Source organism: Gnatocerus cornutus, chromosome 2 (assembly GCF_029298725.1).
Source record: "Gnatocerus cornutus isolate USDA-ARS CGAHR chromosome 2, icGnaCorn1.1, whole genome shotgun sequence".
Taxonomy (NCBI): Eukaryota; Metazoa; Arthropoda; class Insecta; order Coleoptera; family Tenebrionidae; genus Gnatocerus; species Gnatocerus cornutus.
Window position 1 is genome coordinate 12,672,409 of NC_142234.1, and position 1,138,919 is coordinate 13,811,327.

Sequence of the window (1,138,919 nt, forward strand, 5' to 3'; positions counted from 1 at the left end):
CATTAAAAACTCCTAGACGAGCCCTGAAAAAGAATCTAGTATAAATAAAATGACACTTGCTTGCTGGCCGGGGCGTTGAATCCTCGCACTCTTGAAGACGGCCCTGGAAGTCGATGTCCTGTCCTCCACCTCGACGACGGCTGCTTTCTGCAACATTCAGAACATTAAAAACTCCTAGACGAGCTCTGAAAAGGAATCTAGTATAAATAAAATGACACTTGCTTGCTGGCCGGGGCGTTGAATCCTCGCACTCTTGAAGACGGTCCTGGAAGTCGATGTCCTGTCCTCCACCTCGACGACGGCTGCTCTCTGCAACATTCAGAACATTAAAAACTCCTAGACGAGACCTGAAAAGGAATCTAGTATAAATAAAATGACACTTGCTTGCTGGCCGAGGCGTTGAATCTTCGCAATCTTGAAGACGGCCCTGGAAGTCGATGTCCTGTCCTCCACCTCGACGACGGCTGCTCTCTGCAACATTCAGAACATTAAAAACTCCTAGACGAGCCCTGAAAAGGAATCTAGTATAAATAAAATGACACTTGCTTGCTGGCCGAGGCGTTGAATCTTCGCAATCTTGAAGACGGCCCTGGAAGTCGATGTCCTGTCCTCCACCTCGACGACGGCTGCTCTCTGCAACATTCAGAACATTAAAAACTCCTAGACGAGCCCTGAAAAAGGAATCTAGTATAAATAAAATGACACTTGCTTGCTGGCCGGGGCGTTGAATCCTCGCACTCTTGAAGACGGCCCTGGAAGTCGAAGTCGTGTCCTCCACCTCGATGACGGCTGTTCCCTGTAACATTCAGAACATTAAAAACTCCTAGACGAGCCCTGAAAAGGAATCTAGTATAAATAAAATGACACTTGCTTGCTGGCCGGGGCGTTGAATCCTCGCACTCTTGAAGACGGTCCTGGAAGTCGATGTCCTGTCCTCCACCTCGACGACGGCTGCTCTCTGCAACATTCAGAACATTAAAAACTCCTAGACGAGACCTGAAAAGGAATCTAGTATAAATAAAATGACACTTGCTTGCTGGCCGGGGCGTTGAATCCTCTCACTCTTGAAGACGGTCCTGGAAGTCAAAGTCTTGTCCTCCACCTCGATGACGGCTGTTCCCTGTAACATTCAGAACATTAAAAACTCCTAGACGAGCCCTGAAAAAGAATCTAGTATAAATAAAATGACACTTGCTTGCTGGCCGGGGCGTTGAATCCTCGCACTCTTGAAGACGGCCCTGGAAGTCGATGTCCTGTCCTCCACTTCGACGACGGCTGCTCTCTGCAACATTCAGAACATTAAAAACTCCTAGACGAGCCCTGAAAAGGAATCTAGTATAAATAAAGTGACACTTGCTTGCTGGCCGGGGCGTTGAATCCTCGCACTCTTGAAGACGGTCCTGGAAGTCGATGTCCTGTCCTCCACCTCGACGACGGCTGCTCTCTGCAACATTCAGAACATTAAAAACTAGACGAGACCTGAAAAGGAATCTAGTATAAATAAAATGACACTTGCTTGCTGGCCGAGGCGTTGAATCTTCGCAATCTTGAAGACGGCCCTGGAAGTCGATGTCCTGTCCTCCACCTCGACGACGGCTGCTCTCTGCAACATTCAGAACATTAAAAACTCCTAGACGAGCCCTGAAAAGGAATCTAGTATAAATAAAATGACACTTGCTTGCTGGCCGAGGCGTTGAATCTTCGCAATCTTGAAGACGGCCCTGGAAGTCGATGTCCTGTCCTCCACCTCGACTACGGCTGCTCTCTGCAACATTCAGAACATTAAAAACTCCTAGACGAGCCCTGAAAAAGGAATCTAGTATAAATAAAATGACACTTGCTTGCTGGCCGGGGCGTTGAATCCTCGCACTCTTGAAGACGGCCCTGGAAGTCGAAGTCGTGTCCTCCACCTCGATGACGGCTGTTTCCTGTAACATTCAGAACATTAAAAACTCCTAGACGAGCCCTGAAAAGGAATCTAGTATAAATAAAATGACACTTGCTTGCTGGCCGGGGCGTTGAATCCTCGCACTCTTGAAGACGGCCCTGGAAGTCGAAGTCGTGTCCTCTACCTCGATGACGGCTGTTCCCTGTAACATTCAGAACATTAAAAACTCCTAGACGAGCCCTGAAAAGGAATCTAGTATAAATAAAATGACACTTGCTTGCTGGCCGGGGCGTTGAATCCTCGCACTCTTGAAGACGGTCCTGGAAGTCGATGTCCTGTCCTCCACCTCGACGACGGCTGCTCTCTGCAACATTCAGAACATTAAAAACTCCTAGACGAGACCTGAAAAGGAATCTAGTATAAATAAAATGACACTTGCTTGCTGGCCGGGGCGTTGAATCCTCTCACTCTTGAAGACTGTCCTGGAAGTCAAAGTCTTGTCCTCCACCTCGATGACGGCTGTTCCCTGTAACATTCAGAACATTAAAAACTCCTAGACGAGCCCTGAAAAAGAATCTAGTATAAATAAAATGACACTTGCTTGCTGGCCGGGGCGTTGAATCCTCGCACTCGTGAAGACGGCCCTGGAAGTCGATGTCCTGTCCTCCACTTCGACGACGGCTGCTCTCTGCAACATTCAGAACATTAAAAACTCCTAGACGAGCCCTGAAAAGGAATCTAGTATAAATAAAGTGACACTTGCTTGCTGGCCGGGGCGTTGAATCCTCGCACTCTTGAAGACGGTCCTGGAAGCCGATGTCCTGTCCACCACCTCGATGACGGCTGCTCTCTGTAACATTCAGAACATTAAAAACTCCTAGGCGAGCCCTGAAAAAAAATCTAGTATAAATAAAATGACACTTGCTTGCTGGCCGAGGCGTTGAATCTTCGCAATCTTGAAGATGGACTTGGAAGTTGAACTCCTGTAGAATTCTAAAATCTGAAACATATTACGTTATACATATTTGTGTTAGTTTCGTATTAACAATTTTCCAGAATGTTAGTTCCCAACAGTTAAATCTGGTTAAAAGATTCCAATTACAAAATATTATTTGCGCACCTATTACATTTTGTTAGTTCCAAACTTATTTTATAACTTATTCTAAATCTTATTTTATAACTTTTTTGCTAAACTTACGTGCTAACCTACTTGCTAACTTAACTAACTATACTAGGTACAGGCGAGCTCTGAAATTAAGAAATTAATTAAAACTAGGAAAAAACACGGATGAAAGTGGAACTGAAATTTCCTTGAAGTTGTTGTCATCCTCACCAGAACACATCTAAAACAAACAGAAATTAATCAAATGAGTCAAAAAGTGAGTTCATACAGTTCTAAATGAAGTTGACCGCTAGCACCAACGTCGTTCCTTGAAATCCTGTCATCCTCATCGAACTCTACTACAATCTAAAACATTTAAAACATTAAAAACCTCTTTGCAAGTCCCTGAAACAAAAAGAAATGAGTTAAAATAAACAAGAAGTTTGTTGAGGACGATGGAGTTGAGTGCTAGCACCCACGAATATGTTCCTTGAAGTCCTCCACTTTGAAGTCTGCTACAATCTAAAACTTAAAACACATTAAAAACTTCCTAACAATTCCTGAATGAAAGAGAAATGAATTAGAGCGTTGCGACGTTGAGTGCTAGCACCACTGAAGAAATCCAGGCCTGTTCCATCCACTTCGAAGTCTGCTTAAAAGAAATTAGAATCCAACGCTTCCTTGCCATCCCTCCATTGTTGCATTTTCGCTCCATCCATCCAGTTCCCGAAAGTAATCTGAAATAAACAAATAAATAAACAAATTGAAATCAAACTTCTCAAATAAGCCGCGCATTGAATAACATTTAAACACAGTTAACTTTAAACAAAAGCGAAATTGTTACAACTAATAAACTAACGCGAAATGTGTCTAAACCGCAACGTCCTTAAATAAACCATTACTAATACTCACCCTGCAACAGTTCAATTCCAAAGACGCTTTATTCCTCACAAGCACGTCTGTCTTCGACAAGAACCACTGCACAACTGCCCTTCCAATTAATTAAATAGGTGCGATTACGTGATTACCAAAAACTCTTTTACGTCATTCCGAAAAAATTAATTGATGCAGACAAAGGCCTGGACACATGATCAAGTAATTAAATGGGATTACATGATTACCTAACCGTTTTTCTTATTGTGCAAAAAAATGTTCGCTAACAAAGGCCCGACTGCACTCCCAAAATCATGAAATTTAAAAGGGAATAAACCGAATGTTTTGTAGAAATTACTGTAGATATCCACTTTTAAACAAAAGCAATATTGTTTAAATTATTAAACGAAAAGTTCGGAGAAACTAAGACGAAATGGAAATGTCTAAATTAAAACGGTTCTAAGTAAATTATCTGTTACTAATACCCTGCCACTATTCAATTTCAAAAGCGCGAAATTAAAAAGAAATAAACCCGACATTTCCTGTAAATTACTGTAAATATCCACTAGAGAAGTTAAGTTAAAGCTATATCAACTAAGCTGCACATCGAATTACGCTTAAGCACGTCTTATTTTAAACAAGAAGTAGACTTTTAAAACTTATGAATGAAAAGTTTCGCGAAATATTTCTGCCCTGCGTGGTTCTCAAATAAACTCATTTAGCACCTACGAGTACCTTTCAATTCAAATCCTAAAACGGCACAATTTCACTTTACATGCACAAACACATCCGACTCCTCCAAGTCGCACCGCTCAACTAATTAAACAAAGTGATAAAGTCATTACGAAACCTCGGAAAAAACTGCCCTTCGCGTTTATTCGTCGGTGAATTAAGACCGCCACATTGTTGTCATTATTTTTGCGCGAAAATTCAAATAAATGTGCGAAATCCTAGTTCTCGAAGAAATTTCGACTAATGTGAGACGACGAATCGAAATTCGACTGTAACTTGCATAATAGACAGCTGTATTGTTGGTTACCTGCTTTACATGCAATTTTTGTGAAGGTAAATATTTGGCCGACTTTAAACGAAAAGTTTTTTTATTATTCTATAATATCTTAATTTATAATTTATTTATACTATGCGTCATTTAGCAAACTCAATATTCTAAAAGTGTTTTGTCGTTCCAAGTTTTTTTTTATATGCAACGAGTAATACAATACTTTACAGTGAGTTATCTAAAGATCTAAAGTATTATCTGTCAAGTTTTCCGACTATTTTTGGTGGTTTATTACAACTTAGGGCCGCTTTTACAAACCAGGTATAAATTGAGAATAGCATTATTCCTTAGATAAACCCTGGAAATGCGTTTTACAATCAGTGGTTAGTTCGTAGAATAGATAAACTTGAGTATAACCATGGGTATTTCTTATTCGGTCGACCGGCGATGGGATAGTGAGTTATTCCTGGTAAAAGTGGGAATTGTATGCGTGTTTACCTGTCATAATTAACATATTTCACTTCAAAAATTTTTGCAAAGTGCTTCAGACAAGTGGTAAGTTCAAAAAAAGCTCTATAATTTTGCATCAAAATTGGCGGCGGCTAAAAAATTATGATTTGCATGAGAAATTTTTAATTTTTTTTGCAACTTTTGTGTTTTCTGATATAAACTTATCCAAAAAATGTAATGGAGAATGTATAAAGAAACCAAAAATAATATCAAGTTAAAAAAATTAAATATACAAAAATTATTAGAAAAATTAAGATACAAATACTAAGATTTCGAGGAACTTTATCTAAAGCAAATGAAGATAAACTCCAAATAGAGAATGTAAACGAATTTAAAAAAGAACGTCGTTGAAGTTAGCGTCATTTTATCGGATTCATTTTCATAAATTAAACGCCGCAGTACTTCGCCTCAAATGACGCATGATTGCCGGTCGCACTTTTCACATGCGAATTTCCACCGATCGTCGTCTTTTTTTCACACAATTTTTGACCAAATGACACCGTAATGACCTTCTGCCCCATCTTCAATCAAAATTCTCCTTCTACATGAGAACAAAGTGGTAAAACTCAACCCTTAACCTAACTAGAAAATTATTATTCATTTCAACCTTCAATAGTAATGTAGCTTCATAAATATGACATCGAAAAATTACAAATAAATCACTTAGTAATCCCCCATATCGCATATACGCCCACCACCCGTCAGAGGGTGGCAATCTCAACCCCTCAAACACCACCTTCGACTATTTTGAAAAATCCGCAATGTAGCCCTATGAATTTGAACTCGAAAAATTACAAATAAATCACTTAGTAATCTCCCATATCGCATATACGCCCACCACCCGTCAGAGGGTGGCAATCTCAACCCCTCAAACACCACCTCCCACTATTTCGAAAAATCCGCAATGTAGCCCTATGAATTTGAACTCGAAAAATTACAAATAAATCACTTAGTAATCTCCCATATCGCATATACGCCCACCACCCGTCAGAGGGTGGCAATCTCAACCCCTCAAACAGCACCTCCGACTATTTTGAAAAATCCGCAATGTAGCCCTATGAATTTGAACTCTAAAAATTACAAATAAATCACTTAGTAATCTCCCATATTGCATATACGCCCACCACCCGTCAGAGGGTGGCAATCTCAACCCCTCAAACAGCACCTCCGACTATTTTGAAAAATCCGCAATGTAGCCCTATGAATTTGAACTCGAAAAATTACAAATAAATCACTTAGTAATCTCCCATATTGCATATACGCCCACCACCCGTCAGAGGGTGGCAATCTCAACCCCTCAAACACCACCTCCGACTATTTTGAAAAATCCGCAATGTAGCCCTATGAATTTGAACTCGAAAAATTACAAATAAATCACTTAGTAATCTCCCATATCGCATATACGCCCACCACCCGTCAGAGGGTGGCAATCTCAACCCCTCAAACAGCACCTCCGACTATTTTGAAAAATCCGCAATGTAGCCCTATGAATTTGAACTCGAAAAATTACAAATAAATCACTTAGTAATCTCCCATATTGCATATACGCCCACCACCCGTCAGAGGGTGGCAATCTCAACCCCTCAAACACCACCTCCGACTATTTTGAAAAATCCGCAATGTAGCCCTATGAATTTGAACTCGAAAAATTACAAATAAATCACTTAGTAATCTCCCATATCGCATATACGCCCACCACCCGTCAGAGGGTGGCAATCTCAACCCCTCAAACAGCACCTCCGACTATTTTGAAAAATCCGCAATGTAGCCCTATGAATTTGAACTCGAAAAATTACAAATAAATCACTTAGTAATCTCCCATATTGCATATACGCCCACCACCCGTCAGAGGGTGGCAATCTCAACCCCTCAAACAGCACCTCCGACTATTTTGAAAAATCCGCAATGTAGCCCTATGAATTTGAACTCGAAAAATTACAAATAAATCACTTAGTAATCTCCCATATTGCATATACGCCCACCACCCGTCAGAGGGTGGCAATCTCAACCCCTCAAACACCACCTCCGACTATTTTGAAAAATCCGCAATGTAGCCCTATGAATTTGAACTCGAAAAATTACAAATAAATCACTTAGTAATCTCCCATATCGCATATACGCCCACCACCCGTCAGAGGGTGGCAATCTCAACCCCTCAAACACCACCTCCCACTATTTTGAAAAATCCGCAATGTAGCCCTATGAATTTGAACTCGAAAAATTACAAATAAATCACTTAGTAATCTCCCATATCGCATATACTCCCACCACCCGTCAGAGGGTGGCAATCTCAACCCCTCAAACACCACCTCCGACTATTTTGAAAAATCCGCAATGTTGCCTTTTGAATTTGACATGAAAAAATTACAAATAAATCACTTAGTAATCTCCCATATCGCTTATACTCCCACCACCCGTCAGAGGGTGGCAATCTCAACCCCTAAGACACGACCTCCGTCTATTTTGAAAAATCCGCAATGTAGCCCTATGAATTTGAACTCGAAAAATCACGAATAAATCACTTAGTAATCCCCCATATTGCGTATTCTCCTACTACTTTTGAGAGGGTGGCAATCATAACCCTCTTTCTACAGTATCCGGCATTTTTCGAAACACCTCAATGTAGCCCGTTCAAAATAATATAAAAAAATGTATAAATAAATCGTCTGTTGATTTACATAAGGATTGCCCCCACCGTCAAAGGGTAGAAAACCAGCACCCTTTATGTATTCACGTTCTGTAAATGTAAAAAATTTAAAATATAGCATAACGTCATTAGTATCAAGAAAATTAAAAAAATTTACTGAATAATGTTTTATTTCAAAAATAGCTTTACTAACTCTCAAAGAGTATCGTTTTATTTAAACAAAATAGCCAGTTTTTTTATCTGGCAACCCAGAATACAGCTTCTCTTTTTTAGATTTGCAGACTTTACAGGGGATACATTTTACAAATGAGGAGCAGACTTTCAATATGCAGTTTGTCCTTAATTGCATATTTTTAGAAATTAATAAAATCTGCAGCTCCTTTAAGAAATAACTTGCATTTTTAAACATGTTGCAATAAAATAAGGAAAATTATGTACTATTTGCACACAAATTTCACGACTAGAATAGAAGAGAATTTCGCAAAAAAACAAAATGGCGCCAATATCTCAATTTGTGAAAAAATGGATAAACTGCACTTTGAAAGTCTGCTCCTCAAATAGGATCTGAAGAAACGTTATTTCATTTGAAAACATCGTAGACAAAATGGCGGGCCGACTGATTATGTAGCCAAGTGCATTTCATATTGTAAATCAAATAGAGCTAGGTAAATTAAATTAAATTAAAGGAAACTGAATGGTTCCGTCACGAAACTAAACATTACAATTTGATGCCTAATAGGTGCTAAATGACAAAATGTGCAAGAGGTTACAAAATGTTACAAATCGAAATTGCAAATTCTAAGTAAAATTATCTATACGCATGTACCTATTCCTTAAAATATCAATTATTATCCTGTGTAGGGTAGACACCACCCAGGGTTTTCCATTACAGTTCACCAAACGATCTAGTGCGGTTGTGGCTTTGACTTTTTAAACCGTTTACAGCAATTTTACCGCAAACCTTCATAAACATAATCGTCCTCAAGTGGTTGGGTCTTATCTGCATTGAAATAAACCGGTAGGATAGACGTATTTTGAAGAATTCGATTGTTTCGATTTGTAAGACTGACCAGCTGGGTAAAAATGTGTATTCCGGTTCAGATCTAACCACCAGAGAATGTTTATGTTTATGGGGGTTTGCGGTAAAGTAGCTGTAAACGATTTAAAAAGTCAAAGCCATAACAGCACTAAATCGTTGCGTGAACTGTACCTCCGTGTCGACGCAGCTCCGAGCCTTGACAAAATCACGTACGTCTGATAAGCAAACGATTAATGATAACAATCACATACATAAATTCCTTGCTGGTGACGTGTCAACGAAAAGGATGGTCAAAACAAAACAACCAACTTAGCGAATTTTTTACTGTTATTAGTCTAATTAGATAATTAGGTGGGTACTCAAAACAGAGTGTCTCAGAACTGGCGAAGATGAGTTAACAACAGATCCTGGCTAAATTTGCTATAAACAAATTAATTAATGAATATAAAATTAAACAATCAAATACGTTCTTTTTGTGACAAAAACGATGTTGCTAAGTATCTAACAATGTAAGGTATATTTGAATATTGATTCATAAAATATTTGTGATTGGTTGGCGTTACATTGCTCTAATGTAAAATCTAAGGAGCTATTTCAATTTCATTTGCTTAATGCAATAATTAGGCAGAACCTGAGGTTATCGAGTCGTTCAGAAATTCTGAGACACCTTCATAGTATATGCATTGATTTTCTCAAAATTATTTGTATTTATTTACCTTATAAATAAAAAGTAAATTTAGTTAAAATAAAAATCCAAAGTCCATGCAAAATTGAAATTTCAAATGTGTTACGAAAACCTGTTGCAGCTATTTTTTAAAGAGACAGCGGAAGAGGACATAACAGATAGCTATTTCCTTTAAATAACAAAAAAGTCAAGCAAACCTGCTTGGTAATCTATAATCTATAAAACCTCTATTTTTGTATCTAAAGTTTGAAGAAACTCTAAGGAAAATTTAATGAAAACCTCGAGACATTTTGCGTAAGATTAAACGGCAAAAACGGGCAGTTTTAATTTTCAGATAAAATATCGATTTTAACGTATTCTCGTAAAAAATCCCATGTTCAGTAATTACTTAAAAAAAATTCTGGTGCATAGTCAAGAACACAATGGCCGTAAATTCAATAAAAAAAATTAGAATGCAACCTACAATTTTAGAACGTGCATTCTGGGTTGCCAGACTAAAAAGTATTATTTTGTTTAAACAATTACACCTTTGACCTTTACCCTCTAACAGTTGGAGGGTGTAAACCGGATATAAGAAATTAGCGATGTCATCGGACTAAATAAAAGTTTTTTGAAAAAAGTTGAAAGTTGTGGAAAGGGGTTGAGATTGCCACCCTCTGACGGGTGGTGGGCGTATATGCGATATGGAAGATTACTAAGTAATTTATTTGTAATTTTTCGAGTTCAAATTCATAGGGCTACATTGCGGATTTTTCGAAATAGTCGGAGGTCGTGTTTGAGGGGTTGAGATTGCCACCCTCTGACGGGTGGTGGGAGTATAAGCGATATGGGAGATTACTAAGTGATTTATTTGTAATTTTTCCATGTCAAATTCAAAAGGCTACATTGCGGATTTTTCAAAATAATCGGAGGTGGTGTTTGAGGGGTTGAGATTGCCACCCTCTGACGGGTGGTGGGCGTATATGCGATATGGGGGATTACTAAGTGATTTATTTGTAATTTTTCGAGTTTAAATTCAAAGGGCTACATTGCGGATTTTTCGAAATAGTGGGAGGTGGTGTTTGAGGGGTTGAGATTGCCACCCTCTGACGGGTGGTGGGCGTATATGCGATATGGGAGATTACTAAGTGATTTATTTGTAATTTTTCGAGTTCAAATTCATAGGGCTACATTGCGGATTTTTCAAAATAGTCGAAGGTGGTGTTTGAGGGGTTGAGATTGCCACCCTCTGACGGGTGGTGGGCGTATATGCGATATGGGGGATTACTAAGTGATTTATTTGTAATTTTTCGATGTCATATTTATGAAGCTACATTACTATTGAAGGTTGAAATGAATAATAATTTTCTAGTTAGGTTAAGGGTTGAGTTTTACCACTTTGTTCTCATGTAGAAGGAGAATTTTGATTGAAGATGGGGCAGAAGGTCATTACGGTGTCATTTGGTCAAAAATTGTGTGAAAAAAAGACGACGATCGGTGGAAATTCGCATGTGAAAAGTGCGACCGGCAATCATGCGTCATTTGAGGCGAAGTACTGCGGCGTTTAATTTATGAAAATGAATCCGATAAAATGACGCTAACTTCAACGACGTAAAAAAGATGGATGATCTAGTAAGTTTTGTACAAATGTGTAAAATATGTACGATTTGCAATTGCAAACGAAAAAATTTAATCATACTTAAATTTAAAGAATAATAAAATAAATAAATTTAGTGAAGTGGAAGTTAGAAAACTTGTTGAATTCTAAATAATCTTGGATTGATAAATAATATCTGAAAAGTTCTAAAAAAGGAGGAAACTAAGAATATATTTATAGCCATAAATAGGTTAACATTATAAATAAACCTGAATAAAGATATGTTAACAATATTTTTTCTATATTTTTTTATACTTTTTTAATTTGACATAACAAAAAAATTATACTCGTACGTGATACGAAGTTTTTGAGACAAAGGTGTTGTTTAGTACTTTGCTTAGATTTCAAAACTTTCAAAAAAGGCACTCAAAATTAATTTCGATTTATCGAACAGTGTAATTAATTACATCTAATTGATTCACTGAAGCTACAAAAGTCTGCTACTAGATATTAGGATCATGGTTCCAGTCGCATCACATGAATACAATTAGTTGTCGAACGAATTCTATTTTGAATTAATCTTAACAAATTTCCAAATGTACTTAAACGGAACCTTCAAATTTTTTATCATTTTCGATAACTAGTTTTTCTTATAAATACATACGTAAAATCAATCTACAAACCGTTTAGGGCCTTGTACTTATGAAAGTTGTTCGACAATTTCCTCATCATCATCCGAATCAAATATTGGTACATCATTTATCAACATTTTGGGATTTTAATAATTGCAAACCACAACGTAAACCGTCTTTGTCCCGTTCATTTGACAAACAAAATTAAATAAAACTTGGGGAATTTTGTTTCCAGTGTTACCAATTTCGCTTATCTCCGGTATAACTAACCTAGACCGAAAAAGTACTTGTAAAATTGGTCATCATTTATACCAGGAATAACCGGCGGTATAAAATTATGCCTAGGATAACTACCCCGAGCTTATACAGGGTTTATACCTGATTTGTAAAAGCGGCCCTTAAAGGCAAAACATTACACTTGAGAATTGCGGGTTGCCTAAAAATTTGAATTCACTATTTCCAATATGGCTGGTAAGAAGGAACATCATGGCGGGTACTTTGCACCATCTAGGTTATTTAGTTAAAGCATAGGTTAAAGTCAATGCAGGGTTGTCAGTCAACTAGGGTTATTTTGTTATTTTAAATTTCGCGCGTATAGTACACTTTTTATTGCGTAGATTTAGTGACTTTTCTGTCATTCAAACTCTCACTGTATGGACTATACGCAGAATTTACCGCAGATTCCAAATCTGGAATTTAAATTCAGATCCGACAACAACTATATAACTGAGGTATGGCCGATCAAAGTCTCGGAAAGTTGATTTTCATTTTTTCTCATTTTTCCTAATTTGTCCGATTGATCTCAAATTTGGACAGTAGATAGATCTCGAGCTTCTTTTTCGATTTAGGAATTTGACCAAAATCATTGGTGCGGGAGAAGGTGGTTGATATTATAAAATGTAATTTTTTTTAATAAACAAAAAATTTTTAAAAATTATATTTTTCTAAACAAAAAAATTGAAGCACAATTTTTAACGGGGTGCGGAGACCTATTTTCATGTTCAAAGGGGTGCGGCTTACTTGAAAGGTTAAAAAAAAACAATGATTTATGGCAACAAACTTTTGACGTGCATTTGAAATCCAAGACATTGCGCATGCGGAGCGTTTTTCATCGGGTTTCTGAGTCCGGCGATTTTCGAGCACTTAAACGGGCCCTCCACGTAGAGTTTTTTGTGAGTTCTGGACTGTACAATCCTTCGCTCCACGCTAAATGCGTACGTAAAGGGACGAAAAAGACCACGCGCCTTCGCATCCGGTCTTAAGTCCTGGAGTTCAAACTGAGTTGAATTCCCGGCGCGCCGCGCCGCCGAATGATTCCGAATCTGCAACGTGTAGTTTCCAATCGCGCCTCGTTCCATTTGTAAAAAAGGAAAAACATATGTCATTCGTATGCTTAAAAGAAAGATAGCCAATCATGCTTTGCGCCTCAATTATTATTAATGGTGAACACTGAGCAGTATTACCTTATTTTGCATCTATATTTTGTTTTTTTCTTATTGAAAAGGTAAAAAGTTAGTTATTTAACAAGAACTTTCCTAAAAGAGTCTAAAAAATTACTTAAATTGCACGCAGTGATAATACTGCTTATAAAAAATGTGGGCATCGAGAAATTTCAAGAAGCAATATTATATTTGAAATAATTTTTGTGAAGTACCTATCTATGTTTTTTCTTTTTGTAACAAGATTGCACATTATTCACTACTGATGAGTCTATCTTGTTATGATTATATCGACAAATTTGCGCGAAACTTCAAGAACGCAACTGTACGTGTAGTTTGGAGACTTGCTTCGCGCCTGGAATGACGGTTTTGGACTTAACTCCAGGAGCGAAGATCGGAACTGCACGTGAAGCGGGGCTTTTATGAACGCTTAAAGTCGAGTGACAGAAAGCATTGCGCATCTTTATGAACGCTTTTGTGTCATATTCATATTTTACACAAACTTTACACTGAGTGATTTTTATGAACGCTTTTGTGTCATATTCCAGTGAGGGGACATATACAGGGTCCGGCAACACTTGTGTCCACCCCTAAAATCGTCTTTAATTTTAAAGATAAAATTTTGAAAATTTGCATACGCTTATAGTTGACAAGGCTCTAGAAGCTGACACAAAAATTTGTTTTTATATCACGGATTCTTTGGCGTCGCGACGCCTAAAAAGTTTAATTTTTAGCGATTTTTGGCTTTTTGCGGTAATATTAGCGAATTCAATTTTTTTTCAACATAACTGTAATACAAATATTTGAGTTTTTATTTTAAATCTACTTCAAATGGTGTTTAAAATTTGCGAAAAAAACGCTGTTTTATCAAGTTAGTTTTCAACATTTTGACGGTGCAGTGACAAACTACGTTTACACCAAAATTTCACAAGTCACTTCATTCACTCATATGAAGGTGAATTTTGATTAGCTCGGGTATGTTGCACGTTCTGGACACTAGAAATCGTTAATTAACATCGACAAAGCGACAATTTCGCCAAGTAAGACTTTTGTTACCTTCTAAAACGAACCAAAGAATAGATGTCTTTTGTGACACAAGATGTTGACAGATGGGTGTAAACGTAGTTCCCAATTTTGCCGTAATAAAATTGAAAACTAACTTGATAAAACAGCATTTTTTCCTCAAATTTTGAATACAATTTACATTAAATCTAAAATGTCAACTGAGATATTTTTAACACATTTATATTGAAAAAAAAATTAAATTAGAGGTTCATTTCATAAAACTTCACAATTAGCTAAAAAATACACTTTTAAGGCGTCGCGACGCCTAAACTATAAGTGATAAAAAATAAATTTTTGCGTCGGCTTCTAGAGCTTTGTCAACTATGAGTGTATGCAAATTTTCAAAATTTTATCTTTAAAATTAAAAACGATTTTGGGGGTGGACACAAGTGTTGCCGGACCCTGTATAACTAGAGAAAGAAAACCTAGTGGAAGGGGTAAAAATTTTGAAATGGGCATGGAGCCATATTGGAAATAGTAAAATAGCAACAATACTGCAGTAGTGACATACTGGTTGCCTAAGACTGGTAAAAAAAAAATTTTGATAGGAATGAATTTTACTCAAAAACATTCCCAGTACATTCAAAATTTGTAATGGAATATTTGTCAACGTTTATATGTGTTAGTTATATATAAAATTAAATTAGAATAATTAGGAAATTAGAGCACATGTACCGCAATGTTGACATATATTTCTGGTTGCATAAATGCAAATGTAAGACAATGTAAAACTATTTCCAATATGGAGCCCATGTGAAAACAATATGGCAGGGATTTTTCTGTCTCTAGTTATATATGTCACCTCACTGGTCATATTCATATTTTACACAAACTTTACACAGAGTGACTTTTATGAACGCAGCCCAATGTATGAATTGGAATCTACTCTTATTATTCCCGTCTTTACACTCATTGGCCAATTTAAAAATGACATTGTCTCGCGGGAAAACTCAAGTCCCTATACGCATGTGCTGCCAAACCAACGCATCACGTCCGCCATTTGCAAAAATAGCGCGTGCTTTCTGCGTGTCTAAAAAGTGTAGTGCAGTTTTGTTGTGGAGTGCAAAAAACGGAAACAGATATGAGTTCAACGTTGGACCCCGCTAAATTAAAAGTGGTGGAACTTCGGGCCGAACTTTCCAAACGTGGTTTAGATTCGAAGGGAAATAAACCGGCGTTGGTTAAACGTTTGAAGGAAGCTTTGGAGGAAGAACTTGCACAGGGTTAGTTCTTAGCAGTGTTTTACACGATTTCTAAAGAATACGTGTAGGTTTACGATCTGAAATGAGCAGTGTGTGCTGAAGATTGACCATAACACTTGCTAGTGTGGTTAATGGGATTGCCACATTTGTTTATGTACAGTTCAATTATCTCTCGTTATGTGATGCTAACACTGATATTCTTTAACAAAAACAACATTGATAAACGCCGTAGTGAGCTAAATTAAGTTTGAAAATTATCGGAAACTTGGTAATATTTGGCGGGAAATTTAATTCTGTTTTTCTGGTAGAGTTGCCTGACACTTCTATCGCTGATACTTCGACGGAAGATGTAGACACATCACAAAATCTCGATCAATCCAACACGGAGGAAACTAAAGTACCTGACAAAGAAGTGGAGATACCCATTGAACAGTGTTCACTTCCCAAGAAAGATCCTATCATTCCAGATACCCCTGTTGCACCAAAAGATGAATGTAAAATGGATGTAAGTAGCATGGTAACTAACTTATTATGAGATTTATACATATCTTTTCTAGACTGAAGAACCGCCAGTGGAATCAGAAATGAAAAAAACAGAAACTGAGGAGCCAGAACCACAGCCACAGGAGCAACAAGAATCCCTTCCACAAGAGGCGGAAGTTAGACAAGATGAAATTAATTCCAACGTAGAAGAAAATAAAGAAAATGGTGAACAGGTAAATGAGAACCTAATGATCATCATGTAGTTACTATGTTACCAAAGGATAAATCCAATTCCCGGAAATCCCGATGGAGTTCTGAAGCTGAAGACGTGGAAACCCCTCAGCAGGATGAAAACAATCAAGCAGAGTCCACTGAAACTCCTAAATCAGATAAAGATGCAGAGCCAAAGGGTGAAAAAAGGAGAAGAAGTAGTCCATCACCTGATAGATCTCAACGTCGGCGAAGTAAGTCCCCGATAAAGGAAGATGAACCAACCATAGATCAGGAGAAAGTTCAACTCAGTTGGTGTAAGTAAAAATTATGTAGTTACATGAAATGTAATTTTGACACAGTGTAGATTGCATGAAATTTTGTTTTCATAGCACCTTTTGTAGTTTTCTTTACACATTTTTCTTGTTTATCAAAATATGAAAATTGGACTTTTCAAACCAAATCATTTGACAAACATTTGCATGGTTCCCATTTATTACATCAAATTTCAAGATTCTGTAGCACTTTCTTAGGTAATTGCAATTGTACCTAAAATGTAGTTAATAAAGTGTAAATTCTTCCAAACGTTTTTTTTATTTTACTTCTCCTGTTTCTACTTGTGATAAACATGTGATAATCCATTATGTAATGCGAAATAGTCCAAGTATTTGTTTCATTGCAGATGATTCTGACCTTCATCTACAAGTTGATAAAGAATCATTCTTATCAGCAAAACCCTATCATGACGGTGCTTTTGGTTTTGCATGGGCTGGAGTTAGAGCTACACATGGAATTAATTCTGGAAAGGTATTTCAAGTTGATTTAAAATCAAAAACAAACTTGGCAGAACGCAGTTTTTAATTTGCCTAACAATTGTAGGTGTGTTTTGAAGTTAAGATCACTGAAGAGTTAAAATGGGAAGATTTTTCAAAATACTATGATAAACATCGACGGGAGCCACATAAGTCGGTATCAAAACATAAAAGCGAAGAGGAAAAAAAGAAAGACGAGTCTGAGCCCAAAGAGAAGGAAGAAGGAGATAAAGTTGAAGATGATCAACAAGAAAACGGTGACAAATCAGAAAGAACATCTGAAAATGACACCGAACCGAAAGATGAAATTGAAAGCGAAACTACAGAAGAAACTAAACAAAGTGAATCTTCAGCAGAGGATCCTAAACCAGACACAGAAGTTGGTGAACCAATGGAGCAAGACAGTCAAGACCAAACTGAAAAAGAACAAGAGGAGCAAATACCAACTCATCTGTTTCGTGTTGGTTGGTCACTGCTTGACACTGGTCTTCAACTGGGAGAACATAAATACTCTTACGGCTATGAATCTTCTGGAAGATTCGTCGTCAACAAAGAATTTCAAAATTATGGTATACAATTTGGTGTAGGAGACGTTATTGCTAGTTTTTTGGTAAAGCGGTTGATAAATTTGTGAAACATTTCATTTTATTCGCCATTTTTTAGAACATTGACGAAAACGAAGTTACGATTTCATATTCTGTAAATGGAGAATCCCAATCAGAAGCAGTTTCCGTTCCATTGACTGAACTTCCTGATAATTTTGTACTGTTTCCTCACGTCCTTTCACGAAATTATGCCTTTGAATTGAACTTAGGAAGTAAAGAAGAGTCGTGGTTTGCTCTATCTCCGCCTTTTGAAGAATACAAGTTTTTGGATAAGGTAGAAAATAAAGTTGCAGGGCCAGTACGCCCAGAAACTAGAAATGAATGCGAGGTAATTATTTATTTACAAAGCAAAACCTATTCATTTATATTATGCTCGTTAGGTCATATTAATGTGTGGACTCCCAGCTTCTGGAAAGACTCATTGGGTTAAAGAATATATTCAGTCCAATCCTGAGAAAAAATACACCGTTTTAGGAAACACTCATTTGTTGGAAAAAATGACGGTAAGTGGCATCGCTAAAATAATTAGTTATTAGATTAGAATACTAAAAAACTCAATCCAAAAACCTAATCATTATGCAATGATGCAACGAAACGAAGATGAAAATTCCAGAATATTTTTAATTAGATTTTTCTAGATCTGATCATATAGTTTTACTTTTTTAATTACATTGCATGATAAACGTTCGTCATTAACTTCTAAATGTAATTTATTAATGTTGAATTTTGTTTTCGATAATCTTTATTATTTTTTCTCTAGATTTCCGGAGATGATCTCAAAAACAAATTTAAAGGAAGTTGGAATATCTTGCTGGAGAAGTTGCAAAAGTGTATCAATAAGTTGGTTGATATTGCTGCTATGCGTCGGAGGAATTACATCATTGATCAGGTAAATTAAATTAAAAAATCATTTGTATGTTAGGTATTATTTATTATTATTTTGACGAAATCACCAACTATTTTAATTGGACTGGTTTGTGGTTTCTATCATTAGTAATCTTAGATCTCGTCTGTTCTGCTATATTTCGTCAATTTAACGTAAGTACACCAAAGGTCTAAGGCAATTCGCAAGGGTAAGTATTTGAAATTGTATAGACGTTGGCAGTTTGACCAGCTCTTTAAGAAAGGTAATAAAAAATAAACTGTTCTGAAGAAGGTTGGTACTACTTTAATTTGGACTTCACAAATCATTATCCGTTTATATGAAACCGAGCTGAACATAGATTTTTTTTCTGAGAATTCATTTAAAGAGTTCATATTTTATCTACCACCATTTGTGGTACATCATCAGCTGGAAAGGTATGTACTAGTCAGTAAGCGTTTGAAGAGACAATGATTGTTTAAATTACAGAGCAATAATGCCACATATATTAAGAGGAATATTTTCAAGCTGCCAAAGCCTTTTGACGGCATGTTATTTTACACCGAACTTAAAGGATGATATAGTTAGCAGCCAGTTAGTGTAATTTCACACTCAGGCCACTTGTCAGGAGTTTTTGGCCTGCTTGGCCTCATAAAGTTACTTAACATTACAATATTGAGAACGTTACTATAATATTGAGCGTTGTGGCAGCCTAACGTGTACCCATCAGCCCAGCGCCGCAAATTGCGGCCATTTGAGGGCTTCAAGAGGCGTGCTGTCGTTGTTGTAGTAGGAGATGAAGAGCAAGCTAAACGGCAATCTTTGCAAGAGGCTCAGGACGGTAAAGACGTTCCCGATAGCACCGTGCTTGATATGAAAGGTATATCTATTGATACGTAACTAAAATTGTTTTATCATTTGTGTACCCCTTTCTGCACATTGAGTCATCTTTTTTTTAAGTTTATTTGAGAATGAAACAATTTTGATCGAATTAGCGTGAAGTAATTAGTCTGATGTTTGAGGCTTGGATTTGTTGTATTGATATGACTTTATGTTTACACTTTTTAAAAGCACACTTTCAGGTTTTATTATTTGTAAAGTTACTTTTTTCGTTAGTAAAGGCAACAGTTCCCCCAAAGTTTGCATTTAATCGTTTATTGTTCTATAGTTTATCATTTTGTTTATTTTCACTACTTTCGTAAAGGAAAAGAAAATCCAGCTACGTCTGTATCACGGGATGGATGTATACGCGCTTTTTGACGCTTTTAAATACTCTCGGTCTGACTCACTTCTAGGATAATTAAATTACAATATTAAGTAGAGTTGATCGATTAAAAAACACGAAAGAAAATATGTATGAAGAAGTGTTTGATTGCTGAATACCCAACACACAAGAAAGAAAACGAGGAGAATATCCGCTTTTTTCAACGACTATCCTTCGTTTTAAGGACATTTACTAAATTATACTAACAATTTATTTGAAATAGCTAGTTCAATGTATTGTACAAAATGTTTTAAAACATCAGACTAATGTTGTTACAGATTTAATAGATTAAAAAATCGATGACTATTCACTAATAAGAACACAGCTTTTCGTGTCATTTACATTACTTCATGTTTTAGCAAACATGAGCTTGCCACAGAAGGGTGATTGGATCGACGAAGTAGTCTTTGCTGGTGTTGACGAAGAAGAAGCCAAAGCTTTGGTTCAAAAATACAATAGTCAAGCGCGTGAGACTATAGGAATACAGAGACGATTCGGCCATAGAGATGACCGACACAGGTGGCAAAATAGACGTAAGTGGGTAAAGAGTGATGGAAATTTAATGCATAAGGCTGCTTTTCAGGTAATGATTATCGTGGTAGTAATTATCGTGACCGCAATTATCATAATCGTTATGATAGAGGTCCACCCAGACAAAATTGGCATCCTCAGCGTCCAGGTGGTTGGAACAGGGACAGGCGGGATCATAGAGGACCTCCAATGGGAGGATCCAGAGATTGGCGTAACAGAGGAGGTAAATTAAAAAAATTCTTATTATGTACTTGGAATATTTTTTGGTTAAAATTGAGATTTTAAAGTGCAGACTTTTATGTCTACTTTTACAGTTCATTGTTATTTAACAAGCCTGCAACAAAATTATATTTAGTCACCATTTTACTTCGTGAAGTTTATTGTTGGTTTTATGTTGAATGTTATTCAATTATTTCTCAGAGTTATTGTATTAGTTAGTGGCGTAACATTTTTGTATCTAAAACTTTTAAATAACTAAATTATGCGTCTTCTTCAGGCAATGTCCGAGACCGAGGAAACAGAGATTCTCACGGTCAAGGAAATAACTACAACCGCAACCGAAATCAGCCAGGTCGAGGCCCAAGTGGCAACTGGCCCTCGAATTGGAGTCAGAACCAAGGGAGTTGGGGTGGTGGTCAACCTTGGGGAGGACAAGGATCTTGGAATCAAGGAAGCTGGGGAGGAAATCAAAACCAAAATCAGAACCAGTGGAAATACGGCGGTGGTAGTCAGGGTTACAGCGGCTATTCCAACTGGAACTACTATGGACAGTACGCCCAAAATTGGGGCTCCCCGGTAAGTTTTCTCATTTTTTTTTTATAACGGCATGTTTAGAGTTAAATTAATAAGTGCGTTGTCCTATTAGTCGGTAACTAAACATAAATTTATAGCAGGGACAAACACATTCGGCTAGTAGTGGTACAACGGGACCAAATCAGTATGGTCAGTACTCTCAACAAGATTGGGCGCAATATGCACAACAATATGCGCAGCAAGGGCAAACTACCACCACACCAACTCAGTCCACTCCTCAAAAGTAAACGTAACCATAAGAATTAGTATTTTTGCAATTAGTACCTTTCAACTTTAATTCAGGTTTTAGATTTAATAGTTGACACAAGTAATAGTTGTACAAAATTGTACGTTTTGTTTTTTTTTTATCCGACATCTTTTGATCTATTGTAAGTATTTATTTTTATATTTATAAAAAAGAAATGATGGTACATGTCTTGCTTTAATCGACGTTTATAACGTGCAATTTTTAAGTTGTAATAATTTTGGCATATGAAAACTGATCATATTTATCATTTATTTTTATAGTTCTTATATTTCTGCGTACAGAGATCATTATTATTATTTAATAGCATGTGTAAATAAAAAAAATATGTTCAAAACATAGGATTTTATTTGATGATTTATATTCAAATTTGTATAAAAAGGGATAAAAACTAATTATCTGAACTGTAACCAGAAGGTTTAAAAACTAAAACTAATTTATATTAGACGTTATTTTCATATCGTGAAAGGGTAAATAAAAGTGGAGTTTTGTTGTATAATGTTCAGATAATTTTTTTTCATGTTTTAGCGGAATATTAGAGTAAGTACTCTTTGGAGAGGTAATTTTATCCACTTCAGACTAATTTTGTATATAAATTTTAAAGTACAAGTATGGGTTTCTCTTACAGTGTCTGTTGTAAGTATTACTTATTTTCATTATTTAGTTATAACGTAGAATGTAATGTTGTGTGACATGAATTCTGTATAATTATCGCAGTTTTAGTATTTGAACAGTGAAAGAGATCTCTACACAAAAATACTATGCCAGGAAGGCTATACAGATTAATTTTTTTAAATAAGAAGAGACTTGAATGTAACATAAAATATATATTACATGCACTCATGTATTATATATTCATGTAGATTATAAAATAAATATATGATTTTGTACAATGGTGCGGTTATTTCAATCATAAATCCTTGCAATAAATCACAACTTGGAGCAATAAAACAGAGAATCAACGTTAACTAATTTATTGGCAATCATTGTATAATATAATAATATTGAGTAATAGGAAAATAAAAACGTAAAAAAATTATCAAATTCCAATTAAACTTACAAGCAGTAAGTTCGTAATACCTTAAGGTAAAGCGGCACTTGTGGTCTATTAAGTATCTTGTAAGCATTTGAGAATTTTCAATCTATTTTTGACCTGCTTGTAGCTTGTAGAAATCGTAATACAAACCCTTTTTATCGAGTAACTCATTATGTTTACCCATTTCAACTACAACTCCTTCATTTAGAACGCAAATTAGATCTGCGTCTTGAATTGTAGTCAATCTGTGTGCTATTGTGATACACGTCCTGTTCTTTTTAGCATTATCTAATGCTTCTTGAACTACCTGAAAATTCATAAAATGTATCGTCAGAAACTTGATCACTTCCACGTTACCTTTTCACTCTCGTTATCCAAAGCAGAAGTAGCTTCATCCAAAAGAAGAATTCGTGGATTCCTGATTAAAGCGCGTGCTATAGCAACTCTTTGTTTCTGGCCACCGGATAATTGAGTACCTTTATTTCCAAGATTTGTTTCGTAGCTCTAAAATCTCCAATAAGAACGTTGACTGTGTAATATAAAACTAACCAGAGGCAACGATGTTATAAAATTGTGGATATTAGCTGCTTTGGCTGCATCAACTATTTCGGGCATACTGACATGTCGATCGTTTGCTCCATAGGAAATATTTTCAGCAATTGTTCTGTTGAAAAGATTGGGCTCTTGGGATACGATCCCTAAGTGGGAGCGCAGATTACCCAAATCCATCAATTTTACGTCTTCTTTGTCCAGAGTTACGTCTCCAGAAATTGGGTCATAGAAGCGTTCCAATAATTGGATGATGGTAGACTTGCCACAACCACTTGACCCAACCAGTGCTACAGTTTTTCCTTGGAAAATATTCAGGTTTATACCTTTGAGGACTGACACTGTTTGTCGAGTTGGGTACGAAAAGTACACATCTGAGTAGTCGATATTTCCTTTTACCTAAAAAATTAATTAATTTTGGTTAACGGCTGATTAGTGAACATACATTTTCAACGATTGAGGGTTGATCATTATTCCTAACCGCAGGAACTCTCTTTAACAACGCAAATATTCGATCAGCGGCGTTTAGCCCTTTCTGTAAATTTGGCGAAAATGAAAATGCATTGCCTATTGACCAAGATCCGGCTATAACAGTTTCAGAAACCCTATAATAATATTTGTATAGATGGAAAAAAAATCGATTTGAAATTTTACTTGAAAACGACTCCGTAATCAAGACCTTCGGAAGTCATTAAATAAGCCCCATAGGCCATCCCTGCAGCGTAAGCGAAAAGCATTATACTTCTCGCTATGCCCAAGACAATAGCTCTGAAGTGCATTTGTTTTTTAACATTATTCACGTATGGTGTTAAAGCTGTTACATAATTCTCGTAGAAAACTTGTTCACATCCCAAAGAAGCAATCGTTCGAACGTTTCCGATAGCCTCGACTGCAATCTACAAGACATGTTTTATTTAAATGAACAAAAATAGAATCACTTACCTTAGCTGAGTTTTCTAGGAACTTTTGATTAACTTGAGTATCACCCTGAGTAAACTTTTGCTCGAAGAATACAGACAGTAAGATGAGTGGCGAAAACGAAATAAGGATCAGAGCTAGTCTCCACTCGAAATACAAAGCCATTGTGTTTGCTATAATAAAAGTTGCCAAGGAGTTGAGGACTGTGCCGATTCTAATTCCACCCGCCTAGAATGAGAAATTAGTTTAAGAGCTCCATGGAATTCCATAGAATTAATTTACCCCTTGAACACTCGCCGCTTCTCCTGATAATTTTGCGCAAAGCGCTCCAACACCATTTTCTTTTCGATCAAACCATGCCATTTCTTGAGATAACATTGCCCTGAACATCCTTGCACGTATTCGCAAAGTCAATTTTTCTCCAGCGATGGCGAAGGAATACATCTAAAAATTTAAAGGGAAAAAATAAGTCAATTGATTTAGAAAAAAATTAGAAAGAAGTAAAGTCGATTGATATAAATTTACGATTTGACAATGGACAACTCCAATATTTAACCTGTAATACTGTCACTAAAGCAATAAATTAATACTATATGTTAAATATTTGCACTTCAATTAACAATAGACAGCGATTCATTGCGTTTATTTAAGATTATAGTCGTCATTTAACTTCACGGAATTTTTTTACCAACCTGCATGAAAGTTCCCACTGCACAGACAATTCCAATGATAATAAAAAACAAAGACAATTGATTGCTCTCTTGGCGCACGTACCAATCTCTAGGATCGGCAAGAACCTGTAATAAAAAAGCGAATAATAAATACCCACAATTAAAAAAAAACATACGCCGATTATGTCACCAAAAACTAAACCATAGACCGGAAGAGCAGCCCCAGTGATAACAGACGTAATGCAGCCTATTAAAATATAGAACCATTCGGGTTTGTTGACTTTTAAAATCGAAATCAAAGAGCTTCCTGTCTTAGTCACCTCAGTCTCAGCTACCTGAAAATAAAATTGTATTCTGCGATGGTAACTTCAACATTAAACTTTTACAATGCCTTCTTCTTCTGTTTCCACAAGACTTTCTTTAGACAGCTGTACTGCTAATTTGCTGACGCCATTCACTGCTGCTTCTTCCTCTAGACCAGAATTATTATATTTTTCATATCAGTTTGCATTTTTACCTGTTGTAGTAACGTCTTCAGTTTCACTCAACCCCTGCGATATCACCAAGTTATAATAATTTCCTTTCTTCTCCATGAGCTCCGAGTGATTCCCTTCTTCAAGAACTGTCCCTTCGGAAACTACAATAATTCGGTTGGCTTTTCGAATGGTCGATAATCTGTGAGCCACGATAATTGTTGTACACTCTCCGCTAATCTAAAATTGTACGCATGCAAGACATTTTTTTTTCAAAACTAAAAGTACTAACAGCATCCAACGCTGCTTGAACTTCAGCCTCGCTGGTGGTATCCAAAGCGGACGTCGCTTCATCAAGTAAAAGTATCTTCGGTTGTCGAATTAACGCACGGGCAATGGCAATTCTTTGTTTTTGACCCCCTGACAGTTGTGCCCCTCTTTCTCCAACAATGGTATTGTAACCCCGTGGTAACGTCTGGATGAAATTATGAGCGTTGGCTTTTTTGGCTGCTTTTTCAATGTCCTCCTGAGTGGCAGACGTGTTTCCGTAACTTATATTTTCGGCAATTGTAGCTGCAAATAACGCCGGTTCTTGTCCGACGACTCCGATTTGGTTCCTTAACCACGTTAAATTTAAATTTTTGATGTCATTATCGTCAATGGTAACCTAAGATATGACCATAGAGTACGATAAGTTTAATAAAAACGCACTCACTGTGCCAGAAATGGCGTCGTAAAATCTTTGGATTAATTGAACACAAGTTGATTTTCCGCATCCAGAAGTTCCGACTAGGGCAACTGTCTGACCTGCTTTTATTTCAAGGCTGAAGTTCTGAAGGATCTAAACACATATTTGGATTATTTGTTTCTTAATATTCTTAATGTACCTTAACTTCCGGACGTGATGGATAATGGAACTGTACATTTTTAAAACTAATATCACCTCGCATGCTCTTTGGTTTAATTCCCATATTTTTAGACAGATTGATTTGTGGTTCAGTGTCCAAAATCTCGAAGACTTTAGCAGCAGCTCCGCACGCTGTTCCAAAAATTTCAAAATACGGAGCGCCAATCCCAAAATTCCAGGACGCAATTAGAGTACAAAAGAATACCTTGAAAAAACTAAATGCATTGTGTTCATTTTATTACTAGGTGAAACATACAGACACCATGTTAGCAGGAGTGTAAACTCTTTCTTCGGGAGGCAAATGCTTCTCATTCAAAATTAAACCAACACCGTACCAAAATGACAGGGCGTATGATGCGAAGACAAAGAACCACATTAGTCCGTTAGAAATTGCCGAAAATAAATTCTTCCGAATGTTATTGTTTTTGGCAGTTTTGAGATGCGTTTCGTATCGAGAAAATTCTGTTTCCTGTCCATCAAAAGCTACCACCGTTCGGACGCTACTTAGTACTTCTTCTGCAATAGCACCTGCAGATGCGTAGGCTTCGAGTTCTTGTTTTGAAAATTTCGTTGACAACTACGGCGTCATTGCATTGTGTTGTTTTTTTTCATTTTGGAAAGACTTACCCATGTTATTAACATTGTTAAACCGAATGAAACCGGAAGTGAAACCAGACAAACTAAAGCTAATTCCCAGCCGAGTATTAGAGCCATGACTATTCCACTTACAAAGATCGATTCGAAAAATAAAAAGATTCCCACTTTTTCGCCTATTCCTTCTTCAAATTTAGATAAATTACTAGATAATGTGAAGAAGTTAGCAAGAGAAATGTTAAAAAGTGGTACTTACTCGGTGAAGGTTGTGGCGAAGTCTCCTGTTTTATTTAGATCATACCAAGAGATGTCCATGTTTAGAGTCTTCTTCAAAATCAATTTTCGAATGTGAAAAATCTACATTTGTTTACGATAAAGAAAATGATTTCAAAAGATTTGTTAATACCTGATTTAAGGCACTGTAGCTGAATAATACTCCCGCCAAATAAGTCGTTACAATTAGAACAATCGAGCAAACACTGGCGTAAACGGCAAAATGTCGGATACCTTCATCCAAAAGTTCTTCTGCATTTATTGTTGTGTTGTTCTTCATTACGTTTTCTGCATAATCTACGACAACTCCTGTGACATCTCCAAAAAGGATCATAACGTATGGTTGTACACAACCACATATTATTGCACAGATAGTTCCCACAGCTATGCATAATTTATCTTTTAAAGACGCGTATCGAAACTAAAAATAAAAGAACAAAATTCTAAGTAACTGTGTACGGACCAAACTTCTTATCCGGCTCTGATAAAGCGCCTATTTGATCTTATCAAATCTTATTTGAGCTTGTCACTATTAATTAATAATAATAGGGCTAAATAGGCGGAGCAAAACAATAATGGGAAAGAGTGAGGGTAATTTTACGATCGGGTTAGTTGTTTGGGTGCGTTTTTTGTTATAAAAACTACTGTGATAAAGACAATGCGAGGCAATGAAGTAGGAGTAATAACTCCCTTCTGTGTTTTAATCCGATTTCAATCGTATTCTCCATTTTGGTCTGAAGAAAGAGTGGATCTTGAATTTTTTTTTGGCATTTTTGTCCAAAAAGTTGTCAATTTTTGTTATTCAAGCATTAAAGCTTGCTAGACTTATGTATATTCTTTAATCTTTGGTTCCCCCAAAAAATTCCTCTCTTTTGCTTTGGATTTAAAATTCACTTACCAGCTGAAAGTAGGATATCCTTTTCTCGTTACTTTCTGGTTTAGCTTTTTCGATTTTCACCTTTTTGGAGTTAAATTTTCTAAAAAAAGTTACAGAAATTAAAAACTGTAGAACTCAAAATGTAGTTATTTATTACTCCTTAGATACCTCATTCTGAAAATTGTTACAAAGGCAAACTTTTCTCTTTCATAAAAATGATACGAAAGGAAATGAACAGCGGGATCTACCACAAAAGTGTCTTCTGTTCAGACAGAAGAATTTAGGGGAGATAAGATAAGAAGGAACTTTTGACAATTTTACGTATTTTTCAGGGCTACCTAGTTCGAAAATTCATTGTTTTTGGTACAGTTTGTTGATTTTAAAAGTAAAAATAATAAGGTGATAAAGAGATAAATATGTTTAATTGAACACGTGCTTGACATTGAAGATTGAAAAAATGTACCAAGTACTCATAAAACTAGTCAAAAAAAACTAGATCACAATGGAAGATGAATAATAATAATAATTACTCACTTGGGCCATTTTTTTAAAACCATATTCCGTATATTAATGTTTTAGAGTATTTTAGAAAATTTTACTACAGGATGTATTATTGAAGTTACACTATTTGTTACCCTTTTTGGTTTGTTAGATGGCACTTATCAAACGATACAGGTAATACTATATGACATCTACGTGAACAATTCTCTTATAGTTATAAAAATATGATGGGATTATACATTTAGTGCCTATCACAAATAAAATAAAGATAACAAACTCTGTATCACGTGAATGGACATTCACAATTCATACCTACAGGATGGTTTAGAAATAGGTTCCGAAAAAAATATCCAATAAACATTACATAAAAAAAAGATTTGGCCATTTTATTTTAAAAACCCAGAACTCCGGTTAAATACCATTTAAATTTAAATTTCTTAGCTAGCGAATGTTTGGGGACACCTGTATATTCATATTCGCTTTATGCATTATGTTTGTTATAATCTAACAGATGTACAGGGTATAAGATTGCAGAGGAAAATATAGAATCGACATTTAAATAAACTTTTTTTGTATTTTCTAAGCAAATGTGTAATCAATGGTTTGTTTATTCCTTCCAATAATTTTACTATATTATAAATATTTTTTTGTATTTATCAGTGTTGAATTGATTTACATGATTTGTAAGAAAACAAATGGACCAATCATTTTATTGTATTACGGAATGACTCGACTTATTTTTTAAGTCATGATTACAATGATTTGTAAAAGATTACAGCTTTACAAGTAATTTATTTTATGATCGTGATTAAACATTTTATTTTGCAAGTCATGATGACTATTACAATAGAAAGCTATTTGTGCAGCAAGTGTCGAAAACAAAATATATAGGTGTCCGGGCGATGTTATAAACAACAGGAAAAATGTTAAAAAAAAGATGTTTTTTATTTTTCAAGATATGATGGATTGAAAAGTAAAAATGTAATTATTTTTATGCAATAATTTTATATTCCAATGTAAAAAATTGAAAGAATCTTGTATAAAATCTCTGAAAAGTAAAATTTTGGAATTAACAAAATCGATCAGCGATCGTTTACATGAAACCATAGTTACATTATTCTTTACTAACAGCAACAATATAACTACAACGTAACCATGGCTTTGAATACTAGAAATACAAATTATTGAGTGCACAGTTCAGCAATGTTGCCTATTTTCCTTTTTGTTTGTTATTATTTTGGTTCTACTGCGAATATAGTGTGCAATTTTTCTAGAGATTTCCCAGGTACTCTCTTTTAAAGTAACGCATGCGCAACTTTCCGGACACCTGTATTTCTGCCCGGTTTAAAATAAAAACAATTGTAGAAAATTTTAGTGTGAATCCGACTCTACCTAAAACAAACATACTTTAGACTCTAAACGGAGCTTTAGGTCTAACAAAAAAATACAATATTTATTATAACAAGCTTATCATTATCACATTCCCTTATTTGGTAATCAATTTTGACGCTTAAACGCGATATTGTATCTTGATCTAAACTTAAATTAAATATTTATTTATTAAATAAGAATAGTGAATTTTACATAAAACGAATTAAACTGGTTAACGCGTTAAATTACTATACATGGCAGAATGCATCTACCCCACGATAATAGGTTTTAGCACTTACTTGTTTAAAGGTACTGTTTCATATGGATCCAACACGGTTTCATGTATTTCCTTACTTTTTGCCATGGCGAAACCAAGATTGGAAGAAGAACGTTTTTGGTCCGAGTTAAATCAGTTGGGTACCAATCTGTGGACACAACATCCATTCTACTAAGCATATTGTATATCCAGCAATTCGTTAAATTGAAGCAGTTCAATAATGAACCTTGACATTAAATAAATTGGTATGTGTAAATTTATTGTTGGAAAATAATGGATCTATTTAATACAATTTAATTTTCTTTAATAAACGCAGAATTTATGTGGGTATTTCACCTTGTACAAATTTCATTAAAATGGTCGATGATTAGTAGAAACTGGTAAAGGAAAATGTTTTCTTTTGGGGGGTATAGAATGAATCATTATTTGTACTGAGCAATGGACCTTAACCATGGTTATAAGGATATCCGTAAAATATAGGTAATCTAAAGAGGATTTACTACCAGACTTTTATTGATCGCGATTACATTTTAAATGTGTTTTTATAACATGATGATAACATATTCTGTCTGTAAAATGTTATTTGAGTATCAATTTCATGGCCTGGTTGTATTGTAATTATCATTCCCAATCTTCATTACCAAGTTTAAAAAGTTTCCTTATTTCATATCATTTCATTTCTTTAACCACTATCAAAAGTTATGCAACCGCATTAATGCAAGTTCGTCATTCACAAGGAATTATTGACAACTTGGTGACGTCTTCATATGATGTCAACTATAAAAATTACGAGCATTTAATTGATTTGCGGTTCTATGATTGCTATTCCCAAGATTGTCAAAACAAATAAGTAGATGGAAAAGCGTACGATAATAATTCAGTTTCAATATTTATATTTGAATTTTATTTTTCTCCTAAACTTCGGGGAAAAAATGATTTCAAAAGAAAATTCAAAACTTTTGCTAAACCAAACTGCTCGGTGATGTCAACAGGGTGCCCGGTTGTTCGGAATTCAAATTATGGAATGTCCATTGTAGTAGAAAAATTAGCTTTGAAGAGGCAGATTTTACCACCTGCGTTTAAGCAATGAGTGAATACATGTCATTAGTTTTCTCAGAATAATTCTTGCCAACTTTCCCTAATTATTATTGTTACACATTCTATATTTCGTCGGCTTAATAAGTTGTTAAGTTGCAAAGTCTATTTTTGGATAAAATGCGTTTTTAGTTTTGAAAAAAGGCAAACAAAAAGGTTTATCGTTGGATTCTTTTATGTGTTATTAAAATAAAAATAAAAATTCAAAATTAAAAACATTCTATTTCCAGTCCCCCAGTTGTTAAATCTAAGATTTAACGACAAATATGTGAAAAATAAAGATTTCTCGACATTGGTTAAAAAAATTCAAAATGGACTTAACGACTTAAGCCGACGATTCTTTTTAAAAATATAAGATCTGAATCGCGAGCAAGTGGAGCAAAAAGTGGTCTAGATTCACATACAATTAAGATGAGGCAATTTTACTTTAGAAAATCCCACTTTTCCAGTAGGAACGTTTTTTCACTTTTTCCAAAATTTGTCGACTATTTTTGTATTTAGAAAGTAAAATGAAACAAAAAACTTCAATATGTTCTCTCTCCTGATTGTGAAATAACTAACATCCATCAACAATTAAATACAATGCGTATCTAATTTTTTAACGTTGCAGTCAAATTGACCTACTGAACTAGTAAACTGCTGATGTGCTGATACATATTCTATTTAGTTACATAATTCAAAAGAAATTTATTTATATATCTATGCCGTTTGGTAAAATTGACCTATTCGATTTAGCGAGAATTACTGCCCAAACGTAGAAATAGCATTTAACAAAGTCGCCCACATTTATCGAGACGCAAACCAAGGATGATTGGATTTGGTGATAAAAACAACGGATGGTTTCGTGAATTATTTCAAGCATACTCAATAGGAGTACATGTTTACGTCTATAGGGCCAAAAGAGTGATAGATTAAGATTACGCCCGCAGAAGTACAGTAACCAATTTTTAAAGAGATCGTCAGTTATTTACTCATGTGGTTACACAAAAAGGCCAATGTGGCATATTTCACATTATTGCAACACTCAAAATCCATCTCTTCAGACAATAAAAAAAACTCTAAACAACTAAAATAACAATTATTTTTAAGGTTTAGATTCATCAAACTTACGCGAAATATCCAATCGCATTAAAAACACAAATTTTAATTTTAATTTTAAAGAAATCACGTTACACTCAAGTTCAATAGTTATTTATGCACGTGGTCTTTTGGTTATGACTGAGTTCCGTGCGTGCCATGTGACGTCTTATGTTAAATAATCAACCGGTATGCAAAAAATATGGGAATAACACTCATCACAAAGAAATATTGAACTCGCAGCCCAGCATACCATATATGGCAAGGATCAACATTGCGAAAACTGCGACTATATTTAGAATGTAATTTGACAAAAAATCGTCATTTCAATTACTCATTCTCAACAGGTAAATTCATGTCGTACGGTATGTATAGAGATTCGATCATGTGTTTTATAATTTATTGTAGATAATTGTAAGATTCGATTTTACGGCGTCATTGTTTTAAAAGTTCCTTGGTAATTTAAAACTGAGTGAAATAACATTCCGCTCATTATCAGTCGTTATTATTGTTATTATTGTATCAATCAGAATGAGAAACAAAAATAAATGATTAATTTTTTTTTAGTTGAGAAATGGATTTTTTACCTGATCACAGCTATTTTGCAGTCTTAAAAGGTAACTCAGAAGATTTACGGAAATACGTTCCATGCCACTGGGTCGCTTCCGCTGACAAGTTTTCCGCGGTGTGCTCAACATAATCTAAGTTTAATGACTATGATTTATTCTCGTTTTATGATAAATGAAACAAAAACTTAAGTGAAAAATGTTTGCCGATTTATTAGCTATTTATACATACAAAAGAGCAGGCTAATTAGATTTGCTAAGCATTTTAATTAGAGTCGTTCATAGAGATACATGTAACCTAAGTCTTTCGGTGGATTTTCAGATAATGAGACTTTATTGTCGTTGAATATAATCCACTGACCCTCCTTCAGTATGTGAACCACGTAATGACCGACCATTGTCGAAGTACCCATGTGGGATATAAATGCAACGAGTTTATATTCTGAAACAACAAAAGTTATTTTTCTCCGCATTGTCGAGTTGAAATGACTTACTACTATCCCCGTCTCTAAATTCCGGTGGTGGCGGAGAAGTAACATTATCCAATTCCTCTTGATGGGAAAATATCCAATCCATGGCTCTTTCAACGTTATTATCAGTAGCCTTCAAAGCCTTAATTCCTTGACTTTGAGTAAAACCCATACTGACAATCGTTGCGAGCGCTTCAGCATTTGGTGTAAATTGAGAGCTTTCTGTACCAGGAGGTACAAACGGATCAGCAAAATCTGAGTCTGTAATATGTTCCATAATCCAAGCAGTAGCTGTTTCTACTCCTGAATTGTGGGTGAAGAACACTGCTCTCTTACATGCCTCTGGTGGGAAGCCTACAAGAGCATACATAACAAATTATAAAATAAGTTTTGCAAGACAACAGACCCATATCAGCCAACTGTGACAACACAGCTTCATCCATAACTGGAGCTGGAGGTTGAACTTTAGGTTCTGGCAACAGCTCTTCATCAGCCTGTGGTCCACTGCCACGTAAAGAAGACAGATCTAATATATCAGGCATTTCTATCGACACGTCCAGCTTGATAGGCACCCAGTCTTCTCTGAGCATGAACTTTTTCAACTGAATGCAGAGATAATCTGGAAATGTTGATAGTCTTGTGGTTCTAAAATTGCGTTTTGGTACACTGATTAGAAGAGGGCAACGACTCACTTTCGAGCTGTAACATTTGCATTGACAGCTGAACTGTAGAAATTGTTGATTACTTCAGACTGTGCAAACAACTCTAAACATGAAAGAAAGTTGATTTTTGGCCTCACAACAGTGCTAGGGAGTAATTTTTTTCCGCTTTTTTCTGCTTCGAGTTTTTTGGCTTCATATGCAGCCACCTGAAATTCAATTAAAACATGTACATCTAATTTCGACAGTAGTAAAAAAGGACCTCATCTTTGTTGATGGCGGCGTCCATCGGGATAATAAGAGGCAGTAAAAGATCAGATCTCGTCAAATATTTCACTTTCTTGCTTGCGCTGCACTGGAACTTTTCCTCCACTTTAAACTTGAAACAGTCACCTGGATTGCCTTTATTCTTAGTGTTTCGTTCCAACAGAGTGAGGAAGTGGAGGAAAAATTCTTGGGCGTCTTGTTGTTTCTTTGTTGAAAACTCGGGGTGGCCGCGACCAACTAAAGCTTTAAACATCAAGGGACAAATTCCAGGAGGGTCTGCATCCACAGGAGCTCCGGCAGGTGGAGGGACCGAATATTTCCCTGAAAGTAGACCAACACCCAACTTGGCCCTTAAAAAATGGTTTTACTCCACATGACAAAAACTTGAGTAAAATTACATTTGTGTATTGAAATCATCGCACGGATCGCCAACTGTCTGGTTGAAAAAGTTTTCGGCTTCATGGTAGTACCGTTGTATAAAGTCTGGAATGGAAAAGATCATCTGCATAACACTGTTCAGGTAACAAGAGTTGCCCATGTTTGTCATTCCTGTGTATCCTGGACCGTAAATGGGTTTTAACTTCCCATCGCTTTCTTGCAACGCGGACCATTCGTTGGACTTTTGGTTCAACTCCAATTCTAATTCCACCATGGACTTTTCGGTTTTTTCCATGTTTGCAATGTTGATTCCTATAAATATCAGTATGATGGTTGTCACGTGTTGTATTACGATTACCCCAGTGCGATAAATGCTGGACCAAGTTAGGGTCTTCAACCATGTCGTCTTCCTTGTAACTGAAGACATCGCCTTTTCCCTCTTTAGTGATAGTACCCAACTTGACGGCCAAGGGATAGCCAGTGGTGTTATAGTGTTCAATAGCGTGGTTGTTCCCTCCACTGCCATCATAAAATTTTCTTCCACAGAGAACAGTACCATCAGTTAAGTTGAGCCAGAGATTATCAGATTTGTCGCATTTTGCGCACTGCCACCCAGAGGGCGGGATTTTTTTTCCGGTGTCCAGTTGAGTTAAATTATTGGCATACTGGGAGACCATGCGGGTTTCACCGTCCCAAGTTCCAGTTAAAGCCTCCATTTCAACCAATTTACTAGCTGAAGGGGCTTCTAAAACTGCTTCAACGGAGGTTTTGACCTTAACAAAAAATATTGTTTTTTATTAGTTATTATTCAGTTTTTGTAGAAAAGACATAAAAATAGTAATTACCAAAGTTACACCATAAAAAATACTATCTATGGTGATTTAATCTTACTCACTTCTTGAGGTAGGTCTGGATTTGGCCACGGAAACGTTGTAAAACTCGGTAAGACAACAACATTATAGAAGTATTCAAACTCATATTTCTTTCCCATGTCAGGATCAAATCCTCCATCTACCCCAATTGCTAATCTGGTAATTTTCTTCTCAGGACCATCTCCTTGCACTGGGGACGGCACCTTGAAAAATAACATAACAATAACCAGAAAAAACACTAAAGATTGATTACCTCATGTCGAGTTCTTCTGATATGCAAATACACAGCTTCTGAAGTTTTACGAAAATGCTTTTCAACAAAATCTCGACCCAATCCCAAGAAGCTTTTTAAACTGACATACAAGCCAGTTTCCGTTTCCTAAAAAGGTAGTAAAATAAATTCTGCTTGGTAATTTTCATAACCTAAAATTTGCAATAAATATCGTGCGGGCGTCTTACCGGGTTATCGAACGAATAAACACATTCGTCTTTGTAAACTTTGTTGCTCGCAGTTGGAACTCTAATACTTTGTAGATGCGGTTTTAGTAAATCCATTTTATTTGCGGTATTTTAACCTAACACTTGTACTAAAATTACTACTTGAATTTGATTGAAAGCTTTTTGGGAGCGAGCAAATTAGCGGCTGTCAATAAACTTCAAACGAACGTGGCGCCATCTATCCAGCTTTTGAAAAAGCATAAAGAATATATTTTTTTTAAATTACCTGAATAATGACTAAAAAAGGTTTGTTTTAGGCAATATTGTAAAAAAATGAAATATATATTGGTCCTAAAACGTAAAAATAATTAAAAAATAATAATTCATGATGTGTTATTGTAAAGTTGGTTGCCTACATTTTTGTGCGTAAAAATTAACGGAAGCATTTAAAAAACTTTCGATAATAATGAATTGTTAACAAACATAATTTGAATTTGGCCCTTGGAAACTAGAAAATAGCCATTAACACATACGCATTTAAAAAATATATATATTTCATTACTTTTTGTTACAACAGATTGAGATTCAACTCCTACACGCACACTTTTTAAGCACCAACATTTGTGAGTTGTTTTATGGAAAAAACTTAAAAATGTATGTACCTGCCTCATTAAAAAAATACGCCTACCCTTTGCAAATTGTGTTAATAGACTATTATACTGTTCGAACAGGCGGTTTCCCATTGTATAAAAACATTGGCCCACCATAATTTAATAAAGTGCTATCTAACCACACTGAAATTTTATTTCTTCACACATAATAAATCAATTCTTTGGAATTTTATGAAACATGAAATTTCAAATTTTAACACAATAAAATTAATACTACACTTTTAACTTAAAACATGACGATCCAAAATTTGTTTAACTGATAGTTAGTTGTTAAAGCTTGACTTCTTAATGCAAAATTAATAATTCGATAATGACCTATAAGTTCGTGTGTTTAATTAACTTTATTTCACTTCTATTGATTGCCCTACATCCTGTATTTTTGCAAAATCTTACATATTAAAAACAAATTAAATGATTAGTTTTTATGTTTTAACATATAGTGTGTTTAATATGGTTTCTAGGCATAATTTTGAAAAAATAAATAAAAAATACCAACGTTAAAAAAAACCTTTTTAAGTTGTCAAAAATGGTGGATGCGCCAGGTAAAAAGACTAAAAGTTAAAGCATGGAGTCTTAGCAACTTTTACAATAAAAAATCTACCGAAGTATAAAATAATGACCGGAAATCAAGCTAATGTTATGCAATAATACAAAACTCAATTCAGATTTGCTGAATAGAAAACGATATATTTATAGTCCACTGTTCAAGTTCTAAAAATGAACACACCGTATACCGGATGGAACAGCTTGTTAACGATGCAAAAGAGGAACTAAACAAGGAATTCAATCGTGTTTACAAATCAGCAACGCAAACAAACGGAGCAGAACCTCAACAGCTTAACGACAACTAAAGTAAAATCGCCTTCGGAAAAATAATCCAAAGTGAAATATTTAGAGTAGATATAGAAAAACAAAAGAATAGGCACAGAGATAAAGAACTGCTTTAAACAATTTGCTCTCGCTAATGGAACTTGTAAATGTAAAAATGCAACGTGGAAAAAATACAATGGACAACCTACGATGCAGTGCAGGTGTGTTTTTACCCGAAAGAATTAGAAATTATGACGTCAAGCAAAGAACCAACGTACATGAAATGATTTCCAAAGAAGTGAACGAAGATCACTAAAACATTTTAGATATTTTATTTAATTAGATACTAGGTACAGATGAAGGAGGAGGGATTATTCCAAAAGAGAAGACCGTCGACAAAGCATTAAAAGCAATGATGAAAGGACTTTTTTGGGTGATTTAGATTCTTTCTACATTTTTTTACATTTTCAAATTTGGCATTACAACATTTTTTTTTATATTTTCGATTCCTTATTTGCATTTATTAAATTAATTAATAGTTCCAACAATATGTTTACCTTCTTGTCCCGATTTTTTATTATTGTTTCCTAAATGATAGTTTTCAAAATAATTTTAGTAAATGTGGTAGGCTAGAATTATTTTAATGAAATGCTAATGGTTGCTTTGATCCAATTTCTAATTCCCTTTGAATTTTGCAGAGCGTACTAACATTTCAATTAATATTCATTATGTTGCCTGTGTATTTAATTTAATTTTAGGATGCATTTAGATTTTTATTTTTTTTTTAATGACTTACTTTTTTATATTATTCTATCTGCCAATCATTAATTTGTTCATGAATGAAAACAAAAAGCATTTTATAAAACAGAATAAACAATGGATTTTTTAACGCTTGAAAGTATAAAAATATTTACAAAATGTGGCACAACAATAATTTCCTCAATGTTTTAATAACACGACAGATTTTTTAGATAAGGTAATAGGAAGTACTATTTAATCCAAGAGTGATGTATAGATCGCGAACCTAATCAAGTACCATCCATTATCACTTTTGTGGGTCGTTGGAAATTATAGATCCTTTATTACGTATTATGTATTATTTTTAAGCGTGAAATGGAATTATTGTTTAAAAACTGTTAAATACTATCATACGTTTTTTCATATGGTTTTACATAGATTTTAGTTAGTAGTGGTAATGACAATTTCCGTAGTAAATTACGGAAACGCAAATATAATGATAATCAGATGAATAAAATAGACATCACCATTAACGTTATATTGTCATATCCATATAACAATCGGTGAAAGTTCTTTTTTTTTAGTTCTGAATTTGGTTTAAATGTGTGATGGCTCCGATGATCGTAACTCTAATTGCTACTCCTCTTCTTTTACTTATTTTAGGTAAGTTTTTAATATTAATCCCAACGTTATGTTAATATTAGATAAAAAATAACAATTTTTACTAAATTTCATTAATTTTGTATTCCTTAATTCAGCTGCCACACGTGGAACATTTAATAAAGAAGAATTCCTAGCACTCATCAGAGATAATTATACGAAATCACCTAATTCAGATGATATTCACTTTATACTGTTTACCAGGTATTTAAAAATTGCAATAAATCAAAGCACTTCAAAATGTTTCCAGTGTCTTGTAGGTATGCAATCATCCATCATAATCTATGATTTAGATTTTCAATTAAAAGTTTTGGTAAATAATTCATCTTAAGTGTTTTATGGGTGATCGATATATTTAATATTTGACTATAATAATCCTGAAATAACAAATTATATAGATCATCCGATACTATCGATATAACTTTAGTTTTAAAATATTCACAACTCATCGCCTATTCTCAAAAGTTTACTGTAATAATGGCTAATTAGAAAATCTTTTCCATAAATGAATTTTATTTTTCAGGAATAATCCGCCATATACTTTGAAACTGAAGGACAAGAGCAACTTTAAAAATTCTGGCTTCAATAAAAGTCATCCCACAAAAATTATAATCCATGGCTTCCAAAGCAACATAAACGAAGATGTATTTGTTATCAATAAAAATGGTTCTCTTTCTTTCCAAAAGTTTGAAAATCAGAATGTTTTTCAACTAAATGTTACAGCTTACTTGTCTACTGGAAACTACAATGTGATAGGAGTGGACTGGTCAGTTTTATGCGAATTCGAATATTTATCTGCAATCAGTGGAGCTAGAAAAGCGGGTAATGTTTTAGCTAAATTTCTAAATTGGTTGTCCAATGTTGGTGTGAATATGGATCAAGTGCATTTAGTGGGTCACAGTTTGGGTGCACATGTTGCTGGAATTGCCGGGAGTCAGGTCAAAAATGGGAAAGTTGGTAGGATTACAGGTATGAAGGCAGAAAACGTATAAAAATATTTTGTACACCAATAGATTTAAACTGATATTTTTGCAAATACTTTTGTTGGTGTATATCACAACTCGGTGGAAAATAGGCATAATATAAATATTTTGAAACGTCCTCGAGCAAAAACCCGTCGTTTTTTGCTTTACCGCGAGCCAAGTTTTTTGCATCTCAATTAGGCTGGTTATTTAAGTTTAAAAATATTTCGCCTTTTGAAGAGATTTGATTAGTAAGGAACGCAAACTTTAATTATAATCTACGGTTTTGTCGGAAACCGGCATCAACTCTTTTCCAAGTAAACTGGATAATCGATAAAATAATTTCCCATTTCTTTATTAAATAACTTTGTTCGGGATTAGATTCCGGGGGCAGGAAATGTATGGTTTTATGCCGCGAAATGTTTTCCCCTTATTTGTGTGGAGGTTGCATGTCATCACTGGTGGAACATAAAAGATTTTAGTGTTTGGCTAGCTGCTGTGTAAAAATCAATATTCTATTGGGACCCTGATTTAGAAGATTAGTTTCGAATCCGATGGGATCGTGACTATCATAAAAAAGGACTAAATATTTTCTATTTCACTTTTTGTCCAGTTGAATCCTCGAAGGAGCGATGCACCTCCTGAAGCTTGAAAAAACTTTTCCTTGTAACCTTTTCCAGTGATTATAGGCTTGGATCCGGCTGGCCCTGGTTTCAAAGAATCTGATCCCAATTTGAAACTCGACTCAAATGACGCGAAAATCGTCGATGTTATTCATACGTATATGAAGGTATTAAGCATAGCGCAACCTGTTGGACATGTTGATTTTTATCCAAACGGAGGAAGGTGGCAACCGGGTTGCCCCGACGTTTATGATTTTTGTAAGTTATGATCTTGTTAATCCACCTGAGATTGAGTGGTTAAACTATTTCAGTATTTTAGGGCATGTTAGTGAGAGTTTATTGTGCAATCATGCTAGAGCTTATTATTTTTTTGCGGAGACGATATTGAATAAACAGGCCTTTCGAAGTAAGCGGTGTAATTCTGTAGAGGACGCTTTATACAATCGTTGCTCTCAATTAACAGATGTTTACATGGGACAACCTGAAACTTACAAGTAATAAAAATTCTAATAGATAATAAGTGCTTGATTGGTATTATTTTAGGTTTGGATTATATTACGTTCCCACCCGAGATCATCCACCGTATAGTTTGCCTGGAGCTTAAACGACAAAGGTTGTTGTAAATTCGATTTTTCATCTTAAGGTGCAATATAAAGTTATGTTTAACGAATGTTTAGAGAATATTATTAGAAGAAAGAAATAAATGAAAGGAGGCTCAAATTTTGAAATTTGAAAAATTAATCCTTCTTTAAGAACTCAAACATCTGTCAGTTATAAAAGCTCTGTGCTTACTTTTGGTATGGATTCTTGTAAAGGTCACTGGAAGTGTGCCACGACCGATTTATACAGTTCAATTTTGAAAAGGACATTTGATCGAATCAATGAAGCTGAAGCCAATAAAATGCTCATAAACTCCATTTATAAAACACAATTGTTTATTGATTATAGCTTTCCTGAAAAATATTCTGAATTTTACACCCTCTGACAAAAGATCAATAAGATACAATACACATTCTTGTCTTTTTTAATTGGAAACTAATTTACACTTATTAAATCTTCTTCTATATTTAACAATACATTTATCTGGATTGTCAAGATTCAAGTCACATATACGAAAGACAACTAAAACTAACAATACGAATATAAAAGCTACAAACTACTGAAGAAAGAACCAACAAATGAATTGGGAAGTTGAATGAGATAAGCTTTATTTTGCGTACTTTTTTGTTCTCGTGAAAGCGAAAGTTAACTCCATTTCCGAGTGTTTACTTTTAGATCAACTTAATTATGGTTGCTACAGAAATTATACCGGAAGAGTAAAAAATGTAGAACGTTAATCACTTTTTAACAGGTTTCGAAAGTTAGACCCTGTTATAAAGCGTACTAAACCGTGACTTTGAATCAATAATTTTGACTATTTTTTTTCACAAAATAACGCATCTCTGCCAACAGTTTAAAGTGATAATAAAAAAAAGAACAGATGTAAAAACATAAACAGTCTCTTCATAAATCTAGTCCCTAAGTTTCTAAAGGTTTATTAGTGATATAAATTCCGACCGCATAATGCTAAACAGTTACATCAAACTTGTGAGACATTGAATATGCATATTAAAAATTATTTTCACGTAGCAGCTCGTTTAGAAAACTAATTTGGAGCTATTTACAATGTGAAACTTCCCTAGTTTTAGTTGGTTCTCGCAGCTTTAGTAAAAGAAAATAATGCAAGATCCAATTAGAACTAAACGAAATTTAGTGTTAAAATATAAAGAGGTGTATTTTATTAACTTACTTGTTTCCTTGATTAGGTTATTCATCGATTTTAATGCAACTGTTAAAATTATGCAAAAGAATTCTAAGCTAAATAAAAAAGATGAAAAAAGGATACGCAAAACGATTGTACTAAAATGGTATATATTTCATGAAGTTATTTGGATTATATATACACCACTTACCTATATAACCGACATAAAGTTATTAATATGGAAGAATTAGTTCAGTTAGTGTACAGAAACAATGACGTTCTGCCCTTGGTGTTCAAATTGAAGACAACTAAAATTAAAACGTCGCAAAAAGTTTCAATATTGCTTTCAGAAAATGCTTTATTTCCTCCAGCTTTTGGAAATTAAGTATGCTTCTCTGCGTCTGCGTGTTAGATTCTTATCGCACCACACATTGATTAAAATATTTGCTATCATAACCAATTTCAAGAGGAAGTAACTAACTAACTCATAGGCAAGTAGAACAGAAATCAATACTGGTCGATCAATACATTTGTTCTTAATTGGGCATCAGTCATTGTTTTACGTACAATAAAGAAATGTTTTTCTAATTTAAGATATGATACAAGAATTTCTTTTTCCATGACGATCTCTAATTTGTTGGAGATGTTGAAGCTGGACGGCTGAAGGAATCATTGCTGCCTGTGAAGGTGTCGACGATGGAGGACCAGACTGTGGCGGCAAAGATTGCCGTCTACGCCGTTGTAACGCGGGACTAAGATTGTACTTGATTTTAGCTTGTGTTAAGAGCTCTTTGAAAACTTTAGTTATGTTTATGTTTTCTTTTGCCGAAGCTTCGACGAAGCCGTTTTCCCAATCTACGGTGACTACAGACTCTGTTGTCGCAGTGTCTACCTAAATAAAGTCACAGAAATATAGCAAAAACGTTCCAAAGAAAAACAAAACGATAATGCAACTGAGGAAAAATCATTTCGATAACGAAAAAAAAAACAAGCAGTTTGTAAAGCCCAACATTGTTTTGTACCTCTCTATTTCCAGCCAGATCGATTTTGTTTCCGACAACTACAATAGGCACATTTGACGTAGCCTTAGTTTCGTGTATTTGATCTCTTAAGGCCCTGGCTTCTTCAAAAGTCGAAGTGTCAGTCACATCATATACTAGTATAAATGCGTCTGCTGATGAAATTGACAATGCCCTCATGGCAGGAAACTCGTACGATCCAGCTGTATCTAAGATGTCTAATGTTAGATGGACTCCAGTAACATTGAAATCTCCATGATGCATTTCTTCCACTGTGCGTTTGTATTTTGAAGAGAACGTTCCGTATAAGAACTGTGTTATAATGGAAGACTTCCCAACTTTAGCTGAACCCATTACTACTATCTTGTGACGAACGCTGTTGGCTGCACCTAGATTATCTTCTTTTTCCAGGGCTTCCGCATCTTCGCTTTTTTGTGACCTGAGAACCCTAGACAATATTTTAAAACAGTCATGAAAGAGTTTACAGTGCGTTGTCTTTCACTTCACATAATCCACATTTTCAAACGAACGTGTAGCTTTGTTACAAATGTTTGCAGCCTTTAAACTGTAATTTAGAATTAAACTTAATGCCTCAGAAATAGTGATTGTTACACGATTCTCAAACAAAGCACTTGATTACTCTCACGCTCTGACAAATAAAAGCTACAATGAGGATTAAAATGAGAATTTCGTAATTAAAGGATGCGAAATTATAGTTGCGAAGATATAGAATCTAATTAGGTAAATCACGACATTCACAAAAAAATCCTATAATTCCGTATTTTTATCCGCGGATATGCTTCGACGTTCAAAACCGCTGGAAATATTGCATTTAAACTTTGTGTACATGCAGCAGTTATGCGATCAGATATAAAATTATATATGGAAAGTTGTTATCGTAGAATCTTCCACACCAAAATGTAAACAGAATTTCCCAACTGCATCTCTGTTCAGACGAGACGTAAACCTGTTTATATTGTAATAAATAAGCACTAATAATTTTTTACACCCAATTTTGCGGTTTGAGTATTTGTTTATGATTTATTATAGATAATATACAGCGGTAGACTTGTTTTTGTGTGTTTTTGGGATACTAAACCAAGAGAGAGAATTAATCGCCTTAAATTTTTATGGAAATCGGATGGAATTGAACTGAACGTTTGATTTAAAAGGTTTCCATAAAAATAGAAAATCAAATAACCTCAATAGTTTCTACTTTAAACAATTTTATACTTGTAACGAATAAAATTGGCGATTCCATCTTTAAATCAATCAGTTTTTTCGGTTCAGAAAGTAATTTTCGTGACCAACATGTAATCACAGAAATACACAACACTTAAATTAGAAATGGCCGAAATCCACGCGGTTGTAAATACTTAAACCGATAATATTTAGAAAATAAAACTGAAAATGTTTATGCCAGACAGCACAGCGTGCCTGGATCTGCTACCAATAATCCATCTACTAAAATCACAATAGTAGTGAATTTTAAAATTATTAATTCACCATAAAATATATCGAGAGAAACGCAAATTCCGTTACATGGCATTAAATTTGATTGTATCATCTAAAAACGTGCGGTTCGTTGTAATTAATTTCAGCCTATTCATTCACTCCGAAACGTCCAACAATTCGTTAAAAATTAATGTTTTGTTCATCAAAACGTGTTCCATGTAGCGTAAACGCGAATATGTCCATCACAAGTGGACTGAAAACCCTTGTGTCTGTGAATGTGATATTGTTGCGAAAAGTGCACGAAAAATGCAATTGCCTTTTTAGGTTTGTCCACTTTTTTCACCTTCTCATTTAATTTATTTTCAATACGTACCATGCGTATGACAAAAATTTATAGTGCCATAGCTAAGAACTACCTTGTGTGATAAAATTTAAATGAAAAACTGCTAAACATTTTCCTGCAAAATTTATTGTTCATGATTTTGGTTATTTCTGTTGAAAGGCTGAAAATGAATGAGCACTTTTTATAAGAACCTTCAGATAAACACCGATACTTTTTTCCCAGTTTAATTTCGTTCGTCCCTCATTAATCCGGGGCTTCGAAAGTGACACGGAATTAGGTTTTTGCTTCAACAAAATGCGAAACTGCGGTTTTACATTTCTTCGACATTCCATTCTGTTTTCGTCAGCTTTTCTCAAAGAAAACTATCACAGATTGCCCCAGTTCTAAACTAGGAGTATTATTTATCTAGTCATATCTTTTCTTTCCAAATTGTTAAGTTGTTTTAAATTAAGCTGCAGACCGCATTTATCTTTATGTAGAAAAAATCATTACAACGGGCTATTTACTTTGTTTTTATAATTCAGAATTCATTTGTATTGTTTTCAGTTACTTACCTCCAATTAGGACTTGCATGGTTCGCACAATAAAAGCTATTATTATTACAATAACTTTTATGTGCCGTGCGATCAATATTGTTTTGAGAAAGTTGGGAAAACTGAACTTGAATTATTCTGCTTTTAAGTTAGCGGAAAATACGTATCAGATGTCACTGTTGTCTGACACTTGTTAGATTTGAAGTTTCATATTTCAGATTTCAGTGTGTTCGATGATGTAACGTTTTAGTCTCCTCGTCAATATTTTGTACAATTTAGATTAATATCAAGATTTGATTGTTAATTTATTCTAGCAATTGAACTAGAATTTATCCTTAAAATAAAAATGAAACTTACATGTTTACAAACTAGCAACTTTTTCATATAATTAGACACAGACGAAACAACTGCGTCGTTTTTCGCTTAAAATAAATTGTTTTGCTGCAATGCAGCATTACAACCATAAACAGTATGTGCTAATGTAAAATTTTCGTCTTACCTATTATTATGCAAGCGCTTGTCTGGTTCCGGTTCTTCTTTTAAAAACGAAGGTTGCAAGCTAAATCGCCTGCGAAATTGATGTCTTCCCTTCATCAAATTCTTTGGATTTGACTTCAGTCGTTAAACTGAAAAGCAAACATAGTGATGTAAGAATTCACATTTTAAGCCGAAAATAAATTCAGACTTAATTTTTCAGGTTTCCTCCAGATTCCTTAAATTTATGCAGCCAGGTAATAAAATTTGAACAGAACGAAGACAATAAAAACCATCGCAGATAAACGCTAAACACGGTGCTCGGCTGTCGGAATATCATAAAGACGCTTCTATCATTTTTCCTCTATGGTTTATGTAAGGAAATTTGAATTTAAATTATTCCACAATTAAGACTGTAAAATGACACGTATAAATCTAAAGAATGAATAAACATTTTGTTTCAAAACTGAACAAACAGAATCCTTGTGTACGTGATATAATTAATTAAAAGCGGAATCTGCAAGTTCACTATTATTTTAACGGTGGAGATAAAATGAGCGCCCCAATAGGAATTAAATTTCCTAAATTGTATTTGATAATAATAATTGGAAAATAATAATACACAAGTTGGTTGTACTGGGTATTGTTTTAAACCTACCTTTAACGAACCGTTCGTATTTCAATTAGCTTAAGGTGTTTTTGATAAAACGAGCTAACCGCACGTACATATGTGTTTTTAAACTTTTTTTTCCGGGATTATGCGGTTTATCTGCTGAAAATAGAGATTGCGCTTCTTCTGAAAAATGAGATTGAATAAGTAACGACTTTTCATTAAAATATACACCATAACTCTCTAATTGATTGTTTTTGAGCACTGATTAGGTAAGGCAGCGTTGTGTAAAATTGAAAAAAGTCAAAAGCTGGATGGCGACCGAAAACAAAACGGAAATCGATGCACGGGAAAAGTTCCACTCCACCGGAAATGAACAGGGAAAGATTGGATAGATCAAAACTAGGAGCAGTGGTCGTTTTTAGATGGTGTCTGGTAATTAAACGGATTAATCACAAGTACGAAAGACAGAAAGTGTAAGGATTAAACGAGGATTTTGCTCGCAGTGTCAAGATAATGCACCAGGTCAAGTTGTGTCTTTGTCAAGAGGATTTTCGCCGTGTTCAAGAACTCTTCATATTTAACGCAGTATCATCTGTTTCCGCGTATAAAATTCTAGAAGATTTTGGGGGAACAAAGTTCCCAAGTTCTGGATTTACACTGACAAATTTCCAGCCAAGTTTTAATTCCCTAAATCCTCACATATCGCTTGGACTTAAGCCCCTGGACTATTTACAAAGTTCACACTTTAGAACTACCACACCTGAAAAACAAAGCAAAATCTTTCAATTTCTGTTTTTAACTTGTACCTACTTTAATTTTTTAGTTTCAGATCCATTTCTCTTTGCTCTTGAATTTTTCGCTTTCCAGAGAGATTGAAGTGGGTTTATGAATATTATTAAAATCCTAATCTCAAGAGAATGCTTTCATTGTAGTACGAGATTTACATAATAAAACACGAATACATTAATCAAATTATACTTTAGTTTCTTAAAAAAGCAGTTCATCAGAAGGATACGGAAGCTTTCCTTGTTATTCATTACCACAAGGTTTGAATAGAAAGAAAAAAAACAAGAATTTTAAAGGAGATGAGTTTGATTTTAAATAGTGCTGCGACTGAATTGTTGTAATAACGAATTTAATTATTGTACTTCACATCCGTTCAGTAGTATAGCCGTAAGTCCCCAATAAAAGAAAATAAAAGCACTTTTCTTTAGAGTGGTTTCAGTAGAGTTGGTAGGAGGTTATTATACCATTATCCCAAATGACCCGTACACGTTTACATTGAACGTACAAGATACATGCAGCTTTTATGCTAAAGCTCTTTCAAGCTGTATCAACTTAACCGTATTTTCTTGTAAGATTTTTTTTGGAGAGATTAATAAGACTGGGCCGCTTTAGTTCAATTTTAATAAAAAGCAAATAAGGAAATAAACGTGCTTTTCTGGTCGTAGTAAAGACCGTTTTCTGAATTGTCTGAATTCTGAAATGGAGAAGGTTGAATACATTATTCTAAATGATGAAAAGTAATAAGACCAACGTTAGTTTTAATTAACTTCCAGATTTCGCCTACATTAGGTTTTAAGGGATAAAAATCATTTTATACAAAAATGTAATCAAATTTCATTTGGATTCGATTTCTCGGACGCGGAAAGGTACGTCAGCACCTGCTTTACATTGTAAATGTAGAAATCGTTCATGTAGACAAAAAAACACTGCCTACACCCAGCAATATGAGCCCGAAGGAATGGCATGAACACCTGGTAACGATCAAAGGGCCAAACAAACCAGAAAAATTGATAATTGGAATATTAAACATACTTTGAGCATATTTTTCCACCAGTTTATGTTACACTCATGTAAAAGCATACCTTTACATAAATCAGAATCTCATTACATGTCGGTTTTATTTTGTGATTGAAAAGCTGCAACCCTTTCAGAGTGCTATTAACTAAATCCCAAACATTAAACAATCAACGTCCACCTACATTCGCAATGGGGATAGTTAATCAATTTCTAAATATAATTCCTTTTAACAAAACCATCCCACATAATTTTGATACAAAGAGTAAATAAACAAGTACAGTATACTTACCACCCGAACATTTTATATTAAACTGGTGTAAATAACTGACAAAATTTAAATTAATATACCAATGTTTACGGTGATATAAAGTTTAATCTAGTTACGTACTACCTACAGGAGTTTTTCAATTAGTTGTTCTGTGCTGAATTGATAAGCTAGAATTATAAGCATTAAGCAAATAATAAATAAGCTCAGCGCGAACAGATAAGTAAATACAGCTTTACTCGCATCTAATGTAGACGCCAAAGCACCATAATTGAAATCGTCGTTTTGTCTTCGAAATAGCTTGGTGTTCAAGATTAGACTAACAATTCCAAATATTGAAGTAAATAGATTTATTTTATTTACTTTACGCAACTAAAAATCAAAATGTGCAATTAATTAATATCCTCGCGATAACGCAACTGATTTTAGTAAAATTCGCGTTCATTAAAAGCAGTGTGTCGAATTCTAAACCTATTTAACAAGATTTAACAACTGGCATCCAGTGTTGAGGCGAGGCTTACAGTTTCGTCATAACTTCAATCAAGAAAGTTGGATGTCTTGTTTGAAGTGGGATACAAATAAATTACCCATATACCTTGCTGTTCCTAAAAGACGCGACATAAATCAATAGAATTATTGAAAGGTACATTTTCTAAGGGGAAATATCGCTTCCGTGTTTCTTTTGCGTGAAAATAGATATTTTCAAACAATAGAATATCGCCTATTCGTGACATGTAAAAACAGGTGTTTCTTTATTAGAATGTCATATTATGTACTCATTTTTAATGTAAAAAAAGACAACTTTATCGAGCTTTGAATGTTTGCATTTTATGAATTACATATTTTAAAGTGATGTATTACCAATAAAACTATTACAATTGCCGGTGTCAACTTGACACCAAATTTTAGCTGGCTCTACTGTGGTGATATAAGCTTAAGATTTTCACTTTAGTCCGTGTCTGGATTAGAGCAATCCATTATTTAGAAGACAACAAAATTATTGCGCATTATTAGTGACCGCTTTCGATAAACCCAATAAATAATGTGTTTGTCAGTCTTGTTTAACGCTTGTCATTTAATTTGTGTTAATTTATAATAATATTATCAACAACAATAGGCAGTTAATTTACATTTATTTAAATGGTAAATTTAATATGTCCAACTTACACTTTAATTAACATTTTCCCATTTTGTAGTTAACCGATTTTGAAACAATAATAATATTAATAATAATAATAATAATAATAATAACGCTAATCAACAAATTTTGGGAAAAAATATGCTGGTGAAGTGGAAAGTCATTTTTAAAGTGGAACGGGCTCTCGGTTTTGCTCCATCAAGTTCGAATTCAATTATATTCTCGAAAAAATGTTGTTCTAGAGCACAAACGTTTATCTTATTCAATTTTTTTTAAAAATTTGCAAAATTTCTGAAATGCTCGACAGCGTTTGAAAAAAAAATTTAACAAGTTTTGCAAGAAACTATAAAACTCATAAGTAGGTTTATCAGGACTTTCCATGATGCCCAAAAAAAATCGTTTTTAAGGATTTTCATATGCAATTTTCCATATAACTCAAGAATATTCACGTTTTTCATTGTATTGCATAAATAAATTGCTGAACGTTTAAAATCAGACCCTTTTAAAATACATCGGAATAAAATTGTTCATCCAACTCTGTTTTTTTGAATACAATTTAGCAGTTTTTAACTCGATACAATTCCCAGGACACTGCTAAAAACACTAAAACTGTCAGTTACAAAGTTATAACTCTCCGAGTTTATAGCGAAATCTTGAAACGGAAAATTGTCTGCTGGTACAATATGCGTCTCAAATCATTGGTTAAAGCGCAGTAACTTTAACTCAAATGTGCAGTGTAATTATTCATAAAACCCGATTTAATATTTCTAAACACGTTCCAAACATGCTGCCTTAAGCTTAGGGTGTTTCGCTTGTCGCTTGAAATCGTCTCTTTTAACATAAAGGCGCAATAGACCGATTCTATATACAACTAAAAATACAATTGGTAATACCACGTACACAAGAGTTTTCTTTTTGATTTCTTTCACACTGAATAATAGTAATATGCGAATAAATTTTACTTTAAATAAAATATACAATTTCGTCTTTAATTTCAGCTCGATTTTGTACCTAACGCATTTGTCACCATACTGATAACCGATATGATATGGTATCTTTTAATTCTTCGAAATGCGTAACTATCGCAGCGAACAATGTTCGAAATGTAGAATATCAGTAAAAACGACCAAGTCTGATTACCTCTCTTTTCCATGTTACTATTACTGTAAAGTGATACAAGTTTTTTTGTTTTTGTTTTAGTTACAATCGAAAGATAAGTAAATATTAACAACTTCGTAGACATATTGTTGCAAATACCGCTAATATAAAGTGAAAATCATTTTATAAAAATAATTCGCTTTTTAAAAATATCAAAAACTTACCTTCAAGTCAATGAGTGAAAAAAAGATTTGATACGAAATGTAAAAAGTAACTCATTAACTGCTCTAAAGCGCACTGGAACCAACAGGTTGGTAGCAAATCTTTGACTGTTCCCGGAGCGGCTCCGGACGGGCTCCAGGCCCGCGTCTGCGCTTACACCAGTAATCAACATGTGCTAAAAGACAAGATCATTGAACCAAGCATACATTGGTAATTTATGTGGAATCGTTGAAATCATGAAAATTAGCAACTATGCAAATTATACTTACCACAGAGGGCGTTAGTGAAATTACACATTACGTGATTCTGAATTAATATTTACCCACTAGCAAGGGTTAGCCAGTTAATATTTGTAGGGTAAGTTTAGGTGTAGGTACCTACATTGAAATACTCCGGGAACATGTAGTGGTGAAAGAGAGATGCGCTTTATGCTAATTTTTAGATTTGATATCGATTTTTAGAATTGGTGCCGGACTTTAACACACTTTTGTTTGATGAAAAGAGTTACCACGCCAAACTTAATTATTCAAGCGTTAAAACTCCTAGAACTGCGAGGTTGAATAAAAAGTGTTGTTTCAGGTAAAAGCTAAACATTTTCATTTAAGAAGTAAATGTACAAGTTCTAATAGATAATTTCTAAAATTGATCTCTTCTGCTAAATTTGATGATTTTGAAAGGTTGATACAGTAATGAAAAATTTAGAATCAAACTGTTTTTCACCAGTCTCGAGCAGAAATTTGTCTCTTCTACTCTATAATTATTTTGTGTAGATAACCAAGTCTTATACTGTGACAGCTACCAATCATATAAAAAACTCTAAACTTGGTTGCGTTTGCTTTATAATTTTGTAATTTGGGTGGTTAACAAGCAGTCAAAAGTTGTAATATCTCGGAATTTTATTGTCTTAGCCTACAATGTTACCAGACATTTAATGTAGAATATTAAAACATTTTAGTTCATCCTAAAAATAAATATTTCTTTGCCTCTTTTGTTCTAGACTTTTGAGATTTGGCACACTGAAAAAACAACTCTAAAATTATTCTGAATTTCATTTTCTTTGCGTGAAAGCTACATGATCTATAGGTCAGATCAAAAATCTTGACTCGGTCAAAAACAGGAAAGTAAAAATAAAACCGAAACACTTCGATTCTATTTCAACATTTTGTCATGAACATTGAAGTTTGATTTTAATAGATAACAATTCTCTGAAAGTCGATAAAACAGACTTTTATTGGAGGTACAAGACGATAAAGAAATGTTTTATCGGCAATAGAAGCAGTTGTAAGTGAATTAGAACATTCCCAAATCAATAGTTTTTTTTGCTTCCTTATCATCATCGGTGTCATTTTACCCGAGTGAGACGTTCAATATAAATAAATCCAATTATAACATTTTAATTGACAATATGGGAACAACTTGATATTGTTAAAGAGATCTAACTTTTAAGTACCGATTTTCTTAATTAAAAGACACTTTTGTATACTCGAAATTACGATAGTAAGATGTCCTGAAACAACTTTTCAAATTTCCTCTCGTAAAAATCGAGTTGGTCTAAAGTTAATCATTGAGCAGTGAACCTAGAAATTGTTAATCCCTCGAGAGTCTGCTCGTGGTCGAGCCAGACCATCGCGTCGGATTAATACTGATTAGAAGCGGTGGTCCATCGTTTAATCCAGCACCCACCTAAATAATTACACGGAGCAGGTCCAAATTAAACACCATTACATACTTAATGTATATTTGTGTATAAACTATTATCATGTCGATAATGTTTACTGTTTAAGTTTGATGTTTAAATTAGTAAACAGGTCTTGAATCACTACGGAATACGTGATGTATTTGCTGTAGTTAATTCGTTTCGTTGGACCAATATTTAGATTTTCGCAAGACCAGTCTAGTTTAGGTTATATTCAGAGAACCTATAAAATATCCACATTGAAACGATTATTACTGCATTAAGCTTAAATCCGAGAACAGAAATAAATAGTGTAAGAAAACGATTGATTCGGAGCTGTCTTTTTCCAATAGTAGCTAAATAAATGGCCCGTCGGATAAAACCCAGTCAAGAATAAAACTAAATAACCTGATTTGTATTGATTTATTATTTAGAATTTCCTAACATGCGAATAGGGCTGTGGTAAGTCTGAAGTATCCATGGGCTTGTAGAGCAAAGCAAAGACAAAGGGTACAATAGAATTCTATGTAGGCTTATTTCACACCGGATTTATTTATTAATAAAACATACTCCTAACATTTTATATTTAAATATCCTTTTTCATGAATGATATACATTTTATTGTAACTACTTTCAAATAGTATTTATTTATTTTTAAGCAGAACTCGTTCAATAATGTACTACGTCGTTAAAGTAAATATTTTTTCAGATTTGAAAGCGTCTCCTTTAGGAATTCTTATCTTAATTATTCATTCAAGTTATTTACGTAATCGATCTTCTGCCCACTACTTTTCTCTACTTCATGTTCTCGATTAGCTTTAAGGCAAAACCACGCGCTTTCAGTAAAAAGCGACGAAAACTGTTTTAATATTCAATCAACATGTTTTGTTATTAATATTGATTTTTCAAAAATACTTGGAATAAAGACGTAAACTGATATGTTAAAAAAAACTCTTCTGCCTGGCTGGATTTTTGCTATTTTAGTAATATCGATATATTTTCTCAATTCGTGGGATGCTTGCATATTAGTATCTTGCTTCGGAATTTTAATATGGGTAAACGACGTTAAATTCCACCAAAACCAGGGAAAGACGTAGTTCCGTTCAATTTCATTTTCGAAAATTGTTTTTCCGATAGATATAAACTGTTTTAAAAGCGTTGAAAACGAAAGGAATGAATTCGACAAACTGATGCCAACATGAATTTTAGTTAGGATTCTGTTACAGATACAGTCTTCTCGAAGACTGAAAATTCCCTTGTTTTGAATATTGTAAATGAGTCTAAAAATAAAAAAAAACGCAAACTGAAAACAAGCCTAGAAAAACTCTTAAAATCTTCATCTACCAAGGACGACGATTACGATTCGATTCTGAAAACTGCCTTGTCCCGGATTGGACTGGGTCCTTCAGGAAATCAGTAAGGAGGAGCACAGTAAATCAGTAGCCATAGAGGAAAACTCATCTCTCGTTGTACTATTTGGATAAAGCTCATTTTATGGACGCTAAACAACGTGATAATTTCTTTATTGCCACACAGACGAGCGTAGATGTTCGATCTCTATTAATGGAAATCTAAAATGAATGTATCATTTCCACTTCATTTCATCCGAAAGTTAATTTTAATTTTAAATTTACGACCTGCTCCACTATTCATCGTTCAATCCTTTGTTCTTTTAAAAGGATGCAAGAGTGCAGCTTTACACAAAAGCTTTGCGTACTTTCATCATATGCTACGTGCGCCAATCGTATAATTTATTTATGATCAACGATGAAAAAAACATAATTTGCTGAAATGTTTACATTATAGTGTAATAATTTATAAAATTAATGGTTGAAAACGGTAAATATTGAAATTAATTACTTTATTAATAACGTCAGACTTTGAGTTAACCGACTGCAAATATTTTCAAATCGATAAATTTAGTCAGACATAAATTGTATTTTCCGGAGTTCCTCGGATTACGTAAATCTGGATTTAGTTTGTAATAAATGAAAGCATATCGGCAAATAATGGGACAGTTTATGTTGTTTGAGATAGTCGTACCCTATAAAACTGAGAATATAGCAATCAACATATAAACTGAAATGAATCATCATTATTTGAAGAAGCAACTTCCACAATTGGATTACAAATAGAAACTAGGTTTAGAGTAGTTTCATAAAAAAAAGTGTAACACCGTTTTAATATAACAATATAATAGAAAATATTACAGACATACATACATACGTTCTAATATCTTCACACGATATTAAAATTTCTTTATTTCTTTCATTACGCAATGGAATAAGACCTACAGAAGGACCGAGTATCACTTGACGTAGACGGTTTGTCCGACATTGTAGTGTTGCTGGGAGAAATAGGATTTTCAATTACACCTCCACTGTTTTCTGAAATGTCTTCGTTCTCTAAATTTTCCTGGAAAAAGTCATAGCATAAGACAGAAGCCAATCAAAACAATTCATTTAGATAATAAAATTCTAATTTCATCATGTCAAAGCAGGTCAGAAGTTGTTTATTTATAAAGTCAGACTCGTGTTCGACATGTTATTTATTTGTCTACCACGTAAAATAACAATGGATTAATAAATCGACATAGTCGTAGCTAATAAAAATAATGTTAAAGTTGTGTTCATAGGTTGCTTAAATAAATATTGAGGTTTGAAAATTTATGAGGCCAAGTTCTAGACAAGCACCACTTCATTAATATAACGAGTTCATTATCCTGTGGGTTAGCTTACACAATATGTACCGAAAATTGATAATAAGCGTACCTATAATTAGTGGCACGGTTTAATTGGCAATTGAAAGTTTAACATAACAGTCTTTGTCAAAGTGAAATAATTACGATCTTTTGATAAAATGATTTCACGAGTTTTCTATTCAATTTAATTTCCTTCACTGCTCCTAATTAAGTTTCAAAAGACAGATTCTAGGCGCCTCCCAGCAATATTTTTCTAAATTTATTATTCATTTACCGTCCCACTTCTTAACTAGGGAGAAAATTTAAGTTTTAAATTTTATTTATTATTCAACTTACGTTAGAAGCCTTGCCACGGGCTCTAGAAGCGTATAAAATCCACAGAACATAAAGAAACATAATAAGTGCTGGTAAAAAAAATGCAGCATATTCTGGAGTCCCTCGAGCTAGTGCTTGATATAGACCAAACAGAGAGACGAAAATTGCTATCACAGTTGCTACATATCTTCCCGTCCTGCGACGCTCTTCCTGTAATTATAGATCTGTTAATGTTACTTTTAATGATCTGGAAATTCTGCATTTCTAATATGAAGGTAAGCAGTTCCATTAGGTGCAAAATGTGTTGCTATATGTTAGGAAAATGTGCCTTCCGGAAGCGTCCGTCGTCGGATAGCGATAAATCACTGTTAAGTAGTTAAAGTGATGGTTTAAATTACTCGGAACTAGAACGGTTAGCTTTGAGATATTGCTCAAAAGATAGATAGACCTGTGGAGAACGGTTTAGTCAAAATAATCCGAAAAAAAATTATAAAGAGAATTAATAATTGTACAAGTGGTGTAATCTAAACAAAGATTTTTGATGTCGAATTAAAAAAACATAAAAATTAATAAATCAAAATTGGCCCGTAAGTCAATAATAGTAATATTTCCAAGTTTCATGTCCATAGCCTTAAAGCTACTAGATTTTCAGGTTTAAATAAACAAATTGAAAACATTTGGGATCGTCCATAATCAAGTCAAAGTTTCAAAACTACTAAAACAAAAGGTTTTAGTATAAAATTTGTATTTTATTGTCTGAAAAATAGTTACTTTTCGTTCTTGCTTCTGCCAATCCACCGATAAACAATCATTTTGTTTTCCATTAGCCACACATCGAACATTAAAAATCAAACCCAAAAAAATGTATTGAAAAGCTAGCATGTTCAACAGAGGTTTCAATGCAACCTATTGTGGCCATTAGATGTAATTGATCTTGTTCCTCGCTTGTTTTTTGCGCAATTTCTTTACCTCGGCGACAATGTTGGAGTCTTTCCTGAGTGCAATCTCTTTCGTATTGTATTCTTGATGGAGTTCGACTTCAGTACGGCGCATTTTTCAAATACTCACCCTCGTTTTCACTACTTTCACAATGTATTAAAATTTAGAGCGAATAACAAACAAAAAATTCTGATTCAGTTGAATTCTCTTGGAAACTTAAAGAGAAACTGAACGCGGAAAAGAGTGTGTGTGAATATAATTTCGATATTCGGCGGAAGACATTCGAATTAATAAAAAAGTGATTACCCGGCGTATAGCCCCAGAGATAACACTTTTTGTTTGGATAATAAACTTCTCGTTTTGATGAACTCATTCTCGGGAACAAAAGCAAATAATATTTGTTCATATAGGAAATAAGTAAAGTTTTTGAACTGCTATCCATTTTTGGCTTGCACCTAAAGTGGAAATCTCGATGCGTATTTTACTTCGCCGTTTAGTATTTCTCATTTGATCATAAAAATAATCATAACAACGAAGAAAAAGCGTAAAATTTGTTCCCCATTACTCATCATTTTAAACTATCAGATTTTTATTACACACGATTCGTTCAACGTTGCTTCAAGTTGGTTTAAAAAATATTGACGATTTGGACTCATTAATAGACCGTGTAATTATAAATTTGTGTTGTATTTACAGCTTACCGCCTTTAACGATTGTTTGCGAAATATTCGGTCAAAGGCCTTGCAGGCAGATCTTATTTGCACTCCGTTTAAACAGACAGTGGCGCATCAAAATTACACATCTTCATCATTTGTTTATTTGCCTAATTTGCCAAACTAAAAGCAAATTCCTATTCGCTGAGTTGCTGGGGAGTGATTCTTTCGGAGAAATTGCAGGCAATTATGTGCGAAGTAACGACAAGAAAAAAATCAGATCAATTGAAAGAAATTGAAAGAAATTCTCTCCGTCAATTTTGATGTCGCTTATTTTAGACTACTAGCACAACCAGCTAACTTCATAACTAGACAACAAACAGTTTATGAAAAGCTTGCCAAAAAATTAGCAGATTCTTGCAGGATATTAATTTTTCCTTTGATCTCACCTCAGAAGTCTGTTTTACAGATCGTCTATTAGGAACTTGCTTAGCAAGTGTATATTTACTTTCCCAGTTTGTGTATTAAATAAAAAAAATTAATAATCTAGATCCTGTTTCAGATATACGAATTTCTATAAAATTATATACCCTAACTTTTGCCTAGGTCATCCATCAATGAACATTCAGAAGCTCCCTGCAATAATATAGTTATTGTCGTTTAGAAGCGTAGATACTAAGATGGAAACCATTTATCCAATTTATGTGTTATTGTTATTGGCAGGTTTAACCAGAAGCCAGTGTTAAAAAGCTGTTTATCCGCAAAAACGCATAAGCGGGTAAATATTTCCCAAAGCACAACTCAAAAAAAAATAATAAAATTACCCTTAGCGATTCCTCCGAAACCGGTTCTTCTCCATTAAAGCTTCCCTTGATTTCAATCACTGTTACCATTTTGTTGTCTTTCACTGCACTCGCATTTTTGTAGACTAATGAATGAGAACCGTGCACACATGAAAGGCTACGGGTAAATTAAGAAGCGGCTGATCTTGAACGTAGAGCACGTCATGAAGCATGATAAACACCTAATCAGTGAACCATTCGGTCGGTAGAATTTTTCTTTAAGTTGTAATAAGATAGACATATAAAATGAATAAAATTGTCTAGTTTTCAAAGAGAGTCACTCGTTTGTACATTTTGTCAGAAACGTGCGTTTTTAATATCTCCGAGGATTAAAGTAGCAATGAACTGGGGCAAGTCAAGCTGACTTTAACCGCTTTTGTGTTTTGACGTTTGACGCGATTTTATTTACGAGTTTATAATAAAAGTCGTTCCATAAATATTCCATTTTAAAAATACCGCTTTGCATAAACAAGGAATAAGATGAGCCTCGCGAAAATTATTTATAACAAAATACTTAAAACTGTTTGAATTTAATTGTTGCAAGGAAATTAACTGAATAATCAGGACTTTTTGATAACGCAAATAGTGTCAATGAAAAGGACGAGAAAGATCCGAATGAGATTCAAAGCGAACATCGCAAGACGTCTAGCCAGAAATCGTTTGCATTTCATAGTCGGTTTACAATTAATTAATTACTATAAAAAGATGAATAAGTAAAATATGTTGTCTGTCTTTATGAACTTGGTTTGATTCAATGATCTAAGCAGTGGTAGGGTGGTTTAAAATTGTACTAGAGTGCACTATTAAATTAAATATATTCAGCACAATTGAATTGGATTGTTGCTTTATGCGAGATGTAATTTAGATTGCATAAATACTTGAGTTATGCGGTTTGGTAAATGAAATAGTTATTTGTCTATTAAGACCGCAAAAATGCACATTGCCGATTGAGAGAGACAAAGAAAAAAATATTTGTTGCCATGTTTGATTCTTTTCTCTGAACATAATTGCAAATGATCCAAATGTGCATAAACATACTCACATAGTAAATTTGTGTATCTCTTATCTATGATTTCCATATTTTTAAAATTAAAAACTCCAAGCCTAGAAATTTAATTTACCAATATGTATTATTAAATTGTAGCATTTAGCCACAGGATTTTTTATGAATGAGTATTCAGAATTCTCGTCCTTCAAATTATGTAAATAGTTTTTATTAATAGTACTAAAAATATAACACACCCCCACCAGTAACTAGATCAAATTGTTGCTGAAAGATTAATTCGACTTTATAACGTTAACTTCCTTAATAACGACCATAAATTACGTACCTGAATAAAAGAAGCTAAACAAGACCGCCAGTTTAAATATTTTTATTTCATTTTAGTAAATAAGCATTTATATTTATGTCTTCAAAGACTTGTTTCCGAGAGAAACGATATTGAAATTTTTACTTGGCTAAAAATCGGATAACACAAACAGAAACTGTGTGGGCTTCGAACTATCAAGGGGACGAATGCCGTCTGAGAGTCTGAATGCAATTTGCAAGAGATAAACTCGTGTTTGGACAAATAAAAATGCGTTGCATATCATCAACAATATATTTTATTACACAACAATGGAATACTGTCTTAGACGGACACGTTTTTGTCAGAAATTTGTTTTTGTAAAAACAAAATTTCCTTCCTAAGCGTGGAAAGACAATCTTGAATATCACAAAAAGGTTTATTTTGATTTTCCTCAAGTAACCTTTCAATGTAGCCGTCATCATTTTTCACAGGGCTAGGAAAATTGGATAAGATAATGGAATTATCAGACATTTTCCTTTCTTTAAGTACTTTATCCATACATTCTTTAAAATTCTGAAAAAGAACCGTAAATTTCAGGATTACGCACTCTACCTACGCTTACCTTGTTCTGAGTCACTTGGGTTTTTAAAGCGATTTTCAAATCATTGCACAACCTTTGTAAGAAAAACTTTTCGTTTTTCATTGCGGAAATCTCAGCTTTAAATACGTGGAGCTGATTCTTTAAATCCGATATCAAATTTTGCAGGTTTGTTTCTTTCTGTTGCCATCTGACAACACTATTTTCTTTGCGTGACTGCAACTGGCCCACCTCTTCAGATTTTCGTTGAAGGGACAAGTTCAGATGCTGCAACCAATCTATTATTATTAACACTGTTAAATTAACGAGCGTTACGTTTAATTGTTGATCGAATTGAACATTTTTTTCGTTAAGATGATCAACTTTATTGGTCAACTGATGATTTTCGCTCTGAAGTTTTTTACAGTTATTTTCCACGACGACCAATTCTTGTTTTAACTGTTTGGCACTCGATTTTTCTTCAGTTAATTGTTTTTCGTAATCGTCTAATTTGGCACTCAACTGCTTATTTCGCTGTAACAGAGAGTCGTATAAAGTCATGGTTTCCCTGTGTTCAGCTTTTTTGGAAGAAATTTCTTGAAACATTTGTTCGTTCTGCAATAAAATTACTTCAGAGATCAATAAAACGTAATCTTGATTACCTCTTTTTGTAAAGTTGAGATCAATTGATTTTTTAAGTTCAAATCAGCGATTCTAGCAGCGTTATTATTTTCAGACTTCTTTAAAGTTTGTTGTAATTCTTTGTTGGCAATTTTCAGTCGATCGAAATCGTTGCACTGTCGACAGGAGTCTATTGCAGATAAACTCTTTTCAAGTTTCGAAACGGACAATCTTAACTTTTCATTGATACGAGAGAGATTATCATTTTGACTTTGAAGCTCCGCCAGTTCGGTGTTCTTTAAATCTAACTGCAGTTTTAACGTGTTGGTTTTATTAGATGAACTATTATGCAATTCTTGCAGATAAGTATTGTGTTTCTCTGCAACTTTCCTTCCTTTCATATGTTCCTTGACTTTTCGGAGCAAAGTTCGATAGTTTCTTTCATATCTGGAAAGAAAATGGGAACCAAACATAACAACCGTAAGTATTCTCCCGGTTTGATAAAAAAGTAAGAAAGAAGTTTTTATAAATAAGTGCCCTGTTTGCTTAAGTGAGAGAGAACAGTTTATAGTGTTAAGTCGGGGGATTATTTCAGGAAACAAATGCTTTTTGTAAACAAGGTGTACGACGCTATTAATAATACCTACTGTTCAAAAAACGAATTAGTCACCTCCACCAAGCATGAAAGATGAATTTAATTAAAACTTACCGTTTTTGTTTATCTTTCTCTTCCTGTGTTTTCACTTGTAGTAGCGTTTGTAAACGCTGAATTTCCTCACCTGAGCTGCAATCTCTCTCGTAGTTTAATGTCTTCAGCAATTTTGAGTTTTCCTCATTTCCGGCTTCCAACTCTTTACATCTTTGAGCCAACTTCGCAATTCTGCCTATGACATTTCCTTTAAGTACACTTGTCTTTTTCTTATGATCGATATTAATTTTTTTAGCCGCATTTTCCCTTTCAATACGTGATTGAATTTTCTTAAGCAACACTTCTATGTAATACTTCTTATTAACATTGGTTACGAAGTCGGAATTTACGTCGTTTTCATCGATTTTACACAACTTACAAAGATAATTTAAAACATCGAAGACCTCCACCGTGTTCTCCGAAAAGCGTTGGTTTTTTTCATTTAAAATTAAATTTTCAGTTTGTAACGACGTCAATTTCATTTGAATCTCATCAAAACGAGTTCGGAGCTTTTGTATTTCGACATTCTGCGTGTCTATGGTTTCCAGCTGCGTAAAATTTAAAACTTTCATATCGTTTTCAATGCTCTCTAAATCAATAATTTTTTGTTTCAGCTTTTCAATTTCCACAGCACGGTGTTCTATAATTTGTTGCAATTCGACGGCTTGTTGACTACTGTTCAAACACGATTGCTGCTTATCATATTGCAACTGAAGGACTTCTTTTCGTTTCGCGAATATTTCTTGTTTTAACTGCACATGTTTCGTGGAGAAAGCTTTAAATTGTTCTCTTATTGTATTGACTGAATCTTCAAACTTTTTATTATCCTCAGTTTTTAAGCTGAGTTCAGTTTCTAGTTTTGCACATTTTTGTTTTAGGTCCAACAATTCAGAGGCTTGCTCTTTTTGCTTACTGGTCTCGAACGAAATTTGTTGTTTCAAGTTGTTTATGTTGCTTTGTAGGTTCTTAATAAAATTGTCTTTGTCTTTTAAACAATTCTGTAACGAAATATACTTCTTCAACATTTCGTGTTTCTCTTTTGAAACGTTTTCTAAGAATTTCTGTTGATGCTCAAAATCGGCTTTGATATTAACAACGTCATTTGTTAAATCGTTTACCATGGATTCGTAGTGTTTAGTCAGGCTGCTAATTTCAGAAGTAAAATTAGAATTATTACTGTGTCGGCTCGGACTGTTTGTGACTTGTTTATCCAAAAATTCAAGTTGTTTTAGCATGTTTTCCTTTTCTTTTAAAGCAGTTAAACGTATTTCATCGCAAGCGCATTTCACGGTGTTTAGCTCTAACTTTAATTGTTCAAGTTTTTCATCTTGTAACAAAATAATTTTTTCACTTTCCAATGTTTTTTCGTATATGGTATTCTTTTCGTGTTGAACCTCCCGCAGTTCAGATTTGTACCAATTTTCGGACTTTCTTGCATGTTCCAATTCGTTTGAAATCAAATCTAATGAATGAGTTAATTTAACGTTAGCTTGAGACATTTCGTGGATTTGCATGTGTTGCTCGGAAATCTTTTTCTTGAGTTCATCAATACTGTGAATTTTCGCTGCCAAATCCAGTTGGAATGCGTTAAACTCCGCTTTAAAGCTTTTATATTCATTTTCAATCTCACTCTTCTGCAACTCACACTTATGTATTTTATTTGATAATAAATAATTTTGGTTCGCAGACTCTTGGTTCGACTTTTCCAATCGGAAAAGTTTCTCTTCCAAAAGCACCGTGTGTGGACTCTCATCTTTTCTGTGGCAAATACTGATAAGTCTTTGAATCTGTTGATTCGCTGCCGACAAGTTTTCATTTAGCTGCGTGTTTTGTTTTAATAAACTATCGATTTTTTCGCTGTAGAAAACATCTTTCTTTTTCTCCAAATTAATAATATCGTTTTTGTACTTATCATTTTGTTTCAGCGAGTTTTTTAGTTCAAGATTTAATTTTTCGATTTGATTTTCATACCATTGCAAGACGTTTGGTTTGGTGGCACTACGTATCTTGTGGTTTTGTAAGTGAGCACCACCCTCAGAACTTACAAGGTGTTTTAAATTGCGGAATTCATTTTGGTATTCGCTTAAGCTTGAGAAAGTCGACACGTCGGAAGAAAAACCTTCTGAATTTCGAGAAGATTCTGAGCAATCTGACAATGTTTCTACATTATCCATAAGGTCTCAATTGGGGCCTAAAAAAGAATGTGTAGAGGTAGGAATTAATTGTGTGAATGCAGCGAGAAAAAATGAATCATCTTCTAATTAAATTCCACTCAAATAATTTAATATTAGTTATATTGATGTATTAATGTTGGTCTTATGTAAATATGTTCACCTTGAAATGATATGACATCATGTGGTAATGTTAATACTCAAATTTCAAAAAATACGAAAAATGCTTGCGTATCTAAGGTATAATCGATATGAAATGCGCGAAATTAACGAGTTTTACAATTCATCCTTTAGGGCATATTTTTACAGGCACATCATGCAAGTTTTTTCTCATGAATATTTAAATTTTAATCGGATTTTAAAACTGAAATGATATTCCAATGAACTGTGGTAACTTTACTCTTCAGTAAAGAGTTTTCAGACTGTAATTATTACTGTGTAGTGTCACTTTTCAGGCAGAAATAAGACTAATGTTATTAATGTATCTGCTGTAACTGAAGGTTAATGTTGTATAAATTAAACTTACACTGGAATTGCTTTCTAAAGAACACTAGGAATGCATGCAACTTCAAAAAAAGCTCTTGGGATGGTCAATGTCATGCTCTTATTTCAGCAGATATCCTACAAAAATATTTGTTTAAAAGTGATGTAAATCTTGTAATTTTATTAGATGATTTTATTACTTTCCTTGGACAATTAGCTTTCATTATGATAATGTTATCTAAAGTATATACACTCTTTTATGGGAAAATTAAGGGAAAAAAAAGTAATACCTGAATGTCATGCACGTGCAGTTTGCTGGTGTCACTAGTACGACATTGAGTTGTATTAATTGTTAAAAAGTAGCACACAAATATCAGTAATGTTAAATTTAAGACATAATTTCGTAATTTCTACTTCTGCGAGCTGTCACTTCACAAATGTCAATACTAGCACGTGGCACGTCACAGCGATGCGTCATGCATTTGTCACGCACCTTTCACAAGGCGATTTCTATTGGTAATGAACGGAATGTGTGGTATAACACAAACACGTATTGGAGATGAATTTGGTATACATAGCTCCATTAATTTATTGCGAACGGTACAGCAGGTGTGGTTTTACCATATTTCTACAGGTAACAAGCCAACATGGTAATGTTTCAGGAATGTTAGATAAAGTTGCGATTTTCACCATCGTTTTTCTCGCATTTTTGTTGCTAAGAATTCGGTCTTACATATCCCGAATTCAAAAATTAAATTTATTCAATTTACAATGAGAATCTGTTTCAGTGAATATTTATTTCAGAATTTTCAGTGCTCTGTATCATTTACTATCGCGGAAACAAAATTTCGAACATCAAATTGATTGATGTTTAAAAATTGTAAACTGTCCTTTGTCTTTATAACCTTAAAGTTTATAAAAGACTCAGCAAGTGTCAGAAATTTACTTTGTATGTCAGTCACAATGACAATAAAGCTTGATTTACATTGCCATGTCAAAAAGTGATGTTCGAAATTTTGATTCCGCGATAGTACTACTTCATCTAAGCTCCGTATTCCGTGTAACTCCGGAACTACGACAGGTAGAAAAATGCGGTTTTCACCATTCGGTTTTACTTATTAAGTTCTTGCTACTCATTTTCCGTACAGTTTCAGGTATAATAATTTGTTTAAAATTTTTTTATTGAATACATTTCAGACTGTTAATTTTGGTATAAAACCATTGCTTGCAACGGTTGCACTCAATAAAACGTACCTACTCTTTGACGTTTGACGGTTTGACACTGACAGTTACATAACCTCAATTATTGTTGTTTTGGTTGTCACCCGGTACTTTATGCTCGCAATTAAACATTTTTCTTTGTTATTTTAACAAAAACTGAATTACGTGAAGTAAAATAAGCAACTGTTCTTTTAAATTTAGTAACATTTTAAATATTCTGTGTGCATTACAATGGAACCTACTGAAGATAATATTGACGACTTTTTTAAAAAAATCGACAGCAAATATTCGTCAAGTACAGTTGAACCAGAAGACGATTTTCAAGAGCAATTGTATATACTATCACAGGTAACAATATCATTTTAGGACTACACGAACTGAAAAAAAATATTTTAGGAATTTGAGACTTTAGGACTTCCCTTAGTGGATTTGGACTTGCCTGTTACGAAATTGTTAGAGTCTATTGTGAATAACACATTTTCATTGATTCACAATCATAGGATGACTTTATCACAAATTACAGATATGAATATTTCTCATCACTCAAAGGATATAAAAGCAGATGATCTACAGGTTTGTTACTACTAAAATATTTCTTTATTAATGCGTATTTTTAAATTAAACCAAACTCTTCAAATTTATGTTAGAACATAAATTAAAAATAAACTGAAAATGAAATAAATATTTTTACGTTGCTAGAAAGGCATTAAATATAATCTAATTATGTTCACAATAGAAAATTAATTGTATGTAAAAGTGACCATGAAAAGCACCAAACCCTTAATGCAAAACCAAACCCAAACATGACGTATTGAACAATTCATCTGGAACAATTTCTCTGCATGAATAATTTGCTCCACATGTATTACGTTGATTTCAGAAAAATATTTCAAACCTAAAAGTGAAACTCAAAGTAGCGGAGGAGCGAAATATACAGTTTGAAAGAAATATCTACAAATTAACTAGCGAAAACGAACAATTCCAAAAAAGAATATCCATGCACAAGCAAGAAACGGAAAAATTAAAACAGTTTTTTAAATCTAAACAAAACCAGCTAGTTCATCAAATTAATAATTTAAAGCAGGAAAATCATCATTTAAAGGAATTTTGTGGTAAAGATCTTGGTGAGAATTTTGATAAATTGAGTGTGCTAGTATTGATTTATAACATTTTCAGATAAATATTTTAGTAAAGAAGAAAAATTTCTAAACATATTAAAATCGTACAAACATAAAGAAGAAATTTATAAAGAAGCATTACAAAAACTCGAAGACAATAACGCCGAAATAATGAACGAAATTCTAAATTTGAAAACTGAATTAGCTTTAGCGTACTTAAAGGAATAAAGAAATGTATTTTTGTAAGTCATCTACAGAATTTATCAATTTCCACGACACTCGCTGGGCGATACGCAGGGTCCTGATTCTTCCTTTCGTATGTAGCCAGATTTACAGTAACATCCTGGAACACATTGCAATGCGCAATTCCCGAATTGTCTGTTTTGACAAGTAGCAACACAAGGAGAACCGCATGTGTATTCTTCATTAGACCCCGGGCATTGGGAAGCTGTAAGTTAAATCGTCAATCTAAAACAAATGGAAAATTTCCAATAGCGTACTTACTTGAATAACAGTAAATTGTTGTGAAAGAGCACATTATGAAACAAAGAACGATAAGAAGTTTCATGTTGAAGCGATTTGTGTTGACTGATGCAGATTTTTTTGCGTTCAAAGTTTTTATAATATGCCAAAAAACCGTTTGCATAATGTCTTTGTTAAAAGTGAGTTATATATCCTGGCGTAATGAGCACAATTAGGTAATTACGGCAGATACTCCAATCAGTTCAAGATTGGCCCTGGAAGCATTTGCACCATTATCGAATTTTCGGCAAAGGTAAGCTTTATTAATATTGCTAAACTCGAAAAGTTAATAAAAGGGGTTACAATATCTTCGGCTAACAAGTCGCAACCTGAAAACTATAAGTGTTTTTTTGATAATTTTGTTTTACGATTTTTTTTAACATTTTCTATAAGTATAAAGAAGGAGAAAGTTAATACTTTAACAAGCAGAAATGATGATAATAGATAATGTCATTCTTTTAAATAAATACTTAATAAATTATACAGATATCAATGATAACGCTACTTAAAACCTTATAGTCAGAAAATGTCAGTCAGTTAGATTCTTATAGGCTCAGTTCGCGAAGTAGTTATGCTTGTCGATAGAAAGTTTCTGGAAAATAGTTGGAACGTAGAGTTTCGAGCACTGAATTTCTGGCGTTGATGTCAATTATGGCGGTCCGTTTAGCCTGTCAAACCTCTTGCCATCCTAATAAAGGGCATGTGCAGGCATAACTGTTTCAAAGTAATTTTAAAGGACAGTCATAATGACAATAAACGTTCAATTTTCCCGAACTTCCGTGGTGCTTGCAGTTGTACACAATTTAAATTTTAAATTTATTGTTTTTTTTAATAATACCTTAAATCGATTTTTTTTTAATTTTGGGGCCGTCTCTCGCAGCATAGATATACTAGAAAGGCTTTCACTAATAAATAATAATTCAAGTCCGAGACAGACCTACCTACGTCCGTACAGCGAAACAAAAAGCTCGCGTGTAGGGCGTGTACAAAAAAAAACGGTCCTATTTATGCCCAGAAGTGAAAACAACCCTCATTTACAGGGATTCTACTTTTGTGCTTGTATTAGGAATTTTACAGGAGGAAGAATAACTGCGCTTTGAATTTACTTCCTTCATTATCATGAAATAATCCCAATTAAGAAATTTTCGCAAATGTGGTACTTCAAGATTTTATTAAGGTCTCTGGAAACACCTTTTTTATGAATTAATAAGTACTGAAATAATTTGTTATTCATAATACATATTATCTTATATGAAATAAAAGATTTATATATTTTGCATACAATTTATTACTTCACTTCAGCTGACATACTATGTATAGTTATTATAATTAAGAAAATCAATCAGTATCTCGGGCATTCATTTTCTGGTACGCATTTATTTGTATCTTCATCTCGCAAATAACCAGAGGCACAATAACAATCTGAGACACAGTCTGGTGCACAGTTTGCGAAGTGTTTGCGTTGACAAGTAACAACACAAGGAGAGCTACATTTGTATTCTTCGTTAGGTCCAGAACACGTGGGGGCTAAAATTGAATTGTTATTAACTATTCATTAGTATTAAATAAATAACTTACTCGAGTAGCAGTGAATCGATGCAATGGCGCAAAGGACGAAAAAAATGGTCACTAGGAATTTCATGGTGGTAGACTTACGTGAAACCGCTGCTTTAATTTCATTTTACTTGTTCAACCGTTTATATACAAAATTATTTTGCATAATATCTTTGTTTAAAACAAATATGTATGCCGTGTATAATTATAATTAGGTATGCCATAAGCTCATAAGAGATACTGAAATCATTACTTAATTACTTTATTTATTATCTATACATATGCAAGACTAGCTTGATAAACATTATTCTTTACTTTTGTATAAGCCCAATTTCTTGCAGCACTCTATTCATGAGGAATTGAATTAATGCTAAAATTTTCTCAAATTTTTTTTTAAATTTTAATGGCCGTTAATTCGCAATTTCTTACATGGAATTGCAAATAAAAATTTAAATAGGCAGTCATTTAGATAGCCAAACGAAAAAGTGAAATAACGGAAGTCCTCATATTAAATGGAAATTGTACCAATCTTGACCTGTCAAATAAATTATATTGCTGATTAAGTGTTAATTACTTCATTTAAAAATGTCGAAAATTTTAAAAATACATTAAGGATATTCAATTGAGTCCTACACTTCATATTGATTTTATTTCCACTCGATGCTTGTACTGAAGTTTTCGAAAACAACAAGCAACTAGAGAAAGTTTGGCTTCAAAATTTGTAATGAAGAGATCGAGAATTTTTCTAACGATGTAAACGGTGGTGTCGGTGAAGACAATAAAGCACACATAATAATGAAATATACATATATTAATTTTTTCATCTATCACAACCTACAATAAATTAAATAATAGATGGAATTGCAAGGATCCTGAAACTTACAAATGTCTTGGGTTTCTTATTTAATTTTTTGTCACAAAAGTTTGCATTCAGGAAAAGAAAAAGGTTCTTGCTTTTTATACACGTGTGTTGTAAAACTCATTCTGCTTGTATTTTACAACACAGAGTATATTGCTTAAATAAAATCTAAGTTACTTACAGTCCTTTACGAATTATATAATGGCAATTTAATGTATGTATGCCACTTCCGATGAGAATTTCGTGGCTATTTTTCACTTAAAAAAGTACTTAGAGCATTACAATATTAATACTTTTCTTATGATTTTACATTTATACAATTTATGGCATTTAGCCGTTGAAAATAAATAAAACAATCCTGTATTAGTTATTGTAAGATAAACACTTTCAAATAATACAATTTTTTTTCTTACCGAAAGTGATAAAATGTTGAATTTTGTTGTTTGTAATAAAAAACAATCCATTTAACAGTTCATCACGCCTTAATTTTCTCTCACAAGTTGAAATATATCGAATAAAAAATTTAGTCGTTTTAGACACGATAAAAATATAACAATAAAAATTCATTAGATTTACATTTCCGATGATAATTTTAGTTTCCAACAGTCCCTATACCAGAAACTTCAATGAAGATTTAATGAACATCTTGCGTGTTAGAATGAGCAAGTTTAAGAAAGTCGGAAAAATTCGAAATGCGTTGGGAATATTTTACTAATTTTCATTGGTGTTTGGAACCGTAATTTATATATTTGGTTTAGTTTATATTTAATTATTAACATATTTAATTTCTAAGAGTAGATATTTAATTAAATTCATCGCGGAGACGGATTGTTTATACCGTGCAATGCAAGACATTTCGAGCAATACGATTTTTTTTGAGTGATGTAGATTTTTTCTGCTTTCAGAGAATAGCTTACTTATAAAATCGTCAAAATTTTTCACCTAAAAAATGCACGATTTCCAGTTAAAGATAGCCATAATTTATTTTTTAAATTTGGAAATTCACTGATATTTTTGTCCACATAATTTCCAATATGCTAAAGTATTTTACACTTGTATGTACCTATAGCATTATAAGTCATAGCCGTATAATCCAGCTTTTCAGGAAAAGCTAAATTACGCCAAGTGGGTTCGACATACAGACATTTTTCTAGCATAACTGTCCGTAGAAACAAGCAAATTTTCATTTAAAAGCTGCGTTTTAAAACGCATGGAAGCACAAATTCATCAGTTTTTAATCTTGCTTTTAAATTTTGTGTCACTGCGAAAACATTTTATAAATAAAATGTTACCTGAGCTTGAAACAAGATTATTGCAAAAAATGTATCGTAATATTATAAATATAAAATAGTTTTTAAGTTATCCTAAATTGCTTCTACCGGAAATGTAATTATTTTTAGTGATTGACTTATGTCTACGGACGTGTTTACAAACCATACTAATTTCCAAGATTTTGCGATTGATATAGTACCTAAATTATTTTAGTTAATACGGGTAATTATTTCACAAAATATAGTTTCTTTAAATATATTTATATCTATTTTTTACAATATCTTATTATTTACACAACATTTATAACAATGAACAAGCAGGTTTAAATATATATCTTATTTAAATTACCTAATTATCAGTTACCTACACATTTTACACTTTTTTGAACCGCTTAACATCACATCGTGATAAGTCATACATTACAATAAAATTTCTAAGTATTAACAAAACAATTTTTTGAACTAAGTAAACGAATACATTTTACTTGTTCATTGTATGTAACAGTATCTGAAAGCAATGGTACAAAAAATACTTTGTTTAATCAACAGCCGACAACAACACTTTCAATCATAGCATAATTTCATGTGTTAAAAGGTAGAAAAATATAAACAATGGCAAGATCTAAAAGTGTTATTAATTTATAATACTACATGTATACGTTGAAGCTCAATAGGAGCTACTTATCCGGAACTATGGTTTCCAATAGTTGAAAGCGTAGGTTTTGGCAACTGATAGCGTCGAGAACTTAAAGATCTTTCCAATGGTGTTACCTCTGAAGCTATCGGGTATGATGTTGCTCTTTTAGCTGAACGGCTGCGAAATAAATTTCGTCATTACTACTAATCCCAATAAAATTTTTACAGCTAGGCTAAAATAATCAGAATTTTGCTCGAAGGCGTTGCTGCATTGTTGAGACTGTTGTGGGAGGGAAACAGACATTTAACATTTCGTTTAGTTTACTGAAAACAATCGCACCAAAACTTTTTACGGTAAAAGTGATGGAAATAAAAAAACTACTCTTTGATTGCTCTTTGATTGTTTATATGGAATAGAACTCATTTTATGCATGTATCTGACTCATTTTATGCATGTATCTGACCGTTCGTTCCATTAATCATAACAAGTTCCTAAAGCCAACATACAATCCATTAAAAGCTCCCAGAGTCAGCCAGTGCGATTTATCTCACAACTAAATATTATAGAGAGTAGAAAAACTCGTAAATTAATATTTAGTTGCTAAATATTGTAGATTTCATAAGTAACTAAAAACACAACAGATATGTAAAAAGAAACTGAGAAACGATAATAAGAAAAAAAGATTAAAGACTTTTTAAACTAATATTTACAACTGTATGAAGTCTACAATGTTTTGCGTAAGCACGTTTAAGGCCATTTTATGAAACCATAATTTAAGTGTAATAAATTAATTAGTAGATATTTTATATAATAAGTTAGGCACTTACAGGTAAATGATTATTATATGGTTAAAATTTATTTATCTTTGAATTATTTAAAATGTTTTTATTGGTTAGATTTCTGGTGCGAAATATCTACTGGTGAGTGCAAGTTATGAAAATAATTACCATATCCTAAGTAACTATCGTCAATGTTAGACATGACTAATGTAAACTTTGCGCTTCAGAAAGCCACTGTTGCGCGCAGGAGATGAGATGCCCGTGTCGTGGCTGAAACAGTGACACCACTACATGCATATTAAACTACCCTCTACCATTCGATTAATAGAAGAAGAGCGTAATCCAATAATACAGGCAAAATATTCATCACAATTCATAAACTTACCTTCTCCTTCTCGAAAAGCTTTGACCTGGTAAACCGAAATATCCCCGCGGTAAAACCATTCGGGCATTTCCTTGAGCAGGTCTGGATCCACCGTGAGCCATCAACATTGTAAGATGAGCAGCGTAACCATCTATTAGGATTGTTGCTTGAGCATGTTGTTTCTTTGATGCTTTTCCCACAATAAATATTTGTTTTGGTTTAAGTCCAACTGAGGTATATACACTTATATCTTTGCTACTGCCGTATGCAGAATGAATTATTACTCCATGATTCTACAAAAAAAAACGGTGAATAAGAAACAAATAAGAATGCCAACCCTTTTACTTGTATTAAGTTATTTAGATACGCCGCTTTATGTCCCAAAGGATCTGTGGAAAGGCCATCCGCAAATGACACAAGTCCGTGAGGGAAATTATGTTGTGACAGCCAGGAAACAACTCTTCGGTGTTGCATATCAGGTCTTCCTGTTATGTACACGATCAGGTAACCGAGTTCTTGCCAGTGTCTTAAAAAAATCGTAAAGAAACGAAACGTCAGAGTACCGCAATGTTTACCTGACTACGTCAACGGCACCAGCTCTGACTTTGGGGTCTCTTCCAGTGACTGACATACTGGCGGTAAAGGAACCGTCGATACTAAACACTATACATTCTGTCTTTGGAGGAACTACAGCCATGAAAAAGTCGACCGACGTGTGGTCGCCTCGGACAACCATCTAAAATATAAAATACTCTCATTTTACAAATCTAAGAGTTATGTATTTACACCCTAATATGTTGTTAATGTTTTCAACCACATTTCCCTATTATTGCAGGTCTGTATTTTTAGAAGTGTAATTAAACGTTTCAATGAAGAATGCAAATTTCGCAGAAATGTGTGCATTTAATAAATTTTGTTACATCTTTGAAATGAAATTTGCAGTGAGTGTTCCAGAATTAGAGAAAAGAAAACGTTCTAAATTTCAATTGGCGTTACCTTGATCGGGTAGAGCCCATACCCGAGTGATTTTTCATCCGGAATTGCATGTACTACTCTTCCCGTTTTATCAGTGACTTCAGTAGCGATTTGTACCCATTCCCCAAGAGAAACTTCTTTCATAACATGAATATCCACTTTTTCTCCAGTTAAAGCAACCATATCTAATGGTCCATACATAAATCGCGCTGTTAGAACTTGTGGCGCCCCTTCTCTCACAATTATATCGTTTGCTCGATGGTTGGCGGTGACATTCTACAATTCATGTTGTTACCCTTCAAGAATATAAAGAACAAAAAAACTTACTTTGACTTTAACTGAAGTTCTCTTCTTTATCCACTTTTCTCTAGGTTGTCCCGGCTTGAAACATAATTCTCGGTCTTCAACGCCTGATAAAGGCGCCGCTTCTATTCCACCAACTTGGCGGAGGATGAAAGCAATCACATCGCAGCTTTCCCAATAACTTGCATGGAAGAGATGTGGTAATGCGTTGGTTGGGAAATTCGATAGTCCTTCTGGGCAATATAACGCGTAGTCCATTCTTTTTCCGCCCCACCATTTTTGTTGTACTGGAGACAATAATTATAACGTTAAGTTAAAAGCATTATAGTTTACTTACAAGCATTAACAGCTTGAAGAGGAATATTATCAATCAACCCAGAAACAGTACTTTGTATCGAAACTTCAGATAAACGTCTGTGTTGAGTATCGCTGAACATCTGCGGGTTAGTTTGAAGAATTTCAACTAAAAGAATGCAAGAAAATGTTATTGTTTTTCAAAAGACGAAGCTGTCTACAAGAAGTAGATATGGGAGTCAATAAGGCGACTTACGTAAATGATAAGGTTGACCATTCCCCAACGGATATTTCGCATACCTAGCTACATTAACTGGTGGCAGTATTGAAAATCTTGCAGACAAAAGTGGTTCTAAACGCGCCGCGACTGGGTCTGTAGGATGGAACAAATTGTAAACTTGAAGACAACTTGGACGGGTTATAACACCTAAAAGTTGTCACATTGCAACACAGTTCAATCATAACAATGAAAACTAACTTGACTTTTCGTCGGTGGCCGCAACTTTTCTATACGCTAGAACTAACGCTAAAGGACTACCAAACATAAAGAAATCGGTGGTGTCGAATTCAAATTTCACTTGATTAGACTGTTCACTTGTTGAAGATGATCTTCTTCGAGGAGACGGTGCCGTCAAATAACCTGTTTCGTTAATTTGCACTTCATCTGAAAGAACGTGCTCGAGGAGTTGGAGTGGTGTTTAAATTCTCACCTCTATGGTAGTTGTCGTTATCTAATATACTGTTTTCACTACCGTGTCTCGATTGATACTTGATAGATCTAGATAGAGCGTCGTACGCTACAATAGATCCGATCGAATCAGCGACGATGGATACTTGTCCGGTGAAGCCTTGGCCCTCTTCTGACCTAAGAAATTCTGGAAAAAACTAATTTTTCCTTCGTGCTTACATGAAGGATCCTACCTTGATAAGTTGCATTTACTGCAGTGATTGTCCGTGATACTGTTTCTTGATAGTCAGACGTCGACGTTGCTAAAATTGGAATAGCACCAATAGGAATAGAATCATGTGTTATCTGAGGTACATCAATACACGAAGGCGACACATCAAAACTATATGGGCTAAGACTGAAAAAACGTCATTAATAACAACTACAGTGTTCGCTGTGACGTACCTAGACAAAATTGCAAGGCTTTCTGTACAAATAGAAGAGCAAGATACCAATCTTATTGCAATGTGACCTAAGAGCGAGGGATAATGTTGGCGCATTACAGATTCAAATGCTCCACGTAGTGTAGTAACATCGGATTTCTTTGCGGTTACATCAATATTCGCGTCTAAAACACTTCCAGCATGAAGCACCAGCAACAAAACTGTTGTGTTGCATGGAAGATGTGCAGGTGATGCACTTGGGGATTCCGGACACGAAGCGTCGAGAGAATTTACCTTTCCTCTTTGCATTAATTTACGGTTGCTTCGTTCGCTAGCCACTCGTTGCAGGAATGTTGGAGAAAATATACTGTCATCTGTTTAAAAGCGGATTTTAAGAAATCAATCGAAAAATTGAATAAAAAGTTTACCGTTTCTGTCAACGACGACTGTGGGTGAGGTAGTATCTGCATCTTCTTCTGTTAAAAGGTCTAAAGAACTCCACTTAGCCAAGGATGAAGAATCTGAAAGATGTGTTTTAAAATAGTGGTGGGACAATCCAATTAGTTACCTTCACAGTCGAAAAACTCTTCATCTGAGCCTGACTCTGACTCTCTTCCTAAACTTTCTATTCTCCAATTTGCAACTTGTAAATCGAAGCTCTTTATGGAAGATGAGCTTGGCGAATGTAATCCTCTCTGCTGTTGCCATTTCTCTTCGCGCCTTCAATAAGAAATCACAAACTGTTGAAGCTATAAAAAATGCACATACTTATGGGGTCCTAGTAATTCATCGTCGGGTGAAAGATCAGGATCTGAGCTAATGGCCGTCTGGATTGAAGGAATGTTTATGTTTTTTGTCATTAAAGGGCTATCTTCTGAAACTTCTATACTTCCAAGCGTCGCAGCTAGAGTCTTTTCTGGGTCTTCTTTGGTAGTGCTGTTATTCAAATTGTCGTCTTCATCTGAAAGAATTTTCTTTCTACATTTACTGCTTGTTGCGAAATGAGTTGGTTACATTCTTGTGGTCTAGTTCAGGGACATTCTATATTTAAGATTAACTGCGCGAAATGACGGACTATTTATCCATAAATTCCAATTTAATATCACTATGTTAATATACACTCCTTTATAAGAAAACTCAGTAAATAAAAGAGTCATTGAAGTCTGTATAATATCCACAAACTCAAACAATCAAGCATGTATAAATATTTTGGAGTATTGCTAATTTTAGAAGTGCCAAGGTTCTTCCTTGAGAATGTTTAAAGTTCGCGGCTCGACAATAAAATGAATTTAAGATGTAAAGTGTTACCTATTTCTTCATCATTCTGTCCCATTTTCCTTTTCAGCGCGAGTTGAGTTTGTCTTTCTATTTCTCGTATGTCTTCCATGGTTAAACCGTGCCATTCATCCTGCCATGCCCACGCTTGTCTATGAGCTCGGAGCATCGTTTTTCGAAGCGCTAGAAACAATGCTGTAGCTAATACAAAGAGCGGAAGATTATTACCTGTGTCATGTATAAATTTTTCTATTTTCGCTTGCATCCCCCAATACCTAAATTCCACTTTACATAACTTATAAGCGCACATGAGCGATTTCCCATTTGGTAACGGTTGAGGTTTTCCTTGAACCTCTTTCCAGTACTCGTCCAACCAATTTTCGGACAATGGTCCTCTACCTGACTTTTCCGATTGATAAAAAGATGGATCTTCATTTTTCATGTAATCAGCACCATACAATTGATCCTTAACAACGTCTATCACATCCACAATTCTATTCCTGAGATCACTACCCGTTAAATTAAACACATTTTCTTGATGACCATTGTCATCGTAGTAATAAGTTTCAATTTCTAAAGAAAATTTTTCAACGAAAGGACAAGTGTATCTAGTTTTGGTGTAGGGATAAGCGTTCCAGGCCTCTTCTTCAACCATCAGAGCAGTTTTTGGAAGAATGCCTTTCAGCCATCCTAAGAAAGTTTTTTTTAAGTTAGAGGTGGTAGTAGGAGTGGTACTTGCCTGGTAAATGACTTCCTACATGATAAATTTTGTGTGTATATTGTCCTTGTCCGCCAGGCCCATCTTTGTAAGGTTCGTTGACTAAAATTTCAACGCCACTTCCAGCCCCGCTGCTTTCTTCCCGACTCTTTTTCTAATTAAAAAAATAGTACCATGTAATATTCATGTATGCAAGAATGTAATTATGGCAACATGATTTGATATCATCTAGGATCTATTACTAAATAATGTACTCTTGTAGATTATAGTAATTTACATACATTTGGATGTCACGTGAATTACGAAGGGTGTGTAAATTATGTATATAAGTTTGTTATTCTACGAATTAGTCCTCAGGAAATTTGTCGGCGCAGTACTAATTAAACGCGGTAAAGAATTAGTTATTGTCAACATCCGCTGCTTTGGAAAAGAAGTAATCTTTTGAGTAGAGAGGAATCCCCAAAATCGGCAAACTCCTAAAGAACGTAAAAACCTTCATAAATGAAGGAGGGAAGGAATCAAATGCATAAACTTTTCTGTCCATATTCGTAAAAAAGACTGTAAAACAAGAGTGAATTACGTGTATAATGTTGACTACAAACATGAAAGGAAAATCGAAAAATCCTTATTTTTATGTTGAGGATATTCAGAATTCCATTATTCAAAGACAAAAGTCGAGAAGTATAAATTCAGAATGATCCAAAGGAACGAAGAAGGAAATTTCAAAGAACTTAAAAATCCGGTGCCTATATATCAAGAAACTGTCTGTGGATGAATTTACGTGACGAGTCTCCAACATAACTCTGTTTGTGCAATGATTTTCAGATTTGAGGTGTTTACAGAAAGTTATTGAAGTTATTCCAGATCACCGATGATACTGGTGAGTTTAATAGATTATTGAATTGGTGAAAAAAATGTCGTATTTACCAATCCCGTACATAGTTTGTTATATATTATTATTACCACTTGTTTTTTTAAGAGCAGCAACCATAATAGTTTATTCACTTAAGTACACTGTTTGGCAATTGGAACATACATCATCAATCCATCAAAAAATTTATGTGAATCCGCTGCCAAAATTTTAGAGTTAAAACTAAATCTAATTTTATGATGACTATAATCACAACTGTGAATTGACTAGAAAAAAATACTTACTGCAATCATATAAAGCTGGGCAATTCGATATTCCTCCACCGTAAGCGGCAAAGGAATACGATATTCCTTGATGAGCATGGCTGACGAGGACACTCGTCCACCTTAGACCTTTGGTAACCAGTTCCAAAATATCAGCATTATTGTTGCTGGAAAAGTAAAAAAAATCGAGTGAAATTATTTGGATTTGCGTTCATTGTTCACGTGAATTTAAATTCGTTTCATGTGCGATCTGATTCTGAAGTGTACAATACATGCACGCACTTTAAAGGCTTTATTAATAAACACAACTTTTCTAACACGAGGGAATAAAACCGTAGTGTGGTCGTGTCCAATTAATTTTACTTGTTATATCGCTGTTGGCACTGCATTAAACAATGCTAAACTTTTAGTCGCAATAGTATACTATTTTATAGATACGAAAATCAAACTATACGACCTGTATGCTACTTTAATCGAAAGATCGTTATTTCGTCTAATAAATTCTTAATAATCAAAGTTGGTTCTAGTACACCTATTAAACAAACCGGTCTAATTTGATGCACGTTTCTTTCGACGTCGAGTAGGAAAAAAGGATCACGTCAATAACTGGAATGCAAGTGCACATTACACATTTCATGAAGGCTTCGATTTCAAATTTGTTACCATGCTACCGTGTGAATAGTTACTGTCAATATTCAATAGTATCCCGAATGTAAGGTATTTCGTACATAGGGGTTATATTCGAAGAGAATTTCCCGTAAAATGTCATGCTTTTTCATTTAGAATGATGTGTTAAGATGAAAGAATGAACGAAAGATGTCTGTGAAACAGCAAAGTAGCCGTGCAAATACCCTAATATTAGCATTAGTGCTTGAATATTCAGTAGTTTTATATCCTAAGTTCATGCCAGATACGCGAATACTTTTACGAGTGCGAAGTGCACGAATAAAAATTTTCAAAGATGGCATGCATGGAGGACTATTTTTCGAAGAAAATTCCACGCAAATACTTTTGGATGAATTACAATCAAATATTCAACAAACGCGCTTCCATTGCAGCGAGTAATTCATAACTTATTGTATAACTTAAATCAATAAATGTATTTTAATAATAATCAATAGTCGAATGTTTTACAAATATTAAAAAAATATTCATTCTATGCACGTGCATCGAATATTCAATATTTCTCCGTTGCTAGGTTATTCTGTCAAATGCGTTAATATGATTGGTTGAAATTTTCTGAGGAAAATAGTCACTCATATTCCTGTTTAAATAATGTAATCCATAATAGTATATTAAAACACCGAGTTTCATAAGGCAATTTTTTAGGCACGAATCCAAGTTTATAAAACGAGCGGCAAAGCCGCGAGTTTTATAATGGATGAGTGCCTAAATGGCCTTATGAACGAGGTTTTTATATTATTTTTCCTAATTTGTTCTTGTAACAGAGCTATTTTCGCTATTTTCCAATTCGTTTTCAGTGCTAGAATATCCATTTCGATACGGAATGTTAGAATAGCTTTGTTTCCATAGCAACTTGGGAATATTTAAGATTCAAATTAGGAAAAATAATGTAATGACACTAATGACACACTTCCATGATAACAACGCAGGCATGGCTTTCTAAATGCTAATAAATTTGTCTGTTGTAAAAGCTCTAATGGGCTTTGGATAAAATCTTGTATTATATTCGACTACAATGGCATTTTGCTTTTTTGCGTAAACAAAATTTGCCATTATACTCTGATATAATAAAAATTGTTGGTCAGTGTTGCCCAGATCACAAAAGTTATAAAGAGTCAAATAGAAAGGAATAGTATTGCCGTTTTTTTGTAATATTTAAAATGCAAATCCAACCACGGTGATTTCAGGTACATTGATATTGATAAAAAGCGCAGCAGATCAACCACTGCTAATACTGAGCTTGTGATATGCTTGCATGATCAGTTTTAAAAATAACATCTATAATAAAGTCCAATTTAAAAAAAAATTAGCATAGTATTGAACTATTTATGTTTCATGTGTAAGCCACTCGCAAGTTGGAATTCCACTTTAAGCATAATTTCGTGGATGAAAACTTATTGAATATCTAATTTAAGAAGGGTCGTTAAGTTGCGTTTGTAAACTTTGTTGAGGACATGATTATTCTGCCCAAGGCGTACAATGCAAAATGAGGTAAACTTTACGTACGTAACTACAGAGATGTTATTTATAACGAATTGCAATAAATTGGTTGTACTTTTATTACCTCTTTTTCAATTAGTTGGTTCATTTCCTTTTAAATTTGACGATTATTTTTATTGGTGTTAAAATTTTATTTTTTGTGCTATTTTTGCTCTTCTCCAGGGTTGGTCCAATGCCCACTACTAAATTTTCAGTAATTTTTGCCGAGGAGAAACATCAAAGTATAACACGTAACACTGCACAAGCATACTGACAATAAATGTCACAACGGTAGGTACCTAAAAATATCTTTTAGATAAATATGTTTGTTTAATTTATGAACAAAATGCAGAACCTTCCGTGACCTAAAAAGGTCGACACATCATTGTGGTGATGATTTTTACACCTATTACATAATTAAAGTGTACCTAAGTATATCTACTAAAGGTTACTTAGTTTAATTTAGGTTTTGAACATAATTTAACAAAAATACATTTAGAACACGGAGAAACGTATAAGAAAGTCGCAATTATGATAATTAATAAAACTTGTATTTGTTTCGATTTGTACGCGTTCAATAATAATGTCAGTTCCAATTATTGAACCACGTAGAGGAAAAAGGACTTGTAGGAAGTCTTACTAACGTTATTTGATAATCCCATTTAGAAATTATCACGGATTATAGTGATTGTATTATAGTGTTTTTCTCTGTTTGGGTTGTTTTCGGTGCGTACAACCGTTCGTTTATTTATGTATTAATCAATTAATTACATTCGAGCTGAAAGAGCGAAGATATTGTCCATTTCTTCACATATTTACACCACACATAAATGTATATACAGGTGTTCCGAAATTCCCGCAAAAAATGGCATTACCAGAATACCAGAGATTTTTACGTTTATGAACTTTAGTCATGGTAATCACTCACAAAATACAACGAACAATTTTGATACATTGGTCAATAATATGTTGCCAAATCGAAATCAAAAGAAAATTCATAAAAATAATTCAGTGTAAAAACCAGAAATGAAAGAAAATATAGATTTATATAAATGCCATTCGTCATTTTTTTCTAGTTTAATGTACAAATTTCTTAAATAAATCAGTTCAATGTTACCAACTCTAAGACGCTTTAACTTTTTAAAGACAAAAACTAACTTTTTTAGTTGAAATTATTGTTCATATTAATGAGTTCTATCTTGCTGTAGGAACACCTGTATAAACGTTCATGTTAGATCAGATTTTAAATGATTTTATTATATCAGTGCAGTGTGAAGAAAGATACACAAATGAGTGTCTAAAACTGTCGGAAGTTTAAACATTAATCAGAAATAAAATTCACTAATATTTATTTAATCAAACCGTGCCTTGGGCCAATAAAACTGGGCAAACATTAAATATTTATTATTATCTGTGGTTCATAGTTTCTTAGGTATCGTACGTAAATAAGTCACTTTACAAACATAAAAAGGCGAATTTTCAATATTTTAGTCTCAAAATTGTGACGAAAGAAACAGCAATGAATAGAAAATCCAAATTTGTTCTAATATTTTTATTATTCAATGAAATGCTGATCATCTAGAAATGAAAAAAATCAAGACACAATACATAAACGAATGAACTTTCGTCGTTTCGAAACCTAAATTCAATGCAATGACTACAAAAATTAATTGTTTCAAAAATGAAAATTAAATAGCCAGATCCATTCTAAAACCTAGATTTCTATTTTTACTTGTAGGTAAAAATTTCGATCTAGAAATTTAACATGAAGTTATATTGTTTTGAAAAAAAAATGTGGAAAAATAAAATATGTCTAAAGAGATGAATTAAATCTTTAAAAAGGTCATTTTTTTTATTTTAAGACTCGAAAACTGGAAATTTTGTTTAATATCGTAGAATCTCATATATGAGAATCCAAAAATCGAAAATTCCGGGCCAAAGATGATAAAATCTGCATCTGCATTGAAAAATACAGAATTGAGAAAAATGAATGTTTTAGAACCTACAATTTAAAATTTGAAAAACTATAGTAGAAACTATAGGGCCCAATGATAAAATTTATGAAGAATTTTTAACCACAGGTTAAGAAGTTATTCTCACTTCTTAAATTGCAGAAACGTGTTTGTAAACAATAGGATACTCCACATAAAAACTGTATGATTATAAAAAATTACACTCAAGACAGAGCTAATCATGCTAGAACAACAACAATACTAGATTTTCAGCATCCTAATAAACAAATCGTGAAGCAGAAACATAAAACTAAAAGTAGGTGTGTACCTGGGGGAAAACAGACAATGACGAACTATACTGTTCAGATTTATAACAAGATAAAAAACTTATCCACTTTGAGTTTCTTCCATTAGCTTTTAAATACCGTGCACATCTTTACACACCTTCAGATACTTGAAAAGAATCTTCTACACTTAAACACATCGTTCGTCACTAATTCGTATTAACAAGTTTAAATCATGTCTCACTTATACTTAAACGGTTTAAGGAAAAATCCAAGATTGTTTTTAAATCCATTTTACCGCCGATACGGAAAACGAGCACCAACTGTTTTCGCAATAAGGTTTAGAGTAAGGTGCGAATATGCGGGTGTACCCGATCTAGGCGTCGAGACGAAACCTTATTGATCGACGAGCACTGGGTCTGGAGCCTACTAAAGCGATGGAGAAATAATCTACAATGATCACCAAAGAAAACATTAATTTTTATTGTGTACAGAAACTGCGGTCAATTAATTTTGTGCAAATATTTATGAATTTCTTAATAAGCATTTCATCAAAAGTGGTATCACGAACGGTCAACATGAAACCAATTACTTATTTTCATGGCGTGGGAGAGTCTCCTTTAATTAATTTTCAGGAAATTATTTGAAGTGGTTTTAAATTATTGAAGACAAGAATGAATTTTCAATACATACTTCCGGTCGATATTAATTCTAAATATTATCACGACTAAAGCAATGAGAAGATAAAATTGAATTTATCAAAATTCAATATTTTAATTGGTACATGACAATACGAGTAAGCAGGAAGAATATCGTTCGCCCGGTTGTAGCTGGGTAAATGTCAAAGGTTACTTTTCCTATTGCGCACCGGCGCCGCGACGTCCTTTCTTTTTTCCAATAACTAATACTAAATCCCGATCGGTTAGGAGGTTTATGAGAAATATTACCATACTTTACATCACAACATTCATTACATTCTGTGGGGCAAACAAAACCATTACGATTTTGATTGGCTCATAACTAAAAATTCTTAATTGAATTGTGATTTAGTCATCCAGAGGGTTTATTGGTCGTCAAATTCACGGAAACACGAGAGAGTTGAAATTTTAACTTTTAATGTTGCCTTTGTACAAAAAAAATGCCGCAAAAAAGTACAAAGTTGAAAGGTTGGGCTTTGATCATTCGGAAAAAAGTTTCGCTATGACATTAGCAAAAAACTTGATACATGCTATTTGTGGTCCAAAATTTGAACGCACCATCAAAGTAACACTAACTTTTACTCCACTTTCATAATAGTCACAAATGTTTATGGGGGTAGCAAATAAATAATGTCTCTTTTTATTCTTTAGCTAACCCGAAAGGCTTTAACAGCAGGGCTTGTCCGTTTATCGCCACAAAACCCTCTTTAGACACAATTAAATCCTGAAGACCAACAAGTACAATAATTATTCTATTTATTAATTGTTATTTGGTTATTCGTTTACGTTTTAATTCTAAACATGTTGAAGTGCTTGTATTGTGTACAAACGATACGAAATTTTATAAAAGTGGATTTCAACTTCGTATGACTTTTTACTATCCTACCCCGTTACACGTTTTCATAAATTTAATTCGAAAATATAGTGAAGTTAGGAAACAGTGTTAAGAATAACTTTTTCCCACAAGCAGCCATCGTTCTTAGAACTTTGTTGACTTTTTATAGTTTTGACTGAATCCACATTTTATCAGTGGATATTGAAAAAAGGTTTCAAGAAGAACGGAAGGAATTATGAACAGTTCCCGCCTTTGGCATTGCGGCGCAAATAGTCGCTTGTCAAAATGGTGCGGAAAATAATTATTTCCAGCACGCTTGTGGTTGCGGAAAATCCAATACATGTAATAAATATTTACTTTATCAAATCAAACACAAAAGGTGTGGGAATAAACTGAGTAGAAAATGAATCAACTTTAAAGCTTCGTTTTACGTTAACAAAGAAAAGGTACATCAAAAAGAAAAACAAAAATTGTGGAGTGATTTTTATTTCATTTTGGAACATGACAGGAGCGATAAAACACTGAAAAACAAAAATAACAAAACAAAATTGGTCGTATACCCAAAAACTAAATAATAAAGTATTAAATTTATATTGCTGTCTCGAATAAATTAACCGTTCCGATTAATAAAGAGATAAGAAAACTCACTGTTATTAACAAATCAAATGATAAGAGGTCCTCAACTTCCTTAGGGTCGATTATAAATACACAGACATAATAATAGATGACTGAATAATATACATCAGACGTAAAATTTGGTCTAACAAAATGAGATGTTTGTCCAATACTAAATGAAATCTACAAAATGTGTTGCGCCAATCTAATTAAAAAAAACTGTATTTATCAGTGACAAAGAAAATATACTTGTCATTTTATTATTAGTTTCCAGAATCTAGGCAAAGATAAACAATCAGAACATCATGTGAACGAAATTAAAAAAAAGAGTAAAACATTATTATGATTTCACAGAATCACTCACCCTTTTTAATCAAGTGTATTTATTCATCATAAGTGAAAATTACTTAATTTACTCACTTCATTTCATTTTTAATACAAATTTTATCTTATAAAACTCTTCTTCTGTGAGAGTTTCCACTAACAACAACCGCCATAAATAAAAGTTTGCTCTGAATTACATCGCGTTTATAAATAAAAGCTTTATTAAAAACACAAACACATTAAAACTTGCCTTTAGTGATTGATCGAACCGAAGTTTGTCACATCTATACAACTCTGCTTGTCAAATATGACAGGTAGAAGCAGACAGATGACAGAAGTGCGCCGGTAGCAGTGGTACCACAACAGTTTCTACAAGCTCTCGACGCCTTCATTGGGTTTTGTATGCTTTCTGGGGATTTTAGTGCTCTCATATTGGCGATCAATAATTTGCACTTGGGTGTTGTATTTGATTATTTTTATGGTGTTATTTGTATCAGTTTCGAGACCAAAACTTCTACAAAAAATGTGAATTTTTGTCTTAAGTACATACTCTAACAGGAAAAAAGTGATATGTTTGTGAATAATATTTAGAAATAAATATTTTTTATATAAATCTCCCGTAAAAATATGGAAGTATGTGCATTAAAAAGGTATCAGTTCTGTGTGTATTTTTATGTTTCATAACTGCAAAAGGTTTGTTCTTAATAATTGTCAGTGAAACTTGGGTAATCACGAATTTGCAGGTTTAAAAATTAAAGAGTTTGGCGTGGATCTTGGACGTAATTTAACACTGCCATGTCCTATACATAATACCAAAGATGTTATGTGGGTTAAAGAAAAAACTGAGGGACACCAACGATCTCAAATGAAAATTTTAGATAATGGTTCTTTACTGATTCCATCTGTTGCAAGAAAAGATGCAGGAACATATTCCTGCTCAAAAGCAAATGCAGTGGATGATGAAAAAGCACAAATGAAAGTTTCAGTTAGAAGTAAGTTGTTCTTTGCAACAACAGTTTTTACATAGTAATATTTCAGCACCTCCACCAGCTTTAGAAAATGTGACTGTGCGGCCAAGTTCTATTATTGCTTTAATATTATGGGAAGTAAATGGTACTGGTGGATATCCAATAATAAATTTTACTGCTCAATACCGATTAGCTGGTTCTAATGGTGACTGGTTGCCTATTTCGCCAAATCATATCACACCAAATTCAGTGAGTTTTTATTTATCCAAGATTTCTGCCAGCAAAATGAATCTATTTTTAATTAGCTTATTCTCATGTTTATGCATATAATGGAATTGGGTTTTGTGGGAAAGTATTGACTACTTTTTGTACTTTAATTGCAATTATGTTTGCTCGATGACGAAATAATATTGTTTTACTTAATTAATTATTTATTGTTTATATCGTCCACGTGGTGATTAAACTATTTAATTGATTTATCGATTTAATTATTACTTACAAAAAACAGCCACAGTCGTGGAACACCTTGAAAACGTCTCACTCAAATTTTTTGCTCACATTAAATTGGAGTTTAGAGCGCCAAGGATGTTATGAAATGTTCTAGAATATTTTAAGCTGATATTTCTTTCAATCATGAGCTTTCTAAGAGAGATCTTATGAATATATTTACAAATATATTGCTTTCATACATTTTCATTTGTGTTTATAATTATTCTTAATCTACTGACACGGCTTGGGCCCTCTCGACAATAAATGACCGCACGAACTGTCTTTAATATAAGAATCGTGTGAAGAGAAATTTTTTAACCGAGTAGGATTTTCTGTTACGAGAATCATTAAATTTCTATACATTTTCAGAGGCAAATCGACGTGTATAAATTACAACCCAACACTAGCTATGAATTTAGAATTTGGGCAACCAACAAGCTAGGTAGGGGAGAAATAACTGAAGTAATAGGTACAACATCACATGAATACCGAGAAGAAGGTAGGATTCTGCACTTTATTATTGATGTGGCTGCCTTGCACTGTAGTTAAAATAGTATAATGGACCACTTTTGCAGTAACGACAGTCGCTTTTGCGTTTTATTAAATTAATGCCTTTATTGCTTTGTAATAAAGTGGTCAATTGTAACCACCCCTTGTAGCAAAAGATGTTTTTTAATTCAGAATTGGCTCGACGTATGTTAGCTGGCGCCGACAAGTTCGACACAAGAGTCTGGGCGGTGGCTGTGGGCATAGTCATGGGAACTCTCATATTACTCGGATTGGGAACATGTTTCTTATTATACCAAGAATGTCGCCTTCCTAGTGGTAAGTTTGGTGATTCTACTGTAGTTTTATTGTAAGTACGATGCTACTTTAACCGTTCATAGTTCCAGAAGAACAAGAGATTATAGAACTAGTTCCAAATATTATACTGAATCCTGGATTTGAAGGCAACATACAAACCGAGCAAATGCCTGCTGATGAAAATTCTAACAATGAAACGCCTTTGCGTTTGAACAATAATACAGTAGTTCAGCCTAGAAACGTATAGTTTTTATTAGTTTTCGCTTTTACATAGGAGACACAATAGTGTTTGATAATTTCTCCAATCATCTCGAATGCTTGTGTTCAAGGGCAGTTTTTGCCCAGATTGTGATTTATATTTAGAAATGTTAAGTTTAATGATTTTGCATTAGTTGCGTTGCAATTTATTATGGTTGTTTTGTTACTTTTTTCTAGTCATTCTTATTTCTAGCGAGGTTACTTTTTTTCTAGTCACTGTGCATCATATCAAAATATGATAAATAATTTAGTCAAACGCATAAACACACAAAATTACAAAAATTTAATGGCTTCCAGAGATAGATAAATTTTAACAGTAGGTAGGACCGGAGGACGCCCCATTTAACAAATCTGCAACATATTTTTATAAAGCGACGATTTTACTCAAAACTTGGCTTTTTTACTAACAAGTGTCGAGAAAATTAGGTTTTGGACTTTGTTGTCACCTTTGACCTTCGTCATTGAGGTCGATCACAGTAATGTTGTGTTTACCACCAAAGGAATTTCAAATTAATGAAACTTTTACGCAAAAATAGAAATATGTTGCTGTGGTAGTTTTAGAACGCTTACTCTTGCGAGATTCTTTTTTACACTCAGAGTTGTGAAATTAGTTCCACGTGCAAGGTGACAAGCGCTTTGTACACACAAAAAGTTACTTGAAGAGGTTGGTTATAGAATTATTTTTGTGCCTAATAGTATTGGCGAATGATTATCATATCAGCTCAAATATTAATGCTCGCTTGGTTAACGCAATAATTGTTTCTATTGATTTTTTTACATAAAAACCTCTATGTTGTGAAAATGTATCAGTGCCTATGATAGTTTGATAATACTTAATGTAATAGCTTTGAGCACATTTTTGTGACAAAAAGTGTAATAATCACAGACTGATATTTAATTTTCTATTAAAATGATAACAAGTCGCATAAAACGGTATAAACGTTAAATAAACGTAGACTAGCTTCTGGGCTAGCAATTTTATTACTCGGAAAGTCTGTTGGAAGCTGAATGGCATAACTTTTGTTTTCGTTCTATTAGAACTGACAACTATTTGACATCACTAGATGGACTGTTTTACTCACAAAGTCTGTAAATTATCCCATAAGAACTATCTTAATTCTCACATTAACAATCATTAAATATATCCATATCAACTCAACAAATGGAACAAAATAAATATGTACGTACATAATGCAGTGAAACAGCCATTACTGAATTATTGCAGATTTCGGTCAGTGTTCTTTTACAATTTAATTTATGTAAATACAAATCTTAACGTTTTATATGCCATCAGTTTCGCTATAGCAGGCTATAAATATTTTAGTGATAAAATTTGTAATTTTCCACTAAAGTTGGAAAAGTTTGTTATGGAACATAATATTAAAATTTAAAATATTTGTACGTACAGATATGACATTTATTTATCATGGCAATATTATACAGAGTGGTCTATCGTGTCTTTCCGACAAAATAGATAGTTATCAGGATTCGACTCATATCTAACTAGTTTAGAGCTGAAACCAAAACTCTGGAAGACATGACGTAGACCATCTGTATTTGTTCATACTCATGCGATGGATGTAATCATATTTATACATTGTGCTTTTTATACAAATAACATTTTACTTGTAACTGTGTATGTCTTTGTATTGTCATTCATATCTACATAAAAATTAAATTGATGTATAAATTTAATTTTTATACTAATAACCAGTGATATCTATTGAGCTTTTGTGGAAATGTAATTTTTGTTGTTAAGCCTCACCATAAATTGCTTCCTTAGGTTATTTATAGTACACTTTTGTATCATTGTGTCGTGATCATAATTTTAAAGATTGGCTTGATCTTCCGCGTTATTTTTGTTTGTTTACCAAATTGTTATAATCATTGAGTTATCTTTCATTGTAGTTTAACACCATCACACCATACCGGTTGGTACATACCACAATCTGAAGTTACAAGATGTTCATTCATAAGATAACATTGCAGTTATAAAATATCTATAGTTTGGCTTGTTTTGAAATACACCATCTGACCAGCTTAGACACCAAATACACGCCGTATAAATAGAAGCTGAAGTTCTAGTCTGTTGCTAGTTTTTCCTTAAAGTTTTGTTATTTCTACATTGTTCCTTTCAAATATATTCAAATGTATGTATACAAAAGAAGTGCTTAATTCTAATAGAATATAAATGTGAACACTTTTGTATTAAATTTTTACATAGAATTTTAATAACGGTTGTGACCATTACCTGACAATTAGATTCTCTTAGAATTAGGCTAAAATGATATTATAATCATAGATTGTTAATTTATTCAACAACCTTAAAACATTCATATGTAATATTTTTGTAACATCTGAAATACATACATACATTTTTAATTAATGTTCCTTTATCTATGATAGTAATTAGAAGATAAGTTTGCTTACCATATGTAAATATTATTATGCTATTTAGTGTAATAAAACATTTATTGAAAGATTTTATTGTTTTTTTTTTGTTGAATTTTTTTGGGTAATTGCAGCATTTGATGCAAACTAGTTTGTGTATAACTGGTTGCCTGACTAATATATTTATTGAAGTGAAAATTAAAAAAAAAGTTATTGCGACGACTGAACTTACTTTACATCAACCATTGATAAACCAAATATAAAATAACAAAAAATGGCGCCAAAGCAGTGCTTGGTAGATTCAAATCCCGATTATTTAGATAAACTGATAAGATAAAATTATTCATTGCAATGTAATAATGCTTCATACTTTCTAGGAATACTCAGGTGAAGTTATGTAGAAAATTTCCGGAACTGTGAAACAACGAAAATCGATAATTTGGATTGTGCAACTTTGGTGGGGATGCGAGAGACGTGGCTTGCTGGCCGTGGTGTGGTGTGATAAATTCTAAAGGGCGCTCATGCGTTCTACGCTTGTTTTTGGTTTTGGTGTCACTTGAACTCATTAAACATTTTCATTCACGATTGTGATACGATGTAAAGAACATTATCAATACAAACCAAAATAACTATAGGAAGTCAGTCTAACATTGTGATGTGGGTGAATGAATTCGTGATATTTTCCTGTGCTTAATAAAAATAACTTTGTTTATCGTGTTGGATTTTAATTTATAACAATATGCCTGAAAGTAAACTGCAAAACGGCCGAACGAAGGCAATTCGTGTGTGGTGTGATGGATGGTAAGACGTCAAATATTTGTTGTTAAACTTAACCTAAAAATCATGAACTGTCATCCGCGGAGAAAAAAAGATGATTTCGGGTTGAAAAAATGGGAAAAGACGCATTTAAAGCACAGAGGAGGATTTCTAACTTTGACTTTAAGATGAGGCAATAGATTTTGATGCATGACAATGTTGAAAATGTCCTCGTTTTTATTGGTGTTGTTGAGCGGTTTTTTCCATTTTTCTCATATTTTTCCATTACAAATCTATTATAAACAATTTATTAATCGTAATTGCCAACAATTTCATTTTCTGAACTTCCAATCTAGTTAGTAATAAAAAAAAGAGGAGCGCGTGTCTAATACAGTATACAGTAGAAGTGGGTTATAACGATAGCTATCGAAGGGACGTATCGCTAAAATCGAGTTGACTTTTTATTTTTTATCTAAGAATGTATTTAGTAAAACGCGAGTTAAAACTTGTATTGTAATTTTTCTTTGATGACTCACATAAACAGCAAGTGCAAAATTGGGTGTTGCGATGTTCTCATTGAAATAAAAAAGTAATGAAAAAACTGAATTGTTTATACTATAAATCTTAATTCATAATTCTGCTGTCATTTTTTTAATATGCTCCACTTTTCTTAATCACAAATACATTACAATGTTCTCACAGATAAAAATTTTCAGAAACGATTTTACAATTTTACTTTATTGGATCGTTCTACTTCAAAACAATATATTAGTATCGCAAGTTTACTTAAGATTAATGGATTTCGAAAAATAAAATTGCATAAATAGTCACTTTGTGTATGTAGCAAAATACAAAAAATCGTCGGCTTAAGTTGCATTTTGGATTCTTTTTTACGTAGGTCGGGAAATTTTTGTTTTTACATAATTATTTGTCGTCAATTCTGGGACTTAAAAATTTCGGAAATAAAAATAAAATGATTCTTAATTGTGAAATACTAACACATAAAGGGAACCCAACGATATATGTACCTTTTGTTTTCTTATTTATAAAAGTAAAACGCATTTTGTTTTGAACAGTATTTTCTTATTAAGGCTTTATATCTAGAAATAATATGTAAATATACGTGGCTTCGTGTTTGAGCATAAAACATCGTTAAAGGTAATAGGTTTGTCATGTTTGTCGGGGCAGAAAAACGTGTTATAAAAAGTTTTTTTTAATTATTATTTTTAAGCGTAATTCAACTATTTATATCAATTTTTATACTAGTTATGCAAGATGCTGTTTATCTATTTTTTTTAAGTCAGGTTTTATTTATTGACAAAAACAACGCGTAAATTGTTCAGTTTGCCCTTATCAGTTCTGTGGCTAGTAAATATCAATTTTAATTTACGCATACTACAGATAAGATTCTTTCTGTTTTAATAGTCCTATCTTCAATTAAGTTAGGAGGAATGCCTCCCATTTTATGCGTCTCAGTTTACTGTCTACTTTTATAGGGTATCTTTACCATAATGGAAAATTTCATCAAACTTAATAATTGCGTAAGTCATTCTGATTACGTGTACACCTACATATTTTTAAGATAATTGATTTGGTATTGTAAGATAGTAAATGCTTCAAATTAGCTCATAAAATGAAATCAAATTATCAGTTGAATTGCTGAATTGTATACATATGACCGTGACTTTTAAAGAATCCTCAATTTTTAACATAGTAAATTATAGATTATCCGACCTTATAAACTTCAACCTTGTGGAAATATCAATATTTGAGGGAACGATAACTATACCAACTTTTACTTAAAAGAAAAACAAAAATTATTATCGATATTTTCATACTGCTGACTGATGATAAATTTGATATTGCAGATGTGGCGTTTATACCTTATCATTAAAAGGAAGCAATTTTTAATTGAAGTTTAATGATAATAATTGACCTAAAACCCGACATTGTTGCATTTTACTGATTGGATTTAACACTAATTTTTGCTTTTAAAGTCTTAAATAAATTGAGGATGCTGTGGTTTAAAAGCTTTTAAAGGATTTTTTAAGTCAATAAATTTGATGGGATTTGTAATGCACGTGCCATATTTTATTGGATTAATGGGTATAGATTTCATTTGATAAAATCAATGTTTCAACAACAACTAACCTCATCTGACTTTACCTTAGAAAGACACTGATGGGATCATTTAGATGGTCATTTTTATTAGATTTTCTTGCTTACCTTCACATCTATTCGTATCTTTATAGTTAATTATACAATTAAATATTTCAATGATTTATTCGACCTTCATAGTAGATTCATGTTCATTCTTAAAATAGAAGAAGATGTAGGTAGCTCTTCAAATTGTAATTATAAATTATTGTTATTGAAGTTATAAAATATTGGAATGTTACTTCTATTTGTAAATCAAAAACTCGTTTTTCAGTTATGATATGGTCCATTTCGGTCACGCCAACTCTCTCAGACAAGCCAAAGCCTTGGGAGATTACCTCATAGTTGGCGTACACACCGATGAAGAAATAACCAAACATAAAGGCCCCCCTGTATTCAACCAAGAAGAACGCTACAAGATGGTCAGAGGAATAAAATGGGTCGATGAAGTCGTGGAAGGAGCCCCTTATGTCACCACTTTGGACACTTTAAACAAAAACGAGTGCGATTTCTGTTGTCACGGAGATGACATCACTATGACTGCCGATGGGGTGGACACCTATCATCTTGTGAAGAGCGCTGGAAGATATAGGTAAGACCTTTTAACATGAAACAAGACTCCATTTGATTTTTTTTATTTATAGAGAAGTACAACGCACTGCTGGAGTTTCAACAACTGATCTCGTTGGCCGCATGCTATTGCTGACCCGAAATCATTTCCGCCAAGGAGAGCGTGAATACGAAGTAGAAAAAGAACATTCTTCAACCATGGGCCAGGATTCGTTAGCGCGATCTCCGTGGACCGGCTGCTCGCAATTCTTACCCACCACTCAAAAGATAATTCAGTTTTCTGATGGAAAATTACCGAAACCGAGTGATAGAGTCATTTATGTAGCAGGAGCGTTTGATTTGTTCCATGTGGGACATCTGGATTTTCTGGAAAAAGCCAGAATGCACGGTGATTATGTAATAGTGGGACTACATACAGATCCTGTTGTAAATCGTTACAAGGGGTCTAATTACCCCATTATGAATTTACATGAACGTGTTTTAAGTGTATTGGCGTGTAAATACGTTTCTGAGGTTGTGATTGGGGCGCCTTACACAGTCACCAAAGATTTAATGGATCATTTTAATGTAGATATTGTTATACATGGGACCACACCTGTTATGAACGATGTGGATGGAAGAGATCCATTTGAATATCCGAAACACATCAAAAAATTCAAAACTGTTGATTCAGGAAATGATATGACAACGGAGAAAATCGTTGAGAGGATCATTAAAAACAGATTAGAGTTTGAAAGAAGGAATAAAAAGAAAGAAGAGAAGGAACTTGAATTGATAAAGTTTTTAGAGAAGGATAAGGTAACGGGTGATGTTATAAATAGTAATTGTTGAAATTGTTGTTTTTTGTAGTTCATCACAAGCGTGGAAAAAATAATCAAGGGAGAACAAGGTAACAAAAAATTGTTGAAGAAGAGTAAGTTATAAGTTGTTTTGTATTGGTCCCACTTGGTTATTTTTTTCCAACCGTACAAATATTATAGAGTTTAGGTTTTATATCACTCTTGCTTACCTAGTCAGTGTCGTACCAAATATTTTTATTTTATCATGCTTTGGGCATTAGCGGAGCGCATTTGTAAAATCCACCGATTAGTTTTAGATTTTTTATGTTTGAATACTAATAGTGATAACAGGACGAAAATTGAAATGGCCCGTAATTAATTTTATCGAATGGTGATAAAAACGGCGAACAAACTATCTGTTAAATAACTAAATATTATTAAAAACTTAATTTTTATTGAACTTTGTCTGAGTTTTCTAAGGTTATCTTATTTAAATGTTACAGTTTTTAATGTCTGAATGGAATAATACTCAGAAACTTCGGAATATTGAAGTTGAATATAAAATTAGTTACAAAATCGCTGACCTATAAAAATTCTGAATAAGTTATATTTAGAACGATATATTTTAATGCGTATTTTTTATTGCAAGACAAATAAATGATACTCATTAGATTTTATGTCCAAAGACGAAGAACCAATAAACTTAATTATTAAGGAACCCCTAAATACTTATGGCCAGTAATATATTTTTTAATCGTTTAATCGTCGCTCACATTTATTATTATACATGTATTCGACGATTACAATTTTTTTATTATGTAATAATAATCGATTTATAACGCAGTAAAATTTAAATCAAATATTTAATGGAATATTGATTGATATAAGATAATATTATAAACCGTCGACTACAGGAAATTATATAAATTATAAGCATTTTTTTAGTTTTAACAATGTTCATAACATTTCAAGCTGTTCTTAGGTATTCTATAGAATATATCTTATAAGCAGTCCCGTAGCGCATTATTTTATAAAATATTGTTTTTTATCTTCTCAATATTTTGAAAATTGTATTTACAGTGTCAGTAGGTGTTATTATTGTAAGCTAGTTTTTCGCTTAAGCACTATTTTGCAATTCTATTTGATATTGCGCTTGCTAAAATAATTTATGCTAAATAACCAAATACTGTAAATGTGTATATCAGAAATTGGTTTTACATGCAGACATATCTTTTGGCTGAATTAGTTGTATGTATTATATTTCACATGTTGTGTAAAATATATGTGTTTTATTGGCAATACAATAATTCTAATCAATTGGAATTGAGTGATAATATATTTGTATAAAGCTTTAAATGTTACTGCGTAATGTGTCTTCAAACTCAATTGTTTGGCGAATTGCTGTGAATCTTTCATAATATGCTTAGGTATGTAGGGAATTATTTATTCTGTTGTAAATTCAATTATAATCTATATAAACTATTGTTCTGAACAACGCTTTTTATTATAAAATTCTGAGATATTCTCGGAAAAAGTAGCTTATGTATGTAGATCAGAATGTTGGCGGGGTTGGACACCACACATTCCAAGAAAATAAACTAATAAAGGCTGAAGTGAAGATGGTGATAATAATATTTCAACTATTTTGATTTAGGCCCCTGTGTTTTATTTTGCGTAGTGCGCTTTAAATATAACCATGTTATATGTACTAAGAGTATAATTTATTATCGAAAAAATCGTGTACAAATTAACTAAATCATACAGTCTGAATTATCAAAGTTCATTACCATTATCCCATTTGTGCTTTATCTAATTAATTCTTATGAGAGATTTATGCTAGTGTCATCTTTAATCAATAATGACCTTCTAATTTAAAGGTTTTTTAAACAACATTTAAGAAAATTTCTTCAACTGAAAGCGTTGCACGAAGCAATTTTATTAAATGTAGCATTAAAATTTAATTAACTGTTAATTACCATTACCCCCGACGATTTTGTGCTATAAAGCATGAAATGATATTATATTTTCATGTTTAGCAACAGATATCTAGTTGTATGATATAAATTTGCTTTACAAATTCTATTAATAATCTGATAATTTATTATTATTATTAGCTACTCGAGTACTTATCTAGTCCAGTATGAAATAGTTTTCATAATGATCTGTCTATTGCATAGGTAAATTTTTATTTAGTCTAAGTTGAATTACCTATCTAAAAATGCACAAGAAAACTAATAACATTAATAAGTTTATAAATAATTACCACTCCCAATAGTTAATACATATTTCAGGTAATGAATGTTGATAATTTTCTTGTATTCATTAAAACTTAATTATATTGTAACAAAAAGTATTACTTCTATTTAGCTTATAAATCAAAATATAATTTAATTGTGCAATAAAAAAAATCTATATAGCATTCAGTAAATACGTAAATATAACTAAATAACAAATAAAATAAATAAATAAATAAATAAATAAATATTTAAATATGTTTAATGAAATCAGAGGTAGATTATCATAAAACGAAATGATAAAATTAATGAGAGATGAGTCACATCATTTTATGTTTTTGCTTTTTTAAAAACAAAAAATAATCCAATCATGTTGATGTAATTTTCTGAAAAAAATAAGATCAAGAAGATAAAATGAGTTACAGATGTCAGTCTTCTAATATACTTAATTGATTGTTTGATTTTAATTCGAGTATTTAGTGGCTGTGATCGGATACATAGGAAAGATGAAAGATAGGAACTTACTTTCTACATTTTTGGTACACAAAAAAGTATGTACAAGCACTAAATTTCTTAAAAATTTATTGTGTTGTTGCTCTTCCCGTATATCCAGATTCCGAATAATGCCTACTTTCCCGTACTAATTGATCAATATTTTTACTAGTATTAGCTGTACCTAAAAGAGCCGCATGTAATCGCGACGCCAACCAACACATAATAAAAGCAGACAAAAACAACAAACATCCTAAAATTGCAGCTACTACTAAAAATGTACTACATGAGCTTTCCATAGCAGCGGTACGATGATAGAATTCTCCTGGCATTAACACTGTGTACTCTAAATTCTCTTTAATTTTTGTATACTGCGTCGTGTTATTATACTTCAGAGATGCAGATGGTGTTTCGGAAGCTTCAACAATTTCTATTGATTCGACGTCACGACGCTTTCTTCCATGTCCTGATGGTTCAAACAAGTCTAAGCAGAAATCAGGTTGACAATCCGCAGCATCCATACAGGCTTTAATTTGAGAATGGATCCATAAAGTAGAGCGTTCTTTCATGGTGCTGAGCAGGAAAGCTTCGAAGTCTAAAAAAACTTCATTGTGTCGTTCACGGTATCGGGCTGGTTGATGAGGAATTATAGATGCAAAATCGCGGTTTCGACATCTGAAAAATCATTACCTTACTCTATCAAACTTTTTTGCAATTTCACTGCTTTCACTATGTTAATTTAAAAAAAATCATATCACGAAATTAGTATTTATGTTTTAATAAATAATAAAGATATACGAACCCATCTTTAACAAGTGCGACACTACCAATCGTATGCGGGTCATCAGGGTCAGGGCTGACAGTGACCTCCATTAACTTGACATACTTCCAGGCAGATTCTGGACTAATGCGGGCTCTGAGTTGCAATTTTGTCCCAATAGGCACCGCTTGATCAACTGGGAGTTCGTTGCTGCTCATGTTGCTAATTCTGGCAGCTGGAGCTTCTTTGTAAAGAGCGACTTCATATTCTAAACGACCGGGAGTTTCTTCGACGACTCCTGATACTCTTGCTCCATGAGGGCTTAAAAAAACTTTTAATAGGGTGTTATCTCTTACTGTCATGATTTTTTGTTTCCTTAGAGTCGTGTTCGACCTTCTCTTCTAAGCAGGATTTGTATTAACAATTTTTTAGAATGAGAACGTAGATTTTGCTGTAGATATACTAGTTCAATGGAAACAAGTTAACAAGTATCAAGTTTAAATTCCTTTTGAACACAGATCTCAAGCAAATGTACCTACAGACCTAAATACTTGACGCATTTTATTATTAAGTAAATTCAATTATCTATTTATTTATGCTCGAGTCAGTTTCAAACACAGAACTAGTAAATTATTGAAAAAATGAAATTCAATCAAAAGTAAAAATTAAACCGGTTTATGCGTTCAGTAACAGTTTTATGGTTCTGTGAATATAAGTAAATGGATAATTTACCTGATACGTTTTAGATCTATCAATCTAAATATAGTCTAGAATTTAAGAATTTGTCAAAAATATTTTAAGGTTTGAAATTTTGGAATCTAAGGAAATTAAAAAAATTAAGTAACCTAACTTTTTTTTTCATTTTAAAGCTTTTAACTTTTTTAGTTAACTACGTGATATAAATTGGCAAAAAAAATTTTCTCGATTAACCTCTCTTCAAAGCATTTTCTTAATTGTCAAGTGAACATTTAACGTTCAAGAACTAAAAATTAGATATGACTTCAAACATTCTTCAAAAATCGATTTATTTATTACTGTAACAATTTTTGGTCCATTGAATAAATAGGTTTCTTTATTTACATTCTTTTATTATAGCCGAATATTGTTTGGGGATTTAGACGGATCAACTTGAAATTTAACAAACAATAAAAAAACTCAATCATCTTTTCATAATTCTTAAGAATTTAACCACATTTACAATTTTTTATTAGAAGTATTATTAAATGTAAACAGTTCTTTTGTGAACGTCAATTTATAACCACGAGTTTGATCAAAAAAGTAATAGGAATAAACTAGAATTTAAACCATGAAGAACGAACCGGGACTGCGGTGTCATTTTTTATAAAGAATATCCATTCATAAAACGGATTATTTTAGGTATTTTATTTTACTTTTGATATATTTGACATGTGCATTCTCAAGCATAGTCTTGTTATTTAAAATCTTCTTTGCCGAACAATAAACTTTCGTTTCACATCACCGAAAAAGATAACAATAACAAAATTGCTCAGCTATACTTACAAACTACCAGCAAAACCAGCTGCCTTGTTTTCAATAACTGTCGGTTCCGGTGGTTTGCACATAATGATCAATTCTTGATCTGACTGCATTACTACTCCAGGAAACTGCGGAAACCATACCCTCACATGAACGAATCCCTGTTTAAGTCACATTTTAAAAAAGTGGAATTTAATTGGTTGATTCGAACTTACATTACGTTTTAAAACTCCACATCTACTAAAATCCGTAATTTTTAAATTGTACTTTAATCCAGTCGGATCTGATGGATCCGGTTTGATTTGGCACAGATGGTCTTTTTCCGGGTCAACTCCTCGGTCGTCCGCAAATAGAGGATTTCCTTTGAACCCATCAGGTTTCCGTAATTTTGCTAGTATTGAATCTCGACTACCTATGCTATTTCCATTCGCAAATGTGCATTGGATTTCTGTCACTGTAGTGTACAAACAGAGAAATAAAAAAAAAATTATTAAGATCAATAGACATTTTTCTATTCATACCTTCATAATCCTGGGATGATATGTAGGCCTGAAACAAATTGAAAAATTATATTTATTTTAAGAATAATAAAATATTGTCTAGATACATATTAAAAGGGGGTATACCTAATATTTTTACGATGTCACAATTATTTAAATTTGTTTTTATATCGCACAGGTATTTTTTTCCTTAATTTCGTTGCAAAGTTTTCTGCAAACATTTTTTCTTCTATGTGCTCTTGATTGGTCATATTATTGTAAATATTATAAACTAAACTTTGAGCAACACACAAATTTCAGATTTTGACAAAGAATTTTTAATGCGAGCGTTCTGGGCCATTGTATTTTCATTTTTAGGACAAATAAAAAAAATATTCAAATTTAATTTCTGGTACACTATCGCATCATTTTATAGACATCTTGGTATAAAAAAGTTAAAGTGTTGTGTAATTTATGTACAGGTGTGTTCTTTCAAAAACGAACAACTGCCTAGCTTATTTATATTCTGAATTTAATGAACCAAAAAGTGGTAGAAATAATTGGACAATTATATTAGTAAATTGAATCTAATTTGCTTTTTTACGTTTACATCGCTTTCTTAGATATTACAAAAAAAGAAGAAAGTAATAAAATACCATAATATTTAACATAAACTGTAATAATAAATAGAAGTACAATTTTATTATTTAGTTTTTTTAGGTATTGCTTGGATTAAATTGATTAAATTTTTCAGAAATGTAGCCACAAATACAAATAAATAATAATCTGCATATTTAGGTAAATGCTAAATTTATACATAGTAAGAGAATAAAATGTTTGATATTCTAAAAGATAAATTTGTAGGAGTAATAATTTGTAATTTAAATATTAAAATCTTCATAGAAAGTTTTTTACAATGCATATCCGATTATTTTTATAATCATTATAATTATGTAGCTTTTACTGATTAGAATTATGCTGGTATTACAAATTCCAAAGCTTTAATCTTATGTACACACACAATTTTTTTGATTAGCACGTATATCCCTTTATTTGAAATAATTTAGCACCATTCTTCTCGGAAAACAAACTTTAGATACGTTTTTAGTATTAATTTTAAGTCTGCTTGCGATATTTTTTCTTTCCTTTGCTATAAATTACTTTTTCTCTGTTTTACACTTAATACTGCATTTCCCATTAGATTCTAGGGTTAACGGAGCGAAATACCTTGTTTACATCTTAATTGGGGCTCTCTAATGCAGAATGAGAGTAAAACATTTAAATAACTTTTTCTTGAGAATTGCAATTTATGTCAAAGCTCAGTTGTGGCCACTACATTGCGACGGTCATCTGCGATATGTAAGAAAACCGTCCAAACTTTTAAATTAAAAAAATTAAAACCATTGTGATGGTTATGGTGGGTAACCACACAGTTAAACTAAAAATTCTTTATAAGTGTCATATAAGCATAGAATATAACCATAGAAAATGGATTATACAAGAAGAACATTTTAACACCCATAAAAATTTCATTGCGACTGAAGCGATTTTGCTCTTCAATAACTAACATACTTATTTCGTTCGTTTCTTTAGAGAGCTTTTAAAACCTGGCATTCCTTTATAAGCAATAAAAAACTAAATAAGTTAATTCTATGTCAACGCGTGCTTTCTCACAGAACAAACGATATTAACCTCTTGATGGTCATTTGTTCGAAGTAGGATTTAGTTTATTCGTTTTAAAATGAGTATGATCCTGATTTTTAGTGTGTTTGTAAACATCTCCTCATTTATTGACATAGATAAAAATTTCTGAAATCATTTTGTATGAACTAAAATAAACTTTGAATGCATCCAATTGAAATCAGTTTATTTTTTCATTTTACGCTTTAATTGTAACAGTAGATATAAGTTTACTGTTAACAGGTTACTGATCCTGATCAATAAAAACTGAATTACTGGACGAGCAGATTTACAACCATTATTGTAAATTATGGATATTTCTTGCTCTTTAAACACGTACATGTACATCTGTTATAGGGATCACGAAGTCTATGAAGTTACGTTAATTTAAAATCATTACTCTTTATTCCATACAATCTAATAAGAAATATTCCTTGAAAATAATTTGCGATAAAAGTGAATATATGAATAAGTTACTTCCGTGCTGAGCGGTTAATAGATTAAAATGAAAGTATTCTTCATCTAAGGAATTACTGGCGGTGTAGCCAATTTGTGAACAATATTAATAATATTAATAATAGGCAAACAGATGCAAACTTTACAAAGAGGATATGAAATTAAGACTGAAGTTGTAACTATAATGTTTTAATTATAATTTTACAAAAGGATATCTGCTTTATGAGGTCGACTCAATGCAGCTTTTTTCGTTATATCTAAAAATTACTTTCTCCAAAATCTGTTGATTTAAGTCATTTTGTTGTATTATTACTATAAGGGAGCTAATATTCATAATAATAATTATTAAAGTACACATGATTAAAAAATTATCACTTGTTCTCCTTTAAAACAATGTTAACTGTATGATACATTACAACTTATAATAAGGCCATAATATGCATTAGCATTTAAATATAATTGAAATAATTTCCTCAGCGAGAAAAACGGTGAAAACTGTGCTTTGATTCTATTTCCACAAATCACTTCTGTTCTAGAGAACGTAAGCAGGTATTTTAACGAAGAAAAGATTGTTTCTATTAATTTATTAGGTACTTATAGAATTCGAAATTTTCATTGGATTTGTTTTATCAGTGGTTCTAAAAAGTTTTTGTAAATAACATATTTTAATTTTTTAAATTAAAACGTTCAAAAATTGTAGTCGTAGTTTAAATACACCAATGTTCACTTTCACGAACAACTTTTAAAACGACAAATAAAAATATGGGCTAGATAGAGCAACAATTCAAAAATGATAAAAAAAGTGACGATTGATGTAAATCGCTTGGCATCTATTTGTCTAAGAATTTTACATCAATTTACGAAAACATTGTATTTATTAGAAAGTTCTCTCAAGCGTTGAACATCGTCAACTAGCCGTTTAATAAATCTGCCTTTAAAAGGACATCTCGGATTGTTTTTTCCTTTAAAACAGTAGAAAACACTTTTACATTCCACATTTTTATAACAACCACTATCTAAATAGGATTCTATAATATTTTAATTAGAAAATACCCAATATTTGACTACGACTCTTATTATGTACAGCGGAAAAAAAACAATACGTAATTATTGGCAATAACTTACAATTTGAATTAAAAGCACAATGAAATAAAAAATCCTTGTCGGAAAAACTCTTTCAGTCAATAGCATTTTTTCACTACACTAGTGTCAACACCCACCAAATGAACAATGAACAATCAACACATAAATTTAAATGTTGCGCTTTTATTAGTTGCGTGTCGAAGATTGATATTGCTTTTAATCGCTTTAAGAAGTAAAGCCGCGATGCTGAATATATTAACCGGCAACCTGTTGAAAGACATGCAATAACTGAGACGAACAGTAGTTCTGCGTGTTTGCTGCAGGTCTGTTCCGCCCCGCTACGCTACAAGAACCAAGTCTTCAGTACTGTTACGTACTCTACCGTACAGTTCGTCCGTTTGTTCGTGAAGGTCCAGTTACGCCCTCTTCGTCAAAACTTTTTCTTTGTCAGAATTTTTGGGCAATGTCAACTAAAACTAGCTAAAGCAAAAGCAAATGAAAAATGTGAAAAAATTATTTAGGAGAAACAGCGGTCATGAGTCTTCAGAATTGTTGGGTACTTTAAATGATGACAATAATCATTGCATAGGCCCATTTTTTTTAACTCTGATAATAATGTGAAACAATCATTTTATAATTGCACTCTTATTTTTGTTATAAAGCTCTTTGCACGGGTTAGATAAGGATAAGTTCAAGGAAATTCTTCGCTAAAATTTTTAATTTCACATTGTTTTATTAAAACAAAATTGTCTATTGTTACGACAAATAATTAGGTAGGTAAATCTGTTAAGACTAATACATAGTTCTAAAATTACAACTAAAGACTGCTTCCACCTAGTGCTTCAGTTAAATTGTGAGAATTACAAAACCGCTATGAAGTGCAAAAATTGTTTTGGGTTATTATGTCACTTGTTGCACAGACAAAACATTTTAAATTTGGTTGTTTTTGTAGTTGGAAAATTGAAGAAACAGTAGCAGCAAAACTAAATTTGGAGTATAAATGAAATTTCATCTAATCTTCTATTCAAGTTAATTTAATTGTTTTTTAACTTTAACTGTCTCCTTTAGTTTTGTCTTTATTCTAGTTCATTTATGCAATGTTTTTTAGGAACGAAATTAGTGAAATTAGGTTTTTCTGTTTTTATAAAATATCGAAAATTATTGCTTAAGGACTTTTAAAAGTGCATATTTAACAAGAAACTATTACAAACATTACACAGAAGGAATGTCTAGTCTAAATTAACATAATACTTTGTACGTAAAATGGACATGGTCCAAGAATCTGTATTCTGTTATTTTAACAAACTCCGTCCTTGTTGGTACTAATGTTGTAATTATGCATAATACCTACTGATGATAAAAGTACAGTTTTGCTACATCTTTCTTCGGGTTACTAGAACTTGCTGATGACTCAAGCTGCAAATGCAGTTTTTACGTCTGGTATTTCGTACCAAATCGACGTTATTAGTACTATCATTAGAAAGACATGAGAAATCGTCATAGTGTTCTAATTTCCTGGTTTTTAGGTGAAACATTTAAAAGGAATAGTTATTATCTGGCATCGAGGAATATAGTTCCCCTTAAGCAAAGAAAATGTTAGATCTAAAATCCTGATTTTGTAGAATAAACAGTCTCCGGATTTTTAACTCTACTTTACCATTCACTTCGAATTTTAGAACCTATTTCTATCTTTTTCCCTTTCTCTCAACAAACAAAAACGTGACCGCTTTATTTTTTATTACATAAATGGCAGAGCTAACAATGTGGAGATTGTCTGCACATCGTTGATGACATAATAAGCGTTAGCATAAGTAAATAAGATCTTAGATACCGTTCAGAAACGTACTTAGAACCTACATCAGAAGCACGAGCATTAAAAAAAGGAAAGGACTCGTTAAAGTCCATTTTAATTGCGGTGAATATGCACTACCCAATTAATTTACGTTCTAAATTAAGCCCGTATTTACGTGATTTTCTTACGACGATAAAGACTTTACTAATTATTTTTACAGTTACCTTATTAAATATAAAATATTTGTGTAGATGGCAAGATTTAAATTTACACAAATTGCGAAAATGATGTCGTTTAGGATGTACTCAAGGTAAGTTGTAATTTCTGATCTGATTTACTTCAATGGTTTTGTGTTCGATGCACTGTTTCTAACAGGTCTATTACTGATATAGGTGTACGAGTTTTGCCGTTAGCCGCAATTTTATAAGTACACAGCCATCAAAGTTTTACTGGCTCCATTAAACGGAGAAAATTGATTCAGTTACGATAATCAGCACAAAAAATGTTTAAAAAAAATGTGCAAAATAGTTACGACATGATTTCACTGCCAATTGATTTGCAGCGCACTTACAGGTTTACGGGGCGAGTCGGCACATCAATGGCAATAAATTTACATTGTCAATCCGAATCTCTCAGTCTCAAAAACTTTTAATCATTTCAATTTTTTATTCGATCATCTACTTATTTAATTACAGTTTCTGAGAAAATCTAATATAGGCTGAACCTGGAATTAAAATTAATTCAGAATTATATTTTAATGTCTATTTAAAGTCATTCCCTCTGATTAATTCAAATACCGATAGATCCATTCCCCATGTATCTATCTTATAAGGAGAGTTATAACTTGGATAAAATAATTACATAAAAGTTTACTGGATACATCAGAAGTCTTAATGATTTCCATTTTGGGGCAGAAATTTATTACGTACCTAGAAGAGGCTTATCGCGAAATTTAATTCCAGTAATATATGTTCGCTCTAGGACGGGGCGTCTTTTTCATAACTGTATAATAATTATTCATTACAGCAAGTCAAGTGACCGATTACTTTATTGCAATAATCATTAAAACAGAAAACAACACGAGCTGTTAGTGACCTAATCTTGAAGTAAATAAAGCGGAAAGTCAGGATATCAATGCACCAAACCAACATATTAGCGCATGATACCACACTTCTTTACTAATTGCATCCGCCCTGTCAATATCTCAAAAAACTAATGCTTATCTTATGTTAAGGATGTATTTGCATATTATTTTCACTAAACTAACCCACTTCCTTAATGCGGAAATATCCTAGATTGCAACAGCTCATTATGCAGTTCCCTCCTGATCTACAAAAGATGTCATACATAATCTTTCGATTTATTTTAGGTAGAAACATGGTGCATTCGAAAGACATTAACTGTACTTTTAAAACAATGACACATAATGTTCGATAAGAGAACTACGAAAAACAATGCAAATTTGGAAGGTATAAGTCGGAAAATTTACCAAGCATAAAATGACTTCCAAGCGGCCTACATGTCCATGTATTATTGAGAATACTTGAAATTAACTGTACACGGCGCCCAATTTTGTGACGGTAGCGTTAAATTAGTTAGAAAAAGACAAAAATGTCTGTTCCAATAACTGCCAAACTGTCGCAAGTGTTTCTTCATTATTCTTATTCAGAAAATTTTAAAATTAAACTAACGATTTGTACATAAAGTGGAACATATATTTATGGTCATTCTTAGAGATTTCTTTGTTTGTACTTTTATGTGATCATATCAGTTTGTCAGGAGTTGTAGGCAACAGTACTCTGCATGTACCATTTCAAATCTGACCCAGTTTTAGAACAAATAAATAAATTTACTGTACCTACGATTTTGTGGTTTTATTATTATTTTTTTTTTTATAGTCTTATCGCTTGTTAAGATAACCACCTTTTCTCATGATGACGGTATGGAACAAAGTAATGGTTAACAGTTATAAATTTTATTGATCATGAGATTCAGGCTACATAACAAATAAATATTTTCATATATCACTAAATATGATTTATAGGCACAGATAAAACAATATTCTATTTTAAATTGAAGAGCATCGTCTTGTATCATATTTTATTTCTAAAATAAAACATCGAGAGTGCTTTGGGCTCATCAATAAATTATTGACCGCTATTTAATTACATTATCTTAATGCTGATGGTTCAACTCAATGTTGGTTTTTACTGTTACAGTTAATAAATGACTGCTCATATCTAATAAAGTACTGAGATCTTTACGGTCAATATTTTATAACGGCCGATTGAAAGATTGGATACAGTTAAATTTTCTCGTTTAGGTTTTGATATAGTACTTCGATTAATCGCAATTTAAAATGCATGTTAAGATCAGATACCTTGCTCATTCATGAAAGCTTACTTTTTATTGAAAAAAACGTGTACCTAGCCGTAAATTTCAGATTAAAAATACGAACAAATTTAGAAATTGGACCAATTGCAAGAATTAACTACTTTCTTAAAAACAAAGATTTTATTATGTACAGTTATAAAAATAATTAAGTACCTCAAATGCAACGCAAATTGTTGTGCTACCTTGTCATTTCTTCTACGGTATAATTTTACTTCCGCTTCCTATGCAAAAACCCTTCCTTCCAGGATGTAACCATTTTTAACGAAATTTCCTTACATTTAGTTTGATTTTAAAAAACATGAATAATACATTTTAAATTGGATTTTTTTGCGCCTCTTTGCAAGACATGCGCGTTGCGCCACTTTACCTCCTTTTGATTGGCTACAGGTGTCGGTTGTCAAAACTCGACAAACGTCAATTTATTGACAGTAATCATATGTTTTAGAAAAACAATTATTTTCACAATGGTTTACATTCATTTTCCAGCAAATTTCACTGAAGAGGAGCTTATGCTCCAAGCAAAATACCAAAAACTCAAGAAAAAGGTCTGAGGTTAACTTAACTTTGATTCCAATTAACCTCTTTTTGTAGAAAAAAGCTCTACAAGCTTTGAAAGCCCCCAAGCCAGAACCTGAAAAACCCATAACTCCGAAACGACCGGCAGAAGCTCGCGATGCCAGAGAAGTCGCTAAAAAACTCATTAAATCAGGGGCAATACCAGCAATTTCTAAACAACAAAAGCAACCTGAGCAAGGCTTTAAACGTCCGCGCGGTTTGGAGAGAAAATTGATTTCTGATAAAATTGTTAGTGGATATCAACCGTTTTCGGCTGTACAGATGGACGATGGGCCTGATAATCCCGAGAATAAACCACCGCGAATTAAGAATTTGTATGACACGTTTGCTAATGCTCGCGACAGGGAAGAGCGGGGGCTTACGGAGAAACAGCGGGAAAAACCGGATAAGCCGCGACAGGGCAACACTATTTATGTCTCAGGGTATAAAATTACAGAGGAGTTTCTAAAGAAACACTTTTCCACTATTGGAAATATTGTGAATATTTCAATGGAAATTGAAAAGAAGTAATTTGTTTTTCTTTGGACAATTTCATGTAGTATACTATATTTTGTTGTAGTCGAGGATTTGTTACGTTTGATAAGGTCGAAGCTGCAGAACGAGCAATCGCTGAAGTAATGATTCTTAAAATTCAAATTATTTTTTCATGCAATTTTGTAGATGGATGGCAGCATGGTGTCAGGTATTCAGTTAAAGGTGACACTAGCAAGACGGCAGCCCCAAATTGAGCCAATAAATGATGCCTCATCATCAGCCGCTTGGGCAACATTAGGTTTCTTCTATGATAAAACTAAACTTCTAATTGCTCTAATTCTCTGTTTTAGCTTCAAGTCACTCACAGAAAGGAAATCACCGAGATAAGAGAAATCTCGTCTCGTACGAGGATATGTTTGATTAAGATTACAAGAGTAAGGTAATAATTTATTAAGAAACGACGTGTAACATTATGTAATGTTAACATCCAGTGTGAACAGAAGAATACGATTAAATTTTCAACTGGTCGGCTATAAATAATTTATTTACATAACGTCTAAATTAACATTAACAAAAACTTACATTAGTAGATTCACTTAAAAATCGATAAAAAAGAAGAAATTACATGTCTCGCGGCGGATTAAAGAATTCCCAGTGGTGATGATGAACAGTCTTTCCGTCACCAAATCCTAGTAAAATTAGTCCGGCGATTAAAACTAACAAAATAACAATCGTAACATGTAAATCTTGTTGCCCGTCTGCGTTCCTTAATACGTTATTTGTGATATAAGCTATCAGTCTTTTAATAGAGCTATTTGCAGCTGACCCACAGGCTTGTATCAGTTGACCAGTAAGTTGGGGAATTGTGGGTTCGGGAGATCTAAACCGGCGTCTAGTAGGTGGTGGTGCTGGGCTTTCATCGGAACTCGACCTTGATGGTGGTTTTTGATGCCGCCTTCGTCGTGGGGCCATGGGAATGTCACCTTCGTTGTCTACGTACTGTTGCGCCCTAAGGGCGTAAAAACTAGCAGGGGGCTGCGAGGGAATATAGTCCACTGGAGGCTGAGGTGGTCGAGGGGGCGGTTCATCATCTATTTCTGGTTCTTGGATCCGCTGTAGCTCTAATGGAACGTCCCGAGACTCTTCTCTTATATCCACGCTTATTTCTTCTGTTTGTGGCGGAAGATCGTCTTCGATGACTTCTTCAGGTTCTATCGTACTCTCTGTTACTTGTTCTTCAGTTTTTGGTTTGTCGGCGTGTCGTGGTGGCCTTAAAGGGACAGGTTCTGGTTCTTCTTCTTCTTCTTCTTCTTCTTCTTCTTCTTCTTCTTCGTCTTCAGGGACACTTAAAATTCGCTCAAGTTCTAGAGTCTTGATAGAAGAGTCTGTTCGCACGGGTGGTTCCGGGGGTTCTGCTCTTTCTTGAATTTCTTCAGTTTCAGAAACATTAAGTGAATCAATTCGAGTACTTTCTATGTCCACACTTTCGGGTTCTTCTATTAAAGCACCTACTGGAGGAGGTGAAGATTCTTGATATTCTTCAACTTTTCTGGGGGGTCTTTGAGGGGGAAGCATTTCAACCATTACTTGTTCAATCGGAGTTTTTTTTTGTCCTGCTTCTTCGCGTTTTTCTTCCGTAGAAGCTTCAGCAGCAGGTTTTGGAGCAATTGGTCCACTACTCTGTTGTTCTTGTGCAACAGATTGCAACCTTTCGAACAGCTGCTGAACAATTCCTGGCGGTAATTCTATTTCACCTACTTTCAAAGCTCCTGATTTCGAACTGATTTCGGTCGTTTGAATATTACCGCTGTCAATTTCAGAGACAATTATTCTGCTTGCTAACAGTTCATTCACACTTAACCGATCTACATCTAAGTCAGTAACTTGGAGTTTGTGCGCTTTCAACACTTCAACTTCAGTATTCGCGTCTGGTTGAACTAACACAGGGCGTTCAATAATCCGCTCAATCACCGAAGGTTGTGGGCTTACTGTCCGACCAGCTTGTGGCTCAGGAACCTTGAGTTTTAGGAATTCTTCAGGAACTTCTGAAGTTTCATCTTCGTAATCTTTAGATATTGGAATATTGCGTTGTTTAGGTTTCTCTATTCGACTAAAGTCGGAATCCGGTAGTATTCTAGCACCATCGAGAGGTTGCACGACCAAAGTACCATGCGTTATTGTCTCTTCTTCGTACGAATAACTGGTAGGAGTGATTAGACGTCTCTCGACGGTAACAGGTTCTGTTTGTTGCAACGATACAGGTTCTGTGGGTGTTATGACAACATCGGTTTCTTCATGTATTGGTCCTTCACACTCAAAATCGTCTGGAAGCGGCTCGGTTTGAGTCGACACTTCAGCTTCTTCTAAGTACTCAACTTTTTCATCAAAATCTTCTTGGGAAGCAGTGACTATATTTTCTTGTGAAGTTATTTCGTGAAGAGTTCGCGTTTTCCTAGGAGGACGTGGAGGTGCAGGCAAAGGACGGTCACGCATTTTCTGAATGACCTCCCCTGAGTGTAGATCACGGTTAGGTTCATCATCTATTTCAATATATTGAGTAATATCAATATTCTCTTTTTCTTCATCAGTCATATTTATCGGTTTTCTTCTTGGTGGTCTACATGGTCCCAAAGTACTGTAATTCCGGATGGGTCTTACCGGAACTTCATCATTCAACGAACGTGGCACGGTGAAAAACTTTTGATCCGAAGACGCCGATTGCAGCGATCGTTTACGACGAGGAGGTGTACGTGGAGGTGGAAGTGGAGGGTCACGCCGCTGGTTCTTGTCGATTACGGCATAACCCATCGCATCGCGAAAGTCTTGAACACAAAGTTCTTCCACACAGGGCTCTTCGAAAGTTTGGGAATCGGCGTAAGATCGTGTTCGGGAGCGCGATCTTGTTCTGACCGGACGAATGGGAACTTCTTCGACTTCTGTGATGAAGTCGTCATGGGATTTGGAGCTAGAGCGTGAAAGGGTCCTCGGTGGTTTCAGTGGAGGAACTTCTGGAGTAGGGATTATGTATTCGTGTTCTGATTTATAAATTTCAGTCTGCGAACAAAGTGGCAATTAAATCTTACCTTTGAAACAAGGAGGTACTTACTTCTTCGATCTGTCGATCGGGATCCACATCACCTAAAATGGAGTCGTGTTCGGAGTAATTCAGACTCCTTATACTTCTGTGTCTACGAGGAGGAGCTGAAGGTTTGAACTCTTTGGATTCGACTTTGAAATCTTCCTCCTTAAAAACCTCTTCTTCGCTGTCGTATTTGATCTCATGTTCATCGTAAGGATCAACTAAAGTTATTTCCGGCTGTTCTTTTCCTTGCATTTGTTCATTTTCGTACAGTTGATCAGCACTTTGTGTAACTCCAACGTTAATATTTGCAGATTCTACTGCAATTGTTTCTTGGTACGGAATTACATTATTTAAATCTTGTTGTTGTTTTTTGTTCCGTTTGCTTCGACGTCGTGGTCTAGAAGGAGGTATTTCGTTGTCGAGCTCTGAATCTTGATCAAACGAAATTTGCTCGTGCGAAACATGAGGAGTTTTCTTCCGTTTTGGCTTCTTCGCTGATTTGCGTTTAGACTGATTAGTCTCTGGAAGCGACTGATTAGACGCTCTAACATCATAGGAATAATCAGGAGGCGCTCTTTGCAAATCGGCTAAAGCGTTGGTGGGTGACTTGAAAGCTTCTCGTATTTCGGAGCTGAGATACATTCCAACTTCAATGTTATCTTGGGAAATACCCTTCTGGCGCAAGAAGAATTCATCGGAATCTATTTCTTCGAGGACTCCACGTCGGTGGATTCCTAAAGAGCTTTCCGAAGAATGGATATCTTTACTCGTGTTGGTATCAAAGCTTTCGTGTGGAGCCGGGCCTTCTTCAGGGGAATCTAAATCCGTCACTTGTCGGTTTCTGCCATTTTCTGACAGTTCTGATGTCGGATGGAAGCTTCCATGGTTCCATCGACTGTTAAAGCTGTGGCTGAAAGGCGACGCAGCGTGTATTTCTTGGTTTTCTTTTTCGTAAGCGTCATCAATATCGATATCTTGGTCGTATCGTATATGAGACGCTATTTGTCGTTCAGCCGAATCTTCCCTTTCTGCATCGTCGATTGAATCTTCTGCATGCAGAGGAATTCGTATGCTGTCACGACCACCCCATCTATCATCTTCTACTTTGTTTCGTTTTGTCCTAGGAACAGTCGCGAATTCTGGAACTTCCCGTTCACTTTTTGAACTGAAAGATCCCAAGTCGTCTTTTTGCTTCTTTTTGAACAATCTAGGGTAAGTTCTAAAATCGAAATAATTTTTCTTGGAACCGCCTGCATTCGATTCCGTCGATAATTGTCGTTGCTTCAGAGACCGTTTCAGTGGACTTTTGCGTGGCAAACTGAACGATGGTAAAGTTATTTTAGTAGTGTCTGGCATTTTCGGTAAATTAATTTTAGGTTTCTCAAATTTAAAGTTCGGTTTTTTAAATGTAGGTTTGGAAGGCAGTTTGATACTAGGCTTTTTCATTTCGTGTAGTTTTGTTTTGAACTTATCTGTTTGAGTTTTTATGGCTTGTTGTAGTTTGTTTGGACCTTCGGATTTTCGAGACTGAGATTCTGAAGTGTTAGTAGTTGTGACTGTGTGAACGGTACTTCGTGCTTTGGACGGCGTTTCAGCGGATTTTTTAAAGAATTTATCTTCGATTTCGGCTTGCATGTTATGAACTGTAAATGACTCTTCTGGGCTAGTTTCGATTTCAGCACCTAACATTCGACGTTCTAAAGACGTGGTGCTGCTAGCCTGACTTGTCGGTTTTTGCTGAAGTGTCCGATCTGCGCCGATTGTGTGGACCGTTGGCGGTGCAGGACTTATGTTGTCGGGTGGTGGGTTCACAGGCTCGTATTCGTGATCACTGTGGAAAAGAATGCTTTTTAGCAAAAAATAGTGAAATTTGGTCATGCAGTAGGGGATCAACCGTGCTAGGGACGATAAAATTCAATTAGTTTTATAGAAATTATTGAGTTCTGAATTACGGTTATTGAACACATAATTAGAGAAACCTTAAATGGGTGTGTTTATATCTTTCTCTAAGTTTAGGTCACTGCCCAACATGCATTTTTTCACAGATATTTGATACCTAAAGTTTGGGTCCATAAGTGCATAGTTTCAACAAAATCATGTAGGTATTAATAACTCGAACGAACAAATTTACCGAAAAAAAATTAAATTGAAAATTGAAAATGAATAATCATTTGTTTATCTTCATGAAGTGTTAAATCTCCGAAGGATGTAGTATCTTTATTGAAAAGAAAAAGGTCTCAATAAGTGTAGGCTACATACCACCATTTAAAAATATACCTTTGATGACGCGTATGACATGCATTTTCTAGTTTTACATAAACTATAATATGTGCATCTTTACCACTTTTTGTTAAAAAAAATAGCCTAATACACTAATAAGTTACAATAAGTTTAATAGTTTTTGTGAAATATTTTATGATTTTTATAACAATTCAACTGCTGACTTGCAGCATTGTAAATACGTAACATTTTTTCGTCCTCACGTTAGACAATACTGTTTCGTCATATCCATGAGATAATTGCCATTTTCATTACTTAATTAGTGTCGTTAAATCCCCTCGATCTGCCGAGAACATGAAAAAAAGATGTTCCTCAAAAATAGAATGTCAGCTTTGTGTCGTCGCTATTAATAGTCGTCAAGTCTGGGCTCTGTTGTCTCCCGCGCTCCTTCGAAATGGTACGTACCCAAATTTCGTGACCATGTTGCTAATTCGACTGCTGGGCCGTGTGCCCATCGGATTGACCCTGTCTGGTAGTAGCGAATCAGATTGGAAATACTGACAGGCGCACCTCACATCCAACGACATCACCGAGGAGCCCGTGGACGAATCCCTTGAGACATGTGTTTTCCTGGGAGCCCTTCGTCGCCCTTCAGACACCGACCTGAGCTGGCCTTCCTTCAGCGAGCCCGTCGACGTCCTGCGACGCTTCTTGTTACCGACGTAGGTCGGCATCGCCGGTTCGACCGGTTGCATTTCGGTTGTAATTAGGTGTTAACCGATTGATAATCACATTTTGGTCGGTTTCGAGCGACCCGCTCGGATATCTGCGGTCCACTGTTTAATTTTAGTGTGCAGCCTTTGGTTACGATGTCCACCGATTCGGTACCGACTATCGTCTTTACTATTTTTACGCTCGGCTAAAGCACTCCATATTTTCATGGTCTTTATGCTTGCTTTCGGTTTTATGTGGGTATGTGCGTATCTTTGGGCTTGGGGATGTGCCAAATGAGCAAAAACGACGCTGACTCCGGCGGTAAACCGAGTTTATTTTCGATTAATTATCGCGAATCAGAGAGAGTATTTCCGGGGTGAAGATGTTATACAGAAATGTTTAAAATTACGATTAAAGCGGGACTGGGAGGTATGTTAATGGATTTGAGCTAATTTCGTTGAGATGAGGCGCATTTTCTCATGATTTATTCAGAAAAGACTTGGCGCTCAGAAGAAAATAAATTTTGCATAAAATATACCGTATTGTTTTAAGCAGAGTGTATAATTAAAATTCACTGGAAAATATACTAGCAATGTAAAACCTTCTGCGAAAAATTGTTTACACTTTTTCTCGGGCAGTCTTTTCAAATTCATTATCAGATTATCAATTAGAATCGTCTTTTTATCCTTTAACATATCAAGACAAACAGAAAAAGAAAACGACAAGAATTCAGATTTGTAGTAAAAAAAATCTGTCATAATTACCTAAGCACCTGCTCTCTTTTAGTTTTTGTCTAAACGATAATGAAGAAAACCTTGTTAGTCATATTTCACTTTTATTACACATTATTTTTGTCTGTAATTGCGCTTGACTCATTGTTGTTTTTAAAACCGACGAAGATCTACTAAACACCCAAACCAGTTAAAGTTACAAAAAGAAAACTAGGCACTATTTACATTAAAAAAAATATAAAGTATAACGTAAAAATAAACAACAAAAATAACCCAAGCCTAAATCGTTATTTTTAGAAAAAAAGGTTCATTAAAACTTTTCTACATTTTATGTCTGTTGTAATTTTTCAACAATAGGTAATCATTATTAAAAATGTATTGTAGATATTAACCTGCTCGGCACTATAACCTATCGTACTTTATTTTCATTAAGCAGTTGACCTCTTTCATTTTAATTGTAGTTTACGTGGCATTTTAATGAATTTAACCCATTTTAGTTTATTAAGTTATAAAGTTGTTTTTAACTGCGAGATTGTCCGGTGTTTGGCCCATTTTATCAAAATTTAGAATTTTCTGGGATCTAAAGATCTACTTGTTCAGATGAAATAAATAAATAACTCATTCATTTCCGGCTATTTATACTCTAGTTGCTGTCTAGTGTGTTATCTGCAAGACTGCAGGTTCTTTATTGTTAGTATCATACGATTTTTTTTCGGCAATGAATATAAAATATTTTATTGCACGTGATCGATCAAAATAATCAAACTGATTTTGAGGTAATGTATCTTACCTTAATTTTGACCATCGGTTATAATCCTCTTCGAGGGAGGTGGTTTTTATTATTTTTTGTTCGTCTAAATAACTCTTCTCTTCATCAACTGACATGGACTGGCTGTTCCCCATTACAGCTAATTTGCTTTTGTGCTCGTCGTCATCTTTATTCTTTTCAGCCGCTTTGTCATCTGAAGGCGCCTGTACATCTTCGTAATCTCCGTCTTTCGAATCGTCTCTTGACCGTCTCTTGAACGAAACTTTTTTCTTCAAAAGAGGAGATCCATCCGTTTTTAAACTCGACTTTAAATCTTGTGTCAGTTCGACAACTTCTTTCGCTTTAATGTTCTGCTCTTGTTTTGCCATCGCTGATTCAGTCAGCTTCAAACCATCTTCTTCGTCCACTACCATTTTCTCAACTTTTTCGTCCTTGACTTCTGTTTTTGTTTCGTCTTTATCTTCTGGCTTTTTATCACCTTGCTTCTGTTTCTTAGTTTTGCCTTTTGTCTTTTTAGGTATTTCTTCAGATTCTGGTTTCTTGGGCTCTTCTGGTTTTGCTGGATTTTCATCACGTTTGGATTTTTCCGTTTCTTCTGATTTTGGTTGAGAAGTATCTGAGCCTTCTTCTTCCGCTACTGGAAGTAGTTTTTTCTGAGATTTTGGTGACGCTGAGTCTACAGCGTCTTTAGCAATTTGCTTCATTTCGTCAACGCGGGATGCAAAGAATTGTTGGTTGTCAGACGAGGGAGTTTCCGGGACAGTTGGATGATCTAAGAATTCATCGTCTGAAGGTGGTGTCAAAAAAATAAATTGTACACCTTCGGCTTTTGGGCTTTCAGGACTATCTACTGAACCTTCTGGTTCTGCAGGACTTGTTTCTGGTTCCGGGAGTTTTGCTTCTTCTTTTTTAGCTTCAAATTCCAGATGTGAGAACTCATCTGTTTCTCCCTCCGGAGGTTTCAAAGGGATATGGATATACTTAGGTTCATTTTTTGAGGACCCACGCTTTTGTGCTTCCGTTTTAATCTCTTTTGGTGCAGCTTCCTCATCTTTTTTAGGTTCGATCTTTTTTGAATCTGTTTTAGAAAAAGAAAATTTCGGTAATTTAAACATTTCCTTAGCTTCTTTTAGCTTCTTCATAATCCCTAATTTAGATAAACTTATCCTGCTGTAACTACTATCTGCTGATAATTTCCTTTTTCTTTCCGGTTCTGCAGATTTGGCTCGCTCTTTTCGACTTTCTTGTCTGGTAGGTGTTTGTCTAGCAGAAGATGGTCGACTCGTTTCTCCATCTCCGGGCATTATTATAATCATACTTCTAGTTTCACTCTTTTCATCATCGTCTTGTTCAATAATCAAATAATCATTACCTCCTTGAAGCCCATTTTTAGTCGCATGGTCAAGGTCGATGGTCTCAGATTTGAGAATTTCAAAAGCGACAATGTCGTTAGGGTCTCCACTAAACCGTCTTTGATCATCAAACGCTTCCGAAATTTGAATTGTAGGAGCTTCTAAAATTTCCGAAATTTGAATCTCGGGAGCTTCAATTGCTGGAACTTCAGGAACAGGAAGTGGTGGTTCTGGTTCCGTCTTAGGTTCTTCAGGTTTTTTCTCCCCGAATTCTAGATACGAGAATTCATCCGTTTCACCTTCAGGAGGTTTTAACGGAATTCGAATATATTCCGGTACTGCGTTCGGATCAAGTTGAAACTGTGATGTGGGCCGTTTTTCTTTTTCCGGCTTCTTTTCTGATCCTTTTTTGTTTTTTGAATCCGATTTTAGTGGATTTGATAACACAGATAGATTTGGTAAACTAGGCAAATTTAATTTAGGAACTTTGATTTTATCTTTCGCGTCTTTTAGTTTTTTAAGTATTGCTAATTTTGATAAACTTTTTCTACTGTAACTGCTGTCAATTGATAATTTCCTTTTACGTTTTGGTTCTTCTGATTTCGCACGTTCTTGATGTCCGTTCTCCACTTCAACTTTTTTCGCTTCGGATGTTTCCGCTGGTTCTAGCGTCGGTTCCTCTTTGTCTAAATACTGACTGATATTGTCCGAACTTTCTGCAGATTCTATATTTACGGTTTCTGCATCACCTATATCTTCTATCGTTACGGAAGTCCCTGGTGCTTCTTTGGAATGGTTTTCTGAATCACTTGGTACTTCCGTAATTACGATATACCCTGAAGGTTCCGGAGTTAAGCTTTGTCGTTCTTCAGCTCCGTTGCTAACTTCTTTAATTTCGAGTTTGTCGGTGTCTTTTGGAGTCGACAGTTTTTTGATTTTCTTCTTTGTTTCCATTGTGAAAGATTTTGGATCAATTTTGTCGTTATATGGTTCTTTGTATAAATAGGTCCAGGGGTAACCACCTTTTAGCCGCGCTCTTCGGATGTCTTCCCACTTATATGTCTTTATTGGTACCCGTGGAACTCTCTTTCCTAGAATCGGAAAAGTCTTTTGAAAATAACATTGTTAAGGTTACTGAACAGTTAGTTTGTGTCAATTGTTGTGTATTTTAGGTTCATTTTAATTTAACGGATTTACTTAAAACTGATATTTTGTGTTTGTACGAACCTAAATCGTAATAACAGGTGTGTGGAGCAGATGGTGAAGCCACAAAAGTTTATAGGTGATATATTTAGTCTGGAAGATTTTGCTATTAAAAGCATTAATAATGATGATGAAACTTTATCACTTGGGTACAGTTTCTTTTCACTGTCCATTGAAATTTAAATAGACAAACCAAAGGTCAGCTTTTCTTTGAGCGAAAATAGTATGCTTACCGGTTATAGTACATCTATTAATAACAGGTTGTAAAATTATATAATTGGCGAAAGATTAATGTAAAACGTCTGAGTCGTCAATTGAAAATTTAATTCACAAAAAATTGTAATTGTAATTGAAATTCAATTATTATCAGAATCAAAAGTGTGTTAAGATAAATTCGAGCGTCTAACCTTTGGAGGTTTTTATATATTAGCTCCGCCAAAATTTTGTTTTAAGTTGAAGTTTCCGTTCTAATAAATTTTCCAGGATGTGGGACACTATATTTTAAGCTTTTCGAAACGTCGAGTTATTAATGGGATTTTTTTCAGACATTCCCGAGTGATTGTGTTTCTAGTAAAACACACTTTATGCAGATATTTTTAAGTTTTTGATTGAATCAGACCTATAAAACAATAGTGTTGCAACCTAAGTAGAATAGCTCTGCGGCTATTTTCGACAATCTTAAAACTTTTGCCACAGTTTCATGCGAAGGCCATGCAGTGTCTTATGTTGGAGCTAGTTATTTATATAATTCACTTTTTCTCTTGAGATTTTGTGCAATATAAACAATTAGCACGTGTGAAAGATGTGTGTAAATGGTAAAAATAAGTATTGGAAATAAGAGATGAATTTGCTCGTTGTTGATGTGGTGCATAGTGCCAAAAATCTGTTGGCGCGCCAAAATAAGCTGTGCTGAGTGTATACATGAAATCACAATTTTAGCCAGCTTTAGTAACAAGAAATGTCATATGCCGCCAAAACTGACATTTATTTAACTTACTGTGGCGCTTCTCTTTCTTATGTCGTTCCATTACTCCATGCAGCACCGCATTGATGATAAAAGTTTTCCATCTTTCGAAAGTGGGTACGCTTCACTACTGCGGTTTTTAATCAAAAGCTGCTCTTTTCCTACAATTTCGAACGTTATGCACACGCGTGAAACGGTTCTGAAATGCTCTTCAGTCTTGGTCTGGCCTGCAACTGAGACAGGTTCGAACGAGGACTATTTCTGGAGGGTCTATTTTTGAAAACTGACGTGCTTTTGCAAATTACGCTCTCTTGAAATTCTCTTTGGATCAACTGATTGTTCGCGACATGTTGTTGGTGTTAGCAGTTGTAAATAAATAACATGCTTACGTCTTTCGTAGACACTAACTTAGATACAATTTCTTTTATCTATTATTTTGAGGTTGCGTAACTGCTTTTTAAGGAAGATTGAAGATGGTTTATTACGCTCATGTGCGCAAGCAAAAATCAATATAAATGTGTGCACATATTCCAGGTTCGATTGTATAAACAAATAATTTTGAGTTCAAATAGCATGAATGTATGTTTAATTTGTTCTGGTAAATACGAAATTGAATACCAGACATACATTTAAAAATACGAATATGGTTTTTAGGAGTCATGTGAAAATACTTAATTTGGTTGTCGATTTGGTCATGACATAAACGTTTTTGGGTTTTCTTTAACTATTTAAGAGCTAGAAAGCTTTATTTAAAAGCAATCATCAAAATGGTAACATTTCCTAACACCCTGTGTAAAAATTTAAACATTTTAACACTCAAAAACGCCATAAAACACAAAATAAAAATTCTAATTGTTGAAATCTACAAAAGTCGACACTTTAAAATTTAAGACTTGAAATTCTACAAATCTAAAAGATTTGCAGTTTTTTTCATAGGGGCTTATCATCACATTTTTCAGCATTATGTACGAATATAAGTATGAATCTCAGTATGGACATAAAAAATTCAGAATTTGAGAAACAGAGAATTCAGAAATTGTAAACGCTTTTAGTTTCTTTTTTGCACCGCTCTGTATATTTAGTGTTTCACAAGATTCTTGTTTAACATGTTGCTAATAAGTATCTAGCAAATTCCTTAATTTACTACTGTCAAATTGAAGACCTTTTAACATTATTTAAAACCCAAACTGTTCTTACAATCACTAATCAATATTATAATATTGTTAAATTCTGGGAACTTTATACATACAGGATGTCTCAGAACTCACGCCCCAGAGAGAAAGGTCTTATGAGGGCAACAAATTTTGAACCAAAATTTCGAAACTAAAATTTTTTAGCTCAAAAAACGGTAGCCAATTCCGAAGCTAAACAAAATTTGAAAATCGGTAACCATGGACACATACTATCATCCATAGATTATAGGTAAACTGAAGAAGTGGGAACTAATTTTATATGTGATGAGTTTTTCTCAAATATTTTGGCAAAAACTGACTTTACAGAACTTCTATAGTTCATTGGAAAGTTTATTCAATTACTCTCCAATGATGTTCAATGTATTACAAATATTCATGATTTTGCAAGTTCTTAAGATAAAAAAAAACAAAATATCTTTGAGTCTTAACCTGATAATGCAAACAGGTTTTGAATTCAGAACCAGAAATGACTTCTCAAGTAGGTACTTTTTTTTCAAAATGTGTAAAAAAATGTTGTTACTAAAGAGCTGACCTCGTTTCATTACCTAAAAGAAAAAGGTAAATCATTTTCCTAGGTACGTTTTTGTAATTTTATGTAATCCGAATTCACTCAATGTTTTCAGTCGATTCTTGTTGCTTGTTGGGTAAAGACACTTTATTTCGTTTTGTAGAAATAAATAAATATATGGTGAAAAATACTTTTTTAAATTAAGTTTTCTGTTAAACTATAAGAAAATTAAAGTGAATGTGAATGTGAAAAGTTAATTTTTTATTTTAAAATTTGTGTACGAGAGATTTTCTTATGTAAAGTTCTTGAACGAGAACTGAAAAGATTTTGTGGTGAGTTTTTATTGTGTTTAAAGTATAATTATCTATAATTAATCTTTTTCGAAATACTCCTAATAATTTGAGTGTGTAGGATGGGCCATTCCGATCCTGCCTATTTAGTTATTTTCACGCTAGTAGGTTGCTTTTTGCAACTCTACAGTGTCATCTGTCAAATTTGACGTTTCTAGCTGATTCATAAATAATACAAATCTATTTTAGTTGTGTGTAAATATAGATAAAGTATGATGATATGAACGTCTGTGTCATCGCTTGTAGATATTTTACCAGTGAAAATGGCACAGGTATTAACCAACCTTAACTATTTTCAACTAATTTAACCCAATTTTAGCAAACCGCAAAACGTGAAGTCCCTCCAGCTTTAAAAAAAGTATTACAGTGTGATGCTGAAATTACAAAGCATTTTGTGTTATGGGTGAATCAGTTTTTACCGTTAAGATCACTTCGAATACATTACAAAGCTTTAGAAGTGAGAATTTTCCATTGTTTTTCTTGCAAATTAATTCTTTGTTTATGTAGATAACGTGCCATGGAATACCGTGGTTTGCATTTTGGATTGCATTTACGTGGTTATTCAATAACCCATCACTTATTCAATTACAAGTCAACATGCTAATTGGTATGATACTGAAGAAATTTTATGACTAACCTAAAATCCCATCTTTTAGGTTTGTTGGTGGATATTATTTTCATTGCTATTGCAAAGGCGTATTTCCGTCGTCGTAGACCTATAGCAAATACTGATGACGCCTTAGGACAGATAGGACCAGATGTCTTTAGCTTTCCTTCAGGTCATGCTAGTCGATCAGTCTTTGTAGCATATTTTTTTATTAATCTTTATCCAGTACCTATTTACTGTGTCCCACCATTATTAGCGTGGAGCACTTCAATTTGCTTGAGTAGAATTCTAATGAACCGCCACTACATCTTGGATGTTTTGGGTGGTGTAGTCTTTGGCCTCATAGTAGCTTGGCTTGTTAGCTTTATTTGGTTGGATCAAAGCGCAGCAGTTTATTTAATGTCATTTTTATCCGATGATAAAATCGATGGTGGTGATTACCATGTGTGATACTAATTAGAAATAAAATTTCATCTCAGTTAACATTTTTATTTTTACATTGAATTACATAAAATAGCAATAAACTGGTCATCAATTTCAGTTTCAGCGGATTAAAAAGTTCTCAATAAATATATTCTGAAAGACGAGGCTGCAATAAAAAAAATTTGAAAGTTTCTTGTTTCATTGAATAAGCTTATAATTTTACGTAATTTGATGCTTTTTCCTGGTACTGTTGCCTGCTCTAGTACTTTCAACGTGCTCGATTTTGGTGGGCTAAGTCAATACTAAATTAAAACTATTCGCTGCTCAGTTGCGTATGAAGTGCAAGAAACCATATTAATACGAAAGTACTCATCTTAGCGGTCTTAAACGGAATGTTCTTGTTTATGGTAACATAGTTATGTTGCACTACTTGGCAACGCATTGAATTAACTAAATTACGGCTACCATTGTCTATAAATTAAATAACATGCCCATAACAATACATCTACGTTATGTGCTATAAATTTTTAATAAATAAATAATTACAAATAAGTACAGATACATGATATAAAAAGCAAGGTACACGTCATACAACTGTCTTAATTTAAGCTGCCAAAGTTTCACAATGTCTCATGAACTACATTACCACAACTTGTTATGGTAAAACTTCAAATCAAAGAATCCTTGTTCTGTTAAATGACTTGGTGTTCGTTTCCCAGGAGTTTTACTGTCTGGTTCTGGAGTTGGTATTTTGTCAGTTGGCTGTTCTAAAATTGCCTCATTTACTGAGATCGACAATTTTTCTATCAATTCTTCTTCAATTTCTGTTTCGTTAGGAAGTACCTCACTTTCTACATCATTTTTATCTTCTGTTTGTTCTTCACTTAGCTGTATAGAAAGAGATCGAGGACGTTCCAATTTTGGCGAAGTGTTGACTTTTTCTTCTTTTATCTGGGTTTCACTGGAATATTGCAATTACTTTCTACAATTTTATTTTACTGGGAGGCTATTTGTGCCCTGTGGGAAGGGAAGAAAAAACAAAATCAATAAAAGAAAATAAAACTGCAAATAAAGGATTAATCAGTGAAAATAAACAAAATTAAGCACTAAAAACCATCTGTGTTAACAACAAAATTAAAAAATAATTAATGGGTCAGTGCGTATAAGTTGAATAACTTACCTAAGCATAAAGAGAAACAGTGCGTGAATTTAGAGACGTTTAGGACGGGAAGGAATGGTTACGGGATTACCGACTAACACTAATCATGTGTGACGATATAACTTCCTTTAATCTGTTTTATATGATCACAATTAAGCGTTAAATCTGTGTTTTTATTCTTACGGCTCGGGAACTTGAGAAGGATATCCGTATGCAATAGTGGCAAGTTCTTCAGCTCCTGTTACGCTAACAGAAGAAAAAGACTTGTTACACATTCTGTAAAAGACTCGCTTACCCCTGCATATTCTGAATCTGTTGCTTTTCATTTTGTTGATTTATTTTCGTAGTTGCTCCTTGGGGATAATTTTGAGACACATTTTGTTTTGAGAGATGTTGCGACACGTGCTGAGGTAAATCTCCAGCAGCATGTTGAGATACATTCTGATTATAATGGGGAAGTAATCCAGGATTTGGTTGATTTGTTGACGCCACGTTAGATGCTGATATCTTTTGAGCTGAGATATGTGGCGATACAATGGGTATATGTGGGTCTACCGTCGTACTCTGTTGCGAGTTTACTAAACTTTGGGTGTTATGAGTCGGATTTTGGTAAGAGACAGGATGCTGCAAATTTTGCGGCACAGCTACATTGTGATCTACTGGCAAATTGTAAGCAACTGGCGGTTGTAACGTTTGGTGCATGTGTGTTGGGGTATGATTCAAATTTTCTGTGGACTTTTGCATGGTTGCTTGTATTGGCTCGTTATACTGGTAATTGAAATTTTGTACGCTTGGTTGTAATGGCTGCGGATAATTCCGATTATCGGAGGGTGTATAAGAGAGTTGGGCGGGAACTGCCATTTGTAAAGGTGTTTCTTGGGTAGCCCTTACTACCGTCTGTGAAGGTATTTGATGATCTCCAACATTCGCCGTATTTTGTACAATAGGGGTATCTTGTGGTCTCATATTTTGAGGTCCTTGAGGTTGCATTTGCCCAGCAGACATCTGCATAGGTTGCGTGTTCTGATAATATTGGGGAATTTGAGGTTCTTGATATGATTGCGGGTATTGCGGCGTGTAGTTTTGCGGTTGTCTCATAATATAATTTGGAGTAGGGTGCGCCATGGTTTGATTTGTATTTTCAGGATTGTACAAATTTTGCGAAGGCTGTTGAAAAGCGTTGGTCATTGGTTGTTGATTTACCGTTCCAACAGTGTTCATAACATAATTTGAGGCAACATTTGGTTCTGTAGAGTTCAAATTTTGCGTCATGGTTTGATTTATGTTGTCTGGATTGTAGAGATTTTGCGGAGGTTGTTGATAGGTACTAGATTTTGGTTGCAGATTTGTAGTTCCAGCAGCATTCATAAAATGATTTGGAGGAATATTTGTACTTCCAAGGTTGGCATTTTGGATTATGCCTTTATTGTATTGATTTTGCGTAGGTTGTTGATTTGTAGTTCCAACAATTTGATTAGACGCACTACTTTGTATATTAGGCTCTGGTTGAACGTAACCATACATTTCACGTTGATTTGGTTGTTGGAAGTAGGCACTTATTTCCTCCATAGTGTAGTGTGGTTGATTAGGCTTGACATCTAGTCCGTCTAACTTTTTTTTCAGTCGATTTGGCATGTTAGGAGTACTATGGGTAAGGCTTACAGGACTGATAACGGGATGTTGGATTAAATCTATTTGGAGGAAATTATACTCACCCATGATTTGAAGCCACCTGATAAGTAGTCTCAGGAAGTGATCTTGTACACTCAACACTACGTACTTTACATGCAATAACAGACTAACTAATACGAAACTTACCCTGTGGGTTCAGTATTTGATGGTATTGTAGATGTTTGGTTGTGTATTATCTGTAATTATAGTTATAAGCATTAGGTCAAAGATTTGGGGAAATTAGAAAGTTATTTGTTATACCTGCCCCATGCTGCAATGAGGTCTTGGAGCCCCGTACCGCCCTAAAGGTGAAGCGTAATTCGTTGATTGTAAACCGTTAGCCGATTGCTTTCTTCCAGGGGTGTTACTGCTAAAATTAAGTGTTAGTACGCAAGAGAAAGAATTGTTACATGAGCGGTTTATTTCATTTAGTATTATTATAATTAATTTGAATCACTAACCTATGATCGACTTCAACTGCACCGTTTCTTTCCGGTGTACTGGGAAAGAAACCGTCGAATACTACATAGTTGTTCATTTGTTTCACAGGACTGTTCAACGAATAATGTTTGTTCAAGAATCCTAAAAACTTTTCGCTAGGTCTGTCTATTGCCATTTTTACAGGTTCAATAGTCTCCTCCTGGAAAAAGAAGAATGTTAATTGCTGCAAATAAAGATTTGAAAGGCACGTATAAATGAGGGTACGATATGCATATTACCGACATTTCTGTATCTAAACTATTGCTGATTATAGTACTGCAGGTTTACAGCCCACGTTTCACTCATAAAAATGTGACCACACCTCATTTTTGAAATTAACCGTTGCAATGTGTAAAGGGAATCTTAATCCTTGTACCAGTTGAAGTGAAGAACAGAACGTTTTTAGGTCACAGGATAGCAGATAAACTAATTTACATACGGTGTAAAACCCGAATGAATTTATATGTAATATTTACCCGTATCACGCAATTCAACCCTATCGTGTATTCAATCTCATCGAAAACAAAAGTACCCTTGACATGAACGAGCAGGTCATATTTCATGTTCGATATGTGGAAAAAGGGTGGTACTGTTCTGTCTACGATATTAGCATTGCATGTCGTTTAAAACATTTCGATTTGCAATTCTTTATTAGATTGTTTGCATGAGATTAATATCACTGACGAGTTTCGCATCGATTCATATCGATATTTGCGATATTTTTATTTTCGTTCAGCTTTTTGATCGTTTTAGAAACAATGATGTCCATAAAAAATTGAAAATTTCGGCCTTGGTGCTACTATTATTGACATAGCCCAATAGTATGGAATAAAGGGGTGGCTTGTACGAATTGATTGGTGGGTTATTAAGAATATTAAGATGGGGTATCGATTATTCAACATCCTAATAACGTCCTAACCTACTTATTTTTCATATTAGGGGATAGGCAAAGCAGGTTGGCCGAATTTTACACGAGAAACGATACTTTGATGAGATACTTTTAAACTTTTTTCTATGATGGTTCGTAGACACGAAGATTGCATATTTTAACAGAAAAAATATGGTGCCGTAAGTATGAAGTTTTAGGAGTTTTCATGCCAACATGGAAACATAATTGAATCATGTTTACGAGCACAATAATTAAGAACAGTGACTGCATGACGTTTATTTATAAAATATAACTAGACTGTGTCGTTATCCCGTTATTCCAAGTGGGTGTCTTCCTCTTTCTAAAAAAATTAATACCTACTGAATAATTTACGGAGAAAATTAATTCTAAAAAAGCTAACATTTTCGCTCTAAGAAATAAGGAATGAATTAATTTAACTGGTAATTCGACATTGGCTGGAAAAACTCCATATTTGGAAAGCTACCAAACTGGAAAAAATCGGCCCACCAGAACAAACTCCATGATAAAAAAACAACGCCTTCACATATTCTGGATCAATGTCACGAACATATTAGCAGTCTCTTTGACTAGATCAGGACCGACCTCCACTTTGGCCGGGGTCAATAATACGCCAATACAGATTTAAACAAACACCTACTATCGACATATCTCACCTGCAGCATATGCTCGAATAATCGTTTTCCCAGGCCCATGCGTTGGCGAGATTCATGGACATAGAAGTCTAATACACATGGAGGTGATACTTTGAAATGTTGACCATTTCTGTCGAACACGTACAATCCCTTCTTTCCTGTTTTCAACATTCCTGTGACAGCTCCTCGGCCACTAAAAAAAGATAATACGTAGGTGGATAATCATAACAATATGATTAAATCGATAAGTATGGATATATTTAAATGTACAATACGTAGAAGTGAAGTTTGCTTGACTATTCATGGTAATTACACCCTGAATGTGATCACAGTTGCATCGAGGATTCAGTAATTTTTGCAATAAGTGGGTAGTTTTACGACGCCAAATCTTACAATAATTTCATCATTAATAAAAGTAGGTTATTAATTGACATCCCACGTAATTTCACGTGAATTTTCATTATTGTGCACGTCGACCAGTGTAAACTAATGGTCTTCCCAAGAATTTTTTAGTTTGAAGGTGTTCTATTCCACTACGGGAGTGGTGGTGCGTACAGCCGGAGTCTGGGTGGAAAATCAATAACTGTACACATTTTATGATGCACTAAAGCTCGATTGGCTTAATAAAACCACTTTCGTCTAAATTGTAACAAATTTGAACAAATTCTTATAATAATAAATTATAAAAAATATATTCAAAAGGACACAGGTTTTTATTGGCATTTTTGGAAATCTACCCATGACGCACTAGTATTGCTATAGTTACCAATGGAAAATTTAAAATGCAATCAATGGTTTTTCGATTTAATGAACGCAAACTTCGTAAGTACTGCATCTATAAACTGAACACTCGTTAATTCATTGAGTATCAACCTGTTGATAAATTTCTACTGCATGTTTTTACACTTGCTGCGAAGTTGCTTCTGACATTGCAATTTATTATTAAAGCAAATAATAATGTCGACCTGTTTGTGAACATTATGGGAATGATTGAAAAAAAAAATGGAATCACCTAGACCTTGGACTCGTTCAAAACTAATATCATCTTGAATTGATTTTTCATTTGTATCGTTTTAAGCGCTCGTATTTATCACCAGTGTTTTAATAATTGAACGCCGTCTTGAAGGCAAAATGATCCATATTGGATGTCAGGACGTCAACTTTTTTAAGTGCTGTCGTGCAGAATAGTTTGTTTCAGATGATGCATGTCTGATTTCAAAAAGAACAAAAAAGCAAAAGTACGAGTTCGCTATTTCATTGCGTGTTGATAATATTCTGAGTACTTGGATGGGGACGTAGTAAATGTTACATTCAAAGTAATTCACACAACTCATACAAACCAAAACTTTTAGTTTGTGATAAACACCTAGAAACTATTTAAAATTACATCAACTTTTTCAATCACCGTAATGTTGATTGTCATGCGAAAGTTGGATTTTACAATGATTTTAAGTGGTGTACCTATATAATCAAAAAGGTGCAATTAAACTCGTTGTTGGAAAATTAGGTTAATTGATTCTTGCACTAACAAATCATCTTACTGCTTTGTTTCCTTTCATTGCCTTTCAATTGTATATAACACGGTTTTCATCTTATCATCGTTAAGCCGCCGCCGATTCATTTAACACCCAGCACGTGTATTTACGGCAACATAAAAAAAAACTCACATCCTGAAGCCATATGGATTGCGTCGATGTTAGAATGGGGCATAATTGTTATCTTCACTGAAAACGCATTCTCTAATTCTTTACCCATTAATTAAGAAACGCGAGAAACGATTACGAAGTTAACTGTTCGAGTGAATTTATGTCGAAATAGCGTACCATGTAATCAGGGGAAATACATAATTATATTCGTTACATAAGCAGGAATTTCTTGAGATATCGTGTTATTAATCCCATAGACTTGACTCAAAATAATACAAAAGTGGACAATTTTATTTATACTAATTTTACATCCATTCTTGTTGAGAAACCGTAAAATAGCCCCCCGTTTGTGTAATGGTACACTTAAAACAAATACTTAATTTTTTATTACGGTAACTGTGTCGAGGTATAGGTACATACCTATTTAATAATGACTGAGAGACCCGAAAATTTTACTCCTGCAGGAATTTAAATTTGCAGGTTTATTTTTGTTCGCGACTAATTAAAAGTTCTCGAAGCCTTGCTAACTTGAGCTTTGAAGATAATGGAAGTTCCACCGCAAGTAATTTACCTTTGTTCAATCACCTAGGTATTTGTATATGTATAGTTAAATTTAGTCCACAAATTAAAATAACTATTAAGGGTGGAAAACTGAAATAAAATTGTGCGTAAATACTAAACTTCACCAATGGTATTCACACTGAAAAATTTACATTAATTGTAACTTCAGGGGTAGTTTTGCGTGTAACTCAACACTTATCACGTTCATCGGCTTCTCGCTAACGCAAGGGTCATTTTAATGACTTTTTTCATGAAGTTACTTTTTCGTCGCGACGAATATTCATTAAAGTAGCGTTTCGCTATCATTATTTATTTCAACAATTATTTATTTATTTATTCATTCAAGTTTTTGGCAAAAATACCAAGTACTTTCTAGTTTAGGGTTATTGTTATTGCAAACTTGTCTCGCGAGTTTGTCACATAAAACAGATGAGTTATAATTGGTATTCTCATTCCAAGGATTATTCACCATGTGACATTTCTAGATTAATATCATTCACAAAATTGATGATGAAAGTAAATATAGAAATCGCAATGTCACATCTCTGCATTGAACTGCCTAAGCAGATACATGACGCATTAAAACAAAATAAATTACTTTAATTGCAGAGTTGGAAGAAGTCAAGAGAAAACAGTTAGGAGTATAAATTACTTGATAAGTTCTTTGAAGATAAATCATTTATTGTGAATAGTATTTATATGAAAAAAGACTTCTTAACCTTAATTATATTGGACACTTTTAAATTTGTATCTTAACTCCTACGATTAAATGTGCTTAATGTGTGCTACTGGATATCGTGAAGAGTCTCTAGGAATTAAAGTTTTACTCACTTGGCAGCATTTTGATCGATAAGAAGATACACATTATGTTCAGAATTCCTCAATCGTTCCGCAGTGGTTATTGGTTTTGTGAGCCCTTGAGCCGCTGCTGAAGATTCCCCCATTGCATTCACAACTTCTGAAACTTTTCCCACGACGTCCCTGCAAAAAATAATTAATATAATATAATTCGTTCAGTTCAACTTTTTTGTACGCTTAAACTTCCACTTTTAGGTGGAAGTGCGACAAATATGCAAATAAAATTTTCAATTAATTTGAATATCAACAATTAACTTTACAATTACAAGTTTTTTTGCATGTGTAGGTTGATAAAGTATGGTGAACTGTAATGGACCTCAGCAAATTAGCCTTGACCTTCTGAATCTGAAGTAATATCACGACAGTTTTAAATAAAGTTGTTTCGTTGCTAAATTCAAGATTCAGGATATTTAACTAGAATTTCCGTTCTGGAATTGTGTAACTCTAATTATTTTCCACCCACTTTAGACAATTTAATTCTTGTATTTCTTGCAGTTGTCATGATGTTTTTTAATACATGATAGCTCTGTTTTTTACATATTTGTCTCAAATTGCAGCGGAACTAATTATAGTTGAATTCTTCTTACGTCTACACCTAAGCTAATGATGTCATGTAAATATTATTTTTAGTTACACACAGGATCTGACTTTGTTTGTTTGAGTAAGTTTACAAGTACAATCTAAAATTTATTTAAAAAAATTTTTGGTCGTCTATCCTGGAACTCAAATCAGAAATTAAATGCACTATTTACAGGATAAATTGAAAACTTGCTTCTTCTTCATCTACATTATAGCTCAATGAAAATTGGAACATCATGTTGAAAGGCATTTATTTATGCACGATTCGTTATATGACACAAGTCAACGTTATCTGTTAAAAGACATCTCTACATCTTTAGAGTTAGATTAAAATAACATCGGCAGGTATCAAGCGGTACAGCATAACAAAACTACCACTGAGGTCATCGATTGTGAGCTTTTGCGTGATACCACTGAATGGTTCTTAAAATTTTGGGCAACTGAAATATGTATTTTACAACTCTAATTAATGTTCTATTACTTTTTTCCTTGTATATGCAATTTTATTATTCACTTTCGTGTTAACACAACACGTCTGGAAACTAAAACATTCATATTTTATGTAGCAACCAAAGTTCCAAAAGTGCAATTTGCATTCCAGATAAGGTTAATAATATTAGAAAAAATACAGCTTTACGACACGTTGCATATTAGTCTCCAACTGATTACTAATTAATGAGTCACATAAGCAATCTTTACATAGATAACTGCTTCATTTATAAAAATTATGGCTTTTTGGCAAGTTTCACACTTTTAAATTAAAGATTTAGGTTGAAATAAGTAGCGATTTATTTTAACAAGCGCCAGTGAAATTAAGATTAAATGATGTCAAGATAACCATTATGCTTTTGATGACTCACACCAGTAATAAGTTTTTTTGAGTTGATGACATCCAGACACGATAATATTTCGATTACTTTTAAATAACAGATTAGGTTATCCATAAAAAATGTCCGTTTAATCACGGTAATTAATTTTATAACGGTACGAACATGAATATCAAAAAGATCATCCAAAAATGCTGAGTTAAAGCAATTAAAATAATAATAAATTCACATTCACCGGCAAAAGTGAACATCTGCATAAAGTGGAAATTCTTTGTGAGTTGGAAGCAAACTCAGGCCAGTGGTTTATAAAATCTACAAATTAAAACTGAAAAAAATCCGTAAATATTTCCAAATTTGGGCGTAAAGTGGTATGAAAAATCTGTGCCATGCATGCTATACGTAGTTTGGCATTTTTTATCCTACCTCAGGTGTGGTAACAATTTTCGTCACGAAGAGTCGATTTTAACGTCTTTCAAGTCGAATCAATTGATCCAAAACACGACTGTATTTGCTTTTTGCATAACAGCAACATCAATTTCTCCTGCATTTCGAAGTAACAACAAGTAATGCGTAACTGTTGTGGTTACCTCCTGATTACTTTAGTAAATCCGTCGAAACGGTTCTTTAATTTATACTTCTAATTTTCTATTTAGTAATGCCTTTCAACATCACATCAGGTGAATATTTTTAGCTCAGTTTTGTTTTATTAAAATGCTTGATTAGTACTCACTTATTGTTTAAAGATTTAAATTGTTGTAGACCTTCTAACCCGAATAAACTGATGTTCATCAACTTTCTTCATTACGAGCAACTGTCGTTTTTATTGTTCTACATGTGGGAAAATGTTCTTCTGAAATGAGTACGAACTTCCACTCATACACGGTAATTAAATTGCGTTTTAGCCATGAAACTAGAAGAATAGAATTATTATGTTAATGCGAAAATGTTAGATGCTTGTGTAGCTAGTTATTAATTAGATCTTTGTTTAAGGAATGACAAAAATGTTTTGGCGGTTTAGCTCAAACAAGAAACTTAATTAGGTATCTTTTGGATGTTTTGGGTATACGCCTTAAAATGCGAAATTCCGAAAATTCTCCCTTGTTTTCACATTTCATTGATAAAGTTTCAATTATTTGGACTTCAAAAATCTTTCTTTGTAATTTTGTAAAAGTGGAATCCTAGGATTCAAGCAAAAGATTCAGTAAATGGTTCTTTTTTGCTTTAATTTTATTGATGTTATCCTGCACCTTTTAATATTAGACACTTGGTTTAAATAAAATTTACAAGTTACAAAACTTATTCAAAGATTTCTTGAGAAATATTCGTGGAAAATGGAAAATCGAAAATCGTTGGTAGACCCCGGACTCGACTACAAGACGATTGCCGGAGAATGAGTCATCCGGACGTTACGTAGTGAACGTAATTGTAATAAGAAATACAGCGTGTTCGATGTGTCTCCAGCTATCTCACAGCTCTATATTCGACTTTCTAATAGTAATAAAATAACAATGATAATTTGATAATATTCCTCGTTTATATCTGTCGACAAAGGAATGCCAAATTTGTTTTTGCTTTGAAACAGTTAGTTTTCAGTCCTTTTTTGCACGAACACTGCAGTGCTTCCTTGCTGTATCGATGTTGTCAGAAAGATAAACTTTTTGGAAAGACGCGAGTTTTAAAGTTATAAAAGGACAGGCGTATTTTACCCTTCTTTTCCTCATGACAAACAACACTTTTCTGAAAATCTCACGTGTTGATCTAAATGTTGGCAGGGGTGGTACTATGCATTTTCGCCTGTCATTCTTTTTTTTCACTCGCTCATTGAATGAACTTTTTACTCTATTTGTTTCAACAAGGATGTAATTAAAAAAGCACAAATTCCTTCTAATTACCATAAATTAATTCAAAATTTACGAGAGTGAAATGTTAATTTCTTTTATAATGTTATGCACATTCATGCATGCAAGCGCAGGAGACCCTGTACTTTTATTCAGGACTAACCTACCCTACTATTCAAGACTATATGATGTTAACCCTGACACAATGAAAGCCTCAATTGATAGAATTTCGCTCAATGACTCGCACTAGTTGGGCAACATTAATTCCCGTAAGAAGTGATCTCAAGATCGTCGCGTAATGAGCAAATGAGTCACTCACCAAAACGCTCTTCTGTCTCCGGTGAATCCGGGCGGCAGTAAATTGCTTCCAATTTTGACAACGGGTTGTCGAAAAATCTCGTTTACTGAAAATCTGAATTCCATTTTTTCCTATTTGTGTAATCACTGATCTGTAGCACTTCGCGTGAGAGAACTTTCAAGGCCGTTACTTGCGTTGTATTTAAATAATTCAAAATGAGCACATCACCATTTAATAAAAGGAATCGATAGTTTAATCGGATTTTGATTAAAATTAACACAACAAATTCGAAGGATATTTTGACAGAAAACAGAAAATCTTTTATTTTTCGCTCGACCGCCTACTACGTTCTAACACCGACGGCGACAGCGCGCTCTCTGCTCGGCGATCAGTGATCCGCTCGTCTAGGTTGTTTCATAAAGGAAGTGTGAGCAACGGAGTGTGCGACCATGGGCGTAGTCAGAGGGCAGGACAGGCTTAGATTTTTGACCGATAGTGGCTATACATAAATCTACTTTTGCACGCTTTTCACGACTTAAATGCACAATTAATGGCAAGGGCGTTGGCAGGAAGGTGTATAATCTACAAAGGCGCAAAGACTCACTGTAGAGAATGGAAACTGCAACTGAATTGACTCAAAAAATCAGAAATTTTTTGATATTCTAGCTTCTTTACATTTTTTGTTTTTATTTTATCAGATTTTAAATTCTCAAGACATAGTTAACATAATAAAAAATAATGTTTGTATCGGATGTAGTTTTGCTAATTTTTGAAATTTGCAAAATTTAGGTCTTCTAGATTTTGAACAGTTTTACAAAGTTATATTTAGGTAAGTGCTTCTTATAATATAATTGAATATCAAATTGTGGTTTTAGTACAATATTGGTCAATTTTAAAAAGCTGTTACTGTTCCGCCTATTGATCTAATTCTTAAACGGCATGCGGGAACAAAAGTTATTCAAAAATTTAAGTTAAAAACACTACTGTTATTTTTTATTATGAATTTATTTGTGTAACTATTGATAGTATTTTTATTTTGAAATATCAAACGAGTTTTGGTACTTGTATTAGTGCTTTATTTGGTTAATGAAAATTTAAATCACTTCATCTTGATATGACCACAAATGAAGATCGTATTTATCAATATGGAAATAAAATAGTTGGGTTCTTAGCTAGCTTTTTAGTTCTTAGCATTTCAATACATTTTTAAAGGTAACAGGAAACATGAACGAGTTTGTTTGCTGAGAGGTTTGCCTAGACATGGACACTCACAATCAGACATGTTAATAGAAAATTAAATTTGCCCTTATTATCTTATTCATTGAAAATTCATCGTCATAATGATCAATTTGCATGCTTGAAAAGTAAATCAATTTCCATGAAAATTGGAAGTCGGGAAACAGGCGTTTCACAAGCTGATATAGGAATAAATGCATGCATATTATGTACAGTTTAGGATTTGCATACATGCAATACTGGAATTGCAGAAACTGTAGAAATTTTAAAATCATCCATGACGACCGCGCTTCTAGAACTGATTTTACATGCATTTTGTATAATTTTAATACTAGCTCATCATTTAAAATATTACTCTTAGTATTCATTTTCAATCTGTGTTTTGTTTTATTAAACGTATCAGTTTTGAGTAGAAATGAGAGTAAAAGATGACGAATAATAAATGTATCATCTATGTCATTTATAGTTAACTTAAAAGAAAAAAAAGTGACTCATATTGCGCAGAAATAATTATTTTTGTGCAATTGTCGTCAGTAGGTGCATATGATCTCATAATTATTGCCAACACGCACAAAAGAGGTTTGTTACGACACTGGTTGTACTTTATCGATTGTTTTCATTGGTGGAAATTTAGCGCGTATGCGCAGATCATTTAAACTTATGACCAGAGTTAATTTAAGATAATACAACACATGAAATATTTTCAACTAGTCATTATTTTAAAACACTTTATCTTGTACCTTATGTACATGCAATTGTAAGAACTAAATTATATTTATATAACTTTTGTGTTTAAGAACATTTAAATGACGGAAATATACTTGAAGTTAATTACATTAATTTAAATAGTTGAGTTTATTATTGTTGTGACGTAAATCATCTGAACATAAAAAACTAAACTTAATTTATTTTTGCACAATATCATTGTTTAATCAATTTTAACCATATAGAAGGAAACTAGAGTAGCAATATTAGAAATCTAAAATTTTAAACTTTTAATAATTTATACTGACATCTTCTATAGAATAGCTAAACTACATGGTCGATGGAAGAACATTGGTATTGATCTCTTCCTAAACGCTACTTTCAGTGTATAATATACTTAACAGATGTCGCAAGAGTAAGTATTTCGAATAAATGTTTTCTAAAAAATCAAGTATATAGATAAACAATTTACATTAGTAACTTTATTGACAATAAATGATCCTACAATCAATTTATAGGTAGAATAATAATAGTATTGGGTGTATGTATTTATATTTTATAAAATTTTGCGGTGAAAACAAAAATTTATCAAAAGGTGTACGTAGCCACTTTGATTTCACGAATGGTCGACCGATTTTGTAACCGGGCCAGTTATAAATTTATATTGTAATAGGGCTAGATTTTCTTTAGACTTTTAGAGGAGATAACGAAACCAGAGTTTACAGATTATTGCTTCGAAAATTTCAAGAAAAAATTTCCAATTATGTAATGTCATTTGAAATTTGTTTTTTGCATAAAGATTTTTGAAAGAGGTAAACGTCCCCTGCTATAATTTTCATTATAAGTTCATTAATTTTATTTAAATGTAATGGAAATGATTAGTGATGTTAATATTTAACAATAAGTGATGGCTGAATTAATATGTTTAATTTCATGGTTTAGTAAATTCATTAATTATAATTTTGTTGAAGGGAACGAGTAAAATATTTCAGGTGTAACAGTTAATAACATTTCATGAAACATAAAAGTGGCAATTCGATTGCTAGGTATGAAATATAATTAATAAATGCGAACATAAATTTTTTACAAACTATTTATTTGCACTTTTATGTATATTGAATAATTAAAGCATTGTTTCAAATAGAAGCCAACTTTTGGAATTTTTATGAATAGTGTGTTGTTAATTTTTTGTGAAATTTTATGAAATTTTATATATTCATGATCATGTTTTTCTGTGTTCTGCAACTAATATTGATTCATCCACATTAACGTCAATGTGGGACGTGTTTCATTAAGTCCAGATGAAACGTCTCTATTAGGTTGTGTGTATGTAAAGAAATTTTCCGTGTTTATATTTTATCTTGTTTTCTTTCCACCACATGTCCTCATACATGTTTAATATATCGGCATGAAATTGCACGCGTTCCGGGCAATTTCGGGCCGGACGAAGTGGTCAGTCAGCCAGCAGTTCTCTCTCCGGCACTGCAATATTTCCGGCCTGGCCATAAACAAGGGAGCCTTTATACCCGCCGTTAATTTAACGATACCACTTCAAATTATTGTTATTATATTTTACGAGTCTACTCCACAATATTACATAAATATACTTGGACTTCATGCACACAAGTTATTGGACCACAAAACTGATGAGCGTCTACCTTTAAATTTTTTAAATGGTGAGCCATATTTTTAAACGAAAAAATTCTAGACCAACATAAATTATCTATTTTTATTGATTGATAAGGAGTTTAATGGTTTTATTAAGAAATAAATTATATTAATTGCATTTTAAGATTGATTTATTATCAATACATTTGAAGTCTGAAAATTGTATAATTAAATCGTCCAGTTCTATTGTTAGTTTTTTGAAATCGTTGGCCCATCTTTGTTTTTTTTTATGAGGCTTGATTTAGTGCACGCCTACTACTACGTATTACTCTATTTTTCTCTCCCTTACAAAGTACACTTTTTTTGAAGGTGGGCTGCTAGACTGTGCAAAATTTATTAAAATTGGTATTTCTAATGGATACCATGGAAGCTAGACAAAGTATCAAGAGACTGACGCCGGAAATGGATTTTTTAGGAGCAAATTAACCCGAATTCCTGTCATCCAACAGAGGCAAAAAATAAAATAGAGAACAAATTAAAGATTCTCGGAAGCCAGCACCTATTTGCCAATAGCTCTTTTATTAAAAATCAATGCATTTTCTTTTATTTAGTTTATTAGCAACAGGAGCGCCGTTACTTGTAATCAATATTCTGCACAGAAACAGTTTTATTCTAGCTTAAAAAAGGTACAAAGAATTTTACATTCTGTTTTCAGACAGGTATGGGATGGAGAAGAATAAGGCGATGGCAGTGTAGCAGCAGTTTCCGGAGCAGTTTGTTGTTTATCTCCGGCACGTCCTAGCGAGACATAAAGCCGGTCCGGAATTAAAGAAAGGAATGGCCACACTTGTCCCACGAGTCTATAAACATGGCCACATAAATTTGATGCTCTGTACCGGCCGTCCTCCTGAATATTGATGTTACTAGCGCGCTATATCACTCGCCAACCGCTTTCTATACATCGAAAAAAAGGATCTTAAAGAAAAAAAAAACGTTTGGGTGATAGATTCTTACCTAAGTAGGATAAATGGAGAGTGACAGAAGGGGTGTTGAAGGCTATGAAAACTGCTATTCTACCAACATAAAATAATTGGAACTCGAAAGAGAAATAGTACAGGCACAAATCCGAGTGTATGCAATTTTTTTAAAACCTTCGGTTTTAAAATTTAACAAAATAATATATTAAAAGATGCCCTTCATTCATTTCTGTAGTGTTGTCCGAAATAGGAGTGCTCCTAATGGATGATTTGAAATGCAGATGTATGGTCAGCAACTCTAGTAAGATGTGTACAGATGGTCCTGCCTGCATGATTTGTACGACCACTAACGGACAGCCTTCTCCCTAAGGTTCATGTTATTCCTCATTCCTGCAAAACTGGAGTCCTGTAACACAGAAAACGTCTCGCTCGGTCAGTTTCGGCTTTACCCACGATTAACATGCACCTCATAAATTATATCAAGTAAAATTAACGAGGCAGCAGGGAGTTACTGCGCTATTTAAATTAATTATGGGTGTTCTGACACCTTCTACTGAATAGAATTTATTATAATTATAATTAAAATAATAACCAAAAATTATTGCTGTTAGGTGTAATTACCTGCAAGATTAGAAATATGGGGTAAACTGGGAGTTACACAAATCAATCGATACATATCAAATTTTTAATGAAAGTGTTATTATTGATGTTCATTGCAGGCTGTTGTAAAGACATAAATGCGATTGGAAGCTTATTAACCAATTAAATCATTAAAGAGCATGAAGTTTGATTTCCAATATTAAGTCTGATTATGTTATTTCCGTGGGTTCGTTGAAATCATAACGGACAAGACATTTTTTTAATTATAAGACTAGTGTCAGAGGTTACAGGAAATGATGATAAAATGCCACGCTCATGGATCACCTGTATATCGCGAATAAAAAATTAAAAGCTCTGAACAGATTTAGCGCACGGCTAGACTAGGTGACCTTGTTGCCTCGACTAGGTCACACACTTTTCATTCCATCATCATCAGGACATGGTGATCTGGTTATTTTTGTTTTAACTGTTGGTAAACCGTGAATAAGTTAAATCACTAAAGATTGGCCGAACTGGGCATTGATAGGTATGAGAAATGCGATTTTCAAATGTTGTCATAACTTGTTTACCATATGAATAGAAAAATATCAAAAATGTTCGTTTTTGTTTGTAGTAAACTGCGATAATAGAGCGGTAAGCGCTGTGTAAAGAACGAGAAAAATTTTAAAGGAGCGAACGGTGTAATTTCAGTTTTTACTTATTTGAAAATTCTTTGTGAATATGATAAACTGATCAGAGAACGGTGTAAAGAAACATAAGTATTTTGATTGTACTCCGTTTAAATTAGGTCACTTGAAAATGTCAATAATTCAATTTATTGAATAATTTAGATCGCATCGCAGAGAAAGGGAAGTTTAATTACTTACGTATAAATTATGAGAAAGATGAGTTTTTTGACAAATTCATTCATTTGGATCACTTGTTTGTGATAATAATTAAGAAACAAAGAGCGCTGTTTCTTCGTTATAATAAATGTGAATGTTCCGTAGGGATCAATTGGAGCTAATTTCAATACGTACCAGCGTAAAAGCTCAATAACACATTGGCATATGTGTCGGAAGCCAGCATTTATTAAATATGTTATGTTATCAGCTAAGTTATTAATAACGTGGCGCTTACCGCACATGGAAATGTGCTCACCGTGTGATGGACAAGCTCATAACCATGACATAGGAGAGTAATTTACAATGGTAATCAGTTGACTGGACGATGATTAAGTGTATGAATAGCAGATTTGCTGCGAAATTGCTTATTTGCATTCCGCGTTTCGCACGGAGGGTAGATAATTTTCGAGACCCACCCCAATGCATCCTCTTTACATAGTTATATGCGGTGCATATTTTAATACGCACGAACTTTACGTAAACGTAAAAGCTGCAGCAAATTAAAGCAATTTAGCCAACTTTGACGAAAGATGGGGTGGGTGGTAGCGTATGCTTCATATGCATTATGGTGCATCCTATTGTGGGAACACTACAAAGCAAAGCTCACTGAGCTTCTGCTGGATTATTCCGGCTCAGATCATTGTGTTGGCATTAAACACTCATGATGCCGGTTATTGATAAAATGGAAAGCGGGGTGCACAGCCCTAGTCTCCTTATTACATTAAATAGCTTGTAGCTGCTTAATAATTTATACTGGAATTAATAGGACAATTTCGATTGCTATCGTGCTAAGGACAAGACGAGTACGCGGTTAATTTCAAGATATACTAAGCGGAAACGTTCTGAATCAATGCGTTCATTTGGTATCTCTGTACCATGACAGCGATTTTTTTTTCAAAATTATTCTCTTTGACAGTGATTATACAGGGTCCGGCAACACTTGTGTCCACCCCCAAAATCGTCATTAATTTTAAAGATAAAATTTTGAAAATTTGCATACGCTTACAGTTGACAAAGCTCTAGAAGCTGACGCAAAAATTTGTTTTTCATCACCGATAGTTTTGGCGTCGCGACGCCTTAAAAATGTAATTTTTAGGTAATTGTGAGGGTTTGTGATATAAACCTCTAATTTAATTTTTTTTCAATATAAATATGTTACAAATATCTCAGTTGTTATTTTAGATTCAATGCAAATTGTCTTCAAAATTTGAGAAAAAAATGCTGTTTTATCAAGTTAGTTTCCAATTTCATTACGTCAAAATTGGGAACTACGTTTACACCCATCTGTCAACATCTTGTGTCACAAATGACATCTATCCTTTGGCTCGCTTTAGATTGTAACAAAAGTTTTAGTTGGTGAAATTGTCGCTTTGTCGATGTTAATTAACGATTTCTGGTGTCCATAAAGTGCGCCATGCCCGTGTTAATCAAAATTAACCTTTATAAGAGTGAATGAAGTGACTTGTGAAATTTTGGTGTAAACGTTGTTTGCCGCTGCGCTGTCATAATTTTGAAAACTAACTTGATAAAACAGCGTTTATTTCGCAAATTTTAAACACAATTTGCATTAGATTTAAAATAAAAACTCAGATATTTGTATCACAGTTATGTTGAAAAAAAATTGAATTTGCGAATATTTTCGCAAAAACTCAAAAATCGCTAAAAATTAAACTTCTTAGGCGTCGCGACGCCAACCAAACCGTGATAACAAACAAATTTTTGCGTCAGCTTCAAGAGCTTTGTCAACTATGAGCGTATGCAAATTTTCAAAATTGTAACTTTAAAATTAAAGATGATTTTGAGGGTGGACACAAGTGTTGCCGGACCCTGTATAGAAGTAAAACTATCAATGTTTATGTTTTGTTTAAACCAAGTTGAACTTCAACTTACTTAATGTTCTTTCTGTGCCTGTTGATTTGGTACATTAAATAAAAAATACCGTATATTTATCGATTTTTTTATTTATCGCAGCAGTAAGATACGAAAAACGAGACAAGTCATTTTTTTGAAAAATTGGTTACTCTAGCAGTTTTTTAAAATTCCGAAACACCAATTCAATAACCTTGTCATTGCCAAAAGATTATATCAGTTTTTCAAAACAGTGCAGGGTGTTTGCATGACAGCTACTTCCGGTTTAAGTGCCACTCATCGGAAGTTCAATTTACCGCCACAAGTTGATTGACCATTTTAAACCCATTACCCTCTTGATAAAAATTCAGATTTAAATGGTCACTTTTTTTCTGTTTGTTTTTTACTAGCCAACTTGTAAAAGTAGAATAAAATTCACAACATAATAATTAAGTAATATCCATTCACAAAACATAAAAATCAAGTTACCTTTGATTTCTGTAAAATCAGAGTGTACTTTTCAATAATCATTTCATGGGACTGTACTTTGAAGTTTGTTGTCAATGTCAGTTCAGTTTGTTTAATTTTAGTTTACCTTAGAGAACTTCTTAGTGTCTTGTTGGAACTTTCCAATGCAGAAATTATTTATTTCTTACGGTTTCTTGCAGAGTAAGTCAAAATTAAAGATTTTATTTTGAAATTTTGGCATTATAATTGTCAAATTTCCATTTGGTTACCAATCTCACCAACTGTTCCGTTTAGGGTTATTTTTTATCGCCAACCATAGTAACTTTTATGTTTTGTGAATGGATATTACCTATCTATTTCTACGATTTTTTTTTCAGATTTTTATTATTAGATTAATTAATGCTTTACTTATTCGATATACAGCCATAGAATTAAAAATTATTAATATCGTTAAAAAAATGGATTACAGTCGAAGGCAAGAAATATCAGTCTAATAAAGCAGCCTTTACATACCTATAGCCTTCTATTGTCTTAATTGTTACAAAATCCCAACTAAATATCTCTCAAAATGACACGAAAGCTGCTTTAGCAGGCAACCGAAAAATATCTTCAAGAATTTTTGCTCTTAATTGTAGTAATAGTATTTTGGTTGATAAAACATGTTTTTGTATATTTTCACAGATCCTCGAGTTTATTCTTAAACCGATTTGAAGTTCTTTCCGAACAAATTGTGAAGAATCTCTCTAAGTGAAGAGGGGAAAAGCTATACCCATATATTTAAAAACGAAGTCATAAAATGGTCATAAAACGAATGTGTTTGAAATATGAGGGAAGCTTCGTAACGCACTTTTTGACGGTTCACCAAATGTGCTGGTGCATGATCATAGGATGTGTTACAGGTTCACCCCTTGTAAGTGCAGAAGACTTGTTTCCCTGGAGGAAGGGGCGCGACCCCGCGGGGCTCCATTGATGCTCATTTTTGGCAGCTGTAATCGTTTTTGGATCACTGTTATTCCTATTCATAGCCCCGTAGCTTTGTTATATTAGATTACGGTCTTATTCCGTGAGATTGGGCTCAAGTGCGGCGTTATGCGGAGATTTGATTTTTTCTTGGTTTATGTCGGAATGTAAAATACCCTGAAGTATTACAGAAGCATCGAAATCGAGGATTGACTTCCCTTAATGCCAATTAGAAGCAGTGGTAAAGTAAACAAAGAAAATCGATTTTTTCAATAAAGGAAGGTAAAAGCGACTTTCGGCGGTGATTCGGCTGTAAGAAGCATCCAGTGGCACATGGAGGATCTTGGCAGTCCTGTTGATTTCCCAAGAGTTCCAGCCACAATACCGTTCTTCCTCCAGAACTATTTGCAGTTTGGCGAGAATGACGCGCCCCGTCAATTCCAACTTTATCGACGACGTTGTAATATCTACCTCCAAATGAGATTTTTCAATAGCTTCCAATTTACACTTTAAGTGTTACGGCTCGTTTTCTTCCACCTTTCTACGTATTTATTACACAGTTCGTTTTTTCTGTCTTCGGGACCAAAATAAAACTACCCGGAAACCTTATTTCTGTCTTTTTTTCTTATCAAGGAATTTTCTGTTCCATTTGCACGCAACTCCTCCTGGAATTATAACACTGCTCGATTGGAAGTTTTCTGAAATAACCAAAAAGACATAATCAACAAAAATGTATTTTGGAGCTTGCATAAAGTTCGCCTTCCAATTAATTCTAATTCTATGCCAGATCAAATTGCAGATGTGCAGATTTTAGTTTTCAAAGTTTGCTTTTCTAAGAGAAACTGACTAGGTTTATTTGTTTCTCAAAAAAGTTTGTGCTCAATTTAACATGCAGTTTTAATGATAAAGTTGTTTTCAGTTTTATACAGAATTAGACTCAATTTGAGTTACGTTTCCTATTTGTGATAGCATAGATAATCAAGTTTTTCCACCCACGTGTGCTGGCTCTGTTTTATTTTAGATCAAAACTTTCAAAATAGAAGAAGAAACAATTATTCAATTTATTTTCTTACAAAAAAATTAGAATCATTTTTTTTCTCCGTTGTAATTTTTGGACTGAATGTGTGTGTTTAAGTAATGAAAATAAGTTAAGATATAAAAATAACAGAACACTGATAAAGCTCTTCCACATAAATGCTAAACCGATGAGGCTTTATCCAAGGCACGATGTTTTAAATAAAATGTTGAATATAAAATGAGCATTGGGTGGAGCGTAAAACTTCAGTGCATTTTCTGTGTCCATTGCCTTCATGAGAACTGTTATTTATTTTTTGTCAATGGCGCTCCGTGAGTTTGAAATACTCGGTGGGAAGGGCAGCATCTAATTATTGTCTTTTTTTTGCATTTGGACAATCCATAATTGCAGAGTCAGATGTGGAACAATCCTATTTATTGAATAATTTAGTGTGCAACCGTATCTACCTATTTATTAAATCTACAAGCTGTAATTTTTGTATGTAAGAAAAATTAAAAATGTTTCATGCTTCGTACTGCAAAGAAAACTAAATTATAAAGAGATGGCATGTTAGAATGACAGTAAATACACAAATTAACTTCATGTAGTTTTCAATTCTTAATAAATCTGAATGTTTTGAAAAGGTAGCGTTTGAAAGAAACCTGATACAACGACCGCACGAATTCAGTTTCCTTTGATATCATGCAAACAATCGGTTGTCGTTACAAAGGCAATTGATTGAAGTCAGGAATGTCAGAAAAATTACCTGGTGGGACGCAAACAACACGATTACCTTCTTACGTGTTGGTAAAGTATTGTCAAGTACAGCTGTTGTGGGTGTCTCCATTTATAGCTTTCAAATACTGGTTTCAGTATTTTTCAATGCATTTTATGTATACGGAAAATTGTAATTTTAATCCTCAAGAATGAGAACTTGAATTTCTTGCATGTGTGTAATTTTCCTCGCCGCCTGGTGAAGCGTATTTCTCCAATTCCTTTTCGTTTACGGCAACATTTACTGCTTCCCTGAAGTGTCCGCGGTGGCCGAGCTTATTTCTAAGAATAAGGAAAATGCAGCGCTTGCGTACGTATTGCAAGGCTTTTTGAGGGGCCAGCAGCAGGAGGATCAGCAGAAAGTGGTGAGCAAGGGCTGCCTGCAAATTCGCGCCAATCTGTGCGGAGAGTGGCGCGATTGTAGTTACGTCATTGTTAGAACCCGCCCCATCTATTATTCATGGCGTTGGGCTAGGGGAACGGCGGCGGGATCGAGAGGGAATCGCGGGGGCGGCTCGCTTTGCTGCCTGCCACCAACACAGCCTTGGGCTGATGGCCGATTCCTACTATACGACTCGGTTTGTGTATGTACTCGCAAATATCGATCTAACTCGATTCTAATTAATATGAACAATCATTCTCTGTGTTCAAACACACAAAATTAGATTCTCGGACCAAATCAGGTAATTTTGGCGGTTTAATTTATATCCATTGGCAAAAAATAGCGGTTAATTAGTTCAATACGTGAATATTTTGTGTACGGCTAAATTGAACACACGCCGGTTTCGGTGCTCTGATGGCATTAATCGCCTCATTCCGCCTGTTTTTCTATAATTTTGCGGAAAATTTGCGGCACCCTGAAAATAAGATATATCATTTCTATACCTTCAATATTCACAGTAATTTTTATAATTTGTAGCTATTTATGTCAGAAGGATATTAAGTAATTCATAATGAACGAGGACGTTACTTGTTAACGTCCGAGTTTTTTATGAATTACTTAATATCCGTAGTAAATACAAAGCTTTATCGAAAGCAATGCTGCCACTCAACAGTTCTGCAAATTTTCAATTTTTGACGAAAGTTTTAAACGCGATGAAACAGCCATGAAACGACAAGTAAAGCATTTCTCAAGATGTTTTATGTTAAAATTAATATAAATAAATGGAGATTTTCAGATTTTGGTCTTCGGATCTGCTTTTATTGTCCCAAATACTGTGGATTGATGGCAACTATGCTATTAAGAAACGGTAACTATGCTATTATGAAACAGTGACTATGTTATTATGAATCTATAATATTCATGTTTCGATAAATATACTTATCAACATTTTTTATGTGGTTTTATGTGTTTATTTTGAGAACTGCATAGGATACAATGTGCTGATCCAACAAAGTTTTGCTGAGAACGCACGATTAGTAGAATATACGTAAAATAACTCATCTTTCATGTTTTTCCACCTACAAGACATTTTCAACCATTCTCAAAAAAAATCTTTATTTAGATAAATGGAGTTGTTTCAGCTAATGTTTACAAAAAATTTGCAGCTTCAACCATTTTTGTATTAAATCTAAATAGTGAATCTCGTCGAAGTCTTATAAAGATACTTATGGAAAAGTGATTTAGTGGTCCCTTCATTACTTTTTTCAGAGTGACAAGTGTCGCTAAATAAGCAAAAGTTTGAAATTGTTGTCGGTTCCTCTGCTTTTCTGGGGGTGGGAAGGTGCCGGTGGAGCGAAACATTCGGTAACAAGTTCCATTCTGCGGTGCGTTGGGGGAATACCCGGGCCGTTATTACCAGCTCCGCATAATCTATAGAGCCTGTCGGAAGGGTTGTGCAGCTCTGCGTTATGATTGCCACTGTTAATATTTAATCGAGTAATTAATGCAAGAAATTACCTATTATGTGTATGATTCGAGTTCCTCTAATAATTGTGAAATATGAGCTCCGGCTCTGTGCCGAGAAATCCCGCCCTGTGTTAACTTCCTGCACCCTTTGCCGGTTATTCATTGGAACTTGTATTCATACATAATGATTTCATTTAATATCCTTTCGCGAAATTGCTTCAAACGAATCGCTCGACTTAATTAAAATCACAATTTGTATAAACACTGGAATGTTGGCGGACTCCCTTCCGCTGAGTTACCGACACTTTCATAGTCCTGCCTCTTTTATTAATCATATTCTGTAAACTAGATTTACGTGTTGTTTCATATTCAATTCTTAACCTTTTAACTGTGATAATAACGTGTGAGACCGGAAATTTATTTCTCATAAGCAGGCACTTTACCTTGTTGCATTATTTTTACGCATTACAACCGCATATTGAGACAAACCATCTTTTTTTTAAACATCTTACAATTCTTAAGTTATGTTTAGTTATAAAATTTTGCTTTGAGTTAATGTAAAATTTATTATTTTGTATTATGAGAAAAAGAAAATTTATCACACCTGAAGTTGGAAAGGCGATGACACAAGACAATCATGCGTCCATTTACAGTTAATCGGATAGCTGAAGTTTGAGACCAAAGCTTGGTTTTATCCGAGGTATTCCCACAGGAGTAGCTCTGCATTACATGGTGATGGAAGGTCCAAATGCAACGTGAGCAATTCGTAGAAAGAGAAATATAGTTGTCTGAGCAACGTAATGTAATATTGGTGGCTTTCATAAACGAGTTTGGTTTTATTAATGGAATTTGTTTTTTAGTTAAATAAATATTTAATTTTTTTGGGTTTACCAAAACGTTTTGATTTTAAAATAATATCAGCAGACCGAGTTACATAAAACAGATTTTTTTAAACTTTCTCAATTTTGGCGGAATGTCAAATAAAAACTGTCATATTTGTCATATTGTCGCAGCATCAGCAAAAAACTTGATTTTGTTATTTGCAGTGTATATTAGCAGGTATTTTATTATAACGTTACGTTACCTAACGTTACGTTACCTAACGTTATAATAAAATACCTGCTAATGTAAACGCATTTTTTTGCCGAGGAGGGCGCTGCTGTTCGGGCGCTTTTGACATTGTTGACAAATTGAATTTTGGGGTTAGTAATATTTTTGACCTTTGAAAGCTACAAAAAACATAAACGTAGAACAAAGTAACGATCATAAACAGAGCACACAACGAAAACTAGAAAAAGCAACAAACAACGTGTAATAATTTGAAAATTCAAACTTAAAATTTGAAATGTCAAAATCAATGTTGGTAATAAACCCAATATGGTAAAATGTTCCCAAAAGTGCCCGAGCAGCGGCGCTTTCCAAAGCATATGCGGAGAAACAGTGGAACTACACGAATGCACAGGTCGTAAATATACAGCAGGTCGTGATTTTGTCATTAGTAAAAAATTTGACAGTTGTTTGTGGAGCCATCTATTAAACAAAATTGTCATGTATTCACTAAAGGTGTTTTAAATCCTGCTAATTTCTAAAATTGCTTTTTTGTAAAGCGGTAAAATCTCTGCAGGAAAAACGACATACAGTTTATTACTGCCAAAGGGTTAATTGTGCAATTTGTGTGACGTTGTGAAGGTCAATTACTTTCGAAAATAAATAAGGTAAAATTGCAGCCAACATTATTAAAAGCACGAAATTCTGACATTTGAATTCATTTTCGATTGTTTGATTTGAGCAGCTATCCTACTAATCTATTTTCCAACTGCTAAAATTTTCTTGAATAAATGAATGACGTTTTATATTAAAACCAAAGGTAAAAAATAACTATAGCATATCCGGTGAGAGATTGGGATATTTCGACAGTTGACATATAGGTTGGCAGCAAATTATGCTACAAAATACACTAAAAACACTAAATTCCTACGCGAAATGGGTTGACAGGGTTGTCAGTAACTGGGGTTACTTTGTTATTTTAAATTTCGCGCGTATGGAACACTTTTTATTGCGTAGATTTAGTGACTTTTCTGTCATTCAAACTCTCACTGTACGAACTATAGTAATATTGTCGGCGGAACAATTTTGTGTTCAAGACGTCTGGAAAATGCTTTAAAATGTTTAAAAATTTAACTAAACAAATATAAACACTTTTTTAAGTTCAAAAATAACATTTTCTAGTTTAGTGAAACAAATACCTAACTACATATTGTGATTAGAATAAAATTGATGCTTGTTAGAAATTATTAACATGTTTTTTATAATCTGGTTTTAGATGTGCTTATTTTAAAATATATTTAGATGATTTTCATGGTAATTCGTTTTGAAATTTTGAATCCTTTAATTTTAAGCAATTTTATTACTAAAAATGGTTTTCAGTGGAGACGTGGGTCTTTTATTTAATTGACAGGTTTTTTGTATTCCCTGGGAATGTTTTGTCTTGTTTTTTATTTACCTAGCTCACTTTTGGTTTTATTTTAACAGACGTAGAGTTTACAGGGATTAATGGCGAACACAAACATGTTTATTTCGAGTGAAGCTTCTCAGTTTCATTAAAATACCTACTAACAGTTTATTTTAGCTTGAGTCATCTGTAAAGATAAAAAACTTTATTTTAAATTGGAAAATATTGGAATCAAACCGTTTAAAAATTGGAAAGAAATTGGTTTGATACTACAAAGATTTAAAAAATGCAAAAAATGTAATCAATTTAAAGCAAGTGTGTAAAGAAACAAAATTATAAAATAAATAAGAATGTTTAAAGAATCGGATGCAAAAGATTTATGATGCAAAAGATTTATGATGCAAATTGATTTTATCATATTAAGAAGAAAAAAAAATTCAGAAGATCACTTTGGAACGCGAAAATTACGTGTAATATTATTTTATGACATGTTTCAATTAAATATTATAGTGTGAGACATGACACCATTTTTGTTTTAATTTTTTAATGAATTTAGTTTAATTATAACATATAAAAACAAAGAACGTCTGTATTAGAACCTATTTAAATGATTATGTAAATCTACGTGGGAGTTATTACCACACCACAATAACTAAATATATGAAAACAAATTAATTTTTAATTCCCCTAAGTTTTCATTGTTATGATTATTTTATTTAGAGCGTATTGTGGGGATACATATAGAAATATGAGCAATTTGTTTTATTTATATCCAAACATATAGTGCTTGCAATTATGTTACACGTACCTAACTGTGAAAATTTATAATTCTTTTGGAGCAAATGTGTTGCATAGTTATGTGGCCAATTAACAAGAAAATTGCAGAGCGCTTTTAACGAAGGGGGTCGGAAGATTGTAATTTTGGTGTATAACGCAAGATAATGCTGATGACATAACCGTAGGATGATAACGTTGGCCAACTTCCTAATACCATCAACGATGATAGCCCCCGCTAATAGCTTGAAAATATAAGCGAGCTTCGGACATAATTAAAACTTATAGAAAACATAAAAAAAGTTTTGTAGCAAAAATAACGATATTTTTATATCATTACTAAAGTTTCCAACTACGCACTTTATTGATATTAGGTCTTTTATTTACAAAAGCCATGCATTAATTTGTAAACGGAACAAAGCCATCACAGGTTTTACATAAGTATAAAAGAGCTTTTGCACTAAACTCTATGGGTTAAAGGAAATGAAAGCATCGTCAGAAACGGTGTTTGTTGTGTTTTCACCGCAGCTTTATCCAATATTGGAGTGAACGTCCGAGGCGGTCTAGAACAGCAGTGGCAACACGCATGTAAATACATCAACGCGAGCTTTAAGCTTTGTGTAAGCCCCATCCAAACACTCGAGAGCAAAGCTCATAAGCCGACCGGCTTAGCTGGCCGAAAGCTAATCATAATCATACTGTAATTAGTGTTACGCTCTTCCATCAGCAGACTTTGTTACAAAAATCTTTGCATCCAGCTCAGTTAATACATCTATTGCAAATTTACACGATTGCATCCAATAATGAAAAAAAGTTAATTCGCTTCTATAACCACAAGTTCAGTTAAATATCGTAACATTTATCGTTATTAATATTTGTAATAGATTTTCTTGGAAGTTAAAGTTCTTGTTCTCCGAAAAGAAGCGAGTAGGTTGTATAGTGCACGCAATCCTTATCCAATCAAGAATTGTAGTAAATGTGAAGTCATATTTGTATTTCTTTTTTCAAATAAAACTGCTGTTCAAAAATATAAATACTTCCTGCTGTTTAGTTAGTTCTAGCGTGTATGTAAACATGTAGCAGGAAATTTTTGTAGTTTGAATAAAATGTTTATCTGAAAAATCTACTTATGATAAAATAAAAACGGAGAGCTTTGCTATATGACATCTGTTTGTAGTATTGTCTATGAAAAGTTTGGCCGTAAAATGGAAAAAAAATGCGATGGTAGTAAAATTTTAAGTAAAGTGAGTTATGATCAGACGCCACATGCAGATTAAAACGAAAATAACTTTTTTTAGGCCACCGTCTTTTTTTAACGTTTTTGGAGACATTTAAACAGGCCGAAAATGTTAAGATTGATCCATTCATCGCGATCAAGACATTCATCATAAGCGACAAAGTCTAAAAAAAGATCAATTGCCTATAAAAACTTTTTTGGCGGCATACAATTTTGTTTTTTTATTATTTTGAAAACCGTTACCAATTTGTCATTTTTGTTATCATAACTGTATTAAGCAAACTCAGATTAACTATAAATTATGCAAATTACTAATGGCACAAAAAATATTTTGGATTTGTTGCCCAGTGTTGTTTAATGTAAAATTCTGTGTGTCAAAATTAATATTTTATATTTGCCTGATTTTTCAATAACAAAAACCTTTAATTTATTTTATGAATTATGGTTTAAAAGTATTCTTAAAGATAAATTTGGAATTCAGCTTTTATTTAATCATGTAAGAACACTGTACGAATTTTTAGGTTTATTTCATCTTTTCTAACATCCTTAATTCATTGCCTTCCGATTAGATTTATATAAATGAGTTAACCTGGGGCATCTTTTTATGGATTTAAAAAATCGAATATCTAAAGATTTCCAAGAAATCTAAGAATAATGTGCAGAAATGAAACGATATTGGATATTGAATATATAAGAGATCTGAAAAAATGCTCCAGAAGAGACATGTGAAAAGTGTTACTAATTGTGAAGAATTTTACGAATTTGAAGGTACATATTTGGTAAAAATAATTATGAAAAACAATTATTTACGAATCAAAAAGTATCTAAAATATCAAAAATCTAGAGAATACAATAAATTTAATGCAGGTATTAAAAATAAACCTTAAAAATACGTCTAAACGTGTGTTGGATTATAATTTTTGTATTATTTTGATTGTTTACATTCTTTTCAATTATTTTTATAATTTTTTATTTTGAATTTTGACTCTCTTTGGCTTCTTTTTTCTAGATTTTTTGGTTTTTGTTATTTTTTTACTTTATAGACTCACACTGTTTTTAGATTTTTCTTGATTTAGACGCATTTCACTTTCGACTCCCTTTTGATTTTTTTTATATTTTTTATTTTTTGTTCTTACTGTAACTTTGGGAACAGATACTAGAATATTGATTAATTGGACGAGCCAAATTCATTAATTATAATAAAAAAAGAATAATCGAAAATAATAATCACACCTTCATACATAATATTGATTTTCAATGTGCAGAAAATCTAAGGGTAGAAAATCAAAATGTGTTTGATCATATTTTCCTAGACTTTATCAATTTTCATTTATTTTTTGCTTTTTAGTTATTATACTATGGTGGACACAGAATCTTGGATAGTACTTTCCTGTCATTTCAAAAAGTCTCAATGTAATCCTAGCTTTATTGTCATTATGATTGACGTTAATACAAAAGTCAAACAAATTGTGAAAACGTATTTCTGCGATATGCCACCAATAACAATTGATGTGCCGCCACAAGGAAACCAGAATTGGTTTTGCGCTACAACACTTGGGTATGGGCGAAGAGTCGAGTGGTTTTATTATTGCGAAAATCATGAAAAAATTGAACCAAAAAATTAAAGTTTGGTTATTAATAAACGTCCTCCGTAAAGGCCGGTTTAGAAACTTTGACAACCAAATGACAATTTTGTCCAAGATTCAGTGTCCACCATTGTATGAGTTTATTTTATCTCTTTGACTAGACTTCTAAATTAATATCAAATGTCAAAGCAAAAGTGCACTTGTCGAATTATTCATTTCAATTACATTTTCGGACGATTTCATTTAAATTTCAATAGCTACATAGAAAAATCGTTCATTAATAGGTCTCAATAATGAAGGATTTTAGACCAAAAATCATACTTTAATGACTCTCATTAAACGTCGACGAAAAAGTTAATTGTTTATAGTGTTAATTTTATGTGGGTACTTTATGTATACTGTAGTTTCCAGGCACATAAGCATATTAAAATAAAATGTTATAATTAAAACCGTATTAAATGTTTCATAGTTATACACATCACAAATTGACCTACATAAATGTTGCATACAATCGATACTCCGATAGAAAATACTACCTATTTAAAACAAAGTTCATAAAACTCCTAGACATACATACGTAAAATGTCATCAGCAATCCATCATCACAATACCCAAAGATGAACTTGATATTTTTAAATCTTAGTTCTTCGATTAGACCGTCGGCGTCAACCGGTGTCGCTTAATAGTCAACGGTAAAAGGTGGTTGACGTTTGGTGACGGGTATGAAGGCTCGACAAGGGGGCGGGACGGCCTGTAAGTGATCGGTCCAGAGGTGAACTCCGGAGTTAACCGGCGCGTTTAGGTGCTCATGCAGTATGCAAGCGTCTGTATAATTCAGGTGTTCGACCCCGCGTCAGCACACTTGACTGGCACACAAATCTTCCTTCAAACTGACTCGATCTACTCCTTCTCTCGTCCTGATAACAAATACACTCCTAGAATTCTACCCACGAGCCTGAAGGTTTCACCTCAATTACACGACTTGCATTATATGTGAAAATAAAGCCGAATATTCAAGGCGCTGTTTGCTATTCAAGCAAGCGCCGCTTTCCAGGTTTTGTTCAAAAGTTGCGATTTGCAAAAATTTCTAAAATTTTGTTTGGAAGAATAGTTTGGATAAGTGTGTTGGTCTAGAGAGATGAGGATAAAATTGTAAAGTCACAATAACACATCGATTTAATTGAGTTGTTTATCTATTTTAACCGTTGGATCGTTTACCTATATAAGTTAGGTACAGCTATAAAATTTTAGTTTCGCTATTTTCATAGCTAAACAAAAATAACTTGTCTCTCTGATTGTCATGTTTCATTGCACTATTGTGTCATTTATTATCTACAACTACAGCTTTAAAATGAGCCATTAAGTTCAAAGTTCATCTTTACCTACTCTCTGAAAGCTCATTGAATCTGAAAAAACAGTTTTCAGAAGTTTTATTACCTTCAAAATCTATTTTGGTTTTCGAATGTTCAAAGCATTTTCATCAATTCGAGCTTTGTTTTCCTTTTATTTTAGACTCAGCTTCCATTATCGCCCCTTGGAAAATCTTAAAATTTCTCCTCAAACGGAAGTAAACTACTTTCAAATAATTACCCGAGTGATTGGCGGGCCATGTTTTATCTTATTCCCGACGGAACGCGCTGATGTCCCGCCAACTGTCAGGATGAACCCATGCCACACTCTTACTCTCCAATAAAACTTCTAACTTTCTCTTGTTTTAACGAGAAGTGAGTGCTTCGTCAGTAAAACGAATAAAAGAAATGTAAAATTATATTTAAGCTTGTTTTATTATTCATTTATATCGACTTATTGTCAACACCGTGTTTAAATGAACGTTTCTATAAGAAACTTCCACTATTCTTAAAATTGATTTAAAATATAGCATTGATTAAAAATTAATTTCACGTTAGGTGTCATAGTTTGAATCTTTATTTATTTATTTTAAGGATAATGGCTGAGTTTACGCACTGATCCTGTATTAGCTTGGCAATTATCTCAATAAATTACTTAAACTGTTATGTGTATCAAACGAAATGTCAAGTGTGATTATTAATAATACGGTAGGAATTTCCTAATGGATAAGTTCTGTTTGTATCTGAAGCACATGTAAAGCGATGGTCCTTATAATTAATTAACAAATATACAAGAATATCCGTGTAAAGTGGTAAAGCATTCTGTGTTTAATGCAAGGAAGAGAATAAGCGGCAGCTAGTGCTAGAAAATTATTTAGTTACTGTCAATATGGGTGGTGAAGCATTTATGTGGTCAGTGTTTTCTTCTCGGTCAGACAAACGTGCCAATTTAGCTTTCTTGAATGCAAAAAAATGCGTATTTTTGAAGAACCTACAAAAATGGTGGATGCGCGCTTTTTAAATTGGTGTGTGTGTTCAGTACAGGCTATTTTACTTGACATTGCAAAAAGCCTTCAACTCCACATTAGAAATCCCTGCATTAGAATATTTCATATTTCTACGAGTAGTGGTCAGCTTTTTGGATCACGTTAGTTTCTTTATATGGAACTAATGGACAGGCCATTACCGTTGCTGGGATAAACCAGCTTAGATCCTTTTTCTTTCCATTAGGTATGTATATGTACGTACACTTAATTTTTAAATTTACCAAGTCAGGTTGTGCAAGGGTGAGAAAAATAAACGGAGTCCAATTAAATTTCATGAAAACCCTCTTAAAAAAACTTAATCAAATTTGAACGCGCTCAACCGACAATTCATAAAGTCATATTTCTTTTCTCATTTTAAATTCATGGCGGCGAACAACTTAACTAGTAAATTAAGAAATTAACGTATTCCCACTTGCATGGTTTATTGTGGCTTTATTTATTCAAGACGCAGTCCTGTCGGGAATCATGCATTCTATATTACCGGCAGTTCGTGAAATGTCATGTCCCGTCTTTTCATCCGCTCTCATTCTTGATTTGCTTTGAAATTTATTTCAGTTTTCTAAATTTTAGTATCCATAAAAACTCCGGGGGGCTCATTTTGCCATTACGCCACCAAATACTAAAATTTTTGTCTGAATATGTATCGTATGATCAAAAAAAGTCATCCTTAGTTGGATTTGAAATTTTAAGTCATGTCTTTAGTTGAAGAAACAGTCTATTGTTACTGTCAAATAATTTGACATTGTCGGACTGAGAATTTTGTGAACATTTTAATAAAAGATTTTCACAAGGCTGTCATGTTTGAATCGTATTGCAAAAGGTTCTCTTATGAAAAATTAATCACCACACATATTCTTGCTTTCTACATTTGTATTGTAAGACAGTTTCCATGTAATAACTTCAAAATTGACAGCTGTCAAAGTGAGAATTAAGAACACGCGTTGTAATTCCAAAGGTAACTGAGGATGAGTTTTTATTTGATCGCTCAATCTATTTATGTCGAAAACAATAACTTTTCAAACAAAAATAAGCAGATAAAGAGTACAAATAATATAAAATAGTGAAGTATCTTAAGAGGGCAATAAATATCAGAAAAAAATTCAATAAACCCTCCCCTTTATCATAACCCTATCGCATTAACCTAGGGAAATACATTATGCCGAAGTAAATCCTTTGCACATGTGACGCGGAATCGAAGAGTGAGTGGATGGATGTGTATAAAGCGTCAGCCCCCTAGTCTCTCTGTGTACAGTATCATGTGTATAGAGTGCGGGGTTCATTGAAAACAGATTAACAGAAACGAAGGGGCGGGTGGTGGTAATTTGATAATGCACCGGGGTTCCTCTGAGTCCGGACCTGTCCCGCGGGACAAGCCTGTGCCCTTTGATTTACACTAATTTTAAACATAACATCTGATCTAACTCCATTAAAAATTAATCTGCAAATAGTGTTCGAGTGACGACAAGTGCCGGCACGAATTATTTCTACAGTTAATGTGAATTAAGCTGGGGACTAAAGCTGGTACTAAAAAATTTCTTTCTGTCTGGTGTTATTAAATAAATTATTTTCAATATTCTGAAACTAAATATAAAAAATCTTTTATGAGCGAGATTTAACTATGGTTAGTTTAGGTCTTTTCCGCAACTTTTGGACTCATTTTTGTCATTAATTCCAAGCCGCATTATACTGCGACACCGACAAAGCCCTAGAGCTTAAAGCTCATTATGCGAGATAATGCTATGCCATGACAGTCACGTTGTAAGCATTCAAGTAGGAAGAGTGTTGAACTAGCGCAATGCATTAGTGTTTACATGTTTATACGATTGTAATCGGAGGGCCAGCAAGGGTTGCATTCCCGATTAGAGGGGACGATTTTACAGCCAATCGCCCCTTAACTGTCCTTGATTTAAAATTTAAATTTATCCTTGCTTAAATGGGAAATTTTCAAACAATAAAATTTTTTATATAAGTCAAACTTTAAACATAAAACACTAAAGTAGCATACTTTTTCTGGAACTGTTGATCTTAAATATAAAGTTAGAACGTGTTAAGAGAGGGTTGACTTGCTGTATTGCGTCCCTGAGGGCATTTTGTCGCCTCTGCCATACATAATGCAAAGTCTTACTAGTTAATTATTACACAGCCAAGCCTTCTGGAGCAAAACTAAATCTTAACTAAGAAAATTATAAGAACCCGTTCTTTCTGGACAATTGCGCCAAGTGTCGTTTTACGTCTGATTGGATTATTTACGGTCGAAATAGCAGGAGATTTGTTGAAACGGAAATTCCCCCTTTTGTCGTCGACAAAAAATACGATACGGTTATAGCAGCTACCAATTAAACGTTAATTAGACAAAGCCTCGTAAAATGTCTTCGGCGAAAAATTAAAACTATAAAACCAGCTTTGATGACCCCACGTTGGCTTTAATAATAACTTTTGTAAGATTGCACTTGCAGAAAGTTGTAATTAATTTTAGATAGAAGTAAAAAGTTTTATAATATCCTCGTAATCTATGAGATATTTTGTATACAAGATCCATAATTGCTTCTGACACTGTGCATGTTGGAAAAGTATTAACTCCGCCGATTATCTGTTAATCTCTAGAGGAACTGTAGACATAAACGCGAGCGGTTTAAAACAGAAGGAAGTAGTTTACGTTTAATCCTAAGTTGTAATCCGTACTAAACTGCCGCTGTGATCTAAGATTAAACAACGCTGATTAATTTCAGCCTTATTTAGGTGCTACGACTTTGTTCGAGTCGGTTTATGTTTTAAATAATTTATTACGAAGCCACATTGTTTCATTTTACATGATGTCTCAATATTTAGTAAGCTCTTTTAAAAGAAATTATTAAAATAATAACCCTGTTATAATTCTTTAGATTCTTTAATCTTTTGAATGAATTCTTCTGATTTTCTGGAATATCTAAATTTATTTGTCAAATTCATTTTAGGATATTCAGGATATTTCAAAATCTTGTTTATTGTATTTAGACTCTGGAGAGTTTTTATATTCTTTAAATATGCTGCATCATTTCTTTCAGATTATTTAAATATTTATCAATTTTTTCTAAGTTTTTAAACGTGTTGTTTTTTAGATTTTCGGTCTACAGACATTGAATTCTTCCATAATTTTGAGTTTTTAGATTCTTTGAATAATCTTAATCATTTGTAAATAGCTAGAAGGGTTTTGAAATTCCACAAAATCATCGAATTAGTTTGAAAATACCACGAGTTGCGGAGCAACGAGTGCTATTTTCTAAGAGCAACATAAATTGAGTTTGCTAATAAAAGTCTAAATTATCACAGAATATTCATCTTACGAATTGTATTTTGCACGACTATTTCATGCATGCAGTAGTAATAATAATAATTTCGTCAGCGGAATTATTAGCAAAAAGGACTCATTTTTAAACGTCAAAAAATTAATTTGCTTATGTAACCATGGTTGACAACACCAGTACGGTGCTAAGGCTTGCCGCGATAATACCATGGTAGATCTCAAATCTGATTGGATGTTAACTTATAAGCGTGGAATAGTCAAACCAACATAAATTTCGTTTAGCTAATAAATCGTCTAAATTATCACGAATATTCGAATTACTATTGAAAATCGTTATAACATGTTTACAACAAATTTAAAACTTATTTGAATTAATTTTGGCGCATCCACCATTTTTCAATTTTTTTTATACAGGTGTTTTGGAAGTACACTACCAAAAATTAAACACGGTCTTTACCAGTCTTAAGGAATCAAATTTACTATTTTTTATTTTTTTTCTAACGATACAAAAATACACCTTTTACCACTTACTTGGATGGAACATCACTGATGAAAATATCCACCTAAAACAGAATACCAAACTAAACTGGAAATTTTGACCAAATATTCAATTAAATTTATCTCGGAAACGAAAAGATTTTTACATAGAGCGACGCTAAACAAACCGTGTTAAAACAAATTTCAGCTTCAACTTCTAGAGCTTTGTCAACTATTAGCGTATGCAAATTTTCAAAATTGTATCTTTAAAATTAAACTCGATATTGGAGGTGGACACAAGTGTTGCCGGATCCTGTACAAGAAAAAAGACTAACTTTATTTAAAAGATTTTAGCCAATATTAAAATTTTTATATTGGAAGTACAACACGCGGTCGATTATTTAGTAAATCTGCCTTCATTTGTTTAGACTGTTTAAAAAAATGGAAAACGGTTTTTTGCTTAGAAGGTGCAACAGCTATACTTTTTTTGTCTCAATTCTAAAAACTCTTTTGAACATGAAAACTTTAAAAACGATTTTTTTCGATAAAAAAAAATGTTTCTTACAATTATTTATTTGCTTCGAAATTTAAAAGAAAACTGACCCAATTTATATTTTTTTTTCTATAAATTAACAGTAATTATTTATGGGCTATAGGCTTGGCGCATCCACCATTTTTATACCTAAAACTTGTCGGGAATGAATTCCAGTAAATTTCGTAACAAATTATTCTAGATTGTAGTTAGTTACTTAATTGTTTATTTATTGTAATTTCCCGAAAATGTGCTCCTGAATCTGTTGTACACCAAAAATAAAAAATATGTGAATATTTAACAAGGGTTTACAAAGGTTAAGTTACACTAACAGACATTTCACATTATATCAGCTTCGTTGAGCTAATTTTCATTACAACTTAACGGAAGACAGTTTAGCGATAAGGTATATTTCGAAAGTAGTAAATATTTGATTTGCGAAGCACATTCTAACAGGCTGCTAGGGACGAATGATGGACTAAATGAGTAGACACGGACCTGAAATGGTTTTTCGATGCTCCTATGTGATTTGTTTGGACTCCATGACAGTGACAGCTCGGCTGTCATTCTAGCGGACTGCAACTCACACCAACTTTTTTATTTCTCTTTTTTAAACCCCGGAAAGCTATCGCAAACTCTCTGAATTTTAAAATGTTTAAACGACATCAAAATAATCGATAGCGTTGGAATAAGCAATTCGACAACGACTAATTATTACAAAGTTGGAACGAACCACTTCTATTAATACTTCGTTTTGTCTTATTTACCAGATAAAATCAATTTTACAATTCTTCAACCATCATTCTAGAACACAGGTCATTAGTATCATAAATTTAATGTTGAACGATCAAGAAAAAATTAAAAAGCGATATTGTAAAAATTGTATATTAGTCAATAACTGTATCTTGCTTGATCAAAGGAATAGACTGTTGCATTAAGCATATTTACTTTAAATGCAAGTTATTAAGTGGGTTTTAATATTTAAATTTTCGTTTAACTTCTGAGTCGATTAATTTATTATAAAAAAAGTTGTCCCCTTAATGGTTTCACACGGTACTTTCTTCAAACATGCTGAAACTTATTTATAGCAGCAGAATTAATAAGACCAGTTTTTAAATTCAATATAAATTATTGTAATTAAAAATTCATCGACATAAAAAGGGTGAAACTCGGGATATAAACAATGTCTCGATGCTGAAAATGACAACATTGATTGAATATTTAATTTAGTTTTTAGTTGGGTACGTAAATTTTATACATTAGATTTACACGCATACGTAATGTTTCATATTTTTGGAATATACGCAGTTAATGATTTAATTTATTTCAACACTTGAACTTTCACACGTGGTTTTCTTATATCTAATATTAACATTCTTAAAAATAGATTTCATCATAAAGACTATTATAAAATGCATTAACATTTATAGGACTCTGTACGGATGTTTAATTCAACTGCATCTAATGAATATATCAATAGAAAATTTAGGACAAGTCTGTAAATAAAATTATTATAGGAATCAGTCAATCTAATTTTAATTGTCCGATGAGCCTGCATCAAGCTAAACTCAATTTGTCCAATTCTAATTTAAGAGTCTAGTTTTTTGCAGTCTGGTTTTCTAAATGTGTCAATAAAAAATACTTGAAAAACAAGCTTTAAAACTAAAAAGAGAAATTTTATCTCTCTAGCCAACAAGGTAAAAATGACAGCTGTGGTAATTCGGATAAATTTGTACTCCAGCTGTTGTTCTTTTCAAAACCACTGCAAACCATAAATTTGCAACTAAATATAAGTTTTATCGTAATTACACTAATTCTGTCATTGTATAGCAAATAACTGTTTGACCGTATGTGGACACAGTTGGTTACAACAAACTCCGAAAAAAAATAAAGTAGTGAAACTATAATGCCAATGATGTAAAATTATAGAACAATTTCTTTTCCGCTATTTCAGTCTGTTTCGTTCATTTTCCGATTCAAGTCAAGCAGGTAGCGCATAAAGTGGTTTTTTTTGGAGCGTAAAATTCAAGTCCATCACAAAGAGCTTCTCGCATGTCGACCGAGGCTGTCCTGAATGGCACAGAACCCCAGGAATGTAAAGATAAGTGCCCCTTTTAAAAGTATTCATGCGTACGATATACATATGGTTGTATAAACATTGGCGGTAGCAGTCGTCCGTCGGCCGCCTTCGAGCGCCAGGAGAAGCTATTGTGGAGAACAGTCTCTCCGGGCCGTCTGTCACATTGAAAGCGATACGTAGGGGATTCCCTTTTATATAGACAAATTATATACAAATATGAACTGCTGATTAGAATGCCTTTTATTCGAAAAGGGGTCGAACAGAAGCTGCTTTGTGCTCGCTGTATCAACTACTGAGGATATTTTTTTCTTTAAACTTTTGTTGTATATTCATCAAAAATCGTGCTGTTTGTTAAATGTGACTTTGTATGGCTATTATAAAATTTTGTTGGGATATTTCGAATGAACGACTGTATGGAACGAATATTGTACTTTTAGAAAGAATGATAGCACTAGGAATGGGCATACTTCATTTGGTTGTCTAGAATAAGTACTGCGGTGCTATTCACTAACATTTCGGAAATTATTTCCGATCGGAAAGTCTAAACTGTCTTATAAATTAGCATTTTTCGGAAATATTCAAAACTTACTAACATTCTGACGACATTTTATGACGAGTGAAAATATTTTCGAATTTCGGAAATGTCTTACAGAACAATCTTTTTCGGACTTGTTTGAGTTTCCGATCGGAAATAATTTCTGAAACGCTAGTGAATAGCACCGCTGAAAAGCTTTCCTCTCAATTCACTTCTTAAACCATTTCAAACCTTTACCATCAGTCGAATAAAAAAATATAAAATGATCCAAAACATGCTCCACCCTTCGTCATGAAAATATGATAAATAATAAAAAACTGTAATAAGAGTTTATAAATATCAAACTGCTGCCATAGTCACGAAGATTTTATTAGTCTGACAGCTATCTGTGCACTACTTAAGATAATTTTTTGCCACAAGAAATTTTGATGCTTGCTGATAGACGATCTCCTAGAGACCACTTGTGACGTTTGACGGACAGAACAGAGCAGAACATTGCATGGCAGGCCGTAGCCGTAGCTGCATTTATTATGCATTTGCAGGTCCCGGACTCAATCACGGTTAGGTCCGTTGACGGATGCCCCCGATAGACTGTGAGTTCACTACCCAGAAGCCAAAAATAGACATAACCTTTACACTTACGAGGTAACTAAAGAGATAATATAATAAATAAATAATAACTATAATAATGTAAATAAAAAAAATTAGAGCAGTTATAAAAGTATACCTCTATTTCCCAGCGTCCGAGTATCAATACAACGCTTAGCTATTATTGATAAATACCAAAGGTATAATTCACGGTTTTCGGTTGTAGGTAAGCAACATAAGTTTATAATTAATTCAAAAGCATTTGTTCCTTCGATGCTTGGTGCAATACCTCGTGTAGTAATAATTACATATCATGTTTGTCTTTTCATTAGAATTTATTCGTGCGTTGCGTTATGCAAATGGAGTTGTAATAACACGTATTAAGACACGCTAATTATGTATCAGGATCTTTATTTTTATGCCGCAGGAATGGGACGGCAGCATTTGAATTTTCCACATAATTATTAACTCCTAAACACAGCTGTCAAAACTACAAGTGTTTATTTCACATAAGCTCTTGACAAAATAATTACTGTGGATTTTCCGGTTTAATGTGGTTAGCATTTTCGTGCGTATGTTGTAGAGGTAAAGCCTGTCATATCGGCATAAGTTGGTATAGGGGGTTTGATATATGGCGTGTTTGCTTAAGGGGGGGACACCTGCGCTTCCGGACAGGAAGTAGTGCCCGGAAACTCTAGCACTCCAGTTTACCGGAGGAAGCAGCCTAGTATCACGAGAGACTTATGGCAAATGTATCGATCTGATTCTTTAACATACAGATTAATACCTGGATGAATATTTTAACACAAAACTAAACACCCACCTGTTATCGATTGGAGAAAAAATAATTTCTCTATGGACTCCTCGATGTATTTAATTATTAATTCCAACGACTTTAGTAAGAAATGATGAACTTTTCTACAAGTAAAATTAGAGAGATACGAGTCGAGGGGTGGTATTTGGGCTATAATGGACTGCGAACCACTGTCACGCACACACCTGACTTCACTCACGCTCATATTGGCCGACTTGGTGTGTCAAGTGCATAATTTTGTGCAGCCACCCTTGCAATATTCCCTACTATTCAACCCCTAATGCTACAGTTAACCCAATTTATCCGGGCCACGAAAATATTTTGTTGGGATGCGAACTTAGAAACTGCAAAAATGTGTACACATGATTTTTGATATTCTGAATTATTTATCATTTATAAACTACGTAGTAATTATTATTTGAGAATAGAGAGGTAAATCTATGAATAATTTATGTATTTATATGAAACATGAGTAAGAATTGCGTGGAAGAAATTCAATCAAATAATTGCTACTAATGCGATCTTTATCTGATTCATAAATGAATTAAATTTCAATATAAATCTTATATTCTGGAAGAATTAATTTTTCCAATGTCGACTGTTTACACTTTTTTGAGCTACTTGTTTCATACAAATCCATGAGTATGCACTTCAATAGTAAAAATATCTTTATTATGGTCTGAAACCTTTTTTTTATCCGTCAGCTATGGTGTTTTAGATTTACATAATTGACAGAATGGCATGGGAAACTGGCAAAATATTTATACTCAGTTGAAACACGGTTTAAACCTGATTTTTTGATTAATGTGTGGGCTGGAACTATAAATAATTAGTTTATTTGACCCTTTTTTCCCCGTGTGATCGGATAAATTTCCAAATGTTTGTAAATTCATAATGAAGTATTTTACAAATTATTTATATCCCACTTTTAAGCAGTAAAAGCAATAAATTGGTATGTAGACAATAAATTATGTGTTATATTTTAAATGATTTTTAACCATAAAGCATGTATTTTAAATTTTGTTGGGTAATTTTTAACAATATACTAACTATGCAATGCATTATTTTTCACCCAATTTTAACAGGTAAAATGCACTTTCTGTCATTGTTTCGTAACTAACAAACTAAAATTTCCCTCAGTAGTGAAGTAATTATTAGTTTCTTCTAGTTACAAAACAATGACAGAAAGTCATTAATGTGTCAAAATTTGACAATTGTTTTTTAATATTATGTTTTAGCGACATTAGAAAAAAAGATGTAATCTGAAAATTATTTACTTGTGGACTCTATTAACTCATTTGTTTTTGGCTCATGAGTAAACAGTCCACCCGTAATTCAAATTCAACTTTTAACTTCCCTCACACATTTAGTAATTTACTATTCTACCTAGTGGTTAAACTTACTTGAATAGAACGAAAGAAAATAACGAAAGGAGAGCTAAAATGTTTGGACTTTTTTCTCATGTTGTATGTTATGTTAATACTCCTACTTTTAACCTAAAAAAATTATTATACTTTTTTAATCTGTTTTAGATAGTTATAATTTAAACGCTAGGTTTTTCCGATCGTCGAAACTTCCAGCACTAATTCGCGTAACTCAATTTTTCTCTATTTGAGTGAGTTTTAGTCAAGACTTTTGTTGCATTTGTGACTAAAATCTTTACAGTTCGTTTAAATAAAAAAAACTTAATTTTTTTAAACTTTTCCAGTTTGCCTTTATATCATTTTTCTGTCTTTCAGTTAAAATTCGAGCACAGTTGCGCAGATAATTAATCACTCACCTTAGTATAATTCCGGATATTTGTTATCTTACTAGAATTGACTGAAATCTAGTTTAATTGATTCAATTAATAAAAAAGTTGCTAGTGTAACACCAAGATTTATTGACTGTACTGTTATTACATGACTCAACTATAGAAAGTTTTTACAATAGGACCAATAAAAAAGTACAACTTTTACCATTTTCAGGCCTATATTTATACAATCGAGTAAAATAAAATTATATAGGAAGCGGTTATTCACAGTATCATTTAAAAATTGTTCAGTTGTCTCGAAACCTTTGAATTTAATTTTATACTATCATATATATTTAAAAAGTTTCTAACACTCTTTGGAATGGACTATATTTACAAATGTCTTTTCATTATGTACAAAATGCAATTAAACAGTCGTACTTACATATAAATATTCAGAATAAAAAAAAGTGGGGACATCAAATCAAACAGTATTGTAGTATTATTGCTCCTAGTCAAAACAAAATTACTGATTAATAATTTATACATAAATACGACTCAAAGTGAATGATTTTTACTTTTCATTGATATGTAATAGGTATTTTGTTGTAAATTGTGATATGTTCTTTTACCCTGTAATAAGGATTCTTAAGTTCATCTGTAGGGTGAGCGTGGATATCATAATGTCTATATTATTGCTTACATTGGAACAAAGTCTATTAAATTTAACTTAACAAAAGTATTTACACAGCGTTAAATATACATAATATTGCCTAAAATATATTGCACTTAAATAATTCGTACGCGAACAAATTATATCACTTCAGACCAAAATACTGATAAAATTTCTTTTTAATACTGTCATGTGCTATCATGGTCCATTGAACTATACAATGACTATATTCTGCGAACTGACTAGAATATTTACAGTTTACAATGACTTAGTTCTAGAGCCTAGAGGATAGTGACGTGAATTATTAACTTTGTATAAAAATTGTACTATGAAGTATGTTACAGCGGCGCCTTTATTAGGAAACAGCGTCATGGATGTATTATATTGTCATGATCCTACATCGGATTTGTTCTATCGTCTTGTTTGAAAGTTTCTCTTGATTGTAATGGATCGAAGAAATGGTGTGAACAAGAGGAGATACGGTTAAATTTCGTTTCGTTTATTTATACATATTTGAAGCTGTTCCTTAACCAAAAGCCCATAAAGGTACGAAGTGTTCTTCTAATATGTACAGTGCTTTGAGCATATTTGCTAGAATATTGCCGAGAGAACACAAGCAGGGATTCCAGCAATTTCTCTTGTCCGCAACTCAGCCGTTAATGAATGTTCACTAATTCACAGGAAACCCGAAATTAACATCCGGTCAGTGTTGCGCCGCGAACTTCATCCTCTTCTGTTTCTGACGCTGATTACAAAACCAAACCCTCACAACGTTCTTCTTCAAATCTAATTTCTCCGCTATCGCCGCGATTTTCTCTCCCGAAGGCCTCGGCTGTACAGCGAAGTACGCCTCTAGACTCCTCTTCTCCGGTGCTGCTATCGACGTTCTTTTGCGTTTTTTCTCTCCCGCTGGGAGAACACTAGGTGCATCCGGATCTCTCCTTTTGTTCTTAGCTTGCGCTTCCGCTTCTTCCAACCACGCTTGCAGAATCGGCTTTAAAGCTATCATATTGTTGTGTGACAACGTCAACGACTCGAAGCGACATATCGTCGACTGCGAAAGCGCTCCTACTCCTGGGAGCTTCAAGTTGGCTAGCGCTTTTCCTACGTCGGCTTGAGTAACTCCCAGTTTAATCCGTCGTTGTTTGAATCGTTCAGCAAAAGCTTCCAATTCACGAGGATCCGTGTCGGCGTCGGGATGTAGGCCAGCGACCGCCGCGGCCGCCGCTGCTGCCGCCATCGCGGGGTGGTGGGCGCCGGGATGACCTCCGTGATGACCTGGATGGTGACCGGGAGCGCTGTGGCCCGATAAGGGACCGCCGTGATGATGGTGGTTCATTACATGATTCATGCCGTATGAGTGCATGTGGGTAGATGTTTCGGACATGGGTGTTAGGGTCGTCATCGACGACGTTGATATAGGATCTAACATTTCCAGGCCGTCCATGTGACCCATCTGAAAAAAAAAGGACGCGGTTAGTGAAACCTGTCACAGTACAACATTTTCAAAGTTCAAATGTTGCGCGTTTAGATTTCTTTGATTAACATTTCAGATTAGACTTTACGTTGTCAATGATTATATTACCTAATCCAATTTTGTTTGACACGAAGGTTATCAGTGAGTAGAAAAATGATAGTTGCAGTACATTTTAGTTAATAGACGTGGCAGATCGACGCAGAATTACGACGTCCAATAGCTATGCGTCGTTCCAATAGCAATCAGCACGCACCTCATCAAACATGTATGCTCGTCATTCGTGATCACTTCCATGATGTGATTGATTATCAGTGGACAGAATCGCTCTCAGACACATAGAAATAAATACATTAGACACCCAACATAATCGATGCTGATAGCTCGTTTTTTTGGTGGGCACAAAGTTACATGTGTCTACATTCATTTAAAAATTGTTTACGTTATATTACATTCGTTTCTATACTATTGTAACGATTTTTAGTTGATTTCATCCACATTTCCAGGGAAATTCACAAGCTTCAACATGTCCAATTTAATGATAGTTTGCAGATGCGTTGTGAGAATTTCAAGTTGGTGACCCATAGTTGCAATAGTATGACTGGCGAAATCAATTCGGTAATTCTGAGTGCACAATAATAATTTAGATCTTTCAAAGAATGTCATTTGCACTTTTCGCCTCTGGTTGCCTCATGACTGTCAATTTTTCGATGAAAATCGATAATAAAGCGCATCATGGGTGCCCATAAAAACGCAAGTCGTATAAAGATGAACTTTTGCGTCGTACGTCTTAAAAATATTGTAAAGGTCGACAGTAAAAGTCACTTTATTACATTTAACGCCCAACATAACAATAGATAAGCGCGTTTGGTGACCATCCATCCTCTGTAGTACAGAATTCCAATGATTCAACGGGTCCCAGCAGTCCCATATTTCATCATTAGGCCTCACATTGGTGTAAAGTGGTCATTTGACGTGTAGAACACGGTCGGGGGGTTGCGCTGCCCCCATCCGGAGTCGCCTACACAGCACCCCCGGGAAATGTTTTGTGCGGCCTGGGGCCGCACTTGTCGTATGTTTGCCAACTACACGGCCGTCGTTTGTCAAAATGTTATACACTAGCATTTGTTTTTCAAGTATTTGTTTTGTTTTGTTTAGCCTACCATTGTTTCTTTGTTTTAGACTTTTGGGAAAGATAATGGGTTTAGATTAGAAAGTTTATTTGAACGTTTTTTTTGTTTGTCTTACACAAAGTAAGCGCAGGGAACAGACCTATCTGATTAGACGATGTTTTGATCCGCACGATATTGATTGGTAAAGTTGGACGCAATTTCTTAACAAAGACTTACTAACAATTTAGCTGTGAATGAACAGATAGGGATTAAATTATATTTTATTTTACGCAGGCTTCATCGGGAGCGAAATTTTTAAATACACTTATCACGTTTTGAAGCGAGTTAACGACGTCCTCTGATCCCGTTTTACGAGCGCCCCGTACATTTACTACAGAGGGTAAAAATGATCCGTATAATCCACAACTAATGTCTCGTAAATATGGATATACCCGCCCCAAATGTTAATACAGACTCAGATAACTTTTTGCTATAATCCCGAAAAATTCATGATCTAATTTAGCACACCTCTGAGAATTGGACTGATATAGGCCCACATATGTCGGTTGATACTTTCGCCCTTTAATGGGTCAGATGCAGTATAAATAAAAAAATGTTACAGGAAACTTCACGCATAAAATCATAACGTCCTCTGTAAAAAGGGGGATTTAAAAATGTAATCATCATTTTTGGAATTGAATTTTGCCCTGGTATTATTGTGTGGACGAAAGCCACATGAAAGGGTTCAGCCAAACTTCTGTTAAACAATGACATTGTTATAGTATTATTTTTGTAAAAAACCAACACGTAAAATGATAAATATGACACAAAAAGTAAAGCAAACAAGATATATAAAATTCTGAACACTGTGTCGTTTTTATTGCATGCACACATGAAATTATGGGCAATCATGACGCAGAGGAATATGACTATAAAATATTGTAGTAAACATGACAATTTCGTTTTGTTTATCGTTATTTATTTTGCCGGGGTACAATACAATACATGGAATTTAATGGCAACGCGGATGAATTTTTTGACGCATTGCATATCTATTCTGCCTTTTAAACTTTTTTATATCAAATTAGAATAGAACGTATAAAATAAATTTATTTTATGTTTGAACACTGGAAATGTATGATTGCATCTCTGCCTTTAAAATTTTGTTTGTTTTAAATGACGTGTTAAACCATTTTTTGTTTTTCATTAAAAATTGCGTCATTTAAAAATCGTGCATTCGGTACAAGTCGTGCCAGCTAAGTATTAAATATTCAAGTTTGTATAGCAAAACTATTGTGTCCACTCGTAAATTTCAAATTTAAAAATCTGCATTGTAGAAGGGTTTATAAGAGTCTACAACAAAACGGTAAAAAAAATTGCAGTGATTAAAAATAAAAACTCAAAATGTTACAGGTTTTTGCCATCACTATTTTATTTAAAATCTGGGAAAGGACAATTAAAAATCCTAATTAAAACTTTCCATTCATGAATTCGTTCTCACGTTTTATTTACTAACGTTGCAATTCCTGAGCGATTAAAGTTTCATTACAGTCAATGTACGTAAATTATTGCCGACATAAATCATAAATTGAAAGTTTTTTTTTTTTTAAATTGTGTACTCAAATGAGCATCCTAATAATTAGCCCGTGCAACAAGTAGTTTGTAATTATTATTTTATACACGTGGATTAGAGTTCCTGTTAAATAATAATTTTGTTTTAGATTTGTAAACTAGTTGAAGCATAATAAAATAAAGACTTGGAAAAGGAGATGAATAATTTTTGACCTAATGTAGGTCCTAAATTTTTCTTGATTTCTCTCTTACTTTTGTGCGTATCTAAAATTATTTAAATGAGCTATATTATGATGGTTTCTGAATAAATAAATTAATGTTGTACGAATGACCTGTTTTTGTAAGTATACGTTTAAAGCCAGACAATAGTTGCCATCAATGCCAAGATATTTCAAAGGGGGTGTGTTTGTTTCTTACCAAAAGGACGACATGAATAATTAAATAAAAGAATGTTCAAAGAAATAATTTAGTATTGTTCGATTTCGTGTATTAACCTATAAATTAAACGACAAAAAATGCGACCTTTCTTGTGACTTGTCACGACGCTAATCTTATAATTGTAAAATGAAGAAAAATGTAATGTACCTGATGAGGCCTACTAACCGGCGGCGGCGCCCCCATACTATGATGGTACATCATGTCATGTTTGAGTTGGGGAAGTCCCCCAGGTCCCCCCGTACTTTGATGTTTGATATCAACAGCAGCGAGAGCTTCGGCACGGCTTATCAGTCCATCGTTGAGTCCGGAAAATAAGTCCCCCTGAAAAAGCAAATTATCGTAATCATCGTGTGGTTAGAACAGGCCTAAAGCACAACAAAACACAAAAATACCACACGCATAAGACACAACAGGCAATCGTGGTGTAAATATTGAATTAGGCCAGCGCTCAGCTACGTAAACCCGACTCAAGCCAGACTACTTCAAAATTTATGCGTCGGAATTATGATAAAATGATATGGTAAATTATTTATGATTTTTTCACTAACTTTTGCACCGGTTAAGGAATTACGCCCGCTTTATAAATAAAGGACTTAAGTGATACGTCTGCTCTTTAACACATTAAAAATTTATACACGTCGTTTTCAAAAGCTATGCGCTATGTTTGATTTATTTAGCGTAATTCTCACCTGTTGATGCGACACGGTTCTATAGACTCATAAGATCTTTTATAAAATAAAGAAGAATTGTTCAGGATAACAGTCTTTCAAAAGCTTCTTTATTTCCACGTAATTTGTAAATTAAATCAATGCAATCAATACCGGAGCACAATAATTCGAACTGGACTGTGGGAATATCAAATCTCTCAAGATTTTGTAATTTACACTACAATTATTATTGTATTGTGTTTCGGCCGATAAAAACAAACTTTTCACACGAATAAAACTGGTAATTAAAGTCACATAAAGTGGCAAGAAAGACTTTTTCTTCTGCTTCAAAAATTTTGTTCTATGTATTTCTTTGCTTCTTCTTGTCGTTCTTAATTATTTAAGAAGCAAATTCTAAATTTGTAGATTTTTAAGCAGTCTTAGGTTCTCAGATTTTCACTTTGCCATAAATTCAGGTTTTTCAGATTTCAAAATAAGATTTCCTTTTTATCGATTGTCAATTGTTAGATTTATTGTATTATAATCCATAATCCATCTAAAGATGAAAGAACTTAAGAATCTGAAAAGGATACTTTTAATTAATTGACTGAAGGCTTGAAAAATTATAGACAGGACAGTCTTAAGACCATTCATTAGGAATAATTCAACCTTACCGTAAATTAAATTAAAAAATTAAAAAATTAGGGGATTATTAAAATTTAGTTAAAAAGTATTAAATGCTCGAATGCTTCAAAATCAAAGAATTTTAGAAGTAAAAAAAAAGACAATCTGTAAGCTCAAAATCTAGGAAATTGTATTAAGGATTTGAAAGTCTGAAAGAACACTAGGAGAATTTCAGGGTCTAATGACAATGAGAATCTGACACCCCAAAAATTCCTAGTAATGTCAGTATTATTGATTGAGTAAAGACCGCTTTACTATCCCAACCTTCTGTAGCTTTTTATTTTGTTTTTTTCTCAACTTTTCACATTTCAAATGTCAGTAGATATTTTAGTAAACCCCGCTAATGTTTTGACACGGCAACACTAACTGTTTGGCAACACGTGACTTATAACCTGACAACATAAGTGAAATTTTACGTTTTATTTTCAGCAAAAGTGACATGCTTTCTGACGGAGCATGCATATAAAAGCCACGACTCTGGATCTGAAACTGACTATCAAGTTTTCATGTAGCTCCGGAGTTTTATTTCTGTAAATCTATTGCGCCGAAGTTTACTGTCGGTAAAATACAATGCTTTGCTTTGCTAAAGTGGTTTAACATAAAACAGTCTTCTACGGTAGTTAACTGTTTTATTGCGAGTGATAATTAATTAGGTAACTTCCTTGATTTTGGTGGGTAATAATTTTCGGGAACCGTTATTGCTTGTGTGTTAACTTTATTGAGTTCAGGGCAGAAGTTCTCTCCTTACCGTAATTGCCAAAGTTCGTCGTGATGAGATAAAAATGACTCTTCGTACAAATATTTGCCTTGAATTATTTTAATGCGGTTGCTTATAGCCAGTCTATAAGCAACCGCATAAAACAACCTGATGTAAATTACACTTCGTCGATATAATGAATTCGGTATAATTTCGATTATCGCGCATAATGATTGAGCGCTGTTAGCAACTCGTTCCATCAAGAGCCATTAGAGCGCAGACTGTTATTAGAGCAATAAGTATAATCCAAGAAGGGATTCCTATGTGGAAAGTTGTCTGTGAAGCAACCGTACTCTTCGCATTACCGTCAAATATAAAGCTTAAAATTTAGAAATTCGCTTGAGCCCGTGGGGTGGAAGGGAGTCGCGGAAGTATAAAAACAGCAGAGGGCTGCGTAAGTTAGTTCTTACAACTCATTTATAATTCAAGCCGGCCCCACTTGTTAGAGAACGGCTCGCGAGTTCCCCTCTACGAGTTTTCCTTCTCGTTTCCGGTACAATACTGCCACATCCGGCCAAGTTTTATTAAGTGACGGGTTATGGCTTGCTAATTGATTCCAGATTTATACACTGGTTCTTCGGAAATTATACCTTTCCGGAAAATATTACATGTATTGGTAGAAATGACGTGTAATGATCAATTAACAACAACCTATGGAAATAGAGCAATCATAATTATTGGAACAAGAGTAGATTTTCTCTAATATCCAATTATTTAATACGCGTTTGAAATGTAGAAAAATTTTCTCAGAATCATTTGGAGGCGACACAGAAAGAGATATCATAGAGTTGACAGGCTGTATATACGATTATCTGATTAGAATAATTTGTACTAGGAGCGGAGATAAATGGGGAGTGTACAACCTAACCTCTAAATGGGTTGAGACCTATGATAAATCTTCTGCAGCTACCCCAACGTGCAGAAATGAAATTACAATGATTATCACTTGTCTTTCTTGCTATAACTCTTCATTTATTTTTACCTGGCTTCATACCGTTATTCTTAGTTAAACCTGGGAAAACATCAGTGTTAAAATTGTTGACAAAACATTTATAAACTGCTAATTAAATTTTCAATTATCACTCTTGTTGAGTCAGATTTTCGGCTTCTAAGGCTGTTACATCCACTGCGTTCTGTTCTTTTATTGATTTATGTCTTATACATTTTGTACCTATCATTGATGATAGATTGCTTATGCTTTTAACAATAAATAAATAAATAAATATACTGGGAATACATACAAAACTTACATTGTGTCTCGGCGACCACGAGTTGCACATAATGGAGGCATCTTCTAATATCCGACTCTGAAACAAAAATATAAAAGTAGAATCACTATACTGTGTCATTAATCTCTTGTGAATATGGCATGTAAAAGTTTCCCCGCACCCTAACCCCAACAACGCACCAGAAATTACAAGCACGTGCCGAAAACACTCCTGTAATCACTTGATTCAAATTATTAAATTACAACCTTGTTCAACTCAATCAACTGAGCAGCGAGAGCTCTGTAAATGGGTAAAAACTATATTTCTTAAATTCTTGTATCTTCCAATTTAAAGAGATGGAACTTACTCATAGAGCAATTTACGTTTTTAAGACTAAAATCCTACAGACTGTTTATTTCTCTTTAGATCAATGATCAAGACAAGAAGAGATGATGTCAAGCAAAACAACGTGAGAAACATATTAATGATTCATGTCCTCAATTAAAACATAAGGGGTTGCGATAAAATGTAACTAGCAAAGGCTACTACGTTACTTAACAATTCTCTTTAAACTTGCCTTCAAGACAGTGCTAATTGTTATGAAATTGCGAAAATTATGCAGAAAGGCATTGAAAATCTTCACTTGATGTTAAATTTGTTGAAATGAAACGAGAGAATTCTTGTTACAACTTAACTCCATTAGTTTCGAAGGAATAACGAATTGACTTTCTTTTCAATTAATGATGCTCGTTTGAAGTGAGAAAGAGTTTTAGTGTTTTTTAAACTGGTCGCTTTGAATTTAGAATAAGTTTTAATAGAATTCTTAAACTAATGATACTTTTAATGCTTGGGGACGTATAATATTAATCTGTCTGTTTAAATGGCAGCTACACGTGGCTGCTATGTTGATGTAAGGTATGAATATAATATTAGTATCAACAATGTACACATATTTTTGACTAGTTAGTTTAATTCCTTTTACATGAATTTAGCTGCAGCTATTCCTGCTTATTCCAGAGAAAATTTTCGGAATAAGCAGTAAAAAGAGTCGTAATAGTCTTACAGAGTACATATGTATTAATTTTTAGTGTTTATTTATCACATTTTTTTGTTGTTTTATTTTATCTGTTAAATTCAAAATAGAATAAAAAATTGAATACATCTCTAAAACAAGTCGGTTTCACAATCTACTAGTCAATAAAATAAAGAAAAGAGCTATTTAATTTTTCTTTTCTAGACATGATGGATTCGAATTCAGGTCAAATGTATACTTATTTGTTTGTTTAACCATAATTTCTTGAAAACTAATGTGGGCATAATAAGAAAGGAATCTTATTTGTTTACTATTTCCGTGTACAATATGAGGGTATAGCTTTTTTCCTTAGAAAATGTTCTGCATTCACTCAGTTACCACTGATGATTTCATGATATTAAAGTCACCTTTACATTTATTAATATTCGTTTATTTCAATGTTTAAGGATTAGGTAATAACTCCGTAAAAATATCAAATAGTTATTTTTTTTATGAATAACTTAGAAAATCTTGTTGGTAAAGGAATCTATAATGCATAAAATTTAATTTGCTACTGTGAGCTTCTCCGAAAGAATACCCATCATTTTCGTGCCAAGGTCATTGTTTAAACTTGTCGTTTTCCTTTATTTTTCACAAATAGACTACCAAATGGAGTTTTGCTATAGAAACAGTTACACGGGGTTTGTTCAAAATTAACATTTCGTTTGGTAAACTATGCTATGCTGAATTAAGAGTTTGGACTATTTTAAATTCAGAGTATTACAAAAATTTTCAGTCCTAAATATCTTCTTTTTGAGGACATAAATTAAAAAAACATCTAAATTTGCACAAAAGTTACTTACGTTTTGTTGTAAATGAATCAAAAAGGAAAAAAATTACAAAGACCTCTTTTCTATAGGTTTTACCCTGATTTTGTACAATGGTCGGTACGAATTTTTTTTAAGAATTAGTGCGCTCAGCAAGGAGTGCGGAATTATGCATCAGAATCATCGTCAAAGTTAATTTTGTGTCTGGTTGGAATTCTGATCAAAACGTCAAATTATTGAAGTTTCTTGATTGTCACAACTCATCTGTTAAGACATTTTATTATTTATGATTGTGAATAAAATCGTATACAACTCTCGGTGGAAGTTCCATTCCTGTCTCTCGAGAAATAGTTTACCTCGGCTATCGCCTCGGTAAACAATATTTCTCTCGAGAAGAATGGAGGACTTCCCACCTCGGGCTGTAATCTACTATTGATTTGACTTCTGTCAAACTTTTTCTTAAAGGATTTACAAAGCTTCATACGACGAAAATAGGGTAATTCTTCAATTTTGCTGCACAGTTTTCTAAACCTTTGCCTGTATTGTATATTTGCAGTGAGTCTATTTCGCAGATTCTATTTTTTTTTTATGAAATTTTATAGGCATTTGATGCTTTACTATAATAAAATAAAAAGTACCGTGTAGAACGAGGTAATCAACGCTGTCAATTAGTTGCACTTGTAAATTTATTATGTGATAATTAAGAATTCAATAAAACCAGTAATTACATAATATGTTTCAACGTATTATTACGCCAATCAGATTTAAAAATAAACACTTTCGAAGAGATGGTGAGCGATCGTATCATGTTTCCATTGAGTAAGTTTCGTATTTGTGGTGATAATTTTAAAGTTCTTCAAACAAACATATTTTTAATTAAGTAATTGTTTTTTACGGGCCGTTTTTAAAGAAGACAGAAAAAACACAAAATTTATACTGAAAATTGAATGTGCGCTCGTGAAGGCATTTGTACCTAATTGTTTTTTTTATCTCTTAAATAATCACTTTCCACAGTTTTTAAATATTGTTTATATCTTGCAATGTCGTTTAAAAAAAATTATATGTCTGTGAATTTAAATTTAAGACTATAGCCAGTTTGCGGTTCAGAAGCAATTGTCTTAAATTTTACTAGGATTAACACTATTTTTAAAAATTATTAAATATCTCGTTACCGCATCTTTGAATTCACATTTTATAGCATTTTAGTGCTTTTGGCGATAAAAGGAATATAACAGGTTGAGTTTGCTACTTATTTTCAATTTTGATTTTTTAAAAAGGTAGTTTTTTGGCGTCACACTTTTAGTACTATATTGAAACTAATTTACCTCAATTTGAAGCGTTTTGTTTCCTCTACAAGTACAAAAAAATAATTTTTATATGTAGCTTTATAATTAATAGCAATTTTGGGCCGGGACACTAGTGTTGGCGGACCCTGTACAATGGATCAAAAACCGCTATCTTGCTACTTAAAATCGAAAGCTTCTTTAAATTATGACAGCAAAAATATTAATTTATTTGTGCAAAAAAGGTTTTATATACTATTTTTATTTTATTCTTACGTCAAAAATGTACAGAGTATTATATTAAACAAATCCTAAATGTGTACAAATAATCAAACACAATTACCTAGAACCAATATAATAATTTTGAGGTTACCGAATGTTTATTGTGTGTCCAATTATTTATTATTGTTATGCTTAAAGCACTGTGATGACGTATTGACATAAAGTCATAAATTATTTATGAACTATATTTAAAACATACATCAAGCTCATTGTCTATAGAAAAGACGATTTTTATGAAATTAAATATAGTTGGAAGAAAGTAGCAACCCTAACTTATCGTCTTTCGTTTTTATCTTCTTTGTATTGTGAATCTAATAGTTAAAGAGAAAGAATAGAAAAAAAAACTTTCTGCGTTCAAATACAGACGAAAAGCACTAAGCTGGACTTTGGAGTATTGTTCAAACTAAAACAATAATCACAAACGTTTGCTGTTAGTTGTACTTTGCTAAATAATTCAATTTGTTCTAGTATTCTATGTTTGGCATTGTTGCAACAAAAGTTTTTATTTTTTGAAGACATTTTCCACAATCATAATCTGTAGAACTTGAGTTTTCCGCATTATAGGTATGACAAAAGGAAATTCGTTTGTGGATAATTTTCAGCAATGCTGCATCCAGAAATTCGACATCCGATTGCGATCACATATCCCTAATGCAAATACGGCAAAATCGGTGCACGGAACAATTTTATGAAACGGTATTCACAAAAAGGAACTCCAAACAGGCAATTTATAACAGCGTCGATATTCACCTGTTCCCGTGGACAAAAAAGCTTCAATCTGTATAAACATCTATATTGTACAGCACACGCGGCAGTGGGGGTTACGAGCTTTCACGGTAGTAGGGGTAAAATGGCGGCCGGAGTGGGTGAGGAAGTGACGTAGCGATCGATAAAGCTTGCTAGATGATTGGCTTGAGGCACGAAAGGGGCGGGACGAGCTTTTATGGCACAGTTTTACTATCTGTGATTTCAGTTGAATATCTTGATCTAAATTTTTATGAAATCCGTTTGTTATTGTTGCGCGCTTCTTGATGATATATGATACCAATTGGGCGCAGACGCTATTGGAAATATTTCAAATTGAAGTTCTTCGACACGGAAAGAGTTACATTGTTGTTGGATGATTTATACACAATAATTATTATAATATACTGGATATTGATAAAATTATTATGTGCTTGTAAGCGGTCTAATTTATTGGAATAATTGAGTAAAATCATTATTCATCGTAGATTTTTATTATGTCTACAAAATTTAGAAACAATAAATACATTGGTTGATTTGTGTAATTAAATAAAAGTTACATTAATTTTCTAGTGAATCTACAAACTAGAAAACTTAACTTTTTTTTTCTTTTTTTTTTAATTTTTGGATCAGTGTTAAAAATAGTTCTGAACATCTGTTTACAGAGCATTTTTGATTAATGTAAATTGCAATACGTTAAGTTTTTGCGTATAAACTAAATATTATGTATTAAATAGCCTTATAAATGGGAATTTGCCCGGCGCATCCACCATTTTTACCAAAAATTAAAATAAAACCGGAATATTTTTAGAACCATATTTAAAGGAAACAAGACGAAATCTTTCATAATTTTCATTGTTAAAACAATTTGTTTTCTGTAGCAATGTACAATATTGAGATTTTAAATTTATTTAGAAACAAGCCGTTGTGAAAATTGAAAAAACTTGCGATTTGATTTAAATTTTTTGTTCCGGATCAATTTTAGTTTAATTCTGGGCAGCTATACATTTGTGTATTTGATTTTGGTACATAGCATTCTACACAAATAAAATAAAAGAATTTGCAATCCAAATGGAAATGGATGAGTAAGTGCATTTTACTTTCTAGCGATAAAAATTCAGAGTCTATTTTCAGATATTTTATAAGTAATTTTCAGGTAAATGTGATAAATTCATTCTGAAAATACACTCAAAATAAAGTATGAAAGTAAGTATAACTTACTTTTGCATGGAAGTCTGAAGAAAAAACCTTCAAGTCCGTCACAAGGTTGTCTTGCTGGAATTTGGAAAAAATAAATTTTTAAATGATTTCTGTGAGATTAAATGCTTGTGTCGAGTTTTTTTAAAGGTCTGACATAAATAATTCATTTTTTGATGTGCTGCCTTTATTGATAATGGCATGATACATTTACATTTTTAGTTGAAGGTTTATAACAACTGGTCAACAGATTTCCACCTGATAAAAATACAAATTATTTATTTGTTTTCTACATTAACATTATTTTTAGGATATTCATAAAAGTTCACAATTTAGAATTTTTAAACTCGGGTGATTTTACTGTTCCTCTATAATCTTATGTATAAGATACCCATTGAAAAATCTAAATGGTGAGATCATCAAGAAAACATAAAAGTTACTAAGAGTTGGCAAAACAAACACCCGGAACATGACAGTTGGCGAAGGTGGTAACTAAATGGGCAGGTCATAATTTAAAAAAATAACTTTTAAGACAAACTATCATTCTATCATTTTTTTAATTTAATTTGTAAAACACCTTTACCATCTGGTGTCAAATTACATACAAAATTGTTTGATACAAAATATCTAACATTTGAAGATTTTATCAGGTCAATGCTTTTATCTAAATAAAAAAGAAACCAGTGAAAATATAATCATTGTTTTGTGCATAGTATGTATATAGAATTGTGTTCACTAATCATTGGTTCCCAAAACTGCAAAATATGAACGAATATTTGTAATATAATATAAAATTGTTGAGATTGGTATTTGAGATAATTAACAAATATTTACCTAGTGGACCTAATGTTAATAATAATTTTCCATTTCATATGTTTCGGGCATTGTTTTAAAAATATAATTTGATTTGATTTTTAGTAATTATTTGGCAATTTTTAAAGAGGTACTTTTATTTTCCTATTTACACTTTTACTGTGATTTTTCAAAAACCAAATAAAACTTTTGGGAATTTAGATATTACAAGAGCAATATTTTTTCTCATACTTAAATTGCTAAATATATTTGGTTACATTATATTAACCTTGGGCAGCCAACATTTTATATAATTATGTTTTCGGGGATTTGTTCAGATGTTTTTATAAATTTACATTGCGTTAAAGTTAATTCCATGCTCTAATTTACACGCATGAACAGGGAATATAAAACACGACTAAATTTTTCAGTGCATTTTTTCACCGTGTTCCACGAATTTTCCATTCATTAACAGATAAAACATTTATTATTTAAGCAGGAAAACTATAACATTGGACATACAGATATTGCAAAAAAATTTGCACTGATTGACAGGCGTAAACACGCGTTTTAATTCTAATTAAAGTCTAATCAATAAGTTATTATTTGTTATACAAGGGGAGAGATTTAGGTTTGGTTACCTGCTAACACTATTATAGTACAGGTGGTTCTATTAAACATATGGGGTGACTGTTTTGGGGATGATATAAATCTGGATAGTGGTGATGCAACCATATGTCAGGTTATGTTATGCCTGAACGATCTCATTATTCACCCTCTTCTATTTCATTCATTAGCGCTCTTTGTATGTTTTAAACACGTTTCCGGATACATTTGCCCTGTTGTTGCCCAATGAAATATTCATCAATTGTTTTGAAGAATTTTATTTATTTATGTCCGTACAAATGAACACATTAAGTGGTACTCGATTTTAAAAATCACATTACTTTGAAAGTGTGTTGTAAAGTAATTGTGTGATTTTTATAGTGGTTTGATTTTTTGCATTTTTTAATTGATTTATTAGACCTAATAGCATGGAAATAAAATCACGTACGTAATAAAGATGGGTAATTTTAAAAAAGTGAACAAATCGGAGAATTCATTACAATCATGAATAATGCACCATAACAAAACTCCGTGTCAACGAAGAACAGGGGAGCGAATGCGCGCGATCCGCTCAATAAAAATAAGGTTATGTAATAATTCGCGTGATGTAATGTCTAGATGGCGACACGCACGCTAATGAAATATCAGGTAATTAGCTCTAATACAATAATGGCCATATGTTAATAATCCGGTCGGTGGTGTAGCGCTACGGTCGACCGCGACATGCCGCCGATGACACGATACTCTTTTTATTCGCTACCACTGGAACGAACTCACCATGAATCTTTTATGTACACACCAGAGATTTTTATAGAACGCTTTGAATTACTGTGTTGACATGAACTATTTATATTTTTCATACATTTTATATATTCATCGTGCAATGAATGCAATGCTTATTTAAGAGACCATTTCATTATTTAATTTTGGAACCGCCCAAATTCTTTTTTTATTTGACACTGCTTTTGTTTTGTATTCGTGATTAAAATGCGTGAAGTATTTACCGTATCTCATGATTAAATTAGAGATAAAATATAATATTATAGATACACGAACAAGTGCAGCGATTGTTGAAATAAGATACTGTACAGTACGTATAGGCATTTTTATGCTACACGGACATTACATTACAAAAATATTAGTGTGTGCTTGAAACTGCTTATCTGGACATTATCTGCATCACTCCAATATTTTAGGTAATGAGAACAAAATTTCCAGTAACAATTTAATCAGTCAATTTAGCGAAAGTTCTAATGCTGCTTTCATAGTCCGTAACGTATCTTATTAGCCTCCATTTGGGTAACTACAAATGATTTTACTTAATGTGGAGGCAAACCACATGCTTAACCCCTTAAACTCATCTCAAGAGGGAGATATTTCTTCCGCTTTTATGACTACAAGTTTGCAAATACGAAAAAAACGAAATGACATTTACCAATTGCTTTTAATAATATTAAATAAACTATAAGTAAATAAAAACATTTAAAATGTTTATGCGGAATTGTTGCAACGGCTACTAACCACAAGTTGGAAATTAAATAGAAAAAAATGGTTCTAGCGTTGAAATGTCGATCCAAAAAGAGAAAATAGTATCTACTTCTATTAGATAGCTTATCCAATATTATTAAAACATTTAGATACGTGATAAAAAAAGTTAGAACAAAAAAGAAAACTTTAGGACCTAATTTAATTAATCAGAAAACTTAAATGTTGGATTGTAAAACTATTGCCAGAGGTGAAAAATACTGCTAATCATTTTAAAGTCTAATAACTGAGTCGATATAAAAAGTCGATATAAAAACCTTCCAAAGTTTACCAGAAACGTGTTACAACGTAAATTAATTTAGTATTTGATCTAAAAATTCAACTTTATTTGACTTGGATTTTAGTATTCGATTAAAAAGCTTTATTAAACATTTTTTCTATTTGTTTATTACTTAATTGAAACAGGTTTTTTTCTTTTATTATTTTAATCTTTTAACAGTAGGTAAATTACGCATATTAGATTTTAAAAACAATGAATTTGGTTGAAACTAAACGAATTTTAAAATTCTGATAAATTACAAAAATAGTGGCTGCGCCGGGTTAATTAAAAATGTGTACTAATAATTTGTACTTTAAATTACAGTTTAACGTTTGTTTTTAATCTATTAATTTTTTTAACATTAAAACAGGATATTTTAAAACATGCACTGATTAAAACTAGAAATTTGTAAAGTGCACTTAAACTTGTTGATACGTATAATTTAAACGTAAATTTTAAAATAATTACTGTAAGTAAAGTAGGTAAAGGGTGTTGTTGAAAAAGCAATCAAGTTAACGTTGATTTCTTGACAACAAAGTCTATATAACTTAATCTTACATTTTCTGTATAGTAATGAAATTAACGATTTTATCAATATAATTTATAGTTTAATGCGTAAAAAAGGGTGCAGTGCAACCAATATGGTCTTACATAAACCTGAATAAACAACACAACGACACATTTACGTGAAAAATTCGTGTTTGTCGGTCAAATGTCAGATGCGATAGTCTAAGCTAATAATAGACATGCATTTATTACAACGTTTTCTTCTCTCAGAATAACAACACTAACTTGATATACCTAACCAAATTTATCGTTAATTTGTAACAGGTTTGTAAAATGAAAAGCAAAGTAAAACTGCAGGAAAAATAAACTAAAGCAGTCTCACTGCAATATTCCGTTTTACTGAAATATTTTATGAAACTGGTAGCCCACATATTTTGAAATTAAACTTTGACCTTATGAAAAATGAGCATAATACGTACCCATTCTACCTTCCTGTTTCTACAGTGAACAAATTATAGCAGCCTACATTTAATTTTTATTGAACTGTGTGTTGAATAAAAACGATGTCATCAATAAATAATAAGGTTACACGTACACCCGCAACTTGCAATAGATAGTCCGCTCTCACTATATTTTATGTCAGGATATGTCATACACCAGGAAGAAACTATAAAGTTGTGACAAAAGAGACCATTACTTTATACCTATAAAAATGTTTAGTATAAATGTTTGTATAATTAAACAATTAGGTACTTTTAAGAACAAAGCGATCTGAGTAAATAGAAGTGCTTAATAAAAATTTAAGAGAAGGAAGTATCTATACAGGGTACTGAAATTTTTTTGAACTGGTAATAAGTTTAAAAAAAATGCGATTTTGTCATGTGATAAACTTTTTCGACCATTTCAGTAACATTCTGTATGCAAAGCTATCTCAATGTGGGTGTTTATTTTTTTTGGAATTTCAATGAGAAAATGCATCAATAGATAAAATAAAATATTCTCGATATAATGGATATACATACGTACATTTATGATTGTTAAATTGGTACAGACGTGGGCGCATTATACAATTTCAAGTGCATCACTCGTCAGCCACAAACGTGCTATTATCTAATTGTTAAAGCTTCTTTAAAAATGTATGTACAACACAATTACCGACGACCATCCATTGAATAAAACATGCATGCATAAACTGTAAAACGACAATGACTTATTCATATATTTTTAAACTTGTGCATAAACGTCATGTATTACAAGTTAAAAGCAAAAATAATATTTTATTAACACATGTTCATGTCCACCAGAATATCAATATTATTCGGATAAGACTTCGAACTTCACGAATTCCAACCGTGTCTATATCTACAGAAATAACGACAAGGGAACAAAACTGAAAACTCAAAGTCCAGAGAACTGTTATTATAGGACTAGTACCGGAGGGTAATAATGTTTGAACGGTTGGTATAATGACACCTCCTCGAACAACTCGTCCTATATCGATTATCAATTACTCATATTTCAGTCGCGGTCTTCGCTTCACCCTACCGTACCTCTCTCTTTCCCACGAATTTACTTGATTGATATTTGCGTTATTTGTCATCAGAAAAATATTGTTGTATCATTTCCCTGCACCTCTGCGTCATTTATTTTAATTAATCGGTTATTTGCACATTCATGTTATTGCACGGGTACAAAAATGCAATTACGGAGTTATCATAACAAATTCTGATATAAATCTAGACAGAATAACAAGAATAAGGTTTTCCTAATGCAGTTATACAACGTCAACGTTTTTTCAGTTGTCAAATAGTTATCAAATTTTGTCAATTTTACCTCGTCTTATATACAAAATAGCTGTCAAAGCTATCTATGTCAATGTTTATTTTATTGCGTTTTTTTTGCTGATATCGGAAATAGTAATTTGGATCACAAGGCCTGAAAATGCTCTTTTGGAAAAAGAACGGCGGTTTTGGCTTAAAGTCCTTAAAACGTATTTATATCAATATTTTGTAGCCTGTAGGTCAAACAAAATTTGGGATTTTTTTTTATTTGCTTTCAGTTTTTAAACTAAATATTTGTCAAAAAGTCTAACAAAATGTACACCAAATGTTATTTCCTTTGTAGGTGGTTCTTTATTGGAAATTTCAATTCTAGTTGGCTAAATACTTTTCTAGTTGTAATTTTTTAATGTTACAATATTTGATCAAGAAGATAAATCAAAAATGTGTATCAATAATAGTCGCAAGCTTTGAAGTCGAGTTTGAAATGTTATTTTCCAATTAAAGGAGATAAATAAAGATAAATTCCAATGCAATCAAATTTTTTTTACAATTTTAAATAATAAATTCAGAGCAGTTTATAAATAAATAGTGTATTAGATATATGGTTTCCCAGAACTTTCGATAGACTCGTTAATCACATAATCGGTCTTTCATTGAGAGAACGAATTTGCAAAAAAATGTAAACTCATTAAATTTTAAATTAGACCCATTTAAAGTTAACTAACCATAAATGTCACAACATAAAATTTACCACTCAAAATCACAATTCTTGCGACAAAAATTATATTGCTAAGTTAACAACAATATCTTTTTGAAAATAATGAAAAAAAAACATTTTATAAATACATTTTTTCGCAAATTCACTCTTAAAACGCAAGACACAATATAATCTAGTGCAACTTGATGCAACAGATTCTACCAACATTCACCATAATCAAAAAGAATAACAATCATATAAACCGAAATGTTCGCTTCGCAAATACACTAATATTAGTCTACCAAAATAACTACATGGGAGAAAATAATTATCATCCGTTAACAATATATTAATAATAGGTTGGTAATACCGGAGCAGCGTGGGAAAAGCCACAAGTGCTGCCACCTGATTATACGTCACTTAAACCCTCATGGCCTACTGCTATTAGATCCGTTCTACTCACGCTATTGTTTTATTTTATTATCTCTACCGTACTCAAGTTGCATGGAAATTCTTCTCAAATTTTAAGTAAGTTGCAGCTAAGTTTTGCTGAAAATACTTAAAACAAGTAAATAGAAGTAAAAGTACTTTGTGGGTATTTTTATCAAAGTCTTTGAAAGTGTATCGATCTAAGAATATTTAATACTTTAAGTTTTTGTAACTATATTCTTAATAAATGATGAGGATAATTCAAATTTATAATGTATGTAGTATTTGATCGTGTTTACGTTATGTGGTTAATTATCTTACCTACTTATTACTTAAATCCTAAAACTGATGGTCTTATGTCAATAAGGTATAAAAAATTCTACAATTTGAAATCAACCGGGTTTAGTTGCATGTAATTATTAATTAAATTACACACTTAAACGTTTCATTACGCCGTTCTATGAATATATCTTTAATTTCATAATTCTCCCTTAAAAACCGTCATTAGCTTAGTTCGCGTGGTAATTATCAAATCGATGTGAAATTTCTTGTCAGAGAAATAGGCGTATATATTAATATTTAACTTAATTACGAAAAAAATAATTAACAGTCATTAAGAGAGAAAACATCGAAAGTTTGTAATAATTGGATCAAGTCGTAAGTTATGATTAAGCCTGCCTCACAAAGTTTAGACAGAGCTTTTAATAAAACTTCGATTTTAAATTAGTATCACATTTCATAAAAGTTGGTAATTACAAAGCGAAAAAATTTAGTCTCAGTCAAAACGATTCAATTTTTAAACTTTAATAAACTTAAATTTGTCAGTATAAAAATAAATTCCCGTCTATAAATTCCGTAATGACCAGTGTCTGACGTCGAGTAGCCATAAATTCATTTAACAACTTTAGTGGGCTCTTGCTAGCCACAATTTATTGATCCTTGGGGATTCTCTCGTGAATTTACTAGTACCGGTGAATTCTATCTGAGTAGTTACTTCAACTATCGCTCCCTAAACATGAGCAATAACGCCAAGTTCGAAGCTTTCGTGCTTTTTCATTTTTATGGAATGAAAACGAAAAAATCGTATTTCAAATTGGTCAGCTTCATTAATTTAGCATTTAAAATCCCTTGGTTATGGAAACACAATAAACTTGAGCTTTTGGCGCGAAAGCTCTGCCGGAAGCTGTGCTAACTAGATCTGGTAAGTAATGCATGAGTGTACGATCGCAGCGCTCAGATGGCCCATCAATGATGCATCGCCTACCGCGATGTTGACAAACATGGTTCTCTTCACATTGTCACAAACTTCTTACGACTAGCTAAATCTTCAGATATCCACCCGAAACAATAAAATCGTTTTACTGTTCAATTTCCACGGATTGTAGCGAAATTAAATTTTCTTATTCTGTCGGTGTGAATCGACGTGCACACAAAACAACACTGGAAGAGTGGACTCCAGTTGTCTGGAGGAAAAAAATTGAAAAACAGCAAATTTATTTCGATACCATAGAACCTCTATATAATTACCGACTTTGAATTAAATTTAGTATGTCTTCAAAGGTAAATGTCAAATGTCATAGTTACAAAATTAGCTGTCTTTTAAAAGTTTATAATCGCTAGATTAAATCACAATGGTATCCAATAATAAGCAGAATAATTGAGCGATGGGTAACGACCAGTTCAGAATTCATCAATATTAAAGCAAATTTTTATACCCAGTCCCTCTATCATTTACGGCATTTCGAAGCCACTCTTAGACTCATAATTATAGAAAAACGCCGCTTTGAATAATTAACAGCTCAGATCAATCACCGACGTTGCAAAACAGCGAATAACCGTTGCGGCAATACGTCAGTTCTTTCTTTCAGGACGCTGTGGAGTTCAATAATAAAAATAAACTGAAGTGCGTTCGATCCCCAGCAAACGATTCCAAGTTTATTGAGTCGATCTGCGGTTTGAAAGCTTGCCACTTGTGCTGCAAAAGCTCCGTTTCTATGTTGTGCCGTCAGACGTTATTGCCTCATAGCACGACAAAGTAAAAACTCACGTTAACGATAGGAGCGATACTCAACGGTTAGATGTCTTTGTTTCGAAGCCAATAACATTAAAATAGTGCGATTAGTTCAACGATATTTGATGTTCAATAAAACTTAAACTGTGCATTAATAAATGAAAATGTTTGGGAGCTTTAGAATTAAAGATAAAAGCGTTTTTAACGGTGAGACACTTCTTACAATGCTAAATGAGATAGAGGGGTAATTCTCCGTAATAAATTAAGGACGTAATCCCAATAAACAGTGAAGATAACAGGCTCATCGGAATAATTCCCCATGTTTACGATCTCTTCTTCTTTAACTTATTATGCCCCACTAAGTGCGTGCTCACTCCCGTTCCCTATTCCTTGCAATAGAGGGGCATTATTTCAAATGGAATTAAATTGTAAATTTCAACTTTTTAAGTGCTTTCAAGTATTTTATTGTTCTTTAGGTGGTAATAAATTAACAAGTTTTTGCATCACTTGGGTCAAATTACTTTACTATTTTCTCCATCAGCTCCAGCCAGTTTGCATCGATCGCTCCATGTTACTAAATTTTAAAATTATAGATCTTACTTAAATAATAAGAATGGTGTCGCTAAAATACTTGGACAAACTTAACAGATGTTCAAGCTCCATGTGTTTAAGTTGATCGATTTTGTTCCTATCCTGTAATTATTGTACTGCTAAGGTTGGAAATATGTTAAAAATAGAAATATGTATCGCATGTATAAAATAACACGTGTTTACTCCTACCCAGAAAAAATGCAGCTCAAACTTAAACGTCATGCCTGTACCATCTAAATTTAAAGAAAATTGTTTAATTACTGTATTTTATATTACGAAATTAACGTTCAAACATTGCTCAATATTGTTTCTGTATAAGTTCACATATTTTAGAGTAGATTCCCTTTATAAGGTAAAATCAAAAATTTCATTTTGCCTCGTGATAAACGAGGCTATTGGGTTTGAACAAAAGTGCTACTGATGTACGATTTTTTCGTTTCATAGGAAGTTTAATAATAGTGTCAAAGTGGCATTTTGTAAATCTGTCTCTAAATTTGACAAATCGACCGAGTATGGTAAAGTCTTTACTGGACTAGTCGGAGAAATAGAATTTTTCTACGCATAGATTAGCAAGGAAATGTTGTTGAATGTAATTAAAAGAAAATTATTGAAGATAATTATAAACTCCGCTTATTTATTAATCAGGTAAAAAATAAATAAAACTCATCGATTTCTTAGTGATCTAAATATTCCGTCGTTTTATTTTGTACTTTTATTCCTTTAATTGTTGTTAACATTATACATGAACGTAGTAATTGTTAGGCAAACAAACAAAAATTTAAATAAAACCAGATTTTAAATTTGAAGCAATCGAATTCTTCTTGTTCAGAATGAACAATAAAAAAATTGGTTAAACTAAAATCAAAGCAAAATTTTATTTTTAATTTATTATTTTCTACTGTAGATACACACTTTTCTGTAAAGTCGTATATTTAATACATGTGTGTTCTCTAACACTTTAATTATTTATTAATTCACATTTGGATTCAAGAAAAAAATAGTTGTTACCTACTTAACATACTTTTTGGAAATGTTGAGTTATTTGCCATGAATAATTGAAAGTGGATCGTAAAAACTAATAATACTTTAAATATATCTGTTGAAAAGTGTTTCTTGACTTTATGTTTTGAATAAAATATTTAGTGTCAACAACTCTACACTTAAAAAATGTACGCCTTGTAATTACTTATGAATAATTTGTAACAATACCATCTGTCCCATTCAGTTGTGGGATGTAACAAGAATTTCTTTCACAAAAACACTAAATCTATTTATAAATCACGAAATTTTGGACAGAAGAAATAGAAAAAAGAGTAATAATAGAGTAAATATTAGCAGAGTCCAGTACGATTCTTTTTGTGTTGAAGATCTGAGATGTTTTCTTAGTCAGAATAAAAGGTAACGAAATGGAAAGTTGTTTTGTTGTTCATAACGCTATTTACACGATTTTGGTATCCTACTTAACACACACTTTGCTTATACATTCATATAAACAGTCGTGTCAATAGAGTTAATAATAAATGATGTAAACTTACCGACGGATTCGGCATACACCGGCGCGCCATAGGCTCCGGACTCCGGTAAGTGGGCGAATACCTTCCCGCGAAACAGGCTCCGGTCGAAGTGATGGGCCCGTGAAGTCCCGTGGGTCCTTTGGACCCCATCATTTTGTCAGGCGAATACATCACAGTCAAATTGCTTACCGAAATCTACAGATCATAATAACAACAGAAAAGACGAGAAAAACTAACAGTCCTTGAGCATTTCGCACCCGGAATCAAACTCGTGTGAAGATAACATGGTTTTAACTCCGGAAAATCGCGATTTGGTGACACATTTACAACCTCAATCCTTGTGTCTGACGTGCATAAGAAGACAACAGACAATCGACGCCATTGTGGCAGTGTTGCAAAATTTTTTGGCTATAAGCACTATTCGGACCGGATTTATTCACCCCAGAGCTCTAAGGGTTGACTGAAAGCAAACTGGCGTCTGCCATTGGAGTCCTGACGGCGCTTTGGGGGATGAAGTGGGTGCGCATGTGCGTCGTCCCGACGCCCGCCCCTACTTCTATATCTGAGGCCGCATTCGCCTCTAACAAATTAGTGGCATTTTGATGGGATATGGATTTTTCGAATTGTAATCAAAAGGGGTCATAAACGCTTTTTGATGAGGAACAACGGAGGTTTAAATTGCTGCTTCCATCCATGCGCTGCCCTCAATCACTGCTATAAAACCTCCAACGAGATGCGTGCTTTAAAAATGCGTCGTGGTTCAACTGCAGGTATTGTTCCACATAAATCAATTTTGTTACGTAAAACCATGTTGCGAAATAAGCATTAATCAAAACAAAAACCAACAAGGGTGACAACTGGATAAAAGCCATAAATATTTAACACGCGCATTAATAGGACGGAAGGTCACCCCAATCATCGAACGTGCAGAATATTACGGGGATTTGAGGGGTTAAGTGTATAGGTGATTTAACAGGAAAAATTATTCAAAACTGTGGGCTTTGGAAAAAACGTACAGTTTGATTATTATGTGAAATGACAACCAACAAAAGTGCACCAAACTGTAAAAACCAACGCATTTTTTTTAGTTTTATATTCGCGAATGGGATTACCCTAAAAGTGAAAACCATTTCCTTGATTTATTAGCTGTTTTGTTAACAAAAAGATTTATAAAATATCAGATCATTAACTAATTTAAAAAACATCGATTTGAATTAAATAGGAATTTCATTACTTCCCACTCTGTCTCATATACTAATTATGATATGTTGCCGAATAAATGCATATATATCAAATATTTGAAGCTTGTCATTGAATATTGAGCGGTATACAATTCTAAATTTGTTTCAAATTTTTTGTTTAGCAACGAATTTTTCAATCATTTGAATTCTCCCGATTTTTAGTTTAAGATTTTCTTTTAATTTTCTAGATTTACATCCCACTCTGTTTCACACAATTGTGACATTTATTCATCAGGACAATTCACCTCCTTTTTAAATCTCAAATTTAAATATTTGCGCTGCTTTTCAATTTTGCCCAAAAAGTTTTTTTTTATTACTGGCTTGAGAACACTATATCGTTTGCTTCCAAACTGTGAAATTAAATTATTCTACTACAAGTAGATAAAAAAGCGTATTTCAGGTTACCCATATTAAGGTAAATATTTAGTGGGGATAAAAACAAACAGATCTCGGGAAATAATAACGTTCGGGCCACAAAAGTGTCTCTTCTCCCTTCGTTTATAATTACTTTTAATTATAATAAACAAGCCCACACACAATTTAGAAAAAACAATTTCCCCAAATATTTTATAAAACAGTAAAAAACAAACATGTTAACTGTTATTATTATTACCGACCAAACATTGACAATTTCAAAATTAAACATGTCTATTATCACCTGTTTTTTAATTTAATGGATGCCTAGACAGCAAAATGTACTTTTTCCACATTCTAGTAAAACAATTTTTGGCGTTAAATAATCAAATACCTATGCGTTGTTCGTGAAAATGTAAAGGTAAAATTTTTAAGGTCTACATTACGTTAGGTCGTTTAAATTGCAAAAGGTACACTCTCATTAATGAAATTTTGATTACGTTTCCGGTTCGAAAATTATCATTGTGTTATTACAAAATCATGCGTCAATAATTTGCTGTGAACACGTTATGGTACATGTGAAACTAAATCTTTTAATTGGTGAATAGATCTCATGAATATAGTGGGCATAAAAAATTGCCTGTTTAATGATTATGTTCATTGTTGGCGCAAATTGAATCACTAAAGACCCGTTTGGTAATTAGTGAGGTTCAAATATAAATCATTGGTATATCAACTTTATTCCTGCACCATGTGTTAATACCCATAGAATGTTTCATTATAATTGTGAATTTTTTTATCTATTAAGTTCAGAATGTTGTTCATCCGTTTAGGGAAAATATCTTGGCTTATTGAAGTTTTTAGAGATGGAATTGTCATCAATATGGCAAGTATCAGGAACAGAGGCCAAATCCAAAGGATCGATCGGATCACCTAACAACTTATGTTATTAAGGACCTATAAAAAAATATTTACCTGAATCAACCAGGATAAGACCATCCAAGCTCCCAAACAACACAAACTGATAAAAAACACAGTTTGCATTTCTTCGTTGGAACTCGCTAATTGCTCCAAAAAAGTTGCAATGGAATCTTTCATAGTGGTAAGTTTTTGTATGTTTTAAAGAGAAGGATACACTGACAATTTACTGAAATGTTGCCAAAATTTCTGACACATCATCTTGACAACATAAGAAACAAAAAATTGTGGAAAAGTACTAAATAGGTATTTATAATAATGTAGGAGTAATAAATTACGGTCGATTAATATTAGTTGAGAAAAATTTAGTTGATTTCTAGCGAAATTTTTGCAGTGTCAAAATCTCAATCACTTTTGATTTATGGATTATTCAGTAAAATTACTTGAACGATTATATGGGATAACCACGTTATAAGTAAATATTTAAACCTTTTATAATGCGCTTAAATCGCATTTCCAAATAAACTATGCTATGCGGCTAATGAATTTATTAAATTCTTCATTGTCTCTAAATGGTATTTTCGAGTCACAGAGATTTTTCGTCTCTGACTTATTCGAGACACTAATTGATTGGCTTACGGGAATATGCTTTCAAGTTAGAAGCTATTGAGAAATAATTAGGAGGTCATTAATTAAAATTGTTGGAACATGCATTGTATTTTTTCAGATTACTCCAAATGACTGTAAAATTGAAAGTACTTGGTATTGAATTCTTTTGTGATGTTCCTATTTTCAAAAAAAATAGTAATCTACAAATAAAACAATAAAATCGACGTTATTACAGGGCTTATTTATCCTAAACTAAACTAAAGGTAATAAATCCGAATTTAATTTTTATGTATCGCTACTCAAAAAAAACTGAGGACAAATTTGAACAGCGTTTAAATGTGAAATCTAGTAATTTATGCTGCGCAAATTGGCGTTTGGGGACGTTTGCTGAATAAGGTTATGTTATGTATCTTCTAATTGTTCCAATGTCTCTGTATTTGTGGCAACACCTAATTCTTGAGCAATAACTCGGATGGTAACTCCATCTCTTAATTGTTGAGCAATCATTTCTTTTTGAATTACTGTTAACGAAGGCATTTTGACTTTCAGAACTTGGATTGTGACTTTTGACACTTTTTCTTAATTTGACATTGTCATTTTAAATGTCTGTAGCCTGATTTACATTAACAAAATTTTGCTTGGCTCAGTTTTAATTTAATTTTTATGTGGTAGTATAACGTTTATTTTTCGGATTTTTGTTTTCTTGGAACTTTTGTTTTTTTTGTGTTTTGAATTTTCAGTGTCTAGATTTAGATCTAATGGACTTTTGATCAATCTTTCAATTTATTTTTCCATAGATTCTGCTGATTATTCTATAGAATTTTAAACTACTGCAATTTTTTTCATTTTTATTTCTTATTTTTAATATTTTGTTTGACTATCTAAATTTTAAATTTTATATCATTTCTAGAAACTAGTTTTGATATTTTTTCTTTCATAAATTTTATGAATTCTAGTAATACTTGAATTGTATTGTATTCAAAATTAGTCGATATATTTTAAACATATTTAGTTATGTAACTCTGGATTATTTAAAATATTTGGATTGTTTGAAATGTACATTTTTCTTTAAATTTTTTAGAATTTTTAGCCCTTTAGAATACTAGAACATTTAGATTACGTATGTAGATTTTTTGATTCTTTATTTTAGATTTCTCTAAATGTATTTTGGACTGGTCAGGTATCTCATATTAGTGGTTTTTTGAAATTAAAAATTTTTTGATATTTTGAACCGCTTAGATTATTTAGATGTTGTACAAACACTTTTTTTAAATTGCGTTTTTTTTTTGATTTTTAGATGCAATTATTCACTTTTTTGCATTTCTTAAATATTCTTATAAATTGTTGAATAAATTATCCTATAGGTCTTTTCAATATTTATCCTTATATCCATAATTTTTCAATTTTTTCAATACATAGGTACTCTGGGTTATTGTTGACTTTGTTTCATTTTTAGTTTATTTGAAAATTTTTCAATTTGTATTTTTTTTTTCTAATTTTTCAATTCATTTCCTACAAGCATTCAATTTTTGAGACCTTGTAGATGTTTAGAATGTTCAAGATGTTTGTAAAACTTTGGAATTTTAAATTTTTTTGAATTTCTGAAAGAATGTAATTATCACTGTTATAATTTTGAAACCGCGCATTCTTTTAATCCAATACAAACTAGAGCCGAATTACATAAATGGTGTAAAACGTTGATTCAGGATATGTCAGTTTTGCTCCATCCGCGTTCAAAATGATAACTTAATTGGTAACAGAAGCGTGTATGTACTTTCCAAATCAATTATCCTATACAAATTATATAACAAAAAGCACAAAACCCGCAGGCATGAAGCACACGAGACCTGGAGGGCGCCATCTACTTGCGTGAGAGGGCGCGTGTTCGCCACGCGCAACCCTCCACATGATCACATGTATCTAATTGCATTTGATATAATCACGTGATAAAATTAATGCGGTACTTGAATGTCACGTGTCACACTATACATACAGACCCATCACTCTCCAAGTAACATCCTTGTCTTTACCTGAAATTTGAATCCATTAAACTATGACACTGACAACTATTATCACAATACTCTGCAGAATTAAACGATTGTTTGGTTTATTTTAGTTTTTGCCAAAGTGGTTTTCTATGTAAAATCACAGTTGAATTTCTACTTGCATGACTTGCACCTGAAAACAATTTAATTACGATATGTTTCGATTGCTGACGTCATTTCCTATCAAAATGAAAAAGGGGTGATTCGGTAGATGGTAGAAAAAATTCATGAAATCAATTACTGCAACCAAGGGCTTCATTTGATTTAGAAAATTTTATTTATGCAGCGAAAATGATTGCAGTAAGGGAATGACACGCCATTTTCACATCATTTTAAGTTTTTTAAACGGTTTACATCGTTCGAATTTATATTAACCGCTAGCACAATTTATTTATTACTTCTACTTCGTTTACTGCTAGTTTTATGTCATGACGTGTTCACCGGAAACGGTAAATAAATGTCTCCCACAAAGCTATTAAGGTACGTTAAGACCCTCAAAAGAAATCATCGAGTAGATGAGAACCCTTGTTAAAGTTAGTTTTAGCGGACAAATGACTTCTATTACTGATTGAGCAAACAGGGGGAAAATATGAAGACACTTTTATGGGAAATACATTGATTTTGGGCTGTTACAACTATTTTCCAAAATACAATTAAATTAATAGCTTCAAACAAACATACCTACATACACTTAAGTAGATATGTTCTTTTATATGTATTTGTACAAAGTACCTATCTTCAGCAATTTTTTCCAAATTTTGACATCTATTTCTCCATTTAGTTTGCTTCTTTTACCCCAAACGGAGAAGATAGACATCGCAAACCTTCCTAACTTATGTATGGCGGTCTAGAGAACAATGTGGAAATTCGGCAATTCAGATCGGAGGTGTACGTCGAAAAGTGACGTGGGGCTAGCGTCGGGTGTCGACGGAAGCGACGTCGAGGTGGCGATGATGAGTGGTGTGCAAGTCCCCGGTGGTTTTATAATCAATCCGGCGGCCAGGTGTCAAGTCCTCGTTTACAGAAGCTAAGGTCTTGAATAAAAGAAGAGGCGCTTGCCGTGTTAAAAGCCACGCGGCTCAATTATTAACCTCCTGCTTGACCCGACCTGCAACATCTACTCAAATATTTAATTGTTCCGCCACTCACCAACCTGTGATTTGTTATGTCAAACGGTTATTTACTTTCCAACTAACTTTTATAGAGGATTAACCATTTACTTTGACCTTTTTATAATAGACAAAGAGACTTAAAGGAACTAAAGGTGCGACTTGGACCAATTTTGTTATCAGGAAATGATATTCTTGGATTGAAAATAGATGAACTGTGTGGGCGATATGCTTTCAAAACAAAAGGAATTCCAACCTCTATTTATTCTAGTCTGTTTTAAAAACGAATTTACCAAATTGCTTTGTAAAATATAAATCAGATTTTTTCGTTGTTTTTGTTGTTTTCTTTACGAATTTTTTGTTATTTTGACGCTGGGACAACATTAAACTAAAACTAAAAATTTATTTTATTTGCGTTATCTCTAGCTTCCATGATTTGCCACTGCGACATTTTTCGCTTTGCATCAGAGCTATTTTTCAAGAATAACTAAAACTTCAGAACTTGCATAGTGGGCAAATTGTCAAAATTAATTTGATTTGTTTGAAAACGTGAATAATAATAATCAAAATAAAACCATGTTTACCTTGTGAATTTTATAAATGCGAAAAACAAATGGCAAAATTTTAGTTACTATATGTATAATAGCAAATTTTTAGGCATTATTTTGATTCACCATAGGTACATTTTAAAAATTTTCTTTACTTAACCTCTGAAAGTCGTATAATACTTGAATATTTTGACAATTCAGATTTCTAAAATTTCTCTTTTGTAAATCGATCATTCTCTGCAGAATGAACGACGTATAGACACAGTTTGATTTTCTATTCTAACAATAAGGATAAGTTTAGGTTACCTATATAATAGGTATATTTCGTTGCTTTGTAATCGATAAGGGACAATACTCGTAATTGATCTGAGATTGAACTAATAGTCCTTTAATTGGTAATTCTCCGAGTATGCTATTATAAACTTGTAATAAAGGCATGAGTAATTAATGGCTAAATACTGGAACCACATTATCCATTAGAACCTGGATTTATACTAACGTAACTAATCAAACTTCGATGAAGATTTATTATAGATCTTTAACTATAATCATTTTAACTTAATTAGTGGTACAAAATTACTATTGTATACTAAGCTAAATCAGTTACCAATTTATTATTCACGTTAATGGTATTCTAAAGGTTGCGAATCCTTTTGTATAAAATCAACTTTATAAAATCCTTAAATGTAGGTAGGTATGTAAAAATTTTATGGGTTTTTTATATACATATTTTGATTCGACGAATATCGATGCTCCAATTCTTCGGAATTACGACAAACGAAAAAATGTAATTTTTGAAAAAAAATTGGTTTGATTCAAACGATGGAAAAAATCGAATTTTTAGTTTTTTGACCGCACCTCGTTAATTACTTGAGCAACCAATCTAACATTAAGCCAGATAATAGATTTCGAACTGCTCTTTAAACTCCTTAAATATCACTCCTAAGACACTGAAAATATATTTCGGTCAATATCTAATTTATTTATGAAATAAACTTGAGATATTAATATTCATTGGAGCAGAATTTTACGCAGAATCTAAAACTGTGCTAATTTTTCTGTGTGCCTACAAATAACTGAATTAGAAGCGATTAATATTTTGTGTGGTCGCCAAACGGTGAAAATTTTTAACCCCCGGAAATTCCATTCCTCCAGAATTACGACATATAGAAGGATGTGGTTTATGTCACCACTTTTCTCGCACTTTTGTTGCTAAGAATGCGGCCTTACATATAGTCGCTGCTAAAACATAGGGACGTATCTAATTTTTTTCATAAAAACATTTCTTGATTAAATTGGATTACCGAAAAATTGCGCTTGCATTGAATTCATATATTTCATTTTAATTCGTATTATCACATCATGAGATTTCGCCATACTTTCATCGATTTTTGGTGGCAACATTTTAAAGTTAGTAAAAATCTCTTAAAGTGTTCTCTTCAAAAATATGAAAAAATGATATAACGTCCCTATGTTTTAACAGCGACGATATCTTGAATTCGAAAATTCAATTTTACTTAAATATTGAAAAATCTTACTTCAATTTATATTACATACTTTTTTAGAATAGTCAAATTCTACAATGGTCAAACAAAATTTATGGTTTTTAAAGATTTAGGATTTATCTTTCGAACAAAATCTTTCGTCGCAGGTAGCTTGTATGAAAACTACGACAACCGCTCTATAATATACAATTAATTAGTCAAATAAGTAAATTCGAAAGGTTGTGAATCTTGTTGTAAAGAATTCAATTAAAAAAATAGTTTGTAAATATGTATTACTGCGCATAATAGCCAAATACAACATAATACGGCTAGTATTGTTTAACAGAATCAATAGAGCAAGAGCAACTTTATCATTGTGAATACGCAGAAACTATTACCAATTAAACAGCATTGTTGTTAAAATTTTAAGTTCTCTTCATAGAGTGGCCGGTGTTTTAGCAAAATTTTTAGACCCAGCCGGGAAATTAAACTAATCAAACAGTATTTTAAATTCAGGAAAATTTAAAACCGCCAGATCAAAAAAACACGGAAACAAACAGTATTAAAATTAACGGGCATACTAAACTTTTTTTAATGGTTTTTTTAATAAGGCAGCCGGATAGCGTATCGATGTAGCCTGAGGAGGCCACGCGAGAGAGAATTGGCTCTGATTAAGACTGCGCCCCCTGAGGCACTATTTGTCATTAGCTCAGTTAGCTCACTGTTTCTGTTTGCTAATCGCAGATGTAGCTGATTTAAACCTTACTGATACGTGTTTGATTTAGGCATGTAATGTAGCTCATGATACAGGACCTCTATTTCGAGAACTTTCCACAACACGTAATTCATACTTTTAAAGATCAACAAAGCGGAATTACGGGACAGTATGTCTTCGACTTGGATGCTGCACGGGAAGTTTCACACTGAAATATTACGAGATTGGAAGTTGGGGGCAATGTTTGGTTTTGATGTTGGTTTTACAAATAGGTAAATGTTATAAAGGGATCCGGAGCAGCCCTCTTCGAAACCAATCGGCATTTCTTGACAAACAAAATAAAGTTCGAAATAATTACTTCTTGCCAGAATTTTTCTTTCGGGATAAGTTTTCACTTTTACCTCTGGATGTAAATACACAATCAGAAGTGTTTCTTAAGTATTATCATAATATGTCGATCCATTTGAAATTTTGAATAGTTAAAGGATTCCCCGGACGTTTCATATAAAAATCGTCCAATAGAGGCGAACTTTAGTCGCGTTATGTGGAAAGTGCGTCTGTAGGGAGCTTGTAGCAAAGTCGCGCGACTCCCCAAAGTGCCACAGGATCAAAGGGAGCTCCCCGTATATTTATTTTATTGTCATGTACACATACACTTGTGTTAAGATTGCCGAACACTGTCTCCGTGTAAAACAGCCCGTATAGGGGAGATCCTTCCTCACTATAAAAATAATAACTTACTGCCACTTTACTGGGAAAATTTTATGCAGTCCTCAAACACTCTTTCAAAGCAAGGACGCACTTTAACATAATATTTATACGAAAAAAAAACTTTTATTATACATTTGGAAATGTTAGTTTTATTAAGTAGTAAACCAAAAGAATTAGTACCTCTCTGAATTACAAAGGTACCTACGTAATGCATAATAAATTTGTATTCAAACAATCGGATCAACTAGATAAAATAGAATTTTCGTCGTTTCTGACAAATTACAATTTTTTGTTCCACAATTTGAAATAATATGTGGATGCTTCAAATTCTCTTCGATGTAACTTGTGAACTTTTCGAACACCCTAAACTTTCTAATTAAATTCCTGAAATCCATCCAATTATTTAACAAAAATTGTAATTTTCTTGAACCGTATTCTTTAGACATTTTGGAACACTTTGATCTTAAATTCTTTTGTCAATAATCTGATATTGTTAATTGCTAATTTCCCAGCAATCTGTTTTAAGAGATTTCCATGTTTGTTTCCGGCTTGAAATTAAATCGTGTATGTAGCGGTCTTGACGATTTTCCGGGCTTTTATAACGCAAGCAATCGGAGGCGTCTCGGAGCACTGGGCCGGAAGATGGCGTTCTCCTCGAGATTGCCCGGCTTCTGTCAACCTAAATGTGGATTTATTCGGTCTGTATTAGATTACACATACCCCGAGTTGCTACAGCGAGCCAATAAATAAACAGGATCTTCAATTAGGATTTTTTCCAGGAGAAATACCGGAGGAGAAAATGCCGAAAACATGTAGGAACGTATTGGATTCGTAACGCAGCGAAAATATAAAATGTAGAAATGGTTTTCAACTTTCAAAGCACACGAATTCCTGCGTTTCTAACGTTGGTTGCTCTTCAATTTTTAATCAACACAATTTTGTTGTAATTCAGTTAAGAGTGTTAAATCGAGGCATTATCATGTGTTTTTTAATGAAAGGACGTGCATGATTAATGATGAATCTGAAAAACAAGCAAATTTAAGGACAATACCGTGAAATAAATGACTCGTAGTGACTAGTTTGCATGTTTAACTCTAATCAGACAGATCGATGATTCGATTCTAAGGATGACGTGCTGTACGTCGCTTGTTAAACCATTTCTAAAACATGACAACTTTTATGGATTTATTGTTAAGATTCAGATTTCGTGTATAGATTTTCCTGTTGAACGATAATACACATAAATAAAATTATCGTTATTTAAATAGTTTGAATATCAGGTAAACACACGTCCTTCTTGGTGAATGATTTTCTTTCAAACTTTTTTTTCAAGAATCAATTTTTGTTATTAAATTTTTTTTCGTTGTAAATAAATTTCCTGGGAATGTGCCAAATTCCACAAACTCTCTACTGTTAATTTTTTGTGATAAGAGAAATTTTTATAATATTAAACAAATTTTTCAAATGTGGATGCATAAAGGTTAACAATAAAAAACAATTTATTTTTTGTAGCGACAATTCAGTCATTTCAAACTTTTGTTTAGCTTTGAGCACAAAATATGTTCCAATGTTTGTTTATTTGATTATTATTGAATATAATATTAGTATTTCTAAATTTGAAAATTTATTGCCGGATAATGTTCTATGAAATGAAATGACAGGTTTTTGTACCTAAATTTTGATTTAATTAAACTTGTGACGCCTAAATCTACTTTAATGCATTCGCCTGTAGCAAATCAGACGTCAATTTGTTAATTTTAAATTGAAAGGAATAATTAATGGTTAGCAAAACGAAGCTTGGTCTATTTTGTTGATAAGTAATTCATATGAAAATTATCAACAATTTAACCAATAATACGTCAATTAAATATGCAGCAACCGGCATAATTAATTCCTTTTAAGCCTCATTCATAGTAATTTGCTAATACACCCTCACAAACTATCTGACGATAATCTATCGAAAATTTAATTAGGTAATACAAGGATTGGTAAATAATTGTTTTTTCAAATCATAACTGTATCAAGAAATTACTTGGTCGAGAATAATAATCTAATGCATATAATTGTATCTCAAAATTGTTTTCATGTAATCTTATCCATTATTAAGTGTTTTATTTATTAAAACTCTGATAAATCCATACGCCCATGAAATGAATTCATACTAAATTAAATTCATTATGAAAATTGTGCAGACACTTCCTTTTAACACGTTTACAGGATAACTTTGCGGTATCTCCTTTATTTTTAGTCCACTGTACTCTAATGATACAAAAATACAATTTAAGTAGACATCTTTTATAAGTTGCCCGCGAAATTACTTAATTAGATTAGATCGTATGAGAAGTAAAGTGTTACAAGTAGTAATGCTGCATAAATTTGTAGCGGCACATAATTATATTAGGTGGATATCCTTTTGGGAAATAGGGATAAGTGACAGGATAATGCAGCGTTCGCCGTAGGGCACTGTGGGCCACGTGACAACAAGCCGCCGTCTAATTGCCTAAATCTGTGACGTCACTAATTGTTTCACAATTTCAATTAGTGATATTTGGACTGAAATTCCTGCGAGACCTGCCCGCCGTCTAGTCTTTGAATGTTTGTAGAATCCAACAGAAGATTTTTCTATAGTGCGAGGGACTGGGTTCTTAATTAATATAGTGCTATTTTCTTGAAAAAAAAAATTATAGAACAGACTAGATTTTTTTAGAAATTATCAATTTTAAAATAAATCAATCATGGGAATTAATTTTATAATAACTAATAGTTACTAAGTTACTAACTTTGCCATGCTTATTAAGTGTGAAATATTATAAAATTATCAATCAAAACGCATTATTTTTTAGAACAAATCAAAGAAGTGAAGAAGAAAAATCTGCAATTTTCTCAAGCATAACACTTAAATCTACAAAAATACAAATGTAAAAAAATATCAGCAGAGGGGAGCAGCCAAAAATGTTTAACAAAATTTAGAAAAATTTAAGAAAACGTAAGAAGATCCTAAAAGTGTGAATCCAGCGGAGATAACGATGTCTGAGAAGAACACAAATGAATTTAAGAGCTTTGAAGGTTGAATCAAGAAACTTAAAAGTATCCACATTTTGACGCAATTTAAAGGAAGATAGAGAGTAATTCTAAAACAATTGATTAAACAGAATATCTCAAAGATGATAAATAAATTATAAAATATTTATTTATTGTTTTGTTTCCGTTTTCTTTCTGGTCATTATTGCCATGTAAATAGTATCTCTTTTTTATGGTTAGTTTGATGTTTTCATTTGTTTTTTATAAATACAGGGTGTTCAAAAAATAGCGGACAAACTGATAAGAACGTCAAACTCTAAGACGCAGTGAATTGGAAATGCTGTTTAAAATTTTTATTTGAAGCTTTGTTACGGGAGCAAAATAACTTTAAATATTGCAAAAAACGGCAACAGTGTTCAATTCTTTCGGTAATTATTAGGAGTATAATTTTGAGACCAGAGCAACACTTTGGTAGTTACAATTATTAATAAATAAAATGTAATTGGTTACTATGGTTTGTAATTAATTTTGATGACACCTGACCAGTAAAAGTCACAAAGTAGATCAAGAACCATTTGTTCTCTTCTTGGTGTGCGAATAGTCCTGGGTCCTTCATGATCCTGATAAATTTGGTTCCAATCGGCCCGTCTCACGTACCTGTTGATAAACTCGTTGAAAAGTATTCTTGGAGGGAATTTGCCGGTTAGGAAATTCACAAGCGTACTCCTTTACTGCTTCTCGACTGTTTCCTTCACGTGTCGGTATATTCAGCAAAATTATACATCATTAGAGACATAAACTCCTCTAGATTGTGACACCTAAAAAATGTTTGACTTTTCTAAAAAAATGGTCATTATCAGGCACTAGGCAACAATTAATTACTGAATTCTTGAAGTGAAATGTTGCCAGATTAATTTTGCGCTTTTGAGCTTAATTTTAAAAGTGCAAAATAACGTTTTGCATCAACATTTAAGGCATTTAAAGACTGTAAGTATGTAAATGTCACCCAAAACATGAACACTAGTAGAATTTTGTAAACCTTGAGTTCATTATAAGGAAAAATTTGTGCTATAATTAGCGCCCCTTTAAGTGGCTGTAGATTTCCAACGAAGCACTCAATAATTGAAAAAAAATAATTTAGCTACTAGTTATTATCTGGAGATTCACGTAGTGAATAGTTGGTTCGCCATTTTTTGAACAGCCTGTATCTAGAAAATATAGAACATGAACAAATTTCTAATCGAGAAAAAGAGTTAAAGCAAGAAGAAAGAAGAAAAAAATAGATGTGTGCAATAGAAGAAAGAAGAAATAAAAAAAATCACATTTTTCGGGAACATTATTTCCCTTATTTCTTTATAACTAACATTATTCTCCTAATTTACCTAATAAAGCAGTAAAAAATCTTGTAGTAAATTCGCATTAAAAAGAAATAAATGAGTTTTAGGAGCAGGTATTTTCAACGACAAAAATTACAGGACTAGACCACAAAAAATAATGACTGTGTACTATGCTATCGATAAATCCTCAAAACCTGGTAGTTTGATTAGAGTTTAATGTTATTGTCGTCATTAATAAAATATTCAAAAACTTGTAATAATAAATCTACAACGCACTGAACTGTAAAATGATACCTACTTTCCCTGAAAAGTTCGTTTCAGCATTCCTGTTAAAAAAGTTCTTGTTTATTTAGAAAAATTAAACAAATTGATTTCTCTAGAGAATTGATTGTGCGTCTGCGAGACTAAACCAGCAGAATTCGCTACATACAAAGCCAGGGTAAATGTTTTGTTAATTATCTGGTTCCCCCTTTTTAGGTTGTGGTTCTTCTGCATCAAGCTTAATCACGTCATCAGTCTTGACTGTTTGCGGTGAGCGATCCGCTCAAAAGTATTATTATGTGTTGTTTGTACAAATTAGGATAGAAGTAAGTCTATTAGACGGTACGAGCTAACTAAGCCATCTATCTCTAGTAAAGGCGACAGTTAACAAATTGTCCGCTATGAACATTGTACCGAACCGCTTACTTACACTTCCCAACGCCAGATCTTATTACTCTAAGAGCACGTCTTATTAACAAGATTGATTTCGGTCATTTTGCCCCTAATTTGCCAGAGTTTGTTGTGCCACTCTTAATTACGTGCCAATTACCATCTATCAAGCTCGCCTTTAAAAAAGGAACAAAAATAGAAGTGTCAGTTTCATTTCAACAAAAAGCTCGGTCGGTGCAAAAAAACAATAACTACCAAATCATTCTACCGCTTTCGTTTTGCTCTTTTTTTATTAATTTAAACAATAGAGCGAGCTATTTTAGATATTTTACGACGAAATTTACTTTTGTTTTAGCGAATATTTATTACTCATTGCAAGATTTGTTCTATGTCTTTTATCATACAACATGCAAAGGATAAAATCTCTCTGTAAATAAGAAAAGACTCGAATAAACACACAACGTTGGATTGGAAGACAATTCTCTTCAGGAAGCCTAGCGAAAGTGTTCTACATATAAAAACTTTGTGAAACAGACAGTGTGATTTGATTTTGCTCTATATCTACCTCCTTGACATAACAAATGTTGAAAACAAATCTGTTGTAAGAGTATCCGTAAATATGGCAAATATAAGTTGAAAGAATCGGAAGTAATCCTGAATCGAGTGGAGTTAAATTATTCAGATAGTCGCATCGGTGTGCTATACCCCCGGAGGGGCGGTATTCTATACATATTACATGCATCTTTTGACTAGGTATAAACCGCCCCTTGACTCTTAACTAGTCTAATAGTCTACCCTACACTTGCTTTAACTTTAATTGTATGGCATTGCAGCTTAAATTAAAAATGTCCCTTCGATTGATTAAAGAATTCTCATTAATTCTGCATGAGGTCAAAGAAGCAAATTAGACGACCATCATTGAAGTCAGGCGAGCTCGAGTTTTTCTACAGAACGCCTACCAAACCGACAATAAAGTTGACTCAATAACAAAAAATAGCAAATAAATAGACAAAGATATTAATAATAATACTTTCTTGAACTTTTCACAGTATTTATAATACCCATTATCGGTAAAAAGTCACATTGTAGGCCTCACTAGATAAATGTCAATTGTGTCAATTTTTGTGCCGTTGTGGAGGGCAATGATCCTTGAAAATAATATAAGTAAACTGATTAAGTGAAGTTACAGCAAACTTTACAGAAGCACGAAATTTTGACAATAATTAACTATTAATTTTATTATTGGTGCACAAAATTGTGTGTTTAAACGCTTACAAAATGCTTTAGAAATGCTGAAAAATTGAAATATTCGCTCTCCGGGCTTGGACTTAACTTGCATTTCCAAAAGAACATTTTCCACCTTAGTCAAACAAATAACTATTGTTCATTCCTTGGTTTTATATACCTATGTATAACCCATTTGTAGTGATGTAAAAATATAGACCATTGGTAAAATCGAATATGTATAAGCGAAGGCAAAATGGCTTTGGATTTTTAGCTGCGTTGATACACCTTGCTGTCTGCCGAGTTTGACATGTCCTAAATGTCATAAGAACCTTCTAGTAAAAGCAAATAATAAAAAACGTTTGGTAGCAATTTTCCCGTTTTTAAAAATGGTGGATGCGCCGGGATTATTTTTAATTTTTGTCTTTTTGCATAAATAACTGGAAGAATTTTTGTCAACTTAGTATGATAGTAAAATATAAAAAATCAGTTTGAATCTTTGAACTTGGCGTGTAATTGCTGTCCAACTGGTGAAAAAAAGTAAATTTTTCATCGGAAGGTGGAACCGGGAATGAAGGAAGTTTAAAACGGAAAACTTAATTTCGTAGTACAAGGGAAACCCCTTAGAGGTTGTACAGTTCAGGTGGCGCTTCTCACGGAGCGAAACGTTGCCTATTACAGTCCTCCACCTGATAATAAGGCAATAAATCTAGAGAACGTATCGGGTGTAATAAACTCGGTGCGAGTGGGCCAGGCGAGGCAACATTAGAAAATGAAAATAGAATTGCCGGCAATATCAAACCGAAAACAATTACATATCAATTCTGCGCTCTCTTCGGGCCAATAAAAGAATGGAGCGATTCTTTCGCCGCAAGGAGCTATAAAAAACCGTGAATATATTTTGTGTAATTGCGCACCATAAGTCGACTTTATTATTCTTAGTTCGAGAAGTTGGCGCGATGGCGCTGGCGTGTTAGTGCCCCCTTGGGGGCTTGTGCACGTGAGCTTCCCGAACTGCATGTTTCATCCCGCTTCGTGCCCCACAATACAACAGAATGATTTTCCAGCCTCTCCGCAGACGTGTACTCGTCGCCCGTTGTTCTTTTATACATGAACAACTTTAGTTTACTTTAGACTGGCAACAGACGACGGCGACCTGTGAATGTTTAACTAGGTGCGGATCCAAATCGAATGCAAATTCGTTCATTTCGACGCCCTTTCTTCGCTTGAACAAATTATTTTGGCAACACTTTATTAATTAGAGAAAAGGTCTTTGCGGTCCTTCGTGTCCACAGGAAATTCGTGCTGGATACTTACTCAGATGTTTGTTGCTCTCACAATTTTTCTTTGGCTTATTAAGCCACTAGCTGGATCCGGAACATTCTTTCGTGCGATATCATAAAACACCCTTCTTTATGGTCAGTGCTCAAGCTAGCATACAATAGCTGCTCGCCTACGCCTATAGCAAGCAAATTGCTGCGTTGGATGTATGAGAAACATACCACTGAAAAAGATTACTTTATTGGTATTGTTGCCTTAACACAACAGTTATGAACACTTTACGTGCCAAGTATTCAAATTATTCAATCAAAAATCGGTAAGAAATTTTTACTTATTGATAAATTCATCTTTGAAATATGTGGAAAATAATACATCCAGTTGTAATAACGGAATCCGTCAATACAGTTCTGTGTAAGTAGGGTTTTCATAACGTCTCACGCACCCAATACAACAGCATACATTTTTTAGAATTCCGAGAAGGTTTTATTGATTGGGCAAAAAACTAGAACAATTTATTGGAGATTTCGTTGTGAAAAATCCTTCTAATGTTACAAAATTCCAATCAAATATTTTTCAACAGTTCGTAACGATAGAAGATGAACCGACCGCACTCAAAAAATGGTGGTCAAAACTAACAGAGGACTACCAGAAATCTATAGCTGAGACGTTGGTTAGTTTTTTGATTAATTCGTAAAGTTGTGCTTCTGCGTTTGAACGTCAATTTCTTTCATAAATATTTAATGAAATTCCTTTTCTCCAAGAGATACGAAACACATATTACAATCATTAAAGCTAAAAAATTATGAACGCCACTGGTTCCGTATGGTGCAATTCTATGTCTCCCTCGGGAGGAATTCAAAGTCGTGTTTAAAATTGCGCAATTCTCGTATTTTCTTTATTTCACTTACGACTTGTTATGCCCAGGACCCGCTTACGACGTATAGGTGGAGTAATGTTCAAAGTGGAGAGCACACCAGCTCGATATTATGAATTTTTTGTGACCAGTGAAGAAGTGACACAATTTCCATGATTGGACTACCAAAGGCCATTTATTTAAATAAAATATAACACGGCAATACTTATCTAGTTCAACTCCCCGCCATTTCTTCTTTGTTTATGCGACTAAAGAAACCGACAAAAAATGTAGAAGAAAACAAAAATCAAAGAGCAAATTTAATTAGATGCAAGTGAAGTTTCAAACGTGAAGACAAACGAGCCAGAATGTGCGCTGCGTTAAAAATTTCCGCCTCTAATTTTCTTAAGGAAGGAAACAGTTTAAGGGGAATTTATTTTGTGACAAATTCGGTATAGCGTCTTATGTAAATCGACTTTGAATGGGTGATAAATGTTGTACGGTGTAGTAACGGCTGATAGCGTCTGATATACGACTTTCCAATATGAGTTATGGCCCTCTCGCGGCCGCGGCGACGACTTGCCAAAGATCGCCATCAAATATGCACGGCTATGTATATGTATGCTCCCGGCAGAGTAGAGCCTGTCCACACCCCGCAGGACTGCGGTGGAACGATCGCAACAGGAATGTCAAAACAGCCCTTAAATAACTCGCAACTGGGCCTATGTGTCGGCATACGAACACATGTGACAAGAATCGAAATTCCCTTTCAAACGAGTATAAAAATTAAAATTATATGACACTTCAATCTTTGCAAATCATTGCAGAAGAATGAAAGTGAAGAGGAAATACCTGGACCGACAAAATCAGTGGAAGTAAAAAATGTTCATCTCAAATACAAACCGATAAAAATTTCATAGTAAGCTTCACTGATTCTTACGTTTAAACTTCTTCGATTGTTGCTTTCTGAGGAAATAAAAACTGATGGTCCAATTAAATGTTCTTATTTTGACGATGATAGTGAATATTGGATTCTTTATTAAAACTTATTACCTTTACTTCTTAGTCAAAATTACAGTAAATCGCCTGTAATTTTATTTTAACTTTATTTTAAAACACAATGTATGAAAGGGCCAGTGGAGCTTTTTGCACGAAAAGCTTTTAGTCCTGCTTTACCCTACCTCCTCCACAGAGTACAGGCACATGAAAAAGTAGCGAAAGAGATGTACGTAATAATTTTAAAGTATTTTTTCTCTCTATTTTTTTAATTACTATCAACAACACAGCAAAAAAGTTTCATCCATTTCTACCACTGTTGCTGGCGTTTGAACTTGCATTTGAATCTAAAGTGATAAATTAAAAAGAATAAATTTATTTGATAGGTTTTTATTAGATTTACAAAAACATTATTGTGTTTATCAATAATTTTATTGAAAAATAAGCCACAACTTTTAATAAAGAACCAAAAACGTTTAATCAAATATTTAGATTCGTTCAAGAAATTGGATTTTCTATTTGAATTTGAATCACTTTTAAAACGTTGCATTCCGTAAATTTATTCATCTTTACGATTCTGCAATAAAATATGTACTTACTTCAATATTTTCCAAACTTCCTAAATTAAGTATTTTTTCAAATTTTAGAGTTTTTAAGGTTTTTGCAATTTTTTTGGTTTCTTCATTTTCAGCAACTTTTAATATCTTTTCACATTTTATTCCAATTGATTAAATGATTATTTTGATTCTTTAGATCTTTAGATTCGTTGAAGTCTTCTGGTAGTTGACATGTTTTTAATATTTAAAGTAAATAAATTGCATCTTTTAAAATTTTGATTATTCGATTTCATTCAAATTTCAAAAATTTTAAATCTTCTTGGGACTTTTTAAATCGCTGCGAAATAATGTGATGCCCTAAATATGTACTCATTTTTACGAAGTTTAAATTTATTCTTTCAAGTCTTAAATATTTACAGAGTGTTTTTGAAATACACTACCGAACAAAACACGGTAATTGGTGAAGAGAAGTAGAATCAATTGACAAATAATGCTGTACGTAAAAGTCTTTTCGTTTTCGAGATAAAATTAATCGATTATTTGGTCAAAATTTCCAGTTTGCTACTGGATTAAAGATTATAATCTTGATTGTTTAGCAACACTCCAAGGTTTGTTGAATTAGGTGGATATTTTCATCAGTGTGTTTCAAGGAAGTGATAAAAGGTGTTTTTTAAACATTAGAAAAAAAATTAAAAAATCCATTCCTTAAGGATGCCAAAGACAGTGTTTAATTTTTGGTAGTGATTTCAAAAACACCCAGTAAGTATTTCATGTAAATATATTTTATATCAAACCTTAGTGAGGTCCAAAGGTTGATCCTGGCCTGAAATTTGGGACTGTACCCAAAAACTGTGTCGAGGAATGTACTTGATAGGGATATTTTTAAACACCAAAAGTTGCCGACATGCATGGCAGCATTTTGACAGGAACGTCAAAATTTGTAAACATTGATGAAACATTTACATTTCGCGTTGGAATAACATTAAAAACTGTTGAATTCTTCCGAAAATATGAGGTTATTGCATTAAAAATTGGGAAAGTGATTTCTTTGTTTGTTATTAACAGTGAAGTAATGGAATCTCGTCGACTAGCAGTTTACTATTGTGTTTTTGAAACACGAATGTTTAATCACCTAATTAAAGGTTTAAAGAGGACAAAAGAAGAGATGCAAGTGAAACTAGAATGAAATCTTAACCGAAATCTTGGCTTACTGGTCCACAAAGAAGTAGTAAATTCAAAATTTGATAAATTAGCTCTAACCTTAACCACTCTAGTTGGAAACTGTCTGATTTTACTTCATGAATGTTTGCAACTATACTGCATTTGCTTAAATTCAGCACACATTATTAACTTTATGACCAAATGCCCTACTTTTGTCAAACTCTAATAAAGGAAACTTCAAACTCTAGCATTGTTAAATTTTTTGCAATGAATTGTTGTCAAAGGCAAACACCACTTTTCTTGTAGTTTATAAATAATAAGCATAAAGCATTAGATATCAATTTTATCTCTAAACTGAGCTACAAATCAGTTTTTGTTCCAAAAGTTTCTTCACACACGTTACTCTTACTGCATTGATGTGCAAAATGATATAATGAAATCTTGAAATCATTAATCTGATATAATCTTGCTCCAAAAAGCCTATGGATGAGTTTAGGGCGTATCTCTTCGTATTAGATGTAACCTATCATTGCGAAGTCTTCAATGACAGCTTACGCACCGGTCCAGTGTAAAAAAGGACCGGTATCTCTTTTTTAGTGTTTTGCCAACTACTTTCAATTTACAGTGCAGTTTTTAAGAGCCAGCGAAGTTCATAAATTTAAGTTTGTAGGTTAGTGTAAACAAATCCATTTTGACATATTGACGTTTGACACGATATCCCCCCCTCTTCTTCAAAACACCCCAATTAGTACCAACTTTAATGAATTTTACTAACACAATACAATACACTGGTCATTCATGTATACTAGTTAACACTAAAATGGGGGCCACACTATCAATTGGTATGACAAATAGGTATCTTTTATATCTTTTATATTAAAGTTTTTCCTGTTAAGTTGAATATGTATTCGCTTCAATATTCATTTTCCTAATTAAAAACAAATTAAATGGTTTTTAATTTACTATAAACTGATGATTTTAAAATTTTTCTAAATGTCTTAGTTTCTTTTGGGCGATACTCAACTTTCTTATTTTAAATTGGAACCCATATTTTTTTTTTCATAATTTGGAAGATATTAATTTTGTTGATTCAGAAATGTGTAATATGTTCTACTTTTAACCAAAAATATTTTTAAAAAAATTATCAAAATTGGAAAAAAAATGCAATAAAAATTAATAAAATCTAGGTGCATGGTGTCAAATAAAAGAATGCCGTTATTGTAATGTCAAAAAGCAGCAAATAACAGAAAAGATCGGCATTTTTTTTTTAAATTATTAATAACAAAAGACAATAATAATTACAAATCAGAAAAAACAACTACCTAATTTAATTAAAATACTGTTGAAACGCCATCCCGTTTTTTTTATTGCACAATTGACACCTACGAGAAATGCATTGTGCATTGTAAGGTGTAGCCCCATCTTGTTGAAAGAAAACTAGTTCTTTCTGTTATTTACTGCTTTTTGACATTACAATAACGATATTGTGTTATTTGACACCACGCACCTAGATTTTATTAACTTTTATTGCCTAAATTTTTTTATTTTTGATATATTTTTTTTAAATATTTTTTGTAAAAGTAGAACATATTACACATTTCTGAATCAAGAAAATTAATGTCTTCTAAATTATGAAAAAAAAATATGGGTGTCAATTTAAAATAAGAAAGTTGAATATCGCCCAAAAGAAACTAAGACATTTAGAAAAAAATTAAAATCATCAGTTTATAGTAAATTAAAAACCGTTTAATTTGTTTTTTAAATTTTTGAAATCGGTTCATAAATAAAAGTTCTACAACGCCTGCCGTTTTAAAAAAATCACCCTGTATATGGTTAATAAAAAATTCGCATGCCTGTATGTGGATAAAGCTAAAAAAAATATCGAGTTAAAGTAAATTAATTTCAGAGAATTGAAAAATCACAAATAAATTTTAATTCGCATATTCTGGTAAACATTTTTTTGTAAAACTTAGATGCATCTTTCAATTAATAATAATTTATTTATCTTTCATTCAATAGACCATCTGCATTTCCTGTTACTTAGGGCAGTTGTGAGTAGGTACAAATTACATATTAACCGGAAAACGTAATTTCTATAATTAGGTACTTGAAATAATTACCACTACTAACAAAGTTAATTATACAGAAAACTGTTTATCGTTTTATTATTACCTGACCAATAGTAAACACATCCAATGCATGCATACTTATTCCATGATATAAACATAAACTGCCAAATTAGCACTAATCAAGAAATTATGTATTTCGCAATTACAAAATCTTTTCGGAATTTTTGCTGCAAAAGTCAAACGTTAATTCTCCACTCTTCTGCTAAAATATTTCAAATATTATGTAACTAGTAATTAGCATTAAGAATTCAGAATAAATCGCAATTAAAAAAAAACGGGATTTGTTGGATATAAGAGATATTGACAAAATTGTGTCCACATTAAACGTAAACTGTGAAGTCATGTCTGTTCTAAACGGGTATAACAAAAAAATAAGGTAAGAAACAGAATTTTTTATCAAGTGGCCAAAAAACAAAAGCTTTGTACTCGCCATCTATCCGTAACTCCCACGAACTACTGTACTTTTTAAAGCAGGTAACTTTGAATAAAAAGCTTCAAGAAATAATTAGACACACTCTCAATAGAGGGCCATAGTAGTCTTGGACTCAAATTTCCACTCAGAAAGTAGATATCTGACAAAAACAGTTCAATCAAATTAAATGAAGCAATAAATCGTAAAAAACCTGATTCCAACAACCCAAGGTAAGTCATTTATTTAGGAATTTATTTTTTGTTGGCTCAGGGAACCCTAACCTCAAAAACTGACCAAGAGGTGATGACATTTGTGAAAATTTTTTGCCAATGACATTGTGAGTTTGACAGTTCAAATGTTCACACTTCTTGCTCAAAATGAACGCCGAAAATTTATGTACAAACTAATTACGCATACCAGTGATGTGTGTAGTGTTAATATCAATTAGTGATGTAACCACGTGTGATTTCTAACTGCAATAATCACCGCAAAAATGCATCTGACTCAGTGCCTAGACGATTCGAATAGTCAGTCCTTACTATGGAAGCAGGTTCTTTCGGCAGTTTTCTACGGACTTGCTTCCTTTATGATAACTGTGATCAACAAAACCGTGCTCACAACTTACGAGTTCCCTTCATTCCAAGTTCTGGGTCTTGGGCAAATGGTTGCAACAATTCTTGTTTTATTCTTGGGGAAAAAGCTAAAAATTGTGAACTTCCCAAGTTTCGAATTGAACACTTTCGGGAAGATATTTCCGTTACCTTTGATTTATATAGGTAACATGTTGTTTGGACTTGGAGGAACTAAAGAACTTAGTCTCCCAATGTTCACAGCTTTAAGAAGATTTTCAATCTTAATGACAATGATCCTTGAATTGTATATCTTAGGTGTTAAACCTAGTTTTAGTGTCCAGTTTAGTGTATATACCATGATAATAGGAGCAATTGTAGCTGCAAGTAATGATATTGCATTTAATTTGCAAGGATACATATTTGTCTTATTGAATGACTTCTTCACTGCAACAAATGGTGTGTATATGAAGAAGAAATTAGACTCCAAAGAATTAGGAAAATATGGACTGATGTTCTATAATTCGTTATTTATGATAATACCTGCACTTTTCTTCGCCTTCTACACCGGTGATTTGGAAACTGCATACAATTACAAATACTGGGATGACGCAGTCTTCCTTACCCAGTTCCTTGTCTCTTGTGTTATGGGTTTTGTATTGTCCTACAGTGTAGTACTGTGTACCTTCTATAACTCAGCTTTAACCACCACCATCATTGGTTGTTTAAAGAACATTTGTGTGACTTACCTGGGGATGGTCATCGGCGGCGATTACATCTTTTCCTGGGTTAATTTTATCGGTATTAATGTTAGTGTGTTTGGAAGCTTAATTTATACGTATGTCACTTTTAAACGAAAAGACTCCAGTCCTGCTTATGTGCCACTTGCCACAGAGAAATCCTCTAAATTGGACAATGTTGTATAGTACAAGATTTGTTAATGTAAAAACTACTTTAATTACAGGGTTAAGATTCATCTATATTAGATACGTGATCACTGAACAGTAGACTCTTAAAGCCAGTGTATATTTATTTATCGCCATATACATCTGAAGGGTGAGCAACCAGTTTTTTCTTTCGTCGCTCAAATCAAAGGAAATTGCTTGCTTCACTTGTACGTTTTGCGAGCCTCACCTTATCTAAAACCTTTTGCTCTCCTATTGTTTAGTATTGTTATTGTAGTATAGCTTACCATACTCATATGAACTAAATTACTGAGTTATAATCAATACTTTCTATTTTTAATTAAAAATGCATTGCGAATTCCACATGGTTCCATATCACATTTTTGTTGGGATTAACAGCAAAGCTTACCAGAATTATCCACGTGTTTGTTACCTACACTTTTTAATAGTGCCATTGAATAAAATCCTGTACTGATTAAATTATGTTTGTATAATATTAATTAATTCAACAGTTTATCTTAATTTTTTAACATTGTTAGACTTTTATTACTACCAAAGCCTCACGAGAACATCTTCACCAAAATTGTGCATACCAAACAAAAATTTCTTTGCAATATCAATAATCCTGTGATTTTAATATTAAAAGTGTATATAATTTACTCTTTGTTTTATTGTACCAAGAAACTCCTGTTTTTCAGATGTTGAAAATTCAGCAATACCGAAAACTGATACCGAATGTTGCCCACATGAGTACAACTCATGACACATTCGAAGCTGACTTCCGAAGGAATCATATTCAAATTAACAATTTCCAAAGAGGGCTTCTGAGCATCGGTTCTGCATTGACGTCAATAATGGATCCATATAGAGCCGATATGATTGCTTGTTTAGGAGAGACCGCAGGTGATGTAGTTACACGAGAATCGAGTGTATTAACTTCATACAATTAAAGGCACAGCGGCAATCACGCATATGATGAAGAAAATGGAAAGTTCTAGTGAAGGCGCGGAAATACTACGACTTAGACCGAGAATTAACTCGAAAACTGTTGATTTAGAGAAACTTAAAACTTTTCCAGAGGGTACTCTTGGAAGGACGTATATTAAGTTTTTAGAAGATAATGTAAGAAATTACGTGTGTTAATCATAATGATGTAAAGTCATTGTATTACAGAAGGTAACGCCAGATTCACGAATGGCTGTTCAATTTATTGATGACGTAAATGCGGCCTATGTATTACAGAGGTATAGAGAAGCTCATGATTTATTTCACGCGATTTTAGGAATGCCGACAAATATGTTGGGTAAGCGAAATTACTAAATTTGCTAATTATTTATGCTTAGATCATCACCGATTAATCAAGGCTATATTAGCTTCTACTTTATTTGTATTTGAGACGGATGTAATTAGTGAAGGTCGCACAAAAACTGACGTTCTAAAGTTAGTCAAAACCCATAAACCTATAATTCTACATTTAACGGTTCTGGCGTCGTTACAATTATCGATATGTTTTGTATTTTTTAATACGTTTTATCATACTCAAGGCTATTTTTTTATTTTGCATAACAACTCTAGCAATTTTTTTCCGAATAAACAAAGCAATTAAATATATTCATTGTAAGCTCGTTGTTTTGTTTAGGGGAAGTTACAGTTAAATGGGTCGAAGCCATTCAAACGAAGCTTCCCATGTGTATCGGCGCAGCAATATTTGGTCCGGTTAGATTAAAACCCAAGTGAGTTATTACTTGAAAAATTGCTTCGTTATAAATTCGTGTTTTTCTAGGCATCGAGAACTATACAAGAAGTATTACTTGCCGTGGGCTATCCATACAGCGCACACCAGCAATTTCCTATTGAATACATTTTTTGAAAAACGGTGGGAGCAGCCTCTGTCGGAACTGCACAAAGAACTTAATATTAAACCGTTCGTTGTTCAAAAACTAAGGGACAAAAAATATCACTGTAAGAACTGATTTGTATTTAGGAAAATAATTATTTCATTAAGACTGATTGGTTTTTCTTCAATTTCAGAATGTGTAGTAAATACAGAAAAATTATAATAAGAAGTGTTTTTGCACAAATTGTAATCATTAAGTCAATGTTGGTTTAAAATCCAGTTATCGCAGATAAATATTTTTATTTTAATTGTGTTTACTTTTGGTGTGCGCATGCGAATCCGACTTAAGTTGCTCCCTACCCCAAATTTGACAGCTTGCCATGTTGTCATTCTAGTTAACCTAATATTATGAACTGTGATTTGAAAAATAAAATTTGACACTGGTATTATGTCTTTTTCTGGTTTTAGTGAAGATGATATTCGGAAAGTATCAAAAGGACAAGATGTGCCCAAACAAAAAGGTAATAATTCCGTCACTTAGAACGTAATAATTAATTTATTTTAACTTAGGTACCAATAAAACTACCATAAAGAAAGCAACACTTAAACAAAGCAATAATGTAAATAGCTCAAAATCTAAAACTCTAATCAATAATAACAGCACTAATCGTATATCAGTTCAGGAAGTCCCAGAAACTGCCAAACTAAGTAATTGTGATAATACCAAAAAAAATACTAATGAGGTCAATAATACTCCCACGCAGGCTATTGTAACTAACACTGAAGAAAAGAAATGCGAATCTGTTAAAGAAAAAAAATTCAAAGATCTAGATGAGTTTGAAGCCAGACAGAAGCTAATTGAGGAACAAAACAGAAAACGTAAAGAGCTTCTGGCAAAAGCCCTAGCAGATAGAACCAAGCAAACACAAGAAGAAGCACAAAGGTTGAGCGAAATCCAAGAAGAGTTCAAAAAACTTGATGCAATTTTGTCTACTGATGTCAAAGTCTTGAGGAAGCAAATTGAAGTTGCCAGTATTGAATACACAGAGTGTCAGTAAGTATAGTTTCTTTACGAGGGATGTTGTGTAACATACTTTTTCCAGGAAGAAGTACAATAAGATAGAGAAAGAATTCCTTGAGGCAAAGCTTCTCTTGCATCGGAAACAAGAAAAGAAGGAGATGCTAACTGAACATCTTTGTACTATAATTGAAAAAAATGAAGAGAGGAAAGCGGAAAAATTGAATGAACTATTACAGAAGTTGCAGCTATCGCCCACAGAAATCGGTGTAAATAAAGTAGGTATCACTGAGCCAATTCAAGAAAATATTGAAAACACAAATTCGGCTTGAAATTCAATGGCATTTTCCTTATAATTGTATTTTAACTCCCTGTTCGCATTATGTAATCTATATTTTTTTAATATTGTTAGTATTGTCAATATAATTTTTTTTTATTTGGTGGTTTGACATTGAAATCCCATCAACGTTTATTATTATTTTTTATTAAAAAACTAATCATTGGTACAAAGGTATGATCTATTTACATAAAACATCCATGTGGAAAATTTAACTATCTCTGTTAAACATTATAAATACAATAAATATAACTACTATATACAAGTTTAAAAACGAACTTAAAGTTTACAAAATATGGCAGTAAAAAGCATGAGATAATAAATTATATGTACATATTATTAAAGGTGTGCGCTTAAAAATTTACAAATTGAGTTACATAACACTACAAATCTAACAATTTAAATGAACTAGTCTTTTCTTTGGTTCATACTGGCAAATTTAAAAAAGAATTACGCTCTTGTTGAAATTCTAAAATTTCAGTCTTTGAATAAAAACAGCTCCCAACGTGAACTAAATACAATTACTCGATTAACATGGCATATATAGTGGTTAACATTGTAATTCACGATAGAAGGATTTAAATATGAAAACACCATAATTTAACAAGTCTCTCTCGGTTTCACTTTCATCTCACTTTGTGAAACTGCAATCCATTCATTTCTTGAACTGTCAAACCAAGTTAAGCCTAAATTATATCTTCCATTCAAATTAGCGTGTTGACAGTGAGAAAACCACCAACCACCCTCGTAGTTGCTCGCACAGTGCGTGTTGGAAATGTCTCTATCGTTGTCGACTGTGGAGAATTCCATGTGATTTTGGTAATCCAAAGCATCACTTGCATTCCCGCTGTAATTATTTACTACAAGTTTGAAACCCATGCTGTAATCTCCCACGCTGAATTCGTCGTAATTCGCTTGCCAATATTTTCCATAAATGTCCTTCATATTGATTTGTAATTTGGTGCAATTTTTCTTCGTTAAGTAATGCAAATTCCTATTTCCTAACCAATGTTCACCAGTCGCTGACCCAAAGCCGTTGGAATACTCGTTCCAATTACGATTAAAGTTGACAGAACCATCGTATCTTTTCTGGATAGTAGTCCACCCATCTTTGCAATAGGCGAGAATTGGTTCACCATCCCCTGGAGAGATTAAATAAATACCGCTGGGACCTGAGACTGCACCACAGTCATGGGGCAACTTATTGACGATGCTTTTGTACTCGTTCTCAAACGATTTCAGTTCTTGCACCAGATGAATTGTGGATTTTGTTGCATTCGTATCGAGTGTGGCTGACTCAGTCTGGAACAATTACACATATTGTAGAAAACAGTCGCGTCTAGACATGTATAAATAGAAGCTGACAGAATGCACAAGTGCGATATGCAATTAAATATTTCCCAAAGATGTATGTTTTGAATAAAAGCGCTGTCTCTGATAGCGCTTCAATGATAGTTCACAATTCTCGTGTCTCACATGCACATATGGAGAAGAGCCGTATGTTTAACAATACACAAAGGATAGAGTTTAATTGAAATTTTAATGAAATGTCAACTAAAATGGAATGATAAAACATTCAAAGTGAGATCTTCGGTTAATAAAGGCTGGATAAAATAAAAGCAATACCATTTTAAACCACCTTTAATGGCTCTTCCCGACACTAACCTTTGCCTGAAACAAGCTTATATTGGCTGGAATCATACCCCGCCAGCATTTTAGAAGAAAAATTACGATTTTTAATTCAACTTTTATTATTACTATACAGTTACCTTCTTGGAGTACCGCATTTTATTGCACCAACTTTTTTGTCCCCAATTTCAATGAAACTTTTATAAATTTCTCGACTTTTATAAATTTCCTATAAATAGTTTCCAATGGCATGCTTTGTTCTCGAATATACAAAGTGTCGTTATTTATTTGTACCCACTTCTTTATCATATTTTTTGCAGCCACTCATTTAGTGGAGCTTCTATAAATTCTTGAAAAACAAAACTTCTAAAAACGTCAATTGTAGACAAAAAATTGAAAAAAGTTGATCTTAACTTGAGAGCCATGAAGTTTCCAACTAATCCTAGCAAAAATAATTTTTAACTCGCAAAATAAACTAGAAACTTTAATACTCGGGATTTGCGTTCTGAGCAAAACTATTTGCAGGAAATTTATAAAGTGGTAGGTCCAAAAAGATAATAAAGTTGCGTTAAGATTAAAGAAAAACAATTTTTACGTGACCCACTTTTTCACTGGGAAAACTCTTGCAGCAGTGGTTTTCTCGCTTAAACGTTTTGCTAATAATAATAACGTTTTCAACTTATAAATTTATGATTATGGAAATCGCTTTTGGCAAAAAGCCTTCAAAGGTTTCTTTTTCTAAATAGAAATGTAGAAATTAAAAATGTCGGATTTAAATATTTGAGATATTCAGTTTATAAACGCTCTTTTAAAGTAAATCAGATGTTTTTTTGTCATAAAATATTATTCGTGGCTCGTTAAAAAAACGGGGTAAATAACACGTCATTATGTTCTGAACTGTCGTATCTGCAGTTTGAATTTTATTGGTCTTACTTTCCTCAATGACAAACGAAAGTGTTTATTAAAAATACATGAGAAGGATATTTATTTATCGGTTGATGTCTGACTCTGTAACTGTTTGTTTGATATAAATTTAATATGAAGTGGAAAACCGAAGTTTACGTGTATAAGTATTTTAGAGGAAACACTATGAATTATGAGGTTGAAAGTTGTGGAAATGCGAGTTTCATTGCTTTCCTGAAACTTGATAAACTAAACACTCACCTTAAGAATATGGTCATGTAACTTCGATGTTTGCATGCTAGCCGATTTGGTTAAAGTGTCAACTTGTTCCTCAACTTTTTTCAAGCGCGATCTATCCGTGTCAGTTTTATCTTGCAAATTGGAGACACTAACCCCAATGGCTTTCACCGATTTTCTGGTATTTGTTTGATCTTCTCTTAACAAAGATATTTGCGACACGGCATCAGCAATTTGAATTTCCAATTTGGAGATCTCCTTGCGGAACTCCGGAAAACTCACATCCACTTTATTCTCTATACTTTCGACGTTCTCCAAGAGCTCTAACATCGACATGTGTAATTTATCAAAATTAGACATTTGCTTGGTCAAATTGGCGATGGACTCAGTGTTGGACTGTTGTTGACGGGCGAAATCATCTCTTCCTATTTCTCTAACTTTCTCCATTCTGATATAATCCTGAATCTCATTGCCGTTGATTCTGTCATAAATCTGATCGGACGTGCCGACTTCTTTGTTTTGTACATATTTCTGGAGTAATTCCAATTCTTCTTCGACTTTCAAGAATCGAGTTTTGATTCGCTCGTTCTCGCGATGGAGCACTTTTGATGTTTTCTCTAAATCGACGATGTGTTTCTTCAGGACTCTTTGATGTCGTGAAGGGTGGGCGAGCGGTTGCTCAGAGGACAAGTCCATTGTCGATTTCTTTTCATTCAGAATTTGCCAGTTGTGATTCCACTCTAGTTGGGCGGCTTTCAACTGCAACAATAGAAATGTATCATAAAGACGCATTCCAGACCACACTCAAATCTTAAGCTAAATCTTGACAAATAGTTGGGCTCGATATTTCAAATTCCTCCGAGAGGGTCTCCTACTGCACATTAAAAGTTTTACTTATTGCAGTTTGCAGTTCCTACCAGCGAATTATAATTAGATTATCTAGATAATTTTACTACTAATGGCTTTGACTCAACAATTGTTAATTTTAAGTTTCCTTCCTGGGAACGAACAAACTGTAACGTGCAAAAATGTAGTGACATAAGTTACTGCTAATCTAATCTAATTCTACTTAAATCCAAGTCGGTTTTTGTTTCTCACGCAATTAAAAACAATGTTTTATAACAAAATCCATCATGTCACTTGAATTGATGAAGTTAAAAACCCGAATTAACACATTTTTGGTTCAAAATTTATGGGACTCATAATAGGGTTCTGCATTATCCCAAAAGATAAACAGTGTTCATGTTAAAGCAGCCTCAACTAAGTCACGCTTAATGAATTTAATGATAATTAATTAAAATCCATCTTAATTTTGAATTTGACCTAAATATAAATCCGGGGACTGGTGGCAACGTTAATTGGCTCATGTGAATCTGGTAGAGGAAATGGTGATCAAATGGACTAAAGCAGCGAAACAAACCACAAGGGAACGTTGGCAAAATAGAATCAATAGTCAAATGTTATTCGTGGGTAACTAAGCACCGTCGCGAAAACATGATCATTTGTATTTGTATTGTTATTTTATGTTTTATTCATGTTTGGTTTTAATTCGTTATTAAAGCTATAAGTGTTGTAGAGTTTAGTATAGGGAATTTTGTTTGGAACAGATGGATTTAATTATATTGAGGTCAATTTTCCATAAATTTATAAAACTAACCACAAAATGGACCAAAATACTAAGATTATGTATGCTTAATAACTTGTTCTCTTCTAATTAAAATCCACGCTAACAAAACAGACTGAGGGAATAAAAATATAAACAGCTGCAAACAAAGAGTGTTCAGCAACACGCGAAAACTCCTCTTTGTTTAAACTTTAAAGAATTTTTAATTCAACACAATTACAAGAGAGCCTTCGCTGAACAAAATAGAGCATTTCTCCGGAATTTCGTTCGGTTTGTTAACTCTGAAAAGATCAATAAACATCTTATTTGTGTGTACGTAGACATTTGAGGTGGTTATGTTAATTCCAGCATAGCCTGTATGAATATTTCATGGTGGAGAAAGGCGACAGTAGTCGTTTTCAGCGGATTATCCCGTGGCTAGTGGCAGGTGTTTTTTGGACGCGCTCCAGCGTGTGTCCGATATTCAACATGTTTCACCTGCCATTTCTGGCCAATGACGACCAGCAGACTAAAATACCGACCCACCAACCGGGTCACTTCATTGTTATTATGTCTTATATCAAATGAACTTTACATTCCGCCGCCGAAATTGCTTCGATTTTTTCTGAAGAAACGAGTCTGAGGTGACGCAATTTATAACTCGAAGCGACTGAGACTGTCGCCTTCTGTTTCAAAGTAAATAAAGTGTATTTGAGAGCTTTGCCAATTTAAATTTACGTGCTTTGCGAACATCGCTAAATACGAAGCGCGGTCAAAGAAAATGCAAATACCATAAGTGTTATGTAAGCTAAACGGTTCCTCTCAAAGGAAGCGGTGATTTCCTATCTTACTCGATAACGCAAACGAGTTTCGGATTCAAATACGTTGTATTACCACGGGACGCTATATTTTTCATTTTGCATAACTCACGAAATTGTTTTTTTTAATTATAAATTAACCGGAGGAGACGTACAGTTATGCATGATTTAAGAATTTTTCAGACGAGTAAAATTGTTCAGATAATTCGAATCGCAAAACGTACGGGACTTTGGCTAATAAACTGTATGATTTTGTCACATTCCGAAATGCCCGCGCTGCAGATAAGAAGACCTGAATTTAATGCTTAAAAGTGGACGTTTTAATCGACAGTTTAACATGTTTTCACGACGATCGCGGCTCATTGAAAAGAAGCAACGTTTTTTCTTTTCGTTTAATTTGCAAATATTTTCGTTCCGAGCAAAATTAAGATGACATAAATAAGTTGTTTAAGCAGGCTCACCGATTAATGTGTTTGTTATTTCTCTTTATAAGTTTGCAACTGTGTTTTTTCTTCGTGATTTGATTGGATATCCATCGACGAGCATCAAATATTAACAAATTCACAAATTAATAATGATCACGATTCCCCAGGAAATAACTTTTGAGTATTAATATAACTTTTGAATTTTTAATATTCTTTTTTAAACAATGAAGGGGTGACGAGCTGTTGGAGTTGAATGCTGAAATTGCCTCAAACGTAATTATATCTTATAAATTATTTTTATAGGTAATTGTTTAAAGTTTGCAGCATAAAAACTCGAACTTTCTGGGTAGAATTTATTCTTGGATCCGTTTCTTTCACAATTACTTTAATGACAAAATCAATTCTGGGTGTTCAGATTTCAACTTTTGCATTAATTGTTAATTTTAGGGCCAATAGTAGCCAGAAACCACATGAAATTATCGGTTTAATTAAATTGGTACGCATTATTCTATGGCGCAGCGGCTTTTAATATTTGAAATAATTATTACATTTTGTATAACATTGTTGATGTGTATGAAGTGAATTATGTAATTTTCATTGTGTGAGAAGTGTTTAGATGAGTTATATCGAGTGTATTAAGTAGACAAAACAGAGCTGTTTAATTAATAATAATAAACGGCTCAAGACTCATTTGAATGTAAGTCGAGGATAAACCAACCATCTTCACTGACACGTTGACAGTACGTGTTACCTAGATTAGCCTCAACAAAAAAAGTCTTCTCGCTCGTAATTTAAGACAAACAAAAATCACGATTTTATTACGCATTCGAGCACTGGCAATAATCGTTTCTTCTGATGGCAACAACTCCACCACCGTATTGACGGCACCTGTTGGAATTTCGAATCGCACAGTGTTAAGTAGAAGTAACGGCCCAAATGGTTCTTCCCCGATCTTATTTTTACGATGACACCCCATAATCGCCCTATAATCCCGAATTCTCAGCACTTCATACTAAAACGAGCGCATTTAATCATTTTCATGTGTCTTCAACAGCTTCGAGTTTTCCGAACAAGTTTTTGAGACGAAAACCACCCGCATGGACCAATAAAACAAATCGTTCCAAGGCGTAAGAGGACACTTTTATTATAGGATCGTTACTTCTTTTTTTAGCAACGATTTTTTGTGGCAATCTCGATTTAGTTGCGTCATTATGGGCCTTCATGAGGGCAGACGTGTTCAACAAGGGTTAAATTGCTAAATTTTAATAAGTTTTCGGTTGGATTTTAAAGTATAATTTCTCCACACCACGTTTATGTGTACTTTCACCGAGTACGCATCTGTTCTGATTACATCACACTGCCCTGGAGCGCAGGGCCTGATCTGGAGGGACACAAAGTTAATTATAAGATTAAGCTTGAAAGAAAGTTAGGCTACCGAAAAGAAGCAGAGGGAGTCAAGGTTCCCTCATCATGGACAATAAAAAAAATTGTGGACGGTATTTATATTTGAAAATTGCGGCACGAAAACCTCACACAGCCTCAAAGATGAGAATTTAGTGAACTGGCTTAATTGTCGGCTTTTGGGACTCATTTGGAGTTAAAAAGAATTGGGGCGTTAATGACTGTTATGCGGATTGTTGAGTTAATTTTGTCAGAGTCCGGAGAGCGAACTTGGCCAAAAAACCTGTGAAATTAATTATCCAGTCCCTTTATCGATCTCCAAGTTATTTGTATCATCTAGCTTGGTAGTTATGGTTGTAATAGAACCAAACGTTCAAGGAAAGAGAACTTATAGATCAAGAGCTAACCAGAGACCAATTATAGCAATTAGCATTCAACTGGATTTCTGTTTGTGAACTAAGTAAAATAGGAATATTAATCAAAATCACTGTACAATGGGACTACTCTCTTTGATTTGTAGGTTGTCAGTGTATAGAAACAGAATTTGGTGCTGTGTAAATTAGCGGGTTAAAAAAACATAAGTCGAATAACAATTTGATCATTATTTTTGTGTATTCAGCACAAGCCAATAAATATTTAATGTGCTCTTTGTCGTATTTTACCTTAAACCAAATCACACAAATTAGTTCCCATCCAGGCTGCGGTTTCGAATATAAATTTTTAAACAGCACCAATTAAAACAGAAAGCATAAGCTTTGTAGTGCAGAATACTGGTCTGATTCAAAGTTAAAATGTTAGAGCGTCTGTCAGAAACGAACAACGTAAATTTTTAAAATGTACGATACAAATTACTTTTATGAAAGTCCATAAATCCTAATACCATCCAGCGACACCCCTATGAGGATAATTTGTGGAGTGTGAAACAATACGGTTTTTTTACATAGTGAGTTTTTCATCCGTTGACAAATCTATTTTAGGTTGCTTAAGAGAAATCGGAGGAAATTTTCGTCGAGTCTTCAAGCCCGAGACGTGTCATTATAGCATCCGGAAAACATCTCACCTTTCAAGAATTTCACCCTCTATTGAAAAAGGTAGACAACACGTAGTAAGCTTTTGTCCTAACATACATATTTGATGCCTTTTATGTTACGCATTATCCTTGTTCTTCGCTTCGGCACTGGTTGAAAACATGCACTTATGTCGGAGATTCGTATAAAAACCTCAGGTAAAATTTCTGGAAATTTTTAGAAGCACTTCAGCGGGCTTTTATGGTTAAAAATTAAATCAAAATAAAGCTCGCGTAATCAAATAGCGCATAAAAGAAAGAGCCGAATATCGTAATTTAAATTTAACAACTTTTTTATGTATTTTGCATTTCGCTTACAATTACCATAAAATATTTATGAACGAGAAACCGCGCTTTTTCAATAACTCTACATAAATATACTTGTGACTGTTATTTGAGGCATGACCTTTGGCACTTCTTTTCCCCTGTATTCAGAGGTAATAGCCCCCAATTCTAAGAATCCACGATTCAAAGCAGTGATCAAATTAAATCGAACCGGGGGTAATTTGTTTCGTTTCTCACAGGAACCATTCTCCGGTCCCAAACTCATGGGAAAATCGTATGGAATGTACGCAAGGACACTGATCTAGTATGTTTCACACGTTTCGTACTGCAACAAAGTCTGATAAAAATATATAACTCGATAAATTAGGGCTTTGATGCTACCTCGGCTTAGCCAAAAAGGATGTGCTTTAATTTGCGCCCCTCTGTATTCTTTGTTTCATTTCCTACGACAGTTGGATTACTGCAGTGATATAAAACCAGCACTGGATGGCCTGGCGAATCAGCTCGATAGGCGAAAAAATATGGGTGCTTGCTTTTCAACGCTTTAATCTCATGGTATGTGCTTTGTTCGTTGTAACTTAAAAAGGAAGGATATGCTTCGTTACACCAAATTTTACATCTTTTCGATCCACGCACTCAACCAAGTATTATTTCAACGAAATTCATTTCGGGATTAGCATAAATTCGTTGTTCGGTATAGTAATAATACCTTATAAAAACACGCGTTCACGGAAACACATATTTAAGTCAAAAAAGTGTATTTACTTAAGATAAGTATCAGAACATAGTCATAATTAATGAAAATTCTGTTCGCACGTTACAACCCTTTTATCTCTAACTCCTCGTGATGCAGAGAAAACAAATAGACTACGCGTATAAATAATCTAGAAAGTTATATTAAACCGTGACCTTTTCATCGCAATTTTAATGTTGTTCTCATGTTTTAGTTGATTCCACCTTCAATTAAACAAGTTGTCCGCACCTGCCCCTATTTCCCCAAACTGGTGATTACGATTAAGCGCGCTTGTTCAAGAATACAACTCTTCAGAAGGATGCATTGAGTTTTACAGTTTTATCCACCGTTGCACTGATGAATGGGAGTATTTTATCACTGGCTGCAACTTTCATGAACGTCTATTCAAAATTGTAAACAGGAATGCGGTCTCTTTAGACCTGCCAAATTAATTCAAAATGGTATCGCATTCATCGCTCGCTGCCAGGAAAGTCTGTAAAAGAACTCTCTCGGACAACATTTGGGTACGTATAAGAGAAGTACAGCCCCTCTCTTTTTTAATAAATCCCTCACGAGTTGTATTTAAAGTGGAAAGAGGTCATGGCTGCCGATACGATCTTTGACTTGTTCGAATTCAACTTTTACAATGTCATGCAATTATGCAGTCGGTTTTGAATGAAACGGGAATTCAATAAACGTGTTGTCAGTAAAAGGGTTTTATCAGATTTTTATGGCAGGTCGGCAGTCGAAATAACGCAATAATGTTGACTCTAGCGAGAGGTTTTTCGAGGCGAAAATAAAACTCTGTTGTGATTGTCGTGCTTTACACAAGATATCGATTGTATTCAACTTTTCAAAAAAGAAATGCTATCGTTGCGTTGTCATGAAAAATGACACACGCACGATCAACGCGAACTCAAATTAACGACACAATCAATTAATTAATATTTAAACAAATATTTCTCTTGTTTTGTCAACAAAAATTGGAAGAGAACGTGAAATTGGCGCTTATTTAACATAACGAAGCTACAAATAACACAACAGAATTACATGTTTTGCTGCTAATTATATGCGGTGGAAAACATGTCCAGGAAGTTTTATTCAATTTGTTTTAGAGTTGTAAATTTTTCGTATTAAATTCGATTGCACTAATTGAACAAAGAACTAAAAAAAGTAATTGCTTAATGAGAAAGAACGTAGCAATCTTGCTGCAGTTGTCTAAATGAGATTCAAAGGCTGTTAGTTTTTAATTGTTTTTCACCGTTTGAAAATCACTTCGCCGAAAGGGTCTTATTTTAAAACTCCAGAGACAGCAAATGTATTTGTAGCTATTTGAATTTCAATCACATGGTTCTTCGCACTTTTCGCGAATGTTGCAAGTTAAAACTTCACGTATTTCAAGCGCCATCCGCATTTGTAGTAGACGTTGAAAGTTTATGAGGTGCTTTTATAGGTAATAGAATTATATGCTCTTAGAAAATGAATTGATTTTCATTTTGCGATGGGTTATCGAGTTTTTCATTAGGCGTTATTATGCTAAGAAATCAATAACGTGCGTAAAGTGTTGAGCCCACCTGTTTTGCGTGACTTTAACCAAATCACTAAACAGGTTATCCAATACATCTGCTTGAAGACTTTCGGAATTTCTCCACCATTTACGGTTTTACCACAATTGAGTGTCGAAACATCCAGCACTATTAACACAAATTACGAACGGATCGTATTGATCAGTGCGGTACATTTTCCATGGTCTACAAAGGCACTGCCATGAGAAATCATTCGCACCAATTCTACTTCATTTTAGAGATAATAAGTGATTAGCTTTAAAGCGTTTAATTTAAACTCGATTTGTATATTAAAACGGATAAATATTTATTTTTCATCCTAAATAAATTTTAATATCATAACATGAATAATTGTCTTGTTCCCCCTTTGTGGCTGTATAAATTCCACACCCACAGTGATGAGGTGAATATTACAAGCAGTCACTCTGCATAAAATTGAACAATAAGCTGGCTAAATCCCACCCTGCAGGTCTCATTTTCATTAGGTTCAATGGGTTGTCGTTTCAGTCGGCGTAGTTCTAATAAAGCAAGGTGTTGCACGTACGCTTAACATGCAAGGGTTTTGTTGGTAATGGCTTGGAATCGTTTTTTCGGCGAAAAACTTCATTAAAAATATTACACTCCCCAAGTTTAATTATATTAAGGCCTTCACAAAGTTTTTCGAAATTAATGTCACATTTTTATAAGTAATAAATTGCCTCATAAGAGTTTTAATGTGTTTTTAAGTGATTTTCTTTTATATTATTTTCTAAGGGACGATAACCACGAGAATATGATGAATGAAGTATACAGCGTGGACTCTAAAAAACAAGGTAATATTCCCATTGTTGATCGTGAACTTTTGTGGCACGAAGTCAATGGATTTTTTAATTAAACGAGGTTTTATTTTATTGCCAATAGTTTGAAGATTCCAATAAAACTCCACGAACGTAAAAAGTTTTCGCACTGGACTCGTGTCCAGCCTGAAAAACAAGATTACATTAAGATAACTAATTGCTTAAGCTTACAGCACTACTGAACTATAAATAAATAATTTCTTATTTAAGTAACGGCAGATGCACGACTAGTTTTTTCTGAAAAATCGTCATCCGATGCGGGTAATATTTCAAGGGTATTTTTCCCGAGTTTAATTAGCTGGTGCGGGTAGTTGCCTGCTCCTTGCACCTGTGAAACAGCTTGTATCAAAAACGTTTTAATTCGTAAACCGCATACACGGCAATTTATAGTTTCCCGTGTGTAGGCATTAAAGATGTTATCGAAGTGAATTCGTCACGGGCGCATTAACATAAAAATTCCATGCAAATACCAGATTATAATTGAGTTTTCCTCCAAAAAACGTCGCGTAGCTTGACGGATCTCACGTACGGAAATCTCTCTTCAAAATCAAGCGGATGTGTTTATGCACGACCTAATAGCCGCTGTGTATCTTGAAGTGAACTCTTCATGCGAATATCTTCGTACAATTGAAACGCGTGGACTTCTTTGTAAGTAAGGATCATTTATCGCTTCTTTTCAGCAAACACGAAAACGTTAAAATTTATTCGGAACATGGTGTAACATATGTACAAATATGGGGCGCTTCAGCTGCCTTTATTTCAGTTTCATGCCGAAAATTCTACAGCGTCTCGAGTCTGTTTTAAAAGCCATAAATTATTTACGGTGGTGTTACGACATTAACTTGTAAAACTCTTATGAATATTTGAGTGGTTTTACAATTATTAATTATAAATAACGAAAATTCACACTTGATTACACCGGTCGAGGTTTCGAAAAAAGTTCACCTTCAGCTGCAGCTGCCGTTTCTTGCACCTAATTATATTTTCTGTTTTATAGCCACAGCTGAATCAATTTGATTATAATATTCAATTCTGATTCACGATATGTTGAGTTTATTACTGCACCACTCAGCTTGCAACATCAAGAATTGAATTGAGATCAATTGGTACTTCGGCCGATCTTTCTTCTGAAACTGCTTATTCTATTAACATTTCCGCATCAAATAACCGTTAGGGAATTAGGTGTATCGTTATTGATATAGATATCAGCACATCAGATTAACGAAGCGTTAGAACTGTTTTACCTGTTGAATGAAATATTACTCTCCTTGAAATGTGATGGAATATCTTATGAAAAATCGTTCTTTGCCTTTTTGTAGATCCTTTTGCTATTTTGCGGGCTGTTTGTGAACCTAGTGTGGACAGGATTTATCAAAGCTTCCGAGCCATTTCTTTGATCTTAACCCGTCGTAACAGTTCACGAACTAGTAGACATGGGCCTAACATAGATGGAAACTTCAGTCTTTCATCATTTCAGCCAAGCTCGTTCAAAAGATAAAACTGCGAGTTTTACTAGAATGTCGGTGAAGCTAGATTATGTGCAGCAAAAGAAGACACAAGTATTAAATAGATCGATGCAAGGTTGGATGTAATGGGAACATTTTGCGGGTGCCCGGATAGTATAAATTTTAAATTTTCGATTGACAGCTATCGCGAATTTTACTTTAATTTCTTAAATTTCTAAACTCGAATAACGAAAGTGGTTGTATAAAAAATCTGTATTTGAAAATAAGTAAAGTCTAAGAAAAAATAAAACTAAGCAGAATATAAAATGCAATTCTGCGCCCTTATGAGTATAAGGTACCGCTAAAAAATGTAAATTTAGGTATAATTTGTATAATAGAATTGTTCAGCTCGTCTGTTTCCATTCTTGTTTCTTCTCCATCTCGTTAATCAAGTCAAGCTCCTTTTTCTCCTTCTTTTCGTTTCTTTTCATGTATTCTAATTTCTTTTTAACGATTCGCTCGATAATTTTTTCGGTCGTGACATCACTGCCTGAATTAATCTCCACAAATTTATTCACTTCTTTAGGGTATTTATAAGGATCTGGTAAAAGTGTGTTGTCTTTCGGATGAGAACATCCACCTGCCACAACGTCTATTTTAAAACAGTTCATTAAGTCTTCAGTTACATCAAACGGCGCATCGATCACCACCTCTGAGACATATTTACACGCCAATAAACTCAATAAGCGCTCCTGTAGCGTCATAATCGGATAATTATTCCCTTTATATTGACTGATCACTTGGTCCGAATAAAGCCCCACGATGAGATAATCCCCTTTCTTCCTCGCCCTTTCCAAAAACTGTAGATGCCCTACGTGGAACAAATCGAAAGCTCCAACCGCATACACCACCACATCTCCCGCCTTTGGCGGCTTTCCCTCGGAGAATTCAATGATTTTTCCAGTAGTAAGGAGGAACTTGTTGGAGCCGGTCCAGGGGGACTTTACCAAGTCCTTCCGATTCCTTTTTTCCGCCATTGCCAGGATTCTGTCAACCAAACCGGTGGTCGATATTCCAGGGGTCCTTTGCACTTCTCGATATCTCTCTGCAACTTTGATGTGGTGGTAAGTGTCTACGCCATCGTCTGTTACGGTAATATCATCCCCGTGGCAGCAAAAATCACAGCCGTAGTCATCAAGAGTAGACAGTTCTGTGATGTAGGGAGATCCTGCGACCACTTCGTCCACCCAACGAATTGCCGAAATTAACTTACAACGTTCCTCGAAAGTGAAGACTGGAGTTCCTTTATGTTTTGAGATTTCTTCGTCGCTGTGGACTCCGACAATGAGGTAGTCGCCCAGAGCTTTCGCTTGGCGCAAAGAGTTTGCGTGACCGAAGTGAACGAGATCGTAGCAGCCGTCACACCAAACCTTAACGAAGGGTTTAGCGCCATTTTGAATTTCAGTTTTATAGAGCATGATGACGGGTTTGAAAAATTTTTATTTTGACACTGCAGCCAACTTCATTTTTCGCATGCAGGAAACAGGGACAAAGAATACAAGTTTTAGAAATCTGTCTCTACTATGTTAAAATTTGAGTGTGTATAGAAAAACTGATGTTGGATTAAACGGCGGATTCACAAACCCCTTAAGGCACGCTCTGTAGCCCTTGTAAACTTTCCCTGCAATTTTACCTCGACGTTAATGAAAGTTTCGGATTGCATAATTATTGCCCGCAAAAAATGCACGTTACAATTGTGTAATATCATGTTAATAATTATGGTATCAGGCAGGAACTTCCGTAATTATTTTTTAATCGCTGTAAAATCTGCATTCCTGTAAAATGTAAGATTTGAAGGCAGAAAATTGCACGGTTCAAATCTGATTGCTACAAATTAAGATGAGGGTGAGGGTAAAGTTTATATATTATGTCGTCAGTTCTGAATTATACCGACATTAATATCTGGAACATAAGAATTCCATTAACTGGGATGGAAGTCAAGAAAAATTGACATTGGAGCGACCCGTGGATCGGTTTTCTTGTCGCCTGATCCTCCACCGTCCACTTAATTGCTTCAATTCCGAAATTGTTCAACATAATTTTAAGTCAACAATGGAAGCTCTGCTTATTAATTCGGTCCGTTATTATAGGCCTCGGAAGTAACCCACCCCATTCCTTTGTCCATATCAGATTTCATTAAAAAATTAATTGGAATTTTTTATTCACTAGTTAATTGGAGTAACATCTCAAACATCCGACAATTACATGTTTGGAGCGCATAAATTTGGCATTTTTTCTTTTTGGCTTTTTCGCCCGATGCACATTCCAACAAGTATCCGTTTTATTATTATTTTCCAATTCAATTTGCGGAACAAATTTTTTCCTTCCGGCCCTATAATTTGCAGTGTTCAGTTTGAACAAACGCCTCCTCGGCACGCAATTTTTATTTTGCACAAACAACTACTCCGATTACATAACATCTGGCGCAATAAAATTCTTCATTAAACTTTCTTCTTTTTGGCCTTATTGTAAGTTAGTGAAATTTAACGAGGTGGATTACGCTTCGGAATCCGAACTGACCTAATAAGAGTTTGCCATCTATCACGAAATTTCCGATTTTAAATTTATTAAAGCGGACGCTCGCTGCAAGACGTTACCTTCAACTTTTAATCCGCAAACTTTTCAGCTCGGATTAAAAAAAACTAAAGGATTTTTCATTTTTTGTATTGAAATATGCTTTCATTAAATCTCCCAATTTATTGGGATGAGAAAAGTTCGCCGAAATAAACCTAAAAAATATGATTAAATTAGAATTTCGGTTTACAGCAATTCCATACGTCACGGGTGTGACAAAATGACAACATTTTATTAATTTATTTTTGACCAAGAGCATTTTCAAGCAAAAGTATACTGTCATCAGATAGGTTACAGTGCTCCAAATTATCTAAATAAAATTTGTTAAGTTATGACTGTAGATCATAGAGAAATAAATTAATTTGTAGCGTCACGGGTGTGACCCGTACAAATTAAACTTGTTGTTTTTAATAACATTTTTCTATATTTCTGCGAATCACAAAACTCTGATTCCTTCTCCTTTAGTACACAAATATGTGAATTATAGGGGGACATTTTAAGCCTCTTTGCAATTAGAATAATCAATTCAATTGTGCACTGTATATTTTACAAAACTGTCACGGGTGTGACATACATTTGTAACGGGCGTGACAAAGCAAAACTTGTTAAATAAGCGTTGCAAAAAAACGAAAATAATGTAGCAGAAAGACTAATTTTATTAATGCTTGTAACATTTTGAACAAAGTAAGTCATATTTTACACAGACGAAGGCGCCCACAGCCACCAGTTTCGGTTTCACAAATCGGTCGAGTCTACTTATATCCGCTAGACATACCTACATCCACCCTAAACTAACTTCTTTATTTGGACAAAATATGAGATATTGTTGGATATTTGGTATTGATTGCTTGAATATTTTTACTTAGTTGATAATAAAATAAATAAATAAAAATATTTTGACTTTAAATTCACCAGTATACAAAATATTGATATTATTAATTGATTTTTTGCTTTCAAGAAGAAATCCTTTGCAGAATTGTTGATTGCCTTTCTGTGAACGATACGTTTATTTGTGCCTCCCATACCATCTAGTTTCTTTAACATGTGAGCATTTTAATAGGAGTTGTTAAAACCAACTGTGCGTACATGTTTAAGCCTTAAATCATCAAATTTGGAAAGTCCGATCACACCCGTGACATTTATTTTCAGTATTTCTCTAATATATCTTTTAACTTTAATTAGTGCAAAAACTGCATTATCAATTTGTTACTTTGTATACAAATTATCAATTTTTAACTCCACAGATTTCAACCAGTTTTGCCAACTTTTGTTAAAATATTGTCACGGGTGTGACAAATTTTCTTAACAAAGTTTTAATTCAAAAACAAATTATGAAATTACTTTTTTATGTATTCAGTATCTGATGTGTTAAGTAAATAGTTCAAACTGATTTGTCCACTAATTTTAAATTCTTGGAATTTATATTTTGAGTGAAAAAAAATAAGTGAAGTTAAGCGAAAAGTTTAATTAAAATAGATGAACGAAAGTGTAGTTAAAAGAAGGTGGTTATTTAAAGTATCAAGAAGCAAACAATTCAACCATTCATGGTTTTGGTTAATTTAAGATTTATATATTCGATTTTTAACAAAATTACGTTTCTGCAAGATGTTTTAGTTTTTAATGTGTCAGGTTCAGTTCGTGTGGAACTGCTGTTTATCAAGAGTGACATTGAGAGGCTCATCTACTTATCAAAAAACTTTAATTTCTCTTTATCTTTAATCTCTGATTAAAAATTCTGTTTGAACATTAATCGGATCAATTTAATCTGCGAAGCGATATTTTGCAATTAATTATACAGTTAGGAACACATTTATTTCTGGTAGTTTTGGATTGTTCTAAGAAGTTTGTTCTTGAGCTTATAAACTTTGATTTCTCGAATTTATTGGTGCTTGATCAAAGGGAGTGGAATGTTCTAAAAGTTAGGCTTTTGATACCAAGTAATCTTGGTAATAACACCACATACTATAAAATTCTATAGAGCAACATAAGATGTTATTTGCATGTATTAAAAACTTTTCTTATTATCTATTATAATGTTGCATTTTTCACTTCAAAAGATTTTTACAGTCAAGTTTAGACTTCTTCGAAAGTTGACTTCAGTGATTTTATAAATATTTCTGATCAATATTGTTGCAGTAGTGAAAATCACATTTAGAACTTTTGTACATTTCCGGCGAAAATCCCGACAATACACTTTAATTTTGGGCAACAATATTTTGCTTTCTTTTGAAGCAACGAAATCGATAAAATGATCAACACTAAAAAAGAGAATTGTTTCGAAATTACAGACCATAATTCGCTTATGTTGGTAATATGTTATCAATTGTCAAATAATATGAAACTGAACAAATCATTACGTTAATGAACACTAGAAGGACTTCAAATAACAAAAATGCTGCCATGCAAAGGAGGGAGTTAAACTAATGAATAATAAATGAAATTTCGTCTGTAAATGTATTACTAAGGTATTGATTGTTAAAGTTGTAACGAGCTGTGGCTGGAGGCTATTTGGGTCTTTGTACATCTTTAGCCTGAACTGAATAACGCTAATAAACTTACACAATCCTTGTTGTGTAGTTTATGTTACAAGCTAACAAGTTACAAGAGGCTGAAACAACAACGCGCCAAAACTTGGATTTAACCACAAACAAGCTCATTGTTAGTTTGCTCCTTCGAAGCGTAAAATTGTAAAAACTCACCTGATTTTTGGTTTTTCCACACATGACTGCAGTGGCCCTGGAGTGATCCTTCAGCGATCCTAATTCCTCACGAATTGCCAGGAGATCCGCTTCGTATTTGACATTCTTCTTCCGAGCTAGCTCCAGCTCCTTGTTAAGATTGGAGACGTCGCTTTTTAATAAACTAAGCTCGGTGTCAACTTGTTCGTGATTTTGTAGGATCACGGTGGAATTTACAGTGTTCTGAACTTCAGACAGCTCAGTTTTTAATTCCGCTACCGCATTGGACAGCCATTTCACAGTCAAGTGATCGTTTTTTTCTTGCCTAGTGTGAGGCTCCTGATGCTGAAAACTTCCAGACCGAATTTGCTCCATTTCGAGCCTGAAAAAGAGGAAAGCGGTCAACATACAAATACCATGCACAAATAGAGCCGGCTCAAACAAATGACACTTGAGCTTTTTTATTCGAAGCGCCGCTAGCGATCGGCTCGTTTGAATTTTGATGGAAATTCTCCAGAGAAGTCGGTATTTTTCAATGTAATTAAGAATATTATCCAGTGTGCAGATATTGACAGGATTAGGCTTTGAATCGATGTCAAAATAAATTACTTTCGGCTTCAAAGCTCTGAGTACTTGAAATTCTACACGAGCGACGTTCCAAAATTCCAATTAGTGCGGTTTTGGTGTTGTGTCAGTTTTGTGCGTGGATTCTTTGGAAAATGAATAACCTTCAAGGAAAACAGGTTAAACTGATAAGTCTGTTGGGGGTCTTTAATGGAATGTATCTTGTTTGGAAACCGTACGTAACCACCTTTAGAAGAGCTCACCTCAGAAAATCCACCGGTCTTAATTAAAGGAAGATGGTCCATCAAGATTAGATCTGTACCAGTCATTCAACCAGAAAACTCCACAACAAGTGAGACAACACCAAAACTGTAATGTTCTTTTAAACAGTTTTGTAATAAAATTAATATTCTACGAAAGTTCCTGGATTGTGTAAAGTTTTATACTAAACTCATCTTTACGTATGAAGTCTTGGCGGCATGAAAGGAAGTTGGGACAAAGCTATTATCAAAATTTTGGCAAAATAAATGAACGTGTGCACAGTATCCATATTTCACTTAAAACAAACTCAAAATGAAACAATGAATTTGGTACCAAGTTGACTGAGAATAATTCCAAGAGCCGTAATAATAAATACCTACGCCGAAGTAAAATCAAATTAACGTTAAATCAGCCAGAGTGCGTTTCCCCATTTAACTATTCCCAGCATAAACACGCTGAATAAACTACGTCTACATAACGAGTAAATATAGACCAAGTTTCGGGGGTGTTCCTGATCCGTTTTAAAATCTGCTGCTTAATTCAGTTAATCTTACGATAATTGATACTTAATCTTCAAGATGGGAAATAATTTCATGCTCAAACAAATCCAATGAAATCTGTTCAGTAAAGATGAAATGTAATACAAATCTGAAGTGGAACAGTTTATAAAACCACTGCATCTGACGCAAAATGTCGATGTCTATTATTGTCTTCTTAGACACTTAGCTTGTTCCGCTTTGGTATGAAGAAGATGTTATTATAAAAGCATTTTCCGGGTGAAAAACTCCGTCTAGTGTTGTGCTTTTTTGGGGTCGTTTTCAGCAGTTTCATAAACTAAATGTAAAGCTTAGAGCTTCTTATTGATCTTTCTAGTTCATAACGAAAATTGTATCTACACTGTAATAAAGCATTCCACCGTACTCTTAAAACGTAGTAAATAACTAAATCGTCATGAGCAGACGTTTCGGGGTTTTCTGTTTCAATTGAATTTAAGATAAATCGTGAATTTATTGTCTTTGAACTTAAGGCTACAACAATTTAATCTGTGCGATGTCTGCTCTCAAAGGTATTCGTGTTTTTCCTGGATAAACACTTATTTATTACCTACCGAAAAGATGTAATGGAAAATAAACACAATTTTTATTACTCTCTGAGAAAACACAGAATCAAGGGGCGACTGGTAACACTTCTACAACACGCCGATAAAACACAATTTTTGTTTCTAATAGAATAAATGTTTGCAGATACAAACTGTATCATTGCACATTCATTAATATTTCAAATAAACAAAAAAATCAGGCTTTCAAATTTGTTGATAGAACTTTAAATCGCTTGTAAACAAACAACATGCAAAAACATTAATCACTTCTCTAAATTGAATTGAAACGGGTTTAATGAGCTGTACATACGTTTAATAAAAGAGGAAGATTTGTTACGCGTACCCAGTTTCCAATCAGACCATACTTAAAATTTGCAAAATTATATTCGTTCATCACAAAGTAATTTATTAATTTCAAGCATTTCAATCTGACAATGAGTAAACGCGGGTTCTACCTATTTATCCAGTGTCAACCATTGTTGTTGGTCAAAATTTAATGTGATTGGTTGGTAGCATTAATAAAGCGCAAAAAATGCTTGACTGAAATTCCCCAGAACCGTGAAAAACTGGCTTGCGATAAATCTTTCAACATTTAGTGTACCGACAAACAAAAAGGCTTCCAAACTTTTTAGAATAAAATCTATTTTTCTGATAGGTATCACACGATCGAATAAAAACGGTGTCGAGGCGGCCTTTGGGATTTTACGGGGGTTGGCAGTCGTGTTTTCTATTCAGTTTGACATAAGAATCGTCACTTCGACATAAGAGGCAAAGGTTCTAACAGATTTCAGCCTAATGTTAATTCCACTTTTTTTAATCTCGGACACAGGAGAGAACAAAAAAACAATAAAATAAAGTATAAATGAATTGTGCATTTACACAAATTGAAAAATAAAAACTCTAAATAAATATGCCTTGATAATCCAGGTGTAATAATAACTAAACATTTTATTCTGAATTTTAAAATTTATTTTCGCATTTTTTATTTGAGTTGAAAATATTGATTATTACAGTTTGCAAAATGTATTATCATCGGATCCGCCCAAAAGAGAAACAATGACCTGATTGTCTGCCGAATTATTAACCGGCCATGAGATTGGAAAATGAAAGGAACAAATTGATTTTGCCACGAAATTTTTAATGAAAATTAAAGTGCAACCACATCAATGGCAGTGATGCGAAATCCGGAAACTTCCATTTCCTTAATGGAGAAAGCAAAAAATTTTCAGTTTCGCATTGAGATTTTGTAGCAGCTAACATTTTACAATTTTAAAGAAATTTACTTCAAATTTTCATCATCATTTTGAATTGATGTGGTTACGTTTCTGAAAGTCATATATGTAATATTGGCATTTATTAGTATACCTATTTTAAAAGGAAATATATTGGTATAAAACAGAACAAATGGTATGCCATTATAATGCTGTGCTACACCGCGCTGATGAAATATTATATCTGCGAGGCGGAAAAAGGACAATTCCAAAGTATTGTTTGAAACAGGGTCGAAATAAAACGTTCAGATATGGTTAAAAGTATCTGAATAAGAAAAAAGATGTAAAAGGAGAATGGCAACATCAATCAGTTGGATGTTTTATTTGGAAGAAAAATTGTAATTTTAGCAAAAACTCCGTCAAGTTTATTCAGCCTCACCTTTCGCGAGATATGACTTATGACCCTGGCTGCAAATTGCCGGAGAAAATCTGCACCCCGTTGATATTCGATAATGGAAACTATTTGTGTTTACCAAAATAACATTCTTTACACGCATACCGCCAAACGCCCTCATTTAGATTTAAATTATGAGATTAATTTTATTTTATTAAAAGCACGTAATAGGCAGTAAACACGCAAGTTGCATAATAAAAACTAGAAATTACTGTCACGTTCAAGGAATTTTGCAGAGTCGGTGTTTAGAACCCAAAACTTGGCCGCACCGTAAAACATTGCGAAACTTTCCCAAATTCAATTTGCCAAGTCCTCCCCAAGTAAATTGGTGGAGGCGCCCGAACATCTGACAATTTTTCGTCAACTGGTGAGCTCCGAAATCGTGTCCAGATTTTACCTGAGCTTTTGGATCTCGTCGCGGACGTCAGCGAGTTCCGGACTTGAGAGGACCTTCCTCCGCATGTCATCTTCGATGCTCGCCAGATCCTCTCTTCGTCTATCAAGAAGAGTAGTCACTTGTTTGCTGAGCACGCGCAACTGTTCTTCCAGGGCACTAGGTTCACCACATGCCGAGCACACGCCGAGTACCACCAACGCTACCGTCACCCACAACCGCATCTTGATGTCGTTTGGGCAGAATACGAACTGAAGCTCAAAAAGATACGAAAACGGTTTTATAGGAGTCTCCGAACAAGGGCGCAAGCGCTCAGACCGCCAGGTGTTACTCGATTGTTGCTCGTTTTCAGTAGAAGTATGCTTTTGATACATGGAGCTTTTTTTTTTATTTTAGTTACCTACCTGTGGAGTACGGAGGGTGGCCGCAAGGAGCTCGATATTGAGATCCACTTTTCACCTGCTTGGCAGATGGTGCAATGCAGTCGCCCATTAGACAACAACAACCGTTTTTATCGCATTTCAAATTCTTCACTCCAGTAGAAATATTTAATGGAGTTGATGACAAGTTTAACAAAAATCTGTCCGAGTGATTAGCTGAATAACATAAAAGTTTCAATATTGTTTGGCGAACAATTAATTTTATTTTTCAGTGAATTGGGGAGTCATTAACTGAATAATTTATTGAAACACGACTAGAGCATTAGATCATGAAAATATGGCTACCTCAAAATATCAGCATTGATATCCACTGGACTGCCAACTCAATTTTTTATAAATTTATTAAAAATGTGATTTGCAACTTCACACTACTATGAAGTAGATTACAACATTACATTACATCCAACATATAATTCTAGATCAGATTACAGCGAGGGTCGATAAGGTAATTAGCCCCAAGCCAATTCATATGCTATGAGAGCATTCAAAAAAACGATAGACCAAAATGCGCTTGACATCTATTAAAAAATTGTGCGTTAAATTTGAATTAGATTCTCAATCAATCAACTTATGGGGAGAACCCCAAAATGTAGCGTATTGGTTTTAGTGATACAAAACATCTACTCCTATGAAATAAAAAAATTAGCTATTTTACGAAAACGATTGAAAAAAGACTGCGGAAAAATTAGAAGATATGAAAATTAAATTATGTGCTAGAGGATAATGATATCCCCGCATTTTTTATAAAATTTTGATTGTATTGTTTAGAAAATAATACCTATAATACAATACTGTTTTTTTCATAATTTAATCAAATTTTATGGATATTTTAATTGAAAATAAATATAAACTGCTGCATTTTGTCAACATTTTTGTTGTAATTAATTATTATTTGCAGTTAGAAAACCATTAAAATAAACTATTGTAATTGGAACTTGCATGTTCCACGTAACAGGAATATCTATTCCGCAATTACCTATTTACAATTATATTTACAATACTAACGGAAAATAACATTTTCAACTCGAATTACTTTAGGTACTGGTTTATTTTATTAATTACCGGATAAACATAATCATTTAGTTTGGTTTTTATGTAAAGGGGAAAGCAAAATATTTAGGCTTTAACGTTCTAGGAAAACAAGTCAGAAAGTCACTCCTAAGAAGATGTTTATTGAAATCAATTAATATCGAATGAACCACTTAAAGTAAAATCGAAAGTACAAAATAATGGTTTAAAGAAATCCTTCTAACGCAATATTTCGTAAAGCTATTTTAAAATCAGATTTTACATTTCTACTACGTCAGAATTTTCAGATGGGGTAATATCTAAAAGTCGAGATGATCCGGAACCTGAAATTAGAATCCGGAGAAATTTTAGAATTAGAGGATAGGGAAAACGTGAGAATACGTAAAATCACAAATGTAAGATATTCCTTCCCATTTTGAAGAATAATATGAGTTTGATATTGATTTTAACAGCAATTTTGTCGTTTCAATATTTATTATACCGTAGTTCAAAAGACGAAATAATAAACTTGCTGCTTGCAATTCCACCTAATTACTTCTAGCTGCACTCAGTTACAAAAAACGATCATACAAAATATTGTTGTTTGAGGTTGTTAAAAGTTCGTTCAAACAACCCCCGGGCAGCCTGCCACAAAAAAAAAATTATACCAGAAATAAAAGTGGTGAGTGAGATTTCGTTTAAGATGTTATGAGAACTGCAGCTGACATCAACTTGTTATTAGCAAAATATGAAAATCAATATGTATAGCTAAATTAAAGAAGCCATGAAAATTATTTGGCGTATTGTCCACGTGAAGTCTGACATGAAATTTGTTTTGAATTAAAATTGTATTTTATTGTTTAGCTTGGTATAGTTATTTATACTATATAAATATTAAATATACCTCCTGAAGCCACGATTAATGACATTTGATAATGAGTTGGACAGTTTCAGTAAAATAGAAATAACGAATCTACAAAATATTGGAAATTTCCGTAATCGTGATTTTATAATATATTTACATTTCAATACGTGTTTTATCTCGCGCTCTGGCTTATTACATAAAGCATATTTCACCAACGGCTATCGATATGATTTATTTTATTTCGACATTGGAATATCTCTACAAAGGTTCCATGCTCGACTATTTGCATATAAATGTTATTTTTATATCTTTGAAAAATAACAAAAAAGACAAAATTACAGAAAAAAAGAATCAAGACACAAGTTTCGGTTATTGTTTATCAGCTTACCTTATCTCTTTAATAAAGGCTTAACGCTGCGAAGAACTAACTTTGACTTAAACAGCTTATGAAATTCAAATTACTTCAGACTTATGGCCCAATTACAAACTTGAGAAAATCTTATCTAAATGCATCAAAACTTGCGTTTGATGCATTAGCACCAAATTTAAAGCGGTGTGATTGCTAAGTAATGCATACCATTATATAAAATTATTCTCATATGAAATTCTTCACGATAATTTAGTTTTAAATTTCATTAAAATAGCAGAAGGAAATTTTCATATAACAAACAAATTCTTTTAACTTTTCTTATTTAGATTGTATGAGTTGAAATTTAGATGAAGCGGGTGGAACTTTAGTGGAAGTGTATTTAAGCCATCAGGTTACACCCCATTTGCGCTGTCATTGTCGCTTGAATTTTGAACCACAACATGAATGTGGATCTACATAAATACTGGAGAAGAAAATTATTTTATAAGCAGGTGCAAATATCTGTATCTGCTCCTACCAACAAAGTCAAGAAATTGATAAGCTGACTCCACTATTAATTACATTACACTATATTTAGAATTATTTTAGTAGCATGAGATTATTTCAATTATCAGGTAATAAGCTCTGTCTGCAGTCTGTAAACCGTAGACTGAAGCTGAACTGCAGATGCAACTATCATTATAAAGCATGACGGAGTCTCTTTCTTCATAACATATTAGGTTCTGTAGCATCCCCCGTGTTAATTAGTGCATGAATTATCCAATTTTATTCACCCCATACACAAATCAGTTTTTATGTTTCGGTTAGTAAAAAAAATCATGAGTTGGCTTGAAAAGGGTCATGAAATTTTTATGTGTGGACACATCATTCGGTTTATTCTGGGTAAATTAAAATTGACACTGCGATCAACGTAGAAAATAAAATTTTGATGCAGGCCGTCAGTTAATTTCATCATTGGAGAAATAAACAACTAAAATTATAGGCAATGTCAATCCAAATATACTTCTACTGTTTTACACAACTGACACACATATTTGTATGGCATTTTGCTAAATGTTCTTTTTTTAATAAAACTTTTCCCTTCAATTATTTTTTTTTTATTTTATATGAATTTGTTGAAATTTCCAAATGAAACAAATCATTTCAAAAGCCAATTACACAAAAAAATAAACTAGTTGAGCTTGGTTGGTCGACTCATCCGTCCTATGGTTATAATTTTCACGGCATAAATTCATGTTTTTATTGCTGCAGACTTATAATTATTTACCTATCAGCAGGATGTAGAAAGGGTTGTTATTGTTACGCTGAAAATGTACAATAGGAACATTGCGTGACAAAATTTCAGACATCAAATTTGTGTTGTTTTATTATGGCTTTGTGTGCACATAAACTATGTTGGTATCATTTGTACGTGCATTATGATTGAACCTAGTCAGTTCGCTTCAAAAAATACATTAGTGCCATTAGCGCCAGTTCATAGAATTTGCAGGAACCTTGAAAGAAGCCCAATCTAGTTATGATGTCGTTCCTATACTTAATTATAGTTTCACTAGAACACTCTTTGGAACCGAATGCTGCCACATGGTAACAAATTATTTCCATTAAATACTGGTATCTTTGCTTTTAGGGGAAGACGCCCTAATCAATATTTTTCATTATAAAAGACCGACACCACCGGAAGCAAAGTGTAAATACGGAACTGGGGAAAACTCAATACTAAATATAGTATTACAGTTGACGAAGTGTAATACAAGTTAATTATACGAGTAATAATGAGTTTAACAACCCAGATTACCCATATAATCGATAATTCAAAATTAAATGGCATATCATTATTTAATTATTTATAGGTAATGGCTATACATTTTAAGCACTTAAATTTTTAATAAAGTAAGCACTTTTAAATCGGAATATGATTATATTTGGTTGTTTTTCTAATCAATGATTGTCGACATATTTTTCGAAAGTTGGATTTTTTTTTTGGAATCACATTAAGAAATATTTTTTAAATTTATTAGTTCACTCACTTTTAAAATTATCGCATCACTATCGAAATCAAAAATTAATTAATGCTGTTACAGGTATCAAAAGGGAAAAAAAGAAAATTTAAAGACATTTTAATTCAAACAATTAGTGTCAAGTTTTTTCATCCTCTAGAGAGCAGTGATGGCACGATTGCTTAGGTTTTGTAAGGTCAAAAATCGGTCTTCTTTGCAATACCCGAGACAGTGTTTTTATAAATATCCATTCTGTTTAATTTAGCCATAAATTTTTTGTTTCAACAATAACTAACTAGCACAGGAATTGAAAGTAACCCCAAGATTAATACCAGAACCATTTTTTTTCGTTTTAAAAACTAACAGGAGTAATCGGTTGCTCGCAAAGTTATCCTAAAAGATCCTAAGACAATTTCTTTACAATTTCTGTTGAATTTTAATAGAAAGCTGAAACTATTAAAATGATAACTACAAATAATTGTTAGGTGATGCGAGAATTTTGGAGACCTAACTTGGACATGTATATAAAAAAATTCTTGACACTTGCCAATTAAATTATAATTATCCTAAAATGCCTGCAACTTTAGTTCTTATCATAGAAACTTGATTCAAAACATTTTAATTACCAACAGTCACTGTCGGCGTAGCTGAAGCCGTCTGCTTTCCCACATTTTCCAAGTGGAAATCAAAACATCAGACGGTCTACAAGTAATCCCAGTAGATAAATACGACAGAGATTTTGCAGAACAACCGAACGAGAACTTTTCAGAAATTCTCGAGTGGATAAACGTAAATACTTCGATATTGAAGGGAAAACAAGAAGAAAGATGTACATGATAACTATCTAACAATGCAAACAATGGAGAAGTGTACTGAAATGTGGAAAGTAGTAAATAAATAAACGACATGAAAGAAATCGTGTGCCAAAATATAAAAAATAATTTCAACGAACCCTGTACTCCTGTATTTAACCGAAAACTTATTTATCTTGCTTTCTATGTGCGAAGTGAATTTTCTCTACCGAAAGGAATAAATTAAATATACACTCTACTGGTACAGAATAAAAGCAGTAGCAACTTCATTCTGTAAAAACTAAAAATAAATAATACCACTATTAAGTAAATTAGAAAGCCCTGGATCGTTCTTTCCTTTTATTTACCTAAAAAGTCAGTGCTTCACTTTACTGTACTTGCCGGCAAATTCCATTTTTCGTAATTAAACTCTTGCACCTACTTGTCGACTTATTTTAATGTGGTTTTGTGAGTTGAAAGAGTCGTTAATTCTCATGTTGCGGGAAACTCTTGAGGTATGTTTCATGGCGCGTTGAAAACATAACTTCCTAACTTTCAAATGAGTTATCAGCAATTCCCAGCCGTTTATGGAGTTTTTTAAAATAGGAACAAAAAATCGATTTTCATTAGCTGTGAGTAAACTAATTAAATTTGCCCATGTAGTATTCGTAAACTTTAAAATTTGCTCTATAACTTTTCTTTGTGCATTCTGTATTAACATTAATAGAATTTGAAATTTAAATCGAAAATGTCTGTCTGAATCGATTTAAAATTATGAAAAAGTTTCGACAACGTGTACAACATTGAAACTTTGCACGTATAAAATTGCTTTCTAAATTATGCACCGAAATTAGATATCTCTCGCAAATTGGTACAGACGTAACGTACAATATATGGAGTAAAATATATTTCACTTCAAAGAACAATAGGGCTGTTTCCACAGACATGTAATTTATTTTATTGTTTCAACTATTTTTTAGCTCTAATACAAAAAACGGTTTGCATTACTTTACTCGTTACCAATCTGTTCATATTTTTTACCCAGAATTATGCTTACATAACTTCTTATAACATAGGTGTACATCTGCCGTATTTTTTGTAATCCGACTTTTTACATGGTTATTTCAGTTTACAAAGCTTGTTTAGAGAAATATTCAACCTCCAGATTATAATTTATATTGTGTATCTCTCCATTCTCCGTTTAAATGTGGATACTCCATTATCTTTTAACTTGTTTAGTTAGAAAGTTCATTACAAAGAAACCTGTGGAACTTTTAAAACACACGGTCCATTTACCCTTTGTGCTCTCTGAACATTTTATCGAGCAGGTGGTTGCATCCACTGTCTAAAAATGAAGGTCTATGCTAGCGGAAATACGTCCGCCCTTATTCCAACTTCCGGACTATTCGTTCGTACGTTTCCTGCGTTACTCGCCTATGACCACGACAAAATTGTACTACACAATACTGCAATATCTTATTTAAATTTATGCGTCGTATCACATGTTTGCAACGATGCAACACCGTGAAAAAGTGTTTTCACCTATTTTTAAAATGCAACAATTTTATTGCGGTGTGCCAAATGTCGCTTGACTTTTAATGTTTACCGCTCTACATGACCATTTTTCATTCTATTTCTATGTAAACATGTTGCTTGTGATATAATTATGTAAATCCGCTCGGATACGTTGTAAATCTGTCAGATTTTTATTACATGTATTGTATGTAAAATTAAATCATATGGGTAAGTGTAGCCGATTTTTATCTGCAAATTGCGTAGTTTTCATTCCATCTTTAATAATTATCTCGTAAATGTCTTAATTTAATGGGCTTCAACTTTTTTTTTCCTGTTCGCATAATTCTGGTCTGTATAAGCTTCGCAAAATAAATTCTTTGTTTTGCTTCTAATTTTAGCTTTCCGATTTTTTTAAATACGTAAACGAGACAAAGCTATTATTCTGTTTCTGTGGTTATGGAGCACAGATTACAGTTCCGTTAATTTTAATCTTTTGATGTTTTTGAATTTCAAAGCTTGTCTCGTTATCTATGTCAGAGATAAAAAGAAGTCTTTAGTTTCTTTATAATCAATATTTTCAATTAGGAGGATTTTATATTAGCTTCCTGGTTTCTCTCATCATATTATCATATGTTGAATTCCATGGTGTGGCTAAAATTTGGGCTCAACGAGATGAGCTAAAAAATTCCATTTCGATTTTTCAAAATCCTTCAACAATCCTCTTAAAACTGGCCACTGATTCTAACATGCTCGCAACGCATGCCTTATCTAACCTGCTATTAAAATCTGCGGCCCAAAAATGTCACTCAAATTTTCTAGTCGCGATAAATCGATTATTATTCTCAAGGGAAAAATCTACGCTAAAAGAGAATGGCATTGCTTTGTAAAAAAATGGAACTTCTAGTGTTTTAACAAAACTTGTCCACATCTGTCGCTTTAAAAACTGAAAAGAAAAACGATAATTGATTCAATAAATACTTGGAAAAGGTAAAGTAGGGATAAGTTTATAATTTCTGTCTTTAGTACACCTGTTTGAACAGAAAACAGAAAGCTGACATGTTTTTAAAATAACGAGAACTTGAAAAACGCAATTATCCAAGACTCCACTTTTTATTTTTCAGTTTTCGGCATCGTTTAAAAATGTAAACAAACCCAATTATTTAACTTTTTCGGCTCTTCATTTAAAAGTCATATTTCAATAACAAAATTAGAATTTTCAGTGGGTTTTTACTGCGTCCTTGGCAATGAACAGTTGTTGTGCATCGTTGCGCATGTAGACTGTTGTATAATGTGGACACGGTAACGCTTACACAAAACGCATTTTTTAACGCAGCTTGTTATCACTCTTACCATCAATTTAAAGCAATGCAAATTAGACAGACTCATCTACCCTACCTTTATATGACTTTACATTTTCCTCTGTTATTGTTATTGCTCCCTATATTCCAGCAAATGTACACTCGTAAACATTAAAAACTGATATAACCATAAAATATTTGCAATATCTCTGGGCTAAAACATCGAATGTCATTATAACAAAGCGCCCAATCCTATTACTACAAGAACTATTAATTTGACAGTTGCAAAACGGAGCGTGCAGGTGTATGGCAGGTGCGTGCCTTCATTAAAAAATTCAACGTTTTTTTGGTTGCTCTGCGGTCCTCGAACTTCCGGAATGTTGCTAATAAATGTTAAATTTTAATATCTACTTCAGCTGCACAAAAAAGCAAATCCATTAATCGGGTGATAATGAACACAACTCCTCACTCACATCTTGTACGATAAGTATCAATTACTTATAAGTTGAGCTTAACATGTAGAAAAGAAACTATTGTACGAAAATACGAATTTTCATTTGCATAGATCATAGATTTCACTTGCTATTCATGACCTATGAAAATTCTAAGATGAATGAACGATTACTAATAACGAGCAAAATAATTACAGTTAGAAGGAAGCTTTCCATTAAAAAAATTTGCACACTATGGACAACACATTTTCGCAGTTCCAAATTTTGGTCAAGATTTCCCATCGCTCCTACTTGTAGGTAGATACAGTAGGTACATGTAAGAATTAATAAATTGGTGTGAAACAAGATATTTCAAATTTATTAGCATCTTTGAAACGGCAGTTCTCTTAACTCGTTTGTAATCTCATTTTTCACGGTCTGTTTGAATAATATACGCATTATTTTCTTATTGTTTTCGGAAAATTGAACAGCGAATTTTTGAAATGAAATTCGAACAATAGTGCAAAATGTACCGTTCCCTGCGGTCCTAGATGCAAAACTTTGGAATGGGTTTATGGACATGTTTACAGTTAGAAAATTTAAATACAAATACATTTTTGTTTGTTTTCAAATTTTATCGATTCCACGCTAGAACAGTTATGTGCATTTTAAAGTTATTTCTACTCCAAATCCCACAAAACGTAACTAAATTGTTGTTTTAAACATAACATGGGGGAAATGATAATATAGTTCACAAGTTTGTAAAACTAAACTAACTACATGTCTATTGTTTTCCTCGTGTGTTAAATACTGCTTTTCAACTCTAGTTACACAATCCAACACGAGTGTTCTAATCAAATAATTGCTAGAATGGCCCTGATTAATGTAACACGTTAAAACTCTAAATGATGGCAACTGATGTAAAAACGCACATAAAAACTTTGATTTTTTAATTAGTCGAATCTTTCATCTTAACACACTTGTAGTCAAAAATCCGATAAGAATCTTACTCACAAAGATCCGTTATTCCGTAATAATGACGAAAAGTAATTTGCATGAAACCAGCAGGACGAGTCAAAATTGACGCACCGAAACGACTTTCTTCATTTAAACGCGAATATGGAAAAATACAATACAAAAAATCAAGCTGGAATTCAATTTGAATCCTGGATTTTCATTGCGTTTGTTGGACAGAATAAAACCAGTTTGATGAACAGCTGAAATTAACAAATTCTGTGAGTTCCTTCAGAGGTGAATTTTATAAAACTTACCTAGCAAGATAAACAGTAAATGAATCATTTAATGTCGGTCGTTTTTGTCTGCTTAATTAGTTAATTGTGTTTTTATTAATTTTGCTTGGAATTAAAAATTCTTAGGTGCCCTAAGAATGTTGTAATGAACAGGAGTGTGCATTTACATTTTTACCCCAAGGAAATTTCTTCCCTTCGAAGAACACGCGCTATTAACATAATGATCACTGTAGACGTTAAACGGTTTCAGTTACCATAAACATTCTTTAAAAAGGAAATCATTACCTTGAGTAATACACTTAATGCACATATACAATCACTTTTGTTACCCCTTTTAAATACAAAACGCAAAATCACACTAAGAAATCCATTAAAATAATTGACGGTAGGAAAATCGTTACTTAAATTTAGAAACTTTTATGAAAATTAATGCGGGCTAACCTTTAAATTATAATTTATAAACTGAAGTATGTAATTACGAGCTCCAATTTTTGAAAATCGAAAATTAAATTGAGGATTCTCTCTGGGGTCTCCCTCCCAGTTTATTGAATTTGACAGTTCGCTTGCAGGAAGAGTTTGGGGACTTTGGGGATTTTTATAAATCAAACAGAATAATAAATTATTCAACTATATAAAAGCGATGACTTTACAGTGAAGCACCTGACCATCGATCTCTACCATGCAAAAGCTCCATCGGTTTTATTAACCCGCATTTGTGTTATCTTCCTCCACTAATAAAACCAATATCATTTAATTGATCAGGCGCTTAGAGGTTTCCCTGTGGGCTCCGCTTCATCATTAACATGATGCACACGTGCGGCAGCTGCTTTACGTCCATGAACACCTTTCCTCAGGTAACACCGGCCTCATCTCCCGGTATTCGAATTTCAGATTGTTAGGAAAGAGAAGGGAACAATTTTCTGTGTATTGGGTCAAAACATGGCAGACGCACGGCAGCGGTCACTTCTTCCAAATGGATAATTTGGAAAGATGTTGAGCATCTGCTTTGTTCCTGCATTAAAAATGAGAACTGACAGAACATCGTTGATGCCACGATTTGTGGTTTTCGTGGTCACTAGGCGGTTGTCGTGTTCAAAAAACGGAACTGTTTTGTCAATGTTAATAAGTGTCTACTTGCTTGACCTCTCAAGGCTGCAAGCAGGCGGTAATTATGTGGAACTTATGTAACATAAAGATGGCAACAAAAAATGAAACTGTCACGTTCACTAAAGTTAACCAGCACAGTGATTTTACCCAGATTCTTATATTTGGAGTTATTTTCACGGTACCACTTATTTCAATTAAATGTAATAATTACAAGCTTTTTCGAAATTTTTGCATGCAATTTTACCTTGGAGAAAGTCAGGACGTCAAAAATATTCACGTTTAGTTCTTTGAATTGGTGAGGTAAAAGCAGCTGTTGATTGCATCCTGTCATAAATAAAGATCAGGGATACAGGTGTTCTCTATAACCTACAATATTATAAAAAAAATCCCACTTCAGAACAAACAAGTATGTTTTTCAAATTGACTGTTTTGATCTATGAATTGAGAGAGTAGATATACTTGTATCTTCAATTTTTTTTTTATTGCCTGAACAGTTTCGACACATTCACGGAGCTTTTTTTGGTCGTTCTGTAGAAAATCTTTGAACGTGGCGTGAGTCAGTTAGTCTGATTTTCGGTGAATCTTGAAAGTTATTTGCAAATTAAAATTAGGGATTACAGTATTTAGTTGATTCTACGTCCGCTTTCTACAGGACGCTTCCAAAGTCTGATTTTTTGAATGAAGTTGATCCTCATCGATTTCTAGTCTCGATTTTCCCCAATAATGCTTATCGCGAACGTCCGTTGCGCGCTCATTCCCAATTTTGTTATATCCCTTGAATGTGTTTGCCCCAACGGTAGACTTGTTGGACTAACAGGCATCCATTCCGAAATGGATTATGCAGTCGCACATAAATTGTATCTGATAAAATATTTGCAGCCACTAAAAACTTGACTTGGTTACAAGACTGTTGAAATGTAGTTGGCACATGAAAGATAGCTGAGCGACACAGAAGTCCCATTCATCCTTATTAAAAAACCAATTGCCGTTAATATTTGAACCACCGCACCCTCGTAAAATATTGTCGAGAAACCTTCAAAATAGGAACATTAATCGAACACTGGCAGAGTACGTAGATTAGAAGTTTATTCTATTTGCTAATTAATTTTAACAACTACACAGGCTGACTAGGATATCCAAAACTAATAACTTTAGAATAAACTCTGAACTATGTAGGTTGTGTAGGAATGTTATGAATTCAGTCAAATTGATTTTAACCTCAGCTCTATTTCCAGATAAATGCATTAGTACATATGCATAATCGCATATGTATCGTTATAATTTGTTAATTAAGTTAAACTCTAATGGAGGTGGTGGCAGCAAAATATAGTCACGGTAATCAAGTAATTATAAACGACCAAATGATAAAAATTAAAAAAGGAAAAAACCGCACTTTGTGAAATATCAATATCCAGAGCAGTTATTCTTGAAGTGAAATCGCTACAATTTACTAATTTAAATTCTACTTTGACATTTGAAAATTGTCATGAAGTCGTGAAAATCATGTCAATTCTGACATCTTTTCATATAGTTTAACCACAAACTGCCATAAAGACACACAAAGCTACCGATAAATTTCAAAATTGAAAGACCGCTTTGACGCCGACCATTAGATAAATAGCATCAGAGAGAAACTGATATCAAAAATATAATCTTTATTTTGCAATTTAGACTTTATCTCGCTACGAGGACAAAAGTCAATAGAAAAACTGCAGTGTTAGGTATAATTCCTCAAGTTATGATCTCTAAATGTGCATGCCAAAATACTTTGTTATTTTAAGAGTGATTTATTCCAAATAACTCAATATTAATGCCAATATTTATTCATTCGAACAAACAAAATTACAGCTGGAAATAAATAAATAAATAAATACTTTTTATTCCTCTCTTGTGAATTTTTAACTTCCGACCAGTTTTAAAGCCACAGCGTTGTTTACAGTGGTGTGACATGCTCGTATTGGAAGCACATCAGCAGTACGAACAGGTCATTAACTAAAGATTAACAAATTGTAAATAAAACAAATTTTCACAAAGTTGCCGTCCAAAAATTAGCCATCTGGACTGTGAAAAATCATTCTAAACATTGATTGAAAAATTCTGTGTCTGCCAAAACCGATACTACAAACTTATCCCTATTAGGTTTTCCCATTCTAGTTCATGTATTTTTAAAAATAAATCAAAGCCCACCAGACAGCAAAAACAACGAAAACCCAAATTCGAAGCAACATTTTAAAAGCATCAGGCAAGTGGCACGCGTCAGACTCTCTTAGCTTACCGCTGTTGCAGTTTATCGTCAGATCCCTTCGTTCTGCTTTCCAGCTGTCATAGTTACAGCTGAACACAATGTGGAAACGAAATTAGTAAACCCTCAGGTAAAATTGCTCCCAAATTCACGATATTCTATTAAATCCCCATCAAGAATCATCCAAGCCACCAAAATATGTTCTAACTCAATTTCAGAGGATATATTTAACACCTCGGGGGTCCGTAGCATATCTGCTGTTGGCAAAAATTAAAATTACTTTTATTAAGGGTCGTTTTACAAGCAAAAAGTCACGGAGCATGTTTACGACGTGGACATTTTCAAATAAAGGGCGATGATTAAATTTATTAAGCTCAATCGTTGGTGAATCTCTAACCTGAGTTTCCACTTAACTTGATACATTTCGCTGGATTTATGTTAGAGGTTATTACAAAGCCCCAGCTATCACGAGGGTTGGAACTAATTATGTCAACCACTTTGCGGAAGAATAGATTCTAATGATAATGTGTAATTCCACGCAATTATTAACTCGATCAACAATGTGATGCATATTTCATTTGTTGCTCGCTAAGTTTCCTTATTCTCGGAAAAGTAGTTTGTCACTTTCCTCAAGGATCCAATTATGAATTTTCCGCATTGCCAGGCATTTCTCGATAACTGCCCTCTGGTGATATTTTTCAATTTTAAAGGGGAGAATTTGCGTTACACGCTACACGTTCAATTCCACATCCCCATTCAGACGCGAAAGAACGGCAGCCTTCCAACGAAACCTAGTAAACCATTATAATAATCTTATTATATCACGCTTGACATGCTCTATAATGGCTGTGTCTGGTTTTCAGGTACAACAAATTTCGTTCGAGGCGAAACTGCCTTATTTCTAACGAATGTCGCGTAAATTTCTCATCCTGACAGTTATAGATCTAGATATTTCACGGAAAGAAACTTATTCCGGACTTGGATGGTTAATTTTATTGTTGCCCTTATACCTGCAGGTAAATTCATTCAATATACTTTCTACCCCCTCAACGAAAATTAAAATACCCATCTGTTGACCAAATGTTGAATGTGTTACGAGGTGGAAAGCGATAATGTGAGCTATTCGCTTACCATAAGGTTAGTAAAATTTCCAACACGCGCCCCCGTCTGAAATATGACCAGTCATGGTAAAAAATTAGTGCGAATAGTATTTGCATGTTATGTTTATTATTATTGATTAAAATCGTCAATAAAAATACTTCTCGTACATGTTAGTGCCAACGAAATTCAAGATTTCTGACATCAATAAAATCAGTAATAACTTGCAATGCCTAGTCTAATTGGGTTGTGATCACAATTAATGAGAAAAACTTGTCTAGTCGATGGCCATTTATACTGCCTTCTAAATATTTCGTTGGGTAATATTCTGCAATAAAAATTAATTAGTAGAACCTGATGGAAGCGGGGCATCAGGTAGGAGGAATTATTTTATGGTAAATAAACATTTTTTCAGTAGGCGTGGTAGGCACTAAAACTAAAAAAATCACTAAATTTTTGAAGGCTGCATTCCAGAAACGGGACTAAAACACGAAATTGAAAGTGAAATGAAAACAGATATTTCAAAGTAATAAATCAGGTTATATCATTTCCTAAAACAATGTACAATATTAATGTTTTTAGACAAGCTAAATTAAACCTTAATTCAGATTAAATATTTAATATTGTGTTAAAGTGACATGTATGTATTATTATACATTGTATATAACTGCTTTGCCGCCAATTTGATGTCAGCAATCCTCAAATTAGCTGCGAGATTAACTTAATTTCCATTAAATTATTGTGTAAATCAATCCTAAATCAGTTCAAATTGATCTAAATACCAATATTTAAGGACCTGATAATTTTAGTTAACTTATGCATTGATTTTATAGCTATTGATCACCAAAGAGCGGCATTCAAGGAAGGTCAAAAAAATCTATTCCTGAAAAAAAATTGAGAACAAGCTTACAAAAAGCTTCCATAAAAGTAGCTAAAGTGCTAAAGTAATTTTTATTGTACAAAATACCCTGTAATCCATTTCCTTCCAAATTTTTGTATGTATGTATCTAAATATACCTGGATACCCTCCGAAAAGTTTCACGACAAACTCCATCAATTATATCTATTCATCATTTACCGCATTTAGCTTTGTCTTGTTTGCAAAAAGAAATTCCAAATGTTAGAAATGCTAAAAAGGAAAATTATCTGCATACCATCTTCGTGAAAAACTTTAACCTTCAAGTCATCAAGCATGTGTACGCATTTAAATTTCATTGACCCGGGACGATGTCGTCGGAGACTTTTTAATTAAATCAAATACTAGAATTATAAACAGACGGAATAAATTGAAAATGTTGGTTCATATTTCCCCCAAACTAAAAATCTAAACCACTTTTCCACACCTATAAAGCTGCCGCAAATGATTGCTTTCAACTCTGACCGTTAAATTGAAATTTTCTGGTAAATCGTTTCTATTTAAAATTTTTAATTTCGACTTTCCGGTTGGAATATGACATTCTTTCTATGTGATTGTTATTAAACCCATACTTATGGGAACGTGTTTCGCAACTAAAAATCGTACATAAATTCAAAATAGGTACATGAATATTCATAGTATAACGTGCTTGGTTCAAATTACTGTATTTACGATTGCTCGATATACCGGCGCTGGATTTAAATTTCTTTTTAATTCTGAGACAAACTGATAAACTGTTGACCTATTTAACTGCTTGATAACAAATTAGTTATACATATTCGTTGAAATACATCAAACAGAAATTTATTCAAGTAGAGACATAATTTTTATATCCCAGATTTTACATTTGTGGAACAGTGTATAGCTGTAAAGTTCGTTTCATTACGAAAACTGGAACTACCAATTATTGTACAAATTTTTATTTGTGCGTACATAAATCAAAGCTTTTTCGTTTATTTGCTTCTCGTTGCTCTAACTCAAAAACTAACAATAAACGTGTGAGGCTGCTCCAGTAACAAAAAGAATTAGATAAGGTTGGGGTAAGTGACAGAATCTTATAATAAATGTGCTAAATGTTGTGTAAACCACAACGATGGAGTGGCTACATTGAAAATTTAAGTAAACTGCTGCTTGAATTTTAAAGTAGATTTTTCTTACTACAAAAGAACTAGCAGATAATCTTGTGCATTCGTTACGGTGACAAAAAGACTGGAATTTCAGCGGAAATTCTTCAGAAAAAAATCACTATTGTGTCGAAAATGTTAAGATTTAAGACCTATCATCAAACAAATGCTGTTCGGAATCTCAATATTTGCGGCACGTATGGACGTATTAATTGTTGGAAATTATCTTTTCTGTGGTGAACTGAATATAAAATATTGATTGAACTCCCTCAGAGATAACCACCAAACTAAATTAATATTGATTCCTAGTCAGTACTCGAGCTGATATTAAAAGAAAATGAGGAATATAATGCAAGATGTAATGATACTACATAATACTACCTAGTATTTAAATGTAATTTTTCCATTACTACGTGACATGCAATCGTAACTTGAATGAAAATTAAATTGACCTGTCTGGGTACAGCTTTTTTACTGAATTTTTTGCATGAGCTGTTTTTATTTAATGACACGAAATTTCTTGCATTATTACGACTTCAATATTTTTTTTATTTTTAATTACTAGTATTTGAAATTGTCGAATAGAAAAAATTATAGTGAAATGAGGTACCACCTAATTTCACAATCGGGAGATTTTAAAATAATTTATTAAAAATGTTAATTTAAAAAAATAAAAAAAAACTGCACCAATTTAAATGGTTATGGCAGAAAATTGCGCACTTGTACGTTGTGTTGCATAAGCACGCACAACTCTTCTGTCATTCTGCGTCAGTTGCGTCAGTGTCGCCTTGGTAACTGTGTACAAACTTATTTTAAACGTCATTGTTCTGAATCTAAAACTACTCATTTTCTTCTTTTGGTTTGTTTTATAACCGAATTATCTAATTATGAAAGTGTAGAAACCAAAACGTACCTTCCAAAATGCGTACAATACCAAAATGGGCCGACAAAGTTCAAGACAATGATAAAAAAGGACAAACGTAAGTGCAAATTTCTCACGTTTTCCATTATTTGTCGGCAATATGATTTTATAACCCATTTGCAGTATTTACGACTTATGTTTCAACCCAGAAGGTACCCAATTGATTGTGGCAAGTGGTAATCATGTTTTAGTTTATGATACATGTGATGGTAGCTTGATTCAAACTTTAAAAGGCCATAAAGACAAAGTTCATTGTGTTTCATACGCGAAAAATGGTCTTAAGTTTGCAAGTGGAAGTGCAGACAAAACAGTAATTATCTGGTCCAGTAAACTGGAAGGACTATTAAAGTATAGTCACAGTGATTCAGTCCAATGTCTTTTATTCAATCCATTATCACACCAATTGGCTTCTTGTGCCTTAACAGATTTTGCGTTCTGGAGCTCAGAACAGAAAGCAGTTCAAAAGCATAAAACCAATGTGAAAATTAATGCTTGCTCTTGGACTAATGATGGGCAATACTTAGCCTTGGGCCTAAACAATGGAATTATATCAATAAGAAACAAACTAGGAGAGGAAAAAGGGAGAATTGAACGTCCTCAGAATCCTGCGATTTGGGCTCTCTCTTGGAGCACTTATAAAGATGACCAAACAGACATGCTCTGCGTCACTGACTGGAATAAAACATTATCATTTTATACGTTGGGAGGTAAACTAGTAGGAAAGGAAAGAAACATCGGATTTGAACCTCTAAAAGTGTCTTACTTCCCAAAAGGAGAATACATTTTAATTAGTGGAGTAAACAAAGCATGTATCATGTATACTAGAGATGGTATTAAACTTGATATGATAGGAGACCAACAGAACGCCTGGGTCTGGTGTTGTGCAGCCCATCCAAATGGTAATTTTGTTGTAAGTTGAAAAAAAAGCACTTGATACACATTTTCAATGACGTGTTTTGTAGGTAATGGGGTGCCAAGATGGAACTATTGCTTACTATCAATTAATTTTTAACACCGTTCATGGATTGTACAAAGAAAGATACGCATTTAGAGAGAACATGACAGATGTTATTATCCAACATCTTATCACGGAGCAGAAAGTTCGCATTAAGTGCAGGGATCTGATTAAGAAAATTGCGATTTTCAAACATAGATTAGCTGTAAGTCATTTTACCAATTTATAGAGCTGTCCCAAACTGTGATTTAAACGCTAAAATTACATTGAAATTTAGTTGGTATTTCATTTATGTATTGCTCTTGGCCCTTTATTTGGCTTCGTGCCAACAAACTCTAAACTGAGCGAGCGCTTCAAGCGTATTCCAGTGTCCAAATTTATTTCATTGCAATTGAAAAACCACCAAGCCCCTGCATAAAATGATTCACGAATTCACAACTGCATTGTGCATTGCATTGCAGTCAAGTACACTTTCGGATTCGCGATAAAAAATCTCATTTTTACTCAATTACATGAAGTTACGATATTTAGGTGCAACTACCAGAAAGAGTGATTATCTACGAGCTCTACTCTAACGACGCCAACGACATGCACTACAGAGCCAAAGAAAAAATCACCCAAAAATTGGATTGCAGTCTTTTGGTAGTGTGTAGTGAGCATTTGGTTGTATGTCAAGAAAAAAAACTACAAAGCATGTTCTTCTCCGGTCAAAATGAGAGAGAATGGAACTTCGACAGCCCCATTCGCTACATTAAAATCATAGGAGGACCTCCTGGTAAAGAAGGCTTAATTTTAGGCCTGAAGAATGGACAAGTGCGTAATAAAATTAACTTTCATCCGAATTCTCACATTGTTTTTAAAGGTCTGGGAAGTTCATCTCGATAACATTCACCCATTACTTAAGGTCACAGTAAATGACGGTATTCGATGTCTGGATTTGAGTCAAAAGAAGGAAAGACTGGCCGTTGTTGACGAGACTGGACTATTACAAGTTTTTCATACAAAAAACGGCGATTTGTATTACCAAGAGCCTAGCACTAACAGCGTCGCTTTTAACAACTTATATGAAGACATGATTGCTTTTAGTGGGAATGGTTCGTTGGCTATCAAAGTGCTCGATTTCCCGGCTCATCGTCAAAAAATGACGGGATTTGTCGTGGGTTTATCGGGCGCAAAAGTTTTTTGTTTAAACGGATCAGCTATGGTGACACTGGAGTTGCCGTTAAGTGCTCCAATGTACCAATATATTGACAAGAAAATGTTCCGTGAAGCTTACAAAGTTGCATGTTTAGGTTCGTCCCCAATGAGAATTTATATTAGTTTAAAGGCTTTTTCAAGGTGTAACTGATGGAGACTGGGAAGAACTTGGTCACGCAGCATTAGAAGTCCTAGAATTTGAAATAGCTCGCTTGGCGTTTATTAAACTACAAGACTTTTCATACTTGGAGCTCATTCAAGATTTACAAGTACGAGCAATTTCTTGTGTAATTTGTCTAATTTTTTATTGTAGGAACAAGAAAAGAAGGGTGGAACAAATCGAGAAGCTATGATTGGCGATATTTATGCCCACAGGGGACGGTTGAAGGAGGCAGCGAGATTGTACCAAAAAGCTGGTCAAGAACATAAAGCTCTCACCATGTACACCGACCTGCGAATGTTTGATTTGGCACAAGTGTGTTAAAAATAGCATGAAATACCCGTAATTTTATTGGTGTTTTTCTTTAGGAGTATTTAGGCTCCAGTGACAACAATGATTTAATCCGCCAGAAAGCCGATTGGGCGAAAAATATAAATGAACACAAAGCGGCCGCAGAAATGTACCTTTCAGTTGGCGACACTCAAGCAGCTATAGACATTTACGGAGAGAAGGGCTGGGCTGATCAGTAATTATTCTCATTCTTTGAAATTTAGTTCTAATTTATATTTCGTTAGATTGATTGAGTTGGGCAGAAGACTCGAAAAAACCGACAGATCTGCTTTATTGTCAGTCGCAGAACATTTAAAATCATTGAATCAAGCATCATTTGCTGCGGAAATCTACCGTAGACTGGGCGATTCAGCTGCTGTCTTGCAATTACACGTGGAAGCCAAAGAATGGACGCAGGCATTCACGTTGGTTCAAACTCAGCCTCAGTATAAAGCTTTAGTGTATGTTCCGTACGCTCACTGGCTGGCCGAAAATGACAAGTTCGTCCAAGCCCAGAAAGGTGGGTTTTAAAGATTTTTAGAAAAGTGTTAATTGTAACTTTTGCAGCGTTTTATAAGGCTGGAAAACCGGAAGAGGCGTTCAAAGTCCTACAACAGCTTATAGACAATGCGATAACTGAATGTAGGTTTCAAGACGCTGGGTATTATCACTGGATTGTGTCAAGGCAATTCCTAGATCTGGCTAAGGAAAAGTAACTCTAATAATTGAGTTTGAGTTTTCATGTCCTTGTTAATTTTCAGCTTGGACAATAAGAACGAGTTTTTGGAAAATTGCGAAATAAACGAACGTTTAGCGGGTGTTTACTACGCTTTTCAGGCAGTTCACAGATACTTGGAGGAACCATTCACATCTTACATGCCTGAAGCCCTTTTTAACATCGCGCGATTTCTAATGAGTGAAACCAGTAACAGCCACCGTCCCAAAGGAGTTTCATTATTGTATCCTTTTTACTGTCTTGAAATCGGAATATCAACGAACTCGTTTTTTCCTTAAGCTTGAATCCAGTGCGATTTTATATTCTTTATCAAAACAGGCCCGAAAACTAGGCGCAAATAAATTCGCCAAACAAATTTTTGATAGAATCCAGACTCTCCGTATCCCGCAGAAATTCCAAGAACAAGTTGAAATTGCAAGCATAGCAGCGAAAGCTCGCCCCTATAGTGACCCTGAAGAACTCCTTCCTATGTGTTATCGTTGCTCCACTTACAATCCCTTGGCCAGTGTCAGCAATCGATGCGTGAATTGTGGTCAAAAATTTGTATATTCGTACGTGAGTTTTGGTAAGTTTTTCGGGTGATTAGTACGTTTTTATTTCACTGTGATTTTAAGAAATACTGCCACTGGTGGAATTCGTTTTATCTGAAGACATAACAGATGTAGAAGCCGTCAGACTAATTGAAACGCCACCTAATGATACGTCGAAAGGAGAGAATTGGAGGACAGAAGTGTCTGATAGTCATCAGACATTACAACTAGATGTTGACGATGAGGAAAAGGATCCGTTCGCCGCCAGATTAGCTTGCTTTGAGGTTTTTTATTATCAAATTAGCATTGTGTAACTTCGAGATTTATTCATTCTCGCAGCTCTATAAAATTCAGGGCACGTCGGCTAATCCAGACTAAAAACACCGCCATAAATAGACTGTCTAGCTATCCCAAATTTGAGATTGTTTTTGTCAAATCAATTTTTTAATACCCCATAATTAAACGAGGCGTATCGTAAAAATTCATGATGCTGTTGAAAAAAATGACTTTTTTGTCAATTTCATAACTAGTTTTTATCCAATGCCATAAATGTTCGTTAACCGTTTTTTACTTTAGGCCGGCGATGGCGACGGGAGTTTTGCACCTGTAATTGTAAACAGAAAAACTTTGTTGTCCATGGACAGTACCTCTGTACTAATTTGTAAATGGAATCCACCCTTGAGGTATCAATTCTTTAAAAACCTCTTGCCGGAACTTCAAATTACAATGTGTTACTCATGTTTTAAGGTAATTAAGGCGTTCTGGCTAATCTAACATTAAATAACGTGTTTTCAGGCATTCCACGTTGATGATTTTGAATTACAGCTGTTACAAAAAGGTTACTGCCCATTTTGCCGAGCACCACCGGAAAATTCTTTAACTAGTGATTCGTCTGACGATTTGTTAATCTGAAGCTATAGTCCGTCCGAAATTAATAATAAAGTTTATTTCTTCAAATTGTTCTGTGATTTCAAACCTGGGGATTTAAATTTGAATTTCCCGCTGTTACAGAGGTCGCTAGTGTAGCAAGCGTTTCCGATTTCAAACGTCAAGTCCGCCATTTCTCTCTTTTCCGAAGTTTGTTAATCGAAGGTTAGTGCTGTTGCGAATTATTTTTGATCAAATAAAGCAATATTCAAATCTAGTTTAACGAATTAATTGTATTTAGTGCGAAATTAAGTAGCACGTTGTTTTAATAATGAAAACTTGAGTACTTGATTGGTCAAATTGGTTCGAATGGAAACACGTGGATTTCCGACATTTGTGCCTGTAATTTTCCTAATTTTGATAGTAATTTTGTTTTTGTTTTAGAATTAGCAATGTCGGCCCATTTGGTCTGGAGCATCATTCGCAACAACAACGCGTTTCTTGCCAAGAAGCGCAATATTAACAAGCCTTTCAGTACTGTAAGTACGTATTGTTTAAGGTTTTTAGTTTAAAGAGATATTTATGATGATTTTTACCACCAAGATCTCCGAAAGTTATGACGATAACTTCTGCAAAACTGAGGATTTTTAAATGAAACTATTTTTTTTGTGTTTTGAAGTAGATTTGAACTCAAATTGCATTTCAGGAACCCAACAATTTGACCAACTTGAGTTCATACAGATACAATGGTTTAGTTCACAAGAAAACTGTTGGCATTGTGGATGCACCTGACAAGAAAGGCTTCACTGTTGTGTACAAAAAAGCCAACAAACAGAATAAACCAAGGCAAGGAACTGTCAAGAGAACCATGAAATCTGGACCCAGAAGATCCTTAGCTAAGTTGGAGAGGCTCCTTAAAGCTAACAAATACCGCACGGATTTGACTAAAGTGAGTGTGGTAATCAAAAAGTAAAAATGAAGCTAATATGAATTTTTCAGGCTGCCCTTCGCAGAGCCAGTGCTGTCCTCAGGTCACAGAAACCTTTACCTGCTAAAAAACAGAAGGCAAAGAAACAAGAATAATTATAAATTCTTTAAATAAACGATCTTTATTATATTAAAGTGTTTAATTTACATACCCTTCAGCTGAAGCATTAGGTTTCTAACCTCAAACTAGCTCGGTAATTTATTAGTAAGAAATGGCGACATCTAAGCACTTGGCGTCTTCAGAGTTTGTTAAAAACATCCATGAAAAGTTACGACAAGACTCTAAAGTTCTAGGGCCTGATCAAGCCTGGAAAAATCATTGTGAAGATGCAGAAAGTTTAAAGAAATATGCGACAGCAATGCACGATCTCGCCGCAAATCACTGGGAAAACAACTACAAATCAACAAAAGCCACCTCAAGAGTTGAATGGGTCCATGACTTTTGCCAATTCTACTTCTCAAGCGAGCTTTTGAGGCAGAGGCAACGTGAAATAGAAATTGCTAGTAAAATAAACTTAGAAGTTCCCACACATGAAGAGACAAAGAAAACTTTGTATAAACTTCTAGATGTAGGAAGTTGTTACAACCCATTTAAAAAGTATCCCAGTTTTGAGGTCCTCCCTATAGATATTGCGCCCGCGACCAGTGATGTTTATAAATGTGATTTTTTAAATGTAAAGATCCACTCTTGTGATTTAGTAGTGAATACTAACACAGAAATCTGTGAGTTACCACTAGACTCTTTTGATGTGGTTGTTTTTAGTTTGTTGTTGGAGTACTTCCCTGATCCAACTCAAAGACTCTTGTGTTGTTCCAAAGCATACAATTTATTGACTCCTGAGGGAATTCTTGTGATTATCACTCCTGATTCAAAGCATGTGGGGGCGAATGCAAAAATCATGAAGTCTTGGCGTTTCATTCTAGCCAAAATTGGACTTTCTCGGATTAAGTATGAGAAATTAGCACACTTACATTGTATGGTTTTTCGGAAAAGCCTCAAACTGAAAATTGCACAAAGATGGGCACTGTTGCAAAACGAGGAACAGTTCTATCACGATTTCGTAATTCCTCAGGATTTCAAGAAAAAAATCGACGTCCTTTTTGAAAAAGAAGCTACTGGTTGTAACGCGACTTTATTTAATGAACTTCCAAGCTCTGTTTAATAAAAAATCGTGTTTTTTTTATTTAGCGTTTGATTTGAAATGCGCGCTTGGCGTCAAACTGGCTTACAATTAAGGGTAAACTAAAAATTCCCCAGGTTGAACGATAAAAGTGACAGTTGCAGGAAAAGGAGTGTTGATGGTTGTGTTGGGTTTGACATCACAAACTCTTTTATGGTTGTGTTTTCCGAATGATGAGAGAATAAATGAGTGATTCATAACTTAAGTGCTTTTAATTGCTTTAAATAATTAAATTATTTTATTTAACACAAAATGTCACTGAGTGCAAGTGCGGAGAATCTAACAATTGAAGCACAGGTGTGTTGTTTTCCTTTTAAATTTGAAATTGTTATTGAGAAATCTGCATTCTTGGAATTGTCTAGTCACTTAACAAATAATTGCTTCATTTTGTAACTAATTTCACGCTTTATTATGTTTTTAAGGATTATGATGGTTCCAGTAATATGTGCTTGGAACTCGCCTTGGAAGGTGAACGTCTCTGCAAGGCAGGAGATTGTAGAGCTGGAGTAGCGTTTTTTCAAGCTGCTATCCAAGCTGGAACAGACGATTTACGAACTTTAAGTGCCATTTATAGTCAGTTGGGAAACGCATATTTTTATCTTGGAGATTATGGGAAAGCTATGCAATATCACAAACATGACCTAACTTTAGCAAGGTACTGATATTTGTAAGTGTAACGGAAACAGTTGATAATATCATTTCTTTAGAACAATGGGTGATAAATTGGGTGAAGCTAAATCATCAGGAAACCTGGGTAATACTCTTAAGGTAATGGGTAGATTTGACGAAGCTGTAGTGTGCTGTAAACGGCATCTAGAGCTTTCGAGAGAGTTAGGCGATAGATTAAGTGAAGGGCGAGCTTTATACAATTTAGGAAATGTGTTTCATGCTAAGGGGAAACACATTGGACGGGTGGGACATAAGGACCCAGGGGACTTTTCTGATGATGTGAAAGGTTGCCTCCAAGAAGCCGTCAGTTATTATGAGTAAGTTATGCAACTTTAAATAATTTCTTATCTAATTAAAGATTTTTAAATATTAGTCAGAAGATGTAAATTATTTTTGATTGTTCCCATAAAAAAGAAGAATAATTTCAACTTATTCTTGCATGTGCATTTGTGATTATTTCAGACGTAAAGCAATGAAGTCAGAATTTTAATGCATTTGCTCGATAGCTAGACACATCTTTATTAACAAGCACGTGTCTTATAACCACCGCATAGAATTTATTACTAATCTGTTATTAATTTAAACAGTTATGAAATAATATGTGCATTTCTATGCACACGTCTTTGACAAGTATTTCTAAATCTCCCTAATAAATTACTTTTCATGACTCAGTTTGTTTACAGGGAAAATTTAACTTTGATGAAAGAGTTAGGCGATGTTGCAGCACAAGGAAGAGCGTGTGGTAATTTGGGTAATACATTTTATTTGTTGGGAGATTTTGCTCAAGCCATACACTACCATGAAGAAAGACTGTCTATAGCAAGACAGTTTGGGGACAAAGCTGCAGAGAGGAGAGCCCACAGTAACTTAGGAAACTCACATATTTTTATGGGGCAGTTTGAAGAAGCGGCTCATCATTACAAGTAAGCCAATTTATAAAAACATACAAAAAAGTAATATAGTATTAGCATTACGTTTCCGTAAGTTTGAAAGAAATGGCATGAAAATTAAATTATTTCTTTATTTGGTTATTCCTTTTATTCAGCAAGAAATGAGAAAACTTCGGATCTACTTTTAGTTTGTTATTAAATTAAGTTCTATAGCAATATTAGTTTTGTCTTTATATTACTATCCACTGATGGATTCCTGAATTTGTATTTTTGTCACGTCTCCACAATTCACATTTCAGACGAACATTGGCTCTCGCGCAAGAACTGGGTGATCATGCGGTGGAAGCTCAAGCCTGTTATAGTTTGGGCAATACTTATACTTTATTACGGGATTACGAAACTGCCATAGAATATCATTTACGACATCTTTTGATTGCGCAAAACCTCGTCGATCGCATAGGTGAAGCTAGAGCTTGTTGGTCATTAGGAAACGCACATGCATCTCTGGGCAATCACGAAAAAGCTCTACAATTTGCGAAGAAGCACTTGGAAATCAGCAAAGAGGTATAACTTATTTTCAAACTAAACTAACACGTTCCGTCGGTGTTAATTTCTTTATTTATGGTTTATGCCGTTATGTTTGAACGGAATAGTAATCACTAATTTATTTGCACAACACTAAGTATTGTTTAAGGCAGTATTTAGTTGCGTAAGACGTTGTTGTGTTGTTTTAGCTAGGGGATCCAATGGGAGAAGCGACTGCGAAGATGAACGTGGCAGATTTAAGAAAAATTTTGAATCTGCCAGAAAGTCCAGAATCGTTATGTGACACATCATCTTCCAAAAGTACCTCACCTAAAGAACCACAAATTAACGATGTGACTCACCAAAGGATACACAGGGTGAGACGAGAAAGCATGGAACAGCTTAGTCTTATTAAGGTAGCGGCTTTTTTTGTTTTTATTTTTAAAACTGGCGTTGAAACGAACGTAAGTTTATTTTCTTTTGTCTATGTTTGCTTGCCTTTAAGCTGTAATTGTGTGTTTTGATTGGCATTTTTTGCTGTGATAATAAGCTTCCATTATGTGAAATGTATGCACTAACGTATCTTCTGTGTTTTTGTGTGTTTAATTTAAAAAAAAACCAAGACCTTCGGTGAAAGTAAACAGTAAAATTATGCGGGCACCAATTTGCGCTGTTTGGTGGCACGATTAATTCAATCTTGAAAAGGTGCACATGAATAGTAATTTTGATTGTTTTGACTTGAGAACGACGTCATCGAGAAATTCATATTTGTTTATTGTTATTATAATCCCACGTCAGGCCCTTCAATATTGATACGATTAGGGTTATCAATTTATAAACAAAAACCACTAAACCCTGTAAATATAAACATTTTTTCCCTTTTTTTTTACCAGGAAATTTCCATTTGAATTGTCTAACTGAATTCCTAAATATCTCGTGGCATCAAGGACGCATGTGGGTACACATTTTCAAACGAAAAAATTATTGGGTACAGTTCCTATTGACATGGTCTATCTTTATTTATAATGTACACAATTGTTGTCAGACATGTTTTCGTGCCACAAAGTTAATCGGAGGTTCCCTCGTTTGTTTACATTCGGATTAGTACTAATTATTGTAAATATGTACCATAATTTTAAAATACATTCAGTATAATAAAAAATACAGTTCAATATTTTTTCAATTTGGACAACTGCCAGCCTAAAGCTTGTAAATATAGCAATAAGATAAACGAATACAAAAATTGCACTCAAGAAGAACCAAACAGTGATTTTTACAACGCTTCTTAGTAATCAAGTTATACACATTGCGGCAAGAATTACAAACTTAAACATTTGACGTCAAGGCAAGGTACTGGACAAAATTATCTGTACATATTTTTATTCACTTGTTTCGAGTACATCCACGAGTTGGTTGTATCGCTCAGTGCAAGTAAGTTTGAATTTATTTCTTTAGTTGACTCCTGACGGTAAACAAAGACCTGGCCTTACCCTTCCTCCAATGAAAGCACCGTCGCCGACCAAAAATGAAGATGACGATTCTTTCTTCGACTTGTTGTCTCGATTCCAATCCAAACGTATGGATGACCAACGCTGTTCTCTGACTGTTGATAATAAGGAAAATACGAACGTAGTTAATATTCCGCGCAACGAAGGTAATTATTGTGAATTTGTTTTCTGGTGTTTATGGTAATTACTTGAAGGTCCCGATGATCTTATAGACATGATCGCGGGGATGCAAAGCAAAAGAATGGACGAACAAAGAGTGGCTCTCCCTCATCTTCCAGGGTTGCAATCGTCGTCTCTTCAGAGACTGGCGGAGTCTAGAAATAATAGTGTACCGGATGATAATTTTCTCGATCAGTTGGTTAGGTGTCAGAGTTCTAGATTGGAGGATCAAAGGTCGCCTTTACCAGTACCGGCTGTGGATGTAGAAGCTGACCCACCACCAGCGAATGCCAAAAAAAGTGGAGCTACTGTACCAGATGAAGATTTCTTTTCGTTGATCATGAGATTCCAGTCTGGGAGAATGGATGATCAAAGAGCTGCAGTGCCCCGCGTCGAACATAGGTAAAACGAATTAAATCTGTCTTGAATTTGCTCAGTTAATTGTTACAGAATGGCCAATGGGAACGTACCTCATGCAACTAATGGTATTAATAATAATTTCAAAAGCAATTCTTCTGGAAAGAAGAAGAAGTAAATTTACACTAGGTGAAAGAAAAACATTAAAAACCCCATATCTCAATATTTTATTTGTATTGACTGCCATTGGAGCATGTACCCATGTAATATAGAAGAAAGCCTAAAACAAATTATACATATACATATTCTTTTATATACTTTAAATTTTTTATATATTTTTATATTATTGAATAATTGATGTATTTAATCATTACTTTTAATTACTTTTGCATGTCATCTGTATGAGAAATACGAATATTATAAATGACTGAAATTACTCGAATGAACGAATATTTTTATTTCTTATGCACGTAACAAGTAACTTTTTATTCGCATGGCTTAACTTAATCCATGTTTGTATTGTTTTATTCTTTTGTATTGACTACAGTGAAAATGAAGTCGCGCTGCAGAAGGAAACCAGATTCTTGTTTATGTAAATTTTGGTATTCCCTCTTTGTAAAAAAGGTTTCCATCTGCTCAGCAGCTTTTGCATGTTATTGGATGTGGCAAATTTGGATGTCTAAAGAATTAAATATCAGTATTATACCGACTTTTCTACCTGATATCTAATTTTTTATTGAAGGAAGCATTTGATATGTTTGAAGAATGCTCTCTATTTTTATAAAAAAAAAATGTGATTACTTCACAGTAACATTTCTCCATCGGCAAAATGACTAAATATTGTAAAGGAGCTTTGTTACTATGATTCTATTGTAATGCAAATTTATATCAACCCATGAATTATCACTGTTATCTGAAATTTGTTGCCACATTGTACTTTTGATTTTTGTAGAACAGACGAGGTTTCTAATTTAGACCATCGCACTGTACATTAACATAGTGGTTAATATTTCTGCTGAGTACAGTGCAAAATTTTCATAGAATAGCACATGAGATCATAAAATTGTGCACATAGCTACTAGCAAAATTGTGAAGAAACCTTAAATAGTTGTTGCAAAACATGTAATTATTTTAAAAGTTAGCTTATTTATAAATTTAGAACAAGTATATTTGTAGAAGATAGTTTAAAACCAAATGGGTTAATGGAGTGCCAAATTTCTAACCATGAGCAATATTGTGGCAACAGATTTTTCTATGCATGTTTACATATAGAATGGTCCTATTTGAAAAATTTTAAAGAAAATATTCTGTCCATATGGATGCTTTATGCCGTACACATTGTTACTAATGTGAGAACAAATTAGACAAATGTTTGCCAAAGATGTTTATTCAAATATCCACATGTTTAATAATAGACTGTTGAATTTCTTCCCTCTTTTTATGAAAGATTTATATGACATTCATGTGTTAATGATATGCTGAAATGTATTGTTATTTATATGGTACAAAAGTAGGAGAATAAATTTTATTAACTGTAAGTTATTTTTTTACAATCTTCCTCCTTTAAGGATTTGTTTGTACCATAAGTAACTAGTTATGCCACTTAAACTATACCACGTAAAAATATAAGACAAGTGTTCATTGCGTAAAGAAATTCTAGTCTGGCCTCCTATGGGGCCTCCTTTTACATCAAAATCATTTGTTGCTTCCAACAAGACAGGTACGGCGCCCGTTACCATTGCCATCTGATGTAAATCCCTGAAATTAAAAAAATGTCTACTTCTAATTTTAAAATCTCAACACACCTGTAAAACCATTGGTTACTTTGTTGTTGATTTTTGGGTGTAAAGTTGGGCCTACTTTCATGTAAGCGCACTACTCCAATAACATCAACAACACCTTTTTGTTGACCTTGTTGTCTACTTGAGGGATTCTTACACTTTGCAGGAACCCATCCGCGATTTATTAAAATTGTTTCACTAAAATTCAAGTTGAATTTAAGCAGAATTTATAAAAAGCAATCTATACTTTCTGTTTGCTAGTTTAAAAGGAGTGATCACTAAATAGCCTTGATTTTGTTTTGACGATGTCGACATCAGTTGACTTTTGGTGGCTGAATCTCCTTTTAAAATTAAAGTTCTAGGTCCCAAATATAATTCCTTTTCATGTAAAAACTCGCCACGGACGTGAACAGGTCTATATTCTAAACTTTCCAACTGATCTAAACTATAAAAATGTAGTCCATGAGTAAATAAAGCGAATTAATGAAACAAACTTTTCTGGCAGCATAACTGGGTCAGCTTGTGTGAGATCTCTTAGCTTAGCTATTAGATCTTCTTTCCATTTTTTTCTCTGGACTTGCCAGGTCCCTAAACCAAAAGTAGATGCTGGCACGATCTAAAATTCCCAACGTTAGTTAACAAATACGGGAAATTAGGTCTTTATGACCAACAAGAACCATCCAAAAGAACCTATCTTTTTTGAGGTGTTCTGGGTTTGATTCACAAAAATCTTTGACTTCACATCTTTTGAATAGTTAAGTTTACTGAAATAAAGTTTAGAATAATTTGAAAACCGTTTACTACCAGAGTTAAAGCACTTTGAAATATTGGGTGAAAACATTTTAGAGGTTAGGTTGTACAATATTTTGATTTACGACAATAACATTTAGCAAACAGTAAATGTGAAAAAACCCTAGGTGGTGAATTAATATTCATTAAATAAGTTTAACCGCATTAAATGTAAAATAATGTTTGTGAGCAAACGCTATTCTCTCTCCTCATTTATTAAATGAATATACTTGTTTTTTTAAACCCAGTTTTTATAAATTACTTGTTGATTTGAAATGTAACAATGACAGATACACAAACAAAAAAAACCTAAAATCACTAGAATCATCACAAGTCAAGATAACCTAAAACTTGGTGGCGGTAAACTAAAAGTTGTGGAAGTGTATTATTATAATGGAACGGCATTCTAAAGTCTCTTAAACTATTGCTTTATTTTATCGGCATATTTACAATGGACAACAAAAGTGATAAACTCGCGCTGGACTGGGACTTCGAAAATCCCCCGTCTCCAGTTCTTTCCAATAAATCAACTCGCAAATATCTACTAAACAGAAAAAAGGAACGAAAGAGTCGTGTCAAACTCACCGAGAGATTTTCTGAAGAGCATAATTCAACAAGATCTTTCCTTTCAAATTCAAGTAATAATGAAAACTTGCTGTTAACTCCTAACAGTGATGAGCATGTTGTGGAGGAAAAACTTGAAGTTGGAAGTTTTATCACCAAAGCTGTTGACTATAAAAAGTCTGAATCTTCAACTACTTGGTCTGCATATAAAAGCAATGATTTGGAAGTTTATGAAGTAGGTTTTAAAACAGCAGGAGGCAGAAATGTTTGTTCTGTTCTTTCCAAAAATAAGCTTCAACAATCAAAGAAATTATTTCTTGATATTTTACATGCTGGTGAAACTAGTGAAGTCACTAGCAGATCTAACAAATATTCATTTCTGAGTAAGAAAAAGTCCAGAAATGACCAAAAGGCAGAAAAAGAGAATGTCATGCAAAATATTGCTGAAGATGTGAATAATTTTTGGGACCACGGTGCTTGTAAATTATTGAAACCTCTTGAATGTAATGGGTTAGATAACACAGTTGAGGATAATCAAGACCTTTTGTCCACACAAGAAACAAATCAACTGTTTTCTAACTTTACACTTTTTGAAGATCAAGAAGAAAATTTTGCAGGCTTCACTATAAGTGAAAAAGAACACAGTAGAAAAATTCATATGGAATTAGAGTCAGTCATTTCACAGTTGGTCCAAAATATTGAAAAGGACAAACTTCGTGCTAAATCTCACGTACATTTCAAGAAAGGGGAACATTTTGTTGGTTTCCATAAAGGCTTTGTCAAAGGAGCGCTAAAACCACATCAATCTGCTTGTAAGGAATTACCAACAGTTGAGCCAAATCCTTTACAAAACATAGAAATGAAGACTGAAGACAACCAAGAATTGGACTTTTTATCTTCTGAACAACTCAATGAGTTGTTTAAAATAGTGGAAAACGATGAACCTGACGAAACTATTATCGCCACAGACTTCAAAAGATTTACTGTAGATATGATTCTGGAGAGTACTAATTATTTTAACAAGTTTGTAGGCACCATTTCCAATTGTAAGAAAACAGAAGAACCCAAAATAAAATATCCTGCAGTTGGTTTCACAAGCGCTACAGGAAAAAAATGTAAGATTTCAAATTCCGCATTAGCCCAAATACAAAAGACTTTTAAAGATTTTGATTTTGGACCAATAACAAATCAGTCAATTGAAAGTTTTTCTGTAGCTGCAGATAAAAATGTTCCAACGAAATCGTCAAATCTGAAGAATAAAGGACACAATTTTTTACGTCGTACTTCTCTTGGAAATTCTTCTGAAAATACTCAATTAAGGACTACAGTCATCAATAAAAAATCCAATAGTTCTATAAGCAATTATCAAGAAAATCTACCTTCTACAAGTGGTGTAGGTTTCATGACAGCCACTGGAAATAAATATCAAATCTCAAATGCAGCCTTGGCTAAAGTACAGCAGACTTTTAAAGATTTCGAGTTGGACGGATCGTCGACTGAACATTTTCCTGTAATATTTTCTGCCACAACTTCAACAAATTTGCCGCAAAAGACGGTTGCTAATTCATCAAATTGTGATAAAAGTGCTCTGCAAGGAAATCAATCTTTTGGAAGTGGTGCAGGCTTTACCACCGCTGCTGGAAATAAATTTTGCGTTTCGGATTCCACCTTGGCTAGAGTACAACAAACATTTAAAGATTTTGATTTCCAACCCTTTTCAAATGAAGCTGTGGGCCTAAATAAGAATAGATCAATGCTAGGAAGTGAAGTTTCCTGTCACAATTATACCGGAAGCACAATCTCAACTACAACAACCGGAAGCACAACAGTAAAGGATGTTTATAACGTACCAAATTCTGCTGTGAACACTGCTCAAGAAGGTCGATCTATTGGTTTTTCAACTGCTACCGGAAATAAATTTCGCTTTTCCGACTCCGTTTTAACTGGAGTCCAAGAAACTTTTAAAGATATAGATTTTGCATCAATGATGAAATCTGGTGATGAATCTTCATGTGGGAGTTTTTCTAAAGCGAAAAAGAAATGTGCAGCAAGAGACAGGCCTTCTTTGCCACAAAGTGTTAGTGCAGATTCTTTGGATCATTCGTCGGTATTTTCTGACTCAAGCACTCTTCAAGCCGATGTTTCATTGCTATTAAATAAAAATAATAGATCTCACACAACCAAGAGATTAGGCATTTCATCGAGAAAACAAATATCAATTTCTAAAGATAAAATTGAAAGAGCGATGAAAATTTTTAACGACGAGAAATTGCCGGTGATGTCACCCTTAAAAACTAACGTTTCCGGCGTGTATAATTCCACACCTCAAAAAAACACATCTTTTGTTCCAATTGACTCTGACATAACACCAATAAAAACTGTGAATAGAACAGAAGTGGAAAATTGTTCACGCAAAGACATTTTTTCTGATGGCAGATTTAAAATGCATGGATGTACAAAAGGAACTCTCGATTCTTGGAATGCAGCTTTAGGAAACGAGAGAAGAATGTTAGAAATGAGGATACAAATAATTGCTGAGAAGCAGAAAGGTTTAGCACTGCAAAAACATTTATTAGAAGCTAGTTCGCAGGACCGACACATGTACGTTAAATCTTTTTTTTTATGCTTGTAATTATCTTTTTTTTTATCAGACGACGTAATGGAATTTTGTACAACAAAAAACATGCCAGCAATAGAGTTTCTTTGCAACATTTCGTAAAAATAGATTCCTCAACGAAGGGATCAAATATTCTTCCTCAAAATGCGTTTAACGTGCATTTTGATTATACAGAGTAAGTTTTGTGTAAAAAGTTATCACACATTTAAAGTTTCAATTATAGTCAAAACTTATCGTCAGTAGCCACTTTGGATGGTGCTTGCGTCATCCCTAACATTCACAACGAAATTGGTTTATCAGAAATAGAAATAGCATTCAAGGTAATGCCAGGAGTGGATGCAAAATTGCTCCCCAATGGTTGGATTCGAAATCACTTCAAATGGATTGTGTGGAAATTGGCGAGTTACGAAAGTTTTTCTTTGAACATGAAAACCTGTCTAACTCTCGAGAACGTTATTCAACAATTGAAATACAGGTGAGTGATTCAAAACTGAAAAAAAAATTATTTGTTGCATTTAGATACGATCGCGAAATTGATAAGGCCGAACGCTCAACGCTTAGAAAAATTTTTGAGTTAGACGACGCACCCCAAAAACGAATGGTTCTTTGTGTTTCACAAATATTCAACGTACGTTTTTGATTTAAAGTAGTATTACGTATTTACGGAATTGTTTTCAGTTGAAAAACGGACAGCGCGAAATTGAATTAACGGATGGTTGGTACAGTATTCGTACATCGATAGATGATGTTCTTTCCCAACAGATTACAAAACTAAAAATTCAGGTTGGTACTAAGCTGATGATCTGTGGAGCAGAGCTCCTTAACTGTGAAGGATGTCATCCGCTTGAGGTATTTTTACGATCCTAGAAGCGACATTTCAATTGAGAATTTTTTTAGTGCTCTGATACAGTTCGTCTAAAAATCAACGCTAATTCAACGAGAAGAACCAGATGGTACGTCAAGCTTGGATACCAGAGATCTGTAGAACCATTTCCAATAAAACTGTGCACCACATTGGCAACCGGTGGATTAATTGGGTGTGTGAAGATACTCATCGCAAGAGTATATCCCGTCAAATATTTAGAACGACAGAATAAATTAACTAGTACGTTTTGCGCCTTGTATTCTTTTTAATATCGCTTTGCTTGCTAGTTTGGAGAAACAGAAAAGCAGAAGAACTCTATGCGCAAGAGTGGGATAATAAGATCCGACAAGACATGTGCAAAATTCGAGATTCAGTAACCAGAAGTTACCAAAAACAGTTACAACAAAAGAAGATGAACAAGAACATTAGCGTCAATAATAACGAAATATCTAAAATAAATTGTCCAGAGACGCTGTTTGAATTATATCAAAACAGCAAGGATCCTGAAAGATTCCAAGTAAGTTTTTTAATTTTTAAATTAGTTGCAAGAAACTATCGTTATGTTTAAGGAATTATTGTCTTGTGCTCAAAAATCTTCGATAATCGAGTACCAGCAGCGTTTATCGTTTTTGCAACAACAAGAGTTATCCCGGAAAATAAATGACAGTATTGGTGGCTTACAAATGAATAAACGAGACGTAACGTCAGTTCTACAGCTGCGGATAATTGATATTTTAGATGAAAATCGGAAAGACTACATTTTTCAAATATGGAGGCCGTCTGACACGCATTTCGAAATGATTAAAGAATCTTTAGTTTTTTATGTCTACAATGTTGTTCCCAAGTAAGGACAATAATATGTACTGTTGAAAGGTTTACTGATTTTTTACTTTTAGAAATAATGGCAATTTTGCCACCGTGAATCGCACAAAATTTCAAGTCGAGCAAAAGGAGTTTCCAGAAGCAACCAAATATAAAAGAAAGTTGCTTCGAATTTCTGATATTAAATCTAATTTATCACAGCCCAGTTTCCACGAATTTGATACAGTGGGAATTGTAGTCGCACTCAAACTCGACAGTTTTATGCAGAACTTATGGCTAGCTGATCCGTCGGGACGGTATTTCAATCAAAACTGTGTAATTAATCAATTTTTGTAATGCTATTGTAGCTTGTTGTTTGTGAAGATTTTTGAAGCTCCAAAGAATTGTTTGTTGTTGGACAACCTAACGATAGGACGACCAGTCGCTGTTTCCAATCTCCTGTATAGCCAGTCTCAAACGAATTTTGGAGAAGCCATAGCAAATCATTTGACAATTATTTCAAGTTATCCACAACTAAAACATCTAAAGGACGGAATTAATCAGTTAAACAATGAGTTACCAAAGGTGCGTTTCATTCAATTTTGTTTTATCTAAGTTAGTATTTTGCAGAATCTTCAGGAATTTTTAAACGAATGCGAAGGAAGAATTTCGTACTATATTGATAAACTTAACATTTTAAGGGACCAGCGAAAGTCCACGTCTATCGTTCAGTCTAACTCGTTAATATCTTCTGATATATTTGATGAAAGTTCAGATGTTTTGTTTTCCATGATTGATATCGATAAGTTTACGTAATTTTTTTTGTCGTTTAAAAAGTTATTAAATCTGTTGTTGTTTATTGTATAGGTATAAAATAGTTTAATGTTTTTGGTTATTATGTTATTTCGTATACACCGTGGTCCACGAGTGATAATGAGCCTGACCGAATTCAAACTGCAACCCAAAATACATAGCATTCGTTGCCAAATGTATATTTACAACAAGACAGCTGTCAGCGTTTCGACAAATCCTTTCACTCAAGACAGTTTCTAATCGCATGTGGAATGGCATCTCCTCCGACGAAACGTTAAGCAGGAAAAAGCAATGCTAAAACTTAGCAGTCTTCATAAATTAAAGGCATAATAGCCTGAGTAGATTGTTCTGAAAAATTTGTCAACTTTCAAATATCTACGACAGCTAGTGTATGAAAATGTATGTTGGGTTGCAGTTTGAGTTTGGTCAGGCTCATTATCACTCGTGGACCACGGTGTATACCTATAATGCATTCACGATCTTTTTAGACCGCGGCAAGCCATGGAAATCTAGTAACTTGGTTGGTAGTCAACCTTTGTGAGCCAAAGTTTCCTGAAAATGATTGACATTTGTTCTGTCGATTGGAGTTGTCACCTTTTTTTGGTTATGAATTGTGTCTGAAACCTTTCCTCTGTTGCCAGTTTGAACCGAACATTCAGAACTTGATAATTTTATTAAATTTTTATCTAAAATTTTGAAATTATTTTTCAACAAATGCAATATTAATCATAATGGAAGACATTACTGCTGCTAGTACATTCCATTGGCAAGAAGTTTACCATTCTCAAGAAGCACTTCTGCCAGGTCTTGATTCTAGTCATAAAACCTTAAAAAAGTTTATTTGATCGAATTAGCATTTGAGCCAGGGTTTTATGTTATGGAATCTCACACTAAAAGCAAACTTTGGCGAATTTCGTTAACTAAAAAGTGCAGCAATTTAGAATTTGAATTGTTTTTGTTTACATAAAGTCTTGTGATCGTTCACTTCTCTGTGTTTGTAACTCATAGACTTAATAATTTTGAAAAGTGTTGTTTTCTCGGCATAAAATTCTAATTGTTGCCGCTTATCAGCCAAAACTTTTCATCTTTGGTGTCCAGAACATTGGAAACGGTTGCACGCCGCATCTAAAAATATTTTGAAAACAAACGTCTATGGGACCTTGTACCTTACAAAGAATATATTTGTAACACCTCAGATCGTTTGTTCCCGTCTTAAATCAAGGCGATCTTTTTGAAACTGCAAATAGCACATTTTTTGTTCGAAAACGAAATCACTTTAGGCATTTTATTGCAATAGTTTGAAGATAATGCCTTTAAACTGTTACTTTCACGATTAAAAGGAAACACACGATTTTTCCGGTATCAGAAAAGTGGCAAACTTGCATGCATGAAAGACACATGTCAGATGTGACAGTGAAAAAACTACCTCTGTCAGTCATTGTAGCCAACAAAAAGAAAAAAAAACATGGCCTACTCTGGTCTAAAAAGATCGTGAATGCATTATACTGAAAGAAACGTTTTTTATCAGATTATGTTAGAGCTCTATTTTGTTAAATGGACGTATTGTTGGTTGCCTACATGGTGAGATTGAAGTGCGTATAAGTTGAACGTCACAACCGTCAGTCTGACGTGCAAAAGTGAGTGATGTAATATTTAGGTTAGAATTGGCAAATCATCTCTAATTTATTTTTAATTTCTCAATTTCAGCTAATTATTGTTATAACATAACCACAATGATTATGTAGTTTTTCTAAAACTTTGTTTTACATCAAATTACATGATTATGTAATAATAATACTATAATCTTTGAGATTAGATAAATCAGTTCAAGGTACAAATCTTCCAAATATCAGTCATCAGTCGCCTTCAAGTATTAGACCCAACTTCTCAGTTAGTAAAATGGCAGAAAGCCCGCGAGTATTGTCAGTCCAAAGTCATGTAGTCTCAGGCTATGTTGGAAATAAAAGTGCTACATTTCCTCTGCAATTACTAGGTTTTGAGGTGGACACCATCAACTCAGTGCAGTTTACTAATCATACTGGATATAAGAAAGTTGCAGGCCAAGTTTTAACAGAAAAGGATTTGAATGACTTGGCTGTGGGTTTGCAAGAAAATAACTTGGACTGCTATTCTCATCTTCTCACAGGATATATTGGATCACAATCATTCCTAAACAGGGTGTGTTCACTAGTAAAGCATTTAAAGAGTGTTAATCCTAATCTCATTTATGTGTGTGACCCAGTGATGGGTGACAATGGTAAAATGTATGTACCTGAAGATCTCTTACCAGTTTATAAGAATTCAATATTGCCACTAGCGGATATTATTACTCCTAATCAGTTTGAGGTAGAACTGATAACTGATAGAAAAATAAATAATGTTGATGATGCATGGAAAGCTATTGATGTTCTTCACCAAAAGGGATGTTCAATAGTTGTAGTCTCATCAACAGAACTAGGCACAGAACACAGTCTGTTGGCTTTAGCAAGTAAGAAAGTTGGTGGAACTACTGAAAAAGTGACAATAAAAATTCCAAAGTTGCCTGCCAGCTTTACAGGAACTGGAGATTTATTTGCTGCTTTATTCCTGGCCTGGATGTACAAAACCAACAATCAACTTAAGACTTCTCTTGAGCGAACAGTTTCAACTTTACAAGCTGTTTTGAAACGTACTTTTTCCGAAAGCAAAGGAGAAGTAACACCAAAAGCTATGGAACTGAAACTGATCCAAAGCAAAAGTGATATTGAAGATCCCAATATTGTAGTTGCAGCAGAGAGTGTATTTTAACCAAAGAATGTAGCTAAGAGTGATATTTACACCAGAGCATTGTATTATCGAAGTCTTCCATGTAGATTTGGCTGTTGGTGCTTCTGTTGTTCAGATTAAAAATTTTTATCATATAATTTGTTAAAAAGTAAAATATTTTAATATAAATGTAAAGAGCAGTGTTTTTATTTAATAAATATAAAGGTCTGATTAAAGTTGCTATTGCTTTTTATTGATTTTAATTAAATTTATAAATACAACATCGAAAAATTGAAGTTGCTGCGTCCCGAATTATGTATTCAACAAAGCTTGGAACATACAGGCCCTGTGGCGCAACGGATAACGCGTCTGACTACGGATCAGAAGATTCCAGGTTCGAATCCTGGCAGGGTCGCAATGTTTTTTTCCCATGTGTGCTTTTCAAAAATTGGAAGCTGGTTTTTATTTTTATGCTTTTTTGAAGATAATGAAATACACAACAACCTCGAATACCTGTGTTTCGAAACCTGCCTGTACAGATAGTCGAATTGTTAGAAAAAAATAAGTTTCAGGCAAAAAAATTATTTATTTTTCAATTAAAAATATTAACAAAATTTATAAACATATTAACAATATTTCAACATACTGAAAGAAATTTCAACAAACAACTCCTTTAGACATAATATGGATTATATGCATAATAAAGAATTAATTAAATTGTATTTTTGTCCCAAAATTTATTCTCTCACTTGATTTTACAATTTTATTACTTATGAATTTATTTCAAGTATTTTTGTTTCTGCGAACACAACTATTCATTAAAAACACAAATTTAAACTCGTAATTTTATTTTTTCTTTCTGCACTGATTTAAATGTTACCAAACTATTTCTTATGAGGAAACAAAAATACTTGTGTACAGTGTTTTAATGTACGGATTAAGTTTGTTCTGTATGTTGAAGAAGAATTTAGGGTTTTGGGTAATAAAAGCAAATTGTCTTTCTTATCTTGATATATTTAACAATAAAAGGGTTTAATGTTAATAGTTAAATTGTAAAAGGATGTGCAACCACTGATTAAGAGTCACTTACCTTGCAGAAATGTTCAAAGCATTCATCAGAACGATCTGGATCCAGAGTTGCCAGGAGCACGAGAGAACATCTTTTTTTACGAAAAGATTGTGAAATGACGCAACGGTACGAATTTCCTTGTCGTCACCAAATTTCATTAAGATTTTACTTATTAGTGGATCAAGATTTATTTTTTATATTTGGCACCCAAAACTTCAAACATTCAAATATTATATGTACGTTGAGTTGTCTTTTGGTGTTTGAAAGAGAACGAAACAAATTTATTTAAACAATGAGTTTCTGTTTTTATCAGAAAGAAAAGAATGGAAGCTAATGGTAGACACGAACATTTAAAAACATTCCAAAAGTTTCTGGTTACCGACCAGAAAACTTGAAAAACTGGAAGAAATTCAAAATTCAAGAATTTCTACCTTAAAAGGCTTTATTAAAGGATTTCGAATATGGAGGTTTTTTTAATAATGTAATCTTTTGCGAATGACAATAGGAAACTGTCATCTACTGATGATTGTGCTTGAATTTTCTGTATTACCTAAACTATTTATTTATCTATCAACTGATGATTCACTGGGAATTCTTTTTTATTTAACTATTGAGATAGACTATCATTGTTAAATGTTAACAAAACTTATGTAGTTTACCTAAATAAGTAAGTAGATAAGTTTATTGGTTTCTACTCTAAATTTTTACATTCTGATCGATTCATCTTCGTCATTTCTAGCTTTTAGAAATATTTTTAATTATTTATTATTTTATTACATATTTGAAATTTGTGGTATTCATATATTAATATGTATTAAATCACCCCGATAAATCTTAACGATATTATTAAAATAAATCTATTATTGTAACAAACACTTTCAAAGACCACATTGATTTTGCTTAAATAAAGTTGAATATTAAAAATTAGTTCAATTTCCCTTTCTCAAGTATTTGCTTTTTAAGACTGTATGATCGTGTCACCACCTCTCATTATTGGGGTATAAAAGCCAAAACTTGAGGAGTTTCTAAGGTGTCTCGATTGCATTTCCGGCCATTCCTGGCGCATCCACCAACTGGATTGGGTAAACCGACAATCGATCGTTGTTCAAGAACCAATGAGGATTTCACTTCAGGTAACCAAGCAACACTCTAATACCTCACAATTAAGCCAATCTAAGTCATAACGTAAAGTATACTTCATTATCGAACATCGATGTAATCAAAATTAGCTTGGCGGAAGAGCGGTCGCAACGGTTGCCGACTTTACATTAAAATGGATTTGAAGGCTTTTCGTTTCTTGATTTATACTTACCTGATTTGGCGCTCTTTGAAAATACTTTAAGGGCTGTCTGTTGATCGAAAAGTGAACGCAGCAATATGTAATTTTAGACCAGTTTCCTCGGCTTATTATGCAAAATAGATCGTTCAAGTGAAACTCTTTTAGTTTACAGCAGACGCAACAAAAAACTTCGATAAAAACTCCGTTCAAGATTGAAACGTGTTATAAAACGCTCCTAATGATGTAAAATTTAGATAAAAGTGTTCGTCACGCCCTATCTTGTGTCGTTTATAAGTTACGCTGTCATGCGTGTAGGGGAGTGTGACTGAAAGCATCACTTTTAGAATGAATAAAGACTTATTATTATCGATAAAAATTACACATTACCGAAAAAGAAAAATAAACGTGAGATTTCTGCAACGTTTGCGATTGATTTCGCGTAGTTCTTCCAATCCATTAAACCGTTTTTGCGTCAGTAACGGCGAACCTCTGCATATATCCCTCATTTCTAGACCCCTCGGCGTCTTCAGTAGCTGCTTTGTAACTTTCAGCATGCATACAAGGTTCAGGAACTGAAGCTAGCAGCTATGTACGGCTGAAATCGTGCGGAAAACGTATGCCCTACGACCGACACGCGCCATATAATGACGTAATGATGTAGTGATACATGGACGTCACCCTCACTTAAACTTTGATTCAAGCTTAAATAGCTCGATTTTATATTTTTATTGATTTATGCTGGGGCTATACAAACGTAAAAATTTACAAATATTGTACTGTCAAGAGAGACTTTACAATTTGAAGTCGGTTGGTAGCCCTGATTTGTTACTGTCAGTCTGAATTTTACTTCAACATTCACAAAAAATTTTTTTTTTGCCTGTTTTGTAAAGTTTTTCCGAAGTAAAAGCATATAGACTTTTACATGACAAGTCCGGAAAGTGTCAAATTTCGCACCAGTTTGAATAAAAGAAAGACTTTTTTTGACCAGTTTACACCCTCGACAATAGTTAATTTTTTATGCCAAATGTCATTCTTCTACGACTCAACTTTAATTGCTTGAATTGTTTTGCACACTATTTATTGAACATGCTGCAGGTAATAAATAATAATAATGCGGCTGTGGGTTTTAGGCTATATTTTGTATAATAAATACATAACATTTATACACTTTTTTAAGATTGCGGCAGCCATTCTGTGGCTCCTTAACAAAATGGCTTTTTACACTTTTGACATTTAGGTATATGACTAGTACATCTACGATATTTTTGAACATGTTGTCCCTCTAATTTCTATGTTTTCTATGTCAAGCCTTACAACAGATAGGTACTTATCGACTAGGTGTTACAATATACAGAACTATGTACAATTATGAAAATAACATTATGATTACACTTTAAAGAGTGGTTGTTAAATAATTTAAAAATAAATAGGTTTCCATAAAATGAGAGGAACATAAGAGCTTCATCATCTATGAAAATTACAATTTGAGTATCTAACACGTTTAATTTTTATAGAAGATGATAAGGGAATTATTGAAAACATCTTATCACAGTCGCCGCTGTCGCGGTTTGTGTCTTTCTTTACACATTTTCAAATTTACTAAATATATACATTAAAACATTGCACTGTAATTACACAACTATCAAGTTATACCTTAGAGGTAACAATAATCTCTTGGAATGCGACTAGAAACGTCTTCAAAATAAAAAAAAGTTTCGTTTCGTCGGAAATTAAACTGTTTATACCAGTCTTCTACATTTTATCTATTGGCAAATTATAGACTCAACCAAAATTGATTATTTCCAACAAATTATAGTTTGGAATACTGTTTTGGGTCTCATCTCCCGAGTTAAAAGCTCACAAATTTGGACTCACTTTCTAAATTGTTGATGCAGTTACATGGGTAGTTTTCTGGTCCAGTCAGTCCCAGGTGATGAGCTTGTAGCAGGTCATGCATAATGGGGATACGAACCGAGTGGCGGAGCCCCTAGATGCGGCCCTGCATGGTGGCTAATTGAGTGTGTGCTGGCTGCGATGTTCGAGTACAGGTTCGCACTTGGATTGCTCCAGTAGGAACCGGGAGACGGAAAAATTGATCCTGAAACAAATTATTATTCAAAATATTTTTTCAATCATCTCATATTTTTCTGAAGCTTTTAGTTCTAAGGATGCATCGAATTAAAATAGACTTAGAGACTTTCGACGCGGCCTATATATTTCCAATTTCAACCATCTCTATTGGTTTGGTTTCTCCTCTGTTTTGCTTCAAATTACATTACAGACAAATGCGAAATAAATCTCTGCATAGTAGGTCGTAGCAACGCCCCTGCCGATAAAATTAACCGCAAACTAATAATTCAGAAATGTTCCATTAGACGTGGCGATTTTCTGTAGCTCGCATATGCAGTAGTGGGCATCGTAGCAGTTTGTTAACAATATCCTTATTTGGGAGGGTCGGTTAAATGACGGGTAATGTGCTCTCTTAGAGGGGCGAGACAATGCACAATCAAGGCATTACGTCATTAAGGGGATGCAAGTGTTATTTCCACTGCATGACTGCGTGTTAACCAAAGGATTTCATCGACAAAGCCTCAAGGCATATGAAGGAAATTTTGATAATTTTAAATTCAAAATTCCTGCTTTTAGAGCATTGCAATTCTGGCAATTTACATCGAAGCTTGAGAGCAACGCAAATATACAGTGAGATGCGTTTGTCACTTGCCATCCGCAACAACTTAGCATACCATTTAGGCTTCTGTAAATAAACGTGCAGACCCCGTAAAAGGGAGGGTTCGTTCTAATTTGTATATGAATGCGTTTGTCTCTGTATCAGGGCAAGAAGGTCGATTAGGATAGCGCGACAGTGGATTAAGTGAAACACCCCATAAATTATGGCAAATTGCTTATCCATGATGACAACACAAATGAATTGCATTAAGGCAATCGTAAATTCACTGTTCCGTGATATGTGGGTGTGGATCATTGCTGCACTCATGAATACCCATAAACAAAACACATTAACAATAAAGACTAGTAGGGCTCTATTTTATTGTTAGTCTTGTTGCCAGAGATTGTGGTTTAAAACCATAATATTCGAGGCTGAAAAATTGCATTATAAGACAAGACTAACCTGCTGAACTTGGCACGACGGCATGTGGACTCATAAAGCTTCCTAACTTGGCGCTGTGATGATAGGAACTCATGAAAAGCTCGCTTTGATACTTGTAACTACTAGGATCACTCGTTGCAGGTTGTGTGGCAGCTGCCAATCCTTGGAAGTCAAATTTGTAGGCATATCTCTTACCGTGGACTTTCGTCATGATGTTCTTGTCGTAGTAATATCTGCAAAGAAAAAAAATCGTTCTATTCTCCGTCTAATTAGATAAAAAATTCTATTGTTAAAAGAACTGATTCATAACACAAAACGAAGGGTCAAAAAGGAAGGCCGGTAACTGGAGTGGGCGAAGATGTAATTGCGAAATCAATAAGAACGGCGTCGGCGGAATCCGGAGGATGTGGCAGTCTCCGGTGTTCTCCGGGTCCGGAACTGGCCAGACTACACCGGACACGCTAATATGCTGGCCCACATGCCGGACAATTTATACATAGCTGCACGTAATGGAGACACAACACTTGGCGAGCGTTGTTAAAAAGTTCCAAACAAAACTCTGAAACCATCAATAAAGCTCTTTTCCCATTGTGTTTACTTCCAATGATAATTTTTCATTACGTTAGCACCAAAAATAGTTTTCCATTACACGAACAATTCCGTGCGAGAAATTGCAAAAAAATTGCCCTGTAAATGCATTAGCCAATATCAGCCGCTAATTGCTACAAATGAACAGAGCAATGGGATTAGTGCACCCCGCTCGAGATTCCAAGCCCGCCAAACTAACGACCTCCGTGTCTTCCAAACACTCATACAAAATGGTAGTCGTTTTGCTGAGGGTTATATTTGATGATTTGATGGGGCGACTGTAATATAACAAATGCCATTTGCTCCCGAATTGATCTGAAATAGAAGTTTTTATTCGGTCAAATGTCGAAGATTGCGCCACTAAATCGGGCTGGGTCGAACAGGTTGGCTTGTCTGGCCGCTCCCGTAATATTTCATTTCCATTTATAGATTTGTATGAAATAATGGCATTACGAAGAGATAAAATAAAACGGGGAAAAAAGGATGCAATGGTGCCCAGAAATTTCAGCTCTGTTGGGAATGTTAATTCGTTAATTTAAAAGTCAACATTACCTTAAAGCTCTAGATAATTTGTCGTAGTTCATGTTTGGCTTAGATTTTCTCTCGCCCCATCTTCGTGCAACTTCATCTGGATCTGTCAGCTTAAATTCACCATTCGTTCCTTCCCATGTTATGCAAGCAGCGTTTGAGGAATCACTCAATAATTCTAAAAGGAATTGCCACAACTGAATTTGACCAGAACCTGAAAATGTAAAAAAAAGGACTTTAGTTATGATTTTACGCTAATAAGTGATGTATGTAGCATGCTGAAGTGACATAAACAGTAATTCATACATCTAACTGCTTATAACTAACTGTCTACTTCTAAGTACTGGTAATGCATATAACTAAACCGTAACCGCCAACAAGCGCCCGCGGTAGATCTAGATAAAACAATTAATCGCAAACAATCTCAGATATTTAGCAATTTAAATGCATACGATTCCAGTTGTACGTATGTTAATGTTGGGTCGACATGTGCCCGAGTTTCCTTCCAAGTCCAGGTGTGGTAGCAGTAGGTGGCTAAATCACTGATGCCGGCACAACATGCGTTTATTTCCTTCCGCCGTCACCAAATTTACAAGTTAAATTACATTTGAAATGCTAATATGGCAACCTGACAATGACACGATTGCTGAATTATGCGAACGCCATATTAATGTTATTATCATTGCTAACACTGACTAAATTTAATTATTATACGTCACATCTAATTGACCGTGACGACGAGTGATTCCTGTGTTGATTACGCTCATATAAATTATGGCCTTTCCTACCATGGAAATTATATACAGAGGGTAGAAATTAAAATCGCATTACTTTCATTATCGACATTAACGCCAAGATTTATGCACTTATACAGTGTTTAAAAACGTTCACATTACATTGTAACGCGTCAATGAAAATCGTATTAGAGCCGGCCAAATGCTTGTAGGTTTCTTATGACGGGTATTCTTGTTAAAGTCGTTTTTATCTACTTTATAAAAATTGCAGTCACAGTTCGTATGCATAATACATGTTTTGTTCTACATGTGCATAAAGCGATAAGTGGTTTCAATGTGATCATTTATAAAAAAATTAATTCTATTCTGATCTTTCGAAAATATTTCAGAGGTCATGACAAAACACCAAGTTATGTTGTAGCTAATTCCCCAATTTAACTCCAAGCTAGTCCCCAGCTAATTTTCCCACGTAATCGTCGCTTTTTTATCAGCTTATTATAATCTTTTCGGGCTCTGTATCGCCCAGAAAAATCTAAATTTTCATTAGCGATTTCCTCCGCGTCGAAACGCGAACTTAATGACGTCTGTAAAACCAGATACTCGCGCTCGTGAAGTCGAAATAAAAAATTACAAAAAATAATTTACGACAAGTTTACCAGTTCAAACAAAATTAATGCAAGCGACACCCTGTTCAAAAGTGGGTGTGTTCGTCAGATTTACAGTTAGAAAAAGCGTTCTAAATGTTGCTTAATGCACGTTTAATGATACCCTTCTGAACCCATTTACCTTTTGTTTCACATGGGGTGGCGCACCCCGCGTGTCGCGACTTCACCGTAACCTGCAAGGCGACACGCGCGCCTACACGTGGCGGACTTGATTTGCCGGTGTACAGTAATTACCCTCCGACATTTGTTTGATTTGATTTTGGTTCAACATGCGATTATTACGTTTCGTATTTTATTATAAAATCGGTCGAAGTTAATGAGATTTTTTGATCGGTCATTATGACAAGTTCTTTTAATATACGTTTGGCGTTTCCAAACCGATAAAATGGTTTTCCGCTGTTTTCAGATACGTTTATTGCTTCATTCTTTCATTAGAAATAAATCACAGTAATACCATACGTATAAATTTTTTCGTTTTCAATTAAGTTAAACTAGAACAAGGCAACTTTTTTTGAGTTGGTTGTAATGGAACTCACCTGAACTCGCTAGACGACTGCTTGTAGGGCCAAACATTTGATATGGATCTGAAAAAAAAAAATTTTATTAATTTTTTTAATGCAACATATTTTTTACTGTTTCGTTTGTACTTTACTTGAGGACATATATGAACCATAAATAATATTAAATTTTTTTAATGAAGCGATAAACTGCTTTTGAGTGTAATTTGTATAAATAAACATGAACATATAACAGCTATAAATCCGAGTTTTGAAATTACTGCCGTTTTCTTGTAATACATTCAAAATTATAAAAGTTTGAGTAGAAGAGTGCATTGCGTGTATATAAACGAGAAAATTGCTTTCTAAGAAATACAAATCAAGCGCTTTAAATGAATGCAATATAACTTAGGTTACGACAGAAAATTCGTGTTCAGGAAGAGCATAATGTTTTTTATTTTTGTCCCAATATTATAATTCATTGTTCGAGAAATTGCCATCATAAATAATTTCACGCGAAGCACATGTCTTTAAGATATAGGAGCCTAATAACTGTTAGGACCATTAGTGCTTGAACAATATTTTTTGTTTTGAAGACATCGCATGTTGTAAAAAATTATCGCATGAAAGAAAGCTATAAGTGTAAACCTTGAACTGTTGATGCTTCTAGATAATTCAAAACTGTTGTAACTTGTTAATTTTTAATTTTCTTTTGTGTTCCAAACAAGATGCGATGATAAGAACCACATTTCCCGATTGAAATTGATAAAAAACAAAGAGGATTGCCTTTTAAGACCAAACAGTTTGAAATTTAATAGTCTTTTTCAGCAACCGCGTTTATAAAAAGACCTAATTGTCTCAGAGGTTCGGACTTAATTGTTTTATCGATCGAGCAATTTGCTCGGTTATTCTCTTCTTTACTGTTAATTTTATAAATGGGGGAATATTTTATTTTGTGCTTAATGATAAAATCTTCTCTGATGGAAACGTAGGCGTTAGATTACACACAGAGATATTGTTGATGAAGTGGGAATGATCCGCACGAGTGGTGCTGAGGCGCCACACCATGACAGCTATCGAACCCCCAGAATGAGGGAGCGTCGTCATATGGGGTGGGAAAGAGCACAAAAGCCAAGACGTCAAACATATTGCATTACATTGCTGTTATTTAAGGTTCAACCAGAAGCCGTGTCGCATATCAATTCTGGTTTCAAGGATTGCAAAATTTCGTTTTTACTCTATTAAAGCACTATAATTTTGGGGTAGCCAAGAGGGAAAGTCGTGACTTTGTTCAAAGTTCCGTACGTTCAATTCTCCCTTCTTTTATAGTCAGATATGTCTGATAACGAGCAAGAAGTCGCCTGCGTCAGACAGTCCAGGGCGGCGTGCACACCACCACAACTTTGGTCATGCAAGATTTGACCTCGATAACCATGATCCACAAATTAAATCAATTTCTTGCTAGTTTTTATGGCTATTTTAGAAATCAGCTTTTACATCAAAATAACGCGGAGAAACATAATTTTGATCCAACTAATGCCGTACTAAATAAGACCTAAAGTACAATCTTCAAAAGAGACAAAAAATTACTGAATAGATGAGTAACATCACTAATATACAGGCTAAACTTAACCTGCTTCTAGCCGCATCGTTGTCTTTCATTGAATTCAACTAATGTTCTTGATCCGATCTTTTTAATTAAAAAGATGTTTCCAATTCAGAGAAGAGCACTTGAGTTCGTCGGAAGAGTGTATAAAAGGGAGTTTTGTGGGCTCGTACAGTTCTCAGATATTTCATTAAAGTTAGATTCACTCATATTTTGTTAGCTTGAAATAAAGAATTGAATTGAACGGATTTAAAATCTCCGTTGTTAAAAATCGCCTCAAGTTTATACGTGTCACTAGCCCACTACCCTAACGGAAAACCTCTTTTAGTCGATAAACACACTGAAATCCTCACATATGACTGAGCCGAATTGGCTTCTTTATTTGCTCGCACATCCTGCAGTGTTTGTATAGGACTACTTGTCGTAATGCACGACTTTACTGTGTCAACATTACGAATTTAACATTGATTTGCGAAACTGCTCCCTTACTTACAACACTGACCTTAAAAGTTATCTTCTTAGCTGTGCCACGAATCACTTTTATTCTTAAAGGAACTTGAATAACTCCTACGTTTGAAAACATCAAATTATAGTTCTTTTATCAGTTCTTGGGGAAATTCTTAGCCCGAGGTAATGTTTAGGGAGAGAAATCCCCAGCGACCAATAAGTTGCCGATCAAAGCCAGATTCAATAATTACCTGATTATGTCCCTGTGCTGATTCAATGATTGTCACATTACCCCAAACATTGCTCCCTTGTGTTTGTTACTGGTCATTATTGCAGAACACAGGACTGCAATCAACTTTTCATTTGATCACCGAGGTGCCCTATTATTGCATTTCGCTATTGATTTGCGATGCTCGTTCTGTTTTCAGTGGAGTTGCAGCAGGGAGTTGTATTCTCTCAATGAAATAATAATTTTATTTTGAAGTGACGACTCATTTGCGCATCCACCATTTCAAAAATTTTTATTTTTGTCAATTAGTTTGTCAAACAATGGGAACATTTATTGGTTTCTATGTTCTGATAGATCTAGTCTATAAGAAAAATCTAGCATTTTATAAAATTTAAGCGTTTTTCAAAAAATACAAATTTTATTTCAAATGGCAATAGGTTTCTTGCATAAATTTGTATTTTTTTAGTTCTGTTGATACATATTAGAAAAATATTTCGTTTCTGTGTTCAGATAATTTAAAAAACAGCTTATATTTTTCAAAATTTTGAGATTTATTTAAAGTTAAAAATTTTATTTCAAACCAGCGACATTTTTCTCCATATTTTAGGAAAAATATTCGTTTCTATATTTAAATAGATACTGTATAGTGTATAGTGTATAAGAAAATTGAAAAGGTTAATTTGATAAGGTGAAACATTTCGTTGATCAAGAATTTATATTTTTCTTAATTATGTAGATATTAGAAAAATGTTTGATTTCTGCGTTCAGATGAAGTAAACCTTTAAGATAACGCTCACACATTTATTATTGTATTTAATAGTCGGAAAATTTGTTTTAAAATGACGATACATTGCGCATCCACCATTTTTAAATTAATTTCAAAATTTTTTATTTTACTGAGTTTGCCAGATTTTAAGAAAATTTTGTCGTTTCTGTGTGTAGATAAATCTAGTCTACAAGAAAATTCTAGTATTTTACAAAATTTAGGCGTTTTTCAAAAGTTTTCAAATTTTATTTGAAGCACCGACACATTTTACGGATACACCAATTCTAAAAATCTTTATTTTGCTTAGTTCTAGAAAAATTGTAGAAATTTGTCGTTTCCATGTTCAGATAAATCGGTTCTTCAAAAAACGGCTCACATTTTGCAAAAGCTTTCATATTTTTCAAGAGTTAGTAGAAATTTTATTTTGAAATATCGACACATTTGCGCATTCATCGTTTCATTGATTTCAAAATTTTGTATTTTTTGTCTGATCAGATAAACAGAAACTATAAGAAAACGTTCGAATTTTACAAGATTTAGCATTATTTAAAAAGTTGGAAATTTTAGTTTGACGGAGCTAAGTATTCGTTCGTTTAAGAATTTGTATTTCTCTCAATTATGTGGATATTAGAAAAAGTCTTGGTTTCTGTGTGCAAATAAAATAAATCTATAAGATAATGCTTACACTTAGTAAAATTTTTGTTGTTATCAACAATTGGAAATTTTATTTTAAAAAGTTCATACATTTTGCGCATCCACAATTTTTAAATAATTTTCAAAAATTTTAATTTTTTTAAACTTGACACATTGAGAAAATTTTGTCAAATCTATGTTCAGGTAGATCTAGTCTATAAGAAGATCAAGCATTTCAAAAAAATTAACATTTTCAAAAGTCACAATTTTTATTTAAAGTGGCACATTTCGTATATTTATTCGAAAATTTATATTTTTCTCAGTTCAGTACATAATGCAAAGTCCTTTGTTTTTGTGTTCAGATATAGCAAATCTATAAGAAAATATTAAAAGTTGATTTAGACTCATTAAAAGTTAGATATTTTATTTTGAAGCGTGTGCATTTCCATGTACTTATTTATTTTTTATCAATTTCAAAAATTTGTATTATTCTCAATTCTAAAAATTTCGTTCCTGTACTTTGTATAGTTTAAATATTAAAACAAATAAGTTTCAAGACAGTATGGCAACTATAGCAAATAAGAATATTTTAGAAATAAAAAGTTTTAATTTCGAAAATGTTAATCCACCTTACCAGGTTGCCTAAGGTGTCCATGTGGATCTAAGGACGCTTTAGTCATACCAGTTAACGTGTTGGATCCATAACCTGAAACAAAGCAGATAGTTATCTTAACATGATGTGCGTATTCTGAAACAACACTGAAATCCTATACACGCTCGACTAGCTTTTGTTTCCACGGCTCACTTCAACCGTGTTTGGAGGCCATTCGCGTGGAAACCGACAAGAGAATCCTTTCCGCAGGGTGGCAGCCACTCTCTTACCCTCAGCTTATTTTAACCTACTGTAGTTTCTCGAATACAAATATTTCAGTAAGACAGTTTCTGCTGAAATTACATGCTACATTACTGCTGCTAGAATAATAACTTTCGCTTTCTACGCCCGGAGTAGCCTAGAAGCGGCGTCTGAGAAAAATGGCAAATTTAAGCCAAACAATGTTACTTGATAGTAAAAACGTCAACAAGTACAAAGTGACAATGAAGACATCAAAGGGAAATCAGATGCGCTTGGGGTGGTGGTGCCTTTGATCGTTGAAGCTACAGTCGCTTCCTGTCAAATTTGTGTGGATGAAAACAATTGGATTGCGTGTGAAAACATAGTAAACTCTCAAAGTACCAAGGCTTCATGTAAATCTGTGAAATACCGTTAGTTTTATTATTTGCCGTTGCGTACAGTTGAGAGGATAAAGTTCTGAACAGCTCAAAAAGCCGTCTATTGATAAGGGGGAGCTCATAGCATAATACCGAGTTAAAATTATCTTAATGTAATGATTGACACTTTCATTCACCATTGCAAATGAAAGCGAGAAATCGATGTTTCGTTTAATGGAATTCTAGTGTTATCTCATCCTTTTATACATCGAGCAGTAAACTCTGTTGTTGACCAAACGTCCATAAGACCACGCAGATATTGTACAACATGCCGCGGAGGTATGCAGTTGTTATCAATTATTCTTCTGAAGTCTGATTGGGTTCCCGGAACAGGAAAGAGTCCTTCCTTCCCGGACTCCCGGAGCGAATGTCCTTTTCCGATTCCCTGTCCTATCTCCAGCACGCTTCAATGACTTCTCTTATTTTCCTTTTAAATCTATTGCTATTAGCTTTTGTCGTTTCGAACGATTCTTTGACACTTCTGTTCCAAATTTCGGTCAGCCGACTAACGACTTAAGATAATGAAAATCAGCTCTTAGTTTTCCTTTGTATTTTTGATTAAACACGATCTTTTTATACTTCTTGTTAATAAGAGGTCTTTCTGTGACAGCAAATTATCTAGGATCAAAAGCAAACTTTAATATAATAGCTATCGTATGCAATATGGGAACGAAATTCTTGCCCCGAGCGTTTAGTTTGCTATCCAAACTTAATAATGGCAGTCAAAGCCCTGATTGCTGCAAGCCAGCAGAAGTGTCACGGCCGGGTGCTCGAGATCAGAGGTTCCGTGTGAATTTTGACAACCCCAGGCTACTGTCACTGACGATTGCCACCTCAAAGAATGTTTGGTTGAAAATGTTGTGGTATAGCGTCATATCACAAACCTCGTTACTTCCGGTTCAACACTCAAAAGCTGTTCATTTATGCGTAGACCACAAACAACTAAAGGAAGGGCGTTATTAACACGGACGTGTTTGCTTGCGAAGGAGAATAAAGTTCCAAGCTATTAAATTGTATTATAAACTATGGGAAATTTTTTGATTTAACAAAGTGATTTTTGTATCAATTAGATGAAAAAGAACTGTATTAAATAATGTAGCTATGAAATTTTCGGTTCATTATAAATGTGGGTTTAGATTTTTTAACTGACATTTGGAATTAACCTCAATCAGTAAGCAAAGTTTTCTGAGACGAAAACTGTTCTAGTTGTGGTTTGGAATCTGAAAATTAAAAACTTAGACACAAAACCGTAACTGAAAAGTGGTTGGCGTAAGTAATATTATAAATAATTTTCAAGATAGTTCACTCGTGATGCTAAAAACATTTATAAACACCTTGTATATGTATAGGATGGTCTTTATAAAATCTATTAATTATTATTTGACACATCAAGACCATTTTTAAATTTAAATTCGGCTTTGATATTAGTCGTTCTGTCGTTCAGCAGAGCGAAATGACTACCAAGAACTGTCACATATGTAAAAATTGGCACCAAATTGTAGGAGCATTAGCAATAAAGTGCTTTTTGTTATTTTTAATGTAGATTGGCAGATATTTTATTTATAACTTGTTTTTTATCATTATATTTTGCCATTAGTAAAAAAACTTGACATTTGTTTGTAAAGTCATCTATTAATTAAAATTGACATCCATCCACTACAACAATCTAACTTATTCCCTTAAAATTTCAATTGCCTTCGTAGGTATTTAACTGCTTATTTACCTTTTGTTTGTTATTATTATCATCAAACTAATCTTAATGCGTATTATGCTGTAATAAATTTATTGCTGCTTGCTGTTAGCAGAGAATTAAGTTATCTCACCGACTTGTAAACGGATTTAGATAAAATATCCTAAACCTTGCAGAGGATACCTATTAACAATTGGCTTTTTCTTGTCTCATTTAATTAGGAATCGAAGCAAAAATTGGGAAAATGCAAAATTAGCTGTTATTGTATTTTTGATCAAAGTTTTACTTTTTTAAAGCAAAATTTTGGTCTAAAAGGAATATTTGGCCCATGGGGGGATCGAACCCGCGACCTTCGCGTTATTAGCACGACGCTCTAACCAGCTGAGCTAATGGGCCACTTGTTCATCTTTATAATCAAAATATTTTTTTGTAAAAATATTAGTTAAATTAATAAAGATAAAATAGTATAAAATATTTTTTGTTCTGAATGCGAATCGAAAGTACTATTTTGAAGACAAAAATGGGAGAAAAAGCATAGTTTATTTATTGAACGTGTCAAGTTTTTATCTTTATATTTCGAAAAGTAATGGTGCTGGTCATTTTTAAGTCAGACACTGCAATTTTCGGAAAAAAATCATAACTTGACAACGCCACGATCAAAAATTTGAAAGTTGATTGCTTTGAATAGTTACTAAATAACTCATCAAAATCCTCTACTAAAATTGTAGGTTGCATTTAAAGAAAAAAAGTTCAATGCGGCCCTGCAAAAATGGTGCACTTCTGACAACTAAAATTAATTTTAAGATAAATTAGTTATTTATCAAAGGGAAGAACTACGCAAACTTGACTCACCCTTTATATTTACTTTGCCAGACATTGCAAATTAGAGACGGAGACACCAAAAATGCAAAAATAAATTCGTAAATTGCGTTCGTTTGGGAAATATTTTTGTCGCAATTTGACAGCGCCCTTCTAAATTGCAGAAAATCAGTCTTTAATCTCATTAAATTGAAAGTTATTAACGTTTTTATTTTATTAATTGAAGCTTTCAGAAAAATATAATACATACATGTCTCCTTACTAAAATGTCAATCTCGGAGCCTTAAAGGACTCGCTGCTTCGTTTCTCAAAAAGCTCTTCGAGAGTAATAAAACATTTTCGTGAATTTAAATTAAATTAATAATTTATTAAAGTAAAACATCACGTTCTTATTTATACTAGGTATAATAAAATTAACAATAAAATTATTGAAATATCATGTGGAGCTAATATTCTGTTTAACAATTAATTTTAGTTCCATTATTTGTGAAATATTGTTATTTTTTGTCTTCCAAAACTTCAAAACCGGTCCTGTTCTTATCAATGTGACCGAGGAGTTATCAGGCCCATTAGCTCAGTTGGTTAGAGCGTCGTGCTAATAACGCGAAGGTCGCGGGTTCGATCCCCTCATGGGCCAACTTTTTTAACAAAAACATTGTTAAATTTAATCATGATCATAAACTAATAAAACAGAACATTACGCAACAAATAATTGCATTTTGTGTTAACAAGTTTATATTGATAAGAGGCCCATTAGCTCAGTTGGTTAGAGCGTCGTGCTAATAACGCGAAGGTCGCGGGTTCGATCCCCCCATGGGCCATTGCTTTTTACGAAAATAATTAATAAAAATTAAAATGTTATTAATATACAGGGTGTTTTTGAAATTTAAAAAAAAAAGTATGAAGTATAAAAAAAAACAAATTTTTAATCAAAAACTGACAAAGTAAAATTTACCCCAACCCGCAAACTTTCACACCACTGGCAAAAAATGCACCTGGAATGACTTGCTGCATAAGCAACCATCAACTTGATTTTCTTAACTTTTAAATCAGTGGCGCACAACCAACTAATTTATTGAAATTTTTGTGTAATTTTATCTCCAAAGCAAAAAGACTTTTAATAAAACTGTTTTCTTCTAATAGGCTCAACTTGTGACATGAAATTACCACACTCTTTTTGTACATGCATTTCAAAAACACCCTGTATTTTAATCGTGATATAGAATTGGCGCCCGTCCACAGCTTTATTTTTTAAATAAATTGTTAAATAATCTCTTATTTTCTTAGTCTAGTAATTTATAAAGTTATAAAATCGCTGAAATACTACTTACTAATTAACAAAATTCATATATTTATTCTTACAATTGTTACAAATCACAGTGCGTGCATATTTTGCATCAAATAAACACTCGCGTGACAAAATGTCAAACCCCCCTTTAATAATTTGTTTGCACAACAAATTTCTTTTAACAGCCGACCAATGCAATAACAGATGTTAATTTTGATTTGTGGAAAAGCCGAAATAATTTTTTTATGACTAAACTTTTGATCGATTTAATCGATAGACATTCGAATTTTGGTTATAAAATGTTACGTTGGTTGTTTCATAGCCGTCGGAAGTCACTTGGTGGAGGGTTATATTAAGTGAACGGCAGGAAACCACCCGCGCCTCTCGCTTTCCCGGCTCCGGTGGCGAATTTCCTGCCATGAGCTTCACGCTCTCGAGTTGAGCGCAAGAACGGGAACCCACGAAATACCTACAGATCCGAAATCAACAAATTTATGAGATTTTATTTTAGCTAGCGAGGAAATTTGTATTAGCCGATTTGTCGTTTTCGGTTATCTGGTTTATGTCGAGGATTTTCCGTCATTTATTTTTACATTTTTCCGTCGCGGGAATTTTCTATTTCCCGTTCGACGCTCTTCATTATTACCGGTGTATAATGGAATTTCTTTTTGCACGAAATTTTTGGTTTCCCCTAAACGCATAATTAAATGACGTGGGAGGGGGAGAGAAATGTACAAAATCGATCGAATTGCTGGATTTGTTGCATTGCTTTTTGATTTCATTACCAAAGCCATAATTTATCATTAAATGCCAAATTTGGTCCACCGAATTCTAATTTCCACACGCCAATAATTAGAGCCCGAAAAGGCTTTCCACAAAAATAATCCTTGTGTGATATTCTGCGTTAGTTGTTATTCGGAAACTTGTTAATTAGCACAAAAAATACGGGCTTGCATTGACCCATCCCGCAGCAATAAGCCAAAAAAAAAAGATTTTTAGAAAGAAGTCAATTTTTTTTTGTAGATGAAACTGGAAGAATTCTTGAAATGTGAAAAAATCAAGTTCTTTACAAGGAAGATTAACAAAATATACATACAGAAAATGAAGATGAAAATGAACAAAAGCAAAAATGCAAGAAGAAGAAAATTTACCCAACATGGGCTACAAACAAGACAACAAATATGGGTAATACCTAGATGGAGGACATAGCAAAAGTACATCAAAGCACGAAATAGAGTAAATATAAAACAAAAAAAGAAAAAAGAACTGTAGAAAATGAGGGCGGATTTAGAAATTGGAAAATCAATACAAAATATGAACGCCAGCTGGACACTTTTGTAACCTTCATAGATTTAGTAAGATAATAAGACTAATAAGAAAAAAGCTTTGTAAGACGCTTAAAAAACTGGAAGTGAGTTGAAAATTAAAGAACTTGACAAAGAACGAGCGGAGGAGGTCGAGTAAAAAGGAACGATCAAGTTCGTGGTACATACAAACGACTGAGATCCATTATTACCTGTGCTATTTAATTTAGCACGAGAAGGTGTCAGACGAAAAGCGACATTGAACAATACATCAGAAATTGGCCTTACTGATGATAGTAATTCCAACAAGAACCAAATAGAATTTAATGGAAAAGCTGCACGAACAGTGAGACTGAGTATAAATAAAATAAAAGAAAATGCATGCAGAGCATTGAAGAGGTGGAGCAATTTATGAATTATTGCTAAGAGAAAAAAAGTACTCAAAAATGAGGTCTGAAGATAAAAATGTATCAAAAAATATATCAAGAGATAAAACATACTTATTTGCAACTATAAAAAAATATATAGGTACAATATAAAAAAAAGTTAGGTATGGAATTTGGAAAGGAACTGTTTGAATTATTTGCAAAGTACTGAAAGATACAGGAAAACAAGAATGGGAATGCAAGTCAAAGGAGGGAAACTCAAAACTTAGTAAAATGAGGAAGTGGTAAAAGACAAGGAATGAGGCATTTGTAAGAAAAGAATTTTGACTTTTGTAGTGTAATTCGTTTCTTGTCTTTCGTCATCTGAAAAGGATATTTACGCATAAAATAAGTGTAGGTTGGTTACACGTTTTGACATTAACATTTTGTCTTTTTGCAGCACAATTTACAACGTTAAAATTCCACCGATTGTACCCAATTCAAGACTGAATTTCCCTTTGCTTCACACATTTAAAAACTAACCAATTACTACAGATATCAGTTATGTAAATTATAAATTTTGAAAACTTTTACTAACTTTCATTTAATTTTGTCAAACTGTATGGCTCTTTAAATTTTGTTAAAAATTGTAAAAATGCAGCTTTAAAATTGTACTAAAAACACTTTTCTCAAAAAAATTTGTTAAATTTACATAAAATGATAATATAAAAGGGGTACGATACCTTGTGATTGTGATGTTGCATGAGAGCTCCATGATCCTTTATAAGACGTATCTGTAAAAGAAATCAAAATAAAATACCCCAAATATTTTTTTGTAAACAAAGTAATAAATTGATATATAAAAGGACTTAACAATTTGACAAGTTGAAATTACCAGCGAATAACATGGAGAAGTTACTAAAAGTAGAGCTTCTACTCAAATAATCTGCCGTCGGCTTTATATCCAACATCGCAAGTAATACTCAAAACACAACCAGACTAAATGGGAACGTTACATATTTTGTAAAAAATAATTAATCACACAACACAGGATTTGTCGTCACCGTTTGTTGATAGACAAATCATCAACTACAAATAACTGTCACCACTGGTTAGTTTTTTCGATTATTGCCACTGCCAAAAGCAATTTATACGACGTTTACTGTAATCTGTCAAGTTGCCCGAATATGAAGCACATTTATGATCAACTGTGAACTTTTTCACTGTATTTTCACGCCGAGCTTTTGAATAGGTGGAGCTAGGGGTTGAATGGCGGCCAATCAGAAGAACCAGATACGAATGGCTTGTTGCGTCATAAATAAATCCCTCCTTCCCTTGTGAACTGATTTAGAGGGGATGAATCTCTTCCTGACAATACGTTATGTTTTATTGTCTCCTGTATATCTGTTAAAGTTTTAGATTACCATTTTTTATAAATTAAGTAAATACAAGTACGGTGAAGTTAAAAAACTTCTCATAGTTAGATTTTGAAATTTTTCTTTGTGTAAATTGAAATTTTGCAAATTTTTAATACTTTAGTTAAATGTTCTCCTATAAATTAACCAGAAGAATTAGGTACTATATTTTAATAAGAATTGTCAATATTGATTAGTTTATAATTGAACGAAAGACAAAATATGACAGATAATGTATTTACATTACATAACTCATAAAAATATCATCAGAAAGAAGCAAGGCAAAATTTTTCACTGCTTCGATGAACAGACTGTTATAATTTTTCCAAGTTCTTCGGATTTTAGAGATTCTCGATTGTAGTTAAAATAAAATAATTTAAACATTTTAGTTACAACCTATAGTCCTACAGGTAGGTTATTCTGATTATATTTGAAGCTCGAAAATGTTCCAAAGTTCTTTAAAAAATAGTAAACATGTGGGAATACGTAAGCTATTTGGAAAAGTCAAAAATTTTCAGCTCACACTTAGGATTTACTTAACTGTCGCCAAAATGTATGCAAATAAAGGTCCTTGTTCTATCTATCGAGGCCAAGCATTGTCTTTGTCATTTTCTCTGCCTATAGATTAAGCTTATAATTGAAGAGAATCCAACTTGGAATACCAACAGAGAAATTATCTTATCTAAACAACAATTCTTTTCCTGAAATTATTGCGAAGTGAAAGCTTTGTTCTCATTTATCAAACACAATACATTATAAAACCAACTGCTTCTCCGGCGAGTGCTTTTGGAAACAATGAGAAACTTCAATAATTCCGACGGCGGGCGAGGTGCGGTGTAAAGGTAATTTGGCGAAAGCTTGTCTTGTCGGGCGATAAGTCACACTGTTAGTACCAAAAGCTCTGCAGCGGTGGCGCTGCTTTCCGGAAGTGTAGCCATAGCAACCCGGCAGCCACATCGATTGCCGCCGCCGGCTGCCGTTCCGTGCTAACAGAAATTATGTGCCGAGAATCACTGTAAGGCGATACTATCGCACACTCACTATTTTGCTTTTTCTAAATTAATACATTACGTTTTTTATGCATTATTCGGTTTTTTGTTTCCTCCAAATTATTTTACGATTAGACGCACCCTCGCTGGCTACATCGTCACGCTTATCAAGAATTGTTAATTAAAATTCAAATTTGTCAGCTATTGTACCAAGCTTTCTCAAAGGAAGGAGAATGACATGTTGCTTGTCCCGGAAAAAAGATCAGCAGGATATGACCGTATGCTCATAGGCAACATTTTTCGAATTATGTAAATCTGTTGTTTACGAACATGATGAAAATCAAGAGAATAGGACTCATGTTATAAAGGAGAATTTTTCCTAGTTCCCAGTTCCAAATTAAAGAACTTGCTATTTTACTTGTTTTTTAGTTCCGTTTGGAGCCGCTTCTAGGTAACAAAATGTAAATCTGACGGGAGGATGGATCCCATTTTCTCATTTTTCTGGCCTTTACAAAGTACCGAGGTGTGGTTCTGGTTCTCTTTTTTATAGAAACTCGGCTAAGGGACCGTCATTCTCAGTTGTCAAAATTTTAGTATGTAATAAAAACGCAACTACTAAGAGGTGAAAACATTGAAAAAAAAGACACTCTGCGATCCTAAAAAGACAAAATCCGAAATCTGAGAAATATGTTTTTAGATTTTCTAGTCGCTCTGACAGTCTAGAAAGACGCTGTGAAATTCCAGAAAGAATTTCTGAGATTTTATAAGGCTTTCGGGCGAATCACTGGTTTAATTTTTCACCTACATTAAAAAATAACAAAATTAGAAGCGACTGAAATTTTGAGTTGTCGCCGAGAGCCAAAATTTTGAAGATACGGAAATATAAGCGCTTTATATCTCGTCAGTTAATTTATAGGGTACCCATTTACGCAAAAATTTCATGCAGATTCTAAGTATGGGCTCAAAATAGTATAGTAGATAGTTTATTTTTATTATGGAAATTTTCAATGCTCAATATTTCCGAAACTAGGACTGATAGAAAGATGCGGTTTTGGCCACTGTATTTGTTACTTAGAATCCGTTCTCTCATATCTAAAATTTCAATATTTTCTCAAAAAAATTTCTGACTCAAACGATGAAAAACATTTAATTTTTTTTAACTATTTGAGCTACCGATCTAGAATTTGGCGTGATGGTAGACTTTGAACTCCTCTTTTGAATGCTATACAACTTAAAGACAAAAAAAAAGACAAAACTCGTTTTAGAATCAAAAAAGTCACCACACAAACACGTCCTGAAAATTTGCTTTGGTCAATATCTAGTTTATCTGTAAAGCAAATGTATGTTATTGGGCTTATTTTACGCAAAATTGCACGCTGAATTTAAAACGGATCTAATTTTTCGCGTACGTTAAAAAATAACTAAATTAGGAGGGATTGAAATTTTGAGTTGTCGCCAGAGGGCTGAAATTTGCATGGAATAGTTCGGAAACTTGGACATATAGAGAATTATTTACTAAAAAACAAATTTTGACTGAAACTATGTAAATCTACGAGGATAAATTGAAAAGTCTCCGGCCTTACTCAGATAGTGAACAAATTTGCCAGATGTTTTTATGGCGTTGTTTTGTTTCAACATTTATCTGTCTGGCTGTGGATTAACAAAAATTTCTATCAAATAATAACTGTTTGACAGGCTGTCAAAGTTGCTAAAGTTTTGCAAGTTGCAACAATGGAACCAGTTGAAATTCGAGCGGTTATTAAATATTTTCATATTAAGGGTTTATGCCCGAAAGAAATTAAAACTGAGCTTGATGGTACATTACGTGAATCTTCTCCTTCGTACTCCACGGTTAAAACTTGGGTTGCGGACTTCAAACGACCAAAAGACCAAAAACAGCCACTACGACAGAAATTGTTGAAAAAGTCCATAAAGTTGTATTGAATGCCCGGCGATTGAAGTTGATAGAGATAGCGGATACTGTGGGTATTTCATCAGAGCGGATATATTATATCCTAACCGAGGTTTTGGAGATGAGAAAATTATCCGCGCGATGGGTGCCGCGACTGCTCACACTGGAGCAAAAGCTGACGCGCAAAACTGTTTCAGAAGAGTGTTTGGACTTGTTTAAACGCAATAGAGTGGATTTTTTGCGACGATTTGTCACAATGGATGAGACATGGATTCACCACTATACACCAGCAACGAAGCAGCAATCGAAACAATGGACTGCTAAAGGAGAATCTGCTCCGAAACAGGCCAAAACAGTTCCATCGGCTGGAAAAGTTTTAGCTTCAGTTTTTTGGGATGCCAAAAGCATTCTCTTAGTGGATTATCTTGAAAAAGGTAAAACAATAAACGGAGCATACTACTTAACCCTACTTGATAAGCTAAAAGAGCAAATTCAGGAAAAACGACCCGGATTAGCAAAGAAAAAAATTTTGTTTTACCAGGATAATGCTCCCTGCCACAAATCAGTTATCGTCATGGCAAAAATCAATGAGTTGCGGTTTGAACTGGTACCCCATGCTCCCTATTCGCCTGATTTCGCCCCCTTGGACTTTAGTTTGTTTCCAAACTTAAAAAAAATTCATGCTGGAAAGAAATACGAGTCCAATGAAGATGTGATTGCTGCCACAAACGAATATTTTGACCAGTTGGACAAAAAAGCTTATAGTGATGGAATAAAAGCACTTGAACATAGGTGGACCAAGTGCATTGAACTTGACGGAGATTACATTGAAAAATAAAATTATTGTTTACGCGATATTCTTTTGTTTTTTTGACTAGGCCGGAAAATTTTCAATTTACCCTCGTATTTCGGTCGATACCTTACTATAAAGTCGCTCTAACATTTTTGAAAAACGCTATGAAATGCCGGACAAATCCCTTGGTAACATCATTTCAAATTTTAACTTGGCGGGCTTCAAACATTTTTTTTCTAAACCTCGATTTTTTGTGGACACTGTGTTTTTTTTGCAATATTTTTTGGTCATATTTTTACAACTTTTGTCTCATTTTTGCGCTTTATATTGCAGAGTTTTTTTTCTCAAATTCAAAATTTTAATTTTCTCTTGTCCATGTTCTCATAAGTCCCACAAAAAAAACAGAATAAATTTGAACTTATTGTGACTAAACAGAATTGTAATTGTAGACGTATCCAAAAATATGTAACACTATCCAATCGCGGCATTATCTCGATACCCAAAGTCAATTATGCCCCAGCGATATCGTCCCATAACGACGTTCAACGAGACCACCCTCTCTGATGGTTCATGATACTGCATGTAGCACGCACACACGGCAGACGCCTGTCCGATGTTCACTTCTATTGTTGAAGACAATAGGGTTTGTTTAGGATGACGATTGACATACGCTGACAATTTAACTACAATGACAATCGCGAGCGGTGTGAAGTGAACTGGTGAAGTATGTCATTTCGACTACCTTTGTTGTCCTGTGGGAACGCTCAGCATGTGTTTAACAAAACGTTTATTTTGATTTTGGAGGTGGGATCTCAGCGGCGGTGTAATTGAGTGTGTTCACCGACACTTATTGTCACCTAATTTATATATCTTTTTATTGTTGTGTGGGGAGACGTTTGCACCGCAATAAGTAAACAAGAATGTGTTGAACAGGCCGACTAAAATCTTCACACAATTATATTCAAACTAAAAGTTGAGTTATTTATTGATTTTTTTGGTTTAACAATTCAAAATTATGAACAAAGCAGGCGGTTTAAGGTATGAACAATGCTGCCAACGCATTTTTTAATTTTGAGGTTTCGTTATTTATTTCATATACTCGGGGGTTGCATGACCAGATGCTCTAAATACTGTAAGATTAATATTAGCACATTCGTGTAGGGTCTGAAATACGACTGTCTTGATTAAAAATTATGAAAAATATTATTTACAACCTTTTGCGTATAATCAATGTTAGAAAAGAAATAGAAACCTCAGGAACAACTGTAATTCACTAGTATTTATCATTGTAAAAACTTGAAATTAAATTAAGAATTACGTTCTACACGCTTCATCGCTGATTAACTGGTTCACTTAATTCGAAATTCGCATCATGTAAAAACGCAAAATGGATTTCCAAGCAGTAATGGTAATATTAATGGCAATCTACCTCGGGACCCAGTTATTTCCTGAACTAGTGAAGTTCCACGGCATAACGAAGAGTTTTTGAGAGATAGTACATTAGATAATCCGGGCGGCGTTGGAGCTGACGGGCGCAGAGAGTGTTATCCGGGTTTAATTTAAAATTAATATAGCACAGGCGGCGACTGCCGGAAATGAGCTTTAGGAGGTGTGGGTGGGATACGAAGCAGCTCTTCTCAACTTTACAGGGACAAACTTATTAATCCTCCGTCGTTGCAACCGCCCCAACATTTGCAAATTAATCACCTAAACTACTGCAGAATTCCGACAAGAGGGTGCAACGGTGCACTAAACATATTTAACCATAAATGTTACACTAACAAAAGAGACTTGCATTGTAATTTAATTTGCGTTACAATATTACAACATTTTTTCATTGCCTTGAACATTAAAAGCTTTTGTCACCAATAGTGCTTAAAAAAGCTCGCAGTGTAAACCGCGGTACAGAACGATAATAGTTGAGAGTTTGATAGAATAGCATAATACGTAACAAATAAAATAAATTCTATGTGAAGTGGTCGGACCCGGTGTAGTCGGAAGCGGGCTGCCGGCGGATACCGCTGTCTCCGGGACACTTCCTCCCCGGGGCGGCCAATTTCACCCGGAGCGAGCGCTTTCCGCACACTCCGGATTCACTCCGGAGTCGACAGCTCTCTCGCTGTTCGTTGAGTAAGCCAACACGTCGCTATTTTCTCTATTCATTTTTGTTCGTTCCAGCATTTTCAGGGCACTACATTATTCATCGATTTTTTAAACAAAGATTTTTTTTAGGAATAAATTATCCTCTGTCGTGTTACAGACTGAAATAAAGTAGCTAAAGCTTTCACAAAGATTTATATAGTAAAAAATGGGAACTTGAAATAAAATAACATTTTTAAAAATACTTTATTAATAATAATTTGTCGACGCCGTGCCGTTTGCAAATATGTGATACAGATCTCCCTGCCTCTCCACAACTCCTTAACGTTTCTCCATTTTAAAGTTGCAAGTTTTAACTCCGAACCATAAATCTGCGTCTAAAATTGCTACTATTACATCGCTACATCTTCAGTGTATAGCAGACACAGGCGTGTCATTTATGTGTGGCAAAGGCAGAAAAGAGAGCAATTCCTCTTACAAGCATCGTTTAAAAAGCCTTTGAATAAAAAGAAGCCGTTTTGAACGCTGACGCTGGTAATGAGGCGCGGGAGTGAGGTGTAAATAGCTCCAATCAACGTCTATTCATTAGTCACTTGCATTAAGTGATGGTTGTAGCGGCTCGAGTGTGAAGCGACTGACAATTGTGGGCGAAGTTTCAGCCATTTACAGCTTTGAATTTTAGCTTTTAACTGCATAAGCTATTGTGCATTTGCTAATAGTTGTTCGATTGTCGATTGGTGAAATTTATAAGTTATTATTAACGGGTAGATAATGAGCATGCATAACTTAATCCAAAATGGGAAGTCATGTACATTTATCAGCAGTTTGCTGCTTTGAACTTTTATTTTAAACTGCAAACTTCCTTTAACGGTCCGACCGAATTAAATATTAATTTATTTTCAGCACAAAAAATTGGGGAGATATGCAAAATACCGTCGATTTTCAATGTTGTGAACTTTGTAAACGTAGAGGGTAGCTGCACAACGGGGTGCAAGTGGCCACGCGACTAGGGTCACTCAATCGAAGCACGGCACTGTACCATATCCATTAATATATCACGCTTATTTCGCTTCAACAATTTTGAATACTTTCCGACGGTAGGTTCATAGTATTTATGCATAAACATGTATCAATTTATTATGACACCATTGATAAAAATGATAACTTTCATAATGATATGTTTGTATGTTCTCATGATACACGCAGGAGGTTAATAGTTACACCGCAGACCGTGTGAAATTTTTGGCAAGATAAATATTCAGAACACGACGCGCCTTATTTGTTACTCAAATATTTTTGGAGGAGTTTAAACCAAAATTTCGTGAGATATTTAGGTGATCACACTTTCTCCATTTGTATGGCCCGCTTTGTCGTATTTAGGTTTTGGAATAATCGGTAATTGGGAAACAAAGATGTGAACCTCTTTTCTTTGTGGATAAAGAGAGTAAAATTACAGTAAATTTTAAGGCAAGTTTTTGTTTTGATGTCTTATACCTTTTTAAAAAGCTTTAAATTTTGAATCACATTTTTGATTTTATGCCCATTCTAATAACTCTCAATTAGATTTTCGGGTTTAAGTTGTATTTAATTTAATTCAAATATGACGATTTTGCATTTTTTTTTAAATTGCCTTTCACTGACGACGTATTTTCAAAATCCTTTAGATGGATTGAAATAGGAATATTTTTCGGTTTGATTAGATGTTATGGATTCTCCAAATTCACCAAATTCTTAGAATCCTAGTTTTGAGTCTGTTGGAACTCTAGAATGTTTTCTTTTTTAATTTTTTGGATTATATGAGTTTGTTAGATTGTTCGATTTTTTTAAATTTTCGCATTCTTTAATTTTTGTGAAGAAGTAATTTTTTATATTATGTATTATTACATTTGTTACATACTTTGTTTTACTTATTGGTTAATTGTGACATGTTCTACAGCAAAAATTGTCGAATATGTTCATTATTGTATTTAGATAATATGTATCTAGTTTTTAGGAGCATGGAGTTAGATTCGTCTTAGTTTCTTTATCAAGCAAAGAAAATTGATGGATCAAATTTTGGTGTTGACAAAAATTATCAAAAATACAATTTATTCCCCGAAACCAAATTTTGTCAAAAAATGCTGACGCGCGTTTCTTATTATAAACAATAAACAATATGATCTTATGTAACATATCTATTTTATTTTATTTTATTTTAAAATTGTGGATTATGGAATAAATTTACTTATTACATTATTTGTTTTACATTTTTTGGTTTTTTAGTTTTATAATGCTCCAAACTTCTTTAACGTTTCTGCTTTTGGTAATAAAAAACATAAAAAAATAAATGTTACAAAATAAATTAAACGTCAAAGAAGAAGTTTTTCGCTGAGAATTTAAAAAAATTATACTGTAGAAAAAATGTACTAATTTTTAGTATTATTTCTCCATTTTAGGAGTGCATAAAAAATATAATAGGTAAATATAGCTAGATGTAGATAAGTGTAGATTGAAAGAAAATTATTCTCAAATAAGTCAAAACCTCAAATTGATTATCTCATTGAAATATAATTATGTAATAGATCCACAAAGACTTTAGAATAATTTGTTTTTTCTCTCTTCAATATATTTTGTTTAATGTATTTTTTGTTGAAATTTTGACAATGTTAAAAAATATTGAACTGATTTTAATTTAATGACAAAAAATTAAAAGTTTTAAAACTACTTGGCTAATATTTCTAGCAAAAATGAAAACAAAGGTTTTCCACCTTCACCATTGTGCAAAGCTGAACTTTCCGAATTTCGCATCACTCGATAAATCTACCGCTCCCTCTCGGGCACTGACCGAACTAACGCGATACAAACTTGAGCGCTTCCTCGTGGCGACTTCTAAAACCAGCGAACAAAAGCTCAGAATTCTGGCTAACTTCCTACCATCCTGCAGCTTTAAAAGCTCCCCAGTGTATCACTACACTTGAGAAAACCGTCGTGACATCTATAGGATGGTAAAGTATCGATTTCCCAAGTTTACGAGTCTTTGTGCTTGGAATAAAGAATAAACATAAATCGGCCTCCGTAAAAGTTTTTATGAGTCTTACAGTTGTTGATTTCTGATATTGTCCTTTTTTCTTGAATAACGAAAGATTCGACAAAATAATGCAACAAACAAGGAAAGGCATTACCGACTTGGAAATCCGGCGCTCCGGAAACGACGGGGACGTGTGGCTCTACCATTTCAGACCGGAAATGCTGAATATTATTCATAGTTAACCGAATCTATTGCGATGTAAGATTGCAGACACACCCTTTCTTAACGGCGACTGCCTAATTAGTTGATGCGGAGTCATTTTACTTGATTAAAAAGGATTATACACTTACCACATTTTGTTCTACTGAGTGTTTCGGAAATACTGTTGTATGTTTTTGGTGATGACAAGTGGCTGTGGGAAGATTTTTCCGAACGTTCTATTCCTGCAAATAAAAATAGTATTCTCAAAAAGTGGCGCTTTTTCAATTTAAACATAACCGAAAATTTTTAATAACTGGTTCTAGCTAATAAGAGTTGTCAGTTAGTTATGGTACAATAAAACATAATTTACATCTGGACGTATCTGTAATCGCTATCACCCCGTATTTATGGGAGTTGAAATGTAGATATTCAGTTGGCAACCCTCGCTTCGGTTGATTAATAGACTACAATCCACCCATTTAGTAGTTCGTAAGTTTTGTAGTAGGGTTGAATAATCTGATAACGACTTTATATTACTCTTACTAACGACAATACTGGCTCTTGATGTTACTGAGACTAGTGCGCTAGATACGTTCAGTTAGCTACAATTTTTGGAGGGAATACAATTTCAGTCTAAAATTCACATTGTTGTAGAGTTAAAGGATAAAATTATTATTATTTATTAATGGAAATAAAGTGTTTATAAAAACAGCAGAGAGCAACCCCTCGCTAAGTGAACATGGTAGATCAGTTTCAATCAATCAAGTTAATGTTGAAAGAATCAATTAGTGAAGCGTTTTATGAATATTAATTGTTAATCGATGAAGAAGATCTTAGATTGGCATGGATAGATTACAGCATGTAAGTACAAATTTATGTTGACAGGATCCCCCCGAGGCCAAAGCATATGTTTCGAGCCATTTAACGAATTAGGGCATGATCCGCACATCATTATAAACTATATATCCCAAGTTAGGGGTGGTCGTCGTTCCCACGGGTGACTTCAAGCCGCTGCGTGCCAACAACCACTAAGCAAACAAACGACCCTGTACAATACAATTAACGATTATTGTGGAATAAAAGTGAACAGCGGTGACTCTATGCAATCCATTCAATTCTTGAACATCCTATCTGATCCTAAGTGCAATTTTTCCAACAATTTGAAAAAGTCAAGCAAATCAATATAGGTTATGTGATCCGAGCGGGCGTTGTTCAAATTGATAGTGACGTGCTTCCGGAGGCTAATTGACGTGTGCGAAGTGATTGATGTCCCGCTTCCTACCGCCATGTTGAATCAGAGAGCTTAATTGTACTCTCCGTTATCGCGGCCAACTCTGATTGTTTTCACATCAACCTCTCGAACGTAGCGTACATCAAGCATTCGCTATGATCTATGGCAGGCCTTTGTTTCGCTCCGGTATACGAGGCCTTGCTTATCGTACCTTGCCAAACCCGCAATCCCACAAAAGGCAAAAATGGAAAAAATATATCACAGATCGATTGATTAAAAGCTTTGATAACGAAAAAAAAACGTACAATGGATACACCCACGCAGTAACAGCTTTTTGCTGATTTTTGGTTCTATTTGTTGCACAATTTTGCGGATAAAAGAGGCTATTAATTTTAAAAATGCATTTAACTACATAACATTAATTCTAAGGGCTGAAGACAAAATCTGTAAAAATCCCACAAATTAATTTTTTCTTATCTAATTCAAAATAACATTAAGTAGTTCTTTGAAAGATTCAAATATAAGAATGATAACATTTAAAAAAAAATAATAAAAACACTTTTATTAGCCACATAATAAAACGTTTGGTATTTTCAACTCTAAACAATAAAATTTAACAACATTTCTAGCTTTCACAAGGACATTTATAGTTAAAATTTTCAACATTTTTAAAAACCAGTAATTATTTTATCGCTATAGTTAGTAGAGCAGTGATACATATTTGGAAAGATTACTGTTTCTGAAGTATTCATTTCAAAATTATAAACTATTTTTAAAAATTGGCTGAAAACATAACAGAAAACTTCAGTAAGTTACACTAAAATAATGAAATTAAAGGGCCGCGGTTTACAGAATATGGTTAAGTGACTTATGATTTTTTCTCCGCCAATAAAATGTCAGCAATCGTTAAATTGGTTGCAATATTAACTTTGTTTTAATTAAATTATTGTTTAAACCGGTTCTGTAGATTTATCAACAAGTCTCCTCTCTTAATTTGGCCATTATTTTGAGAAACTTGTATGTTGAAATTAATTTAAACTATAGTTGAAATCGTCATCGAATTTAGATTTATTTTTGACAAAATACTTATTATCGATGTGCTACTGTGATTTTGTCATATCTCAATAGAAAAATAAAGTCAATCGCCGCACCTGTACTCTGCTAAATTACAAAACTCAATAAATCAAAATAAAGAATGTTTAAATATCAGTACCGACTTATTAATTTTAAGGCCAAATCAAAATAAAAAATGTTCAAAACTCAGTAGGACTTAGGTACTAATTTTACGGCCGAATTCTATTCAAAAATTCTACCAGAATAAAATACTAAGCGAATAATCCGAAATTTGAATAGATTAAAGCTAATTTTCTTGTTAATCACTTCCAAAATCGTCTTTAATTTTGAAAATAAAAATCTCAAAATTTGCATACGCTTATAGTAGCTGAAGCTTTAAAATCTGAAGCAAAAAGTTGTTTTTTATCATCGATAGTTTGACCTCATCACGTCAAAGAAGTGTAACTTTCTAATTTTTTTTTATGAAACACTTGCTATTTAAAATTTCCCCAACATGTTAAAAATGTACCAGTTTTTATTTTAAATTTTATGTAAAATGTCTTTAATTTAAATAAAAAACGCTGTTCTAGAAACACTTAAAAACCGCTAAAAATCATACTTTTAAGGCGACGCAACGTCTAACAATCGGTGTTAAAAACCAAATTTTTATATCAGATTATAGAAATTGATCAACCATAAATGTATGCAAATTTGCAAATTATTACCTTAAAAATTAATGATGATTTCAGAATTTTTATTAATTAAAAATGGTGGATGCGCCGGGTAGATAAGAACATTTCTTATTTCTGTTTATGTGTAGGTACTAGGTTATGATGAGAAACTATTATTCAATTCCTCTTTTAAGTTGATTCCGTTGCCTACTGACTAATGAATGAAAAACAGATTTTTATACACATTTCGAAGAATTCAGTAAACAGTTTGCTTTGAGTTAATAAAGAAGGCAAATTTTTATTTAACTTGTTTTAAATAATACTTCAAAATGAATAAAGGTAAAACTTCTACTTGATAAAATAGCAAATTAACGAAAAAACTAGTAAATTCAATCTACCTATCTAAAATTTTGTACCATTTTGTACTTGTTTTTTAAATTAAATATTTGTGTCTCAAATCCAAAGTTAATTTTTAGTAAATCTCTAACAATAATGTCGGGATTGAATAATAAACTCAGTTGATAAAGATAAATTTTTTTTAGTCAATCGAATCCCATCGTTTGATGCCAAAAAATCAAAATTTTAGATCTTCTTGTTTAACTAAACTTGTAACAATAAATATTTTAAACTTAGATTGTCGTTATTTGAAATAGATTTCGGTGAAATTGAATACACATTTCTTAAAATTCTATTGATTATTACCATCGAGATACTCTGCAAGGCTCTCCTGCATTTGCCTACATCGACGCCAACGTCAGCAATAAATAATATGTGATACGACACATCACTTAGACTTCATGGGGGTGTCTTTTCGTCTTCTTTATCGACACTCCGGCCGCCGCTTATCGCACCACCTACCGTCAAGAGAATGACTCGCAGAATTTACCCACTCCCTTGACGCCTTTCTCGCCCCTGTTATTTATTTTGACCGAAAGTTAAAATGCCATAATAAGCACAAATGGAAAGCACAACATTTAAAAATTAACCGTTTGTCATTTTGAATTATCATTATCACAGTTCCTTGTTGCCGGAAGTAGGAAACTGAGCATCAAGAAAATATCTGACACAATCTGCAAGAATTTTTCTTCGCTTTTATCTCGGTGAACCTGAGTAATTTTTTCTTTTTAGTACCACACAGTACACGGAATTGAGAATCTGCCAGTTATTTTTATGGATTTTTTGTCTGGGATCTTGTCATAGATAATTGATTTGAACTTATAAATGATAGTGCGGATATAAATATCAAGTATCGCTCGGTCTGCAGGGGGTTACGATGATGCTTTGCTTTTGGGGGGTTGTATATTGTGTCCGCCACGCCCTGGTGGTTAGCGGGTGCTACTAATTGATATATTGGCTTCGCTTACGCGTGCACTATATTCACAAGTCGTTTTTAGTGCACTATGCGTGAGAAATATGTTTTTTCATTATGCACTGTCATGAAATAACGCCTTTCATATTTTGTGTATTATTACAAAAATTAATGAAAATTTATTAAAACAAATGCATATTTTCGGACCACGGTGTATGTCAAAAATGATGAGATATGTTTCAGTTTTGTTGTCGGATAAATTGAATTGGATGCTATTGATTTGATAAAAAATGTTTTTTAACTCATTTAAACTGAATGAATATTTATTAGAAATCACGGCAAAAATTTAATTTGGAAATTTATATGGAATTTAAATTTATGTGAATAGTACAAACAATGCAGCCAACAGAAGAATTAATGAATTACAACAAATTTCATCTTACGAACTAACAACTATACTTAAATTATAACGAAAATAATATAATATTTGTATACGAGCACAAAAACTTTGTTTACACACTTCTCATTATTTTTGGGGCCAGCGCTTCCGCCAAATATCTTGCAGAACTTCCGTTCCCGCCATCTTGGTCTTTGGCCAAATAAATCATTAATTTTAAAAGTGTGCACACTTTTATATTCCTCCCGAAGAACTTTACAATGTCTCCGTTTCTTTTATGTGGTGCTTTTTTGTTTCCTTTGAATTTATAATTTGGAGGGTCCCTTTATTTTCTTTTATGTATTGTTCTATCCCACTGTTTCTGAAGTAGATAAGTTTTTATGTTTCAGCTCACCCATTTTATTGCTTTATTTATTACATATTAAGGCCGGTCAATTTATTTAATTGAATTTTGCGGAGTAGTTTGTTGATATTATAACAAAATCATTCAAATGTATGCACAGCAATGAAATGGCTTTCAATGAGTTGTACGTAAGTGTAAAGAAGGAAGAACGCACGCGACCAATACGGTTCAAGCTGGGGTTGCTATGGATACCGATCAGTTTCATGCTAGTATACCATCTTATCGTTTCAGGACATTTTCAGGTTTTAGGATATTATCATGTAAATGCTGCAGTTTGTAGCATACGAATTAGTGGATCGGTCGATTTCATGTTTTATAAAACTTTTTAGATTCATGTAGGAATCTCACCTTTGTAAAATTATTATTTTGAGGCACTTTTAGAAGCAATGGAATTATTTAATTTATTACAATAAAATATATTTGTTGCTAATAATGTTGTTGTTTCTCCTACAGATATGTATACCTAAAAATTCTACACCAAATTTCCAAAACTTCTGCTGTTTCTGCAAACTTTATTTTTTCTATTTTCCAATTTTAGAAATTTTGGTATTCAAAAAATGAATTTATAAACTTATTTCAAAAAAATAATACTTTTACATACATGGTGTTTTTGATATACACTATAAAAAAAACTCGGTAAGTAATTGGGGAAGACAAGTAGAATCAGTTGACAAAAATTGCTGTAGGTATATAAATCTTTTTGTTTTCAAGGTAAAATTAATCGAATATGTGGTCAAAATTTCCAGTTTGCCACTAGATTAAACATTAGAGTTTTGATTGCTTAGCAATAAGTTTATTAATCTAAGTGGATATTTTCATTATTAATGTTCCAAATAAGTGGTAAAAGGTGTTTTTTTATCGTTAGAAAAAATTTAAAAAATAGTCAATTTGATTGCTTAAGGTTGCCAAAGACCGTGTTTAATTTTTTGTAGTGTATTTCAAAAACCCTGTAGGTATTTATTTTTGAAATTTTCAGACTCAAAAAAATGAAAAAATATTCAAAGAATTTTTTGTGATGCTGGTTTGTATAAATTACTGATAAATTAAATATATCATAAAAATATAATTTAGAAATCAACAAAACTTGTAGATTTTTCCATTTTTGGGTGTGCAGAAAATAAATTATGGAAATATTTTAAAATCTTTAGATATTGTGAAAATTGAATCTTAAATACCTCTAATAAATATTTACTTATTCTTTTGTTATGAATATTTGGGTGGTATAAACATAATTTACTCAATAAAAAAATAACCGAACAACAGGATGCAGCAGGAATAAACTCCCAGAAATGTTAAAATGTTAAAATGTTAAAATAAAAATATTGAACCAATCATAAAAAATTAATAAAGTATTTGTCACTTTAAATTGGTTACATTACAGTGCACAAAATACAACTTACCTTGACCTAATCTTTTGCTGTCGTTATCGCTACTTTCGCGTGTTCTGCCATTATCCTGCAAATTTTCTTGAGATCTCCCCGTAGTAGAAACCCCACTATACAAATCACTGAAGGCGCTTCCCGTTCCTAAAAAGCCACTCCTGTCCTAAAAGAATCATGATTATATATTCCTGAAAGAAAATTAACGTAATCAACATACCTGCAAGGCAGCTTTGGCCTTTTCGACACTTTGTTTAAGTTGTTCAAATGTGCTTGGATTGCAAAATCTGTAAGCAGGCCAATCAGCAGCTGTCCCGAATTCTTCAGTCTTTATGCCTAGTGGGCACGTACTTCCTGAGCTTCGTTTTAATTCTATAGCTCCCTGATAAGAGCAAGAGCTTTCGTACATTTTGCGACGAAGAGGGCACTTTTTTCTGAAATTAAAACCACGATGTAACACGCCTGCAACTTTTTCTTCGCAATAATTAAATTCTTATTAACCTACTTTGAATTTCGTGCACAGTGTTAATTTTTAGTTAATGTACGGATTTAAATTATATTTTTAAGGTTTTTTTCGCGGCACATAACGGAACTATCTGCATCGACACGCAATCGCAGCATGCATCCCTTCAATTTAATATTAATTTAGGTCTTGGAAATAATAAGAAAATGCAATTGTATACTTTTAGCATTCATTTTCATTAATAAAACGCAATTTCTTACCTCATTGCTAGACTTGTGATGTAACCTACTCGAGAAGAAATCAGTTTCTTTGGTATTTTTTCGAAAACTATGTCACTGGTGGAACGGTAACAACTGTACTCGCACGGAAACTGAATATTTATAAGTTATTATTTAAATTTAATAAGTAAATGGTAATCACCGACTTCTTGATCTGTTATCAGTGGTTTTATCAGTAAATTTAAGTCGAGCCACGCGAGTTTGTCGCGGCCAACACGATTGTTCGTTTCCGTTTCAATTAGGCAACAGGAAGAGCTCCCTCATCTCATTATGCAGTGTTTTACAAAATTTATTTTTAGACATCCAAAACATTAGAACAATGTTTATTTAATTGTTAATAATAGGCTGACCACTGCAGTTTTATTTCAGAAAATGTGTTGTTTTAGGTAAACGCCTGTTCCAAAGAACGAGCTTTTTTCATATAATAAGCATATCACTCCCAGGATATACATATTTTGACAAATATCTAAAAAATAACCGCAAGTATAAATATTAGTTCAATAATTATTAAATTTTTTAGTGTTTCGTTTATTACAAAGAAACTTACTCAATAATTTTTGCATCAGATTTTAATAAAAAATATTTATTTTTAAATTAAATACTTAAGTACGAAGTTTAAAATGTCGTTATTAAGTATAAGATGATCTCTAGTTTTCTATTTGTTTTTGAATCTTAAAATTTGTTTATAAATTTGTTTAGCTTGAGCACTAAATGAAAAAAAAGATTTCATTTGTTATATACCAATAACTCCATCATTCAGTTCAAAATTAAAAAAAATATTCCATTTGTTTTCATTTATTTTTCATTACTACTCTTCACTTGCTAGTTCTATTCTCGGCTTCAAACCATTATTCTGGTCAGACTTCTAGCAACTATAATAAATAATCTTTTTTTGATATGCGCATATCAATATTGTTACAGTAAGATAGAGGCGACGGAGTTTGTGGTTTATCCATAATGTCCGGCCCCATAGACTATATTTCAACTTTTTATCAGTTCCGGACGGCGACAAAGCCGTTGTCATCATAAACTACCGTCGGCACCTTTACGTACTGGTATAACATTCTTATCTGTACCTTACAAAATCGTCTACTGCTTTTATTACTGCAGTCATTTTAGACAATGTCCAAAACATGGAAGCGTAACGAAAACTTGCTAAATGAATATCTTCAGCGTTTAGAGAGTTCAAGCTAGTTAATTTAGGTAAAGAAGATTAAATTTGCATAGAATAGAACAACTGTAATTTTAGAAATAATATAATCGCTTTGACTACAAAAAGAAATTTGCTGATGTTTTAAAAAACTGATTTCTTCTACACTTGTACTTCACAATACTACTTTTGAACCATGCGTAAAATAGAAAAAACTATATTCATTGTGGAATGTATCAGCTGATTGGAAACGAGTTTGCGTTGTGGTGTTAAATTATTTGGTAAGAGTCGATGGAATCAGCTTGAGTAGCACGGCATCAATTGGTACAAATGTACCAATAATTCGTTTGAATACTCATGTTATTCTTGCTTCTCATTGTTCTTTAAGAGAACAATGAAATATTGACAACAATGCGCGTTTAACAACCTCAAACTGTTTATTATATCATGAATTCTTTCCCAGTAAAGCTTTTGGCATAGTGCCAAAAGATGGCAGTACATAAATATTTGAATAGTAAGAAACAAAACTATGTATTTACCACCCACGACGACATGCAAACGTCAGCATTTCCACTAAACTTACCTTGTAAATGTAAAAGATTTAACACATAAACAGTTAAAAATTCAATGGACATGAAACACGCAAATCGAGAAAAAATTGCCATAAACCGCGACTATCCAGTTCACTCGCAATCTTAAAGAGAATATGTACAGACACCGCAAGAATACGTAAACAACCCCTCAAACACTGACCGGTTAATTATCGCGTCGTTACCGCTACCAGTTGCAAATGGCAGGGATCAGTCAATGATAGATCAGGAAGACAGTGTTGACAGGAAGTGTAGTGCAGCTCCTGCGGAACACGAAGCGCCGGCAGGAATGGCAGGAAGCAATATCGCAAGTGGCGGTTCCTCTAAGGGGCGGGGCGGTTCCTACCCCCTCCAAAGGCACCACCTCTACAGGGAGATGCTCATCATTTTACCACCATGCACAATTATTTGACAGGAATCCTAGTCGGCCAAGGCTCCAGCAGAATCTCGTAAAAATGATAAAGAAACTTTTGTGAGGGCAAGCGTCCTGTTATCGATACTTTCTTCAAAACAAATTTGTTGCTTTAAGTTCCGAAGGAAAGGGTGAAGTTTAGGTCAGCGGTGTGTTTGTTTTAACGGGATCTGTTTGGATTCCTGTCGTGGATGAGCTTGAGATGTTTAATTAGTGATGTGATTAGAAGTCTTGACTAACCTGATTGGCTGATACGGGTAGCGCATGCGATAGGCGGAGTTAATGTCATCCTGCTGAAAGCTTGAAGCGCTGTATCGGAACTGAAACCACGAGATAGCTTTCCGTAAACTTCAGAGATCATCAACATTAAGCTTAATTAAGGAAAGAATTTTAATTGTTGCATTAAAATGATTGACAGGGCGATTGATTTTATCTAAAAAAAACAACTTATTTTTTAGCAGTATCCAGGTATTTTATTTCTTAATTTGCAATAATTGTTCCCAAAGTTCCAAATTCAGAATTTAATTTTTTCAGAAAAAAATTAAGATTGGGACGGGCGCATAATTTTTTTTTATTTTTTTTTATTTAAGTATTAAATTTAACAAATTTGAAAATGGTCTAGATAATACACTATACACATATAGGTACTAGAAAATTAAGATTTCCTCTGGAAAACTGAAAAAATGACAAATAAAAGAAAAATTTTCACAACCTAAACTTTGGTAGAATGTGGTTACCTACCCAAAAAAATAAAACCTGGAAGTACAATTCGAATAAGCAAAAATATATAGAATTAAAAAAAATTAAAATAAATGTGAAAATGTACGAGTAATGCCTAAAAATATTGAAAATTTAAGAATTGGTAAGTAGAAACATATTGAAAATGACACTAAAACAACTTTGAATCGAGATTTTTGTGAATCACAGTAAAAAACTGTGATCTGATAAAATGAAAAATTGACTGAAAAATAAATAAAAATTAGAATTAGAGTGATGCGAATCTGATTATATTCAAACGAAACTTTCAAACTGCAAAACGTATAGAATATGGCAATCTCAAAAATCTGAAAACATCAATAATAATTATTGATGTGAAATTAAAAAAAAAAGATAAATTAGAATGTTTTAGAAATTTTTTTCGATTCAGAAAAATACAAATTGGAAATATACAAGTTTTATTGAAAAAGTAATTTTAGTGTAAAACAGAAGCGAACAAACTCTCCTGAATTAATCTGCTGGTCTTACCGGCGCATCCACCATTTTTCAACGCATTTCCGCAGCTTGATTTTATTAAATTAAATGAAGTGTTACAAGGTTAAATTTGGTAAATATTCACCATGTCATCATCCGAGATCCATACGCAGATAGAAATAAGTAATTATCAAAGTGAGGGGAGACGACAAATCGCCATGTGAAATTGCCAGGTACATCCTCAAACCGCCACAGTTGTTATCTAAAGTTCAGGAAAGCATGAGCGATGTGATCCAACATTTAAGAACATAATGACGTCATCAACTTTGATCGAGAACCGTGCATATCGCTATTCAGAATCCTTGATAATTACGAACGTTCTTCTCGTCAAATAACCGTCCAAATTCGATGGCTGAATGGGATAATTTGACGTGCATGGGTAATTTAACTGTGTTCTATAATCTTTTGTTTAACATCGTGTTCATTACTTATTTTTCTCTTATCTTAAAAATTACAACTTGTAAGTATTTTGCTGGTGTCTGTCCAGCGAAGGGCACGGGGTACGTCACGCTCCGGAAATGACGTAAGAGCCGAGGGCCAGATTCAGGAGCTTTGCACGCGATGCATTAATATTAAGTGTCTGATGCCACGTTCACTTAACGCTACTTGATTATTTATTAGTGTGGGTATATTAATGACTAACAAGAATTAAAAACAATGATTGTAATTAATGACTTTTCTTTGATAGCCAATTAGCTTTTGTGACACCTAAATAAATCTAAACGCCCGGCAAGTTTATTCTGTTTTTGTCTAACTTCTTAATTCAACGACCGACGCTTTTATAAATGTAATTATATATCTACTATGACAGTCAATTTCATTTAGAATTAAAAAGCTCACCTACTTTTAAAAAATAAAGTGCCTGTAATGAATTTGCATCATATCTTCATGAACAAAATTGGTTTGCTCTACTCAGCAGTACTCAGGACATATAATTCGATTAGTCATCCCACTTCTGCTGGGATGTAACTGGTGATACACTCGCAGCCAATTAAGGCGTAACACTCTTTATAGAACGTCTATGTCAGCACCATTAAATCGGTGCGGTGGTGCTTATTCTTCGACAATGAATACTGATGGCAGGGGTGTGCCGCGATTAGGAATGCTATATTTTGATAGCTTCGAAGCGAATCGTAACGCGTGTACGACTCTGATGTTGGGGTTGTCATTCTGTGATCCTTTTTGTAGTTTATTTTATTGTTATTTTTAGTTCCCAAGACTGAATAGCTTCGTTTTCGTTATCTATTTGCAGTGACTTTATGTTTTCTCATTCACATAAGCTGCAAGTTAATGTGCGAGAGGCGGTATTAGCATTTTGATCGTAATTTACAAAGCCGTTATCTTCAATCAAAATGATAAATGTTAACTAATTGGGTGTTAGGGCAGGTGTTAACTAGTTACATAATGCTGAATATAGTCGGACATAAAACACTCGTACAGATGTTTTTCGCACCCGCGTTTTATAACACACTCGGTTTTAAAAGCGGCAACCGTTTGAAACACAATTTACATGCTTTGTTGAACGCCTCAACGCCACGTTATTCATTCATAGTGTAAGGTAAATTTTCTTGATTGAAGTTCGGCACGCACTTTTAGAATATATCATAATATGTTCATATTATCTGCGCAATGACTTTGATGTATTTGTTAATATTTTAATAGCTACATTCGTTCACACTAATTGAGGAAAATGCATTAATTGACGAACAAAAATTTATTATTGACAGTCTAATTCCGTTATTACGGAAGTCATCAAGCGAAGCTTTTCCGAGAATATCAATCATTTTAACTTCTTCTCTAATTCTGTAATATTTTTTTAATTACTATGGGTACAACAATGAGCCTACCGACCATTAGATGTTTAAATTCATATTAATATGTCTTTTAAAACAAACCATCTAAATATATTTGATTTGATAACCAATATTGTTTATTCAGAAAAAGCCGAGACTTTAAAAACCATTTAAAAGGATTAACAAAAAAGGATTTGCTATTATGCTATCAGATCAATTAAAACAGCAATATTTGAACGTAATCATTAATAATTCATACGTTATCATCACAATAAATCTTTATGGGTATCGTTATGTGTAGTCGTTATGTATGCACATATTTAGCACTAAACTCTAATAAAAGATGCATGATCCCATTATATTGCAATCAAATACGATATCGATTTTATTTTTGACAACAATCTTTAACCAGTTTATCCTATTTCAAAGGATATTTCACTATTCCTATAAATTTGGTAGAATACTTTACAGATTTACTAGAATTATGTAGGTTAACCTTCTGTCGATTTCTCCATTATTTTTGAAACAAACTTGCGATATTGAGGCTCATTTTACACAAAATTTCACGCAGAATAAAAAATAAAATTTCGGATAATGAATTTTCAGTTTCGAAATTTTTAAAGCTCAGTATTTTCGAAACTACGACAGAGAAATTTTTAAATTTTTGGTTTTTTGACCGCCACTCGTCAACTATTTGACCTACCGAGCTGAGCTGGCCAAATGGCCAGTTGATAAACCTCGAGCTGCTTTTTCGATTCTATACCTCAAAGTTATTTAACGTCAACTTTGTCCCGAAAAAGCCTTTAAAAATTTTTCCCAAAAAGACCTATTGAAAACCGTTTTTGGTGAATGTTTGTCTGTAAAGCAAACTTTGTTACTTTTATTGGTGCCCATTTAATGTAGAATCTCACGTTGAATCCAAAACTACCCCCATTTTTTCCGTACTTCAAGAAATAACTGAGTTATGGCCGATTAAACTTTTGGGTAGTCGCGAGAGGGCCAAATTTTTGGAGGATTGAAATTATTGTTACTTTATATCTAGGAAACTTTCATAGGTTTTTTTCATATTTTAATGGTAAGAATTTGTTTATAGACTTTCCGGAAGTCAAAATTTTGTTTTTTTTTTCAAAAAAAATTGCATGTCTAAAACTACATTATGTAAGTCTTTTTCAATTGATTTCTACCTTATTTTTGAAGCAAACTTGCATAATTGGACCTCATTTTGCACAGAATTTAATTTCTCGTTTTTTTTCCAAATTCGCGCTTAAAATCCCTGAACGACAACAAATAACTGAAAAATGAAATTGGAAATTCGATTTTGCGCCTTCGTTTTACAAAGGACAAATGTTTCCACAGTATACAGAAATATGTATGATTGTGCAATCAACTCAGATTTTAATGGAGAATTTCCCATTAAAAGGAAGTGCTGAAGACCTGTATAAAACTTAAAATAACAAAATAAAATAGAAGTAGATAAAACTTTTGATAGGAGATTCGTAATTGGAGGACACAGAATGAAACGCAAGATTTTAAAACTTTTTATGGAAGCTACTTAAAAATTTGTTCTCATTTAAAAATAATTCTGTAAACTGGCGTTGAATAAATTGGAAGTATTGCATTTTTAATATCTATAATTTTTTTGACGTTATTACTGTGTTAATTAGACATTACTAAACCTAGAAATTCTAGTCTCTCATCACATTATATTCGCTAGTGATCTCATTTATAAATGGTCCACATTTGCATAAGAAACACTATCCGCCATTTTCCAGCAGCTCGCAGGAGCAGTTAAACTACGCATTCTCCCCATAGGTTGACGAGGAGCTGGTATTTGAATCCTGCCTGCATGGCGCTCGTTTCCGGCAGAGAATGCACAATGCAACTTCCGGACCGATGACAATTGACTGACGCTCCACGCACTGGTAGCTGGCACTATAACTCCTGCGACGAGATTTGGGCCGCTTTGCCGTACATCATACACCAACAATGCAGAGTCTCGCTTTCCGCAGGAGCACTCCAACGCAGCCTCCACCTCCCCTTCCAACAAATATACGATCATTGTGGGGGCTAAACTCTAGCTGATCTGATTTAGATTATATTCTGTTTGGCAATGAGCTTTACTTTCAAATCGGTGTGTATAGCAGCTATACACCGTATCCTAACTGAATGTAGATAGCACGTCACAAAGGGGATGATAACAAAGCTGACGCAAAAATATTCTTTCTGGGTAAATTGTTTATTGACTGAAGGCTCCAAGAAACTGACATCAAATGAAATAATTTATTTATATCTGGAAGATATTCTAAGGCTAGCTCTAGTGATATGTGCCGAAATTCGGCATTTTAAAGGAATGGTGCTGAGGGTTTATAAGGTTTTCAAAGTTTGAAAGTGGTTCCAACTTTGTTTTTTAATTATTAAAATTTTATTAAATCAAAGCAACAAGAAATAAGCAGTGGAAAACCTGATTGTACAATACAAAATTGAAATTCAGATTCTTCTTCGAAGTTCCATTTATCACCATTCGGAATTGTTAGAAAACAAACTCTAACACTAACTATAAAAACTAATTAAACTCGACCTACTGCAATAAAAATGTTAATTATTCATTCGTTCGTTTGCATGCCTGAAAACAGTAGAAAAATACAAATCTGTTATCTTCAGACATTAAAAACTCATTTATAGTCCAATCCCCCATTTAAAGATTGAAAGCACGCATTCAGACAAAAGCTCTGCAACTTCTTGTTGGTGAGAAGTGGCCGCACTCGACTAATTGAAACAGAATTTAACTATAAAAAAACTGCGATTATGAACAGAACAAAAAATGTCTCCTAATTAGCCGCGTGGCTGCTAAGGGTGCAAATGGTATTTTTAATTAAGAGGGATCTCAACACCAGTGATTATTCTGATAGGAGATGTAAAATATTTTTAATACACCCTCTACATAATGGTTCCCATTTATTGCAGTTGACACGGTGGTAATTAAAACAGATCATAAATAAGTGTGGAACTTACATGTCTTAAAATCGTAAAAAATATGTATTTCAGAATTCCTTCCAACATGCAAGAATGACTCTTCAGATTTTTGTATTGTTTAAGCAGTAGATAACTCTCATTTACATCTCTTGCAGAAACAGAACCTTAGCAGTATATCACAGTTCTATTTCCATTTTTCGGAACACACACGATTGGGGATATGGTATTTCGAATAAATTACGTTGGCAGAATGATTTGTGTGCATATCGTAGTCATGTCTTAAGTAAAAGAACATGTTGATTCATTGTTTCCCGTGTAGGGCAAGTTGTACAGTTACCGCCATGGAACTGACCGGACATGTAAAAGCTCTGTTTAGTGTTACCCTGTCGCATATATTTGTTATAGGAAATTACTTTAGTAAATACCACTACTCTGCTCTTTGATATTAAATCCTGGGAAACTGATATATTGAAAACTGACAGTTCCTAAACATAAATCATTGTTATTATTTATTACAAATGTAAAGACTCTATTTAAGTTTTATGCATAATTCTTATGAAACAAAGAAAAATATTTAAATATACTTACGAGGAAAATTAGATTTCAAACATTTATAGTAAATAAATAATTTTTTTTGGTGGTCACAATTTTATCCATAAATTTACAAACCGCTAGAAAATTGCTAAATCTTTATCTGATAGATAACGTTGCCAGAATGCATTATGCATTAACGGTATATAATGTCAAAAATCTTATCGGAGGATAAAAAAAGTTTTCAAAATTTTAATCTCGTGATATGATCAGAACTGGTGATTTATCAGTTTTTCTTTACTTAGATGACTAGTAATACAGATTCATGTCATTCATTGCTATATAACCCACCCTCTCAATAGTCAAATTATCCTACAAAAAAATAGACACAGTAGAACCTCGATTATCCCGGTGCGAATTATTCGTGCAGGGTGTTCGTTCGATTATCCGTGGCTCGATTATCCGTGCATTACAACAAACACACAAATCAAAGACCAATTACTTCGTACTTTTGCTTCCAATGTTAGAAAACTAAAAATTTGGAATTTCACGAGTAACGGTTAGTGTAGTTAAATGAGTTTTAAGTGCAGAGAGCAAAAACAAAATTATGAGTTTAAATTTTTGTCTTTAGTGTTCGCAAACATTAACAAAAACGCGTGAAATAATTTTTTTTGCAATGAAAACCTTCATAATTAAGGAAACTGAAAACTCAAGTGGTAGAGAAAATTTTGGGAACAAAAAAAAATTAAAAAATATCAGATTTTTTGTACTACAAAAAAGTTACTTCTATGTAATACGTCTGAAATTAATTGTGTCAATTTCTTTTGATATTTAAAATTGTTATTGTTAAGATGGTGATAAATTTTGTTAAAGTTTAACGTGTCAAATAATTTTGTTGCCTTAAACGTATATTTATTTAACAATTTCCGGTCCCGAGAAGCACGGATAATCAAGGTTGTACTGTACATTTCAATTAAGACTTCATTGCTGTATGTAAACAAAATTTACACACTTTAAAAAAAAATCCTAAATGGAAGACATTTACCTATACCTATCTATATCTTAGTTTATATGCACATAGACTTCTTTGATGTTTATAGCTTTTCAAATATCTTGAGCTTGAACTTTCTAAGGATGTAATTTTTATTTTTTTAATATAAATTTTAAGAAAGCCAAAACTGAAAACGTAAGATCTAAAAAATTACTTCGATATTGGGAATACAATTTCTAAATAGTTTCTGTCTAAACTACTAAACTAAATGATTTTAAACTATGTATAAAATCTGAGATTGTTTCAAAGCCTTGAAAAAACACCAATCAAATAGTTTTTTTGGAAAACTAATAGCTATTTATGGTATAAATGAATAAAGACGATTTTCATTCGCGCAAACATAGTCTAGCGCACGAGGTGAAGCCGAGCGCAATAATGTTTTTGAGTGGATAAAATTTGATAACAAATTCGATATTGCAACTGCTCGTTCTGAACATCTTGAGAGATGCTTTCTTTGGTTATTTATCATTCCAAACACACTTTCAGACTCTATAAAATCAGCAAATTGCAGAATTTGCGTGAGGTCTCGCGTATTTTACAAACAAGCCATTCAAAGGAACGAATAGACGTATACCAAATTTTAATTTTTTATTTCTTTATTTGCGTTGTCAATAGCAATAACTTCAGTGTTGCTGTAAACATTTTATTTATCTGTTTGAATATAATAATGAAATATATTTATTATATGCACGTAATATAAAATAAGAATTTTATTATTAGGAATTGGAAAAATTAAATTTTATCTAAAATTGGAAAATACTCCTACTTTTTACTACCATATCAAATCAGATAACGAAAACATAAAATACTTATGAAAATTTAGGTTTTTAATGCAAAGAATTCTATTAAAAAAGTACATTTATTGAACTAAACTGCGATATGATATTTTAAATTTTACTCTAAAATTTTTATTAAACCATTTAAAATTTTCTCATTTATTTAGGTCAATCTTATAATTTAATTTAAGTAAACAATCTGTCGTTTCTAGATTGTTAATACTGCCAATTTAATATACATAGTCTTGTTTTCTTTCAGGAATTTTTTGTTTTTTCTTAAAAATGTATGTAAGTAATTTTTTTTTATTTGGTTAATGTTTATTAGTGTAATCAAAAAACATGTCAAACGTAATAATTTTCTCTAATTATCTTATGAGATTAAATTTCCAGCGAATCTAAAACAAAATGGTGGAGATTTTTGAACCCACCTGAAAATTATTCTTTATCAAATATTGTAATTTAATACAATACGTCTCATTGACAGTTTTAACCAAAAAGAAAAATTTGTGTTTAAAAAATAATGTTTAAAATTATAGCTGCGAAACCCATTACGTCTTTTACATTTCCATTTAATTAATTTTATGAAAATAATCAGTGCAACATGGTCGATAAAGAAAATAAAAAAGAAAACTTTTTCCCACTGACAGAAGTTTACAGATGTGGTTTACACACAATCTAAGGGTTCAAAAAGCGCACCCCCTCATATAATTCGCTGCGTTCCTATTGATTTTAATGCGACGCTCACGCATCAAAAGGAAACCTCAACAGATGGCACTTTACTGGAAACAACTACAATTATTTCTTTTTTTAGTAATAAAAAATAAATTTAACGAAACAGTACTGCCACTTTAGTTTTATTGAACACGAGACAAACATAATTGAAAATTAAGCTCAAATCGAAATATCCTTCACACTTAAAATTTGCCGTCTCGGCGCTAGCGTCGAGCATGATGTCTGCTGTTCGATTTTTCGACGACGACCGTCGTTCTTTCCCATTACTCAAGAATCCAGTAAAATCCCAAAACATGGTACTCTGAAACAAAGAAATCATGGTCGGCATGGCGAATATGGATGAACACGAACGAAAAATTGTAATGGAATTTTGTCATCTTTTGGAAAAATCAAAACAACTGTTCAATGGGTTACGGTGAGTGTTAATGATGTTATTTAAGGGGCAAGAAGGCAATGTGGTTTTCAGAGATCTTCCACAATACGGTCATAAACAATGGCAAGCTTATTTTGGAAGGACGTTCGACATCTATACAAAATTATGGAAATTTCAACAGCAGCACCGTCAAATTTTAGATACAAAATATGGACTAAAACGCTGGCAAATTGGAGAGATTGCATCTAAAATTGGACAACTTTACTACCATTACTAGTACGTAGTAGTGAAGTAAAAATATTTGGTAACTCGGTCATTTTAGTTTGAGGACCAGCGAGACAAATTACTTAAACGAGGCGTACTCCTTCTATGCCGCTATTAGAGGACGTGCTTACTATTCTAGAGCTGCAAAAGAAGACAGGTAATTAATGCCGTTTTCTAAATTGAATCTAATCATATTTTATTTAAGATCCGAGCTCATGGTCAAGAAACTAAGATATTATGCACGTTTTATCGTTGTTTGCCTTTTATTGCGTCGAATGAAATTAGTAAGAGAACTAATAGCAGAATTAGATCGGCATATTGCAGATTACACAAGTACGTACGAACCTGACGACCAGATAGAATGGAGTCTTGTTCTCGATGAAATCAAAGGATTTATTACATCAGATTCTTTAGTTACGGTTCTCCATGCCGATACAAATCCCATCGTTTTATCTCACAGGTATCTCTTCCTTCTTAGATTATCAAAAAAAAAACAATAATCTTTCAGGTTAAGCCCACTTACGACACCTCCTGTAGAAAAATCGCAATACATGAATTTAACTCTGCAAGAGATTTTGATAGTTGGTAGTGCTTCTGAACAAGTCAAGTTTTCCGAATTAACGATGGACATGTTCCGAATGATTCAAACCCTCGAAAGAGAACCTCAGGAAGATTACAATCATATTTACGATGCTTCTCCAGCACCAGGACGTGTTCCTTACGGTGTACCTGGGCAAAAAGGGTATTAATAAGTGAGAAATTCTTCTTTATTCTAGGAATGTGTTTCAGTTACATTGAAAATGGTGAAAGACCACTGCGGCGCGAAAATCCTCACAAATATCTTTTGTACAAACCAACGTTGAGTCAAGTTCTCGTCTTCTTGGCCAGTGGTTTTAAAGAACTGCCTGCAAATGGGGCGCTGTTACTCTATCTGTCGTCGGATGGATGTTTCTCCACCACCAAACATCCTGAAGACAGTAAGTTTTCTTTCTGTTCACCAGAGTGTCGTAATTTATTGCTTGGAACGACGATGGTGCGGTTTATTTTGAAACATAAATAGTTAAGTATATTAAAATTGGTTTTCTTCTTTTAGTGGGTTATGACCTTGGCGGAGTGCTCACAAGCAGCAAACGGGATGGAGAGCACAAAAAACAGAAAGAAGCTCACTGCCTTTACCCTGGTGACTTATATCCCTTCACCAGGAGACCGTTATTCGTCGTGGTTGATTCTGATAATAGTTTCGTTTTCCAACACATTCCTCGATATTTCGGTCAACCTCTAGTTACGTTAATGTCACCTCAAGACACTCCACCAGCATTCCAAGGTACAGTCGTCGATGAATCGTTTCATAAGATTACCGAGTGTTTTGCAGACCAACAGCACAACGGTTCCTTGTTTACGCTTTTCCTTCATTCTCCACTGACAGCTTTCTGTTACTGTTGCAATTTAACGAGTATACCCATTCATCACTGGGAGCGGTGTCAAAGCTTTGTAGATCGGTTTGTTACCGAAGCGTCGCGTCTTTTTACACGCTCGAGAGTCGGTGAGTATGATGAAGGTATGTTGGTTTTAGTAATGTGCTCTGTTTTTTATTTTTGTAGCACTTAGAGTAGGTTTTAGATATTCGTGTAAAACTTTTAGATAATAAGTGACTGATGGAAAAAAGTGTGTCTTGTAGATTCCTCTTACCTGCAATTTTTCGGAGACGACTTCCTACGCCTGCTGCTGCTTCGTTACGTTTTCTGCGACGTAGTGTTGCACCTCCATAGGGCATTCAGAGGTCGGCAATATCGCCCTAGATGCCAGCCACCACTGCCAGAAGCTGAACTCCTGGAGCACCCTTCCTTACAACATTTGGTGCTGGATCTGGCGGCGCATCTCGAAGTGCGCACCCATTTCATGGAGAACCATGAAATTGACTGATCCAGGGCTTCCTCCTCATGGCCATGTGTGGGGTTTAGTGACATCTGGAGAGCGTCTTCGAGGCAGACCCATGAGGATGGACTCGGCGTTTCTCGGAGAAAAGCTCCTATTCAATTTTTACTGCTGATCGCCTTTGCTGCTGTGTTTATGATTACAAACGCGCATTTTTTGTGGAATATTATGGAAGCTTTAAGATTTTTTTGGACTTTTTATATAGTTCGCGATGGATTTTTGAAATGTAAAATTTGCCCAGTATTAACACATCAAGTAGTTATTCGAAAATCAGGAAAGCATAAATCCATCACCAACGTGACGAACACGTTTTTGTGTCTCACTTCGTCGTGGTTGAAATTATCGTATTTTTGGACACCTTTTATGGACTTAGGTAAATTAAGTACGGTGATATTAATATAGCTCAAATTAGAGCACAGCGTCTTTCAATATCCGTTCACTAGTCGAGCAATCGTTACTTATCTCGACGTTGGACCTTCAAACTACTACGTTTTAACATTGCCACTTTCCTCAACATCCTTGTATTATAATAATATTATTCCTCTTATTAAATCCGTGACCAACAGTGATTGATACGCCTTTCGTGCCGTGTACGATACGCATTAACTTATTAAAAAAATTTTGAATGCATGACTTAGAAAATTAGATAAAGCTACAAACAATTCATAACCAATACTTTCTCACTTATTATTACTAAAACAAAATACCGCCAACATCAACCAAAGTCGTTACCACTTTAAAGTCTCAATATGATGTACATTTTAGCTCTGTCCAGTTGGTGGTATATTGTAAACAAAAATTCGATATCATCAAAACGGAAAAGCTAATTTTTCATCTTAAACCTTAAACTGTCCAATTTAAAATAACTTATTTATTATAAAAGGAGAAAAAAATATCTCACCTCGTGCATTTGAATAGATACAAATTACCACCTAATCATCAACTTCGAACAATCTTTCTTTCTTCTTTTATTACTTTTGAAATATTAATGTAAGTGTAGTGATAACGGAGTTTCAACACAAAATATGTACCTACTTTATAGTTTAAAGATTGGCTTTTCTGCATAAGTTAAGAAATGTTACGTATTGTGGCTACCGGAAATTATTTAATGTGATCTTAATTGGTACGAACCACATTAAAACTCCGATAATTTGTTGAATAACTAAATTTTTCTCACAACATCTGTTTATGTATGTACATACCTAGTACTGGTTACCTATTTACTAAAAATATATCATATTATGCAATTTGCTTGAAATGTAAAATTATAAAAATTTATTAGGAAAGTTAGAAATTTTACACTTGCATGGTATTTAGAACGCAACAAACTTCAACGTTACAAGATAATTTCCAATTATTTTCTTTCTTAAACAAGAATAGAAAAATTGTAATGTCCTTATCATATCTAGAAACCATGCAAGTTATAAACAAATTTTATTTACAACAGCACAAAACATTGTGCAAATGTTCATATGATCGATTCACAGTTAAAAAGTGAATTTGTATTTAAAACTACTACTAGATAGTTTTGCTAATCCATATCATAATTAATATTGTTTTACTATGAAAATTTCACACAGTAATTAGAAGCTAAAAGCTTAATACCATGTAGGAATATTCTTTAATTTTTTTTTATTTATTTAAATTCGTCTTTTTTCCTTTAACTTGTGCCATTTTTCATGTTACATGTTAAATTTAATTATTGTAGAAACTAATTCAATCGTTATTAACAGTGTTATGGAAATTCCTTCCCATGTCCATCCAATGTGACTGCATACAATGAATCATGGCACAATTTCTGTTTGATGTGTTTAGTTTTCCCTAATTTTAGACTATAAATAAATGTCGACTTGTGTTTTGTGTTGCATTATTTTTGTGACAAGTTAACTGATACAACTTGTAATACATTATAAATACGCATTATCGATTCAATTACAATATTACAAGTTTCACGAATGCTGTTGTCTTTATTTTTTTTAATTAAATAAAATTTATTCGCTCAAAGAAAATCATTCCGTTTTGGGAAAATTGGGTCTTCGCTATTTGAAAAAATAGCTAAAATGAGAGACTGAGATTCAGAGATAATTTTATAAGCTCCCTTCGATTACTCCAAACTCTTTGGATCTGATATTTTTTCTTGTGATTTTCGGGGATTGCCTGGGATTTTCTAGGATTTTCTATTCGGTTTCCTCCAGGATTTTATGAAATTTTATGTTTGTGTATATTTTTTGGATGGTCTGATATTTTCCACGATCCTATTACGTCCTCCACGGTTAATTAGATTGTTGCAAAACATATTTTCCAGAATTCACATATGCGATTTTTTTAAATACTAGGATTCTTTCAATAATTCCTTCAATTTCTTACAAAAATTTTGAATTAATTGGGTCTCTCTTCTTTAATTTTTCTATGAAATTCTGCAATTCTTTAAAGTCTAGATTTTCTGAGAATTTGTGGTATTCTCTAAAATTTTACGGAATTCTTTAATATATTCTGAAAATCTCCACAATGCCATAGCATTCTCTAGGGACTTTTCGGGAGTTGTCCAATTCGCATATTCTATTGATTGCCCTAGATTCTTTGGACTTTAGACATTTTTCGGTTCTTGGGATTTTTGGAGTTTTTGATCCTTTAGATCTTATAAATAACTTAGAATCTTTGTAGGAGTAATTTTTCAAAATTCTAACTTTTCTATTTACGGATATGTATTTTGTCAATTTTTAAACTACCTACATACTTGTTAATGTATTTTAAATTTCTTAATTGCTTTGAAATCTTTCTATTTGTTCTGGATTTGTCACCATTTTCCAAATCAAATAATGCTGTTAAAAGTAAGCCTAAATTTAACAGAATTAGAGCTAAATCTCCCTAGTTTTAAAATTAAAAGACAAATTCCAATTTACCGCCCTACTGATTATTTTGTTTATTTTCTCTAATGTCCAAACCTGATTCACACATTTGTAAACAGTCCGTGCTACAAAATAAAATGGACCGTATCTCCCACATCTTTCTCACTGTGAGTTGGTCTTATCCAATAATGTACATTTTATATTATTTGAAATATAAAAATCTGAATCTGCTACAGAATAAAAGATGATGCCGCCATAAACTAGTGTTAAAACAAACAACAGATTGAAGTAATAATAAAAAAATGTTTTAAATAACACCTAGAAATATGTGCAAATATGGATTTATCCAGTCTCTGGAATCAACTCCTGTTAAATACCACGACAGTTTGTTTGAACCCGAATTCTTTAATTGATGGGATCCAATTAATTACTCCTTACGTCACATCGGGTGATACTAATTCATCAGTGAGTTCACAAAGCAGCACACCCTTTCCAGAAAATGAGAATGAAATAGACGACGATAATATAGAGACAAATGATGAAGGTATTCAGAGTGAAGATAACCAAGAAATTAATTACGAAAAAAAAGAAAAAAATCCGGAGAAAAAGTCGATTCAAAGAATAAGGTTAGAAATTGGTAATTTGTTGTCGAATTTATTATACTATGACTAAGTGTTTAGATACTCGAAAGAAGAATATAGATGTACTCAATGTCCATACACTTGCACAACGGAAAAAGCGTTTTTACATCATCTAAGATGGTGCGAATGCCAAGACACCACCACAGCCGACAAACATTTGCTATCCTGTCCTATTTGCGGAAAAGATAGACGAAGTGAAGAAACTCTTTCCCTTCATATGACGAAACATAAACAAGATAAATATTTTTGTTGTGATATATGTAAATTTAAAACACTTCAACTCAAAAAGGTGGAGATAATCTGAAGTAAATGATATATTATTTCATATTTTCGTTCCAGCTTATACAACACAGGAGGATGCATACAGGCGAAAAGCCGCATTTATGTCCATTCTGCAGCTACAGGTCTTCGAGGAGAGATAATCTTAGATCACACGTTAGAAGAGTCCATAAAAAACAAGACTTACCATGTGATACCTTTACCCCTAGGAGTATGGTATTATCGCCAAGAAAATTAAATTGAATTGGTTTTTATTTTTTTTGGGGTAGTTTTATAAAGTAAACGTTTCAATAACAGTGTATATATTCCAAATGTATCTGATTCTAAATAAAAGAATGTTGTATCCTTTCCTTAATCTTCAAGAAATTCAAAAAATTAACAAATATTTTTAGTTTTATAGATAATTAATTTCTATCCTGGCGCATCCACCATTTTTCAAAACTATATAAATGCTGTTATTTGTGTCTGTACAGATAGAAAGTAGCGATTTTCGCCACGGTTTTGTCGCATTTTATTTGCTAAGAATTTCATGCATTTTTTCGAATTCCAAAAAACAGAAATAATTTCTGACTAAAAGTGTATACAGGGTCCGCCAACACTAGTGTCCCGCCCCAAAATTGCTATTAATTATAAAGCTATAAAATTTTTCTTTTTCTACGTGAAGAGGAAACGGATCGCTATAAACTGATGTGAACAGTTTTACTCTTGTGTTATCCACATGTGAAATGAACGCAAAAAATTACGTTTTTTAAAAATTTAAATGGAGAAAATGGTGAAAACTCAACTCGTCAAAAGGACGAAAATGATATTAAAATGTGAATTAAAATATCTGGTACCGAGATATAAATAATTCTTAAAATCTTGGTATTCATTTATGGCAGAATTTCATGCAAAATCGAAAACTGTGCTAATTGTTCAGTAAGTCAACGAATAACTGATTTATGACCAATTGAATTTCGGGTTATCGCCACAGACCCAAAATTTTAAAGGTCCGGAAATATCGGTGCTCCAGATTCCGGAAACTACGACTGATAGAGTTGCGGTTTTTGCCATAGTTTTTCTCGCATTTCATTTGCTAGGAATCCATCAACAAATAACTGAATTAGGGGCGACTGAAATTTTGAGGCTCCGAAATTGTCGGTGCTCCGTATCTCCGGAATTACGACAGATTATTAAAGATGCATTTTAGATGTTAATAATCCGATCTTACTTATTAAGTCATTGGTACTCATTCATATTGACGCAAAAATTCACGCATGAATACTTTTTTTTACTTTATTGAACGGATTTTATAGTTAATTTAGCTAAATATAATATTTGTTTATAATTTATTAAGTTAATTTATTTATATAATTTGTATTTACTTGCAAAATGGACTTGAAACACAATATAAAAGTACACTCGAATGCTTTTCTCATACTGATTGTGTGATGAGAAAAATGAGATTTGTTTTACCTCCCATGTCCGATCAGCTGATCGCAGCGCTCGCTGGTGACAGAAACGTGACATGTAACATGTGACCTGTTAAAAGTCATTTGACATTCCGTTCTATCGATGACAGAAGTGACAATCGTGACAAACATTCTAACCAAAAACGTAATTTAACAAGTCCAAATCTAATCGTTAAATTTAAAAAGTTGTGTAATAATCGGTGACGACGTAATCCATGCAGTTAGTCAATGATCCTAACCAAATTTGCCTAATGCAGAAAGCAGTGTGGATTTTAAATCACGCTAGTGCTAATTTTAATATGTTGATGTCTATGATTACACCAACATAAGCGCCACAGGTCTTTATAAACATTTTTAAACATACTAGCATGTAGTAAATAATAACCAACAAAGTTTTTGTAAATATACTTCCAAAACATAATGGGTGTCTGCTGGTGTAAACAAAAGCATGAAGAGCAGGAAACCTATGTTCCTCAACAACATCATCCTAACAATCACAGCATTAATACAACAGTACAACCTGTGTCACCAGTGGCTCCTCAGTATTCTTTTCGATTGACTGACCCACTTCTTGTTGATAAGCTTGTACTACAAACCTTGGGTGTCATAGCTACTTTAGTAGATAAGTAAGTTACTTAATATTCAGTTGCATGAACATGTTAATGTGATTTTTTAGTGAACAGGAGCCGCCTGCATCCATGCTATTGCTTCACAACATAGCAGATAAAGAGGAAGGATTTATTCAAGTTGTTAACTCGATGATTAAAGTGGTACCTTTGTCTGATCCACTTGGACCGTCGATTATAACTTTACTGCTGGATGACTGTCCCTTACCTTCGAAAGAATCAGTTTTTAAAGTAGTAGATATGGTTAACCTATCAAGAGAGTCAGCAATTTCTGGGAGGCTAAATCCTTCAAGGGAGAGAAACATTTGTGTTGTTTTAGGCTGCATAGCTGAGACTTTGGATGGTCCAAGAAACTTAAAAATTCTTAACGATCCAATGTTAGATTATTTGTTAACTAATTTGGTGAGTATGTTGTATGAAAATTTCTATAATCGCATAAAAATGCACTTTTTTGTTTATAAATGAATCATTCTGCAGCATTGTATTCATTTTTATTTACATTTAGTTACGAAATAATGGTTAATCACCTGAATCACATTATGATTCATGTTAGGTTTTTTTATTATGTCAGTGTTTTATACTATTCAATTTAATTTTAAACTTTAATGATAATTTTGGTTTTATGTTTACCTGCTCTTGCAGATGGTCAGGAAATTTTCTCCTTACATTAGAGAAGACGAAAAAAATTTAGGTCTTAAGTTTCAAAAGTATGTAATAATGAAAATAAAATGCATTTTCTCATTTGCAGGAGCCTGAAACAGACCCCAACGTTGTGCTGTTTTCGCTAATAGCACTAGAAAAGTTTGCCCAATCTAGTCAGAATAAATCTACCATATTGAAACGATTGCAACAAATAAATCCATGCCCAATTGGTGAACTAGAGAAATGGCGTTACAAAACGCATTACATTAAGAGACAAGTCGGTTTTTGTGCTCAATGGGTCTTGGATAACTTATGTATGCTCTCTAATATCAGTTTTTTCTATACCATTGTTGCGTTTTTTTACAGTTGTAATGAACAATAGAGAATATTCCTATTTATCAGTCAATATGGAGAATATAAAAGCCATGTTAAACACCAGTGATGTAAGCGAATATCTTAAAATATCGCCAGATGGTTTAGAAGCTAGATGTGATGCCTATTCTTTTGAAAGTGTCAGGTGTACTGCACAAGCTGATTCTGGTGTTTGGTACTATGAAGTTCTCATTATCACTCCAGGAGTTATGCAAATTGGGTGGGCTACAAAAAACAGCAATTTTTTAAATCATGTCAGTTTTCCCGTTTTTGTTTTGATTTTGAAATAATCGAGAAATTAATTGTAGGAAGGCTACGGTATCGGAGACGACAGATATTCTTTAGCATACGACGGCTGCAGGAAACTAATCTGGTATAACGCAAAATCTGAACCACAAGAGCTCCCTGCTTGGCAGTCTGGAGATATTTTAGGCTGTTTTTTAGACTTGAATACACCACAAATCATATTTTCTGTAAACGGTATGAGATTACCACCATGTACTCATGTGTTCACCATGGCTCAGTAAGTTGGAACCAAAATGGTTTTGTCAAAATTTTACGAGTTTTTTTCAGATCCGGTTTTTTTGCTGCAGCTAGTTTTATGTCATTCCAACAGTGTAGGTTTAATTTTGGTGCTGAACCTTTTAAATACGCCCCTACGAGTCATTTTTCTACTTTTAATGAACATGGAACTTTAAAACCAGAAGAAAAAGTTGTGAGGCCACGACACATCTTTTTGCGCGAATTAAGACAAGAGAACATCCACGAGGACAGTTGTACTCTTTGTTACGATCAGAGAGCTTCTGTGCGGCTCATACCTTGCCAGCATTCGTAAGTATCATCAAGTGAGAATTATCCAAAATAACTTTTTTTGTAGTGGTTTTTGTCCATCCTGTGCCAGTCAGTTAGTGGAATGCCCAATGTGCCGAGCACCATTTGAATTAGTTTTAGAAGAAAATCCTTGACGAAATATTTTGATTAGGGTACATAAGAAATTACATAGTTACGTTAAGCGCGTAAACATATTTTTGTACAAATTTGTTGAGTTTTAAAAGACACGGGTTCATTTTTGTTTAGTTCTAACTTGCATAATTTTATGGAAGGTTGTATTAATTTAAAGCTGTATTTATTATGTTGATTCCAAACTTATGGTTTACGCAAATTGTAATATTTTTATAGACTCCTGCAATCTTGTCAGTTAATTTAATGTATAGATTTTTCAAGTTTGACAATACAAAATGTGTACGTTTGCTGAGAAAATTTTAAAAGATGTATTTTATCATAAATGAATAATTTTAATTTAAAAATATGTATATAACCATGTTATTAATTTTAAAATTTAAATTCATAGAAAGTCTACGTATATATTTTAACGTTATAATAAAAAAAAAACTGCTTAAAGATCTCAGCGACGCAATGACGAAAGTAGTGGCCGCTAGCTAGCTGTATGATTAAACTTTTTGACCATAATTTTACTTTAAAAGTTATTCTAGCTAGGCCAGTGTGCTCTTGTCATTAGGTAACTATTTCTTAAACCTTTTAGATGGAAACAACTAAATGCATAAAGTTTCAGTCGTAAAGGTGTTCAGGTCAGGAAAAATAATAGAATCCGAAATATGAATGAAAACGTCCTAAAATAAAGGTTACTGCTTTAAAATTTAAATTGCTTGTTTATTTTTGACAAATATACTATAGAAAAATTATGAAATTATCAAATCCATGTTCTACTTGAAGTTTTTACAATAAAAAAGTTTTTTTTTAGATAAATTTAGGTTTAGTCGTTTCTTGTTTCTCCACAACTTTGAAAACGCTACAAAAATGATTAATAAAACTATTAATTATTTCGGAATAATTTGTATTATCAACATGTCTGCTTTATTGAGGGTTTTGAGTTTTATAACTTTTATTGTGTTTATCATTAAAAAAATTCTGTGAACTATGCAACACAAAATACACTTATGTCAAAGTGGTAACTCACCTTTGATCTTCGTTCTCATAATTTTATGATAAAAAATTATGGAAAGAACCAAAAAAATTATAAATTTTTTCCTGAGTACACTTATTTATTATTTATTACTTTTTAAATTTGTTTAAAATTTGTTATGTTTACTGTTAAAATATTAATAAAAATATTTTGCAAATATTTGTTCAATCTGAAACAAAATCATGTCATGATTTCATTTGCATAAACTTTAATAAGAAGTTACGTTTGGTTTTGAATTAGGTTTTTATATTATTTAAAAATGAATGTTTGTAAGGCGGTAACGTTTTTCAAATTGCGCGCCTTTGGTGGAGTAACGGGAATTAAATATTTTTATGTTGGTATGAGAATTAAAATAAGTTTTTTGTACACAGCACACATTTGAGCCATGATGAAGAAAATAAGCATTAGAAAAGCAGAATTTTGAGTGAATTACGAATTAAATTACACATTTATCAAAGTGAATAAGTCAAGCTAAGTATTTGAATGTGATTTATTGCTACAAGTGTTGACGTATGTCGTTGTATTAATGAAAATTTTAAATCACGTGCCTTTGCAAATGCTATGTTTTGATGCTGGTTCAAAATGGCGGGTGAGTTAACATAATGAAATATTTTGTTGGTGCTGATATGTCGCTTCTTCTACAGACATTTCTTTAATCCAAGATGTGTGCATGGACGATTGTGATGAAGGTATGTAAATTTTACACTGTTTCCTCTTTGGATAAATCGACAAGTTCATGCGCCACTTTACATAGGTTAAAATGCGTACTTTCCTTAATCACTGCAGAATAACCTGTAATTTCAATGGAATAACTTATACTTGCTATATTCATTCACTACTTTTCTTTCACAACGAATAACTATTTAGGTCAGTTTCAAATAAAGTTGTGTTGTTATTTTTAAAAAATACCCCGAGAAACGTTCCTATGTGCATGCCAAGTATTTACTATTTATGCGATTTAACATTTGTTAATCAATTTCAAACTGTTTTTGTCATGATGTGAGCAAAGTATCTTTAAAATTTAGTTAGCATCTTTTAGTTAATATGTCGGAACAGATAAAGAGGGTGTCGACCGTCATTTCCGGTGATACATATACCCTCTCCACCATACTCTTCCCACTCATTCAAAATGATTTGTGTTCCTGTGACTGGTTCACTTCTATTAGTGAGTGTTTCTACGATTGTTTAGCAGCTTTTTTTTAACAGTAACGCTAGGTCTTTTTGTCTGGCACCTAAAACCGTAGACACTACGTAATTCGGAACCAATTTAGATTAATTGTTGTCCCTACTATCAGTTTTTGATAATGGCACTCGCGAAAACAACGTATTTTCCAAGAAAATGTCAGTGTTTTTGTATGTACTAATAAAAAATATGATAACCACATCGTTCATTTTTATTCAAAGTGATTATACACAAGTCTACAGTAAGTATAACATGAGACTGTTGTATACTACACAGCAGATGAGGAAACAATGATTTAAATTCTACATTCTTTAGGCGTGACTAATGCCTGGTATCTTATGCGAATCAACGTGGTGGAGGCCTTTAAAATCTCGCATTGTGTCAACGCGGAAATGTACACATAAAAAGTTTCCAACGGTCAGATGAAAAGCAAAGCAGCCGTAAAAAATTCAGTAAGCAACATATCGAATCACGACCATTTTCATTGTAAAAATCAGATCGTGCTGACGCAGTTATTTTCCTAGGTGCAATATCAAAGAAAACGAATTCTTCACATCTTAATATAGGCAAACAGTGAATTCATGTGTGAGTCACAGGTCGTTACACGATGAAAATTACCACAGGAAATTCTGTTTTGTATGCATAATACTGCTTTTCGCAGGTTGAAGTTCGCGTGATTTTGATAGCCCTTGTGGCAATACGTTTAGAGGAATACTAAATCGCTGACTTGATTTTGCACGAGATTTTGCAGGAATAATCTTCATTGTCGAAGCAACAAAACTACAAACTTTTTGTCGAAAATATCCATAACAATGCGTGTAAGTGCAATTTCATGGCGTCTCGCATTTCGTTTAACATCTACAAATTGACCAATCCTTTGATCTAATCTAGTCTTTTGATTGTAAAATAACGAAATGCTGTAGGAAGGAAACAACTTCAAAAATTCGTCTCTTGATCATGACTAAATGATTCCACCTCAGGGATTGTCGTTTATTTACGAAACATCCTGTGTAATTCACAAATAGTCATTTTCATATATTTTTTCTGTTTTAAATTTTTGTGTTTTTTTGACAATTTTGACAGAAATTTTCTTCTTTCTAATTATACATGTAGGAATAGTAATAATAATGAAAATGAGACATTTTTACAGGATTTTTGTAAAATCGATTTATAACTTTGTATGTATTATTAAATTGTCTGCTTATCTTTTTGCATATAATGCATATTGTTCGTAGTTCATTTAATCAAGTTAAAAAAATTACAAAATACATAATAAAAAATTACTTCATCAGAGTACAGATATCTGATAAAAAAATAGACACACAAAAAGTGTAATAGAAACTGTCTGAACAATAACCTGACAGTAGTTCAATACAAAAGTTTTCTGAATAGTATGGATACAGGCGAAAACGATAACTACGTATCAAAGTGAAATAAAAAATGCGTCAATATTTAAGATTTACCGAAACACGAAGACAATTCCCAGTTCAGTAAGTTGTATTCCGTAAATTTTGTGGACACGCTGACAAAAATTAGAGATAACTGAGTTAAATGTTGTGCAAAAGGTAAAGTTTTTTTAAAATTTCTTGTTGTTCAGATGTTTAAGTCATTCTCATCTAGTTAGTTTTGCTTTTTTTTGCAAAATCAGAAGTATGTTATTGACTTTACTATTAGGTATGTCAAAATGACGTAAACAGAACTGTTTACGTTTTTTGATTTGAGATCGTTTATTTTCATTACTCTTTAAAAAGTCACTATTTTCATAATTCAGCAAGTTTCATCCTTGAGAAAAAACTGAGACTAGGTTTCTCTCAGTTCTTATAATTTTATGACTTCCAATTATATGTACTCCGAAAAACAAAATGCAAATGCTAAATTTACGTAAAACAAACTGAGCACACTATTCGACATCTTTATAAATATTTATTTTAACTTTTTAAAAACATAATATGTAATATTAATAATACCTTTTTCGTTCGTACAATGAAACAGCAGCCATTCGTTTCTTAAAAATCAATCTACTTTGTGACGTCTTTTATCCATTTCCTCCTTTTCAATCCAGAGAACTCAAATTAAAAACTGGTGTTTAAAGAATAGATTTTTTTTCTAGGGGATGTTTCGTAACAGCTGTATGGAGGTGTACGAATTAATAGCTCAAAGTGTCACTGATTTACAAGAAACTTTATCATCAAATTTAAGTTTGTGTCGGATAGCTGTCATTTTGTCTTTGATATTCGAGTTTTTAGCTATAAAACTAAAGTGGTTCTATCGTTGAAAATAATCGCCAGTAGTATGGCGAGTCTACCAAACCGCGAATTGTTATGTTGGGTCATAAAAACCGCCCCGAACTTAACCCATTGTTATAGACAGACAAGATAGTCTGGTTACCCGTATACAAAAGAAATCTCAACACTTGATAACCCCTATGATGGTTTAAATAGGTAACAGAAGAGTGATAATTAATATCCAGCGTTCACGCTTGTTCACATTTATTTGCAAATTCTTTTATTAAGTTGTTGCAATGTTTGTTATTTCACCTGATCTTCTTTCATTGTTATTATAATACAAGTGATTGAATAAATAATGTTAACTGTTTTACTTACAGCTCCAATAAAAGTATACAAATTTATATTTTAATAAAACAACAAAAATACATGTGTAACATACGGTATAGAGTGTAGATGGCAAATTTAGAGCTCCACTAACTTCTGATACGAATTTAAAGCGCAAAACTGAATCGTCACAATTTTTCTATTCGTATTAATTGCTGACACATAATACACAATAACATTCTTTTGTTGTGTTTTTGTATAAAAAGCAATTAGATAACCTAAAAATACGCTTAGTTAAGCTGGAACATACAAAACACTGCGTTTACTAGTTCAGGTATTTTTGTTGATATTTATTTGTTTTCTTCTTTATAAAGTACGTCCAACAATTCTCATAAACGTTCTGTGCTACAAACACATTTCAAGTTTTATTGACGCAAAAAATATTGAAGGAACTTTAATCGGCAGAATGTCTTGAAAATTATGCATCATGCACCGTAACGTCCGTAGTAACATTGCACTTGCATCGCTGAAATTCAAATTAAATTCGGCTCGTCAGCACTCTTATCGTATTTAAAAATCTAGTCCAGTAACGCTAAAACTTGTATTTTTTAATTATTACTCATGATGGGACTAAAATTCAGGTGCTTATTTAAGAAAAAAATGACAAAACATTTCTTGTTCACCGCTTCTACATCGGTCTTACTTTTGTTATAAAATATTGAAGTTCTATAATACATATATAGAAATATAAGTTGTTATTAAGTTTTTTTCTTCAACAACATTTAAAAGACATCTAGTAGGTAGGTATGTATGTATTCCTAGTACACAATAGAAAAAAAACTTCTCTTCTTACGACAAGAACAGCTATTGGTTAACTTTAAATTGCTCTAATTTAAAATCTAATAAGTTACGATTTTTTTCCGACAAATTAACTCACAATTTATGGATAACGAGTTCTTTGCGAACATTCTGTATTAACTTATTATTTTTACGTGACATCTAAGCAAATTATCTCTAATATTATAATTTTTTTAATTTAATATTTCTTAATAGATCTATTCCCTATGGGAGATTTAAAATCACGAAGAGTATGAAATAATCAAAGCCACTGAATTCAAAGTAATTATTTGACGAAATTTGTTCTCAAATCAATTATGTAAAGTGGTAATAAAATTTTCTATTTAGGAAAGCCATTCGTTAATTAAATCTTACCAAATGCCGCTAGTGGTAATTTAGTTGTATTGTGAACACACTAGGAATGACATTTTAAAGCTTTCCTGAAAGTCGAAATTTATAAGAAACTTTCACAATTAAAAATTCATGCTATTAACATGATAAGTTTTTGACTAATCTATCTACGCATCACTTAAATAAACAACGTAACTATTCCTTACTGGAGAAAGTTATTTACCATATTTTTGTAAAATATAGTTAGTTATCTTTAGGTTTTACTAATTAAAGTGTTTGTTAAAACCGCGCATTTTTTTTTGTGGTTTCGTCTCTTTTTTAGGGTTTTTGATTTTCACTCTTTCAACGAATTGTTTCTTCACTTCTGTATTACAACATGTTTGAATTAGGTTGGCTACAAACTACGCATTTATGTTGGCATGCATGATTTTTACATTGAATGGTTCTGTTAGTTTGAACCTAAAAAATGATTAGACAAATTGTATGACAAATATTTTAAAGATTGTAAACCGCTCAGGAATACCAACCCCCTGAATTTGCTTCATTTGCGATGGATTCGTTAGTATAAATTTACCTGTAGAATTAAATTAGAAGTCAACAAAAATTCTATCATGGTAGGATGTCTGCTCGTTTTCAACTTTGCGATGTTGTACTGCTAATGCGACATAAATACAGACCATTTTAAAGAATGCTCAATTGCTAAATAAATATTTATTCTGTTACTAACAATTGCAGAATTACAGTTTTCTGCAAAACAAGAATTATCCGGTGAAACGTTTTTATATAAATAGTAGGTAAGTAGATTTATGCGAAATCGGTGAATACATTTATCTCCCTCAAGATGTTGCAGCTGGAAAAAATAAGGGATGAAAAAACTTATAGGTCTCAATTAAATCGAAAATTAAAAAGTCAATATTAAATTCGAGCAATGTCATGCGTTTTTATCAAAAGCACGCAACAAACATTTTAGTACATTTTATTCGGAAATAAAAAAAAAAGTGAAAAAATTTGAACCTTTGTGGTTCTGCGTAATAAACGAGATCCCTTTTGTTCAATATTGTATGACACTTTTTTGTGTATTTGGATTTTTTTAATGGTGCCAATTTTCGAAAAACTTCCATATTTTTCTCAGCGAAAATCCCCAAAATCGAATTTTGCCAATTCTTGTCAAACCGCAATACGGCCGCCATTTTTATTCGCCAACGTGGTTGAGTTTTGCCGTATATGTTATGCAAATGTTTGAAAGTAAAACACGCAACAAGGCGGGGGCAAAAGTGAAAAGGGCATGGTGCACAAACAGGACAATATGTAAAATACATTCCTCCTTAGAGTGCGGCTTTTCCATGTTGGTGGATTTTGAAGTGTTCACCACGCCCGTACGCACGCTCATATTGATCGGATCAATTGCTGAACCGATCGGTGGCGCCTCCGCGACGTTCGGTGACGCACTGAAGCAGCCGTCTCCACCCGAGTGATCTCCGTAAAACTCTTTCCTTGGTGGGTGATGTCCTGACGGCCGGCAACTTTGACAGTATACGTCTGTTTTTTCGTGTGCGATTTCGATAATGAAACGGGCTCGATATGCGGTTACCGGTTTGTTTAACGATGAATGTGTGCGCGTGGTGCGTAATAATTTGGATTTTATACGCCATCATCGTGATCTTCACGTGGAAAATATGTATAGAACCTATCAGGTCCGCACCCTCTTTTTTGTTAATAATTTGATTTACGTGATGATGATCGATGTTCTCTTTATAGTTGATTTCATGCATTAGCGACAAATTACGGACTAGTTCGCGTTTTATTAAACTTCAGTTTGTAGTGCGTAGTTTTTCAACTCACATTTTTGGAACACACTAAGATTTTATCGATTTACAAGCAGAAATGTTATTTTTTATCGGCTTTCTTGATATACCTAAAGATATATATCACATTATTGTTTGGGAAACAATTGCTATGAAAAATTTAGTATAGATATTTTCAAAATTCTTTATTGAATTGGAAAACATTATGAACACATTAGTTTGTTATAATGTTTAAAAAATCACTCTAGGCGATCACAAGATGTTTAGTAACTGGGGAACGGCCTTAATACCAAATAGCAAAAGAACTGTCAAAGGTACACTTAAGCAAAAGGTGGCGCTGAAGAACTGTCATTAGATTCATATTTATTTATTGCTAACACTTCATTTTTAATCATTAAAACCGCTTACTGACGTTTAACAAAAAAGCGATAAAAATCAAAAGTTTTCACAGATGTTACATAAAGGCCAACACCACTATTCTCTGTTTTTTTCTGCAATAGTAACTTTGCGTCTTTACCTTCTTCAGATCTTTTATGAGTATTTTAAAACTTCTATCTTTAGACACTTTAATGGTTTTTAAAGTGCATATTTAGTTTTGATTTAAATGCAAAAATTATTATAGCTCTAGAACGCATAACTATTAAATTTATTGACGAATAAATTAGGACGTTAAGTATGTTACACAAAATAAAGCTCTTTACTTTGTGACCATAAATAGGTACCAATATGTACTTTCATTTGGATTTTTAACTGAAACATTTATTTTAAAAAGTCGTCATTATAACATTTTAGGAGTGCGGTCTAGTAGTATTGATTGCTGGACATGATAAATGCTATTCTAAATAAATGTTTAATGAAGTTACGAGGTTTGAAGAATATTTATTAGAATAATGCTAAGATTATCGCTAAAAATGTAACACCCATACAAGACGATTACATCGTGGGTGCCTGTGAAAGTCAAAGATTTATGGTTGTACAGTGATTTAGTAATAATAACGAATATCATAACTATGACCAATCCCATAAATTACTTAAAATTGGACGTTTTACCACAACAAGTAACATGTCTAAAAAAATCGGTTCAATTGACTGATTGTGACAGTTCATTACCAATAATGTAAAAATGGGACGCTTCATTTATTATTATTACCTACATATGAGCCAAAAAACCAATGTGATGATTAACAATAAGACTAACCGAACAAGAAAGTGAAAGTACTACAAATTTCTTATCTGAATACATACTTTTAAGCATAGCGTTATGTATAAAAAAATGAATTTTCTTCATTCTTTTCTTATCGCTGTTCTTTTATTACGTTTCATTTAATACAATCTATGAAATGCATTAGTTACATTCTGCAAATTTCACTGAATTGTTTTGTCTAGGTGTATTCGAACAAGGAGATTGTTCTTCCGGCAGTCCTACAGATGACGACGTTTTACCTCCATTGTCCCGAGTTCAACAGTACGCCCAATCGGGAAACATCTACGATCGGTAAGTCTTCTTATCTTCTATTAGAAACATTAAATATCAAATTGACATATTGAAATCACGTGATGGCAAATTACTGAGTTGTTACTCAGGACTTTGACAAGAGATTTGGCACATCATTGTAATCTATGTATGCGAAGTTGGCGTTAAATTAGAATTGCCGGCGCCAGGAATAATCGGGACATCTTGAATTCGGATCGTCTGGAAATATACGTACTCTCTCTATGAAACTTTTCACTTATCACTTCGTTTTTCTGATCTTGTCACATGCTTAAGTTTGTTGGTACCACACTATAGAAGTAACAATTTTTAAAACTCGAATTCAACGGGACATGTACAAGAAAGAAAACGTCACATAGCACTAGTTGTACAAGAGATTTCACTGGAAGGATCAGCTTTGTGAGCACTAGACAAATAGGCCTGCTATCGCGTTACATCAAACTCAAATTAATGTTTATGTAGTCGTCGTGTTAGGAGTTAGTTCATCCGAAAAATGTCGCTTCGTTCAACCGAAGAACCTCCGAGCAACAATTAGTTGTTTCCGAGGACAATAAAACCTGTCGCTTCTTCCCCAACAAATCTATACATTCGGGTTTTGCATTTGTGCGTATGTAGTGTCCATGGGATTTATTTTCGAGCAGGGGATGGCAGCAGGACAACGACCTTTACCCCTTGACCTGAGCAGTGCACCCCATCGTCCGACTAGGTCAACCCCTTCTACTTCAAAGTGCGATGACCGCGCGTCGATTGCTGCTGCTGTCCGAGATTTCTCTCTAAATATACCCTCCCATCGAACCGAAATAGTTCATCCTCACATTCGCACCATCGTCTAGGTTATGCAATGCTCGCCGTCTGGACCATTATAGAGATGAGGTGTTTTCATCCTGCGAAAAACGAGGCCAGCGACATATTTTCATTACTATGAGCTGTTCGTAAAAGCAGCTTCGTTTTCATTGATTTCAACTAAATAGAACAATAGAACTACGTATCTTACCTTTTTTTCAACGCAGCATTTGAACGGTTATAAGCAGTTCTTTGGATTAAGTCATTAGGATCAATCAAAAGAATATTTGCAACTCCGGGAGAAGCAGTTACACTAATTGGAGTTACTTATTGATGATCACGCTCTCTTGTTCTTGTAATGCAATTTTCTATATTGATTTAAAGAGCTTCGGATTGAAATTAAAGATGGCATCTAATGTAGCTTGAAATATTGGTTTGAGTCCAGACGGGACCTTAGGATGTAGACGTGCACATCTGCTGCGAGCAGGTGTGGTGGAACCTCAACCCCGTCTAACAGCTTGCACGCGATGCAGTTTTACCACAGCAGTCTTTTCACCCTTCCTATCTTCTTCAGTTTGCACCCTTCCGGTTTTGTCACACATAAAAAGGGAGGTTCATTTTAACGTTTTTTATATGCGACAAGACCTTCACAGGTCTCTGCCGGACTTCTAAGTAATTACTACTAGTAGAGGCTTGAAAATAATGGCTTCAAGGGTTTAATAGACGGTTAAGGGGGATCCTTTTTGGACGAAACGCAAGAAGAATTGCTAATTAATTGATATGCATTCAACTAAAATTCAAGGTGTTTTTTTAGTTTTGTCAGTATTACCCTTCTTAAGTTTCTTTCTTGTATTGTCTAACTTGCTCTTTCTTCTTCTTTCGACAAGATGATGTTCTATCACACAGCTTATAACTTAAGTGACTTGACGAAGGAAGGTGTTAGATGGTCATCATTTTACTGGCACATAACACAAGCAAAAGATTAGATATAAGAGAGGGTCTCATCAGCAGCTGCTGACTCGTGCCATCCAGCAGCTGGCGCGCATCTGGCGCCCCCGCGCGGCCTTCCTGCATTCAACCAAGGTTGATGCATAACTTTCGATGAAGATAGCCATAGTCCATAACAATTGCACTTTTTTGTTGTCTGCAATGTTATGCTTCTACTCGAATTCATTAGAAAAAGGAACATTTCCAGAACTTTGCGATCAAAAAATGGTGCAATCTTCTTTAGTTAACTTTTTTAAACATATATTTTAAAAACACAGCTTCGCCAGGTGGTCTGTGTAATCATGACTGTGCTTCCGGTCACGTGCCTTGCTCCTTCATTTGTTTCCATTATGTCTAAGTTATCGATAATTACTGCATGGCACATGTTAGGAACTCGGTATAATTAAAGCGCTTTGCTTGTTAATACATATATTTTTTGTTTATTAGTGTATTTTGTTTTTTGTCACAGTTTCAGACATGCTAGCGCATTATTATTCACCTGTATGCAAGTACGTTTGAACTGCAAATTATGTGCTACTTGTTTTTATTATGAGCACCAGTAGCTGAAAGACCATGGTCACAAAATTTCAGAGGTCTTTTTTTTTTAATTCTGAAAATTTGAGTATAGTCTTGATTACTATCATAACGACACATTTTTTTCAAATTATCAGATTTGAAGGACTAGCATGGTATGAAACTTCATCAAAGATGCCTGTGCTAAAAATTACGTCGGAACAAATCAAGGGTGCTTCTACACTTTTTAAAAAGCGAATGAATTTCACATACGAACTTTTGTGGCCATGACTGTAGATTTTTGTACAACCCTAATGATACATACTTCAAATTAAATGAAGTCTATTTTACTAAAATAATAACATGAAGAAATAACAAAAAAGCTCGTCTTTTTGCTAAAATTTGTAAACATAAAGTAATAAAGTGTGCTATACGACTTAAACATGTGTAGGTGCACGCTAACTTTTCGCAATATAACGCCTTCTTCAGTAACTGCTGATCCGTTTAATGAACTTGTAAAAAAATTGCAAAAAGAAAAGGCTGGATTTTGATCAGTGTCTTGTGGCGGCACGAACGACAGCTGTCTTTGATTTCATGTAGGCAGGTGGTACCTTTCCTGGTTATATGCAGTTCTTTTATTTAATTCAAATCATTGCTTAGTTGGGCAGGTGTGGCATACGTATGTATGCCTGTCGAGAAATTTTCGTTCTTGGTACGTGCCCCTTCCTTTGGTGAATAATGCCATATCCTTAGCACGCGCAGATGCTGCACATTTTAACACCAAAAATAAACCATCCCCGACCGATTTATTTCGTCAAGATGTGCAAGCTGCAGAAATGTTACCATTTGTTTTATATGTCGGAAGGTAAACGATTTTATGAATAGGGTAAAATCTGTTGGTGGGTAGGTCATGCATTTTGTTGATTTATGGATATTGGGGGATAGATAGGCACTAGCGATACGTGTGCATAAATACGTGTTTTGGCGATTTTTTTCGAAAAATTTGTTGTACCTACGACAGAAATAAAAATACAATCAAGGGTGGAGGGCAAGCTGTTTTTTCTCAAATAACACCCATAATCTTATGAAGTCGTGTGTGAATGTGTCGTGAATCTTTTTCTTTTTTTCCCTTATTTATTCTCAACTAGGTGACAGTACTGCGTTAAATATAACTTTAAATGTTCGCAGGGGGGCTCAGTCATAACAAAATTATAAATAGAAAGGCGCTCCCTCCTACGCAAACTTTGCGTCTGTATCTGTCTAGAGACTTCATTGTCGTAAATATTCTGGTCTTTTATTGTAATTTTCAAACTTGATCTAAATGTTTGAAGTAGAAACAATCGTATTATCCTATCTAAAAATACGTTCAAAAGATTGCTATTCTGGTCTTTTATTGTAATTTTCAAACTTGATCTAAATGTTTGAAGTAGAAACAATCCTATTATGCTATCTAAAAATACGTTCAAAAAATTGCTCAGTATTTAACAAGATCCCTAAGAAAATATCTCATCGATTTCTGAATTGGAATATTATATTTCAATATATGGATTTTTGCTAAATTCGGTTTTCAGAAAATTGGCGTAGAGTAGGTTTTGGAGTTGTAGCACAAATACTCTGCCTTGAATTAAACTAGTGGTTCTTATGGCATGGATCTTGTATTTTCTGAAAATATTCCATAGAAAGGATATACTTCTGAAGATTGTCTTCTAATATAACATAATATGCTCATGTGCTTGTGTAAAAGCCAATTTCTGAAGCGGCTACACAAATGTCTGTTGTTGTACCTACACAAGGGTTTCTAAGTAAAAATATACATAAATCAACACATGCTTCTGAAGCTATAATCGGCAAAAGCTCTGCACGCGACTGCATAACGTGGACATATTCTTAACACCTGTCAATTTGAACAAAGAAAGACAATTACGACGAGAAATATTTTTATAGAAGGAAATTACACAATTTGATTTGTAGTTATGCAACCACTGATAGCTAACAAATAAGAAGACGTTAGATTCAGTGGCTTGTAACTTGTGTTGTGATGTGGTGCATTCGCATCCGGTGACGGTCAATGGCTGGGGATATTCACCGTTCAGCAACTTGGAAATGGTGGAGTTTCGTGTTCCACACCTGAAACTAAATACTACCCCTCATGTATATTGTATTGCATTTGAATCTCGACAATAAAAAAATTAATCGTTCATTGTTGATTTATTATTCAATTAGCTGCTGAAAAAAAGTAAAAATAATAAACCACTTTCAGTCACTGAAGATCGTATGTATCACAACAGTGGAGCGTCAACCCAACTCGAACCGTACACGGTCATGTATGATATTGCGCCCCTAGTTAGGAGCGCAGTAATTTCGTTCCATCTTTTTCTTTTGATGATACAAGGCAACAAACAACACCACACGATGAGACTACCACAATGGCGGGAAAAGCGATAGTATTTGTAGTAACTGCGCAGTAGTCTGCGATGAAGGCGTTGCGGGTGTTGTGCGGTGCGGGGTTCAAGAATGCGGCCGCTGAGGCCATGCCGAGCCGATACCGCGGCAATGACCAAGGAGTGTCTGCCGCTGCAGCGGGATATGCATACATGTATGCAGTCCGGTCCTTCCAGGAATTCTTACCTCCTCCTGCCTTGTGCAGCTTTGGCGTCCTAAGCGGTCTGTTGCACCAGCATCGCTACAACCAGATAATTTTCTCGGCGACTCTGTTCTTCAACAACAATCTACACGTCCAACGTGATGTGGCACTTGTTTATGTTGAAAGGGCTACTTTAAGAGGTCTTCGGCCACTATGTTGACATTTTACAATTAATTAGGGATTAAAAGGAGGGAATAATTCACTTTAGTTTCGATATTATTTCCAGTACGGTTTTTTTTTGTAATTAGTCTTATGCGCTTGCTTTTTAAGTAAGTACTTGTATGGTTGTTTCACAGTTTTTTGTCTTTGCAAATTAGTTCTGATTTATTTGCGCAATAATTGTACTTCAGTCTGGCATTTATCCTCGTTTTTCTTTTTTTTTTCACAGATTTGCAAATAAATAACAGACCTCTTCAAGTTTCCACGCTATACTAGATAATTGTGGCAATCTCTGGTACAGAACTAAAAAGTTTTAAGGAACATTCTTAAATCTTTTTCCTCTTTGTCCTCTTTGAAAATTGCCAATATGGATCCCCAAAATGTTACAAAATCGGCAAAAGCTTCTGCCGAAATGCCTTCCTTGAATCAAATACTCTTTAGTTGCCAGAAACAATGTTGCATTGTACTGTTTTTCTGGTCATGGGTGAACTTATTCTATTTTAAGAAAATTTTGGATGCACCACAACTTGTTTTTCTCCTTTCATAACTTTTTCCCACAGAGTTGTAGCATTGTGATGTTATTTCCTTGATTCTGTTGTTTTGCTACACATCCACTTTGAATTTAAAAATGAAAAAATGTTTGACAAATTTTATTTTTAAAATTTCTGTCTTTGTTTTGAGAAGACATTTAACTACTACGATAGAAATATTCTCGATTTAATACAGAAATGTTGTGAATTACTTTGTAGTATAATGATTTTATGAATATATTTCGACATCATGTATTTATATTTTCTCTTAAGACTCTTGACAACCTTTACTTTTAAAATCAACTCCTAGTTTTGGAAATTAGCACGTTTTCTCGTATTTGTTCACATTCTTCATCCCACATCGTTCGGGAAATTGGGTATTTATCTTCCACTAGTTTATACTTTGTACCCCTTGGTTTCGAACTCAACAGCTTTGTATACAAGGATATGTTTCTTCAGGTTCCCTATTTCGCAGTTCTCTTTAAATTTTCATTAAAAGTCTCTTTTAGACTGTAAAGCAATTTAGGCACGACTGTACTTATTATTAATTTGCCATTACTTCAACTAACATAAAAAACATTTGCTGTCTACTTTTCTTGGCCCTTCGACATAACGACCTTTAACTGAGTAATCACTAATCAGTTTCACATATGGGTTACGATAAAATAGTTATAAATGAGTTTAACAATATAATAACCAAATGCGTAGGTGGATAGAAATATTTGATTGATTTGCGACTTAGAATGAACGTCCTATTATTAAATTATTTTCGCTATAAATTTGAAACGATTTTCTCTTTTAATTATAAACAAACAATACAGTTATCGTGTTTCTCTTCAAGATTTGCATAACTGGAAACTATTTATTATTATTAAATATTTGAATAGTTTAAATCTTATCGTTGAATTTAATTAATTTCACAAATTTAGTTATTTTTACAGCAAAGAAATTCTTTATACTAATGCCGCTGCCTGTTTTTTGCCAGCTTGTTTGTCTCTCATTGTTTTTTATGTGCGCAAAAACAGGATGATTGAACAAAAATCTGAAAAACTAAATTTGTAAGAATGTCGAACATTTGCTCATTTCAGTGTAAAGAACAAACTGTTTTGACAAAAAAAGTCGCCAATAATGTTCTACCTTGGGGTTCAAATTTCTGAGTCTTCTAATTTCCGAATTTTTCAAGGAACACATTTTAATTCGCATTTGTACCAAACGTGTTTATCACAATATTAGCATTATATTAATGTAGTATTGTCAGATCATTATAGAGACACACTTCAGAACAATCATCGCGTAGGTGTACGAAAGGCATAAATGAATTTGATTCATGAACAGCATTATGAATGAAATTATCCAAAGGAATTCAACATTAACATTTGCATAGTTTACACACGTTAAACAGTTTTTTAACACTGCTAAACGTTCAATGAATTATTCTTATCGGAAACGAACAAAAAGTCCATCCTAATTGTAACAATATATCGATCACTCACAAATTACGCATCACTTTCAAGTCGCAGTCCAATAGTTCGACCAGTGCGCCATGTCAAAACAATTTAAAAGAAAATCGTAGGCGTTGCTTCTTGCCTATAGTTCGATTTCGTCTCATCAAAGACAGGATTCTATAGTCGGAAAAGGATAGCGGCCGACCGCGTCGGACAAATGGAATTCGTAAGCTGCAGGCCGACACACAAATCATCAGGTTGTGTGGTGTGATGCTTTCCCACGGTGTTCGCCCCACGCCGTGGCGTACCCCTCGTCCCGTTTATCCCGACTTCAGCGAAAACGACAACAACCGGAGGCGCTAACATCGACAATAGTCTGATGGCTTCTTGTGAAAAGAACCAGCAGTGTTGCTTTACTTGGTGGAATCAAGCGCCAGCTTGCTAATATCGTACACTCGTATATACATTATGTATGTGTACCAGTGTTCTCTTATAAATTGTAGTCGTTGCCAAAATTAAAAAAAAACACCAACCGGATTTGTCAATTTACATGGGAAGTTAAAAAAAAACAAGGTTATGGTTTTCAAAGTTTTTTCTGTCAACAGAAGCAGGAATTTCATGAGTGTCAATACATATAAGAATTGAGGTCCGTTTTGATCGTCAACCCAAATTTTTTTTTTTGCGACTTTTTACACTGACGCTTATGTATTTTTTTATAATCCTGACTTGACGAATAACAATTTCAGTATTGTAAACGCACAAAATTAATTTAATGTACGTGAAAAGATTCAGGTACTTTTAGTTTATTCCAATCGAAATCAACAGGTGGTGGTTGTTGGTTTATGGAACGACTAAATATGGTTGTTTATGGTACGTACTACCACTGAAAAAATTAAGTAAACCCTCTTATTTACTTGCTACTTTTTTATACCATTTGCCAACAATGGTAACTCAAATTTCATTACCTACTCTCATTTGCAGGGTTAGTGATAATAGCAATTGAAAGTACCAAACCAAAATTTAGATAGTCTGAAGTTTTTCAAAATTAACAAAATAAAACAAGCAAAACAATTCGCAACTGGACACATAAGAGCGAAGAGGTCCACCATTTTGTAAAATCTCTTGTCCGGTTTGTAGTCCATCTGTAGGTATAGATATTTTCAAGATTTTTTAAACTTGGTGGCCATAAATACCAATAATTCCTTTTAAATTAAAAAAAAATCGTAAACTTATGCATTGGGGTCCATTTGTTGTCATCGTCGAGTTAGAATGGGTCCATCAGTTCAATAACCACGCACTAAGTGTAACATTCCATCGGTATTTCCTTGAACCAGCGTCCTTGTGGTCGGTGCATTCGCGGGGTCGCCGGACATTCCTTCCACTGAGGAATGCCCCTCGGGCCTCTCGATGGACACAAACATTCTCCCCGCTCCCCTCACCCTTTTGAACTGTTTTCAAGCTCGCGTTCTCCGCCATACTACCCGGTCAGGATTTTGCACACATGTAAACTCGAGCAGTTCTTCTGCATTAATGTTTTGTATGAAGATGACTTTTTGCTACTTCTACGAGGGCGACAGATTTTCAAAAACTTCTTGGCATACGGTTAAAAATATTCGGTGGTGGAATTTAATTTAATTTTTCGATTTGTTGTGTCCAGATTACTAGCCGAATTTTCGTCAGATCGATTTTGTCATCTTATACGAGGATTGTTTACTGGCGCGATGACACACGTAGATAGAAGAATAAAATGACGGGATTTATGAATGAACATTGTATTCAAAATGTTATCAAGGTTAAAAGTGATAGGAAGTTACAAGTAAACGTTATGTGGTGACGAAATGAGATTGTGTTTTCATAACAATATTTTTTTATCGAGGGCGTAGTATGCTGATATTGACACTTGTTTACTTAAAAATACCTATTTTGAAGCTATATCGCAACTTGTTATTTTCACTTGTGATATTATAATACAAATACGAGATGTCTGTGAGGTTTATATTTATTCTTTTTTTTTCAAAACGATTTCAATAATTATTAACCTCACGTCATGGAGAAACTTTTCGTTTAGTTGTTATTTACTTGTTCTGAAAACAACGAAGATCTTGTTGTAAGGAAGCTAATAATATGCGGTAAACTCGTTCGGTGAAGGTACATTCTTCGGCTCCTAATCACAGGGCGGTAACCATCCGATTGTAATGGAGGCCCGTTCTGATTTCAACATACTTTTCACGTCTCACGTCGTCAGCTTCGATATGCGGGGTGGGGAATCCATAACGAGCTTATTTTGTGTAAAGTTGCTAGATAAGTGGGAGCACAATCATTTATTCTGTCGGACTCATGAATGAGGTAGTAAAGGAATAGCGCGATTTTTATTGAATGAACGTTGTGTAACATCAGTTTATCTGACAGGCCACCACATATCGGTGTTGAGTTCACTTTGTAGGAGACCTGATAGAGGTGTTGCACTTGCAGTGAAAATTTCTTAATCCTGCTTTTAATATTTTGGGTTTGTTCCTGAAGAATAACATTGATTGAGCCATTAAAAAACGGCTCGTGGTCTAAAGGATATTCCTAGTAATATCAATTAGATTAATTAACGGGTCCCCTGTCACCAGCGAATGAACACCAAGAGCGGTAATGGCGAGTGCATCGGTGGCATTGACCCAGGGGCCGCCCAAGTTGAATGCGTTCAGAGCTCTCTGTTATATAACGGGGTTCTTATTGTACACAAGCGACGCCGTACGCCAGAAGGCGGCGCTACAGACCTTGAACCCCCTTGACTCCTTATCGATTTCCACCTAAATCTTTATCATGTCTGTGTGAAGAACCACTCTCAAATGCCTTCTATTAGCTTTAAGGTGAACCAAGCGTCTACGAGGCAATCCCGTTTGGAAACTGGTGGAGGATATTTCATGTAGTTTTCGGTTCTAATGATTACTTATTTTTTTTTAAATGTGGTTTTCGAAAAACTTTTTTTCTTGAACTTATTAGGTATAAATCTTTTAAATTGGAACCCTGTTCAGAATCTAGTGTGTTGAACGCTATTTTTCCCGCGCAGAGCCTCCATAATAGAGCAACAGAACGGATACCTCTAATTATTTCAGTGTGCAACCCTCATTCTGAAAATCCGTTGACCACTAGGAAATACCTGTGTGTACATTGACCATTAAAATTATAGTGCTTCCTTTATAAAATTCGGTTTGTTTATACATCGTGGTAATGACTATGATTCGAAGATACACTTCCATTCAATTTCTCGTGTGTCAATGTTTTGTATTTTCACCGGAATGACGCCTTATTTAGATACCTATTGAGCCAATATCGAAAAGATAACTTCAAACATCTCGTGAACCTCGTCGTCTGTGGAATGTGCCAGCTTTAACCTGCCGATGTTTAGACCTCTTTTCTTGGAATTGACCGCTCAGGTTGCGTCCACAAGTCGTGTTTTCAGAACTTCTATGGAAAATGATTATGTTGGATGCCCACACACCAATTTTCCCAAGTCCGTAAAGTACAGTGACGTAATTGTGTGGCGCCTTTTGACGTCACGTAACGCACCGCGCAGTCATTGATCGGAACTACCATGAAAGCTGCTTTTAGATTATTTCAGTAAAACCAGCTATTATTCATTATCGATGATCAATTCGAATACCCGCAACCAGCTGGTAATTCATGGAAAAAAATTAAGAATGAATTTCACAAGCGGATGCAATTTGATGAATGTGGGTATGAATGAATGTGCATCTTTTTGTAATCTTGATTGCTTGCGAGTTATTGTGATAATAGTAACGTATGTTTAGTACATTTAAATCGTAGCCTTTGGATTCCGAGTATACAACTTCCGGACGGGCGAGTCCAAAATAAATGCCGGGGTGGCACTGGCCCCTTCCACAACAAGACTACTGCGCCATCTCACCAAGTCCCGCCGTTTCCTTCAGTCGATTCGAATGTTTGGGTAGGGAGTGTGGTTTCGCGTTGTTTACACTTTTGAAAATAATTTTGGCGAGTTTTTTGAAATTGTTTTCAAAATGAAAGTTGAGTTTTTATCGTTTATTGGGAATTGCGAAGCAAATTGGTTTGATAACGAAATAAAAACAAAGTGGATTCGGGATCAGTGCAAAGTGTTGAAACAGGATGTGGTGTCTGAAACCCTGGCAAACACGTGTACACGACACATGATTCTGACAGGATGCTACAGCGGCACAGGAAACTATTTGTTATGCTCGTTCGAGGTAAGATGTTCGTGTAACAACAATGATCTTCAACTTGAACCGATTAAAACGTGGGCATTCGAGGAATCCGAGAGCCATTTTCTCCGAATGGGGGACATTCAGACGATCTAGTTGCTTGTCCGCCAGTGGGCAAAGGAATTCGCCAACGTGCAACCAACGTGTTCGTGGATGGCACAGATGTGGTCGCGGTTGTGTGTATAGTCTTCCGTGTTGTAATTGGAATGCGCGCGATCCGTTATAACGCAAACAAAACAAACCTTTCCGCTCTCTTCGTACCCGCGACCAGCGACGAACCGTTTAATTGCGCATAACTGGCATATTTGTGCGACGATGTCGTTGCTTTTCCCCTGAGAAGAAACCGACCATCTACGTACGAAGATCGCATCCTGTGCGTAATCGAAACCGCAACCGACGCACATTGTCATGATTTCATGATGTTGCAATAATTAGGCGGCGATGACGGCGCGCACAACCTACTATGATGACGCACCACTCGCAGTTCTTCATTCATAAAAGTCAGCCGCGGCGACCCGTTGCACTCCCGCGCACTCAATGCATTTTTACTATTCGGAATTTGAGGACGTCGTAGTTGCGTCGATTTTGCTTCTCACGCACCGAAAGGTCGTCCATGTTGATTTCTGCGTACCGTGACGACCTCGATTCCGTGGCCGGCCTTGGTGTACCGTACGTCTCTTCCGTCTTGTATCTCATTCACAGACAAGTGCGATTGTAATTATTACGACACATCAACTGTCAAGCTTATTTGATGATGACATTGTTCTATTAATAATGACCAAACTTTATGATTCACGCCGGGACAATTTCGGCCTAAGTAATAGATGACGTGTCAACTATGCCATCGCACATTCTTCCGGAACTCATCGACAATTTTGATGTTATTATTTCAGTCTGCATAAAAAGGAACGTAAAATGGACTAACTAGTTCGCACGACTAGTGAAGTCGCGGGTCAACGAACTGGGGAATTTCAAGAATTTTACCGAGATTCTCATGGATAAAGACGTCTTTTTTCCTCCAAATTTTAATATTTCGGATTTGATTCGTTTTCTTTCAACATTTTCGACATAATTAAGTTACCACTATTGATTATAAAATTATTATCGACTATCAACTCATTTCCTTGAAAAGCGTTTGTTGACTACAAAATATTTAATAATAATTTTATCTTTAACTTAATTTTGTTTTTTTCGTAACAATAAACCCAAAAAGAACCCTAAACATTTTTAAATTACGTTAAACACCTCGACTTTAGTATTGCTAAAAGTAGCATTTTTGCAGAACGAAATTATCAAAGTATTCCAAGTTATCATATATCGATTACTAGCTCATTTCTGCGAAAAACCTACGATAGTTCTAATAGTAATTCATCCAATCAATACTTTTTATTTGTGTAGAATAAAATGCCTGAAATCTGAAATTTAATAATTTAATAAAAAGTTTTACGATGTTAAAATGTCAGTTTTTAAATTAACAATTGATATTTGAATCGAGAAACATAATATAAAACTACGGCCATTATTTAAAAAAAAAAAAACGTTTTTATTCACTTTTTACCGAGAAAGGTTTTCATCTTCAACCCTTTTAACATAAATTTTGGATGAAATTATTTACTTTATTACCCAATTGTTGCTTTTTGTTAATTGCCCTAAATTAAAATTTTAGGACTAGTTTCATAATCATCGTAGAAGTTGGTTTTACCTAATAGCTATTTATTTGAGAAGGATATTAAGTAATTTGTAATAAACGACGACGTTCCTTGTTAACGTCCGAGTTTTTTATGAATTACTTAATATCCGTAGTAAATTCAAAGCTTTATCAAAACGTGTTCGAAGGTGGCAATGCTACCACTCAACAGTTCTGCAAATTTCCAATTTTTGACGGAAGTTTTGAACGCGATGAAACAGCAAGATATTTTATGTTACAATTAATACAAATAAATTGAGATCTTCACCTTTTGGTCATCGAAATTACTTTAATTTTCGTAAATACATTGAATATTATGCATTGATGGCAACTATCTTGATGTTCATGTTTCGATAGAGTTCTTTTATTAGTTAGATTACTCAACGTGTACTGTATCTTTTCCTAAATAATAGTTAACAGTCTTTATGTCTTTTTACCTCTTTTCACTGCCGCCGCCACAATTTATTTTTTTTCTCAGAATTCGAGACATTTATATGTATTTTCTCAGTAGATATTAGTTTCATATTGATGTCAAAGAGGTAGTAAGGGGAAAACAGAAAGATAATGTTTTGTTTTTTTTTTGTTTGTGGAAAAATTCGAATAATTATATGGCAGTTTTAATTACATAATGTTCTTTTTAACTGGTAAAGAGAATATTTCTGATGATTTTGACTCAGAATATTTGTTTATCTAAAATGAATGCTCTAATACATCTATCAGAATGAATCAAAGCTCTTACATGTCACTTACGTACTGTTGATGGTACCCTACGTGTGCTAAAGAACGAAGAAATCTTAAAGCCACCTCAAGCACTCCTATAAAATCAGATTATTATAGATTGTTCAATCACACAACATGGGTAGAATACAGAAGTAGTGAATGCGATCTATTATAATGTGCTTGTCTGCCTGTCAGTTCAAAGGATATGGCGGTCGAAACAACATTATATGACACAGTTATAGCGTATGTTTGTGTGCTCCACTTCTTGGAAAAAGAACCACCAAGAATTCTTAATACCCATATGTATTCGTCGGCTTGTTTGACAGTAATTTGCGGTTTCCACAAAGGAAAAGGGTTTCCAAAATGAACGAGATTGTGTGATAAAATTTGCTTTAAAATCAATAAAACGTCAAATTAATTTGAAAATAGAACTCCAATCCGTTCATTCTAAACCAGTGTCAGACTTTCTGACTTGTTTGGCTGAAGGGTTTTAAACGGCGTAATTTAGTTTGTGGTATTTTACTACTGAGCGAACGGGAGGTTGTTGACTGGTCGTGTTGTGATTCTGTCTGAGGCCTGCATTCTTTCAGCAGGTCATACCATCATGTCTCATGCTTTAGTGGTAAACCGCTCCGCTTATGCTTTTACAATGTTGTTACTTTCATGTTTCTGTGTGGGATAAGTATTTGTTGAGTATTTTGACACTTTGCAGCTGCTGTTTGTTGCGTGCTCTAAAATTGTCATTTATTTCAACAGATAAGTATCCATTGTTTCACGTTTGTTTATATTCGGAACACGTGAAGATTTTTTATCATTATCTAATAATAGATTGTCAAGAAACTAAATGAAACTTTCGTATCAATAAATAGATCTTGGGATCATCGCAGTGTTAAAAAGTAAAAAAAAAAACAAAACAAGAAATTGCCATTTTCGTTCTTTCTTTAATGTTTTTCAAAAATCTAATTTGAAAGTTTTTCGTAACGCGAATTTTTACGTTATTTCTGGTAAACTGTGCTAATACAGTTGCAGGCTTGGTTTAAAAGACTCTTAGCTGCAAATTAAAAGTGCATTCTTTATTTTGGGAAGAAGTTGAGTGCTGATTTTTAATAACAAAATATTATATAATATAATTTACTAAAGGAATGTTTGCTATTCTATTGCATTTATAGGACAATGTAATTTTCTAGTGATATCATTCTTAATTCACTTCACATTGGTATGTAGCATTGTCATACCTTAATAAGTTATTCTATCTAATTTTAAATTTGCATTCGTAGTGTATGGGTGACGCTAACTTATAGCATTCAAGACAATGTTAACTGTTTTTGTTTTTATACTGTTAAATTGCAAATCGTTTCTATGTTGAATCACCGGTCATTGGCAGTTACGTTGGTTTATTTCATGTGACATGGCCGCCATTTAACCTTCCATTTTTCGGAAATTGATGTGATAAATGGTGCACCTGGCGAAACGGTTTGTGCGTTTCTATTGGTTGAATGTCGCTTAACTGACCGTCACACATACATAGGAGAGCAAACCAAATTCTATCCAACCCCTCAATGTAATTGAATGATGACGACGCCTCAACATGCCCTCCAGCACTGCAATAATTGCAGTCTAGGTTCTTCATTTGCCAGTTTTCGATGATGCTGTTTTTCCGGATGGAAATTTAATAGGAAGTCAAAACTGATTTGCCCCCTACGAATTGCTTTGTAAGCCTAATTGAGCATTAACTACGTTGTCTTATAGATTGTTTCATTAAATATTCACTTATAAAAGCATTTTTGGTAAGGGTCATGTCCATGTTCGAAAGTATTCTAAATTGCTGTTTACACATTTCAAAATATTTAGGGTTTGTCAATATTGTAATCGTATGTTTGGCACGACGTTAAAACCCTAGGGACCCATCACTCTTGTGGTCGTAGACGTTTAAATTTCTGTTCCTTGTAGTTTGGTTTCAATGCAAGGCTTGTTCTTAGTCCAAAAATATTGGCTGTGAGTAAATTTTTATTACTCTGCTAATTTTCTATTAAACAGATTAAGGGCCGGTTTACAGAAGCTATGTTAAATCTTTAATTTCCATACTTTTTCTGCCAATCAAATGTCAGCAGTCGCCAAATTAGTTGCGAGATCAACTTAATTTCAGTTAAATTATTGTGTAAACCGGCTCTAAGTTATTTATGCTATAAGTGGCTTATTTTAGATATTCTGTACCTACAAAAGGTATAATATGTAGTTGATACTTACCAATACCTCGACTAGGTAATATCTAATACATACATACATACTAATAACTCACGTACCTATGCTGGTTTATCCAATATGTTGGGATTTTCACGTAAAACAGTAATTTAAAAAGAAATTTTGTCACATGTTTGGCATGGGGGTTCATAAAACATCAGATTTGTTATAATAACCCTCGATCCTAAGGGTAACATGTGGTAATTTGCGTTATAACATAACCAACGATGTCAAAGGCAAAGAAGGTTGCGGTTGTCTACCAAATCAGACGCCACTGTCAACTGTTATAATAAAAAAACTGATTCCTACAGTTTGTATTATTTCCCACGTGATTACAAATAATTGTGCAAAATTAGAGGACTTGCATCAGTGAGAAGTAGCCAGTCTTATTTCTTGTGTATTTTAGTTTGCAGCAAATAATTATGTTATCGCTTGAAAGAATTTAAATAATGAGTCGAAGAAAATACTTGAAATATAAATTCAACAGACTTTGGGTGCAATTTTTTAAACCAAAGAAGATTATTACGTTTGAGAAAAATTTCTCACAGAAAATTTTGTAACCACTTTTATATTTTCTCTTCTAAACATTCCCTTTAACGAACATTGTTCAGCAATATTGCACTTTTTCTCGTGAAGATTACTAGTATTGTACAACCTGTTGCTTCCTGCTGCTTTGTAAAATTATTATATTTCATAACATGATAAAATATTGTTTTCTGACTATACTTTAGTTGTTATACTCGTATTTACTTTTGAATATTAATTCATATTTATTATGGGTACTTTTTTATTGTAGATAGTTGTACAAAATAACATTAAATTTAATATCCAAAAACTCTTACGCTCGATTTATAGAAGCTAAATTAAATCTGGGATTTTAGTTCGCTGTTAAAATGACATGTGATTGGTTCCAACAATCAAATGTCAGCGATCTCAGTTTAAATCGCAATCAAGTTTGTCTATGAACTGCCCTCCAGTGTTCACTGTTTGCTATTTATGGGTCCATTTTTATATTTGTCTCAATACATAATAATGATGTGCCATAGATCAATCTGTCAAAAAAGACGATAATCAAGTCATTATAGCTCTCCCTTGACGATGTTATTAAGTTTTTAATTATTGCTAAATTACAATTTCTTACGTTGAAATAAAAGTATTTTTGACGTTTTAAAAGTTATGTCAAATAAAGCAAAAAAGGTTTGTTGGTTTAATAATAATTAATAAAAAACTTTAATTATGATAGTAGAGGAATATCTATCCAAAAAAGACTTTTCCAGTTTATTGGCGGTTCGGCTTGGAACGATGTTCTTTTTTTATGATTGACAAACACTGCAAAGTTGCAATTTTTAGGTTGAACATTTTAACCTAAACACTTTTTGACTATTTTGACCGAGTTTTTATTCGCACTCCATTTATGATATAATTTTGCATACCTATTGGTATTTATTTACAGAAAAATATTGATTTGTATCTGGAAAGCCTAAGAAATAGTTTAGATAATGTTCTTCCTGAAGTTAATTTGAAACTATTTATTACGTATGTTTCTTTTTTTTTTCTTGCACTGGCTTTATTGCACGAATCGATTTTACCTTTTTGTCCGACGAGGAACTGACGTCATTTCGTATATAGATTGCGATTCTGTTTGGCGTAATGGCGTAATTGAATAAATAGTACGGAAATGAAAATAAACACTCTGAATTTATTCCTCTTAGGTACTCATTTTGCAACCTTACTTTCGAATATCTTGAAACACAGAGACGGAATTTCGCCGATGACTATTGGTATATACTTTATTGCAGAAAATGGCGGGCGCACGTTTGCACATTTCTGTCTGACCCATTGATAATAAAATTTGTTAAAATCCAACCCACAATTTTTATTTTTTATTAAGTATTTGTTTTTTGTCTTCAAAAGAATGCACGGTTGAATAAAGCATTTTGGATAAATGCCACTAGAGTTTCAATATCCTTGCAATAACCTTTATACCTTAATTGTTAAATGGGTTCCCAATATAAATGAAAACAATTAATTGCCAACACTTAGCCGCCGTAAACACTATTGCAAACTTCTATAAAATCTAGATTCAACACCAGAAGGTTAAGCATTATTGGTTTCCTTAGTTCTACTCAGTTAGGTAACTTGTAGGCTGTAATAAAGAGCATATTTCCAGAGATTCCAAATTATCACTGACTCGGAAAACTACCTTGCCCTATCTCTTACCCTTTTCTTATGAAAGTTTTGTTAATAAGTTCTTACCTAATAATTTGATTTATATCTATGATTGTCTTGTGCGAAAAAACTGCAATTTTCTCAACTAGTTTTCTTATCAATACATAGCATTCTTATTTATTTACATCTGTCTAAAACTGAAATTGCAGGTAGATTTAATTATTTGATTAACAGACATATTAAAACTGTAGATATTGTGCTAAAATTATAAGACTTTAACAAGGCAAAATATCAAAATTACTTCCTACATGGCTAGCAATAAAAGAACTAGAAAATAGAAGTTTTAACTTTAATTAACTGAATTTGAATTAAGTTAAACTAAAGGAAGGCTCACAAACTACATGTCATACCTATTAGGTATCTTCTCTATCTTTGTTAAATATTGCTTAATAACTGTGTATATTGGATCTTCAAATTCTTATGTCTATCATAGATTTCTTTCTTTTAATCATTATTTACACAAAATTGTCAGTTTTACAACACGAAAGTACATAATCAAGAAACTGTTTCTTCGAAGCTGTGTGAAGAAGGTTTTTTTTTTTTTTCGCTTTATACTATCTTGCGTTGAAATTGATGAGTTGATTGATGAATTTTTTAAATTATTACGATTTTGACGTAAGGTATTTCTTACAAGATTAGTAATATAATTACAAAACTTCTAATGGTTTTATGCACCAAATTGTTTGAAGATTGAAGATTTCTCAGTGGATATCAAGTTATTTCTTAAAGTTTTAATAATATATTAATCATTTCTTATCAAAATGAAATCAGTTTAAAACTTGAACATTTGACAGGGTTATTATGTAAGTTAACAGTCAATTAAATAAAAAATTAACATAGATATGGCGGCTAGATTTCCACTTTCTATCGTAAAATTAAGTTGCATACAAAAATTTCCTCGAGTGCCTAATTAAAAATTTGTGACATGCGCTTAACAGTTTTCCAAAATCATTTAGGAAACGATATAGGTACGTGAAAAACAATAGCTGGTGACATAAACACATTCTTGACCAGATTTTAGCTAATTAGGTACTTTTTCTATTATGTCGGCCCTACTATCGCATTTATAAAATTTCTATTATTACCCTCAAATTTTAAAGTGGACTAAATGAAAGTGTCCAATATAAACGTCTGTCATTCAAATTAAAGTTTTCCTGCAAAAGGTCAGTGGAAGAAGAAACTGGGTTGGATATTCGGCTTATCTGTTCTGACTGTGCTCTTAAGTTACGACTTCAAAGACGCCGTTCGTGTCACCAACATAGTTCATGAAAAAAGACAAAAAACAGTTTTTAGTTTTTAACATTGGTTCTAGAGCTCTACCAATCTTGGAAAAACTGTTTTTAACGTTATGCAGTTTTTCGAGAAAATAATATGGAAAGGACGAAAAGGAGACGAGCATTTCAAAGTTGATACTCCGACAAACACAATAATGTAGTAGCTAGCTGAAAATGATACTTGGACCATCGGTGAACGTAAAAAATACAAACACAATTTGCAACTAGAACTGATTTTGAAACTGAAATTGAACACATGCGAGTTGAGGTTTAGTCAAAAATATGTTGGTTTTAGGTATGCTTAAAGGAAAATCGTTTCTTGCTATGCCGCGAGGACTGTCTCAATAAAATTTATATGATTTTCCCATTTATCTATTTATGGTTTGATATAGGCACCCTTAAAGAAAGTTATCTTCTTCTACACCTATTTTGCAAAATCAAAAGCCAGCTATAGGATCTAATTATAAAACCTTTGTCGGGCTAAAATAAAATATGTGAAACGATCATAAATTGCATTTTTTGACAAAAATGTAACTATAGAGGAAACCGATACAATGGTACTTTTTGACCTGAAACGCAATCTAGAATGCTTCCGACATACAGGTAGCGAAGATTTTCAAAAGTTTGAACAAAGGTGTAGCTATTGTTACTGTTCCCCTATTCATTTTTATTGGCGTCAACGTCTTTGGTACCAAATGCCTTTTCGGGGTTAGAAAGCCATACATATCGAAGTGTTTATTGATTTTTTCTACTATAGGTAGGCTTATAAATATTTTACGGTGACAGCTTTACGCTTCCAAAAAGCGTTTAAACTCTCTACATCATATAAGAAATACGTGGATTAAAAACTTTAATAGCTAATTGAAAGAGTACGTGAGCTGTCATCAAACAAATGTTTATTGATTATTTAAAATTAGCGATTTTTTTTGTAGTAATTTTTTTGAATTTTAAAAAGCATGTTGGTAAACTATCTGCATTGCATTCGTAATTCTTGTCAAATCAATTTTGTTACATTTTACAATCAAGATCGACTCAAAACGTATTAAAATGATTTTTCCCACCCCACACACGAATTTCCACTAATTTGGTGTTGGTAAATTTTGCGACGTAGATTGTTTTATCCTCAGGTCCACGGTCGGCCATCTTAGGCTGTTTCCGCGGGGCGGAGACTTTGCGACCAATAGAGACGAACACCGCGAACTCGACTTCGCCGATCACCGGTTTGTCGAATATCGCAATTACGTATCAACATTAAACGTGCATGAGTCGACGTTATTGGACATCGTACGTGGAAGGCAACTCATGATTCAAGTTTTTTCCAACAGATAAAAAAATTATAGAGATTGATTTTTCTGCTAATGACGTCACATATTTTCACATTATTTGCTATAATATAAAAGAAACCCGACATTGACAAATCATACTTGGCGCTTTAAGGCGACTATGCGCGCGCATACGCACGCTCTCTGAATTGATGCATGCCTAATGATTTCCCGCCAATTCTTTCTGCGTCGTGCCCGAACGTACGTACACAGAAATGCGTAACATGCCACGTGGTTTGAATTATTTACCATTTATAAAATATTTTCGTCGTTTCATCTTGATGAGACTGATTGCAACAATATTGGTAGATTATTTTACAAATTATAATTATTACAATCTAACTTACACATCGTTTTTCTTTGTTTCAGTCAAATGGTTGCCCGAATAGTGCAAGAATTATTCAAAACTGCCCCAGTGGATACGTTGGCAGAAGAAATTCCAAACATTATGACTATTGTCAAAAATCTTGGGGAAAAAGATGGTAAGTTCACTTCTATCCAAACTTTCTTACAAATATTAGCCTATACTTTTAAGTGACGTGATGTATATTAATTTTCCATCGTGTAGTCTGGTAGCGGGTAGTCATGAAAATTCCAGAGAAGATGCGTCATTTTTTTTTCTCTGAGCGAACACTTAATGCTTACCTATACATATAATAGGTACGTTCTAAATTTTCTGATTCTAAAATGCTTCCAGTGATTCATTCGCAAAGTATAAAATATTATTCATTACAAATTTTTATGAGTAAAACTTCCAAGAAGCGAGCGAAAAAATTGACTGTACTTCTATAGTTCGTTTTTCTTATCTATATGTAGTTCTATTTGTCATGTTTTTTCTTTCTTTTATGATTAATAATTTAAGAAAGATGTATTGTTTATGACAGCAAATTTGACATTGCCAAACATTCGAATAACAGTTGATAATGTAGTATTTTGTCTACTATTTTTAAATTGTGTTTAAATTCAACTTACCCTCTATTCTGCAGCGAATCAGCAGCATTACCTTATAATTAAACTTCATATTTTCTATATTCGCATCTACTAAAGTACCAATCGAATCGCAATGTACGTAGTAATCAATTAATTCCCATCATTCAACAGGTGATGCATATGGATATGTGGTTATTCAAGTTCCAGTTGTTGTACCAAATATACCGGTATTTCATAACATGCATAATCAACCTATAAATATACACATTTAGTTAAGTGAAGCAAGAGAAATTGATAATTTTAAAATATCGCCAACGTGTCAATAATAATACATCATCAGTTTAATGTAACTGTTTGTAACTTTTTTGAGTCAATTAAAGTAATGACAGGTGTTCAAAAACAATGTAGCGAAATAGCTTGAGAAATTCAAGTTTTATCAGAATTTGTTATGTTATTTATTATTTAAGTATTGGGTTGCTGTTTCCTAATAAATATGAAAATGTTTACAGCATTTAATATTTTATTATCATGACCAGAATCATTGACAATCTACGCGTTTTGCTAAGACATTCTAGAACACGATTTTTTAGACCTGTCGAATTTGTTTACGTTTCTTTGATTACTGTTATTATAATAACTATTAAAAACTTTGGATTGATATAATTTTTACACCACTTTTTGTCATTTTTATATTAAATGTACACTTACTTGATTCTGAAAAACTAGGATAGAGATACTATTTCGGACAGTAAAATTTGATTTTGCGAAATTTGATCATTTTTCTCTTATCTTACTCTAACGTAAATTGTACTGACAATTGGACATTATTAATGATGCACATACCTTCGCAAGTCATAAAATTGTTTAAATTTAAACGTCATGATTATAATATTCAGTGTACACTTAAAGAATGCTTTCATGTTTCTTGTATAAGAGATAAAAGAATATGTAAGTTTATGATAGCTAATTCCTTTGCTTTATGGCTCGCTGGAACTGATGGATGTGTCTTTATAAGACATTAATGATTAAGTAATATTATTGTAAAATTCTGCTTGACATTAACTACCCACACTGTAATTATGAAAACAAAAAAATAAGATTTAATAATCTGGATTGTTAGCTGAAATTGGAAATTCTTTAATTTTTACAGTTTTATTTTAAAGTTAATATCGCGTGATTCTCTAAATTTTCATTTTCTGTTGGTGTTGAAAAATAAATCATATTGTATCACCTGCCCACAGTTTCAAATCTAAGAAGTATTTGACTCATATCTACTTATTCCTATTTTTAAATGGTTTAACAGCGCTTATTTTAATAAAAGTCAGTTTGAAATTATCGAATCATAATAAGTTAAGTCTCATTCAATTAAGTTTTGTTGAAAAATCCATGTTAATTCAGCAAATTATTGTCGACAAAAAATAGAAGTTAAAAACGTGTATAAGCATTAGGGACATTTTCAAATATCTACATACGTAGGTACTTTGGCAGTAATTATAAAATGTAGTACTGCTGGTTAGTAGACCATGCAATCCGATAAAAGGAATTTGTCAGTATCAAACATCTTATACGTTCTGCTTCAGCTAGAATTATACCTTCCTAATTGATCTTTTCATGCAGTTTTGTACTATCGGCTTTAATTACACTCTTGACAATTTGTCATTTGCACCGTGACATCAATAAGACGTCTTCTGTTTATGAAGATACTTTTCAACCATTAACTACAAACAAAAATATTTCTTATAACTCATATATCACTCGTTTCCACCATTTTCGGATTTTTTATGAAGTGCGGACATCCCTTGGCATCTCATACTAGACGCACATCGTCAGATCATTCCGTCCATCTATTTCTGGTGACAAGACTGAGCAAACTTTTTTGAGCAGCTTCCGGTGGTGGCTGCAGGAAGTGGCGCACGTGGATGACCCCCCGCGATTAGACGACTCTCACATTATTTATACCACGGAGAGTAAAAATAGCGCAGACACCCCATCACTAAGGTATGCGGTCGCGTCTGATACTAATTTTGTTCGACGCCCCGTTTACCCCCAGCAAACACATAAATGCCGACACTGGGGCAGGTTTATACGCCGATTTTATGTCGCATGCTCTGTTAAACTTTACTTTAAATTGGTAGGGTTTTATTCCTCACCTTTGATGAAATAGGTTACCTAGCAAATACAATGCACAGGTTTTTGATTGATCGCTGCTTTCGGTTATTAAATTCCATGCATAAGCGTGTAATTGGTGTTGGAGGTATCTGTCATGGTGTGGACAATTGAACGATCGTCCTAATTTTGAGTTTAATATAAAAAAAAAGTGAATGCGTCATACTGGATAAAAATCGCAATAATATTTTAGACGGTTTTGTAAAGTTTGGACTTTGAAATCTGTTTGGCAGTTCTGCGATTTATCTCTTAGCGTTTCTTTGAAGTTTCATATTATCCGATATGCAGAATGTCATTGTTGACATAATCTTAAATGTTAAACTTGATAGGACAACAAAGATACTATCAACTTCGTTATATTCCAAAGCTTGTTTTGACTTCATTTTTTTAAGAATAGACATGAAGGTAGAAAATAATTTAAACTCATTTGTAACAATGTTATTGATTTAAAGGCAATAATTTATTTTAAATCGTCGAAATTTCTAAAATATTAAAGTGGTATTGATCTACTAATTTTAACTTATTTTTATTACATTATTTTAGGGTAAAAAACGATAAACATTTCCCATTTCTTATTTGTTGTTGCTTCTTCAAGGCTATCGGGATTGTCTTTGCCTCTGATGTACGACAGCGAATATTATGAATAATAATACAAGGTATGTTTTTAACTCGATAAAGTAAATATACGTTATGAAAATTCTGAGTCTATGGACTTCTGGACACGCCTGTCAAGAGTATTCTTCATTAAAAAAACACTCGTAGATAATACAGAAACGCCGTAAAAGGTTTAATACAAAATAAAATAACATTCTCCATCGCTTCAAAGACTTGAACCAAGAAAATGTTCTCAAGTTCAAGATAAATTAAGAAGTAGATATTTTTATCTGCAACTATTGGAACATCTTGAATTGCGATAATGTACTCAATTGATATGATTTCATCTCAAGTATTTTTTTATGATTATAGAAAATCGATCGCTTACTTTTTTGTGACTTGCATTTAACACAAATATGAAATTTGTTGCTTTGTGTAGCATTTCAATTTGTTACGAAATTGTTGCATTATGTCTGCGTTTTTTATGACGTCCGTACCTTCACATTCACATTTTTTGTCTGTCAATCTTTAAAGCCAGTTGCCTAAGAAATGCGCCACTGATTGACATAACAGATGGCACGCACCAAAAGTTAATCCACTTTGATGAATACACATTTAGAAGCAGTATGGACTAATAGAGGAGCAAACAGTATCAATAAATACGCAAAAAGTTGTAATTTCGTATAAAAATTGGCAGCTTGAACTGTTCGATAGAGTTAACTAGATAATTTATTTTAATATTATGCTTCATATTAAAGTGGGTACAAAACTTTCTCGACAGTTCGTTTCAATTTTACAGTTTTGTTATGTTTCCTTTAAATTTCCATTCGGAGTAGGTGGACTACGTAGGTGTTTTGCTTACTTCGTCTTACGTTCTTTATTTTGTACTAAATTCTAAAATGAAGCACTTTTTATGACAATAATCACGGCTTATTGAAGATTGAGAGAATGTAATAAACATTGAAATGACATCTAAATAGCTACACATTTCAGTACCAACTGTATGACATTTTATTTCACGATCGACTGTGAAAGGGAATTTAAATCATCATGTGAGCAGGACGGAATGCGAAAAATGTACTGCATTTCTCAGAATCAGAAGAGAAATAACTTAAAATATTAATGCGTACTAACAAAATTACACTATTAGCAACTCGTGACGAACTTGATAACCTTAAGCATAATGCTCTTAGGTTAATCTAATTTGAAATGTTTTATAATTGATGCTGTTTCAACGACAAAAATTAATTCCAGGCGGTTAGAAAAAGAAGCCTCATTCTCAGACGTTTGGAATTCATGTTCATAATTAAAAACATTCTTTTGTTTAATAATAAATTAATATTGACGTCAATTAATCACAAATTGCAAAAGTATGCTAGAAGTTTGATTTGACTATGTTTGATCTCAAAATCGATCAATACAAAGCGAGTTTTCAATGTAAACGCTCGTATTTTTGGCACTTTTAGAGTAGTAGTTTGTAGTCGTTTAATTTGATTCATTGAATCAACACTGGAATGCATTTTTCATCAAATTCATTGACAAAATTTAAAGTACGTAGTAATGAATGAATCTCGTGCGACTATACAAAACCTAATCTGATAAGAGTGAACATTGCTTACAGTTCATTTACATCAAGTTTTTATTTATTTATTTTGTAATATTTTATTTCATAATCAGTGGTCTTTCGTGAATACGTAGTAATTGTAATTTAAATATTTTCCGGATGCTTGTATGTACTTCATGATGATACCTACAAGTGGCTCGGAGGGATTTATACGTTTTACTTAAAACATTTAAATGTATGTTTAAGAATAAAATATGCATAACCTTGACGTTAAATAGCTAAGTTATTAGTATTACGGTTTAACATAAAAGCAGCAATGATGTTTTTTTGTTGGAAATAAGTGGGTATAGTGGTGAGTTTTTTGTTAAAAGCATCAATGCGAGTTTATTTTGTCGTAGTTGAACAGTCGCCTAAAACAATGAAAAGGAGGAATTGGTGGGCTATGTGTCAAGATGCGTCGTTAAATCTTCAACGCGACCGGAAGCGTGTGAGGCGTAGGTGTGGTGTGGAAGCAGTAAGAACGGGAGTCGCTTCCCTATTGATCGTCTATTTTGCTCTGCGGGGGTTGTATATCACCCTGAACTTGACACCATATCGGAGCGGGCCAAGCATCTCTTTCAATTCCGATTGTTCATTTCCCGTTATCGCCACCAGATGGCAACGCGGCCGGGATTTTTGAAATGAAGGAAACGATCGGACGATGTCCAAAAATGTCGATTGATCGAACGGCGATAATGCAACACTCCGAATGGTGAAAGACGTAGCGTCAAACTGCCGTAGAACGGCCCAGACATAGGGCGGTGCTGCGCGAAGTTGAATGAAACATCACGTCGGCGAGTACTACGACGAGCGTTCAACGATCTCTTCTCGGCGGCGTACCCGCCGCGACCGCAGCGCCACCGAGTGCCACAAACGCGCAATCAAAACGAGTTCGTCGGCATGGCACTGAGAACGCTTGGTTTTTGCTCTTGTTGTTTCGACGCGAAAAATGTGGAAAAAAAGTGGCGATTTTTGTCAACGAGTGCGTCGAAAGACTCTTTTGCCTCCGAGGTAAGTGTTGGTAGCGAAATTAACGTCCAATGCGTGTTTTTCGCGCTGAATTTCGATGCGCGTTTCCGGTTAACCTGTAAGAAATTTAGGCGCAAATCAAAATGGTGGTAACCGCGTGCTTACACTTTTGCCGCTTTTTTTTTCATCGGATACAAGCGATTCGCTGCACTTTTCTAACCTCAACTGCAAACAAAACTGGAATATTTTGTTGTTTTTACTTTTTTTTCGACCACAACTCATCAGATTTGTTTTTCTTGCAGAGGCCATGGTCAGAGCAGATCTATTGGAGCAAATACCACACATTGCATCGCAAGCCCTGAAATATTCCGACCGCGTGGATTCACTTAAAACTGTTGTCAGTGAATATCTGTTACCATTAGTGGTGCGAAATTTGGGATGCTCAGATAATGTCGTTGACAGAGCTGCCCATTCAACTCTTATCCACCTGCTGGAGCAAGGACTCATAACTAAACCACAAACTGAAATTCAAGTCTGTCCTGCCATCCTTGCACTCTCAAATGAAGAGCAGAATGCTGACATCAACACGGGGGCTATCATAGTAAGTGTCTACACGTTCTCTATAAATATTTATTAAAATAATCCAATCAGAAGCATTGCAGTAGCTTCTTGAAAGACATGGGTAGTGAGATGTTTTATAATTTTGTCTCACTACCTTGTCTTTCATGTAGAAACTGTACAATTTCAACAGGTTACCATTACATTCTTGCCTCTTCTTATCAGAGTTGGCGGTTTTAGATCATAATAACTATCACAGCCAGCTTTGATGAGCAGGGTTGGGAGTGTTTTCATCATATGAAAAGAAGATTCTTCACCAATAGAGGATGCCTGGGTCGTCAATTTGGTTGTGAACTCTTATATTCAATAGATATCACAGCCACTTTGATGAGCTCAGTTGTCTTTACATCATCAAGAATGGCTATAGTCGGTGCCCTATCAGTCAATTTGGTTGTGAAACCTTATTTTTATTTTGGTATCACAGCCATTTTGACGAGTTTGGTTGACGACCTGTTCTTCAGTGTCTTCAAGTTGTTTCGATTTCGATTTTTTATGTGTTGTGTCGCTCATCAACTGGATGTGAAATGGATTTGTAGCTCATATCACAGCCAGCTTTGATGAGCGCTACAACATCTAATATACACCGTTTTTGCTTTACAGTTCTGTTTTAGGTTATGTGAGAATTATCTGATTTTTTAGCAGTGTATGCTTTCGCTCATCAGGTGGATGTGAAATGTTATTATGCACCATATCACAGCCAGCTTTGATGAGCGCAAGAGTACACTCTGACCTTCAATTTCTCATGTAAGTAGCATTAAATAAACTTTTAAATACATCAAGTTGCTGGATCTGGAATACATACTTTTGTTTTTTTCATTGCAGTTGATGAGTAAAATGGCTCCACTACTGGGACGAGATGTTACAGAAAGAGTGTTTTTGAAACGATTTTCAGAACTGTGCACCAGCAACATGTTTTATACAAGAAAGATGTGCGCCACAAACATTGGCGTCTTCTGCGCAGTCGTAGGCAAAGAACAGTTTGAAAAAATTTTGGTAAGTAATACTTTTGAGTATACTCTTCAACTTTGCGCCACCTACTTGAAATCTGTCACCTACTTTCCTTGAGTCAAAAATTGATGATACAGTCAAGAGCAAAAAATATTGAACGATCTCAACGTAGTCGCCAATCAAAACGATAGTAAAGCTTGATTTCAATGAATTTTTAGGAATGACAAAAATGTGTTAATTTTTTTTTTGTTTGGAAGTAAATTAGATCATTAGTAGTTGGCGATCAAATTGGAAACAACACAACTTGCTATGTAATGGTTTAAGTATGCAGTTTCTAGCAAAACGTGGGACAACAGTACAGATTTGACTGGAAAGAATGTTGATTGGTTAAGTACGAGGTTCAGTAGAGAATCATAATACTTGAAATTCTAATGAATAAAGAATGAGTCAAAAATGTTTGAATGAAAACACTAATTTTGACTCATCGTTGGTTTATAATTTTTATTGGACGTCTCATTTTTACACATTACCGCCATAAATGATGAATCTAGACGACGGTCTTCTGATCTTGCATGAAGTGTAACTTACGTCTTCTGATCTTTAAATATTAAAATATTTAAAGCTTTGTTTTAATTGATGCCTCATTTATTACTGTTTATAATATTTCAGTTACCATGTTACATTTCCCTATGCCAAGACGAAATATGGGGTGTCAGAAAAGCTTGTGCCGAAGTTATAATGTTTATTTCTACTGTGTGCTCATCAGATATCCGTCGAGCCACGTTAGCACCAACTTTCGCTAAACTACTTCAAGATGATTGCAGATGGGTTCAAATGTCTGCGTTTCAAACGTTAGGACCTTTTATATCCACCTTTGCCGATCCACCCATTACAAACACGGCCTACAATAGTCAACGCGAATTGGTTTTTGTAAATAAAGAAGGAAACGAGTTTTTGTAAGTAGAAGTTCGTCAAAGTTGCTTAGAAAATCACAATAAAACATTAGTTCTTGGACTAATGATTTTATGCGATTTTTTTCCGAGTGACTGGAATTAAATGGAGAATTACAAGTTTTTTTTTTTTTTTCAGAATACATCCGCCCCCGTCAACACCAGAGGTTAAATTTAAATACCTTCCCAGACAGTCGTCACCGATGACCTCTGGTTTGGTCAAAAATGAAATTGGAGTTGGCGATTGGTCCGAATTGGATGATGAACCAAAATCAAAATTAGAGATAGATCTAGAAGGAATTACCACTGAACTAGACTCTCAACAAGTAGATGCAAGCTTTGATTTGAGCAACATTGTCGGGCAAAGCGATGAGGATATAAAGGAAATTGTAGAAACTGTTAAAAATGCAGTACTCAGCTATAGAAACGTAGAACAAGAACACGGTGTGATAGGAGATAACCTAAAACATAACTTAAGCAATGCAAATGTGATAAGTAATATTAAAAATGCAACTTGTGATAACTTAGATAGTGCTATTACTGAATTAGATGCCGAATTTACGAATTTGACACTGACCAGTGTGAGTGAACCTAGTACGTCAAAATACGATCCTACAACAGTGGAAACAGAATCAATTGAAAACACTCAGGCGTTTGAGTTGAAGAACCAAGATAAAGAAAACACCGAAAATATTCAGGTAAATTTGAATAGTGAGAGTGGCAAAGAAGACGATAACTTAGACTTCTACAATTCATACAATTACTGGTATATATGCCCTGATATGGCTTTAGATCTCAGTATTTTTGAGGAAGGGCACATAGACCCAGGTAAAGAGGATAACAACAATGTGGGGGTGAGTACTGCGCACAGCTTTACTAATACTTCTGTGTCATCATAAATTGCATGGCTTTGTACTTTTTTTTTGTACTCACTAATGTTTCATGCCACATTATCTATAAGATACCTACATTTTATGTAAGTATATTTTTTTTCTTTTATTTAAAACCCCACTTCGATGGAATTTATGATGATACTGATACGGTTTTTTCCATTCGTGATGAGATAGACGACGGTCTTCTGATGAATATTTGAAGTTAAATACGTCTAACTGATTCATTAATTTGAATTAATGCTGTAACGTCTTAGCTTCTTGTGTACTAATTTGCTTTTTGCAATTTTAGGCCACTATTGAAGATTCGCTTACAAATATTTCCTTAGCTGAAGGCTTACCTGATTGCAGCAAAAATGAACTCCCAAACAATTTTGGTAAGTTTTTTCTCATACTAAAAAACTAAACGCGCGAGTTGTCTATTCAAGTCACGCGGGATGGTTTCTAGTTGATTTTTTTTTTATAAATTTATAAATGATTATAACATACAAAACGAAAAAAAACATGAAGATACATTTGTATTAAGGCAGACTATGATTTTACTTCTGAAAACGAAGTTTGTATGAAAGGTTTTTATGTTTCTAAAAAATGCGTATGATTTCAGACTTGAGCCCCTTTGCAGCGCTAGAAGCAATTCCTACAGAACCAGAGCAAAATATTGTTCCTCAAGTTCTCATAAACCACTTCCGTCTGATGACAGATTCAGCGTTCTCTATCAACATAGACAACGAAATGTCTTATCACTGTGCATATTCACTGCCTGCAGTAGCATTAACTCTAGAAAATAAGAACTGGCCTCTTTTAAAGCAAACCATCGAACGTTTAGCTATCGACATGCAATATAAAGTGAGAAGAACCCTAGCGAGTAGTCTGCATGAGTTGGCGTTCATATTGGGTCAGGATATAGCAACGGAACATTTAACACCAATTTTTGAAGGGTTTATTAAAGACCTCGATGAAGTCCGTATAGGAATATTGAAACATTTGGCCTATTTTTTAAAGATAATCAAACCTGCCAAGCGACTTTCGTATTTACCTAGGTTACAAGAATTTCTAAAGACCGAAAATGAATGGAATTGGCGTTTTAGACACGAGTTGGGGCAGCAACTACTGTCTATTGTAACTCTTTTTAAACCAGCTGACTCTGCCAAACATATAGGATTAATAGCAGAAAGTTTATTGCATGACGTGTCAGCTGTGCGTCAAGTAGCAATATCATTGGTGAGTAATCGTGCTTTTACTATAATATCGTCTGTAACAAATGTTTCTTTAGATAACGGAATTATTGCGACATATATCATCCAAGCCAGGTCTGAATTCTTTATACCTAGTGAGATTAGTGGAAAAATTTGCTCATTCAAAAAAATGGAAGAGACGGCAAACTTTTGCCTTGTTGTGTAATCGATTGCTAGCGTCCAAAGCATTGCCACCAGAACAGTTCGCAACTGAAATTATGCCTCATTTATTAGATTTGAGTTGGGATCCTGTTGCCAATGTTAGATTGGTAGTTGCCAAGACTATGGCCCAACACATTATTCCTAATGGTAAACTTCTACTATTAATGAAAGTTGTAATTTTTCATGATTACTTTTGTTTTAGAATACTTCGCTGACCCTAGTAACCAACATTTTGATAGCTTAGGAACTGTTATTCGAAGGCTGCAAGCAGATAAAGATCGAGATGTTCGTCAGTACGCAGGAATTAGTGATAATTTTAATGAACCAGCGTCACCTCCACCTAGTTTAGATTATAATAACATTATCTAAATAAATCGTAATTCAGGATATTTTTTATTGGGTTCTTTATGAGTTTTATTTTGTTGCAGTTTTAATTATACATTTTTGTGAGCATATACAATTGTAAGTAATTTTCATCTGTAAGTTGTAATATATGTAAAAAAATAAACAAAACTTAATTTCACCCTATAGAGTTTTTATTTATTAATTTAATTTTCTGAATTATTTTTTGATTGTACCAATCCGAAAAATTAAAATTCTCGTCAAATCAAATGTGCTCACGTGAAATGACGTAGGATGACGCCTGCGTAAAATTTGAGGTTATGTTAGTTGTCTTCTGCGCGTTTATTCGCAACACGTACTCCGTTAATTTATAGATAAACAATGAGAAAGATTGGGGCTGTAGTGTTTTTGATACTATGCTTTGTAAGTTTTTTGATTTATCTAACAAACTAATCTGAAGCTTGAAACTTTCTAGCAAAACTGTCTCACGGAGTTTACCACCGACGATTGTTGGGCTTTAGGATTTAATAAAGCGAACTTACTGTGTTCTTCATGTGATCAACTTAGTAAATTTAACTTGGACGTAATAAAGTATGTATTGGGAATCAAAATAAGCTGATAATTTGAGCGTAAAATTTCAGAGAGCACTGCAAAGAATGTTGTCATCAGGATGAAGCATCTAACACTGAAAAGAAATACGCACGAGCAGTTTTAGAAGTCTGCACTTGTAAGTTTGGAGCGTATCCTCAGATTCAGGCGTTTATTAAAAGCCATCGACCTTTACAATTCCCAAATCTTCAAATTAAATATGTAAGAGGTTTGGATCCCATTATCAGGTTATATGATAAGGATGGGACATTACAAGAGACTGTGGCGATAGAAAAGTGGAATACTGATTCTGTAGAAGAATTTTTAAATACTCATTTGATGTCCCAAGATAATGATTATTTGAGGACCAACATGGTTTGATTATGTGTAAAAATTAAACAAAATAAAATTTTTACTTTCTATTGCTATTCTATTGCTCTGAATTATTTACTAATGAGACAGTGTCATCTTGAATTTTTACATTGTCTAATTTTTTTAGTTTTTTATTGTATTTTTTGATTGTCTTCTCTGTGCATTCTGCATTTCCAGTCTCCTTTAAGTAGGCATTTAAAACCTTCTTCTGTAACTTCTTGCATGAGATGCTACCTTTTGAACTCAAAATATTCAAAATTGTTCCTTTGAAGCTAAATTTCTCTATTTCAGCATCCCCTCCTGTGTCTTGTTTTCTTAGTAAATTATTTTCACCGCTTTCATTCTTTGCGATTTTCTTCTTTTTCTTTGGGGGCTCGTCTTCAGTAATGGGAGACTCATGTTTTGTTCCATTTTGCTTGACCTCTCCAGGTTGTTTCTCGCTGCTTTTGATTGATTCTTTATATTTCTCAATTAAATTCCAGGCTTCTTCAATGTCACTAAAACTAACCCTACCTCCAGTGGAATTTTTTATGAAATTCTAGAACACGAAATTATAGCAATACATTTGTGTGTACTTAAAAAACTTACAATGAATTTCGCTTTTTTCCTGGGCACATTGGTGTAGGTTGAAATGATGTTAAAAAGGTGTTTTATTGAGGGCTTTAAATTCTGAGCGTTCTGGACGATTGTCCTAATCATATCGGTCCATGATTCTTGTTTCAAGTCTCCTTTTTTTACTATCCCCCCAGGAATGGAACCCTTTGCTGAATATCTTTCTTCCTCTGTAACACACTTTGTGTGGATTGTGTATTCTTCATTTCTAAAACAGGGAAACATCATGACTTTAATTGATGCCAACGATAAAAAACTCACTTAAAATCCTTAAAACAATCAACACAAGTCAGAGATTTCGGCCGTCTGCATTGGAAACTGTAGTGCTTTTCAACACGTGGTTTTTGTAAACTTTCCCCACAATGATTACAAGTAAACACAACCATTTTTACTGTGGTCCCTTTATCAGTGTTTCTTATGCACAAGAAGTAACTTTACTTAACACGAAAAGAAAGCCCAACAAGATTTTTCTGTTTCCACTTTTTTGGAATTTCGGTATGTAAATAGAGACTTTTCATTTGTTACTACCCTGTTGCTAGTTCCTTTTGTTAAAAAACCCTAAATTAATAGTGAATTTCACATTTTTAATTTGGTACGTCCTCTGGATGACATGTGTGGTTTGACATTTGACGTTTTATCCCCACTTCACGTCAAGTTCTTTATCATCGAGTTATTCTAGCTACTCCTACGTAAACACATTTTTGATATGTTTAAGTTAATTTAGTTTAAAATGACTTATTTAAAATCTTGGGAAGAATTTGAAAAGGCTGCTGAAAAACTGTACCTTCAAGCGCCTTCGAGGGCACGGTATACGATGAAGTATGTGCATTCAAAAAATGTGTTAATTTTGAAAATGACTGACGATGTAGTGGTAAGAAAGTGATTTCTTTGCTTCTTTTTTCTGTAGCTTGTTTTTCAGTGTTTACAATTTAAAACTGAAATAGCCCAAGACGTAAGAAAAATAGACAAATTTATTAACAATTTATTACGACATATGGCTTCAAAGGAGCACTAACATAACCTCATTGTTGTAAACATATGCTGATTTTTCTCCAGAAAGTACTAAAGGTAATGCGTTTGTCATTTAAACTTTTTTTTATTTTTGTTACAATGATACAATTCACACTATGTTAAAGTCTCTTTTCACATTAATAAAAACTGAGTTAATTCCATGGATTATTATTTCAGTAACAAGAAGTGTTTATATAAAATTGTGATCAATAGCTAGCATAAGCACAGTACAATTTATTTATAAATAAAATCTGCCAGTTTACATGTTATAATGTACAAATAAATATAAATAATTTACACAATTATGTTACATCAAAACAAGAATTTAACAGTAATATATAATATAACCAATTGTCAATAACATATTCACAAGCTCACAATAATCAGTAGACTATGGGTCAAAATGTATAGGTTGGGAATAAATCTACAGGCTAATGTTGCTATATGAAACTATTTAGAAATATGTTATACTTTTAGAGTTAAATATCATTTCTCCTTAAAATTAGCTAGTGGACACCTGCCAGACAATCAAATGGCTTTTTTCGCCTTTGGAGTCACCCTGAGCTGCTTCTAAATCACTGGTTTCTGTATTGATAACACTGTCTTCCATTTCATCACCTATTAAAATCGTTTATATTTACACTGTTCGAAACAAATGAAGAACAGCAAGAGGAAAAGAACAGTTATCACATACCCAACAGGATTCCCAGGAATATCAGGCAAAACTTGCCAAACTAGAAGATGTGAGGCCCCATCTCTTGGTTCATTATCGTCCTCTGCAAATTTTGTTTGGTCAAATAATTTCTCTAAAGAAATTATTGAAACTTATATACATTGGTTAGTATTTACTTATGTTAATTCTAGTAAGCTGCCACCCACATTTTACACATAATATTCCTAGGAATCCGATTTACATAGATAGCTTAACTACTCCCTTGCTGTGTGCATAATTAATACAACTCACCGATTCTAAAATCAATATAGCCCTCTCCACCTGACATTACCAACATAGCTGACGGTTGTTTTGGTGGTAACCCAATCGTTGGAGCCGAACTCGATAACGCTTCTGAAGGAGTCGATGCAGCGCTCATACCTTCAAAAACTCATTCAGTTTGTTCAAAACAATTACCAAGCGTTACCTCCATTCCCTGGTACGGCAACGAAGAACTTGACGTTGTCTCGGTGGCCATGAAAACTGAGTTGAGCATGAGCCATAGTACAGTACGGGATGAAGCTTCCTGGAACGGGAGCTACACGAACTCCTGCTCCGGGCAAACTATTTGATCCACGGGGGACAATACTGCCGGTACATCCTCCACTTTCGCTTAATGGAACGGAAATTATGACGCCGTTACTTGTCCCAATCCAGAGTCTATTTGACGAGATTAACAGGCAAGTTATCCGTACGAAAGAAAAGCCCAATTTTCCGGTGCCTAGAGGAAATAGAGAACGTTAGCTAGCTTAATTTGTTATTACGACGATATAAAATTGTGACTTTTTCACTGAAAAAACTAAAACCTTGTGGCGTTGATAAAGCAGAATCGATTTTAACTAGCACATGGCAAAATAAAGTGTAAATATAAATTGTGGCAGCTCCATAAAAACTTACCGAGCATTTTGCTAACATATGGCTCAATATCGACATCCTGCAAGTGTTGGTACGTGTGAGCATGGTACAGTCTTAACGTCGAATCTAAGCGAATGGACACCCAAACGCCTTCACCCAACCATGCTATCTGCCTGACCTTAAAAAAAAGGAATTAAATGAACCTCCCTTCTGATGGGTTACTTACTGGGCTCTCGCGCCTTGGATGAGCTTCTAAAGAGTGTATAACTTTCAATTGTTTGGGCTCCAGTACATGTATTTTGTTTCTATAGCCGCACCATACTTTATCTCCTACCACAGCCAAACATCTTACTGACTGATGCGGCAAACCTACTTGAACTAAAGTGTAGTTAGAAAGATCCCATTCGCCTTCGTCATTTCTCGCGAAAATTGCCAAAGTTCCACACGCTAGGGCGCAAACTACTCGTCCATTAATATGCCTAAAGAGTGTCCTTCATGATCTGTACAATTATTCTAAGAGTAACTTACACTATACTTATTACAGCGTCTTTCAATTTAACAGAGTGCAAGCATTGGTTCCAGTTGGCAACGGAAGAATGTACATAAACCATACCGTTATCGGCTCCTAACCACATGGTAGCCAACACACTTGACATTACTTCTTGGTTGCTATTTGTGTTTTCTGTTTGTGGTTGAGTATTGTCTGTTTCTTCTGGATCAGCACCGGTTTCAGCATTTCCTTCAGCGGATGTATCAGAAGAAGCTTCCTTATTCTCGTGTTTTTGCTCTGATACGTTATCATCACTGGCGATTCTCGTATATTTGTCTTTTTTGTTAACAACTGAACGGTCATTCTCAATAAAAGTAATTTTACCAATCTAAAAAAGAATCGAATTTTTTACAGCTATAAAAGTACAACCTTACCAAAGCAGCTTCTTCCAATTCCTCGTGATTCTTATCACTTTGCTTAGTTTCCCACAGCTGTGGAGCGGTGACGGTTTCGTTTTCGTTATTTTCGACATTATCACTGTCTTTCACATTTTCACTAACAGTAATTTTGGTATAAGTCTTATTATAATCGTTTGGACTAGCACCGGGAACACTCGCTATGCAGAGCACATGATTTGCACATACCCCAAAGCTATTAATTATCTCGGCTGGATTGTTAGCATCGATCACAGTGACAATACTGGCGGCGTGAGTATAAGTGCAAATCCAAACCATCGACGACAATCGCGTCTCCAACAGAGCACCCTCTCTACTTGCGTTTAGTTCTTCATCTAAGCTTTCTACTTCAGTGCTGTGAATTGCCTCGAGTTTGGGCTCTTCTGAGTAGAACACGCTGCCTCCGACCTGCAATCATAGACACTCCTGTGCACAAGAAGACAATACAATTTCTACTTACCATTAATCCTCCGTCTTTTGTGTACCCTCCCATCAAGTTAACACCAGCAGCGCACCATATCTTCATCCCAGGAGTGGTTTCCGCAAGAGGTCTACAGTAAACTGGCACAGGAACGGGGACACCACTGTTGCTCTGGGAGCCTTTAGTTCCAGGTCCCACCTTTCCGGGTAAACTCCATCCGTAAGCTTGCAATCGACCATCTTCCTTTCTCACGTGAGCCCTCACCTGACGGTACTGTTCCCTCCTTTCAACAGCCCTCCTCATTGCTAATTTTTCAGAACCTACGATATTTTGTGACACAGTAACATCAATTCATTTGTAAGTTGTACTTACTATTTGTAACTACTGTCAATACACGTTATTATATACACTTGCACTACAACGGTATTTCTACGAATGCAGAGGAAATGAAAGAAATTAATTTTGCGGAAAATAAGAACACCGAAAATAAAACACTAAACAAAATTATTAAAATGTATTTAAAACGAACGCATTAACAAAATAACAATGGATCCCGGTAACATGAATTGGATTAAGACTAGATTAGTTATCAAACTTTGGATTATCAGAACGCAGTCCAGTAACAGTCCACTTAACAAATTATGTTAACAATCAAAATTAACATGCATTCACTAATTTGAACTTAAAAATTGATCGTTATTGAAAAACAACTCAGAAAATTAAAATTAATTCAGTTTCTACCTAGGCAGGAGAATACTGTCAGTGGCCCGCAAGATAAAACGTTTGGAAGATATTCTGTCACATGAGACTGTTAATATGAATAAAAAATTAGTAATCAATTCATCAAAAATAACTCTTTCGGCAATTTTAGAAAATAAGAATATCCAATCACCAACAACATTCTCCCAAAGGTGCATACCTTAGAAAATTAAAAAAAAAAACGAAATGTTTAGGATTTTTTGTAGTATATACAAACTGTGGATACACTCCAGATTCCATGCAAGAGGAAATTCAAGAAAACCAAAGACATAGCAGAGAAAATAGAAAATTTTCATGTATCTACCAAGCCAAACTCAGCTCGCATAAATACTTCTACATTCTAGCACGTAATATCACAGATAAATTGACAGCAGGTACAAATAGAGTGTAAAAAAAGATCACAATTCCGTACCCATTTCGGTTTCGACGAAATCATGGCCAGGTCTGGGTAAAGCTCTCACCCCTGGAGCAATTTGATTCGTCGACGTTTGATAACGTAAATGAGCTCCTACTAATGTCCGCTGTGGCCTTTCAGATCCGCTAAAGAGATTACTAAAAAATCTCCATATACTCTGTTTACTTTTCTTATCGAAAGCTGTATCATTTTTTGAAGCCCGTATCATCTCAGTCCAACGGACAGCTTCTTGTAATTCCATAAAGCGCTCCTTTGTGAAAATAATTAGAATGATGTCAATAAAAGTAAAAGTAAACTTACTTTATACTGGTTGCGCTCCATAAGGACTCGGGCCATTTCCACCCTAGTAAATCGTTTTCGTTGGGCCATTGGGACATCTGACTCGTCGTCTGCTCCTTCTTGTTTGGCTTCGTTCGCTTCTTTTACTTTTTTGAGTTCCTCTTCCAAGTCACTGATTCGATCTCGTAATTTCGTACGCGATAAGTTCAACGACAATATTTCCTCTCTTAGCATTTCTATTTCGCCCGTGAGCTCGTCAACTTTTACTATGAGATCATCTTTCACGACATTTAGAGCGTTTCTGCGGGATCAATGATTCATCCCTGGGGATTTAAGGGTAAATTATACTTACTTTGTGGCTAGCAACTCGTTGTTTTCCATAATTAAATTCTCCACTTCTTTTCCCATACCTGTAATTTTGCATGTGATGTAACTGAGATACAGCGAATATCATTAGTAATTTGCAGTTAACACAAAACTTTGCTCATGCATAAGGCAGTCTGAATTTAAATACAGTGGAGACTCAAACAACGAAATTAATAACTAAATTTCAAATTTGAAACCTGAAATGTCTAACTAGATAGGACTCTAACAACCCAACCCTCCTTCGGTCTCTACTATAATTATATGTATAAGAAAAAGCTTACCGTAGAAATTATCGTTGACTGTCCATTGTAAGTTAATGAAACAAAAAAGAGAAGTTAGTACATGGAATGCATTTGTTATTAGTCGTGATTTCAAAGCGTTTTCAGTGCAATTTGGAAACATTTAAGATGTAATACCAACAGAAACAAAAGTTTACAGGCTAAAATATTCACCTGAAGAAGCATATTCTCCTGGATGAACCCAGCCACCCGTTATATCACCTTCCTCGTCTCCATCCACGTCCTGTAAAAATATTATAAATCATACCAGATTTTTAAATTGGAATTAAAGTAATACATTTTAAGAGTTACAACTTATTAGCTTGACTTGACACACAAAAGCCTAATTATTAATTCTCAAGTAGAAGATTTTGTTTTATCCAGGGTTCGCTTTATTGATCATATCAAATTGAAAAGTAACGTAATTTTGTTCTAGAAGCGTCAACGGTACTACGTGATTTCTAATTTTTAGTCGTCGAGATATGAAAGATGCAGTTTGCACAAATATTGCTCAAACAATAGATTCGTTATGTTATTGCATTACAAAGAAACTGCTTATTCAGACACGTCGCTAGTTTTTTCTCTACAAGGTATGAATTCTTATACAGGGATATTGTTTAAAAAATTATAGTTGTCTTTCACGTCATTGTCAAATACAATTCTGGCTTAAAAGTGGTTTAAGACTAGAATAAATTATATTTCCTTTTTTCATAATTTCAATATCTAAGACGGAAAAGAAATAAAAATTTTCTAACGATTAAAAAGGACGCTCATTATTTATTTGGTCTTCTTTTTAGTATAATTTTTATAAGCGTTATTGCTGTGCAACGCCAAGAGCAAACAAAACATGAGATCATAGCTGTACAAATATGTAACTTGTGCTTGCATAAACACAAAACCACACTCCAAAATGAAGGTTGCAAATATTTATAAAAAATAAAAACAATAATTAAAAACAAAACGTATGAATAATTGTTAGCGTTTCTTGTTTCGTTAATGTGCTTTTATAACTGCTCGAAAATGTGTAATAAGAATAGGGATTGTTCGTTAGTTCAGTCCAGAATAAAATATATCTATTCTAAGAACTATTATGAGTAAAATGTTGAAATAGTGACTCTTTTTCTGTGATAAATGTTTTATGACCGAAACGTAATACTTCATAGCATTGGTCATAGAAATATCCAATACCCTGCATGTGTATCTGCGATTAGACCTTATCTTTTATGTATACGTGATATAGATGCGACTCTAGTTTTAATTCATTTTCGTTGAAATGGAGATTAGCATGATCAGAAACTCTTGAACTACCATAGGACGTCCATGGATTGAATTTATCTTCATGCTATGACCCCTGAACTGTAGCATATTTAAATTCCTTTAACTGATTACAAATAAGTATCATCAAATTATCACACCCAAAAACAAATTTAAAATTTTACATATTAAACTTTGACTGTAATTTCTAGTCCATGCAACTTTTATAAGCACAAACCTGAAAACTGAGCTCTTGATACAGTGTGTTCCCACTCCTTTGCTCCTTTTTTGTATGCAATCTCCCACTGTTGTTATTAATAGGTTGTGGACCAGGTGGACTCACAGGTGATGTAATGACACTCTTATTCTCCAAATTCAAAGAATCGGTTTCTTGGCCTCTTTCAACAAAGTTAAGACCTTTCTTGGTACCCATATTATCCAATTCACTATGTAGACTATAAAATTCACAGCAACCATAAAATATTTCAATAAAAGAAAACCATTCACCTTGGAGAAGAATGGGTGCTACTAATTGGCGAAGATGGAACGCTATCAACAACTTCCGCATTCTCTAAAGAAGTGAACCCAAAAGAAATGGGTCCAGAGCTTCGGCCCACGTTAATTCTATTTGAATTTAATCTCCCAACTTCTGCTCTTTCATTAGCGAGTTGTTGACCTGATAAAAGGAGTTTGGTGCGTTCCATGTAGTCCATGTGAGTTTTAAACAACTCAGTATATCTTTCATGGAGTTTTGCATACTCCTTTTTGAGCTCCCCTTCCCTTTCTTCCAAACGTCCAGCATGTTCCAATGAATTTTTATGTTTGAGTTCAAGCATTCTTACTATGCTTTCAAGAGCTTCAAGACGTGCAGCAAGTTCTTTTCTCTCACCTAAAGTGTGACTATTACATCTGGAAATGGGAAAGTAATAGTTTACCTTCAGCTGCATCTTCAAATTCAAGTAACTTCTGTTCTGAAGTTTTTCTTGCGCCTTTCTCTCGCTCATATTGGGTGACCAACTGTTCATTATCTTCACGCAGCAATTCTAGTTCCACATCATGTTCCTAGGTACCCCCAAATAAAAACTCTATTGTTACATAATGTGGTAAATACCTGATTTTGTTGGTATGCAGCATCTAAACATTCGAGTACGTTTACAAGTAATGGCATTAAAGTTTTAACAACATCTTCATCATATCGAGCAATCATCCTTTCAAACTCTTGGTAAATACTTCCAGCCAAAGACTGAACTTTTTCAGACATCACCACATGAGAATCCTCGTGAGTACCATAAATGGTCTCGGAGCCGAGACCTCCACCTGAGTCTTCTAATTCCATGTTTATCACCTCTGACAACCTACTTTTCAAAACAATCAGGAGTTGCACATATTAACATTGCAGATTGAAAACATCGTTGATTAAATGTATGAAAACGTAGTAAACATTTTACAGACACTAATTATTTCGGGTTTATTTGGAAAACTTGTATTTAATTTTGTTACACCCACTATTTTACGACTAAATATTCAGGAAATGTTATCCAGGAACGACGTCTGCTGTCATTTTTGCTTTGTTGCCAAATCACATTTTGCGCAGTAGCGTGAACGGCGAATAACACAAAATTCCCTAGATTATTCAAAATGAGGTCGAAGGAATCTTTATTAATTGATTAATTGCTAGTAATTGATTTTGTTGTTGTTATCTTATCATCCAATAAAGGATTTCAATTAAATAAGTTATTTAGGAATACTATGAAATTTTTATTTCTTACGAGTTCTGAGTTTTTTTTAATGAATTAACCATAATGGCCTTTTTTATCAACAACAAAATAGAAAATACTAAAAGGACTCAAGGCTACAAGAGTCCCATAACTGAATAAGTATAAATTACAAAATTAATTTAAATCATCATTTTACTCATAAATTATATAATCGAATGCTTGCTGTATTATTGTAATTTTTGGCTTCTATTCTAAAATGAAGAAACGATTCGTATCTACATAATTGTATGAAAAAATATTATGAAACTGAAATTTTTATTTTTACTATCATTTAAAAAGGTATAACTAATTAGCAACTGGAGGCAGATAAAAAACACCCTTAATTGAGCTTACTATTTATTGAAAATAATTGCACTTATTAAATAAGGCCATATTTATATAAACTTATTTACAAGACATGGTTTATAAATTATACATGGACATATTGACTTTTAACCTATTAGGCATATAAAGAGTGTTAAAAAATTCAGGCAAGTCAAAAACACGTATTGTCTTTAAAAATGTAAACCTAGCGTGTAGATAAATAATTTTCAAATCAATGCCCTCTCTAAATTTTCATTTAGTTAAACACCCTTAATATAGTGAATATGTATACAGTCTGATGAACACAGTGTTTTCCCTGACATTCATTGCAATACCATATAAAATAAATCACAAAACAAAAAAAATGCACATTTTCTATCAGTTGGCGACAGCCGCGGCCCGTTTAATATGCTTGCGGAATCTTTTACTCTTCTCCCGCTCTGCAGTTAAGCAATTAGTTCCTTTATCTTTCTTCCAATGGCCTTTGAGTTTTTTGAACCAATTTGCTTTCTTTTCTTTCTTGTTATCAGAAAAAGACTCTAAGTTATCCGCACTTGTACTAGGATTAATGGGAGGCGGTTCATATATGGCATCTAAACTCTTGAGATCTCCTACACTGCTAAACTTTACATTGTGATGGAGTGGTCTTAAACTGCATGAATTCTTATTCTCATGCACGGTGGACTGCAAAGTTTGTCCATTGTCAGATTTCGATCTAAAAAAAACATTAATTACTGAAAAAGACAACAAATTAGGAGATAATACCTTGCAACTTTAATTTTTTCAGGATCTGGAACTATGATGGAGTCTCTTAGTCTGTCCCAAAAATTAAAAAGCGAATGCCGTTTGTAATTTAACGTAAAGAGATACTTCAAATTGTCAGGTTGTTTGGTAAGGTCCTTATATTCAATGGGAATAATTTTCCTTTTATTCTCTGAAATGAGGGGTCTAAATTTTGTCTTATTCGTCCTGTATAATATTACCTATGCCATAAGCTTGGGCAAATTTTACAAAGTAATCATTGACTGGGCTTTTAAAAAAGGCATCTGATAAGATTACAATAACGCGGTTGCAACGTTCTGTGATTAATGTGATAATCTTATCCATTTCAAGTCCACCTCCAACCAAATCGCGGTCCTTCACACAGAACCTCATGTTGTAAGTTTTTTCCATATTTTCCAAAACTTGACTGGCAAAATCAATATCATCATGGTCAAATAGTAAAAATGCGTCGTAATTTTCCAAAGCGCGTCCCTCACTAATTCTGACAACATCATCCCTTGTAATAATGTATTTATCAGCTTCTAAAGAAATTGGTCTTCTTTCAATTTCTTGGGGGTTAGCAATGTGTATCCTAATGTCTTCATCTATAAAAAAAAATCTGTAGAAAAAAGTTATTAGTATTAGTATTCTTTGATATACCAATTAATTCAACCACATCATCTACAACATCAAATCGATCCATTTCTTCTAAAAATGACAGAAATTGTTGGATAGTACTGTTTTGAGGGTCATTTTCATACCACAAGTTGAGCACTTTATTTGTTGGATCATTTGCCTGATCAAGACTAGCTTCGTATTTTGAATCAATTTTACAAAGTCCAGCTAGACCTAGCCAGTACCTAGAACAGTCATTATAGTTTTTGTCTTGAAGTGTTCAATAGTACTCACCTTTGGACACCATTTGGAGCAGGGAAGTACATTTTTGGATTCAACAGGTCGGAAATCAAAGCCCTTGTTTTGCTTCTGAGCACTCTAACTGATACATTTCTATTTTCAAGCTCCATGTTCACAAATAACTAATATTATTTATGACACAACCTTCATAATGCAGCAATACTTCCAACTATATTTGATTACAGGGTCATGTTTTTAACGATTTATTATACACGGCGCATTATAAATTAGTAATATTATTTATTTGGAGAAGGTAAACTGACATGTAAATTGATTGACACTTGTTTGATGTTTGACAGATTTTTGACGTAATTGACATAACGAAATGACGCAGTGACGTTAAATTTAGCAAATTTCCAAATTTCATTCAAGTCCAGTCTCAAATTACATACTTCGGTGTAAAAAATAATTGGTTATTCCCACGTTAACGCAATTTTAATATCTTCTTCCGTTCCATTCAATTTCTTTATTAATTACTTCCATGGTCACGTGTAAGGTCACTAGATCAAATTGTCTGTTTTATAAGGTACCGCTGTTAGTTTTCAGTGCGCAATGCAAGAGAGACAGACATAGTCCATAAATCAATGGGTTAGAACGAGACGCAAGATTCTAGGGAATTGTCATAAAATTGTTGACGTAAAATTTGTCATTGACAAAATTTAAGGTTATCTTAAATTTATTTGTTTAAAATACACTTAAATAAACCGTGGGTACAAAAAGAAAATAGGTTCCAACATTATAACAGACTATGTGAATACGTAAGAGGTGAGCGAACCGACATTAGAACCGATTCCATTTTAGCACGTTAAGGAGGTGCAACACTCAGAAACGGTCTCGGACTTCAAGCACTGTCTTTTCTAATCTCCAACGATTCGACTTGTATGCAGTAACGCCCTAATTAGAATATGCTATTAGTACTTACTATATTGTAGCTTCTCCCGACGATGTAGTAGCAATGATGAGATGTTAAAGTAACTGAGAGAAAGCATTGCACAAATGGAAGTAACAAATACATGAGCAGAAAATGAAGTACATGAGATATTTTAAAGGGGCTATTAAGAAGAAGAATTTACAAGTTTGAAGAAGTAGACATGTTTAAGATCTTGAATGAGTTTATGCAAAACAACTGCAACAAAATGAATATCAAGAACAAATATTAAGGTTATGTTAAAATTATTTACTTAAATCACCCTGAAATACAAAATTACATCTATTTTTAACACTACAGGAGACCATTAAACTATAGAACCAGTTTTGCATATCTTATGTATATTTCATGTCCCATTGCATTTTCCCATTCATTATGAGGAAGTAGCAGCGGCTTCAAACCAACCATCTTCTGCCGCTGATGTTGAAAGCGATGGTGTGTCTTCCTCATGAGACTGTGTATCTGCACTGTTCAAGTGATGTGTCTTGTCCACCTGCTAGTTTATGAGGCCCCGCTGTTACATTAAGGATAGCAGTCAGTTGGTCCTACAACACATTTTGAGAACGTTTACCGTTGATGCCGATATACTTACACTTTACAATATCATTGCTTGTGTTTTAGGCATTTGAAATAATATTTCTGTCCATAACGCAGGTTTTGTGATGTACCACATGTGAGTGGTCTTCCTTCATTTTCTTGCCCATAGATTTGATTTTCAACTCATATTAACAATACGATGAACGAGTTATTCGCCTGAATGCAAGAAGTTCATGTTGGTATTGGGGCTATTGAAACACAAAAGCGATTCAAGACAAATTGGGAGAACATTATTTAAATTTAGTTCACGGAATTCGTAAACTAACAGGTACAAAATTCCATAACCTTATAAGAAGTACTCAAGGGTTCATATACAAAAACCAACTTTACTATTCCCCCAATACGTACTGCTTAACCAATGTCACAATGATTGTCGGCTGCGATAGGGCTTCCATCTACCTTCTATTTGGAGTTTTCTGAAATTAGTGGAAAGTCGTCGTACATAAAACGTCAAATAGTATTTACTTACGGCGGAGGAAACGAATACACCATAACGATTCGTGTTGAGAAATCGCACATTCAAACCATTTTATTACAAACGATATTTGACAAGAATTGACAGTTCATAAAGCAATGTGTCCACACAAACAACACAAAATTAGGTGCGCATGTAGAGATAGACAGAAGATATCGTTGTCTTTCTTTTTTGTCACTAACAGCGGTACCTTATAAAACAGAAACTTTGATCTAGTGACCTTAGTCACGTGAGAGTTCACTCAAATCACGTGATATACTCAAAGAAGATGGCGCTGTGATCGAGCGGGTTTTTAAATTAAACCAAAACAAATTACTATTATATCTACTTTATTTGTCCACAAATAAATTTTAAAAGCACAAATTCTTTTTCTATTATTCACGACCACAAGACTTAATAATTTTGGTATCCACCCCTAAAACCTCGTCCACCTTGGAACCCTCCTCTTCCTCTGAACGGTCCTCCTCCTCGTGGCCCCCCAAATCCACCACGATACCCCCCATTAAAACCACCTCGGTTAAAATTTCCTCTGAATCCACCGCCTCTGTTAAATCCACCCCTGGAAAATTTCGGTGGTGGTCCACTATACCCCAAAGAGTGACCTCTAGGTGGGCGTCGGCCTTCCGGAATTTGAGGTAGCGCGCGTTCGATTTGGTAACTACCAGCGTGTAGTTTACATAATTCCTTAATGGTGGCCACAAACTACAAGAAAAGTTAAGCGACGGAAATCAAAATGTAAGAAATACCTTTAAGTCAACTGGACTCATTTCTAAGATGTCTTCAGGTTCTTGAGAAGCCCGGATTACCAAACTTTCCAGTGCCGGTCGCAATGCGACGATCTGAGCGGCGATTAGGGGATCCATTTTTAAGTTTATCCAGTTATCAAGTCTCACAACACCATCCACCTGAATTAAAACAGTTAACACTTATAATTATAAATCAGCGGTGTATACCCAGTCAATTTTCCTCGAACCAAACAGCAACAGATGAATGGGAGTAACCATGCTCATCTGCTTGCAGGATACTGCTCTGGTGCGAATTTTCTCTCCAAAAACAAAGAATGGATACGGGAAAGTTTGCGCGATGTTACTACAATTGACGGAAGTTTTATGAATCAATGCCGCTTTACTTTCCGTCGTCAAAACTTTTCTCTTTTCTTTATGGTAACAAACATTTGGATAAAGACCGTAGCACATCAAGGCCATCACCACGTCCATCTTTGGATCAGGCCCGATAGTCTCCATTGGAACCGGTGCTAGAGTTTCTTCAGGGAATCCGACAGAGGTCAAAATTTGTTGCAACTGATGTTTCGCTTCCCAAGTAACCCGCATTGTCGGCATACTGATGCCTTTGTACTCACAGAACCTCTGCTCAGCTTCTTCCCCGCCTTCGCGGGCATGATCCCATAACTAAGAATAATGTTAACCACCATCAGTACTATTTTTATTAGAACTCACCTCAAACGCTGTTAGCATAGCGACATGATCAGAGTATCTGTCGCCAGCAAGAGCCTTCTGATGGTAGCTTAGTCGTCTTTGACCCATTGCCAGCGCGAAAATTTCGGGAAACGTAGACGAATTAGCTGCCATGGTGGCCAACGGTCCACCACACATAAATATGCAGCCTAAAACCATCATTTTTCCTAGTCTCGGCTCAATCGGTAATTTCGCTATTATGCGTCCAAGAGGAGTTAACTCATCGTTGGCGTCCAAACACTTCATTTCTCTTAGTAAAACCTATTAAAAGTCGTGAAAGTGATAATCAAGAAATATAAATCGGAGACATACTTCTGCTTCAATCACAGCATCCAGCGGAGGAGGCTCAATTGCTTTACTTAAAAAGTGTCCAATTGAGCCCAATTTCAGTAACTTTATGCTTAACGCAAGTTCATGTAGAGGCGTCCTGAACATTTCCGGCGTCATGTGCTCATCCAACTTTTCAAATCTTGCTTTCGAGCACAAATGGAAACAAAATCCTGGTCGAACACGACCGGCGCGGCCTTTTCGCTGCTCCAAGTTGGTTCGTGAGGCCCAAGTTGTCGCGTAACTAGTCATATTATTATGAGACGTAAAGAGTTTAATCTTGGCTTTGCAACTGTCGATTACAAACACCACATCGTTGATGGTAATAGAAGTTTCAGCAATATTTGTAGCCAAAATAACTTTAGTTACGTGTGGAGGGACAGGCTCAAACACTCTTCTCTGATCTTCTCTTGGAATCTGCGAGTGTAGAGGTAAAATCGTGTATCCGGGCCCACCAAAAACCGGATGTTGTTGTAAATGACGCATCATTGCAAAAATTAGATTCCAACCAGGAAGAAAAATAAGAACCGCCCCGGCAATTTCTTGAGATTTAACATATCTCAGTAATGCTTCAATCAGCTCGAAACTCACTTCCTTCTCGCTCATTCTCGCCATGACATTTTTTGTCTGATTGCTGAATTTCGTATCAATGACTTTGTTGAGATTTTCGTCTGCATCTTCTGTTCCAAGAGACTCATCGTCATCGCCACCAGATTTGCGTTTCCGTGTGTCTGGAGGTGGCATGAATTTCGTGAGTTCCACACAATCCTCTAAGAAATACTGCTGAACTGGATAGGTACGACCTGAGACTTCCACCACAGGGCAGTTATTGAAGTATTTAGAAAATAAACTTGTATCTATAGTGGCTGACATCAAAATTACGCGTAAATCTGGATAGGTGTGGATCATGTCCCTTAATACAACCTTTAAAATGTTAAAACTTAAAACGAGTTGCAATTTAGAACGATCTTACCATTATAAAGTCACTGTTGACGTCTCTTTCGTGAATTTCGTCAACGATTACATGACTGACACCTCTTAGACCGTTTTCTAATTTTTTCAAAAGGACTCCAACAGTACAAAACATGATAGAACCGTAGGGTCTGGGAAGGACAGACTCGAAACGGACTGAGTATCCCACTGATTGTCCCAGTTGCTCGCAGCGTTCATTTGCCACTCTTTCGGATACAGAAACCGCGGAGATCCTTCGAGGTTGTGTAATGCAGATATTGCACCAAGCGCCCTGACCCGACATTATGTAATCTTCTAAAATGTATTGACATACTTGCGTAGTTTTACCTGAAAAGAATTTAAAGATTCTACCTCAATCAACCCCAAATAAAAACGATTGTGTATAATGACAAAAAATTCTGATAAGACCACTCACCACAGCCAGTGTTGCCCTTGATTATAATAACGGGATTATCGTTGATCGCTTGCATAATCTGCCCTTTCATGGAATAAACCGGCAACTCCCGCCTATCTTTTAGCCTCATTTGCAATTGTTCATTATGATTCAAGTCTTCTTTATTATCCGCCAGCAACTGCTCACTAAGACCGTCTAAATGGGCGTTAGCCAACGGCCCTTCATCAATATTACATCCAGTCCAAGGATTCCAGTTTTGCTGAGGTGGTGACCATGGAACAACACCAGCAGCTGTAGGTTTTGCAGCTTGAAAATCATCAAGCACATGGTTACTCAGAAGAGAAAACGGTTGCCCATCACCATCTGGTTTAACTTCAGTGGGAGTTATATTCAAGTTTTGCAAACAATCTTTAATCTGTTCTTGTAACTGAGGTGAAATGTTAACTTCAAAAGGTGGCATGTCATTGCCACTTTTATCTTTCTTTAAAGTACCAGAAAAAGCTTCAATTACACCAAGATGAAACAACTGGCGTACTACTGAAAGCGCACAACTTTTACTAGCAGATTGTTTGTTAGAACCAGAGTCACGACCTGTGATGGTTCTACCGAGTTGCTTCACGTAAAAACTGAGTTCTGCCACAAAAGTCCTAAAATAGCAATGTAAAAACAGGTGCGCCTTCGAGAAAATGTATACTTACTTACATGTGTAAGTACAACATAATACTTTTTATCTGCTATGAGCAGCCTTCCTGTACAAAAACAGAACCAAGAACAGTAAAATAAGTATTTTATAAACAATTGACGAGCACTATTTAAGAACCCTCTGTATCATATAACAGAAGAGGCTTAAATCAATCCAGATCTTGTAGAACACAGTAAATGAATTAAATGTCTTGTTAAATGGACTAGAAGCAACAAGACAAATAATTCTGATGTAAATTGGATGGTTCTAAATTAATTTGAAAGATTCCAATGTAACTCAATAAATACACAAATGAAAGTTTTTTTTTCACAACAGTAGCAGTCTTTTTTTACTACGACTGATAATATAACACATTGTATATATTGTAAGTGTTAATATGTTTCTATAAAAACAAAAATACATTTTAAATAACTGAAAGTGTAATACCAGTAATACCAACAATATTTTGACTGCATAAAAATATGAACAATTTTACTAAACCCCATTGGAATCTTACATCATCACTTTTCTGAACTTGGTTCTGCTATTGTCACACAACTTGCATTCATCCAACCATCTATAAAAGGTTTCTAATAAACAAACCTGGAATGATCTGGCCCAACTTGATTGTATTTATAATCAGCATGAATTTTATTAGTTTGCATAAACTGATGAAGTTTAGATTTAGCATTTTCCACAGTCCAATTTCCATGTATCTGTGCATTCACATCAAGATCTTCAGCATCTTCTAAACTTTTTTGTTCTTGAGCTCTGTTCATGTAATGCCAATCAGGTTCATCAGCCTTGCTTCCAAGAGGGCGATAAGCTTCACCAAACGATGATGGGCCCATGCCTTGTTGAAATACAGAAGGAGTAGGACCACTGTTTCCAACATTGTTGTCACCACCTATTAGTTTCCAACAATAAAACAGGAATAGTACAAAATAAAAGTTTACCTCCTGTGGCAGGCATAATTTCCAGTTCAGGGACATCTTGTGGGTTTACAATACCTTCTCTTACAAGATAATTGGCAAAGTCTCTTGCTGCATTACTTTGAGCATCTTTCTTATTTGTAGAGTTTCCAGCACCCACATAAGTGTAGCCTTCAACTCTTACTTCACAGAGAAATCTTTGCCTATGCTTAGGACCTAGAAATTACAATTAGTGGTATGTGCAGTGATATTTCAGTAGAATCTTACCTGTTGGCCGTACCTCAAACTGAGGTTGTTCCTTTTTGTTTCTTTGGCAAAATTGATGGAGAAATGACTTTACATCAGCCATTGTTGTATAAACTTAAAAAATAATGCAGGTGCTTATTAAATTCGATAATAATTAGATTATCAGCAGGTAAGCTACAATTGGAGACCCGTGCTTAAGCTCGTTCAGCCAAAATCGCGAATTATATTTGAATAAAACTGAACTCACTTACAATAAACATGAAAAATTACTCACATTCAAGCAGAAGTAATGGATTTACTTTTGTTTTGATTAGAAAACCATCACACAACAAACCACAAAACAAACTGACATCTAACTTTGCCGATCTGCGCAGTGGTACAAACCGCAGAGACTAGGTTTTTGGGCGGTTCCACCAATCAGAGACACAGCAGCATACAAATTTTGATTTATACGGTTTGTACATCTTGGAGCGAATATTGGCGGGTATTTTATAAAGAATTTAAAACCCAAGAAGTTTGGTTTTATCAGATATTATTTTTATTTATTTGGCTGGGTACAAAAAATCAAACAATTTATACAACAGAGCAATTTATATGTAGGAGTAAAAACATGATAAGAATTAACATATTTCTAAAAATGTATGCTGTGTTGCCTATTATTGTTTTTGGCATTGATGAGGTAATAATAATTTGTAAAAAAGAAAGATAACTAAGGTTTATCTCACTAGAATATTAAGTTTTTTTAATAAGTACTTCAAATTACACTCGGTATATTTTATTTTTGTTTCTGTTTTTTTGAAATTTTTAAGATTGAAACTTTCATATTTACGAAAATTATTTTCTACGTTTCAAGGTCTACTTTTATTACATAATATTTTACAAATAATAAATATAATTTTTTTCGCATGCACACAAGTTTTTCAAAATCGTAATTGCTAATAATCATTGCTCAAAATTGTAATTTTATAAGCATGTTGCAAATGAACAAGTTTATTAATATGTATTTTATGTAACTGTATCATGCGAAAATATTAGATTTTTAATCTAGAATTAATTATTAATAATTTGAATTAAAATTACTTTAATACTACAAATGTATACTAGCAAAATTGCTTGTTAAATATTTGATGATTTCATTACTGTCTATAAAACAAAATACTTTGTCACTTACTTACAATACTTTACTTTAATCTTGATTGTTAATTTGCATAAGTAGGTACTATTTTAATTAAATTCGATTGTGTAATTTGAAGGTAGAATACTGGAATCACAAGACAAAAAGTCATGGTGACCATGAACTATCTTATATAATACTTACCACACTGGTTAATGCACTATACCGTTTTGCCTTCTTACTCAACTATGAAACAAAACTAAGGTCATCTACTTTTCAAAATTTTCAAAAATTTAGTTCCTTGTTTTTTGTCTGTTAATTTAGTGTTCCTTGTTCAAGCTCAGTGAAAAAAAACATACAAAACATTTTTTATTTCTATTGTTCCACCTACGCAATTTTGAAACTTTTAGTATGGATAGATTACTTATTTACTTATTACGTAATGCACACAACCGTTATAAAACCGTTTGTTCGGTTCAGTTGCTTTACTATTCAAAAGTAATTGTGCATAAATTAAAAATTGAAATGTCACATGTTACACGTGCTTAAAATTCAAATGTTATTAATATAGCTGTTTATTAAATTGGAGAAAAGGTGCAGAAAAATACGCAGTAAAGCAACCTTGTATATTGGAAACCGTTAAAAATTGTATAAAAAATGAATAAGTTAATACAATACAAGTATACTAACTTGATTAAGAAGAAAATAATTTATTACACCACCCATATTAAGCTACATATTAAAATTTATGTAATATTAGTCATAATTATTTAACTGTTTATAAATCATGTTCTTATTGATTGTCAATTTTCTATTATGTATTTGATAAAGTTTCATAAGTTGTCTCAGTAATAACTTCAATAGAGTTACAATTGAATTCAGATCATTAAGGTATTTAGAGGAAATAAAAAATTGGAATGATTACTAGGAATTTCCACAAATTGATCAGTACGATTTTCCACTTTTTTGCTCGTTTCTCAGAATTGTTCAAATTATTAAAAGTTTCTAGGAAGATGGCTTTTTAAAACTGTATACATCTGAACAGAAAATCCAAACAAAACAATTTGAATTTGAAGAATTGAAAAGAGTTCTAGGGAGAGATACAAAGAATCGAAAAATTAAACAGTTCAAGGAAAAATATCACAATAATTGAAGAGCGGACTTTTATGCACGAAAATTTGCTAAAAAATGCGCATACATATGCATGTGAAGTGAACAAAATATGTACATTTTTGGAATATTTCATTACTACGGGATCATGTAATAATGGATGGTCGTATCTTATCAGAAACGTGTCGATTACACAGCTCTACAAAAAAAAATGAATCTTTATACGAAATATTTTTAATCGTAAACTTAGATGAGTTCCTTCTGAGATTTTTTTCCCTGGTAAAGAAAAATATCCTTCTACACCAAATGTTTTTCGTGAATAGATTTCAAGAAATTACTGTTAAAGTTTCATACAATTGTTTACAATGGAAAGAAGAATGCACAGAAAATGTTCAAAATATGTAGCGACAACCCGATTTTTTCTAAAAAATCAAACATGCACCAGCATTTGTCACAGAATCCGCTTTTTAACAATAATTTATTATCAAATATTCTGAAAGTCTAAAAAGTATTCAAAAAAAGTAGGATCACTTGTTGTTTAAGAAACATGCAAAATTGAAGATATGAAAATTATAAAAAACATTTGCTTTATTATTAAGAATAAGATTGTTAATATTAAATTAGTTGCGATAATTGAGGTAATTATTTCAAGAAATAGTTTATTAAAATATCCATAAGACTGTAAGAATTCACAAACTCAATGCCGAAAGAATCTGAAGAATCAAGAAGAAAGAATAATAAGGTAGATGAAGGAATGCAATGTTTTAGAAAAATTAGAAATTTTACAAAATCTCAAATTATGCACTGGTAAAAAAAAACAATTTACATTTGTAAGTTGAAGCTAAACCAATTTTTATGTAACTTTATGTTGGATGGTGAGTAATGATATTGTCACAAAGTTTAGCCCACAGATTCAGCAAATGGTTCCAACTCGTTGCATTTGGGTTGTCATCACGGGAACAGACCGTCAGTACTATCCCAACAGGGTAGATGAAGCCTGGGGCTCAACAAAAGTCAAATACAAAGTGTTTAGTACCATTAGCTGCTACATGCGGTGGAAGTTCATAAGTAGTATTTTAATGGCTCTAAAGACTTCAGTACCGCTGAGGCATCACTAATGTGATTTTTTCATTACCGTTCGATTAACAGTACACGTGACCTTAACATATACCAGGTGTATCGTGATAAGAATGAGCGCACCATTCGTCATAAGCGAGTTCTACGAACGCAAGTAATCAGTCAGCGGTTGGCGTGAGTTTGGTCGCGTTCAAGTGGCGCAGCTTCAAGCTCAGCTTCAGTTCGCCGATAGCCTCGGAGAAGAGAAGGCGCGCGAGTTTCCAACATCAGCACTGTACATGTGCTTTACGTATGACGCCCGTTTTACATAATCAATTTTTAAAGTCGATCTGTTTATTGTTGACCGTTCCGTTACGTAACACTCAACTTGAACGCAATTAAAATAACGTTTATGTAACCACCATTTTGTCGTGCAGTAATAATTTTGTGAATTATAAATAATCAAGGCTGTTGAATAAACAAGTGAATCACATATTTTCCCAGTTAACGGACCCAAAAAGTATTTTGCGGGAATATTTTGAACGAGGTGTAGAAGTGCGCAAGTGACCCGCAAAAATCGATAGCTCTTACAGTCAAATTGAATGTTACACGTGGTTACATGACTAGTCAGTGAAAACAATGCAACATTACGGTGCCAGTGATGTAAGGAATTACTCGATACATCGCGAAAGGCACGTGGACCACATCCTGAAGAAATACCCAGAATTGTTGGTGTCTTTGAACCGCGATATGACGAAGCTTAAGTGTGAACGCAGGATTTTAAGAAGAGACGTCGAAAGGAACAGGAAACAAAAGAGGGTTAAAAAAATTCCCAACATGCGTATAAAACAGTTTGAAAGTGCTCTTTTTGATGCGATGAATGACAGTAGGAAAGTGACGTTATTTAGTTGCCCCATTTGCAGGAATGTGTTGAAAGGACCTGTTACTGTCGAATGTGGACATACCTTTTGCAAGGATTGTTTAGATTCCACCAATAGTGCCACTTGTGTTATATGTGCTACTGACATCAGCAATCCAAAATGCATCAATGTTTTGGTGCAGGATCTCGTCGAAAAGTGGCGAGAAAGGAACAAAACTTCTGCAGGTATTTAATATTTATCTAAACATGTCGTGTTGTCAAAACAGTTCAGAAAATCAGTTACGAAACATTTAAAGATTTCTTCGTAATGTCCATTATCAGCGAACGATCTGTTGACTTGCGTAATTAAAAGTTTATGTTCACTTACACGGGGTATTATTACGTGATTTGGTACTGATAATTATGAAGAACAATGATGTAACATTAACATATTGCAGCTAAATTTAACAGAGCATAGTGCGGATATTACGACCAAGTTTGTAAGTGTTAAATGAGTTTGACCTAAATTGGAAGTAATGCTTGAATTCGATTTAACGTCACTTTTATATACTATTTCTATTGTTACTTTAATCCTTACTTTTACCGTCAGGTGAAGTTACATATTCATTTAAACCAACTGCCGATCTGTTATTCTTGGCAGATGTTATGTTAAAAAATAGGTCCAATTTTAATAAGTTGTCGAAATTTCGAATTCGGCCCAGAAAATTGTAATTATTTTAAGTAAAAAAATAGGGTAATTACATAACTGCTTCCACTTGTAATTAAAGTTAATATATTAGTAGCTACTTGGCGAAGGGTTCGACATAAAGATATTTTTACTCACGAAAATAAAGCCATGTCCCGTCAAATGAGAAAAGATTAGACTTATTTCCTGGTAAAAGAGTAAACATCACAAGAAGGAATTTAGCCTTGACCGTTGTATTGAAATATCTACCAGCTTAACGTTGAAATCTTTTTTTTAATAAAAATTTTGTATAAAATTGCGTGGATAATCAAATTTGTTCCTTCTAACAAGATATCGACAGATTAAAAAAGTATAAAAAGGGAACATTGATTTTAAGAAATTATAGTTTGACTCTCAAAAAATTGATTTCTGAATATGAAAGATCCAATAAAGGTCATTTTGATGCTTGCAAAGCAGTTTTTGAATGCGGTCAATGCTCTCATTACGATAATAGCTTGGTCAATAACGCCTTATCATGCTAGAATTCAAATAGATTCTGGGAATCCTACACTGTTCTTACTTTTTATGATTTATGAAGCACAAAAATGATATCTAATTGTTTGAAGAAAGAAAAATTAGAAGGAAATTAATACACATGTCAAAATTCATCATAATCCTGATTCTTTTCAGGATTGATTTGTTTGTTTGTCGTCGCTTTTCATGGTTGAAGAGTTTAACATTCTTAATTTTGTTGTTTAATTTTGTGTTCTTCTTTGTAAATTAAAAATACAACCCGTTCTACCTCCCAGAGCGGCGTTTCATATTCAAAGTCTTCTTTCGACCCAATTTCAGGTAGATCTTTATGTTGATCCAAGAAGACTATAAAAAAGTTAAATGTGCTTGCCCATGTGACGATAACAATTAAAAATGTATAAATCAAAACCATTAAATTTGCTGTCTTTGATTCAGTTCTAACAATAGAAAATTTACTTTTGATGTCATTATTAGTTAAATATAGCTGGTTTACACGCTGTTTGAGGAAATTGCGGAAATAAATTTAAATAAATTATTGTTTTAATCGTATATTTATTCTGCTTATGAATTCAGGTTTATGATGCAGTGGTTAATTATAAATTTTATGTAGTTATGCAAGACATATTGCTGAAAATAATATCATGTCTGGTTGAGAGCTTTTTATTATTAATGAGAATTTCTTGTATCAGGTGCAATTTTTGGAGTAGGCATTGTGTACTAATTACAGATAATCAAAGAATGCTTGTAAGCTTGTAAAAGAACTTCCGAATGTCAATCTGCGGTTCAAAAAAGGAAGTTATAAATATTAATTTTAGTTCCTGTTTTAAGGAAATTTTTTATCGTAAATTGATCAAAATATCGAATTTTCCATGCAACAATATTAAGTGATTGTTTATACACAGATACGCCAATAATATAAACTACGTGACAAACATAATATTTATATTGTTTAGCGTGTCTAACTTGTTTGTTATGTAATAGTTTGGAACAAAATTCACAATTCCATTCGAATATTTAATAATGGTAGATATGTAATATTTATAATTAGTGACGCACTATATTACAATTTATTGATTTGGCCTTAGAATTACCCATTCGGTTTACCTATTTGTAGCGTTATGTAACAAACTTCGTCTCACTAAAAATTATACCATCAAAACAGAGTGACCGAATAATTGAATACTCCTTTGTTCTGCGGTTAACAAAAATTGGCTTCTTTACATAAAAACTGGTTACATAATTTGTCAAACTTGGACTTGCTTTACTTGGCAAAAGTTTACTTTTAGTACGCACCTTGATTGGATTATGATCTTGCCTATTTTTATTACCTTGTGATGTAACGAGCGTTAAAACCGTGGATTTACACTTTACAATCGAACTGTTTGTCAATACATTAACAACTATTTAGGTAACTATGTGGATCCGAAACTTGCATATATGCAGATTTCATTATCTTACGTAAATTATGTTCTCATAACGTAATCTGCATCAATTAAAAATCCGCAATGCTATATCATGGTACGACAAAATTGCAAAATTGAGTTTGATATTCTTTAAAAATTACTGTTTCATAAACGTGTTGGCTAATAAGACTAGTAGTTAAGATAGAGCACGCTTTCATTAGAACAAGATTAGGTACTGGAATTTTTGTGCATGCAGGCATGGTGTAACATTTACATTCTTGAGTAAAACAGATTTATAGGTAAATTAGACTCTATGCGTATTTTTTCTCTTATTGTTGTGCCAGAAATTGCCATTGCTAATCACCACGTCTTTCAATGCAAATATTTTCATCACACTCCCACTGTTTGGAACAATGAATTTTGGCTTACCTACACATCAGAGTTTTTTGCTCGTGCATAATTATCGTGTTATTCTTGGAAAAATGGATAAATGGCTTCTTGTGAAGTACATTCATGTGGTAAACATACTTGAAGAAAAACAATAACAAATCTCTAAAAATGTAAAATTAGGTTTGTTATAAGATAAGATCTTCGTGTTAACGGAGAAGCATTGCTTCTGATTTATTTTTAATTCATTTTTTGAAGTGACAAACGTACAGAGGCAGGGGTAACTCCTCAAAAAATGTTTTTTCTATTTCTTTTAATTTTAAAATTTTTGACGATAAGTTACGCAAAAAGAATTATTGAGCAGCAAATTACTAGAACGAAAGTTTGTATCTTCTTGAGGATTACAACAACAAACTAAACATTTTGGTACCTACATAAAAATTTATACTGTCATCATTACATCGCTTTGTTTCATAAATGAGGAGCTTGGTGATTAGCTAGATTTTTGCCTTTTGTGGCGATTACTTTTTATAAAATACCAAGGGAAAATTATTGCGTAATTGGCATCCGATTAGTTGGAATTAGAAAATTCCATACCTTCTATTGGTACTTACAGACAGTATGTAGTTGTATTCTGAGTGTATGCCAAATACCAGAATATTTTTACGAGTGCACTCTTATTTGTATTTACGAGTGCATTCGTAGAAGACTATTTCCCATTAAATTTAATTGCTTTATTTAGGTAGAATGGACTATTAAAATAAAGGAATAAACTAAAGACGTCTATTAGGCTTTGAACAGGAGCAGAAATATTTGTCATTCCTCTGTTCGTAAATTATTCAAAATGTGTATTGCACTGGGAGACATTGTTGAATAGAAATGATTAAACATGCAAATTTCATTGATTTTGTAGGAGACCATCAATCTAACATTAAAATGGTTTTTAACCCCAAAGGGCAAAATACTGTTCTTTGGTACGGTAAACAGTTTAATTCGATTAGTCCAGTTTCTACTAGTTCGTATACATTTTTTTCACTTGGGTCAACTTGTGAGACAGTCCATTTGGAATTTTGGCCTGTCTGCGATTTAGTTGAGACAGTTCTACTTAATCTAACCTTGTCCCATTTCCTCCAAAGTGGTTTTCTAGGTTCTAGTCTGATTTATTTCACTTATCTGGATTTAAATCTGTGTAAAGATCTGATTTAGTATTAGGGGTCCATCGAATCCTACCTGGTCCTACATGGCTTTTCTAATCTAATTCTATAGTTCAAATTAATCTACTTAGTCACATTCACATTTTGTATTAGTCCTTGTTGTTTACCTTTAATTATGAAAATAACTATAATAAATAGAATTATTTATAAATTATTCTGTACCTACCTAAATTAATACAATTTGATTTATTTATTCAGAACACGTTTGTCGTTGACATAAATAATAAATAAAAATGGTCCCACTACAGCAACGAAACTTGTTGTCAACTAAATTTTTTATAAAAGTAAAAACATCTAAATTGTATGAGCGAAATATTTTACGGGCGGAACTCGCTCCATATGGACTGTAATTTTGAAAAACAATTGACGTTTCGATAATTGGTCGTGTATTGTACCAAATTGAAAAATTGTCGAACAAAAGACACAAATTTTAGAAATTTTTAGTTTGAATAGAAAACAAAAATTGCGATAAAATTTCTGGAAGTTACTGTTTTTGAGTCGTGTATTAAATTTACCAAAATGCAAAATTGTATAGCGAAAGACACAAATTTTAGAAAATTCAATCATTTTCAACGTCTTGCAGTCAAATTAATAGTAGATAACTTAGTAATTTTTGCGTGTATTTGTCATCAATTAATTAATTTATTGATTGTAGGAAAATGTTGTTTTTGTCCCAAAGAATTCAATGAATATTTGTTTTTTAAATGTAAATGTTAATTCTATTTCCAGCTTGCTTCCTGTAGACTTGCAGTCTCATTGCACTTTACTTCATTTGAGTTATTATGATGATTATGATGAATCATAATTTTTGAATGATATAGATATAATGAGACACTTGAAATCTATCTAGACAAACACATGACAAAACAGAATCCACCATGATGATACCCACTCGGGCCCCCTTTGTGCCATCATAAAAAACAACTACCTAAATTAGTCAATAACGAAAATATTTTTATCACGCGTTTATGTAAGCGAATTACAATGATAGCCATCAAAGTTCCAATAAACCTTGAAAAAAAACTAACTTCACGGTCGTAATTATTCAGGTGTGGAGGAATACGAGAACTATTTTAGTTGTATAGTTTAATGACTGTTCTTGCTTGTTACAAGCCAACTGGTCATGCTGTAACGATCTCGCAATAAGTTAGTTACAATAATTTGTCATCGTTCACATACATCGGTGGGTTCATTGTTTTATTACCATCTGCGGTGCTTGATCATGCATAGATGATCTTAAATGGAAAATAGGATTTTGTAATTGGCACCCACTTACTAATTAGGTAATTACTCAGCAATTTACATAATTCAATTAGGGAGACTTGGTTAACAAAAATAATACACGCGAGAATTTTTACTCTTTAGACAGACAAAAAACAGTCAATAGATTCCTGATTGCGTGAAGAATGAAACCAAAGTTTGTGCAATACAGTTAAGTTACGTGAGTATTTTTTTCTGCCTTCAAGTGTATGGATATAGTATATCAGAACTAGCAATTTTGATTTTTTTTCTCTTGAAAAGTGTGGAAATACTTGCTAAGATAGAGAGTAATATTGTGTAAAGATTGCCATATTTGACATTTACAATGTGAGCTGGTTCCAGTAGTACGAAATTATTTTGATAAAACGCAAGGTCTAGTTGAATGTTAACATGGTTTTGACGATAGAATCGCACATCTAGGGAGATAATGATGGTCGAAGATCAAAGTTCTCTTCCCATAAATTTTATCGTCAATAATATCCGAGAATGTAAACATTAACTAAAATTCCTGAAACCATAAGAAAAAACAAATACAGACTTAAAAGTCTCGAAAGTAGGCCAGGGCGAAGACTTACTTCATCTTTAACACCAACGATAACAGAAAATGGTTGCAATAAGTGACAAAATTTCCAGCATTTAACAATCTAAAATAACATTTTTTAAGTTACGTATGTACCGGGGCCACTTGACTTCCTTCAAACAATGGTTTATAAAAAGTGTCCATGATATTTGCAGAATGTGGTAATCGTTGTTAAAAAGGTTGCTCGCTCTTACTTCACTCTGTACCTGAATTAAAAGCGAGCGAAATTTATTGGGAGCGTGTCTTCATTACACAACAGGAGGTGTGCTTAATAGATTGAGATGATCAACGAAGTTTGCAGATCGCGAGTAAAGTGTCTTTGATTATTTCGTAAGACCATGCGGTAATACAACCGAATCTCTGTAGGTTGCAGGAGGGAGTCGGTCACGGCAGGAGTGTTGCTAACTTCTTTGCACTGCGGAGTGGCTGGATTATGTAATTCCAGGCTACAATAGACTGTTATGCCATCCGATTACTGTACATGATTACGTTAAGAAATGCAGGGTGTTATTAAATTACGAGGGTTTTGTAATAGGTCTGATTATGTATTTATTTAAATTGTATCGACAATTAAAGTGTCAATTCGTAGTGTCTTGAGGTAAAGTTGTAACGATGATGGGGAGAACAAAGCCTATTGTTCCTCATTCCTCACTGTTTATTTTTAAATTTCAAATCTAAAACGATATGATAACGAGTTGATAACACCTTAACAAAATGCGGAAGGCACAAAATGTAAACAAATAAAAGTGATAAAACAGCTTACATAAATTAAAGTGGTTACCGAAAAATGTTGGACATTCTTTTCATGTAAATGTGGTTCTAGCAAAGTAATTAATAACGTTTAGCACGCCAACATAAAAGACATAAATAAAATACCGTAGAAATGATGAAATGAACATATTACAAAAGCAATGAAATTAATGATACTGGTTTGATAATAGGCATTGTCTAGCAAAAGATACGCGTTTGCTTTTCACTGCAAAGACATTTATTTATCACGACTTGGGAGTCTCAATGCATATTACTCTATTACAAAGAGATTGCACAAGACGTTCCGTTTAACCAGTAGTCGCAGTGTTCTCGTTTTAATTCATCGAACTGTCTATATTTGAGAATGACTGCTTGCAAATCATTGCCATTCCAGTTGAAATTATAACTTGCTATAAATACGTCTTATAAATCTTATAATAGATTGTGACATTGCATACTATTGTGTATGTTTGTGTGACGTCTTTTCTGTTATTGAGTGAGCAACATTGATAATAAAAAAATAATAATGCGAGATAAAGAGTCTTTGTTGTCTTTTCAACGAACAACTTTAGTTCTGTGCTTTAGTAAATGGATAAGTATTGGAGATCGCCAAGACAATTCTTTCGTTTTGAACGTGGCTTCTTCTGATTTTTTTTACAATAGTCGAAATTATACGGTTTGCTCGGTTCGTTTAATTTTGTTAATAGTATGAAGGCAGTATTTCCATGCTTAGTTATAAAACGTTAATTTGTCGTGACGGCGACGACAGTTTGATTTATGCGAAGAACTTTTGGCTAACCATGCAGAAGATGAAATCGCTCATAAACGACAAACAATACTCTTTCCGACATAAATTATTAATAATAGAAATTTATGGTCATGGGAAAGAGGAAGGCAAATGCAATTTCATCTTTGGAAAGGCTAAATAGTGACCAAAAATATTTTTTCTTAAATCTATTGGAATGTTGTGGCAATGAAATTAAAGCGGTCATTATTTTTGACATGCGTTATTAACTGTGGCAAATCACAAAAGTATTGAGAAGACGAAACAAATTTAATTAGAAAAATTTTTAAGACGAACCAGTATTTTTTATAAAACCATACGTAATATAACTAGTTTCAACGCCGTAACCATAAAAATTGCTGAAGATACTCCATTTTGCATTTGTAGTTTTCGTTGTTGGTTGTAAATTTTAGGAGGTTCCAACTTCACTGTTATTTATCAACTATGCTAAACTCAACATTCTAAGACAAGCACAGGAGATAAATTCTAGAATTGATCGTCCATAAGTCCAATCTGTTGAATTTTATTAAGACACAATAAAATTTCTCATAAATTTATTCATCCAGAAGGACAGTACATGTGAACACACTCGCAAGTTCATGGCACAGTTACCGATAAAAACCTTTTAGGGTCTCCAACCGTCGGTTGAAATCTAAGATTAACTCTTCTCCCCAACTGATCATCAACGTCGAGAAATGTATTCCAGTCGAAAAGAAAATACATTCCTGTGCGGGTGTTCACAGTGACTGTTTCGATGGGTGCGTCAGAATTTCCTCCGAAAGATTCTAACAAGGCTTCAACTGTGGTCGAGTTCTCCAAACTCCCCACATTTTCTTTTATTCCACTGCTTCCGTTATTGGAGTTTGTTTCTTGTTGATTAATGTTTTCGGGCATTATCATGGAAACTTTTATTGGCATTTGCTCTTGAGCAATGGGATGGCAAAGATTCAAGTTGGAAAAGATAGATACGAGAATGATGCTTCGGAAGACAGTCATTTTAGTAAAAGGAAGAACACATTCACCCACTGTTTGTTTTGTATTATTTAGATTAAGACTAAAGTCCACATTGTACAAAGGTCTTATAAGGTAGACTACAATTAAATTTAAATTAGAAAGTACTTGCCGGTGAAATTTGGCGAAGAATAGTTAACTTAGTCATTGTTAATGGAAGTTTTGCACTATGATCTGCATGTCTGCGTGATTATTCTGTTTCCGTTAAATAAATCATATTTAGGTACTCTGCATGTGGAATAATTATTTTCACACTTGTCTTAATTAATTATCATATGGTATATATTTAATGTAATCAAATACAATTCAGGTTTTAAGTTCTATTATTGACATTAAATAATAATTAAAATTTGCATAATGACCGCTATAGTTACGTTAACAGTTTCAGTCTATTATTGATTATTGTGCTCTTTTTTGTTCTCAAATTTTCTTATTGTGTATGTTGACTTTAAAATAGAATGAATACTCCAAAATCTATGATTTAGTACAACTTACTCTTTTTTTTTAATAAGTACCTCACCAACAGCAAATAAACACACCGAGAGTAGTATACACACTTTGCATTTAAATTTCAATGTTCACAGTAATATCAGCAAAATATTACCTCTTCGCTTGTATCAGTAAAATGTAGCAATAAATCTTACCTTATCTGCAGCAAATGAAATTGGTTTTCCTTCTTGGTACATTTTGCATTCGCACGGCATAATGATTCTCATTTGTATGTTGGACAACTTTGATGTAAACTCTAAATCAGAGAAGAGTGAACATGATTTGTTGCAAGCAGGAAATAAAGTTGATTTACAATACAATAAATGTTAATGGTGTATTCCAGTGAGCAGCTCAAACCACTTGTATTTCACATATCTTTGTAGCAGAAGTTGTTATGCAGAATATAAACTACACCCATTACTTGTTATATTTACATGTTACAACCGTAAAATTACTGGTATTTTGAATTTACCACTCTCAGAGTTTGTGGTCGGTCTAATTAATCTAGATAATTCAATTCAATCAAAAGGACGAGAACGTGTTTCACAGATAAATGTAGTTTTTTTGTCGTAAAGAACTTTTCGTTAATGTTAGGAGAATTTTCTTTGGGGTAAATGTAGTTCTTGCATAATAAATTAATAATAATTAATACCTAGCTTTAAAGTGCCAAAGTTAACAAAACGCGATTGGAAAAATAAATAGCGAAAACAGTTATTATTATTTAAACAGCAATCCGTCGGCTGTTGACCGGTCAAGAGGTCCGGGATCAAATTCCGGCAAAATTTTGACGATCGCAAGAGTTTGAGCGAGTTTTTTCGAAATAAAAATGAAGCTTGGCATTTTGAACTGTGTCAAAATCTGTTCCACATTGAGAAACGGTTTTAATTACCACCAATCTCGTGACGTAACGAATACGTTTTTGTTTGTATTCGAAATTTCGCGGGGAACAAAAGATAATTTTCATGCCAATTTTATGCACTACCATCATAATCAACTCATTAAAAGTCAACACAGGACGTACGTTCTTGGTTGTCTCGTGTTATTAGAAACTTACATAACAAAGCGAATTTTCTTGAATTAGATTTAATTAATTCCCCGCTTTTTCGCTATTTCGATTTAGTATTAATTATTGTTATTTGGAAATTAAGGCCGGCTCGTATGTCCATTCTGCAACTGATTGCAAATTGAACTGATCTGTCGAGTATTTGTTCATTCTCAACAATATTATATTATGAAACGAGTACAAGGACTAAATTGAAAGTATAATTTTACAGTTTCATGTAAGATATTACTGATGTTATTTCATATTTATGTAATCGGTAGCTGAAATACGTTAACGTAATAACTTGGTCGTTATTTGGTCGATAACGAAGTTAAAAATTAGTTATCCTTCTAAAAATAGTTGTATTATCTCCTACAGCGATAATCACAGCTAGCGTTGACCCTCAAGAGAAGATAATACTCTTTTACTATGAATTTACATTTACGTAATCATTAAGATATTCATATTTTATATTTACTGAATATTAGGGTCAACAGCCTATCGTAGTGCTTTGGCGGATGTGGGAATTAAAGCGAATATTTCACGATCAGCTTCATGAGTCCAATGACTCATTCCAGCCCAAAATAAAATTAAGATTCCAAATTCCGAGGCCCGAGAAAAAATTACAATTTTGAACTTACTCTCAGTCACCTATCGATTATGCTAATCCAGTAACGTCCAACTTGCTCAGTTCTATGTAGGAGGATTACGTAACACAATTTTCAAGACGTGGAGATTAGCGGTAAAACGAACCGTCGTGGCAAGTTTTTTCAGTTTATGCAGATATGTCTTTAAATAGAATTAAATCAAATTAATGATACACTAATTAAGTGCAATTCTTTTGTATATCAATGATGTGGTGGGGTTAGAATAGATAACTTTGTGACGCCATGTCAATAGCTTCATTAATGTAAAATGGCAATGTCAGTTGAGATAAATGCAATAATGGATGCTCTTTGCCAGGGAACAAAATATCTTCGTATTTAAATTTTTTTCCAGTCAAAGCTTGCAACAAAATCCTAACCCACGCTAGAAATGTTACAATTTAATGAACATTCAAATAGTTTTAATGAGATTATGTCATCTGATCGTAACCTAAGTGGATCCGGTGTCAAAAGAGAATGACTGGTAATTAACTAATTAGAACTTGACAAATAAACCTGATATGGAAAATGTGTGTTTCTATTGGTTTCAAGATCAGACAAAGTAATCATACCAATTATAATTGTCTTAGAACGATTGTGGTTGCGTAAATTTTAACGTTTGTATAATAATAACTTGGTTGAGACAACAAAATTGAGAACAAGCACGTAAAATGTGTCATGTAACAGCAAACCTTGGAGGTATTAAACTCGCCTCACGTCCGATAGTATTATGCAAATCGGTGTCTATGCGGGTAAAAAAGTGCAATTAAGTACAGGCGGTAGTCTTGAAAAATTATAGAGGGGAATGATAATTTTCCGAAACGATGGAAGAAATCTCAAGGAAAAGTTCTACAAATAAGTGAAGTAGAGAAAATAATTGTAGTTTTAAAACTAAATCGATCATATACTAATTGTAACATTTTATGGTGATGGCGATAGTGATGGTGAATCCTTGAAGCTTTCTGCAGCGGACTCCAATTGTAACATAACCAAGTTAAACTGGAGCTAATATTAATCGTACAAATAGAAAACATGGCCCCCAACTACAAATTGAACTTGGTCTAAAATTAGAAAACGACAATGCAACAAGTGATACTATAGTAGGTGAATGGAGGCGAATTCAAACAGTAATTGTAGAAGCGGTAGATCTTTGACATCTATGTACTTCTTTTATGTACTTCTTTTTATTCTTCTTCTATGTACTTCTCTTTCTGTAGGACGAAGATTCAGAACTAATCAGATGTGCATACATTTATGTGCCTAGAAGAAGTGAAGGCATTTTGCAGAAGGATCGATTTACTGGAGGTGGTCCTAAAAGACCTCATATTGTTCAATTTTTAAATCCGTCTGGTCCATCAACTCTGTACATAATTTAACTGGAAACGTAAACTTTCAGATCAATGTTCCCGATTCCAGAAATAGTTGTGGAATTATCAATACGATGTTTTCATCTAAATTATCTTCAGATAACTTTTTGGTAAAGTAGGTGCTAAGAACACCAACCACAAGTGGTATGTTTTATTAAACCACTACAGCTAATTGTGTAAAGTAACAAGTTGTAACAGCCCAAATGAACTAAATATTTACTCTTTATAACTGAAAACAAACAGGTTGAAACCGCAAAATTTGAAATTCAAAACACGAGGGCTTAATTGTGGTCATCATCTAAGTACCTCGTTAAGTTGGTTTTTATTTACTTTAAATTAACTGTTGAATTTGTCTTACAAATACTCGTCAGCATGAGGCAAATTGTTAGTAATAAAATTTGTACTCTAAAAATGATAGAGTAATGGATGTTCCAACAGGGCAGATCAGATAAAATTATGCGAAACCAAGCTCGGTTTGTTGATTTCAGCACGGGAATTTCTAAATTAGCATTTTAAACTGTGGTAAGAAATCGTCGTACATTCTTAACAAAAACCTGCTTTTAAATTGAAGAAATTGCGGCAAATATTTATTTATAAAGAAATATTTGGTTTACCAACCGACGAAATTAGAACTCAATAAATTATTCATCAGTTTGTCAATCGTAATAATAATTAAGTTTCCTGGGAAAATACAACTTCTAAAAATATTTGTTTTCGTTTGAACATTTCGTGTAGTTCTATTTTTTCCGAAGCAATATTTGTTTACTATTCATCTAGCATCGATTTCTTTTGATGAAGAAAACTGTTTCTCTGTGTCGAAAATTTCGTTCTTGCAAAATCACAATCACTTCGAACCATCTTTGGTCAAACAAACCTTGCATTGTTTTCACTGAAAAAGAGAAACAGCCGATCAATAGCGCCAAAACAATACAAAACATGTCAGCAAGTGTCTTTTTCAAAATGACAGAGACGTGTGTAATTTGTGCCCGAATGAACAAGCGCATAATTTTTTGTGCCCGAATGAACAAGCGCATAATTTTTAATTTATGAAAGTGGCGTGTTAAAGTTTTAATATTATATAACTCGGTGCAATATTCTAATGTTATGCTAATTTAAGTGATTATTTATAGACATGAAAAGCAAAAACAATAAACATGTCTGCGCTGCTGCAAAAATCCACGTAGTTTTTTTCATTCGCGTCCCGTTCAAGTTACATAAGAGCATTAAATTTCAAATCTCGGGGACGCTCTTGACCTACCGAGCTTCCTATTTTTTAAATTTGTGGTCAAGTCTACGACAGTATTCTTAAACAACGTGTCTACAAATCCTTGGCAGAGACAAAACAACATACACATGGATTCAGAATTAATTCCAAATGACCAGACTAATGTCGAAAACAATGAAAGAATTTAAATTGCTGGTATTTTTATAGTGAAAAATATCCATAACGTGGACAAGTCACATTACCTTATCGTGTTATCTTGTATCACCTTTGCTGCTATTCAACGGCACAGAACGAGTTCTCATAACCGGTGATGTTTTTACATTTTGCGCATTTAATTTGTTAACCGATAAAAAGTTCGATGTGCTCCTAGCAAACGTGGACACTAATTTTAGTCTTTGGCCACGTGCTGAGATTGTTTACATGAATACTTTTGTTAGGGCACTACACTGGAAGTGCGATTATTTTTAGATATGGAAACAAAGGTGATAATAATGTTGACATTTATTAATCTGAATGAAAAGTTCCCAAGTTTCGTCAAATCTACCTATACCGTAAATAATATTCTTATCTCATATAACGCGACGCGTGGGACTGTTAAGTAACTAAACTGTTATGTAACAGTCGTGCTTGTTAATGAGGGGTATTTTTATTTGATATGGATTATATTGTATTTTCGTTATTTGTCTTAAAGGGTATTGGAAATTAGGTGTAATTAATGATAATGATCTTTTATTACTGGCCTAATTCGTCGAATGGTAATAAAGATTATTCCATAATAAAATGCGCCAAGATTATAAAATTTGATTAACTTGATTCAAGGAGAACACTTTGGCGGCTTTATTTTTTAAACCTTCAAAACATGTGTCGGTACGTGTTTCGTAGGTGGATGGTTCCTTCGGATTTGATGCTTAATGCAAACTGTTGCAAAACAAGCAACTGCATGTGTAACACTTCTGTAACTTGATTGAGAAATTAATTGGGGACAAGTGCGATTTTACCTCTCCTAATTTTGACTCGTCCGATCGAACACGTTTTTGGGTCTGATATGTAAATTCGGGAGGAAATTACGTCTTTTTATAGAAATCCCTACGGGAATTGGGTTTCCTTCTTTTATGCTAAATTTATTTATAACTAATTTTGGCGAAAATTTTGCGGTTAACTAGTTCGTTTGTTGTGAAGCAGTTTTCATGTCGATATTCAATCCCGTCTTCCATTTTTCATGCTCGTAACCACGAATATGGAGCCAATCATAAACACAACAACCCAAATTAATCCTAAAAAGTCGTTAAGGCATCCTCAACAATCAATAAAGTCTTCGAGACGTCTGGGAATGCTGAGATCATGTGGGAATGACCTCCCCGGCATTGACTGCATCGCCGATTGCAAAGAAAACCAACTGATTAACCGCAACAGTAGAGAAACCAAAATGCATTCATTGTTCTTGCGTTTTTCGATATATTTAGATAATAAGCTGACCTATCCAAAGTGTGTACGTCAACAATTTATAAATAAGTTATCACTTTTCGAAGCAGTGGTATCGAACTACGTAAAACACAGCGGAGGTAATTTTTGTTAAGTAAATACTTGTACAATTATTGATTACCAGAGAAGTGTTACATAATTTAGTTAGAACAGCGATCAATGACTTGCTCTTTTAGAAAAATAATTAAATGTTCTTGTTAAGTGGCGTGTGAAGTGAAGAGAAAATTAGCATTCCTACTGTTAAAAATAATTCACACTTATTACTCAAGTGCGATTTTTGAAGCACCGACCAAAGAATTAAAAAATCGTTATTAAATCACACAAATGATGACATTCATGCATTTTTTAAGACGTAAACACAACTTAAAAGTGTATGTGGGATTTTTTGGCAATTTTAGTTCTTGGCGATTACTAAATTATCGTTTTTTTATAACTGAATTTTAATTTATTTTATTCATTGCGCAGATAGTCTTGAAGCTAAATGTAGAAAATGATCTAGAATGTACAAAATTACATAAACTGCAGGAGAAAAAGTTCAGTAAAAGAATGAGTAAAGAAGCACACACTTCCTCTTGTTCTTACTCTCCACTTCACCCGTGTCTTAACAAATCACTGTTTTTTGTAAATGAAGGAGCAAGTCACTGGTCACCGTTCTTATTGAATTATATAACCGATTTAGTAATCGATAATCTTAATGTGAATTCGCTCAATAAAAGGAACAAGCAATGCAGTTCCGATTCTTCAGCAACGGCTAATCAGCAAGCTGTTTTTATGTTGGTATTCTTTGCAGTCGGCGGTGCAGTCAATGCCAGGAGGTCATTCCCACATGATCTCGGCATTCCCAGACGTCTTGATGACTTAAAGTGTCTTTATTGATTTAATAGTTGCACTTTCGCGGAGTCTTCTTTCTGTCTCTACCGTAACATTTAAAACTTATTTTTTGGTTTATTACAGAATGCTCAATACCAAACACTGCAAACATCCTGGGTATTCAACCTCGCTATCACCTGCGATCCGGATTTGCAGGGCTACAACTCGAAGAAGAAGTGTGTAATGTAAGAATAGAGCTTTAGTCATTGTTGTTTATTTGACACGGAGTTTTTCAGGTCGTCGCTTCCTCTAAAGCAGACGATGGCAACAAATTTTTGGCAAGAACAACAATCAACAGACTGTTCACGAAAATGGATATGTCTAGCAGAAAATTTAACAGCACTGTTAAAAGTGTTTTCAAGGAGGTCGAAACCATCCAAGAGAAGGCCATCAAGTGTTGTTGGGAGAATATAACAGCGACTGACCTAGAGTGCATTCTTTGCAGTCGTTGTATTTTTGACCCAATAACAACAGCCTGCGGTCACACTTTTTGTAAAGGCTGTCTGACCAGGGTTCTAGACCATGGTCTTTCGTGTCCTTTATGCATGGCGCCTTTGAGCGTTAAAGACTATTCTCGAGGGTCCAGTGTTATTTTAGATGAAGCCATTAGACTCCTTCTTCCCAAAGAATATGATGAACGCCTATATATTAATATTAAAGAAGCGCAAATGTTGAATAGGAACTCAGATGTAAATAGTTGCGGTTTTGTTTCTTTGGTGGCATTAAACTCTTTCTTTTAGATACCAGTCTTTATATGCACGAATGCCTTTCCTGGAGTTGCATGCCCATTATTTGTTTATGAACCAAGATACCGACTCTTGGTTAGGAGATGTTTACTATCGCCATCAAGACGATTTGCCATGGCAGCTAAGGAAGGGAATGGAGAAAAATTCGTTTCCTACGGTACATTGTTGGAGGTTAAAGACGCGGTTTCGTTGGAAGATGGGAGCTTTATTCTCACAACTGTCGGAATCAGAAGGTTTAAAGTCATAGGCCGAGGCGAGCAGGTAATAACCAAACTTACAACCACATTTAACTAACTCAGATTACCCAGGACGGATACGATACTGCCAAAATCCAAGTGATTAGGGACACCGCTAGTAGCTCCGATAACCTACTAGAACTTTTAACTCTACACCAGAAGGTCTACAACAAAGCGTCAAAGTGGATAATGTCTTTAACGCCGAAAGTTCTTGCCGAAGTGGAGAGATTAATTGGTCAGATGCCAAGTGTTGAAAGAAATTGGATTAGTTTGCCAGATGGGCCCTCGTGGACGTGGTGGTTGATGCCAATTTTGCCCTTAAGTTCGCAACTACAGGTAACTAACTTATCTTCGTAACGTGCTTTGTATAACATTGCGTTATTTCAGGTTGGATTTCTGAGTACTACAAGTCTCGAAAAACGACTACGTGCAATAGATAAGATGTTGGAGAGGATGGAAATCCGCATGAAAGCCTTGGAACGAAATACGATGGCTTGTTGCGATTCGGAGGATTCAAGTGAATCATGTAGTGATTCAGAAAGAACATTCGAAATACCTTTAAATAACTAAAATATTGTTCATCCTCTATTTCATACTTTTTATTAGCACCGTTTATAATGCCATTCTCACTCAAAAAGATCATTCTCAGAACATTAAATAAGTTTAAAGTGTTGTGGTGTGCAGAATACGCTTAAATTACCTTCAAGTATACAGTTTAAAGTAATTTTTCAAATGATTCCTTTCTAATTACAATCCAACTCTTGCTGTTGTAATACAATAGTACCTGAGTGGGCTTCATTAATTGTGCGTCGTTCTGCTGTAAAAATTACAAACGTCTCAACTTATGATAAAAATTTGTGATCTACCAGGGAAGTCATTCAACATTCATAGTAAAAATATTGATAAAGATTCCCTATTTTACCTAATGTACAATCATTTTTATGTAGGAAATTTTTTGAATATTTACTGTAGATGTTAGTACTTTCTGATACCTACAAAAATGATAACTATTAGTTAAACAGGTTCTTCAATGTTCTGAAATATGACATTTGTGATATGTTTTTCATGTAAACGACCAAAAATTATTTATTTTTATATAATTGATTTTGTAATTTTTTATTGATTTTTCTGGTAATCTTTTCTTTTCACTAACCTTTAAGAAGAATTATTTTTTATTTCTTTACATAATGTAAGTAAGTTACGACTTGAGTTAATTTAAACTCGTGGCTAATTTATTATAGTAATTAAAGTTCTTGTTACTTTTTAAATCTCATTGATAATATTTATTTAATAATGTAAACTTAAGTGTTACAGATGTAAGCTTACTATAAAGAGTAAACCAATGAATTTTTGATATATTTATTTGTCATTGTGATATTATAATAATTATTTATTATACTACTTTCCTACTGTACCACAGTCATGAATTGTAATTGAAAATGAATAAATCCATTTCAAATTGGATGCAGAAATTTTATTTCCAAGGTGAAGTTGACTCCTGATTTTAAATTCGAAATTGGTTTTATTTCATCTGACCTGGATTCAGAAATATTTTGTAAAACTCAGAATTAAATGGATTTATAATTTTAATGTGTGTACACAACCTATTCTAGGTAGAATGAAAAGATACGACTATAATATCTTGGCTTGTTGCTGGGATCTTTCACACAGTCCAAAACTGTGCTAGTTTTTCCTGTACATTTACAAATAACGGAATTAAAACCTTAAGTTTCAAATTGTTTTTGTTCAATAATTACGACAGATAAGCAGGAAGATGCGATTTTCGCTATCGTTTTTCTGACCAAAATTTACAGTTAAAATTTGCTTTTGTTGTCTTACAATTAGTTTAAAGAAATTGTAACAATTATTGGAGATAATTTGGCAATATTGTAACAATAATTATTACGTTCATCAAATCAAAAAACAACAATCAGGCAAAACTTTAGTCATTGTAACCACTCGCACTAGACAGCATATAAATTGATACATTGGACAATATGTTGTTAAATGGAAATCAATCCACAATTTATAAAAATACTTCACCCTAAAAACGAGAAAAGAAAGAAAATGTAATTACAAAATTTCTTAACGGGTTATTAATGTGTAATTCAACATAATTTGTTCCTAGTTTTGTCTAAATAAATTAGTTTAAAGTTGCTTACTTTAAAGCGCTCCAATTTTTTAAAGAAGACAGAAATGAACTTTTTTTAAAGAAATTGTTGAAATTAAAGAGTTCTATCTTGCTATATGTTTTTTGCGGCAATTTTGGAACACCTGTATATTTCGGTCGATATCTGTTGCTAAGAATACAGTTATTTTTGGGCATCACTGTACCTAGTTTTGATTTGTTCATAGAATTAAAAAATAAATGACTTTCAAAATGTTCAGAATAGTGTGATGTGTTTCAATTAACTAGATTAATAACAATTATCGCCACATTTTCAAGATTTAAATAGTTATTCTGATAATTATTCTCGGAGAATTTATGGTTTCTACAAAGATAAAATAATGTTAATTTGTTATTTTGGGAAACTGAAAGAGGTGTTTTTCGATCGGAAAATGTCACTGAAACATCAGAAATGTTAGTTGTCTTGCAATTTGAAACGCTGTGGCTGGTAATTTGTAACATTAGTCTCCTCCACGAGGTGTAATTTCTAAATTACTTACTGCATAAAATATTTGTCTCTACATAAAACTCTGCTGTCAATTAGCTAAGTCTCGTAGTAAAAATGTAACACCTTGAGCGGTTCTTAATAATTCCTACAGTTTGATGTATTTTATTCGGAATACCTGTATTTGTTTATAATTATAAGTAGTTAGGTACAATTTTTCCTTCAAATAGGCATCAAGAACAAAAACTGTCAGTTCAATAGAAATAATATAAGTATGTATTTGAATTTTCACTGTATTGACTTTCAATGTATTTTTTATTGCAAGGGGTACCACCCACCTTTACGAGAGGGTAGAATCCGGAATACCAGAGGTGAGGTCAAAAGACAAGTACAATTTTTGAGCAGAAGCAAAATAACAACCATTTTCTTGACTAATGTACGTGCAGTCTACCATCGAACAGTGTTTCATTATTTTATTGTCCGGAAAAGAAAAGTTTGTTCTGTGTGATCACAATAAATAACACTACTTACTATCTTCAATATGTGTGGAGATTATTCTATATCCTGCAGTTTTTTTGCCGATTCTTTTCGGAAAGTCATGCTGTATCTCTTAAACTGTTATTACGTCATTGCCTTTCTATGCAATAAATAAAATGAATTACGAAAAAAAAGTTTACTAAACTCAAAAATAATGTTTCAGCTAAAATGTCTTGATCAGTCAAACATTTAATAAAACCTGTGTACATTTTGACATTAGTAAATTTGATTATTTATAAGTATGTAAATTCTCTTGAGGGTTATAAGTTTGACCAGAATAAAATACAGTAGAACTTTTCCTATCCGACCTTTTTGGGGAACGGGACTAAAGGCGGAAAACCTGATAATCAGATAATAATGAGTCACCATATTGGAACATTCTGTGCAACTATGTGATGTTGGTTATATACTTGTTCATAGAGAAAAGAAGCAACTTTTGCTGTATATACCAGTATATACCGTGAAAAGATTCACGAGTTGGGTTAACTATTTTAAATGTTAGTCTTTTATTTAATGAAGCAATGCAGTTTACTAAACAAAAACTTTTAAACCGTATATTTAAATGATTTAAAAACATGCAAACAAGATATAAACTAAATAAAATTCGATTTTTTACCACTGGAATCGCCCGACGATTGCAAAATTGCCTGAAAATTGGTCCAGCTATTTGTTATAAATCAATCTATTACGGATTTATATTAATAAATCATAGTTATATGTAATAGAATATGTAATTGTATTTTAAACTGGAAACTTGAAAAAACGCTGTTGACTTTATGACTAAGTAAAAAAATAATTAATTTCGTTAATACACACATACATTAATTAAACCAGATTTACATTCAAAAAGAGTATTGAATCTTAATTAGGTTTGAATTTAGGAACGAGAATATGTTCTAAATATGTATGTACGGCTTTTGCACAACCAGATTATTAGTAATTCTTATTATTGAGTGGGTGGATGATATTAATTAGATTTTCGGTTAAACTTGAAACGTCGAACATCGAAAATAAAATCTAGAACCAAAATTTCTAGAACATCTGAAAAATATGTTATCGAGTTATTCTAGTCGATTTTAGATTGACATTAAAAAGTTAATATTAACAATTCACACTCATAACTATGACGTAACTCCAGGAAGGGTAGCAACCACGAATATGATATAAGAGGGTGAAACTACAACAGTGAACTTAAAAGCAACAAGAGGAATGGGGTGAACTGATTGGCTGTATTTCTATTACGACATGATTGATTATGAACTGATAATTCTCTGACGCTTGCGCCTTCACGATTAAAACGCGTTTCGACTTCAGAGTTGCATGTTATCTAGTATCGTCCTAATAAAATCGCACGCTAATTAACCGGAAACGCGCTTTTCGAATTTTTTGTCGCGTTTTCGGTCACCCTAAAGTAATTTAATTAGTGGTAACTGAAAGAATGTGTTTTTGAAAAATCATGTGTGCTTGTAACTATGTGTTAACCGAAGAATTTTTGTGTGTGAATTACAAAAAAATTAAATATGTGTCAGATTGTGTTAATTCTCTACATGTGTTGGAAACATAAATTAAAATTGGATTATAATCGATAACATGTCCAGCATAAAGAAAAGCTCAACGAGACGTTCGGAGTAAGTATTTACAGAAGTGAGCGATTTTCACCTTGTTGCTTCAGCGGACCGACTGTACTTTCAGGTCCTAAATTTTCCTCTCGTTTCGTTTCCATTCGTAACTTCTCTGGACGCTTGTTCCACGAGTTAATGTCATTTTATGCAATGCCTTTGACATTGCCAATGGCACATTTTTATTGAAAAAATTAATCAATATCTAAATGAATATCTGGATAGTAGTCCTTCAGAAATCTGAAAAATTACGATTATGTATGTAGGTTTAAAAATACTTTAAGTATGCAATTAATAAATTGTCTATGCTAAGGCTAGTCAGGTACTTTCATTTTCATCCGAAGGATTATAGTCATTTTATTGTACGGATCTGACAAAATGTCTAATTACTAAATGAATTATTCCAACTGTTAACGACTGTAATTTTCTGTTATAATTACTCAAATTATAATCTTTTAATAGCAATTTTTTTTTAATTTTACTATTATTAATGACAAATGGAAAATTCATATTGTAATACAGTTAAACAGATTGTATTTCTTGTAGTTAAATAAGTTATATATGTTAAAACTTTACATAGTGTTTTTTTTTGCTTAGCATTTGTAATTATAGTAATTAGGGAATTTGGTGCAAATAAGCAATTTCTAAAAAACACAGCACATCGTACACAAATAATCACAAATAAAATTCTCAAAATAAACATTTCTGATATTATCTAGTCTCATTCATTTAGGACACAACAAAATTTAGGCAGTAAAAAAACCGAAACTTTTGCAAAGCATAGAAGTTTTATTTTATATTAAAAATTTTTATAATAATAATAACTACGCTAAAAAATAAAGAAAATCGTGCTTTAGTGTTATAATTTCTTTTTAAAAGCTATAATATTTCGAACTGAAATTATCTAAAGCTTCCTAACGTTTAAAATATAAAAAAAAATTCTCCAGAAGAAAAATATTTGAAATTACTAAAAGGAGAGTTATTAAAAACACTTTTTTTAATTTTTAATTATTATTAATCAAAAACCTTTTATATAAACCAGCTAATTAATATTATAAATTAGTATATTAAAACACCGAGTTTCATAAGGCAAATTTTAAGGCACAAATTCAAGTTTATAAAACAAGCGGCTAAACTGCGAGCTTTTTAATGGACGAGTGCCTTAATGGCCTTATGACAGAGTTATTTTCGATATTTCCGCATTCGTTTTCAGTGGGAAATTTTATACGACTTCCACTTTCAAATATTTATTATCATTGGCATCAACTGAAAGAGTTCCTTAACAAAGAATGTTAAATAAAATCCAAATAATTAACATAACACTAAAAAAAATTGAAAATATTTTTTGCTAAATTTTCGAGGGTTTATAGTTTTGAATTTTTGTGAAAAAACAAAATTTTAAAATATGTAATTCCAAATAAGGCTATGTCATTTTCTAGTACTCTCCTCAAAAATGACAAAAAACCAAAAGTAGGCTTTTTTTTTAGATCAAATACCTACTCGGAAAAATCTTTCAAATATCCTTGTTTTAATGATCCAAAAAGAAAAAAATGACATCTCCATCCATCGAGCCAGCAGTTTTAATATTTCTTAAGTCTAAACAAATCAGTTAACATTCTTTTGCAACACTCTTTAAAAACCAATAAAAATGGTAATCATTACATTAGATACTCACTACACTTCCTCCTTCATTTTAATAATTCGACATTTTTCTCAGTTTGATTTTCCTAATAATAACGGAACTTTATAGAAAGTTGTCGTGATGTCAATGACAGTGGAGGTAGTGTAACATTTTTGCGCAGAAATGTTAGATATTTCAAGGTTAAACGTACTGATTTAACGGTAGTAACACTTTTATATTATGCACAATAATTAAGGTGTGGTTACTTTGTTATTATTCAGTAAATTACGTAATTATAGTGGTATTATTATACATTACGTCAAGATAATCACTTTCTTTGCAAATAATTGCATCAATGAAATCAATTGTAGTCGCTTCAAAATCAATGAATTAAGAAACAAATTACAACAATGGTAACTAAAGTAGTAGAAGAGTAAAATATTAAAGTCAATAATAGATATTTATAAAGGCCTCAACATTTGAATTTTTTCTTTTTAGTGATACTATGGACGATGATTCCGACGATAAGGATTCAAAACGGTAGTTTGACACCCCCACATTCCAACATTCATAATTGTTTTAATTCCACAGGAAATCTCGAAATTTAAGTGAAAAAAAACGAAGGGACCAATTTAATATGTTAATTAATGAATTAAGTTCAATGGTTGCGACCGGCAGCAGAAAGATGGACAAGTCAACAGTTTTAAAATCAACAATTTCTTTTTTAAAAAATCATAATGGTAAGATAATAAGTAATAAATAAAATATCAAACAAGCAAACTGTGCTCTTGTTCTTGTGTAGTAAAATCGACACCTTCGTGGTAAATTACGATCATTATCTCGTTACTTTCAGAAATAACAGTAAGATCTCGTGTCAATGAAATTCAAGAAGACTGGAAACCAACTTTTCTCACGAACGAAGAATTTACTCATTTAGTATTAGAAGCCGTTGATGGCTTTATTATGATATTTTCTGCGTCCGGACAAATCTATTACGCTTCTGAAAGTATTACCTCGCTTTTGGGACATTTACCGGTATTTTGCATATAGTTTTGGGCAATCCAAACACTATTTAAATTTCAGAATGAAGTTCTCAACACGACAATATATGAAATGGCAAGTGAAGATGAGCAGAGTTATCTTTACAATATTCTAATCACTCCGTCCGAGGAACAGGGTCAAGTCTCATTTTCCTGTCATCTGAAGCGAGGAGATTCAGACTTAAAACAGAGTCCTTCTTCTTTCGAGTTGGTTAATTTTATAGGATATTTTAGTAAGTCGGGAATTTATGTATAAGTTCACGTGAATATGAATTATGTAATGCACGTGATCGTGACTTAACATAACGAGCAAGGCTACAAGTTACAAGAAACTTGGTTTACTTATATGGAAATGGTAAATAACTGTAATTATAACTTTTTTAATTTCCAGGATCTGATGAAGATATGGTGCAAAGTGAAAATCGGTATAGTGGATACTCAGGAGAAGCAGACACAAGGTTTGCGCTAAAATCTTTTTTTGTGTCAAATCATTTTTAAATTTTCAGATTAGTGTTTGTTGGAACTGGCAAAATTGAAATGCCTCGCCTAATTAAAGAAATGCCATTAGTCGATTGTAGTAAAAGCGAATTTACCTCAAGACACAGTTTAGAATGGAAGTTTTTATTTCTAGACCACAGAGCTCCCCCTATTATAGGTTACTTGCCATTTGAGCTCTTAGGTACTTCAGGATACGATTATTATCACATTGACGATTTAGACGAAATAATATCTGGTCATAAAGCGTTAATGCAAAAAGGAGAAGGGACCTCTTGTTTCTACAGATTTCTTACTAAAGGACAGCAATGGATTTGGTTACAGACCAGATATTATATAACGTACCATCAATGGAACTCAAAACCCGAATTTATCGTTTGTACCAACAGAGTTGTAAGGTATTTAAATCAAATTTGAAACAACAGTTAAGCGTTTTAATCGAGTTTCTTCAGTTACATAGATGTTAAGCAAAATCGTAAAGATGATGGTCAAGTCATTATTTCTGGTCCATCGCCAGTTTTGGGTAATGGAGGATCTTCAGCTAATTGGTCTACGAGTAACAACAATAAAAGCTTAATCCGTCCTGGAACTGCATCTGAGTGTACTTCTATTTCGGCAGATTCGCAAACGTCGAGGCAATCTGCAATGACACAGTATTCGATGGTACGTAAAACAGGAAAATAATAATATCTTTATTTACTTAGATACGTTAGATTGGAAAAAAAATAGACATTTAAAAGTCCTTGTTATGGGGTAATAAAATAAATACCTACTTATAAAAAAATATAAAAAAGTAAATAGACATTTAAAAGTCCTTGTTATGGGATAATAAAATAGATACTTCTAAAGTCCTGGTTAAACGGTAATTCACTTGTTCGAGAAAGTAAAATGGCAGATTTAACATAATACTTTATAAACTGGAACGTACGCACATTCAAGGTTGAGGGTGGTGTGAAGGCAAGACATTAGAATAATATCTTAACGTTTATCTTCAAACACATTCTGTTATTTATTGCGGTAATAATTTCTTTGTTTCAATGCACATATGATTGTTTATTGTTTTTTAAATAGGCATAAGAAAAACTTTCTGGTTCTAAACCATGAGAAAATTTTTTTTTTTAATAAAGTGATTTAACTTGATTTTTTCAGAAATCAAAGTCCAGCTACGTTAAACTAACGCCTCAGATAATCCAACCCCAGCAGCCCCAGCCGCAGATCCAGCCTATTCAACCAACGTATTCGCAACCTGCACCACAAGCTCAACAATTTTTAGAACCACCGCAGTATGTAACTGCCATTCCCATGCAACCAATGGTCTCAGGATTTTCCCCGACTGGTGTGTTATCTCCTATACAAGTAAATCTTTAATTTATTAACAACAGACAAATGCAAGTATTGTATTTCAGACTTTGGATAATGTCCTTTTGGCACCAAGTCAAACACAGATTCAGTTAGATCTGCAGCGAAAGCATGCAGAACTTCAAGCCATTATAGGTCAACAGCAAGCTGAACTTAGAAGAGTGTCAGAGCAACTTTTGATGGCTAGATTAGGAATTTTACCGCAAGATCAAAACGTTCAAAATGTACGTAGCAAAAAAGGTAAAACTGTTTAACGTTTTTATTGTAGTGTACTTCACAAGTACCAATGTCTTACCAAGCTACGAGTTCTGGCGCTGTTAGTAGCACTACTACAACAGGAATTCAATCGAGTACTGTAGGTACTCCATCACTGATAGTACCTGTAAGCATATCTTTATCGTTACCTCAGCATCAGCCAAATATGTTGTACACTCTGTCGGATATAAGTGGGCAAACGAAATAAGATCTTTCAGTGAAGATTCATGATTTACTTATACCAAAGACATGTTTTGTGTCGAGTAAAGGACAGTTCGCTCAATTTGTGAAACCCTACCTTCATATGAAACCCTATCATGTACAATAAAAAGAACTGAAGAGTTTGTTTAACGCACAGGTTCATTTAACTTTTTATTAAATAGCAACAGATCAAATTTTAAATTTATTATACATGCATTTTAGAAAACTTTGGAATTGAATGGGCAAAAGTTATATAATATTTCAAAGAAATTGGATATGGAAATATTGTTGTGTTGTCTTAATATCAAATTAATACAAAACTGTTGATCTTGTAATTGTATCGTCTAATGACTGATGAAAACATGTTTGTAATTTTGTTAAAATAGGTACGATGTTACATCGGTCTAATATTGTAATATAATAGATTGTACATTTTATTTTTTAAGAGATTTTTGTAAATACATACAAATAGATTTTTTAAATGTGATATAAGCTCATATATTGTTGTGAATTAAATCAATGTAAAGTTATGTATATGATATTTATTTATGTATCTAACGTTTTTTAAAATAAAATGTAAATAAACATTAAATGTTGAAGTAAAGCTATTTGAGGTTGTCTAATTTACAAATTCGGATTTCTTGCAGTCTTAAGCAAAGTATGATTTAACTTAAGTAGTCCTATAACTTATATAAATTACTTAAAGTAGATATGTACAATGATGACAGAAGAGTTAAATTATAACTTCTTCAGAGAGTCTACAAGAATAGCTATTTCACTGCTGATATTGGTAACCAAACTTTGAATCTGTGGCTTTGTATCCAGGACTTGTATACTTTGGGTGTATGGATTATACCTGACACCAAACGCCCTTGGAATCGTAGCGGCATATTTACTACAACAAAAGAGTCAGATTAAATTATCAACTTTTTGAATTACGTACATCATTTTTTCTTTGGCATCTTCAAAACTCTCGGCGACATAATAAACAGGCTGATACTCAGTAATAGGATATTTCTGCACCGCTGTTTTCGGAGGATCGAAAGGCCTAATTTCGGCTTTATTCTCCAAAGCATATTGCAGTTCACCATAAGACGATAAAAGTCCAGCTCCATAAGCTTTGACCTCATTTCCTTCACGACACAGACCGTACTCCACCGTAAACCAAAAGCACTGCAACGTTTTTTTTAGTTTAGAGAAAATTAAGTTTTAAACGTACTGTTGCTAGTTTTTCGATATAGTCGTCTGGTGCACCCAAAGAAGCCAATCCAATTTCTTGTGAAAATTGTGCAAAAGCCGGATCGGCAAACAGAGGAGCATGACCCAAAAGTTCGTGGCACACATCCGGTTCCGGTGTGTAAAAAGGTTTACTCGGATGCCGGATGTATTGTGTGGAATGGAAGACTCTGAAGGCCAAACCGGCTAAGAAATCTCTGGATGAAAGAAGGCCAGCCACCGGTCGTAACGTAAAACCGGTGCAGTCTGAAAAATATTTACCAATTTTTGTTATTCTAATTGCGAAAAACACGTTGGTTACAAGGTCGTGACAAATTACCTTTTAAGAAGTTGGAGACATCTTCAAGTTGCGGAATGTTGTCTTTTCTGTACCCGCAATTTTGAATGAGAAGAGGAAAAACGTGGTTATGCTCTTTGCAAGCATGTGTCGGATATAAAGTAGTCAACTGAGTAAAAACTTTCCCCCAAGTTTCTACTTCCTCCTCGGTATATTCAACATGAGGGAGCTTTTCGCCATGCTTATAATTGTAGGCAATATCCGCAAAATATTTCCGACGAGCACGGTAAATCGGATCAGTGAATCCTGGATGGTCCGAATCAAGTTCTGCCCCATACGAAAGAATTTGATTGGCAAATCGATCTAAATCGCGGATACGTCCTGGGAACCAGGGAACGCTGTCTTTATTATCCTTGTAGTCTCTCGAAATGATGTTAAAATATTCGCTTTTTTCTTTGATTTCGACAATAGCAGCATGGAGATCACCAGAAGGTGCACATTCCACCATAAACTCGTAGTTATTAAGATTTCGAGTAGATGGACGAGATTCTATATGTAGAAGGTTGACTCGATGTTGTCCAAAGATGTTGAGGCACTTTGCTAAAGCACCTACTTCTTCGGCGAGGGGGGCAAAAACGATGCATGTGCTTTTGGCGGAATCTCGGCCGATTTTGATGTAGTTGCCTCCTGGCATTAACTTGGGCTGTAGGAAGAAACGACTTTTTATTACAGAATGAATTAGAACTAAATTACTTACATCAACAAGCATTTTGCAAATTTGTTAGTTAAATCAGTACACTCTCACTCAAAGATCAAACTGATTAAATATTAAACAAGTCAGTTATTTGTTTTATACAATCCTTGCAGATTTTTTTCTTGATAATTACGGAGTAATTTTCTTTCTTAATTGTAATTTCTATCGAAACTTGCATCAGACGGAAATTCTAAGTAACAACAAATTTCCAGACTATTTCAGAAGTTTAATTTTATTCGGAAATAATAAATCAGTTATATTTAGAAATATAATTTCGTTTAATAATGTTGACTAAAAAAAAAACTTGTTAGTAAAAATAAAAAGAAAAATAACAAAAGATTGGGAACAAGAAGAGGTTTCTGCCGTGTTATTTGCCTGAAGCAAGGTTAGAAAACATTCCTGCAAAGGCAACAGCCGATTCATGAATCGTTGCGTGCTAATCTTGAATTGTAAAAATTAATTAGTTTTCATTTGTAGCTGTTAATTACTAAGTACGTAGTATTCTCAGACAAAATTACAATTGATTAATAATTACAAGTAAAATTACGTTCAAATAATTATTAATTGCATTAACAATGAAATTATTACAGGAAACAGAAATTACTTTAGTTTATTTTCACGATTATGCAAACTTTAGGCATTGACCGCTTGAAAAAAATTATGCAGATTGTGCAAGTGAATGTACCACGGAAATCAACTAAAAATACATATTACTTCCATATTATATTTTATAAATTATAATCTGTTTCATATGATAAAATATGATATTGCCTTATCTATTACCAAAAAAAGAAGAGACAAAAGTTCAGTTAAATTTCATCATTTTAATTTTTATGTAAGTTGTAAACAGATAATAAGATAATACACAATTGTTGTTTCAAGTTTTAAGAACAAAAATGCGATGTTATTTATTTAAGAATAATTTATATTTAAACAAAAATGCGTTATACCTGTGGCAAGGAAATTACCTTTTGAGCCAATTAGCAGTTTTAACTTTCACAAGTTCGTGTATAAGTTCAATCGTAATTATTAAAAATAAAATTTTATCGAATTCAGTACTAAAAGTTAAAAAAAGAGCACTTACAACATTCGGAGGACTCCCCTGGGGCACATCATTTGAACTCTTGCTTCGTCCCATAGATATGTCAGTGGGTTGCGAGATCATTTTGTAAATCTTAAAATTTTCGGTACGAAAGTGATTGCTTTGAAGTTGTTAACAGACTGAGCAACTGCTTGAAAACAAGAACTATTTAACAACTACTGACTTGTTCCAGTAAGTGACCCTTAGGCTGCTTATCAGTGTATCTCTGAAGTTTGCTGTTTTGGAATCTTATGAAATATTTTCAAAATTCACGTAATTCTTTCTGATTTCCACAGAGTTTCATCATCAATCATCAGAAGAACAACTTCAAAACAACGATAATAATTATTATGTTTGTAAACTTTTATTTTTATGTAGAAATTGTTATATTATAATAGGAGATAATTATTACTTTACAATACTAATTGTGGGTTATTTGGGTTTTTGTTATGTTTTAATTCGCAGCTAATGCTTGGTGATATAACTTGAAGAAAAGGTATTGATTTTGTATTATTTTCAGTTGACATTTAACAAAAATAATTATATTCACTATAATCGTCTTTATTGGATTAATAGATAGATACCTCTGTTGTTTTATTAGTTAAAGAAATCCTTTCAAATCACTTTATCTTTGACCAAGCTCTTTTCTCCTTGCTTTTTAAAAATTGCACAAACAAGTTGTTATTTTCAATAAAACCGAGCAAAAAATTGCAAGACCTTTTCATTAAAAGTTCCTTGACGTTTTATTTATTACTGAAATGTTTTCAATATTTTAAGAATGAATGTTAATTTTGCAATAGTATTAAACTTGACCCGTGAAATTTTCTGGATTATACGGATAATAAACTGATAAAGATTACTAATTATTGCCGACAGAGACTCATGGTAAAACTGCAAATCATTCTGATTCTGAATTATTCTGTGTAGACTTGTATGTTAATTTAATAATTAATTAGAGTTTTTATTAATAAAATTTAATTTCGTAATATGGATATTTTGTTTTGATTCTGCGATATCACCTAGTGATGAATGTTCTTAATTAATGTTCAGTTTAATTGCTAAAATACACTTGTATTGAGGCAAGCAGACTCATCATTTTTTATTTTTTTAGTAAAGTCGACGCAAAAGCTTCTGAACGCGACAAGATTATCGCATCGATTAAAAGGGGGTCAAATTAATATCTTTAACACAATTTTACTTAAATTTGACAAAATGACGATTTTTTTCTGCTCTTAAACACGAATCAAATTTGTCGAAAAGAAAAGTCACTTTTATGTAAAAGTAAAGAATATGAGTAAAACAAATTAATAGTAATAATTATGATTACTTATTATTGTTCAGTAATCTAATTTTCTAAAAGTAATAATTGTTATGACATGGCGTTCTGAATTAGATTTTAAAATTGATATCTACATTTATATTTAGATGTCTAGAAGAGCGCATTTAACAAAAAATCGTTCATTTCCAGGCATGATTCATTTTCCTGCAGATATTTCATTTTCATCCTGAACATAATTTAATTACTTTTCCGCTGTGTGAGCATCTCTTCTGATAATAATGTGCTTTTCGCTCAGTTTACATTACAAGCATTCAGTTGACGAATTCACTTTGCATTACATGCATGAATAAATATCGAAGATCAGTTGTTATTTGAGTTAAGAGTCATGTACTTACAAATTGTATGTCTAATTTTTTTTTGTTTAAATGGTAAGTTTTGTTACAAAGCCATATATGTATTAAGTATAGCTAATATTTAAAATAATTGTTTTTAGATTTATCTGAAATGTGCTAAAAAATAGTTATAAAAACTTTACTCTTTTATTATTAAAAATTTTAAAATTACTACAATTAATTGCTAAAACAATTTGAAGAACAATTTGACTAGGTATAATAATACTCATAACATTTTATAATAAAGCACAGCTGCGTTCGCCTCAGTTACTTAACATTTGACATCAGTGATTAAACTGGTAGTTTTATATTGTATTTTTAGTATTCAGTTCGGATATTACGCATTTATTAAATTACAAGTTCAACGGCACTATTGCTTATATGTGCTAAAATTTTTATAAAAGTACGTTTTTTTTTTAGATATAGTAACAGCGAAAAACATAACGGAATTACAAAACTATGATTTTAAAGATAAACGAGTGATTCGACCGATATCGGCGGACAAAATGTTTGAAAATGAGGTGAATCATTTATTTATGCAACCAATTAACAAAAATTCCACATCTTTAACTTCTTTAAAAAACAAACGAAGAAACAGAAAGAAAAAACGAAGGAAAATTAAAACGGAGACAGTGGAGCACAGAAATAACTCTAGTGTGCTGGTTGACTCATCACCATCAATGGAAAGTAAAAAGAAAATCTATAAAAAAAGAAAGAGAAAGCATCAGAGCCACACTCTAAAAACGAATAAAACTGAAATGGTTGAGAGACTTAACAACTACAGTTTAATTCACGACCCAAAATCAAATTTGAAAATTTTAAATTCGCTCAATTCGACGATGTCCAAAAAGCGAAAACGATGTAGTGTTAACAATGGTGGTTGCGCCCAAATTTGTAAACTAAAAGGTAAAAAGAAATGCGCTTGTTTGAAAGGGTATGTTTTAACCAAGAATCGCAAAAAATGTGTCGGTAAGTAAAAAATCAAAGTTCTATGCTGATAACACAAATAATTTTCAGATTTGAACGAATGCCGAGTAAGAAATGGAGAATGCCAAGATCTCTGTCGCAACACTTTAGGTTCATATTTTTGTAATTGTCATTCGGGTTTTCGTCTTACTGACGATTTAAAGTCATGCCAAGATGTTAATGAGTGTCATCTTCGCAATGGCCACGGACCTTGTCAAGACACTTGTATAAACACACATGGATCTTACACTTGTGCTTGTTCCAATTTGAACGGGAGCAGATTAAGTATGGACAAACACTCTTGTGAAGATATTGATGAATGTAAAGAACTAAATCCTGGTTGTTCACATCTGTGTATAAATACAAGACATGGGGCTTATTGTAATTGTCCTGAAGGGATGGAACTGATGTCTGACTATAAAACGTGTCAAGGTATAACTGACTGAATTGGCTCGTACATACATTTCACAATTACTTTTAGATGTGGATGAATGCGAAGATACTTTAGTTAAATTGTTATGTCAGCGTGGATGCATTAATACTATCGGATCATACTACTGTGAAGAAGATTTTCAAAATGATTTTAGTTTGAAGAAGGTTCTTGCCTGTCCACCTTTGGATCTTCCACAACACGGATTTATAACGTGTCAACGAAACAACTCTTTTGAATCGTACACTAAAAATGGACGAAGAGTCATCAAAAATAGTCCTGGAACTAAATGTCTTCTTGAATGCCCTGTCGGATTCAGGCTATTGGGGGAAGGTCGATTTATTTGTGACATTAATGGAAAATGGATTACTAAGAAAAAGGGCACTTGCATCAGTAAGAAGAAACTGTTGGTTTTTAATTCAAAACTAATATTTTGAGTGTTTTAGTATCTCCATACCCAAAACTTCAATGTCCTCCTGATCAGTTACTATTTCTTAAGGAAAATCAGTTGAAGATTTTGGTTCAGTTTCCTGCACCTCGAACTAATATTAGATGGAAGATTGTAGAGTCTTATCCAACATGGGCTAAGGACTTAAAAGGTGAATTAGGAAAAGGTCATCATAATATTCAGTTTTCCGTAACCGATCCAGCCTCTAAACTGTCTTCTACTTGCTTTTTTAAGATTATAGTAAAGAAATAAAAATTGTATTGCTGCTCGCTTTACTTATTGTTACTTAAACAACTTTTTTCTTTGACATAATCGAAAAAGCAATCCTTCGCTGTCTTCCAGAAGCTTCTGCGGTGTCCCAATTTCAGCAATACCTCCATTATCCAAAACAAGGACTTTGTCACAATTCTGAATAGACTCCATCGTATGACTTATTGTTATTAGAGTAGACGAAGCAAAATTTTTATGAATCGCGTCCTGGATAAATCTTACATTTTCGGAATCTAAATCGGCGGTGGCTTCATCCAAAAGCACAATTTTGTTTTTGCAAGCCATGGCTCTCGCCACACAAAAAAGCTGTTTTTGCCCAGCACTATACGATGAACCTTTATCGATTACTTCTTCATCCAGATTCGTTACAACACTTCTTAAGTTGGTCGAATCAATGATTTTCCAGAGCTCTTCGTCGCTGCATTGTCTCTTTGCATCAATGTTGTCTCTGACACTTCCGGTGAAGATAATAGAGTCTTGAGGAATCACGGTAATGTTAGATCTCAGTTGATTTAAAGAAATAGTCATAATATCTACTCCATCAATGTAAATTTTTCCTTTTGTGTCGTAAAGTCTGCCCAAAGCCGAGAAAATTGACGATTTTCCGGCTCCAGTTCGACCAACGATCGCTAGTTTTTCTTTAGCTCGAACCAAAAAAGTCAAGTTTTTTAAAACGGGCTTGGTAGAGCACGGATATGTTAGAAAAACATTTTTAAAGCTTACTTCTCCATGACTAGGCCAATTTTGTCTTTCTATGCCTTGCTCGCTTTCAAGCGATGTGTCAGAGTACTCTAAAACTCTTTCAACAGATGTCATATAGTTTTCCAGTTCTGCCCATCGAAAAATCCCAAACTTGATATTCATTATCAAAAGGGAAACTTGAGACAACACGAAACCAATAGTACCTGGCGTCGTACATCCATCGTCAAAAATTAGAAATTTAATGAGGATCCCTGCTGTAAATAACACCGACAACAGCTCCAAAACAAATGTAAAAGCAAAAGTGCAAGTCTGAAAAGTATAAGACACGGAAATGAAATGATCCATGTGTTGGTCAAATTCAGAAATCAAAATGTTTTGCATGTTTGCAGCTCTGATGGTGGATATTCCATCAAGCGTTGAATTGATGTAACCAATGACTGGGCTTCTTGCTAAAGAACAAATTAGTTACATTGTTATTTGAAAGTTAAAAATCTCACTGGCGACACTTAATTGTTGCAAACTCCTTGAGGTTTTAAGATAAAACCACCGGGACAACATTAAGAAGATGACGATGACCACTGCAAGAATTAGAAAGATTCTGTTGACCATTGTTAGTAAAATTAATGTAGCAAGAATTTGCATGATTTCCTAAAATTTTAATATGAGAAATTGTTGTAATTAGTGTTAGCATACCGTGATAAACACAAGAGAAGACAATGGAATAAGTTCATCAATAACCGTGAAGTCTTTAGAAAACCTATTTACAATGCTTCCAATAAAATTCCTGTTAAAAAATCCCATAGAAGCGTCTAAAATATTTAACACTTTTTTATGAAGTTGTATAGATGCTTTGGTTGTAAAAAGGAATGACAAGACACCTCGGACGAGCAGTAGAACAACTAAAAGAGAGATGACGACAGTATATTTGAAGATTGTATTATCTCTTTTTTCTGCACTTTCGTTTAATTGCATTGTCTCATTCAAATAGATTTTAGATATTTGTTGCTCCAAGTCAACCCTTAAAAAATGTATTAAAACCCGTAGGCTTTACCGTAATTATTACCAGTTACGAAGAATCGTGTCATTGAAAGTCTTTGCGGTTTGGGAGGCAATAAGCGCCAATATCAACAAAAAAAGAGATATAAATCCACCACCGGATTTAATGTATCTTATATAGGTTATTCCTGTAACTTTTCCGGGTTTAATGTATTCATTGTAAATTTTTCTCTGGGGAAGTTTGTTGATTAATTTCGTTCTTTCATTGATATTGTCGTCTAGGAGGTTTTTATCATTTGAGTTGGTTTTTATAGTTTGATTCCAGATTTTATTTGACGGTAAGACGGATGGTTCTTCTACAAAGTAAAGAGGAAAATAAAAGCAATGTTAAATGTAACATACCAAAGAAACAATTAGAAGTGTAATACTATAATAATTCTATTTGCTTATTTTTAATTTTATTGCTATCTAAGATATAACTCTTTGTTTTATCGTTCAAAGCTACAAGAATTTAAATATTTATCACCAACCTTTTGTGAGATTTTTAACATGACCATTTTCTAAGTTCACAACTTTGTCTGCATACCCAAAATCTGCTTTGTTTCGACTGACTAAAATCACTAACTTCTTTCCTAAAAACTTGCAAATGCATTCCTCCAAGACAGTTGACCTGACAATGGCATCCAAAGAAGTTAAACAATCATCAAACAGATAAACGTCGCAATTTTTGTACACCGCTCTAGCCAAATTTATCCTAATACGTTGGCCTTTACTCAGATTTAAACCTCCATTCTCGACAATGGTAAAGTCGCCATTTTCAAATGTTTCAAAATCGTAATTTAGGGCACATACTCTTAAAACCTCGAGATATAGGTCTTTATTATATTTCTCTCCAAATAAAATGTTTTGTCGTATAGTGGAAGGAAACAACCATGGATCTTGTGATGCGTAAGAAATCGTTCGTTCTATTTCCAGATCGCCCAGAATATGCTTCAGAAGAGTGGTTTTACCAGAACTCGTTGGCCCTGTTATTATTACCAATGACTCGTTTTCCAATTCGAGGTTTAGAGTACCAAAAATGTTGTGGTTTTTTAAAGCGATTTCGATAATAGTATTTGGTGTTTTCAAAATTCTTTCAGGTACTTCTGGCAAATTAAACAGCTTATCCATTCGTTTTATACAAGCAAATAATTTTCCGAAAGAGTTTAATGCTATTGGAAAGCGCATAGTAACATTTTCTCGGATCAGTCGAAATGAAGTTACCATGAAAAAAACCATCTGAGCCGTGATTCTATTTCCTAATTTTGTGTAAGTTAGCAATAGAACGTATTGTGCTATGTACACACTCAAAAGACTCAGACTTATGATTAACGAATGAATAACTAATATGAAATATATCGGCCAAATTTCTTTCCTACGACAAAAATTAAGTACTACTCTCAAAGTTACGCATCTGTTATTAATTACTTTCGTGCCGCTGTTATTTTTTCTTTGAACAGTTTTTCCCAAGTCTAAAATTTTATAATTTTGATAGCAGCTACTGCTTCGTGCACTATTCTGTATCGTTTTTCCGTTCGCTCACACATTTTTTTTTCAAAAAAGCCAGTTTTAACAGCAGCATAAACTAAAATTGGTATCTTAAAACTCCTCTAAGTTATAACTGATTTTTACCTTGGAACGGAAGAGCAGCCCACACGACACCGATACCTGCTAAGGCCGGAGTTCCTATTTTTCTATACAACAAAATACAACCAAAACTTGTCGTTATAACACTGCTCCAAACATCATTACCATACATGAGAAAATTTTCAAAACTTTGAATATCTTTAGTGATCACCGTGACGATTTTTCCTACTTCAACATTGTCGATCTTTGTGTAATCAATTTTCAATATTTTTCTATAAATGAAAGAGAATAAAGCACCACGCATTCGAATTCCCAGTGATGCTATCCACAATTTGTTGTTGTTATCATAAATTGCGTTTATTAGTTTCACCAAAATTAGAGCTCCGGCAAAGAGATAAACATCTGATTTTGAAATTTCCGTTTGGTTTGGTACGAAGTAAGAGACAATTTTTGAGATGGCGTACGGCTGAAACAATCTGAAGAAAACGTGTTTTAACTGTAAATACTAAATATTTATGAACATACAGCAGAAAGGTGTTAACGAGAAATTTTGCAATGCCTAGGATGAGATAGTAAACACCATAAGAGTTCCACAGTAATCGTAAAACTGATCGATTTTTGTTTAGTTTAAACCGATTCCATTGCTTTATCAAATGCTTGAAAAGAATCTTGCATTGATACTTTAACGGGATTTCGTACAAATCATCATCTTTAACGCCGGTTGTCCATCCATGTTTAAACAACGGTAAAGTATATCTAAAACAATATCTATAAATTAAGGAATGTCTCCAAATAAGGTTTGAGCAAATACAAAAACAGCAAGGATGCAAGCACTGTAGATTTTTCTACAGGATGATCTTTACGTTTTTTCTTTTCTTCGTAGTTCATTTCGCTGCAGTAATTTTCACAACGTAGTTATTTAGCTTTTAAATGTAAAAATAAGGCCAGTATCGCATAAAAAACCGACAAGTAATTACTATTGATACGACAAAAGTTTTCGTGCCACAAACGATCGTTTAGAATTGATAAGAAAAAATGACGTTTTACATTTTTAATACTTCGCAAAACTTATAAATGTTGAATATTTTGTATTTGTCAACTCGATTTAACTGTTACGATAAATTAAGGCTGTTCTACCCCTCAACTAAAATTCGTGTTTTGAAAAATATGCAACCCAACATACTAACCATTTGACACATGCCAATCATCCATAAGGGTGAAAATCGTCTGTAAAATTAGCATATTTTCTACCGCAGTACAGCAATAAACCAGGCAGATAAGTTTGCCTTGGTTCAGAGTTTGTTTCATAGATTTTTCTTATTTCGAAATACGATGTCCCTCGAAATTAATTTAATGTATTGAAAAAATTATCATTAATGATAATAAATTAAAAAGAATAAAATAAAGATGTTTTCCCATCTTGTTATTTCTTTTGCTTCAATGTTTACGCTGTTATTAATAAAATCCATTGCAACAAATTTAAAAATCTGGCGCATGTGTGTTTTGAGCACTTCGAAATAAAACAAAATATTTCAGGTAAACTATTTCGGAAAACAAAATTAGTTTTAAAATCTGTGTAAATGTGCTTTGACAGGTAGAGAAATTAGAGTGAGGTTTGCGAAGAAACCATAGTCATTACCAGTTTTCAGGTAGAATCTTAAAAGCAAGAAAGCTAATCCATCGTTCTAGAAGAATTCTAAGTATTATATTAAATTGTCTTTAAAATGTGATTAACCGACACTTCACATGACAGAATCAAAAGAAACAAACCCAACTGAGGGTGAGTTTTTATTTGATCGCTCGATACATACAGGTGTCCGGAAAGTAGCGCACCACTGTGATACTGTATCATAATGCCATAGATCACCGGAAAAATGTTAAAAAAATCATGTCTCCAATTTTTCGAGTTTTGATGGATTAAAGAGGAAAAGTTGAATGCCAAAATTAACGATTTCTGTGCAGAAATTTTACGTTCAAAAGAATTTTTTACCTAAAGGACATTTTACGCAAAGGCATGGTGCAAAAAAAAAACAAAAAAACTTGTTAAAAATGCCAGAAAACTGTTTATAAGATTTTGTAATCAACAATCTCTATCAGTGTGGCATCGTTCACTTGAAACCATAGTTACATTACTCGTTCATGAACCGACCTGACTAACGCCAACAATACAACACCGACGTTCCTATGGCTTTGAATAAAGTTTTGCAGATAGAAATTGGTTTTTATGGCAGCGAAATAAAAATTATCTAGTCATTACCACAGCCCTCCGAGAGCTGACCGTACCCACAATAAATCATATTGTTCCGATATTCCACAGGGCCGGGATTGTTTACACGCTGAGAGGACTACCTGCGAGCTACGTTGTTATAGTAAGGGTTGGTGCTATCATTCAACAGATAAAAGTGAAACGGCAAAAATTTGTCACAATAAATTCTGCTACAGATTAATGACGACAATATTTAATATTTCTAAATGCATTATCAGATCATTAAGAACCAATAATAAATATAAGTAGGTAGTCTAAAGTAGCTACAGATCACATATCCAAAGATCAGACTGTATGAATGATCCAAAATTACAAAAAGTTACGTAGGTGAATTTTAAAATTTTGCGTTAATATTACGCTTTACTACACAATACGGACCTGGGCAAGACCAGCAGCATATTATTTATGACAGGGTAATATTTGCGGTATTGCTCCATTGTTGGCATACTTAACTGCGGCACAATGGGACCCTACCATAAAAACCAATTTCTATCTGCAAAACTTTACTAGAAATTTATATTATTGGGGGAACAGTTCAGCAATGTTTTCTTTTTCCTAATTTTCTTTTAGTCCTCCTGCAAAAATAGTCTGCACTTTTTTAAAAAAAATGTTGGTACTCTGCTGACCACCCAATTACCTCCTTTCAAGATGGTGTGCCACTTTACGGACACCTGTACATATACAGCCGCGGACAAAAAATCTTAGACGTCAATGTCATTTAATTGTCACATGGTGTAAAACCCCACTTAAAATATGCCACCTTACTTTTTTGTTCTGTCAATTTTGAGTTATAATTTTTTAATTTCAAAATTTTCAGTGTTTTCAATATTGCAAGGAACTGATTGTAGATCATACCGCTCTGTACCAAAGATAATATTCTAATTTTATTCGTTTCAGTCTTGATAATTCTTAATTGTCAACTTGTCAATACTTTGATGTTTTAAACGTCAGTAATGGCAATGACAATAAAGCACAGACTACACTCAAATTTTTGAAACGTCAGAAAAGTGACGTTTAAGATTTTGTGTCCGCGGGTGTATGTGTTGTTATTTATTTTTTTGTTTATTTATTTATTTTTTATTTTCATCGCTTTGGAAAATATGAGATTAATTCGCAACAAACTAACAAACAATAAAAATCTTGGGTCAAAAAAAATACTTAGCCTTACTACCACTATTTTTGCATCTCGAAAATTGAAATGTATCTTATATTCGAGTTGGAATTTATAGTCGATAAATCAATAAAGATCAAGTCTAACAGATGGAAAAAGCATAGCGATTACTGAATTACTTATTAGGTACATATTTTTGAAATCCAAAGGATAGACTTTGAGATCCAAAAGATAATTCAAAATTTGACGTCTCAAAACAAGAGTGCATCTCAATTATACGAAAGATAAGGTTTTTTTAACTCAGAAGTTGTTATTTTAAAAGTATTAAATATTTGTAAACACTGATTGCAAATAACATTAGCAAACCAGAATTTTACTTCTTAGAAATGTGTCAATCTGAAGGGGTAAACTAGGTAATTTAAAAAAAAAAGTGGGGTATTATAATTCTTCTTATTATAATTCATTTTCTTTATTTTTTTAATTGAGTGTAATTTAATTGATAATTACAATTTTCGTTCGTTGGTAATTGGGCCAGCTTTATGCCTGGCAAGTAAATTTAGTAATAATAGTCTTGATAAGAATGAGATTAAAATGTTAAGGGATTCATGAGCTTTAGCTCTCGGTAGTGAGTAGGTTTATATATCTGGTTGGGGTTCCAATGGTCAATCCCGACTCGGTCGAGCCGTAGTCGTCGAACCGTCATTAGGATTAGAGACCCCTGCTGTGAGGGGTTGTAAATCATTTGTATTTTGAAGTGTTGGTTGCCGACTTTTAGAAAATTGGGGACCATTTTTACATTACATTATATTTTTTTCTAAAAAAACTATTCATAATTGAAAAAAATCAAGGAGTTTCCCGGGTGTAGAATACAATTCTCTATTTATCAAGTCGTAGTTCAAGCAAAAATTCCTAAAACTGTGCCCGTAAAACGACATGGCGTTTTTTCAGTTTTTATTTTTTTTAAATAAATCTATTAAGAATTTTTGAAAATCACAGAGTTTCCCGTGTACATTTCGATATTGTCTACACGTAGAAAAAAAATGAAAACTCCAACTCTTAATTTGTGGCCCCAAAAAGTAATGGCGTTTTGCGCTATTTCCTATGCACTTCGGCCGGGGTAGGACATAGCCTTAAGGCTGTTCTACCCCTCAACTAAAATTCGTGTTTTGAAAAATATGCAACCCAACATACTAACCATTTGACACATGCCAATCATCCATAAGGGTGAAAATCGTCTGTAAAATTAGCATATTTTCTACCGCAGTAAAGCAATAAACCAGGCAGATAAGTTTGCCTTGGTTCAGAGTTTGTTTCATAGATTTTTCTTATTTCGAAATACGATGTCCCTCGAAATTAATTTAATGTATTGGAAAATTATCATTAATGATAATAAATTGAAATGAATAAAATAAAGATGTTTTCCCATCTTGTTATTTCTTTTGCTTCAATGTTTACGCTGTTATTAATAAAATCCATTGCAACAAATTTAAAAATCTGGCGCATGTGTGTTTTGAGCACTTTCAAATAAAACAAAATATTTCAGGTAAACTATTTTGGAAAACAAAATTAGTTTTAAAATCTGTGTAAATGTGCTTTGACAGATAGAGAAATTAGAGTGGGGTTTGCGAAGAAAGCATAGTCATTACCAGTTTTCAGGTAGAGTCCTAAAAGCAAGAAAGCTAATCCATCGTTCTAGAAGAATTCCAAGTATTATATTAAATTGTCTTTAAAATGTGATTAACCGACACTTCACATGACAGAATCAAAAAAAACAAACCCAACTGAGGGTGAGTTTTTATTTGATCTCTCGATCCATACAGGTGTCCGGAAAGTCGCGCACCACTGTAATACTGTATCATAATGCCATAGATCACCGGAAAAATGTTAAAAAAAATCATGTCTTCAATTTTTCGAGTTTTGATGGAGTAAAGAGGAAAAGTTTAATGCCAAAATTAACGATTTCTGTGCAGTAATTTTAGGTACCTAAAGGACATTTTACGCAAAGGCATGGTGCAAAAAAAAATTGAAAAAATCTTGTTAGAAATGCCAGAAAACTGTTTATAAAATTTTGTAATCAACAATCTCTATCAGTGTGACATTGTTCACATGAAACCATAATTTCATTACTCGTTCATGAACCGACCTGACTAACGCCAACAATACAACACCGACGTTACTATGGCTTTGAATACTAGAAATTTAAATTATTGGGGGAACAGTTCAGCAATGTTGCCATTTTCCTAATTTTCGTTTAGTCCTCCTGCAAAAATAGAGAGTGCACTTTTTTTTAAATTTTTTAGTATTCTGGCGGACCACCCAATTACCTCCTTTCAAGATGGTGTGCTACTTCCCGGACACCTGTACATTATACAGTCGCGGACAAAAAATCTTAGACGTCAATGTCATTTAATTGTCGCATGGTGTAAAACCCCACTTAAAACTTTGTACATCAATTTTGAGTTATAATTTTTTAATTTCAAAATTTTCAGGGTTTTCAATATTGCAAGGAACTGACTGTAGATCATACCGCTCTGTACTAAAGATAATATTCTAATTTTATTCGTTTCAGTCTTGATAATTCTTAATTGTCAACTTGTCAATACTTTGATGTTTTAAATGGCAATGACAGTAAAGCACAGATTACACTCAAATTTTTGAAACGTCAGAAAAATGACGTCTAAGATTTTGTGTCCGCGGCTGTATGTGTTGTTATTTATTTTTTATTTTCATCGCTTTGGAAAATATGAGATTAATTCGCAACAAACTAACAAACAATAAAAATCTTGGGTAAAAAAATACTTAGCCTTACTACCTTACTATTTTTGCATCTCGAAAATTGCATTGTATTTTATGTTCGAGTTCAAATTTATAGTCGATAAATCAATAAAGATCAAGTCTAACATTTGGAAAAAGCATAGCGATTACTGAATTACTTGTTAGGTACATATTTTTGAAATCCAAAGGATAGATTTTGAGATCCAATAGTTAATTCAAAATTTGACGTCTCAAAACAAAAGTGCATCTCAATTATACGAAAGATAAGGTCTTTTCTTTTAAAAATTTTTATTTTAAAAGTATTAAATATTTGTAAACACTGATTGCAAATAACATTAGCAAGCCAGAATTTTACTTCTTAGAAATGTGTCAATCCGAAGGGGTATACTTTTCCAAGTTGAGACTCGTTTTTATGAGGGTACGTCTTTGTGAAAAAGTTAAATGGCTCTACAATGCAGACCATAAATTGTGGTTGCAACTCATCACTAGGGTTCGACCAGGACCGCACCGGACACAACAGTGCTTTTGGTGCCAACTCTGTTCGTAATAGTAAACCATACATACCTATCATAAGCCAATTCGATCAAAACTTTTTTTCTCATGATTTAAATGCTGTTGATGTGTCTAATGATAATTTGATAAAAGTTTGCTAATTAGCGTAATGATGCTGTACATTGGATAAGGATAAAATTAGTTTTAAATTAGATTAAACTGTTTAATCATCGCTCTGATAATGGTAGGATTGCTATCAAAACAGGCGTCAACATTTTTTGCGAAATTTGGTGTTTGGAAATATGTAAATTGTATTTTTGATAAAACAATTTTTGTCAACACCAAGATTTGATCCAACAATTTTCTGTATCTGAAACTATACTATTACAAGAGTTAGTTTATCTCAATTTCTGTAGCCAAGCACAAGAGCAACATTTGGTGAAAAATTTGGAAAAAAAGATCTTGTACAGATGATAATTGAATGACGTCTGCCAGGTACAAAAGTTTGCTTAAACTCTATTCAAATAGTTTTAGAAAAACTGTCTCCTCTCGTCTTGTTGGAAAATTTAGAGATAATTCCATAATACCCTCAATCCGTTGGTAAATCCTAATAAGGGCAGGTTTTAAGGGTTAATCAGGTAGTCTTAAGCAGTAAGGTGTTCAGTTGCGTTCTGTTTGTTTGTTTGTTTTTCTGGTTGTGATTTTACTAAAACAGTCTTTTTCAAGACTCCTTTAACACCCTTTCAAGTTTGGTTGAGTAAGTAATTATGTTCTAATATATATTCGTTACTCAATCATTTTGTTTTAACAGATTTCAAAGAATCTTTCATCAGATGCTAAAGAAATCATTATTATGATTCCGATTAATTGTTTGTTTTGTTTTTTTTTTTCATATACAAATTATACCAATCAGGGATTTATTTTATTTACTAAATTTTAAAATGAAAGGAGAAAAGAAAAAAAAAATTGCGGCCCGGTCCTGGTTTGAGACCTCTCGGACTACCTAAGAACTAATTTATGACAGGGTTTTTTACAACCTCGAAACCACTGCTAATGTTTGCGGTAATCGTTATTGCAGGGCCATAATAACGAGTCTCAACTTGGAAAAGTATAAACTAGGTTATTTAAAAAAAGAGGGGTATTATAATTCATTTTCTTTATTATTAATTGCGTGTAATTTAATTGATAATTACAATTTTCGTTCGTTGGTAATTGGGCCAACTTTATGCCTGGCAAGAAAATTTAGTAATAATATTCTTGATAAGAATGAGATTAAAATGTTATGGTATTCATGAGCTTTAGCTCTCGGTAGTGAGTAGGTATCTGGTTGGGGTTCCAATGGTCAATCCCGACTCGGTCGAGCCGTAGTCGTCGAACCGTCATTAGGATTAGAGACCCCTGCTGTGAGGGGTTGTAAATCATTTGTATTTTGAAGTGTTGGTTGCCGACTTTTAGAAAATTGGGAATCATTTTTACATTACATTTTATTTTTTTCTAAAAAAACTATTCATAATTGAAAAAAATCAAGGAGTTTCCCGGGTGTAGAATACAATTCTCTATCTATCAAGTCGTAGTTCAAGCAAAAATTCCTAAAACTGTGCCCGTAAAACGACATGGCGTTTTTTCAGTTTTTATTTTTTTTAAATAAATCTATTAAGAATTTTTGAAAATCGCAGAGTTTCCCGTGTACATTTCGATATTGTCTACACGTACAAAAAAAATCAAAACTCCAACTCTTAATTTGTGGCCGTAAAAAGTAATGGCGTTTTGCGCTATTTCCTATGCACTTCGGCCGGGGTAGGACAGAGCCTTAAGGGTCTACGCTACGCATATACCCGTATATGGCTTACGATTTTTCGTTTTTGAAGCGCATTTTGGACTTTGAAAAATCGCTCGACCTCTGTATGTATGCGTCTCAGGTAGAGCTATGGAGGTGACATCTTCGAATTTTGAAAAAGTGAAAAATTTGACTTTAATTAATTAAAAACTGAAATTCCCATTTTTCGTTTTTAAGGAATATGAAGCAACCTACGAAGTTAAAAAAAATACCAACATGTGGAGAATTAAAACCTCTATGGAGGTGACATTTTTGTTTTTGTCATTATGCTATAATTTTGAAGTTATTAATAAAAAAACAAATCAAAAATAGGCAACCAACAGTACAACTAACGCAAATTATCTTATGCAAATCTCATGATTTACGACCGCTCACTAGGGGGTCACTGACGTTCCGCCCAATTGTAATAAACTGCTATCGGGTAAAAGCAGGTAAAGACCCAACTGGTCGCTCTCGGCAACAAATATCGAAGGTACTTGTAGCTAGTGTATTGAGAAATAATATTTTATTATCTCTGATACAGGGTCCGGCAACATTTGTGGTCACCCCCAAAATTGTCTTAGAGATAAAATTTTAAAAATTTACATACTCTAATGGATAATCGAAGAAGCTCTAGAAGATGACGCAAAAACTTGTTCTTTATCACCGATAGTTTTGGCGTCGCGACGCCTTAAAAGTGTAATTTTTATCTATTTGTGAGGGTTTTTGGAACCATTCAATATATATATATATATTTTAATATAAATGTGTTAAAAATATTTAAGTAATTAAGGCAGTAAACCTTCATATTAATCCTGACATTGTAAATAATTCTTTAGCGATGGTAGGGAGCAAAGGTATCTTCAACTGCGACAACGCAATTTTACGCCACTGATTTAAAATCGGGCCCTAAGTTCTTATTTTTCAATGTAAATAATTAACTATTTCTATTTAGTGTCCAAAAGGTGCAACAATCAACGTTAATCAAAATTGAAGTGACTTGTAAAAAATTGATGTAGTTTGCCACTGTCCGTCATAGTTTTAAAAACTAACTTGTTAAAACAGCAAATTATGCTCAGTTACATTAAATTTAAGATGAAGCTGGTCACAGTTATGTTAAAAAAACAATTCGCGAGTATTTACGCAAAAACTCAAACATCGCTAAAAATTACTCTTCTAACGCATCGCAAATTTTTGCTTTAGATTGTTAAGCTTGATAAAGCGAATGCAAAATTGCAAATATTTATTTTTGAAACTAAAAACGATTTTGAGGGTGATTATTACTGTTGCCGGACTCGGTATAATTCACTGTTTTTCACACAAAATTTTGTTATTTACGCATTAATTTTACATTTCGTATTTTCCAGTTTGAAATTAGAAGACCTTTTTTCCGCAATTATAAAATGTGTATTATTGGGAACATTTTCTATTTCAAAAACTTTATCCGATAATTCTGACTTAAAACCGCTACTTACATTTTTACTTTCGGAACTATTCCTAATATTTTTCATCACCGTTTTTTAATAAAATTGTTGGCTCAAATCTTGGTGTTGATAAAAATTATCAAAAACACAATTTATTCCCAAACACCAAATTTTGTCAAAAACTGCTGACGTGCAAGTTTGATAAAAGCAACTGACCAACTTTAATCGACAAAACTCTAGAAATTTAAAAAAGTAGGTACATTGATTTACAAGTCGAGCACAGTCAAAAACACAAGTATCCAAAGATTGAAAGAATTTAAATATTTTTTCAAGATATTTATTTATAGGTTTTCCGAAATACATTTTTAATTGCTTTTAAAATTCGTATAATTAAACTACTAAGATGGCCCCTTGAGAACACAGCTACTTTTTAAGAAAAACACCCCGATTTTCAAGGGTTAACAGAAAAGCAGAAAAATCGTGAAAAGACTCCCGTTTTTAAGGTATATTTTAAAATTAACATTTTTTAAAGAATTTGTCCGGTTTTTCCAACTCTTTTTTAAAAAAGTCAAAATTTTAAGAAGTATATCCTGTTTTATCAAACGTGAATACGGTTTCGTACAAACAAATTTCCCTTTTAAAAACATTTAAAATTAGGAATTTTACCTTGTTTTCAAAGATTTTACTCTGTTTTGAATTTTGTACTAGTAGGCCCCCTCAGAACACAACACATTTTTAATGCTTTTAGCCTGGTTTTCAAACTAACTTGAAAAGTTAAAGTTTTTAAAGAATTTGACCGGTTTTTCGAAGTCACCCTTTTTTTAAAAAGTCAACATTCCAAGGAAAATACACCGTTTTTTCAAACAAGAATACGGTTTGGTCCAAACAAATTTCTCTTTCAAAAACACTTAAAATTCGTCTTTTTACCCTGTTTTTCTGTTGGACTACTTCAGAACAAAAATGAATACGGTTTTGGCCTGGTTTTCAAAGTAGCTTTTAAAAAGTTAAATTTTTTAAAGAAATTGCCCGGTTTTTTGAAATACTTTGTTTTTTAAGCAGTTTAGTCCTATTTTAACAGTCTTCTTAATTAAAAGATAAAATTTGCCTTTTTTGCTCAGTTTTTCTATGGAGCCACTTCAGCACACATATGAATATGGTTTCGGCCAAGAAAAGTTACAATTTAAATATACTTAAAATTCGTCTTTTGTCCTGTTTTCAAAGATTTTACCCTGTTTTGAATTTTGTACTAGTAGGCCCTCTCAGAACACTTTGTTTTTAATGCTTTTACTCTGGTTTTCAAAAGTTTTTAAAAAGTTAAAATTTTTAAAGAATTCGCTCGGTTTTTCGAAGTCACCCTTTTTAAAAAAGTCAAAATTTTAAGAAATATATCTTGTTTTATCAAACGTGAATACGGTTTCGGCCAAGAAAAGTTACCATTTAAAAATACTTAAAATTCGTCTTTTTACCCTGTTTTTTCTGTTGGGCTACTTCAGAACAAAAATGAATACGGTTTCGTTCAAACAAATTTCGGACAAAATCTCCATGAGCGAAGCGAATTTCCCTTTCAAAAACACTCAAAATTAGAGATTTTACCTTTTCAAGTATATTTTTCAGACTTTCCCTTGTTTTTAAAAAAGTTAAAAGTTGAAGGTACTTATTTTTTATTCAAACATACATTTTTTTAAGTTAATACACTATAAGTTGAAACAATAAGTAGTTAAATATATGATATATTCTAACTCAGATTATTATGCCTAGTTTTCTTAGTCATTTTCCTATTTTCTATGCATTTTTTTCAACAAAAACCCGTATTTCTAGCAAAACATCAAAAAACAACATTGAACTTTAATCGATAAAACTCTAGAAATTTAAAAAAGTACATTGATTTACAAGTCGAGCCCAGTCAAAAACACAAGTATCCAAAAATTGAAAGAATTTAAATATTTTTTCAAGGTATTTATTTATAGGTTTTGGGTTTTACAGTCTTTTCTTGAAATGAAAATTGTGGTGTTAGCTTCGACATATTTGAAAGCTAATTGTCTTATTGGTAACCTATAAAATCCACCGGTAGCAGGTAAGATTAGAAACGAGGATCATTGTGTAAAATTCGTACAATTAAAGACACAAGTGGATTCAGATTTTTTAAAAAATAGTTTTTTTGCATAATAACATTAAACGCCAATTTTGCTTTTGCTGAGTGGTTCTGGCTTAAAAAATATTAATTAGGGAAGTATTTTTATTGATTAGTGAGATGTATTATTATGAAGAGTTAACTTTTAAATCACAGAAAACAACAGAGTCTAAAAGGTCCAAAAACTCATGTGTCAGGTAAAAGGTTTGGTTAAAAAAAAAAATGCGTTTTTCTCAAATAAAAATATTAAAATAATAAGTAATTTTAAAATTTCCCCGGCGACCAGTGAGGAAAAATTTTGGATCACATTTACGAAAATTACATTTTTCAATTAAAAAAACATTCTTCCATTACGTACTATGGGAACTGGAAATTTGGGGATTTTATACATACATTTTCCATTAATTGAAAAAAAATTACGCCCGTAAAATTTTTGTCTACTAGAACCAGAAATTTCACAAGCTCAAAACGCAGAGAAACTCAAATCCTGATATTTTAACTCATCTTTCGTCCAACACGAATTTATTGTTCCAACCGCTGGGTTTCTTAAGAAATGTGCAGGTCAAGCGACCGTTTCCATAAAGTTTATGATTCCCTCATTACCAAATCCTCGGTAATCCCTTTTGGCAGCTGTCAATCAAAGGTGTTGTTAAAGTTGCATACTTTTCAAACACGAAATTTTCGGGCAGGCTCGTAGACCCTTAAGGGTAAGTTAACAATCTTGATTCCATGTCAACGCCAGTGACATGTTATAATATACCTAGACGGTGAAAAGCTGGTGGTGGGAGTAAAAATCCGTGTTCCTATATAGCATGGGCTATCTTGGAAGTAGCATTTGTGTATGCAATGATATAAATGTGTTACATCGGCGTATCAAGTGTTGCTTATATTGTAAAATCCGTTTTACATTTTGAAAAGCAACGAGTTCGTGATTGTTTTCAATATATAAATCCTCTTAAATTTGTCGTAAAGCTCCACAACTGTCTCAAATTGTGACCTTGAAATGCGGTATTCAAAAAAAATGAGGAGTAAGAAGTCAATGGTAGTCTGTTTTCTTTTCTTTGCTGTCGTAGAATTCTCAGTGATTTGTGATAAACTAGTTCCTACTTTATCGTAATACAATAATAATAAGTGTAAATACTAAATGGTCTGTAGTTTTTATAATGTATAAAAATTATTAAAAATGTAAGGCGCTGCGCATTCACCATTTTTCATAAGTAATAATACAATTTACCTCTCAAACAAAACTATAAAAGTTGTTTGTTATTAGACAACTTTGTCTCCAAAGCAATTTTTTATGAATCCACACATCACAATTTTTCAGCAGCTTGTGTAAAAAAGCGCGAAAAAAACTATGAAGTTTAAAATTATTTTTGAGACTTTTATGAATAATTAGTCTGGAGTTTTCTGTTTCGAGGTTCTACTGTAATTTTAATTTTAACGTGAAAGAAATAAATCAAAATTTGTAAATTTGTGTTTACATCTTATTAACTCGAACAGAATACATTCATAGTATAATTCAAAAATTACTTAATTAAGATACTTCTTATACATTTTACAATCTTCAGTTTAAATGTTAAACACTGTCGCCCTTGAACCAAATCCCGCATCCAAGAGTAAGAAGAAGGATCGTCTAATCCGCCTGACTGGGCCTTCCAGAATTGGATCCACAATGATTGACTCGAAACAAAAGAGAGCAACACGTGTTTTATCTGTGACAGTGAAGGAAAGAAATGTACACTCACCGGGGGGTCTCCACCCCCTAGCTGTAGACGATGAGGGCTCGAACTGTTGTCATCTGTTAACCTTTTGGAGACGTCTTTCAATTCACATCTTCTGGTCTGGTGACCTCGAGACCCCTAGATATCTGGAAAATACGAGACAAACAAAAGCAAATGCGAAAGAACAAAATAAACAAAAGTTACCCAATGGATGCTAGCACTCAACATTTTTCTAAAAAGAAAAGAGTGAAACTCATCGCTTTTGTGGAAACATCTCCGGCAATTTCCGAATCCAGGAACCGCCTGAGAGATCCTCGGACTCCTGCAGTTTCTGCTGTGGAAACAGCTTCTTTTGGTGAGACCGGCCGGCCCTGGTGTAGTGAGTGGGCCGATTTCTAGGCACCCAAGTGTACTTCATATATGCGGCTTTAACCATAATTTTTCTAGCACTTATGTTGCTAAGTATTTGGTTTATTTATCTCAAATTCAAAAGATGATTTTACAAAAAAAAAAAATTGACTCAAACAATAAAACAAAAAAAATTTCCTCGTAAACTACGTATTTGTCTTTTCAATATAAGATTTGGATCTTGAGCTGCTTTTTTGAGCTTAAAAACTTTAAACGTCGTCTTTGCCCCAAAAATACTCCTTAAAATGACCCAGAAACACCCCTTGAAAATCCATTTTGGCCAATATCCTACTTTTTTGTTGTCCAAATTTAAGTTCTTGGAATTATTTACTCAAAATCTCACGCAGTATTCAAAACTGTGTTATTTTTTTTTGTACGTCAATAAATAACTGAATTAAAAGCGATTGAAATTTTGGTTGGTCACCAAATGGCAAAAATTTAGAAGCTTGATACAATCAGTGCTACAAAATTTGCAAAATGCACTAAAAACCCAACTTAAAAGCGCACTCCAATTCTTTCCTTTCCTTATGCTTATGGAAAGTGAGATTTGTTTTACCTCCCACGTCCGATCAGCTGATCGCTATGTTCGCGCCGAATTTCATTGTTTACAAAATGGCCGTTGATCGAGTCAACTAGAGTTAATAAACCAAGAATAGTTATTTATTAATAAATCATTTTACAACCACAACTGTTGTCTGAAAACATCATGCCACGAAAAAACGTGACCAGAAAAAGTGCTTCAACCAACGACACTGAAGAATCAACTTCAGCATCCACAATCTACGAATTTACGGCCAAAACGCTCAAAGGTGAAGAAATCTCCTTGGAAAAGTACAAAGGTCACGTCTGCATTATCGTGAATGTTGCTTCAAAATGTGGTCATACTAAATCCAACTATGAGCAATTTGTAGAGTTATATGACAAGTATTCTGAAGACAAAGGGCTGAGAATTTTAGCATTTCCATGCAATCAGTTTGGTGGTCAAGAATCTGGTGATGCAGAGAAGATATGTAAATTTGCAGAGGGAAAGAATGTAAAATTTGATATGTTTGAGAAAATAAAAGTCAATGGGAAGGATGCTCATCCATTGTGGAAGTTTCTTAAGGAAAAAGTACCAGGACCTAAAGGGAAAGATATTAAATGGAATTTCACTAAGTTTATTGTGAATGATGAGGGGGTGCCAGTTGAAAGGCATTTGTCTAGTGTTAAACCACTTACTCTAGTTGAGTCATTACAAAAATTGTGGTGATTCAAAAGTACAAATCACATTTTCCATTAATCTGATAGGAGTATTATTTGTTTGTTTGTAAGCTGTATTGTAATATCTCAATAAAATTTCAATTTATTGTCTTTCAAATTAGTAATAATGATAAAGAATCTTTTATAAGAATATACAGAGGCAACCAACAATACAAGAAATTTTTTAACGCTTCACAGTTAGTGGAAATCGAAGTTCAAAGTCTCCTCTGAAGGTGCATTGTCGGTTGCGTTAAGACAACACCTCTGATAAAACCGTCTGGAAATTGCGTCGTTTATGGAAAAAAGTGTTGTCGTTCCAGGTTACCTGCAGTGAGTGTGCGCAAGAATAGTAGCGTTGTAAAGTGACCAACTTCTTGTCATGTTGATCCCCAGTTTTCAGCTGTTTAGCGTCGCATCAACTGTCCTTCGAGTGTTTGCTACAGTTTCGCCGGTAGTTGTCAAAACCATCAAAATGTCAAATCCTGATTTTAAAGAAGCACAATCTATTTATGAGTTCAGCGCAAAAGACATCAAGGGAAATGAGGTATCTTTAGACAAATACAAAGATCATGTATGCATCATTGTCAACGTCGCTTCACAATGTGGTTATACAAAGAATAACTACGCCGAATTGGAAGAATTATACTCTCAGTATGGTGAATCCAAAGGGCTGCGGATTTTAGGATTCCCCTGCAATCAATTCGCCGGTCAAGAACCTGGGAGTAATGAAGAAATTTGTCAGTTTGTTTCCAGCAAAAACATCACGTTTGACATGTTTGAAAAAGTCAATGTTAATGGGAATGATGCACATCCTCTCTGGAAATATTTGAAACATAAACAAGGGGGAACCTTGGGAGATTTTATTAAGTGGAATTTCACCAAGTTTATCATTGACAAGAATGGACAGCCAGTGGAAAGACACGGCCCCAGCACTAATCCCAAAGATTTGGTCAAGTCTTTGGAAAAATATTGGTGATTCTTGAAGATTTTACCTGTAATTACTATTTGTGTGAATAATAATTCTTTATGTAATATTTTGCTGATAATAAAGGTTTAATAAAAATTATTTGAAAGGTGTTTACAGAAATTGTTCCCGTTGTAACTGCAATGTCACGATCGCCCATGTGACCTCTGAGTCATTATTGTGTCCACTGTACATTTTACAATTACACAAAGGGCCGGGCGGGTAGGTATTCGTTTTTAGAAGAGTTTGTGATAATTTCAAAATAATCAGTTTTACGATTCTGTAATTTACAGCACATTGTTTTTCTGCATTAATGGTAACAAAGTTAAATCAATAATGGAAAAATTGTTGCACCACTTTATGCCACCATAACATGACGTGGCAGTCAGCTAAATGGGTCAAAGTCAAAGCTTTATTGGTCTTTAAACTAGAAGGTTGCATTTTTTCCTAACGGGAAGGTGTAAATTGTGTTTTAAAATGTTCCATTATTAAGAGGTTTACTTTTACTGCACTAAATTTATTAGTGTCATCACGTCATGCACTTAGTTTAAAGTGAATTTAATTACGCCAAATTAGGAGTAATTAAACAATTAATCCAAAAGCGAATCAAAGATTTATTGACTGTTTTAACTTCAGCCACATTTTCAGCTTGTAAAATTTTAGCTATTTCTGATTCGTTTTACAAAGCATGTTTATTTTTGTTCACTTTTTTCAGAAATAGACCTAAATAGAAAAATCAACAAAAATACAGGTAATCGAACTCTAACATTTTGATTACTTCACAAGTGCAGTGCTGTGAAAATTGGACTTTGATTCCCTTTTGGTCATTTGGGCGGAGTCCAAAGATAGAAAAATGGTACTTCTATTTTTGTTGAGAAAATATCAATTATTGACAAGTATGACATAATCTCGTTTTTTTCGTACTTTGAACTTTTACTTGAACTTTGTTATGGGACCTTCTTGGGACTTGTCGTCGTCAAAAAGGGAAATCAGTGATGGGCACTCACAGAGACACTCAATGTACTTAATTAAAATGTATATTCGACAAAAATACGTTTACAGGGTAACCGCAACGTACGATGGTAAAAACGGAATTGAATTATAACAGGGTGGTGGTGGTTTTATATGAGTTCTAACAGATAAAAATGGGTTAAAGACCAAATGTCTAATGGGGGTCGCATCCGGATCAAAGATCAAATACATAATTTCTATTAGAAATACAAATTAAGAATATCTACCCGGATCAAAGGGCAGACGTCTATATTAGGGTAGTATCAGGAGCAAAGGTTAAGCTTAGTTATCAGAGATAAACCTACCACCCACTATACTTTAAGTAATATGAATAAAAATTAATTACAAATACATGAAATATTATTAGTGATTATAACAACTTGTTTGTTGTAAATAAATAGAAAGATTATTCGTAGGATATAGGTATATCTCGCTAATTCGTACAAATTGGTCGAATTCCTAAAAAAAAACGTTAATTCGCACAAAAACAATGCATTTTAGTTATCTCGGTAATTCGTATCAATTTTTATTCACGAGGCTCGAGGTCAACTAAAAAGTCTTATAATTCGTATTTTTTCTAAAAAATGTGGTTCTGTAATTCGTGTTTGTGCTTTTTAGATGTAAAATTAAGAGATCGATAGAGAAACGTTTTTGTTTCATGCAAACTTTGTCTATTCGGCAATTTGATCATAGTTATTCAACTATGCTTCCGAAAATAGCTTATAAAAGTACATATATTTTTATTAAAAATAAAAAAAAAAATTAAATAATAAAGTCGAATCCATTGTTACTTATTTATTTTTACTTTTTTACCCTAGACAATTATCTTTTATTATTATCAATTATAATTGGTAGACTAAAATTACATAGGAGTATAAAATATCTTGTTAATGCGTATTTAATGCTCTTGAAATCCGAAGGACCGAGACTATATTGTATTTATAAAATAAGTTTTCCTAGAACTATACAGGTTTTAAGTTTTAATTTTCCAACAAAACATAATATCTAATAATAAAAATAATAAAGTTATTAATGACAACTCAATATATTTTTAACTTTTTAATTCTTTTGACATATTAGCTGTTACATTTGCACATAAGATTTGTGTTGAATGTTGAATTAAATTGTACAATTGTATAAAACACTTATAAATTATGTAAGTTGAATTTTTTTATTCAATCATTGCACTGCAACAAAAATCCAAAAAAAAAAGTTCTGTGTTATCACTTTATTACGTTACAAGATGTCGTTATCACTTGAGTTCTCTAAGTATAGCATCAATGCAACATAAATTACAATTGATTGTACGTAATCTTCAATGAGTGTGCGCAAAAAATTGAATTACAACATTTTTATTGATACATTTATACTTAGTTTCCATTAGTTTAGTGCTCTCACAAACTCTTTTTTTAATCTTCGCGAAAAATTTTCTGTGCTAAAATGTCAGATCCAGATTTTAAACAAGCGAAATCTATCTATGAATTCACCGTAAAAGACATCAAGGGAAATGAGGTGTCTTTAGAGAAGTACAAAGGCCATGTGTGTATAATCGTCAACGTTGCTTCACAATGTGGTTTAACGAAGAACAACTACGCCGAACTAGTGGATTTGTTTAATGAGTATGGTGAATCCAAAGGGCTAAAAATTTTAGCATTTCCTTGCAATCAATTTGGTGGTCAAGAGTCTGGAAGTAACGACGAAATATGTGAGTTCGTATCTACGAAAAATGTCAAGTTTGATCTTTTTGATAAAATCAACGTTAATGGTAATGACGCACATCCTCTTTGGAAATATTTGAAACATAAGAAAGGAGGAACGTTGGGAAGTTTTATTAAATGGAATTTTACCAAGTTTATTGTTGATAAAAATGGACAACCTGTGGAGAGACATGGACCAAATACTAATCCCAAGGATTTGGTAAAATCGTTGGAAAAATATTGGTGACATCATCTAAAATGTATTTATGTGTTGTGACTTATATTATAATAAAAGTTCATTTAAAACTATGGTATTGTTATATTAAGCGTTTGTCAGCGTCTTCAGCAATCGTCCATGATGATTGTTTAAAACTTATTCAAACCAATATGTTGAATTTTTTTTATCATAAACAAGTGATGAGTCGTCTTGCAATGACAAATCAATAACGTAATAAGCATTTAGTGACAAATCAAAATTTAAGCAGTTTAGAGATAAGATATCAAAAACAGTTATAATCAACGGTACCTAGATGGAACACACAGTAGAGTCAAGAAAACATTGTGAAATATGTACCGATAAAATTGATCATATCTATGTGTAGAAATAGAATTCGCAAACTAAATTTATTTTGGTGGATGCGCCGGGACAATTCATTTATTCTTTCAAGTTATACACTTAATTTATTTGTTTAAGATATTAGAATAAAACACTATGTTATAAAATATGTCTTTTGTTTATTGCACAACCATTGAAATAAATAAAATGATGTTAAACAGTTTTTATTTTTATGATTTTTTAAAGAATTTCGTTCTTATTGTGAGTCCTCCAAATACAATTGTTAAAACAGAAAACACAGCAATTAGAGTATATTTCAATCCGTCCAAAAGTTTTACTTTGTCAAAGTAACTGGTTCCTAGTTCGTCAATAAAATTGTCAGGTAACGCAACTCCCTGAAAATCAATATTACACTCTTATTATCGAATATTTGAAAGTGTGAATTACCTCTTCTATCCATAATAAAGGTAGAACAGCTCTTTTAGCTTGGCTCAAATACCTAATCTCACTAATAGGCCTGATCACAGCATTCAATTGAATTCTTTTTACTCCATTCAATGGGGTTCCAGTGTTCTAAAACGGATTAAATAAATAGTTGAACTAAAAGTTTATGTAACTGAAATAAATCCAGCAAAAATGGAATAATATTCCTTTTTAAACATATTTAAATTACTAACCGGTTCCACAATTAGATAAGTTTTATGTAGGTCTTCATCAGGATGTAGTCCATCTACATCATTTAGATACTTTTCATCAGCCCACAAGAAATGTGGAAATGAAAACAAGACAGGAACACCTGAAAAGTACATTAAGAAAGTTACAAGTATGTTTATTTATTTTTTTACCAAAACATGTCTGCATATCGATAACTCCGTCCAAGAAACAACTTTTTGTACCATTAGTGTCTCTACTTAACTTGGAACAATAACAGTCATCTTCGGGATTCTCAGTGGAAGATTTTAAAGTATTTTCGTTTGTTCCAAACAAATATCCATCCACACCTTTGAAAGAAGCTTCACTTAGGTAATTGATTTCCACGTATCTGCACGTATAAATTGTAAGATTTCAGTCTTGCGAGTTAAATACCAACCTGCATATATCTGTTGAAAAAATAAAGAAGGAACTGTCTTTCGAAACTCTGGGAGGATAAAGAGTCGAGTCAGTTCCTTTGACTTTGCTACAAGAGGACGCTTTTGTCCAGTAATTTGTGTATTTCATGTCATTCCAAGCCATTATGTGGCCCAATGTTTCGATCTCATCTCTTCCTCTTTTAACAGTGTATTTACCGTCAGGAGCTCTTACTTTCTAAAATTGTAACATTAGTTTAAATTGTAAGAAATTTTAGTTTTACTAACGTAGTTCAGAAAAGAAAACTGGAGGGAATAGTCGATTAGAACATCACTGTTCCGTTTTGTACTAGCGATGGCGCAAACGATGTCATTTACAAGAGGGCATAATCCTTCTCCTTGGTTTTTGCAAAAATTAAAACCTTCAAAGAGAAGCTTTCGAACAGGTATAGTAATGAAAATTTCGTCATAGCCTTTGGGAAATGTTGATTTGATGCAGCTGTCCACGGCTCCAGCCAAAAACAGATCTTCAGAGAGTTGATACATTGACTAAAAGAATAGTAATTTATTAAATCATGAATATACGTAAATGGATAAAAATATGTAAGTAATGGAAATTTTAGTTGTAACAGACACATTAAAACGATTTCAAAATAAATCGTTGAACCATTTATTACTATGAACTGCATGCAACATTTTATTTCTATACTTACTCAAGATTTCACCTGAAAAACATTGTTATTTTTATAATATAAACAATAGATATTGACATTTTTCAGCAAACACGTGCAAATTAGTGACCTCTGAGTGATACTTCTGTGATAAAACAAATAGTTTTGATTTATTGTTAGATCCGTTTTAGATAAAATCACGTCAGTTGAGATATCTCCTTTTATGAAATTTTGTTGTTAACGGGGCATAGTTGAAGGATTGTTTTTTTTTTAATGTGCATTCTTAAATTTTGATGAAAATTAATAGCAACCGCTTTCTATGCTTATTTTTGATTACTAGTTGGCCGTTACTTACCATTAAAGGAGGATTTAACACTGTTACAAGATCGTCTTCAGTTAAGGGCGCCGAAGCTTCAGCATCAAATTCGAATGTTTCAAGTTGCGTAAAGGAGATTGTATCTTCTTCATCGTTCGTTTCTATTATAGTTTTATGTCGATGCTGTCTACAAAAAATACATAATAAACTCTGTACATCTTGCATTAATTTGTTTATAATTGCATTTAATTTAGACGACGAACTAAAAATCTTACTTATAAATGTAAGGTCCTTTTTCAGTTAGTTTAGGTTTTGCAGTTCCATTTAGAATTTCATCTTTATTTTCTACATTAAAGAGATAAACTTTAAATTCAAATGGAAACGGTAGATCTAGGAATCTTTCAAATTGTATTGTATCATCGTCAAGTTTAGTCGCCTGAAAAAAAAAACATATTGTATCTCCAAACTCTAAATTTTGAATTTAGATATTATTTTTCTATAAACTAAAAATTGCATAACAAACAATTGTGCCCATTGACTTTGGCCGTAAAAACGGTTATACAATAGATTTCCGGAGACTGACAATATTATGCGTTATAAGTTACTTCTATAACGTATGTTTTTTTGAAATGACGTTAAACACTTTAATCAATCAATCAGTTAAGTATTTGCTATTGACACTTTCAAGCACTTTGCAAACGGTCACTGTGTCACCTTTGACTCTTCTAAATTTTTTATCTTATTAAAGAACGGAATTTGTAACAAAATCTTAAACAAAAAGTACAGTAGTGGCTTTGACTAAATGGTTTACGGCATCTTTACGACCAAGCACAACAATGGCAATATTATTAATATTACAGGCTGTAAATCACTATTGGTCAAATGGAAGATTTTTAAACCTTAATTTTGACTTAATAATACTTATATTTACCTCGTTTACTTTATCGTGGAGAACATTTGGGAACACCACAAACGTGAGAATTAGAGACACAATAAATAAAGCACAAGAAAATAAAGTAGTAATAAAAAACACTTTTAAGTTACAACAAGCCATTATGGTTTGCAATGTTAAAATCAAATTCCTCAAGAATTAATAAAAATGTTGAAAATAAAACACCAACTGTATCACTAACATCGATTAACAAAAATAAAAGGGATTTGATTGTTCTCCGATGCTTTATGCCTAAAGTAAGTGTTTACAAGATAAAAGTGTTATCTACAAATATACATGCGTCCAACGTCCATGTATTTTTGCATTAAACTCTTTACCTCTAAGTGGATTTTACGTTACATGCACAATGCAAAAATGCAGTTTTATACAAAAAATAGTTTTAAGTTTATTTGAGGCAAAATTTACTAAGAACTTTTACTACCCTGACTAGAGCATTTAATCTATTGTTTACTGTATCTAGTTTTAAGAATTGAATGTAAAAAATACTATCACAGAATATAGAATACAATGTAATCTAAAAGGAAACTTACCTAATTCAATTTGTTTCGCCATTGCAAAAAGAAAAATTATTCCCTACCTACATATTTTTACATGTTTCAAAATGTTGTTGCATTTTATAGCAAATGAGATAAACAATAAGGTAAAAGGAAACTCGTTGACTTTTCAGATTAAGATTGATTAAGAAAGTAATGCAAATATTTATGCTATGTTGACCTTTCGACATTCAAAGTTCATACAAAGAGTTTAAGTGTTACTGATTGTGATTAACACCTGGAGCTTATCGTTGATTGTTAATGATAACATACAACTGGTGGTATGTTGAATTGATTTTCAACGTTTTTAGCACACATACATTTGAGGCTTATTCTTATTTCTTTTTATTTGAGCTGAAGCTTTTTTAATTTTTAAGTTAATGGTCATTTGGTCATTTTACTATTACATATAGTGTCAATAACGGCTGTTGGTTTATGATAACTTCAAAATTTATTACATATGTTATAACTAATGATATGTGCATTAAAATACAATTATCAGAAATGTTTCTATCATATGCGCTTAAGTCCCACTTGACAAGATGACAAGTGTGAAAATAATGGTATTTATCATAATATAATAATTAATATAGGAAAAGACAAAATTATTGTACATATTATGGATTGTAAGATAACGAATGCTAACTGTTCGCGAATAGACCTTGTTAATTCTTTATTTTGGGGCCAGCAATTGTTGAGTTGACGAAAATGGAAAAATAGATTTTTTATCAAAGATCATTGCTCCTGTTTCGATAAGAAAGGAAAATTACTTTGCAATCGTTCGTTCATCATCTTCATCTCTAATTATGATATAAAATGGAAAAAAAAAATTACTTTAGATAGATACTTAATCTTATCTAAAAGATGAATGTAGTATTAGGGATTAGGAAACAACATGTAACGTCTATTTGCCAATATATAGTCATTAACTAAAAACAAAAAACTTAGAAGTACATACTAAAATGACCCTAACATTTTTGGCTAAATTATTATGCTTGCTAATTGAACTTACCGACATTATAAATTTTAGTGAAGGATGTCTGAATTTTTTGGTCAATGCACAAATGAAAAATTGTAACTTATTGGCACTTATTAATGAATATGTGTTTACTTTCTACTAGTGGCGTAACAATAGGGTGGCAAAGCGGCAAAATGCCACGGGTCCCGAGCCGGAAGGGCCCCTGGTCAAAGAGGGCTTCTTAAAAGCCAATAGAGAAAGAGCCCCATCCGATGGATTTGCCACGGGCCTCAAAATAGTTACCCCACTGCTTTCTACATATAATTTTTCATTATCTAATACCTAAAAGTAGCAAAGTTTTTTCCTGAAATTGTCTTTACCTTGTAGTTTTTTAGTAAGAAGATTGGATTAGTTAAAAACATGTGTGTCATAGCATCATTTAAAAATTACCAGTTAGGATTGATTAGATTACTGTCAAAAATACGAGTTATAACTTTCCATTGTCAACAAAATAAATTGCAGCAGATCAACATTTATTAAAAAGCAGCAGATGGTATCTAAAAAATTAATGAATTAAAAAAAACCTCTGATTGATTGTCGTTACGGTAAACGCAGGAATTCCAAGAGTGTTGGATTTTAAATTAATTTTGTAAATTACCATGATACTTTTCTATTACCCAAATATTAAAACACAAAACGTGAGACTTTTCTTTTCTGACAGTTTATTATTGTTATTCTCAATTTTCTATATTTAAATATGTATACTATAGACAAATTAAATCTGTCTCATTAGTGTATTTGTTTTTATCTTATTATTTTATTTTACAGTTACAATCTAATGTAAGTATGCAACTTATTAAACACAAAGGTAAGTACTAAAAACAATCTATAGATGCTTATATTTCACTGTTCTAGTTTTTGTTATCGCAAAATATCACGCAGATTCCAAATTCGTGCTCAAAATCCTCGTATTAAAACAAATAACTGAATTACGAATTAAAGTTTAGAATAGTTAGTTTTTATTTTCGAAATTTTCAGTATTTCCGAAGTTACCATACATAGAAAGATGTGGTCTTCAATATAGTTTTTCTTGTGCTTTTGATGCTTTAAATCTCTTCTGAAATATCCAAACTTTAAAAGTTGAATAAAAAAAAGTACTCAAACGGTGAAAAAAATTGAATTTTTCATTTTTTGACCGCTTTTCCTAAACAACTTTTCCTATCGATCTGAATTTTTTTTTAAATTACTCCAAAAACACCTTAAAACCTATTTCGGTCAATTTTAAATTTATTTAAAAGCAAACTTAAGTAACTGGTGTTCATTTATCGCAGAATTTCACGTTGAATCCAAAACTATGTTAATTAATTTTTCTCGCAAATCAACGAATAACTCAGTTATTATAGCCGATTAAAATTGCGTGTTGGTTTTTTGCTAAGAGTTTATCCGTACATTTCTTAAAATTAGAAAATTTAATTTAAAAAAAAAAAAAATATGTTAATCTTCTTCGGTCGATATCTCCGTTGTTTCAATTCCATATCCGATAATTGTAATTTATGTCATCAATTTTTTATTATTGATTTGAAAGTAACTATTTAAAACTTCTACATACATCCATTTAATTTAATCATTATTTTTTATGTTTATAAATTTTGTTTGGAATTTCTTGTTTCAGTACAATTTTCGCTTTTTATTTTTTTTAAGTTTATTTGAGTGCGTATATATTTAAGTTCAGATTTTTTGGATCATCATTTGTATTGCTTGGACTTTTAATTTTTTAGATGTATTATTAGATTTTTTATATACATTACCTATTTCCGACAATTTTATTGGTTGTGAGTATAGTTGGTTTTTATTTTTTTTTTGGTTTTTAGTTTTTTTTTAGTTTTTAGTTTTTTTTAGTTTTTCTGTTTGACTCTGTAATTTATTTGTATTACTTTACAAACATAAGACGAAAGAGATGTGGTTATGAATTTAAGAATTCGTGATCAAAAAAATTCAAAAGATTAAAAAGCGTAAAAAACGTTTTGAAATCAAAGGTTTGATTCCAAATTCCAGAAAAAACAAACTACTCGTATGTATTAATGGAATTTCAAAATCGTTAGAAATCAGATTAATGCTTTCAATGATGATATTCAGATTCAAATATTTTTTTTAAATTTTTTGTTTCAATCAGGTTTTTGGATTTTTTTTTATTTTTTTGTTTTTCTTTTATTTAGGCACTGCTATTTTTTTTATTGGTTTCTGCGCCTTGATGGAAAGCCAATAATGAAAGCCATAAATTCAGAATTGACGACAAGGAGGAACTTGCATAATATGATAACTAGCCCTACCATCTCATACGTACATTTTTATTTGCAACGAAAAAACTATCTTTCAAACATTAAAAATATACAAGAAATTTTTATTGATAACTATTCATCAACAATTTAAATCTAACAGCCACTCATCCATCCAGAGTTGTCTCCATTGCAATAAGCGGCGTAGGTAGTCCAAGCGTCAAAACCATTTCCAGTTCTTCCTTGGAACTCATTAAAGATGATTCTTACACAAGCTGCATCATCAGAAATATCGTCATCATGGAAGTCGGAGCATTTTTTGTTGCAACCACCACCAGGCGTGGGTCCATTGTTGCACCAGTAAATTTCACTAATTTGGAAAATTCCGTGATCTCCAGTAACAGTGTTGGTCGCATCAGTATTGAAATTAGATTCGTGGCTAGCAATACACAACCATGTGGGAATTTCGGATTCGGGGAATCCAAAACCTCTAATGGCGTTAGCAAACTCACATTTGTCAAAAATTTTCGCCTCTGTGGACACGTAGAGGGTGAAGAGGAGGACTGTTGCTACAAAAAGTTTCATTTTGTTGTACTATAGAACGATACTACTACATTGTCGTGCCTGGAATCTTGACTTTTATAGGCGAGGAAAAGATATTGTCTTGTTGTTATCAGTGAGGATTTAATATAGACACAAGTGTTTACAAAAGATTGATTCTTCGATAAACACATCATATGATGTGCTGTAATGACTGTAATATTTTCATTTTCCGCACTGTTTTTTTTTTCGAAAAGTGGTAAAGACAAATCTTTTGTTGTAAAGGATTTTAAAAATTAAACAGCGGGCATTTCCTAGAAAAAAATATTATTAACAAAATGACCGATAACACATTGAGGTAAACAAACTTTTTGAAAAATAAAGAAAATAGGATTAGTAATACGATAAGTAAGTTTACGTGGAAATCAGTGCAATTATGAAGCAATATTTACAAATTATTTAAGTGAAAAATATACCGTATGGATTAGTCGAATAAATCTTGTTTTTTTATTAATACATGGTTTTGTGTTTATTAATCTGAATTGAGAAAAAGAAAAATATCTGAAATAGTTTTTTACCATAGTTTTTTGCTTTAAAACTTTGGAGTTTCGAATCAAATTAGCATTCTACTGGTACCTATTGTAGGTATAACGGACAGGTTTAGCATTCACAAAAAAACTTCAATACTTATTCTTGTGATTAGCAAACATTTTAATATCTATACCCAAGTGTTAATTAAAATCTATTTTTTACACAAATAAAAATAAATGCATAGATAAATCACAGATAAACTTAAAGAACAAATCTAGAAACTAGGCAGCATGTACTAAGTACGAATTTACCTAATTTTCGTATTTAAGAACATATCTATTTGTATTATAATGAGTGGTGTCAATCAAGTGCCGTATTTGAATTATCGTTTTTTTTTAAACAGTACCTACTTAATTGATTTTATCATTTGAAGATGCAAGCCTGTATGATATATCTGGTACTTGTTAGTTTATCAGCTGGAAACGTGTGCTTGACGATCACATCTACATTTGGTCAATTGTATAGTTAATTGTGTATTGTGTTCAAGTTTGTGAGATACCTATAAATAAGTTATCTATATTGATTCACATTTTTGATTTTTTAAGTGCAAATCTAGTACAACTAGGAATAATCGCCTACCAAATATTTAAATTATAAACAAATCAATAAATATTACAACTAATTTTTATAAATCAGTAAAGCAGTTGGTACCAATACAGCAATACCTCCCGCTCCTATGATTCCCCATTTTATAATATCCAAAAGCTTCAAATTATTTAGAAGTGTACTTTTAATAATTCCCATAAACTGGTCATCTAAAGTCATAGACTGGAAAACAAGATAAATTTATATTTTTTTTATATTTTTATTGTCTTACCTCTTCCAACCAGAAAATTGGTACCAATGCGTTTGTAACATTTTCAATGCTTTCAATGTCTGGCACAGCCCTAATGAACATGTTAAATTGGACTCGTTTTGCCACTTTCAAAGGAGCTCCAGATGTCTACAAATTATTTTAGTTTATCTATTAAATATCGAGAAACTATTATTTTGTTAGTAAGTATTCGCATTCATTTTCTCGTGAAAAGGTCAGTAAAAGCACTGACATTGGAAACCAACAGGAAACGAGACATTTTTAAAAACTCACCGGTTCAAGAACAACAAACGTTTCATGGAGTTTCGGGTCAGGATGTAGACCATCAACAGATTCTAAATATTCTTTGGCGCCGTGGAGCAAATGAGGGAACGATAGCAAAACGGGGGCACCTTAAAATTAACTCTTAAGACTAATTATGACATTTATAAGCAATTTCGTGATTAAAATAATTGTAGCAAACTAGGTTACAAAGTTAATTTTTCACTAGTCTAAAACCGCGAGATGTCCACAAAAACGAATATTCTGCCGACTTATCAATTCCATACAAATTCTGTTCACGTTTATGGTCAGAGTGGCTATTTTCGTAAAAAAAACTTATAGGTTTGATTGTTGTCGATTTTTGAATTCGTGCACTGAACACTGCTGATACTTTTTTTGAGTCTTGTTTGGGCGTGGAGGAACTTTTTATCAATTTGCTTCCCGAGTCTTTGGTATTTATAATTGTGGATGCTACAGTTCGTGAAAACTTAGGTCTACTGAAATCTGTGGAGATTCGGTTTTGCAAAAGAAACGACGTGCTTGAACTTTTGGGACGTTGTGTGGTTGTAGGCAGTGGAGAAAACTCGTAGACAACATCCTGCGTTTTCGTTTTCTTCGGTGGAGTTGGTAAAGGCGGGAACTCATAAACATCTTCATCTTCATTTCCAGTCGGAGGAATTTTTGTAGTTGTGGTTTGAGACTCCGTTTCATTGTCGTAGCAATTCTCTACATACTTTGTAACATCATGATTACAATATAACGGATAGACAGCCCAAGCGTTAAATCCATTTCCTGATAAATGTGAATGTTCTCTGAATATTCTCTTGATGCACGCGACGTCATCTGTTATGTCATCGTCTTCAAAGGCCGAGCAAGGTGCGTTACAAGCATATCCATTCCCAGGAGGTGAACACCAAAATAAGTCGCTAATTTGGAACAGACCATGGTCTCCACTACCTTGATTAACAGCTGAAGTGTTGAAGGTTGACTCGTGTTTCGCGATACAAACCCAAGTTGCAATTTCTGACTCGGGAAAACTATGGATATTTTTTAACTCGCGTGCCAACTCACATCGATCATACACTTTCGAATCTATCAAAGTGACGAAAAAGCTGAAGATTAACACCAATGGTAGTGCCATTATTAACTGAGAACTCTTGAAGGTAAACGTGCGTTTTATAGTGAAATCTTGCAGTGACCCAGACCTGTTCTTAAAAGATTGCTGACACTGATTACCAAGTGGAGAAGAAGCCTCATTACGGAAACGTTCAAAGTAATAACTGATTGAGATGCATGCAATTAAGTTATTAGTACCATCAAACTAGAACGTGATATTTTTCCTTTTCAACGAAATTTTTGTTTTGTTCTGCGAATTGTATGTCCTGTTAAATGAATCACGATTGATAACACGTGCTGTACAAACAAAGTTGTTGAGTAAAATAGTCTCTCCAAAGATTAAAAAAAGTAGGTACCTGACACTAAAGTGATAATTCGCGTAATTAACAGTAAATAATTAAATCATCCTCGATTACCTTCACCTCTAACACATTATTTTTATTACCCTCGAGGCTCAAATTGATGTGATATTTCCTTCCTCGATCGAATACGAGGCGCATGAATTTTGTTCTTCGTAATGGATATGCCAATTTTTGTGACAATGCTGTTTATTTTATCTCTGCTTTCAAGGATAATCACAAAAAACTTACATTATATTCGTATTTGTTTGAATATTTTTAACAATAAACATGCACAAAAAATGTGTATAATATTGGATACATTGTTTACTTTGATGACTTCATTTATCAATCATTTGATGTTAAGCCACATGTCATAAATACAGGCGTAATTGTTAGTTATTACTTTGCTGTAACTTTTACTATCGTTAATATGGAAAACTAAGTACATAACAAGTATGAGGAATTGTACAATTGAGCGGAACATTTTATGAAAATTAATTCTTGCTTTTTTTCTCAGAAATTAATTAAATTCATTTAATTTAATTTAATCCAAATGATGCGCTGGTGAAAACATTTCACGAAATACTAAAGTAGGAAACCAGGTTGACATTTATCGTATTAAAAAGTTACATTTTAAAGTGGGTACAAATAAAAAATGGAACTTTTTGGGAATAAAGGAAATGATTTTTATTAACCTACCCACGCAGTTTGACATATCCAATAGCCCATCATTTAGACATCCAAAATCTCCATTCATTGTTCTACTTCTGTTAACACAGAAGCAATAATTATCTGCATTTTCTTGTGGAGCATTCAAAGAATCATTGGTGACAACATATCGATAGCCCAATACTTCTTTAACAGTCTCCGTTGATTGATAAGCCATTGTCAAACGCCTATAAATAAACACAATTTTGAAATACTTATCGACAGCAATAAAGTATTAGTAATGCTATCGATACTTTTAAGCAATATGTCAAAATTCAAGTGCTTTAACTAGAACAAGCCGATTTTTTAAAAGAATGTTGCTTTTAACTTAATATAGTAATTTTTAGTCTTTGGAACGTCCGAACGTGCAAATTTATGGCCTCCTTGGTAATGAACTTTAACTTTTTTCCAAGGTAAAATTCCTCGTATAAAAAATAAATTAACCTGCAAATATCCTCAGAGAACACCTCGAATGACATTTCAGGAGTTACATAAGGACGAAATGTTGTCGTACTCTTGACGTCGTTACAACTCGAAGTCTTATTAATCCAAACAGGAACGTAACTCTCGTTATTGTAGCGAACTAAAGTTGACACTTCTTCTTGATCTTTTTGGCCACTTTTGATAGTGAGCCGTCCCATGTGTGTATTATTTTTCTACGAGCTAAAAGTTAGTTTAATTTTTTCACATCTTGACAGTAGTACAAAATTTAAGTAGGAATAATTTATGGATTTGCCAACGATCGACATTCCTTTAGAAACTTTAACCTTAGCTTTAAACTGATCGCAAATCATTTTGGTAGCAAAACCACTACCACCGCCGTTTTCGCAGATTAAGCTGCCTTCGAATAATATTTCTTTTACTTGAGCTTTTACAAAGAGGCTGTTGTATTTGTTAAATACATTAGGGAGGACTTGGTTAACAGTTTCCAAAGCTGATTGACTTAGTTCTTCGACTGCTAAAATTAAAGCCTAGAACACGATTTCAGTACGAGTTGCACAATATCAGAGATGAAATTACGTTAAAAGGAGAGTTTAGAATTGTGACGAAATCATTGTCGGATAAACGCCCAGAGGCTTCCTTGTCAAATTCAAATTTCATGTAGTCGTGATAGGTGATTTCGTCTCCGGACCATTCGATGTCATCTTTCCATCGATTTAATCTACAAATATTTTGTTGTTTAGAGTGAGATTGATGCGGTACGACATTTAAAAGAAGTCTTGCAAAATAGGTACTGTATCGATCACTGTCTTGGTACTTACTTGTAAACGTAAGGTCCCACTTCTTTCACAATTGGTTTAGCACCTTGTAATATTTCGTTTACATTTTGTACGTCAAAGAAATAAACTTTGAATTGAAATGGAAATGGAATTTTCTTAAACATATCCCATTGACGGGTATTTTCCATTAGAACAGTGTTCTAAATTTAAAAAAAAAGTAAGTAGGGATGTGTATGAATTTTGATTCTATAATAATATGATAAGATTAAAAAGCGGCGATTTAATGGTTTACTCTGAAATATTTTTATCTAAATTAATTAATTACGCAAACTTTGAAATAAATCCCACTTTAATTTTTTATTTCATGCAAACTAAAATTTCTCAAGCATTTTTTATTCGTTACAAATTTGATGAAAATTAGAGTCTACTTACTTCCCAAACTTTTTTGCTCACTAACATCGGAAATATTTTGTATCCAAGAAGCACACCTCCGATCACTAGCCCAACGCCCAAAAGAGCACAATAAATTAAGATTTTTGTTTTTATTATAAGTTTCATTGTAAGATAATATGCTAAATAATAAACCGACTAGACATGCAGGTAGTTGAATGTAATTTACATGTAAGTTTACGCTCTACTAATATAATCATCAAAAATATATTACTGTTTTCAGGATATCTGATGGTGCACAAATTAGAAACATCAGAAAATTGTTGTCATTTTTCATGATTTAATCATCAAATAACATTAACCTTGATATGGATAAATTTACGTCGCTATAAATAAATATAGGTTTTGCGGTATATTATGATTAAACATTAAAAATGTAGAATAAAGTAATTTTATTAAACAAAAAGTTTTTGGTGGAGATTTTTCAAACAGATTTGTTTAATTATTAAGTAGGTGTACCTAGGTACGTACATACATTAGATTACTTTTTTAACTATTTTTATACTAGAATTTGAGCTTTCGATCAAGTGTTCGTAAATCATCATCTGATTTTTAATTTTGAGTGCCTAAAATCTTGGCGAAGCGAATTGTACATTTTCAGTAGTTTCATGGCAAAATATGAAATTTAAAAAGAATGTATGTGGTTTTATGAATTTTCAATCTGAGGAAAACAACCAATCCAAATTATCTCAAGGAAATAAAACACCTAAACGAATGAATCGAAGACATGAATATGAAGATGAAAAAGGACTATAAGTAATCCAGCAAATCTAAAATCTAAAGAATCAAACTATCCTGACCAAGTGAAGAGAACCTAAAAAAAACCCAAGAATCAGTTCTTAATTATTATGGATGAAACAATATGAACTTTTTTAAATTTTAAATGCAACTTATATGCAAAAAATTACTGTAAGGTAGTTTAGCGTTAATGGTCTATATAAAAACAATGGCAATAAATTCCATAAATGATTCACTTTTCATGCTGAAAAAGCAGATGGATTTTGGGCCCTTTTTGACCCTTTCACATCATTGTCTGGTCGTTTTTCAGTGATTTTTGTAGAACGTAAAAACCCTAGGACATTAGTAACATGTCATATCATTTTCTTTGTATTTTATACAATAGCGAATTTCGAGAGACTCAAATTTTGGAAAACATGGCGAAAGAAAAATGTAAAACTAAGAAATTGAAACATTTTTATTTCTGAACCAAATTAACTAATTAAATTGACTATCAAGAATAATGATCATAAATATTTAGTGTGAAATTGATTTGCCAAAATATACAAACCACAGTTGCGTAATAAAATGCATATCAGTTGACTTTTTACGAAGACCCCTAACCCGACCTTGAATTTTATGACATAAACACAAACATAACCTCCAAATAAAATGTCGAATTAAATTAAATTTCGTTAATTTCAGTCCAATTTCCGATGCAGCTGTAAGAGTTCTCGTTTAATTCATCGAAGTTATCAGAAACCTTGATCAAAATGTTACGAAAATTACCAATTAGGTGTTATGCAAAAGTCCACCAACGATTTATTTCAAGCAGTGCAGTATTAAGAACCGACAATATCTTCGAAGTTGAGGATGAAACTATTGTGCCCCCTCGACATGCTAAAGTTGTTGTTTGTGGAGGTGGGGTCATGGGGGCCTCTGTGGCGTATCATCTGGCCATGTTAGGATGGGGGTCAGATACTGTGATAATTGAACAGAATAGGTTTTATTTAACGAACAGGTTTTTATAAAATTTAAATAATGGTTTTGTAGGGTTGGTGGAGGAACAACATGGCACTCATCGGGCTTAATAGGAGTTTTTAAACCAAGTTTGGCTCAGGTTAAATTAACAAAGTCAAGTGTTGAGCTCTACAATCATTTAGAATCAAAAGGTCTTTCCACTGGATGGAAACAATGTGGAAGTTTAAATCTAGCAAGAACTAGGGATAGAATGACAGTTTTCCGCAGAATGAAAGCACAATCTGTGTAACTTTAACAAGAGTCTAAGCAATCATGTAGTAAAAATGAGTTTTCAGCTCGTGGAATGTTGACTGTAAAATATTATCACCTCAAGAATGTTATGATAAATGTCCTCTGTTAAATGTTGATGATTTAGTTGGAGGTCTTTGGATTCCTGGCGATGGAGTTGGTGATCCTTATGGAACATGTCTTTCAATTAGTAAGGAGGCAACTAAAATGGGTACTTTACATGTGATTGCCTAAAATATCTTTAATGTAAAAACTTTTCAGGAGTTAACATTATTGAAAATTGTACTGTTACAAAAATTCATCAGAAGAATGGTGTAGTTGCTGGTGTTGAGACTGATTTAGGCCCTATTGATTGTGATTATTTTGTCAATTGTGCTGGATTTTGGGCTAGAGGTGTAGGGCAGTTGTCAGAGCCATATGTCAAAGTTCCTTTACATGCTGTAGAGCATTATTATTTACATACCAAACCAATTCCTGGTCTAGATTCTATGACTCCAGGTAGATATGCTATGCTTTTCTTTAATTGTTAATTATAATTAGGTATTTGTGATCATTTTAAATAGGGTTTTTAGGTAGTTTTTGTTCTTTTTTTGTTTATATTTCAATCTTTGCAGTGGTTCGGGATCAAGACGGTTATATTTACTTGAGAGAAAACAATGGTAGACTTTTAGCTGGTGGTTTTGAACCTGTGGCTAAGCCAGCCTTTGAAGATGGTAGAATACCTGGTAAGTTAAAACTTCACACTGTGGTTGAGTTATTAGGAAATAAAAACTTCAGCAAGCAGTACAGAGCGATACCTCCCAGAAGACTGGGATCATTTCCATATCTTGCTTGAACAACTCCTCCACAGAGTACCCCGTCTGGGTTCTGCAGTATTAGATCGCCTTTGCAACGGCCCTGAAGCTTTCAGTCCTGACTGTAAATGGATAGTTGGAGAAGCACCAGAAGTAACCAAACAAACCTTTTTTAAATTCTTAATTCCCTCGAATTTTAGATCAGGAACTATTTAGTGGCCGCTGGGATGAAAACAGTGGGTATTTCTGCGGCTGGAGGTGTCGGCAAACTCACCGCTGAGGTCATAGTAAATGGCGAAACCTCATTTGATATGTATGAACTAGAAGTTTCTCGATTTCTTGGGCTGCATAACAACAGGAAATTTTTACGCGATCGGGTTAAAGAAGTTCCAGGAATGCACTACGGACTTTCTTACCCATTTCATGAGTTTCGAACAGGACGGAATTTGAGAATGTCTCCTGTTTATCCTAAACTACGTGAAGCTGGGGCTGTTTTCGGACAAGTTATGGGATATGAAAGACCTGCATGGTTTGATAGCTCACAAACGTTAGGTAAACTGTCACAATGAAGATTCTTTATTCTCATCTCGTTTTTACAGAGGGAGAATCGCAAGACTGGTCAACGCCTAATAGAATGGCGTATACTAACACTTTTGGGAAACCTCCATGGTTTGATAACGTTGCGGAAGAATACGCAGCCTGTCGCGAGCGTATAGGAATCAGTGACTACTCGTCTTTCACCAAAATTGATTTATGGGTACAAATGAATACTTGTAAAGCCACAAAATTAGCGCTTACTTTTTAGTCTAAAGGAAATGAAGTTGTGGAAGCGCTGCAGTTCTTGTGCTCTAATGATGTCGACGTGCCAATTGGTAGTATTATTCACACTGGAATGCAAAACAAATACGGAGGTTACGAAAACGACTGTTCTTTAGCACGACTTTCAGAAAACCAGTAAATGAGTCATCCTTATTTACACTTTTTGCATTTTAATTTTTTCAGTTACATGATGATTGCTCCAACTATTCAGCAAACAAGGTGTAAAGTGTGGCTCCAAAAACACCTTCCACCGACTGTAACACTGTCGGACGTCACCAGTATGTTCACAGCGTTAGCCATAATGGGTCCTTTTACAAGGACTCTCTTATCTGAATTAACAGATACTGATTTAAGCCCTAAAAATTTTCCATTTTTTACTTTTAAAATGTTGGATGTGGGTTTAGCCAATGGTATTAGAACAATGAATCTAACGCACACAGGGGAACTAGGATACGTTCTCTATATACCAAATGAGTTCGCGTTACATGTGTACTCTAGTCTGATTCAAGCCGGAGAGAAATACGGAATTAAACATGCGGGATACTATGCTACAAGAGCATTACGAGTGGAGAAATTCTACGCTTTCTGGGGACAAGATCTCGACACGAGAACTACTCCTTTGGAATGCGGGAGAGTCTGGCGGGTTAAATTCGATGTACTTTTGTGGTTTTTTGATTTTTCTCCATCTTAATTTTATTCTTACAGAAAAAAGTTGACTTTATTGGTCGAGACGCGTTGTTAAAACAACGCGAAGAAGGTGTTAAGAGAATGTATATTCAATTGATTTTGAATGATCATTGTCATGAGACTGATCTTTGGCCTTGGGGTGGAGAGCCAATCTATCGCGATGGTAAATATGTAGGCATGTGCACAACCACTGGTTACGGGTTCACTTTTAAAAAACAAGTAAGTTCTATTTGTTTAAATCCAAGGTAGTTAGGACGGTTTTTAGGTTTGCTTGGGTTTTGTGGAAAATCCAAATGACCGCGGCGAGCTGCAAAAAGTGACGAATGATTATGTTTTGAATGGGGATTATGAAGTGGATATTGCCGGAATAAGGTATTTCAATGATTTAAAATTAAACATACTAGACAGGATGTTTTTTTAGATATAACGCCAAAATTCACATCCATTCTCCCATTTTACCAACAAAATATCCAGATAAGGAACGCGATGTTTACCAAGCTACCAGAGACAAACATGATGACGTTATTGTTGTGAAAGCTGTTAAATAAACGATTTTTTGCCTTTTTTTGCTATGTAATGTATGGTAATGTAGTTGACTCTGTAAATATTTTATATAATTATAAGAAACCTCGTGCCCTCTTTTCTCTGTTATAAAAATAATCCTTTAAGTGAGTCTTAATTTCTTAATAAACGCAAAATGTTACACATATTTTTTTTTTAATTTCTCATTTTGGCGCCGGTAGTTCTTAAAATTTAAACAAGTAGGTTTGCTGTTCTTAAAAGTAGGTCAAATACACCAACTTGACTGACATGAACATCAAAGTAATGGCTGCTAATTTGTCATTGTAATTTTGCAATAGTTTTGGTTTTAAGTTCGTATATTCAATAATGTTAACGTTTTAAATATACAGAGAAAGATAATCACAACAGCACTATGTCACGGCACAGGGACGTTAGGAATATGGACTATTCTGAAGGTATATTATTTGTTTCTTGATTGAGGTTAGTATTTGTAGTTTTTATTTGTGTCTTCAGACTATGATGGTTATGATGATGTTTATGGACATTCTGTGGATGATGACTATTACATTTCGCCCAGTAACAGACAATTTATATTTAATAGAGAAAACTCAAGAGATCAACCAAAAATTGGTGAATTCATGCGAACTGAGCAGGATATTCAAGAAGAAGATGAATCTGATATGGTATGAACTGTTAATTTTTGTAAAAAAACCTGAGAGTAGTCTTTTTTTGCAGGCAATTGATTTATCAGAATTGGATAAAGCAAAACTGGAATCTTGCATTGAACAAATTAACACTACTCTTGGACCACTCAACATTTCAAGAAATGAACTAGTAAATATTATAATTGCAAACAGTTATGATATTGAAAAGTCCACAAATGCTATACTCACAGGCTCCAAGAGTTTACAACCAGAAAGGAAAGAAAAAGGTGAATATTCCATTCTTTTAATATACATGATATTATTTAATTTCTTTTATTTTCTTTTCTGGAAGGTAAGATGTTACAAACAATGTTCCTAAATTTTTTATCCCAAGACTGAATGGTTTACCAAACATAAAAGACAACCTCCCCACAAAACAGTTTAATATACCCTCTCTGGGTAAATTTACTTCTGAACCAAAACCGTTCACAGTGCCAAAACTTGGCAACTTTTCACAGTTCCATTCAGAGCATTCAACTGAAAGCCCTAAATTCAACAACCTATCAGATCTCGTCTCAAATCATTTAAGCAAATCTTTCAAAAATAACGTCTCTCTTGACGGCACAGAACAGATTAGTAAATTTACTCAAAATGTCAGCAATCTAAAAATTGATTTACCCACAGAAGAGAAACCAAATCAGTATCAAATTGATCTGTCTGTGGCTCTAAAATCCACTCCTAGCTCACAGAACCTCCCAAATAGAAGCAAACATGACTTGAAAGAAGAAAATTTTGAAATTCCGTTTGTTGACTGTGACGTGGAGTTGGAAAATGAGACTGTACTAAAATCAAGCTTTGACATCAAAGACATTTTAAATGTTTTCGTTAAGAGCGTTAAACCCATTTCGAGTTTTGGACGAGTTTTATGCAGAAAGTATCGGAATCGTTATCAGATAAAGATCATAAACCATGGCTACGTTCCTAGAACTATAGCACGATTTAAGTTTACTACACCTTCGCCTGACGATAACATTAACAAGCATTTAAAGAGTTGACCAAAAGCGTCTGGGCATCGTAACCAGTTTAAAATATAAGTGATTAGATTAATTTTAATATGATTTTAGTACAAAAATTAAGGTGTAGGTTTTTATACTAACCATTAGGTATACTTTTTATAATTTACTCATTTTTATTAGTTATAAGGAGCAAAAAGAAAGTTATTTCACTTGCCTGAACGATCTCCATTTAATTAATTACGCGTTGTGACAGCAATGTATTTTTTTTACAAAAAGATAAAAAGCGTCTGAACAAACTCATGGAGCTAACGTTATTGTGAATGTTTAATTTTATATATTGAACTGTTTCAATAAATACTTTTATAATTTTTAAATTGGCAAATATGATTGTATTTCTTTGAACCGATTTCACGTTGAAGAGGTTGTTTTTCTTGTTTCACATCCACCTAATGTAATAGACCATACTTTTCCAAATAAATATTTGCACGCACAATTTTGCCGGTAAAGTCCCCAGCATAAAAGTGGTGGCAGCGGGTGGCAAATCGACTACCAATGTCACAAAAGGGTTCGAAATAAACCAGAAGGAAACAATCAAAGTCGCAACATCGCCACGTTCTCAGTCTCCTGCTTCCGGTAGAGGAACTCCAGTGATTTCCCAAGCTGAGTCAGTTTCTGAGGAGGCAAAAGCGATCTCTAAAATTAAGGAAAACAAAATTGATGTTGAAACGCAGTACAAGAAGGAACGTGGAGAATCAAAGGAACACTTGTATATGGTGGTCATAGGACATGTTGATGCAGGAAAATCCACTCTAATGGGACGCATGTTGTACGATTTAGGACAGGTTCGTCTCAACCTTAAATGTTTGCATTTAAATCATTTCTGTGCTTAGGTCAATCAGAAAACGATGCACAAATATGAACAAGAGAGCAAAAAGACAGGGAAACAAAGTTTCATGTATGCATGGGTGTTGGATGAAACTAGAGAGGAACGAGACAGGGGAATTACGATGGATGTGGGCCGTTCTGTTTTTGAAACGAAAACTAAACACGTGACGCTGCTTGATGCACCTGGCCATAAAGATTTTATACCCAACATGATATCAGGAGCTGGTCAGGCTGATGTTGCGCTCTTAGTTGTTGATGCAACCAGAGGGGAATTCGAAACAGGTTTTGATTTCGGTGGTCAAACCAGAGAACACGCTCTGCTTGTGCGGTCCTTGGGAGTGACTCAATTAGCGGTTGCGATTAATAAATTAGATACTGTCTCTTGGTCGAAGGAGCGATTCGTTGAGATTTCGCAGAAACTTAAAACGTTCTTAAAACAAGCGGGATTTCGTGATGCAGATGTTACTTTTGTCCCTTGCAGCGGTTTGACCGGACAAAATTTAGTCCAAAAGCCCACAGAAAACGAACTTCTCACTTGGTACAACGGACCGTGTCTTTTAGAAGTGATAGGTAATGAAAGATGTAAGAATTCATGTAAATATCTTGTTATTTTTAGACAATTTCCGTACACCTGAGCGCCCGGTTGCGAAACCGTTCAGATTATCTGTTAACGACGTTTTTAAGGTGAGATTACACAATCACAATATGCACATAATAATGCTTGTTTAGGGAACTGGTTCCGGATTTTGTGTATCCGGAAGAGTAGAAACCGGAAGTTTAAATGTGGGTGATCGGGTTATGGTGTGTCCCAATCGAGAACTTTCAGTCGTCAAGTCTCTTTTTATCGGAGACTTGTCGCAAACTGTAGTTTTCGCTGGGGATCAAGCAACCATCACGTTATCAGGAATAGAAATGCAGAATGTTTCAATCGGCAATGTTTTATGCGACCCTCAGCATCCTGTACAGGTGTCTTCTAGATTCCAAGCACGAATTGTTGTATTCAATCTGACAATTCCTATCACTAGAGGATTTTCAGTGAGTAGAAACACTCAAGTAACTTATAGTAAGATTGTTTTTAGGTCATTTTGCATCATCAATCATTGGTAGAACCTGCCATCGTTGCCAAATTAACATCTCAGTTGAATCGAAGCACTGGAGAAGTAGTTAAGAAACATCCAAGATTTTTAAGCAACAATACAAGTGCAATTGTTGAAATCCAGGTTTCGCGGCCAATCGCCTTGGAATTGTATAGCGACTGCAAGGAATTGGGAAGATTCATGTTAAGGGTGGGCGGTGTTACTATAGCAGCTGGACTTATTACGAAAATTATATTGTAAGTTGAGAAATAAAAACTTTACTCCAAATCCGTAGCGCATTTAAAACAGAATAAGTGATTCAACGCCCATTGCTTTACAATTTTTTTGACATTGCAAAAATGTCGAGGTGAAATCACATTATGCAAGTTTTTCAACACTTTATTTCCATATTTCGCTGTTATATCAATAATTCGGCACGTCAAACCACTCGTAGACTTTATCCTTTGATTCATCCAGTTCATATTCCTTACACTTCTTTCTTCTACAAAACCAAAATAGTCTCGCAAAAGTTGTTAATAGAAAAACTTACGGAATGTACGTATATTTTTTGCAGGACGTAATGGGATATTCCTCCCGATAGCACTGTGTCCCCAAAACTGTGAAATATAATTGACCAACTTGTGTAGACACACGACTGTTGACCGATTTCAAGCATTTATGAAATTCATCGTCGCAATCACAGTTCAATCTGACAATCGAATTATTTTAAGATTGGTGGAGTTGCAAATTTTTGCTCACCTGGTGTAGAAAGAAGGATTCGTCAAATTGTATTTGGTTTGGTAGCCTTCAATAAGATCCGGACAAAGATCGTGGTTTCGGCAGCATTTATCAGTGTCTCTAAACTCTCCATAGTCGTTCTCGTTGTCTGCGATGTTTCCGGCTCCGCACCATTTCGTACCTTCAGTAAATGTGAAGTTATAAATTTAGTTAATTAAGATCTTACCAGGGAATATCAGAAACCAATTAGGCATCCGCACTTGTCCGGATCTACTTAATTCCTCGTCTTGTATGATATCGAAGTCAACAGTATTGTCCCATATAATTTGATAGGACGCTACATTCTTCACAACGAAAGCTACAAGGATTACTAAGTAGTCCATCATGTAATTACTATTGTAATGCCGATAATTTTCTTTTTATATATTCTGGCACTTATTTTACATAATTTTATGTATCAAGTAATTGATTGAGTATCTTTGAGTGGAGAACCACCCAGCAGAGCTGCATATCTGACTAAACGCTTAATTTTAATAGATACCAAACGTACGAGCAACATTTTGTTGTTAAGTAAGCCGTATTTGTAAAAATGAATGAATATCAGATAATTTGAATTATCTTTGTTAAAGTTGAATTATCTGCTGTGTGTTTGTAAATTTTGTAATACTTTAAAAGTTTTTATCGTCTTATTTTTAAACTAAAAATATTTGAATTGTTATCAAACATTTTTGAAACCAAAATTGATTTTTGGATTGTTTTTTGAAAAAGCATAGTAGTTCTATCGTAGCACGTGGTAGTTCATATGTGATCTTGTGACAATTCCTTCATCTTAAATGTGTGTGATGGATGAAATTAATGATTAATGTGACTTTGTATTGCTTAACCTAAATGTAAGAATATTCAGTTCCTCATATCGCGAAGAATCAGTCTTGGACTGTGGGTCACACTCGCAGTCCTTTTAGTGACATTAAATACAAGTTCTACCAAATATAACCTCCAAAAATGGATTGTTTAGTAGCGAGTTACACAGAAACTTTTAAAAACATCGAAGGCAATGTATTTGAAGTATTCTCAAAGTTTTATGATTCAGATTTGTAAGTTCTCGTCTTGTATAATGACAAAGAAATTTCCAAAATGATTCTAGGACCCCCATTGAGTTGTGGCTGGAAAATCAATTTAAGAAGAAAGTTGTGAAAAATAACGCTACATCAACGCTTCACAGAAGAGAAGGAAACACGTTTTTTGCAAAAAAAGATTTGGTAAAAAGTTTGGAATGTTACACAAAAAGTTTGTGTTTTGCCACACCTTATAGCAAAGAGTATGGTTTAGCACTGGCAAATCGATCAGCGGTTTCTTTTGAAATGAAAGAGTTTCATAATTGTTTAAAAGATATAGAATTGTGTTTCAAAACCAACTATCCCACTGATTTGAAACCAAAAATTTACATTCGTAAAGCAGAGTGCTATATTGAATTGAATGAAAGGGAGTTATTAGATAAGTGCATATCAGAAGTGTTCAGCTTTTTAGAGTCTGCAAATATACCAGACAAAGGTAAGATGCCAATGTAATTCATTTAATTTATTGTGTGTTGATAACAGCTACATTTAAATTGCACACAATCAAATTTTTTAGAATGTGTAATTTGTGTTTATGTAACCTTTACATAATAAGATTATAAAGTCAAAAAAACTCAATCATCAATTGAAGATACAAAAAAACTAATCTGATATTCGGTTCAGTTAATTATGTGCTTATTTGAGCTAATTAAATATTCAATGCAATTATTTTAGAAAAGTTTACTATGAGATTAAGCCATATAGAAAAACTAGAAAGTACTCAGTCCAAGATGGAAAACTATCCAGACAACCTTCCCGAAATTCCCGACCTTCCGGATGGAGAAAACAAACATTTAGCCTACGCTTCAAACAAAGTAAAAATGAGGTACGTTTTTCCCCGTTTAATTACTTGTTACATCAGAACTCATTTCTAGATATAACAAAGAAAGCGGACGACATATAATAGCGAGCACCAACATAACTCGAGGAGACATACTTTTCATCGAAAAAGCATTTGTTTTTGCCCCCGTTTTTAAAGAAAACAGAGACTTTTATTCATTCAAGTGTTACAATTGCTTGAAAGACGTTATAAGTAGTATCCCTTGTCAGTTCTGTACAATTTGCATATACTGTGACGATAATTGTCGCGACTTGTCTTGGAAAAAGTGCCATAAATGGGAATGTGATGGCATGCAAGCGAATATTTGGTTTGATCTTGGTATAGCTTTCCCAGCTTTTAAGGCTATGCTCAAAGGAACGTTATCAGGATTCCGTACGTTGGAATGTGGTTTTGAGGACGATGTGAAATGTTTTGGGGATAAAGAGGATAACTATCGGTATTTCAATCGATTACTTTCCAATATTTTTAAAAATAAAAATGTTGCTCCGTACATCGTAATGGCAGCTATAGTCATATCATATTTAGAAAAGTACACAGATTTTTTTACGTGGTTCTTAAAACAAGCTAATTGTCCTAAGAAGGATTTAGATAGTTTGATAAAATATATTGGGGGCCTTATAACCAAACACATCGCTCAACTGGCGTGCAATTCTAGTACTATAGAACACTGGACTTGTTCTTCGTCGGATTTACTCTTTCCAGATGTGCTCATTACCATTGCTTGTGGAATCTTTCCTTCTGTCAGCATAATGAATCATTCATGTAGGCCAAACGTTACGAATTAGTAAGTTTCTTAACAAAACCATCGTAACCATTTAAATGTGCAACTCCTTACTTAAGATCTCATTTAATTTTGAATGATCCATTTCAGTTTTATCTGTGATACTATAGTTGTAAAAGCCTCGGAAGATATTCCTCAGAACGAAGAAATTTTCAATTGTTACGGAATCGATTATAGGGGTATGGTCAGAGAACAGCGACAGTATGCTTGCAGAAAATTGTACCATTTTGAATGTAAATGTGTAATATGCTCCGATCCCTCCAATGAACTGGTAATTGCACGCATGATTTTCCCGTTCGATCTATTAAAACTTTATTTCAGGACATGCTCGATAGTTACTTGTGTCCAAAGTGTAAAGGAGTCGTTCCGGAAATTAACAATACTGTCTTAAGCTTTTGTATTCATTGCGGCGAAAAATACGCTCTAAAGCCCTTTAGAAAAATCAACAACGAAGCACAGAAATGTTTGGACGGTGAGAACTTTCTTATAACTGTAATTTTAATGACCCCAAAAAATTTTAGTTGAATCGCCGAATCAGTTAGAATTGCTCCTAAAAAGTTTGAAAATAAGAGAGAAAATTCTATACAAACATCACAAAGATTTTGAAGAGGTTTACTATCGCTTATATAGTTTCTATGTCGATCAAGGTAAGAAACTCCCAGTTGTAACTTCTATCAAATTTTTAATTACAGGGGATGCCGAAAACATGTTCAAATACTTCCACCTGTGGTTGGAAAACGAGAAGGCTCGAAGAGGTAACAACTCTAGAGGTATTGGGACGAAACTTTATGAAGCCGCGCTTGCTATCCTCCACTGTTTGCAAAACAGCCAACAGAAAAACTGTACAGATTTAAAGTAAGTACTATTTTTTATAGTGGCCGTGCTTACCTTACGTTTTAGAGCTTTTCTCCGAAATGTCGAATATATGATAAAAGAAGCCAAAGTGATTCTAAATTTGTATTATCCACCATACATTACAACTAGACTGAACAAGAAAATTCAATTTATTTCTACAAAATAATTTTTCTGATTAATACATTTTCATTACGTTTTGTTTTATTCATTTTTCCTCTTGTGCTTTTGCACGAAAATCTTTCTGTGTGCTAATTTTATTGTTTTAACAACCAAACGAATACTGAATTTTGAGAGATAGATGACGAGAAGGACTAGTCCTGATATAAAACCTATTACATCAAGAAGTAAGTACTGATACAGAGGAAGATCAACCGCGGGAGATCTTAAATGTTTGGCTCCTTTGTGTCGGATGACGTATTCGGTCCACCAAACTGCCTTTTCCAATCCTGTGTTCATTTCGTCGTTGTACAGTTTTGCGGTTTCGTTCAGATTTTCTTTGAAACTGAACAAAAAGGTTTCATTTTACGATTTACAAGGGATAAACTTACGTAGGGTCCAATGCAACGGTCAGAACGGCAGTCAGAAGGTCTTCCTTTTTCAACTTCAGGGGATCCAACTTCACTCCTAATCCTTTGTGTTCTAAAACTTTCGCATTGTTGCCTTGATCCCCGTAAAATGGTAAGCCCACCATCGGCACGTTGTACACTATTGCTTCTTCCATTGATTGAAGCCCACATTGTGTAATAAACGCCTTTATTTTCTTATGAGCTAAAAATACAAATTACTTCTTGATTACACTTGTTTTGTTTTACCTAAAACTGCGGTTTGTGGTACCCACTTTACGATCTTAACATTTTCTGGTTTGTTAGCAATGTTCTCGTCTTCAAATTTCCAAAGAACGTTGTACGGTAATTCAGCTAAGGCGTTAACAATAGCTGCTTTTGTGTCCTCTTGAAGGGCTGCGCTTTTAACATTAGTTCCTAAACTGAAATACACAAAACCGGTGGAGGAGCTGTCTAAGAACTTTTGAATGTCCTTTAAAACTACTGTTACAGTGCGTCGGTACAATCGAGAGTACTTACTGAAGACAAGGGTTTGGGTTCTTTTAAATGAAGACCTCCTCCTATTTGTACCGTCGCCGGAACTAGCGGTCTAATATTATGAAAGATTGGATTAACATTAATAAATAACATGCTCATATTCTTCTGTATATCGTTAATCGAAGGGACTTCTTCACCGAAATGCTTTCTTATTGTTACTTCTTCTCTGGGATGCAACCGGAAATCGCTGTACCACTTCATGAAGCATTGAAAAATCGCACTTATCACTCTTTCAAAAAACGTTAAGTTTTTGGTAAACGGAAGATCATAGTCCGGATATAGAACGGGATGAACTGGATTACCAACAGCTGCGTGGATTCGAGACGGAGCGTCTAAAGATATCATTCCGATAAACGGTATCTGAAACCACCAAGAAAGAGCCATCTGAGTAGGATAAATGGCTTCTACCATCAATAAATCAAATTGATCTCGTTTGTTTTTTATCAAATCTTGAACTTTTGGGTGTGATAATTGTTGATCGGCTACTTCTTGCAGCGCTTCCATGTACTTCTTGTAACGTACGACGATGCTCTCGTTTGTTATAGATAGCAATTCATCAGCTTTATACGCTTTCATTATATCGTACGACATACTTAGATCTATTTCTGTTAAGTTTGACAAAGAGGAGTCTCTCATGGGATTTGTCGTTAGCACTGTCACTTCGTGTCCTCGCAAGGAGAGTTCTTTCCATATCGGCTGGAATGCGACTTGGTGACTGTATGAAGGTGTGAATACAGCCCCGAGGATTCTTGCGGATTCACTGCAGTTTATTAAGAATGTAAGCAAGAAGTAATGGATTTTTGTCATTTTGAATGGATGGATATATGAGATTTGATCATTTAGTTCTACGGTTATCAAACGACTGCACTTGTGTTACAAAAGAAAACACTCAAGAAAATATGTTGTATGTAGATAATAGATAGCTGATAAAAATGAATACGCGGTTAAGTAGAAAGTGAAAATAATGGTAAATAATCAATATGTAATAGATAAACTGAATCTGAGCATTTTTTCGTCTTAATAAATGTTTATTTGTAGAGGAAACTGTTATGTATGTACTAGCCACTTTTTTACGCAGAAATATTTTTAAAACTGTCCTGAATTAAACTCATTTGAATATCGTGGCAGCATTTTTATTATTTTTTTTAATTTTGACATTTCGACATTTTTGAAGATTTATATTGGATGAGGATTGCTGCATCATTTTCCTTGTTTCTTTGTCTTATCTCGTTTTCGAAAATTTCGTGTTTAGTTTAAAAACTCACAAAAAATTAGATAAATCGGTAAAAAAATTGTATTGTTAAAAATTACAAACTATTTTTTTCTATTGGTACCGAAATGAACTAGATCTGACTTTGTTTTTGCTTTAAAAATCTAATCACAAACTATTACAGAGTTTTGTACATTTTTTCTTTAACCTTCGTAACTTTCGCCAACACTTTTACGCAAATTTCGTTGTTTGTAGACATTATCTTATTTGCTTTGGCATTACTCTCATTGTCTTCTTGAGTTATTAATCATTCTCGTTATTGAATGAACAGTATTCTCAACGATGTTGACCAAAAACTTGCTAATTATAATACTGCTAACACAATTTGCTGTGACACCTAGTGAAAATGGTCGAATTTTAGCCATCATGCCGACACCATCCTACAGTCATCAAATCGTATTTAATCCACTTTGGTTGTCATTACATGCACGCGGACATCACATTACTCTTTTTACAACGGATCCTATAAAATCGAACCTTTCGAATTTCAGACAAGTCGATTGGAGTTACGCTTATCAGTTATGGCACGAGAAATACAACATTAGCGACATTATAAATAATTTTAACACTAATTTACTGAAGTGTTTGAACCAGTACGTGGACATGATGAGTGACATAATTATCCAAGAACTGGAACATCCGCAAGTGAAAGAAATTATGAATAACAAGGACGAGCATTTTGATTTGGTAATCGTGGAATTTTTAAATCCGGTCATGATAGGGTTCAGTAAACGGTTTAATTGTCCGTTCATTGGTGTTTCCCCGATGGATTTAACTAATTTCGTTCATGAAGGTCTGAATAATCCAGTTTCACCGGCGCTGTTTACGGACTTTATTTCACGTTTTGACAGTGAAATGAGTTTTTTGGAGAGAGTCATTAACACTTTTTATTATTTGGGAGGAAAGATGTATTTTATGTTTTATTTTTACCCAAAAATGGATACCATCATGAGAAATTATTTCGGTGAAAACACGCCTAAATTAGAAGAAATGCAACGCACCGCTAGCATGGTTTTCCTAAATATTAATCCAATTATCCACAACACCAGACCACTTATGAATAATATTTTACTCATTGGAGGTGGGACTCATGTAGAAAATGAAGGCTCCTTGAGCACGGTGAGTTTCATTCAAATTTTATTGGATTATTATGGTAATTTGAACTGTTTTTCATGCTTGGCTGCTGAAAAAAAAATTTTTCCAGGAGCTTAAAGAATTTTTGGACGATGCTAAAACAGGGGTCATTTACTTTAGTTTAGGGACTAACGTTAAAAGCAAAGATATGTCAGATAAAACGAAATCAGTTCTCCTAGAAACATTCACTGAATTACCGTACAAAGTTCTTTGGAAATTTGAAGAGACTATTTCAACAAATCCGAATATTTTAGTAAAGAAGTGGCTCCCTCAGCAACAAATTCTGCGTAAGTTTGTGTAAGAGAATTCAATAAAATCGAGCTGTAATTCAAGGGCATCCCAAGGTCGTTCTGTTTATCACCCAAGGAGGTCTCCAGTCCTTGGAAGAAGCAATTTATTACGAGGTCCCCGTTATTGCAATGCCCGTGTATGTGGATCAATACTCAAATGTCAGGAGAGTGATACGTCAAGGTTTGGGACTTAAACTTGATTATTATAACGTGGAAAAAGCCACTTTGAAAAGTGCCATAAATGAAACTGTGAATAATCCAAAGTTCGTGGATCTGAAATATTTTTCGTATTATTTATAGCTGCGTTCTTTTAGGTTTAAGAGAGCCGCATCAAAATTGTCCGCGATATTAAAAGACCAACCTATTTCTGGAATAACTCAAGCTGTTTGGTGGACCGAATATGTCATGAAATACAAAGGAGCGAAGTTTTTAAAGTCTTCTGAAATTCCTTTATATCAGTACTTGTTGTTGGATGTCGTAGTGTTCTTTTTACTATTAACAGGCTTCGGAATTTTCTTATTCATTGTCATTTTAAAATGTTTTATTAATGTAATCAAAAAACGAGGTAGAGGTAAAAAAAATAAGATTGAATAACTTCCGTCTAAACAATTAAAAGCTTATATTGTAGTAAATGCAAAATGTACAAAAAGAAGTACAACTTAAAATAAATTATAAATAAATATCAACAAATATCATTCAGTCATGCAAGTTATTCAAAAGACATGAGATTACTAGGAAGAGGAGTTTGTTCACCATTAGCTGCTTGTTTCAAAAACCGGTACCATTTTTCGGCCAAACTTCTGGTGCCCGCTCTATACTTATAAATGTTTCCTCTGTGATGATCAACTATTTGAAAACAGTCTTGTTGTACGCTTTTCTCATCAAGTACAATCTGACATCCCATCAGTGGTACCAACTTGCATGGTTCCCGTTTAAAGTCGGAGCGTTGGTGCCTGTAAAAATATTTTAGCTCTCGCTAACGTACAAACAATTTTACCCTTTGAAAGACTTCGGCGAAAAGTATACTAGTGATGTGGTCCAAATTTGAAGCCAGTAACGTTGCCAAGAAGTCACTGTAGGTTTACGTCCGTCTTTTAGCACAGTCTTTCTGCGAACACAACCTTGCATTGTGCAGAACTGATCGTCTGTAGTCAGAGAATCTTCTGCCAATCTGAAGAGGAATGATTTAAGTGAAAAACGGGGTTTTTCGACATTTACCTTGTGAGAAGAGTAGAATTTTCTGCAGTGTTCTGTGATGCTTGTAACGGCAAGTCAATTGTGGGTGATGGCAGTTCAATATGAATCCGCGAGTCTTCCAGTTCGGAATCATCTAGGAGATGTAAAGTCTTGGGAAGTTCTTTCGGGTCAAAACTGCCGACTTGATGAGATTTTCCAAAGATGCTGTGAACATGGAAGTCTCAATAAGTTAACATAGTCAGTGGGAAAAAGGTACATAGTTTAGCTTCCACGTGACTTTTTAGTACTACCAATATTATTTATTACTCGTGTGACTACTTTTTTACATCGTGACGATACAACATCCATTTTTACGTAGGCGCTATCTACGATTTGATTTCATTGTTAATAAAGCAATGGTCCACATTCTCCTGTCCAAAGCACCCAAGTGACCATTTTCCACATGCAATACCTAGTCTTTCAAGCAAGGCTTTAACATTACAAGCACTTACCCCCAGGGTAGTACCACAGAGGGATACCCTGCTTTGTGGAAATTACGAGGAAGACTTGTACTACGAAATCTAGACAAAGTATGTTTTGTTTTGTTAAATTTGATTGATCAAAAGCGTTATTCAATTGAAAACCCAAACCAAATGCGCTAAAAACCGATGCTCGGACTTACTTTGTTCCCAAACTGCGGCATTTTCGGTGGCCTGGTATAAATTTACTTCCTGAGGTGACGGCATGTAATCGGAGTGACCCACTGGAGGCTTTAGCTGGCGAGAGATTCAGAGATGCAATAGCCGCGGCATCGGCAACTACTGACTCTTTAGAGCTACAACTTGATGAGCTGGGGGCTGGTGATGGTGGTTCCAACCTGAGTGAGAGTCTAGAAAAACAAATTAATAATTGGCATTACGGAAAAACAATTTTACTTGTATTGGTCGTCCTCGACAAACTTCTGTAATTCTTCAATGTATCTTATGGAATTTAAATAGTCTTGAATATGCGTGATGTTACAGAGATGTGAGTAGTCCGAGTGTTGGTAATTAAATATCACACGTAAAATATTGTTCATTTTGAGAGTCCTTTGTTGAGATTCTAAACCACCAGAATGAGGATGAGCCATGTCAATGTAAACAAGATCAGTCAAATAAAGTCCTAGAAGATAAACAGTTAATAAAAGTGCAAAATAAGAGTAATAAGTACCCAAGTATGGTATACACGGAAGCTTTAAGCTTTCAATGTGGCGCCTGAGATTCGACCAGTTATCTGCATCGGAAAAAACCTCAGCCAGTTTGTCAAAAGTCTGTCTATCCTTTTTAGACAAACAAGCCCAGGTCTTGGATAATCTAAAATCATCTTTTAATCCCCAGTCATTTATAAAAAAACACAAACCTGTAAATGGAGGCACTTTGTAAGGCTGAAATTATTGCAAACAGCGAATGAAAATTATTCAATTCATACAATTTCTTAGCTATTCTAATAAAATAAGAGAGTATTTCGGCTCTTTGCTTCGGAGTTAATCCTCCCAAAACTTCTTGTACTGTCCAGAAGCTAACCTGCAATATAAAAAACCGCCGGCTCGTACAATTGGATTTAAATTAGTAGCAGGTGTGGGCACTTACATGATTAAACCTTCTCGTGAAAGCCACCACATTGGGCGCCACGGTCAACTTGTTTTTCTTATTCCACGCGCAGCTGGTTAGTTCATCTGGTTGAATGTTCAGAAAAACAGGCAAATCAAGCAACGTCAACTGACTGGCAAAATCTTCCGGCAATATCCTGAGTATGTCGAAAATAGCACAGCTGTAGTTTTTGACTCTGGCTTGCGCTGAGGCATGGTTGGGCAAGCTTTGGGTTTTGATATGGGCAGGTACAGTTGCAAGGGAACTGAAATCGTCCATTAATCAGACGATTTCTACGTATTATCCAAAATCGACAAAAACGCTCCAGAAATCATCAATTAACAATTACTTTCTCTTCAAGTAAAATTAAAAATTAAACAACTGCTCATGTGTGAATGAAAAGTGTTACGATTTGACGTCTTTCGGGCGTAAAAACTCTAGTCTATTAAATTTTAGTTTTGCACTTTCGTGGGTGAAGGACACTCTTTGTTTGGTAGGACTTTCTACCAAAAAAGTTATTTAGATGCGTTCATTTGTTCCGGTGATTTAACAATGCATAGTTTTATGAAAAAAAAAGAACAATAGCAAGAATATTTCTTTAATTAACCAGTTTTTACAGTGATGTTAAGCAAATCAATTAGGAAACTTGGACCTTTAAAGAAAGAATTCGTTGATAAAAAATGTTACAATAAGCAGTCGATGTTGGTAAATTTTGCCTACTTAAAAAACAAATTATAAGTCGCTGGATTTTACTCTCAGAAAAAGTATTAATAGCAACAGACCTACTGGTGATTACTGTTGGAATTTATACATACCAAATTATACTTATTAATACATATTATGTACTATATTGCTATTAATTTTTTATGTTTCACTAAAATTACGTTATCAAACAGTCAACTCTTTTCAGATGTTCGTAGATATTTCTATTGACAATTATTATTGATGCCTTTTTTATTATTACTTTTAAACTAGGACAATGCGCTGTAAGATAGTTATTTGTCATGAAATATTAATTTGATTGATCTCAGAATTATTGTTGCTTTTGTAATATAGAAAGTTCTCTTAGAGGCACATTCTTCATTAATAATAATAATTACGTAATCGTCTTCTCTTGTCTCCAATACATCCGACAGAAATATAAAAAGAGAGCGGAAAATATATAATACATTTTACGAAAATATAAATAATTTATCCATCATCTAAATATGAAAAAAGTTTTAAGAAATATGAATATTAACAATCTTTAATAGAATTTGAAAATGTTTGCTTTCGCTTTTTCGATTTCTAATTTTTAAAAACTTATATTTTTGAATTCAACTAGAAAAGCTTTGCGAACTACTTCTTAAGTCAAAAAACATCGAAATTGAGTATTTGAGAATTCGGCGATCTAAAAATCTCTCAATATGAAAGCTGGATTCTTTCCATTATTTTAGGCGTATTCCTTCTTAAACTTTAGCATCTCATTACTTCTCAATCTTAATTATTGTACTAACTAATTTATTCTAGTTTGAAATAGACATGCAGCATATTTTATGCAAATATGTATATTTTTAAATACCATAAATTATAAATAAAAGTTCTATGTAAATCACTAAACCCGCTCTTTATTTATAAATATTCCTAATAACGGAAAATTATGGTTTGCATTTCCAGCTTCTCTTTGCTTCCACTGCAGAGCCATTTAGTTGGATATGCAAAGAAAACAGCTTTGCAAAGCACCACATTATCGCGCACATTTTCAAAGAAATTGAAATCGTGACGTTTTTTGCCAAGTTGCCGTTATGAGAATTTCAATGTAATAATTGCTAGAACGCATAACACGACTATGAAAACGCGATCTAGTTGGAGTTAAAATCGCATTCTAGGCATCTGCCTACGTTTTAATTTTGATTTTATGCTTTCATTACGTTCGTATTTCAGTTCAAAATAGGTCTTCTTTTACGGATACATGATTTTTTTATTTTTTGGTTCAATTAATGCAAAATCTTTTGCAGAACGGAAAACATGTTGTTAATTAGATGATTTATAAAAAGTAGTTAATGGAACTTCTCGAGAATAAACACAGACATGTGTCTATGTGGGTTTAATTGCTCTTTTATTGCACACTTGTAAAACAAACCTACATACCCGTAGTTATAATATGTGAGAGGGGGTCCTGGTCCACTGGAGACAGCTGGAGTGGAGACTTTTCTAACTCGGATTTGCGGAACGAACCTGTCGTGGCTATTCGATGAGGAAATCGATACTGTATCACCATTTCTATCGGAAGACTTGTAAGTTTCCTGCTTCCGATTCTAAAATCGACAAGAAACTTAAAAGAACACACTGATTTTCTTATTTACCTCCGATAGTTTAAAAGCAGCCAGACTGTCTCCTGAAATATCCCTCGGTATTTCAGAGTATCGCATCATTTTCATGTCATACTTCTTGTATTCTGCAACAAAAAAATCTTCAAATGTACTGAAATATTAATTGTACCTTGTAGAAATCGTGTTAGAATTATCAGAGCGTTTACTTCGAAAACATTGCGTGAGAGGCATCAATTGCATAATTTCGCGCAAATTAAATTAATCCAATAGTACAGACTGTCTTCTGGATTTTGTACAACTGACGTGAAATGTGGGATTTACAAAACGTTCGGACGGGCTCATTTTTATCTAAATTTCATGCCAATTCTGATTGCGGCTTTTCCTGTGATCTATTTCTGATAGTCACAATAGTTAGGACGAAGGAGCATTAATTTATTTTAAAATTTCTATATTTAAGTCAAAGTCAAGTGGATATAAATTAAATGTTATTTCATGACAGAAACAATCAAGACTAGAACGCATTAAATGACCTAAAAACACGAGGTAGAAACTAAACAAGATGTAAAGACTTGATTTACGCCATGTACTTTCCACTCATCACAAAACCACTCGGAGATAGAATTATAAATATAGAAGTAAGCTAGAATTTTGTGTTCTTTTATGGCGATTCGCATTCGAGCAACCACCTAATAGTGAGTTGAATTTTGAGTTTTTGATGCCAGTAAATGATATGAATGTTAATTTAAAATATGATTAAACTAAAAATACAAACTATCGTAAAAATTCTGTTGTTGATACAATCGAAACTGTTTATGACGATATATACACCCACCAACAACACAAACTGATGAAATCTGTAAACATTTATGATTATTAATAATTTGCGAAAATCTGGAGAAAGTCTAGATTTTAATTAGTCTTCGACTTCAAATTGATACCAACTTTTTGGCTAAATTAAAATTGGGTGTCTAATACTTGACTCATTTATTATAGTCCAGAGTCATTTCATTTGCGTATGCGAGTAATTGCCTACATCACGAACAGGTACTTATCGTCACACACCCTCAGACAAGAAAACGTTTTTAAGAAACAATCAAAATCTCATTGTTCCTCGGCTTGTGAAGTAAGCCAAACCCATGGAGGTACTAATTCAGGTAATTATATGCATCTGTTCAAAATCAATTAAACACGAAAACCTCGGCGATCTAAGCATAATATAATTACCACCGTTTGACCTCACAGGTTATTGTGTCATTGTGTTCTGCTTATAGCTAACGTATCCAACAAAAACTTCATTAAAAAAATAGGTTAACTAATGTACATTACTGATCTACTCGTAAATGTGTCTATTAAGAGTATAATATCGTATATGAAATAAGCAAATCTCTGGGAATTTGTTGATTAGATGGAGACGTTGAAATGATGAAGTATTTAGTTGATATAAATAAATTGGCTTTAACAGAGTCCATTACTGGAAGAATCAAGAACGACTTTGTCAACTGTGGACATTATAGAAGTACATTATTTTCGGATTTGCAACTGCGGTCGTATACAAAGCACAACTTTTGTTCGAGCCTTTAAATAGACCTTGTGTCCGACGACGAGTCGCCTTACTAAATCTATTTTATGTAGAAAATTTGCTATTATATCCTGCGTTGAACGCATAATTGGAAATCGTGCAAAATTCTATTGTTATTGCATTGTACATGACTAAACACAACACGGTCTAATTGCTTATAGGAGATATAGGTACTTGAGCCTATTACATTGCAATGACGAAACCAACTTGAATTAAAATAATTATTTTTTAGAAAGTGTAAAAACCTCGATGTCGTATTTATATTTATGAAGAATTAATTCGATTAAATATACAATACGTACCCGACATATTACCCGATAAGACAGAGAATAATCTTCTGAAGAGGTCACCAGTCAAAAAACAATTTTAACGACATTCAGTGATGGCAAATAAATAAAGCCATAATATTGCCATTGGGCAATAATTGAATTTGCAGGAACTGTGAGCGTTAAATTAATTAACATAACAAACAACACGGACCCTCTGAACCTCCATTAAACACCTGTTAGACTTTATGAGCCTTTGCAAATGAGATTATTGCTAATTACTTTTAAAACGGATATTCGCGGAAGTGAATACAGCGTCAAGTTGAACAGAAATATAAACTTATTACTGTTACGAATTAGCAAGAGAATACCGTCAACACGTTACCACAGTAGATGTAAAATTGAAGCACTCAAAAAGGAAAATATTTGTATGAATCGCCAATAGCTGTTTATTGTGTTGTTAGTCGTGCTAGTTGCCTTATTTATCCATGAATTGAATAACTGTTAGAGACGGCATTTACATTTTAACATGATCACAAAATTGAACCATTGTAAGGTAGTTTCATTTAAAAACGTTTTTAGATGGACGCACGGTTGAACTCAGTTCAATTTTTTGATAAGAATAAAAGAAGTTCGTTTCCTTGAAATCATAACAGCGTCTGTGATGTATTTCCGTCATTTTTCTTGGGAAAGTTTATAAACACGTCTTTAATTTCGTTTTCATTTTCCGCGTTAAAAAGCGAAATTACTTCGATCTGAAGTCGTCTAATAATAACAATATGAGACGTGCCAGATTCTTTTGCTTGAAGATTTATTTTCATTTATCATTTTATTGTTCGAAAAATGTTTTCTTTATGGTAAAATTTTATTTTCGCAAAATGAACACGCACGTGTGTATTTTATGACTAAGAGGTTGCCCATAAAGATCATGACCAAATTGTAGAACAAAAGAAAACGAGAATTTAATAGTTTGTATTTACAGATAAGATAAAAATGTTGCAAACCGGGCCAATTGCAATAAAGGTTTACATTGAGGGTTCTTATTTTAAAGTTAACCCTTTAACACTGGAACCAACTGAAGAATTCTTCTACATACCATAAAATAAAATTTTTACCTGCGTTTTGTAAAGCAAGAGCTTTAGAAAATTCGTATGATTTATCACCCCCCATCATTTCAACAATAGCACAATTTATGGTGGGTAACCACGACCTTATGGAAGTTAAAATCTTTTATGGGTAAAATTTGTTAAAGATTTATAATGTTTTTGACCTCAGTAACGTTGGAAAGCAAGAAAATGCTGGGCAATAAACTTGGTTATGAGCACAGAGTTTCCGAATAGAATCAACTGAACTGAATTTTATCATCTAATAATAATAATTGTTTAAAATTTCGACAATGGCGCATAAATAAGATCATAACGTCTAAATTTAAGCGTGTTTATCTTAATCTTAATCCAAGTCAATAATTTAGACTTAGGAGACGTATATCTAATACCAATTGAACTAGTACAGAGATTAGTTGTATTTTAGATTACCACCCAATATATTTTTTAATCCCAATCTTTGATTAACATTGCATAATTGTCAGAATAAGTTCTACAATTCAAATTCCTTGATTTTTCGACATTTTATATTCAAAATTTCAGGTTTTATATTCCTATAATTTAACCGTTTTTGTGGATTATAGTGATGAAATTGATGAAATCTAATAGTAAGATGTTGTGCAGCAATATTTGAAGTACGGTGGGAATGTTGAATCTACAATTTCTGATATTCTAATATTCTACATATTTATTTTGAATCCAAAGATTATATTTCGGATTATATTATAAGCATATATATATATTATAAGTTTAGATCCAGAGCTTTTGTAAAATAGTCCCTTCTTGCAATTTTCTTATTTGAGCCAACTTTAGGAAACTCCTCATTCATTATAAATACGGAGTCAAAACAAAAGGGAAAACGTAAGTATTTATGCCAAAGTTAAATGTAAATTGTTCGCACCGTTTTACTCGCATTTCAAAAATAGCATTTGTCTGAAATTCCTCTCGCATAACTCGTAATTTTGCGTCCCTTTAAAGACACCCAATGGAACAATAAAGATAGAACTTCGAGAGTTATTTCTTCTCCTTGTGCTCGCGATTACATTTCATACAAGACCTAACAATCTGAATAGCGTCACTTCCACACAGCTAAATATTTAGCTATTTTAAAATATCATCCAAGCAAAACGTAGCAAATTACTTTGTACCGACCCTAGGAAATGTAGCCAAAAAAAGAAATCGCGTGCTCTTTGATTAATTTTTTGAGACACACGCCAGTTTGTTCACCTCAAAGACAATACAATTACAAAGTAATGGTGTAACATAACAAAGTTACGAGAGAAATTAGATTTTTCAATCATCCCGTATCTGAAACAAAGCGTTCTCGGATGACTGGGCAAAGCACAGGTGCTCGCCTTTGTTAGTATAAAATTTATAATCTGCATATGTGCAATTCAGGAGAAAAACGCTCAGATGTGCTAGTTTGCAAGGCTGTAACACATTTTCATCACGGCAAGGTGTTCTACCTGCAAGTCGATGCACACGGAAGAGAAAACAAAATAATATAAACAAAATTGTATCCAAGCTACTTTGCTATGGGCACACCGTCTGATAAAAAAGGGTACAATTAATGTAGTACCGGAAACTTTCTATTATGAATGCCGGAGGGTAACGTGTTGTTTCGCCTTTCGGTATCTTACACTAGATGAATGAAATCTGGCTAATTTACCGAAGGCAGCTCCAACTAAAATAAACATTGCTTTAATGTGACGGATCCTTTCATTACAACGTCTGCAACAAATTTTTAGAGTTTACATGAAAATTCCGTGCAATATTTTTGAAAAATGTTTCTATTTAAAGAAGTTGATTCCAATAAATAAATAGCCTTGAACACAACACCATTTTGCGTAACAGTTGAAGAAACAATAGCGCAGAACTGCAACTTGTTTACTTATCAGTGATTTTTATTATTAAAACTTCTCATGAAAGGAAGGTCGATCAATCAACGTAGAAATTGTGGTAATAAGTTAATGAGAGAAGTAACGTTTGGTAATCTAAACTTTAAATTTCATCAGTTATGAAAATTATGAAATTCCACTTCGTTACCGGAAATGGGAAATAGAATGTCACGCATTATGACTGGCACATTCAACATTACCATTTGCTCATATCGAAAAGGAAGTTTGAAAAAAACAAGCGGAAGCGCCATTATCGGAACACTATTCCTGACTTTCGATAAGTAAAGAGACTAAAATAAAGGTCTAATAGGTACGTAGGCAGTGGTGATCGATTGATCAAACAATTTTTTCATTATTAAGCTATTAGAATTGATCGACAGATCTATTTCACTTGCCTGAAAATGGCAGAGTTCATTGCGAAAGTTAGCAACCCCAGGCCACGGTGGTGAAACAACTTTAGTATGACGAATAAATAAATATTTGAATTGACGAAGTCTATAAGAATTTTTTTCCATTTTAAAAAAATACTATTGTAGATGTAAAAATGAGGGAAATTAAGTTTGATAAGATTGAAGATCGTGATCATTTATTGAACAATGACTTTTAATAATGCTTCATTGATTAATATGAAAAACTCTCGTTTTTACACGGAATGTTGGGGATTTTCGGTGCGAAAATTGAAACGTAAATAAACACTGAAAGAAGAAATAAAACACCTTTGAGCTCATAAATGAACTAGAGCACTTTCAATTTTGAATCCTTCTGTTTACAATAGCCCTTTACAATAATCATAATCGAAATCAATCAAATTGGAAAGGAAAGGAAATTCGTACAGTGGATTCACTATTTATTTGTAAAAAAGGTCTTTGTTACGATGGATAGGGTTTTTGCGCCTAGTTTTGAGAATTTACATAAGTACCAATAAATTTCTTAGTCATTTGCCGTCTTTCATTCGGGAAGGATTGCCTTCATATTCGTGACGAATTAACGCGGTTTTCCTGAAGCCAAAATGGCGCATAATATGCATGTTATTTATGATGAAGTCCGAGGAATGGGTAAGTCAATTTGTTTATTAAAACCGTTTCCTTAATCGGCGTTTTTTTGACCAATTTCTGGAAGCGGAATCTCTCGTGCTTCTGACAACTGAATGTGGTCCAAATGTCATGAATTTGGCAGAATTTAATGGTATTTGAGCTATTAATGTTTGGCACCCAAGGTCCCAAACAGCCTGTATTTGTCTAATAAGAAGATACGTCCAAATAAGTGAAATTAGTGTCTTTAAAATATATTTATTTACAATTGTGAGGCACCTCTCCCTCCTCTCCCCATAAATTACATGTTTATCAGAAAATGTAATCCTTGAGTATTTTCTTCGTGTAACAATTAGAAGAAAATTTACATAATCATGTTTTTATTCTTTGATACGTACAAAATATTAGCATAACCAAGTAATATTTTTGCACTTCATTTGTTAAGAAAACAATTTAATTAGAAAAGAGTGATCTACTTTACAAAAACTGACGCGGTTTTATTACAAAACACTAATTACTAACACAATTTTAGGTTACGGTTGTTTGCTTTGAGTTCTCACAAAGATAACAACTTAAATTAAATGAATACAAAAATCGATCTTTGCTGTGAAATTCATTGATTGTCTCTTCGAAAGTGTCTCATAATAGGAAAATTCGTAGTTGCATTTGTAGGGAAAACATGGACGATTGCATGTTGCCATAAGAACCTGCCCATGCCACATGGGATGAATGTTTTTGTAATAAATCGTTTCCATGTAGTTCTGATATATGTAATTTATTCTTTTTTATACGTTCTCCTGGTAAGATAATATGGGTCTTATTTTTAACAAAATGGTTCAATATGCTGTATCGACGATTGAGTCAAAAATATCTCAGGTACAATGTTGCTATTATTGCTACAATTTCACGCGTTGTTTATTTATTTCATCTTTGAAGTGTATTTTTGTGTCACTTGAAATAGTTCAATCATCGTTACTTAGAGTGCCTTCTTCACAACATATTTACAAATTGATGGAATGTTTACATGTTTTAAACCTGAAACAACATACGCCACCGTCGGAGGTCTGTAATTCGATTATCATTATGGAGTTTCGTCAATAACTATTAAATTTAAAATTAGGTATAATATAGAGAATTGATACTAGATATTTAGAATGATGACAAATACATGCCTTTTTACTCCTAAAATTAAAAATCCTTGACCACTACTGAAGAATATTGGTCGAGGCTTTGCTTTTGTAATAAAAATATTAAAAAAAGGAAAAAATATCCATTAGCACATTTTTGCCTCCTGTTACAGGAACAGAGTACAAAAAGAAATCCCTTTGTTAATGTTCGTAAAGAGAACCCTCCCGAAAAGCTCAATAGACCATGCAATTTAATCCTATAACGACGCATCAGTGAAGTTTTCAATTGTATTTAAAAGTTTCACTATTTCCTTTTGATTAAAATTTAAAAGTTTAACAAAAAATTGCTTCAGTTTTTTCTCGGATTACCAGAGACGTACCAAATTGTAGGCCGAGTTATGGAATGTTCTTCATAAACGGAACATTGCTAAAAAAGAAGTTTACTGTATGTCCTCGTTTGAAATCTCATAAGTTCGGTGTCTATAATTAAAACCGCAATTTTTCTTCAAACAACAATACTTATCATCAGATATGAGTCTCGTGATTCGAGACCGTTGCGGTGAGAAAAGGTTATCTAAAACGTGATACCGCCTTGTTTACAAAGAACCACAGTTTGAACAAAATAAGTAGCAACACCTAGAAGATATGGCCCCAATTTTTGGTGTTGGAGAGTATTGGTGGAAAGTTTGGTGAACCATTTCTTTCTAATCGATACCCGCCTTGCTTAATGACGAATCGCTAGGGGTGCGTAACTTTTAGAATAAATCTCTTATCTGATTTTTATGTAATTTTTAAGATAAATGTGGGAACTTGAGTATTTCCTGTCATGTAAACAAACAAACTATCCTCACTAACAATAACTTGAAAACAAAATTAATTAATGTTAGAACTTGAAATATTAATGTTTCGTCAATTAAAAGCGACAAAAAAGTAATTAAGACGGTTGTCAAATACCAAACAAATTAAGATAACACTGGGAACTTACCTAAACGAAAGGGAAAAATTTTGTGGGTTTTCTGTTTAGTTCTTTGTAAAAAAAAGCACCACCGGAGCACATTTCTTTGAATAATCGGACAAAATGGTTAAACTGAGTTGAAAAAACTAGAATTTAATTCAATTAAACACTATTTGATTTTATACAGATGTAAGGAGCTTTGCATCACACCATTAGCCAACCAAAATAAAACTGACAGCAGTGACTGACAGGTGTACGCCGCTTCGGTGTACGCATGTGTCCGAATCGAGCTTCCACGAATGAAATCGGAAGGCGGGAATAATGATATTCAAAAATGTAAAATAAAGATTTTATTTTTCATTAATAAATAATTGTGTGCGGCTTACACATATGAGATTAAAAAAACTCACAGAAGGACTCTCTATGTTTCATAAATGTTGGTGCCTTTTCTACATGGTCTATTCTAATTTCTACCTAATGATATCTAAGTCTGATATTAGTTTATTGATATTAAATGATTTTAATTTACATCTTAAAACAATCCAACGTCAAGTATACTATACAGTTAAATAAACTCTAACATTTATACAATAATATTTTCTATACCATATTCATTTATAGGGAAAACTATCAACCTGATAATAAAATACTGTTATCTCTAACATTATAACGTAATCGGGAAGTATAAAAATCTAGTCAATTATAGATTAATGGTGATTGTATAAAATCTTGGTAAGTAAATTAAATACTACATCCTGTAAAGATAGCGTACAATCCTTTCTTTCATCATCTCCCCTAAGATAAAAAGTAAAAAAATCGAAACTGTTTGAGATTTATTGCAATTAAGACGGCTTACGAAGCATCTTTATACTTAATGAAAGAATCTAACAGTTTGCAAAAATATATGTTACTTTAACCTATTTCTATTTTAGGTGTTTTGCCTCAGTCTTGAAGGAATAGCGTAAACAAAAACATAAATAAGTACACTTGTGATCAAAATAACTATTTATACAAATAAGTAAAGAAAACGCTGGGTTACTTGCCAGAAAATAATTTATTTTGATTACAGGTGCACATAAGAGCCAAAGAAAGCAAATAAATAAAAAAAAATATTTCTACAAGTTATTCAATATTTTTAAGTCTCTTCGAAAATTGGTCTATCCGTTAACTACATTATTGGGAGTTTTCCAGTTTCCGGTCACGTTTTCTATTGCGTCAGTAACTTTTGGAATGAAACTGGTGTTTAGTGTCTGGGGACACAAACAATCGTTTCGTTTGATTTAGTGTTATGGGTTAAGTACGTTTCCTTTTTTTTTCGACGACTTAAAAAGCTATTGAATAATTTTGATAGAAAATTTATTTCTTTTCGTCTCCATTTGGCTTAACGGGTGGTGTTTGAGCCGGTGTTGGATCGTCTTGGAAAAGTGGATTTTTCACTTCCATTTCCCCAGTCTGGAAATGAGAAAAATGATAAATGAGACAGAATTGCTGTGAAATATTTATTCATATCAATTTTCAAAACGTTTAAGCGGTTATTCCAGTTTGACAAATGTAGAATTCTGCTTTCTGTTGTAATGCTCGTACAAAACATTTCGTACAATGGGAAGCACAATAGAACAGTTTATTGCCATCATAACCGTGGTAATAAGTCACTTTTCCAGAAATGGAAGCGAATTACTTTCTTAATTTCTTTGCCAGCATAATTTATGCATAGAAGACGGACTCAGTAAATATTTATAAAAGAGATATTTTATTTTGGTAAGCGTGTAGGTATCCATAACCGCGTGAAAACCGTCTTGTATAATGTACGAAAGTGTAGCCCGAAGATATATTGAGATTGATCCGTTTCGTTTAACTTCCAACATTCGTTAAATCTTTGGTCCGGACCCAAAACTGATAACATCAAATTCAGCTTTCAGATGCCTGACTTTCTATTTTATTGCTTCGATTAAACGACAAGACATAAATCTAAACCTTGCCTTATCGAAAACGATTTGAAAAATATGGTGCAAATACGTACGGGTGCTAGTCCAGGACATTCGTATACGGTGTAGTCACCTTCTTCATTTTCTTCGTCACTGTCGGCTTCTGAAACCGAGCCGTGTCTTTCCCCAGCCGCGGCCCTGCTGTAAAAAAAGAAGAGAAAATGAGCAAAAAGCAGCTAGGTGGAATAAAATTTCGTGTTTACGTAATATGATATGTAATTTACATGCTGATTCCCAGATTGGTGATTCTCCTCAGAGCATCGTTTATTTACGCCAAAACACAAGTTAGTTAGTTGGGGTTAATTTCAGAGGAGTTTACGATACCTCGGATTGGCTTCAAGGGAATAAGAAAAACATTGTTGACTTGTGGTTCAACAGTGGTGTATCATAACAATAAACAACACACGAAAAAGTACATGAGATTATAACTTAGTTTCAGTAAACCAAGTTGTTTTGATATTAATTACTGATCTCTACAGCATCAAAATATTATATTTAATTAATTCGAGCACAAAGCGGAAGTTAATGAAATGATCTAAGGATTGTTGGAATTAATTTTCACAATACCAACCTCTCCATTGCTATGATCTGCTGTTTCTGATGCTGATAGTGATACATTTGTGCTGACTGAGCTAGTCGTCTGTCGCCTGATGGTGATACATCCTTGTTAGGACCTGTGACTCCATACGCTGGATATTCCACATCTGATGCGCTCTTCACGTGTTTCTGCAAACTGAAATAAAATTCTAATGTAAAGTTAAGGCGAGCTAAAATAAAATTGGGAATCAATATGTGGAAAATTTCAAGTCCCTGCGAGTGATGGGTTTTTCAATTTGTGTGATTTATTCTCAGAGTAACAAGAACGGAAATACATAATCAATAAACGAAATAAATAGTTAACATCAGCTTTCAACGGGACGGAATACACATCCGTGATAAAGGTGCTCATTAAAAAGTAATTGTTTTCAAAAAGGACAAAGTTTAGCTCAACCCATGCTTAGACAATTCAAAATTGAAATGATTTTTTTTGCTCATCTGAATATTATTGTTCGGATATTATAAATTATAACCTCGCACAACTTTAAGAAGAATCAATATTAATTTGAAGTGTCAAAGTTCCACTACCCTGTGTTTGAATTTTGTTATTAATAAATGGGTTTTTGCGCCACAGACGTCTAAAAGGGCCAGTAGCTAATCCTTCAAAGCAGGATTAAAATAGCACTTCATTCCCTAGGTATTCCAAGTGGTTACCATAGAAATAACAATTAAGTTTCTATATTTTATAAAAGTGTAATTTTACGGATTTCCATGGATAAATTAGACACGATGATTATCGTTAAATATGTTATGTTGTTCATCATATTTTCTAATTCAGCTTGAGTAATTTGTTAATTTATTATAACTATTTTTACTTTTATTTCTGGGTCATTCGCATTATCTCTTTTATATCATGTACGAGCAAATGTACTTGTTATTGATTTCTAAACCTTTTAGAAAATATTCAATTGAAAGTTACTAAAAACTTATTGGACCGTTTCATTTAATGTTTATTTAATTATTGGGTTTAGAGGAAAATATTTTGATCCCCAGAAGCATGAAGTAATTACATATTATAAAAAACAACCATTCAAAATTAAAGTGAAGGTGAACTTTTGGCTAGTCCGCGTCATTGTCTAGCTACAAAAAGTAAATATTCCAACCACTATTATCCATGACAATATGATTTATTAGTGCTGTCATGTTGCCTTAACGGTGGTATTATAACCCATTTGTAGTATTTATGCCAGTAAATGATAATGTGATGATCCTATAACAAATTAGTTTGTAATTTCCATAAGCATATCAATGGCATGCTAATTTGGGGTGAAACGAACAAAGACCTGAAATCATTCAATTTTATTTTCTTTAAAGGTTAAAAACTAAATATTTCTTATAATAACCATAAAAATTCTAATTGCATTTATAGCTATAAAATGTGCAGCGAACACAAAGAAAATTTCTGCACCCATTTTCCTTGTTTTTATTTCCGCTCTTTCTATCCTAAAATATTTGATAATTTCAAACGTTTTACTAATAAAAATTAATAAAAGGTTCAAAGTTTTGCTACAATTACAATAAGCTTCAATCTTGACCCGGCGCATCCACCATTGTTGTCTCTTAGAAAATTTAATTTAAAACTAATTCAATTTAGCGTTCAAACGTGGAACTTTTTACACTAGAAATGTCCGCAAAAATTAGTGTTTTTATCTACTTATCAAAGCGTTTTACAAATCCAATTATCAAGACGGATCAACAGCACCGGTAATTACATTATAATGCGTGTCTGTGGGAAAATGTACAATGGCGCATTGTGGTAGAGAATACAAGAAAATTGTAAAATTTTCATCACATTGTACTTCGTCTGAGCGCGTGTTTCTAAATTGGTCATTTAAGTTTTAATTAATTTATTCCACTTTTTACCGGCGGGTTGAGCATATTGAGAAATATCCTAATCTGTTGTAAATTTTGTATAAACAGAATTTAGAAAATGTTGGTTTTCAATTAATTTAGTTTTACAGAATTAAGACAATAAACTTGAAATCTTCTTCATAAATAAAGGAATTAAGATTGATCATGGACGAAATTTTCATGGAAAACTACTGATATGCTTAGATATAGGTAAAACACAAATCTTCTAACACCCAAAGAAAATGTTGTTGGTTTTGCAGCAATGTGTACGCAAAAAATTAGCTACGCCAAGCTTTTAGTTTGCACTTCTTCTACTCGCACGATCTGTATTTAAAACTTGAGAGTATTATCCCACAAAATCGATTACATTTTGTTCATTATACCTATAGTTTGAATAATAATACCCTTTTATTATACATTTATCACGTAGTATCGATTAATAGGTACTTGATGATTATTTTCCTTAACAACATAATAAATTCACTCAAAAACTATAGGAAAGCTTTAAACAACTTTGAAGAAAAACGGATTCTAAACAATAATGCAGGATAATGCCTTACATGTCTTGTGTCATATGATAGATACCACTTTTCATACAACTTAAGAACTCGATCACATTTTGAAACATGAGGGCGCGGGAAACCGCGTGCTACGTTTCCCATGAGTTCTCGCGGCAAACTGACGTCTGACGGTAACGGCAAGCACACAACTTCATAATGCCATGCTATTTGGTTCTTTACAGCTCCAGGATCGCAGTCCGCACTAACTTCGACCGTTTCGTACTTTCCAGTAGCTCAGTTAATTCTTATTAATTTATTGTGTTGAATTAAGTTTAGGTCCGCCGTAGTTTGCCTGTCACCACAGCTTAATTTTATTGTTTGTAATAAAGCATAAAAATATTCGGTCTCATAATGAAACTCGGCTCGGATCCTCGGATGGAAGGTGTAAGATGCATACAAAGAGGAGTTTGAGACTTAAAAATAATCGATCGCTCATAAATAATGGACTAGGAACAAGCTCAATGGGGAGAGACGAATCGGTTTAGTTAATTGAAGTCAAAAAAAAATCACTCCAAGTATTGTGATAATCTTGAATTGATATCGAGAAAGTCTCGGTTTGGTAATAATTTAGAAAGCTTTTATAAAATTACTTTGTGTACGTGAAGTTTACTACTGATGGCACTAGAAGTTAAATATTAACATACGTATAAGTTGAAAACTTCATTTATTAATTGCCTGCCAAGTTAGTTTGCTCTAAAATATCACATCCAAAGTGATTCGATTAAGTTTCAGGAAATTAACTTATTTTTAAATGGTAACCAAGGGCAAGACCAGCTAGCATGCAATATTTAAAAAATCGTCAATAAAAAAATTATGATTCAACAAATAGAATTTTAACTTAAATAAATATAACAAAACGGACATTTAAACAAATTTATTTTAACTGTTATGCTTGATCCACTTAGTAGTCTATTTTTTCTCAAATGAACGTTAAAATAAAATCAAGGCAAGTGACCCGACTTCGTGGTCCCTGAACTTAAATCCACTTGAATTCTTTCCGTGATCACTGTTGAGATCAAAGAACAATGTTGTTTAAATACAATATTGAGGCCTTTGTAGAATTTTTTTAGAAGAATCGACCTTCAAGAAACTTGACTGCTTTACAAGACATTTTCTTTCAGAACATTGTCGTATGGAAAAAAAGTATTTTAATGGGTCTGAGTATTTTAATAAACCAACTTAACAACAAAACTTTGTCCCATTACCTCTCACTCGCTTAATAGCGCAATGCAAGTTTCCAAGTTCTGTTTATTGGCGAAAGGATAGGTAATAATATGACTTGACACATACAAATAAATTTAAAAAGTAAAACCATCTTGTCCTTCAATGCACGGTCAATTTAACATTTTCAGTAGCTTATTGCCTGAAAATCAAGGCATCTTTATATCTCAACTTTTTATCGCCGTAAATATTTCCCCTCGGAAATATTTCATATCTAAATGTAAAGAAATAAATATTTGAAAGATAGGAACATCAAAAAGGTCTAAATTGACTTTGTCAAAGCTCGTTTTCTCCTCTTTTAAAATGTAATGGTGGCTTTTCTCACTTCGATATTGATGTTAAATCATGCACAAAACTCATTGTGAAATGTTGAAAGAAATATTCAAATACACAGGTAAAATCAATATTTTGTAAGAGTGAACGTGGAAAAATTCTGATGTATTTCAAAACAAACTATTCGTAGTTATGACCCTATTGGATTTTATTATTTCTGAGTGGAGCGGATACGATTCTTCCGTTTAGTGCAGTTATAATTTTTTTGCTTTTATTTGTTCAATAAACACAAATTCATACAAATGATTCCATTTGTTTCCGGATTACAAAGTTACCCGGCGCATCCACCATTTTGCTAAACCATGAAATAAATAAATATTATACAGGTTTGAATGAGCTGCCCAATTTTTTTTCCGTCAATATGAAAAACTACATTCGTTGAAAAGCACGAACCGTTGCGGTTTAATCCATTACATGTATCTTTATATGTCCCAGATTAAAAGCTTTCCTGCAACTTTTTGCTTTGAGTTCTAGCTAAAATATTTGGTATATTATTAGCGTAGTAAATAATAATGTGAAAATGCATTCGTCTTAAAATGTAGATTTTTTTACTTCCGCATTTCCAGAAATTTTAGATCCTGTCGCAGACGCACGAGAATCCAAGTAAGATGGCTTTTGTAAAAAGACACCCAAACGATTAAAAACACAACATGGAAAGTCTTTTAGACGTACAGACACGGGGTGCTTGTGTATGGTGAAAGGATGTTCCATGTCGTTTGCGTAAGTCGTTTTGAGCTTTTTTCCCCTCGAGAACTTTTATAGTCTTATTAAAGTTCAACAAAACAAATCAAAAGTTGTAAGAAAATTTAATTAACTCCTGATCGTGACGGTACAACAGTTGCTCTGTTTCTCCGAAACTATCGACAAAATTACGTAATACAGTTAACCTTCAATTGTTGAGAGCTTTAATCCTGGCCTTATTGCATTCCCTACAGATCCGGAGGAATGCCGCTTCGCATTATATTGATGGCTATATTGCTTAAGCTTAGTAATTTGAAAAATATTAAGACTTTCGCGTCGATGTTTTAGCATGAAACAAGTAAATAAATGGGATTTACCTAAAGCATCCTTTAGAAAGCAGCACTTTGTGGGCGGAAATTTCGTCTTTGTCAAAACCACAAACAAGTAAAACTAAATTGAATTCAATAAATTTATCCATGATCCTTTAATCCCGCTTTAATCGAATCTGTTCTCTGAAGGATTCACCGAAAAGAAAGAGTTCAAGAGTCTAATGGATTACACCCAAATTAATAAAATAAATGGCCTGGAGGAGTCTTTTATATACTATTCTTGAATAATGTATTTATGTACAAATGGAGCGTTAAATTTTACTTATTCAACATGTACACAAGGGTCAAACTATATCACGCTCGGCAACGTTGATAAGATTCATCTAACATCTACAAGCTTTTACTCAACGTCAAGAAGGAAGATATACAAGCGGTCTATAAATCAGATTGCACTGAGGTTTCCTTATTTTCTGCTTTTTCGTTATGATTTATTACGTGTGTAATAAAGTTTCATGATGTTTTCCAGGTGAGCCACTTATTGGTTTTTAGAATTAACAAAGAATTATCTTCTATAAAAGCATATAACAAAAAATATAAATAAGATTGCTTGTTGTAACATTTTTTCCGAGCTTTTTTCATTTCGTAATTCCGGTTTAATGACTGGAAATTTATCGTGCGCCACCTACTTCACCAATCTACCAACATAATTGCCTCGACAAAAAATAAAGATAAGCTCCAACATTGCTGAACTAATAATTTATTTACATTGCTAGCGTGTCATGAAAGGCACAAATTCCAAATCAATGCGATCAGTCTTGTACGAAATTACCATTGCTCTGAGATTGAATAATGGATTTGGCTTTATTAGGAATTTTTTAAGGGGATAACACTTCAAAGGGAAAATTCTATTGTTTGCAATAGTGAATTTAGTGTGAAAAGTAGAAATTTACGTTTCCCCTGCTTCGTCCAGATTCCCGCTGAAACTTATGCAACAAAAAGTTAATTAACGCCCCGTGCATATAAAGTACTTTTTGACGTTGATTGATAAAGCCATTTCATTGGAATTATTATAAATAAAACATTGTATAAGCTCAATTAGTCTATGAAAACAGTTTTTTTCGTAATGTCTGTTAAAAATTAGAAAGTATAATAAAATGTTGTTTATGATAGTTACAAACTTAATGCAGAGTTAAAACGAAACTCTCATTGTTTCCATAAAATACTAAAAATAAAACTTGATTTTTTACAAAAGTTTTAGTATTTGATGGATATTTATGAAACCGAATCAGATTCAAAGAAAACTGGTTCATATATTTGTCTGTGCTTTTGTACAGCACTTCAAGCATAAAATGGACTTACTAAAAACTTTCGAGACAATTATAAAGTAGCTCGTCATCTGCAGAAATCCAAGAATGTCGGCTGTCAAGACATCCTATTTTATGGACATTCATTTAATTTGATAAAATCACATTTTTAGTGATAGAATTTGCAGTTATTAAGACGTGCTAACTTCAATATGCAAAAATAAGAAAACAGAGTATTATTATCCAGGTATAAGGCTTACACCTACGTGATAATCTTACTACTTCTCTGGATTCCAGTTTTCTTTGAGCAACTGAAACCGCACACTCCAAGTTCGGTACATTTAGAAGTTGTAACTGGAAGCAAGACTGTAAACTGCATGCTCAGAAAATATTAAGACCGAATATATTTTCTTTACGCGACATTAATCTGCAAACTTTTTAACATAAAATATGTAGAATATGTCTCTAAACTTCGAGTTTAAATGTAGGTCAGAATTTCTTAGTTTTTTTAATTTTTTGTATTACTTTTAAATTTATTTTTATTATACCTGTATCATAATCCTAAATTAAAACACGCAAAAGCGTGCAAAAAGGGGTCTTTAAAACACTAAAGCTTTAAAGTCGTCTAGGTAACAAGAAATCGTGAAATGTCAGGACCAATTTTTATTTATAATATAAACATGAAAATTACAATTACTATTGTTTGAAATTTCCAAGCCCGCCGCTTTAAGCTGGTTACTGTTGTTTGTTGTTTCTAAATCATAACTAGAAGAAGTTTTTTCATTTTCATTCTTCTGTTGGACGTCCATAGCTTTTGAAGAAGTTGATTTAGCAACCGATGTGATCAGAACAGCAGCAATGCGTTTGGAAACAACTATTTTGTTTAAAGTGGATTCTTCAATGTAGCCACTAGCCACACTCGAAGATTTCCATCTCACCTGACGTTTCAACTTATCGATGCCACCACTGTTTGCCATAATCGTATGAAGTTAGTCGGAAAACATGACCAGTATATTTCTTGTTCTGCATGTTTTGCTAGCCTTTTAATATCTTCACTCATTTTCTGAACGGATTTTTACAAACGTGAAAAAATGTGCTTAACAACGTAAACAAACAATTGCTTGCTAACCGTCTCTACGAAAACGATTCACAAACAACCTTTGATAATTTTATTGGGTGAATTCACAATTTTTCAATGCTCCTTAAGGATTGTAAATGGATAGGTATAATAAAAAATAGCGTATAACACTCGTTTATAAGCGCCTTTAAAACACTTACGCCGTTTAACGTCGTGCGTGTTTTAAAGGCTTGCTTATAAACTTGTATTATAATATACTATTTTTATTTTTAAAATTGTTCTCTATTCAATTATGAGTGAACACCAATATATTACCAATTTTTTTCTGCAAAATTATGCAAGAATCAGTTAAAAGCTTTATGGAATTCTTGAAGTATTTTTCATTAAATGTTCTTAGGTCTCCGTGATAAATGCAATATCTCGAATTTCTGCAGTCAGAAAAGAAATTAGTTAAATTCTTCAATGACATTTTAACACGAACGTGACAAAAATTCAAGTAAGCAATCACTCTGGTGCATTTAAAAACATATCAATTTATCTTCTTTAATTCTGAACCATTCAATTAAAATTGGAGCTTTGGAAAAGTAAAACTAAGACTCCTTTTAACTAGTTCGATAAAAACATCTACGCTGAGAAAAGTCTTTCGAAATTCTCCCCTTTCTGTGAATCTATTCTATTGAATACAACGAGCCACCCGCACCGGTTCTTTGGTTTAGATTTTATTCAGAACGAACTATTTGTGGTTTCCAAGTTGTGATTACTAATTTAACTCTTGTGAGTCTTGTGAAAATAATTAAACTCTAAACAATGAGATCAGTAAGCAATTATGAACTTAAATAAATTTCTGTAGTGGTAACAAGAGTGTGGCAAACTTTATTTATCTAACTAAGTTTATCTGACTGTAAATGGTATAAATGGTCTCAGGTAAAACTACAGCTGTAATCTTAAGTTGCCAGTGATCCATCGGCCTTTAATCTTTTTTTTAAATTTATGTGAAAGAAACTTTTCAACATCTGAATGAGATTGACCTTTGTGAAAAGAAAAAGTTTCCGAGTTTGTTCATTATTTATTTATTTCGGTTCTTTTGTTATTATATAAAAGATTCATTGTTGAATCAAAGCTGATCAATCTGCGCCTAACCGACAAAAATTTTCATATTTTAACACTGCAATATTTAGGTCTTAAATCTATTTAAAAATTTACATTTCAATCTGTGATGGACTCTCCCGTATGCGACAACAAAATGACCATTTAAAATTATAAATAGGGTAAAAGCAAAAGTTTGTAAACTGTCATTTATGCTGCATAGTTCTCCACTAGATAGAAGTAACGCAAAAATGTTAAATATTAAAGTAAACATTATCTAAACATGTTAATGCTCTTGTAAAGTGAACGTATATCTTAATTTCTCTTAAGAATTCGGAGTTTGAAATGTTATTCAACAAAATGGGATACATTAAAAATCACTTATGGACAGTTACCTTCTGACACCCATCTGAACTAACAATCTTTTATTCACGTTATTCAAAAATATTCATGTCACACATTTCATCCCAAATGAGCATTTTGAAGGAGTTTTTGTTCTACACGGGTTTAAAATTGCCGCTTCGAGTTTCGCTTACATAAAGTTTTATCACTTCAAAAATACGTGCCGCTTATCTTTCATTGATTATTCGAGTGAGAGTGGGGCAACATAAATTGATCCATGCACAGGGCATGCTTTGAGTGTGGTGCCGACTGTTGATAGCAACGCTTGTCAATTACTGTTACTAATGGCACTGTGTCAAATGAAAATGGCGTTTAATCCCAATGGTAAGACAACTGTTTATTTGCTAATTCATTCATGTCTTGCACGTCATAGAGATAAGTGTGTTGGCGTGATTTGACACATCTTCTTTCCAGAGCATCAGCATCTGCGTTACAACCCACTAAAAGGGGAATGGGTGTTGGTATCTCCACACCGCGCTCTAAGACCATGGAGTGGCCAAGTCGAGACACCTCCTCTGGAAGTTGTCCCAGAATTTGATCCAACTAATCCTTTATGTCCTGGAGTTAAACGTTCATCTGGAATAGTAACTCCACAATACACATCCACTTATGTCTTCACTAATGACTTCCCTTCCCTTTTAGAGGAAGGCCCCGAGCCTCCTGAAAGTCAAGATCCTCTTTTTCAAACTAAAACTGCCAAAGGCACGTGTCGAGTCATTTGTTACCATCCACGATCCAATGTTTATTTCACCTCCATGTCTTTATCTGAAGTACTCGCGATAATAGATGAGTGGATACGTCAAAGTCAAGAATTGGGCAAAAAATATGATTGGGTACAAGTATTTGAAAATCGAGGAGCGATGATGGGATGCTCAAATCCTCATCCTCATTGCCAAATTTGGGCTTCAAACTTCATGCCAAACGAAGGCAGAATAGAGGAGCAACACCAAAAAGAATATTATGAGAAACACGGACGACCGTTGTTACAAGATTACGTTCAACGAGAACTAGAAAAGAAAGAACGGATTGTTTATGAAAACGAAGAATGGTTGATTGTTGTGCCTTACTGGGCTGTTTGGCCGTACGAAACTTTAGTCCTGCCCAAACGACAAGCACAGAGGTTCACAGACTTAGACCAAAAACAAAAAGAGTCATTAGCACAAGCCTTGAAAGTAATCGTTGCAAAGTACGACAACATTTTCAAATGCAACTTTCCATATTCCATGGGATGGCATGGTGCTCCTACAGGAACCAGATTCCAGGAATCAATCCCGTATTGGACCTTCCATGGATCGTACTATCCACCACTGCTGAGGTCTGCGACTGTTAAAAAGTTCATGGTAGGATATGAAATGTTAGCTCAAGCTCAAAGAGACCTAACACCGGAAACTGCAGCTGCTGTTCTTCGAAAGCAGCCTGAAACTCGATTTTCAGACAAGTAATTTTGCACTGATAAATTGTTAAATAAAGTTATAGGATCGCTTTTATTTGCGTTTAATTAATTAAATTAGATTCTGTCAAACTTAATTTAAAGTATAACCACAGCTGTGAAAATTGGAAATGTTGACTTCAGGTAAATACAAGAAAAACAAATATAATTTGAATCATGAAACTTTTGGAAAAGTTTCATAATCGTGCATGAAATTAATTAATGGAATTGATTTTCACGTCAGTTGTAGGTACAAAGAAAACAAAAAGTTTAAATTTGCTCAAAAAAGTTGGAAGAGGGTAAAACATATTTAAATTGTTAGTATTGACTGACAATATTCAATTTATCAGGCTCTCAGGTTCTCTCCATTTCAGATTGGCAGGTTTTTAAATATTTATTTTCTCCGTTTCTGTTAGTTTAGTGAATTCTTAGGTCTACGTCGATACGCTACAAGTACTTTATATTATACAGACCTTGACAAAGCACTTAATTGCTTAAGGTAAATTTATTGGTTGAGTTTATCAAAAATTACAACTAAATATGGGTCAAGAGTTTAATTTTTTAATGTAATTTTGTGATAATATATTCATAATACTGTTCTTACATTTTCACAGCCTAACCAAATGTTTTTTTAACTTGAAAATACGTCTTTTGGAAGAATATGCATTAGTTTTATCAATATTGGTAGTAAAAGACTACAATGTGTTACACCAACACCACTTAAAAATTAATATCGAGACTGTTTACAGTCAAAAGATGTGTGTTACATCTTATTTTCAAACCTTAATGAGTTCTTTTGAAACAGCAAACAAATAGAATGAATTTCAAAAACAAATTATAAGTCAAGTACTGAACAACCAACTTTTCACTCTATTCTTCATTCTTTCTTTCGTACATTGCATTTTACTTACTTGTACCACCCAATTCCAACAGCAATTAGTCCAACAGTGGCAGCAGCGCTAATTCCAGCCACCACAGCAATTATGTAAAGTCCTGCTGACTCGTTAGTCCCCATTTGTGGTTGGACAGCCACAACTGACACTTGATCATCTGCATGAGTTTTTCCGTGTGTTATTTGACTACTTGGACCTGCTGACGTTTCGTCACTTCGGTGGCTTAGACGAATTTTATTGTCTTTTAGCTTTTCCAATTTTGATTTAATTTTCTGATTCCCTGAAATCACAAAATATAAATCTGCGGTTTGTATTAATGATAAGATAAATTAGCGTCATTTTACAAAAAAAAATTAGATTTTGTTTCCAACATGTGGGTACTTAGTTTGGTGGTTAATCAATAGATGTTATCTAACTCATACAAATTTATGACGCAATTTCTTTAATAAATATATGGCATTAGTACCGTTATCGCTGTCGACGTTTTGAAAGAATCTGGCGTCTGACGGTGGGTACGCAAATTGACTTGGATCATCGACAACTTCAGCGTTTTCTATCATTCCTTGGACAGGAAACGATTCTTTTTCATTAATTTCAGTTGGGATGCTTTTCATGTGATGATGTGGTGATTCCGCCTCATGTACGTGTCTTTCATTCGGTGTACTGTCTTCTTTTACTTCTTCTCCAACATCACCATCTTCTCCGAAACTGAAGTCATCTTCGTGAGGATAAGGTCTTACATCATCTAATATTTGACTGTTAGGATATCTATAATTGAATCTATCAATTTTTCGGGCGTTTTCAAGGTTCTTATATTCATCATAAGCGTCATCAAAATTCCGCGAATTGTAGTAAAGAGGAAGATCATCTTCATTCTTTAAAGAATTCGAGTTTTGATCCAAAAAATCTTGGAGTTTTTGGAATTGTTCTGGAAGCTCAAAGCCAAAATCTTGTTCCTTCTTTTTATTACCCCAACTATCGAACTGGGGCTTCTCCCAGGGCCATCGCCGATAGTTTTCGTTATAAAAAGAAATGTCGTCACCATTTTCTAAGCGTGGTCGTTGTTCCTCAGAAGACAAATCGAATTTCAAATCTGGAAAGAGCAAAAACAATTAGAATTGGATTTCAATTAAAGTTTAATTAATCTTTTGTCGGAAAGGTCATGGTAAGAACGTGATGATAAAAGAAAAAGTGTTTAATTAAATTTCTTAATATAGAAATACCTAAACTAATTTTTGGACGATCCATTTGTTGAAATCATTAAGCACATTTCTTTCGAAATGTTAAAAGAAGCTTAAATTTAAAAAATAAAACAGAATACATTTTCGTTTTAAAGAATGTCAAAGAAGGAATTATGATCCTGACTGTTTTATTTTATAATTCGTTCGTATATAAATCTCAATAGAATAAGAATTAGAAAAAATCCGTCTGCAGATACACATCATTAAAGACTTGGAGAAGCTCTCTCGTTTGGTAACGTTCTTCCGTTTTGTAATTAGTTTTCTTATCCGAAGGCGTTTTCGTTACACTGTTTTTTGAGATCAGAGTTAAAATAATTTCACAGATTTTTCTTCCTCTCAGGAAAAGGAGACAAAAGTAAATATAAGGAAATAATTTAATTACTTCTACGACTGGTTAATTCTAAATTGAAAAATTAATGAACTATTAAGCGCCATTTACTTCTCAAATTTAATTTACATTGCAAGTAAACCTGTCGTTAATGTAAACAGTGTTTCAACATCAAATACAAAATATGTACTTAAAACAAAGCTGTTCGCAACAAGAAAAACAGATTTACAGTCTACAATTCCTCCTTTACTTTGCTTGATTACGAGAGATACGGCGTCAGACCAGGCAAACTTAGCAAGAAATTATATTCAGGATGTAAACAGTTTGAGACGGTGTTCGAACCAACTTTATAGCATTAGAAAGAGCTTTGCGGCAGTAAAACACGTCATTTGTGAATTAGAAAGTCAATAGGAAAATCACGACCGTTGCATTGGATGCTTGAAAAGTTTTAAAATGGATGTAAAAACCAGTGGAGATTTTATAGAAACTGAGTAACTAGGTAAAGTTAAGAATCCTCTCTGAATTTTATGCCATTGGCTGGGTATTCTACGAATGAGATTGTTTCCAGGCTGCTTTGCAGGATATGCTGCTAGACGAAGTTTCAGCTAATACTGTATTTGTTTTTTTAATTAAAAAATGGATGATTAATCAGTGATGTACTCCGATTAAATACTTAACCGCCCAAAAGTGCCCATAAAATAAATAAAATATTGGTATTCGTTTTTAACGACCTATTTATTTTTATACCCATATAATCTACTGGTAATAGGTCCGTAATAAAAAGACAAGGCATTAAGTATAATATTCAAATTTAAGTATCTAGGCGCACTTTTATAATACGAGGTTTTGAGGTTTTCAGACAATACTTATTAAATGAGGACGTGGTAGTTTTATCGAGTAATAAAACGTTTACTAGTTCATTGCTTCCAGAAAACTTTTATTTTGATTATACATTCATGAATGAGTTACCTAGTTCAAAAATAACAAGAAACAAACATATGTTTCTTAAAAATAGCACCCAAAAGAAAATCAAGTGTATTCAAGCGCAACAACTTGATGTTTGTGGTGTTCCATTATCACAAAATACATCCGGCTCAAATAAAATATACAGTGATAATGACGAAATGTGAATTACACATGCTCTATACTTACAACCTTTTATTACTACATACAAGTAAAAAGTCTTTAATAAAATCTGATAGAGAAGTTTAAAAGTAATAAATGTGTCAACAAAAAACATCTTTGATAAAAGCACAAGCTCTGTAAAAGTTTCGATGTGCTTTTATGAATGTTGTCGAAGTGGGTATTAACTTAAATTAATACTCGTCGCATCTGTTTGGAAAAAGTATGAGAAGTTGTTGACGATGAAAAGAATCAAGCTTTTACTTACTTTTTAATTTCTTAAATGTCGAAGTTATTACGTTGCAATTTACTGTTCTTAATTTCGAATATTAAATCGCCCGAAAAACCATTTTTGTTGAAATTCTTTATTTATTTTTCCACTTGAAAACTTCATGTTATTTATTGTTTCAACTGGATTGCCCAAAAATAATAACAAATTTAATTCATTTGATTGATCTTCATCGAGCTGGTACCTTTAACATTAATTGAATTATTGATGTTATATAAACACCAAAAAAAATTATTATTCCTTGTACTTTTTTTCCTAGAGATATTTCGCTGACGATTCAAGAAACTTTTTGTTCTTCCTAAATATGTAATACATTAGAAACTCGATCTTTCGGATCTGCCACAAAATATTATTCGAGTTATACTGAGAAAATCGAGTTTCCATTGTAACTCCATTTAAAAACCTAAACTATAATATATCCATACGTAAAAACCCCAGGTTTAAATGAGAGCCAAAAAAATTACGATTTAGCCAGAACGGTTTAAAGAAAAAAATACAATATAAAATAAATATTTGGATTAAACACAAACAGCACGTTAAATTATACAAATAGAAAATCTGATATGTAGAATTGTGATCAATAGACACTACAAAATACGCCCTAGTACACCATTCGGAAATCTTCTATTATGCATGCTACATTTGTTTAGCATTTTTTTGCAGTAATACGAATATAATTTATTATTCTGGTAACATGTGTTTTATTGTCCCAAGTTATTTAAACTATTTAGGTATCTTTATAATTTAAATTTTAGGCGTTTAAAGTGTAAGTGACCGCAACGATATAAAATAAAAATGGTACAAAACCGTTCCTCTCAACAATATGTCTCTTCGTTCAAATGCATTTTTATTAATTCGTTTATGAATTAACGAAATGGCATTTATTATTTGCAACTAATTTTTTGTTTCGGAAGCTTTTAGTTGATTAGACATTTAAACGACGAGGACACATATAATATAATAGCAGCAATTAAAAATAAAGTATAAAATAAGTTGACACTTTGAAACATAAAACGAAAATCAGCCTTCAACAATCAGAAAATGTATAGTATTATAACAAAACAAGAACATTTAAATTACATGAAATCTAAATATTTAATTAAATGAACAATCGCTCCGAAACCGAGAGACACTCTGTGGAAAGAATAAAACCTGATCGGTTTGGACTTGAAATTGAATATTTATTGCTTCGGATCTTTGGCGCTTTTTTTGTCGTAAAACTATTAATACTTATTTTACAGTAGGTTCGATATTACAGTGAAAAACGTGAAAATAACTTACCCGGATAAATTTCCAGATCCCCGGAAGCACAGACACTACATGATACGACGATGACAATACATATGAAGGTGAATTTCATATTGTATTTTTCCTGTCGTTTCAGTCCATATGGTTTCACAGTCCTGCCATTTTTCCAAGTAATCAATAGGATACCCAACATGCCATTGGGCGACGCTACCGACGTCACAGGAGGTGCTAAAATTCCCAGCTAGTGAACTGACTATTTTCATTGACTGAACAAAACTGACACAACCATTACAACTGGAATACGCACATGCGCCCTTACTTTATTATTGACACGCAGTATTGCTGATAAATATCAGGATGTGAACCACAGTTGCTGAAAACTGAAGATTTTTTTGTACATCCCGCCCCCGGAAAAAATAAAACGTGATGGAAATCAGAATATATTACTCTTCATTTATTTACAAACTACCAGAAAAATAAATATGATACTATCATTATTTTGACATAAATGCACCATTAATTATCCATATCATCTGTTGATTCTCCTTCATTCGCATTTCGGGCCTCCTCTTTCTTTTTCCCCGTCGCCTTTTTCTTTCTTCTGTGAACAACCCCATCTTCTTCGTCCATCATTCTTACAATAAGCATTTGATCCGACGTGTCTAATGGAGCAACGGAGATGTCTCTCACAGCTCTAAATTTTCCGCAATTATTAAGATGCTCGTTTTCCAATCGAAAAAAGTTCCAGACAAATCTCCTGTGTAAATTAAATCACGTTGATTACGCCCTCGCAAAAAAATGATACATTTCCAATAACGTGACAAGCTCACCTAAAAACTTCCAAGGGAGCTAGAAACGTAACCATCAAATCCGCATGAATGTATCCCATTTCAGTTAACGACATCGAGAAAGCCCATCCAAATCGTAAAATGAAATCTTCGATTATTGCAAAATAATAGAACCACTGGAATATGTTGTCAGTTGAAAAACTTTAAGCGAAAAGTTTTACCGTGGAAGGGTAAACGATTTCTTCCCTCAGGAACTTGTTATCACCAGCCTTGGAGTCGAATAGTCCCCAGTCCAATTTTATGTCCCAAGTGTAGGCATAACAAGAACTTATTAAAGACGCCGTTATCCAGAGGTAAAAGAACGGGCTCCCCATTACTCCAGAGTTACCTAAATGGAAAGGACCACATTTTTTCGAGAAATCAAAAATTTTACATTACCCCACCTATCAATAATAATCAACTTATCTTAAAAAAAAAACAGATAAACTTTAAAATATTCAAACTTTTTATAAGTGATCTATCGAGGCTTAAAGCCTTGGCAAACAACCGCCTACATGTCGAGGCTAACGGATTTTCTTTAAAATCAATAACTTGCATTCTAAGTTGAGAGTAAACTAATTTTTCTTGTCACTCTTTTATAAGCAAAAGAGGGACGAAATAAGATGCCAAAACATTTCTAAGTTGAATATCTTTTGTGGTAAGCAACATTTTCGATAATACCATTTTTTAGTGTCGTGTTTCAGCAATTAATTGGGCCTAAAGCAATAAATTTCAAAAGTAAAAACGATTAAATGAACTGTAGGAAGCCGAGAGCAAAAGTTTTACCCGGTCCTCCCTCAAATTTATTAAATGTGTTCAACTTTTGGGATACAAATTAAAACTTTGTGCTATGAAAATTAAATTGTACGTGTTTGTTTCTCATAAAGCTCATTAAATGAACTCTCATAAAGTTCATGGTCATAACAAGCACCCGCATTGTGGTAGGTGGTGGGTAATATAAAATCAATTCAGGTAATTAATGCTAGTATACCCCACCTGAATATGCCGTATTCAGCGCAGTAAAAATAACAACAAAAAACGACGTTGCGTACTTTGCGGCATTCGCTAAATGGGGAAATGCTTCTTTAGTATCTCGATATCTTCGCAAACATTGAGCAAATCTAAACCACGCCGGGAGGCAAGCCATAAAGGGTCTTATAACCATATGCTTTTCTACACAATAATTGGTATCTAAAAATATCTAATTTTATTCGTGCTATTGACAGGGGTTACGTCGGTACCTTGGCCAATGGACCAACTGGGGTTTGTTATGTAAAAACAAGCGAAGTAATGCATGTCCGTAAAGAGATTCACAATACTGTTTAATTGATCGGCTATCCAAAAGTCAGCAAACGTTACGTAAAAAAATGGGGCCAGTAATACTTTTCCCTGAAACGTAATTAATATTTTGGTACAGTAAACAATATAATAAAGATGACATTTTTTTTTAAATTTCAATTTCCTGAATTACTGATTAGATGCGATGTTATCAGATCTCGGAGTATTAATCTTGATTGATTTAGCCTCCCGAATCTGTACCTACCCACTCTACATAATTCTGATTAATGTTATTCTTTTCGGAAGCTTCAGCTTTAAGCTTTAATGATTTTCCTCAACAAATTACTTTTCTTGTCGTAAATGTAAGTGAACCGATGTTATTTTAACTACAATTCAGATTATAGTCACCTTAAACAAAATTGTTCAACTTTCATGGTAAGGAAAAAACAATTTAAAATTTCAGTTGCCATAAAGCTACAAGATAAGCATTGATATAAAAGAAGTGCTTAAATTTTAAAAACTTTAGAAAAGACATAAAAGGATGTGCGACATGTGTAGAATTATATGCGTAAACACGTCCTTTTTAAATGTTGTTGCCCGATAATAAATTTTATGTGGTACTTACCAAAACCCTGAGCGCCCAAAACCTCGCTTCATGCCTGAACGTCCTTGTTGGATTAAAAAGAAATGCCAACATCAAAAGAACTAGTACAAAAGGATTAACATATGCTGGAATGCTAAGTTGTGAACTGTACAAAAACGAAAGTACCGAAACAGACCAAATGACCCCAAAAATAGCAGCCATTTCAATAATATGTTGCTCAGAGAGATGGTTTCTCGGATCCATTTCAAAAATCAATACATGATTAACTCCGGAAGATCGCCAGCCATAAATATTTATTCCCCACAGAAACAAAAACTCAATTATTAAGAAAGGGCCTCGATAAAGGCGGCAAACGATTCGCCAGTCGTCTCGACGCTCGTGGAATATAGCTGGAAAAAATCATTTTTATGATGGAACGTTTGGACCTTGAGTCATGTTTTTATTGCAGGATAGCTACCAAATTAAATTTTGTTTATCCGCACAATATTATGCGGCTCAAGTTGAAAAATACGAGGTAAAATTTTAATTATTATTCACACAGTTTTTCAAGATAAAGATTTTCTAGGTTAAAATGAGTTTTAATTTATTCATTTATTCAGTTGAGTTATTATATTTCTGTGTAGCCTGTGGAAAACGGAAATTTCAAATTTACACCACCACGTTTCAAAAAAAGCGAGACGAAATAAAAAAATATGAAATATTGGTGGATATGTGGGTTCAATTAAGCAGCGCCAAATGCGCAAAAATGAGTCTTTAAAACGTTCTTATGCATAAATTTAAAAATCTTGTATTTGATCTCAATTTCTAGGTGTAAATTTGTATTTTGTTTGGAGAAGACTAAAAGACTGATTGCAACGATAAAAAGGATATTTAAAAATAAATGCATATTTCTTTACACTTTTTAAAAACAGGCGGTCGAAAAATGGACCTTTGCCAAAGTCATCAACATTTATTTCAAGTCAGCAAAAACCCCACCATAGACTCGGACAACTTTAAATTAACTCTAGACAAGTTGTAGATATTGAAATTCCTTTCTTTTTTGGAAGTTTTTAGAAAGTTTTAAATTTTTCTAACTCAAAAAGGCAATTCTAGACAATCAAATAAAAAAAAATGTTTAAAATATGTATGTATTACAAAATGGAATCAAATATTTTTTTACATTCAAATATATTAAGACTATTTTTTAAATTATACAAATGTTTGAATAATTTCAAACTGATCGTAGAGAAATTTTGCTTAATTTTCAATTCAATCGAACACGCTACTCTTGCAAATAATAAACGTTGCAACCAATAATTAAATGTATTTATACTCTGTTATAAAAACCATGTCAAGGCCCATTCAAAAACGATTATGTTTACCAGATATGATGACGGCTATCATAAGAACCACAAATGCTCCAGAAAACAACCCTACTTTGAAAGTGGTCCACGGAATTTGTTGTTCGCCTAAAGGCGGTACTCTTAATCGTTTCATGGCTCTTTGTCGATCTCCTCCTTCCAGTTCCTGTGTGACTGTATTTTCAGTTTCCCGAATTAACCTATCAATGTCTTTATTTGTGTGAAAATGTGAGCTTTCCACATGCTCCACTCGCCATTTTGCCCCAATTTCTACATTCAGCAACTAAAAGTTTCAAAAAACAGTCACCCAGATAATATAAAAAAAACACACTTACTTTATCATGCTTTTTCAAAATTTTTCTAAAACCCGTAAAATTTAAATTCTGATAATTTTGCAACAGGATTAAGCTTAGATAAAATTCACTAAAAGCTAATTTAAGTTCTTGCATCTTCTTAGCAGGTACGTTTCTTTTTCTTAGTATATTATTTTTAATTGAACTTTTTTTTTTCGGATATTCAACATCTTGGGCTTCCGTGAGGTCGCTTTTCAGTCCGGCCCATTTCCGAGTGGCTTCCGCTAGTTTTTCTACAAAATGTACTCAAAAAATTGTCATCAATGCTTCGCCCACGCACCAGAATAAAAAGTGTTAATTTTTGTCAATTCTTTATCGCAGTAAGAAAAGAACTGTTCATCGAATTTTGCAAAATATCTCGTCAGGATTTCCGGTTCAACCAATTCCGCTGAGGGTGCTTGTTCCACCGCAGCATAAAGCATTGCTTTCATTTCCTAAAAAGGGCAAAGTTCTTTTGTCTAAAAATCTTCTAATCTTACCTCGTAATTTATGTATTGCTTTCTCCATTCTGGAGTAATATGAGCGCAGAGATGTTCTGTGAATTTCATGGTAATTTACTTGTTAATCCATTCATCGAATTTTGGTATTTTCATTCATGGTGTCAAAACGACGTCGACGTCGCGACGTCTAGCACTGTTGGTAAATTGAATTCCTACTTTGCCGTTACGTCACAAACATGTGCTTTTTTTGACAACACAGAATTGACATAACCTCAAACAATAGTGGAAGATAAAAACAATGAATTATCAGACGTGGAAATTGTTTTGTCGCAATTGTAGACAGGTTTGAATGGTAATTTTCATCTCGTTTTGTTACGAAAGAATTATTTTAGTTCACCACAACGCTCAAGCCTAAGGTCATTCCAGACGAGAACGTCTTGGAAAATATTACCAAGAATGTTTATACGCCGAAAACGCATCCTGGAGTTTTTAAACCAAGAATGACTATGTTACCAGAATCATTTATAAAATCTGTAGAAACTGTCCTAGAAGGTGGGATAATTTAAAATCTTCATATTCTACTAAGTTGGTTTTAGACTACCCAATAAAAGCCCTGATAGATGATGGTACAGTTTTAATCAATCATTTAAGAGACAAACGACCTCCTGTAGAACCAGAAGAGATAAAACAGATTCGACAAAGTGTGTTTGAAAGAGTTTTGGCCCATACTAAAATTCCTGAGTCTGTCTCAGAGGAAACTCAAGCAAGAGTCAATGAAATAATCTCAAATAAAGTTAATAATATTTTAAAAAGGGAGGTGTATAATTGGAAACCCGTGGACTATGATGTATACAATTCTTTGGTTTATTTAGTAACAAGATCTCCTGCTGAATTCTCAGTGCTAGCAAGAATCTTTCAAGAAATTGCAGAAAGAGATCCCAAATTTAAACCTAGAAGTCTTTTTGATTTTGGATCTGGAGTAGGCACTGTCACATGGTAAATGTTTATATTTCTACTACTTGCATAATAACACTTTTTAAGGGCGGCAAATTTATATTGGAAGAAGCACATTTTTGAATATTTTAATGTAGACTCTTCTGGTGATATGAATGACTTGGCTCAAATTCTCTTGAAAGGAGGAAGAGGTACAAACCAAACGCAGTTAAAAGGGGTGTACTACCGGCAATTTCTACCAGCCACAAATGTAAGGACTGTCTTAAATACATTAAAAATTGTAAGCTTGATTTTTAGACATCCTATGATTTGGTGGTATCTGCTTATACACTTCTTGAGTTACCGTCTCAGCAATCTCGACTTAACACAGTTTTAAATCTGTGGAACAAAACCCAGAAATATCTTGTTATAGTGGAGCAGGGAAGCAATGCTGGATTTCAAGTAATTATCGTACTGAGATAGCCCCAATTACAACTGGATTTTGCAGGTGATTAATGAAATCAGAGACTTTATTCTTCACACAAAAAATGAGGCGACAGTTGGACATATTTTTAGTCCCGTAAATATCCCACTTCACCCGTCACTGTTCAATATAATTGTATTTTCAGTGCTCTCATGATAAAGTCTGTCCAAGATTTACAATAAATGACGGCACTCCCTGCAATTTTGAAACTTTCTACTTCAGTTGGCCATTTGCAGGTCCGAGTTTAAGGAGACAAGAGAGATATTCTTACGTCGTTTTTAAGAAAGGTTTGTCACGAAATTTCCCCACAAATCAATTTTATTGTTTGAGTTTAGGCGAGCGTGATGCTTCAGATCCACAATGGCCTAGAATAATAAGAAGCACGTTGGTCAGGTCAAAGCACACGATTTGTAGGATGTGTACTAAAAACGCTGAATTAGAAGAAGTTATTTTCACGGCTTCAAAACACGGCAAGTAAGTAACTGGTTTTCGTGTAAATTGAAAGATAATTATTGTAATTACAAGGAGTATGTACCACTGCGCGAGAGCTACTAAATGGGGTGAATTACTTCCAATTTCAGTAGAAGCGAAAGTAGAGGAGTCGGAGAAAACAGAGGACTAGGTAGGTTCATAAAACAACTTAATTGAAAATAAATTTATTTGTAAATATTCTTAGTGATATTTACTTACAAAACTAAAACTGCAGATTGTCTTACAAATCTTAAGAACGTTGAACTTACCATTTAGTATATACTTTTATAAAACGATGATATTTATACAGTTTAAACTTAAATCGTAACCAAACTTAACGAAAGCACCTCTCAACTTAATTTCGTGTAAAAAACACTCCATCTCCTAACTTTCCTAAGTACATGGGCCAACTTTGTTCATTTTGAGGTAAGAATTTGGCACATCTTTCATTAGTTTTCTGAACATCACACAGACATTCGATGGTTATTCTATACACAGTCATTTGACCTAAACTAAGTTGATTGATTTGATTGAAGTAGTCAAAGCGATCTTTTAGATTCTCAAGTTCGCTTCGACATTCGTTCGTATATAAATCTTTCTGTTCCTGTGCTGTGGTCTTCGTGTCTGTGTGAGCTTGATCTGAAAACAACAACTAATAGTACATATTAAAATCAGAGAAATGCCCACCAGTTGTTAGTTTTTCTTTTAGACAGTCGTTAAGTTCTTGCTCTGTTACTTCTTCGTCGGTGAATCTTGCAGGCTGCCAGTACGTGATGAAAACAATGTCCATGGAGTTTCTTGTCGTGTTGATGGACTTCACAATAGCACCTTAACATGATTTATTTATTTCAAGTTACATAATGCTTTACATAATTGAAAACATCTTACCAACGGATGTGATTTTTCGTATACCACTGAAAGTATAGTTTACCTCTCGCTTGCCCCGCCAGTACCCATTCTCTTTATCTTGCATTTCTTTTTCTGACTCCAAGTCCCACAGTGTATACGACGTATTCTCTGCAGATTTCCTCTCCTCTTCAATGATATTTTTCAGTTCTTCGTTCTCTTTCATTTTGTCTACATGCGAAGTCAAATCTCTTTGTTCGAATTTCGATTTCCTGAGCTGACTTTCTCTGTTCTTATAGTAAGTATCACGTAAAATGTCCCATGGCACGTTGTTCAAATCATGAAGGAGCCGATTTTTGGACATTTTGATATTCTGATAATCGTAGATCCCATATTTTGCATTTGCGAGGTTTTTCTTCTTGGATTTGTTCGTTCTTTGATTGGGGGGAAGCTCGGGTTGGATATCCTCTTTACTACGCGGATCTCTGTTATTTTTAAACGGACTATCATAAAGAAGAGGATCTTGATTAAGAATGCTCCCCTCTGGATCGTAGTCGATGTCATCTTCAGGGCGGTCGTTCATTGGACTCATTTGAGGAGGTAACTGCATAGGGTCTTCACCGTCGTATTTCAAACCCATCTACAATAAGTCATTGAAAAAGTAAATTTAAAAAGGAATTGTAAAACTTACATCTTCAGGGATTCCCGGATTGTTATTGTCGTTCATGTAGTCTTTAACAATTCCCTGACGGTTGTCTTTGTGCCTGAAACTCGAACTTCCATATTTATGCACGTTGACTTTCTGAGCTTCATCCATGTAATTCTCATTTAATTCAGATTGACCTTCACTGCTCATTTGTAGCTTAGGGTGTTGCATTAAATATTTTTTTATTTGTCCAAGCGGAGATTTGGTGTTATTAAATTCGAGGAAAGTTCTATTAACTATAAAACAAGGTCATGTATGTGCGTCATTTGAAACTTAAGTTACCTGAGTTGTAAATTTCAAAACCAGGTGGTTGATCGTATTGATTTAAAGCATTCAGTTTCATAATACGTGAAGTGTTGAACTGTCGGCGACAGATGTCGATCATATTGTCTATATTTGCTTCTAAAACGAAGAATTGTTTACTGAAATTTCACAAACTGTAACAAACCTTCCAAAGTCGCTTTGTTTTTGTTATAAATATCAATATTGTTGCATTCTGTAGTCCAAAACAGGAACATATCAAAACCATGTGATTCCATTCCCAAAGTCAACCCATTCATTTGCGAGGCGACGCTTCCGCTTATCGGTTTTATATAAATAGGTTTTCCGGTTTTTCCGTCGATGATGTAAGTTTTGGTGTAGGTATAATTGAGAATGTTATCATATTTTTCGTAAATTATTAAAAAATCGGTGATGTTATCGTCATTAAAGTACCCGGGGGTTGGGGTGATGTTGCTGTCAGAATTCGGAATTGTGTAATTCCAAATCTGTTGGAATGTCACCCCATTTATGGCCACCACAGTGGAGTTGTACATCGCTGTGACAATATCTGGAATGTTGTCGCCTGTTATGTCCACCAGAACTGATTGTGTTATGACTCCTTTGAAATGATCCTCGTAAATGGTGCGAGCTGACTGTAATGAAAACACTGTGAAAGAGCTTCTTTAATAAAGTAAACGTACTAAATTCCCACTCATCAAATCTTCAATGGAAGCTACACTTAAATTTCCTGGAGCAAATGGAAGCCCGGTCCCAAAAATGACGTTGAAGCTTTCATTAGTTCGCACTAGTTGCGGCATAAAAAAAGTTTGCGCATTATTGGGCACTGTTATTCTTCGCAATTCGTTTCCAGTTTTCCCAGAAATTAGCACCAAATGTCCTTCTTTGACCCTACGGTCTAAAGATGCGTGCGAGGATAGAACATCAGCGACACTATCATTGTTTTGATCAGGAATAAAATTGGCAACAAAAACATCATTTTTGTAACTGTTTCGTCGCCATATCACGGATCCGTTTTTCGGGTCAAGCGTTACCAAGGTTCCTCCAGTACCCATAGCAAGACAATCTTCTAGACCATCACCGTTCAAATCTGCAGAACATTGAAGCGCGAAAATGGTGTCGTTCATCCAAAACCTCCAAACAATATCACCAGTTGTTCCATTTAAAGCTATCACACCCCCTTCGCAAGGAGGCGCAACACCTAAGAAAACCGGACAAAACAAGTCTGGGGGTAAGTTGTAATTGTAGCCTGTGCCGAAACCGAAAATAATATCATCGTTGCCGTCGTTATCCAAGTCCAGTGTTCTTATAGGAGAGTCTGTGGTTAGCACAGGCAGATTTGTAGCCCATATGTCCGTAATTTTCAAGTTACTACATGGTAGCAACTTAATGGGTGTTTTGATAGGTTTTGATCTTGAAACAATCCAATCCTTTAGTCTACCTAAAGGTAGTGGAAATATTGATACCAAAATAACGACTAATATTATTATACCTGTAATTATTGTAATTATTACGAGTTTGTTAACACGAATTATCATACCGATTAAAATGCTTAGTGCTGCGAATATGTAGCAGCACGGCTTACAAAAAGCTTTACACGGAGGTCTGGCTTTTAATCTTGATGTAAAGTCAGGTTTACCAAGTTTTCGCCTTGGGGCCATTAAAGGTCTTTTAACGTTGAGTTCTTCAGCAAGCTAAAATGTTTGTGGTTACAGAAAAGAAGATCGTAATTTTCCCGTAATTTATACTTTGTAACTATTTTTGCCATCCCGTATGAACACTTCGTCTTCAACATCACTCAAGTCGTCTTCATCTAAAGAAATACTTTCCCTTACTTCACCTCCTAAACTCATGCCTGGGTATGTTGCCATTTCTAAGATTTTACTAAAAAGCACTTTTATGATACCTGTGAAAATTAATTTTAATTTAATTATACTTCATTAATACCTTTACCTTTTGATTAATGGATAAGATGATTTAATTACCGTCGGATTAATTAGTGTGCGCCTATATTTAAAAGAAGAGATTATAAGTTGTCATTTTACAAACATATGTTTTGGTATTTTGCAGGGACTGTGCACATGTCACAAAGTATTGATTATTCTGTGCTGCTTCATGGCCAGGATTTCAAATAAATGTAGATATAAGTACCTTCAAAAGATAATGTTTATTTACTTTATTTGGCAAATAATGTATGGATTTTTATTAATTTGGATGTAGATAACAAGAATTTAAATAATAAAGCCAGTCGAATATGGTCTTGTCCTTTATCTGAGGTTTTTCGAACTGCATAAAAATCATGCCTGAAAATAATAAAATACTTAAGTGTATTGGATATTTATTTGTTTTGTTTTGTTATTATTGCAACGTTGTGGGTTTTTTCGCTACAACTAAACAAACTTTTATTGTTTTTTTTTTACATTATTAATTTCACTTACACTGTACACACATTACACACAGTCCGACGTTTTTCATATTACAAATTAGTTATGTAATTGATATCGGCACCAACTTTGTACTCACTACCTTTTAAAAATATACTTCTTGTTTATCATTAACTGTAAGCTGAATTAGTTCCATGCAGAGTATTGACGTCATAGCATTTATTTTCTCTCGCTCAAAATGAGCACTCATAACCGATTCATTAGTTCATTTATTATCAAAATTGCTCATTTGTAAACACAACAGAGAAAATTATGAAGTTCAGTCTCCATCGGCAGTGCGGAAACCAGTTTATAATTAAAGTCTCTTTCAACCGTTAATAGAATTTTATTAAAGAAATTTAACCCTTATGCATTTTTTAAATGGGAATGTACGCAAACTTCGTTTGGGGGGGAATGGTGGATGCGCCAAGTTGCGACAAATTAATTTTCTCCGGGCCACTTCCCAGCTATTGGAGTATAAAAAGTTTAATATTCTTGAATAACTTGTAGGTTGGGTTTTTTTTTTTTTTTTTACTAGAAAAATGGTGGAGGAGCCGGGTCAAAAATGCATGATTTTGATCTCAATCCACAAGTGTAAGAGCAAAATATTTAGATCAGTTAAATTTTCCATAAAAGCTTTAGATTTGCTTGGAGGTTAATAATTGAATAATTTGAAATTCTGACGAACTACTCGAGTTCATTTTTAATAACTGAAATGCTTAATTATTAGGTCATCAAATGGATTAAAAAATAGCACTTAAATAAAATAGAATGTAGTACCAAAAATCCTGTAATTTTTTGAATTAGTTTTCTTTCAAGCACTGTATGTTTGTATTTTTTACTACAAAAAATAAACGCAAGGTTCAAAAGTTTCTATTTATTATATTTATTATAAAATGATGAATTACATAGGCCTGCTTAGAATTATAAAGAACATGGGGTAATGGACAACTAGAGTTTTAATTATGGAAATACTTATTTTGTGACCAAAATCAATCTATTGAACTTATATACAGAAATATTATCACACTGGATTTTTATATTTTCATTATGTATAACCATCCAATCTTATGACATGCTGAAAAAAAAAGTTTAGTCTAATAACAACTAATTACTATTAACTACCTCTCAATGATGCTGGCTCTCATTTTAGAAGTTATAGATGATGGAGCAGCCCCACTTAGTTTAAATATTGATTCAATTACAGAAAGTTCAGTAGATGTTGTATCCATCCCAGCAAAGGCAGTCCAGTCATTAACTACCAAACCTGCACCTACTACTTCACTACCTCTGTTCACAGTACCAGCCTTAAAATCAATGAGGTAAAGTTTGTTTTTAATTACGCTGATCACATACCACTAGTGGTACTTGCAAAAGAGATGATAGCTCCTCTAAATCAACTACACTTGTATTTGGATGGACCAAACCTCCTTGATTACTGAGAACACAGTAAGAACCTACCAAGACGTTATTTGCAACAGTCTGTCTAAAAACCTCCACTTTTAGAGTATCAGCAATAATTTCTTCTGTTTCCTAAAAATCCATGCTTTTGTTAAGACATCATAAAGAATTGAAGGTGGCAAATACCCTGTCTAAATCAGGATGGACTAAGGCCACATAATCATTGCATGCAATAACATTTCCTAACGCTGAAAGTCTCTCTTCAACTCTCTGGACCTTCACAGAATCAGGCAGCGCATTTCTAATGTGTTGCAACTCTGTGTCAAATGTTGTGTTGGGTACTAACAAACCATTTTTATTCCCCACACACATTCGCCCGATTATTCGACATCCTGCCAAAGACGCGTGTACTACAGGGACGTTCTCAGCTAATTCGCCCTCAAATGTACTACAAAAAATGTTGAAATACAAGCACGCTGTCAACAATTTTCTAACCTGTAAAAGTTTTCTGATCCGCCTATTGCCACTAAGCAGTAACCATTTGTTAGTTTGGAGAAGACACCAACTTCGTTGTTATTTTCAAATTGGACACGGAATGCCATTTCTGAAATTTGTTGCGTTGTTGGAAAACGGGAAAAAATAAAAATGAACGTGTTGCCGGTTGTGACACTTTGGGATTTAGGGAATTTTATAGGAGAATTGGGGATTTTAAGAATTTTAAGATTGAAAATGGAAAACTTTACTAGTGTGAATATAGCTTCTGTCTCCCCACCATCAGTGTGAAACAAAATTAATGTATTACTGGTCGTCTAAAAGCAAAATCTTTTGTTGCGTAATATTGCAAATAATTGATTTTCAAAATTCTGAATTTTTTTTTTTGAATTTCCCGTAATATTTTACTTCCCACGGTTAAAGACACACAAACTTACAATAAGGAGGATTAATTTGCGTTTTTTAATTCCATTTTATTACTCATATATTCCTTCATTACCTTTTATCAGGCAGGATTTGTTTATGTAGATTCAACTTCACCAAGGTGATTTTTCAAATAAAATAAATTTCGACTTTTTACTTTATTTTTTAAGGTAACAACAAAAATGATTTCTTATCAAATAAATCATGTACAGAATTTTATTTAATTTGTTTTCACTGTTTACACCTATTTTGCTTTAATTGAATAAATAAAACAGTTAGATGGGAATTAACCTACTACAAGTGTGTTATCATCAGGGAACTCATAATAAGGAACCTCTAGATTTAGAGGAGCTGGTCCTTTCCGGATTCTTCCTGATGCATCATAGTGAGAGCCGTGGCATGGGCAATAATACCCTCCAAAGTCGCCAGCATTGGCAATAGGGACACAACCCAGATGGGTACAGACTCCTAAAACTATCAACCAGTTGGATTTTTGCACCCTATCATTATCATGTTGTGGATCCCGCAAATTTCCAACATTGACAGCTTGTTCAGTGGCAATTTCTTCACCAGTTCTGTGCCTAATAAAGAGTGGTTTACCTAAAACACAAATGTTATTATTATGTTATTATACATAAAATTTGCCGTCTTACCTCTCCACTTAAAGGTAACAGATTTGCCTTCAGGTATTTCTGCCAACTTGATTTCAATTTTTGCTAAAGCCAATACATCAGCTGATGCACTCATTGAAGATACAAACTGTGATACTACAGCTTTGGCGGCATAAGCTGCGGTGACTGTTCCTGCTCCTGCGACCAAATAAGTGAAATTTTTTCGACTTTCTTCTGATTCAGTGTTGCGAGCATTTGGTGACTTTACTGAATCACGGCGATAGTTTGACCAATCGGGAACATTGATGTCGGTATGGGCCCACCTAACTTGAGTCGAGACTGCGGGGCCGCTTGTTACGCTAACGTTTCCAAAAGGGAGAGACTTGCTCAGTGTGTAACTCGTCAGAGGGGTCGGTTTTTTGAGGGTTGCTTGGTGCTTGGGAATTACGACGTTTGGGTTCGCAGGCTTTAGAGAGGTACTCACGACTTGACTGGTAGCCTTTAAATAGGCGGAAACGTTGGTAGGTTTCAACATTTTCTCCCTTTTCTAATAAATGTTGTTATGCAACGGGGATACCTTTGACAGAATTGACTACGGTCACCAGTGCCACGAGAAATGGAAACTTGACCATGCAAAAGTTACCAAATTAGCACAACTGCGCATGCTCACATTAAAAAGCGCCAATCTGTTAAAATAATTTATTAATTTAAAGTTTCTGGTTAATTGGTACAAAATCGCAAAAGAAGTTGTTAATAACAATTATAATAAATTTCCTCCACTTTTCATTTTCCGGCATCTTCTTTAAGGCCCACGGTTTGATTAAAAACAAGCTAAAATCAAAACAAATTATTATCAACCAAAATCATTTGAATTGAAATCAGACCTTAGTACTGGTTGTGTCGGGATCTACTGAAAAGAAGCCATTTCTCTCAAATTGAAATTTATCGAATATTTTCGCACAGCGTAAACTCTTATCAGCAAGGCTCTTCATAACAGTCAAAGTATTTTTATTACAATCTGTTAAAAATCCTCCGGGAACTTCAGCTGGATCTTCTGGATTTCTATGTTGAAATCTGCCAAAAAACAAATTTAGTTTTTTATAAACTGTAGCTTTTTTATACATACAGGGGCGAGTAGATTCTCACATCAATTTCAATAGGCTCACAAACCCAATGAATGAAAGCCTTTGGTTTTGTGTTAACTTTCTCAACTTCCATGCAGGTGCAAACTACACTAGTTATCTCTCCTGTTGGACTTTTTTTAACTTCTTTAACCTTAAGAACGTAACCAGTATGGCGCAGACCGACGTCTTGGTTTTTAGTTAATCTGCGATAGCCTTTGTTGCCATCCTATAACACATAACTGGAGCTCCAATAAGTTACTACCAAAAACTACCTCAAGGAAATCGCTTTTTTCTATATAAATCTTCGATGCGAAGGACACAACGTGGTTTCCCAATTCTGGTTTATTGGGAAAGTTTGGAACTGTGATAGCGAGGGGTTTTGCAGATGGGAAATTCTCGATTATGACTTCAAGGGGATCCAAAACTACCATGCGCCTTTGAGCTGTGTTGTTGAGATAGTCCCTTACAAATGCTTCTAGCATTGAAGGATCAACGGAACTTTGAGCCCCTGTAACGCCTAACTGGGCACAAAAATTGTTGATCGCTTCAGAGGGGTAACCACGTCTTCGCAAAGCTGACAGGGTAAACAGTCTGGGGTCGTCCCAATCTAAACAAATACAAATTTTTTAATGTAAAAATGGTGGATGCGCTGGGTCAATTTAATACTTTGTACGATTCCTTCATCAATTAACTTTGCAATTTTTCGCTTGGATACAACTGTGTAATTAACATTCAAGCGCCCGTACTCCCACTGCACGGGACAATAAATATCTAAGGCGTTACATAACCAGTAATAGCTCGAACGTCTGAAAAAAAGGTTAAAAAAAAGTTGACAATTCATTTGATTACCTGGATTGAAATTCTTTGGTACATAATGAATGAGTTATGTTTTCTATACTATCACACAAACAGTGGGTGTAATCGTATGTCGGGTAAATGCACCATTTATTTCCAGTTCGATGATGAGGGGTAAAACGGATACGGTACGCCACTGGGTCTAATTTTCCCTCTTCAAGGGTGACTTTCATTCGAAGGGTTGCCGCGCCTTCGTCAATTTTGCCATTTTTCATATCCTGTATTGGAAATATTAAATTCACTTTTTCTTCAAATTAATATTGAATATTTTTTTGTAGTACAGGTTATAAGAATCTACTTTAAGAACTTATACTCAATTGTCATCATATGTACCTCAAATAATTGCAAACTCTCTTCCACTGGCCTTTCTCGCCATGGGGACGGTTGTGGGTTAAACCCCTTCATTTCCTCAGCTCCCTGATGACAAACATACGCCATCCCCTTTTTAATCAAGGTAACTGCCCACTGGTACAACTGGTCAAAATAATCCGAAGAGTGTGTAATCTTAAATGGTTTGTATCCTAAATAAAATAATAAACAAACTGTATTATCTTAGCAGCATTACAATTACCCAACCACTCCACCATGTCTTTAATACCAATAAAGAACTTCTCTTCTTCTTTCTCAGGATTGGTATCATCATATCTTAAATAGCAAACTCCGTTATTGGCCGCAGCATACCCGAAATTAATATTGATAGCCTTAGCATGACCAATATGCAAAATACCATTGGGTTCTGGAGGGAAACGGGTCTGGACTTTACCACCAGTGGCTTTCAAATGTTGCTTGAGGAGTTTTTCAGTATTTTCAGTGACAATGTAACCATCAGTTTTGAAATTTTCGCCGGGCGCGTGAAAATTAATTTTTTTCATCACATCTAGAATGGTCAAGCTTGTGTTCACAGGATCTAAAAACTGACTTGAACACCATAGTGTTTATTAACACTACGAATTGTACCATTTGTGACTTTTTCTTTAGGAGCTACTTTTGTAGCCACTGGAGTTTTTGGTTTCTTATCTTTCACAACAGGGGCCAAGTCTTCCTCAGTTTTGGGTCCTAACAAATCCAAAATCTAACGAATAAATCTTGTTACAAATGAGCTTGAATAAAAAGTGTTTTATACTTGTAAGTCCACTTCATTTTTGACCGCCTTTCCATCCGCCCACGGCAATTTTCCTCGAACTTTCTGCATAAGGGGACCTGCATTAAACTTGTACCTCTTCTCCAACAGCTCATTTTTATACTCTTTCAAGATCTTTTCTACGACACTTTCGATCTCTTCAGGTGTTACCACAACACCAACACCACAAAACTTCTCAAATTCGTTCAAATTAACGTCTTTGATATGAGCCAAAGTGTATTCTAGTGCTTTCTCTACCCGGACCGTGGTGTCCAACTTCTTCGTGACGATGTATTTTATAAGAAACAGGAGGTGATGATTGATTTGGGGTTTTATTTTCGTGGCTAAATGGTACAATAAAACGCCGGTACCTTCTGGGAGGACAATTTCCCGAACCTTCACACAATTTTAGTTATCTAGTGCGCGGGACTTTATTTTTACTTACTTCGTGCAATATTGTAGTTAGAGTCTGAGTCAGGGCCACATTTTTTAACGTTTCCTTGGCTTTTTGTTCACTTAAACCCAAAACTTTGACCAAACTTGGTATTAAATCTTCCGTTTGAACCATTTTTACGGGTAGTTTCGTTGGTCGTGGCGGAAATAAAAGTGAAAGGATGAAACGAAAGGTGAATCTTCTACAAATGATTTAACAACGTGAACTTTTGTGAAATATAACCTCTTTATCATGCGAGCACCTAACCTCGCTACGTGACAGCTAAACGTCAAACTTGACAAGATAACCTTTTTTTCTAGCTTCTAAAAAATATTTAAAAATGAATGGAAATTCGCTGACGCAAACTTTTTGTTCTTACATCGTTGATAAAAACGAAATTCGTAATGCCTTAAAGCCAGTCAACAGTACTTTTAATAACACTTTTGTGCATTGTTGCGATGAAGCACTTCTTTTTAAAAACGAAAATACTCTGGAAATTGAAAGTATCTTGGATTATCTCCACGATGAATTAAACACTGGGCATTGGAGCGAGATACCCATCCAACTAAGAAGAGCATTCACTTCTGCAAGTTTCGTTAAAACGATAATTTTGTCACAGGGGGTCAAAACTATCTCAAAGAATATACTTCAAGAGTGTTTGAAGACAGTTGACATGGGTTTGTTATTAGGAGCACCTTTAGAGATAAATCCAGATCTGTTGACAAGTTGTGCTACTTTTCTCTCCCAAAAGTTGGCTTCATTTGAAGACTATCTTCCCAAAAGTGGTGAAAAAAGAAAAATTGAAAGTTCTCACACATCTGAAACTTTCAATGATCTAAAAGGAAACTTTGTTGAGGCACTAACTTGTCCTTCTCTAGAAGTATTTACTAAATACTTTACTGATCAAATTCCTGTTAAATTACAAGGTTTTGTTGGTTATTACAAGATTTAAGATTTGAAAAATTTATTTTTTATATTGTAGAATGTGTGTCTCATTGGCCTGCTCTAAAGAAATGGGCTGACATCAACTATTTGCTCAAAACTGCCGGCGACAGAACAGTTCCCGTTGAAATTGGTTCACATTACACTGATGAAAACTGGCATCAAGAGCTGATGACCATCAAAGACTTCATCAAGAGCCATTTCCTTGAGAAGGCCCCAAATATTGGGTACTTAGCCCAACATAATCTTTTCAATCAGGTTAAATTCACTTATATTATCAAAAAAATGATTTCAATACTAGATTCCAGAACTTAGAAACGATATTTATATCCCAGAGTATTGTTGTGTGAGCAACTCTGACGATCTTGAAGATCCCGATATCAATGCTTGGTTTGGTCCTGAGGGAACAGTGTCACCTCTGCATCATGATCCCAAAAATAATCTTCTAGTTCAGGTACTGCCGTACTTCTTGGGATGGTGTTTCAGGTACCTTTTCAGGTTTTTGGAACAAAACAGTTAATTTTGTACTCTCCTCAAGACAGTCGTTCTTTGTACCCTCATGAAGGTACGTTACTATCAAATACAGCTCAAGTGGATCCGTTGGAGCCAGATTTAAAAAAATTCCCGAAATTTACGGATGCAGTCTCCAAAAAGTGTGTTCTTGAACCTGGAGACATGTTATACATTCCTCCAAAGTGGTGGCACCACGTAACGGCCTTAGACAAGAGTTTTTCTGTCAGTTTTTGGTGGAATTAAATAAAAATATAGAAATGGATTAACTTTATTTATCTAAAAATAATATACATTATGTACAAGCCTTATACATCTTTAACTGTGGAGGTCACCACAGTAAAAATCACCATACATAACCATACAAAAAATAAGCAGTTTGAAGACTCGATCCTTGAGTTCTTATCACCTCCAAGTACCAAGAAAATCTGACCGCAGACGGTCTGTACATAAATAAATAGAAGACTTCAACGACCTTGTGATGTTTCAATTATTTTTAGGAATAACAATAAAGAGAAATTGTGGCCGAATTGGGTCTGCGGTACGAAAATTCAAGGTGAAGACCATTACACCCTTAACGAATACTCGAATTATTCATATAACAGGAAGAGACGCCATGCTAGTTTTACAATCAACATGAGTCTTGCTGACATCCGTGAACGTCAAATTGAAGGGTTCAAGAAATTTTAAAGTTTCCTCCAACGCTGGGAACGCCAGTTCTTGTTGGATAAAGTTCACTGATATGTTTTGACGATAGCTAAACAAAAAAACATCGTTAGATTTGAACAATAAATTAAAAGCGATAAGATACTTCAAATTGTGATTTTTGAATCACTTAACGCCTTAATTTTGGAATACAGGCGTGTTCAGGATATTTTGAGACCCATCACAAATTTATTTGTGGAAGAGTGACTGCGGTGCAGGTGTTGAAAAGCTCAAAATATCCTAAACACGAAATAGTGTACCTTCTTTTTACAATTCAAAATCAAAATTTGTTACGTTTAATTCAAGAATTTTGTGTTGTGTCCTTCTGAAACTTGGAATTTACGGATGTTGTTTTAATCCCCCCAATCTAACTAATCTAATTCGCCAAATTATACTTCGATGCTTATGTGATATGTGGTTTAGTTTATATTTGAAACAATATTTACTAAAAAACTCCCATATCTTTATTTTAACTTGTTTTCCCTTTAAAAATAAAGTAACTGAATTACACCAACTCAAATACGTCGAAACGAAGATCAAACAACGGTTCAGTTTGAAAAAAAAACAAATATTTGAAGCGAAAATAAAGACAGACAAAAAGCAATTAAATTAGGAAACAATAATGTCTAAAACTCAGAGTAAATCCTTTTAAGAACTTTTTTGAATCACAGCATCTGCAAAGCCCTTCCAATTTTAGATAAACTAATATGTAGATTTTCTCGTGGTGACGCCGATTCAACCGAGTGGAACATTTAACTGAATTTACGTCCATGCAGTGCTAGCAAGTGAAACACGTTTGGAAATACCACTAAAACCACTCAACATGAAATATTTGAAATCTTGTGAGCAAATAAAACAGACATTTTCGGTACCTGACTTTCTATGAACATTGTAAAAACGTTACTTTTTCCATTTTTTGAGAAAAACTTTCCACGTTATGACCTATCAAAGAATGGGCTATTAGTTTATCCCAAAATCTGGTCGCAACACCTTGCAAAATACTGCTAGGGTAATAAAAAGATATACATACCTTTTGATGATACACTTTAAATAAAGTTTTCTTTCGCGCTCGATAAACCAATCGACCAAGAAACCTGCCATTAAGGGCGCACGAAGATATAACTGAAAGAACCTGTGAAAATTTCCCGAAGACCACGCCGAACGCAACTTTAAAGCAAAATCGATGCATTCGTTCGTTTTTTCGTCTCGAGAAAGACTCTTCATAATGGTCATGATGTCTGCAACAAGAAAAATAAATATCTTTGCAAATAGCAGGTGGCAAGTCTTACCTAGAGTATTCTTCGTAAAAATGTAGTACAATATCCTATAAGCGGTGAATTCATTTTTGTTTCCTCCCCCTATTTCTGAGTATAACATTTTCAGCTGTGTTTGACACTGGTTGAATTCTTCATGGTCACCTCTTTCTAGTGCGATCCGAGCGTGCGTTTCATAAACTTCCACTGTGAAGTCGTTCCTTACACCTTGAACCTAAAGACGGATTTTTATTAAACAGTTTTATATATAATTAATTGGTCAAACTTACAGTGAGGTCCTGCCTAATAGATTTCAGTTGATCACAAGCATAGTAATAATCTGACTTCTGCTTCCACTTGCTCTTGACATTCTGCAATGACAATTTGAGAACTTCAACTGGACGTACTTCACATGCTTCTGGGGCTTTGGTCAGTCGAAGGAAGGACTTTTCCAAGTCTTGACACGTGCCCACAATGTGAAATCCTGTCCAGTCAAAGTCAGTGATACTGTCCTCATACTTATCGTTCACAAAAATCTTGTTACTAACTAAACCGTTTGATTCTTTCTTTGTTACATTATTAAATCGTGCCGCACGTTGCATTAAAAGTTCTGAGTTTTCTTCTACTTCTGATCCGAATGTTGTTAACAGATGAGCTTTTTTCTCTTTCATCTTCTGTTTTTTCGTTTGTTTATTTGAGAATTTGTTCTTATTTGTCGGACCTAACCTATTCGCGAGTTTACTCTTTATTTTGTTCTTATTCGGTTTCACTAACGGTTTGAAGTTTTCTTCGCTGCTCGAACTTGAACTGCTGCTGCAAGAAAAAAAATTAAATTTTTTATTTGAAAATGGAGTCTAATTTTTTACCTTGAAGTCCGATGGCGCCTGGGACTCCTGGATCTTGACCGCGATATCTTCTTTCTTGGTGACCTGGACCGGGACCTAGACCTAGAAGACGACCTGCTGGTACCTCGCAGAGTAGATGCTCTAGCACCTAACCGCGCCCCCATCGCAGGCGATAATCCCTTTTTAGGGGGATTTTGGAATTGTGCGAGTTGTCCTGGCACAGTCTTGGGCATCAGCGTTGGTCTTTCGCTGTGTATGTTAGGGAGTGGTTCGTTACTCCAATCTTTAGTATGAAGTTGTCCCATTTGGTAGGCATGTGTGATTTTTCCCTTGAGTATAATTTCAACTTGATTTTTATCAATGTTCGTTTTGCACTTTGCATAACAACGATTCACATAATCCTTCAAACTCGGTGGCCACTCATCGGTGGGATTGTTTGACACCACCCCAGGCGTAACTTGTTTTTCCGGAGTCTGTGGTGGAGGAGGTTTGCTTGTATCAGGCAATGGAGGAAGAGGGGGCGAAGGTGGTATCACCTCTGGAGGCGGAGGAGGCGCCGGTTTCGGTTCAGGAGGTGGCAGAGGAGGCAACGAAAAATTCTGATTCTGATTCTGTACGTTCATTTGATTGTTCCTATTACGTTTGCGTTTCTTCTTAGCCGCACCGCTCGTCAAAGAATTATTTTGTTGAAGGTTGCCGTTTGGACGTTTTCCGGGTAGATTGAACCTAATGGGGTTGAATTGTTTGGGGGTGTTCAGTAGAGGTGGTTTTGAAATGTGTGGGGTTGGAAGTGATGGTCCTGGAGGTAGGGGAGGCACGAACTTGTTATTAGTTTCCGTTTTGTGATTCTCTAGCATTTGTTGTTGAACCTGCTGGTAGATTGCCGTTTGGTAAGCGGGATATGTGTTCATTAAATAAAATGGATAGTAACCAGCAGCGGCGTTTAAATCGTAATTGTACATTGGATAACAGTTTGCCCATTGGGCTTGTTGTTGAGCAGCTTGTACTTCTGGAGTTGAAACTCCTGCTCCTGACGTCGGTGCAGGAGCAGCAGAAACCTCTGCTTTCTCCTCCATCCTGAAATCTAAAAGAACAGTTTAAAATCAAAACAAAAGATATTTTTTCTTGAGCATAAAACTGCTTTCATGTTTCTTTTAGACCTGATTGGCAACTCCTAATAAGCAAAAGCAACCTTGATCTGCTTCTGCATGTAATAATACGTTTAGTAACTGTGTCAGTTCACTAAAAGAATGTTGAATGAATATTTTTTTCCGTTACAAAGTCGCTGGAATTACTACTTATTTATTAATCTTTATGCTATAAATTATGCAGCTGTTCTTTGTGACGTCAGAAAATCTAAAACTGCATCCTATAACGTATTGTGGCAGCAATAACATCTTAATGCTCAATGCATACCTAACATTTAATAAATTATGTAAGGTTTAGCTTTAACAAACGATTCAAAAAAAGTAATAGCTTCAAAGTGGATGCTTCTTACATAACAGTTTTTGTTCTCTTTCAATAAATAATAAATAAGAACATTTACAGATTCTTCAGAAAAGATGGAAAAGAAGTGTAATGAATTCCTCAACGTATTTCTTGTACGTCATTAAAATAAAATTAGGAGGCCATTTTGCAAAGGAACAAGCGTTACTCACCAATAAAATAAAGCGTACCGTGCAGATCCTTATAAATGGAAATTAATCTGTAAATAAATTATGGGAAAAGTACAAGAAGAGTACAAATATTTTACACCTATTTTTTTGGCTACACATGAACTTGAAAAATAATGCACGGAGCACACACAACCATATTGGAATTCACGATTTTTTTTTAATGACAGCTGTCAAAAGACCAGAAATGACAGAACCCGTTTTGAGTAAAGCGGGAAATTTAAAATGATTTCTTTTTCTTCTAGAACTTTGTTGAAATTTAAAATAGTTTCTTTTTCTTCTAGCACTTTATTGAAACCGATTTATAGTAAAAAAAAATAAAAGCGATTTTGAATGTGTGTGTCTTTTTACTTTTCTGTTACTAAACTAATTATTATTTCCATTTTTCCAGCTGGATAGACCAACAAAAACACATTAGTTCTTACGTATTTGTTTATTTATATTTATTTTTATACATCATAAACCAAAGTTATTTAATATTATAGGAAGTTCTCACCATTTCGTAATGACGTGAAATTGATAGAAACTTGCTACCCACCTCCTAATTCCCTTTAAATTTACAAAGTTTTATTTTATTTTCGGTTAGTGTAAGTGCATATAAAGTCAACATGTGTTGTATACTGTATACAATTTATATTAGGATATTTTCTATCAGTCTGAGATTAAATTCATTTATTTAATAACATTCTACGACCTTCTTTGTATGCACATACAGAGTCAAAAGTAAGAGTAATACTGTAAAAATTCATCCGGATTTCCTTTAGCAAAATTACTACCAATTCGATAAATAAATCAAATCTGTGTTGGTAATTTACAATAAATACAAATAAAACCACTTTGATTTTCATCTAAAAATTTACATTGTTGGTCATTTACTCTTGCAGTTAGTAGTAAAATGTTAGCGTTCTAAAAAAATATAATTTATAATTTTTTAAGGTTCAAGTAGCAAAACAAATCTAAAAAGTTCTATTTTGAGCGCTGCAAAACTGATTTCGTTCACTTAAACCTTAAAACAATAATAAAACTAATTCTAAACAAAGACAACATGTGATAAAAATGTATTTAATAACACTAAAAATTTCATTTAAAAAACAGAATCTCGTATTGTACAAAGCTCAAGAAATAAATATATATATTACAAATCTATTCAAAGAAAGCTACTAAAGAAGACGTTAATTTGGCTGAGTGTTTCATATGGTAGAATATAAACGATGAACATGTGAGTCACAAGAGAATACTCGGCCAAGTCCATTGTGTAAGGAAAGAAACGAAATTTCATATTAGTACACCCTAAATTAGTTAAATTGTAAATTATGGGTCAACCCGGAAAAACAGTGTTTAGTACTCTCTGTGCAGTTTTAAATACCAAAACATAACAAAAATTCAGATCTGTAGGTCAATTCACATAAATTTCTTCAGTAGTTTAACATTGCATAGACAACTAACAGATACTGTTTCGGCAAAATCAAAGAAAAAAATTATTTTCTCCTGTGACCCACCGCCACGATTTAATAAATTAATTATTTACACCGAAAGTGACACAAAGCTATTATATTGTGTAATATTTCTTTTCAAAATGTCCGCACACAACCCTAAAACTCGTTCAAACCTGAAAAAAATCACATTATTACAATGAAAATTACAATATTTATGATTACCTTGCTCTATCTAATTTAACGCATTTCAACGGTCCGCAAGCAACGACGGTAGCAGCTCTCGGCCTATCCAACAAAAGAGCAATTTCCCCAAAATAATCGCTTGGTCCCAATCTACCCACTTCGGTCGGTTCCTCCCCTTCGGCTCTGTTCTGTTTAACGCTAGCCGTACCCTCAACAATGATGTAAAAATCATCTCCAGGTTCCCCCTGCCGGACGATTGTTTCACCGTCTTCAAAACTAACAGGTTCTAAAGCGTCCGCGACAGTGAGACGTTCCCACTTATCAAGATTTTCGAGAATAGACACCCTGGATAAAAATTCTTCGTACATTTTTCGTTTCCGTATTGTGGAACCCATAAGGATTCTTCTGTATGAATCGCGATCGATCCCCCATAATTTTACGTCGGTTTTTGCTTTGACGGTGGCGGCTCTTGGAGTTCCGTAGATGAGAGCCAACTCGCCAAAACTTCCTCCATCGCCGATGGTGGTCACAAGTTCATTGTTCACATAGACCTGAAACAATCACATAGAATTGTCGCAATTTTACGTCGTTTTCTTACTTCGACTTCTCCTTGATCTATCACGTAGAAGTTGTCTCCTTCGTCTCCTTGTTGGATGATCGCCTCACCTGGCAAACATGTTACTGGGAACATTGCATCGAAAATGTCCGATCGTTCGTTCTCGTCGAGATGTGAAAACAGGACGTTTTTAGCGATCGCTTTAGATAGCGCCGCCATGGTTTTGTAGTCCTTTGGAACCACTTTCTTGACGTAACTAGTGGCATCTTCTTCACTTACGGGCTCTGCAGATATGCCACCACGACGACGAACAGGTTGTTGCGTATGGTTAGGTAGAGGAGACAGATCTTCGGTGTCTTCGGGCGAAGTTACCTGTTGTTTGGCATCTAGAGCTTGCTCCTGAAACCAGAAAAATAAAAAATCACAATAAAAATAATAAGACGTACTTCAGGAGGGATATTTTCCATGTCGGTTCGTTCTGTTTGTTACTTCAGATTAAAGTGTGAAATGGTTGTTTGCATGCTAAAATTCTAAACACTTTGTCTTGCCCATAAGGGCTATAAAAAGAACTTAATATATTTCTCCGGGAAAGAATAAGGCGAACACAATCAATGCAGCGCAAATTAATGCAACATCGCCGGTAATAAATTCTCAACTGAAAATGCCTTCATAACAATTACCGTGAACGCTATTTTTAATCCCACACTACAGATATTCGATTTTCCGTTAAAAATGCTACGTTCATCAAAAACCGCATTAATTAATTGCGTGTATACTTTATAAATACTGACTTATTTATAAATCAAGGACATAAATAAGATTTTGACGAAAACCTAGACCTTTCAAAAATTTAATTTTTTATAGATACAAAGTAGCGTGAAAGTTTTCAGTTAAATTTGCTAAATGGGGTAAGTTTGAAATCGTGACTGCATTCCCTTGTAGCAAAAAGAACAAGATATAAACAGGGAGCGCATATTTGTGATATAACACGCCAAGGTGGTGCTTGAAAGGTCATGAGCGCAAGCATTTATAAGGGTTGCTCTGCTAAACAAAGAATATACAAGCGCATTTCTATCATGACCTGATTTAAAGCAACGGGATGCAGACTTTAAGACAGCAAAACAATTACCATTTGTTGCTGCTAAAAAATTCAATTTTCAAACTGATTTTCCCGTTGTAAAAGCGATGTACGTATTAATTCGGTCTACCATATTTAGGCAATAACGGATGTTTCAAAAAGCTTGAAAATAGGCGCGGTTTTGATTGCGAAATGGAGATTTTTCAGTTAATCAACGACAAAACGCCAAAAATCCGAAGGCAATGATTGATTTTAATACTGTCGGTTCGTTATTTCAACTTGTTAAGATTCTCTATGGAAAGTCAACAAAGAGCAAATAAACAGCTCACAATCACTCAAGAAGCTCACACTTCATCAATTCGATTTAATAACCAATTAAAAACCCCATAAATTTTAAAATCAATTTCGCAAACACAATTCAAACCCACCAGTTTGATTTATAAAATAAACTTCGATCCCGACATTTTTTTCAACAAACTCAGCCAACATTGTGTACAAACGCAGTGGGTGGAAATTGCAAATACCGAAACAAATAATTTACAGTTCGTTACCGCAACCCTTAACCTTTCACATGTCAACTTTAAATTGCATATTTGTACTGGGTTTGGTTCATACATCCGTGCTGTAGCGACTCTGTTGAAATCTACAGGGAGGAGTTTAATTACAAAATTAAACACTGCCTTGATAACCGATTAAAAATAAATTACTGTCGTCCCAACCTCGTGTCGTGCTAGCAGACGGTATGTGGAATCATAAATTCAGTTGGTGGCCCAATTTGCAGGAAATAGAGTCCAGTGAAAAGTAAACCCACCGGATAATCGAAAATTCACGTATTCGAGTTTCAATTTTGGCTCGCATTTCGCATTCCGTTCGTCTGAAATCACGAGAAGACAGTTGACACTAATATCTCGTTTATGCTTCGACAGACTAAAATTAAATGAAAAGTTTGCTCGGCAATTAGATATGAGAAACGTTGCAGCATATCGATCCATTTGCGCTAAATTTTAAGACCGCAACAATTAAAAGTTTTGATAGCGTGTTACTCCAATTAGTCTAGGAGGGTGACTAGTTTTTTGAGTGGGTTTTTTTAATAAGGGAAACCTTGAACCTTCGAACTAATAACAAATTTCTTTCATTAAACGTATTGAACGCACAACGGACGCCCACACAAAAGCAGCATAATAGGTGAATGCAAATTGAAGTTATGCATTTTCAAGCAAAAAATAAAATGTACGTCATTAAATATTTTGTTATTGTAAACCAGCATAACATTAAATATGTTCAAAAATGATAACGATGTTAGACCAAGTTTTTGTTTTGCGCAGTGATCAAATTTTCATTGTGTCCCGCTAGATTGAATCTGAGGTACAAATGCTCCAACGAAGATTGCTTTGGGAATAAAAAGATCCTAGATGTTTTAGAAGTAGACAACAAAAAAGTTTTGTAATAATTAAAAAAAAAACGATTGGAAAGCAGACAGACATTATTGAGTACACATTTATTATAACAGCAGTAATTATAAATCATTTCTCGTTACTGAGCCAATAACTTCTAAACACCAAATTTTAAAACTCTTACAGCAATGGCAATCAGTTTAAAATGCGAAAAATGTTCGTAATCCATTATCTATAACCTTCTCATCATTATTCACAATAAAAACGAATGAAAACTAATGTTCTAAACCTATTTGTAACCGAGATTTATCAACACAGGTACCTAAGTAATGAATTGCTTGTGTTGTACAGCAATTTTTACTTAGAGTTTTAAAGTTATTTCCACCAAGAAAGCTAAACTCGCCGATTCCTTTATGGCTGAACCGTAATGGTTTTTTTTGTGCAAAAGTATTTCAATTAAACCCTGGATATCGATCCAGAACAAGCTCTTCAAATATTGGTCTAACTGAAATTAAATCTATAGTACGAAGAAAAATACAGTTTGTCTGGAGAAAAACGTGAAAAGAAAATTGCTGTTTTACCCTTTATCGTGAATTATACACGCATGGACAAAGAAACGAATTTAAAGCACCTTATTCACGTCATTGTCTGATTATAAATTCTTATAAAAACCATCAAACTGCCTAACAAATTAGTTTTCGACCCATTTTTCAATTTTTATGGTTCTATTCAATTATATTAAACATGAACTGTCAACTATACAGACTGTACCATGCACCAACATATCAGATAGCCCTTTTCTACACAATCCATCGCCATTAATTTAACTATAACTGACACATTTTCCTCTAAACAGTCGATTTTAAGACGCAATTTTCCTAGTTTTAGGAAGGTACCTACTCATCACCAAGGTTACTAAGTTCAGTCCACAAAGTTGTGATTATTAATTAATAATTAAATTGGCAGTGTTTGTCGAACAAACCCACATGCATTACCTCCTCTTTGTTTGCAGAATACATTACGGCTAATATTTAGATCCTGTGTGTTAATTGATTTCCATTCGGTTTATTGGAGCAACGGCAGTCGCCGCAAAAAATATCAATCACGTCTGCAACCCCTGCTATGGAGAAAATTGAGCAGGTTGGATAGAACTGATATCATTATCACTTAATTTCTTAAGACAGTAGGTTGTAATTACGCCGATACTTTATCGAGAACCATAAAATTTGCACTTTATCTACTCAATGAAATTAAAGCGGAATCCTTAAAAGAATCTTGTAAATTTAGACGCAAGGAAGGAAGACATGTTGGGATGACAATTTCCGGAATATTTTGTAAAAAGTATCCGGTTTGAGAACTTAATAGTCACAGTTCGACGTCTTTTTTATTGATGTTTGCTTACCATTTTTCTTCTGGAACAGCATGAGGGAGTGTTTCAAAAACTAGGAAGTAAACATATTTCTCAATAATTCTGCATTAACGAACTAACTATAGCCACTTCATTTTTAGTAGTTATTAGAGAGCAACAAATCGCTAGAAATAGAAGCAAAAAATAAAAAAAGGAGTCTAAAACTATTCGTGAACAGTTCAATTTTTTTATTTTGGCACACTTGCAGAATTATTGCTACAGGTTGTGTATAATAATCTGTTGAGTCATAATTTTGCCTTTTGCATGTGCAAGGAAATTTTAATGAATTTTACCATTTTACGTTGCTAGGTTTTTTTGTTACTTATTGTATGTAAATGGTGTAATATTATTTGAATTTCTTAAATCTGCGCACTTAGACTCGGAACATTAAGATCAAGATGATTAAGAATATCAATAACATAAATTAACACAATTGTTTTTACAACGCATGCAACCCAAATAAAAATTCCAGAAAGGTCATGAAGTTGTACTAAAAATTAACACTGTAAAGTTAGTTTTCCCCGATTTAAATCTAACCATTTTTGATAGCAATGAAAGCAGCAAACATTAAGCGATTATAGTTTACGACACGTTAAAACTGTGTATTTTTAGCGTCAAGTTTTGAAATTTGGAGAATTTGACACACTGCCACTGTATTTTTGGATAAAAAACAGTTTTTATTTCAAGTTTTTTAGAGCTCAATTAAATCAACCACAATACGTGCTCGTTAAAGTTATTTGTTATTTACTCAGTTTATGACGGTATTCTTAATCTTAATCCACACCGAATTCTGTTTATCAAATGTGACACGAATGTGTGGGAAGGCACTCTGATCTCTTCGCTACATCCACACAATTCTTACATAATGTTAACATTTAGGGAAGCCATCTACCGCTATATTGTTTTCTTTAAGATAAAATAAAACGCTGATGCCTTTTGTCAGTTTTTCATCTTAATATTAAATCCTTGAATGTGTTTATTTTTAAACCTGGTTGGTGGACCTAAAAACACACTGCGAAAAATTCAAAACTGGTGAAGCAGCTTTTTGAATAACTACAGTGCGGTATGGTAATTACAAAAAACTTATTTTTCACTAGCAGCTGTCAATCATTGTATAATAATGAAGAGGTCCGGAAATAAATAAACTACGTATGGAATAAATTGATCGTTATGACCGTACCTGTGGCATTGTAAAGCAGAACCAACTACAGATAAGAAATTAAAACCGCACACAACTTCGGGATAAATAGGAAGGCGCAGTAACGACCACGCGAACCGCTACGGTGCGACTCTCTGGTCACTACTAAAGTTGGATTGCCTGCGCTACTAACGCGAGAATCCACCGTGGATTGAACAATTTTACCCGGTCTAGGGAGCGACAAAGGCTGAGGGTTCAGGAGGAAAAGTCAGGAAGAAAATTCCATCTCAAGAATGCATTATAAAGATCTTTGTCTACACCTTCAAATAAATAATTTTCCATATCAGTATTTCAATCTTCATTCTCTTTATGTCGTACTTCAAACACACCTCAAAATAATGATCGTCTATCTTAAATAATGCCAATAATGGAACATGGAGCTTAAAGAAAACAATTACATTTCCACGTAATGAGACTGTCTTTTATGGAAAATATGGAAGGTGAGGCTTTAATAAAATAGCGAGGTAGGTACTGCAAATGCGGAAAAGCTTTGATGCCGAATTACATATGCACAAATACCCACATCATGGAAAGGTGACAAGCAGCGGTGATAAAATAAAAAGAATGTTCCACAAGAGAGTTTTTTTTTAGTTCTATCGATTTTTAACATCTATATTATGACACTTGTTCTTTTAATAAATTTAAACCGCCCGCTGAGAAACAAAAAGAATAAAAGTAACATAATTAGAATTGATACGACATACCACAAGAATTTCCACTTATGGAAGTACATACCCGGTAGTGTGTTGCAAAAGCAGTAACTCACGATGTAACTGGATATAATAGGATTTCGTATTTAACGCTAGCTAATTAATTAAATAAATAAGATTGCATTTATTTTCTTGGCAAGGAGTTTTATTACTTATAATAATGACACACCTTTACATTTAATAGCTTAGAAAATTTAAACACCAATAGATATTTATTTTTAGTGGCCATTTTCTTATAATTACACTGGTTTATATCGTGTGATTAAAAAAAACCCTCATCCTCAGTTGGTTTTGAAATTTCAAGTCATATCATTGATTGAAGAAACAGCCTTTGGTTTCTGTTAAATAATTTGACGTCAAACTGAGAATTTTGTAATGTTCACAATATTGTCATTGCGAAAAGTTGTCTTATGACAAATTAATTATAACACGTACACTCTTGCTTTTCATTTTTCCATTTTAAAGCAGTTCCTTTCTAATAATCTAAAAATTGACAGCTGCCAAAGTGACAATTAACAACAAGCCATTTTAAAATTCGTTAATTTTACCCTTACACCAATTAAAAAAAATTTACACTTAAAACTCAATTTTATCTTCTTTCTAATAAATTCAATTTTTTGAGTTTAGTACATTTTCGAAAAACTTTAAATTTAGAAATTCAACATTGGACGGCCTTGAAAGAACTGTTAATCTGACAGATTAAGCATTCCAAAACGTTCAACATAAATACACAATTTTATTGCAAATAAAACAGAAATTGCAGGCAACAATAACAATAGAGGAACTAAAAAAACGAATTCAATATGTTAAAAAATTATTGTCAATCTTTTTTTGTCACTGGAATCTGTCACTTTGAGCTACTAGCCAAAAGTTATTCAAGTATTTAAAATATCTACGAACGTTTGCATCAATCCTGATTAACTTTAGCTTGAATTCCTTAAGCATAATTGTCAAAACAATGGTAATAATTATGCATTTTATTACGAAGCTAAATTTAATCAATACAATAAGAATCTCACTCTACAATAATCTAAATCATTTAATTTTATTAAAAATTCAACACAAACAACTTTAAACCTATAAATTTCACTTTTTAACTCCATAACAATGTTTCAATTCAGATAAACTGTTTTATTGCAATTGTCATAAAAGGAAATCACAATTAACAATTTCGAATGATTTACTAGAATAGCAGCTGGTGGGTTGAAAATTAAAAATGCGTGCCTCCACCATCTTATAACAAACAACATTTTCCTTAATTTTGTGTAGATATTTGAGACACAAATATTGATCCCGGTCAATAAAGTAAAACAGTTTATCTTTTATTGTAGCTTCTGTAATAATGACACAACTAAAAGCACTTAAAGTCGCATTCCCCTCGACCCTTGCACTTTCGATAAAAATGCCTTTGATTACAGCAGCACTTCACATTTTATGTAATTTAAAATTTCACTCACCGCACGTCTCAGAGCCTTTGTCGCCATTTTGCAAGTATTTTTCTGCCACTATCACTATGATTACTGTATCACCTGAGTCATATCGAAAAATACTAATCTGAATTAAGACTGGATCAAAGTAACCGCGACCTCTGTACTTTAAACAAGACGTAACTCAGATAAACAAGTTTTGTGGCTTAAAATAAAAAAAGCCGTGTCAATGACAAAATCTTGTTTCAATGTAGAAGTTATAAAGATGATCAATTGGTCATTATTGTCATCGTCTCACCGACACTGTATTCCTTTTATTTATTGTAGTATTTACAGCTCTTTAACATTTTCAGGATAATGTAGGCAGTGATTAACATCCATCAGCCTTTTCAGCGAGGAGACACGTACTTAACCTACTTATTAATACTCATTGTGTCACTTATATAATCTACAAACTCCGATATTTCTGGTGAAAACGTACAGAATAAGGTCACAAGATTTCTTCAATTGCCGATTATAGGACTCAAATTTGATAATATGATTGTTGTTATTAAATAGACAAATCGTGAGCTGAAAACTATAAGGTTCTAACTAACTTTTTTATTAAATTGATCAGTGTTCACGTTATCAGTGAAATCTCTTTAATTTATTAAGCATTTATTTAAAAAAAAGGCAGGATCTATTAACATCATTTTTTCTTGTTAAAATATTAACTTACTCCGTTTTATACTTGATAGAAAATGTTTAAAAAATTTCAAAACAAACAATTTAAATTCTCACAAAAGGCACTGAGAACCTTATAATTCTCAAGTCGCGAAATTAGTCTAGGCGGCCTTACTCTTTCCCTAGTGGTTGGTAGCACTGAGACCAAACCATTTTGATGTCAAAACCATCAAGGCATCTTTTCGCATTAATCAAGGACAACTCATTTCAAATTCCTACTTCTTCGCCGCTTTAATTCAAATTTTAACATTTCTCATTTTATAGACCTATTAGACGTATTAATATTAATCAGAGTTTGAGATTGCGAATAAAGAAGGAAAAGAATTTTTTAATTAAGACTGTTCCTAATAAATTTTATTTGAATATTAAAATATGACTTAATTCAGCAGAAAATTAATGTCTTTCAAGCAGGAAGATATTAAACTGTAAGAAAATTACGAAAACGTGCTGAAATCGCGATGAACGTACAAATAACATATGGCTTGTGGTAAAAGGCTAGCTAGAAGCGAGTGTCAGCTGAAAATGTTGCATACACACTCATTGCTCAGCTACAGGACTAATTATTGTAATTATTGTTCAATAAAAAGGAAATTCATTCTCCTTTTTTCGATTGGAAACTACCAATCAAGCACATTTTAATATTATAGTGCCATATGATAGTAAAAAGGGCGTTTAGCAAGTTTTGCATTCTTTTACATGTTGGTAGCTTGTTTGATTGTCCACTATCAAGTTTCAGAATTATCATGATAAAATGGCAACATTGACATGTCTGCACATTCCCGATTCAGTTCCAAAGCGTCCCATACTGTGCACCAAATTTCTTATACCAATCTGTATTTAGTTGTTGGTAATCTGTTGCTCACTTTGTTTTTGTGGAGTGTGACATTTCAAAATTATAATATCCAACATAGCACTCTGGATAATTAAAGTTAAAGAAACTCTGACACAACAGGCTGCCAACAGTGCCGTGTCTAACATGTTTCTTATAAAAACTGCTCTGTTTAAATTTAATATTTTCTTAGTCATAGAATGTGTATAAAATAAAATTGCTTTCAACTAACAGTAAGGTAGGGTAATTAATAACAATAACAGTATCAATCACAGGCGGCGTCAAAGTTATTTGGAGATGTCTGTTCTTACACCACTCAATTTTACTCAATTTAAAAATCACGTTCTAATAAGAATAAATTTTTCTAATGATTAAAGTCAATTTTCTGTGTTTTACATCAAAACTTTTCCGTTAAAAAAAGAATGATCAAACTTTGTAAGAAATATGCATTTCTTCATACAGGAGGTCTGCTGTAAAGGCAGTTCTCGAGCCTAAAACATGCACGCCTTATTAAAACAACATCAAGGGCTAATTTCATTGAACATTATAAAATTCTTTGAAGTACACGAATGTAGAACATGTCAAAGACCTCATGTGCTGAACTTGGGAAAAAGGAACAGAAGTATTTTAGCGGAATAAGTGATCAGAATAATACTCATAATAATGTACAGGAATAGTGAAATTTGTCAATATTAAAACAGAACCAATAAATTATTAAAACAGAACCAACAAATGTAACATTGTTTTTCTAAATTAATGTCTTTTCTCCAGAATCAATGTGATCCAATTAATCTAGTAACAGTTTTTAGAAGATGTCCTTAATACATTTAGTACCAGAAATAATTGACCCATCAATTATTCAGCAGTTTTTTTTTGTAATATTTTAACAACGCAATTATGTCGTTTAATTATCTTGGACTTGAGTAGGTTTCAGTAATAAATGTTTTTTTCTTTGTTTTACCAGTAATTTGCATTTGGTCATTTCACGCGATTTCTCGCAACTTATTTAAATGCCCCTCCATATTAATGTATACGTGTGCGCGTGCGCACAATCGGCCATTAGTCACAGAGAGCCCTTGCACCGTGGCGCCACCGTTAAGTGTGAAAGTAACATGGCGACACCATCAGCTGCTCTCTTGGATCGTCTCGAAAAACAGGGCATTCCAAAGTCAAAAAGAAAACTTCAGAAACATCTCAGGAGTGCAGGACTGGCCTACATATCCCGTACAGGAAAATTAATACCAGCAAAGAAAGTGGCAGGTAAGTTAAACCCGATTTATCTGTGTTTACATTGTGACATCTGACAGCTTTAAACCACATCATTTAGTGCCCGTATTTTTAATACGTCATTGAGTTGATTCACGCGAATGGGATCATTTTTGACTCGGAAAATCGTACACCTGTCTAATAGATAGTCACATAGAAACGTCATCAATACGTTTTCCAAATAATAGAGGATTTAAAATTCGCATTTTGGAAATGGTTTTCTTATTCAAACTTGGGCACCTTTACGACCTTCTATATCTAGGTCATTCGATTTATTGAAGGAAACATTGGCCTTGTCGTTAAGGCACGTGCCAGCATAACAGGTTCGATCAAATGTGAACATCGTAATTTGTAGAAAAATTTACTGAGTGCGCATTTAACGACTTTTGACTAGTTTTGTTTTTTTCCTCGCGTAATTTCCATGTTTCAATTGCGCTGTCTAGTTATGGCCGTTTTACGTCTTATCGGCACTTCCACTAACTTGTTGCTTTGTGCGAAACACGACTCAACATGTGGCAATAACACGTCCTTACAATCCATCAAAATATTTTCTCTTTTATCAGATACCTGTTACCTAATCTCGGGCCCACAATTTCCAAATCTGCGTCAACTGTTCTCAGAACTGCAATCATCTGATAATCATATCCGCCCCGGATCACATCATAATTTTAAATACCCAACGAGTTTTTTCTTTCCTTCAAGGTACCTTCACTATACGACCTTCACGTTCGGGATCTGGGGAATCCTAATTTCATCATAAACGATTTGTTATTATCATGCGTCACAAGTCCCGCTAATCATCTTATTTTCAAACTTTCTTTCGCGCCAAATTTAATTTTAGAATCTGGTAAACATCCGGGTCTTGTATCAAAATCGATTGGACGAAAATTAAAAATGGCCTCAGATTTTTAAGCACAACATTGACGTTCGTTTCAAACAAATCTAATGTGACTAAAGTTCGGAATGAAACCCGCAAGCTATTACTTCCACTAATTGAATAAAATCCCTGTGGCTTCTCCGATATCACGCCAACCACAAAATATAATTATCACTCATTTCGTAATGATTTCATTCAAAACCAGTTAAGTTATTGATCTAGCACTTTTTACTGGTTTTGGAAAAAACGTTGATCTTCCGGTGGTTGGACACAACTGATATTGTAATAGATAATGATTATAATATATTCCCCCAATGTACCCCGTCTGTAACGGTTGGCTGGTAACAACAACGGCCCTTATTTCCTTGAAACGAACATAAATTAAAAAAGCAAAGAAGCGAAACTGACAAAGTTAATTTAATTAGCTATGTTTTCTGCAGTATAATCGAGAATCGAGAATAAGGGCACACCTGTGACGCAGTTCTATGCTCGCGTTTTCGGAAATCGTTTGTTCACAACACGTTAATACCATTAAAACATGGTAACGTGCAATTAGATGATGAGTAAATTTGAAGTACAACTACCATTCGCTCCGTGATTAACACAAAACCACAATGGTAAAAGTCATCATGGACGAACGCAAAGTTACGTAATACGTGCGCTTAAATGGTATTTTTAATACCTCCAGAATACTGTTTATGATTTCTCGAGATATTTGATTTTATTTATCTATTAATTTGTAAAGAAATCAAACGGGGAGTGAATTTTGAAGTTTACGTAACTTGTTCGGTAATTAAAAAAGCATTTGATTGGTTTTTTGTCGCTCGACCAACGACACAATTCGTCGTCCAAAGCACATGTATTGACAAAATTCAATATTAATGTGATTTCGATTATTGTGATGTTGATTTAGAATGATTTGTTTTAGAGGAGCTGTGTCAATGTCCCCAAAAATGTGATGAACGAGTGCCTATGGAGGCCCGCGAGCGCCTCTTCGCGTTCTTCTACGGTCTGGGCGAAGCCGACCTCCAGAACCAATTCTTGCGCCAGAATATGGACCTCAGAGCGCGCCTCAATATCCCGGAGACGACAGGTTCAGGTCGGCCACCTCGCCGAATAACATGTAAATACTTGGTGCCTCTGTTACCCGGCTCCGAAACGGTGGAAGTGTGCCAGAAAGCTTTTGTTAGCGCCTTCGTGATAACGACCAAGAGAGTAAGGTTACAACGGGAGAAGCTAATTTCGAGTTTGGGCTTGAATAGCTACAGCAGTCATAATCGGAGTACGTCGGCCAAGCCTGCTTCGACGTCGCCGTCATCGGGGGAAAATCACCAAACTAAGAAGCCGTCAGTACCTTTAACATTGAAATTTCCTTCATCTTGTGAATTTATCGAACGCACTTCTAGTTCTGAACCAAAGACACCTGAGATGCCTCCTAACGACAAGCCGAAAGGGAAAAGGCTTGTTGATAATCCGCTAATACCGCTGGGGCTGTTGTTGCCGGACGGAGTTACCATCGCTCCGGTCACCGCCACTCCGGACCATGATAGAGACATTGCGATAGTTAACAACTTTTTCTCTAATCAGCTGTGGAAACCGGAATATATAGGTACTTATTCATGAGGGCGACGTCCTCGACTTTTGCCCACCGTACTTAGTTTAATTCTTTACAAAATGATCAATTTTTACCTATTTGAGAAAATACCTATACGTATTGTTATTTATATTTATACTGCATAGTTTATTATATAAAAAACATATATTAATTGTTTTCAATAAAAATTGTTTTTTTAAGTTCTTATTTTTATACCTACCACACCATGTACATATATTTGTAACAAAGGAATTAACAATACGAGACCAAAAAGCACTTGTACCTCAATGAAACTAGTACTATATCATCAAGTTTTATAATTGTTGTAATCTAGGTATTTTTGTTTTGTTATTTTATTATCTACAAGACAAGCTGTGTGTAGTCAGCAAGTATTTTATATATTTTATAATTTTGCTGTTAAATAAAAAATTAGTGACACCAAAAGCATTGTTAATGATGTAGATGCATGTTGTGATTGTTATCCCTATTTTCAGATTATGTCATAAGACAAATAACTGTCATCTCCGTGTAAGTAGAGAATCCAATTACATTAAAAACTTCTTAACAACGAAATTAAATAACCTACTTAGCAAGAACGTCAAGCACAATATTGATCCAAGAACCAAAAACTTGCTCCGTATGGAAAAAAATTCATTGATAAACCGAAACAAAATTCGTTTACACCCAAAATCCCTCATCAAACCACTAACAAACGAACTCAACACGTTCCCTTCCAAATTAGACACAATGAAGGATAAACCCATTAAACATAATTTAGGCACCTGCAGCTCTTCTGAATAATTGGGATCATTAATTTAAATTTTCCGTCTCAGTCTCGCTGATATCACTTTTATTTAAAACTCCCCAAATGGTACGCGACATATTGCGTACACAAGAAAACTCTAATTCGATTTTTTACTATCAGAATTAATAAATAATAAATACATAGTTTGAAGTAACACGACAGCGGCAACTGCCCACAAGAAATTTTTCAAGGCTTAAGCAGTTTGGTGTTTATGCATAAATAGAAAACCCTTATTCGTGCCAGCAACAGGTTTATTTAAATTCACTCCGGAAATGTATATAAACGTGATTTTAAGCATCAAGTAATTGCTCTAGCGTGTTGCCAGAATTATATTTTAGGATGGGTAAAACTGATGATGATTCCATCAATCAAATTCCAATTATAATGATTATTGCGACGATCTGGATTTGCATTAATTTAGATTATTTTGGCGAGGAGCAATCAAAATATTTTGGAATCTATGGGAGCGAATTCGGTGACGTCTTAGCAACCCCTAATGTAATTAGTGCCGCCCTAGCAACTGCATGCCTAATTTGAGGTCTGCCCCCTCGTCGATAATGTCTGTTAAATTGGTAATTGCGTTAATTTGAGCATATGAAAGAAGTTTTTCAGCAGTGTCAACAGTCTCTTCTTAATTTGCTCCGATAAAAATTGTCCACGCGACTATGTCGTTTGGGTTTCTTTTCTTTGCCAGACACTAATTTATTGTCTTTACATGTCAACACGACGAGAAAGAATAAAAGAAAATAAAAAACTAGGGCATCGATTGTATTAAAGATACGACTAAAAAAATTTTTGTCACTAGAGAAAAAACTTTTGCTCGTTTGTGACGCTGCTGATAATTAAGAAAATTGGATAACAGTAAGTCTTTTTTTCTCCCTATTTTTTTTGTTATTTTCGTTCCAATAATAGTGTTATCAATTTCAATAAACATTTATGTGCATTCAGTAAAGGAACACCCATCAAACCGTTGAATATATCAAGCAATGGGATTTATGCCATTCTGGTTTTCACTCGGGTTATTGTAAACTTGAATAAAACCGGGATTAATGTAAACTGTCAGAGTAATATTCAATACATTTTACCGGAAACTTAGTTTAGAACTGTTTTGTGATGAAACACATATTATTAAATTATATTCTTTGGGTTGATTCATCTAAAATTAAAAAAAAAACCTTTGAAAAAAATTAAAAGAAATTCAAAAGTGCAAATGCTATGGGTAATGAAATTATGAAATCGACAAAGAAAAGTAAAAAAATATTTAATAAAATAAATGTCCAAACATTAAGTTTCGTTTCTTGTAAAATTAAACTGAACACTTTTTCACGATATGAAATTAAAGTGTTTCGAATTTTAATTAAGATATGCGGCAAAAAACTAGTCATTTCTGATATCTTTCCAAGACTGTTCTTCCAGAGTAACTTAATTTGGCCACAACGCTCAAGGCGCGAAACCAGAGCTTCAAGGATGAAATTCAATTTTCCAGAAAAATTACTTTCCTCAAAGTACAATTCATTTTTTAATGTCACAAAAGTATTTCTTAAAAGATTTACGGGATGTAAATTCGTTGCATATTTTATAATGAAAGAACCATTCACATTTCAAAAAAGTAATTAATTAAAACCCAGACGATTTTTTCTCTGAGTTAATCACATTACGTACCTCAAAAAAAGTGAATTTTTAACAAGCAAAATGTTTTTCTGGTTAATTGCTTTCAAGTCACGTTTTTACGAACTTTTTTCTCTTTTATCAGACAAAAATACACGTGCCCAAAGATTTTTCATCCCCAAAAACATCAATAACTGAATGCGCAAGTCTGGCCCAAAACAGGATTGTATTCAACACTTTTCCTGCCTTTCTTGTGTTTTGTCCAAGACAACAGTCTTGCTACTCCAGAACTTAAAAAAGCTTCTTCAATGAATCGCGCCCATATCAAATAAAAAGTCTACCAGCAATGTCAATGTTGTAAAAAGGGCACTTACCACCGACAATGTCAACATCATCGCACAGTGGATGAAGGGGGATGCGTACACGACCTTGGCCACGATAGACCACAAACGTGCTTTCAGTAACACCGACTGTGCCCGAATGCAGGTCGCTAGGAGACGTGCGCTCCGTCAGAATCCTTTGGTGACGTCATCAGGATAACACTTTAAAGGGGTGTGGTGTAACAACTATAGATCTCCATTGCTTAGGAAGGAAGGGTATCTGTGATGAGGATGAAGACTAATGCGTCGTAAATAACAAGGGCCAAAAGAATGTCCGAGGAATCAATAGGTTGTCTATAATTTCAATTTTTGATTGTCTGTTAAAAATGTCAGACTTCTTGGGACCGCCTCCAAGAAGCTGTCCGACTTGGTGGGCTGACTGATATAGCACACCCACTATCATCAGTCATTATAATTGCAAGAATGGCACAGTCTCGAATTACAAAATTTAATTAATCGACAGACTCATAAAACAAATAGAAAATATCGGAAGTTTTGTTGATTTATTGTCCGTTTGATTATTTGAAAAAGGACGTTACTTCAGTATATTAATAAAGTTGATATGTAATTGCCTTTTGAAGTATGTATTTACATAGCGTGCCATCCGAAGCAATCGATTCTAATTTGAAACGTTTACTAATAAAAGCTTCAGTTGTTTTTTTTGCTGAAACTATCTACAAATTCCAGAGATCTTCTCGTCGTTGTTGACAAAAAGACATTTTTTCCAATATAAAATACACAATAATAAATCCGATACAAGACACCGTAATATGATTTCCAACAATTATTGTAGAAACTGAATAGGTCAGCAATCGATGCTACGTTATTTGATATGTAAGTATGACGGCGATTAAAGAGCTTTGAAGTCAAAATTGTAAATGTACCTCTATTTGCATGCTAATTCTCAACATAAAATAAACACAATTGCTTTTGAAGACCATGAAGTCAAAGCAATAGCAAATGTGACATCATGTCTTATTGCAAATTACCTAAAAAAAATAGGTGTAGGTTCTGTTTACAATATACAAGATTATCTTTTTAATATTATCCTCTCACTCAACTTTGTAATTTGTTAGAGGTTCGTGCATGAGAAGATCGCAGTTCAGATTACATATGTATACAGGGTGTTAGGTAACGTTACGGCCATAGAAAAAGGGGTGATAGAGGCAGCTGTGAAAAGTAATGTTTCAAAGTTTTTTTCGGGTTTTCTTGAACCGTTTAAGAGCTGAAAGGCTTTGAATGTGACCAATCAGGGATTAATTTGCAAAAGGTTACAAAAATTTGAGTCAGAGTTACTGAAGGAAATTTTTTGTTTGATGTCAAACTGACAGTTCTTACTTTTTATCAGTGGCGTACTTGTTCCATTTTTGTGGACATCACAAATCAAGTTCGTCAAAACGAAAATGTGTTGGGTACAATAAAGGAAACATTGTTGCGTCGTTTACAATTATGTGCTCAACAAGATGGTGACCATTTTGAACATCTATTGTAGTGCTGCTTTATTGTCTGTTTTTTGAATAAAATTGCGTTATTGTTTTTGCCTTTTATTGACGCCACTGATTTAAAACTTCAAATGTGACGGGAAAGTGACAAATTATTCGTTTGGTCCGATAGCTACTTGGATTTCTGTAAAATTGAAAAATTATTTGAAGCCATTCTATTGGTCAACATTAAAGCCTTGTAGCTTTTTAACTAACACGAAACAAATAAAATTAATTGCGGATTCTGAGACAGTTTGCCTTCCTTAATTACCCATTAGTCTATGGCCGTAACGTTACCTAACACCCTGTATGTATTACGGAAAATCGAACTATTGTTTGAGCAAATTAATAATTTGTCGTCAAATTGTGCGTTGAAATCACGGACCTCTGTCTGTTCCAAATTCATACGACAGTAATCTGACAACTTAAAATGTCAAAACTGACAAGTTCCACACTTTATTCATAATTTTTTTGTTGTTATTAAAACTGTGGCTATGCCAGTTGTTAGTTATTCTCAACATGGTTCTAAAAATGTTGACTGAACTCTACATTTAAATTTGTGAAAAATTAATACCTTAAAATAAAAATCATCAATAATAATTGAAAATTGGTATTCGATAAAGCATAAAAAGACTTCTCGATTTCATGTTAACTTGCAAACACCGCAATTTTGCGCCACTGACTTGAAATCGGGCCCTTAGATTGTAGGAAAAGTATTAGGAAATTAAAATAATCAATATTAAAGAACAACCTAATAATAGCAATTTATAAATATCTATTTTAACTTCAGTCAGAATATACCATCAATAAGTTATTGTTCTATTTAAATCTGAACAAAATATTCCTTCATTTCGTCGAAATTTTACAAATTGCAATAGTTAATTTACAGAAGAAAATCTTTGAAACAAAGACAACAAAACTGACCTAATCTCTGGTGAAAATGCGGTAATATTAGTAAAACCGAATCCCCTGAACACAAAAATTGTGCATTTTTACTGTACCACCCACCAATAGTATGCACTGGTGCGCTTACGTTGCTGCAATTTTTATTTAAATTTATTTTTATTAAATAAAAACAAATGATCTGTCATAACAGCACTCACTGGCATTGCAAAACAGAAAAACGTCACAACTGGAGTTGACTTTCAATGTCTTTCTAGTTTTTTTTTGCTTTAGAAGTATTTATGTACCATGAAATCAAATATAAACTCATCTTTAATTGTTGTTATTTTTTTAACAACGGCAACGTTGTCAAATCGAGGAAATTTTGAAAATGTTAATGAAAGAATTTCAAGAGCAATAACGTTTAAGTCAAAGTGACAAAAACAAAATAGTAAAGAAAAATGAAATTTTCCGAATTACAAAGGCGACTGTGGTTGAGGTTTTATTTAATCGCTCGATACTTTTTGTTGAAAAACTGTCAATAAAGCTTATAAATCCTAATAAATATTTATGAGGAAAAAATGGTGCGTCCACTTTTTACCACCACCGCCAGATGATGGAATGTAAATCCAATTTTGACTTGTGATATTGATTCTTGGACACATTTTAATGATTTGGTAGCCATCATTAAACTTTATTCTGCTCCAGCTGACTTGTTTGTGGAAGTTTACAAAGCCATCAAATAAAGCCAACAGATTTATTGTCATTTTTAATTAATGTAAAAAAAATCATTAGCATTACGAACGTGATGTAATGTCATTATCAGCTGATATTGACAACTGCTGTCAACTCGTTCTGTTTTACGGCAATTTTCTTGGGGACATTTGTTATTTGTTATTAAATACGAAAATGACAATTTTTATGAAGCATAGAATTAATCTAAACTTTTTTCTTCAATACAAAACATTATTTGAAGCAAACAAATTTTAAATTTTGCAAACATTTCTGATATGATCGCTTTTGTTAGACAATTCTAGAAATGTATACACATGGTGTAGATAAAAGCATTTGACAAATGATAGAATAATCTGAGGCTAGTGAAGTCAATTCATTAGAAGCATTCCACACCTTCAGGTAATTATTTCATTCTTGTTAATAACTCAGTTAAACCTTTTGTATTTGCGTTTGATCTTCAAAGTACATCATTAGGTCATACACTATTTAAGGTTTCTCCAACACTGGCAAACAACAGTTTGAAGCAATTTTAAATGCCAGAGAAGTCATTGACTATTTCATTGCTTGATTAATGTTAATTCTGTCTGCTTCTACAAAATCAAAAGATGGATGAGAGCAAGCAGAACAAATCCAGGACACAGAATCTAGGGTTAAAAACAATCAAATAATGTACTCACCCGTTCCAACTTCTGGAAGTGCTCCCGTAGGAACGAAATAGGATTGGCTGGACGGTTTACACATAATTGAACGATACAATCCTTGAGAATTTGCTGGATATTATGAGTTTGAACATAAGCCTCACATTCACGTAAAGATTGTTCTTCGTCTACATTTGCTGCCATTTTAAACACTGGAATTCGGATACAACGAATGTAGTAATAAAGTTTCAATTGCACTTCACAGATCTTTTCAAAACGTTGTTAATATTAATAAAAGAACAGAAAGTGAGTTGACAGTTGTTGGTTGTTACTATTTTTATTTTTTTGTTTCTTTTCCATCGGTAGGTTGGTAAGATGAGAAGATTTCACCACTCTGTCGATAAAAACCAGAGGGCGCGCCGATCAAAACATAACCTACATATTTTGTTTATGAAGAGTTTGACAGTTAAAAGCGCGCCATCGGATTCTTAAAACTTTTATATATAATTTACGTTTATTTTTATCAGTTTAAACATGCTAAAGTATTTAAATACACTCTTAAGATTATGAAGAAAAATAGCGCCAATAAGGTGAGTGACCAATGTGATCTCTTAAAAGTCATCAACATTCTTTTAGCTTCCGTCACAGGCCTCTAAAATCTCAGACTTTTTCTTCAAAACACAGGGAAAGAATGCAGATCTTGACAGCAAAAGAAAACATATGTCACACTCCTCTCAAGTTTTAAACAGTGTTACTAATTTGCCTGAAAAATGTGAGATCAATCTCTCACCACCTTGTAAAAAAATTAAACAGGAAGAATACATTTCAGTCAATGAAAATAATCATAAATCTCATTCTTTTCATGGAAATGTTTATAATAGTTTTCACCACACTCCTGAGAAAGGAATGCGACCATCCACATCTATGAAAACTCCCAGTTCTCAAAAAGGGTCATCTAGGAAAAGCACACCTAGTAAAAAAGGAACACCAAAAAAATTGTTTGAAAAGTCTCCTAGAAGATTGGAGGAGTTTAATGTTCAAATTTTGGAAGCTTTTGTTAAAGTGTCTCCAAGCACATCAAATAAGAAAATCAGATTACAAACCACACCTCAGAAAGGTTGTGTTTATAGTCTAAGTGCAAAGGCCGCTTCTGTAAGAACACCAAGCAGGTATACTTTTTGTGATAAACGTTTTTTATTTTAACTTTTATCTTCACATTCTTTTTTAATTAATTTTTAGAACGTTTATTCAAACTACTCTTGTAAAATCGACCACCGCCTCTCCATTGAAGTCACCAAAATTTAGAACAAAGCTTAACTTTTTAGATAGTATTGATGTTGTGTGTAAAGTGGAAAAAATGGAGCAGAAGTGCAATCCCTCTCTTCAATTTGATGACTCTTTAGATGATGATTTTCTTTTAATTGTGGGTAAATAATTCCATTTTAACAAAAAGTAATTTTTTTGTAGAAATGTGAGGAGGAAAATTACACTCTTAATTTGAAAGATGCACAACACTGCACTGTTGTTGAAGTGGAAGAAAACAATGGAGGAATAGTTTTGACATTAAAATGCAATAAAGATGGTACTAAGGGTCAATGCTGTATTGAAGAGTTTTGGTGAGTGTTTTGTTTGTTAGCTATCTAATTAAAGAAAAATTAAATTTGAATTTAATTTTCAAACGTCGCGTCTACAAACGTATTTTTTGTTGTCCTAGGGCTTGTAGTCACAATTTTACTTCTGGCGATACCGTTTACATTTGCGCCGAACAAATAAACAACAAATGGGTGGTCAATAATGAGAACGGTTGGCTTGTCTATGAACCAGACACGCTAATTTCTTGTACATCTGTTGTTGGTAAGACCCGTTATTAGTAACACCGCAATTCTAACATCTTTTATTTATAGGAAGTTTGTTTTGTAAAAGAAGAGCTGTTCTTTCAGACCGTTTTCGCGCTTGTGAATCCAATAATCGTGTTATGACCATTGGAATGCTCGCCCACACGTTGTTACAACAATCTTTAAGTAACAAACTCCGCACCAATGAAGATATTAAGAAGTTACTAAGGAGAATTCTAGACACGAAAGACACGGTACGTTTTTATCCACTTCTCCCACATTTCTAACAAACTAATTCAGGTGAAGAAATTGTATGAAAGCGATTTAAGAATGGATGAAATTGAATCCGAGCTACAGACATTCGTTCCAAAACTAGTTAGCTTTATAAGTGAGTATGTCAACCGCGAAGCTCCTCCAGATTCAAGAAACTGGCAAGGGAAAATCTGTGATATCGACGACATTGAAGAAAATCTGTGGTGTCCAGAATCGGGAACGAAAGGCAAAATTGACGTCACTGTTCAAACTGAGAATGGCGTAATGCCGCTAGAAATGAAGACTGGCAGAGCTACAGTGTCTATGGAGCACAGAGGACAAGTCGTGTTGTACATAATGATGATGAACAAATTCGGGTACGAAGTGTCATCAGGCTTGCTGTTATATCTGAGGTATGTGGTAAAAACTCGTAGTTTTTGCAACCTTGTTCTTTTTCTAGAGAAGGTGTCTTGAAAGAAATAAAGGCAACTCCGCAGGAAAAACGTGACATTCTAATATTACGGAATGAGCTAGCTTACTTTTTACATAGAAATGTCAATAAAGATATTAAACAAGCACCACAGTTACCCAAGCCTTTGAACAACCATCGAGTATGTGTTAAATGTCCGTACAACGTAGTCTGTACCTCCTATTTAAAGTATGCAGAAAAAAAGTTTTTTCCTGGTAATTTTACGAACGTTTTAGTTACGAAAATTGCGATGTGACTAGAAACAAAGGAATAAAAGAAGTCCAAGCAGAAGCCACTGCTCATCTAACGCAAGCCCATTTAGACTATTTTCTTCTCTGGAGTAATCTCTTGACCCTGGAAGGTGATTCAAACAGGGTCTCAAAGTCTGTTAAACAAATATACACAGTTCCTCCAGCGAAAAGGTAGTTATAAAACTTGTTAGTGTTTGTTTAAGGAAAATTTTTAGAGAGGCCTCAGGACGGTGCCTAACTAACTTGAAAATAACACTCGTCGAGGCAAAAGAAAACGGCATTTACGAACACACTTTCGAAAAAGAAGACCCTAATTTTAATCTCGCTGCGTCTGGTCTTGTCGAAAATAACTACGTCGTTGTTAGTACAAATTCGAGACCTGCCGTTGCAACTGGATTTGTAACGAATATGTCTTCTTTAAAAATATGCACTCAACTTGATAGGTACAGACGTAAACCTGGACTATCATTTTTTTAATACTGTTTTGTAGAAATTTAGAGAAAAAATATCCCGGGCAGCTCTTTCACTTGGACACCTATGACTCGAATATAACATACACTTTCAACATGTCGAATTTAGCATTATTACTAGAAAACACACCACAAGCTGCAAAACTAAGAAGAATTATAATAGATAAAGAGCCTCCAACGTTTGTATCGAAATTACCATCGATTGTGGCTAAAAAAGGAGCTGTGATTTTAAAAAGACTGAATATCGTACAGCAGAAAGCGGTACTTAAAGCTTTGTGCGCCAACGACTTTTTGTTGATCAAAGGAATGCCCGGCACTGGTAAACTTAACTTGAAGTTGATATAGTTTTGTGCATTTTTAATTTTAGGAAAGAGCGCCACAATCGTCGCTTTGATACAACTCTTGGTAGAGTTAGGTAAGAGCGTCCTCATAACTAGCCATACACATTCTGCCATTGACAACATCTGCATTCGTTTACAAAAGCGAAAAGAAGAGTTCCTCAGATTGGGATCTGAAAGCAAGATCGACTCCAGTCTGAAATCGAACACGGAAGCAACTCTATTAAAAAACTGCACTACTCCTCAAGAAATGGAAGAAACGTACAATAAATACGTAAGCAATTACAGTGTTTAGATCTGTTTTTAACCGTAACTTTCTAGAAAATCATAGCTGTGACGTGTCTGGGTTCTGGTCATCCGTTGCTATCCAAGCGCATGTTTGATGTTTGCCTTGTGGACGAGAGCACTCAAGTGGTTCAGACATCCGTTGTCAAACCGTTGTATGCAGCAAAGACCTTCATATTATTCGGAGACCCTAATCAACTAGCGCCGGTGGTTAAAAATCAAAGCGCATCGTAAGAAAACAACAATTTGAAATCACTGAAGATGTAACAATGGTTTATGATTTTTTTAGAAATGCTGGAATGTCCGAAAGTCTGTTTGAAAGGCTCGAAAATTCCCAAGGAACAATTACGCTAAACTTAAACTACCGTATGAACGAAACCATCACGAATTTAGCCAACGCTCTAACATACAACGGTGAGCTCAAAGCGGCCAATTATGAAGTAGCTAACCGAACACTGAAAATCCCGAATTTGGAGGTAAATCACCGCGAGTTCTATTCTCCAACTACATTTCTTTTCAGTGTATTAAAATTCACTATCGTGACCATCCATGGTTACTTCGAGCTCTAGATACCTCTCTAGAGACGGCAGTACAAGTCGTTGATACCGGACCTACATGGGAGCAACCTTTGGATGTTAAATGGCGGATGAAGAACCAGAACTATACAGAGTACGATTCACAGAACTGTATCAACGTCCATGAAGTAGCAATTGCCGTCACTTTAGTCAAAGCCTTACTGATGGTTTGAATTTCTTTTGAAAAAAACTTTTAATGATTTTTGATTACAGGGTGGTGTTGAAAATAATGACATTGGGGTGATCGCAACATATAGAGCTCAAGTTGATCAAATTTCAAATTTTCTGGAGCCCTTAGGAGTGGATGTTAGTACAGTAGATCAGTTCCAAGGGCGCGATAAGAGTGTTGTTGTGTTTTCTTGTACGAAATCAACAAATGCGTGTTCCAATGATCCTTCAAAGGTAGAAGACCAATTGGTGAAGTCTCAACTAATATTTACTTTCAGATGGCACTACTTGAAGACAAGCGGAGACTCACAGTGGCCATTACGAGAGCAAAACGTAAATTACTTATAGTTGGGGATGTGAGTACGTTAAAACGGTTTTCTACATTTGCGACTATCCTTCCAGTTCTCAAGAATAACATAATTAAGTTTGATTCCACATGGGGTCTCGTGAATAGTATTTAATTCTACACTGCCAATTCTAATTTTTCACCTGAATAAAATTGATAAGTTATACTTTATTAATAAATCATAATATACACCTGATAAAATTATAGATATATATATAAATAAACTTGACATAATTAAAATGCGACTACGTAGCGTAGTTTCTACAAAAATTACTTTCAAATTCACACAACATAAATGTTAAAATTGTATATAAATGATGTCGCCTATCCAGAATGCACCGGCATAAGAACTTTTAGTTCTCCAGGCCAACACATTTCAAGGTGTACGTTTTCTAGACAATGCAACAAAAGAGTGATAATTTTATAGCTGACGCTACCACCCTCGTCTTTCATTGCTTGAATTCTGACATATGGAAATTTGTCCTTCTGATTCTCCCGATTTATCTTAACTAAGCAGTGCTGAAATGCTTCAAAATTAACTCCGTCGCTGTGTTGTCTTCTAACAACACAACCATAAAGAACACAATCTTCACTTGCTGTGTATTTCACCACACCACCCAGTGTTTTGTCAGCATTGGTAAAGTTGTCTTTGAACGTTATGCTTTTCGCCAAATTATTCATTATTTCAGTAAAGTACCCATCCATCGACGTAAGATAAATAACGACACTCTTTTTCTTCATTTGATGAATGCCTGATTTTACATGAGTCAGTTTGATTTTGCGTTGTTTCATGAGAGAGTCATCACTGTAAGCCTGCAGCAAAGTTAATTGAATTTCCAAGAGTTATTAACAAACTTACCGGTTTTATTGAAACAACAACCATTTCGATTTGACTGGACTTTAAAAGAAATGCAAACATGCTTTTAACTTTCGACCATTTCAAATTGGTACCCCAGTTTTCGACCATTGGAATTACAATTGTTTTCACGCGATTTTTATTGATGTGTTCTCTTAGTTTATGGATGGCAGAAAACACTGTTTCGGATGTCGGAGATGACGCTGCACTGGAAATTAGGAAGTACCAGAAGTTATCTGCGTCAGGGACAACAGCTAAACCTCCTTCGCTTTGGTTCTGAGCCAGTAGCTTTCCGATTATGGGGGTACAGTCTTTGCTAACAAATTAAAAAGGTTAGTTTGGTTAAAACGAGTGTTATAAACATACCCATCTGGGACCCCACTTTGTATAATCATGTTCTCTCTCGCGAAACAAACTAGAGAATATTTCTTTGGTAAAGTTGATTCTTTTAATTTAGAACAGTCGATACTTTTATTCTCATAGTCTAACTTAAAAGATTCAAATTCGTCAGTTGGGAAATTGTAGGTCACTGTTTCATGGAATTGAGCGGCACTTTCAGTTTGACTTGAATTGTGTGTCGCAGTATCTTTCTAAAAACCAAGTGACAAGATAAGGGACTTGCTTGACAAGGGTGCATTTTTTTAAAAGCAATATAATGATGCGTTACGATGTATTTCAAATTTCGACCGAAAAAAGTAAATTTTGCAATTTATTTCAAATTTCAAATATTAAATTCAATTATAAAAAAGGTAGTCCGCAAAATAATGAATAGTCACCTCCCACGAGTCGTCTGGGGGATATTGGCCTTGAACAGAAGGTTGAGGTCCAGCCTGTGAATTGCTTTTTGGATACTGTTCCTGTCGACAAAAATATTATTTGATTACATAAATATAATAATCCGTTCAACAGTCAAATCGTTCAGCTAAATAAAATTGTAAATAACAAAAATTCTACTAACCTGATACCAGTCATATTCAGCTTCTGCAGCGTCTGTATTTGATGACGAATTTCCCAAAGAATCATTGAGATGGCGCCAGTTACAATCATTCTAAGAATATTTAAAAATTAATTATTAATAAAATACCTCCATCGTAATATGTACCCCCGATTTATTTTGCTCCTCCGGAGATCTACTTCGGTACGAAAAATTTCTCCAGCTGTCGTCTTTCGCGTCTCTACTTTCTGGCCTATCTTTGTAAGCCATTTCATTTTGTAAATCGCCAGGCCAACACACGTAAACGTCAACACCACGGAGACTATTTCTTAAAATGTTAATTATTTTGTAATTGATACAATCATCTCTAGTCTCTCTGAAGGCTTGAAATGCGTAAAACTGAAAATTATATTTCCTGTTTTCTTTCTGAATAATTTGAAGACATTTCTGTAGTGCTGAAAAATCGAACGAATCTGTTCGACGCTTCTTGACGATGCAACCACAAACTAGATAATTTTCATTTCTAGTGTACATTATAACATTTCCTTGGCTTTTTCTTGCATATCGAAATTCCGAAAGAAAGTGGAACTTTTCATCTAAATTCTTCATTTCGTCGGAAACGTATTCATCCTCCGATGAAAAGTATAGAACTACAGTACCCGCTTCAATTGCCTCGATAGGGTATAGAACATGCGTTAATCTGCAGTTTTTGTGTTTTTGTTGCGGAGAATCCTCGGTCTAAAAAAAATGTTTAGGGAATGAAAAACAATCGTAAAACTTACAGGTTCAAGATTACAAACGACAAATTCGATATCCACATTTCCGAATATAAATTCGATCATGAATTTTACATTCTCCCATTCAAGACGATCAAGTCCGCAACCTATCCTAGGTATGGCAATTTTTTTCACCCCTTTCTCTTGCACGTCGTCCCGCAAGCATTTCAACGAAGAAAACAACGTTGCGTAAGTTGGCTTACCAAACGAATATTTTTTTGTGACAAGGTAATAAATATACCGATTTGAAACTTGTAAAATAGCGAGTCCTCCTGTGCGTTGTCGTTGATTCAGTAATTCGTCAACACGCCTAAATTTTTGCCTAAAAAAATAGATAGATTTGAAATGACTTTTCTAAGATTTATACCGAAAAGGAACAGCAATACCGCTGCCCATGTTCATGTCCTCGGCAACGCAATGAGCCAGACAATACTCTTCGGGCATTTCGAACAAGTCCATAGTTATTTCTTTAACTTTGGTGTAGTCCATCCCTTCGGTGTACCTTCGCCATTCTCTTTCATATTCCAGGAACTCTGGATCTTGGTTGGGATTTCGCGATTTGAAACTTCGCTGACTCTGCATCAAAAGAAAAAGTTCCATATTTATTAGAATCTAACGACTAACTGGTAATGATAATCCCGCAAATGGAACAATTCAGATTTTTGACCATTGTGACTCATTCTCTGCTTCTTGGCGTTTTATAGAAAGCGGGATTTGTAGACAAAGAAGTACCAGGAAAAGATGCGATAAGAAAGCAGAGAAAGTCTTTTGTAGTCAATGCCCCGCTGTGAGGAGCTATTGATTATTTCTTACCTGCGAGTACTATTATAAAATATTTGGCTTTTTTTTTGTTACGTGATAACGCAAAGTTCCCCCGAATAAAACACATTTTCTTATAATAATCGGTAATCCTGAACTTCATAATATGTTTTGTTTATTAATAATACATATATGTATAGAAATTACGACATTTCCTTGCAGTTTTTTCTGAGTTTAAGGAAATAACGGATTCAGTTTCATGCAAACATTTAAAACGGACATTTATCTACTGCAAAGCTATGCAATTTAATCTCCACGTCATCCGACATGTAAACATAAAAGCTGTTTTATCTCGACCTTATCTCAACTTACACTGGAATTGTCTGTTCTGCGGGGTCCATCGTTATTTAAACTTTGTCTCTTTGAAGTCCTTTCTTCATATTGGTTCTTTCTACTGGGTTCACTATGTCGAAACCCATAGGGATGTGAATTTTTAGCGTCACTTCCATTTCTATCGATACTTTTTTTCAATTTTGGTTTTGAAAATTCCCCTGAGTCCAAATATTTATTTGAAAATTGTTCATCGCCACGTTCTTCCGAGAGAACTACTTCATTATGCCATGAATTGTTTTTGGTGGGTTCACTTTCCTCGTTGCTTACGTTAATTGCCTGCATTCCAGATGCATGCTCTTGGGGGGTGTCATTTTGTTTGCCTTTTGATTTTCTTTTGCCCATTTTAATCTAAAAATAAATAATATAAGGAAGATATGAAAAAAAAAACTCACGAGGATCATATTTCAGACTGCACCCAGTTACCGCGTATATTGAGGAAAACCGAAATAAACTTTTTTTTTATTTTCCCCAATGTCTATTTTCAGCAATTTGATCATTACTTTCATTACTAAAATGTTTAAAACTAATAAAAACCATACCTTTCTAAAAATCGCACGTTACGGGAGAAGCACACGTTGGCACGCTACAACAGCTCAAGGAATAATGTGGAATAATGGGAACCCCCGGAATTTCTACGCGCTTGCAAAAAATGACTGACAAGACAGCTAATAAAATCAATTCCTACTTTACCGACGAAACAAGATGGTTGCTGAGCCGATAAGGTAAATCGACAAGAATTCAGGTAAATCAAAGTCGAATTACGCAATGCGTTGTTAATCAGAAAATTATTTATATTTCAGTGAGTCATCACTTTAGTTTATTTACCTAACCTCTCCGCCAATAAAATTCGTTGTAGTCGTGCTCAGAAAAGCCACATCATTTCTACTGACATAACTAAATAAAAATCAGATTGAACTGTCAAATTCTGGAAGTTAACCTCAAAGCACTCAAAGTGAGAAATCGAACAAACGAAGCAAAATGAGTTTGCAGTGGACATTAATTGCTGGATTTCTGTACACAGAAATTGTGATTGTTCTTCTGCTAGTGTTACCAGTTGCAAGTCCACGAAGATGGAATGCGTTTTTCAAGTCGAGATTTCTGCAGGGGCTGCAGAGACAAGCAGGGATGTACTTTTTGATTTTGTTGGCGATTTTGGTTCTATTTCTGCTCGACGCCATCAGGGAAATGAGGAAGTACTCCCAAACTGGTATGTTTCTAATAATGACTCAATCTTTCATGAGCTAATCTTAAAATTTGTCCTTTAGAAGCAGAAGAACATGGGCATGCCCATTTGGATCGAGAAATGCAAGGCAGCATGCGCTTATTTAGGGCCCAACGGAACTTCTACATCTCTGGATTTGCCCTCTTTTTGTCTCTTGTAAGTTGACAAAAAATGAAAAGTGGTAAAATTAACTTATTTTCTTATTTAGGTTATTAGAAGACTGGTGACCCTCATCTCCTCTCAAGCTGAACTCTTGGCACAGTCAGAAGCATCTCTGCGCCAAGCCCAAAGTGCTACCACTGCAGCTCGCAGTCTTCTTGCCCAACAAGGTGAAATGGCCCAGAACAGCAGTAATGAGGCCCATGATAAAGAAACCTCTGATTTGAAGAAGAAAATTAAAGAATTAGAAGACGAACTCGCCACTGAGATTAAAGACAAAAGCGCAATGAAGAAGCAATCAGATAATTTGGCAAAAGAATATGATCGCCTTGCTGAAGAACACAGTAAATTACAAAAGAAAATCACCATCAGTGGAGGAGGCGCTGGAGAATCCAAGAAAGATGATTAAAGTTGTGATGTGTTTTCTTAAATTGTGCACATAAGGCTGACTTATATGTAATCTCACTATAACATTTATTCAACTCACAATTTAATTTACTCTGAATACATATTGGTTTATGGTTTTCAGTTCATGATAGAGTCCACAGCTTAAGGGGTTTCTTCAGTTTGGAGTGTTTTTTGGTTCTTCCTTTTTATACTGTAATGTGAGGTTAATATTGTTGTGTATAATAAATAGTTTTTATGAATGTTTGCTGCCTAATTACTTATAGCTATTTAAGTAATAAAGAACTCATACAAATATTTAGCTTTCCTTTATAAATGACCTACATTGACCCGATCGTTGTCTTTCCTACGTGTATTGAAGTTTGCACTTGATTTCAAGTACTTGTTTTTCAAGGAATACAGCTCTAAAAAATACAATATAACGATACCACTTATCAATTTCACAATATTGCGATTCGGAAAAATTATGTCTAAGATTAAAAAGTTCTTTTTCAAGTTTACTTCATTTTAAACTTGGCTGTTTTACTAATAAATCCTTGCAACACATTTATCTTCAATAAATTTTATAGCGCTATAAAGACGGAGAAAACGTAAAACCAGGAGAAAACGTAAAACATCTTTGCAATGTTATGGTGACGATTTTTATGGAAATTCTGATTTTAAATAATTTTTGAGCGCTCAACAAAAAACATTGTATCGCTTCCGAAAGAAACAAATTTAATGGACTCTTATTGTTATATTATGGATGAAAAAAACTGATTATTTTAATTTATTACAAGCATCAAGTGCCTTAACCTTCGCTTAATACAACAACAAAAGAAATGTCGTACTATGTACTGATAGTCCACAATATTTAAACAACATAATTTATAGTTGATAATAAAAAGTGCAAAATAAAAATATAAACCTATTTAAACATAAAGACGCAGCTGTAATTAAAAATAAATGTAATTAAATAATTTAAATTCAACTCCAAAAAGTTAATTGTCTTCCTGAAAAGACCATGAGACAGTCTTTATAAATAGAAATATTCCCGACAGTTCGTGCCCCATCTCCCCCCACGTACCTACGTCATTGACATCTCGTCTTCCCTCGTTTTCCAGATTGAAAACCGGAGGTAATGTCCTTTGCAGACTTGCAACTTTTAAAAACGAAATTTCAATTTTTTCTGTCAAGAGATTACATGGCTGGTTAAAAAACGTAAAGCATAGACGGGCAGAAAACAAAATCTGTCATTATATTTGACATTTATCATTTATTTCCTCATTATTTCGTGTTTTCCGTTAAAAATTTCTTGTCGTTGTGTTGCCCACTTGCTGATTCGTAAGCGGGCGTCATCACGTTCTGTTCGTATTCGTCTTTCACTGTGGTGACTGACTCATCAGTTTGTTCGCTAAAATCACGTCGATTTTGTTAGCAACGTAATCTGATTATAATACTTATCGAGTATAATTGTATTTTATCGTGTTGCACTTTGCAGATATTTTTGTTTCTGAGTATATTATTTGATTATCGTATGTCCATCCAGAATCTAAACACATTTGGTAAGTAGGCATTTCTTGGACTTGTCTCAAAAACAACGCGAAGACAATATGGCGTCTTTGGACATTGAAAATCGTTTTGAGTTCGCATTTTTGCGAATTTGCCTGAAGAATTGGGTATTGAACGCTTCAAAGTCCAGAAGACGCGACCTGGCCTCGACCTAATTTCTGTCCTTTTTCCAGACCCCTTTGCTGATGCAAGTAAGGGTGCAGACGATGATGTTCAAGACGGACTTGTTCATATAAGAATCCAACAACGAAATGGTCGCAAGACTCTAACTACTGTACAAGGGCTTTCATCTGATTATGACCTGAAAAAAATTGTCCGGGCATGTAAAAAGGTAAGTTGAGGTGACATAACCTTATTTTTTCCGCCCATGTTCTTCACCTTCGAATATTGGAACCAAGGTGTTGATAGTAAAAGCGTGAGCTCTAAAATTTAGTGTTTTTTACCCATATTGGGGTAACTGGAGCACGTCCACACCTTTCACCAAAATTAAAACATGATTGTAAAATTGAATTTCATCTTCAGGAATTTGCTTGTAATGGAACTGTGATAGAGCATCCAGAATACGGAGAAGTGCTTCAATTGCAAGGCGACCAACGCGAAAACATCTGCCAGTGGTTGACAAAAGCAGGCTTAGCCAAGCCTGACCAGCTCAAAGTCCACGGCTTCTAATGTATCAATGCAATAATATCCATCTACCGCCGTTTTAGTTGTTACACATAAATATCTGCACATTTCGAAATCTTAGTTGACGTAATAGGATGTTAACCATGCCCAGATAGTATGTACCTGGGAGCCTTTGATGTTTTTAGAGAATTCTTTTTTGTTGTTATAAGACAAGATTTAATTGACAATGTAATTTTCACACTTTTTTTATTGCATATTAAAATTTTATAGCATTGCCCAAACAAAACTGCATGTTTGTTTGAACATGCAGTTTTGTTCAATAGTTTTAAATTGTGCCTTTCCATTAAATTTTCCCTGTTATAATCATTTAATTGACAGTAATTGAAATTTAGTTGTAACTCGAGTGAAGTAAATTAATAAATGTCTTATAATATACATCTTTAGTTTTTATTTACATTTTATTTATTAAAAAAAAACAGTAATATTTTTCTATAAAAGTTTCCTTTATATTTCTCTAATAAAAAGATTTAAATCCTTTTCTCCAACTGGAATCAACAATATGTATTTTCAATAGTAATACCATGAGTAGGTGAATATTTGTGATAATTTAGACGATTTATTAGCTAAACGAAATTTATGTTGCTATGAAAATACCACGAGTTGCGTAGCAACGAGTGGTATTTTCTAAGAGCAACATAAATTGAGTTTGCTAATAAAAGTCTAAATTATCACAGAATATTCATCCTACGAATTGTATTTTGCACGACTATTCCATGCATACAGTAGTAATAATAATAATAATTTCGTCAGCGGAATTATTAGCAAAACGACTCATTTTTAAACGTCAAAAAATTAATTTGCTTATGTAACCATGGTTGACAACACCAGCATCGCGCTAAGGCTTGCCGCGATAATACCATGGTAGATCTCAAATCTGATTGGATGTTAACTTATAAGCATGGAATAGTCTTTATAATTTGATAATCTCTGTTCACGTTTGTGATGTAATATCGTCCAAAGCGGCAATCCGCGTTTTTTCGCTCCTCTGGAACTGACCCGTTTTATCTTTTCACAGCTTTCGAATCTCCGTTGATCTTGAAATATGTTCAGAATACGTAATTCTAATAACGACGGATTAACGATAAAACAACGGGTTTTTTTTGCAAAAAACTGATTTTCCTTCGACTTTTTTACTGTGAATTCGTTCAAATTATTGACCTCCTCTTTATTATTATGTAAATGTCGAGACTTTTACACCGGAAACACTTTTTCACTTCTTTGCAAGACCACGAATTGATCGAGGCTAAATATTTAGAAATATATTTATTTCATAAACCACAGGCCGTTTACAATACGAAATCGTTCAAAAGAGGCATCTCGGAAGACGTTGCAATAAACCAATCATTTTTAATTATACCATTTCCGTTTGTATTAATTGTGTTTCATCTATACGGCATTGTGCATAATGAACACCGTTTTTTGCAATATTTCTCCCAGGTAATATAATAAAATAATTCGTCCCTGAAATATTTATAACAAATGTAGGAAGTTATTAAATTATAAATATTCAGGTTAAATGAAAATTCATGATATCAATATAATAATACCTTAGATCGACGATTTTTGAATAATTGTGAATAAATTTTTTCTCAGGAAGTTCAAAAAGCTTTTAAATTAAAGCCAAATGAGCAATTAATATAAAGTGGAAGGGCGTCCAAAATAATTTGATAAAATTAATCTTAAACATGTGTGAATCTGATGAACCTAAAAGATGAACAAGCTTATGATCTCAATTCTAAAATGTAAGGAAGTCAATACAACCGAAAACCGAGATTATATACATTTTAAAAGTTTCGAAAATAGAAATTTTGGGGTCAAAAAAGCATTTAATCTAGAGGACTGCATATTTTGCAATATGATGCTTAAAAATATGGTCGTATTTTCCATAATATTGATACATATCTTTTCCGCTCTTAAGCAACAATTCAAACCACAAGCTATATATCAAAAAACATAATCAAAACATTAAAATAATCAAACTAAGTATATAAACACATAAACCTTTTACTAGCGATAGTATCCAAAAATTCGAAAATAGCCAAAAAATAAAATCTTCGGGAGTCACACGACGCCAAACTAGCTGTAATAATAATCTGATCTTCACCTAAGGTTCCAGAGCTTTTGATCAACTATACGTTTATGCAAATTTCGATCTAATATTGGAGGTGGCGATTATTATAGTGTAGTCAGACCATGTGCAATATTCTTTTAAGCCAGGAGCGTTTTATAATTTGCAAGGTTATTTTGCAAAATTAAAAGCATAAGATTCAAAGTTTATGACACGGTCAAGTTCATTATCAAGTTCGAATCAGTGCAAAAAAAAATTGTACGCAAGCAAAACCTACCAGTTACGAACTAGTTAAAATTAAGGGATTTTTTTATTGCCTGCATGACTTTCGTTCAGAAAATTCGATTTCTTTTTTATAATGAATTCAAATTATTGGGTAAAACCTATGTCACAAATTTAAACACGGGCAATTATATGGTTTATTTAGGAGTTTTGAGTGGATTGGTGACAGTATAAGATAAAGGGATTTCCCATTACGTAGTACGTGGTACCACAATATCGCAGCAGTTCGATAGCATTTCGAATGTTATTTATTTTATAATAATTACAATATCTATATGGAAAATGTAATTTTCATTCTTTAATTTTATTCTCAGTCTAAGGTCAAATGCAATATAGTTATAAATGAAAAAGTAGACAACTAACTAACGTTGCAGGTGCAGTGTTACACAACATTAAATCAAAAATCATATTTTTATTTATTTAGCACTAATAGTAGGAAACTGCGGTGTAAAAGATTTCTGAATTTCTGAATGAAGCTACAGCTTACCTACCCGTAATTATTGTTGCACTTGAATTACATAGTAATGGTGCATCAAAGTGTATTATTTAATATACATCAAGCAGCCAAAATAATTTCCATCTTGAACTTATGCAATTAATGATGCAACTGCCTTATGTAAGTGCATAACTAAAAATGCTGTTCTTGAATCAACAAAGACTTTTTCTAAATTAGTTCTAGATAAAAACGAGTTTTTTGTAGACGATTCATAATAAACAATTAGTTAAATGAGAACAAAATACCACTACCGCTGATTGTTTCTTTACAACAAACGACTTCTGTTTTCTTTTCTAAGATTAGGTACCAATTTTAAGAAAGAATGTTTAATAATTACAAGTCACTAACCGTTTAATGAATTGAACTCGAAGTGTTAAATACCAATGATATACATTACAAAATTCCTCTGTTAAACAAAGTCACAAAGAAATTACATGCACATGTATTATCTTTTTCGGGAAATACTTTCGTCATTGCTTTTCCCGAAGAGGGTATTTCCCATAATCGCGCACAGGAAATAAAAAAAAACTCGGTTAACTTCACAGAAGCTGAAAAAACCTCAGTTCCTCCAATGAGAGTACACCATGGTCAAGATACTCGCAATTATTTTTGCTACAAGGGAAAGTCTGCAACAAGGACTGCACGTGACCTCAACAGTTAAAACCATGTCGATGGCACATTCGTTGCCACTTGTGAATCAGTCGTGTACCTTAGCACGAGGAATCACCGAAAATGCCGGCTACCGCTGCTGAAGACATGCAAGACGTTATCGAAGAGCCAGCTACCTACAGTGATGCTATTCTGTCTTCCGATGAAGAAGTTTACACAAAACCCTCTTTCTACTCCGTGCAGAAGACGGTGCCTTTTGAGAGCTTACCGGTGCAAGAGCGTCACGAGGACTTTCTGCGACAATGTGTGGATATCCTGCTGAAGGATGCTGTGTTTGAAGGTACCAATCGCAAGAACCGTGTGTTGGAGTGGCGGGATCCGGAACAACTGAAGAGGTTGATGGATTTTGACGTTCGGAGTGGAGGATCGACGCACGAGGAGCTTTTGAAGAATCTTAAGGATGTCATTAACTACTCGGTAAAGACGGGACACCCGTACTTTGTAAATCAACTGTTTTCTTCGGTGGATCCTTACGGTTTGGTGGCGCAATGGGCAACCGATGCTCTGAATCCCAGTGTCTATACATACGAAGTTTCACCGGTTTTTGTTTTGATGGAAGAAGTCGTTTTGAAAGAAATGCGGACGATTGTTGGCTTCGAGGGAGGACGAGGAGATGGGATTTTTTGCCCAGGAGGTTCCATTGCTAATGGATACGCCATCAGTTGTGCTAGATACAGATTTCTGCCGGATATTAAGGTACATAGCACTAAAAAATTAACTTGAATTGCACTTAATAATTCGCAATTTTCAATTAGTACACGTGGAGGTCATAAACCACTTCCTTCCTCAATCTGTCCACAAATTAACTAAAGATCTATTTCCGTACACACTCGTCCTTCTAAAGTAACATTTTTTTCTATTTCCAGAAAACAGGCCTTCATGCTCTTCCTCGCTTGGTTGTATTTACATCGGAAGATGCACATTATTCTATAAAAAAATTGGCTTCATTCCTGGGATTAGGAACAGACAATGTTTATTTGATCCGCACGGATGCACGGGGACGAATGGATAAATCCCATTTGGTTGAAGAAATTGAAAGATCTTTAAAAGAAGGGGCTGCACCATTTATGGTTAGTGCCACCGCTGGTACCACAGTAATCGGAGCTTTCGATCCGATCAACGAAATTGCGGACGTTTGTGAAAAGTACAAATTGTGGTTGCATGTGGATGCTGCATGGGGCGGTGGGGCCCTTGTCTCCAGCAAACATAGGAGTCTGCTTAAAGGAATCGAAAGGTATGTAAGAAAAGAATCTAAAAACGTTTGATACGTATTAATTGAGAGAAAGGTCGATTAATTATAATAAATTATATGAGCTGACAAAAAATTAAGTATTGCAAGGTTAAGGTTGATGTTCGCGCAAATTGAAATCTTATGCAAGATGCTAATCCATTTTTTGTTTTAGTGCTAAAAATTAAAAGTGATAATTTTTGTGTAAATAGAAAAAGTTAATATAAAATTGCGGTTAAAAAGATAAAACGCTGGGCAGTTTTATGCAGAGAAAGGTCAGCTATAATAAGCTAGTAAGGTTGTCATTCACATTGAAATGTTACAATACTATTTTAGCAAAACTTGAAATATTCGAATCAACAATCGGTAACTGAAAGAACGGCGTCGATATTATTGCAATACCAATAGGAATTTGCAGCTTCCAAAGCTTTGTTAAAGTTTGTTAAAAATGCATATAATTCGCTCTGCATTAATTGTACAATCTCTTTGTCTATTAATCAAAAATCGGAAATGTTACCTTCAAATTCTTGAACGCTCTGTCGAAATCTACGATAATTTATTAATTAGGTGTTTACACTAATAATTACCTTCCACAACCTTCACACTTAATGCGTTTTTAATCAATTAAATTTAAGTGTCGAGGTAAGATATTGTATCAATTTTTTTCTACTCAGGGCCGATTCTGTTACCTGGAACCCTCATAAACTCCTAACAGCCCCCCAGCAATGTTCAACTTTATTATTACGACATGAGGGAATTCTCGCGGCTGCTCATTCCACCAACGCCGCTTATCTTTTCCAAAAAGACAAGTTCTACGATACAAAATATGACACAGGTGGGTAATAAAAATCCGTTCAAAAAACAAACTCATTGTTTTCTAAAGGTGACAAGCACATCCAATGTGGTCGAAGAGCCGACGTTCTCAAATTCTGGTACATGTGGAAAGCTAAGGGTACTTCCGGTTTTGAGAAACATATCAACAAGGTCTTCGAAAACGCAAAATTCTTTACGGATTCTATTAAAAATCGTCCAGGTTTTGAGATGGTGATTGAACAACCTGAATGCACCAATGTGTGTTTCTGGTACATTCCACCAAGTTTAAAAAACTCACAACAAAACTCCGATTACAAGGAAAAACTGCACAGAGTTGCACCGAAAATAAAAGAACGGATGATGAAGGAAGGGACAATGATGGTAACGTATCAAGCGCAGAAGGAACTGCCGAATTTCTTCAGGATTGTTTTTCAAAATTCGGGGCTTGATAAGACAGATATGATTCATTTTATTGAAGAGATTGAACGACTAGGTAGCGATCTTTGAGTGCTTAATGATATCGTTCAGCAAGATTTCTTATCCACCATGTATTATAGAAATGTATAGTCTAGTATTATTTATCAAAATCATTCTGTAATGTGCAAATGTATTTATTTTAGTGTAGTGCAATAAAATACTAATAAAAATCTTTTTTGTTTATTTATTACACCTCAATTATTATGAAAAAGATGGAATTAGCATTTATCATGATTGTTTAGTTGGCTCAATCTTGTTAATTTAGTTTTTGAAAATACGGTGGTTACGACACTTTGGGTGTATGAGTGTTGTAGTGTTTGAAATAAATAATTGTTATTTATTTTCATTCAAGTGTAAATGTTAAAAAGTTGTAGGAGTAATAAACTATGGTAAAAAATAGTTTATAGTAAAAAACTATAAAAACACGAATTATTACTGAAGATTACCTCCTAAAAATCCCGATGACCCACGTGCTCACCTCAACTTGGGGTTGTGGTGGTAATTGTGGTGGATGAATTTGGTCCTGCCTATAAAAATGACAAAATCAATTTAGGTCGTTTCTACATATCCTTACTGGAACGGTTATAAATTGAGAATAGAACTTACCAATAAGTGAGCTTGTAGAAGCATGTTCCTTCTTTCTTCATAATGTTTCCTGATATCAATGCAACCGTAGAATCAAATTTCAAATTTTTTTTAACAGTTTCTCTTGATTTAAATTATGAGTATTACTATACATATAATATATACGATTTTTTAAAAAAGTAGTTTAATATAAAAATAGTATTACAAATTCAAATATATTGACACACAAAAAAAAATACATTTAGCGACGACGCCTAGGCGTTACATGATGAGGATGACGAGGAACATTCCGCGGTGGCACCATTTGTGCGCCCATAAAAACCATCGGCTGGGGTAATCTGTGAGGTGGTAACTGCGGTGGACGTACTTGTCCCACCTAAAAAAGACTTGGACTTAACTTGCACCGAAAGTACTTTTCAATGTGCAAATTTGCATTTAGTTACATCAATTTATTTAACTCGACTTTTAAAATAAAATAGGAAAACTCACCAATAAGTGATCCTGGGGAAACATACGTCTCCTTTGTTGATAGTGTTCATTTACGTCGGTCGTCGGATCATATTTCAAACTTTGGTTGCCGAGCTCGGCTTTGGCTGCTGCGGCACCCTTTAATACGTTTTCTTTATTTAAAACATTTGTATCACTATACAGAGGACATCTGTAAAAATTAGTTAATAAGAGATCAAAATTTTGATACACTTACAGGTCGTATCTATCACCACCGTTTCCATTGAAATGTTGGTAGTCTGTGACAGGTTTTCCACAAACATAACACTGCAGAGCGCCACAAGAGCACGTCATTTTGTTACATCCTTCCTCCTTGAAAAATTTAATGCCGCATTTCCAACATTTTCTGCAAACACCGTGTGAGAATCAAAGATTGTTGAAATGAAGATTTACCTTAACAGGGCTTCTGTCATTTTGTTTTCGACAAAAACCCGAGCTTTTACATCTTCATCTTTTTCAATTTCATCACAGCGCAACGGAATATGAGAAGGCTCTTTACACATACGACACGATTCTTTCATGCACTCAGGATTCATACAAGTGAATATATTATAACCTTCCGGGATTATTGTGGCGAAATCGCAAAAAGGACACGTTTCTAGCTCCTCGATGCCAGCTGATTTAATTTCTTCTAAAGCTTTTTTCTGGGCGACTTTTGAAAACAGTTTAGGAGACAAAGCCATCTGAAACAAGGTGCATGAAAAATACCTAAAGCCAAAAAGCGGTTTGTCTTCATTTCAAATAATTAATACACAGCTTTTCACGTACTTGGAGAGTTTGTAAACTAAACGCGGCAGAACAGTTCATCAAACATGGAAATTCCAGCTTTCCCATGCCAAAATGCACTTCTGAGCTCTTAACAACGCAATCTTTACAGAACTCACACCCATTCTCACATCGAAGGATATCCTTTGGTAGCACTTCCTCATCAAAACAACAATTACAGCTCTTCAGAATGCCTTGTTTTTTTGCCTCAAATCTTTCTTCTTGCCGTTTCTTCTCCTGTTCTATTAAATATTTATTGATTTTATCTTTGTGGGAATAATATGCGATCTGGAAAATGAATAAGCAAACAATTTTCACAAAAAAATCTCACCAACCTCTTGCAGCAGCGGTATATTTTCGATGTTTGCGGGCATTTTAATCGGCTTTCGACTAGACTTTAATGAAATTGCCGAGTTTGCCTCCAATTCTTGTAATGTAGCCGAAACATTATTTTTGTGTTTGGTGAACGTAGATTGTATCGTTCTAATAGGTAATTTATTGAATTTATTGCGCATAAAAACTAGAGCGTAATGACATTCAGAAGCACTCAGTGTGAGATTTCTGGAAGGGTCTGAGAAAAACGCGGAAGGATTTGGAATAATCTTCACGAAATTCTCCACATTAAATTCAGTTGTATATTGCTTCTGTTGAGCTGAGAGCTGCTGACGCCTGCAAGTAAATTAATAGTTAAATAATCGTTTACATTAAAAAAAAATTCGCACCTCAAATACTCTTTCATTGTTGGATAGTTTTTGGTTTCCATGGCTTCGTTAACAAACGCTCTCACTTGTTCGGGTTTTCCATCAAATTTGTCGCACATCATACTTAGATAGTCCGGGTCAGCATCTGGTAAAAGTTCCCTTAAGAGTTCAAGCTGGTTTTCGGGTATAAATTCTGGCTCTGGAGGTGGTTTTGGCCGTTTTGGATACGCACCATCGGCTATAAAAAGAAGTTGCAACATATTTCCAACAAGAAAAAAGGCTCAACTTACCGTCTAAAATCTCATTTATTAGGCCATCTACCACTTCATCAGTCATCATTTTACCTTGACAAAGTATTCGTATATACTTAGGACAAGCTTCGGGAAATATATTACACAAAGTATTCACCAACTGAATGTCTAGATGATCTTCCGGTACAGTTGGGGCTTGTTTTTTGTTACAGTCACTAAAATGAAAGTCGTTCTGATAGTAATTTAAACGAGAATTTTGTTTGAATTTACGCAATTTTCTTTTTTCCCACATTTCCTATTGGCTGACACTCTTCGACATCTGAATCCGAATCAAATACAAGTACTGGGGAAATAGGTTTAATGTCCATTTTAGAGCGAGTCTTAATACTTAATATCCGTTGGAAAACCGCATTGGGGGTTACATCCTTATATGAAATATTATTTTTAGAGGTAGATGGTTCTAAAATTTAAACTTAAACAATCCAACATTCTTTGTATCTTAATCTTGCTTACCGTTAAGACTGATAGGCACACAATCGTCAGTCTCGACTTTGTAATCCGTTTCATGCGGATCTCGAGGAAGTCCCTTTATGAAGTTTGCCTTTAATTTCATAAATGTGGGGCTCATCATTCTGACAGGATAACTAGAAATTGGAGATGGCTCAGGCATATCAACATGATCATCTAAGGAATAATAAATCTCGGTCTGATCAGTACTAGGGGAGTCATGTTCCTTCTCTGGTTCAGATGGGCCATTTGTTATTTCATTGTCTCCACTTTCTGTGTTAGAAGGTGTTCTAACAGCTTCAACAGGTTCTGTCAGTTCGGACGAAGTAACAATGTTAAGAGGTGGCACCTCAAAATCATTCATGAAATCTCGAATGTCAAACTGAGCTCTGTTCAATTCTCGATCATTATCTTTGTTGGTTGAGGATGTAACAGACTGAGTAGGTGCGTCGACTGGTAATTCTCTTTGGTGTTCTTCTGGAAGCGGAGTGTCTTGAAATGAAGTTGCAGTACTTCTTTCTAGCGATGATGTTTCCATTTTTGATGTCGAGGGTTTGCTTGATTGTATTGGCACATCTATTGCACTAGAGGACGATGATGACGGTCTTGTTATAGTACAAGAAACTCTACGAATTTTCTGAGCCGGTACATTGTTGTTTAAATTATCTAAATTAGATTCTGGTAACTCTCGCTTCATGATCGCAGGTTTCTGATTTGTTTCGTTTAGATAGACCAGTTGCCTCAAAACTATTATAGCTCTATTTGGCATATCTTTATAAACATTTAGTTGTTGTATTATGTAATTAAAATCTGTTGAAGGAAATAGCTTATGAATATGTCTAGCTTGAATTCTTATGATATTTTCCAAACTGTGTGACGACGTGTATTTTTCTCTTTCTTTGTTGAAATAATTGGATAGAATCGTCAGAACTTTTGCTTCATGGCTGAGATTTGAATTCAAAATTTCCAGAATTTCTGAAGTAATTGTTATCTCCGAATTTGGAAATATTAGGGCCAAATCAGCAAACAAACTGTCCTGTAATGCAGAGACACAATAACATTATCGTCAACGGTTAAATTGTTGTGAAAAAAATAATTAAAACACAACTTGCAGGAAACTACGTTTTTTAGACTTGTTGGACTTTCGGCCTCGTATATTCCCAAACAGTACTTTTTATATTCGTTACTTATCGGTACTCTCAAGACAAAAAAAAAACACAACCATTGTTTTATTTGAACAGTGATGGAAAATATTTTGGGAATTTTACAAACTCAAACGTTCTAAAGAGAAGAATTATTGATGGGAGCTTATTCTACTCAGAATGCATATTTCTGAAGATCGCAATTATATCTATGACCGGTTTTGGCTTCTATGTTTCTTTTATGGTTATGCAAATAAAACAGATTATGAATGTATAAGTTTTACACAGAATTACAGGTCTTATTGCACATGACTAAACACGCCAATGCCCCAAAAAAAGGGTGTGCTTTTTTATTGGGGGTCCATTATATTAGATCCATTTTCGAGTTGTTAATTATTAAGATAAATTATACGAGATATGGTAGTTTTACACGATCATGCATGACTTCATCATGAGATTTTAATTCAAACAGGCCCTACAGAATCTTAACTAAAAAGTTAACCAAACTCAAAGAAAATATTTTTTCAAAATGAGATAATCAGATTGACATACCCCAAAACCCTTTATCTACTATCAAGATGAATCTAATACAATTATACAAGTCACCAATATAAATAACATCAGTTTTTATAACAATACTTTTACCATTCTAATTAGGATAATGTTTTTGTAACCCTTTCTTTTGTCATTATAAAAAGCAAAAAGGGCTTACCATGGCAAAATTACTGATTGACCATTTTGCTGCAAATACGATGATAACGATTAGAGGAAAAAGTTCGAGTAACGAAAAACCACGATATTAAACTCAACGATTCGATTTCATTTCACCCAAAACAAAACAGCAATTGACAGATTAGCGGGCCTAGCTATCAAACATGTGCAAGGTCACGTGAAATAAATTCACTGCCAGTGTTGCCACAAAATGAAATTTGCAATTTTTTAATTCCTCAACTTTAAATAAATAAATGCGAAGTCAACTGATTAAAAAATACTTTTCGTCGAGAGAAACTCTACTTACAAATCTTCTAAAAAACGAAAGTTAATAAAACGTTTTCCAACAAGCATTTAAATTTGGAGGTTTCCTCTCGTATCCAAAGTCCCTATGAAAATTCTCCAAATTCCCCTACGTTCATTGTCATTGACGTCATTGACGTAATTGTGCTAGCTATGCGGGGTGCATAATGCGATAACCGGCACAAAAAAGACATTCGATACAGGCAATAACAATAATTGTTTAATTTTCTTTTTAACCTAACATCTAGTGTAGTTTCTCTCACAAAGTGGTGTGCCCCTGGGAATCATTTTAGACGTATTTTAATGTGTTCATTTTTATCTATGGGCGTGGTGCACAAATAAAGGTGCTTGTCGTCGGGTGTTTAAATGCTTCAAGCAGGAAAACTGAAGGGTTAAATGAATTGGTCATTTCCTTATTATCGTAAGTGAAAACAGTTAACAAGGATGGATAGTCAAGGTAAAAAAGTGATTGTTTGCGACAATGGAACAGGGGTGAGTTGCTTTTAAAAACGAAGCTTGAGGAAAATTAAACATTTTATTTTTAGTTTGTTAAGTGTGGATACGCCGGAAGCAATTTTCCTGCACACATTTTTCCATCTATGGTGGGCAGACCCATTATCAGAGCCGTGAATAAAATAGGAGATATTGAGGTTAAGGTAAGTCCAGGAAAAACCACAGACTATATTTCTATTTTACTTTGTTAGGTTCTCAGAATTAAAGCGTTTTTCTTTATCTAGGATTACCATGTAGATGTAAGTGCCTCACATGAGGTGTGGTGTGAAAACTAATTTTGTGTACTTTTTGTTAGTAATTTTTAGAGGCTAGATATAAATTTAACATCAAAAATTGTTTAATTGTGTGCACAAACTAATCCTATACATTTTTTTACGTAGACTTAATCTCGAAAAAACGTACCCAAGATTCCAAAAAATGTCTTATCATGTCCAAAGAGACGTTTAAATCTCTGCATTTGTATCATTTTAAACCTTGAAGTAACATAAATACTAACTTTTGCATGCTTCAGGGAGTTGCAAGTACTCTTCCTGTAAGTAAACTAATCGCAACTACCTAGTCGAGTTTACGAAAAACCTCGCTTCCGATAATAATTCGAATCCTGTTTTTCTAGGATTTGATGGTCGGAGATGAGGCGTCCGCGTTGAGATCGCTTCTTGAAGTGAATTACCCAATGGAAAATGGTGTTGTCCGAAATTGGGAAGATATGTGCCACGTTTGGGACTATACTTTTGGTCCGAAAAAAATGAACTTAAACCCAAAGGATGCTAAAGTAAGTAACAAAACACTAAATATCATCGTTTCATTTGGTTTTTATTAGATTCTGTTGACTGAACCGCCGATGAATCCCACCAAAAACAGGGAGAAGATGATTGAAGTTATGTTTGAGAAATACGAATTTGGCGGGGCTTACATTGCGGTTCAAGCCGTTTTGACTTTGTACGCGCAAGGACTTTTATCTGGTGTCGTAGTCGATTCTGGGGATGGAGTCACTCATATTTGCCCCGTATATGAAGAGTTTGCTCTGCCGCATTTAACACGAAGATTAGATATAGCTGGACGCGATATTACCCGTTACCTTATTAAACTATTGCTGTTGAGGGGGTACGCGTTTAACCATTCCGCTGATTTTGAAACGGTGAGTTCTGTCGTGGTGTTTAACATAATTCACCAATTTTAATTATTCAGGTCAGAATTATGAAGGAAAAATTGTGCTACATCGGTTACGACATCGAAACAGAGCAAAGATTGGCTTTAGAAACTACAGTCCTTGTAGAACCATACACTTTACCAGATGGTCGCATTATTAAAGTCGGTGGTGAACGTTTTGAAGCTCCAGAGGCTTTGTTTCAGCCTCATTTAATCAATGTAGAAGGGCAAGGCATCGCCGAGTTGGTGTTCAACACAATACAAGTACTAGTTGCATCCACTATTTTATTGTGTTGGTACCAGTTTTTGTTTTCAGGCTGCAGACATTGACATGCGACCTGAATTGTATAAACATATAGTTCTATCTGGGGGCTCCACTATGTATCCAGGTCTTCCATCACGTCTTGAACGTGAAATTAAGCAATTGTATTTAGAGCGTGTACTTAAGAATGATATAGAGAAATTGAACAAATTTAAAATTAGAATCGAGGATCCTCCCAGACGTAAGGACATGGTGTTTATTGGGGGTGCTGTTTTAGCTGAAGTTATGAAAGATCGAGATGCGTTCTGGATGTCCAAACAGGAGTATGAGGAGCAAGGGTTGAAAGTATTGAAAAAGTTGGGGCCCAGATCGGCGTAAATATCAAAGATATTCATTTGGGTGCATTAAATTATATAATGTTTGTGTTTATATTAATTGTACGAATAAATTACATTTTTATTATTTTCATACTTCTAATTTTAGGATTGAATCAATAATTAATAGCTTGTTTTAATAATTAAAGAAATTTTATTACATTTTTTTTCTTTTAAATCTTCTCAATAAAACTCCGTTGAAAAAAATTCTCACTTTTAAAAGGATTTGAAGACACTCAAAATTTCTCAAGAATTTGAATTTTCCGCCATATCAATCTCCTGTCACTGTTTATAACCTCAAATGTCATGGAGTGCGGGCACTACCGCCTGTAAAGTATGCAACCGTGCACTATGGAGGATCAACTAACCGTGCCGGTCCATTTAAATACCATTGAGAGCGTTGTTCAGATGCAGTATTTAATTATTTTTGACTGTGTTTTTACTATGGTTGGGTTGAAATCTTTTAATATGTATTATCTATACTGCCATTGAATAGTAATTGTTTATTTTAGAACACTTTTGACGTAATTAGTGGTCCAAAAACGCCAACGAATGACGACTTTCCAAATTTGATATTTTAAAAATCGCAAAAAAAATTAAAAATTAAAATAAAATTGAAATATCTGGAGATTAGACAAAAAAAATAATACAGTGCTTTGTACTTTAAATGAATAAGCTTTTATCTTTCTTAATTTTAAAGAAAAAAATTGGAAATAATTGATTGTCCACGAGTTTTTGAATAAAATGAACTTTTCCTTGGTGTTGGACATCTTCGATTTTTAAGAAAAGTTGCTCACAAGTCATTCCTGACTTAATTTCAACTTAAAATTCTTATTTCAATTTCTTTTAAATATTAAAATCTTTAAATTTAATCGTTAATTATTGATAATGAAATATTAATATTTTGTTTATTCACATAAATGATTTTGTTTATTTTTGAGTTCGCATAAAATTATACTTAATGGGAACTCAAAATTTAAAGTTGAAAGTGATTCAAAATTGTGTAAGAGAGCATGGACAACATTGTTCATATGGACTAAAAAATTCATGGCTCATTTTGGTTTGCCAATTCTTATTATACAATGTATTATTGCTTAAAACTGTATGTGATAAAATAAACATTATAAATTTTTTGTTTAAAAACTCCTCATTTGGTATAAATGAATTTAAAATTCGATTCTAAGCAACTTCTCTTAAAATACCTAACTTTTAGAAATATTCCTAACGCGAAGTAAATTACAAGAAAATAGCATTATTTAAAAAATCCTAATAGATTGAATTTACCATATCTGCTGTATTTTGTATCGCCATGGATTTTGCAAAGTTGCATAAATATCCCTAAAAAATAACTTTACGAATTTATCAAAATTCAACTTAATATGCCAAAAATTAATAGAAATAGCAGCTTGTATTCTGGCTGAAATTAAACATTTACCATTCACTGACCAAAATTATCATTAAGGCAATACATTTTAAGAAGTTGCAACCCAACTATAATACAAAAAATAATTAAATACTGCATCTAAACAACGCTTTTAATAGTATTTATCGAAACATGAACATTAAGATGTATCTAATACGTTTCTATGCTTACATGTAAAGTACTTCATAATAGAGATGATAGAAATAATTCATAATAACATAGTTACTGTTTCATAATAGCATAGTTACCGTCTCATAATAGCATAGTGGTCCTTAATCCATAATATTCAATGTATTTTCGAAAATTAAAGCAACTCCGAAGACCAAAATCTGAAGATTTCCATTTATTTATATTAATTGTAACATAAAATATCTTGGGAAATGCTTTTCTTGCTGTTTCAATGCGTTCAAAAATTAAGTCAAAAATTGGAAATTTCCAGAACTGTTGGGTGGTAGCATTGCCTCATTCGTACATGTTTCGATAAAGCTTTGTATTTACTACGGATATTAACTAATTCATAAAAAACTCGTTTGTTGATCCTCCACAGTGCAAGGTTGCATACTTTACAGGCGGTAGTGCCCGCACCACAGGCCCGCACTCCATTGTAAATTGTAACCTCAAAGTCATGCAGTCGCTTTCTCGAGTTTCACAAAAGTTAGTAAAAAATGCTTTATATCAAAGAACCAGATTAAACTCTACTGTAGCTCAAGTTCAAGACCCATCTCCTACTAGTAAGTATTACAAATAAAATACCGCTCTCTGATTTTTCTCACTTTTAGCGGATCAAACGGACCCCTTAAAACAACCAGATTACTTCAACGTCCACAATCTATTTACAGTAAAAGATCTCTTTGACGCGCGGGTGCACTACGGACACCGGGATGGTTCCCTTGACGAGCGCATGTTGCCTTACATTTATGGTAGCCGCTTGGGCCACATAATTTTTGATCTAGACAAGACTGCTGAATATTTGCGGCGGGCACTGAACGTTGCAGCCCACATTGCCTATCGAGATGGAATTATCTTGTTTTTCTTAAGAGGAGCACAAAACTCTCATTTAGTAGAAAAAACAGCTCAAGAATGTGGGGAGTTTGCACATACTAGAAATTGGAGAGGTGGAATTTTTACAAACGCCACCAAGCAGTTTGGAGCTGTGACAAGGTTACCAGATTTGTGTATATTTTTGAATACTTTAAATAATGTTTTGTTACAACATACTGCTGTAAGAGACTCTGCTAAAATGGGGATCGCCACAATTGGTATTGTGGACTCTAATTGTAATCCAAATCTTCTCACATATCCAGTGCCTGGTAATGACGATTCACCTGGCGCCATAGAATTGTATTGTAAATTATTTAAAGCGGCAATTTTGAGGGGGAAAGAAAAAAGGAAAGCTGATATGCAACAATGATTGTATTTTTGGTTTATTATTTATGTACAACCGTAGCTTGTAAAATATATAAATAAAAAACATTGAAATATTATCATGCAATTCACCATAACCATGCATGCAATTTTTTAAAAGTAAGGATTTGGCACCAACCCCCGGAAAACAATTCGATTCTTTATTCCACAACCACAGTTATTGTAGAAAAATAAAGTTCTGGTTAGTAAGAAAGTTAAATTTATCCATCACCATAAGATAATTTACATTTTTTGTTTACCCTGGAAAAAAGAAAGGCTTTAAAATTAAATTGAATACTTACTGCTACATAGAAAATAAATAATTTCAAACTGAAGGAATAAGAATCTTAAAATCGCAGCTATAAATAGAATTTGAATAACTGCTTAACAATAAAGCAATTGTATGGTAAAACCGTTTATCGCCTAAACGGATGTATGTAATTACAATAAATTGTAAAGAATTTCAATGAAAATAAATTACCGTCGATGATCGACTATAAACAATCATTTTTTGACCGAGATTACTTTTACTTATTAATTTTATTTCTGGCGACAACTTATCCTTGATTGAATTAAAATTTCTTTTTTTTTTAATTTGAAAAGGTTAAACTGGTATTTGTATAAGTAATTCGGAAGTTTTCCAAATCTCTTTTTTTATCCATTGTGGTCAAATTTAATTATTAATTTTTTGATAATTTGGAAACGTACGTTACTTTATTATGTAAAAGTATGTAAATGAAAGTTCAAAAATGCATTACATAAAATAATCGTCTGAATTTAACGAAGGTCGTTTTGCGCTAATTTTCGAGACCGGTTACATAAAGTACACAATTTTTTCAACTACCGACCAAAAAAACAAAATATTTTAGATTACAAAAGCATCACCACTTATAAGATTCATGTTTACACTATTGCTGAAAAGAACTAAAATTGTTTTAAATTAATAAAAAGGAAAATGAGTAACTTCGCTTCAGTTGAACAAAAATGTGTTTAATGGATTTTTGAGTTTTGCAGAATGCTTAGTATGTAAATATTAAAATTTTCATCAAATAATTAGAAAGGTAGGTAGCCCTGGCATAAAAATGTGCGAATAATGCTTTGTAAACAAAAACAAAATAATGGAAAATTACCAACTAAAGATAACACGAAAAATATATGGCACACTAAACTATACTACCTCATCCAATGTAATTTCTTTGCTATCTCTGATTTTAAATAATCGCTGTGGACCCAAAAGATTCAAAGCCCTGAAAAAATGAACGATATTAGCATAGCGAGAGTTAAATAATTGTTGGACCAACTACTCGTCATCAGGAATAATTGAATACAATTCAATTTATAAAAAAATGTTTTAATGCTGATTCACTTCCCGTAGCTGCTTTGAAAAGGTATTATGTATAAAAAACCCTGAAATGCACCTGCTTTTACGCCAGCAGTTGGTCCGTCATTTAAGATCATTTGTAGTAAAATCTTACATTTTTGACAAAACTGGGAAGTACACAGCAACATACGCAAATGGCATCATTGGAAAGACCCCCATCCATGATTCCTGGGCCTTGTTAGCTAAAGCTATGGCACACAATTCCCCACATCTCTCACCAGTCATGCGTCTATCAGCTTTATTTGCCGGAATTCCATATTTCTGAAAATCCCGAATCTCTATTGTGTTCCACAAAAACCAAAATTCGAATACCTGACCATCTTTCTCTGTAAAACTCTCCTGTAAAAAGTTCGTGTAAGTTGGTCCAGGACACAAAAGTGTCACCGCGATGTTCTTTCCAGTTTTCTCTGTTCTTAAAGCTCCAAAGTACCCCTTTAATGATACGGTGATAGGACAGTTTTGTACTTTAAAAAACTTACATGAATAGCGTGTTTTGTTGCTGTGTACGTAGCAGAATAGGGGACTCCAAAGACACCAGCTAGACTAGAAACTACAGCCACATGCCCGGATCCCTTTTCATTAAAATGTTTTACTGCAAGTCGTGACAAATTCACGACACCAAAGACGTTAAGGTCGAACATTTGCTTATCCACATTCATTTCGATATGTTCAAAAAGAGCCCTTTGGGATCTACCGGCATTGTTAACTAATATGTCTAATGTTCCAAATTGTTTTATAATTTGATCAAAGACGTTTTTATGGAGGGATAAGTCGGTGATATCGAAAGGGATGTTGAGGATATTGTTTTCGGTAAGTTGCCCTTTTGATAAATTAATACATTCTTGTTTAACCCTGTCGAGCTCGTTCTTTCTTCTGGCTGTGAGAACGAGTTTGACGCCGTGTTTGGCCAGGGCTTTTGCGGTATGTTCTCCAATGCCACTTGAAGCTCCTGTGATGCAGACGACTTTGCCCTTTAGCTTGCCTAATATAAATACATGTAAGTGTAAGAATAGTAGATCAAATTTAGACCATTGAGTTCAACAGTAAATAAAATAAACGGAAGAAACTTTTCCACATAATTTTGTTTGATCTAAAAATTGTTATGTGATTAAAAGTACTTATATATGGGCATAAAATATCAAATGGTCGACGCTGTTAATGAAATATTTCAAATTTGTAAACATTCACCTGCTGTGCAAAATTTGAACGTGTAAGGTAAAGGCTTTGAAAAGTCAGAGGTATTACATATGTAATTAATTGTACTTACGAGGTGATTTCCCAAATACTGAATAGTACCAGAGCTCCAAATCGCAATCCACAAAGCACATAGCAAACAAATAGCAAGCACCATAAGTTACAACGCCTACACCAACAATTTCAAAAAACATTCTAACTTTAGGAATCAAAGACATAACGAAAGACATGGCTAAACCGAAAGTAGAAATAACACTGAATGCTGCCCGGAAGGTACGTTTTCTGCTGCTGTTTATGTTATTGTTCCCACAAGTAGAATTTTCACAGAAGATAATATCTTATCAAAAATAAGGTCATGGTACAAGTGGGTCGCTGACCGTGATATAACAAAGCTGAGTATGGGTTATGACTTATGAGCTATAAGGAAGGGATGTCACATGAGTTGTTTAAATAAACGGCACATGTAAACACAAAAAAGCTTTCACAATGAATGGCAGGTATTATAATGAGAAATTAAATTTTTTTGTGGAAGTATTTGTTAGCGACCTTCAACATTGACGTCGCTTATCGGAAAGTTTAGATAACAGAATAAAAAAACGACAGCATTATTTTGGCCCGAAAACTTTCAAAGACAATATTTTTGAACTTTTTTGCGGACACTACATAACCTCCAAATTCCACCTGTCACATAATTTTTTCCATTTTTTTTCCTTGTTCAATTTCCACGCAACTTGGAAATAACTAGATAACAGAACCTTGGTGGAATTAAAAAGAAATGGCGCATAAAGAAATTTATTAATATTCTACTAAAATGCGTTCTCAATTTTAGAGCAGAAACTTTGGCTATGGCTTCAGCTTAATAAATTAAAAATTTAAATCGGTATTCATAATCTGAAGGGTGAAAAAATTAATAAATTTGGTAACACTGCATTTTAAAATACATCTTATCAAGTCCCATAATCATGCATTATTGGTTTATTATGGATTCAATTTTTAAAAAACAATCAAGTGTTAGTAAATTCCATTAATTTGTTTTTAAATTCTACAGCGATTCATAATTTTTGACTTTTCAATGACACGTTGACAGGGACAAATGTCAAATCTGACAACTCTAGGGAATTTTCGTGCTACATGTTGTGGTTTGCACTTGTTTTCGTCAATAATAATTTTGCAATAAATATTAACCCTATTTTATCACCAAAAGGGCGTATTTGCCTGTAAAATGACCGCCACAGAGCCAGAGAACGATCCTGAAAAAGATGAAAACAGCATCGATGCAGCGACTCAAGATGAAAAAAACACCCTAACCTCTTACATCCAAGAAGTTCAAGATAGATTCCACACAAAACAAGAACTGCGAACAGCAAATCAAAATGCCCCCAACACAAGACCGAGCGAGTCTCACTTCAGTAAACTTGACTCTAGTCTTAAAAAGAACACAGCTTTTGTTAAAAAAATTAAAAACTTTTCAGCCAACCAAGTTGAAGCATATTTGAAAGACATGGCAGGTTTGAATCTGTCCAAGTACATTTCGGAGATTGCTGCGGCTATTGTGGATGCTAAGCTGAAGATGACGGATGTAGCAGCTGCTATTAAAATGTGTAGTATCTTGCATCAAACATATGCGGATTTTTCTCAACATCTTTTTGAAAACTGGCAAAAGACGCTGTCTTTTAAGGTTGGAGAGAAAATACCGAACCCCAGCAAGCTAAGGGTGGATCTGCGATTTTATGCTGAGCTGGTGCAGGCCAGTTTATTTAATAATAAGCATGCATTTTCATTATTGGGGACTGTCATCACAACATTGGTTAATATGGACAAGGATGAGCATTATAACTGCTCAATTATTCTGAGTTTTTGCAAGCATTGTGGGGAAGACTATGCTGGTGAGTTTGCAACAACTTTACGTTTTTTTACTGCAATAGGAATTTGTTGTTTAAGATGCATATTGAATTATTTTTAAATATAAATCTGATACATTGAGGGTTTTAGGTTTGGTACCACGCAAAATGAGAGAACTTTCTGAGAAATACGAAACTCCCATTCCAAAAAGTACCTTTCTACCTCCAGAAAAGCAGCAAAATGTAAAAACCTTACTGAAGGACTATTACATGTCGCTCAGTAAACATCTAGTCAAAGATCACCAAGAAATCCAGAATTTTGAGAAACAGAACATGAGAATACTTCAAACAAAAGGCGAACTCAGCCAAGAACGAAAAGAAAAATTAGAGTCGCTTCAATCAACTTATGAAAAGCTCTTTATTTCTACCCAAAGCTTTGCTGAGATTTTAGATGAAGACTTGCCAACGCTGAAATGCCAAACGCCACTAAAAAGCGACGAGGTAGTACAATAATTTTATAATATGAGACCCAAAACTACTATTTTTCAGAGCATGATAGTGACAGGTGCAGGACCGGATTTAGACGAGGTCGCGTTGGCAAATATTGATAATGTTTGGTGCGATATTGAAACGCAACGATTTTATTGTGAGTTACCGGAGCTACAAGCTTTCCTTCCGACTTCATTCATTAATAAACAGTCGCCGCCACCAGCGGAATCAGTCACGGAGGAGGTTCTGGATTCTGAAATCCCCACAGAAGAACTTGAAGATGATGGTAATTCTACTTGATTTTAGTTAATTTTCAGCTCACAGTTGGCTTTTTCAGAACAGGTCGAGGAAACGCCTGTTCCTGCAGAAGACGAAACTGAAGACGTCGCCACTACCAACGCAAGCAATAAGATAGTTCTTGAAGCGTTTGTAAACAACCTTCCAAACTGTGTGAACCGCGAAATGATTGATAACGCCGCTATTGATTTCCTTGTTACTCTCAATAACAAGCACAATCGTAAGAAACTTGTCCGCGCTCTCTTTGGTGTGAATCGCACTCGTCTGGATTTGCTTCCATTTTACGCTCGTTTTGTCGCGATTCTTCGCCCTGCTTTACCAGAAGTCGGTAACGAGCTCTGTCAGATGTTACGCCAAGACTTCAAGTACCACGTACGAAAAAAAGATCAAATCAATATTGAGTCGAAGATAAAAGTAGTTCGATTTATTGGAGAACTCGTCAAGTTTAAATTGTATTCAAAAATTGAAGCGTTGTATTGTCTTAAGGTTTTACTGTACGACTTCTCACATCATCACATTGAAATGGCGTGTAATTTGTTGGAGGTGTGTGGGAGGTTCTTGTATTGTAGTCCCGATTCACATCAGAGGACGAGAGTTTATTTAGAGCAGATGATGAGGAAAAAAGCTGTAATGGCGTTAGATTCGAGATACGTAACGCAGATTGAAAACGCATATTATTATGTAAATCCACCTGACGTAACAATCACAAAGAAGGAGAGGCCTATTATGCACCAGTTTATCAGGAAACTACTTTTTCAAGATTTGCAGAAAAACAACACGGATAAGATTATGAGACTGATCAGAAAATTGGATTGGACTAATGAAGACATTTCAGCGTACTCTATAAAGTGCTTGAGTAGCGCGCACAACGTGAAATATTTCAATATAAGGTAATTTTTTCAACTAAATTAGTTGTTTTTTACGGTTTTTTTTTGGTATAGATGTCTTGCTAACCTTCTCGCGGGTTTGGTAACTTATCAAGAAGAGGTGGGAACGAGAGTGGTGGACAGCGTTCTAGAAGACATCCGTTTGGGCATGGAAGTAAACCTTGCCAAGTATAACCAAAGACGTGTAGCTCAAGTTAAATATCTAGGCGAGCTCTATAACTATCGCATGGTCGAAAGTGCCGATATTTTTAAGGTACTCTACTCGTTGATAACTTTCGGCGTATCGATGGATCCCAACGTACCTTCACCTTTGGACCCACCAAATCACCTCTTCAGAATAAGATTAGCATGTGTATTGCTTGAAACCTGTGGAACATATTTCAGCAGTGGAAGCAGTAAAAGACGATTGGACTACTATCTCGTCTTTTTACAATCGTACTATTGGTTTAAACGAGATTTATGGAAAGATGCCTTTCCACCGACTTTGGAGCACATTTTTAAAGATACTCTCACCAGTTTGAGACCGAAGATAAAGTTGTGTCAGAGCTTTGAAGAGACTCAAACTGAGTTGAACAACATCAGGGTTACTCTAGGCATAGGTAAAATATAAACAAGGAAAACAAGAAGTGAATCAATATTTTTCAGACAAAATCACGGGAGATTTGAATGAAAACAAGATCGATGAAGACGGCTTAGAAACCATCGCAGAGACCGACACTGAAGAACAAGACGAAGTCTCTGAAGGTGTTACAGCTCCGATCACTGACGACACTGCTACTGAAGACGAAACAGTGGACCACACGCAAGGTTCAGATGATGAAGGTACAAATCTTACGCGATTTCAATTTTTTGTTTAAAAGAATGTTTGCTTCAGGTGAGCAGGAAATCAGCGAAGCGGAACAAGAGCAAGTTTCGGAGTCCCTGGCAATTCCCAGTGGTCCTAGAAAATTAGAATGCCCGGAAGATGAAGACTTTCTTAATGCTCTGGACAAGATGGTGTCTGAAAACATTCAAGAACGAATGCGTGAGCCGGTCAAAGCGGGTAATGTGGACATATCGGTTCCAGTTGTGTTAAAATCAAACAAGAAAACGTACGACCAGCTGCAGGATTCTCCAGACGCTGAGCGTAACAAAATCGGATTTGTGTTAATGGTACGAAAAGGGAATAAACAGCAATACAAAAATTTCGAAGCTGATATTAATTCAGAACTTGCTCAAAACTTGAGAGACCAAGAGTTGGCTCAGAAAGCAGAGAAAGAACGAGTGAAGCGTTTAACATTGAATATTACCGAAAGGTTTGAAGAAGAGGATTATCAGGATATGATACAACAACAGAATCGACCAGTCACGCAGAATTTGAATCGTGAAAGGAAGAAGTATCAGCATCCGAAAGGGGCCCCGGACGCTGACTTGATTTTCGGCCCTAAAAGAGTTAGGTAAAGGATGAGTTTTAAGAAGAAATGGTTTTAAGCGATTAAGGGCTAAGAAGTTCAGGATGATTTTTTTCAGAAATAGATAAATGGAAGTCTTATTTTAGCTAGCAATCAGTGAATTCAGAGATGGAGAGCAAAGAAAATTAATTCATTTTAAGTATTTTCTTTTAGTTCATTCAAACTGTACGATTATCTGTTACCGATTTTGACTGTTGAAATAAAAAACTGAATTTTCTGTTGTTTTTATTACATTTAGAAACATACAAAACTTAGTGTAGAAGTTGAAAGTTAATCTGCATCTTCAAAGTCTTCATCTTCATTTCCATTTCTATGATTACTTTGGATGTCTACTGAATTATTTTGTAACCTCTGTGTGATCATATTAATGTCTGAAACATTCAAATTGAATGATGGAAGGGTTGTTAAGTTTGTAATCATACCAGCATCTCCAACTTGATCAGATTCTCCCTCTATGTACATTCCTTCTTCTGCATCTTCATATAAATTATCATCATCATCCTCATCTACATCTGCAGGATCAGGATTCAGTTCTTGGCACAATTTTATACTTTCATAAATGCTCTGTATGAAAGAAGCATCTTCAGGAACTAGAATTAACTCTGACAAATCAGGCTCTGATTCTGCATCACTGTCCCCTTCCTCCATATCTTGAGCTCTACTGTTGTTTCCTACAATTTTATTACTGCCACACCCATCAAAGTTTATTGCTAATAATACCAGTCAAATTAATATGAGGGTCAGTCAGTATATAAATACACTCTTTTTCATGCACATTGGGGTCTTTGGACACAGCATGAAGGGACACATTGTAGTATTCTAACGAGAAACCCACATCCCCGTCCTTTTGCCAACTGATAGTTCTAAAAACAACTGTAAAGAATGTGCTTATATTAAGATATTTAGGGCAAACTTTTCGCTGACGAAAAGAGTTCCTGTTCCAAGACTAGTTTTGTCCAAGATGATTGTAACATTTCGTTGTTCTAACCTAACCGGAGACTCCGGGTGTTTGAAAGTATTTATAACAACCATATGGATATATTTCACACTTTATGAACTTCTAAGCGGGTTTATTTCAAAAAATAAACAATCGCAACACTATTCCGGACACCTATAAAAACGTTGTCGAAATGACAGCACAGTTACTTTTGTTAAAATTAATTTTTTGTTGGCTATGCTGGTTTTGAATCAACCATTCACCGAGCAGAATTTACATTTTGATGTGATCAACCAATAACAGTAAAGCATTTTGTTTGCCTAAAGACGTCATTTGTCAGACATATGAATAAGGTTAAGTTTGTTTAGTGTTTACGTTTGAAAATACGAGCAGTGTTGTGAAAATGGAGCCGCAAAAAGTCACGTTTTACAACGAAATCTGCTTAATGATGTTCGGTTTCGGTGACAGTCACAAACCTAATCCCGAGACAGTGCGTTTGGTGGAGAGCATCGTTTTAAAACAGCTCCGAACGATAGTACAAGAAGCTCTCAAGTACTCCGATGGCAAAAACCTGAAAGGCAAAGAACTAGTGTTTCTTATGCGTCATAACAAATACAAAATGCGACGTTTTGTTCAGTTTTTGAAGAACCGACAATTGAAGGCACAGTTCCAAAACCTAAATTCTGGTGTTACTGAAATAGATCAAGATCCCAGGCCTAAAGGAGAACTGATGAAGTTTATTGAATTTATTGATGAAACCGGTGAATTTACTGATCTATCGGAAGTTGATGAGGTGAAACAAGCAAGATTATTGAGAGCTGATAGGATATCACAAGCTTTAGATGAAAAGAGGTATCTTGAGTTTTGTAAAGCGAGAACTGCTTCTTTTTGCAGCAGAGACATTACTGCGAGAAACTCTGAAAAACTGAAACTGTGGATTGATCCCAAGAAAGAAATTAATTTTAATCCAAACGCGATTTTAGTGTTGTCATATTTAGCATACCAAACAGTAGTGGAAATCACAGATTATGCTCTTCTAGTTAGAATGGAGGCTAAATGTGGAACTGATCCTTTGAACCATTTATATGGATCTTATTACACTTCAACGATGTTTAATGGAGCTAGTGGAACCACCAATTTGGATTATAGTAGAGTCTACAGTGGACAACCGCCAATTAGTGTTAACGAGATTAAAGAAGTAATGAGAAGAATCCATTGCCCACAAGCTGGGAAGTTGAATTTTGGAGGAAAACTACCAGAGACCCATTATTTGTTTGCCTTGTAATCATTTAAATTATTTTTTATAACGAATTCATGTTTTAAGTTTAAAAAAAATGTAAACCCATCGACTTATTATTTTGTTTTTAGTTATAATCGATATAGACTCTTTTTTTTAATTAAAACTGACTGAATTAAAAAAAAATATTTATTTATTTATTTATTTTTATTTTTTATTATCAAAAGAACAATGGTGGTAATATTACAACGCTATAGCAATTAAACGCCTGTGGTGTGTTCATAAAGTAAGACGTCAGAGGAATGTGATTAACACCCTGAGATTCGCCAGTGTTGTTCCGTTTATGAACGATTTCCGTGGTTACTTAAATGTTCGACAAATAGGTACATCACCTACATACAAAACGCAATTATCGCGAAAATTCATGACAAAAACTATACCAAACTTCTGATATCGACATTTCGCTTATTTTTTCGAGTAAACTTAAGTTATTATACATCAGTGTACGCAGAATTTTCCGCACATTCCAAACCTAGGATTTAAATTCAGATCCGGCAATAAATAACAGAGGTATGGCCGATCAAAGTTTCGGAAAGTTGATTTTCATTTTTCCTCATTTTTCGTAATTTTTAAAGTTAAATATCTCGGAAACTATTTGAGATATTGAGATGCGGTTTGCGCCATTCTTTTTCTCGGCTCATTTTACGTTAGAAAATGTTCTCAAAAGTCTAAAATTCGATAGTCAATTTTTCGCGAAAAAAAATTCCGACTCAAACGATGAAAATTTTTCAATTTTATTATTTTTGGCCATAGCTTGTAAACTATTTGTCCGATCAATCTCAAATTTAGCCACTAGATAAATTTCAAGCTCCTCTTTCGACTGATGTATAATTCAAAGCCATTAAACGTCGTTTTCATTTTGAAAACATTGATTGAAAATCACCATAAAATGACGTTTTCAAAACAGTTTTTGGTCAATGCCTCGTTTATTTATTAAGCAAACTCAACAAATTTTTGTCTCATTTTACGCAGAATGTCACGCTGAATCCAAAAACATGGGAATTTTCAATTTTCGTCAACAAATAACTGAGTTATGATCGTTTGAAATTTTGGGTTGTCGCCAGAGAGTCAAATTTTTGAAGGTTTGAAACAATTCGTGCTGGATATCTCGGAAACTATTTCAGATATTGAGATGCGGTTTACGCCATCGTTTTTCTCGCGATTTTTTACATAAGTAATAGTTTTTTGATTTTTTTACAGTCGAAGTTTGCAAATTTTCGCCAAAATTTATGACTAAAACTATGCCAAATTTTTGATATCGATATCTCGCTTATTTTTTAGAGTAAACTTAAGTTATTAATGTTATTATACATCAGTGTACGCAGAATTTTCCACAGGTTCCAAATCTGGGATTTAAATTCAGATTCGACAACAAATAACTGAGTTATGGCCGATCAAAATTTCGGAAAGTTGATTTTAATTTTTTCTTATTTTTTCTAATTTTTTAGATTGTTTGACTTGTTGGGAATTTTCATTTAGGTTTTACTTATTGATAGATTTTCTTTTAAATTTTTGTAACTTTGTATCTTTTTTGTCAAGAACTTTTTCACTATTGTATTTTTATTACTTTTATTTATTTAAAATAATTTAACATTATTAAACTTTTTGAACTTATTGTATCCGGATATGGACTTTACTAGAAATATGAAGGCGTTTACTCGAACTCGAAATTTGCTTTACTTCCGAAGAATTTTTGAAATCCTCGTGAAAAAGCTAAGAGTTTAGCCGCTTTATCGGTATCCGACCTTGGCAAATAAAATTATCTACAGTAGGATTTCCTGGTAGCCGACAGGTGGCACCACCTCTTTCCGTCATGGCATGCTATCTTTGCGCATCCGCCTCCTTTGGTAAAAGCTGTCAGTTCTGCGCGTGCCGTAGTAGCGGCGAGTTCTTGTCAGTGTTTGTTTGTTTCAAAATGGCGTTCAATGGCGATGGACCCCATACAAAAAGACAACGGACAGAAACCGACTCGGCTAACAACAGAGTAAGTTATTTTTATTTCAACTCGTGCGTCCCGACGCCAGTTTACATGATGTCACTGTTCAAAGCTTTTAGGTTAGGGTTGATGAAAACCACTTGGAGCCTGTCACTGAAGGAATGTGACAGTTTTCAGAGTTTTTTCGTCTAGAAGGATTATTGCTTAATTTGGTGTCTCCCGGTGAATGAACCTCAGGGTCTTTATGGTGGTAGAATCAAATTTTTGAACGGGGGTTTCTTATCTGGAATGAATTTGTCTGTTTTCGAAGCAACTTGATGAGAGTCGATTCTGTCAAGCAAGATACTTTTGTCAACACAAGTGTTTATTCCGATCTGTTTGCTGAAATTAATTACAGATAAATGTTTGAAGGGTTTTTACATTAATTTTCTTATTGGATTCTCGATCAGAACACGTTTTACATTCGAATAATTACTTGTGTCACTTGTCAATTATTAGTTGTTTTTCGGAAATCTGTTGGTTGTTGGGATGAATGAACAAGAGCCGGCCGATGACCCAAACAAGACTAACCAGATGCAGTTCATCCTAGGTCAATAATAACATTTTCATCTATATTAGATTTATCGGTTTCTAACCCAAAACAGATTACACTCTCGTGGTGTAAGAAACAATTCAAACGTGCTTGTGACTCAACTACAGATTTTTGGAGGGTCTCCAAATAGTTGTCAAATTTAAAATAAACAATACTTTATTATATTCGGAACATTTCCGTCTCGGAATTTAAACAGTGCTTCATCGTCACTTTGGCTTGATATTGTCATCTTCGGTCTTTTTCATCTGACGATTTCGGTCGTCTGGAAGGCAGAATGACAAAGTGAATTTATTATTCTTGAAATAGGCCAACAAAGCAGCTGTCGTTGTTATAAATAATTTGATCGGGACTCAACAATTTGTTGTGGTCTAGAGTTTCAGAAACAGACCCAGAACATGCCTGTAATGGCATGTTATGTATCAGGTTATGCTTACAGTTTCTTGTTACAGCTTTAATGTCTTTTCTTCTTATACTTTCGACCTTTAAGGTCGTTCGACGTCCACATGGTGACCCAATGTAGAATTATACTGGAATTTCCTTGGTTCTAAAATGGGTTTTACCATTTTGTGTTTTCTGGTTGAGAATTACTATCGATAGATTCTTTGTTTTCAGATATGTTCTGTATATTTACAACTACTACTTTTACACTAGATAGTGTCCATCAAATTATGCAGTTCTGATAAAACGTGCTTTGTAGTACCTACGTCATTTTGCTTTCTGATAAAAAGTTCGCACAACGAACATGTGTGATGATTGTCAAGTAATGTGTGGTTGTGTGAGCAAATTTGTAGTCATTTGGGCTTTATCTCTTTTTCTTTATTTTCGTTTATTCTCCAATTTCCACAGTACAAAATGTGTGACCATACGCTATAGCGACTTGCATTGCGTAAATGAATGTAAATTTAATTTGGTGGTGAAAGGTTTAGGACAAGCGAGTCATTTATTTTACAGAAGGAATTAGCTGCAAATTAGCACTATAGTTTTTTTACCTTGATCAGAAGCGCCACTTGCTTTGCTCGCAATAGACAAATCTCTTTCAACAGCGGAACTTGTTCTAGTTATTCCCCGGTAGATAAAAATGACTTGCTTCACTTGCTGTTGAATTATGTAATTCTAAAGTCAATGAAAATGCGATTCCTAATAATGTAATAATAATAAAGAAATGTTCGTGTATTGGAAGTTTGCATTTATTATCGATATATTATGTATGAACTACTAGCTGTGCCGCTTGTAGAAAGTTCCCAGAACTCTTGCCAGACGTGACCTTTGCAGAACCACAAAAAAAACAAAATTATCATTTTGAAAATTACCAAATTCTTTATTTTGTTGCAATTATTGTTTAATTACGTGCAGTTTCAACCATTTATAAACGTTCTTTTTTATTTTTTTCTCTTCGTTTATTCTTGTTACAGTTTTACCTGTTTTGTAATAAGAGAAAGTTGTTTTGTGTGTATTATGTCGACAATAATGTTCACTTGTCTCAATATAATCCCCATCAAAATTAATCTTTTTAACCTGTTATTGTAATCGGCGGTCACACCTACAGATCGTTCTTTCAATGTGTATCATTATGCTTAATTCGTGAAAGTGCTTAAAATGATGTATTTGTTTCCAATGTGGCTCATAATTTTATTTGAAGTTATTTCAGAAATTTAATTGCAGCTTTTATTTCAATAATTATAGTGTTATTGCAAACATCGTGAACTTACAACTTAGAGTTGCAGAATTATTAATAACATGAAATGACAGGTGTCCCTTTAATCTTTTCTGTTTTTTGAAGTGAAACTGGTTTAGTCGTTTGTAAATGTCATGAGGTGTTTTTTGCAAACTCGCATATTAGCAAAAACAAATGTTAATCCAATATTTTAAAATTGTTTTTAGAACTCTTGAAAATTTTAACTGCTTGTAAATTGTCAGTATAAATAAAGACAATGATTATTGACAGTTAACTAATCTATTACAGTTATTATTATTTTGGAACCAGTTGGTTGACATTTAGTTCCGTTGTACAAATTATAACTTTTGTTACGAACGTTAGTAATTAATTTACTATGGGTGTTGATTTGCAGAATGTAATTGGATATTAATTATTCATCATGTTTAAAATTTTCTACAAGCCGCGTGGTAAATTAAGCTACACCTAAAACACTTTCATTCAGTGTAAGCATAACCGGAAAATTAATTGGAAACAAATGAAACAAACTACTGTTAGGAATTACGTATTATGGCTTATGCAAATTGTAAAGTTTTGGATGTGAGAATTCTTGGTAGACAACAAGTTCTGCAAAAAGAAAAGAACTTTAAACTACTTGTTAGATGTTACAAATACCTCATTTCGTGACATTAATTGATATTCAAACTTCAACTGTTGTTATACTGGAAGAGAAAGTCGAAAATTGCAGGGTTTTCTAAGGATAGTTATAGTTTCAATTATGTTAATATGAAAGGATAAAAAAATTCCGAAATTGAGATACGAATATATATAGGTTATTAACTTATTAGACTTCAGTTGTGAAGAGAGCACCGTTATGCGGAAGTAGTTGAATGAAATTATTAAAATAGTCAATTTCTATTGTCTCTGTATCACTTAAAGGAAGACTGTTTTAAAGTACATATTACATATAATCTATTTTTCTGTCATCCTCGTCTTGTTGTTGGTATTTTCGTAGTATTTTTTAATGTATGGGAGACACCGCTAAGGGATAAAACATGCAAACTGCATTTCAACAAAAAAATTCTATTTAGTCGGTGCCAGAATTTTACATTTGCATAGTGTGTGGGATTAATTTCTTATCCAGCAAACAGTAAAAGTGGTTTACCATTACAGTTTTAATATTAGCCTAATTTTAGCGTATGATTACTACAATGCTTTAATGTTTCATTTTGTGTTTTGGAACAACTTTCATGTCGGCATTAAAATTTGAAATTTATTCGGAAGGGTATTGTACGTAACGAGTTTGGCATTGGTTTCATGATATGAAACTTGACAAGCGTGGTCCAACCGAGATTAGCTTGGATTTTGTCGACGTATTTACATTGAAATGCGCAAATAACTCAATTTGTAATGTTTATGTGTCGTCTTGCTATTTAGTTTAAATTTTTTATTTCAGGGACACACTGGAAACTACACCACAACAGAGGAACCAAGAAGAAAAAGACAAGATGAAAGCAAGCCAAATCACGTTTTGTTGTTTACTATTATTAACCCCATGTATCCCATCACAGTGGTGAGTAGTTTAATTAAAACTCGACAGATTGCTCGGTATTGTGAGAATAATTGATAATAATCATGTCTTCTTTCATCAGTCGAATTTTTAGAATGAAATCTGGGTCATAAAACACTTGTCTTTAATGTACTCAACAAACAGGCTTAAGTAGTCTTTGATCCAACTTTTGAGTCTTATCAGATATAAAAAAAAATCAGAATGATCGTGAAATTTACAAAAACGGCTTAATACGAATGTAGTGTTGATATTGAGGACCGGTACTTTTTGGTCGCGATGGTCAGTACGCATTCTGTTATTATAATCAAATCACGAATCATTTCTGATTAATAACAATAACTGACAACGGAAACACAAGAGTTTTTTAATAGCGACTAGAACTTGCATCACAACTGAACGAATTTATTGGTGCACGTATATCCTTTTTGTAACTTGAGAAGCTTGATACGTATTTGAGGTTTTATTTAGTTATGTTTAGTACACAAACCTGAGAGAAATACACATGAGCAAGATTGCAAAATAAATAAATGTCAGTGGAACAGATGAAAATTCTTAACCCATACGAGTTTGATGGCATGAAAATACGTGAACAAGAAACAATGATGAAGTCAACAATTGGCTAAAAATAAATTAACTTTAAAGTTACAAGAAGCGATAAATTTTAGTGGTTTTTAATCTTGGGACATTAAGTGACGAATGTTTCATAAATTTTAATAAGTGTACCCAATCACACGATATATCAGTTAATTGCCACTTTTACTTTTTAAGTTTTTATTTTGATGCATAAAATTGTTAGAAACATTTAACTGGAATTTAGTTACGAACAAAATTAAAATGATTTCTCTCATCCACTTATATGGCGACTATGCCATCGGTTCTACTGCAAAAAAGTTTTTTTTCTTTAGATTTCGTAGAAATTAATTGTTCTAAATCTACGGAATTGTAAATTAAAATCAAATATGTTATGGATTTTAGTTCCGTAAAAATCTTAGAAATTTTATTATTGGTTTATAATGTACCTTATCGGTTATGGCGACCACAAATATGTCAAACAAATCAAAACTAAATATTTTTTGTTATCAAAATCTCGGAAATCTGTACTTTACTTTGGTTTATCATCCATGAAGTGTTTTTTGTCGCGCGTTGCTAAAAGTGCTGATAATAAATTACTCAAAACATTTCAGTATGACATCATATTTTTATTGATAACAAACTACATATTGGGAATCCATAAATAACGTTCAACGTACCTATAGGTGTGGTTTTGTGTTGATAGAAGCTAGTAGTTATGTTATCTATTAAATTCAATCACTAGTTTTAGTTATAGATAAATTGTTGTCTAGATTTACTACCAATGTATCGAAATTGTGAGACTTTTATTACAGGTGTTGAAGTGTTTACTGAAACAGATTCGTTACAAATTTAAAACAGATTTTTTACGTCTACAGTCTGTGCGCGTCAGAGTCTATATTATTTTTAATTTTTCAGTCTCTGGGCTACCCCAAACGCCAATTTTCTGTGTCGGTGTCGTGAAATTTTGAGTAAATGGTTAAAATAAAAAAATAATTTGCAAAATTTAAAATATCAAAAATGGACGAAAGATTATTCAGATTTTTATTCTGCAGCATGTTGTTATGCTCAGTATGCATTTTTTATCATAGACACGATTTACCCAGTACATGATGTTGGCGATTAGATATTTGATTTGATATTTGGAATAATAGACGAGAATTTAAAAAATGCAATTTTATTTGTTGGAAATCGATCTTTGCGTCATTCTAAGCACATGTAAAAAATTCGTACTAACCATAATAGCACCTTGTATATTATGAAAACGACAAACCGTGGCACTCCGTTTGATAGAACTCTTGTAACTTTTCAGATTGGGCTCAAACTAGCGACATACACATTTATTTTTCCAGTTTCAAACGCTGAAATACAGATACATACCTGGCAGATGTAAAGCCTGAAAGCAAGTGTCTTTGAATTTTGTTTGAAAAATTTAGCACATTGTGTCATGTACATCTCCACTGTTTGGTATTTAATAACTCGATTTGTTGTTGTCACGTTTTCTCCGTTTGTACTAAAGTAAACTTCCCTGGAGATTTGAAAAACTATACTATAAAACTCTCGAAGAAATTTAGACCGTGAAGCACGAGATAAAATTTGCATGCCTCCTGTTTTGTGAGTTACATTATTTATGGTGTCGCTGTATAAAACCTCTACAAGAACGTTGGAGGATCATAAAAGAAAAGGGAAATTGATGCCGAGTTATAGTTACGAAGGAAGGGAGGTTTTCGATATATAATTTTGTTTGACAGTTTGTTAAATAACTGGTTGTGTAATAGATAAATTATCATATCTGCGTAATTTACACGTTTATCTGACATATAAATTAACTTTAAACTTTCCAAATTCGAGCATAGGGGAGGAAATTAAAGCTGATGAGTCGAACGAAAACGATTTAAATTCGAATTTTACTGCCAATGATGAGCAACAAAATTTATTTTTGTGTTGTGTGTTACATTTAATTATATCCTGTTATTATAATTATTGAACCTGATGTTTATTTATTTCGTCGATTCAATTTTCGTTTCGGAAAATTTCATGTTAACAAACAGTGAAGTCAATTCCATTTCCTACGTAAACAATTTGACTGCTTATATTGTTTTTAGTACAGCTGTTGTTGTGATTCATGTTAGATTTATTTTCTTTACTCATTCAACACCTTTTTTATCCCAACACTTTATAATCTGATCTTACTCGTACAATGTATGCAATTAAAAAATCAGTTACATCCACGCACTAGTTCAGATGAAACTTCATCATTACGTTGTTTCATTTATTAACCCAGCCTTGTTTAGATTGGATAATTTTGACTCAAACATCAATTAGTTCGTACCCTTGATAAAACCATCAATAAATGATGAAATCTTGCCAGTAAATTCAGGCCGTCGTTTTATTAATGTTCCACCAAATTGAAATGAAAATAGAAAGATGAACGGTCAAGTTAAACGGTTGTTTGTTGTATTGATTTTGAAACCGACAAACTTTTTAATTTACTGGTAAAATATAAAACACCGGAACTGATACTGGAAATCTTTCATATCCTGCGCGTTGTTTGGGGGAAGTTTTCAAGAAATAAAGAAGAAGGGAAGCGGAATGAAATATTGGAGATCCATTCCTTGCAATATTTATAGCGAATTGCGCCTGCAACCTTAACATTATGATGAGAAACGTCTTGCGTGGCGAAGATGGCACTGAACTACGCGAACGTGATTAAGTTGATTAAAATCGAAACAGATGTTTTGTGATTTTCATCTCGTTTGAATGGTGAATTTTTATTACTTACAAATAAATTAGGACACTTAACGTTTTCGTCTAGATTTCAACTAAATAAAAAGGAGTTCTTTTCAAGATTTTGTTTCAAAACAAAATATTTTCATAATTGAATTATCACGAAACAAATCTTTTTACAATATTATCAAATAATCAAATCAAATCAAAATTAGTTTATCTTATCGATGGCGTTACAGTAGCAAAACACTCAGTTATAATTAAAATTGACCTCGTCATGTTTTATCAAAAATAGACTGCATTTTGAGCTTCAGAATTATTGCAATTTTTTTCGCTCTGACACTTGTGTGCAGGGCTCTTACACACTGAGGATATGTTTAGAGTTATGTGTCATGTTCGTTACGTATTTCCGTGTAACTCTCCTTGTCCTTACACACCTGTTCGTTACCGTCGTTTCAAGTCTCAAGTGCACCTGACGTCGAATTCATAATTCACTAAAATGCCTCCTCAAATCTCCAAGCGGAGTGATTTTACCGCTCATTGTGACGTTAATTTGAAAGCAAAAGTACATAGTAATGTCTACTCTCGTATATTTAGGATAAATTTATTTTTATCTTTGTCATTCTTCATGTTTATGGCCAGTTTGAAAATTTTGCACCTTGCATCTAATTAATGTGATAAATCCAAAATTTCTACCAAAATTTTGAGGTGGTATCCCAGCTAAAATTGGAAATATTTACACTTTTTTTTTCTTATTTTTTTAATCAGATATTTTAATGTCAGAAATACGGCTCGAAATCTATGAATATAAATTTACTTGTTGCTAAGTTAATTATTCAGTTAAATTTGTAATTTCACGTCAAAAACATTGCGTGAACATGTCTAAATTTGCATAGCGTTTTTAGGTTTACATTAAATTTTTATGAACCGCCTTTTCAGAAAGGTATTTTATTATTTACAGAGATATGAAATGTTTTATGAATACTACCAGCACCTTATAAAGAATATTTTTTTTTTGTCATACGCTGTTGAAACGTTTTTTTATTTTGTTTTCTACTTTGTATACGTGACTGAATATTCTTGTGACCGGTTATTGTTTATGCAGATTTGAAATTCCCGTCAGTATCGATTTATTTTGAGAAGTTAATAGGTGATTTATAATTTACTGATTTATTAGTCTGCGCCGGTGTTGTCTCCTGTCACCAGTGCTAAATCTGTAATATCTGTAGTATCTGTAACTAGGAAATAATTGATAATAAAAATTGACGCATGTCATGCAACAAACATGCATATAAAATCACGACAAATCATTTACACGAGTATTTATTTGAACAAATTATTTTGATTATTATCATTGAACGTTTGGAATTTGACAGTAGAAGTCGTAAATACCTTACTATATTTTTTATCATCCTGTGGTTATAATTTACCACTGGTTTTCCCAAACTTTTTGACAGATCACAAACAACATTGAAATTATCGTAAGGAACAAAAAATACGACCGACAAAAGTTGTTGATTTTCCAATAAATTCTCCGATCGTGTTCGGTTGCAATTACTCGTTATTTTTGAAAACTTTATGTAAATAGGGTCAGGTATGTCATGCACAGTTTATCATTGTCCAAAATGTCAATTATGAATGATGACGAGTGCAAACGTCGGTCAAAAATTCGCGAGTAACACGTCCCAAAATTAAATTTAACTGGAACACGAGTTTTTGGACCTTGACAAATATTTCGTAAAAGGTCTTCTGATGTAGGTCATTTTTATAATTATGTGGGTGGTTTGCTTATTTGATGTGACGCTGGAGATGTATTCATCATACCGAATTAATGTCTATGCAAATTGGGGTAATCCCCTAACATTTCTAATTTTCTCTTGATGCCAAATAGGGTGACAAACTAATGTGTGATTTTGTATAAGCGATATCTGAAGACATCGTAACTTATCGTAGCAACAAAAGGGAGTCATTCCAGGGGTATTGCACTTGTGTTTAATGACCGGTAAATCGAATAGAAACAGCAGAAAAGTACTTAATGCTTTTAACCCAATTTTTCCAGACCATTCTTTGCTGCGTAAAATTTGTTAGATCATTAAAGAACCATGTATGAAACTTATGTATCATTAGGTATATAGTTTAAGTTTCTTACAATTTAAGTTTTTGTTTGCTCTAATGATTGTGTAACAATACAAAATCGATAAGAGCATAAAAAAAAGAAAATTTAATTGGAATATGTATATGGGCACTTGAACTCTGTAGATAAGCGTATAATCGATTGAAGTATTGATAATTAAATTATTCTTATTGAGAAATAATTGACGTTTCTCTTAGAGATATTTTTGTCAAATTTTTCAATACTGTTATAAGCCATTTTTATTACGAATGCATCATGTTTTAATAACGTTTTATCGCCTTTTAAAATACGCAACTTTGTTAACAGCAACAGCTGTATCTGATAAAAAATGATAAATACAGATTCCATTAGGGCTCCGATTTAAGTTTTTTACAGACTTATAAACGCCATCAACACAGACGACGTGTCTGAAATATGTTTGTTTTTTATCAAGAGTTAAAAGAATCATAATTTTGTAAGCAACAACTGTTGCCAAAAAATTCAAAGTCATCCGGAAAATTCTAACGTGAGGCTCAGTTTTATTTATTGTTTCAGATTAGCAACATAAAATTAAATGTTTTGTAAGAAAAGTTATTTTTTGGTGAAATGGACGTTTTGTGCAAAGTCGGATTGCATCTGCATTGTCAACATGCGAGCGAAAGTGTTTTTTTATCATTTTTACAAATACCTTATTGAACTTGGATCATTTCGGTCTTTTTGTGTGTACAATAAAAATTTGTTTATTTATAGTTAGTACGTTGATACTCGAATAGTTTAATGGTGATGTGTTTTTTTTTTCAGGATGTGCTCCACACAATCTGCCAGGCCAGTGGTCAAGTTCTTAGAATCGTCATTTTCAAAAAAAACGGAGTACAAGCGATGGTTGAATATCCTTTTTATAGTGTCACTAGGAAATAATTTTTTAAATTGTAGCTGTTGGCTATAGGAAAATTTGCCCTCATTTCCTCTACGGAATAACTAATTTGATTTTTTTCCTTGCACCAATTAGCCTTAGAAAGCGTTGTTGACTTTCCTTAACTTTCCACACATTCGATAGCGTAGAATCAGCCGTTAGAGCAAAAGAAACGCTAAATGGAGCTGATATTTATTCGGGATGTTGCACACTGAAGATAGATTTCGCCAAGGTAAGCCTATTTTAATTTTTTGTCGCTATTTTCCACAAGTGGAGTTGTGCATATTACGTTAGTAACGCACCCTCATGTTGTCACAGCTCGAATTCTCGACGCTGGGGGTAATCACTTCACATAATTGGTTATTAAAATATTTGCCTTGGCAAACTTTGTTAATTCTAATGTGTTTGGCCAAATTTACCGTTTAATTTCGTTAATTTTTAGATTGATGGCATCTTCGATTTTGGATCGTAAATTCAAAATGCCGTCTGCCGGTGAATCGGGGGTGTTTTCCAATTTTCCAAAATTACATGAAGAATTCTTGTACGGTTTATTAAGCGTGAAGTTGGCTTGTTAATATTGATGGAAGTTGCTTAATATAAACTGAGAAATTTCAATTTAAACAAAATTCAGATTGGAATTGGTTGATGACTTGTTTATCACCTTTCCGAAGGTTTCTTCTTTCTGATTGCGTTGTTTTTGTTTTTATTTTAGCAACTGGTGCTTATGAAAACCTATTAACACAATTATTTTTAATCCTCCATAATCATTATAAAGCTATTTGGAGATACAATGATTACTCATAAAACTGCATTGTTAATTAAGTTTAAGTGTAAAACAAATAAAGACGCCATAACTAATTTCAGCGGAAATCTTAATGTTTATTTTAAAATTGACAAAGGTTTTATTACATTTTGTATGTATTTTGTAATTGCGTTTCCGTATCGATTATGTAGCTATAAGAAAATGTGACAGAATACGTGGGATATAATAACATTGTAAAGTTGTTGCGCAGCGTTAGATGTTGCTTTGTTTCATCTCTACCTAATTTCACGGCTGACGTTGTTAATTAAATTATTTTCGGTTGTTTTTGACAAAATTAAATTTTACTTTCCGGAATTGGTTGTTTAGGTACCTATTAATATTTAATTCAACATATGTGAAAACTAAATTTAATATTTCGATTAAACTGATTATTTCAATAATGTTATTGTTTGTTATTTTAACCTAAATTTAATAATGTCCCAACCTATCCAATATTATTTCTATATTAATTTCAAATTAACTGTACAGCTAATTACATCTTTTTAATATAAAGAATTCGCATTGCTAGCCGAAAACTAATTATAATAAAAAGATATCGCTGTGAATGCTGATTCAGGGGCTCAAACTTTTCATATTGTATTGCGGAAAATTTAGCTCTAAAGCTCCTGTCAGGTATTTATTTCACTTCTCTTATTAAAAAACGTCGTAGCTAATTTCAAATATCGCCAGGAGAATATTTTAAAAATAACTTGTGCCACAAAGGAAACTTTGAAAGAATGATTAAACTCGGAGTATAGCAATCGCTTTGCAGTCGCGGAGATAAAAAAAGTTGGCGAGATTGTAATATTGCACACTCTGACGAGAATTTTTTGACAGCTTTGCTTTTTCAACATTAATTTGTTATATGGTTTGAAAACATTACCTGATGCTTAAAAACAAAAAACGCTCTTACTTAGCCGCAGGTTGTTTGGTCTATGCTTTAAATCTAAATAAAAATATTGCTTCTTTTGTTTTGAAGCTGTTGCAAAAAATAGCGTAAAATAATTAACCATTTCCGAGCCACAAGCTGGCTTAGAAAGTGCCGCTATCGGCTGCTGATAATAAATAGACTAGATTTTAACGATCTATTAGAGAGGGAACATAATGCTATGGTCTTATACATTTAATGTGGCAGTAAGAGTCAACAGAATTTATCGGTGGCGTTACAGCATTGATGTTTCCCATTTTCTTAAAAAGTCATTGGTAACTAAAATAGACGAGACACCGCGAGATTTATTTCATAGGGGAACCGCCATCCGTGCTGGAACCGAATGGATTTGCTTAGGATGTTACAGAAATTGAGAAATAAGAAATTCATGATGCTTTGTTTCCGTTTTCGCCGAAATCGTAATGCCAAAGGATCTCGTAAGCTTGCGGCAGTCCGAAACGAATTATATCCATACGAAATTAGATGAAGTCGGCCTTATGTAGATTTGATGAAAGGATTTGGAAATGACAATGTCAACATGTCGTTCCCCACGACGAGGCTGGATTTGGGGGACTTACACAATAATAAGCTGTCGCTTTCAAACATTCCAATTTTGCGAACACAGTTACTTGCATCGCTAACGAGTCTCAATCAGTAACTCGAACTTATTAATCGATAGACTATCGATGTTAAGTTTAATTCAATTCCGACGTTAAATTTAGCGCCAAGGTTTAACCTTCCACTTGAATTTAATTGTCTCGAACCAAATTCGTTCGAACGAAAATTTAAATCTTTTTTTGGGACTCGAGTGAAATGTTCAGAGTGCAACGCTCTGCATCAACAGATTGCTGAGGTGGGAAAGCTTGTTTGCGTTTTATTCGGACACATAAAATATCATTCTATTCATTTATGCAAATTTAAACCAATCTATTTTATGGATAAAACTGAAATACTTGTTTTCAAAACGTAATTTATGGTGAATGATAACGTCTAAACGTAATTTGACGTTTTACTGGAGTTTCAATGTTCCAAATTTAACGAGTTAAGGGCCATTGCATACATACTATGCTAATTAACCTAATTTCGAAGATCGATAGAGCTTCACTCTGTCGAGAGAATCGAAGGGTTCGTTCACATTTAGGTGGTGTTGCGAAATGTTTTATCTAGTTTTGCAGGACAATTTTCTTTTTCCTGTTGGCAACTTCTCGGTGAAATTATCCTTTTGAAAGACATGCAATCTACTGAAATTACTGCTTAATGTAAAATGCTTTGGGTTATCTAAATTTGTATTCAGAGGGATCGTTGGTTAGTATGTACTTCTCGGGAACTGTAATACAAGAGATTAACTCATTTTCCACGGTCTTATGTAAGGAATATCTTCTAGTTGGTTTGGTTAGACATTTCAAGGTGTGAAGTGAGGTGAATCTCTAATTTTAGAGCACAATGCATGTGAAGCTGGTATTTTCAAAAATTACAAATAAATAAACACGATCCCGAATAAATAAATATTACGGCCGACGATCCAAGTTTTTCCGCAGGTTTGTGTTGTTAAAAGCGTTTCGGAAATGTTTATATTCGTCGTTTTAAATTAAATGACAGTCTATGTGGGTCATTGGGAACTTGAAGTTATTTTTAAATCTCCATAAATCGATGTATTGTGCATATAGTTCTGTGTTCATCGCTGTCGGAACGGCGATGTAATTTTCATTTCATTGTTGGAAGATTCGGCTTCATTAGCGCTAATCATGAGTGATTTATTGGATCACAACATGAAAGAGTGTTCGTGTTGGTTTCCAACAGGATTAAAATCCTATTCAGTGGTGCTTTTTCTATCGTCGCCGGCCTACTTGGCTCTTTCGAGAACAAACATAAAAACCTTTCGTTGACGTATTTATCAAAGAACCTGTTCGTCGGAGGCTTGTAGGAGAGAATTTATTATCGGTTTTTGTCAAACTGGCCCGCCCCACATCGAAAAATCATGTCAAAAGTGTATTATATTCGCCTTTCTATTAATCATAAGACTGCTTAAAATAGCGCTCTAGTTTTCACTTAGTTTGCCAAGCTTTTTTTCGCGGAAGCCCACCGTTCGTTTAGGTCTTGCTATTCGTCTTGTATTGTTTGGTCAAGTTGAAATAGCAAGGTCAAGGTCGGTTGCTAACAAAAATTATGGTGGTTGTGCTAACAGGTCTTTGACCAGGTGGGCGTGAGTGACGGACCGTATACTAATCGCTTAATTTGCCATCCTGCGTTCTATTCCTTTTTTGGTATTCATCCTCGGTCGATACCGGCACGTGCTTGGAAAAATTAAAACACGTGAGCGCACGGACATCTTCGCCGAGATGGAACAACATAAACGACATAGAGAAACATTAATAGTCGGCGTAAACGGGCGTCTTGCCAGGAATTCTGTATTTTGATTAGATCATGAAAATAAACACATGTTTGCATGTTCAATGGATACCGTGAAATGGACAAATTACTAGAGTTCAACTTGAATCTCTGCACTGCTTTACGACTTGTTTTCTTGATTAGAGAGGCGCCGGAAATCAAATTGGTTTTTAAGCGGTTCATTGTTTTTTCTGTTCTAATTGGTGAGTAATACGGTTGACATTTATGAAGTGCTGATGCAGATATTATTGTGTCGCGTGGACGCATTGTCCCGCGACAATAGCGCAGCTTTTAATTGCCAATTTGAACCTACACTGTGCCGTTTTTTGTAATTTTGTGTATTAAAATGTCACATTGTATGTTACAATTTTATAATAGAAATATTTTAATTCCAGTTCAATGGACCAAAAAGTCTAATGCTGTTCAAGATAAGCACGATCATTCCAAGTCTACCAAAAAAATAAGTTATACCTATTCGTTGCCATGTCTATAAAATCACAATTCATGATCCCGCACCTCGCAGTCAGATGATACGGTTGCCGTGTACAAACTTTTATGTCCTGAATCGAATTAAACTGCATCAGATTCGGTACTTACTCTTTTTTTTGGCTTTTATTGATTGTGAGTTACGTAATTTTCCAGTAAAAGACCAAGCTGGAATTTGAACAGTTGATGAGCATTCTGAAATGATTAATGTCCAGAAACACGGAGAGCAGTGCTCTGGTTTGAAAGAAAAACGGAAAGATCCACAGATAAAGAAGTTTAAACGAACTAGGAAGGAGCCGCCAATTCCCAGCGGACTAAAGTTCGGGGTGAAATGGCATATTTAGTCTTAAACTTGTCCAGTAGACAAGCTTTTTGCTTATAAAAGTTCATGACCGTGTTCGATAAGCGAGGATAGAAGTAATCTTTTTTCGTTTTACTTGGGTAGATTTTCATTACTTGTGTGTGAAATGATCACCAGAGGATAGACGTGCGGAGGTAATTATTGATTTTGTTTTAAATCCGGGAAAGTAAACGTGATAAAATTTCCAAAGAAAGAGGCTAAACACTTATTAAATTGTAGTGGGTGTATTTTATTACTGAAACAAGGTAACGAATGCTTGATTTATCATAGGGTCTGGTGATTTGTTAGTTTATTTTGCGGTTTTATTTTGGGCAAACGAATGAAATTTTAATGCAGTGTCTTCCGCACGCTGGTTACAAAAAGTGTCGTTTGCTGTAAACGGTACATTAATTTTTATTACGAGTGTCATCTTTTAAGAGAAATTTTTATAGCACTGGAGGTTAAAATGCTTTTTTTATACCGAGTGTTTTTTCAGAATTAGAATTAATTGTGATTAACTGTTTCCACATTGTTTTGTGATCATTAAATAAATGCAAGAACCGTCTTTATATGCATTCATGCCAAGAACAAGCACATCATTCAGTTGGAATAAATAAATGGTGGTCATTTAGAGTAAGTTGCTGCGATTTAAATTTGCTTTGTTTGTTCAGAACTTTGTGCTAGTTTCAAACCTAAAAAATATGCAAATGAAATTTTTCGTTGCCAACTGTTAATGTCTTCGATTTTTTTGTTTTATGTGGTTTAGTGGTGATTACATTTAGGGTATATCCACTAAAAATGTTCTTGAACGAATTTGAATTTTTGTCTAAATTTATTTGCTGTAAATGTGCTGCCGCAGTATTAATTAGAGAAAGGTAAACAGTCTAAATACATTATATTTAAATGAGCATAGAAATATAAATTGCATGAAACTTTTATCTACTGTGCAAATATGTGAATACAATAAAATGTCATTTGCTGATTGTTTTTTTTTAGTTTTGTTTTAAAACAAAAATTTCTACTTATAAAGTATACATGTCATCATATCGTGGAAACTCATATTAATGTTTACCTTTAGAATACCTAGACAGGCGTTAGTTTAATTTTTAAATTTAACGATTTCAAGTTCATCTGATTGAACCACATTTACGGACGTAGACCTACAGTAAGACTGGAATGTATATTGAGTTATCTATTGATAGGAACCTGCTGTGCAAGTTCTCGTATTATAGTTGGATATTGTGTATTTGAATTTCGGTTTATTTGAATTCTACACATTAAACTAATAGAAATTAATTAAGCACAAACACATTTTGGAATTGATTTATTTTATTAACCTAAATTGTTGTAAGCAATTTAGTAGGGTCTTCTAGACAGTTTGTGTGAGTTAATAAATATACATAAATTTATCACTTTCTGTTTGGAAAATATTCAGCTTCGGTTTCCAACATTGTTTGAAGCAAAATGCAACCAAATTGTAGTTAAGCTACAGATTTGCAAATTCGAAATGTTTCTATACCTATAAAAAAATAAATTAATAAGTATGTACAACTTCAAAGGATTTTTTTCGCTATTGTAATGAGATGTCAGTCATTCTTTTTGTAGGCATATTGATTTGATGCTGTAAATACTTCCAGAAACGCTATCAAAAAAGCAATAATAGCGTTTCGGTCGAGTTAAGCACAAAGACAAGAGTCTGTTGGGAAAACAGCTTTACAGCACATTGCGGTGGAGGATCGAAAAAAATGTGAAAAACAATCACCTGTTACACAATATTCGCACCAGCAATCTGGTGCGACTATAAATAAATGCTGTTTATAGATAACCACTGCCACTTCACCAAGAAGAAGATCGATATAATTGCGTTTCTGTACGGTCAAGCTAGAAATTTTATAATGTCCAAGATTTTTGTAGACTTTTTTATCAATGCTCGGAAGAATGGCTTTCTTCTCATCCATTTTTAATACTTTTAACTTTTTTGGCTAATAAATCATGTTAGAATTTTGTTCATGTCTGTCGCTTCAGCATGATATACATTCAACATTCAACTTCTACCACACATCTCTCGTAAATCCTATTTCACATAACTTCAAATCACCGTCATCGCAAATTCAAGACCTATGGCCTTTTCGGATTGAACAAAACGAATGAATTTAGACGTTAGTTGAATTTTAAAGTAGACTGTTGCTCGTTGAGAAAATATCACATTATTGACAATTTTGTCGATCGAAATATATGTGATTTATGTGTACCTACTTGTAAGTGATGCGAAAGCGTGAATTTGGTCACATCTAATCAATATAATCCCTGATCCGTGATTATTTGATTAGACATTGTGACATGAGGCGACCCAACAATGAATTCGTTGACTGTGCATGCGTTTTCAGCAAAAACTTGGCTGACTGAACAATGTATAATATTTTACGAACAATTTAATGAACAATAAAGTAAATTTGCTAGCTTATGCAAGTTGCGTCAACTTTCATAAAATCACTTTTTGTCACCTACACATGAATGAAATTGGTGGGCATTTATGATTGTTTCTAATTATTTATTTTATTTCACTTTGTTTTTGATATTACTCATGTATAAACCGGCAAAAGTAAGTTTTTATTCACCAATGAAATGAGTTTTAAATCGCACCAGTCTTTGTCAGTGAAATTAAAAAATGTCAAACTTAAATGAGAAAAATCAATCAGCGAAATTGAACCAAATATTGTACTCTTTTTGAGACTGGCAGTAAAAGGTTTGCATCATCAAGTATTTCTTGCTCTCAGTTTTCAATTTTCTATGTCAAACTGACGGATGCAATTGGTCATTGTATTGCGCTATCGAAATATGTAAATTCAGTTCGTTTTTAGCATTGCGAATTCCGGGCTGACAGTTGCCTTCATCCCAACACTCTGTAGATGCAATGCGAATCACGCACAACGCATTCATACGGCATTTGCCATAATAAGTTTTGGGCGTAGATTATTATTCATTGTTCTTGTATGGATGTTGACCTCCATTTAGGAAGGAATCTCGTTTTGAATGAAGGGCGGCGCCGTGCATCATTCTCGGTGTCTCTTCTACGTATAGCAGTAACAAAACAATTTAATTAAAACAAGGTTATATGGCAAAATGTGGAACACTCATCTGACGTTGAAAATTCATAACCTCCTGCTATGGCTGGCAAGGCACCACACTGCTTTATTCGGACCTCCTCTCACCTTCCTGAATATTTAATTTTGGTAGGCAATCGCGAATACGTTCCGGATTTCATATGATGTCATTTCGGCGCGTTTAATCATTTGCAGCCGGCGGAACGAAAACAAAAAATAAATATTTCACACGAACGATTCGCAGTGGCACGTAATAATTAAAAATCCCTCGTGTGTACCTTGGAAAATTCAGCATTGTATTTCAATTTACTATAATTCGGAAATCCTGTTGCAAACTTGGCTTGTTTCCAAAATCCCAAAAGTCGTAACTAATTTACGATTTTACAAGTATTAGCGCGCTTGTGTTTCAGTGGAAATTTTTGACGTTCAAGGTACAGTTTCAATTGATTCACCCTTCTGAGATAACCAACTTAAGGAACAATATTCGTCATTACGTTGTAACAAGTTCTAGAATTTCTCTTTTCCTATTACAGTTGAAGTAACGCTGCCACTTTTGCAGGAAATGCAATATTACATCTAGAAACTGCTTTAATTGGAAATACTTTCAGTCTGTTGAACCTATTAACGGACTGGGAGTTTTTGCCGGACATAAAACTTGATAATTTTCTTTAAAACTTTTAACTAGATTCCACTTCATCGGAGAATTAAAACGGTTTTTTTACTTTCATAATGAAGCTTTATTTTACAAATCTTTTATCCACGGAATCACAAAATTAACTTCATCGAGACATCTTCAAGTGAGACGTTCTAATATAACAAGCTTAATGAAATCCGAGTACCCACATACATGCAGTCAGAAATAAAACATAACCTGTTTGTACCAAACTTGATGAAATTAAAGCTGATGCAAGGCTGATTACATTAAATTAGTTGAGTTACAAAGCTCGAGAACGTCAATCGTTGGACGTAGAGAAACGACTTTATATATTCAGTCTTCGGGTACTGTCTTTTTAGTGAAAATTAAAATCGTATTTTTCATGGTGATGGTCGTTCGTTATTTCAAATAGCACTGCCATAACTAGAAGATATTGCTAATAAATCAGATCCGAAGAATCGGCCCCACTCTCGCCAATTTAACACGCAGCATTATTGGAGCTTACGATGGCTTGTTATGAACTCGTTGGATGATAAAAAGTATCTTGAACGGGGTCGGCTTTTATGAGATATGCGAAGATGCACATGTATTGATTCACAAATCTGGATATATTGCAGTACACTTACTGGATGTTGAACCGATGTTCCAGACGGTTTTTTTTTTAAATAATTTTTTGTTTGTTTTTAACATGATGCAGTTTACCTGTTGTTACTTTCGAAATTCAAGTGATTCCAAAAAGAAAATCACGTTTTATTTCAAGTCGGGTATAATTAAAAACTAGGAAAGAAGATATTGCATCATTCAATAACTGAATTAAAGCAGTTTATTTTTATCACGTGTTTATTTTTACAGCAAGCCCATGATCGATAGAATCATTTAAACCGGCTATTATTACAGTGAATTGGTTGTAATTAAACATTTTGTAAAAATAGTTATCTTTCCCAAACAATTAATTTATGAATAATCGTTGCTTTTGTAATTTTGATAAAATGTGCAGTTGTGAGGGATATAGTGGGTATGCATTATGATTATGCAACTGAAATTAACGAATCGTAAAGTGCTGTTTTATGAAGCGATTATATCGTTCATGCGCTGTCATCTTCTTTCATCTTTGTAGTTTAATAAACAAATGTTATTATAAGTTAATTTGGTTATTTTTACTAGTCGTTGAACACAAGTGCAGAATAATGAACGGAGATCGTTTTATAGCTCACTAAGGAAGTATAATACATTAAAATTCTTATAAACTGTCCAGTTCTCTACAGATTATAAAGACCGGGGATATCGGTAAAAATAAACAGCGGAAACATGCAATATCGAGAGAACGAAATAAAATAGGTGATCCAATTTTCCTTCAAACTTCCCGGAAATATCAGAAGAAAACGTATCTCCGAATTTCTCTTGTCTCGGAATTGTTTGCCAGTCCATCAAGCATTAAAAAAATCAGAAACATGCAATGAAGCCAGGATACAAACTTTATTAAAATTGATATTTCTAATAGGTCGTTCGATTCGATCACGAAACCCTCAAGGATACAAACGCACGCCCGCCATGATACATAATTAACGTCCTTAACGTCACATTCTTACCAACAAATAGGCCGAAATTAATGAATAAATAAGAACAATTATTCTAATTTGGGATGGTTAAAATTGTTCGCTTGGTACGGCTTGGGACCTCCAACGTTCAAATGTCAACTATTTTTAACCTGTCCATCCCAGAAAATGTTCATGTCCTGCTGCGTTATAAACAGCCACTTCAAACAACGGACGCCATCGAATTAATTACGCGATAATACCGACTTAACAACCAGCAGCTTTCCAGACAAATCACTTTGAGATAAATATTTAAAAGCAATTTTCGTGATGGCGACCTACGCGTTGAATTCAATCCTTAAATGTAAACACACCTTCCGTTCAGTCGTAAAAACGAAAAACAACAAACCCAGTTTAATTGGGAGGCTTTAAATGTCACTCATTGCTGGGTAAACAGAAAACGTTGTAAGAATCGGAGGTACGTTTCATATACGAATTGGTGCCAATTACCATCAGTATGTGCCAATTTGCAGACAACAAGAATCCATCAGTAATTTTTTCCCTTGGTCGTAAAAGATAAAATGAAAAACTTCAAGCTTTCTTAGGAGTAGTAATTAACGATGAGCTTAAAGTTTGAAGGGCTTTGCACTTGCCCAACTTGGCCCAATTTAGCGCATCAATAATGAATTCCAAGTTTAAACTCTGGTGTATTTTAATTATTCACGTCGAATATCGCTAAAGGTAGATGAAAATTACAAACGATCTCTAAATTATACCGCTTAATTACTCGCAAGTGCAACTTTTGCTTCCTGATTTTATATTATTTCTCTTCAGTAATAGGAGCTTTTCAAAGTACTTACTAAGTGCATGGTTTAAATGGGGGCAACATTATTAATTGTACTGACCGATCACATATCCAAGTTCGATTTCTAATTCTAAATGACTGGTTTTCGACAAGGACAGATGCTAAAGTCTGTAGAGCTTTATCGATCAGAAGAAATGCGATTACGAGAAGTTTTCAAAAGTTCAATCGAGTTTGATACAGTGTGAAAGATGCTGGTTGGCAATTTCCAAAGTCGAAATATTTCCAAATGGAACCGAGCGAGTTCTGTAGTTCTATAGGTACACTAAACTGGGAAATTTTGAAGTGGATACATTTACTGTTTTCTTTACGAGGGTAGTAAGCGTTTCCTTTTGCAATTAACTCACTTGTGATTAATTGAATTAAATGTTTTATCAGAAAACTATGACGTGCTGTATACTCAACCATAAAAGGGATTATCGATTATGGCCTTTGTTATGAACGTTTTACAGCAGAGTAGGGTTTTAATGTAGCCATTTTACCACATCCGTTTCCGCTTTTCAACCCGTAAATAGCTGTCTTGGTTTATTTGTTTTAAAAGTTAGTCCATCCACGTTATTGCCGACTGAACGCACAAAATAACCTCGTTTTAGAGACCGATGAATACAAAATGGAATAGTTTATGACTTTGGGCGCCATGTCAACAATTCTAGTGGGGCATTAAGAATAATATCGAAGGGTAGGTAATCACTAATAAGGATAGTCAAAAAGTTTTATAGCGGTGACAGCTTGGAGGACATTTAACTTATGGCTTTGGTCATTCTCATTAGGATCGAAAATTTGTAGTATTCACAAAAGTGATTTCTAAACTTTGATATTGGTTAAAAATTTAATAGTTTTGGCGGAACATCTCTGTAGAGCACCTGTTACACTCTCAGGTCTGCTATAATAAGGTGTTCCCGATAATTCCCGCAATTTCTATTTTGGAATGCCACACCATGGCGTCAGAGGCAGATCCTGTCATGTCGACCTTGTGCATGGTTCACTGTTAAAGTGCCATTGGCATTGCATATCCCGACGACCTCGCTATTGTGAATTCTTCCAGTAGCCGGATAAATCGTATTTTTCATTGACATCAGTCTAGTTTTTTCTTTATCTTTCGTTGTTGGTCTTGGCCGAATGCCAGTCGCTAATGAAATTTGAAGGCAGATTATCATTGTGAGGCAGTTATTAAACGCCGCTGTAAATTTATGCGATGCATGTCGGAGCTACGAGTGAGGGAGGACATGCAGAAAACATACGCGAACGTAGTCTAAGATGAGCTGGAGGTTATTATTTAAGTCACTTAAAAGGGTCTTAAAGGCTTCTTAAGTCGTTAGAAGTTACAGGTTGTGGGGGGTAATAGAGACAAACATTTATGAATTTTACTAAGGTGAGGTTTTTGAAACTTTCCGAGTTGAGAAGAACACCGTTAAGGGAATTCCTGCTGTGTTTCGCTAATAGGAATTGTAATGTAAGTTATAAGTAACAAAATGTATCGAGAACCAATTCGAGTTTTTTGATGATTTTTTTATATGAAAGCTGTAAGTATTCTACAAGAGCTTTATTTTTCAGATTTTGTAATTTTGAAATTGTAGAAATGGTCAATCCATATCACGTTGTTCTCGCACTTTTGTTGTTAAGAATGTTTTCAATTTACAATGTAAATACATATAGACAAAATTTGTGTTGTTTTTAATTTTACCATTATTTTGTGAACAGTATCCTTTTTACACACTAATAACAATTTATAGTTTATTTTTGAGGAAAAAAATGGCCACTTTTCCAAGCAACGCTTATTTTACCTATGTATTGGTTTAAGTCTGGTAGAAAAAATGTTTGCTACCGCTGAAACCGATTTAATACTTACACTTGAGATGAAAGAAGGTATTCCATTTGTTCTTTGCTCTTCAAAGCATGAGAAGGAATGTAATTTTAATGCGAGGATACATCATAAAATTGGGAAGGCATACAACGGTTGACTGGTTGTGGAGTCGTGGCTATGAAATAGTTATAATGAAACAGATAAAGTCATAGTCCTAGAGCTTATTGTGTGTATAAAGAAGTTATTGACTTGTTTCAGTGTTTGAGATGTACCATAATTTTATTAATACGTAACAACTATAGCAATGATTATTATCTACCTCATACACCGTGTTTCACAAGATTTTCATCTAGTCGCCTATGATTTTCTGTACAAATTAAAAAAATGTCGCCTTCTCACGATAATGATTGGAACTTTGCTTACTTAGCCTCAAAATACTTTTTAATAATTTGACACTGGATCGTTGAAGGAATAAAACCTTTCCTTAATTTTTCTGTTTGTTGTTTAAATTATTTTCCTATTATCGATTTTAACTTTTGACAATAACACCATTGACAGAAATCCAAAATGACACAACTAGTTCAAACTCAGTACAATGCGACCGGCATAAAAGGAATTCCAAAGGTAACTAGATGAAAATCATTTTGAATCACGGTGTATAAAAACATGTGAGCTTTGAAAAAAAAATTGTCATGGGTCTTGAAAATTAGTTTTTTAAGTAATATTTATGTCTTCAAATTCAACTTTGAAATGTAGAATCTGTGCACTATATCATAAGTACAACTTATTATTCCTTTGTTGTCTTGAACTCCAACATTCAAAGCTTTAGAAGCTTTCTAGTTGTGGTGCACATTGCCTGCAAATCGGCATTATCTATGCAAAAACGAATGAATTTGAAAATGATACGGAAAATAGTGGTCTACAAATAAACACATTTGGTAGACAGTTTTTGTTAAAACCAAGAAAATAATACGAAATAAAATTTTCTTTTTTGTAACGACTTCCGTGCAACTTGAACCGTGCGTAATATAAGCTTTTGCGGAGGTATAAAGTTTTCTGTGTGTGGAAAAAATCGACGTCACAAGCTTTTACAGTTTAACAACAATTTCAAGGATAATTTCTTCCTGTTAAACGGGCCCTTCACGTAGAGTTTTTCGTGAGTTCTGGACTGTACAATCCTTCGCTCCACGTCAAATGCGTACGTGAAGGGACGAAAAAAACCACGCGCCTTCGCATCCGGTCTTAAGTCCTGGAGTTCCAACCGAGTTGAATTCCCGGCGCGCCGCGCCACCGAATGATTCCAAATCTGCAACGTGTAGTTTCGAATCGCGCCTCGTTCCATTTGTAAAAAAGGAAAAACATATGTCATTCGTATGCTTAAAAGAAAGATAGCCAATCATGCTTTGCGCCTCAATTATTATTAATGGTGAACACTGAGCAGTATTACCTTATTTTGCATCTATATTTTGTTTTTTTTTATTGAAAAGGTAAAAAGTTAGTTATTTAACAAGAACTGTCCTAAAAGAATTTAAAAAATTACTTAAATTGCACGCAGTGATAATACTGCTTATAAAAAATGTGGCTATCGAGAAATTTCAAGAAGCAATCTTATATTTGATAAAATTTTTGTGAAGTGCCTATCTATGTTTTTTCTGTTTGTAACAAGCACACTATTCACTACTGATGAGTCTATCTTGTCATGATTATATCGACAAATTTGCGCGAAACTTCAAGAACGCAACCGTACGTGTAGTTTGGAGACTTGCTTCGCGCCTGGAATGACGGTTTTGGACTTAACTCCAGGAGCAAAGATCGGAACTGCACGTGAAGCGGGGCTTTTACGGTTTGTTTCGTGGTCCTTTTCTAATTTTCATTTTAATCTTCCTGCATTTGTTATATTGGCGAAACATCTGTGCATGACTAGTGGAGGTCGGTCGTTAAACAATTTATTATTATTTAAAGGAAATGTTACGAAACAAAAATAAATCTAGATTGATGAAAATGAATTTGAACTTTGAAATAACAATGACCATTGTTTTTAATGGGGCGTTCTGTAAAAACCAGTTGATGGTAACCTTCACTTACTTAATATTTATTCTGTTTTTGTTCTTGTATTCGGTTTGTCTTTAAAAGTGCAATGTTAAGATGTCTTAAATCTTCGAACGTTGCTCGCCTGTTTTTTATTAAATTTTTAAACTGGCGTGGCGCGTTCCATTCTAGATTCGATTCCGATTTTCTCTTAAAAGGTCTCTGTAAATATTTTGACAAAGAGAAACAAATAAAAGGAAGTCGCTTTGTTTAGATTTTATTTCAGGTAATGCGGTGAGGTTAGCTTTTTTGTACAACAAAGTTAATAATGATAAAATATCTTTGCAATTTTGTTCGTTAAGCTAGTTCCGACGTTTCACATTACTACCAACATGGACTACAAAGGTATTCGTTTGTTAATTATTCAAAATCAACACCACCGATGATTAGTCTTTCTCAATTAACCCCAAATGCGTTTTTTATAAGGGCGGCAAAAGTGTTGTTAACCCCAACGACATACATTTTTACCAAAGATAGACCGTATTCATTTCACGCTAATTAAAACAGACGCTGGCATTTTTCGCGACTGATCTTTTTTTGGCTATTGCAGAGTAAAAAGGCAACCGCGCTGGCATAGTTTTAAGGCGACATCTGTGGAATCCAGACGAGAAATTAGCGTAATTTTTTATTTTAATGGGTTTTGAAATGAGCCGACATGGGCGTTTTAACGCTCTATTTTGGCAGATTAGTCCCAAAGATGTCGTATATGAATGGAATTACACCAGAAGGCTTTATGCCGATAAGTTATGCTTCAACAGGATTATTTGAATTAATCGTGGCACTAGGGAGGGGAATGTCTGGATACAAAATTGGGCCTGAGTGGGAATCAGAATGAAACAAGGGGGTGGGAAAATGTCGTTAAGAATTTTAAGCAAAGCGAGGGCGATTTATTGGCGATATATTTCTGTAAAAAAAGGGATAATTCAAAAGTTTTAGGTCACGGATCAACTTTACTTGTCTGCTGAATAAATAGAAAAGTACGAGGAGCTTTAATACTTTCAGTGCTTCAGTAAGGTTCTAATTAAATTGTCAAAGTTTACAGGAATCTTTTTTGAAATCATTTATTTATTGTACATACAGCCGCGGACACAAAATCTTAGTCATTTATCTCACATTTCAAAAATTTGAGTGTAGTCTGTGCATGACTGTCATTGTCAGTTCTGCCGTTTAAAACATGAAAGTATACAAGTTATCAATTAAGAATTATCATGACTGAATTATTTAAAGCCAATAGTTTTTTTATTACAGAGCGGTATGGTCAGGAGTCAGGTTCTTTGCAATATTGGAAATACCGAAAATTCTATCTATTTTAAAATAAAAAAATTGAAACTGTCAAAATTGACAATACAAAAAAATAAGGTTACAAAGTCTAAGTGAGGTTTAACAATATGACATTGATGTCTAAGATTTTTGTTCCCGGCTGCATGTACATTTTGTAAAAAATCTTATCTATAACAACTTGCAAATTGTGACAATCGTTAGAAACCCGTTTTGCAATATTTATGTGTCAAACTGAGTTTCTTCCTGTTTCTATAATACATTGCAAAATTATACGATGATAAACAAATAACGGGAGAATGTTTTAATGTCATTTTTGACATCAGTAATTTTCTATTAATTTTGAAGAATGAAGTGTCAACTGTAAATTCAGGATTAATGGATATACTGCATTAGAGAGTGTTCACTGCTTGTAGACTTTTGACTCATGATCTCATGATATTTCTCATTCGACCTTTACCCAGCATAAGCGGAGAGTGCATTCATTGATCTAATTGTGAATGTAATTATCGTTATTAAATCAAAAATTAATGAATGATCGAATCTGAAACACCTGTCTTTTGTGTAGTCGAAATAAATAATTTTAATTGGAGCAGCACAGTTGCCAATATCGATGCAATTGAACGTAATTTTATTCATGAATTCGATTAAAATTCTCGCTGGTATTGGCAGGTAAAGTCTTTTTCTAGTGATTTTTAATGCATGCAATTTTGAAAATAGATTTTAAAACAAGACTTCAATGAAACGTTACACTCAGCTTTAAATTTTCTCTTATCTTTCGCTGTTTGTGTGGGTCCATTCGGATTTCAGGAAATTGCGGTGTTGTTAAATTTATATGTAGCTGATGGTTTTATTATTAACAACGCAACTTTGCCTCTTACATTAAAGGGGGCTTTTATGAGCGGCGCCCTGTTTTAAGTTTACTGTGTTGGAATATAACCAACATTGATGTGCATTTATTTGATCACGATAATTTAAATTCTTGTCAGCGACTCTCCTAATTCGCCATTTGTAATCAAATGTGAAAACAGGCTATCGTCAGAAGCACGAATGTGCTGTTTAAATTGGTTAATTCGATAATAAACTAGCATCATTTGGAAGATGAAAGCGATGAAGTTTATTTATGTGTCTTTGTAGTGATGATTGAATAATAAACGCAAAAGTAGAGAAAAATTCGGATTCATTCATAATTCTTTCTGTTTCAGCCGGAAAAACTGAACGTACACAAAAATGACTCGGAGAGCTGGGACTACACCGTTTCGATGAGTAAGTTGTCGAATTATCTTTATTGATTGTTTATAAGTTACCGAATTTCGCCACAACATACTTTATCAGCCATAAAAATTTTACTCGCACACAAACATAAATTATTCATTACACATACATTCATTTCGAATAAAAGCGCATTTAATGAAATAATAAAAACGTTGATGTATTTCTGCGACGATACCCCGCAAATCAATGCTTATACATTCGCGAGAGATTTCAGATCTTCAGCCTTATCCGATTAGGTGAATCAATACTCGAAAATCTAGCTCGACGATTTGTCAAGAGTATTTATGAACTCAACTGAAGGGTTTTGACAAGTTGATTGTCTTGATTTCCCATAGTTGTACCAAAAAGTGGATCAATTTTTTACTTTAAGCTCTAGAAGTTCCAAGTGTTTTTTTTTTTTTCGTAGAAGTAAATTTGATAGTGAGGCACACTTTTCACGTCGAAGTGTAGGTGTCAATTAAGATCTAATCGATACAGATGTTTTAGATTACTTAACGTGTTGCTGTGAGTAACGAAAACGTAAATGGAACACAACCCTTTTGTTGAAAATTGATGCTTGAATTAGTTAGGTGTTTAGTGTGTCGGAATCTTCTGTGGAGTTTCAATATATTAAGTAGATAAACAAGTCGTCTGTCATCTTGTCTTCACTTAATGGAGAACGTCGATTAATCTCTGTTTCATTTGAACAAAAGGTTGTAAGCGAGAACACTGAACTTGGTGACTTTTTTTGGACAAAATTTAAACAGCTGAGGCTACGAATTAATCTCTGAAATTTTAAAGATTTGTTTCCACTTTGATTGGCGTTCATGGAATTTTTTTGTCCCCTTTTTAACTTATTATAAATATGATCGTGTCAATTACGACCATTATGATTTATTGCGGTTTGATACGAATGTCGTGTAAGCATGCTTCTTTAAATTAAATTTCGTGTTTGATCTATATTTTATGGTTTCGTGCTGGCTTAATTCACTACCTAATTTTTATTTAATTAAAATTGTGATAGAGGGAATATTAATTTTTTCCGTCTTGTTGACTTTTCGTTCTTTTAATAGGGCCAAAACACGAAATTTAAGAGGCTGCAATGCCGAAAAAATATCGTACATCCTTAATTGAATTTTATACCGACTTGGAGGTTTTCACTTTATGTAAGTTGTCACTTATCAAAGAGCCGCTTCGTTTCTTTATATTCGTAGTTCTTAATAAAATTGTTCGTTTCAATTAATAGAAATCTAAACAGTGAAGTTATTACTGTGGCTAAAACAAGGTTTTATTGACATAATCCATTTATGGGATCGAAAAATCCGATTCAGGTGTGTACGAAAATTTAGGGATTTGTTTACACAGTTTGTTATCGTTTATTGATTCGGACTTTTATTTGAAAAGGTATAGTCGTTTTTCAAATTGACAGACACGCGATATACTGCTCTGAATGAATATATTATTAGCGGAACTGTTTTAATAAGCTCGCGAGGCAAATGTCGATAAGAAAAAATGGGCGTTGTTAAAAGATATGTTTTTAATTAAAAAGATTAAATTTATTCAAACGTGGAAGTCATTAGGAATAACAAGACGTCATGGCGAAACGAAAATAAAATCGATCTAGATTTGTAGTTTTTATGTATTTACAGTGTTTTATATATTTGTCGAATATGTATATGTAAAGCACTCGTTCAAATAATCGAAATATGTAAATTTTGTTGTCTGTCGTCTTTTTACGCATTCGTCAGCAAATATTCAAATTGAGTTAGGCTTTTTACAATAAACTCCCTTTCGTCTTGAATTTTCCCTCTTAATTATTTCTTGCTTTTAATACCAAATTCTTCGACAAAACATCAAAGAACGAGGAATTCTTATAAATTATTAATTACTCTGACTGATGTAAATTCCACGACAGTATTAGCACCAAGGACAACACTATAAAGCATGAAGGCTATAATTTTCCCCCGTCTTGGATAGATGGAATTTAGTTTTTCTTACATCACTAGAACGAAGTTCGTGTTGAAACAATTAAAGTTTCATAGTTGATCGAGGAAAGTTTTGATTTCGCGCATCAGATTTGATAAAGGTGGTGCCGTTTACTTGGGAGGAAAGATTTTTAGTTGATTAATGAGGCTGAAGTGTAAGTTCCTGTCAATTTAATTAATGGATGTCTGAATATTCCCATACTAACACTGCGGTCTAAATTAATTAACAGATTGTCCCATCTAGTTAACGAGCGAACAGAACGCCCATCGACGAAGGGAATTCAATTCGCCCCATTTTCTGCAAAAGGCCCGATGATTTTATCTTATTGCAAAATTTTTGACACATCATTTTTTAAATTCTTTCATCTTCTCGATTACAACTGGGTATAAAATACTTTAACATAAATGCAGGGTTGTTGGCTGTTGAGTTAATTACCGTAATTTATCAATATTGAATGGTAATGTTAGAGATCAAGACTATTTATTATCGATTTTGATAACTTTACCACGTGGCCAAAATTTATTTTTTAGTCAACCCATTGCAGTATATTTAATCTTGGCAGAAGCTTTCATGTACAAACTTCTTTCCAAGTTCAATCTTCTTATACTTCTTGACCGAGTTTAGGCTTGGTAATTGATTAAGCTAACCCAGTGGGCGTTTTGAAATAGTTTGTTTTTGATGTCATTGTGGGGCTTGATAATAATGAGGTGTCTTCGTTCGCGCCAAAGTACTTTTAAACGCTAAATTAATAAAAGCGTGCAGTTGTTGTGTCTGATGCCTTCGAGCTCTATATTCATAAATACTAAACTTGCTCTATGAGAAATTGCTTGGCAGCTGCCAGGTATTGTTTTATTAAACAGGACTAATGGAACTCTAGTAAAACATATAATTTGTTCGAAGTATTAAATACACTTTATGTTAATTACTATTTATATGATGTAAAAAAGAAGCACTAATTCAGAAATAATAACAGTACATAAAATTTTATATGTATAGTTTGACGACCGTTTTCATGGGTGAATGACGATTTCATTTGTAAATATACCAACAAATTAATATCAGTGTTGGTTGTGTGTCAATAAATAATATTGGTTCGCTTTGCAAACTTCTCGAACTCTTTTCATTTCGTGTTTCTGCTGGTAATAATGAATAAATGATAATGCCCTGCTATCTTGAACAAGCATCTTAAAACTACCATAAAATCGATAATCGCACTGAAATAATCAATCAGTGGATTTAATTCCAATATTGAATCTATTTTGTTCAATGGGAACGAAAATGTAAATCTTTTCATGAGAAACAAAATAAAATAAAGTTCGTCTTGCATCACAAGGGAAGATCTAAATCACCGCTAAATCAATCACGACCAGTCATGTTGACAGCAAGTGAAGGTTTAGCAATAAAAGTGTAAAATGGCATAGAAAAAGTTGATTGCATGAAACTGGGTCAGATACTTTTTGTCTGTTGGCTCTGTTTCTAATGAAACTAATTGCTTTGGTAGATGTACTCATCAAAACTATAATAACCGCGAACCTTCATTTTGTGCGGCGGAATATTTTTTAATACCGTGCGTATTCAAAAATTTTTATGAAACGTAACTGTGTAATATGAATTCCAGAAACACCACTCGCAACGATGTACAGACGAAAACATGCACAATTGTATAGAAATGTTGGTGATTTAGGGATCTGTACCACTAATATCTTTCTCTCGGGAGTTGTCATCCAACTTTATTATACTTTTGTAATTTAATTTTTCGCCGGGGGTCATATTTATTTTGCAATTTGTAAAATGCGACTCTGACACGTAGGTCGTTCTTTCACAGCAATTTAATGTAATGTTAGCAACTCGTTTTCCAGCTTAATAATGCAACGTTGCATGTGACAGATTTGATGCGCTATCAAATCTTCGTTAAACGTAAATTTTCTTCTTCATTCTGCAATTGTAAATTTAACCAGATTAAAAGCAGAGATGCTGAACAAATTTTGTTGATCGGTTGATCACTCTCCACTAAATCGGTAAAGCCGATTGATGCAAAATTGGAAAGCCAACGCCAGCAGCTCAAAAAATCCTATTAATGAATGATGAATGTCGCTTATCACACGTAATTAATTTCATACATGTTTTTATTTCCGGAGCCATATTACAGAAAGTTTTGACGTTGCACTAATTACTTAACTTATGTTTGTGTCATATATCGTAATTTATATTGTGTGAATGAATAAATGCAGATGTGTGATCTCGTTCCAATAGAGATTTATAAATGTGTTGGCATCTGACATTTAAATTATTTCAATACTATTTTAACGTAATAACTTGGACCAGGTTCCAAATTTATTTCGTATGACTCACTGTAGTGAGAGAAAACTTGTCTCTCGAAAAATGCATGAATTGCACTAGAACTTAGAAGGATATCTCTCGAGCTGCAGGAAAATGGGACTCATTTAATACAGAGATGCAAATACTTTTTATCGGGTGGAATCTAACTCCGCTGATACGTGTGTTTGACCCAAATTACAGAGGAAAACGGGAGAGCAAATACGATTTATAAGATCCGGAACGGCTAGCGGTATGATAAACAGCAGTGGGGTTATCGAGAAGTTCATCGCTTAATTTGCCTTAGCGGTACGTGAGGGTAACGAGAGTTATCGTCTTTGGAAAAATTTGAGAAGAATAAAGAGCAACAGAGTTTTCACGAAATTGAAGTGAAATTTGTTTACATTATAGCTGAATATTCTTGGTTGAATTTCTCAGGAGTCATTTTCTGTAAACGAGAAATAAAAATGTGACACCTCCGGTCGGAATGAATTTTCCTAGAACGTCTAATTATTACAGGAATCATAATGAAATTCGAATGAGTTTTTTGCCGGATGGTTTAGGAAGTTTACGCGAACTGGAATATTGTTGTAGTCTCTAATATGCTAGTCTGCAGTGCCCTAAAGTTTTAGTAATGAGCATGCAAATATCAGAGGTCTACTGTTTGTAAAAAAATTATAATCATGACACTGGCAAAAGAGTCACGCTTAAGAATATTTTCATGTGCAAATGGCGTTCTTTGTTATTAACAGCACATCTGACGGATTTTATTTATGAAAATCCTGAATTCTTCGTCTCAAGATTTATTTGCGCTAATTTCAAAACTTTGAAACTTCCACCATAAATCGTAACTGCATTTAAAAACAAGCTTGTTGAATACTAAAACTTTCAAAAGAGAGTCTTCCTCAAGACACGAAGGTTTTTCATTTGTTTTGAGAAACTTAAGTTTTCTGAAACGACACTTTTCGGTGAAATGAATTCAGACACGTCACCATGATCTTTCAACGGTGTCAGCTGGTATTTAATTATGTTTCAAATGATGAAAATCGTTTGGTTTCTCTTTGAGCGAACTGTGTTGTGGAGTGACTGCATTATTTATTGTTTGGCTTGTATTTCCTCAGAGGAGTTAGTCTCCAAGCAAGAGAACTAAGCTTTGCTTGTGTATTTGAACAAGTACGTGCACAATGTACAAACGTTCGTAGATTTGAATAATTTATAATGGAAGACAGACTCAACAGCTTCAGAATGACTATTATATCTATTTCCCGTCTTTATTAAATGGTTGAATTGAAGTGCCTGTTTGTGTTTGGTGTAAATTGTACTACAAAAAATTCTCCTTTGAAGAAACTCTTCAATTACACGTAACGAGGAAGTTTCTCAATGTTTTGCGGAAAACTGTTCTTTTTTATTCTTTGTTTTGTACGCCAATTATTTAATGTATCGAAGAGTTACATGATAAATTAATTGACGCCATTAACAGTAAATGAGGTTCTTAAAAGGAAAAGGAACTACTGTTTCCCTGTTTGAAATGATAACCTTTCTTACATTCAGAGTGCATGAGCCTTCTTTCTATATTAGTTGTGGCTTTCTCTAAGCCACTGCAATCAATCCAAATTGGCGTTTGATGACTTCATACCATTAAAACTAGATCAGATTTGAACACGAGCTCGTTCTGTTGAATTATTTTTGCAAAAGTCCTCTGCATATTTAAAGTTTTTGTGCTTTTTGGATTATAATGTTGGTTTATTAAGCCTTTGTGCTAGTTCGTCTTTTTCCTGTTTGTTTTAAACAAGTTAACTGCACGTCCGTAGTATAAACATCATCGTCCTCTTCAAACTAAAAACAACGACATAGAGAATCACAATTAGCAACACAAGTAAGTTCATTAATTAAAAGCAGGAGATCATAGACGTGGACATTTGCTTTGGTCAAAATGGAAAGGTCGAAATCCTTAATTTACCGCAAGGTCTTTCCCAACCTTGGAAACATAATACCACAAAGATTACTTCCATGCCAACGGCAAAATAACGTTTACGACAACTTCTTTGCTGTAATTGTAGCTCATTAACGTTTAATATCGGCCACTTACTAAAATAACGTTATGGGATTATAATTTAGATTTAGAGCATTTTGACAATTAGTGAAATTTACGTTATTTACCCAATTAAGATGAGATCTGCGGTAATTAACATCAGAGAAGTTGGAATTACCTGTAATTGATGTAGCAGGTAATTTTTACCTGACCTACGTAGGCATTTTGTAATTAGCTGCCCGTAACTTATTTATTATTCAAAGGGGTTAAAATTTCACGGATACAAACAACCCTTTTTTTCGCATTCCTTTTGGAGATTATCTAGTGATCCCGCAATGAGCATCAGACGACGGAATTTCTGTTTGCGTATAACCATAACTGCGCCCTTATCTGGTTCTTGAATTGACCACTATTATGATAATGTGATGCATAAACGTTGAATATTACTTCGCATGTTTCATACATATAAAAGTTAAACCTCAGCGACGAAATGCAAATTTTGCGCAGGATAATTTGAATTCGAACGGAATTGTTAAAAGTTTCTCATATTTTTTTGCGCCTGAACATTCCTTTACATTGGAAACACGTAGTCTTATTAGTGAATCAATTTCTCCTGCCTGGCAATATTAAGTTACAAAGTTTGTGGATGTCAGTCACCGGATTGATTTAGAATATGAAAATGAATAGCAGCGAGAAGATATTCTGTCAGGATAATTTATGTTTGGTTTTAGATTTATGAAGGAAATCTTTCAACTTTGGTCTTACTGGATTAAGATCTGTTGAATTACTTTAATAGTCGTGAAAGGTTAGAGTCATACATTATATTAAACGTAGTTTCGTTTCTGTGAAATTCTCTAGGGTGCTGCTACTCATTGGTGGGTTGGCATTTAAATATTTTTTAGTCGACACATTTACGCCTGAAAGGGCTTAAGCACCTGTCTAAAAGTGCTAGATTTTAACACCTCCTCATTGTGGCTTGCATTCCTCACCATCAAATATTTTTCTATGGCTCGCATTAGGCAAAAGGTTAATTGCAATTGATCTTTCCTCATCCTTCGATGGCACGATGAAGTGGTAAATCTAGAATAACGAGGATGTCTCCCAAGGTCACAGTTTAATCGGAAAACTCTTTAAATGATTAGCTGAGCTAGCAAACACACTTCTCAGGTATCGACCCAGTAGGAAATTGCGGGCGACCATATCCGCCAAACGATTCATTGGAAACATCATCACGCACAAGTTCGTTCAATTGGAGAAGTCAACAATATATTTTGTTCCGGAACATTTTAAATTAAACTGCTTTTGTGTTAAGGAAGACACTGTAATGTATCGACAAGTAATCGATGTTCGATCAGTGCGTCACAGAATTCCGTAAAAGAAATAGGAGGAAAATCAATTTCAAAAAAAGGTATTTTTACTGTCATCAGAAATTTCAAATCTCAATAACCATCAGTCACAATTACGGGACTAATTTTCCTGATTTATCCTCCGGCGCATTCGCCACGTTTCCACAATAAAATTTAACTACACAACGCATCAACCTTAATGTCGCAACATATAAAATCCGAGTAAGCGAATCTGACTCTTTTACGATGCCTTTTAACTTTTTTGTGCTTGGCAATTTTGAGCTTTTTACAAGATACAGCGCAGATTATCAAGTAAACCCGCCGTTACATATGCCGTCGATAAAAGTCTGAAAATATCTCAATATTTCACCAAATCCATTTTCCTACTACGCTTATCGCGCTTTTCCGGTAAAACTATCGAATCCAAAATCGTGCTAATGCATTTCTATCCCTGTGCCACCGGCAAAAGCTCACACGAATTTCTAAACACGGTTCCGCCGCAGTTTTTATATGAAACCGAACTTTTTCGTATCACGTGAAACGTAAATAAACGTTTTATCGCTGGCGCTAATCATCACAGGAAAGTTATTTCGAGCAGAGGGTGGAAGTGCGTGGAAAGAGACATAGATTGCGATTTCTGGGTTTATTCTCATTAATATTGCCGATGGAATTTCATAAAAAAGTTCTTTTATTTTTTATGGCAACGTAATGTGTTAAGTTAACTAAAAGAGCACAAGGTATGTGGAAGTGGAAACCAAATGAGCACGTTTCGTCTCGTTATATCATATATTTTACATTTTCTTTGAAGTGTAGAGATTAAATTAATTAACAAAGGAAGTCAGATATTTTCGTCTTGTAAAGAAATCGTCTTCAGAAATTACCAACGGACTTTGGTTTTTGAAAATTAATCATAAGATCGGACTTTTGAACTCTTTTCCATAAAGGTTTACTTCAATTGCAATTACTTGCAGCCGTTAACTCATCAAATTTTTTTTGTTTGAATCTAAGAAAGTTTTGATGTGTCGTAATGGTTCGTTAACAGATATTCACAAAACGCATTTGGGGAATTTCGCGTATTACGTACGTAAATGATGATCCTTAATCATAAGTTTTCTCGTCTGATGTTTGACGATAACGATACATTACAACGTGACAAGGAGTTACTATTAAGCTGTTGGCAGGAAAAGATGGATGATAGAACTTGATAATATAATAGCAGACGGGAATTTTTAGGAATTAATTGCTTTTTTATCGAACCGCATCAATAAATAGAAATAATATGCATTCTGAAAAAGCTGTAGATTTTAGGGGTGATTCTAAAAACATTAAAGTAGAAATGTTTGTTTTCTTCTTTGGCAATGAATTTTTCATGACGATAAATCACTGACTCGCACCTTATCTGAAGATCTTTTTTCGAATTTATTAGCACTAAATATGCTTAGAGCATGTTACGACTTCTGAGTGTTAATTAAGTCGACGAAACAATAAAGGCTAAGTTTTATTACAATTTTTATTTAAGTGGTTATCATAAAACGACTGTTTTATAAGAGATTTTCTTTCGTGTGTTAGAAGGTTGAACATATTTTTTTCTCTTTGGTTTTACGATGCATAAATGTTTTCTAACATTATGATTACATAGCATGATTGCCTACGGCTTAGAGTTACTTTTGAACGCATCTATTTGACATTAAGAATTTTTCAAATGGAAATGCTACTAAGACGTCCTCGGGTTTCCAGCCTACTCGCAAAATTCCAAGCGCAAGATATTGCGTTTGGTTTACTTGCGCTGCATTTTAAAACTGAGGACAATATTCTAATCCGAGCGTAGTGTTTTCATTTTGTGTATCAAAATCAAATTTTTACTTGAAAATCGAACATTTCGCTTCGAAAGCAATCAGCATTAGCGATCGAAGTGATTCGGAAATTCATTAAGTTCGCTTAAAACGCGACTGATCGTTTGTCAGGCTTTGAATTATAAATAATTGGGAATGGAGAGACACTTTAAATCCTGCATCTTCATAAATCGGTATTTTCTTTGATGTAATACCGAGTTCGTGGCAAATTTGCCTCTTCTGATTTACGATTCTCGCGAACTCATTTTTCTTAGGTATTGTGCGCAAATGGCGAGTAAATTCTACCGGTAAAAACGGATATTGTCGATTCGTTATGTTTTAATGGTCGGTTTGCACCTTCAGGAATTTAAGCTGTTTGAAAGCGTAATTGAATCAAGGCTTTTATAATAGGCCGCCTCGCATAATAGCACCCGATTTGATTATGATTTATACGCTTTTTTGTACGCTTGGTCTTGATTGCTCTGGATTACGTTAGTTTTAATTAAGACTTTTTGCGGTGAAAATGGTTAAAGCGTCTTGGACACGAGAAAGGCGGCGAAGCGGAACATTAACTGTTCGACGTTACATATCTGATACGCGCAGGATTTCTTGTCGTGGTCGTCCTTTTCGAGTTAATGTCCTTTATCCACCCTGATACGTATGAGATGATGTTACGGAATTTGTAATCTAGATAAAGTTTCCAAGCACATTTCCTCTTTGTAAGTTAGCAGTTTCCGGTAGGCAGAAACATTTTCATCCACATACTTGGTGCTTTTATTTAGTCATTTTTTCTTTAATGAAACCTCTAAAGCTTGCCAGTTGTTTATGTTGTAAATTTCTATATTGATGAAGAAGTTGACAAGGGCAAACCTTCCATTACTTTTCTATATTTAACACGTCGTCGAAAATTTCCCAATGTTACTATCAAGCCAAGACGTAACAACACGTATTTAGATTTACTCTACATGCAATGATTTACATTTGAAGATTTTACAACTCATTTCTGTGCAAATTGCCCTAATAAACACCCGCGTAAATACTCTTCTTTACGGATCCTTTGTCTTCGCCCTCGTAAAAAAATACAGTTAAACAGATAATCAGGTTAATAATGTTTTCTTTTGGGAAGAGATCGTTTCCACTTTTTGCCGTAACTTTTTATTGAAGAGGAAATTAATTTTCGATGTTTTACCCCCGTAAAAATTGTGGGTAGTGACTGTAAGGAGGAAATAGTCCCAAGTTTGAAACTTTGCTCATCTCTACGTAAAATATGAGTATAAATTAAACGGTAATTAAAACTGTTAGAGCCAAGGGGTTCTGACTTGGAGGATTAAGGAAGTGACGTTTCTAGCTCGCAACTAAACTGTTGGGCAAATAAGGAGGATGTGGTGAAACTTTATGTAGGCACAAGAAGGAAAACGTTGCGCGCGTAAACTCCGAAATCGTGGAAATTATCTCCACGTTTTCGTGGATTACAGTAATAATCAGTAAATTGGATACCCAGAACTCGAGTGGAAACTGATGGTTACTAATGAGATGTCTTTGGGCGTAACGTGGCAATTACATGATAAAATGTTATTGTCGACTTTCCTCATGTCAGCACAAGATTTTATCGTTAATCTCGTTTTTAACGAAACTTGACGTTTGAGGAGTTAAATGATTAATTGCAAAACCAAAATCAATAAATTTAATGAACTCCTTCACACGTTCCATTAGTTTAAATTACGGCTTGAGATTTTTTCGGTTTCAAATTAATTAAAATTGGAGGTTTTTAATTAAACAAAGTTTGCTGAAAGCAAATTAAAATTAGTGTTGTCGCTTAAAGAAACGGCTATCAGATTAAAGCTTTAATTGTTTGTATTTCACAGAGAGCGCAAGTTTTGCTTGCTCTTCGGTCGAGTGTATGATGGTAAATAAAGGGTTTAAATTGTATTTTCTTTTATAAATTTTAGATAAGGTAACGTTTGATATCATGCTGGCCTAAAGTTATTTTGAAATTAATTGATAAACAGCCAACGTTTGTAAAGGAAATGGTGAAAAGGGTCAAGCACGAACTGAACAATTAATGTTTTCAGGTAATTAATTTAGTCGAGTTACTTTTCCAACTGCGTTTAGACTTTTTCCGGGTTTGTTAAAAAGTTACTACGCATTGGCATTGGGAAGTTTACGAAGCTTCCGTTCCGTTCACGGACTTCAAGTAACCGAGTGTCATTTTTTCTGTTGCCACAGATAGTTGCTCAATAAATAGTCACATCTCCATAAAAACTGATTTTTATTGATCTCTTCTAAACAACAACTATCGGAACTGATTGCAACGCAGTTATGAAAATAACTAACTTACACAATCGTGTTATTAAAACATCGATGAAAAACATAATAGCTAAGCATCCTGTTTACTTACACTTTTCCAACTGACTGAACAACTTACATTTCCCGTACAGACATACTCCCGCAGGAATCCTGTAGACACTAACAATTTTTTTAATTAAACTTCAGTGTATGCATGGTCTAGTTTTTCCATTAATTCTATATTACGACAAAAACACATCATCGTCGCAATATTAATAATGATCCCCGTTGTGAAATCTGCAGCTTTTCTGTCGTTACGGACACTAGAATTACCAATTAATATTAATAGACCATAAATAACGTTCAACTTTTTTAACCATACTCATTGTTTTGTTGAAATATTAACTTGGATGAAGTCAGTAGTTGCTATGTGGTCGATTTCACACACGACAGAGTTGCACTTTTGTTGTCACATGCATCATCTCTCCCTAAACTACGCTTAATATATCTCTCCTCTATGGACACAGAACACAGACAGACGTGCTATATGCCTCAACTGCGCGCCCTGCATACAGACAAACATGTACATCACCACCAAAAGACCTAAAGATACAAGAACAAGTTCCAAGAGGCTCACGTGTGGCTGTCTTGTCTGTGTGCAGGTCGCCGCAGAGGATAGCCATTCGACACCATCTCCGACGCGACACCACTGACGCCAAAGACCAGAGGTTCGACCGGAGGCATCCAAATGGTAAGTCGAGGTAGTTGTAAAAACTTGACGCTTAATTTAAAAGACAAACGCTGAACTGCGATGGATGGAAAATTTTGCTTCAGTTGATGCTTCAGTGAAGCTTTTAATTGCTTTTCATTCTCTGACAGTTCATCCTGAGAATAGCCCGCACTAAATAGCTCTTCACATGGAACGTGATATGTGGTCCAGTTGACGCAACGTGACCAGTTATTAAATCGATTCATCTATTATAAGCATAAATTAATTGAAGACTAAAATTCCATTGGTGGGTGTTGTTCACAACGCCTGTACGGTTTTTGCGGGATTTTGATATGGAAGACCTAGTCTGACGCAAATCCTGAACATATTTATAGACCGTGGAGTTATCGATCCGAGTAAGTCTTAATTTATTTGAAAGGGCAAGAATTAGGTATTACGTGTACGTGGCTTGCGAACGAAATCGACAACTTTTCAGTGCCAAAAGCGTGCTGAAAGAACACTAGCTGTCGCTTTTGTCAATCACGCACTAAATTGAAGAATCGTTAAAAAGTGTACTTAAAGACTGAAAATATTTTTGGGTTCTCTGGAAACTTCAGAGGATTGTTATTGTGTTTGGATTGGCAACGATCGACGGTGGATGTTAGCATCAAGAATAAAGTGTTGTACTTGTAACAACTTTAAATGGTTGGAAGTTACAAAGATTTCCACAGTTTTGAAACTGCTTTGAACAAGCAATTCTGTTTATGTAATGTGTGGATGTTGAACGCAATAATTTTTCTTATTTTAAACAAAATCTGAAGCGCTACTTTCTATTCAAAGCGGTGACTGATAGAACTAAAAATTATTTAAATATGAGAAGAAAATCTTCCTTGGATAGTTCTAGACCCGTTTTGCACTTCTAGGACAAAGCAACTATTGACACTGCGTCGTGAGAGCCCTTGAACGTGCTTCACGGGCGCGAGAGTGTCGCATGTCCTGATCAATTTTACGATAGAAGATCCTTGCACCATCTCCCGACTTCGGCGCTCGGACAAACAAAATTATGCTTTCAATCTTCTCGTCTGGATATTTTTACTTCCTGAAGTGTCTATTTTCCGTTCCATTAGTAGGATAAAATATCGGTCCATTTTTTTCTTTTTATCAGGATGAATAGGATGTGCCTTCTCCTTTTAATTTATCACAGACAAAACTCTCTGCAGTGCCATAAACTATTGCAATTTTGTTTGGACGTTAAATGCAGTAAACCGTTTCTTTAAATCTTACCAGGTTTGTCTTTTTACTTAGTTGTAATAGACATCTTGAAGGATTCACGGTGTCTTACTATAGCACAGACGTGACTCGTAAGGGATTATTTAAAATCCTACGTTTCTTGGATGCTGCAACTTTACGGAGGTTGTGCGACAGGCGATGCGTTAACAACACTTTAAACGGGTGTCTTATACAGCTGACGCCCATCACTGCCAGGAGAGGGTCATATTTAATAGGCAGTTACATGCTAATCTGTCCGTTTTCTTCCAAAATGGCACTCCTATGTTGTTATTAAAAATTTCAACGTATTTCTTCCTCCGTTCCCTCCCTATATACCGAATTTATTACCCGACTTTTGTTTTAATTCCAAACCAATTGCAGAATTAGTTCAATTTCGTTGTCTTTCACGAGCGAGGGAGATACTTTCATGGAAATACGACACTTTTATACCCCACTCGTCAGAGAATGAACAATGGCAGCTCCCGGAAATTATCGTGTTTCACTCGAGGAAGCATTACTAATTACATTTTTTTAATGTGGATAATTTTCACTTTATGTTGCAGTTAGCCACTATTTTTAGTTCTAGTTGGTTACGTGACAGTGACTGACTGAATTTTCCTTCCACTAATTAAAGTATGAAAATTGTTGGTGGAAAGTCATTCTTGCCCCAGAAACGTGCATCTGTTTAGCACATTTGCTTGTAATCGCAAGCGTGATTTAATTCACGGTGAAGCTGTAGATCTTTCGGTGGAGTTAATGGCTCTCGAAGGGCAGCAAAAACCAACACAAGCGGATATTGTTCACGTGGCTTAAGAGATCTGGGTCATTAAATTGGTGGAGGCGAAATTGACTTTTCTCTTGTATAACTAAGCTTATTGGAGAGCCAAGTTTCTAGTAAAATTGTTTTTAGAGTATAACTTGACTCACCTGGAGAAGTGATAATATGAAGGTTTAAATTTTGTTGTTTGTTGAAAGAGCAACTCGCAAGTTCCACCGCTGAAATAATCTGAAATATTTATCGTAAAAATGCGCGTTTTTGATCCTGACATTAATGGATTTTTATTTAATCCAACCTTTGCGGTTGGTATATCCGTAGTCGGAATTTTAACGTATTACTTTTTATTGACTTTTTGTGCAATTTTAGCGATGTTATATTTTACATTAAAACCTGTAGAGCACCAGTATTTCATGCACGGTTGACTGTGTCTCATAAAAGTAAGTGTCATCAACCGCAAGTTGAAAGAACCCTTGTATGGATCAGTTCTCATTATATTCTAGGATATGGCCATTTATCCGTTAGTACCTCTTTACTTTCACTTAATTTGATAACCCCAGACGAAAATTTGGCCAGAATTAAAATAAACTAAGAGAGAGCCAACTGAAAGGAACACAGTTATTAGCAGGCAAGGCAAGGATTGTTAATTAAATTAACGCAATTTCACTGAAGCGTATTGAGTTTGTTGTGCTATTTTGGGTCTGATAATTGTTCCTTAATTTCGGGTTTAATTCTAGATAATCATAAATTGTAATTGAATTTTAAAGGTGCATTTACTGTGTCAAATCTGCGAGGCAAACCGACGTAACCTCAGTAATTTTCAAACCACTTATTATATAATTCTGACGAGTTAAATGGCGGGGAATTAATTAAGTTACGTTCATTTAAGCACTAATTGTATTGGGAATATATCGAAACAACAGGCGCGGGCAGTATCGTGAAAGTATTTCTTTCTAAACCGTCTGGTAAATGTCTCCACATTTCGCAAACGAGAAATTAAGTTATAACTTGCATGCAGCAAAAAAAATTAAATGGCAATAAACTGTGTAACTATCGTTTGTTTTACATATTAAATAATCGTTTTGATTATGTTATAGTAATTTATGAAAGGAAGCAGACTTGTAATAAAGGCAATAAATTAGTATTGGCTTACTTAAATTAACTTTAAGTGATTAAGCACAATTCTTGAAAGAAGTTTTGGGGCGATATCCGCCTGATTTTTGTTAAAAATTTTTGTTAATTAATTTGGTGTTGCGAGAAATAATAACAATTCTATTCCTGCGAACAACGCGTTTTTGCATTCCCGATGATGTAATAAATCTTTCGGACACATCTGAACCTATCTCAGCGAATACGATTATCTTAATCGTGGCAATAGTTACCATTTATCTTGCTTCCGGAGATTTATAATAATTGTATTTTGATTGAGTTTCCTACGATTTGTTTTTGTCGTGGAAAACGGTTGTTTACGTCATAATTTGATGAGGGTTGGCCAGTAACCACAGAGAGCTTCTTCGTTAGTTATTCAACATGAAGTGGAATGATCTATCTGTATTAGATGAACTCGGTTTGCGAGCTGCGATAAATAATTTATGGAGAGGTACGAGTAGCTTTTCTTATCTTGAAGGCACTTTTAAATTGTGTTTTATTTAGGTTTTGGGGCGATGTTTCCTTTGTCGCTACATATTCTTTTATTTTTGCTTGTCTTTGTCGCTTTATACTAACATGTTATATTCCAATCTTTATCTTGTACTGTTATAGAGTGAAATTTACAACTTCTGGAAGGTGCTTTGTTCCGTAATATTGTGTCAACACCGAGTCTTTGCGGGGAAAGCCGACAGAATTACAGTATTGTCTCAAAATGATAAGATTTATTTTATTAGTGTTTGTAGGTCCACAGTTTCGGCTTTAATCAAACTTTTTTGAAAGATTGTGCGGTTTTTGTTCCTTATTCCAAGAAAATCGAAGGAAGTTGATAGCAGTAATCAATCGGTTTTTTTAGAACGAACCTTTATACCGTGATCCACTTCTTCAATCGTCGATGTTCACTCTTGTCATTATCACTTCAACGGCCACTTCCTACAATGTTCAATTCAACTTTTCAGATATCTGTCGTGGGGTCGATACAGGCTTGAGGTTTTAAAAGTTGGTAACGACAACTTTGCGAAGAAACGATGGTCCTTCTGAAAGTCTTTTAACATAATTCAATCTAGTCGACGAATGCTTATCGAATGATCTAGTTTACGTGTGACAATAATGGTGCAGTGTTGGAAAAATGTTTATCTAAAAATAAATCTTTTGAAGCAGTGTACTAATTTTAACAGACTTTGGTTTTATGTTCCTCAAAGGATCAGCAAAACAGAAGCGGCAGCCAAGCTTTTACATGTGTTTATTTTTGTGTGGTTTATGTAAATTGGTTTTGATAATACTTTGTTTTTATGTTAATTGTACAGTCTGTTAGTATACGTTAGTTTTGCAAAATAAGAGTTTGTTTTTTCTTATTTTGGTCGGAGTCTTCAGGGAGTGCTTCCACGTATAACTATTCTTTTCAATTCAAGCTGACTTCTAGTTAACGCCCGGTTTCTTCCAAATACCAAGAAAGCGTTCAACAACGAAGTGGTCGTTATTAAAACGCATTAGGGTGGGCACAAACAAAGAGACATTAACAGTTACTTTCTCTACGACCTCATTGTCTTCAGAGCTTTACGCATTTATAGACAATGTAGAGGAATGTTATTGAATCGTGTACCAAAGTGAATTAGAAGCCAGGAAACTCGCAATTATCGAGTACTTCTCCATCAGAAACGTACACTGTCAAACTAAACTTCCACCAAAGTGGAAATTTAATTGAGAAAACAGTTAAAAAGAAATATCGGAAGACTTTTTCATGTGCAAGTACAGCAGAAATCTTTGCTTTGTGCTCCATTAGCCTGCTTTTAAACCACATCGGTCGAAAAGATAAATTGTATTTGAAAAGATGACGTTTAAAAAAGAAAATACATGATCCATGTCGGGAACTTCCGAACTAGAGGCTACTCTTTCATAAGCTTTTCTGCGTCCGTAATGGATTTTTTGGATGCTGTTCGGCAAACGTGACTGAAAAATTTCATTTGCTATCCAACAAATTCAACAAATGTGTGAAAATGCATATGTCATTCTTCTAACGATTTATACCGGTGAATACACACAAATGCCGCTTAATTTAACGCATACGACACACATAAATTATGAAAAATGAGTAAAAGTGAAAATCTGAGTGACAAATTTACACGCTCCGGCTTGAAATACCGCTTTACGTAATTCGAAATGCAGACATTACAAAATTCTGCAGTGTTTCGAACGAATTTTATGAGGACGTCAAGCTAGGTGTTTGTCAGGCAACAAATTATATGCGGTAGAGCAGAAACAGATGACTCAAGAATAATAGCGTTTTGTAACAAAAATTATAAATGATCTCATAAGAAAAAAGAGCCGTAAATCAGTTTTGGTATTTTTGGTGCTGAGTAACAAAACAGATGCTTAGAAATTTGTTTGAATCTAAAATTATTAGACCGGACATTGTCTGGTGATTTTTAGAACATTGGAAAGAATTTTTGTTAAATATTTATCACAGCCCACTCAACTCATTGTTGAGATTAATACCAGTGTAAGTACGTGGTTTCTACGTTGATTGCAACCTGCGTTATTGCAAAACCGATACCAATCAACTCCGAACTGTTTATCGAGAATTTCTAATTATATTTGGGTAATTTGCAAAGTTTTAATAAGATACAAAATGAGCAAAAAAGAAAAATAATAGAACTCGGAAGGCAACCGAAGTGAATCAACAGTTAAGCCGTATCTCGGCGGGCTGATACCCGAAGAATTCCATGATGAATGCTTGGAAAAACTTTATCCAACTTCAGAAAGTATACAGATAAGTTAAATATATGCCCGTAGTGCAGAACTGGAAATATTGAAATCTGTAGATCGTAGAGATTTATCGACTGAAAATTTGTTTTCGTTTGTGTTTTCGCGTTTGGTATAGTTAATTATTCTTTTATTACTATTCTGTTTGTGAAATGGTCATATTAAAAATTGAATCGAAATGTCAAATTCACGCTGCAGGTGTTGAGGTTGCAATAATACCATTTCCTATTCAATTACACGCCTGCAACATATCTCATCAACGTGTCATGTTTTGCGTGATAATCTTATCCCATATTCTACCGATCGTGGAACCAATTTAGCTGATTTAATTTGTGATTGAAAATTGTGACATGAATAAAGACTGGCGTGGGAAGAATTTTTAGGGTGATTTTTTAAATTTAAACAAAATGATTATTTTATCCACTTTTTTTTTAAATTCGCGTCCATTAGAGCGTATTGTATTTATGTGCGGAAATAATAGATTTTGCATATGATATACAATAACTTTTTAGTATCCGAAACAAATGACTGTTGATTTTAATTAAATATCTGGAATTTGGAATGCAGGAAATACAACTACGTAGTGGCAACATAATTGAATTATCTGCTTGAAACTTTGAGAAATTGTTGCTTGTAGATGCACTTTATTACTCGCCGCTGCAGTAAATCGTGTTTAAAATAACCTATACATTTCTCGAGCGGTGTTGGGAACATTTTGTTTTCCAACCTAAATTTAGTCACAAATTAAGCGCTGTATTCGTAATTAACGTAAAGTTCTATTTGCGAACAAAGTAATAATTTCTCATCCCACTAAACATCTAGTTAAAATTCTAAACTTAAATTACCTGCTTTCATTGATCACTTTTCAACCGTTCCTAAAACGAATATTGCGGCGCGAGTTTCCCGGTTTTGCTTTTGTATCCACTAAAACTTGTCGCTTCAAATTAAAAGTTGCCCCCACATTCTCTCACAACACAATTCTGTTTCGACTGTCGAGAATCTACGACATAATCCCACGTAGTGATAGCCCAGAAATACGAATATTTGTTGGAGCCGATTAATTTGAAGGTTCGGAACGACAGCTATTATTCCGGTTTTCCGGAGCGCGCTGCTAAATAATTTACCTGGGAAAAGACGTATTCTTCTCCGATTAAAGCAGCGAGAGGATTAGCAGTTGTCGCTTTTATATTCAGTTTGACTAACATTTTTGGTGGAGGCGCCGGGACTAATATCTCGACTTTGTTGTATTCGAAAGCACGAATCCTTTTAAGATATAGCAGCATTGTCTCTTATCTAAACAGAAGTTGTGTTTGTTGCGTCCTGTTACTCTGAACAAGTATTTATTATATTGCGTGGTTTGTTGTGATTTCCTGTGACGCCATGAGTTTGGGAGTGCGGAAATTGTGCGTGATACGTATGTGTGAAATTATTCAAAATAAAAATGAAGTTTTAAATTCAATTAAGTTTGCGCCCACAGTTGGAGCTTTTTACTCGGGTTCAAAAGGTAGTGGATGTGACGTTCCAAAGCGTGCTTTTCAACATTAGCTTTAGTATCAAGTTACGAATAGTTTTCGTATACAAGAGCGTTAGCACTATATTTAACTAGTACTAAACCTGGAAACAGCCACTGGCAGTCGCAGCGCGTTGAGAGGCGTTTAATAGGCAGTTATATTATATAGTCGAGGAACTTTCACAACCTTAGATTTTAAACGTTTCTATTGTGCTAAAAAGCGAAATTTGTTGCTAACGGGTCATATCTTATTCAAGCAGCATTTGTTTAATCCGACAGTTTTTTAAATCAACATGCGAGTCGGTATTTTGTTTCATTTATCCGATTCGTTCGGTGTGTAATTAAAATATTTTTCTTAATTGTCGTGCTTACTGGCGTAGAGTTGTAATATTGCTTTAATGCGATATCGGTCACGACCAACACCAAAAGAGTAAATTGTGCGCATTTGCTTTTTCCCTCTTTAATGGAAAGAAAACAAGTTACGCTCGCCCATATTTTCATTGGAACATTCCTTTGTTATTTAAATGTAAGCAATAAAGAGGAAAGACAAATTGAAACTTTTCTTTTGTTGTTCTACAGTCCATTTATGGTTCTAACAAAAGATGGCGAGACTTACATTTGTGCTCCAGACAAAATTTAGAATTGTTTAAGATATTTTTAATCAGAAAGCATAGGTTTGAATATTTCGACTAAATGATTCATCTCATGTTTACAAAAATCTTCAATTTTTTGTTGTTGCAGTGAAAGAAAACACAAATGGCAGGCCACAACCTTTGCTGCAGGAGCCACATTATGGATCTCGACCTCAACCTTACAGTAAGTATTACTTTAACCACTTTATTGCTTTCCATTGAATGAACTCACGTGAAGTGGCAATTTAGCGAAATTATACGCTGGAAATTACCAGCGTATGCTTTTAATTACTAAAAGCCCGCCTTAAATTCTCGCACAAAGACTTCCGTTTTCACGCGTTAACAAACTGTCATTTTCAATTTTATCGAAACTATCGACCTTGCGTGTATGCGTAGGTTTCTTGCTACCAATTCTGTTAATTAGTTCTTTTGATCCATAGAAATAGACTATTGTAGTGGGAAATTTTTAAGGAACTCAAAAAGTAACGCACGTTCAAACAAAATCTCTCGAGGATGATTAATAATTTAGGTGTCACAGACTTGGAGTAATCGAAGTAAATAGTGTTTACGTACCTATCCAGACGATTTTATCGATTTCTTATCGTTTTGGTCGTTTTTCGTCGCACCACCGCGAATTTTTTGTACTTGATATTCATTTCCGTACCCGTCATAACTTCCCATTGTGCTAGTTACAATGCCCAGAATATTACGAGGATACTGTAACAATTAATCACTTGAGAGGATAAATCTATTGTAAGGGTCGTTATCTGAACTCACCAAGAAGAAAGACTTTTGAAATGGCGACAGACATAAATTATATTCGCCCATAATGAAATGGACATATTTCGAATTCTCTGACTGAAACGCGCGTGATAATAGAACCATAAAACTAGATAAAGTTCGCTCAAGCTTTACCACAAATGATTCCATTGAAAATGTAGGACTTGAGCTCGCGATTCGTAACCTCATTTTCGAAATCTAATTTTGTTTTTTCGACGTCTACCTAATTCAGTTTGGCGAGTTACGTCGAAATAATAATATATTCTTCTTGGATATAAGTTGTGTTATTGGATATTGTTTGTTTCTATGGGGAAATAAAGCGTAAGTGGCGAACTTTCACACTTCGAAATTTGGTTATTCGAAAGGCAATTTTCCCGCAGAGTACCTACACGAACATTTTCATGTCGATTTTCGTGTCACTTAATGTGCTTTCATTAATGCGGTTTAAATCACAAAATCAATAAATGTTTCTGTATTTTTACGGTGGTTAACAGTCACGGGTAGAGATTATTATTTATTTCCTTGATTTTTAGATGCGATTATGGTAATTATGCATTGCAATCTTTGGTGGATTATATCAAACTGTAAACTAAAACAAACAACTAAAAGCCAACACAATTCTCGTTAGAAATATAATCACATAACTGCTCTTTAAATAATTTCGTATCTGCAAATTTAGCGTGGAATAAGTGATTATTATCTTCCATGCTTCTGCCCAAGCCGTCTGCTGTTAATTTACCTCACGCATTGGCCCGACTTTAACGCAACTGACTCATTTGTGCTGCAGTGCTGCAGTTTGCAAATTGCTCCAAATCACATTGTATGAAATAGACACAGACTTTTAATAATTATAGGTTATTTGCGTGCGTACAGCTATCGTTAATTAGTCGAACTTCTTGTTATGTATAATTGTGTTTGGCAACTCTGTCAGCACGTTGGTATTTCTTTATTGTTTGCAAGGAGATATTAGTTACGTGCATGTCTGCAAGTGCACGATGCCAAAATTGAAAATCTTTCGTAAACACGGTTGGAATAAAAATGCAGGAAAATTCATGGCTATCATTTAATATGAAGTGGTAGCTGATGGAAAGTTTTATACGTATCTATGACTGGTTATATATTGATATGGATTACGGTTCTTTGATGATTTATTTTATCGGCGAACGGAGCGTATTTTGTTAATGGATATTACTGAAGATGATGGAGGAAATTGTTTGTCAGTGTAGAACGGTTATGGGCGTTTTTTGTAATCATAACGTTTAAAATATTGCCAAGTAGACGGAAGCTTCTTTTTTTTCAGTACAAGTTGTAATATGACAATTAACACGCAGCTACTTATCTTCAGGTAATCATCGTTTTGTTTCCTTTTGCTTTTCGTACTTCGTCACTCATTAAAATTCAATTTGTGCAACAGAAAAAAGCTTTTGCTAAAGGGAAATGTAACAAAACGAAATATTCAACCAAAGAAAGCTTAAAGTATTACTCTAGTTTACTGCACAAAACAAAATTAAAAAATATGAAAGCTTTGCTTATTTGTGATGATTTATGTTATCGATGGCTCAACTCCAAAAGCTGTTGAGCCTGAAGCATTATCCATGTGACCTGCTAGTTTTTTCGCTCTTTGTAGGCAAATATGACTTGCCTCCTTCTAAAATTTCATATATGTTTGCACAAACAAATTAATTGAAAACAAGTGCCAAGGTTGTGGCTGTTTCACTCTAACGTCGCAATTAGTCGAACGGTTTTGATTTTCCTGGCATAGTTGTAGATGACGTGCGTTGTCCTGAATTCCACTCCTGCCTGACCCATCACTCAGAATTGCATTCTTGTCAAGTAAAGTTTCGAATACCGGAAACGATAAATGAACTGAACTTTTCCTGGCTCGCTGTTTCTATTATAGTTCTTCGAGTTTGTCGATTTATATTTTAAATGCAGGAAACTGATCGATCACTTCACTCAATCTCCATCGGCTAAGTGCTTCCGGAATCCCTAAATTTGCAGGGAAGTTTATAGTTAAACCCTCGGTGTAGAGAAGTTTTGTTATGTAGCTCGCAGTAGTGAGTTAAATTTAAGTCGGATTTGTGTGAAGAATATAGCAAACGTGTTAGCTTTAAATCTTGCTCTGCTTTATTCGTATTTAATTTGGGCTTAAGTAGTATTTGCGAAGTGTATTAGTTCTGTCACCGCTGTCTTATAAGGGTTTTAAATTTGTCAGTGTCATGGTGAGTGATGAATGTTGAAGACGCGCACCGACAGCTGTTTAGCCAATCACTGATGACAAATAATCAATTTTCTTCGATAAATCTGAGTTTCTACAAGGTGGTGTCGTTATAGAATTGAAAATCTGGGAAGTCTTATTGAGTGAGGGTTGATTGACATTTTCATTACGATGATGGGTCATGAGACACAGCTGCAAGAACGAAGGATGATTTATGTTTCAAAAGCGGAATGTCATCCAAAATGTTAAACACAAATTACACACATTTTATTCTGTTCTGCAATTAGCTGTAAAATCAGACCGGCAACCCGTTTGAACTGGGCGTAATATTCTTCGGGCATTAAAAATTACACGTAATGTCTTTCAGTTACCATCATTTAACCTATTGCACCACGAGCATGATACAGATCAAAGAATGCAACGCTGTGTCAGATGCAGCGACGGAGGAGTTATTATTTTACAGAAATAATTAAAGCTGACGCTAACTCTTCGTGTTTTTAAATGAACCTCCGCGGGATGATTATAAGCGTGCAGAAATGTGTGGGATGAATATCTTTCCGCTAGAATTTTTAGTGCGTCAGTGCCAAATTTGAATTATAGTGGAAAAAACTAACTGAAAATAATGAAAGGAAATGAAGATAAACGAGAAATTATTTAGATGTCCAAATCTAAATTGTAAATTCATTTGGGGGTATTTAAATTCCTCTAATTAATTACCTGCGATTTTGCAGAGCTTCTTTCTACGATTTCAACAACCAATAAAGCTCGTTCTAAAGTTTCGGCGTTTGTAAAACGAATCTCAGCTATTGAACGAAAGGTAAATCTACTAGTTTTGACAGACGAATTCGATAGCAACGACTCGAGTAAAGCACTCCTATTTCTTTAGGGTTATAAGGAAGCCCCTTTTGTTCCAGAGTCAGTCGTAGATTGTTGGCTTGAGGAGATTATTCTTTATTGTAAACCGTTAAAATTTGACTGTTTTTACAAAATGTGTTAAAAGTCGTATAATTTTATCTTGAATCTAGGTCGGGAAATGCATCCGCACCTGAAAACGTAGTAAAATACCACTAAAATAGGATATGGAATATCAGCACGATTACCCCTTGAGCCGGGACTGGTATCAACATATCCACTGACACAGCAACCGTATACCTGCCATTGATTTGTTTTCCTCTGCATTTATTCGTTTCCCGGTAATCCAGGTTGAACCATTAAAACGGATTTATAAAAGGAACCAATTTAACCGCGCGTTTATAGGGTGGCTTTTATTGCTCTTCGATGATGGATCGATAAACATAAATGGGAGCTTTTTACATGTATTTTTCACATTTTACATCTTTCATAATGTCGCTTGCATAAATTCAGCTAACATTACAGAGGGGTTGAAGCGATATGATGTAATTTTAAGTAGGAACATCAAAGGGATTTGATGACGCTGAATAAACTCGCAATTAACTCTCATAGCACCTCTGGGTGATAATTCGAAAGAGAATGGTTGTTGCGATTTTTGTTGTTTCTTTTGACTTGATTTTCTAAAATAAAACAATTATTTAGAGAATTAAAATTTTTGGGTTATCTCTCGAGGAATATCGACTAATCTCCATTTATAAACAAACTACATTACCTTATCGTTTACTAAATTATAGAAGTAGGGACTTTTATTTTTCATATGTCGGTCATGTAACCTTATGGAACGCAGCTATATTTATCTTGCAGGGAATGAAAAGAAGTCGGTAGTGTCGAGGATGATTTAAGTAACGTTAGGAGTCATCTATAAATAAACTTACATAATGGCTTCTAATTGTGTCAAACCAATTTTATATTGTGTCTCTAGTGGTTTTAGCTGCACTTTTATTTTCTTCTCCATGTGTGGAAACCCTTTTGTATTTTCAACGGCTCAATTACATTGTGCTAGAATGGCCCCATCTACTTTCTTACAATCCTTTATTAGGCGATTGTAATTTGACGATAGCGCTTGATTCCATGTACATAGCACAAATAAATTTGCATATTTTAATTAAAGCTTTTACATCCGAACGACTTTATAGAATCAATTTTCAGATTCATAATTGGATTGAGTCGGATCTGCGTTCTTTTGCTCACTTATTGATCGTGGCTAAAATTCGACACCCAGCTGTGGTTATAGTCTTTTTTTCAGCAATTAAGTTCGCCTGCGATGTACAGCAAACTTTTACGCAACTTTGTTTATAAAATTTAATTAAAAACGATATTTATTTTCATTATCGTTACAGGGTTCCCGCTTTACGCCCTCTTCTTTAACTGCATCTTTTAAAATTTTCAAAATGAAACATTTTTCTCAATGGAAGAGTTGTGCCACTGGTGGCAACTTCCGGTTTAATATTTAATATACGTACGATACGGAAAGCGTGAAGTCGAGTGTTAAACTCGAGATTGATTAGGAAGGTGCTCGGTTTCCATCGAATATTAATGATCCCGACGGATTTTCCCCAGTTCGACGAAAAAAATTCTACTGAGCTCTTGCGAAATTGCGTTCCAACAAAAAATGGATTTATGATATCCATACTTAAACAGTGTGTGAAAATGCAATTTGTAGATTTATACAGGTGGGATCTAATTCAAACGAGCCGGTTCTTGACATGTGGGTCTCTAGGGAAATTCTATTTCATTCACACGTAAAGCATTCTTGGTTTTGAGCATTTAATTTACTCCTTCTGTTCTACAAAAAATCTGGAAATATTTTAGCCGTCTGGATTTATAGTCTTAGTGCTACTATAACGTACAATATGTTTATTTTTTGGCAACGAGTATGCATTGTAATACCTACTTTCGCGAGACAAGAACATTGAAAAAGTGTTTTTGATAAAATTGTGAGGAGAAATGCGTCAATTGTTCTGGCTTTATATTATGCACGACAGTCAGGGAATACGGAAGTCGCTTTATTACGAGCTATTTAAATCCAGAAAACTTCGTAACTTTCAAATAACAAAATAAAATTGAAAGGAATAAAAGCGGGAATTTAGTCCCAGGATAATTCATAATTTTCATTCACTCATGCATCGTCAAACGATGTAAACACTGGAATCGTCTATTTTTATTGCTGTTGCACAGGTCATAATTGATGTTTTTATGCTCGTCCTGCTGCCAAATGGTGAGTCATGTAATGCACCGCTTCATCCCGATATCTGTAAATTTTCAGGCTGAAGCTCGAGTTGCCAGTATTGTAATGTGGGGATTCTTATCTAATTCCGGTGATGTGTAGCTATTTTTTAAGTGAGATGCGTGGGTATCAGCGTGAAATTTATGGTTAATATCCAACAGCTACTGATTTTGTATTTACAAATCACATACCAAGCTATTAATGAACTACTTGATAAACTATTATCGTCCACATTCAAAATAGTTCAATTATCTCAGCTCTTTTGCATAGCAGCAAAACTGACCCGATATTAATTGATGAGAACTGTTTCGAACTGAAATATTAATGGATTACAAGCACAGATTATGCTTTTAATGTATGAAAATATAAACACTGAAACAAATGTTAGAATATAAATCTTTTCATTTCAAATTTATTTGATTGTGGTGTTTTACGATTTGAATGAGCACGATTTATGGCCTTGATAACTTGCATTTGACGTGATATTTTAAGTTTTGTTATTTAGTAAATGTCGTCACGACCTGAGGTGGAAAGTGACGGGAGCTTTTCATGTCCAAACTGATTCAATACCGAAGAGGTTTCTCCAGGATCGTTATTCAGCAAAAGATCGTAGTTTTTGTTGGTCTCTCAACTGGGATTCCAGTTTGTACCTTGGTTATGGTAAACCCAAACAATTTGTTATCACTGGAGTGTGCGCGGGTGCTTATTTACTTATTATGAATTTAAGAAGAAAGCTCGTGCTGCGAGACGCGTAAAAGAATGTTTACTCTATAAGGCATTTGCGTAATTTTTCAATTTTTACTTAATGAATGTAAATCCTAATCTCCGTCTTAGTTAAACCGGAAATTTTCGTTTAATTTGGCAAGCGTGTGCCATCGTGGCTCTGGAAAAATAATCGTTCTCGTTTGGCTACCGTCATTACCAAACCACTTATCCAAGATCCAGTAAATCAAACTGTTAATTAAGGTCGGGGGTCCGATTATGTAAAGAACATTTATTGGCGGAATGGGAGTGGAATGAGAAGTTTATTGCAATATGGCGTCCGCAACCGCGGAACAGGGTGTACTACAAAACACCATTAATCATGGTACGGAACATACTAACCGCGCTACCGGAGCACCATCAAGTATCCTGTTAATTCAGCATCAAAACAACGGATCCGAGCAGAACATTGTTTGTCCTGTTGAAGGATGGCACTCGAAACGTAAAATTTTTAATTAAACACTCGATATTCAGCTGTCGGCTGTAAATTTGATTTTAGGAGGAATTTTCTGTCTCAAAGAAACCGCATTAATAAAATTTTTAATCCGCACATAACAAGGTAAAGTCTCGTTTTAGTCTATAACAATCTGAAAATATCTTCTTTGACATTTTAATGAGCTTCCCTGCTTGCCAACATTGATTTTTTTTACTTTATGTATCTTGTTGTTTTGAGTTTCGCTACCGTCGTTCTTACAACGATGTACGACCGGGATCTAAAATAATGCTTCGCTTTTTATATCCATGTCGCCACTACCCTTTACCCGTTTTTATTTCTAGATTAACACTGAACACGATCATGGGGCTACTTTAGTTGTGATAAATACGGCAGTTAATTAAACCGAGATTGTGAGAAGATTAAGGGAGTAAAAATTAAATTCTTGACATGGGACAAGATTAGCTACCCTCGATGTAACAGTGAGGTAGTTTTGACATGAAAGCAACATTCGTCATGAATATGCTAAATTGATCGAAGCCTGGGGAAACGCAATTTGCCGAGAATTTGGGCAGCAGATAAAAGAAACGAAAATCACGTTACATAATCGTCGTAGGAGTGGCAACGTCCAGGCAGAACAAAAACTTTTTCAAATTTTCAAACGGTGCTTTCTGAAGGAGAAAATGCGATTTTGCTTCAAAGGAAAATTCCAAGTGAGCATTTAACGAAGCTTCCTGCATTATGTCACTCTTACAACGTCATAGCAATTCTTCCTACCGTAAATCATATCGGATGTTTTTGTTCATTTTCCATTTAGTCACTGACATCGTTTCTTCCAACTTGACTAATGTCTAAGCGACGCAAAGCAGAGACGTGTTGCTCTTTATTTTAATTAATTATTTCAACTTGCGTCCAACGTAAAGAACCGAGCAAAATTAATGAGAATTCATTTTTAAACCAACTGTCACCGACAGATTGCAAAATATGCTCGAATTAAACTAGAGACAAATGTAGCGGTCGTAAAAGTGCAAAATGATATTCTGCAGGGGATGGTAATTATTGTTCGTAAATGATGAAATTACCGTCGCCTATTTATAGAACATGTCGTGCTAGGAACTCGTAATAAACGTTCCTGCAAAGTCGTACAAACAGTAAAAAGCGAAGAAATAAACGTTTGAAATGGTTGCTGCGGGAATGCGAAAGATTTTCAGTTTTTCAGGTGTAATCAAAGACCGAGAAGCAAGCAGATTGTACTGATTTCTTTTTTTGAAATTTTGTTTTCCGCTGTAATTGCCATTTCACTCGTGTAAATATCTCTGATAAATATCCTATTAAAATAATCGGGGACACGTGTTTTTACCGGATAAAATCTGCATCATGTGTGGAAAGAAGGAAAAAAGGAAACGAAGCGTTTTCCTAAATGGCGTAAATCTTTGCCCCACCATATTAAACGTGGCACAATAATTTAATTTCCACGCCGACAGTATATCAAGACGATATATTTTTGCAGGATGTGGTGTTTTTACCCAAAAAGATAAAATTACAGTGCGAGGGTTCGTCCTTAATTCCAGCACGGGTTATGTGTATCTTTTGCACCCTCTTATCATGGCCCCAGCATATTTCAAGAGGGTTGAAATGTTTCTTTATTAGGACGGTAGTATTGAAAAATTCCGTATAAATTCAAAATTTCACTCGTGGCTATTTGTGGAGCGGTGACACTGATTCCAACCCATTTTTATGTGCTGCGCTGTACTATTTCACACAGGTATTTTCATCCTGACTAATCTGATTTCTCTAAAACGGGAGTCTCTCCTCTAAATTTAGAACATTTATCACGTTTTTATCATCGTCTCTTTTATATCTGCTAACAGGCGATGCGTGTTTTCTTCTAAACTCATTATACGTTCCGAGAGACTGTTACACGCTACACTTGATGAAATAAGTGTTCCGGTAACGAATAAATTTCGGTTGACACCGCATCATTTGTCCCAAATTTTCTTCGCAAGTGTTTCGCCGTCATTAAACCTGATCGTGGTGTAAGCGACGAAAAACTCACAATTGGACAAACGTAATTAAAGAAGAGTTGAAATGTGGCCAAGTTTTTGAAGTTTTCACCAAGGGTCATGAATACGAGTTTAAACGGCCGACTTTACAACTTTGCGGGATTAATAAAAGTACTCAATTTTTTAAGTGAGGCGCTCAAAGTTTGCTGGCAAGCTCCACTGGTTTTCCGATTGACGAAAAAACGATTTTCTTGAGACATTGTTGCAGTAAAACTGTGAATTTTATAAGTATTCACGACGCCAGGTCGGATTAAACGTGAAAATATTTAACAGCTAGATTTCCGGTGGTGTTGTTTTTCAGCTTTACAATTCGACGTGTTTTTAAGCGAACGTGGAAAAGTTATTTGTTTTGCTGTTTCGGCAAACTGGCTAAAAGTCAAGATTAAGAACAAATGAAGCAAAATACCGAAAATTGAGTCGTATCTTTAACTTTCCCGCAGATTTATTTCTCTTTATTCTTATAACGATTCCTTTAAATCAGACTGGCATCGCTCTTTACATTTCTTTCACGTTCACCATAAATTGTTCGATTCAATCTTCAGCAATATCAATCTGTTCGAGTTTCCCAAAATTCTGTTCGACCATGAATGCTGTTAATTACAGTTTATGAATATTCAGCAGGGAGAAGTCAATAGATTGGCAGCTTTATAAGTTAATGAAAGTATTAGCATAACGAACAATAATTTATCGATTATTGTCCTAGATTATCCAGAGGTCAAATATGATAATCCTGATTTAATCACGTTTTCGAAATTATTGGAGCTGTAGGATTTTCAACATCAGCGGTATTCAACGGATTAATGTTGTAATAATGGGTTATTTGGCAAAATTTGAAACGCGCAATATAGGGCAGTTCAAATCTTATTTGCCGAGTTAGTTTTGCATAAGAGATAAATTAAATGAGATGTGGAGCTCGGAGGGATTTGCATTTGTGGTAGGAGAATGTGCATACGTGCCCCGTTAAACTGTTTATGTTAGAGAAATTTGAATAAAAGAGTGATAGTCACTGTTAATACAACAATCCTGTACGTGTAAATGCTGAAAAAAAATCTTACTTACTGCTTTTATACAGCTGTAATTTGAACGGCAGAAATAGAAAAACAATTTAACCATTTGTGCTCCCAAGAAATCGTTTAATAAGTGTGCTCGGCATATTCATCACAATTTTATGATTGCGCTCAAGCTTTTATTGCCTCATTTTTGATCGTAGAAATCAAATAAAAAGGAAAAGAGGTGACCATAAATTTCCCCATAAATTCTCTTATTTTCGTTTACAAGTTACTGACCTATAAGCAATCATAAATTTCAGCTAAAACTGGATTCTATTAGCATGCGGATGCAAAATGTGGGCAGTTTTAACTGCAGATTTTAATAATTCACACAGTTAGTACTTCTACGGTTGCCAAGTATTACTACCTATTTTACTTATGAAGAAGAAGCTTTTTGCTAACAGCAGGACTTGAGGAAATGAAACTTTTGAAGGATGTTCTCGTTCATTACTTTTGACAACTCATTTTCACTTCTCTCCAATTACTGGGAAAAACTTAATAAACTTCAACAGATAAGAGCACCGATTGTGATATTAATAATTTGTGCCTGCTACCTTAAATTGACGTTTTGATTGGATTTTTTTAATAAAAGCACACTTTTGCGTTTCGTTTTCTTTTTTTCATTACATTTCCGAAGATAAGAAAACATTTCGGTATTGGATCGTTTTTATTAATATAAGTTCAATCGGGTTCCCGGACGCAAACTAATAAAGGAAGATAAACTAATAACATTTTTTATCTTGCACATTTAAATTAACAATTGTCGCCGTCGTGGTTCTCCAAATTTAATAGCGGAGGATGAAGTAGATAGAAAGGACAGTTACCACCTAATCCACTCTCAGGGGTTAAGACATGGGTTAACAATTAGTGGATTTGAAATAATTTATTTACACCTTCATGGAAGTGTATTAAAAGGCAGTCAGGTTTTATTAAAAATAAATTCATTTGGGATTTGAATCAAAAAGTGAGTAATTCGTGAATCATTGAATGTTATTGGCAATACGACAAAACTGCTATTTAAACTATTTTCATATGAATATTTCCTTTAGCTCTTATTTAATAATTTTCAAATCTTGCTGTTTATTATTTTTAATGCACTTAAAGTAGTATTTTTTTCTGACTGAACTAAATTTATATAATTCAGTTTTAGTCGCAAACAACTTTTCACGACACGACATCTTCTGAAAAACACCACTCATAGATATTTCAGCTGCGCAAATTGCACCTGCATTAACCATTGCATGGCGAGAAAATGCTGAAGTTTTTCTTAAATTATTTATTCGAAATGCCACGCTCTAATGCAGACGTTCCTGCATTCGAACCTACCTACATAAATAATGTGTTTTGAAAACAATGTACAAAATTCTAGTTTTGACCGTTCAGGATAATTTTATTGTGTCTTTAAGATTATCACGCGAAAAACGTCTGAATTAAAAATCTGTATTTCCTCCAGTTTTATGTAAAATATGAAGCTTAAAATACAAAGGCACCTGTAATAACTCGTTTGGAAAATTAAAACGAGCAAATGCACGACCTGGAAGTATTAAATAGGTCTTAGGAGTGACAAAGATATTTTTCGTTGCGACTAATTTCCCCGAGACAAATTCTTTTATAACTCGATTTTACGCACGGTAAGTTCTTTGATGCTGATTTATTTTTAATCAAACAGAATGTTTTGTTTTATTGCCGTCGTAATAAACGTTTTGGCTGAAAATTGTATGAATGTTTTTATTAAAATTAGCTCTTTTTTGAAATGCTATTTATTAAAAGTATTATTTTTCGTTTTGTGGAAGTTAGGAGCTATAAAAATGCTGTTAGCTTTTAAAAACCGTTTTACACAACGCAAGAGTTTGTAGAATTTCTTATATGAAATTTGTTTCGAAAATAAAATTACCGTGTAAATACACGATGCTGAGATTTTGTACGAAATTTGATACAATTCCTTACAAATTTTAAAAACTAAAATCTAAAATCTAAAACAGACTTCCTGAAAATTTATTTTGGGCAATGGCTAGCTCATTTGTGGAATTAACTTAAGTTACTGGTACTCATTTCTCGTAGAATTTCGGGTAAAATTCTAAACTTTTGTAACTTTTTTCGTACGTCAACAAATAACTGAATTTTAAGCGATTGTTATTTGGGAAAGTGAATTTTAAATTCCGTATTTTTTTTTCTCCATATCTCCGAAGTTACGACAGATAGATAGATGACGTTTTCACCATCGTTTATCTCGCACATTTGTTGCTAAGAATCCGGTTTTACTTTTTCCGAATCCGATTCATCGCGGTTTATCAGGCCGGAAAAAAGATCAGACCTGACAGCGTCATCACGGTTTTTTCATTTCTACCTAATGAAACGACTTATCGTTGCATCTTTTCATTTCAAAGTTGACCGTATTAACCTTGTAGTTTTATCGTCTTCGTTCTTTTTAATGATAATTGAATATTTAGATGAAGAGGGTTTAGCTACAAGGCTCTTGATTACATTCTAAAAGTGTTAGAGCCTATAGAAAATTGCTTTTTTTTCAGATCCTTATCCTAGCGAGCAGCAGCGGTACGACGAAATGTGCGCGGGTCCTGGTTATGGTGAGCCTTTCAGTACGGACACCTACAGGAAGAGCGCACCTCCCGTAACTGCGGAGTACCGAGATCAAAGAAACACCCACTTCCAACAACCCGGTGCCGTCCTAATGGTGTACGGTTTGGATCCTCTTCGGACCAATGCAGATAAATTATTTAATCTCATGTGTTTATATGGAAATGTTGCTCGGGTGAGTATCTTCTTTTTTTCAACAACTTTTCCGTATTTAAAATATGTATTACGATATGGCGGACGATAAACGAGGGTTTATTATGTAAAGATTACTTCTCACTCTTTTCGTGTCGTATCACTTTTACATAGTTTGCTGAACGGAAATGGAGAGCAGAAGAGAAATGATGTCTAGAGAAACTGTGCGACTTAAATAATGAGAAAAGAAAGAACACGATCATAATGGCTAATAAATTGTTTTGCCACCAAAAATTTCCAAGATTTTTTATCTGTAAATAAGTTTAATTATAGATACGTCCTTACATCCATCGTATACATTTTTTGTTTGAAAAATATTTTTCTTTAAATAGCATCTATGTCGTATAAGAAAGTGGCAAACGTGCCAAAATCGTGACATTTGTGACATTTTATGTGTACGAATCCAAAAAGAATTATCAAAACTGTAACGACTTAAGCTGCTTCTACCAGAAGACACCCACAAAAATATTTTTCAGGATCTCACCAATTCAATGTAAATTTTTCGATTTTTTTTCATCAATTTCTACAGGAACGACATGGGTAGTATTTTACGTGTGATTGATTGATCTTATTAATGATTACTATGTGTAATAAGAATCGTAACAATAATTTTAGGTCCCGTGTTTTGGGATTTGATTTTGACAAATGACAAAATAAAACAAAAATTATTTTTTGTATTAGAAATTAGTTGTATGATTGATCGCCGTCTAGAGACTGTAGTATTTATTAAATTGGAGTAAATTGTAGTCTTTGGGGAAAAGTAAATTTCGTTGTAGGATACGTTGCGTTATAATGACTTGACGTCGCATGTGTAGATCGTATAAAATTTTCTAAATTTTGTTGCATATTCGGTAATAAATTTTAAATGTACACAGATTGAATTAAATTAATGATACATTTTAATAAATGGCATGAAATTGGGGGAAGTTTTTTAAAGGTTTAATATACGCATGTTTAATTTTATGTTTGTGCATTTTTATTTCGTATATTTGACGATTGAAAAGCTATCGAAAATATTCCGACGAAGTTGATTTATGTGTGTATGTTAGTGTGTTTTGTATTTAATGTACTATGAATTTACCAAAAGACGTGAGAACCCTGAAACTAAAATAAACAGTAATTCGGCTGTTATTTCATGCAGATTTAATCTAGAAAATTTCAAATTTCCGTTAGTGTTCACTGACATTCAATAATAGAAAAACATTCGCAGCTCTGAAAACTATCCGCCCTCGGGCTTGGAAGCGAGTTTTGATCTTTTAGACACCACCGTTTATTTAATTTTTGATGAACTTCCAAAGCTCGGTGTCTAAATAAACCGTGAGCTCATCTGCAAGATAAATTTCTTAAATCGAATTTAACCACTGCTTGCACATGTAAATAGCGTTTTTTTCAATTTGGGGTCTTCCTAATTGAATTCACTTTGTTCTTGGTTCTCATTCAATTTTTACGTCTAATTAAGTTTTTTTTTAATGTTCCAAATCCTTTGTCGAACTACCGATGCCAAGAATGTCTATAGAGCGTAAAATGAAAAACACATAAACTGTTTCTTCTTAAATCACATCCTTAAATTGCGAAATAAAAATACAATTTCAGCTCCATTTACCAAATTTAATCCGTTCAGCGGGCGACATGTGTACGCAGAACGCATTTTTTACATATTTGAGGAGAATGCTGCCAAATGACTACGTTTCAATTATTGAAATTTATAGAGTTTAAAATAACAACGATCTTAATCTTAGAAGAACTTTCAAACTCCACTAAACTTCAATTTGGCGTTTAAAAGTTTGGAGCTTTATCGTCATTCGTGCTTGTGCTTAAATTCGTTGCTTGTTCATCAAATTGTATTTATATTTTTCCTGGGATTATTTTCAAACTCTGAAAACACCTACTAACCGGTAGAAACATTTTGTGGTTTTGAACGACATCGCTGTGACGCTGCTAATTGTCGGTATGTTTCACAAACCGAGTTAAGAGTTGAAAGCTTCACGGTTTACTTTTCAGCACATGTCAACGAGAACAGCGCAATGCTACCAGCGTTTCCGACGGTCTCTAATTTATCAAAGAAAGTGTTACGATGAACAGCAATATGTAGTTTCATTGAATTTGTCAACATTTTTCATTATTACTAAATATCGATTTTTTTTTCATTAGTTTTATTGAAAATGTTGACTCTTTTTAGAGTGGGTAAAATGTTCAATTAATTATGTATTTTTGCGTTCTGTAGAAAATTGTGACTATTCCAAATAGCAAATGCGCACAGGACTCTTGTCATAAAATATTTAGTAGGTTCATAATTTTACATCATTCTGAGTAATCTAATTGCACGAGTGACATTAATATCAGAATATGCTTAATTGAACGTAATGTAATTTCATATTTATGATTGTTTATTTAATTAGCACTGTAATAATTACAGCCGCACCCAATCAACCATTTTTTGTTTAGTAATGTTATGACCACAAAAATCAACGCCATTGTTCTTTTATAAAGACATTTACGATGTTTTGGAATTGCAGGAAATCTTGTAATTCTGGTCTATTTTTGCAGTAATTGTGTTTTCTAATTTATTTTATGTGCTTTGTTAGCGGAAAAACAAAATTTCGCAATGAAAACCTTTGAAATTAAATCCTCGCTTTATCGGAATGCCCAATATCGCAAATGTGTTTTCATAACACACGCATATGTTTCAGATATAATTTTCGTTTTTGTTTCAGATAAAATTTTTGAAATCAAAAGAAGGTACTGCCATGGTACAAATGGGTGATAGCGTGGCGGTGGAACGATGTGTTCAAAATTTAAACAACGTAACTGTAGGTCTAACGGGGGCTGCGCCCTTATCACACCACAACAACGCCAACGACGACAAGAACAACCAATCTGAACATAAACTACAACTAGCCTTCAGTAAACAACCTTTTCTTAGTGAAGTAACTAATCCTTATCCGTTACCTGATAAATCGCCCTCATATAAAGAATACATAACAAACAAAAATAACAGGTTCATGAATCCAGCAATGGCGAGCAAGAACCGCATACAGCCCCCGAGTAAGGTGAGTAAACAACGAAAATGAAAAATTTCCCATCGGACACGTTTCAGTTTCATTATTTTTATTTACTACGGCCGTTGTTTCGATTAATTTTCCGAGCTTCTGGTTAATTTCGTTCGTTTTTAGACGCTCAAGCTGTTAGAAGTGCCAAGTGTATTATTTTTGTCAGCGAGACAAACGAGCTTGGCTCAAACAAGCCGCACATACCATATTTGCATCATACTAAGATATAAAATTGTGTTAATTCGGTCTTCTACAATTCATGGTAACGGCGATACCGGGACTACAATTTCGTCAAATATTTATTAAACACTCAAGTCATCCATAATTTTAAGTACGTTTAAATCTCACCACGTATCCCGGGGCCTTTCTCTACTCGTAATGGTGCTCGAACTAACTCAATTTATAACGATGTGGACTAATGGACTGATCCCATTACCTAAAAAAGAGCTTCCCCACATTTTATAAATTTTGCACAACCATCAATGACACTTTTAAATAGTGGCTATATTTTACTCCCCATTCTCTGTTTCCGACGTTTTTTATCTCCCACACAAGGTGATGGGAGCATCGAATTACTGAATAAAATAATGTGCAGGGTGGGATTTGTTTATTACGGCTAACGAACAGTGGCGGGTCGATGTTTCTTTCAATAATTCAGAAGGCAGAGCGAATCTCAACGTGCCGATGAAATTCGAACGAGCCTTTAGTTTTTGTCGATGAGAAAAAAAGGATGTCGAGTTAAAACTTCTTGATCAATTTACACTACTTCAGTGAGACGTCGTGATGTTTTGATGAGAAGTGTGATAAATTCTAGTGTTTCATTAATCATTTGAAGTATTAATAAAATTCCTGAACTCAGCGTTTTGAAGATGTGGGGTGAAATATCGGAGTTTTTTGCCTGAAGTTTATAGATATGTTTTTAAAGTGATGGCTTGTTTTTACGACAGACATCAGACATCACACGACTGACAGAGCTAAAATATACAAATAAATTGATGGAACTGTACTGAAGATTTGACATAATATTCTGTTTTAAACCGACTGAACGTCAATGCCGGAATAACGACGTTATACACTTTCATTCGGCTAATTCATTCTTAGCGCGCTTTCATGTTTCCATTTCGCGTTTTTTAAATGTTTTTTTTATTGGCGGTTATTAAAAAATAGTGATTGATCAGAAAATAACTGACGGATTTTCAAACGGAACTGGACTCAGATTATAAAGCTGTTTTGCTGGATTCCATTATTTGGTCATTTGCTGAATTTCATTATTCGAAAAGTTACAAATTTAGTAACTGAATTTTAAATGTTGCAGCGCAGAAAATAAAGTGGTAAACTGTAAAATCCGTAAAACTCTTATTAAAGAATTTAAGTGTAGTTTGATGAATTTTCCCTGCTACACTCTCATCTAGTACCATATGGTTTTTTTATCCGCTTAAAGTAATTAAATAGAAATGAACTCGAGCATGTAATTCCGTTATTTAAACGCTTTTCGCGATGTAGGATATTTTTTGTTCGTACATAAAACAGATTATTTTTCTATCATGCCAACCTCCCAAATTATAAATCTAGCAATGACAATCCATTTTTATCACCCACTGCTGATTCCGCTGCCGTTGCAAAGCTTCCAAAGCTATAAATCTCGCTACTGCAGGACGTTGGATATCCATACATATTGTATGCCATTTTATTCGCAAACTCCGGAAGCGGTTTTTATCCTCGGACACTTACATAACATAAAAGCAAAGAAAAAACGACAACTCTCGTTATTTTCATAAGAATTGAGAACCATTTCAGAAATTTGCTTCCGTTTGCAGATCCTGCATTTTTTCAACACACCGCCGCAAGTGACGGAAACGGAACTAGTTCAAGTATTTCAAGATTACGACGTTGTTCCTCCGAAAGCAGTAAAGCTTTTTCCTATGAAATCCGAAAGGTCAAGTTCGGGCCTTCTTGAATTCGAAGACACCACTGAGGCCGTGGCTGCCGTGATGGCGTGTAATCACGCCGCCATTGAAAGTCCAGGTAAGAATTTTTCGCTTTTGTTGGGAGAAAATACGACACAGTTCGTTTCGTGAGGGAATTTTTGGTTTAATGACGGGATGTCTCAAATTGTTGTTTCTGGAGGCGTTAGACATGCAGTTTTGTTGCATTGATAAATGCTGTTATGAGTAATTTCACATCCTGTGAGTGGAGTTAAACGGAAAGTAAATCTGGCAGGTTTTGATAAATCGTGCTCTACACGGAATTCGCTATATTGTGACGGGCTAGACAAATTAACAACAAAAGTTTGCACTTTGTAGCCTGGTTTAGCTGCTAATGTTCTGCTGTCCGAATGCATGCAGAGCTGCTAAAAAATGAGGGTGTACACTGCAGGTGCACTGTTTTTTTAATTCTTTGGGAGAACGAGTTTTGTCAACCGCACGTAAAAGCAATTTAAATAAACCGATAAACATATTTCTGTAAATTTAGTAATAAACAACAGGCGAATGCAAAAAATAAATTGAGCTATAGATAGTTTAACGAGCCAACAGCGACGTAAAACCCAGTAAAATTACGACTAGTGTCCACTGATACTGACTGTGTGGGAACAAGTTAATTAACATAAATGCTATTTATATGTATGTATGTTCCTGCTTGGAATGATAATAAGTTGATTTTGCTGATCCTCCTCGCAATTTGAGACAAAAGTATCGAAACGAGGTGTGTCAATATTTTTGGAAAAAATTCGGAGCGAGGCCTAATTTTGTTGGTTGTTGTTTTAGGCACAAAATTCCCTTTCATAATGAAATTGTGTTTCTCGTCGTCCCGCAGTATGACGATCCGAAATGGGGACAACAATTCCAACGGAGCCGGAGAAAACAAACTAAAGTTAGAGTCTGAACATTAAATGAAGCTCCAATCCCTTTAATATAACCAATACATATCCTTTCCATATACCGTATGTCCATGATACGTTATTGTTAGTTGGAGGTACTTAAGGTATCCTTTTTTGTTTACTAGATTGAATCTCGTTTATCGAACATACGTAATGGTGTTCTAAATATTTTTTTAATTGTTGATATTATTTCGTTACTAATTTCAAAATGGTAATTCTGCGATTCCCCTAAGATAAACTAGGAAATTAGTATTACATATCTTAAAGAAGTTGACGTGGATGTTATCAAGATTTGTGTGTAACACAAGTTTTTAGCGCAATTTTTAAATGTTTAATTGCAACGACATTAGACGTAATGTTTTTTAAATAAAGTAGATTATTTATTGTTAGATGATAAATAAAAATAGTACTGTATATTTTCATTTGCACTAATTGTGTTATCACCCATAGTACTATGAAGGTTTGTTGAGTTATGTTATTATTTATTTCGCTCATTGCTTGTATCATGTTCGCATTGATCAATAAAGTCTCTTTTTGTTTTCTTTTTAAGTTTGAATTTGTGATTCTAGTTTTCATTTGACTTGTACATATGAATTTGACGCTTGGTTCGTTTTTTGTACATATTTAAATAACTGAAGTCAATATTGAATAACTCTAAATTTATTAAGATATCTAAGCAGAAACTACGAAACTGAAAGCAAATAACCATATTTAGGAACATATCAATTGTATTATTAATGAGAAAAATGATATTTTCAAAGTCTATTTTTTCTGTGCTTTGTACTTTTCATATACTTTGATAGGAAGCTACTAGGTTTAATTAAATCGATGGATTTAACGAACTGCTTAAAATTGACAGCTTCAGATTAAAGGCTTAGCTAATGACAGTTTCGTCCTGTGAATCTAATGTTACTTTAGTTAAATGTCTTCCTAACATATGTGTCCCAGTCTGACTCGGACCTAAACTAAAAACTGTTAGCTGGGACTGATCATGTGTTATTGATGTTCATAATCTACTAGTGTTTGTGTATGGCGTATTAAGACATGTGCAATAACAATTTGCAAAGTTACATTTCGACCACCATATTGTTACTGTGTTTTCTTATTTTTTAATATGGTGTAGACGATGATTTCAGACATAAAAGACAAATAGTTAGTTCATATCACATAGTATTAATTATTCGTATTATAGATTTAGATGTTATTTTTGTGCGGTGTACAGAAGTCTCTGGCCGTGCCTAGTCGAGTTTTTATTCCGTACTTATGGACCAAAAAATGGCACAGTTTCTCGAGATTTTGTAATAGCCGGCTCAAGGCCCCCGTACACCGTCAGTTATTGTTGTAGGAAACTCAAAACTATCGATAGATATTGGTGATTTCTAGGTGATAAATGATTTTCATTGATTATATTTTCTATCGACGAGTTCCGTTGAATACACACATATCCAAAAATCTTATCACTGGATGTCTACTTCAGTTGGCCAAATTGCATATCAAATAATCAATGAAAAATCAAGCTCTTCATGTGTGTTATTAATTTTGTAGTATTCTATGAAACTGCATTCTATAATATATATGTCGTAACAAAACATTAGTTGAGTCAATTATCTGTGCCTATAGCAGTGGTAGTCTATCTTTGTCTATCACACTCTTTACTCCAACTCTAAACCTTTACTACCTTGTTTCTCTCTGTGCTGTGATAAATTCGTCGCTCCAAGACTGCATTTTCTCAAATTTATTAACGTAGAGATTATTACTTTAATTCGCATAACCTGTAATTAATTTAGTTTCAATTTGATATGAACATTTTAATAAGGAGGCACTATTAATCTCGAATCATCTAGTCCCTTTGTGTTGAGTCAAAATCCGATCAAATCACAGAGGGAGACAAAACACACCATACCTACAATGCTTACACGTTCAAAAATACATCAACATGCAACAGACATGACAAGTTAAACATAATACACAAATAATGTTAAGTAAATGTATGTATTTTCCGATGCTGTGTGTATATATTTAAATTATCCAAAGTATTATAATATACGCGTAATTGTATGCCAAATATTTTCTGGCATTTTATTTTTGTATATGTATTGTTCCTAAAGACAGTTTTTCATATTAAATTTAAAAATTATATGTATATATCGGAACATACCATCTACAAGGATAGAATGGCTAGGTTCAGTATTACTGAAAGTCAATTCATTTTTTCAATAATGTAAATAAGTTATATTTCGTCGCTGAAATAAGTAAATTCATTATAAATTCATGTGTTTTTGAAGTGTAAGAATCACGTCCCGTCGCCAAATCCGACAACCTATCCTTTATCCACTTGCGCAATTTTAATTAATTTATGGAAAACAAGTGTCATGTACTATTCATAAAATGCATATGCTGACCTCAGTGGATCATCATTTTTGGTAAGTACTCAATAAATCAAGTTTACTATCTTTTAATGGATTACTTGTATGACATTTGTTAAAGCTTTTCAACAGCGGATTATAAATCATTCCGAAATATTTGCACGCACAATTTATACGAATTTGAACGGTTTGGCTATCACAATCATTTTCTACAATTTATTAGTTTACGTTTTGCGGGAAATGTGTTGAATTTTATGGACTGTAAACGCATATCTATTATACTGATACAAAGTAATTTCAAAAGGGCAAATATTATTTTACTGTCGTAAATTGGTTTCCGGCTCGACGAATATGGTGATGAATATAGACGATGCATGTACTCGTGCAGATCAGCAGGCTGCTTTTTTGGAGAACATGATTTAATTCGGAACACCAAAAATATTTTTTAAATCTGACGAGTGTCAGAAGATTTTCATTTCCAATCAATGTTTGTGTAATAAAATTAACATTAACAGACTTTTCCGTTTGTTTCTATTCATTACTACTGTTTGTTGATAGTGCTAAAAATAAATAGAAATGTTATTATAATGACCCTGACCATGATCAAGTGTCTTTTCACACCATCATTCCAACCGGTCTTTAACCTCTAACTTTCCTGTATTTCTGCAAATTTTCTAGGCGCAATTAGAACTGGTTCTTAATGGTCTATTAGAAGGCCTTTACTTAAAGCGAACAATTAAAATCTTGGAATGACCATATTTATGCATCATTTAATTGCAAAATTGTTCCATTATGGAATTCGATTTTTTTCAGAATTTTTGGTTTTGTAAATACTTTAGATTTTTTTTCTGTTTTACGATCTTAATGAATTGGATTTTTTGAACCTTGAATTTTCCATATTCTCTAAATCCACAGTTTTTGGTACTTTCTAAATTCTTGAATTAAATATTGCGAACATAAAAATAAAATCAGACCTGTTTTACCTTTTTTCAAAACATCGTTAATTTTAAGTTATTGAATTTACCTACTCCAAAGTAGTTTTCGTCTGTATTCCTATTAAAATGTATTGAATTCCTCAGGCGTTTTAGATCATTTCAAACATTATTATGTCACTGATGCTCAACTCTTGAGGTCTCTATCAGATGAAAATCCCGTGATTCGCATTTTTCAAATCTTCATTGTTCTCGATTTCTTCAGATTTTTCACGTGCAAAGATTTTAACCCGAATATAAGACAACGCATTTTGACATAATGGTCAAATTTCGTGTTCCGAAATGTTACCGTTTCCGAGAAAAAACAATGATTAAAGTTTTCAGAAATCACCTTGCGTCACTAAATTACCGAGGTTTTAATGTCAGTCCAGATTATCAAAAAATTGGGAATAAAAACACTAATTAACAAGTGGCAAAAATGCCTTTATTGGTGCTCCCGTCAGTTTAGCAATAATCGTGGTAGAGAAATGTTGGTTTTACAAGTGCCAAATTGTTCAAATTATTAAATTATTAGTTCATTTTTTTTATTTTTTGCCAGTGTTGTGATGAACCTAAATTTATAAAAAGAGTTTTGTTTACGGGTGAAACTGAGTTTCCCTGTTACATTGTGGATTGTCCAATGGACGACATTTGGCCACTTTTCATAATAACTATAGGTAACTGTTTTAATTATTTCATTTCTAATTAAAATTTTAGTTTAGTCGCCATAGCGAGTGGGAAATAGTTGGCTTACGAACCAATCAAGATAAAGATTCGCTCTTTTGAGGGTCCGATTTATTCAATCGAATAAAATTCAGTTTTAAAATGTATCCTGTCATTAAAATCAATAATAAGAGCGAGCGTAAACGTTTTTTGTTTGAACGGTTTTTGGAGTCTGTGGGAAATAGTTGTTAAATTCACTGCCATAAGGTCGAAAAACGGGGTAATCCGGGGGGCCTCATTCGAATTTTGATTTTATTTTTGCAGAATCATTATCTACAATGGTGTCTACAGTGGTTAAAATCTTTGCACTTTATTCGGGTTCACCCTATACTTAACTAACTTTTTTTATTCTGAAAAAACGGCATATTACGATTTCAATTTGAATGTTTTATCTAACTCTTATATTATAATATTATGATCAGATTCTCAGACCAAAAATATAAAAAAGGGCAATTCTACATAAGTAAATGAAAATTTGAAATTATGGAAAAATTACTATCTGAAATATTAATAATAATTTAAACCGATGTGATGAAGTGAAAATTTGTGAATCCAAAAACTGTAAAAACCCTACGAGTCTATAACATCATTAGACCTGAATTTTATAATAAAAAGCGTTTAACATTTTCTTTTTTCTAGACCTCTTCAGATTATTACTTTTATCTTTAAAATACATCGTCATTTTCTAGAATTGTTTTTTGTGGGAGCCATGCTAAAAGTAACAAAAAAAGTACTTCACGTGATAATAAATAATAATAATAATTATATTATTAAGGACCTTTTTTACTATGTTCGAAGGCTTGCCAAACTCGACGTACTATCATAATGCAGTCAAGTCCTATTTTAATTGTGTAATATGCATAAGATGCAATTTTTTCACATCTTAAGGTGTTTTTTCTTTCTTAAGAATTAACTGTTTAAATGAGTGGACACGTTTGTTTACAACACTTTATTAAAAAAGTGTACATAAAGTATTTAAACACGCTACAGGTCTACTGAAGTTAAAAAAATATTTCTGTAATTTGTAGTTGTGTGCTTTGCCTACACATTTATTGCATTGTTGGAGTGTTAGAAGTGTTTAAATACTTTGAAAAAGTTCTGTACACTTTATACAAATATATTAGTAACAACCGTCACCTTGCCCTATAAAATGTATTGTACATTTCTACAGGATATTTTTTTTACAAAAAATAGTGTCAATTTTATTTTAAATTGCATAAATTTCGTCTAGATATCTACATTTATTACAAAACATTTTTGACCAGCAAAAATGATACTTTATTGTTGAAGAATTAGAATTTGATTCCAACTAGGTGTACATTCCGAAACTGCTAGCTCGAAAATCTGGTGCAAAAGCTTGTACAAAATATTGTAGGAAAAATCTTCCAGAAAAGGTGATATGTTTAGAGCGACTTTTCAGGATCATCGTTCCGGATCTCTGGAAGAATGGTTCTGATTGGCCGCTGGCACTTGTCTGGACCCATCTTGCTCAGTTGCTTCTAAAGCTTTAAGTTTTCTGTGTTTTTCTGAAATAAACGGAATTATTCGATTTCTTTGCGAATTAAAATAAAATCTTACTGGCAAGCTTTAACATAATAATCCCCCACCATATTGACCACCCCCAACCCACTAAACAAAACAGTATCGTGAAAAATTGACCGAATCCGATGACCAAGTTGATAATGAAAGACCCAATTCGGGATCGGAAACCGTCTCTTTGAGAAAATCGGGCTTTTCCGATGCAGAGGCAAAACATTCCGCTGAAGATAGTTCCTGAAAATTTTCTTTCAAGGCCTAATTTTATTTTTTCGTGGTATACATACCAGTTCCTGGGGCTATACAATTCATTACCAGACAGAACCAAGCTAGAAACACTGGAAGAACCGGAATCGCTGCTTTCATTTGAGACGTGTGTTCAACTAGACTTTCGTCAATTTTTGGTCTAGTGTCCTGGAAAATCATGAAATAAGCAAATTTTACTGAAAATTTTCTCTTGGTACCTCAACAGGAACAGAAGGCGTCAAACTCTTCTTCTTACTCATCATAGAGGCCCTCCTACTATCCTCCACCAGCTCAATCTTCGACTTTTTCCTGCACTTATCCAAACAAAACATTTTTCTGAAGAAGCCACCACACGCTCTTGCACATCGCGTTCTAAAATCCAAACATAAAGTCGACATTCCTTTTAAGAATCTCTTTACCTGGGTGGAGGAGGCTCGCTAAGAATACTATCTCTTCTTTCCGCAACCCAACTTTCTTTTCGTTTACCAGTAGGAAAGCAGCCGCTATTATCACCAATTTTGTTTTTACCACAGCACTTCATTCTATCCCATATCTTCTTCTTTGGTTCATCAGGATCCTGCTCCACACTGATAGTAACGTCAGGTTTCTTCTTCCGGCAGTTGAAGCAGCCAGTTTTTTCTTTCTCTTGATCGGGTTTTATTGCCGCCTCTTTGTTTTCATTTTCATTTTTCTTGCCTTTACATGACATTTTCTTCTTGCATGTTGTGAGAAATCGCGTGCAGCCATTTCCTTTGGGCGGTTCTTGAGGCTCTTGTCGTGGTTCGTTGGAGGCCTGGTGGGGTGGAGGGAGGCTGTAATTAGAGGTAACGTGCGTTTACATTCTAGAAATCTGTGCAGTGCGCGAGCAAAGACTAATTTGTGTGTTAATTAATCAGATTTCGCGTTTTTTCTATTTCTTGGGGATTTACTATAACTCATTTTTTATTGTATGTTAATTGCGTTCTGTATTTGCGAAACTAATGCAAAATGGATTCGTTTATGGTCTTAAAACACGTAGCGTGTGGTAAAAAATGTGTATATTTAGGACAAGTAACTGAAGATAAACTCCGAATAAATATAAAACGTATCCCATTTTTTACATGTTTTAATAACAAGTAATGAATTGAACCAGTTTAATTTATACTTCAACGCAACTGGAGTTTGTCAAATGAATGAAACAGAAGCGCATTTATTTGGATAATTATAATAAATGATGAACAAAACTTGGAGTCGATGATACATGGGAACAAATGCAAGTGTCGTAAATTAACGAGTTACATTTTGAACTGTCATTATTGTCATTTATTGTGAACTTGGGGCCAGGGATTTTACCCGAACTATAGTTTTAAAACCCAATTAAGTGGCAACATACACATTTATTTAAAACAAAAATAGATGCATTAAGTCTGTGTTAGTAGAAGGATATTGACATTCATATTCCAACAAGTGGAAATATCATTTTCACGTGACTTTCATATTACACGGCTTTAGCTGTAACCACGGTTACGTTTTGTGTTACCATGGTTACGTTATGTTTACCATGGTTGTTACGTTATGGGAAAATTGGCATTTCATGTTAGACATAGACTGCGTTGTGGGTAATATAGTCTGTGAGATGGTTGTATTAGATAAAGCATAGTGTTTAACTCGGTTATAATGGTGGCCATACTACATTTGGATGATTAAAAAAGTTGTTTCAGGACTTATCCAATTGTAATATGGCCACCATTATACACAAATTAAATAATATACTGCTTTATGTCAATTTTTTGCAATTATAGACAAGATGAATTAGTTGACGTAGTCAAAAAGAAAAAGATATTGAAAAAGATCAAATGATCTTAGTAAATACAATATTTGTCTGTTTTTCGTGTTTTGTGACTCTATTTCGTAAAATATATTGATCGTCCACATAAATACAGACTCTAATCCTAAAACAATGCACGCAAATGATCATATCTAAAAAAGCTGGCATACCCTCCATTTTCTAGAACTCCATACCCATTATACTCTTCATGTAAAGGCATAACGTAAATATACGTCATTTTCGCGAGTTGCTCCTTTTTCCACAACATTTATTAAAATCTTATTTCCCTTTAATCTCAATCTAATAAATTCTAAAAATGTGATTTAACACAAAATTTTCATCACTAAATTCCAGGAACACTTCTTAATTTCACGTTTTTATTCTAAAAATTGATTTGTAAACTGTCACTGAAACAATGTTTTATGTTCCGCACGTTTCAACGCGTCGATGGACGCTTTCACGACTTCAATGCGGCCTCTAACGTCTTACATTATGGTGCTGGACGGAGGCCAACCCTTGACCAGTGGCGGAGCTAATTATTTTTTATTATAAAGCTCTCGCATAAATCAATTTTGCGGAAAGGGTTGAAATTGGGGTGTGTTCTGCTTTCTCTTTTATTTATGGGTGAGATAATCTACAATTGGAATCTGACGTTTAGAATGAAAGTTATTTTGAACAATTTTTTAAAAATATGCATTTTTACAAATGGTGGATGCGCCGGGTTAAACCAATTTTTGTACTTTCTTATAAAAATTTTTAATTTATTTATCCGTAGAAGATGTCCAGTATTAATAAATAATAAATAATATAGGAGAAATAAAAAATTCAAACTTTACACTAAACAATTTTTGCTGTTTTTTTTTTTATTTTAATTAACAAAATTCTGGACCATTTCGTCTCTACGCCTCTGCTTTCGCTGGACACGCCATTTTCCACTTGCTGGCCATTCCAGACGCCCAGATCACGCAACCCAAGAATAATAAGAAAACCTCCTTTACCCCTCACTAGCAGAGAACTAAGAGAGTTATGCTAATCTATGTCAGGGTTACAGTTTTCTCGAACTATTCGCGAGTATTTACAACGTTTTTCCGTTGAGATTATTTTTAAAAGATTTTGAGCAAAAGACCTTCATCACTTTTCACAAATGAGCAGGTAAAATCGACCTTCAAACCAAAGTGAAATTTTGATTAATGATAGTTATCGATTTCTCATAACGCGAATTGGGGTTCCTTTGAATTTTTCCACCTACGATGATTAACAAGTCTACTTTATATTTTGCGAAGGATAACCCCCAGAAAGAAGACGAGACAAAGTGTGGTGTAATTAATCTCATACATTAAAGTTAAAACCTTGAAACTTCCTAAATTAACGTTTTATGTGGAATTAAAATTAACTTAATTGTGTTTCAAATTTTGTATCCTTTGTTGATATAAATTTGTCTTGTGATAAAGTTAATTGCCTGCTGCGCCGCAAAGTTGTCAATATCTAGAAATTTATGGCACCACAGGGCGCTGTTATTGAAGGTATTGGGACTATAAATTTTCCATCGAAATGTGAATGCATCAATTGGAGACCAATTTTAAACAGTCGACTTTCGTGCGTCGCAAAAGTGTAACTAAGCTAATCAATTTAGCGATAAAAATAATTTAGGTGGTTACGTCACCCTTTCCGCCTTTTTGTTATCTGGGATTTCCATATTTAGGCCCCGGAGAAAATTTAGTAATTTTGTTATTTTTATGTTTGTTTGATAAGGTACCACAAATCACGCTTTAACTAAATTTTGAAAAACTTCAGGGCGTTTTGTGGAGGTGGCGCCACCACCTCTAAATGAACAATGCAAGCTGCAAGGAAATCTTTTTCAAGTACAGATTTCAATATATTCAAGACTTTTTTGTTTAAAGGTACAAAGAAAAGTTCTATTTTTCATGCTTGTTTATGTTCGAGAAAATCGATGGATTCTGTTTTAAATGTTTTGTATGGAAAAGTGCGAAAAACAACTCGCACTGGTCGATAAGGTAATTTGGAAATGCAGTTTATTTCCATTATGAGATTCTACGGGAAAAGAACGCATTTGTTCGGATTAAGAGGAGTTACGTAACTGTACGCTTTAAAAATAACATTGGAGAGCCCATCAATTTATAACTAAGAACACTATTGCTTTGGTTTTGTGTTATTTTCATCGTGTTTTTTGTTGAAACAAACAGCCAAAAAATTATGTTATGAAATACATATTAGAAAAGTAAAATTATATACAATCCTACATTATCATCCCGTTCAGTAATAGATAATTTTTATTCCGGTAATATTTTATCTATCACAATCATTAATTACAATTTTCGCCTGTACTTTAAATTGTGATGTTTCATTGGGAAAATGGTGGATGCGCCGGGTCTAAATAGTTCAAATTCCAATTAAAAAGAAAAAAACAATCAGTTAGGTTTTCAATGTCCACTTTGACAGACAATTCTTTATTTAAAATTGGAATTGTCGTCGTGTATTACGTAATAAATTAGTGCGAGCCCTGAAGTGAATTGAAATTTTTCTCAAATGCAAATAAATTACTGGTTACAAAATAATTACAAAAAAAACAAATGAAATAAAATCTTTGTAAACGTAATTATGTAACCCAACGTTCAATAGGAACATATTTATTTATTAATATGCAAACTATGCAAAATAAATATTTTGCCATCAAGATGTTGCATAATTGACACAACTACCGCGATTTTCTTAAACACTAAAATAACCACGTCGTCTACGTGTCCTTGTGCTTTTTTTTTTAGTTTTCACAACTGATCATCTTTTATCAGATGGAGAGGCTTTTCCTTAAAAGAAAAAATACAACTGTCTAAAACATTTTTTTGCCATTATTTTTTACTTACAGAACTGTTAGCATTTCTATTAGACTACATTTTTATCAGGAGACAGGATTATTTATGTGCAAAAATGTGAATGAAATTTGGATATTTTCCAAACAATTCTCTTCTATTGTATATCCATTTCTAAACACGAAATTCAGCATACCTTTGGTACTTTAATAATAAATATAATATGAAGGTTTACTTTAATAAGACATAACGTAAGATGCTATAAACTTAATTGTCTTCAAGTTACAAAGTAGACAACTTTCCATTAATTATATTAAAGTAGTCATATGAATGTTTGAAGATTGTAATTTTAACAAAATTTCTATACTGTATTTATTAATTAATTAACGAATTGTAAATTGAAAATAATAGACTAAAAATAGTAAGATCGATTTTTAATTGGTTATGTTCAAATATAAATAATAGTGAAGATTAGATCTCTTAAATATAATTACGAAGACAAAGTAAACATTTGTTGCTGAAATTGTAAGAATACTGTGTAAAATACCCAGAGGTATAACTGTTTCTTACAGTTATTGTATGCACACTTTAGATTAGATTTTTCAACGACATGCACACACATATCTCATGTATTTATCGTGAATTTCCTTCAACACACACGGCAAAGTGCATCACTCCTTCAATTTACTCAGGATCGATATTAAGATTATTAATAAGACCAACTAAAATCGTTCATTTTTGGACACTCCTAAAACGTAACCGCGAACGAAATAGCAATGTTATTTGGTATTCAGTCTCAATTACAAAATCGTCGATATGGATGTTTGCCGAACGCAAAGAAAGACTTCTCCAACTTCCGCATACGCCACTTTTTAAAAATCTAACGATCGTTCCATTTACATTAAGTAAAACCTTTAACGATGAATTATTCATAGAAGAACACAGTAAACGATATTTTTGAAAGGTGACATTCTTGCAATGTGGTCGCAAAAGTTTGGAAAACGATCTGTTGGAGTTACAATAATCTTATTTTTGAAATCTAGCGTTCAGATTGAAACGCATAAATTTACACCTGCAGGTTAACAAAAAACCTGAATGGGATTTCATGCTTTGTGAAATAAATTTGTAAAGTCACATAATTGTACGATTAAATTAAAAAAGATGTAAATCTGGACACATGGCTTCGGTTATGAGTACGCGTACTTTTGGAGAGGTTTAGAATTTGTTCACCCCTGTAATGTCGCGTGTTTCTTAGCAGTATCACAACAATCGCTGACCGGTCACGTGACTCACCCTGAAACTAGCGTTCACCTCTTGAGATTTCATATTTTACTCTTTCTTTTTCTTAGACGTAGTTAACGGTTTTAGAAAAACTAGACGCCATAAACTGTTACTGGGCACATGCCTTTGCCAAGAATTTCACGAATGATGGAATTTATTTCATGAGGTTTGATGATGATTTCAAAAGGACCTTGACGTCTTTTTCAAATTTTAGTTTGATTCAAGTAGCCAACTTATAACTATGAAATTACTTTTATCGTGAATTGCACAAGCAAAATTTTTTATTATTTTTGCTCAAACTTCTAATATTAGTAAGATGACTATTAGTCAATTTATCAATAACTATCATAACTGACCCTTGAACTTTTCGCCCTCAAGCACAGACACCCGACTTTTAGCACGCACAAACTCACTTGACCAAACTTATAGATTTGTTTTATGCCACTGGACCACTAACCCAAATATGCGCTAAAATTAGTTCCACGATATCATTAATACAGGAATTTACATCCCTTCATTTCAACATTTAAAAACTCACCCAGGTCTTTCAGTCAAGCCGTTGCTGGTATCGAACCGAATATTTCCACTCTGCACCTCCACATCCATCGGTTTCTCCTTCACCGTGATCTTGATGGGCTTGACATCGTGCGCCACTACCGTCCGAGCTTCAATTATGCGCTCATTGACACTCTTGGAGTTGACTCTACCCTCTGGACTAATGAGCTTGCTCATATTGTTCTGTACGTGTTCCTCCAAAACTCTCGCTGATGGGATGATTCCTGTCGAAGACACGTGGTTGCTATTCACGTGGTCGACGGTCCTCACGTTGGTTTCTTCCACTGTAGGCAAAGCTGTGGTGGCATTTTTCGTGTCTAAAGCTGGATTCACTGGCTTTTTGTCATCGTTAGACATTGCGATAATCGTGTTCGCGGCTGGTGATAATTTGGTTAAACCAGATTCTTTCATTAGTGTTTGCGTGTTGAGGACGCTGTCGTTCATCTTGTTCATTGCATTGGATACACTTGTTGCACTGAGGACGCGACCGTCGACTATAGGAGCGATGTTTTTTTCACTGTCAATTTTAGCCTCTATCTTTAGAGGCTGAGTTACAGTAGTCGTTGTGGAAGACACCACCGTTGTGGCTGAAGGCTGAAGAAGATCAGAGAGTTTCACTAAGCTTTCCGACTTTTTCAAGGAATCGTCACTTGCTTTCGTTTCAGAGTTTTGAGCGTTCTTGTCACTTGTCTTACTGTTAGTTCCTTTGGAAGTTCCTTCTTTCGCGGGTGGCGGTGGGTTGGCTTTCCGTACCTCTTCCACAGCGATTTTACTTTTAGAGTTTGTTTTAGTGATGGTATTTCCGTTCGTGTCTTTGGTACTGTTTTTCACACCTTTGTTATTATTGCCGTTGTTATTATTCTTGTTATTGTTTTTGTTGGACACTAAACTACTTCTAGAATTGGTACGCGTGGAAATACTCTGTCTTCTCACTAATCGTCTCTTGTCAACAGTGTCCGATTCCTCTGTAGTCTCTTCACTCAGCACTTGGGGTTTAGGAGGCACTTTTGGTTTAGTCCGATTATAACTATTAACTTTAGCTTGCACATTTCTGTAGTTTTTTACCGGTATTCTCGTCGGCGACGTGGGGTTTTTCCCAGGACTTGGTTCCCTCGACGGTGCTCTCGGCGGCCGATTGACAAAGGATCGACTTCGCCCCGGCGAAACATACTTCTGTTGGTTATTTGAGACTTTTGGGGAAGACTGTGATTGACTTGGCTCCGGCGAACTACCTACGATCGGAGAAAGTCTTTGGAAGGCCGTTTTAGCATATCCCGGTGCCTTTCTTGGACTTGGAGGAGGCCTCGTTGCCACCCTCCCCGTCGGAATATTCGTCAGACTCTGACTCAACTGCGAATTAAGTTTTCTTCTATTCGGAGACGATTGAAAATCAGTAATTTTCTCTCCGAACGCGGTGGCACTTCCTCGACGCGACAATCGCGGGATTTTAGAGTAACGAGAATCATTGATAGCGAAAGATTCTTGCGGGGGCGGCGAAGGGGCAGGCGACGCATGTCTGGACCCGATCGGGTTAAAACCGCGTCCACGAAATGGGCTAACACGCCCAGTTGGAGATGGACTCCGGGATCCGGGGGCGCTGGTGGGCTCCGCCAAAATGGCAAAGGACATGTTCTTGTGACGTCGACTCGAAGGAGTGAGTCTAAAAAGAAGGAACAAAAATCACATAGTCGGAAATTTTCGTTTTACCTGTAGGGTTGCGGAGCGATCGGTGGGTCCTGGGGCGCATTATCTTCAGGTGGAAGAATTGTGAAAGCTCCTGGAGTTTTGTGATGGGAAGATGCTTCATTTTCGTATTTTTTGTTCGTTCTATTTGTATACGTGTTTCTGTGTTCTGGAGAACGCATTTTTAAATCAAAAAAATAAAAATTTAAGGTTTAAGTCGTATCTTCATGATCTGTCTAATGCTGGAGTTGTGGCCATTTTTGGATCTGAAAAGACGCAAGCATATTAATAAACAGAAGTAGCTTTATTGCGATTCTAAAAGAAAGCAAAACCACATTTCTTTTCCAATAAGAAAATTTTTACAAATTTCTAAGGACTAGGCTTCGGGCTATGTGGATTCTAAGGCTAATTGAAATTTCAATTTAATAATTGTGTAAAAAAAAACATAATTAAATGAATCAATTTAATGATGCATATAAAAGTATAAAGAATCAAAGAACTAATTACAAATATTTGTTTCTTGGTTTTAAGGTTACAGCGTCATAAAAGTGGTAATGGGGCCTTTCTCCGTTTGTGGCAGCCATAAATTCTTCTTATTTCTCGACGTCCGGGAAAACTACTGCTTCAAACTGAGACCTACATTTCTTAATTACAAAAATTTAATTGCATTTTCTAAGAGGCAATTTGTTCCCAGCAATAAAAAGCCGCGTTATCTCGTCCATCAAGACAATATACTAACAATTTTTTCCACGTACTTTTACCAAATTAAAGAAGCCATGCAGTGGATTAAGGTTAGCAATGCACTCAGACACCGTGCAATATCAAACGGCGCCATTTCTCACGACATGTAATTTAAAAACGACCACGGCTGTTACCTCAAAAGATTATGTTTATTTCTGTGCTCGTGGTTCGTAACTAATTATTTGAAATCGCACTAACAGTTTGGTTTCTGTTAGGATCCAGTTGTTCTAACCAGGAAAGACAAAGGATGAAAGGTTTTCAGATTTCGTGTCTCGTTGTGGGGTTTCCAATCAAGCGCTGTTGTAATTTTTAATTAGGAATTTCACCGAGGATGTGCTCCATATAATGTCACGGTTTAACATTCGATAAGCAAGAATGCTTCAATGGTTCCGTTGCATAATTATTTGAAAGCACGGGGTGGAAAAAACGACGTGCTTCACTGAGGAAAATTTCCAGTTGAAAAATGTTGGCGGAAAAGAATGAAAAATGTTCCGAAAAACGATCGTTTGTACAGCTCCTATACATATTTGGGTCAAATTAATATAGATATGCAGATTTTACTAAATTAGTGTGCCAATCAAAATGACAGGAAATAACTATTTCTTAAATGCTCAAATTTCTAAATCGGTAATAATACATATATTTCGTTATAAACTGTTTAATTAATATCCCGGAAACATTCAAATTAGTGCATTTCTTAATGTTACAAAATCATTAAACATTCACATCAAGTGAAAATCGCTATAAAATATTCAATGCTATTAACGGAGCATCAAATCATGTTCTAAAAATATTCGCTTGCAATTAAAAGTAAATCAGTCATTATTATTTAATTTGACCGTATACATATTCCTTCAGCTTTAATATAAGCGCATTCGTGTTTCATGCAAACTTCTCCAGCCATTTAAAGACCTCTCAATGAGATTTCAGGTCATAAAACTTCATTACTTTACAAATTAAAGATTGATATTTGTTTTGAATTTAGTAAATATGTGTTTCGTTTTATGAGTAAATAATTAATAATTTTATGTTTTCGTTGGTACCTAGAATACCGTAACGAGTTATGATATATTTTTATAGTTATTTTTATATTTGTTGCATGTACTTTAACCGTAAATACTGTGAAAGCGATTAGCAACCAGAATATGCAACAGAATTTGTAATATTTCAAATTAATCAAACCGAGTGGCGAAAAAATTACAACGGCAATCAGAGTAATAGGAGCGATAATAAATCATAAATACGGTGATTATACTTTATGATGAAAAGCAAATTTGTTGTTTTTTATCTTGTTTATGTAACATGACAATTTCTTCAGAACGGAGCTCCAAGAAGAAAGCGCATCCACCATTTTATAGATACCTATATGATTAAAGTTTCGGGGGTTTTTAACGGTTTCCGCTTATTAAAAACGGTTAATAAGTTAAGGCCATTTGACACTTCAAATTGCATAAAAAAGTGTAATTTCGAGTGAAAGTTTTATCACTATTTGGAACACATTTTTACACATACTATAACAGAGTCCATTGCTTGGACTTAATCAATAGCCCTAGAACTTATGTAAGGTTCTAAAATAGTATTATGCTGTCGTTAGCCGCTGTACAAGTGCAATGTCAATGCTAAATATCGACACAAACTTCTGAAGTGACCATTAAAAATAATCTAAAAGTAATTCAGCAGCTACAATACATTAATAAAAAAAATACATGTAGTGCATAAATATAATTGCTGCAGTTAATATAAAGCTTGTAATTATTTCATTGACATGAGCAGCTTCTAGTCTACTTTCTCTTATTATGGTAGGTCAGACGCTCACAAAGCGTGCACTTAGCTGAATAACAAAAAAGAAAATTGCACACTTAAGTTGTCTTATGATTATTTTAAATTTCTATACCGTTTTCATTACACTACGTAAATAAACCACAAACGTGCTCTTCATAATTTTTAAAACACAGCACTTCTAATTTTAATTTTTACGTTTCATTGAATTGCAAATTTCATTACCATGCAGTGATTAGTTCAATTAAAACATTATACGGCACTAAAAGTGTCAGGTCAGACTTACAGCGTAGTTCCTCTGTTTTACAAAATCAAAATACACAAACGAATCGGCGAGGAAATCAATTAGATTTGGTGCTAATTAAGGAATTATAACAAGCTTTGCCTTGACATTCTTGTTCAGTTTTGTAAGAATTTTTGAAAAAGTCTAGCATTGAGAATATTGTTGGTTAATATGTGGCCACGTGCATGCAGCTCCCATTTATTTTGAAATACCGCGGAGATTTTACTGATATAATATCGACACGAGACTGGGTATTTTTAATTTTTGCAATACTTAATATAAGGTGTATGCAGATTTCGTCTTTGTTTTTAGATTTCCGAATGTTTGCCAACGCTCTTTTCACGTATTGATTTTTTCGCTAATTTATTCATTCTTTCGAGGTGAGCTCCTTATTATTCAATGAAATAGTTGTGCCCGAAGTTCGTGTATAGTTTCGGCAATTATGGTGGAGCATAAGCAACGTTTCATGAAGGCATTTCCTAAATAAGAAGATCGCCTATTTTCAAACGAAAGACTTAATACCGTCACTGAATAAAGTCACAAAAAGGAAGAGGAGATTTTGGTTGTGTTATGGGGGTGTAAAATGCTGTTTATTGACGATTGTTCAAAATAGGAAGTTTTTATGTTTTTTGTTGATGCCAATGTTGGTAATTTACACGAGCTTTGTGTGAGCGGGAGCCATGTTCTAGGGTGGCCTTCGATGGAGTCCTTGAGGTTTCCACACGGGTTTTCATCCCTTATCTGATTTTTTCCAAATAGAAATGAGCGTGGTAATAAATTACTAGAAACTTGAGACAATTTAATCTCTTTTGTTTTGGCGCTAAATTATGGACAAAAATAAACAGGATATTGTTCCTATCCTTGAATGAAAACGAAATGGTTCCACCACACTAGGTAGTAAAAATTTAATACACTTCATCAGATATAGGGTTATTTTTTTTTTAATAACAGGAATTTGTAGAGTAGTAATTTTACGAAAAATTGGGTCTAAAAATATCGTAAAACCATACAATTTCAATGAGAATTTAGATAGGCAGTTTTCAAACCACGGAAAAATTTTTCGCCACCAAATTTATTAGACTTTATTAGAAAGCCTATAAAACTGAAATTTGTCTGACAAAAAAATATTAAAAATAATAAGCAACAGGTTATAAAATTTGTGTACAACAATATGAATTTTCTCGATTTTTAAAGAACTGCTTTCAAAGGATAATTTGAAAAATAATGTCTTCATAAAATTACTATTGTTCCATAGAAATTGTGCATTTATTTCCAATTGCATTTTTAAATTCATATTGAATAAGATGAAATACAAGTAACTAATTTCCATTAATATGCTATAATTTATTTTTAATACATATTTAAAACACATTTTCCTGACCCAAATAGAACGAGCACGTTGGAAAATTTAGCTTATTTGTCCAAGGCGGCACTAATTAGGTCTAACTTCGTGGGAGATATTAATTGTTGATAATTTTCCCCTGTTAAAAAGCAATAACACACCCCTACCCCTAAGGCGGATAATTTATGAGCCCTGTACTCTAGTCTTACTAACACAAATAGGGCTACAAATGGAAGAAAATTCTTGACTTAATTTCTTCAAACCCCTTTTTTACATAATTCGATTTTTATGTTACTAACACCGATTTTCAGCCAATCTGTCGCAGTTTTCGCAAATAGATTAATTATTTAATTTTTAGACAAGTCCTGAATGTGGATCTAATTAAAATTGCACACCGGAGCAGATGTTATGATTTTATTTAAATCTCCGGCATGTGTAAACACACTGATTTATTAACAAGCAGTGAAAAGTGACGACACACTTTCATATCCATTCTTAATTAACTTCTTTTGATTACCTTTGTTTGATTTGGCCCTCATGTGTTCTATCTTGTTACAATTCTTTTTCCAAATCTTCCATTCCTCGGTAAAAATGATTTTTCTTCGCCAGCGTCATTAACGTGGAAACTCTTCAACAACAAAAATTTCTTTAAACACAGATTTTATGAATAACCCGGGTTTCGAACACATTCACAGTCACATTGCACCACAATACGGTATATGTGTGTTGTTCAAAGTTACTGCTGCGATGGTAGCGCCACTTAAAGGTGGCGGTAAACTGCGCGCTAACAGCCAAGAAAGCTTCAACGACCTACTTGCTACCGCTTTAACACCACCCCTTCTTTAAAAGCCACGCGAACTCCGGAGCGTGGGAGGACCGACCAACCAGAATTTTTCGAAGTGATGTAAAGAATTCGTCATTAGTTCTGAAAATTTTTTTTCTTCTAGGTAGCGGGGCGATGATCATTTATGAGAACAGTGTTCAAAAGAAAAAGAACAATATTTTAGGGCGCTCGTTTTAAATTTACGAACAGAAGAAGACTGAATAACAAATAAGAGCGTCTAGTTATTGCTTTTATTAAGTTTTTTATTCAAAAAGTACGACTACTGTTAAAATTTTCACAATATAAGTCGTCTTTAAAGATGAACATTGCTGTAAACGGTAGACATTTAAAAAAAATTATATTAGGGTACATTGTGGCTTTCTTGTCGTGTTATACTCTTCATGAACTGACAAATTGTCCTATAAAAGTAACATTACGAAAGTTATCTAATATTTTTTTCACTTCTTCAGTAATGGTTTGGAATTGAGTTAATTGTCACAAACGTGACACAACATTGTTTTAATTTGTTCAAGATGTACTTTCTACTATTTTAACACAATAAACAATAGGCATACAAAAAGATGAAAATAATGTTATAAATCTGAATTTGAAAGTCTTTCTATGTGGTTAATTCAATTGTGAATTTTTCCAGTTTTTAGAAACATGTAGAAACAATACTAAAAGCAACAGAAAATCATTTGAGTTTAATTTAGCTCATAATAATATATATTTTTTTAATTTTGCATGAATATTCAATGACTTAACACCATTCCGGGTTTTGTTTATAAACAACTATTAACTACCCTACCCTTAAACAATTTAATTTACCATGATCACTTTAACATAATTTTTTACATTTAATAAAGTCGCCTCGCTTGGAAAAGTCAATATTAAAAGAATAAATTTTGCTCACTCAATTAAAGAATGCAATTTTGTTTTTTTTTCTGCTTCCTCAGTCGCTAATTTTCTATCTACTTGATCTGTAATAACTATGGTTCCACCATCTGAAGAATCTTCACATGAGCAGATATAGAACTTTCGTCAAATTGTCATACTCCGCTGAATTTTCCATGTAATTTCACTTATTGCCTTTATAATGGTAATAAACGCAAGCATATCCACGCATCACTCGCGCACAAATTTGTTCGTTTCTTCCGTTCTACTTAATTTCATGTCTCAATTTGTATGAAAATAGAATTTAATAACAGCTGAAGGTAGTAATTTCTGAGAAATTTTCTCTAATTGTCAAATGTGAGCAATTAATCTTTCTCGAGTGAAAGATGTAACAAAAAACTGAATGAATAAATAATATTGAAACTAGAAAATGAGTTAAGTAGTTTTTTGATCCATTACCTTAACCACCTACCTTGAGGATTGTGGTTATCTTGATCACTTTTATTTTCATACTTTCTACACATTACCTACAATTGAAAAATGGCGAACTCAAACATGACAAAACGTATTGAGTTTCAACGCCATAATTAAGTACAAATTTGTAATTAGCATATTCAGAAGTTTGAAGTTCTTTGTAAACAGAGTACAGAGGGCACTGACCCTTTTGCTTCCGGACTTCGGCTCACCGGACTCCGGAACGGAAGTCGACTACTTCAAACTTATTGCACTGCATATATGCAATTTTCTACGTCAATACATTTACCCACAGAGTATCTGTAGAAATCGCGTTGTTTACAGTTATTCTGAAATTTAAATAAGCTCGAAGAGAAGAAACAACAAAAACAGATGTTTGCTTTGTTTTAAAACAATAATTTCCCGTAAATAAACCAGTTAACGATTTGTTTCTATTTAAGTTTCTACATTTCCGCCTAGCCTCATCTATTTCTATCAAGAATTCTCGCGCAGACAAACATTTCCCTTTTGAAGTTTCCAAATATAAAATTAGCTCATTATTCAATGTCATCGAAGAAACTAAAAATTATGGGAAAAAATTTCGAGGTTTAATTAGCTCCATTTGTTGCCGCGTGTTTTCGAATTGTCATCACAACATACAAATTTATCTATTTAAATATAGGTTTTATTTATTTTAAAAAACTATAGTTGCAGGATTGGGGAGAATTCTCTTTAAATTTAATTAGACATTATTTTGGCAACGGTTTCAGTTATTCTTTGTCATCGAACTGCGCGGAATATTAAAAGAAATTTGCAATCCGTAATACAGCGAACATGTAAAAGCTCCTCAGTACACAAACATCTTGGACTAGTAACTAACTCAATTGCTTCCAGGAGACGCGCCACTTTATTTCTGGATTAGATTAAATCAAGTGCTTCCTTCCTTTCTGTCTATTTTAGTCTTAGTATTATGAAAAGTTGAGTGAAAGCCCATTACTTTAAAACGGACCTATACTTATATTTAAAAATAAATTTTATCAATCATTCAACTACATACATAAATGTACAATAAGTGTTTACTCAAATTACCGTGAAAAAATCAACATTGCATTTATTATAAATTTTTGCACGAGAAATAAAATTAACTTCTGCAAACTGGTTTGGGGCAACAGTCTGGATATTTTTTAGTCAGATCCGGTTCACTTATGTAACAATTCCCTGAAACTCCGATTACCCCACAACTGCAACGATAATCTTATCAATTTTTAATTGTAATCAAAGAATTTGTTTTCACCTAGCGTAATAAATGCTCCCATTGCCTTCACACGACGCTGAAACACATTGTCTTGGAACTGTTATTGTAACACCCTTTTTTAAATGACCAACGTCGGCTTCATAACAACCTCCAGGTTCTAAAAAATTGGATAAAAAGGTGTTAATTGTACTATGTGTACATACTCCTTGCTGGATTTGGTCGGCCAATAGCCACTGCACTATTAACAGGTGACAATGTTTGGAAGATGGTGGCCAATAGCCCCACGATACAGACAATCTTCATGATGAGTTGTAAGCAGAACAGTACCAAGTCTACTATGTTTTTAGCATTGTTGTTAATCTTTAGAGACTCGTGCAACTGTTATTGGAACTTAGCGATAACACTTTGACCACTTTGATATCATTTTGACTCGTGATCAAAATATTTACACTCTAAATTAAAACTAAGTAAGAACAGATTTGAGAAGAGAGATATGGAAAATACAAGCTAGAAATATTCCTTATGTTACGTGTTTGAAGGGTTTAAAAAAGCTTCGTTAAAGCGGAAGGTAATTTAGACGCAATTAAACTACCGGCAGCAGCATCGATTCACAAATATCGTTCAGATTTTCCTAAGTGTGTTGTATTTTCTTTGTAAACTTCACAATAGCTCGGCGCGGATGGTACTTTTGAACCGTTCTAATTAAGCAAGCATTCGCAATTCAAGAAGTGAATAGCTCGAAATTTCGCAGTAAGGCCTTGCACAATATCCTATTTGTCTCGGTATTAGGTGCTCTAAAATGAATTTACGAATACAAAGTAGAAAAAATTATATATTGTTTATTTATATATATTTATATTGACTGGATATTAAAATTGTAAGGGATGATTCATAGCAAGTTCCTATTTAAGTACATGATTTTACAAACCTTGACATGATAGTGCAATCCCACCCTTATAGCAGTGTTAATCTAGGTGTATTAAAGTAAGTAATGAAGAAGGTAGGGCTCGGTCGATGGTTAATTATGTTTCAAAATCCAATAACTGTATGAAAAGCTGCACTTCATGTTAAATCCATTTTATAACCAACCTATCCTATCATGACAGATATCCATATATCAAAATCAAATACGCTGCCAATAACGCATTAACTGGATTAATTCAATAGCATACTTTCACCTTGTAACATACTTGAGCAAAAAAAATACGCATAAACTTAAATTTTGTGAAGATCGACATGACAATAAAGAGATCTTTGTGTATGTTTGCTCGGAAATACAAGATTTTGAATGGAGTTTCTATTTTCTGAAAACCTTACGTAAATTTTATCGATAATCGACAATTTTGATGAGTTTTTTTGAGAATAATATCGACTTGCGGTCAGTTAATAAGCAGCAATCAAATTAAATGGTCGATTGTTCCTTTTATCAAATGACTAAAAAGTCTTTGTTTCGATTTTATCGTTGTGTACAAGTGCGTATAAAAGTTAACACTTAGGAAATTAAATTGCTAAACACTGTGGAGTTTCTGTTCGACAAAATTAGTCTCAAAATTCGTAAAAATATTTTAATGAAGTATCAAGAACTGTGGTTTTGTTTATTTTAAAATTTGTTATATTTTTCCAGCAGCTTTGGTCTTATATGCTGTAAATAAATACAAAACGTCTTGAATCAGTATTTTTTTGCTTTTAATTTTTATTCGTAACAAATTCACCAAAGTAAAACTTCTTTTCTTAAACTTACATGAACGTGTATAAAAACAACCAACTCCTTTTACAAGTGATAAATAATTCGTACTTTATTCTTTATTAATTTTTTCTTTCTTATTAGGAGTATTTAGATATGCAAGTTTTATTATGTGGAATTTCCCCTGACCGCTTGGTTATTCTTTCAGGGTATTTTTTCTATGGTGATATAAAGAAATAATACTTTATAAAAAAACGTATTCATTTATTTATTTTTAAAACGATACAATAATCATGCAATACAGTTCGCTTTACATTTTTAACACATCGTAATTAAATTTTTACATACCAATAATGTAAACTGTATTCAACTAAAAGATGTACAATAAAATTCAAATTAACTGACAATTCAGCAAAATGTGGCGTTAAAATAAAATTACTTAAAGTTTAGTTATGCAAAAAACTTAATTGTAATAATTAATTACTGACGATAAATTTCCAAATCATAAATTCCATAAAAAGATAATACACAGTTCGTAAATTTTCAATTACTAATCTTTAAAATAATTAGAAATACTAAAAAATCTTCATTACTTGTGTTTATTTACAAAGCCATGTTTCTCCCTTCAATTGAAATTTCCACGGCCCTTCTAGGTTGTTTTAATCTCTTGCCATCTAAGAAATTTTTATAATGCTTTTCAAACCTGTTCATTTGTTTCTTAGAGGACTGAAAGCAGAAATGGCAAATAAAAAAAAAGTTCTCAAAGATTTTTCGTAGACTTACTCTACTTATATCTACTTCTGAAGTCCACTTTGGACGTACCAAGTAGTCTTTATTGGAAGGCATAGGAACACGAGCTCGCGCCACCCATCCTTTGTCACCAGGTCGAAGAGGTCTAAAAAAAGTACAAACGTACATGAAATAAAAAAAATTCAACAAACACGTTTTGTAGTGTTATAATAAACTCACTTTCCCTCCGAATTCAAGGCTTTGGTCAGTTCCTTTCTCTCAGAAGACGATTGTTGATCGCTGCCTCTTCTTTTCGGTAATTGTTCTAAATCCCTTTGTAAGCGCTCTTCACGCGTCATCGCCTTAAAATCTGCAGACAAATTAAAAATAGGCCTCGCCCATTCACTAATCAATTTTCCAGCTCGTTCTTTGTTCTCCTTTGTTTCTTTGGGGTGTTTATATAAGTACATCACAGCTTTTCCAATTCCTGAATGCTTCAGAGTTGAATGATCTACTTTCGGGAACTAAAATTTAAGTACATACTAATTTTCTAATCTCTGAAAGTAACTCAATTCTTACGTCTGCTAGAAGTCTCAAAATTGCTTCTCTTACTTGGAGGGAAGGCATTGAACGGTCAGGCATAGGCGCTAACCAATCAGTCAAAACACTTAGGACGTTGTGCTCAATGAAAGCTAATTGTAAGTCGTGTTTTTTGAGTTGCGACATGACTTTATGCAGCATGCCGATTTTCTTTGTGGCAGGTTGTTGTTGTTGGTTTAATCTTCTATCATCCTGGGGAATTATTAATTATTTATTTAAAAATTTTTCAAAGTTTTGACCTCACCTCTGCTGCGTTTCTCATGTCCGCTAATAATTGTGCTATGATATCGTCGTTATCATTAATAATATCAATGTCTTTCCGTTTCCGTCTTTTCGATTGTTCTTCACGTTTCTTTTGGAGCATCGCTTCAAAATCTGATAATCCATCATTGTTATCGCTGTAAAGCAAATATACACCAAATGAGTTAAGCTTGAAAATTTCTGCTTACTGTCTAGGGCGGTCATCATCAGAATCTTCAGAAACATCAGGAACCACTTCATTTTCTTCTGGTTGCGATTCACCTGCGACACCTCTTTCTTCAGAAGGTCCTGCTTCTTCGTCATCACTTAGTAGAACCTTTTTTGCTTTCGGTGGCCCTCTTTCACCTTCGTCCTCAGAATCAGAAACCAATCGCCTTTTTCTCCCTACTGGTCCTTCACTTCCAGATCGGGAGCCTGAACGTGATCTAGATCTGGATTTCGCGGAACCAGATCGAGATCGTGATTTTCTGGAACCAGAACCTGACCGTGACCGTGCTGATCCACTTCTTGAACGCCTGGATCCAGATCTAGATCTCCGGGAACCAGAACGTGACCTAGCAGATCCAGATCTTGACCTTCGAGAACCAGAGCGAGAACGGGATCTGGCGGAACCTGATCGGGATCTGCGCGAGCCAGAACGGGATCTATGGGAGCCTGAGCGGGATCTATGAGAACCGGAACGTGATCTAGCTGAACCGGACCTGGACCGCCGGGAACCGGATCTAGAGCGTCGGGAACCCGATCGCGATCTCGAACGAGATCCAGATCGCGAACGAGATTTGGATTTTCTGGAGCCTCGAGACTTGGCCGAACCAGATCTGGAGCGTGAACGTGAACCAGACCTTGACTTCCGTGACCCTGAACGGGAACGTGTTTTTCGTGAACCGGATCTTGAACGCGCAGAAGCTGCCGATTTTGCTGATCCTGATCTAGACCGCGACTTGCGTGAACCAGATCGAGAGCGTGATTTGTGTGATCCGGAACGAGATCTAGACTTTCTAGATCCAGATCTTGAACGAGAGTGGTTCGGTGAACCAGCTTTGACTGATCCAGAAGGTGATCTCGAACGTGACGCCTTTCTAGAACCAGATGCTGATCTAGAGCGGGATCTAGACGCTTTTCTAGAACCAGATGGGGATCGCGAACGTGATCTTGATCGTGACGCTTTTCCAGACCCTGAAGCTGATCTAGAACGTGATCTTGAGGCTTTTCTAGACCCAGATGGTGATCGAGAACGCGATCTAGATCGTGATGCTTTTCGAGAACCTGAACCTGATCGAGAACGTGAACGTCTTGGTGAACCTGAACGTGATCTATCTCCTGAATGTACACTTCTAGATCTAGACCTAGACTTAGATTTACGCTCATCACCACTAGCTGCTGGAGAACCACTTCTTGATCTAGATTTCGACCTTGAATTTCTAGTACCGTTTTCATTGACTTGTTCAATAGGTGATCGTGATCGTGATCGAGATTTTGATCGAGCTGGGGAACTCGCGCCGTTAGTTAAGGAATCATTTTTTTCTACAGATTTGGATCGGGAGCGTGATCGATCACTGTGGGCCGGAGATGACGTTTCCTTGAGATCAGGAGCCTCTAAAAATATTATCAAACAAAATTTAGAAACGAGTTTTTCTAAAATGTCTTGTTATTTACCCGCTTCCACTTCCATATTTTGCAGCTTTTCACAACTTTCACTTTAAATTTGTTGCGTCACTGCGAAAAATGCACTGAAATCACTGTTATTGGACAAATTTTCCGACTATTTACCAAAAGACAAGAGCGTAAAGCATTTTGGTTTTCTGTCAAAGTGACAGATTGACATTACCCAAAAATGACATTTAATGCTGTTACCAACCTTTAAACAGCTGGGAAACTACAATTACTCATTGTGGGCTAGGGAATTTAATAGTTATGTTGGTGGTAAACATTCACTCATCGATGTGTCAAATGTCAAAATTTGTTTTAGGTTAAGTTTATGTGAGTTTATTACATGTGGAGCGTAAAAATCGCAATAAAATAATATATAATGGATTTTATAATTGATACGAAAGGTTCAAATTCTTGTGAACCAATTCCGGTGCCTGCACCTAAGCCCAAAAGTACGTAAATTTTTAGTAGAAACAATTTTAGAACAACCACCTGATTTTTAGATTCCTTAGTTTCTAAATTGTTAAAAGAATATGAAGAGTCTCGTCAAACTACAGGTGAATCTTCAAAAAATGCGAAAGAAAGTGATGAACACTCATTGAAAACTTATTTTGAAGAAATGGGATGGGGAAATAATCAGAAGAAAAAAGTTAAAATAAATATTTTAGAGGAACTTCAAGCAAGCTCATCAACAAGTGACGCTAAAGAAGCTTTGAAGAAATCTGTTATTACTCCAGATTTTGAAAAGAAAAATGTTGTTCCACCTTTTGAAATTTCAGAAAAGAATTTAAAAAAACAACGCAGAAAAGAATCTGAACTTACTAAAGGTAAAAAGTGGTATGGTTTGCCAGCCACTGAATTGACGGAAGAAGTTAAACGCCATCTTGAGGTGCTACAAATGAGATCAGTATTAGATCCTAAGAGATTTTACAAGAAAAATGATATGAAAGTGCTTCCAAAGTATTTCCAGGTTTGAGTTTTATTGTAGTTTGGTGGTAATGTCTAATGAAATATTGCAGATTGGTAAAGTTTTGGACTCTCCTCTGGACTATTACAATAACAGATTGACAAGAAAAGCCCGCAAACAAACCCTAGTAGATGAACTTCTGGCAGATGCTGAATTTACAAAATACAATAAACGGAAATACAAAGAAATTATCCAAGAGAAACAAAAAACGCACTACAAGGCATGGAGACAAGCTAAAAAGCTAAAAAAGAAAAAATAAAGACGTGTATTTTTATTACAATAAATTCATTTAATATGTTGGACAGTTTTTATCGAGCCACGCCGCAATTTCTTCTGCTTGTTTAACTCCATAATAGTTTACTGTTCTTTTTTGTTTGAAAAGTTTCAAATCTGGGAATCGCACAACTCCGTATTCTTTAGCCAGATTTGCTTCCACGTCTCCATTCACTTGTCCCAGTTTTACTTGTGAGTTCCGAGTTTTAAGTAAATTGCTCAGCTTCATATATTCAGGTGCAAAACTCTTGCAAGTTGAGCACCAGGGTACATAAAATTTTATCAAAAGTGGTTCATGTTGAGAAAGTGCTTGTTTAAAATTTCTTTGATTTAATATATAAATACCGTTTTGTTTTGGAATATCGTCTCCGTAAAAAAAGTAGGAAAAATGTACATACTTGACCGTAGATACGATTATCAATTTGTGTTTTTTAAAAAGAAATTGCGACACAGATGACATGTTTTTTTACAATGTTAAAAAACATGTCATCCTATTCTGTGATTGTCATTATTAAAAATCTTGACATTCTTGTTTGAATTCATATTTCGCGTTTTTTTTTAAATCTGAAGATCATTGTTGCCAATGGTAGAATATTATTTGAATTCCAATTTTGTTTAAACCACAAATTTCTAAGGATGAATAATAAATAATCTGTTAAAGGGCGTTGTTGTTTTTTATTGGGAATCAGGAAAAAAGTAATGTGCTTACAGCTTCTAATTTTGAAATTTTCAAGTATTCGCGCTATCATGATCGCCAATATTTGAACACTTCCCCCCTAGATGCTATGTTGGCAATCGTTGATGTTGATCATCACCAAATTTATTGTGAATTGTGATGTTTGATGAGCAGCTGTAACATTGCATCACTGAATTTTTTTAATTTCAACTTTACCAAAAATATTGATATTTGAGGTGAAACAACGAATATTGCAACAATAAGTTAAAAGAGTTTATAAGAGTTTTACTGTTGTTTTAAAATTTGCTGAAAAGTTTCATGCGCTGTACATGCGAATATTCTAATTTTAATCTGAAGTCATCACTGTAGATAAGGTATTTCAAAAATTCACATGTGTTTTGAAGATTTTAATCATATTCCAGCTTGTAGATGCACTGTCATAAATGACCATGATCTTAAGACTCAAAATGCGAGGTTAGAATTCCATGGGGTTTGTTTGGAAGATGGTAAGAAGTGGTTTTCTGTGAAGGAGAATTACATTAAATAATTGCAGTAATAAAAAAGAAGGATCTGGGTTAACTCTGTGAAGCAAAAAGTCTAATCGTAATGAGTGATTTTAAACCAAGGTTCCTAAAACCATCAGAAACATCAAGCTTCCTAGACAGAAACGAGTCTGTACTTTCTGATACGACAGATTTTATATACAACAGACATTTATCACAGTCAATTCAAACACAGCGACAGAAATTGCCTATTTTTAATAATAGGAACCACATACTTTATCTACTTGAGAAGTACCAAACTCTTGTGTTGGTTGGAGAAACTGGCTGTGGGAAAAGTACTCAGATTCCACAGGTAAGTTATTTTAAGATTTTCATTACGTTCATGAGAATGTTTATTTATCAAACTGGAAATATCAACTGATGCTGTTGTATAATATCAAAAAATGTGTACCCAAGATATTTATACATAGTTTATGTTACATTTTAAATGTTTGGAGAAACTCAATCTCACACACTAAAGTACACGATTTTCATTGTCCGACATATGTTTTTTATTGGGGATCGTTTTTTTTTTTCAAATTTATACAAATATAAAATAATTTGCTATCAGTTGACATGTATTAACCTTAACTTTCAGTAAGTTTGACGTTAAATCAAACTCGACATGTCAATAATTGTTGTAAATAATTTTAGTGATTTTTAAATTATCACCCTAAAAATTCAAGGCGGGACATTAGAATTTAATCAATTTTTCAAATGAGCACATGAATTTTATTAAACTCCATGCTGAATAAATAGTCTTATTTGTGACATGGTATCGAAGTTTTTAAACCAACAACGATAAATAACAGAAATAATTATTATCTTTTAATGCTTTACTTGATTTGACCTTTATATTAATTAAATGCCCAAAAAAATCGATTTGAATCACCAAATCCGTTGTCGTAACTGAGACCCTAGAGACAAGTTTTAGTGATTAAAAACCTTCTAACATGCGACTCATGCAAAAATATTGTTTTTTCTGCAATTAAAGTGGATGTCTATTTTTAACTCGACTACAAATTAGTGATTTTGCGAATTATCCTCATTTGGTGGCCGCCTTTAATGACTTTTAATTTTATCTTTCGTAGGCGTGTAATATTCATTTTGATATAAAGCACATGTTTTTTGTACAAGTCATCACGCTATTCAGTTTCTATCCTTCTGGACAAAATTAAATTTGACGCAATACATACAACTATTCCGCCTAGGTCAACTATAAAAAGCTGGAATTTTTTAGTAATAGAAAACTAATTTCCTTTCCTCTATAATTTCTTACAAAACACATTTGTTGAAGAAATTACATGTTTATCGTCGAAAGTTTTTTCATTATCGCTCTTTCTAACGATTAAGCACACAAACTGAAAATTCTGTTGACATTGAGTCGCGTCGTACATGAAAAATTAGCTAATTGATCTCACATTATACACGTGATGTCAAGGCTGAAAATACGATTTGAACGGAGCAAATCGAAATCAAATGAAAGTAATGAATTAATCGATAAAAAGTAAAGTCCAGACAACATTTTGAAATATAAATAAGGGTAGGTTTATAGAAACATGAAAAGAACTGAATGACTCTCGATTACTTCGATGTGGAAATGCGCATCGATAAAAGTACGCGTGTTCTAAGTAGTACAACACTATTATTTCTAGTAGATTAACTGTTAAAGCGGGTCGTAATGAAAATACTGTGTTGACTTACGCAACTTATTATTAAACGAAATATATTTCGATTATTGTTGTTGGACTTGCATGATAACAGTTCAGTTGATTGGACAGTTCAGGTAATTACATGTTTGCATACAATAATTATATCAAAAGTGTAAGCGGCCGGCCTTGCATTATAACTCAAGAAATCGAAAGCTTTTCCAAGCTTTTAATTAATAATTTTATTTGTAAATTCGTTATATCCATTGTTGTTTTAACTTTGATAAACCTATGAATTTAGATAACACGTATATGTATGTAGCACATTGAACGCATAATTGCTTTTTAATTGGGATAATAATTACGGCTCGTGATAATGAATTTGCCCCAAAAAGTCGAAATTGAATCATTAAAATAGTGTTGATAGCGGTGGCTCATTTGAATGCAAATGCTTCGGATGTGCCCATTTTACAGACAAGGAAATTCCATTCTTTGATTAGTTAATGGGGTTCTATTTTAATACATTTAAAAGTCCAAGGTTTTAATTTTCTTGCTTCATCAATCACCAGTTTACATGTCATTTAAGTACAAAATGTTAGACATTTACAGTTTCCATAAAAATAAAACAAACGGGCACAGGTGATTCATGTTTTGAATAGAACGAATCTAATAATAATATACAATGAGGCAGTAGGAAGCTTTTATCATCAACAAAAGTGTTTGCTTTTGTTTATTTGAATAATAAACATTTTTGTTAAAAAGTGTTCAGTTAACAGATTTAGATAGTGATAGAGGCGCGCAGCGCATGTTCTGTTCAACCGTCGCCGTCGATTAGGAGTTGAATATAACTAAATAAATAGGTGACTGGTTTTGATGTTTCCTCCAAAAGTTAACTGCCAAGGGATAGGTAATATAAATAATAAATTAATTCAATAATTTAAAGAATAATGTAAATAATTTTATAATTCACAAGCTTTGAATTGAAAACGTAACGTAAGTGAAAGAGAAAGTACCATTATGACATTTATGAAGCTTTTATCGCTTTATTTAACACGATTTCCATTTATAGATTTTTTTGATAATAATTATCGCTTTTAGTTCAATACTGACGTGACAAATTCCCAATCAATAAATGCATGTGGGACTGTAAATAATTAATTGATTACGGATTTGATAAATGTGGGAACTACTGAAATAGTCAACATAAGGATAATTCGGTACGTAATTTATTGTTAGTCTTTTTCTAGTAATCATGTTTTCTCGTTTTTACGTTAACTAATACGAATATTACTTTGGATGGTTTTTTTTTGAAATTTTCAATGTTGTCTTTACTAGCAGCGGGCCGGGTGTCATTGAAAATTTTTAGAACTGATAAAGGCGCCCGGTGGTTGTTATGAATGATACATCTTTATATCAAATAATAGCAAATAAAAGTAAATAGTAAATAAGTAAATAATCTAAACATAGATAAAGGGTAGACAAAATAAGAAAAGTTACTTTCATCACAATACGTACTTCTTAAGTTAGTAATCGCAACACTTTGAGCAGAAACTTTTTTTTTAATATTGGCCAAACTTGTTACCAAAACATCCATTTTCATACTCGTTTAAACACCATCTAATGTCGTTTTATTCATTCTAGGTGTACAAAAGCAAACTTCTTACTCTGGCTGCTTTTTAGTCCAAACTGCTAGGCCTGATAACAATGTCGTGGTAGCACTACGTAATCTTTCTTTACATTTTAACGAATGAATACTCAAACGAGGTTACAAAAATTCCCGTAAGACTGAAAGCCCGTCCACGTGAAACGTGGTCTATCTTTTAAATTGTTACTTTTTTATTCCCGAAATGATCTGCCCTTCCTCTCACGTTAGTAAAATCCTCTTAGTCACTTTAATTTCCGTTCTATTTTTTTACATTTTTATGGACTTCAATTTGTACTTAAGAATCCAAAATTATCCTTTAGACCGGGGACCCGACGACAATACAACGCAAAATTACAAAGACGTAACTTGGGTAGGATGTAACATAAATCCCCTTTGTGATGTTACCGTTAAAGCCGTACTGTTAGACCACACCAACTACTACGTCTTCGCACCTTTTGTCACCATCGTCGACAATATCCTTGAAATTTCCCAAATCTCGTACATCACACCGAACTCCATTAGCGTTTTTCACGTGTTTGTGGCCATTTTAAGCGCCAAGTGCATCTCAAGCGATAGTTTAGCGTATCGTCGCATCGGGGTACTTCTCTTTGAGGTGCGAACTTTCCTCGATGACCTCGATGGCCACGTGGCCAGAGTGCGGAAAAACGTAAAAGGGGAGAGATCAGAAATCGGAACCACGGGGTACTATGTTGATGGTATCTGCGACGCGCTCGGATGCGTGGCGTTGATGATTGGAGCATTTGTCTTTCTTAAAAACAACCCCCCACGTAGAGGCTACATGCAACTACCCACGTGTGGTGAAAGCAAAGAGACTAATATCATTTACAAGAGTAAAATCACATCGAAGAAAGTTTCTAAGAAACTTTTATGCTTCTCAGCCCAACTAATTTTAAGTTCGATGGCGTGGAACCGCTACATTGCTTTGTATCAGGAAATGTTAGAAGGTGATGGCCCGGTGGCCAAACAAAATGAGATTTTCAGAAGTTCGTTCTTTTTTCTGGTTACGTGGCTATGGAGGGTAGTAAATATACATAATATGTTGCACTGTCTCTTAGTTGGAATATTTTGTGATAAACTGTGGGAGTTCCTAAGAAGCATACAGTACATAGGATTTGGTGTCCTTTTATTTGTTATCGGAATTACGGAAGTCCACGTTCGGGAAGCCGGGAAGATATTAGCACAAAAAGGGTTCTCTAACAGTACGAACTTTTAACAGTAATAATTTTATATTTAGGGTCGTTTAGAATTAAGTTATAAGTGAGCACTGTGTTATTAAAGATTTTATTTCTATTAATTTATTTACATTATAGTGTATCCGGTGAATAGTAATTAAGGAAAAACTTTTGTGTCATGACAATGTTATTTATTTTACCTAGTTACATTGCGATAATATGTTTTACAATGTTTTTTATGTTTGCGAGAGTATTTTTGAATTTATTTATAATGATGAAGTAAATTACACAATGAGTCAAAAGGCTGTGAGGCGCCTGAATAAATTTACACATTAAATAAAGATAGCGAAAGGCGTCTCGAGAAATTTTTTTGTACATTTAAAGTTACTTTTACGTTGGTGCATGTTAACACGGAAAATTATATCAAACGGATGTGGTTTAAAAGCGCTGAAAAGTAACTATCAGTTCCAAATTTTCTTATCTACGATTGTACGTGATTTTTCCGGACGTTTAAAATTGCCATCATACCGTGTAATATTTATATTGTTATCAATATTGTTGTTTTGTTTATAATAATGCCATTTGAAAATGTGTCTAAGATCTAAAACTATGCAATGTTTATTTGTTAATTATACACAGTATAAATTAAAGAAATTAATTCGAGTTTTTTAGATAACGTTTAAATGGAAAAGTTTAAAAAAAATTATTTGATTAATTAGGAGTATCCACGACCAATTAAATCAAAGTAGCTTGAGTAGAATAAAATGTAGACTTTTAATTATAGAGCAGCGATTTGTGGGCGACAACTTTGATACTCATATTCTGACTTCTATAAACTTGGAATTTCAGCCCTTTGACCACATTGCTTTTCATAATGTGTTTTCATGTCCACAGTTGCCATAATAAAAGTAACTGCTAATTGAATAACACTAATAAATGTCTAACCGAACTCTTGTAAGATAGTCAAAATAATGGTGTTAAAATTAGATAATAAATACTTTACGATAGTTTACCCCACAGATTTACTCTGACTGCTTATTTAACGTCAGTCTTGTCGTTGTGATTATTAAATATGATCGTTAGCGTGCTCAGGGTGAGAATAAAGTCTCGTATTTTTACATGATTTCTTCCACAATGATACTAATTCGTACTAACGTTTTGTATAGATCAGCTGTAGAGAATGTGTTATGTATTTTTTTTAGTCTGGATTTGTTTTTGATATTTTTGTGTTAAGCAATAATCTAAGTCACTGCACTGGACCTGGAACTTGTAATGCACTCAGAGTTTATGACGTTTATTGTTCTTGCCAGTTACAGCTTTGTATTTTATAGTAGTTAATAAGAGTTGAAATATGTTTTGTTACATCAGAGATATTTTTCATTGTTATGATAAATGTACATTGGAATGGTGTTTAAGCTTAATAAATAAGTTGCTTTATAATTGCGTTTTTATTTATTTCTCTTCCTTTGCCCAGTATATGATCGAAGCGCAATGGCCTGGTCAGATCGGAGTATGCGAACCAAGAAGAGTCGCCGCTATATCGCTAGCAAACCGAGTCGCCGACGAAACAGGCTCTTTAGTGCAGGATGAAACGGTTGGATATGCTGTTAAATTCGATGCATGCACCAAAACTCCCAAGATTAAAGTAAGTTACCAAACACCGTAAACTCGAGATTCCAAATCACGCATTTCAGTACATGACCGAAGGGATACTGCTAAGAGAAATGATGTCGGATCCACTGCTAAAAGCGTACTCCGCTATAATGTTGGATGAGGTCCACGAGAGAAGTTTATACACTGATATTCTCATGGGTCTAATGAAGAAAATACTTAGGGTTGTATTTTGTGTGAAAAGTGCAAATTCTTAATAAGATTTTTTATTTTTTAGAAGAGACCCGAACTTCGTTTGATTGTGGCATCGGCAACAATGGATGCTAAAGAATTGTTTGAATTTTTCAACAACACTCACGTCAAAGACAAATCCAAGGACACTGCTGTTATTTTAACAGTCAAGGGGCGCCAGTTTCCAGTCAATGTCTTTTACACAATGGGTAATAATGCCTTTATCTCTTAATACTACTAACAATCAATACGGCGTTATCAAGCGTGACCAAAGGTCATGTTTATTGTTTGGATTTTTTGTTAGCTAAACATGCTTCCGGGTGAACATAATTAACTTTTTCTTATAGAACCTGTACCTTGTTACGTTCAAAAATCCGTGGACGTCGCTTTGAAAATAAACGCTTCAAAGGAAACTGGCGACATTCTCATCTTTTTTACCGGCCAAGAAGAAGTAGATCGCGCTGTTCGTTTATTGAAAGAGCATGCTAACAATATCGAACAAGCAAATAAGAAAGAGAAAATCTTAGTTTTGCCTATGTATGGCTCTCTTCCGTACCACGAGCAGTTAAAGGTGTTCAAATCATCTCCGGATGGTTACCGCAAAATTGTAGTTGCTACAAACGTAGCAGAGGCTTCGGTTACAATTCCAGGAGTAGTGCATGGTATGCAGTAGAGACAAAATGAAGAGAGGTTTACGCATTTATTTTCAGTAATCGATTGCGGGTTCGTCAAAATGCGGTGGTTTAACAATGAGACGCATACGGATAGTTTAATAGTTCTGCCAGTGAGTAAAGCTTCGGCTGACCAGAGGGCGGGAAGGGCTGGACGCATGAGGAGCGGAAATGTGTATAGGTAAACACTCATTCACGTAATGCATGAAGCTCTCTAGAATTATTAGCTCTTGTTCTATAGAATTTTAAAATTTGTCGCAGATTATACACGGAAGGATATCTATCAAAGTTACCAGATAACACCCCGCCAGAAATAATCCGCACGAAGCTGACGTACGCCGTATTGCAACTAAAAGCCTTGGGAATTAGCAACATCCTTAAATTTAAATTCCCGAGCCCACCCCCAATTCAGAATTTGAAAAGTGCTTTAGAAATCCTGTATGCTCTCGGTGCCCTCGACATAAACGGCGAACTGACAAAACCGTTAGGCTTCTACATGGCAGAATTTGCGCTAGATCCTCTCTACTCCAAAGTACTTTTGAGCTCAGGTAAGTCTTCGGATTTTATCTTCAGGTTTCAATAGTCTGTCCATAGGTGAATTCGGTTGCTCTGAAGAAATTCTTACAATCATCTCGATGCTGCAAGTGGAAACAGTCTTCACGAAACCTTCCTCAGGGAACATGGTAATAAAATCTCGAATACAAAAAAGACTATTTGAAGTTGAGGAAGGCGATCTGATCACGTATTTGAATGTTTATAACGCATTCTTGACGAGTGAAATGTCGCAGGGCTTTTGTCACAAGAATTTTATTAATTATAAGAGTATGAAAAGAGTCGTGGAAGTCCGACGGCGCTTGGAAAAGATGTTAAGAAATTATGATGTCCCCATTGTATCCTGTCAAGGTTTGTATGAATAGTACTTTTCCAACACCTGACAACAACTGACGCCTCCATAGGTTCCGCTGAAAATATCTGCAAGTGCTTAGTCACCGGACTTTTCCCAAATGCGGCGTATCTTCATTATAGTGGAGTTTATAAAACAGTGAGAGGCGACATCGAGCTGCACGTTCATCCAGACAGTGTACTCTACACGATTACACAACCGCAATGGGTTTTATTTTGTGAAGTAATGCACACAACTAAGCTTTTCATGAGGGATCTCATTGTTATAAAAAGCGACTGGTTACTTGAATTGGCGCCACATTTCTATTATAAAACCACTTTTAAAGAGTTGTAATGGTAAATAAAAAACAGGATTATCTAAAATTGTTTATTTGCTGGATCTAATCTCATTTTTTTCCTTTCTAGATACTCTTGGACATTGTCGAATTTTCGTTTGTACAAAACTGTAATACCGTCGTCATTGATCTTCAAAATCTGTTCGTGTTTTTTGTAGAAATCGTTTATTTGATTGCTTGTTTCATCCACGAAAAAATCGTCATTTGCAAACTTAAAAACTTTTGCTTGAGAATTATCAAAAATATAGAGACTATAATGATTTATGTAAAATCGTTGAAGACTCTCAACTGGATGGATATTTTTAAGAACACTCCATTTAAAGCTCCCCATGTCGATTTTGTACACTTGAATAGAATCGCAATTATACAAAGACACCGCTACTATCACAACATTATTTGTATGCAAAACATGAAGGTCAGTTATTGGTAAAGCAATTACATCAACTTTTTCTTGATCCATTTTTTCAGAGAAGCGTTCCAAAAGACTCTTATCAGTGACATATTCATTTGTATTAATCATACTGAGTTGTGTTCCCTTTATATAGTCCCAGACTCTCACTGTACCATCACCAGACCCTGAAAACAGTACTCCTCCCACAATTTTCACAGTGACAACAAACTCATCATGTCCTAAACAAAAACTCACTATATTGTACGTGTTTGGAAACTGCGACACTCGAATTTTCTCATCTCTATCACATGTTATAATATACTTTTCACATTCACTTAGAGTCATATCTAGGATCATACTTAGATGACCCAACAATAGAATCGGTTCGTTTTTCTCAGCTCTAGAATCATACAAATACACATCACCAGTTCGATCAGCCACTAGAATATCACCGCTTTTTGTAAAAAGCACTTTACTTGCGGCGCGGTTAACTATAAAGTTTTTCTTCACTTTGATACTGTCATCAAATATCACCAGCTGCTTGTTTTCGGTGGCGACAGCAAAGAGTTTGTTGTCACGAGATGTTGCAATTGAACTTATTGTTCTGTCTTCTTTGTTGAAGACTTCTAACTGGCCTTTGGTCAAATTTGGAGGCAGCTCAGGTGGTGGTATTTCAACTTCTTTGTTCACTCCAAATGGATTGTAAAGGAGCACGTTATTTTTTGCAGCCAAAAGAAGGCTTGAATTGAAACTTGTGATATGCATTGAGGCGATTTATGGTAAGCACATTTGTTGTCGAACGGAAGTTAGGTTAGAAAATGTGTCAAATGTCAAATCTCCTGTCAAATCTGCCATGTGTTTTCAAGTTTCCACTTGACTTGTGACTGGAATATTTAAAACAAACATTCTTTGCTCTTATTGGTTGATCTTCAATGACACATTAAAAAGATTACAGAATTTTTAAATGTTGCAGAATTTAAAACACGAATTAATCATTTTTATAAAAGAAACATAATATATTTATATTTATTTGATCCTTTTGATTTATTTATTCAATAAGTTTGATATAAATTTCAAAGCTCTACCAGCTCATCCAATAGGAAATAAGAACGCCTCTCCAATCACAAGTATTCCACAAGTACAGTGGAAATTGAAGTACCGTGCGTGGTGTGATTGTGTTATTTCTACAATTTTGAACTTTTATCGTTTATCTTATAAATTATTAGAGTAACAAACGGTTTTTCAGTAATTAAATTTATATTCTCGTGAAGTAATCATGTGTTGTCACATCATTTGACGAAACGAAGGGAATAAGAGTACCTAACCTATATCCACAAGACTACGAAGAAAAACATTAATTTTTTAATTATGAATTGCGTAAAAACAATAGAACCCACAGTGACTGCCAATGAAGTTTGTTCGGATTTGGAAAACACCCAAAATGATAAAGATAAGTCACCAAATCAACATAAAAAGAAAAGACCTTTTCTGGAACAAAATTGGGATAACTTCCCTGAAAATTTTGAAGAAATAGATGGGTCAAGTACTCCGAAAAAGAAGCAAAAACAATTGGATTCAAGTTCTGAAAGTACTAATCTTGTTTTCAGCGGAATATCTAGAAATTTAAAAGATTCTTTCATGGAAATATTATCCTTGAAGTCTGAAAGTCAGTTGTTTTTAACACCTCCAAGTCAAGAAACAAAAAAAGACTTTAGTGATCATTCTTTTGTTGGTAGCGATAAGAGCTCAAAAGCATCAAAGACTAAAGAAAAAAAATGGAATAGTTTACACACTTCTATTGATTTAGGAGAAGCTGGAGATGTCAAAAGTGAACTGTTTAGTGATAAATCTTTTACAGATATAGAAAATCACTTGTCTGACTCATCAGTTTGTCGGAAGAAAAAGAAGAAGGATAAGCAGAAAAACAATGGAAGCTTTATTCAAAATGAAACTTTAAAAGATGTAAACTCTAGTTTGCACTTAAATGATTTATGTAACAGGGAAAAAGCAGATAACTCAACCAAGGAAAATGATGAGTTAAAGAAGAAGAAAAAGAAAAGCAGTGAAGATGTTGATCATGAAAATCATCTAAATGAAGAAACTTTGAAGCACAAAAAGGAAAATAGTTTAAGTTTCAGTGAAGATCCCAAAAATGAAGAAGTCAATGATGAACTAACAGCAAGCAGTCAGTCAGATTCTACACACAAAAAAAAGAAAAAGAAGGAGAAGAAACGTCCAGCTGAAGATGACATTAGTCAAGAGCAGATAGTTAAACCAAGCAATGAGATTTATGATGAACATATCAACTTTCCTTCCGTTGATAACAATATCCACATAGAAGAAAATGGAAATGGGTCTAAAGAAACGAAAAGAAAACATAAACGAAAAAGAGAAAAACAAAATACTGATGACTTTACAAACTCTAAGAAAAAGAAACATAAAAACACACTACAAAACAAAGAAATGCCAATCAGTGGTACACATGTGATGAATGGAGTTCCTAAGAATAAAAAATCTGAAGCAGAAACCCAGGAACTAAATGATAACCAAAATCAATTGTTAGATTCGACTTCTGAACAACGTAAAAAGAAACATAAAAAGAAAAACGTGCCAAATGGTAACTCAGATGTGATAAGCGAAACCAACAATACTGTGAAGAATAAAAAGTCGAAAGGAAAAACCCAGAAACTTAAAGGGAACCAAAATCAATTGTCAGAATCACCTCAAAAACAGATTAAAAAGGAGCATAAAAAGAAAGATTTAGAACACTTAAAAAAATTACAGTATGAAAAGAGTTGGGAAGAATTACAAATAAGAGTAGGAAATGAACAAAACTCCCTGAATCTCGCCTCAGTCGGTTCTGCAGATTTGAAACGAAAACATCGTGAAGAAGTAAAAAAGTTTTTTGAAGATAAAACAAATGATACTTTAGACAATTCTACTAATCTTCCCAAACTGGATGTTTCTTTAGATGACCTCGTGAAAGAAATCAAAGAAAGTTCGGTTCTGAGCGCAGAGGACACTCAGGTATTAGTTCTATCTGCGCCATACATTTTTTTAATATCTAAATTCTAGAGTCTTATGAACTTAAAAATAGTGTTGCCATGGCCAGTTCCACCTTTGCACTTAATAGAGACACGGGTTGCAAATCGGCCATCATCAATTCAGAAAGCTGAAATAGACGCTCTGCAGGTGAACATCAAAACGGGTATTTTTTCAAAAGAGGAGGACAAAAGAATCAAGAAAAATTGGAAGAAGTTCTGTCAAGTAGGTGAACTCTTTTAGATTTAGTTGACGAGTTTTGGTCTGATCTGACTATTTCTGTGTAATTCATGTTTTTGTTCACAGCTACATGATTTGCCCCAGAACCCGCGCCCTTTTTTGATGTTTCGAACCACTTCCGGCAAAAAACTTTTCCCAACTGAAGAACGGATAAAATTTGTAAGATATTTAGCCCACGGTCTAAACGACCGCATGCTGTGCTCCGTCTATAAGAGATTTAAGAAAATATTTGCAAATAGTTCTTTAGTAGTTGGAAGGTGCGACTAACTTATAAAGTGCACGCAAAATAAAATTCATGTTTCAGATTTAGCCCACGAGAAGACCAAACGATAATCGACTTCATCAAAACCACGACTAGTAAAACACCGTACGCGGATTTAGGCAAACTACTCAATCGTGACAAGTTGTCTATTGAGAGACGATGCGCCACGTTAGTTGAGCAAATGAAAGGAAATCCTTGTTTCAAATGGAACCGCGACAATATTGAAGAATTCATGAAACATTTCGTGGACGTGCTCAAAGTGAAAAATGTCGAAGATTTGAAAAGCAGAGAAGTCACAACGCAAGAATGGAAAGAAATGCAAGAACGTTTGAATGTCCCTGCTCAGAAATTACGTGACGGGTGGTTATGTACGCTTTATCCGAAGTTTTTTACAGAACGTCGAACGACAAGTGTACCGGCTAAACTTCGTTTAATTTCTTTGTAAGTAAACGCGTAATGAAAAAATTAAATAATTTGGAATTTTTAGGTTGATAGAAAGAGGTGAAAATGACTGGAGGAGTGTAGACTGGGATTCAGTGGCAAAAGATCTGAGTACTGAAATTCAGGGTTATACAGGGAAAAAACTTATGAAAATGATGAAACACATGACCCATTATCACGTTCATATTTCAAAACGACATGACTTAGAAGGTAGTGACATGAAATTCGATTGATTTGTGATAATTAGTTTGTTTCAGAATGTTTGAAGCACTTAAAAACGATAAAAGGTAGCAAGCTTAGGGGACAGAAAATAAAGAATTTGAAGGTTATAGATAACAGGGGTCAATAGGTAATATTTCCCATAAATCAATTTTTAGTTTGTATATAGTCAGAGACCCCGTTTTTATTGTGCATTGCTATAAATAAAATGACTTTTATTTTTGGGACAAATTATTTGCTGCATTTTGAAGAAAATAATGTATTAACCCCATGAATTAACCATTTTAATATCTGAAAATCTAGAGCAAATTGAAATCCCTCAAACTCATCAACCTACTTGTTTGTTAAATAACTATAAACTAATTTCCTCAAGACATTGTCTTTAATAGTTATTTACAAACAACACGTTAACACTGTGTTCTCTAAAACAATAATTTCAAATGCTGTCACCAACTCAGCCCCTACTAGAAATTATGGTGGCCCTTTTTGAATCTACACATTCTTGAAACGCTTGTACTAGTCCAGAACAGCGCATGGGTTCATTTGGATGATCTCTATAACATTTCATGACAGCTTTTTTCGCCTCTTGGCAAGGAGGAAGCGCTCTAGTATTAATTTTTTGATCTTCTGGAACATCCATTTCTTTCACCTAAAACAGGGGCATGATAACAACTCAAAGTATCTCACCCCCACCTTACGGCTTTTCTGTATTCGGTCTCTAGAATTTCATTAATTTTCTGATGGTTGGCTTGTTGGTTTTTCAGCCTATTTTCCCAATAATGATCGTTTTTCTTTAATTCTGCTAAACTCGCCTGTCGCAGTTGGACAGACGTTACAGTGGGTTCATAGATGAATACAGGCTGTTGGGGTTGAGGATACGGAGGCGGTGTATGAGGTAAAGTCGCCTCTGGGGTTGGAGGTCGAGAATCTAAACAACATTATGTAATCACTGTTTGGAAAAGCAAACAATTTGATATGAACTATGATATATGATTTTATAAAATTTACCTTCCAAAGTCGGAAAACGCCCGCTGCAGGGTATTGATCGGGATATTTACTCTTTTCAAGGAAACTGTGAATAAGTGAGGTTACATTAAATTACCTTGGCTATTCTTGATACGTTGAACAACATCATCGGATACTTTTATGACACTAGTTGGGTCGTCATTTTCTACTGTTAATTTTCGGGTTCTACTCTGCTGACCACCCATTTCATGAGGTGAAGAATTTTACGAATTTTGACAACTTCGAATCCACTTGTCAAAGTGTGAGGGGAATTCAAGAGGGCAGCACCTCCGTTGAAATCGACCAATAGCAGGGTTTTGCGGCCTTATTGTATTAATTTTATTGGTTGTTGGCATTTTGCAAAGATTTGAAATTTATGAAGAAACTAGTTTTTTGAAAATCCAGTTTTGTAGGAGTCTTTTATTACAATTTATAAGAAATTGACATTAACTATAAATTAGCTATATAATCATTATGATTATTGTTTTATAAGTTTGCGTACTTTTATTTATCTTGGAACAAAAATTTACAGTGATCATGATTATATGTATTTTAGTGCTGGTAGATCAGAGAATGATAAAAATAATTTAACAGTAGGTAGTTAGTTAAAGTTGCAATGGCAGAAACTATTCTACCCATAAGTAGTTTGTGCCCAACTCAAAATCATTTAAAAACTGAAGTCTTGGTTGCTGGTTTTTGGAGAGCTGCTGAACATTTTTACGTAACTTTCTGTTTTTTTCTGAAGAAAAGATTAGTTTTAGAACAAAGCCAAATCTTCGTTAAAGCAAAAATTCACCAGGGCATTTTTCCAGATTTCCAGAAGTAAAAAGCATTTTTCAAAAACTAAAGAGTTTTACATGTACATTTCAATATTACAGACACGTACAGACATAAATAAAAACACCAAATCTTATTTTTATTATTTAAACGTACATAATAGCGTTTAGTACTATTTCCTATGGACTTCGGCAGAGGAAAAACATCAATGATATTGCGCAAAAAAATTAAACTCAAAATGAGCCACTAGCCACACTAATTTTATAAAATATTTTCCATTTCTTCAAGTACATCGCTTTGTAATATTTTCTTGACGTTCTTAACGTTTAAAATAAAATCTTAGCTATTTAATTTTTTTCCACGCAACTTTAACACTACATGCAATCATCCAACACACGCACATTTGACATGTTTTTAAAAATTACTTCGATAATAATAGTTTATACAGATTCGTTTCAACAACATGCATTACTAACTATAATTGAACACGTCGTTTATATTCATTTCGAAGCCTCTCAGATGAAGAAAGTTGTAGTCATATAAAATATAAAAATTGTAAACACTCAATCACGATTATACCTTCCCAAGTCAAAGTGCATCAATGGTTACAATGGAAAGTGTCATGAATGCTGTAAAAATTTCAATTAATTAATTTTCAGAGAAAATTTTCAGATTTTTTTCATTGATCGACAATAAATGAGTATGCAATATAATTCCTGTGAAAAGCACTAAAGCACTTTTCCGGATTTCTGGCAGAGGAATCTCTGCTAGTTGTTCGGAAATGCTTCACTTTTTCTGTTAATTACACTTTATAGTTTCCCCTCGTGTTTCGGTGTACGGAAAAATGCGTTATTCAGTGACAAAACTGCGTAAAAATTTCTATTGTTTCCTAAATTGTCTAATTAACTTTCACGATGCTTTTCAAGCTAATTTGTCTAAAATTAGTGAGCATGCAGGTAATTCGCATTTTATTAGCATCTATTTTCGTTTATTAAAATAAACATAAATTAGATGTTAAAACGTGTTTAAATAATCAGCCATAATTTATGAAACGAATGTAATTTATGCTGCTGCATACTTAGTTATATTACTAAAAATTTCTTTTAGAAAACATTGACGAATTCTTGGTTTACCGTATCTAGAAAACGATTTCGATTTCTTTAGTGATTAACCTGGATTAGGATCAGGATCCTTATATGATGCTATACGGCTTGTTTACCACTCTGAACAAAAAGGAAGACTATTACAAAACATATCCACCAAGCGTGGACCGACAAGGTCTATTATCACTACAAGCACACGTATTATATCCTCTTCCATTCAAGTAACATCACACGCATCGATGCTCACGTTATAAAATTATTAGTGAACACTTTCTCCCGTATTAGATGGTTAACGCGTATAATTAATAATAAAACGATTTTTTACTAGCTTAGAGTTTGAGTGATTCCCCAAAAATTTACATCAAATTTGTTGAGCTATGATAACCACTTTCGGATTTAATTTGCTCATCAACAAATTTTAATTGTTTTAATTTATCGCGACATATGTTGTTTTCACTTTCGGATAATTGTTTCGACTTTTGATGATGATTATCTGATCATATTTCAGAGCTTATTAAGAGCACAAGTGTCATGTATACTTTCTCGATGATTTAAAATGTATCGATCGGCGTGGAAATGGTAACGTTTGTTGTTTTTTGAGATTGTAACGAACGATAAAAGTGATAAAACTTGTGAAAATCTCGTTCGGGTACTTTTTCGCCATATGTTATCAAGTTTGTTCCTTATCAAGAATGCTGGCTGTATCTCAACGACCTACTCTGAAGAGAAACGCTTTTTCTTTAACAGCTCTAAGTAACACATGTGTTGTCCGCCCCTCTCACTCCCACTGTAAGTAAATTTACTAAGAAGAGAAAGACTATCTCCAGACAGTACATCATTATCGCACAATTCACTATAGAAATGAAAGTGATCTTCGGATTTCTTTCAGTGCCAATGTTAAGCTCGTAAGACAAGGTCGTCTTAAGAACTACCGGCGTAAAGTTGCTCGATAAAATGAAGCTTAGTGTAAGCGCCCCTGAAAATGTGTGTTCTGCTTTAACAATTCTTTTCCAGATTTTCGTCGTTTGTGTTGTTTTGGAAGTGTCTCTAGGTAGTGAGCCTCAAGTTTATGAAGATGTGGAGGACCAAATGCAAGTTGAGTCAAATCCAAGGGTAGTTCGACAACCCTTTAGTCGATCTAAAGGAAGAGAGTACACACCTCCAAGTTTCCAGTTTCAAAGAACAGTTCAACAAGATCCGAGGCAGTTCCGTTATGCTCAACAACAAAAAGCCGACATGCAAAATATTTTGAGGAAAAACAGGATGATTAAACAAGCGGCTCCATTACGATTGTCATTAAACTGGAAAGCCATTGACCCCACAGTTTCTTCGTCATTAATCCAACAAAATTACAAACTTCCGGAAGAGCAATCTAACACGACTGGTAAAGAAAAAGTGCCATCGACGAAGAAGCCAGTCACGAGTAGGAAGTTAAAACCTAGCAGCTATTATGAAGATATTGTTGATGATCGTATTAAACGTCAAGACAGGAGTCAAGTTATTTATGTCAATCCGGAAGCTAAGAATCGACGATCAGAATATGACCTCAACGCTCTTAGTGCTTTAGTGGGACAGGACCCTAACAACCAACTTGAAGGTCTAAAGCGTCTTCTTCAAACTCCTCAAACCAATTTTATTCTCCCTTCTTTAATCAAAGGTCCTCTACCTCATCCCATGTCTGAAAACTCCGAAGACGTTCCGAACCCAAACAGTCATCCCAACATTGATACAAGTTTATCAGTTGAAGACATCCAATCTCAGTTGGATGAAGCCGCTAAAGCTCAAGTTGCTAAAGCTTTTGCTGAAGCTCAAAAACAAGCTTTGGCACAAGTAGAAGCTCAACATCAAGCCATTGCCAAAGCTCAAATCGAAGCTCAGAAAAAAGCTATGGCTCAAATCGCATTCCATAACCAGAAAATTAAAGAAGAACCTCTACCTCAACCACAGGCGTTGAAGCAAAAACCAATTCCCGTGCAGTTATACGCACCGACGCATAGTCATGAGCAACCAAATCAAGCACAAAGTAAACCAACTTTGAAGAAAATCAGTATAACGAAAACACATTCCGTTAAACAAGGTCATCAGAGTCCTAACGCTTATCAACAAGTGGTTTTAGAGACTCAACAGAAGAGTCAGAAGGTTTTACCAGGTGTCAATCAACTGAGTCTTGAGGATGCTGCTGCTGTAAGTAAAGACAAATGTTTTGATTTTTTTGGTTTATTTTCAAAATGTTTCTCCGGGCTTCACCTGTTTGATTTCTTGCTTTTAAAGAACAGAGCTAAGAGGGACCTTCAAAGTTATAATTCTACAGAAGATTATGATTATGACTACGAGTATGATTATGTTAATCAAAATGTTACCGATTATGACGATGACACTCTCAAGGGTGGTTCTAACATTGAAAATGTTGTTCAGCCTCAACTTTGGCGCCATCGTAGACGTAAGCGTCCGCATCATAAACGAAGACCTTTTAAACAATTTCCCCATCGAAATCACAGTCCTGTGTATCACGCGTTACATGAAAAACCTAAATCTGATTTTTTTGAAAATGTTAATAATATCGTATCTAGTAAAAAAGGGCAAGACGCATCAAATGTTATCATTATAAACAATTCTAATGATCATTACAACGACCAAAAAGATTCTTTCGCGGGACATGTATCAGGTGGGGGGCATGGTAACAAATTTAAAAAACACAAAGTTCCGCTTCGGGTACATCATAGACCTAACATTGAAAAACTACATAAAATTCAAGCAAAGGTTGCGCTGGCTCTTCAGAAAATTAACAGTCGGTGATAGTGAATCTTTCGCTAAATATGTAAGTTTTTTATTGCGTTATTAATTGGTAAATTTAATAACGTTATTACTTACACGTTTATATCATAAAATCGGCTATAAAATATGTAATTCTTGTTAATACAACTTTTACTGCGCGAATTAACAAATTAATAAAATTCTCCGATCAAAAGGGTGTAATGACACTTGAACTTTCTTCTACACTCAAATTTTAATCTTCAGTTCTATAAGCTACGAAAATTAATAACTCAATTTAAAACAGCTCGCGAAAGTTTACTCTTTAAAATGGTAACAAACTTCCAATTAAAACTTACAAAATAGTTTACACCTAAAGTAATTTTGAGAATTAATTAAAATGATTTATCTATTGTTTAAAAAGCTGCTTCTGTTAGTAATTGTTTTTGTTTTAAAATCCCATATGAATATGTATGATGCTTTAGAAATCGCAGTATTGGTCTGAATCAGATTGTTGACTTTTATAAATAGATCAAATAAAGCATTTCTTCCACTTTTATCCGAATTTGCTTGGAGCCAACCCGAAAATTTCAATTTCATGTTAATCGCGCGCTAGTCAACATTCAGCTCAAATCTGCATTTCCTTCTACGCTTCTAGAGGGTACTGCCGTCTTGACATATTCTTGTTACTTATATATGCACATCACAAAAGAGTATTTAACATGCGCATGTCATTATCAAGAATCAACTCTATGACTGAGTCTAGACAGTACTTTACCAATAAATCACCAATTGTTTGAACTTTCTATGAAAACAATGGTAAGATTTCTACCAATTAAGCTAAAATTCTTCTTTTTCAGCACCAATACGCTGCACGCTATGCTTTCGGTTACAAAATCCGAGACATCAAAATGGGCAATGAATTTGGACACGAAGAAAAACGCGACGGCGAAAATGCTAGAGGATTATATCACGTTCTGTTGCCTGATGGACGGATGCAGAAAGTGGAATATTACGCAGATCCGAGCGGATATCATGCGAAAGTCACTTACGAGAATCTCGCACATCATTAGGAAGGAAGTAATTTTTTCAAACACAGACTATCGAAAAATGCCGTGAAGTGTTGTCGAAAGTTGTGTAATTTTATTTCGAAGGCGAATTTGTTGTTTAGTTTTATACATTACTTGTTAATATTGCACCGAATTTTATGTTCCAGATTTTTGAATTAGATTAGAAAGTTAATGATGGCAATTTTCGTCTGTCATCACGTTTATAACGATCACTAAAATAGCGCTCATGTTTTTGCTATTACTCGCTTCACTTAAGATCAGTTCAACCTAATTTTCGTTTATGGGAAACGTGCAATAATATTTAGACTGAGTTACTAGTAAGATTTTTTTTACATTTAGCTGTAATATTTATAAATTGTAATTATTGATAAGTTTTTTATACCGAGCAATAAATTAATTTCATATATTTCTAATTTTTTTATACATATCTAAAAGTTATGAGTATGAGTTTCCCTTGATTGATCTCTCTGGATTAAAATTATTAGATTTTAAGGATATTTTAGATCTTTTCTTTAATTTCTTTCCTCTTTGCTTGTTATAATTTATATGACACTTCTAACTTCGAAAAAAAGTCCGTTCCGTTATAAAATATATTTTCAGACTAGTTTTTACAAAAAATAAAACAACGTGTAAAGTAGGTAAGAGTTTGTACAATTTTGTTTAGTTTTAGTACATACTTTTCTTTTTATACAATAAGATGATATACTCAACTTTATTTACAATTTACAATTATTATTTTACAATAATTCTCATATTAACATTATTTTGGTATGATATCACATAGTAAATCGGCACTACTTCTATACAAATACTGGACCCAGCAGTGCCAACAGTAGAACAGTAGAAAGCAGACTAGGAAGATGTTGAAAGGATGCACTTTCTGAAAAAATAAAAATAATTAATTCATACCTTTTCAAAAACAACTGATTATAAAACAATAGAGAGTGTCCCAGAACTCGCGCCCCAGTGAGAAAGGGCTTATGGAGACAACAATTCTGAACCAAAATTTTGAAACCATAATTTTTTAACTCAAAAAATAACCGAGATAAGACAAAAAACTGTAGCCTATCCCGAAGCTGAACAGAATTTGAAAATTGGTAACTATGGACACATACTATCATCCATTGGTCAGTTAAACTTTAAACTCTCGTTGCCTAGGAAATTGGGATGGCCATTTACTCCACTTCTCGAATAAGCTTTCGGGATTGGTTGTTAACTTTTTATCAGTTCTCGAATACTATTAAACTTAGTCAATTTTTGTTTTGAAATTTACCATCTGTATTGCTGTCGGCACCCTCCCTTGCTCTCTGGAGCGCGAGTTCTGGGACATCCTGTATATGTAAGGCGTCGTTTAAAGAACACACGTTCAATGCCTAATTTAATATTAAAATGTAAAAAATCGTAAGACTAACAAAAAATGTACAAAACGATAACGAACCACACATAACATTTCTTAATAGTTATATTGACCACGATCTAACAAATGTGTCCATAAAAACTATAAATATTTCGTTGATTTTCAATCGCAGGCATGTTAACAGTGTTAAAGAAAGCTTTTAAGCTTCACACAAAAAGAAACCCAAACATTAAAAAACACACGTCACCATTTAATGTTTTTGTGTCCTCTTTAGTGACGCCATCGTCAGCATTAGTGGAAGTTTCAGTTGAAATGGTGGTAAAATTAGTTTCTTCTTCAATTTGCGTTTCAACTTCTGCGTATAGAACTTGTACTTAGCATGAATTTGTGGTGGTTTATACAAAAAAAAACTACTCGAAAATGAACCTTTTTTAGTCTACACACTGTTTAGTATTTTCTAACACTATACTAAAAGTGCACAGCTTCTTAGTACTAATGTGTAGTAATTTATAGTTGTTAATTTTCTAGCATTATTAAAATCACATTGCTGTTTACCTTCGCAGCATACGTGAACGATGATGAGATATTTAGGGAAAAAAGGACCAAATTCTGATGAGTCTACACAAAATAATTATTTTCAAAAATTGTGTTAAAACGATTAGAAAATTTCTCATAAGCTGTTGTAATAAAACGTTTTAGCTTGTGTATTGTGGTGGTTGCTTCATTCATTCACTTTTGAGTAGTTTTAATAGTTTGACTCTACGCTTAATTTTATCACTTTTTTATTGATAACGGGAAAAAGCAAAGCAATCTGTACAATACACCACCGACCTGTTGTTCCGTTAAACCAACTCTCCGTCGAATTTGTGGTGTTAAATAAATCTTCTTCGACTTGTGTTTCACTGCTGTCGTCTATATACAAAAATTAGTAGCTTTAGAGTTAAGTCAGTTAAATGAGAGTTCCAAAGTGGCGTTATTAAACCAACACACTTTTGAACCCTTCAGTTCCCATTGCACAGTTGTAAAAAAGAAAGAAGCGGCTCAAAGAATAAGCTCAATTGTTTAAAGTGTTGCCTATCTACGTTAAGAAAACACACCAAACAAACTCAAGGATAATTACCCTGGAAGTGTGTCCACTTCTCGCTTATATTGTAGGGGGTTCCCGGAAGATTAAGTTCGCAAATATAAGAAAAACTTTGAGTGAGATTTACAGGATTGTATTCAAGAACGGAAGAAACATTGAAATAGCCTTCTTCATTCAAGATGATTGTTTCATTGTCTTGACGGAACGCAATATCCGTATCATTTCTGGAAATATTTTTTTTTGGGTTATCGAGATTTAGGGATGGAAGAAGGACTCACTCATTGACGATGTAAATCGTCATATTAGGTTCAGGATAGAATCCTCCTGCGTTGCAGGTTACTTGTGACGTTTCTTCAGAAACTGTGACTTCGAGGATATCGGAGATATCATCTAATTCATCATCAGGGAGTTCTTCGGGGTCAGGGGTCACTACAAATAATAACCGATAATGTAACTTTTTATATTTTTGAATGAAACCTTTGTGGTGGCACGAAAAAATTTATTTTGTTATCAGTTACTACACCTTTTTTATACCATACTTTGATAAACACAACAAACAATGTGCAATACAAGCAAAAGGTAGGAACAGTTTCTTTGTAGGGAGTCAACGATGGGTAACGAACTGGCACGCGCCAAGAGATAAACGAAACGAGGAACTCGTTTGTATTAGAATATTCCGAAGGAAATTTATAATTGCTCTGAAACTTATTTTCGCGTTATTATAACTTGTAAGAATTAAGTTTAGATTTCTAATTAGGTTTTATCATAAATCGTCGTCGCAACACACCAAACTTAACCTATGGATTTATGGATTATATAAAGTCAATCTTTGCAAGTCATTTTAATTCATTACAGGTCAGGAGAAACAATTTTAAAGATTTGCAGGAAAAATTTTATATTGAAAATTGTACCTAAATTCTGATAACAACGAAATTTCAGAGAGTTACGAGTTTATAGCTTCTTTCTGTTTTGCTCGTTACTGTATCAATTTGCAAAATGTGTAACAAAGCAAATTTTGTGAAATTTTGTAATTTAAAGCATTTTTAACATTTAACTTAACAAAGTCTAAATTATGTGAATTTTAAAGTTATAGCAAAAAAAATTTGCAAATTATCTAACTTTAACTAAATGATTTATTTATGAAAATGTGTCAAATTAAAAAAAAGACAACTTTTGGAATTTTTAATTTTTTGTTCGGTCTTAAACATTTAGATAGTTTAACTATAATCTGAAATTTTGATAGTTTTAATTTAACACTATAACAATAAATCTGCTCCATTTTTGACTTGCAAATCAACAATTATTATAAAAACAATGTTAATGTTAAGTTTTCGTTTTAAAAGTTAAATAAAAAAAATTACAAGTTGTAATTTTGTTAGTTTTAGAATTTGGGGAGGTTACTACTTATGATTTTCTTATAAATGCCCCAAATTCAAAAATCTTAAAGCGGAAGAGACCACTTTTTAATTAGCATTTTTTTATAAACAAAAACTTTTTAATTACATATATTAATTAAAGTCTGTAATTATTCTCGTAGTATAAATGATACATCAATAAATATTGGACGAGTTACTATTTACGAAACAAAGTAGAAATGTTTAAACTTTCGAATGAACTAGAAATCTGAAATCTCTAATCCGCATATTTTTAATTTTTCCCTGTTACTATCTTACCGTAAATTATCATCCTCTTCGTCTCAACGTCCTCACTTGTAGGCCCGCTAACCTTGCACGTGTAATTCCCGGAAAATTCCGGTGATAAATCCGTTATATGTAACGCCCTATACATTGTTTGCTCATCGTCAGTCGCCTTGTAAGTCGTATCTATGTGATTTTTGAGCTTTCCTATAGCTCTTGCTTTTACTTTAGTTAATGGAAGCCACTGGTAGATTTGTGTGTCTCCATCTAGGAACCATTTAATTTCTTCAACCGTGTCACCTCCAGAATCAAAATCACAGTCTAGGATAACATCATTTTGACTTCCATAGAGGATTGCAGAAGGAACATCTAATCGGTTAATTTTGATTTTGGCTGAACCTGAAAGCAAATTTCTCAATGAAATAAAATTTAAAAGAAAAGAAAATATAGGTCGAGTTGGAAAAAAGCCAGAATTTTTTGCAAGTGGTCTAATATCGGAAATGAGCGGCCAATCTATTTTAAATTGTGCAACGAATAATGATGGTATTACGTAGCTTGTAAATATAAAATTTTATATTCACCTCTTTAGACAAGGTAGAATATTTTCGGATACACGATTTGAATAACGGGCAGAAAATGTCAAGAGAACCAAAACCTGCCAGACGCAAAATTTAACTCGTAATTCAACACACCAACTGTATTTTTTTAATATTATAATCACAGATTAAATTACAGATTATGTGTCTGGCCATGTTCAAGATTAAAATTTATTCCGAATTTAGCTCCAATTGCAAAATGTCAGAATATGAAAACAAGTAATTTTATCCGTTAAAAACACATATGCCACTCCATTTCCGTTAAGTCTGTGCCGACTTCCGGCGTCTACGGTCACTGGACAACATCGCCTACGACTACCCTGGCGGAAAATCAGTACATTTTCATAGCTTGTATTTGATAGATATAATTAAATCTAACCAACCCTCATCTTTTGTAATTCGAAAACTCCGGATTTCATGAGACGGAAGCAGTATGCGGGTGGTTAATTTTACATAAAAGTCCCACTCGTAAAAAATGATCGATGCAATGTGGGAAAAACCGAAACAGTATTCAGATTCCTCACATGCGCTCCAAAATGAATACACATTTGCAACTAGGAAATTTATCGTGCGGAAAATAAACTCCGTAATTTACGTGACCATACGGCAAACTTCCTTCGGGTTATTACAAGAAGAAAGTTGCTCCAACTGTAAAGTGCATAGAAATTGTCATTAGTCACTACATCAGGAATAATTTTCTCTTTATCAAAATTTATTGATGGTATGACATCTATGAAATATGAGAAAAGTCGATCAAAGCGATGTTTATCGAATACACAGCATCAGTCAATGAAACCATCGCCAATGTTTATGCGGTTGAATGTAAAGTGATTATCCTATTGAATTACTATACTAAACTCTTATTATATTAGTTGTAATATGAAACCATCTAAATCTTGTTTGTATTTATTAAACGATGACAGATTTCATTGTTGCCGCTCATAAAAAGTATTTCTTTCATGGATGTCAGAAGGTCAGATAAGTTTTTCTATAGATATAAAAAACGAATATACAGGATCTATCGATGTGTCAACACAGATCCCTGATTACTTGTATGTAAATGGTTTGTTTATTTTTTCGGGCCGTTTTATTTAAACTAAAGGCATGAAACTGAAAATTATTTATTTCTCTTACATTTCCTGTAACCACCACACAATAGTTAATAATAAATAAACTCCAACATTTACGAACTGTGAAAACGCCACGTTTAGTTTATTACAAGATAAACAACAATTTTTCATTCGTTTTATTGGTCCAATTCTTGAAAATTCCAGTTCTTGAATTAAAATTAGTTTTGAAAATATGAGAACTTCGTTCTTTTGCAGTCAAGGAGAAAAGTTCTGCTTCAGTGATTGAGACCATCTGTTGAATTCTGAAGAACCTGACCCTTCATACGTGCCAGGAAGGGTAAGTTGCACACCTTCCGGTTAACGAACACACGTTACAATGCAATAGCACGTGCCAACGGAAATATGCAGACGCATCCGTGGAAGACCTAACTACTGCGAAGACTTCCCAATTAGACCAACTTCGTTAAAAACAAGTAGAGCAAAATGCAAAAACTAACATGTGGGGCGTAAAAATAGAGTTTACAATAATAACTTTAGAATCAGGTCGATTAAAGCAACGGTGCTGAAATTCGTTTCGCTATAAAATAAATTAATAAAGTCCCGGATGCAGTAATAAATCTAAATTTTCCTAAATATCCAGTTGTGCAATTGGAAATTTCGTAGTGCATATTTAGACTTGTCCTCCCTTAATTTAACGTAATAGCTCACAATGTTGTCAACAAAACGAGTTATTTTAAGCTTGTTGAAATGATTGCATAAATAAAAATATAATAGACCGTGCAAGAAAAATACTTACAGAAATAAAAACATAAAATAAAAACGAAGATTTTATCCATAGTTAGGAACACTAATAAACAATTGAAGCTTTAAGTACTTGGTATTAACACTTTTGAATATGCACACTTTTATGCGCGCATGTGTCCTTTACGGTGCGTCTATTTTAAAAACTAACGAACCACTAACCCAGCTCACTTGAAGTTCAACGATGAACTGCCTTCGTTTCTATTTTAAAATTTTAAACCACCATGCAGAACCACCGGTGCATGATGTACATGTGGTCAATGGTCAATTGCGTTACGGTCTCGACGAACTTTAATTAATTCATTTGTCTAGGTACGTATTATTATACCTATAGATAATTTGCTTCCTGTAATGAATCATACATTTTTATGCAAAAAATAGGAATTTTAGGGATAAACATGATGAAACACAATGTTGTAAAAGGGTTTCCAATTCTCTTTATAAGGTTTCAAATTTTCTTTATCCAATTGCATGCTAATTAATCGTATTATTATTCACTTATTCTGTTCAATCTTATGTAGAGAGCTGAAAAGGAAAACAGATGGAGAATATTTTTATAAAATTTGCAACATGAACTTGCTTAATTATTAATCATTTTTTAGTCGAACTTCTATTTTCGTAATTTGTAATTTTTTTCGTAAATATTTTTGTCACTACTATTATTTGGGCACTCTTTTGGTTCATTCTAAAGAAAAATTCGAATTATAGAGCCGTGAAAATGTCTATTCAAATTATCGAACGTACACGTCAATTTCTTTATTCTTGTTTAAAAAAAAATGTTTTAACGAGTAGTTTTTAATTATCGAACGGACTGAGCGTTTAGATTGAATAAAGACCATTTTTTGTGCAAACATTTAAGATGATTTTTTTTAAATTTAATTCAGAATTCAGAAAGTATGCATGTGACTCGGAGCCGGGTTCCATAAAGCCCGCGGGACTCATGTAGGTACTTTACTAAATGGGGTACTAAAACCACAAAAACTAAAACCAAATGTTTATTTAATAAATTCTAATCTTGGAGTGTAATTTGAAAATAAAATGTTTAAAATAAAAAACTTCTCATAACCACAATTTCTTCAGTTGCTGCTGTTTCAATAAAATCTCATCTAAATCCATATCCTTTACCGGTTCCTTGGAAATAATTTTCTAAAAAAAGAACAATTAATAATGTGTAATTACAGGTTAATAAATATTTACCTTAAATTTATCCCTGAATCCTTTCCAGTCATTTTGGAAAAGTCCGACAAAGAATTTTTTCAAGCTCGCGGCCTTGTTTGATTCAGCTTTTATTTTCAAAATCTTGCTTTCCTTATGGTACAACATGACAATTTTTTCACCGTCTATACAAAACTGCAGATCAATTATTCGCCTATTGCTATCGTTAACGAAATTTGAAAATGATTCTAAACATAGTCTATGATACGAATTTTTAACAAATTCAGAAATAAATGTATTTTGTGTTAGGTCACATTTCAATTGGTTCTGTAATTCTAGGGGGGTCTTAATACAGTTTAAAGCGTTGGTATACAACTGTGTAATGTTAAGGAAATCATTTGAAGACAAATTGGAGTTTTTTTCTGTACAGGATTCAAAGTAGTATGAGATATCAACATCTACAGAACACAGATCAACGATGTTCCAATGGTCTTCAGAGTATTGGAACAAACATGCAGTGACGCAGCACTCATACTGATTGTTATCAAAAGGAATGACTTCCAATATTGAATTTTTTTCTGTATTAACTTTAACAACTTTACTAGCGGTAACTGATTCAGTCTGTACTGTTAACTGAAGTTTCCACTCTATACTGTTCATCTTAGACAACAAAGTTTTCATGAGAAAGACTTCAATTAAGAAGAATTTACAGTCGTTGTTAGCCCTAACAGAACAATTAACGTTATCTAGATCATACAAGTTTTCTATTTCAGTAACACTCTTAAAAACTTTTACATTCACGTGACTAATCTTTTTCTGGCATGACAACAAACTGAGCTTGAGAAAGGTAATTAAATCATCCATCTGTTGGATTTCCCGTCTTAGTTTCAGAGACTGTTCATGTTCACGATTGATTTCATTGAGAATCTCGTCGTATTTTTGTAGTTGATATGACGGAAGAACATCCATCTGTAGACAAATCAATCAGTAATAGAAATTTTGAATACAATTGGGGCACACACGGTTCGGAAGCAGTTTTTAGATTCAAGAAATCAAAAAGTTTGGTTACGTTTATTTATTTTGAACTGTCACATGTCAAATTTTATTAGTGTTGATCTCTACCAGAGGATGGCGACACTGGGCTTGGACGCGGGCTTTTTGGAAGCTTTTGCTGAAGTTCCTTGTAGAGATTTTTTTCAGTCTCCAGTTTTCCCTGTGTTTCGTGAAGTTGTAGAGTTAATTCGCAGCTGAAACATGAGTAATTATCATAAATTCATAGTTTCGTACAGCTGGTAAATTTTTAATTAAATTTTTCATGGGTGTATAATTGTAATGTTTCGTAAAGTTTTTTTTTTTTATTTTTAACAGCTAATTAATAATGAATACAAATTACCAACAAGACATAAATATTTGCCATAAAAAAGAATCAACTTACTTTTTAAACTCCAATCCAGTCACTTGCTGTTGCAATTTGAAGAACTCTTCCTTTAGCCCAAAGAGCGCTTTCTGACTTTCGTTCAGTTCTTTTCGCAAGCCTTCAATGGTCTCCTGCAATATTATTTCAACTGAGATTCAAATTATAATAATAGATAATAGCCGAATTAAGTTGATGGATTGTGGGCGTTGAAAGTTAAGGTCCCGACAATGAGATTATAATATTTTCCGGCATAAAAATTGAGGAAGTGACATACTGTAGTACACCTACCTAAATCAAAACATATTTTATTAACCAACTAATTAGTTTAGCAAACAACCGTCGCCTAAAAAGTGTATTTTTATACAATGTTCATTGTAAACTGAACAAAAAAGCTACGGCCTCGCAAGTGAATCAGCATTAATAAATCTTTCAGAATATGCGAACTCATAAAGTCGTCGTGTATAGTACGCACTGGTCCACCCCGAGTGGAGCAAGAACGCTGTGACAGCTTAAACTGCTAATGGAGGGTTTACATCTGAGATTTATGTCGTGTGATTTCTCTCTCAACATTCGCGTTCCATTTCTCGGATTGTGTTTGCGTTTTCCAATTTACAGTACGAGCTAGATAAGGATAACACACAAGACAAAAACAATAATCAGTCTTGCCGGATAAAACCAACTAAACAAATTGGCCGAGTTAACAAAAGTGCAGGATTTCGTTGTTTGAAATGTCTCGTTCTTTCGAATATTTATCTACAAGAAGAAAAAATATTGTCCCACAGTTCTACCTTTGCCAATTTCAATTCAGAGTTTTTCTCAGAGAGTTTCAATGCAATTCTGTCTATTTCATCTTGGGAAGAATTTTTCTTATTTAATTCTGCTTTAAGCTCGAGTTTCACTTGATTTAACTGCAAACGAGTTAGGATTTGAATGTAATTAAATAATCGTTTTACTTCCTGCTCCAAAGTAGAACTCTTTCTTTCCAGAGACTTGTAGTGTTCTTTGCCTTGCTCAAGAATCATTTCTAATTTGTTATTCTCGGCAATCAAGCGACGGTTAACTTCTCTTTCTGAATTTATTTCCATAAACAGTAATTGCATTTGTTGCTGTAAATAATCCTACAACTTTCAATGAGAATGTCTGTACTACGTTTTTTACTTTTTTACCCGTTCTTTTGAAATTGTTTGTATAAAACTGTCCATTCCTTCAATCTTACGATGCGAATCTTTGTGTGCCAACATTTCTGAGTCAAAACTGTTTTTGACTTCGCCATATTTCGTCCGAAGTTGTTCGTGCGCTTTCGCTAGTTCTTCAAATCGACGTTTCTCCGAGTGCAGATTTTCGGTTACCATCCTAAGTTGGCCCGAAATGTTTTCAATTTCTTCTTCTATGCCAGATTTCTGTTCGTTGTACTCTCTAACAGCAATACTTCTAACAGGTACTACATAAATACATTATACTTACGAGATCATCTCTTTAGTTTGATTTTTGTGGAACTCTCTTTCTTTTTCGGTTCTAGAAATCAACGCTCTCAGTTCACTCCTCAAAGTTTCGATCTCCCGCTTGCTATTTTCTAACTCTTTCAAAGTCGCTTTGTGTTCCGGTACGATATTGCTTAATTCCTTTTCTAATTTTATTTTACATGATTCAACATCTTGGAGAGATCTGAAATGCGACGTGTAGTTTTTTGAAAAACACATTTTTACATACACCAAGTGGTCTTCATAGCCCATCAATATCTTAGTCTGATCCTCATTTCGTTTCCCCAAATATTTACATTCTTGTTCTAGTCGCTTTATTTCACCTTCTTTTTCCAAAATTACTTTGTCTAATTCGTTAATTTGTTGGTCTCTGCTCAGGACGATACTTTGTAGTTCCAAAAAAGTCGCTTCCTTGTTTGAACAGTTTGTAATAGATCCTTTTAAATCTAGAATAATTCCTAAATTTGATCATCTGCTAACAGTTAGATTTACCACTAATTTGTTGCTCATGCAATTTTTTTAGATACTCCATTTCTATAATAAGTTTTCCATGTTCTTGTTGTAACGTGTGTAAATTATTTTTATACGAGCTCAGTTCCGAGGCGAGCGTGGCACATTCCGCTATTTTCGCCGCCATGTTAGTATCTCCATTCTGCGTAACAAAGTAGAAAGACATAGTTAACTTAATTCGACATACCGAGGCTTTCTCTCTAGTCGCATTCAATTCAGTTTGAAGTTTTTGTATGTTGTTCTTTAAATATTCAGTGCTTTTCTCCACTTCTTCTTTTTCGCAGCGGAACTAAAATAATCGATTTATTGCGGTGAAGCTCTTATAGATCGTACCTGTGCCAAAAGTTTTTCCATTTTTCGAATAGTTTTTTCGTACTTCATCGTGGCAGACCTGTGACCTTCTTCTTGATTGTGTAATTGGTCCTCAAATATTTGAAGTTTTTCCATTAATTTCTTGATTTCTTCTTCCTTTTCATTTCCTTGTGCAACAACATCATTGTATTGTTTTCTTAGTTCATTCTGACTCCTCTCCAAATCTTTATACTGATACTTAATTAATAACGAAAGTTTAAACTGTTTACATCTACCTTGTGCTTGCTTTCGTCGTGGATCAGAATCAAAGAATCCCTCTGTTTGATCAGGTTTCTAAAATCTTTCAAGAGTTCTTTAAGCGCAGCTCTTTCATTCTTTTGCATCTCTTCATAAACTTTCAACTGAAACTGCAATTAGTAGAAGTACCACTTGCTGTAACTCACCTGGCTTTGAGTGTTGTGCTCTAATTGTTTCTTTGATTCGTCAAGAGACATATTTTTTTTCAGTTCTAGCTCCAAACAACTGCTGAGCTTCTCTTTGACAGTTACAACTTCGGAAAGTTGTGCCGAAAGCGTGACTTTCTCTTTGTCGGTGTCGATTTGAAGATGGCTCAGCCGTTCTAAACTTTCTCGAAGTTGTTGGATTGTGCTTTCTTTGGTTTCGACTTCAGATTTCAATTGCTCACCCAGTTGCTTATTAAATTCCGCTATAAACTGTTTAAGACTAGTAGACGCATCGGAGGCTCTAATAGTTTTACCGTCAATCGACTGGTTTCTTTACTCATGTCGGCTACAGCGCCTTCCAGTTGTTGGATTCGGGTAACTTCACTTTTGAGGTGTTGGAATATTGTCTTTAGAATGTTTTTCTCTTCTAGGTATTTTAATCTTTCACTTTGTAATGCTGAAACAAAACCAAATAGTCGAAGTCAAATAACGCAAAACGGCGAATACTCAAAACGGTTTGATGCTCTGTCGCGAGATTCTTCTTTATGGTTTCGTTCTCTGCATTCATTAAAGTGATTCCATCTTGAAGAGCCACCATATCGTGTTGAAATGTTTGTAGCGTTTGAGTTATATTCTGATTTTCGTCTTCCAAGTAGTTACATCTTTCAACGAGGTGTTTTTGTTCCGCCATGATTTGAGTATTACGAACTTTCAAGAGGTTTAGTTTTTCTCGGCTGGAGCTGAACGCTTTAGCCATGTCTCCTGCTTCAGCTGGCAATACGGTCAGAATTACTTCGTCTATCTGACCATTGAGTGATTGGTATTCATCCAATATGTCAGTGTCGATAGTCTTCTGTTTAGTTTTATCGCTTTCAATTATGGAGTTTAGTTTCATACGCAAATCTACGTTCTCCTTTTCAAGCGAACGACATTTTAATTCCAGAGACTTAACGTCACTTTCAGGATTTTTGGCTAGTTTTTTACTTAAGTTGTCCAGTTCGGACGTTGATTTTTGAAGATTCGCTTGCAATCGGGCGTTGGTAGTTCTCAATCTTGGCCTGGAAAAACGATGATTATCAAGTAGGTAAAGGAGTTCCTTTTACATGTCTTTAACAGTTGTGACTAAGTTCTTGTACGAGCGGATCAAAGTAAGGAAAATATCTCTTATGTTGCCACGCAATTGGTAAAGAAGCTCCAATAGACCAACATTGGAAAACTAGAAAATGCCGACGTAATTACCTAAAAATGTAGCATCACTTACTTCAAACATTGGCCAGTCTATTTTAATACCAAACTCTTCTAATTCGAACCCGAAAGCTTGAACATCATGAAAAATGGCGTTGGTTACCGTTGCAACCTCTTTCATAATTTCTTCGCGGTTACTCAACTGCACGCTGATTGAAGACCTTTCAATCTCATAATCATGCACTTTTTTGTCTAAAAGTGCCTCAAGACTGTGGATCTGTGATTTAGAACTTCGTCTTTCATCTTCTAGAGCAGCTTTCTGATGCTGCAGCCTCTCGATTTCTTCTTCGAAACCCGAAAGTACAACAGTAAGAGTGTTTATCTTTTTATGCAACTTCCGGTTGTTATCAATGAGTTGTTTGGCGTAAATCTTCCCGAAGGACCTCATGTGAAGGAACCGTTTTGGGTACACATTTGTTTTGGACGCCAGTTTTTCACACTGTCTGTTCAAAGTTTCAACTTGATCTTCCAACACTCTGTTGGTTTTCACCAAACCATTCAAACGTTTCTGTAAATTGTAGTCCTCCATTTTCGCAACTTGAATTTGTTGAAACCACATCTTGTTAGCAAGGACATTCACTTGGGTTTTTGAGTCGTACTGAAGCGCAAAGTATTCAAACGAAGCATCGACTGGCAAAACCAGTTAGAAGACTGAAATATAAATGGGAGCTTACATAATTGTTTTTCGACGTTCTTGTCCGCAACGTATTTCTTCAAGAGGTAGATCATGTGGTGCTCGCTGTGATGGAGATTGTGAAGAGTGTCCTGGAGCTCGTTTATTCCAGTGATGATTTTAATATTCTGCTTTGGTCTGAAATTGGTACTTTAGGGTGGTTCTAAGAAGTGCTTGCGATTACATGTAAGTTGTTGGTATTAATGCGGCCAGCACTTTGATATTGCTCTTGTTGCAGTTGGTGGGGTCGTAACAATGCTTAACTTTTGCGGGGTTCTTAGGTCTTTTCATAATTTTTTGTAGAAGACTGTTGTCTGGATCGGTAGAGTTCTGAAATTAGGATTCAATCAAACGAAAAATACAAAGTAGATTTACAATTTCGACGGGGTTAGACAAGATATCTGAGTGTTCGTAGTTGAAAATCTCATGATCCGACGACAAGCTCTCGGTACCAAAGTCAATAGAAGAGAAGGTCTCCACTTTTTTCGTAATCTTCATTTTTGGACCACGCTTTTTGAGAAGAGACGAAAAGATAGATTTTTTGGGCTTGTCTTTGGGAACCGTGTCAATTTTATTGAGATCCTCGCTTGACTGTGAGTCATTTGCGACATCATTCTTCAGAAGTTCTTTGATTTCGTGCTAAAAACGAGGTAAAAATGTGAGCTGGTCGGCTTGAAATACCTTTGAGTTTGTAGCAACAGTACTCATTGTCTGATCAGTAACAGAATGGTGGAAATTAAATGGTACTATGTTGGCAACCAGATTAAGTTGTCTAATGCAAGACGTGATAAAGAGAAGAAGATAATCAAAAACTGAAACTGTTGAGATTTGATTGTAAAACTGATACCGCCAGGTGTAGGGTTTTATATAGTATATTGAATAAGTTTGGAAACTATTTTGATTGCCAACAATCTAAAACAAATCCTTGTAATCTTATCACGTTTAACAACTAACAATTACCTTTCTTGTGTACATTGCAATTTTCTTCAAACGTGTTGACATTGACAGAAAGGCGTTACTAAGGTTATCACAATCAACAAGATTTTGCTGTCTCAAAAGTACATTTTTACGTGATTTTTACCAATTTTTACTTTTTCTCAAAATGGGCAACACTTTTATGGATGTTTGGTTAACACCATTGACTAATTCAACGAATGGTACGAGTTTGCTTGCAAGTCGCGAGTTTTTACAGACTTTACCTGCGTTTTATTGTTTGGACGATGCCAATACCGTTAAAAGTGTTCAGATGTTCGTTACCCCAAGAAAACTATCGAAGCCGATAGAACTAACTTCATATAACATAGTAGAACGTGTAAAAAGTGTCAAAGGCAATTTCCTAGACAAAGGCATTTGCTTATACTGTGTGAAGGAGTGTATTGAACAGTTGTCTATTATGGTTTCTCTAGACCAAAGTGAACTTGGAACTGTGGAAGCCGAATCTTTTACCTATAACACCTTAGAAGAGAGATTTGGGGCCACTGCTCCAAACCAGAATAGTTATGTTATCGGTGGAGTTTACAACGAGTTGCACAAAATTCAGAAGGACCTAAAAGTGCTAATCATAGTTTTAAAAGAAATGTATGATGAATTCAATACTTTTTCCGAAACTACTTGCCTCAGTTCTTTCATCGAAACGTACTACAACATGAAAAACGATGAAGAGACATTACTAGAGGAAAGTAAGAAGAAGCGGAGCACCATCAAAAATTTACAGAATGAGCTAAAAAATGACCGCAACGATATAGCAAAGAAGTTCGAACAGATAGAAATCGCAACCATCAACAAGACGAAAGAACTGAAAGACTTCAGTGGTAAATTATGACGAAATATTTTTGATATACTCTTTGGTATTGCTAGCATACGCCGGTGAAGCTCTTAAATACATCGAAAAGTGGCAAAAATCCCGATGTGAACAAAACACGATGACTTTACAGTCACAAGAAAATCAATTTCGATCACTCATCGACAGCACGAGTAGCAAACTCTACGACGAAGATATGTGTCATCGCAGCCTTGAGACTTTTTACGATGCTACCCGCCTCGTAAGTATTTAAAGTTCCTCGCCATTTGCTTAAACAGATTTCAAGGAGTACGCTAATGAAATTGAGAAGTGGATGGACCGATATGATACTGAAATTGAACAAAAAGATTTGGAGATTCGCGCTATTAACTCTGAAATTGAGAGAACAACAGAGAAGCAAGAGAAGCTTCAAGAGATGTACGATACAAGGTTGACCTTTATTGCTGATTTTCTAGAATACAAGGCCTTAAAGCGACAAAGAGAAGAAGAGCTTGCTGCGAAAAATAAATGCGCAACAAAAATACAAGTTTGTTTAGTCGTATCGGTTTTAATTTTTGATTTGGGCATTTGCAGGCTTGGTGGAGAGGCGTCATGGTGAGGAAAAAATTGGGACCCTACAGAAAAAAGAAGAAAGGTAAGAACAAAAAGAAAGGAAAAAAGTGAGCAGTCTGGATCAGTTATTCTTTTATGTATTATTTATTTATTATTTCTAATATATTTTTTAATCGTTCTTTGTGGTTCATTGAAACGCCAAGTTAAATACAATTCTTTATTAAATAGCATAGGGGCTAAAATTCATAATTTACATATCTACAAGATGATACAGAGAAGTGAAAGGTAATAATAACTATACAAATTTGTCTATTTATTACTGCTCTAGTGGTTTGTAGTATAAATGTCCGAAAGTAACCGCAGCACCGCACCAAAATTTAATTTGTTTTTTTAAATGGACGTCACGTTTCACTTTATATATAAATAATTCTTTGGCACCGTAACATCGAAATTGTGCAAATCGTGTGTATTATAAATGTTTTGAGCTGTTTGTCTTAAATTTGCACAATTTCTCCAGTCATCATCACGCAGCTATAATACAACAACATAAGAATAAAACAACATTCAACATCAGCGAAAAATATAAAAATCTCACAATGATTATTACAGTTAGTGTACAAATGCTTCGAAACTAAGCCTTAGCTAGCCTCGTCAACTTAACGAACAAAAAATGTGTGAAAGGCTGACAATACTGTGTAAAAAATTGAATTGAGAACAGTTAGAGAATGAAATACAGCAATAACAATACATTTCTGAATGCATCAATCTCGATATGTCTATGAAAACGCTTAAACATTATAAAATTTGAAACACAATATTTGAAATATAAAAGTTCTTATTTTATGTACATAGTTACAAGAGGTCGTCGTTGGCCTTATTTACTTCTTCCATTCTGTTATTGTTTTTGTTCCTTTTCATGGCAGCATAAATGGAGGCTGCCTTGTAATTTATAGGACCGTATTTGTAATCAACGTCTGCATATTCTAGTTCAGTGAATTCCGGCCGGTAAGGCTGAAAATGAAACGTCTTTGTTACTCTCAACATTGAAAACATAAAAAGCAAAACTAATGAAAAAAGTTACACATAAATAGATGCTAATCTCTAGCGCTGTTTTTTGAAATGTGTCGGAAATTTTGGTTGAAAGCAGCGGCGGTTTTTACTACGTGTCGGTGTTAAACGTTTCAATCATCTTTTCTTTTTGCTTTGGCGTGCATGCCTAAGAATACACATAAGCAGTTTAAGAGAAGGCAAAGAATTATGAGCCTGTAGATAGTCGCCTTAACTCTATAGATTTGCTAAATGGCTTGTAAATAGATATATCAATATTTAACACTCTGTGAGTCAAAAAGGCGAAAGAAAAATTTAGTTGGTAACAGTCCAATGATTGTGCTCTAAATTTACAATTAATAAAATAAAAAAGTCTAAATCTCTAAAAGCATTACCTTAGAAAATATAGGTATCACTACCAGTAGTGGTTGTCCCATTAGTCTAAAACAAAATTTAGAGTTGGATCAATACAGATTTAATTGTAGATTCGAGCCACAATTCTGTACTTAATCAGTATGATTTTTAAGTAACAGTTGATGGCATTGATGGACACAATGAAAAGAAACAGTTTATTGCTGTTTAAGCGGTAGAGATTATTTGAAGCAGAAGCATTAGATTTTGCGATTAATAACAAAGTTTATTGAATAATTTATTTTAAACCATTCAGGAGGTGTACAACGACAAGTAGACGAAATATTACAAACCTTTTTACCTAAAAAAGACTTTCGTCTATAGTTCGTTGGGAGCCTCCTGAGAAGCGTAGATAAAAATAGTTGGGAAAGACAAAAAAGAGTGAAAATAAGAGAAGAAAGAAGATATTTCAGTTTAATAAGCGTTCACTAACCTTAAACTAAATTAGTAAAAGTAGTATCCTAATCGTATGTTAAACGTCAATCTCCTGCCCGACATCGTTAAAACTAAGCGTTGCATATTCAGTCTTTGGTTTGGACTTTTGCGTTTTACTTTGCGAAGAAGAGCTAGTCTCATGCGAGCTCTTCTTGCTGTTAGTCTTAGGCATATCAAGGTCGGCGTAAACCACCCCGTTGGGTTTCTTTGAGCTCCTCCCCAGCACCGGCTGTGGATACTGCAGTTGAACGGAGCTCTGAACGCTTTCGGGGAAGTTAATGCCCCCATGGTACTCGCTGGGCCGCATCACCACTAACGGCCCTTTGCTCTTCTGTTTAGGCTTCTCGCGTTTGTGGTGCCGCGTCCGACTACTTTCTGGAAAATCCGAGACGTAGCCGTTCTTCATGAGGTCTTCCTCGTGGATATTTCGAATCGGTTGAAAATAACTCTCGGCTGTTTGAAACTTGAAACTATGGCACTTCTGTAACGGGATTTGGAAGTGCTTTTTGTGTTTGGGTTTCGACGAAAATGACTTGCTCTTGGGCAGTGGTTCGTTGAACAAAGCTCGTGGAAGGAGCTTTGTGTGCTTTTGGTGCGGAATAGTCGCCGAATATTGTGGGGGCAAGCCGACATTTATGTGTTTGTAATGGGGCGTGGTTAGTGTGTAAAAAGCGTTCTGAAAATGGGTAAGTCGGATTAGTTTCGAAAATGCTGCGATGGTCATGCAACGGGTCAAAGCTAAAGTTTTAATAAAACTTTACCCTCGACCTGTTTTTAAATAAAAAAAAGCAACAAAAACAAACCTGTTGGTTAATACTAGCAACATTCGGACTCCACTTATTACTTTCAGGGCTCAATAAAGGCATTTGCGGAATGAGAGGTAAGTTCTCTTTACTACTATCATCAGTCTGAGTTAAATTATCGGTGGAGTTTTTTCTTTTGGCTTGGATTTGCAGGGAAAGGGCACCTTTAGGGCTTTCGGTTTTTGGTTTAATAAAATTAGGACTAACTTTGAGCATAGGCGAACTTTTTAACGCTTTCATGGCCTCCACTTTGATAATCCCGGATGAATCCGGGAAGTTCATTTTAGGACTAACACCCACTAATTTTGGAGGTGCTTTTGCATCAGTTGATTCCGAATCAATTTTAAATTCATTAGAAGAATGAACTTGTGCTTGTATTACTGAAACTTGACTCTCCATAGCTTCCGAGCCATCGTTAGAACTGTTTGAAATGTCCGGATTTGGCGAGTTTGTTTGAATTTGTTGAGAAACGTTCGCGTAGACTGTGTCTCTTTTTCGATGCTTTCGACATCGTGGAGCCGGAACTGGAAGCGTTTTATCGTCTGCGGACTCTGAACGATGCTCAAAAATTTGGATGCTATCGGTCAGATCTTCGTATTCTGGTTTCTCGTCTTTTGGTTTTATTTCGCCGAATACTTTTTTTGGTAACGCGTACACAACGGGGCGTTTTTTAGCATGTTTTTTACAACGCATGGAATAGAAAGTGGGTGAGTAGCACTTGTGTTTTTTCAACTCTAATGAACCAAATCGTTTTTCGTCGCCGTTAGCATTATTAGGTGTAATTTTCCGTTTTTCATTTGTTGATGTATTTATACCAGAAGCTGTACGTCTCACGTCCATTTCCCTTCGCCCGACAACTCTATTCGGCTGCGTAGGAAAACTGAAAGGGTTCGGGAGCAAAAACGGATTAAAATTTAATATCGGCTGAAAATTACTCTGAAACCTGAACGGTTGTATCACTTGTTGATTCTGCGCGTACATGTTTTTATTCTGCAAACTAAAAGTGCTATTGTTCAAATAGGGAATACTCCTGTTGAAATTGAACTTTGGAAACCCGTTCAACTGATGCATTTGTTGATTATTTTGGAAGCCGTGAAACGACTGGTGCCTTTGCACGACTTTATGACAGGGACTGAAAGGAGATAAAGGTTTCGTTGACGGGGTAAAATTACGTGTGGCTTCTTGAGTAAATGGAGCAATGACCGAAATTGGCTGCAAACACACATGCAAATTAAACCAAAATAAAAATAAAAATAATAATAAAAAGCACGACTTTTTATGGCTGTGTGGAATCGTAACTCACTTTATTTGGTGGGTTCTGCATGCCGTGGAAGGGGAGGTTTTCGTAAAATCCTTTGTCGTGATCATTTGCGGGGTCTGCTGAACCGCCAACCGGTGGAGCAGCCCCTAATCTCGTCTTATCTCCTGCAGAGGACGGGTTTGGTGCTGTAGCATAAAAAAGTGCCGTTTTAAACTTCGGTTTTATGTTCCGAAAAGCTCTAACGCTTACCTAATTAGTAATAAGGCTATGGAAACGACAAAGGTTAAAACTGTTTGCCGCAAATAAGATTTTTCCTCTACGGGAAACTTGTTAGGTGAAACGTAGGGGCGCTTCCCGTACTTAATTTTATTAAAATTTCGTTAGAAACAAATCTTCGCGAGCTTAGGTTTATCTACAAAATGTGTATTTATTGAAGTTTTCACCAAAAAATTCCGAATTTTGTTGTACTGAAAACCATTAAATATGTACTTAAATCGAATGTAATTTTTATGTGTTATCCTTTACTGTGAATTTATTCCGTTCAAAGCTCTATTTTACTGCGAACACAACCAATTTATTGTCAAACAGTAAGTTATAGTTGTCTATAAATTTTGTGTCGTGTTATTTATTTGGATAGTTGTCATTATTATACGGGAGATTGCATTAATTGTCCTGATGTTTATTAATAACGTATTTAATTTTATTTATTGTTATTACTTAAAATTATATTTATTTGTACCTTCTTCTTCGCGATTTTCTACTCTTAACAAACGTATAAACAATCTTGCACTAACAAACACATCAATTTCTAATTTAATACAAAAAACGTACCAAATCCTGGCTTTTTCCTCTTCCTGGAGTTGGTGTTGTAGTCGGAGCTGGGTGTGGTCGGCTTAATTTTTTTATAAGTGACGACTGTCATGCCATGCAAAAACACAACACAATAATAAAATATCGCCATGAAAACAAGACGGATGATCGTTTTTACCTCCATTGGCGCCCTCAATAATGCCACTTGGGACACGATCACGTCCGTTAAATCCGAGTAGATCCTTTAATCTTTGTAACCTGGCATAAACTTTGGATTTGTTCCTTTTATATTTTGAGATAGTGCTAGATACCGAGAGTGGCTGGAACGGGGTGGAATCGCTGCTTAATTGGCTAATATTTACGCTGTTCAGTTTACTGACATGCACAAGAACACCCGGTTTCAAAGGCCATTTCTGTGTTGAACTATCAGGTGATTGTCCGTCCGGTCTATTGGTAAATTTATGCCAGGCGAAAGAATGTGGATAATTGGTAAATAGCGGATGACACAACATGGAACAAAATAAAAAAAAAAGTGCTGCATTAGCGAGATAAATGAGGACGGATGAGCGAAGTGATGAAACGGAGGTGTACAGTTCGATTCTGAATAAATAGATTTTTGTGTTCATTGTATTACGGCGAGGTTTTGAATCAGACTGTACACCCGCAAGGAGTAGTTGCATGTAGCAAGAAAAAATTAGTTTTGTGCGATGTTGCCCTGGAGGCCCACGTAACAAAAACAAGCGTTAAGTGTAATGGCTTCCCCTAGTGCTTGCTTCCCTCGCCATGTGTGCCCCTTGTAATATGAACTACCCTTTTTATGCACCCCTAATGATGCCAACGTTGTCAATAAACCTCTTAGAGAAGAATGCATGCACGGTGCACCTTACCACCACCCAAAACTTGCAGGTACAAAGACTTTTACAAAATCCATGCAGTGAACTTTAATAATAGTGGCATTGTACGGTGAAGCTACCTTGGTTTCCTAAATAAGTCACCCTGCCACAGGGCACCAAAGGCAACCCGAGCACGTCGGGACTTTGAGTACACAGAAACCTGAGAAGTTGTTTTTGTTATTAGTAAAAGTAAATAAAACAGAAATGTGTGGATATGGCTCAGTTTTTGGGTGGTAAAAATCTACAGACTGAGGATTAGAGACACACTCATGTGAAAATGTGTTTCTCATCCACTCCACACGCCTAGTTTGTGCAATACTAATCTGTGATAAAACATAAAGGTGCCATTGCGAGCCCTAAATGCAACATAATAAAGCTAAAATTGAAAGGGTGACCAATTTTGGAAAGCGTTGCTCTTACCTTAATGGCTCGTAAAGTAATGGTGTGTACTTGCGGAGAGAGAAGGAAGATTAAAACAAACAATAAACACAGTAAAGCCAACAAAAAAATAAAATTATCACAGTTTTTATTGCACAGTGTGTGATCGTGATAAAGCGGTTCCCTACCACCCTTCAAGCAAGTGTTTAATGTCAGAAATGATGTACAAACGTGATACTCACTTTTCTCTCTCTTCCATCTCTAGCGGGTTATTGCCTATTGTTAGCAAAAAACAAAACCAAACAGTTAGGAAGTCAGAAAACGAAATTATTTAAGCTTACATTTGGTATGTTGACGCTTCTTCCTACATAATATGATAATGATGATACAGACGACTAGGAAACAGATGATGAGCGTAATAATCGATGCTATGATCACCGTCAGATTTTCTTTGCTTAGATACCAGGGGAGCTTGCTGCCTGCAATTGGATTAAATAATTCTTTAAATTTCCTAATGAAACCATTTCACTACCGGTTTTGTTTGGTAACGAGTTTCAAAAGCCATAAACATAACCGACGAGGTCGTAACTTTTATAGCAAATAATCACGAGCTTAATTATTTTATCGATTCACATTTGGTGCCGAATGTATTTGCGGATATTAAAAGTTATGAATGTTTTTTCACCGTTATGTAGATTTCACATGGATTACTTGCTATCATACTTTATTATTTAAGGGCGAATGTGAGCGGCTCGTTTTAATATTTGATGCCGCATTTTATAGGACACTGTCAATAATATCGGACAATACATTTAATGGTGAAATATTCTTGTGCACTTTGGTATGTAATTTCCACATTCACGCAAGTTTTGAGTGCATTCAGTGTGTTCTTGCGTCATGCTTAACATTCGTATAAACGAAAGCTAAGATTAACCCAGGAGAAAAGTGAAATATAGTCTCATGCACATGCCTAATTACCTGGCCGTCCGATTTGACTACTTTGCTCCTGGTATGCTAAACAACACCAAATTTTATTCCTCCAAATCGCCTGCTAAAACTGAAACTCACCAGCAATTTTGATGGAGCAGGGCTCGCTAGCTTTTATGGTATTGTTGGCCACACACTGGTATTCGATGTCTGTGGTCCGGCTGGAATCCAGGAAGACAAAGCTATAGTCTGTTTTTCCTCCCGAAGGAATTAAATCTATTGTTTTGTTTTGCTCAATCATTGTCCAGAAGAAGCTCATTTCGTTGGGATTGCCGTCAGCTTTACAGATTAATGACGGGTTGCCGTCGATGTCTCCTTTTTCGATTGTGCATTCTGGTTTATCTGTAAAAATGTAAATAGTATTTCCGGAAAATTTTTCTCATGGAGATTTACACCAGACGTTGAAATAGACATCGATGGTTTTGTTGCCATATTTGTTAAACGCTTCGCAGGTGTAATTCCCGGCGGCTGTTCTTGGGAGTTTGGAGAGTTTAAGAGTGTCGCTTTTACCAACGACTTCTCCAGTTTGGTTTCTCTTCCAAGCGTAGTTAAGGCTGGGGCGACCGTCCCCGCTGCATCTAACGTCCACCGGCGTGTCGTCCTCCACTACATTCACGTAGGTATGTGAAACTGTCAAGTTTTCTGGAGGGTCTGAAAAGTACGGCTGCAGACCCGGAGTAAAACCACTTTTTACTTACAGTCTACAGCTATTTCGGTGGTGAAATTCACTCCAATTCTATGTCTGTCTGGAGAATCAAAGCTAGCACAGGTGTAAAACGAGTTGTTGGCTCTTTTGTCTAATTGTTGCTCAGGCCAATTTGTCATATTCCACACCAAGATGGATTCAATGGATTCAAAATCGTTTTTCTTGTAATCCGCGGGATGTGTCGTGTTAATTACATAGTACAAAGGATTTCTCTCGAAATCAATTTCACGATTGTCTTTGTACCACTTGATGGAACATAAAGGAAAACATTCAATCCTGCACGTGAGGGACATGTTGTTTGAAGAGTAAAGCACACCTTTGTACAATTTGTAATCCATGGGAATAAGCGATGGTGGCGCTTCCACATTCACAAAATCGAAAGCCGGTCTGCTTTGACCTCCTTTATTCAAAGCAATACAACTAAAGTTGCTTCTTGTCTCCAGGGAGGCTTGGGGAATCGTCCAATTAGGCACTGTGATATTATGAACCATATGACCATTTCGAAACCAAAGGTAAGTTAAGTCTGTAGGAAAACCAGTTTCGTCCACGGAGCATGTTAAGGTCACTTGACCCTTTTTTATGACAGTTGCAGGGTGGTGGGTGAGTCTCGCCGTCGAAGGAGGATCTAAAGGTAAAGGAAAATTGTATTAAAATGTTCGTTCTTATAAATTCGTAACTAAATTGTTTGCAGCGGAACAGAAATAAAAATCAGAATCGGCGGCACACTTACAGTAAACTATCAGTTCTTTCGGTTCGGACATGTCCCCAACTCCGGCTTCGTTGTCCCCTTGACACGTGTAGTTTCCAGCAAAACTCTGCTCTACTTTTATCAAACTCAATATACTCGGGTCTATGCCGCAAAAGGGACCACCCAACGTGTCGTTGATCACCGGCTGGCTGTAGTTGCACTCGGGGAGTTCAGCCATGAGCTCACCGTCGAGAAACCAACGCACCTGGAATCGTATCGATTTACCCTCGGGATTATCGCGGATGATTTGTTGCGTTTACTTTACGTAGTGATGGGGGATTTCCAGAAGTAACATTACACAGCAGCGTAACGTTCTTCTGCTCCGTAGCATTCGCCGGAGTGGAAGGTAACATCACAATTTCTACATCGGGAGGATCTAGAATTAGAGCGTGGAGTCGAAAGCGGGTTAAACAGAGAGCGGTACTCACAATGGACGTCGAGGAAAATAATATCGTCGGAAATTGAAGAATTTACTTCGTTTTGCAGAAGACAGGCGTATTCGCCCATATCGTCTCTGGTAATACCTGTGATGGTTAACGAGGGAGTTTTTGTATCACCGTTTTTGTGTTTGCCTGGGATTTTCGTTACATTCTTTCCGTCTTTGACCCTACAGGTGGTTCCTTAAATGGGGAAATAAACAAGAAAGTTGGACTTACCATGTTGCGCCTTCTAGTTTTTGGGGGTTGGAGAAATATTTGCAGGAGAGGGTGATGTCATCTCCTTCGTTGGCGACGGTGTTTCCTATGGCACTAATCGTGATAACTGGAGGATCTATAAATAAAAATACGACTCAGGCCTATTCTTATTTTTAAGTTTTCATTTTTCAAATTGTTATAAATTTGTATTTGATTGAAATTTCGTTGAAATCTTTTTATAGTCTGTAGTACGTACAAATGTAAAAATGTGTAATTAGAAATAATAGCAGTATTTAATAGAAGTGGATAAGAAAAAAGATGTAAACAAATTGCCTCGATGTTGTTCTTTTTTCGAAGCTTTGGAGAATATTCTCAACAGAACAGAGCGCAAACCAAGATCTTATTACATCTTGGCAGTTGGTTGTACTTGCATGTTATGTCGGGAAATGGCCTTCCCTTTAGTTATCCTCGACAATGGTTGAAAACAAGGCTCTAATATCCGCATCATAAGCATGGAAACCGTACTATTGTACCGCTGAATTTTTATCACCTACCTGAAAAAATTCAGTAAAGCGAAGGTATTGCGGAAGATCTATCCTTTTAAGTTTTTTGCAAATACGGTTCCATGAAGCATGTACATTTTCTTTTATACACATTATCACTTTGTACTCACATCGCACATACAAGAAGATAAGAGCATGTATCCGTGGATCCCTTTTGCTCACAGTGACCTCGTTCTTAGCGTAACAATCGAAGCGAGCACCATTTTCGAATCTTGTGGCGGAAAAACTGAGTGTGCTTTTGGTGGTAAAGGTGCCGTCTGCCTGGAAATAGAACATAGATTATCGGTTTTGTGTTAGTGTCTAGCTCGCAGTTTGGTTAACGGAATTAAAAAATATTTACGAGCCCTCTAAACTAACCATCAAACGCTAAGCACCGCAATACATACATCATTCTGACTTCTAATATTAATAAAAGTCTTTTCATGTCTCTCTTGTTAATTGTTCGTTGGTAGACCCATTACGTCGCGGACAATAACACAGGTTTTATTGTCGAATCAAACTGCGTTTACGCATTATAAATTGCTTTCAAGTTATTCAAATTGACTTTTTGAAAAGCGATTTTGGTTTGATAATGACGAAATTGATCGTTCTGTTTATAAAAAGTCGGTCGCGAGGATTAAAAGAGAAATTTTATGGCGCTAGATTTTTAGATTTTATGGCGTCGGTTTCATGCTTTCCAACTTCGCTAGTTTTAGAAAAGGACGACTGGCGAATTCCTACTTACTTGTAACAGGTGTAAAGAATCATATATCGAACGAATTAAGTATTCAGCGCTAGAAGTGCTAATTACTAAAATTAAAACTTAGATCGTAAAAACGTAATGTAAGTTAATTTTACCTAAACTTTTTAAATTTTTTAAATGAACGTTAGTGTTTAAAGTTCACTTTTAATGCGTTTTTTTTTATCATAATTTATGTAACTTTGTTTCTTTCTGATGTTGTAGTAAAAAGGATTCCCTTCAGAAACTTTATGTTAAAATGCAGATTTTTATTGTACGGTAGTTTGCTGAGTTTAGAGTTGACAGAAATATAACTACTTTCAACTCCCGAGTCTATAATCTGAAAATGGATAAAAAAATCTTGTTAAGCTGAATACAACACAAAAAAATCTTTTGCAGGTAATTCCAAATGAGCTGGAAAAGTTAAAACTTTTTACGAAGGAATGTTTTACATTTTTTTTATCGTCTGCTTATTAAAATGGAAAAACTTTATCATTTAATAATAGAGAGATACAACAAGAGTATTAGTTCTAGTGCTTTTATTGTTCATTGCTGTTGATGATTTATTAATTAAAGAACACAAAATGTGTAATTAACTTTATGAAAATATAAAATATCTCCTACCACTTGTAATATCCATAATGCATAAAGTATTCTTTACAATATAAAATTTTTGAATATAAATTCCTTCACTTCTCAGGTTTCTAAGCATTAAATTTCTGGACGATCAATTATTACGAATTTAAAACTGAAATTGAAAACTTGACGTTCGAAAAGCTTCAATTTGAGAAAGTGCTTCTCTCAGATGATTGTTTAGGTACTATAGTTTTCAGATTTTGTGACTTTTTGAACTACACTATATTCAAACGTGCGAATTAAAACAAATTTATCACTTATTTGGTCCATAAATAAAAAAGACACATGCAGAAATTAATGAATATGCATTTCCATAAAATCCGCCCTTTAATGATGATTGAATCGGACAAAATAATCTTCGTCCGTTTCGTTTTTTTGTAATTCGTGTCATTCATTCGACATTCCCCAGTTTCAGCAGAAACATAAATTATTTCCTGTATTAGTCGTTAATGGAGAGCGATGGTCCCTTGAAATGTCCCTCACACGACGCAAATGTGAAAAAATAACGCAACATCAGAACCGGACTCGTTTGTATCCTCTCCGGAACAATAATTTAATACAGTAAAATTGTAAAAATTGGTGCTATTGAAAATATTTTCGTATATACGAAAGTTTGCGTCCATCTCTCGTGGACGTAAGTTTGACAATGCAAATAAACACAATAGAAGAAAATTTCAAGTTGGAAAAACACGACAAGAGCATCATTCTGTTTTCGCTGACTTCCCAGACAAAGACGCCGTCACGAGTACACTTGGCGCAACTTTGGCAAACCTCCAAGTGTGGGGCTTTTCGCGAGAGAATTAAAATTCAATCCGTATGAGTCAAGGGGTAACAAGTTGCCTGCATGTTATCGTTGACTGTTGTAATTCTGTCGTTAGACAAATCGTGGTGGTGTAATTTTTTAAGAGCTTTTGCCATGTAATTAATCTAAATTGTCGTTTAGAGGCGCCATTAATTATCCCGAGCGACAGCAGAGACCGTTTTATTGGGTAAAGTTACAGAAAGCAGATTTAATAAGATGTAAAAGTAGGAAGACACGAGGCCTGGCTTAAACATTGGTACAGATGCGATAAATTAGAGAAACAGCCGCCCTTCGTATGTAAAATTGCGTAGCAGTGCGATATTTTAAAGCATTTAGGGCTCGTATATCTTGCAGAAATGTTGGATTGTGTTATTTGGTAAGCTTCTTCACCGACGACTCTCAATCTACGGGACTTCTGTGACGTATTTAGGGAACGCAATGAAAGACTACCTATTCTAGAGATTTATTACAGTCGATGTTTGAAACCAAGGAAGTTTGGATGCGAGAAAAACGTTCTACCATTTGTTGGCGAATGGTTTTAGACGGGATGTAGGACATCCGATTAGTTATTATGACATCCTTTTTACTGTCAGCGCAAGGATAAATCCAAACGTAAAAGGAGTAGGTAGTCGAAAATAATGATGCAAACTTTATTATAGTGAATAAGCCGGAAAAGCTTCGACATTTTATTTTTACTAATTTATTGGGTTCGGTCTGCATTTTACTTGACGGGAGTTTGGTTAAGCAAACACTAAAATATTTTTGCAATATTGATATTCATTTTGTTCAAACTGTAATTCCGCGTTTCTCGATTGATTGGAATAGACAGAATCTCGTTGTGAACAAGCGTTTAATAATTCAGCTTCAATTACGCCCAATTCGTACTTCAAAAATAGAGCTTTAATTAATGTACAACGATGCATCGTCATTTCCAGTATTCTGTACGTTCGCATTTTCATTTCTAGCACAGATGAAGGAAGACGGAAAAAAGCCGTAACGCTAAGAGGGTATTTAGTTTCCATCCGTTTCCGCAAGCTTGATGCATGATAAAGATTAGCGGGCGGGCGAGAGATGTCTCCAGATATGACTTATGAGTTTATCTGATGCTAAAAATTAAGAATTGTTTCTCGTCCGCGATTCCTACGCCCGTATCTTTTAATTTAAGTCAGATTTTATCTGCTAGTCGGAATAATATTTTTAGCGTCTTTTCAACACTTTTTAAACGACATTTATTGTGAGATTTCTTGGAAGGATGAGCCAGAGTGAGCTGTATGTATAAAATCTGAAAAGACAGAACTTTCTTTCGTACAAGTTTTACTTTATTAAAAGTTACAATCAATTATTATTAAAGGAACAGATGGGAGAACTGGGTAGAATTTCATTTCCTGTCGGGATTTTTTAATATTTAGTTGAGGAAAAATTCGAACGGGCACCCCGGCGCATCCACCAAAAGTGGAAAATCTTTACTTTTGTTTCACTTTACTAGTACAGTTCACGACGCTTTGAAATTGACAAACCGAGAAACAGACCTTTGAAGTCCCTATTATTTTCTACCGGTACCAGATTGTTACTTTGTTTGTTTATTAGCATGGCAATTCCATATTCTTGGAAGGACAATATATTATCTTTGATTTACGAGCTGCGGTTTTGCAATAACTTGTAATGGTAACATAGTACGTTTTATTTCACATAAAACTCGATTTATGGTGCTTTTAAATTATATCCAAAACAACATCACAATAGCTTGAACGTCTGTCTATGAAATTGCTGTACCAGAGCGCTTAAATGGACAACATGATACTCCTGTTTTTTATCTCCTTGGAAATTGTTACCGAGTAGCTAACTAACTAATCTCGAAGTTCTATCAGCAAAAAGAAGAAAACTCGAAATTAGCAGTTAATCAATATTAATCAGTGTTCAGTAATAGAGCTGAATAGGGAAACTTTTCTACCATGCATTTATTATTGATTACAGTGGCACAAACTGAGATATAATTCAACTCTCCCTAGACTTAATAATTGGTACTAACTGAAACTTTCTAGAAACGTCAAAGATTAACGAGTTACCGATCATATTTACCGAATCGATTCCACACTTACATTTTCCTGGTAAATGGTCCGGATCTCGATCCCTCTGCTGTTGTTGGTTTTTAGCGGGACCTCTGTTGAGTCCGTCGAGTTGTACCAATCCACTTCGGCGATGGGTCGTGCTCCAAAGACTTGGCATAACAATGAGACGATGGTTCCTTGGGTTACATGACCGTTGACGCCGGTCAACTCTATCGCCGTTGGACTCACTGCAAATTAAATGTAATCCTATTATACGAGACGTGCAGAGAAACTAGAATTATATCAGATTTTTTCGGAATTTACAACGGAGGAAGCCGTTCGTGGCTTGATTGCTGACCAGGCGCATCTTGATGGTGTTTTAATCTTTATTTGCTCTGATAAGACACGTTTCTCTGAGACGCTCGTGATATTTCGCGTGTCGAACGGGGTTTATGGCTCATTCAACGTAATTTTGCGATAAGACTGATACAATCAAATTAATCCCGAAAATAAACAGCAATGAATGCCACATGCAACAACTTTCAAGATAAATTCTAATGACTCTATTAAAAAAATAGGTATAAAATTCCTAGAATCAACTTGATGGTAAGTTTAGATTTTTTAATAAAATTTTTACTGTCAATTAAGACAAAAGCCCCGGCGCCCTCGTTAGTTCCTGTCGTAAAAATGTGTCCCAGTGAGGTTTTGGTAATAATCTCGGCATTGTTCTTTATTCAGTGCGTCGACCAAGCAACAGAGGACGCAAGATGATGAGGTTAAACATCGAACCGCGTGACACGAAATGTAAAGCCACCACTTGGCGCTGAAGAGGGTAATTTCGAAGCACGCCACCTTCTTACTTTAAGTATCTCGATTCCATGGCCGTTTTAATTAAACGTAAAGCTGAAAATACATTCATACACTTAAGAAGCTGTGTCACGAACATTCACTGCGACTACGTTTACGAAAACGATTTAATTTAAGGGGGTGAGAAAAAATAACAGGACGCTTTTATCGCCTGAAGCGCGAAAAATTAGGGGACTGGCATGCGATAAAATCGTCTGTTTATAATATCGACGGAATTTTACAAAAAATCGGGAATTTTTAATACTTAATTTGCAACGTACTCCCTCGACGATTCGGATAACTCCATAAAAGATTAGGTAATTGGGCGAAACATTGGAGTATTACCAGTACCATGGGAAATCTAAAGGCGGCTTGATTTAGTTTAGAGGATTTTTACTTGCGCGATTTCGCGTCGATAACGGGCGATTAACTCGAAAAAATTGCGCCTTTGTTTTCTTTGCTGATGGGGACCTAAGAGGGCTTTTGCTTTGTTTTACAGCGGACCCGTTCCGATTAAAAATTGAACAAATATTTTCATAATAAAAAGTGGCCTTGGTAAGCTTTAACCCAGAACGGCGATTGCCATTCTTCAATTTTTCTTTTAAAGAGCATTGCAAATAGATGAAGTCGAAAAATCGAGTCTGGCTAATTACCGGGTTGCAGAAATGGGTACTGCGGAAAGCTTGAGAAACCGCAATTGTAAAGTTTATTGAGTGGTGTCCTTTACAAGTGCATGCTGACACTGATCTATGCATAATTTCCCGAGAAGCGATTAATACCACTCCTATGCCAATACTATTACGTTTTTGAAGCAAATTTTCTCTCATTAAGTTTAATGAGAGTTAAGTGAGATGTTATAAAGGTGCAATTGTTGCGTTTTTTAAAATTTGAAAAGGAATTTTCAAGAAAAAATGACGAAAATTAGTTTTTGATGGAGCTAAACGAACTTATGAATCGGAATCAGGAGACTGTTGTGCTTTAGAAACGACTTTCCACTTTTCCAGTGCGATTTTTTTCCAAAATTTGGTAATAATAATAATTGCTACTTTCGAAAATGATTAGATAAAGACAGCACAAGCTTTGTTTAACCAATTTCCGCAATTGAAAACACATTATAATAGCGATTTTTGGGCAACAGCCAAAATCAATTTAATATTTCAGACTCAGGTGGGCTACCTTAACGACATGTCAATCGAATCCTTTGTTCTGATGTAACCTGAGTTGTCAATCACCCTCTTTGTTATCTTAATTTTCAATAACTGATGCAAAACTGACAGTGTTATAACTCTAGTGCGGTCGTGTCATGCGAAAATCAGTTTCAGATTTCCCAAACCGTAGTTTGGACATAGGTGGAGTATTATTTCAAAGTTTAGTCGTGGAACAACCAACGTAAGCCATACAAGAGCTAAAAACTTCATAATTAAAATTGCGAATTAATTACTCCTTCCAGTCATATGTTAAGCTTTGCGAATACGTTTTCATTAGTTAGAAAACAGGATAGAGCAGTCACGACGACAGTTTATAGTCGCAGGCGTCCACATAGTCCTTTATTGTTCTTGAAATGGTCAACCAGTTTCCTGTACATATCCTTTAACTTTATAGAACAATAACGAAACATTTCGGCAATAATACTGTGCTACTTGGGACATTAATGAAATTATTAAATTCTAAAGGAACTCGTGAACGAGCTTTTAAAAGCAGTAGCTCTTCCACTAGACAGGCGGTCATGTGAACGGCACAGGCGTAATTGAGCGATAACAGTAGCCACTAAAACCGATAAAATTTAGGGTGTCAAAATTTCTAACCGAATTATGAAGTTTTGCGTTTACCTTAACGTCTCGTTTCTAGCTCAAAAACGATAAAAATAGGCCAACTTCGCCTCGCTTGAGATTCCCATTTATAACGACGATATTTCAATCGAAACATATAGAAAAAAAAATAGAACGAAGCAGGCGAACACGCAGAGATGAGAACTCAATTAGCGTACTTTTTCATATGTACACAAGCCTACCTTTAACAGGAAGAGTAACTCCTCGGGTGATCGGTTCGTCCAAAGCTTGGCTCTCCACTTTGCATTCAAAACGGGCGTTGAGATCACCTCTTGTAAGTGTCAACTTCAGTTCGGATATCCCCGTACCGGTACCATCGCTTCCAACGCTCCGTGCTGAATAAGAAGCTGGAATAAAGCGAACAGATTTAATAAAATTACAACAAAATATGCGGTAATACAATTTTCAAATCGTGTGGAATCGAAACTCCTTTCTTAAATGTTTTGGAATTAACCCTTAACACAAAGCGAGCGCGGCTGAAAAACTAAATGGCTCGAAAAAAATCGCAGCTGAATGATTTTTTTGTGTGGGAATTCAATCAATCGTTGCTCTTTTGGAAAGGAAATTTCCGGATCGTTTTTTATACGTCGGGGAATATTGAAATGTTGGCAATTTTCATTAAAACAGGAATTGAATGAGTGGTAAATGTATTAGTACAAAGTTTCTCCAGAGTGCTGAGTCGATAAAACTTGAATGTTATGACGCCAAGATGTGGATGACGATGCGCATTTAGAACAACGAAATACATTGTTAATATTTACTTAATTAAGGCAGACGGGAGTTGGTGGTAATTTCTACTTAACACTGATTCGAATTAGAGGGTTGAACAAATCCTCGTAATTATCAAGAATAGATAAAATGGTTAAACTTGAACACTTTACGGTTTGGACGGTAGACACCTGAAATTAATAAAATAGAGACAGTATATCGTCTTATCGAAGACCTATAAAGTTTGTTCAGGTGTTCCTGTACCTTGACGACATTACGCCAAGTTTTCCCATAATAAACAATGTTGCTAACATTCTCATTTGGTTGTAACTTTAGTTGACAGCTTCAGTGCACTTAATGAGCAGCGGCACTGTCTGTTTTACCTACCAACAACATGACAGTGTTTTCCTGGTCCTTTTTGCTCGTTTTTTTCTGTGGTATCTAACTTTTGTTACTTGCTAGTCGTAAATCAGCCGAGCGTTGAATAATTTCAAGGAGCATCAAATTCCAGATTTTATTAAAGACGTAGCAAGACGGTGGCAATAAATAGCAATCTTAATCCTCCTTGGCAACACAAAATTTTCAGGCAATAACTGTTTTTCATGTAAAACCCATTTTACGAGGTTAAACACACATTTATAAAGCCGTCGAACATGAATCAAGACGGTGGTTTTTCTGTCGGAATTCACATTCCACAAATTGGAGATCGGTGAAGTTCAGTGCGTTCATCGCTGAGATTAATTCGTGTTGAACATTGGTATTCTAATAACACGATCGGTATCCAGTTACATAATGCATGGACAAGTCCTGCGACCTGGAGCGATGTGCTTTGGATGGATTTATGTTAAGCCGCATTTCGCGCCTTGTTTACGTCGCATGAAGGGAAATACCAAACAAAAAATCGGAGAAATTTGCTACAAAGTGACATTCGTGTTGTTCCGTTTTAATAAATTTAATAGGTCGGATGGCAGTAGCTGTCGCGTTCTTTTATTTTGGCAGTAAACTTTCCTACAGTGGTTTTGTTTTAATGTCACGGAGTCTTTCACATAGACGAGACTTTATTTTCACTGGCAATAGCATGATTGGTTTTGTCCAACTCGTACGAGTCCGACGTCAGTTATAGTTTTTCCATTGTATCGGTTTCTATTGTGGATTTCCCGGCTGACAGTTCTATTAAATAAATGTATCAAGAGAATCATAAAATCGCATCCAATTTTTCCTAATAAACTTCTCGAGATCCCCTAATCTATTGTTAAAAACAGACAGATAACATGATGCAATGGATAATTACCACTCTTTGATGCAGGCGCGCTCGACGATTTTTCATTAAAGAAAACAACTGAAAAGGAAAATTATTGTTCTTTGATGCGATATACAATTACAAATTTGTAAACGAAGTGCTTAAGCGAAAACTGTAGTTTGAATACAATTTTTCTTCCAAATGAGGTGTTCATCCGAGCGGTGATAATCAGCAAAGCGGAGATGATTATTTCTATGCAGGCGAAAACTGTTTCTGCGAATAAAAATCTTTTCGCAACAAAAAAACTATCTAATAATGAATTAATGAAGCAAGTTTCGGAACACCCGGAGTGTTGCAACAATTTTATTTAATCAACAATACAAACAAAGACCTCTAGAGACGAATGGTTACAATAACAATTAAACATTTTGGTCCAAGCCCATTTTAAAATTTGTACCCATGACATTTAGAAGGAATCGGGTTTTATTCGGGAATTTTTATTTCAAATTAAAATCCATTGTCGGTGTCCGAAAATATAACAGTATTACACTAGACAACCCGATTTAAACTTTTTTAGGTTTTTTGGTGATGAAAATTTCGAAAATTTTTCTTTGTTTTTCTACAAATTTTGGCCTACGATTGTTAAAAGCGTGTGGAAAAAAGTCTGGTCAGCAAATATCAGTTTTTAGTTACAGTTATTATCAGATAAGAACATATACAGAATTTGATAGAAATTTAAAAAAAATGTTTTTTAACAATCGCTAGATAAAGACATTTCGATTGTTATTTTAATTTCGAAATAACATTGTTTGAGACCAAAGTGCGTAAAAGTGACATAAGAATGCGTAAAAGTATGTCATTTTGACAGAAATTGATAGATTTTAAAACATACAATGGTGGTCACAGAATCTTGAACAGAATTGTCATTTGATTGTCAAAGTTTCTAAACCAGGCTTTACGGAGGACGTTTGTTTATAACCAAACTTTTAATTTTTGATTCAATTGTCATTTTGACATTTTAGCAATAATAAAACCACTCGACTCCAAAACTCTTCGCAGTGACCAAGTGTTGTAGGGCAAAACCAATTCTGGCTTCCTTGTGGCGGCACATCAATTGTTATTGGTGGCATATCGCAGAAATACGTTTTTAAAATTTGTTTGACTTTTGTATTAACGTCAATCATAATGACAATAAAGCTAGGATTACATCAAGACTTTTTGAAATGACAGGAAAGTACTGTCCAAGATTCTGTGTCCACCATAATATAACGCCGATTTTTTAAATTTCAACCGTTGAATCTGAGTAAAAACTCAGATTTTTTATGATTGATTTCGCACCCAAAACTGCGGATATTCTGTCAAATAAAGTGTCATTTTCAAAGTAATTGTCAGAGCTGTCACTTGAAGTATTTATTGTTAAATTTTGTAACTTGCGGCGATTGTAGAAAAAATCTTGTTTCTTACTCGTGCAAAATCGACGAGTAGTGCGTAAAATATTATTATTTGCAATTTGTCTCTCGTTGCAAAATCTCGAAATTAGTATTGTTCTTAAATTTCATTATTTAGCGTTTAAATTGTTAGAATTATAAAATGGAAAATTCATATTCGTAAATTCTAAATTTAAGAACGAGAAGATTAAGCCTATATCATGTAACAATGTTTGTTGTACTGTTGCTTTTGCAGCAGTTACCATTTTAATATAAAAATAAAGATTTATTTTTAGTAGCTACAATATGACACGAGAAATGTTCCATGGAAATAATAACGTTTATATGTTTCTCCTTTTATCAAAATGCAACTTGACATTCAATTAGTGTAGAAACAGAAGTGGAAAGTGTGATTTTCTTAAATGTACGGCAAAGTCGTAGGAGAACGTACAAAATAAAATTTCATTGCATTGTTATTAAATATAGAAATCATTTGAACAAGAACTATGGGATGATTGCATTGTTATTATCGGAAAAGCATAAGCCACTTGTTGCAACACTCTTATCCTCAATGTCAGATGCAAGAAATCCTTTGAAATATTGACGTTTGGGTTTTCGTCGTTTCATTTTTCATATATTTCCCTCGTAGTCGACGTGCAATTTCTAAGATATCAAATTGAGTACACTAAGATACTTTGAAAGTCCTAGATACGTGTGTAACATACAGCATGCACAAAAATTATATGCTCTTGCCGCTTCAACGAATACAAATAGAGTACAGTGTCACTACTGGTTACGTAAGTTTTACGACTTTGTCTCAGGTGTTTTGCTCTCTTAAACCAACAATTGATTTGTCATTTTCCTCATCAATATCCTTTGCTCCCTCTTCTTGAATGAAGATATAGGCATGCACAAACACTCCATTCCTCCATCTCCGGGCGTCTGGAACGACTTCCATCATTCAGGGTCAAGAGGAAATTGAGTCCGGCATCCAGAGGCTTATCCGGTAGGAGGACGGTACGAGCCAAGACGTCCTTAGATTTATATCTGGACAGTCAGGATGCGAGCTTTAAACGAAATGGACACTTGCTTTTCTCGCTTGGAAGGCTTATGGAGGCCGTATCAGTTACGGCGTGAACGACGACTAGCCTTATGGGAGCACGTAAAATGAGAAGCTATTTTTTTACAGGATACGAGGAATAACTAAGCTCCACTCCTAATCAGACAACAGCCTGATCCTATCTCCAAACAAAAACACACATTTCACACCAGTTTACACAATTTATTTTATGTGCGCCGTGGGGTTATTCGGTTGAATTAATTTTTTTATAGGGGGAAACGAACACCGTTTTTAGAATGTGGTTATTAAAACAAAAAGAGAAAAAGATTTCAGTAAAAGCATGATTTCTTTAGCGGGGATTTTTATCTGTCTTGCCGTTCTAAAGGGTTACAATTGTGCGATAACAATAAGTTTCGCAATATCCTTCCATTCCCTATAGAAAATATGATTTAATATTTTTAGGGATTCCTAATTTGTGACTTATTAACATAGGATTTAAGTCCACGTGTTTTTTGCCTTGCGGAAATAAATCTACTCATAAAAGTCCGAAATATCCAGTTCTCCTTCCGTTTTTGTATCGTGTGATTCATTAAATTTCCATTCTGGGTAGGCCGTGTATTTTGGACGTGCGTTGACTTCTTGTTTGATAACTAGCAAATCTCGCAAATATTAAGCCGAAACTAGTGTAATGGTGTTAGTTACGACATGAATTTTTTTTTCAAAGACAACTGCGAATGGAGATTTAATGAATCACACAATATTAATAATAAATGTAAATGCCACATTTATTCATTTTTAGCTTTTGTGTTTTATCCCAAGTACTGACCGTAGTATACTTTCGTAATTTGAACAGAAACATGACATACGATATTTAGCTTATTTCAAAAGTCAAAAGTTTTAATCATATCATGTGTAGTTATTATCTTTTCATTTGCAGGAAGTGCATTTCTAATATTCTTGTTTACTCTTATTTTACGGTTTCAGTCTACGTTTATCAATTTACAACCCTTGAGAGAACTGGCGTTTCATTTGATTATCATAAACAATCCACATTAATGCCCAACTGTGTGGTTATTAATCCCATTTGCGACGATAATGAATTAATATATATGCACACGTAATTCTCCAGAATGTTACTTATAAGTTAGCAGTCGTCATAAAATCCAGAATGACGTCGAAATTGTTTATGAGTTTGCTTATATTAAGCGACTTTAAAGCTCTTTGCGTTGCTGATAGACGGTGAACAAACTAATTACGTGACACTTACGAGAAATTAAAGATATCTGGCGTTCATGAATTTTAATTAAATTTACGAAGTAAAAGCACACATTGTAAGAATTTGTCGTGTACGTGGACGTGTGAATCGGTATCAATTTTGTATGGTTTGCTAAATTAATAATTCACGTGAAACTGCATTGAAAATGTGCTTTGATAAAAATTTATTGAGAACAAGAGTGAATAAATAAAAATCAATAAATTCTTGTCTTTCAAAAAGAATGTTAAAACAAAGCCAATTCTCGTCTCAAACTCGCGGTAGAACGTCAATCTAACGTCGCAAAAGAGAAAGATTTTCGCAAAATCTATTAATACAACCGCCCAAATTGAGCAACCCCTTCAATTTTACATCATCGCTCCCGACTTTATTGACATTGTAGAATCACCAGTGATGTAAAAATCGATGTGATAATTATTAGTCAACTCGTTCTCGGCCTCCATAATTTTTAATAAAGGCCCATCAATTTTTAAATTTAATAATAGTCAACCCAACGTCAAAATTTCATCTCGCCCCTATTTAATTCGAACGCTAATTATGAAAGACGATAACTGGGTCGTATTTGCCATCGAATCAGTTTAAGCTAACAATGTAAACATGGGTCATTAAACATGACCCACGGCGCAGCCCTGAACATTTTATCTTGTTGTGACACATATTTAGGGGTTAAATATTTGACAAGGGCATTGCATTTTATTAGGGTAGGAGTGGATGTGGCGTCGGCCGCAATTAAACACTGACGCAGTTATTTCGTTTATATTAGAGTCGAAAGCGCCCATTCTGAATCCGCCTTAATTTCCGTATTTTAACAACACGGCTACAATAATTATGTACACGTATAAAACGGCCAAGTGCTAACAAATCATGGAGATAGCCTAGATAATATCGGCACCATGCATGTGCATTTTTACGATTTCACATGAAATTGTAATTTTTATGAGAGAGTTACGACACTGGATGGTGCTACGGCCAATGGAAAGGATTAGATTTTACGCGGGAGGAATATTTTTACAAGCTATGAAGCTTGTTTTATATTACGTTTATGTTATGCCAGTTTTAATCGGTTTTCATGACGGCAGAGCAGCAGGAATTTGACATCTTTTCTCACAAAGCATTGTCTAAAATTTATGATTGTATTATGACCTAGTCTGGCTGAAATGAGCAAACCACGAAAATTAACTCGAACAAAAATTAAAAACTTGATTAAAATACCAATTGCTCTTTACATTTTAATTATGTTGCAGAATAAACAGAGTACATCGGAATTTTTAAATAAATTATTTCTGCGATACTAAATAAATTAAGAGATTTTAGTACACTTTATTAATGTAAAAGGAAGTTCAATTAGGGTAAAATTTTCCGGGTAAGATTGTTAATTGAGAAAATCTAAAATTTTCAGTTTCAAGCGGCATGTAGAACTAAGTAGGATGGATCGAACAGAATCAGTGGAAATTTGGCGCAAGACCGATGAAATAATACGAAGCTTGAATGTCTGGGTACGTAAAGCATTACAATTTCTGTCAAGATTAGGTTCAGCATATTGTGCGCCTACATGTTATTAGATTCGATTCTTTGGTGGAGGCACGTTTTCGCTCTTTTTTTACACTGCGGCTTTTCCATGCAAAGCTAATATCCTCCCCATTGTGGACCAAGTATATTATTACATGTACAAGCGTTCGCAAGGCCGTATACGTGAAGATCATTTACACAGCGTCGCTATCCATGCACTTTATCCACAATAACAATTCCTTTTTTAGCTTTCAGCGCTTCCACTTAAACAACAAAACTCTATTTTCACTGCTGAGTAAGTAATTAACCTAAGTCTTGTATAAATACCCAAATGGGGACACCTTTATAGTCGGGTAAGGTCAATATTCCATTACGGACGTATTTTGCAGTGGTCATTAGCAGGAGTACACTTGCATTAAAGGTTTTACTGCTTGGGGGTAGCTTGTTCGAAAGATTTAACATAAAGTGGGTGATCATTATGGGAAACTAACTTTCCTGCAAGATCAGGCATAAATACAGATCAGCACAATTGTTAAACGTGCTAATGTAAAGTTGTGATAAATGCCGGGTCTTATTAGTAACTGTATGCGGAATTTTAGAGCTATGACTTATTTCTAAGATAAATGAACAAAAACCTAAACATACATGAGGCAAAGCTCAAGTTGTGCGCTGTTTACATTTTCCGTTCTAATTTAATGGGATGTTTACATCACAGACCACCATGTTCAGAATCCTCCACATTATGTTAGCCTAAAGTTATGCAAAAAAGGAATGTCTATGTTCATTTCGGAGGTAGCTAAAATATTCTAACATGACTCAACAACATAGCACAGGGTCCCATAGTTATTTTTTTTCTATTTCTTTGAGATTTATGTTATACATATTAATCGTCACCACAATGTTGCAGTTCCCATGTAATTAGTAAATGAAACATACAGAACAAGAGATAATCAGTATTATTATGAAAACAGTACCGCAAATATCACAGTTCTATTCAATGAATTGAAAACGCATGTTGCTAGAAATTACTGCATTGTAACCTACAAACTGAATCAGCTGCAACGGAAATTTCGATTAGACATATCGTTGCAAAGTTTGAAGGAAGTCCTTCTGTCTGAGAGAACAAAGCATTCGAACATAGAAAATATTTGTTAATTTCTACAAACCCGGCGCATCCACCAAATCAGTTTTAGAAATAGTAGACATTTATCCAGATGGGCGTTTTACTGAGGATAAAAGCACCTACCAGATCAATGCATTTTAGTAATCACATTAACATAAATTGCAAAAGGGGATATTTAAAATATAGAGTGCATGGAATATTTTTAATAGCGCTCGAAAAGGCTAATTAAACGAGTGAAATATCTATTTCGGTGGAATAATTCCACGTTTAAAATTCATAGCAAAGCACCTCATTAAAGCGTCCCATAAAACGAAGTAATATGTTGGCGTTTAATCTATAGTTGCATCGTAAAATAGCAATGGGTAAATCGCAAACTCAATGTCCATGCAGTTATTGGCTGAAGTAATCTTGCAGCTGCACTTAAACCCTTTTCATTGTTAAGGAAATGACACCTACGTCATTGGAAAATACTGCTGAGCGATCAATCCCAGATGAAGATATCCACTACAAAACCAGTTATTTTTGGCGCGCACGTAATCAGACTCCGGAGATTAAACGTCGAAAAGGAAAGAATCGCTTCGATCAAATTCACCCCCCCGAGCGACTTCTTCATTAGCACCGTTTGCTGTAATTTCATGTAAAAGGCTAATAAGAGCGCAGGCCGATGGGCCCAATCAGTCCTAACCCAATTCTTCCATCTGAAAGGAGCAATATACGTGCACATGCAATCTGATTGAAGTCAACAATAGCCCTCCGGACTAAGTCCCCGGTGACTTAACTCACCTACCGGACCATTCCGGGTCCTATACTTTAATTTGGAGCCCAATTACGTCGGCAGATCCATTCAGAAGGTTTTAAGTGAAATGGCTATTCTTTGTGAATGCCGCTGAAAGGAAAAGTGCCCTTGTCGCTTTTTATTATCCGTATGATTCAGTTTTTTCCGGTTCCGGTTATGACACGGCCGTCAGAATGTTTCCTTGTCATAAAGTGTACGCCATAAATTGCGGGCCTGTCGTAAACAAAAGTATTGAAATTTTTGTATCAATATTTATGGCTGATCTACATGGAATAATGAGTTTGCTCGCTCACACTGTAGGGAGGACATCATTTTTTAATCGACACGTCATGGTCATTGGTTAGAAATTCCATCAAACAGCAATAAATTAGTAGGATCACGGAAAACCCGTACAACTGAATCTTTGTAAAAATTTGATTATATCCCTATTTATGCTAATGAAATTTTAATTGATCTCGAGACTGTTCCGACCTTCACAATATTGCTTAATTTTGATAATGCAAGAAAAAAGGCAAAAGTCCCGACAACTTTTAAAATCGAATTAGGATCATTTTAATTGTTCCAGCTTTTTTCCCCAGAGCAATTAAATTTGTCTTAATCCTAAAATTCATTTTAGCGTTCGGTAAAGTTAAATTTGTGCTGTTTCTGCCATTTAAACTTTCGCTTAAGAAAATTCGATTTGAGACCGTCTGTTAATTACTTCCTTAATTGCAATGGATAGCTCATGTCGTTAGTAGGTGTAAAAAATGCATCAGCTGAACCAGAATCTTGGTCTCGAGTGAACGAAATGTAATCAAGGATATCAGTAAAAAACGAGCCCAATAAAAACCACGATAAAGGAAGATGAATATATCGGTAGGTGCTATGAGAAAAGGATATAGTCGGGTTAAAATAGCGGGAAAAGACAAGGAAGACGTGCCGGCCCGATATTGGACACACAAATTGCGCGATAAAAACAGAATAGATTGCTAAATCGAAGGAGGATGAAAAAATAAGACCTTCATACGTGAGCGGAATATCCAGAGACCGCGCCATTTTCCGATTGTATTTTCTGATGAATAAATATTTGAATATTGTGGACGGTCTGTCGATAATCCGGGAAAAATACAGAGAAGAATACAGTCTCAAACCGCCTTTTCCCAAAATTTTACGATTCAATTTTTTAACAGTTTTGAAGTTTAATCTACAATGCGGTGACACAAAAAAGAGCTTGATAATCTATTCCCTTTGTGCTTCTAAAACTCTAAAGCCACCAATTAATATACCCGCTGGCGTTTCCATCATCATCATATAACAGTCCTCAATAATTTACGGTGCATCATCTAATTTTTAAATTCTGCTTCTATTTACTTAATTTAATTTTGCTAGTTTTTGTCAAACGTTTGCTTAATTGGTACAAACCGATTTCAAAGGAATAAACAGAACAGGTGTATTGGCAAATTGCTTACTAGGTAGGAAATCTCTACAGTTTTATAGAAGCTGCATTCGGAGATTTTTGTTCTGTTTTCAATATCGTCGCTCGGATTTTTATTCAGTGGAAACAGCTGTTTGTAAATTTCTTGTTTGCTTAACAGATCTTGAGACGAGTTTGTGTTGCGTCCACCTTTTGAGTCTCATTTGGCTTATAAATAAAAGTATTCTATATAGTTTAAAGTCTGGAATATAATTAACTCTTTTTAAAGTTAAATGTAACCGCAGCGCAATTCCAAATGTTGTTTTTGGCTTTTACCTTTTAATTGCTAAAAGCCAAATGAATTTTTCCATTAGCCTAAATTAAAAGTTAGTGTCAATCAGAACTTCGCATTATTTTGTTTGCAAACAGCTAAATGGATTAATTTAGATTGAATTTCTCAAAAAACTGCGACACATATTTTTAATGATACTGTCCTGACAAGCGGTGTAGAATTTTTCGTCTAAAAGTTGTCACCTTTGTCTCCACGCACTAAAATAAAATTAACCGCCAACCCTTATTACGCTGACGCACCACGAAATCTCTGTTATCCTTTTTTCGATAACTCTATTAGGATGGTGCGGTTCAGTGACTGCAGCCAATATTTAGGTGAGTGCGTTCCGTCTGGATCATTACTAACGCAAGAAGACAAAAAAGCAAAACAACTGAAAGAATTGGAATCTAAATGAAGCGCACACAATGAATTCAGTCTTCCTGCAAACAAGAAGAGCAAAAAAAAACGAAATAATAAAATCTTTTTTCTTCGGAGGGCGTTTGCGGTGTTTTTGCCGGTTCGCGCGACATCACAGCTTGAGGTTTATTGTTAGTTTTTCACGCATTTCCACGGTTTCCGGCTTTTCTTCTGTTTCCTGGACTGAAAGTGCTTGGTGCTAATACTTTCGACAAACTTGAGCGAAGTTTGCCTCCGGATGGACTGCACTCGCTCCTACTTCATTTAATTCCAGCAAATATTTGAAAAGGAATGGTTTAATGGGTGTTCGAGGATAATTAGCAAACGAGTCCGACTCGAAAATTTACACCAGAATTTTTGGTCCGGCTATCTTTGGGGTGTTTGTTTCAATATTCTCTCTGATTACATGATCAAAACCAATCTCTAGTCATAATTACTAATTCAATATTCACCTTTAATTAAATTGTAGATAGAAGTGCCTTGTTTTGTCCTGAGTGAGCACAGCTGCATCGGTTTCACCAACAATCGAACCTCTTCAACTTTATAAAGTTAAGATTGCGTTTGTACAGTTTAATTCGTGTGTTTTGTTGAGGTTTGGAACGTTTGTTCCAGATAGTACGAGAGCAATTTCAATAAATTGGATTACTTATTTTTAGAAAAAGGATGGACCCTGTGATTCCTAAATATCGACGAAGGATTGTAGTCGAGAAGAGGAGCTGAGAGTTTTCTTACAAAGGACTTTGCCGATACCTTGTTTTCGTTTCAAAGTGGTATTGAACAGTTCATCGCGTAATTTGTTCACCGCCGCCGGTCTAGACACTTCTTCATACTTGGATGCGGGTTTTGTAGTTTTGTTCTCAAGTGCAACTGTGTTCTCTGACGTTGACTCATTTTTACAAAAAAGTGGAAAAGTGCAGTGATAGCAGTTAAAAATTGCTACAAAAAATTCTACTGTGCAATAGTATAGTTTCTAAAATTGATCTCAATCGCTGTTTGCTTTTTAAATCTGTTATTATCAGAATACAGTTCAATTCTACCTTTTTTTATAAAAAGGGAGTATCAGAAAATTCATTTTTATAGCTTCTATTGCGACACATTTACATATTTTTTCAGGTAGAGTTCATTATTTAAAGGTAGTTGCCTTCGGGGGCTCACGTCTTAAATATTTATAAAGAAACGATGTGGGATGGAACCCGGCGTTTTTCCTTTTGTAGAAATATTACAAGATGTTTTTTCGTACAGTTGAAATTTAAGCACGAACTGAAAGAGTTAATTGCGTAAAAAATCCTTGCAGCAATTTTACATCTGAAGCCGAATCAGTTTCAGGCTTAATTAACGTTGAGCAACAAACTTCTGAAATGAATTTTTTAAAATAAGTCTGCTGGATTTCATGTTTTCGTTGAACACCTGTGGTAATTAGGACCGATATCCAAGCAAACTTTTGCGAACATTAGTTTTTAAGTTATTACGTTTTTGCCTGCTCCATTGTTATCGGAAAATCCGGAGAGAAATTCATCAGAGTCCTTGTCATTTCCTCGTTCTTAAGGTCGTTTTTATCGCTCCGACTGCAATTTCCCATATCAAGATGTCATAAAAAGCCAGTAAAAAGAGCTGCCACGCGCAGACCACCGGAATTATCCAAAATAGTTATTTGTTCGAGTGGTTATTTATGTGGCGCAAAAAATCTCATTTCCGTTGTTCATGTGTTTTATTTCTTCTAATTCATCGCTGAGATTGGTTTATGTGGCAATTATCTGACATCATGCAATCAGTAATCTTAGGCAGTGATCTATCCTTTCGTGCGTAGTATTTCCCACTCAATAAATTCTGTGGTAAATTTATGACTCAATTTATGGCGAATCAAAGCCTGTCGAAGGAACTATAAGATCATCTTGGCCGATAAACGCCGTCTGTTAGACGATGAAGTTATTGGGCCTAAGTGGAACGTCAGTGGCGTCATTAGGGGAAAACGGCGTGAAAGAGGAACGCGCACTCCGGGCGCAATGAGCTTTCCGTACCGAGACAAGAGAGCTGCAACGCAAAATCCAAGGACTCAAGCTTTGACAAATAACTCCGAGAAAATTCTATAATTTTTGTTTTCATTTCCTCAGCTCGTTCCTCAGTGTGCTCACCGCCAATCTACCATGAAACGCTGTTATCCTGAGTAAACCGTCCACAACTTAAACCGAATTAACATGACCTCGCTTAAGATGACCTCGGTTCAATTCCAAATTAACGGTCAGCTTTACCTCCTGACGTATTTATGGAGGAAGTTTCTAACCAGATTTCCTGTACTTATTAACCGGACACCCTTTCGAGTTTCAACTTTATTTCAACTTGTACCTTTGCCGAATACACGAATTTTTGATGGTCCGAGTTCCAGGGCTTTACAGTATTAAAGTTACGCGTTCTCGCACGCATTTTGATGTGTTTATTAATATAGCAGACTTGACAGGAAAAGTAGATGAAGGCTAAGCTGCACGTACTTTTTATGTGAATTCGTGGACTGGTTTTTTCATCGTTATGAGCCACCGGAAGAGATTAAATCTCAAATATTTACAGAATTTGGGGAGAAAGTGCACGTACCCGCTTAGCAAATACCGGTAAAAGGGTAAATTTATTAAAACTTTTGTTTGCGCTTTTATTTAATGTAGACAAAAGAGGTGGGTTTCAATTAATTTCAGTTAATAGACTGTTGGGTTTATTTGGGTGATGGGGCTGCTAATAATGAAGCCAGGATGGAGCTTAGCTACACGTGGTTACACCATGGTCCGGTTTACAGACGCCAAATTGAATAATTAAATGAGATTAAATATTTAAATATTTATTCTCATTAAATCTGTAAACCGGACCAGGGTCCATTAATGTCATGTTGAAATATGACATGTAAACTGGCCCCACGTCTTGTAAATTGCTTCTATTTTTGATACTGTTACGAGAAGATTCTGGAAGCTTCGAGCGCCAGCGCTGGAACGTTCCGCTCTGCTCTAGAGCGAGCGATTCGTGGAATAATTCTTATTCATACGCGGAACTCCCGAATATTCTCGCAGCGCTCCAGCATTAGGCTAGTGGTAGGGGAATATCTGTATATAGGGGAGTAGTGATAGGATTGTAGATAGTCTAGTATTTGGAAATCCTGAAAAGTGTTGTAATTGTGAAGTACGAGAGTGTTCATAGTGCACAATAAAATTGTTATTGTTACAAGCGAGACTTTTGATTTTTTTCGGCCAACGTGACAACTGGTGTCAGAAAGTGGGATCCCGTCCAGCATTGTGATCGAGAAAATTCTGGAATTTTCGATCGGAAAATTCGTGACATTACCGGACTGTGACATTGTTACTTGATTGTGGACAATTTTTATGCCTGTTCAAACCAGACAGCAAGCCGCAGAAATGGAGGCGCTGCAAGAATTGATGGCTTCGATGATGGCGAAAATGGACACACAACAAAAATTGATTACGAATTTAGAAGAAAAAAGACAAAGAGAAAAACTGGAAGAAGAAGAACGAAGACAAAATGAAAAACATGAAACAGAAGAAAGAAGACAAAAAGAAGAAGAAGGAAGACAAAAAGAGAAACTAGAAGAGGAAGAAAGAAGACAAAGAGAGAAACTAGAAGAGGAAGAAAGAAGACAAAGAGAGAAACTAGAAGAGGAAGAAAGAAGACAAAGAGAGAAACTAGAAGAGGAAGAAAGAAGACAAAGAGAAAAACTAGAAGAGGAAGAAAGAAGACAAAGAGAGAATGCAGAAATCTTGAACCAGCTTAAAGATATGGAACAAAACATGAACGTAACTATTATGGTTAAAGTCGACGAAATTCAAAAAGAGGTAACAGAGCGGTTAGGAGGCGTTGAGGGAGAACTACAAGGCGTCAAAGAGGAAGTGAAAGATTTGGAGCGATTCAAACAGCAGGTGGAAGACGAGTTACTGCGCTTAAGGCGTCAAGTTCCAAATAGGACCGGCCTGACCACAACGAAAGAAATGAAACCCCCGACTTACGATGGGTCGACTTCACTGGATAATTACAAGCTGCAATTCGAAGTGGCGGCCAAACAAAATGGATGGTCGGAAGAAGAAAAATCCTCATTTCTGATAGTTTCCTTGAGAGGGGCGGCTCTGGACTTGCTAGAGACAATTCCAGGTCGAGACAAAGAGCGGTACGACCAGCTGATGGCAGCGTTAGAGGCCAGATTTGGAAACCAACACCTGCAGCAAGTATACGTCTCAGAGCTCAAGACGCGGCGGCAGAGAACTGGAGAGTCTCTGCAGGAATTTGAGGCAAGCGTCAAGCGCCTTGTTTTGCTCGCCTACCCTTCGGCTCCGGCGAATTTTGTGGAACAACTAGCTGTGGATACGTTCCTGCAAGGGATTCGAGATCCAGAAATACAAAGAACGGTCCGACTGGGCAGCTATCACTCCGCAAAAGAAGCTCTGGTGCGCGCTCTAGAGGTGGAAGCCGTTTTCAAGAGCTCTGTGAACGTCCCCGATTACCGACGAATTCGAGGTGTGGGTATTGACGAAGAAGAGGCAACACCTACCGCTTTCGTCACGAAAGCCGAGCTAAACGACATCCTCAAGGAAAACAGGGAGCTACGGATGGCACTGAAGCAGCGAACTAGCCAGACCTGCTATCGTTGCGGAAAACCAGGCCATTTTAAACGTGACTGTAGGGTTGTTCTTAGGAACGACCAGAACGGTCCCCAGTCACGTCCTCAGCAGTCGGAAAACTAAAGCCCAGCAGTGTCAAGGGGCACACACTGGCTGGGGAGAGCACAAGCCCCAAAGTTATTTCCGTTATGCGTTTGAAGAGGAATTTTGAGAGTTTGATAATTGAAGGAAGTGTGAATGGGAGAAAAGTGAAGATGACGGTCGACACCGGAGCCATGGTTTCCCTTGTGAGAAAGGACATGTTGGACAACAGGACATCTCTGGAAACAACGAGTGCTATTTTAAAAACAGTCACGGGAGATGTCGCCACAGTAAGTGCCGAGGCAGAGGTCACGGTCCAGTTGGGAGGTATGAAGTTTCGGCATCGGGTGCTGGTGGCAGGAATTGAGGATGAGATGATCCTGGGAATGGATGTTATTGGACGACATGGGATTTCCTTTAATCACAACGAGAAGATCCTCAAGATTGGAACCGAAAGCTTTGTGTTATCGACCCCAGAAGTAAAAGAAGATGGAGTGAAAGCGTTCGCCTGTGAAAATACTTGTGTGGATGGGAACAGCGAGAAAGTGATAAGTGTGCGTTTAGGAAGTAACTTTGGGAGCTGCGTTGGAATGATTGAACCAACTAGAGACATGACAAAACCAATTCTTGTTGGAAAGACACTAGTAAAAGTGACGAAAGAAATACCTGTGCGGGTGGCGAATATCAACCCTACTCCAGTCACGATCAAGAAGGGCGAACTAGTTGCTGTGTGTGTTCCGATCTCCAGAATAAGTGACGCACAGCCATCAAAGAAAAACGTGAAGACCGTGAAAAAGTTAAAGCTGGAGGTAGACACGAGTGACCTTTCTGAAGAAGAGGCTCTTAAAGCGCAGGCTTTCATCAAGAAGAATAAGGACGTGTTCGCCGTTGAGAATGAACCATTAGGAAGAACGAACATCGTTCAACACAGAATCAATACGGGCGACCATCAACCCATCAGACAGGCACCGAGAAGGTTACCGTGGGCGAAGCAAGAGCAGGCCGAACAGTTGGTAAAATCCATGCAAGAAGAAGGGATTATTGAAGAATCCAACAGTCCTTGGTCTTCGCCGGTTGTGCTTGTAACCAAGAAAGACGGTAGTACAAGATTCTGTGTGGATTACCGAAAACTCAACGATGTTACCAAGAAAGACAGTTTTCCATTACCCCGGATTGACGACACTCTCACAACTCTGTCGGGGTCGACGTGGTTCTCAACCTTAGACCTGAAGAGTGGATATTGGCAAGTGGGACTTCATCCCGAAGACAAGGAGAAGACAGCGTTTTCCACGGGAAGTGGCTTGTACCACTTTACGGTTATGCCTTTTGGGCTTTGCAATGCACCCGCTACATTCGAAAGACTAATGGAATGTGTGTTGCGTGGATTGACGTGGAAAACTTGTCTGGTTTATTTAGACGACGTTATGGTCATGGGTAAAAACTTCGATGAACACCTGAAGAACCTTCAAGAAGTGGTAGACCGGTTTAGGGGTGCCAATTTGAAACTTAATCCGAAAAAGTGCCATCTATTTCGGAAGAAAGTGGAGTTTCTGGGGCATACGGTGTCATCTGAAGGAATCAAGACCTGCGAAGATAAGATTCAGGCGATTAAGGAATGGCCCAGGCCCAAGGACAAGCACGATGTGAGAAGTTTTATTGGACTTTGCACGTATTATCGGCGGTTTGTAGAAGGTTTCGCCAACATTGCTGCACCTCTGCACAAACTAACGGAAGCAAAGGCATCATTCAACTGGACATCAGACTGCGAAAGCAGTTTCAAGCGGCTGAAGTTAGCTTTGTGCACTAGCCCGATTTTGAGCTACCCCAGGACTCGTGGAAAGTTCGTCTTGGACACAGATGCCAGTAACATCGGCATTGGAGCGGTGTTATCGCAGGTGCAGGATGGAGAAGAGAGAGTGATCGAGTATTACAGCAAAGTGTTGAGCAAGCAAGAGAGAAATTACTGCGCTACAAGAAAGGAATTGCTGGCCGTTGTAAAATCTGTAGAGCATTTCCACAAATACTTGTTTGGCCACGAGTTCTTGATAAGGACTGATCATGCTGCCCTCACGTGGTTACTACAGATGAAAGACGCCGAAGGACAAGTGGCTAGGTGGATTGAGCGGCTGCAGCAATACCACTTCAAAATCAAACATCGACCAGGAAAGCAACACAATAACGCTGACGCTCTCTCTAGAAGACCTTGCAAGGATTGCAAGCAGTGCGCGAAGATTGAAGGGCCATTGCCGATAAACAGGATGGTTATCGGTTGTGATGATGACTGGACTACGGAGAATCTTCGGAAGGATCAACAGGCGGACCAGGAAATTGGGCCACTGCTGGAGTGGAAGGAAGCGGATAATGGAAGGCCGCGTTGGGAAGATGTCTCGGAAAAGAGTCCAGGGTTGAAGGCGATGTGGGCGCAGTGGGACTCACTGCGAGTAGAAAATGGGGTACTGAAAAGGGCTTGGGAAAGCGCAGACGGGAAGAAAGTAACCTCCCAGTTACTAGTGCCCAAGAATAGAGTTCCCCAAGTACTCAAGGAGGTCCATGACGGAACATCAGGCGCTCACTTCGGAGTGAACAAAACCTTAAGTAAGATTAGGCAGCGGTATTACTGGGTTGGCTGCCGGGAAGATGTCGAACGATGGTGTAGGAGATGTTCAGTTTGTGGGGCGAGCAAGGGACCTCGAACGCGAACTAAAGGAGGCATGAAACAATACAACGTGGGAGCCCCGTTCGAGAGAATCGCTCTAGATGTGGCCGGGCCATTTCCAAAAACTGATGACGGCAACAAGTACATCTTGGTTGTGCAGGATTATTTCAGTAAATGGCCGGAAGCGTATGCCCTTCCCAACCAAGAAGCCACTACAGTAGCTCGAGTCCTAGTGGATAATTTCTTCAGCAGGTTTGGAGTTCCACTCGAAATGCATTCCGATCAAGGAAGGAATTTTGAGTCTGGCGTTTTTCAAGAGATGTGTAAGCTGCTGGGAATTAGGAAGACTCGAACCACACCCTTGCACCCGCAATCCGACGGCATGGTCGAGAGATTCAATCAGACGATGGAGGAACATCTGTCCAAGGTAGTGGAAGAGCACCAGAGGGATTGGGATCGTCGACTGCCCTTGTTTATGATGGCCTACAGAGCTGCCATTCATGAAACCACGGGAGAAACACCAGCGAAGATTGTGTTTGGAAGAGAGCTGCGTCTCCCTTGTGATCTTCTGCTTGGTTCGCCTGGGGCGGAGCGAAGGGAAGTACCGGAATTCGTCGACAACCTGAGGGAAACCCTACTGGATACACACCACCTTGTGAGGCAGAGGATCAAAATTGCTAGTGACAGAATGCGGTCCCGATATAATGTGACGGCTAATCATGAAGGATTCAACGAAGGAGACTTGGTGTGGTTATTCAACCCTCGACGAAAGAAGGGCCTATCTCCGAAGTTGACACCTACATGGGAGGGACCGTATAAGGTGATCAAGCGGATCAACGACGTGGTGTATCGGATCCAACGCAGCGCCCGTTCAAAGATGAAAGTGGTTCATCTAAATAGACTTTGTAAATATCACGGAGAATCAGGTGTTTGGTCTGATCGGGACGATCAGAACTAAGAGGGGGGCAGTGTTACGAGAAGATTCTGGAAGCTTCGAGCGCCAGCGCTGGAACGTTCCGCTCTGCTCTAGAGCGAGCGATTCGTGGAATAATTCTTATTCATACGCGGAACTCCCGAATATTCTCGCAGCGCTCCAGCATTAGGCTAGTGGTAGGGGAATATCTGTATATAGGGGAGTAGTGATAGGATTGTAGATAGTCTAGTATTTGGAAATCCTGAAAAGTGTTGTAATTGTGAAGTACGAGAGTGTTCATAGTGCACAATAAAATTGTTATTGTTACAAGCGAGACTTTTGATTTTTTCGGCCAACGTGACAATACGATATAATTGTTAACAGAATCTAAATCCATGTTCAATGCGAGTTTCCCGGGGAAACTTGTCGCCTTTTATCACTCATATTCAACAATAAAAAGGTGCGGAGTTTAATTCGGCTTAACTGTGAATCCGATTTCACGTCAAATTTTTTTCTTCGATTTTATTGCATTTGTGAGAAAATCTCCGCTGAGGATTTGTGGATTCAACAACTTGAGTTCTTTACAAATGTTTGTTACATCATTAAAATGCGATAGATAAATATTTACAATAAACTTGCTGCTTGAAACCTCGTTATGTGTCAGAAAGGAATTTATCTGCCATCAGGAACAATAAAAATTTAATTTTCGCAATTGTCCTTCACGTTTGCTGTCTAGTTTGGGAACCTTTTCCAGCATCCCTTTCTTTGCAGAACTCAGCTCTAATTTGCCTGTTGTAGAATCGCCTTTACGGCACCCCAACCACTCGAAATCCCTTTGTTCTTGCTTGTCCTGGCGGTGATTAGTTGAAAGGGGACCGTTGAAAAAACGGCGCCAAATCAAGCAGTTTAATCTCGTATTTCCGTTTAACTGTGTATTGTAATCGGGAGCTGGTTATAAATTTCTCGCTCGGCTGTACTAACTGAATTTGGTGCGGTCTAGGCGGACAAAAGGGCCCGAGTAAGCGGTAGGCGGTGCACGGGCCATAAATTCACTAAATACGTGTAAGATTAAACCACAAATCGCTGTTGTTTTACGGCTAATTCATTTATATCGATCGAGAACAGCCGACGCCACAACCGCAAGATCAAATTCTCTATAAAGTCGGCAGATCTCGTTCGGATTTCTAGAGTTGGAGGGACGGATATGGGGCAATTCGGGGAGGGCACGTTCTGCACCTCCGAGGCTCATAACCGACAATTTGGAGCCGATATCTGGGGCGTGTTATAATTTTCCGTGAATCACGTAAGGGCTTAACCCAAAAATTGTTAAGGTCCGGACAACCTAAATTATAGCGGTGTTAATCGATAGCAGGATGTATAGAACCAAATCCTCTGGATTTCTCTGGAATGTGCTGCAACGATGTTAAATCATCTCAATTCGCGCGCTCGCGGTAATTACGACTAATAAAAATTTATGCGGCCGGTGTAATAAACCAATTTCCGCCCGGAAGAAGTGCAGCTTTAGAGAGCAGACCCCTTTTGAAAAGGTTAGATCGGAGGGAGATAATTGTCAGTTAGCTTTATGGTCATGGTCTTCCCGATTTTCCTTCCTCACAAGCTAACTTCCTTCTTATTTACAGTTTCTATTTCGCCACAATCACATTCCGCCACATTCTGCCAGAATATACGATTTTAAGATTATCCCTAATGGCTAGAGATACCGAATCGGTAATGATATTTCAGCACTCCCTGAAATAAACAAAGTACGTTCCAGCCCATGTTTCAGCGTTTATACGCGCAACACTTCCAAAAAACGACCGCCATTATCGTTACACTTTTTCACTTTTAATCCATTAATTTAATCATGTACTCATATAAATGCTCCATTAAAAGCTCGCGTTAAATTGCAATATTTATCAGCTTTGAAAAATGTTGAAACGTACCGTGTAATTTTCTTATTCGATTTAAACTTTTCCTAATAGTATTAGCGACGTCTCCGCTTTTTTTCATCGCTCGTGACGGTTCCTGTCAAAATTTTCTTCATTAAGGCACAAACTTGGAATGCTTTTTGGTTTTCAACTTTTCGGTTTTTACGTGTTTTTAATTAGTTTTTCTTGTCAAAGTTTACTCGCTGGGTTGAAATTAAAACGAATGCTGCGTCTTTTAGGTGCTTAATGAATTAAATTTAGAACTTGAGGCGAATGTTTTTGTTTTGCGCCACGGGGCGCTGGACCCTAACACAATTGCTTTCTTTTCAATCCTGACAAAAAAGACAAATAAAACCGTACATTTAAAAAAATGCGATTTTAAAAATAAAAATTGTATAAAAGCAAAGAAAAAGCGCTGAGTAGGTACTTATCTCATATTTCTCTCGTATCAAATTATTCCAAAAATTACATTTATTAAAATTTTTATTATCGTAAATGGCCTCCGGTGTATCATACATATTAAAATATATTTTAAATTTGTTTAGGTCAAAACTTTTCAAACACGGAAGTTTTAATACGATGAACTTTTGCATTACTCCCTCTAGACTGCTCGTACATAAAAAACTCACCTCTGTTCATAAGCTGGGTGCCATTATACCACGAAACTGTAGGTATCGGCTTTCCTCCTGGAGCTTTACACGACAGCACCACTTCATCGCCTTCATTTTTCTCCTCTAAATTCGATGATTCGTTTACTTCTTTATTATTGTAGCTCAAAATCACGTCCGTGGGTTTGACTGAAACAAAAGTATTAATTACAATTTGAGATCTATGCAGAATTTCAATTAACTGGTAATTATAAATTACGCTCGTGTTTGATCGGTAATTTTAGTTCTAATTTCTGGTAGTGACGTTTGAAAGTTTGTTATTGGGAAGTGTGAGAGCGCATATAAATTCATTTCTATTATTGAAATGTACTGCAGTTAAAATAGTGCGAAAATAATTTATTTGAAATGTCGCAAGTACTAGTTGCAAAATGGCGTGAGTTACGTAAAGTTAATCAATCATCAGCAGGCGCCTGGAATGGGTGCAAAGTGTTCGATCAACGCCCAATTTCATGGCAAGAAACCGCACGGTTCATTGAACAACCACTAGTTATAAATTAGTGTTAATTGTAGATCTTTAATCATAGTGTTTGCCTATAATGAAGCTGAAAATCTCGGTGGATTTGTGCAAACATTATTATCGACACGAAGTGTTGTTATCGAAAGCTTCAATACAAGCACGAAATCGTAATGGCTTCTCGGAACGTAGATGCTATCAAAATAAATATTATTCAAATGTTCTTACTCCTGAAATATGCAAGCATGGAAACATGGAATTATTATGATTAAAATAATGCTGGCATCCGTTAACAAAAATAATACGAGCTATTCACCGAAATAGGGAGTTTTGCTTTCTTTTATACGGGGTTGCCATACCTGCTCTTATTTTTTTAAAATCGTTTTAAATACGTCGACAATCAGCCGGAGGTTATTTATGCAGCGCGTTTAAAAAACACCCAATTTCTGTCAAATTGTGACTAATAATAAATACCTTGTTGGCAAAATTAAATGTTGAGACAACATGAGAAAATCCCCTATTTCAATTCTTTATTTTGTATATGAATACAAATGGCTGGAGGCTCCCTCATCCGTGAATTCGTTTTTTGCTTCTAACATTCGCAAAACGCCCAGCCTTATTTATAAATCATCTCCTCCACCTCTTTGGCGACAATCTGTGTCAATACGAAGTGACTAATCGTTTTTGAATGGAAAAGGGCGGTTTAAAAAGAAGCTAAAAAAGGTAATTATGTATATTGTTTATTAAATCTTAACAGTCTAGAAATTTTCGTCAATTTTTATATTCCTAGAATTGTGAGCACTGCTTCAAGACATATTATCCAAAAAATCAGTAACTTCCGTCAGTTGAATCAGTTCCTAATCATTTCCGATCAAACGTGTCCAGGACCGCTTCCTGCATTTAATGTTGATCCTCCGTCGATTTGCTGACAATGTCCATCCACGTCCTCTTTTTTTCCCTAATTGCTTCTAATAGTCCCGCCTCCACTAATTTTCCCTGTGATTGTCCATGATCCACCTCCGAACTGTCTTTTGCACCCTAAACTCCCGAATAATTTCCCAGCACGTGCCGTCAAATGAGGGCGATTAATAAAGCGCGCCCTGGTATCTGAAGTGACGGCGGTGGTAGCTCAACGGCCCGTGTCCGTCTGCAGACGATTAAACGAAGATTCATGATCTTCCTTGGTGGGCGCATAATTGGAATGGCCGCGAATATCCTCTGATACCCGGTGTTTAACGACAAAATGAAGTCATCAAGTCCGTTTCTCTTACACCACTTTGCAGACCATTCTGAATGTGTGTCTGAGAGCACAATCCAATTATGTCACGATCACCATTTCCATCCAGTCACCTAAGCTCCAGAATACGGGAGGCGTTTTAATTAAAAACGCGACACCATTCCGCTTCAGGGTTGTAAATCCTTTTGATTTAAGTGATGTCAACACGTTGAAATGATGGGTTTCTTTACGTTTATGACTGGGGTGAATTAGGGCATTTTAAATCATAGCTGAGTGTTATTGTGCTTCTTTTTTCTGGCACTGGAAACAGTTATGAATAATTGCAAGGGGACGCTTTAGAACAGATTTGTGAAATGTTCACACCTTTGATCCTTTATAATAGACTTTTAGAAACGTACTCGCTTAAATAACTGATTTTAAAAGAGATACGCCCAACAACATATGAATCTCGGGCGTCACATGAGTACCCACAGATCTTTCCGATTCGATTTTCCCAATCCGGAAAATTGACTCTTTTCAGTGGCATTAATCGGATCGTGATCAAACAGCTCTCGTTTTTTCTCCCCAATCTCTTTTTGTTTTAACTAATAATCGTGGAAACAATGCGTTCGATCTGTTCGGGTCATTCTCGTCATCTGGATGTCCATTTTGCATTGTTGGAGGAGCTTTCATTAAGTCGACGCGGACAATCGCTGCGAGAGCACATGTTAAACGGAACCAGAATTCGGTTTATTTAGTCCGAAATTCGGCAACGGTTGACCTATTTCAAGCAAGTATGAAAAGTTTCCATTTACAGTTTAATGCTTTTGTGGAAACGACGAATGTGAAAACACGGATCTGCATGCTACACTGACGAGGATATTTTTTGACAGTTCATTGTGGAGGAATTTGAGTTTGAACAGTGTCTACGCGATGGAACTAAATGGTGAAAAACAGTTTTCAAATTTCAATAGGATTCATTAAAAAGAGTAAACAAATTTCGTCGGCAATGTGACTTTTTGATGAGAGCGGAACTCGACGACGCTGTTTTCATCATTTGTTAATTTATTTGACCAACGTGTTTGGAAAGCCGCAGCACTGGAATTGAACTGATATTTGATTTTCAATAATTATGCGGCCGTAACGAACTGATCCATAAAAATAAACTTGATATCGTCCACCTTATTAAAGTTTAATGGAACGGAAGCTACTTATTCTTATCACGGTAATTTTCAAACTGCTTCCTCACCAGACCGGTTTCGCTTTATTTAAGAAAAAATACATTGATCCTTTAAGCGGTGAAAACTTTTTTAACTACGTCGTTCCGTCAAAGAGCTTCGGGCTATTGTGATAAAATACGACAACGTGTCCACGTATTGGCAATGCGCCAAACTAATCAGATCATCCACTTTCGGCCCCATTTGTTTGCACTGTACTTCCCCCAACTAAGTACGACAGGTTTTTGTTGACCGTGTCGTCCAGAGCCAATGTATACAAAACACGACAGAGAGATATATTGGAAGAAGAGAATAAGTGGCTTGCGATGACCTGTCTTTCACAAATACGTCACCGGAGGCATCCGGGGGTCCATTGCTACCGTGGCAGGGAAAGCACTTCGTACAGCCCCAAGCTAAATCGTATAACAAACATGCGAGGGCGAAATGAAATGGTTCTTATGTTATGGCCAGGAGTGGATCACGTAGGAGAGCTTTACTGGATTAGAAGTGAAAAAGAAATCATTTTTGTTGAAGGTTTTCTAAAGAATAATACAAGTGATGGATGTCAGCGCGGTAGAGCGAGTGGAGGTATTTCCACTTTTGCTGTATAGGTGATTTGGCAAACAAAGAGGTGGGTCGAATAAACATGACAAATTAACAGGCAAGAAGTATTTTGAGATCAAATAAAAACAGTCCTTGCAAGGTATCATTTCAAAGAAAATCAGCTTGGAAAACCGCTTAATCGCGGTCACCGCCAAAAGCACCGCACTGGAATAACAGAATCTGGTTTAGTTCTTAAGCTAGTACCAACTCTACTGTGCACTTAACCGAACATGTTCCATTCTACCGGTATAAATGGATTCTGGAAAACAACATATGCATTGCATTAGCCCTTCACCCGTCCTGATCGTAGACGACACATCACCGTCTCTCGCTTCTTCCTCCATGTCTCATCTGGAATGATCTCGTGAATATGCAAGGTGTACAGTTTCTCGCGGAGATTGCTGCCGGGACTTTACCCGATACGTTTGAGGACAGTAATGAAATTTTTAATATTATCTAGCACTACACTTTTAATCTCGACGAAAAAAGAGAATGACTACAGTGGCGCGTTATTTTTCGAATCAACTTTAGCTTGCCCGCTTTTTCCGTGCCATGTAATCGCCTTGAAATATTTTTTATTCCAGCTGAATTTGCAGAGGGAGGGTAAACGCGCTTGAAATTCTTTATGTGGACTAAGACAATACCGGTGAGCAACAATGGAAGTGAGGGGGTGTCTAATGGACAACAAAATAAAATGCGAGGATGTTGGGTAATACACAATGTACGCAGTGCAGTCTTCTGAGATTTTTCCCAACCCTCGGACTATGAATGGTTAAATTACTCGAGATTATTAATTTTTGTAATTAAGGAAACTTCAACAACTCTTTCTCGGCATGGATCATCTTAAATGATTTCCGAAGGGATTGGCGCCGACTACCAAAAATTTAATTAAAGCTGTAATGATCATTTGTTTTTAACATTAATGAAAAAAGAGGGGCCCATGCCCTTTGTTCCTAATTACCAAATGGCAATACAAGCTTGACAAATGACTCGGAGCGAACAGCTAAAGATGATATTACACAGAACTGTTAGACACTTTGCAGGCATTTCATGGATTATAGTAAGGATACTAACAATTCACAAGAGAGTAACTATTTGCTGAACTATTCGAACTAAGTGCTAATAGTGTGTTTGCATCACCTGTATATTACACGTTTGGAGATAGCAAAGTTATGATGTCATGAGGACTGTACCAACTTGAGAGACCGGAAACTCGGAGCGTAAGCTGTAGCTACTTAAACACGTTTCCGGTAAACGAAATAACGCCAATGTCCTTAAAGTGTGTTCTATAGCATTCTTTCGGGTCGATTTCAAGTCACTGCGTTAACGCAAATTTGCAACCGTTGCCAAGGTATGAGCAATGTGATTGGCGTTGCAATGTTGCAAATAGGATTTGCAGTAACTCAAGTCACACTTGAAATCGACCCCTTAGTGTTTAAATTAAAATCGTTAAATTATACCAGTATGTGTCAAAAAAACACATCGAAAATCCATGCAGAGGGAGCAGGAAGGCCATAAATAAGTAGTGTAAAAGTAAAGCTCCGAGGCAGTAAAAGTGCTCTATGCTCATCCTTGCACTTTTGTTGAGTACTGTTGTATTTATGTTTCAGAAATATATGCTTCCTTTCCTACAAAACGACAAGTGTTTAGTCATGTCAAAATTACACTGTTCGCCTTTTTTCTGGTGCGTCGGATCTGCAGAAGTGCATCCCAATGGATTCGTTTCTTTCACGATGAAATCCAGTGTTTTTCGTCGACGTATATTTTTCATTAGTCATTTTATATTTCTAACGCTCTGATGATTTATGGATGTCTTTGCATGCGCCGTCCCGTTTTTCATCCCGCCTTTGCATAAATTTTTGTCACTTAAGCCACATAAGCGAATTTTATATAGTTCCATAAAAATATGGACCAAAAACTGGAATAAATTTTTTCTTGTAACTAATAGTGAATTGCTGATATAAAATGTTTTACGATCTGAACCATGCAAAAATTTATTGGTCGCTTTAAGGGTGACGTTAAATTTTAGAATAAGAATTGTACAGCACACCACCATTTTGTACTCGAAGTGGCGGCTCGTTAAATGGAAATTTATAGGCGAACAAGCCAAAACGAAATCTAATCAGTTCCTATCGTAAAACCGATCAGGTTCCATTTTGTTATCGCGGTGCGGGGAAACGTAATCTTCCATTAAATTTAAAATGAAATTATGTTCGTTTTTCGGAGTTATGAGTGACAATAATTTACCGCCTAAATATTACTAATATTTCGCTTCGCTTTACAAAATGTCATCAACTTAACTCGCTTTCGGCAATCTCCATTATGATGATCATTATTCCAGTTTGTTGAGTTTACTGTTAATATGCTCAGATGAGGGTGTGCTCTTGTCACTAATAAACCATGCGTTATTACCCAAGTGTTTAAAGAGGAAACCAACATGGAGCTTTTCACGATCGCTGAAATTTTATTGAAAGCGTTTCAGCGACTGTATACTAACGCTTTAATTACACAGACTACTGCTAAGCATTTCTATAATTACTACTTCCGGAATTATAGACAGCGATAAAGTCGGCGAAGTCGAGGCAAACTTTGATCTTGATGACAACATTCCAGTCCAAATTTCACATTAGATGCAAAAAATTTATAAATATAGTACTGAAATAATTTTATTCCCGTCACGTTGTGGAATTTGGAGAAAGTTTTCAAGCGCCTCTTAGAGAATTTACTCTTCTAAAAATATTGTTGGATCATTATATTTTCGTGTTTTTGTTGACTTCTTAATGTACGTATTAACAGCGCTGCTGAAAGCTTAAATAAACCTCATTCTGACACTTTGAGGGAAATTTGGTAAATTGTTAATTGGTTGACTTTCACTACGCACTGTATCCATCCAGGATAAATAGCTGTCATTTTAATTAAAACAGACAATAAAATGTATCCAACAAAGTTTTAATTACATTGAAACTTACCAGTTCATGCACATAAATTAGTCAGCGTCGGATTACCGTTAATTGAGAACTCCCCAAGCCCTGTTCGAAACTCCGCTATTTATTAATTTTTGTAATCGATCTCGATTTTTTTACATTCTTACTTAAGAAGAGCAAAGATCACATTTCTCTTCTAACGAGGTCAAACTACAGGTAAAACTTCCTCACTATTACACGGCGCGGCGTTTACTTGATTGTTTTTACGTCGGGTGGCTCAAACCGAATGAAGTGCGGTGCGTTATCTTCAGTCATCTAGTTTTGATAAGTTTAAATTGGAAATAGATGATGAAATGGGACTAATCCGTTTAAAAGCGCGGATCTATTCAAGTCAGCTTAGGTCTAATAGGCAAGGTTGATATATCAGGATTATTTAATTAAATTTGTCGACGTATGAAAACGGAGTTTTGCGAGGTTCAATTTCTCACATGATGGGCACGTTTTGGCTCCAATCTTGTGGATTAAAGCAGGGCCGGCTGCAAAAGATGGTGTTTAAAATAAGAAGGACGGAATAAAAAGTTCGATTAAGGGAATACGAATTGGGACAGAAGTAATAAAACACAAATGGAAATGACTTCGAACTTTTCTAATAAAAATCTTCGGTTCCGCGAGAAATGATTTTTAATAACATATTGTTCCTTTATGTAAAGTTGCGTCGAGGGTTTTGATTTGTTCCAGTTATCCACTTCAAGATGAAATATCTTTCGGTTGCAAGTCCACGTAGTTTAATATGCGCCTACCAAACATGACGCAGTAATATATATCCCACTTGAAGAATGCTCGAGAAAAGCCACTAAAGGAGCGCTTCCAGACAATATCATTCTTAATATGTTTGCATGAAATTGAAACTTCTTTCCAAACTCATTTTTAGGAGTAAGTCACACTAACTTTTTAAACTCGTCGTTTACAGCGAAGGAAAGTCATAGCGGTACAAGATTTTAAGTTAAAGAAGTTTGTGTGGGGATTCAAACGAGCATGGAGTGCCATAAATCTAATATTCGGGAGTTCGATCGCAGTATAACTTTAAAGTAAATTTGCTTTCGCAAGATCAAGTTAGATTAAAGATTTATTATCGGCGATAGCTTAAAACAACAATTTAGCATTTCCATTTGATTTCTTATTGGCGGCACTAAACTCCGAAATGAAGTCCGTCTATTGAGTTGGCAAAACTTGCACCATCACATCGGCCTTTATGACGAAAGTCGCGCCAACTTCCACTGTTAAAAATAATTCGGCACAATTAGATCGCGCCGCTCCACAACGAAAATTTATATCTCGAAGGAAAATTTTAATTAAATTTCAGGTACGCCCGGAGACGCTTATCTAGCCGATTTATCTACAAGCAGAACGTGTATTTTTACGATGTTGTAAAAACAGCCAAGAATAAGACGACGCCAACAGATAAAAGTTATATTTTATTGTGATTCCACTCCCGATATACCCGGGAGTGAAAAACTCGACGACAGGGTGTTGCACGAAAAAAGGGGTGTTTTATTCGGGTCGTCCGCTCTTAATATACACTAACATCAAAAGTGAGATATGGCCGACGTTAAATGGAGATATCGTCCCTAGTAACAAAGGCAAATTAAAGGGATTTACTGGTGGGGGTGTACTTAACAGTCCGTTGTAAATTTATTATTGCAGTTTAAAATGCAAGTTGAGACGTGGCAGGGTCGGGCTTTGTGTAAGTTAGGAGGACTTTGCTGCATTTAAAGTACTTTGAAGCAGCCAGCACATGTAATTGCTTTGTAATTTCCCTTAATATTGTTTATGTTCCAAACACGATATTGTATATAATATTCCGACTTTAGAAAGTATTCGTATACAATACCATCAACCACGCCACATTTTGAATAAGCCACTTTATGTACCGATAAACACGAATTTTAAAATCCTGCCATTCGCTTTAGTTTTTGATACTTTTTACCGGGAATTTTTCCAATTAGCCCGTTTTTCTTTGCGTCACTTTTTTCTCCCCTAAAATCTCTTCTAACCTCTGCATTTATTTCTCTGCTTCGAATTAGGATTAACGTGACAATGTGGCAATCAAAGTAATTAATTATTTCCAGAGTCCAAAGTTGCTGAAAATCTCGTTGTAGTACGTTCGCATTATCTTGAGAACACATTTTGGACAGGTGAGGGAGACGGTTGTGTATAGGAATTTAGCGACACCTCCGTAATTAAAGTTAGTAACCGTAAGCGGTTGCCTTTGCCGCCCCTCGACCTTTGGATGGCCTCATTCTGTAGAGTTAGGACAGAGGCGGAGAGAATATGACATACTCGGTTGAAAAATCTATATTAGCCCGGCTTTAAAATTCTAGGTATGACTGCTTCAAACTAAAAGTTTCGAGTGTAGGTTTTGTTATTTTTTTTAAAAGCATCCAAAAGAGTTATCAAAAGTTATATAGAACGAAAGATACGCCTCTGAGCTGAGACAAAAAGGACGACTGCAACGGTGCGAACGTCTTGGCACTGGAATTTAATTTCACACCACGGAAGCGGCATTCTATGGACACGGACAGAAGACGCCGCTTGTAGTTTGCGTTAAAGGTCTTACTTTCTTGTATTATTTATTTATTTCAATCATTTTTCTGAGTGCAAAAACCTTGAGTTAATTTCTTAGAGCCTTTTAATTTATTGCTCTTTCAGAAAAGCATAAATTTTGCTGACTGCTCGTTTATCCAGGAATAAATTTTAGGTCGTCAGGTCCAAAGGCTTTTAACTGTTTACGCGCAAAGACAAATACGTTCTCTTGGTGAAGGTCGCAACTAAGCAAACTTCGAACTACGACGAATCTCAAAGGATCAGAGTCCGGTTAATAAACGTGCAGAATGTCTCCGCTGGAAGATATTACTTAACAGGAGCCCGAGCGTCTGAGAAGAAAACTTTAGCATCAAACTTCATGTCGACTTGGTATAACGCGTGCTATAAAAACATTGTATTCTCAACTCTCCTGAAATCTCTTAATTCAGTTGGTGGAGTCGACAATGTTGTCTCGGACTAACTCGGCTTAATCCTAACCTCATCTGCAACTTTGATGTAAGTCTTTTGAGTGCACTGCAAACCGCAATACAACTCAAGTAATTTTGTTGCATTTGCAATTGTAATAGAAAACGGCTGTGTTGAAGTTCGCAAACTATCTCATGCAATACACGTAGCTGACGCCAAATGATGGCCTAATTAGTGGGTAATGAGTGGTGTCTAAACTACCGTTGGCCTGGATAGTGTGACTGGCCGAACCATCAAAGGTCGTCTTCGTTATTGCATTACAGATAGATCAAACGTAATGTTGTTTAGCAATTGCTTTAGGTGAACATTCCGACGGGACATTTCCTTTTCGAAATGGTACTATAAATTATGTATGCAATGGTTGTAGACTATGGACAATCGTAAACTTTAACAACGGTGCACTACGACTTCTAAAAGTTATTCCGGCGCATCCACCATTATTTCTTTAATTAATTTAACAGTGTTCTCTCTGAATTTGAGAATACTGACAAATTTATTGGTCGTTTACCTGGTTGACTGACATTCGAGTAGAAAGCAGATTAATAATTTAATTTAGATATTTCAATCGACGTTTGATGGGCAGTGTTACATCTTCAAATGACGGATAAACTATTTAACAATCGACGTAAAATTGATTAACTCTATTGAATCAAATACTGAAACAGCGATTGCAGATTTCTTCTTTTTCAAGTCGGTGTGTTGTCAAAAAATATCTCTGGACGGATTACCAAAATAAACCAAATAAAACGAACCACGTTTCCATTTCAAGACGCTTAAAACAACAAATTTTCGTCCGCTCAATATTCCTCATTTATTTAATTTACATCAACAGCCAGTTAGAGATGCATGGTAGATTTGAGGGGCAACTGAGATCACGCCTCAAGACCTGAAATTTTCCCCTGGTTTGAAGCCAATTAGTGCCGTTCTACGATTCGCCACTTAACGCGAGTTTTATTCATGTAAATTGAATTGGAGCTGCTCTCTGCTTTTCTACTGTTATACAAGACGTTGCTCGAAGTTTGAAGTGTATGTCTTTTGTTCTTGAAATGAACAAGAGCAAAAAAAAAGATAGCGGTAATTTGAAGTGATTCACATATAGTTAGGGGAATTTCTGCCATTTCTTGTTTAGCAAAAGTAGCATATGAAGTACAATAAACAAAAGAAGTAAACAAGAGACAGTGAGGTAGCGACAAATATTTTTTCCAGTTGCCTTTCGTTTATGAGATGCACCGTGTGATGACATATGTTGCCTTATTGGTAAGCCTAATCACGACTTCTAAACAGATCGATGCTATTCTAAAGTCCGACTGCATAACATTGCAACCACATATCTACAAATTATCGGTTGCATCAGAACTGCAATAATTACATTCAGATCTAATTCCGACAAACAAGTTAAATGTCTATCCCGGCGCCTCCACCATTTCTGCACATCGTTTTTTAAAATCTAACTTAATTCGCCGACGGAAGCAAACACATGTGCTGCGTCGTCATCAAGCAAACCGCAGTCTCAGCCAGATTGCTGAGAATTAAGCAGTTTAGTTCATTTAGTATGAGATTGTTTCCTCCATCAAGTGCATTATGCTTTTGCGTTGCAACGACGGCACCATCGCAGATTACACTGTTTCATTTATTAAGTCCTTACAACAGTGACGTCGCATTTGTACGGATAAAAACTTTGCCAGGCTTTATGCTGATGTGAGTTTCCACGGTTGCATGTCCTCAGAGCTCTTACTAAATGACATCGCGAATTAATTGAAAATAAAAGATTTTTGCATCCGTGGGGGTAGATTTTAATAACAAAATCTGAGTGAGTTGAAATTTGTGACAGACTCGTTAAATGCAGAATTTTTCAGGGGCAAAAATCGTCGCTAGTTAATTGCTGTAAATAAGGTTCTTTTGGTGCAAGAGGTTGCGAAACAAAGATATTTTATTTTTTGTGGCTTTGTCGAACTTTATTTTTATGAGGGAAATTCTACGGGCTATTGAAACGCTAGATGAAGGTAACTGCGGATATTTGCCAATTTACTAATGTGGTTGGTTTGTAGAAATAAATCCTCTTTTTGAACGAAATCGATATTGCAATGATCACATTTACACGGAGGATAAACTCCTGTTTCACTGCTTCAAAATCCGGAACGACCAATGATCACACACATTAACGCACTGTATCACAGATGTATTACATTTTATACTACAGAGTGATCACATTAGCCAAAATTAATGCATCTCTATATTAAATTGCTTTTGGTCGGCATTTTGATGAAATTGCTTCAGTGTACTTTATTTGATTTTGTTGTGAGCACTAAAGCAACTCATATGAGTGCAGTTGCAAATTAAGGTTAAATTTTGCATTAATAAAAATTGATGAAGGTAAGTAAAGGTTGCAACTTTTCTAAAAATAGTTTATCGTTCCTAAAAACGCAAACCTATGGGTGTCTCTATTGTGCATTTGCAGCTAAATTTCTAGTACATAAACAAAGTCATGAACTGAAAGTGTTTTTAATAGCATGTTACGTTTTTCCTATAGCGAAGATAGACGAGACGGTAACACGCAATATTCCTCTTAAGTTTTCATCGGCAACTCTATTTGTATTTACTTTCATGGCACAAGAGCCACTCTGTAAGTATGAAATAATAAAACGGCAATCTGCAAATCCTTCGTACTCGAATGGCAAGTACAAAAGCCTTTTGACTGCAACGTAAAATTCTGTTTTAAATTATGTTGGTAACGGTTAACCTCCTCCACCTCACCCCTTGTACATAACTGCTTTATCGTACTCCGATCTACCCATAGAAATGTGAACAGGAAGCAAATGTAACTCGAGTGCACGAGTGTAACTCGGACTACTCTGCAATTTTATGAATGTTGTCGAGACGCACTGAAACTCTGTTTATTTAATGTTTAATTATATGAGAACGAAACAATGCCACAACTCTAATTTGCAGTAAATTATACAGATTTTAGTGCGAAATACAACACCTGGACTTGATGAAGATGAAAAAAGTAAAACCGTACGGTTACAAAATTTGATTGGGCGCTATCAGCAAGTTTGTTTAGGTTAAGTTCAAGTTAAATACAGAGGGTAAGCGAAGTATTTATCATGCTTGAGATAATCAAAGAGGAAACACCAGGCAAATCGTCCCTGTTTGTTTAACCCAAAGTCAGCGACTCGTGCATTGATAGCAAAGAAAGAAATCCACGACTAATCAGATGAAAACAAAAAACGCTTTTCCCCACTTTATCTCTAAGTTTCAATTTTATAATTTTGATTAATAACTTTGGAAAAGAATTAGTCATTTCACTCCCCCGTTGTTCAACCCCTCTATCAATCACTCTGCTCTCTGGCATTTAATATTTGTACTCTTAGGTGTGTTTACCGCGAAGTGTCTCTCCACGGTACCAGACATATTGATAAATGTGTCAGCGGGTCTATTAGCGAGACAGCTTGGTTTCTTGCACTGCAAAGGTTACAGCCCTGTCGCTTAATGTCGGACGTCGTCGCGACGCTGATTAATTGACGTCGCAAGGCTGGACCACCGACCGCGACCTTACTCCATTCGTCATCTTATCAAGTCATCGTACAGCTGCGCCGCAAGAAATTGAATGATGGCGATTTAGACAAACGACTGTTTGCTGAGGGAGTAAAGTTTGGCGTTAAGGTAGGTAATGTGCAAGTGTTATAGGACCCAACGGGCACACGTTTAACGCTGGAAGAAAAAGAACGAACGAACTGTAGCACGTAACACGCCACTTGATCACACATTCTCAAAGATAAAAAACTAACGGAAGATCGGGAAATACCTTGTTAAGGTTTTTATTAAATTTTCATTGCGGTGGATCTCTCATGAGAAGGAAATTAGCGGCATTAACATCAAAGAAACTAACATTAGGGAAATTGTTTCAACTGTTGTACCTACCATGCATAGTGAAAATACGATGACGCTATGCAGAACACTTTTACTTACCCTCCAGACATATTAAAGCGTAAATTAGCTCCTACGTTATGCCCAAACTTCCCCTAAATAATGAATCTCAAATTGTCATTAAAAACATATCAGTAGCAACTCGTGCCTGATCAATTATCGAAGGGCGGAGATAATGATGAGAATCAAGCATCAAAACATGAACAACCGCAGCTTTGCGATGTACCACAAATTGGTCAAATATTTACCTTATCGAATATTTACCTCTGCATCGGAGTAGACAAGCTTAATTATTTAGGTAGATGAGACTCTAAGCTGGTTTCAACAATTCTGCAAATTACTTAAACACCGAAGCCATCAGTACCTGGTGTAAAATTTAAGACAAAGCTTAACGATAATTTCGTGCTATCATGTCAGCAAAAAGAGAAAGCTATCAGGTGCTCGAAGATCTTTTCCATTTTACTGTAAGTGGAAATAACATTACAGTCTTTCTAACGCTCAACGAGCAGTTTTTTCTTCTACTTACTTGTAGTTATGATTATGATTCAGACATTTAAAGCTTCCATTTTCTCAAGTCAAAAAAATGAAGTAATTACGCTCCATTTTCTTAAGTTTTGGAGAAAATTACTAGAAAGGCGGTTAATCGAGTAAATCAATAAAATGCAGTGAAGCTAGACGGAAATTAAGTGCACATTTTCTCAAAGCTTTGCTTATTTGTAGAGATTATGGTATGCCCGAAGTGATGAACTTACAGTAGACGACTTTTTGGTACGTATCATCAACCGTAAAAGTTTAAGGCGCCGTAAAATTAATTTTTCTGGATACTGACAAGATGCATCGAAAAACTGGAGCAAACTGTAAGTTTAAGGCACTACGATAGAACTTGTTTGTTTTTCAGAGAAAAAAAACTTTGAATACATCGAATAAGAATTATTTAGATGGTATCAGATAATGAAGTCTCATAAAAGATGAAAAAAGACAGTTATTGTAGGACCGTGTTAATAGTCCCATTTTCGATTGCTTATCCACGATGTCCCCGTTTTCTGGTCACATTTATGGCATTTTTAATGTCTACTTTACGACTGGTTTTATGCCGTACATAAAGTGCAGTGAGGACTATCGCACAAAATCACAATAACACGTACCTTTTTCGCCCTTTATCAACAAATTCAGTAATATTCCAGTCGATGCAGCATGATAAATCGATGAATACGCGACAACCCTGTCCATTGCACCCGGCTGCCTTCATTCGCACATACACCCTTTGCATCCTGTATGCGGCGATCGAGCAGTAAATACATCACAGTGTATCGATGGGTTCCGGTCACTGGTTCCGGTTCACCGGAAACGTCCGGGTACAACAGGATATAGCTCTGTGGAAGATCCTGCCGTCATCTGCCGGCAGATGCCACGGAATCCCACTTCTGAATTATTAACAGTGGCCATCGAGAATCGCAATCTGGGTAATAGAAGACGTGCACTAAACGTAAGCGCCGCAGATTATAACGACGGTTTTGGAATCATTGTTCTTGAATTATTCATCTCTTTACGAAGAAGCAGCTTCGTTTTAAGTTATAAAACACCTGGAAAGATCGAGGAGGTAATAATGATGTCGGAGGGAGACAGCGGGAGCTCGGGATGGTCGCATTTTTGAGATTTTACAACCGGGAAAATAGTTTAAACGTGGAATGGGTTGGACAAGGCGCCTGCAATGACCGTCACTGAATCTTACAAGAGAAAGATCGAATTTACGGTGGCGTTCCTGAGAAAAGGAAGAACTATAATTCCGTACTAAAGCGAGAACCTTACCGTCCGAACCACCAACACACAATAAATAAAAAACCTCCTATTTAAAAACCATTTATAATACATGTTCCACATTTAATGTCCGAAAGGGAACACAAATTATATTTTACCATCAATTTATGGTGCATATTTAATTTAAAATGTCACTCCAGCACTGATAAATAAACGAGCTGACGGTCTGTTTTTCCGTTATTGTGTCCATATATAGAATCGACCGTGCGTTCAAAATGGACAAACTCCTCGTTAGTTAATATTTTCCGAAATTTCCAACCATAAAGAAATTAATTTCAGCGAGTATCCTTATGCCTTTTTCTACTTTTGGCTTTTGGACAGAAATCTTTACAGCAAGACGGTCTTCAGGCGACTTGCCAAGCTGCACGAGATCTTCAATCGGAAATAAGACAAGCCCTGTCATTTATGGGACAAAATGTGCGGAATGCAACGAGGGTAGCAGCAAATTTCGGTCAATACTTGGGCAACAACGCTGAAGTATGTATGAATTTTAGTACGTTCTCTAAAAATGCAGTTTTTTAGAACGCAACTCAACGGCTCTCAAATTTAATAATAAGATTGCTATTTCCCTTCAACCGACGCAGATCGTCCCCTAGGCCCACCAGAAGAGTGAGAATAATAAAATAAAAAAAAAATAAAATTTGTTCAAACAATGGATGCGCATGAATTTAAGAATAAGGTGATGGTAGTAAAGAACTGGAACAAAAAAAAAATTTGATTTATTCTATTAATTTATTTATGTATCAATAAATATGACTATCAGTTTGAATTTTCAATTCAATTTTCCAATCAAGTTTAAGGCTAAAATTGCCGCCAACGCTCCACCCACCCTCTTCAAATGACTGTTCCCAATTAAGATAACTTATTAATAATAAATTCACCAGTTTAAACTGTCGCCCTAGAACATAAAATACTCTTTATCACAAACTGACAATGGCGCATATTTAATTCAAATGTCAGGAAAACAGTAATAAATAAATACACCAACAAAGCATTTTAGTCATTTCGCAGAATCGATTTTACGTTTCAGAATGCCGAAGCCAGTTAGTTACATTTTTTGTTCCATTCTGTGCTTAAATAAACAAATTCTATTTTATTTACAGAGCGCAATTTTCCTAATTGCATTGTTCCTATGCTCGGTACAGAACTCTTATCAACAAAATGGTCTACGTGTAGCTTGTAATGCTGCAGGACGAGTTGAGAGATATTTTTCTCAAGCGATGTCAGATGTGGGGAAAAATATTCAAAGTGTGGGTAGGATGTTTGTAAATGTTACGAATTATTTTACCAACACGACTCAAGTAAGAATTCTTTGCTAAATTTTTTTATCAAGAGGTTTTTTATTTTAGAGAGCTGTACGTCGCATTAGCGATGTGATCATTAGAATTATTTTTCCATTTAACAGGACTTCTAGAAGAGCAAGAATAAACCTTTTAAGACGCAATCCAATTACAACCGAAAGAGAGAATCTTAATTAGTGGATTCGTTTTTAAAATACTGTAGTTGCATTTTTAGTTTCTTTTTAAATACAAAATATGACTTCTCAGACTATTTTATTTTATTATTTCTCCCACTAATTTCAAAGTGATAATGATTTTTTCTCTACGTGCGCAATAAACATGCCATTCTGAAAGGACGTTCATGTCATATCAATACGTTACTGTGTCTTAAAGACTTCTTAAACGCAAGTTCTAATACGGGAGTTTTAGTTCTCATGCACTTTCCAAGCAATGTCGAAAACCGTCGGTGATTCTAGTTTAATTTTGCATCGAGAATAATATTTTTCTTGCAGCTGTTACTGTTTGTGTTGCTAGGTTTAGTAGCCAGTACTATGGCTCAGGGTGGATTACAGCCTTACTTTAACATTATAGACAACTTTATCCAAGCACTGTCCCAAGGAATAACTGGTGGATCAGAAGGTTTACAAAGTATCGCAAATTTCATGGGAGCTATTATAAGATTTGGAGAAAATATATTTTCGGTAATGCAACCACAGCTAGGAGTTAGGGTTGTATTAAAAACTTTACCCTAAGATTTTCTTTCAGTTCTTTCTACAGTTCTTTAGATTTATTTTTGCACCGTTCACTCTGTTCGGATAAGAGGATATTTTCAAAATTACACAGTGGATGAAGGAGCCAAAGAAGTCGTACTTACTATATTTTTAGTTTAGTTTTATTAACCCATTTTGCATTTACAACCAATTTTAGTTAACAAGTGCGCCACAAGATTACAAATATGCACCAATTGGGAAAGTGAAAACGCAATTTTACTTTTAGTTAAGTGTGTTGTAGCTTTATTGTCATGTCCATAATAAATCTGTCACTTACGACAAAACTTGCAAGATTATCTTAATGAAATACGTTTATAATAAACTTAGCACCAATAAAAGTTAGCCTTCGCATAGTGCGTTTAGTTCAGTTCCTAGAATTTGTTAAACCAACATGTCTAAAATAGTTGAGTACATTCGTGGTCTTTGAGTAAATCTGAATATTTTTTCTTACAGTCGGTGCTATTCCTGCTGATGTCTCTGTTTATGATGGCTATGGCTCAGTCCGGAATACAAGCAACGTTTAACGCAGTAAATAATCTTGTTTCTGCTTTAGTCGACGCCGCGGAAGGAGGATCGGAAGGAGCTGAAAGTGTAAATAGTTTTATAAGATCTACCTTTAGATTTACTCAAGATTTAATAACGGTAAGGCAAAGAAGAGATTGAAAACATGGTAACACTTTCCTTTGTAGATTGTTCAGCAGTTTCTTCAGAGTATTCTGTTTCCTATTTCTATATTCGTTAAGAGGAGTGTTCCGGAAGAGTAGCAACCGATTTAGCGACACAACATTGTTGAATATTGATATAGGAAATGTACTGAATAAATAAATGTGTGAATATACCAACATTTGAAAATATCACTATCTGCGTGGACACAACTGTTTTATGTTTAAAGTACATACACAAATATATTAGCTAATTAATTTAAAGCTAGTTAATTATTTGATTTTACAAATTTAGTGACGCCCGAATGTGTCAATAAACATTTAATTTTATGTCAAATGGCTCGTTATCTCAACGGTAAAAAAATGCCAATTATAGGCCTGACCATTCAAGCAATTTTTGTCATTAGAGTGCATCACCTGAAGTTACCATGTCTAAAATTGTAAGATTTCTATGTGAAGAAAAACTTTAACATTATTTTAGGCACTTTTGTTTCTTTTAACTTTCTTATTGAAAGAAACTGTTGGTCAAAACAACACTACTAACAATTCTACCGCTGCAATAACATCTCAAATTGAGACTTATATGAATGCTTTCTTCAATGTGGTTAATCGATGGTCTCAAAGTACCCAAAATATTGAAGGAACTCTAACAAGTATAATGCAAATCTTTGCAAATATTGTAGCAGTGAGTACATAATTTTACCGACATTTTGACGAAATGTAATAAATTTATAAATTTTTAGACTTTGCCAGATGTTTTGAACAGACTTCAAGTTCCCTCTAATATAATCCTAATTGGAAAACGAGCTGTTCAGGACGACTATTAATCGTGAAGCTCCATTATTGTAATAACAAATAATTAATAAAGCGTCAATTAAATTAAATTAAAAATTGTCCCCAAAACTGTATCTAATTCAAAAATACAAATATTTGCCGAATCGTTTTTGATGTGTTTAGTTTTTTTGTCCTTGGATGATTTTCTCCATTATCGCAGAATTTTGAGCGAATAAAATATTTACAGGCACTAAAACTGTATGAGTACATTGAAACAGAATAAAAACTCATCATTTTTTGTAAACCCATCAGATTAAAAAAAAATCCCGATTTGAACTAGCATCATACATTACATCGAACGCTTCTGTGAAGTTTCCAACTTTCCTCATTACTACCATTTGGAGCCAAGACGTTAAAAACTATTAAAGTGCTTATAATTCCAAGAAAAATGATACCAAAAGTTTTGTTTGGTAGTTGTTGTTACTTCTTTTCAGCGGAATGTTGCATGTAAAGATGAAAATTAAAGTAAAAGTTGTAACTATGGGAGTTTGGCAGCAAAATTAGAAATACTCCTGGGGCGTGTGAGGATTATTGGGTGTATTTACGCCAATAGATGTATAATTCATGGAATAAACAGTGCATAATCAGATTATTGTGGTTTACATAAAGGGGAGATTCCAAAAAGGCAACATTGAAAGAATGAAATTATGCACTAAACAGTCTGTTTAATTTTTGTTGTTAGTTTTTTATCTACTGAGTGTTAAGGGTACTAGATGTCCATAATGTTCATATTGAAAGATAAACCACCACGATCAATAGTTTTAAATAATTGATTTGGCACTTAAAGCTTTTAAAAGTTTTATGCCCTACTATTATTACTAAGATGAGCCGAAATTAAATTTCGGACGGTTTATTTGGTCGTTGCATCTAAAGATGACTTTAGTTTATAAATATAAATAACTCTTTGACGGATATTGATATTAACTTATTACCCACTCAAAATTCAATGCACATCAAAGTTCTAATTGCTTTGATAAATCATCATTAAAACTCTATTTAGCATTTAGTATAAGAAATAAGGTTTAATAACATTTTCATTGCCAATTTACTCCCACTCTAAAATTAAATAGAGTCATCATACTTGCAAAGCATCTAAAAAATAATTTCCAGTAATTAAATAAAAAAAAATCGACGAAATCTACTGAACAAAAACGTCACTTTAATTTAGTGGCCTTCCATTCATGTTGTCCTTAAAATTCAGGATTTGCATTTTTAATTCTGATTTTGCGCTTATATTTTGTTTGATTCCGATTTAAATTATTTCAACAGACTGACGTTACACTTTTTATATTTTAAACATAGTAAACAATATTTTAAATTATCACCTTTACTTGAAAACATTAAAAAGATTACAGAAAATAGGAACACTGTAATGAACCGAGTGTAACCAGTTGAGTTATTATTTCGAAAATACGTAAATCGTGCAACTTTATCTATTTCTTAACAGAACGCATCAATAAATACCACACGTGCACTAATTAATTATATCTTATCAAAAGCTTGCGTATTTTTCGAAAATAAAATATTTTAAGCATAAATACGCGACCAACAAGTGGATGGTATGAGTTCTTCACTTATTCTCACAACAAGATGTTTAAACTAGTAAGTTTACATTAACACTACATTAATAATTTTCTAACTTATTTTTTACAGACTACTTTTTTCGTGCTGTGTTTGGCGGTTGGTATTTTGGCCCAAGGTACGGGTGCTTCGCTGAATCCTTTCCAGGCATTTTTTAGCCAATTCACACAGTTTTTCCAATTCTTCTTTCAAAATTACCAATCCTTTTTAAATTTCGTTACGGTGAGTATGATGACTTTATAACTACAACTTGAGCAGTTTTGGGAAATTGTTTTTGAATTTACAGCGCTTTTTTTTTCCGTTCGCCCCCCCAATTCCAGCAGCAACAACAGCAGCAACGAGTAATCTTGTAAAGCGAGACGTCCAGTCGGAGGGTTTGTGGGACAGTTTGGGGCTTAAAAATTTCGATGCTTATAATGCAGAACGCAAAGTGTAGTAACCACAGAAATTTTATTGCATAGTGAGTAGTGCAAGCTTTAGTCATAACCGCGTTGTTAGAATTAAAAATAAAAGTCCAACAATTACACGTGTTTTAATTAATTCTCTAATTTTATCCGTTGTAATCTGACAAAGCAGGGACTTCATTGGCAGTCTAATGCGATAATTTCACTCTGTCGGGGTTCCCGTTGAACTACATTTTTCCCTTCATTGGACTTTAGGGAGAGAGCAGAGTTGGAATGTCACTGTTTCTGGACTATGTGGTTTCATTTTTACATGCAGCTTAATGAGTTTACAACTCAACAACCGTAAAGAGCTTTTAGAGTTAATCGAGCTACTTGGCCACTACTTCACCAAAGAAGTACAATAAGTTCAGTTAGTGTCACTTCCCAACTCCACTAAGCTGGGTGAAAAGATGAAATGCTGGGTTTACGACTCAAAGGATTATCAAGCCGTTTACTAAATTAATTAACTTCATTACGATAGTTAAACGCCTACATCACAATACTTTAAGCGATTCTGTCACCAAAACAATCATTCTCCTAATTATGAAAAATAAAACAAAGCATTAACGACTTTTCAGTCATGAGCTGGCAACCCTATCCGCACTATAAACCCGCTTGTAAAAATTGTATCATAATCCTGGATTAAATTTGGCCCCCGTCCTGCATGACGTCCAGTTTTGTATAATTTTTTCGCATGTTGACGACACGATAAAAATTTTCAGCAGTTTTTCATAAGCGTCGCTCGTTGTTAATTTATATCTCGTTCATAACATCGAAACGTGGAAAAAAAATGAAAACAGCCGGACACACATCGGCGATGAATCGCACCCCCGTGAAAAATCGCCCCGCAAAATCGAAGTCCGTTTTTCATTGTAAAAAATTCTTCATGGGCGTGCATGTAAATGTTCGCGGTGCTGCTCAGGGAGTTGAGATTCATTTCGTCGATTCGACGACAGAGGTCCTAAACAATTTTATGGGGCGACAGGGTTGAATTTAGAAGGTTGGAACAAGGCCCCTTTGTGGCAGTAACAATTTATGGAGGAAACAGATTTTAGCAAATTCGAGCTATTACAAATATTTGTTGTGACAAAAAATCCTAAGAATGGCATTTCAGATCGTCTGGTTGGGGGTCGCTGCATAGCCTTAATACCGAGAGTCAAAGGTTATTGTAGAATATCGGGGTCCAATAAATCCGCCCTCGGCAAGCCATAACACTTAAGTTGTTCAGAGGCTGTGTGTTACTCAAAGGAGTCGAACTTGTGACAGGCATTTGATTTCTTGCCGGAACCGCAACACAAGTCGGACATGTTAGTTTATGGTATTTTTCGCACCATTTATCGGTATCTAGACACCGGCGATATGTTACAGCTTTCCTGGAGATGTTCGGGGAAGCTGAGGGGGCGACGTTGGGGCGAATTTAAAAGGCTGCGCGGTCCTATCATTGTGGCGATATCTTGAAATGATTTATGTTGGCGTGGTGTTGCTGTAATAAATCGCGCTGGATTTTCCATCGGCTCGTTTCGGTGTTGAACGCTTTCCAGGGGGAAAAAGAAATCAGTGATTTATTTGGTCCACTGTGGATATGGACGGATCAAATGGATCTAATTCGCTGTGCTTGGAGCTAGGATGGACGGATTTTATGTTTGCTTATAGTTCGACGGGTGTTATGTATGCTGGACGGTTAGAACGTTCCGGCAAAAAGTTTACGTCTCCTTCGCTGCTGATCTTTGGATGTTATTAAAAGTTTTGAGTCATTACTTTGAAGTTGACGAGACTTTAAAAGGAAATGTTTTGAAACCACAGATGCACAATAAATAAAAATCATTTTAATGCCCATATTTTGAAAACTGTCCAGAATAAACAAAGTCGGAAGTCTGACGTATGGAATATCATCACTACACAGCAGAGTTCAAGAAAAGCTTGCAAACAAGACTTCATTTTTAATTTCTGCTCCAATATTATGTACCTATGCAAAATCTGCGAAATATTTAAAAGTTCAGAATTTTTTAGCCGATTGTAAAGAAAAAAATGTAAAATAAAAATTTAGTCAAAATCTAGAAAAAAGATTAATAAAATCCTAAAATCCTGAAATAAAAAACATCGACAAAATCAGAAGAAAATCATGTAGGTAGATTTGAAAAATTAGAAAAAATCTAAAAAATTAAATCAAATTAAAAGGTTTTTTTATTAAAAATAAATGTTTAAAAATGGAAGAAAGATAGGCTGGCTAAACTTTAATCTTACAAATTTAAATTATTACGGGGATTCAATGAATCGGAGTCCAAAATGAAAGAATTTGAGTTTCACTTACATCTCAAAACACTGAAAGGCTTTAAGAATCGAAAAAAATATTCAACATTCAAAGAGGACTTTACGAAAAAAATCCAAATTGTCAAAAGGAGAATATTTTCCGATTTCTATTCAACATAATCATTTCTCCCAAACTCAATTTTGTAAAAGCTCTATTTCCGTTTTTATCTTCTTCTTCCGGTGCTTGTCCCTTTCAGATGATATTATGTAAAAACGTCGAATCATATTTCCCTGCAAATAAGAGATGACCGCAACCAAAATAATTGTAAAACCTATGTTTCAAATTTTGTTTCATTGCTCAGTGATAATGGACAATTTTAATTAAACATGCTTTGATGGGCTTTATAGGAAATTTGACATTACAAAGTAATGATTGGGCTTACGTGTGCAACCAGGCGTAAAATTTCCAATTTTGGCATAATTAAATTGTAATAAATAATAATGTACCTTTAAATGTAGTGAATAATTTTCAGTATTCAGAGATTCTTCAAATTCTTCAAAAGCCAAATTTAATTTAGAATTCAAGAAAATCTTAAAATAGTTAAATTTCGGTTACTGATTGTGGTAAACATGACAATAGTACATTAATAAAATCAACAAGTATTTTAATTTCTATTATCCACCCTGGTGATTGATTCTAGTATAAGAGTAGTGATACAAAGCCGGTTCTGCAGCGGAAGTCGTAATCTCGAGCGCCCGTCCGGTGATGTATTGCTGGTCATCTACCAATCAGGCGCACAGATGGTGTCGGCGGCTCTTCCGGCGTATTGCTGGTCATCTGCCAATCAGGTGGCGGGTGATTTAAAAATTTGACAGATGGCGGTGGGAATTTGACAGCTGGTGGCGGGAAATTGAAATGTGTAGCCGGTTGGAGGCGCCGCGAGCCGATAAACAGTTCAATTTGCGCGTGCGCGGCTAAACGGCGGGAAATTTAAAAATTTGACAGATGGCGGTGGAAATTTGACAGCTGGCGGCGGGAAATTTGAATTGACAGATGGCTGTAAATTTGACATTTGATCGTTCAAGATGGCGTCTTTAATTGTGACAGCTGGTAGAGGATCAAGATGGCGGTGACGGTTTGGGTGACAATCATAGAGGGCGCTAGAGAGAGAGCAAAAAATTCAAAAAAATTTGAGTGCGGTTCTCGGAAAAAATTGCAATTTCTCGGAAAAAAATATTATAATTTCTCGGAAAAAACATGTAAAATAGTTCGTTATTTGGGTGTGGTCATTTGGTCTGATTTCCGCGTTTCTCGGAATAACCGCAAACATTGATAACAGACCAAACTAGATGTTTTCAAACAAGACAAAAATTTAAAATAGTTCGCAGGGTATAAACAAGGTGTTTGAGATTTTCAGTCGCTGCTTGTATTTTTTATGAGACTTTTGGTGGGTCGTATGTACGATTTTCAGTAGCGAGATATTTAAAAATGGTGGAGTGCACGCCATCTATCCATCGTGGTGTGGTAGAAATCTGTATTATCGATTAAAAAATTTTCTGGAAATATGTAAAAAGTGTATGGGCAATGACACTATTATAGCGATCGAGTACCTATATAATAATAAATTAATGAAAAAAAAAAAATTCTGCAGGTCGTCTAATGTATGCAGGAATCTGGAATCAGGAATCAACATTAGTAGATGTCATATTTTTAGCGCAAATTTTAAATTCGATAAGAGGTGTGTGAGTGGGTGGTGCGTGCAAATATAAATCCAATTGAACTTCCGTAATTTACAAGTATTCAAAATGAATACGCAAACAAGAGAAGAAGTCAAATCAATTATTAGAAACCGATGCCCCAATCGTAAATTTGTAAGTTTATGATCTTTATATAATATATTTATGTTTTATTTTAACCTATCTTTATCAGTTTGTCTTGGTGTCTCTTGAAAAACTCCCTGAAGATGCTGAAATTCTCAACATATCAGGGTGTGAACTAGGCAGTGTAGGTTGTATAAACAATACATGGGGCCTACATATTTACCATAAGGTGAGTTCCTTTTTTCATATGTTTTCAATTCAAGGAATTTATTTTTGAATATCTTCACAGTATCCTGAGACAATTCGAAGGCGTGGAAGACCACGGAAAAGGAAGCCTTCTTTTCAATTTATTGCTTTGTAAATATATTATATACAAATAAAATTAAATAAAAGTATAAAGTTTTATTTATTATTCAAAATAAAGGGCGTGCAATATAAGCAATAAAGAATTACTTAACTAATTACAAATATGAAAAGCGTGTTTGGCGTTTTTTGGTAAGGAGCTTATATTTTTTCTTATTATAGTCGTCGTCGTCGTCGTCCTCATCGTTGCAGTGATCTGTGAGAAAAATATTATCAATATTTCATAAGAATGATCATCAATGTGATGATTAGAATAAATTGAATAATGATCCCCACGAAAGTGAATTAATTTTATTTAAACTAATAAATCGTTTATTGTCAAAAGGTGATAAAGCTTTTATTAATTTTAAATGTGCAAAGTGATGTATTTGAATTAAATGTATTCTGTCGTACCCATTTTTAAAGCTGAAATAAACGATAAAGCGATAAATAGCCTGTTCAGAATACGATTTTTCACAATACCTACATTTCATAACTTGAATTTAAATTCGAATCTAACGAATAAATTGTGTTAAATCAATCTTTATGCGGTAAGTGATGTTAATATAGATGTTAGTGTTAAAATCAAGACATTGATATTATTACCTCTATTTTTGTGCTTCAACTTTCTCGACTGTGGCATGTATGAATTTGATCCTGCTGATATTTTAACGAATTTGTCGATTGAGAGAGTTAGAAATAAAATTGAATCAAGTTGCCATCCACTTCCAGACGATTCAAAATTACATGTCTGCGAATGAAAAATTAAATTAATACTAATAATAATAAGACATGTAAGTACTTACTTGGGCAATGAGATTTCGAAATAAAAGCGTCAAAATATCGTGTAGTTTGTCATTCGTTGTTGTTTTCAAAAATATTTTATTTTCAGTAGTAAAGTATTTATTTTCTCCGTTGACTTTATCATCATCCGCCAGCCGTAACACATATTTGCTACATAATTCCAAATTAAATTTGAGAGCACCCAATTGTTTAATTTTTTTATGTAACAAATCTTTAATCATATTCATCGAATCAACCAACAACTCGAAAAGTTCCACATGGTTATGGTTGTAGAGAATGTAGGTCTCAACGCGCGATTTGAACGCCAATAATGGCTGTAAAGGAGAAATTAATACCAAAATTTAGTTAAAATAAAGACTACTTACTTTGATTAGAGATAACCTTCGTAGTGGAGCTGATGTTAATGATGATGTTGATTGCTGGTGCTGGTGCTGCTGCAGTCCACTTCCTTGAGGTTGATGATGATGATGATGGGAAAATGCTTGTAGTTTTTCGTCTAGTAAATGTTTTAAACATTGAAGTTGAATAAATTTTGTTTGATTTTTGCGTTTTTCCCAGACAGATTTTGATGAACTCAACAATAGGTTTTTACATTCTTTTGTTGACTTTGCAATTTCTTCATTGATTTCGGTCACATTTTCTTTCGAATCCAAAGAAATATTGTTCAACATGTTTTCTATGTTCTTGATTTGTTCATCCATGCTAGTAGATGATGTTGATGAAGATGCTGATGATGACGATGACGACGACGATGATGATAGTTTCGTTGATTTATTCATGTTTCTCAAATTCAAAAACGTTGGCCTTTTCTGCCTTACCAACGTCTTTCTGCCCTCTGAAGATGATACTTGATCCTTTACCGCTCAACAAATAATTTCGAAGCTCGGAATTATCCAAAAAGTTTTGCGCCAAACGTTTTGGTAAAAAGAGATCACCTTTTCCATCAACAGAACAAACAACCGAATTTCCAAATTTTGTTTTAATACACTTTATATTAATAATTTTATACGAATGATCAACTACTAAGTCTTCATTTGCCCGAACACGATTGGGCAATGTGCATGAAGCGGTGTCATTTAATGACTGAAGAGTATTATGATGATTGGAATTCATTTTAATGATTTAAGTAATGCACGCGGACAGTAAAACTAGAATGAAGTGTCTGAAACTGAAATAAATAATAGATCTCCTTGTATGAAATAATTTATTACGTCACACAAAAATGATAAACAAAAGCGTAAATTTGATTGGTTCTAAAATTAAAATATTTCATCATCGGTAGAAACCACCGAAGAAGAGGAAGAAGACGATGAAATATGTACAGTACTTGCTAATGTATATTTTTTCGAATGTAATTTAATACAACACCTTTTAAATGACTGTATTGAAAATAATGGTTTGTTGATGCACCATCCACACCAAGACCCAGAATCACCTACGTATTGGTACAATTTAGTAGATTTTATGACATAATGTAAAACAACTTTTTTTAGTTTAATACTAAAATCTGAATAAGATGTAACGTTTAATGAAATTATGTGGTCCACACATTTAAAACATACTCCAAACATACAGAGGTATTCATCATCACCAAACGTAACATCATAAAAATCGAAATTTATGCAAATGTACTTGTATCTTTGAATATTTCGAATATGTAGTCCGTATTCATTATAATAAGGGTTTTGGTATATCAGTAATTTCATAAAGTTTTCACACTTCACTCTTTCACCCCACGTATAATTTTGATTAAGACAATTTTCACATTGACAATTAGCAAATTCGGTACCACTTTCAGCATTTTCAACGGAGATTATAATATCATTCTCAAGTCTTTCAGTCCAATAAAATTTGAGAAAATCGTACCATAAAATTGTCGGTAAAATATTGTATAAATTAACAATGCTATTTCCAAATGGAAAAGATTTTATTATTTGTATAAACGTTAAGTTTTGCAACGATTTTGGAGCTGAACCACTCATTTTTACTGTAATTGATTGATTGATTAGCAAACGACAGCACGACTTATTGCAATTGATTCGACTGGAAATATAAGAATATAAAACACGGAACTTTACCACTGAGGGAACGTTTTTTAATAAATCTGGGAAACCACGATTACCATAAATTACGTAATTGAACGGAAAACCTAACCAATGAACTAATTTGATAAAAAGCTGTAGTTTTCCTTAATATTTCATTAATCAGTAATAAAGTTAAAAACTGATTTACTCATCATTCTGACAAATTGGGATAATTTAAATCAAATTGTTTTTCATTAGAACAATTTATTTCGAATATCGACAAATCTTTAATATTCGATGGGGTGAACACAATTAAATTCATATTATTAAAAACCGTTAACACTGATCGAGTTGGTGATGTAATATTTTCTACAGATAAGACGGAAACATTACCACTAACAGAATGTTTTTTATAAAACACGGAAACCACTTTTACCACAACTTCGTATTTTTACAAAATCCTTTAAACTAATTTGTTAAAAAACGGTAGTTTTATTAGCATTTTATTTATAAAACTTATAAAAAATATAATATAAGTATAATTAAAATTTTTAATTTACTCATTATCATCTTCTATTTCTTCTCCTTCTTCTTCTTTATTTTCGAATGTTACAAGCCGAGATAGTAAATTCTTAATTTGAATCAAAATGTTTTCATTGGGGCAATTTATTCCGAATATCGACAAATCTTTGATAGCGGATCGTGTGACCGCATTTAAAAATTCATCGAACTCAAAGAAATTCATTTTATTAAAAAAGTACATTTTTCCGTTAACATATCGTATTGCACCTAATAATTTATGTGCAGGAACGCCTGGAAATCGTTCCGATATCAAGCCGACACTATTTATTTTATTAGAACACGGATTAATGTTTACAAATTTATTATGATCGAGAAATAATATCACATCACCAGAATAAGTCATTAATGCTGAACGAATTGGTGATGAAATGTTAAACATTTTTTCTACAGTTATCGGGTTATTATTTTTACTTGATAATGTTAATTGAGGTAATTTTACGATATAAATTTGATTTTTTACAATAATCATTACTTTTTCTTCATTATTTGAAGGCAATTGAAATATTACAGAAATTTCCTTAAAATCCAATGGAAGAAATTTCAACCAATCAGTAATTAACATTGGTTTCGTATATGAATTTTTTCCAATTTCGATTAACCATACCCATTTTTTGTAAAAAAAATAAAAATGGTTTTTTACAATTAAAAACGTACTGATTTTTTTATTTAATTTACACAAATCCGGATATGTTTCATTTTGTCCTGAACTCGATGAAGATGAGCTGATACTAGTGGTAGCTGTAGTAGTAGTAGTTGTGGTTGTTGTTGTAGGAAAAGTATTTTCATTCTTCTGGTTAATGCTTTTGGTAGTAGGCAAATATGTTCCATATAAATTTTCAATTGCTCGTATATCATCAGTATCTAAAGATTTTTTACCATGTTGATAATAAGCATACATAATAGATGAATTTATATATGAATGTTGTAATCCTAAAGTATGTCCGATTTCGTGAAGAATAACAGACAAAAAATCTAAATCATTTTCGTTTGGGTTATCGTAAAAATTCCATCTTTCCGCTGAATCAATATGCACTTCCGATACATTTGAATGATTAGGATAATCAGCATGTGCTAAAACTCCTCCTTCTCCATCTAATTTACTAGAGCAGGGTCTTCGATGTATGAAATAAGAATGCACACCGTTGGCGAATGTAATAAAAATATTTGGAAATCTGCTGAATTCTCTTCGATAAACTTAAAATTGGTATTTTGCTCCCAAATTTGAAATGCTTCACGAATAATTTTTTTAATTTTTTCATCTCTCATATATGCACGCCACGTGAGGTTCATGTGATGCCATATTTTATCTTTCTTTACATTAAAATCCGATAAGGTATCCGGTATACCACAACGAGGACGTTCGATAAATTTTAATGTTTCGTTATCAATCTCTCCAGTCGAATTTAAGCTGTAGAATTCTTGAAATTCAAATAAAGCAGATCTTATTTTTTCGTTATTATTTTCTAATAATGATAAGGAGTCTGATGATGATAATGATGATGATGATTCGTCAGTACTATCACCGAAAAGATACCCATATTTATACAAATAATGAACTACAATTTTCTTTTCATCTTCACTATTACTGTTGAGATAATTCCCATAAATTATCATGCGATTTAAACATAACCACAAAACTAATAACAAAGTCGTTTTCATCATTATTTATTCGTAAAGATGAAGTGTTTAACTAAGAAAAAAATCGTAGTTACGTCTTTATATATCTATATTGAAATCAAATACATATGTATTTATAATTACATAGTACAAACATATTTATCATTACAATAGAAGCTGTAGGCACCTATGTATTACTACAATTCATATTGTACAATTTGATTTCTATTTAATTTATTGTATGTAAATGTAAGTAAGCCTGAAAGTAGTACGATTAGAGACATTTCAATAATCGATATAACTAACAAGAAATCATTGTAATGTTTGCATTTTGCTAATTTTACTTTTTCATCAAATTCATTAAAAATATTATTTACAACATTATTCCATACAGATGAAAAATTCATTGACGGTTCTGATGGTTTTATTATTGAAATTGAAGACGTAGTTATTGGTACTTCCGCTGACTGTGATAATTGTGTTGGTGGAATAAATAACGAATTTGATAATTTAATCCAATCAGAATCGAAATAAGATCGATTTTGAAAAACAAATCTTAATTTATAAAATATTGTTCGATTTGATGATGTCATCATACTCGTTATTGTTGGTGGCATCGTCGTCGTCGTCTCGGTTGCCGATATCGATGAATCGTAATCGAAATTATTTTCTTCATCTTGAAAAATTGAAAGTTGAAAATCTCGCCCCATATTTTTCATCATCATCCAATTATCAGGCCATGTATCGTTAAAATTATCACTAATGGAGATATAACATTCAATTATATCCGAAGTACGTTGTACATGTAGAATGTTGTTAATTAATACAACAAATAATACATATATATTCATCATCTTCTTATTGTGTTTTATGATGTTGTTGTTGATGATGATGATGATGATGATGATGATGATGGTTTCGTTTGATGTCAATACACCTGGGGCAATTTTCTAAAGAGGGTGGTGGTCCGTCAATTACATCGACGTTCTCGTTGTAGTCGTTGTCACAATAGTAATGTTCCAAACAGGGTAAATGATTTTTGATATCGGAATCTTCTTTAAAAATTGCTGGTAACTGGTTGTAAATTTGAAATAAATCAATCGAAGATAAATTAATCAATTGAAATTTAATTTTATCCAGTAGATAAATTTTGGTTTCTTCAAAATACAAAATTTCTTGTAATAACTTTTTCTGTCTAATCACTTCACTACAACGATTACTGCTGCTGCTGCTGCTGCTGCTGCTGCTACCGTTATTGCTACTACTGCTAGTATCACTACTGTTATTGTTCATAGCAACACACACACAAATAATTTGATTTAATTTGATTTATGGAAGATCATTTATATAACATTTCTCCCTCTTTTTTACTATCAGTTTTCATATAAAGATTATTATTTTTACCATTTTTGATGACAATAAATATTATACAATATGTATTTGAATAAAAATTTTGGTACAAAAAAAATCTTGATCTTATTTCAAAGGTTGCAACTCTCAAATATATGAGCTGTCACACTATTTTTCATCATAAATTTTGGATCAGTCTCATTACGTATGCGAAAAAGAGATAGAGCATTGTCGAAAGAGGAAACTATATGAAAGATTATTAAGACAAAAATCAGTCAGTGTTTCTACGTATAGAATGAATAAAGTGTCGAAGAGTGTTTCTGAAAATGGATCAATTTTGTTGTGAAGATGCAATCAAAATTTCAATAAGTAACATTGAGAATGATGCGTATTGTTCGTTTTCCGATTTTCTTCAAAAAAATAATGATAACATCATCATCATCAACAACAACAACAACAACATCACCATCAACACCAACATCGAGAAAAGTGTCATCTATAAATTTTATATCGATCTTATTCTTACGTGCAACAGATACATCGATAAAAAAATTTCATTTTATAGTGTAATGAGTGAAATAAAAAAAATACATCTTTTGTATAATAAACTAAAAGTGATTATTCCCCCCATCAAATGGAGATTTAAAACCAAATGCAAAAAATGTAAAAAGAAAAAGAAGACCATCAATTTACTGCGACGACTCCCGTAAGAATGATGGTGATTAAATTAGATCTTATTAGGTATGTAGTAGGAATAAATTTAGACCAATCATAATCATTATCAATAGGTACTTTATTTGTCATCTAGAAGAAAAAGAAGTTAGTTGTTAGCTAGCTAGCTAGCTGATAATATTGATGTGTTGGTGATTTCCTCAGCTCTCTACGAAATAATTAATAATGAAGATTATCGTGTGTGACATCCAAGGATTTTGTATTCCTGAATTTATTCCGAAAGAGCTTACACTGTTCGACGGAAAACAGATCAGCCATTACTTTTTCAAGTCTCCAACACCGTACCAATCACTTGATCCAGAATCGCGTCGACAAGTCAACTATTTAGAAAAATCGCATCACATGATACGATACACTTCAGGAATAATTCCATACCAAGAAATCGACAACATTTTAGGATATCATTTCGATTCCGAACATGGTGAGCGGGTCGATGTGATCTACGTTAAAGGAAGAATGAATGTAATTTTCTTAAAAGACTACTTCAAATATCACACCGACACCATTACATGGTCTCCTGAAATTATTAATATAGAAAAAGACGTCAACACCACAATTCAATGCATCGAGAAATTTCCAAAGGCCATTCCGTTCTGCATGTATCATGAATATGCTTCAGGAAATAAAAAACTATGTATTTGTAGCGCCAATAATGCACATTATTTATATAATTGGATATGTAATAATAAAATTTATAAGAAATAAAATTTGTGTTTCGAACACTTTTGTCACCTTCTACAAGCTTAATTAATACAAATTCATAATTAAAATGATAAAATTAGAAATATCAACGTTTGCGGTGAATGCAATATGCTTTCGTATCTGCAGGAAAACCACTTGCGGCTTCAATATCAACCTTAAGAATCGATTCGAAAGTCACTAACTTGGTTGATTGCACTTTAAAAATAATATTTAAATTACTACAACTACTCTGTACCTTGGAATTCAAATCATAGAGCTCCTTTAACCCTCTGGTCCCCTTTTTGTTGTTTCTTAAACAAATTTTAAATTACGTCGTAATTAATCTGACATCTGTTATAGCCAACTGGCATTGTGATTTTGTGAAGATTTTTGTTGGAAAAGCATTCCCGAAGTATCTTTTACCTTTCTGAGGGTAAATTGAGGTCTCTCGAACCCGATTTTTTCATTCGCAGACATGCAATTTTGAATCGTCTGGAAGTGGATGGCAACTTGATTCAATTTTATTTCTAACTCTCTCAATCGACAAATTCGTTAAAATATCAGCAGGATCAAATTCATACATGCCACAGTCGAGGAAGTTGAAGCACAAAAATAGAGGTAATAATATCAATGTCTTGATTTTAACACTAACATCTATATTAACATCATTTACCGCATAAAGATTGATTTAACACAATTTATTCGTTAGATTCGAATTTAAATTCAAATTATGAAATGTAGAAAAATCGTATTCTGAACAGGCTATTTACGACGACTCCTTACCTAAAAACGCCAAACACGCTTTTCATATATGTAATTAGTTAAGTAATTCTTTATTGCTTATATTGCACGCCCTTTATTTTGAATAATAAATAAAACTTTATACTTTTATTTAATTTTATTTGTATATAATATATTTACAAAGCAATAAATTGAAAAGAAGGCTTCCTTTTCCGTGGTCTTCCACGCCTTCGAATTGTCTCAGGATACTGTGAAGATATTCAAAAATAAATTCCTTGAATTGAAAACATATGAAAAAAGGAACTCACCTTATGGTAAATATGTAGGCCCCATGTATTGTTTATACAACCTACACTGCCTAGTTCACACCCTGATATGTTGAGAATTTCAGCATCTTCAGGGAGTTTTTCAAGAGACACCAAGACAAACTGATAAAGATAGGTTAAAATAAAACATAAATATATTATATGTATAAAGATCATAAACTTACAAATTTACGATTGGGCCATCGGTTTCTAATAATTGATTTGACTTCTTCTCTTGTTTGCGTATTCATTTTGAATACTTGTAAATTACGGAAGTTCAATTGGATTTATATTTGCACGCACCACCCACTCACACACCTCTTATCGAATTCAAAATTTGCGCTAAAAATATGACATCTACTAATGTTGATCGATTTGCAGATTCCTGCATACATTAGACGACCTGCAGAATTTTTTTTTTCATTAATTTATTATTATATAGGTACTCGATCGCTATAATAGTGTCATTGCCCATACACTTTTTACATATTTCCAGAAAATTTTTTAATCGATAATACAGATTTCTACCACACCACGATGGATAGATGGCGTGCACTCCACCATTTTTAAATATCCCGCTACAGAAAATCGTACATACGACCCACCAAAAGTCTCATAAAAAATACAAGCAGCGACTGAAAATCTCAAACACCTTGTTTATACCCTGCGAACTATTTTAAATTTTTGTCTTGTTTGAAAACATCTAGTTTGGTCTGTTATCAATGTTTGCGGTTATTCCGAGAAACGCGGAAATCAGACCAAATGACCACACCCAAATAACGAACTATTTTACATGTTTTTTCCGAGAAATTATAATATTTTTTTCCGAGAAATTGCAATTTTTTCCGAGAACCGCACTCAAATTTTTTTGAATTTTTTGCTCTCTCTCTAGCGCCCTCTATGATTGTCACCCAAACCGTCACCGCCATCTTGATCCTCTACCAGCTGTCACAATTAAAGACGCCATCTTGAACGATCAAATGTCAAATTTACAGCCATCTGTCAATTCAAATTTCCCGCCGCCAGCTGTCAAATTTCCACCGCCATCTGTCAAATTTTTAAATTTCCCGCCGTTTAGCCGCGCACGCGCAAATTGAACTGTTTATCGGCTCGCGGCGCCTCCAACCGGCTACACATTTCAATTTCCCGCCACCAGCTGTCAAATTCCCACCGCCATCTGTCAAATTTTTAAATCACCCGCCACCTGATTGGCAGATGACCAGCAATACGCCGGAAGAGCCGCCGACACCATCTGTGCGCCTGATTGGTAGATGACCAGCAATACATCACCGGACGGGCGCTCGAGATTACGACTTCCGCTGCAGAACCGGCTTTGTATCACTACTTATAAGATATATTTTTTTTAATTTTCAGAGATTATTTTATTTTTCAATATGTTTCAATGCATGCGCATTCTTTTTGATTCGAATTTTCAAATTTATCCGGCGACACTCTCATCCTTCGGAATTTATTTCTTCTAGTTTTTACTATGAAAGCACTTACCCAAAGTTGTAAGTTTTACGATTTGCACGACGTCACAGTTTTCACCCACTTCCAGATATGTTATTTCGCATTTGTAGGTCGCCTCGTCGTCGACTTTCACGGGGGAGATTTGTAACAAGGTCTCGTTTTTTGCCTCGTTATACGTCACATTCATCCTGGAAAGCAGAGAAAATTACAATTACCTAAACGAATCTGCACTTGAAGTGAATACATATACGGACACAAGGCGAGACAGGATGTCATTAATTAGAGACTTTCAAAAAAAATTGGAAAAGGATCCAGCAGAGATGTCGTTATCCCGTCGACATTTATTTTTACACAATAATGGAGGTAGTTAGTTTAACTTTATAATTGATTGAAGTAATAATTAAGAAGAATCGCGATTTGGATGAACTAGAGAGATGTTCTTGGTAGTCAATGCACCTCCCCACTTTGCGTAAAGTTGGCCGTTTTATTCAATTAAATAAAAATGTCCCTCCTGAAACGAGAGACTTAAATCCAACAACTTTTAATCCCCTAAGCTTTCCGAAATTTCGTTTCAAAGCTGTGTGTGAAATTATTCGTCTAGTTTCTCAAGAGAAATTTAAATCCCCAGCATCATTGTGGCAGACAATAATTGCGTAAAACCAGAATAATCTCTCCAGTGCGAAAAAACGAGATAAATTTATACAACACATTATCAGGTGTTGCTTCTCCCGAGTCATTAAGGTTGAGTTTTGATGATAAACTTCTTAATGAAGATTTCGCCAACGTTCATTGCATAAATTTGGATAATGTGATTTAGTTAGTGTAAAAATAGCCAGTTGGATAGTAGCTACATAAATTTAATAGTTAAACCAGTGGCGTGCTCATGATAAATCGTTAAAACTGATATGTGGCGTTCATTGTAAATTTCAATCTGAAATTGTTATAATTTGCAATAAAATAATAGTTAGGTATGCTGCTCGTATATAACAGATCTGCTGTTCTACCCATTTATGATTGAATTGAAATGTAATGGTTATTTACTGTTGCGAACGTTGGTTATCCACATTTATGCTCCCACCTACGCCCAAACAATTTCATTAATACAAAATTGTGCTAGATATAAGCATAATGGATTTTCACAAACTGTCCGTGCTATAGTTGCTATAAATTATAATTTATTACAATGATTTATATTCGCTTCCGTTAACTGCATCGGTCGTCGTCAATATTTTCCACAGTGTGGCAGATGGTCCGGGAAAAAGGATCGCGAAATTAGCCCATGAAATATCGTTTATGCTTCCGATTGCATTTTCCGATGTGGAAATAATAACAATAATAAAGAATGAAGGTGTCTGAACGCCTCCAAGATAAATTGTACGATTACCACAAACTCACATTTCATTATGTCAGGCTGCCTATTAAATTAAGTTTTGGGTGCTGATAAAATATTCATTGAACGAACAAACCAACACAGCTTTTTAAATAGAAGCAATTTTACCGGGGAACTATTTCAATTACACAAAAAATTGTCAGCGTTCGAGTTTACTTTTATATTTACATATTGTTGTTATTGTGTTTGGGAGAACTTTAAATCGCTTCGCCTGAATATGAAGTTTTGTATTTTTGTTCGAAACCCTCAACAGACCTCACTCTAGTCAGTAGACGTGGGTGAGACAAACTTAATTTTTCACTAAATTTTATTGCAACTTAAGACCATTAAAATCATCTTTCGCCGTTTTGCTACGCCATCTTCTCGTTGACTGCTTCAGTTTCCTTTCCAGAATCTCCTATATTGATGTCAGATATTTAATTTCACGTCACTTTACACGTCTGTTAAGTGCATCATCCAGTGTTTGTAAATCTGATACGTTCAACGATCTTGAACCAATAGCCTTTGTTTGCAATGTCATCGATTGTGCGAAATGTGTGACAGCACATTATCTTATTACCAAGGATGAAATTAGGAGATAACATTAAGGTAGCTACGCACATTGTACGATTGTGTTCTATAGATTGCTTGTCAGTCTTCCAGACACGTCACGAAAGATAACAGTACCGACATTGAAGCCAGGTTCAGTTTAATCTCCTCTCTTCAGATCAAACCGTCTGAATAAATTTGCATATCCTTCGTTAATGACTAAAAATTATAATACGACAAGCTCTCACAATAGCACTAAAGATAAATTTTGTTTCTTTGCGATGATGCAATTTTGTATGCCCTGTCTGCATCCAGCTAATTCAATTTTAATTTTACTTAGAGATGCTATGCACGAAGTCTCGTGATTATACGATGACATAAACACTTGAAAGTTCAAAGTGAAAATTGAATTCATCGCGAAAATGCACGAGTTGTTACCTTATTATTTTCGTTTTTGGCTTCGCTTTGCTGTACTGAAACTAAGAAAACACGGGCTTGGAAGCCATTACGAAAATGTAAAAACTGTCAGTTGAAAAGCTCTGGGACAGCCCATTCAGGAGCTTTTAGAATTATTTAAAAATTATAATCAAAATAGTACGTTTTTATTTTGTTAAATACAATGTCAAACAGATTCAATTATGAAGTAATTATTTTGTTTAGCATGGACACAAAAGAAATGTTGATAGCTTTGTAGCGGTCCAATTTTTTCATTAGCGTTAATTTGCATTTTATATTAATAACCGCAAATTATCGTGATGAAGTCCCATAATTTAATCTCCAAAATATAAAAGCGCTTTAATTTCGGTCAAATTAGCAAAATAAATTAGAATTTAATTGGGAAATTATGAGAAATTATAAATATTGTGTAAACTACCGAAAGATGACAGCGAAAAATAATCCTTTAAACCCCAAACGATATTATTGAAAAGAGCCTTGAAACAGTTTCTGCCAGAAAGACAAAGAAAACGGGACTCTGATCTGTCAAAACCCCAAAAACTTGTTTGTAGAAAGATAAATTAATATTTGTGCAAGTCGAGACTTATCTGAATGCGAACGAAGTCTGCAGAACGGAGTTGATTGTGCGAATTTCCTCCGCAAACTCCTCTACTGCAACCCTTATCTTCTAATTGTTCGGTTCTCCAAGCACCGACAACACTTGTTTTTGCTAACACAAGCCAGGGCGATATGTTCCTCTATTCCTACAGATCGAGGTTCTATTGTTGTTTGCTCAACTTGAGAACAAATAAAAAATTCGCTTGTTCGTCTTCGTTTTGCAGAATCGCTTTGCTCTGGCGCTTTAAATTTCGCTAATTCTTTGCCATTCGTCTCCGTTAAAAGCGGACATTTTTTACTCGGTTGTCCACATGTGGATTTTATGGAACAATTTACGGTTATTGGAAACCGAAAGTTTGCCCCAATAAATCGGAATTGAAGCCCCTTGATACAGTTTCGCTTCTGAATCGTAAACACAAGAGAATGTATGCTCGGACACGTGCGCACCGTCGTTAACCGTACACGAAGATACAGTTAAAAAAGACGAAAAAAAAGATACCATAGTCCGCTGGAGGTGTCACACGAAATGGAGTAGAGAGTTAAAAAAAGGATTTATTCGGGTGTCTTTCATGCTGTCTGTGATGAATCTATTTTTTGTGGGTACCGGCGATAAAAAAAGGACAATAAAAAAACTGATAATGGAAAAATATACAGACGTTTATGGCGTTCCTCTTAAAACATATGCTTTTTGCTGGATTAAGGCGAAGCGGACGCTCGCAGGTTTCATAATGAGGGCTAAGAACTCTTCATCATACAGGACTAAACCAGAGACAACTTTGCAGATAATATATAGCCCAAATCACGAGATTCACGACCACTCGAATATAATCCACACCACCACGAGATTATCTTTGTCTATTGCAATATTGGCTTCTAAACAACTCAAATTTATTGATAAGGGAATGAAATAAACGATCACCACAATTAGACCCGTAGCTTAATAATAGAGTTTCATAATATAATATTGCCTGCTGTGAAATATTCATATTTTATCCTACAAAATTTAAATGATTTTTGATTAATAAATTATTATTTTTAATATTTGATAAGCATAATTTAGTTGTTTCCTGAAGTTTCTAGGCGTAGTAGGTTGACAGTTCATTTTCATGTTTATTATGCATGACCGGTGGTTTTAATTATAGTAATCTGAAAGCGATTTAAAACGTAATTAAACTCGTCATGAATTTTCTATTGCACTTAGGCGAGGAATGCTTAGCTGCTAATATGATTCAATTAATAAATATACCTAAATTATAGGAACCTATCGGGACACGTCGTGTTTCCTTCATTACCTTTCCATTACATTAGAATATTTTAACCCAATTTCCACGCTATATTAAAATTAAAAGAGTCATAATGTTTTAGTTTCAATAAAAAAAACTGTATAGTAGCAACCTATAATAACAATTTAAATTTCTAGTCAAGTCATTTTTTCAGAACTTATCGGCTATAAATTAGAACTTTTCCCATCAATAAATTACATGAAGAATGTTGAACTCTTTTGAGGTATTCGTTACATTCAGAAATCTAAAAGTTTGCTTAAGCAAACTAAAAAGTTCTTGAAGTTCAGATGCATTAGGTTTAATTGCGCTCGTAAAATGCAAGCATGTCTGGTCTGGCTTAATGTGAAATAGATTGTAGATGTAAATTCTCGATACAGCTTCGTTTACTGAGATAAATTTCTAGTAAATTTAAGTAAAACGAGCACAAAAATTTAAAACACAGAAACTGTTTGACATTACTTTTAAAATAGCACAGAGCTTCTTGGCAGACTATTATTTAACTAATTTAGTTAAACATTGCAGAGTTGATGGCAGGCTGATTGCAGCTTAATAGTAATCTCCATCACCTAGCGCCGCAAGCTTCAAATTTCCGTCTGCCTATACATAACCGTAACACTCTGTCAAACAGTATCGGCTAGTTAGTTAGCTGCAATTTCAGTGCCACAAAGCCAAGTTCCGATTAAATTCCAAAGCGCTACCAAACTCACCTGAAGCTAACAGGCAAAGAGTTCATTTCGGCGTTAAAACAAGATTTATCGAAAAATGAACTAACTAACAACGTTAGTTTTTCCCGGTTCGATAAAGTTTATCGGCGGTTTTGAAATTACCCGTGTTTGTGTTCTTACACTAAACCGGCAACTCAAGAGCTCTTTTGTTATACAAATTGATTATAGCGACTAACTAGAAAGCCGAGCACTTTGAAATAAGATTTTCCACGCTAAAAATGCCGCACTGGTACAATGGGCGTAATCAGTGTTGTTATTCTGTTTGATTTTCGGATGCAGATAGCAGACGTAACTCGGCAGTCTTCTTAAAGAAACACTCCAATTAGGGTTTCGTGAAATTAGGCGACTCATTTCCAGCTTTGAATACTCGCATTTGAAAGGAGTTTGATCTCGCCAAAATAAAGAAATCCTCATTAGTGCAGTGTCACAACTAAAACAATTTTCGTATAAGCGGATTTCTTGTCTGTCTCTATAAAATTTATTAAATTTTTTGCAGTCTTCGAAACTGCCTCTGTTTTATTACTTCGGACTCGGGGAGAATTTCTATCGACAAATTCCCCAAATGTTTAACGTGGACAAATTTTGATCAAACCCTTGCTTGTGGATCTTCCAAGTCATGCATTACTTTAATGTGTGGGTCCGGTTCGGTTCCAGTTACTAAAAGAGCTTTTTGTCGTTTCTGCGTCAACTGTCAAAGCAAAGTGACCTTCTTGAACACCAGGTGTAATAATACACGCATCCCATCGATAAACTGCGTAAACTGAATAAACTTGGGCCAACGATCCCAATGAGTTTCCTTTAATAAAGTTAATTTCGTCGACATTGTTGATGTAATAGCAGCTTTCAAAGCCAAATAGTTCCTGTTGAAACCGGTTGATGTTCCAGGCAGTTCCACTGATCCGAAGTCATAGTTTGGAGGAGCAAGTAAAGTGTCACAAACCGTAGATTTGGGGAGAAATTTAAATTAATTTGAGTGGTTTCCTAGAATATTTCCGCCAAATGCCAGGTATTGTTGCAAAGTGATGGAGAAGAGCGACTGACAGAGTAGGGACAAGGACCCTCCAAAATTTAGTTTCGGAGCTTTAGAGGGTAAATACCTCCAACGATGTCTCGGTATTTTAGCTACTGGATTACAATAACAATCTTATTGAAGTATTTACCAGTGATTATCGTCAATCGAAAATTTTAAACCTTTAGTTAGTTTAAACTGTTAATACCTTTAATTGGAAGCATGAAAACAGACTTCTCTGATACACGATTTCATAATCAGACACGATAAATAGTTAATTCGAGTCTGTCTCCTAGCTAGATCAATATCATTGAAGTCATCCAAATATAAAAGATATTCATAATTAACTACAAAGATAAACGAAGAGAGTGCGCTTTTTCATGCATTTAAACGAATCGAAGATTTCCTGGTCATTCCATAGGTCTATATTGTTTCTTTTCAATTTGACCAGCAATAGCCTTCGGTTAGGTCTGAATAGTCTATCTCCCAGAAAACCAATTTCAATTTTGAAATCCTCGCTTTGTACATACATATGTATTACCATATTTCTATCAAATATTTTTTGTCCAATTCGCAAACAATATAAATATCCAATCGAAGCGTGACAACACCGGTAATATGTGGTATGTTATACCCAAAAGCTCTGCTTACACGTCAGTAAAGTAGTCCCATAAATTCGTATTTGACTAAAATAGTAACACAGTGGTAATATGACAGATTTTCCCGGCGCCTCCACCAAAATTTATCGGAGTTTCGTGAATTTTATAATCGAAAATTTTGAGCATCTGGCACCTCTTGTTGTATAATGAAAATTGCTAGTCTAATCAACACTTTCACGAGACCACATCATCACCATAATGTTTATTAAAGAGCTGCAAGTTAATAGTGAAAGACCTTGGAGGAATGAAATTCTGTCATTTATCATCGGTTCGAATTCCCGCCGTTCCGAACGACCGTTAATCATTCTTTTCAATTCCTTCTCCCACAAGTGAACATTGAAATATTGACTCCTACTGCCTCTATAAGTTCTGTTGATGTTGATATGATTTCCTTTTGTTGCACGGTTTCCTTCAACACAACAAATACATAAAATAGATATTTATCACCAGACTGACAATAAGAATGAAGTGCAAAATTGTCTTAATTTATGTTTTCTTATCGTTAATATCGAGGCCTAGTTCGTGTAAATAGAGAAGACATTTATTTTTCGCGCAATGCATTTCAAGCTCCCGAGAAATGCGATGCAAACGTTTACCCTATTTTTTATGACTTCCATAAAGCGTAATTGTCCCAGAAAATTGCCGATAAATTCATTACAAACAAAACAACTGTCTGGAATAAAATAGGAGTGAAGGCTAACGTTTCGAACAAATAACAATGCAGACTGTTATTGCAGAAGTGCCACTTGCCAATCGCTCCGCAGTAATTCCAGTTTGATCATCAAGCGCCATAAATTAAGCACACCAACCAAAAATTTAATCTCTGACATCGGTCGAGTGGGAAACACCTCATTATCACAAGTGCGATTTAAATTCCACATGTGATCGATTTATTCAGCATCATAAATAATAGTCCATAAATCGAGACGTCTTCAAAGAGTCGAGCATAAATTTAGGCTAAAATGCAGCTTCTCAAAGAAGAATATTTCATTTTGCCCGGATAACTCACGATCGGTGTGACGGGGGATTTTCAAATTTGATATATGGCCGGGTTTAGGAGGTGCTAGAATACACATAATGGTCTTGAGCGGACGCATTTGGGGATTATGTTCTATAATAATAATTATCAATGTGAGCCCAGTGATTTATTGAAAAATTATGGGGGGCCAGGAAAACCATTTTTCAGTGCGATATTTGAGTGGAATACGATATGAACTTGTCGAAGTGAAAGTTTAATAAGCTGATACTTTAAAGTACAGACTGTGTAGTAAGAAATACATACCATTGAACAAAAGAAACTCATTAAAATACCTCATATTTTTCTGCTCTAATGCCTAAAACAAAAAATTCAATTTTCATTCTTTCTTAACTCATTTTTCTGCAAAATAAATACAATTTCTTTCCAGTCGTTACACTAATATCCGCCAGGCAAATATGAAAAACTGTGTCCCAAGAGAATTATTCTTACTAGAGATGCATGTCTGTATTTACTAAATACGCTGCATAAAAAATCCATTTAAACTTTGAACACCGGAGACGAAACCGGGAATTTTCAAACCTACTTAAACTTCTTCGTAATTTTAACCTCAAAGGCCAAGTTAACTTCTCCGAGTTTACGCAAAAGTCGAAAACTCTTTACATATTCACTATGCACTTCCTGTATCCTGTTTCTTAAATGATTTAGTTTATCTTTCAGTGAAACCGCTTCAACTAATACAACTAATACAACTAATACTTTACCGGAGCTCTGATTCCGTGAAGCTGTGAATCGAATCGAACGAAGAAAGAAGAATTACCTATATCTACTTAATGTGTTTATGACTTATGTTGCCCGGAAGCGAAACGGTGGCTTTTGCTAATATTTTCCCGCTGCGGAAAATCCCGTTCCAATAACTGTTTGTCGTCGTAGCCACGACCTGGTTTATTTGTGTGGAGACATCCAATATTTAAAATTGAGTGTTCTTTTTGCTCCCTTGAGACATATTTTTACAATTCAGCGACAAAACCCCGTCGGTACGTAAGACGTAATATTCCCACCTATATTGGATCAATGCTGTTCCGGATTCAACTCCCGAACAACTTTTTTACTCCGTTCGACTCCAGGTGCTCCCCAGCCACCACCGTGATCGGACGACGCCATCAAGAGCAATATGTTAGCTTTCAACATTCAGCACAAAATCTGCTGATCTTCCAGAGCTCGGTATAGGAAATAATTGAAGTTTTTTATTCCACTCAAAAATCACCCCGCGGAATCGATTACGGAGAAGTTGCAGATGTGAAGAAGGAAAGAAGAGAAGAGTGGTAATGTAGTAGCTACAATTTTATTTGAAAAGGACCAATAATTTCGAATAAGAAAAGAGTTATTATTTCCGGTGTTACTAGTGTTATTAACGTCATCGAACTATAGACACAGTTCCGCTATGAACCTGTTAAAGACTTCGTCATTAAAATTTTAACGTCTTCTGTCTGTAACGTCCCCATTCGAATGCAACAGACCACGAGGAAAGATTCCAAATACTATCTCCCACATAAAATCTCCGAATGACGTTGAACAGAGAAAGAACCACCGTATACGTCATATAAATGTTCGCTATCCGTATACTGCTGTTAAATTTTATGACCGAAGTTAGAAGTGAGCCCGTTATTTTTCAACGTTGGGACTTATTTTCCCTCAAAAAAGATGAAATGCTGCCGCTACGTTTCCATTTGCAGCGTTTAAACGTAATTAAATAATAGAGTCAAAACGCGAACAATTTATTATGTCATCAACATGCCCTTTCTCACTGTTAAAAAATATACAAGAGGGCGCGCGGATTTTGTGAAGTTGCGTTCAGAGAGGGTAGCAGTTTGCAGGACGGATTAGCAAGGGTCAACAAGAAAGGGATGGAGCAGGTCACACGAGTTGGCAGAGTTTTGCGAATTAGTTTCCTAGATTTTTTTTAATGAAACGTCATTATCAGTGAACGTGCTCATATTAGGAAAAAACGCAGTAATAGTGGGAGTCAATATTCAGAAATATCTGTGGTTGAGATAATTATATTTAATGAATAAATGTAAATATTTGTTGTTGGAATAACGCAATTCACCGATAATATTTGGAGGAAATTTAAACACAAAATACAATAAAGTTCTAAAGCAAACATCGGTAATGTAGAATGCAGAAAAACAAATATTAGTTTAATAAGTTAAACACGTGTATTTAATAAATTTAATTGTAAATTGTTTAAATGTAAATACGATGTTTTTGGAAAAAATCGGTGGAGGAGGTTTTGCGTCCTTTCTATATTGGTATGACTGTTTTCAATGACATGTCAAAGAGAGAATTTGCCAACGTATTTTATACTCCAAAGCCGCTTTTACTAAATAACACCATAAAATGAAGAGAGTTTTTGAGACCTCCAAATCCATAATTTATAAAGGATAATGAAACAAAGTAATTGCTTAAAATTTAATTTGCATTATCAAGTCTCGTGAGTAATCGGATCATTTAGAAAATAATGAGATATGGTTTCTGTTTCAAGCGGTGCGTTATATGAAATGTCAATTATTTTGTAATTAAAACAATTTTTTTCACATAAACATGTTAGTAAATTAATTAAATTTTTGCCAACATACTTGGGTTAGGTTTATTAATTTGCTGTGATTCATAGAATGCGTGTACCTGCATGCAGTTGTTTTAATTTGAGGCATAATAAACAATGGCAATTATTTTGAAATCCAATACATATATGAAAATATTTCTGAACGTTTGAAGTTCAATGGTTAGACAATACCTAATTCAAATATTTTTCGGTATTGACCCTTAATGATCTATACTATAAAGAAGCAATTTTAGAAATCAGAAGGTTTTGAAAGGAATACCTAAGTTGTAAACCTATAATGGATACATGTCAATTTTGATTAGTAGATAGCTTTACAAGCAAATGACAAGTTTTTTAGTATGTAATCGCAAAATATAATAATAAAAAACTTATACTTATAACAAAATTTCTGTAAAATGCCACTAAAAATAACTAAAATAAGTTTATTATTGATGCTCCTACAATTACGTGACAATTTGAAAAATGTCACAGATCTTATTTGACATTTCGCAGGGAAGAAACTACATTGTGTAACTCGCTCTGCTGAACGACCAATCACAGAGCCGCATTTTAACTTTGACGCCTACAAAAAAGTCTCCGCAGGAAAAATAAAGTTTACTTTGTAATAAAATATAAATTAAAAAAGTCACCCTAATAATTATTAGTTGCAAACTTTCTCGGCAGTTTTGATAGTCAAAGGTCTAATAGTAAAAGCAACTCAAAGGTAAATATAAATTTAAAAAAATGCATTTCCCTGAGAAGATTTTAAATAAAGCTCTGAAGGCATTAATACTTTGAAAGAAACTACAAGTTGCCTTGACAGCAGCATCGATTGCATTAAGAGCCGGATATTTCCAAGAAGTCAATGAAAATAATAAAACATTTACTTTGTTCGCGACGTAATTTTTCCTTTCTTACAATTTGAGTGTTGAGATTTGTATTTTTTGGAACTGTTCGCTTCTACGGTGGGTTACCAGGACTGCCATTGTGCACATTATTCTTTTCTTACTCCCACTTTGCATTGAATCATTAATTGGAAGAGTCGAGTTCTAATTAAACAAAGCAAAAAACACATTCTGTAAGTCAAAATCAAAGCTCGACGGAAAAATCCCAAATGAAAATCAAACAGACAAAAAACCTCCATAAATACTATTTTGCCTTGTGGTTGTTCTGCGGCATTTGTCGTCGAAGAAGTTAACGAGAAAACGAACCGCCTCCGATGCGATAAAATTACATGGAATAAACCGAATTATGCACGGTCGAAATTCGGAAAAAATCCAGATTTATGGTTTGGTTTCATCCTGGTGATTACTCCGTAAACTGATAGATTGGGGTTAATCACCCCCTCTTTTCGTCTCGTTCATTCGGAGCGGAGTAAACGCCGCAGTCCTCCGTCACTGTCGGCGGCGAATTCAAAGAAAATTTATTATTAAAGAACGAGTAGCCATTAGTGGTAATAAAGAATTTATAGAAGAAGACAGAAATTGGTTAGGTAAGACTAAAAATGTTTTCTACAATTCCAGCACTTATTACAAGTATGTTATTATTATTAAACAAGCTTAAAACTTGTCAGAGCCATTTATTTGAAGGTTTCGAAGAAAGAATGCTGTGATTGTCGTCCTTTTCTCGCCCGCTTCCATGAATTCAATTTTTGTGCATGTACAGGTAAGTGAAAAATAAAAAATTCATAGAGTTTATTTAGACAGAACGGAATATGACTAGACGCTATCGTTCAAATAAAACTGCAAACTTGGCACAGAATAAGAAAATCTCTCACTTTTTCATTACTGCAATGTCGAAGTCTCGAAAGAAATAGTTTCCATTCACGGGAAGAAAGGGTTCGTTCCTAGCTTTACTTCTTTGTATTAATATTCCATCAGGAGTTTAAAGGATTTAAATTCCGAGTCCCCAACATGTTCTATTGAGATTCTTAATAGCATTCAAGCGTCTAATCAATTACAAGTAAATCCTCAGCAAAAACTATAACCGCGTCCAAACTTATTTCACAGCTAATAAAGCAGCTTTGCCCTATTAATAAACATTCTGAACCACCGCGTATATTCAGCGAAATCCGATAAAGCAAGCTTAAATAAATTTGCATAACTGACGTACGTACCTAACAACTTTAATTATAATCAACAATCACTTAGCTGGAGTTATTCCACCCCTACAAAACTGATTTTGAGGAACTGCCTTGTAATTTAATATTAATAACGTTAAACCCTTGAAAAGAGCCCAACCAAAGCTGATACCGTTAATGCTTAAATCGGAAATAATGTCACACAATTATTTTTTTATAAATCATAATTATTTTGATTGATTTTCTGCCAATAAATTAGCGCAGTTGTGGAATAAAATATGAGTCTTATAATTTCGGGATCATGGCATGTGGAAATTTCACTATAAATAAACAGAAAATTAGATTGATAGTAATTAAACCTTTCATTGCAACTGGCATTCTATAAAGATCAAATTATTGTCTGGTGCACCATCCTAATTGTACGTTGCTAAATGACAATTTAAACTTTGTCGTCTTTAGCACATGTTTATCGGTACCCTAAAATTATCAAGGGAACTTTTATCGTTACGAATTAATCCAACGGGAGTATTTTAGCCTGGCCGTCGTTACTTCATAATTGATGATATTGATGCTGCAATATTCGAAATGTTTAAAAATTTGTAATGTCGTTTCGATAATCGGGACGCTTTTGAAACGTCAGTGTAAATCACAAATATTAACGATGAACTGTTTTAAAATTAACAGCTCAAAAAAATAACAGAAGATAACTATGGAGAGTGTCGATCAAAAAATCAGTCAGTGTTCAATTACAACAATAATTGCTTAATTAATTTCATTTTTTTTGTTTTGTAGGATTGACATATATGACATTCCCTAAAATGGAAACCTGTATTGCAATAAAACTATTTTAATAGGAACCTGAATTTTTTAACACTTATCTGCATGTACCTACTACATAAAATTTTTGAACAAAATCTCAAACTGAGGAGTTTCCTGTCATGTTGAGATTTTTTTTCACTAGTTCTAATTTATAAAAGTTTGCTGATACTGTAAATTTTCAGTATGCAGCGATCCAATTTTCTCTTTAACAAGGTCTTCAGATAAAAGTGCTATATTAATAATCAGTCTCCATCCATCAAAAACTCTCATCTGTTGAATTTTTTATTAATCAACTGAAAAAACTTTTGACCCATATCTGGCAGTTTCCCATCCGAGTAAGGATTATGACCAAGGTAATGGAGTTACGACTAATTAATGAAGGGCTTGCCCCCACTTCGCCATATCCTTTCACCTTAGCACAACGCTAGGGTTCGAAATTCATAATTTCCGTTGAATGCTACTAGAGGAAATTTGGTCAAATAACCAGCCAATTTGTTACCTTCGGCTTATTTCATTATTCGAGTTCACGAGCTCGTTGTAATGTTGCGTAATAAAGCGTAAAATTTTTCAATCAAGGAAAAATGTCTCTTCAAAAGACGTTTGGTAGTGGAATTGGCATGTGAAGCTTGGCTGATATTCGTTACTGTCCATTGTACATATAAAAGAAAAACAAAATCAGAGAGAAAACTTTTGCAATGCTAGTCTCGTGACGATCGCTGAATTGGAAAATCTCTAGCGCTAACAGACAAAGAGAACGTTTCTAATAAATATTTGTAGGAAACGCACTCACTTGCATTTAAACGAGAACACTGCATTTTACGGGAAACGGTATGCATCACTTTTAATCGGACAAAAATAACATTTTTTCCTGCTGAAATATGCAGAATCGTAATTGTTTTCCTGAATTGCGCTTTTACTTGGTTTATTATTTTAAAAGAGGGAAGACCATTTGCCGCACAATTTACTTTATTCCGACTTTGAATCAGTTGTAAATTTATTTATGTACGATGTGCTCTGGGCTTAAAATTCCTGGAAATAGCTTATTACGTTCAATTAAAAGGGAAATTAAAAGTTTCATGGATTCTAAGGAAAGAGTACTCCATGGAACGCCGCGGGAATTATGAACAATTGAAATTATATTTTTTCTTGCAAGTGCTGGGTAGTCATTAATTAGCAACATTAAACGACTGAATAATTTGAAGATAAATGTTTCCGAACAAAAAATAACTTATTACAACTTTCAGATATTCAATTCTTGTTTCCTTTACAGTAGTTCAAATGAACGAAAATGTTAGGGGAGTTTGTAAAAGTCACAGCTCCTCTTTTGGTAATAATCGTTTTCTTTTTCCAAAATTCTCGCTCGTTAGCACTTAAAGCAGAGCTCCCTCCATTTCTGCTTTAAAACATTTAGCAGTAATCCTTTTCACTTTCGAAAAGACACGTTATGTGAATTTTTCACAGTTACGAACATCCGTCGAAGAGGAACTTACGTGGAAATGTAGCGAACAAAATAACGATTCCAATTTACCGGTTTGCGAGAGTATCGCTAACGAGCTGCGACACTGGGGCTCGCCACAGGATCTGCGGAATACTTCAGGATAACAGTTCCAAGATATCTATTCCTGAAATCCCAGTAACGTTGCGATTTTGGACAATAATTCGGGCTAGAAATTCTCCAGGGTAAAAATGGTGGATGCGCCAGGCGACCCGTGTTCGATTTATTATTATCTCATTAAGTGGCACATGACAAATGCAAGTCAGATTTTAAACGGTTTAGCACCAACTGTGCTTGGATTTAGAGAACAATTAAGCTCGGTTTTGGTCGTTTATCTCAGCCGTAAAGTCGAATTTCTCACAGGATATTGGTGAATTTCGCATATAAGTGAGTTAATATCTGCATCACGTTCCAGCTAGAACTTCTTAGCTTAACTTTGAGCTAAGACCACGATAGTGTCGGATGTTATCGAACAAAGTGGGTGAGAGCTCCGGGCTGATAATAAATAATAACTAATGGCGCTAATCGACGATAATAAACTTGGCTAAATCGCGGAATGCACTCGCACTGCATTAATGCATTAGTTATGTTTTATGCAAGATATTAATGCAGTTGAGCATGAAATATACTAGCTATTAAAATATTGGAACACAAGCACCATTAATTCAAGAATCAACATCCTTAAACAGCAAAAAAGAAAAAATCAGCTCTGTTTGCTTTAAGACTGCCCAGCTCAAGCTCAGCCTCTAAATTTCGATGGTTTCAGTAGCCACCGCTATATTTTGTCGGTGTATCAATCGTTTATCAAATCGTTGGCTCTTCTCCACACCGCCGCGATTTTCCGCCACATAACTCTCCAAGTCTGAAGAATGTTAAGTACTCTGCCGAAATCCCGGATATGCAGTAGTGTGAGGCCGTTGTTTGCCAAATGTCGGTGCAGGCAATTTATACACCCTATCTCGGATGGACACAAGACAAAGTGCGGCGCATTCCGCCAAAGAGGGCGCTACAAGACTTCCGTTTTAGGGGATGTTGGACCCTAGATAAAGGATGATCATCGGCCGCCTTTTATGGTCCACGATATTGCTCCGATATGTGCTGGATTTAATGTCCCAATCTGCGAAACAACCGTGTCTACTATCGAGATGTTATTTATGAATATAGAAGAATAATGGTACACTTGACAGTATTTTTGCGTCGCTTCTGCGGCTCCTAAATACGAACACACTGAAATATGGACCGTAATAAACTTTTCATGAGGAAGGAAAACATTCTCAGTATCGCTACGGAATTTTATAAATCGGAATATTTATGTTTCGAGAGAGTTAATCACGGGGAGAAAATGTTGGCGTCCCAGGAAAAACACAAAATAAAAAATGCACACAAAAGATTTGAATGTAATTTAATTACTGAGGATCAGCAGATTAAAATACAATCAATATCCTATAGACGAGGTTTAGAAGCTATAATTATGTGATGAATTTATTTTATTGTTCCATTGTACCACGGGTGAATGGTACAACTATTATAAGCCTTGTTTCGTACCTATAAATAAAATCAAGGGACAAAATTAGATATTTCCTTTAAAGAAGTCACATCAAAAAGATAATTGAATATATTCACATTCCTCATCATTCAAAATTACTATTATCTTCTACAAACGCACTACCTTTCGTTTTCAAAGTTAATAACTGAACAGAGCAAGTGGCTCTAATAAAAGAGCTTCAGTTTCATTATATGTAGTTAATCTTTTTCTAGCATAATACTTTTCATCCAATATTCATGTAAAAATGAAATTTATAAATTTTTAAAGTTTCAGTATCCTGAAATTTCTGCTTGATCAATGTTACTGTAATTTGTATCAATTTACCTTCATTACTCGTGTTTATAATTTGCACGCTCTCGGTGCTTTTTGATTAATGTAATCGATCGTTGCAGGTAACGTATAAAGTATAGCAAAGAGCTTTTAGTAACAAATACAAAACTGACGTTTATATTTAGGTTGTGGTTTTAGATGTTAAGTATGACTTAGAACTTATAAATAACTAATTACGCAATGTTACATCTAAGAAAAAAAATTACTTCAAGCTTGAGAAACTTGTTAGGCCAATGAATTGAAAATGAATAAAAACAGCACAAAAAACATAAAATAAAGAAACAGCAAAAACTTTTTTGTGTCAAAAATTTTTTGCTCTCAACTGAACCTGTTACAAATGTCTGTTTTTTTTTTTTGAATTCGATGAATGTAATTGCGTCTAGTCTGTGAAGCTCAGAATAAATTTATGCACGATCCAAATTATTATTCATGACACTGCATTCGAGACAACCTTTTAAAAGTTAAATTAAGAATATCCTTTGACACTTCTTCACAAAAATTTTAAAAATAACAAACTAAGCAAAGTTATCCAATCACAGTACACAAAACCCCCCGTTTAAAATGATCGAGGCAAATCTTTCATAAATTCATCCGTCAACTTCACTTCCTATTAACTTTCAAATATAATTTTAACGATGTTAATTCTTCATAAATCTCGCTTATTTGCGCGTTCTCGATGAAACAAACTTTCCATAAATTTGTTACCGATTATAAATAAGTTAGCAGGACAGTTTGATACCTTTTATCGAAGTTTGGGGCAATAAACGAACCATGTCTCATTGCTTGGTCTTAAAATTTTCTTCAGGCCTTAGTCGAAGACTATAACCAGTTTAGGGAACGATAAATTACTTCAAAATAAGCACTTAAATTAGAAGTTGAACCGGCAATAATTAACCGTAACATTACGGCCCTATTTGCATCGACCATAAAATTTTTATTTCCGGTGCAATTTTGGTAGTTAGAATTTTATGCTCGGCCATAGTTTTATAGAGAAATTTAAATTTTGTTGTAAAATGGCAAATATAAACATGACGCGCATGAATGATTTCATATCCTTAAATGTGTCAAATCAGCAAATTTATTTCCAAAAAATATGACCCAGAACACAGCGAATCGAAACAAAGTCTAGTGATTGATGTAAAGTCTGTCATTGGGATGGAATTGAAATCCTTGACGGAGATTAGAATAGTAAAGTCCTGCAGTAAAATTCGGGACGTCTTCTTTATAAATTATCGAGGAAACTGAGTGTGAGGCGAAGCCTATTTTTCCACCGTCTGACAATTTGATTATTTCGCAATTACGAACGAATGCATTGGATATTTTAGAAGAACTCTTTTTGTAAAGAACTCTCTTTGTGAAGTGCGGTCGATGGATTGATCATTTTCCCCTTATAAATACAATCGGAAGGTTCGTTCTTTAATCTGAGCCTTTGTTGGTAATGATTTCATCTCGAGAAAAAATAAGGGCTGGCCGAGAACAATTTTGCAGGAGAATCAATCGAAGAAATGATAGATCACATGCTTCTGACGCTAACTTTAGAAGAAATGTCTATTGTCTGACATGAAAAGAATTTTTTGCCAAAGAATCAGACGAGTAAAGCTTTTCTTGAAGCGCAATTTACGGTAAAATCTTCAAGACACATATTGTTTACAACCAGTTTAATTTATTCTAGTCTGGAAATGGTGACTATTTTATCGTACTCCCTTAACATTAAATACACAATCAAGCAATGTCCTCGCTGCGCTGTGATAACTGTTCAATTACACGGGCGGTTCTTTTTTGTAATACTTTAATTGAATTGAACTAGGTCTGATTGCTGCAACTATTTTTTCACAAGTTTGTTCGATCAACTCTATTTAATTCTAAAGAGTGCTTTCGGTTCGATTTAGTCGAAAATTTGGTAACAAGATTTTTCAGTAGAGTGCACTGAATTTACAATTAAGTTTGCTCTATCTGGTAATATATTGTTTTCAGAATATATTGCGATCAGCTCTGAATGAACGTTCGCTGCATGCAAATAGAGAATTGTTGTTTATTTTGTTTAATCCAGTTTCATACAAAACTTTGCAACATATAAGTAGGTTAAGATTAGTGCTACTTTATCAGTTCCGATAATATTTTATGAAAGCGCTTTTTTGTTATCTGTGATTCAGTAAATTTTACAGATTGATATTGACTGGCAGCTCCCGGACGCTTGTATTTTTGATTGATATTACAAATAACAAATGCATTTCCATGGAAGCATAGGTCAAATAAATAACGCGAAATACAATTTTTAAATCTGTCGACAAACGATTTTACCTAAACTGAAACACTCGTCACTTTGGGATATTTTGAAATATAAGCGCTGAAAAACTGTGTAATCCTCATACATTAACTCGTAAAAGACCCGAGGGAATTCCCATTTTCCGCTTTTTATTATTGTTTTTTAAGCATGATAGATAAATATTTAAACGAACGGACAACAAAATAGTTGGGACTACAATTCGAAAATAAAGCGATCTCATTGTGAAGTTGTCATGCACGGAATAATATAATTTGTGTTGTACTGAATTCAAACTAAATAGAAAAAGTAAATAAGTTCACGTTAATGAGGTGTAGTTAAATATTGCTAACCCGACTAATTTGGAATTGTTTGCAAAAGATTTACATTAATGGTAAATTCTATTAGAACTCAAACAAAGTTATAATTAGTTTTCGTTGGGTACTTGCAAAATTAAACTAAATTTGTAGAGTAGGTTAAAATAACATGACAATTTGTTCAGACTGCATGAGTATATTACAAGTAATAAAGTCCGATAAGGATTTGGTATTAAAAACCGCATGATTGACCAACTAAAATGGGACCCAGCTGCCATCCTCAAATAGACGCAATTTTTTATAATGATCCCTGTGATTATCAGGTGCTTGTGCCCGCGCTATATCCTTACTTGATTGTAATCCTTACAAATTGTTTCATTCTATGTCCCCATTTTTATTCTGCTGTAAAAGACTAAAGGGAAACTCCCAGAGTCGGAGTAAATGTTTTAGTACACTAAATTTGAACAAGCAAGAAGGAAATAATTTGATTTTTCACTTGAAATGTCTTGCTTTCTCCCAAATAAAACAGGGAATTTCAAAACAGCTCTTCTGAAAAAATAGACACTGGCATTGCTTTTTAATTTCGGTTAAATCGATAATTTCTTCCACAAGCGTGTATACGCCCATTTACACCAACCTCATGAAATCAATTCGTGTACGATAGGTATTTTGACAGTTTCATTTCTGACCCTTGGATCCACCGAGCACCCACGTAGATAATTAGGAGTGTCACCAGGAAAGTTGGTCGGGATTCCAGTAAAGTCTCGTCGATTGAAAACGTCAATTCATATCAGTTGGACCCTTCTCGCGCTCTCCTTGGCCGCACTTAGTTACGAGTTCTAATTCAACCCCAACTGGTGGAACCTTCTTGTTAAGAGACCTTCGTGCGGTCGCTATGGGCTGGATAAAGGACCTCGATCTTTGCATATTGTCATCGGTATCACTATCAGACCGTGTTGGTGGGCCCGCAGAGGCCCGTTTAATATTAGATCCGACCCTTGAATGCACCGACTTGAGAACTTCATGTAGATTGGATGATCTTAACGGGTGACTTTCGAATTGCCGACGTTGTGATGCTATCTATGGGTTCCTAGGGGACACCTTGACCGAATCGTTTTAAATTACTGTGAATCGGGAGTGAGGTCCAAAGGGACACTTGCTCCAGAGACCGGTGCAGCAAAGTCAACACAATTTTGGCATTCAGTCAATCCCGCAACTAGCAATGAAATGAAAATCTAAACAAAGCCGTAAACACATTATTATCAGCGTTTTTACGGAGTCCCTTTCTCCCGAATGTCACACATTCTCTCTCAAAGCCATCCATTTCGTTCCATCAATATGCTCTTTCACTAATGTCGTTAATTCCGCTGTGGTATCGACTAATGAAAAGTTCAAAACCATTACATCAAACCATTTTTTACCAAAAGTTTTTCCACAATCTCATAAACGGATCAAATCCATCTCTCAATTATTAAGACCGGTAATTTATCATTGGTCTCGACGTTTACAAATATTGTGTAGAACGGTGTCAGGACGTCGGATAAATATATTCGCCAGTGTGGAAGAAATTTATTTGTATTTATATCTTCAGAATTTATGACAAAGCTTTTTGTTGACAGCGGTTCCAGCAAAAAACTTGAAATAGTTCCTGAAAAAAGAATTATCTTTATGTATGATCTGCAGAGCATGAGTTTGTATTTCATCCTTCAAAATATTACAATTATCCATATTAGTAGTTGCAACTTTAGCAATAAGTTTTCTTATCAGCTGAAACAGACTTTGGAACTATTTGTGCATAAAATACAATTTACAAACCTTCACTAATAACTTCTCTTAAATATGCAGCTTGTGGAAGAAATAAACATAAGCATAGACTAAAATTCCCAATTTCTTCACTTGCTTTAAGGGCGCAATTCTCAAGTCGTAATAGCATTGACACAACTTTATTTAATGTCTTGAGGAGAACATTTTCGTTCGAAATGCAATTTAACTAAATACCTATTCGGCTCTAAAAATTTAAATTGCCTTGAATAATTTACTATTTTCACTTAAGCTCCTATATCTCAGACTATTAAAGCTTCGGCAGTAGCTTTTAGCAAGAAATTTCATTTTACATTTCCGGTTTTCGTGGGCGATCAAAATGGAACCCATCAGTTCGTATTAATATTTCTGAACTGGTAGTGTATAAAAGCAGAAGTTACATTTCGTGTTTACTGCAAACATTTTTAAACCACTGCACACAACAGCAGCTAAAGGAGATAGAAAAAGCGATAAACTTTTGCAGATGCATATAAAAATTGCAGTAAACCCAGAAACAAATTTTATACGCCAGAAATGTTATAGTTGTTTTAACAGTAGATCGTTAAAGTAGAAACAGGGGTGTATGTGTGCTTTATTAGCCCTAGGTCGAGGATGAACTGTGAGTTTACATCGAGATGTGACACAGTTATGAATACGTTGGATCTAACCGCTGTCAATGAACTGTGTAGTTGCTGAAGAACAATACCCGTTGGCAATTTCTCCAGCTAAAAATTCCAGAGAGTGCGCCAAAAGGTCCGAAACTCAAGTGAAGCGAAACCCAAACTGATTAACTGATTTTTTGTTTGAGGAGCTTTTTTCTTGGCTTCAATTTGTTAGACACCTCATCAGAGCGAACGTTTCGATACGATCAAACACTTTACTACTTTTTCGCCCGGCTTTGGGTTTTTCTTACTTTCGACCGTTTAAATTAGCCCAACTAAAAGTCGGAAACTAATTTGTATCCTTTAAAGCGCTACTACTCACACAATTAAAGTTCGGACACAGAATTTTCCCCTAGGCTACAACTGTTCTGCTATTAACTTACGTTAAACAATTATTATGTCCCAAGTTTTCAACGTTTGTATTGTTGTAGCAATGTTATCAAAAACAGCTCCATAATTGGTAGGGACAAATTTAGAAAATATAGCTCAGGGCTGACGTCTTTTCAGAAAGCTCTTTTATTTGATAATTTGACATACAGTCCTTCTGGTTCGTGCTATTAAACCCCTCTCTTTGCGCAGTTTCTTGTTCGCTTCCCCGTAATTTTCTTGTAATTTGAAAGCTAATGCGATAGTTTGATGAATTATTCAAGTTCAAAGTTCGACGTTAGCTGGCATAACAGATTAGCGTCTTATTAGAACAAGTAGATATCCAAGCATCTGAGGACAACTGAGTCCTTCTTGGCAACGCTAAATTGTCAGGTCGACATGACCTCTTTCCCTTAGGGCTGCACAAAACGTCCCAAAATCTAGTTGATCTACCTAAACTTGACATTTACATGTTTGTATGTCCTACTGGGGCGCGTTCACCCTAAATTATAACCCAAATTGAATCCACCGAAGACGAAAGCGTAGCACGGGGCAAGATTCTCCAACTAATTAATCGTCTGTTTGGTTTAAGGCGAGATTCTACAGATTAGGAACAATATTTACGTTTCGAGGAAAAGAATTTAAGTCAATTTACCGACTATAGTCACAAAAAAAATTAATTTCCCGCAAAAAATGATTGCTTTTGACTAAAACGCTATCAGCACGTACAGTTAATAAAACTACTTATACGGGTTAAAAAGGGAAAAAATACACGTTAATTGCTCTCACCGCCTGAGCTAATTTGCTGCGGGAAATGAGCTAGAAAGTGGTCAGGTTTCCTGATTACATTACAAAGTGTTTACCTAGTTCCGTCCGCGTTTAAAACAAACTTATGTAAATAAGCCGTTTTGCACTTCATATAATATTTACTCTGAAATGCACCAAAGCGCTCCATGTTTTATGTAACACCAACAGTTGCCGTTAAATAACGGACACACAACAAGAATTAGAATAAACGGCTTGGACGGTCCATTTGCTCCGAACCAATAAATTGCGCCAGTGTATAGCTGCGAACGTTTGTTCTCGAAAAGAACAGAAACCTGCAACTCTTTCGTTCGTTTTTTCATAATTAACGGGAAAAAGTGAACGGGCGCTCGTGAGAAAAATTTTAAAACGTTCAACGTTAATAAACTTAAGAATTAATTTAAGTCTGGAGGTAAAAGACTTTCGGGATTATTTTTCCAATTTTTCTCTTTTATTTAGTTAAATTAAAATAGTCTCGAGGCTGGATTTTTACAACGTTACATGAATCTAACCACTCGCTGTACACTTTGGTTACTAAGTGGAAGAGGAGGATTTATGTTCTATTTCAAAAATGGGATTTTCTGTTAAGAGCCACAAGAACAAACTAATACGATTAGGAAAACAGAACGTGGTATTTGTTTTAATTATGAAGAAGAATCTCCCCGACCGACAGTGGCACAAGACCAAAAAAGTCCTCAGAGCTTACGGTCTCTTTGGGTGCATGTAATTTGTTACCGACTTACATTTACGCGAACGTTACAAATGGCAAAGGACTTTCAATAAAAGTCTCTCCCCTCATGTAATTTATTTTTCCTGATAAGTTAAGCGTTAGACCTAAAAAAATCATTGCCCTGACTTGAACACTTTGACCTGGAACCACTATAAAAGAGTATCCGTCGACACGCTAGGTATATTTATTTCACCTTTACACCACTCCTTCGTTCTTGATTCTAAAAGTTTGTCCCTGATTTAGATATCACCCATGAAGGATTTTTTTAATTTCCGCTTTAGTTGAAATGTTTAGCATTTCCCCAACTCCTGAGTAGCGATAAATTCCGCGCCGGACTTTGTTTCAAGCAAGCAAATTTTTATTTTCTTTTCTATGTTGACGCTTAATTCCTTGTAATTCACTTGAATTAAACATAGCCTAGATTTTAACCTCGTCCAAATCCAGGCATTCTACAGCGAACATCTCAATTTCTGAGCAAAGCACTTGTCCTAAATTCACAACCCCTAACAATTGGGGTAAGGCGAGAAAGTACTCGAGAGAAGCGGCTTGTCCGTTGGCAGCGTCGCGATGCTTACGAAGACGCCCGCTTCACACAAAAGAGGACCTCACTCTAAGTTATGACCACAATTAAAGCGAAGTGTCCGATACTGAAGGGGTTGGAATTGCTCCAAGAGCGTTTAGAAGCTATATATTGGGGGTTGACAGTCCCTTGACGACGCTTTTTCAGTTCAATTTGCGGTGATTATGTGTATTTTCGAAGTAATTAAATTTGCACCTGGAGACGGGATTTTTGTGTGAATAACTCAATTTAGGTACAAGTGGGAGGTGTGACATTTCGAATTTATCCATCAGAAACAAAAGTGAATAGCATTTACAAAGGTCAGCTCCACTGTGTGGTAAAACTGCTAACACAACAAAGAGTTAAAAGAGGTTTTTAAATTCTTAAGCAAAGTCTGGAAGATCAGTTTCCCTTTAAAAGTTTCCATTAAACGTCAAAGTTATTCATCCGGTAAATAATTAATCAATTCTAAGAAATATCTCTACCGGAAAAGATTCTTCACGCTAATCATAAAATTATTACTGGCGACGCTATTTATGAGCAATTTGAAGCCCTCGCCGAAAACTTTGATCTCTTTACAACACTGTAAACTATAACTGCTTTTATAAACCCACAAAAGTGCGATTGCTCATAACATAATGTTTTGATTTGAAAATTCCGTCGTTAAAACATAGTAAAGTGCACTCTTGTGATCACAGACCAACAAACAGCTTTTATTGAACATAAAAAGTCTGAAAATTTTGTTCACGCTATATTTAAATCGGAGCTTTTGTTCGATATAAGTGCGAACTCCAACACAACATTATTGCAGGTAGAGATTCTGGGACACTGGTATATTGGCAAGATTTGGCGGGAATTTATGACACACATCCTTTTTCTTTCTCCCGTGTAATAAAACTCCGGGCCTTGTCGGTGCAACAATGTATTTCCCAATAATGGAAGTTTCGATACAGTCACTTCGAAGTTTAGAGCAGGAAGTTAATGTTGCAAAACCTACATTGAAATGCTTTTTATTTAGCCCGATTTCGTCTGCGTCAGGACTAAGTTTAAATAAATTTATGTAGAAAGAGAGTCGTCTTTTGTTTCGCCTCTTTCGGTTGTTTGATATTTATAAGTCAATCCGTTGGAAGAAATGCAGAGTCGGAATTAGAATAGACCCAAGAACATAAAAGCAAAAGTTATTATTACAACGAATTGGTCTCGTTCAATTTGTGTGTTTTCGACCCCCTTATTGCGTCCCTGGCAGTTTCAGTTCCGTGCGTGAAAATTTATCAAGGGAAGGAGGATTTAGAAGTAGACCAGTTTCGGGTTTCTGTCGAGGGCCCAGATTCCGAACGCGTACCTCACACTAGAAACTATCAGTTTTTTTCTTTTTCTTGTGTGCGCTCTTCTACTAGAGTCGTAATAACGGAAACGTGATGGAAATAAGAATGGAGAAACGTTTATGTCGCAGAACAGGAAATAATGCGTGGTGTGCCGTTTTGTTTGCAGAACGCGCTGTCTGCATGTTTTTGCAAAGGTGAGCTTCTGATGCTATGAATAATATTGTTGGTTGCCTAGAGGCGAGGTTTGGTGATTGGAGTCGAGAGTCTGCAACGGACAAGCCATTCTCAATTGATGAAGGAAGGGACGGGTTTTTACTAGCTTGTGCAAGTAGAAGAGCAAATGTTGACAATTTATCCAACGCGGAAATTGGGTCAATGAAGATGCATGTAAACTCGAAGCTTTTCATGCCATAGAAAGCGCCATTGAGAGAGTAGTTAGGTAATTCTTTTGCCACTAAAAAACAACAATCGCCCCTTCGATGGCCTCGCCGTAGCCTCTTAAATTTGCCAATCAATATTCTAGAGCGAATGTTATTATTTCATTTTAACTCTATTTAACAAGAGGCTTTATACAAACTAATCTAAAATATAAAGAAAAACATTTTGCCATCGATTGCAAACATGAACCAAAAACATTCACTTTGAATTAATGTTGCCTTTGAGCGAAAATATTATTTGCAAAGCAAACATAGAGTCTATTTATCTCTGCAGAGAAAAGCTTAAAGCTATGATCATTTACTAAGCATACAAGCATTCTTCATTCCTAAATTGCTGTAGCCCTCAAGGTAAAGATAATTAATAGTGAGAACAACAGAAATGTAAGCACATGTTACATCACAAACGTAAATTATGTAGAGAAATTATTGATAACTAAACAAATTCCTTGTGTTTGTTTATTAACAACACAATTTTGAAAAAAAAATGTACTGAAGATGTGAAACGTCATTCCTAAAGTAAAATGAACGCCTACTTCTGAATTTGAAGCCCGTTTTGCTTCATCAGGTTTGGATTCAGAGATATCCTAAAAAATGTTTTCTTTAGGTTCTACTACGTAATCATTTATTTTTCTTCAGTTTTTCTTAAAAGCTCGCAAAGTTATGAAATTGCTTTCGATTTAACAAAAAGGGGTACAACAGCTTGAAGTGCAAGAACAATGTTTCATTTTGGATTGTTTCTCTTTCGAATTGCACCGCCCAAGTTGAAACAGATTAAATTGCACATCTGCATGAGAGTGCATCTTATTAAAAATTACGAAAAGGAATGAAATATTTAGCACTTAAAAGATCCGAATAGAGAACAAAGGCAAGAAAATTATCTCAAGAGCTTATTTGTGGCATTTTAGTAACTTTCTAATCCTTTCGATGTTCCCTTCTCCTAAGTAACTTTAAGACTTAAAAAGTAAAAGAGGTGTCCGTTATCGGCTCTGTCAACTAAAAAAACAACTTTAATTACGAAAGCCGATCATACTTTTATAAAATGTTAAAACGTATACTTTAAATATAGTTAAGCAAATGAGTTCCTTTGACAAATTTTGCACTCATGTCGGATATTACAAGACTAAGAGGTTTCACTGCGGTTGGTTTGGCTGCATTCATAATAAATCTCGTTAATCCGTTGTTAGCAAACACTTGAAGTTAAAGGAAAAGTCCTGTGGAGCAACTTCGGGGTCGCTTTCTGCAACCTTCCAATTTTGAGAATTTGGTGGATACAGCGATTACGGTGATTAATGTAATTGCGTCCTAGATTTGGCTTTTGATGGATTACCGGCGGATAAAAGTGATATTCGAGGAAGAATTAATATTTTATTAAGGCGAACGTAATTAATGAAAAGAAACTGAATACGCCAGAAAAAAACGCATTTAACTTGGAAGGTGCAACCAAGCAAGAGACAAAGATTGAGCGAACAAGTAATGAGACAAAACCACCAAAATGTGATATCCAGACAAAAGTAATTATTCAAAGCACTTTGCCCGGCGCATCCGCCATTTGTACGAATGTATTCCGAATTATAAATTTTATGATCATAAATTACAACATACTTTTCTGTTTCCACGGAAAATCAGATAAATAATCGCATCGGTTCCTTTTAAAATCACCATTAATTTTCGGGGATTAGAGCGAATGTCCATCCTACATTGCGCTTCCCCAAACCATTTGCGGTACTTAATAGCGCAGTGTGTAATCCTAGAGGGCCTTTCGTCCAGCTACTTATTACAACTCAGCGCAATGATACCTTGTAAGGGTTCTGTGTGGACTTGGTAACAAATGGTTCGTAGCGTTCCTATGGGACAAAAACAAGAAGAAAAAGAGCCCGAAACAATTCGATTAATTTAAGTCATAAATCACCGACAGATAGGACCAAGAGTTTTGCAGAGACCTTTGAAAATTGAAATTAGTTATGCCATCGACAAAATTGAAAGCAATTCCGAAATGAACCAGTCTCACATGTTCAATAAAATCGGAGTGTTATACTTGTCAAAGTAATCAATAAGAATTAGAGTTTAAATCTCCAACGCAAGCAAAGAAATCATGTAATAGCATTACGGGAATTGCAGTAAAACTTTTCTAATCATTCAACTTATTTTTATAACATCAAGAACTCACTTAACCTCAAATAAAGTTTGATTAATGTAAAAAATAGTGGTAACTTAGGATAATTTATGTTTCTTCTAACACCAAACAAGAGTCACTAGCAGCGAGTTTTAGGGTGCTCTTGGGAGACGCAAATCACACTGTAGTTTCAGAAATACAGAAAAGTTGTCTCGTTTTCGCCTGGAGCTTTCAATAAATATTGCAATTCATAAAATTAAACTACGAACTGCGTGACTAATGTCTTTAGATGTTGTAAAGAATTTTAAATGGTGAAAATGAAACAGACATTTCATCAATTAAGAACAAAGCATCTGAAAGAGTTATTAATTTGTTTGAAAACCGGACGAATAGAGATGCTAAAAATTTAATGAAAATTTAATTGAATAAATACTTTACTTTCTTTGTCCAAAAAAGAAAAAAACATGTAAGAGTGCTGACAATTCCCGAAAGAAACAAGATCCTCCACGTCGTATAGCAGAGTGCTCAGCTTCAAAAATTTGGGCTCAAGAGTAAAATGTTAGTTCAGAAACAAATTAAAAGTAAATTTCCACCGAACTTCCTGAAAGCTGTTTTTCATCACAATGTGAAGATATAATTGGACGTTAATTAAAGAGTGGTACGGATATAATTGCTCATTTACAAGAAAATTCCGTGTTTCAAGTGGCATGCTTTCATGTCGATAAAGCTCTGTAATTAAAATTTTTAGGGTTCGTGAAGGTTATCGTGTAATCTTGAACAACAAAATAATTGGAAAAATTACCACGTGTGCACCGTTTTCCATTCACGGAAATTGCTCGCATTGCGTTAATTTTATTTGAAGAAAATCGTGTGGACGGTTGCGAAATGTATTTATGTAAACAGTAAAATTCAGCGACTAAAAATGAAAGCTTTCTGTCTGTCTATGCCCTTCCTTGTGAATAAGAATATTAATCTCCAGGCTGTCAAAACACATCGTCCTTAGAGCTACGTAATTGAAAACGAGTGGCGGTTGGTAGCGACGTCTGAAGACTGAGTGCATACATAATTTACGTTGCACTTGACCTGGTTAAACTGCTATATGCAAAAAGAGGCATTTTCCATTCAGTCTTGGGTTGAAGCAGTTGTACAACTTTTCAGAACCATCGTCGCTAGTCGGTTTGTTAAAATACAAAATAAGTAGATAGAAGTTTTTCCCGTTTTGAGGATGCAATAAATCGGCAGCAACGATGTGGTAAAATGCACTAATTAACGGAGCATCTCTATCACAAATTGGCTTACCGCCAGGATTTCCGGTAAATATTTAGCTTTGTGATAAAGTTTCCATAAATGAAATCAAAATGGTATTGTTATCCAACTTCTTGAGCAATGTTCTCACCCTAATAATTAAACATTGATTAGATCTGAATACACTGAAATTATGAAACGCTAACTAACAGAAATTGTTGTAACATTATAGCTGCTCTTTTACCGTTATTGATCCGTTCATTCCGAATTTTTTAGCACAATTCATTTCCTTATTGTTCCGTACAAGAGGAGAAATACACGTCGATGCTTGTCTATTGGCAATATTCTTTATTAGTTTATAGCTCCATTGTGTATGCTTATAATATGAAAGTAATTCCAAGTGAAGTACTATGCTATTTTCAAGAACGTACTTAATAGTACATAAATTCCCTGTAAATAATTTTGACCCGAATGCTTTAGGTTCTAATATACCTACTGAGTGTTGAAATTTTTACGAAACTTTTGAGAAAATATTTTACTTCACACTACGAAAATAGTGGCCACTCTACATCGTTCTTAAAAACTTAAAATCATTTAGAAGTAAATGCTTAAAAAATTAAAGAAGTAGCTACAGAAATTGTTATAAGTAATGTAACAAGTCTCTGATTGGTCAAATCTATAGTGAGTTGAATTCTCACAGAAAAGCCAAAGTAAAAAAAATGTGCCGACTAAACCAAAAATTTTCCCACAATGTCTTTTCTAGAGGTCAAAGTACACTTATTGAGCTTTAGTTTGACATTAATCTTAAAAGCATAAAACGTGTCATACTTTTAGAAAAATTGAAATTTGTCATTTGGTCGCCATTTTGAAATATGTACCTAGTGTCATGTAATATCTATGGTCAAAATGAGAAATTTCAACACTCTGTTTATACGAAACTAAACTACTCTTCGCAAAATAATTTTCACCGTGTTCTATATCAAAGTTTTGTTGAAATTGAACAAAATAACTCTTTCTAGGTGGTCCACTTCACCTGGATTTACTCAAAGTTTAAGCAAACAATACGTTAAGAGCAAATTTTCCTTTAAAATTATCTGTCTTCTTGTGATAGCCATCACAATTGCGATTCTAGACAATAGTTTCAAGTAAATGTTGCTTCAAATTCGGCCATTGAAGTCTCTTTATTATGTGAGTAAACCTGACCATATCCATAAATGTACCATGAAGGTTTACGCTACCAAAGTCGGTTAACTGCAACTAAATGTTGCTATAAATTTGCAGTTATAAACCACAGTGTTTGCTAGAGCTCTGTACATAATATCAAACCAGAAGACCGCTACATAGTCGTTAGCTTAAACTTTAATAATACAAGTTTGTTGAGCTTCATCATATTAAATTACGTTAAAACCACGTGTAATTGAAGCCAATAGTCTCTATTGATTGTAAAAACCCCAAAAACGCACACTTTGTGCTTAGAAATGAAACATCCAAGTTGGTAATAAATCTGCTGCGTCGTACCACCAGGCCAATTTCAGGTGTCATTAAAGCGAATCTGCCTTCGAGATATATGGCTTATGAGGCTTACAACACAACTATAAATATTAATACAACGTTAGCGCCGTTTACTCAGATGTATAAACTTGAATAAATTGGTTCTTGGAATAATTTCCTGATGAAAGAAAACGCCATCAAAATGTGAGTACTCTGCTTGAAATGAGCTTTCTTTCTGTTGCTGAAAATTTCCCGTCAACGCTTGTCTAAAAAATCTCTAAATGGATGCATACTAACTTTAAAACGTCTGTCATTACATTGTCGAGTTTAGAGACACGTAATCCGCTTTTCGTGTTTTCCACCGATTACGCTGATAAATGAAACATTCACCACAAAAACATCTTTGTTGTAATATCCGCAAAGAAAGGTGTAAGCAGTTTATTTTTCCACGGTAATTATTCATGATCGCGTGTGACAGTCATCCAATTACTATAAGACAACGCATAGATCAATGGTAATAGAACGTAATAAAGAACTTTTCCTGCCACGTCGAGCTTCAATTTTGAAATGATGAACCAAATTGATTAATAATTAATAGAATTGTGTGGATAGGCGTTTGCTTAGCTCATGTAGTAATTCAGAGATTAAATACATCCTGTTAGAGCATTATGTTCGGGATTAATCTCGTCATTGATTTTACTTCATTATAATGCATACAAAACGTGTGGTTATAATCACTATCTAGATTAAACACTTGACGCTTTAGGCATTCTTGTTACAAATTAATTATGCTTTTTTTTGACAAATTCATATTTGATTTCAGTTATTAATGTATAAACAGAGCTGCCCTTCATGATTATTAATCACAAATTCATTGTAACACATGGATAAATATGAATGTTTATAATTTAGGTTATGCTAATAATTATTCATCCTAAAAATAGGGCAGTTAGTAAACTATTGAAATTAACATTGTGAACAACTTGAATAGAAGTTTAATTTACTAGATTTCCAAGCAGCTGAATCTTAATTGGACCATGTTTATTAGATTTGAATTATTACGTGGTAGCTACAAAATCTTCCTAGAAAAATAACATACCTGTATAGAATTTATCTACAATTAAAAGTAATAGTTATTTGAAAAAAGTCTTTGTTAACATGACAGTAAATCACAATTGCATGTTTAGATCAAATCAATTTATATAACACCTGTGAATAATGTTCTTCCACCTTCCATGTTCAATTTATTTATTATTCCAACCGTATTTCGCTAATGGGAATTGCAATGTAATGTTATCCTATTTTTTTCCAAAACCAGAATTTTTTGATGATTTTTTTTTTAATGAGCAGAGTACCAAAAGTATTCTACAAGAGCCCAATTTTCCAAATTCTGCTTACTTGTTATTGTTAATTTATCATCGAATTATACTATTTTAAAAGTCAAATTACTGAATTACTTACTACAAGCGATTCAAGTTTCGGATAGTCAATTTTCAGTTAACTGAGACAGATAGAAAGATGCATGCAGTCTTTGCCATTGTTTTTACATACTCGGATTCGATAGTTTAATTTTTCAAAAAAATATGCATGCAAATCTATTTTGGTCGGTACCTCGTTCATTTAACGAAGAATTTTATTATGGTTGTATCGTTTTAACACAAGTCAGATATAATGAAAAATCATACTCCTAATTATATCTGCATACTAATTTAGAATAGAGAAATCGTACCAACAAATCCTTAAAATGTGTGAAAATTAAAAGCCTTCTAGAAATGCAAGTTGGGTTTCTATTTCTATTTCTTTTATGGCATTGTTAATTAAATATAATCATATTCGCCCAAGGGGTTGTTATAATTTTTATGCTACGTCGACTTAAATTTGTACTGTTTTCAATTTTATCGTTATCTTTCGAACAAAATCCCCTTAAATTAGCTCTCAAAAGCTGAATCAATAAATCCTTCCCTCTAAAACCGTTCATTACTTTACAAATCTTTCCTTTTCGACCTGAAATATTTACAGCGGTTATTTATAGCTGTGTACATGTTCTTAGTAAACGACACGTATTCTGAAGCATTGTAAACAATTTAGATTTTATCACAAACTTACTTTTATTAGAACCAGTCATTTTATATTCACTTAATAAAATTCTCAACACATTTAAGAATAAATTCCTTATTTTAAAATTCAGTCATACAAATGCTCTTCATTCCGTTATATTAATTGCACTCGTACATTCTGCACTGCAATACAGAAAACAGACGACCGTGCAAAATATTTATTAGCAACTGAATGCACTCTGTAGAATTACAATATTTTATTCACAGTTTTTTTAGAAGCTGAGTGGTGAATTCTTGTTTAAATGTTAATATAGCCACCGACCGAATTTTCAGGACGAAGTGATTACTTTTAGTAGGCATTTCTAGTTTTCAGTGTCATCAATTTATAATATTGTCGCACAGTCTACTCGGTTAATAGTTTTGTAATAATGATGTTTACGGACTTTTGCGGCATGATAAGTTTGTCTAGTTAGTCCACTGTGTGCGCACTTCTGTTTTCCGGTGTACGTTGCCAATTTTGTGCATCACCGCTTGCAAACATTGCCAAAAAAACATATCTACTTTACCTTTCGCTGGCATCTCCTTCCCCTCTTCGTATCTGTCCAGCTTGGCTGAACACGTATATCCTAGACGTCTCCTTGTACCATTTCACGCTGTGCAAAGTGCCACACTGGTTCACGTCGACTCTGCATGGAAGAAGAACATTCGTCCCAACAAGTGCACGAACTTCTGTCTCCTTTGCAACTGAAAGCAAACGAGTCGTATTGAAAACAACCGAACTTTCAAGCAGGAAACTGGAGAAGTTTTCCAATTATTGCTGCTGGTCAAAACACCTTAGCAATGTAAAGAAAAAGTTTTATGAAGTCAATTAGCGAATATAAAACTTGGGACATTTTCGGTGCGATTTTTGCTTATCGAAAATCAAATGTGTACTTCACAAACAGAAATCTTGACAATTTCGGGTTGGAGGTTAGAGTAAAAAGGGAAAAAGTACGCCTCATCAATCACCGAACTGAATTACAATAGGAAATTTCTCGGCTGAATTGCGAGTAATAATATAAAAAACCAGGTTACCATTCAGAGAAATAGATCGTATGATAAAATGCGCAGAAATACCGCGGTAAAACAATGAAGTTTTATTAAAAAACGGACTAATGGAGTGAATACGGTTGTAGTCAGCTACATTATGGAATTTGCATTGTTCGTTCGTAGGGAATGGTATATCACTTAATGAAAAAAGAGAAATGAGAGGGTTAACAACCAGAAGAGAGATTAAAATCTAAAAAACCATTATTAGGTTTTTCAAATTTTGCACCTCTCTACGAAAAACCGAAATGAAATTAAATTCCAAATATTAAAACGAGCACGTTTTTCTTGCTAACAACTAAACACAACCAAGTTAAATATGTCAAACATGTACTATTATTCTGGGACAATGTTATCCGGAATACAGTTTTTTATAATATAAAAATACTTGTGATCTAGGATCGTGTTTTTCCAACGATTTTCCAATACTCAAATTTCCCTCAGTTGATTTGAAATTAAATTTTCAGAATTGTCGGCACAGCATCCATGTCGCGTCGAAATAAATTCATTTCTTCCTTGTCACTTTTCAATAATGCAGCTCAAAATTGCAATTTGTTGTCAAATGAATATTGACCCCGAGTTGCCAGTTTCTCGTTAAACCACTGGATAACAAGCAATTAAAATAGTCCGAATTCATTTTTCACAGTCTGTTGTGACAGTGTGGGCTCAACAGCACCTGGTTTTATTAAAATGCAACTGTAGTACATTTCTTGTTCAGTCCTGATATTGACGGACTTTGGAGTTACTTACAAATTATTTTAATGCCCAAGTGAAAATTTGTTAAGTGGCTTGAAGGAAAAGCAAACGAAAATTACACTTCATGATGCGGTAAAAATGAGCGAACAAAGCCAGAACTTGGCCACCGTAAAGCTCTTTAACGATTAAAGTTTCCTTTCCAAGATTCCTACAAAACGCAATAAATCGTGCATGCATGTGCAACCACGGTAATTTAGCTTATGTATAAATATTGCAATTTCAGCGCAATTCCGCATGGGTAAAACCCACCACTCGGAAAATTTATTCTTTTCAAGTGTTCACTTCGTCTGATCGAAGATGTAATTGTTTTGGTAACATAAAACGCCACTTCCCCGGATACTTTTTACGACTTCCATAGGTATATTACCAGTTCATGATCGTTCTCAAAATACATTTCGCTCTCATTTAATATCCGCGTTTTTGGAATTTTACTCAAAAGAAACGAACTAAGCGAAATTCCACTCTTGATTAGATTCATGCATGATATTCGATGACTCTTGCTAGTTGCTTCGGAGATGACACGTTCTCCCGGAATGTATTCCGGTCATGTCGCCGCTTCACGCCGACTCCGGAGGTGCGTGACGTGAGACACAGTGAAATCCCTATGTGCCACTTTTACCTATGGGACGCATCCCTGCGAATATAAACGCAACGCAGACCGAATTCCGGTGCACTTTGTTGCATTTTCTACAGGCGTGTTATTCAGCAGCACATGTTCGACGTAACGAGGGAAGAAAGAATTGCCTGTTGGAGCTGTCGGCTTTCATAGGAAAGCGACAAAAGAAAGGCGATTGTCACTCAAGAAAAATAAGTGGAATAATTTGTCGATAATTTTCCGACATTTATGCTCATATCTATCGCCCAATTTAAACAACAGATAGTAATTACTTGAATTATTCAGCGATTGCTGTGATGGGGTAGCTGATAAACCGACGTCTGACTGGAATAATTCGATTATAATTGGTACATTTGTCCGTATCAAATAGCGTGATTGTAAATCGTTGTTTTCAACAAAAAATTACCGTTAATGGTACAATCCATAACATGACTCACCCAGAAAATAATAGTTATTATTATTTTTCTGAAAAACGCTGAGGTAGTTGACCGATTATCGCTGAACTACCATATAAAGCAACCCTTTCGGGTAATTAACAATTTATTTCAGCACAACCTTTAATAATGTCGCCTTAATGACAAAGTATTGTGGTAAGAGGACCCTATTAATATAATCGTTATAACCATCGCTCTAAATCGATAGTCGACCCTCAAGCAATTTCGTTATTTTGCCCGTCAATCCCAAAAGTCAAAATCATTAGCCTTTAGCAAAAAGCGAGCAAAGTCTTCTTTCAAATTTAATATATTATCAAAGTCGAAATGAAAATAAAAGTTTTTCATATTCCTTTAAAGTTTCCATCTAAAGTGTCGACGGGTGCAGGTTGACAAATGTCCTGTCATCTCTTCATGAACTACGAATTCTGTGTAGTATTCAAGCAATACATCAGTGACAGCCGCAAAAGGCAAAATCATCAAATTGCAGACGATATTAGTAATCGACTATCTTAGCGAATATCTAAGATGAATGTAAAGGATGACACTGGCAGTCTAGTTATAAGTTTATTGATCTGCAGACGGCAGCCAAACGACGAAAAACATCATTTTGTAATAAACACGCTAATGGTATGAATACTTATTTAATCCATAAACTTAATAAAAATTTACGAACAGAAAGACTTCGCAGCCGTGTAAGTATTTTATTAACATTCTTGTTTATAATAGATAAAACCTAGGTAATTAATTTCAATTTAGAAAGCTTTCAGAAGACACATTAAAAATAGCGAGGAAGATTAAAGTATCTCCTTCATTTACGAAAATGACTTCACTGAGTTGCACTTTCTCAACTATACTTTTAATAGTCTTGTCTATTCACTTCCACAAAAAGCCAGAAACACAAGACTGGGATTTATGAACTTATTGGTTCATTATTTTTGGCATCACAGAGTAAATACCTCAACATCAAATTAGAATCTTCTTAGAACCACTTCATTTAAATATTTAGTTTTTAGTTAAATGAACTTAGCTCTTTTATACTTATTCTTGTTGGCAGTCTAACAATGCCATTGTAAATGAACGCCTTCATTATTTCAAACTTACGAAACGCAATCCCCAACAAAAATCCTAGTTCATCGTTTCCTTTTACCAAGCGGAAACGAACTTTTACTAAAAGCTTTAATATCGTATAGTTCTAAAATAAAGTTATCTTCCAACAAGATAAAACGAGTTTGAGACAAATATTGGAAACACAATAAAACAAAAGTTGTTATTTCCGATTCACGCACTAATATTTCGCAAAGTTTTTCAAACTGTCGTCTGTTACGATTTCATAACACTGAGTGAATAATATTTTAAACTGGCGACCACCCCATAAATTTTCCAACTCATCGAACGGATTAAATTAAGGGATGCAAGAAAGCTTGTAAATCATCAAAAGAAGGACATTATACGAAAAAATCGGATTCCTTTTTGTCATTTTCTCCAGAGATCGTTCCATTTTTAAGGGGAGAATGTAGATGAAGGTGTTAATTTAGTCATTTGCATTAGTAGCGTCAACAAAGTTGACACTTTGGGAACGCGGACATCTAAAATGTCGCTTTCTGTCTGTATCTCCCCGAGCGGTGCTCCGTAAATCTTTTTACCACTTGAAAAGTTATACCCCAAATCGAAATTTTTTATAGGAAATGTGATGTATGTATGTGGCTGAAGTGATTTGTGTTCGGGTTGGTATTTCGACTACCGGCTCCACACCAAGTAAATAAAGTACAATCCGTACGACTATTTTTCGTAACGACTCCTTTTATCGTCGGGATGGACCAACCAAAATGTATCTTACATTTTATCAAATAAAAAGTCACAAATGTCGGTATAAATAAACCCGTTGGAGAGTCTATGCATATTGATAACGACGATTCTGTTATTTTTTATTACCAGGTTTGCAGAAGTAGATTTTGTTTGCATTGAGACGATCCACTCGAGTTATCGCCTTTTGAGAAAAAAATCCTCATGAATCACTCTAAGCCGGTGACGTTTTATAAATATTTTATTAGAATATCAGCGAACTCCGTTGAAAACGCAGCCTTCTTTGGTAAAACCCACATTACGTTTCGCTTCGATTTCTGGGACCACGAATTACGAAAAGTTTTTAAACTGATGGATCACTGTAAAAAGCGAGAGCCTTTTCATGTTAATTGAAATCGTAAACGAGATCAATCAGTAATTTCGGCCTTAACATAAAACGAGGCTGGAAGAAATTGGTTCTTATCTTGAGTGCAATCGACGTCATCTACACGTGCCAATTATGTGCAGCTGTTGCGTCTTGTTTTTCTAACTTTTTGTAAACTACTAAATTAATTACGTTTTTTCAGAAAACTGGTATAAAGCATTATTGATTTATGCAGAATTGCCCTATACAAGGAAAGCGCGTGAAATGTCGTCATAAATTACGTTTTAAACTGTAAACCAACTTCACCAAGTAAGACTTAAGCACCAGAGTACATAAGGTGAGCTGTTCATTATCGCACTGCAAACTGCAACTAATCGCCCAAAGGGCGCCATGTGGCCCTAAGCACCTTACACAAACAATGGCAGCAATAGACCTGGAACTAAGGTAATAACGAGACTAGTTCGAAGTTCTAACGCGTTCGCATCATAATACATCAGTTCATTAATTTTACTCAGTTTCATATTTACTTGTATTGATTGACTATATTATATTTGTACCGTGAATTTGTATACAAAGTTAAACATGAATGTTGTGACCGGTGTTGTTTAATGTGACAATATTAAATTTTGTATTTAATATTTAATTAAATATTTGATTAGTTCAAAGTTTTTAATGTATTCACTGGAAGAGAAACTAATTTCTCTGATGTAAAATTGGTGGAGGCGCCGGGTCTATGTAGCTAGCGCACCTATTTGTGCCTCAACTAAAAATGCAATCACTGAAAATTTTAGTCTTTAATGTTTTGATAAAATCCAAATTGATGCTTGTAATAGGTATGGAATGAAATAACAAGAAAAAAAATTCCTACAAAATGCATTTTATCGAATAAATAGTCAGATAAGTCGTTAAGGGATTTCGTATTTTGACAAATTCCAAAAATAAAAAAAATGTCACATTAAATTTATTTTTAGTACTTTAGCTTGTAAGTACTTAATTTTAAAGAGCAGGTTAAAATTTTAAATTTTAACACATTAAAACCTCTAATCCGAAATTTATGACCGCTTTTCTAAAAAAATCCTATCAAAATTTCATCAACATGAGATCTAGACCAATTTGTCTTTTATCAAACATTCTAAAAACGAATTAAACCGCTTGAAAAATAAAAAATCTAAAATCCACCTAAATGTCCTCTGACTGAAATTATTATATCTTCAATATTTTTGTATTTTTAGATATTGCCACCAAATTTGCCTATTAACGTAGAATCACCATCACGCACAACTGCAAAACTGTACTCATAAAAACATAAAATAAGACAACCACCCACAAATGAACGTTAATTTAATTGAACTTCTAAACCTTACAAAACAATTTCAGAAAATTATTCCTCGTCATCGTAAGGATCGCAAGAATCAAACAGTCCCTTCCTGCGAATACGGTGAAACTCCTTATTAATATCGTAATTCCTAAAGCATGATTTCAGTAAGGTCACAAAATTGTTTAAACTCACTTGTAAAAGTCGGCGTAGACTTTTTTCTTGCCATTGTAGTACACAAACTTCATATAACACCCACCGAGGGTGGCACCTATTATCGCCAAAATTATATTCCTCTTAATCTGAGCTTGAAGCAGCCCTTTCATCACAGGCTTCGGAATTTTTCCAATCTCTTCAGCCATTTGTTACTGAAATTATGCTTAAGAACGGAAAATGATATTCGCCTGAGAGGTGTCACAAAAAATTGACAACGTAACTATTGACGACGATGACCATGTGAACGGGCGACTCGATGAAGACGGATTTTTGGATTTAAAATTTTACGCTTTTATAACGACTTTAATTAAATTTTATCAAATATTTGTTACATTGTTAATGAAAAAGTCGAAATTTATCTCCGATTCTCCTTAATTTAATAGCCAATATCACAAGCTTCAACATAGCCAAGTACCATTCAACTCCCCGGATTTTTCATAAAATTTTCCTTGCTTTCTCTTCAGAAATCTAATTTTAATATTGGAACACAAATATTAAGCATCAATACAGCAGACCTGTCCTGTAATGTACCATGCTACAAAACCTAATTTCCTCTTAAAGTTACGACTGTTTGAATTGAGCGTATAGAATAAAAACAAACAGTGAAAGAAATCATCCAGCTTTGAAGCTCACCGAAAAACCCGCCCGAGCACATTAAAAATTTCCCAGAAAGAAAACTAATATTTCAAGACACATACAGCAACTTTTTATTATTATAAAGTTTCGGCAAGTCGCAAAAATCCAGTCAAAGAGGCGTTTCGACTAAACCCACATCTAACTTTTTAATTGATTATCGGAAATAAAGTTTTACAAGAAATGGCAATTTTAATGCAGTAGTCGTGGATTGATTTTGCGCCAAAGATGAGCGAAATCTGATTTTCATTACAATGTATTGAGACTGGGAGTACGGCAGTAAATATTTATAGCAGTGTTTACATTTTAGGAGGCGATTCTTATTCGTCATGTAGAGTATGATCTTTTAACTTCATGAGGTCTTATTAATAGATAAAAATCGGTGATGTGCTAAAATGCGTTGTTTCACAAATCCCTATTATAATTGAACTTTCTGTTATTCTACGGATAATCTGCGATGAAGCTTGCAATATTAGGTAGGTAGCGATTATTTGTATTTTATGTTTGCCTTGAGATATTTCGACCTCGCGCTGCCTGTTTACATATTAAAAACAAATCACAGAGCTGACCCTCGCCCTTTCGCAGCTTTAACATATTGCTTTTCACATATCACTGCCGGCAATTTCAGCAAGGGTCGCTAGTTTTTCCGGCATTCCTCCGCCGAGTTAATAAGCAAGAGTGGTGATAATGAAAAACGACCCCTAGATAAGATGGATATAAGGGACAAATTCGGGGTGTCGCCTTGTTGCAAATCAACGTTATCTATGTTTAGATGGTAAGCTTGGTCACTTGCTCCGCTAATCCTTACATATATCACCTTAAAGCTGGGAACGGAAGCGTGAAAGGATACACGTGCTGGCTGAAGGCTTCATATTGGACGTCGTTTTTATAGCATCGGAGACTACAAGGAAAACCAATAAATTGGCATTAAATGCTAACTTGGAGATCAAAAAGTCATAAAAACATTAATTAGTTTCGCTTGTCAAACTCCGAGTTTGAGCACTGACCGCAAGACAAATGAACACGGGCAGTACTAAAATCCTTGTTTTTATTAATTTCTCTTTTTTGCTCTGAATTTTATTGCTAAAAGCTGTAGTCGTGGTAATTAAAATGGCGATCCTTTATGTCTTGGACGTTTAGCTTGCGGCGAAAGCCCTAGAGAACGTATAGAGTTTTCGATATTTCCATTACACCAGCTTCTCGTAATATATCTAGAGATTTCTTTCACAAAAAGCAGTTTTCTCATGAAGAAGAGTGGTTTTTCTATTGCACTACTTTCCCATAAGAATACGTACAATAAAATGCAGCAACAATATTACCGCAGAGGAATCAGCTGCAACTCATTTAGCTGTATGTAGATTAATAATAAAAACTGATCAACGACGGAATGCTAATTTCAGGCGGTAGAAGCAATCAATAGTTTCCTATTTTCTCTTAATATTTCGACGAAAATTTGTTGCTTCACTTGTTTCAGTTCCACGTTTCCGGCAGTTGACTTACTTGTTTTTTCACTTTCCCTTTCGTCTTTTTTGTGGCATCCGGTGTATGATGAACTTGAAATGGTTTCACATCATTAACACCGTCTTGGAGCCGTTTGCCTAATAATTATTCAAGGTCGTTTTTTCGTTCGCTATAATAATTCAAGCTGAAATACGTCTTTCCCGCATTATTGTTCTTAGTTTCTCACGAATATAGCACACCTACCTTAATAACATTTTAATACAATGATTCACTCCGGATTCCTTTTGTCGTAACAGTGTGAGAAACCAAACTTGGGACAATCTCTGAACTCATCGTAATAACAAGCTTCCTGTTTACAGAGGTTCCACGAATCCACGAAGTAAAAACGCGACGCGAAAAATCAGGTCGTTAATGAGAGGTCATAAATTCAGGTGATTCTTTCTACGTTTCGATTACTTTTTGTGCATCCCAGCGGTGCAGTTTTGTAAATGACGAAATGCATCAAGGTTTGGTCGTAAAGTGTTATCATTTTCGAACGACTTGTGTAATTCTGCGGAGGTTTAGAGAAAAATAAGACGTGGTGGTAGATGCAAGAGACACTTTTATGTTGTATTTTGATGTCGGTGCGAATTCCTTTTGGTTTTGGTATTCGTTTATGTACAGTTTAATATAATTTTACTTCTATCTCGGTGTTTGGAGATGGCAACAAGAAAAATGTAAAATATCAAAGAATTGAGTGGTTTATATTCAAACAACGAGTTGTAAAGATCTGTATGCATAAAGAACAAACAAAAAATGTTGACACGGTTTACTTCAACGAGCTTTTCCAAGCTCTCAAAGATACAAAGCTTTTCGAGAATAAACTTAAAAGACAATATTTGTTCGAATGAATGAATGAGTTAACTTGGAACTGGTTACGAAATATTATTTACTTTTGGTTTTTATTTGAGTCCACTGTTTTTGACGGCGACACAAAATGCACTAATCTAATTTACAAACTCCTTTCCGGTACAACTTTAGTAAAATTCTCGCCGGTAAAAAACCGGCAAATTTTTGAATAGGAAGCAATAACAAAGAGATGTCTGAATAATGACTGTTATATTTCACTCCAGCATTGTAGTTGTTCCCAAATAAACATTGAAACAATAGACTAGTTCGCTGGTTTAACAATAGAAACGACTTAAATGTTTCAAACAAAATTATAGTGAAGCCGTCCATTATGTCAACCAGTGTCGTAGATAATTTAATTTGAATTTACGCAACTTACCGATAACTTTTCGCTAAAACAAAGCACTGAACTGATTAACGCAGTTGGGCATACGAGGCGCATATTCAAATCGGATTCCACAAAGCTGATAAATTATTTTATTCGAACACTGTGTTTTCAAATTATAGCAAATTAGGACGTATTTGGTCGTGTTAGTTAACTCTTACATAAACTAATAACGGGGTAGAACGCGGCGGGAACGCAGATGAGGCTCTGGAGAATTCGATGACTGCTGTTTAGAATTTAACAAGTTTGCAGACCAAACATGGAAATCGAAAGTTAAAAAAAGGTTTTCATATACAGATGAATTTTTGTTTGAACGTCGTATCCGCAAATTGTTTGATTGTTTGAAATTGAAAAAGCTTCGAATGTTTTGGTAGTCGTGTGTAGCCAAAAGCCACAGTGCTTTCTCGCAATCAATAATTTAATTTTTTTACTTTGTCCTTTTAATGAAGTTATTATGAGTTTCTTGCAAAACCTAACAACTCAAGGGTTGTATCCCTTTCAACATTTTTTATATTGAAGTCCTTAAATTTTTCCATAAAATTAAAAGCCCCTGCAAATATCATAAAGCCAACATTTGAAAAGAATTTCACTGAAAATAAAGAACTGACTAACTATTCAAACTTTTTGAAGCACACTCGTCTGACATCTTTCCGTGCATAAATACCAACATGTATGGCTTCTCATCTTGCTTCAAGCACTTGAAGAAAATTAAAGCACAGCGTCATATCAAAAGCTCGCTTTTACCTAATTACTTTTATTCCGATTTAATCCCATCGTACACCGCAGGGTCGGAATTGCCTTCCAGTCAAATTTAAATTGAAATGTCCTCTCTGTTTACTTAAGCTTTAATTCGAGCTTTTGTAAATTTGCTGTCATCTAGCACATAATTGTTTATTAATAAAAAAGGAAACAGAAACACTGCCGTTCTGAAGTCAGATTAAATTTTTCTTGTCGGTAAAATTCCACGTACAAGGTCGTATTTTTCACTCGATGGAATTTTACACACAGATTAAAATAAACGACATCAGAGGCGCGTGTAGGTCCCCGAACAAATCTATACGGGACAATACAGAATGAATACCAATGCACTAAAGCGGCGCAATCCCGACATTCGATACGCTGCCATAAATATCAACATTGGAGGACAGACCAATACATATCTATATGTAGATTCCTAGTGTAAATGAATGTTTAGACCTCTAATTTCACCACCACAGCACGCTGCGTAAGATTGTCTGCTCGAAACTGCAGGTATTTTAATTATCCACTGATGGCACAAAATCAATTTCCTACAAATTTATCTTTACAACAAAATCGCCCCGATCGCAGTTCAAAATGAACACTCACCGGAAATTGTTTCGAAACAAGTGTGCACGTTTCGCTTATTGTTCTTAAAGCTCGTCAATCTGGCACATATGTGCAAACGCAGGATTAGAGAACAGCAAACGCGGTAATAATTAATTAAACTCAACTTGGAAGGGTCGACTACTTAAACCTTGTGGTGCACGATCATAGTGGAAAATGATTTTCCTGCCACTTTATCAAATAACTGTCCTGAAACTTTAATATTTTCATTAATGTGGAAAATTCTCTGTGTGTTGAACCTTGAAGAGGACGTCCTGTGCTGAATCCTCTGCTAAGTTTAATTAAAATAATTGTTTACGTCGACTGTGTGTCGGGCTTAAATATGCAAAAATAATAAACACAATTCTGCAAAATCATCACCGGGAAAATAATTGTCGGGAAAGCTCGGTACAGGCAACCACAGCAAATTGCCTTCAATTTACCAGATTATAAACCAACCTACAACACATTTGAATCTTACATTATATTAACAAAATACAACTAAATTCTTATCTAATTAGTTTCAATTTATTCTGCACAAATCTGCACTTCCCAAAAATCCATCCCAAATGCCTTAATATGAAAATTGCTCTAATTTGATTCGCGGCCCTTTGAGTCTTGATTAAGTTGTCGAACTTATTCACGCGAATCTGAAAAAATTCAATTTAGCAGAGACGATAACAATTAAAGAGCTCTTTGATAATACTTTTAATTCTTTAGACAGAAGGTCAACTCCTTATATTTTTAGGCTTCGTTAAACAATCATAAAACATTTCGATCAAGTTTCCGATCAAAGTGTTACAATTGGTCTGCTTTTAATTAAGTTTTTTGTGCAAAATGAATCTACAATTTCCTCGAGAGTTGCTTTCTTTGTAAAAGGGAGAAAAGTTGCCACGCTTTCTGATAAATGATTGTCTAATAGAATGCATCGGACAATCATTCATCTGAGAGGAGTGTTTTTGAAGGTTGGTAACGATCGAAATTTGCACTGCAATTCTACGAGTGAGAGCAAATTCCTCTTTATTAAAATTAAGGATATTTATGCAGCAGTCGTTAATTAAATCGCTTTAAAATAATACGATTACAACATAATAAATCCCTTAGGTTTTGCCGCAGTATCGTTCTCGGAACAGCTTAAACTGTCATATCCTTTTAGGCTTTCAGCAATAACCAACTGCAATAATCCCATAATTATCACTGTAAAAACTTGCAGTCATTGGTAAGCTAATAAATTGGGTAATGCAAATTGATTGCACTTCGGTGGGCTGAGTTACATTTCGGTTTAAATATTATAAATTAAAAAAACGACTCAAGTTTGTGAAACAGGAGTCAGTCAGGCTTACCAATTCCAGAGAGTTCGACGGACGTAAGGAATTTTTAGAAAAAATGGGGAAAAATATGGAAATCTAAATAACAATTTGTATCCGGCCTAGGAAACTAGACAAAACGAAAGTTGCCAACATTGGGCCCAGTGGCTGTTGACTTGAGCTCGTATCAAAACGTATCAAAACTTATCAATAGTTTCGGTTTCTGATGAACTGCAGGAAACTAGTTATTGCACTTCTCGTATTTGTATAACTCCAGAATATGGTTTCCATATTCCTGTTGGTGAAAATTTGACTTGCATGCATTTTAATAGAAAGATCAATTTATCTGAATTTGCATTTGAAGTATGACCAATTCCTTAGATCCTATGAATAGCAGCAGATTATGCATATGCACGATATGTGTCACACATTCGCATATCATATACATAAAATATGCAAGAACTTAAAATACAGCGCCGGTTATACACAACATGTCAAGATAGCTCTGGTGGTCGTCGCCAAATGCAAATAAAAATATAAGTTACAACACCGTGAAATCTCTGTATTTTGTATCAAATTGTATTTTCTCTCGGAATCAGAAAAGTGATACCTGACACCAATAGCACTGCTAATTTAGCAGACATTACATTTGCATTTGCCAAATTGATACTATTATTACAAGTCAAATGAATCTTCTCTTCAGTCTTCACGGAAATGTGTATTTTTAGAACATCAATATCGCTGTCTTGTGCCAGAGGTTCTAATTGCATTAAAACAATCCAATTTATGTGAGTGCGTGTCTGAATCCAACAAAATTGTCAATACTGCTGCCTTTCGGCTTGATTTGTATTCGACATAACGACCTAATTAGTGGGTGTGCTCGCTATAGAAAGGGATGGGGTTTAGGTGCCATCCAACACAAATAATCACCTGCTAAATACAACCCTTGCAATTGTAAATCAGCCTAGCAGAAACAGTGCATCAGGCAAAATATAGGTTTCGAGTAACACGCCTTTTGTAATAAACAGGTGTGTTTATTCAGTTGCTTTTGTTGAAAACAATTCATCATTTTCTTAGAATTTTGAGAGATATAAGAGCTTTTTTGCTATTACGTTTAATTGCATAATAATTAACACCCTCTGTTCCTCTCGTAAAGCACGAAATGAGTTGAAACTGATATAAAATGATGAATTACATAAAACATTTATGATGTTTGATGTGGCTGCTTTATTACTTATCTGTGGTCTAAATTTTTCGTGATGTGTATATTATTGTGCAGTTTATTAGGAAAACAAATTGTTTTTGCTGAATGACGCGAATGGAATGAATAAAATTCAGTTTTCATTATTTTCGCTAATGAATGCCCTCGACGGGTTTATCAAATCAATAGTTCTAAAAACATTAATCAAGAACTTAGGATGGTGCCAAAACAAGCTGCTAATAAAAAGAGGAATGTTGACTCATCACTTACTGCATAAAATACATAAATATGTTTCAAACAAAATCGTACAAAACACAATCCAATGTTTTCTGCTCCATCTTTCACATCTAATGAAAATCACGTCTCTAATGGAATATTCATGATGTTTACCGTGAGATTTATGGATTTTACATTCAATTTCACGTATTTGTCATCCTAATATTTTCCAAATTTACTTGTTTCATTCGATTTGAAACAACAGAAATTTTGACTCACATTTCATACAGCATGAGTGCATGAAAGGAATTTAATTCGTTAAATTATTTTTAACAAAACCGCCGCTACTTTGCAACAATGTTACATTTTATTGAAAAATATTTCAAATGAATGCTTTCGCGATAATGGGTTTTCACGTTTTTTTGCGCTGTCGATATAAATGTGTGGAACATTTCAGTTTAACTATCTATATCTATGTGGACCAACTACATAAATCAAAATTCAATTAAACGGTTTGTGCTGATCGTCGATTCCGCTGAACCATTAAGTATAGATTTCTTTCGCGTTTCTTAAGTGATTTACGTATTAAATATTGAAAATATACAATAAAGTTCCTTCAATAATTGTAAAATCGATGATAATTTCCCCGTAATAGAGTCAAAACACAAGAAAATTATTGATATCGTGCTTTCTTATGCCATCTTTATTGCCTGTAATTATATACAACATAATAGAAATGACTATAATTTAGCGTCGTTATAGTGTCACTATCCAGCAGCCCCCAAAAATAAAGAATTACGACGGCTAATAGCATAAAACGCGTTAAAGTAGAACACACGAAAATAAATCTGTTGAAAACAACACGACATCCAATTCATAATTCAGAAATCGCAGAGCACTCATTTTGGATACGTCAATTTTAATTGTAATCTATCCAAATTTAATCATTTTATGGCATTTTTCATTGTGTTCAATTCATATTTTATCGCAATGATTGTGTCTCTCAGATTCGTTTTTTAACAGATTAAAGTAAATTGAAACCGGAGCTTCTGCAATCATAAATTCAGTTCACATTAGAAGTGTAAAATTTAATTTGGAAGCGTGCCAAACGAACCGACGGTTCGTTGCCAAAGACATCTTTTAATATTTCATTTTTAATCTACCAACATATTTCTTTTATAGATTTTCATTCGAGAGATGCGATACAAAAACAATAAGTGGTAAGAGGTCTCGGAAATAAATCCAAATTTTCATAAAGTTCCGAGCCAAATTTCACAGCGATCATGTCTGTAACCGATTCAAACTAATTGAACATGTTACACTTTTCCGCTGCTATTATTGTTGAAAGTGCGCGGAGGTGGTGGTAATGCACCTTGTGCACGATCCGTGGCTTGAATTGCAATGTAGGAACATCCAGCAAGTGTTGTTTGATTGTGGGGTGGAGGAACAAGTATGAATTTGTTTAGAGGTGGTCGATATTAGTGGATTAACCGTGTTCGTGTTACGCGTTATTCAGTGTTTTGATAGATCGGTGTGGTGGTTGCTATAAATCTGGTTGCGAATCGTTTGCAGTTGTGCAAACAATTTGTTATTGGTTAGACGGAATACAGAAACTGAATCGAGAATTGAACGGTTCAAGTTAACGCCGCGATTAGTTAACATGCACGCAAATCGATGGCTCCCAATTGCCTTCAAAACTCTTTAATTAAATAAAAAAAATCTTAAAAACGAACTTGTGGGTTCGAGTCTAGCAACTTTCGGAATAAATCACGAGCACACCTGAGTTCCAAATTAAAAAATCTAAATCCAAACGGAACTTCATTCCTCAATCTAATTCCTACCCATTTTCGACACAACCAATAAGATACAGAATTTATGTAACACGTTTTGAACCTTCTCCTCCCTTTTAAAATCGATGAGCAAACGAGCAAAAGACACTCCGCTAAGACATTAGTACGTCTCGAAAACTCCCAAGCTGATAAAGTTATTCTTACGAGATCGAAATCGAAAAGCGGACAAGACAAAGACCAAGACTGATAACAACAGATGTCCACGGCAGAAATTATTGATGCTATGACTTCAGATTAGTTGTGTTTATTCCGTTTTCATAATAATCACTCCATCAAGGAAAAAAATTACAAAAGCACAGTTTTAAGTGATTTTATTGTTATCAAAATTCATGTCGGGGATTAACTTGATACGATCTATTTCATTAGTCTTACCGTCCACAATTTCTATTTTGTCTCCAGCTCACACGCAAGGCTTACCTGAAAAAAATAAGAAAATATTTATAAATCTCATGTCACGTGAAATGGAGTAAAAAAAGATCAATTTGTAGCACGCGACTAGTACAAAACGACCTCAAGAGCTTGTATTACTTTCTTGAATGAACGACATCACCTAAGAACTGGTTCACATTTTCTTACTTGAGATTAGACGCTCCAGCGCTCACATTTTTTACAATAAAATTGAAAGTACAAAGTACCAAACACCTCCAAATTATAATGTTTACTGCAAATAATAAAGAGCATTAAAAAATTGAAATTGTCACGCTAAATCATTTATGACTGTAAACGTAAAAGATTTAAGTGGTTTTATAAAACTGAAAAATATATTCCTTTTTTTAAATTTATAGAGATTTATTGAATAAAATTGCCAATTGAGAATTGAAACAAATTTAACAGTCAAGAAATAACTAGCCAATAAATGGTCGCAAATAGCGGCCGGAATGACTAATTAATATTTCGTTTGTAACTGACGTATCCATTTGTATGAATTATTATAACGTAATAATGGGTATTAAAATTTTATCAAAAATCTATTTACGGAAGAATGATCACGAACAACACTTTTCCAATAGTTTAGCCATTCATTGAACAGTGTGCTTTTGTTGTATCATACATATTGTTTCACAAACCCAGTTTTCTACGCGCTATTGAAACGACGGGAAATACGACAATTCAAAGATTTTTCCACAAAATTATAGTTTCCACAGCGTATTAGCAAACAATGCCGTTATCTAATTCCGTAGAGATAAATTCAATGATAAATTCTGCAAACAAATATTGACATTCAAAAAAACTTCAAACTGATGTACATCCATGAAGCGTCGAGTGTAGATAGTATAAATTGACATAAAGAATTTCAATAATGTGCGAACTCGTTTGTTTCCACATACGCCGTAATATGTATTCCGAAATAAAAATGACAATAACCAAAACTGTTTTATGCAAACGAGTCCGCGAAAACGGCACGTAAATTCCACCGCTCCCATTATTCGTGTCAAATATTTTAAAGCGGCCATAAATCGAAACCCCCGAAGCTGAACAAGTGTCTAATGCCTCTATTTTGAATAAAAAACGTTCGAGTATAACATTTTACAGTTCAACTTTGCCTAAAATTACGACGGAGCGAGCTTAAAAAGTTCCAGAAAGCTCGCGACGGTCTTGAGTGAATCCGAGAATATGACAGATTATTGAAACTGTTGGCTAGACAAAGAAAGGCGTACGTTTCCGGTTCCGGCTGAACGACCGGAAATGTCATTTTAGCGGAAGGGGAGGAAATAAGATAATTCTGTTCGGTTCGAACTTTGCCAGAATGCTACGGCATTGGATTTAACAAAATTTTTCTAATACCAGTCTTGGATTTATTCAGGTTTTTGAGAATTGGCTCTTGGCAATACAGCGCGTCTTTTATTAAGACAGGCAGTTTGATTAAAATCGTAAAAATGATTTACGCGCATATTATGATAAACTGATTTTTATTAAAGCAGATCCGTGATGTAAGCTAAAAAATAAAATTCGCGAACTTTTAAAAGTGGATGGAATGAAGCGTGCGCGATGTAAATCATAAAAGGAAACAACGTGCTTGTAAATTCAATCAAGTTCAATGTTTATCCGATAACTTGAGAGTGTATAAGCTACTTGCGTTACGCTACGTGGAAAAACTTGAAAGGTTTAGATGCAATAAAACAACTCTATTTACTTTGTACTGCACAAGAAAGCGTTAACTTTCAAACTTTACAAACTAGGGCCAAAAAAAGAATTAAAAATTGTGTAATAATATACTACATATTGGATACAAAAATAGCGCGGCCACAATTATGGTGGATGCGCCGGGATAATACAAACTTATTAATGTTAAATGCATTATTTTACGAATGAGTAATAAAAATTGTTAAAAACGGTAGTGCACGCTTAGGAAAATAAGCCACAGTTTACGTCCGATCTTAAAGTTAACAATGCAGCGCATTACTTGCAGTAGTAAACCGATACAATTTTAGATAACCTTAATCGGCAATATTTGAGTTGTTTTTGTCCCTGCCGTCATAGTCATAACTCACAATACCGGTGATGGAGGCACTGACAAACGCTAAGCATCGTAAATATTTTATTTCGTAATAATTGGATGAGAAAAATTCCGGAAATAATTTTCACAAGACGCGTTAATAATCCATAACTTACCTTCGTCTAAAATTTATAAACCAAGTTTGCGCTTTAAAAGCTGCCTTTAATTTGATTAAATAACAGATCCATTCTATAGACTGATCGACTCTCTCATTAATAAACTAAAAGGAACCACTCCGTTCCATGATTTTTTCAATCCGTAATTTGATACAAATTGATTCTTTGTGTGCCTGTATTGACGTCGGTAATTATTAATAACGGAGGCACGTTTTTTGCTCTTGACCCAAGCACGTTCCACTTTCCCGGCGAGCTTTTAAACGGACACAGCTTACTAAGCTCTGCCGCTCGATGTAATTACTTCATCAATAGTTTGATTAATGATTGTTGTGTGGGCCTCATTATTAATTCTGGTATTGATACCCGTCCACGCTGCTTTTCATGATAATTGAATATTTTCAACGTAAAATATAAAATTTCCAACACACCTCCTTTGTGTTTCAGCTACAAAGAGTGCCGAATTTCATATGACGATGAAATGGCTAACCATGTTCAAAGCGTCAACTCAATATGCATTGAAATAGGTTGTAACTTTGCTGTAAATTTAATGCCGGGATATGCTGAGTTGTACTTCTCCTCTGAGTGTATGAAGTCTGCAATGCATTCCGCTACAATTCAATTACCTGAATTCTACGAATTATCGTAAAATATTATGGTATTACTGGAGTTAAAAAAAGATCACTGGAATATATGGATTTCATTTACAGAGCATATGAAAAAGTAAAAAGTTGGTTGCTTTATTTATTTTTTGTTCATTATTTAAATTATGATCAGGCTTTGTTTAATTAAAAAATAAATTCAATTAAGCATTTTAAGGAAGGTTTATTCGAGTAAATAACTCAAAAGTTATGATATATTTCAGTCTGTTCTCATTTTTATGAATAAATATAATATAATAAGAGATAAAAATAGGTAATGAAGTTTCTGCATAAAGTATCTATAGTCTAATAATACGTCTAATTTTATAAATTGAGATAATGAGCGCCCCCAAATTCTTGTTACAAAATTGTCATCTACGATCCGCTTTATATTATGTTAAGCAAAGTTCAATTTCACAAACTGAAATGAATAATTTTATAATACTTCGAAGGCAGATGTTCGCTCCTTCACTTCAAATAAAATTATAACAGTGTCAAGTACTAATCCACATCCACTAGCATACAAGCTTTCAAGCTAATGAAACGTAGTATGTTCTTGATACAGCAACATTCAGTATATTGCCTAGGTCGTGTACACTACAACGCTACGTAATAATCGTATTATAGGACATTCAGGCATAGCATCTGACATAAATGTGGTGATTAAATTAATCAATTTAAGCAATTAGCCAATGTCCACATTAAGGTCAGTATTGCATCCTAACTACTCCAATTTATTCCAAGCGATAATTGAGAAAATTTCGGACTTTCTTAATTATCGGCATTAATCCCGTAATGAGTTTTATAAAATGCTATTAAACCCAGAGCTTCGATTTCTGTTAATTGTGCTCCTTAATCATAAAATATGTGCCGAATTTGATCAGATTTACGATAGGAAATAGCTCTAAATTCTCTACGAAATGATTATTTAAACTACTTAATATGAAAAATAATTCAAGTCACGGAAAATGATAATCTTGAAAAATTCACGCCATTAGATTAAAAATAAACTAGAGTTAACGCTAGAACGCAACTGCGATTATGCTCGCAATTTATTTTGAACCAAAGTGTGCTGATTAAGCTTCGTATGACATGAATTTAGGACTTTATTCACGTTTTTACCTGTCATTGTTGATGGCGATGCACGTAAAACAAGAAAGAATTATCGAAATCGGATTTAAAAAAAAATTTTAACCGATGTTGAGATGTTGAGACTTCGATACTTTACATCAATTTACCGCTAAGAGAGCGCAATTGAAAATTGGAGAAGCTAAACCACATGTAATGCAAATTACGCTGAAATATAAATATAAGCCGAAAACTCTTTGATTCAATTCACGTCTTTCCCTCAGCTCAAAATTGTGCTTGTTTAAAACAATAAAAAATGTGACTCATTAAAAAGCATGACAGCATTAAAATGCATTGTTGAACTATACATATTCATGAATATTCTGAAATCTTTCTAGTGATATTTTATTAAAACTAACGCAATTAGCATATGCAGAAAGAGATCGCTTTTAAACGCTCACAACTCATGAAAGTGTTAATTAAACTTTTCATAAGTTTATTATCCGAGATTCGTAATATTATTTCAGGTGCAAGTCCTTTTATCTGCGTCACATGGAAAACATTTTCGCAGGATAACAGCCAGAGTTCTAGTGAATTGAATTAGCGTAATTTATGTAACTATAAAACGAAATTCCCCTTTCTTTAAGGCAATTGCTGGAATTATAAAGTTGAATGTGCCCATTTTGCTACTACCTCTAAAATGTATAAGCAACCGTGATCTCCCCCTGTATCAATCCAAGATTTAATTCTGAATACTAAAATGAAGCAAATGATTTAAAATGAAGCATCCAAAATGCAGAAGTGTCTCCATTGAGCAGAGATATTTAATTTATTTAAACATCAATCGGTCGTATCTCGGTTGAAAAACGCAAACATCCTGGAAAAGGAGACGGTACTTATTCAAATAAAGACAAGAATCCGCACCATCACTTATTCACTAGAATCGCATTAAGCTATCACAGCGAGGAGCCATTTTTTTATTTAATTAATTCCCACCAGCGTACTATGTCAGGCTTTAAAACAGAGATAAAATGCGCGCCATGTGACAGACACCATTTCTCTCGCGATTTGAGGTTTGGTATTTTTGGAACAGAACTAAGACACGAAAATTTGACTAAAAAAAAAATCCATTTTAATAAAGACATAAAAATGAGTCACTTTATTGTTCTGAAGTTTTCGAAGGATGAACGCTACCCTCGTCACATATGTAAACAAACTTGTGACGTTTGTCCGTTCAACAGCGTACTGGGGTGAAACTACCCTCGTGAACTTACAGCGAACTTAAAAAAACGTAAAACAAACAATAACGGGAGCGAACAACCCTCGTGAAAAATCGTCACGTATTTCAGTTAGAAGAGATAATTTTCAACCAGAATCCACTTGGACGAAATAAGCTATCTAGCTCGTCTCTAAAATCTAATTTAAATTCAAAACTACCAAAGTTTAAACTTTATATAAACAAAGACATATCTGAACGATTGATGACAGGAACTTCGCCTGCATCAACAACAACTTTTGTTATTTTGGGAGGTTTTTGCATTTCAAGTATTTAAACGTCAATGGCAATAAAACTAACAGCCCACGCTTAATAAAATATAAAGAAGCGAGCCATAAACCAATTACCCCAATTGCATTAATCACAATCCGGAATTTTTGCTGCAGTGTGGAAAACATTTATTTTTCAACTGAGCATGGCGTTCAATTCTCCGTGGCTTTACTTTTTTCTAGTTATGCTCATTGATTAATTATTATTTACATTACGATATAAAACATTACAAGTGCTCACAAAAAATATTTAATTTACTTTGACATAAATGATCAATATCTCGCAATGTCGTATTAAAGATAAACAACTTTTCATTAATTAACGACCTTTATTTGAAGAGTGTTCAAATATTTGAACAACGTACAAAGTAGTGTCAATTTTTCTAAATAAAAAACAGTGTGGCAAACTAATCTACTTATCCGACAAAATTTTGAAATTAGTCTAGATAAACATGAAGGATTATGCGCGAAAAGTTTGTAAAGATGAAATTCCAAAGTTTCTTCGACACTGATAGTAAATATGTCACGTTTAAGTTCCTATTCAAGATGAGCAAACAGATGAGAATCCATTAATGAAGCCTGAATTGGTAGAAGACTAAATTAATTAATTGGCACCTCGTAGTGGTTGCCTTCAGACCTTAAAGTTCAGCAAAAATGAGCTTAATAGCTTCTCGATCAAACACGATACTCTAATAAGATAAAAATGTTGCCAACAAAAAAAATCGAAAGCAGTGTTTTCTTCGCAGTATTAATGTTTTAAGAACTCGCTGAAATAAGGCGGTCTTTCAAGAGTTCTTTCCTATTTAACTGAAGGAAACATGAAAGGATATTTAGAAAGGATTTTAAAATAAAGTAATCTCCTCATTGAACTCAAACGACTTGAGAGCACGTTTCTAAATTTCAACGTTATCTAGTTGAAGATTTGATGACGATTTTCGGTCGTTTTCTCGCACTGGCTATTAACGCAATAAAATCGTCGTTTTTTACCGTAATTAGGTCTTTCCCCTTTCCAGTTATTGTGCACATAACGGACACCTATCAGAAGCAAAGCTCTCGCCGCAGGACATGTTTTACACAGCGAAGCTTTTGTCCGCTTTCCACATCAGCAACACAACTGGATTTCAGCACACATTCGTACAATACCAGTCTCTGTGATGTTTTCTGAATGCAGGGAGAACGTCTTAGCGCTCCTCAGAGACTATTCCTAAATCTTTGTATAATTTCCTCACAAAGGAAAAGTGAAATGTATGGGGTGTTCACTATTGTAGGGAAGTTTTACTTCGGAACAAAAACTTCGGCGAAGCAGTTCACACATTTGTTAATTAAACGGTAGCGAGAATTCGGAATTATGCTTATCTAAAGAACAAAGTTTCCAGCTTTGTTTCTCTTGGTTTTGCACCTTGAAATTGTCACGGAGGGTTTTTTGGTTACATTGTTCGCTATTAGCGAAGTTATATCTAGTTTGATTAATACTTCTGCGTGTTATAAATTCTTCATTTTATGGAAACGAGTGGGAAGGAATTGTACGCCTCGCTCTGCGTTAATATTAAAATCTGACCTGACCGTCCCAAATCGTCCGTCAATTAATCAAGATAATTGTTTGCAGTTTGATGCTCGTCCCATTTCGGCCTTAATTGTGATATTTACTGGAATGTTAAACATTCACGCGAAACAGCCGCAAGTCTCAGTGGAGTTGCATATTATCATTACCATTTGTCTGTAACGAAACCAACATCTCACTGACTTTTCCCAGCGTGCCACGTCAGCACCTGAAATTCTTCACCATCCGAAACAACCCCATCAGTGTTGTACAGGAAATTCGACATGCTCCATTTTCTCGAGATAGTTTTGTTGATTTTGATAGAACGCACGAATTTGTCTAGTCTTTGTGTACTGTGCTGTTTGTGTAAGCAATGAATTGTGTACGATGCGAACATTGCCAGCGAGGTGCTTCATTAATATTGGAAGCTTGTCTAGTCAATACACCTTTATTTTAAACTTAGACGAAGCGAACACGAAGTTGGAAGTTTTCTTTTTGGAAGTTAAATTTGACGCTATTAAACCACAGCGACAGATTAAACCGAGAAGGTGTCATAACCAACTGAAAAGCTGAATTGAGTTGAAGTTGACCGATAGTAAATTAAAATCGCGCGCGATTGATGGCTGACGGGCACAAATTAACAGGAGTGGAAATGTTAAATATTTATAAATGTGCATTTTCGAACTTCACGTTGCTTGTGCAGTCCACCGAATTAAATAAGACAGTTCAAATAAAAATGTTTGTGCACACATTTAACGTAATTAGTACATTTAATTATTCAGTTTGAGAATTTCACCAGAAAATTCAATTTTACACTGACTAAGCAGGAAAATACAAACTGCATGTGTGTAAATTGGGTGACCTCGCACGCCACTTCAACACATTAAACCATCGCTTTATTTACTGAAATCTCAATTTTGAAAATATGAATACGTATTTGCTAATTACTAACTGTTATTGCAATTAAGGCAGTTGTTAAACAAAATAAGCAAACATTTACATTAGGATGCAAACAAATCGACAATTGTTATTCAAGCACGGTCTTCAATCGGGATTTAGGGGAGCAAATTATTCGATAAAAAACACACTGTTTATTGATGAAAATTATATTTGTGTTGAATAAATTTACGAATCATGAATAACAAGCCCGTTTTTGAAATTTTTTAAATTAACAAAAAACTGATGAGCACGTGCGACTAACGGCCATTAAACCATAGACATTGAAGCCGTTATAACTAGGAGAGCGTCTAATCTGTACCCTATCAGTGGCACATTCTCCCACTTTATTATGGAATTCTGTTAACTTGCCTTTGTCACATCCCCTTCGACGCGAAATTCCTGTAATAACATCTAATAATTTCCTCCGTAGGTTAATTTTTGGGTCAGCCTCCGTATTCATTTCCGCTAACCCCATCCGACCCAAATAATACCTCTCATATTCTACAATTCCACCAGACCCTAGTACAATTCGATTCAGTTTATATCAAGAAGCCCCCGAACAATGTTAAAACATTGTGTAAATCGCTCTCTGCCCATAACTCTATTCATTGTGTTGGACGAAATGAACCGCTGCGACAACACACTTTAAATCAAATAAGCCCATCGTTCCAAGTTCTCTCACACGCACGAAGCACATCGTCAAGCCTTGCCGCAATTTCGTCAAGATTTTTTCCAATTTACCTCGCATTTTTCCCATTTCGTTCCAAAAACCGCTTGCTGATCGACAAACCGTCAAATGGTCCAAAATAAGGATAATACAAATCGAGATAAAGATGGCAAATAAATAAGACGCGCTGCAGGGGGAACTACAAAAGGGAGGAATTACCAGACAGAGTGCTGTATTAAATAAAAAGGTGGAAGCCTCACACGCGTATTTTCCCGGGATATTATTATGGCCGAGGATAGTGGGCTACAGAAATCCGAAAAAAATTAGATGTATTACGATGGACGAGTAATTCAATGGCGCGATAAGCTTTCCTTTGTGAAAAATGTAAAACGGAACGCGGGCAAACGGGAAACTGAGGGCTAAAAGAAACAGTTATTACTGAAATATTAGTTTCTACCATGTGCACCACGCACAGAATAAAATTATTGAGGTCCTGTTTATGGGTACCAATCAATTTAGCTCAATACCTAACGGTCTAACTGCTATTGAAACGAAATTAGGGGAGTATTTGATGGATGAAACCAAAATGGATATGTTATGTTTGATAAATGAGGATGTATTACAGTTGAATTGAGGAGACCTGCAATATAAAATTCAGTTCAGTCATTCAGACAACAAAGTTGTTATAATGTGTCTAAAAAATAAGATGAAGCGCGCTCAAGTCATAAAGACTCTATTTTAGTACTTTACATCAAGAATTAAAACATGTTGCCAAGGCGTTTACGATAAATCTGTAAAGTTCAAAACATTTAAAACATCAAGAATCAACCGATAATTCCGGTTTACATTGTTATAGAAATTAAAAACTGCTTCATTATGAATAAAACAGTATACAAACCTTGCACTCGTCGCGCTTCAATGAATCGATTGCGATGAAATACTGTCCACAGTGGTATGTAATCTACTTTGTGACCAAAGTTTGTTTCATGAAATAATCCGATTAAGAAATTCATTTCGTTAGCGCATATCGATGTTCCAAAATTCCGCCCCCAAAAGTTTTTTGCTTGCTCGATCAAATGAGTGTCGGCAATGGAGACAAATCAACGCTAACAGTCTGGATTCGTATATTATGTCCAATTTTACCATTATTTATTCGCTTTATAGCCGTAAAACCTACATTCTGAAAGAATCGTCAAAATGGTCCTGTGTAAAATTCAGATCGCTTCCTGCTATTGATGTATTATCGAAAAACTTTCACATTAACCTCTTGAAATATTAAACACATGTTTCCTACTCTCCAGACACAATCTTCGCCTTCGCCAAATTCGTTCAAGTGAAAACTCACGCACAAAGGCGTTATCGCAACACGTTTTAGTTCGGGATCACCAGATAAATCCACATATTTGACGTAAGATGATTGTCAATAACTGAGGACTTGTGTGGCCAATACGGCCGGGATAAAAGCATATCCCCGAATACCACATATATGAAGAATCGAGTGGCGTCCTGGCCTTCATTGAACTGAAACCGCCGGTTTATGAAGTGAAATTGAATGCGTTCCGGTCTGGACCACGTTCGGCTTGCACTGGTTTTATACTATATTTTTTCAGGGCAGTGAAAACAGAATCAGCAGAAAGAAAATATCGCAAAATTATCCCTTTGGAAGAACAAAAAAAGGTTTTTACGCACATTACACGTGTCAGGAGTTTAGTTTCAGGGTGTCCCGTAAAATCCTTCCGGTCGTTTCTTATTTTTGTGGCTAATATAAAAAGTTTTTACAGTGTGGGGTAATCAGCCACAAAGAACGGAAGTAAAAATATTTACACGGTTTTTATCTGTGCGTCACGATCCCAACAGACGACATAACAGAAGATTCTCAAGGGATAATCGGAGAGTCTTTTGCAACTTCGATTTTATATGCAATAAAATGTTTATTTTTGAATATTAGAAGCATCCTGCCGGAGCAATGAGAGCTGATAACGTGCAAAATAAACTCCATTTTTATCATTTTTTGTTAAAAATGGTGGATGCGCCGGATAAAATGCATAAAGTTCCAGTTGAAATAAACTGTTTGTTTAAAATAACAATTTTTTTGTAATTCAGTCAATAAAATTTGTTTGCAATGAAATCTAAATTTACTACAAAATAAATAAAAATTCCTCTAAAAATATTTTTGTAAATATTTTGTAAAAATATTTTTAAAATTCAAACCAATGTTCAAACCACACGCATACATTTATGCATTTGAAAAAGCTCTTTACAACGTGCATCCATTAGTTTGGTACAATTTTCATATAATACCATTGAAAACGTCATCTTTGTATTTTAAATAGATATGACATTTATGAAACCAACGAGATAAAAATATCGAAAACAAAAATTCTTAAAGAGTTCAGTTTTAAGAGAACTAAAACGAATTTTTTTTTTACACTTAAAATATCCAAATGCAGTTCAAACAACAAACAATGAAAATAAATATTTAATGCCACGCGGTTGTTTGACAAAACATAACATTGTAATTTTCTTTTTACTCCTTTCTCGATATGTATTATTCATATGTCTGTGAACGATAGGTAAGTAATTAAAAACTAATTCTTTTGCTTGGAAAAATGGAAATCCCAACTAAATAGATTGTTTGTTCTCTATTCTGTTTTTAATTATTAAAACCCCGTGAAATACTCTTCAAAAGGAAAGTCCCCACAAATTCAGAACGTCGACGATAAATAAGCTCAAGCACTAAATAAGTTCACAGAGGTGCTTTACGAGCAAATACAAACATTTGTAGTGATAGCAGAGCATACACAATGTCGTCACTGTGTTTAGCTGATTCATCGTCACGACCCAAAATGTACATGATTGATACATAAAATATAAAATAAAATATACCTAAATGTAAAATATAAAATTGATTTTATTAGTAATGAAAAAAATTAACGCATATCATTTTTGTTTTACCATCAAATCCAATTATCATTTTCAAATTAAATCAAACTCAAATAAAAATATCCTATTCGGATTCGGGTTTATTTTAATTAATAATACATACATCCAATATTCAAATAAAACAAAGGTCCACACAAAATATAATACTAACGGAAAGACACATGACTGGAAAATTAATAAAACTAACTTTCTTTGAGTATGTAGTTTTACAAATATTGCTCTATGAAATATTCAGAATAAATGTAAAAGCACGTACCTATCTGTACATCTTTAAAAGTAATGGTTGTGCAATGTAACAAAAACAACATATAATTACGTATAAACTAATTCAGTTTATTAATTAAAGATCTCTGAGCCTTCTCTTACCATTTTTTGTACCTATTTTGTATTATATAAATTTAAGTTTTATCGATCTGCTACGTTAATGAGCCAAAATGTTTAATTTAAGATTTGTGGAGTTTATTTCAAAACGATCAAAATCATGTCCGATTCAGGAGCTTCTAAGTCAGGTGCAACAAAGATTAAAGACTCCAGTCACAACATGAAGTCAATTCATGACTAGTGAGTTTAAATTTGCCAGTTGTTCCCACAGGAGACCGGAGTTGGCTGTAGCAAAGTTACTGTGTAATATGCAACATTTCCATAGTTTCGATCACACTGTCCCAGCAACAATAATCGGAACGTATTGCTGGAACTGTTAATTTACTATTTTCTCGTTGTTCTATTTTCGTCCTCCAGAGAGTTGCAAGACCACACTCGGTGAGTTGCTACGAAATTATGGAAAATTTTCCAATATGTTCCAAGAACTCGTAGGGTAGAATATTGGTCGCAATTTTTATATAGCTGTTATTCTTCATAAAGTTGATTTGACACTTAATATACTTCTAGAGGCTGCTGTGCAAATTCAGGCCGTTGATTTATGCTTAGTGTTAAATCAAAGGGAAGCACGAAAAGAGCAGAAATATAACAATAAATTCAGCCGAGATAATTTGAGGTTAAACAACTGTTCGGTGCGGTTTCTACCGTATATTTTCATTACATTCTTCCTACTCAATATTTCATAAGATAAAATGGAAATGAATAATGGCTTCAGATGTTCAGGGCTGCTTCGGGCGGACTTTTTACTCCTGCTCTTTATTAAAAAGCGATAAAAAGTAAATTATTGTTATTGGTAAATACGTGCTCTTGCTTTATTTTCCAGAGCTGCGAGTGGCTTGGTTTTATCTTAAGGGCGGATGCTAATAAGCCAGCCCATATTTCAACAATATTATTGTCTGAAGCATCCTAATATTTTTGCAGTTTACAGTCCATTTCACCTACAGACATAACAAAACTCGATATTTTCATGTTTATGCTGCTTTTATTAAGAAACTCGATGAATATGTTTCGATATTTTCAGAAGATGATTTTATTTTTCGTAAACTCGAGAAGGGTATATTGTTGGAGAGGCGGAATTGTGGGCTTACAACGTCAAACTCTTTCAAAAGGTTTTAAGAAGAGGGATGATAAATGGTAAATTTCTTGTTTATTGTTGTGTTTAAATTGTGTCACAGGATAACATAAAGTGAATCAACAGTTTCAAGTTTTTCAAACATAAATCAACGAAATTGTCGTTTAACAAAGATGGGCAAGGATAAAAAAGAAAAACTTTAAACGAATTGGGATTTCAAACCACTGAATCTTACTCAGTTTTATTTATAGAATTATTTGTGCGCACGACGTGTTGACATTTTAATGCGAAAATGAAATGAGATATAGTGACTTTAATTTTGCAATCTTGGTAAACACCGATCTATCGAAGTCAAATGAAATTCAAACGCACGATATTTTAGAAAAATTTCATTCTGCGTGGGTATTATCTCCAAATTGTTCCATACAAAGCAATTTCCATGTACGAACAATTTGCCGGCTCTTTGTTTAACATTGTTGTAATACAGATAATATTGACACGGTTCAAATTCAGGATTATGAACAATTCAGCGAGAACTGTTCTCAAGCCAATTTAGCTATCAGTGCTCGACTATAACAATAATAAGATTGGTTAACCCGAATTTTGTCGTCTTGATCTAAAGGCAAATTCAAATTAACTGCGATAAATTTAGCTTTATTCTTGAAAGCTGGAAAGTTTTAATCGAAATACGCAGCACAAATAAGGTTTAATACATTTCGAGATAAAAATTCTGAGGTTCTATCTTGCCAACCCTTTCCCTTTGTAGCACCGGTTCCAACATAAGGACCTACAATAATCCACAGCCAAAATGAGCTACGGTCAAAGGGATTTGTCTTTGCGTTTGATGTTGCTCTCATGAGTTTTCACACTACGAATACATCCACCATTACGTAAATTAAAGATTTACCGAATTGCTAGGAAATCGTTTCCGAAATTCGAGCATCGTATGAAAAAGCCCAGCAACTCGTCACTTTTTGTTTAATTAAAGCTATTAATTACATTTAACGTCGCCATTTTCGGAAGTCGGTTACAAAAGCACTGTGGGCGCGTTTGTGTTAAAAAGGAAAGGCCTTAGGGAACGCGTGTTTTCGCTTTCATTAATTATATCAGTGGCACATATTATTCATGCGGATTAAGACAATCAAAGTCTGTAAACGTGCTAATTTAATTACAAGCGGTTGGTGCACGAATACTAAGAGCCTTACAAGAGATGCGAGCTGTAATGAAAGTATCGTGTTAATTTTTCAACGCACTTATAACTTTTTCATGACTTGGGGTTAGTATCAACAATTTTCGTTAAGCAGTAAAGGGGTATGGTTATAACAATTTTTATACCACTTGAAGACGGACGTAATTTTCCGGATCCTACCGGAGTTTACGGTTCAATACACCTACAAGAAAAATGAGTTGTCTGGGGAGGTCCTTACGGGTATTTTATGTAGAATTTTCCACTTCAGGTCTAAAGGTTCGACAGAGGAGTGCTTCTCAGACAAAATGTACTACAAAAATTTACTTAGAAGTATGCATGTATGTTCATGTTCGGTGAAAGATAACGCGGAAATCCGAGGGGAATCTAGACACAAATATGCAACCTCAAAATGCTTTTCAGTTGGAAATCCAATGTGAAGTTATCCGTACATGGATTTACATTGTGACGAATTGTCGAAATAAATTAAAGTTTTAGTGTTTATTCACATTAATTTTTGTGATACTGTCACCACATTTGCTTATCTCAAACGCGTTAGCTAATAAAACTGACAAAAATTTATCGTTATAACTCACGTGTAATTTGTGGTGAAAATATTTTCACCTTGGCATTAAATGAAGAGCGATCTTTGAGGTTTAATTTCGCTTGAAAACTTGAAATTCGGTCTAATCATAAACAGTGTTTCCGTGTGTTTTTGCCGCCTTCGCTTGAAGTTTAACTGCGGCCACATTCAAATATATCTTTTTTGCAATAACCTCCAGCCCCCAACTTGTTCTCAACCCAGTGTAGCATTCGCTGTTAAATGGAGCCTTAACGCTCGCGGGAGCGCTCCAACAAGTTGTGTAATCATTTTATAATTCATTTGCGGAACGAAACTATACATTAGAAAATATTTACAGCTGGGACGAGTTTTAGGAAAAGTCGGCAACATCTGCGAACGAGCGTTATCGCGGAAATAATAACCAACTTGGATATAATATGGGCCGCTGCGGTCCTTGTTTACCGAAACGATGTAGATATCTGCGCAGAAATATAGCCCTACATTTAGACGGGATAGTAATTGGTGAATGGACGCTTTACGCGCGGCATATAAATCATCCCTTCGAATAAGGTTTATTTTTATCTATCCATGGCAGAAATCCTGCTCCCGATCGCATACTTTTACTGGCTATACAACGCAGAGCAATCAATTTACTTATTCATTCCGACGAAAGTTATTCGCTTCTTTTCTTATTTAAGATTTGGGTTTCCTCCACGGGTTATGGACTGTTTTGTTTTGGAAGGGTTATAAAACAGCGCGATAAATCTGATTCAAATCGCGAACTGATGGAAGAGAAAAGATGACAGCCGTTGATGAAGTGAAAAATAATGCTGGAAGGAAAAATTGAAAGTCAATTTTCTACTTAAAAATTTCTAAAATTTGTTCCGTCCTTTGTACAAGTTTGCAAATTGGCAGGATTAATAAGCAAGGTGAAGATAATAACCTTCGCAAATTTCACAGTTATAGGTTTACAAATAACCAATTTACGATTTATTTTTTAAACTTAAAAAAAACGTTGATTAGTTAAAAACGAAAGATTTTTAAAATCTGTTCCGTCTTTTACTTAATTTTGCAATTTGGCAGGAATGATAAGCAAAGTAAAAGTAGTAACTTTCACAACTTTCAAAATTTACTTCAACAAATCATCAATTTACAAATTTATTTTTTACTTCAAAAATATGTTGATTAGTTAACAAATAAAGATTTCTAAAATCTGTATTGCTTTTTGTACAGTTTTGCAACTTGGCAAGATTGATAAGCAAGATGAAGGTAGTTTACACTTTAAAAGCCCAAGTAAAAGCACCCTCACTTTCTCCACGAACTCCAACTTTGCCAAGAACTTGTCACAGAGTATTATCAAAAGTACAACTTTTTAAAATTTCAATTTCAACTTTTTAGTGTCATCGCCACCGATGAAAACTAACAGATATCAACAATGCGCCTTTTTTCCAATGCTGTTTTAGTTTTGCTTATTCCACAACAAGATTATTTCTGCGAACTTTAGTAATATGGTCGAAATGGGAGCGAAGGTATTGGCAATGCGAACTAGTTACCAAGTGCCGCCATAACTCTCTTAGGAACATCCCAGTGCAACTACTAAATCGAACTTGGAAATCAACTGGAATCCTCCGTATCTTTAGATTATCAATTAGATTGTGAATTCAGTCAGTCGTCTATTCCTGCTTGTCAAACCCTCGTTGTATGCCCAAATTCCCTAACAAAGCGACAGTTCAGTAGACTAAATAAACAAAACACGGTTTGTTTAAATTTCACCTATACACAGGCAGAACAGGGGAAATTGATGACGCTTTTTCAGACAAGGCACGAAAAGCAGGGAAATTGATACACATGTCAAATAAACGGAATTTCCTTGTTTTTTATTAATAACGCCATTTTTCTACCAGCCATTTCGTTCCTGCAGTATTTTACTTTAATAAAGTCGAGATGCGCAGATATTAATAAACAATTAGAATGTATTTTTAAGGTTTATTCACATTTTATGTGAGAATACTTCCGCTTTACGACGTAATAAAATCGAGAACTTTTATTAAATTGAGAACATCCTCGTAAACCTTCAATTTCTTTTGTAATTATATTCATACTTGAACTGAGAGGATCATCCATAACTTGCGACACCCATTGCGCATTTTTTGACGGTGGACGTAATTTGCAGTAAGCTTTTTATGAGATACAGCGGGCTAGGATAGGCTTAGCAGTATTACCAACTCTGCATACACGTCCCTGTTGGGTTGTAGAATCCGGTATTACCAACCTATTTTACGACTCCGCTAACTACAATGTGTGTGAGCTTTGCTCGACACACTTTACCGCCTTAGGCTTGTATTAAAACTTGTTTTAAACTAATCTTAAATCGTGTATGCTCAAGGTAGATTCTGTTTGTGGGATAAAATCGCAATAAATTAGCACTACAAGCTACTGGTGGTGTGCTTGCTCTAGTTAACGTAAGTTATTAGCTAATAACGGTTAAACCTGCTCAGGTTTCCAACAAGAGGAATGAAAAGTTACGCCAGTTACACCTTAAAATAGGCATGGTCTCTTTTGTAAGTACATTGTTTCTGATTTAAAATCGTCGAGAATCCTCCATTCTTTCGTCACTAATATTACCTATTATTTTCGGATGTACGAGTTCGTAATTTGCTTCAAGAGCTTTTAATCTTTCATTATGTTTTGTAAAATCAGCGCAAACACTTCTGTTTTTAAATCGGATCTCGTTAACTTCTTTAAATAAATAATTCACGTATTTTATAACGTAAACGAAAGTCACTTAATTAATCCTTTCATAATTAATTCCCTAGAAACGAAGCTTACATTCGAGTAATTAGTAATTTAGAGCAATATTTCATGAAGAGCCAACTAAAAAAGCCCTTCCGTTTCCACCTTTTCATTAGTCGCAAAAATGTAAAAAGCAGGTTACCTGCTAATGATTTGGCGTGCAACAATTTAATAGCCACAGAAGTTCACCGAAAGGAGTCTCCAACCGCAGAAAGCAGGAATTTTTATTATAGTCCGCGTAAATTCCCGAGAAATTCCGTTCCAATCGAAAAACGCAGAAATTGCATTCGCGTCTGAAGATGGAGTTGGTATTAAATAAATCCGGAATTAAAAGCAGCATTCAAAACAAGATGAGAAATTATTTTGAGGGGTTGAATCGAATAATGCGGTTCCAGAAGGAAACCGACGACTATCGGTTGATGTTACAGTTGCTTGCTTTATTAGGCTCGTCGACCGGAAATGAATCTTGTGGTGCGAGCAAATTTGCCAGATATTCAAGCATATGCGTCTCCAACAACTTGTACATACAATGCCAAATTTCCCATGAATTGGGGTCTATTTTCGAAATGATAATGTTACAATAACGTTCTCAATGGATTTTTAATGCGTCAATACGGGGATGAAAATTAAGCGTTAGTTGCTTAGATATGCAAATTTAGAATACCTCTGACCCTAACACTCATATGAATATATTTTCAACTTGCCACGGCTAAATTTATTTATTACGATTACGCATTATCTCATTCCCATGCAACAACGAGCGGAATGTAGTGTTGATGCCAATGTTATCTCATCTTCGAAATTACACACTCAGAAAACATTAATCAGAGAATTATACCGATTACTAATACAATATTATTGCAACTTATGAAATTACGGATGAAAATATACAAACAAAAATCAAATAAATTTACTTTTTTCAAATTACTTTCATAGGCTTTTTGATTTTTCATCTTTTTATCTGCTTAAATTTCTCCATATTTTTAAATTAAATTAAATCTTGAATTTTCTAGACCATATGCGACAAATCCTTTATTAGGGCTTTAAATCTTCAAACTCTTATAAAGATTCAAATTTCAATTATCAGATATTTCACTCATACTTAAGAAAATCTAAATATTTACTTCAAGATTTCACCTTCTTCAAATAATGTTAGATCCTCTAAACGTTTAAAAACTCTGTTAAATAGATCCTTAAATTCCAAAAATCTCTATACCTTTTTGTTCGTCGCATAAGATTCCTCAGCTGCTTGAAATCCTCGAGATCTTGCTGAACTTTTGTTCTGCCGTTTTAATTTGTCTTTTTTTCTTTAATTTATTTTAAATATTTCCATATATTACAGATTTTTGGTTCGGTTTATCAAATTTGTGTTTTTAATGAGTTATTTTCCGTGAATCATTTATTAAGTTTGGTCTGTTTGGACCTTATTTTTTTATCAAGATTTAAATTTGCTTCCAAATAAGTATCTTATTACAATCTTTTAAATAAGAAATTTTAGAATCCATTAAAAGTTTCTAGACTGATAACTTGAAAGCTGTTAACCTTAATGAACAAAAATTAAAAAATCCATCTTTTGCACCTTTAGATGTCTGTAATTTTTTTGAAATAATTCTCAAAGTTCCCTAGACGTTTTAAATTGTTCAAATCCTGAAGTTGTTATCAAGTGGACGCGCTGAAAACGCATGTCATAGCTCCCACTTCAGAAAATTGCTTCTGCTTCCACGCGAAAACCAGAAGCTTATCCTCTCCAGAATTTCCAATTATAAATAGTTACGTCCACTCGTAAAAACGCCACGTAACCTGGGTTCATTAATTTAGCGTAATTTTGGTCAAGATAGTCATTTCCGAAAGTTCTAGTATTTAATATATGAGTTTATTAAAGGATTCATGGTCGTGATGACACAGTAATGAAGACGTCGTTTTGCATACAAAACACAAAATTACGATGCCTCCGCTTAGTGGCTCCAAAAGCACACTAACCTCGTGTGTGTGTTGCTTCCTAATCTCAACGGACAAACTAGGCCAAGGAAAAGTTTTTCTGCTCCCGATAGATTTGAGAAACCCGTGTTCGGATTACACGTTATTAGTAAGAGCAACATTTTTCTTAAACAGTGTTGGTTCTAATGTGATTGATTATACGCTCGAGTTGGAAGATGGTGATGAGAGAATTCCCTTACGTATTCAACAAACTTCAACGAAGAATTAGCAGCCTTATTAGATTAGCGGCCGATCGGGCTTCTTGTCGGGAACGGCGGAGGTGGCATACTAAAACAATTTATTTTTTCAACGAACACTTCCCCGGCTCTGTTACGAACTGATTTCTAACTCTTTACAAAAATGGTTTAATAGCATAGAAGTGGCCAACGTTATCGGGATTTTAATTTAATTTTGGACAACTATCCTTTAAAAACTTCGCCAATTTCAAAAGTTTTTCAGAGTGTTATTAGATCTATAAATTGTCCGATTTTATATTATTTCATTTCATGACGTTTGAAACCTTTTTTTAACAACCAGCTAGTTGAAAATAAACTATTCACGACATTAAAACTGCACCGACGCAGTAATCATTGCTATTATAATTTTAGGATTGCTTTCGATATATACAATTTCGCAATTCCGTTAAACAAACGCAACCAGTTTCAACAAACACGGCGCCACAATCTGTTTTATTATTGAAAATGATGTGAAAATGGCATGTTTAAAAACAGTAAAATCGGTTCAAACAATTCCAGGCGGTTATCATAACAAACATTTTTAATTATTATCCTCCGACTTCGAACGCGCGATTTAAAATAACTCTCAAGACAAGACTGTTCACTTTAAAAAATCCGTTAAAACGCGGAGGAAGTAACAGAGTGAAAGATAAATTCCCGAAATTCTGTATGTAAGTGCAATTTGACGTAATCAAGACAAGATTTGAGAAAACCCATATTAGAATACAATTCCGGCAGTGCCAGGACGAACAGCAGTTTCAACGTTCCAACTGGTTTATCGCCAAACTTGCTTCCTGTTCCTTGTGCCGTCTGGCGTTGCTTTTATATTTACGTCCTCGGTTCATGGCACGGTACAATGAAACCACTAAATGGCTGACAGGGATTAAGTTCTTGCTCGACATATAAAGATACAAATAAAATTTTTACGGCGCCACCTTTCCAGGAAGCACCGGAAGTGATATAGTAAAATTTCAAAAATCCCTGCTAGGAATTATTTTTCTAGGATACTACACGTGGGAGATTCTTAATTGTAAAATTTGATATTTATTAGCCACACGTCCGAGGTCTGAATCTGGAGCACAAATGAGGTAATCCCATCATTAATCTTATAACAACCCGCAATTTGCCCTCTCACTGCAAGCATATAAAATAATTTGCTGCAAATTGCCTTCAAACTTAATTGAGGTGCACCCTCAAAAGTAATTAGGAATTATTGTGAGATTTACTAATAATCTTAAAAACATAATTAAGGAGCTGATTCTCCTAAGAACGCTAATTAATTCCAAAAACATATTATATTGAGATTTATTAAGAAAATTACAAGACAAAAAAGACATGCCTTTTAGAAAACAAAAAATTTTGGTTACCACAAAATTGCAACGTCCATAGAATAACATAACAATTTGCGAATTTTTGCTCTTGTAACAATTTTTACGCGTATATGTAATATATTGTTAAATTATAAATTTAGTTCCTCTTGAACCATAAATGTTATCGTAAAACCACTTTGTTGCTAATGGAATCCTTTTACATTAATTAAAGATTTTGTTAACTCCATGTACAACGTAAATATAATACAATCAGCTTGTATTAAATTAAAACCATTACTTTAAAATAAGTTTGCTTTATTATGAGCTAGTAAAATCCATCTCTAAAACGATAGATATACTGAAAGCAGTTAACCTAATTGTGTTGTTTAATAATTAATTTTGAATTAATAATAATAAAGTGCTCGTTAATTATATTAGGTTGTCGCACATTACCATCTGCCAATAGAAGTTACCTAAGCCCCTTTCAAGATGTATTAAAGAGATATTTTAATCTACTTCTCCCTAAAACCGAAAGGCAAAAGATTTTCGATATAAGTAATGAATCTAATGGCGCCAAGTTATTACATTAATCTGAATTGAAGAAGAAAATTTCTTATAATACAATAATGACATTAAACATCTGTACCAGTGTACTCTAATGATATTAGCTTTTAGGTTTTCATATAATCCATTTATCAAATAAATTGCTTTCATGGGAAGTTAATCGGTTAATTCTTTGGAATATAGCGGATATCTCAAGCAATTAAATAAACATAAACTGCATCATAAATAAAATTACATTCAGTTAATTGTATGTTGTTTCATTAAAAAATCCCACAAGCTAGCTGTTACACTTCTCAACATAATCCAGTGTAAAATAAAACTGGTAGAACCCCGAAAATACGATCAAGCCGATGAAATCAAATCGTAGTTTCTCTAATTCTTCTCTTCCTCACATGGATTGATTAATAATTCAATAGACAAAATACGTCCCTCGTCGAAGGGATGATGCAACCCTCGTCTTGGCAGCGCACATTTTAACAAAATTACAGACTTGTCAACACAATTTTCCACGACAGATTAACTTTAATCAATACGACTGACGAGATTCACAACTCGAGGATATGATTTGATTACAATTTCATTACGTACGTGCTTTTTGCAGCAGGTGGTATGAGTGGTAGATATTGAAAAAAAAAATTAAAAAGTAGAGACCCAGAAAGGATTATTTTTTAATCAAAGCCGAATTCAACCCGAAAGAGGATACTGTTGAATATCCGTGAGATGGACTTGTCTAAAGTATTGAATTTTCTTGTGAAAAGTTACACCGCAACGTAATTTAATTAAAGAGTACCTCTAATTACTAATTAGTTTTCGGATTCATTTACGCGCTACCTCTTAACTGGTGTTCCTGTTTAGGCATCTTTAATTTGGGTAATACCCTCAGTTTGTTTGTGTTTTTCTGGATGTTTCAGTGTCTTTAACGTTGTTGATACTTGTTTGAGTTTAAATTTTAATTAGCTAAAAAGTTGGTCGCTTTCTAAGTCGAGAAAATAAGCGACGCTTTGAGGATTCCGGCTTGCAATGTTTCAGATAAAATTATCTAAATTGGATTAAAACGAAGCGGATCTGGCCGCACCACTCAAAGAAAGATGGAAAAGTGTCACAAAACGCCACCAATCGATACAAACGTAATTTCGTACAAACAAACTCTTCCTTACACAATTTCATTTTTTAATTCCCCACAGTTAGAATTATGACACTGTAAAACATTTAACGCTCTGTCAAATCTACAAAACAGGCTGAAACCAACATATATTTACTTATGTTTGTCTGCGACACATTTCTCATTCGTCTTCCCCAAAGGCACAGCCAACATGAAACCACTAATCCTGAAGAATTTAAACATGTTTCTTCTCAGTTATTTCCTCCCCAGGGACGCACCTACAGCATCCAACGAAGTAGGTACACTGTTCACTTTTTCTGCCATGTTCGACAATGCACTAGAAAACATGAATTTTTTAAACCGTTTAATACGTTTTTAATACTAGTCACATCATTTATTACGACATCATGTAGAGCCATTTGTTCATACACAGAGAGAAGTCACTGCTGTCACTGGCAAACTCTAAGGTTGATTTATATTTTATTTGAGATCTTTCAACGGTGTATTGGCAACTTTCTGTTGTAGACCGTCAATATAGCATTCCCTAATAAAACTCAAGACACTTAAATAAGGGTAAAATTGCTTTAATTTTCTCCTAATATCCTGACCCATATTTTCGCTCTAAACAGATTAAAATATTCGCGTTTACAAGCCTGTAGCTTCCAAAGTTATTAAACTTTTAAATATCAACTTCCTTTGTTACCGACACCACTTCCAAGTAGAGAAATCTTGCGGAGACGATTTTTTGTTAGCGACGAGCGTGATAAATTGTAGCCCGAAAATATATCAAAATCAAAAATTAAAAACACTTTAATCCAAGAACGAAATTCCGTCGAATGTTCAATTTTAAAGTTCGATCCACTTGGAGTAAAAAATGCCCATAAACGAGTTTTACAATTCGCCTCTCTTCTTTCGCTCGGTCGTAAAATCGTAAAAGACCAAAACTCCGCACTTTAGGGTAGAACCTCGACCCAATTAATTCAGGATGACACCCTTAACACAACCAATAATAACAGTTCCAAGTTTCATGCATTCTCGTGGGTCCCGCATTGGAAATTAGTACAATTGCAGTCCCGTCGTTTCGCTCTTAATATTGACGATTTTCCTAATGCATCCCTTAATGGTCGATTTTGAATGAGATTATTTGCATTTGTAGGCAAGAGGGTCGTTAGTTAAATGGACATGTTCAAAGTTTTTGATTGCAGTTAAAAAGGGGTGAGTTTTTTGTGTTAGTAGATGAATGTTTTTCTTAAGGGTTTGAGACATTATCCTTCTATTGACAGTTAGCTGTTCGAATATGCAATTTAAAATTCTTTAGAAAGTATTCAGTAAACTGAGTGGGCAAAAAAGTAAAAATCCCATTCGATATTGAGCGCTTTTATGATTCAAAGATAGTATCGGGGAAGGGTCTGCGGTGGATGCGAAGGCCACCCAGGGTGCTTATAGAATAGGTCTTACAAGAAATCAGTGTAAGCTGTCTCTTAGGAGTATACAATTTAACACACATTATCCATCAAAGTAGCCACGGCAATCATTTATTATTAATAATACAACAAAAGGAAAGTGCTTATTTTATTTATTTTTTATTACCAGATCTAAATTAATTTAACCTGTGCATAAAAATAGTGAAAATGCCGGCCTAACTATGGCGGAGGCGCCGGGCAAATTAACACTCCATGCACTTGTATTATAAAAATTATAAATAAAATAAGCTCCTTTATAATGCAAACTAAAAACCTAATTAGTAGGTGGTTGCAAATTCTTCATTTTCCAAGACTTCTTGGTCCCATCCAAGATTCGGTTAACAAGAAATTTACCTGTAACGAACTTATCTAAAGATCAATGTCCTCATGGTGTAATCTCGTAATAGTATTAAGTACGCGATGCTGAAGGCTTCGAAAATGGAAACTTTCTATAATTTGGAGTTTCGCAACTCTGTCATCTACACTCTCAAAATACAAATATTGGTTTAACTGAAAAAAGTTATTATGTATGGATATTACTTTATCTAATAAACTGAAACTTCTTTAACATGTTTCTACAAACAGCTAAGTCTTACCCGTCTGAAGTTTTCTCATTACATTAAAACAAATCTGGCAGTAAATAGACAAAAATCTGTTTTTTGTCGCCTAGTTTTGAAGACGGTGTTTAACAAAAATATAATTTTTTGTATAATTCACTGCAAGCAAATACAAATTTAATTAACATTATAAAATCTCATTAAAAAATCCAGCTCAAATCCAAGAGCTTGTTTGTTGAGATACACGAAACACAAACAAGCTAATGAAATGTCTTTACACAAAAGATACAAAAATTTCCTCGAAAGCGTGAATCTCTTTGATTTTTCCCTAAGTAAACAGACCTTTAGCGCAAACATAAAAGCCTAATATTTCCATAAAAACCGTTCGGATTAAAATAAGCAACGAATACGTTCTCTTTGATTCCGAGACAAATCAAATGAAACAAAATATGGGTATCCGAATAATTACATCAAAAGACTCGTCTCAGCAGACAATATTGTTTGTGTAATCAACTAGGTTTTCTACATCTGAAAATGGGTCAGATATCGTTGATAAAACAGGAAGCCCCTGTAAGAGATATAAAACCTTGGGGAATCTTGAAGGTGGAGAAAAAGTAAATGTCGAGCTCGATGAATGTAGTTTGTCGTTGGAGTGCTTCATGAATGTAACATGAGTTTTAACCTGTCCCGGTGCAAGTTGACCTCGCCAGCATGTGTAACAGTTCCCTGAATGTCTACAGAATCCTTACAGGATGTGCTGATGGTAGAACTATGCATAAACAATTCGCCAAACGTGTATCTATGTCGGCGTGTGTGTAAATTCGATTCTGAAGAAATCCAGGAATAAATTCAAACACAGTGATACTGAATGATGAAGTGCACACTTTCAAGAATAGGGAAATTCTCAATTGTGCCACTGACTTTTAAGAAGCCAATTATATTTCTCCTGCTGACTGTAAAACAAACTCGAAATTAATACTTTGCACAAAAATACGTTACATTATTATACGTGCAAGCTTGCATCACATTACCGCTATAACAAAGTTTGTACCATCTGAAGCAGGCAGACAGCATTAATCCGCCAATTATCCGAGGTATTCTGCCATAGAATAATTTCCAGATTTATTTCACCTCAGAGTTAAAACCCTTGTAAAACTTGTTGTAGTACTTTGTGCAAAACATGTCTCTTAAGAGATTTCGCGAAAATGAAACTCTCAAGATTGATTCTCATGAAGTAAATCCTAACAATTATATCCCACGACTATTATCAAACTTAAAACATAACTTTCCAAATAAATAATTAAGAGATCCTCGTTATACAAAGCTGCGGTTTATTAACCCTCGATACGAGAAATTTGTTTTCGAAGTAAATCCACGCAGCTTTCGTTGAAAAAAATGCTGAAAAACTTAATTAACATCCGAACAATGTTTTTCAGTGTCCCACACGTACCGTGTTTTGGTATGAGCGTGAAATATAAGTCTTTAAGTAAATACTTTGCTGGAACTTAAAACTTAACAGCAAAGTTTGTAGCCTCTTGAGAAATGATATAAAACTACATACAATGCAATAATACAACTATTAACCACCAGTTTGAAATTGTCTGGTATGGTTACAACGCTCTTAAAGCCATTCTAAACCTCAAAAGTTTAAGAGATGCGGTTTATGAAACTCCACCACTAAATATTACATCAAGGAGTATGAAACTTGCATTATGCCTGTAAATTACTTTTAAAAACTAAAACTGCACTAAAATTTACAAGTTAAACGAAAAATAGAACTTTACTAAATATTTTTAACTAGCGTCGATTCCCAATCATCAAGTCGTTTTAATGAGAAAATCAATAAAACGATGAATATGAAATCGAACAGCTCTGGAGAGTTCATAATCTAGTTTTTACAATCCGAACTGACGCCGGCTTAAGTGACGCCATAAACATCGAAACTCATCCCTAGATTGACGAAAAATTTATTATTATTGTTCCCTTTGTTCGAGAAAATCTCTTATAGCACAATTCAGTTGTTTCACAAGAGAACTGATGACAAAATTAATGGTCTTAATTTTACGCTGAAACGGTCCCGTTAGTCAATGGTGGAATAAGAGAGCATTAAAAGTTGGAAACCCACAGAGGCTTTTTGTTGAGGGAGTTGTGTACAAATGTCAATCAAAAAAGTCAAGACATTCCATTATACGCATCAAGAAAATTATATCTACTCTCTAAAACGAATTATTTCTAATAACGCCTAAATTGTTATACGCACGAAAATTGATTCTACGGACTCGTCGATATTATCAGAAAATAATTCGTATAATGATATTTTTATGACGAGATGAATATAAATAATTCAAATTGATTAAGCTACCGCACACTCCACAATTTTTCCATAAATGCTTTCCTTTTAATATAAGCGCAAGGTATTTCAGGAGCGCACATCTTTTAAAATATTCATATGTATAAACTCGGCCAATTTTCATAAAATATTTAATAAAATTCAGGGAATAGAATCGCGATAAGCCCAAATTCATATCCTAATTTCGGCAAATATTCATCTTTCCGCCCCGAAATGTGTTCGTCACTGCGAGCAGGAAATTCAAGGGATGAAGTTATTAGGAAAAATTTCAATGTTTGTCGCCGGATATTATATTTTAAGTTAATAATAATTGCGGTATTTGCACCCCAATTCGGCACCCCAGCGAAACGGCAAGCTATTCCACATTCGTAACTGTCTTCCATACATAATCTCGTTCTCAATAAAAACAAAAGGATTTCGGAGGTTAAATTCTCTTTTAAAAGTTAGATGATCTCGGGAACTGCAGCGGCGCGATGAACATTACACTAAGCTCTTTCTGTTCATGTGAGCTTTTCTATGCGTGGCGCTTCTACGTCCTTATCTCGGAACGGGGATGACAAAGAAAGGAGCAAATATGTCAGGTTCGGGCGTAAATTGGACCTTAGCGGTTATTTTAACAACTTTATTAAAGGTTTAATGGTTAAGTAGATTTTGCTTTGCATATAAAAAGGTTTAAATGGAATAGTTACGCCGACAAAAACGGAGCTTTTGAATTTATATGAGGCTGGTGTATTTTTACGTTATATAAATATGTCAGAGCTTTAAGGAACAATTTAACTTTGCTATTTGCGATTCCGTAAGTTTGTGCGAACATGGGGGGAGAGTACACGCTGATAATATCTAGATGCTTTAAAATAACTCTTGATAAAGTTACGACGGCTTGTGGTAAAGAAACGGGAATATTAATGTCGTGATCAAAAATCATGAGAAATTAAAATCCCATTTGTGTAAAGATAAGATTTCTTCATTATTATTACTGTTGTAAGAGTATTGGAAATTCAGAAAAGGAAATTTTCCAATATTCACTTTTCTGTCTTCATAAATATTTCACGGTAAATCCACGTCTCCTAAGTTAACATTACTTTAAATCATTCCGATTAATTAACCACCAGTCTCTCAGTGTAAAATCATGAATAAATTTGTCCGAATTGAGTCAAAGCGCCTTGCTCGGATAAATAAACAGACCCAAGACTGTCTTAAATATCTATTATTGAAAATGCATGGCTCTACAGATCTAACTTATGAGTTTCCCGCTCGGGACAAATGTTCCAGAATCCATCAAATATTTACGTGACCCATCGAGCGCATTCTACTGAAGGAAAGCCCTCACCTTTTATACCCCGAAACGACGGCCAAAGTTCAAGATATTGTAACCTTGAACTCGATTCGACGGTAATATCGAAGCCGTAAAGTCGTTTATTAAACCAAATTTATGACTAATTCCCACCGAAATGATGCGGGAAAATGCCAAAGGTACACCGACTTTTCCAATCTTCTGGTCAGCGGTTTTCGAGGGGAAATCTGTTATCGGTTTCTGCGTCAAAATTAAATTTGTTGTGTAAGTGCGGATGGAAATGCAAATTTAGAAATGAAGATTGTAATCAAACTAAAAGCCTGAGAGGAGCTAATCGAGCTAACAAAGTGTCTTTCGAAACTGACATTACTTTCTGTTATAATTAAGGACACACATTTTACGTCACATCTTTTCTTATCTGCTGCATTCGAGCTGGCTGCAAGCTTTGGTAAATTGAATTTTCTTAGATTTGTAGCTGAATGCAGTGTGCATCGAAACATATTGATCTAATTTGTCTGTATCCTCGAACAATTATTTCGCCCTATTACGACTATCATGCTCCAGTGGCCGCTTACAATAATAGCTTTTGGCCCCAATTATGCTAATACTTGCTGCTGGCCTACAAATATTATGTATGAAGCAAAATGTGTGCTACCTAGCTAATTTGAATTAATTCACTGGCATCCCAGTAGGATATAATGTAAAACAGCACCCACAAGTGAGAATTTAATTTGATTTAACGACCGTTGGCCTGAGTAAATGGATCAAAATTAAACCAACCAGTGTACAAATACTTAAGTTCGAAACAAAGCTAATAAATAAAAATTTCCTCTTCCCAAATTGGCGCATTTACAGCTGAAAACCGCTCATTGATGACAATGAATATTCAAAATTCAATTCCCTTTTGATATTATCAAAAGACTCTCAGCATCAACTTAACTTCATTAAAAAATGATTCAAAAATTTCCATTTAAATTACCGACCAAGAAACGAAGCAATTAGATTTCCCCTAAAACTCGAAACAATCCCAACTTCGACTCACCATAACTCATAAAATATTTTAAAAGTGCTTGTCCGCTCGCGCCGTAAATTTCAAAAGTTAGTTTGCAAGATAGGTGCTTTTGCTAGGTCATCAAAATTATTATTATTCCACGAAAGAGTGTATAAGTTGAGAAATTTTAGTTTAAAGGACCGCACAGGTCTGACAGAGTTATTTATTTATGTACGGGTCAAGAAAATAACATCCATCACCTCCGGTTTCCTGGGAACACCTTTTATATTATTAGAAAAATTGATGGTCGGTCATATTTTTAAAACTTTGATGCCGATCGCGTTTGCTCAAGTTGACAGTTTTTAAGATATTAATGGAATTCAAAATTTTTTTATTCGTTTTATGGATTTAGACTACCGGAGGTTCTAATGGAACCGAACTAACTAAAAGCAATTATCATTTTAATGAAAACTGAAAAATGGTCTTTTCACTTAAAAAGTAAATTCTGCATGTAAAAGAAAATATCGTTTAATTCAATATTTGTTTTATTCAAACCTAGAAATAACCATTTTGTTTACATTCTGAGCAAGTCCAGTGTTGTTCAACAATATGTGTTTCAAATAAATACACAAGAAGACACTGTCTGCTTCGTATTCGATAAGCACCATGTCATAAATAAATAGAAAAATAATATCGGAAATGAAAGAATCGCTATCTGTGGGAAAACGTGAAACAAATACCGATGGCAATAACTTCTTCTGGTTAAAACGAGGAATTAAAATGTTTTATTCTTTAAATAAAATGTCCATTCAGATGATTAATGACTTGTTTAATTTTTCCTTTTCTCTCATCAGCGAGAAATAATTAGATAAGTTTAATTGTATTTTAAAATTTCCATTTTTTCTCTTTTTGCGTTGCTTTATTTTATGGTAACGAAGGGAATTGGAATATTTTAAAAGCGCGGACCCTCAGGATTTCGATTTAAAAGTAACAATGACAGGATTCTTTTCGAATTATTGCAGAGTGCTTCGCATTAATTATTCCAAGTTCTATCAAAGTTTTCCTCCATACATTTTCCGCTTTATTTGTCAAGATCTTTTTTCATAATAACTTGATTGCGACAAAAACACCTAAACTGAAGCCATCCGTCAAGTTTATCGTGTCATCTATCAGTTTCACGTCATTGTCATATTGCTTCGATTTTAAGTTCAACGAAACATTCAATGAAAGCTCGCCACATAATAGCATCAAATCTATCCTTGAAGCAATTATTGATTCCAACGTCAGCTTACTTCTATGCAATATTGTTCTGACAAAGCTTAAAAGCTCCAAACTTCACAAGCTGCTCAAAACTTTTAAGAATGTAGTTAAAATATGCCACAGAAAGACATTAATTCGCTTTAGCTTGAAGTGAACTTTCCAACGTTACTTTCTAATATCCGATTTGCTCGATATGTCTGTTCTTGTATGTGACATCCTGCATGCTCCTGACAATGCATTGTAGAGACCGATAATTAAATATCTCCAACACGTCAAAACAATCAATGACGCTCACACGGCAATGGTAAATTTCATTTTGATTAAAAAACGGCCATTACTTCCGCACTATTATTTCTGCTCTTCTTGGTAATACAAACTCTTGAACGTTTATCGGTTACTTTTACTTCGATTAACAATTATTGACATTTTTATCTCGAAAGTAGAACTATTGGAAAACAATGAAACTAAGTTTATAGAGCACAAAAGAAACAGTAAATCGCATTTGACAAATTCACAACTCAGTCAAGATGAAAGGAATTTTCCAAATTATCGAAACGATGAAGTGACACTTTTAACGTCAATTAATTCGCACGTTACGACTAATTTACGCAATTAGGGCTGCTTTGACAAAGTGCTAACTCAAGAAAACAAGCGCTTATGCGTAATTAAAACGCACTCGGCAGGTCAATGAAGTGCACACAATTGCATTTTAATATTTTAACTGTTGCATTTTAATATTTTATGGCGCTGAAAAATGGTGGATGCGCCGGGTTGAAATGTTCTACTAAAATTTTTCATATTAAAACTACCACAAAACTTGATTTATTAGCAATTAAAATATTGTTGAATAATTTATTTTGTAATAATTATTGATTTACAATGGAAATAAACCTATAACAAGTTCATCAATTTATTAATTGCAATGCAAGTATCACAACGATAGTGCACAATTATGTTTATGTAAACAAAATATAATAATAAAACAAATAGGAGATAATTAACGTTTTTATTTAACCACTGAATTGTAAAGCTACGATTTCCAATTATCGTTAATTTCACATATGTGAACTATCCTGCAATTTAATACAATTGCATGCTGATTTGAATTCTGCTCTAAATTAAATATAATAACAACTGCCACTGAAATTACAAAAATTTGTATAAAAGTATTGACTTTTATCCATTAAACCGCAAATCAAATTTTCATTAGAGTTGTGTTTTTGTTTATTACAAGTCTTTTAGTCACTTGAAAGTGTTGAAGTGCTTGTATCATTTGGTGCTTCGTACCTCAACTTTACTGTTTTCATGAAACCTATCAAATTTCTATATTCAATGTATCATAAAGAGCTCTAAAGATTGCATTACAATTCAATCAATTCAATTCAATGTTACCAAAAAAATTAATAATCAAATCAGCTCCGTAGCAAATTGAAAAAGATATTCTGGTTCTCCTTTATTTTCGGTATGTACAACAATATAAAATATGAAAGTTATTTAAATAACGAAGTACGCGAGCATACTTGTATTATCAACATATTTTCATTCTTGCATTAAAAAACTTGCAATTTAATAACAAAATTCCACGATCCACCTGCAAAGCAAGGTTGTTTGAAATGCGATCAACATGTATACATGATCTCTTTATAAAATCGTTGGTAAGTTCATTAGCGTACACATCTTGATGATTCTGCCACGGTTGGGCAACCAATTGTAACTCAGTGAATTAAAGTTCTCCCCACAAAGTTCTCACGCAAGCCACTGCGTGTCATTATGCTTCAATAATCTCGAAGGTGGAAGCGTTCCCATTACTTTTTCTTTCTTCTTCAACCATAAAAAGTCTCGTGCAACGTGCATTCATTAATCAAATTTATCTCAAATTAAAGGAGAATCGGGAGCGTTGATCAGTTTAATAATATAGTTAGGCCTAGTTATATTTAGCCGGCGCTAGTGTGAGTCGCGGATTACAGGTTTAAATTTAGCATATTATTAGTGCTACTTCGGACTTATTAATAGATTTTAGAATCACTTTTAAAATTGACCGCTGATGAAACTCGAGCCGAGGAAATGGGTGACGTGAATGCTAAGAAAGTGTTCTTTATCTGTAATTTAGAAGGGTTGGATTTGCCACAGTTAATATTTTAGACAGCAGCTGCTGCATTACAAACTATTCGTGACCTTAGCTGTAGAGGCATTAATTTAATAGCGAAGAGAATTAGACATTTACCCGAACGTTAAGAACCCCTCTAAGCAGCTGTTAATCTTAGCTAAGGTAATTCCGGTTTACCGCCCTTTCTAGGCGTGCATACACGCTCCAAGAACTTTATTGCTCTTTTTACATTACGTACATAATTAATGTTAACGCGAATAAAACGCGCAGATCAAAGGAATCCTGTTTCTGCTACAGTTTCCCATACCATTCCTTCCTCGTTATTTTAGCAAGTTAACACAGTTATTAAATCTGTTGTGAATAAGCTTAGAAACGAGATTAGAGCGTGTTAAAATTGGCTATTGACGTTTGAGCTCTTTCAGAATTTAGACACGTAAACAAGAATCAAATGGAAATAAATAAATCGGAGAGAAACGTCTCGTAAAGAGAAGCTGTGTCAACTTTCAGGAATTTATAAATTAACTCAATTAGATGTGTATAGAAATCTGTCTTCAAAAGTAAGTAGCAACAAGAAATTATGTTTTAAAATAAAGCGCAAGCTTTATGAGCAAGAGTGATACCTGCATAAATAATGTAAAAATTGTGAGCACTTTTGAGTCGTTAAGGGGGAAGTAGAAACGCAAGAACACAACATAAACAGAGACAGTTTTAGACCGCATTTTGTCTAGACATTTTTAATACCCATGCTCGTACGTGCTCTAAAAACTATATCACCTTTATATGGAGCAAAGAAATCCCAAGCGTTCGATTCTGTATTAACACCACTCCACAGAATCCAAAGATTAAGCGATAAAAGTGGCGACTTTTATCCTAAGTTTTTCGCATATCAAGCTCACTTAGAAAAACTTCATCCATTAAAAAATTGTATGGGCGGATGCCCGGTCATAAAACTGGCGATAAACGTCGCCAAGAACAAAACGGAAAGGAAATATTTAGCATAAGAATATGTTCTATCTGTGACAACTACGAATTTGTAGAGCAAAGACGCGGATTGAAAGAAATGTAAACAAGCAATGCGGGCAAAGGCAAGTCCTCTCGAAGTGTTCCTGCTAAAAAAAAGATTTCCGAAGATCAAAGGGACAACTTATAAAGAACGATATTTGATACATCGAAAAACGGCAAAACATTTCAGTTGTACGGTCAATTTTCTGAGTGGATTTCCACAGAAATTGGATGGAATTTGTGGCCAGGAATTATGGGAATTATGAAACGAAAAGTATATTCTAGTATAACAAAGTTGCTGAAAACGGGCAAATTTAATCCTACGTTGAGCGTGACAAGAGACTGTAAACACCTGATCCATCTCTTAAAAGTTTCGATTATTTCGGACCACGTCAGTTAAATTAAAATAATTATCGTGGGCGATTATAAGAAGGAAATATTTATTAACTGTGAGCATTAAAGCTCCTGAATAATAAATAAAAATCTTTCTAAATTATTGATCGAGTTCCTGTCTTGTTTACAAGGAAGTACTAATCGTATACCTATCAGTTAATAATTTATGTTGTTCGATAGAAAAGGGTTGATTCATTCAACTTTCTATTTTTAGTAAATCTTTATTTATTAAATAAGTCTAAAAACTCCGCCAGTACACGTCAGTTTTGTTTGAAGTACTAAATCGAAACTTTACCATGTCCGGAGGTATCTCCTCCTCAGTCTTAGGCTCACCTGGAACGAAGAAAAAGCATTCAGTTTGTGGTTATTAAGCTTCTGAAAGGCTATTAAAATTATTAGATTCAAGTTCTTCTCCTCGAAGACAATTTATTTCACAGGAAAAAATGTTTCCCCCGCACAACACTGCCATCTGCAAAATTTCCGTGTTCGTCGCTTCCTTATCGACAGATACAAATCATTTTCCTCTATGCAAACGAAATTTGAGAAACCACCAATAACAAATCAACCCTCACAACCAATAAGATTTCAGCTCCATCAATTTGACGTTTAATTTCCTACGCAATTTTAAGGGTAAATCCTCCGATTCTCAGGTTATCTGATTAAAAAAGGGCGTAGCGTATAGGTAGCTCGAGGCTCCAAGTGATTTTACAATTGGCTTAACTCTCACCTAATCAAGTTCTGACTTTATTAAATTTGAAATTTCGAAGGTTTCCATTAGAAAATTGACATCTTAGAAATGTCGGTATTGCTCGACCAGCAAATTTTCAGTCGGATTGCCAAAGCGTTTGTCGATAATTAAGTTGTACGATTTGTTTTGAGATAACAGAGTTGTTTCTCTCATTAAAATCGGGAAATTATCGCCGTCGATGTAAATACCAACTCGAACACAACGCAAACAAAAGACTGGAAAATTAACTTATGTAAAAACTTGAATCAAACAAATTAATTTCGCGAATTAACTCGTTATGAATTTAATATCAGCCTGCAGAGGCAATTCAATGGTCTTACGAAGAGCATTATGGAAATTCCGACGAATTAATTACAAGTGGAAAACTACAGTTATCGAACGAAGAAAATGGAGCGTTAATTCGCATATAGGAAAAGTTCCACTCGCCATTAAGCTCTTATAAAGAAGCTCAAGTAGCGGTGAAACTCCTAGGTAACTGTTACTGGACGCGTTTAATTTTGAATTGCACATAAAGAAAGTGCTGATAGACCATACTGGACTTTTTACTTGCCATTCGGTGAGAAAATCGTTATCTGCTTCAACGAAAATACGTTTACTTACTGCGTTTCGTGAGTAATCAGCATCGATCGCCAGGATATTTTTACAGTTCTCAAATTTTTCAAAGCAGGAACGCGTCATTCAATTAAAAAGACGTTTCATTTTGGTGGACTTAGTTTTCACTCGGTTTCGATCAATCAAAGTCTGATCAAATTCAAGCAACACGATGATGCTCGTATAATAAACGTTTATTTTCGTTCGTCATTATACAAATAAACAATTTATATCAACTATGCATTTATAAATCTAGAATGGAACAGCGTTACAAACGTTTATATGAAATTTGTATTTTAGGCTTATTTAACGCCTTTTCCAAACAAACAGTGTTTATACAAGATCAAAATCAAAATATTAAAACAACAAATTATTACATGCTATATTTAGGACGGGCTTATTATGTTTGTAAACAAATAAACACATGTAATATTTAGATTTTCTTTTAATTTAGTTCTATGATAGTGACTTGAAATATTAATGAAATTTTTCATTCTTCTTTAACGCCAGAAAGCAATAAAAATTCAATTTTTGCACCAGTGTTATCTAGAATTTCATCATCAGCGTGTCTCCCATCTTTTCTCCAGAATTTTTGCGCTTTGCCAATCTCCAAGTGGAAGATGCAGCGCACAGTCGTTGTTCATTCGCGTTATTAAAAATGTTCTTCTAGTCATGTCTCTCGAAGTTTTTTGTGTCAAAGCAATAACTCACATTTGTATTTTATGCGGAAAGGCAATGATAACACTACACATTATTGTTTATGGCTTTCCGTCCGAAGCACCGATAAATATGCGATGCAGGCGAAAAGTTTGCCAAAAAATGGAATTATTCACATGACACCATTAATAAATTCAACAAAACAATAACATACTGGGGGCCTAAAACCCCAAGAATGTATTCTAGCGCTCGGAGACGCTGTACATAAGAAACCCGCTTTGTATTTTGCCAAAGTTATTTTTGTCCTACATTCAGATGTCCACGAGAAAATTACACAAGCCGAGTACAACGACTGGCCTAGATTTACATAAAGTTTTTGCTTTGTTGCCGACAGGCCGAAATAAAATGGAGAGGATTTATCGACAAGCAACAATCCGCATTTTTCAATTTCGACTTTTCATTTACAATAGCGGAAGCGGTGCGATTTATAACGTTGCGTTTCTTGTCCAATACATATCTCGACGAATTAATCAACTTTACGAATAGTTTCGAGTTATCGAAACTTTCCTTATGATTTATGAATGTTAGAGCTAAATTGATTATAATCCGTAATGCAATTCCTTACAAACTTTCCTGATCGAATTTAATTGATCGCTTATACCGTTTAGCATAAACTCGAGCTAGATTCAACATAAATCAATATTTTCCCGAAGCCCGAGTGGACTGCAAACTCATAAATTACGTACCTTTCCAGAAAGAGGTCGTATTTTTTACATACAAACCTAAGCATAAATTTGTACGAGAATTCATAAAAGCCATTAATTATATCTTTCTACGTTTCAACAGTACAAATACCACAAATAGGTGTACTGCGTATTTTACAAAGAACCGCTCCTTGAAATAATAAAATCATAAATCAAAGAAAAAGCACCAACAAGGGCTACTTTATTCTATAATATTCAGGAAGTTTTAATGGAAGTAATGGCACAGCAGAGTTTCGATTATAATCCTTTCCTGACACACTAAACACATTTTTGCAGCATATTTAATATTCTCTGCAACCTCACGGAAATTTCAACTATTATTAGCACCTCCAACATTTTAATAAAGCGTGAATTTTCCTGATTTGTTCGCGTATATCCTTTACATGCTACGCCGCAAAGTTGTCGAAATAAAGCGGTTTAGAAGTTAAAAAGTGACAATATAATATTAGTGTGTGGTATTAAAAAAAGTTGCTCGCAATAAAAGTATATCGTTAACATTAATAAATTGTATAAGTTGACCTGTTGCTGAACTCGATGTCCACAAAGTTGAATAGGGTTCCTTGCAATATTAATGATACCGTTAGGAAGTGATTAATACTTTATTTTGATGGTATTCTTATTAATTTATAGCCGTTATTTTTATAGCAAGCTCACAAATAAAATAACATGCTTGGGACATGATGCACCACCACTCGTGTGGTGTAAAATAATAATGAAATACCTAGAAAAGATATCAATACCGAGATTAAAATACAGATTTTAAAAAATAGACAGTTTAGCAATTCCTAATAGATCCATCAAGATACGCACTAAGAAATATCATACGAAAATAAGACTTGAAATAAATCAATAATATACTCGCCTCAACCTCTAGAAACTTTCCTCATAAAACACAAAATGCAACATCTTACTCAAGGAAAGCGATATCTACTTATTACCAACACTCTTAAAACACGTTCGAGACTTGAAGTAGTTAGCCTACGTTTTTAATTATCAGTGTTTCCACTTTCTACCGTATTTCTAAATATAATTATCTCACAAAGATGCCACCTTCTAACGCGGAAATCAAGTGTCACAGCTGATGGATTAAGTTATTTACTTTAATTTTCGTTTTAAATTTTACTGATGGTTTTAAAGAATGCAGAAAAATGTAAAAACGAAAATTTTTCATATTTTAGTAAATTCAGTCACAGTTGAATTTAGTTTCAAAAACAAATATTTCATTATTAAATACCAAATCAATATTTTAATTAATAAATATGTTTAATATATTAATAACAGAAAAACCACCGTAATATTTAATACATTTTTAAAACCTCTGTCAAAATGACTAGTTAAAAATAAAATGTTAGAATTCGTGTAAACATTGATAATATTAATATTCAATAAACAATTGCGTAACAATATGTAAAACTTTTTGAGGACTAATAGAATAGACATTCAAAATTCTTTCAGGTTTCAGACAAGCTGAAACTTCGGCTTAATTTGAGACATTAATTAAGCTCGTGCTGAAATCAATCATTCCCAAGATATCACAACAAATCTAGAACTTTTAAAACACCTCCTTTTAATCTCATCCTTTCCGTTAATTTATCTGATTGGCAGTAGCCCAAAATAGTACAAACTGATTTGGTGAAATTCTATAAATACTCCCAACTTCCGCCTTGCATCTGTAACAAAGTGTTGCCAACTCGACAGCCTTGAAAGTTTTATTGCATATTTACGAAAATTTGAAAATGCCCTCTTGCAATAATTAGATCTCTTACAATTAAATTGTTTGAAATGAAATTGTGAACAATAAAATATACAAAGCAATTCAACGATGCATCGCGCCTGGAAGGATTAGATTAGTCAAGAAAAAAATTCTGTTCCGCTACAACATCTCGGTTCAGGTTGCAATCATTCTCTCCTAATCTTTAATGAGCTTGTTGTAATTTAAATAAAAAGATCAAGACAGATTTCATCAGTCAGCTTTTCCGTGAAAGTCAATAATGATGAACACAAAGTGAACATGCACTTTTAAGTACACAACCGCTTCACAAATCGGGGTTAATTAAATTGCATTATATTGACAAACTTTGTATGTTTCAGCAAATGTTAGTTCTGCTTTGTGTCTACCTAATGCGATCGCAGTTCCCCCAAATATTGAAATAACTTATTTGGACTGGAACTTGATTCATCGGAATGGTAAAAACCAAAAACAAACTAAACATGGTACACATTTGGTAGATTATTACCAAATTTTGTAGTTTAAAATGAAAAACATTCACGTATATTCAATTGCCAAACCCGAACAATGTTACAACACAATTCAATTTTAGAACTAAACTGACCATCATGGTATAAGTAAAACATTAAAATTACTTGCTAATAATTTTGGGATGAACATGCCCAAAACCCGGAGGCAAAATGCCATTGTTTCTCAAAATAACAGAATAAACAAAACACGAAACTGATCGAACTATTTGTGTGAGCTGACAGATAAAAATTATTTTTAAAAAATCCTCCGAGATTTAAAGAAATGCTGATTTTGCAAAAGCACATTTAGGAACAATAAAATTTCAAAAAAGATTTGCAAACACGGTGTTTAAAAAATGAGTGTGCAATTTAACAGAAATATACAAAGTACGTTTATATTACAGTAGAATTTATGATGTAAAAACGGTGGTGGGAAAATTGTCGGTGCGGTTCCCGTCTCTTTGACATTGTTTATTAAAGAGGAAAAAGTCTCATGAACAGATAATAAAGCAGACAATAGCAGTGCGGTACTTACAAATTGCAATGTATTCGCATAAAACAACGGGATGCCCAAGAACGCAACAAAAGCTAGAAAACGTAAAACAAAAGGGCTTAAAATGCCTTAATTAAATATCCTGTGTTCATTCAGTGCATATAGCGACTATATAAAACATACGGCTCTGACTCGACGAGCAAACATTTACATACAAAACTAAAGTCCACGACCTTCATATACCGAATCATTTTAGTGTTTACAAGGTTTGCCCTTTAAATTACATTTTGGCTAAAGAGTTTCGCAAGGAAACTTCTCTCCGCCGTCAGTTCATTCATGTCGCGAAATTGCGCGTTCATATTTCAACGTAAGCTAATACGAATTCCTGTAAAATGTGATTTAAAATGGTATTGTGTTCAAGTGCACTAAACATTCAAAATTAGTTTCCTTGTGAAGTGAATTGCAGATCAAATTTTCCTACTCCAATTTCCATTGCCTACGTCTGGTCCATTTAAATTTTTTCTAAAGGAGTTTTCATGAGCAATGCAAAAGTTCACCTATGTCGGTTTTGAAGCGCGTCAGTCAAGGTTTTTTTAAGTGCCCTTTTGATATACTTTTATAAAATCACACAACATTGAAATAAAATCTGTTACATCAATAAAGCCTTTGATGTCTAACGCATACAAGCTAACACGTAAAGTTTGCTTTATACAACTCGTAACGGAATAATATATTCCATAACGTAAAACATGTAAGTTCGTGAAACCTCTGCCGCAAAGCTTTTTACAGGAATGGGAGACTTTAATACCTAGGAGATTGATCTCGGGACAACTAAACTTACCGACAGATACCGCAAGAATTTTATTTATATCAAACATTCTCGGTCAAATATTCAAGTTCGAAATAGATATTAAAAGAAAATTCGAAAAATTTGAGTAATTTTAAAATTACTGACTACAGATGGAATATCATTTTATATATTTGTGCTCATACTTTTAAATGAAATTAATAAAAAGCAGAATTCGATAACAATGCAGCTATATATTTTGGTTTTGGTTATTAAAATACATATAAGAGATTAAGGCATCGAATTATGCTGCTTTCATTTTAATTTCATTCATACCATAATCCCGTAATTATAAATGAGTTCCATAAATGGAGTTGAATTGGTTTCGGAATTAATTTTATAATTTTATTAAAATTTTTAATTGTTATGGTATTATCTATTAATTTGTACAAAAATTTCACTATGTAGGTGAAATGCATTTCAAAAATAGGATAGCATATCGAATATTAAACTAATTTTGAAAACTGGAGAAATCAGCGAATTTCATTCTTTTGTACTTATTCTAAGACTCTATTTAAAATTAAAATGTATGTCCATAGATGTTTAAATTTTTCAGATTCAGAGTCTTGAAATTTTTAATTTTTATGCCTCCCCCCTTTAAAGATCCTTAAAATACAAATACTCCAAACTTAAGAAAATTCTTAATTACATACATTAGTTCTTTCAGATGGCCCAAACTACATATTTATAGCGAATACTAAAATCTCAAAATTCCCAAAAATGTATTAGATACCTTTTAAAATTTAAAACCTCTGATCTATAAGTTCTAGAAAATTAACAACAATTTAATTATAAAACCGCAGAATTTGTTAACCTGCGACTTTTGCCCGCCCACGAAGAACATTATAATTAGCAAAATACTGTAATTTTGAGAACAAACAGGATAACGATCAATATCGTCGTTATAATTAAACATACTTTAATTTAATTAACCTATTTTAAAGTGTTAATTACATTTTCGAAAAATTTTACACTAAATAACTGAAAATCAAACTTTATTTATAAACCTTGTTCGTTTAAAATGTAAATGTCTGATTTCGTTGCTATTCTGACGCATTATTGCGGGTAAACGTATTTCATTAAACATACGAGGAAAAGCATACATTAGGGTGTATTTATTTTTAAAACAGGTGTAAATTCGTAAATGCGGCTAATGTGGGAGTTTGGTGCAGAGTTTTTAATTAAGCCAACATTGAGTGCGGAATCCTTTAATTCCGGTGATAAAATATTCAATTACAATTTGTAAATCGCAATTCCAAGAGCTTACGAACTTACCGTAATTACGACATTTTCGCAAATGCTAGAGTAAATAAAAGCCCTCCACACTTGGTGGTATTTAAACGGCCAGATTGATTGGTAACATATTTTACCTTTTGAGCCTGAGGGACAATTTATTTGGTAGCAATTGTGCGTAAAGTTAATTTATAGGGCTATTCAGCTTAGTCGCAGTTTACAACCTGAAATAATGCCGATTCCATTTACATTCAACTACTGCAGACGCCGATATAGGGAAAAGTAGGAGATTATGCTTCGAGATCGGAATAATTCATTGTACGCGTTATTCAACTATTGAAAAAGTATTAAGTTGTTATTCAATTGGTGTAATATTTCAGTTTTTTACGTTATACATAAAAATTATGTTGAATACATCATTAGCCTGAAAGCTGTGCGACGGGAACTTTTCAAATGCAAATTTATGCAGATTTCGCGTTTTTTGTGTCAACTTAGCTGCGAATATATTCATTTTATGATAACTCATCACAGCAAAATTCAATTATATTCATTCAAAATTTTACGATATGATAAAAATTTTAAGCGAACAATTTTTCAACTTTCTTTTAGCAGGAAAATATTTAATTTATGCGATCCTATTAGGATTTCAAAACAGCGAGGAAACCATACAATAGAATTAAGCACTCACACATTTTTATTTCATATGTTTTAATTTTTGAATACAAAACACAATTATTTAAATGAAATTGTATAAAAATATCTTAATAAAGCACGCTCCAAGTGCTGACAACCCCCGCAAACAAGAGGTCCTCTCCAATTTGAAATGGAAATGTCGGCTAAGTCAGCCCATCTCTTGTATGTATTGTGCCCCAAACCTTGTTGCGGTATTATCGCAGCCATGACCTTTCCAACTAATGAAAATCGTCGTAAATCTTCCGTTGTGACCCCACAAATCGTATGAATAAACCTCGTTTATTTAACTTCATAATTGTAGAAAATTTCGCTGATAAATCTTTCGTCGCGCAAACAAAAGCAAATGAAACCACCCTGTTGTGTTTCATTACAATCTCAAAGATAGTAATTTATTCACGTTTGAAACGTTGAGTTAACTTATTACTCATAACAAGCAACTTTCTGAGGTTCAAATGGGATTTGAGCGAAAGAAAAAACTTATTTTAGATAAAGCCATGACGTGTCTGAATTACAGATATCTTTGTCTCCTGGTTACTCAAGAACCTTCTCATCTCGCTGCTTCGTTTAAATTGGAAGAAACATTAATCTTTTGTTGTAACTAGATCTACATAAGTAGAGGCAGTTATCAAAATAATAAATAATAAGAGGAGTTAGCACGAGATGGAAACATAATATGCATACTGCCGCTACTAAACATTTTACACCAATAACAATTAATTTCTCATGCTTCTAAAGGCCAATGTTTTGACTACAAGCAATTTCGTGCTTGCGTCCAAAACTGGTTATTAATTAAACAAACACGTTGTATGCACCACACAAAAATTTTAATAAACTATTGCGGAACGCAACATTAATTTAATTAGCCAACATAGTTTCTATAATATTCATACAATTTTTCCCGGTAATTAACAATGAATGTTTTGTGAATATTTGCGCCAACTGGCAAATTTAATATGGCAATTCCAACCTAAATTAGATGGAATAGATCAAAAGCTTAATCCATTATTTAAAATGTTTAATCAAATCCTGGGTTCTGGTTTACTCAATCTATGATATGATTTAATTTGAACAACATTTTGAATGTGACCTAAATATTCATATAATGTGCAATTAATTAATTAGGGGTCGGCGTTGTTGGAAAATTAAATTAAACGCCGGTTGTTTTGACAGTATTAATACAGAAATTAAATTAGCCATTAATGCAGGATCACCGATTTTAGATTTGTTTTTCTCTAACTTTAACTGAACTCCTAAAACCAGCATTTCAAAATGGTTCCAAAATGTCTAAAAAAAATGCATACCTGTCTGTATCTGCCTGCAGTTATTATCTTCAATATTTTTGCATTTTTTTACCTCTTAACGTAGAGTATAAAAAAATTGCGTGTGCGTAAATTTAGTCTGTAAGTACATGAAAAAAATAACACAATATCCAGAGCACTTAATTTATTTGGCAGCTAACTTATAAAAATAATTAACGCTCTCTATTGAAGTTTATGAGAAAAACTAATAAAAATATAAAGGTTACTTTAAGTACAACTTTATTTTTAGATGTGTTAACTAAACACGTTTCTCATTACTGACGTTCCAAGAATTTGAAAATCAGATTAATATTTTTAAATTTAGTATATCTCAAAGGTAATTACACTTAAATAAATGGAATAATGCTTTGATGTTACTAAAATAAGGGATCCGTAATAACACCGAAATGACCGAAAAGTTAATTCTGAACATGACTTGGGATTGTGTAAATAAACCTATGAATAAAACATAGAACCTAACTTACTAACAGAAAACGCGTAACAACCCACCCTGGAAATATTTATCTTGAAACAATTTCTCCATTTATGTAACGAATCTCACACCAAGTCTGGAATCTCGACGTTTGTTTTTTAACAGCTGACCGACGCGACAGACGCCATTTCTATAGATACCTATCTAATTATACCTTGCGAAGAGACTTTAGAGAGCTTCCTTCATTATTTAGTCCCCTAATCTATACCTCACACATTAATATTCACTGTGTAAAGGTTTTATTTATTCAAAGTCAAAATGATAAAAACTTTCTCATTAAGATGAAATCGAAGAAAAAAATCAGACTGCACGATAATGACTCTCAAAGTGGAAGCAAAAGAAATTAAAAGTTGCTTCCACCAAACGTAAAGTAACGATGTTCTTTTAATACCATGGAAATTGCATAAAATGGCTCCAGATAAAAGAGTAGGTAAATTTTGCTTTCGAAGAGATGAAGCACTCTATTATCTTTCCTAGAACGTGTTGATAGCTAATTTCAACTTCAAAGTTTAAAATTACTTAAAGCTAAAGGAATTACTTTTGCAGTTTTGCGTCATGCTACATGGATTCCATAAACTTGAAATAATGTGGCAATATATTCCTAACCTAAATACGGAAGTAAAGAAGCGTCCGAGACGGCTGTGTTAAATATTTTCAGTTTGATATTCTCTAAAACTACAGTTTCAGGAAAAATTCGTTTAAAACTAAGAGAAGTGCACATGTATAAACAGTACACTTTATTTTACTTGTTGGCTGTATATTCCGTTACTGCGACAGAACTCTTCTTTGAGAGTAAAACTAAATGTCACAAGAAAGAGAGAAAATAAGTGTTTCATGTGGCAGTCTGTGCGACCATTTTCTCATAATTTATACGGAGATGTGTTAAATTGAGAAACAACTGGACATAAAATTTTAATATGCACATAAAGTCTTTATTTCATCTGGCACCTCATAATCCATAATTGCATAAATATTTATACTAAGATCAACGATTTATTCACTAGACCTGGCTTTGCCTGGAGCAAAGCACTGTTCCACAAGTATGCGAAAAAAAATCACGTCTAAAACTTTTTTAATATCAGCGGCAATTAGCTCGTAATGATTTTTGCAGCGATGGAGCTATAACAGCCACTTCAAGCATGAAGGCAACATCCACATAAATGAGTTGAGCCAGCTTTCCTGTTTTGATTAATCTACAAAACCAGATCTATTAGTTGATTCAAGTTATTACGAACGTTGGCAACCCTTTGAACATAGGGAAGATCATTAATTATTTATCGAAATTACCGAGCAAAATTATGACTGCTTTGTCTTCGCATCCCCTGACTAAAGGTGAATATTATATGCAAAATTCGTAGGGTGGCGCATATCATTAAAACCCGATCAAAATTACAAAATTGCCGTCGGGTAGATGAGATTTGTGTGCCAAATTTTGCATGGAAATATTTTTTAAAATAAATTTTCAGTGCCGGAAGCTATGGCAATGTATACCTTTCCAAACAAAAACAGTTTCGGGAATGGAAACGTCGAAATTTCTATATTAATTAATATTTTTATTCATTCTAAAACCAAAACGTAAACTGAATTGGAATTGAAATGATATTTCCCATATTAAATTTCAACAAAAATTTTGGGTTTTGTTTACTGACAGCGGTTCAAAGTTTATTCGATCTACTATTCTAATAATATCTTTGTGTCTATCTGAAAAATATGCATTAACGTCGGCACTGCTATTTTCGTATGATGTGAAGCTTAATCAAGACAATAAAAAGAAAGGGAGCGTTGTCTCTCTGAATTTTGAATAAATTGTGAAGTAGTGGTATTGCAAAAAACTCATTTATTACGTGTCAAAATATACACTTCTATGGAAGCCAATTTATTTTTCTCCGCGAAGCAAACGATTTCCTTTGAAAAGAATTCCCTAAAAGCGTTCCGGAGACACTCTTGCCACACACGTTTTAACTTTTAAAACGTATGACTGAACCCGACAGGTATAATCTAATGCATAAAAACACATTAAATTTTTGCGAAAATGGAACAGACTACTTCTGGGAAAACCTAGTCAATAAACTCTATGACTTCATGGAAAAAGTTCAGCCACCAAAAATGAAAAAAAGAGTCTTTCCACTGCAAACAATACTTTGTTACACTGTCAGTATACTGCATATTGTAACAAAAAGATTCGAGAACATGTCCTGTAGAGCTTTACGCTAAAGCTTCTAAATAAGTTAGTCTCATAGCAGATCAATATCGTCAAAGATATTAAAAAATACAAATAAAGTCGAGACGCCTGATTTAATGAATAAATTATCTCCCTTACATGTCCTCCCAAAAAAAAACACCGTAAAAGTCTGACCTAATTTTCTTCGCCCATCACATAGATTGAATTTTAAAACCGAATTCACATAAACAAACTCGTTCAGAGTCAATTGTCTGGGGCTTGAGAATTTAATCTCCTACCAGGCCATTAAATCTGCGACGAGTGTGTCTATTTATATTCGAGTTTTAATTAAGTTAAATGATTTTGATAAACCTACTACAAGTCATTCTTCACAAATATTTTATTAGCGACACAGATCGATGGGCTGGAGAGGTGTAACGCTGTAGTGTTTCAGACAGTTATTATAGAGAGGTATACGTATGCGTCCTCCATATGTTTGCTGTTGCAATATGTACGAAGGGTGTTTCCCGGAATTGTGTAATTGAATGTCTGTTGGACGACGCGGTATTTGTCCTGGAGCGATAATTTCGCAAAATACTCAATTATTTGTCAGGAGCTCATCCCGGATCATTATACGTGGGATAGAATATGTGATGATTGGGTAATTGTATAAAGATTATTTCGAGAGATGAAACGTTAGAACTGTGCTACCTTATCATTTTGCAGTTTCTCAGAATAGACAAACAGGAAACAAAACGTACGAGTTATAAATAAAAAAATGTGGGTGCATCAAATATTTATCCGTTTCGGTGCCAAATTTTAATGATTGCAGCGATTTGCCCAGATGGGAACATCACCCTTTTTAATTTGGTACAAACCAAACTACTACAGAAATGAGTAAGGTCAAAATTTATGAAGCGCAATTATTGGGTTTTCACTCAATTTTAGTATGTACTCGGAGCACGAGCTTTTATAAAGATCTGGATAAGATCCAAGTTACATTTCATTACTTCTCCAATTTGCAATGGTCTGAATCTATAACAGCAGGTATTAAAAAAATTCCGTAATGACTTTTTTTTATTGTGTCCCATTCTTTGAAGGATAGTAATCTGTATGTATGTAATCTGTATGTGTGTACCTCAGCTTGTTTTTGTGCTTTTATTTGCATGAGCTTTGATATGTTTATAAACAAACATGAAAATTTAATTTGAAATACCTTATTCGGGAGAAAATAACAGTATCATTTCATGTGGATAGAATTCAAAAAAAATAACACGTCAATTAAATATTTCATATTGTTTACAACAGCAACATATGTGCTTTCATTCCGCAGTGCTAAAAGAATTTGAAATATTCCGGATCAATCTGTAAAAATATTTTTTTAATTAAACGTGTTTACCAAACTGATTCAATGGTAATCAAGCCGAGCTATTATTTGTTTATATTGTTCCAGGTTGGTCTGTATAAAATTTACACATTTTTCTGTGTAAAGAGAATAAATATGAAGCAAATATTATTGTAAATAAATCAAAAATAAAATACCACTCAAGACAGTGGAAACAATAAATTTACCGTTCGCAAATTACACCATTTGAACAAGAATGTTAATAGAAGTGCAACTCCCCAGCTTTATCTATGATACAAATATGCTCATGGATGGTATTCCCCGAGTTTTAAGCTCCCGTATCTATTAATTTTGTGTATGTATTATGTTGATACTTTCATTATTTCTGAGCACTTTTGTTACCATTAAACACGAGCTTCTTTGAAATACCCATCTAACTGAAATGCGCTTCCTCACTTGCAAAATTAACACCATTTTCATTTCAGAACTACTTTTAAAAGTTTGGCGTGAAACCTTTGTCGAAAGTGCATAATACATTTTTGCATTTTTTGTAATAAACTTTTCCTGGGAATAGAAAAGATTTCCTTTGTAAAAAAATCTGTTAATTTCATGGCATGGATTGCAAAATTTCCAAAGCTCGTTATTCCGCAACAAAATACGGAATTGCCCTTGACTTCCGACCACTGTAAAAAGACAGTTTTTCAGTACACAAAACGACAATGGCTGTCCCTATATCAACTTTGCACAATACGAGTCAAATATACTAAAACATTAGGGCTCTTCCTCAAGAACAATGACAGGGTCAAACTAAGAATATAACAGTCCTGTCATCCCGAGGCGGAAGTACGGGCGACTGATCGCGTAGCACCGGAAGTGGCCAGCAAACAGGAGAAAGACGAGAACAAAGGCATTATGGTGGACGATACACCTTGGCGAGACGAAGATGGGGGATGAACAGGTGGCCAGCGGGAGCACAGCGGTTCCCAACAAGCATTGAAAAATGAACAAAATGCCAACGGCTACTTAATTATAAATTTACAAGTACCTCATTATTTTTATTCTTTAACTCCATGCTTTACGAAAGACTTTAAAAATTAAAAAAGACAACTGTTATTATCTCGGCTGCCTAAAATTATTCTTTTTGTTTTACCAAACTTGCAGGAAACTGTTTAGAACCGCAGTGCGAATAAAAAGGAGCTGAAAGGGAAGTGCAGTATCGCGTTAGCCTACCGTTGAAAGGTATAAAAAATAGTTATAGGCGAAGAAGCCGCCAACGGTTTTAGCAGAAACGTTTTTATGACTGAGTATAAGACAAATTCGTGTTGGCATCTCTAATTAGTCAAACGCTGTGACAAGCTAAATGCTGAAGATAATTAAATTTAATTTAGTTCTCAGCCGAATAGTTAAATTTCGTAATTTGACCTATCTATCATCGGAACGCATAATTAAATTAGAATAGAGCTCAATGAAATACATTATTTAATAGAAAAAAGGAATTCAGAGTAAAAGCGCTCTAATTAGCACCTCCCTTAATCAAACGGGAGAAACGTCCAATTACATAAAAGTAAATATTTCGGTTTCATGTGATAAAAAATTTTAGCCAGAATTTTTAAAATTGTATTATTATTTGAAATGAATCTGATTTATTTAAGAAAATACATATTTTTGTTACATTACTAAAATGTTCATCGTCACTGTGTTGCCATTAAATAAATATAAAGTTTGCGTTTAAATAAATAAATACGTAAAACCAAATAGCCATTAATTTTTATTATTTAAAGCTCCACAAAATTGCAATTATTTTCTTTTATATTGCAATATTAAATATAAACACGAATGTGTCCAATATCTATTTATTTTTATTTGCGAAAAAAATTGATGCCCTCCATAAAATTGTGCTGCTGACGAAGCTCCGGAAGCAGTATGTTGGTCAGTTTCCTATCGATTCTGTTTTTTTTTTCAAACACAAACGACTTTCATCGTCTGTATAAATGTGGTAATAAATAGCATAAAAGTGCCCGCTCCAAATTTCGATTAACTTTGACTTATAAAACCAAACTCTTCACGCATATTTCGTTAATAAACTTTTTGTTAATTAGACACATCAAGTTTCATCAAGTAACGATCTCGGTAATGGTCCAGGCAGTCGCTCCATCACTTAACAATATTTTAAATAAAATTAAATTAGACAACAGTACTCCAAGCCCTAATAGAATATAAAGTCAATTTATTCGAAATCTTGTCAGAAACATCCCTCTTTTTCCAACATCAACGTCCCGAATATGAGGAAGAGTGTAGGCTGTATCTTAAATAACCGAGTTAAGAATAAGCAAAGTATAATATGCTATGCATACTTAATGCCCGTGAAATGTTTTACTCATAATTCTATTACTGAGCCGGTAAAATATTGCAGGGAATATTTTACACTAAATAAAACTCCATTTATAGCATGCAAATTGTTTTTTCTTTCTCTTTGACGAAATAATCCGGGTGCGATTGAAGGGACGAACGAACATCCTTCGTACGACATAATGCTGTTTAATGTCGCTCCTGAACATACAAGCTGCAAATTAAGTTTTATTTTTAGAATCCTACAGGGAAATGGGGACCAATGATACGTAACAAAGGAAATTGAAAAAGGAAAGCTACGTGTGCTCAGGGATCATCCTGTTATCAACAAAAATATTTTGTTTATTCAAGGAAAAGGGAAAAACAAACTTAGAAGCAATACTGAAAAACTATACAGAGTGCCACTGGGAAGAAACCATAAGAAAATAAAGCTAAAAAAAAGTTAAGTATCAGAGAAATGAAAAAAGTAATGCAATAAGGCTTTCCTTATGTCTGTCTTTACAGAACAACTATCTTTGAAGAAAGAATTATTGTAAAATGATGAGGTAGGTCCTCTAGTTCTGAAGAAATTTCAGTCGGGTTTTTTTCACATATTTTACTGCAGCAATTGTTTAAGTAAAAATAAAAAAGGCAAAATCCCTGTTCTATTTCTAGTGAATTCAAAATCCTCTTGCACTAATTTACGGCTTCTTGAATTTCTAAAATTAGTACCAGTCAGATATCGCTTTAGTTTGTCTTGTATACATTGTCACCTCAAGAATACACTTAATAAAAAAAGGACCGCGTGAAGAAATAGAAAGCCAGCATAATTAAAGTGCCAGTTTAGACTGACAGCAAGCTGCTAATAGGTGTTTATTATTGGTAGTAGAATATATTTGAAATGCCAAAGAAAAAACTACAAATAAACAAAAATGAGAATTAAACAAAAAAATTGTTTGCATGTTCACATAGTGTTGTTCAGATTTAAAATTGTACGAGCAACGCAAGCACACTTGTAACACCCAGCCAACAAAGAACCTGTCTAAGGCACATCAATTTTTTATTATAAATGGGTAAGAGAAAAAAAATATGAATTTTTAATAGAACGAAAAAAAAAAGTATTTTGTTGATACACAAAGAGACTCAAACATCAAAGAACATGAACTCCTGAATATATTGTGTTACCTGCTGAAGTTTCTGTTCCATGATCCATTTGGTAAAATTTGACGACACTGATAAATGATTTCCACCATTACGAAAAGTGCACAATAGTGCATATCTGTGTTTCACGGCTTTTTAGTTGAGCGGAATAGTTTCATATCAGAATCGACCACGGTTTTCACATTGACGACTACAAGGGAATTATTTCATTTACTGAATGAAATAAAAAAGAACTTTTAGTCCTACGCACACAGAAGAGAGAAACTAAGCGATATTTCCGGAAGACACCCCCTTCGCAACAAAGTATATTCTTCTTTAATATGACGACAATAAATCCTCCGTATCAAGTGTCTTCAGTCTGGTGATCTCATCACAACCCCCTTTACTGCACGCTCCACCGAGCACTCAACATTTAATGAACTCTTCAATGCTCATTCGCAATAACAAATGGAATTATTCGTAATCCCCTGAATCTGCATATAAGTTAAGTGCTCCCGGCACAAAATATGGGGATGTTTTATTTTTTCTATTTAAATTTAGAAGGGGATTATTTTGTCGACTTTAAGTGCTTAATGTGTTGCACCGGCAGAAAGTAACTTTAAAATGTAGGCGGTTGCAAATCCCATAAGAAAATTATTTTTCCTGTGTTAGTGCGAAATTTACATCCTCTTGATTTTTTACGTTGAAATAAATGGAACAAAATATGTTAAATCCATAGTTTTCTTATTCGGAACGAGCGAAAATTTGTGTAAAAAATATGCAAATTCAGTTAAATTGGTGCCGAGTTTAAAATCGCTGGAAGGAATTGAATTTATATAAATTTAGGTTGAATTTAAATGCGACAGAAAGAATAAAAACTCCAAAATGTTCCCACTGCTAGAAGCAAGACAATCACGCTGTAAATAACCGTACGCTAAAATTTTCGCAATAGTTGCATGAAACTACTACAATTAGAGCGAAAAAGCAAACTTGTAATTACCAACGCCGTTGATCGCTCCGTTTCTATTAATTGTATAAAACTGCAAAAATTCCATCGAAACACAAAAAAACTCGTAAAATCTTTTCAATAAAGTATCCTTGTTGACAATGACCTGTAAGAGGAAATGTCGCAACAACAAAAATGACTCTAATGTTGCTTTTAACGACAATTGCTGTAAAGTATGCGAATCATTTATTTCGAGCGGAAGAACTTCCCGTCATTTAAAGGGTGCAGACGTTTCGAGCCCTTCTCCAGGGGCTGGAACGAGCCAACAAATTTTATGTTTTGCCTTTACGTCAACTTAATGTTTTCGCACAATAACGCAGACGATAAGTCTTGATTTACTATTCACCGGTACTTACTTAACCCGCATTGCAACACGTTAAACGACGATTTACCCACCTTTTTTTAACTGAAACTTCTATACGCAATTGGGAAATGAATTTGAGACTTAATCTTTAAGAAAATTCATCATTTTATTGCAGTTCGATTAAGCTCTGGTTTAACCGTATTATTGAGTTTGTAATTACTATAAATCACAAAGTTTTTAATGAGAGCAATTAAACTTCCATTTAAGGGAGGCAAGACAGTTTCCGATCAAATCAAGAATCATTAATAGATAATAAATAGTCCATTTTTCAAACCGACTATTCTGATTTTGCCAATAGGAAATTCTCAGCCATTAATCCTTATTCGGCAGTCTTTTTATTTGTTTGTAAACCTTATTTAAAAAATACATTTTACAACATAAAATAATCTAATGCAATTCTAGAAGCACATTTTTTCCTAAGCGACCAATTTTTCAGACCTCTGGAGCATTAAAAAATAATTTATTATTTTTAATTAAGTAAATAATTTCGTATTATTAATTTTAACTTAAAACGGTCTTCCACTTCATTGTGCACAAGTTTTTTACCTTTTTACAATACCATTTCTTAACAATTTATAAACGAGTTGCATTTAAAGTCATAAAATTAAAAAAAATACAGTCCACCATGTATTAATACTTTTCTCATAAATTGTATATCTCTTAAAATTACTTAATCATTAAAGCAGAATTTATTCACGCTTTCAATTACGAATTTAATTTATCAATGGGCATTTATAATTGACAGGATATTATCGTTGATCGTAGCCATTGGTACAAAAATAAATAAAACCGAAAAGCATAAATCATTCTTTGCATGAGAACTGCAAAAGTGTGAGCTTTGTAATAGGAAATACACCTGCGACCTGTTACACCTGTCAAACGGATCACTCCAATCCTCAATTGCATGAAACAGAGCTGACCGGCGATAAATGTAAATTCTCAAATTTTTCATTCATTATTGCAAATATATCAAAGTGATTCACATTGTCCTTGGTGGTTATTATTGTCGTTGACGATTTGTACATTCGAATTATGACAAAAATATTTTTAGTTCACACCGGCAGGAAAACGTGCGATAAAAGCTCGTATTACAGTAATAATTTGTAGAATGTGCAAATCTGCGGCTCGAAGAATTTAATTAAGAAATTTCCAGTGTAAAACGAGAGGAAAAAATAACGAACGAGCGCTTTTCACAAAATCGCGGTTTAATTAAACGGATTCAATAATTGATCAAAGTCAGTCGGGCTTTTTAAAATAAACATGAGTCAGGTCTCGAAAATAAACGTAAGTCAGTGTAAAAATAAGTCGGAAAAAATTGAAAAAGAAACTTTTCCAGCGAATAAATTCACCCCAGCTCGGTTTCGATAAACATCCCGCTAAAGCACACTGCGGAACGAGATAACCTCACCTGTACAATGTAGTAAAAGAGGCGCAACCAGAAGCAGACAGGCGAAAAAGCTCTTCATTTCATCCATCTCTGAACAGTCCGTTCCAATTTACACCACAAGTACACGAACTTTTCGGAACATGCAGGAACCCACGTGAGTGTTCACATTGTCGCGAAGAAGTTCAGTTTCTGCACGGAAATTGTCTTCAGATCGAAGGTTTCAAAATAGTCTATTTTAAACTGTCCGATAAATTTAGCAGTTGACACAGTCTGGCAAAAAATTTGATTCTAATCAAAAAAATTACGCGACCACGGACAAATCTAAAACGTAAGGAGCGCGCTTTTTCGGGGTGCGAAAAAAGCAGCAGGACATGTTAAGCTAAGCGCAAACGAGTTCGTGTTGCAACGCGTTCGTTCGTTTGGATGGGAGCAGAGCATGCTCTCTTTTCAGCGTTCGGAGCGAAACTGAAGTCTCGCACAAAAGAACACCGCCGCCAACCTGCACAATTTACACATGCGCCCGAAATTAACAGGTGCCCGAGTGCGGTAGGCACATTGGATGGGGCATTTGGAATTAGTGTAATAAATATTACATTATTAGTCAAAAAAAGTGGACTAAATTGTCCCTCTCGTTGCACGAATTTATGATTTTTGCCGGTAATGGACGTCTAACGCTCGAAGTTATTAAGTGAGAGTTAATTGATGAATTTATTATTTTCGAGCGCACGTCAAAAGTGGAAGGGTGCTTTAATGAGACTTTGCTAATTGTTTATTTAGGGTGCATTTTTTATACGTGGCAGGGGGCAGAGAAGGGTTAAGAGCAACTACCGCTGATAGCCATGATCTGCAGGAAATACATTAACATGAGGTAAACACTTTCTGAGTAACTGTAATCTGAAAGAAAAACAATTTCGACTTGAATTTAACATTGTAAATTGAAATTTATTTAATTTTCACTTAAAAGGATTTAACGGCCCACGTCATCAAAGAAGTTTTCTTTCTCAGTTAAAAATATACCACAATTATAGGATTTAAGAGTACGATGACAGTAACCATCAGCGATAGATTTAATTTAACCGAAATAAGAAAGAAAAAATCGTTGGAATCCAGACAAATACACCAGTGTTCACACGTTATTAATTCTGTTGGTAAAGATGGGAAAATGAGGCACATAAATACACAGAGGAAAACAATATTAGATAGCAGTAATTACGGAACATGAAACAATAAATTATACAGAGTAAACTCGAATAAAGTACAAAGATTTTAACTCCAATATCAGACAACGCAGTTTGATATAATGGCCAACTTTGGCTTTCCGAAACATTACCATTTCCATTTCCGAGAAAAAAAAAGATTAAAGTTTTCTGCAGAAATCGCTGTGCGCCACTGAAGTGTTAGAGGCACACCAATTCAATGTCAAAGTCAGTCCACGCCATCGAAAAGTTGAGAATAAACTCGATAAAATCACTAATGAATAAGTGGCAAGAAATGTCTTAATCGGAGTTCGCGTCAGTTTAGCAATAATCGTGGTAGAGAAACGTTGGTTTTACAGTGCCAAATTGTTCAAATTTGGAATATTTTGGGTTAAATTTTTTTATTCTTTGTCAGTGGTTTGTGATTGTGATAAACTTAAAGTTATAAAAAGTGTTGTTTACAAGTGATGACATCTTTCCTAAATTTCGAATTATTATCAAACTGTTGCTTCGATTGGTTCGATTTAAACGTTTTGGAGCAATTTCCCCGCTATTCCCAAATAAATATCTGTTTATATTTTTCCTCATAGTTTGTTATCACTATTAATTTATCATTAATTTAGATGATTTCCTGTATACATTTGAAAATACTACATATCTATTGTCTTTCATTCTCAGACTTCTACTTCTTTTTCTGAAAGTTCACCAATAATGTAATTAACTGCAAACAGAAACTTCGTTTAGTAGTCTCTTAGTTTCCTTATTAAACTTTAACCTTCTTATAACCCAATCAAGTGAAAAAGCTGGTAGATAATAATATTATATAAATAACTACTTTACAACTTTAAACCCGAAAGCGAAAATCAATAAATTGTTTATTTTTTGTAACTGATTTAAACTTGTTAAAGTGTACTAAATATATCCGAACTTTAAGTAAGCAGAAATTTATTATTTAGATCTATCTGCAGAGTTTAACTTAAATTTTTCCACTAACCACAACCAAAGTGAAGTTTTCGGATTAATTATTCATTTTCTGAACGTCATTAACGTAATATAAATACCATGGATAAATAATTTTTAATTAAATGAAGACTTGTATAGTAAACAAAATAAACTTTTTCTTTACAGTCACAAAAACAGACTTTAGCGTTACGTCAATTTAAAAAAATCCGTTCCTTCTCTATATCCTGCTTTGCTAATTGCTAATGCACACTGAAAGTCAATTTAAACTTTATAAAAATTTCATTTTGAACATAAAAACAAAACCTGTCGCTTTATAATTTTCAGCAACTCAATATTAGTTTCACGAACTTTTTATTATTAGTTAAAAGTAAAGTGCACATCGAAACCAGTTAGAACTGTTCGACAGTTGATGTTTATTTAAGTATGCAATTAAAAAAGTGCAGTCCGACACATTCAAGACAAAGAAAATACGAAATGCAATTATCTTAATGCAACAGTCTGTAGCTAAATATAAACGGTCCTCCGGAGATTACAGAAGGACTAAAAAAGTAAATAAGTGTGCGACAAACGACACACACAACAATCCTTTCTATAAAGAACGGAGAAAAGTGGTATTTTTTGTTGCCGCGCGGAAAAAAATGTTACTCCGGGAAAGAAATTAATTGAGTTGATGCTAGTTTAGTGCTCGGAAAGCAAACATTTGCTGTTGTTAAATTTTAGAGAAACTTACATGATGTAAACATCCACATTTTAAACAAGTATACTGTTACAAATTGTAGGTATATGCATTCGACGACTCGACAGCAACCGTATAAATGAAAACAGTAATTACTCTACGAGTTCTAAGGTTATTTACATAGAGTAAATTTAATTATCGTCGAAATATAATATCAGCGTTATTAAGTTATCTTGTGGTTGAATCAGTTTTTAATAAAAAATGCTGAAAATGTGTGATGTAATGAAATATCTCCCGTCTAATATTTTCACCTGAAATTAATCCAATTTTAGTCAACAATGATTAATACCTGCCAGTGAACTGAATAAAAACTAATTTCCATTTGAGGATTTTTCGGTTCGACTAGCCGAAAAATTGTTCAAAAAACGACACATATTCAATGCTCGTTAACACTGGGCGACTTACATAACCAATTTATATTTTTTAATAATATTTTTATTATGGTACATATTAAAGTAACATTTCAATTGCACAATAGTAGCTTACTCAACATGTGAAGTAAGTTGAATTTTAGCCACGGGAACGATTTTTTCCAATTTCACTAATACTTCAAATTTTAACATGTCAAATGACATTTTTTCATCATTTGATAACTAAAAAGTTTAATATGTCAAAAAAAGTGACTGAGTGCTTAACCGACCTACCTGCAATAAATTTGGGGTCTTTTAGCAGTCGATTTCTTTGCCAAATTGAATTATCCAATTGCATAATGTCTTTTTTTACACTTTTTTTTAGATTTATGTAACAAATACTTACCCGGAAAAGTCAAGTCTTTTGGAAGTTTCACTCAATTTTTTTTTCTTACATTTATTTTTATTAGTTATTTAGTATCATACATAACCGTTTAAAATGGGCACCAGTAAAATATACATACAAAATAATTGCATATTCTGTATAATAGAAACATTTGAAACCAAAATTTAAAAAAAAAAATCCAAAACATGCTCTGAAAATAACGATAACAATTTTGTAAATGTTCTAGTTTAACGAATAAGTAGGCGACCTCTCTTATTACAATTTATATCTTAAATGATAACATATAATAAAATATACTTCAAAAATCTAAGTGAAAATAAAAGAATCGATGGAAAAATCTGAGTACAAATTCCATTATTTGAAAATTTATCACGACATTCATCTTTTCTTTTGCTAGCTCAACAATGATCGTATTTCTTTGTGCATATGAATTAAGAAATCCACATAACTAGGAGAGCCATCAGTGCCGCGATCTTCCGCCAAGAAGTGTTTAAATACCGGCTCCAACTTTTCTCGTTGTCGTACGATAGTCAACTGTGAGGAAACGTTAAAAATGTAACACACAAGAAACGAAACTTACTCTCATGCACTTGTGCCTCTGTATCCTGATCTCTTCTATAATAGTCCTCACGGCGACTGAAAGAGGATTGTCCAACTCTGGCAGGGTAATTCGCTCGATGTCAACCTGAATAGCCGAAGGAACTCCAAACACTTGCTGAATGAAGTTAGGATTTGCGCCCAGACCGATCCACAAAAACATGTGGATACCATTTTCTACAAACCCAATCAACTATCGTTCTTTTTTTGCAATCATACTCACCTAAAATATACACTCCTTGCTCGTTCATTTTCTCAACGGTGCACCTAATGGGGGCCGGAATCTCCAAAGAATCTTGTGTTGGATCCAAATCAATCAATGGGATTAATCTCGGATAGAAAAAGTTGACGCTCGTCGGTATGTCCATGATCATAACTTGTTGCATAACGTACGACCGATCGTCAACTGTCATATCTGATCCTCCAGACAAAGCATCATTCTTCAACAAGCAATTGACATACAACGGTAACAGCTTCATACATTCGGGAAGAATGAGCTGACCAGCGCTGCTTGGACTAGCACAATTCTTCCTGTACGTCGCCAAAATCTGTGCAGCTCTGGTAACTATACTATCTTTGACGGCTTTGGGATTGTGTTCGAATAGCTTATAGGTCGCCTGTTTGGAAATGTAGTTGATGATAGTATCGCAATCACAATTTCTATACAAATCGGCCATTTGTGAGCACGTTTTTAATGATAAGTTTATAACTCGGAGTCGGCGTTGGCCGGAACAGGATGTGTATAGTAACGCCGCTTGGATGTAGACGCCTTCTTCTTCTGAGAGTTTGTCGTCGTGTTTTATTTCTACGGCGACTGCCTTGTCACAATCTAGAAGTACAAGAAAAAAAAACAAGATGATTAACGTAAAACCGCAACAGCGGCATTTTTTGCAATATCGGAGGTTTTTTGTTTTTAATCCCTCATTTCGGGGATTTTAAGATTGGCAACTTCGTCTCGAGCATTAAACATCGTCAATAAAAAGAATTTTAGGCCCTTGTTACTTAATTTATTGCCAATCAGTCTCGAAACAAAAAATTAGCTTTTTGCTTCAAATTTTTCTCTAATTTATTGTAATTGTCATGTATCGAATATGTCTATTTCCTCAGCAATAAATAAATATGAAATTCGAGGGGCGCATTCGTACATACGCGACATCTTTATTAGAGAGTACTCCATTTATTTTAAGTACAACGAATCCGTCAGACCATTACTGTCACATTAATTTGTAAGTTAAAATACGCCCTACTATTTTAAGATGACGCTGCTTTGATCATCCTACCGTCACAAAAAACTTACCCACAGCTGCTAACTCCATATCTGTCGTATTTGACATGAAGAAATGCCCATAGAAATCTGTGGGTCTCACTCCAGTGGAAGTTCTCACTCTCATAATAGCATCAAACGCAATGGGCCGACTGATGGTCGTAATGATATCTTTGACCAACCTCTCACCATCGATATCAGCCTGTAAAGATGCAAGATCAGATAAAAAAAATCGAACTCCACTGAAACCTACCTGGAAATAGGTATACTTGTGAACTTCACCTCCAGTTAACCGAGAAACCTGACCAATTGTAGCTATATCAATATATGCATTGTTAAAAAGAAATAGGTCAACTGAACACCCGGCGCCCACACAATCTTGTCCCAACTGATTGTATGCTTGAGTTTGAGGAGTCAGTATTGTTCTCTCTTTGTCTGTAGCTAGCAGTTTGCGATCGTCACGATTCTTCAGTTTGCCGGGGCTCTCAGCTGTTGGTAGTGACGAGTGGAACACCATTAGTTTTCCAGCACAATCAGAGGCCTAGAAATCAAGTTTGAACTACCAAAAGACAAACTAACTACAATACCAACCTTCAGAGCCTCCAGTCCGGCCAAGATCGCGGGTAAAAGAATGGTTTCCGTTTCTCTCGTTTCCCCGAACATCGCCGGGATCTGTTGCATTAAAGAATCTATTACAGGGCCTGACTCTTCTGGGGTACACAAGAACCCGTCGAGTAGTGGCATGAACATCTCTTGGGTGTCTCCGACTATTAACATTTGGGGGGCGGCTAAGTTTCCCTAAAACAAGGGGGTAGTACTATCATTTCGTACCAAAACGAAACTTACTTTGATGTTATAAAAATGGACTGAACTGTTGTATGTAATAAATCCAACTCTCATATTGCTCTTTTCGTGACCCTGATCAATGGGTAGATGTTGGATGATGTCTTTAATTTTTGAGCATAAAAGATGAACCAAACCCGATTTGACGTTATTGTACGAGACGTCGATAACAAAAACTATAGCGGGAGGTTTCGGGAGTGTGTTGTTGCGGCAGTATTCTTGTGTTGCAACAAACTCGTAAGTGCCCAGAACTAGTTCAGGCCGTTCGTAGCGATCCAGTCTTTGTCCGGTGTGATCAAGATGTTGAAAGTATTCAGCTGGAACTACACAAGAGTTTTAACTGGCGTAGAATCTAACGGAAAAACCCACCATCAGTAGTCGCTTTACAGAAGAGACACTGGAATCGTCTGCCTGAATCGATAAATTGCATGAATGGACACATGTACGCTTTGCATCGAATGCAACGGACAGGACCTAAATCACCGAAGTTTACGATGGGTGGAGGATATTCTTGGTCAACGGTTCTTGCCATCGGACTGATGACCAAACTGAATGGCACGGCAGTTTGCTTCATAATGTCCTGTAATTTCACGGGTCGAAAAGTCCTGTTTTTATGGGAGAATTGTTACCAACCTGTGAAATTGGAACATTGTACATGCTAGATCTGATGAATCTCGGACTCGCGTTTCCTTGATCTTGAACAATAAAGTTGGTTGTAACGAGCGGGGGCACTAGGCCTTTCTGATTGGTGCAGAATATTCCAGATCTGTTCTGCTGATCATCCTGGGTCACTTGTATCTGAAAAAAAAAGACAAATGTGTTAGTCGTTAATTTCGTATTAATACTCCTCTTATCATTTAGGAACAATAAAAGTAATAAATGTGATGACAATCAAATTTGAAACAATTAAGCAATTAACTTTGACCACGTACCGGACTAGGCATCTGATCAGGATCGAGCCGTCGAGCTTGCTGGGGCTGTTGATAACCAGCTTGTGGAGGATACGAACCAGCACCGGCACCCGGAGCAGGTTGTTGGCTGGGCATAGGTGGAAATCCAGGACCCGGAGGCGCTCTCATCTGTTGACCATTCATGTACTGTTGCTGATTCAGCGGTGGCAGCATATGAGGTCCATTGTCTCCATTCATGGTGTTGCCTGGATATTGACGTCCAGGTCCTAAATTCATTCCTTGCATTTGATTAGCCAAATGACTAGGACCAAGAGGTTGTCCAGGTAATGGAGATTGGCCGTGTCCGGGCATTGTAGGTTGGCCGTGTCCAGGCATTGGAGGATGAGTCCCTCCTGGTAACGGAGGATGCCCAGGGAGTGGTGGTTGATTAAAAGGTCTTGGAGGAAGAGCTCCATGGCCATACTGATTGGGTCGTTGTCCTTGGTTGAATGGGGTCTGTCCCGGTAGAGGTGGTTGTCCAGCTATTGGGGGAGGTTGGTTGAGGGGAATTTGTCCAGGCACTAATGGTTGAGAGCTAACAGATGGAGGTGGCCCAAAGCGAGGTTGGTTGTTTGGGGATGGTTGAGCCAATGATTGATTGCCAAGTGGGGGTTGATTCATCAGCGGTGGTTGATTTGTTTGTGGAGTTTGAGCCAAAGGTTGACTTCCTGGTGGAGGTTGAGGCAATAGTTGACCACTTGGCGGTGGTTGAGTCAATGCCTGACTGCTTGGTGGAGGTTGAACCAATGGTTGATTACTTGGCGGTGGTTGATTTGATGCAGGGGATGCGCTGCTAGGCGGCATTTGACTAAACGACGAAGGATTAGTAGGAGGTAAATTATTAAACGGTGGTTGACTGTTTGGAGGAGGTTGATTGGACATAGGGGGTTGACCAACTCTAGGGGGCTGAGCTCCTTGTTGAGGAGGTCCTGGAAGTTTATTCATAGCATTGGATTGACCTAAAAAATAATTTTTACATTGGTTCAACACTTAAAAAACATACCGTGTGGAGGCAACGCTGCTGATGTAGGAGGAGGCCCAAAACCTGGACCGTTCTGCATATTTGGGGGTCCATTTTGAAACTGTGAACCATTCATGAATTGAGGAGGCCCATTTTGCATCCCCGGGGGTCCATTGGGTTTTAATGTTGGAGGTGGCCCGAATTGAGTAGGTGGAAACCCAGAAGATTTTAAATCTTGACCAGCTGATGGAGGCAATTGACTTGGAGGCACTTGTGACCTCAAATTCATATTAGGAGGACCTAAATTGGGAGGAAACTGCCCAGAAGGGGGACCTACATTAGGAGCAGATGTAGGAGGTGACGTTGGAGAGAAAGATGTGGGACCTAAAGGTTGTTGTGGAGGACCCGGTTTTTGAGAGCCCAAGGGAATATTCTGAAAAGCTTGAGTAGTAGGTGGAACTAACGAAGGTGAAGTGCGATTCCCAGGAAAGTTCTGCGGAGGCAAACCGAACTGTTGTTGGGGGGCATACTGGGGGTTCATTTTTCTAGAACAGATTGATTGAGGTAACTTCTGATAAATAAGATAATAAATAACTACATTGTGGAAGTTCTTGTTATTATATTATCAATCTCTATTACCTTCATGAGTTACAGCTAATTAATCAAATTATCAATGACAGTAAGAACATCTAAAGACTCTTTAAGGAGCCACACTAATTATTTTAAAAAACGTCAACAATTAGTCACCAACTAAGAAGATTGAGAGACAAATAATAAAACTTCAAAACATATTGATTGAAGTCTATGTGAAAGGAATATTTTAAAAAATGTCTTGACATATGTACAAATTGTATTTTGAAAACTCATGACCCATATTTTAACAATTATTTAAACGGATATAATAAAAGTATTCCGACATGAATTTAATGTTACATGATAGTTCCAACTTTAGTAAATCAGTTTTGTATACTTACACTGAATGATCTAACAAAACACTTGAAAAAAATTAATAAATAAAGGGCATCACTGAAACCCTCCACTTGCAAGTATGCCACGTAAGGTTATACTGCGCATGTTTTGGTTTGTTCCACGTCAATCTCACTAAAATTCCGGTGAAATGTCCCTAGATTTGTCAGCTGGCTGTCACAATTTGTGTGAAGTTAGCATTTAATCAGAAACTTTATGATCTTGTTTAATAAAACCCGTGTGCATCCAATCGAAAAACTGGATAGCGCTAAATTATTATAAAGAGTATAAATTATTATAAAGACTAAGCACACAACAACGTTATGTTTTTTACTTTATTAAAGTACAATACAATGATTGATAGATAATGTAATCTACGTTTAATCGCTAACTTCAGATAACTGCACCTGTCAAAAATGTGACACCAAGAATGAAAACAAAATGTATTTTCGTCTGCTGTAGCATCATTGCCTGTTTTGCAATTTACTGGCCAACGCGTCATGCACGACATTACAATTACATCGCTTTGGAAGATGTATACGACGAACTATTATTTGAACATGTTCGAACAAACAAACCTAACCTTAAATATTGTGATTATGAAGATGTGATCGTAAATAATACTGATGTGGATGTCTCCACCGTCATGGAGCAAAGGCGGTTTTACAAACCCAGACAAGGTATTTTTATTTTGCTGTTTTAACACGGATAATATGTTTCTTTAGGTGGCGAATATGTTCCACGGTCGTGTAATCCTCTGCTGAAAGTAGCTTTGATAGTTCCTTACAGGAATCGATCTCAACAGCTGGAAATATTTTTAAATTACATGCACAATTTTTTACAAAACCAACGTTTACTTTACAGAATTTTTATTGTGAATCAGAGTGATAACTTAGCATTTAATCGCGCGAAGATGTTAAATTATGGAGCTAAAGTTGCGATTGATATGGATTATCCTTGTCTCATATTACATGACGTGGATTTAATACCAGTCAACAGTGGAAATATATACAGCTGCAGTAAGAAACCACGACACATGTCTAGTAGTTTAGATGTTTTTAGGTTAGTCTGACTTTAAGACTTTGGCGCTGCTACTAGCACTACTTTTTTAGATATAATTTGCCATACTTGACTTTGTTTGGTGGGGCTGTTGCCATTTCATCAGAGCAGTTTCTGGGAATTAATGGTTTATCTAATCAGTTTTATGGTTGGGGAGGAGAGGATGATGATTTTTACAGGTTGAGAACATTTTTCTTTGCTGTTAAATAGCTAATGCTCTTTTCTAGGCGCCTTGAAATCCATAATCTTCTACCGTACCGCTTTACTCCATCAATTAGCAAATATACCATGTTATTTCATAAGAAAGAAAAACCTAGGTATGAATTGTCTGTCATTAAATGTAATAATGTATATAATAAATGTAATGTTGTATAATGTATATATGTATAATAATTGTGTTTTTAATTGCTAATCTGTTTACAGTCCTAGCAGATTTTCTACGCTAGAAAAATCTGTGGCGTTACATAGACTGGATGGCTTGTCTTCACTTCCTTCTAATTATACAGTAAAATTAGAAAAACTATATACCTTAGTAATGGCATTTTAGACTATAAGCTCGCTCAGGTAGTGCAAAAACGAAAATTTATGGATTTTTTTCACTTTATAAAAAAAGTATCACCGCGCGAAAAGTAGTGATTGTTGAATTAGTATCAACTTTTTCATTTAGATTGTGTTATGGCTGTTTACCCAAGATTTAACATTTATTAATTAATTAATTGTTGTGATGGACTGTTTTTGTATATTTTTATATTTTAAGTACTTAATTTTGCCCATGGAAAGCAGCGATGTGTTTATGAGGCTGTTTAGAATGAATGTGATCCAGAGATTCTTCAACCTTTTTGTTCATTATGATGTATTTTCTGTTTTGTTTAATGAAATGAATGATGAAATACAAAAAGTAATTCTGCTCCGAATAATATTATACGATTTTTTCTTCAAGCGTTTTCAGTTTGAATTGCCGTCGCAAGTGTTGTGGTCTCTATTTAATAAATTCAATTCGACATACCGTTTAAAATATTATTTTTATAAACATTTGGGCTTAACATTGCAGTGTTCATCCCACTGTCGGATAGAAATAACAGATAAACAGAAACTCAAAATGGCGCTCAAATTGCATAACCGTAGCGGAGATGTGATTGTTTTTGGAACTAACATATTATTAGTAATATAATGTGAATATTTTTTAACTGCGAAACAATACCTGGGATATTGTGGTTCATAACAAAAAATTTTGTTTCGCTTGAAGAAAAACCCATTTTTTGTATTTATGTAATTATTTGTGCTGATAATAAAAATAGTTGCTGGCTTTAAACTGCTTTTTTAGTATTTCGCATAACCCAAGTCAAATTAACATAACAACTATTTTAATCAATAATAATAGATTAACAAGTATAAAGGACTATGCGCATAACAAAGTTATTTCTACATCAAACTAAATGTGTATTTAGTTTAATCCGTAGCTCTTGTATGCTGTTTAGATCTAAAATGTTATCTCATTAGAAATACCAACCGTCACCCCCACTACCGCCATAACGTTCTCAACAAAATTTTGTACTCCCACAGGAAAATACGGACTCTCTTTACATTCACAATTACTCATTTCCAATTTCCTAGATTTCTTGCAGTATTATACAAACGTGAATGTCCGAGGAATGTCAACATGGGTAGTATCTATGACTCTCATTTAAACATCGACTCGTTAAAGCCTTTTTAACCACAACTAATAACACGGTCCAATTTAAATAAGTAGGGAAGTGGAGCGCAGGAGAAACGAAATTACATGAAACTGAAGCCGTTCATTAGAGTCACATGTGTTTCCCTGTTCGTTGAAGCGCAGCACAACCCAAGTATGTGTAGGAACTTCGAAAATAATATATGTTTGGCTGACAATTTGAAAACTTTAGCGAAATAGACGCTCCAACTTCTCGATACTCGAAACTTGTGGACATGAATCTACCCCTTGGGTCATTTCTGCAATGTGTCACATAAGTAATTGCCGCGGTAATGAGTTACGGTTAATTACTGTTTCAATGGAGAGCTGCTGAGACCAGTGTAGGTGATCGAGGGAGTACTATGACGTTTAATATTTTGTTAAGTAATTATCTGCAGGGCAATTATTGATACGATAGTCTGCTTACTAAAGACAGTGGACATAATCTACGGAAATATCAACATATTGTTGCAGAATATGTAACACAAGCTTGAAATTTTTTAAATTATTCTTTGTCGCTCAATATTCTTTTGTTCCGATCTATTTTATTTAGGTATCAATTTTTTCATATTTTAAAGGCTTCAGTTCTTCAAATTGTTTTATTCTTTTTTGCGTGTTCAAATGTTTATTAACATCTTAAGGATGTTCAGACTATTCAAACTTAATCTTGGGATTCCTTAAAGCACCGAAATTCTTGTCTATCGAAATAGTCTAAAATTTCTTCAGCTTATTCTTGAGTTGTTAGAAGAAAATTGAATGTAAAGTTAGAATCAGCTCTAAAAGATTGCTTGGTAAAGCCACACATTTTTTTTCGCATAAACCTAAATAAGAGATTAGAGTTATTAAAGTTTTTAAAAGTACGATTAATTTTTTAACTTTTATTACTACATTTCCACGCAATCTTCCGAAAAAATCCTTGTAACAGAATATGAAAATTAAGTACCAACCCACAATAATACCCTTATAGACAATTCATTTAGTAAATCAGCATTCCCTTGTGGCGTATTTATAACACTTTGCTGAGGCCTCTTTCTCTCAGGTATTTTATGTCTGAAATAATTTACTACCTAATGGCACAAAAGTGAATATAATCCTATTATAATTTCGGAGACACATGAAGGTTCCTAAAACTAATTTGCTCCTTGGAGAAATCAGATTATTCTTGTAGTTTGCATTAATTAAGACACAGTTCATATAATGCGGTTTACATGAAAGACTCATTGACAAGTCCAATTAGGAAACCTGTCACGAGGATTTTCCAACTGCCTAATTGTGTTTCAGCAGGTCATTTCAATGTTATGCGTATGCGTTTAATTTTCGGATATTGGAAAGTAGAACTGAAAAACTTACTCCTGTGGGGAGACAGATCACAAATCAGCCAAAAACGACATCAACAGGGTGAGCTATCTGTCAAACAGAACCATTATTCATTTTGTGGATAAATTGTGTCTGTGCGAATAGCCATTATATCTAGATAAAATCTTAAAATCCTATTTAATTAATTATATTCACTACTTCAAATAGTATCAATGATTAAATTAAATAGGTCGCCTCGAAGCCTGCACTAGAAATGTGGCAGATTGAAGCCACGCTGCAATGGAATACTAAAGGCATTAACTATGTATCACGAGAGCGCATTTAGCAAGACAGTACATGGGGGCGCCTGAAGCGAGTGTAATGCATTAAATAGGACTATTTGAGGTTGCCAATTCTGCGACTACGTCTTGCTAACTTCAAACTAGGCTATATTATTCTCTCTGTGTTTCTCCTCTTCCAAAACATCCAGACAGCTGACAAATATGTAGCAGATCTGAATTTCGCTTTCCTTCCTTACATGTACGATTGTTCCGCTTCTATTTATCACGCACATAAATTATGTCGTCGAATTACACGTCGCTCACCATCTTGATAAACACGCTTAGCGATGCGTGATGCCTAAAGAAAAAATTTATCTGTTAACTGCTGAAACGGCAAATTAGGGTTAATCGGATTGTGAGATCTCAACTGTTGTTCTAAAAAGAATAGCAGGATTCAAGTTGTATGGATGATAGCGTGATGTGTCATTAACTGAGGATGGCTGTTTATGAAAACTGGCAGATGTTCAAAATTCAAAGGAACTCCAGATAATTCTATTCTAGCGTTATCTTCAGATAATGTGGAATGACATTTAATGTAAGATGATAATTTAAGTATTTACCGCACAGCTGTGTACAACGAAGTTGTTTGAAAACACTGCGCTGGTTTTTTTACCCGGCGCCTCCACCATTTTTGTGACAAAAATAAATGGCGTGGAATTAATATAGGAACATGCATATATGTTTTCTTAAAATAATTCCCGTTATAAAAATTAGATAACGTTAAATTTGCTAGATAAATCTGAGCGTTTCTTGGCGTGCCGCTAATAAATCTGGTATACACGTGGATTACGTCGGAAAATTAGTTTGCTTTGGTAATAGTTTATCATTTATCAATCGCATCATTAAAAGTTCCAACATTAGTCATTAGTGCAAAGTTGAAATGAACTTCTTCGCGTATAACCCCATCCATAGTATAGCATATTCCAGTTAATTTAGAGCAAGTGGCGTGATTCCGGGTTAGTGAATATGCAAAATAACGGTCGTACAGGACCGAAATGGCCTCTGTGAGCGACTGTAGGTGTGTTCATCCGAAAATTAGCGATATTAAAAGCAGCATTCCTGGCACCGACCATAATCCGATAAACTGGATGTTATCGAGATGTAGCAGAACACACGTGACGTGCACTCTAAATATCAAATATTTATATCTATTCTATCTTGAGGACGGGGCAATATATTTTTCGGTTTCCCCCGAATAATACCGCTGTTGTATCTTTATGTTGGTTTGTCTGCGATGCACGGAGAGAGGTATTTCATGAATTCACAGCTAATCAGACCGAGAAAATTGAATGTGTGCCATTATTTCCTTTTATGTGAAAGCTTGTAAAAAATAAATACGTTTGCTCTGGTGGAGCAAATTTGCCTCGGATTAATTTTACAAAACGTAAAAAATACTGAATTATTCCGAAGGGTTGGTCGGACGACGAATTTTTTAATTTGGTTTTTCGAGGGAGTTGTGCTCCGTGTTGTAAGGTAAACAAAGGGAAAGTATGAAAGTTAATACTTGTGTATGGGATTTACGCTTACTGCGAAAATTTAGGGTTATTATTCTCTGTCTCAACGACATAATTGGTTGACCAAACGGTTCGGGTGCTTACTAATTTTATTACTTATTATAATATCTAGCTTAGAACATCTCATTATGGCATCTGATTGCAAACTATACAATAAAATTTCTGTTCTACAAGAAGATAAAAAAAGCGTATTTTGGGTTGCCTACATTAAGCTAAATATTTAGCGGGGATGCAAAGAAACAATATATATGTCAAAAATAAAATTGTTTTTCTGGTTTTAGGTCAGAAATAATGAATCTATACAGGGTCCGGCAACACTTGTGTCCACCCTTAAAATCGTCTTTAATTTTAAAGATAAAATTTTGAAAATTTGCATACGCTCATAGTTATGCGTATGCAAATTTTCAAAATTTTCTCTTTAAAATTAAAGACGATTTTGGGGGTAGACACAAGTGTTGCCGGACCTTGTACATGCAAAATAAACTTACAAATAGACCTATCTTTGTGGTCGTAATTGTGCTAGTAGTAAAAATAGTAAAATCATAAACCACTTTTGTGACTTTACTACTTAAGGGGATATCAAACAAATTTCAGTATAGGGCAAATTCAATATATTTTTCCAAACACGATTACTCGAAAACTATTTGAGTAAATTGCTTTCTGTTTTTTGCATATGAATCTGTTCAACGAGCACTATGTTGAATGCTATATACAATTTTTGTAAAGTGAATATTTAATGACTTTTTGATTAATTAAATACAAAAACTTGGCAGAAAGCAAATTAATGTTTAGCATTCCACATGCGTAGACTAATTTTACATAATGTCGACCAAACAGATTTTTTTTAAAGTTAATAGTTTTTGAGAAATCGTGTTTGGAAAATTTCATATTCGAAGCATGTTATCCTTGTCTAGCAGTGACATCTCTTTTCTCTGTACCAGAGAGGTCTGTCTGGTAGGTAGAAATGCGGGTACCATAAATCAATTTTGTAGCCGAAGGGATAGTTTACAACTGAAGCTTTTCCATAAACACACAAAATCTTAAATTTGCCTGAAACAAGATTTTTCTCTTTCATTCAAACTGAACGTAGTTTTGAGGACAATCATTTCAAAATTTTGAACTTTATATCTGATGAATTAGGATTTTAAATTGTTTTAGAATAGTTTAGGTGATAAATATTTGTCTTTATCTTTATTTTTTAAGGAGATTTCGAACAAATTTCAATATAAGGCAAATTCAATGTATTTTTCCAAACACGATTACTCGAAAACTACTTGAGTAAATTGGTTTCTGTTTTTTGCATATGAATCTGTTCAACGTGCACTATGTTAAATGCTATATACAATTTTTGTAAAGTGAATATTTAATGACTTTTTCATTAATTAAATACGAAAACTTGGCTGAAAGCGAAATAATTTTTAGCATTTCACATACGTAGACTTTTCAAAATTCACACATACGTATTTTGAGAACAACCAGACAGTAGTATAACGTCTTGTTGTCAAAATTATGACTTTGGGGTGGTGAAAAGACTGAAAAATTTCTCGTAATTTAAAGGTTTTAAAAGATAGATCAATCACTAAAACAACAGAATATAATTATTATTTATAATTTAATTATTTATAATTATGTTCACTATTTATTGTTATATTTACAAAAATCTTGGACAAAATTCGAAGATCTCAGTGCATCTATTAATTCTTCAATTTTTGCAATTACACAAATCTCATCTTTTCGGGAAAAATTTAATTTATTTATGAAGATAAACATTAAATAATAATAATGAGATTACTTAATAGAACTTAATAGAACTTAATAATTACAATTAATTATTAAGTTTCATGGGTGTAATTTGTAAAGTATCGGACTCAACTATCAAAGTATTTAAGATTTACTGGCCATGGGCAATAATAATTTGGCCATCAGTGCAGTCAAAACTATTAGCTATTGTCCTGACCACAAGATGATGGTAATAATAATCTAAACCACTTGGGCTGGGGTTTTAAGAAGTAGTTTTTATTTATGGTTTTATTACCGTAGTAAGCAGACTGACCATGGGTAACTCACTAAAAGAGTGCCGTCTACAAATAATGAGGGTTGAAGGGAGATGCTACATTTAACGTTTGGATGTTTAAAATGTTTCATATAATTTTTCCTTTACGCAGAATTTTGAAGCAGAATTTACCGTTACAGTTTGTTAGATATCCCCTTAACAGTAAGCACCAATTATAGTTTGCACAAACTTTCTAGCATTTTAAACTGACCAAACACAGCGATTCTAAAAATCGCTAGAAGCCAATATTGCTCTTTTTGATACGATTTCAATTTGCAATGCTGGTATCTAATACAATTTCATAAGACAAATGTCGAAGTTATATTCAAACATTTCGATTAAGTTTGTGAGCACAGTCCGGAACTTTCATTCAATTATGTTCCAATAAAATATGACAACTTGTCTCGAGCAGTTTTTGTCCGCAACATACCTTTTTATGTAACAAATGTAAAAATTGGTGTTACGTGTTGTGCTCTTATGTAGATGACTGATAAATTATGAAACTCACGCATGCAAAAGCACGAAAATCAATTGATAGAGGGTTGATATTATAACTTGTATAAGTCAGTTTTAATTAAATATTGGCACACTTTTAATTTTGTTAAAACTGGCCAGATATGCATTTCGAAACGAATTATTAATAAACCGAGTTGCTGCTTTAATTTAGACGTAAATTCCGAAAGTTTGAGATCTGTTGCAAAATAGTTAATTAACTCATCTGTTCCGGTCTGCGACATCCAGAGTTTTAGGAAAATGAAAAGTGCGAACACGGAAATCCGCCGACAATTTCTGAAAACAGTTTATCCATATTTCTATAGACTTTTTAATGAGAACTTTTGTACGCTAAGATATTCTCGGTTTCTACAGCGAGATATGACATAAACTTGTTAGGTTTTAACAGGGCTTTATCTATTATTTATTACAAAATTTCCTTTTAAATAATTTACGAATTTACTTCTAAGTTATTTATCAATGCTTTAAAAGCATCACTCGTACAATTCGGTAATCAATTTAGAAATTTATGGACGCCGCGTAGGCAGATGGAATGGCATTTAGTTAGACTTTAATAAATAACTCGGAGCGGAAAGATATTTTTGCCATATAATTGCGCGAATTCTCATAATAAATCCCTCGCAAAGTGGCAGATTTTACGAGAGTTTAAATAATTTTTCAGTTAAGTTACACTCGTTTAAAGGTCTAAGGACAATTTGGACATTTTCTTCTTGTTTAACTTGAAGATTAATAAGATTTATAACAGAGTTCAATTTAAACGGGAATTGGTTCGGTCGTTTACATTTAATTAAATGCTAACGTGCAATTTACCGATATATCGTATATGTAGTAAAATTCATATACAATAAAAGAACGGTGTTCGGATTTTATTTAAGTCGGTATCCATTTTATGTTCGTTTTTAATAAAAATGTTATATCGGAATCGCAACTGGGAGTCGAAGAACCACCAGCGACTTTACCTTATCACAGTTTCAATAAAACGAATATTTCCTGTATTTTTATCTTCTAAAGATATATCCGGTTCCTATAAGACTCAACTCGATAGATTATTTGTTTTATTACTTAGAGTTAAATGAAATCTAATTTTATCGATTGTGGCGGCAGATATAAGCCGCAATCGGCTCTTGAGCAAGAAAATCCTAGAATAATACCAGCAGATAAAGTTTTATTATAACCAATATTCTATTTCCTTTGAAATTCTATCGGAGGGATTTGACAAATCGGAGATGGGCGTTCGGAAAACTGATTATGATTAATTTAATTTTGGTAAATAAATGAGCAAGAGATAATTACCTCTTTAATTATTCTATCATTTAAAGACTTGCGATGATTCTTCAGCTGTGAGAGAGGAGGAGTCCCTTAATTGAATTATTTATTAAGAGAAGGCCAATTAGTGTCTGTGTTCGGAAAATAATTAATGAATCACCGAGATCACAATTCGTAACTTGATAAAAACGTCTCATACCTTAAAAATATTAAGTTAAAATGTGACTAACAAGAAGAGGCATGAAAAAATCCGGTGAAAAATTATTGGAAATAAAAACGGATTTTCCTCTTGAATGCGTAACAGATTTCGCGGTTGCTAAAAACAATTTGTCACCAGGGAAGACATCAATTATTATTTGCTTTAATGACTTTTAATTTGTATGGTAAACGAAATCATTAATCCTGCTTCGTTAATTAGAGACGTGGTCAGCTTGAAATAAAACAACTACATAATGGATGATTGGCTGGAAAGTTCGCTATCAATTTGGGAAAAAGGCCAAGAGCTATTCCGACAAAATAGTCTTTGACATTGCTACGTTTTCCACCGCTTTTCCAAAAACCCATAAAAAATTGATGATTGGATTCAGATTAACGACTGACCGACTGAATTCGCAGTTGAATTGTCAGCGTTCATAAAACTGAATGAAATTGTTAATCAAATTAGAAGCGTATTCATTTCGAACCATTGCTCTTCATAGAGTCACTACATTTTTGTTTAATATTTATAAACCAGAAAAGATATTTATGTCATTTCCAATTGCGTATCCGCGTCGCAAAAACATGTTCGTGTTTTTCATCAACCTACATCCACTCGGTAAGTAAACAACAAATCAGCCTCAAGCTTCAAAGGGCAGAGCTTTATAATTCTATTGTTTATTTGCTAGCATACTCATCTTCGACGTTATACATATTTACATATTTCCACATGTGTTAATGTTTACCGCCTAAACAAGCCTGAAGCTCTTGAAACTACGACAAACACAGATAGATAGACCGCCAAATTGAGTTATAAGCCCGGTTATGATTTTCGAGAACAATCAGATAAGCTAATAAACTGTGAATTAAATTAACGTGCGTTCTACAGAAGAAACCGCTTTAAAATCAAAAGTTAAGAAATTTTTATTAAATCATCTATTTTTATCTGACGTGGAGGTACAAACAAGAGAGTACTTTGACACATTCACGTGTCACTTTCTGATCGAAATGTCGTTTTTCCGCCACAAAAACAAGAAAATTAAGTATGAAACAATTACCAATGAAAACAAGGACGAAAACGGACCTATCATAAGTAAAAGTAAAGAATTCTCTTCAGAAGCAGTGAATCTATTGATAAATAATTTCGTGGTTCCAGAAGACAAAACTAAATTAAACTTTAAACGTGAGTGGGTATAAGTAGGTACAATTAAAACTTTTAATTTTAGAATGTATAAAAAAGAAACAAAAAGTAGCTCATTCAAAATTTAAAAAAAATTTAAACGACGTTGGTGCTCGGAATTACGCGACATTCCAAAGACTGAAGAGGAGATTAGAAAACATTAGAAATTTTTATCCGGAACTGTACTACAGTGAGAAGAGTGTTATAGAGCTCTGGGCGAAAGAAAACGAACTAAGTAAAATTAATTTGGAAATCTTAGATTATGACAGGGACTCTTGGCTGTGGATATAAACTTCTACACACATATTGGTCTTGAAATCTGAAATTAATGATTCGAAGTGCGAATGTGCGCTCAGAAAATTAAATTTACCGATTTTTTCTGCATCCGACATTGATTGAAATTTCCCTGTAATAATTAATTTCAGAATTAAATTTACATTTCTTGAGCAATTTTTTAATTGAATGTTATTGTACTTAATCAAGCTGAAATGTGATAAATAAAACATCAAAAAGCTCCGATAAATGGAAAATACGCTTACATTTTTTTTTATTTTCAAGCGCTAAAAGATTTTTGTGATATTTACTTCTAGTGCTCGCTATTGTGTCGACTGGTTTAGAATTTGTTCGGAGATTTGGAGAGTTCATTTTTTAACAATGCTCTCAAGAGAACGATCGTTTTATTCCGTAGTGACCAATTTTGGACATTTACAAAGACATTTATATAAATCTTGAGATAAAGTGGCCACTACAGAGACCAGTTGTAATAAAATGTATTCGCTTTCCAATAATGGAGATTAAAGTCATTTCCGGGTTTATTCAAGTGAGTTTGCAGTGGTATTACCAACAGAAATTGATACAAATCTGAATAATAAATAGGTCGTAATTGATTAGAGGTCAACGCCGAACTAGTGGAAAATTGTAATATCTAACCGACTCCAATATTAAAGGGAAATAGATATACCTTCAGCTCTAACACGACAATTTCATGCTGTATTTCACAAAATAAACATTAAATACTGAATGTCGGTCTTGAGAATTATTAAGTGCTCAAAAAGGAAAAAGTCATGCGAAAACTAAACTTAAACTTTCCACGTGCTTACGAGCGTGCAGGATAATTGATATAAGACGAACTGTAATATTACGTTTTTAACAAAACGACAAATGTTCAAATGAACTTGGAAACATTCAAGCACAAGTTGAATTTTCAGATTTACATACGACAAATTAAGCGTGTAGAGCCGGAGGGTAAATTAAAAAGTCGCCACCGTTTGTAAAATTCTCTTTACCTAAAAATAATGAAAAGTGTCCCCATGCGTTGACGGAATTAATTATTTAGGGTTTTTCATCATTTTCTGTTTTTTATAAACAAAGAAAAAATGAAATTGATGTGAGGGTGATTTATTCTTCTGTGAAAGTACACGCAAACGGGAATTTAATCAAGGAGCGCCGACAGGTTTTGAAATGCGGTAGTGTCAAAACCACATGACTGGGAGTTGCCATTCAAAGTCCGGATTTATCAATATTTTATCTGTTTGACGGTTTTCAGCAGTTGTGTGAACTGATTGACAAATAATAAGTATTTTCTACGCGAGAAATCGATTAAAACTTTAATTAATTTAATACCGCTTTGTCGAAACCCAATAAATCTAATTACTAAAATATCTACTCATTTCCTTGGATAATCTAGAGGGGAATATGTTTTATTAGGTGTTGCTCCTGGCAGTGGCATTGTTTGCTAAGTCCGTTGTGACTTCCCGTGACAAAATTTATAGGATCTATCTGTTCAAACCCATCAGCTAATCTCCATTCGCATCAGGACCAGCTATTCAAGCACGAGGTTAATAATACATGTCAAGTGAAAAGCAAAAGTTATAATTTATCACCTGAGTAGTTAAAAATTGACCCAAACACTTTAAAATTGCAGGTGAAGATAATGTTTTCATTACTAACAAGACCGAATTAGGACGCACGTCATCAAATGTATTGGATTTTGCCTCGCTCAACAAAGATAAAATATAATAATTTCTGTGGTATCGTTTTACAAATATTTATTATTCAACCTCCTCGGTAATTCTAAAATCTCTTTGATTTTCTTAACACAACACCGCGACTGTTTGTGGGCGGGTTGAAAAAGTTGAATTAAAATTCATGTTTTACTTTACATTCTAACTGATGCTCAAAGATTTCAAACACGACTGTTTCTTGTGTGTGGAAATTTATTTATTTTTCATTAATTTAGAATACTGCAGAGGATTGACTTTGCGTTGCAGTAGGAGTGTTTTTCTTTCGTGTTTACTCAAGAGAACATTTACACGGAATGAATTTATCTGAGGAAAAACAGGAGAGGATCATTATTGTATTATAATATGGGTTATGTCCTTTGTCAACAAACATTAAATCAAAGATGGTACAAATACATAAACAAATTTAACCCGGCGCATCCGCCTTTCCTAGAAAGACTTGCTGAAATACCGTAAATTTTTTATTTTATTTATTTTCTCAAGTTGTAGGTTTTATGTGAGCGAAAATATCCTAAATATTTAACTTAATATAGGCAATACAAAATACACTTTTCTTTATCTATTTGTAGGCGAGAAATTTAATTTCTCAGTTCGGAAACAGGCGGTCTAGTAGTGAAACCAAATGAAAGCATTAATATCTTTTGATGTTTATTAGTTGAGGTCTTTAACGTATTTTTTTTTCATTAAATTCTTTAAAGTTAGACCAGGATCAATTTTATCTATTTTTTATTAGAAGCAATAAATGCAGAACGAACTTTAAGAGTTCGTCAGGACTGCATTAATTAAAAGAACAAAGAATTTGTTTTAATCTGATAAACGGATCTGTTGAAATAGAACAACGTAAATATAAGAAAGGTAATTAAAAATAATTGTTTCAATCTTTGGAGTGGAAACTAAATTACTGAGTACTTTAAGTTTACGGACAACTACGGCGAAAGATAGAATAAAAATTTCGTGGGAGTTTACTTTCGAATCTCGCTTCTGCAAAGAGCACAATTAATTGACAATTTTGTTATTGTTGCCTCTGAAACAGTGCTGACAATATTAAATAAATTTATATTTTTCAGACTGCTGCTAGCTCGATTTTTTCTCCCTTGTTTGCTATTCCATTAATACCGTCAGTTGGTAGCGATAATATCATTTCCATGAGGTATAAAGTTGCTATAAAAACAACTCGTTGATCATCCATGAATTTGTTCTATTTTATGTTTGATGCAGCAACAATAATTTGTTTAATATTTGGTTCGTTGTTTGCATAAATCTGCAATTACTAACTATTCGGATATTCGGATAAACAAACATTTAAAATGCAAGTTAAAACACAACAAACAAGGCGATAAAGTTATAATGGATGTTGCAAAATTTATCGAAAGCGTAGTTCTCTTTAATAAAGTATTCTTTATGAAGCTTCCTCTTGTTTGTACGGAGAGTAGTGAAACACTGCGAACATTATATGTTGACAGACAGCGGCAAATTTCTTAATAACGTTACTTTTGTCTTTGTGCCGACAGAACTCATTTTTCGGTACAAAAAGCTCCAAAGCTCCAAAAATTAAATGTTAAAAATATAAATCCAATAGCTCCGCGTTGAAAAAGCTGTCCCTTCACCGGCACGGCACAATAGGTTTTAAGGTCACAGAAGCTTTAAATTCAGAACAGGAGTAGTAATATATTTCCGGAAGCACGCTTTCCTTCGCCTATATTGTTTCTTTTTATCTTGTAAATTTACGGAATAGCCTCGAGAAGAAAGTCGTATGGGGCGACCATTAATAATAAATTCGTAATGTGATGCAAAACAGCTCGGGTTTGTTAATATTTTTGGTGACGCCGCTTTTTCATTGTCATTGCTAATTTTTCACCACGATTAAATCCATATTAGTCCGGGCTATAGTTCTGGGAGGTGCGAGTAAAGAGAGTTAGCAAACATTAAGGCTAATTAGGTAGTAATACTGCACAAACTTGACTCTATTGTTCCATTGAAAGACTGTTTGGGTTAATCGTAATGGACAATTTATTACGTTGATTAGAAATAGTTTGGAGGATGAAATCTCAGTATGCAGCTGTTGGCAGAACTAAGCAATGTAACCTGTTACAGTACAATGAGTTTGTTACATTATCACTGTACAACTTGATAACATCTACGAGACACTATAAACTAGCTCCCAACACGAGTAAAAAGTCCACTTTGCAGAGGTGTAATTGTTGCGCTTGTGGATACGGGAATACGAGTATAACCAAATTTGTTATGCAATTAACTACACTGCGAAAATATAACCGTACAGAGCTGGTTTACTTTAATTAAAAATGAAGTAGACATGTTTCTAAAATTGATATTGTTTTATTAACTACACAAGGTTTACCTTTGTATACTTTCAAATAGAACAAATGAATGACTAGTCTTGAATTAAAAATTTATATTAACCAGTTATGTCCCTGACAAAGCTAACTATAAAAACGGCAAATTTAAATGTAATGAAACCACAATGGAGAAAGAAAAACATAATAAAACTAGAGCAAAGACGGTTTTATTAGTCTCATTTTCATCACATGCCGAAAACTGTATTGTAAAATTTTTATACTGTCTTTTGTCAGAACCGTCATATCGTTAGATTACTCGTACGTCAAATCAGGTGTAAAATTAATCGACTTCTTGCGATTGGTAAAAGATGCTCTGTTTGGTATGTGCGATTTTGACTTTAAAATCTTTATGAGAGTGTCTTTAAAAGAATTTTCTAGTTAATAGACGATTTTGTTTCTTTTATCGTTAACTTAAAAATTAAAAGTGACGTATTGTGAGGAATTGCTGCTATTTTTCTTTGAAAGTTTAGAAGTAAACAATGTAGGAGTGAGAAAAGGAATTGCTTCCAAAGGCCATGAGACAAATGAGAAACCAAGCGAAGTATTCTACAAGGAATCATTTTTCAGCTTTGAAAAATACCTTATACAAGTTCCACGTTTTATTCTATTTCACTACTTTAATTTTAGTTGAGTCTCTAAATCAATTCTTTTGAAAAGAAATGAGTTTAACGAGCTTTTTACAATAATTATCTTCTAATTTACCTCCTTAAACATTCCCTTGGCGTGACAATTTCGGACGAAACTTCAAAGCCCATTAACCACAGATAATTTTGTAAATTATGATATATGTAAAGGGACAGAGACATTTTGTACGCCCAAGGGTTTGTAAGGGTGATTTAGGTTGACGTTGAGAGTAAACGCTGGATTATTGCGTTCATTCAAATTTAATTGATAGAGCAATCACCATCGTGCGCTTTGCTATCCGAAAACATATCTGAAGTGATTATATACCTCTATTAATCCGATTTTTAGATCACAATTTATTAGGTCCGTAACAGGAGATATTTGGAAAATATAGGCGCTTATATCTAAAGGTTGATAAAATATCAAATTGAAATCCCAAATTTATGGTTTTGCTTTAACGACAAAAACTGAAATATTACTTGCGATTTAAATATCCGACACATAAGTCATATTTGACAAAAAAACTTTTAGGAAGGATAGCGCGCGTTTGAAGCAGTCAGAAATGTTAAATTGTAATAAAATGAGTTGTAAGAGAGATGTGGAGTTGAAACTGTATTTTTTGTGTTTCATATTGTTAACGTGAAATCTCTCGATTGTCTTGCTGTAAAACACTTCCATTTACGTAAAGAGCGAGTAATGGCTAGAGTGCTTTTGAGTAGTCTAAAAACAAAGAGAGTGCATTCCATTGTACAACTTTTCTAATTATGATAACAACATAGCTACTTCCTCTGTTTTTAAAGAAGTTCTAAAATGTTGTTATCTTAATGATAAATTAATTATCCTTATTTAACTTCCATTTTATTCTTTGACTTCCATCTAGGGGTCGCCTCCAACAATATGTACCTCTGAATGAAACAAGAATTTGTTCACTTTACAGGCGATTTAATTTATCTCTTTCTCAACCATTTGTCATAGATTTCGTCGAGAGGAAAAATGAACGCCTCTAGCGATTTGCCTTTTTTATAGCTTTCTTGTTTGCTCTGGAAAATCCTTTGTTTTGGTAGTCGGTGTCAGGTTGCAGCGAATGAGATAAATGAGTAATCGAGGAAAATCAGAAATTAATTTATTACGTTATCTTCGTGTTAGTTATCGAGCTAATCTTTTTAATCAATCTGCGCGCCAGGACAGACGAGGCGTCGGCACGAGCAGAACCTGTAATTTGTCAGATTATGGCACGCCATCTGTGTTTTGAGCCCTAGTAATAGCTGCCCGTTAATTAGAGGACTTGGTGAAAATTAATCTGTTATAGGTTTTTGATTTTTAAAGCTGCGGGGTAAACGGAACTAATTGGACAGTTAAACCGGTTGGCGACGACACGCAGAAAACTTGGGGAGATTTATTCGTGTGGGAATTTTAACTCCGATAACTGAATTGGAATTCCAATAATTACAAGATGTTGCACTAATTTTTTCCACTTTAGATATTGTAATTTAGTTGGCAAATAAACGGTTTCGGAAAACAATTGCTTCAAACAGACAATTTCTATTTGTACGAAGACGAGACGTAGCAGCGATTGCTATCTTCGTATCAATTTATGGTAACATCCGCCAACGTACACACGTACCCTCAGATGCTGCGATATTCCAAATGAAATTGGGGAAAACTCGTTCATTTTAGATGGTGATTGTTGCTAGTTGTAAGACCGACAAATCCAAAAACAAATCACCCACTTTGTCGTAAGTTATCGCAAGAAACTCTGCTGCCAGGCTGTTTTCCCACCTCCAAAGATAACAAGCTTACTCAAATAACAAAACTAATACTAGCACTACCGTAGGGCTAAAATCCAGCGGTTGCACCTAATACTGTTTAAATATTTATTGTGAACTATAATTAAATGTTGTTATAGGCTAAATTAACAATTAATTGATTATATTTGCATGTATAAACCGTTGCAGAGCTATAAATGAATGCACAATAATTAATTTATGGTTTATGTTATGGCTTTTGTAGCCCCAACGTTATATTTAGCAAAGATGACTTTTGTGGGGTAATCATATTTTTTTACAAGTTTTAACAGCACTAGCATGATAACGTCACACCACGTTTATGATTTTTAATGTTAGCTACAAATCCCGACGATACGAAGGTTTCCAAAATAGATAGTGACCTGACTAACGTCAATAATTTCTACCGCCCTCACGTGCTTTCAACGTCATTCTCGGAATTTTCGTCTTTTTAATTCAATTTCCGTTTTTCCAAAACATTTGCATTTTCCGGAAGTCACGCCTCGTCATATTCACACGGCATAATTTCGTCATGGGCGCCCGAAGTTAGTCACGTTTCGTCATTCTATGAGATAACGCTAAATAGCAAAAATACCTGAAGTATGAAAGCTCTTATTAAAGTAAATTGGATGTAATTGCCTAAATAGAACAAGTCCCAGGCGATGCGCCTTGCAAACCCTTCCCGGTTTCTCTATCCTTTTCTAGGGTGAAACCGCCTCCGCCTCTTTTTCTAGATTGCATCAACTACACTTCCATAATTGGTTACTTTCACGGATTCACTGTTTTCCAATCAGGGGTTGCTCTGTTCTTCGACTCAGGTCGGAAATCAATCGATTTGTTGGCTGACACAATAGACACAATTGGGGTTGATATAATGGCGAGGGCGGAAAAAAATTCAAAACACATATTTGACAATCGGGATGATGTGAACAGGGTCACCCTAATTGATACTAAAGGGTTGTGAAATTGTACACCTTTTATTTCTTTGGGATCAAAGGGGGCAATCAACACATAAAGGGCGTAAACAGGCGGGTATCGCCTTACAAAGACTTCATTCTCATTTAATTTCGACATAATGATGCTCTATTTAACACCATTATGTTAATATTGACATCAGGATCGTTTTCACAATTTTTTTAACAAACAAAAGACGATTTAAGCTACAATTTGTGTTCCCACCTCCATTTTTTGACAATTAAAAAATTCTGTTGCGTGACTTTTGTCCACTACCGTTGGCAGCAACTAATTATTACATTTTCTGTTTAAATTATTAAAAAATGGTAATTTGTTTGGAAGGTAATTTATTGTAGAAATGCCTTCACTTTATGCGATATTTCGCAAAGTGTCAACTTAATGTTTGGTGTTTATGGTGTTTAAATGTCCAACACGAGGGTTAATCGACTTGTACACATGATTTGTATTTTATCACCCGAGGGACTGATCCGTGAAATTTGGTAGCGATACCTTCATAATGCTAAGACAAGCAAATTATTATTGTTATGGGAGTGTAAATGTCATGGCCAAACTACTACTCCTTGAATTATGATTATTATATCCACTAGGGGTTAGAATCTATTGATTAGCAACCAGGCGGTTTTTATCGAGCTCTTTTTATTACAACCACCAACGCGGTTTTTACTGAATATAATTTTACACACAAATTATATATTATTTATTTTCATTATGGATTTGTTAGTGCAAAGAGAATTATTCATACAGCAAACTGGCAATGGTGACCCAAAGCGTGTTTGTTCGAACTAGCTTTTTTAAATATACCGACCACGATTTCATTTTAACACATATAACGGATTTTGTCAGTTTGTTGAAATCCTATCTTGCGAATAATTGTTTCTCCTGCTATAAATTTCGTCCTTCATCACCTCCAAGTCGTGTCATTCTCTTGCAACAAACTCTTTGTTGCGTAAGGCACCCCGCCGCCCTACCGGATTGCCGCCCGCGGCTACACGGAAGGCCTGTGTGCACGCATTATTAGCTAGTACTCGTAGCGGTCGGTTATGATGAATGCCCGTAACGCGCTGCCTCCGCCGCCGCCACCGTCGTCGTCTCGCGTGTTAACGAGACAGCGATCCACATCACGGAAACACCACTCCCTCGTTCGCACGCTTCTTCTATTATGTTTTTCATTCTAAACAGATTTTCTTCCATATTCGAAGATTTGGCTCTAATTTTCTTTTTTTTTTCAATAGCGTTAACGCGATTTTATCACAAAATTTGTTTTTCGTGTATTCTTTAAGATCCTTTTTGTGTTTTCAGTAGGGAGATTGTATGCTTTTATCTGTAATTACAAGCTTTTGTTCTTTGTTTCACCTTCGTCAAGTAATAGAGCTTTTATAATGATCTTAAACAGGATATCATCTGTATAGGTATTATTTTGGGTGCTTTCATTAGCTAAATTGAGTTGTATTCGTGCTATGTAAGTAGCTTTCTTTTACGGACCGTCGAAGCGTTAATGTTTAAATAGATTTTAAGTGAGTCTTGTGTGGTATATGCGGAATTCACGAGAATTCTTAATGCCGAGAGAAAGGTACATTTATACCTATGCGGCCTTAATAATTTAAAATGTTGTGGGTTATAAATATATAGCACCACAGTGTGGCTTCGTTTGAAACAGGAGATTTTACACCTGTGTGACTTTAGTAATCGTATTCAGGGTGTTACTAATATCCCCAACTATTGCTATTTACTAGAATTACCACAGCATGAAAGTATTTGTTAATCAAGACAGACAATCCCTCAAAGGAATCCTAGTAACTAGTTAAAAGCAAGCTTATAGTGCAAATACGCAGACGCTCTCTCTGCACTAACTTATGAAAATTTATGATAAGTGTAAAATAAAGTAAAGTGCGCAATAGGCATCAAAAGCAGCTACATAGAAGTAATTTTTTGTGCCCCTCCGCTATTTTTCATGGCATTAAAAGTTTTTACAATGTGGTGCTACCAACCTATTTTCCAACTGATAGAATTTCCGTAAATGAGAGAATGACCCTGCGGGCTCGGATTTCAACACTTTTTTAGCTTAGTAAAACAAGTGACTTTGCTTCTCGATTTCATCTAAATTTACCAGTGCTTTCAATGCAAATCTCTTAAGACATACATTGTGATGTTAATAATCGTGTGTACACCTTGGGGCGAAGAACATGACCTATTATACCTAGTTAACCTGTCAAACGTTTAATTGTCGTAGCTGTAATTATACACGCTCTGCTTTCAAATCGTGTCACTACCAGAAATGCCTAACAGAATCTATAGAACTAAGAGTCTTTACGTGTTAACCCATTATTTGCTCTCCAAAATAATAATTTTCCTCTCAACAGTCTTATCATGTGTGATAAGGAGATGAAAGACGCCTGTAAGCACCCTGTGGTGGCTCCTTCCCCTGTGATGGTACGTTTGCACGCACTGAGCAAATAAACAGGAAATGGCTAAATAGTCTGTTTGCAAATGAACTTAATCGAATCTGTTTTGTGCACTCGTCGCTTATAAAACGTTTTTTACCGATCTTTTTGCCAATTTACATTTTAAAATATTCTAATAAAAGTCCATGGGCTTGTTTAAGAGGGATATAAAAATCTCTTTGTGAGCACTGAATAATTTTTTCTTTGTTTCTGGGCGAGATTAAAGACGCACCTAAGAGAAGCGGACCGAACTTTTCGGCACGAAATTATGCCGGAAATATAAACTTGTGACTGTAATATAAAGTTTATAAATTGTTAGTTATTACGAAATGTCGTTGTATCTTTGTTACACTTCAGATCGGAGAATACTATCTTATTCTTTCACGTTTATTCGATTTATCGCAGATTGGAGTAATTACGCATCAACCCCATCGAAAACTAATTTTTATCAGGTTCGCATTTTACAGGTGCTTTATTATTGAAAATTAATTGAAAACTAAAAGCACTTACAATGCAACGTTCGTTTATTGTCAGTTTTTAATTGCATTTTGTGTGCGTAATTAAATTTTTTGTTGCATTTTCACTATGAAATGTGACAGGACTATTCACTCTTTCCATCCTTTTTACTTTTATGAATTTACTTTAGTACTCGTTACTTGCAACGTTTCATCTTCATAATAGGAGAGCTTATTATCACGATTTCCATCTTCTTATCATTGTTAAACCGTTAAATTTCAATGAGGAACTTTATGAGTTAGCCAAGTTGCAATTGCTATGGTAATATTCGAGCTATTACTTGAAATAGCTCATCACCATCTCGGTAATAGCAAGCTTCATAATCAGGAGAGATTGTTAAATTTTAATAATGTGATTATGCTTATGTAGAGCCATTATTAATTAAAGCTTATTAGATAACAGAGAGAAGAATCTCAAAATAACAAATCTTTGAAAACCTGGTTTGAATTTTTCTTTTTATTAAAGTTCGATTTCAGATTCATTAAGATGGGACTTTGGTTAAAACTTTACAATAACTAGTTGCAAAACGAATTAAAAAGAAACACGAAATCCGTAGGGAATTTAAGTTTAATGATTACAATGTATAAAAAACTTATTTTAGTTTGAATAATAAGTAATTTTAAATTGCAGTAAACGGAAGCATACAAATCCAGAAAACCAGAAGGTACGAAGAGTTTGAAGTAATGGCGTAACTTTTTAGCCATATGAATGCTTTGTCTCATCTGGTTGGACCGGGTTCTCCCTTTTTGTTTAGGACTCTATTAGCATACAATGTCAAGCACCCAATTAGCCACGAGAATCTTTATTCTATGCAAATGGACATCAAGCAGCCATAAAACACACCTTATCCGTTTAACTCACATTATTAAAACGGCCTTACATTCCATACACCCTTCACACTATATCGTAAAATCCTATATCCGTCAGAGTTGCAAAATTAATTGCGTCGTATTAACCAAAACAGCACTTCACCTCGTATGCTGCAAAGGTGATACCCTTATAGTTCGCATCTATTTCCTTTAAGGTAAAGGCTTAACAGCAAAGAGGTAATCTAATGCTAAACTAGTCTTCAGTCGGCGCTGCGTAACCATACACTTCTCTCTATAACACTAAACTAACAACAATATTAATATAAATCGGAATCGCGTATTATACCTTCGTGGATATGCTCACACAAGGATGTTGTATCCAGGCAGTTTAATGCCTCCTCAAAATTTTAGATCCCGCGGGAGCCCACCTTGTTATCCTAACTATCTATTCCGATAGGAAATGCGTGTTTGAGCCGTCAACCGACTAAGATACCTTCCAAGAACTTGCTTGCCATTCCGATGGATCGTTTTGGATAGAACGTAATCAGTCCTGGGTCTTTGCTGGAAGGACAGGAATGTTTCGTTTGTGTGTCTGCATACTAAGCGAGGCTACGGATCATCTACAAAATATTCTTGTTTTGGGGAAACACACAGGTGGATGGCAGGTATGCAAATGCCGTGCATTTCGGGCCGCAAACCCAGATTTGACTAGGAAATTTACAGTAAACAGAAGGAAGATCGTTTGGGCAGGAAAAATAGTTCCGAAGCTCCAGGTGTCCATCAATGGTTCTTTAAATAACACCCTAATGGCTATTAATTAATATTCGGGTTAATTTTATAATGCCTTGGTTCGCCATTGATTCGGCTTATTGTGATTTAAGGAACGTGCTGGGGTTCGCAGACACCGTTGTCACGTTAGACTATGCGCGTTGAATGCATAAAAGAGAGCTTTAATCAAAGAGGGATGAACGGATTTAAATTAATTAAATATTTGAATAGATTCAACTTCCAAAAGGAAATTATGGGTTATTATAATGTTTTCTTGTTAGAATTTAATTTGTTCCTTCTTATTTTCGAACTTGGCACTTACAGATAACAGATTATTATTCCACAAGGAAGACTACAAGCCCGGAATATCAAAATTCCGAACGGCAAGAAGATTAATTGCAATATATTACTTGATGTTTTATTAATTTTCAGGCGAAGTTTCAATGACACGCCAACAATTTTTCGATAAAAATAACACGAAATATAGTGAGTAGAGAAACGGATTTTTCAACACGAAGTTTCTACCTTTTAATTAGAATAATTAGATTTGTAGATACAATCGAAAGGCTATTCATCAGTTATTATGTGTTAACGCAAAGTTAGTTCCTGTGACGAATGTTTTCGAATACAATAAAATATTCATGAAATTTAGCTTAAAAGTAGCTAATGCTAATGTCGATTAATGTGGTCTCTCCATGATAACAATGTGCGATAAATAATTGGCAGACAACCTAATTGCTATTATTGTGTTTCGAGCTTTCGAATTTATTTCCATAATTTACGTTTCCAAAAAGGCTCTTGCTATCATTTCGTTATTTCGGAAAACTCCGCGGGAAAATATTTAGTGTTAGCGTGTGGAACAAAATGAAATATTAAACATCTCACACGAAAAATTTTATCACACGACTGTCTCACGCTTGTAATTAAAATGTCATGTACAACACGTTTGTGGAGTAGGTATTACTGCACTACTCAACTCTCGACTCAATATTTTATACGAGACTTTACATTTATGAAAATTGCTTTTCACAGTTTTGGTTACTAAGGTAGGAGGGCTGTGATTAAAGTAAATTGCTTTAGTTTGCAATTGTACCATTTTACAAAAATTCGGCTAGCTTCTGGGGGTAGAAAGTTTATTACGAGTTTTGTTGCAATTGCATTGCTTTTAGAGAACACGAGCGTCAAAGCAACTATAGCTTGGTTATTGCAAAAGAAGTTGTGCTAGTTTATTTTGGATTCTACCGTTGCATTTAGACACGAAGGCATTAAAATCTCGTACGTCCGTTTTCTTGTTTCAGTGGCATTGATACTGTAATTTAGCACATGCAATCAACCAATTTATACCTACTGCAACAAGTAAAATATTAATAACTTGGTTGCAAAAATTAGCAAGTTTGCAGCTGTGACGCGTACCTACATATTTTAAAACCCAAATTTTTCAAAAACATTTATAAAATTTTAAATATAAATATTTCTAAAATTTATATCTTTTTCTATTTTTGAAACTTTACATACCTTTAAAGCCACCTTAAAGCCACCTTCTCTATATTAATGTTTTTTTCGTTTTTAAATACAATTTTTCATTAGCTAAACAAAGCACAAACAATTTAGTTCATCGAAATATAGACTTAACGGATCAATAGACTAATACATGTAAATTAAAACAAATATTATTAAGCAAATATTATGTTCTATTAGCATGTGATTTGTTTGAACAATATCCGCAGTACCTCCCACTCTACTGGTGATAAATAATGTTTGTTATCCTCATACCGTTTCCCATTTCTTCACACTCTAAAAATATCGGTCGAAATGTAGTATTTTCTCACCGATTTAGCGAAACGTTCCATATTCGGCTTATTTTATATACACGAATTTGATATTCAAGAGATGGCGGTATTCTTTATAGAATATAAACATAGGGTGGTGATGCGTACCATTTAAATTTATACTCTCCAACTATTGTGTTAGAAACACATTACCTTATTTCTGTTTGATTTATGAACACATTTTCCAGATACGCCACAAATTTATATTCGTTTCTTAACAATGTTGTATGCACCGATGCAAATTTCTCGTGCGCGATATTCTCTCATTCATTACACATAATGTAAATTACTCTGGTTTCAAATTAAATTTACCCTTTTCCCTTGTTTTTTTCATACCAAATGCATGTGTGGGTAGTGTGCTCTATTCATAAAATAATGACGCCCCCTTTGACGTTGTTCTCATTATTCCGTGTGTGTTGGAGGAATGAAAGACATTGATGAAACCAATTCCTATTATTTTTTAATGGGACGTCAGATTGTCACTCATTATTTTCTCTCGAATTATTGTGCATGCCATGGAAACGGAAACGAGGCTTATCAAAATCTTAACTAAAAAATAGCATTTCACTTCTGTGATTGCTTTTCTGACTAAATGTTTGCGTAAAGCACAGTTACACAACTCTGGTATTTAGCTAATGGAACAAATCAATTGGAGCTTTAATTTACACTCGCTCAGGAAACACAACTTGTCCATTTTATGTCCTATTTACCATATGATGCAATAAAAATGTTAAAGCTCTAAAATTTGAAATGGGTAGCCTTGTTTATAGAGTTTGACACTTTGACTAGAAAACAGTACCACCAACATACTTTAAATCTCAAAGCCCACTTTTATAAATATATTTTTGATAATGTGGTACAAGAGTTACTAGTTTAAAGAAGTCTATCTTTAAATGCGGTATTATAAACTCTGCGGAAATAGAAACGCCAGTCGTAATGTTTTGCACATAAAGCCACGAGGGAAACAAAGAAACAAGAAATCCTGCAATTGTAGTTTATTGATCTAACAGTATGTCCACCTTTTTTAAAAGTTGATTATATAAATAGTTTCAATTTTCTCTAACTATTGCGGTGAAAATCTATAACATACATACAAAACGCAATTTTCGCGAAAATTCATGACAAAAACTATACCAAACTTCTGATATCAACATCTCGCTTATTTTTTTTAGTAAACTTAAGTTATTATACATCACTGTACGCAGAATTTTCCGCAGATTCCAAATCTCGGATTTAAATTCAAATCCGACAACAAATAACTGAGGTATGACCGATCAAAGTTTCGGAAAGTTGATATTCATTTTTCCTGATTTTTCGTAATTTTTAAAGTTAAATATCTCGGAAACTATTTGAGATATTGAGATGCGGTTTGCGCCATTCTTTTTCTCGGCTCATTTTACGTTAGAAAATGTTATCAAAAGCCCAAAATTCGATAGTCGATTTTTTGCAAAAAAACTTCGACTCAATCAATGAAAATTTTTCAATTTTTTTAATATTGGTCATAACTCGTAAACTATTTGCCTGATTGATCTCAAATTTGGCCAGGAGATATATTTTGAACTCATCTTTCGACTGATGTATAATTCAAAGCTATTAAACGTCGTTTTCATTTTGATAACATTGATTGAAAATCACCCTAAAATGACGTCTTCAAAACCGTTTTTAGCCAATGCCTCGTTTATTTATTAAGCAAATTCAACAAATTTGGATCTCATTTTAGGCAGAATGTCACGCTGAATCCAAAAACATGAGAATTTTTAATTTTCGTCAACAAATAACTGAGTTATGGTTGTTTGAATTTTTGGGTTGTCGCGAGAGGGCCAAATTTTTGAAGGTTTAAAACAATTCGTGCTCGATATCTTGGAAACTATTTCAGATGTTGAGATGCGGTTTACCCCATCGTTTTTTTCGCAATCTTTTACATAAGAAATAGTTCTTTAATTTTTTTACAGTCGAAATTTCCAAATTTTCGCAAAAATTCATGACTAAAACTATGCCAAACTTCTGATATCGATATCTCGCTTATTTTTTAGAGTAAACTTGAGTTATTATACATTAGTGTATGCAGAATAAATATTAAATTAAATATCTCAGAAACTGTTTGAGATATTGAGATGCGGTTTGCCCCAATAATTGCATAAAAAAACAGGAAAAACAAACATTTTATATGCAGATCGTAACTAATAATTTTTATTGTAATTTTTCAGACTTACAAAAATCAGTTATTTTTGACACTAATTTTGAATTAACTATATTTGAGCAATGTAGACTTTCGTTTTTAAAATCAAAATGGTTTAATACTTCTAAAGCTACTTGATTAAAAAATTAAGTTTAAAAATTGGTATTTTGAAAAAGACATCGACATTCTAAACATTCTAAAAAAATGATAGGAATTTGCGTAACGGCATGTGCCTAATAAAAATGTGACCTATTTATTGCACTTAACGGTTTTTATTGTACCAAAATCTTGTCACGCAGAGATCGATAATAATTTATAGGGTTTCTGTAAACTTTGCATTTTTAGTCAAACATGCATTTTTATTAATGATAGATGTAACGCCATATTTGTCCAGCTGTATATTGCTGCTATAAAACACATATTGACGTTTACTTTTACACACGTGTAAACAAATCCATGAAGGAAAATACACAAAATGTATGGCAGCTGTAATTTGAAGCATTAACAGTTTAAACAGTGCCAGTATTTCAGAACGCATTTACGATACCCACAGTATATAAAATACCTAATACATAACGCCCCACAAATTACAATCAGAAGTGTCAATAAATCTATTTCTAGTGTCAATCTCATTGCTTAATGTACAAGTTCAGCGAACTGTGAAAATCAATGATTTTAAATTTTTAACAATAATGTATTAAGTGTCGATAATTCTGGTCATAGATGCGTAGAGATAAGTAGCTGTGGAATTACTAATTTTATTTAGGCTAGAAAACTAATAATTTTAGCCTCGTTTAATAATTAATTTTCAGAAAATAAGAAAAGTGCGAGTTTTGTACTTTTACAAAAGCTCATTATTTTGCAGCTTAAATAATCCTTTCAAGAGAGGATTTAAAGGCAACTCATCTGATTCAACAAACAACAGAAACAAAAAACACTAACACTATTGAACTGATACAAGAAAAAGCGATTGAAAGAGTAGGATTCAGTCAAAAGGGAAGTAATTACTCCAACATCTGCCATGACTCTTACTTCTTTTAAAAATGTTTCTCTACTTTTTATTAATGGTGTCGAGGATGCAATTTATTTTGTTTTAGCCATCATTTATTTCTATTATGTCATTTATCATAAAAGTTTTTTTGATTCATCCTGTTGCAATTTTTCAGCATGAGGAACACGAATGCAGTAATAATTCAACGTATTTTTTCGATGACATGTTGCTATCAATACCTGTAATGCAGTTATGCCATTTCCTTTAACACAGTTCGTGTAAGTAGTGTGAAGTGCAGCGCGAGATCGACGATTCGCTTATCTACCCGTCGAATACCATGAATGTTTAAAAGGAAAGCAACACTAGGAATACGCAATTCCTTATGAAAATATGAAAAATTTATAGATTGATCAAAAATCGTAATTCAAAGAAGTAGTCCAACGGCGAGCATCGATATAACGAGGCCCTGGAGACCATCCATAAGGAACAACAGGAAGAACAGTTCTGTTTCCGCCAGGATAATAAAACTGTTCCATTATTTTACTGCTTAAATTTTAATACCAATCTTTCCAGGGCTTGCCCGCGGTATCACCCGAACGATAGAGCTTCTCTCATCGTCGAGTTTATTTCGCAGACCATGACGACACCGGTGTAAACTCAACATTGGAACCACATTTTTATTCAAATGAAACATAATTCCGCCTCCATAAACCGCGCTTCTCCCAATCCGGATAATAAAAATTTCACTCCTCCAATAACAGACACAAGTGCACACCACCGACCCAAATTAAATGCAGGCAATTTTTCGCTTTAAGATGTATGTGCCACTTTAAACGATTCGCTTTTTGTAATTAGATTTTCCGCTGCGGTCGACGAAAAGTAGATAACTCGCAATTAAAATTTTAATTAAAAATAGTTAAATGCTAATGCGGTAAAACGGGTTCTGATTGTGACGGACTCTTGTTCTTTGTCTTAGATTTTACTCGCGAACTTTTTTCGAGAGAAGGGTATACAAATTGAAAGTTTAAGGGATGAGGCGAGTAGAGGCGGCATTTTCAGATGAAAAGTTAAAAACTGAGACACAGGCCTGCCCACAATAAAGGAAAATAATCTTGGTAAGTAGTGCGCCATTTCCTTTATAGTCTACGTTTTTGTAAAAGTTTCGAGCGCTCTTTGCAGAATAATAGGCTTGAATGGAGGACCGTGTTGAGGGTACCTACGTTTTAAAATTATACCGCTTTTATGTGCGACCCTAAAAATTACAAATTAATCATCTCACTTCTTGTTCCTTAATTTTTTACAAATTTAATTGTAAAAATGGTGGATGCGCCGGGATAGAACTTGGCAATCTTAGCAATTACGTATTTATTACGAATTAATAGTTTTATTTATTATCCACATGGCGCTTTAGCATAATTGCACTTATGAAACTGTAATAATTCAATGTTAATGTTTTATAAATGAACTGTTACTGATAAAATAACTAACATGTACTTGATGATCCGCAATTTGTGTTAAGCTGCAGGCCATCTTAGGGTATGATAAATTATTAGCAAGAGGAGGACGAAATTAACCTTTATGTATAATTCAATGTCTCGTAGAATGTTCCAATTTACCAAAGCTCTGTTTACAGAATATCAGATCGAATCGCTCTTTTATTATTTGCGTATGTTTTTATAGTGCCTGATCTAAATGTGCAGCCATTTTAGTCTAGCAACCATTTCTAATTAAATCAACGCCCACACGCGAATTTATCTGATAAGTCGAACGAAACAATTTTCCAGTCGGTGTGCAGTTAAAAAATGACCAAGTCGTGTTAGTTGATATGTAAATGAGTGGCGAATCGTACATCTAGCAGATAAATAGCCGTGTAAACTGTCTAACTAAAACAGATAACTGCTGGAAAATCAAGCGAAAGCATTACAAAAGCACGAACTTAAATCGGTGCAACTAATGCAAATGCTCCATCAACTTGAATGTATACGTCGAGCTAACCTTCTGGTTATGGGACCCTATTAATTATTACTTTGCATCTTCTCTTTGACGACAGAGACACTCTACTTAATGGTTTACATGTGTCAAGTTTTTGTCACAGAACCGTACATTTAATAAATGAATGCAGGAAACTTCCTCCTGATAGATAATCGTCTCTGACAATTTAATTTAGATTGCAATACTTGTGGTATTAGGAGTCTGTTATTATTACCGATTTTGCAGTGATTAATTATACGGTGCTTATTTGATTGTCTTGCTTATGTAAACGGGCTGGGATTTTTTTGAATAAGTCGATGTATTCGTGTTTCTTTTATAAATGCGGGTAAATAAGGGTGTGTTCACCAAAGTTTAAGTTTCGATATAAAGTTCTATTTAGTTACTCACATGAGAGAGGTTTTTTTAGTTAGGGAAATAGTTATTCAAATATTTGGCGGTTTTTGCCATCGGTTTTTTCTCATTTTTGTTGTTAAAAATTCCGTCATATTTATGAGTTTAATTTTATCTGAATAACATACTTGTGCGGCAGACTTAAGTAAATTACTGAGTTATGTCTGATTACGGTTTCGTATACAGGGTGTCCCAAAAGTGACGCACCACCTTAAAAGGGGGTAATTGGGTGGTCCTCCAGAGTACCAAAAAAATGTTAAAAAAAATTCCAGACTCTTTGTTTTCGCAGGAGGAGTAAAAGAAAATTAGGAAAATGGCAACATTGCAGAAGTGCACCCCCCTATAATTTAAATTTCCAGTAGTCAAAGCCATAGTAACGTTGCTGTTGTATTATTGGCGTTAGTCAGGTCGGCTCATGAACGAGTATTGTAACTATGGTTTCACGTGAACGATGCCACACTGATCGAGATTGTTAATTCAAAAATTTTCTTAACAGTTTTTAGGCATTTCTTACAAGATTTTTCCGATTTTTTTTGCACCATGCCTTTGCGCAAAATGTTCTTTGGGTAACAAATTTAATTTGAACGTAAAATTATTGCACAGAAATCGTTAATTTTCGCATCAAACTTTGCCTCTTCAACCCATCGTATCTCGAAAAATTGAAGACATGGATTTTTTTTAACATTTTTCCGGTGACCTATGGCATTGTCCGATGATACAGTTTCACGGTGGTGCGCCACTTTCGGGACACCCTGTATAGTTGGTTTTTATATTCGAATATTTTAATGCTCAATATCTTCTAAACTAGGACAGATAGGAAGATGCGGTCTTTGCAATCGATTTTCTCGTGCTTCTTTTGCTCTGAATACATACATTTTAGATATCCAAAATTCGATGGTCAATTTTCCCAAAAAAAAAAATTTGGACTCAAACGATGAAAAAACTTGGATATCTGGTTTTTGATCGCCCTTTGTAATCTAATTGTTTTACCGATATAAGATTTAACCAGGATATAGATTTCAAGTTGCCCTTTTGATTGGTATATAACTGAAAGATATTCTTAAAAATGACACTAAACGGAAAAAAATTTGAAGCTCTTTAACTCTGGAACCACGACATAGAGAAAGATGTGGTGTTGCACTTTGGTTCCTAGAAATCCGTTCTCACATATTCTGAATTTGAGAATTAATTTTTTTAATTTTCAATGCAAATCTATCTCGGTGGAAATTATATAATGTCGAATTTACAAACGCTCCCTCTACGATTATCTGCAAAGTTCAGAAATAATTCGCTCTTCATTATCGATTTAAAACTTTTCTAAAGACAACCGTTTGAGTGATTAAACATTAAAGATTTTTTTTTAACAGTACGGGTTTTAATAATAAATTTAAAGATCACAGATTAACCGATGATAAAGTTTAAAACTGATTAAAGTTGTTGTGAGTAATGGGAGCAAGTTGTTCGGGAAATAACAAATTTGTCTAGCGAAGGGGCAATCAATTACTTAAACCGAGTGAAAGTAGTTAGTATGAGGAATTATAATTGACAGAAACACTTTAATAAAGTGAGGAAGTTACCGTAGCGAGCTTGGAGAAGTTTACGAATAATAAATCTTTGACGGCCGCTTGCGACCACACAAATCACAACAACGTCCTCCCGAAGGTTGCGCCTCCGGATCTCACCGATTTCCGCTCAAATAAACACACTGGAAAAAAGTTGAAGTTATTACATTTTGAACCACATAACACGAGTTTATTCAAAGAAAAAACGAGTGTAATTCAGTTTGCTCATATGTAATCGGCCAGAAATTGTTGCGAAAAAAAGATACATAAGTTTAAATTAAACCAAACTGCTTTGTGTAGTTACTCAGTTAAATAATTTGAAGCAAAAACTAATAAACGTATTCTTCAGAAACATTATTTCGACCTACCAGTTTCCACCAAGAAGTATCGCCGACGAAATAAAACCAGAAAAAAAATCGTCTGTAATAATTTGCAAATTTCGTGTAAAATTTCCTTCTTAAATCAACATAATGCGAAGGAAAAGTCCCACTCCACCAATATCCTTATTTTCCCGTTTTTAACGTCATTGTAACGTTTGTTTTCGGGCGTTCTGCAGCCGCCGAAACGATTTTGGGGTTCTTAAAGTAGCCATTGTAAAACTCAACTTGTCGAATAACCCGGCCAGCACCTTTGTTGCGCCCCCAATCCGCCATTATTTCGCGGAATTGGAACATTCGGTTCGTTCCCCGATGCTTTCTTTAGTTACTTCTTCATGTTGACGGGAGTCGTAAAAACACTCCAAGACTATTACCATGCGCCTTCTTAACTTCCATTAAAAACCGTTTACCGCTAACTGCACACATAAAAACATATTCGCTCTCTTTTACCTTAACGTTTTATTATTTTTCCTCGTTGAGGGGTTGCTTGCGCCACTTCTAACAAAAATTAAATTGTCCCTCTAAACGAAGTTTTCCGTTCAAATTTTAAATACGTGACTTATGTAACGGCGGAGTTTTTCTTTTATTTTTCTAAGTAAATAAAATATTGTGAGGTTCAGTACGCCGTTAGTTGTATTATCCTCATAAAACACTTCAGAAGAACAATTTTCAGGAAATAAAAAATCCAAAAGCGGCCATCTTGCCGACACTAAAAAATATAGGTGTGCTTCGGCAGCAAAAACAGAACTTAATCGATATCCGGTGCAATATGAAGCCATCTTGGAACTACACACCAAATATTTTTCTTGGTAATAAATCTTTCAAAGTAGAGAAGTTGTGAGCAGTCACTTAATCAAGTTTACAAGTTTTCTTTCGTATGGTAAGTTGTCGGAAAGATTCTGTTTACATAACAATGTGTTAAGCGGCCTGGAAAAATTCTGTCTTAGAGCAGAAATGTCGTTCTTTTGGGTTCTTACTCAATTCGCTGCGTTTATTTTAAATTCGTTCGAGTGCATTGATTGTTGCTGACTTCAAAGTAAGATTTTAAGTGATAAATTTCAAAAGTACACACGGCCAACGTTGGTCGTCAGATCATGATTCCTCACGCAAAATAAATAAAGGAGAATTTCATCAATTTGTTGGGTAAATTGCCGCGGTTCTAATTGCTTTCTTCTCTTTCTTCCGGGTTGGCTCAGAGAGGTAGAATAATATTTAGATTCACGAGACGAAAACCGGGTTAAAGAAAGAAGAGTATTTATCGACGGATGTTAAACATTGGACGAACAAAGGGATCAATCTTGGGGGAAGTTACTTTAGTTTGAAATTAATTTATTTTTAAAGCAGCTCAATATTGCATTCCCTGACTGACCTACGAGTACAAATATTAACTTTATATAAATAGACGCGTGCGCAAATTCTAGTTTTCATGTATCTTTATTAATAAATTTATTATACATACAAAAATCAATAAATTGCTAAAGTTGTACAGATAAGTCTTTACAAAAAAAAAAACAGATTTTTCACACTCGATTTTTACGTCCCTTTGTATACTGTAATAAATGCGTGGACATAGCAATCCAGCCATAATTTCATCGTGAAATGCGAGGCTTAGCTTCAAATCTACTTTATCTATTTATTGAATAAATTTACATGTTTTATGGGGGAATGTATGAAAACCTGCCGCGGGTTTGTAGCAAATCTTTTCTAATTTCGAAATAAAATAAGGTTTTACAGACTCTTCTTCTTCTTGTGGCTGTTTTTGTCAGAGACTCTGTTTCATAAAAGCAATCTAAAGATAAATATTAAAAAAGTTAAATTGCCTTTGATTGATTCTAAATCTTGCGTACACTGTCCTGGTAAAACACAATTTCCATTCACCAAACACGTCGCTTCGTGTCGCCTGTGAAAAATTGCGATCCGTTTGATATCAGAACTTGGCACATGCGAATTTTCTACTAGGACAAGCCAGCAAGTCTGTATTTTCATTACGAGAATTACACAGTGAAATTGCAGCTAAAAGTGCAACGACGTGGAACAGTGCCAAACTGGTAAATATCTATACAATATTCTTCGTTATTGTTATTCCAACTACTGTATAACTAGCTTTCATTATACTCACAATGAGTAAGTAATTTATATTCTGTGTTAGTCATTAAACGAGTAAACTGGAGATTGACGTTGCGTCAAACGCAGACTAAGAGTATTTGGGTTATTTAGTAAACATTTTGTACAAATTATTGGTTTCGTGTATTCGGTTGTGCTGCCACTATGCACGTATGCAGCTACATGCCAACCGTGTTAGTGGAAATGGGGAATTCGGCTTGGTAACTTGGGAATATTTGTCATTCTGATGTTGAAATCAGGTATTGTTTATGTACCGAGGTTGGATTTTTATAAACTCGGCGCGTTTAATAGTAATGGCATACCAAAAGAGAGAAGAGAGAAAAGTCTCATTTTCCGTGGTTTAAAACCAATAAAACACGTACCTATCTTAATTTTTGACGGATATGTGACGTTTATTTTTATCTCCACTAAATATTTAGCTCAATATAGGCAATCCAAAATACGCGTTTCTTCGCCTACTTGTAGGAGAGAAGTTTAATTTCACAGTTCGGAAGCACACGGCATGACATGTTCTCAAGTTAGTAGTGGAAAAAAACTTCTTTCTGACTCTAACACAGTCGAACAAAGCTTCAAACAACCCCTTTAATTCGTATATTGGATTCTCTATATGTATGTCTACAATCATGAGAATGTATAATTCTACAAACAGTGGCATTGTGTCTAGATTTGCTTTGTTCTCTGAGGAAGTATCGGTTTAATTTGCGCCTACCGCTATCAAGATATTAACACGTAATTAGAATTTATTGGTTTCAATAAGTTGGAGTTCAAAACCATATGTGGGCTACCACAGCCTTATACGATACAGAACAGAATTATTTTCGAATTAAGGTCACTTTACCTCGTTAGTGTTCCTCATAATATTTACTTCGAAGCTTCACAAAACTTTCTATTTTTGTTTATGAAACTTGAAGGAATTTTTTCCAATCATATTTATTTATAATCGTTTTTTGTCCTTCTACGTTACTTCGTTATAAAAACACTCCAACTTTGTTGTGTTTATTTCAGAAAGAGACCTACTTAGCTGTTTGCCCTATAATTTCCATATCTAGCCTTAGGCTGGGTAAATAGGTATACGGGTAAATATTTGAACAAATCCTGAGCAAAATATTAGCCGTGCTAATGAGGCACACTATTATTATGGTGGTAACTTTAGAAGCTTGAAGAAGAGTGGCTGGTTACTTGGAGAAGGAAAAGCGCCTCCACTTTTGACGTGCGTGTGAGAACGTCTAATTATAACAAACGCCACGTACCTTAACAAGGACTAATTAATTGAATAAATTACAGGACTAGCTAAACGTTCGAACTAGTTAACAACGTGCATAAACGGAATCTACTGGGCCATCGTTGCCTCTAGACAGGTCGAATCGATAGGACGTGAGGAAGTGGTTAAATACGTTATGCACTGCACAGGTACCCGGAGAAATTGCAAACATTCACCACGGAAATAGCTGAGCATTGTTTCCTACCTTTTCCAAAATAATTAAAAGTTAAGAATTTTTTTCCGTTTAACATTTATTGGACTGAAATAATCATTGCAAAAATGCGATGTATTGTAGTACAGATAATAAAGTGGCAGAAAAAAACAATTTATCACATCCGTCTGAATGCATAATTATACACCTAACACCAGAGAGATTTTCGAAAGCTTTAGAACTCACCCCAACTTACTCCTAATGAAAGAGCAGTCTGTTTTGAACGAGTATCTGCGGATGTGAATACCTCACACTGTAGCCAACCACCACAGAGGATTTAGACTTTACCCCTAAATACTTCATTGTTTCCGGTATTTATTATTGAATGTTTTCTCGGTTTGAAAGCTTATGTTTCGTGCTGAAATCCATTACGAATATTGCTCAGCTCAATTGACGTTTTATGTTAACAACTTTTTCATAAAGATACAGCTCGCTTTTATGTGTTATTTTCTTGTAATTTATGCATAAACGAGTTCTGCGAGGCTAAGTTTTTAGTACGTTTTAAATTAGGCTCATAAAACGCGCACTTTTATGAAAAGCACATGGAATTTTCAATTGATAGAAAGCTCAGTGAAACATTGTGCACAGTAATGAGGAAACTGATAATAATTTTGGGTTTTGATACAGCTTATCTCCCACAAAATTCCACCGGATGGTCCTGCGAAGGATCACCTCATAAATCAAAAATTATGCGGTAATAAATTCCTGAGCTGTGGCAATTTATATGTGAAAACAATTTTAATTTTAATTATCTTTTAATCTGCGGGAATGTAACGACTTTTGATAAGAACACCGGAGCTTTTTATTGAAGTAAACTACTCGTTATGCACATAAAAAGGGTTTAATTCTAGACTGATCTGGAGAAATATCTTTTGAGGCGAGCTCTAATACCCGTATTTTCTAGGTTTACAGTTTATTACCTTTTCAATTAGGAAATTATTAGCATTTACGTGTTTGGAATGTGCTGAAATGATATGTAGATCTCTGATATAATAACTTTGAGCAACTTGGAACTGGATTTTATCCAGTCTTCTGAATATATTAAATATTCCACGTAAATTCACGATTTGAGCATTTATCCTCTTAATTGTTAGAAGCGCTTATTCAAAAGAAAATATCGCAAACAGAAAAAAATATGAAAATATGGATTGCTACATTTAGCCGGGCAATTTTCGAATAGAGCTTCGATATACCAAAGGTCAGAACGTTTTTATAATTCTTTTGTGAAAGCGAAGCTATGAAAAATGGATGGTTTCGAAATGGTTTTTTATATCGATAAATAATATATTGGCGCTGGAAAATTATTGGAATGTAGTCGTTATGTACGCGAGTTGGTGCTTCATAATGGCTTGATTTCATTGTGTACTTGAAAGCACAGGTGTTGTGGCATTAATGACATTTGAAGTGTCTATAAAATCCAGCCAACAAAATTCGAGGAATTGGAGTAATTTTGTGTGTAAACACCCACAAATAAAATAAATACACCGGCCCAAAAAAATCTTTAAAAATATTATTCGCTAATGAGTTCGCCCTTAAAATGTTTAGTATTCATTGTTAAAACTTTTTTGTGAGCAATTAATTTGTTTCCGACTCTGGATTTCCATTTCTGCGGAGGCGTCGGCGTCGCGACGCAACTTGGGCTTGCGGTCGATGGTATTTACTGGAATTTACCGAAACTTCAACAACAATCCAATAAATGAACACACAGCTATGATAAACAAATTTGAGGATTAATCGTATTCACTAATAGGACTTAATTAAAATTAAAGACCCAATTAAAGGTGAAGAAACGTCTGTTTGAGTTTAAAATAAGAGCCATCCTCCGACACATGGATAATTCATAGAATACAAAATACGAAGCTGTAACTAAGTACTCCTGTATATCCCAGCAGATGCTTCTCGTCTTGTACAAACACAGTTTCAAATATTTATGACGGGCCAAAGCGAGCACGACTCTATTAAATATAGAACATGCGTTATTATGACCTTACGTACACTAGAAACTACCACCGTTCGCTTTGGACTCTAAAGAGCATTATTCATTATGTAAGCTAGAAAAAGCAATCTAGAGTCATATTCAAAGTTCAGTTTTATTGGACGTTGTACCCATTTTTAGGAGACTCGTAATAGCGAGCTTTGTGCTTTTGTGCACTAAGAAAGTGATTTTAAACTTTTCTGAGGACACGCTGCGAAATTCGTGAATTCTCTTATTGTTAAAATTTTAATAGAGAATAAAAAGCGTTTATTTCTGAATTCTTATATGAAGCCACGTATAGGAATATAACGTTTTGCAATTGAAAGATATAAAGAAATAATAATAATTCTTTCAGATATTCACAGAAGACTGTAAGGATCAAAGAAAAATATAGAAAACAAGAAATTCTGTCATGTGTTTCTAATACCTAGTTGAATTTATTTAATAGAAAGCAGACGCTTATTTCATTATGGATGGAGACTTTTAGCAGTGCACATTGCTTATTTGTCCCGATGGAAGTAAATTACAATCTATTAATTCTGCAGGACCAGTAATGTATATATTCATAATAGAACACCTACATTAGTTTAAATTTGAGTACTAAAACATTATTGAATGCTCATTAACATCTGTTAAAGTTGATTCCTGTAATACCCATTTATGCGCTAGATTAGTCAGTGTTAATTCATTTAAAATTTATCAGTTAATTGAACAAACATAATAGTGCACTACGAGCTCAAATTAAAAAAAAATTAGAATTCTTATCGACTCATTTTTTGTCAAATGAATTATAGAGATAAATTCAAACGAAAACAGCAGGTTTAATGTTTAGTTAAAATAAATAATCTAAAAGAGTGTAAGCAATGCCTTTAAACGTAAATTTCGTAAATACAATAGAATCTTTAAACTCATGTTTCCACTTGATCAGCTCTCGTGAACTCAATTGGCCACTACTCCATTTGCTTCCACAACGAACTTGTTTTACATTCTCATCTAGCTCTTGATATGTGTACTTTGTGAATGTTTAACCACAAATGTTTATAAATTTTGGATAACTTTGGACTTGAATGTTAACAAACTCTATTAAAATTAATTTTCCGCTGCTACTAGTTTGTAATTGGGACGGCTTAAATTGTACGAAGTTTCACAATGAGGGCGAAGTCACGTGATTTTCGTTGGTGAGGAAACTTAAGGATGGCGTGCGAAATTTGTGCATTCCAACAATCTAATTTTATAGGTTTTATTTCGTGTTGGAGTTAAAGTGTTGTACCTACTTCAGTTTTCAAACGGATGTAATCGCATTAAGACCACCACTTCTTTAAGATTTTGTTTAAGTATGACGAGGCTTGGAAATGGCGATTACGTGATAGTTTTAGAGTCGCGCAGATTTAATAAGGGAAGAAAAGTTTAAATTTCCTTTTCGGATTTAAACAAACATTAAGCAATGTAACTTCTTTAGAAACGCCACTAATTTCCTTCCTTTATTAAATTTTTATTATTGCAGCAGCTGCAAGCTGGTCCGCGACAATCCGGAAGCAATATCTGCGGAATTTAATTTCAAACCTAGTCACCACTAACAAATCCTCTCCATTATGCAGAACGTTGTCACTTTTCATTAGCAATTTAACAAGACTTTCAGCAAACTGAAGTTTTTTCCCTTTTTCAGTTCTAAAAGTGTGCAGTGGACGTTATGAACCGTGCAAATTTAGGTACCTTAATTGACGTCCGAACAGAGAAATCACAATATTGAATTATTGGGTAAATACTGAATGAGGACTCCGCAGTCTATCACAAACACTCTACGGTCTGCATTCACAGACAACGCAAATAGTAGAACTCGATATTTCCAACATTTTCTTATTTTGATTCGGAATTTACGAGGTGGTTCCGCTATGAAGCGTAATAATAACACCACACTAAAGACAGCTTAGGGCGGGTGCAGACGATCATTACTGCATAAATTTGGTTATATTGCATTTGCGGATCCTCTAGGCCCGGATTTATGCTGCAATAGTGCGGATTTACGATTCGGTGTTAACTAACATAAGTTTTTCTTCATTGTTTCTTTAGAGCGAAAAATCGAAGACTATTTCACACGAAGCCGATCTTGCCTCAATGCTCCATTACAATGCAATGCAAAGTTGAGCGAAAGCTATTAGTATTTTTTGTTGAATTCGATTTAGATTAGGATCTACCAGTCTTTAACAGACGCAAACGAGAAATTAGGTATTTGCTATCGGTTAAACATTATTCGATCAAATTCTTGTTTGCTTACCGCCTCATTCTTTGTGAGGAAGATTTATTGGGGCCTGTATTACACCGAGAGCAGCAAAACTTCAAGCTTTTGTTTACATTTTTTTATTTTGACGCATGCAACTAAAATGACAAAATTAATCCGTGCTCAAAAATGGTGGAGGCGCCGGACTAAAAAAGTTTTAGTTTTTTATTAAAAATTTAGTAGATAGATTAAAAAGTTTTGTTTTACATTGATTTTCAAAAATTTTACGTTTCTATTCAAACAGTTTTTCTCTGTAACTGGAGCTCTGCTGCGGAATTGATATTGATATTCATCTGATCCCGATTTATCCTTATTGGGTCATAGAAACCTAAATCATGACAAATGACTCGCATTTTCCACGAAAATAAACTTTAAATAAATAATAATCATCTCATATAAACGTCTCCTAGGACCAGAAATATTCTTATCTCGAGCAAACATTGTATGAAGTTACGACTGAATTATGCAGAACATATGTGAAAACAGTTTTAAACTCTTTTATTCAGTGGTCATATTTCATGTTTATGTTTCACTTGTCTTATTTCATTGACGTATAAACTTGAAAAGTTTGGCATTTTTAGCCGCAGACACCATTCAAACTACTTATTAAGTTTAAAGCTGCACCAACTTGAAACATAATTCCTACGTTGGAGGAACAATTTATGGTCTCTATTTTTCGCTGAATATGAAATACAGCAGCTTTGTCAGCTAAGTTGGTGGCACCGCTCAAAAAAAATCTTTTTCAGTTAAAGAAGATAACGGAAATAATCAGCAGAGTAACTTATAGGTTCTTGGGGTGGTTTAAATTATGTAAACCAACTAATTTGTTAACGTACAACATGTAATAAATTGCGAAAGCTGCAGCTTGTAATTTATTTTCGGTTTCCGCTAAATGTAGTTATTCTGTTTTGATAACGATGATAATAATACAGCCATTAATAAACAGTTTTTAAAGTAAATAATCATGATATTGTATTCCGATAAATTTGAATCAAAATGACAAACAGAGCAGACAATTATTTTTAAATTACAGAAAGGACGAATTGATTAAATCAAACCGATTGAAAAGAGCAGAAATTGACGGAAAGTCGAGATAAAAAACGCAATTAAAGTTGATTTTCATGTTTTGTTCAAAGATCGATTTCATTCCAATTATAGTCATTAGAGTTATTTTTACCTTTATAATTAATTTCATCATTTTACTTTTCCGTTATTTTAGTTCTTATTAAATTACAGCCACAACGATAAATATTGTTAAATTAAGAGAATTAATTACAGTGCAGGAAGTGTAATTCAATACTCAGCCTGTCACATTTCGTAATTACGCTTCAAAGCCAACTCTGCAGATTATAAAGTAAAGTTTTATCAGCAAAATGGTTTCTTTCATTTTTATGATAAAATGAAGAGCTTTTTGACAAGGTGCTTATTCGATTTTCGCGTCGAATATTGGTGCAGTAAAATGTTGTAGTTAAATAACTCGTCAAATTCACAAAGCAGATCGGAATTTAATTTTACGTTTAATATAAAATTTATCTTTAAAAAACGTTTTTTATTCCCGCTGCTGATAAAATTTTTAATGTAAAACATTAATTCATCGATTATGGTGCGAGGTTTAAAATGTTGAACTTTCAAACCAGTTTTAAGTAAACAGAAAAATGCTTGTCATCGCAATTGTGTCTGCATTTCTAATGATATTACTTTAAGTTAAATTTCTCTACAATCTATTTTCCTCGTTATGTTCGTCGTAATCTGAACGCTCCTTTCTTCTTAGAACACTTTTATTACAAATTAGAAACTACAGTTTATTTACAGGAGGAAACAGAGTCCATCAAAACTGTTGTATGTTGGAGTATAAAATTAATTTAAAGTAGACATGAGCTTTATGACGTGTTATTTTAAAATTATTTAAGGATTTTTATCCTACAGTGTATAGGAAGAGCAGTCGCAACCGACGCAAATGTAATTTTGTTCCAAAACAAAAGCTTTTATTGTCTACATGCAATTACGTTTTTAATTTTAGAATAAACTCTTGGCTAATAATTAAACTTGAAATTGCCAATTGCTTCGCTTTAATAGCTTGAAACGTAGCACTAACAGAAAGCAATATTCTTTAAATAAAGCTCCTCGTTTTCGAAAACGTCTATACAACAGATAGATGGAACTTCAAACTATTTTCATTGTTTGAAGGGTGTAAAAATTAAAATAAGATTGTTACGTTTGACTTGCCACTAAGCTTTACCACCAGATGTCAAATTTTAAATTATAAATGAGTAGTAAGTAATTTGAAATAAAAATAAATATTTTGTTTCATGGGGAAAATTACATTCTGTACTCCTAAGACCTAATTTTATCTCCGTAATTTAATAACTAAATCTACTGGCATTCGTCGGTGCTCTTTTTGTGTATGCCAGTGGCTTCAGTATTTAATGAACTGTAATTACCCAACATGCAGTATTTACATTTTGAAGCCTTTGTACTTTAAAGTAAACCTCTAGAATTTCTCGGTACAAATTTTATAATTCTATAATTTCAAAAATCTTGTATGTAAATTATTGAGTTGGTACTGCATATGAGAATAGGAAAAACCTAAATGTTATATCTCTGATGGCGTAACACCTTCTATAAACTCAATTGCCCTCAAATAAATTAACACAAAAGGAACATTTGCCCTTTGTGCTTGGCTCAGCTGCTAAATTCTGCTGATAATCAAATTTTCGTTCACATTAAAGGTGTTTCTCTTGCTCTTGCTCCAAAATCTGCATATGTAAAATCATTAAGTATCTCGGAATTCCACCACATAATTCCGAACTTGCTGAGCCAATTTTCTCCTTGGTTGATCCGTATTATTTCGAATGGCACGCAACGGACAAAGGTGCCATCATGTAAATTTTCTAAAACTTGCTGTGCCAAAGTGAACATGTACATTTTTCAATTACTTGAATTGTGCTAATGTAAATTAACACGAAATCTTTGCGTGTTCGACATCTTGCAGAAAATCAATGAATCACGGGTACATGCAGGATATCCGCGCAAAGTGGGCGAGTAGCGTTGCCACATTCACCTCATAAATAAAAAAAGCGAAAAAGCTGATTTCACAGTTATTGATTACTTAGCGTGGATTGTGTCAAAGCTTTCAAACATTGTAACTTATCTCTTACAAAAACGTAATTTTATTGGCTTTTTTAATTGAGAACAATTCCAATTGTATTCATAATTGCGTGGAATTTCATATCCATGCATCCAAGTGAACATCATTCAGAATCAGCACATTTTTGTTTCCGCATTGGCGATCATTTTAAAAAGTTTTAAATAAATATGGAGAGTAATTCACAATAATTAATTTCAATAAAGCTCTAAATATTTTTGGATTTTTGTTAATCAACGTAGTCACAAAATTTCCAATAATTTTGCCAAAGGCAAAGTTTGAACATGTTGAATTAAATTACACATCGTTTTGTTAAAAACACAAAATAAATTCCATCACAATATTTATTTTAAACCAGTCAAAAATGCTGCAAATTATGATTTATTTTAATTAATTGAAACTACGGAAAAAATATGTTCGAATGATTTATTTCCATTTTCCGGTATTTATTTAAAATCAAAACCGCGTTAAATCCTAATAGGGGTACCAACCAGAAGTTGATGTCATTGACAGGAAGCAGAAATAAATTAAGGAAATTATGTACGTTTTCCCCTGTTTGATTTGGGAATAAATGTTTAGAAACGGAACTTAAATATTTTTGTTTAATGTTTGGAAATGTTTTAAACAGGATTGTTGATTGTTGTAAATCAATTTAAGTTAATATTTAGTAGAATGTTATCTTAATATATGAGAAAACTAGATAAATGACAAGACAAGTGAGTTCTAATAAAATTCCAAATATACTTTTTGAATTGAAGCAATACACTGAAGTTAAATTGTTTTATATCTCTTTTATTGCAGTAAATCCTTCTACGATTTCAACTGCAGCAGTGAAGGGGCCATTAAAAGAACATAGAAAATAAAGCAGCCCTTTTGCAAAATTACCTTTACGTGTCCTCTCTATATTCATCCGGAAATTTGTCACGTCCGACTTTTTCATTTCATAAATTTCAAGTCCGATGTTTACCAGCTTACCACGCGAATAAAAAGGAAAACAACCACGGCTCGGCAATATGTTGTTTTCGGTGATTTTGGCGTATTCGTGTTGGTACGCATGCCTAGAACCGGCCGTATTTCACCTGTCTCCTATCATGTGCTTTCGAAAGTCCTGAAATCGCAGTGCGCTCGGGAAACTTGCACAGGCGAATGTTCGTGACAGTCGCCGGTCGGAGCCAACTTCGCACGAACTCGGGTGACTTTCAGGGGTTTTCAGTGGTGCTTTCAGTGGCCGTGTGCTCGCTATCGTAGAGATCCAACGTGAGTTGCATTTACAAAGGAATTGTATTTTCTTCATTCATTTTTTGTCGCGTCTATTTGTCTGAAAAATTCAAATCGGTTTCAGAGCTGATGGACTTGTTAAGCTGCTAATTTCAACGTTCAGTGGCAGAAGTCAGATGCGAAATTCGCATGAGCTTAGACTTAATCAAGAATGATAAATGACTCTGAAGCAATTTTCTCACAACAAAAGCCTAATCAGTTCAGTTTGACTCAATGAAATAATTCTAGGCTCGTTTTGACGCGACTTGTCCTGCGCCTTCTTAATCACGTTATGGAAATTCTCGTTCGTTAATTATTGTTCTCATAAATATTTAACGCTTTTCTTTCAATATAATCGTTTATTTACGTTCCTGCTTCTGTGCAAAAAAATCGATCAATCATAAACCGAGAAATGAGCGAAGGGTGCTAAACACTTCGACATAAACCCGAATTAGCCGCTTGAATTTTATTTATAGAGGTCAAAATTGCTGATCAATAAATCCCTCATGCCAGCCACAAAATGTAGAAAATTTGTCTATTTTGTTACTATTATTATTATTCCCGCGATAAAATCTGTCGACGAATAGAATTTATCATCTTTATCTGTCATCTCAGAACTGCTACAAACTAACAATACTACCCCAATGAAAGGTGAAACCTGTTCAAGACAACCTGACATAACAAAGATTTCAGAAATTATAGCGTTCACGTGACATATAAAAATTTTATACCTGGAATTAAATTTGAGGAAGACTTATCGATTCCTAAATTTCTATTCGAGTCGGAGAATTTCGGTTGATCTTGACGGATTTGATTGAGATTTATTAGAAAAACTTATGACTGATTGGAATAGTAGATCCGGATATAGAGATCCATAGAGCTCTAACTTTCTCAAACTTATTATTTACCTAATTTCTTGGGAGCCGTTCATATTGAAGTAAAAGAAAACTTGTAGATAGGTATTGTTCAGACTTGTTTGCTTGTTTAAATTTGTTCAAACACAAACAAGACACGGTACGAAAATAAAAACAAATTTCTTGGAAACTCCCTTTATGGCAGAGTTTAAGAAAATGTAAAAAAGCATGTAGAATTTAGTTTGATACGTTTGTTTGGATTTGTTTGCTAAGTTCCGAAGTCAGAGCGTTCACCGGCGATGGCAGAATAACAAATATTCGGGCGTTTAATGAAAATGTAGTCGATTTTTTTCTGAGCAAAAATGAGTGCATTTGGAAATGAGATACCAAAGCAATATTTTGCAGCAAGTCTCTTTATTAATTTTTTCTAAATAATTAAATTGCGAAATTAATTTAGGAGTAATAAAAAGTTCCAGACGATGTTGAGTTTTAATATTTCTTAATTAAACATAAAAACAGTAAAGCGAGCTAATCTAATAAATCTACAATTTTAAGTAGTTTACAGGTGTCGCGTAGATCATGATAGTCTAATTTGTCGCAGAATTAATTATATCAGGTTGGAATTTTAGCGGTACGGTACATATTCTACTATTTTTAAAAACATACCAATCAGCTGTTTACATTTATGTATTGATTTTGTAGCTGATTATTGAATTATATTATGGTGACGCAAATTCAAATTGATTAAACAGTCAATTGTCATAAAATCACCAGACTTTTTAAACAAGGGTTTACTTTATTTTTTAAGCATTGATTTACAAACACAACTTTTATGAAATCGGGAAATTTGGATACAAATCACACGTGCACTAAATATATATTTAAAATTCGTCTTAAAGAGGTCCAATTTTTATTGAGTCACCGCCCACGATTTTTTTCTTTAAATTTAAACCCCGTTCAACCACACTGGAATTCTGCAACCGCAGCAGTTTTCCGTATCCTCGAAGTAAACTTAGCCAATCAACATTCAATTTAGTTTTTAGCTGACCTTCAACCGCCTCCTTTTTTTCCGCTTGACCTTTTGCTGACTCAAATACCAACTCGCCCTCAAATGCTGGGACAGTACCACATGCAAATTTTTATCAATATTGCACGGAATATTGTAAAATCCTCCACGTATCCACCCAAATAATTGTAAACCACCGCAACTAATTTGCATAAATTAATCATTTCTCTGGGGGGCAGTTTAATGAGGGATGACCGCTAAAATTTGCATTAGTACAACCGTGGCGCGATTGCAGAATTTCCCGCGAGGGCGTTAACCTGGTGGCGTTTTTCGTTGAGGAAATCGATTAGGTGAATTCAGTTTTCGGAGTGATTTTTTCATTGCTGTCATAACACTAATCCAGGGAGATTAAAGAGACTGTTGTATACCCACAATGTGTTGGGAAATTAGATTAATATCTCGAAGTTTCGGAGTAAATTTTTAACGTAAATACAAAAACCGACGTGGTTTTATGACGGAAAGTAAAGTTGCTCTAACTAGTTAATGGAATGGTTGGCTGCTTTAGTGGAGGGAAATCGTGGAAAAATTTATTATTTAAATGATCAGCAAATAACTCGGAAAAGCTTAACTCTATTAAGGTAATTTCATTACGAAAGCGCATGCAAAGCGGAATCATTGAATTATTGCTAAAAAATTAATCAAGTCCGAGCTTATGCTTTTTATGTAATTGCTATCGAAAATATGATAACAAACAAGTAAATCGAACAAATCATTAATAAGTAAATGTTCAGTGCCACCGAATATTTAGAGTACAAAGCAAAAATTTCCCGCCGTATTTCTCTATAATCTGGCATCGATCACACAACATGAACAAATTAAATCAGAAAAATTGTTTATGCAATATTGAATCCCTGAACTGCCTACTTTACCTGACAAAACGCAATTTGCTACAAAATTAAAACGCAGACAATTCCTTCCGGTGTATGTATATTTAACAAGTTTCTTTGTAAAGCTCCAGCATATAATGCTGTCCAAAGTCTCACAGCTCCGGGATAAAGTTATTTTCTGGAGATTCATGCATACCATCAGCACAGTGAAGACGACCCTTATCAAATGTCATGTTAATCCCAATTTTAAGATGACAAGTTCCCCTAAAACGCACTTATCTAGATTTTTAAAATTTACTGGTTTATCATCATTTCGCTTCATGTTATAACGCCATTCATATGTAAATATTGTAAACAGCGTTGTTGGAATTCCTTTTTTAATCATGAATTTTTTCTGTTTGCAAATTATCTTTATTTGTCGAGTTCTATTCTAATTACGTAGATTTATGTTCTTTGTGAGGTTTCACCGAATCACTTGCTGTGGAGCGCGATCAAAAGCTTGGCTTTGAATGGATTTTATTTTTCTAAAAATAGTATGGTGAACAATTTTTCTAGAATTTTAGATAACCAAATGCACATTTTAAAAGTATAATTCAAAAGGATGGAATTGAAAAAACATATTGCTGGCTATTGTTTTGAATGGCAAGTTAAAATTAACATTCTGTTTCATATTCGAATGTTTGGAATACATGAATTTTTTATGACGGTAAAACCCATTTTTCAAATTCCAAAATGGACAAAAACTTTTAATTCACTCTGCTTTTTGTTGTAAACTTTATGGAAATTTGTTCGCTGTTAAAATCAATTTAAATTTTATTAACCAGTTTTTTATAAATGATCTATTTGGTTTATCTTATTTTTGAAATTATTTCCTAAAAAAATCAATAAAAAATTAGTCAAGTCCTGCTAGATGCCACTCTTTCTAAGTGAAATGAGATTTTTTAAAGATGTAAGTAGAGAATAGTTTTATCAATGCTGCGGCTTACATGGTTCCTGAAATACCAGTCGGTGATAAAACCACAAGGCCCGATATTTCCACTTTATGCAGACTCGACTTCCTCAAAATCCCCAAGAGATAAATAACCGCACACATTGCTTTCTGAATATTATAGATCCGGGCATCGTCGTCTTGACGTAGCGTTAATAGATTTAAAATGTAAAATAGATGCGTCTTCGTTGTCGTAGCACGGAATCTGTTTACTTAATTATCGCTCAAGTTTTAAACAGAAACAAACAGATCGATATGAAAATAAATCGCAACTTTGTGTCACTTTTTGCCTCGCGCATTGCGAAAACACTTTTCTCGATAAGTCCCCCACTGATGTAATTACAACAATCAACGTGGTTTGTAAACGATAAAGAGAAATTTATTGGCTTGTAAGTTGCGGTTACGCAAATGGGTTTACCAATAATTGACAGGAAAATTACATGAATTATTGTTAATTACCGATGGAAAAGTTGCATGTATGCTACAAAGGGTTACATCGAGAAATGTCTACATTTCGGTGGAGTGAATATTTTACGTGACTAGATTTATATCCGAGCTGTGTTTATGACTATGTTACGGTATTACCTCGAATTTGTTATCAAGAATGTGAGAGTTTTAAACCACTAAATACCCCCAGGAACCTTGAAATTATCTCATTATGTCAAGCAAAATCAAGCTTTACTAAATTTACGAGAATACGGGAAAATAAGCTTTTTTTATTTAAAAAAAAATTTATACCTCTCTATTTAACAGTTTATGCACACGCCGTGTTTATTTCCCTGTTGATTAATAACGTAATTAGAAACACATTGTACTCCTTCGTTATAATTTACTCAGAATTTAAAGGATATGAGAACCGATCAGCTCTATTGTGTTACAAAGTTGTAATCAAATATACGGTGATCGCACGAAAGATCAGGGTTCAAGTAAATGGATCTCATGTTGCTAATGTAATAATCGTTGAACTTAATATTGGCGTTTAGGATTATTTCCGAAGCAAATAACATAATGAATAATACAAATAGAACAGCTTTAGAAAACTGAAAAAGAAACTCAATCAACAGATTTAATGCTCCTCGAAGACGAAAATAATATATAATTGGTCTGGTACATTAATCTCTAGCTGTTGTAAAAAGTAGTTCACTATTGTAAGCTTTTCTCGTTTTCAGTGATTTGCAATTGTTGATACGCAATTCGAAACATCAAAGACAAGTATGACTCTGATATTGTACATTTGTACAGTCAGATAACAAATTATGAGAATTCTTGGCTTGTCTCCCAAAACTTTATTTTATTATTTATTTTATTTCTTTACAGCGTTTCGTTTCATTTTTATTGGAATTTTTAGATTTTTTTTGCACTTGTTCACATATTTTTTGAATGGTTTCAAACCATTAATTAAATTTACGGTACTTATTATTCACCCGTGTATGTAATAACTAATAGAAAAATCAAATTTTCAAATGTACAGCTCCTAAGAAAGATGTATATTTCGTTTGCTGGTAGACTGAATCAATTTCGATTGTTATTTATCCACTTTTAATTATTGTTTTCGTTTGTAATGAAAGAGAACAACAATCAACCACCTAAAGGGTTTATTTCCTAAATTGAAAAAGCTTTTGGAAGCTTTCGGAAGCATAATTTTTATTTTAGTTGATGACTCCGGAAATTAGATAAGAAATTTAAATTAAATATTCTGCATTGAATCTTCGTGAATATCGCTTCGGGAAGCACGCCAGATTTAATTTTTGTTACTAAAATTGTTCGGAGCGATTCTCTATTTTAAACTTGACGAAGGTAGATCACGAGTTGTTTAGAATTTGATCAGTAAACATGTACTATAAAAGGTAAAGTACTATGAAAGCTTACTTTGAAAGTTCCTCATCGAACATTTTATCGTTTTAGTTCACTACTTTCAAAACACAGGCAAAGTTCTAAAATTTTCTGTTGAATTGCCCATTTTAAACGTTCGCCCTAAATTTTATCACTTCTGAAGGTAGTAAAACCAGTTTAAATTTGCACATTGAACACTTAACAGTGTCATACATACTGATTGTAAGTAGTTTGACGAAATTCAATTGCACTGTCAGTTTATTAATTTTTCACACAAAAATCTGGTAGGTGAAGAACGTCTCGCTGAATATTAAATTGGATGTTCTATTTAAAATTTAATTCTCAAGGAAATTAATAAACGAAAATCAATTCCCGCACAGGAGTCTCATTTTTGGAAGATTGACTTCCTGGGAAAAATTATTGGGTTTAGGATTAATCCCCGGCACGAAACGTGAATAAGTGAAAAGTGGTGTTTCGGATTTATATTATTAATGCGAAGTAAGCAATTATTGCTGAGTAATCCTATTATTGTATCGAAAGTGCTGTTTAATAACCATTTAATTACCTTCTCATTTTGACCATAAATAATTCGAAATCTGTATTGGAGCGTAATTCGGTTATTAACCAAGCACAATATCGGGACACTTCGAAACAGTTGCAAAAAATAAATCTGTTTAAAAGATGCTTAACTTGGTGTTTATACACAATGCCTCCATCTGACCTCATTCCTGTCAGAATATAATCTTCTTACAACTCACGCCGAGAAATTCCGAGCTAAGTTACTTACGAAATATTGAATTTTAGACAACTACGAAACATTATTAATTCCTCTCCAATGGCGGAGTTTTGTTTTGTTTGTGATATGAAAAGATAACTTTGTCGTTAAGCTTTTATTCCGGTTATAATTCATCTAATGGTTTCAATTTTGGTTAATCGTCGGCCGATTTTCGGTATGAAAATAACGACCAAATCTCTCTCACACAATTCGGAAAACGTGTTGCTTTATTAATTAATCGATATACCAATTATTGGAGTCTTCTTTTCACTGTTCTACGGCTGAAATAATTACGACTTCGATTATTATAGTGTGCGAATTCCAAAGATTAGAGTCAGCGATTTAATTTAATGATCCGACTGAAACCAGTAAATATTTCACAGAACGGTCGTGATTAAATCTGCCATAACGACTAGAAATTCGAGATTTTGTTAATTACGAGGACGTTTTTGTGGTTTGCACTGAGTACAGAGTTGTACGTTTTACAATTTAATGGAGAAAATCTCACACGTTTACATATGAAGTCTTTTAGTTTTTATTTTATTTCTGGTACTTTGGTGAGCCGCGAAAAATCTCGTAGTTTGAGGTTGATGAATTTAATTACCAGAATTGTTTCTGTTGTCGGTGACACAACTTTTAAACGTGTTTAAAAGTTCCATTCTAAACTAATCAATCTCAGTTTTCAGAACACTCAGAGCAGAGACGCTTTTAGAATAATTTCTCCGTTTATCATTTTACAGTTCGTTTTTAAATAAGTATTCATTGCACGATAATGGATGAGATTTACAACGGGAAACGGAAACCCGACATTATGCCAAGAATACTTTTCACAGTTCAAACTGCGAATGAATCATGTATGTTCCATTTAGAAGCAGCGCGGTTTTAAACCACGTTTCATATTATGAAAACACTGTATATTTTATAGAAAATGCAAGAATAAGGACACGTTAATCGACGCTAATGTTGTTTTCTCTTGCAAAAAATCCACGCTAAGTGAATCCTTCGTCAAAACAGAGCAATAAAATATCCTCAAGGATATCTCGTGCTACTCTACCGTAAATGCATTCACATTTATCTCCAGGACAAGAAACCGAAACAAAAGTTGGCACCGATTCGTGGAAAGTAATCACTTTAACGTACCACCTGAGTTTGAAACAGCTTTAAAACAATATTTTTCGTGACAAAAGTAGATTTTTAATGAAAAAGAAATATACAATTTTGCGGAAAAGTTACGATTTTTCTTGGACGGAAAAGTGGGTTTCAGGATTTATCCTTGCAAATTTGCGAGGAGGTTAAGGTGGGAGGACATTATAACTTTCATAATAGATACCCTTCTTAAATTCTTAAGCGTGAAATTTTAACGATCTTGCTTTGGAACAGCATTTTATCCTCCTCATGCTATTTAAAATCTTACATCATCGTTTTGACACGAATTTGATCGAAACGAGAGGACGATTTGAACGAGTAGAGACTTTCGTGCTAACACACGTAAAACCCCTTTGACCCAGATTTAACCCATTTTGTCTTTTTAGATTTTAAATTGGTTTTATACGGATTGATCGTCGTATATTTTGCAGTCCTAGTTTATAGTGCCTCCAAGAAATTTCGACGGAAATATTCTAATAATAAAGTTCGTAAATTGTAACCGTTGTGGGATTCTTTGATAAATAAATTATAATGCTTCGAAAGGACAAGTATTTGTGAAAATATGGAAGAAATTCCTCATTTCTATAACGCTGTAACCCTTCCTTTGCATTGTTGTGCAGCGAAGTATGCTAAGACCTCGGCCTTTTGATTTCAGTGACTACTCCAAGTAAGTTGCGCCGACAATGCCTCATATCTTCAAGAAAGCAGATTGTTCAACAGAGCCGAAACTTGCATAATGGAAAAGAGATTTACTTTACTTTGTACAAATACAGGTAGGAAATATCAAAACAAATATTTCTTAATATCGCAATTCACTTGCTTTCGTCGCACCAAAAGAAATTCGCTCTTTGAAGCAAGTGAAACAAATTGCTGAATACTCGTCAGCAATCAAACAATAAAGAATAAGTAGTTCTCAGTTATAATAATACTTTTACAAAAAATAAAAATGGTGGATGCGCCGGGCGACGAATTTTTTATCTGAAGATTCGCGTGGTGAATAGTGGGTCTGGCATTTTTTTTAAACGTCCTGTATGTTATTATTTAAAAAAGAACATATTGTTGTCGCGTTTAAGAGGATTTTCATCAAAGCTGACCAGTTATTGAATTGGATGCGCTGCCAATTGTGCAATTTACTCCAAATGCGATTATTTATTTTATTGTAACCTGTTCGCTTTTGTTGCCAATACAAAGTGGTAGCGTAGTACTTAATTGTAAAAAACCGTGTTCAAACAGTGATAAATTGTTCCGGAATTTTATGAGTGCATCGTTTTTGAACGCGTTCCAACAAATCCGCTGAGTTTCGTGCTTACGCATTTTGTGAATTATTCATCTAAATAATTTGTGTATATTGTTCCGGTCCAGTGAATAGAGAATACTCTTTACCGATAACAACAAGGAGGAACATAAACAAAACCGGCAACAAAACAGATTTCTGAAAAAAAACGGATGAATTTATTTCACTGAAAAAAATACACGCGCTGAAACTTTTGGTGTTTCTTCGTCGAAAATTATGCAATGTTTGTTTTCATTGCTTGAACTCAGCTGTGGAAAAAATTCGTTCGTCCGTGAAGAAGTTTAAATGTCTTTTGTCTGCCTCATAAGTTTTTTCATAAGTGTTGCAAAAGTTCGAACATTTGTGGAATAAAATTCATAAATTTCGTCTCTAATTTAACCAGCTGTTGCATCACCGCTCCTATTAAACCTGGGACAAAACGTGGGAAAATTCTCTCCTGGCGCCGGAAAAAGTGTCTGCAATGGATCTACGTGGGCGATATATTTTACCTCGCAAAAAAAATATTTATTAATATCACTAAAAAATTCAGTTTTCTGCAAGTAGAATTTATTACGGACGCTGCTTGCATATTAAAAGTCTGGAGTAAACGTTCTACAACGTGTTATTTCCAGGACAAATTTGCGATGTACCCGTCGAATATTCGAATTTTCTCATTCCTAACGTCCGTCTTAAAATGCGCGGAATGAAATATGAACCTCTATGCAAAGTTGGAAAAAGAAGAATTTGAGAGAATGGAGCTCTGGAATCGTTTTTGTTGAAAACGAGGGTGCAATTCCTGTATTATTAATTAACAATAAAACGCGAAATGAGTTATGTGGGAAGTTCTGGAACATCAAATAAATGGAATAAAAAAGTACAACACGAAGCACACGAATAAAATATATCGAGTGTTAACATGTGAAAGCTTTTTGAGTTTAAAAAGCCGGAGCTAGTGGATTTTTAACATTACAGACAAAGTAACAGGTTTATAATTTAGACTTATGGTATGAATCTAGTGTTGGTTGTACAAGCTACATACCTGCCGAGCTTTATTCTTTTTCTGAAGCACGGTAAATGTGTATAAATTTTATGTATGGGAACATTACATATTCCACTGTCAAATATCCATAGGGAGGCATTTAATAAATAAACAGAATTCATCAACGATTTTAACTAAAATCTATAGCAAATCCGAAATATCCATTCAAATCCGCGTTTATAAATCTTTGGTATTTGTTAATCGAAATGGGAACCAACCAATAACTATAATGAATTCATCAAAAACTGTATGAGTTCCGTCCGTTTACCAATATTTGATGAGACACTTAGCCAAAATTAATCTCAAAGCACACATTCATCCGTTCTGTACAACCGAGCATCGCAGCACTCGATAAGCTGGAATTAATTATGGACGATCATAAGAGCAATTAGAATGCGCGACATGACATGAAACAACTTGCCGTTGTTATTTCCAATATGGGGTGACAATCGGCCAGAAACTGTCCACAAATCCCCACCCACAATATTAAACACAGCCAATGTCACTCTGAATATCGAACCACGTCGATCAAAGTCTGGGAAAAGGGAGTAATTAATTTGTCAGCCATTAGATCAATGTGGAGTAATTAAAGTGATTTAATTGGAGTTTTTCTAACGGGAACTCATAAATCATCCCGGTGGACGTTGCCAGCCGCATCTGTTCTATGACGGTGTCTTTATTACAGAGATAAAGGATTGTCAACGAGATTTCTAAAGGTGGATATCTATGATAGTCGGATGGTTCTATTATTTCATGAATTTGAAATGTTAAATTAACTCGATAAGCAATGTCAGTCGCAACGGCGGAAAAAGATTAGAGCCGCTCCAAAGTTACCTGGAATTGAATGCGGGCATTTATAGCAAAAAGTGATTGCTGCTTATTACGATGAATTATTTTGAGAGACGGTCTGCGAAGTGTGAACAATAAAATTTCAATAAAATTTAATGTTTTCTAACCGGAAATAAAATCTACAGGAGTACAGTTTAAGGTTTTCTCTGGAAGCACAAACGAAATACTCAATACTTTCTGCACAAACGAACAAAATTTGGTGTTTGGTGTCGCAGGTTTAAAAATTACACTTTTCAAACCCCATGTAAACATGTCATTAGATTTCCATGGTGCAAAGTACAACTAGAAGGGTGAATTAACATCCAAACTTTGACATACGCTTAAAAGCCGTGACAGGAAAATTAAAGTTTTTCCCTTTTTCTTTGAATAAAACCAGTCAATGCTGTCACGTATATTTTCAAGTTAAATAATAAAGTTGGAGTTTTTAAGAGTAGACAAAATATCACAACTAAACGGACAGGTCCAAATTAAATTTTCTAATCCATTTGAAATAACACAATTGAACTAGTTTGCAATGTGAGAAGTGCTCCTAATAACCATTTCCAATGATTACCGCTCCAGCTCCGTGGACACGCGCCTTAATAGGCTAATGAGACCTCACAGGCTCAGACGAAGGCTCATTATAACTTGCCCCATAGATTGAGTAGATACTGGAGAAGTTTGAGGTTTGTCTCTGTTGGCAGGCGAAACGTGGAAATGATGGGACAGATATTAACGTGAATTACCTGCAGACGATTTATTGTCCAGGACCTGGTTCAAAAGTAACTAACCAGTGCAGCAGGATGCAGCGGCTTAAACCGACATTCTGCAGTGATTAAAGTTTTTCCAAGCACCTTCAGTTGGTCGCTCATACAACGTGGCAGTTTTTTTAATTTTTACCGTGTTGCAACGGTCTACGGACCATAAAAATTAAGCTGCTTTGTCATAAATCCGCCAGATTCTCCACAGCTTTGAAGAATTCAGGTCGTGCGTATACGTAATCCGCAAGATATCCATCGTTAGCATACCCCTGTCATAAAACTTCCACCAAAATGCAGCAATAACAAGTCTTTCTCAACCCTTGCATGATGCTCCATTACCCCTAAAATGCACAATAAAAAGTTGCCATGAGATAATTCAAATTTGTTGTCGGCCCTGTGGGAATAGCGAGTGAAAATTTTTCTGATGCCGCCACTGGGACGTGACTTCACGCCGGAGCCAATGTTGGCATCCCTCCGTGATGAATGGCGCTATGATATCTGCTCATTTGTCTGGATTGCTGGTATCTGGTGCTGTGATTGTGCACTTACCATAGATACGCTCCGGTGGCGCGCACTTTCCGGATTTATAGCCTGTTCGCCATCATCTCTCTTGAAATTTTCAAGTATTCCGCCACGATAATTCTCCAATATTCGGGCCGATATTAGGGACCGGTAAAACAGCGTTAATTTTATTTGAAGCTTGCTATGCCAATATTATGCAAATTACATATTACTGGTGTTTAAAACTAACTTAATGAAAATTAATACGTACAGATAAAAAAGAAAATCAGTTATTTAAATATTATGGTTATGAGCTTTCTATGGTTCTAAAAAATCCTTTTTATTGTTCTAAATTTTGGAAATTTGGCACAGTTAACGATCTTTCCTTTTTTTAAGACGTAAAACTGCCAAAGTTACGGAAATTGAAATTTGTTTCGTTTTCTGTTTCTAAAATTTTGGAATTTAACAGTTTTACAAGCCTGTTTAAAGTAGTAAAGCTTCCAAATTTATTGTTTTACCAGTAAAATGTTTAAACGCGTTATTATTTAAATTTTATATTTAAAATTTGCATAAATAAAACGTTATTTTTCATAGGTAACTAGTTCGAAAAATTACCGGTGTTGCGCGGCGCTTCCATCAAAATTAAACAATTTAATATCAGGAAATGTATTCGTGTTTTTTTTATGTATTTCCAAAAGAATCAAGAATATTCATTAACTATAGAAGCAACAAATTTCCGTTAAAAGTTTGGTTGAAATTTCCTTGTTCTAGTGAAATGTTGAAATGGCGCTCTTTTATGGCACAGCTTGCGGATTTTATGTAAATTTATTTTTATTACTGAGCTCGATATGGGTCTTTAATTAAACTGTTAAAACCATCTCTCTGAGCAAATTAATACTCCGTTAGTATGCACGTCACGTTTATTCCGGTTTGCCACAATCATATCAGTCCTATATTTATTTCTTGATAAACGGATGAAACGAAACATTTTTCATTTTCAATATTCATAATTCCATTCGTCAAAATTGTTGATTAAATATATTGGGAATCAAAATAATTACGGTTGAGCATTTTTAATTTGATGCGAGCAATGATTAAATTTTATAGTTATTTCCGTATTTCATTTTAGAGCTAATAAACTACGATTGATCTTTTTCCAACATTTACAGTAATTTCCAGAACACAACTGAATTCAAAATAAATTGAGTTAACGTTAATTTTATATTGACAGAACAGCTCGATTTACTCCAGCATTACCTCATTATCATCAAAGCGTAGTTATTAACAAATACCTCCGGTTCCTGTGTCGTGAAACCCACACATTTTCCTGCGACAATTGTACCCGCACGAATTCAAAATTAATTTACTTCAACTTTCGTGCTGTTTACGTTCAAGCACGTTGTAAGCTTGAACATCCAAACGGTTTCGGACGAACAGTGGTTCTAAATAACGACAGAATTACACGAGAAACGGGGCTTTGAAGTGTGCGCAAATATTTTTGTCGGGACGTGTGGATCAGTTCTTTTAAAAAATTAAGCACAACGATAATTTAAGTGCACCCTTTTTGTCCCGAGCTTAGCATCTCCTTGACGCGTCTAGACATAAAATAAAGCATGTCCGAACCGCCGGACATGAAATATGGCCGGTTAAACCGGTCTTAGAAATCGAGTGGACCGCGACCATCACGTAATCCTGACGTTAGCGTGATTGGATACGTTGCGGATAGTTGCTGATCTATCGGAGTCCGAAATAGATCTAGGGACTTTGCTGTTATGTAGTTGGAAGCTCGTAGTAATTTAGGCTTGGAAATGCGACGGCTTAAAGAGCAGCATGAAAACAGCCCCGACATAGAAACGCTGTGGTGGGTATTCTTACAGAGGACGTGAAAGCGTTTATTGCTTCGGTGGTTTCTTTACGTTTTTTATCCGGACCTTGTTTCGGAAAAGAACCCTTTGCTCGTTTGACCGTGAAATACGATTAATTCGTTTTGTTTGCCGTTTTAAACTTCTTCGATCTACTGGAAATGCCTCCGGAACTAAAGAGCAACTACTAAAGATGGATGACCAAAAACACCGGAAGATTTATGAGGGCGAGGAAATGCTGATATCGCACAAAAAAGTATTTGTTTGACTTCGATACCGGTCCCTTTAACAAAAGAATGTGGTAGTTTCCTTTGTGATCCATCAAATTTTAATTGCTGTCCCGCACCATTTCTCCCTTAGAAGAAAATTTAAATTAATTTATCTTTTAGATTTATTTGAATATGACGCGCTTGAACTGCCACCGAATTTTTGCTCCCAATAACGCTACAAATCATGTTAGGTTCAATCAGTAAACTCGGGTCAAATCACCGCTAGTTGATGGATTATATGGTGTTGGCCAGCGTGCTGTAAACTCATCTGAATTCATGTCAAGACTGAAATAAAATTCCCACATAAAAAAATAACAAATTTTCCTAAACGAGCTGGGTTTTCGTCATCTTCTCGCCAATTGCCTTAAATCTCACTTCCCGATGAGTTTCTCTACCACACACGTTTTATCAAATTTTCACGTTTCTTCGGATTGGTAAGAAAATTATTGACGTATCGACATCATTACTTGTTTTTTCCTCCCTCAGTTTTGTTCTATTACACCATCTTTGTATTAAGAAGAGCGTTGAGATAGATGTGGATCCATGTCAGCAATTTTCTTTATTGGCCGCAACAAACATCATTTTTCACATTTCTACCCGAATTTTACCGAAGGGACCCTTAAAACGTCAAATTCAGTATGTGTGCACATTATAAAAGTCGAGAACGAAAAGGGGATGTCTTCCAATTATGTCGAAATTGCTGAATTTTGATTTAGCAGCTTAACGTCTACATCAATTTCGCCTTGAGAATGTTTCGGGTACGAAACTAGTTAATAAATAATATATAATAAACAAAATCGAATTTTTCTATTTCCAATTTTGCGATAATTTAAATAATGGCAACGTCCATTCCACTAAAATTATGGCTTTGCGTTTTATTAATGATCACTGTTCAGAACGTTCGAATGGTTTCAGTAAATATAAATTTGGCTGAAAAATATTAGGCATGCATCATTAACTGACAAAACAGGATTTCATTTTGTTGCGCTTCATTTTTGAATTGACAGAAAATGTTGGAATCCCATTTATAATCTGCAACCGTGTTAACTGTATTGTGATCATTGTTTTAACTTCTATTATTATTGAATGCAATTCCAGATTTTTCATCGTATTCAAACGTTTTATTTCATTATAAATTGATGCGTACATGGGAGCATAACAGATAGTAGTTCAAACCAAACCACAGGAAATTCGACCAGAGAGTGAGAGAATTAATTAGATCGTTTATTTTTCCAATTTTCTGTGTTCTACCGTGCTTTATGACCCAGCAGTTGGTTGATAGAAAGAACTGGGTGACAATAACGCCGATATGTTTTCCTTTGGGTCATTTTTTCACGATTTTAAAAAATAATCGCAGTTTCGTCTGTGGCACCAACATAAATCACAGTCAAACATTTTCAATCGCTTCGTTTCTTTCAGTGAAGCATTGGCGATATAATTTTAAGAAATGGCCCTCTTGGAAAGATCCGGAAATTACGCCGGAAATTACATAAAGTTACGATCGTTGCCTACGTAATTAAACAAATTTTGTTTCGATTCATATCAAAATCAGAAGAAAATGTCTTGAGCACGATTTTACGCGCAATTAATTTTGAATAAGTTTTTAATTTGTCTAAAGTAATTGATTATTCTCGGACGGAGACAATGTCAGGGAGACACATTTTCCTTAGAAAAACTTCAATACTGAAGATGTTTTAAGCGAACTTCCGCATTGGCTGCTTAACATTTTGTTGCAGAATTTCCTATCGATCGGCAAAAAATCATGAAAAGAAAAAGGATTGAAATTGTATCGTTATTCTCGTATTTCTTCGTGACGCTTTATGGGTCAAGCACATGTAAATTTTCCAGTAGAGAATACCGTTCCTGTATTCCGGGAACAAGAAAAATCTTCCGCCTTTTTCGCGCGATTAATTTAGGAGAAGTTTTCTCTTTGTCGTACGAACTTTCATCCCTAAGGAAACATACATGTCTCGAACATTTCATAAGAAAACACTTGACATAAACGGGAAAACTTAGGAACTTATTACCGAAATTTATTATCCTCGCTTCAACTATCTAACCCTTTAAAATGTCTTAATTCACATTTTCTGAACGAGAACAATTTTCTTGTTTTGCTCCTCCGTATTTGCACTTCTCCAAATTAATGTTATAATTAACGAGGAATTATTAAAATTAAAAAGGTTTTTAGGTAAAAGCGTTTGAATCCAACTTTTACGATTACAGAATTTAATCAGGACTTTCAACGGAAAACATTTAAACAAATAAAGAAGAGTGCTTGAAGAGATGACCGTTTTGTTAGTGAGTGGGCTAATGCTTCGCCTTGAAAACCACATTATGACAAGCGGAAGTGTTGTGCGGACATTGCGGAACTATTACTCCTTGTTTCAGATCGCCAGCTTTTTGGCAGTTTGCCAGAATGGACAATAAGATATGACTTGGAATGACAATATCTGGAATTGTTCAGTAATGAGCTATTATCATTCCGTTATTTAGTATTATTAGTAATCTTAAAACTTCAAATATTAGTTCTACGTTTAGAGAAAAATGAAATCTAACAAACTCTGATATTTCAGTTTATCTCACAAAAGCCCTGACAGTCACATCTAATTAAAAGGAACGGTCCAACCACAACAGCAAAGCAGAATCTGCATTTTGTAAATAATAGAACCGGAAGTGTAATTAGAAAACCCTAGAAAAAATCTCCACCAGTCTTTAATCTCACATTGTGTAATCTCCCCGCCTTATAAACAAAACAAAGAAAACCCTCTATCATTTTTTCTTTGTTTCGCTTCCTCAAATACATGTCCTAATCACTCTGTTGTTGCCCAGTCGGAAACTTTTTAATTAAGTCGCGAACTCGAAACAGCATCTGAATTAACTTTTTACCAGCCGGGAAAGACGAACGTTAGTTTGTACCGACGTAAATTATTTATAACGATTTTTAATTTGCTATTATAAATATTATCGCTGACCGGAAATATACTATGAATATTTTAAATTTTTGCACTGAGACGAGAGGTTTATTTATTTCAGACGAAAATACTTAAGAATTTATTCCTTAAAAGTACCCCTTTGAACTAATACGTGGTGTATTTGTCCTTTATAAATAGTAAACGAATCGAAAAGTTTCGACCGGGACACTGAAACATTGATAACCTCATCCAGGTGCGAAACTTATAAAAGGGCAATTCTCCCATCCTCTCAACATTATCCCAAACTTGTGGTTTAACTTTGTTTCAGATTCTTTCCTCTCATTTCGAGTTGCCCTTTTTATTGTCAACCAGCGTATCGTCAATATTTGACGAGATTTTCCCTCACAAGTAGACCTAAAATATAAATGGAGTGAATCGATGGAGTTGATGAAATTTTACTTTTGTAATTTGATGCTAGGAGAGATGATGTATAATTTAATAAATTGTATGTTTCGGCATAGCCGGGGTCAATTTATGCAAACGAGAACATGAGACAACACGGATCAAATGCTGTCATCTAGGCATTTGCCATAATGTGGAATTAATTCGATTTGAATAATGGTAATGGGATCATCAGAGTGGTCAGATTTACATGTGAAGCTTCCGGTACATTTTTTAAATCCCAGTACTCTCATTTCGATTTATCAACAAACACTTGTGTTAATAAAATAGCACACCCCCTCAATTTTGCATTCATTTTCAGTGTAAAATAGAAATAAAACTCTTCAAACTGCAGTTGTCGGCTCCTTAAATCCAACCCATTAACGTCACTCGCTCGCCTCCTAATTAAATATTTCCGCAAAGCTCTATAAATTAGCTAAAAATTAAAGTTCCTTTCGGTATAACTTATTGTCTTCAATAATTTAAACTGGCCAACAGAGGTTGTGCCTTTTTTCCGTCCAAATTTATTTGATTTGGGTTTGTTAATAAATTAGCACAAGGGACGAAGCGGAAATGTAATAAATTCAGTCCCATATACCCCACACGATGAGTTTCTTATTAAAGTACGAAAATACGAACTTAATAATGCAGTGACCTTACTCAAGGGGTGACTTATTAAAAGAGAGAAGTGCCACTTTGTCATTTAATTTCGTCCCAGAAATCACGACTTAATTGACGCCGTATTAATCGAGAGAGAAATTACCATCACAGACGAGAAAAATTAAATCAATATAATTTCAATTATCTCTTTTAGAAAGATTATAAATGTAAATTTTTCTTAGAAAATTAATTGTCTTTCCGGCAAAGCAGGAAAATTATTTTGATTCCGTTCGCATTAAGGCTCGTACAACATCCCTTCTCGAAAAATTCTGAATATTCCACCCTTCTTATGAGTGGTTATCATGCGAAAGCTGTATAAATAACCCCAGATGTTTATCGTTACAGCCGACATGGGCACAAGAAAAATTGTACCGAGATTTCACCCAAATTATGATAAGATATATTTTGTTTCAGTAATTATTAATAATTTTTTTCAGAAAATAACAGGTTTCCGGGTTGTTTATTTCGACAATAACTCACTCAGACCAGGATTTAATTGCGTGTTTTCGACCACTGGTGTTAAAATATTCCTCAGATCTTGTTAATTTCGCTAAAGAAAAAATGAGGTACAATTTTTAAAGGTGATTTGCTTAATTGGAACGGTCACGCGATCTTCTGGCGAACGAGATGAAACATTTAATGAGATTTCAGAATTATCTTTATTTTACGTCAGATCGGATCATCGTGAAACTTTATGTTTTTGAAAAGTAAGTAAGGTTTGTAGTCTGAAAAAATATGATATGCTGCTAATTACCTGCTTCCAAGAGTCAGGAGCAGAGAAGCAACCGTTCGAAGTTCTTACTGTTAACAACTCATTTTTTAATGTTTGCCTAAGAGAACAAAAACTTGTTTGTCTACTGGAGTTGTTTTAATGAATAGTTACAGTCTTTTGCTTTCAAAGTCGGAATCTTGCTAAACATGTTTTTAGCGCTGTTCCGGGCGAGGAGTTTGAAAGTATTATTATATTCATGTAATAACACATCTTTAGTCTTTAGAAACACTTGAAATTTTAATAGAAGCAACGAGAAATAACGTTTTTAAGGTACAACAAAGAACTATTTTAATAAATTAAAGAATAGAAAATATGCCGGCATGAACGAATATGCATGAAATGAATCCTGCAGTACAACTCGAAGCTCTTTTGAAACAGATAAGTTAGATCCCTGTTAGGGATACTTATCAATTTTTATTAATAGAAGTCGTTTCTGACATAAGTCAATCTTCACTTGTGACAACTTTTACTGGAATAACATTGGATTTAGATCGTCTAAATTTTCATTTTTTTTTTATTCTAGAGTTCTTTTTTTCAAGTTTCTAAGATTTATTGAATTATCTTCCATATTTTCAAATACTTGGAATTACCGAGACAATTTTAATTTTGGGGCTTCTTTGGATTCTCCAAACCCTTCAACGGCTTAAGAAATGGAGAATATTTGCGATTATTTTTATAAATAGAAAATAATTCTGCAAAATTTTAAAATACTCAGAATATTTGAGATCTTTTGGACTATTATTATACATATTTTCAATATTTTTTTATTCACAAAGTCATTAGAAACTCTGTTTTTTATCAGCAATCTTTTCAATCGTTTCATAAAAGACCAAAAGTTTAGTCTTCACAATTCGCCAGAGTTTTTTATCTGGAGGAATTCAAACTGCTGACCTATTTCTGGGTTCTCCTTGTTGACCACCATTTCATTTGCCGCCATCATTACAATTTCAATAAACTGTCAGAAAGTGAGAATGATAAAATTGCCACACTTTTCTCCACGTAAATGCATGCAACCCTCTTTTATACATTATTCAGCTACTTTTAGCCTGCCCTTATGTTTATACACGGCGGAAAAAGAAAGTGCAGTTTCCTTGCGTGTACAACTATGTGAAAAATTACACCTGTCGATACACGCTCTTACATCGCTACCAATCATAATCATAATCGTGTGATTATCATAGAAATTGCGTTTTTTAAATGCGAATCTAATTTGTAATGATTTGGCCTATCTGACGATATGTCACCACATAACAGTGATTGGAACCCTGAAGGGATGGACTTGATAGACTTGAACTACTTTCATTTTCTTAAACTGACCGAAGAAATGGCACCTCTCGAAGGTTATGTAAATTTTTTATGAGGCGTGGACACTTTTTCCGTGTCCGTCTTTATAGTTTTATCTAAGTACGGTTCTGTAAGGACATGAAGCGAGATATTTTAGGTATTTTTGAAATCATGATATGCACTTTGTTCCAGTACGGTTAGTCTACGAGATTCTTTATGTAAACGGATTTTTCAAAGGAGATTGCAATTAAATACAGCCGCACGACTGGGGCTGCTCCTAAAAAATTTATGCGGCTGAAAATGGAAGCAAATTATTTTGTCGAGACAGAGATACTTTGAAATTTTAACACAAAAGTACCTACTCGTGTAAGGGCGGCGTTGTAATTCATATTAATGGTGGAGGGCTGAAATTCCGCTTCTTTGCTGGAATATGTACGTCGAACTACACAAAAAACTATCGGTTTCAATCGAAATGGTACCGCAAAATCATTAAAGTCTTATCGCGCTAACATGCTTTCCGGCAGTAATTGGAGAAAACGTTTTAAATGGATTTCAATTTAAAGGTGGCAAAACAAACATTCATCTTATGCATTCAACTCGTCTGTACCATTTATATCACAAGCCTCTTGCATTTTGTGCTCTCTTGATTTATGTAACGAAATTGTACAAACAAGAATCCGTGAATTCTGCCATTATTTAAACTTCTTCCTATTTTATTTATCCTGTGCAACGAAACAGATGGCGGTGTTTAAAGTTGCTATTAACATTTGTAAGGGAATTTCAGCCGCAGTAGCAGATCCAATTATGCTTATGTAACCTGCAGTCTCAGTGCATTTTCGGGAAAGTGGCCTTTAAGAATTACAGTCACGTTGTACTGCTACAGTCCGCAATTTTTTCAACGCTTTATTAATAAAAACAGAATGGACGCTGTGCTACTTTTCAGATGAAAAATTCAGAGTCGTGGTTTGGATAAGAATGTGAAGAATTTTTAAACGCAATAGGTACAATCCGAAAAAACACTTACTTCTTTTGTCCTCTTCTACCAAACAACAACGCGGTGGCGAAGTTTTTCTTTGTTTCCTGTACAGCGAGGTAGAAACATTTTAACGAATAACAATTTTCTCGCTTAATTTAAACTGCTTCGTTTGTACAGACGTACACTTCGATATTAAATTTCGAGTAAATAAGACTAATTGATTTAAACTGAAATCGGACGGAAATTGTTCAAAATAAAACGACTACATAGTTTTAGTAAATAATGACTGTTAATATGATCCATGTCTGTGGTAATTTAATATTTTAGAAAAAACATGTTTTATGCTTCATTTCATTTCTGTTTTTATTTTTGAATAATGACAATTTGTCTTTGTAAAATAACTAAATTATTATAATTGAAATGGCAAATTTTGGAAAAATGCGTTTTCTGAATTTATTACAAAAACATTTCATATTTTATTTAAATTTCGAAATGACATTTTTTTAAACAGAAGTGCGTTTTAGTGCGTAAAATATACCAATTCGCTATTTATGAATAGATGAATGAATGAAAAACAACAAGCACGTTAGGATGCAGACCCGAATAACAACCCAATGTTTAGAAGAGATAATGGCAACTCTCTTAATGCACAATACAACCTCATAATCTCCACGTAGGTACTTCAGTGGTGCATTAGTTTTAAATTTTAATCAACCTCATTTGCAAAACCATAACGGTGAGGAACAAAAGGCGAAAATGCACAACAACGATTCAGTAATTAAAACTGATATTAATACAAAATTTGATACATGAAATACATTTTATAGATAGTTATAGATAGTTACTGTTAATCTGCATATTATGAGTCAAATTGCACTATTTATCTACTCACTGGTTTTTCAATAATGAAAGTTTAACCCAAAGCTATAATTAATTTTACATTGTTATAAAAGTCTCGGCTTATTCAAAGTATTGTCAGTATTAAAACCGTGTGGTTACAAATGGTGGATGCACCGGGTTACTCATCTATTTAAATCTGTACGAGCGAAAAAATAAATCAATTCCATTAGTTAGATTATCTAATAATAACTCTAAAAGCAAAAATAACCGCGCCATGAGACTAACACCAAAATTAATTTCCAGTCTGATTTAATAAATTCGACTCCCCTCTCGGTCACTTTTTATTATATCAACCTCGTGTAAAACCCAATCTTCAACATTTGCGGCCATTATAAGCACTGACCATGCAAGAGTCGCCTACTCTACGTATTAATGTTTGATGAGATTCATTCGAGCAAATTGCGGTGTAGTTTATAGTTTGGAAGAGTGAGAAGAACAACACACGATGTCCAGCTCGTTTCATTGATTTTATCCGACAACGTTCCGGTGGAGTCTTGTACACACTCATCCTATGGTTTATGTGGCGCTTTTCACCACGTTTTCTCAAATATTTGATGCGTACAGGACCATGTTTATTGTATGGCGGTTTCTCGTCCTCTAATCACTTATAATAACTTGTAGTAACGCTCTAGCGTGGCCCAAATCCGCGCATATTTCTAAGGAAAAAAAAAAATCAAAAAAATAAAGCATTTCAAATATACCGCCATATTCTTGCCAACCCTGGCACAACTATATCTCTAGGCGGCAGCCATACTTCATTACGTTTTGCGCGCCCAAACCGCAAGTGTGTTTGTCACTATATTCAGGTATTAATTCGTTTTTTTGTAGCTTTAGAAGCAAAAATGGACAAACATAAACAGCATAGAGTCACCTCCGACTCAGAGGACGAGCATGTTTCCCGCAGGAATTTTGCAAAGCGCTTGAAAACCCGGGAATTGAGGTTAGATGAACGGGGCCATCCAGAACCTCAACATCGTGGGTTTTAGGGGGTTCGCGTGGCGATCCCAGTCACATACGGGTAAAGCTCTTGCAGAGTACAAACCCCAGAACCCCGCACTATCCACGTGGTAAACCTTTTTCACCCCAAATTCGTGGATAGTGTTAAAGTGGCATCAATTAACTCCAGTTTCTCAAGATTGGAAATAAAACTGTCGAGTTGCTGGGGCCGGAAATCCTGAACAGTCTTGGAGAGGACCCATCACGTCCCCAGCTTTAAGAATTTCAACTGCATCAATCTTCAGTAAAACGGGTCCTATGGTCCTAGGGAGACAATTATGTCCAAAATCGCCACTTCAACAAATTGCTCAGTCCTCAAAGCCCCGTAAGTTGGTTCAGAACGTCCTGCTGTCATCTGCCAACAACTAATTGCTGTCATCCGCTAACAAACTACGCCAGGATTTGACTTTTGCAGGTTCCCAAAACCAGTTGGAAAAGGTACCGTTTTTCAGGAAAAAACGATGACAACAATTACAATATAAGGAAGGAAACTATGAGTACCATGAACCATGTAGACTCATGTCGTTTACTAACTGACCCCTGTCGAAATTATCCGTCGAACGGCGGCAAAGCTTACTTACTTACCCTTCAACATCTGTAGGACAGGTTATAACAGTAGCACTCAAATGTATTTTATTCAACAGATGTACAAATCAAAGTAAACAATACAGACAAAGATGTATTACATACTGTTGAAAGCGTCGCTTTAGGCTTATGCCTCTTCAGCGCCGTTGTAGCTGTCCCTTCCATCAAACCAAGTTTTTTGTTCAGGTCTATGAGAACGTATCAAAGTGGCCAAGGCTATGGAGCTAGCACGCCAAACGTTCAGGGTGTCTCTCAACCAAGGTTTCCAGCTAGGTTTGTTCAAAGAAAAGGGGGGGAGTAAGCGAACCTAAGGAGACAGCCATGGGCATCGTTAAACCAGAGAGCCTCGTCGTATTGAACGAGAGAGTCGCGGTACAAGACGGAAATATACCGTAAGTATATTCGTTGTAGGTGCCACAGCACTCTTCAGAAATGGAAACAAATTACCAATCACTTGGTCATTTCTGATGGATTAAGGGTTAAAAATTCCCTTTCTTAAAACTCCATAACAATCTGGTTCTTCAATCACTAGTCTCTCCAACAAAACACATCGGAATTTCAAGGCCATTGACGATTTAATTCGCAAGGGGGCAATCTGATTATGGAACCTCACCCCAAACTACCACTTCCTAGTAGAAAAGCCCTGTGACAGTAATCGGTTCATACTGAACCCTAGAGAGCTGATAAACATTGTTGATTCTTTTCATTTATAATGGAGGACTATCGTACAGAATCAAGTCCATGAAGCGAAGTAATTTTATGGCAAAATTAACCTATTTTGTTGTTTCCGTTTCGTAGTGGACACCGAAAGTATCTTTCAGATTTTGGTTTCAGGATATACTACTGTATGAATTTGGCTGGTTGATTTTGAGCTGAACTCAGCTCTACTGGTTTTTTACTAAAATAATGAAACTCGTTGCAATTTGGCTAGGAAACAAAGGCATCCTCTGTATCATCTATTTAGATGTTACCCCGATAGGATACTTGGAGATACTCACACACAGTGTTCATCCAATCCGATACTAACAACAACTCTATTAGAGGAACTTGGTTTCATTACAAACAAAGACAAAAGTAATCCACTTCTCTTCCAAGACAAATTTTTAGGTCGTCGTTTTTAATACTATCAACATCCTTATTCTTTTACTTGACGACAAGAAAACTAAAATCTCCAAGAAGATTTGATATTTTCAACGACACTTCACATGTACCGTTGGGACATTTACTTATTGGTTAGCATAGCACTTTTGGTATCAGCATATCCAGCAGTAAAATACGGATAGCTCTATGTGCAAATTTTTCAAGGGGAATTTACTTATTTTTCACCAAGTCCTCAGAAAATATAACTCCAATATGTTGATTGCTAAAGCAGTTCACAGGACCTTGAAGGGTGGCACTCGAATATTGCAAAAGCATATAATGCAATACGAAATGAATCATTGGAAATTGAAAGTACGATGCATCCAGCTCAGGTCGGGCACTATGGCTGGTGGAGTTCTATGTTAAAAAGGACGATCTCTTTCGTATATTGTATTGAGAAAAGACTGCTTACAATGTGTTTTATTTCTACTGACAGCTAGGGTGACGACGCAGTGACCAAACTGTTCGTACCCACTGCTGGTTACAGAATCTGGTTTTTAGGAGTTTGCAGGTATAAACTGAGGATATATGAATGGGTTTTTTGATGTCTTCTGGAATTTCCACAGTTAAGAACTCCAAAATAGAAACAAAAATGTCGCTGAGGCTCAGCAATGAACCAAAAACCCTTTACAACAATGATCTTGAACTTTTGACAGTTATTTAGGTACCAAGTGCTTCGTCAAAGTTTGCGAAGCTGTAATGAGGTAATGTTTTTCATTGAGAAAGGACAACACAACAGTCTTCTCTTACATAAATTGAATGGGAATTCACAACTTTTCAGGCTAACAAGAAGGATTGCCAATTTTGCAAGCATAGGAAGATGGTTGGATGCTTTGTACATTTCTTCTAACGAAATGTTTTCGCTGATCTCGATCCTTGAATGATCTCGATGGAAACCAAATTAAACAATTTTTAATCAGATTGTACAGTTTTTTGGATCAGTTTGTGTTCAATTTGAAATACCAATATGATACATATTTTTCGTGGCTAAGAGATTCAAATTCCTTAGCGATAGATGCATTTATTTACAGTAACTTGGACAAATTTTTTTCTTACCCTAAATAGATCTTTAACGACCAAGCTGAAGGCATATTAGTGGGTTCCCAACTGGCCGTTACAAGCATGGTTTTGATGCTGAAGTAAACCTTGTTTTTTAGTATCGATTACAGATCAACACACACAATTGGTGGTAGGACTATCGTGAAAAGAAGAAGGAGAATGAAGTCATGCTTGTCTTTCCTACAAAATGTTTTTATTTTCAAAACAATAGTTACGATGTCACAGATCAGCACGTTGCTTTGTTTGGTTATACCAGATTGTCTGTCATTAACCCCTCTTAATAATATATGTACCTAAAGGATCTGTAAGTTGAGAACAGGAAAGTTCAAATATGAAGACGTATGGATGCAGCTTTTCTCCAGTGCTTCAATATATCTTATTTTTGGTTTTAATTCTAAAATCTTAAATTGTTTCATTAATTTGTCCTACAAGCGAGGTAAACACTGACTTTTGGGTTCTGCTCATCGGGTGCAAATTTTTTGTTACCCAAATGGAGAGGATAAAATCAAGATTTTAAATGCATTAAACACTAGCTCACAAGCGGATATTCACCCCTGTTACAGCTTCTCTTTTTTTAAGAAGATGAAAACTCACTCGTAGCGTCCATTTTACTACGTTACAAGAGTTCATTCATGGAGGTATTGAATATTCATTCTTAGGTACCCAGATAAACCTCAGGAAGGCAACTAGTCAAAACATCAGTAGATGGATCAAGAGTACTCTCTCTCAGCAGCTGGTATTGATATTGAGAAATATTCTCATTTTGCAAGACATATGTCTAACTTAGTTGTTAAAAGACAGGGAATTTCCATAGATGTAATTTGGAAGACCGCTGGTTAGGCAGAACAATCCTTGTCCTTCGAAGGGTTTTATAATTGACCTGTACAAGGTACATACCACCTTTGGAAGGAGCATAATTAATATAGGGTAGCATCACTAATTTTTTACTAAATCCTTTAATCGTATTCATGTATTCTTCCACACATCACTAAATAGTTTTATTTTTTGATGATTGTCTAAGGGAAAAATCGCAACGCAGCTTTAAACATCTACAAGTTATTATAAGTGATTAGAGGACGAGAAACCGCCATACAATTATTTAATCAAATGAATTTAATGAAATTCGATTATAATTGTATTAGGTTTCTCGTCCGAATAATCACTTCCCTCCCATCCCAACATATCTGCCCCAATTGGAGACGTTGCAATTTTAGCTAAATAGGGCTTAATGCTTTAAACATAATGAAGTATGGCTGCCGCCTAGAGATATAGTTGTGCCAGGGTTGGCAAGAATATGGCGGTATATTTGAAATGCTTTATTTTTTTGATTTTTTTTTTTCCTTAGAAATATGCGCGGATTTGGGCCACGCTAGAGCGTTACTACAAGTTATTATAAGTGATTATTCGGACGAGAAACCTAATACAATTATAATCGAATTTCATTAAATTCATTTGATTAAATAATTTTATGGGGTGCCGTAAATAAATTGCTGAACTTCGTATTTGTGTGGAATTCACAAAAAACAAAAGTAAACACGGAGTCTGAACGAGGTGCTGCATTTTTTAGGATGCGAGACGCAAACGTTTTTTGAGATGTGATTAATCTCGAATCGTTCGCGCAAGTTTAGCATGTGTAGAGAACTCTATTTAGATCGATTTTATTGCTCAAACTGCTATAGAATCACTTTAAATCACACGTTCGAAATAGAAGTGAACAAGATACAAGAAAGTCAGCGTAACTGACATCTGAAAAAGTAAAAGATTTTAATTCTGCAATTCAATTTTAGCCAGAAATTAGCATTAATTATTTCTCCTTTTTATGTTGCAGGTCTTTTTTGCACGACTTTTGGTCTTTTCAAATGGGATTAACCTGTCTAATGTACTGAAAAGTGCTCATCTTAATTGGATTAAAGGTAAGTTCAGTGGATTTTATCTTCTAAAATTGCTTGATGAAATGATGGTTTAATGAAATTAAGATGTGCTGTCATAACTAGATTGCATTTAATGCAATTTTTTGGATTCCAAGATGCAATTCAGCTGGGATTTCCGATTGATGTAACAGTTGTACCAGCTGCTGCCGTTGTCAGTTTAAGAATGATATTGATCATGTCTGACCACATTTGGCTTTTACAAATATGGATGATTGTACCACGGATAAATCGTTTTAGAGACGTATCAATACGAGCATATAATCCAATTTTATAAGACTGACGTTCTTATTCCATTTGAGCACATACGCTGATGTTTAATCATGAAGATTTCATTTCAAACTTAATGGTTTGTTAATTTATATTTAAGCTTAATTGTGCTTAATTTTAAACAAATCGCAGTATATTCTTGTTGCACTTGCAATTGCTATTTAATCATTTTGCTTTTAACTACAATGGATGACCAACAATACAATGTTGCAAATTAGCGCAGGATAGAACGTAATCTCATCAAACAAATTACTTTGAAATCGACATATATCCACCATTTAGTAATTATTATAGCGGCCATAATGCTATTTGATGATTGATTTTATCAGTTTCAATGACACTTACTGTCAGGTTTAGTGCTCAACACAGTAATAATAGAATATTAAAATTACATGCTTTTGACACATTTTGTAGGCTAAAATATTAAAGTAAATTTAATTTTAATATCCACGCAGCGATATTCATCGTTGTTTCAAGTGCACTGTTATTGAATATTGATTGTATCAAATGTAGAAATGAAAACAATTTATTCTTTTGAAGATTTATTTGTCAGTTCGTTATGTAAAATATGAATTGAGGAAATCTGAAAAGAAATCTGCATTTTACATTTCTCAATTACTTTTAATTGCTGCTCGAGAATTTTTTGTTATCACTTGTGTTGTCTAGAATTATCGCCGCACACAAATGCTAAGTATTATTTTCATTTGATATATTGTTTCGTACTTTACCCAGAGAGGAATTTCAACACTAATTGTTATTAATTTTCTCCAAGCACTTCAATTTTCTACTTGAATCTACTCAAGCTTTGTTAATTAACGTTCGCGTAAAGTCAATTCCATGTCGACAGTTACAACTCGAACCAATAGTTAACGAGAATTCCGGTCTACAATCGCAACGAAATTATCTTATTCGTTGCAAGATCGCTCAACTGAGTGTTTTAATTGATTCAACCAATAAAACTTGAAAGTGACGAATCCGTTTGAGGCTTGTTTTTTACAGCAACAACCTTTTTAACAAGGATGTGACAAGAGGAATCCATCTCCAATTGAATTGGTCCGGATCGGCTTGGAATAAGTTTAACCGGATTTGTTCCCGACTTGTAAAAAAATCTAACAAAAAATCTTCATTGTATACAAACTTAATTTGCAGTTTTTGTCAATATTTGCCTGTGGTGGATTTTTTCAGCAACGATTTAATTGTGGGGTAGCCGAGCTTTAGGTTTCGCCCTTTTTGCTCTATTTAAATTTAATCGTGATTTAGTTAAATTTTAAAAGGGGGAGGCTGATATCGACGTTTGCTTCTTCAATTTCGGTTCGGGGAGGATTTGGTAACGTATTTAAACTCGTTTTATACAAATTGTAAAGAAGTCTTTCAGTAATTTTTTACTTGGAAAAAGGGTAATTTAGCACTGCTTTGTAGTGGGTAAAACACAGCGTTCTGTTGAATTCCGAAGAGCAGCGAGTGTTTAATTTGCCGTCCAGTGTCCTGGTTTTACTAATTGGACTTCAGTTGGAAAGCCTGTTAAAAAATCCCGGATTTGTTGTCAATAAAATATTACGTTCTGTAGTTTTAACAAATTGAAGCACTCATAGCTCCAACTGAATTTTAGCCAAATATTCACATTCAAACTTATATAAAGTTATGTCAAAGCTACATTAGACTGTGATTGGCAAATAAATACCTTGACGAGCGAACATTTAAGGGCCGCTTAAACAACATGTAGAGATAATTTATCCGTTGTGGATATTAACATACAAGACAAACTTCATTGCAATCCGATTACAGTCACCATCATCAAAGGTCTTTTAACTTCATGTAAATTGTTCGTTAATTAATTGTCAACTTCTATTTTTAATTTCTTGGAGAGAGGTAATTAATAAAATAGCAAATAAACTTTTCACTTAAAGTGAATGTTGTTATGTCAACAACCGTACTGGTCGACTTGTGTAATTTTAACTTTCCACAGCACACAGTAGTCGTAACAAACTGTATTTTTGTAGCAGTGGCGTTCAAACTTTAATTTTACTTTAATTATTGTTGCAAATTGAACAAATTTGACTGTCGTTTCTAGCTATGTATTAACACGTCTATTCCCTTGTTGATTTTCACCCTTTAACCCAACGTGACAACGTACAAAGCCGAAAATTCCATTGTTTCCACATTGAAAACCACAAAGAATAAATATTTGCACATTCGACCAATCCAATGACGTAGCAAATTTCAACACGACGAATTCGTCTCGTTATTAAAACACATTCGACCCTTGGAAATGCACAATAACAGCAAAAAAGTAAAATTGTTTGCAAGTTTCAGACTTAAAAAGCCTACTTTACTTCATAAAACGTATTTAGTGTAAGTGAGAAGCTAAAAACGTGCAGCAGAAGAAGCGAATATGGCATATAAACGCTGAAAATATGCACATAATACCGAGCAATATGCAGATGTATGCAAAATGAGCTGTACTTTTGTAGCAGCGAAGGAGAAATGTTCTGTTGGCGGTGCGACACCTTCAGGAATTTTTCAATTTGAAGATATTAAATGCTATAAAATTATTTTCATGGTTTCTTTACAATCGTTCGAGAGACGAAAAAAATTGACGTTTCGATTTTATTTTTCAACGTTTATTGTTTTTACCGTTGCAAGCAGTTAATAGACTTTTCAATTGAAATAGCTCGGACACCGAAATGTTTATATTTTCATTAACTTGTTATCTACAGGAGTGACAACTGTCACCCACCACAAACAATGTTTCCAATAATAAAATTCATGAACTCTAGATTTTAAATCCACAATTTTGCAAGAACTGAAATTGATATCTGCAATCTGCCCTTCCTCTCAAATTTTCATTTTTAACAGCAGTGCAAACTTTGCGAGACATTTCATTACAAACACAAAATCGAGCGTCAAATCGAACCGAATCTGCGTTGTAAGCGAATATTACAAAAAACAATGTTTCATGTTCAACGAGAGGTATTATGGGAGTTTTGTTTAACTCAAATACGCTCGTAAAATTGTTTTTTTTAACAAAACATTTTTGAAAATATAATTTTATAGCTTGTACTTCTACGATCTTTCCCGATCCAACCCTGTAAAAACACCATTAAAACGCAGGTATTAATACCAATCAATAATAAAGCGATCAATAGTAATAAATGAAATTAGTGCTTGTTACAATTAGTTGGGTAGTAAGTGAAATTATTAAATGGAAATAACAAGAAATGTAAACCACAAAACACGAACACTGCGAATTTTATTTTTGGTAAATTATTGTCAACCATTTATTAACGATCCCTTAAATTTTCATTAATGCATGATAAATTGCTGTTTATACAATGATAAAAATTAAACTGCATGCTACAAAGTTGCAATTACGTTGCCATGAATATGAACAAAATGCATATCTGTTTTGTTTTTTTATAAACAAATATCAAAATTATTTGATGAGTTATTTAGAAATATTTATGAGCTATTTATAATTTATGATGTGTTAAAATGGTAATTACTATAATGAAAAATATTTTATCGCATGTCGCATCGCTGCATGTTGGTTTATGTTACATAACAAGAATGGAAGAACTAATAAGAAATTCTTTATAGTATACTCGTTTCTGTACAAATACAACATGCAAATGTTTTAGCTTCAACTAATTATTAATACATTCAAACTCAAGTTTGTTATTAGATTTAACTGATAAAATTATTTTGCTATTGTTATATTAGCCACCAACCAATATAAAACGATCTCTGCCTATTATATCAAAACTCTCTACAATTAAATTTTGCATACATAATTACAATATAATAAGCTATATCACGGTAGTTCGTGCACCGAGGTGCAGAAATCTCTGTTTTTAAGGCTGAAAGAAAGTATGGATTGACCGAAGTCTTCAAGATTTTTTTTAATTAGCCAAATGTTAAGAATAATTTACGTTGTGTTGAATTTCCTCACATTTTTCGCAATAATAGCTTTATAAAATTGTGACTAGAGCTTGTAATTTTATTTTCGCAAATTGTGTTGCATAAATTCGAATTTCCAACATTTCTACTTCTTTGTGTAAACCAGTACAATTTGCTTTTCAAATTGTTTAAAATTGCGTATTTTTTTATTCTATTAGTTCGTTCTACGAGTCTAATTTGTAATGTTTTTCTGTTATGAAAAGCAAACAATGACCGAGATGAAAATGCCCGAAAGATACTTGAAGAGTGAGCCAAGTTTATTGTTATTACTAAAATGTTTGCATTATTTCGATTTCAAGCCAGAGTTAAGCAAACAAAAGTGATATTCTCTTTTATTTTTTATCCGTCCTACGTAAAATCTTTTCTTCACTAAATCAAAAGAAATGCTTTCAAGAACATTCTTACTTCATAAAGTAAACCCAGGAATTTTCTCTATTGCAGAATTAATTGGAATCAAATATCTACACCGAATTTTTCATGTAATTGTTGGATTAAGAGTTAAATCATATAAAGGAAACCGGTATTTTGGTAGGAATACGTACGATTCACTCTGCAGCAAAGCTGAGGGTAAACAGATCTGGAAAGAGTGTTCAAAGTGCTACTTTGGGAATTGAATGAAATGAGGCTCTTCTAATTTATACAGAAACACGCCGCGATGATTTCGATGAGCTTACTGATAAACAGACAACTTCCTTAACCAGGCGCCTCCAATTTACACTTTAATAGCCAATATTTTTCGAAAAATTACCATTTACATTATTTACAAACTTCATTTGCATGCAAATTCGTACCTTTCGAGATTTTATTGAATAAACACTTCAATTCCAAGACAAGTCTAAATTTGAATTCCAACCAAATTCTTCAATTATTATTAAACATTTCCTACCATTTTATGATAAGCAGTGAAGTCATTTTCACTCTGATGATTTTCTTAGCAAATTTGGGTCTCAAATGAAATTTGCAAGTTTCTCGTTCGATTTGAAAAAGCTTAACCAGGCAAAGTTTCAGCGGCGTTGAAATGCTGAAAACCATGTTTGAATAAAGATTGATCATCAGTGGGAGGTCTGTCAAACCGAATAACGTACTTGTATTAATCTTTATCAGAAAGGGTAGAAATCGTGTTTCTCTCTCGGTTGGATAAAATTCCAAGACCGAGGGGGTAAAGCGACGATTAAAAAATAATGGGGCTCAGTGGAGATAATGATTGTAAAAGTACCAAGTGGAAGAACGAGCTTTGTTATGTTTAAAAATTATGCTTTTAAATCTATTTACTGATAAATATAGGTAATATTGCTGTAGTCGTGAAATTTTGCTGTGCTAAACCGCCAAGCGTTTAATTATGCCGCTTTTAATTTATTCATTTGTGGATTGTTTCCATATAATTAGTTCTTTTTCGGGGAACCATTCACACGACAACTACATTAAGTTAATTCATAGTTCATGAGTTAAGGTAAAATATAGAGTTGGAAACTACTTTATTATTAATAATTTAAAAATAAAACTAGGTATATTGTGTACGGTAAAACTTTGTGTTTTTTTCTTGGCTCAGTTTATTACTTATTCACTGAATTCACTGAAAATAAATTGTAATATTTTAGTGTTATGTCTGGATTTTTGGACTATCAGCGGAATTATTGAACATAGCTAATTCATCGATGAATAACTGTGTTCAGCAAATTAATTTCCTCCCGGTTAAACGATACATATTTTCGCTTAATTAATTTTCCATTCACAGTGCGAATTTTTGTCAAATTAATTTAATTTCTAACATACTTCCGCAGATCGGTTCATCGTAAAATTTCATTTCACGAAACAATTTTGTTCGCATAATTCACGTGTTTTAATGATTTCACAGTATGCTTTCCATATTTTCTTGAAGGGTAGTTAAAGAGTTATAATTCTGTAATAATTTACTTAATGGTGACAGAGATGGTGTTGAATATTTTAATTTTTAACGTTTTTTAAATTTTTCATAACGACGTTACGACACGCTATTAGACACAGCCAAAAACTGCAACGCAGAAGTAGCAACAGTAACTCAATTAATTTTAAACGTGAATGCTTTTAACGTGTCTCAAGATACGTGCTCTAATAGACGCAAAGTTAAAGAGCTCTAAAATGAAAAGACGGCTTTAAGTTCATCGAATCTGAAGCCAAGGTATCATTTCTCCAGAATTGCGTAATCTAACATTTAATGTCGTCGCTATGTGGAGGGAATTTTTTTCACCGTTTCATTATTCAATTTAATTTTATTAAAATTCGTCGTTTCGACGCTATTACAATTTGTGTAAAAATGTAGGTTACGAAAAATTTATCACTCTTTGACACGTGATTATTTGAAGCAAACACTTTTTCTCTCATGTAAACCCTCGCAGCCCAATTCAATTAAACGCCCCACGATTGTAAAATTCTTCTCTGAAAAATATTTATTCGTATTTTCAGAAGCTCATGAAAAATCACGCCCGGGGTTACATTTTCCGTTCGATCGACTAATGATTGCTCAAAACTGAGACATTATCGATATGTTTTTCAAAGCAGGAATTTTATTTTAATATTTATTATTCGTTGCGTGCTTGTACACAATTTTCTTCAGGGGAAACGAAATGCAGTTTTATATTAAATATTAAAAATTGAAAGGTAAAATTGAATTATTTCGATAGATTCGTTAACTAAAGAGGTGCTTCTCGAATGTCAGACATTTTCAAATGATGGCGCACTCTATATGCATACGGGAAACTACTTTCGTGTAAACAGTTGTTAATTTTGGCTTGTTTATGCTGTTTTGCCTAGAACACAAGTTTGTGATGTATGGTGCGAGTTAGGTGACATGAATTTCGTTTTTAGAATATTTTAAAAGCTAATTAGTAATTACCTCGGTAATTACTAAATCACATTGTTGTTCATTTTCATTTTATAATAAAATATATTATTTTTGATTAAACTTTTTGCATGTATCATGGTTTAACCTCTTTAAAAAAATCCTTCTGAGTTTCGTAAATAATTTACAATGTTTTCATCACCTTACATGTTTCCTTGGGATTTTATGCAGATGTCATGTCTTGTCTAGAACTATTTGTTCGAGAAAATGCTCGTTGCAGAAAGCTTCATTGTGGTAGCAATAATAATTTTTACAAAACTTGTCCTGAAACATTTCTATTTGATTAGTTTTTTAATAGAAACATCTGTTTAATTCTTCTTTTTTTACATATTTTCGTGGATTTTTAGGGAGAAGAACCCAAAAAGTTACAACTTTGAATTTGCATAAGTAACTTGCGAAATGATCCGCGAAGGTAAAGGATTGTGCCAAAGCTCCGATGAATAATGTTGTTGGCATCGTAAACTTATATCTTTTAAGGATGACTGCTCAATAACTATAAAAGTGCCAAACGACATCGTGTTTCAGATAAACTTGTTTGAAGTGACACCGTCGGAGTTTATGCGAGCCTTTATTAATTTTGTTGGTGGAATTTTTCGCTAGAAAAACCAAAGTCTACAAGGAAAACTGCTTACCTGCTGAAAATCTCATTTATCAATATCCTAAACAAGAGTGACGAGGTTTTCTCCTCTATTGCTCTATAAAAATAGGTAGTAAAGAGGTAATTTTCGAGTGAGGTAATAGAGAAATGAGAGATGTGCTTGAAATGAAAATTCGCCCAAGACAAGTCGACTTGTTTTAGTATTCATATTGCGGTTATGTGAACAGAATTTGGAGTAGTTTAATTAACACGCCTTTACGAGTTGTTTGCCGGTTCACATTTTATTATTTGCAGCAGAATATCCATGGTTATTTCACTTTACGACATCATCAACTCCAGGTAAAGGGAGATACAAAATTAATTAACGGATGTATGATTTATCGGTTCTCAATATTGTACTACGATGCAGTAAATGAATAATTAAAATCTCTTACCCACATTTTACTCTACTTTTTATGCCCAAGTAATGAGTTTGAAGCCGTTAAATTTATCGTCGCGCTTAAATGATACGTTTAAGAGTTTGAAAGCGCTCAAAAGAGTATAAGTGTCTTCTATTACCACCAAAAAAAGGATTTTGCTACCTTCCAGGTTAAAAAATAAATTCATCCTCTTAGCGATATTCCCAATTTGATAAACATCAAGCTCTCTTCCCTCGATTCTGGCATAAATTTCGTTCAACAAAGTGCGCCACTCCATCCCTTAAAAGTTTAGCTTTACCGCACAAAAACTGCCTAATGAAATGACTTCATGGAGTTGGAAGTTTGAAACACGTTTCTTTGCGAGTCTCCACCGAAAGAAATTTAATTTTGACCAGATTATTGCATTAAAGTAGATTAAAAACTGTTCTCACATACCTTTCACGAACCATCCATCATAACCATAATACAACTCACGCTAAGCAATCTTCTAAAAGTTACGGTGCACCGCTGGCGACTCTAAAACTTCGCTTAATTTGATGCAAATACGCGCTTTGAATTTATCACCAAACTGATTCTCTAGGCGAAACTGTTGCACCAAGATAATATGGCACTTATTTCTGGCTGCTCCTTCAGAAGGTCTTGCTAATCTCGACGCGGTGCAGCAGTCTAGTGGTTAACCTCGGCTAATGCATTTTTTCTTAAGCAAATTTTTGCTTGTGTTGTAAACGAAGATCCAATAATTGAAAATCTGCAGCGGGCTTAAAAGCTCCCTGTCTTGGTTACTTAACGGGTTCTCGGGGGACTCGTAAGCGTAACCAGAGGTCAGAGGACTGTTTTGTCTTCAGTTAAATTGATTAAATAAATGAAATAACTCAAACACAGGTTTTTTATTAAGACCCTGAAATTATCTCAAGATCCACCGCGTCTGCTTTTTGTGTATTAATAGAACCCACCCAGCTATTCGTTTTATCCACCAAGAACGTCATTTCCAGCACAAACTACATTTTTTATCGAAGGGGTTTATATCGCTCCCTTATTCATAACGTTGATGATCTCAAGAAAAAAAATCTGTGAAAGCAGTAATCATTTTCGAGAGAGGAAGAGCTCCACACTTCAAGAGACATAAGTGTCAACACGATGAGAACTACACCGTCGAGGAAAATATGTCTTCGTTCCGTACACTTGTTTTTTCCGTTGTTGATGAAAAACGGATAATATTGAGGTCTTTATAATTTTATCGGCGCCTTGGAAGGTCCTATGCAATTTATTCTGTCGTGGTAAAGTGCTCTTCCAGGAGCTGCGAGGAAGCCGATAATTGCGAAATGCTTTAACGATTAATCTACATGACTACATGTGCCGTCAAACATATTTTACATGGTTATAATGGGACGTGTGTTGACAAGGGAGATGACTGCCGGTAGTCAGCAGTTCCAAAAACGTGGGGAAAGACAGATTTCAGCAATAATTTATAATTTTGGGTGAATCTGCGTGAATGAGTTCAGCGACATATAAAATATCAGTACTTTCGGAATATTTTTCTGCAGATCAACAAATAGACAAATGTGGGACACGACATTTGAAAGGTGAAATAAATGCCACTGGCTCCAAAAACATTGACATTTCCACCGGTAACATGTGGTAAATGACCAGGTCACATCCATACAAGCGCAGTCTCTAATCAAATAAACAATATTAGCCCAACTTTGTTTAAGTTTTGTGATAAAATCTGCATACAATGGATGTTCTGTTTCAACAATCTAGAATAATAATTATACGAGGGTTTCAAACGGCATTGTTATAATTTGCGCCTATTTCTTGCTAGACTTGGAACAAAAAGACCGTTGCTTCACACTAAGTGACTTTCTACCAGTTTTGGTAAAACAACACAATAACCAACTTAGTCTTCTCCATCGTCCCCAGAGTGATCTAAACCCTCGTAGCCTACCGCTTTTTGCTGGATGTCTGTTGCTTGACTAATTTGAAAATGAGTGAAGATAATTAGGTCGCACTAAAATTAGATCTTGGCAGAAAATCGTGTACTTAACGAAACAACAGCAAACTTTCTCCTCTTAAAAATCCAACATTTAGCAAAGCAATCCGAACTGAATAAAATATTCAAGAAAGTTCCTCCCACTTACAGCTGTTTACTTATTAATGCGCCGAACATGCACAAACGAAACCTCAAATCTTCCAGACTGTATTTTCTGTAAAGAGTACTACACTTTTATTAAGGCAAACACGGAAACCCCTTTTTAGCCACACCATATTCTGTGAAAGAGCGATCGCTTGGAGTATATAGAGCTTTCCACCGAGATATATTGAATATTGGTGTTCATATCAATAGAAATGGTGAGTGCTATTCGAAGTTATGGAAAGAAGATCTCGGATATAAATACACGTTTCTGGTCCGTTTTGTACCGCGATGTATGAAAACGGGGCGCGATTTTTAATTTTTTACTCCTCCACTTGTGGCTTCCCAAAACCGTTAATGTCAACGACCTTTATAATAACCAGCTTTAGGCTTTTTTAATAGCTCTAAAGAGTTTTTATTTTATTTGACTCAGAAGACATTTTAAATTTTGCGTAAGTAAATAACGAAGCGAGCTTTTTGTCCTGAGTTTGCGACCTTTCCACTCAGATAAAATTAAATATTTTAATAAGTTAACAGTTTAGATGGCCATGTCTCAAAGCTTTTTCAGGCGGCTTTTTGTAAGAAGCTCGAAATAAGTAAGTTAAGTATTAATAAACTTGAGAGGTCTTTTGGTAACGGCAGATCTTAGATTTTCTAATTGCGTTTGGTTCCTAAACAGCAGCTCGGATATCAGATCACAAAAATTGGCGGAAGTTTTTTAATATACGAACTAAACGTGCACTTAAAAACCGAAAGTAGTTTCATGTTCAGTGTTAAGTGGATCTTAAAACAACGTAACTTTACACTTTATAGGTTTAACCTTTCTCTTAAGTTTGTTAACATTCACTTAAACTTTAATAAATAGTTTATGCAGAATTTTATATTCTTTTAGCAGTAACAAATTTTATTTAAAGTTTAATAATTTGATACGCGATTTTATGAGCTTTGATAAAGCATTTAGAAGTGTGGCAATTATGTTATTCGGGAGCCCGGGGAGCAACTAGCAGGACTTCCGTTCCTGCGACGTCCGGAACACGAAAGGATGTTGTAGGTTTTATAAAAATAGAGTGGCGAGACGCTATTGTTCTATTTGTCACACTTGTGCCCACGACACTAATAGTTTCGCCACCAAAAACACAATTTGTTGAAGTTAACAAAAGTTAAAAGAAACTCATTTCAAAGTCAATTATATCTTGCGGCAAATAGTTGGTGGATTTAGTGGTACGAATTAGAACAGAATCTCTCGACGCGAAAGCCTTATTTTATTCCCAGTTGGTTTTATTTTTCCGGCGAAACAACGTAATTAATTCCTAACCTAGATTTAGCCGCTCCATTTAAGCGACAAAATTATTAAATTAAATAGTTCCCACACAAAGAAAGCGGCGACTAAACAGCACCGAGGTCGAAAATCCGGGATTACACGACCTGCTTCACCGTGAAAAAGCTGGCAAGCTTAAATAACACAAACATATTGTGCTATTACGAGAGGGAATTTATTATGTGCTATGTACCCCGTGTAAACGATGAAAAATTTACATAATGACTTATTTACCAGAGGCACTAAACCTTATCATATCTTATATTTCGTTTCCGAAGCTCTACATCCAAATTTAAACGAATGCGCAATCTCGGGTCGAAAATATTTCTCTTTTTCGTCCAAAACAACAACAAAAAGAATAAGGTTATACAAAACTTGTTGACAATATTATAAATTGTTGTTTCCATAAATTCCAAAGAGTTTTTTCCCTCGTTTAGTTAAATCTGAAACCTAAATAAACTTTGTCATTTAGAGGCACGTTATAGAGGTGGGTACATCGTTAAATGTCCTCTGCTCTATAATTGTGCACTTAATATTCAAAAGCCCACAAAATCTTTTATCTCGGCTCCCTGCTTTGTACAGAATCGGCTTTTAAAGATTTAATTGTTAATAGAATATAAAGTCACTTATCCGCACAAGGTTATCTCTATATTTTCTTTTTCCACATTCACGGCCTTTTGAAGTTGGATTTTCTTTGAGCTTTTGCTTCTAATAAATTGTTTGAATTGTAATAACAGCAAGTTTGCTGTATTGATAATTTTATCTGAAATCTTTATATCTTTACCTGTTTCCTTTTATTTATTTTCTATGTTAATACCACAAAGCGAAATGTGGAAATATCCAATGAGCTTCGATGTATTGTGTTCATATTTTTCGTCCAAGCGAACGTGAAAACGTTTTCAGTGTCATTAATTCCCTACAAATCAAAACAAGTGTGCCCACACTCGTTTCGCTTTTCCTTTAAACTGCTGAGATAATTTATGTGCATATTGAATATACCAACAGAATTTTGTCATATGCAAATGTTCTTTTGTCGCACAAAAAAGTTTATTTGTTTTACATTACTCGGTAAAAAATCGAGAATATCAGTTTCATTCTGCCTAGCATTTACTAGTAAAAATCCATAATCAAACCAATAAGGCTTAATAAATAATAACCAGCATGTGTTATTTTGAGAGAGATTTTTATCAAAGAAAAGCACCATGAAAAATGTTTTCTCTATGTCGAGAGTTTACACCGGAAACATCGGTAAAGTTTTGCTTTAATTTGAGTTGTTTCAGCTAATGACCTCGTTTTATGTTCATTAAAAATGTTTGGTGTCTTTCTTTTTAAGCGAACATAAATGAAGTTTGTTGTCGTTTAGTCTCGACAGAAATAATGAGGAAAAAAGTCGTGCAAGTCCGTTATGAAATTATATATTTTTACATTTTATCGGTTAAGTTTTCGGTACTTTCGCCATTAACGTAAATACCTCGTAATTTTAGTCTAACAGCTAATTTTGATCACGCACCGGTTGAACAGAAAAGGAACGGATTGACTCAACATGCGAGTTTCAGAACGACAAATACAAAATTACGACAAAAAGTTTACCCGGCGCATCCACCATTTTTAAAGTTTTAATTTTTAGCTGGCAGATATTATTAATTCAGAGTAGTTATTTGCACTGCAATAAAATTAAAATTTTAAACTAACGATTGTTGTTTAAAATTACAAAAAACAGATCCAATTTGGGAAGATCTTGGAGGAGCATTGTCTAAGGCACTTACCAAAATTGCCTCGAGTTTATTTGTGGAAATCAATAAAACCATATTTCCGAGCCCGAATAATATCTAATCCTGAGTACCTGTCAGAGAGTATCAAATACATTCGACGGTAGGTCTAATAATACTGTCAAAATTACTAAGCACAATGGGGTGCTCAAACCTGCAACCACAAGAAACGCCAAATTGTATACGTTTCCAGCACTTCCATCCTCTCTTCCGCCAAGGACAGAATCAAAAGCGACCTCATGCATCGTAGCCAACAACCTGTCCATGCTTGTTACGTCATGCTGCAACAAACACAAAGTTTCAAACTAACTAAATTGGTTTCCGGAGGGTTCACTATTATACAATGTACCGGCGCACGTAGAGCTGAAATTGCTTTAAAACAAGATAACAATTTTTACAGGGATAAATCAGTTTGGAATCACGACGGAAACGTTTCCGGTTTAAGGTGTGGCGGCTGTTTCATTATTTTAAATTGGATTCATGTTAAAAATCCATTTGGATTGTGATTCTTCATACAGTCCGATGCACTTTACTAAATAGAAAGTCACGATGAAAGTAAAACAAGATTTGTTGCTATAATGGGACGGTTTCGTGTCTTTGTGGAGCAGTTTTTGTTTGAAAAAGTCAGATCTAATTAATGAGTGCCGCTTTATCATTTCTGATAACGTTCGTTTGGTGATCGTGTAAACACTTGTTTCGGCTAATGCTTGCGTGTTGCCACCAGGAAAATTGTCTCTATATTTAAATACGGAAGGTAAATGTACTTGTTTAACGAAGAATTCTTGTTCGTGAAATAGTGTAAAGCACAAGGCAAAAATTTCACTCAGAGTAAACTCCACTAGCACCCATTTCCGTGGTGCAACATTGCCACTTTTACCTCATTCAAGAAGTAAAAACATTTTGTCTCAAATGAGAAAATTTAATACATTAAAGTATAACTTTGTTTGAGTACATAGATGAAACTCCCATAACTAATTTATTTAAGCTAAGTTGCCGCTTCATTTGCATACAGAGTATAAAACTAGTTATACGTTCGCTCTCAGCGTTCTTGCTGATGACAAAGTGTGCATACGACCCGAGTGGAATCTTATCCCATACATTACTTACTGGTAATAAAATAGTGATACATTTGCAGCTTTAGTTCTTAGGGTGTCATTAATGCAGTTGTACTTAATATGCATTTACTGTTTAAGACTGAATTATAAGTTGCTCTCTCTTATCTCTTTTGATGCAAATTACGGTAATTAAAACAGACAGAAGAGAATTTGTCACTCAGTTAATAACAGCGCAAATTTTGGAATCCCCGAATATAAACAAAATTACCATAAGTGGAAAAGCGAATCTTATCAAACACACAATTTTTTTTTCTTATTTACAACAGCATTAATTTAGCATTTTTCAATTGAATTTTAACAACGTGAATGCTAAATAACAAACCGCGCGAGCTGTTTACTGTGTTCTCAGTGACCGCTCGGTTTTACAGGTAATTATTTGTGAAAATTGGGTCCAATCGATTCTAAAATAAACATCGACGACACAACACTAAATCGAACGTATAGGTGGTTGTAATACACCTCCACGGCGCGCCCAATATAATTTCAATATCGACATGATTCCTCCCATTTTCCATCGAAAAGAGTCATATTTTATCTGAAACAGTCTTTTTTAACATTAATTGCCACCGAATGGACAAAGCCAGTCCACGATAACTTGCTGGTTATTAAAAAATAATCGAAATGCGATCCAATCTACCCTCAAAACGACATCCGTGTCCGTTTTTATGAGCATTGCTTTTAATAACGGATTCGTTTTTGGGGAAATTTGATGGCAATTACAAAAAAATGCGTTATCGTGGAGTTTCTATGATTTTTTGCTCTTTGAGTTATTTATTAAGCTGGGAACGACCCCCTAGGGTGTCATTAACCGAAACAATCGCGGATAATAAAAACCTTGTGCTTGACTGAATTAGGGGATGTTTTGTGTCTCTTTCGAATATTATCCGATGATAAATTTCTTTTGAGTTAATCTTTACAACTTGTGAATGGAAGCGTAAAAAGAGTTTAAGTGAAAAAGAAGGATGATCGAAATAGGTCTTTTGTTTTACAGAAGAACAACGCGGATAAATGTGGCGGCATAAGAAACTTGACATATTAGGGCTTTAGTGTTGCACACTTTATATGCGGATATATTTGTTTTGGACTTACACAAGGTTAAACTCAGCCGAAGCTACATAAATCTGACGAAGCTTAACAACAAATCTCTGTGCTCATATACCTATGCATAAGAGCATAACCGTCCGGGAGTCGTAAAAATTGAGATAGTTTATTTACACCATACAATGTTTATAGAAGTCGCGAACAAGACTTTTATTTTCAAAAAAGCTGCACCTTCAACAAAAAAACAAAAACAATAAAACCGTTTTGCCGACACGTTCAAATCGTTAATTTAAAACATCTTTTGTGTTGTGTGTTTACATTTCCCAGCATGAAACTCCTGTTTTTTCAACGATCACATCCATTCCTTTCAATCATTGTATCGATTTACTGCCATTAAACTCTTGTTCGCAACTTGTCATTTGCTTAATGCTTGTTAAAATGTTTTGAATGTAAGTCAACTTCCGAAGTGAATTTCAATCCTGTTTACAAATTTATCAAACTTTCTTTTAAATTATTTTCAGGATTTGGCAGCGATTGTGACATGTGATAATTGGTTTTATACAAGTTGTACGTTTCACAAACACGTGTTTACGCAAATATGTAACAAATTGCTTCGATATTTTTCAGAAGCAATATCTCCAGATGAATTAAAACTTTCATAATTTCTAACACGTCGACGCGATGATTGCATATATCAAACGGAGAATAAATGAGTGTGGAAATTTGCATAACACCAACGACAGCTTTTCATTATCAATTAAATAATGGCATTATAATAAAATGTTAATTGCATTAGTTATCCTGCTTCAATAGCCCGTTTTGTATTTATTGAGTCGTGCATTATCAACAGTCCTCATCAAGAGGAACTCCTGTAACATCCCTAGGAAGTGTTGTCCGGGCCTCATGACTTATTAAAGGTGACCGCACTGATAATATCTATAAATAAGGGTTGTCTCAAGCTTTATTACCTAAAAGAGTAGTCTGTTATCAAAGGGACTCCTTTACATGATTGCATCGATCGACATGGCATGTATTATGCGCTTGTTTCTTTGCCTCAATGACACTGCGCACTTTAACGGTTTAATTTTTAATTTTAATCAAGAATTTGCTCCGTTTAACTGTGCATAATGAGATTTAACTATCCATGAAACAAGACGTTAATATTTTATTACAAGGTTATTACAACTTGAGTCATCCAACTGAAATGAGATTACGCACATTGAATTACTTATTAATTGCTAAAATGATTTTGTTTCCTTTGGAGCTTTTGGCGTGGGATGAGCTTTATAACCACGCTTTGGTTCTATTTCTCGGTGTGACAATTTAAAAAAAGTAATCAAAAAACGACTCGCGTTCCTAAAACAGCGCGGTAGTTTAATTGTATATTTAATTAATTAAAACGAGATAAAGACAAAGTGTTTGATCCAACAGTTTCTAATCCTAATCAATATCTATTTTATATATACTTAATATCGTCCAACAGAAGTGCACAAGATTTCGCTCATATACAATGCTTTCGCAGACGTTTTAATCTTTAACAATTAACGGATTTCCTGCCTTTATACGCTTTTATCTCAGAATTATGACTAAGAGAAAAACTGTTCATGTTTTTGAAACAAATTTTAAAGGAAACTTTCTGCAGCTTATAAATTTTAATGAGATTGTTGTTGCTAAGCAAATTATTGTTCTTACAATAAAATTATGAAAATTAAATGAACGTATTTTTTCTTTGGTCTATTAGTCAGTCTAGTCGGTTTTAGTTATGGAAAAATGAGATTTTAAACACTTTACTTACCGCAAGGGAATACTTTTACAATTTATCAAACAATGCAAACAGGTTCTTCCATTCTGATGAATTACCCAACACAATACCCTAGGCAATAAAAAACCTCAAATGTCTCATGCTAGAGATCTATTTATCACATTTGACCTAATTACAGTTCTACCTTAATAATTTATAGGTATATTCGTTTTTTATTTCCTTTCAAATACCAGGATCGTTAAAATCAGTGATCTGAATGAAAAGATGAAAAGTAAACAATTTTATTTTCAGGTTCAATTAACTAAATTATCAAATTCGAAATAAAAGCATTGGATATAAATTGAAAGCATTTGAGAAACTTTGAAAGCGCGGAAAGGTATAATAAAAGCAATTGAAATACATATTATGCCATCAAAAAAATTAATCCTCAGTTGGCTTTGAAATTTCAAGTCATGTCTTTGAATAAAGTTTTCTATATTCTTTAGATCTTCTGCATTTTGTAAACTTTATATATTTTTGGTTAATATGAATCTTTTATGTGGTTCTTTAAATACAGAGATAAAGATAAATTGTTCTTTCAAACTTTGAAAAACTTTTTTGGGTTTTAAAATTTATATATTCCTTAGATTTCTTATATTTATTATATTTTTAGTTTTTTAACATTGTGATTGAATTTTTTATGCTTTCGTTATATTGTTTTTTTTAATTTATACGTTTTTTTTGGTTTAATTATGAACAATTTTTTTCAAAATTTTTGTGATAGATAATTCCATCAAAGAAAATTTATTGGTCAATTCTTGGTGTTGACAAAAATTATCAAAATTGCAATTTATTCCCAAACACCAAATTTTGTCAAAAAAATGCTGACGCGCGTTTCGATAGCAATGCTATCATCATCAGAGCGATGATTAAATTCGAGTCGAAACGCGCGTCAGCATTTTTTTGACAAAATTTGGTGTTTAGGAATAAATTGTAATTTTCAAAATAGGTAATTCCATTTCTTTAGGTTTTGTCTATAATTCCAAAAAGTTTGGACTAATTCACAATTTAAAATTTTTCTATATTTAAGTTCACAGCTCGTCGGGCAGATTTTAGAGGTATTTTTACTCTAAAAGACGTGAAGTAATATAAACTCTCATATTAGTAATTTGTGGTAGCAAATAAATCACCACTGAAACCATGGACGTGAAATACGAAACAAATTACTTTTTTATTGGGAATAAATCACCGCTCAATGACTCAAACATCAGACCACTATTTGGCTATTTCGTGGGGGTATAAAATTTTATTATTACTATTATTTCATTCGGTTATTTTTAATAGCGACATTCTATACTTTCAAAGACTGTTATTGATATCGGATAGTGTCCTATTACTGCGTTCACTTTCCCAGCTACGTGAGCAGAAGTCGAACTTTGCTTTTATTTTTTTTTTCACAATAGCCGAGCTTTTCATTTAGCTTTATTACGCTCATTATAATGACCGTTGGCGTTTATGAAACTTGGCATTGTTTTCACCTAACAAGAACGTCTTTTACTACGTATATTTCCTAAGTTGTTATAAATTTTAAAGACTATAAAGTTTACGACTGTGAGAAGAGTGGACAGGAGAATTCGTACTTGCTTTTTGCCGCAAGAGAAATCATAAATGAGCTTTTCCTATATAAATATTGGTAGGTCAAATGTCTAAATGTTAACAATGATAATAAAACGCGACTAAAAGCCAAGGAATTTACCTTCTCTAAGTGGCCGAGACGAATTTCAAAGAGGTCAAAAGAGTTAACTTTTAATTTTATTTGTCGTAGATATAAGGTACGCTTAGTCGTTAATGGGTCGAGTCAAAGCCAACTATAGCTTACGAGCCTACGCCTAGGAATCGTGACGTCACATCAGTGGCCGTACCGCGCTTCGAAAAATGCATTGGTTTAAAGGGAAAGACGCCGTCCGTACTTCATAAAAAGGCCTCTAAAAACTTCCCACTTGTAAAACTTTTGTAAAATTTTATAAATTATGTTGTGACTTATAATGACAACAGCAAATTTTAAGAAAACAAGCATTTATTCAATCATACATACAATATATGTACAGTATGTCCCCGGATTGAGTTCACAAGAGGAAAAAAAACGTTATTTTTCATTTTACAAAAAAATGACAAAGGAATAATATTTTTTGCTTAATTTAAAATAAATAAATCTTTAATTAAAACTTTAATATTATGAAGCTGTGTTCTTAAAATCGAAAAATAAACAAAAATTAACGAAAAACTTTTTTATTTTTAATTTTGCAAAAAATGTCAAAGGAATGAAATTTGTTCCTTAACTCAAATCAATTTCCACTATTTGACTGACCCATTACCAATTCTAACTCGTAATTCTTTAAGACTGTTTCGAATTTTCTCAATTATTGTTAAGGATGCAATTGCATTTTTTTCCAATTTTTTAATACTTACACATTATTGGGTAAATTTTTCTTTAATCTTTAACGCACTATTTGATATTGTGAATCCACAGCCTGCTATTATTTAAATACGATTACAAAATTTAATAAATAAAAATAATGCAAAAATTAATTTTAACAGTACAAACTAATAGTTTTAAAATTTTAATTGCAAATTTATCTGTTTTGAAATAAGCAAAAAATGTTATTCCTTTGTCATTTTTTTGTAAAACCATATTTAAATGAGAAACCAATACACCAGAGCAGATTTTAACAAATCTTTCATCAAAATGTTTAATACACACAACACTGCTTTTGTTAGGTACAAAGTTTTTTCTATTTATACACTGTATCCACTTATCTTTCAGAAGTTTATTCTTTGGAAATTGAAAAATCGACACTTTTTCACTTTTATTGTAATTACTTCTACAATTAGGTACACAGCAACTATTTGGCATTTTGATTAAAAAGGTATTACACCTATTATATGTATGTAGACAACAGAATAAGTAAATCAGTTAATTTACAACTTGGGTCACACACCTTGTTTGCCCTTTCGAAATGAAGCAAGTACTAAAAACATTTTCATGAACATGGGAGTATTTATAAAACCCAGAGAAAATGATGGAAAGGGGTATTTTGTCATATTCTGGGAAAAACATTGAAGGAAAAAATTCCGAGATCCTTCTCAACCCAAAAAGTCAGAAAAAGAGGTAAATCTTTAATATTATTCCGAGAAGATTTAATGTAAACATGAATGCTGAATACGTTTCCAGAAATAGAGAAAAATCTGGTCACATTTTTTTCCATTTTTTGTAGAACTAGGAAATAAAATTATTAGATAGGCATAAAAAAGCTTTGGGTCGATGGTCGATGTCCTTTTTAAGAAAAATACAATGGTTTTTGTATTTCATGATTGAAAGGGTGCAAAGTACCTAACAGTACCTAAATATGGGGCTGTTCTCGCTTGACCTGCCCTAAATCCGGCACTGCTATTTAAATGTCAACTTTCAGCATTTATTACACAAAAAAATTATTTGTAAGGTTTCTAGGAAAATCAAGCTTTTAAAACTATTAACCGTGTCCGCACCAGTAAAAAGTCACAAAAAAAGAAGTAATTCCGTAATATTTTGAGAAGAACATTTAATGATCAGATTCTAAGAACATCCCAAAAATTGTCGTTCCAAGCAAAACGCAATTTACAATGTCCAAGTTTGTTAAAATGAAGAAAAAAGACATCTCATTCCCATATTTCCATAAGCCGCAATGGTGACCGTTCGGCCACTGTGCTGACGTCACATCGGGTCTCCGGCCGCTAGGCGTAGGCTCGTAAGCTATAGTTGGCTCTGGTCGAGTTGAATTAGTTCAGGAATATGCTTTTAGCGCCTTATAATACAGAGAATGACTCTATTGTCTTTGGACAATGGAACTGAAAACGATCAAAGTGCCAAGAAAAAGTGACAAAGCGAAAATGTTGTCTAATGTCTGCCAACGTTAAGCTGACTTCTTGAAGTTTTATCCACTTACTAGCTAACTAAAAGAGGCAACAATGCCTTCCTGTCAATAATTAGACGTAATTTTCCTAACATTCGCAATTGATCAATTTTATATCTAAGGCCGTGCTTGGATTGTTTGTGTTAGTTAACTTTTTCTCTGTACACAACTAAACCCATTCACATCAAATTGAATGCCCCACAATTATGGACCTTAAAAGTACCCTCCTGTGTGTGGAATTTCAAATCAATATGAATTATTTATGGCTCACATGAACAATGTCGATATTCATATCGCCACTCTCTGCTCACTTGCCTACACCTCGAAAATTTTATAAACGTGCCTTTGAATTTTCGAAAAAGTTTATTCTTTCTAATCGATGCACTTTCTACATTTCAGCCGGCATTCGTGAATAATTGAACTGCACGCTGAATTATAGGAAGCAGTCGAGCGCAGGTGTTAAATCTACAATTCCATTGACCTCCTCGCTTAGTCTGGAGTAGTAATTGGTAAACAAAGTTACACAATCTAAGGGGAAAATGGACCTGTCGTTGTTTCCGGTTTTCTTCGGGTGGAAGCGCTGTTAAAAATCATTAACGGAAACAAAGGCCCGTAATTAGACGGAAATAAATACGGACAAGCAAGGGCAAAACGGTCTACGCAGTGGTTTTGTACGTGAGCTTATTTCACAGCAATTGTCACTGGGGAAAAAATAAAAAGATTTTTATTTTGTGCTAACTAAAATGTGGAACTAAAATGTATGTTTCTCGCCTTTTGATCTTTGCTGACACCGAAATATCTTATTTCAAAGAACGTTAAATTAAATTTCTTAAACATTTACCGAAATATGTAATTTCAAAAAGACTAAATTCTCCCCAGAGAAGCGGCCGAACAAATGTTTGCTGTCAGTGAAATTATCTATACTCTCGTGAACTTTACAGCGTAATGGTAAATCGCTGTACAGCATTCGATGGGGATAAAACTAAAAATTGGGGGAACATAAACTGTAATGGGACATAGCCAGCTCTCCACTGTCTGTAATTTGAGTAGCTATAAATAAATTCAGTTACACAATTCGCTGAAATACAAAACCTGCGAATAGTAAATCAGTGAGCAGGATAAAAAAACTAGTTTTGTTAGCTAATACCTTTTTGCTATTAACGATTTAATAATGTATCCAGTTAATCCTGTTATGCCGTAGATTAAACTTCGTAACTTTCCTTTCAGTGATTAAAACTGTTTATCAGCCTATTCCACGAGCCTTTGAAGTGGTTCACAGGATCATTATAACAGCAAAAAGCGATGACGGTGGCAATAAACGCCGAAAGCTGGCGAAAGCCTTCCTGACATTATTAATACCATTTGAAAACTTGTTGAAAATGTCAAACCTGTCCACTTTAAAACAATTATAAAGCGTCAATGCGCCACCAGAAGGGAATCGATAAGCTAAAACACGCGACAGTTACCGTTTGCGATAACATCCGACATAGTTTACACCGTAAATTAGAGAATAATGAAGTAGGGCAACACAGTAGAACGACTGTTTGTTGAAGGGTGGAGCTGTATGTCCAGCTTGGCTTGAACACACTCAGATATTTTCCGAAAGGAAAGTAATAAGCACGGCACTCAGTGTATGAAAATGAGACCCTTGTCGAGATAATTTTTCACGTTGTTAGTAGGGTTGCTTATGAGGGCAAAACAAAAAAACGCCGTTTTTCAACAAGGAAAAAATGAAAAAGCCCCATGTTTACAAGTTCGTTACGTTTGAGATGTTTTCTTGCACGTACATTGCTTTAATTATAGTTCAAAAATACAATAACCGGAGCGTTGAAAAATAAAAGAAAAAAACACTTTTGAAGTGTGGAGAAAGCTTTGAAATTGTGTTTGTATGTACAAGTTAGAAAGAAATAAATAATAAAAACCATGAAAATGAAACACTTTTGCAGAAAGTAAGCTGCAACTTGAAAGCATGGCAGAAACTCCAATATTCAATTTGTAAATGTATATTTACAATAAGGCATCAATATTTTAAAAGTAGAAGGTATCTGCTTGTATATCGATCCAAAAAGTTTCATTGAAATCATAGCAGTAGTGCACTTGTCCCGGATTTTTTTATAATACTCGTATGTAGTTGTACAAACTAAATTTGCTAAAGTTTTAATTTATAATGTATGCAGCACGAATTCTGCAGTACCCGAAATAGACGTAAATTGCAAATTAGATTTCAAACTAAAATTGTACGGATTTTTCCATTAAAATACACAATTTCGTAAATATCAGCCACTAAGTTTGTTATATGTAGCGACTGAATAAAAACTGCTCAATCACAGTTGCAATTTCAAAGTATTATTTGATTAAAAAAATCAGTTGTTTTTGTCTCTTTGAAAAGAGTCAATTTCGACGTGTAGCAAACCTAATTTTAAAGTTCCTAGCAAAATTGTAAAAATAACATAAATCCTCACCTGAAAGTTTTATTTTCCTACAATTTAATATGACATATTTTCCCCCCTTTAGCTTTATTGTGTATGTTATCAAGCTTTTTCATATCTTTTCGCTGACATTCAGTTATCAGCTCAAAGCTATACAGCTGACTCAGAATTCTACCCACTTAAACAGCATTAATTGGACAACTTTTTTTTCATACTGCCTTCAATAATTATAGACTTGGTTTGACTATCAAATTGAACATTACTCATCGTCACCTATGCATTAGGTAAATGTTTATAAACTTGTTATGCAGATTGTTTCAAAGTGAAATTAATTTCCATGGACAAACAAAAAGACTGACATTTTCCTGACTCATCATCATCAGTCATCCATTCCGCATCTAATGCGCGACGGATATCCCATGTGTTAAAACTAAATTTGTGTCGAATGTTATTTATTATTCGCTAAAATTTAACGAAAATCGAAAGTTGGTAATAGTGAATCCCAAACGTTTGAATTAGTAACTGTGGCGAGCGTTGAAGTTTTAATTGGACGTGAAAAACTGCTAAAGGTAGGTCAAAATGCGATGAATGTTTCAAAAACTATTTTCTGGGGTTTCTATAAATAACACCGAGGTGACACTTTTAATGAATAATTTATAGATATAATTACATAGATAACTCAGTGAGTGCAGGTACACATATTTGTTTCTTTCGAGAACAATACAGTTCTTCGGGTCACGCCGTATCTGTATGAAAATGAAATCAAATTTGTATTCAGGGCACAACTGCCCTTCCTTTTGTAAATGTTTTTGCGAATAACCAAAGCAACCACCACCGTCTCTTAATAATTGGATCTGAAAGGAATTACAACTGGTGTATATTAAACCCATTCGAAGAAACACATTCCAGCCCAAATTATTAATTACCACAAATATTGGTCTAATTTGTTAACAAAATGGAAAGTTTTTATTACTCCTGCTGATTGTCATCCTTTTGCCATCGAGTAAATATAATATTACCGGGGTGTCTACCATTACATTTATTCGGCGGTTTTTGTTATTGAATTTTTTGTAGTACTGTTTGCAAAAGGATGGGAACCTATCCAATCAATAACCTCATCCGAAAACATAATTAATTTTTTCTGCCACATTTCAATAATTCTGTTGACATATCTGCCAGGCTTGAATTTTAATTTGATGTTTTTTACCCTCCTGACATGGATCACAAACAAAAATTAATTGGGTTTAATTAATCGAACTAATTGTTATTAGTCACGCTCGCAATTGCGCGTCGAAAAAATGGATTAATTGGAACCATTTCTTTAAATTCGTCGATATGATGTTGTTAAAAAGTACAACCCCTATTAATCAGTTCCATAGAGCGTTAGGGTTGCTCAAGCCTCCAACACTTGATACAGGCCCACCCTTGTACATATAAACCTCAAGAACGTGCAATCCGCTTAACTGATTAATTACTACCTGAGAGATAAGTCGAGGAATACCGAGAACATTCTATCTTCATTATAATTTCTCATCTTGATCTCGGAGCGAAACGGACAAAGCTAATATCAAATATCGCTGACGGTACGGGAAATATTTTATTTTATCTCAGGAAACCTACTTTTAATTTTCATGTTTCTACCAGGAAATTTGATATAATTAAGTTACGTCACTTCAATTTATGAGCTCTGTATCGGATGTTCCAAGATTTGCTGAACGGTAAATTTAATTTTTTACTCTCTTGAATTGTAAAGCACACTTTGCCGTTGCTCCACATGGCAACGGTAACTCTACTTTTGCGCTACCAGTGCAGAAAAACTGCAGCAGTGCCACAAAAAACAAAACAAGCTTTCCCACAATAAAGATTAAACTTCAAAGTATTATTTACACAAGTTGTTTTGTTATTTAAGATGATTTTTCTACCATAAAAATTAATTTTATTGGTGGCGCCATCGATTCCAAGATTCGAAAATTGCAAGACACGCCAAAGAATTATTTTTAGATGGTTTATCGGCCAATTTTTTTTTTTACAAATCTAACTTTGTAAAAATGTTACGTTTCTCCAGCTAATGCTGTCTTCGGCAAATTCGGCTGTTGAGCCGTAAAATTCTACTTATACATAGTTACTCAAATGTAAATACATAACTATCTTCCTTTTTTTTGAGAGGTGAATAAAAATAATACAAGTAACAGCTTTAGGGTTAGTGTGGCATTGCAAGGAAGTACCTTTAATTAAATTTGTGGAAATATCCTCAGCTTAACTCAACCTAAATGCAGCGCAGTTTTTTCATTTCATTTCATGTTATTGATGTCCTGATGCTGTAATTTAGGTAATCGAAATTCAATATATCTAATGTAGAAATTACTCTTCCAATATTTTTGAAATAGTATCATTGCATTTCTTATCTGATCGGAAATTTTTTAGTTGGGATTTTTAGACGATTATAGTTTGAAATGTCTTTTATTTGATAAAGTTATTTGCTTCATTCTGGGATTTTGTGTTAGGCCTGGCAAGTTTGATAACACAGCAAGTTAATTACAAATTGTGGCAAATTTCATACGTGTTATAACTATTATTTTCTCTGCTTACTTACGTGTACCTGTTCATGACAGTCTTCAAGCGTGCTTTTTGCAGTAATGTTGATCTCTTTATCCATCGAGCTCTTTATTGACACATGCATTAAACCAGAATATAGAAGCAAACGCATTTCATACTCCCAAGCTTTATAATGTGACACTGACTGGCACCCTCATTAAAAACGAAGCTTGCAAGTCAAATCCACCCCCATAAGAAGAATCCTTGAACGACAGCCAACTTAAGTCTCTCTTCTAAGCATTATCATTCTTGATGCTTATTGACCATGACGAGTGACAGGTAAAAGGAAACTCAGTTCTCTCCCCAAAACCAAGCGAAATATGCGACTACTTAACAGAACTAACATTAGCTCCCTCAGTATAATCCCAGCAGAAACGTTACTAAACCCAGCCTTCAAGCGGTTTAATAGGAAGCGAATGAAAGAGAACGCGTAATACAGGAAGTGATTGTGTTTATCTTTCAGGTCTGACAAGTTGTAAGGTTTGAAGACGTAGTGCCGCTTTTAACTAGAAAAACGGATAGTTCCTGGCTAGTTTAGTTTTATTCGTTTTCGCCACAAAGGACTGCTTTGGTCATTAATTTTCGTTGACGGCGGTGCAAGAAATCGAGGGCTTTCGACAATAATTCATCGATTAATCACTGGGTACGAGTCTATCGTTGTTTGATTATACGTGAAGTTGAAACCACCATTCCCACTTTAATTTATTTAATGTTTTATTTGATGAGACGCCGGGGTTCCACCGAAAATCGCTTATTTTGCGGTTTGGACTATAATGAAAATTTCGGCTCCTAATAGCACACTACTGAATTTTTGCCTTAAAAAAAATTAATACTGGCACTACCATTAGAAAGAACGCTTCAACATCTACAAGAATATGAAACACGAAAACTAAAAGTTATTCTGAAGTTTCAAATTTTTAAGACTTTGACAAAAATATCTTTTTGAGTTTTGGAACATCTTGTATTTCTGAGTTAATTTGATTGCAAGACAGAATCTGTGGTTAACGGGTCCTTCGCGAGTTCTAGGACATCCTGTATAACAGAATATGATTACTTAAAATTTTGGAAAAAAATGTACTGGAGAAGTGGAAAATTATTTGTTTCGTTTTGCTTCCGATTTTTTTGGGTTCTACTGTACAAAAAAAAATTTTTTGGTTTTTATTGAAATTTTGCCAAGATCTTGAAATCTTCTTGAGGACAAAGAGTTTTTGATTTGTTTATGGACCACATATATGAGAGAATCGAAATGTTTGAAAGGAATTGTTAAAAATTGTATGTGATACAAACAATCTGATAAATATCAAAAATTGAATTTCACTTTCGCTCAAATTTTTGGCAGTTCGCAGAGGAAAGATAATGAAAGCAGCTTTTATACCTCCAATAATAATCTGAAAACTTTTCCTCATTTAGCCTACTTTTCACTCATAATCGACAGATTTCAATATTCGTTTAAGTAAACAAGGGATACGTTCAAATTAAAACTTTTCCAATTTATCCATAATAGGTCGTCCAGTAATTAGCAGTTTCCCTTACAATCTCGATTCTCTTCTAAAGCATTTTCCTCAAAATGACACCAGCAAACACAAAGTTAATAACTCCGTAATGGATTTGTTTCAGAATAACTTCGACGATTTCAGTAATGCATGGCCCGGAGGAAAAGGTGTAGTCTTTTCTCGCTTTCCCGTTTTAAATGAAGAAATAATACAACTTTCAGTAAGTACTTGGTGCATGTTTGACGTGAATATTCTTGCATACAACGTGCATTAAAACAAAGTTTCTGATTTGACGTAAAGCTTCCGAAAATCATGGAAAGGCTGCTGCTGGTTCATTTAACGTTGTCGCCGACTATGTTTGGAAATAATAAACCGGGAACGTGTTTCGCTTGTAAAGAAGCTTAGCCTATTAATTGGGGGCGACATGGTGGGACCGAAATTTCGGCATTAGTAGGGAAGTCATGAATTCAGTTTATTTTTCGAGCCGGTTAATAGATCCTTTAACCTTCATTTTAATTCGGGAGATTTACGCATAGAAATTGGAAAATTTGTCTCTGTTGGCTTGGCGAATCGGAATTAATTCTACCAAATATAAAAATTTATCGCGTACAAATTTATACAACGTCACTCATTCATCAGTTTATCACACGTTTGTACAACAATAACTTACCTTGATAATTACTTTGCATGCTAAGAAATACTTTTTGTGTTAACACACAACTGCTTCGACTCCAGCTTTATTTACCTCGATTGTTATGCTTAATGACTTGTACAAACTGCAAAACATCCCTTGTAATTTCTGTCACAAACTGTCATAAAATTAACGGGCGTATAACCCCCAGACAAAGGTTCTCTGATGACAATTTAAACACTGGAACGAAATCCTGCCGTAAAAAAACTCCTGACGTTCCCCTTTTGATATATTGATAAAATTATGCCCCATATTCGCCAATTCCACATATAAAATAGAATGAAGAGTCCGTCTGAACTCCAATTTTCCACTCAGAACTAATGCGATACGGATACGCGCGGTGTCAAAGGTTAAGAAAAGTCTGTTGTTTTTCTATCATTACATCTAAAGCTTGCTGAAAGCTTCTTGCACATTTGCGGGAACTTGTTATTCGAGGAGGTTTTGTGCTTTGAGCTCTTTGGTAAATAAAATGTTACACAGATAGAATGTTTGATACAAAGGCTTAATTTTTTTTCGGCTTGCTTTCAATGAGCTGAATCAAATTTAGAAGTTTTTCAAGAAGTATTCTGATGTGTTGCAGCTTTTAGTTCCTGAAACTTTCAAGAGGAGCAAGTGTCGCTGAGATTTTGTATTTATAATTATTACAACTAAAACTGCGCGTAGAAAATTTGAAATTGAGTGTAGTTTGATGACTATGGAAACTAAATTTAGACGCGAGATTTTTGTATTAAGAAAGTTGGGACACATTCATACAATCTCTGCGGGATGCTAAATAAAAATAAATTTTAGCATAAAAATGAGAAAAGTTACAATAAAGCATTAGGTTGGCGGGAATCTCCTAATAAAACATGTAACCTACTTAGTAACTACTTACTGTCATTTGGATGCAGAGGAAGGGAGAATATTAAATTACAGTATAAATTTGAATTCATTTAAAATTACTTAGATTTCTTTTATTACTTTTGGGTTTAAAAGCTTTCAGCAGACTCGGTTTTTTAAAAACCAATATCGAGCTTGCAAAAGAAAATATTAAATTATTTCCAATTTATATTTCGATAAAGGGGAGATTCACTTGTAATCATCTCGTCTCGACATTTCACCGAATTTCCCCCAGGAGCCCAAATCTGCATTGATAAAAACGCCACAACCATATTAGTACTATCAAGACAGTAAAATTCAAGGTCCTGTAAATTTTGTTTAGTCTGATCGAAAAGCAAATTGCCCACAATTACCCCAGAAATTGAATTTATGAATAACTTAACTGTAACAATTTAAAAGCGGCAGGCGACGAATACATCATGAATAAAGATCAAACCGACAAAGAGCTGATAATGCTCAATTAAAATATTTCGTTGACGGAAGCATGATTTTGTTTTATTTACGACAAACATCCATCACTCTGAACACCATAAATATTGGAAAAGCACTACCTGCGATGAAAATAATATAAAACTTGGAACATAACTGAGAAGACGTGGCACTCACATAATTGCTCTGAATTATTTCATGAGTTGTCATCTCATTCTTGGCTGTGATGATATCAATCACGATTAGTTGTTTCCACTGCAGACTCATAAAATATTATGCTGGCACTAAGATGTCAAGATGCAACGTGTCAAAAGCTTTGCAGCTGATCAATATATGGCCACTGCAAAGCGGTGTCGGCTCTAAAATAGGCTCTGATATGAAATCCAACTGTCTCTACATGGAGTTGTATTAAATTACGTTCACACGAGCTTTCCATTTAATTATTCCAAAGTGATTGGTTTGGCAGAATGAACATCCGAGTGAGTGACTAGGGTCAGTTTACGCTTGTTTTGATTAAATTTCACGATACACTGTCAAAGGTACCGGAAACGAAGCATGTGCTACATTTCCCTTCGACTTTGACGACGAGGTAAGGTACGAGTCTTGTCATGTTGAAGCGTTTAATAAGTGACAATCTTCACGGGATGTGATACGCTTTTATTTTACAACTTTACGTCTGCTGAAATTGGCTGTTGGTATTAAAATTTTGTCTTATTATTCTCAAATCTTAAATTATTCTGGCACTTTTTGAAATTTTGGAAGCTCTGGAATTTTTAGTGCTTGATATCTCGTAAACTACGACAGATATGTAGACGTGGTTTTTGCCATCGTTTTTTTAGCATTTTGTTTGCTAAGAATTTGTTCTTAGATTTTTTAAATTTAATAAAATGTACATGTACAGTACTCTCGGGAAAAGCTCATAGCGAAACCTCGCTCACATGTGCTTCTACTGTAAATAATTATTATGGATTTTATGGATAGGAAACTACAAAATTGGCTCATAAAGCGCTCATAAATATAGACGGATTTTCGAGCATTCTTTGCCTATCGATCGGCTCTGAAATAGTGTATTTGTATTTTTCAACATTTAACATGGCAGCTACAGATGTAAATAATCCTCCACGTTTGTCCCAACAGTCAGATTTTAACTCTTGTCGAATCCGGCATGTAAAATAAGCAAACCGTGGTGCCGAGCAAAAAGTTATAAGTAGTTAATCCTCCCAACGTAGTAATCTGTCCAAAAGCAGCCGTTTTCCAGTGCTAATAATTATAAATCACTTCAATGTTTCATAGGATGTAAGCGAACGTCGACGTTGTCGCGTCGTCCAAAAACCAATAAAACTCATACGTCTATCCAAGAAGCATTTCACTTTCCCGAATAAACGTTCGTCGGCTGTTGTTAAATAAAAACGAAACAATCAATATTTCAGTCTTGACCTATTTTCGCCCATCGCACTGGTCCAATTTTATTTAAGCTGGATAGACAGGCACTATACGGCATCAAGACGATGTTTCATATTTTATCAGTGGTTGGAAGAGAAGTCTGATAAACTGGTGCAAAAGTGACAAATGATGTTGGGTTAGGACCGTTAAGAGCTTTGTTTGATAGCATGATCCTCTTTCTTCCACGAAGCCATTACTCGCATTCACAAGTAGCCTCTCCAATTTTCCATTGACACCAACGGATATGAGAACATGCTCGTTCAGGTGCAATTTCTTTCAACAAACTAGAATACTGATCTTAACGCTGCTGCTGACAGGACTATTAAGAAGCTAGGACCATATATTTTTTAAAAGTGGATGTCTGAGGCTTAATGGAAAACGTCAAGAAGGGATCGATGTGAAATTTTTGTTTATCTTTATTTTACTGCAGGATGCGGCTTAATGATCTACCGGAATTTCTGCATGCTTAAAAGCAGAGGATACGCCATTTCTAATAAAAGCTTTTACAACACTATCATAATGACCCTCTTAAATCGTAGGTTGATGCATAAAAATTTATTTGGTGTAAAATATCCATAAAAACTTTTATGGTGTCGGCTAGGAGTGATTTGCTTGACGAACGCCGGCTTTTGGAAATCTCCTCTACTTTAGGCCAATAGGCACTTTTCAGACTCAATATGCCACTTCCTTCAGTATCGAATAACACTTACTACCTAAATAGACCGAGTCGTTATGTTTATTTATTTTGCAAATTATGCAAATTTGTTGCTTTAATCTCGCACGAATATCGTTTTTGGCGCGATGGTGCTATTACTTTACTTTGTAAGAAGACTTTCACGTGCATATTACAGCTGCAGTGCACTCAAGTGATTTTAAGGATTATTATTACAACATTATACTAACTTTGCCATCTCTGGGTAAATACAAACTACATTGTTACTAACTAAAATATTGTTAGTTGAATTGAAATAAAAACTCTGGTTTATGGATGTTTAATTTAGTTATTTATTTTTCCGAATAAAAACCCTAGAGCTACATGCTTGTTTATTAAATATTTACTGCAAGTTATTTTATCTGGCTTAATACGCTAGTTTAAACTCAAGTAACATGAATTTACTTTTTCGTGCTTTGCCCTAAGCTGTATATTCAAATGTCACAATTGTTTAATTGTAGTATTCTTGCATGGTTTCTTTTCTTCCCACTCGAGCACAACGGAGCATATTTCTAGATTATTAACAACCCATCACAGTACATTTCTGCCAATTAAAATCTAATTTTGAACCTTGCTCAACTCTCCCGCAAAGGTTTTAAAAGCATAGAAGAACCCATTTCCGTTTTTATTACTAAAACTCGGTTCATTCGTATCAAGCATAAAGAGAAATGAGCAATGTCAGAGCAGAGATCTACATCTTTTTTATTTTTCAATAGCTCTTACAACCTCAAAGGTCCTAATAAAAGATTCATATTTAGTCATATACCTGTCACAAGCTTTCGACTTCTCTCATTTCACATACGTTCGCAATCTTTCAAGAATAATACAGATGCCTGATGTAAAAAAGGTTGAAATGAGAACTTGAACTCGACACGCTCGGTTCGATTTTGCCATGTCGCACATGATTTGTCGATTTCAGCGTTTATTTCGAAATAATTTGGTGGAGATTTACGTTTTATTAGTAAATCGCTAAAATATTCTGCGATAATTTAAAAGTATAATGATGTAACAGGACTTTTTGAACGAATTTACATTTTAATGCGACAACGGCCCTTGGTTGATGCTCGCGAAAAAATTACGCACTACAAAGGTAGCGAAACTAGAAATGCGCTCAGCTTTAATCCGGTTTTCACATTGAGCGTTTAAGTAATATTAAAGTTTTTGTTTACAATGAAATGGTTACGTAAACTTCTTAATGTAGAAAGTGGAGTAACATCATCGTCTAATCCAGTTTCCCTGTTTGAGTTACCTAGTAAAATCTTCATATTTCTCCGGTTTCAATTAAACTGAAAACACTGGTATTTTTAGAGAAGACAGTAAGAGAATTCATTACCATACCGGCTAGTTTCTAACGCAGAACGAAGTAAATTACAATCAGTACGGAATTGAATTGGACCGGAGCAAAATTATGATGCAAATTGAAATGCAGTTCAACAACTACAATTTTGAGACATCTACTTCCACGATTAGATGTTGATTTTACCGTACTTGCAAAAACCAGTAATTTTCATGCAGCTTTCTGCGTGGGTTTAAAAGCAATGTTCAATAATTATGCCACTCATCTTGCACTTCGACATCATTAGAATATAGGTAGTACCCCCATTCTCTCCATAACACGCACGATATTTAAAGTAAGCAAATTCAAAACTCCCGCCACCCACCCTGTTGGTAGGCCTGCTTACTGGCGGTTCTGTCATTCTTCATTTTCGTGCCATAACACGTTCACGTTTTTTTCCCGAGTTTTGAAGAAATTAGCCAACAAACGTTAGGCAATGGGAAAATATCGTAAAAGAAGACATCGTGACCACAGTTCGAGTTGCAGTCCGTCCCCAGGAGCGAGAGAGCACAGCGAACTTGGTCAGAAATTTCATCACCTAGAAAATGAGGTTATGTTGCGGCGTCACCGTGGCGTCTTCAGGAATTTGACGACACTCTTCGGACTTTCTTGACTCCAGGCTCGTCCCAGAAAGAACAATTGCAACTGCAGTTTATCCTGTTGATTGCGGTGTACTTTAGCGTATACCTTTCCAGTAGACATCGTAACCACAGTTCGAGCTGCAGTCCGTCCCCAGGAGCCAGAGAGAACAGCGAACTCGATCAGAAATTTCCGTTGCAACTGCAGTTTATCCTGTTTGTTGCGGTGTACTTAAGCGTATACCTTTCCAGTAGACATCGTGGCCGCAGTTCGAGTTGCAGTCCGTCCCCAAGGGCCAGAGAAAACAGCGAACTCGATCAGAAATCTCATCGCCTAGAAACTGAGAAAGAACACAATTGCGCTTTCTTCTTATGGAGAATTGCGTTACTACTGCAGTTTATCCTGTTGTTTGCGGTGTACTTTAGCGTATACTTTTCCAGTAGACATCGTGGCCACAGTTCGAGTTGCAGTCCGTCCCCAGGGGCCAGAGAGAACAGCGAACTCGATCAGAAATCTCATCGCCTAGAAACTGAGAAAGAACACAATTGCGCTTTCTTCTTATGGAGAATTGCGTTGCAACTGCAGGTTATCCGGTTGCTTGCGGGGTACTTTTGCGTATACCTTTCCAGTAGACATCGTGGCCACAGTTTGAGTTGCAGTCCGTCCACAGGAACGAGAGAGAACAGCGAACTCGATCAGAAATTTCATCGCCTAGAAAAAGAGGAGTTGCAGCATTTTCAGGAATCTTCGGACTTCCTTGGCCTTGAATGAACGCAATTGCGCTTTCTTCTGATGGAGAATTGCGTTGCAACTTGCAGGTGTTCTTATTGGTTGCAGTGTACGTTTTTTGTATGACCTAGCAGCGTTGTCTGAGGTGACCTTTCTTCACGTTGCGCTTTCTTCTTATGGAGAAATGCGCTGCAAAATTGCTGATTTCCCTGCTGATTGCGGAGTACGTTTTACGTTACTGAGATTATCTTCTTCAGAGTTGCTTTCTTGTAGAGAATTGCGTTACAACTTGCAGGTTGTCCTGCTGGTTGCGGTACGTTACTGAGACTATCCTAACGGATGAGGTGAGCCCGAGGATGCGCCTGTTTAGAGCAAGAAGTGTTGTCACTCCTTGTGCAGATGCCAGTTGGGACGTCAACGATAGGTGATCCTGTTCATGCAAATTTGTCGGCGCGTTGGGCCTCTATTCTAACACAAGGTTTGCCTTCTGTATCTCGCTCCACTTTGGTCCCAAATACCCATTGGATGGTAATTGTCCTTTGTTCAACGCGCAAAAATCCAATCCAGAATCAGTCGTCTGTGTCCCTGAAAGGGTAATCTATCGCGACACTCGTTAAGCTGGACTTCAAGTTCAGATGAGGCGGCCCTCTTCAATATCAAACGGTTTTATACCAACTTTTGCAAAAGGAGGGGGGGGGGGGCGACAATGATGTGCAGATTATAGGATGATTATCGGATGCAGCTCGCCTTTTGGCAAATGTATATTACACTCAAATCTGCTTTCCGTCTAGAATTAATTCTCAAACGTTAAAAAGTCGAATCTCGTTCCCTTTTTTGGCAATAATCTTGAAGAACGACTTTTAGGAAACAAAAACACTTGGAAAGACGGCCTCTCCAAGGGATCTGACTTTGTCAAGGCGTCCTTAAAACTGCCGAGGTTCATACCAGCACTGGTCATCCCGTTTGGACGCACCAATCAGAAATGGACAAAGAATTTTTACCCAAGAAAACACAACTTAAACGATCCGAACCACAGAAGACCAGTCACGGAAGTTTGAGATTAGCAGTGGCGGCCTCCACTGTAAGATTTGCCGAACGATTGCAGTCTTTTATTGATGCTTGACAGTCCATCACCAGCAACTAGACAAATTTGTCGTTGATTTGGGGTTTTAAAATCCTTTTTTTTTTTTTTTGTTAATCTTCCACACCAAGGTCATCTTCTGCTGAAAGATTGATGTCTGTCTCAGAAAATCAAGCGACTTAGGTCGCAGTTAATGTTACTAAAGAGGGGTGTTATAAATTTATAACCAAGTAAACCAAACCAGTTGAAGTACAATTCGTTACTACTGTTTTACAGTCTGTAAGCCTAATGGTTCTCAGCGACGAATTTTAAATTTAAAACACTTAAGCATTAGGTCTTTGCCCTAAGTTGCTTCTTAGCTTCAATTGATCTAATGGTTGCATATTTCTTTGTTTGATTATTCACACTGATAGGCGATTTCTTCGCTTTTGTTTAAATGAAAAAACTTGTTGTTCTTTGTCAGTTTTATAATAAGATGACTTATTGCTCTTTAATGACACGATGAATCTTGCTCTGGTATCTCCAAGACTGTTAGAATCTTTCAGATTTCTAATTAATATTAAAAAATCAAGTCCATCTTGCAAGGTCGTGAAAATTTTTAGGAATTCTTTTGAATTCGGAACGAATGACTGTAGAGTTGCAACCGGAAAAGAAGATCAAAGTTAGAGCTAGAGTTTTCAAAGAAACTTTCTTGCACAATTAGAGAATATACTAGATTTTACACCCGTCTGTACAGCTGTACAGTATGGCTGGCTTAATACAAGGTACATGGAAAGAGCGAAGGTTTAGCCCTTCAACAATTTTGAGATAAATATGACGCTCGCATGTTGTTTATCTCCCTCTTTAACAGAAGATTATCTTAAGTGGCAGCTTAAAGTTTCTCTATCAGACTGTCAAATAAAGTCGTTTGACTTTTCAACTGAGACTTACTCTGATGCCTCGTGGACCGGCTGGTGAGTTGTAAATGGAAATCAATGGGCGTTTAGACATTGGATGAAGAAAAAGAAGTGTCACTTCCATTATCTTGAATTCCTAGCACCTTTTGGTCTAAGGTGGTTAGCTTTCGAGCCACGTCATGCAAAAATTTATTAAGGCTTGACAACGCCACCGCCGCTGTTAATATAAATAGGATGGGTGGTATTCAATTTCCATTACTTTCTAAATTATCCAGAAGGATTCACAATTTTGTGAGCAGCAGAACTATGGATCTTTGCTTCTTATGCAAGCTCTTTAAATAATGCCATGGCTGTTTAGGAGTCCAGAGAGATACTTGCATTAACAAAATGGTAGCTTCTATTTCCAGTTCAACATACAAACAATGGCGTGACGTGGAAGAAATGTAGTCACGGAGCCACTTTTGCGTTAAACGTTATAGTGAAATCAGTAGACAATGTTTTGTCCTTTCTGACATACGAATTTAAGACGGACTTTCGTACGGGAGTCTTAACAGTTTCAATTCGGCTTTGGCCTTTCTTTTTACTCCTAAATTAGGTGAGGATCACAGGATTAAACGGTTTTTAAGCATATCTATCACTTGAGGTCATCAAGTCCCAAGTAGGATAAAGTTTGGACCTCAGTGTTGCCTTAGCACACCTTCGCACAATTTCATTAAACGCAGACATATCTCTCTGTTTTTTAACATTGAAGCTTGCACTTCACCAAACGGAGAAGATAAGACGTTTTGTTTTCGTCTTTTTTCCAACTTTCCAAAAGAATGCCTCTTTCGCTACAATTAGTCGAGCCATAAAGGATGTTTTGGAAACAGCAGGTGTTGACGCCTCTATTTTCTCGGCAAATGCCGCTAGAGCCTTTAGGAATGGACTATTCTTAGGATGGTCCAAAAATCCGTTGTGTGCGGCATTATAACCGTTCTATTATGTAAAATAGATGTGGTCCTTTTGCTAAGGTTGTTTTAAATTATCCCTAATATACGTTTATATTAGGTTAGCCTTGTCATTGGAGACACTGACATAGTTTATTTTCATCTTTTACGTTTACCGATATTTATTCCAGTTTTAAATTGAGAATGGAATAAATAAAAGTCGAGTCGCAACGTACTTTAAACATCTACCTATATTCTAATGATGTCGAAGTGCAAGATGAGTGGCATAATTAACAAGATCAAACGAACTTACCAAGTGAAGTTCGATCTTGATTATGCTATCATCTTGCACAACGACATCACTCCCACCCTTTGCATCTTCAAAAAGATGCAACCCTGATCTTCCCAAGTTGCGACATCGAAGACTTTAAAATAATGACAGAACCGCCAGTAAGCAGGCCTACCAACAGGGTGGGTGGCGGGAGTTTTGAATTTGCTTACTTTAAATATCGTGCGTGTTATGGAGAGAATGGGGGTACTACCTATATTCTAATGATGTCGTTGTGCAAGATGATAGCATAATCAAGATCGAACTTCACTTGGTAAGTTCGTTTGATCTTGTTAATAAAGCTTGTCATTATCATACCGTTGCATTTTTTTACAAAGAACATAACAACGGTGTAAGTCAATAAGAACATTATTTATTAATGATGTCGTGTTTCATACGACATTAAGCTGAATGATTATTATCTATTAATTTTTAACTAGCGTCTGTTCAGCGTTTCTTATTTCAGAACCTGCATAGTTAGCAACAAGTTTCGAATGAATAATTCGTCCCGTAATAGAAGGTAACAATTACAGATCACAACGTCGCACTATTATTTCGATTAATATGCAATTAAAATTCTTACAGTGTGTTCGTATCTATAAACAACCGCTTTTTGACAACAATGATTATTAATAACTTAAAGCGCTTTGATTTTACCATGTTCATTGATTTTGAGCTGTTCACATTTTGCCAATTTCGGTCGAATTGTAATTATGAAAGATTTACAGTCATTGCATTTGCAACACGTTCTTTATTTACATTTCAGTATTGCATTATTGAAAATTGCTGGCATTGTTCAAGTTTATTAATTAGTATAATGAATAACATGTATCACCAACAAAACATTAAAGTATCTCTAAATTTTATTCAATAATATTTTGCTTTGGTTGAAATGAGAATTCTTGCTGAATATTTATACCGTTTTCAACGATTGACTAACAGGTTGTTCTTTTTTGATTATTTTGCAACTGGTAAGGTTTTATGTAACATATACCTACAAAGGTTTTAGTTGTGATCGTTTGAGGCCAAACATGTCGCCCATATATTACAGCAAATGGTCCGATTGTTGGAAGATTCGTAGCTCTACTTCGTAAATCTTCAAAGAGAAGGGTAATTTGTACACATATTTTATTTATTAGTTTCGCCGGAAACGCCACTATGCGAGTGGACTCAATACAACCATGAATAACATCAAAATGTAATCTAGTTAAAATATTAGTATTCGCTAGACTGCGCGTAAACTCTCATATTATTACAAACATTACGTTTCTGGATGCAAATGCTTTTGATTAAAACTTGAAAAGAAAACTTTCAACATTATTAAGGAGTTCTGGAATGAAATGTAAATCTTCTAATAGCTAATTATCCCGGCGCCTCCACTATTTTACTGCATGCATACGTTTAAACGTCTTATCTTCCACATTCTATGACTGACAACAAATTTATTCTTTTATTTTTTGATTCTTCTAATTTAGATGAAAAGTTTTTAAATCTGTTGAATTGTACCAATATTTAAAGCAACGGGATGCACGCTATCTAATATTCCCGAAGTAAAACTTAAAACTCCGCTCCAGATGAAATTAAACTAAGTGCAGCTCTTATAGCTGTTGTGTGTTCAAATAAATGCATTACATTAAAGTACAGAGCTCAAGTAGTAGTCCCATTTAAACATTATCTTTGAAGTTTCAAGCGATTTCCGGTTGGCATCGCTCGAAAATGAGTTTGAAAAAGTAGATTAAAAGGTGGTCATACTGTAGACTGAAAGCAGTGTTTGTGTTTTTCTTCTAAATAAGAATAGGGATGATCTTCATTTTATATAGCACAGTCGCTTTATAACTCTCTTTAATACATAATGTCTTGGATGCCGAGTTTGCATAAACGAGCTAGTCCACTATGGTTTGGAGGCATTAACTATTTAGAGGACTCTAACGGCACAGATTATGCATTGCATAATAAAGCCATAACCGGTAGCGATAACACCGAGCAACTTTTATTAAAATATACTGATGCAGACGCTTGAATAGTATAATATGTAATACTTTGTCGTATTTTTACGTATTGGTTCAATGCAATACTCAATATAGAATCTCTGATTTTCTCAAAATAGGTTGTTTTTTTTAAATTATTATTTGTTAAAAAAAAACATTCTTTATTACGTAATAAACGCAGTTATAAAGTGTGCTAAAAAAAAGAAATTTTTGAAATTTGCATTTTTAGAAAAAAAAATCCAAAAAATTGTATAAATTTGGTAGTTGTTCCTGTGTACATTAAAATGATTTTATCTTGACCTATCTAGTTAAAAAGTAATTGGCCTCAATTTGTGTTAAAATTAAAACTACGCTCCTTTCCTGAAAACATCTAACAATTTAATGCGATTTTAATGTAAATGAGTAAAACTTTGAAAATCTATATCTGCTTTTATTGTTATGAGTTTATTAAAAGTTATGTTTCTGGTGTAAACTAACGAACATTTCAAGAAGAAAAAACTGCAATACTTGGTTAATAGTTTTACCAAAAAGGTTTTACGAAGATCCTACTTCTAACTTCATGACTGTTTCTCGTCGGAACTTTTCCATAAAGATAGTCTGCTTATTTAAAAACATACGTAAGTGGCAAGAAAGTGCCCCCGTTTTATTTATGTCTTTCGTATGTTGTCACTTAATTAATACATCCCCCAGCGCGCACTTTTTCTCCCAATGCCGTAACAAAGCGTTATTTGCTCAGTACAAACATGAAAATTAGTTGTTGGAATTAACTGTTTGACAAAAACCCGGAAACAGTTTAATTACTTAGTGGAAAACATTTAATCAACGTACCGCCCTTTTACAGACGGAATTAAAAGTTAATAAAACAAACCGAAGAGTAGTTCATGTTGTCCCCGGCATGAAACATGGTAAGGGAGTAATAATACGAGGCGCGGTTGACAAGGAACCAACAACCAATTAGAACTAAACAGATGGAGTAAACACATTGTTTGCATGCGTTCCATTTCACCTACTTTGTCGCAAAAATTAATATTTGACTTGTAATAGAAAAAGTTTCGAAGAAGGGCAATTGTCAGGAGACGTGTTGAGAGGTTTCCATCGAAGGTCGAAGATAGTGGTTAAAATTCAATTAATTCGGGATAACAACCTTGGTCGAGGGGCTTATGAACGGTGGAAATAAACAGCTAATCCCCCATGATATTCAGAACAACCCACGCCAGCGGTGGTATTTACGGGACTTTCGGATCGAGGGTTGTTATAACCTTTGCAGTTGTGACCTTAGTAAGATAGCACCCATATTCTCTAACCGGACATTACCATTAGAGTCATTTAAATTTTTAAACATTTGTCCGTGCAGTAAATTAGCTGCTAAGGTATGCAGAAACTGTATCGCGTGATCGCGTTAATTCAACAAAGGAATAAATCCCTCGTTTTATCTCGCTCTTTATAAATTAACCGAGCTATTTATTGCGTCTGTCAGATGTTCCGGTACCGTTAGAGGTACTCCGGGTGGAGGTATTCCCGGAGTATTAATAAAGCCTTGCTTTTCCGTAAGGGAAGACTCGGATCGCACAAACCACTGATCGCCTTTAATTACGAAGGGTTGGAGTATTAGCTAGAAAAGAAGGATAATTTGTGCACCTACGAGAAATTCTTGTTATAAAAAGCAAAGTGCTTGTCGCAACCCAAGGCTCAAGTTCTTTCAGCTCGAATAACAGACACGTTACTTTGACATGTGATGGTGCATTGTTAGCAAGATGTGATGAAACTGGCTCAATGGGCAATTTTAAATTTGTCTGGATAGCAGAAATTCTTCGTCTTTAATTACACACTGAGTCAGGTAGTAAGTCGCAACCCTTCACATTATACGCTAACTAAACCAATAATAAACATTAAATATAAAAGTTATAAAAACTATTTGCTTATTATTACTAATATTTTTGGCCTCTTTAACTAGTCTTCCGCTGCACAAATGGAAACGGTAACTCTAGTTTTGCGCTGTCAGTGCTGAAAAGATTACAAACTTCAGTTAATAATTCTACTTATACATAATATGACAGTGTTTAGTGTCTACAAACTCTCAGACAATAAAGTTAGATAGACATTTTCTTTGACAATTTTGTAATATTGGTTGCATACAAAGATGTATTATTCCCCTTTAATAAAAAAAAATGAACTGATTCCAATACTAAATAGTGTAGTCATTACAAAATGTATGAAATAATAGTTAAAACATTCCGAATTTTTATAACAAAATTTGCACAACGCAACGGGAGCTTTTGTAAAGTATAACGAGATTATAACGTTGCTCCGAATGAATTTTTATTTCAATGTGTATCCAGTTCAGTTCAAAATGCATGCCTAAATACATACATCACTTACAAAACAAACCGCATACTCTTTTAATATGTAATGGCTAAATTAACAATATCAACCGGAAACAAAAAATTTTTCAACAAAAATTCCATTGAAATTGTATAAAATGTAGTTTCACGTCCTTGGAAAATTACAGCGGAAACAAAATTATAGAGTTCATAAATTAGTCTGTTTATTGTTAAAATTCCGCTGTCTGCGATGATCTAAATTAGATGTTTCTATCATAAATCATGGGTTAAAAATAACTAGTCAAAAGGCGGTGCTCTGTCTTAGTTCAGTGTTAGTTTGTATCAGTGGTAAGAATGTTTTTTTTCGGGAGATTTTTTTTTATTAGATTTGAATTTAGCCTGGACGACATGTAATTAGCGTGAATTTTTCACAATTATTCCAGGCAATTTTCCAGAGAACTACGCACTGTGCATTGTTGGAATAATTATAAACCTACAGCACAGAAGCAAGTTCATCTTGACTTATAATAAATGCAACAGCAAAAAATTCTCGTTCAGTCCCATTTTTCCATCCAGTCATGAATAACGCGAATAAAAGAAAAGTAAACATAATTATGCCGCTGCTTTCGTGGCAGTCGTAAGACTCTTAAAGAAACTCAAATAGCCAGTTCTAACCCGGCAGACGATTCAATATTTCTATATTAAAAATGTTCCCGACGCACATATATGAATTCCTGGCGGAGCGAAAAACCCACTTGATAAGATACGCAAAAGTGTACCCACGAAAATTTAAATTTACGCCAATATTTCGCAAGTCAATTTTCCAAGCGAAAACAATTTTATTGCTTGTGTAATGCCTTCAAGTTTTTTCCCGCTACGTGATTGTCGTCTATTTCGTTTGATACAAGCCGAGTTTTTCATTTTACAATTGAAATTGTTTTTCTGGGATTGATCAAAATTTAGGGAAACATCTTGTGACGTGTCTGAAGTCTCATTTAGTTGAGAATTTTTCTTCAGTGGATGGGCTGCTTTCAAATACGATTTCAACAAAAGACAGTGCAATCTACCTGTCAGTCAGATAGACGACTGAAGAGGCGAGCTTATATTAAAATCTTTATAATAAACCCTCAAAGTTTTCAACCCCAACCTGTATTTAGGCATCAATCGTGTCTTCAGAATTCTAATCAAAATCCATTACTAAGTGTCTATTAGGCACGCTTTTTCATTTGCGAAGAAATACAATAAAAGAACGTCCACTCACGTCAGTATAGACAAGATAGATAATGATAGAATTTCTCGAGTTCGCAGACACTGCGTGCATTCTTCCAGAAAATTAGTAGTCCATTGGAAATTTACAAAGTTAGTTCGGATCATTATTTCACGTAATTCTACTCTTTGTTCCATGATACGCGCAGCTTAAAAATCAATTCTCTGTAAGAGTCGGGATTCCAGAGAGGCAAAGAACGGGTCATTTTATCATTCTGCGCTAATTACTGTTAAGATCTCGTAACGCGAAACTACTTGCAGAGTACACTAAACACAATTAGTACACTCCAATGTTTCGAGTAACAGTCAATTTCGTACCTATTATTAATTTGTTTTCTTAAACGCGTTAAATTCACCATTGAGTCCCGACTATTTATCACGAGCTTTCAATACTTCGATGGAAAAAATTTAATATTCTTTTTGCCCTTCTAGAAAGTTTCATATTCTCTAAGATAAAAAGTCTAGGGTCTTTGTTTCTTGATTTATTTCAAGCAGATTTTCTTTTAGAATAAGTAACATCACAGGGCAGAAATAATATAACGTAATTGTCTACAGCAGACTTGGATGTGCTTCAAAAGACGTTTCAATAGGATATTATGTTATTAGGTTATTACCCTGCGAGGACAGTTTTTGCATTTAATTTAACGGAGCTTTGTATGGAAATTTCGAATAGCTCAGCAAGAAACAGCAAAAATTATTTGCTAAGGTTATTGTAATTGACTACGATTTTAAAAAAACACTCCGCTGTACCGCCTTATTTCATAAATCCCTTATACGGAGAATATTTCATATGTCGGTAGAACTTTCCTCAACTTTCCTAAATTTACCTATCCTGTGGTAGCTAAAGTACATAATCCTTTACAAATGATAAAAGAGATAAATAAACAAAATTTTGATGTATAACTTTGTTCAGTTTACACAGCAACTAATTACGCTCTCCGGGATATTTTTTGTCCGAAAAACAAACAGAAACCCTTTATCTCCACCTTTGGCGGAAAATCTTCGCATCGCCAACAGAACACGGAACCGCAAAAGAGAGAAAAATAACTAGAGGAAAAGCGTGTATTTTGGACCGGCCAGTGTTTTTATTTTTAATTAATCGTAAAAATTAAAAAGTCTGATTTGGGGAGTAAAACCATAACCGCGGCGTTGGAAATGAAATAAAAACACAGTGTCGTCATTCTTGGCTTTGTCCAATTACAAATGAAAGCATGTGGCGGCGGCAGAGCGCCTCCAGTCACCATAGAGCCTATTTCAAAGCGTACAGGTCTCGAGGGAACAACGCCGTGAATTATTAGCAGGCCATCTTCAACCGCACTGAGATGCCTTCGACTCCAACCAGCTTCTTGCACCACCTCCCAACGGTGCTAGCGAAAAACAGAATTATAGATTTAGAGGAGTTCACCCGAGGATAAAATACATACTCCCTTTCCGGTTATAAAGAAAAAACTTTGAGTATATGCATGCGGAGTGGCCATCCGAGCAGCCACTTCTTTCCAAATTTATCGAAATGTCACTCGGACCGTTTTTTTTTATTAAGGAGAGCCGATAGAGTTTTAATGCCCGGAAACACTTTGAGACGAATTTACAGGCGAGGGTCTGGTACATTTTTAACGACCTTATTGCCATTCCATGAAAGTCAGGAGATTTCTCACTGCTACTTCCGGAAAAAAGAATATATTTATTATAAATTTAATACTTTAACCTGGAGTTGGGGGGTGTTTCCAAGCCAGACAAAATTTGTATTTATTTTTGTTTATTTTAAGTCTAGTGTGTTTGTACCTAGAAATATCTGTGTTTTCTGGTTGGGGAGAATTGAGAGATTTCAAATTCGGTGCATTTGATCGAAAGTTGTTATACATATTCGATTTGTGGTGTGTGAGTTCGAGTGTGAAGACGGATAGCATCGGCGTAATGGCGGCGGGATACGACAGAAAAAAGTTTTCTTGTGCTTTCTGGAGGGTGTAATTTGAGAAAATCAAAGACACTTTACATTCATCGAGTTTTTGTGAACAAGTTATGTATATCAAAACGTGATTGAGGATGATTTATAGACGGTCGCGAGTGAAATTTAAAAAAAGTAATTGGTAGAAAACAATAATTATTATATAGCAAGGGAGCGAAGATACGTTGCTAGAGCGAGCAATTTGCAATATTTATCTTTATATAGGCAACCAAAGTACGCTTTTACTTATCTACTTGTAGGAGAGACATTTAATTTTATAGTTTCGCAGCAGGACGTGAAAAAATTATATTTCAATTTTGTAATTTTATTCACTATCTAAGTAACAGATTTTGTGGCAACACAGTACACGAAGGCACTTATATGTGGTACTTTACAACTTTACATGTAAAACTATGCACTATTCGAGAGTTTCCGTCCAGAAGGCGCACCCGGAAACACGAAATTTTAAGGACGAGCCCAATTTAGGGAATGCGAGTTGGGCAAATAAAATTCAGAAGAATGTTAGTATCATCCAATATGCAATTCTAATACAATATTCCATTATGCATGCTCTCGTATTCCGTTTTAGTGCCCATATCTAAATCGCAACTTTTACCTTAACCTGCCTGCACAAAGTCATTTTTCTTTGTTACTTCCTTTCTTCTACAACATTGACGTGACGATAACTTCAAGTGCAATGTTACACAAGTCGGTGCTTAAGTGGCAGCGCTACTTGCTTCTAGAGCTTTTGAAAAGTCGCGAAAACCAGACAGCTAAAGTTTCACGCGGGTTGTCTTTATTATTTCGTGAACAGGGGCTTTTAAAAAGTCGATTCTTGATTGTGAAGTACATTGTTGAACAAGGTTGGATCCTTTATTGGAACTACCTCGGATATGGTTCTCAGCAACAGCTGAAGAGATACTTGATTTCAGGTAGAGATTTTTGTTGGAAAACTGCATTTTTCATCAGAACGAAAATGTGTCACTGCAAGGAATTCTGCATAAATATGAAACCTCGGAAAATGAAGTGCATTACAAGAATTTTCCTCTCACAGAGGTCTAGGATTTGACAGATTGAATTGTCCTCACCGCAAGCGAAAATACATTTTCGGTTCTTGCGAATATTATGTTTCAAGAAAATATTGTAAAGCGTTTGAGATTGCGAGCGCCAAACTAAATCTTTAGTTCAAACTTGAAATATTTCAGTGGCGTTTAACCCTTCCGCTCTAATTGGAGTCCATTAAGATAAACTGATGATTCTAGAAAGTAGCATGTAAGTGTGCAGTAAAGCTCCAGTAAGAAGGCACAACTGTTTCGAGAATTGAACCACGTCTCTGGGGTAACATTAGCTGATGAGTAGAACATATTATACAGTTTACTCCTTTTCATTGTACGTTCTCTTTATCTGTTTCTGCCTCTTCTGTTCTGATTGCTCAGATGTACTTAACACTTTAATATGCTAAGTGCACCAGAGCAAAAAAAAACGTGGCTTTAAGTAAGTTGGCAGAAAATTAAACTTTGAATCATGCTTTTGTAGAAACTTTGACATGAAAATGTTAATGAATTCTTGTTCTTAAAGGTAAAATGGGCCGCAAACGAAAATTGAAATTGTTTATGTTAATTAAGCCGAGTAGAGCTTGTCTTTGTTGTAAATTCAGGAAATCCTACAAGCTATTTTTATGTTTGTACAAAAAGGTTTGTTGTAAAATTTCTGGGGTTAAAGTTTCGAAACAAAATTGGCCCAGTTTTGCGGCCTCTTAATTTATTTGGTTTTAACAAAAAAGTATCGTGTATAATATGGACACATTTCCATACAATAACAATGACGAATTTCAAACAAGGTAAACAGAGCGTTTCCGTTTCAAAAAACCTGAGTGTCATTCTACCAAAAATGATAAGCACAAAACACCAAATTAATGGAGATTTATAGCTTCTTATCAAGCCAAAATTTTCTTATAAATAGATAGGTACATTTTATCTAAGATATTGCTTATTTTATTATAAATACGGCTACTTGTATTACTTACCAATGTGTTTTAATGTGATTTTCCGTTAAAGCAGACAACCTGGAGGTATTTGGTTTATTATTACGGATTTCTTAGATGTGCTGCAGTGATTTATCTCTAACGACGTGTGACACTCTTCTAAGTTTGTACGTCCCTTGTTACTTACGTTGTAGTTTGCACATGACTTAAATTATTCTCTTTGAAATTAGTTTTGGAGGGATAAACTGACACAGCGTAATTGCAAAATTGCATCTCTGTAGACAGCATCTGCTCACAAAATTCCATTCTACTCTCCGACGTGTATATAATATATGACACAAATAAGTGAAACTAAAAAAGATGAAGACGTCACCATCTGAATTTAATCTAAGAGCAATCCATTTCCGTCACCGTCACCTCGTGACAATTCCCTGTACACTTAATAAAACTATATTGTTTTCTTTTCAGATACAATGCTTCTGGTATGGACAAGTCTAATGGTCCAGCTGGTTCGAATTTATGCTCTCGAATCAAACAGTTGTGGTTTCAACTCCATGTGTACGTGTTCTCCGGACCAACATGACCCGAACTCCCGGAGTATTCACACCATCAGTTGCTTGTCAGTCCCGTTCTACAAGTTTCCAAGTAAGTAGCAACACAAGTGTCAGACTTGGTACGTCTAACTGATTAAGTTTTGATGTGTTGCTCTGGAATTTGATTAACATTAAGCGGAATCTCATTTCAATCGCGGAAGTGTTCGAGTTCAAGTTCATGCATAACGCGAATTTGGATTTTTTTGCACGGTTTTATACTGGCTGAGTCAGGAGTTTAACTATGTTTTTACAACTGCATAAAACTCAATACTAGAGACACTAATACGCTATTACTTTTAAACAACTTTAGCATTTAGGTATGTAGGTGATTCTAGTTTAAGAGGCAAATTTGGTGGCAACGCCGAAAAATGCAAAAATATTGTAAATATAATAATTGTAGTCAGAGGACAATTTATTAGAATTTGGACCCTTTACATCACTTTGATAACATTTTTGAAAATAAAGTGAATGTACAAAATTACATCAAAACATATGGAATCTTGCAATATTGTTTATTTACACTTTCTTAGATAAATTAACAATCATATCCTAGTCTTAAAACTTCTACGAGCGATTACAATATTTTTTTACCTATAGTTAACAATCAAAAGTAGGGTTGTAATGTCCCTAAATTTTGTTATAATAGCGTTACAATTGCCGAATTACATGTTTTTTAAAACATTTTGGAAATTGTTGGTTTGTCAGCGTAACAAAAATTTGTAAAATTTGACACAATTTTTCAATATTTTTTTATTTAGCCACTGTTAACAATCGAAAGAACCTACAGCATTTTTTAAAAACATTTTGGAAATTCTTGGCTAGTTCCTGTAATAAAAATTTGTAAGATTCGACAAAATTCTTCTACAAAAATGTAATTTGGCACAGTTAACAATCGAAAGTAAAGTAGTAATGTCCCGCAATTTCATAACAATAACGACACGATTTCTAGAATTACAGCCTTTTTGAGAAAATCCTGGTGAATCTCGGGTGGTCACCATAACAAAAATTTGTAAAATTTGACACAATTGTTTTCAAATTATTTTTTTTTGCACAATTAACACTTAAAAGTGAAGTGACGAGTAATAAGTATTTATTATAAAACGCAATAATCTAAAAAAAAAAACAATTTTACGTTATTTTATTTTTGGAACTTGAAATACCAAAACCTTTTAACATAGAATCGCCTATGTATTATACAAACGTATTTCCAATTTATAAGTACGTATCTGCAGTATCGTGTCATTTGCTCTTCATATTTGGCTTGTCATTACCAAGCTAAGTCCCGAAATAATTCTTTGAAGCACGAACGTTCAATGACATGACAACCTTTGTAATGCTTGGACTTCAGACGAGACCGCCTCAACAGCAAATAGATATTACAAGTGATCCGGGAAAGTTGAATAGCTAAATGAAGGCTTGCATTAAACTTCATTCATTGATGTGTATTATTGAAAACATCTCTTAATTGCTATGTTTGAACATGTATTTCTAAATAATTACATTCGAATGACCATTTTACTAATACGTTTTTCAAAGTTTGTAATTTCTTCGAAGCGCGCCGACATATTTACTTCAATCTTTGAAAAACTGGTTAACGGAATTGAATTTATTGGTCTTTCTGCTTCTTACAGGTCCACTTCACCTCATTCAGATTTAATTATCTCATGACCGAACTTTGCTGCACTTTTATTCCAAAAAACTTTGCAACTCTGTTAGTACAGCAATAATTTCAATTTTGGTGGAGACACGTCGTGATGTGCTGTGCTATTCGGAAGTGGAATTACATTTATGAAATATCGACCCATGTTTTCCACAGCTAAATTCCATTCATCATCAAAAGCCAAATAGTAAACTTCTCGCAAAGATTGTAACCAATTTGTTTGACGTGTGATATTTTATTCAACTCTCTGATCCTATTACTGCTTACTTTCCGAGCTAAAGATCAAACTTATAAAGCTAATGATGATTAAGTGGGTAGGCAGCAAGATGGCTCCTAATGTCAACAACTTTTGAGATTTAATAAATAATGACCCAACGTCTACGTACATTGAGTTTGGATAAGTTTGCTTCAGATTTTAGTCACTGGCTAATTGTGAAAGTTGAAATTCGTTTGTTTTTAATTGGAAGATGGGAGGATGTAATCAAGTTATTGATAACGAGTCGAGTTTAAAGTTGTTCTGGAAAATTCAACGCAAATTGTTTAAGCATTTTAGTTTTATTAAACTACTCTTCTACGACATTTTGCATACAACTAACTTAAAAGCAGTCTTAAAATTATTCTTTAGTAGCTGGATTTTTCGTTCTGTAAGCTTTAATATAAAACTTTCCAAAAAGATAAATCATGAGTACATTAGCTGGTAAATAAGCCATCAGCACGGGCTTAGGATAACTGCAATTTGAATTCATGGCAGCCACTAAAAGTGACACAAAAATCATGCAATGTTGAACCTGTAAACACTTTCTGTAATTATTTGTTATTATTAAAAACTAACTTACAATTTGTATCTCAGTTAGGTGTCTCTTCCACCAAATGTTCTTTGAGTAACTGGAGTCCCAAGATGTTAACAAATAGTAAAAGTACATTATAACATGCACAAATGCGTTAATAGCCCCCACAAAAAAAAGTTGGCCCCCTGGTACGTATTTACATGTAGCCCAGGAACCCAAAAGCATCAACGAATGATGGTACAGATGTAAAAAAGATATCTGATGGTTTTTTTTTCTTAAAACGAAAAAGATCTGAAGCGAACATTTTAAGTATGGAGCTAGTTCTTCTGAAAAGTTTTTACCGTGTCAAAAAGATCCGAAACTTTAAGTAAAAAATATAAATAATGGCACATCGTCAAATTCGGTTTGTCTAAGGGAATACATAAAAGACTAACGTGTGGAAACCATGATATACTCTACAATTATAATAATGGTTAACATGCTTAACACACTGAAAACTTGCCAAGCCGACAGCCCAAATGTTAGAAACAATTTGGAAGATGTTGTAGCCTATTAATACTTTCCGAAGTTCATACGGCTTTCTATTTTTCATTAAAGTTGGTCCAATTTTTAGTACGAACGTTAAATATGTGGCAAAGACTATTAAAATAGGCAATGGAGAGCCCATTAAAGGTAAATGTGCCACACGAGGATCTAAAAAATTTCGTTAGTTTGAGAAAATGTTACAATTGATCTTACCTCCCCATTCTATCAATTTATTATAAATCTTCTCTATTAGAAAACCCATTGTAGACTACACGACATTAACTTCATACTACTGCAATTTCTTAGTAAATCTAAACTAGACGAACAACGAAGACCTTTGACTTACAAAGCATTGTTTCACGTTTATTTAAAATTATAATTCAGTGCGGCAGATATTTACAAGTAAGTCCATAAAAATTTTAATATTTATCAATCAATCAAGTCATTTTTATGTTAGGTGCTTTTGATTTGAGTAACGTTCGTTAACACTTCGTGCAGTGTACAAAAGGTATTTGTAGTTGCAGTGTCCTTTTGTGATCTTTTTTTCTACTCTTTAGAAACAGGATCTCTTTAAAACAAGATTAATTAACATTTTAAACTTTCAGTACAAGAAGAATGAAGTGTGGTCGAATTAAATTTAATTTGCAGAAAATAACGACGACAAAAACTAAATATTAAAAAATGGTGAAAACGATTAAAATGAAGTAGTGATTTTGATACGTTTTCCTGGGCGAGCTGGTACTTGTTCATTTCGACTTAAAAAAGGACCTTAGAGCTATGCAAATTTTTTAGGACCAACTTAAAGCTTCAACCAAACTTTCCAATTTGATGATGAAAGAGCAATATGAACTATTTTCATGATTTTCGATTATTTACAGATCTACCGAATATCATATTTTCCCTACCTCTAGTCTAATTATGTTACAAGTTTAAGCATTTACGACGTTAAGGTCATTTTAAGATGACAATGAAAAAAAAACAAGTACTAAAACAAACGAAAACAATTTTGAAAACCAAGTTTTAAATAATAGTCAAAGCAGGTGGAAAATTATTTTATTCATTAAAACTTAACATTAACTGATACATCCTTCAATTTTTTAGATAGATTTATATTGTTGTCTACAATTTGATAATATCTGCATTATCTAAAATGGAATATATTACAAAAAAAATATTTTACAAAAAGTTTGTGGCACTATTTGAAAATCGATGACTTCGAAACTTTTCCCAACTTTTATACTTATGTATAAACTTCATACATACTTATGTATGAATTCTTAATGCACTAATATTGACTTATACTTTCCCAAGATTGATATCAGTTGTTTACGATCTACATTTGGATACATATTTGATCTACTGACGAGGCTTTCGGTTTTTTCGACAGTTATTGATTTGAGTTTTGAATCATTTGCTAATATGGATCACATACCTATTATGTATTCTCTCATTTACAAACTTTTTAATTTAGTAAAATCATGACGCAATTCTTGTTTTGTGTCCTTTTTTAGACGCGCTTTGCTTTACTAAGGTCATTACTTTCTTTAGTCAAATATTTCGCGACGTGAGAATTATAAGGTTCTAAGTGATTTTTTGTGAAAATTTAAATTCTCTGTTTTGCGATTTTTTTAAACATTTTCTATCATGTATAAAAAAGAAGTGAGTTAATATTTTAACAAGCCAAAATGATTTTAATAGATCCTGCCATTTTTTTTAAATAAATGCTTAATAAATTAAAGAGATATCACTGATAACGTGAACACTGATCAATTTAATGCAAATGTTAGTTAGAACCTTATAGTTCTCAGGTCGCGATTTGAGTACACAATATTAGGTAAGATAAATATAGATACCTGTTTATTTTAATATCGGTAGTTAGACACACAGGATTTTCCATATTTGTTTGATTATGTGGAAATTGTAAGCCGATATACTTTGCAACATAATTTTATCTAAGATAATGACTAACACAAAAATGACTTTTTTGTTGTGTTCAATATTGGATTTGACCTTCCCTATGAGGCTGACAGTAATCTATTCCAAAACTGATTAACTGATTATGCATTCGCACATAAATTTGGGCGGATCTAAATAATTGCATCCAATCAATACTCGACAATAATCCATTGCACAATTGCCAACATCCAAATTCTTGACAAAAAAATATTATTTCTGTTCGCATTTGAACGAATTTATATGATTCGATGGTGTCTAGCTTCCAAACAGCCAAGTTCCTCCCAACTTCTCAATGTAAACTTCCATTACATAAAATAGTCGCGGTCATCCTTGCCCTTTAATTTCAAAGAGGTCACTTCGTACGTTCAATAAATTTGCTGACAAACATTGTTTCCTGTTTATGAAAACATTTTCCTCACAGCACTTATTTCGGTGTCCCACTGAAATCTAATTAGAGAGTGAGTCCTTATAGCAATGTCGTTTTTTAGTTTTAAGGTAACTCCCGTCACAAATGTTCATCTTTATTTAACAATAATAAAATGACTTAAATTAACATAATTTACAATCCTTTGGCAGTGTAAGATAATCAACACAATTCAATTCTGTTTTGGGTTTTTCTTTATGTAAGCTTTCCAATAAAAATCACCAAACAAATAAATCATTATTACGGTTTGTGTTAAAAAGAATAGTAGTAACGGCTTTGGATACCCACAATTTGGATTGAAAAAAGGTATGGCAAAAACCAAAAAAATTAAGCAATGCTGACACTAAAAGAAAAAATGATGTTACTTTTATTTTACTTCGTCGACTTACTATTTGAAGTTGTGTGATGTATTTCTTCCACCATATATTCTCTTTATATGCTGGATTCCAAGCAGTGACAAAGTAGTAGAAGTACATAACAACATGTACAAATGAGTTAATCGTGCCTAAAAAGTAAACTTGTCCACCAGCGAAGAACTTCAAACACGCCCATGTTAAACTGACCATCAAGAGATGATGGTACATGTGTAAAAATGTCACTTGATTACTCTTTTTCCTCAAAATGAAAAAAATCTAGAAGAATTTTTTTTTATATTTAGCAACGTCAACATTACGACAATTACAGTGTCTAGGAGATCCACGATTTTAAGCAAAGTATAAACATATTGCAAATTTATCATTCGTCTATTGGCAGGTGTGTCTTCCGACGCTAAAGGAGTGCAAAAGACACTCACATAAGGCACTTCCAACAAAGCCTAAAAACCCTAAGTTCTTTTTGTCTAGTCGCTGTTTATACACTTACAAATATAAAAAGAAGCGCGTTCGCAATAATTTGAAACCAATTGTATACAAACAAAACTTTATCAATTTTCATTGCCGGTCTATTTTTCATTAGGGCAGGTCCAATTTTAAATACAAATATTGCATACAATACTAGGATTGTTGTCACCGGCAACGGAGAGTCCATTAAATAGTACTCATCCATTCGAGGATCTACAGTTGGAAATTAATTGTACAACTAGTAAACGGTAAGAAAGATTATTACCTGCTAAGTTAAGGGCTTCATTAAATCCAAAAAATAATTTCGTGTGCACAAGGGACATTCTGACGCTTTGTAAAAACCAAAACCAGACTGAATGCGTCTGATGTTATGTAAAGAGCTGTAAACGCACAGGAAAAGGAAGAATGACCTGGTCTAATATTGGCCTTTTGTTTAATGTTAATTCATATGAATTGTGATTGTATTCAGTTGAGAGTGCGCAAATTACATTACCCGTTTAATACACACAAATAATATTGCATAAGTCGGTTTATTTTTATTTAAATATTAATTTTATTCAGTAGATTCACTTTTCAACTTGTTTATTCTAATCGGCAGTCAAAATTCGTAAACATGGTTCTGTGCAATCAGAACCTCATGTTTACAAGGACTTTTAAAAATGACTATCAAAAAATTGCCGAATCGATTATATCAAGTTTCGAATATTTTGTTAATGCTAAATTGTCTTACCTATTAGAAAACCAAAGCGGGAGTCACTGCAGCACTTTTTTACACCTTACATAAAAGTATTATAATTTATGCTTATTGTTAGTGACTATATTATGGCAAGTATAAACGTCGTGGAAAAGTCAAGTCAGATATGGAAAATGTTTTCTAGTTTTCTAGAACTGTCTTATTTTTAACAAAACTAATTGCAGTTTTTGCGACGACTGTGTTGTTAATAAAACATGCGCATTTAAATGTACCTAATTATTAAAAAAAAAATGGTTTACATATTAGATAAATACCTACAAGACTTTTTGAAATGCATTGTTAGTCATACATTGTATTATGTGTTCGACTAATGCCAATTGTATTGTTTAATTGGTTAACGATCGCAATTGATTTTGTATTGAAATTTTAATTATATCTTAAAATGATAAAAAAATACATGACAAATACTAGAAAAACTTTTTTCTACAATCGTCATATAAAGTTGACATTTTGATTTAATTTTAATTTTGAAATAACATTCTTTTAGACCAAATTTTATGTCAAGAATATAAAAAGCCAAAATTTAGCACAAATCGAAATCCATTAGTTTGTAATTAATGTTTTCTACCTTTCAAAGATAGCGCTTATCGCATACTTACGTACTTTCTTTTCACTTTCTTTTCAGTGTTTTTAGTTTTTTTAATAGAACCACAACAATTTTGTTGTTTATTTAGTACTATGAAACAATAATAATAATGTTTATTTATACAAACATGCAACCAATTCGACTGAACTTTTTAATTGAATAAACATTAATAAAATGTTTATTATGATGATTAACAAAATATAATAAACAAATTTAAAAATTCGGTTAATAATTGGTTAATTTTGTGTAAATTCATAGGTAGGTACACAATAAAGTAACATTCAATGTAATTATTTTATGTATCAAAAACAATAAAAAACGTAGTCAGAGTATATCGTTTTCCAAGTCGTTCAGCATTTCCAGATTCCAAAGTTTCAAGGATTTCCTGGAACGCCAGGATTATCTATTTTTGTGCTCAATATTATTCACTTTTTAGCTATGTGCAGGTGCCTAAACAGTGCAATTCTGCTTTCCTTTCAGAACAAACGAGCAAATTCCGTGCACAACTTGTTAAAGCTCTTTTGTCCCAAATGCTGAGCGCAGCGTTCTTGTTCCTGCAAAGGTGAGGGCGCTGTGGTCACTATGTCGATGCAATCAGCATTCCTTTCCGTTTAGTTTTTCCTTTTCTCCCATCAGCTTTTTTCTCCTCACAATATTTCCAACTGAAGCTCTTCATGCTATATCGTAATTAACCCCTGAAACACATCAGAGCACATCTGAACCGCTGATAAAACAATTGGACAAATGAAGCAATAAACTGTGCAAAACACAATCGTAAATGTAACACGTTGAATCCTCCTGGTACGTGGCACAAAGGCTCGTAAGGTCACTTGATTGGGATTCGGCGTTGCCACAAACTGGCCACTGTGGCCATCGCAAACACGAACATATGCACAACGCTTCTGTACAATCCCTCGTCGACTCGTTCCTTTACCACTAATCTACAGCAGGAAACGGACTGAAATAATGTGCTTTCATGATCAGTAAAACACCCACATGTCGGTACAAAAGCGGAGACACGTGTTTTTGGAACATGCTAATTGAATGCCGACACCAATCAGATTTGCCACTGAGGCCTGTGCCAACGAAAAGAGCGGCAATTAAGCTAGTCAAATTAAAACAAGGCCAAAGCAAATTGCTTAATCAAAAGAAAAAAAGGTTGCAATGGAAAACGTTCGGTGGAAATTGCGAAAAACATCTAAATTTTTATTTTGCTGCAATTAAACAGAATTGCATTTGTACGAGGAGATTGTGTGACTGGCGAAATAAATGAAATTTAACTTTGAAGGAATTTTAATTATTTTAGATTTTGAAAGGACATGAAGGCGATGAAATTGATGACTCGGAAACTCTTTTACTAAAAAGACGCGCTCTTATTTTAATCAATTTTCAAAAAATGTTAAATATTTCTTATTTGAAAAAAAACTAAAGATAATCACTGTTGTTTGTTGATCAAATTGGTCAGTTTAATAACTAGAAATTTATCTTTAGAAGAGATCCTGTAAAATTGTTGTTTTTAATATCTTATATACCTACTCGTCACAGATTTTTGTCGTGTTTTCCGTTATAAACGCTACTAAATGTGGTAATAAATTCTTCCCGCCGCAGCATAAGCTGCAGCCTCCCTCAAATTACAGCATAAGGCAAGAACATAATTAATAAATCCTTGACAAATCCTTTCAGATTTGTCAAGAATTCCGCCTCCTAAAATATGTCAGACCGGATCAACTCGTGCTTTCCCCACCCGAATCTCTCGGAAGAAATAAAAATGTATTAACGTCCTAAGCTAGTCTGCAGATCCGACAAGCTCTTTCTTGTACAAATGAGAATTAACTGATCCTGTTATCTAGTGTGGCGGCTTTGTCAAATTATCAGCGAGACCTTTCAATCGCAAGCCGCCTCCAATTCCAACTATTTTCAAAACAGGAAATCTGTGCACAAAGTGTCCGATCCCATTTCAAAACGACAAAATATTTCAACTTGCAACTAGCCAGTGACAGTTTACGTGGTTAATTAACTATGTTTCTGGGAGCATGTTTTTGGGTAAAACCAAACTTCTCGACGTGAATTAAGCAGCAATTTCAAAGATAAATTGATAATGAAACTCGACTGGAGGCACAAGGGAATTGATGTCGGTTGACCAAAGTCCAAAAGACACGGGAAGCACCTAACTTGAAATGTATTTATTCATAAAATTTTCTCGCTTTTTTTCTCGATTCTCTCCTTCTGAAAAAGCTCGTTTTTTCTTTGGACGTAAATTTTTTATAGGTAATTCGCATGACAATGTTTTAGTGGATAAAATAATGTAAAATTTTATTGCTACCTAGACTTTTGTCTTAAGAAACGTAATCTTTGTTGAATCTCATCTTTTACTCTCAAATAAATTTAAAAAAAAAGATTTAGTAATATGTACATTCCCTGAACAACTCATTTTTGCCCCGGTTAAGTTTAACGTTTTTTTTATAGCCTTAGGAATAGGTAATAATTTTATTTTATGTTTTCCGCGACACTAATTAAAGAGTATCATATTATAGCTTAATTTACGAAACACAAGTTCATTATGTCGTACATGACCCTATTGCGTCAGAACATGCATTAAGTGCATTGTTGCACATGTTTGTTTGATGCACAAACGGCGACCTAAAAATTACAATGCAAAATTCGAATAACAGGAGATGTATGCGCATAGTGACCAGTTAAAATTCCAATAGCACATTTAAAATGGATGTATGCTTCTTTTTACAGAGTCATTATGAACTGATAAATAATGCAATGAGTTATAATATAATGGACTGGCGCTGCTCTGAACATTTCTGACCGGACCAACTAAATTTGTAGAAAATATTTAGCGTTGTTGGGGTGACATATAGGTAAATATAAATTGCAACTGAATTTAATTCCAAAGTGCAGTTATTCGCCATGATATAATAAAGATTAACAGCGGACCAAACATTTTTTAGTCCGTATCCTTACAACACTTCCATTAAAAGTAAAGTCACGTCTAAAGCTCTGGTGTTTTCATTCAAAATTTTTTCTCCATCGTCCTATTTCCACTTTTCCCACAAACTCGTAGGAATCATATTTTGTTCATGTTATTTTTGTATAATTTGTGTTTTATGATGTAAGCTTCCGTATTTTTTTAATAAAACCCGGCTTTCCCGTAAGACGAATATTTTTCAGTTTTTATTAACTTGTTTTAATTAAAACAATGTCCATAAAAATGAAACGAGCATATATAAATATAAAAGAAAGGGTACGAAACATGACCAGGTAGGTTTTCATAATGAATGTTCAAAATAATTTTAGTAGATTACGAACGACACGATGGTATGGAATCAATTATCGTTGTAACATAAAATTTCCTCTAGCTGACGGTTTAGAGAAAATCTGTAATCCATGTTTGGCGAAGGCGGATTTATTTTTCACCCCAAAGTTGACAAGCCCACTTTTTCAAGTGCCCTGTAAATGATAAATCTAGCTAAGGGCGGTCAAACTTGGAATACATGTGCAAAAATTGTAGTCCAAGGACTAGAAGATATCAACAGCTTTTTCGTAGTTGGTAACTGACTAAAATCTGTCACGACTAGCCGTAAAAAATTCGTTTAAGGCCGAGGGTTATAACATGATAAAAAAGAGAACAGTTGTGTCACATTAATTTATTTTGTAGCCGTTGTTACGTTCAGAAGACTCGGGAGCTAAAATTACGGATTATTAGGGCCCGTAATGCTTTAATCTACTAATGGAATTGTGAATAAATATTAAAATGTATCTACCTGCAAAAAACCCTTTTACCAAATCATAGTCTAAATGTGTTCTCTTTACTCATTTATAAGAAATCGATTTCAATCCAACTCTGAAGATATACAATGGTGTTATTAGTTCCGGTGTTCACGTTATGACATGCAAACCACGGTTTAACAATTTCTGTAGAACAGGTTAGTTCAATATTTGTTTTTGATAGATGCCCATTGTTTTCGCAAGGGTATTGACTTTTCATTTTTAGAGCAGCGTATTCACGCTTTTGCAAATTCTAGTAAACTCAAATGTAGGTCGAATTACTATCTTAACATACAAAGAAAGAAATGAAAGCAACCTACATTTACAATTACGTTCATTTTTGCCCACAAAGAAGATGGATAATATCAACATCTTCCGTCCTATATGTGTCTTTCGCTTTGTCGCAGTGTTTCTTATTTACTTTTTCAATAAAATTCAAGTCAACAATCCTCCGGCGTATAGTTTGGGCAGTCGATCAAGCGAACACCCGTAAGATTTATTTGTCCGTGAGGTAATAAATTTTCATTTATGGAAAGTGAAACAATTATATTTTGGTGTTACGTATGAAAAACGGTTTCCTCAAGTCCTTCCTCACGTGCATTACCGTAAACCATATATCAAAAAACCGAACCCACCTCGAGGATGGGTCAGCGAGGATTAATAGATGATACTATATGAAGATATCATCGTACATTACCATCGGTAAAGCGAACACGTTTGCTCCAGCGGAAATATCGCAATAAATTTCGTACGGGACGTATCTGTGCGTCGACATCAGCTAAATTGGAAAATATAAAATTTAAAGTCTCTGCCAAATTTAAGCGGGTCCACGCCATAAAGGTGTGTAATCGTGGACACTTTTTAATTTTTATTTCTAAATTTGTAACGTAACACCGTAAGGAACGACATTCCAATTTTAACGTGTATTTGTAGCCTGTTTTTATGTGTAATAAAATTGATAACACTATCCAATTGCAAAACGCAGTGAACATAAATTTCCTGCAGACTGTTTAGTATCTTCCGGAAATCTGGTTGGTTCACTCGCTAAATAACTCCTCCCTCATAAAAATATTTTCCTAAATTGAATCATAACCTTTCCTCTTCCTTCCTGCTGTCAATACTTCCCTTCGTCGATATTTTCCAAAATAGGCTGGAAGTTGTATTTATCGCGGTGGTCTTGGCGCGCCTCTGCCACCAACAAATCGCGTTCCGGACCCCACATATCGGAAAGTGCTTTTGGACTCCGGGGAACCGCAGTTCCAGAACAAATGAGTGTGGTGGTCTCACGCAGCACTGACTAAACACTACCTAACCAAGTCCGTATGGAATTGATCTGGTGGTGAACTTTAATGAATAGAGTGTTGCGATCCCGATCCGATATGGTGGCCGTGCAGGAAGTGACGGTATTAATGCTTGATCCCGTCGATAGGATTTATGTAGGGAACGCTCCTGGTTTCCGTTTACATGCATGCATTAAGCTCACAATCGCCAAAACCAGATCAACGGACCGATATGTAGCTGTGAAATTTTGGGCCCAATTGTCATTGCTATGATTATTTTCTGTTACTGAAACGCACCTTAATATTCATGAAAGTTTTTATCCTCTTAGTGATGTAAGCGGTTTCTGAAAAATGTGGAACTATTATCCGCGGCACTAAGCCGAAAAATTATTATCCAGTCCCATGAATTTGACGCTTCGATATTGGACGGATAAGCCGCTTTTATCAGATCACGTCCAGAGATAAATTCTAATATTTCAATACAATTTCTCCCGATCTAATAAAGACTCCAATGTGTCCTGACAGGCGAATCCTCTATGACCTCTATTGCCGCGTTTCGAATTAAAAGAAAAATACAAAACCTCTTCCGATCGCTAACTTTTAAGTGCTATTGGAATTTCAAAGTCAGCATGAATGTTTCATCATCGGTACCGCGTGTATTTTTATTAATAGTGAAGCAGTCACAGATATTTCTGAATTCCTGAGATTATCTTTCAAAAGTCTTTCGTTTCCGGACCGCTCGCAAACTCAATTCCGAACCAAAAGCTGAACTGCTCTAACTAGTACAGAAATTCCTCTCGACTTTTCCAGAAATAACTGAGAAACAAAAGTTTTCCTAATACGGTTGGCGCTTCCGCTGTACAATTACATCTTAATTACGAAGCAGCTCAGCTTCAACCGAAGTAGATCGACACGAGGGTTTAAAGTTTAACCAACAACGTGACCATTCTGGTTTTTCGACCTCATTACATATGGACATCTTAAAATAATGAGATATTTTGCTTTCCGGGAAATTACAACTAATGTTTAAGTGTAATTTAATCTTCTTAGAATAAAATTCCAGAGACTATCTATGTCTGCATTTTGGATTATCACTTGTAATTAGAATTCTTGGTCAGGCAATCTCAGTGATTCCTTCGATGTGGATCCTTTAAACTTCACCCTTGTCCAAACTTATGGTTATTAACCATTGGGCGGTTAACAAGCGGATAGTTGTTAATCCGTTTCGATGATCTTTATACATTATGTGCTGATACCTCCTCAAATAAGTTTGCTCTAACACCAAATTCAATTACCGTTGATGAAACTCATTCTCAAGTGTCACTCCCAATTCCAACTATTAATTATTATTGGTGGTAATCATTGTAGGAACTGTGATCCTTCAGTTTATTGATTAAATTAAAGCGCCTGTTCTTCTGATGCATCGAACAAAGTTTTGACAAAATCGATGCTTTGTGTATGGGGATTCTACGGTAAGAGGTTTTGGTATTGTTTATTGCATTAGAATAAAAAATACGCATTACTCTGATTGATTTGTTTTAGTTTATTGCATTAGAATAAAAAATACGTATTACTCTATTTTAAAGGGTTTGTCAAAATAAGAGCTATAGAATTTTGTTCTCTTTCAAACGTCTTAAAAACGATCGAAATCGGTTGCAAAATAAAAAAAATATCAATTCCAAAATACGTGTGAGGAACACAGTGGAGAGAAATTTTGTGCATTCAAATTTCATTTTTTAAAATGTTATCAAGGTGATCTTACAAATTGTAGTGGTTCTTGTAGAGTCTAAAATCTGCCTAACTGTTCTCTGACTGCAATTATTGTTAAATATTTTGCATTTTTCGGCGTTGCCATCAAATTTACCTTTTAACATGAACATTTTAGTTAATTTTTTTGTTTCCTCGCTTTCAACAGCTGCGAATTCATTCTTTACAACACAATATTGACGTTGACTGTGATAAAATCAAAATAAATTACGTCATTTAAAATACCTGCATGCATTGCAGTGGACGTTGTTTTTCTCGTATTTGTAACGCAGATAAAGATCGTCAATGGGAAAACAATGAGTAATTGTACCTTTTAATGTGGCTTGTAATCTTTTGTGTTCCCGATTATTAATCAATGGACATTTATGTTTCCACAAAAAGGAATTCGGTGTAATAGCTAGACATTACTAATGCTTGAATTGAACCAAATAATGAAATTTATGTTTCAGTGTAATGATGATTGTTTGGCTCACGTGTAAAAACCTTCGTGTGAATTTTAGAATGAGTTTTCGCCTTTTATGTACCACCTCAAAAAAGGAAAACAATCGATAATTCCAGGCTTTTACAAATCCCAATTCCATGATCCTATTTAAGTCCACACATCACAGTTCACAGTTGCTCGCTCCTCACGCCCAATTGATAATATATAAAGCTTCAAACATCGCCCAATATCACTTCATAAATTACTCTAACACCCTCATCAACGCCATATTCTTTTCACTTGTAGAGTTGCCGATTGTCCTACAATTTTTAATGGCACATAATCTTTTATTCGCAGCTTTCCACGGTAATAAAAGTAGAAATATGCAACTCATAATACAATTCCGAGTTAAACTCAAGGATAAACGGTGCATCGTTATTGTACTCTGCATTACAGTAGAACCTTCTGTTTTCCCTGTGTAATAAAATAACCTTTGCGTTAATGAACAACACTTTTTCACGATCGTTTTAGAAAAGGTCGCGTTTTCATTTTTATTACGTCAATGATCTTTGTTAAGTCTGTGAAGTGTTTTTTATAAACGCCCGTTTTATGATCGCCCTAATGAACTGTTAAAGTTTTAAACGTCTTGTGCTAACTTTGCAGACGTCGTTGTGAGTTTAACGTGCAATGAGCCGGAGTGAATTAGCAAGGTGTAAAACTGTAAAAGTGCATAAAAAATATTCTAGGAATTTATTCCCGTTATCTACACAGCTTGATTGCTCTCTTGCCTCTAGCACACCAGCCAGAAGCGTTTATAAATGCCAGGAAGCAGTTAGCGAAAGTCTCATTTGCCAAATTAGCTCCTAATCGCCATTAAACTTAAAACAGAGCAATTCCAGCCAGGCAGAATGAACTCCCCGTTCTTAATTCGAACAAGCCAAATAGGTCGGCAATTTTTCAAATTCATGTTGTTTCAGATTTACCCGAAGGAAGCATTAGCCAACTAGAGGTGGTGGGATCGAAGACTGTCAGCTTGGAAGCTGAGAGTTTGGCAGGATGCCAGGTTCAAGCACTCGTCCTGGCCAATAACCGACTGCAACATGTGGCGGATCGAGCTTTTAGGTGAGTACGTCGAGTTGTTGCTGAATACTTAACAGATGCTCCGGCGAATCGATTGCTCAATACATAGACATGATTTGCTATCTTGTTGCCTATCGCAGTCGTAAAGGTCAAGACAATTACGATAACGTCGAAGAGGGCTGATTAATTGCAGTGGAAGAGGAGATAATCAGACCTAAGGGTGTCTTGAAAACAGTTATTATTTACCGCCAACACAAGGGGCGGAAAATATCGTGGCAGCTATTTGGTGAATTTAAAGAAATAAATAGTTCTATTGCGCCACATTATACGACATGAAATCACAGTTTAAAATATGTACCACCAATGGTGGATGCGCCGGGTAAAATTATTCTCGCATTTTAAATGAATGTCATTATGTTTCTACCAGTACCATATTTTATCAATTTCGTCCTCTTTTGCATTTTAGTTTCTCGACATTCAAACCACGATCTCCATTTCTAGATACAAAACAATTAGAATCTGCAAGGAATCTGTATTCAATGCACTTTCGTGAAAGATACATAGTGATCATGTGAGGTAAAAGAACATGAAGTTCAATATACACCACTGAAATGTTCATTTGTATTCAAAGGGAGAACTACATTTGACAGTCGAACGAGTTTTTTGCATAATCTATTTTACCGTGGCGTGATTCATAATGCACTCCGCCAATTGTCTATAACATAAAACTACCTCTGAAATTCAGGGAGTGATGAATAACAATATGTAGTTGGGACGTTTGAAACGCATTGCTAGAGATCCTATCATAAAACTAGTTCCGGGCCATGTAACAGAGCAAGTTTGTTACAGTGTAATTTCTGAATGAATACTCTGTTGCTTTCAGTAAAAATATGTATCAGCGGCGGATAAACACATGTGTATCAAATTCTCTTTTATTTTATTTAAATTACTGTAGACATTTTATCGAACGCAAATGGAGAAACCTAGTTTACGAGCAACACACTATTGACAGACAAGATTTAAGTATGTAAATGCGCACACGATTTACGTGTAACAATGCAATTTGCGATGGGTTCAATTTACACGAACGAAGCCCGGAATTACAACTTTCCAGTTTCGCAACTGTACCAACAATAAAAAATACAATTTCCTATAAAATCCAATAAAGTGTAGAACACCAATCCTGTTCTTTTTTGGGCCAAAATAAATCGAGGACGCTGAGCGGAATGCGCAACAATTCTTCCAGTCAACTCCTTAAACTATCACACTGAATAATTGAACAGTGGAGATTTCCGGACTTGGGAGTCTGGGGTTTAGTATCTCTTCTTCAACTACTTAATTATCAATTACTGAGCGCTGTTCGAGTTTATTAAACTTTATTTACAAGGCAACGGTAGCTAAGTGGAGCTTTTAAAGCGCGTCAGGGAATAATAAGCGACGAAAATACGGAATAGTAAAGAAGTTTGCTAGATTATTAATCGATAGTTTAACTCTACGGGAGACGAGATAATGTAAACAAACTTTTCTGTTTAAATTACGGAGACTATTTTACGGGTATCTGCTATTTTTTGCAATTTCGCTTTATCAGGCGAAAAACAAATGACACTGCTTCCTGAAGAGCCCATCACTTCACAAAGGAAATGAAAATCGTCACTATTATTCGTTGTCCAAAAATGTACTCACTTCTAAATCATCCTCGTGATTTACGGGGAGAGTTTCACGTAACACTTGGCGAGATTAAAATTATGCAAATATTTAGGCCAAGCAACAGAGGCAAAAATCGTGCCTTATTTATATGTTCAGAGCGTTTCATTGGCATAATTAGCATAGCGCGTAACCCGAATTTTTTCTTGAATTCATTTCTGGGTGATTTCACGTTTCGTACCTAGACAAATTCCAAGAATACAAAACCTTAAATTCAGTTGTTGTAGTTTATTGCTTTTTTAGAATAGATCATTACTGCTCTATTTTAAAAAGCCGGTTAACATTCGAAATTTTTATACATTTAACTTCTTTAATCAGAATCTTGATAATAGAAAGACCTATCAAAATTTGATCAAAATGGAAACCGCCGCGCCATCTCTAATTTCGTGATTTGCACTATTAATGGGAATGTTATGAGTTGTGACCTTTCAAGATCTCCTTGCATTAGAATAATAACTAAAACAATTTCAAAATTTTAATAAAAAATTCGGACGAAAAAACGAATTAGCTCCGCTCTGACAGGAATTCCAGCAACGCCTATGCACTTGGTCGCTCACATGTTGAAACTTTATCCATGTTGAAAACTGTTTGACACCACAGGGATAATTTACACGCATAACTCATACCTTGTTAGTAATTCAAACTTGATGCAAATTCTGTATATTGCACTGCATTTCCGTTGTATTCCGATCCGGATACGGATATCAATGACTTAATTGTTCGTCACATTATTAATGTGTCTCCATCCATTCTCACGGCCTAAAATCGCCCTCCAAGTAATGTATTATTTACATAGTACGTCAACACTCCATATGTGGTTAGTGTGGTCTTAAGGAGCAAAGAGTGACTTTACATCGAGTCGGTGGATTCGGTAAATTTGGGAAATATATCAAAGGAAGTAGAATGTCGATGCTCGACGCAGCTACCAAATTTACAACCGAGTTTGGCAGTTTGATAATATAAACTGAGTAATTTATAGAGCAGCTTTAATGAAATCCTAAACATGTATGTTAATCTTGAAAATTTATTTTTCAGCGATTTTGTTAAGCTGGATATTCTGAAATTTATTAACTCCCAGACTGCAGTACAGATAAAATTTCGTCACTTTGCAAACCCAAAAATAATTTAATTAATTAAAAGTTTGTGACAAATGTTAATTATACATGCTGCTCCGGAAGCCACAACAGTTCAAAATTCATATTTGTTTTCCGGCACAAATGCTGCCATGTAATTTTAACGTAATTACATTTTGATTTTAATTTTTGAACCAATAAGACAGGTGCAATTACGGATAATGACATCAACATTATTATTTATGACTGGCTGCATTTTAATTTGACTTATTATTCGGGCGCAGAAATTGAATATAATTAAGGAAAATCCTGTGAAAAATTACTTTCCATTAAATATTCACGACAGAGGAAAGATAAAAGTTTCGGTTTCAGTCTGAGAATAAATTTTTCCAATAAAAATTCATGTCTCAACAGTATTGTCATTTTTCACCGCGCATCAGCAAAAAACTTTGCTCGCTTTTAGAAATGGGCTTTTTTCGTCGGTCACGACGTTATTGGAAAGATCGACTTAACAAAAAAGTAACTAAAATTTCATTAATAACGCATGATTAGAACTACATTGGCTCTTTCTAGGTCGGAATAACAGCTATGGACAATGAGGACCTTTATTGAATTTTAATTATGGAATTTTTAGATACGTCAATATTTTCTATATTAGCCACTTCTATGTTTTGAATTACGTTCGTACCGATTTAACCTTTAATAAATTTTCTCTTGTCGGTATTGATTTGGTTGCTATCAGTGAAAGCTACATTACACACATTATTTAGGACATTTATTTATCTGCGTTTATCGCCATACTTTATTCGTGTAACAAAGTCATTAGTGTCTAATAAAACAGTCATAAATTTCAGTGGGTTTCAAGCAAAAAAACTTAATTACTAAAGTTGGGGGTTTTAAAGAATCATAAACAATTTGCTTTTTAATTATTAATAATTTTCATTTATAGTGTGTTATTTAATGTCTCTGAATATAATGAGAAATTTGACTTGAAACCTTAACACGCTTCCGTCAATTAGGGTCCGTGCATTAACATAATAAAACAAAATTTATGAATAATAAAGAAGGTATAAATAATGAAAATGGTCTAACCATAGAGGCTGCGCTGACTTTGTTGCTGACTTATTTGGTAGTAAAATTTCCAAACTGCCAGATAAAAGGAGACCAATTTACACGCAATAAAAGTAAAAATAAAAAATTACACGCCGTCACTTGCTGATGAAGTATTGATACAAAATTTTGTTGCATTGACCCGTTGCTTATTTTTTAGTTTGTAGTTCCGTGTTTCACCATTCTGCTTGATCCTTCTAATTTGGGTTTATAGTTTTACAGCAGATTGTCCCCTGCTAGACGAAACTTATAATCATTGCTCACCGTCAAACAAGTCTCTACGAATATATCTTTCACCATAAACCAAATTGTGGCTGGAAGTTACGACAGTGCATAGCAAATCTAATTTGCTTATGCATGCACTACCATATTTCACCAGTGAAATTAACTCTGAATTAGTACCTAATAAAAACAACAGTTTTATAAAATTTCACTTAGATTTTACCAACGTACTTTTTCGAATTTGTTATCAAGCTGCTTATGCTAATTTCCGCCAGATGAACCATAAACTATGCTATAAAACTTGGGCCACATTATACCCATTACATTGGAAATAACTTGCCAACGAATAAAACGGGACGCTATTACAGCAATCAAGCCTGTAACCCCTTTTTACAAGCGGTATAAAAAAATCAAGTTTTATCGTAAATTCAGCTTTGCCCTCTTTTACATCGAATGAACCTTAAGAAGAAAATTATTGGACATTCGTTTCAGTTGGGAAACTTTCTACTTTATCTCTTCCTACAACGATTTAAAACCGAATATTCTCCGCAAAATACTACACGATAATTTAATTTTCACGAATTTGAAAAGTATTTCGCATGTTATGTGCCGGAGCGGAAACGATTATAGTCACTTTATTCCGTGAGTTATTATTCGAACATTTCCACGTTCGTGTTAAGTTCGCTTTTTCTTTATGAATGCGCTTATAGTAATTGACAAAAAATCGATGCTTTGAATAAAAAATAATTTACAATTACCATTTAATTATTCATGTCGTGTGCTGAAAGAGAAAAACTAACAAAGCACAACTGAGTTGGTAACATGAGAAAAAAATTACTAAAACATGAATGTTAAATAGTATATTATGTCGTAACTAGTATAAACTCCACTTTAAACATGAGGTTCATTAAGCACGAGCGTAGCGTAGCGGAACGAGTATTTAATAAAATGAATGTCTAGAGAAATTTATGCACGTGTTACATACTATACTTTTTTTTCGACTCACAATTGAAACCATAACAGTCGAAAATGAAATATCTTATTGTTTAAAAAAGTAACATAAACATTTTTTTAACATAGTTTTACAGAATTTCTTTAACAGGATAAATATATTTTTTATTAAATTATGAATATTAGTTTTCTTAATCCTTCGTCGTAAATGCAGATGGTAAAAGTACAACGGACCGCATCTGTCCGCTCAAATTCCCCGTTTATTCAAACTCGTAATTTTATTATAAAATTTTATTACCTCTAATAGCCGCTTGTCGCTGGAGTATTGTTTTATACGACAGTTGAAATAACTTTCGGAGACATATTTTTTCGCCATACCTCAGGCATTGTTCAATATAGCTCCACTCTCGCACTAAACATGATATATTACAGAGTTTTTTATAACCTAAACTCCCGTTTTTACATTTCCACGTAATGGCAATGACTCTCTATATATCGAAATGCGCGGGAATTTATTAGTCATATATTTGAGTCAGTTGGAGATGTTCAATTTCGCATGTGTTTCATAGAAAATTTCGACCTGCATTTACACATTATTGCCGAGTTTATGTAAACTAGTTTAATTTAGTTTCATGTAGCAATCTCAGTCCTATTGATGAGAATCTGCCAGGACATCCAGGTCGTAAAGACCAATAACTCAGCGAACAGAAATGCCACGAAAAATGGCTGGGAGACCGTATTCAAGCAAAGTCTGCTGAAGCAGCAAGACATCTGAAATAGTTTGGAGCAACATGTCACCCCTACAGATACGATATGAGTTCCAAAGATATAGCCACGTAATATAGTGAGTCGTCAAGAGGGTGCAGTTACATCACTTTTCAGACGGACGGAAGCAATAACAATAAAATAACGAAGGAAATCTAAAGTTTTACCAGAAATTCGCCAATTAATTTCATGTAACAATAAAAGAAATCGCAGAAGTTAACCGAGCCAGCTCGCTCCTGGAATAACATAATAACATAAGTTTGGAGAAATGTCGGAATTTTTTATATTGGTTTCTTATCCTTGTTAACCCTGAAATCGTTTTTATTAGATGTTATTTGTGTACTGCGTATTCCGGTTTTATATTGCTCGGGGCTTTGTGCACATTTCAATGATTCTCACATTTGGGATTTCTGAAGCTCTAACAAGCTTCATTATCTTGGTTCGTAAACAGTTTCAATAAACAATAAATGTTTGTGTTTTCTGCAAGGAACGAAAAAAACCTTCCATTTCGAAGTAAAGTCACGCGATCAAAAAAGCTTTCATTGCATTTTTTAGGATCAAACCTCAAATACAGCAAATAACAATTATAATAACTAAATGTTTACCTCATTTCTCTTTTATTTGAATTTTACTTTGTCACATAAAAATGCTAAACTTCCATTACAATAATTCTTGTTAGAAAATTACCAAAGTTGGCTGTATGACTGAAATCTGAACTTGCGATGAAACACCAGCAACAGCTGAACTGGATATAAAACGCGCCATTCTGAACACAAAAAAGTAAAAACAATCAACAATTTTGTCCTATTAGTAGCCACATGAAAGATGGACAAGAATTTTCGATCGATAAAAATGGTGGATGCGCCGGGTTAGAGAACTGCACTCGAACTTTTAACACTTTCATATTAGTTTTTTTATTCTCATACATTTTGTATGATGCTGGGGTTACAACTTTTACTTCAAAACCTAACTAAATCATGTACCGGGTGTTCCAAGAATATTACGACTGCATTGAAATAACACAATTTTGTCTCCTGCTGGTTCCCAATTAAATGTTAATGCGACAACGCAATTCATACTTTAGAATCAGTTTGACAAGCAAGCAGAAAATTAATTTAACTAAATGTGCAACCTAGCCGGAAAACCACTGGTTTGTCCTATTTTCATTTCAACTCACTGCCCATATAAATAACGTTCTGATGGAAATGAACAAAAGAGACGCCCCACTTTTACAATTAAATTGGTTTTTATTGTCAGTTTTTTCGTTTTTGTGTACCTACTTTCCTTATTAAATTATCCTCGTGGTAATATGTTTGTTCCAGTTCGTTATGGAAAAGCCTCACTTCGCTGGATCTAAGCTATAATCAACTAGACAGCGTTCCTTTCGCCGCACTCAAAGAGCTGCGAAGTCTACAGTGGATTAATTTGCACGGGTATGTATTTTCGTGCTAGAAGAATGTAAAAACTATATTTACGGATTAGAAGGTTTACGCTACCGAAGAGATAATCACACGAACCAAAATGCAAATAGTGACGAGCAAGTTTACGAGTTTGTTTTAGAGCAACTTAATTTGCTTCGGATTTATTTTATTACGAGCTATAAACGTGATGTTTCCTGCCACAATCGGTGCTTTATGTCCAGCTTTTTGGCACGTTTTGAATAATCTGTCGTTTTCTTTACAACACCTATAAAATCTTGGTGTCTTTCAATTGCAGATTTAAATGGCTGGAAGATGCAGACTTGTACGCCCTCGGGTATTTGCATTTATGATTATCGCTAATAGAGTTGCTTTAATGTGAAACTTGTTCAACAACTAGCTCTAGTCTTGTCCTACTATTATGGCTTAGAAATCTAAGTGGAAAATGAAAACATTTTAATGAGGAGGATAAAAATACGATAGCAAATTTCTAAATAGCACGCAGATGCACAGTTTGATTTCATCTACGTCTTGAAACCTTTGTTGAGAACCATCAACATTAACATTAATTAAATTCCCTCGTGCATGAAGCCTGTTTAATGTTGTTTTTGTCGAAGAGTGATATTTATGTTTGTTTATGTTGTTTGATTACAACTCTGCTGCTTAATTATTGGTAACGACAGTTCATGCGTTAGGGTAGTATTTGTAAATCATCATTACGAAACAAAAATAAATGCAATTAAAAATAAATAGAATCACAAGTGCAAATTTGTTTTTCATGTCAAATTGATGTCACCAGTAATTAATAATTTCACTTTATTAATAAATTATACCTGGAAGAGGCTTCTCCAAAAATCTATCGTTTTCCTAAACAACAGATTTTACCAATTTATCATAACAAGTTTGGAGATTGGAAATTTAATTTTCTTGTGGCAAAAAGTGCTTTGAACACTTAATTTTCAGTAAAATCCATTTCCAGCTTATAAATTAATAACTGAACAAACCAGAGAAAATTGGTCGAGTCAGGTCACGTGTTTGCTCTATAGCAGGAAATTAACTCCCTTTGTTAGTTTCGGTGGTTTAGCAGTTTGTTGATTAAACTTAAACCACATACAAATCCTGTCAATTTTATGCAGTTTTATTTTTACTATGTTGTACCGACATCTCAGTTTTGTATAAACAAATTTTTGACGTGTAATTATTAAACTTTCAACAAAACTAGTAGCACCTGCAGATAATTTAATTATTGAAGCAGAAAAATGAAGGAGTTCGCTTGAGCGAGTGTTTTAATGAAAAATTAGTTGTATATCAAAGTCAGCATTTTTATCTCAGATCCTGGATTAATTTTAAGCTGAGCAAGGCAGCAAAGATTCAGCTTAATTGTAAATTCCGCCAGTAATACAAATTTAATTTAAATAAACACACGGAATCGGTTGCTAATACCGATGTAACTGTTATTCCTTCGCGCTTACGTGGTGAAATGGTCAGTGGTGGCACTGTAAATTTTTATTAAAAGCGCTTTTTCATCCCTCCGATACAACGTGGAAAACATTAACGATAAGAACAAAGCATTGCGGTTTTAATCCCGGAGAAAATCCGCCGTAATAAAACCATTATTGATAACCACTCTAAATAAGAAGCAATAAAAAGTTGTGAAACTTTTAAACCCGAGATTCAACTGGCATCAATGGCGCTTGCATGAACCGCAAAATTTAGGATGGGATTACAATACGTAGCCTGAAAGTTTCAATAACTTTCCAAAGTGATCTTAAAGTTAATCGAGATTTAATATGAATTTGTAATGGCTATTGATCGACGATATTGTTATGGGACCTTCTTGGGACTTGTCGTCGTCAAAAAGGGAAATCAGTGATGGGCACTCACAGAGACACTCAATGTACTTAATTAAAATGTATATTCGACAAAAATACGTTTACAGGGTAACCGCAACGTACGATGGTAAAAACGGAATTGAATTATAACAGGGTGGTGGTGGTTTTATATGAGTTCTAACAGATAAAAATGGGTTAAAGACCAAATGTCTAATGGGGGTCGCATCCGGATCAAAGATCAAATACATAATTTCTATTAGAAATACAAATTAAGAATATCTACCCGGATCAAAGGGCAGACGTCTATATTAGGGTAGTATCAGGAGCAAAGGTTAAGCTTAGTTATCAGAGATAAACCTACCACCCACTATACTTTAAGTAATATGAATAAAAATTAATTACAAATACATGAAATATTATTAGTGATTATAACACTCTTCCTCCCTAAGAGTTTTGATATACCTACAAAATTTACAATTTAGATAAACTACTATTTCTTGATCGCAAATTATAAGGATTACTAATAACAGGAGTTTGTTCATTGTTTTCTTCCATTGGAACCGCTGGACTTGTAGTTGTTTCGAAACGTTCTCCAGTGTGGACAGACAGTGCAATGGAGTCACGTCTATTTCGAGGTACCCAAAAGTTGGACAGAAGTTTTCCAGAACATTTCTTTGGGAGAAACCGTCCGACACAAGGAATCCAGGTGCAATCGCAGCAGTATCTCGATATGCAGCAGCAGATAGAGAATACGACAACGAGAACGAAAAGCACTGCGATCGAGAATCCGAAAAAGTTGAAGTACTGATGACTGCCAAAGGAGTTGTTCATCTCGGTTTCCAGGGCGTCATCGAACTTTTGAAGTTTGAGGTTCGCATGCCGAAGTTCGTCCAAATTATTGCTGTCGATGTGAATAGGATCCATTTGCGAAGCTACCAAAATCTTCTGATTTTCTACACAGCAATCGTCGGAATTGATGTCGACATGTGGAAAGTAGTTCGTGAAGTTGTGGGAAATATTGGATGAAGCAACCAAGTTTGTAGTCATCGTGTAGCAGTGACAGTGAGGTGCCAATTCCAAAATTCCAACATCTTTGAACGTAATTTCGATGGCGTTTTCGAAATCAGAGTCGCATGAGATCGTAGCTGGTGTTGCATGGCTCATAGCATATAACCATTGATTACTAGATAATTGATGCCAAACTTCGATGTTTGCCTTGATGGTTCTTGTCATACAATCTTCAGGTATGGACTGGACATCTTCAACTCTAAGTTTCACTTCGCAGATTGGTTGTTGTGACGTTAGACGTATGACAGGTCTTGGACAAAGATATTCGGAATTCAGCAGTTCCAAGCAAACAGAGAGATCTTCCAACTGTCCGTAGTGCGTCCTTGTAATGCTCATCATTAGGAAGGAAAAACTAGGATTGATATAGGAATAGACAGTCGAATGATTTGATGGTGAAGGGAGAGGAATTAATTTATATAAAAAGTATCTAATGTTATCTACTAAAGGAATTCTGATAACATAAATTAGAACATCATTATCATAAATTACTGAAATTTTACTTAATGCAAAATAATTGTGAATTTTAAATTCTTGATCTAGAGGAATTGGAAGTTGAGTATTCGATTTAAGTTTGATGTTACTTAGTTCATTCTTAAAATCGGTCGGAGTGACAATGAATGGATGTAGAATATTTTGCTTTGCAAATAATATTGAAGATATTATTGTGTCGCATTCTTCATTTAGCTCGACAATTAGTTCTTCCAATAAAGTTAGATGATTTCTTGAGCTGATACGATATTGTTAATATTTTCCGATACTGATTTACTAAACGAGTTGAATTTATTAATGTTATCATTGAGCTTATTTTCATTTAATTTAAGAGACTGAACAGAGTTGTAATAAAGATGAGAAATTTGAACATAAGACTAAGGGTTTTGGTTTTCTTAATTTGAAACATATGGCTTCAATAGATTTTTGTGATATATTTTCCGTTGTTTCTTAATAATTACGTCGACTGTTTGATTTGGATTAATTTTTTCTATTTTATAGGGACCTTTATAAGTCGGTGATAGTTTTTTACTATATCCTGGCTTATTTGCTCTATCTTGGATAAGTACCAAATCATCTTTCTTGAAATTATAGTCGTGCGAATTTCTGACATATCTAATTTTGGATTTTTCTTTGCTTTTTCCTGAATTTTCGCGGGCAATTTCGAATGTTTTGTTTAGTCGGAGTTTTAATTGTTGATGGTAGTCATCATAACTATATCTGAATTCTGGTGAAGAAGTTACTGTTTGTGGTAAAATAGCTTTATTTCCGAAAACTAGCTCAAATGGAGTAAATTTAGTTGTTGTGTGAATTGATGTGTTATACGAAAACATGGCACTTGATACAAACTTATCCCAATCGGTTTGTGTTTTGTTAATAAAGTGTTTGAGGTAATCTTTAAGTGTGGAATGTGAACGTTCTAGAGCTCCATTGCTTTGTGGATGATATGGTGAAGTAGTAATGTGACGGATCTTGAAAAGTTTATTAACTTCTTTAATCAAATTAGAGGTAAAATCAGTGGAGTTATCGGTTACAATCGATTTAGGTATGCCGAAAATCATGATGAATTCGCATAATTTTTCAGCAATCTGCTGAGCTTCATGATTTGGAATTGGATATGCGTATGAAAATTTTGTTAAATCGTCTTGAAGAGTTAGGATGAATCGATTATTACTTTCGGTGATAGGTAATGGACCTACGATATCGAGAAATAATTTTTCAAATGGTTGAGTTGCGGTGGAAGTTATTTCCATCGGTGCTTTAAGAGGGTGACGATTTGTTTTGTTTAACTGACAATCTTTACAACTTTTTATAAATTTTCGTATGTCCTTTTTCATGTTTTTCCATTTGTATATTTCTTTGATTATCTGATACGTTTTGAAAAATCCCCGATGTCCTGCGATGGCAGTACAATGATTTTCTTTCAAAATGTTGTTAATTTCTTCTTCGTCTTTTGGCTCTAATTTGCAACGGTCAGTTATGGAAACTTCAACATCAGTCTGATTGAAAATATAATGAATCATTTCGTGTATTAAATCTATTTTAAATTTCTTATTTAGTAATCGTGGATTTTCAATGAAAATTTTTCTTAAGTTAGCTTCCCGAATTTTCTTTCTCAAATTGAGCAAACTATAAAAGACATCTTTATAGGATGGTACGTCAAAGTGGTTAAGATGTGATATCATTAAAAATGTAGTTTGTTGCGTCTGATCATTCTTCAAAGTTATTGTATCATAACTGTCGATTTCGTGAGGAATTAAGTTTAAATCATAACGTTCAGAGATTGAATTAAAATATTTGTTATTTTGATTAAGGTCTTTTGAAATGAAGAAAGCGTTTGGAAATTTGGAAAATGGTTTTTCGCGAATGTGATTGATTTCGATTAAATCTTGATTTTGATAATGAAAACGAATAAAATCATCATATGATTCGTTGTTTATCATCATTATGGGGTTTCTTGAAAGAGCGTCAGCATTTGAATTTATACGACCCGGTTTGTAATGAATTTCGTAGTCGTATTCCTCTAATTTTAAGCGCCAACGTATGAGTCGCGAAGACGGATCTTTACAATTGAATAACCAAGTTAATGGTCGATGATCAGTTATGATTACAAATTTTTGGCCATAGAGGTATGGTCGAAAGTGTTTTGTAGCCCAAACAATCGCAAGTAATTCTTTTTCTGTTGTACTGTAGTTAGTTTCAGCCTTATTGAGTGTACGAGACGCGAATGAGATTGGTAAGTCTTTACCTAGCTCACCTTGTGATAAAACAGCGCCTATCGCGTAATTTGAAGCGTCCGTAGTTAAAATAAAAGGTTTCGTGTAATCAGGATATTGCAAAATTGGTTCATTTATTAAGGCATTTTTGAAATGCTGGAAAGCGTTTTCTTGTTCTGTATTCCAAACAAATTTTACACCCTTTTTTAACAAAGTTGTTAATGGTTTTGCAATAGACGAAAAGTCTTTAACAAATTTTCTATAATATCCCATTAAACCGAGAAATTGTTTAATCGATTTTTGATCGACAGGTGTAGGATAGTCGACAATTGCACGAATCTTTTCAGGATTTGGTTTTACGCCATTATCAGTAATAACATGACCCAAATATGAGATTTCCTTATGTAAAAATTCGCATTTGTCGGGTTGTAATTTTAAATTGTTTGTTCTTAACCGTTCGAAAACGTTTTGCAATTTGTCGTTATGTTCCTGTAATGAAGAGGCATATATTATGATGTCGTCTAAATATGTGAAGCATTGACTTCCTTCAAGACCAGTTAATACTGATTTCATTAATCTACTAAAAGTTGCAGGTGCATTTTTTAGTCCGAAAGGCATGCGAAGATATTCGTAATGCCCATTAGGTGTTGAAAAAGCTGTTTTATTGACGTCTTCAGGTCTTACTAATATTTGATTAAATCCCATTGCTAAGTCTAGAGTAGTGAAATATTTACTATGTCCCAACTGATCCAAAATATGGTCTATATTTGGAATTGGAAAGGAATCGCCTACTGTGAAATTATTAAGTTGACGATAATCTGTTACAATGCGCCATTTACGTTTACCTGAAGTGTCTGTTCTAGTTTTAGGCACAACCCAAAGTGGGCTGTTGTATGGACTCTTTGATGGTCTGATTATATTGTCTTTTAGCATTTGATTTATCTGATTTTCAACTTCGATTTCGTGAACTTTTGGATAACGATAGATTTTGGATGAAATCGGTTTTACATTTGTTGTTATTATTTCGTGTTGAACCGTTTCCGTATGCGTTAAATTATCACCCGGAAGATAAAAGATATCGTCATATGATTTACAGAGATCCATGAGTGTAGATTTCTCTTCTGGATTTAAATGTTCCAATCGTAAATTGGTTTGTAATAGATCCGATCTATTTTTTAAATTTTGGCTTTTGTTTACAGAGTCTTTGTTTATCGTGAAACATGCATGACTGTCGAATTCCTCTAATACTAAGTCGATTTTCTCGATTTTGATTATTTTATTAGAAGAATTAAGAATTGTGGTTAATGCTTTTCCGTTTTCATTAACTTTCAGAATTGCCTTAGCAAGATAGACATCGTCAAGAATTTTGATTTCAGGAGTTAGACCTTCTGAAATATTTTTATTTAGAATGTTAGCTTCAACTATTGTCTCAGAACGAGGTGGAAGATAATAGCAGTTATTGTTGACATTTGAATTAAAACTGAGTTTTAAAGGAAATGGCAGATCTTTAAGTTTTAATTCAGATTTTTCGTAATTGATTTCGGCTTTTTGTTGAGTTAGTAGAAAATCGTTGCCAATTAAACCGTCGAATGGAATATTCGTATTGTCTTTAACAATGTAAAATTTAATCGTTATCTTGTGATTAAAGAAATTTAAATCTAAAGATACGCTACCGACTGTGTCAACTAAACCGTTTGCACTCAAACCGTTCAGCGAAACTTTATCTTGAGGATTATAAAAAACACCTTTTAGTTTTCGTAATTTATCCACTTTAATTAGACTTACACTTGCCCCTGTGTCTACAAGAAATTTGAAATCCAAATTCTGGTGATTAACCGATAAATAACAGGCACTATCATTATGAGATAAAAAGACGTTTTCTATTTTTAGTTTATGATCATTGGGGTTCTCGACTCGATTATTTTTAGACTCATGATGATTATTATTATTATTAATAATGCATTTACAAACATTTAGATTTTCGTTTTGACTTCTTGCCGATTTAAGATTTAGAGTAAGTCCACAGGTACGGCAGTTACCTGGGACTGTACGGAGTTTAAATGTACATCGGCTTGGGAAGTTGTAGTTTGATTTTGTCGTTTTTTGTTATTGTTATATTCGCGTTTTCGACATTCGTGAATCAAATGTCCAGATTTTTTGCAATAATTACATGTTTTATTTTGATTTGAATTTTGATTGCTCGCGCTGGATGCGTTTTGATTACTGAAATTCATGTTATTATCGTTGCCCTTTTTTCTCGTTCGACAATCTTTAAGTAAATGACCAGGTTTTTTGCAGAAGTTACAAATTTTTACAGAGTTAAAATTGTTAATTTTTCGAACTTGCAAATGTTTTTCTTCTAATAAAGCTTCCGAAAGTGCAGATGCTAATGTAGATGGTTTACTACGACGAAGAGCTGTAGAGATTTCGTCTGATGAATGAAGAATGAATCGTTGTAAAGCCATCTCGCGAATTGAATCTAATCTACCTTGTAAATTTATATCACCTCTATGTTTAAGAGAAATTGCATTTAAAACACGAGTTCGAATCTGGTCTAACCTAGTGTGAAATGAATGTACTGATTCCGTTCTGTTTTGTCTAATATTATTTAAATCTTCAAGCAACTGAGTTAAGTCTCTATTATCAGAAAAAGCTTCGGTTAAAACATTTTTTAAGTCATCCCAATTAGTAAATTCTTTTTCCTGAATTTGAGCTCTAGCTGATCCCTTTAGTTTTGACACAATATAAACAAGCATTAAACTTTTTTGTGTACCTTCACACAACTTATAAGCGTTCTCACAGTTTTGAAGAAACTCATAAAAATCTCGTCGATCTCCCGAAAATGAATCAGGTATTAAAGACCTTATATCAGAGAAATTATGGACTGGAGTTGCTGGAGTTGTTGGAGTTTCAGGCATGATTATAACAAGCAATAACAAGTAGCACAAGAAACAGCAAGAAAAATAAATCTCTGTTTACCGCGAAAGAATCCTGCGTTTTCTTTGGAATGTTGATCCCGATGGTTTCAATCTCCCAATGCTCCCAATCGAATGCTTCTAATCTTCCAATTAAATGTTCCCAGTCCCACTTCTGACACCAATTTTTTGTTATGGGACCTTCTTGGGACTTGTCGTCGTCAAAAAGGGAAATCAGTGATGGGCACTCACAGAGACACTCAATGTACTTAATTAAAATGTATATTCGACAAAAATACGTTTACAGGGTAACCGCAACGTACGATGGTAAAAACGGAATTGAATTATAACAGGGTGGTGGTGGTTTTATATGAGTTCTAACAGATAAAAATGGGTTAAAGACCAAATGTCTAATGGGGGTCGCATCCGGATCAAAGATCAAATACATAATTTCTATTAGAAATACAAATTAAGAATATCTACCCGGATCAAAGGGCAGACGTCTATATTAGGGTAGTATCAGGAGCAAAGGTTAAGCTTAGTTATCAGAGATAAACCTACCACCCACTATACTTTAAGTAATATGAATAAAAATTAATTACAAATACATGAAATATTATTAGTGATTATAACAATATGAATTATTGAATGTTTAAATTCAGTGAGCTATCTCTTTTATGAGTTTGAAAAGTTTATTGGCAGTGCGGGAGAGAAATCAATGTTTTGTCGGAGCAAGAGCCACTTGCAAATTCCTTCTGACAGAAAAATCATTACGTGGATGTTGCATAATAAATATTGTCGCTAGTGTGTCGGCATCTCGAGTTATAATTTCCTATATTCATTATCGACAAGTCGGGGTATTACATATTTAAACGCTGCACTTATTAAATATTCAAGTATTAGGTATGCATCGGCATTTTATTCAATACTATGTATAGCGTGGGACGAAAATAGAGCAAAATTTATTCCGTAGAACATTTTTTTCAATATTTTGCCGTCTACAAATTTAAATCTTCGTACTTCGTGATAGACTATTTTCAATTTTGTCGCAGAGCAATATGTGACGCAGATTTCCACATACGCTGTTCCTTTTTCACTATTAATCTCCCACAGCCTTGCCTAAGATACACAGTGAATAGTGAGCGAAGCAGCTAACGCCCCAAACTCCAAGCACTTGGCCACTTTCCAGCTTCCTAGCACAGCAACTGTACGCAATTTCGTTAATCCTGAAAACGCTTCAATAGTGTAAGCGATTTGCGACTTAAATCCGTCTGTGGCATGGCATCACATGACTTGTTTTTCTTAAATTAAATCGAGTTTACGTGAAGTTTCCGCAACACTTTACTGTTGGCGGTTAGCTATGGCTAAATACCCCATTTATCAGAACCAGACTTTGAATTGGTTCGACGAGTATGCAATTCTCTAAAGAGAAAATTGCCTCTGAACACGCAAGACGGTGCCTATACCGATTGGGAAAACGATTGCAGTTTGATTTTAAGTGTGACCACCAAATGACCAAACATTTGAAGAAACGGTTATCGGGAAAAGAATTTTTATTTTTATTAATATGGGGGACGCCGGCAGTTTTTAGCTGAAATTGGATAGTTATCGATACTTTGGCGTACGTGATGCTGCAAAAATCGAGAATTCGCTAAATTAAACTTGAGAGTATTGTAAGCAAATTTGAAATGCTCTCCTTGGACGATGATGTTGGTGGTTATGGTAAACGATGTTATAGATGTTGGTTGAAATGGACCCAAATGTACGTTGTGTTTTTGCTCAGAAAGAAAGAAAAGAAATATTTAGAATCAAATTCTAAATCATTTATGTTGTGTAACCCCAAATTCAGTGAGGCCGCAGTTTACAAGACAAATGAAACACAAAGAAATTCTTTCAATTATTGTTTATTAACAAAATCAAATCAAAATGATTTGAGTTTTGGCCGTCAATTATTTTGAACTGTTTCAAATTAAACGCTTTGTCGGAGACACCACTCTGTCGCAATTCTTAGAAATTTAGAACGGTTAGGAACTTAAGAGTTTTATGTTATTGCTCATTTAGCCCTTTTTTTCCTCGTTCTGCGTGTGTTTTCAGTCGCAATCGCCTTCTCTGGAATATCAGAGCATCGTGTGACTTGCAATGTTCAATCCTCAAAGTATATGAAGTTAAATTAAAACTTTGAGAAAAAAAAAAATAGAATTTGGTTTGGTCTCGAATGGAATTAAATCTGCAAATGGATTTGCAAGAGACTCAAACAGAATCGGACTTCGAAAGTCAAAATTAGATTAAATTGAATTAATCACGTGTACAGTCGTGGAAAATTGCCGTGTCAGAAAGACACTTGAAATTGATTATTAATTAGAATCAAATTGAATAAATTTGAAATTGTACTACAATAGAGTTTTGGAAAGTTTCGCATTTTGTGGATGTGCAAAGGAGTTACAGCTTTCGCGTAACATTAAGGTACTGATTATTTGGATGTTGAGTTTTTCGCCTGGCAAAGCGACACGGTGTGGCGGCGGCAATAAGCGGCGGCCAGTAGCGGCAGTCTGAGGCGGCCAGTGGCGGCAATCAGAGGCGGCTAAAGAGTAAACGGTTGGCCAGAAGATACGTAAGGCGGCAATCAGAGGCTCGGACCTGTACGCTCACAACTGTGCAGAACCTTTTAGTGCCATTAGGTTTAGGTGTTGTTTGATTCAGGATCAAAATGCACAAAATAAAGTTGCAGTCAAATATTTTGACTATGAATGCGTTTTAACATGGAGACGATCGGACTTGCTAAGCAGCGCTGATTAGTCCGGTCTCAATTAATGCATCTAGAATTGCACCTTGGTGACAAGTCCTAGGAAAAAATTGTCTTTGATTGGAATTACATGGTAATCGATTAATTCTCTCTATTGTAGTTGGTCAGAAGTCAATGGAATCGAGTAAAATTGACGAGCAAGCTCAAGCCAAACGCCTTAGCGTACGATTGTTTGACAAATCAAAATATTCATAGCGTCAAATGCATTGTTAGAAAAAGGCTAGAATCGAAATTCTTGTGAACGCTAGAATAGAATCTGATCATTTATTATTGATCGCCTCGCACTCAGAAGGAGCATAAAATGGAGGGAATCAATGAAAATGAGACAAGAAAAATTAGTCTCAGAATAAATTTTGATTGTTGAAGCAAAAAAAAAAACAGAACTCATAGTTCTGACGACTGCACGAAAATTGTGAAATTAAAATTATTGTGTTAATTAATCTATGAATTAATTAACGAGAATTAGAACATCACACTGCAAGTACAAAATGGCGCCGAATATTCGTGGCGTCATCATCTCGAGCTGGCGGTACTCGTAAGATAATGCATGGTTCTCCTAGCTAATGAATTTCCCGAAGGCTTCACCCTAATTGACTCAATCTCTCGCGTAGGCTTCACCCTAGCTAATTTATTTAAATTTCCCGAAGGCTTCACCCTAACTAAAGGTTTATTATCGCTTCGAGGTTTTAGCAAATCTATTGGCTTATTGTTTCGAAGGCTTCACCCTATCTAACGAATTATATTCGCGTTGGCTTCACCCTAACTGATTGTTTCATTTCGTCCTCGCTTTAAATGGGAGACCCCAAAACAGGTTAAGTCTCATCCTCGCGATACATTTACAAACAAAAATCAAAGTAAAGAAGTGTGATCAAACTTACGTGGCAAATTGCACAAACACTTCACAATTACAAATCGAATGAATCGACTCGTGTAGAAGAATCGAATGACCAGTCCGAATTAGAAAACAGAATCGAATTCGTCTCCTGTAGAACTTAGAATCGAATGACCGAATGGAATCGAATCCAAATGCCCAACAAGAAATCTTCAGTTTCAGCCCTTTTTAAAAGCTCGGTCGTACCCGACGCTATCTCTCGACCAATCAGCACTACCCTTCCAAAGGGGACGCCGTTCCCTATTGGCTGTTCAAGTTCTCCCGACTTTACTTATGTTTTGTTGGTGTCTCTTTCAAATTGTTCGATTGATTTTTGATTGATTGACGATGATCGACCAATGCTCAAAAATTACAAACAAAAAAAAAAAAAAGGTTTAAACTTAATTAGATCTTCTCCGAGTACCACAATGGCAACACGATCAATCTGTGGTTTTTGAATTAACATTTCAACTCAGATCTCCCTGCTTACCTAATTAAATTAATTACAATTAATTTGGTTACAATAATGGTGGTACAGTTGTACCAGACGAAACAATTTGTCGCGAACCTGTAAGAAAGATACATCCTGCAGCAATGGAGCTTTCGAAGCACTCGACGAGAATTTATTACTAATTAATTAATTAGTAATCGCACTACGCTGATGCAATTTATGTCACGCTTAGTACTCTTTTGTTTCCATGCTGTTCCTACTGGTTTCAATGCAAGCACTATTAGAACTACTAGAACAAACGATTAACTAATTAATTTAATTAATTAACCGCTAATCCGAAAGAAGAGAAGGTCATGCTATGCTCTACATGCAAGTAGTTCTTCTACGACTCCAATTGCTTTACATGTCTTTGAAAACTTAAATCATTTAATTTGCTCATTTCAATTAACGCGTCATCGAAGCGCGATTGAATGGAAAGTTACCACATCTGGCTGGACGCAAAGAGCGTCTTCCAGTTCTACCTGCTCCCGGAAGGGACAAGAGGAATGCAGGCCAAAACAAAAAGGTTCGGACAGCGTCTCCAGATGGGAAACACGTGTTAGCTGCTACACTTGTCGTGGTGACAAAATGTACAGTTTGAACAAAATTATGTCCGAAAAAATTCCGCTCGCGATCGCAAAGTCGTACCATTACAGTATTGTGAACTAAAGGACAATTTTATAAACATCAGCAGAGTATTGGAGACTGATATTTATTCGAGCGACATGTTTGTACAATAAAAGCGCTCTTTTTGAAAAACTTTCCGATTTTTGGTTATCGATGACAATGCGTTTTCAATAGAATCACAAAGACGTTTCAGAACTACAAACAAATCTACAAAAACAAAATGTTAGTCGGCGAGCGAGCTCTCTTCGGAATAAAATCAGTGGAATATTTCATAAAATATGAGTCTATGTCTGTTAATTAATTATTTATTTCCGACGGGACTTATAAAATAATACTTATAATTTAATTTAAACCAATTAGAATAAATTGATTTAAATTTATTTCCATTGGGAATTATTCTTTGTGAAATCGCTTTCCTAGGAACTATTCATTTAATCAATTAAGGACCACTCGCAAACAGCCACTGGCTTCATTTAAAATTTAAAACTGAAGCCTGGGACATGTTCACTTTGCGAGTTTAAGCGACGACTAAATGAATAATTTGAATGGTATTCAAGGAATTAATGCATAAAACCAATCATCTTGACACTCACACCAACGAATTTTATTCATACCACAAGCGTGTATTTTTTAGACCAATTATTCTGTTAATGGCAAACATCTTAACGTTCATTTAGAAACCAAAGCTCAACAAAAAACCGTCTTTGATTGTCTTTCACGGAAAAAAATTATCACATAACTTGGGGCTATTTTCCTTGCGTGTTTCCCTCATTCGTAGTTATTTCTCACATCTCACCCTCTATCACGTTTACGTTTTTATCGCTTTTTAAACAGTTCTAATTAACATTGTTTAACTTTACTACACATCTTTTCGTACGAGTAAACACATGTTTTTGTTGCAAAATATTTTCTGATTAATTTAATTTAATCTTTTTATCTGCGTTCCTTTCGCCTTTCCGCATCATTAAAATTGGTTCGATTCAAACATCGTCCAGTTGAGCGGACAAAAACGTTGACCATAACAACACACAATAGAGGAAATAAAACGAAAGAGCTACAGGCAACTGTCGTCTATTCTGTACAAATGCCCACAACAAGAAATTCTGCCTGAAAAATTACTTTCTGATAGGGTTTCCGAATTTTCCAGAGGTAAACAAATGGCACACCCTCTAAAACCGAAATGTCGTTAATGTCGTTAGCATTGCCAGTTGGTACAATCTTGAGCAAACGGTAATTAGCATAATCTCGTGTAATCATACACTGTGCGATCGTCTGTATATAACTGGTGCTAATGAGAACTAAAGCGTTGTGGTCAACTGAGCAAATTATTCAAAGAAGAAATTGTTTGTGAAGGATGATTCGAGTATTGACGCTTACTTTGAGTTGCGAAATGCATTAGGGAATTGAGGATGAGCTCTAACTTGCATTTTAACGTATGGTAATGTGTAATGAAACTGGTACCCAATCCCAGGGTATTGAAAGAACCTATAAGTTGGAATAGTAACGTTAATCTTGCAAGCAGCCTCTTTTAATGGATTTTAGTGTTTTAGAAAGCCGTATTCTAAAATTTACGTTGCGGAAATCGTCGAATCGAAATTAGAATAGCCAGGATTTGGTAAAAAGCTGCGGAGAATGCGCATAAAATGTTAACCTGACCAGTTTAATCGAAACTGAAGCTAACATGTATTTTTAGTTGATTTGATAGAAAAAGTGAATCTGAAGTGAATCTAATGATAATTTAATGAAGGCCACTTTGACATATGGAAATGCGAAAGCTGGTTCACATTTAGAATTATCACATAAAATAATAAAATATTTTCATTGATCTGTCCCTGGGCTTTGAGCTTTACATGCCCCAACTGCCATTAGACTTTAATTTCGGTGAATGCTTTATTTTTAAAACTCTGAATAATGAAGCTTACTACTTGCTACTTGCCATTTATTTGGGATCGATAGCATTTAATTCTTTATTTGTTCATTCGTCAGGTAAAAAAAATCACCTATATAATGTTATTATTGAATTTTCTTCCTTTAGTTTTTGAATAATACAGTATGTCCCCGGATTGAGTTCACAAGAGGAAAAAAAACGTTATCTTTTATTTTACAAAAAAATGACAAAGGAATAATATTTTTTGCTTAATTTAAAATAAATAAATCTTTAATTAAAACTTTAATATTATGAAGCTGTGTTCTTAAAATCGAAAAAAACAAAAAATAACGAAGAACTTTTTTATTTTGAATTTTGCAAAAAATGTCAAAGGAATGAAATTTGTTCCTTAACTCAAACCAATTTCTACTATTTGATTGACCCATTACCTGTTTTAGCTCATAGTTCAATTCTAACTCGTAATTCTTTAAGACTCTTTCTCAATTATTGTGAAGGATGCAATTGCATTTTTTTCTAATTTTTTAATACTTACACATTATTGGGTAAATTTTTCTTTAATCTTTAACGCACTTTTTGATATTGTGAATTCACAGCCTGCTATTATTTAAATACGATTACAAAATTTAATAAAAAAAAAATAATGAAAAAATTAATTTTAAGAGTACAAACTAATAATTTTGAAATTTTAATTGCAGATTTATCTGTTTTGAAATAAGCAAAAAATGTTATTCTATTGTCATTTTTTTGTAAAATGGAAAATAACCTTTTTTTTCCTCTTGTGAACTCAATCCGGGGACTGTAGATAACTCGTTAGCACTCTCTGAATTTTGGATGAAATATTCTCATGCTTTTATAATTAGTTTCAGTTAGGTTGCAATATGTTTACCCATAGTTTTAAATTAATGTAAATCAATTACTGTGGAAAGGCTTAAATTTAACCGGCGGCGGCGCCTCCACCATTTTTACACCACTAGTTTCTATAAAGGTGTTGGCTTTTTATCTAGAGAAAGAAGTTAATTTTATTTATTACCAATCCCGAACGCTTGTTCATAAAATACCTCATCTCTTGCTGTATAAACTATGCTGCATTCTATCTGCAGATAATCAGATATTTCCCTTTCGAAATTTCAATTCAAAATAAACATCAACTTTATAATACTGCATTATTGTTTCCTTTTCTCTTCTCAGATATTCAAACCGTATGTTTGTGTTATTGCAAACTTTGTTGGAAATTTATCTTACAACTGCTTCCAGCAGCTGTACGTTTCGAAAGTGAATATTTAATTTCGTCGGTTACAAATTTAAGGCCGGAAGCATTTTAATTTGAGCAGGAAAAAGATGAGCGCGTAAATATTTATGCGTTCGAAAATAAAACAGAAAGAATAGAAATTTTTTAGACTCTCCAAACAACTTAATTCACATTATCGTGAAACGGCCTAATTTACAAACGCGGTGAAAGGAAACGGGAGATAATGTATTAGAGCCGCAAGTGGAAAAACGTATTTTCATTAAACACGTTCATATGTATGAGGACACCGGTTCGACTTAAATAACGAAGTCGTTCTAATAGGATGCGTTTGCCTCGACACATTTGCATTTTACATTTGCATTTCCAAGACAAAGCATTTAGTTTGACATTACTTTAAGCAAATTTGTAGATATTAGATTGGAAAGGCGCTGTACTGAATTTAAAGGAGCATCAACCTACTCACAGTTTGCTTTCACAGATAACTGCAATTCTTCCTACGCGAGCATATTATCTTGCACAGTAAGTGACGCTTTTCAGATTTTCCCCAAGAGACAAGAGGTTCTCTTATAATAGTGCACGAATTTTTACCTAAAAATTGGAAATGCTGCAGAATATTTTAAGTAGTTCCTGCCGGTAAAAACATTGGACAATATATTCTGTTTAAGAATGACAGTTTTAGGACTGCTTCTCCTTTCTAAGCACACTTCTAAATACTGATTACTTAACATCGTTACCTTTGTTGACTTTTTACGAGGCGATCTCGGAACAATGGAATTAAGAAGATTCCCCTAATATCGCTATTACCCGAGCAACTTTTTACAGTTTTAACAGTTTCGTTATTCTTTCCGCGGCCAGGTCAAGGTTATCAAAACAGAGCAAGAAAAACGCGGAAGATATCTACGAACGCTAACGAAATGGAGGTAAATGGGGTAACTCGCTTTTATACGATCCGTGCTCGTTCTTGCGCCGCAAAGATCCTCCAACATGCTTATAAAAGTCGGTTTATATTGAAGTGTTAAAAATCGCGTAAAAACCAAACCAAATCAGGATTATAAGTTTTAGCCAAAATTAAAAAATCATTGACAAATTTAACAAAGGGTTATTGAGAGCAAACTTCTCTTCGAAGCAATCAAAAGTTGAAAGCGAGAAAGTAACGTTGGACATCAATTTTTAATTAGGAACGTTTGATTGAGTTTTATATGGCTGCGATGAAATAAAACGAAATAGAAATTGGGAGGGATTCTTTGAAATCGCAAGTTAAGGCAAGGGTATGAATTTAAAATTGCGCTACTACTGGGAGTTCTTCGGTTGGAAATTAAAAGTTTTTGATTTGAAAAGTGCGCTTTGTTAGAGAAAATTAATGCCTGGCGATGGATCAAAATGTATTGTTATTGGATAACAATATGAAAGTTGAGCGAATAAGTAACCAATTAAAACTCTTCGGGGATACTGCGAATAAACTTACTGGTTTGTTACCTCCTAAATATTTACTTTTCCACTCTACACATAGAATAATTCAGACAGACATGTACTAACAAAAACATGAGAAACCTTGGGTGCGTATCGATTAAAAGTCTAACATAATTCATGCCTTTAATTATTATTTAAGTTCGTTCTGGCTCAAATTACACACCATTAGTATGGTTATCAAACTCGTAAAGACTACATTGTGTGATAATGGTTTAGCTGCATAAAATATTAATTTCGACATGGTAGTTCTATCTAAAAGTGTGTTCGGTTGCAGACGGAAATTTAAAATTTTGTGTCTTTAAAGTCCGTAAATCGATTTAGAAAATAGAAATAGACACCGTAAACACAACGTGCAAGCACGTGAGAGCTCTTATTTCTACGTCTAGTCGTTCGTGTATTGGGTATATTATTGAGTGCTTTTATTTTTGTTTCAGCAACACAATATCGTCAATAAACGGCGAATGGTCACACATGAAGAACACTTTGACTACGTTGTTCTTGGGAGAGAACGACATCACGGAGGTGTCCGGCGACCAACCAGATCACATCTCGAAACCCTCTCACGGTCTCCGGCAGTTCAAATCCCTCATTTGGCTGAACCTGGACGGAAACAGAATATATAAAATCCATAAGCACTCTCTGCCGCTCACTCTTCAGACAGTGAGCATCTCGCATAATTTGATTGAGAACTTTCCACTCGAAATCGTAGCCAGTCTACCTCATTTGCAATGGCTGTATTTGCGAGGAAACCACATCAGGACGATACCAGAGCACACGTTCGGGAGAAAATTATGGCTGGAGAAAATCGATCTTGGCGAGAACTATCTGAAGAGTTTGCCAAGACACCCGTTTAACAGTTCTGTTTATATAAGGGATTTAAATCTGGCTTTTAACGACTTCAAGACGTTACAAAGCGAGAGTTTCGCGGGTTTGAAATGCGGAAGGATCATTCTTTCGTATAACATGTTGGAGAATTTAGAAATTAGGGCATTCGATGGGATACAAGAAACGCTGGAGTATCTCGATTTCGATCACAATAACTTTCAGCAGATTCCGTATGCTTTAAATCAGTTGAAATCACTTAAATACCTTTACTTATCGTCGAACTTACTAAGTGAAATACCAGAGTGGGCTTTCGAGAACTTCTGTTCTAGTCTAAAAGCTGTGAGCTTAAGCGGAAATCGTTTGACAAGAATTCCCGCAGAAACATTGCAAAATTGCTCGAAAATTTCCCACTTTAACATCGGTTTTAATGAAATATACGAAGTCGGTGAGAACGATTTTAGCGGTTGGGGTTACAACATCAAGAGTCTTATATTAGGGAACAATCGCATTACTAGCTTGAAAAGTCAGATTTTCTCTGATTTACAGCAACTAAAGGAACTCAGTTTAAGTTTTAACCCATTGCGGGTCATCGACAGCAACGCATTTGCTGGCCTCGAAAGCTTAGAAAGTTTGGAAGTATCGTTCGGACTCGACAGGGATGACCTTCCACATGAAATTTTCAAACCGCTAACAAACTTGAAATGGCTTTCCGTCGACAACAATAACTTTAATACGGTGCAGGAATTCTCATTGGACTCTCTTTCCGAACTTAAATATCTCAATATCGAATCAAACAAGATACGAACCGTACCAGTCAACCTATTAAAGCCAGCAGTCCATTCTAAACTCAAAGACGTACGTTTATCTAACAACGAAATTTCGACAATACGGACAAACACATTCACGTCTCTGAGCAGTCTTGAGACCATCCTTCTAGCGAATAATCACATCAAAGCCGTCGAGACCGACAGTTTTAACGATCTTCCACTGCTTAACAAACTGATTCTCTCCGATAATTTAATAACGAAGCTGCACAACAGAGCGTTCTCAAACTTGCCATCTTTGACGAAACTTGACCTTCAGAACAATTATCTGGAAGACTTCTCTTTCGGATGCTTGGCGAACATATCCGCACCGTTGCATCTCAATTTAAGTCGAAACCAAATTTCGTCTTGCAATGCTGACTTGAAAATCCTCAACGTCGCTGTAATCGACCTCCGTTATAATAACATGGCACGTGTCCCCAGATGTCTTGAAAACACGGCGTTACTACGGAAACTATACTTGGACTTTAACATCATTACTAGTCTTGACCACAACAGTTTCATGCATTTAACGTCTCTGGAACATTTAAGTCTCCAACAAAACAATGTCATGTTTGTTAACAAGAAGGCTTTCGCTGGTCTCCAGAACTTGCAACAATTAGACTTATCCAAAAACCTTATCACCCACCTCCATCCCGGGCAGTTCTCCAACATGCCGAGACTTCGCGTGGTAGATTTAAGCAGCAACAGTTTAAATTATCTCCCCAAAGACGTGTTCGAGAACACGATGATTGAGATGCTCGATCTTAGCTTCAATTCCTTCTCGGTCATTCCTAGCTTAAGTCTCTCTGACGTGGGCATCACTCTTAGACACCTCTCCATCGGTTCCAATAACGTGGAACATATTGATAGTACCACGTTCCCAGATATTCCGTTCCTTCAGCATTTGGATTTGAGCAATAATAAGCTCACGATACTCCCTGACAACGTTTTCACCAGTTTAGGTCTGCTGCAGGTTCTCGACTTGAGTTCTAATCCGTTACGTGCCAATTTCAAAGAGTTGTTCCACTACGCGCAAAGTTTGAAGCACCTGAACTTGGCCAATTCCGGAATCACTTCTACTCCACATTTGCCGCTGCCCAACCTGGTTCATCTCAACCTCTCTCGAAACCACATTGAGGCCATCAACAAAAACTCAGTGCAAGAGCTGTCCAAGTTGAAATCGATCGATTTGAGTCACAACCAGCTCTTCGAAGTTCCCTCGCACCTCTGGATACACTTACCGAAGTTAAAATCATTGGATCTGTCTTTCAACCCAATCAAAGAGATTATCAGTGACAGCTTCTACGGCTTGCAAAACCTACAGGACTTAAACATTCAGGGATTGAAATTTTTGGATAAGTTTGAGGGTAAAGGAATTCAACAGATTAAAATTTTGAGTTCACTATCGATACAGACTTGGCCGAAAATTGATAATTTTGTCGAGCAGTTTTGTGCATTACTGACCGGTTTACAACAGTTGAGAATTCTAAAAGTTCATATCATGGAAACTGTCTTGGATGAACAATTGTTGTGTGTTAAAAACAGGAAGATTCGACATTTAGAAATAACGGGGAGAAATTTAAAAGTGATTGATCGAGATGCTTTTGTAAGATTTGGGCGAAATCCAGATCTCGTTTTGAAAATCACAGGGACTGAAATCGAGGAATTGCCAGCAGGGTTGTTTTCGAATATGTATAAAGTTTCTTATTTAACGATAGACTTAAGGAATAACATGTTGTCGTACCTCAGTCCAGAAATTTTTTATGGAAATGCAACGACTTGGAAAAATGTCGGGACAACGCTGATATCAGGTAAATTATTATTCATCTACTTTTATTAGTTTTAATTAGAAGCCAAAAGCCTCCAGCAGAGTTGTGTTTTGTATCGAAAAATGTTTTAAGTGGTTTATCAGTTTCTCCTAACTCAATTCTCTTAAACGAATTCCATGAAGTTGTTTGGACACGATACTTTTGTTACGTCTTGAGATATGTTATTATCTGCAGGCACTTTTCCTGAATTGAAAATATTACTAGAATGGCGCCACATGACTTTTAGGAATCAGCTTTTCTCGTACTCATTGAACATTTTTTCTTGTTTGCTTTCTAAAATTGCAACCCAAGTAATTTATTTATGTATTTTTAGACGTTATATTTCTTAGTTGTAAATCTACGTAGAAAGACATTTAAGTTGGCCGGTCAGTTAATTAAAGCAGTATCTTTCTGCAAGGAGCGCTTTATGGCACCAAACATATGTTCCACCAAATCATTTCTTGACAGGTCTCCCCCTCGTGAAATTTTTCTTGTGAAGATTTGCAAAACGTTCTGCAACTCCGTCTCAAGCGTTCCAATTTCGCAGTTGGCAACTTTGCTATTTGTTTCCCGTCGGGTATTCACCCGCGTCCAAGAAAAGTTTTGAGCATCGTGTCCTTGTTCCAGGTGGCTTAACCATCTCAGAGAATCCTTTCCGCTGCGGTTGCCACCTAGCGTGGTTGGGCCACTGGTTGCGTCGGTGGACCCGAGAAAGTTTGCAGTCTCATAACGCCCCCGTAGAGACAGCGGTGCGTATGAACGACATGGTGAAGGAGGCCACATGTACAGAAGCGAATTCCGGCGCAAGAATACCAATAGTGCAGCTTCCGCCAGAGGATATGAGCTGCCATGCGAGCGCTCTTAGTGACGCTCCGAACCTGAATAAAATTCCTGTGATGTTCGTTTCCGTATACCTTATGACGTACTTTGTTCTGCGTTAGTGACCCAACAGTATTGTACATAACAGTCAGTGTGAAACTACTCTTCCATTTATTTTACGAAATTTTTATGACATCAACTGTTATTTTTTGATAATGTAAATCGTGTACATAATAAAATTAATACATATCATGCTCGTATAGAACTATAGGAATTATTTACGATGATTGCTCAAAATGGGAGATGTCAATCAAAAATGTGCACACGACTTGTTTCTTATTAACATTTAGGTATTATAGTGTTTTGTAACGATCAATAAAGTATATGAATTGTTTTACATCTACTTTCCAATATTCCTCGAACTCAAGGCTTTCAAACACATTCGGAAGAAAAGGCAGTTTCGCCCTTATTGCGCTGACCATGCAACGTTAAAGAAACTGCGCTTTGAAGCACTTTACTACAGATTTTTTTATTTCCTTACACTTGAAAAGACTTGTGATCTATAGCTACCTGAACCGTAAACAATTTAGGGTTTCTAAAACTGGAACATAAATCTTTTACAATGAAACTTCATTGTTGATGGGGAGACGGAAAGAGCGAGTATTATTTTACAAAATTGCGGCCAATGCAGTCTAAGCTTCTTTATGAAACTGTTCCTAGTAATTAATTAGTGCTTGAGTCATGTTCCGCATTAACAACAGAATAACTACCAGTTCTAAATTTGCTCTGAAATTCCATTTACCCGAATAACTAATTATTATTTGTGAATAGATAACATTTTGGAGTTTACAAACTTTTTTGCTCTTCTGTAGAAAGATTTTTTTTGTCCTTCAGTTAAGAAAATATTTAATCTCTGTCCTTTTAACATAACAATTCTGTAGTTCCGCTTTTGTGTAGTGCTAAGCAGGAAAATATTGCACCCATTTCAAATTTGTCACACATTCATATTTTTATGCCAGTTGTGATTTAACAGGAATTACACTACGCTAAAACACAAAGGATAGACGTGACAGGTTTTTTGTTATGTTAAAATTTATTATAGCGCAAAATTTATAACAAAATTTCCGAAAATTCATCAATCATTTTATTACAATGTGCAGCAAGTGTAAAAAAGTTCACAAATATGAAACAAATTTATTCTATTATTCCAGCAATTTAAACTTTTTACTTGAACTACATATTTGCAACTCTGAGTGCTTGTACTCTACGACCTCTTTGCATTCTTTAATGCTTTGAATTTTGAATCAGTAAAATACCTCAAATTTTTATATTCTTTATATATTCTTTATATTCTTTATATTCTACTTTTTTTATCAAATTATTTACTTTTTTGTATTACAACGCTCGCCTTCATTATTGTGTTTTCAGATGTTTTAATTATTTTTTGGATTCATCAGACTTTTTCTTCTTCAAGTGATACTTTCAGTTTTCTCATATTCTGGTAATTAATTCCATTTTTTCTATACTACATTGTTTGTTTAGATATGTAGGTACTGTAAATTCTTTGCATTATTTTTTTAGTTTTTGTAAATTCCTTAGATATTAGATTTGGTTTTGTTGAACTAGTTTGTTCCTCAGTTTTCATACCATTATTCTATCCAATTTCAAATTAATCAAGTCACTAAATCTGTAAAACTAAAATCCGCGCTACAACAATTTATTTAGAAATAACTCAAACGGATTTGACGAAAATATCTTTTAATAGAGATTTTGATATAAATCATATGATGTGATATCATCATCAGGACAAAATATTTCGATTTAAATTCAGTTTCATCTAAATCTATATTTCCCAACTGATTGCGGCATAACACCCATTATATGTATAATTTTGAATGGATAATAATAGATGATTCACATGCACCTCGCTACTAATATCTATATCATCATATCATCAAATTTTCAAGATGTTGATCGATTCACTTAAAAATATGCAACACCGTTTAAACTCAAGTTAGCTTCAGAATTTTGCAACAAACTCTTCAGACCTAATAAATAATAGTTGTTTAAATCAACAGAAAAGGGGAAAGTTGTTTAGACATTTCATCCCTTACTAAAACAGAAATCAAACTCAGGCGAAAAGAAATTATGGAAATGTTTATGATTTTAACAAGGAATTGTGGGCTTGTAAGATTTTTGTATATGTAAGAATTTTTTAAATGCCCAAGGGTGCAATTCTTGAAACCATGGGAATAATTTCCAATGGGAATTTCCAAAAAATTCCCACAAAAAATTGAAAATCGTATTCTTGAAATTCGTATGGGAATGTTTTCCCACGAATTTTGTGGGAAAATTTTCACATGCTATTTGCCCATGTGAAATTAGATTCCAATGACATTTTGACATAAATGTGCAAAAATGGACGAGTTTATGCACCTTCAAATTGTGCGTGCAGCAGTGGAAAGACCCCCACGAACTGTTTTAAAAGCAGCAAATCCATTTGAAGAGTTAAGTAATAAACTTTTTATAAAATTATTTAGATTAACAAAAAATATGGTGCGGGAGCTCACCCTTATGCTCGATCAGTACCTGACAGGTCCTACAAGAGCTTCTAGCTTGTCGAAAGAAACCAAAGTATGTTATATACTAATTGATACGCTTGTTAATAAATTATTTTATTAGGTTTTAGTAGCCCTTCGATTTTTTGCGTCTGGTAGTTATCAGATAGATGTAGGCTATAATTTCTTCGTTGGGGTCAGTCAAGCTTCCGTCTCTAGATGCATTGAGGAAGTAACAAATGCATTAAATGAAGAATATATACAAAACCAGTGGATAAAATTTCCAAGGACAATAGAAGAATTAACTCATAAGAGACGAGAGTAAATAATAAATGAGCAATGATTAATTAATATACAATTTCATGTTCTCTTAAGGTTTTATAGAAAATATGATTTTCCGGGGGTCATAGGTTGCATAGATTGTACACATGTTGCAATATTTCCTCCACCGGTAAACCATGAGCACTTTCCAGGTCATATATATGTAAATCGTAAGAACTACCATTCTTTAAATGTTCAGTTGGTAAGTATCAGTATTTTTATACTTCTTGATTCATTTCAAGCAGGTACCTAATTGATTATGTTTAAATTGTAAGTGTGAAATGCTAATATAAAAAAAAATTTGTTAACAGATTTGTGATGCTGATTTACGAATTTTAAATGCAAACGCTAGATTCCCGGGAAGTACTCATGATGCATATATTTGGAGTCAATCGAACGTTCAAAATGCAATGCGTGTTTTAAATCAGACTCATCCTGATTATTTCTTGTTAGGAAAAAATTACAAATAATTAAAATTTAACTTACACTAAATATAAATTTAAATTAATTAATTTTTTAAGGGGATTCTGGGTATCCATTAAGAAAATGGTTGCTTACTCCTGTTAGAGATGCTCTGCCAGGATCACCAGAAGAGAGGTATAATACAACTTTTACCAGAACCAGATGCACAATTGAAAGGTGTAATGCAGTGTTAAAGACACGATTTAGATGTCTTCTAAAGCATCGTGTTTTGCATTATACGCCAACAAAATGCTCAAAAATTATTAATGCATGTTGTGTTCTTCACAACATGTGTGTGGCTAATAATCTACCAGTTCCTGATCCAGAAGATAGAGACGATGAATTGGATTTTGGAATGCTAATAAATGAACATGAAATTTACGAAGAAGAAAATGATAGAATACAAAACGTGGAATTAAATGATGGAAGAAGACTGCAACGAAAAATCATTAGAAATTATTTTGCTCGTTAATTAAAGAGGTTTTTTGAAGCAATTTTATTTTTAAAACACATTTTAACACAATTTAACAATATTTACAACATTGAAATGCCTCTGAAAAATTCATATCAACCCAAGAAGATCTAAATTAACTTACTTCTTATCTACTAAAAAACATTTTATTTCTTTTAAACTATTTGAGATCTCTTCTTGAGTTGATATAAATTTTTCAAAAAGAACCAATTTTTTCGAATAGTAATCTTTTTTTAATTCTAATTTCTGCTTTGCAATATCAGTAAATGACTGCTCAGTTTCCATTAGTTTTTGTTTTTTCCTGCTTCGACTGATTTCTTTTACATCCTTTAAAAGTTCTGTGTTTACACTGCCCTCGGTTATTAAATCCACTTTTTGATTACTTTTTTCCGAATTGTTCTCTTCTTGATTACTTTCTTGATTTTGATCAAGCAGTATTTCATCGAAATTCTAAAAAAATCTAGATTAATTTAGAAATTTTTGTCCTCAAAACAATTGCTTACAAAGCTTATTCCCTGGTCTTTGATTTGAGGGTCTCCTGTTATAGAATGTTCTGAAAGTAATCCCAGCACAAGTTCTTCCTCTTTGTTGAAGACAATTGGACATAACGGACCGCCTCCAGTTCCAGTGGAATGTCTTTTACAGTCTCCCTGTTTTTTTTTAACATTTTTTTTAATGTCTTGCCAGGACTACAAGTTTATAAAATTTATAAGAGTATTAGTTTCAAGCTAACATTGTACTTACACGTCTCCAATGTTTCCAATCTTTCTGTGCTCCCGGAATTTCGTTTAGCTTTCTTGCAATTTCAGTCCATTTTAATTGAGCTTGTTTAGCAGTAAATTGCACATTGATCATACCTTTATAGAGCTCGGGTTCATTGAGCATTTGCTCAATTAAAAATTGCTTTTGTTTGGCTGAAATGTGGCCGTTGCGCATTTCAGACATGATGATTTCACCTTTTGCTAGTTTCACTCTCACTATTTTACGCAGTTTACGGTGTACAAAGTTTGAAAAACGCGAGCGTTGCTATAGTAACAAACAAATTTTGCATTTCCAATGGGAAAGTGATTCCCATGCCGTCAAGAATACCAAAGTGTGCAATATACAAATCCCATGGGAATTTGAGGTGGGGAAATTTTTCCAATGGGAACTATTTCCCATAATTTCAAGAATTGACTCCCAAGTATTTCCCGGGTTTTTTCGTGTCTACAGTGATTTTTGCATGTCTTATATTGGCTCCACTGCCTAGCTCCTCGGTGATTGGCTGGCACTGCGCAAGTCTGAACTGTCAACGCCACTTTTTGTGTCCAATTTCAAAATTAAACGAGAAAACCGTTGCAAAAGTAATATTTTAAGTGATTTTAAGTTTAAGAATATATATAAGTATGCGGGATTTAAAACTATCAATTAACATCCCAGAAACTCTTGATTTAATTCAACGCAGCACAGCTTGCCATTTAAAACATGCACAGACGCTCCGACAAGCATTTGAAGATGTAAGTTAACCTCAATTTGTAACTTTAAATTGACTTTCAACCTAGGAAGAACAATTCGATAAGTTGTTTAATATATTCCGTAACTGTCTCTCCCATGCATTTTCAACGGATTACAAAGAAAATGTATACTTGAAAAGGATTACGAATTTTGTAGCTGTTTTTGCTACTTCTTACAAGAGGCCGGTTGTAGAAGGCGACTCTTTTGAGTTTCACCCGGTCCTAGAGAAAATCTTTGAATTTTTATTACAAGTGAGCTAGCAAAACTACTAAAGAGTCACTCAAGTGTAAATAAATATTTTAGCTGTCAGAGTCTGCAAATAACTCTCATAGGTATTGGGCATGTACGCTGTTCAACCGAATATTTCAAGATATGGAACAACTAACTGAAGAAATCTATGAAAAAATTAAAGATTCCATGTTAGAGAGAATCAAAGTAAGATGAAATCATATTCAGGGCTGGTACTTTCATCTAATAAAGTGAAGAATAAACTAATTAATTAACGTTTTTCTAGTGCTTTTAACATTTTTCTAGAATGATTTTAACTTTATTAAAAGAGAAAAATAGCAGCCCATGTTAAATTGCTATTTGCGTTTCTTTTAAATAATTTCTCTCCTATAGGATCCTAAATCTGCTATTAGAAATCAGGGGATTATTGGACTGTATCGCTTACAAGATCCTTGTGATCCTGAAGATCCGATTGTTGACAGTTTCTGCACTCTTCTCGACTCGGATTATAACGCAAAAGTAAATAATTCTGTATAGTTACAATTTCATGATTTTCTTTGAACAGGTGCGCCATTTATGTCTTGAGAAACTCGCAATTAACAAACGTTCGCTCCCGTGTATTTTAACTAGATTGCGGGATGTTGACGTCAACGTTCGTTTAGCGGGCTTACAAAAATTGAAGTCCATTCCAAAACTTCTGAAGGTAACTATCTACATAACAGATCATGAGTATAAAAAATAATTTAGGTTTCACAAAGACGTCATATTTTGCAATGTGGATTCTTTGACTCGACAGAAAGAATTAAGAATTTTACAGCTGCAGTCCTGGCGCCTGCCTGGTTGGCTTCTTATGAAAATGATTTCGTAAAACTGATGGCATCAATACGTTTGGATGCAAATGAAGAAGATATTAAAAAAACAACGCATTTACTGGAATTGTTACTGAACGCTTTATTTGAGTAAGATTAGAAAATTTAGAGGTATTCATTCAAGTAAAAAATGTAGGTCCACACCCATCGAAAAAGTTATCCAACAGTTGGTCGTCAATGAAAAGAAAGTCATAGATTATGAGAATCTCAACTGGGAGTCCATGTTGTTCTATAGATTAGTTGTCGACTTCCTGAGGAAATCCGACGCTTTTGAAATTCACTTAAATAAAGTTTTACCTGAACTCGTTCAATTCTGCCAGTATATAAAAGAGTAGGTCTTAAGTGGTATTTATATCAGATTACTAACTTCTTTATTTAGATACTTTACTTTCATCAAAGATAGCGACAGTTTCAACGAGCTCCAGCACCAATTCCTTTTAAGACAAATGTTTTTGATAACACGAGGCTATGATGTTTGCGACACTGTCTGCACAGAAACTTTGAAGTCCTTAGTCCACCATACTCTACAAAATGAAGTTGTAACAGCCGATACTGCAGAATTGATTGTCCAGAACCTCGATAAAACAGTTGTTAATGTTACAGACAGGTGTATTTTTATTTGCGAAATAATATCAAACATCACGTACGGGGAAGAATTTGACAACTATGAAGAACTAGCGCAAAAAGAAAACAACAGAAAACTTGCGATTTCTGAGTTACAATTTGAAATAAATTCAATGGAGGACACAATAAATCATCTTGCTTTTGTTGAAAATAACCTAATTGAGGCTAATCGCGTCCAAGAACAACTGTTGGCGAAAATAGAACTTCTGAAGGATCTAAGAACAGTACAAGAACCTGAAGAAAAAGAGAGGAAGACTGATGAGAAAACGATGCTTAAGTGTTTGACAATAGCCGAAGCTTTGTTGCGCTCAGACAAAATAACTAAGTTCAATGGTGCTATAGAAACACTGAACTCTGAAATTATACTACCGACTATAACGCATCAAGACGATAGAGTTAAAGCGAAAGCGCTTACATGCTATGCTTTATGTTGTATTATCGACCATTGCACTGCTCGTTATGGAATTCATGTATTTTCAGGCTTTGTGAGGAACTGTCAACACATTTTCTCGTTTTAATTACTAATATTTTTAGCTTTTTATAAAAAAAATACTCAACATTGAGATGTTAGTAACAAGTATTCAAGCTACCGCAGATATTTTGTCCATGTATGGATTAGCTTTGGTTGGAAATAGCGATGAGGAGGAAGAAGCGTCCGACAGTCTGCGTGAAGAAGACAAAAAAATATTTGTGGGCGGAACATCTCTCACTGATGTGCTGCAGGCCCTAGCTGATCATCTAAATCACAAGGTAATTTCACTTTCTCAATTAAAGCAATTTTAACGTCTTTTTGAAGGACCCACAAGTTGAGGAATCTGCAACTACAGCTATTTGTATGTTTCTGTTGAACAACCGTGTTACATCATCCTCTCTCCTGTCGCGTATTTTTTTAAAATGGTGCAACCCAGCAACAGGTGTGATCAAATCTTGACGGTTTTTCCTAAACTCATGCATTTTTTAGATAATGAAAGAGTGAAACAGATTATTGGATTCACATTAAAAGGCCTAATCACTACCACTCATACCTACTTCGCTGATGCCGTAATTGTTACAATTCAAGTTATAGTATATGCCCCTAAAACCAGCCCATTATGTGATGTCAATATTGAGAATATTATTAAATTCATGGTGACGTGGTGCCAGATGTCCCTCCAGGTAATTTTTAAGTCTTGCTACCCAAACTTACTGCTTTTTGTAGAATGATAAAATTCAAAATGATCTAGCTTCCAAAATATGTAATCAAATTTTAAAAAGTCCGAAAAAGAAAGTGAACTTTTACCTGTCAAAAGTACTGGTTTTATTGAAGATAAAGGGTGAATCTCAGGATGAGCTGTTGACGCTCTGTAACGACTTGAAACAGGTAAGTTTACAGGAAATTTTAACTGTAAACACTTCTTTTTATTTTAGGAGATTAAAAATTCTCCAACGCTCAAAAATATCAACAAGTTTATCGCTAATATCAATAAAAATAAAGGCAATATGGTACCAATCACTGAAGAAACCTTAGATTAATTTTATAATTTTTATTTTTATCATTTATACTGCTCATAAGTATTTAGGGATCAACGTTTTTTGCTTTTTTTGCAGTTTTTAGGCATTTTGTAATGGCTATTTAACGACCATCTATGAATAATTCTACTTTTCAAATAAAATAAATTGTTTTGTTGAATAGTTCTTAAAAACTTATGACAGCAGTGCATATTTTCTATATTTTATTTATAAAACACGCAATAAAAACTAATCAGATTAATACATTCCTATTGGTGGAGGACCTCCAAAAACGCAATTCCATGAGCTGGGGAATTTTACACTTTTCATATCATGATGAATAAAACCAGTAACAAATTTGCTTAAGAGTTCAAAAGTTGAAATGGCATCAGGCCTGTTATCGCCTTCAGAAACGTACTTAATTAAAACAGTACACTCAAAGCTGTCCTGCAGAGTTTCAAACAGTTTTACTGTAAATCCAGAACCATGTATCATGTATTTCCCATTAAATTCCAGACTCTTCTCTTTCACATTCAAGTCCTTCATAACACCACCTATATCTTGATTACTAATGTAAAAGAACTTATGATTGCTGATAACATGGAGTTCGTAATCAAAAGAACTTGTCAGAATCACAGTACTCTTAATTTTATGCTCCAACAGTGCACTCTTCAAGTCTGAGAAGAATTTCATTGCAAGTCTTGTGTTAATTGTGGACCTCAATTGAAGAACAGCTACTTTTAACTCTGGTTTTATGTATAATTCACACGCAGTGCAAATTTCTGGTCCATTTATCTCATAGGGATCGGGACCAACGGAGGAAATAATAGCGGGGTGCCACACAGAGGCCACTTTTTTGAAATCCAAGCTGGAGATTAACAAGTCTATGGTTAGTTGTGGCACATTCCCTACAGAAACGCTCGGGAGAATTAAAGTGAACCCTTGGAGGTCCACATGTTGCTTGAAATTAAATAACTTTGCCATGATAACGACGAACTTGCACACCGAACATTCAAAACAACGATGACATGCACTGCATTGACTTTAACTAAATAACCTGGTATATTATTATAACATGTCACTGATGCACTGTCATATCTGACAGGTGGGAAAGTTAGGTTGGGATGTTGAGCGGGATTTTCAAAATGCTGTTTTTTATCAAATTTTTATTATAAAGATACACGTAATACTCTTACACATAAATAGCGAAACTGTTTACAAATTTACAAAAACTATCATTCGATTAAGATTACGTCGTCATCGGATGAAGACTTCCGTTCTGGTTTTTTTGTTACACTTAAAGAAATTGGGAAATTTGGAGGCAAGGTGACTTCTGAAATGGGTTTGGGGGCTTTATGGGGGTCTTTCCTGTGTTGTAAGTTGATGGCCTCCATACTTTTGAATGGTTGGGTGACTGGGATCTTGAAAATAATAATATTAGCAGAAGATGCACGTGACGGTTTAATGCCAAGCAATTCGTTGATGTATGAACATAAAATACGATAATGTAATCAATAATCATGCAAAGGTAAAGGAACAAAAATTTACACCGAGTATGATTTTACACTAAACTGAACACCGAGTTCCATTGACTCATAAATCTGTGTATTTTTTTTGTTAAAACCTCTACAATACACATCTAACTCTAAATACCAATGGCAAATATCCATGACTATAAATTGGTATTACGATGCATCGATAATAATGAAAGGAAGTTTTTAAATACCTACATTTAACAAAATAAAAAATTAGTTTTCTGTCATGCGTAATTTAATCAACTGATGAACTATACAAATACACAAAAAATTGTACCTTTTAGTTTTGAGATGGGATAATATTGCCATTGTTCATAACGATTAACAAAAAAAATACTAACTTCTACAGTAAATAATTGAAATTGAACGCATAAAAAATACTTTCCTTCGTACATAAACACCATAATTTCGACTTACTCAACAATCTAATGCTGGTTGCCAAATGTTCGGTTGTTCTGACGGGTTTGCCGTATTCTAGGGGTTAAAAAGGTGATGAAAATTTAAACTGACGAAATGACTCAACAGAAAAACGCGAATGATGATGAAACTGTTATAATTAAAAAGTGAAATTACCTGACTTATGGAAATACCAGAGTCCATCGGAAATTTATACGGTGTTGCTTTGGACACACTTAACGACGCCGGTATACTGGGGATATTTAAACCTTTTTTAACAGAAGCTGCTTTTATAGGTGTGGTAATAATCTCTGCTTCAATATTCCGGCCTAGTTGCTTAGTAGAATGTTGCTTCTGTTTATCGGCCAATTTTTCTTGTAGTGTTTTACCGTGAGAAATTGATTGAGTGGGTACCATAAAAGAAGCGGTGGTCATCAAAGGCATCGAGCCCTGCATTACCGGTGTTATAGAAATGTTTGGCCGTTCCTTCATAAGGAGATTCGCAGCTTTATCCATGACTTTATGGTGAACACTAGTGTGGGCTTTGGAGATCATGGGTTCCTTTAATATATTAGATTTAGTACTGCACCACGATCATATCTTACTCACTTTAAATATCTGTGAACTTGACGTTGTCTTGGTAGATCCACCAGCGCCCTTGGATACTTTCATAACATCAGCTGCTCCATAAGTTGGTCCTGTGGTGTACGTGCTCTTGAAAGCGCTCGTAGTGAAGACCGATTTCGTTACGCTCGTAGTGAAGATCGATTTCGTTTTACAAGTCGTCGGAACCTGACTCATTGACGTAACCGAATGTGTGATTGTTTCTGTTTTAGAAGGATATGCTTTAGATTTACTCCCCAAATTCATAGGTGCTTGTTGTGAAGACAGTGCATGTGGCAAATTAACATTATACATACTTGAAGGGACCGTCGGTTTAACTTTAGTACAAGTCGCGCCCTGTGACGCTGAAGTAACAGTCTGACTTTTTTTCACATAACTGGAGGGCTTTGCCGGTTGCTCTAAACCCGCAAAGGCTTTCAATGACTCCATCGATAAATTTGGAGTGGAAACTTTCTCGGCCTTTTTGTAAGAACCACTTTTACTAGTTTCTCCCAACTGCGAACTCATCAACTGATTTAGATTCATCTGTTTGAGTAAACTAGAACTTGCGAGCGGGTTTTGTCCCGCCATAAACTGATTATTTAATTGATTGTGTGCTAAGGCTTTGGCGAAGTGTGTCTGAGTGAAATACTGACTCAACTGAGTGAGTTGAGAAAAACTCAGACTTTGACTGTACTGTTTAATCAACTCCTCTTGATAATGTTTGAGGTAGTTATACGTCGCGTTTTGTTCCATCAAAGAATTCTGCCAAGAATACCGACTGGTGGAAATATTCGGACTTCGACCACGTGGCTGTCGAGATTGTCCCGGAAGTTTCGGCAATGGAGGACGACCTCGAGGTCTCCCCATTCCAGGTCTCTTAAGCGGCGGTTGCGCAGAAGGAGTGACTGTTGAAGGAGCTGGTAACACAGGAGGCTACAAAAACACAAATAATCACAGTAAAAGTTACAGGAAGTATACAAACATTTGGAATTCCAGGGCCCCTGAGGAGCGCCGCTTGATTCTGGATTTGGCGTTTCTGTTTTTCAACTAAACGATTCTGTTGGCAGAATTTCGTGGCCAGGTCCAAGACGTTGGCATTCTCGGGGATTTTTCCTTTTTTCAGTTTCTTGTAGACCTCTGTTAGCATAGACGCAAACGTGGATTCTTTACAAGATTCGTGTTTTTGAACACTTTGATATGACCTGAAGATATCTTGCAGAAGCCTTTGAACGGCGATGTCACTCATATTTGGAATATTTTGGATTTGAGCTCGCAGACTTTGTACACACATCATCATCGATTGATCGGCAAACTGTAAACGCTCCGAGTCTTTGATGTAAATTCTAAAAATAAAAATCAATGTTTGAATATGTGAAGAGAAAAATTCGTACTTGTCCGGGTCTGGAGTTTTTCTAAACTGCATTGATAAATCTAATAACAATTTATTATCATTCGTCGCACGCAGTACTTGTAGGAGAAGTGTAATACAACGGCTCATATGCGCGGACAGTGAACCAGGTCTGTCAATTTCACTCGATGGTATTCTCCAAATTCCCTGCAAGTATCATATAATAAAAGAGTTGTCAGAAGTTGCACTAAAACAAACATTGAAGAAGTTCTGAGCCTTCCTGTCAGAGAACAATCCAGTGATGACAAATCCTCCTTTACAAGAATATTCTCCGAGTAACAACTGTTTGCACCTAATCAGATCTTTCTTGGTCTTGTAATTAAAATATAAGTGTGCAAGTCTGTACAAGGCTTTATAATTTTGTGGAAGCCGAATAACACATTGCTCTAAACCCATGATGCAACGGTCAATCAAAGCTGCGATCTCTCCATTAGACATATTTCCATTAGTCACTTCGGACGACGACGAGGTGGACGAAGAACTGCTGTCGTCGTCACTGTCCGAATCAGAAGAACTTGATGTACTACTCGAAGAACTCGGAGAGCTACTAGACTCGTCCACCGAAGTCTAAAATTAATTAAAAACATTACATTGATGGAGAATTAAAGAAATTTAGTACCCTAATATCGGTTTCCGTTTCGCTTCCGCTTTTTGTTTTATGCGTCTTCTCATCAGATTTAACATTTTCAGTCTTTGCTTCTTCGACTTTTACTTCCATTACATTTTTACTAGTCAGACTTGTATCGGAATCGGGTTCTTGTTCCTCAGTCTTCTTCATAGTTTCTTCCATCATTTTATCAAGAAGATCTTGGACATCCTGACCTGCAGGTTTCTCCGACACTTCGGTTCTCTTAGTTCCCTCTGCTGTTTCATCGTCTGAGTCTGAAATCATTATCACGTCTCCTGTGTTGGCACTTTTTTTATCTTTCGGTTCCTCTTTTACGTTAGATTCAAGTTTCTTTAGAACATCTTCCAAACATTGCTTGACGTCTTTCATTATTTCCTCATTTTTGTTTTTTTCAATCAGTTCAGGGGTTTTGGTATCTTTAGGAACAGACGGTACCGCAGGAGTGATCGGCTTTACCGGCGTTTTCTTGGGGAAAAATGATTTCTCTAGATGTTCCTTGAAGAGATTTCCTACCGAATTTGGTATGTCTTTCCCTTCGTGTAGCTCCAAGTACTTCAGAATTGACGCGTGAATTCGGTAATGCAGCTCTAGGGCTTCTACTGACAAGTGTTGGGGATTGTGGTAGTTGATTTTATCGGGATACATAGCGTTGTTTTCGTGAAGAAGTTTACTCGCCTACAGTTAATTAATGACACCTCGGTAATTAACAATTACTACTTACCGTAATGTAGTACTTCAAATATTCTTGCGGCTCTTGTTGCTTCTTCTCTGCTACTTTTCCCAGAATGTAATATTGTAGCCACCTTTCATCCGCTTCGACTTCATCTGGCTGATATAACTGTATCGCTTTTTCAAAACTGCGACCGGAACTTTCTAGGTAATTATTTTTCTGGTTTTCGAGATATTCAAACCTTGAAAAGACCGGAAGTAGGTGTTGTCTTAAAACTTCTAATTACCAACCTTTCCATGCTCAGAGTATCAGACTCCGCCTTCATAATTCTGGAGCAAAATGAATGCACCATGTACTCAAACGACCCAAATTCGATCCACAGCATAATATGATCCTTTTCTATGTCCAAAGCTTTTTGAAAACAAACCTGCGAACATTTTGCTTTGTCGAGGAATTCCATCTCGTTTTTCAGTTTTTTGCAATAGTTGAGCTTGTTTTCCAGTTGACTTAAGTAACTTAGACCCACACATGCCCAAGAGTCGACACGATTCGGGTTAATACATAAATCCATCATGAAGTATTTTATACATCGAGTGAATTCTCTTTGTTTGAAGTAATAATCACCGATGAGGTAATAAATGGCGCGAACTTTATTCGAAAACTGTATGGGTTCGGGCAAATCTGTGGATTTTCCTTGAATAAATTCCGTCAGTTTGGACATGTAAGGTTGAGGATCCATAGAAGCGGGGACTAGAGCGATGATCCTTTGCAGCAACTGTTCTAAATCTGAAGAAATTGACGCGTTTTTGTACGAATTGAACTCGGGGAGACAGTCGGGACCGTAAAAATCATACAACTGGAATGCTCGTTCCCACGTTAACGGAAGAGGATCGACATTATGATCCGCAAGATGACGAGAAACTTTGTTCTTTTTACTAGGATGTTGATACAAGCAGAAGAGTGACTGCTCAATGTGAATGTCAATTTTTTCCCGAAGTGGCTCAAAGATGGGAGTATCTAAGCGGTCTAAAATTGTGTCTAAAATGAAGTGGAGGAGTTCTCCGTTTCCGGTTAAACACCAGCCTTTCGGACCTGTCAACACGAGTAAAATTGAATGAACAAAAATTACAGATTTTCACCTAAAAATTCATGTGCTGAGAACAGAATAGCGACGGATGGAGGAACTTCTTCGTTTTGGCTTTCTTGAGTGTCATAATTGATGTCTTTTTTATCGGTTTTCACGTGGCTGACGCGTTTGCTGGCTTGTTGGCGATGTTCCTCTCTATAATTTTAAAAATTGTAGGTCTGATTTTAACTGAAAACTCGATTATAGTCACCTGACTAAAATATAATGCAATAAAATCCAAGGTGTGATGCATCCTAAGGGAATGCGAGCCACACTTTCTGCATTGAGTTGCTTACAAATTATTTTTGACAACGTTTCAACCAAACGACCTCGCGTGTCCTCAGACAAAACATCCACTGTAAAAATTAAGCGAATTTATTAATGAAAAAAAAAAAGAAATATGAAATGTATTATAAACTCACCAACTCCGACAGTTTCCTTTTTAACAATAGCCTGAAAAAAAGCCAAACATTTTTCTACCATTTTTTCCCACTTATCAGCGTCTCGCCCCGGCTTCAAATAATGAGGTAACACCTCAAACAAGCATTCTTCAGTCCACACAAAACAGTCAGTTAAATCAGTGAACCACAAAGAATGCATCAACATGGCCAGTTGGGCTGGTCTGCCCATTTTACCGCTGGTTGGGTGATTCCCCGAGTTGTTAAATGTAAGTTTTAAAATATTTGCCACGTCGCTGTACTTTTCGTTGTTATACAACGTCTCGATACAATTCAATGAAGTTATCCTGTCAATGAAATTTATTTAGTGACTATAAACAAGGCAGTAATCAATTTCTTACATATCCAAATGCTTCAGAATTTTTGATACGACTTCTGAATTGAGCACACCGCACTTGAAACAGTTTTTTAAGTTCAGGCAAAATGGTTCTGCCTTTTTCTTCTCCTCTTCTAATATTATCTCTTGGATCTAGATAAACATTTTAGATACAATATCACATTTTAGTACGTACCAGTTCCAGAGCTCTAATGGCCAAGTCATTATTGCCTTCCTTTCGAAATATGTGTGCTCGCAACCAGTAAACTCTCAAAAAGAAAGAAGGAAAATCTGCCTGCCAGTCGTCTTCCCAACCACTTATAAATTGTAAGAATCCCAGAGACGTCACATGAATGGTTCTTTCTTCAGATCTTAGAACACTAAGATAGAAAACAGAATTCCGAAAATTGAACTTACTTTGGACTACTAAAATTTAACAGTTCTCCAAAAAGCAATGTAGCTAAGGCGTCTTCTCTCAATTCTGAAAACGGAGTCTCTCCAGAGAAGTACGCAGGATGATCAAAATGCTCCCTATACATCGTATACGCATCAACATAAATTTGCACGAGTTCTTTGGGCCACGCGACGTGCCACAATTGCGACAAAGAAATAACAAAATCTCGGATTAAAACCACAGCATCACAGTGTTGACGCGGCTTCATCCAGAGATTTTGAATGTCTTCTTTTTCCCGCTCGGTTCCAAAATAAAGCTCTCTGAAATCACAGAATTTACAAATGAAAATTTGCCGCTACCTATTCAGATTGGTTCAAATAAATTTTAAACGCTTTTAAAATTGCGGTAAAAATTAATTCACTTACGTTTTGTCATCATTTGGAGAGTGAATTGGCGACAAAATATTAACGGGTTGTTCAGCAAGATACATATTGTAAATATCAATAGTATTCATCGAATCCTCAAAATGATTATACTTATCTTCACTAACTTTGTTTTTTCTGTAAAATTAAAGTCATATTAATATTATAACTTTGAGATCTGTTCTTACAGCAAATTTTTTGGTATAATTCGATTTAAAGCGTCTTCAACTGTGTAATCTCTATCAGATTTCCCTTTTTTCGCGGACTTCCGTTTGCTATGCCAGCCCCAGATTTGTAAATCGGACAGTAAATCTCGCTTGCGCTTATTGTTTGAGCTTTTATTCAAGGACCGATTTTTATCAGTTTTGTTATCGGCGGTTTCGTCCTGGTCATCCCCATCTTGTTCCATTGGCTGATCCTCATCATTATCTGTTTGAATTGGCGTGTTCTCTTGTCCCTCATTGTTTGTCTCGCTATTTTGAGATGGTCTTCTTTCTGCAGTTTCAATGATTCCAACTGGTTCAACTTCCATTTTTTCTTTCTCTTCTTCTACGTCTGGCTCTGGTTTTTCAGGGACAACTTCTTCAACTACTTTTTCTGGTTCTATTTCGTCTTTGGGTGGTTCTTCCATAACAACTTCATTGTTTTGGCTCATACATTTAGTAATGTCCACGATAGTAAAATGACTCTAAATATATTTTAAATGAAAGAGATTATCTTAGGAAGAGCTTACCATATTGTTGTCTGTAATGTACTGATGTAGATCTATTACAACTTTCCCTAAAGACATCCAAGTGTAGTCGTCAAGGGCTTTAGGTAAAGGTATAATCTGTAAGGGCTTAGGCCCTAAAGACTTTTCTACTTCTGTTATTTGATCGCAAAGGATCTGCTGTTTATCAAGAATCATTTTCTCATCTTCTTCATCTAAGTTCACATCAAGGGGTGGCTCAAATATACTAAAATATGATATAAGTACTGTTTATACAGTAGAATTAGACTTACTGATCCAGATTGTATTTCTGGTAATATGGCAGTGTTGCAGGATTATCCTTATAAATTTGGCGCCTTAAAACTAAGCCTTTCAAATAATCAGGATCTAAAGATAAGGCTCTCCCTATGTATACAAGGCAGCCAATAGTATCCTTCATTGCATACAATAAAGAAATGAGTTGATCTAAACAAGGCCAATGAGTTTCACTACATTCCAATCCCTACAAAATATTTTTAAATGCAATTTTTTTCTTTATCTTTCACAAACCTTAGAAAAAGCATAAGCAGCTTGGCGAAATCGATTCTGTTTAATCGCTAATTTTCCAATTTTATGCCATAAAGTAACATCAGTCCCATCTAATTCTGAAGCCTAAAATTTTCTTTTAAAATGCAAAATAGCACCATTCATACAAATTACGTTCAAGTAGTTATCAAGAGCATTGTCTATATTCTCTTTTTTCATGTATACATTGCCTATATTAACAAAACACGAATATTTCAGTGTTGACATTGACGAAGGCAGCCCCCCATTGTTCTCTAACTGAGGGATATTTTCATTTATTAAACTCAATAGAATTTCTTCCGCTTCTGCTAGATTATCAAGGGAGAGTAAGCGCAAAGCTTTGTTGTAGAGTTCCAGAGCAATTTCTTCTTGAGCTTCTCTTCTTATAACCGGGACATCTTCATCGGAGGAAGACTCCCGGTTTAGGGCGCGGATTTTAAGCATTTTTGCAGTTATTTTTCCAGTTTATTCATTAAAGCACTCACATAACATTGTACTAAAAGGCATACGACTTCATTTTTGTTTAAAAAATTACTTAACCTATATTTAGCTGCGAAAATAAACAACTGTCAACAATTGTCAAACTTGGCACAGGGATTTTCAGTCATGACAGTTGGATTTTTGCGGGTAATTCAAATTTATCTCGAAAAATTGATTTCAACGCTAAGTTAGGCTAAATCGTAAATAAAACGTCAATATTCAAATAAACATAGTTTATAATCACATTTTCATTTTTAATACAGTATTTTACATTATTCAAACATTATAATACCACTTTATTGTAACAATTACAAGCATTGTAACTTTCATTGAAAGTAATGCTTTATATTAAAAATATACCTTTAAAAAATAATTACCTAAAAAGCTAACAACTAAATTTGCTATTCGATATTTTAAAATACGATCTTTCATTGCTAATTTCTACATTATATTTATTTTAGTCAAAATATATTTTTTGTTACAAAAGGTAAAAACCTATTAATTTCAAATGGCGAAATTATTACAACGGAAAACTAAGTGCATTGAGACAAAACAATTTGGCACCTCTTACATTTAACATTAGCTTACATGTACAAAATCGTAACGTTGTAACAGCCAAGACAGCTGAAAATAATTAGTTAGTGCCATTAAATTAATACTTAGCATTTTACATTCCGGCACAGTCCCACTGGGTTACACACATTAAGTAAAAATACATCGAGCATCATTGCTTGGCTGTAACTGTTCAATGACTAGCAAATTCGTAAGGTAGTTAATAATTAAATGCGAGTATTTGCTTGGTCAAGGAGAGAGCACATCATTTCAGACACTGGAAAGATGGAACTTGACCAGACTTCTTTCAATATCTGAATTTTCAGTTTCAGGCATTACTAATACTGAGAAAGATTTCGACCATATTTTATACGAATTACTGAGAAGATAAAAAATCTAATCAGGTACAAAACCGTTTTCAATTTTTCCTCATTCTAAAATAACAAGTGTCATTTAATAACAATTGTAAATTCTATTTGGATAATACACAGTACTCTGAAGAATTATGCACCACAGCCTGCAACATATTTATAACCCTCCTTCAAATTATATGTAACAAAAGTTTGTAATCGCTAAATCAAAATTAAGTACTTTATAAGTTTAAAACGCCAATATTTTTATCACATATTGAGAGGGTTAAAGGTCAGGAGGGTTACAATGGTAGCAGAATTAAAATGATATGTTACTAGCTATTACTAGTTTTTTTAAAGACAGTTACAAGCAAAACAATATGAAAACTTGCACGCATCTGTCACGGCACAACATCGATCCAGATCTTATTGCACAGATTTGACAAAAATGCCGCAAATTCTCACATCTAAACAGATGCACAACAATCAACACATCAAACTGTACATTACGACGTTGCCTTCCTTAAATCCAGCCACTGCATATCATCATCAAACCTCTCCACTCTCACTTTCTGTCTGTAATGATATTCTTTCAGATAACTCTTCAAAGTCTTAGGCAACTGGAGGTGATTAATATTATCGTAAGTCAAACGATTTACGATGGCAGCTCTACACAAATGTTGCAAAGAAAACGTAAAGTTCCTGTGTAAAGGCCAAGTCAACATAGGCTCAAAAAACATGCAACTACTTGGATCTTTGTAATGTTCAATAAGGCCACAAACTGTATCTGATGTGTAAACACCGGGGTCGTGCGAATCAAAACTAAATTTATGATTCCACTGCTCTATTCGGGCGTGCAATGATCGACCGTATTTTCGAAAAGAGACACTAAAAAGAAACTCTTCCTGGGCTGAATCGCGCAGAAGGAAAGTGCCTTCAGGTTTACCGTCCAAGAGGCGCTCGGCTTCGTAGCGGTCCATTTTTCCTGAAATAAAATTTGAAGTGAGTCATTTAAGCAATTAAAATTAAATCAGTTTTAATCTAAAAAAGGTTTTTCTACGAATTATCTTATTTAAGATGTAAAATCTGTCAACATGTTCGTGAAAATTAAAGATAATCAGAACAGTCAGATACAACAAAAACTTATTAGATAAGAATAACTTTCTATGGTCTACGACAATGCATGATCATGTTCAGCTCTCGTAAACCAACAAATAGAAGTTATTAGTGTTATCAGTGGCTACAGAAAATATCTGGCTTGTTGCGTAGGTAAAAAATACAACACGTGAAATTGAAAGTTATTATTGTTATGATTTATTATTAACACGGTACACACTTCTTCAACATGTTTTCTTCAAGTTTTAGATTGAGTGCAACGAGAGAAAATTAAATTTATCATATTTAAAATAGATTTATAATCATCACATTTCATAATAAAAAAAATATATTTTGGTTAATGCTCACGTGTTACTTATCTTGTTTGTTTTAGGTAACCAAAAGTGTAAAAAGAATGCAACTTCTCGTCTATAACCCTGTGTCAAAAACTTTATTACTCACAACTATATAATTATGGTTGAAAGTATTCAAAATGTACTTAGATTTTATGGTTTATATTTCAGTTCCTTACACGGTTATTCTCAAAAACATCCTATTTCATAATTCGGCGCCATTACTCAACAATGTAATTTTCCAGATCTTCAACCACTAGTAAATTTTCCAGTCCACATCATTAGAAAACTAGGTCGCGCAATTACTCATTCAAAGAAAACCAACTCGTTCATAACAAATTGTCCACTCACCCCAATAGAAGCTGCACTTTGTAATTTCCAAGAGATCAGGTACTAGACAATGGATAAAATCGACCTGAGTGTGACAACCTGCGATCGTATCCAACGGACACGACCTTAAAGTCACATGGTTCTGGAAGAGTGCCCTCAAGGAATCGACAGGTAAGTCTGAAGGGCAAACCAGCTGTAGCCTCCTCGGTACTTGACTTCCTTCCGAATCCATGTCGGAGCACAATAACTGAACTCTTCTTACAGGTCGGAAATTTGCGGGTGCTTCAACTCCTTGTTCGATTTCACGGGCGCGTGCCAACCTGGCCGCTTCATCACAGTCTTCGTGAACAGTGCGGATCCTAGAAAAACCAGGAGGAAAAACACGTTACTTTACGTTGATGTGTTGTAAACAGACTAAATTATATCATAACGTTGCCTTAAACGAAAATAAACGAGATAAGTTTTAAACAAATCCAACTATTTACAGAGATAAGATCAGGCTGACATCACCCCGTCCCATTCCATACTATTTCGACATTGGAAATTGTTTCCCGTCGGAAGTGTGGTGAAAAGCTAGGTGAACGAATGCAAAATTTTTGCGTTCCAAAGTCTTAAATTTAAAATATTGTGATAAGATAAATAGAAATTAGTGCTTGTTTTCCACTCCGATACATAACAAGTGCATTTATTTTAGTGCAACATTGGAAAACAACCGACTGAAGTGGAAATTGTTTCATTTCAATCGAAAATTACTTATCTAAACAAATGGGCTGAAATGAACATTCGGCCACAATCAGAGAAGATTTCACTTACCAATGCATATCCCATGGACCAATGCACAAACAACTCGAATTTCTGGAGATCCCGTAAATGCCCCGAACTCCCTCCCCCTCTTCGTTTTCGTTCTGATGTTCTTCCCTTCCATCATGAAACTCTCCATCGTTCACAGTTTCAGTAGGAACATCGTTATTTTTCTCTTCGCTAGTAAAAAGCGTGCTCGGACCCCCTTCATGTTCCTCAGTCCTTTTGTAACACGTGCATTTACAGCAAGTGTTTTCTTCAACAAACGCGACTTTTGGTTCCTTTTTGGTGCAGTTGAATTTGATGCCCCATTTTGGCGATTTCTTCGTGATTTCCTTGCTCGTGCCGGCTCCCGAAGACGTGGACGGTGTGCTTTGATTCGATTTCTTATTACGTTTTGATCGACCTCGTCGTAGGTTCAAGCCAAGCGATGTGAGACTAATTTTGATTCTTTTATCTTTCGGTGCTGAGGAACATTCGGAATTGCTGCTGTCACTCTCTTGAGATGGTTCGGATTTGTCGCAATTGCATTTTTCAATGCTTGAGGTGCTGCTGGAGTCCATTTTAGTAGAAGATAGAGTCCAACGTTGTATTAGCGGAAATTACATTTCACAACAAGTTGTGCAATGTAGATATTCAGATTAATGTGGATCTGAAAGCAAAAACACTGATTTAATTAAAGAACCATGGTTGGGTGCAATCAGTGATGTCATTATCTATGTGAAAATTGATACATGTTATCGGTACTGATTAAAATGCCCAATTAGTACTAACCTTACTGTAAATTTGGCAGTTTTTGTAACGACAGCAATCAGTTTCTGCGAAGTTATGAGAATATTTTTTGCGCGCCTGGAGTCAATGAATGACTTGATTTTTAAAAGCGTTCTGCCAAGTTATTTTTAACAAAACTTTTGCGAAGGAATGCCAATAAATTAAGACAGAGATCAAGGGCAATCGTGATAAATAATCGCCCACGACCCACGTACTTTTCATACGAGGAAAATGTGCAAACATTTCATCAGTTATAATTATTGACACTAAAACTTTATGCTGATGAAGACATAAATTGATTAATAAAAGCCAGTAATGGCCAACTGAGTTATATAAAAAAGAAGTACTAATAATCAGACCATCTCTTCACTCTAGTGAAATTCAGATTATTTGAAAATTGAACTGCAATTTTTGCAAAATTTGTTTGGCAAATAAAACAGTTAACATGGGCAAATAAAAGTATTTCGAGATAGCAAAAGTATAGTTCTGAAACAATGCACCTTTATTACGTAAGAATGTTATTTAAATTAAAAAAGAGCTCCTTGAACCCATGACGCTAAAAATGGGCAAAAAACTGGACATCATTGTTTGATTATTCCAAGAAAAAAATACGTACATATTTATCGCAAATTGTGATGTCATCATTATTTTTAAATTATTACCAACAAATTACAGAAACTTGCACTTCATGACCTAGTAATTACGTACTTGTATAGACTGCGCTCAATTCCAAAAGTACATGAACGACCTGACTAACCTAGATACTTAATAAAAAAAATGTCTTTTTCACCACTACTAACGTTTTTCTCATCCATAAAAAATTACAGAAAAGAGAAATTCTGTCCGAATAAACTACCAAAAAGCTAATAACAATAATACCGATTACAAGTAGGATATTTTTTTAGATTTACCACAGATCCCGGTGAAAATTAAATAAAAAAGCATATCCAGGATGTTGACATTAAACAAGCTTACGGTATAACTTTCAGATTAACTGATAGATGTTTTCTTACATTCCGGAAGCGCTTATCTTCAGAAGACAATCGATAAGATAAGAATTCAAAAAAATATAATGGAATAACTATTTGCCACACCCAACATTTAGATTATCTAGAAAAAGCATTTCCTGTTCAAGCCCGTTTTGAAATTATAGAATTTTATAACTGCTACCAGCAGCTTTTTACGCAAAGCACATCCTATTCTATACACTAGAATTAATTACTGTTAGCTGTTGAAGACGGTGCCTGCAGCATAAATGATTTAAAACTTGTTTCGTTTTACAGAACTAGCAATCAAATCATATCTCGAAATAAACAATTCAGAACATCCTTTTTATTATGAACACGATCACATCCACATAAATGACAACTGCAAGACAAAATTAAACTCGAAGCTCGAAACTTTCAGTCCCATTAAACTTATAACTGAGTGAGATTAATCCCAATAATTTTGACCCTTCAAGACACCAAGTACTTAAGAGGTCAACACATTTGATTTAATAAATGTCTCTAATAACAAACAACAGAAGATCTTAAGAAAAAGTTTATTCGCAGGAATTTTTCTCGACAACTTAAATGCAACGGCAGCAAAGCCGATGCAGTTACGATAATAATAATCAGTTAATTCATTTATGATAATGATAATAAACGTCTAAAATCGCACTATAAATAAACCGTCTGTGTAAGACACTAAAGCTAGACTTAAAAAAAGAAGATTAAATTATAATTACTGTCAATAATCGTGGTAGGTTTCTATTACTATCAGGAAGTATTGAAGTTTAACAGAAATTTACCACAAATTTCCTCCGGTAATTGTAAACTTTAAGTTCGTTTTTTCTTAATCTAGTCTTGTGGCTTGGCATAATTTCACAATAAGCCCTTCAATTCAATTAAGTATAGATCAATTATCTACTTCAAAGACAAAAAAATATCTTACTTGCAGACGGTTTTATTCATGTCATCCGAACAGATGGAATAAAACTGTTTATGGCTTTGATTAAACTTCAACAGCGGTGACGATACGCCTAAGTACTGACAATAAACTTGTTTAGACTTGTTAAATTTTAAAGATAAACTACGTTCCATCTTGCTGGAGGCCAGCAGATAAAAAGATCAAAATGAGACATTAACGATGGACTTTAACAAACAACATAAACAAGTTCACGACATTGAGAAGTAGGTAAAGAGGCTCATGTTTTACATTTTTACGTAAAACCAGCAGACAAAAAAAGCAACAGGTGGTAACCATGAAAAAAGGAAAAACTAGGCTCAAACAAGTTTGTAGTACAGCCAAGGGACTCGAAAAGGACCAAAACGAACCGCCACGTGTCGTTCATAAAAGCTGCCTTTAACGATGCTATCATAAATCAATTCCAATTCATTACTTCCAAAGTCGTGCACTATGCAACGATGCATTTTATGAATGGAAATTTTGTTGTAAACGTAGTAAAATAATCCGCCATTTTGACTCGATTCCGATAAAATTGTTGAGAATGAAGTTCATTCATATTTATTTCAATATTACTATCTTCTTATTTCTTTGTACTTATCGGCATACTGTATTTGTGAAGATAAGCGTAAACAAGTTAATTTGTGAATGAAGAAAAACAAATTACGTCATACATACCTTGTTCAAGCAAGGGTTGGGCACTGAGATTCGGGAAATCGTTATCAGGAACTTGTCGATAAATTTTACCGATTTTCGTGATTTGGAAACACTTATTCAACAAGTGAGACACGACCACTTGGGAACTGGTTTAGTATGAGTAATTTTGGACAAACTCGAACAAGATTGACATGTCAGCCATCATTTCACTGACACCAAATTTCACTGGTGAAACGAAAATTCCTAGACTTTGGCGGGGAATTTAAAATCCAACGTCGAGATAATCGTTTAATAAATAAATGATAAAATCGCAGAACAAAATAATAAAAATATAAAAATAACTATGTCTGGCCAAGCCACGTCATTTCTAGTTTAATGTCTCCTTTATCCTTTATCACAGATGCACCCTTGTTCTCCACTCTGTGCAATTTAGAATGTTTATCTAAACTCGACGACTGTGAAAACTGTTTTCCACACGTTTTACACAAATACGGTTTTTCTCCCGTGTGGACTCTTAAATGCTTCGACAAGTTCGCACTCTGAATAAATCCCTTTCTAAAAACAGACAACAATTAAAATTCACTTGTAAAAATCGTCTTACGAGCAAAAATTGCATTTAAAAGGCCTATCGCCGGTGTGAATCATAACATGCGTCTTAAGAGATCGCGGGTCTGCAAAACTTCTATCGCACAAATGACAAGCTAGTGGTCTTTCCCCAGTGTGCTTACGTCTATGCACCTTGAGATAGTAGGGCTCTGAAAATCTGAGAAATACTATTTAAGACAATTTTTAAAACTGAGTTGTCTCACCCTTGACCACAGTCTTCACAGAAGTGCTTCTTTTCGCGGGGAATACCAGAATGGTGGCGCAAATGCTTCACCAAAGCATAAGACTCAGAGAAACTTTTAGCACAGATTTTACAGACGTGGGGTTTCCGGATGAAGTGTATTTTTAAATGTCTCTTTAAAGTTTGCCGACCTAAAAGTTTGTCTTAATACAAAAGTTTGATTAAAGAATTTTAAACCTGTGAATTTTTTTGAACATGCTGAACAGATTAAATCGGGATTATGTATACTCTGGTGAATTTGCAGGTCTCTTTGCTCACTGTAAGAGTGGTTACAGTGTTGACATTGATACTGTAAAGGAGGCGGTAGCGGTTTTTCCAAGAATGATATTAAATCATCAGTTATAGGGAAGTTATCACTAAGAAATCGCATTAATATAGAATAAATGTGAGTTCAGGGGCAATACCACTCTGGTAAACTGGCCTCAGTAGACAGACCATCTTTAAAGTTTGTGGCATCTAATGAGTTTTCATGGCCAAACTCCTCATTTTTTTCAGCAGTTGTAAAAACACAAATGTCCACAGAATCTTCATCTGATTTAAGGCTCTTTTTAACAGAATTTCGCAGCGTGGTTTCTGAACGTTCACAAAGTTGTTTAAATGCATAACACTGTTCTAACATTTGTAAACAATTCATACAGATTTGATTAGGTAAGCCATCATTCTGTAAAACCTTTAACAAAAAATAAGTACAGCACTAAACGAGAATGCGTTACGTACAGTACAAAAATTGCAATCACGTAACATTTCGGCTGCTTTTGACTCTCTTATTGATGTTAAGTCGTCTCCTCCATTGCGAAGACAAGTCCGGCAGATTGGAAGGCTAATAACTAACCCTAAATTAATTTGAGATCTCTCAAGTGGGTTATCTTACCCTGGGAATTTATTAAATGATTTATATTCATTGCAAAACTAAAATAAAAAATAATTGGGCAGTATTCAAAAAAATGTTAACCTCAAAGTAGCTGTCAGCTGATCGTAGCGCTTGCGCCCTCAAGAAATTCCCCACTCTACAAGTATCATCATTTATCGATTGTAAATAACTGTACTTTTGACTAAATTACTAACTCATTACCGTGAAAGTCCCAAGTTCAAAGTTTATCGGCATTATCGAAGCTGTCCTTTAAATTTTCACTCTTGAAGTGCCCCTCTTTGGGTATTTTTTCTACTCAAGTCAACTCCGCTGCTTATCAGTTTTTGAGGTTACCGAAACATGTTCCAAATAGTGTAGTAAAATGTCTGTATTTTCAAAAGTGAGAAGTTTTTTCAGCCGTCATCGCAACAAGTTTGTGGTCGGCGGCATTATCATTGGTGGTTCGATCTTTTTAACGAGGTACGCTCAGCAGAAACTTAAGGAATGGCAAGACAAAGAGACCATAGAGTTTTTGGAAAGGAATAGGAAGCACCAGCACTTCGAAAGCATTGGACGGACTTGTAATCAGACTATTTTAAACTTGTCAGTAGCGTTAAATGAGACCATCTCCAATAATATCAACACTGATGAAGTGATAGAACAGATAAAAACTCACCCTGAGAATAAACTGACTTTGTGGAATGAGTTGAAAATATTGGTGTTTAGTAAAGCAGCTTGCACGATCTTCGCTCATGTTATGTTGGTGGTGACTTTAAAGATTCAGTTGAGTATAGTTGGAGGTCATTTGTATAAAGATCCAAATGCTCTAACATCAGAAATGCAAGAGAGATATTTATCTTTGTGTCAAAACTTAATGGACACAGGTTTTAGCAAACTGAATAGATTAGTAGACAGAACAGTAAGTCATGTTAAAGTTTCTTGATATTATTTTAATTTATGTTTTACAGTGTAGGAAAGTTCTAGAACCAGTAAACCTGACAAAAGAATTAAAACTAAGTGACGTGGAGGCCATATTTTGGTCCATTCAGACTGCTGTGGCAACTGATAATGACAATCCTATAGAAAACTTGAGACAATACATTCTACCAGAAATCTCTCGCACTAACGATGTATATGAGAAAGTGGTAAATACTTCAAACTACTCATTTTTCAGTTGTGTAACTTTTTTTCTAGATAAAAGAAACCTCTGAGCTTCTAGAAACGGATGAAGTTAAATCGCTTGTAACCCACTGTACAACTAGAGGATTCATGGTGCTATCTGAACAGCTATCAGAATATTACAATAGCAATGGTGTCAAAGAAAACGGCAAAACTACCGAAACCACTGACTTTATCAATCCCTTCAATATGAAAAAACCCTTGGCGAAACTCTTACCAATACTAAACGGCCTGTTCTCGAAGAAGACACTACCTGATCAGTTTTTACAACAGTTGATAGGATATGAAAAATTACAAGTATTAAGTGCAAATGTTTATGAATCGTTTTTACTATAGGGGCTTAGTTTTTTTTTTTGTGATGTGGGACTGTACCTAATTGTTAAAGATTGTTTTCATATTTTTACCGAAATATATTTATTTAAAGTAGTTTTGGAATAAAACAGCACCTTTTGAAAAACTATTTATTTTCATACATCATCAAATAGGAAATATAAAAATTATTCGACTCGCTAAACAATTTGGGGAGAATTTTATTACACCTATACAAATGTTTCAAGAGTTCAGTTGTCATAGGTTTGGAGATATCTACACTCACAACACTCGTATCCGCATGCCATTGCTTCACTACTTCACTAGAACTACTTTCGTATCTAAACAGAACTTTAGCTACTTTACAATTTTGTACTCCCTCAGAATCACTGATTTGCACCTGCAACTGCTTCTCTAATATCCATAACAAGATATAGTCAAATTGTGACTTTGAACTCCGACAACACAACATAACTTTGGCGGTATTGAACAACACATTGTGTAATATTTCTTGCAGGGTCACAAAAACATCTTTCAAAGCGATCGTACAATGACTAGTATCCCCAGTTGTAAAAACGACGCTGTTAAACCAAAACTTTATAACGTCATTTTTCAACTGGCCCAACCAGTTCAAGCATCTCTTACAAATCAATAAGTTGTCGCTTTCGCGAACATTTTGTATTAATTTTTTGTTGAGATGACAATAACAAGCTCCGTAAAAAACGTCGGCTTCTTTGGGGTCTAGAATTGAGATTTTATTAGCGCTTCCATGTGCATGACAAAACCAATCGTTTGGCTCGCAATTCTCCGATGGGAGAGGCAAGACGCGTTCAAATTGTACAGAACTGCTTAGATTTTGTAGACAATTTTTACACTGAATGTTGTAAGACGTGTGTAGTTTTAGAAATACGTTCTGAGTCACGGAGTTTGTAGTAGAATCCAAACTTCTTAGGAGTTCAGTTTTAAAACTACCCCAATCCTCCAAACTGTTCGCGGTGGCAAAACGGAATGAAATATAGGACTCCGCGACTACTAGCGAGCTGAGTGAACCAGGGACTGTCTTTATATCTTTACAACAAACTTTGCAGGATAATTCGTCAGCTGCAACTTCGAAATGATCGTCGTTGAGTGTAACACGAACATTATGAAACGTGCGAGCTAAATTGATTATAACATTGACGGATTGTAAACGAGGTCTGATTTCTAAAATTACAGTTTTGTAGAGATTTTTGCTTAGTCTAATTGACATCACTACATTGTACTGTTTCAATTTTTGTAAAAAGCGCGTCGTTTTCACGAACGACAAACGGTATAGTCACCTTCTGGTAATAATCAGGAAGGAGCTCTATATTGCTGATTACATTAGACAGTAAATGTGCTCTCTCAGCTAGAATACCTGGTGCCTCATGTTTAATGTAGGTAAAGTGAACATGTAAATGGTAAAATGAGGGCTGGTAATGTAAATATATCCTCAACTGGTTTCCACTGAGACCATGTTTCGTCTTTATGGTTTCCTAAAAGACAACACTTGAGTAACATATGGTGTTATTTAGACATACTCACTATTCCTTTCTTTTGGATATTTTTAAGTAAAGGCAAGTGCTCCCCTGTCAGATCTCTCAACGACTTGATATCTCGTTTTCTAACAATAGCCAGTAGATATAGAGTATCAACTTCACCATTCCACTTTAAGTCAGGCAGTAAGACAAAACCCTTCTCAGGATCAGGATCTTCAAACACAATGCGCTCAGATTCCGATTTGTGCTCCAAGATATTATAAACCCACTAAAACAGCAAAATTGCAAAACGCCATGAGGCTACAAACCACTACAAACATTCAAAGAAAACTGTTGAGAGGTTAAGTGAGGTAGCACAGCTTTTTCGTAAATCAGAGGCGTCTCATCAATGATGCGGCAGTTCTGTGGCGAATACTTCACAAAGTGTTGCTCAGTAGCTGGATGAATAATCGTCGCTTTGATGGCTAAAATCACGCAGTCAATACATGAAACAAACTGAGGTTATGTATCTTACAGTTTAGATTAACTTGCGGAAAATAGTTATAGTTTCCGTAAATATCGTTATGAAACACTTTTTCTAACGAACTGCTTTGAGTAAAATAATCACTGTCTTCTTTTAAGTTTTCTTCGGCGAAAGCGGTTTTCTCTAAAAGAACCAAAGCGTCTCCAGTTTTTGAAGTAAACTTTCCTTTAAGGCACACGGTTTTTCTGTTTGTATTATTGTGGAGGATCTTTTCTAATTTAAAGGATGATAAATCTATGAGGGTTTCGTGAACGCCGTCTTTACATGTTTCTTGATTTTCTTCAATTTTTGCTTTTTTCGGTGGTATACAAGCAGTTCCGTCAGCGACGCTTGCCATTGTTGACAGTCAGTGCTGCCAACATATGTGCTCAAAATCTCAAATGACTGCCACAGGGCCTACTTAGAATTAATTAAGTCAGTTATGGCAGTTATGGTATCTTGGTATCAAAGACCTTGAGAAAACAATTTGACTATTTAAATAAAATCGATCTTTTATTTTACCATGATCCAGTTTTTCAGGCACGAATCATAATTCATAAAACGAGAAAGGAAGACCCGAATATTTTGCAGCAAAAATTGTCGATTTGGGAATAAAAGACAGAAATAGGTTGCATAATGTATTCAGGTAAATCAAAATTCGTAAAAAAAATTAGGAAAGTTTGAATTTCATGTTGCAACTTCTTAATATTCTTCGCCTCCTTCGCCTTCACCTTCTCCAGAGTCCATGCCGACCTCCTCATAATCCTTCTCCAAAGCGGCCAAATCTTCACGAGCCTCGGAGAATTCACCTTCTTCCATACCCTCACCGACGTACCAGTGGACGAAAGCACGCTTGGCGTACATCAAATCGAATTTGTGATCCAAACGAGCCCAGGCCTCAGCGATAGCAGTGGTGTTGGACAACATGCAGACAGCACGTTGAACCTTGGCCAAGTCACCACCAGGGACAACAGTGGGTGGTTGGTAGTTGATACCCACTTTGAAACCGGTAGGACACCAGTCGACGAATTGGATGGTGCGTTTGGTCTTGATGGTGGCAATAGCCGCGTTAACATCCTTGGGGACAACGTCTCCACGGTACAACATGCAGCAGGCCATGTATTTTCCGTGACGTGGATCGCATTTTACCATCTGGTTGGCGGGTTCGAAACAGGCGTTGGTGATTTCAGCGACGGAGAGTTGTTCATGGTAGGCCTTTTCAGCGGAAATGACAGGAGCGTAGGTGACTAGAGGGAAGTGAATACGGGGGTAAGGTACCAAGTTGGTCTGGAATTCAGTCAAGTCGACGTTCAAGGCACCATCGAATCTCAAAGAAGCTGTGATAGAAGAGACAATTTGGCCGATCAATCTGTTCAAGTTGGTGTAGGTTGGGCGTTCAATGTCCAAGTTACGTCTGCAGATGTCATAGATGGCTTCGTTATCGACCATGAAGGCGCAGTCAGAGTGTTCCAAAGTGGTGTGGGTGGTCAAGATAGAGTTGTAGGGTTCAACAACGGCGGTAGAGACTTGAGGAGCTGGGTAGATGGCGAATTCCAATTTTGATTTTTTGCCGTAATCAACAGACAATCTTTCCATCAACAAAGAAGTAAAACCAGATCCAGTACCTCCACCGAAAGAGTGGAAGATGAGGAAACCTTGGAGTCCAGTACATTGGTCAGCCAATTTACGGATGCGGTCCAACACCAAATCGACGATTTCTTTGCCGATTGTGTAGTGACCTCTGGCGTAGTTGTTGGCGGCATCTTCTTTACCAGTGATGAGTTGTTCAGGGTGGAACAATTGACGGTAAGTTCCGGTACGAACTTCATCGACTACTGTGGGTTCCAAATCCACAAAAACAGCTCTGGGGACGTGTTTTCCAGCTCCAGTTTCACTGAAGAAGGTGTTGAAACTGTCGTCTCCTCCTCCAACGGTTTTGTCAGACGGCATTTGACCGTCGGGTTGAATGCCATGTTCCAGGCAGTACAACTCCCAACAGGCATTACCAATCTGGACACCGGCTTGACCAACATGGACTGAGATACATTCACGCTGAAATAGAAAAGTAAAACTTAAAATCTCCCTTGAACAACGGAAACCGGCTTGTTGAAACAAGATGGCGACCGAACAACCGCCACGTTTACAGGAAAAAAAACGCCAAAATCGTTACGTTTTCCCGGAAAAACACGCTCATATTTGAGGAAATGATAGAAAGTTTGTTTACTCACCATTTTGGTTGTTGAAGTTTAATATTACACCACAAAAATAGCAGAAAGTTGCAAATACGTTTCGGAAATACGAGCAATGGCTTCTTCCAAACGAATTTGATTCGATTTTCAGCCGCGTTGCTATTTATAAGTTTGGTGACGTCACAGACCAACGCCTAAGTTCAAGCTATCTGATTGGTTCCCCTCCATAAGGCTAGCAACGGTTTCTAACGGAAGATTGTTATCCTTGTTCTTGATTTCTGTTCAAAATCGATATTTTTTTTAAAAAATATGAATGGGAGAACTGATTTAAGAGCTTTTTTATCGAATTATAGAAATAAGCCATTAGACGAGACAAATTTCCAAAATGAAGCATTTTTTTCTACGTTAATTTCATTTTTTTGTGCCAGCTGTGCCTTCCGGTCATTGTTCTCTCTCGTGGGATTTTCAAATTTAGAAAATCAGTAACGTTTTTTGAAAGATTTCAATTGAAATAAGAATTGCTAATTAATAACACACGGCATTTTTCACTAAACTATAAAAAAATTAAACCCATCATCATGGAAAATGTTGACTTTTATAATTATTTTAACCAAATTTGGAAGTCTTCACCGGATATGGTTGCTTGCACTAAATGTGGGATGAAACCAAGATGCAGAATATTTTTAATGAAGTAATTATTTCAGTTAACTATATAATTAACTCATTTCCACACGATTTGCTGATTCAATAATAGAGCCCACCGTCGTCATCTGCTGAACAGTTAATCTGGTGGAATCCATAAAAGAGTTCACAAACTGCTTTCAAAGAGACAGTCTACTTTCTTTGACCCTAAAAATAAACTTCGATCTTCTGCATTGCAGATACCAGACGTTACATTAAAAGAGGGTACCCTCATCTATGTCTGTTCAAGATATAAATAACATTAAAGACCGTCCGGGTATCACTCGTGCAGCAGTAACATTTTTACCGGTTTAAATCAATAATTTGTAAGTTGATAAGTACTTTCAAGAGTTTGCATTTTTATTTTTTGGGAAAGATGAGTCATGCTGCAGATTGTGGTATTGAGCGGTGTTTTGGAAGGGATTTGTGATATCACTTCCATATACGGGGGCTATGAGGTCATCAACAAGACCAGGCAAAACCATATTAAATTTATTCAAATAAGGCGATGTTTGTCTCCACTCGACCCACATTAACACCCATTACGTCTTACGATTGCATGAATGTGGTGAAAAAATATTGACTCAAGAAAGTAGGTGTTCTCGTCGTAAAAGGGTATTCAGGGACGAGGACTCGTTTTCAGTTTCTTGAGCATGCAGTATTTGGGAATTTGCAATTACAATTATACCAGTTACTGAGTTACCTATTCATAAATGTGCAGTAAGATGCTCCCACGAACAGGTGATATTGGTTCCATTAGATATTTGCCTTGAAATCGAAAGCAGGGTTTGGTGAGGATTTGTGTGGGTCTTTCCTATTAAGGAGTCAACTAGCAAACAGAGAACTTTGGATATTCATTTTTAGTGTAATGATATCACTTTAATAACACGTTTTGTCATTTTTTATTATTGTGAACTATTACGCCATTATTAAGATTTAACCATTTTACTACTTTTTGTGTTAATAATGATTTATGTAAGAGGTGGACTCATCTGCTATGAAGAATGAATCATCCATTTACATTTTTAATAACGGATAATCGATCAACTTGTATAATAATGAGTAGAAATGAAATATGCTCTCAAAAGGTTTTATTTGGCTGGGAACAATACTTAACTTCAACGCTTTTTAATAAGGACTATTTATACATGATCTGCTAAAGTTATACCAAATAATTAAACTTTCTAAAATAAAGGGTATTAGTATTAGGCAACCAAATATACACCAACAAAGTGGTTGAATAATTAAGAAACTTTTTTAACTCGCAAACGCAACATATTGACTTATTATTGATGTTATTTGCCAGTTAGTAAATAACACGAACATTTGCTTTTATAAATTTAAGTTTTTAAAAAGTATGGAATTATGTATATTTCTTAGTTTGTTTCAATTACATACTAACAAGTTTTTGTTTATTACAGCATCAAACACCATAAGCAGTTTAGATTTAATACAAAAAAATGTTCACATTTGTTCAAAGTTTTGTGTTTCAACATTTGAATATTCAGGTTGATAAACATTAATAATTTAAATTTCACTAAATAGACCAAAAAAATAATCGGCAAGTAAATTAGATATTGCTTTTTTTTAAACATTTTATTAAAGCAGTTTCTTCTAGTTTTAATTTTCGACGAATATTGCAATAAAATTTTATTTTTGTGAAAAATTCTGAAATTATAATACCAACCAAACCAAAAGAAAAAACTAGGTTTTGACATAGAGTTTATGACACCTCAACATAACCTAAAATTAGTAATCAACATTCCACAGAACGTTAATCAAGTTTTAGTGTTCAGCGTAACTAAAGACAGTTTGAATAATGAAGGGCATTATCGAGCTGATCAAATACTGGTACTTCCGATACCTTTTGGTTAGTGAGCTGTACATGGTAGAAAAATGGGAAAGGGCCATGTTCCGTATCCTTTGATATCAGTTTTCTCTGAATGTTTACATTATAAATAGTTGTAGTGTTTGTCATTGATCGTAAAAATTTATGGGCAAAGTGTTAACTCCTTAACGTCCTTCCAGATATTGTCCTACTTATAATGTTGACAATTCTCTCTTTATTTAATACCACTGTGGTTCTTAGTATTGTGTCTTGGTTTACACAATCACTGTTCGTGGAAAGTCATGTGCAACAAAGTAATGTTTTACATGGGGAGCTTTAGATTAGATTGATTTTAAAATTTTTTTAAGAAACCAAAGATGTAACATGTTGTTTATATAAATTTTAATAAACAAGTACTTAATGGTTAGTTTATAATTACACAATTTCAGAATTTTTTGCGTGCATGTGAAGTTTTTTATGAGCAGATAATGAGCTGTTATGAGCAAATGCCCTGTCACAAACAAGACAAACATAAGGTTTTTCGCCAGTGTGAGTTGTTTTATGGGAATTAAGAATTCTTGCATTACTAAATCCTCTGTTGCAGATAGGACAAATAAAGTCTTTCTCTCCTATAAATCAACAATTAAATTAAAAAGTACAGTAACAAGTGATTACCTGTATGAGATTTCATGTGTGCTGTGAGATGAGAGGACATTCTGTATCTTTTTAAACACACGCTGCATTCATAGGGGCGCTCTCCTGTGTGTATTCTCATATGGATCCCCAAATCTCCTGACCGTGCTACTTTTTTCCCGCAGACATTACACACAAATCTTTTTATTCCTGTGTGTACCATCATGTGGGCTGATAAGGTGGAACTTGAACTAAAAGACTTAAAACATTCTTGACAAGTGTAGGGTCTTTCCCCAGTATGTGAGCGCATATGAATAGCCAAATTGTGGCTATAAACAAAAGTTTTGCCACACGTTGAGCACACATAAGGTCTCTCAGCTGTATGAGTCCTCATGTGAGTTGAAAGAACAGAAGAATGAGCAAAGCTTTTACCACAAGTTTTACAAGTGTATGGTTTTTCACCAGAATGGGTTCTCATGTGACTGTTTAAACCTCTCGGATCAGCAAAAGCCTTTTCACATATTGGACAAGATAATGGTTTTTCTCCGGTGTGAACTCTCAGGTGGATTGTCAAGTCACTGGTGCCATAGAACATCTTGCCACAAATCTGGCAAATATGAGTTTTCTGTAATCTGAGGAAAACGTTTAGGTTGTCCTAAACTGTTTTTTCACTTACTTGTGGACTCTGAGATGCCTTTTTAGTTGTGTTAATTGTGAAAATTGTTTTTTGCATTTTGCACATACATGACCTCCTAACTCCTCTGAGTGGCAATGCTTTTTGTGATTACTCTCTTCATTACAATTTAGAGATAATCCACACTGATCACAATTTATTTTTTCTAAAACAGATTAAGTTACTTAATCATTCTAATTTCATTAAACCTACCACTAGTGTTTTTCTTTGTGGAATTTGATTCACAAATTGGTGAATCTGCTTCTTTATTAATCTCAGTTTCATTTTTCATTTCTACATGAGGACTAGGCATGCTGTTATCATAATCATTACAGGAGACTTCTACAATGTCTATCAAGTTCTCGTTTTCATGTTTAGACTTTTTAATTTCTTCCTCTAAAAACACTCTCAGTGTTTGTTCACTTTTCTCAGACAAAATTTTAAAAGAATAAGCATCATTAGCTCTTTTTACACAACTCCCACAAATAGAGATCGGTAGCCCATCGTCTATACATGCCTGAAAATGTTCCTTTTTAAAATCCAGGAGCAACTTTTCCAAGTCTTACCCTTATTGATGTGCATTCCTCCAACAATTTAGTTAAAGACGAGTTAAATATGCTCCTCATATTATCTGTTTCAACCAGACAGGTTCTACATACTTTGGTAAAATTATCAGATGTAAGACTGCGTTCCATTTTTATATAAAAACTGCAAAGAGATCTCGAACTCAAAAAACAACATAAACAGACATGAGATATATAACCTCACTTTTTTTATTTGATTGATGTATGTGACCTTGGTGGTTGTCACTGACGGAATGTGGCTAAAGCGCCAACACCGGGTAGATTTCTGTAGTTAGAATCAAAGCTGTCGATTGCGCAAAATAAAAATTGGAGTAGATTTTATGAGTAAATCAATTGAAATAAACGTTACGAATATGCAAAAATTAAATTTTATAAGTAGTACTTTTTTGTAAGAATTTTAAATATTAGAAAAATTGCGCCGAGAATTATTAATAATTGCAATCAAAATGCATTCCTTTATGTAATGTGTTTTCTTTAACTATTTTCAATTATATTGTTAAGTTTTTTTGTTATTTAATTTAATCATATTTAGATTGTTACAACTTTTATTGGGTTTTAATAAATTGATAATAAACCCTACGATTATTATTTATGCTAAATAAAGTTCAGATTTTTTTGGCGTGAATCGTAATTCGTAATTAAAATTTTTCTGAACTACTCGTAATAATATTAAACGCAGAAGACCCAAGATTTTCCTATTTTAAAAACTGTATTTTAAAACACTTGCGCCTTCTATTTTCAAGTACGTATATTAAAGATTACTACCAGAATTTCAATGTTTATAACTACCGTTTAGTTTACTCTTCGCGTCCCAGTTCTTAGAGAGTTTAGGCACAGAATAGCAAATAGGTGTTTAATATTCTGTATTCTGTGGTGTCTAGAAATGAAATGATAACGCTTTGGATTAGGTGCAGCAACGATTACATTAGATTTCATCAAGGAAAATAGGTTAAAGATGTTCATTGGTTTATATTCTTCTTGAATATAAAGATATGAGGCAACAGATCAATACGTTAAACATTTCTGCGAACCACGCGTAGATTAATACCAGATAATAGGAGCGAAGCGAAGACGAAAGCTTTGGAATTTTAAAGATGTTGGTAGCTCCGATTTTTTACGTCATTGCCTCTCTTTCATAGAAATGTCATAAAGGGCCGCAAATGTGCAAAAATTTAAACATAAGAACAAAAGTAGAGTAAGAAATTGTAGTTTACTCACTTAAAATTGAGATAACGAAGAAAATCAATATATTTTTCAAGCTCCAGCGCGTAATTTATGATGGATATAAAACGTACGTAAGTCAATCCCTGTAAAAATAGGTCGATTTCAATTTGTATTCTTCCCATAGGAGACTAATATTTTATGCGATTTACGCTGAAATTCTCACCGAATATTTATTTCGATAAATTGATTTTGTTAAAACGTGTGAAAGAAAAAAACTGACTGCAATACAGAATAAAACGCATCTTTACATTTTCTACGTAAAATATCGATGATGAAATATTTCTCGATGAAAACGGACTGGTTAACGGTCAATTAAACAAAGTTGGAAATATGTGAACGGATAACTTTGTTATCGACTTACTGCCATGTTAATGGCCAAGCCGGTTTGTAAAAAAAGAGTAGTATGAATCTGTAGGTGCGTAATTTATGCCATTTGCAGCCGGATTTAAAATGCTAATCCGGTGTCAATTTTTGCTCGCCAAATTGGAAATTTGCAAACGCTACTCAAAATTTGAAATGGAAATTCATTAACACACCAAATAGAAGCTACAGCTGTGCGATGCATCATAAGTCAGTAAAGCTAATGGCCTAATATTGGAAAATTACCCGGAAATCGGACGGATATTGAAAAATATGAAAATGAGAAACAAATTTGAAGCAGCTTTAGAATAAATTGTAAATAATATCGATTTTTATTTCAGAGTCGATAATTTGTCAGGTTGAATGAAAGAATGCCACTTTAATTTCATATCATTGCAATACTTTATGATTATATAAATTGCTTCGTTTTTAATTTGTGCATGTTTTAATCAATTTAGTCCCGTTAGTAAACACTGTTGTTTCTGTCTGTATCAATAAATAAAATATATATTTGTTCTCACTTGTTCATTTTTGCGTTGTAACGGCCGACGCAACCAATAAAACCTGAAATTTTAATGGCATTCAAATTTACTGTATGGCCATACATAAAAATCCGCACCATGTAGAGACAATAAAAGTAAGCATAAAAATTTAAAACCGAACATTGCATTCATTAATAAAATCATTAAAACGAAATTACCAACACATTTACGTGCGATTAAAGCGGCCACAGAATTTTGCAATAAAGTTCGTACACGGCTTATAACTTTCGAATACTGTATGGTCTGAAATTTTCAATTTAACGTATTTCGAGTGAGTTTGTTTAGAATGTGAAATCGGTAGTTTTTTCCCGGAAGTGTATAGAGCAGTCTGAACGTTCGGGGATGCAGAATCTCTTAGCTATTAAGAAACAAAAATAGTGTTTGCGTTATCTCCATTGAGTGCTTTATATGCGGGACCCAAGGGTTCAGCAGCCTTGCAAAGTGTGACTTATGGAGGTAAAATCAATACCAAATCTGTTTCGAATAGGCCGAATCTGCCGCCGAAATAAGGGACCTAATTTGCATATTTTAGCTAGAGGCACTTTCTCAAAGCTCCCCTTTGTGTGGTTCCACCCACTGATATGCTTGGGCGTTCTTATTGCAAATTAATCAACTCTCGATGAATGTTGTTATAGTCGGTACCTGTGAAATATTAGCGCAAATCCCCATATCTCCAGCGAAACAGCAAGAGAAATCAAAGATGATAATTATTATTACAAGCTGACACGTGGGTGTGTTGACTGACTGTACGTTTTTATGTTTGTTCTACCTCTCGGAGATGTATTCATGCAGGCGTAAAACGGAAAACAAATTAGTTTTCTTTTGAGAGTTGTTTAGAGAAACACAGAATTTATGATCAATCGTTTATAGTTAGGAACAAATTTTCTTTATGTGTACCTTTAAATTTATATTAAACAGGTTGGGAAAGTTAGTTAAGAGTATTATGAAGTCGATTCTGGAGCGAAAGAGTTATTTTATGAGAGAATGTTAAAATTCATGAATTTCTCTGACGTGTCTTTTTAATTTTTGTTTTAACTCAGATTTTTTATTTCAAAGCTTAAATGAAAGAAAACTCGACTTATTCCATCATTCTCCTTTAAAATCTTGTACTTTAGAAAGTTTAAGTAAGTGGTTTCAATGTGATCATTACTACATACAATTTCTAAAAAAGAGAAGAATTTTGTTCACTACTAGATTGAGAAATCATTATATCGTCTGCTTCCGACTGTGAAATTAAATTTCTCCCCTACAATATCTTTGGCGGTAAATTCAAATAGTTCTACACATGTTAGTGTTACAGCTGAACTTAAATAATTTATGTAAGAATTATATAATTTGTGTTTTTGTGTTTATCTCCAACCAACCTCAGTGTAATATTATATTCATTTCATTTGCATCGTTCCGGCAAGTTATTCACACAACCTTTCTCCATTTGGTATAATAAGAATTAGAAATGTAAAACGGTGATGTAGACAGGACTGCTGAAAACATTTTCAAAGTCATTAGAGCAATTACGTAAACCGATGGCCAAATATATCTGTTAAAATTTAATCAGCTTTTGACTGATATTCAGTGCAGCTAATTAAATTTCCATAGCCTACTATCTCGCCGGCGTTTCCGACTTGAGAAATTGTTAGGCATTTGTTTTAAGTTCGCGAAGTGCTTTACTTTGCTCAGTGAAATTTGTATAACGTGCTTAATTAATGCTTAAAAACTGTAATTTGTAATTAAATAATTGGATTAGAGCGAATTTGTTCGTGCATTTATACGGGAGGGTTTGTTGTGAGTTTTGTTTATAATTAACATTCTTCCGCTTTCTACCAGAAGGGAGGCGAAGCACCACATCAGGGCATCCCTTTGTAACGTTGCGCTTGTTATCGCCCTCAGCCAGACCAATCACTCGCTAGTTCGCCAAAAACGCTTTCTACCTTCACACAATGATCCGCATAATCAGTACTTGCCAGCTTCTAACTTGCACTTCGAACCCTTTTTCTTCAGGAAATCCACGTTTTTATGATAAAACCGTTTTTAATAAACACCGGCTCAAGACATTGTTCGCTGTGTCGAGCGATAAAAAGCACCTATTTCGCCGCACTCAAAATAAAATCGAGAGCTTTCCAGCTTAATAAAGAAATCTTAGGTTTTGCAGTTGTGACGAATTCTCGTATGGAATATCACTTAGGAGAGAAAAATTGCATGGAAATGGCTTACTCTGCTCCGAGCAATTTGACTACGAAAAATGGTGGTTCTACCACATCAAATTATCTAGAAATTTCAGTTCTAAACTAGACAAATATGGTGGATGCGCCGGGAAATTATCTACACACACTTACCTGTTTTTTGTCGGTTCTTGTGTGCTAAACTTCCGCCCCAGAAATGCAAATTGCGTGGTATGCGACAATCGCGATAAGATTAGACAATGTAGGTGCTACAACGCATGATGTATGAAATTTCCAAACCGTGTGGAAGATGTTAATGCGTATAATTCGTATTGATATTCAAATTAGATGAACTAGTGCACATTATGTATTTACAGCGTGGAAGCACGTTTAAATAAGGTCGACCTCATGGTTGTACAGTGAACTAAACTCTGCAAGATTAAATTTGTTCTGGACTCATTATAAAGTGGTCATCATTCTCTAACCCCCAGATGACGAGCTGTAATTGACAAAAAGGTGTAACATATTGACTGCATGTGAGCTGCCAGCTTTGTGGGAAAACCACAACGCTATATAATCACAAACTTAAATTAGTTGAACTATGGACAAGGGAATTTAAGCCTAAACGTACACCGTTTCGTCGGATTAAATTTTTAACAAAAGTATTGCACCCAAAAGATAAAAATTGATGATACTTCAAAGTGTGAGGAGGAAAGGAATTTTCCAGTTGGCAAAGTCTTATTAAGGAAAGCTGCCAGATCAACATCAAACAGAATTCAAACTCATACACACATATATTGCTTCGAATGAGGGTAATCAATTACTAAATTATTTCGATAATAAAGTGAATTCAAAGCGCTCTCTCTCGACACAGACTGTGAAGCTAATCTTCGAAGTGAACGAAATCAGCTGTTAATTCGACGCCATCTTAGGTAACAAAATGAGTTCACATTCCGGAAGGACCTAATTCGATGAACCCGGAATTTCTATTCCGGGGATATAGTCACGAATACGCGAATCGAAGCTTGTATTTAATTACATTTGAGGAAAAAAGTATTTTTCACGTTCTTTAGTACTCGGAAGTACGTTTTGTTTTAGATGCAGTGTTATTTTACATGCGAAATGTTCTCAAAGCCTTTAGATTACACATAAGCTCAATGTAGAACTGTCGGTTAGATGAAAGAAGAACCACACATGAGATGACATATATAAGATAATTCCACAGTTTTAAGTGTTCCTATAAGAGAAAGATGAAAGCACACAATAATTTTCTGCAAGGATGCATTTTGTATAGGAGTTGGCGGAATAGAAAAGCCTCAAGGGAAATAAAATAAAGACAGGGATACGATAGCTTGGGCTTTTTGTAATTGGGGATGTACAAGCATTATTGTTTTGAGTTTTTAAAGAATTCAATTTATTAACGTGTTAATTTAAGTATTTTAATTATTTTTAAATTAATTTATGATTGCAATATAAAAGCTGCTCTTTTGATTGGTGTACAACTCAAAGGCATAAAACATTGTTTTTGTCTCAAAAAAAATAATTAAAATTACCTTATATAGACCCCAGATTATCAACAAGGGCTCGTTTATTTGTGAAGCTAACTCAAGTTATTTGGACTCATTTTACACAGAATGTAACGTTAAATTTAAAACTGGGAGAATTTTAAATTTACCCCAACAAATAATTGAGTCGCCAGACGGCCAAATTTTTTATCAAGTTAGTTTTCAAAATTCTGACAGTGCAGCGCCAAACTACGTTTACACCAAAATTTCACAAGTCACTTCATTCACTCTTATAAAGGTTAATTTTGATTAACACGGACATGTTGCACTTTATGGACACCACAAATCGTTAATTAACATCGACAAAGCGATAATTTCACCAAGTAAGACTTTTGTTACAATCTAAAGCGAGCCAAAGGATAGATTTCATTTGTGACACAAGATGTTGACAGATGGGTGTAAACGTAGTTCTCAATTTTGACATAATGAAATTGGAAACTAACTTGATGAAACAGCATTTTTTTCTCAAATTTTGAAGACAATTTGCATTGAATCTAAAATAACAAGTGAGATATTTTTAACACATTTATATTGAAAAAAAATTAAATTAGTGGTTGATATCACAAACCCCCACAATTAACTAAAAGTTACATTTTTACGGCGTCGCGACACCAAAACTATCAGTGATAAAAATCTAGTTTTTGCGCCAGCTTCTAGAGCGTTGTCAACTGTGAGCGTATGCAAATTTTCAAAATTTTCTCTTTAAAATTAAAGACGATTTTGGGGGTGGACACAAGTGTTGCCGGACCCTGTATATTTATCACTGAAAATAAACTAATTCAATAAGGATTTTAGTTTCAGTTATAAGACATCTACATCCGCTTGACAATGTAGAGCTTAATAGTTCTTTGTAAAACGTGTTAATATGCTTCCCAATGTTTCATCTAAATCACACGAGATCTGATCATTCCCAAGATCAGACACGTACAAACACTTTGTATAAGGCTATGTTGGTACATGTATATTGTATAGATACGAATTATGAGTTTTGCTTGCAGTTTCGCATTTCTTAGATCCCCGAGGGTATCTACAGAAACCGCGATTTAACCAATGCCATTATGCATGTGGTTATAGCTAATATAGTAGATGGGATTCTAAATGTAATCTACGGTTTCATAGTCGTGCATTTGAACTACCATCGGAATCGTGCAAATGTATACAAGTATTTATCGCACGATAATACGACCTCCAGGACCGTGTTTATCATTTGACACATTTTATTTCGTCTACAAAATATTTTCAAATCAATACGACGCCGACGCGACAGAGTATCTGAGTTTTAAATTATTATTTAATCTAGCATGAATTTAAGTAATTATTTTGAATGTGAAGGAGGCGTAACAATGGAATAAATTTTAAATAAGTAAACTTTTCTTATTTCAATTTATTTCAAAGCGCTCTCATTCATTAGCATTAGACTTCGAGATTTATATTAAGTGAGGGTTTTATAGAGATATTTCAACTTTTTTAATCTCATCTCCCCGTACTAATTTAACAAATTTCAATTAAAAATTTACATTAATTTTTAGGATTTGCAACAATTTGCAGCGAGATGAAAGCGGGAAAGCAAAAAGGTGGATAAAATAATTACCAAGTTCTATAAGTCTGAGTTACACAAAGACTTGAACTTTTCTCACCATCACTTCAAAGAAAATACCCTTTTTACAAACAGTGTACAAAAACAACGACTCATTGGTTTAGTTTTTCCATAAAAAATCCTCACAAATTAATTTACAGTTGGATGTCAGACATCTCCATTTCTGTTCGTCCGTCAAAAACCGTTTCCAAATTTTCGTCGGTAATCCCGCGAACAATAGACAATCGACGAAGGAACAAAGATGTGCTGTATCGGCTACATCGAGTGGGCCGTGGATCCGAGCCTACTCGGATTGAAGAATGACTGCCTCGGGCGCCAAATCAGAAGAGACAAAGGCGACGTCGTTCTACCGTGCAAAGAAGATGTCTGCTCGTGAGCTGGAGAGTTCTTCATCAATAATCTGGATTCGTTCTGTTTGTGTTATGTTTTCAGTTTGGGAGATAAAGAGTTGATTTTAAAATTATATTTAGAGTGGTGCGTGGTGGGATTCGATTTCTCCTGCAGGTTAGATAAGGAAAGCGGTCGTGCAGATGATACCTGTGGTATTTGACATTTGACAGTGTTAAAAATGGATTTATGACAAAAATGGTGGAAGCGCCGGGCTAATGATATAAAAATATTGTTATGTTATTTGGATTCATTAGTTAATATCGGAAATAATTTGACGTTTGGTTAGATCTACCTTATTTAATATTTCCAGAAGCGGGAAACTAAAAATGAATAATTAATGCCTGAAAGTTAACTAGACAATTAAAAAGCCGTATTATCTTTCATACGAGCTGTCAAAAGTTTAATTTTCCGTTTTCCGAGAATTTATATTTTCACTTTTTGTTAAAGAGGGAGGAAAAATATAATGCTAAATTTTTTTATCGTAAAAGATTATTTTTCAATTAGGAACTATTGTGTCAACAATTACTTCATTATGTTCCCTAATAGAATTACTAAAGCATATTACGACTACAATGCAGTTACAAGATGTTGCATTAGATCTTGCAGTCTAGCAATGAATATAAATGACATGACCACAAAGCGGCAATTGCTATGCAGGCTGCTTCTAATGAAGTTATTAATAATTTTGTGCAACCCTAATTTCCCTAATCTTCCCAGTGAAATACAACAAAATTGACCGCAGAGAGTCTCACCGTTTAATATTTCAGTTATTTGGGACTAAATTTATAGAGTGTGAATAAATTTTCTTTTGTAGGAATAATTTGAAAAACGTGGAATACACAATGTAACTAAAAAGTGAAAATTTTTCATGCAGAATATGGCAAAACGTCTCGTAAAACTGAGAATATACAGTTCAGTTTAATTCAGATTGTGCACGTTATAAAACGTGGAAATAAATTGGAATAGACATTGGGAAAATACGAAAATTAGTTTTTACTTGAAATTATTTATGCTTATAGTTTCCATTTATGAATATTCCCCAATTAAGATTTATCAAGAATTCATTACATCACAAGCCATTGCTTTATGCAAATATTGAAAATCTAAAATATACACAACTAAATTACACAACAGACCCTGTTAATGAAATTAGGTCGGCTGGGTCCTGAAATATATGCAAAGTCAGAAAGTAAGTGCCAAAAATGAAGGCCCGAGTGACCGTCACTGCGTGGTTTTCTGCATTTGCATAAGTAACTAGCTTGAAATAGGTCGAAGTTCAGCATCCCCAAAGCGTCGAAAACATCCCCGTTGAGCTGTTGGTCGACACCTCAAGCACACCCCGCGCGCACATTTACACAAATATCTTATTTAAGAGGAATTTTTAGCCATGAACTTTGCGCGGTTTTATCAAAGTAAATAAATATATTATGGTAATAGAATGAAAAGCGTACTGGGTTAAATGGAAAATTAAACTTTTAAAGCGGCATTTATTTATTTTTCAGATTGTCTAGTGTGTTTAGTTCGTATTATTTAATTTAGATTCATTAAAAATTACATTGTAAAATTGTGTTGTCTACTAATTTGTTGACAGATTTAGATTCTAAAAATAAAAGTTTCTCTGCAGACAAAAATATTTGACGCCAGGGGAAATTAGATGGCCCGCGAAAAAGTCGTAAGTGAAGTGATGTATGCAAGTGATAACGTGGCGGAAATGGAGAGGGTGTTAATCGTGGTGGTCACCTCATGCTTGACCGTGGCCAGCTCTTTCCGAAGTGAGGGTTGACCGGAGGCTATCGGTCTTGTTTATCAACCGAAAAATAAGTTGGTACACATGGGACGGGTTTAAATGGGTAAATGTTTATTACGAGAGAGTATAAGTGTATCATCTAGTTGGGTTCTGATATTTATTTGTTTCTAGACAGTAGGGTATGATTTAAACAGAGACCCATATCACAGATTATCTCATTGGGAAAATCAAGGTCTTTAAATTTTCTTAATTAAGTATCAAGTCCAATGTGTTAATTTGTTAATTACTTTTTACGGGATTGTAAGGAATATGTGTACCTAATTTAAACTTTTCGCTGGAGACCCCGCGGTTTCATAATTACAACTGTTTAATTGTAGAGAAGTAAATTTACTTTAATGAGCTTGACTTAATTAAGTTAGTTTAATTTATTTTTTTAAGCAAATTTCAGATATTTTTTTAGGTTACGCTTTAGTTATTATTCAGGATAACGAACGCTATTTTGACTCACAATACTTGCTTGTATGATAATGACAATAAAGCATAAACTAAACCAACAGAGTGTTTGAATGTATAATTTTGAAGCAATAAGTTACGTTTTATTTTTTGTCTTTACACCATTTCAAGCCGTGTTGTTTTGCCATCGTCCATAAACATCGCTGGAAATTATAAATTTGTTTCAACTACAGCATCCATCGTAGTTATTCGACTTTTTGTGAGCAGCTGAGTTCTCCCACATTTGAAAAATGATCGAAGCTATATCTAATCTATTTCCATTCCCTATTTCAGACTACCGTTTAAAATAAAGTGCATTGTATCGTATATTTCTGCATTTTCACCACTTGGAAGCTCACCTTTTTGATTCACGAAACGTTTTATTTATAGCTCTAATAAATTCGAATATCTATAATTTATGGGTAATATTTTAGGACGGAAATAGTTGACAGAATTCCGTTTAATTCACGAACGTAATTTTTGAATTTATGACATCCTAGCTCGCTTGAGAAACAACTCGAGCTAGACATATAACGATATCTCTACACAAACACTTCAAATTAATACATCATAGTGATGTATTTGGTGCTACACATCGTTCTCTAATTTAGATTCCACAGCATTGCCACCATAAAACGTACGATTAGTTTGCAGAACGTTTTTTAAAACCAAGCTCCCGATTTGTATGTTATTAATAAACGCACAAATACTTTTGTTATGCACGGATTTGGATTTGTAAGAGCCAGGGACTTTGAATTTTATGTTTATGTTTCTGTTTGCGTCCGATCTGGCGCATCGATAGATTTTTTTTTAATTCGTTTAGTCCCTATTCAAACAACTCTTTGCTTAAATTTGTCTTTCCTTGGAAGGTTTATTGAATCTGATAATTAATTATCCTCACTCCTCAAATTAAACGCTACCTACCGTAGAATGAGATAATTACTTGGAAGACCGTCGCGGCAGTTCCGAATTTAACACGTTCAATTTCCGTTCGCAATAAAACCACAATAAATACATTATTTGACACCCTCGCTAACAAAACAAGTCTAATTTCTAAATAAACCCCTTTAATCGCTTCAAACCCTGAGGGATCGAAAATCTCACAGTTGGGCCCCACAGTTTCTGCAATAATAATATTGAATCATAACGTCGCTTCAAGACAGCTGTGTCTTTTGTTCTTCATGAGGGGAAGTGAGAAGGCGTTCATGGTGAAAATCGCATCGGGATATTGCCTGGTGAAGACTGATAACGTTTTGCTGGAGACAGGGAAGTGTTATGTGTCTTAATGTTATGTAAAATGGGGTAGTTCTTAATAAATTTACATTCACACAACGTGGATCAGTGGGATTGTTAAATTTCCCGATCGACCTTTTGGCACGAAAATAAATTGCTGGCGAAGATTTTAAAGTGTAAAAGTGTCTAGAGCTCATATGCTGCCTAAGCGACGACATAGTGGATATGACAAAGTATCGAAACTATTAACATGGTGACAAGGGTTTCCACTTCAGCAAGTGGAGCTGGACTGTTCCCACGCTTCACTCTTAACAGCTTTTCTGGAAAAGTGCACTTTGCTAAGGCGTCTGTTAAAATTCGTACAATTAATGGAAATTACGTAGCGAATGTTATACCGCATGGAGCAAACGGATGTTTAATTCTGACATTAATTAACGACGTACGCACCCCATATAACTATAAATTATGAATATTATCTACGTTTTACGGGGTATTTATCAGCATTATGTGTTCATTAATTAGGTATTTAGCAGCCGGGTAGACGTGGTGTCTCTGACACACAATAGGTGAACTATTGAAATTACATTGTTGCATGCTACTAAACTAATTAAAGTGGCTTCTAAACTGATGGTTATTAAAATTTATTGGATAAACATTGCTAATTAAATCATGCACTTAATTACTTGCACAATGAAAATTAATCCTGACAAATTATGACGACGTTTTGGAATCAGTTAATGGGCTAGTAGCTAGAGATAATAACAGTAATTGTAAATAACGGCGAAACCCAATTTTCTTCCCTACACGTTAATGCGGAATTACACAATTAATGTTTCAAATACGCTACATTTAACAATTTTACCTGAGTCACTAACGAATAATCAAAGAACAATTCTGTTTTAGACCAACTTTTCAGATCGATTACTGGAGTGCTACACTAAATTTTATTTCATCCTTCCAGAATAAAGCTTGCAAACAAAACAAATTCGACTGTTATGGACATTGATGTATTTATTCTCCTCAAGCGGGAATAGTAAATGGCGATTTAGTGAGGCTTAATGCTTAATTTAACACTCACGAGAGAAAGTTTTGGAGAGTAGTAACAAAAAGTTTAACACCATCCAATATTGTATCGTACAGTGTTCTATTCTAATAACGAACCTCAATAAAACAAAAAATATGTTTCTTCTTTAACAAACCAAACAAACTCAGACAATAATTAAAATGATAGAAATTTAAAATTTTTGACGACTTAAAAAACCTAAAAACCTGTAAATTCTTTGCAGAAAAACTGACGTGTAGTATTTATCGATTAACAAAGAAGCAATTTTAGAAATCAGCAGGATCAGCAACTTTTATCTAAAAATGAAATAAAAATTTTGCTGGTACAATATCAGACAAT

The 1,138,919-nt window shown here is 34.2% G+C and overlaps 117 protein-coding genes, 3 long non-coding RNA genes, 4 other non-coding genes and 4 pseudogenes across 188 annotated transcripts; 62 read left to right on the forward strand and 66 right to left on the reverse strand.

The window, feature by feature from the left end:
* The first annotated feature begins 15,398 nt into the window (after positions 1-15,398).
* LOC148179136 (uncharacterized) lies at positions 15,399-22,375 on the forward strand. Its single transcript, XM_088029326.1, has 14 exons — positions 15,399-15,679; positions 15,967-16,163; positions 16,216-16,374; positions 16,422-16,668; positions 17,034-17,158; positions 17,231-17,773; positions 17,827-18,096; positions 18,149-18,271; positions 18,529-18,657; positions 19,342-19,510; positions 20,254-20,427; positions 20,478-20,648; positions 20,922-21,220; positions 21,316-22,375. The coding sequence occupies exons 1-14, from the start codon at positions 15,538-15,540 to the stop codon at positions 21,463-21,465; spliced, it is 2,898 nt and encodes a 965-aa protein (XP_087885452.1). The 5' UTR covers positions 15,399-15,537; the 3' UTR covers positions 21,466-22,375.
* A 65-nt stretch (positions 22,376-22,440) lies between these two features.
* On the reverse strand, positions 22,441-32,250 carry LOC148179137 (ATP-dependent translocase ABCB1-like). Its single transcript, XM_088029564.1, has 21 exons — positions 32,135-32,250; positions 29,952-30,077; positions 27,802-27,880; positions 27,037-27,324; positions 26,887-26,987; positions 26,664-26,835; positions 26,293-26,613; positions 26,017-26,241; positions 25,845-25,970; positions 25,422-25,796; positions 25,174-25,369; positions 25,043-25,128; positions 24,833-24,991; positions 24,678-24,782; positions 24,268-24,429; positions 24,010-24,213; positions 23,722-23,963; positions 23,513-23,672; positions 23,068-23,466; positions 22,876-23,022; positions 22,441-22,825 (listed from the first exon to the last, which is right to left on the reverse strand). The coding sequence occupies exons 2-21, from the start codon at positions 30,014-30,016 to the stop codon at positions 22,625-22,627; spliced, it is 3,813 nt and encodes a 1,270-aa protein (XP_087885690.1). The 5' UTR covers positions 30,017-30,077; positions 32,135-32,250; the 3' UTR covers positions 22,441-22,624.
* Positions 32,251-32,855: 605 nt separating this feature from the next.
* Usp5 (ubiquitin specific protease 5) lies at positions 32,856-35,985 on the reverse strand. Its single transcript, XM_088030439.1, has 10 exons — positions 35,773-35,985; positions 35,567-35,692; positions 35,337-35,516; positions 34,800-35,214; positions 34,462-34,753; positions 34,059-34,413; positions 33,830-34,005; positions 33,544-33,782; positions 33,162-33,491; positions 32,856-33,109 (listed from the first exon to the last, which is right to left on the reverse strand). The coding sequence occupies exons 1-10, from the start codon at positions 35,866-35,868 to the stop codon at positions 32,937-32,939; spliced, it is 2,382 nt and encodes a 793-aa protein (XP_087886565.1). The 5' UTR covers positions 35,869-35,985; the 3' UTR covers positions 32,856-32,936.
* Positions 35,986-38,578: 2,593 nt separating this feature from the next.
* On the forward strand, positions 38,579-40,819 carry LOC148179139 (phospholipase A1 member A-like). The gene is made up of 7 exons (XM_088029510.1): positions 38,579-38,633; positions 38,729-38,834; positions 39,154-39,296; positions 39,354-39,599; positions 40,282-40,473; positions 40,535-40,709; positions 40,759-40,819. Exons 1-7 carry the CDS (start codon positions 38,579-38,581, stop codon positions 40,817-40,819), a joined length of 978 nt encoding a protein of 325 aa, XP_087885636.1.
* A 404-nt stretch (positions 40,820-41,223) lies between these two features.
* Positions 41,224-51,080, reverse strand: LOC148179140 (ras-related protein Rap-2b). Of its 2 annotated transcripts, none has more exons than XM_088030366.1 (4): positions 50,922-51,080; positions 45,806-45,932; positions 42,979-43,414; positions 41,224-42,848 (listed from the first exon to the last, which is right to left on the reverse strand). In XM_088030366.1, the coding sequence occupies exons 2-4, from the start codon at positions 45,898-45,900 to the stop codon at positions 42,546-42,548; spliced, it is 834 nt and encodes a 277-aa protein (XP_087886492.1). In that variant the 5' UTR covers positions 45,901-45,932; positions 50,922-51,080; the 3' UTR covers positions 41,224-42,545. The 2 variants fall into 2 exon arrangements, with proteins under 2 accessions (XP_087886492.1, XP_087886491.1); XM_088030365.1 differs by having other exon boundaries at positions 42,979-43,423; positions 50,922-51,078.
* A 3,692-nt stretch (positions 51,081-54,772) lies between these two features.
* Positions 54,773-58,395, reverse strand: LOC148179141 (uncharacterized). Its single transcript, XM_088029763.1, has 3 exons — positions 58,027-58,395; positions 55,632-55,820; positions 54,773-55,009 (listed from the first exon to the last, which is right to left on the reverse strand). Exons 1-3 carry the CDS (start codon positions 58,093-58,095, stop codon positions 54,866-54,868), a joined length of 402 nt encoding a protein of 133 aa, XP_087885889.1. The 5' UTR covers positions 58,096-58,395; the 3' UTR covers positions 54,773-54,865.
* Positions 58,396-59,631: 1,236 nt separating this feature from the next.
* LOC148179142 (uncharacterized) lies at positions 59,632-64,385 on the reverse strand. Of its 2 annotated transcripts, XM_088030437.1 has the most exons (7): positions 64,164-64,385; positions 63,917-64,011; positions 61,241-63,410; positions 60,573-60,978; positions 60,247-60,525; positions 59,956-60,198; positions 59,632-59,906 (listed from the first exon to the last, which is right to left on the reverse strand). In XM_088030437.1, the coding sequence occupies exons 3-7, from the start codon at positions 63,391-63,393 to the stop codon at positions 59,676-59,678; spliced, it is 3,312 nt and encodes a 1,103-aa protein (XP_087886563.1). In that variant the 5' UTR covers positions 63,394-63,410; positions 63,917-64,011; positions 64,164-64,385; the 3' UTR covers positions 59,632-59,675. The 2 variants fall into 2 exon arrangements, with proteins under 2 accessions (XP_087886563.1, XP_087886564.1); XM_088030438.1 differs by lacking the exon at positions 63,917-64,011.
* A 721-nt stretch (positions 64,386-65,106) lies between these two features.
* On the forward strand, positions 65,107-66,462 carry LOC148179143 (uncharacterized). Its single transcript, XM_088050607.1, has 4 exons — positions 65,107-65,442; positions 65,491-65,667; positions 65,975-66,218; positions 66,271-66,462. The coding sequence occupies exons 1-4, from the start codon at positions 65,326-65,328 to the stop codon at positions 66,438-66,440; spliced, it is 708 nt and encodes a 235-aa protein (XP_087906733.1). The 5' UTR covers positions 65,107-65,325; the 3' UTR covers positions 66,441-66,462.
* Positions 66,463-66,576: 114 nt separating this feature from the next.
* Positions 66,577-95,684, forward strand: Pect (phosphoethanolamine cytidylyltransferase). Of its 2 annotated transcripts, none has more exons than XM_088050606.1 (4): positions 66,577-66,987; positions 92,976-93,293; positions 93,346-94,069; positions 94,121-95,684. In XM_088050606.1, exons 2-4 carry the CDS (start codon positions 92,983-92,985, stop codon positions 94,193-94,195), a joined length of 1,110 nt encoding a protein of 369 aa, XP_087906732.1. In that variant the 5' UTR covers positions 66,577-66,987; positions 92,976-92,982; the 3' UTR covers positions 94,196-95,684. The 2 variants fall into 2 exon arrangements, with proteins under 2 accessions (XP_087906732.1, XP_087906731.1); XM_088050605.1 differs by lacking the exon at positions 66,577-66,987 and adding an exon at positions 90,103-90,589.
* Positions 69,082-85,216, reverse strand: rdgB (retinal degeneration B). Of its 2 annotated transcripts, XM_088031093.1 has the most exons (21): positions 85,129-85,216; positions 78,029-78,174; positions 76,895-77,027; positions 76,384-76,845; positions 76,189-76,338; positions 75,649-75,841; positions 75,449-75,600; positions 75,309-75,401; positions 74,903-75,254; positions 74,692-74,855; positions 74,481-74,645; positions 74,249-74,434; positions 74,027-74,197; positions 73,814-73,939; positions 73,501-73,763; positions 73,195-73,449; positions 72,774-72,934; positions 72,544-72,724; positions 72,220-72,491; positions 72,003-72,104; positions 71,141-71,232 (listed from the first exon to the last, which is right to left on the reverse strand). In XM_088031093.1, exons 2-20 carry the CDS (start codon positions 78,104-78,106, stop codon positions 72,029-72,031), a joined length of 3,633 nt encoding a protein of 1,210 aa, XP_087887219.1. In that variant the 5' UTR covers positions 78,107-78,174; positions 85,129-85,216; the 3' UTR covers positions 71,141-71,232; positions 72,003-72,028. The 2 variants fall into 2 exon arrangements, with proteins under 2 accessions (XP_087887218.1, XP_087887219.1); XM_088031092.1 differs by lacking the exon at positions 72,003-72,104 and having other exon boundaries at positions 69,082-71,232.
* LOC148179146 (contactin-1) lies at positions 84,692-89,877 on the forward strand. 2 transcript variants are annotated; one of them, XM_088031096.1, is made up of 6 exons: positions 84,692-85,571; positions 85,622-85,870; positions 85,917-86,095; positions 86,705-86,834; positions 87,038-87,160; positions 87,223-89,877. In XM_088031096.1, the coding sequence occupies exons 1-6, from the start codon at positions 85,514-85,516 to the stop codon at positions 87,384-87,386; spliced, it is 903 nt and encodes a 300-aa protein (XP_087887222.1). In that variant the 5' UTR covers positions 84,692-85,513; the 3' UTR covers positions 87,387-89,877. The 2 variants fall into 2 exon arrangements, with proteins under 2 accessions (XP_087887222.1, XP_087887220.1); XM_088031094.1 differs by having other exon boundaries at positions 84,693-85,571; positions 87,017-87,160.
* A 1,165-nt stretch (positions 95,685-96,849) lies between the features above and the next one.
* On the reverse strand, positions 96,850-103,090 carry LOC148179147 (uncharacterized). The gene is made up of 6 exons (XM_088050604.1): positions 102,774-103,090; positions 99,555-99,582; positions 99,249-99,487; positions 99,058-99,194; positions 97,579-97,857; positions 96,850-97,451 (listed from the first exon to the last, which is right to left on the reverse strand). Exons 1-6 carry the CDS (start codon positions 102,837-102,839, stop codon positions 96,866-96,868), a joined length of 1,335 nt encoding a protein of 444 aa, XP_087906730.1. The 5' UTR covers positions 102,840-103,090; the 3' UTR covers positions 96,850-96,865.
* Positions 103,091-107,304: 4,214 nt separating this feature from the next.
* Nelf-E (negative elongation factor E) lies at positions 107,305-108,494 on the forward strand. The gene is made up of 5 exons (XM_088031306.1): positions 107,305-107,462; positions 107,509-107,999; positions 108,053-108,107; positions 108,154-108,265; positions 108,318-108,494. Exons 1-5 carry the CDS (start codon positions 107,382-107,384, stop codon positions 108,389-108,391), a joined length of 813 nt encoding a protein of 270 aa, XP_087887432.1. The 5' UTR covers positions 107,305-107,381; the 3' UTR covers positions 108,392-108,494.
* On the reverse strand, positions 108,402-119,249 carry LOC148179149 (uncharacterized). 2 transcript variants are annotated; one of them, XM_088031303.1, is made up of 4 exons: positions 119,036-119,249; positions 115,505-117,926; positions 111,074-112,880; positions 108,402-111,021 (listed from the first exon to the last, which is right to left on the reverse strand). In XM_088031303.1, the coding sequence occupies exons 1-4, from the start codon at positions 119,064-119,066 to the stop codon at positions 108,589-108,591; spliced, it is 6,693 nt and encodes a 2,230-aa protein (XP_087887429.1). In that variant the 5' UTR covers positions 119,067-119,249; the 3' UTR covers positions 108,402-108,588. The 2 variants fall into 2 exon arrangements, with proteins under 2 accessions (XP_087887429.1, XP_087887431.1); XM_088031305.1 differs by having other exon boundaries at positions 115,505-117,942.
* A 1,898-nt stretch (positions 119,250-121,147) lies between these two features.
* Positions 121,148-122,143, forward strand: LOC148179150 (polyisoprenoid diphosphate/phosphate phosphohydrolase PLPP6). The gene is made up of 4 exons (XM_088050860.1): positions 121,148-121,325; positions 121,373-121,510; positions 121,561-121,660; positions 121,710-122,143. Exons 1-4 carry the CDS (start codon positions 121,317-121,319, stop codon positions 122,108-122,110), a joined length of 648 nt encoding a protein of 215 aa, XP_087906986.1. The 5' UTR covers positions 121,148-121,316; the 3' UTR covers positions 122,111-122,143.
* A 65-nt stretch (positions 122,144-122,208) lies between these two features.
* On the reverse strand, positions 122,209-133,965 carry LOC148179151 (alpha-tubulin N-acetyltransferase-like). 3 transcript variants are annotated; one of them, XM_088050858.1, is made up of 8 exons: positions 133,564-133,643; positions 132,137-132,316; positions 129,974-130,123; positions 126,957-127,128; positions 125,375-125,553; positions 125,175-125,283; positions 125,061-125,110; positions 122,209-123,044 (listed from the first exon to the last, which is right to left on the reverse strand). In XM_088050858.1, exons 2-8 carry the CDS (start codon positions 132,193-132,195, stop codon positions 122,726-122,728), a joined length of 1,038 nt encoding a protein of 345 aa, XP_087906984.1. In that variant the 5' UTR covers positions 132,196-132,316; positions 133,564-133,643; the 3' UTR covers positions 122,209-122,725. The 3 variants fall into 3 exon arrangements, with proteins under 3 accessions (XP_087906984.1, XP_087906983.1, XP_087906982.1); XM_088050857.1 differs by lacking the exon at positions 132,137-132,316 and having other exon boundaries at positions 125,175-125,280; positions 133,564-133,965; XM_088050856.1 differs by lacking the exon at positions 132,137-132,316 and having other exon boundaries at positions 122,215-123,044; positions 133,564-133,965.
* A 31,112-nt stretch (positions 133,966-165,077) lies between these two features.
* On the reverse strand, positions 165,078-190,070 carry acj6 (abnormal chemosensory protein 6). Of its 4 annotated transcripts, none has more exons than XM_088030452.1 (5): positions 189,615-190,070; positions 178,886-178,939; positions 173,559-173,615; positions 170,368-170,541; positions 165,078-167,080 (listed from the first exon to the last, which is right to left on the reverse strand). In XM_088030452.1, exons 1-5 carry the CDS (start codon positions 189,762-189,764, stop codon positions 166,328-166,330), a joined length of 1,188 nt encoding a protein of 395 aa, XP_087886578.1. In that variant the 5' UTR covers positions 189,765-190,070; the 3' UTR covers positions 165,078-166,327. The 4 variants fall into 4 exon arrangements, with proteins under 4 accessions (XP_087886578.1, XP_087886577.1, XP_087886580.1 ...); XM_088030451.1 differs by having other exon boundaries at positions 173,550-173,615; XM_088030454.1 differs by lacking the exon at positions 178,886-178,939.
* A 22,976-nt stretch (positions 190,071-213,046) lies between these two features.
* On the forward strand, positions 213,047-217,699 carry Coq4 (Coenzyme Q4). Of its 4 annotated transcripts, none has more exons than XM_088050670.1 (8): positions 213,047-213,179; positions 215,122-215,326; positions 215,376-215,545; positions 215,597-215,726; positions 216,063-216,156; positions 216,207-216,385; positions 216,729-216,781; positions 216,831-216,954. In XM_088050670.1, the coding sequence occupies exons 2-8, from the start codon at positions 215,122-215,124 to the stop codon at positions 216,849-216,851; spliced, it is 852 nt and encodes a 283-aa protein (XP_087906796.1). In that variant the 5' UTR covers positions 213,047-213,179; the 3' UTR covers positions 216,852-216,954. The 4 variants fall into 4 exon arrangements, with proteins under 4 accessions (XP_087906796.1, XP_087906799.1, XP_087906797.1 ...); XM_088050671.1 differs by lacking the exon at positions 213,047-213,179 and adding an exon at positions 214,483-214,574; XM_088050673.1 differs by lacking the exons at positions 216,729-216,781; positions 216,831-216,954 and adding an exon at positions 216,455-216,704.
* Positions 213,195-215,082, forward strand: frc (UDP-sugar transporter UST74c fringe connection). The gene has a single exon (XM_088050669.1). The coding sequence runs from the start codon at positions 213,443-213,445 to the stop codon at positions 214,442-214,444; it is 1,002 nt and encodes a 333-aa protein (XP_087906795.1). The 5' UTR covers positions 213,195-213,442; the 3' UTR covers positions 214,445-215,082.
* Positions 217,700-217,742: 43 nt separating the features above from the next.
* On the reverse strand, positions 217,743-240,133 carry sca (scabrous). The gene is made up of 4 exons (XM_088050668.1): positions 239,860-240,133; positions 235,895-236,255; positions 220,409-221,143; positions 217,743-218,917 (listed from the first exon to the last, which is right to left on the reverse strand). Exons 1-4 carry the CDS (start codon positions 240,078-240,080, stop codon positions 218,216-218,218), a joined length of 2,019 nt encoding a protein of 672 aa, XP_087906794.1. The 5' UTR covers positions 240,081-240,133; the 3' UTR covers positions 217,743-218,215.
* On the reverse strand, positions 230,966-232,630 carry LOC148179156 (ethanolamine-phosphate cytidylyltransferase pseudogene; annotated as a pseudogene).
* A 16,857-nt stretch (positions 240,134-256,990) lies between the features above and the next one.
* On the forward strand, positions 256,991-262,095 carry Oseg1 (intraflagellar transport protein Oseg1). The gene is made up of 15 exons (XM_088030109.1): positions 256,991-257,288; positions 257,354-258,140; positions 258,193-258,390; positions 258,717-258,998; positions 259,048-259,477; positions 259,524-259,651; positions 259,696-259,857; positions 259,911-260,068; positions 260,118-260,392; positions 260,440-260,584; positions 260,634-260,831; positions 260,899-261,173; positions 261,223-261,422; positions 261,715-261,885; positions 261,934-262,095. The coding sequence occupies exons 1-15, from the start codon at positions 257,230-257,232 to the stop codon at positions 262,048-262,050; spliced, it is 3,585 nt and encodes a 1,194-aa protein (XP_087886235.1). The 5' UTR covers positions 256,991-257,229; the 3' UTR covers positions 262,051-262,095.
* Positions 262,096-262,150: 55 nt separating this feature from the next.
* Positions 262,151-263,127, forward strand: RpL28 (ribosomal protein L28). Its single transcript, XM_088030117.1, has 4 exons — positions 262,151-262,230; positions 262,450-262,544; positions 262,712-262,954; positions 263,005-263,127. Exons 2-4 carry the CDS (start codon positions 262,458-262,460, stop codon positions 263,086-263,088), a joined length of 414 nt encoding a protein of 137 aa, XP_087886243.1. The 5' UTR covers positions 262,151-262,230; positions 262,450-262,457; the 3' UTR covers positions 263,089-263,127.
* Positions 263,128-263,133: 6 nt separating this feature from the next.
* Samtor (S-adenosylmethionine sensor upstream of TORC1) lies at positions 263,134-263,832 on the forward strand. Its single transcript, XM_088030114.1, has 2 exons — positions 263,134-263,666; positions 263,756-263,832. Exons 1-2 carry the CDS (start codon positions 263,205-263,207, stop codon positions 263,777-263,779), a joined length of 486 nt encoding a protein of 161 aa, XP_087886240.1. The 5' UTR covers positions 263,134-263,204; the 3' UTR covers positions 263,780-263,832.
* A 397-nt stretch (positions 263,833-264,229) lies between these two features.
* On the forward strand, positions 264,230-269,819 carry pins (G-protein-signaling modulator pins). Of its 3 annotated transcripts, XM_088030113.1 has the most exons (10): positions 264,230-264,470; positions 264,596-264,828; positions 264,881-264,941; positions 265,068-265,159; positions 265,526-265,765; positions 266,032-266,296; positions 266,467-266,673; positions 267,713-267,911; positions 267,960-268,326; positions 268,375-269,819. In XM_088030113.1, the coding sequence occupies exons 1-10, from the start codon at positions 264,426-264,428 to the stop codon at positions 268,457-268,459; spliced, it is 1,794 nt and encodes a 597-aa protein (XP_087886239.1). In that variant the 5' UTR covers positions 264,230-264,425; the 3' UTR covers positions 268,460-269,819. The 3 variants fall into 3 exon arrangements, with proteins under 3 accessions (XP_087886239.1, XP_087886236.1, XP_087886238.1); XM_088030110.1 differs by having other exon boundaries at positions 264,231-264,470; positions 264,881-265,159; XM_088030112.1 differs by having other exon boundaries at positions 264,231-264,470; positions 264,881-265,159; positions 266,467-266,634.
* Positions 269,793-271,179, reverse strand: Surf1 (surfeit locus protein 1). Of its 2 annotated transcripts, none has more exons than XM_088030115.1 (5): positions 270,730-271,179; positions 270,557-270,678; positions 270,310-270,507; positions 270,087-270,260; positions 269,793-270,039 (listed from the first exon to the last, which is right to left on the reverse strand). In XM_088030115.1, the coding sequence occupies exons 1-5, from the start codon at positions 270,901-270,903 to the stop codon at positions 269,829-269,831; spliced, it is 879 nt and encodes a 292-aa protein (XP_087886241.1). In that variant the 5' UTR covers positions 270,904-271,179; the 3' UTR covers positions 269,793-269,828. The 2 variants fall into 2 exon arrangements, with proteins under 2 accessions (XP_087886241.1, XP_087886242.1); XM_088030116.1 differs by having other exon boundaries at positions 270,734-270,827.
* A 4-nt stretch (positions 271,180-271,183) lies between these two features.
* On the forward strand, positions 271,184-276,970 carry LOC148179162 (uncharacterized). 2 transcript variants are annotated; one of them, XM_088030107.1, is made up of 11 exons: positions 271,184-274,016; positions 274,067-274,207; positions 274,256-274,507; positions 274,552-274,660; positions 274,711-274,881; positions 274,930-275,137; positions 275,185-275,414; positions 275,467-275,741; positions 275,794-276,015; positions 276,067-276,283; positions 276,329-276,970. In XM_088030107.1, the coding sequence occupies exons 1-11, from the start codon at positions 271,303-271,305 to the stop codon at positions 276,512-276,514; spliced, it is 4,725 nt and encodes a 1,574-aa protein (XP_087886233.1). In that variant the 5' UTR covers positions 271,184-271,302; the 3' UTR covers positions 276,515-276,970. The 2 variants fall into 2 exon arrangements, with proteins under 2 accessions (XP_087886233.1, XP_087886234.1); XM_088030108.1 differs by having other exon boundaries at positions 274,711-274,815.
* Positions 276,971-278,044: 1,074 nt separating this feature from the next.
* Positions 278,045-279,496, forward strand: Pdxk (pyridoxal kinase). Of its 2 annotated transcripts, none has more exons than XM_088030118.1 (2): positions 278,045-278,168; positions 278,219-279,496. In XM_088030118.1, the coding sequence occupies exon 2, from the start codon at positions 278,411-278,413 to the stop codon at positions 279,296-279,298; it is 888 nt and encodes a 295-aa protein (XP_087886244.1). In that variant the 5' UTR covers positions 278,045-278,168; positions 278,219-278,410; the 3' UTR covers positions 279,299-279,496. The 2 variants fall into 2 exon arrangements, with proteins under 2 accessions (XP_087886244.1, XP_087886245.1); XM_088030119.1 differs by having other exon boundaries at positions 278,046-278,148.
* A 102-nt stretch (positions 279,497-279,598) lies between these two features.
* TRNAR-ACG (transfer RNA arginine (anticodon ACG)) lies at positions 279,599-279,671 on the forward strand. Its single transcript has one exon. It is a non-coding gene; the product is annotated as a tRNA-Arg (tRNA).
* A 3,053-nt stretch (positions 279,672-282,724) lies between these two features.
* On the reverse strand, positions 282,725-317,767 carry Ets65A (DNA-binding protein D-ETS-3). Of its 4 annotated transcripts, none has more exons than XM_088030789.1 (10): positions 317,646-317,767; positions 315,222-315,435; positions 315,023-315,167; positions 308,708-308,800; positions 298,885-298,935; positions 292,041-292,112; positions 287,765-287,812; positions 285,854-286,043; positions 284,735-284,946; positions 282,725-283,702 (listed from the first exon to the last, which is right to left on the reverse strand). In XM_088030789.1, exons 2-10 carry the CDS (start codon positions 315,408-315,410, stop codon positions 283,554-283,556), a joined length of 1,149 nt encoding a protein of 382 aa, XP_087886915.1. In that variant the 5' UTR covers positions 315,411-315,435; positions 317,646-317,767; the 3' UTR covers positions 282,725-283,553. The 4 variants fall into 4 exon arrangements, with proteins under 4 accessions (XP_087886915.1, XP_087886914.1, XP_087886913.1 ...); XM_088030788.1 differs by having other exon boundaries at positions 317,476-317,767; XM_088030787.1 differs by lacking the exon at positions 317,646-317,767 and adding an exon at positions 315,725-315,945.
* On the reverse strand, positions 294,688-294,761 carry TRNAI-AAU (transfer RNA isoleucine (anticodon AAU)). Its single transcript has one exon. It is a non-coding gene; the product is annotated as a tRNA-Ile (tRNA).
* On the forward strand, positions 295,748-295,821 carry TRNAI-AAU (transfer RNA isoleucine (anticodon AAU)). Its single transcript has one exon. It is a non-coding gene; the product is annotated as a tRNA-Ile (tRNA).
* Positions 295,932-296,005, forward strand: TRNAI-AAU (transfer RNA isoleucine (anticodon AAU)). The gene has a single exon. It is a non-coding gene; the product is annotated as a tRNA-Ile (tRNA).
* A 9,353-nt stretch (positions 317,768-327,120) lies between the features above and the next one.
* On the forward strand, positions 327,121-331,529 carry LOC148179169 (protein SCAI). 3 transcript variants are annotated; one of them, XM_088030415.1, is made up of 9 exons: positions 327,121-327,416; positions 327,468-327,650; positions 327,697-327,795; positions 327,844-328,098; positions 328,147-328,380; positions 328,428-328,615; positions 328,732-328,962; positions 329,011-329,196; positions 329,408-331,529. In XM_088030415.1, exons 1-9 carry the CDS (start codon positions 327,319-327,321, stop codon positions 329,686-329,688), a joined length of 1,755 nt encoding a protein of 584 aa, XP_087886541.1. In that variant the 5' UTR covers positions 327,121-327,318; the 3' UTR covers positions 329,689-331,529. The 3 variants fall into 3 exon arrangements, with proteins under 3 accessions (XP_087886541.1, XP_087886539.1, XP_087886540.1); XM_088030413.1 differs by having other exon boundaries at positions 327,123-327,416; positions 329,305-329,657; XM_088030414.1 differs by having other exon boundaries at positions 327,125-327,416; positions 329,011-329,181; positions 329,317-329,657.
* A 985-nt stretch (positions 331,530-332,514) lies between these two features.
* Positions 332,515-333,692, forward strand: LOC148179170 (uncharacterized). The gene is made up of 3 exons (XM_088030203.1): positions 332,515-333,048; positions 333,103-333,352; positions 333,403-333,692. Exons 1-3 carry the CDS (start codon positions 332,759-332,761, stop codon positions 333,583-333,585), a joined length of 723 nt encoding a protein of 240 aa, XP_087886329.1. The 5' UTR covers positions 332,515-332,758; the 3' UTR covers positions 333,586-333,692.
* Positions 333,693-334,825: 1,133 nt separating this feature from the next.
* On the forward strand, positions 334,826-337,834 carry LOC148179171 (RING finger and SPRY domain-containing protein 1-like). Its single transcript, XM_088030764.1, has 7 exons — positions 334,826-335,419; positions 335,470-335,821; positions 336,168-336,375; positions 336,428-336,687; positions 336,742-336,956; positions 337,007-337,264; positions 337,311-337,834. Exons 1-7 carry the CDS (start codon positions 335,214-335,216, stop codon positions 337,396-337,398), a joined length of 1,587 nt encoding a protein of 528 aa, XP_087886890.1. The 5' UTR covers positions 334,826-335,213; the 3' UTR covers positions 337,399-337,834.
* Positions 337,835-338,763: 929 nt separating this feature from the next.
* Positions 338,764-379,006, forward strand: LOC148179172 (serine/threonine-protein phosphatase 4 regulatory subunit 1-like). Of its 4 annotated transcripts, none has more exons than XM_088029672.1 (12): positions 338,764-339,006; positions 339,062-339,106; positions 346,532-346,640; positions 367,788-367,900; positions 373,983-374,281; positions 375,121-375,291; positions 375,916-376,202; positions 376,336-377,050; positions 377,379-377,463; positions 377,691-378,307; positions 378,360-378,630; positions 378,686-379,006. In XM_088029672.1, the coding sequence occupies exons 1-12, from the start codon at positions 339,000-339,002 to the stop codon at positions 378,850-378,852; spliced, it is 2,886 nt and encodes a 961-aa protein (XP_087885798.1). In that variant the 5' UTR covers positions 338,764-338,999; the 3' UTR covers positions 378,853-379,006. The 4 variants fall into 4 exon arrangements, with proteins under 4 accessions (XP_087885798.1, XP_087885799.1, XP_087885800.1 ...); XM_088029673.1 differs by having other exon boundaries at positions 376,336-376,894; XM_088029674.1 differs by lacking the exons at positions 338,764-339,006; positions 339,062-339,106 and adding an exon at positions 344,822-345,034.
* Positions 379,007-379,087: 81 nt separating this feature from the next.
* Positions 379,088-379,833, forward strand: LOC148179173 (selenoprotein F). The gene is made up of 3 exons (XM_088029678.1): positions 379,088-379,248; positions 379,301-379,416; positions 379,467-379,833. Exons 1-3 carry the CDS (start codon positions 379,207-379,209, stop codon positions 379,792-379,794), a joined length of 486 nt encoding a protein of 161 aa, XP_087885804.1. The 5' UTR covers positions 379,088-379,206; the 3' UTR covers positions 379,795-379,833.
* On the reverse strand, positions 379,820-380,941 carry LOC148179174 (cell growth-regulating nucleolar protein). The gene is made up of 3 exons (XM_088029676.1): positions 380,659-380,941; positions 380,374-380,605; positions 379,820-380,323 (listed from the first exon to the last, which is right to left on the reverse strand). Exons 1-3 carry the CDS (start codon positions 380,781-380,783, stop codon positions 379,844-379,846), a joined length of 837 nt encoding a protein of 278 aa, XP_087885802.1. The 5' UTR covers positions 380,784-380,941; the 3' UTR covers positions 379,820-379,843.
* A 79-nt stretch (positions 380,942-381,020) lies between these two features.
* Positions 381,021-381,565, forward strand: Srp9 (signal recognition particle 9). The gene is made up of 2 exons (XM_088029679.1): positions 381,021-381,268; positions 381,317-381,565. Exons 1-2 carry the CDS (start codon positions 381,128-381,130, stop codon positions 381,410-381,412), a joined length of 237 nt encoding a protein of 78 aa, XP_087885805.1. The 5' UTR covers positions 381,021-381,127; the 3' UTR covers positions 381,413-381,565.
* Positions 381,566-381,622: 57 nt separating this feature from the next.
* Positions 381,623-389,296, reverse strand: syd (JNK-interacting protein syd). Of its 4 annotated transcripts, XM_088029671.1 has the most exons (18): positions 388,804-389,296; positions 388,628-388,754; positions 388,200-388,581; positions 387,931-388,147; positions 386,613-386,682; positions 386,442-386,459; positions 386,147-386,204; positions 385,816-386,095; positions 385,513-385,765; positions 384,381-384,661; positions 383,900-384,328; positions 383,504-383,853; positions 383,202-383,454; positions 383,018-383,153; positions 382,548-382,841; positions 382,373-382,501; positions 382,103-382,184; positions 381,935-382,026 (listed from the first exon to the last, which is right to left on the reverse strand). In XM_088029671.1, exons 1-18 carry the CDS (start codon positions 389,026-389,028, stop codon positions 382,023-382,025), a joined length of 3,588 nt encoding a protein of 1,195 aa, XP_087885797.1. In that variant the 5' UTR covers positions 389,029-389,296; the 3' UTR covers positions 381,935-382,022. The 4 variants fall into 4 exon arrangements, with proteins under 4 accessions (XP_087885795.1, XP_087885794.1, XP_087885796.1 ...); XM_088029669.1 differs by lacking the exon at positions 382,103-382,184 and having other exon boundaries at positions 381,623-382,026; positions 387,931-388,138; XM_088029668.1 differs by lacking the exon at positions 382,103-382,184 and having other exon boundaries at positions 381,623-382,026.
* Positions 389,297-389,793: 497 nt separating this feature from the next.
* Positions 389,794-391,859, reverse strand: Myd88 (myeloid differentiation primary response protein MyD88). Of its 2 annotated transcripts, XM_088030566.1 has the most exons (6): positions 391,445-391,535; positions 391,297-391,395; positions 391,196-391,243; positions 390,757-391,140; positions 390,539-390,707; positions 389,794-390,488 (listed from the first exon to the last, which is right to left on the reverse strand). In XM_088030566.1, the coding sequence occupies exons 2-6, from the start codon at positions 391,325-391,327 to the stop codon at positions 390,152-390,154; spliced, it is 969 nt and encodes a 322-aa protein (XP_087886692.1). In that variant the 5' UTR covers positions 391,328-391,395; positions 391,445-391,535; the 3' UTR covers positions 389,794-390,151. The 2 variants fall into 2 exon arrangements, with proteins under 2 accessions (XP_087886692.1, XP_087886691.1); XM_088030565.1 differs by having other exon boundaries at positions 391,196-391,395; positions 391,445-391,859.
* A 76-nt stretch (positions 391,860-391,935) lies between these two features.
* LOC148179178 (uncharacterized) lies at positions 391,936-392,610 on the forward strand. The gene is made up of 2 exons (XR_015769637.1): positions 391,936-392,329; positions 392,383-392,610. It is a non-coding gene; the product is annotated as an uncharacterized LOC148179178 (long non-coding RNA).
* A 2-nt stretch (positions 392,611-392,612) lies between these two features.
* Positions 392,613-393,559, reverse strand: LOC148179179 (uncharacterized). 2 transcript variants are annotated; one of them, XR_015769639.1, is made up of 3 exons: positions 393,445-393,559; positions 392,971-393,391; positions 392,613-392,923 (listed from the first exon to the last, which is right to left on the reverse strand). It is a non-coding gene; the product is annotated as an uncharacterized LOC148179179 (long non-coding RNA). The 2 variants fall into 2 exon arrangements; XR_015769638.1 differs by having other exon boundaries at positions 392,613-393,391.
* Positions 393,560-393,762: 203 nt separating this feature from the next.
* Positions 393,763-398,866, reverse strand: mle (dosage compensation regulator mle). Of its 2 annotated transcripts, XM_088030001.1 has the most exons (11): positions 398,753-398,866; positions 398,500-398,592; positions 398,257-398,448; positions 397,904-398,207; positions 396,640-397,265; positions 396,226-396,551; positions 395,238-396,176; positions 394,908-395,186; positions 394,404-394,859; positions 394,197-394,355; positions 393,763-394,152 (listed from the first exon to the last, which is right to left on the reverse strand). In XM_088030001.1, exons 2-11 carry the CDS (start codon positions 398,579-398,581, stop codon positions 393,844-393,846), a joined length of 3,672 nt encoding a protein of 1,223 aa, XP_087886127.1. In that variant the 5' UTR covers positions 398,582-398,592; positions 398,753-398,866; the 3' UTR covers positions 393,763-393,843. The 2 variants fall into 2 exon arrangements, with proteins under 2 accessions (XP_087886127.1, XP_087886128.1); XM_088030002.1 differs by lacking the exons at positions 398,257-398,448; positions 398,500-398,592; positions 398,753-398,866 and adding an exon at positions 397,321-397,367 and having other exon boundaries at positions 397,904-397,994.
* Positions 398,867-401,909: 3,043 nt separating this feature from the next.
* Positions 401,910-420,790, forward strand: LOC148179181 (LON peptidase N-terminal domain and RING finger protein 3). The gene is made up of 6 exons (XM_088030616.1): positions 401,910-402,863; positions 418,429-418,529; positions 418,581-419,033; positions 419,085-419,351; positions 419,399-419,662; positions 419,714-420,790. Exons 1-6 carry the CDS (start codon positions 402,398-402,400, stop codon positions 419,894-419,896), a joined length of 1,734 nt encoding a protein of 577 aa, XP_087886742.1. The 5' UTR covers positions 401,910-402,397; the 3' UTR covers positions 419,897-420,790.
* Positions 420,791-423,782: 2,992 nt separating this feature from the next.
* Clk (circadian locomoter output cycles kaput protein Clock) lies at positions 423,783-429,446 on the forward strand. Of its 2 annotated transcripts, none has more exons than XM_088029701.1 (11): positions 423,783-424,103; positions 426,214-426,255; positions 426,307-426,455; positions 426,569-426,750; positions 426,799-426,988; positions 427,147-427,213; positions 427,262-427,648; positions 427,703-427,913; positions 428,400-428,606; positions 428,657-428,833; positions 428,878-429,446. In XM_088029701.1, the coding sequence occupies exons 1-11, from the start codon at positions 424,066-424,068 to the stop codon at positions 429,070-429,072; spliced, it is 1,845 nt and encodes a 614-aa protein (XP_087885827.1). In that variant the 5' UTR covers positions 423,783-424,065; the 3' UTR covers positions 429,073-429,446. The 2 variants fall into 2 exon arrangements, with proteins under 2 accessions (XP_087885827.1, XP_087885829.1); XM_088029703.1 differs by lacking the exon at positions 423,783-424,103 and adding an exon at positions 426,062-426,128.
* Positions 429,447-429,592: 146 nt separating this feature from the next.
* On the reverse strand, positions 429,593-432,575 carry Hn (phenylalanine hydroxylase). The gene is made up of 5 exons (XM_088029704.1): positions 432,417-432,575; positions 430,621-431,281; positions 430,285-430,547; positions 430,009-430,238; positions 429,593-429,960 (listed from the first exon to the last, which is right to left on the reverse strand). Exons 1-5 carry the CDS (start codon positions 432,495-432,497, stop codon positions 429,804-429,806), a joined length of 1,392 nt encoding a protein of 463 aa, XP_087885830.1. The 5' UTR covers positions 432,498-432,575; the 3' UTR covers positions 429,593-429,803.
* Positions 432,576-432,891: 316 nt separating this feature from the next.
* On the forward strand, positions 432,892-436,217 carry LOC148179184 (uncharacterized). Of its 3 annotated transcripts, none has more exons than XM_088030769.1 (5): positions 432,892-432,909; positions 434,505-435,053; positions 435,102-435,482; positions 435,532-435,873; positions 435,927-436,216. In XM_088030769.1, the coding sequence occupies exons 2-5, from the start codon at positions 434,591-434,593 to the stop codon at positions 436,178-436,180; spliced, it is 1,440 nt and encodes a 479-aa protein (XP_087886895.1). In that variant the 5' UTR covers positions 432,892-432,909; positions 434,505-434,590; the 3' UTR covers positions 436,181-436,216. The 3 variants fall into 3 exon arrangements, with proteins under 3 accessions (XP_087886895.1, XP_087886892.1, XP_087886893.1); XM_088030766.1 differs by lacking the exon at positions 432,892-432,909 and adding an exon at positions 434,008-434,120 and having other exon boundaries at positions 435,927-436,217; XM_088030767.1 differs by lacking the exon at positions 432,892-432,909 and adding an exon at positions 434,008-434,120 and having other exon boundaries at positions 434,505-434,990; positions 435,927-436,217.
* LOC148179185 (putative multidrug resistance-associated protein lethal(2)03659) lies at positions 436,184-440,433 on the reverse strand. The gene is made up of 9 exons (XM_088030765.1): positions 440,334-440,433; positions 440,048-440,278; positions 439,568-439,998; positions 439,364-439,520; positions 438,427-439,310; positions 437,964-438,252; positions 437,594-437,918; positions 437,398-437,548; positions 436,184-437,349 (listed from the first exon to the last, which is right to left on the reverse strand). The coding sequence occupies exons 5-9, from the start codon at positions 439,172-439,174 to the stop codon at positions 436,211-436,213; spliced, it is 2,652 nt and encodes an 883-aa protein (XP_087886891.1). The 5' UTR covers positions 439,175-439,310; positions 439,364-439,520; positions 439,568-439,998; positions 440,048-440,278; positions 440,334-440,433; the 3' UTR covers positions 436,184-436,210.
* A 13,772-nt stretch (positions 440,434-454,205) lies between these two features.
* LOC148179186 (uncharacterized) lies at positions 454,206-455,023 on the forward strand (annotated as a pseudogene).
* A 91-nt stretch (positions 455,024-455,114) lies between these two features.
* Positions 455,115-455,971, forward strand: LOC148179187 (uncharacterized; annotated as a pseudogene).
* Positions 455,972-458,193: 2,222 nt separating this feature from the next.
* Positions 458,194-458,886, forward strand: LOC148179188 (phospholipid hydroperoxide glutathione peroxidase-like). The gene has a single exon (XM_088050649.1). The coding sequence runs from the start codon at positions 458,321-458,323 to the stop codon at positions 458,822-458,824; it is 504 nt and encodes a 167-aa protein (XP_087906775.1). The 5' UTR covers positions 458,194-458,320; the 3' UTR covers positions 458,825-458,886.
* Positions 458,887-459,292: 406 nt separating this feature from the next.
* LOC148179189 (sensory neuron membrane protein 2-like) lies at positions 459,293-462,343 on the reverse strand. The gene is made up of 9 exons (XM_088050648.1): positions 462,119-462,343; positions 461,463-461,623; positions 461,227-461,374; positions 460,489-460,749; positions 460,224-460,438; positions 459,979-460,175; positions 459,811-459,929; positions 459,581-459,706; positions 459,293-459,528 (listed from the first exon to the last, which is right to left on the reverse strand). The coding sequence occupies exons 1-9, from the start codon at positions 462,239-462,241 to the stop codon at positions 459,364-459,366; spliced, it is 1,515 nt and encodes a 504-aa protein (XP_087906774.1). The 5' UTR covers positions 462,242-462,343; the 3' UTR covers positions 459,293-459,363.
* A 3,614-nt stretch (positions 462,344-465,957) lies between these two features.
* Positions 465,958-466,544, reverse strand: LOC148179190 (lysozyme pseudogene; annotated as a pseudogene).
* Positions 466,545-466,636: 92 nt separating this feature from the next.
* LOC148179191 (sensory neuron membrane protein 2-like) lies at positions 466,637-472,117 on the reverse strand. The gene is made up of 9 exons (XM_088030231.1): positions 471,930-472,117; positions 471,540-471,697; positions 471,298-471,439; positions 470,982-471,248; positions 470,722-470,933; positions 470,269-470,465; positions 468,125-468,243; positions 467,855-467,980; positions 466,637-467,805 (listed from the first exon to the last, which is right to left on the reverse strand). The coding sequence occupies exons 1-9, from the start codon at positions 472,053-472,055 to the stop codon at positions 467,656-467,658; spliced, it is 1,497 nt and encodes a 498-aa protein (XP_087886357.1). The 5' UTR covers positions 472,056-472,117; the 3' UTR covers positions 466,637-467,655.
* LOC148179192 (uncharacterized) lies at positions 468,152-469,519 on the reverse strand. The gene has a single exon (XM_088030232.1). It carries the CDS (start codon positions 469,251-469,253, stop codon positions 468,327-468,329), a length of 927 nt encoding a protein of 308 aa, XP_087886358.1. The 5' UTR covers positions 469,254-469,519; the 3' UTR covers positions 468,152-468,326.
* A 1,150-nt stretch (positions 472,118-473,267) lies between the features above and the next one.
* On the forward strand, positions 473,268-476,874 carry LOC148179193 (pyruvate dehydrogenase phosphatase regulatory subunit, mitochondrial). Its single transcript, XM_088030706.1, has 13 exons — positions 473,268-473,667; positions 473,718-473,930; positions 473,981-474,144; positions 474,195-474,431; positions 474,548-474,658; positions 474,711-474,880; positions 474,928-475,279; positions 475,327-475,484; positions 475,533-475,681; positions 475,730-476,201; positions 476,252-476,452; positions 476,499-476,605; positions 476,655-476,874. The coding sequence occupies exons 1-13, from the start codon at positions 473,438-473,440 to the stop codon at positions 476,779-476,781; spliced, it is 2,691 nt and encodes an 896-aa protein (XP_087886832.1). The 5' UTR covers positions 473,268-473,437; the 3' UTR covers positions 476,782-476,874.
* A 137-nt stretch (positions 476,875-477,011) lies between these two features.
* HBS1 (translation elongation factor EF-1alpha (GTPase) HBS1) lies at positions 477,012-480,972 on the forward strand. Of its 2 annotated transcripts, XM_088030053.1 has the most exons (9): positions 477,012-477,210; positions 477,269-477,438; positions 477,491-477,686; positions 478,923-479,257; positions 479,306-479,870; positions 479,917-479,984; positions 480,030-480,335; positions 480,380-480,633; positions 480,951-480,972. In XM_088030053.1, exons 1-9 carry the CDS (start codon positions 477,168-477,170, stop codon positions 480,955-480,957), a joined length of 1,944 nt encoding a protein of 647 aa, XP_087886179.1. In that variant the 5' UTR covers positions 477,012-477,167; the 3' UTR covers positions 480,958-480,972. The 2 variants fall into 2 exon arrangements, with proteins under 2 accessions (XP_087886179.1, XP_087886180.1); XM_088030054.1 differs by lacking the exon at positions 480,951-480,972 and having other exon boundaries at positions 480,380-480,664.
* On the reverse strand, positions 480,664-481,629 carry LOC148179195 (phospholipase A2-like). The gene is made up of 4 exons (XM_088030063.1): positions 481,341-481,629; positions 481,136-481,295; positions 480,927-481,085; positions 480,664-480,878 (listed from the first exon to the last, which is right to left on the reverse strand). Exons 1-4 carry the CDS (start codon positions 481,498-481,500, stop codon positions 480,800-480,802), a joined length of 558 nt encoding a protein of 185 aa, XP_087886189.1. The 5' UTR covers positions 481,501-481,629; the 3' UTR covers positions 480,664-480,799.
* Positions 481,630-481,876: 247 nt separating this feature from the next.
* Positions 481,877-484,901, forward strand: LOC148179196 (protein-lysine N-methyltransferase SMYD4-like). The gene is made up of 9 exons (XM_088030052.1): positions 481,877-482,208; positions 482,259-482,665; positions 482,905-483,055; positions 483,105-483,854; positions 483,942-484,122; positions 484,173-484,323; positions 484,373-484,498; positions 484,544-484,706; positions 484,752-484,901. The coding sequence occupies exons 1-9, from the start codon at positions 482,117-482,119 to the stop codon at positions 484,870-484,872; spliced, it is 2,142 nt and encodes a 713-aa protein (XP_087886178.1). The 5' UTR covers positions 481,877-482,116; the 3' UTR covers positions 484,873-484,901.
* Positions 484,796-486,682, reverse strand: LOC148179197 (UDP-glucosyltransferase 2-like). The gene is made up of 4 exons (XM_088030059.1): positions 485,789-486,682; positions 485,519-485,741; positions 485,255-485,474; positions 484,796-485,208 (listed from the first exon to the last, which is right to left on the reverse strand). The coding sequence occupies exons 1-4, from the start codon at positions 486,611-486,613 to the stop codon at positions 484,908-484,910; spliced, it is 1,569 nt and encodes a 522-aa protein (XP_087886185.1). The 5' UTR covers positions 486,614-486,682; the 3' UTR covers positions 484,796-484,907.
* A 664-nt stretch (positions 486,683-487,346) lies between these two features.
* On the forward strand, positions 487,347-489,102 carry LOC148179198 (UDP-glucosyltransferase 2-like). The gene is made up of 4 exons (XM_088030060.1): positions 487,347-488,195; positions 488,281-488,497; positions 488,544-488,763; positions 488,815-489,102. The coding sequence occupies exons 1-4, from the start codon at positions 487,359-487,361 to the stop codon at positions 489,092-489,094; spliced, it is 1,554 nt and encodes a 517-aa protein (XP_087886186.1). The 5' UTR covers positions 487,347-487,358; the 3' UTR covers positions 489,095-489,102.
* RalGPS (Ral GEF with PH domain and SH3 binding motif) lies at positions 489,103-501,850 on the reverse strand. 3 transcript variants are annotated; one of them, XM_088030058.1, is made up of 12 exons: positions 501,606-501,850; positions 493,650-493,741; positions 493,435-493,601; positions 491,305-491,461; positions 491,075-491,238; positions 490,886-491,028; positions 490,612-490,837; positions 490,359-490,565; positions 490,189-490,257; positions 489,719-489,901; positions 489,498-489,671; positions 489,103-489,453 (listed from the first exon to the last, which is right to left on the reverse strand). In XM_088030058.1, the coding sequence occupies exons 2-12, from the start codon at positions 493,722-493,724 to the stop codon at positions 489,210-489,212; spliced, it is 1,809 nt and encodes a 602-aa protein (XP_087886184.1). In that variant the 5' UTR covers positions 493,725-493,741; positions 501,606-501,850; the 3' UTR covers positions 489,103-489,209. The 3 variants fall into 3 exon arrangements, with proteins under 3 accessions (XP_087886184.1, XP_087886182.1, XP_087886183.1); XM_088030056.1 differs by having other exon boundaries at positions 491,305-491,569; positions 501,606-501,849; XM_088030057.1 differs by lacking the exon at positions 490,189-490,257 and having other exon boundaries at positions 491,305-491,569; positions 501,606-501,847.
* A 60-nt stretch (positions 501,851-501,910) lies between these two features.
* LOC148179200 (uncharacterized) lies at positions 501,911-519,845 on the reverse strand. Its single transcript, XM_088030061.1, has 6 exons — positions 519,586-519,845; positions 515,791-516,417; positions 515,343-515,604; positions 504,132-504,293; positions 503,596-503,701; positions 501,911-503,027 (listed from the first exon to the last, which is right to left on the reverse strand). The coding sequence occupies exons 1-6, from the start codon at positions 519,743-519,745 to the stop codon at positions 502,932-502,934; spliced, it is 1,413 nt and encodes a 470-aa protein (XP_087886187.1). The 5' UTR covers positions 519,746-519,845; the 3' UTR covers positions 501,911-502,931.
* On the forward strand, positions 513,213-514,487 carry Galt (Galactose-1-phosphate uridylyltransferase). The gene is made up of 2 exons (XM_088030062.1): positions 513,213-513,326; positions 513,417-514,487. Exons 1-2 carry the CDS (start codon positions 513,287-513,289, stop codon positions 514,442-514,444), a joined length of 1,068 nt encoding a protein of 355 aa, XP_087886188.1. The 5' UTR covers positions 513,213-513,286; the 3' UTR covers positions 514,445-514,487.
* Positions 519,846-519,979: 134 nt separating the features above from the next.
* Positions 519,980-524,524, reverse strand: PXo (P[[i]]-sensitive XPR1 ortholog). The gene is made up of 10 exons (XM_088031290.1): positions 524,434-524,524; positions 524,235-524,388; positions 523,937-524,187; positions 523,623-523,884; positions 522,283-522,650; positions 521,621-521,768; positions 521,376-521,570; positions 520,562-520,728; positions 520,383-520,516; positions 519,980-520,309 (listed from the first exon to the last, which is right to left on the reverse strand). Exons 1-10 carry the CDS (start codon positions 524,500-524,502, stop codon positions 520,069-520,071), a joined length of 1,989 nt encoding a protein of 662 aa, XP_087887416.1. The 5' UTR covers positions 524,503-524,524; the 3' UTR covers positions 519,980-520,068.
* Positions 524,525-524,640: 116 nt separating this feature from the next.
* On the forward strand, positions 524,641-526,480 carry LOC148179203 (ribosome assembly protein METTL17, mitochondrial). Of its 2 annotated transcripts, none has more exons than XM_088031292.1 (9): positions 524,641-524,729; positions 524,787-524,946; positions 524,991-525,390; positions 525,436-525,598; positions 525,646-525,789; positions 525,836-525,907; positions 525,957-526,098; positions 526,147-526,285; positions 526,337-526,480. In XM_088031292.1, exons 2-9 carry the CDS (start codon positions 524,895-524,897, stop codon positions 526,431-526,433), a joined length of 1,209 nt encoding a protein of 402 aa, XP_087887418.1. In that variant the 5' UTR covers positions 524,641-524,729; positions 524,787-524,894; the 3' UTR covers positions 526,434-526,480. The 2 variants fall into 2 exon arrangements, with proteins under 2 accessions (XP_087887418.1, XP_087887417.1); XM_088031291.1 differs by having other exon boundaries at positions 524,646-524,737.
* LOC148179204 (uncharacterized) lies at positions 526,452-530,681 on the reverse strand. 3 transcript variants are annotated; one of them, XM_088031288.1, is made up of 11 exons: positions 530,552-530,681; positions 530,067-530,416; positions 529,862-530,019; positions 529,654-529,807; positions 528,797-529,605; positions 528,283-528,748; positions 528,117-528,236; positions 527,820-528,070; positions 527,171-527,768; positions 526,970-527,110; positions 526,452-526,921 (listed from the first exon to the last, which is right to left on the reverse strand). In XM_088031288.1, the coding sequence occupies exons 3-11, from the start codon at positions 529,982-529,984 to the stop codon at positions 526,638-526,640; spliced, it is 2,946 nt and encodes a 981-aa protein (XP_087887414.1). In that variant the 5' UTR covers positions 529,985-530,019; positions 530,067-530,416; positions 530,552-530,681; the 3' UTR covers positions 526,452-526,637. The 3 variants fall into 3 exon arrangements, with proteins under 3 accessions (XP_087887414.1, XP_087887413.1, XP_087887412.1); XM_088031287.1 differs by having other exon boundaries at positions 530,067-530,497; XM_088031286.1 differs by having other exon boundaries at positions 530,067-530,557.
* A 717-nt stretch (positions 530,682-531,398) lies between these two features.
* Positions 531,399-532,660, reverse strand: eIF6 (eukaryotic translation initiation factor 6). The gene is made up of 5 exons (XM_088031293.1): positions 532,433-532,660; positions 532,124-532,385; positions 531,893-532,069; positions 531,662-531,843; positions 531,399-531,614 (listed from the first exon to the last, which is right to left on the reverse strand). The coding sequence occupies exons 1-5, from the start codon at positions 532,537-532,539 to the stop codon at positions 531,605-531,607; spliced, it is 738 nt and encodes a 245-aa protein (XP_087887419.1). The 5' UTR covers positions 532,540-532,660; the 3' UTR covers positions 531,399-531,604.
* A 390-nt stretch (positions 532,661-533,050) lies between these two features.
* LOC148179206 (cytochrome b-c1 complex subunit Rieske, mitochondrial-like) lies at positions 533,051-534,101 on the reverse strand. The gene is made up of 2 exons (XM_088031425.1): positions 533,506-534,101; positions 533,051-533,452 (listed from the first exon to the last, which is right to left on the reverse strand). The coding sequence occupies exons 1-2, from the start codon at positions 533,996-533,998 to the stop codon at positions 533,139-533,141; spliced, it is 807 nt and encodes a 268-aa protein (XP_087887551.1). The 5' UTR covers positions 533,999-534,101; the 3' UTR covers positions 533,051-533,138.
* Positions 534,102-534,148: 47 nt separating this feature from the next.
* Positions 534,149-537,130, reverse strand: GlnRS (Glutaminyl-tRNA synthetase). The gene is made up of 11 exons (XM_088031420.1): positions 537,008-537,130; positions 536,566-536,958; positions 536,400-536,514; positions 536,014-536,349; positions 535,776-535,963; positions 535,437-535,660; positions 535,254-535,393; positions 534,860-535,194; positions 534,590-534,813; positions 534,348-534,537; positions 534,149-534,294 (listed from the first exon to the last, which is right to left on the reverse strand). Exons 1-11 carry the CDS (start codon positions 537,128-537,130, stop codon positions 534,247-534,249), a joined length of 2,316 nt encoding a protein of 771 aa, XP_087887546.1. The 3' UTR covers positions 534,149-534,246.
* Positions 537,131-537,318: 188 nt separating this feature from the next.
* On the forward strand, positions 537,319-538,721 carry JMJD5 (Jumonji domain containing 5). 2 transcript variants are annotated; one of them, XM_088031423.1, is made up of 4 exons: positions 537,319-537,921; positions 537,978-538,195; positions 538,239-538,391; positions 538,436-538,721. In XM_088031423.1, exons 1-4 carry the CDS (start codon positions 537,336-537,338, stop codon positions 538,691-538,693), a joined length of 1,215 nt encoding a protein of 404 aa, XP_087887549.1. In that variant the 5' UTR covers positions 537,319-537,335; the 3' UTR covers positions 538,694-538,721. The 2 variants fall into 2 exon arrangements, with proteins under 2 accessions (XP_087887549.1, XP_087887550.1); XM_088031424.1 differs by having other exon boundaries at positions 538,454-538,721.
* On the reverse strand, positions 538,703-543,100 carry LOC148179209 (leukocyte receptor cluster member 8 homolog). 2 transcript variants are annotated; one of them, XM_088031422.1, is made up of 6 exons: positions 542,909-543,100; positions 541,272-542,334; positions 540,696-541,215; positions 540,442-540,640; positions 540,183-540,390; positions 538,703-539,204 (listed from the first exon to the last, which is right to left on the reverse strand). In XM_088031422.1, the coding sequence occupies exons 2-6, from the start codon at positions 542,324-542,326 to the stop codon at positions 539,042-539,044; spliced, it is 2,145 nt and encodes a 714-aa protein (XP_087887548.1). In that variant the 5' UTR covers positions 542,327-542,334; positions 542,909-543,100; the 3' UTR covers positions 538,703-539,041. The 2 variants fall into 2 exon arrangements, with proteins under 2 accessions (XP_087887548.1, XP_087887547.1); XM_088031421.1 differs by having other exon boundaries at positions 540,696-541,218.
* A 241-nt stretch (positions 543,101-543,341) lies between these two features.
* Positions 543,342-564,521, reverse strand: Pka-R1 (protein kinase, cAMP-dependent, regulatory subunit type 1). Of its 4 annotated transcripts, none has more exons than XM_088030865.1 (4): positions 564,171-564,521; positions 545,141-545,497; positions 544,582-545,093; positions 543,342-544,532 (listed from the first exon to the last, which is right to left on the reverse strand). In XM_088030865.1, the coding sequence occupies exons 1-4, from the start codon at positions 564,333-564,335 to the stop codon at positions 544,448-544,450; spliced, it is 1,119 nt and encodes a 372-aa protein (XP_087886991.1). In that variant the 5' UTR covers positions 564,336-564,521; the 3' UTR covers positions 543,342-544,447. The 4 variants fall into 4 exon arrangements, with proteins under 4 accessions (XP_087886991.1, XP_087886993.1, XP_087886992.1 ...); XM_088030867.1 differs by lacking the exon at positions 564,171-564,521 and adding an exon at positions 560,390-560,499; XM_088030866.1 differs by lacking the exon at positions 564,171-564,521 and adding an exon at positions 552,344-552,477.
* Positions 554,927-557,802, forward strand: LOC148179211 (uncharacterized). Of its 2 annotated transcripts, XM_088030711.1 has the most exons (3): positions 554,927-555,125; positions 556,937-557,354; positions 557,415-557,802. In XM_088030711.1, the coding sequence occupies exons 1-3, from the start codon at positions 554,978-554,980 to the stop codon at positions 557,629-557,631; spliced, it is 783 nt and encodes a 260-aa protein (XP_087886837.1). In that variant the 5' UTR covers positions 554,927-554,977; the 3' UTR covers positions 557,632-557,802. The 2 variants fall into 2 exon arrangements, with proteins under 2 accessions (XP_087886837.1, XP_087886836.1); XM_088030710.1 differs by having other exon boundaries at positions 556,937-557,802.
* Positions 564,508-569,317, forward strand: Dna2 (DNA replication helicase/nuclease 2). Its single transcript, XM_088030863.1, has 17 exons — positions 564,508-564,721; positions 564,768-565,300; positions 565,371-565,554; positions 565,599-565,747; positions 565,846-565,985; positions 566,036-566,220; positions 566,267-566,631; positions 566,679-566,876; positions 566,924-567,109; positions 567,154-567,381; positions 567,429-567,727; positions 567,776-568,020; positions 568,068-568,261; positions 568,321-568,507; positions 568,552-568,773; positions 568,820-569,008; positions 569,053-569,317. Exons 1-17 carry the CDS (start codon positions 564,698-564,700, stop codon positions 569,233-569,235), a joined length of 3,711 nt encoding a protein of 1,236 aa, XP_087886989.1. The 5' UTR covers positions 564,508-564,697; the 3' UTR covers positions 569,236-569,317.
* On the reverse strand, positions 569,269-573,468 carry LOC148179213 (uncharacterized). Its single transcript, XM_088030864.1, has 10 exons — positions 573,378-573,468; positions 572,818-573,186; positions 572,054-572,262; positions 571,693-572,008; positions 571,079-571,648; positions 570,935-571,024; positions 570,753-570,833; positions 570,343-570,566; positions 569,980-570,292; positions 569,269-569,933 (listed from the first exon to the last, which is right to left on the reverse strand). The coding sequence occupies exons 2-10, from the start codon at positions 573,178-573,180 to the stop codon at positions 569,445-569,447; spliced, it is 2,655 nt and encodes an 884-aa protein (XP_087886990.1). The 5' UTR covers positions 573,181-573,186; positions 573,378-573,468; the 3' UTR covers positions 569,269-569,444.
* A 28-nt stretch (positions 573,469-573,496) lies between these two features.
* LOC148179214 (B-cell receptor-associated protein 31) lies at positions 573,497-574,921 on the forward strand. The gene is made up of 4 exons (XM_088030870.1): positions 573,497-573,580; positions 573,639-574,045; positions 574,104-574,216; positions 574,269-574,921. Exons 2-4 carry the CDS (start codon positions 573,817-573,819, stop codon positions 574,626-574,628), a joined length of 702 nt encoding a protein of 233 aa, XP_087886996.1. The 5' UTR covers positions 573,497-573,580; positions 573,639-573,816; the 3' UTR covers positions 574,629-574,921.
* Positions 574,922-575,939: 1,018 nt separating this feature from the next.
* Positions 575,940-577,234, forward strand: eIF1 (eukaryotic translation initiation factor eIF1). 2 transcript variants are annotated; one of them, XM_088030896.1, is made up of 4 exons: positions 575,940-576,045; positions 576,105-576,168; positions 576,349-576,506; positions 576,698-577,234. In XM_088030896.1, the coding sequence occupies exons 2-4, from the start codon at positions 576,141-576,143 to the stop codon at positions 576,842-576,844; spliced, it is 333 nt and encodes a 110-aa protein (XP_087887022.1). In that variant the 5' UTR covers positions 575,940-576,045; positions 576,105-576,140; the 3' UTR covers positions 576,845-577,234. The 2 variants fall into 2 exon arrangements, with proteins under 2 accessions (XP_087887022.1, XP_087887021.1); XM_088030895.1 differs by having other exon boundaries at positions 575,942-576,168.
* Positions 577,235-580,275: 3,041 nt separating this feature from the next.
* Positions 580,276-583,062, forward strand: b (glutamate decarboxylase-like protein black). Its single transcript, XM_088029215.1, has 4 exons — positions 580,276-581,070; positions 581,241-581,608; positions 582,277-582,437; positions 582,486-583,062. The coding sequence occupies exons 1-4, from the start codon at positions 580,438-580,440 to the stop codon at positions 582,920-582,922; spliced, it is 1,599 nt and encodes a 532-aa protein (XP_087885341.1). The 5' UTR covers positions 580,276-580,437; the 3' UTR covers positions 582,923-583,062.
* A 598-nt stretch (positions 583,063-583,660) lies between these two features.
* LOC148179217 (uncharacterized) lies at positions 583,661-588,255 on the reverse strand. The gene is made up of 11 exons (XM_088030688.1): positions 588,063-588,255; positions 586,215-587,244; positions 585,972-586,161; positions 585,741-585,916; positions 585,472-585,688; positions 585,085-585,418; positions 584,753-585,037; positions 584,378-584,667; positions 584,181-584,330; positions 583,967-584,135; positions 583,661-583,853 (listed from the first exon to the last, which is right to left on the reverse strand). Exons 1-11 carry the CDS (start codon positions 588,063-588,065, stop codon positions 583,719-583,721), a joined length of 2,979 nt encoding a protein of 992 aa, XP_087886814.1. The 5' UTR covers positions 588,066-588,255; the 3' UTR covers positions 583,661-583,718.
* Positions 588,256-588,473: 218 nt separating this feature from the next.
* Positions 588,474-590,750, forward strand: Arp2 (Actin-related protein 2). 2 transcript variants are annotated; one of them, XM_088030671.1, is made up of 7 exons: positions 588,474-588,856; positions 588,910-589,020; positions 589,102-589,116; positions 589,491-589,649; positions 589,698-590,015; positions 590,066-590,290; positions 590,343-590,750. In XM_088030671.1, exons 1-7 carry the CDS (start codon positions 588,809-588,811, stop codon positions 590,664-590,666), a joined length of 1,200 nt encoding a protein of 399 aa, XP_087886797.1. In that variant the 5' UTR covers positions 588,474-588,808; the 3' UTR covers positions 590,667-590,750. The 2 variants fall into 2 exon arrangements, with proteins under 2 accessions (XP_087886797.1, XP_087886798.1); XM_088030672.1 differs by lacking the exon at positions 589,102-589,116.
* Positions 590,751-592,652: 1,902 nt separating this feature from the next.
* On the forward strand, positions 592,653-593,569 carry mRpS2 (mitochondrial ribosomal protein S2). The gene is made up of 2 exons (XM_088031600.1): positions 592,653-592,816; positions 592,865-593,569. Exons 1-2 carry the CDS (start codon positions 592,711-592,713, stop codon positions 593,494-593,496), a joined length of 738 nt encoding a protein of 245 aa, XP_087887726.1. The 5' UTR covers positions 592,653-592,710; the 3' UTR covers positions 593,497-593,569.
* LOC148179220 (dehydrogenase/reductase SDR family member 7) lies at positions 593,481-596,791 on the reverse strand. Its single transcript, XM_088031598.1, has 6 exons — positions 596,138-596,791; positions 595,350-595,852; positions 595,183-595,302; positions 594,965-595,131; positions 594,667-594,736; positions 593,481-593,750 (listed from the first exon to the last, which is right to left on the reverse strand). Exons 1-6 carry the CDS (start codon positions 596,292-596,294, stop codon positions 593,733-593,735), a joined length of 1,035 nt encoding a protein of 344 aa, XP_087887724.1. The 5' UTR covers positions 596,295-596,791; the 3' UTR covers positions 593,481-593,732.
* A 359-nt stretch (positions 596,792-597,150) lies between these two features.
* Positions 597,151-601,246, forward strand: Upf2 (UPF2 regulator of nonsense mediated mRNA decay). The gene is made up of 7 exons (XM_088031597.1): positions 597,151-597,950; positions 598,057-598,406; positions 598,455-598,680; positions 598,732-599,581; positions 599,633-600,177; positions 600,224-600,400; positions 600,453-601,246. Exons 1-7 carry the CDS (start codon positions 597,287-597,289, stop codon positions 601,016-601,018), a joined length of 3,378 nt encoding a protein of 1,125 aa, XP_087887723.1. The 5' UTR covers positions 597,151-597,286; the 3' UTR covers positions 601,019-601,246.
* Positions 601,242-602,195, reverse strand: icln (chloride nucleotide-sensitive channel icln). Its single transcript, XM_088031601.1, has 4 exons — positions 601,943-602,195; positions 601,750-601,892; positions 601,452-601,700; positions 601,242-601,400 (listed from the first exon to the last, which is right to left on the reverse strand). The coding sequence occupies exons 1-4, from the start codon at positions 602,059-602,061 to the stop codon at positions 601,300-601,302; spliced, it is 612 nt and encodes a 203-aa protein (XP_087887727.1). The 5' UTR covers positions 602,062-602,195; the 3' UTR covers positions 601,242-601,299.
* A 51-nt stretch (positions 602,196-602,246) lies between these two features.
* Spt3 (Transcription initiation protein Spt3) lies at positions 602,247-603,399 on the forward strand. Its single transcript, XM_088031599.1, has one exon. It carries the CDS (start codon positions 602,370-602,372, stop codon positions 603,249-603,251), a length of 882 nt encoding a protein of 293 aa, XP_087887725.1. The 5' UTR covers positions 602,247-602,369; the 3' UTR covers positions 603,252-603,399.
* Positions 603,400-605,108: 1,709 nt separating this feature from the next.
* sm (heterogeneous nuclear ribonucleoprotein L) lies at positions 605,109-674,893 on the forward strand. The gene is made up of 10 exons (XM_088050936.1): positions 605,109-605,247; positions 608,902-609,018; positions 615,227-615,312; positions 615,474-615,570; positions 632,814-632,874; positions 653,574-653,648; positions 666,437-666,678; positions 669,410-669,745; positions 671,563-671,770; positions 672,511-674,893. The coding sequence occupies exons 1-10, from the start codon at positions 605,179-605,181 to the stop codon at positions 672,633-672,635; spliced, it is 1,416 nt and encodes a 471-aa protein (XP_087907062.1). The 5' UTR covers positions 605,109-605,178; the 3' UTR covers positions 672,636-674,893.
* Positions 674,894-677,617: 2,724 nt separating this feature from the next.
* stum (mechanosensory transduction mediator stumble) lies at positions 677,618-691,545 on the reverse strand. Its single transcript, XM_088030898.1, has 8 exons — positions 691,282-691,545; positions 686,644-686,885; positions 684,920-686,596; positions 678,885-679,277; positions 678,684-678,837; positions 678,507-678,633; positions 678,262-678,456; positions 677,618-678,209 (listed from the first exon to the last, which is right to left on the reverse strand). The coding sequence occupies exons 2-8, from the start codon at positions 686,799-686,801 to the stop codon at positions 678,106-678,108; spliced, it is 2,808 nt and encodes a 935-aa protein (XP_087887024.1). The 5' UTR covers positions 686,802-686,885; positions 691,282-691,545; the 3' UTR covers positions 677,618-678,105.
* Positions 691,546-693,931: 2,386 nt separating this feature from the next.
* ssp7 (short spindle 7) lies at positions 693,932-694,793 on the reverse strand. The gene is made up of 6 exons (XM_088029514.1): positions 694,782-694,793; positions 694,694-694,696; positions 694,603-694,641; positions 694,393-694,567; positions 694,229-694,346; positions 693,932-694,175 (listed from the first exon to the last, which is right to left on the reverse strand). Exons 1-6 carry the CDS (start codon positions 694,791-694,793, stop codon positions 694,076-694,078), a joined length of 447 nt encoding a protein of 148 aa, XP_087885640.1. The 3' UTR covers positions 693,932-694,075.
* Positions 694,794-696,116: 1,323 nt separating this feature from the next.
* LOC148179227 (uncharacterized) lies at positions 696,117-699,316 on the reverse strand. The gene is made up of 7 exons (XM_088030025.1): positions 699,120-699,316; positions 697,652-699,059; positions 697,447-697,600; positions 697,182-697,394; positions 696,843-697,126; positions 696,657-696,768; positions 696,117-696,599 (listed from the first exon to the last, which is right to left on the reverse strand). The coding sequence occupies exons 1-7, from the start codon at positions 699,133-699,135 to the stop codon at positions 696,477-696,479; spliced, it is 2,310 nt and encodes a 769-aa protein (XP_087886151.1). The 5' UTR covers positions 699,136-699,316; the 3' UTR covers positions 696,117-696,476.
* A 37-nt stretch (positions 699,317-699,353) lies between these two features.
* Positions 699,354-700,381, forward strand: LOC148179228 (deoxynucleotidyltransferase terminal-interacting protein 2). Its single transcript, XM_088030026.1, has 3 exons — positions 699,354-699,565; positions 699,617-700,083; positions 700,133-700,381. The coding sequence occupies exons 1-3, from the start codon at positions 699,493-699,495 to the stop codon at positions 700,337-700,339; spliced, it is 747 nt and encodes a 248-aa protein (XP_087886152.1). The 5' UTR covers positions 699,354-699,492; the 3' UTR covers positions 700,340-700,381.
* LOC148179229 (protein disulfide-isomerase A2-like) lies at positions 700,370-700,813 on the reverse strand. The gene has a single exon (XM_088029515.1). It carries the CDS (start codon positions 700,811-700,813, stop codon positions 700,370-700,372), a length of 444 nt encoding a protein of 147 aa, XP_087885641.1.
* A 324-nt stretch (positions 700,814-701,137) lies between these two features.
* Positions 701,138-709,837, forward strand: LOC148179230 (putative ATP-dependent RNA helicase DHX35). Of its 2 annotated transcripts, none has more exons than XM_088050702.1 (11): positions 701,138-701,403; positions 701,452-701,535; positions 701,583-701,884; positions 707,533-707,703; positions 707,753-707,893; positions 707,947-708,109; positions 708,248-708,562; positions 708,611-708,752; positions 708,833-709,119; positions 709,166-709,474; positions 709,528-709,837. In XM_088050702.1, the coding sequence occupies exons 3-11, from the start codon at positions 701,636-701,638 to the stop codon at positions 709,806-709,808; spliced, it is 2,058 nt and encodes a 685-aa protein (XP_087906828.1). In that variant the 5' UTR covers positions 701,138-701,403; positions 701,452-701,535; positions 701,583-701,635; the 3' UTR covers positions 709,809-709,837. The 2 variants fall into 2 exon arrangements, with proteins under 2 accessions (XP_087906828.1, XP_087906829.1); XM_088050703.1 differs by having other exon boundaries at positions 701,459-701,535.
* On the forward strand, positions 704,901-707,498 carry Cpes (Ceramide phosphoethanolamine synthase). The gene has a single exon (XM_088050705.1). It carries the CDS (start codon positions 705,068-705,070, stop codon positions 706,097-706,099), a length of 1,032 nt encoding a protein of 343 aa, XP_087906831.1. The 5' UTR covers positions 704,901-705,067; the 3' UTR covers positions 706,100-707,498.
* wuho (tRNA (guanine-N(7)-)-methyltransferase non-catalytic subunit wuho) lies at positions 709,815-711,090 on the reverse strand. Its single transcript, XM_088050704.1, has one exon. It carries the CDS (start codon positions 710,963-710,965, stop codon positions 709,832-709,834), a length of 1,134 nt encoding a protein of 377 aa, XP_087906830.1. The 5' UTR covers positions 710,966-711,090; the 3' UTR covers positions 709,815-709,831.
* A 242-nt stretch (positions 711,091-711,332) lies between these two features.
* Positions 711,333-714,638, forward strand: LOC148179233 (uncharacterized). The gene is made up of 6 exons (XM_088030266.1): positions 711,333-713,227; positions 713,276-713,467; positions 713,549-713,739; positions 713,787-714,185; positions 714,232-714,395; positions 714,443-714,638. The coding sequence occupies exons 1-6, from the start codon at positions 711,569-711,571 to the stop codon at positions 714,532-714,534; spliced, it is 2,697 nt and encodes an 898-aa protein (XP_087886392.1). The 5' UTR covers positions 711,333-711,568; the 3' UTR covers positions 714,535-714,638.
* Positions 714,639-714,767: 129 nt separating this feature from the next.
* Chchd3 (Coiled-coil-helix-coiled-coil-helix domain containing 3) lies at positions 714,768-715,696 on the reverse strand. The gene is made up of 3 exons (XM_088030267.1): positions 715,507-715,696; positions 715,103-715,332; positions 714,768-715,053 (listed from the first exon to the last, which is right to left on the reverse strand). The coding sequence occupies exons 1-3, from the start codon at positions 715,613-715,615 to the stop codon at positions 714,859-714,861; spliced, it is 534 nt and encodes a 177-aa protein (XP_087886393.1). The 5' UTR covers positions 715,616-715,696; the 3' UTR covers positions 714,768-714,858.
* A 2,473-nt stretch (positions 715,697-718,169) lies between these two features.
* Positions 718,170-721,468, forward strand: LOC148179235 (uncharacterized). Its single transcript, XM_088029948.1, has 3 exons — positions 718,170-718,255; positions 718,304-719,473; positions 720,901-721,468. The coding sequence occupies exons 1-3, from the start codon at positions 718,244-718,246 to the stop codon at positions 721,111-721,113; spliced, it is 1,395 nt and encodes a 464-aa protein (XP_087886074.1). The 5' UTR covers positions 718,170-718,243; the 3' UTR covers positions 721,114-721,468.
* A 218-nt stretch (positions 721,469-721,686) lies between these two features.
* On the reverse strand, positions 721,687-727,927 carry LOC148179236 (uncharacterized). 4 transcript variants are annotated; one of them, XM_088030960.1, is made up of 7 exons: positions 727,651-727,927; positions 725,225-725,587; positions 723,830-723,980; positions 723,588-723,775; positions 723,299-723,379; positions 722,715-722,822; positions 721,687-721,990 (listed from the first exon to the last, which is right to left on the reverse strand). In XM_088030960.1, the coding sequence occupies exons 1-7, from the start codon at positions 727,688-727,690 to the stop codon at positions 721,911-721,913; spliced, it is 1,011 nt and encodes a 336-aa protein (XP_087887086.1). In that variant the 5' UTR covers positions 727,691-727,927; the 3' UTR covers positions 721,687-721,910. The 4 variants fall into 4 exon arrangements, with proteins under 4 accessions (XP_087887086.1, XP_087887087.1, XP_087887088.1 ...); XM_088030961.1 differs by lacking the exon at positions 722,715-722,822 and adding an exon at positions 723,023-723,085 and having other exon boundaries at positions 727,651-727,926; XM_088030962.1 differs by lacking the exon at positions 722,715-722,822 and having other exon boundaries at positions 727,651-727,924.
* A 709-nt stretch (positions 727,928-728,636) lies between these two features.
* Positions 728,637-729,904, reverse strand: LOC148179237 (uncharacterized). Its single transcript, XM_088030805.1, has 3 exons — positions 729,833-729,904; positions 728,853-729,779; positions 728,637-728,801 (listed from the first exon to the last, which is right to left on the reverse strand). The coding sequence occupies exons 2-3, from the start codon at positions 729,777-729,779 to the stop codon at positions 728,715-728,717; spliced, it is 1,014 nt and encodes a 337-aa protein (XP_087886931.1). The 5' UTR covers positions 729,833-729,904; the 3' UTR covers positions 728,637-728,714.
* A 3-nt stretch (positions 729,905-729,907) lies between these two features.
* Positions 729,908-735,893, reverse strand: LOC148179238 (uncharacterized). Its single transcript, XM_088029516.1, has 20 exons — positions 735,852-735,893; positions 735,573-735,803; positions 735,267-735,530; positions 735,076-735,221; positions 734,893-735,029; positions 734,235-734,848; positions 734,077-734,189; positions 733,481-734,031; positions 733,288-733,430; positions 732,974-733,243; positions 732,806-732,931; positions 732,552-732,761; positions 732,201-732,507; positions 731,938-732,154; positions 731,692-731,892; positions 731,394-731,655; positions 731,181-731,345; positions 731,016-731,135; positions 730,246-730,358; positions 729,908-730,057 (listed from the first exon to the last, which is right to left on the reverse strand). The coding sequence occupies exons 1-20, from the start codon at positions 735,891-735,893 to the stop codon at positions 729,916-729,918; spliced, it is 4,374 nt and encodes a 1,457-aa protein (XP_087885642.1). The 3' UTR covers positions 729,908-729,915.
* Positions 735,894-735,993: 100 nt separating this feature from the next.
* Positions 735,994-737,638, forward strand: LOC148179239 (dynein regulatory complex protein 9-like). The gene is made up of 6 exons (XM_088029517.1): positions 735,994-736,702; positions 736,749-736,933; positions 736,979-737,218; positions 737,266-737,351; positions 737,473-737,529; positions 737,608-737,638. Exons 1-6 carry the CDS (start codon positions 735,994-735,996, stop codon positions 737,636-737,638), a joined length of 1,308 nt encoding a protein of 435 aa, XP_087885643.1.
* A 530-nt stretch (positions 737,639-738,168) lies between these two features.
* Positions 738,169-914,786, reverse strand: nrm (neuromusculin). Of its 3 annotated transcripts, none has more exons than XM_088031036.1 (23): positions 914,347-914,786; positions 844,681-844,858; positions 811,481-811,635; positions 775,892-776,059; positions 753,983-754,147; positions 751,177-751,373; positions 747,032-747,182; positions 746,380-746,494; positions 746,152-746,330; positions 745,984-746,099; positions 745,706-745,928; positions 744,968-745,600; positions 744,663-744,920; positions 744,351-744,611; positions 744,261-744,296; positions 743,624-743,761; positions 743,525-743,558; positions 742,190-742,458; positions 742,033-742,116; positions 741,244-741,386; positions 739,941-741,152; positions 739,136-739,813; positions 738,169-738,255 (listed from the first exon to the last, which is right to left on the reverse strand). In XM_088031036.1, exons 1-22 carry the CDS (start codon positions 914,411-914,413, stop codon positions 739,175-739,177), a joined length of 5,421 nt encoding a protein of 1,806 aa, XP_087887162.1. In that variant the 5' UTR covers positions 914,414-914,786; the 3' UTR covers positions 738,169-738,255; positions 739,136-739,174. The 3 variants fall into 3 exon arrangements, with proteins under 3 accessions (XP_087887162.1, XP_087887165.1, XP_087887163.1); XM_088031037.1 differs by lacking the exon at positions 738,169-738,255 and adding an exon at positions 738,687-738,732; XM_088031039.1 differs by lacking the exon at positions 744,261-744,296.
* On the forward strand, positions 791,308-791,854 carry LOC148179241 (uncharacterized). Its single transcript, XM_088031041.1, has 3 exons — positions 791,308-791,388; positions 791,438-791,635; positions 791,681-791,854. Exons 1-3 carry the CDS (start codon positions 791,374-791,376, stop codon positions 791,783-791,785), a joined length of 318 nt encoding a protein of 105 aa, XP_087887167.1. The 5' UTR covers positions 791,308-791,373; the 3' UTR covers positions 791,786-791,854.
* Positions 792,177-792,636, forward strand: LOC148179242 (uncharacterized). The gene is made up of 3 exons (XM_088031403.1): positions 792,177-792,201; positions 792,262-792,459; positions 792,508-792,636. Exons 1-3 carry the CDS (start codon positions 792,190-792,192, stop codon positions 792,634-792,636), a joined length of 339 nt encoding a protein of 112 aa, XP_087887529.1. The 5' UTR covers positions 792,177-792,189.
* Positions 795,886-796,809, forward strand: LOC148179243 (uncharacterized). The gene is made up of 6 exons (XM_088031404.1): positions 795,886-795,890; positions 795,974-796,087; positions 796,152-796,154; positions 796,237-796,306; positions 796,358-796,507; positions 796,572-796,809. The coding sequence occupies exons 1-6, from the start codon at positions 795,886-795,888 to the stop codon at positions 796,719-796,721; spliced, it is 492 nt and encodes a 163-aa protein (XP_087887530.1). The 3' UTR covers positions 796,722-796,809.
* LOC148179244 (uncharacterized) lies at positions 801,231-802,826 on the reverse strand. Its single transcript, XM_088031040.1, has 4 exons — positions 802,311-802,826; positions 801,948-802,259; positions 801,748-801,892; positions 801,231-801,358 (listed from the first exon to the last, which is right to left on the reverse strand). The coding sequence occupies exons 1-4, from the start codon at positions 802,722-802,724 to the stop codon at positions 801,261-801,263; spliced, it is 969 nt and encodes a 322-aa protein (XP_087887166.1). The 5' UTR covers positions 802,725-802,826; the 3' UTR covers positions 801,231-801,260.
* On the reverse strand, positions 850,555-850,850 carry LOC148179245 (cytochrome c oxidase subunit 6C-like). Its single transcript, XM_088031199.1, has 2 exons — positions 850,684-850,850; positions 850,555-850,639 (listed from the first exon to the last, which is right to left on the reverse strand). The coding sequence occupies exons 1-2, from the start codon at positions 850,848-850,850 to the stop codon at positions 850,555-850,557; spliced, it is 252 nt and encodes an 83-aa protein (XP_087887325.1).
* A 3,225-nt stretch (positions 914,787-918,011) lies between the features above and the next one.
* Positions 918,012-923,686, reverse strand: Sec24CD (COPII coat complex component secretory 24CD). The gene is made up of 12 exons (XM_088050527.1): positions 923,566-923,686; positions 922,634-923,136; positions 921,613-922,589; positions 921,314-921,478; positions 921,050-921,260; positions 920,684-921,003; positions 920,429-920,635; positions 920,091-920,378; positions 919,871-920,039; positions 918,797-919,402; positions 918,557-918,750; positions 918,012-918,510 (listed from the first exon to the last, which is right to left on the reverse strand). Exons 2-12 carry the CDS (start codon positions 923,130-923,132, stop codon positions 918,370-918,372), a joined length of 3,777 nt encoding a protein of 1,258 aa, XP_087906653.1. The 5' UTR covers positions 923,133-923,136; positions 923,566-923,686; the 3' UTR covers positions 918,012-918,369.
* A 151-nt stretch (positions 923,687-923,837) lies between these two features.
* Positions 923,838-925,928, forward strand: beta4GalNAcTB (beta1,4-N-acetylgalactosaminyltransferase B). Its single transcript, XM_088050528.1, has 5 exons — positions 923,838-924,237; positions 924,283-924,619; positions 924,670-924,795; positions 924,844-924,933; positions 925,040-925,928. The coding sequence occupies exons 1-5, from the start codon at positions 923,988-923,990 to the stop codon at positions 925,161-925,163; spliced, it is 927 nt and encodes a 308-aa protein (XP_087906654.1). The 5' UTR covers positions 923,838-923,987; the 3' UTR covers positions 925,164-925,928.
* A 42,488-nt stretch (positions 925,929-968,416) lies between these two features.
* On the forward strand, positions 968,417-1,089,729 carry LOC148179248 (uncharacterized). Of its 6 annotated transcripts, none has more exons than XM_088030292.1 (9): positions 968,417-968,551; positions 976,696-976,813; positions 996,127-996,211; positions 1,024,055-1,024,150; positions 1,043,932-1,044,108; positions 1,059,811-1,059,955; positions 1,067,061-1,067,171; positions 1,085,509-1,088,516; positions 1,089,141-1,089,729. In XM_088030292.1, the coding sequence occupies exons 5-9, from the start codon at positions 1,043,937-1,043,939 to the stop codon at positions 1,089,452-1,089,454; spliced, it is 3,750 nt and encodes a 1,249-aa protein (XP_087886418.1). In that variant the 5' UTR covers positions 968,417-968,551; positions 976,696-976,813; positions 996,127-996,211; positions 1,024,055-1,024,150; positions 1,043,932-1,043,936; the 3' UTR covers positions 1,089,455-1,089,729. The 6 variants fall into 6 exon arrangements, with proteins under 6 accessions (XP_087886418.1, XP_087886420.1, XP_087886422.1 ...); XM_088030294.1 differs by having other exon boundaries at positions 976,696-976,707; XM_088030296.1 differs by lacking the exon at positions 1,024,055-1,024,150.
* On the reverse strand, positions 1,046,331-1,047,291 carry LOC148179249 (very long chain fatty acid elongase AAEL008004-like). The gene is made up of 5 exons (XM_088031417.1): positions 1,047,243-1,047,291; positions 1,046,996-1,047,197; positions 1,046,846-1,046,957; positions 1,046,553-1,046,795; positions 1,046,331-1,046,504 (listed from the first exon to the last, which is right to left on the reverse strand). The coding sequence occupies exons 1-5, from the start codon at positions 1,047,289-1,047,291 to the stop codon at positions 1,046,331-1,046,333; spliced, it is 780 nt and encodes a 259-aa protein (XP_087887543.1).
* On the reverse strand, positions 1,049,562-1,050,621 carry LOC148179250 (very long chain fatty acid elongase 7-like). Its single transcript, XM_088029957.1, has 5 exons — positions 1,050,514-1,050,621; positions 1,050,271-1,050,461; positions 1,050,092-1,050,223; positions 1,049,799-1,050,041; positions 1,049,562-1,049,752 (listed from the first exon to the last, which is right to left on the reverse strand). The coding sequence occupies exons 1-5, from the start codon at positions 1,050,569-1,050,571 to the stop codon at positions 1,049,582-1,049,584; spliced, it is 795 nt and encodes a 264-aa protein (XP_087886083.1). The 5' UTR covers positions 1,050,572-1,050,621; the 3' UTR covers positions 1,049,562-1,049,581.
* A 3,513-nt stretch (positions 1,089,730-1,093,242) lies between the features above and the next one.
* On the reverse strand, positions 1,093,243-1,094,319 carry LOC148179251 (uncharacterized). 2 transcript variants are annotated; one of them, XM_088030730.1, is made up of 3 exons: positions 1,093,890-1,094,319; positions 1,093,649-1,093,834; positions 1,093,243-1,093,605 (listed from the first exon to the last, which is right to left on the reverse strand). In XM_088030730.1, exons 1-3 carry the CDS (start codon positions 1,094,088-1,094,090, stop codon positions 1,093,585-1,093,587), a joined length of 408 nt encoding a protein of 135 aa, XP_087886856.1. In that variant the 5' UTR covers positions 1,094,091-1,094,319; the 3' UTR covers positions 1,093,243-1,093,584. The 2 variants fall into 2 exon arrangements, with proteins under 2 accessions (XP_087886856.1, XP_087886855.1); XM_088030729.1 differs by having other exon boundaries at positions 1,093,251-1,093,595.
* Positions 1,094,320-1,094,391: 72 nt separating this feature from the next.
* Positions 1,094,392-1,097,875, forward strand: LOC148179252 (condensin complex subunit 3-like). The gene is made up of 13 exons (XM_088030395.1): positions 1,094,392-1,094,641; positions 1,094,687-1,094,890; positions 1,094,943-1,095,074; positions 1,095,261-1,095,386; positions 1,095,433-1,095,570; positions 1,095,615-1,095,826; positions 1,095,873-1,096,067; positions 1,096,116-1,096,845; positions 1,096,895-1,097,110; positions 1,097,157-1,097,274; positions 1,097,322-1,097,515; positions 1,097,559-1,097,720; positions 1,097,768-1,097,875. Exons 1-13 carry the CDS (start codon positions 1,094,531-1,094,533, stop codon positions 1,097,870-1,097,872), a joined length of 2,643 nt encoding a protein of 880 aa, XP_087886521.1. The 5' UTR covers positions 1,094,392-1,094,530; the 3' UTR covers positions 1,097,873-1,097,875.
* Positions 1,097,876-1,098,059: 184 nt separating this feature from the next.
* Positions 1,098,060-1,098,963, reverse strand: LOC148179253 (proteasome assembly chaperone 2). Its single transcript, XM_088030396.1, has one exon. It carries the CDS (start codon positions 1,098,830-1,098,832, stop codon positions 1,098,107-1,098,109), a length of 726 nt encoding a protein of 241 aa, XP_087886522.1. The 5' UTR covers positions 1,098,833-1,098,963; the 3' UTR covers positions 1,098,060-1,098,106.
* Positions 1,098,964-1,099,005: 42 nt separating this feature from the next.
* LOC148179254 (calcineurin-binding protein cabin-1-like) lies at positions 1,099,006-1,107,682 on the reverse strand. Of its 3 annotated transcripts, none has more exons than XM_088029272.1 (22): positions 1,107,216-1,107,682; positions 1,107,066-1,107,167; positions 1,106,810-1,107,018; positions 1,106,541-1,106,763; positions 1,105,996-1,106,495; positions 1,105,811-1,105,945; positions 1,105,409-1,105,705; positions 1,105,188-1,105,362; positions 1,105,017-1,105,144; positions 1,104,640-1,104,962; positions 1,104,429-1,104,573; positions 1,104,231-1,104,373; positions 1,103,382-1,104,183; positions 1,103,143-1,103,332; positions 1,102,413-1,103,096; positions 1,101,992-1,102,360; positions 1,101,777-1,101,940; positions 1,101,368-1,101,728; positions 1,100,700-1,101,318; positions 1,100,389-1,100,606; positions 1,099,957-1,100,340; positions 1,099,006-1,099,269 (listed from the first exon to the last, which is right to left on the reverse strand). In XM_088029272.1, exons 1-22 carry the CDS (start codon positions 1,107,522-1,107,524, stop codon positions 1,099,084-1,099,086), a joined length of 6,666 nt encoding a protein of 2,221 aa, XP_087885398.1. In that variant the 5' UTR covers positions 1,107,525-1,107,682; the 3' UTR covers positions 1,099,006-1,099,083. The 3 variants fall into 3 exon arrangements, with proteins under 3 accessions (XP_087885398.1, XP_087885397.1, XP_087885399.1); XM_088029273.1 differs by adding an exon at positions 1,099,801-1,099,857 and having other exon boundaries at positions 1,099,178-1,099,269; positions 1,100,389-1,101,318; XM_088029271.1 differs by having other exon boundaries at positions 1,100,389-1,101,318.
* A 96-nt stretch (positions 1,107,683-1,107,778) lies between these two features.
* Positions 1,107,779-1,114,627, reverse strand: LOC148179255 (suppressor of cytokine signaling 5-like). Its single transcript, XM_088029816.1, has 4 exons — positions 1,114,438-1,114,627; positions 1,111,054-1,111,693; positions 1,110,262-1,110,599; positions 1,107,779-1,109,447 (listed from the first exon to the last, which is right to left on the reverse strand). Exons 2-4 carry the CDS (start codon positions 1,111,602-1,111,604, stop codon positions 1,108,969-1,108,971), a joined length of 1,368 nt encoding a protein of 455 aa, XP_087885942.1. The 5' UTR covers positions 1,111,605-1,111,693; positions 1,114,438-1,114,627; the 3' UTR covers positions 1,107,779-1,108,968.
* On the reverse strand, positions 1,111,707-1,114,368 carry LOC148179256 (uncharacterized). Its single transcript, XR_015769596.1, has 2 exons — positions 1,113,748-1,114,368; positions 1,111,707-1,113,689 (listed from the first exon to the last, which is right to left on the reverse strand). It is a non-coding gene; the product is annotated as an uncharacterized LOC148179256 (long non-coding RNA).
* Positions 1,114,628-1,114,691: 64 nt separating the features above from the next.
* LOC148179257 (uncharacterized) lies at positions 1,114,692-1,116,267 on the reverse strand. The gene is made up of 7 exons (XM_088029819.1): positions 1,116,135-1,116,267; positions 1,115,981-1,116,090; positions 1,115,668-1,115,933; positions 1,115,441-1,115,619; positions 1,115,226-1,115,394; positions 1,115,018-1,115,179; positions 1,114,692-1,114,971 (listed from the first exon to the last, which is right to left on the reverse strand). The coding sequence occupies exons 1-7, from the start codon at positions 1,116,163-1,116,165 to the stop codon at positions 1,114,758-1,114,760; spliced, it is 1,131 nt and encodes a 376-aa protein (XP_087885945.1). The 5' UTR covers positions 1,116,166-1,116,267; the 3' UTR covers positions 1,114,692-1,114,757.
* Positions 1,116,268-1,116,495: 228 nt separating this feature from the next.
* Pex3 (peroxisomal biogenesis factor 3) lies at positions 1,116,496-1,117,718 on the forward strand. Its single transcript, XM_088029821.1, has 3 exons — positions 1,116,496-1,117,032; positions 1,117,082-1,117,258; positions 1,117,308-1,117,718. Exons 1-3 carry the CDS (start codon positions 1,116,496-1,116,498, stop codon positions 1,117,626-1,117,628), a joined length of 1,035 nt encoding a protein of 344 aa, XP_087885947.1. The 3' UTR covers positions 1,117,629-1,117,718.
* Positions 1,117,719-1,117,739: 21 nt separating this feature from the next.
* LOC148179259 (E3 ubiquitin-protein ligase E3D) lies at positions 1,117,740-1,118,850 on the reverse strand. Its single transcript, XM_088029820.1, has one exon. The coding sequence runs from the start codon at positions 1,118,848-1,118,850 to the stop codon at positions 1,117,750-1,117,752; it is 1,101 nt and encodes a 366-aa protein (XP_087885946.1). The 3' UTR covers positions 1,117,740-1,117,749.
* Dcps (Decapping enzyme, scavenger) lies at positions 1,118,840-1,120,024 on the reverse strand. The gene is made up of 4 exons (XM_088029822.1): positions 1,119,633-1,120,024; positions 1,119,437-1,119,582; positions 1,119,165-1,119,386; positions 1,118,840-1,119,115 (listed from the first exon to the last, which is right to left on the reverse strand). Exons 1-4 carry the CDS (start codon positions 1,119,976-1,119,978, stop codon positions 1,118,840-1,118,842), a joined length of 990 nt encoding a protein of 329 aa, XP_087885948.1. The 5' UTR covers positions 1,119,979-1,120,024.
* Positions 1,120,025-1,120,245: 221 nt separating this feature from the next.
* On the reverse strand, positions 1,120,246-1,121,977 carry LOC148179261 (tubulin alpha-1 chain). The gene is made up of 2 exons (XM_088029818.1): positions 1,121,849-1,121,977; positions 1,120,246-1,121,672 (listed from the first exon to the last, which is right to left on the reverse strand). The coding sequence occupies exons 1-2, from the start codon at positions 1,121,849-1,121,851 to the stop codon at positions 1,120,323-1,120,325; spliced, it is 1,353 nt and encodes a 450-aa protein (XP_087885944.1). The 5' UTR covers positions 1,121,852-1,121,977; the 3' UTR covers positions 1,120,246-1,120,322.
* A 2,118-nt stretch (positions 1,121,978-1,124,095) lies between these two features.
* Positions 1,124,096-1,124,745, forward strand: ghi (ghiberti). Its single transcript, XM_088029823.1, has 2 exons — positions 1,124,096-1,124,406; positions 1,124,519-1,124,745. The coding sequence occupies exons 1-2, from the start codon at positions 1,124,310-1,124,312 to the stop codon at positions 1,124,656-1,124,658; spliced, it is 237 nt and encodes a 78-aa protein (XP_087885949.1). The 5' UTR covers positions 1,124,096-1,124,309; the 3' UTR covers positions 1,124,659-1,124,745.
* Positions 1,124,704-1,126,439, reverse strand: LOC148179263 (uncharacterized). The gene is made up of 5 exons (XM_088029815.1): positions 1,126,191-1,126,439; positions 1,125,838-1,126,141; positions 1,125,628-1,125,790; positions 1,124,994-1,125,583; positions 1,124,704-1,124,947 (listed from the first exon to the last, which is right to left on the reverse strand). Exons 1-5 carry the CDS (start codon positions 1,126,317-1,126,319, stop codon positions 1,124,754-1,124,756), a joined length of 1,380 nt encoding a protein of 459 aa, XP_087885941.1. The 5' UTR covers positions 1,126,320-1,126,439; the 3' UTR covers positions 1,124,704-1,124,753.
* Positions 1,126,440-1,138,919: the final 12,480 nt, after the last annotated feature.

Bases quoted from the DNA above. Each gene is read 5' to 3' on its own strand.
- LOC148179136 (XM_088029326.1), top strand. From the start codon at position 15,538: ATGAGTTCAACGTTGGACCCCGCTAAATTAAAAGTGGTGGAACTTCGG. The intron at 18,658-19,341 runs GTAAATTAAATT...GCGTTGTGGCAG, and splicing joins GGAATTACATCATTGATCAG to CCTAACGTGTACCCATCAGC. The intron at 19,511-20,253 runs GTATATCTATTG...TTCATGTTTTAG, and splicing joins CACCGTGCTTGATATGAAAG to CAAACATGAGCTTGCCACAG.
- LOC148179137 (XM_088029564.1), bottom strand. From the start codon at position 30,016: ATGGCAAAAAGTAAGGAAATACATGAAACCGTGTTGGATCCATATGAA. The intron at 26,988-27,036 runs GTATTAACAAAT...AAACAAATGTAG, and splicing joins GCTACAGTGCCTTAAATCAG to ATTTTTCACATTCGAAAATT. The intron at 26,614-26,663 runs GTAAGTCTTTCC...ATGACGCCGTAG, and splicing joins TAACAATGTTAATAACATGG to TTGTCAACGAAATTTTCAAA.
- Usp5 (XM_088030439.1), bottom strand. From the start codon at position 35,868: ATGGATTTACTAAAACCGCATCTACAAAGTATTAGAGTTCCAACTGCG. The intron at 35,693-35,772 runs GTAAGACGCCCG...CTACCTTTTTAG, and splicing joins TTTATTCGTTCGATAACCCG to GAAACGGAAACTGGCTTGTA. The intron at 35,215-35,336 runs GTGAGTAAGATT...TTTTTTGTTAAG, and splicing joins ATCCAGACCTACCTCAAGAA to GTCAAAACCTCCGTTGAAGC.
- LOC148179139 (XM_088029510.1), top strand. From the start codon at position 38,579: ATGGCTCCGATGATCGTAACTCTAATTGCTACTCCTCTTCTTTTACTT. The intron at 38,835-39,153 runs GTATTTAAAAAT...TTTATTTTTCAG, and splicing joins CACTTTATACTGTTTACCAG to GAATAATCCGCCATATACTT. The intron at 40,474-40,534 runs GTAAGTTATGAT...TCAGTATTTTAG, and splicing joins CCCCGACGTTTATGATTTTT to GGCATGTTAGTGAGAGTTTA.
- LOC148179140 (XM_088030365.1), bottom strand. From the start codon at position 45,900: ATGAAGGGAAGACATCAATTTCGCAGGCGATTTAGCTTGCAACCTTCG. The intron at 43,424-45,805 runs GTAAGACGAAAA...AATATTGTCTAG, and splicing joins AAGCGCTTGCATAATAATAG to GGTTCTCAGGTCACAAAAAA. The intron at 42,849-42,978 runs GTACAAAACAAT...GACTTTATTTAG, and splicing joins ATCTGGCTGGAAATAGAGAG to GTAGACACTGCGACAACAGA.
- LOC148179141 (XM_088029763.1), bottom strand. From the start codon at position 58,095: ATGGTAACAGTGATTGAAATCAAGGGAAGCTTTAATGGAGAAGAACCG. The intron at 55,821-58,026 runs GTAATTTTATTA...CTATAATTACAG, and splicing joins TTTCGGAGGAATCGCTAAGG to GAAGAGCGTCGCAGGACGGG. The intron at 55,010-55,631 runs GTAAGTTGAATA...GACTTTTTCCAG, and splicing joins CCCGTGGCAAGGCTTCTAAC to GAAAATTTAGAGAACGAAGA.
- LOC148179142 (XM_088030438.1), bottom strand. From the start codon at position 63,393: ATGGATAATGTAGAAACATTGTCAGATTGCTCAGAATCTTCTCGAAAT. The intron at 60,979-61,240 runs GTAAGTTTTAAT...TTTTCTTTCCAG, and splicing joins GAGAAAGATAAACAAAAACG to ATATGAAAGAAACTATCGAA. The intron at 60,526-60,572 runs GTAATCAAGATT...ATTTTATTGCAG, and splicing joins TCTCAACTTTACAAAAAGAG to AACGAACAAATGTTTCAAGA.
- LOC148179143 (XM_088050607.1), top strand. From the start codon at position 65,326: ATGGAACCTACTGAAGATAATATTGACGACTTTTTTAAAAAAATCGAC. The intron at 65,668-65,974 runs GTTTGTTACTAC...CGTTGATTTCAG, and splicing joins TAAAAGCAGATGATCTACAG to AAAAATATTTCAAACCTAAA. The intron at 66,219-66,270 runs GTGAGAATTTTG...TAACATTTTCAG, and splicing joins ATTTTGTGGTAAAGATCTTG to ATAAATATTTTAGTAAAGAA.
- rdgB (XM_088031092.1), bottom strand. From the start codon at position 78,106: ATGCTCATCAAGGAATATCGTATTCCTTTGCCGCTTACGGTGGAGGAA. The intron at 75,402-75,448 runs GTAACTAATTGG...CACATCTTTCAG, and splicing joins AGAGTTTTTCGACTGTGAAG to ATTCTTCATCCTTGGCTAAG. The intron at 72,935-73,194 runs GTAACGCCAATT...TTTATATTTTAG, and splicing joins ATGGGCTCTACCCGATCAAG to ATGGTTGTCCGAGGCGACCA.
- LOC148179146 (XM_088031094.1), top strand. From the start codon at position 85,514: ATGTGCATTAAAAAGGTATCAGTTCTGTGTGTATTTTTATGTTTCATA. The intron at 85,572-85,621 runs GTTTGTTCTTAA...ACGAATTTGCAG, and splicing joins ATGTTTCATAACTGCAAAAG to GTTTAAAAATTAAAGAGTTT. The intron at 86,835-87,016 runs GTAGGATTCTGC...TTTTTAATTCAG, and splicing joins ACATGAATACCGAGAAGAAG to AATTGGCTCGACGTATGTTA.
- Pect (XM_088050605.1), top strand. From the start codon at position 90,528: ATGCCTGAAAGTAAACTGCAAAACGGCCGAACGAAGGCAATTCGTGTG. The intron at 90,590-92,975 runs GTAAGACGTCAA...CTCGTTTTTCAG, and splicing joins CGTGTGTGGTGTGATGGATG to TTATGATATGGTCCATTTCG. The intron at 94,070-94,120 runs GTAACGGGTGAT...TGTTTTTTGTAG, and splicing joins AGTTTTTAGAGAAGGATAAG to TTCATCACAAGCGTGGAAAA.
- LOC148179147 (XM_088050604.1), bottom strand. From the start codon at position 102,839: ATGCTATTGACTGAAAGAGTTTTTCCGACAAGGATTTTTTATTTCATT. The intron at 97,858-99,057 runs GTAAGTATAGCT...AGTTTTTTTAAG, and splicing joins GCTGGTTTTGCTGGTAGTTT to CCCTCATGGAGCAAGAGTAT. The intron at 97,452-97,578 runs GTTCGTATATCT...ATGATTTTTCAG, and splicing joins GTCGCACTTGTTAAAGATGG to ATGTCGAAACCGCGATTTTG.
- Nelf-E (XM_088031306.1), top strand. From the start codon at position 107,382: ATGGTTTACATTCATTTTCCAGCAAATTTCACTGAAGAGGAGCTTATG. The intron at 108,108-108,153 runs GTAATGATTCTT...GCAATTTTGTAG, and splicing joins CAGAACGAGCAATCGCTGAA to ATGGATGGCAGCATGGTGTC. The intron at 108,266-108,317 runs GTTTCTTCTATG...TCTCTGTTTTAG, and splicing joins AGCCGCTTGGGCAACATTAG to CTTCAAGTCACTCACAGAAA.
- LOC148179149 (XM_088031303.1), bottom strand. From the start codon at position 119,066: ATGGAACGACATAAGAAAGAGAAGCGCCACA. The intron at 112,881-115,504 runs GTAAGATACATT...TCTTTTCCACAG, and splicing joins AACCGATGGTCAAAATTAAG to TGATCACGAATACGAGCCTG. The intron at 111,022-111,073 runs GTAAGTACCTCC...CTTTGTTCGCAG, and splicing joins CCGATCGACAGATCGAAGAA to ACTGAAATTTATAAATCAGA.
- LOC148179150 (XM_088050860.1), top strand. The intron at 121,511-121,560 runs GTGAGAATTTTC...TTGTTTATGTAG, and splicing joins TACATTACAAAGCTTTAGAA to ATAACGTGCCATGGAATACC. The intron at 121,661-121,709 runs GTATGATACTGA...CCCATCTTTTAG, and splicing joins ACAAGTCAACATGCTAATTG to GTTTGTTGGTGGATATTATT.
- LOC148179151 (XM_088050856.1), bottom strand. From the start codon at position 133,667: ATGGAATTCAGATTTTCAGTAAACGAGATTTTTCGACAACCCGTTGTC. The intron at 127,129-129,973 runs GTGAGTAAAACT...ATCTTTTTTTAG, and splicing joins ATCGATCAAAATGCTGCCAA to TGGCCGAGGAGCTGTCACAG. The intron at 123,045-125,060 runs GTAAGTTTCGTA...GCAATATTCCAG, and splicing joins TCAAATACTGAACCCACAGG to TGAAACCCAGATAAAAGAAG.
- acj6 (XM_088030451.1), bottom strand. From the start codon at position 189,764: ATGTATTCGCCTGACAAAATGATGGGGTCCAAAGGACCCACGGGACTT. The intron at 178,940-189,614 runs GTAAGTTTACAT...TCCAAATTCCAG, and splicing joins GGTGTATGCCGAATCCGTCG to CAAGACAACCTTGTGACGGA. The intron at 173,616-178,885 runs GTAAGTTATACT...TTTTTGTTTCAG, and splicing joins CTTCAGACTTCCATGCAAAA to AGTCGGATATTAGAAGATGC.
- frc (XM_088050669.1), top strand. From the start codon at position 213,443: ATGCATCTGACTCAGTGCCTAGACGATTCGAATAGTCAGTCCTTACTA.
- Coq4 (XM_088050670.1), top strand. From the start codon at position 215,122: ATGTTGAAAATTCAGCAATACCGAAAACTGATACCGAATGTTGCCCAC. The intron at 216,386-216,728 runs GTAAGAACTGAT...TTCTGGTTTTAG, and splicing joins AAGGGACAAAAAATATCACT to TGAAGATGATATTCGGAAAG. The intron at 216,782-216,830 runs GTAATAATTCCG...ATTTTAACTTAG, and splicing joins AGATGTGCCCAAACAAAAAG to GTACCAATAAAACTACCATA.
- sca (XM_088050668.1), bottom strand. From the start codon at position 240,080: ATGCGGTTGTGGGTGACGGTAGCGTTGGTGGTACTCGGCGTGTGCTCG. The intron at 221,144-235,894 runs GTGAGTTTTTAC...CTATTGTTGCAG, and splicing joins GTGGAAAAACCAAAAATCAG to TTGAAAGCCGCCCAACTAGA. The intron at 218,918-220,408 runs GTGAGTGTTTAG...TAATTGTTCCAG, and splicing joins TACATGACCATATTCTTAAG to ACTGAGTCAGCCACACTCGA.
- Oseg1 (XM_088030109.1), top strand. From the start codon at position 257,230: ATGCGTACAATACCAAAATGGGCCGACAAAGTTCAAGACAATGATAAA. The intron at 258,391-258,716 runs GTAAGTCATTTT...TACGATATTTAG, and splicing joins TTTTCAAACATAGATTAGCT to GTGCAACTACCAGAAAGAGT. The intron at 261,423-261,714 runs GTTTTTTATTAT...TTTTTACTTTAG, and splicing joins CCAGATTAGCTTGCTTTGAG to GCCGGCGATGGCGACGGGAG.
- RpL28 (XM_088030117.1), top strand. From the start codon at position 262,458: ATGTCGGCCCATTTGGTCTGGAGCATCATTCGCAACAACAACGCGTTT. The intron at 262,545-262,711 runs GTAAGTACGTAT...ATTGCATTTCAG, and splicing joins TTAACAAGCCTTTCAGTACT to GAACCCAACAATTTGACCAA. The intron at 262,955-263,004 runs GTGAGTGTGGTA...TGAATTTTTCAG, and splicing joins ACCGCACGGATTTGACTAAA to GCTGCCCTTCGCAGAGCCAG.
- Samtor (XM_088030114.1), top strand. From the start codon at position 263,205: ATGGCGACATCTAAGCACTTGGCGTCTTCAGAGTTTGTTAAAAACATC. The intron at 263,667-263,755 runs GTAAAGATCCAC...GGTTGTTTTTAG, and splicing joins ATAAATGTGATTTTTTAAAT to TTTGTTGTTGGAGTACTTCC.
- pins (XM_088030110.1), top strand. From the start codon at position 264,426: ATGTCACTGAGTGCAAGTGCGGAGAATCTAACAATTGAAGCACAG. The intron at 265,160-265,525 runs GTAAGTTATGCA...GTTTGTTTACAG, and splicing joins GAAGCCGTCAGTTATTATGA to GGAAAATTTAACTTTGATGA. The intron at 266,297-266,466 runs GTATAACTTATT...GTGTTGTTTTAG, and splicing joins ACTTGGAAATCAGCAAAGAG to CTAGGGGATCCAATGGGAGA.
- Surf1 (XM_088030115.1), bottom strand. From the start codon at position 270,903: ATGTTTTCACCCAATATTTCAAAGTGCTTTAACTCTGGTAGTAAACGG. The intron at 270,679-270,729 runs GTCATAAAGACC...TGGGAATTTTAG, and splicing joins CTTTTGGATGGTTCTTGTTG to ATCGTGCCAGCATCTACTTT. The intron at 270,508-270,556 runs GTTTGTTTCATT...ACATTTTTATAG, and splicing joins CCAGTTATGCTGCCAGAAAA to TTTAGATCAGTTGGAAAGTT.
- LOC148179162 (XM_088030107.1), top strand. From the start codon at position 271,303: ATGGACAACAAAAGTGATAAACTCGCGCTGGACTGGGACTTCGAAAAT. The intron at 275,415-275,466 runs GTAAGTTTTTTA...GTTATGTTTAAG, and splicing joins AGGATCCTGAAAGATTCCAA to GAATTATTGTCTTGTGCTCA. The intron at 276,016-276,066 runs GTATTTCAATCA...ATGCTATTGTAG, and splicing joins CTAGCTGATCCGTCGGGACG to CTTGTTGTTTGTGAAGATTT.
- Pdxk (XM_088030118.1), top strand. From the start codon at position 278,411: ATGGCAGAAAGCCCGCGAGTATTGTCAGTCCAAAGTCATGTAGTCTCA.
- Ets65A (XM_088030787.1), bottom strand. The intron at 308,801-315,022 runs GTAAGTTGTATT...TTTTATTTGCAG, and splicing joins CAGCAAAAGATTAGGTCAAG to GAATAGAACGTTCGGAAAAA. The intron at 286,044-287,764 runs GTGAGTTCCATT...TTACATTTTCAG, and splicing joins CAGTCGTCTAGCGAGTTCAG to GTTCTGGTCAAATTCAGTTG.
- LOC148179169 (XM_088030415.1), top strand. From the start codon at position 327,319: ATGGTCGGCATGGCGAATATGGATGAACACGAACGAAAAATTGTAATG. The intron at 327,796-327,843 runs GTAATTAATGCC...ATTTTATTTAAG, and splicing joins AGAGCTGCAAAAGAAGACAG to ATCCGAGCTCATGGTCAAGA. The intron at 328,381-328,427 runs GTATTAATAAGT...AATGTGTTTCAG, and splicing joins GGTGTACCTGGGCAAAAAGG to TTACATTGAAAATGGTGAAA.
- LOC148179170 (XM_088030203.1), top strand. From the start codon at position 332,759: ATGGATTTATCCAGTCTCTGGAATCAACTCCTGTTAAATACCACGACA. The intron at 333,049-333,102 runs GTTAGAAATTGG...CTAAGTGTTTAG, and splicing joins AAGTCGATTCAAAGAATAAG to ATACTCGAAAGAAGAATATA. The intron at 333,353-333,402 runs GTGGAGATAATC...TTTTCGTTCCAG, and splicing joins AAACACTTCAACTCAAAAAG to CTTATACAACACAGGAGGAT.
- LOC148179171 (XM_088030764.1), top strand. From the start codon at position 335,214: ATGGGTGTCTGCTGGTGTAAACAAAAGCATGAAGAGCAGGAAACCTAT. The intron at 336,376-336,427 runs GTATGCTCTCTA...GTTTTTTTACAG, and splicing joins ATGGGTCTTGGATAACTTAT to TTGTAATGAACAATAGAGAA. The intron at 336,957-337,006 runs GTAAGTTGGAAC...AGTTTTTTTCAG, and splicing joins CATGTGTTCACCATGGCTCA to ATCCGGTTTTTTTGCTGCAG.
- LOC148179172 (XM_088029672.1), top strand. The intron at 377,051-377,378 runs GTGAGTACTGCG...TTGCAATTTTAG, and splicing joins AGGATAACAACAATGTGGGG to GCCACTATTGAAGATTCGCT. The intron at 377,464-377,690 runs GTAAGTTTTTTC...GTATGATTTCAG, and splicing joins TGAACTCCCAAACAATTTTG to ACTTGAGCCCCTTTGCAGCG.
- LOC148179173 (XM_088029678.1), top strand. From the start codon at position 379,207: ATGAGAAAGATTGGGGCTGTAGTGTTTTTGATACTATGCTTT. The intron at 379,249-379,300 runs GTAAGTTTTTTG...GAAACTTTCTAG, and splicing joins TGTTTTTGATACTATGCTTT to CAAAACTGTCTCACGGAGTT. The intron at 379,417-379,466 runs GTATGTATTGGG...GTAAAATTTCAG, and splicing joins TTTAACTTGGACGTAATAAA to AGAGCACTGCAAAGAATGTT.
- LOC148179174 (XM_088029676.1), bottom strand. From the start codon at position 380,783: ATGGTTGTGTTTACTTGTAATCATTGTGGGGAAAGTTTACAAAAACCA. The intron at 380,606-380,658 runs GTGAGTTTTTTA...TCCCTGTTTTAG, and splicing joins GATTGTTTTAAGGATTTTAA to AAATGAAGAATACACAATCC. The intron at 380,324-380,373 runs GTAAGTTTTTTA...TTCGTGTTCTAG, and splicing joins GGAAAAAAGCGAAATTCATT to AATTTCATAAAAAATTCCAC.
- Srp9 (XM_088029679.1), top strand. From the start codon at position 381,128: ATGACTTATTTAAAATCTTGGGAAGAATTTGAAAAGGCTGCTGAAAAA. The intron at 381,269-381,316 runs GTAAGAAAGTGA...CTTGTTTTTCAG, and splicing joins AAATGACTGACGATGTAGTG to TGTTTACAATTTAAAACTGA.
- syd (XM_088029668.1), bottom strand. From the start codon at position 389,028: ATGGAATTAGAAGACTCAGGTGGAGGTCTCGGCTCCGAGACCATTTAT. The intron at 382,502-382,547 runs GTAACGCTTGGT...GAGTTTTTGAAG, and splicing joins TGCCGTACCAGGGAATGGAG to GTATGAGCGCTGCATCGACT. The intron at 382,027-382,372 runs GTGAGTTGTATT...CGATTTTAATAG, and splicing joins CTATATTGATTTTAGAATCG to GTGATGAAATGGAAGACAGT.
- Myd88 (XM_088030565.1), bottom strand. From the start codon at position 391,560: ATGGAGCTTGAAAATAGAAATGTATCAGTTAGAGTGCTCAGAAGCAAA. The intron at 391,141-391,195 runs GTATATCAAAGA...TTTTTTTTATAG, and splicing joins TGATGTGGTTGAATTAATTG to ATGAAGACATTAGGATACAC. The intron at 390,489-390,538 runs GTATTATCTCCT...TGTTTTTTTTAG, and splicing joins GAAAAAATTAAAGTTGCAAG to ATCGAAATCTGACAATGGAC.
- mle (XM_088030001.1), bottom strand. From the start codon at position 398,581: ATGGCTGATGTAAAGTCATTTCTCCATCAATTTTGCCAAAGAAACAAA. The intron at 398,449-398,499 runs GTAAGATTCTAC...TGTAATTTCTAG, and splicing joins GTTTGAGGTACGGCCAACAG to GTCCTAAGCATAGGCAAAGA. The intron at 394,356-394,403 runs GTATACACCGCT...GTTTTAATTCAG, and splicing joins GTTCGAGGAAAATTGACTGG to GTGGATGGTGTTGTGAGACT.
- LOC148179181 (XM_088030616.1), top strand. From the start codon at position 402,398: ATGCAACATTACGGTGCCAGTGATGTAAGGAATTACTCGATACATCGC. The intron at 419,034-419,084 runs GTAAATAGTTGC...TCTTTCTTTTAG, and splicing joins TGTTGAATAGGAACTCAGAT to ATACCAGTCTTTATATGCAC. The intron at 419,663-419,713 runs GTAACTAACTTA...GCGTTATTTCAG, and splicing joins CCTTAAGTTCGCAACTACAG to GTTGGATTTCTGAGTACTAC.
- Clk (XM_088029701.1), top strand. From the start codon at position 424,066: ATGTCCAGCATAAAGAAAAGCTCAACGAGACGTTCGGA. The intron at 427,214-427,261 runs GTTTGCGCTAAA...TTAAATTTTCAG, and splicing joins TCAGGAGAAGCAGACACAAG to ATTAGTGTTTGTTGGAACTG. The intron at 427,649-427,702 runs GTATTTAAATCA...GAGTTTCTTCAG, and splicing joins TGTACCAACAGAGTTGTAAG to TTACATAGATGTTAAGCAAA.
- Hn (XM_088029704.1), bottom strand. From the start codon at position 432,497: ATGATCTCGCAACCCACTGACATATCTATGGGACGAAGCAAGAGTTCA. The intron at 430,239-430,284 runs GTACGTTTAAAA...AAAACGTTGCAG, and splicing joins ATATCGAAAAACTAGCAACA to TGCTTTTGGTTTACGGTGGA. The intron at 429,961-430,008 runs GTACGTAATTCA...CTTTTGTTGTAG, and splicing joins GATGCCAAAGAAAAAATGAT to TAAATATGCCGCTACGATTC.
- LOC148179184 (XM_088030766.1), top strand. From the start codon at position 434,078: ATGTACTTACAAATTGTATGTCTAATTTTTTTTTGTTTAAATG. The intron at 435,054-435,101 runs GTAAGTAAAAAA...AATAATTTTCAG, and splicing joins GAATCGCAAAAAATGTGTCG to ATTTGAACGAATGCCGAGTA. The intron at 435,874-435,926 runs GTAAGAAGAAAC...TGAGTGTTTTAG, and splicing joins GAAAAAGGGCACTTGCATCA to TATCTCCATACCCAAAACTT.
- LOC148179185 (XM_088030765.1), bottom strand. From the start codon at position 439,174: ATGGTTTTTTTCATGGTAACTTCATTTCGACTGATCCGAGAAAATGTT. The intron at 438,253-438,426 runs GTTGGTGATAAA...TTTACTTTGTAG, and splicing joins TGTTAAAAATCTCACAAAAG to AAGAACCATCCGTCTTACCG. The intron at 437,350-437,397 runs GTGAGATTTTTA...TTTGTTCTTTAG, and splicing joins GCAACAATTAAGTGTCGCCA to CAAGAAGCCCAGTCATTGGT.
- LOC148179188 (XM_088050649.1), top strand. From the start codon at position 458,321: ATGTCAGATCCAGATTTTAAACAAGCGAAATCTATCTATGAATTCACC.
- LOC148179189 (XM_088050648.1), bottom strand. From the start codon at position 462,241: ATGGCTTGTTGTAACTTAAAAGTGTTTTTTATTACTACTTTATTTTCT. The intron at 461,375-461,462 runs GTAAGATTTTTA...TATTTTTTGTAG, and splicing joins AAAGGACCTTACATTTATAA to ACAGCATCGACATAAAACTA. The intron at 460,439-460,488 runs GTTAGTAAAACT...TTACAATTTTAG, and splicing joins AGTTTTCTTTTCTGAACTAC to AAAGTAAGAGCTCCTGACGG.
- LOC148179192 (XM_088030232.1), bottom strand. From the start codon at position 469,253: ATGGCACTACCATTGGTGTTAATCTTCAGCTTTTTCGTCACTTTGATA.
- LOC148179191 (XM_088030231.1), bottom strand. From the start codon at position 472,055: ATGAAACTTATAATAAAAACAAAAATCTTAATTTATTGTGCTCTTTTG. The intron at 468,244-470,268 runs GTAGGTTAATAA...GTTAATTTTAAG, and splicing joins GGATATGTCAAACTGCGTGG to GTGCCCCCGTTTTGCTATCG. The intron at 467,806-467,854 runs GTAAGACAATAA...CTTGTTTTCCAG, and splicing joins CAATTTTCTGGTTGGAAGAG to TCTATGACTTTAGATGACCA.
- LOC148179193 (XM_088030706.1), top strand. From the start codon at position 473,438: ATGTTACGAAAATTACCAATTAGGTGTTATGCAAAAGTCCACCAACGA. The intron at 474,659-474,710 runs GTAAGTTAAAAC...TAAAAACTTCAG, and splicing joins TGAAGATGGTAGAATACCTG to CAAGCAGTACAGAGCGATAC. The intron at 476,606-476,654 runs GTATTTCAATGA...ATGTTTTTTTAG, and splicing joins GTGGATATTGCCGGAATAAG to ATATAACGCCAAAATTCACA.
- HBS1 (XM_088030053.1), top strand. From the start codon at position 477,168: ATGTCACGGCACAGGGACGTTAGGAATATGGACTATTCTGAAG. The intron at 477,687-478,922 runs GTGAATATTCCA...TTGCCGGTAAAG, and splicing joins ACCAGAAAGGAAAGAAAAAG to TCCCCAGCATAAAAGTGGTG. The intron at 479,985-480,029 runs GTGAGATTACAC...ATGCTTGTTTAG, and splicing joins CTGTTAACGACGTTTTTAAG to GGAACTGGTTCCGGATTTTG.
- LOC148179195 (XM_088030063.1), bottom strand. From the start codon at position 481,500: ATGATGGACTACTTAGTAATCCTTGTAGCTTTCGTTGTGAAGAATGTA. The intron at 481,086-481,135 runs GTGAGCAAAAAT...TTCGATTGTCAG, and splicing joins AATCCTTCTTTCTACACCAG to ATTGAACTGTGATTGCGACG. The intron at 480,879-480,926 runs GTAAGTTTTTCT...TTGGTTTTGTAG, and splicing joins AAAAAATATACGTACATTCC to AAGAAAGAAGTGTAAGGAAT.
- LOC148179196 (XM_088030052.1), top strand. From the start codon at position 482,117: ATGGATTGTTTAGTAGCGAGTTACACAGAAACTTTTAAAAACATCGAA. The intron at 482,666-482,904 runs GTAAGATGCCAA...CAATTATTTTAG, and splicing joins TGCAAATATACCAGACAAAG to AAAAGTTTACTATGAGATTA. The intron at 484,499-484,543 runs GTAAGAAACTCC...TTTTAATTACAG, and splicing joins TAGTTTCTATGTCGATCAAG to GGGATGCCGAAAACATGTTC.
- LOC148179197 (XM_088030059.1), bottom strand. From the start codon at position 486,613: ATGACAAAAATCCATTACTTCTTGCTTACATTCTTAATAAACTGCAGT. The intron at 485,742-485,788 runs GTAAGTACTCTC...GTAGTTTTAAAG, and splicing joins AACCCAAACCCTTGTCTTCA to GACATTCAAAAGTTCTTAGA. The intron at 485,475-485,518 runs GTAAAACAAAAC...TTGTATTTTTAG, and splicing joins ACCACAAACCGCAGTTTTAG to CTCATAAGAAAATAAAGGCG.
- LOC148179198 (XM_088030060.1), top strand. From the start codon at position 487,359: ATGTTGACCAAAAACTTGCTAATTATAATACTGCTAACACAATTTGCT. The intron at 488,498-488,543 runs GTAAGTTTGTGT...CTGTAATTCAAG, and splicing joins CCCTCAGCAACAAATTCTGC to GGCATCCCAAGGTCGTTCTG. The intron at 488,764-488,814 runs GTTCGTGGATCT...GCGTTCTTTTAG, and splicing joins GAAACTGTGAATAATCCAAA to GTTTAAGAGAGCCGCATCAA.
- RalGPS (XM_088030056.1), bottom strand. From the start codon at position 493,724: ATGAAAATGATGCGATACTCTGAAATACCGAGGGATATTTCAGGAGAC. The intron at 491,570-493,434 runs GTATGTAGGTTT...GGACGATTTCAG, and splicing joins CTCACATATTATAACTACGG to TTCCCTTGCAACTGTACCTG. The intron at 489,454-489,497 runs GTAAAATTGTTT...ATATTTTTACAG, and splicing joins TCGCCGAAGTCTTTCAAAGG to GCACCAACGCTCCGACTTTA.
- Galt (XM_088030062.1), top strand. From the start codon at position 513,287: ATGGCACTGTGTCAAATGAAAATGGCGTTTAATCCCAATG. The intron at 513,327-513,416 runs GTAAGACAACTG...TCTTCTTTCCAG, and splicing joins AATGGCGTTTAATCCCAATG to AGCATCAGCATCTGCGTTAC.
- LOC148179200 (XM_088030061.1), bottom strand. From the start codon at position 519,745: ATGTTGGGTATCCTATTGATTACTTGGAAAAATGGCAGGACTGTGAAA. The intron at 516,418-519,585 runs GTAAGTTATTTT...TGCTCTTTCCAG, and splicing joins GGATCTGGAAATTTATCCGG to ATTTGAAATTCGATTTGTCT. The intron at 515,605-515,790 runs GTACTAATGCCA...TTGTGATTTCAG, and splicing joins AAACGTCGACAGCGATAACG to GGAATCAGAAAATTAAATCA.
- PXo (XM_088031290.1), bottom strand. From the start codon at position 524,502: ATGAAATTCACAGAACATCTCTGCGCTCATATTACTCCAGAATGGAGA. The intron at 523,885-523,936 runs GTAAGTGTGTTT...TGAAACTTTTAG, and splicing joins TTTTGAAAAAGCATGATAAA to TTGCTGAATGTAGAAATTGG. The intron at 522,651-523,622 runs GTAAACATAATC...GATTTTTTCCAG, and splicing joins GATAGCCGTCATCATATCTG to CTATATTCCACGAGCGTCGA.
- LOC148179203 (XM_088031291.1), top strand. From the start codon at position 524,693: ATGAATTATCAGACGTGGAAATTGTTTTGTCGCAATTGTAGACAG. The intron at 524,738-524,786 runs GTTTGAATGGTA...GAATTATTTTAG, and splicing joins TTTGTCGCAATTGTAGACAG to TTCACCACAACGCTCAAGCC. The intron at 525,599-525,645 runs GTAAGGACTGTC...CTTGATTTTTAG, and splicing joins AATTTCTACCAGCCACAAAT to ACATCCTATGATTTGGTGGT.
- LOC148179204 (XM_088031288.1), bottom strand. From the start codon at position 529,984: ATGGCAACATACCCAGGCATGAGTTTAGGAGGTGAAGTAAGGGAAAGT. The intron at 528,237-528,282 runs GTTTGTTACAGT...TCTTCGTTTTAG, and splicing joins AAACAAAGCGACTTTGGAAG to AAGCAAATATAGACAATATG. The intron at 526,922-526,969 runs GTGGGCATTTCT...TGTTGTTTTCAG, and splicing joins AAAAGAAAAACTAACAACTG to ATCAAGCTCACACAGACACG.
- eIF6 (XM_088031293.1), bottom strand. From the start codon at position 532,539: ATGGCATTCCGTGTCCAATTTGAAAATAACAACGAAGTTGGTGTCTTC. The intron at 532,386-532,432 runs GTTAGAAAATTG...CATTTTTTGTAG, and splicing joins GGATCAGAAAACTTTTACAG to TACATTTGAGGGCGAATTAG. The intron at 532,070-532,123 runs GTATTTGCCACC...ATGGATTTTTAG, and splicing joins TCCATCCTGATTTAGACAGG to GAAACAGAAGAAATTATTGC.
- LOC148179206 (XM_088031425.1), bottom strand. From the start codon at position 533,998: ATGTTGAAACCTACCAACGTTTCCGCCTATTTAAAGGCTACCAGTCAA. The intron at 533,453-533,505 runs GTAAGACGGCAA...TTTGTGTTTTAG, and splicing joins TGTTACCTTTAAGTGGAGAG to GTAAACCACTCTTTATTAGG.
- GlnRS (XM_088031420.1), bottom strand. From the start codon at position 537,130: ATGGTTCAAACGGAAGATTTAATACCAAGTTTGGTCAAAGTTTTGGGT. The intron at 536,959-537,007 runs GTAAGTAAAAAT...AATTGTGTGAAG, and splicing joins TAACTACAATATTGCACGAA to GTTCGGGAAATTGTCCTCCC. The intron at 535,394-535,436 runs GTAATCAAATGA...CCTTTTTTTCAG, and splicing joins ACCAAAGAATTTCAATCCAG to ACGTTCGAGCTATTACTGGT.
- JMJD5 (XM_088031423.1), top strand. From the start codon at position 537,336: ATGAATGGAAATTCGCTGACGCAAACTTTTTGTTCTTACATCGTTGAT. The intron at 537,922-537,977 runs GTTTTGTTGGTT...TTTATATTGTAG, and splicing joins AATTCCTGTTAAATTACAAG to AATGTGTGTCTCATTGGCCT. The intron at 538,196-538,238 runs GTTAAATTCACT...TTTCAATACTAG, and splicing joins AACATAATCTTTTCAATCAG to ATTCCAGAACTTAGAAACGA.
- LOC148179209 (XM_088031421.1), bottom strand. From the start codon at position 542,326: ATGGAGGAGAAAGCAGAGGTTTCTGCTGCTCCTGCACCGACGTCAGGA. The intron at 541,219-541,271 runs GTAAAAAATTAG...TTTTTCTTGCAG, and splicing joins AGGCGCCATCGGACTTCAAG to CAGCAGTTCAAGTTCGAGCA. The intron at 540,391-540,441 runs GTAAGACTTGCC...TTCTTGTTGCAG, and splicing joins TTTTACGAAGAATACTCTAG to ACATCATGACCATTATGAAG.
- LOC148179211 (XM_088030710.1), top strand. From the start codon at position 554,978: ATGGCGACACCATCAGCTGCTCTCTTGGATCGTCTCGAAAAACAGGGC. The intron at 555,126-556,936 runs GTAAGTTAAACC...GATTTGTTTTAG, and splicing joins ACCAGCAAAGAAAGTGGCAG to AGGAGCTGTGTCAATGTCCC.
- Pka-R1 (XM_088030865.1), bottom strand. From the start codon at position 564,335: ATGGCAGCAAATGTAGACGAAGAACAATCTTTACGTGAATGTGAGGCT. The intron at 545,498-564,170 runs GTGAGTACATTA...TTCTGGTTTCAG, and splicing joins ACTTCCAGAAGTTGGAACGG to GAGCAAGCTCTAGATGCCAA. The intron at 545,094-545,140 runs GTAAGAAAACGA...TGATTGTTTCAG, and splicing joins TAGATCAAGGAGAAGTCGAA to GTCTATGTGAACAATGAACT.
- Dna2 (XM_088030863.1), top strand. From the start codon at position 564,698: ATGAAGAAAAATAGCGCCAATAAG. The intron at 565,986-566,035 runs GTAAGACCCGTT...TTTTATTTATAG, and splicing joins TTCTTGTACATCTGTTGTTG to GAAGTTTGTTTTGTAAAAGA. The intron at 567,110-567,153 runs GTAGTTATAAAA...GAAAATTTTTAG, and splicing joins ACAGTTCCTCCAGCGAAAAG to AGAGGCCTCAGGACGGTGCC.
- LOC148179213 (XM_088030864.1), bottom strand. From the start codon at position 573,180: ATGGGCAAAAGAAAATCAAAAGGCAAACAAAATGACACCCCCCAAGAG. The intron at 571,025-571,078 runs GTACATATTACG...AAATATTCTTAG, and splicing joins AGGAGCAAAATAAATCGGGG to AATGATTGTAACTGGCGCCA. The intron at 570,293-570,342 runs GTATGTTTATAA...TTAATTTGTTAG, and splicing joins CAAAGTGGGGTCCCAGATGG to CAAAGACTGTACCCCCATAA.
- LOC148179214 (XM_088030870.1), top strand. From the start codon at position 573,817: ATGAGTTTGCAGTGGACATTAATTGCTGGATTTCTGTACACAGAAATT. The intron at 574,046-574,103 runs GTATGTTTCTAA...TTTGTCCTTTAG, and splicing joins GAGGAAGTACTCCCAAACTG to AAGCAGAAGAACATGGGCAT. The intron at 574,217-574,268 runs GTAAGTTGACAA...TTTCTTATTTAG, and splicing joins TTGCCCTCTTTTTGTCTCTT to GTTATTAGAAGACTGGTGAC.
- eIF1 (XM_088030896.1), top strand. From the start codon at position 576,141: ATGTCCATCCAGAATCTAAACACATTTG. The intron at 576,169-576,348 runs GTAAGTAGGCAT...TCCTTTTTCCAG, and splicing joins CCAGAATCTAAACACATTTG to ACCCCTTTGCTGATGCAAGT. The intron at 576,507-576,697 runs GTAAGTTGAGGT...TTTCATCTTCAG, and splicing joins TTGTCCGGGCATGTAAAAAG to GAATTTGCTTGTAATGGAAC.
- b (XM_088029215.1), top strand. From the start codon at position 580,438: ATGCCGGCTACCGCTGCTGAAGACATGCAAGACGTTATCGAAGAGCCA. The intron at 581,071-581,240 runs GTACATAGCACT...TTCTATTTCCAG, and splicing joins GATTTCTGCCGGATATTAAG to AAAACAGGCCTTCATGCTCT. The intron at 581,609-582,276 runs GTATGTAAGAAA...TTTTCTACTCAG, and splicing joins CTGCTTAAAGGAATCGAAAG to GGCCGATTCTGTTACCTGGA.
- LOC148179217 (XM_088030688.1), bottom strand. The intron at 585,917-585,971 runs GTAAATTCAAAC...CTTTCATTTTAG, and splicing joins GTGGGAAAAAAGAAAATTGC to TGACTGTAACAAAAAACAAG. The intron at 585,038-585,084 runs GTTGGTGAGATT...TTCATTTTCCAG, and splicing joins ATATACCGCTGCTGCAAGAG to ATCGCATATTATTCCCACAA.
- Arp2 (XM_088030671.1), top strand. From the start codon at position 588,809: ATGGATAGTCAAGGTAAAAAAGTGATTGTTTGCGACAATGGAACAGGG. The intron at 588,857-588,909 runs GTGAGTTGCTTT...TTTTATTTTTAG, and splicing joins TTTGCGACAATGGAACAGGG to TTTGTTAAGTGTGGATACGC. The intron at 589,650-589,697 runs GTAAGTAACAAA...GGTTTTTATTAG, and splicing joins TAAACCCAAAGGATGCTAAA to ATTCTGTTGACTGAACCGCC.
- mRpS2 (XM_088031600.1), top strand. From the start codon at position 592,711: ATGCAGTCGCTTTCTCGAGTTTCACAAAAGTTAGTAAAAAATGCTTTA. The intron at 592,817-592,864 runs GTAAGTATTACA...TCTCACTTTTAG, and splicing joins TCAAGACCCATCTCCTACTA to CGGATCAAACGGACCCCTTA.
- LOC148179220 (XM_088031598.1), bottom strand. From the start codon at position 596,294: ATGTCTTTCGTTATGTCTTTGATTCCTAAAGTTAGAATGTTTTTTGAA. The intron at 595,853-596,137 runs GTAAGTACAATT...TATTTATATTAG, and splicing joins AGTATTTGGGAAATCACCTC to GCAAGCTAAAGGGCAAAGTC. The intron at 595,303-595,349 runs GTAAGTTTTTTA...GTATCATTAAAG, and splicing joins CAACAAAACACGCTATTCAT to GGGTACTTTGGAGCTTTAAG.
- Upf2 (XM_088031597.1), top strand. From the start codon at position 597,287: ATGACCGCCACAGAGCCAGAGAACGATCCTGAAAAAGATGAAAACAGC. The intron at 599,582-599,632 runs GTAATTTTTTCA...TTTTTGGTATAG, and splicing joins GTGAAATATTTCAATATAAG to ATGTCTTGCTAACCTTCTCG. The intron at 600,178-600,223 runs GTAAAATATAAA...AATATTTTTCAG, and splicing joins CAGGGTTACTCTAGGCATAG to ACAAAATCACGGGAGATTTG.
- icln (XM_088031601.1), bottom strand. From the start codon at position 602,061: ATGGTTGTTATAAATACTTTCAAACACCCGGAGTCTCCGGTTAGGTTA. The intron at 601,701-601,749 runs GTATTATTAGCA...ATAAAATTGTAG, and splicing joins CCCTCATATTAATTTGACTG to GAAACAACAGTAGAGCTCAA. The intron at 601,401-601,451 runs GTATGATTACAA...TGAATGTTTCAG, and splicing joins TGATCAAGTTGGAGATGCTG to ACATTAATATGATCACACAG.
- Spt3 (XM_088031599.1), top strand. From the start codon at position 602,370: ATGGAGCCGCAAAAAGTCACGTTTTACAACGAAATCTGCTTAATGATG.
- sm (XM_088050936.1), top strand. From the start codon at position 605,179: ATGGCGTTCAATGGCGATGGACCCCATACAAAAAGACAACGGACAGAA. The intron at 669,746-671,562 runs GTGAGTAAACAA...TTCCGTTTGCAG, and splicing joins GCATACAGCCCCCGAGTAAG to ATCCTGCATTTTTTCAACAC. The intron at 671,771-672,510 runs GTAAGAATTTTT...TTGTTGTTTTAG, and splicing joins CGCCGCCATTGAAAGTCCAG to GCACAAAATTCCCTTTCATA.
- stum (XM_088030898.1), bottom strand. From the start codon at position 686,801: ATGCGTTCTCCAGAACACAGAAACACGTATACAAATAGAACGAACAAA. The intron at 679,278-684,919 runs GTGAGTTTTTAA...CTCTAATTACAG, and splicing joins GGCTTGACTGAAAGACCTGG to CCTCCCTCCACCCCACCAGG. The intron at 678,457-678,506 runs GTATGTATACCA...GAAAATTTTCAG, and splicing joins TTGTATAGCCCCAGGAACTG to GAACTATCTTCAGCGGAATG.
- ssp7 (XM_088029514.1), bottom strand. The intron at 694,568-694,602 runs GTGGTCAAAGTG...TTCCAATAACAG, and splicing joins CGAGTCAAAATGATATCAAA to TTGCACGAGTCTCTAAAGAT. The intron at 694,347-694,392 runs GTATGTACACAT...CCAATTTTTTAG, and splicing joins CCGACCAAATCCAGCAAGGA to AACCTGGAGGTTGTTATGAA.
- LOC148179227 (XM_088030025.1), bottom strand. The intron at 697,601-697,651 runs GTAAGCAGAAAT...TTTGCTTTACAG, and splicing joins GATGATGACCGCCCTAGACA to CGATAACAATGATGGATTAT. The intron at 697,395-697,446 runs GTGAGGTCAAAA...ATAATTCCCCAG, and splicing joins ACATGAGAAACGCAGCAGAG to GATGATAGAAGATTAAACCA.
- LOC148179228 (XM_088030026.1), top strand. From the start codon at position 699,493: ATGGATTTTATAATTGATACGAAAGGTTCAAATTCTTGTGAACCAATT. The intron at 699,566-699,616 runs GTACGTAAATTT...CCTGATTTTTAG, and splicing joins GCCTGCACCTAAGCCCAAAA to ATTCCTTAGTTTCTAAATTG. The intron at 700,084-700,132 runs GTTTGAGTTTTA...GAAATATTGCAG, and splicing joins TGCTTCCAAAGTATTTCCAG to ATTGGTAAAGTTTTGGACTC.
- LOC148179229 (XM_088029515.1), bottom strand. From the start codon at position 700,813: ATGTCATCTGTGTCGCAATTTCTTTTTAAAAAACACAAATTGATAATC.
- LOC148179230 (XM_088050702.1), top strand. From the start codon at position 701,636: ATGAGTGATTTTAAACCAAGGTTCCTAAAACCATCAGAAACATCAAGC. The intron at 701,885-707,532 runs GTAAGTTATTTT...TCCTTTGCCCAG, and splicing joins AAAGTACTCAGATTCCACAG to TATATGATCGAAGCGCAATG. The intron at 708,563-708,610 runs GTATGCAGTAGA...ATTTATTTTCAG, and splicing joins AATTCCAGGAGTAGTGCATG to TAATCGATTGCGGGTTCGTC.
- Cpes (XM_088050705.1), top strand. From the start codon at position 705,068: ATGATCTGCCCTTCCTCTCACGTTAGTAAAATCCTCTTAGTCACTTTA.
- wuho (XM_088050704.1), bottom strand. From the start codon at position 710,965: ATGCATATCACAAGTTTCAATTCAAGCCTTCTTTTGGCTGCAAAAAAT.
- LOC148179233 (XM_088030266.1), top strand. From the start codon at position 711,569: ATGAATTGCGTAAAAACAATAGAACCCACAGTGACTGCCAATGAAGTT. The intron at 713,468-713,548 runs GTAGGTGAACTC...TTTTGTTCACAG, and splicing joins ATTGGAAGAAGTTCTGTCAA to CTACATGATTTGCCCCAGAA. The intron at 714,186-714,231 runs GTAAGTAAACGC...TGGAATTTTTAG, and splicing joins AAACTTCGTTTAATTTCTTT to GTTGATAGAAAGAGGTGAAA.
- Chchd3 (XM_088030267.1), bottom strand. From the start codon at position 715,615: ATGGGTGGTCAGCAGAGTAGAACCCGAAAATTAACAGTAGAAAATGAC. The intron at 715,333-715,506 runs GTAATTTAATGT...AATGTTGTTTAG, and splicing joins ACGTATCAAGAATAGCCAAG to ATTCTCGACCTCCAACCCCA. The intron at 715,054-715,102 runs GTAAGGTGGGGG...CCCCTGTTTTAG, and splicing joins AGACCGAATACAGAAAAGCC to GTGAAAGAAATGGATGTTCC.
- LOC148179235 (XM_088029948.1), top strand. The intron at 719,474-720,900 runs GTAAGTAAAGAC...CTTCTTTTTCAG, and splicing joins GTCTTGAGGATGCTGCTGCT to CACCAATACGCTGCACGCTA.
- LOC148179236 (XM_088030960.1), bottom strand. From the start codon at position 727,690: ATGGATAAAATCTTCGTTTTTATTTTATGTTTTTATTTCT. The intron at 723,776-723,829 runs GTGAGTCCTTCT...AAATATTTCCAG, and splicing joins ACGATTTACATCGTCAATGA to AAATGATACGGATATTGCGT. The intron at 721,991-722,714 runs GTGACGTGTGTT...TTATTTTTTCAG, and splicing joins GGACACAAAAACATTAAATG to AAAGTGCATCCTTTCAACAT.
- LOC148179237 (XM_088030805.1), bottom strand. From the start codon at position 729,779: ATGGATGTTCTTCCGTCATATCAACTACAAAAATACGACGAGATTCTC. The intron at 728,802-728,852 runs GTAAATATTTAT...TTCTTTTTTTAG, and splicing joins GATTCAGGGATAAATTTAAG to AAAATTATTTCCAAGGAACC.
- LOC148179238 (XM_088029516.1), bottom strand. From the start codon at position 735,893: ATGTCAACACGTTTGAAGAAAATTGCAATGTACACAAGAAAG. The intron at 734,849-734,892 runs GTAAGCTCCCAT...TGGTTTTGCCAG, and splicing joins GAACGTCGAAAAACAATTAT to TCGATGCTTCGTTTGAATAC. The intron at 730,058-730,245 runs GTAAGTTGATTC...CTCATGTTTCAG, and splicing joins ACTGGATTGGAGTTTAAAAA to CTGCGAATTAACTCTACAAC.
- LOC148179239 (XM_088029517.1), top strand. From the start codon at position 735,994: ATGGGCAACACTTTTATGGATGTTTGGTTAACACCATTGACTAATTCA. The intron at 736,703-736,748 runs GTAAATTATGAC...TGGTATTGCTAG, and splicing joins AGAACTGAAAGACTTCAGTG to CATACGCCGGTGAAGCTCTT. The intron at 737,352-737,472 runs GTGAGCAGTCTG...TTTATTAAATAG, and splicing joins AACAAAAAGAAAGGAAAAAA to CATAGGGGCTAAAATTCATA.
- LOC148179241 (XM_088031041.1), top strand. The intron at 791,636-791,680 runs GTATGTATGAAT...GCAGTTTTTTAG, and splicing joins ACTTGGGCAACAACGCTGAA to AACGCAACTCAACGGCTCTC.
- LOC148179242 (XM_088031403.1), top strand. The intron at 792,460-792,507 runs GTAAGAATTCTT...TTTTTATTTTAG, and splicing joins ATTTTACCAACACGACTCAA to AGAGCTGTACGTCGCATTAG.
- LOC148179243 (XM_088031404.1), top strand. The intron at 796,307-796,357 runs GTAAGTTTACAT...TATTTTTTACAG, and splicing joins ACAACAAGATGTTTAAACTA to ACTACTTTTTTCGTGCTGTG. The intron at 796,508-796,571 runs GTGAGTATGATG...TTGAATTTACAG, and splicing joins CCTTTTTAAATTTCGTTACG to CGCTTTTTTTTTCCGTTCGC.
- LOC148179244 (XM_088031040.1), bottom strand. From the start codon at position 802,724: ATGAATAAATCAACGAAACTATCATCATCGTCGTCGTCATCGTCATCA. The intron at 802,260-802,310 runs GTAAGTAGTCTT...TCTCCTTTACAG, and splicing joins GAAGGTTATCTCTAATCAAA to CCATTATTGGCGTTCAAATC. The intron at 801,893-801,947 runs GTAAGTACTTAC...TTTCATTCGCAG, and splicing joins TTCGAAATCTCATTGCCCAA to ACATGTAATTTTGAATCGTC.
- LOC148179245 (XM_088031199.1), bottom strand. From the start codon at position 850,850: ATGGCTGAAGAGATTGGAAAAATTCCGAAGCCTGTGATGAAAGGGCTG. The intron at 850,640-850,683 runs GTGAGTTTAAAC...ATCATGCTTTAG, and splicing joins GTCTACGCCGACTTTTACAA to GAATTACGATATTAATAAGG.
- nrm (XM_088031036.1), bottom strand. From the start codon at position 914,413: ATGGATGAAATGAAGAGCTTTTTCGCCTGTCTGCTTCTGGTTGCGCCT. The intron at 742,459-743,524 runs GTGAGTATCACG...ATTTACCAATAG, and splicing joins GAGATGGAAGAGAGAGAAAA to ACCGGACGGACAATCACCTG. The intron at 739,814-739,940 runs GTTTGTTTTTGT...ACCCATTTTCAG, and splicing joins TTGCTAGTATTAACCAACAG to AACGCTTTTTACACACTAAC.
- Sec24CD (XM_088050527.1), bottom strand. From the start codon at position 923,132: ATGAACCCCCAGTATGCCCCCCAACAACAGTTCGGTTTGCCTCCGCAG. The intron at 922,590-922,633 runs GTATGTTTTTTA...ATTATTTTTTAG, and splicing joins AGCAGCGTTGCCTCCACACG to GTCAATCCAATGCTATGAAT. The intron at 918,751-918,796 runs GTGAGTATGATT...TTGGGTTTGTAG, and splicing joins GCAAGGAGTGTATATTTTAG to AAAATGGTATCCACATGTTT.
- beta4GalNAcTB (XM_088050528.1), top strand. From the start codon at position 923,988: ATGAAAACAAAATGTATTTTCGTCTGCTGTAGCATCATTGCCTGTTTT. The intron at 924,796-924,843 runs GTTGAGAACATT...GCTCTTTTCTAG, and splicing joins GAGGATGATGATTTTTACAG to GCGCCTTGAAATCCATAATC. The intron at 924,934-925,039 runs GTATGAATTGTC...ATCTGTTTACAG, and splicing joins CATAAGAAAGAAAAACCTAG to TCCTAGCAGATTTTCTACGC.
- LOC148179248 (XM_088030292.1), top strand. From the start codon at position 1,043,937: ATGCTTCTGGTATGGACAAGTCTAATGGTCCAGCTGGTTCGAATTTAT. The intron at 1,059,956-1,067,060 runs GTGAGTACGTCG...TGTTTGTTCCAG, and splicing joins GTGGCGGATCGAGCTTTTAG to TTCGTTATGGAAAAGCCTCA. The intron at 1,067,172-1,085,508 runs GTATGTATTTTC...TTTTTGTTTCAG, and splicing joins CAGTGGATTAATTTGCACGG to CAACACAATATCGTCAATAA.
- LOC148179249 (XM_088031417.1), bottom strand. From the start codon at position 1,047,291: ATGGGTTTTCTAATAGAGAAGATTTATAATAAATTGATAGAATGGGGA. The intron at 1,047,198-1,047,242 runs GTAAGATCAATT...GAAATTTTTTAG, and splicing joins TAAATTGATAGAATGGGGAG to ATCCTCGTGTGGCACATTTA. The intron at 1,046,796-1,046,845 runs GTAAAAACTTTT...TGTTCGCTTCAG, and splicing joins TTTCGGATCTTTTTGACACG to ATCTTTTTCGTTTTAAGAAA.
- LOC148179250 (XM_088029957.1), bottom strand. From the start codon at position 1,050,571: ATGTCCCTTGTGCACACGAAATTATTTTTTGGATTTAATGAAGCCCTT. The intron at 1,050,462-1,050,513 runs GTAATAATCTTT...TTCCAACTGTAG, and splicing joins TGAAGCCCTTAACTTAGCAG to ATCCTCGAATGGATGAGTAC. The intron at 1,050,042-1,050,091 runs GTAATTGTCGTA...AAATTCTTCTAG, and splicing joins TCGTGGATCTCCTAGACACT to ATTTTTTTCATTTTGAGGAA.
- LOC148179251 (XM_088030729.1), bottom strand. From the start codon at position 1,094,090: ATGTCTGAAATGCGCAACGGCCACATTTCAGCCAAACAAAAGCAATTT. The intron at 1,093,835-1,093,889 runs GTAAGTACAATG...ATAAACTTGTAG, and splicing joins ATTGGAAACATTGGAGACGT to TCCTGGCAAGACATTAAAAA. The intron at 1,093,596-1,093,648 runs GTAAGCAATTGT...AGATTTTTTTAG, and splicing joins AAGACCAGGGAATAAGCTTT to AATTTCGATGAAATACTGCT.
- LOC148179252 (XM_088030395.1), top strand. From the start codon at position 1,094,531: ATGCGGGATTTAAAACTATCAATTAACATCCCAGAAACTCTTGATTTA. The intron at 1,094,642-1,094,686 runs GTAAGTTAACCT...CTTTCAACCTAG, and splicing joins TCCGACAAGCATTTGAAGAT to GAAGAACAATTCGATAAGTT. The intron at 1,095,075-1,095,260 runs GTAAGATGAAAT...TCTCTCCTATAG, and splicing joins CCATGTTAGAGAGAATCAAA to GATCCTAAATCTGCTATTAG.
- LOC148179253 (XM_088030396.1), bottom strand. From the start codon at position 1,098,832: ATGGCAAAGTTATTTAATTTCAAGCAACATGTGGACCTCCAAGGGTTC.
- LOC148179254 (XM_088029271.1), bottom strand. From the start codon at position 1,107,524: ATGCTTAAAATCCGCGCCCTAAACCGGGAGTCTTCCTCCGATGAAGAT. The intron at 1,105,145-1,105,187 runs GTACGTACTAAA...ATGTTTATCTAG, and splicing joins CCATTAGAGCTCTGGAACTG to ATCCAAGAGATAATATTAGA. The intron at 1,103,333-1,103,381 runs GTTGGTAATTAG...GGTCTTTTCAAG, and splicing joins GATACTCTGAGCATGGAAAG to GTTTGAATATCTCGAAAACC.
- LOC148179255 (XM_088029816.1), bottom strand. From the start codon at position 1,111,604: ATGGACTCCAGCAGCACCTCAAGCATTGAAAAATGCAATTGCGACAAA. The intron at 1,110,600-1,111,053 runs GTAAGTGAAATC...TGGTTTTTCTAG, and splicing joins GGTCCATGGGATATGCATTG to GATCCGCACTGTTCACGAAG. The intron at 1,109,448-1,110,261 runs GTGAGTGGACAA...ATTTTATTTCAG, and splicing joins AAAGTGCAGCTTCTATTGGG to GAAAAATGGACCGCTACGAA.
- LOC148179257 (XM_088029819.1), bottom strand. From the start codon at position 1,116,165: ATGAATATAAATCATTTAATAAATTCCCAGG. The intron at 1,116,091-1,116,134 runs GTAAGATAACCC...ATTTAGGGTTAG, and splicing joins TCATTTAATAAATTCCCAGG to TTATTAGCCTTCCAATCTGC. The intron at 1,115,934-1,115,980 runs GTACGTAACGCA...TTTTTGTTAAAG, and splicing joins GTGATTGCAATTTTTGTACT to GTTTTACAGAATGATGGCTT.
- Pex3 (XM_088029821.1), top strand. From the start codon at position 1,116,496: ATGTCTGTATTTTCAAAAGTGAGAAGTTTTTTCAGCCGTCATCGCAAC. The intron at 1,117,033-1,117,081 runs GTAAGTCATGTT...TATGTTTTACAG, and splicing joins ATAGATTAGTAGACAGAACA to TGTAGGAAAGTTCTAGAACC. The intron at 1,117,259-1,117,307 runs GTAAATACTTCA...CTTTTTTTCTAG, and splicing joins ACGATGTATATGAGAAAGTG to ATAAAAGAAACCTCTGAGCT.
- LOC148179259 (XM_088029820.1), bottom strand. From the start codon at position 1,118,850: ATGTCAATTAGACTAAGCAAAAATCTCTACAAAACTGTAATTTTAGAA.
- Dcps (XM_088029822.1), bottom strand. From the start codon at position 1,119,978: ATGGCAAGCGTCGCTGACGGAACTGCTTGTATACCACCGAAAAAAGCA. The intron at 1,119,387-1,119,436 runs GTTTGTAGTGGT...TTGCTGTTTTAG, and splicing joins CTCAACAGTTTTCTTTGAAT to TGGGTTTATAATATCTTGGA. The intron at 1,119,116-1,119,164 runs GTGAGTATGTCT...GTTGTCTTTTAG, and splicing joins ATATCCAAAAGAAAGGAATA to GAAACCATAAAGACGAAACA.
- ghi (XM_088029823.1), top strand. From the start codon at position 1,124,310: ATGAAGGGCATTATCGAGCTGATCAAATACTGGTACTTCCGATACCTT. The intron at 1,124,407-1,124,518 runs GTATCCTTTGAT...ACGTCCTTCCAG, and splicing joins ATGGGAAAGGGCCATGTTCC to ATATTGTCCTACTTATAATG.
- LOC148179263 (XM_088029815.1), bottom strand. From the start codon at position 1,126,319: ATGGAACGCAGTCTTACATCTGATAATTTTACCAAAGTATGTAGAACC. The intron at 1,125,791-1,125,837 runs GTAGGTTTAATG...AATCTGTTTTAG, and splicing joins CACAAAGAAAAACACTAGTG to AAAAAATAAATTGTGATCAG. The intron at 1,125,584-1,125,627 runs GTAAGTGAAAAA...CGTTTTCCTCAG, and splicing joins AGGCATCTCAGAGTCCACAA to ATTACAGAAAACTCATATTT.